At 39.8% G+C, this 1104125-nt stretch overlaps 24 protein-coding genes and 1 non-coding gene across 76 annotated transcripts; 10 read left to right on the top strand and 15 right to left on the bottom strand.

Moving 5' to 3' along the window:
* Positions 1-7411: 7411 nt before the first annotated feature.
* Positions 7412-12004, top strand: LOC130911822 (mimecan-like). The gene is made up of 6 exons (XM_057829395.1): positions 7412-7525; positions 7623-7686; positions 7891-8055; positions 8140-8342; positions 8464-8556; positions 11538-12004. The coding sequence occupies exons 1-6, from the start codon at positions 7442-7444 to the stop codon at positions 11706-11708; spliced, it is 780 nt and encodes a 259-aa protein (XP_057685378.1). The 5' UTR covers positions 7412-7441; the 3' UTR covers positions 11709-12004.
* Positions 11913-14021, bottom strand: LOC130911823 (ubiquinol-cytochrome-c reductase complex assembly factor 5). Its single transcript, XM_057829396.1, has 2 exons — positions 13770-14021; positions 11913-12194 (listed from the first exon to the last, which is right to left on the bottom strand). Exons 1-2 carry the CDS (start codon positions 13921-13923, stop codon positions 12103-12105), a joined length of 246 nt encoding a protein of 81 aa, XP_057685379.1. The 5' UTR covers positions 13924-14021; the 3' UTR covers positions 11913-12102.
* Positions 14022-16138: 2117 nt separating this feature from the next.
* On the bottom strand, positions 16139-20831 carry kctd6b (potassium channel tetramerization domain containing 6b). Its single transcript, XM_057830725.1, has 3 exons — positions 20525-20831; positions 19619-19714; positions 16139-18345 (listed from the first exon to the last, which is right to left on the bottom strand). The coding sequence occupies exons 2-3, from the start codon at positions 19643-19645 to the stop codon at positions 17659-17661; spliced, it is 714 nt and encodes a 237-aa protein (XP_057686708.1). The 5' UTR covers positions 19646-19714; positions 20525-20831; the 3' UTR covers positions 16139-17658.
* Positions 20832-26331: 5500 nt separating this feature from the next.
* On the bottom strand, positions 26332-30838 carry abhd6b (abhydrolase domain containing 6, acylglycerol lipase b). Of its 2 annotated transcripts, none has more exons than XM_057830724.1 (9): positions 30680-30838; positions 30331-30462; positions 30051-30207; positions 29506-29601; positions 29280-29412; positions 28789-28946; positions 28656-28710; positions 28474-28574; positions 26332-26780 (listed from the first exon to the last, which is right to left on the bottom strand). In XM_057830724.1, exons 2-9 carry the CDS (start codon positions 30453-30455, stop codon positions 26601-26603), a joined length of 1005 nt encoding a protein of 334 aa, XP_057686707.1. In that variant the 5' UTR covers positions 30456-30462; positions 30680-30838; the 3' UTR covers positions 26332-26600. The 2 variants fall into 2 exon arrangements, with proteins under 2 accessions (XP_057686707.1, XP_057686706.1); XM_057830723.1 differs by having other exon boundaries at positions 29488-29601.
* A 4355-nt stretch (positions 30839-35193) lies between these two features.
* slmapb (sarcolemma associated protein b) lies at positions 35194-54222 on the bottom strand. 4 transcript variants are annotated; one of them, XM_057825938.1, is made up of 11 exons: positions 53592-53818; positions 46012-46086; positions 45772-45831; positions 43853-43981; positions 43671-43745; positions 43246-43548; positions 42812-43082; positions 42412-42583; positions 39185-39319; positions 38675-38762; positions 35194-38321 (listed from the first exon to the last, which is right to left on the bottom strand). In XM_057825938.1, exons 3-10 carry the CDS (start codon positions 45821-45823, stop codon positions 38679-38681), a joined length of 1221 nt encoding a protein of 406 aa, XP_057681921.1. In that variant the 5' UTR covers positions 45824-45831; positions 46012-46086; positions 53592-53818; the 3' UTR covers positions 35194-38321; positions 38675-38678. The 4 variants fall into 4 exon arrangements, with proteins under 4 accessions (XP_057681921.1, XP_057681943.1, XP_057681931.1 ...); XM_057825960.1 differs by lacking the exons at positions 46012-46086; positions 53592-53818 and adding an exon at positions 53961-54222; XM_057825948.1 differs by lacking the exon at positions 46012-46086 and having other exon boundaries at positions 53592-53819.
* On the top strand, positions 53580-77039 carry LOC130909462 (ceramide synthase 5-like). Its single transcript, XM_057825983.1, has 10 exons — positions 53580-54165; positions 55105-55207; positions 55395-55525; positions 55642-55699; positions 55782-55832; positions 55941-56033; positions 57779-57907; positions 75320-75426; positions 75551-75707; positions 76261-77039. The coding sequence occupies exons 1-10, from the start codon at positions 53990-53992 to the stop codon at positions 76393-76395; spliced, it is 1140 nt and encodes a 379-aa protein (XP_057681966.1). The 5' UTR covers positions 53580-53989; the 3' UTR covers positions 76396-77039.
* Positions 77040-83786: 6747 nt separating this feature from the next.
* Positions 83787-116433, top strand: zgc:65895 (uncharacterized protein LOC393546 homolog). 3 transcript variants are annotated; one of them, XM_057829726.1, is made up of 3 exons: positions 83787-86467; positions 108749-108800; positions 114983-116433. In XM_057829726.1, exons 1-3 carry the CDS (start codon positions 84474-84476, stop codon positions 115253-115255), a joined length of 2319 nt encoding a protein of 772 aa, XP_057685709.1. In that variant the 5' UTR covers positions 83787-84473; the 3' UTR covers positions 115256-116433. The 3 variants fall into 3 exon arrangements, with proteins under 3 accessions (XP_057685709.1, XP_057685711.1, XP_057685710.1); XM_057829728.1 differs by lacking the exon at positions 83787-86467 and adding an exon at positions 100514-100876; XM_057829727.1 differs by lacking the exon at positions 83787-86467 and adding an exon at positions 108333-108575.
* Positions 116434-145770: 29337 nt separating this feature from the next.
* On the bottom strand, positions 145771-153302 carry LOC130912410 (uncharacterized). 2 transcript variants are annotated; one of them, XM_057830480.1, is made up of 6 exons: positions 153091-153298; positions 152783-152877; positions 152250-152636; positions 152036-152152; positions 151890-151963; positions 145771-146491 (listed from the first exon to the last, which is right to left on the bottom strand). In XM_057830480.1, exons 1-6 carry the CDS (start codon positions 153113-153115, stop codon positions 146401-146403), a joined length of 789 nt encoding a protein of 262 aa, XP_057686463.1. In that variant the 5' UTR covers positions 153116-153298; the 3' UTR covers positions 145771-146400. The 2 variants fall into 2 exon arrangements, with proteins under 2 accessions (XP_057686463.1, XP_057686465.1); XM_057830482.1 differs by lacking the exon at positions 152783-152877 and having other exon boundaries at positions 153091-153302.
* mtrf1 (mitochondrial translational release factor 1) lies at positions 153243-162871 on the top strand. 3 transcript variants are annotated; one of them, XM_057830478.1, is made up of 9 exons: positions 153243-153760; positions 155109-155206; positions 155281-155362; positions 155970-156077; positions 156149-156321; positions 156396-156513; positions 161472-161597; positions 161962-162060; positions 162134-162871. In XM_057830478.1, the coding sequence occupies exons 1-8, from the start codon at positions 153367-153369 to the stop codon at positions 162057-162059; spliced, it is 1197 nt and encodes a 398-aa protein (XP_057686461.1). In that variant the 5' UTR covers positions 153243-153366; the 3' UTR covers position 162060; positions 162134-162871. The 3 variants fall into 3 exon arrangements, with proteins under 3 accessions (XP_057686461.1, XP_057686459.1, XP_057686460.1); XM_057830476.1 differs by having other exon boundaries at positions 153244-153760; positions 161472-161608; positions 162134-162870; XM_057830477.1 differs by having other exon boundaries at positions 153244-153760; positions 156149-156246; positions 161472-161608; positions 162134-162870.
* wbp4 (WW domain binding protein 4) lies at positions 159707-166333 on the bottom strand. Its single transcript, XM_057830479.1, has 9 exons — positions 166188-166333; positions 165968-166040; positions 165819-165881; positions 165429-165744; positions 164027-164094; positions 163708-163783; positions 163440-163618; positions 163161-163372; positions 159707-163084 (listed from the first exon to the last, which is right to left on the bottom strand). Coding segments are annotated over exons 1-9 (1188 nt in total). The 5' UTR covers positions 166190-166333; the 3' UTR covers positions 159707-162885.
* Positions 166334-166521: 188 nt separating this feature from the next.
* Positions 166522-166593, top strand: trnae-uuc (transfer RNA glutamic acid (anticodon UUC)). Its single transcript has one exon. It is a non-coding gene; the product is annotated as a tRNA-Glu (tRNA).
* Positions 166594-166854: 261 nt separating this feature from the next.
* On the top strand, positions 166855-186372 carry gk (glycerol kinase). Of its 2 annotated transcripts, XM_057830560.1 has the most exons (21): positions 166855-167043; positions 167307-167380; positions 167449-167555; positions 167733-167810; positions 167890-167969; positions 169914-170051; positions 170132-170241; positions 172081-172147; positions 172291-172308; positions 173581-173616; positions 173698-173765; positions 173836-173878; positions 173951-174031; positions 174092-174170; positions 174242-174338; positions 174407-174491; positions 174586-174706; positions 181498-181641; positions 181700-181786; positions 183422-183508; positions 185497-186372. In XM_057830560.1, exons 1-21 carry the CDS (start codon positions 166951-166953, stop codon positions 185505-185507), a joined length of 1704 nt encoding a protein of 567 aa, XP_057686543.1. In that variant the 5' UTR covers positions 166855-166950; the 3' UTR covers positions 185508-186372. The 2 variants fall into 2 exon arrangements, with proteins under 2 accessions (XP_057686543.1, XP_057686544.1); XM_057830561.1 differs by lacking the exon at positions 172291-172308.
* Positions 186373-199754: 13382 nt separating this feature from the next.
* nfkbiz (nuclear factor of kappa light polypeptide gene enhancer in B-cells inhibitor, zeta) lies at positions 199755-210802 on the top strand. 4 transcript variants are annotated; one of them, XM_057855789.1, is made up of 9 exons: positions 199755-200028; positions 201627-201845; positions 201929-202034; positions 203457-203603; positions 205942-206005; positions 206083-206264; positions 206373-206483; positions 209960-210127; positions 210295-210802. In XM_057855789.1, the coding sequence occupies exons 2-9, from the start codon at positions 201643-201645 to the stop codon at positions 210331-210333; spliced, it is 1020 nt and encodes a 339-aa protein (XP_057711772.1). In that variant the 5' UTR covers positions 199755-200028; positions 201627-201642; the 3' UTR covers positions 210334-210802. The 4 variants fall into 4 exon arrangements, with proteins under 4 accessions (XP_057711772.1, XP_057711781.1, XP_057711754.1 ...); XM_057855798.1 differs by having other exon boundaries at positions 201766-201845; XM_057855771.1 differs by lacking the exon at positions 199755-200028 and having other exon boundaries at positions 200534-201845.
* Positions 210803-211052: 250 nt separating this feature from the next.
* LOC130907881 (protein unc-80 homolog) lies at positions 211053-301002 on the bottom strand. Of its 17 annotated transcripts, none has more exons than XM_057823426.1 (66): positions 300764-301002; positions 300483-300531; positions 295340-295496; positions 294023-294366; positions 293387-293510; positions 293245-293309; positions 292233-292378; positions 282942-283350; positions 281682-281898; positions 281404-281544; positions 280978-281246; positions 277625-277945; positions 277255-277386; positions 274587-274734; positions 273376-273390; positions 272780-272928; positions 268951-269114; positions 268159-268257; positions 267797-268005; positions 263811-263917; positions 263541-263694; positions 262855-263027; positions 262575-262787; positions 257452-257587; positions 257243-257376; positions 256843-257020; positions 256555-256764; positions 255300-255397; positions 254984-255193; positions 254807-254914; positions 254602-254740; positions 252060-252241; positions 251822-251953; positions 250226-250258; positions 249634-249820; positions 249427-249558; positions 247055-247198; positions 245579-245679; positions 245414-245500; positions 245164-245347; positions 243033-243127; positions 242878-242967; positions 242675-242776; positions 242409-242589; positions 240941-241206; positions 240638-240772; positions 240400-240538; positions 237372-237468; positions 237126-237296; positions 235602-235694; positions 235152-235370; positions 234829-235059; positions 232105-232228; positions 231861-231986; positions 231622-231745; positions 231324-231530; positions 230419-230603; positions 230181-230346; positions 229928-230107; positions 229672-229819; positions 226708-226764; positions 225862-225943; positions 223788-223893; positions 223535-223555; positions 223093-223310; positions 211053-216294 (listed from the first exon to the last, which is right to left on the bottom strand). In XM_057823426.1, the coding sequence occupies exons 1-66, from the start codon at positions 300853-300855 to the stop codon at positions 215818-215820; spliced, it is 10332 nt and encodes a 3443-aa protein (XP_057679409.1). In that variant the 5' UTR covers positions 300856-301002; the 3' UTR covers positions 211053-215817. The 17 variants fall into 17 exon arrangements, with proteins under 17 accessions (XP_057679409.1, XP_057679431.1, XP_057679393.1 ...); XM_057823448.1 differs by having other exon boundaries at positions 263601-263694; positions 273340-273390; XM_057823410.1 differs by having other exon boundaries at positions 234859-235059; positions 273340-273390.
* Positions 301003-308180: 7178 nt separating this feature from the next.
* Positions 308181-357551, bottom strand: LOC130910624 (microtubule-associated protein tau-like). Of its 14 annotated transcripts, none has more exons than XM_057828152.1 (16): positions 357241-357551; positions 337275-337329; positions 330964-331137; positions 330678-330779; positions 327259-327489; positions 323174-323226; positions 323015-323050; positions 322608-322784; positions 322381-322498; positions 320334-320390; positions 319722-320029; positions 314444-314536; positions 314054-314146; positions 313541-313622; positions 313349-313461; positions 308181-309371 (listed from the first exon to the last, which is right to left on the bottom strand). In XM_057828152.1, the coding sequence occupies exons 3-16, from the start codon at positions 331094-331096 to the stop codon at positions 309162-309164; spliced, it is 1806 nt and encodes a 601-aa protein (XP_057684135.1). In that variant the 5' UTR covers positions 331097-331137; positions 337275-337329; positions 357241-357551; the 3' UTR covers positions 308181-309161. The 14 variants fall into 14 exon arrangements, with proteins under 14 accessions (XP_057684135.1, XP_057684142.1, XP_057684156.1 ...); XM_057828159.1 differs by having other exon boundaries at positions 330678-330752; positions 357241-357550; XM_057828173.1 differs by lacking the exon at positions 327259-327489 and having other exon boundaries at positions 357241-357548.
* Positions 357552-362569: 5018 nt separating this feature from the next.
* On the bottom strand, positions 362570-369635 carry acadl (acyl-CoA dehydrogenase long chain). The gene is made up of 10 exons (XM_057829433.1): positions 369315-369635; positions 366426-366743; positions 366176-366340; positions 364891-364957; positions 364223-364387; positions 364040-364141; positions 363854-363967; positions 363663-363790; positions 363509-363595; positions 362570-363035 (listed from the first exon to the last, which is right to left on the bottom strand). The coding sequence occupies exons 1-10, from the start codon at positions 369398-369400 to the stop codon at positions 362942-362944; spliced, it is 1326 nt and encodes a 441-aa protein (XP_057685416.1). The 5' UTR covers positions 369401-369635; the 3' UTR covers positions 362570-362941.
* A 1585-nt stretch (positions 369636-371220) lies between these two features.
* mylz3 (myosin, light polypeptide 3, skeletal muscle) lies at positions 371221-373764 on the bottom strand. The gene is made up of 6 exons (XM_057829475.1): positions 373619-373764; positions 373322-373349; positions 372489-372632; positions 372233-372403; positions 372080-372157; positions 371221-372001 (listed from the first exon to the last, which is right to left on the bottom strand). Exons 1-6 carry the CDS (start codon positions 373619-373621, stop codon positions 371973-371975), a joined length of 453 nt encoding a protein of 150 aa, XP_057685458.1. The 5' UTR covers positions 373622-373764; the 3' UTR covers positions 371221-371972.
* Positions 373765-374991: 1227 nt separating this feature from the next.
* lancl1 (LanC antibiotic synthetase component C-like 1 (bacterial)) lies at positions 374992-388176 on the bottom strand. 3 transcript variants are annotated; one of them, XM_057829473.1, is made up of 11 exons: positions 387975-388176; positions 387762-387863; positions 387568-387685; positions 381882-382092; positions 381286-381433; positions 381053-381199; positions 380796-380978; positions 379292-379468; positions 379118-379190; positions 378922-379037; positions 374992-375448 (listed from the first exon to the last, which is right to left on the bottom strand). In XM_057829473.1, the coding sequence occupies exons 2-10, from the start codon at positions 387849-387851 to the stop codon at positions 378961-378963; spliced, it is 1224 nt and encodes a 407-aa protein (XP_057685456.1). In that variant the 5' UTR covers positions 387852-387863; positions 387975-388176; the 3' UTR covers positions 374992-375448; positions 378922-378960. The 3 variants fall into 3 exon arrangements, with proteins under 3 accessions (XP_057685456.1, XP_057685455.1, XP_057685454.1); XM_057829472.1 differs by having other exon boundaries at positions 374993-375448; positions 387762-387866; XM_057829471.1 differs by having other exon boundaries at positions 374993-375448; positions 387762-388176.
* Positions 388177-396969: 8793 nt separating this feature from the next.
* Positions 396970-825570, bottom strand: LOC130930964 (receptor tyrosine-protein kinase erbB-4-like). 7 transcript variants are annotated; one of them, XM_057859366.1, is made up of 28 exons: positions 825163-825570; positions 657370-657521; positions 625848-626034; positions 586645-586779; positions 585545-585610; positions 579912-580030; positions 579142-579283; positions 577904-578017; positions 574848-574974; positions 574394-574467; positions 573733-573823; positions 569605-569810; positions 565980-566112; positions 557129-557222; positions 552068-552222; positions 551394-551438; positions 548463-548595; positions 533522-533644; positions 533316-533414; positions 531537-531722; positions 498086-498247; positions 497144-497219; positions 496827-496973; positions 494559-494656; positions 494309-494479; positions 490383-490665; positions 399886-399943; positions 396970-397509 (listed from the first exon to the last, which is right to left on the bottom strand). In XM_057859366.1, exons 1-28 carry the CDS (start codon positions 825224-825226, stop codon positions 397287-397289), a joined length of 3663 nt encoding a protein of 1220 aa, XP_057715349.1. In that variant the 5' UTR covers positions 825227-825570; the 3' UTR covers positions 396970-397286. The 7 variants fall into 7 exon arrangements, with proteins under 7 accessions (XP_057715349.1, XP_057715374.1, XP_057715357.1 ...); XM_057859391.1 differs by lacking the exon at positions 399886-399943 and having other exon boundaries at positions 397339-397509; positions 825163-825567; XM_057859374.1 differs by lacking the exons at positions 396970-397509; positions 399886-399943 and adding an exon at positions 454903-455575 and having other exon boundaries at positions 825163-825569.
* Positions 825571-829420: 3850 nt separating this feature from the next.
* Positions 829421-832482, top strand: LOC130911986 (receptor activity-modifying protein 1-like). Its single transcript, XM_057829691.1, has 3 exons — positions 829421-829665; positions 830425-830551; positions 830900-832482. Exons 1-3 carry the CDS (start codon positions 829614-829616, stop codon positions 831153-831155), a joined length of 435 nt encoding a protein of 144 aa, XP_057685674.1. The 5' UTR covers positions 829421-829613; the 3' UTR covers positions 831156-832482.
* Positions 832483-832819: 337 nt separating this feature from the next.
* Positions 832820-841222, bottom strand: LOC130912174 (putative methyltransferase DDB_G0268948). Its single transcript, XM_057830054.1, has 6 exons — positions 841091-841222; positions 840780-840940; positions 836752-836965; positions 834110-834213; positions 833626-833763; positions 832820-832958 (listed from the first exon to the last, which is right to left on the bottom strand). Exons 1-6 carry the CDS (start codon positions 841196-841198, stop codon positions 832871-832873), a joined length of 813 nt encoding a protein of 270 aa, XP_057686037.1. The 5' UTR covers positions 841199-841222; the 3' UTR covers positions 832820-832870.
* An 18040-nt stretch (positions 841223-859262) lies between these two features.
* On the bottom strand, positions 859263-899782 carry LOC130911349 (Krueppel-like factor 7). The gene is made up of 4 exons (XM_057829231.1): positions 899302-899782; positions 875300-875900; positions 865975-866098; positions 859263-862373 (listed from the first exon to the last, which is right to left on the bottom strand). Exons 1-4 carry the CDS (start codon positions 899401-899403, stop codon positions 862322-862324), a joined length of 879 nt encoding a protein of 292 aa, XP_057685214.1. The 5' UTR covers positions 899404-899782; the 3' UTR covers positions 859263-862321.
* Positions 899783-1030183: 130401 nt separating this feature from the next.
* LOC130910587 (cyclic AMP-responsive element-binding protein 1-like) lies at positions 1030184-1037136 on the top strand. Of its 2 annotated transcripts, XR_009061878.1 has the most exons (9): positions 1030184-1030384; positions 1031211-1031298; positions 1031380-1031526; positions 1031874-1031974; positions 1033514-1033653; positions 1033733-1033915; positions 1033989-1034127; positions 1034208-1035471; positions 1036168-1037136. XR_009061878.1 is itself a non-coding variant. In XM_057828026.1 (8 exons), the coding sequence occupies exons 2-8, from the start codon at positions 1031218-1031220 to the stop codon at positions 1034350-1034352; spliced, it is 936 nt and encodes a 311-aa protein (XP_057684009.1). In that variant the 5' UTR covers positions 1030184-1030384; positions 1031211-1031217; the 3' UTR covers positions 1034353-1035892. The 2 variants fall into 2 exon arrangements, 1 of the variants encoding a protein (XP_057684009.1); XM_057828026.1 differs by lacking the exon at positions 1036168-1037136 and having other exon boundaries at positions 1034208-1035892.
* On the bottom strand, positions 1030646-1036815 carry mettl21a (methyltransferase 21A, HSPA lysine). Its single transcript, XM_057828044.1, has 3 exons — positions 1036596-1036815; positions 1036403-1036514; positions 1030646-1036322 (listed from the first exon to the last, which is right to left on the bottom strand). The coding sequence occupies exons 1-3, from the start codon at positions 1036740-1036742 to the stop codon at positions 1035925-1035927; spliced, it is 657 nt and encodes a 218-aa protein (XP_057684027.1). The 5' UTR covers positions 1036743-1036815; the 3' UTR covers positions 1030646-1035924.
* A 581-nt stretch (positions 1037137-1037717) lies between the features above and the next one.
* On the top strand, positions 1037718-1048949 carry LOC130910582 (cyclin-Y-like protein 1). Its single transcript, XM_057828014.1, has 10 exons — positions 1037718-1039294; positions 1041035-1041109; positions 1041195-1041229; positions 1041940-1042040; positions 1043785-1043820; positions 1045515-1045566; positions 1045634-1045753; positions 1046159-1046325; positions 1046394-1046556; positions 1046636-1048949. Exons 1-10 carry the CDS (start codon positions 1039138-1039140, stop codon positions 1046747-1046749), a joined length of 1020 nt encoding a protein of 339 aa, XP_057683997.1. The 5' UTR covers positions 1037718-1039137; the 3' UTR covers positions 1046750-1048949.
* Positions 1048950-1104125: the final 55176 nt, after the last annotated feature.

Here is a 1104125-nt window from a genome sequence, read left to right on the forward strand (position 1 = left end):
GTAGACAAATATTTTCGCAAGCAGCAGTCTGGCTGCAACGGCCACGTCGGGTAACAACAGCCCAGCTCCCGGCGATGGTGAGAGGGAGCGGCAGCCGCTCTGACGTGCAGCCGGTGCAGGGAGAGAGAAAAGAGGGAGGGGGTAACGATGAGCTGGTGGAAGTTCCCCAGACAAGCGCAGGGCAAGTAAATTTGGATGAAGAGGGTTACTTGCTCGGTATACTGGCAATTGTTATCCACCAGGTAGCTACATTTTGAATGAAATAAATGACAATTAAAGGGTTAGTGCCAGCTAGTCGATGTACCCGTTTGCAATCGTGTCAAGTTACAGTATGCTAGTCCTACTATCATTCTCCTAAGAAAAATTATTTTAGCCGTAAAACAATGTATGCACATGCAGCATAGCAATATTAATTCAGAAGAAATATAACAAATATTAATAAAATGAATGGTTTTACTCTAAAGTTTAGGTATTTAAACTGATATGATATATATTTTTAATCATTTATATATCGTTTTATTTTCTGGTTAATACTTTCCAATGAAGGTTATGTATACAGGATTTGTCTTGAAATGTTTATTGTATTTTCATTGAAATTTATTATTTGTATGGCAAGATTAATTATGGCAGGGGTCTCCAAACCGGTCCTCAAGGGCTGCTGTGGGGCCTGGTTTTTGTTTCAACCGATCGAGTACCGACAGTTTAACCAATGAAGTTTCTGCTAAAAACAAGCAGCACCTGACTGCAATCAACTGATTACACTTGTAAGGTACCAGATTGGTGCAGAGGTGTTGTCTTGTTTTGTTGGAATGAAATCCTGCGCCCGCCGCGGCCCTATGTGGAATAGTTTGGAGACCACTATGGCATAAACAATGAAGTCATTTTATAGACAGAGATATATAGAAATATATTATAATCAATTGGATACGTAAAACTTGCTTTGAAAAAGAAATTCTTTCATTTGTTTATTCAGGTTGATCATAGAGCTAGTACAGAAAATGATTCCAACTCCAGTTCAGCCTTGCAGTACTTTGAGCGCCCCAAGCCAGACAGTCATTTTCTCTCAAAGTGCACGAAATTGATGCATTTTACAATAAAATGTAAAAAAAAAAATAATAATAATTCTCCCCGGGGGGGGGCATGCTCCCGGACCCTCCTAGGGGGTCTGTGTTTCCCTTCGTATAGCGATTCTTGTGGGCTGGGCTGAGTCAAAGTCCAGGGCTGCTTTTTAGTCCCAGTCCGCCCCTGCCACAGACCAACATACAGTTGTGTTACCAGGGTGCCAGGTGTGGGTGGGCATTAGTCTAACCTGGGGGTAAACAAAATAAAAAAAGAAAAGCTACAATGCTCAAGTAGGTCAAAGTCCAGCGTAGAGCTACTGCACCTTAAAACATGTTTTGTTTTCTCCTCTAGATAACTGTTGTTGTGATTTGGTCTAAACAAATAAAAGTTTATTTGATTTTATTTAACTTAAAACATATCCAGAACTGAACAGTATGGACATACATGTTTTTTTGGGTAAACTATTGTGGTTCCTCGGTTTTATTATTATCATTAGGGCCCGAGCACTAAGCGTGCGAAGGCCCTATTGTTTTGCAAAGGATTTTTTTTTTTTTTTTTTTTTTTCAGGGCAAATGAAAACGGCCAATTTGGAGGCCTGAACATGCACGAAAAGTCACCAAAATTTGCACATACGTGCAGAAAATTGTAAATTTCGATAATTTTGCAACGTTGCAAAAAAATGTAACAAAATGGCTCAGTGGCGCCCCCTTGAAATTTGAAAATTGGCCTATAACATTAGGGTCTGTCAGCGTAGAGCAATGAAATTTGGGGAGTCTATACCTTGTCCAAAACCGCTCCAAAAAAGCATTGGCACCCATATTCCAAACCCAACAGGAAATCGGTTATTTTGGATCGAATATGAAATTTTTATCGATTTACAGGGTGCACATTTGAGACCTTATCGCCGAGGGAGTTAGTTGGATCAACTTCAAAATTGGTGAGACTGTTCATGAGACATATGAGATCTTAAGTTTTGAAAATGGTGCGTTTTCATTCACGGGTCTGACCTGGGCGTGGTGCCAAAGTCGGCCATTTTTTCGGCAAAATGACAAATTCAGTAAATGACTAATAGTTCCTTGACACAACGTTCAATCTTTTTCATATCTGGCATGTATGTGCGGTATCCCACCCTTAACACGAGTGCATTGAAACATTACTCATTAGGCCTAGCGCCCCCTAGTGAGAACAGGAAATGCCTTTTGTTACGAGACAGGCTCCTCCTCCAAGGGAAAAAAATCTGTTGACCTCAAACCTGTTTCAGGGGAGCCTCAAGACATTTGTTCAGGTGCCTGATGAAAAATATTGAGGTTTTGTTGAAGCGGAGAGGTCCAAACCGGAAGTGAAAATGACCGTCAACAATTTGTCTCGCCAAAAACTTTGAACAGTCATAACTCAGCAGATATCCAACATATCTGTGCCAAACTTCCCGTGTTTGTTGAGAGTCATACCATGCAGAGTCTTCTAAGGCTCATTTGCATCAACTCTACAGTGCCAACTAGTGGCGACAGAAAGAAGTTTTAAAAATTAGGTTTTTTCAACGTACAGCGATGAAATTTGGGGAGTAGATACCTTATGCCTAACTGCTCCAAAAAGCCTCTTGCACCTATACTCCAAATCCAACAGGAAAATGGGTATTTTGAATCGAATGTGAAATTTTTATGGGTTCACAGCAGGAGTTTACATTTGGAGGCTTGAATATGCACAAAAACTCACCAAAATTTGCACATACATGCGGCTTTGCGTAACGTTCGATAATCTTGCAACGTTACGAAAACATGTAACAAAATGGCTCAGTGGCGCCCCCTTGAATTTTTCAAAAAGGCCTCTCCATTTAGATTTTTTCAACGTAGAGTGATGAAATTCGGAGAGTCAATACCTTGTGCAAAACTGCTCCAAAAAGTCTCTTGCACGCACATTCCAAATACTACAGGAAATCGGGTATTTTGGATTGAATGTGAAATTTTTATCGATTTACAGTGTGCACATTTGAGACCTTGGCACCAAGGGAATTAGTTTGATCATCCTCAAAATTGGCGAGACTGTTCATGAGGCATGTGAAATCTTAAGTTATAAAAATGGTGTGTTTTCATTCACGGGCCTGACCTGGGCGGGGTGCCAAAGTCTGCCATTTTTTTTCGGCAAAACACCGAATTCGGAAAATGACTGATAACTCCCTCATACAAGGTTCAATCTATTTCAAATCTGGCATGTGTGTGAGGTATCCCAGCCTGAACAGGACTGGTTTGAAAATTTACCAATTGTGCCTGGCGCCTCCTAGTGGGAACAGGAAATGCCCTTTTTTACGGGACACACTCCTCCTCTAAAGGGAAAAAATCAATCGACCTCAAACCTGCATAAGGGGAGCCTTAAGACATGTGTTCAGATGCCTGATGAAAATGATTGAGGTTTGGTTGAAGCAGAAGGGTCCAACAGGAAAGTGATAATGACTGTCACCATTCTCTCTCTCCACACATTTTGAACAGTCATAACTTGGCAGATATACATGATATCTGCTCCAAACTTCCCATGCTTGGTGAAAGTCTTACCCTGAAGAGTCCATTAGTGGTCATTGGCATCGACTCTGTCGCGCCAACTAGTGGCAGCAGAATTTGTGGCCATTGCATGCTCGAAACGCAAAACAATTTCTCATCCCCAAAAAAGAAGCGAGTTTAAAGAATGTTAGGTTCTCGTCTGCCACCACCCCGACCTGCGTGACATCCGAGTTGCACCAAAGTGCGAGGGCCCGTTCAGTCCTGCTTGCAGGCCTAGTTATAGTTATTCTTTGTTCCGCAGCCCCTTTGAGCTCAATTTGACCCACTTAGAATGCTTCAAAATACACCAAAATCGGCAGGCAGGTCAAGACAGGTGCAATCTTTGAAACCGTGTAAAGACAAATTACAAATACACTATGTAGCGCCCCTAGTAGTCATTCTTTGTCCCGACGACGCTTTGAGCCCTACTTTGACCCCCTCAGAATGCTTCAAAACTCACTAAACTCAACAGCCAGGTGAACACTGGTGAAAACTTTGAGAAAATGTAAAAAATAAAATTAAAAAAATATGCATAAATGTGTGTAGCGCCCCCTAGGAACAAAACCAACATTTCATTTCTATTTTATTTTATTTTATTTTATTTTATTTTTAAGGTGAAAGAGGAGGCAACACCGCAAAGGTTAAAACTTAGAACACATCAGTACTATGTGAACGGGATACCATTCGTGGTGCCCAGACTGCCGTTAGTACTATATCCTGTTTTCTTTGGGTGGGCAGAGTGGGCACTGCCCCCCCCCTCCCCCCCCCCGGTAACGCCCCTACCAACATATATCCCTAATCTCCCATCACCTTCTCTCTCCTCGGCTCAACAAGAGCAACATGTCTTGCTATACCGCAGCACAATAGGCTACAAGCTGCCGGTGACGGACTCGAATTGGTCTTTGGTTATGGTGATCACGAATGTAAACGTTCAGTGTTGGCAGCTGTTGTTCACTTACCGACATCACCATCCATAGCCAACTCTAGCCCTAATTCTCTGACTTCTTGTCCCCCTTTTTAAAACTTCATCATTTTTTCTCATTCACCTCTATGGTCTTCATCTATTTTTCTTTTCTGCGCACCCGATTTATGACGATTCGCCATGTTTAAAGTTAATAACAATGACAGATTTCCCGCTTCAGGGCACGTATATAGTGTAGCCTTGAGTGCCCCAGAGCGGGGTCAAACCATTCTCTACTAAGACGGGGGGACAAAAAAGGAAAAAATATGTATTTGAAATATTTAATATGAGAAAGTTTTTAAGTATATATCGAGTAGAACATAATATTTGATCAGACAATGATTTAAAAAAAAAAAAAAAATGTGAATGTAAAGTAAAATAAATTAAGGGTCATTTAGGGGCCCCTATGGTCCTGAGGCCCGGGACAACATACCCAGTTGCCCCCTCCCTGTCGATGGGCTTGCAAGTACAAGTAAAAAAGTGTTCGTTGAAAAGAATACTCAAGTAACGAGTAACATTGTGAGTAACTGCATACAATGTTTGTTTTTTAAATCATTGTATATTTTTTCTATGCACAATTTCATCGATATGAACTGTTATTATTATACTGTGTTATAACCTTATTACATGACCATATTAGGTCAAAATGATGACAAAGAAATCATCGAATTCAGACCAGAACAACAATATGAAACATTACCTTCCAAAGAGCATGAGTACCCTCTAGTGGAGAAAAAACATTATTAACTCTGACTGGTAATAATGGAGTTATGTTGTTGTTGTTTCGACGTCTCATTGGTGAAACTGGGATGGCCACTGTTGGCATCTCTGGCAATAATTAAGTCAATATGTAGAATAAAGACCAAAAATGTAACGACTAGTGTATCCCAAAGTTGTGGAGTAAGGGTAGTGTATCTTCACAAATCTACTCAAGTAAAAAGTATTGCGTGGTGAAACTACTCTAAGAAGTACTTTTTTTTTTTCAAAAAGTTACTTAAGTAAATGTAACTGGGTAAAAATAACGCATTACTACCCACCTCTGCTTATTTCCTCTCTACTTTTGATATAACCTGTGATTCTTCCACTTCATTATGTGATGACACTGGCCAAACTTTTATTTTTCATTTTCTGTTTCTTGAGTTATTTTAAACTGAGTTTATAGAATATTTGGTCGCTTATTTCAAATGAACTCTGTATGTTTTAGTTCTCATGCAATTGGTGTTTTCGATATTCGCATATTAGCCATAATTTGGGCAGATTCTTTATATATTTTCACCTAATAGCATTTTATCTTTTCAGTCCTTTGCCTAATTATATAATTTTTACTTGTTGTCAACATTTCCTTGCCATACTTGACAGATTTTTGTAGTACAGCACCTGCCACATTGTTCCTATTGTTGGTATGGGACAGACAATATCAGGTATTATTTTGATCCATATTGTTACTTTGTTACTTTATTGTGACAGCTAAATAGTCACTTTTTATGATTTTTTTTTCTATCTATTTTTTATATTGCATTGCACAAAAATATTCAAACTTGAATTGCAAAAAAAAAAAAAAAAAACTACTACTAATACTACTACTTACGTCTAATGGGTGGGGAAAAAAAGTAAGACAAGATTTGGATCAAACAGCCCAAAATTTTGCATTAATGCAAAATAAATATTTTGTTGACAAGTGTTATCGCACCTCCCACACCTCCCAAAAAGGAAGAGGGTATCTCATTGGCTGCCTTTGACGGTAACAGACGTCCAATCTATTTAACTGGGTGCGTTAATTGCACGCAACGCGTTATGATTACCCTCTGTGCAGGTTTAGATCACAAAATGCTGCGGTCGCGTGTTGATTCTTAGATGTAACCAATTATTTTCTTCAAATCTTCATTTATAACTCCAAATATAGATTCTTCATTTCACTCAAGAATGGGCCATTTTGAAACTAAACAAAAACTCCCATGCTGCCCAAATGCTGCTCTGTTTTCTTTTTTAAAAAAAAAAATTGAGTTATTCCTAATACCGTTTACAAGACTTGCCGAAACTAATCATCAGTACTACTTTGTCCTGTGCACTGAGCAGGAGCAATTTAAAACAGGTATTTAAGATGCACTCATCATCATATTTGCATATTTTGTTACAGGTACTATATTCATCCATTCATATATTGGTTTTACTTGCGCTATGCTCATAAACAGTTCTGCTTGGTGATAGATTATTCGTTGCAGTTCTGTATCTGCAAATGTATTAGTATGTACTGTATTAAAAATATGTGATTGCTTTTGTGTCATAGATCTGGAAAGTCAACATTCTATCTGGGATGGGTCCATAAACAAGCATTAAAATAGAGCATTGTAAATTAAATGCATGGGGTTTTCACATGACAGTATAGTAGTTTCGCCACCATTTTATTTAATTATTTTTCTAAATCTCATCAGTGGTCGTTATCGTTACCAGCGAATCTTTGCAATTTAAGTACGATGTTCATTTCAGTTCTGAGATCTCTTTCTTTGACAAGTCAACACCTTTTTTAAAAAGTCAAATGTTGCCTTTGAGCACAAAGTTTTACCTACCACTCAGTCTTCACTCTACACTAACCAAAATGCAATTTTTGGAATGCGGAAGCCAATCTTTACATGTGTATATTTTCAAACGTTTCCAATAAAACATTAGATTTTATTGATGATTTTCAAGGGCATGATTAGCACTAAAGAGCTGGGAGGGGGTGGACAGTTATTTCAACAAAATATATACAAAAAGAAAACGGCATCTATTGAGTTAAAGTTAATGTTTTACTCATGCTCTACACGCAGGCAGATTAATAAAATCTGGGTGGAACATTTTTTTGCTCTGTTCCAGTTTAGTTTGCAGAAGAGCAGACATCACAGCCACAATGAAGCTTCTAATAGCTTTATTCTTCCTATCTGTGGTGCTTTCATGGACAATGGGTGGTGAATCGAAGGGAGAAAACATGCAGGTAAAATGACATTTTTGCTTTTTTTGGGTGGGCGTGACTCTGACTAAATGTATAACCTGTGAGTATCGAGATCATGATGATTGACTTCTTTCCACAGAGTGACATGCATGATTATAACATCCTTCAAGACACTGACCAAGCTGTAGCTCCAAAAGCAATTGGTGAAGTTGGTCGAAACTAATTTACAACAGCTATTTCAAAGCTGATTATGCAATACTTGTAAAGGAATTTACCCACATTCGTGAATACAATTTAAGTCCTTATTATGTAATGAGGGTGCCGATCAAGTGTCCGTGTCCTAAATGCACTTTTAACAGCACAAAAACACAAATGAACATTCACTGATGTGTTATTTCCATTGACAGACATGCCAACATGTTTACTGTGTGTTTGCCTGACTGGATCCGTCTATTGCGAGGAGGTGTCCCCTGAAATGTCAGCAGTTCCTGCATTGCCAAAAGAAACAGTTTATCTCTTTGCACGCTTCAACAAAATCTCCAAAATAACTAATAACGATTTTGCAGACATCAGTAAGTAAACAATGTTATTTAAATCAATCCTTGCAGGAAACTATAATTTTTTTCTCTCCAAAACTTCCGTTTTTTTTTTCCAAGGCACACTCAAAATAATTGATTTAAGTTGGAATCTTATCACGGAGATTGAGGATGGAGCTTTTTCCAGACTTGCAAATCTTGAGGAGCTCAATCTTGCTAAAAACAGGCTGACTAAATTGCCCACACTTCCCATCAGGCTGATGTCTTTCAACGCCAACTTCAATAAGCTTACAACACAAGGTGTAAAGTCCACTGCTTTCAAGGTAGTAATCACCAAAACCCACACAATTTTGCATTCAAATGTTGCATGAATCAAACAGCTCAAGATGTGTTGTTGGTTTTGAATAAAAGTTAAAATTGATAAGCATGACATCATTGTTACAGAAACTCTCAAGACTGGCATATCTTTACCTTGGAAACAATGAGCTGACCGCTATTCCTCAACTTCCAGAATCTCTACATACTGTGCACCTACATGTAAGTTCATTTGTAATGGAACCGTGAAGTGAAAGGTCCCAAAATTATTCTAGTTCCATTGTCGTATTTATTGCTTTTTGGCGCCCAAGATAAATCCAGTCAGGGTACCCACTACACTGCCTAGATTTGAGTGCCTTGACTTAGGAATTTTTCCAACATATGAACCCTTCCTTATGGTTTGTTCTCAAGTGTTGCCGAGCTTACGTAGCTGAAGAAAACAGAGTCAGAAGAGAAAAATAAAAGGAACCAGTGCTTTGACAAGAGCTCCAGTGCTAGTGATACCTCCTAAAATGTCTTTTTCGGTTAATACACCTCAACGTATGACAGCATTCCCACATGCCATTAATTGCAATTTAATGTTTCTTTGCATATATAGCAGGCCATTTTGGGGCCCTAAGCAAAATAATGCAAAGGGGCCCATATTTTTGGCCCACCATTTCGTCACAGTGTACTGTGAAACCCATACATGCAATCCAACCCATACGTCGATATTTGGTATATTAATCAGATTTTGTTGCACTTCATACTCAAACTTCTCACCCCAAATGATTGTCAGTACTTACAGTAGAAAGCGCCAAACCTTTTTCTAAAAGCAGAAAGAAAGAAGTTAAGGAAGAACTTTTTTTTTTTTAAGCTTGTAATCAAGTATCAAAACTCACAAAAGTCACATAAAGCAAATTGTAGTAAACAAAATAGAATATAAATTAAACAATTGCCAGATTGGGGGCCCCCTAGTGGTCAGGGGCCCTAAGCAGCTGCATAGTCTGCGTATAGGCTGGGCCGGCCCTGATATATAGTTCTATAATGTTGTTTTGCTCATGGTAGAAGTACCACAAAGAATATGTATCCTGGTCTTAGCTTACAGAGGCGTTCCTTTTTCTCATCATGCCAGTCTTTTTGCCCTTTTCATCTACAGTATTTTATATTTTTTCATGTTGTCTCTTGATAGTTTGCTCACTACACTTCATGTTCCTCTCTCTGCTGTGTGCACATGCAGTGCATTAAAATCATTCTGCCACAGCGGTCACTGCACACTCTGACAATGAGAGCGCCACTGTCATCTACTGAAGTGGATGTGCATTTACAATTTGTTTCTAGTATGGTTTTAAAAAAAAAAGAAAAAAAAAAAAAAAAAGCTTGTCCTGTCCTATTTGAGAAGATTTGATGTAACATGGATCTCATTTAAAAAAAAAAGTACTATATTATAATATACTAATATATGTATATGTATAATATACATGTATCTATATGGTACAATAGCATATTTACAGTGGGGCAAATAAATATTTAGTCAACCACCAATTGTGCAAGCTCTCCTACTTGAAAAGATTAGAGAGGCTTGTAATTGTCAACATGGGTAAACCTCAACCATGAGAGACAGAATGTGGAAAAAAAAACAGAAAATCACATTGTTTGATTTCTAAAGAATCTATTTCCAAATTAGAGTGGAAAATAAGTATTTGGTCACCTACAAACAAACAAGATTTCTGGCTGTCAAAGAGGTCTAACATCTTCTAACGAGGTCTAACGAGGCTCCACTCGTTACCTGTATTAATGGCACCTGTTTTAACTCATTATCGGTATAAAACACCTGTCCACAATCTCAGTCAGTCACACTCCAAACTCCACTATGGCCAAGACCAAAGAGCTGTCGAAGGACACCAGAGACAAAATTGTAGACCTGCACCAGGCTGGGAAGACTAATTCTGCAATAGGTAAAACGCTTGGTGTAAAGAAATCAACTGTGGGAGCAATTATTAGAAAATGGAAGACATACAAGACCACTGATAATCTCCCTCGACCTGGGGCTCCATGCAAGATCTCACCCCGTGGCGTCAAAATGATAACAAGAACGGTGAGCAAAAATCCCAAAACCACACGGGGGGGACTTAGTGAATGACCTACAGAGAGCTGGGACCACAGTAACAAAGGCTACTTTCAGTAACACAATGTGGCGCCAGGGACTCAAATCCTGCACTGCCAGACGTGTCCCCCTGCTGAAGAAAGTACACGTCCAGGCCCGTCTGCGGGTCGCTAGAGTGCATTTGGATGATCCAGAAGAGGACTGGGAGAATGTGTTATGGTCAGATGAAACCAAAATAGAACTTTTTGGTAGAAACACAGGTTCTCGTGTTTGGAGGAGAAACAATACTGAATTGCATCCGAAGAACACCATACCCACTGTGAAGCATGGGGGTGGAAACATCATGCTTTGCGGCTGTTTTTCTGCAAAGGGATCAGGACGACTGATCTGTGTAAAGGAAAGAATGAATGGGCCATGTAGTGAGAGATTTTGAGGCAAAATCTCCTTCCATCAGCAAGGGCATTGAAGATGAGACGTGGCTGGGTCTTTCAGCATGACAATGATCCCAAACACACAGCCAGGGCAACAAAGGAGTGGCTTCGTAAGAAGCATTTCAAGGACCTGGAGTGGCCTAGCCAGTCTGCAGATCTCAACCCCATAGAAAATCTGTGGAGGGAGTTGAAAGTCAGTGTTGCCCAACGACAGCCCCAAAACATCACTGCTCTAGAGGAGATCTGCATGGAGGAATGGGCCAAAATACCTGCAACAGTATGTGAAAAGCTTGTGAAGAGTTACAGAAAACGTTTGGACGTTTTTGCTAACAAAGGGTACATAACAAAGTATTGAGATTAACTTTTGGTATTGACCAAATACTTATTTTACACCATGATTTGCAAATAAATTCTTTAAAAATCAAACAATGTGATTTTCTGTTTTTTTTTCTCCACATTCTGTCTCTCATGGTTGAGGTTTACCCATGTTGACAATTACAGGCCTAATATTTTCAAGTGGGAGAACTTGCACAATTAGTGGTTGACTAAATACTTATTTGCCCCACTGTATATTCAAACTGGTGACGTTACCTTCTAAATGAACAACATTAGTTCAAAACCTTCAGCTCACACATTTAACCTTGAAAGTTAGCTGTGCCTTTATGATTCATTTATCTCTCCGTCAGAACAACAAGATCAAAACAATGACAGACGAGACATTCTGCCAAGGAAACACCAGTTACTACATCCGAGCAAACATGCACGAGGTGAGACTGGATGGAAACCCCATCCAGCTGTGGAAGTACCCTTTCAGCTTCATCTGCCTGCACAATCTGCCAATCGGGTTGTACAACTGAATAAGACATGTTTGCCTTAGACTGAAGAACCAACATATAGTGAATAAGGATTTTTTTTCCTATAGCTGTTGCTACAATACAGTATTCAAATTAATATAGACATCTCCATAATCCAGCTAAAGCACCAGAAGTAACAGGAAATTAGCTTTTTTTTGTCATGTACTGAAAAGGACATTTTGTTTTCAGTCTTGGCAGGGGCTACTTTGTATTTAAAGCCAAATCAAACACTTCAGTGGTGATTGTGAACATACAGTCATTTATTTTGAATGTAAACCTACGCAAATAAACAATAAAAGGTGCAGGATTTTTCCATTATTTTATGCATTTAAGATAGGATGACAGAATTCCAAGGTTATGTCCATGATGAAATGCGCCAAGTCCAAACAGGTATCATTCACTTGGCTGTAGGCTCATTTAGAACGATGAAACCATCTGCTAATTTCTGTTGGTACTCCCTTTCTGATCGTTTCCTTCGGTAGACATCATCTAATAGGAAAAAGAGAGATGAGAGTGAAATCACCCCAATAGTACATTTAGAGTTCAATTTAGACTATTGTTAATTTACTGGGTATGGGCAACAATTAAAATGAAAATAAGTTCTTTTAGGTCTGACGGCTGTATAAAACTAATTTTTGGGTGAGGAATAAAAACCGGACCTTGGTTTTTCTATCCGCTCAAGTTATTTTCCTCCAGGTTACCTATTTACTATGTTGTTACTTAGTGCGCAACGATTAATCGATGAACTCGAGTAATTTGATTAGAAAAAAAGCTTTGAATTGAACTTTGCTGCTTAGAGTATTCGTTTAATTAAGAGTGACGATGAAATGGTTTGTTTTGAAAGTGTTGCATTTAGTTTTACTGATTTGGGTGGATACATTGCCCTGTGGCAACAGCTGATATGCCATAACTCGTTTAACATTGCTGAATCCAGCTGCTCCCTGTTAAGACCAACATAAGGCTGTACGTTTTTGTTTGCGCTAATGTTTAAGCATTCGTTTAGTTTAGATGTATATTTAGCAGTTTTTTTGTGGCAATATGTTTGAACGATTTGTTAAGAGGATTTTTTTTTTTTTTAATGAGCATTTTATAGCATTTAAGCTAGCAGACTTTTGCTACGTAAGTTAGCCAGTTGTTCCTTTGTTGTACTTCGATCCTCATTCACCTTTTTCCTTTATATTGTTTAGGCTAAACTCAGGTATTTTAATTTATTTTTAAATGCATTTATATCTCGTGAAAAGAACGTGCAACTCTGCAGGGTTTGAAGAAACACAAAGGAATTTTATTTTGTATTCACACTTCATGCTCTTTTGAAAGGGTAAGTGATACTTAGCAAGCCAAAATAAATATAACTGCAAGCATAAACACTTGTTTATTTGATTTACATATCCTAAAGTTTATTCTGCAATGCAAGAAATGTTTGTAATCCGATTCCTTGATTATTTGAACGAACTAATTGATAGATTAATCGATTACTTAAATAATCGATAGCTGCAGCCCTATTGTTATTTTATGCACACAACTAACCATATCCTTTGTAAGACATTATAGTGTTGGTTAAAATTGCAGTAGCGGTTTCTTTCATATTTCTTTGATATTGATTCATATTTAATAAATGTTTTTTTGTTTTTTTTTTTATGTTCATATTCCCTGATATTACTGGTATGATCAAACAACTAACAAGGTCAGCGCTCTAGAGCAAATACTCGAACATGACATTGATTTGCGTTAACTCATTTGTTTCCATTGACGGCGATAGACGTCCAATCCAGTTGAACTGTGTTAGAATAGATTTGACTTCTACTAGTGACAAACTAATATAAATTCTTGAATGATGAAAAGAGCCACGTAATTGGAAGTCAATCATCGTCAGTGGCAGTGAAAGAATTAAGTAAGAAGACTAATGTAAATGTAACTCCATTTAATTTTTAGGTTTGCTCAGCAACATGTTTCCAAAACTGAATTTATTAAGGTATCTGAGTATCAGAAACAACGTTGCCTTAAACAGATAAGGTTATAAAAACTGCAACAAGTGAATGTGTCACTATACTAAGTTACACTTACAAAACGTTTCTTTTCCTATTCTCACGTTGATCATGATCCACTCCATGACGCCCCCGATGCAAAAAAATAAAGGAAGAAATCTATACATGCCAAAACGACGTTTCCCAGGCACGAGGTTTAGAATTCGGCTTAGGGTTGTACTCCTTTGAAACATCGCGGGTTACACGTTAAACTACCACACAAGTTTAGCTGTTAAATTAATGTGGTTGTCAAGTCATGGATGTTTCCTAAATGTCCTTCCCGAGGAGAGCTTGGTGGTGCGCTTCTTTTACTACATGTTTTAAAAACCCCGGGCGGGTTATTGAAAGTAGGTCAGGTGTGTTTGCGTCAATATGACAATGCGTCAGAATCAAACGCACTAACAACAGACGTAATATCCGCCAGTAAATGCGTGTGCTCCGCTTTCACTTTTCGATGATATGAGAATGTAAAGAGGCAAAATTGTGACTTTATACAATTGAATGATTTTTATTATGATAGTACCCATGCCTATGAAATATCCCGCTTTAATTCATCTGCTGTTTAAACATGAGTTCTGCTATTCCATCATCTCGTAGCTCATATAAGAGGGCGTACAAGACATTAACAGCAGGGGTGAAAGTGGGCCAGAATGGTCAGGAATGCAGTTCCGGTATAAGATTTAGGGCCAGAACGCAGTTCCGGTATAAGATTCAGGGCCGGAATTCTATTCTGGTACACGGTGCTTTGATGCGGAAAATATGACATAAAATAAACATTGCTCCACTCATTAAACCAAATATATCAACAAAAATGCATATTCTAACTGAGGAAAAAGTTAGGACATCCTACTCCCTTTAGCTGATATAACTTCAGTGAGACGCTTTTTGTAGCCATCTATCAGTCTTTGACATCGGTCTGAAGAAAGTTTGCCCCACTTCTCAACGCAAAATACTTTCAACGGTGAGATGTTCGAGGGGTTTCTTGCATTTACAGCCCGTTTCAACTTACCCCACAGCATCTCAATGGGCTTAAGATCTGGGTTTTGACTCGGCCATTCCAGGGCTCACCATTTCTTTTCGGCCAGTCCTTGGTGGATTTGCTGGTATGTTTTGGGTCATTGTCATGTTGCAGGGTCCAGTTTCGCCTCAGCTTTATTTTTTTCACAGATGATCCCTCATGTTCCTTAAGCACCCTCTGATACGCAATAGAATTCATAGTGGATTCTATGATGGTGAGCTGGCCAGGTCCTGCTGCATCAAAGCATCCTCAAACCATGACATTTCCACCTCCATGCTTCACAGTTTCTATGAAGTTCTTTTCCTGGAATGCTGTATTGGGTTTACGCCAAACATGTCCGCTATTCTGGTGTCCAAATAATTCAATTTTAGATTCATCTGTCCAAAGAACATCAACGTCCTGGTCTTTGTCTACATTCACTCTGGCAAACTTTAGTCTTGGCTTTATCTTCTTCTTGGAGACCAAAGATTTCCTCCTTGCACACCTCCCATGAATGTTAAATTGTGTAGTCTCTTTCTGATTGTAGAGACATGCACTTTCACATCAACAGTAGCAAGTGCCTGCTGTAGGTCCCGCGATGACATTTTAGGGTTTTTGGAGACTTCTTTTAGCCTCTTGCAGTCTGCTCTCGGGGTTCTTGCTTGGACAGCCAGACTTGGGCATGTTGGCAGCTGTTTTGAATGCCTTCCACTTGTGGACTATTTTTCAGACAGTGGAATGGCGGATTTTATATTCTTTTAAGATTATTTGAAATCCCTTACCAGACTCATAAGCGTCGACAATCTTCTTTCTGAAGGCCTCAGACAGCTCCTTTGATCTAATCATGCTGTTTACTCTCACCTCAACAATCAGTCACTGTTGAAACTATTCTGCGTTGAGGAGTGCGACAAACTTTCTTCAGACCAATATCAAAAACTGGTAGATGGCTACAAAATGCGTCTCACTGAAGTTATTTTAGCCAAAGGAGGTAACACAAGCTCTCAGGTGGAAGGGTGTCCTCTTTCCTCAGGATATGCATTTTTGTTGATATATTTGGTTTAATGAGTAAAACAATGTTAATTTTTGTTGTTTACCTGCAATTAAATCACTTTCTTTTCCAGAGATAAAGAAAAACAACATCAGACATTAATATGTAAACATTTCTTAATAAATAACTGAATATTTCATGGGGTGTCCTAATTTTTTCACATGACTGTATGTCTATCCTCAAAAAAACTTTTTTGGTGTTATAGTCAAAATATTCACAGGAATGTGGCTGAATAGATGACATGTGTTAGATCAGTATATGGATAGAACAAATGATATACAGGCGATGCAAAAGTGATTATTCAATAACATGAGATATTAATTTGGTTAGTTCATACTTGGGACTAAGATCAAGCTACAAAACAAATTGACAAATACAAATGTTGATTTATTGATGACAAGTATAATAACATGAAACACATCTACTAAACATACATTAAACACATGCAACAACTACAAGGGACGGAGGAAAGAAAGTACCATTCGAATTCCAAAGCACTAGACTCTTTCAAACTCAACTTTCAACAGAAATGGACTCAAAGTTTATACAGTATTGTATATATTTTTTTCTTGCTAGACAGAACAACTTGTGAGGCAAAATGTCAATTTTAAATCAAGTCCTACAGCAACCGAAGAAGGTTGCTGAAGCCCAAAGAAGGCATTTTACATGCTACTTTTCATGGTGCGCAACTGTTTATTTGGCCTCTCTTTGAAAGTGTTGAACACCAAGACAAAGAATAATTTAAATGTATACCACACGCGCACACACACACACACACACACGGCACAGGGAACAGTTGCCATTCAATGCTACCCATTCACGACATTGTTGCAGAATAAAAGCTGCAGGATGTATTGCTCTTCCAAAATGTACAACATACATTTGTATCACTTACAGCAATGATATGGAAGTTTTTACCATGGCTTTTTTTTTTTTTTTTTTTTTTTTAAAGGTGCGCTTCATGTATAGTCACTGTGATGTCTTCTCAGTCATATGACTAGTTTAATACATGGAATGTGAGGTGGGGTATTATTATTGCCACAGGGAAATTATTCATTTAAATTTTTTTTGAAGCCAACAATTTCTCTTTGTTCATCTATCTATGCATGCAACATACAGTGACAGGCAGAACAATTAAATGCACTTGCGCAGGTCGTCGACGTTTTTGAGGCTCCATTTTTGTTCATCTGTGTTCAACGAAACAGGTCCACATTTTACACTCAGGAAATTTGACATTATAATTTTTACACTTTTGTGAAATTTTTGTATGGTGATGAGTAGGCATGTGCATGTATGAGATTCTGACGGTACGATAACCTTAAGCCAAAATATCACAGTTTCACGGTATTGCAATAACAGCTCTAAAATGTGTCACTTTGAGATGTCTAGCCGAAGTATTCCCATACCAACGATTTCGTTTTCTTTGATGGGATGAAAAAAGTTCAGGAGTTTCACCTCCTCTGGCCATCGTGTAGCACAGCTGACTCATTGACACTGAGCAACAACTGGTGGGGGAGGGTTGAGCCTTGCAGCTGCAAGCGAGGGATTTCTCCATGCATTTTTTGGAGAGTATGACAGAAAATTTTGGCGATTTTGAACCCTTGATGTTTTCATACCACAGTATACCTTGAAAACAGTAATCGGCACATGTCTCGAGGTGAGTCAGTAGATTTTGTAATGGAAAAGCAAGGGCCCAAATTAGGTTAATAGACACTGCTTCAAAGTGTGAACGGTGCTTGATAAATAAAGTATTGATTGATCGATGAAGATAATTTTTTGAAGTACAAGCAAAAAAAAAAAAAAAAAAAAAAAAAAACCTCCCTTTATGCAATGTGCATGGGCATTTGACCTTGAAATCACACTAAATAATGTAACAGCAATGAGTCAGTCTTCCACTATTTGTGCCGGTCTACAGAAAGTCCAGTGGTGCTCTACAGTGTTTTCATTGGCCCGCTCGCTCATGTGGTGGACACGCGTGTTCCGTATGGTGAAGCCTTGTTTCATGATGTAGTCCATGAGGTGAACTCGCAGGGACACCTCCTGATGATAGTCACACGGCCCGAAGGTGAAGGACACCTGGCAGTCTCTGGTGTCCATCATGTGTTTGTTCCACTTGGTGAAGTTGTTGGAAATGCCCTCCAGCAGGGCATGGACCTTCGTCGTTATGGTTAACTGTGTGATGATAACAGCTACTGGGTTGGAATATTTGGACAGTTTGCGGGTGCTGGAAAGTTCCACAACCTGCTCAAAGATGTCCGGAGGATACAGCGGCTTGGGATCACTTAAGCAATGTATCAAGGGTTCGATCTGGTAGAAGTCTGCCTCTTTCCTAAGTAGGTCAGTCTCTGTAAAGTCGGCTGGGAGGGTGAGTTCCGAAGTCCGCAAAAAGTTCAGGATGTACCTGAAAAGCGTTCCGTCGCGGTCAATGAAGTAATTTCCTTGGGAATCGCGGGCTGTCGGGAAGTCTCCCCGGAACATGGCCCCCAGCATGGAATCCGGATAACGCTGCAGTGTGGACAAGCTGGTCGTGTAAAGGTGACCTCCTACGTTTAAGGTAACAGGAGTAGTCATCTAAAGCAAAGGATAGTGAGAGAGGGATGACATTTTTGATGCATTCTTACACAAAGAGAATTAAATCAATTACCGATGGGGATGCACCAATACCAATATCACATCAATTCGTGCCATCCGTTATTCCTACTTGTTACATTCCAGCCTCTATGATTGCCTCTTGTCTATGTGCTTCTTTTACAAAGCACCCATATTGTTGACTGAGACCTTGTGCTCCAGGCTACATTTAAGTGAAATAGGGAGCAAAACTGTAAGAAAATCATGAAATGGTATCTTAAAATGTCTATCACGTGTTGTCACTCTAAATAGCCTTAAATTTGAGTGAAACATACGCTATTTTCTAGTGAAGCTTCTGGTTTGAAATTATAATATTTGGCATTGCACAGTTGTTTTCAAATACAGTATTCAATGCAAATAGAATATTTTCATTGAATTTTAAACCCAATGGTACTTGGTATCCGCAAGTACTTTTCTGGCACAAATGCATCCTCTTTATAAAAGAAATAATTTTGTTGTCATCTAAAAACTATACCATAGTACCGTATTGGCCCGAATATAAGACGGTGTTCTTTGCATTGAAATAAGACTGAAAAAGTGGGGGTCGTCTTATATTCGCGGTCTAGACATTATACCCATTCACAACGCTAGATGGCGCCAGATATAGTTGAAGCGATGTTCTGTCATGACAGATCTCAGCTACTCTCACGTTTAACCAAATTGCATTACTTTATTGCAATGTTTTTCCTTATTCAGATTTGTTTCAAGACTAGTTAGTTAGACTTCACTTTGATGGTTAATGAAGTTGTTGAAATTTTGTTGTTTTATCACAATAGATTGTTTTATTTACATTTAAAAAACCAGAAGCCATTCATTTACGAATGTGATTGCACTTTAGTTTACATATTTAAATGTTCAGCTATTAAGATTTGAATAAGGCAAAATAACATGTTTTTTCTCTCAAATATATTGTTATAATCATTTGTTTCAGATGTCCTGTAATTATTTTCTATATAAAAATTAATTTGGTGTTCAAAAAGTCTTCTTTACAAACTTGAGTCTTGAAAAAGGGAGGTCGTCTTAAAATCAGGACTGCCTTATATTCGGGCCAATACGGTAAATCTTAAATGTATTTTGTATTGTATTTTTCAGACTCTGAGCACACTGGGACACTGTACAATGGAACAATAAAATAAAAGTAATAATTATAAACACATGATTAAAAGGTGTATGAAATTCTTAACAGATTTGATAATGATTCTTAGGCATCACTTACCCTATGGCCCCAGCCTCCATTATCCATTTGTGGAGAAATACCCACTTGGTCAGGACCAAAGCACAGCGAGGAACAAACGTGGTTTGGCTTAATTCACTTTCCCCATGTAATACAAAAACAGAACCCTCATCAAAATCATCAGTACAATTTGTGCGTGCTTATTATAATCAACAGTTCAAATTATTAAGAACTGGCAGTGCCTAATTCGTTTTTGGATTAATTATGCCTAGTTCATTTCCAAGTAGTAATCCTCACCATCCACTGCAAAAATGAAAATGTCACTCTACTGAAATTATAATGCATTTGATTATAATTTATGTTGAATAGGACCAGCACAAAATCTCCCAATTTATCAATTTTCTATGCACTCTGGGTCAACGTTGAAGTAGAACCCATCCTGGATGTCATTGTTGTGAGACTGAGTACAACCTGGACTGGTTGCCTGCCGATCACAAGGTATAATAAACATTCAACAGTAAAAACACATCCGTGGACAACACATGCAACGTAGATTTTTGGGTAAGGAAATAAACTAGTATAATTCCTCACAACCAAAGAGAAAACATGGAACAAATATCGAGTACTGTCGAGATTCGAACCCACAACCTGTGAAAACTTAAGGGCTATTTGCTAACCACTCGTTCACTGTTATCTCCAATGCAAGAGAACGTTGTTTAATCGCAGGCATAGATACAAAGCAGCATGCCAAGCACAAAAGCGAAGTATTCGCAATGTGGTGTCAATTTGAAAACATATCTGTCAAATATCAATTGCAACAAAGCAAAGAACGCTACCTAACTACTAGCTAGCCCGCTAGCTAGTACGGCTAGGCAGATGTTACGACGAAAGGATTTGTTTGCCAGTTGTTCATTTTAGACCTCACAAAACGATTACGTGCAAGCTCACCGACTATCGCTCCTTTGGATTCTCAAATGTTTTCGTCCCAAACGACTGCTTGAGGATGCTGTTTTGCAGTGCAGATGTTAGGTAGTAAAAAAATGTCCACCGCAGCCGGAGAATCTGCAGTTCTACAGTCCTGCCCGTTTACTCGCGTCGTTACGGTAAAACGCCATCGCAGCCCCTAAACCAAATCGACACATAGCCCCGACGGGACCGACAGAAATAAAATAAATTTGAGCAATCTGGTGCGTAGTATTTTGATCAATCATTAGGTTTGGGTTTCACGGCAAAACTAGTTAGATCAACCCCATGTCACTAATCTCGCTCTGCACAGTTTGAATCGAGGTAATTGAACTTGTTGAGGAGGTTTTATGCACAAGGTTTCCTTTCCTCCGGTCATATTTTTGGGTATAGAGTCTGCCTCTAAACTCTTTCAAAGCCTGCCATTGACGACAATACACGTCAAAGGGTTGGTCTGGTAGTAATCATTCACTCCTCTCCTCTTCAGTCAATAATAGAGGTGTAACGCATGATGGAATGGTTTTCATTGAAATATCCAACATGTGCGATAAACAAAATTGTCAAAATAAAAAATTACTTTTATTTCTTTAGTTGAAATGTTACTGATCATGTAACGGAATTAATCGTGTCACTTTGTAATATCAGCAAATAGTTTCAATCAATTTATCAAATATCACAAAAATCACACACCAAAGTATCAGTTTTGTATTATATCATCATGCAATTGGTGATTTACCCCAATGTTCAATAGCAGGAAATTAGTTAACACAAATGGGTTCTCTTAAATTATTTAACTAGCAGTTATGTCATGTGTTCACTGTCTTTTCTACCACAAATGTTATTATACATATATATATATATATATATATATATATATATATATATATATATACCGGTATATATATATATATATATATATATATATTAGGCCTGTCAAAAATAACGCGTTAACGACCATGATTAATCTGGAAATATTAACGCATTAAAAAAAAAATAACGCAATTTACCGCTCACACTAAGTTTGGCCACAACTGCCCCCCGTAGTCCCACACGCTGATGTTTACATTCTCCGCACGGCAATGCAGGACAAAATGCAGCCAGCCACTATGAATGAGGATGATGACCCAGGATTGCTTCATGGCAAATTCCGTTTTAAAAAGCTGCCTAATGGAAATCTGGATAAAACCAGAGTTGTGTGCACATACTGCTGTGATGAACTGTCCTTCCATCGAAGCACAGAAATTCATCAATTTTTGAAAATGAGAAGGCAACGAAGGTGGAGCAACTAGCCAGAGCTACGTTTGTTGCAATGACAGGAGACCACTGGACATCGATAAGCAACCATAATTATCTCGGAGTAACAGCACACTTGATCGATGATAGCTGGCGGCTGCATTAGCTGGCGTTATGTGTTGTGAAAACAGAAGAAAGACATTTCGCTGAAGCATGTGTTTGTCAGTTTCTGGATGTTGCTAAAGGGGGGGGGGGTAACAGACAAAGTTACTACTATTGGAACAGATAGCGCTCGAAATATGATGGCAGCAGGCAGGAGTCTGACATTCGAGCATTTGCCTTGTGCTGCGCACATGATACAGCTGAATTTATTTGTGTGAAATGTTCAATTTAACAGACAAGTTGTTTACACATTTTTTGAAACACTAGCTATTGTTACTGTATTGTGCTTGTCTGCTCTTTAAGTTGGCAGTTCATTTTGGGTAATATGCCAAACGGTAATTGAGTTACTGTGGCGGATGCGATGCTTGAGTGAGTCTTGTTGGCCCGTTGAGCAGACGAGTTGTTGTGTCCGGTGTTGTGCCGAAAAATAGACGCCCCGCGTGAAATGTCCCCCCTGACGGGAACGCTTATTTATAACGCTTTATTGAGCGATTATTTTATTTATTTATTTTTATTTATTTGTTTATTTTATTATTGAGCACCCACACGTCACTCGTACAAACAGCTTTTTCTTACCAATCGATGGAAATGGAAACGATTCTCTTGTACCGTGAATATGTATTATTTTACTCTGCTTGAACTAATAAATGTCATACCTGTGTGATTATCATTGGGTCATTGGTATTTTGTGTAATTTATTTATTCAAAACTGATTTTACAGTCGTAGATCCATTACTGTAATGCGTCCATGAAAACATTTGATGTTTTCACCTCAATAAAGCGTTATAAATCGGCGTTCCCGTCAGGGGGGACATTTCACGCGGGGCGGCTATTTTTCAGCACAACACCTGTTGGCCACTTGGGACTCTCTGTGAACTCTGAATTCAGCGGTAACATGCACGGCTCTTAAGTGTCTGTCACGTGACTGTGACGTAGCCGGTAAAGCGCTCGGCCAACTGTACACACAAGTTCCGTGGGTGAATTATGTCATATAATGAAGGGTCACCACACTACATTGTTAGTCTGAGGCATTTCAATCTGTTAAAGCTCTTTGCTGTATAATACAGACAATTTATTTTTATACGTGCTGAGTTGTTAAATAAAATTTTAAAACTCTATTTGGTTAAGTATTAATTCATTCACACATCATACATTTAATCTTAAAACAAATTTTAAGTCAATTATAGTATATTCCTAGATTTTTTTTTTTCCTGAAGAGCAACTTTATTCATCCCGAGGGAAATGTGATTAATCATGATTAATCACACAGATGACATATGATTAACTCGATTAAATTTTTTAATCATTTGACAGCACTAATATATATATATATATATATATATATATATATAAATAAAATTCTTTTTATTGTTTTCCAGTCACAAGTTAAATTTAACATGCATTTCTCTGCAATGGAGTCCAACTTGTACACTATGTCTATACATACTGTACATGCAACCCCGCAAAAAACAGAACAAAAAACACACACATGCACACACAAACAGCACCTCGTCAGTCATAAAGAATACCGTATAATAGGTCAGTGTCCCCACAGTTCAGCAGAGCCAAATAGCTCTACACAGCGCTCCCCAAAAATCAGCATGCAACAATGTACAGTGGGGCAAATAAGTATTTAGTCAACCACTAAATATGCAAGTTCTCCCACTTGAAAATATTAGAGAGGCCTGTAATTGTCACCATGGGTAAACCTCAACCATGAGAGACAGAATGTGGGCAAAAAATCTAGAAAATCACATTGTTTGATTTTTAAAGAATTTATTTGCAAATCATGGTGGAAAACAAGTATCTGGTCAATACCAAAAGTTCATCTCAATACTTTGTTATGTACACTTTGTTGGCAATAACTGAGGCCAAACATTTTCTGTAACTCTTCACAAGCTTTTCACACACTGTTGCTGGTATTTTGGCCCATTCCTCTATGCAGATCTCCTCTTGAGCAGTGATGTTTTGGGGGTGTCGTTGGGCAACACAGACTTTCAATTTCCTCCACAGATTTTCTATTGGGATGAGATCTGGAGACTGGCTAGGCCACTCCAGGACCTCGAAATGCTTCTTACGAAGCCACTCCTTTGTTGCCCTGGCTCTGTGTTTGGGATCATTGTCATGCTGAAAGACCCAGCCACGTCTCATCTTCAATGCCCTTGCTGATGGAAGGAGATTTTCACTCAAGATCAGTCGTCCTGGTCCCTTTGCAGAAAAACAGCCCCAAAGCATGACGTTTCAACCCCCATGCTTCACAGTGGGTATGGTGCAATTCAGTATTCTTTTTCCTCCAAACACGAGAACCTGCGTTTCTACCAAAAATTCTATTTTGGTTTCATCTGACCATAACACATTCTCCCAGTCCTCTTCTGGATCATCCAAATGCTCTCTAGCAAACCGCAGACGGGCCTGGACGTGTACTTTCTTCAGCAGGAGGACATGTCTGGCAGTGCAGGATTTGAGTGCCTGGCGGCGCATTGTGTTACTGATAGTAGCCTTTGTTACTGTGGTCCCAGCTCTCTGTAGGTCATTCACTAAATTCCCTCATGTGGTTCTGGGATTTTCGGTCACCGTTCTTGTTATCATTTTGACGCCACGTGGTGAGGAGGGAGTTGAAAGTCCGTGTTGCCCAACGTCAGCCCCAAAACATCACTGCTCTAGAGGAGATCTGCATGGAGGAATGGGCCAAAATACCAGCAACAGTGTATGAAAAGCTTGTGAAGAGTTACAGAAAACGTTTGGCCTCCGTTATTGCCAACAAAGGGTACATAACAAATTATCGAGATTAACTTTTGGTATTGACCAAATACTTATTTTACACCATGACTTGCAAATAAATTCCTTAAAAATCAATGTGATTTTCTGTTTTTTTTTTCCACATTCTGTCTCTCATGGTTGAGGTTTACCCATGTTGACAATTACAGGCTTCTATAATATTTTCAAGTGGGAGAACTTGCACAATTAGTGGTTGACTAAATACTTATTTGCCCCACTGTATATTTGAGCTTTGGGTCCGGTGGGAGGTGCGGCCACATACCGTATATCACTAACGGGAAAGAGAAAAAAACAACAACAAACACACCAACAAGAAAGCAATAACTGGTTATTCCAGAATCTGAGGAAAGTTCAAGGCCCTAGCATACGTCAAGAAAGGGGTCCATTTTGCATAAAATTTGTTTCTGCAGTCCCCAAGCGTACACCGGTGTTTGGCCATTCCTTACTACGCGGCAAAACGTCCTTCACAATGCTAAGCGTGCTTGCGCATGCATCCACACGCATGCGCACATTGGTTAGAAGCGGCGAGTACTCACTATTTGTGTTTTTATTTAGTTATCTAGAACCTTTTCACTGCCTCAAAGATACTTTTTGCATGTATTACCCTCTCATACTTTTAACCATTGTGTTTTTTTTGTGTTAGCTTTGAAGCAGTTGACCACATTAGTCACGTAGCGTATTTAAACCGTCTTTATTTGATATAACTACATTTAAATATTTCCTGCAGGCATTTTTTTATAACGTTATTCCTGAATGCATCTAAACAAAACAAGTTTAGAGCGCACAGTAGTACTTTGGGTGTTAAATTCGACTAATGTAGGACCTTTCGCCGATGTAGCAGATTTTGGCAGAACACCGGATCTTCTCTAGGTGAACACAGTTTAAAATTGACTGAATCCAAAGTGTGTGAGAGGGTGAGATTGGGGATTTCCATGCAAGTAGTATCAGTCGCCTTGCCAAAAGGGTAACAAAAGGCGATTCTATCCCGATCCATCTTGGATAATTCCAACACAGATGAGGATGTTCCAAATAGCGCTATGGTGGGGTCTGGACTTACAGTATTTGTCTGCGGCATATTTCTGAAACTGTCTTTAATACCTCCACCCAGAAGTTATATAAAGATGGGCAAGACCAGAACATGTGGGTATGATTGGCTGGTGATTGGTTACATCGTGCACAGGTTGAAGTAACATCTTTATAAATCTTGGACCATCTGTCCTTAGTCCAGTATGCTCTATGGATAATTTTGCACTGAATAAGACCATGCCGTGCGCAAATTGATGAGGAATGAACTCTTTTCAGTGCAGCCTTCCCTACTTCCTCCGAAATAATCCCACCCAGTTCCTGTTCCCACAGTGCCTTAGTAGGTGCTAATGAGACATTTTGTAAACTACAAATTTGGCCATAAATAATCGATAGACTGCCCTTAAGTGAAGGTAGAGGTGTTAGAAATGTATCCAAAGCAGTCTCCTCTGGTAAATCTACCACAAATATTATTAGACTGTTTTTTTTTTTGCCTTTGTAGCAATACATTTTTGGCACGAAGGTTTTCAGGTATTTGTATTTATTTGCATCTTTCATAATGTGGAAAATTGAGTACCTGGAGTAAAGCCATTAGAACCAGTACAGTCAGATACACTCGAACACTGTGCTGCCCCTTTATTGTTCACCCATTGACTAAACTATAACATTCTAATCAAACAACAATCTGAATGTGTTGCATACAGAATTGAAAAATCACTGTGAAGTTGACTTGTACTGATGCACAAAGTTCAGTCGGCTCTCATATCATATAGCCCCGCCCGCAGTAACTAACTTTGCTCCCTACAGTTTCATTAAAATCAGTATGGGACCAGTAAGCACGCATGCGCACGCGCACAATTTGATTTCAGGTTGATTTTTTTGTGCCGCCTCTTGCTTCTTGTTGCAGGATAATGAACTGTAGCATGAGTTTGGCTGTGCGACAAGGCCTCTCCATCACCACAGAGTGGCCACAGTTCTCCAGTATGTCCACTCTGCATCCTGGCAAGATTTCTGCAATGACTTCAGCTCCAGACACATCAACCACCTGGGTAATAACACATATGTTAATACCTATGTTGACATTTTATATGGATTAAAAATCTTTTAGATTCTTCACCGCAAAAAATATGCCAAATCTTTTTTTCAGTAGCTTTTCCATGATATTGATATCGCAACAGTGTACAAATTGTGATCTCCTCTACTTAACATTAAAGAGCAGATGACACAAGAAAAAAAGTCTTAAATGGCATTATTATGTGAATTAGAATCATATTTTGAGACGATTCGACTATATACAACAATTTAGAAAGGCACAGATGACGAGAAATTAGTCTTTTAATCTGCCTGTTAGCCACGCCTACCATTATAGGGCTTTAGCGTCCCCAACAGGTGGATGACGTCAGCGGTAGACTGGGCTCATCGGTTTTACTATTCAACCCATTGAGGGGGAATTATTCAGAACGAGGAAAACGCGACGAAGAGAGCCGCAAAATGTCATTGTTTCAGTCTCTCTACTCCAATATTTTTACAGGATATTCTTTTTATCCAAGTATTTTTCCCCAATAGCTATATAAATGGCTTGAGAAGGACCAGTCAGCCCGTCGAGGGGGAACTATTCACAACGAGGAAAACGCGACGAAGAGAGCGGCAAAATGTCATTGTTTCTGTCTCTTTACTTCAATATTTTTACAGGATATTCTTTTTATCCAAGTATTTTCCCCAATTGCTAAATAAATGGCATGTTCATGACAAATAACAGTATTGTGCTGAATGGAATATGAAATAATAAAAATGCATTTATTCAGGACGACATGGCAAAATTACTCCATAATGGTCAAAAATGTCGACTTCACCTTTACTGTCGCTCCTCCCGAACGATATTTTATGACACCTAAATCGGACATATGTCATTTCCCTTCCCCGGCTTCGGAGAATGTAAACAAACCAGAAGCCGTGACAGCTAGCCGACATGCTAACCCAAACCGAGTGATGTTTCAAAGTCTTCCAAGTGGAAAATCACACATAACTATCCTGGATTATTTGACATGACGACCCGGTTGTCAATTGTCTTAGTGGATCGGCAAACCGCCCGGCGGAGAGCAATTTACAGTTCGTTCCCCGGAGGAGGGTGGCTGGATTTGTTGTGCAGCTAACGTGGTGCTGCTAATGACCATTAGGAGAGCTTTTTACATGCCTATCAATGATCAAACGTAAGTAGTCCTTCATTTAAAGGAAGTTTGTAGTGTTTACTTTGTAATCGCTGTATTCGTTTTTGACATAATACAAAACAAGATGTTTACTCACTTCCTCATAAGTCCAATGGTCCCACAGTAAATATCCACGGTGAATGGGAACCTTTTGAAACTCCAAAAAGGCGCATACGCCTCTCCCTCATACAGAATGATTTTTCTGCAGCCGTTTGGCTGGCGTGATGCGAAAAATAAACGTATTAATCCGCAAAATCAGCTGAATCCTTCGTCCTCATACACAACAGTACACTGTAGCGTGAAGAGGACGTCTTCTACCGTACACGTCACAGCGCCCTCCTCCTCAATGCAAGACCGAAGCCGGAAGTCACTCATTTTCATGGCGCGGGATTCAAAGAACTAAATAAAAATAGCGATCGCTTCCACACACATCCAAGCGGCCCATATCATTCAGGGGCATAAAATACCGCGTGTATTATGAAATAAACATGCTTTTTCGTGTCACAGGCACTTTAAATGGATAGACTTTACCTGGTCCTTTTTGCCCCATATCACTTGTACAGGTGCAGTGATGAGATGCAAGTGTTCCTGTAAGGCATATCTGGATTTCTCACTAACAATCTCGAGAAACACTGTTGAACAAAAGGAAATACAATTACAGTGGTTGTTTCACGCATGATAAACCCAGAACCAGGATTTTTAAATGAACCAACCTTCTTCATAAAATGAGTTATGAGGCTCTCGGACATCCACTAATCCTTGGAGAATCTAAATGTGATCCAAAAAGCATGACGTGATGCAACTGTTGAAGACGGAATTAGTTCCACATAGGTTACTGAACCTGACCTGCTGAGGAATCTTGAAGCGAACATGTGAACACAGTCTGAACATGTCCTCCATCTCCTCCGGTGTGGTTGGGATCAGTGGAATATTCAGTGTGTAATTACTACGTTCCAAGTCTTGCAGATGATTATCAAATTTGGTCTCACATGGATGTTTGATACCTTTAGGATGAGGAAATGATACACACCAGGAACTGTTAACCACAGGTTGGTAGTGGGAAGCTAAGCAGATTTATTCTGGTAACTTTTTGGATGTGTTCTATAGTACGGTACTACTGAAGGTAGTTTTAACATATTTTGTACTTGAGTTTTTTTTGTTTGTTTGTCTTTATTAACCTCTACTTTCAATGTTACACGAGGCATCATTACTTTCTCCAGTTTTCATAAATAGTTAAGTACCAGTACTCTTTATTGCGTCCATATTTTGGCCTCTCTAGCCACATCTGTGAAAAGCATACTGTAGAAAGGAGAGAAAACAGAAATGCAAAGACTGACCATCTGGACAAATAAGAGTCAGACTGCAAATTTCAGAAGGGTAGGTGGCGGCATACACCCCAGCTACATTTCCCCCCATGGAGGTCCCAACCATATGAAAAGGTTTCCTGTTTAAGCGAATGGTTTCTACAAACTGAGAAAAATGAAGACCAAAAATGACTGTTAAATGGAAATGGTGAGTCATTTCATGGCACTTTCTTCAGTGTACCTGATGAATCCTTCTGACCTGACCCACAATGGAATAATCCTCTGTGTTGGTGCGTGTCGTACCCTCATGGCCTGGCATGTCCACACACAGGATGTGCAGATGTTTTGGGAGGTACTGGAAGAGAGAGCACAGCTCAATGTATATCGATGCATGGTCGACAGACAAAAAATTACAGCTACTTTAAGGGGCTCAAGAAGACGCAGTTACATTATTTTTGTATTTTTATATCACTTGTGAACACAGTCATGGTGCCCACCATGCTAACAACCATCTAGCCTTTAGGCTAATTTTGGGGTAAAGGCTTGGTTTTTTTCCCCCGATTTGTCTTAGCACAGTTGGCAGTAAAAGACGTTGCATTCAAAGATTTGCTAAACGATCAACCGTGAATCTTGAATTTTAGAAGATTGGGGGAGGGGGATAAATAAACAAAACTGTCTATTAGTCTTTCTGTTTCAAGCATAGCGTGTCCTTCTGATCTGGACTTCTGGATCATGGTCATGGTGAACAAACAAATGCCAGTGATCTGGTTAAAATGAACGGTTTTCTCCATGCTTTGGGCTGACCTTGACAAGTGTGAGCCAGGTGTCTTTATGAGCAGAGAAGCTGTGCAGCATCAAAATGGAAGGTCTCATTCCTGGCTTTCCTCGGCAAGAATAACAGAAGCGGTAGCCTCCACAGTCTGCATAGTGGACCTGGAGACCCAGAGTTCTCCTCCAGTACCTGCACAATCAGCAATGCTCAAGTCAGTATTTACAGAATAAGACTGAAGTAGCTTTAAATAACCAAATACTTTGTTGGGGCAACTTTCTCAAATATAGCAGAAATTGCTGTTTTCAGCCTTACCAATAGTACACTTTAATGAGTGCGGAGGGCCACAAAAGGAAGGAAGCAACGAATGCCAAAATGGGAATAGCCAGTGTTCCCCCAGCAATTATAATCAGATTCACAATGTCTAATTCAGCTGCCATGTTGTTCCTGGTTGAAACACAATGTGTATCCATGTAAAGTATTGCACATATTACAGGATGTATGGTGGTTGGTTTAATCATGCATCAAATATTTTCTCAGAGCGCTTCAAATGACTGATAATCTTACATTTTATCAACAAAAATTTACATTTGGTTATAGTCAGTTTGTGTTCCTAAAATATGACATTTCTTTTTCTGAGATCTATTTAAACAAGTGGACTTACTACTCAGTTGATTCAGGCAGTCACAACGCTGGTCCAACTCTGGGTTACTTTGAAGGTTTTAAATTTAAAAGACAGCAGGGTCGATTTAAATTCCAGAAATTTGCAAAAGCTTCATCCCAGTGGTGTGCAAATAGTTCTGCCAGATTATGCTGGCTCTAGATAAACTCATTGATTAATAGTCATCACGGGGAGGCAACTGGGCCACTGGATTATTCGGTCATTCTTTTAAAGCAAACGCACAAGTTGAATTTTACAAATTACATTTAGTAAAATGCAGTGATGCAAAAGCAAAATGGAAAATTGTGCTGTGTAACTTTTAATTGTGACCATCCACATCTAGAGCAAGTTTAGTGTTTGACCAATGAGCTCAGGTTTCATGCACTAAATGCACCACTGGGTGTCATGAGAGAGGCTCACTTGTGAAATATATTAATGATAAACAGTGGCACCCAGGAAGCATAGTGGGCATAGCACCAAAAATGTACAAATTATGTGGCAGTCCATTTTCATGTTGAGTTTAAAAGTGTTTTTAGGAAGGTGTTAAAAAAATTGATCCAATCATATGCAGTTTTTAAGGGTGCTTGCGTCACCCTGACAACATATTGTGCATTTGAGAGAGGCACGGACTGGGATCAAATGTATTGATAAGTAACGAAAGGCTGCTTTAATAATGTGTACAAAAACATTAGCATGTATCGAAATACTAAATACATTGTGTGGATAACAAAGTACCAAAAACATCAACACTTTCCTAGTCTAGGGCCCTCGTTGCATTGTTAAGCAGTGAACTTAAACGTTGAATTAATACAGGTGTACTTCAGCAAATATTTGCATTCAAGCAGCAAACCTGGAAGTTAGTCTGCATCCATCTGATGGAGTGCAGGGCTGGCATTGCTGCAACACCGGACCTCTACTGATGACCTACATACAGAACAAACTGGAGCAGAACAAATGGCGAGAGATGCACACAGCCTCAGAATTGTTCTTATTTGGTATATACTTTTTTGCATTTGACAAAGAGTATCTGTAGCATTATCTCTTCACAGCCCTCAACAGGGATAATTCCAAAGCAGCCAAGTTCTTAAAAGCATTGTGCCAACAAACTAAACTGCAGTGGCACGTGGTCAATGACGGAATCACTGAGGATTGTGTCATCTGAAAATTAGCAACATGTTTGTCATTCTATTGAGGAATGTTCAACTTTTTCCTCTGCAAGCTCTTCGGGTGAGATACCGGCTACAATGTGGGAAGCGACTGTTGCAAAAACTCAACCCAGAGGTCACCAGTGGGGTCTCAGTTATCAAAGGGGTGGCCAGATGCAGACACAAGATGTTGGTGTGGCCAAAACTAACACCAAAACTAAAATATATACCTAAATACGTGGAGCAACAGTCATTTACATGAAGTTCACTTATATTAGATGTTTTCTGTCCGATGTCAAACTTATCTGTCGCAGCCTGCATCATAATTATGGTTTCTTTCGGAGGGCCATTATGTCGGCTGATCCATGGCAGGAGATATTTTCATCGCTGCTAACCACCCCCAATGGTAATGAAACTGTGGCTGTCACAATTACTTGACTAGTTGACAACTAAATGATTAGCAAATTAAACGTTTAGAGCAGTGGTTCTTAACCTTAAAAGGTACCGAACCCCACAAGTTTTACATGTGGATTCACCGAACCTTTCGGAATTAGATAATCAAGCCATTTTTTTAAAAATTCAAAACCAATATATCCAAGTTTCAGTTCAAAATTCTTTTCATTTTGACAGCATGTTTTATAAACAGGTCAAAATTTGAGACCACGCTGCCCAGGGTTAGGGTCTCTTGGCCTGTTGTATTCCCCCATACCAAGTGCGAGTCAACCTTCCACTGAGCAAACCAGTTCCTCCACCCATCAGATAGAGGACTAGCAGTGAAAAGAAATGGACTAAGCCTGTAAATTGCAAGCAAACCAGTCCAAAACCTGGTCTAAAAAGCCACTTTGCCTAGATTTAATCAGTGTACGAAAATAGGGCTTTGCATTTCTTTACCTTCGCCGAACCCCTTAGACATTTTTGCATTTTAAAAAATGAAAAGAAAATGCAATAAAACCTGAGGTAACCACGCAAATATCTTTTGATTGCTTGACGGCACTAGTATTAATATTTGATAAAATAATGGGACAGAAATCAAGGATTTTTTTTTTAAACAAAAAAAATTATGAAAAAAAAAAAGATTAAAAAATTTATTCGCTTGACAGCACTAATATATATATATATATATATATACATATATATATATATATATATACATATAGATTATATAAAAATGGGGGTAAATGTCATGGCCTCAGTTCCTGCTGCAGCATTGCCTGATTGTCTTCAATTATCCCCACCTGTTCTCAATTCACCTACTCACAGCCCAGCCAATAGCACTGTTTCATTCAGCAATCAACCTGTGTATTTAAAGCCCAGATTTTCACTTTCACTCTGTCAGACCGTCTGCGAAGCCTGCCTAGCTCTCTGAACCAGACTCTCGTTGCAGAATCTGAACCTGCCTGACTGCTGCCTTCTCAACTACCCTGGTAACTCGACCTGCCTTTTGCTTTCGGAAACCTGAATTCTGCCTAGACCTGGCCTGTACTGCTGCCATCTCTTCAACTGCCCTGCTGGTCCTGTCAATAAATTGTTGAAAACTTGACACATTTGTGGTCCTCCTCTGTCGGGTCCGTGACAGTAAAATTAACCCAGCCAAATTAATGTATTTCTTGAATGATAGGTACAGTGCTGGCCAAATGAATTGGCACCCCTGCAATTATGTCAGATAATGCTCAATTTCTCCCAGAAAATGAATGCAATTACTAATGCTTTAGTAGTAATATCTTCATTTATTTTGCGTGCAATGAAAACCTCATCATTTTACACAAAACTCCAAAAATGGGCAGGACAAAAGTATTGGCACCTTTAGCCCAATACTTGGTAGCACAACCTTTAGACAAAATAACTGCGAACAACCGCTTCCGGTATCCACCAATGAGTTTCTTACAATGCTCTGTCGGAATTTTTGGACCATTATTCTTTGGCCAACTGCACCAGGTCTCAGATTTGAAGGTTGCCTTCTCCAAACTGCCATTTTCAGATCTCTCCACAGGTGTTCTATGGGATTCAGGTCTGGACTCATTGCTGGCCACTTTTGAAGTCTCCAGTGCTTTCTCTCAAACCATTTTCTAGTGCTTTTTGAAGTGTGTTTTGGGTCATTATCCTGCTGGAAGACCCATAACCTCTGAGGGAGACCCAGCTTTCTCACACGGGGCACATTATGCTGCAAAATGTGTTCGTAGTCTTCAGACTTTAATGCCATGCACACGGTCAAGCAGTCCACTGCCGGAGGCAGAAAAGCAACCCCAAAACATCAGGGAACCTCTGTCATGTTTGACTTTGGGGACAGTGTTTTTTTCTTTTAAGGCCTTGTCCCTCCCCCCCTGTAAACTCTGTATGTTGATCCTTTTTTCCAAAAAGCTCTACTTTTGTCTCATCTGACCAAACAACATTCTTCCAAAACGTTTTTGGCTTTGTCAGGTAAGTTTTGGCAAACTCCAGCCTGGCTTTTTTTTTGTCTCTGGGTCAGAAGTGAGGTCTTCCTGGGTATCCTACCATAGAGTCCCTTTACATTCAGACAGATAGTACGGGTTGACACTGTCGTACCCTCGGACTGCAGGACAGCTTGAACTTGTTTGGATGTTTGTGCGGATGGTGGAACTTCGACTATCTTTCGTTGAAATCGCCCGTCAATTTTTCTTTTCCGTCCACATCTAGGGAGGTTAGCCACAGTGCCATGGGCTTTACACTTATTGATGACACTGCGCACGGTCACAGGAACATTCAGGTCTTTGGAGATGGACTTGTAGCCTTGAGATTGCCAATGCTTCCACACAATTTTGCTTCTCAAGTCCTCAGTTCTTTGGTCTTCTTTCCTTTCTTCATGCACAATGTGGTACACACAAGGACACAGGACAGAGGCTGAGAACACTTTAATCCATTTGAACTGGATGCAAGTGTGATTTAGTTATTTCCACCACCTGTTATGTGCCACAGGTAAGTAACGTGCTGTTATTTACACAGAGAAGCATCACATGATTTTTCAAAGGGTGCCAATACTTTTGTCTGGCCCCATTTTTGAAGTTTTGTGTCAAATGATAATGATTTTTTTTTCTCCATTCCATGTTTTTTTAATTGCAAGCAAAATAAAGATATTACTACCAAAGCATTTGTAATTGCAATCATTTTCTGGGAGAAATTGAGCATTATCTGACTGAATTGCACGGGTGCCAATACTTTTGGGCAGCACTGTATATACAGTATATATACAGTAAAACACGTGTGTACACACGCACACACAGCTTTAATACAGCACTAATGATCGAAAGTTGTCATTCAAAACTTGTAAGAGGTTCCAGAGTAAGAAAAAAATTGCCAAACATGAACGTTTACAAATTAGTTGAAAGAACCAGAGACTATAACTTTCATCTTTTAAAATTGTTTAATTCCAGGCCTTTACACAGAGTATTGTACAAACAGGAGAAGACAAGAATATCATGTCTGGAGACAGGGATTTTTTAGCTACGTATTCCATTAGATCAAACTGCAATAAAGGGTCGTGGTCACAGTGCTCTATTGAGAGTGACTGATTAACCTTAATGTGTTTAGTAGTAGGAGTTCTGAAGTGTGAGTTACGTAACCCATGTTAAAATACGAGATATCTAAATATAAACCATTGGTCAAGAAATAGGCTTGCTCACTGGATGGTCACAAATGCCCAAAATGTGCAGAAGGTGGCTTATGACCACATTAGTTGCCAGCTCACGCCAACTTCACGATTCTGAGTTGTAAATTCAAAAGTGGTGCATACATTCCACTAATAAACTTAACAGACTACATAATGTAAATTTTGACGTCAAATTATTTCACATTTTGATCTAGTATGCCCGACATTGACAACCTAAAAGTATTCATGTCAATATATTGACAGAGATGTTTACATATTTTTTGTGTTAACCGTCAAAACATTTGTGTGTGTGGTAACTAATCAAAATTTTGAGCAAACTTCACTTTTTGATTTGACGTGGAATAGAATACATCATCATGGCACCATTTAAAAAAAATCTTGAGCAGATTTATTTTGGAGTTTACCTGCGTTTTGGAAAGTTACAAGCAGGGACAGAATATAGTGCTAGAATTATAAAAATATATTGCATGAGTCTTCTACACTAACACCGTTAGTGGTATAAGGGATGAAAGATGATCTGAAGCAGCTCACCACAACTCACTACAGTCGCAAGAGGCCTGGCTGGCAACTAGCAGATAGATACAAACATCAGCAGCAGCTGTCTGGCATGGACGGTTATCTTGAATTCAGTGTTGCCACTGTTGCTTTTAAATAGTAATCTAATTATGGATTAGTTACTTTTAAATAGCAATCTAGTAATTAGGGATTTCAGTTAACTCAAAAGTAATTTCGATAAATCACTTATTAGATTTTAAGTAACTAAATCGGATAACAAATTACTTTCTAAGTTACATTCTGAACTTGCACTTCCCACTACCTGGCGGGACTTGTTCTGTTTGACTTTTCCATGCTGCGTTTAAGAAAAAAAAAAAAATCATGTTTGAAGTTGTGTTTCTGAAGCATGATTTAATTTTGGGCAGCGCACTATACTTTGAACCTTTACATTAACAAATCTGCCTGAATTTGTTGAGCACTGTATTTTCTTTGTTTTTTCTATACGCATTGTGCGGTGCACCTTAGCTCGTCGGATGTTTTGGCGTAACTAACCTACAACCATTAGTAGTTGTGTTCTATGCTGTGAAGGGGGGGAAAAAAAGTCTTCTATGCTATGCGAGTACTCAAACTCATGAAAAACCACAGCGGAAGATTGGCGCCGATATTCTCGAGGCTACAATATCATCTTCGGCTAACAAAGTCAAAATAGTGGCTTTATTCACTTGTCGCTGGTCTAAACCACTGAGCACATTTTAAGAGGGGGCGACCAGAGTGTCCAATATGTTGGGGAAGTGTGATTTCAACATCATTGTCACAAATTATTGTCACAACGCCGCCCCCCACCCCCGCCCATGGCTTTAAAATTCAGTACAGAAGTCCCCTACCTTAACTTGAATGCACTAGAACTTTTTAGACAACTGTTAAAGTTAGGAAAAATTAACTTTCTCAAAATATTATAGGGATAATTTACAAAACACTGTACACCTTTGACTTAGCAGCCAATTAGGGAGAATACATAGTCATGCTATCATGTCAAAAGCCAAACAGCAAACAGCACTTAATTGTTAACACAGCTTGGCACTAGCTAACAGTGTTAGCTTCTGCTGTAATTACTGGCATGTACTTGAAGTGTGATTTGGCTTCTTAGTGAAAAAGGAAGTGGGTGCTTGTTTTGTTTCTCCCTCACCCTCTGGGCTAATTTTCATCCTTTGTGTATCTTGATAGAGGAATGCCAGCAAACCTATCCATTGACTACATGCACAATTATGGCAAACACTGACAAGTGTTGGCACCAGTGCCCAACTAAAAGAAAGAGGATTTTGTCACATTTATATACCCCCCGCTAGGGGTATGCTCTACTGTTGCTTTTCACTTAATGAATAAAGAGACTATGTTTGAAAACAACACTATTGCAGTTTGGCAGCCAGCACACATATTCATATAACCCAAATTCCTGGACTTCCAACCTATATCCCCTTCTCTTTTTCAGCCAAAAAGCCCAATTTGGAGCCCTGTGAGATTCACTTGTAGTCAGGTTGTACCGCAGCATCAACAATGAATGCATGGAAACTCACTCACCTCTTTGTTATAACGTGACGAAACGGCATGCAGCAATGAATACTTATGTCCTCACGGCCTGAACAGAATGTCTTCTTTTTCAGGGTTAAAAGACTCATTCTTAAAAATTTTCTCCTGCAGTCAAAATACAGCTGGAAGTAATGGTGCCAAAAACTTGTCAGCAGTCACCATATTTGTCTCCCTAATCAATACACCTGGAGAATGTTTTATAACATGGGGGATAAATATGAATTGGGTTATTTTTTATTAGTTATTATCTACACATTCAAGTTAAATTTCTTTGCATACTGTACGTTTTGTGCACGCGTACCTAATGCTGGTGACAGCACTTTATATGTATTTAAAAACATTAATCATGACTCAATTAGGTCACTTTATTGATAATACTTATTGTGCTGACAAACATACACGTAAATTATGGGAGGCTTGAGCTGCAAATAAAGCCATCCAAACTATTGCTATACACCATTACATTTAGTGTTTAGACATGTACATTCATTATGACCTTACAGCTCAATATTTTCAACAATAGAATGACTTTCGTCTTTTATAAACTCAACTAGCATCTGAAATAAATTTCCAAGATATTTTAACATTGGTAAGTATGGCTCCTCAGAATTAACAGTGCAGATAATAGTGTGTCACACAAGTAAGTTTCAGTGCAGAGAAAATACTAATTGGCTGTGTGCATGTGTTGCGCATGTGTGAGCCATATATGTAGCTCTCAGGTCTTAAAGAGTGCAGCAGCAGTCACAGCTGTTAGAGCCACAGCAACCACAGGCCCCCAGATCATCCACGGCTTCTGAAACAAGTGGCGGCACAAAAATGGAAACATGAGCGTCACCGTGTGAAAGCGTCTCTCTGGCAGAAGCTTCAATGGAACGAGGCCAAGATGGTGCAACAGAGAACATCAGTTTAAAAAGATAAAATGAGCTCATCCAAAGCTACTGGGAGAAAGGCTTGTTAGTGTCCACACACAAAGAAATGTCAGATGTTGAAGCTTTATGGTTTGAATGGTTAAATTGCAACGGCCTGATTTCCTTGTTTTTGTTACCCCAAAGGAAGGCATTTTAGGGGGGAAAAACCTGATTTAGCCATGCAGTGATCTGAAGGACACTGATGAGAATGACAGGTGTGTGCAGGAATAACATATACCTTACTACCACAATGCGCCGAAGCACCATAACAGCAAAGCCAGGACAAGGCCGATGACTATGGCTTGAACAGGCAGCATTAGGGACGTCTACAGAAGGGAAGTGATATTATGATAATCAACTATGAAAGGGACATACTTAAGCAAGGCTGAGCTATATTAAGGCACCCTTCAGTAAGTAGACTGTGTTTTTAATATGTTGGGTTTAAATGGGAGTCACACCGTTGTCAGTGTTTTAAAGCAACAGTTTACAGTACATCAGATGAGAACAGAGAGGCTCTGAGATTGACATTAAGCACATGATACACACATTTAGTCAGAAATTCACCAAAAACTGGTGGTTTTTTGTTGTTGTTTGGCTCTTGTAAAATCATTAAGAGAGTCCTGCTCAGGGAAAAAAGTAATTTGCTTTGCTAATAAATATGATCGTTTTGCTTTTAGATTGATCGTTTAATCTGTTAAACTATGAAGAATTTAAACAAAGGGAATCCATCTGAGCGACCAACACCCACCTTTGTTCCGCTCTCCTGTAACTCCTTCATGATGGCTTTGCACTCCTGCAGTTCATTCACAAGTGACTGCTTCTCCTGCTCAGCCTTCTCATATTCTTCCTTTAGGTCACTCAGTTCTGTTTTGGTCTCCTCATTCTGCAAATAATAACAGCAACAAAAATATTTCTACACAAAAATGTACCAATAAATCATAGTGTGGTATGAATACAATCTGTGGTTCACGATGCCCATCTAGTATTGCACAAAGGAATCACTGAATTAAATGTTCACTTATTTGTAATACACTACAACACATTTATGAAGTACTTCTCGGATGTATTATACATTACAGCACAATAGAGTGTTTTTTTAATTAGTTTGGCTAGAAATAATTAGCCTGGTACACCAGACTCACCGCTGTTCCAGCTATTGAGTCTGGCCACCATTCAGTGGATAAAATTTCCAGGGCGGAGCAAGCCACAGCAAACAGACAGCGGAGTGGACCAATCAGCGGCGAGCGGACATGACGTTAGTAAAGCGACGAGGGACTTGCGCGGGGAAGTAAACATACGAGGAGAGCGGAGTTTATTCAACATGGCTAGTGCGAGACAGACTGTTGTCAATGACTTGTGTCGATGTGTTTTTGGTAATTTAAAACTGATTTTACTGTGGATTGGAACACATTCTCGGCTCTCCTGTACGCCATCTGTGTTGTTGAGGAGACGACTTCCGATGCGGAAGAGTGACGTTGCTCGTTAAGAACACGTCACGCAAATAAACGAATCTGATTGGACGGTTGATTTTGTTCTGGCTCGAGAGGCCGTTAATAGGCTGGGTCCCTGACTATTCTGACAGTGTTTGAAAAATACAGGGAGAACAGTCTGGCCGTGCCAGGCAAAGAAATAATTGTATTCTATAGAATATTAGTGAAAATAGTGCTAAAACAATCAGTTCACATTATTTGCCAAAGTTTATATAACCACAAAACAAAGTTGTAACAGTCTGATGCAATCATGTGCCAGCAAAAATGCTTGAGAAATATTCCCATGGTCCAGATTCTAGTGAGAGCATATGACAATTTAGAAATGTTGCTTTTGACAGTCTACAGGGCCATGTTTTTTTCAGTAGGTCACTGGGCTGGTGAGTTTCACTCGTGCTCTGCTAAAACAACTGGTTTCTCCCGCTCAACGGGGTAGAATTTGCCAAATGCACAGCTCTTTTTGTAACCACACAAAAACAACAATTGTTGATCCCAGCTTTTTGTTAAACAGTGCTTCACCAGTGAGAGGGAGGGAAAGCTTCATATACAGATATACAGCTTGCTAAAGCTGCCATGAAACATGCCTGGCCGCTTTCAAGGCTCATGTCACAAAATGAAAGAACAGGTAAGGCTTGTTTGTTTGGAACATCAGACCGAGTGACGTACTTTAAACATTTTACCGCTGTTGCCTTGTTATCACCATGAGAGGTATTGCACAAAACCAGGATAAGGGATTAAGTCCGTAAATATTGGTCATTCCGAAATGACCTAAACCTCAAATTGATTGCACAAAAGCAGCGTGTTTCCATACGCATCTGGTTCTGGACTAGTAACCCTAGTATCCCTCCATCCTTTTTATCATCTGCCTCTATGCCCACTGCTATCAAAAACCTCACTCAACTTTCTCCTATATTACCTGTTCAAATTGCAACCAATATGTCTGGAATGACAACTGCAACCTGCACCCTAGATCTCAATCCCTCTGTTCTAATAAATGACTGTCTCCCAGTCATCTCCTCACTTATTACCGACATCATAAACACCTCCCAGCTCTCTGGTTCTGTCCCCCAAATTCTAACCCATCATAAAGAAAACTGGTTGAGAGTTGAGACCCCAATATCCCGAGCAATTACCGCCCTATCTCCAATCTTCAACGTAACAGTAACAAATCGGACATAATCAACATCAACCCTGAAACTCACATCAAAGACAGTCAATTTTCTCTCACCATCAACAACTGCAGTGGCTTCCCATTACACACAGGATACAGTTTAAAATCCTCCTTCTCACATACAAAGCACTCAATAACTTGGCCCCTCCTTAGACAGACCTTCTCTGTCTTCACAACCCCTCCGGTCACCTCCGCTCTTCTAATGGAAACATTCTTGCACTGCCCCCTCCCTTTGGAACTTGCTCCCTAAACCCATCCGCACTTGTTCAGACTTTCCTTCATTCAAAAAATTGCTAAAACCTCACCTTTTTAAACTGGCATTTAATTTATAATTCTTTTTCTCTATTTTTTTGTTCTCACATTGTTTGCTGCTATTTCTTTGTTTTAACTGTAAAGCATCTAAAGCGCTCTATCTAAGAGGAGAACATTTCAAATCCACCAAGGGCGCTTTCGGGATAAATTTAAAGAAGAAACTAGATGAACTAGAGGTCTCTGATTTGATTACATTGGAATCAGATTTGGGAGGGGTTGGCAGTGAATGACCACTATTAGGTTTGAACCTGCTACATCTATAGTTTCATCACATTACATTAAGTCTGACGATCACAAAGTTGGATGTGCAATATGTGAGCATCCTAATATGACATACATCAATGTGTAATGATATTTATACAGTAAATGTGCATCTTTATAAATAAACCTACTCTCTGCAACAAACGATGCTATCATCTCAAATGAAGCATTTGCTGAGCCAATCATAAGATTCCTGAATATATTTTTGACCGTAACTGCAGTAGGTGCTTCACAAATGAAACTGCCTTCCAGTCAGGATCACTAGCTCAAGTGCAACACTGCTACACTGACACAATTCTAGGACAAATACACTATTATGAGGATAAAAATAGCCTCAGGTGAATTCCAGGTGCTTGTATGTGTAACGTGCACGTTGTGACTGGTGAGACAGCTGAAAAGCGACATGACTTGTGATTTAAAAGACATTTGAAATAGGAGTTGCGTAGTTCTAGCTTTGATCAGTTTTGGCACACTCGTATGATCATTAAGGGTGCCGTGGGAACAAGTGTTCTGAAATTTAAAAATAGGAAAGTTTATTATCTATAACAAATTGACTTAACTAATCAAATGATGTACTAAATAGTGGCAGGTGGAGAACTAAATGTTCTCCCACTAGACAGCAATTAACAAGCACAATCACTTTTGGTGACATATTTGTCAAGTGGTAGGATGTGAGATTTTTTTATTTCAAGTATAGTATGTGCACAGTTAGGAATCACTGCACTTAGAAGACTGAAAACACACCTCTCTCTGCAGTGTCTTCTCGCGGCTATATGCTTCATCCAGTTGGGTTTGCAGCTTACTACTTTCCTGCTGGTGCTGGCGCTCCACTGCAACCAACTTCTTTTCCAGCTCCTGCTGTGCGCTCTCAAGGCTTTTCAGGCTATTGCTCAGCTCTGCATTCTGGGCACGAGAGCTGGCAAGACAAAAAGAAAACAGTGATTCAACAGGTAGTGAGTTAAAAGTATGAGCTACATGATACAGAATAATGTAACACAAATGAGAAAGCATGACCATGCACAAAAAGGTGTTTAGGTGGAAGGTCCATATTTAATAGAGGTCAATTCAGAAAGATAGTGCAGAATTAAAAATTGTCCCGCTAATGAACTAACAAGCACAGTCCAATGTTCTCAAATCTACTGACCTGACAAGTTCTTTCTCCAGCTGCTGCTGTTTCTGCTGCGTTGCCTCACTTTTAGCACAAATTGCAGCACTTTCTTGCAGCAAGTTGCCCTTCTCTTTCTGGTAGGCCTTATTGAGTTCCTCTTTTTCTGCCCGAAGGGAAGTGCACTCACTTTGCAGACTGCTCTTTTCTTTCTGATGCTTATTCACTAATTCCTGTTTCTCAGATCTCAGAATAGAACACTCCTTCTGAAGGCCATTACACTCCACCTGCATGGACTGCAGCTCGTTGGCTGTAAAAATAACAACCAACCAACTTTTGCAAAAATTCTATTGCAAGTGGAAATCAGACTCACTCAGCAGAAACCACAGAAATCACATCTCAACCACAAAGAATATTTAGACAAAAGAACAGATTAAATGAATATCACAACGTGTATTTGCAGCATAAGTTACCTTGTATTTCTGCAGTTTTCTGCCACTGCTTGCCCTGCTGTTGGAGATCCCGCTGCAGGTCATCAATCTCACGTTCGTATTTACTGGCAGTCTGACGCCATTTTTCTAAATCCTTGGAGACTGTTGCCAGGTTAAACTCGATTGCGCTGACGTCACGGTCCCGCTCAGCGGATGCTTCCTCCAGGGTACGTTTAAGTGACTTCACCTCATCACGTGAACTTTGTAGCTCGTCAGATAAATCAGAGGAGACATCTGTCTTCTCTCTGAGGACATCCACTTCATCTTGGAGCTGCCGCAGCTGACCTATTCAGATTATGTATGTTAAGTATATATCAAAGTGGAGGTAATAATATAATGTGATTAACATTGATAGAATGTAAAATTATAATTTGACACCCACACCAGCTAAAGTATATCTGGTATACCTTGAAGTTGTTTGATCTGTTTCGCCGATTCTTCAGCTTGTTGTTTCTTGTCTTTTCTCTCTTTATTGAGGATTTCTACAAAATGTGACATACAACATTTTATCAAGCCCTGTCTACCTACATACATTGAACAATCACACTGGAAACAAAAGATAATCCAATTTATTCAGCACAATTTTTACCCTCTAACTCCATGCATTTGTGCCTCTCGGTGTTGGCCTGATCCTGTGCTTTTCCAAGCTCCTCATTCAAGCGCTGGATTGTTTTTTCATAGTCGCTGGTAGACTCCATGTTTGCCATACTGAGATCATCTGGGAATGAGATAAAGAACAATGGTTGCCCAAAATCAAAAGGGTTTTTCTAACAAGAGCGTGGTCAACCGTAAATATAAACATTCCTATCTTCCCACAAAGGCTGTGGAATGTTGAGGCTGAACATTTGCTGCAGTCTTAACGAGGAAGCAATGATGGCATCCAGTGTCATCATAAAAATAGAAGTCCTCCCATTTTATTCCTGCTTCAGTCCCAAATATTTAACTAGGGCTATCACAAGCTGATTTCCCAAGATGTTAAAACAGGCCTGTTACATAAGCTAATTACGAACGTGGAAAAGAACGGAACTCAATTTTCTGCATTTCCTAAACTCCAATATCTGCATTTTCCTTTCTACGATCCCTATCGTTGGTAAATCTGCACCAACTTCTAGCACAAACTAATCAACACAGAAACAGAGTCAACTCGCTGAGGCTGTCAATGACCTTGTGTTTTTTGCTGGGTGAAAATAAGCTCTGCAAATACTTGTTGGTTGACACTTCCCTGTGAATATCTTGGTCCACTAGTTTGTGGTGGTTAGCAAAAGATATGACCTCATCCTTGGCCGAGCGTCTGGCAGAGGGAAAAAACATGTCCCAACATTTGAAAGCATGTGCACCATAAAAGGCCACATCCGATGAGTGCAATGCGGCATTTGTCATGGTGCATGCTTCCCTCGCATTGCTGTCTGAATGCACTGTCCAAATCCACCCTCAAACACATTGGTAGCTGCGCCATCGGAACATGGCACCAATAAGTCTAAGGCATCAATGTGACTACGGGAGGTTGGTGGCACCGTCCAAGACAAGCACATGACCACTCTGCTGTGTGTCAGACAAAGCCCGGGCTAGCTGTGTTGTGTACTGTCCAGTATCTTGTGTGTGTTCTACATGCATGCATATTTATGAGTGAGAAAGCAAGTGGGCTCCCTGTTAATAGGCTCGTCTTTGTCAAATTGAGATAAAATGGGAAAAAAAGAGAAACACACAAGGCTCTCTTCCACAATATCTTTGGATGCCGTGACCCATTATAGCTCGAGTGTCACACAGTCCAAGTATTATCAGCATTAGAATGTGTAAAAATACGTCTTGACGAGATGGGATACTGCGCATCATGCTGTGTGGTGATGAAAAAAAAAAAAAAAGTAGGGGAATTTCTTTTTTTAGCTCAAGTGCTGAAGGCTAGAGTCATGATGGCCCTCATGCCGCTTTCCACCTCATTGCATGAAATGGCTTGTTTTAGACATGCCCTGTCGGCTAAACTTATACAGAATTAAAGAAATCTGTTAAAGATTCAGAGAACCTAATAATCAGTGTCTACGCAGATGGGCTGTGATGGATTATTATGATGTAAATGAGAATGGATAAACACTGCAGCAAGAACGCTTTCTCCATATTGTGCATTGAAGCATTGCAAATACAGTACAATGCTTATACAAAATGAATTCACTCGTGAATCTGCTTGAAAATGCGGTCATAATATGCCATGATCACATAATCTTCTGCATTCTAGTTTGATTATCCATTGAAAATGTCAGTGGCTACTCAGCTGACACTTGTCAAAGAGAAGACTTTTCTAAATGACTGTTGACACAAGGGGTACTCTAACAAGGACATTAGCATGCAACTACCGTCAATTAAAAATTTAGAATCTTCAGTATGACTAATGTTCATTTCATTACTTCAAGGTAATGATTGGTCAGAACCTTGGTAAGAACATAATGGTGATCAAACCGAATTCATCTATTTACAAAGATGAATTTGATAAAATAAAATAAATAGATGAGTTACCTTTAATCAGTGATATCTTGTTTAGCGGGTCACTCAGCTGCTTTCCTTCCATTGTAGTACCTGAAAAAGAATAATGAACATATGAGTAAAAAAAAATAATTAAAAAAAAAAAATTATCCAAGCTTTGAAATACAGTAAAACAATTATGCATACTGATTCACAAAGCTGAAACCAGTCATTATATAAATCATATTAAAAATGCAAAGGAAAGTTTCAATCAAACTTATCTAAAACAGTCACCTCAGATAATCCAGACCCAAGTTTTGTATTGCACCGTGGCTGCAGCAGTCCTTGACATGAAGAACTCTTCTCCAACTATCAGATTTTTTTCAGATGCAAAATGGAGCAGTCCAAATAAGGAAGGGGGAAAGTGGCCTGCACATGACACTAAGTGCCAGAGCTTACCAACAGTTTTACAATGAAACTGCAAGCAATAAAGATGTAATATAAAAAAATAACATTACATAAAAAGGAGTTTGATTAAAATTCAATTGAACGTGTATTATAAAAAATATATCCTTATGACCTAGCACCCCTCTACTGTGTTGTCGCATTGGCCTGCCCCTCCACACTAGGTCATGCATCTGAGTCCCGGCATCACGGAAGCTGCAGCTGCATACTGACACTGAGAGGTTTTGTTTTGGGTGCTGGTCTGTGGCCTGTTGGTACTAATGTAAAAACCACAGAATATAGACTTCTGTTCATACAAGACCGTTACGTCAAAACTATTAAAGGGACAGAATGCCATCATGTGCGTCCCAGCGGAAACAAACTTATTTAAATAAACTTTTATTGTTCTAATGTGGAGGATGGGGAATACAATTGTTATTTCAGCCCTCACATGCACATATTTCTCTCATTTCTGTAGTCTGAAACAGATTATCATTCTACTTGTATATTTCACTGGAATCTGTTTGGAGTCATTTTGAGTCAATAATTGTCAACCTTGGTGGAAAGATGCATGTTGGGCAGAGTTTATACTTTCTAGGTGATTGGAATGGAAGAAATGGCCTAAAAATCACTAAAAAATATGATAAACATCAGAAACCATCAATTGTTTCCGCCACCAGGCGTCACCATCACTGCAGGAACCAACAGGTCCCCATTGATTGAAAGAACGACATAATATTTTGCTAAAGCGATTGGTACAGACCAATCGCTGGTCTGGTCATGTACAGAATGACCTCAAATTAATCAAATTATGTAGCATGCATTTTGTAGGTGACAAGAGATCATCACCCTGCAGAATGTCACAGTGCTTTTTTAGACACAGGTGTCAGGCATATTACCGAACTCACAGGTGTCCGGGTTGTAAGGATTGTACGTGTAGCCATAATGCTACCATTAAGGAGGCGGGATTGAGCACACAGCCAAGGGTAGGTGCGCTACTCTTTTTAATGGATCAAAACAAGACATTTGTAAACATCAGCTTATGCCTATTTTCTGACATGCTACATACCAAAACAGTAACTGAATCATAGCCACTTACTGGGAAAATAATAATACATTTAATTTGCAGCAAAAAAGAATCATCATTTTCAGTTGTACTATGAATAACCTGTACTCTGGTTAACCAAAAGTGGCCTCAGAACTCATAGCCCTTCAAGTGAATATTTAAATGATGGAAGGAGCGCTTAGTTTCAAAAAGGAAGTACGTCACTCCTTCTCATGTGATGTTGCTTCATTCATTGCATTTAATAATAACAAATAAACAACATTTGGTAAATGAACGATAATTGGGGAAATTATAATTCTTTAATAGCTTTTTAACGTAAACCATTTCTTATCCAATTATTTAATGGAATGATCGATAGACCAATGAACTCCAAAAATTATGTACAGCGACAGCCCTAACAGACGGCTTGCAAACTAGCTGGCAGACAAACTTATTCTGCGAGCTGATATCGGTACTATAACAGAGTCATCCTTGTTGAAAGGAAGAAGAATCAATTCTTGGCGACTGCAGTGACCATTTGAGATAATACCGGCCCATTTAAAAGTGGACTCAGCGTGTCAAAGATCTCATGACCTAAACAACGATAGCTCTCGAATAGTGACTTGTCATCAAATTTCACAGTGAGACCTTGCCCTTAGTTGGACAAGATCCTCATGAAATAGAAATTAGGATGAAACGTTACTAATCATTGACATAGTTCAGTCAATGATCAACCATTTCAGCCTTCTATTTTCAGGCGATTTGCACATTTTGCTTGAGTTCTCAATGCAGCAAAAACCTACCTGCTGTTATAATGAGTAAGATTCTTGACGAGCACATAAAATGAGCTGATATTTACAATGATAGTGTCAATAAAACCCATCAGTACAATGAAAAGTAGTACAGTAGGTTCACATTCTTTTTATCCTTTAGCAAAAAACACTGTCGTTTACATGATCCTGCGTGGATTCTATGAAATATACAGTACATTAGACAAAATATTGGAACAATAAAAAACGCTATCTATAGAATTATACAGTACTGCATGAAATGTGCTTTTGTGTTTTTTTGATCAAGATGAAAGGTATAAATTGAAGCAGTTCCATTTACAACAGCTTAGAAAATGTTCTATTAAAAAGGTTAACTCCTTCAAAAGGCTCAATAGAGCACAAACCAAGAGGACTGTTTTTACTCATCTCAACTTTGTGTGATATTATAAAAACTGTATTGCAAGTTGGCCAAAATCCATTGCTAAGGACACAATATGTTAGAATAACAAGTTGCTTACAAATTTAAATTTGTATGTCACAAGATTTTCCAAAGGAAAATATTGAGAGGTATGGTCAATTGATTTTGATATAGAGAGTTTGAACTCCAGATTAAGGATTATAAAGAATAATCTTGAACCCGCAGCTTGACTAAGCTTGATCAGCAGCACCTTCTTGAATGAATTGGTTGCACGTTTGCCGTGCCAAGATGAAGAGACGCTGTTAACTCAAGCCAAGTGTGGATGTTTAGGATTGAAGCGCAGTCACACCATTCTCAACAAATCCACAAAATTTGAACACAGAATCACCACTTGAACAATGGACAGCGCATGCAAGTATTCATTTACTCCTACGGAGCAAGAGATGCCTTTTCAACAATATTAAGAACTAAAAATCAGTATTTACCAAAAAGCAAGCATAAGATAAAACGATCAGGATAAAAAAGGACAAAAAGAAATCCTGACATACAATAGCAGACCATTTCAATGCGGAGGAAGCCCAAACATATTCGGTAGATTAAAAGAATGTACTCTGTCGGAAATGTCACCAAAGTTAAAGGAGGCGGGGCTCCTTTAGCAATCTTCATTAGCATTCAACATAACTCTTGGCTGAAACCAAATGAATGAATTAGGGATGTTCCAGATCCAATGATGTGATCAGAAATCGGGCCGATCGGACCATGTATAAGAAGATCGGAATTGGGTGAAAAGGATCGGGTTTTGATTTTAAATATATGCATATATTTGTTTATTTTTTAAGTGCTAAAATGTGACAAAATAATCCTGAAATACAAAGGCATTGCCAAAAGAAACTAAAATATATGTTTTATACTCTGCAACACTCTCAGAAAAAGCGGAAGAGTAAGTGCTGTACAGTACTTAATATGTTTGGAACTTTTGTTTAAATTTAAAAAAAAAAAAAAAAAAAAAAAAAAAAAAAACGACAGATTCTCAAAACCATGTGACTCGGGTGCAAAATTACAGTCAGTAAAGAGTGGGGCAAACCTTCTTCTTCCCAATGTCACAGACTGGTAGATGGCTACAAAAAGCGTCTCACTGAAGTTATTTCAGCCACAGGAGGTAACACTAACTAATCGGTGGTAGGGTGTCCTAACCTTTTCCTGAGTTAGAATATGCATTTTTGTTGATAAATTTGGGTTTCATGAGTAAAACAATGTTAATTTTTGTTGTTTACTGCAATTAAATCACTTTGTTTTCCAGAGATAAAGAAAAACAAGATCAGACATTTATTTGAGAACATTTCTTAATAAAGAACTGAATATTTAATGGGGTGTCCCAATCTTTTCACATGACCTTATGTGTTCAGGGCATCCCTAGAATCTATTGAAAGATTGTTGAAGTAAAAGAAAATTCATAATATGAAACCCGGATTTTAAATCTAGGACATTTTAAGACTTTTTAAGGAACGTGGGAACCCTGTGTGACAGTCAGTTAAATGTGCTTTCTGTAATTTTGCCAGTAAATTAACCGGTAAACTTTTTTTTTTTTTTTTTTAAACGTGATTAAGTCACCATTATTAGCTAGTGTAGCCTTTTTACCAAAAGTCATGGCTTCCATTTTTTCATGTAATCATTTTTCAGCAGTAATACAATGTGTTGCTTAAACTGAAAATACGGTGTTCTGCAATTCCTTCCTAAGCGGCGAGATGTCCTACACAATGCTCAGTGCGCTTGCGCAAGCATCCGCACGCATGTGCACATTGGTTAAAAGCTGCGAGTACTCACTATTTTTGTATTTAATGAGTTTTTTATTACCTTGTCATAGCCTCAAAAATACTTTTTGCATGTATTTCCCTCCATACCTTAAAAAATTGTTTTTTCTTGTTGTGTTGCATTTCTTTTCTTTCTTTCTTCGGGCTAATCATATCACATTTTGCAACAGTCAATGATACCGATGATGATGATGACAATAAACATTTTTTCATTCATTTTTTAGTATGTTCACACAGTAGTACTTTGGATGTCAAATTCGCCTGTTGTAAAACGTTTCGCCGACGTAAGACATGTTGGCAGAACAGCGGTACCTCAAAATTTGCCTGGTACACCAGACTCACCGCTGTTCCAGCTATAGAGTCTGGTGACCATTCGGCGGATCAAATTCCCAGGGCTGAGCAAGCCACAGCAAACAGACAGCGGAGTGGACCAATCAACGACGGGCGGACGTGCCGTTGATAAAGCGACAAGACACTCTAGCGCAGGGGTGCCCAAGTCCGGCCCTCGAGAGCACCTATCCAGCTTGTTTTCCACATCTCCCTCCTCCAACACACCTGAATCAAATAATCAGGATCGTTATCATGCTCCTGCAGAGCTTGCAGATGAGCTGATCATTTGATTCAGGTGTGTTGGAGGAGGGAGACATGGAAAACAAGCTGGATAGGGGTTCTCGAGGACCGGACTTGGGCACTCTTGCTCTAGCGCAAGGGAAAACATACGAGGAGAGCGGAGAAGTTTATTCAACATGGCTAGCGCGAGACACAACAAATATGATTGCTCGGATGATTTTGTTCTGGCTCGAGAGGCCAATAAGGAGATGGGTCCCACGCTCTTCTCACAGTGTTTGAAAAATACAGGGAGAATAGTCTGGCGGTGCCAGGCAACCTCAAAATAGGAGTGGGAACCTCTTGGTACCTCACGATACGATAAGATTTGCAATACAAAGCTCATGATAATGATGATCTGACGATATGGCGATACAACGATTATCGATACATTGGTCAAGAAATCCTTCTAGGATATTCTACAAACAACTAATAAACAGAAAAACAAGCTTCTACTGTGAATTGGAATGAGTTTATCATTAGTAGACGTCCAATCCATCTGAAGTGGGAGGGATGGCAGCGGATGAACATTTGTTCATTCGCTGCCATCCCTCCCACTTCAAACGGACTGAACGTCTATTGCCAGTAGTGGCAGCCAATGCCAGGCAACTAGGTAATTTTGGGCCATTTAAGGGCATTTACCTGTTGGTTTTCAGTTACTTCCTGTCGATTTGGGGGTATTTTATGGGTCTCTTCCTGTATTTTGAGTTAAAGAACAGGAAATGACCTGGGAATCACCCAAATGAATAGGCAGTGACTCAAACTCAGCTGAAAATGACCTGTAAATGTTGTAAAATGAACAGCAAGTGACCTGCAAATGCCCTGAAAATCGGAGAGAATAACTGTGAATGCTCCGATTTCAAATGAACGAACGTTCCCAGTCTAAATGGATTAGACGTCGAGCACCGTCAATGCAGCCTTAGAGTTAACTGAGACACTATTATGGTGGAAGATTTTGGTTGCAACTTGTTAATTTTTTTTTTTTTTTTTTAAAAGACATTGACACCTTTTCAAAACGATATCTCGATTCTTGGCAGAAGCATATCGATAACCTTTTGGGATACAAAGTATCACGATATATCACCATTTCAATATTTTGTCACACCCCCTAGTTTATATAGCGAAAAAGCTAAAATTCAATTTAACTCATTGTTGAATAATCACTGCCAGCCCTCCCGGTCTATATGGGTTGGATGTCCTGCACCGTCAATGCTACTGAAACGCCTGGATTCACAGCCATTCTTCCCAGTAATAATTTGGACGTCTATCAATGTCAGGCAAGGATTTTTTTTTTTTTTTAATTCAATTTAGAGACATTCAGGCCATGAGAAAATAAAGTAAAATAAATTGGTTTTTGTAAGAGACTTATGCAGCTACACAAGGGTTTAGGTTTGGTCTTAATATTGGTCGGGATGATATAACAGCATAATCTGCATGTACATTTTTTGCTGGGGACGGCACACAAATAAGACCCAGCATATTTGGTGAATGGGGGTCAGGGCTACATTTCTCACCAATACGAACCTAATTAATTGATAGGCTAAATGATTAATCCAAAATAAATCTGTATTGATCTATACTAACTTTCACACTGCAAATTTATAACGTCCTAATCTTATAATTTTTGTAAAATCTAGTCAAATAATTTTTCTCCATCTTTTTTTTGAGTATTAAAGGCTAGTTGACAGATTAATGCATCAGATTCTTCCACTTACTTTAAGTAAATATTACTATTTGTTCGTATTGAGCCCATACATCTAAAGGTTGGCAATTTTTCACCTAAATCAAGAAAGAAAAAAAAATCTTTCAAATGATGTTTTGAACAATATCCTTGAATTAAGAACATTTCTGACAAACAAGTTTTTCTTTTAAGATTAAATATACAAACATTTTGCGTAAAATAAGTCTGTTAAGCTTATTTACAGCTACCTGTTTTTAGTTCAAGAAATCTCAGTGAGTAAAATTGACTTGAAGCAATGTAGCAGTAGCAAAATTAGTGAAGTGTTCCCAACCTCCACAACATTGACCTCTTTTTACATTACCTACAGAGGCTGCTGCTGCTGGCAGAAAAAAACTTCTAATATCCCTCGTCTTTGAAGGGGGCAGGGGAGGCGGCATGCTGTATTTCTGTCGGGCTGTGAATGGGTGTGTGTGTGTGGGGGGGGTCAAGTCATCAGCCAATCAAAAGTGTGTTTGAGGGGAAAAAAATGGACTGGCACATTCAGCGAGTGAAAAGGGATCAGTGTAAGTGTGAACATAATGAAAGTACTGTAATTCACTTAATAATTGTAGGATCAATTCTTTTCTTACAACATATAAAAAGACAATCTAAATGACCTATATAACTGAAGTCATCATAATAAGGTTGCTTAAAAGTTGGTAGGGATAATTTGAGCATCCTGAAAAGTTGGTAGTGTTATGTCCCGACTCCCTACGCAAACCTACGCCCTTGCAGCTACACCATTTATACTTTTTCAAATGTTAGGTTTGCCATGTGCTTGCATGGCCTACCTTTAATGGGTTGCATCAAAAACAACATATAAAAACACTCGTGCTGTGTACTTTCTATGATTGAGATGGGCAAAGAAAATGATTTCATCATTGAATACTTATTAACTGTAAAATGAAAAGCGTGTTTTGAAAATATTAGTGTCGAAAGTGTCCCGGAATGACCCATGGTATGTGGAATTATATTTAGAACTTCAATGTGGAAGCGTCATAGAATGTGACGCAAAACGTTTACTGGCGACTTCCTCGCGTTTTAAAGCATTTTGACTTACCGTCACACTACAGTACTGGGTAGCACTCGTCAAATTTTACGAAAGAGAACAATTAGCTCTCAGGCCAGGTAAGGATCAGATAGTTAGCCGCTAGCTTGCACGGTGGCTTGACAGAGCGGTAGGCGGCGTGCTGTGGGCGGAAGGCGGCTAATCTGCGAGCTCAGTCCCTGTGGGCGGGCGGCCGCTCGTTCAGGAGCGTCATTGAAAAATTACTGCGGTGGGTGTTGCCTTGTAAGTGTCAAGCTAGCCGCCTTGCACAGTTTACTCTTAGGAGCTAAGTGGCGGTAATGCCTACTTAGCGCCAGCGCTATTCTTTAGGAAGGGGTGGGAGCATAGTAACTTTGTGGACTTTGGAAAACGCTGCCTTACTCGGTTAGGCTACAACTGTTGCTCCCCCGATGACTTCCTCGTTCTCAGCCTGGTTTTGGAGCGAAAGATTTTGGCTTCCCGAAAATGTTTCCTGGGCGGACCTGGAGCATCCACCACCTGGCGTGGAGTACCCTCGAGTGGGAGATATACTTTACGCCCTTCCGTTGGCTGTTGGTGTTTTTGTGTTAAGGATCCTGTTCGAAAGGTAAAACTCTGCTCGTGTTTGTCTGCTTCCCTCATTCTCTCATTTTTCTCTCGGGGGGTTTCATATGTTGGTCATTAAACAACACTCGACCACAAAAAAGTCTCGGATCTCGTGATCCCACGGTGCGCAACAGAGTAAGAGCTGGCAGAGCTACGTTCTATATTTGGATTCAAGAGAGAAATGATCCAGTACGGATCAACTTTATCAACAGAAAATGGAATCTAGCAATGTGTCAATGCATGACGTGTTTCACTTTTGAGTCTCATATGAGACGGTTGAGTCTGTTAGACCAGCAATTAACTAGAACTAGTACTTGTTGAACGTTAATTCCAAAACAAGGGTCCTTTCGGTCCTTCCATTGCATCATTCTTGGGAAACGTTTTGTTGAATTTACATGTGTATTTCAGAAGGGAGCAGCCAGAAAATGGGCAGGCCCAAACCATGACTGGGTTTCTCCTGAATCTCATTTTTTCCCCATGTTGGGGGAAACCATTTCAGATAAACAGGGTGGGTTTGTAAAAGGATGATGAACACTGGTCAGTTGAAACAGATCATCTTGTGACACCCATCAGCATTCTGGTCCGAGACCCTCCCGTCTCTGTCTAATATGCTCACATGACAGGTCATCAGGCACTGTTTGGACTAGGTGCCACATTCCCTGGGATTTCTGTTTTCCTGTGTCTCCCTGAAAGCCTCTTGTTTTCTTCTCCCGCTAACTAACACACATACATGGGTTTAACACAACTTTGTAGTCTAATGTGTGAAGTTTAACAGTTTGTCAATGAGTTGGTTAAAACTTAAGCTATTCCTATGTCTGGTTGTTAACTGCTCATTGACTCTTGCCCTGTCTAAATGCCTTGCTTAACTACATCAAATGTGTCCCTTCCCCCACTGTCATTTTTTTTTTTTTTTTTTGCCTTCGTATGTGTGTGTATACAGGCTAGTGGCCAAGCCCTGTGCCCACATACTTCAGATTCAGGCAGGAGTGCATCGACAAGCCCAGTCCAATGCTGTCCTGGAGCGGGTGTATCTGTCCAAAACGGTACATAATTTGACCCGTTTGCCTCGTCCGTCAAGACTTGTCTCTGTTACACTAGATGCACCAACGTAATCTCTGCACACACTGAGACTGCCTGCCTGGGAATTTGGGAGATTTATAATCTGTGGAGATAGTCAAAAGCAGGTAATTCAAGTCTTCGTTGTCCTCACGTCTTCGTTGTCCTCACTAGTGTCCAGATGCAAAGCAACTGGAGGGACTTTCCAAACAAGTGGACTGGGATGTACGAAAAATACAGAGATGGTTTCGTATCCGTCGCAATCAAGACAAGCCCAGCATGCAGAAAAAGTTCTGTGAGAGCATGTAAGTTTTGGGAAAAATTCTGCAAGTTTTTATATTTTATATATACTGTGGATGTAATATATAAATGTAGCTGAACTATTGATTAAAAATTAGCATCTCTATTTTATTCACTTCAGGTGGCGGTTCACATTTTATTTGGGGATTTTTATTTATGGCGTTCGTCATTTATGGGCAGTAAGTTGAGTTGAATTCTTAACAAGCACCATTGTATGTTTTGTTTGGTGGTTATAAACACTATTTCGTATTCTTCTCTCAGTCGCCCTGGACGTGGAATACCAGACTATGTTGGGACAACTATCCCTTTCAGGTTCATATATTTCACATTCTTAAGCCCATATTATTAAGTTATTCGGTGTTGTTTCCACACAGTAATGCCAGTGTTACAGCTCTTTTTATTTTACCCTTCCTCCCGTAGCATCAGAGTCCTCAACAATTCAATCACTATGTGGCTGAGCTGGCTTTCTATTGGTCTCTGATGTTTTCCCAGTTTATAGACATAAAACGTAAGGTGAGTCACCACTGGTCCTTAAAACTAAAAAAAATATATATCAGCAAAATTTCCAACAAGTACTGTCACCTTTGTCTATATATTCGTTATTGTCGTCGTGTATTCGAATTAGCTGATGACTAATTTTCTGGTAAAACAGGTTGGGCAATGAACGCAACAGTATCACAAAGCAGCTTCACATTTGCTTTTCATTGGCCCTTAAGCAGAGGTGGTTTGTAACGAGGTATTTACTGGAGTAACCTGTAGATTGAATAATAATTGTCAGAATAGTTTTGAGGCAATATCTTTTTTTTTTTTTTTTTTTCAAACGTAAAACTAGAGCTGGGAATCTTTGGGCACCTAACGATTCGATTACGATTCAGAGGCTCCAATTCGATTATAAAACGATTATTGATGCACCCCCCGCCGTTTTAAAAAAAAAAATATTTTTTTTAGTAATGTTTTGTACATTAGTTCTAAAATTGTTAAAAAATCCTCTCAGGCTAAACCAAACTACTATTTCAGTATCAAGTTAACATATAACAGTAAACAAATATACGAAAATAACAGTAAATAAAAAACTCCAGTCCCCATTCTGTATCAGCAGCTTTAAACTACATTCAGTTACTTTAATATCGTGAATCAACTGTTACAGTTGTTAAAATTGCTCCCGTTATTCCATAATTTCCCTTCTGTCTACTTTTGTCAAAGTTTTAAAACTATTTCATCATTTAAAGATAGATTCAAGACAAGATTCTGCCGATTTAGAAGTATTTTAGATAAAAAGTTAATTACGTTCTTTACAACAGAGCCTTCTAGAGAGGTCTACTGCTTTAAGATGGCGGCCGTTTACTTACGCCGGAAAGTCTGTCATTTCGCATCTCTGTTCAATAATACAAGTTCTAACACCGACGTCGTCTGTAATTTTGCATCTAGTTCTACATATATATGATATCTACTGTAGCCGTATGTTTGTAGCAACTAGTAACTGGGCGTTGTTTGTAGCGGCTGTCAGCCACAGTCAGGTATGATTGTTTTTTTTATCTAGCGGCATGAGTTGAACATGATATTTACTCTCGGCCTGTTCCTCATTGCGTCCCAAAGACCGCGCTGACTGTGTCTTACTTCCGCTTTACCTGGGATAATTCAACAATTGGAATTTGGATATTTGTGAATCGTTCTCGAATCTTCCATGGCCGAATCGCGAATAATCTAAGAATCGGAATTTCGCACGCCTCTAGTGTTTACATATTTTTATTAAGAATAGTTGGATTATTGCTCTCGTACGCAGTATTGGTTCAACTTGTATTATCTGACTCTGTTTTACCAGCCAAAAATACTTGTACAACTGTTGTGACTTTCTTATTAATTTAAGCGCATTTTCTCTAAATTTGCAAAGAAAGCTTAATACATCCGGATGGAAACCCAACCTTGGTTGGAGCACTAAATGCATGGGCCATCCCAAAACTGTTCCTACAACGTTGCAGAAGCATGGAATTGTGCAAAATACTGGACAATCCCGTGCTTCCAAGTCCCAACAACTCAACTGCCAACAAGTAATTAAAGTCATGAGGATTATAGTAATTTTTGTTTTCTTTTAGTCATCCTATCTAACAGTGTAATTTTGCTTGAATAAAGTTTTTCGTAACTATCCACCTCTGCCCGAATACATGGATCTTGTGATATATTACAAAACTACAAGTGTGCATATTAATTTCGATTTTTTTTTTCATTCTATCATTTTCTCTTCATTTCATCAATATCAGGATTTCATCATCATGCTTGTCCACCACCTGGCCACCATTTTCCTCATCACGTTCTCCTACGCCAACAATATGTTAAGAGCTGGCACTCTGGTCATGTGTGTGCATGATGCATCAGACATCTTCCTTGAGGTAAAGGAAGGATTTTTTTTTTTGTTTCTCTTTTGTACGTGTTCAGCACATCTGTTAGTCTCAAGTAGATTCATAGTAACCTCAGGTTGAACAGTCTGGGGCTGCAGCTATCGAATATTTTAGTAATCGAGTAATCAACTGAAAATTCTATCGATAAATCGAGTAATCGGATAAAACATTTTTTTTTAATTTTTTTTTTTAGGTAAAGAGCAAATATAAATATACATGAGAAAAAAAGACATTCAATCCAATACTGAACCATTTTCAGTCAATCAATGTTTTTATTTTCTCTGTACATTGTTGAAAACGGCCAACAATTGCATCTCAGATGTGACAATAAAAAAACACTGCTTTCACTCAAAAAACTTCTAGATCTTATTAAAAAAAAAAAAAAAATCTTACCTAAAAATGTAATTACGCTTGATAACACACATCACTTGGAAGCTGTGTTTTTCCCATGTGTTTCAATTGAATTTCCATTTGTGTCAAGCTGTTTTCAAGTTCTAGTTAAGTTTTAAGTTAGTCTAAACTGTAAGTACTGATTGGATTTTGAGTTTTTGCAGTGTTCAAAATAAATGTATGATACCTGCTGTATTGGAGCACATTAGGGACCAGTGCTACTTGGTGTTTTATTCAGCAATGACTACTGAGCTAAAACTGACAGTTAGCTTTATTATGTTTTAATTTTACACCCTCATTACTCTCTGCTGTGTTTTTACAGATTAAATAAAGCCTGTATGTAAGACACGTTAGCCACGCATCAACAGTGGTCATAATCAATAGAAACCTAGCCATCCGAAGGGCTAACGTTACGTGAGCTAGTGACAGTAACGTTATATTTATTAGCGCTGAGAAGTCTACTGCTTTAAGATGGTGGCTGTTTACTAACGCTGCCCAGTGGCGGCCGAGTCTGTCATTTCGCATCTCGTTCTAAATGCATGCGATTTCTATGAGACGCATCGGACATTACCTGCTACCAAACTAGCATCATGCGGACGTAGTTTTTAGCAACGTCGGCGTAGTTTGAAGCAGCTGTCGGCTGCAGTAAGGTTTTCCTTTTTTAAATTTGTATTCCTTCTTCCTCTACGTACGTGACGTCAGCGCGTTGTCCCGCATTAAAAGTAGTCCGGGCAAAACGTGATGCTTAGAGCTGGCAAAATTAAACGATTCCTCAAGGTGAATAAATTTACTTGGATCAGTTTTTAAACTCGAGTTACTCAAGTTGCTCGAGTATTCGTTTCAGCTCTAGAACAGTCTGTTAGAGATGATGCTTAATCATATTTTAATATTCTAAAATATGTGTAAAAGAAACTGCGAAAGATAAAAATGCATCTACTCAGCCCTTGATAACATGTCAGATGTATAACCATTTTTTTCAAGTGTAAAGGTCACTATGCAAAGATCCGAATGAACCTCAGGCATTAAGCTTCTTTAAAAGTATTTTAAAGTTCCTGTGACACAAAGAAGCATATTTATTTCATGTTACACGTAGGGATGTGCCGTTATGATATTCTGACGGTATGATAACCTTAAGCCAAAATATCACGGTTTCACAGTATCACGGTATTGCAGTTAGAGCTCTAAAATGTGTTACATTGAGATATCTTGAGGGGAAAAAAATAATTGAAAAGGATTTTTATTTTTCAAAACATATTAGCAAATTGGAACATAAGTATACTGTTGTTAAAATAAATTTTTAAAAAAATACAAAATATTCTGAACAAAATTAAAATAGATGCAGTCCTTTAGATGAGCCTAAACCCACAGCCACAGCTCGACATTATTGCCATCAGAAAAAAAATAATTATTTTCCATAAAAACCACATTTGCATGGCTCGTATCATGTTTACATTATACATACATTCTCTTTCTCAACACAGACATTTGCCAGAGAGAAAAAAAACACATGTTTTACCACTGCTAGATACACTAAACACACTGGAGTTAACTCGCTTAGCTGGTGGGAAACGTTCAGGACAGTGTTTACTAACCTTTAGTTTTGTATTAATGCGAAATAATATTGGAGGTATTGCCTCCTCGGCAGCCACCCTCCGCAAAAATGTTTTACATACCGCTTGGCCCTCCTCTAAGCCGCGCCCGTCTGTAACGTTTCTGCAGCAGAAGTAATCCCATACCAGCGATTTCGTTTTCTTCGATGGGGGAAAAAGTTCAGGAGTATCACCTCCTCCATCCATCGTGTACAGCTGACTCACTGACAATGAGCAACATCCGGTGGGGGAGGGTAGAGCCTTGCAGCTGCAAGCAAGGGATTTCTCCATGCATTGTTAGAAAAAAAATAGCTTAATACCTTAGGGATGGTATGACGGAAAATTTTCGCGGTTTTGAAACCGTAATGTTTTCATACCACGGTTTACCTTGAAACCAGTAATTGGCACATGTCTAATTACACGCGGTATTTTATGGACAATTTGGATGTGTGCCGAAGCGCTTGATATGTTTATTCAATTTTTTTAATCCCGGGCTACAAAAATGTGAGACTTGCGGCCACGGTCTTGGATTGAGGAAGTGAGCGAATGTGATGTTAACGGGAGACATCATCTTCACTATACAGCCATACTACTGTATGCAAAAGGACTGCGGATCCCGCTGGTTTTGCGGATTTAGTTTTCGCGTCATGCCAGCCCAATGTGCTGCAGGCTTTTGTTGCAACACCTGGGAGAGTGGTGTGAACCTTGCTAGGTTTCAAAAAGATCCTGTTCACTGCAAAGAATGAGCAAAACAAGTATGACAATGGAGCGACTATTGAATGGACGAGGAAGTGAATAAGCTATGTGTTTTATATTATGTCAAATACTGGGATCATAGCACACGTTTTAATAAGGAGGCGGTTTGCATTTTGTGGGTGACGATGCTCCCTGTGAACTGAGAAGGTGGGGGTGGCCGCCTCCCTCCGCGGACGACCGGCAGCTTGTTGCACACCATGGTCGCCGGCCGATGAGCGCCCATGCTCGGACAGCCACGCCCACTCGTCTGAGATTCTCTGTTGTGCAGAGACATCCACCCCTCTCGGCCCTCTTTGTGTGCCAGCCGAGATGGTGCTATTCTCGGCTTGGGCCAGGGGACCCCCCCCCTCTCGTCTGCGGTTCTCGATTGTGTCAAAAGTTCCATCCCTCTTGGCCCTCTTTGTGTGCCAACCAACAAAAGAGCGCTATACTAGGCTTGGGCTTGGGCAGCCATGTGCTCCGACTTCGGCCGGTTTGTTCACCAAGAATGCACCATTTTTGGCATTTATTTCCCTGCTGCGTCCCTGGCGACAAGCACTGCCTTCCTGCCGGAGCCGCAGCAGAGGAACGACGAGCTGAAACTTGCTCACCGCCGGTGACTGGCCGATCGGTAAAGACAATTGTCACCGCCGCTGTGTGTGACATAAGTCGGGGTAGTTTTGTGTGATTTTTTTTTTTTTTTTTTTTTTTTTTTTTTAAGTTGAAAGAGCCGCTCTGTTCAGATTAGCATGTAGCCTAGCTGTCATACTCCTCTTTTGTTTACACTCTTTCCTCCGTCTTCGAGTCCCTGCCGAGAAATGACAGGAGCCGGACTAACTCCGGTGGCATAAAATATCATTTGGGAGGTTTAAGAAGTCGGCAGTTTTGACTATTATGCAGTAATTTAGCCCTGTCGTACTGACTCAATGCATTTTTAATATTTCATATTCCATTTGGCACAAGACTGTTATTTCTCATGACCATACAATTTATTTATCCATCAGGGAAAAATACTTGGATACAAAGAATATCCTGTAAAAATAATTGAGTAGAAAGAAAAAACAATGTTGACATTTTACAGTGTGCTCTCGTCACCAGCGTCAAGGTTGTTGTCATTTTGAATCTTCCTCCTCCTCCAAATACGACTCAAACATATATGGCTGTATGCCACAGGCTGCCTCTGGATCGACAATGTCACTTGAAAGATCCTCACTTGAATGAGAATCGCGGAAAAACGCTTCCTCCTCCATTGGGCTGAATTCTAAATCTGCTGAAATTGCTATTCCGCCGACGGCATCATCGAGATGGAGACGCCAGAGCGCTATAATGACAGTAGGAGCTAATCGGCAGATTTAAAAACTCATTTCTGGTCATCTGCGCTTTGCCAAATTTTTGTATATAGTCGAATCGTCTCAAAATATGGTTTTAATTCCAATAATAATGCCACTTTTTTTTTTTTTTATCGTGTCACAGTTAAAGAGTAATGCATTGCATTGAATCGTATTTAATAGTGTGTGTTCACTAAATGTACTAGTGTGTCTTGTTGCAGCTTGTTATTTTGTTGCTAAGTGCTTACAAGTTAGTTTGTTCACATTTTGGTTTCCTGACTATCGCTCGTGACCTTTGACAATGATGCACAGCAAGCTGTTTGGCTTAACTTTTCCTACTGCAGTCTGTGTAGGTTTGCAGACTTAATCCTGATTAACTTTGGGCTTGCCCTGATTGTCAGCCGTGTAACGAGCTTGTCCACATTTCACTCCGTGCCCATTTTTCCATAATGAACTTTTGACTAGTGCGAGATGTTGTAGGATTTTTTTCTACAAAAAAAAAAAAAAAACATGGGGGGGGGGGGACAAAACTGCCATTACAAAGAGAAGGGATTTTTTTGTCACATCCTATAAAAGGCCAGGTATTCTAAAGACATAACTACGTATAGACCCTACTCACCAACGTCACAGAATGCAGTGCCGCTGTATCCGGCCGCCATATTGTCCGTCTTTGTTTATCCGTATTCTCAATGGTTTCAATTTGTCGTGCAATTTATAGTGCAATTCATGGAGGCCCCGGTGCTTTCAGACGCTGTAAACTCATTGGATGCGCTGCATAAAAGGCGTTATGTGGAAAAGCTTCAGTCTATCCATTCGCCAGATCCATATTTGATGCCTAAATCGATATTTTTCGACCCGCTGTATTCGCCCTCTCTGCCTGACATCTGCTACCCTGATATCTACAACTATCTTGTCCACACAAAATCAGCCTATTCTCACGAAAGTTTGAAAAACTTTAAGAGCAGCACTCTAAGCAACATTACCCCGTGTGACCCTTTACTTCCAATTTTCTAAAATGGCGACAATCTATTAAAAAAAAGTTGACTGCAATGGCCGACGCTTCAAGGATAGGTGGATATTGGACTATTTCTTCAATAAAACACGCAACAACTGTGCCTGCCTCATTTGCAAAGAGACAGTCGCTGTTTTCAAAGAGTTCGAAGTGATGCGATAATGATATTACTGAACAAGACACGCTGACATGTACGACAACATTACAGGGAAGATACGCAGCGAGAAATTATAGCAACTTGAAGCTAGTTTAATTTCACAGCAGCAGTATTTCACAAGAGCCCGAGTGTCGAAAGAGAACGCCACAAAGACGACTGTTGAAATTATGAATTTAAAAAAATAATAAAGCAAATGTGACACACAGAAGGGCTTGCTAAAATTTGTTTAAATATATTGTTCTATGTAAATCAGCCAACGTAGCCCAACGCATTTTTACCACACCAAATCTGGCCCCCTTTGCAAAAGGTTTGGACACACCTGTTTAACTGATGATCTGTAGACGAGGCCAGCTTCTTTCACTTGGTACCAGCTAAATATTATTCAAAATGTAATGATGGTGGAAGAAATAAGAATCTTGAATTTGAAACTGTATGTTGTCGGCGATTAGCCTCGCAATGATCTTAATTGTGGTTGTCAGCCCAAAACCCTCTAAATATATATTAAATGTATCTTACCGGATATAAAATGACTACTACATAATCTGTGGTAATCGTTTGGAGCCCAGTTTTCTCGTCTAATTGCAGCAGTCCATCTCGCTCTCCTCTCCGGGTCTCTCGGAATACGGTAGAAATTCAAGTCTCTCCGTCTATCTTGTCTGTTATTGCAACCAACCGCCACACACGCCTTCACCATTTTGATTATTAATGTTAATGAGCAGAAAAACACGCCATAATAGGGGGAATTTACGTAGCGGTAATGCGTCAACACGACGAGTTGACGGACAATATGGCGCGGAGGCGTGGTTGTGACGTCATGTGAGTAGGGTCTATATGTATACAAGCAACTAAATTGCCAATTTTTTTATGTCGCTATGCAGCTATTAGCCACAATAGCTTAACAGTATTAGAGTAAGCAAGCAGGACAGTTTCCCTTGGTGGTTAGGATTGGTGATGGCATGAAAATAACCTTTAAAAAAATGAAGACAAATTCACAATGATATCATCATCCACTCAGCAAAATTGGATGAATGAAAATTTTGACATTGTAAACTGAGGCTCCTTAGCCCTTTAAAAAAAATCCATAAATAAACCACTTTGTTATTAATGCCCCAGGGGCTTAAATTTCTCTGCTACTTTTTTAAAAATAATGATTAACTCTGATGAAGACACCAGAGGCACTAAGATATTGATACATATAATTGCTTTTATTTAACTGTAATGTCCCTCTATTTATTAGACCGCCTGGAGGAAGTTCTCAAAAACTCGCTTTGTTGTTGTTCTTGTTCTTTTGGAGGACATTAAGTAACTCCTTCACTAACAAAAACATATGAAAAATGTTGTTTATGTTGTTCGACTGCTAACAACTAAAGAGTGAAAAAGAGTAGAAACATTTTTTAATGATGAAAGATGGGAATCTAAGCTTTCTGTGTTTCCTGTGTTCATGTAGCAATACAATATTGTGTGGAGCCTGAAAGAAGGGGATGTCTTGTTAGATGATGTTTGGTAATGAATTAGTTAATACAGTATTACTACTCCTCCATTATTTGTGACAGAATGATTTTATAAGCACGTATGTGCAATAATACTCTAGTTTTTTTTTTTTTTTTTTTTTTTACTCTGCTGTTTTAGATTAATTGTGGAATTCAAATTGCTACTCCTCTGTTATTTTTAGACGGATCCCAATAAAATTTACATGCTAGGGATGTATACGCGTCGGTGCTGGAGTTTGATTTTTTTTTTTTTTTTTGTCTCAGAGCTGATTAATTAGATTATATGCGGAACTTAAATTGCTGCTCTTCTGTCATTTATGGATAAAAATGAAATTTGGGATTTATATTCATAGTATGTATACAAACCAATCCTCGGAGCCCTGTTTAAGTTTTTTTTTTTTTTTTTTTTTTTTACTCAGGGCTGATTGATTAAATTCCTTAAAATTTGCAGACTTATTGTCGCCTGTAGGTTCTGAGTTAGCCTGTTTGTAGTTCATTTTGAACTTTCATTCATCTTCCATTCCGCTCATCCTCACGAGTGTTGCTGGGATGCCAGAGCCTATCCCAGATAACTATGGGCAGTAGGTGGGGTACATTTGTTGCCAGTCATTCAAAGGGCACAAAGAGACAAATATTCATGCACCCACTCATACCAAAGACAATTTGGAGTGTTCAGCCAACCATGCATGTTTTTGGAATATGGGAGATAAACCGGATTACCGGGGGAAAAACCCACGCCGACACAGGGAGAACATACAAACTTACAGGAAGGCCAGAGCCCGGGCTTGAACATTTGATCTCAGAGCTGTGAGGCGGTTTACATATTACTCATCCACTATGATGCCTCATTTTGACAGCAAAAAAAAAAAAAAAAAACATTATTTTACCATACCATATTTTCCACACTATAAGACATACTTAAAAGCCTTCAATTTTCTCAAACACAGACAGTGCTCCTTATAATCCGATGCGCCTTATACAGTGCCTTGCAAAAGTATTCGGCCCCCTTGAACCTTGCAACCTTTCGCCACATTTCAGGCTTCAAACATAAAGATGTGAAATTAAATTTTTTTGTCAAGAATCAACAACAAATGGGACACAATCGTGAAGTGGAACAACATTTATTGGATAATTTAAACTTTTTTAACAAATAAAAAACTGAAAAGTGGGGCGTGCAATATTATTCGGCCCCTTTACTTTCAGTGCAGCAAACTCACTCCAGAAGTTCAGTGAGGATCTCTGAATGATCCAATGTTGTCCTAAATGACCGATGATGATAAATAGAATCCACCTGTGTGTAATCAAGTCTCCGTATAAATGCACCTGCTCTGTGATAGTCTCAGGGTTCTGTTTAAAGTGCAGAGAGCATTATGAAAACCAAGGAACACACCAGGCAGGTCCGAGATACTGTTGTGGAGAAGTTTAAAGCCGGATTTGGATACAAAAAGCTTTAAACATCTCAAGGAGCACTGTGCAAGCCATCATATTGAAATGGAAGGAGCATCAGACCACTGCAAATCTACCAAGACCCGGCCGTCCTTCCAAACTTTCTTCTCAAACAAGGAGAAAACTGATCAGAGATGCAGCCAACAGGCCCATGATCACTCTGGATGAACTGCAGGGATCTACAGCTGAGGTGGGAGAGTCTGTCCATAGGACAACAATCAGTCATACACTGCACAAATCTGGCCTTTATGGAAGAGTGGCAAGAAGAAAGCCATTTCTCAAAGATATCCATAAAAAGCCTCGTTTAAAGTTTGCCACAAGCCACCTGGGAGACACACCAAACATGTGGAAAAAGGTGCTCTGGTCAGATGAAACCAAAATTGAACTTTTTGGCCACAATGCAAAACGATATGTTTGGCGTAAAAGCAACACAGCTTATCACCCTGAACACACCATCCCCACTGTCAAACATGGTGGTGGCAGCATCATGGTTTGGGCCTGCTTTTCTTCAGCAGGGACAGGGAAGATGGTTAAAATTGACGGGAAGATGGATGCAGCCAAATACAGGAACATTCAGGAAGAAAACCTGTTGGTATCTGCACAAGACCTGAGACTGGGACGGAGATTTATCTTCCAACAGGACAATGATCCAAAACATAAAGCCAAATCTACAATGGAATGGTTCAAAAATAAATGTATCCAGGTGTTAGAATGGCCAAGTCAAAGTCCAGACCTGAATCCAATCGAGAATGTATGGAAAGAGCTGAAGACTGCTGTTCACGAACACTCTTCATCCAACCTCACTGAGCTCGAGCTGTTTTGCAAGGAAGAATGGGCAACAATGTCAGTCTCTCGATGTGCAAAACTGATAGAAACATACCCCAAGCGACTTGCAGCTGTAATTGGAGCAAAAGGTGGCGCTACAAAGTATTAACACAAGGGGGCCGAATAATATCGCACGCCCCATTTTTCAGTTTTTTATTTGTTAAAAAAGTTTAAATTAACCAATAAATGTTGTTCCACTTCACGATTGTGTCCCACTTGTTGTTGATTCTTGACAAAAAATTAAAATTTTATATCTTTATGTTTGAAGCCTGAAATGTGGCGAAAGGTTGCAAGGTTCAAGGGGGCCGAATACTTTTGCAAGGCACTGTATATGGATCAATATTGGTTAATCATTCGGGGTGAGCCATCTAAGGCACCCCAAGATTCGATTCGATTACGATTCAGGGTAGTACGATTCGATATTTGAACGATTATCCATAGACTTCATAATATATTGACAAGTCACGGGGTGCAGGGCCAATCCATATGGGGCCTATTTTGAAAACCTTCAAATTCAAATATTTTAAAAACCAAAGCTGCTACCAACCTCAAACCAAGACAGGCACCTACCTTAGTCATATATGAGTCTCCATGAGCAGCGGCATGAAAAAATTTAAAGTCGTTCCCTTATAAAAGGCCAATTGATTTTAATTTTTATATAAGTAAAACAAAAGATAAAATGGCTATAAAATTATCAGATTTTACATGAGATGCACAAAAATCACCAAATGCAGAGATAATCAATTGTATTTTCAGGATCAATAGCAATATTTAACATATAAGTTTTTGCCCAAAATAGCAACTTAAGTTTTTTTTTAATTTACTGCAAGTTTTTTTTTTTACAGCTAATAAATCACTCAATTTACCATCAGAAACTTAATACTTGAGGAAAACATGCAGAAATAAATAATATATAGATTTTAAATACATTTTATATACAATCACAACTTATTATAGCATAGAATAGCCCTTTATTATTATACAGTTGTACGATGAAATTGTGGAGCATCTCCCTTTACAGTGCAGGATAAGACTCCAAGGCTCACTCCAAGGCCTTGTTCTTCTTTGCTTCTGAAATCACATCCTTGGAGAAGTTCACACCAAAACAGTTGAAGAGGGACCGCCAGGAACTCCAGCACATGCTCTTGTGCTTCCTGCACATCAAGGAGTCCCACAGCGACATTCTGAAGGACGCCGTGTGGGCCATGGGGAGAGCTGGCCGCTTGAGGACCGCCCGGCCCGTCTCCACGTCGCTGTGTTCCTCCTTGCCCGTGGTCATGGCGAGGAGCCTCAGCCCGGCGACCGTGTCGGGGTTGATGACCGTCGTGATGAGCCTGACACTCTGCTTCTCGATCGAAGAGCGCGCCAGCACATTCTGGGTCAACTTGTAGCCGGTCTTGACAGACTTGTAGTTCTCCCACTTGACCAGCACCTTCAGGCTCGAGAATCGGGCCGACCTTATCCTCTCAGGCTCCTAAAAAAACATGTTTGTTTTAGAAAGATAGGTGTTTTTATTCATCTTTTTTATAAAGTGAATAATGCTGGCCAGTTACTTCAGCACCAGGAAACCTGGGCAGCACCATACAGCCGTTGTTGTGGAAGCTGCTGTAGATGTTCTTCTAAAGGTGCATGGGGTCAAAGTAGACGAAGATCTGCTTGCTGCTGTTGGCGTAGGGGTTGGTGTAGGACCAGGTGCACATGGGGAGCTCAAGGCAATCGTAGTTGCCAGCATTGTTGGCGCGGCCCTTAAAGCTGACCGAGTGGAAACACAGACAAAGAGCTTTATTCGTTGAAAATTCATCTGAATAAATGCTTAAATCCCTGTATTCTTTATAGATATGGAAGTAAAACAGTCTCAATTCTGGGTTAAAAGCAAAAAAAAAAAAACGTGCAGTTACCATTTATTTTCCGTAAATATTGCGAACTATGACGCTAGTCAGTAAGCAAATTAGCGGCCACCATATGTAAACAAAGAGCTTTTTCTGTTGAAAATTCTTGTGAGCAAATGCTTAAATCCCTGATTTCCTTATAGATATGGACGTAAAACAGTCTCAATTCTTGGTTAAAAGCAAAAATCAAATAAAAAACGGGCAGTTAGCATCTATTTTGCATAAATATGTCGAATGTGCTGCTAGTTAAGTCACTGTGGCGCCCCCCCCAGTACAACAAAGAGCTTTTTCTGATAAAAATTCTTGTGAATAAATGCTTAAATCCCTGAATTATTTATAGATATGGACGTAAAACCGTCTCGATTCTTGGTTAAAAGAAAAAACAAAAAAAGGGGCAGTTAGCATTTATTTTATGTAAATATGTCAAATGTGCTGCCAGTTAAGTCACTGTGGCGGCCCACTTAGTACAACAAAAAGCTTTTTGCGTGAAAATTCTTGTGAATAAATGCTTAAATTCCTGAATTCTTTAAAGATATGGACGTAAAACAGTCTCAATTCTTCGTTAAAAGCTAAAAACCAGGCAGTTATTTTACGTAAATATTGCAAAGTATAATGCCAATGCTGTAGTGGCTAATTAAGATTTTTTTCACGTTTCAAAATGCATGCACGGTATGAAAAATATGATAATTACCTTGAATCCTCGAACAAATAACTCCTGAGCCAATCCTTCCTGTTTGTATGCAGTAAAGCTTTCGTACTTTTTCAACCTAAGTCCGGCGTTAAATATCTGCACGTGACCGACTGCTAATAAACGAAGCAGAGTGTGAGACGCCCCCCGTGATGCAGTGAATGGCTACTGTGTCATGTCAATACATTATGAAGTCTATGGATTATTACAGTATTAACGATGATCATGATTGTCATGCATCTTTCCCCACTACCTATCAGGATTTTTTTTCTTCTTACTTTGTGGCTACTTCATACTTTTAAGCAAGGTATATTTGTCGGTATTCATTAATTAAAGTAACCAAACAAATTCATGTCCGTTACGTTTTTTTTTTTTTTTTTTCCCCAATCAGCTAATGATCCAACAGGAACAATGGAAACATGCCCATAAAACACAAAGCTGCCCCTTAAGCTGCTCTTTTTCACAAGGTCAAAAAAACATTAAATGTTTCAAAGGCAGTACGTACTTATTTCTCTATTAACAATACAATACAAATTACTCTGGTGGAATGAATGCCACATTTTCTGAAAAACAAAGTAACTTGAGAAATAAATAAGACTTATTAGACTTCTTTTTACCAAAATATATTGATTTCACAGCTTTCTGTACTTTCACCAAATAAAAAAAAACACTTATTGCGAGCAGCAGCAGGAGTGTTCCTGTCATTAAGTTAATATGGAAGATGATCATTATTGCTCATTATGCATCATAATCGAATCGTCACATGTCGAATCGTGATGGATAAAAAAAATCAATGTTTTGGCACGCCGTTATTAGTCATGGCTTGACATCCCCTTTAGCGCAGCTCTATCTAATGGATGCATAGCAAAACCCCAACCTCTATTACTAACTACTACTGCGCCTTATAATGCAGTGCTCCATATGTATATATATATATATAAAGGGTGTAACGGTACATGTATTTGTATTGAACCGTTTCGGTACGGGGTGCTCGGTTCGGAACGGAAGCGTACCAAACGAGTTCTGACGTAATGTAACCCTTACTTTTCGAGGCTGTGAGTCGATCGGGTTACAGTTTCTTTGTGTAGATTATATTTACTCCGCCTTCTCTACTATAATGAGGACCAACATGGTAGGACAGTATATAACCCAGAAACGTTCAACGGCGCGACAACGTGGCCGCCACGAGAACACAGTGAAACACGGGCGTTAAAGTCAATCAGCAAATGCACACCAGTCGCAGTGCGGCCGCGTGTTAGATGCCCCAGAAGCGGCTCAATGCAACGCACGCGAAAAGAACGGCAGAGTTTATTATTTGAGGCGGGACGCGGCCCTCCTGCGTCAATACTACTAGCTAGGATCAGGCAGACTGGAAGTCACTCGTGTAAAAATATGGTGGATCCGGTCGATTTTCAAACCAATATGCAATTGTAACCCACTTTTTGAGTCCATCAGATCTCTTGAGTGGTAGATCGGGGCACAGTTGACTTGTCTTTGTTGATTTACTGCTGTCTTCTCTGCTATAATAATAACCAACACGGTGTTCAATACAAAACCCTCCTACCACAACAAAACAAGTCGGAACTGATATTCACATAGGAACTAAAGTTATACTACATAAAATATACATTATAAATGAATACTACATCACATTTGTAAAATATAAACACATAATAAAATAAATAATAGCCCATTTAAATAAAATAAATCGAAATGTGCTAAAACACCTGTAATTAAATAAGAATAATACACAGATCCTGCTTATACAATTAAATTTATTAATTTCTGTGTGGCGCTTTAACTTGAGAAAATCCACCAATAAAGCTTTTGAAAACCGTTCATAAGGGGGAAAAAATGATTCATTGAGGCATTTCATTTGTTAACATGTTAAAATCTTTGTCATTGGGATTACTTTTCTCTTTAGCACAGGACTTCTTGTTTCTTCTTTCTTTCAGAAAGAAAGCTGACCAATACGCGGGGTCTGAAAGGCAAATTGTTGTTGGATTATTATCTTTAAATGCCCGCTACTTTTTGAGCAGAATTCTAGCTTTGTATAGACCCCAATCACCAACGTCACACTATCACGTGATCGCTGTATTGTGCCGCCATATTGTCCGTCATGTGTGTCCGTATTGTCATTGATCGTAGTTTCTAATGGTGGGTTCACTTGCAAATTATGGAAGCTCCGGTGCGTTCAGACGCTGTAAACTCATTGGATGAGTTGCATAAAAGCCGTTATTTGGAAAAGCTTCGGTCGATCCAGTCGCCAGATCCATATTTGATGCCCAAACCGATGTTTCCTCCCGTCTGGTCCCGTGCCATTCGTCAGAGCTCGTCCTGAGACCATAAAATTTCCAATCATACTCCAGTTTATGTCACGAAGAGGAGTCTGGTACCCAAAATCGGCACCGGCCCGAGTATAAACCGACATTTGGTCAGCTGAGCGTCACCGTTGTCACGATTGTAAAATGAAACTTGATCGACAGCGGCCGATGTGCCGAAAAATAGCTGCCCCGCGTGAAATGTCCCCCCTGACGGGAGCGTTTATTTATAACGCTTTATTGACGTGAAAACATCAAATGTTTTCATGGACGCATTACAGTAATGGATTTACGACTGTAAGATCAGTTTTAAATAATTAAATTACACAAAATATTAGTACTGTATTTTAGTAACAAATCGTGGACTGGGCCACATAACCATCTTTGAACAGAAATGTATTAGTCTACAGGTTTTCACGACCATATCCTCATGACAATCACACAGGTATGACATTTATTAGTTCAAGCAGGGTAAAATATCACATATTCACAGTACAAGAAAGTAGTTTCCGTGTGGGCGCTCCCGTCATGGGGGACATTTCACGCAGGGCGGCTATTTTTCGGCACAACACCTGTTGTTGCGCTCACCTTCTTGCTGCGCGACCGTGGCGACGAGCTTCGTAGTCTCCGTCTGATGATGTCTGCGATCATGTTGGCATCATATTGATGTTTTCGCCGCTGTCTGACGGTTGTCGACACAAACGCATCATGGACCGAGATAAACAAACCGTGCTGCTTTAGAGATTTGCCCTTTTAACAATGGGCACACAGCAACTACTAAAATGACCGTTTATCTTCTCTGTTACTGCAACCAACCGCCACACATGCCTTCACCGTTTTGATTAATCAATGTTAACGATTGTCAGTAAGGTTTGTGGGTTCGTTTACTAGGCGGTGATTCCTTAGACAAGCAGAAAAACACGCAGTATGTAAGTAGGAGGAATGTACGTAGCGGTAATATGTATGTAAACACGATGAGCTGACGGACAATATGGCGGCACCAGTCAGGGAGACGGAGTTGTGACGTCACGTGATTGGGGTCTATAGGCTAATGTTCCTATTGTTGAAAGCACTAAAGTGTGTAATAAACAACTAGCACATTTTTATTTTGCATTTTGTTTTCTTACTGTACCGAAAATGAACCGAACCGTGACCTCAAAACTGAGGTACGTACTGAACCGAGATTTTTGTGTACTGTTACACCCCATATATCTATATATATATACATTAGAGCTGTCAAAATTATCGCGTTAACGCGCGGTAATTAATTTTTTTAATTAATCACGTTAAAATATTTGACGCAATTAACGCACATGTCCCGCTCGGAAAGTATTCTGCCTTTTGGTAAGTTTTACAGCTAGGCTTTTTGCGCTGTCCAACAGCGAACTCTTGTGGTCGCTTTGCGACATGGTTTATTATTTTCTTCTTTTCTTCATTATGGCTGCACGACGTCTCGGGCTGATAATGTTGTGCTTATATGATCCTTGGACAAGATTTGTCCGTAAGTATGGTTGTTGTAAAGAATGTACATATTAGGTTAGTAAGCGAAATGTTATATTTTTTGTATGAGACGCTTTTTGTTTATGTTTAGTGTACCTGTATAGCGTGCTAAGCTAACGTTGTTGCTAATGCAATGCTTGTGTACTTTTATTTTGTAGTTTTACGACGGTCTAAAGAGGACAATGGTTTGAGGCCATTTTATTAATAAATCAGATGAAAAAGGAAGAATTCTAATTATTAAGGCGTCGTTCACTAGCTGTCTAGCTTTGGAAAAAGTAGACGCTTCGGAGTGAGGACAGCATAGACAGATTTAAATGCCAGGAGAGTGAAATGCCCACTACAGTCCTTATGTATGTATGTCCTTATGTCCCGTATGTTGAATGTATATATCCATCTTGTGTCTTATCGTTCCATTCCAACAATTTATTTTACAGAATATATATATAATTTACAGAAAAATATGGCATATTTTATAGATGGTTTGAATTGCGATTAATTACGATTAATTAATTTTTAAGCTGTAATTAACTCGATTAAAAATTTTAATCGTTTGACAGCCCTAATATATATATGTATGTATAAGTATGTGTATATATATACATATATATATATATATATATATATATATATATTGTGTATATGCGGTGGGGAGAACAAGTGTTTGATACACTGTGTGTGTGTATATCAGACATGTCCAAAGTCAGGCCCGGGGGCCAAATGCGGCCCTTGGTCAAATTTCATCCGGCCCCCAGCCTCTGTCATAAAATCAATAACATCTGGCCCACATACAGACTTTATAAATTGGTCAGCAGTACTGCAACCAGCATATGAAGTAGCTTACACACGAAATGCTGCTCCTCATTTACCCACTAAAAGGCAGCAGCATTTTAACCCTTTATTGCCAAATGTATTGCATTTGATACACCTAAAATTTCAGGATTTTCAGACTAATTTATAATTTCTTTTTGAAAAAAAAAAAAAAGATGGATGCAAGTCGACACATGCATCTGCAGGTTCCATGAGAAAAAAACATGATTTAGCATGGGTTATAGATATTAGAACGCTTATTACACATATTCATTTTGACTTTTCTTTTCACAAATTTGAAAAAAAGGTTTCATTAGGACCTTAATATTCAAATTTTGGGATTCTCTGATAATTGCTTCATGTTGCAGGTATTTAAGGGCTAAGCAACATTACTCCGTGTGACTCTCTACTTCCAATTTTCTAAAATGGCGACAAAGCACTAAAAAAAGTTGACTGTGATGGCCGACGCTTCAAGGATAGGTGGAAATTGGACTATTTCTTCACTAAAATATGCAACAACTGTGTCTTGCCTTATTTGCAAAGAGACAATCGCTGTTTTTAAAGATTTCAATGTGAGGCGATGTTACCAAACAAGACACACTGACATGTACGACAAGGTTACAGGGAAGATACGCAGCGAGAAATTGAAGCAACTTGAAGCTAGTTTAATTTCACAGCAGTAGTATTTCGCAAGAGCCCGAGAGTCGAAAGAGAACGCCGCAAAGGCTAGTTGCGAGATTGTTGAAATTATTCATTAAAAAAAATAATAAAGCAAATGTGACACACTGAATGGCTTGCTAAATTTTGCTTAAATATATTGTTCTATATATATTGTTGTTGTTTCCGATAAGCATTTGCTTTTCCCGTCTTCCTTGTCTGTCTTCGTCTTTCCTTCGGGTAAACAAATTCCACACTCTGAAACTGTTAATGATTTTGATGATGATGATGACAATAAATTCATTCATTCATTCTACGTAAAGGATGTCAGCCAAGGTCGGCCCCCTACATTTTTACCACGCCAAATCTGGCCCCCTTTGCAAAAAGTTTGGACACCCCTGGTGTATATGAAAACAGTTTTTAAAATATGCTATTCATTGAGGGTGTGGCTTTTAGTGTGGAAAATACGATAATTCTTGCTCTTTTTTTTTTTTCCTTTTAAAAGTCATGGTATCTTCTTTATTGTTGGTTGTTTACTTTTATATTAAATGGCTCATTTACCTTCACAGGCAGCCAAGCTTGCCAACTATGCCAAATACCAGCGGCTGTGTGATGGTCTGTTTGTTGTGTTTAGCATCAGCTTTTTCATCGCTCGACTTGTCATCTTTCCTTTTTGGTAAGACAGAAACTGTATTTTACTGAGTTTGTCCAATTGTAATCATAAATGCCCTTGCCGCATCCAATATATTTGGTATACCGGTACTCTAATGTCCTGTATATATTTGTGCATTTTTTTACAGGATTATTCACAGCGTTTTGATAGAGAGCTGGGAGATTTGTGGCCCGTACCATGCCTGGTGGCTTTTGAATGGCCTACTGTTCGTCCTGCAGACTCTTCATATTATCTGGTTCTACCTCATTGCGCGCATTGCAATTAAAGCCATATTCAAGGGAAAGGTAAGTTACTCGTGATGGCCAATGCATACTGTTTTGGATACTGTATTGATGTGACTCACAGTTTGATGACTTCAAGACCAGTATACTGTACTTTACAGTGCATGTATTTAGTATATACTGTAGAAGGGCATTCCGTTATTTTGTACATGTCTTGAGTTAATTATAGATGCCCTTTATTGTATAATGAAAGTAGCCTGCTATGTGTCTCCTGTCAATCAGTAACGTATTATGGGAGTATAAAACATCTTTGAAACAACCAATGTAGTGTTATACACATAAATTAGACCTGCTCTTGATTCCCGTGTTGTCTTTCTGTAGCCGATGACCGTATTTTTACACATTCATCATTCAGTTTGAATTTAAAGTGGCAATTTAGAGGTATTTATCAATAGAAACTAAACTTGTCTAAATTAACATCATTTTACTGAGGTCAAATGTAATGTGTAGTATAGGTTTTATAAAACGTCTAATACTTCTCTTGCATACTCATATACATATGCACTATTGACCTCAGCTACCCTTTGTCTTTGTTTTTGTCTTTATCGTGTGCTAGGTGGCAAAGGATGACCGTAGTGACATCGAAAGCAGCTCAGACGAAGAGATTCATTCCAGCAGCAGTAAACACCAAAATCAAACAAGTGGCCCCAACAGTAACAGTAACCTCAATGGAGAGAAACATAACCACTAAGGAAAAGTGTGGAAAATGTAGTTGTATGGATTTGTTCACTTCCATTGTGCCTTTGCAACTCACCTTGTCACCTTTGACCATCATAGAAGATAACCAAAGAAAAGACTGTGAAATGCAGTTGATCCTTTTTACACTATGTGATGTTTACACGTGCTTCGTGCTTGCAAGAATGACCAGAAAAATTGTTTGAGCAAACAAGACAGGTTTGCCTTCTTGCTGCATATGTATGCCTGTGTGCCGACAGTAAGTGTGTACGTTATTATGGCAGAAATTGCGTTGTAAAACATATCAACACAACTGTCAATATCATTTCATGCAATGAATTACATTTTATTACTGATGGTTGCTTTTTTTTACTGCTGGAAATCCCTGAATCTGCCAAACTGAGAACAATTCAGAGATCGTTTCCAAATACATTTTCTTAATAAAACATTCTTGTACCAAAGCAAAGAAATAGTAGGATTTGTGTTATATTGTGAATTTTCAGATGAACTTGATTTTCCAATTTCTCTGAAACATTAAATGCATTTTGTGATTCGCAAGCTGTTTTCCTTTATCACACACATTGCACTTTGAATATTAGTAGAATTACATAAGACTGTCAAACGTATTGTTAGGCTAGAAGGGTCACAAATACATACACGTTGCTCCAAGGGCGTAGGTTTGGTCTTAATATTAGTAGGGACGATATAACAGCATAACCTGCATGTACACTTTTTGCTGGGGACGGGACATTAATAAGACCAAACATATTTGGAGAATGGGGGTCAGGGCTACATTTCTCTCCAATATGAACCTCATTAATTGATAGGCTAAATGATTAATGCAAAATAAATCTGTATTGACCTATACTAACTTTCACACTGCAAATATATAACGTCTTAATTTAATCATTTTTAAAAAAAAATCTAGTCAAATAATTTTCTCCATCTTTGAATGTTAAAGGCTAGTTAATTGATTAATGCATCAGATTCTTCCACTTACTTTAAGTATTACTATTAGTTCGTATTGAGCCCATACAACTAAAAGTTGGTCCTCTTTCACCAAAATCAGTCAAAAAAAAAAAAAAAAAAAATCAAATAATGTTTTGAACAATATTCTTGAATTAAGAACATTTCTGACGAACAAGTTTTTCATTTAAGATTAAATAGACGAACTTTTTGCTGAAAATAAGTCTAAACCCTAAGCTTATTTCAGCTAGCTGTTAATTATTTCAAGAAATCTCAGTGAGTAAATTCGACTTGAAGCACTGTAGCAGTAGAAAGTAAAATTAATGGAGTGTTCCCCACCTCCACAACATTGACGGCTTTTTACATTACTTACACTGGCTGCTGCTGGCGGGAAAAACAATTCTAATATCCCTCGTCTTTGAAGGGGGGAGGGGAGGCGGCATGTTGTATTTCTGTCCGGATGTGAATGGGTGGGGGGGTTCAAGTCATCAGCCAATCAAACGTGCTTTTCAGGGGGGAAATGGACTGGCACATTCAACAAGTGAAAAGGAGTCAGTGTAAGTGAACATAATGAAAGTACTGAAACTGATTTAATAAAGGTAGGATCAATTCTAACCTTACAACATACAAGAAGACAATCTAAATGACCTATGTAACTGAAGTCATTATATAATGTAAATAAGGTTGCTTAAAATTTGGTGGGGATAATTTGAGCATCATGAAAAGTTGGTAGTGTTATGTCTCTACCGTCCCATGCAAACCTACGCCCTTGCGTTGCTCAGCACTGAGGTAGTTATTCACTACCTAATTGGTAGCACATGTTAGAACTACCTACATGCCAAGTCTGGACTTTTAAACAAATGTTTATGATGTTCAACTGCTGATAACTAAATGAAAAAGAGTGGAAACAAACTTACTGTGTATGATGAAAGATGGTAATCTAATCTTTTTGTAAAGTTATGTGTTCATACAGCCATAGAACAGTTTTGTGGCACTAGAAACGAGGACGTCTTATGACATGATATTTGGAAGTGAATGAGTGAAATCATCATTCTCTGAAGTACAACACTTGAATCACTTCTAGTTTTGACAGTCTTTTCCCCCCCACACATGTATCTGTACAACTTTAGGACGAGTGGAAGTACTTCCGTGAACACGATTGCCTGCTCAAAATAAAAATATAACTTCCTTGATTTGAAGCTGCAGGAAGCATATGAGTTGAAGCTTGCAGGGCAGCAGAGACCTCTGCTGGTTTGAATGATTAATTGACATCTTCAACTGTTGTCCGTTAGGTTTACGTAATTTTCCTTCTCACGTTTCTTTTCTTTTCCTCAATAAATAAATAAATAATCGAAATTATTCCATGGCAGTGGTGCCCCCAGAAACATTTCATAAGGCGAAGCAGATGGAGACACTTAAAATCTCGGGGTAGCACACGAAAGTTAAAAGCCATACTTTTAGGATATCATTATACTGCTGTAATAAAATGGTCGTTAGAAAATGATCCAAGAGCAGGCCAGACAACACCTTTATCATGTGCATCCTAGCAAAAAAATGTTGTTGATTAGTTGGAAAAAAACACAGAATTTTGTTTTTCTGATATCTAATAGTAGAGAAAAACAGTCAAAAGTCAGTATTTCCAGGAAGTGGCAGCCCTTAGTGCAGTCAGACATTGGTACTATTTTATCCAATTAAATGAGAGTATCGCAGATTGTTCGTTTTTCCTCGTGATGTAGGTAATTAATACCAATCATCGCATGTACCTTTGCGTGTGGTTATTACTGACGTCACAAAATGGCTGTCCTTGGGTGCGGTGTCTTCTTCTTCCCTCTCTTTTTTTAAATCCTACAATTATGTTTATTTCTCAGGAACACCAATGATGTTTCTGCATGGGTCACCTTGACACGGTGCATGTTCAATTATCCAAAAGATTTCCAAACCCCAAAAATCCTAACAAGCTTTGTTAAGAATTTTATGCTAACCATTAATTACTTAACTAGGGATTTTATAAATATTTAGGGCAATTGTTCCTTACTTCTCACAGGTAATAGTTCAATTTACTAATTTGCTCCCAAAAACATATAAATACTTTCTATTTTTAATTGTTTCAGTGTCCCAAAGACGTATTTATACTTTATATTTAGTCTTCTACATTTTTTTTTTCATAAGCGACATCTCTGGGTTTTGATTCAACTGAGCTCCAAAGCACAAAGCTGAAAATAATATTAAAGCAATAAAACTGGCCATTGGAGGGCAGTAGCGCATTTGGTAAAACCCGCAACCCGATTCAATGGGTACGAACGGCCGGGGCGCCGGCGGAAGGATGCCAGGCGGCGGACGACCGAGCAAAACAACTAGGCTTGCCACCCGTCCCTTGAAATATGGAATCGTTCCGTAATTGGGAATTAAAAGTTGCGTTCCGTATCGAACCAATACGGAACACAGTTTATTCCGTATTTCACAATTGTCCTTTGGGGCGACCCGGCGCGACCCGCAGCTGCGGCGTCGGGGAGGGGTTGGGCAGCGGTGCACCCAGCCTATGCACATCTGTCACACACAAACACATACCTGCGCTCATGAGTGACCACTGAGCCAACAATAATGAACAAAAAGGGCAGGATATAAAGACAGCAAGATAGTTATCTGCCTGCCTGCTGCTGTCTGCCCAGCACTGATCGCCACTTCCGGGTTCGTTGCCTAGTTACCTCGCTCGCGCTGCTCAATGCACCGCCCCGCGCTTTTTCAAAACAAAGATGTCTCCAAAAGCAGATGCTCTGGAGTCAGGACACCCCACCTCATCCTCAAAAGAGGAAATGTCTCCCAAAAATGGAGTGGCTCGATAGAGTCACTGATGATGATTATAAAGCGAACTGCAAGGCAGGCAGGAAAGTTTTTGCAGTGTCTCACGGAGGTGTAAAACAGCATGCTACAGGGGACCTGCACAAACGGAATATATGATCCCAGAAGAGCCTTCGTCCCAATTCTTTGTACCTGAAACATCCCCTGAGTTTGATTTGGTATGTTATTATGCTCTTGTATATGGATAACATACAGGCTATATTTATATTAACCTTCATACATCTTGCATTGATAGGAGCATAGCTAGGCTATTTCAGTTGCTACTATGGTTGATTATTTTCAGGAATGTTGATTTTTTTTAAAACATGCATTTATTATCAATCAATATGGAATGGATTTATATACCCATAAAGAACATCTTATTTTGTTATGCTAACTAATGCTTGTCATTTGGAATTATTCCTAATAGATTAACAGCAAATAAACACTGAATAAATAGTCCTACTGCAAATATATACTATCTATCGATTGATTAATTGTGATACCAAAATTAAAGCAATAATTTGACATCATCGCACACCTACCTTCTAAATTACTGCAGCTGAGGTGACACAGGTATACCACACAGTAAAATGTGGCCAGAACTACAATAGTGTTGACTGTGGACACAGGCTCAATCAGAAGATTTTTATGTGATTCCAAAATGGTGGAGAAAATGACTTTGGGGAGAACAAAGCAAGAGGCATTGTTGAAACAAGTCCTGGGTTCAAAGGCAGTGGGTGATTTGCTCAAGATCTTAACGTCACCCATCCCATTCTCCATACAGACCGGTGCCTCGAATAAATTGAGCAGGAAGATGTTTCCCCTTGCTGTCTAGTACTTCAGTCCAGAGTCTGGGGTCACCAACAAAATGCTGGACTTCATAGAGAATGCAGATGAGTCAGCTGCTGGAATTGTAGCTCTCCTGCAACATTCCCTTAAGAAATTTGGCTTGTCACTGGATCACGAGACCGGATTCAGTGCCGACAACACAAATGTTAATTACGATATCCATAACTTCGTTTTCATTAACCTGCAGAAAAAAAAACAAAAAACAGTCTGCTGCAAGGAAACTGCCATGCCCACATAGTGCCCAATACAGTTTTCGCATCTAAAATACATACATTTCTATGCATTTTAGGAGTTTTGGGGATGCCCCTATTTTTCGCCCGTAAGGCTTTGGGCGCGACGGGGGCGTCCCTTATTTCTATTTCTGAAAGGTGGCAACCCTAAGAACAATCGAGAGGTCGCCCGGGATGCCAAGCGTTGGACAATCGAGCAAAACGACCACCACCACCAGTGCAGCGGACGATTTCGTTGAGTCCGTGCTGCTCGCCAAGCAGACCCCGCAGAAACTCAAAGAAATCCATCTTTATGAGACAGGCAGCGATGAGGGAAAAGTTAACCCGGCTGTCGCGGCCACAACAGCGTCATATCAGTTAGTTATGTGTAAATAAATTGTTACTTGCTATCAAAAGCTCTATTTGTCTTGTTGTTTATGTTATTTTGTAAAAGGAAAACATTATTCAGATGTTTGGGATGTAACTAAAGCAAAAATAACTGTGTTAAAGTCAAAGATATGTTTGAAATGTATGCTTTCATAAAAGCTCAATTTCTGTTTTTTCATCAGAAATTGGAAAATTGCTTAAACTAAGCTATTTTCTAATGCTGATTTTTAATGAATAGAAAAAGATATGAACTTACTTTTTTTTCCTGCTGAAAGAAGACAGTCTAATCTTTTAAGTTAAGTTTGTCATTCGCCTCTCGCACGAAGTCAACTGACAAGGAAAGGCGGGGTTGAAAATGGGTGGATAGATGGACAGACGATACGATACATGTTACAAAATACCATATGATATCTAATATGTTATGTGAAACGATATACAATATGATAAACAGTAAAATATAAGGTACTATATATGATACTCTTTACACCATATGATAAACAATACGCTACATAATGAAATTTACAATATACCAGTGACCCGAGAGAGATCGTCAGGTGTTTGTTTTTTTTAATTTATTATCATTATTTTAAATATAATTTATAACATTAGGGTGGCATCTGTTGGTATTTTGAAGGGCACTCAGCTTCTCAGCATTAAAAAATTATATCATAATTAATTACACTATACTGTAATTGTACACTGTACATTTTGGAGCATTTTTGGTTTGTCGTTTCCCGCAAGATTTTTTCCAATCTAAAAACGTGCTGTGACTCAGAAAAGCTTGAAATATACTGTAATAATGATACAATACATGATAAACAATAAGACACACAATGCGATCAGCAATACGATATACAGTACGATACAATTAAAACAAGAGGTATGATTACATCATATGTTGTCTTTATTTTACAATTTCAAAACACACAGCTCAAGGCTGTTACATCGATCAAACCTCAGATAGGTAAGCACAATGATGGGGTGTTTGAATGTTGTGCAAGACAGAATGGGAGACACCAATTAATGGTGTGTATTGAAATGGCCAGCTCGCGGTCCAGATCTTTCACAGAGAACATTTAGTGCATATAAGAACAAAGATGTGACAAAGAAGGCCCCATACATTTGAGCAGTTTGAGGACTATATTACACAAGAATGGGACAGTATTCCTATTTCAAATTCTTAAAAATGTATCTTGTCGGTCCGCAGATGTTTGCAGACCGACAAGATACATTTCTAATGTGTAGAGGGGATTCCTCACAGTGTTAAAAATGGCCGTGTCCCAACTTTTTTAGAGCTTTGTTGACAACATGGAATTGAAAATTAACATAATTTCCCCTTAAAATGAAACATTTTCTCAGTTTAAACTTTTGAGCTGTCATCTACAGTGTGTTTTAATCTCAAATTTGGCATTCATACATAATTGCATTCAGCTTTCATTCACAATTTTAATGCAGTAGTGTTTCTGGGAATCCCTTTTGTACAATGAGCCACCGGCGTTCACCTGAAGGTCGCCTAGTTGTTGTTGGTCCTTTAAGGAAATGCTGATATATTAAATAAAATTCTGTCATATTTAATGATCCAGTGTGCATAGACGAATAACAGTACACTTATTAAAATCTACGTTATACTTGCTACTGCGGCGTGCAGTGAATTTAGGAGGGTGTGCGTGTGTTTGGGTAGGGGTTCCAGAGGAGCCCGTGGGTGAGGAGAAGTACAAAGTAAAAATCAGGCTGTGTCGTAATGAGTAGTTTTGTTTTTAGTTTTTAATTCAAAACCAGATCGAGACCTTCTCTCACCTAATTGACTGTATTCTGCAATTTCTGTGCTGGTGTAATATCTTTGACTCAAAAGGATTAAAAGAGCGCTCATTCCAAGTGACTATGGACTTCATTGGAATGCAGTGCCAATAATAATAATAATAATAATAATAATAATAATATAATATATTATTATTATTACGTTATATGATGTAATAATAATAATAATATATTACAGGATGGCAATTATATTATGGTAATAACAATGTTATTATTATTATTATTATTATTATTATTATCATTGTTATTATTATTATTATGACAGCGTAGTGAAAATTTGGCGTTGTGAAGTGGCTAGACTCGCGCATGCGCATCTGCTCTGTTTGGATTCCCCGTCCCCTCTGAACCTGACAGCCCGTTAGCTTAGCTACCGCTGCTCACCGGCGATGAGACAGCAAACAAGGACTCGATAGGGCATACGGAGTTGGACATAAACCCTCCTTTTGGCACGAACAATACAGAGGTCTGACTGAAACCATATTTAATTTCTCGCTGGAGGAGTGTAAATATTTGTCAAGTTTGTTTCGAGGGAGGTAGAAGAGGACGTCGGCGGGGAATGGACTCAGCGACCGATTTCATGCGACATTAGGTTGGACAGCTCGGAAGCTTCGTTGACCACCTGACTTTAGTCAAACTATTTACGGCTAAATCTTTGCGCTTGCTTTTGGCTCAACCATTTGGGATGTGAGAAATTTGCAATCAGGTACAATAACACCGGAAGGAATAAAGCTAATCGTTTCTGCTACCCTACCAGAGCTTTAGGCTAAACATTGGATCGCAGAATTTCGAAATTAATCAGAGCTGTTTTGTGGTTCTGTCGTTTGTTACTTTGATTATTTGATGTGATAGCTTCTAAAGTAGCACATCCTAACTATTGGAATAAGTCATTTTACTTTTATCGATGGGGCTTGAGCGTCGCGAACCAACTAGCATTGGTAGCTGTGCGTTAGCCAGCAGCCAGAATTAAAAGCCCACCGGCCGACTGCGAAAACCCCCCATAAGTTGATTCTTCCTGGAGGCAGGGATGCACCACCAGGACTTTTGCGGAGACCCACCCGGTAGTGGCAGCAGGAAAACGGTGTTTCATTACCGCAGGGGCAGTGGTGGAGGGCCACCTGCTTCTTCCACTGCCTCTGGAGTGACAGGGTTTGAAGACAATCCTTCCCCAGCTGGAGCCTCTTCTCCGGGACCCCACCAACAGCCCGCATCCCAAATGACTGGCGCTCAGGTGAAGAAGAAGAGTGGCTTTCAGATAACAAGTGTCACCTCGGCTCAGATCAACGTAAGTGGAAGTAACAGTTTGGCTGATGACACGGAGAGCTATGACGACTTGGATGAGTCGCACACCGAGGACCTCTCTTCCTCTGATATGCTGGACGCTTCGGTCTCTCGAGCTACTGATGTAGGAGTGCCGGAGAGAAGTTCATCGGACGAGACATTAAACAGTCTCCATGGAGTTGACACGCCTGGCCTTGTGTCGCCCAATGAGCCCCCATACCCACATTCCAGCCAGGGAACCCAGAAGCATAGCGCAATGGTAAATGGGACAGTACACCCTCATTATTATCCGCAGCAGCACAGTCTGCCGCAACAGCATCATTCTGATAATTTGGGAGCAGGTGAATCATCTTTGCCATGCCCTCCTAATGCCCCAACGGCCAGCTCCAGCCAGCAGCTTTCCAAAACAGGTGTGAATCAGTCCCAGAGGCCACCGGTGTTGGATAGCACCCAACCAGTTGGGGGGACAACACAACCGTCAGCCCCTATTGTTGGTAGGACGGCTGGTGACGCACATCTACAGGGCAGTGGGAATTTTCAGAATGTCTCTTCTGTCACTCCAGCAAACCCCTCTGGGCAGCAAGGTTTTGACAACACTAGCGTGAGTGTATCTGCAGCTACGACTGCTGTAGGAACTGGCCAGTCAGCCACTGCCCCTGCCACTCAAACGCAGACGACTACAAGCTCCCGTTTCCGAGTGGTAAAATTGGACACAAACTCTGAGCCATTTCGCAAAGGAAGGTGGACGTGTACGGAATTTTATGAGAAGGAGATTTCACCTGCACCTCCGGTTCCAGAGGCACCTAAAACTGCCGAGTCTTCCACAGAGACTGAGCCTAACAACGCTGGAGTAAGTCCAATTCTTCCAGCTGTCCAGCCACCTCACACCTTGCAGCCATATCAGCTGCCGAGCCAAGAGTACGCTAGCCCTCATGCGATGCAGAGCCCCCCACAAGCTCTGGGCCAAACCAGCCCCCTTGTCTATGTGTCACCGCAGGAAGTCGTTGGCACTGCGAATAATAAGATGCTAGGGGCTCCTGGTAGTCTCCCAACAACTGCATCACAAATTGGTACAAGCCAGCCTGCCTCCCTCATACCCCAGCAGTTACCCTACACCGTGGACCAGCAGCAAGCTCAAGCACCAGGAGGTTATGGAGCACCTCAGCTAAGTGGTCTGCAACCAGACTTTATCCAACCCACTGCTCCGTTTCAAACCCAGGTCCAGCCTCCACTGGCGCACGTGAGTGCATCCGTATCGCCTGGGTCAGCGGTCACAGCAAAGCCACTTGGCAGCCTGGCTCAGCCGTCACTCCACCAAGGTCATGTGGCTCCATCTGCTATAGAAACCTCTGCCACGGTCCAACAGCCATCACATCCCCTACAAATAGCCTCCACTGCTTCTGCACCACCAGCGCAGGGGGCTGCCTACATGCCTTTGACTGCACTTCAAGCTGACTTACAGCCCCTTCTCAGCCCGGGCACAGCTCTCTACCCATCCCCTGTAGCAGGAGGGGTTTCATTGAAAGCATCCCAACTGGAAGATGCACAGAAACTTCTGTTTCAACACCAAGGCCTCCTAGGACTGCCTAGGCTGGGCGCTGCTGCCGGTGGAGTGATGTCTGCAGATGCTGGCATCACAGCCAGAAGCCTGGCCCACATGGGAATGTCAGTGGAGGCCAGTGCCCTTGTCGCCGCTGCTGCTGGTTTGAGGACTCAACATGTTGAAGGAGAGGATGACAGGTGAGACTATACTGGTTTGCTCATATTGTGTCTGGCATTAATTGAAGGAGGTATTCAGTCAATATTGTCGATAACATTTTGATTGAGCCACATTCCATCAGACAATGTTTACTGAGCTAAGGCATATATGTCATATTTGTAAGGTCAAACCCAAAATGTTACAAAAAGTAAATGCAGTGATACCACTTAATTTAGTCATACATCGCCTTGCAAAAGTATTCACCCCCTCAGGAGTTTTTCATGTTTTATTACGTCACAACCTGGAATTGAAATGTATCGTTTGAGTATTTGCATCATTTCTTGTACAGAACATGCTGACAACTTGATGTGTGAAGATGAGATATTTTTTATTGTGAAGCAAACAACAGAAGCTCAAAAACAAAAACACTTTTGTGTGCATAATTATTCACCACCTTCAAAGTCAGTAATTTGTAGAGCCAAATTTTGCTCTTCTGATAAGTCAATGAGCTTGTTACATCTTGCAACTGTGATTTTTACAAATTCCTCATGGCAAAACATCTCCAATTCCTCCAAGTCGGATGGTTTCCGCTTATGAACGGCAGTCTTCAAGTCAACTCAAAGATTTTCAGTTGGATTGTGGTTTGGGCTTTGACTAGGCCATTCTAACACAGTTAACTTCTTGTCTTTAAACCATTCAACCTTGGCTTTAGCATTATGCTTTGGATCATTGTGCTGCTGGAAGGTGAACCTTCATCCCACACAGTCACTAATGGCAGGCACATTGAAATACGTTTTGCTCCAGAATGTCCCTGTATTTAGCATTATCCATCTTTCCCTCTATGCAGACCGGTTTTCCAATCCCTGCTGTTGCAAAACATTCACACAGCACAATGTTGACACCACCAAGTTTTAGTGTGGGGACTGTGTTCTTGGGGGGATGAGATGTGTTGAGTTTCCTCCAGTAACAGCATTTCCCTAAGAGGCCAACCCCCAAAAAAATCACATTTTTTTTTTTTTACATGATCTTCCACCGTACATGCCCATATACGTGCCCATCATGTCGATTGAGATCGACCAGTCGATCACAACACTAGTGTGGGTAGCTCGCGGCATCAAATAAGCGCACCACTGCCCTATATGTACGGTGGAAGATCATGTGATTTTTTAAAATGTACATACATAGTTAATTAAATTTATTAAATTAATGGTTTGGAATCTAATAAAATGGCTAAAAAGCAAAGGGGGTGAATACTTTTGCTAGGCGCTGTATATCAATCAGCCATATTAAAATGTCATTTAAAAAATTCCAGTACCACTTCACCAAAAACATGTTTTTAGTTACAAAAAATGCACTTGTCTATATATAGAATTTGTATTTGTCAGTCGCAACACAGGAATAAGATTAACTGATGCCAGTTTAGGGCCTTTGTATGTCAAGGTACTGCTGTATAGTGTATTTCAGTCATGAATTTATTTATAACCCAATTGCAGTGGCAACTCATGATTTGGGACAAGCCAAAAAGTTGCAACAATTGAAGGAGTTTTTAGTTGTTCTGTCTGTCAGTATACATCATTGGTATGTAAAATTGGGCATAGCTGGCGTGGTTGAAAATCACTTGGAGTAACAATAAAAAAATGTTCAGTTTGCCAGCCAGAAATGGTACAATCTAATCAGAAAGGTGCAGTGGCATGGGAAGTGGTGTGCTGAGGGCGTTGCAGAACCTCATGGTGTTGGGGAGAAAAAGTGTTTTGGTAGATTTGTTTTTCGTTTATTCTTTTTTTTTTTTTTTTTTTAAATAAGTAAAACATTAAAACTATAGAGTATTCAACTTTGGGGAACAATATATATGTTGAAAAAGTTTTTTTTTCTTGTTAACAACATGGTAACCACTTGACACCTTGCTTGCTACCGGGTCACGCTGAATAAGCCGCTATTGCAAAAGATGACCGAAGAGGCGGTAACATGGCGCAAAAATGAATTATCGATTTTTTTTTCTTGACAAAAACAGCAGAATTTTCTAAAATTCAATTTGAGGTGGAAAATGAAGATTAGTTCTAAATTTGTTGTCTTCAAATAGATAAGATATGCTTGCATTGTAGTTATATTATTGTTTGTTGGTGTTGTTGAGCTGCCGTAGTGTAGAGTGCTGTTGGATATTCGTGTGCCATTAATTTTGGTAATGTGAAATGGGGGTGTTAAACTGAGGCTTATTTGGTCTTTCTTTTAATTTTCAAATGTGTTTGTGTGTCATTTCGCCTTCTAGCAGTACTAAATTGCGTTACAATACACGGGTGCTTTTATTTCCAATACAAAAAATTCCAACACACACTTGAAATGAAATAGAACGCAGTCTTTGTAGTAGCCTAGTGTTAGTACGTAAACTATCCAGCATGCGTGTGTACTGCTGTTGTGCATGCCTTTAATGGAGATAACATGCGAGCATGGCAAATTTGGACCGAAACGGCTGTTATTGGATGAGAAACACTAAAAAAGATCCTCAGCACCCCCTGTTGTGAGTGACTTCCAGCGCCCCTGGAAAAGTGGGTTTGCAAGTCTGTCCTGTTTTAAATACCAAACTACAGTTGAAATACTAATGAATTGTTCCAACAACAAAATCTGAAATGCAGCAGCTTTACAAATGCTTTGAGAATTTGTATAGAAATAAAACATTCTCTTCTCAGGTTCAAAGATCTACTGTCACCTACTCTGCATCTATTGTTACATCTAGAGTTACATAGTACTGGTTTTTCTCAAAAAATTATCATACTGTGATAAAGTTCATTATTTTCTGTAATGTACTGATAAACATTAGACTTTCATATATTTTACATTCATTACACATAACGGAAGTAGTTCAAGCCTTGTATTGTTTTAATATTGATGATTTTGGCAAAAAAGCCAAGAAAAAACGAAAATCCCTTTCTCAAAAAATTGGCATATTTCATCCGACCAATACAAAAAAGTGTTTTTTAATGCAAAAAAAGTCAACCTTCAACTAATTATATGAGCTATGCACTCAATACTTGGTCGTGAATCCTTTTGCAGAAATGACTGCTTCAATGCGGCATGGCATGGAGGCAATCAGCCTGTGGCACTGCTGGGGTGTCATGGAGGCCCAGGATGCTTCGATAGCGGCCTTAAGCTCATCCACAGTGTTGGTTCTGGTGTTTCTCAACTTCCTCTTCACAATATCCCACAGATTCTCTATGGGGTTCAGGTCAGAAGAGTTGGCAAGCCAATTGAGCACAGTAACGCCATGGTCAGTAAACCATTTACCAGTGGTTTTGGAACTGTGAGCAGGTACCAGGTGGTGCTGAAAAATGAAATCTTCATTTCCATAAAGCTTTTCAGCAGATGGAAGCATGAAGTGCTCCAAAATCTCTTGATAGCTAGCTGCATTGACCCTGCCCTTGATAAAACACAGTAGACCAACACCAGCAGCTGACATGGCACCCCAGACCATCACTGACTGTGGGTACTTGACACTGGACTTCAGGCATTTTGGCATTTCCTTCTTCCCAGTCTTCCTCCAAACTCTGGCACCTTGATTTCTGAATGACATTCAAAATTTGCTCTCATCTGAAAAAAGTACTTTGGACCACTGAGCAACAGTCCAGTGCTGCTTCTCTGTAGCCCAGGTCAGGTGCTTCTGCCGCTGTTTCAGGTTCAAAAGTGGCTTAACCTGGGGAATGCGGCACCTGTAGCCCATTTCCAGCACACGCCTGTGCACGGTGGCTCTGGATGGTTCTACTCCAGATTCAGTCCACTGTTTCTGCAGGTCCCCCAAGGTCTAGAATCGGCCCTTCTCCACAATCTTTCTCAGGGTGCGGTCACCTCTTTTGGTTGTGCAGCGTTTCTTGCCACACTTTTTCCTTACCACAGACTTCCCATTGAGGTGCCTTGATAAAGCGCTCTGGGAACGGCCTATTCGCTCAGAAATTTCTTTCTGTGTCTTAGCCTCTTGCTTGAGGGTGTCAATGATGGCCTTCTGGACAGCAGTCAGGTCGGCAGTCTTGCCCATGATTGCAGTTTTGAGTAATGAACCAGGCTGGGAGTTTTTAAAAGCCTCAGGAATCTTTCGCAGGGGTTTTGAGTTCATTTGTTGATTCAGATGATTAGGTTAGTAGCTTCTTTAGAGTGCCTTTTCATGATATGCTAATTTTTTGAGAAAGGGATTTTTGGTTTTTCTTGACTTTTTTGCCAAAATCATCAAAATTAAAACACTAAAAGGCTTAAACTACTTCAGTTGTGTGTAATAAATCTAAAATATGTAAAGGTCTAATGTTTATCAGTGCATTATAGAAAATAATGAACTTTATCACAATATGCAAATTTTTTTAGAAGGACCAATATACCGGTATTATAAAAGTACCACAATACCTCAATATTATGGTTTCCTTCTTAATTCTTTCTCATCAGCTGGACTTCCCCTGAGGTTAACGCCTTTATTAGCAACACAAGTTACCGCTTTCTTCCTGCGTTTTCATACCGTATATAGGCTACCTGGTGCATTTCAATTAGCACCTATCAACGATCAAAGTTCAGTTTTCCATAAAACGTAAACATTTGCCTTGCTCCACTCTCATTGAGTTGCTTTCTGTCACAAGTTCTTTACAACCTTCCTGATGGCTGCCCTCAGTCCATTCATTTGGGTGGGACAGGGTTGAGTCATTCCACAGGCTGTTGTTTTGGCCTCAGTTTGTGTTGAAACTCTAACCAAAACTGAATGTTTACACTGACTGAACAAATACTCTAAAAAGACTTCTTTGTAATACTACAAACAAAGCACATTCAAGAGGTTGCTGCTGAATCTGTCTTTTTTAGTTATTTTGTTTTTCGTTTTACTGTTTTGCTGAGACTTTAGTCATGCTTTTGGGCAGGAATTGCCTTGATAGGTGGTAAAAACACACGTCTAGAGTAACATAATCACCCTTATGTTTTGCTTTCTCATAGGCCTTGTCTGGAAATCTTTTTACTCGTTCCATACTTTCTCAGTTGTTTACTGAGATGCATTTAGGAATACATTTAGGGCATTATATAAGTGATATATTGGGTCAATGTTCACTACACATTCTGACAGCACAACAAAATGGTGAACTCAAGTTAAAGGACACGATAATGGATAAGGGGTGATTCCTATCACAATACTACTGTTATTCCATCATTTGCCACACGAGGGCAGTCTCTGCCTTCAATTCTCATATTGTGGAAGGCAAGTCTTTTATATAATGCTCTAAACACGTTTTCAGAGTCGCTGACCTAAATGTGTTTTCTCACCAGTGGGGGAGGCTGGGGTTTGCAGCACGCAAGGAGTGAACGAATGAAGCCAGAACCGGGCAGTTTTGATAGTGTTCCCAGTTAACTGCCAGCAGATTTGTGCTGATTGATTTTAAAATCCTGCTTGTGTTTAGAGATAAATGCCTTCTTAAATTTGGCATCATTTAGTTAAATCAACTAAGAATTTCCCGCATCCCTTCTTTTTCTTTGAATTCTGGTGGAACTGGATTTGGTTATATGCCATCTTGTGGAAATCCTCAACAGATTTAAGCAGAAGGCTTCCGGGCCAACAGGAAAACATTCACATTTGCCTGCCTTGCATTCTTTGTGTCTGGCTAGTCCATGATGCAAGTGTCATATTCTCCTGGCGTTTTCACATGTGGCAGAACTTTTGCAAGGTCAAGATGATCAGTTTCACTGTTTAGTGTTCTGCTAATTATTTAGGTCCATCTAATCAATACCCTCTCCATAGAATGTGTGTGTTCTATCAGCTCATGAGAATCTTATTTATAACTGTAAGATGAACAGTCATTTTGTGGATAAATGCCCATCTCTGTGGAAAAATTGGCCACTCCGAATGTTTAACAACGTTCTGTGTGCTGCATAATGTCGGTGTGAGACGACCCTTCCTGTGCTGTCTCTACCTTGCACACATTAATCAAACATCTTATTAAGCCTGTCGCAATATTGCCTGGCACGGCCAGACTGTTCTCCCAGTATTTTTCAGACACTGTGAGAATAGTCTGGGACCCAGCCCATTAATGGCCTCTCGAGCAAGCACAAAATCAACCGTCCAATCAGATTCGTGTATTTGCGTGACGTGTTCTTAACGAGCAACGTCACTCTTCCGTGTCGGAAGTCGTCTCCACACCAACACAGATGGCCAACAGGAGAGCCGAGAATATGTTCCAATCCACGGTAAAATCAATTTTAAATTACCAAAAACACATCGACACAAGTCATTGACAACAGTCTGTCTTGTGCTAGCCATGTTGAATAAACTCCGCTCTACTCGTATGTTTACTTCCGCGCGCAAGTCCCTCGTCGCTTTAATAACATCACGTTTGCCCGTTGCTGATTGGTCCACTCCGCTGTCTGTTTGCTGTGGCTTGCTCCGCCCTGGAAATTTTATCCGCAGAATGGTGGCCAGACTCAATAGCTGGAACAGCGGTGAGTCTGCTGTACTAGGAAATACGCAATATGCAATAATTCCATTTATCGCACGATAAATAAAAATGAAGGCGGTAATTTTTCCGCTGCGAATTATTGCCTCGCGTGCGCGCGCATGCAGCAGGCGTGCTGTTAAAAGTTCGGATTCCTTGTTACCAACTACGCAAAATGCATCTTTGTTCCAGGTCCGGCAAAAAATAGCGTCGAAGCCAATCCGTTCCCATTATATCCTATTTTTCAACCTATACCGGCCGCGTCAGTGCTCCAGATTGACTGTGGATCATTTCCAGCGTGCCGGAGCCCGCAAAATGGTTTAGGCAATTTTCGATTTTTGCTGGAGACGCATCCCTCAAAATGGGCGGATCCAGGCCTGGAGTCAACAGCCCAGTGTCTAATTAACGGTTTAAACACCAGCGAACATGGATGAAGAACGTTTCATCATGGAGGTGGAAAGTGACAAAGTGATTTATGATTCAGCTGATCATTATTATAAGGGCAGCATTAAAAAGGAAGCTGCAAGGTGTCTTATTAAGTGTGTTTTTCTGGTAATGATATCAAACACACGACGTGCTGACAACTTTTGTTTTTATTAACACACGGCACTAACAACACTTCCTCAACCTGTGGCTCTCGGTAAACCGTCACTTTCTCACTCCTGGATCACATGAAGAAAACAACATCACTGTTGCGTGCGCTTCCGGATATTTACAACGAAGTCCGCCAAAACATTGTTACCAACTTGGCTGCTACGAACAACCTCGCTTTGACAACGGACAGCTGAATGGACATGATAAACATTGAGTGGCAAATTAAGAACACTGTGCTTCAAACTCGTCCTGTTTATGAAAGTCGATTGTCATATGCTGGTGTTGTGCACTAATGAGCAGACGTGACTTCTGTGGCGTTTGCTAACTTTTTTAATGTGCGCACACACTTGATGTCATGAAATAGCAAACTAGATGTGCCTCGTCCCATGCCATTGGCTACGTGAGGCCGGAGTGATTATGGGACACGTAGTCCATATACTACATCGATGAATTATAAACCGCCATGACTGAATGGAAGTTAAGCAGGCCAAATCAATCCATACCAGTGACTATAGATAATGCTGCAAATATTGTTAATCCAGTAGGTGACACAGATGGATTCGGACCACAAATAGGATGTTTTGCTCTTGTGGTAAACCTAGCTGCTAAGACAGCTGTAGCAATCAACAGTGTGCCCCGCCTCACTTTACAAACAGTAAAGATTGTTCTCAGCACTTTTATACAAAATTTCTTCAGATGAGTAAGAAGTAAGCACATAAATATTATGCACTAAAATGCATGTTTATATGATGGCAATTTAATTTTTGCTTGTTAGCAAAAAAAGAAAAAAAGAAAAAAAAGAAACAAAAAATGCAATTGTTATTTTTTTTTCCCAGTGCATTAAATGTATTGAATGGAATCGAAAATCGTGTCCCCCGTATCGAAAATCATACTGAACCGTGACTTACAGTGCCTTGCAAAAGTATTCGGCCCCCTTGAATCTTGCAACCTTTCGCCACATTTCAGGCTTCAAACATAAAGATAAGAAATTTAATTTTTTTGTCAAGAATCAACAACAAGTGGGACACAATCGTGAAGTGGAACAACATTTATTGGATAATTTAAACTTTTTTAACAAATAAAAAACTGAAAAGTGGGGCGTGCAATATTATTCGGCCCCTTTACTTTCAGTGCAGCAAACTCACTCCAGAAGTTCAGTGAGGATCTCTGAATGATCCAATGTTGTCCTAAATGACCGATGATGATAAATAGAATCCACCTGTGTGTAATCAAGTCTCCGTATAAATGCACCTGCTCTGTGATAGTCTCAGGGTTCTGTTTAAAGTGCAGAGAGCATTAGGAAAACCAAGGAACACACCAGGCAGGTCCGAGATACTGTTGTGGAGAAGTTTAAAGCCGGATTTGGATACAAAAAGATTTCCCAAGCTTTAAACATCTCAAGGAGCACTGTGCAAGCCATCATATTGAAATGGAAGGAGCATCAGACCACTGCAAATCTACCAAGACCTGGCCGTTCTTCCAAACTTTCTTCTCAAACAAGGAGAAAACTGATCAGAGATGCAGCCAAGAGGCCCATGACCACTCTGGATGAACTGCAGAGATCTACAGCTGAGGTTGGAGAGTCTGTCCATAGGACAACAATCAGTCGTACACTGCACAAATCTGGCCTTTATGGAAGAGTGGCAAGAAGAAAGCCATTTCTCAAAGATATCCATAAAAAGTCTCGTTTAAAGTTTGCCACAAGCCACCTGGGAGACACACCAAACATGTGGAAGAAGGTGCTCTGGTCAGATGAAACCAAAATTGAACTTTTTGGCCACAATGCAAAACGATATGTTTGGCGTAAAAGCAACACAGCTCATCACCCTGAACACACCATCCCCACTGTCAAACATGGTGGTGGTAGCATCATGGTTTGGGCCTGCTTTTCTTCAGCAGGGATAGGGAAGATGGTTAAAATTGATGGGAAGATGGATGCAGCCAAATACAGGAACATTCTGGAAGAAAACCTGTTGGTATCTGCACAAGACCTGAGACTGGGACGGAGATTTATCTTCCAACAGGACAATGATCCAAAACATAAAGCCAAATCTACAATGGAATGGTTAAAAAATAAACGTATCCAGGTGTTGGAATGGCCAAGTCAAAGTCCTGACCTGAATCCAATCGAGAATCTGTGGAAAGAGCTGAAGACTGCTGTTCACAAACACTCTCCATCCAACCTCACTGAGCTCGAGCTGCTTTGCAAGGAAGAATGGGCAAGAATGTCAGTCTCTCGATGTGCAAAACTGATAGAAACATACCCCAAGTTTAAATTATTAAATAAATTTTGTTCCACTTCACGATTGTGTCCCACTTGTTGTTGATTCTTGACAAAAAATAAAAATTTTATATCTTTATGTTTGAAGCCTGAAATGTGGCGCAAGGTTCAAGGGGGCCGAATACTTTTGCAAGGCACTGTAACTATCGTTGCAGCCCTATGTAACACCATAACAGAAGCTATGAGGGGAAAAGTTTTCATTTGCCTAAATGCTTAAGTTATTAAGTGCAATTCAAATTTTTTTTTTTCTTGAAAAACACATTTTATTTATTCTGTGTTGCTGTGCGGTATTAATATTGTTGTCTTTAATCTTATTTTGCTCGTTAGTGGCATTTTTAGACAGTCACTGTAACAAGAAAGCAGATTTTGTAGAATGCTGTTATTTGTCATTCGTAAAAATCCGAAACGTTCCTAATGTTACTTCCCAGTGGAGTTTTGCTCTCAAAATGAATGATTAATTAATCACCAATTCTTGGTATGACATGCAGCAACACTCATTTGTTGGTATTTACACAAACCAAACGTGTTCCGTCTGTAAAAGCCCAAATCCTCGCACTGTTGCTAAACAACCAGAAATGTTGTATTTATTGCTCAGTCTCCTCTTGTGGACCATATGGTAACAAGTTGGTTATGTAAGGCATTGCGTGCAGGCCTGAGGATGATTGGCTTACACCCCAGAAACTCCAATGAGAGATGTTTGAGTTGGGGGTTATTGCTTATCTCTGTTTAGTCTGTGTCTTGGCAAGGACGGCGGTCTTGATCCTCGATTACAAACAGAAGTTTCCTCTTTCTTGCCACATTTGGGCTCTATCTCTTGATCTAAATGTGGTTGAAACAACAATTTGAGTGAATGTAATTTTGTTATTGCCTTTGAAAGTGTCTTCAAATGAGAGACCTTGTGAGTAAGGGTGCTCTTTGCTACCGTTTTTCGCTCATAATCAGAAAAAAGATAATTTACAATGTCATACAGCATAAATGCCTTGAGATACGAGTCATCCAAGTTACGGGTGTTTTGAGATGCAATCTCATTCATCCGGTTAAAAATCTTTTTTTTCTTTAAGTTGCTAAGGAAGTAAAGACGTTTCAGATGTTTATTATGGCAGTGTTGTCAGCTTGACAACAATCAACAGTTTTGCAGGTAATTAACTTTTTTTTTTTTTTTTTCAAAGAGACTTCCCAGCTGTTAAATGTCATTCTTAGTTGAAATGTAATTTCACTTGGAATTCAAAACAAAACAATTACACGGCTATTTCTTTCTCATAGTACAATTTTGATTAAACAAAGATCAGTCTGCTCTCATCGAGGACAACTAAAATCTGAGAATGTAGACCATGAAATTCCAAGGATTCAGATAAAATAAACTTGGTCTCTGGACAACTAATTGATTATTAAAATAGTTGTCAATTGATTTGAGAATTTATTAGTTGTCAGTTTATTTATTAACTGTTTCAACTTTACTCTTTCCAGTGGATAGTTTCACATAAGCTGTAGCAAGATTTAATAGACAGACAATATACAAATACGGGCATATACACCTGCAGTGTATTTTTTGTCCTTACTTAAAGGTGTATACTCTTTGTCCTAATATTACTGCAGCTTGCTGAGCGAATTAATTTAAACACGTAGTGGGGCAAATAAGTATTTAGTCAACCACCAATTGTGCAAGTTCTCCTACTTGAAAAGATTAGAGAGGCCTGTAATTGTCAACATGGGTAAAACTCAACCATGAGAGACTGAATGTGGAAAAAAAAAACCGAAAATCACATTGTTTGATTTTTAAAGAATTTATTTCCAAATTAGAGTGGAAAATAAGTAATTGGTCACCTACAAACAAGCAAGATTTCTGGCTGTCAAAGAGGTCTAACTTGGCTCCACTCGTTACCTGTATTAATGGCACCTGTTTTAACTCATTATCGGTATAAAAGACATCTGTCCACAAACTCAGTCAGTCACACTCCAAACTCCACTATGGCCAAGACCAAAGAGCTGTCGAAGGACACCAGAGACAAAATTGTAGACCTGCAACAGGCTGGGAAGACTGAATCTGCAATAGGTAAAACGCTTGGTGTAGAAAGAAATCAACCGTGGGAGCAATTATTAGAAAATGGAAGACATACAAGACCATTGATAATCTCCCTCGATCCGGGGCTCCATGCAAGATCTCACCCCGTGGCGTCAAAATGATAACAAGAACGGTGAGCAAAAATACCAGAACCACACGGGGGGACCTAGTGAATGACCTACAGAGAGTTGGGACAACAGTAACAAAGGCTACTATCAGTAACACAATGTGCCACCAGGGACTCAAATCCTGCACTGCCAGACGTCTCCCCCTGCTGAAGCCAGTCCACGTCCAGGCTCGTCTGTGGTTCGCTAGAGAGCATTTGGATGATTCAGAAGAGGACTGGGAGAATGTGTTATGGTCAGATGAAACCAAAATAGAACTTTTTGGTAGAAACTTAGGTTCTCGTGTTTGGAGGGGAAAGAATACTGAATTGCATCCGAAGAACACCTTACCCAACTTAGGTTCTCATGTTTGGAGGAGAAAGAATACTGAATTGCATCCGAAGAACACCTTACCCACTGTGAAGCATGGGGGTGGAAAAATCATGCTATGGGGCTGTTTTTCTGCAAAGGGACCAGGACGACTGATCTGCGTAAAGGAAAGAATGAATGGGGCCATGTATCGAGAGATTTTGAGTAAAAATCTCCTTCCATCAGCATGGGCATTGAAGATGAGACATGGCTGGGTCTTTCAGCATGACAATGATCCCAAACACACAGCCAGGGCAACAAAGGAGTGGCTTCGTAAGAAGCATTTCAAGGTCCTGGAGTGGCCTAGCCAGTCTCCAGATCTCAACCCCATAGAAAATCTGTGGAGGGAGTTGAAATTCCGTGTTGCCCAACGACAGCCCCAAAACATCACTGCTCTAGAGGAGATCTGCGTGTAGGTATGGGCCAAAATACCAGCAACAGTGTGTGAAAAGCTTGTGAAGAGTTACTGAAAACGTTTGGCCTCCGTTATCGCCACAAAGGGTACATAACAAAATATTGAGATGAACTTTTGGTATTGACCAAATACTTATTTTCCACCATGATTTGCAAATAAATTCTTTAACATTCAAACAGTGATTTTCTGTTTTTTTCCACATTCTGTCTCTCATGGTTGAGGTTTAATTACAGGCCTCTCTAATATTTTCAAGTGGGAAACTTGTACAATTAGTAGTTGACTAAATACTTATTTGCCCCACTGTACGTATATCCATGTCATTATTATTTTTTGTGATCAAGACAACCACACTCGAAAAAGATGCACAGTCAATTATTTAATAATAATGCAGAAACTGTTAAATTATTTGCATTCTAAGTAGCCATGTAAATACTGCATGTTTATTACGGGTACAATATTATAGTGTACTAATTGCCTCTTTAGCAAATTCTTAACATTGTTATTTTGGCCTATTCAGAGTTGTTGAGAATTGTTATTATATTATCAAACCAAACCATTAATACCTTTTCATAGGTGACATTTTTCAGTGTTTTGGCAGTCTTTGGACTGTATCTTACCATTCCCCACAATTGCTTCAGGGCAAGTGGCGTATGAGAAAACAAGGAAACAAGCCATTCAACGAAAACACTCTCACAGGAAGTGTGTTCAAAGATGGAAAATGGGAGTGCTGTATATTTGAAAGAGGGCAAGTTAAAGTGACAGGTGGCACATGACTGCCAGCATGTTCTCCATTCTTGTTGTCCAGTGTTTACCCATATCTTGAGCCATATATGGGTCAGTTCTTTATAAAGCTTTGTTGGATGGACCTGGAATGAAAGCATCCCATCTGGGCTTCCTGTGAAGTTACACCGTCATGGTCTCGCACTATTGGCTGAGCCAAAGCCTAAGCACCATCAGCGATTGGCTGATAGTAGACCTATCTCCACATCGGCGAGATCTCCCTGAAACCGGTTTCCATCCTTTTGTTCTGAGGGACTACACTGTGTACACCCTTGGAAAAGAATGTGATACACTAGATATCAACATTTGTAGGGCAGTGACCAAGCACTGCCGTAAATAGCAAAAATCTTGATGTCAGTTTCCACTAAAAAAGAAACATCATCTGTAAGCTGCATTTTGCTCTTTTTGCTTCCAAATTACATGACAAACAGGGTCAACTTTGTTCAGTTGCTCTGTTATGTTTGTTGCTTTATAAATATTTTCAAATGCCTTCTTTCACGCACAGCACCGACTGTAACTTGGACTGTGTGTTAGCCTCGACTCGCATGGAGATACACGTGAGGCCAGTGGAGCCCCATGCCGTGTGTGTATATGCCCAGTGTGCGTGCACTGATGCTTAGTGACAGCAAATCCAGTGGTGCGCCTGTTATAACTTAAATATTCCCGGAAGTGTGTACACAATCACATTTTGGAAGACTCACTGACAGCTGTGTTGTTGTTTCGGGTTGAGGATCTGGAAAACCTATCGTCAATGTGCTTTTCACATTCAAAAAAAGAGCGTTTGTACGGGAGTTGGATTGTCCGTTTGTATCCCAAGGCTTCTTGGGATGATGTTTTCGGAAACAAGCAAGCATCTGGGCGTGGCTTGTAGGCCATGATGCGCGTGCTAGCTGGGTATGTGGTCAAAAACGGCTTATCCCATTGGATGGATTGCTCTAATCTCTACTGACAGTTTACATAACAACAGAAGGGGAGGTGACATGAGTCCTACTGGTGTGACGTCACAGCCCAGCCTCTTAGAGCTTCTCGCCACGCTACCTATCTTGGATTCAGGCACACGAGCGCTGCAGGGGGCACCACGGCACTGTCGTCCACACACACTCCCGTTCCCTTCCCCGTCCTCCTCGGCGCCATCCTCGGACTACGTTGTTGGTCAAACCCCCCCAATGTGAAGCCCTGAGGAGGACAGGGGGTCGGGTGTGGAGGACGGTGGAGGCGCAAGAGTGGCGGTGCTTGTTTTGGGTTAGCGTGGTGGGTCAGGGCCCACCGAATGGACAGAGTGTTTGTTTTTATCCTGAGCATCAATGAGAGAAAAGGGGCTGGCCGGGGTCGGAGGAGAGCAGGGTCGGGACACCATGGCGGTCAAGCTTCTTTTCTGGGAGCTGGAGAAGCATCTGAAGAGGTAACGATGGAAGTCTTTTGTTGTATAGTGGTGGTGGTTGGTTTTAGACCAGAATTCTGTTGGGTGATCTTTCAGACTGAACATCCGGCCACAATACGGCAAAAAAAAACCTCCTTACCAAACGCAGATCTGTCTGATGTTTTCTCTTGTGTGTGTAAGCTTTGCATCAACTGGACCAATAGGGCGCCATCTTGGCTCACTGACTGACACACTTGAACATAATGTTCCAGCTCACATGTTAACGTCCTTATTGAGCTGCCCACTATAGGGTTTCAGTGGTCCAACAAGGCATGTAAGTCATTGACATAGCGTTTACAATTAACCCCACTGATTTCAGAAATGTTTTAAATTCTTATCTGTCATGTTCTTATCTTATCAGTCTGTCTGTCATACACTCTTGGAATCAGTGCGTTTTTTTTTTTTTTTTTTTTTTTTTTTAAATGCTCTTTCGGTATTGCCATAAAACTTCATAGGATGGTGCCAAAGCCTTAGCCAGTAAAAAAAAAGTAGTAATTGTGATGAATAAGAATGTTGAAACATTGCATCTTGACTACGGTAATTCAACATGAGTTGATAGTGAAAGTTTTATCTCAGAATTTTTTAAAACGTAAGATGGGTTTGAAATTATTTTGGAAGTGTTTTGGGATGCAAGTTTGTGGTATATTTACACTTAAAACCTAATATTGGAAATTTTAACTTGTCAAATGCCATTTGTTCAACTTTCTGTTGGGCTACAAATGTTAAATTGTTCTCTCGAACCCGGGGAAACAATTTAAGTGACATTTCAATAAAGGAGCATCAGCTGAAGGGATTGATTAAGATGTGGTGCATTTTGAAAGCTTAAGGCCAAAAGCTTCTTTGTCTTTTGTTCTGTCAGCCAATCCAAGGTGCGGTTGAGCAGCAGTAGCGACAGGTTTTTCTTGACCTGATTAAAATGTGTTGTTTGCTCAAATGCACAGATTAAATCCCTGCCTTTTGGGCTGACATTAGTCCTTGATTCATTTGCACCATCCCAATTTCCTTAGTATACTTTTTTGTGTGCTTTTTCAATAAATGTAGCCATAGTGATGGCATAAGCCTTAAAAGGAAATGATTGTCTGAAACTTGTGATGTCGTCAGCGTTTCACACGTTTTTTTGTGATTTAATCAACTTCTTGTGAATGTTGATTGTGCAAATCAATCATGGCTTTTTGGTGGGGGATCAATGCCCTACTTTTGAGTTGTTTTATTGTTCTGTTAGGATTTTTTGCTGTTCATATGTTCACATGTTGGTTTGGTGTAAAGTGTTGTTAAGTGCTTAGTCGTGACAGAGAATAAGGGCAAATATTGGTCCTCTTGGCATTTCTTTATCTTTACTTAAATAAAACTGTACTGTTGTACAGTTAGAACAATAACTTTCTGTTTAAATATTGGAAAAGGAAGAAAAAACCTTGGCTAATGTAATGAAAATAAAATCATTTGCACATAAAGCTTAAATGTATTTTTGTAAAATTAAATCATTCAGAAAGATTAAATGCAATGTACCGTATTGTGCTTTAATAAAGTTAGATTTAAAGCAAAAAAAAAAAAATGCTAGGCATTAGGAGTGTAATGACATATCAGTCTAGATTGATGTATTGATTTGGTTAGCAACCATCCAATAAAATCAAGTGAAACATAAAATATCACTAAAATTCGTCATCTTGTAAATATGCGATTTTGGGCCAAATGATTATTTTAATGTCTGTTTCAGCAAAACATTGGTTTTTTTTAAAATAAAAAAAGGGTCAAATTTAATTGGCTGTTTTAAATGTATACGTAACATTGTTCTTTATCTGTCTTAAATTGAATCGTAGCAGGCTTTGTAAAATCAGCAAATATTGTATTGCTCTCCACTGAATGTATCGTCGTTAAATTGGTGAATTTTCACTCTTAGTTGTATACAGGACCTGCCACCTTGGTAAGTATTAAAACCAAATTGTTAGTTTATATTTTGGGTGGGGGTTGTGGGAGGGTTGGTATTGTAACATTCCTGAACTGAGCGCGTGATCGGAAATAGGGCCTGTTTGTGTCATTTTCAGAGAATCGAGTAGCAAAAGATCAGGTTGATGTATTCATTTTTTGTTGTGTTTTTAATTTTTAAGAGTTACGAAGCAACGAAAACAATCCAGATGTACAAAGATAATGACAAAAGACACAAAAGATACATCTGCTTTATACTACGCAATATCGCATCATAGCCAGAAATAACAGAAGTGGACATAATCAGGTGAACATTCTAGTATCTGTCAGAAGAAGCTAACATAAGATCATGCAAGACTGATACTGTCGGCAGTATAGAAATATTTAACATTTGGACCCCCGCACCCCCCAACTACATTGCCGAAGTATTGGATCAGGACTCTCCATCGGCATACCCTGAAAATTGGATGACTTGGAAAAAATATGTGATCGGGACATCCCTAATTCCTATATGACTTTGTTTTGGGGGGGTTTTGTGCCACTTCCAGAAAGTTTTAACTAAGCAAATAACTGAAAGTGTATTTATAGAGGTACCCAGACACACAGGTGCTACACTTGACATTTTTTGGGGTTCTGAAACATCTTTTAGGCAATTTTATTTTATTTTCCACTGTGTCATGACCCAACACTTGATGCATAAATTGCTCTGCCTGGTGAAAGTGATCTTGATAGGAAAAAAAACAGAGCGGAAAACATTCAGGTGACTTGAGGTTCCGCTCTGAAATCCCCAATTGGGCCAAAGTTCAAAATTGTCCAAAATGCATGTGTGATAACATCATAGGAAAGCTTAAAATCTCAATTTTCTGGAGGAAGAAAAACTTTGAACAGCAGGTCATTTTAAAAAATGTTTGTTTTTTTAAATTAAACGGCAAAACCCTAGCTGGAGGTGAGAGCATGAGAGAGCATAATTAAAGACGCCACAATTTTAACGAGATATTATCGCATACCTAACTCTTTTTGATCCAAAAATTCCACGTAGCATGTATCACCGAGTGTGAAGACACAGCTGTGAATGGCCACAGCCGGATTTGGGGGGGGGATTTTATGAGTGAAACATGGTAATATATGAAGGGTCACGATGCAGAAATTGCAAACATCAAGGAGTGGTCGAGATTTTCTTTTTTATATATTTACCCTTTTAAACGTTTTTTTTTTCCTTTTTTTTTTCTTTCAATTTTTCATTGTGTGGATCGATTATTTAATATTTTGGGGGAAATGCGACAGTAACAAAAAAAAAATTACAGTTAAGTGATCGTTTTGAGGTAGATAGCGGTGACTTATTTACAGACAACATTTTTTTTCATTGTGACGTAATTTGTTTAAAACTTTAAAATATGCGAGTGAATAATTTTTTAAAGTCGTTTTTTTTTTTACTAAATATTGGACATCAATTAATGATTCTAAGCTAATGATGACAGTCATTTCGAATAATAAATATAATTACTTACCTTCTTTTTATGGCTGGGTTGAAACAAAAGCGTTTGCACGACGTCTGTAAACGGGGGTTTCCAGGGTAAACCGGACAAATTAAAAATAGTTCGGGGGCTTAATGCGCCATGAATCTATATAGACATATTGTTGTATCAAACACAACAGTTCTTTTGGCTTAAAATACAGCAGTTCATTTTAAAGAGGGGCGCAAGAGCAGAAATTGCTTTTTCATACTTGTCTGTGTTTTCCGCCATAGACATACAGCTGCCGATGTACTTTAATCCATTTTTTTTAAACATAAGTCTACACACAATACACCACACACAAGAAACATGAACTGAACCTCAAACAATCACTTTAAGCAGTAAATGTCCAACTAATAAGTAATTTCTGGTTTTTCATTTTACACAGTCAGATGTGTCAAGTAGAGCTGAAATGAATACTCGAGTAACTCGAGTTTAAAAACTGATCCGAGTAATTTTATTCACCTCGAGTAATCGTTTCATTTTGACAGCTCTAAGCATCACGTTTTGCCCGGACTACTTTTAATGCGGGACAACGCGCTGATGTCACGTCCGTAGAGGAAAAGGCAAAAAAAAACGTACTTACTGCAGCCGACAGCCGCTACAAACGACGCAGACGTTGTTAAAAACTAGCCCGCATGATGCTACTGTGTTAGCAGGTAGCGTCTGATGCGTCTCATAGAGATCACATGTATGTTGAACTAGATCAGACATGTCCAAAGTCAGGCCCGGGGGCCAAATGCGGCCCTTGGTCAAATTTCATCCGGCCCCCAGCCTCTGTCATAAAATCAATAACATCTGGCCCGCATACAGACTTTATAAATTGGTCAGCAGTACTGCAACCAGCATATGAAGTAGCTTACACACGAAATGCTGCTCCTCATTTACCCACTAAAAGGCAGCAGCATTTTAACCCTTTATTGCCAAATGTATTGCATTTGATACACCTAAAATTTCATGATTTTCAGACTAATTTATAATTTCTTTTTGAAAAAAAAAAAAATGATGGATGCAAGTCGACACATGCATCTGCAGGTTCCATGAGAAAAAAACATGATTTAGCATGGGTTATAGATATTAGAACGCTTATTACACATATTCATTTTGACTTTTCTTTTCACAAATTTGAAAAAAATGTTTCATTAGGACCTTAATTTTCAAATTTTGGGATTCTCTGATAATTGCTTCATGTTGCAGGTATTTAAGGGCTAAGCAACATTACTCCGTGTGACTCTCTACTTCCAATTTTCTAAAATGGCGACAATCAACTAAAAAAAGTTGACTGTGATGGCCGACGCTTCAAGGATAGGTGGAAATTGGACTATTTCTTCACTAAAATATGCAACAACTGTGTCTTGCCTTATTTGCAAAGAGACAATCGCTGTTTTTAAAGATTTCAATGTGAGGCGATGTTACCAAACAAGACACACTGACATGTACGACAAGATTACAGGGAAGATACGCAGCGAGAAATTGAAGCAACTTGAAGCTAGTTTAATTTCACAGCAGTAGTATTTCGCAAGAGCCCGAGAGTCGAAAGAGAACGCCGCAAAGGCTAGTTGCGAGATTGTTGAAATTATTCATAAAAAAAATAATAAAGCAAATGTGACACACTGAATGGCTTGCTAAATTTTGCTTAAATATATTGTTCTATATATATTGTTGTTGTTTCCGATAAGCATTTGCTTTTCCCGTCTTCCTTGTTTGTCTTCGTCTTTCCTTCGGGTAAACAAATTCCACACTCTGAAACTGTTAATGATTTTGATGATGATGATGACAATAAATTCATTCATTCATTCTACGTAAAGGATGTCAGGCAAGGTCGGCCCCCTACATTTTTACCACGCCAAATCTGGCCCCCTTTGCAAAAAGTTTGGACACCCCTGAACTAGATGCAAAATGACAGAGTCAGCGGCGTTAGTAAACAGCCGCCATCTTAAAGCAGTAGACTTCTAAGCGCTAATAAATAAGTTTAACGTTACTGTCACTCGCTCACGTAACGTTAGCCCTGGGGAGAGATAGGTTTCTATTAATTATGACCACTGTCGATGCATGGCTAACCTGCCTTACATACAGGCTTTATTTAATCTGTAAAAACATAGCGCTGTAGAGTGATGAGGGTGTAAAATAAAAACTTAATAATGCTAACTGTCAATTTTAGCTTAGTAGTCATTGCTGGATAAAACACCAAGTAGCACCGGTCCCTAATGTGCTCCAATACAGCAGGTATCATACATTTATTTTGAACACTGCAAAAACTCAAAATCCTATCAGGACTTAACAGTTTAGACTAACTTAAAACTTCACTAGAACTTAAAAATAGCTTGACACAAATAGAAATTCAACTGAAACGTGGGAAAAACACCTAACTTTTAAGTGATGTGTGTTATCAAGCGTAATGGCATTATTAGGTAAGAAATATATATTAGGGCTGTCAAAATGATCGCATTAACGGGCGGTAATTAATTTTTTAAATTAATCACGTTAAAATATTTGACGCAATTAACGTACATGCCCCGCTCAAACAGATTAAAATGTACAATACAGTGTAATGTCCTCTTGTTACTTGTTTTTGGGTGTTTGGCGCCCTCTGCTGGCGCTTGGGTCCAACTGATTTTATGGGTTAGTACCATGAGTGAGCATGGTGCAATTATTGACGTCAACAATGGCGAGCTACTAGTTTATTTTTTGACTGAAAATGTTACAAATTTTAATAAAACGAAAACATTAAGAGGGGTTTTAATATAAAATTTCTATAACTTGTACTAACATTTATCTTTTAAGATCTACAAGTCTATCCATGGATTGCTTTTTAAGAGAATGTTAATGCCATCTTGTTGATTTAATGTTATAATAAACAAATACTGTACTTATGTACCGTATGTTGAATGTATATATCCATCTTATCTTTCCATTCCAACAATAATTTACAGAAAAATATGGCATATTTTATAGTCTGAATTGCGATTATTACGATTAATTAATTTTTAAGCTGTAATTAACTCGATTAAAAATTGTAATCATTTGACAGCCCTAAGATACATATATACATTTTATAAGATCTAAAAGTTTTTTGAGTGAAAGCAGTGAATTAGTCTTTTTTTTTTAAATTCTAGTTACATCTGAAATGCAATTGTTGGCTGTTTTCAACAATGTACATCGAAAATAAAGACATTGATTGACTGAAAATGGTTCTATATTAGATGAAATGTCTTGCTTTCTCATGTATATTTATAACTGCTCTTCACCTAAAAATGTTTTATCCGATTACTCGATTAATCGATAGAATTTTCATTCAATTACTCGATTACTAAAATATTCGATAGCTGCAGCTCTAGTATCAAGGCACGCCATTCTTCGATCTTGCAGTGCTACTGACGATGATATGTCTCTTTTCATCTTTCTACTTTGAATTTAAATGAGTTTATCACTGGTAGATATTCAATCCATTTGAAGAGGCAGGGTGGCGGCGAATAAACGTTCATTCAAAGAGTTAAAAGGCCCTTTGGTTTCTCATCAAAAATACTCCTTTGATATTTGATCTTTGATTACAAGAAACCGACCCACTATTAATGGTCCCAGAGAGAGGGAGTGGGTATCTGTGTAATTTACAATTTAGTGGTGTCTGTGCAAAATATGTATGCGACCTCAAAATTATCTTGTCTTTTGGGGACAGGGCAGAGGCATTTCACTTATGAATTAAAATGACCAGCAGGTGGCGACATTGCCCTTGAAAATTATTGTTGTTGTTTTTTGTTTATCACTTGTATATTTATTTAGAATGTTGTAGGGATTTTATTATTAGCATTGTTGGTTATTATACATTAATTAGATGTTTTTGATAAGATTCTCCTATTCGGAGTGCTCTCCGGTATTATTATGCAAATAAACCTGGTCGCTTCTTCCAATCCGCGGTCGCCGTCTTTTATGTGATTATTCAAATGAGCCCTGCTCCCAGCCAATCAGACGGTCGCTGTCGCCGCAGCCCTCCCTTTCTCCCACCAACTCACCTCAGTCTTTGTGTTGAACCTCGGCGGCCGTGGGATCACAGAATGCGCTCGTGCTCCACGTTCGCACCGCCGGAGGGCCGAGCTGAGGCGGCGCGTTGATGGACGGGATAGCATGAATTCGCAGTGTTACACGGTGGCGATGGACCTTGGCGTTTGCCAACTGCGGAATTTCTCCATTTCGTTTCTATCCTCCGTCCTCGGCAAGGAGAGCGCGTCGGTCAGGCTCGACAGGAGGTAATAATATTGGTCAGGCTTAGAATAGGAACGGGACTACTTTTTTAAAATGCGCTGGTTTTGCCCCCTGTTCGCGTTTTGTCGATTGTGTGCGGAAACGTACATCGCGAATTGCGTCATACTGGTGCCTTTCAGGCCAGCAAATTAACGACGTGTTTTTGTTTTTCTTTCAGCTCTTCAGGTGCAAGTGTCGTGGCCATTGACAACAAGATTGAGCAGGCGATGGTGAGTTTTTTTTGTCCGAGTCCGCACCATTAACTGCGTTACGTAATGCCAAGGCAACTCCGGCCATTTCGGTTTTAGTGTGTTGGCCCTGAGTGGATTTCAGGACAACTGCTATAAGTGAATGAATGAATTTAGCCTAATTAATGGGGAGATTTGGATTCATGATGAGCATCTGTGGGTCCAACGGTTTGCCATTGACTATGATAGACGTCCAATCTAGTTAGAAATTAATTTGAATTCACAGCAGAAGACAAATTGATTGATCGTCAATTTAACTGAGGGATTGGAAGAACATGAAAATGTAAGAATTGACGAAGTTTTATCCAAAATCGGGAAATGATGAAGACCCCACAACCCCCTCCCCATGCCTTGCAATGTCACGATTTGGACAGATGATGTGGGCCAAACCGAGGTTCACACGCTATCCCCTCGCCTCCTCCTTCCCATCCCATCCTCTCTTCAGCAGCATGTTGCTAGGCAGGCAGCAGCCTCCCCTCCTTTTGGTATAAATAACTCGGCTGGCGATTGGCTCCTCCTACTCAGCGCGGGGACATTTTGTTCCGTAGCTGTGAGGCGAGGAGGGGATGCTTGGATTATAATTTGTTAATCTCCTTTCTGCCATCATCGACGTAATGCCGTGTGGCCGTTCAGTGCTTCTGCATTCTTGGGGTGTGGTGGGATGTTGGGAAATTTGGGGATTTTTAAAAGTTGGGAAGTTTCTATAGGAATTAAAAGGATTAAATCAGGCATTCACAGAATTGGAATTGATTTCAGCATAATCCTGACTAAAACAATCATATTTTTCTGTTGTTTATGCATGTTGAATGAGGCTTTTTGGTGGGGAGGCAAGAAGGGCTCATTAATTGTTTTCAATAATGGGATTTAGATTTATGTGTCATTTTTTTCTTCAGTCATAGGATTGCTTGTTCTTAACGGGGCAGTCCCAAACGATTAGTTTTCTTCCCGATTTAGAATGCAGACTTTTTTTAACGATTAGTCGACTAATCCAATAATGTTTTTCCTTTTTATTTTATTTATTTATTTATTTATTTTTTTTTTTTACAAATCTTACAATTAATTTTTTGGGATGATTATTAATTCACTAAAACATTTTGGAACACTTAAATTCTTTATTAAAGTACAAATAAACACATAAATAATAATAAATCACAAAGAATGAGGTTACATGCTAATGGCATTAACTAGTGCAAAAGATTGGAACGCAAACAGATTCAGAATATTGTGACTTCACTTTTCCAACAGGATTCAAAACAATTCTGGCTTTGTTTTTGTGGTGTGTCTACATTTTTCTTAGCATAAGAGTGAGCACCAGCAGAGTAGATAAATCAAATGTCACATATCGCTGGTGTGAAGTACGTGAAAAAAACTTCATGATGCACGTTGATACGACGGAGTATTAGGGCCAAAAAAAATAAAAATTAGGAGATTAAAGTCGTACAATTGCTATGAAAAAAAAAATCACATTATTACGTAGTGGTAATGTATCTGTGAGACGCAATGCACTTTAGGTACATGTATCTTGGCTGGGAGCTACAACGAAGCATTAGTATAAATCCTACTATTGATTATAATTTGATGGATTAACCAATTCTAAAACACAAGATTCCTTCAATATTGCTAATTTTAACGGAGGCGGCAACACACTACGTAAAGTAAGCAACAGTTTATTCAGTTACAATAGCCCGACTTGATAATACGACTTTTATTCCCTTACTAATAATTCGACATTTACTCTCGTAATATATATATATATTTTTTGGTCGTACTATTGTCGTACTATTACTATGAGAATAAAAGTCGTAGTTTTAAATAGGGCTAATGTAGCTGAATAAGCAGCTACATACTTTACATAGCGCATTGCCGCCTCTGTTAAAATCAATATTGACGGGGCGGTTCCAGTTCTTAAAATTCTATGTCTAAATCTATAAAATATCATTTAAAAGTATTTTTTGCTTATGTGTAAACAAAAGGCATTCTTGAATATATGTGTATAACTAAAATGGCCGCCAGTAGTCAAAACTTGCAAGTAATCCACACCCACACACAACGAATTTAATACTGCCCTCAGATGCCTTGATATGGTGCCAAAGCCGTATTCTATTTTAATTTTGAAATGGGATTGTGTCAACAGTAATCTTGGGTGTCAACAATTATTATAATCATTTGGTGATTTTTTTTTTGTTTGAAGAATTGATTAATCAAGGTAAAAAGAGATTTATTTTCCTTGGCCTTTATTTAAAAACAGCATTTGCAATTGACAGTGTAGTGATTGCTCTAAGTAAATAGATTCTGATTAATGATACTGCTTTGTACATGAACCCCTTCAGACCTAAGCATGCTTCTGAAGGAAATTATGCGTTCCCGTCTCTAAACCAATAAATACACAGAATTTAATTGCTATTGTCACTTCTGGGAGATTGTTGGATGAAACTTTACCCATCGAAATCAAATCATGATGTTTGGCACGCCGTCTTTGCTATTTTTGGCTCTTGGAAAATGGCTGACCAAACGCAACTTCAAAAAGGATAACGTACACTCACTGGCCACTTTATTAGGTACACCTGTCCAACTGCTCGTTAACACTTAATTTCTAATCAGCCAATCACATGGCGGCAACTCAGTCCATTTAGGCATGTAGACATGGTTTAAGACAATCTCCTGCAGTTCAAACCGAGCATCAGTATGGGGAAGAAAGGTGATTTGAGTGACTTTGAACGTGGCATGGATGTTGGTGCCAAAAGGGCTGGTCTGAGTATTTCAGAAACTGCTGATCTACTGGGATTTTCACGCACAACCATCTCTGGGGTTTACAGAGAACGGTCCCAAAAAGAAAAAATATCCAGTGAGCGGCAGTTCTGTGGGCGGAAATGCCTTGTTGATGCCAGAGGTCAGAGGAGAATGGCCAGACTGGTCCGAGCTGATAGAAAGGCAACAGTGACTCAAATAACCACCCGTTACAACCAAGGTAGGCAGAAGAGCATCTCTGAACGCACAGTACGTCGAACTTTGAGGCAGATGGGCTACAGCAGCAGAAGACCACGCCGGGTGCCACTCCTTTCAGCTAAGAACAAGAAACAGAGGCTACAATTTGCACAAGCTCATCGAAATTGGACAATAGAAGATTGGAAAAACGTTGCCTGGTCTGATGAGTCTCTATTTCTGCTGCGACATTCAGATGGTAGGGTCAAGAATTTGGCGTCACAACATGGAAGCATGGATCCATCCTGCCTTGTATCAACGGTTCAGGCTGGTGGTGGTGTAATGGTGTGGGGAATATTTTCTTGGCACTCTTTGGGCCCCTTGGTACAAATTCAGCATCGTTGGAACGCCACAGCCTACCTGAGTATTGTTACTGACCATGTCCATCCCTTTATGACCACAATGTAACTTCTGATGGCTACTTTCAGCAGGATAATGCGCTATGTCATAAAGCTGGAATCATCTCAGACCGGTTTCTTTAACATGACAATGAGTTCACTGTACTCAAATGGCCTCCACAGTCACCAGATCTCAATCCAATAGAGCATCTTTGGGATGTGGTGGAACGGGAGATTGGCATCATGGATGTGCAGCCGACAAATCTGCACCAACTGTGTGATGCCATCATGTCAATATGAACCAAACTCTCTGAGGAATGCTTCCAGCACCTTGTTGAATCTATGCCACGAAGAATTGAGGCAGTTCTGAAGGCAAAAAGGGGTCCAACCTGTTACTAGCATGGTGTACCTAATAAAGTGGCCGGTGAGTGTATAGTGCTCATTTCTCCTTAAAAACACATTAACATTAAAAAAAAAAAGAAAAGCATGAACTAGCCCCGATAAAAAAAAAAAAATGCACTTTGTTCTGGTGTTTGAGTAGAGTAAAAATCAGCACAGATTTTTTATTTTTATTTTTGCACAGTTGAAAAAAATGCAGGGCTGAAGCGGTTAATCTGTCAGAAAATGGGGATCATTGCTTCATCCTAGTTAATTAAACAAAGATAATCAGCTTGTTTTCACAGAGGACATCAGTAATCTGAGAATATCGAGGTTTTAGACAATATGAAGCTCAACCAGCTCTCTAAACAATGAATCATTAATCAAAATAGTTATTGAGCAATTTGAGAATCGATTATTTGCCGATTGTTTCGTCTCTGTAGTCATCTCCTCCATTGTGGGTGTTACATTTCAGACCCACGTGATCAATGATCAATTAACAAGCAAAACTCAATTTAAATAGGCATTTTTTTATAGCAAGTAAAATGGTTTTAAGTTTTTTAAATAAGTTTAAATGAAAGCAAACATTTTGAAAGAACGCTAGGATAATTACGCAAAAGCTTGCACCAAAAATATTATTTTAAACTAGAGCTGTCCCGACTAGTCGACATAGTCTACGTCATCGATGACGTAAATCCGTCGACGAGCAAAACATCCCGTCGACGGTTAATGAAGGCTTAAAAAAATATATGCCTGGTAAGTTCAGAATGTCGGACGCTCTGTAAGCAAGCGGGGAAAGCGGCACAAAGCCAAAAAAGCACACTAGAGTGTCCAAAACATTGACCTTTTTCAAAGAAACAAAGGAGGGTACACTCTTTTGTCCTGTCTCTTCAATGCCAAGCTTGGCTGCACGTCGGCCGTGAATAAACACCTAAAGCGCCGTTACCCAGTTTGTAAGTCCATCTAACTAACGACATGTTTTATTTGAAGTTGCCAAGCCTGTCACGATATGCAATGAGTCCATTTATCGCACGGCAAATAAAAATGAGGCCGGTAATTTTCACGGCTGCCTTTTATCGCTGCACTCGTGCGTGCGTGCGTGCGTGCATACATTGGTGCGTGCGTACTGATGGCATATGAGACTCCAGTTCCTTTCTCCTATCAACACGCTGTAGAATTAAAGTTCAGACATACAAAATAAAAAAACACATCTATATTTAACACTGTAACGTTAGCACTGCTACACTGAGGTGAATGGGGGGGAAAAGGCAACTTACTTTAGCCTGCCATAAAACATTGGCAGTCGTCTCGTGAAAGCAAACTTGCGGTTAACAGGTGACACTTCAAAAATGAAAAATCGCTGGTTAACAGCATTTGCAAACGAAAAAAAATGACCAAAAAATCTATTACTGACACTACATGCAATTACAAAAAGTGCTTTTTTTTTGCGGATTGTAAAGCTGAAGTTAGCGGGTTAGCGAACGTATTTCCAGTGAACATTTCAAAATAAAAGCATGTCATGTTCTTCATATAAAAAGCGATTTCTGGAGTTAATCCCAAATACTTCAAAATTCAGATTCTACACTAAGAATACCTTTAAAATGACACCCATTATGAAAAATCTGATTGGCAATGAATAATTATAATACTATTATATATAGTACTATACTATAATATTAATGCTAGGTGTTTTTTTTAATTGTTTTGAATCATGTTGGAAAGGCGAAGTCAGTGTTCTGAATCTGTTTACATTCCATTGTTTTGCACTAGTTAATTCTATCAGCATTTGAACTTATTTTTTTATGTATTATTGTTATTTACGTGTTTATTTGTTCTTAAATAAATAATTTACGTGTTCCAATGTTTTTGTGAATTGATAAGCGTTAACAAAAATTTAATTGCTAAATTAGTAAAAAAATATTTTAAAATGTAATTATTAGATTAGTCGACTAATCGTAAAAATAGTCGGCTGACTAATCGGGAGAAAATTAGTCGTTTGGGACAGCCCTGTTTTAAACTACCGTAATATAGCATTGTTTACAGTATTCTTATTTTCAATATGTAGTCATTTAGAAATTAGACTTTATTTGTCATTATACATCGTACAATGAGATCGAAAGTAGTGACTCCCTTTTCAGTGCATCGCACTGTGAATTAATGTCATAAGTAAATAAATAACATGCAATAAAATTATCTAAAAATAAAATAAAACCACGAGACTGTGTACAATTATGAAGGAGGTAGAGTGTTGATGGAAAGGGTTCCAATTTTTCGTTAATGATTCGGTTGTCTTTTAAATGTCCTCGTAGTTTCCTTTGCATACCGTTTTTAATGTATGTTACTTTGGTTTCATTCTTGGTTCCATTCATTGTCATTTATCTGCTTAAATTTTAAATAATGTCCCAAAAAAATCCTCCATTTTTTTACTTGGTGTGTTTGTTCATAAACTCTTTCTTCCTTCCACAGGATCTGGTGAAAAGTCACCTGATGTACGCCGTGCGCGAGGAGGTGGAGGTGCTGAAGGAGCAAATCAAGGAGCTGATGGAGCGCAACAACCAACTGGAGCAGGAGAACAACCTGCTCAAGACCCTGGCCAGCCCCGAGCAGATGGCTCAGTTCCAGGCCCAGGTCCAGACTGGCGGCTCCCCCACCGGCGCCGCCCTACAGCCTCAGGTCCCAGGTTCTGGCGGAACCGCGCAAGCCCTCCCCTCTGCGCAGAATTCAGGTCCGTCCGTGTGAAGAGAAAGGAGCCATACTGTGAGCCACCCCGACTATGCCACCTTCTTGAGGACCCTCCTGCAAGTTTTTGTTGCACATTTAATTTATTTTGCCTCGTCTCGCAACTTTTACCTGCTCGGACAATCACTGTTGTCACGGTGACTGGAGGAACGCACCAAGCGGATGTGAACTGAAGCCCGTAGTCAGTCTTTGGCGTCAAATCCCTCCTTGTCAAAGCTGTGGAACATGTGCCAATGTCGACCACCCCCGCCCTCCGCCTCAACCCAACACACATTCCATTTTTTCCTCCACATGCACATGTCGCTGCTAACAAATGAACTTTAATGGAGGACTTGTGCCCCACCCTCTCCTCCCTATCTGGAACGGGAAGTAGTAATTTCCAGTTCTGACGCTCTGGGTTGAGAGTGCTTCAAAGTGAAATGATGAACTGCATCAAGCGTGTTAGTGGCGTCTCACTTCTCCCACGTCACGTTGCCGTCCCCACACTCGCCCATTGGAAGAGGAGTTCATTATTTATGCAGGGATTCAATGTTATTTCTACAGGGTTAACTGGGGAAGTGTTAGGATGTATTTCCTATGTTTGCTCTCATGGATGAAAATTAATGTTCCAGTGATGTGTAAGAGAAATACAAGAAATAGGATACGACTGTTTTTAGGTTTGTACAAAAGAAAACATTTCCAATTCTGCAAAGTGCCTGGTTTTCAACCATAGATACATATATAATTTCTTTTCAGTTATTTTATTCCTGTAAATATATTTGTATATAAATATATATCTATCTATGGTTTGCCAGGCTGCGAAGTTCCTTTGATGTCAGCACTCAGGACGAGAACAGATGAGGATCATTTACATCCACGCTGAACACTTTTTCTCATGCGGTGACTTTAGCGTCACCGTTCACGCAAAACGTGTGTTCGGACGTGTCGTCGATCGCGTTTTTTGGGTTGACATGAACAATGTTTTACTTTTTATTTTCTTTTTAAGTATTTTTGTGCAACCAGGCGTCTGTGTTGCTGTCACAACACTCAGAGGGGACACACACACACTTGGCAAATGGAGCCTCGCAGAACGTACGTCAATGTTTAGTGCATGTTCCTCAGCCCATCACAAATGTGACGTTACAATTTGCACTAGACAGTTGCACCTCAAATAAAAGTGAAAACAAAGAAAAATTGAAGTGGACTTTTTCTTTACTGTTTCACTGTATTAACACTTATGAGAAGGATATTTATTCTCTTGGTTGGGGGAGAAGCAGCAGTAAAGCAGGCTAAAATTGAGATGATAGTGGTAAAGCAAGGTAACAGGCGAGGTTCTGGATTTAGTTTAAAGGAAAAACAAGTGTAAATGACCTATGTAAAAGATGGTTGGTCAAAGTATTTAAAAAGGACACCACTTATGGGCGAGTCATTTTGTGATGTCAGCTACAGTTGTGGTCAAAAGTTTACATACACTTGTGAAGAACATAATGTCATGGCTCTCTTGAGTTTCCAGTTATTTCTACAACTCTGATTTTTCTCCAATAGAGTGATTGGAACAGATACTTCTTTGTCACAAAAAACATTCATGAAGTTTGGTTCCTTTATTACTTTATTATGAGTTAACAGAAAAAGTGATCAAATCTGCTGGGTCAAAAATATACATACAGCAACACGAATTAGCAATTTCTTGTGAGTGATTATTGACTTGAACAATCATTGACTTGAACAAGTCAGGAAAGTCACTTGGAGCCATTTCAAAGCAGCTGCAGGTCCCAAGAGCAACAGTGCAAACAATTGTAAATATAAAGTACATGGCACTGTTTTGTCACTGCCACGATCAGGAAGAAAATGTAAGCTATCAACTGCTGCTGAGAGAAAATTGGTCAGGAGGGTGAAGATTCAACCGAGAATCACCAAAAAGCAGATCTGCCAAGAATTAGAAGCTGCTGGAACACAGGTGTCAGTGTCCACAGTCAAGCGTGTTTTGCATCTCCATGGACTGAGAGGCTGCTGTGCAAGAAGGAAGCCCTTGCTCCAAAAGCGGCACCTTAAGGCTCGACTGAAGTTTGCTGCTGATCACATGGACAAAGATAAGACCTTCTGGAGGAAAGTTCTGTGGTCAGACGAAACAAAAATCGAGCTGTTTGGCCACAATGCCCAGCAATATGTTTGGAGGAGAAAAGGTGAGGCCTTTAACCCCAAGTACACCATGCCTACCGTCGAGCACAGTGGTGGTAGTATTATGCTGTGGGGCTGTTTTGCTACCAATGGAACTGGTGCTTTACAGAGAGTAAATGGGATAATGAAGAAGGAGGATTACCTTCAAATTCTTCAAGATAACCTCACGTCATCAGCCCGAAGATTGGGTCTTGGGCGCAGTTGGGTGTTCCAACAGGACAATGACCCCAAACACACATCAAAAGTGGTAATGGAATGGCTAAATCAGGCTAGAATTAAGGTTTTCGAATGGCCTTCCCAAAGTCCTGACTTGAACTTGTGGACAATGCTGAAGAAACAAGTCCATGTCAGAAAGCCATCAAATTTAACTGAACTGCACCAATTCTGTCAAGAGGAGTGGTCAAAGATTCAACCAGAAGCTTGCCAGAAGCTTGTGGATGGCTACCAAAAGCGCCTAATTGAAGTGAAAATGGCCAAGGGACATGTTACCAAATATTAGCGCTGCTGTATGTATATTTTTGACCCAGCAGATTTGATCACTTTTTTCTGTTCACCCATAATAAAGTCATAAAAGAACCAAACTTCATGAATGTTTTTTGTGACAAAGAAGTATCTGTTCCAATCACTATCAGAGAAAAATCAGAGTTGTAGAAATAACTGGAAACTCTTCACAAGTGTATGTAAACTTTTGACCACAACTGTATACCCAGATAGATATGCACAAAGACTGATAAGACTCTAGCAAGTGATCATTAGTAGGAATGGGAACCTCTTAGTACCTCATGGTACGATACGATTTGCGATAAAAAGCTCACGATAACGATCTGACGATATGGTGATACAACGATTATCGATACATTGGTCAGGAAATCGTTCTAGGATATCCTACAAACAACTAATAAACAGAAAAACAAGCTTCTGCTGTGAATTGGAATGAGTTTATCACTAGTAGACGTCCAATCCATTTGAACTGGGAGGGTGGCAGCGAATGAACTCGTTCATCCCTCCCACTTCAAATGGATTGAACGCCTATGGCCGTCAGTGGCAGCCAATGCCAGGCAATTAATAATTTTGGACCATTTCAGGTCATTTACCTGTTGTTTTTCAGTTACTTCCTGTTGATTTTGGGGTATTTTATGGGTCACTTCCTGTTTATTTTGAGTTATAAAACAGGAAGTGACCTGGGAATCACCCAAATAAACAGGCAGTGACTCAAACTCAACAGGAAATGGCCTGTAATTGGAATGGAATGGAATTTTATTGCCATCATCATCGGTATCATTGACAATCATTGACAATTACAAAATGTGATATGATTTGCCCGAAGGAACCGAAGAAGAAGACAAAGGCGGACGAGATGAAGCATATGCTTAAAATGTCCTGAATATCGGATAGAATGACTGTGAATGCTCTGGTTTGGGAACGTTGGTTCATTCGAGTCTAAACGGATTGGGAGTCGAGCACCGTCAATGCAGCCTTAAGGCCGAGTTATACTTCCGCGTCAGACCTGCGCCGTCAAGGAAGCAAGTCTCGTGAAGACATCATGAAGTTTGCCAAATGGCAAGAAGAACCACCGAGACGTGTGTGTTCGGAATCGAGTGGCCACACGAAGCGGTGACCCAGTCGGCCAAAAACTGCCAGCTTTTTATCACTTTGTCGTATTTTTGGTTGGTGCACCTCAATATTTATTGTGTACATATGTTTGCTGTGGGTATGGGACTTATTTACGTGTCACACTTCTAGTGGATGACGAATTAAGCACAGGTTTGGTGTTAATAGAGTTGTTTTGATCTTTAATTTTCAATAACAGACAATTCACACACAATACATCATCACTGATTGAGAGTGCCTTGGTGCTTTTTATGATAACGTTAACATCAAGGCTTCCAACGAAGTTTGGGAAGTTCCATAGACGCCAGAAATCTGCTATGGCTCCCCACTGGCTGGTTGTAGGACACGGCAAACAAATCGGGCTGGAGGGCTTTGCAGACCTCGGACAAAACGCTGGACGCAGTGCTCGACGCCAGTCTGAAGCTAGCAGCCACAGCTAGCTGGTTTCCACCCGATCTAGAAGTCTATGCGGCATCAAAAGTTGGACGACCGCCTCGAAACCGTCTTCTGCGTCGCCTGCGCCTCAACATTTGTAGGATCAATATTTATTCAATGTTGATGAGCTGAAGATCCACATTCAAGCGTTCCATCTTGCATTGTTTATTTTTTTCTCCGTTAAACTAGACAAGGGGAAGTCAACAAGCATGCCCCAAATCCGTACAAACATAACGCCACACACCCTTAAATTACAGAGCAACACATCTCCTGGCCGGAAAACTATTGAATGTCGAATGCGCCATCACCGCAACGCGGGAGCATAACTCAGGCTTTAGAGTTAACTGAGACACTTTTATGGTGGAAGATTTTGGTAACAACTTGTCGGTTCCTTTTTATTTTATTTTTTTTAGACATTGACACCTTTTAAAAAAAATAACTCGATTCTTGGCAGGCGCATAATGATAACCTTTTGGGATACAATGTATCACGATATATCGCCATTTTGATATTTTGTCACACCCCTAATCATTAGTATTACGAGAAAGGAAGAACAAGGTGGGATACCTGCATTTGTTTCACTAAAATTGTAACAAGATTGATTAAATGTCTGCCCCCATGTCAGCTGGCTTCTTACTGAAAATAATGGCATTTACATCTTTCCTCCATTATTACACATTACAAAAGTGAAATTCAGTTTTTTCAATTTATTAAGCAAGATTATTTGTGCTGGGATGCATGTTTGTTTCCCTTTAACATACACTCCAAAATGAATCTCGTTGTCTAGGTAGCAAAAACAAAGTTGTGATGAAGTGAAGTCTTACTAAGCATTTATAAGATGTTTATTATACATTTTAGTGGATGTATATTTAAACAAATATCTACATATATTTCATGTCTTTAGTAAAAGGCCTTCGCTGCAAATGTGCCTAGTACAGCATCCTGACCTCTAATACGTATGTGCACACGTCTGATTTCCTAGCCCGGAGCCCGTGATTGGGTATGGAGGAACAAGCCCCTTTTGAGCACGCCTCCTTATTCCATGTCACGTGGATATGCACAATCTGAGTAGGAGCGCATCACAGCGACAGCAAAAGATGATGTCACATCTTGACTACTTGCTAATGTCCTCGATAAAAGTGTTACATCTTTTATTCATGTGATTTATGTTTAAGTAACATTACCTATTGTGTAAATAAGATTATATATTAATGGTGCCCATTTTGTGAATTTGATTAAATGCCAATTACTACGGTGAAGAACTACATACTGTCTCTCAGATCCTTTGAATGGTGTGATCTCAGAACAGCACTTCAAGTGCCTCACTGCCTGTGATGTTGCCTATCACAAATGGGATTAAACCACATATGAGTAAAAGTCATTTGTGAGTTGTGACCATCACATCGTTGATTTTTCTATGAATAGAAGCACTTGTAATGTAGAGGGGGATTAAAACAAAGTACAAATTCCAAATTTATTTAGGACAAGGGCTGACTTGGCTGTCCTGGCATAGACTGTGAATCCTTTCGTGGCAGGTTGGTCTAATCTCCACGGATCAGACGCTGAGGGGTCTCCTGCTCTCCTGTCCAGATGGCACTTTCGCAAATCTCACGTTACTGACAAAGGGTATTTTACTTAAGTCGCAAGTGTCTAAGACAGGGGTCGGTAACTCACTGCTCTAGAGTCGCATGTGGCTCTTTAGCACTGTCCTAGTGGCTCCCTGGGGTTTTTTCAAAAATGTTTGAAAATGGATAAAGATGGGAGAGGGAAATATATTTTTTGTTTTAATATTATTCTGTAGGAGGACAAACATGATTCTAATTCATTAACATTGTAATGAAGTTAAATTTGAGGTGCCATCTGACAACAGAGTGTTAGAGCCTCCGCCCTTCCTTCCTGAGCCCTGCCTCAGGTGAGGGGAGTTGCTTGATTACAGGTCGAACGTCAGACGGTGGAGCGGCCAGTTGTGAGTCATCATCATCAGCCAGCTTAAAAGCCCTTCGGACGCACCACCACGTCGCCCGATCCACTTGTCTGGTTTCCTCGTCAGTTGTTCTTGCACTCCTAATACACTAGTCCTTTTCAAAAAAATTGCATATTGTGATAAAGTTCATTATTTTCTCTAATGTACTGATAAACATTAGACTTTCATATATTTTAGATTCATTACACATAACTGAAGTAGTTCAAGCCTTTTATTGTTTTAATATTGATGATTTTGGCAAAAAAAATCAAGAAAAAACAAACATCCCCATCTAAAAAAAATTAGCATATTTCATCCGACCAATACAAAAATGTGTTTTTCCATACAAAAAAAAGTCAACTTACAATTAAATATATCAGATATGCACTCAATACTTGGTAGGGAATCCTTTTGCAGAATTGACTGCTTCAGTGCGGCGTGGCATGGAGGCAATCAGCCTGTGGCACTGCTGAGGTGTTATGGAGGCTCAGGATGCTTCTATAGCGGCCTTAAACTCATCCACAGTGTTGGGTCTGGTGTCTCTCAACTTCCTCTTCACAACATCCCACATATTCTCGATGGGGTTTAGGTCAGGAGAGTTGGCAGACCAATTGAGCACAGTAATGCCATGGTCAGTAAACCATTTACCAGTGGTTTTGGAACTGTGAGCAGGTGCCAGGTCATGCTGAAAAATGAAATCTTCATCTCCATAAAGCTTTTCAGCAGATGGAATCAAGAAGTGCTCCAAAATCTCCTGATAGCTAGCTGCATTGACCCCGTCCTTGATGAAACACAGTAGACCAACACCAGCAGCTGACATGGCTCCCCAGACCATCACTGACTGTGGGTACTTGACCCTGGACTTCAGGCATTTTGGCATTTCCTTCTCCCCAGTCTTCCTCCAAACTCTGGCACCTTGATTTCCCAATGACATGCAAAATTGGCTTTCATCTGAAAAAAGTACTTTGGACCACTGAGCAACAGTCCAGTGCAGCTTCTCTGTAGCCCAGGTCAGGCGCTTCTGCTGCTGTTTCAGGTTCAAAAGTGGCTTGACCTGGGGAATGCGGCACCTGTAGCCCATTTCCAGGTTTCTGCAGGTCCCCCAAGGTCTGGAATCGGCCCTTTTCCAAAATCTTTCTTAGGGTGCGGTCCCCTCTTCTGGTTGTGCAGCGTTTCCTGCCACACTTTTTCCTTCCCACTGAGGTGCCTTGATACAGCACTCTGGGAACAGCCTATTTGTTTGAGGGTGTCAATGATGGCCTTCTGGACAGCAGTCAGGTCGGCAGTCCTACCCATGATTGCGGTTTTGAGTAATAAACCAAGCTGGGAGTTTTTAAAGCCTCAGGAATCTTTCGCAGGCGTTTTGAGTGATTTCGTTGATTCAGATGATTAGGTTAGTAGCTTCTTTAGAGTACCTTTTCATGCTAATTTTTTGAGATAGGGATTTTTGTTTTTTCTTGACCTTTTTTGTCAAAATCATCAATATTAAAAAAATAAAAGCCTTGAACTACTTCAGTTGTGTGTAAGGAATCTAGAATATATGAAAGTCTAATGTTTATCAGTACATTTCAGAAAATAATGAACTTTATCACAATATGCAAATTTTTTTAGAAGGACTAGTATACCTTGATTTTGACACTCGGCTTATGACTTTTTTCTCACCTCCGGGACTTGATCAGTGCGCCCCTCCTCCGATACCTCCGCTTACCGGTGGACCTCCAACCTACCACCTGCTATCCACGTTGGCGTCTACGGTGCATCCCCCCACAATCAATCCGCCTCTGCTCAATAAACTTGGGAACTCTCATCTGTTTCCCTATTGTCTGCGCTGGGATCCCCCCACCGGTTCCGCGATCCTAACACAGAGTAGTCACGTGATGTGTCATTTGACTATACTATCTATAGGATTTATGCAAGGAAAATACACATTTAATCATGAAGGCTCATTATAACTCTGTAGCCAACTTAGTCATTTTGATAATAGGCTAATATTGATACATACAGCATGTGTTGCCTTCATCATAAGGCTTATATAGAGAAATTTCCTGAGCAAAATATGGGTGGCGCCGTCTTGGAAAATGTCTGCTCCGGACTTACAGTTTAGAAAGAACAACATGAATTGCGTTTGAAGTACGCAGTGTGTTGATGAAGTTAAAACTGCGAAATCAAGCCAGAGTAACCCACGGAATCTCCAAAAATGGATACAACCTCTTCTGAAGATGGTACACAAGAAAGCCCGCGAACAGTTTTCTGGAGACATGTCAACAAAGCACATGGATTACTGGAACCATGTCCTATGGTCCGGTGAGACGGGCGGGCTTTCTTGTGTACCGTCTTCAGAAGAGGCTTCCTCCTGGGGTGACAGCCATGCACACCAATTTGATGTAGAGTGCGGCTTATGGTCTGACCACTAACAGGCTGACCACCCCACCTCTTCAATCTCTGCAGGAATGCTTACAGCACTCCTGTAACGAGTCACATGACATTTTGGAGGGAAAATGACAAGCAGTACTCAATTTGGACATTTAGGGATGTACATTTTTTCATAGGGGTGTACTCACTTTTGTTGCCAGGGGTTTAGATATTAATGGCTATATTTTGAGTTATTTTGAGGGGAAAATAAATTAATTCCATTATATAAGCTGCACACAGACTACTTTTCATTGTGTCAAAGTGTCATTTTGTCAGTGTTGTCCCATGAAAAGATATACTTAAATATCTGCAGAAATGCGAGGGGTGTACTCACTTTTGTGATACACTGTATGTATAGATAACAAACACACACATGCCCTATATGTCTGCTGTGCTGTTGATGTTGCTGAGTAAGCAGGTGGCTGCTGGTTGGAGACTCCAAACATGTTTCTTATTTGCACTTGACCCAAATCTCCATGGGGCACAGTGGAAATTTTACTTAGCAGAGCCAGAGGAGACCCGTCCCTTTTCACTCTGCTCAGAAAAAAAGTAGGATTACAGTGGATTAGCACGATCCGTTGTCCATCACTTCTCTTGTCAGCATCGTATTTCACTCCAGATGAGCTCTAAGATCAAAACAAGTATCCCCTTTACATGTCATTGCTTGTAATTTTAGAACTGCTCATGATGTTAATAAACTATTAATTCCATGATACTTCCAAGCTTTCACACGGCGACAATGGGCAAACGATAAAATTATATACGATTTGCGCAGTTCGTTCTGCCCAACATCCTGCAAGCGGTGTTGTGCATGGACATGTTCATATTTTGGTCGAATGTGAACTGAACGCATCAAATTTTTGTCTCATGAACAATACTGTGAATGCGCTCATTCTAGAGATTATGAGTGTATACCACATTCATGAGTTGAAAATTAGAGCCTCTCTGTCAAAATTCCAGATAAACCTGAAAACATTATTAAAAACAACAACAGCTTAATTGCGGAAAACTATCAAACCTGGCAGCTCAAGCTGTCGGAGGCTGTCACGGCTGTGTTGTTTTGCAAATACGGCAGCTTTTGCTCCCGAAGCTTCTATGGCGGCGAATAACCATTCTTTTACATTCAGTTGGACTTTATTTCGCATCTTTAGATAATATTTAAACAAGTTGCATCGTAAACATACTTCTGCAACATTAATACGACGTAAATAAATGCTTAACGGCACGGGCAAGACGCGGTAAGAAAGAACTTTCCTTCGTGTGTGTCCATGACCAAACGTATGTATACATAATTCCTTTATTTATATAAAGTTTTTGGTGTTTACCGCAAAGTTATTGATTGACTCAGTCAATATTATCTTGCGGCAATTATTGGGGAGAAGAAAGAATTACTAAAGTTGAATTATGAACTGAACATTTCATTTTAAAATCTGTGAACTGCATTTTGAACTAGTTCATGTAGAAAATGAACTTTCCATTGCTGCCTGCAAGTGTGTCCTTGTTGCCTGCTTTTTGCAAAACAAGGACACATTCACTTAAAGGGCATTTCTAAAAATCAAACTGTTGACTAAGGCTCTATATTATGTGTGAAGAACATTTGAAGGACTGAAGTATGCAAAATCTGGAGGAACTGCCAATGAATGCTAAAGACTTGAAAGGCAACAGAAATGTTGTAGAAGTAATTGGATTTATTAAATGTAGTGTGTGACTCTTCAAGTGGGAATGGTTTAAATCAGTCAATAAAGTGGAAGGAGGTTGTAGCACATTTTCTGGACTATATATCGCAATTTTTGATTGTTTGTGGCTGTGATTTATACTATACTGCAAAAACACGCCTCCTTAAAACTAGTTAAATTCCCTTGTTTTCAGTGTGAAACAACTAGAAATAAGTGCAATTATTTGCAAGTGCTTCCAGTAAATTTTACTCTGTTTTCTTGAAATAAGAAAAATAGCTAGCTGAAAATGAACTTAACAGACTTATCTAAAGCAATGAATTAGAATTCAATCTTAAAAAAACCTTTGAAATGTCAGAAGTGTTCTTAATTCAAGAATAGATAATGTTTAAAACATTATTTGAAAGCAATTTTTTCCTGATTTAGGTGAAAAAAATCATTTTTTTGTATGTATGAGCTTAATAAGAACAAATAGTAGTATTTATTCAAAGTACGTGGATCAATCTGGTGCATTAATCTGTTAACTCGTCCTTAAAGTGCGTACAACAGGAGAAAAAAAGTCTTAAATAGGATTTTTATGTGAATTAGAATCATTTTTGAGACGATTCGACTATATGCAACAATTTAGCAAAGTGCAGATGACGAGAAATTAGTTTTTTAATCTGCCGGTTTGCCACGCCTACCATTATAGGGCTCTAGCGTCCCCAACAGGTGGATGACATCAGCGGAGTCACGATTTCATCTGATTTAGTATGCAGCCCATTGAGGGGGAATTATTCACAATGAGGAAAACGCGACGAAGAGAGCCGCAAAATATCATTGTTTCAGACTCTCTACTCCAATAGTTTTACAGGATATTCTTTTTATCCAAGTATTTTTCCTAAATAAATAGCATGGTCATGACAAATAACAGTCTTGTGCTAAATGGAATATGAAATAATAAAAATGCATTTATTCAGGATGACATGGCAAAATTACTCCATAATGGTCAAAACTGTCGACTTCACCTTTACTGTCGCACCTCCCGAACGATATTTTATGCCACCTAAATTGGGCTTATGTCATTTCCCGTCCCCGGGTTCGGAGAATGTAAACAAACCAAGAGTAGTGACAGCTAGCCGACATGCTAACCCGAACAGAGTGATGTTTCAAACTCTTCGAAGCGGAAAATCATAGATAACTAGCCCGGACCATTTCACATGACGACTGGGTTGTCGATTGTCTTCGCCGATCGCCAACCCGCCTGGCAGAGACCAATTTACAGCTCGTTCCCCTGCCACTACGGACAGGAGAGCCCGCCGGGGAAGCAGCTGGGCAATGACACCCGAACAAACCGGCTAACGTCGAAGGAGCGTGTAGCTGCCAAATACTCAACACGAATATGGCAAAATAATGCTTTACTACACGGCGAAGACGTAAACAGAGAGTCATACGAGCTGCTAATGTGAGCTAATGTGTATGAGGAAAGCTTTTTACATGCCCATCCATGATCAAACGAAAGTAGTCCTTTATTTAAAGAAAGTTTGTAGTGTTTACTTTGTAATCGCTTTATTCGCGGCTATTTTTAACACAAAGTTCCAAGCCAAATTGCGGCCCGGGGGCCAAATGCGGCCCGTGGTCAAATTTCATCCGCCCCCCCAGCCTGTGTCATAAAATCAATAATGTCTGGCCCGCACACAGACCTAATAAATTGGTCAGCAGTACTGCTACCAGCATATGAAGTAGCTTACACACTAAATGTTGCTCCTCATTTACCGACTAAAAGGTAGCAGCACTCTAAGCAACATTACCCCGCGTGACCCTTTACTCCCAATTTTCTAAAATGGCGACAATCAACAACAACAACAACAACAAAAAAAAGAAAGTTGACTGTGACGGCCGACACTTCAAGGATAGGTTGAATGGGACTATTTCTTCACTAAAATACGCAAAAACTGTGTCTGCCTCATTTGCAAAGAGACAGTCGCTGTTTTTAAAGAGTTCGATGTGAGGCGATATTACTAAACAAGACAAGCTGACATGTACGACAAGATTACAGGGAAGATACGTAGCGAGAAATTGAAGCAACTTAAAGCTAGTTTAATTTTACAGCAGCAGTATTTCGCAAGAGCCCAAGAGATGAAAGAGAACGCTACAAAGGCTAGTTGCAAGATTTTGTGGAAATTATTAATTAAAAAAAAAAATTAAAAAATAAAGTAAATGTGACACACAGAATGGCTTGTTAAAATTTGCATAAATATATTGTTCTACATAAAGAATATCAGCCCTCACATTTTTACCACACCGATTCTGGCCCCCTTTGCAAAAAGTTTGGACACCCCTGTGTTAGATGATAAATAATCGATCCAAACAACAACAACAACAACAACAAAAACGCTTAAAAGGGTAAATATATGAAAAAGAAAATCTCGACCACTCCTTGATGTCTGCGATTTCTGCATCGCGACCTTTATTATATGACCATGTTTCACCCATAAAATCCTAAAAAATCCAGCTGTGGCCATTCACAGCTGTGTCTTGACACTCAGTGATACATGCTACATGGAGTTTTTGGATCGAAACAAGGCAAGTACGCGATAATATCTCGTTAAAGTCATGGCGTCTCTAATTCTGCTCTCGCGTGGTCTCACCTCCAGATAGGGTTTTGCTGTTTAAAAAACATTTTTAAAAAAAGAAAAAGAAAAGCCCCCTGTTCAAAATTTTTCGTCCCCAAGAAAACTGAGATTTTAAACTTTCTAACGATGTATCACACATGAATATTGGACAATTTTGAAGGTTCGCCAAACTGGGGGGTCTCAGAGCGGAACTTCAAGTCACCTGAGTGTTTTCCGCCATATGCTTTTTCGTGTCACAGGCACTTTAACACTCAAAACAAGATAGAAGAAAATTATTTGACTAGATTTAAGAAAAAAATCTGATTAAGACCTAATAAATTTACAGTGTAAAGTGCAACTTATACAGATATAGGCTCCTGTCGATCCCCTTCAAAAAGGCCCCCCAGGCGATGTCCATGTCACCCATATCAAAAACTGCCACTAATTACAGCCTCTGAAAATGTTACAGTATTAAACGGCACAGAATTCAGCCAAACTGGCATAACAAGGGCATGAAGGTCAGCTCAGAAGTTTACGACAAACCCATTAGTTGCATCCAGTTCATCACGTTTGATATTACAGGCCCGGTGTTCGGCCATTCCTTACTACGCGGTGAAAACGTCCTATACAATGCTAAGCGCGCTTGCGCATGCGTCCACACGCATGCGCACATCGGTTAGAGTACTCACTATTTTTGTTTTTATTTAGTTATCTAGAACCTTTTCACTGCCTCAAAGATACTTTTTGCATGTATTACCCTCTCATACTTTTAACCATTGTGTTTTTTTGTGTTAGCTTTGAAGCAGTTGACCACATTAGTCACGTAGTGTATTTAAACCGTCCTTATTTGATATAACTTCATTTAAATATTTTCTGCAGGCATTTTTTTATCACGTTATTCCTGTATGCATCTAAACAAAACAAGTTTAGAGCGCACAGTAGTACTTTGGGTGTTAAATTCGACTAATGTAGACGTTTCGCCGATGTAGGAGATTTTGGCAGAACACCGGCGCTAAAAAATAGCTGAGGGGTCGGTTGTTTTAGATGTACAATCATTGATACTGTGCAAAAGCGTGCAAACTGCATGAAAAGCACGCTTGTGACAGTAAATATACTAAGCAGCCCCCCCAAAATGTCCTTCCTCGGTGTTCGCACGCACAGGAAGAAGTGTCGACCTTGCCGCCTCAAAAATAGCCTGACCTTCACCCAAGGCGTCAGTGAGACATCTCGCTGGGGGACAAAATCTTGTTATAGCCACCTGATGATGAGCGAGTGAAGTTACTGAGGCCAATTTTAAGCCTTACATACCGTTCATTTTCCATGTGTACATAGTATGTTCCACATCAATTTTAACGCAGGCCAAGAATATCTTCATGATGACTATCAAATTATGAAATACAGATTTTTGCAAACTGTATTAATTGAAATCTGTCCTGAGAAAAGTATTGTTTTGCAATAAAACCCTATCATCTGGGTGACATCTGCCTGCCTGCGCCTTGTGACACATCTACAAGAACTTGCAAAGCCTTTCAGAAGATCTCCCTAGCAACCTGCTACTTGTTTGCCAGGAGGGAGAGTGAGCGTGCTCTGTGGACAGATAATTTGACACACACAAGCAAAACAAACTCAGGTTTTCCCTAAAGGCATATTTGCTCTGTAATCATCTATGAAGTCACCGAGAGGATGCACAGACAACGGCTTCCTCTCAGTACTATTAAGCATTACTCTTTTGTATTTTGCCTCAGTCTCAGCTACAGGTTGAGAACTTGTCAAAACAATGTCTGGAAATCCTTCTTGTCCTTGAACAACCGGCCAGCCTCTGAGTTCCACTGCAAAAATATTCATTCATTTGTCTTATGAACCACGTATCCTCACGAGGTTCGCAGGGGTGCAGGAGCCTATCCTAACTAACAACAGGCAGGAGGCGGAGTACTGCAAAAACAATATAATTAGGGGTGGACAAGATCCATTTTTTGAAACCGATACCGATAACTTCCTCCTCCTCAAGGCCGATACCGATATGATAACCAATAATATATACCGTATTGGCCCGAATATAAGTGAGAAATGAGACTGAAAAAGCGGGGGTCGTCTTATATTCGCGGTCTAAAATTGCAGTTTGTTGTGATAAAAATGTTCAGACACTGCAGGTAATTTTGGTTACCAATAAAATAAATATTAAACAAAACATTTTATAGTGTATATGATGCAATGATACATTTATATGGGTTCGGACTATGTCCGGCTTTGTGCCTTCTTCCTTCAGATGAATACAGGTAATCCATTCCGAACGAGTTCCATTCCTACGCTGGCGACGTAACCTGAATTTCCGTGTAAATCGGAATGAACCCTTTAAATCTCAAAATAACTATCTAAAAGGTCCAAAAATATTGTATTTTCTTTAATGATGGAGGATACGCTGCCCTCTGGTGACAGTGTTCAGTCTGGCTGGACTGGAGCTTACACACTGGTCTGACATGGATAAAGGAAAGCTGCGCTCTGGTTTGGCCCACATAAGGCTGTAAGTACTTTCAGCTAATATATGTTTATGTCAAATTGTATGCATTTGTAATCAAGTTTCCTGACACAAACACGGAGCGAAATATCCCACTTTTTTTCTGGTGTAGTAGAGATTCAATATAGCTTGAATAAGTAGTCAGAATAGTACAAATTCAAATGATATACAGGTCCTTCTAAAAAAATTAGCATATTGTGATAAAGTTCATTATTTTCTGTAATGTACTGATAAACATTAGACTTCTATATATTTTAGATTCATTACACACAACTGAAGTAGTTCAGGCCTTATATTGTTTGAATATTGATGATTTTGACGAAAAAGTCAAGAAAAAAACAAAAATCCCTATCTCAAAAACATTAGCATACCATGAAAAGGTACTCTAAAGAAGCTACTAACCTAATCATCTGAATCAACGAATTCACTCAAAACGCCTGCGAAAGATTCCTGAGGCTTTTAAAAACTCCCAGCTTGGTTCATTACTCAAAACTGCAATCATGGGCAAGACTGCCGACCTGACTGCTGTCCAGAAGGCCATCATTGCCCCCCTCAAGCAAGAGGTTAAGACACAGAAAGAAATTTCTGAGCGAATAGGCTGTTCCCAGAGTGCTGTATCAAGGCACCTCAGTGGTAAGTCTGTGGGAAGGAAAAAGTGTGGCAGGAAACGCTGCACAACCAGAAGAGGTGACCGCACCCTGAGAAAGATGGTGGAGAACGGCCAATTCCAGACCTTGGGGGACCTGAAGAAACAGTGGACTGAGTCTGGAGTAGAAACATCCAGAGCCACGGTGCACAGGCGTGTGCTGGAAATGGGCTACAGGTGCCGCATTCCCCAGGTCAAGCCACTTTTGAACCAGCAGAAGCGCCTGACCTGGGCTACAGAGAATCAGCACTGGACTGTTGCTGGTCCAAAGTACTTTTTTCAGATGAAAGCAAATTTTGCATGTCATTTAGGAATCAAGGAGCCAGAGTTTGGAGGAAGACTGGGGAGAAGGAAATAACAAAATGCCTGAAGTCCAGTGTCAAGTACCCACAGTCAGTGATGGTCTGGGGTGCCATGTCAGCTGCTGGTGCTGGTCTACTGTGTTTTATCAAGGGCAGGGTCAATGCAGCTAGCAATCAGATTTTGGAGCACTTCATAATTCCATCTGCTGAAAAGCTTTATGGAGATAAAGATTTCATTTTTCAGCACGACCTGGCACCTGCTCACAGTGCCAAAACCACTGGTAAATTACTGGTTTACTGACCATGGCATTACTGTGCTCAATTGGCTTGCCAACTCTCTTGACCTGAACCCCAAAGAGAATCTGTGGGATATTGTGAAGAGGACGTTGAGAGAAACCAGACCCAACACTGTGGATGAGCTTAAGGCTGCTCTCGAAGTATCCTGGGCCTCCATAACACCTCAGCAGTGCCACAGGCTAATTGCCTCCATGCCACGCCGCAGTGAAGCAGTTATTTCTGCAAAAGGATTCCCGACCAAGTATTGAGTGCATAGCTGATACAGTGGGGAGAATAAGTATTTAGTCAACCACTAATTGTGCAAGTTCTCCCACTTGAAAATATTAGAGAGGCCTGTAATTGTCAACATGGTTAAACCTCAACCACGAGAGACAGAATGTGGAAAAAAACCCAACAGAAAATCACATTGTATGATTTTTAAAGAATTTATTTGCAGATCATGGTGGAAAATAAGTATTTGGTCTATACCAAAAGTTCATCTCTATACTTTGTTATGTACCCTTTGTTGGCAATAACGGAGGCCAAACGTTTTCTGTAACTCTTCACAAGATTTTCACACACTGTTGCTGGTATTTTGGCCCATTCCTCCATGCAGATCTCCTCTAGAGCAGTGATGTTTTGGGATGTCGTTGGGCAACACGGACTTTCAACTCCCTTTTCACCCCGTGACGTCAAAATGACAACAAGAACAGGGAGCAAAAATCCCAGAACCACACGGGGGGACCTAGTGAATGACCTACAGAGAGCTGGGACCACAGTAACAAAGGCTACTATCAGTAACACAATGCGCCGCCAGGGACTCAAATCCTGCACTGCCAGACGTGTCCCCCTGCTGAAGAAAGTACACGTCTAGGCCCGTCTGCGGTTCACTAGAGAGCATTTGGATGATCTAGAAGAGGACTGGGAGAATGTGTTATGGCCAGATGAAACCAAAATAGAACTTTTTGGTAGAAACACAGGTTCTCTTGTTTGGAGGAAAAAGAATACTGAATTGCACCAAGCCCACTGTGAACAATGGGTGTGGAAACACCATGGTTTGGGGCTGTTTTTCTGCAAAGGGACCAGGACGATTGATCTGTGTAAAGGAAAGAATGAATGGGGCCATGCATCGAGAGATTTCGCGTGATAATCAGTGGCGCCTCCAGAAATTTTTCATAGGGGTGGCCAGATGGGGCCACTTAAAATCTTGGGGTGGCCAAAACTAAAACCCATAATTTCAGGTTTTCATTATATTATTGCAGTAAAAAGGTCAGGGGAAAACTGTCAGAAAGACTTAAGGACACGGCTACTGATATACTTTGGTGTATTGTGTAATATTTGATGTTACTAATGATTTAATGTGCATAGTCCGTAACTGTCCAGTCAACATTTTGAGTTCCACAACAATTCTGTTTTATTGTGTTATAGGCATAAGGTGTACATTTAACTAGGGCTGTCAAACGATTCAAATTTTTAATCGAGTTAAACACAGCTTAAGAATTAATTAATCGTAATTAATCGCAATTTAAACCATCTCTAAAATGTGCCATATTATTCTGTAAATTATTGTTGGAATGGAAAGATAGGAGGATAAGATGGATATATGCATTCAACATACGGTACATAAGTACTGTATTTGTTTATTATAACAATAAATCCACAAGATGGCATTAACATTATTAAAAAATTTTCTCTGAAAGGGATCCACGGATAGAACGACTTGTAATTTTTAAAGGATAAATGTGAGTTTGTATATTGTGACTAAATATTGCCATCTAGTGTATTTGTTGAGCTTTCAGTAAATGATACTGTAGTGACTTAACTGTTCTGCCCAAATGCATGATGAGAAGTGGTGCAACCATGATTGTGTGTGGTGGCTGCAAATGCTATATCTTCTCTGTGTTGGGTACACTACAGGGTGGTAAGAAAAAGATCAACTCCTGTCATTCTCCCCCACGTCACATCCCACAATATTTATAGTTGCTGTGGGAGAGATGACAAAGCTTTTGCCAATTAAAAGCACGGATGAACTTTTGGTATAGACCAAATACTTATTTTCCACCATGATCTGCAAATAAATTCTTTAAAAATCATACAATGTGATTTTCTGTTTTTTTTCCCACATTCTGTTTCTCATGCTTGAGGTTTACCCATGTTGACAATTACAGTCCTCTCCGATATTTTCAAGTGGGAGAACTTGCACAAATAGTGGTTGACTAAATACTTATTTGCCCCACTTTATAATAATTGAAGGTTGACTTTTTTTGTATTAAAAAAAACCTTTTTGGTACTGGTCGGGGATTTTTGGTTTTTATTGACTTTTTTGCCAAAATCATCAATATTAAAACAATAAAAAGCTTCAACTACTTCAGTTGTGTGTAATGAATCTAAAATATATGAAAGTCTAATGTTTATCAGTACATTACAGAAAATAATGAACTTTATCACAATATGCTAATTTTTTGAGAAGGACTCGTACACTACCGCCCAAAAAGATGAAACAGTAAAATGAGTATGAGTTTACTCTGTGAAACAAACCCTTCGTCCTTACCCTGAAGGACGATGTCACGTTTCCATAATGGCTTCTGGTGAGGAGGCTGCGACACGTGAGGCGCTGATGTTAACGCTGGATGGGAGGGGGGGAGGCCAAACAAAGAAAGCAGCCAGTCTTTCTACTTCTACTTTGCCCACCTTTGTTTTCAACAGAAATAGCATACCAATACTATCTTTGTCTCTCGGACAGGGAGACATTATTGTCATTTATCCAAATGGGACTCGTGGGACACGGTCTTTTTCCCCGCCCGCTGTCTTAGGAATGAAATAAGACGTGAATATTAGACACATAGGACTATTTGTATTCAAGAGCGTGAGGAATGCTTGAATTTTTAATCAAATGGTAAAGGAAAAAAATGAGTAATCCTCTATTAAAATGAACGATTTGCCTCCATTTTTTGGTACTCCTTCTAACAAACAGACAAAAACAGTTATATGAAAAGTTTCATGCTTTTACAGAAGGGTTAGTCTTGAAGGATCAGTCTTTCAATCAGAAGTGTACAATGAATGACAGTAGATAAGCACATGCTGAGTCGATATTTAGGTCAACGCCACTGTGGGCAACACAAAATGACACACCCTCATAACCCACCCACTTCTGTTCAAATCCATGAGAGTACAGGATGTTCTAGCACAATCTGGACATAAAGCGCACGCATGCACACAAACACTCATCCGACTTGTGCTAGCTGTCAGAACAGGTGGAAGTCTGGGATTAAATATGAGCCATGAGCCACACACACAAAGACAATAACACAGGATATTATTATATAGCACACTTTTTGACGGTGCCCTAAATTATGAGAGACTTGACTTGATTGATTTTTTAACTTTGTGTCTGTTGCAAAACGAAATTTGACTTGGTTACGCTTCCACTATGTAAAGGTATAAAAGTGAGAGTGACCTTGCAGTTTCAGCTGTTTATTGCACAGAATAGTTTCTATAAATTTATGAGTTGATACTGTATCTATTTGTTTTCCAGTATAGTACCATATTTTTCTGTTCTCCAAAATTAATCTGATGTTTGGGTAAAATGCATTAAATTACCACTAGAGTCGAGCAATTTGGCCTTAAAAAAAAAAAAAAAGTTTTAAGTAATTAAATAAATATATATATATGGCGGAAAACACAGACAAGACTGAAAAGACAGTTTCTGCTCTTGCACCCCTCTTTAAAATTAACTGCTGTATTTTAAGCCAAAAGAACTGTTGTGTTTGATGGAACAATATGTCTATATGCTGCCATAGCAGATTCATGGCGCAATAAGCCCACGAACTATTTGTAATTTATCAGTTTTACCCCGGAAACCCCCGTTTACAGACGTCGCGCAACCGCTTTTGTTTCAACCCAGCCATAAAAAGAAGGTAAGTAATCGTATTTATTATTTGAAATGCCTGTCATTTTTAGCTTAGAATCATTAATTGATGTCTAATATTTAGTTAAAAAACAAAAACAAAAAAAAAGACTTAAAAAAATTATTCACTCGCCTATTTTAAACTTTTAAACAAATTACGTCACAATGAAAAAAATGGCGTCTGTAAAAGTCACGGATATCACCCTCATAACTATCGCTTAATTGTATTTTTTTTCGTTACTGTCGCATTTTACCCAAAATTTTAGATGATAAATAATCGATCGAAACAAAGAAAAATGAAAAAAAAAAAAACACATTTAAAAGGGTAAATATATGAAAATGAACATCTTTACCACTCCTTTATGTCTGCGATTTCTGCATCGCGACACTTGTTATATGTCCATGTTTCACCCTTAAAATTCCCCCAAAATCCGGCTGTGGCCATTCACAGCTTTGTCTTGACACTCGGTGATACATGCTACATGGAGTTTTTGGATCGAAAAGAGGTAGGTATGCGATAATATCTCGTTAAAATCGTGGCGTCTTTAATTCTGCTCTCGCTTGCTCTAGCCTCCAGTTAGGGTTTTGCTGTTTATTTATTTATTTATTTTTAAATGCCCTCCTGTTCAAAATTGTTCTTCCCCCAGAAAATTCAGATTTTAAGCTTTCCAATGATGTATCACACATGCATATAGGACAATTTTGAAAATTGGCCAAATTGGGGGTGTGATTGGGGAACTTCAAGTCACCTGAGTGTTTTCTGCCACACATACATATATTAGGGCTGTCAAACGATTAAAATTTTTAATCTAGTTAATTACAGCTTAAAAATTAATTAATCGTAATTAATCGCAATTAATCGCAATTCAAACCATCTATAAAATATGCCATATTTTTCTGTAAATTATATATATATTCTGTAAAATAAATTGTTGGAATGGAAAGATAAGACACAAGATGGATATATACATTCAACATACGGTACATAAGGACTGTAGTGGGCATTTAGCTCTACTGTCATTTAAATCTGTCTACGCTGTCCTCACTCCGAAGCGTCTACTTTTTCCAAAGCTAGACAGCTGGTGAATGACGCCTTAATAATCAGACTTCTTCCTTTTTCATCTGATTTATTAATAAAATGGCCTCAAAACATTGTCCTCTTTAGACCGTAGTAAAACTACAAAAAAAAGTACACAAGCATTGCATTAGCAACAACGTTAGCTTAGCATGCTATACAGGTTCCCTCAACATAAACAAAAAGCGTCTCATACAAAAAATATAACATTTCGCTTACTAACTTAATATGTACATTCTTTACAACAACCATACTTACGGACAAATCTTGTCCAAGGATCATATAAGCACAACATTACAACGTAGGCGTCAGCCCGAGACGTCGTGCAGCCATATTGAACTGGCAAGAAAGCAATAAACCATGTCGCAAAGCGACCACAAGAGTTAGCTGTTAGACAGCACAAAAAACCTTGCTGTAAAACATACCAAAAGGCAGAATACTGTCTGAGCGGGACATGTGCGTTAATTGCGTCAAATATTTTAACGTGATTAATTTAAAAAATTAATTACCGCGCGTTAACGCGATAATTTTGACAGCCCTGATATATATATATATATATATATATATATATATATATATATATATATATATATATATATATATATATTTTTTTTTTTTTAAATAAAAAAATAAAATATATGTATACATATATATATATATTTATGTTTAAAAAAAAAATATATATATATACATATTTGTTTTTGTTTTTTTGTTTTTTTAAATAAAAAGGAAAACATGAAAGGTAACACCAGTTACGTTGCCAAGTAACTTATTATTCTTACATTCAGGTAACTGAGTTACTGACTCAATTACATTTTGGGAGAAGTCATTTGTAATTGTAATTAATTACTTTTTTAAAGTAAGATTAACTCAACTGGTCATAAAGATGCCGTCTGCAGAATGAAAAGTGACGAAAGCGGAAATTTTATTCTGCCAATTTGTTGCTGAACACAATTGCACTGCAACTATTGATGATCACTTCTCAGAATTAGCAGGGTTTTTTTATTCCCTGACTCAAAGATTGCATCGATAAGTTAATTTTATCAATTGACCTTTTTAATTCATAATTGGACACACTAACGAACTACCTTCAAGTCAAACTGAATTGCGAGCTGAAGTGCCATGAAGTGCAGCCATCAAAACACATGATAGAAATTGCCAGAAGTGCCACATACAATTATAACAAAAGTCACTGTTAAATTTTAGTAATCATGATGTAGCTGAAGAGATTGTTCTTTGATTGCACCAGGCTATATGTGACAATATTACCAATAAGTTCATATTATTTTAAAAAATGAGTTTTATTTTTGTTTCATATCGCATGCTATATAAATCTTTGTAAGATTAGTCATCAATTTGTAAGGGCATACATCACTACTTGTAAGATTGCCAACGGCCTCGGGTTGACAGGTATGCAAGCTACGTCATCACCCCGAGCTTCCATTGCGTGTATAAAACATAGCGCCCTCCGTAGGTCAAGACATGTACTAAATATTATCCATTTTTAAATCAATGGCAATATTTTATGTTTCTAATAACATATTTTAGTAAAAGAGAACAATTTTGGTTTATTAAAGACTATAAGTCTTTAAGTCCGAGGTTCCCTTTAAGAACGTTGAGATAAAGCAGAGGAAGGGTCAATTGCCTCGGCTGCAGTCAGCATAGCGTGGGATGCATGTGTTAACTACAGAACATCTAAACTGTTCCTGCTATTTGGCCATGAGGCAGGCATTGAGGCTTGTTTGATATGTAATGACGAACATGTACTCACGATGGGAAAAGATGTTCCTGCTCTATTTGCAAATTTGACCCACAGTGACTGGATAATGCGAAACTAGCTTCAGCACACAAGGCAGTAAATGTATTTAGAAAAATAAAATCGTATGATTCAAGCTGCAATGCGGGACTCGGATCTGCAGGTGCATCTGTGTGTCTTTGAGCGAATAGATGCTCTGTAAACACAGATAGCCTCGGTCTCACTCATAATTTACTTTGCCTCTGTTCTTTCTGTAATGAGGTTGTCAGGCAGGAACAAGCTGCTTTTTCGCTTGTTCGTGAGAATCTAGGAGGGTATGCCCCTCCCATTGGCTGCCCTACTTTCTGACACCAAATCATCCTCCTCATATCTTGTGCTTCATGGCATGAAAGGCGTCTAGTGTTGTCAATTCGATAGGATTATTTCCAGCAGAAATTTTGCATCCGTAGCAAAGGTGTATAGTTTGTGGCTGGCTGACTGCAGCCCAAAATCACATGAGAGACGGTTCACTCGCATTGTGGTGATTGGGCTCTATCCTCATGCAGCTATGATGAATAAGATATAATAAAGTGATGTTCCACTTTAATATCCTCAACTTTGTTGAAATCCCGCTGTGTTCCTAAAACTAGGGTCACAAGCCTTCAACTTATCGTCCATGCTTGTTTAGGGAATATGGCAGGAAACTGGAAAATGGATTCAAGACACACTGAAGCCAGATCCACTACGGCAGCCACAGAACATTACAAATCTGTGAATTGAACGTAATAAAATTATGTTTTACATAGGGCTGTCAAAATTATCGCGTTAACGCGCGATAATTAATTTTTTAAATTAATCACGTTAAAATATTTGATGCAATTAACGCACATGTCCCGCTCAGACAGTATTCTGCCTTTTGGTAAGTTTTACAGCAAGGCTTTTTGTGCTGTCTAACAGCGAACTCTTGTGGTCGCTTTGCGACATAGTTTATTGTTTTCTTGCCAGTTCAATATGGCTGCACGACGTCTTGGGCTGACGCCTTTGTTGTAATTTTGTGCTTATATGATCCTTGGACAAGATTTGTCCGGAAGTATGGTTGTTGTAAAGAATGTACATATTATGTTAGTAAGCGAAATGTTATATTTTTTTGTATGAGACGCTTTTTGTGTATGTTTAGTGAACCTGTATAGCGTGCTAAGCTAACGTTGTTGCTAATGCAATGCTTGTGTACTTTTTTTTTTGTGTACTTTTTTTTTGTAGTTTTACGACGGTCTAAAGAGGACAATGGTTTGAGGCTATTTTACTAATAAATCAGATGAAAAAGGAAGAAGTCTGATTATTAAGGCGTCGTTCACTAGCTGTCTAGCTTTGGAAAAAGTAGACGCTTCGGAGTGAGGACAGCATAGACAGATTTAAATGACAGTAGAGTGAAATGCCCACTACAGTCCTTATGTACCGTATGTTTAATGTATATATCCATCTTGTGTCTTATCTTTCCATTCCAACAATTTATTTTACAGAATATATATATAATTTACAGAAAAATATGGCATATTTTATAGATGGTTTGAATTGCGAATAATTGCGATTAATTACGATTAATTAATTTTTAAGCTGTAATTAACTCGATTAAAAATTTTAATCGTTTGACAGCCCTAGTTTTACAGTAGAATCATTGTTATTTTCTTGGTGTGCTTCACCAAACAGCCCAAAAATGTCATTTTGTTCACACCCATAGGATATTTTCCAGTTTTTTGTTGTTTCATTCAGTGTGGAAAATTCCAATCTTTCTTTTCAAGAGTGCTTGTCTCCCATTTAGTTCACATTGATTCAAACAATGACAGATGGTGTGATACGACACTTATGCACCTTGCTCTTGGTTCTCTCATCGCGACTCAGTCAGCGAAGTGACAATTGGCCATGATTCACTCATGCATAAAACTCTGGAGGCTTTACTTTTCTTGATAAATGGGTGCGGGCTTTACAGGCTGATTGCCAGGAACAATCCAGTCCAGCAGTTTCCGCCACTGGAGCTGCACCCTTTCGGAAAATCCACCCAATGCGGTTTACGAGCATAATAGGCACACCAACCTTTGTCGAATAGGAAGGGCTAGTAACAATGATGAGTGTCAGGATTAACGTACCTGACTTCACTTACAAATATTGTGATCCCGCTACGTTGACCGCATCTGTTATAACTTGGAAGTCTCTGAGCTCCAACAAATTGCAATTTGATCCACATTTCGTTTAAAATGAACTGCAGTCATGCATATCAGGAACAATGCCTTCAAGACATAGTTGTACCTTTCAAGTCTGTTCAGCTGTGTTCTCTATTTACGTATCATTCAAATTCAAAATAATCAGACTTTACTGTTTTTTCATTTTTATGTTCACACCGGAGGCTTAAGTGACCTAAAGGCAAGGCGCATATCGCTACTGTCGGTTTAGCATTTTTCCGCTGCTGCTGTGATGTTTTTATCTACATCTGCACACGCAGGTCATTTTACTTGGCGCATTGCTGTGAAGTTTCTTATTGCTCTTCTTTGGATACTTTTCAGGCCACTAAACAAAACGGTAGCTTTGAAGTGCGTATGACAGGACAAAACACATCTTAAATAGCATTATTATGTGAATTAGAATTATATTTTGAGATGATTTTACTATACACAAAAATTTGGCAAAGCGCAGATGACGAAAAATTAGTCTTTTAATCTGCCGTTTAGCCACACCTGCATTATAGCGCCCCCAGATGGAGGATGACGTCGGCAGGGTCATGAGTTCATCTGATTTAGAATTCGGCCTATTGAGAGGGAATTATTCAGAAAGAGGAAAATGTGATGAAGAGAGCAGCAAATTGTCATTGTTTCAATCTATCTACTACAATATTTTTACAGGATATTCTTTTTATCCAAGTATTTTTCCCTAATTGCTAAATAAATGGCATGGTCATGACATGACAAATAACAGTCTTGTGCTAAATGGAATATGAAACATTAAAAATGCATTTATTCAGTAGGACGTGGCAAAATTACTCCATAATGGTCAAAACTGTCGACTTCTTGGCACCGCCCCACGATATTTTATGCCCCCGGAGCTAGTCCAGCTTTTGTTATTTCCCTGCCTTCGGAAAGCGTAAACAGACCAGCTGGCCGACATGCTAAACCCAACCAAGTGACGTCTCAAAGTCCTATTTTCGCTTTTCAAAGCTTAAAAAAATCACACAAAACTACCCCGGATCATCTCACACGGCGGGGGGGGTTGTCGATTGTCTTAGCCGATTGGCAACCCATCCGACGGCGAGCAAGTTCAGCTCGTCGTTAGCTCTCCTGCGGGCAGGAGAGCTCGTTTGCCGGGGAAGCAGCTGGAGAATGACCGCCGGACAAACCGGCCGACGTCAGAGGAGAGCGTAGCTGCCACATGGTCAAAACGAATATGGCGTAAACTATGCTTAAAAACACGGCGAAGACGTAAATAGTGAGAGAGCGGCATGCAGTTGATGTTTGCAGCTAACAAGGCAGGATATGTCTGAGGAAAACTTCCACATGTCCGTCCATGATCAAACGTATGTAAATATTCCTTTATTTAATGAAAGTTTGTAGTTTTACTTTGTTATTGCTGTATTCGCGGCCATTTTTAACACAAAGGAAAATTTGACAAAATACCAGGCACTCGAAGAGGGCAATAAGCAGAGTACAGCGCTCTTCCGGCGGGGGGGAGGGTGTGCTTGCGACAAGCTGCCGGTTGTCGGCCGAGTAGCATTCTCGGTGGACAAGGAGCATTGTCAGCCACAAAATGCAAGCCACATTCGTATTAAAATGTGTGCCATGATCCCAGTATTTGAAATAATACAGAACCCGATGTTTACTCACTTCCTCGCAAGTCCAATGGTCCCACAGTTGTCGCACACTTGTTTTGGCCAATCTCTGGGTGAACGGGAACTTTCTGAAACCCAAAAAGGCTCACGCGCCTCTCCCTGGTGCAGCTACAAAAGCCTGCAGCCGTTTGGTTGGCGTGATGCGAAAAATAAACAAAAGAATCCGCAAAATCAGCTGAATCCGCAGTCCATCTGAATGCTATAAAGCAATGCTGTATTGTGAGATGCTGACCCGGGTGACGTCACATTCCCATACGTCCTAAACCCGAGACTGGACCCGGAAGTCACTCATTTTCATGGCGCGGGATTCAAGAATTTAAAGTATAAAACGATCGCTTCCACACACATCAAAATAGTCCATTTCATTCAGGAGCATAAACAGCTCGTGAAATATGAAATAAACATGCTTTTTGGTGTCATAAGCACTTTAACATTCATACAAAAAGATTGGATATGACAAAAACATGGGATTTGAGCCTTTAGACCTGTAACATAAAATGAGTAAAACTTTTGAAAATTATACAGGATACACTAATACATACTTTTCAATATGTTTTAATCTTTGGATATGCTTTGCCATAAAAGACATGATAACGAAGACGAACTTGCATGTTATAATAAAAGTGGAGGGTGAACCGGCCAAGTTGAGTCAAGAGAGTGAAGACTAAAGCTCCCGCTGTGCATCAGTTGTTACTTTACACCTCCACCACAGTGCCAAGCTTGGCAATAAATATGCCTTCACGCACAGCAGCTAGGGCTTAGGAATTTATTACACACACACAATTTCTTATGTGCTCCAGGTCAGCTGCCTCCACAAAAACCAGAGGGTCAACCGGCAGCTGTAAAAGTGCCTGTAAGACACACTTGGCCCATCAAGAACATTTAATTATGCTCCTTTTCCCCTATTGTACAGCATGGCAACACATTTACTTCACAAAGTGAGTTTTGGCAGATGCTAAAAATATACGAGCAATGCTGCCTTCCCAAATCACAAATATCCACCTCAATCTGATTTCATTTAATTGCGAGAAAGGCTTTGTCTACATTTTGACTAACAGCAAGATGTCAATTCTTGTCAGCCATCAGAAAGCTTTTTCCGAATCAATGGGAAGAACTTAATAGTTAAAACTAGAAACGGCCATTTTTGGCCTAATTGAGTAGGGATGTTTTGCTCTGCTGATTGGTAAACTGTTGAGGATCTATGTTGATTCTAGCACATTTATAGGCCACCTCCTTTTGACTCAAGTCATTTCCTATTAATTTGGGGATACTTATGGGTCACTTGCTGTTGATTCTGGTTGACTTATTGTTAATTTTGGGGGTCACTTCCTGTTGATTTTTTATTTTGGCATTCCTGGATTACTTTCTGTTGTTTTTGGTTCAATTCCAGGTCATTTCCCTATGTTTTGTTATGATTTACGGTTAGTTCCGGATGGAAGAACTTCATACTAAGCTATACATCAAATCCACTCTGCAGGAGCACAACGATGACGTTAGGTGACATGGATTGATTATCCATGCATTAATACATATTCCATATTCCAGCTATCATTCTGTCAAGTTGTACGGTTTCGGCGTAATTTGTACAAGTGAGCACTGATTTTTAAATGTGTACGCTGTACGTTCAAAATCTGTAGGTTTTTTGTGCATTACGTTTTTTTTTCTCTGTTCGGATTTTGTCACCGTTTCGGCAACAAGACAGTGTGCGTTGCTATGCGTTACGTTGGTTGAATGACGCGAAAAAAGTCAGTCACAGAGAGAGATGAGTGTTTGTTGTGATGCTGTTGCAAACGCGATGCTAGGCTAGGTGGCTCCAATATTTCCTGACTGTAGCCGACAGCCTACAATCTACGCCTAGGGTTCCCATGCATATAGAACTACATGCGAAATGACAGACTCGGCGGTGTTGGTAAACAGCTGCCATTTTAAAGCAGTAGACTTCTCAGAAAGGCTCTGTTGTAGTGAACCTTTCTAGCTAACCTAAGTAACTTTTTATCTAAAATACTCCTAAATCGGCAAAATCTTGACTTGAATCTATCTTTAAATGATGAAACAGTTTTAAAACTTTCACATGTCGAAAGTAGACAGAAGGGAACTAATGCAAAAACGGGAGCATTTTAACAACTTTAACGGTTTATTCACAACATTAAATGACTTACAAACACACACACAACTATGTTTTTTGTTGTTTTGAAAAAAAAATAAATAAATAAAAACCATGAACGGTAACACCAGTTACTTTGCAAAGTAACTAATTACTCTTACATTCAGGTAACTGAGTTACTAACTCAATAACTTTTTGGGAGAAGTAATTTGTAACTGTAATTGATTACTTTTTAAAAGATAACACTGATCATAAAAATGAAGTCTACAGAATGAAAAGTGACGAAAGCGGAGATTTTATTCTGCCAATTTCTTGCCGAACACAATTTGCCCGCAACTATTGCTGATCACTTCTCAGAATTAGCAAAAGAAATGCTCCCTGACTCAGTGATTGCATCGTTAAGTTAATTTTATCAATTGACCTTTTTAATTTATTCAGTAATTGGACACACAAACGAACTACCTTCATTCAGGTCAAACTGAATTGCGAGCTGAAGTGCAGCCATCAAAAGACGTGATAGAAATTGCCAAAAGTGCTACATACAATTATAACAAACGTCACTGTTAAATTTTAGTAATCTTGATGTAGCTGAAGATATTGATTGCTCTTTGATTGTACCAGGATATATGTTACAATATTGCCAATAAATTCATATTATTTTAAAAATTGAGTTTTATTTTTGTTTCATATTGTACGCTATAGACGACGTTGTAAGATTAGTCACCAATTTGTAAGGGAATGTGTCACTATTTGTAGGGTTGACAGGTATGAAGTATACTCAATGCATTTTTCAATCCAATGTACAATTACAGCTAAAATGTTAAAATTAGAAAAACATAACAGTGACAGGCAATTTACCCCAATCACTGATTATTTTGCAATTAGTCGAGAAGAAAATAATCGTTTGTTGCAGGGTATTTATTCAGTTGCCACTTTTTTGTGCATATGTGTGAGGAAATAAGACTTCTTGTGCCCAGGCAGTTCCATAGTTCTGTAGTATATTAACAGAATGGACTTAACTGGGCTGTCAAATCGGACTGCTTAAATGAGGCCGAGCCAAGCAGCGATACAGCAGCCGTCCCACACCAGCTGGATGGACTCCACAATGTACCATTCAGGGAATGTCCTCCACCACTACCAAATGAGCTTGTGTGAGATATTAAAAACTACCCCCCCCCCCACACCTTTTCAATATTATAAATACAATGAGTATGTGGAAACTTGCTCTGACACATTATTGCACTTTTATTCAACAAAAACACTAAAGACAAAAACATACTTCAACATGTAGAACTATTATGATCAGTACAAACCTCTGTAATGCGCAGAAAGTCTAACAATGTCTACTGATTAAAGCTAGTTAGTTTTAAGATGTGGTCCAAGAGGCACAGTCTCGCCTTGTTAGCCTGCAGTGGGACTGTCACCTCACCTTGCATCAGGCGAGCTACTGAGGCGGAAGCCGGAACAGTGTGTACCACAACATATCGACAGTTGGAGCTTTTGTTCAGACTGTCGTGCTTGGAATGAGCTGATTCACTGCTAACATTGAGTCTGGGGGGAAAAAAGCCCGCTGATCTGCTCTTCTTTCCACGCGAAAAAAATATATACTCAGTGCATATACTTGAAAACTATACTCTGCAAGCCTGCAATAACTGGTAAATGTATTCATACCCAACCAACCAGAAGCTATTTGAGCAAGGTATTATGTAGTCATGTCTGGGCTGTGGCTTTCAGCGAATTAATCATTTACTTGACAATGCTGCCATCTACTGGTTAACTGTAGAAACAATTCATGAAAGAAAGAGGGATGGATTCTTACACATTACGTGTTTGTGCAATTCAACAATCCACGTTGTCTGTATTGATTTAGAAGACACCAGAGTCGGTTGATGATCCCAGCTGCCTTAGGAGCTGAGCTTTCTTTCTCTCCATTAGATTGATGTCTCTGGACATTTGCCTAGAAAAAACCATTGGACAGATGTCTCTCAATGGGTCAGGCAGGAAAACATTAAGTTATTACCACAATATATAAACCTTTTCACATCGCATGTACTTCCAGGTGGGAAAAGGTATATCTTTCTCAAATGGTTTGACTGTTAAACTAAACCCCAGTGATAAAATTAACTGAATTTAGAATCATTCTGGTAGCAGCAGGTCAAATACAAAGAGTTTGTGTTTGTGGTTTATAGTTCAGGTCAGCTGTGGTCAATCACTTTTCAGCCACCCGGGCATATCCTAATTCCTGATACCTCCTGTTCACAAATATGAATGGTCTGTTCAGGTGGTGTCCAAACTATGGCCCCAGTTTTTACTGGCCGCTCAGAAATTATGAAAATATCAGTTAGTATAGCCCGCAGAAGAAGCTAAAAGCAACACTTTTTCGTTTTGTTCGATTTTAGTGGCACCGATGCACAAAAGCGGTAGTGTTTTGCATTAAGGAAGACTGCGTTTCCCATAAGAACTAGCGCACATCCGCACAGTGTCGTAAAATCATCAATCAATCAATCAATCAATCAATCAATCAATCAATCAATCAATCAATCAATCAATCAATCAATCAATCAATCAATCAATCAATCAATCAATCAATCAAAAATCAATCTCCCGGTCGACTGCAGATGGATTAAATAACATTTCTGTTTCTAGCAGCTGTGTGAAGAATGAATAGAATTAAGGTAATGAATCCAGTTGTGGCTAAACAATAGCATATGACGGTTAGCAACCGTGTGGCTTAGTGTGGCTAAGCCCCCCACCCAACCGAACTCGTCAGCAGGAGGTGGGGGTGCGTCACGCCAGCGAGTGGAAGCCAGGCCAATGTTTATTGTGTCTTTCCTGATAACCTCCCTTTTTTTGCCTCCTCAAACAAAACTTTTTGTCTCTTTTGTTGCTCTGCCATCTGTGCAGAATTCGCGCAAAAGCGTTCGCATCGACTTCCGTATTTATAATGAATGGAGAAAGGGGTAAGTGACGTATGCTGTAAAGCAATAGCACTTTTTTTTTTGTGTGTGTGTGTCGCCGGGTTCCTGACACCCTCCTCAAAGTTAATTAGTGAAAAATGTTTTAAAAATATTTTATAACGGTTGAAAAGTTACCTAGTGTTGCTTTAAATTCAGCCTTCAATCTGTTGCACTTCTCAACTTTAACACTAGACGAAGCAAGTCACTTAAACAGTGCCTCTCCATTAGCTCAGGGGTCAAAACCTGACAATATGTTGAAATCAATGTGAGAAACTGAGTAGAATTTCAGTACTTTCTTAAACATAAATAAACTCTATGAAAAATAATCCCATATGATAAACTGAGCTATCTTGGTTGTGAGTGTCGACTTTTTTTGCTGTTACTAGACATTTGTCTCTTGTTCTTCAAAGTTTGTTTCAGTAGTGCACATATAAATATTGTTCTGGAAATTTGAGTCTACACTGTTTAACCACATTTGCTAATGTTACCATGACAACTTGTGCACTTCTTGTCCTTTAGACGAACTAATGAAAGTTGAAACAAAATGTGCCTGACCTTGTGTATAGGACGCACGTTAAAGATTACATTTTACACATTTGACTAAGCAATACCATATTTGTTCAACCAATAGCAGCAAATACATTATGATACTAGCCATATTAGGTCACATCCTAGGGTTGGACTCCTCTCAGGAACTAGAAGGGTATAAAAGCCGGTACCGTTCCCCATTCGGGGGGACCCTGTGTTACAGATATTATTCTGTGCCACATTGTTTTCTCCAAACTGCAGTTTGTAATAAAGAAATCTCATCATTGGGCATAACCTTTCGTTGTCTTGGTTTCCCTGGACAAGACGATATATATATATATATATATATATATATATGTATACATATATATATATATAAATATTAGGGCTGTCAAACGATTAAAATTTTTAATCGAGTTAATTACAGCTTAAAAATTAATTAATCGTAATTAATCGCAATTAATCGCAATTCAAACCATCTATAAAATGTGCCATATTTTTCTGTAAATTATTGTTGGAATGGAAAGATAAGACAAGATGGATATATACATTCAACATACGGTACATAAGGACTGTATTTGTTTATTATAACAATCAATCAACAAGATGGCATTAACATTATTAACATTCTGTTAAAGTGATCCATGGATAGAAAGACTTGTAGTTCTTAAAAGATGAATATTAGTACAAGTTATAGAAATGTTATAATAAAACGCCTCTTAATGTTTTCGTTTTAATAAAATTTGTAAAATTTTCAATCAAAAAATGAACTAGTAGCCCTATTCTGTCCTCAATGTGTGTGAGTACACAAATTGACAGATAGCGAACATAAGTTCCAAAAAGAAATCAGACGGTGTGGCAAAGTTGCATGGGCTTTACTGAAGTCATCTCTTTTTGACAGGAGCACATTTCTTGTATTTTTGTAAAACTGAAAATAACAAGGCAATGTGTCAATAACTTGCATAAATCACAAAATAACATAAAATGTACACACACGTGTCCATTTGAGCAGTAGCACTAGCCAATTAGCTCACAAGCATCTAACAATGTAACTGCATTTCACCATATATGTGAACAAATTCAAATACACATCATCAATAACTATCTAATGCTCATGAATATAAACAAAGGAGGAATATAACTCACAAGCGATGCATGTATTAGACACAAACAGTGTGATGGGGCTATGAGAACTGCCACTGAATACTGGATGCGGACGTTAGCTGGTCTGAATAGCACTGTCTATTAGTGTGAGTTCGCGTCGACATATAATTACGTCAGAAAAGCGCGCCGAAACCCAAATAATCAGCTGCACTGAATCGGCAGCAGAGGGCGACATTACGTCACATAACATATGCAAGTCACACCCAAGCGCCAGCAGAGGGCGGAAAAACTCCATAAAACACAATTAACAAGTTGGCCTTTCACTGTACTGACATTTAAATCTGTCTGAGCGGGCCTAGTGCGTTAATTGCGTCAAATATTTTAACGTGATTAATTTAAAAAATTAATTAATGCCCGTTAACGCGATAATTTTGACAGCCCTAATAAATATATATGGCGGGAAACACAAACAAGACTGAAAAAGCAGTTTCTGCTCTTGCACCCCTCTTGAAAATAAACTGCTGTATTTTAAGACAAAAGAACTGTTGTGTTTCATAGAACAATATGTCTTTATGCTGCCATAGCAGTTTCACGGCACATTAAGCTCCCAAACTAATTTTAATTTGTCCGTTTTACCTTGAAAACCCGTTTACAGACATTGCGCAACCGCTTTTGTTTCAACCTAGCCATAAAAAGAAGGTAAGTGATCGTATTCATTATTCGAAATGTCTATCATTTTTAGCTGAGAATCATTAATTGATGTCTAATATTTAGTTTATAAAAAAAAAAAGACTTTCAAAAATTATTGACTCGCATATTTTAAACTTTTAAACAAAATTACGTCACAATGAAAAAATTGGCGTCTATAAAAAAAGTCACAGATATCTACCTCATAACTATTGCTTAATTGTATTTTTTCGTTACTGTCACATTTGCCCCCAATATTTTAGATGATAAATAATCAATCCAAACAAAGAAAAATTGGTAAAAAAAAGTTTAAAAGGGTAAATATATGAAAAAGAAAATATCGACCACTCCTTAATGTCTGCGATTTCTGCATCGTGACTCTTGTTATATTACAATGTTTCACCCATAAAGTCCACCAAACATCCGGCTGTGGCCATTCACAGCTGTGTCTTGACACTCGGATCGAAAAGAGGTGAGTACGCAATAATATCTCGTTAAAATCATGGTGTCTTTATTTATGCTCTTGCGTCCTCTCACCTCCGGTTAGGGTTTTGCTGTTCAAATTTATTTATTTAGTTTTTTTAAATGCCCTCCTGTTCAAATTTTTTTTCCCACAGTAATTTGTGTTTTTAAGCTTTCCAATGATGTATCAAAGATGCATATCGGAGAATTTTGAAATTTGGCCAAATTTGGGTTCTCAGAGCGGAACTTCAGGTCACCTGAGTGTTTTCCGCCATATATGTATATTGCAATATCTTTATACACAGGGGTGCACATAAGTGGTCCGAATGCGCACACGCGTACTGGACGTAGACAAACGCGCTGGCCCTCAACGGCTTCCATACGCTTTTGCGTACCGATGGCTGACCACTGTATTTGCGGCGGACACGAGAAAATAACTTCTCAAAATGTCGAAGAGGCAGGCCACACTGAGTAATTACTTCCGTGTTCCCCCACCCCCGTCAAAAGACAGACAGACGACAGAGACGTCACCGGAGCTACCGAAAAAAAGGATTTTTGCTGAAATGTGGCTACAGGAGGTACCATGGCTAGAAGCAAATGTTGCTCCCACGGAAATGCGGTACAAAATGTGCCGTGAGAATCCCAATGTCGCCGATAAGAGCAGCGCATTTTATGTAGGGTCAAAGAATTTCAGCCATCCAAACTTTGAAAAGCACGAAAAAAACAGAGCGCATGTGGCAATTAAGCAAACTATCGATGTCAGACATGACCCCACTAGCCCTATGGACAAGTCGCTGAATAAAGGTAATGAACAGCGACATGCACTGACAAACGTGTTTTTGCTCGCATTTTACAAAGCTAAACATGCACGTTCAATGAGGTCTTATGAGGAGGACATCCCACTTTTAAGAAGGCTTGGAGTTAATGTGGGAGCCGCATAATGCCCTTTATTTTGAATTGGTGTTTTTATGTTTATTTATTTACATTTCACTTCAAAGTAATGCCAATTTTGTTGTGCCAGTTGATGTTAATCAAGCATTAATTGTTAATATAATTAATTAAAGTTAATTGGCTCTAAGTAAAGCTTGTCATAAATTTATCGCATCAGGCGGGTCGGCTCTCAAGCTCAATGAGGACCAAGTCACATCTCCAGGTCCTCCTCTGAGAACCTGGGCGAAAAAATTATATGCACCCCTGTTTATACACTATTTTGTTGCTTGCAGCTGTTTAACTCATTCACTGCCATTGACAGTTATAAACATCAAATCCATTTTAACCGGGAAGGTAGGATTCGAGTGATCATGTTTCACTGCCATTGACGGCGATAGATGTTCACTCCAATTTAACTGTGAGGCTGGCAGCGATCAAACGTTCACCGCTAGGCCTCCCAATCAAAATGGATTGGATGTTTTTTTACTTCAATGGCACCCAATGATTTAATACTTAAAAATAAATAGGTTTTAAAAACCTGATCTTTTTTGTACTCGATACCAGTCCTCTGTTTAACAAATAAAAGTGAAAGGATTGCAAGTTAGCCCTTGCATCCTTTGATTTTTCTGAAAGCGGCCCTCGGAGGAAAAAGTTTGGAGACCCCTGGTCTATTATATTGGTCTTTACCCATCGACGGCTTCGGCCTTGCTGATTTGAGAGTGAAGTTGTCCGCTGATGTCATCAAAGCGCTGGTTTTGGACCTGAGTGCAAAAATATTTAGCCAAGTGATACACTTTCAGTAACCTTGAATGCTTAGCTGTACAGTACTGTACCTCAATGTCTTTCTTTATCTGAGCATGGCTCTCCAACTCTTTCAGGTGAATTTCCCTCATTTCCGCTATATTTTCCATCATCTCTCTAATTTCCCCGGTCAGAGCATCAATTTCTCTCTGTAGACAAAATCCAGACAACTGGGTGGATCGAATGGACACCAGACACAAAAACATACCAATGTCAGATGAGATACGAGTTGTTTTTTTTTTTTACCTTTGTCGTCTGTACTTTCATGCCATGTGGATTCTTTAAATCCTCCTTCAGGTCCTCCTTGGCTTTTCTCATTTTCTGGACAAGTTCCATCTTCTCGCAAACATCTATACCGCTGACAGCATGCAAAACAGCTTGCCTGTGGCCTTCCATTTTTCTTCGATAAATGTCAAACTGAGATCGTAAAATGCAGGCTTTCTCCTCTTCCCCACCTATTTGCTCCGAGAGCTTTGTCTTGTCCGCTGTCAGGGAGGCACAGTGGTCACGTCCAGCCTCAACTTGCTGCTCGATATGTAGTAGGTCATCCTCCATGATGACGAGATGTCCCGCTTTACGTCTCAGCTTGTTTTCAGCTTCATCACTGTTCTTCTGCATATCTGACAAAGTCACCTGGCAAAGGTGTTCACACTTGAAACACACGCATTTTCTTGCATGGCAATTTTTTTTTTTTTTTTTTTAACCAATTACACGAATACAAATACTGAGGAAAACATAATCAACATTAGGTTATTATAATTGTTGAATTCAAGTTGAACCTGTAAGGATTTGAGTAGTTCCTCCTTTTTTTGCAGAGTTTCAGTTTCAGTGATGAAACGTTGGCTAACATTTTGCAGGGTGTTTATTTGCGTTTCTGAAGGTCAGATAACAATAAAAGGTACTTTTTTTAATGCAAGAAAAATATGCATGAGGATAAACATGTAATTTTGTGAAGCAGCATTCTGCCTTCAAAAAACACCAACGCTAGTTAGCTAACGTTGTTAGCATCGGGAAAAATGTCTTTACAAAAATGTTTTCATCTAATTTGCAATATAATTATGTTTAAACTTCATCAATATACACTTACCTTCACATGTGTTGGAATTTTGCATTTTTTCATCAGCCAGGGCGCTTTTTTGCTTTAATTACAAAGACGACGTGTAAATTGGTAAGTGTTTGATTTATGTCCGCAATAAAACTTCAACTCCCAGAATGCTGTGTAGTGGCGTCGTCCAATTCTCAAAGTACTTCCGGTTCCGGGTTTCATCCCATGTTGCGTTTGTTATTGAATATTGTTGGACCTTGTCAATGTATCGTTATTTTGAAATAATATTTGTCGATTTCATGTCCGCAAACACGTCAAATGTTTTTTCGTAGATTATGTCAACTGCGTTCCGCTTTTTCCTTCCTGGTTTACAACAATTTGAAACGTGAACAGTGGAGGTCAGTAGCAGGATTCACTTGTGGAAAATATGCCTCCTTAGCGGGGACACCTCGCCGGAGGATCTGGCCGTTAAGGTGTCACTTTCACAGCGATGTGGGTGACTTGTATGAAAAGGATGCTGTTCAAATGTATATCCGGCAACTCATGGAGGACCACAAAACTTTGGGCCAAAAGTTGGACCGTTCAAACATAAGCGAAGCTGACAGGAAAGCGATGGTCAAGAAACATGCTGAGCTACAGCCTTTGGCAAATGTCTTTTACAATGTGGAACGGGCGATGGAAGATCTTGATGAAGTGCAATCGATTTTACGTTGTAAGTGAAAAAAAATCTTATTTTGCGTTCTTGCTCGATCACCTGAGTGTCCCCTGCAGTTTCATCTGCACGAATAAAACTTAATTTGTTCTCATAAATTATACAACACGTACATATTTTATGTTAAGGGAGCACTCTGAGAAAGCATACTTACGCCTAAACAATCATGCTCAACCTTTTTCTGATCTCTTTGGCCTTTGTCATCATTAATCACTTCTGATTACAAACAAATCCTGCTGGTTTGATAATATTACCTTTATTCGAATTTTAGTTATCTTGAAAACAAACACTCAGACATATGGAACCGAATACCAAGGGTGTAGGTTTGGTCTCAACATTGGTAGGGACGATATAATAGGGACATTAATAATAGGACCAAACAGATTGGGTGAACGGGGGCCAGGGCTACATTTCTCACGAATATGAACCTAATTAATTGATTTGCTAAATCAGGGGTGCTCATTACGTTGATCACGATCGATCAGTCGATCGCAACGCTAGTGTGGGTAGCCCGCGGCACCCCAAAATATGTGTATTTGTTGTGTTGTGTGAGCAACATATGAGGTTATGCAGCACTCATGTCTCTAAGCAGCTTCTTGCTCACAATTTTCTAGTTCAGTGTTTCCAGCAGAGTTCACTACGTTTAAGTTTGAATAATTTTAACTGTAGAAAACACAAACAGAAGGACACTTCTCTCTGAGCAACTTCCTACTCGAGTTTTGCAGGTTAGCATGTTAACATAGTTTAATGTTATGCAAACTCTGATGCAGGTCGAACTGTCAGTAGCAGAATTAGTGGTGTGTTTTTCACTTCCTTAACATTGGCGTCTTTTGAAATTACTTACAGTGGCTGCTGCTGGCCGAAAAAAACTTCTAATATCCCTCCTCTTCGAAAAGGGTGGCATGCTTTCGACATGTGTTTCTTTTGGGTCTGTGTGAGCGTGCATGTGTGTGTCGGAGGTGGGTCAAGTCCTCAGCCAATCAAACGTGCGTTTTGGGGTGGGGGTGGGGGGTGGTCCGACACATTCAGCAAGTGAAAAGGGGTAAATGTAAGTTTGAACATTAACAAAAAAAAAAATCACTTTATAATGGTAGGGTCAATTATATCCTTAAATGGTAGAACAATCTAAATTACCTATATAACTGAACTCATTATATAATGCAAATAAGGTTGCTTAAAAGTTGTTGGGGCAATTTGAGCTTCCTGAAAAGTTGGTAGTGTTATGACCCTACCGTCCTTATGCAAACCTACGCCCTTGCCAAGTACGCAACCTCCACCTCCTGTAGGTTTCACATACTCCTGGCGGTAATTATAATAATTATATGATTCTGGTATCCCATGGTTGTAGCCCCGACTGGTTCCAAAGATGAAACAGAGCAGTTTTCCCAGCTGCTGAAAGAAGAGGAAGCGCTGATCTTGGACAGGATTTCACGCTTAAAAAAAGAGGTAAGCGTGTAATTCCATGGCATGATTAAAGATATTGCGGAACACTAAAATAGTCTATATCTCTTTCCCTCTAGTTACTCAAAGCTCTTATGCCAAGGGATGCCCTGGACTCTAGCAATGTTCTACTGGAAATCGTTTCAGGACGAACGACGGGAGGTTTGTGAATTTTAGTTAATCATATGTTAGCTGTACTAAAAACTTTTAGATCCTTTGCAGAAGTAGAAATTCGGCTATGGATAAAATTTCAGGATCAAACTAAAATTACCTCTATATGACCTTTACTGGGAAATTTTTTGAACCTGCTCTAAATGTTTACCGTAAATTTAAATGTCCATCTTTTCAATGTTTCCGTAATTTTTGCACAAGTTTCAGTTCTCTAAGAACGAGCTAAATGGTAAAGTTCACTTGTCGAGCCATGAACATTTCCAACGATGTGCACTATTTCGGTGACTCTTTCACCCTCTCTGGTGATGACATGCTGAGCTCAATGACCACACCTAAGTGCCGTTAGTCAATTGTTAGGTCTTGTCTTGGTCTCATGGATTCCAAACACGAACCACTTGGTGATTCATAGATCGAAAGCTTGTCGTTAATTTGGCTATTTAGCTTCAGTGGTGAAACGTTGAACAGGACATGTGTATTGAAAAGTTGTTCGATTTTAGTTCAACCGGAAAGGTCGTAATGCATTTCAATGTGAATATTTCATTTTTTTTTGATAAGTTATATGAATCTGAGGTGTATTTCAATTATGATTTTTTTTTAGGCGATATATGTCAGCAATTCAGCAGAGAAATGTTTGACATGTACCAGGGTTTTGCCGCTTACAAGAACTGGGATTTTGAGATGTTGAACTACACTCCTGCTGAATATGGTATGTACCGTAGAATATTATGCATGCTGTGATGCACCTGAGCCTTGAACTTTTTCTCATGTCCTTCTCAGGTGGTTTGCATCACGCGGCTGTGCGGATAGCTGGTGAGGACGTGTACAGATATCTCAAGCATGAGGGGGGAACACACAGAGTGCAGAGGATTCCTGAGGTGGGTCTTTCCTCAAGGATGCAGCGCATTCACACTGGAACTATGACTGTCATTATCCTACCTCAGCCTGTTGAGGTAACACCTCACCGCCCCTCATAATCAGTAACAGCATTGATATGTTTTGAGTTCAAAGCTTTTCTTTGCTGTAGGTGGATGTCATCATCAACCCTAAAGAGCTGCGTGTTGACACATTCCGATCTCGAGGTGCTGGGGGTCAAAGTGTCAACACCACTGACAGCGCAGTGCGCATTGTTCACCTTCCCTCAGGTATATCATTTCAACGGCTGACTCATTAACAACTCATGCATAATAGGACTGCACAATATATCGTTTGAACATCACCATCGCAAGTAGGAGTGTGACAAAATATCGAAATGGTGATATATCGTGATAGTTCTGATATTCTTCTGACAAGAATCGAGATATCGTTTTAAACAGGTGTCAGTGTTTCACAAAAAAAACGAACCAATAAGTTGCTACCCAAATCTTCCACCATAATAGTGTCTCAGTTAACTCTAAGGCTGCCATTAACGGTGCTCGACGCCCAATCCATTTTGACTGGGAACGTTCGTTCATTCGAAACCAGAGCATTCGCTGTCATTCTGTCCGATTTTCGGGGCATTCACAGGCAGTGTTGGGAGTAACGCCGTTATAAATAACGCCGTTACGTAACGGCGTTATTTTTTCAGTAACGGGGTAATCTAACTAATTACTTTTTCCGCCGTTACCGTTACTGACGGTCAAAAGCGGTGCGTTACTTACTCTGAATAAATTGAAGAAACTACCAGCCGTGTCGAGTCGACTCTCTGCTCTGTTGATTTGTCATCCAAGACTTGGGGTGCGTTCAGGTTCGAGAATAGCGCACGTACTTCTGACTCCAAGCTGTTTGTCCCTGCTCATTCAATTAGACAATGCTTTCCACAGTTTGGTAACGTTTCTGTGTTTGCTACACCTGATGCTAGCCTCGTTCCCATCTCCCACTGTCAGCCAGCAATAATTCTGCTTCCATCTTGAGGACGGCAGACGCTTTGAAGGTGACGTGAATTGTCGGGAAACTAGCCTACCTGAATGCAGCCCCTCGAGAGATGCGATGGAAATGATTGTTATTGGCGTAGGGTTAGAGTCATGTGTCGTGGTAAGCCGATCAGAGCCGGTGATTTCACAAGCAAACCGGAACAGCGCGTGCGGCAAACACACACACGCAAAACAGATGCACAGTGTCGGGATGGCAGAGCAGTCAGAAGAAAAATTGTCCTTTAAGAGGTGGAGGTATAGACACTATTTCAAGTTTGTCGAAATTAAAGTAAAGAACCTGCATGTAATGTGTAATTTATGTTCCGGGGCAAAGCTTCTGTCGACATCTGTGGTAAGCAATTCAAATCTGCTGAAGCTCTATTCCACTGACTCGAATACTGCTCAGAAAATTTCCAATTCTTTGACATACAACAAGTTCTTTTTAAAGTAACGGAAATAGTTACTTTCCCTGGTAACTAGTTACTTTTACTATAGAGTAATTCAGTTACTAACTCAGTTACTTTTTGGAAGAAGTAGTGAGTAATGTAACTAATTACTTTTTTAAAGTAACGTGCCCAACACTGTTCACAGGTCACTTGCTGTTCATTTACAGGTCATTTCCTGTTGAGTTTGAATCACTGCCTATTCATTTGGGTGATTCCCAGGTCACTTCCTGTTCTGTAATTCAAAATAAACAGGAAGTGACCCATAAAATACCCCAAAATCAACAGGAAGTAACTAAAAATCAACAGGTAAATGACCCTAAATGGCCCAAAATGACCTCATTGGCTGGCATTGGCTGCCACTGACTGCCATGGCAGCGATTGAACAAATGTTCATTCGCTGCCACCCTTCCAGTTCAAATGGATTGGATGTCTACTAGTGATAAACTCATTCCAATTCACAGCAGAAGCTTGTTTTTCCATTTATTAGTTGTTTGTAGAATATCCTAGAATGATTTCCTGACCAATGTATCGATAATCGGTCTATTGCCATACCGTCAGATCATCGTTATCGTGAGCTTTGTATCGCAAATTGTATCGTGAGGTACCAAGAGGTTCCCACTCCTAATCACAAGCTGCGCATGTGGTATAGTCCCATCGCAGGACGTGCGATTTTGTTTTTCTTCATAAAAGAAGCAATTTTGCAGAGACATGGCTTCCTGGATCCCTTTTATTTACGCCAATCTTCATCATTCACAGATAAACCCTCTTTTTTTATGAATACTAGGGATGTTTTGATCATATATTTTTGCACCCGAGTCTGAGTCACTTGATTTTGAGAAAGTCTTTTTATTTTTTTGCTTTTACGCTAACGCTGCCGAGAACAGCCTCTCACATACACAAGGAATGAGTTGCCACAGAATACTTCAGACTATCGCCTAATCTTAACGATGATTAACACATTTGTGCTTTTGACTGTAGAGCTACCAAGGTGTCTCTGGCCAGATCAAAGCGACGAACCTGTCAATCATCGTTAACTTCAAGTACCAAACGCCAGCTGCACTGGTGACCAAGAAAAATAGTTTGGTCACACTGCTAAGAAGGAGAGAGGGTGAAAGGCTGTATTAGCATGAAGCAGAAAAACAAAAGTATTTTTTAAAATTAAAAACCCAATCCTTTTCACCTGATTCCGATCCTCTAAAAAAATGGCGCGATCGGCCCGACTTCCGATCACGTGATCGGATCGGGACGTCTCTAATGAAAATAATGTGGTCATAGTGATCCCAACTCCTCCCAAGCAGAGCTTTAAAGTCATCTGGTGAAACTACTTCTAGTTTTAATATCACAATATTGCGAACACCCCCAAAAGTTTTTTTTTTTTTTTTTTTAAATTAATTTTTTAATACACATAATTAAAATATACATTTTCAATTTGGTTTGAATTGATGTATTTTTCAGTTTTTTATTTTATTGTTTATTATTGTTTTATTTATTTATTGTTAATTTACAATTTTAATTATAAATTAAATGGGAAAACAATAAATATACTATATACATATATATATATATATATTTTTTTTTTTTATGCATTGTAGTACTAGTACACGCATGTACACGTGTATGTCATGTACTTGTAGGAGCTGTACTTGAAGGTTACAGTTACTGGTGGTACAAGTACTCGTGTTTACAAGAAAAAAAAACAATAAATATTCTCTTTGTGTTTGTTTTTTATCTAAAAAATATATTTATACATTTTAAATTAAAAAAAGAAAAATACAGTGAAAGTCTATATTTATCAGTATCATTCGTTCATTCCATTCCATATCTGTTTTAGAACCCAAAATCGGAAAACGGACAAAGACTTATTTCTTTTTCAAATCCAAAACCAGAAAACTGATGACTAATTTCATTTCTTGTTTTCAAATCAAAATGTTTTAGAATCAAAAATCTGAAAACGGATAACGACTTATTTGTTTTCAAATAAAAAAATCTGCCTTTTTTCACTGTTTTGATTGCTTTGAAATTAAAGCTAGACTATGAAAGAATGGAATTATCGTGATATTTTTGTTTTATTCGATTCTGGTTTGTATCATTTTTAATGTGTTGTGATCCGGAAGTTGACTTTTTTTCAGTGAGGCTAGTCTTTAACCGTGCGGATCTTGAAACCTGTTCACAGATAGAGAAGGCGATGTACAGGGAGTGGGTGCCAGGAAGAAGGAGTCGGAGTACTGAGGTCGACAACTGGGAACATTTATTTTCCCTACCCAACTGAACTTTCACTCAAAACGGGCACACGTGGGAACAACAGAAGGAGTGTAACACCTTTAGGTCCAGGCGGAACACACAGCACACGAACAAATTCCTCTCGGTAAAATATGTACAGAACACTAACAAGTGACATGCTCCCCCCCTTTAAAAAGGACGTACTCGTCTGTCATCCTTGAGAAAAACATTAATGATAACATGATTCACCCATCAATGAAATCATCCGGTAGAGACTGATTGATCTTTCTGAGAAAAAAATCAACTTCCGGGTCACGACACATCGAAAATAAGTTGTTATCCGTGTTCAGATTTTGGATTCTAAAACAGATATGGAATAAATGAACGATACACTGATAAATATTTTTATTGCCTTTGCGCTATCATTGAGGAGTACAGACATTTAATAATATATATATGGCGGAAACACAGACAAGGCTGAAAAAGCAGTTTCTGCTCTTGCACCCCTCTTTAAAATAAACTGCTGTATTTTAAGCGAAAAGAACTGTTGTGTTTGATAGAACAACATGTATATGCGGCCATAGCAGATTTATGGTGCATTAAGCCCTCAAACTATTTTTAATTTGTCCGTTTTACCCTGGAAACCCCCCCGTTTGCAGACGTCGCGCAAGAGCTTTTGTTACATTATTCGAAATGTCTTGTCATTTTTTGCTTGGAATAATTAATTGATGTCTAATATTTCGCTTTAAAAAAAAAAAAAAAAACTATAAAAAATTATTCACTCGCATATTTTAAACTTTTAAACACATTACGTCACAATGAAAAAAATGGTCTCTGTAAATTAGTCACGGATATCTACCTCATAACTATCGCTTAATTGTATTTTTGTTACCGTCGCATTTTCCCCAAAATATTAGATGATGACTAATCGATCCAAACAAAGAAAAATTGGGGAAATTTTTTTTTTTAAAAGGGTAAATATATGAAATTGAACATCTCAACCACTCCTTGATGTCTACGATTTCTGCATCGCGACCCTTGTTATATTACCATGTTTCACCCATAAAATCCCCCAAAAATCCGGCTGTGGCCATTCACATCTGTGTCTTGACACTCGATGATACATGCTCCATGGATGTTTTGGACCGAAACAAGGTAAGTACGCGATAATATCTCATTAAAATAGTGGCATCTTTAATTCTGCTCTCGCGTGCTCTCACCTCCAGTTAGGGTTTTGCCGTTTTTTTTAAATTCCTTCCTTTTCAAAATTTTCCCCCAGAAAATTGAGATTTTAAGCTTTCCAATGATGTATCACACATGCATATCAGAAAATTTTTGAAAGTTAGCCAAATAAGGGGTCTCAGAGCGGAACTTCAAGTCACCTCAGTGTTTTCCGTCATATATCTATTTTTGCAGAAAACGGGTGTGGTTTCACATAATTTACTTTCTCGAGGCACACAAAATGATTTAGCATGTAAGATTTCGCCCCCAGGCCGTGAGTTTGACACCTGTGCACTAGACATTAACCTCCTGCTGTTTTAATAGGTATTACAGCAGAATGTCAACAGACTCGCTCTCAACTGCAAAACAGAGAAACTGCTATGCGCATGCTAAAGGCCAGACTCTACCAGCGTATGATGGGTAAAGAGACTGAGCAGAAGCTTTTAGCCCGTAAGCAACAGGTAATTTTGATTGTATTTATGTAAATACGAAAATAATGTATCAAACCACGGGTCAGAACTTGAGAAATTTCTATTAAGGTGGAGAAAATTGAAAATATATTGCATACATATAAGAAAATCAGGTTATTGAATGCATTTACAGTATTTGTAAGTAGAACTCTATTAACCTTTAATATTTAACACTCAGTTCTTTAATCAAAGAAAAACATGGATGTTGAGTTAAATATAACTTAAATGTAACTTATTCCCATGGAAAGTTTTCATTATGACAATGCACACAATTTACCGACCCCATTTCAAAGGTGGAATGCGAATGCCAATGTGTTAATTCACTGGACCATATCTCACATCAGGTGGGAACTCGCTCACAGTCGGACAGGATTCGCACGTACAATTTCAGCCAGGATCGAATCACAGACCACCGGATAGGCTACATTTGCAGAGATATTAAGGTTAGATTCCTGAAATGAGTCTTCACTTGACTTCAGATTAGACATTGGTTTCATGTATGCATATCCACTTCAGGAGTTCATGCGAGGAGGTGAAGCGCTTGATGAGCTCATCACTGCCGTACTTGAACACTTGGAAAGGGAGGCTCTTCTGGACCTGGTGGAGAACAGCAGAAGCACTTTGCACACTTCTGCAGAATGAAACTAAGGATGTTAAATTTCACAAAGTCAAAGCATCCCATGTTATTGCTCCTTTTTTTTTTGTCGTAAAATCGAGCAAAAATTTCCAGGTTTTGTGGGATTACCATTCATTTCAAATAATTATAAACATATTGAAATTGCTCATCTAATTCTTGTTACTGATTAAAACCCACAAGAAATTCTCCATTCACCTTTCACTTTGACCCACAAAAAAAAATTAATGGACCCACAGAAATTATATAAATCATTATATTTGACCCCCCAAAATGAACAGGAAATGACCCAAATCCACGAGAAGAGACCCAGAAATGCCCTGAAATCCACAAATCTAGAGTTTATCAACAGCCACACTCGTTTGCAATTTACTGTACATGATCATGCTTGTTTTCCTCAAGCAAAATATAAAAATACGGTAAGAACTAATGTGAAAACAATTGGTAACTATTATAGATACTTTGTGTAAAAAAGGTTTTATTTGCCTTAATATTTTTAGACACTAATGTGGAAGTTGTCATTTTTTTGCTGCTCTATACAGTCCTACTACCATTTGATCATGAACCTCCTGCATATGTTCATAGGCAAGAGTTAAATAAACTAGATAGAAAATAATTAATTTACAAAATGTTGCTAGTCGTCATTGTCTCTCTGCCTAAAGCTTCTAGATTTGCCATTCTGTGTCTTGCTTTTTTTGAACGATGTGGGCCCGCCTGGCACTCCGAGTGATGTGATGATGCGCTCCTTGAACTTGGGTTTTGGTTCTGGCGGTAATTCTGTTGGCGCAATTTCTTCAACTGCTACTTGGGGCAACTGTAAATCCACGTTGGCGCTGGCGAGAAAGACAACAGAAATTAGTTCATGAAATAAATCTTATTGAGTAGCTTCCAAAGTATTGGCAAACATACTACGGATCCTTCTCCTCCTTGATCTGTTCCCAGGCTCCATATGGGTTCAAGGATTTTGGCCTCTTAGCTTTAGCCACGTCTTCCGTTTTTTCCACTTCAGCTTCACTTGTTACATTAAGGTCCTCTTGTTTTTTCTCTTCAACATCCTCTTGAGGCATATTTGTTTCATCATCATCACTCTTTCCTGAAATATCCCCATCTGCTTTCCTTTTCTGATGAAGAAAAAAGTTTTCACTATAAGGATGAGGTAAAATTATGTTTTAAACTTGATTTTCTCACCCTTGAGGTATTTTCTGGGTCAGTGGACTGCAGGATAGGTTGTTCAGCAACTTCTGAACCTAATTGGGCCTCATTTTCACTCTTGTCTGCCTCCTTAAGCACTTTCTCACTGCCAGATGCTAAATTGGATTCAGGAGTTTCATTAGTAGGTAAGTCAATTGGCTTTTCCCATCTGGACTCTGTGAAGTGAGAAATTACAAGTTAAAAAAACTGCTACAACATATACCATACCACAAAATGGGTTGAAGTATATAAAAAAGGATCATACCTCCGGTTTGTGTATGGTACCAATATGTATATCCTTCAGGGCTGACACCTTCCATCCAAGCACTTCCTGCAGAGCTCTGAAGAAAGAGCAAACATTACTAACCAATGACATTAACTCTTTGGCAGCCGTTGATGGCAGTAGACATCCCTTCCTGGGACGTGGGACCAGTCATAATGGATTGGACGTGTATTGCCATTAATGGCTGTTTTTAATATAAATGTTCTATTTTTACTATCTACCACAAGTTGCATCACAGACTCTGTGGATGTGCAGTGGATGAGTTTGTAAAAGTGTTATCTAGAAGCAAAACATGAATAACCTTGTACTGTTCAGCCTGTACAAAGTACGAGCTACCAAGGAAGCCCTCAGGTCTGTCCCACTGAGACTCTGCAAGAAAAGATACAACCAAGTTGGTGGATTTCAGCGCGGTTATTAAAGAGAAAAATCTAATTCATTTCTATAGCCCTTTACAAAAACCCGAAAGAACGTATCGCGATAAAAGTCAAACTAGCACATAAAACAATACAACAGATAAAATCCGAAAACATTAAAACCCTTAAGAAATAAAAACCAGGCTACCCTAGTCTGGAGAAAAAGCGAGTCTAAAAAAGTGGCTCTTTAACCGTAATTTCAAAAGGCCTAGATTTGTAGTGGTCCGGATTTCAGGGGGCAGGCTATTCCACAACCTGGGGGCAGCAACTGCAAAAGACCAGTCACCCCACTGTAAGTCTCGACCAGTTGAATGAAGAGCCCTGTCAGAGTTCGAGAGGGTTAAAATTTCTGATAATTAAGAAGGAGCCTGGCCATTAATGAATGAAAAACAAACAGTCTGGGTGTTCTGGTTAAAAATCGAGTAGCAGCATTTTGAACAAGTTGCAGACATGAAATAGAAGTCTTAAAGGGCATTGCAGTAATCCAGCCTTGAGCTTATAAAAGCGTGAATTGCTTATTCAAGGTCGTGGCGACTAAGAAAAGGCTTTACTTTGGCCAAGAGATGGGAGCTGGAAAAAATTTCTCTTACAACAGAACTAATCTGTTTTTCAAAGTTGAGCCTACTATCGAATATCACTCCAAGATTTTTAATGTACATCTTAAAAAAGGGAGCCAGAGCGCCAGGGTTGGGCTCAAGGGCATTCATCATGGACGATGTGCCAAAAGTAATATACAGTTTCGCTCTCGTTAACATTTAAAAAGTTTTGTGCTAGCCACTGCACATCGGAAATGCACTCCATCAATTTAGTAAGAGCAGTTTGTTCGTTGGGTCTCAGGAGCAACTACAGAGGACAACTGTATAATATAGTGGAAGAAAGTTGATCAAAGTATATAAATATGAAAATTACTAATTTGTTAAACTGATAATGGAGAAAATAATGTTCAAGCAAAAAAAAAATGATACAGTTTACAAGCAATGAATATTTGCACGTATACAGTGATGGACTTAAGCTCAGGAGCAGGTAATATTGGGGATTAATGACGTTTCTGGGAAGGGTGGACATTCTGGGATACTCACATTAGAGTGGTTAAAATAGTACTCAATCTGATAAAATGTCTGCCCCCCTCGTTGGGTAGCCACATGTTTTTCTCCAGTATTGCACATTCGAAAAATGAATTTGTTTTTTCAATTTATTGATTCTTTCCACTGGGATGCACATGATAAAGGTGTTGACTGTCCTTTTATGCTTCAGTGACAAGACAAAAAAAAAACATCGAATTATTCTCACCTCCACTTGCTGTATTGTAATAGTACATGTGTCCGTCATGTGTCCATCCTTCAACCCAAGTCTGTGTTTGCTCCCCCGCTGGCTTCTTTGTTTTTTGTGATTTCTTTTGATAGTTTTTATGTGGTGGTGGCTCGCACAGTATTATCGGTGGAGGTTTAGGTTTTGGCAATGCTGTGGTTGGGACAGAGGGACTCGATTCCTTTTCCAGCCTCTTTAGGTCTTCCTCATATGCCTTGAGCGCAGCTTCTTCCATTGCTGCAAATTGTTTACACATACGGTTCTCTTGTTTTGCCTTTTGAACACTTTTCTTTTTGATCTGCAAAAAGATACATTTAGTGACACATGGCAGCTCATGAAGAAGAAGATGAGGAAACAAAAAAAGTGAAGTACCTCTGAAATTTTGGCTGCCACATTTTCTTTGTGATTTTTCCCTCTTTCGTGAAACTCTATGCTCTACAATGCAGAATGTACACAAAGACGAATCAGAAACACATGCACACTGCCCTAGGCTGTTCACAAACAAAATATGAACTACTTACGGGTTTATTGTCCGCAATCCAACACTTGCAGTATTGGCAGAATTTTCTCGGTTGTGATTTCCAATAGTCTGCCCTGAAAAGAATAGGAAAATTATTAGTACAGTATATGTTGTAGCATTAATCAAGGCTAACCATACTAATATGTGCTATTCTGACACCAGAACGTAGCGGAATGTGATTTTCAACCACAAATGTCGAGTATTTGGGAGTGAATACTTACATTTAAATGATTAGGATGTGGATGCAAGGCATCAATCTATAAAAGAACGATAACGAAACACACAGCCGTGTTATGCAGTTTTCAGGAACAACACTGGCCATTAATGATGACGTCAACATCCTCTATACGGTACTTGTATACTCATTAAAATGCCAAAAGAAAGCTTGGTAATTTGAAGGGACGTTCCCTAAAGGATTGCGCATTTAGTAATAGTACTCTTTAATTTGTTGTATTGTATTGTATTAACCATATATCATATCACTGTATAGAATAGTTAATATATGAACATAGTTCCATTAATATGTATAGCAGTTGCACGTAAGGTCTGGCAGATTCCCATATGGTCTAGCGGTTAGGATTCCTGGTTTTCACCCAGGCGGCCCGGGTTCGACTCCCGGTATGGGAACGTGATCTTTTAGCTCAGGTTGTGCAGTTTTCGTGAAAAACCGTATCCCACTGTCATTACATTTTATTATTATGATTTAAAAAAATATATATTTTCAGAAAATTTATAAATTTAGGATGTGTTCGTTTGTCCTTAATTTAATCAATGTATTTTAGACGGCAAAATTATAATTATCAATTGCTGTATGTAGCGTGTTTGAAATATAAAGTAAACCCACACGCCCTGCTAGGATTGTGACGCCATCATAGCGCGCCAATGAGAACGTGCGTGCGTCCGTATTAAGTGGGCGACTGACTACACTGCCTGCTTGATCAGCCGGTTTCGCGTCCAAGCGGTCGCGGGGCTGCGGGGCTCCCCATGATCAGCGCCATGGCTGGCTCATCTCACCGCGTCACGCTCGGGCCCCTGGTGGCCGCTATCGATCAGGGCACGAGTTCCACACGGTTCCTGGTAAGACGCAGGGGACACCGGTGGGTCAACCGGGGCTAGCTAGTTTGGTTTTGGTTTGCTGTCTGTCACGCAAACCCAACATTTAGAGAATAATGTACGTCTGTTTAGTTGTTTACAGTCACACTGCACATTGCCGATATGCTACCACTTGCCCACTGTCTTTTAATTCTTATTTATGATACACATATTTACATAAGATCTGTGGCAATAAATATTACCAACATGTTTCACTTAACATTAACTCTATATTTTTTTGTGGGAAGGTGTTCAATTCCAAAACAGCAGAACTTCTCAGCCACCATCAGGTGGAAATCAAACAGAGTTTCCCCAAAGAAGGGTGAGTGCGTTTTCTAATATTTTAGGATGGATCAACCAGAAGATCTGAACTCTATGTCTCTCTCTCAGATGGGTGGAGGAGGACCCAAAAGAAATCTTGCAGTCTGTGTATGAGTGTATGGAACGCACGTGTGAAAAACTCATCCAACTCAACATTGATATCTCTAATATTAAAGGTATGCAGTGTTGAGGCTTCTGCATTCACATTTGGAGTATTTATTAAATCATTGCTTGTCACTGGCAAGAGCAGGTGTCTAATTTATTTGAATTGGCAGGGCTGGCTGTGAATGCTCATTATTCAGTGCCATTGACGGCACTAGAAATCTAATCTGGTCGGATTTGTTCCTTTACAGCTATTGGAGTGACCAACCAAAGAGAAACTACACTTGTTTGGGACAAGGAAACTGGGGAGCCCTTGTACAATGCTATAGGTAATAATCATTTTATTGCTGCCTATTAGACGCACCCATAGTAAAGCAAGAAAACGTATCTGCGAATTATATTTTCCAGTTTGGCTTGACCTACGGACTCAGTCAACAGTTGAGAGTCTGATCAACAAGACACCTGGGAGGAATAAAAACCACTTAAAGGTGAAAAATGAAAACCGCATTGGCCATGTGACATTTTTCTTAACCAGTTTTCATCACAGGAAAAGGTTGTAGAACCATAAACGTATTTCAGCTGTGTTCATACAAATGTTACATACACAACCCTGATTTGGAATTTCCAGCTTCAGCTCTTAAGATATATTATTACTGTTTGCATCAAATACAGTAGTAACCGTACATATTATATGGCGACTATTGGCCAATTGAAATCAATGAAAAGGACATTTCTGTAATTCTTATTTTCTTGATTAAATCATAAAATGTTGGGAAGTGGGTTCTAGTCGATATTCAATACGGATATTGGAGTTGGGTTTCTACAACATTAAAAGATTACATTTGTTTTTTGTTAACTGTTTTTACTAAGTAGGTAGTAATTCCAGGATATATGTGTGAATTTGGAAATTGATATTTAATGGTTTATGTAGTCTAAAGGAGCAAATGAATTGGTGCTGGGCGATATGACCACAAAGATGGAAAAGCGCTATATAAGTATAACACCATTTACCATATATCCCTAAATGGAATTTGTGTATCCAAGTAAATTCCTTCGATAGCTATTGTCCACTTTAATACTAATAACTTATTATAAAATGAAATGCACTGGCCTCCACTCCACAGTGCTAATATCTCTTAAATCAATGATGCAGAACAGCCACTAGTTGTCCCAATAGCAGGAAACCATGAGTGTGGTAAATCACCACACAGTACAGACATATGGTGTATAAAAACAAAATAATGGTGGTAACCAGCAACAAAAAAAATCACTTGATTACAAATTGTTTTTTGTGTAGATCATTATCATATTGGATGGCCCATATTGTGATATATATGGCAGAAAACACAGACAAGACTGAAAAAGCAGTTTCTGGTCTTGCACTCCTCTTTAAAAGAAACTGCTGTATTTTAAGCCAAAACAACTGTTGTGTTTGATAGAACAACCTGTCTATATGCTGCCATAGCAGATTCATGGCGCATTAAGCCCCCGAAATATTTTTTAACCCGTTTTACCCTGGAAACCCCAGTTTACAGTCGGCACGCAACCGTTTTTGTTTCAACCCAGCAATGAAAACTAGGTAAGTAAATATATTTATTATTCAAAATGTCTTTCATTTTTAGCTTAGAATCATTAATTGATGTCTAATACTTCGTTTAAAAAAAAAAAAAAAAAAAAAAAAAAACGACTTTAAAAAATTATTCACTTCCATATTTTAAACTTTTAAACAAATTACGTCACAATCAAAAAAATGGTGTCTGTAAAAAAGTCACGGATATCTACCTCATAACATACTTAATTGTATATATTTTTTTGTTGCTGTCACATTTTCTCAGATATGTTAGATGATAAATAATCAATCCAAACAAAGAAAAATAAAAAATAAAAAGTTTAAAAGAGTAAATATATGAAATTGAACATCTCAACCACTCCTTGATGTCTACGATTTCTGCATCACGACCCTTGTTATATTACCATGTTTCACCCATAAAATCCGCCAAACATCCGGCTGTGGCCATTCACAGCTGTGTCTTGACACTCGGTGATAAATGCTACATGGAGTTTTTAAATCGAAAAGAGGTAAGTACGCGATAATATCTCGTTAAAATCATGGCGTCTTTAATTCTGCTCTCGTATGCTCTCACCTCCAGTTAGGGTTTTGCTATTTAAAAATTATTATTATTATTATTATTATTATTATTTTTTTTTTTTTTTTCCTCCTGTTCAAAATTTGGGCCAAGTTGGGGGTCTCAGAGCAGAACTTCAAGTTACCTGAGTGTTTTCCGCCATATATATTTTCCATATCGCCCAGCTCTAAAATGACTGACCTAATATTGATCAAGAAAAGAAGCTGAGATACCCTCTGTTGATGTTGCACTGCCCTTTTTATTTAATTTTTTTTTTTTTTTTTTTTTTTAACATTTTCAAACTAGCACAAAACAGGTCTTCCAATCAGCACTTACTTCAGTGCGGTGAAACTTCGCTGGTTGATGGACAATGTGGACGAAGTTCACAAAGCTGTCCTCTCTCACCGAGCCATGTTTGGCACCGTGGACTCCTGGCTCATTTGGGTGAGATGTTTGTTGCTGCTCAGCTCTCTTTTCTAGGGAGAAAAAGAAGTTGTTTAAGACTGGGTGAAAATATCTCGCAGTGTTTAACTGGAGGAAAGTCCGGAGGGGTCCACTGTACAGATGTGACCAATGCAAGTCGAACCATGTTGTTCAACATTCACACTATGGACTGGGACCCAGAGCTTTGCAAGTATGACACCTACTGGCCACCCGTGATCTTTTTTATTGACTATATACAGCAGGGGTCGGCAACCTATGACACGCGTGTCAGCACTGGCACGCGAAGGGTTAACCAGTGACACGCGAGGGCATGGCAAAAAAAAAAAAAAAAAAAAAAAATGCGTGTTATGTTCATTGTCGGTTGTAGCTTTATCACTTGCTCAAGCGCCCAATCTTGTGGCCGTTTTATTTATTGGTTCTAAAACAGTAGAAGAAAAATGCAAATAGGAAGTTCTTCAAATGGGATTCAGTGTGTTACATGGCAGCTCCACTCTCACAACTTGAGTGGCATTTGTGTTCTTTAGAGCAACGTCTGTGAGTATTTTGTTGTCAAATTGAGAATTACACTCTTCATATTGTCTTTAGATTGCATGTTTGAGGGGAAATGTGTTTGATATTTCTAATTAAGAACTACTGAATACAGGCTAATTGTGTTTGCATATATCGATGGCATTTTGTTATTTGCAGCATTGTTGCTGATTGCATGTATTTTTTCATTGTTTTAGTTTCATAAAAAAGAAAAGAGACACATAAAGGATTACTGAAAACATCCGGAGTGTGAACCTTTTCATGTTTAGCTGTTTGGATAGCGGAAGCGAGCCCATTTACAATGTGCCTTTTTACCGGAAATTAAGGCATTTTCAGTTGCGCGCCCTGTTATTTAGGGGCTTTACGGGACCGCCCCTCTCACCCACTCTGCCTGTGGCGTTATATGCAAGCAATAATTGATTTTGAGCACACCTCCAGCTCTTCCCCAATTTCTCGACTCCTGCGCTTGTCAGATTTTTTTTCTCTGCGCGTTTAATTCAGCCCACGCTACTAACATGTCACGAAGCCGACCAATCAGAGAGCTGGCGGAAGTACACTGTGTTACCAATTGCACTTTTTGGTAATTGCAACTCTGCACCGTAGGGTGTAGTGGACAGGCGATTAACGTGGCTTGTTGTCGTCGATTCGCCCGGTGCTTATTACTTCAGAGAGGTGGTGATATGTATAAAAACACAGTGACACGTTGGATGGTATTTTGCTGGAGACTTTTATTAACAAAACTAAAACCAGCATGGGACACAGCCACTTTTCATGGCGCTCTTCGCACATCTCTCTCTCAACACCTTGCTCCCTGCCTCTCTTTTTCTTACGCTTAACTAGTAAGCTGGTCATACTGTAGGGGACAGCGGCCCCTTGGGGGTGCCGGTAACAACTGGTTGGCTGGTTACTTCCGCTTGCTCTGTGCATTATGCCTCGGGAGCGTTGTGTGTGTGTCGCATAACAAGTGTCAAACGCAACTACGAGACGAAACATGAAATTCATGGAAAACAGGGCCAGGGATCACATTAAGGTAGTCATCTTTTGTATTTGTTATATAAAATCTAAAATTGTGCATAGAATTCACTGTTAGTGAAAAAGACAAAGTAGTCGCCTGACTTTGAAGGTTAAAACAGTCCGCTCTGTACTGTGAGAGACCTGCACTGAGAATCACGCTTGTTCCCCTTTTCTTGCTGGGTTGTGTGTGTGTGATATGTTTACATAAGATGATGCTCAAGTTTTGATATTTTCTAAAATATACTTTTATTTTTTAGTTATTTGTTAAAGAAGAATGGTAGTTGTAAGAGTTCAACGTATGTTCATGTTGTTTTCTTTGGAGTAAAATTACAGCTCTGTTGGATATAAAAATTCGGATGTGCGTCATTAATCTTGGTGTGGCACACTGATTGACAAGAAAATTTGAAAGTGGCACGCCACACCAAAAAGGTTGCTGACCCCTGATATACAGTATACCATGCTATGTTTTTTTTCTTGATGCAATCAGATATTTTGGTATTCCCATGGAGATTCTGCCCCGAGTGAGAAGTTCTTCAGAAATCTACGGCCTCATGGTGAGCCATCCCATCAAATCTTTATTTTAGTGCCAGTCTACTTGTAAAATTCCCAAAGCTGTTGTGATTGCATGAACATTGATTGAGAAACTCTTTTAGGCATTATTTTGTGTGCCATTGTCTCCTCTCTCTCTCACTGTTAGAAAATATGTTCTAGCTGGGTAAGTCTGATCTGGCCACTTTCCTATCATGCTAAAGTAACCCACCCTGCGTATTCTCTGTGGTTGGCTAAGTTCTCTTCTACAAGCCCACTTCCAATTTATGTCACTCTGTGGTTGGCTAAGTTCTCTTCTACAAGCCCACTTCCAATTTATGTCACAGTGCAGTTCTTCAAAAATGTGCCAAATGCCATCTCAAAATATGTCATTTCAATTCAATGCAAACATATGATTGCACCTCTATCTAGTTGGCGTGTTGTTATTTGGAAATGGGCTGGCTTTTGCTTTTCATGTGACTTGGCTGCTGAGCGTCACTCACCATTGTCTGCTGCAATGACCGCATTAACACGTCGAAATTTCTTTACTCCTTTAGCTACTCTAGCTGAAAACACAAAGGAGTGAAGATATTGATTATTCATTTCTATACATTGGCTTTTTTTCTACTTGTGCTATATTTTTGTTAATTTGGAGGGAGGCAAGAGTTAGGCCTTTAGTTGTTGTTTTGTGAACAGATTTTTTTCATGACCGTTGCAGAAAAAACACATTTTTTTAAGTTAAAACTTGAATTTGGAAAAAAAAGATGACGCCATATTACCTTCACTGTTTCAATATTACCATAAGGTGCCTTTGAGATTTCCCAGTATCTCCAGGAAAATAAGATTTTATTTGAACTTCATATTCAGGTGTTATGTTTTTCTATTTCCCACATAAAAAGAAATTACTGCAAGCAGACAATGAACGTATAAACAGAAAAAATATGACATTTTCCCATATGTTAGCATTTCATGGGCGCATGGTGAACCTTCTTATTGTGAAATCAATTAGCAAGTGGACTTTAAAAAAAAAAAAAAAAAAAAAAGAATTTCAGGAAGGTTTTCATTACACTTGATTTTTGGTATGACAACATCCAATTACATTATGAACCAAGAGTGTAAAATAGGATTTATTTTGCAACTATTTGCATTTTCAGCCTTTATTGAAGAAAGAAAAAAATACTTGTTGCAATACTGCTGCATTTTGATGGTGGCTGAGATACTATTATGAAGTCACCAAAGGCACGTTATGGTGATATTAACTCATTTAGTATTGCAGTTATTTGGCTTCAAATGGTCAAATAATGTGTTCATTAATAGCATCTGGGCAAGACAGTGTCACGTTGAATACTGTAGTTTTAAAAAAGTATTGGCAATTTAGCAACTTTACTTGGGTGTTTTGAATGTAAGTGACTGGAAATAAATTTTGCCTCACTAAATAAACTTTGTGATCATTTGGCAGAAATCAGGAGCACTTTCCGGTATCCCCATTTCAGGAGTGAGTATTGTTGTCAATATTATCAAGTTGCTTGAACCGCTGCTCCATATCTGATACTGATGCATTTTCCTCGAAATTCAGTGTCTTGGGGATCAGTCGGCAGCCTTGGTTGGACAAATGTGCTTCCAGGACGGGCAAGCTAAAAACACGTAAGGCTGAGCGGGGAAAATAGAATTTCAGGATATTATACTCTGAAATCCATTTTTTTTTCTATTTCAGTTATGGAACAGGCTGTTTTTTGCTGCGCAACACCGGACCCAAGGTTCCGCAACTGGCCTGCATTTGTCTGGGTTTTTAGATATCGCCAAAAGTTAATTGCCATTCTCTTTTGCAGCCAGTAATGTCTGACCATGGGCTTCTGACCACTGTGGCCTACAAACTGGGGCGAGACAAACCCGCCTGCTACGCGTTAGAGGTACGGTACCAAGAATATCCTTTCAGTTTGCCTACTACTTCAATTATGTTTCCCTTCCAGGGTTCTGTAGCAATCGCTGGGGCTGTGGTTCGTTGGCTACAGGACAACCTTGGCATTATTGGATCTTCCGAGGAGCTTGGTTAGTCCTTCCCTGAATACGTGGTCCGTTGATTATTTAACCTGCAACCTGCACATTCTTTTTCTGTACAGAAAAGTTGGCCGCATCAGTCGGGACATCATACGGGTGTTATTTTGTTCCTGCCTTTTCGGGCCTTTATGCACCATACTGGGAGCCCAGTGCGAGAGGGTACGAGAAGGTTTGTTATATATGTCAAGAGGAGGATGCGGTTTGACTGACCTTGTTTTGTGTCACAGGGTCATTTGTGGCTTGACGCAGTTCACCAACAAGAGTCACCTCGCGTTCGCTGCTCTGGAAGCAGTCTGCTTCCAGACAAGAGAGGTAGCAACTCACTCGACACTCAAACTAACTCCCCACTTTGGTCTGAGGTTCACTTGAATGGGTGATTTTCAGTTGTTTTTTTTTTCTTCTTCAGATCCTGGACGCTATGAATCAAGACAGCGGCATCCCGCTCACTCAGCTTCAGGTGGACGGAGGAATGACGTCCAACAGGTTGCTGATGCAACTACAGGCGGACATACTTTGCATCCCTGTTGGTAAGCTTATCGTCACTGTTTAACGTCAACCATATACGTATGTCCCATTGATGTTTGCTCTAGGATCAGTAAACAGCCATTTTACATGGAAGCATAAAATAAATCACAACGGCTGGTAGTACTCTTCTACCATTGATGGCGGTTGACATTCAATCCTGTCGTAATGCATTGGGCGTCTGTTGTTGTCAGTGATATGAGCACGGTATGCAGGCATGAAAATCTCTCACCTTTCGGCAAAATTCGCCATTTTGAAGTCAAAAAGGGTGACCTACGTGAATTGTGTAGATCGGAACAAAGCCAAAAAAGCGCACCAGAGTGGCCAAAACATTGACTTATTTCAACGAAACAAAGGAGGGTACACTGTTGTGTCCTGTCTCTTCAATGCCAAGCTTGGCTGCAAGTCGGCCATGAATGAACACCGAAAGCGCTGTCACCCAGTTGTAATTTTGGAAGATGACATGAGACAAGCTGGCAGATTATAAATCCATCTAACTAAGTAACGACATGTTTTATTGAAGTTGCTAAGCCTGTCGCGATATGCAATGAGTCTATCTATTGCACGGTAAATGAAAATGAGGGCAGGAATTTTTACGGCTGCGTTTTATCGTCGCCTGCGTGCGTGTGTGTACACATGCATGTTGATGGCATATGAGACTCCAGTTCTTTTCATGGATGTTTATTAGTCATTAACACGCCGTAGAATTAAAGTTCAGACATACAAAATAAGGAAACATAAAAGAGCTTTTTTTTGCGGGGTGTAAAGCTTCCTGTTAGCGGTTCAGCGAACGTACTTCCGGTGAACATTTAAAAAATAAAAGCACGTCATGTTCGTCATATAAACAACGATTTCTGGAGTTAATCCCACATCCTTCAGAATTCATATTCTATAACAAGAGTAGCTTTAAAAATGACACTCTTTATGAAAAATCTGATTGGCAATATTATAATTATCATACTATTATATATATATTAGTATACTATAATATCAATGCTAGATATTTTTTTAAGAATTGTTTTGAATCGTTGGAATGACTAATCGTAAAAATAGTCTGCTGAGTAATCGGGAGAAAATTAGTCGTGTGGGACAGCCCGAGTTGTAGAGTGTTCCGGAACATATTTCCTCCACACCGTTCTGACCTTTTTTTACCCCTGACCCATTTCCATGCCTGTGTATGGTGGACTCAATTTACAGTGCCCTCCATAATTATTGACACCCCTGGTTAAGTTGTGTTTTTTAGCGTCTAATAATTTTTTAAATTCAAATAATATGGGACCTTAATGGAAAAAAAGAGAAAAATCCAACCTTCAATAGAAGTGCATTTATTCAGTGGGAAAAAAATCCCACATAAAGAAATAATTATTTGACATCAAATAATGTGTGTCACAATTATTAGCACCCCTGGTGTTAATACTTTGTACAACCCCCTTTTGCCAACAAAACAAGGTCTGGGGACTGAGATGGCCATGGGAGGAGCTTGATTTTGTGTCTGGTGAACCATTTCTGTGTAGATTTGGCCATATGTTTAGGGTCATTGTCTTGCTGAAAGACCCAGTGATGACCCATCTTCAGCTGTCGGGCATAGGGCAACAGATTTTGATTTAAAATGTCCTGGTATTGCCTGGTATGCCAAATAGCTCAATCTTGGTCTCATCTGACCAAAGCACACGGTCCCAGGCTTCAACTGGGACCGTGTGCTTTGGTCAGATGAGACCAAGATTGAGCTTTTTGGAACCAAACACTCTAAGTGGGCCTGGCGTGCCACGAAAGATGCGCATGCTGAAAAGCACCTCATACCCACTGAGAAGTATGGGGGTGGGTCAGTGATGCTGTGGGGCTGTTTTGCTTCCAAAGGCCCTGGGAACCTTGTTAGGGTGCATGGCATCATGAATGCTTTGAAATACCAGGACATTTTAAATCAAAATCTGTTGCCCTCTACCCGAAAGCTGAAGATGGGTTGTCGATGGGTTGTTGGCAAAAGGGGGTTGTACAAAGTATTAACACCAGGGGTGCTAATAATTGTGACACACATTATTTGATGTCCAATAATTATTTCTTTATGTGGGATTTTTTCCCCCACTGAATAAATGTACTTGTATTGAAGGTTGGATTTTTCTTTTTTTTTCCATTAAGGTCCCATATTATTTGAATTTGAAAAAAATTATTCGAAGCTAAAAAAACACATCTTAACCAGGGGTTCCAATAATTATGGAGGGCACTGTGCTTCTATTGCACCACTGTCAAAAAAATTGTTACCAAATACTATACCTAGCAATTAATTAAAATACTGGAGCAGTAACTGAAGAAATAATTAGCAAAGAACATGAATTTTGATCGTTATTTACATCTGTAGCAAAGCAATGCATGCTAGCTGGAGGCATGTTGGACAACAACAGTGTTGACTGCAGATGGCAGCAGAGGTTGACTGTCTCCCCCAAGGGAGCAGTGATGGTCAAATGAAGCTTCTTAAAGCAATGGATATTTGCAGCCAGTTGGTTCAAAGCTTCATGTTGTTTCATTTGGTCTTATGACAGTCGTATGATGCCGCTGTCAAATAAAGTGTTACCGGTTAATATCTTTGAATGAATGAGAATGCTATATTTTGGACATGAGAAAATAAAAGTAATAAACAAACACAAAACAAAACAAAAAAAATATAGACAAACCAATTATTATACTTGAGATAACAGCAACAATATTTAAGACAATAATAATAATAAATATTAGAATTTATTCATTGTGTCCAAAAAGGAGTAGGATGAAGCATTTGCTTATTAAAACCCCCCCCCCCCTTTTCTATTCCTCAATAATATCAGTCCGCCTTATTTAATTAGGCTTCATATCAACAAAGAAATAATGCAACCATATACATAAGATGCAAGACAAAATAAAAATAAAATGAAATTAAAAAAGTACCAGCCAATAACAGATATGTGAAAACCCCCTATATTAAAACCCTTCCTCTTACCTATACCCTGTGAAAACCATGTGTTTGTACCACTTCCTATACTGGCTCATACTTGGACATTGCTTGAGCCCCTCATCTAACTTATTCCACAGCCTTACTCCACGAACAGAAACACAAACGCTTTTTAATGTAGTCCGTACTCTCTGATGCTATAAGTGAAGCTCCCCTCTTAAACTGTAATGACCTTCTCTGTTAGAAAACAACTTCTGTATATTGCCAGGAAGTAACATGTAGATAACCTTATACATGAACTGAGCTGTTTGAAAATGAACCAAGTCCGTGAGTTTTAAAGTTCTGGATTTTAAAAATAATATATTAGTATGATCCCTATAACCAGCATTATGTATTATTCTTATGGCTCTTTATTGCAAAATGGATAGTGAATTTATTGTACATTTATAATTATTACCCCAGACCTCTGCACAGTAGTGTAAATATGGCAGGATTAAAGAGCAGTAAAGAATGTGGAGTGATTTATTATCAAGAAGGTGTTCTGCTTTATTCAGAACTGAAATGCTTCTTGCTAATTTACTTTGTATATGTTTTATATGAGCTTTCCAATTAACCGTGTCATCAATTACAACGCCAAGAAACTTATTTTCATGGACCCTTTCAATATCACCCCGTCTATCTGTATCTGTACTTGACTATATTTATTGTGGCTGCTAAATAACATAAATTTAGTTTTACTTAAGTTTAATGATAATTTGTTTTTATCAAACCATGCTTTCAGTTTACAAATCTCATCAGAAACCCTCCCCAGGAGTTCATGTAAGTCCCCCCCCCAGAGCAAAAGATACTAGTGTCATCTGCAAATAAAACTAATTTTAGTTTGCTTGAAACTTTGTATATGTCATTTATGTAAAGAATAAACAGTTTTGGACCTAACACTGAACCCTGAGGGACGCCACAAGCAATGTCCAAGCATGATGATGCATAGTCACCCAACTTCACAAATTGTTATCTGTTACTTAAATAACTCTTCACCCAGTGTTGTACCACCCCCCTGATCCCATAATTTTCAAGTTTATTAATTAAAATGTCATGGTTAATAGTGTCAAATGCTTTCTGTAGATCTATGAATACTCCAACTGAATGTAATTTGTGGTCAAGAGCGTTAGTGATCTCAACTGATTCTATTAAGGCTAGTGATGTTGAACTGTTTGCCCTAAATCCATACTGACAAAAAGTAAGTTATATTTACTGATGAAATTATCTAATCTTTTGCTGAATAATTTTTCCAGAATTTTGGAAAATTGTGGAAGTAGAGAAACAGGCCTGTAATTTGTCCTGTCTTTTCCCAGTCTTGGATAATGGCACTTCTTTAGCTATTTTCATTTTGTTTGGAAATGTACCCGTTTGAAATGATAAGTTACAGATGTATGTTAGTGGTTTTGAAATCCCCTCAATGACCTTTTTCACAACTGTCATGTCAATGACATTTATGTATAATTTATGTATAATGTCATTTAAGTCAGTGGATGTTTTGCATTTACAATTATTTACAGTATCAATTAGTTCTTCTTCTACAACTGCTGTAAGGAACATTGAGCTGGGATATCTTTTGGTGTAAATATCACATGATACAATGATGAAAGCCGCGGTTTATAGTTCAGTGCGGTGTATCAATGAACATATGTCTTTTTGGTGCCAAAATTGGTGGGTGTCAGCTTATAGTCAGGTGTTCCTTATAGTGCGAAAATTACGGTACTTCATTTATCGCCAAAGAACTTGAAATTTTTAAGTAAACTGTGCTTATTTCTGGTAAGCAGAACTAAATTTTAAGTAATCTACACGTGACGGCTATATTCCGTAAAATATTTTAATCCAAAGGTAAATAATTTACCTTTTCAATTTTTGCTTTCACAGAAATATGTTTTGCCCCAAAACTTGATAATTCTAGTTAGCACCAGTCATTTTATCAAGTCAAATCTATAAACTTGATGAGGTCCAAATACTATACTTAATTACTGAAGAAAAATTGAAAATTTGAGTGGTGCTTATTTAAAATCTTTCCATTATTTAATGGAAATTTTATTTTTAAATTGCAGCCCCTGTGAGTTCAAATGAATTGCACATCTACAACCCCTAGCAAAAAGTATGGAATCACAAGTCTCAGACGAGCATTCGCTCAGACATTTTATTATGTAGAACAAACTCTGATAAAAAGCTTGAAAAAAATTATGAATTAGTTCAAAAGTGCAACTCTTTAGCATTCAGAAACACTAAAAGAAATGAATTAAAAAAACATTGTGGTGGTCAGTAAATGTTACTTTTATAGAGCAAGTGCAGAGAAATAAATATAGAATCACTCCATTCTGAGGAAAAATATATGGAATCATGAGAAACAAACAACACATCTCTAGTATTTAGTTGTTCCGCCTCTGGCTTTTATGACAGCTTGCAGTCTCTGAGGCATGGACTTGATGAGTGACAAACGGTATTCTTCTTTAGTTTGGTGCCAACTCTTTGATTGCAGTTGCCAGATCATCCTTGCTGGTCGGAGCCTTTCTGTGGACCATTTTTTTCAATTTCCACCACAGGTTTTCAATTGACTTGAGATCTGGGCTATTTGCAGGCCATGACATCGACTGGATGAGTCTTTCTACAAGGAATGCTTTAACAGTTTTAGCTCTTGGCATGATGCATTGTCATGTCAATGTAAACTTGTGCATTTATTGAAGTTTTAACCATAGCCATCTCCCCAATGCCTTTGCATGACATGCAGCCCCATATCATCAAGGACTGAGGGGATTTTGATGTTCAGGCAGTCATCTTTGTAAATCTCACTGGAACGGCACCAAACAAAAGTTCCAGCATAATCACCGTGTCCAATGCAGATTCTTGACTCATCACTGAAAATAACCTTCATCCAGTCAATCACGGTCCATGATCGCCTCTCCTTAGCCCATTGCAGTCTTGTTCTTTTCTGTAAAAGTGTCAATGATGGCTTCCTTTTAGCTTTCCTGTATGAAAATTCCATTTCCTTTAGGCGATTTTGCACAGTTCTGTTACATACATTGACTCCAGCTTCCTCCCATTTCTTCTTCATTTGTCTTGTTGTACATCTTCTGTTTTCAAGACATATGGCCTTTAGTTGTTTGTCATGACATTTGGATGTCTTCCTCGGTCTACCAGTACGCTTAACTTTAACAACCTTGCCATGTTGTTTGGACTGGTCCAGATTTTTGCTACAGCTGATTGTGAACATCTTTGGCAACCATACGTGTAGCATTACGTTCTTCAATAAGTTTGATAATCCTCTCCTTGGTCTCAAGAGACATCTCTCTTATTGGAGCCAAGATTCTTGTGAATCCCCTTGGTCCAGCAGCCCTCCAAGGTGTGATAACTGCACTGTTTTTAACTGCTGACTAACGAGCAGATCTAATCTGAGGCAGGGGCCCAATTAAGGAAATTGACTGGGTGTATCTGTATTTTCTACTCAAAATGGAGTGATTCCATATTTTTTTTCTTCAGAATAGTGATTCTATATTTATTTCCCTGCACTTGCGCTATAAAATTAACATTTACTGACCACCACAATGTTTATTTATTTATTTAGTGTGTCTGAATGCCAAGGAGTTCCACTTTTGAACTAATTCATTATTTTTTCAAGCTTTTTATCCGAGTTTGTGCGACATAATAAAATGTCTGAGTGCTCATCCGAGACTGGTGATTCCATACTTTTTGCTAGAGGTTGTATTACTGTCAGTTACAATGAATGACTTAAATAATTGAAATGTTTGTTTTTATAGTCATTCAGTAAATCCTTATGTTGCATATTTTCTGAAGGAAGGTGGAAAATAATCCCATTATCTTCCTCAGTGAAGCCATCCATGCCCGAGACCACCGCTCTAGGGGCAGCGATGGCAGCTGGTGCAGCTGAGGGGGTGAGCGTCTGGAGTCTGAACCCGGACGATCTCAGTGAAGTGACGTCGGAGAAGTTCGAGCCCCAGATCAACCCTGAAGGTAGATTTGAATTGATTCGCTGTGCCCTGTGAGCCACCTGACATTTTTCTCACCACAGAGAGCGAGTTCCGATATGCGCGCTGGAAGAAAGCCGTTCAAAAGTCTATGAACTGGGAGACAACGGAACTGCCGTCTAATGGCAATGGTAGTGTTCTCTCATTCGATTTTTTTATTTGATACAGTGGGGAGAACAAGTATTTGATACACTGCCGATTTTGCTGGTTTTCCCACTTGCAAAGCATGTAGAGGTCTGTAATTTGTATCATAAGTTCTCTTCAACTGTGAGGGACGGGATTGCATGAAATAAGTATTTGATACAATCACAAAAATCGAACTTAATATTTGGTACAGAAACCTTTGTTTGCTATTACAGATACCAAACGTTTCCTGTAGTCCTTGACAAGGTTTGCACACACTGCAGCAAGGATTTTGGCCCACTCCTCCATGCAGATCTTCTCCAGAGCCTTCAGGTTTCGGGGCGGCTGCCGGGCAACACAGACTTTCAGCTCCCTCCATAGATTTTCTATCGGGTTCAGATCTGGTGACTGGCTAGGCCACTCCAGGACCTTAGATGCTTCTTACGGAGCCACACTTTAGTTGCCTTGGCTGTGTGCTTTGGGTCGTTGTCATGCTGGAAGACCCAGCCACGACCCATCTTCAGGGCTCTCACTGAAGGAAGGAGGTTGTCAGCCAAGATCTGGCGATACATAGCCCCCTTCCATCCTCCCCTCAATACAGTGCAGTCGTCCTGTACCCTTGGTAGAGAAGCAGCCCCCAAAAAATGATGTTTCCTCCTCCATGTTTCACGGTTGGGATGGTGTTCTTGGGGTTGTACTCATCCTTCTTTTTCCTCCAAACACGACGAGCCGAGTTTAGACCAAAAAGTTCAATTTTGGTCTCATCCGACCACATGACCTTCTCCCATTGCTCCTCTGGATCATCCAGATGGTCAGTGGCAAACTTCAGACGTGCCTGGACATGCACTGGCTTCAGCAGCGGGACCTTGCGTGCACTGTAGGATTTTAATCCATGACGGCGTAATGTGTTTCTTTCCTTCCTGGTGTTGGTTTTCTCCGAGACTGTGGTTCCAGCTCTCTTCAGATCATTGACCAGGTCCTGCCGTGTAGGTCTGGGCTGATCCCTCACCTTCCTCAAGATCAGTGATACCCCACGAGGTGAGATCTTGCATGGAGCTCCAGAACGAGGCAGATTGACCGTCAACTTGAACTTCTTCCATTTTCTAATAATCGCTCCAACAGTTGTTACCTTCTCACCAAGCTGCTTGCTTATTTTCCTGTAGCCCATCCCTGCCTTGTGCAGGTCTATTATTTTGTCCCTGATGTCCTTACACAGCTCTTTGGTCTTGGCCATTGTGGAGGGGTAGGAGTTTGTTTGTTTGAGCATGCGAACAGGTGTCTTTTATTCAGGTAACAAGTTCAAACAGGTGCAGTTACTTCCGGTAATGAGTGGAGAACAGGAGGGGTTCTTAAAAAAGAACTAAGAGCTGAAATATTTACTAGTTGGTAATGTATCAAATACTTATTTCATGCAGTTAAATACAAATTTATTATTTAAAAATTATACAATGTGATTTTCTGGATTTTTGTATTAGATTCCGTCCCTCACAGTTGAAGAGAACTTATGATACAAATTACAGACCTCTACATGGCTTGCAAGTGGGAAAACCAGCAAAATCGGCAGTGTACCAAATACTTGTTCTCCCCACTGTATATTTTCAAACCCCTTTCTGTGACTTGAATGGTTGTTATCTTGTAATCAGGTGAAAGCAGTATCTTCAGCAGTGTCCCACTGGGCTTTTACATCATGGGCAGCATGCTGATGTTGATTGGAGCCAATTACATTGCAGGTTGGTTTCCGCTTGCCTGATCACAAGAACACTAAGGGCGCTTTCACACTAGCACTGTTTGGTCCATTTTCAATAGACCAGTGTTCTTTTTCTCAGATAGTCCGCTTCGTTTTGTAAATGTGAATGCGCATCCGAAGTCTAGTTAGGACCAAACAAACGAACTCTGGTCCGCTCAAAAATCCGCTTGAAGCGCAACTTGCTTCGCTTGTGAATGTAACTGGAGCAGTGTGTGCTTTTGCTACTTTATTTGCAGCGTTACAGCGGACGCACACCATTCAAAATCAACAGCAAGATGAAAGACGAACCATGGCCAAATGTTGTTGTGCTGCGCTATGCAGTTGCATTTGATACACAGAATCTGGTTCTAATGGTGCTGATGGGCTTTGCATGCTGTTGCTGAACGTACCGTGTGAGAGTGACAGAAGAAGAGACGGGCGGAGTTTCTCGGGGCGGCTGTTTCATAAGTCTCGCTCTCATTGAAGTGGCAACAGTTTGACAGTCCAAAAAGTCAGGAAAATGAGAGCGATTGCCCACCAATGTGACTTGGTGTCCCAAGCGGTTCCCTTTCGTGGTTTAATTTTCCCCGATGCATTTGTTATATACAGTGGTACCTCTACATACAATCGCTTTGACACACGATCTTTTCGACATCCGACGTAAAATTTGACCCGCCATTTGTTTGTGCATCTGACGACATACTCAAAACATGACGACATGACAGCACAGCAGACGAACGCACAGGGGATTTTCTTGTGTGAGAAATCAACTCTGGTTTCAAAAAGATTGGTACAGATGATGAAACAAGCAAAAAGGTGAGGCTTACATTCTAAATGAAGATGCAAGTTATAGAGAAATATGAATGTGGGGTGCGCATCCGTGAACTGGCTCAACAATAAATCTCCAGTCCTCCTCCAACCGCCGTTTGCCAGACTTTATAATTTAAGGTGACGATTATTATTGTGGTAAAATCGCCAAAGAAATCGCCAGCTTCGTCAGGTTTTTATCATTTATTTCACAACTTACCCAGCACAAAAGTTGACTGTGTTCTCAAGAAAACATTGAAAGTGAAACACTCAACCTCCACCGCTTCCTCTCTCTGACACGTCAACCCCGTGTTGCGTTCAGGTACAGCAAAAAACGTCCGCCACATTAGAACCCAATTCGTTCCATTACTACAGGAATTATTATTATATTGTTATTCCGATTTTTATATATAATTTATTTGTTTTGCTATGTGTAATTGCCATTTGTAATAGTTCCAGCAGTATTTATTAAGGGGTTTAGTGTAGGTTTTTAGGCTGTGGAACGAATTAATGGAATTATAATATATTCCTATGGAAAAAATCCTGCTCAGCATACGACCATTTCGACTTACAAACAAGGTCCTGGAACGAATTAACTTCTTATGTAGAGGTACCACCGTACTCCAGTTCGCTCGAGTCGCGAGGGAGCGACCCTGCCGCTGGCTGAGCGGCGACTTGCTATGCTATGCTACATTAGTGTCCCCCTTTTTTTTTCTTTTTTTCCCCCTGAACTTAAAATGCATACAAACATCTGTTGCACAAAACAGTCAGTTGACAAAAAATGATACATACAGACGCACAGTTCTATTATCATTGCAAAATAAAAGACTGTAATAATACTAATTAAAAAAAAAAAAAAACTAAAAAAACTGTACACAGTTTTAAATGTAAAAATAATGCAATGCTACATTACGTGCAGCATCACAGGACCACGCTGTGACGCTCCATGCTCCCCTCGCCTCCCAGGACGGAGGTATTTCCTCTTCTATTTGTTCAATCAATGCGTGCGCCATTCGTCCACATGATGCTACTCGTAAAGTTTGGTTGTCGCAGTGTGAATGCTGAACCTTTTCAACAAGTCATTTGCAGGTGTTGTTGCGAGGTAGCTCTCCAACCTCTTGGTCTAATGTGAAAGCGCCCTAAAATCTCTTCAATTCATTGAGACTTTTATTATGTCACATTAAGGTCACAACTAGTCTCCTGATGGTCAGGAAGGACAGAGATCTACTGTTGATTTTTTTTTTTTCTTCTCCTGAAAAGTCACTCCAGAAGAAGAATGTTTGAACTGACATTTAATGGGACCTTTCGCCATATTTACTTTCTCGTTCAACATGAACTACAGCAAGTCTATGCATGCAGGTTTCTTCTTTTTCCTTTTTTCATTTTAATTACTGGCAGTTTGCTGTGATCTTTTGAGTTTTTGTACAAATGCATTATGCTTGTTTGTCACTGTTACTAAGCCCCTTCCCAAAATCCTAGTTTACCTAAGGTACTTTTTAGTGCACTTTATATGGTCTTTTATATTTTTTTGGGTGCTAAAAAACACAATCTAGGAATATATTTTTATGTAGATTTCCCTCATACACATTTGCCATAATGGTTTCAATCAAGGCACTTGTAGACAATGAATTATGTTGCTCCGATTTGTCAAATAAAAGCACTTCAGAATTTATGTGGGTCAATATCTGTTTTTGTATGCGTTTACCTGAAATCAAAGTGGTAAACGCTGCACACTTGGGACCTAAAGGTTGGTCGAATTTCAGACGGAAGCAACATGTAGAAGAAAAAAAAAAAAACAATGGTCTTTTTTTTTTCTCGTCAGTATGATGTTAAACCATGAATAAACTTGGCTTTGACCCATTATACTCCCTTTAAATTTTGTTTGTTTAGCAAGTTGGCTGGTTAAACATCCAACAACAAAAAGTGCCACATCTACAACCCCAATTCCAATGTAATCTGGACGTTGTATTATACATTAAAAAAAGAATGCAATGGTTTGTAAATCGTGTTGAACCCATATGTAATTGAATACACTAGACAAGATATTTAATGTTGAAACTAATAAACTATTATTTTCTGTTTACTACTGTGTTAACCTTGCTTTGTTTTTGTTTAGAGGAACACTGTCCTTAAACTATTCGACTATGGTATTTTCTCATGCACTTGTTCACAAAGAGGTGAACCCAGGGGTGAAAGTGGATAGAATTTCTTGCCGGAACTCCCCGACGTAAAAGTCTCCACGGAGCCAGAAAATTATTATTTTTTTTTTCTTTCTTTCTTTTTTTTTTTTTTTTTTTTTTTTTTTTTTTGAGGGGGGGGGGCGAACCTTTTAAACTACTGAAATGCAAAGAAAACTGTTTTAGCACAGTCATTTCTATAACACAAAAACTGATTTTCATTAAAAATTGTATTTTTTTAATGATTTGCAAAATGTAAAAAAAAACAGCAATAACCCCAACCTCCATCTCCTATTTTTTATTTTCCCTCATTTCCTCACATACTAAATGCCAAATCTCAATTTTAACTAACAAAGAACATAGGATGTATATTAAAATTGAAGTTAATGTAAAAATGTACTTTTTTTTTTTCAATAATAAAGATTATACAATTACATTATAGCAATATACATTCAGAAAAATAAGCATCGCAGAGTGAAATGCAATATATTTTGATTTTTTTTTTTTTTTAATTTTATTGTAAAATGCATCAATTTCGTGCACTTTGAGAGAAAAATGAAGCGGCTATGAAGAACTGCACACTGCATTATTATACATTTTAACTTGAATACTCACTGAGGAATTAACAGCGCAGTCCAGGTCTTAATGTAGAACCAGAAAAGGCAGGAGACTGCCTGAAGCACAAAGAAAACATGGTATGATTTATGCTAAATCACAATGAAAAGAGGCTGTAATTGAACATTTTAACTTGAATACTCACTGAGAAATGAACAGAACACTCTCAGGATCTCTATGTAGAACCAGAAAAAGGCAGGAGAATATATTTCTTTTGAATTAATATTGCTGCTGCATGTGCATATGTTGTTTTACAGCTAAAATATTTTTTCTTAAGAGAGGGATAGTAGGACTAGCATACTGTAACTTGAAACGATTGCAAACGGGGACATGGAGTAGCTGGCACTAACCCTTTAATTGCCATTTATTTCATTTAAAATGTAGCTACCTGGTGGATAACAATTGCCAATATATTTAGCAAGTAACCCTCTTCATCCCTACTTACTTTCCTTGCGCTTGTCTAGGGAACTTCCAGTTAACAGCCAGGCGCATTGCTGCCACCTGTCGGATTGGATGCGAACTCTAGATAATATTAGAGGATGGGGGGATAAAAATAGGGATGTATGTATGGCGGCCGCTGGCCGTCCAGAGCACCGGGCATTCTGTGATCCTTCAGAAGCTACAGATTACCAGTCCGCCCCTGCTTGTGGCACTTGAATGCCCTTGAGCCCAACTCTCTGGCGCTCTGGCTGACATTTTTAAGACACACGTTAAAAATCTCGGTGTGATATTCGATAGCAGACTAAACTTTGAAAACCAGATTAGTTCTGTTGTAAGAGCAAGTTTTTTCCAGCTCCGTCTCTTGGCCAAAATGAAGCCTTTTCTTAGTCGCTACGACCTTGAAAAAGCAATTCACGCTTTTATAAGCTCAAGGCTGGACTACTGCAATCAACTTTATGTTGCCCTCCCCAAGTCCTCAATTTCTCGTCTGCAACTTGTTCAAAATGCTGCCGCTTGATTTTTAACAGGTACACCTAGACTTGAGCATATTACCCCGTGCTATCATCACTCCACTGGCTTCCAGTCCATTTTAGAATTGATTTCAAACTTTTACTGTTTGTTTTTAATTCTATTAATGGCCAGGCTCCATCTTATTTATCGGAAATTTTAACCTTCCGTAACTCCGGCGGGACTCTTCGGTCGACCAGCCAGCTTCTTTTACATGTTCCGAGCTCGAAACTTAAACTGGGGAGACCGATCTTTTGCGGTTGCTGCCCCTAGGCTGTGGAATAGCCTTCCCCCTGAAATCCGTGCCACTACGGATCTAGGTCTTTTTAAGTCTCTGTTAAAAACACACCTTTTTTAGACTCGCCTTTTACACAGGTTAGGATAGCCTGGTTTTAATTGCTTTAGGGTTTTTAATGTTTTTGGATTTTATCGGTTTTATTTTTATTTGCTGAACTTCTATCGTGATGCGCTGTTTTTGTTTCATTTTTTTTCTTAATGTCATTGTATCATACTTTCCTGCCTTTCATTTATCTTGAGCCATGTTTTGTTGTAAAGCACTTTGAAGGCCTTTCAGGTTTTGTAAAGTGCTATATAAATAAATTTGATTGATTGATTGATTGACTGGGAACTACAACATCATAGAAACCTGAAATTATAGCTTTTAGTTTTGGTGTGCCACACCAAGATTTTAAGTGGGCCCCATTTGCCCACCCCTAAGAAAATTTTCTGGAGTCGCTACTGTTCACGTCAAGTAACAGCTTGTGATAAATGGAATATGAAATGGGGAAAATGCCTTTATTCAGTATGACAGGGCTAAATTACTGGGGATTGGTCATTGTCTAGGATAAAAGAAAAATTCGACTAATTGGTCAATATTGCCGACTTCTTGCACCTCCCGAACTGGAGTTATAGCAGACGATGACGGCTCTTGTCAATCCCCTGATGCGGCTTCGGCGAAGGTAGCCAACAGTCCCGGATTGCGCAGGACATCCTGGATGGAGAATTTAGGAACTTATTCACCATCTGGCGGCGAGCGCCTAACTCGGTGGTAACCAGCTCATTATTAAAATGCGTGATATTATCCCAGTAGTTGACATACGATAAAAAACTTATCTTACTTACTTCCACTGCCTGTCTCTCTTCTCGGCCGTCCAATGGTCCCATGTTTGTCGGGCTTGTTTTGCCCATTCTTTGCGGCAAACAGGATCTTTTGAAAACCCCAAAAGGCTCACACCACTTTCCCCAGTGTAACAACAAAAGCCTGTATCACATGGGGCTGGAATGACGAGAAAAATAAAGGGAAAACTGTATAATACACAGAACTTCAACCAAAACAAATATGGCTGCCAGGTCAAGCGTTCATCCTTTGACGTCACGTCCGGCTTCTTCCTCCATTTGAGACTCTGGACAGAAGTCACTTATTTTCGTGGTGTGGAATTCAAAAAGGTAAACATATCGATTACGTCCGCACACAGCCATGTGGTCCATTTCATTCAGGAGCATTAAATACCCTGTGTAATATGAAATAAACATGCTTTAAAGCAACACTAGGTAACTTTTCAACCTTTATAAAATACGTTTGTGATATGTCTATTATGTCTTGAGGGGGTCTATATCACTTTCACCGGCACTAAATAACTTTGAGAAGGGTGGTTGGAACCCTGTCACCCAAAAAAAACTACAAATGTGCTCACTGATTTACGGCATATGTCACTTTCCCCATTCATTATAAAGATGGAGGTCTATGCGAACGCTTTCCCGCAAATTCTGCAAAGATGACAGAGTAACAAAAGAGAAATTTTGTTTGAGGAGGGAAAAAAAAGGGAGGCTACCAAGATTTACAGAATAAACATTGGCCTTGCTTTCACTCGCTGGCGCTGACGAGTTCGGGTGGGTTGGTGGGGTTAGCCACACGGTTGCTAACTGGCATATGCTATTGAATTCATTACCTTATTACTATTTATCCTTCACACAGCTGCTGGAAACAGATTTGTTGTTTATTCCATTTGCAGGCAAACAGGAGATCATGATTTTACGGCACTATGCGGGTGTCCGATGGTCCTCATGGGAAACGCAGTCTTCCTTAAGGCAAAACACTACCGCTTTTGTCCACCGGCATCGCTAAAATTGACCAAAACTGAAAAGTTACCAAGTGTTGCTTTAATGAGAAGGGGGTGCCTAGACTAATGGTACTAATATATGTATATATACAGTGGGGAGAACAAGTATTTGATACGCTGCCGATTTTGCTGGTTTTCCCACTTGCAAGCCATGTACAGGTCTGTAATTTGTATCATAAGTTCTCTTCAACTGTGAGGGACGGAATCTAATACAAAAATCCAGAAAATCACATTGTATAATTTTTAAATAATAAATTTGTATTTAACTGCATGAAATAAGTATTTGATACATTACCAACTAGTAAATCTTTCGGCTCTCAGTTCTTTTTTAAGAACCCCTCCTGTTCTCCACTCATTACCGGAAGTAACTGCACCTGTTTGAACTTGTTACCTGAATAAAAGACACCTGTTCACATGCTCAAACAAACAAACTTCAACCTCTCCACAATGGCCAATACCAAAGAGCTGTGTAAGGACATCAGGGATAAAATAATAGACCTGCACAAGGCTGGGATGGGCTACAGGAAAATAAGCAAGCAGCTTGGTGAGAAGGTAACAACTGTTGGAGCGATTATTAGAAAATGGAAGAAGTTCAAGTTGACGGTCAATCTGACTCGTTCTGGGGCTCCATGAAAGATCTCACCTCGTGGGGCATCACTAATCATGAGGAAGGTGAGGGATCAGCCCAGAACTACACGGCAGGACCTGGTCAATGACCTGAAGAGAGCTGGAACCACAGTCTCGAAGAAAACCATCGTCTGAAGTTTGCCACTGACCATGATCCAGAGGAGCAATGGGAGAAGGTCATGTGGTCGGATGAGACCAAAATGGAACTTTTTGGTCTAAACTCTGCTCGTCGTGTTTGGAGGAAAAAGAATGATGACTACAACCCCAAGAACACCATCCCAACCGTGAAATATGGAGGAGGAAACATCATTTTTTGGGGCTGCTTCTCTGCCAAGGGTACAGGACGACTGCACCATATTGAGGGGAGGATGGATGGGGCTATGTATCGCCAGATCTTGGCTGACAACCTCCTTCCTTCAGTGAGAGCCCTGAAGATGGGTCGTGGCTGGGTCTTCCAGCATGACAACGACCCAAAGCACACAGCCAAGGCAACTAAAGAGTGGCTCCGTAAGAAGCATCTTAAGGTCCTGGAGTGGCCTAGCCAGTCACCAGATCTGAACCCGATAGAAAATCTATGGAGGGAGCTGAAAGTCCGTGTTGCCCGGCAGCAGCCCCGAAACCTGAAGGCTCTGGAGAAGATCTGCATGGAGGAGTGGGCCAAAATCCCTGCTGCAGTGTGTGCAAACCTTGTCAAGGACTACAGGAAACGTTTGGTATCTGTCATAGCAAACAAAGGTTTCTGTACCAAATATTAAGTTCGATTTTTGTGATGTATCAAATACTTACTTCATGCAATTAAATGCAAATTTATTATTTAAAAATCATACAATGTGATTTTGTTTTTTTTTTTGTATTAGATTCCGTCCCTCACAGTTGAATAGAACTTATGATACAAATTACAGACATGCTTTGCAAGTGGGAAAACCAGCAAAATCGGCAGTGTATCAAATACTTGTTCTCCCCACTGTGTGTGTGTATATATATGTATATATATATATATATATATGCCATTGGCAGTGTATCAAATACTTGTTCTCCCCACTGTATATATATATATATATATATATATATATATATATATATATATATATATATATATATATATATATATATATGGCGGAAAACACTCAGGTGACTTGAAGTTCCGCTCTGAGACCCCCAATTTAGCCAAATTTCAAAATTGTCCTTTATGCATGTGTGATACATCATTGGAAAGCTTAAAATCTCAATTTTCTGGGGAAAGAAAAATTTTGAACAGGAGAGAATTTTTAAACAGCAAAACCTTAACCGGAGGTGAGAGCACGCGAGAGCATAAATAAGGACGCCATGATTTTAATGACATATTATTGCGTACTTACCTCTTTTTGATCCAAAAACTCCATGTAGCATGTATCACCGAGTGTCAAGACACAGCTGTGAATGGCCACAGCTGGATTTTTGGCGGACTTTATAGGTGAAAAATGGTAATATAACAAGGGTCGCGATGCAGAAATCGCAAACATCAAGGAGTAATCAAAATTTTCATTTTCATATATTTATGCTTTTAAACGTTTTTTTTTCTCTCAATTTTTCTTTGTTTAGATCGATTATTTATCATCTAAAATATTGGGAAAAATGTGACAGTAACAAAAAAAAAAATACAATTAAGCGATAGTTATGAGGTACATATCCATGACTTTTTTTACAGACGCTAATTTTTTCATTGTGACGTAATTTGTTTAAAAGTTTAAATTATGCGAGTGAATAATTTTTTAAAGTCGTTTTTTTTCTAAACGAAATATTAGACATCAATTAATGATTCTAAGCTAAAAATGACACTTCGAATAATAAATACGTTGACTTACCTTCTTTTTATAGCTCGGTTGAAACAAAAGCGGTGTCTGTAAACGGGTTTCCAGTCTAAAACGGACAAATTAAAAATAGTTCGGTGGCTTATTGCGCCATGAATCTGCAATGGCAACATATAGACATATTGTTGTATGAAAGACAACGGTTCTTATGGCTTAAAGCAGTTTATTTTAAAGAGGGGTGCAAGAGCAGAAACTGCTTTGTCAGCCTTGTCTGTGTTTTCTGCCATATACATACTATATATATATATATATATATATATATATATATATATATATATATATATATTAGGGCTGTCAAAAGATTAAAATTTTTAATCGAATTAATTACAGTTTAAAAATTAATTAATCGTAATTAATCGCAATTCAAACCATCTATAAAATATGCCATATTTTTCCGTAAATTATTGTTGGAATGGAAAGATAAGACACAAGATGGATATATACATTCAACATACAGTACATCAGGACTGTATTTGTTTATTATAACAATAAATCAACAAGATGGCATTAACATTATTAATACTCTGTTAAAGCGATCCATCCATAAATAGAAAGACTTGTAGTTCTTAAAAGAAAAATGTTACTACAAGTTATAGAATTTTTATATTATAACCCCTCTCAATGTTTTCGTTTTAATAAAATTTGTAAAATTTTCAATCAAAAAATAAACTAGTAGCCCGCCATTGTTGATGTCAATAATTACTTACATAATGCTCATGGGTGCTGAAGCCTATAAAATCAGTCGCACCCAAGCGCCAGAAGAGGGCGGCAAAACTCCATTAAACACAATTAACAAGTGAGCGTTTCACTGTACCGTCATTTAAATCTGTCTGAGCGGGGCATCTGCGTTAATTGCGTCAAATATTTTAACGTGATTAATTTAAAAAATTAATCAACGCCCGTTAACGCGATAATTTTGACAGCCCTAGTATATACAGTGCCTTGCAAAAGTATTCGGCCCCCTTGAACCTTGCAACCTTTTGCCACATTTCAGGCTTCAAACATAAAGATATAAAATTTTAATTTTTTTGTCAAAAATCAACAACAAGTGGGACACAATCGTGAAGTGGAACAAAATTTATTGGATAATTTAAACTTTTTTAACAAATAAAAAACTGAAAAGTGGGGCGTGCAATTTTATTCGTCCCCTGCGTTAATACTTTGTAGCGCCACCTTTTGCTCCAATTACAGCTGCAAGTCGCTTGGGGTATGTTTCTATCAGTTTTGCACATCGAGAGACTGACATTGTTGCCCATTCTTCCTTGCAAAACAGCTCGAGCTCAGTGAGGTTGGATGGAGAGTGTTTGTGAACAGCAGTCTTCAGCTCTTTCCACAGATTCTCGATTGGATTCAGGTCTGGACTTTGACTTGGCCATTCTAACACCTGGATATGTTTATTTTTGAACCATTCCATTGTAGATTTGGCTTTATGTTTTGGATCACTGTCCTGTTGGAAGACAAATCTCCGTCCCAGTCTCAGGTCTTGTGCAGATACCAACAGGTTTTCTTCCAGAATGTTATTGTATTTGGCTGCCTGTATTTGGCTGCATCCATCTTCCTGTCAATTTTAACCATCTTCCCTGTCCCTGCTGAAGAAAAGCAGGCCCAAACCATGATGCTGCCACCACCATGTTTGACAGTGGGGATGGTGTGTTCAGGGTGATGAGCTGTGTTGCTTTTACGCCAAACATATCGTTTTGCATTGTGGCCAAAAAGTTCAATTTTGGTTTCATCTGACCAGAGCACCTTCTTCCACATGTTTGGTGTGTCTCCCAGGTGGCTTGTGGCAAACTTTAAACGAGACTTTTTATGGATATCTTTGAGAAATGGCATTCTTCTTGCCACTCTTCCATAAAGGCCAGATTTGTGCAGTGTACGACTGATTGTTGTCCTATGGACAGACTCTCCCACCTCAGCTGTAGATCTCTGCAGTTCATCCAGAGTGATCATGGGCCTCTTGGCTGCATCTCTGATCAGTTTTCTCCTTGTTTGAGAAGAAAGTTTGGAAGGACGGCCGGGTCTTGGTAGATTTGCAGTGGTCTGATGCTCCTTCCATTTCAATATGATGGCTTGCACAGTGCTCCTTGAGATGTTTAAAGCTTGGGAAATCTTTTTGTATCCAAATCCGGCTTTAAACTTCTCCACAACAGTATCTCGGACCTGCCTGGTGTGTTCCTTGGTTTTCATAATGCTCTCTGCACTTTAAACAGAACCCTGAGACTATCACAGAGCAGGTGCATTTATACGGAGACTTGATTACACACAGGTGGATTCTATTTATCATCATCGGTCATTTAGGACAACATTGGATCATTCAGAGATCCTCACTGAACTTCTGGAGTGAGTTTGCTGCACTGAAAGTAAAGGGGCCGAATAATATTGCACGCCCCACTTTTCAGTTTTTTATTTGTTAAAAAAGTTTAAATTATCCAATAAATGTTGTTCCACTTCACGATTGTGTCCCACTTGTTGTTGATTCTTGACAAAAAAATTAAATTTCATATCTTTATGTTTGAAGCCTGAAATGTGGCAAAAGGTTGCAAGATTCAAGGGGGCCGAATACTTTTGCAAGGCACTGTATATATACCGTAATTTCCCGAATATAAGGCGCACCCGTGTATAATGCGCACCCCAAATTTACTTGTAAAATCTAGGGGAAATTATTGTACCCGTTTATAACGCACAACCTAATTTTAGCACTAATAAATAGAAGAATACAAGAAAACAGAGCTTGTGTACAGATACAGAAATGTCATTTTACTGACTAGTGAAACACAGCACAAGCATAGCATATTGGTAGTTCAAAACATTACCATAAACTGACAATATTTACGGTAATAATATGATTTGACTACCCTCCAACTTACCAGAATCTAGGAGAAAACAAAACAGATGTGACTTTTCTTTTAAAGGCTGCTGTATAACTTGCTCATTTCATCATGATGAATAAATGTTTCTTCCATGGATTGATACGGTAAAATGAAAGTGAGAACGTAAGTCGGAAATCCGAGAGAGCTCATCACTGTCAACACGACAGTAACAATAGGAACTATTGTTATTGGGGTTTGAGTTTCCCGAGGGACAGATATAGTTGACGGACACACACAGGAAGTCTATGTTGTTACGTTTTTTATGGTCCGAGTTGCGGAGCTGCAATAAACATTGACTGAAATGAGTTCAAGAAACTAAATTCTGTACTTTATGAAGAGTGAAAAAAGCAGAATTTAACACAGACGAAATCATTCGGCCGATCAGAGTGAAGTATTACCGAAACAAAATGGTGACGTCACTTACCGTAATGGTCGGCAACGGATCGCTGCATACGTTTCTTCAACACAACGTGGCCGTGTCAAAAAAAAAAAAAATCGGTTTATATGTGTGTATACATATATATATATATATATATATATATATATATATATATATATATATATATATATATATATACATATACATAAGTATGTATATATATATACATATATATATATATTCTGTCTCCATCCATGTACCCATTTATAATGCGCACCATGATTTTACAAGTTGATTTTGGGGAAAAAAAGTGCACGTTATATTCGGGAAATTACGGTGTATATTATATATATATATATATATATATATATATATATATATATATATATATATATATATATATATAATATATATATATATATATACACTCACCGGCCACTTTATTAGGTACACCATGCTAGTAACGGGTTGGACCCCCTTTTGCCTTCAGAACTGCCTCAATTCTTGGTGGCATAGATTCAACAAGGTGCTGGAAGCTTTCCTAAGAGAGTTTGGTATATTGACATGATGGCATCACACAGTTGGTGCTGATTTGTCGGCTGCACATCCACGATGCCAATCTCTCGTTCCACCACATCCCAAAGATGCTCTATTGCACAGGTGTCAAACCGATTCCAGAAAGGGCCTAGTGGGTGCAGGTTTGCTTTCCAACCAATGAAGAAGACACCTTTTCACCAATTAGATCTTTTACATGTGTAATCAGTTAAACTTTGTCAGGTGCTGCTTGTTTCAGCAGGAACCTCATTGGTTAAACTCTCTGCGCGTTATCGGTTGGAACAAAATCCAGCACCCACTAGGCCCTTTCTGGAATCTGTTTGACACTTCTGCTCTATTGGATTGAGATTTGGTGACTGTGGAGGACATTTGAGTACAGTGAACTCATTTTCATGTTCAAGAAACCAGTCAGAGATGATTCCAGCTTTACATGGCATGGCACATTATCCTGCTGAAAGTAGCCATCAGAAGTTGGGTACATTGTGGTCATAAAGGGATGGACATGGTCAGCAACAATACTTAGGTAGGCTGTGGCGTTCCAACGATGCTCAATTGGTACCAAGGGGCCCAAAGAGTGCCAAGAAAATATTCCCCACATCATTACAGCACCACCACCAGCCTGAACCGTTGATACAAGGCAGGATGGATCCATGCTTTCATGTTGTTGACGCCAAACTCTGACCCTACCATCCGAATGTCGCAGCAGAAATCGAGACCAGGCAACGTTTTTCCAATCTTCTATTGTCCAACTTCGATTAGCTTGTGCAAATTTTAGCCTCAGTTTCCTGTTCTTAGCTGAAAGGAGTGGCACCCGGCGTGGTCTTCTGCTGCTGTAGCCCATCTGCCTCAAAGTTCGACGCACTGTGCGTTCAGAGATGCTCTTCTGCCTACCTTGGTTGTAACGGGTGGTTATTTGAGTCACTGTTGCCTTTCTATCAGCTCGAACCAGTCTGGCCATTCTCCTCTGGCATCAACAAGGCATTTCCGCCCACAGAACTGCCGCTCACTGGATATTTTTTCTTTTTCGGACCATTCTCTGTAAACCCTAGAGATGGTTGTGCGTGAAAATCCCAATAGATCAGCAGTTTCTGAAATACTCAGACCAGCCCTTCTGGCACCAACAACCATGCCACGTTCAAAGTCACTCAAATAACCTTTCTTCCCCGTACTGATGCTCGGTTTGAACTGCAGGAGATTGTCTTAAACCATGTCTACATGCCTAAATGCACTGAGTTGCCACCATGTGATTGGCTGATTAGAAATTAAGTGTTAACGAGCAGTTGGACAGGTGTACCTAATAAAGTGGCCGGTGAGTGTATATATACATAGTGGGGCAAATAAGTATTTAGTCAACCACCTAATTGTGCAGGTTCTCCCATTTGAAAATATTAGAGAGGCCTGTAATTGTCAACATGGGTAAACCTCAACCATGAGAGATAGAATCTGGAAAACACCCCAGATAATCACATTTTTTGATTTTTAAAGAATTTATTTGCAAATCATGGTGGAAAATAAGTATTTGGTCAATACCAAAAGTTCATATCAATACTTTGTTATGTACCCTTTGTTGGCTATAACGGAAGCCAAACTTATTCTGTAACTCTTCACAAGCTTTTCACACACTGTTGCTGGTATTTTGGCCCATTCCTCCATGCAAATCTCCTCTAGAGCAGTGATGTTTGGGGCTGTCGTTGGGCAACACGGACTTTCAACTCCCTCCACAGATTTTCTATGGGGTTGAGATCTGGAGACTGGCTAGGCCACTCCAGGACCTTGAAATGCTGAAAGACCCAGCTACCTCTCATCTTCAATGCCCTTTCTGATGGAAGGAGATTTTCACTCCAAATCTCTCGATACATGGCCCCATTCATTCTTTCCTTTCCACAGATCAGTCGTCCTGGTCCCTTTGCAGAAAAACAGCCCCAAAGCATGATGTTTCCACCCCCATGCTTCACAGTGGGTATGGTGGTCTTAGGATGCAATTCAGTATTCATTCTCCTCCAAACACAAGAACCTGTGTTTCTACCAAAATTTCTATTTTGGTTTCATCTGAACATAACGCATTCTCCCAGTCCTCTTCTGGATCATCCAAATGTTCTCGAGCGAACCGCAGAAAGGCCTGGACGTGTTCTTTCTTCAGCAGGGGGACACGTCTGGCAGTGCAAGATTTGAGTCCCTGGTGGCGCATTGTCTTACTGATAGTAGCCTTTGTTACTGTTGTCCCAGCTCTCTGTAGGTCATTCACTTGGTCCCCCCGTGTGGTTCTGGTATTTTTGCTCACCGTTCTGTTATCATTTTGACGCCACAGGGTGAGATCTTGCATGGAGCCCTAGATCAAGGGAGATTATCAGTGGTTTTGTATGTCTTCTATTTTCTAATAATTGCTCCCACAGTTAATTTCTTTACACCAAGCATTTTATTGCAGATTCAGTCTTCCAAGCCTGGAGCAGGTCTACAATTTTGTCTCTGGTGTCCTTCAACAGCTCTTTGGTCTTGGCCATAGTGAAGTTTGGAGTGTGACTGACTGATGTTGTGGACAGGTGTCTTTAATACCGATAATGAGTTAAAACAGGTGCCATTAATACAGGTAACGAGTGGAGCCTCGTTAGACCTCGTTAGAAGAAGTTAGACCTCTTTGACAGCCAGAAATCTTGCTTGTTTGTAGGTGACCAAATACTTATTTTCCACTCTAATTTGGAAATAAATTCTTTAAAAATCAAACAATGTGATTTTCTGTTTTTTTCCCCACATTCTGTCTCTCATGGTTGAGGTTTACCCATGTTGACAATTACAGGCCTCTCTAATCTTTTTAAGTTGGAGAACTTGCACTATTGGTGGTTGACTAAATACTTATTTGCCCCACTATATACAGTATATATACATGGTATGACATTTTTGTGTGTTTTTTTCTTCTTTTAACATTTTCATTAAGATCAAGCTGTTGCACCTATTTGACTATTTTTCTTTAAATTGGTGAATAAAATGCATTTAATCACTTTTCTTCATTTGACTCACTGTATTTTGTTGTTAATGTGAAATAAAGTTGAGATTCATTCATTCATTCTTCATTTAATGAAGTGTTGATTACAAATGCTGCCCAAAAATATTAAAAATGTTCTTTCTCTTTCTTTCTTTCTTTCTTTCTTTCTTTCTTTCTCTTTCTTTCTTTCTTTCTTTCTTTCTTTCTTTCTTTCTTTCTTTCTTTCTTTCTTTCTTTCTTTCTTTCTTTCTTTCTTTCTTTCTTTCTTTCTTTCTTTCTTTCTTTCTTTCAAAAAAATCCCTAGAGCACAAAAAAATTGCCCAACCCTGTCTCATATGGCTGGGCTATTGGACTTGAAACTCACCGCAATGTGTCTACCAGGAAGTGTTTTCTTGGTGTGGCACACTTTTAGAATTACTTCCTCATTTCATTGTAATTAGGCATCGACAAAAGGAAGAGTTTGACGTTAAAAGGTAAGCACAGAAAGAAAAACTCTGTTGTTAAGCAAACTCTATTTTTGTTTGGATTGCATTTTTTTGTTTTGTTTCGTTTTGTTTTCTGCCAGAGAGCTGCTGACGAGTCGCTACATCAATCAGGTATTTCAACACAACTGATCTTACAGGTCAATGTTATTTCACGTGATGCCCCAGACTAAGGATTACTTTTATCATTGGTTTGCACACAAAACGTTTCTTAGTCTAGTACTTTGTTGCAGGTATTGTTTGCATAAAGTAATCTTTTGTATATCAGTAATGTGTGATTTCTGCATGAAATCCTGATTGATTTGCTGTCAAACTAATTTTGTGTTCCCCTCGTTTTAATCGACTCATACCAAAATTAGCAACATTTGTTCATATTAATGTTTTGTTTATAAACTGCTTCGAATATTGGTGTCATTTTTTAGCACATTCACAACATTGTTAACTTGTTAAATCCACTAGAACACTACTCCTAAATATATATATTATTATATACATGTTAATTATAATTATTAAATATAAACGTGAAACACAGATGTTTCTTCAAAATGTGGAATATAAATGTTAGAAATATCTTTTTTTTTGTTTTGAACTTTGTTTTTATTTAGTTGTTTTCTTTGTTTTCAACACAGAGCGAAACAACAACACAAAATAATGTCTGACAAAAAAAAAAGAAAAAAAAGAGCCTTCTAGGGTTGTTGTTTTTTAACGCTATATACGTTCATCATCTGATGTTGTTTGTGCAGCAAACTACATGTTCACACGCTGCATTGCTGCAGCTGTGCTTACACCGTAAGCACAAATATCCATTCTAAATGCAAAGTCTGAATATGAACTATTCATGAATATTAATGCAGCTATCAATTATTTTAGCAGGAAATTATCAATTAATTAGTTCGAATAATAGAGTACTCGGATTGGGAACATTTAATGCGTTGCAGAATACATTTCAGGAGATGTAAGACAAAAAAGCCTGCTAAAATTGCACTTTCAAAAGAGCATTAAATGTTAATACAAAATAAAATTCCTGAGTGTTTCTTCAAACTATGCAGAATTGCTCTTTCATTTAAAAATAAAATACCTGAGCTTAGCCTCAAACAGTATATAATAAATAAATGAGGATCTAAGTACAACAAAAGAACAACTGGCTAACTTGCATAGCAAAAGTCCGCTAGCTTAACTGCTATAAAATGTTAACAATTTTTTTTACAATGCTCTTAACAAATTGTTCGAACCCATATTTCCACAAAAAAATGCTAAATATACCTATGAACTAAATTACGAATTTATTAAAAAACATTAGCTCTGTCAAAACCTTAGCTTATGTTGGTCTTAACAGGGATCAGCTGGATTCAGCCATGTTAATTGAGTTTTGTCATATTCACTGTTGCCACTAGAGGGCAGTGTATCAAAACAAACCATTACGTCACTTTTAATTAAATGAATACTCGAAGCAGCAAAATTTGATTCAAAGCTTTTTTTCTAATGGAATTACTCGAGTTAATCGATTAATCGTTGCAGCACTAATGAAATTAATTTGTAGGTTGATAGGGGAAGTTGTAATGTGTCTAAGTTGTCAAATAAAAAACAAAATGCAACTAATTTGCTGTCAAGGACCATTGTCTTTAAGTAAAGCACATATATTATATTACATTACATTACATTATATTATATTATTTAAGAAGTATGCGAGACGTGTGTGTCGTTTTTGATAGGACAATCTTCCGAGGCATGTCTGATGTTGCACACACAGAAGAAAAAATGTTCATTGGACGAATACCAGGGAACATGTTTACGTGCCTGCCTAATCCTGAGCCATTACCAGCTCCCCAGTGTATGCCCACACTATTTCAGTGGCAAATTGAGCAGGAGAGACGTCGATACGAAGGCGTGGCGCCCGAGTTGCTGAGCTTGCAGGACACAGATGGCGACACGTATGAGTCACAGCCATGAACCAGTGCATTTTATTTGATCTTTCACGGCCTTGCTGGTTCCTAACGTTTCTTCCCCTTTGCAGATGGCTTCACATTGCTGTGGCTCAAGGCAAAAGGGCTTTGGCATACATGCTTGCTTCTAAGATGGCAAACTCTGGCGCCTTAGAGATCAAGGAGCACAATGGACAGGTACAGAAGGACTCTTGACTATTACTCAAACATGACCCATTTACTGACAGCCCTCCCAGGTCAAATAGATTGGACATCAATCATCGTCTATGACACTAAGAAAACACTACGATGAGTCTTGTGCAGATGGCAGGATGGATGGATGAATGGTTAGCACACTGCTTCACAGTTCTGAAATCAAGGGTTCAATCGCAGGCTCCCGCCTTCCTGTGTGTAGTTTGCATTTGTCGTTGTGCCTGTGTTGGGTTTCTCCAGGTACTCTGGTCTCCTCCCGCATCCCAAAAACATGCATAGTAGGCTGATTGGACACTCCAAATTCTTCATATGTGTGATTATGTGAAATTATGTCGACAGTGTATCACAAAAGTGAGTACACCCCTCGCATTTATGCGGATATTTAAGTGTATCTTTTCATGGGACAATACTGACAAAATGACACTTTGACACAATGAAAAGTAGTCTGTGTGCAGCCTATATACTAGAGTTAATTTATTTTCCCCTCAAAATAACTCAAAATATAGCCATTAATATCTAAACCCCAGGCAACAAAAGTGAGTACACCGCATGGGAACTACATACATCCTTAAATGTCCAAATTGAGTACTGCTTGTCATTTTCCCTCCAAAATGTCATGTGACTCGTTACAGGAGTGCTGTCAGTATTGCTGCAGATATTGAAGAGGTGTGTGTGTGTGTGTGGGGGGGGTCATTTCCACCACCATGCTTGACTGTAGACATGACACACTTATCTTTGTACTCCTCACCTGGTCGCCGCCTCACATGCTTGAGACCATCGGAACAAAACAAATTAATCTTCGTCTCATCAGACCATAGGACATGGTTCCAGTAATCCATGTGCTTTGTTGACATGTCTACAGCAAACTGTTTGCGGGCTTTCTTGTGTACCGTCTTCAGAAGAGGCTTAATCCTGGGGTGACAGCCATGCACACCAATTTGATGTATTCTGTATGGTCTGAGCAGTGACAGGCTGACCCCCCCACCTCTTCAATCTCTGCAGCAATGCTGACAGTACTCCTGAAACGAGTCACATGACATTTTGGAGGGAAAATGACAAGCAGTACTCAATTTGGACGTTTGTGCATTTTTTTCATGGGGGGGAACTCACTTTTGTTGCAAGGGGTTTAGATATTAATGGCTATATTTTGAGTTATTTTGAGGGGAAAATAAATTAACTCTATTATATAAGCAGCACACAGACTACTTTTCATTGTGTCAAAATGTAATTTTGTCAGTGTTGTCCCATGAAAAGACATACTTAAATTTTATCTGCAGAAATGCGAGGGGTGTACTCACTTTTAAGATACACTGTATATGTACCATGCAAATGGCTAGCAACCTAGTTCGGAGTGTACTGCAGATTTTGAGCTTGTTGTGTATGACACCTGTTCCCTGATGTGAAAAGACGGCATTTCAGATCGCGGCGGCGGCCAATCAGCACCTAATTGTAGGCGACCTGCTCTGGCATGGAGCCAACGTCAACACCAGAGACTCATGGGGCCGCTCCCCTCTACACGTGTGCTCTGAGAAAGGATTCTACCTTTGTCTACAGGTTAGCTTATTTTTCCTTTTTCCTACTTATCCATATCCAGATGTCCACAAAGAAATCAAGAAGACCAAAGCATTGTTAAGTATGACAGATGAGCTAACAAATGGGATGTACAGTATGTGGCAGTGTCATATAATGTTGAACAATTATATAAATATATATACAGTATATTGTATTATATAAATATATGCAGTATTTCAATAAAAACAGTGCAGCAAGATTTCTAAACAGACAATATAAGTATACTCACTGGAATATATTCTTTATCCTCTGTGAAAACGACTTGTATACAGTAAGTGCACTTTGCTGCATGACTGTATTTCCAGCTCCACAGTGGTCACGTTGGAAACATCTGAGGGCGACGCTACAAATTATTTATGACAAACAGGATCATAACATTCTATCAAAATGTCATTACAGTGACAGTAATTTTTTTCAATTAACAAAAACAAAAATACAGATGAGCTGTCCCGATCCGATCGCATAGTCTCACTCTCGCTCCCTCCCTGCCTCTCCCTGCTCTTTGTTTGTCAGGCAGGCAGTGCATGTGCACTGGAGCTTATTAAAGTTTACGATGACTGACAGATGAATGTGTTTGATCTTGCCAGAGTCACTTCAGAAGCGACACATGCGTCAATCATCTATTAACTTGTTAAAAAGTTGCTGTGGCTTATCATTGCGTGGAAGTGAGCAGGTCCGAGCCGATTTGAGTAGACTCACTCAATGGAGCATTTAATAAAGCCAAGCATTTTTCTATTTCTACTTTATTATTGTTTAAAAATAATCCAGTGGGACAGTAACATGTTTAAAATTTATCATAATGATTACATTTGAAGTGCTTAAAAAAAACCATTTATTAAAATATATATATGGCGGATAACACTCAGGTGACCTGAAGTTCCGCTCTGAAACCTCCAGTTTGACCAAATCTCAAAATTTTCCTAGTGTATATGCACGTGTGATACATCATTGGAAAGCTTAAAATCTCTAGTTTCTGGGGGAAGAAAAATTTTGAACAAGAGGGCATTTAAAAAAAAAAAAAATTTAAACAGCAAAACCCTAACTGGAGGCGAGAGCACACGAGTGCAGAATTAAAGACGCCATGATTTTAACGAGATATTATCGCATACATACCTCGTTTCAATTCAAAAACTCCATGTAGCATGTCTCATCGAGTGTCATGACACAGATGTGAATGGCCACAGCCGGATTTTGGGGGGATTTTATGGGTGAAACATGGTAAGATAACAAAGGTCACGATGCAGAAATCGCAGACATCAACGAGTGGCCGAGATGTTCTTTGTCATATATTTTTATTTATCATCTCACATATTGGGAAAATACGACAGTAACAAAAAAATACAATTAATCGATAGTTATGAGGAAGATATCTGTGACTTTTTTACAGACGCCATTTTTTCCATTCCGATGTAATTTGTTTAAAAGTTTAAAATATGCGAGTGAATCATTTTTCAAAGTCTTTTTTTTTTTTTTTAAACGAAATATTAGACATCAATTAATGATTCTAAGATACAAATGACAGACATTTTGATTAATAAATATAACTACTTACCTTCTTTTTATGGCTAGGTTGAAACAAAAGCGGTTACGCAACATCTGTAAACGGGGGGTTTCCAGGGTAAAAGGGACAAATTAAAAATAGTTCCGGGGCTTAATGCACCATGAATCTGCTATGGCAGCATATAGACATATTGTTCTATCAAACACAACAGTTCTTTTGGTTTAAAATACAGCAGTTTATTTTAAAGAGGAGTCTTGTCTGTGTTTTCCGCCATATACATTTTTAAAAAATTGTACTTTGGGGAAAAAAGTGAAAAAACATGTCTTATATTGATCTCTTTTCAAGTCTAAATCTGAATAAATACATTGGACACACATAAACACACATACACACCCACACACACCTGCACACACACACACACACGCAAAAAAAAAAAAAAAGGGGGGGGGGAAGAGGCCGAGGGTGCGCTACTTCACGGTTTTTCATTTATCGCGGCGGGTTCAGGTCCCCATTAACTGCGAAAAACGAGGGATCACTGTACAGTATGTTTTGTATGATTTGTACTGTATGTTTTCGTATATAAGTTGAGGGGAACCAGGAATGGATTAATGGCATTTCCTTTTGTTTCAGTGAGCAAGGACAATTTTCAGTCTGACGTAACAAATTGAACTTGTATCTCAAGGTACCACTGAGCAATGAATAAAATAATAATAAAACAAAGTAATGCTACTACTCAATATAACCACAGTACTTCCAGAGGCAGGAGAGTGAAAGACGTTTTCCACACTGGTTTACATTTGTGATACTTCGTTTCCATAGAGTATCCAGGAAACTTTCTCGGCCTGTTCACACATGATCGATACAGAAGTTTTCAATTACGATGGTAGGTTCTTTTGGTTTTTCTCAATGGCCTGAAAGGTACAACTGTGCACCTCAAATAATACTTCATTCCCTTTGGAGGTCTTACACCGCTTCATGTGGCAGTTTTGTCTCACAATGCTGTTGAAAATGAGTGGAGAAGACGAGCTCACACTTTTACCACGGACCTGTGCCAGTATCAATACCAGTACCAGAAAATGAAACAAATTTATGTTCAATGTGTGGAGACCCTGCTGAACATGGGTGCCTCCTGCACTACAAAGGTAACGCATATGTTGTACGAAAGCACATTTATCTTAAATAAGAACAAACAGTACAGAATTTACACTTTTCCAACAACAACATAATCTGGGTTGCTTGCCTTCCTCCAGGATTTAAAAAGTGGTCGGACATGTTTGCACATGGCTGCCGAAGAGGCCAATTGTCAACTGCTGAATATCTTCCTCAGGCAACCGTCTGCGTTGAACGTTGTGAACGACAAGGTTACATGAGTAGTATCTCCTGGTTATATTATGTCACCAGTAGTGATGCGTACCAAAATTCAGTAACAATTTAGTACTGGTTCTGAATGAACCAGTAGTAACCAGACTAAATATAAATTAATATTTCGGTGCTTGAATTTTGACGGGCTGAAGGTCTGTCAAGGCCCCACTCATTCTTTTTCTTCTGGAATCTTACTTTGAAGTCTTACTCCTCTGTCATTTGAGAACAGATTGAGTTGAAACTCACTTTGTTCTCGTTGGGGAGGACACTCAGTAAAATTGCTATTTCTCTATTATTCGTGGACGGAGCAGAATGAAAGTTGGTAGGTATATCATACCTGTCAACCCGAGGCTGTTGGCAATCTTACAAATAGTGACGTATACCCTTACAAATTGATGACTAATGTTACAAGTTTTATATCGCGTGCAATATGAAACAAAAATAAAGCTCAATTGTTAAAATAATATGAATTGATTGGTAATATTGTCACATATAACCTGGTGCAATCAAAGAACAATCAATATCTTCATTTTTTAAAATTTTTAAACTTTTTTTTATTTTATTTTATTTTATTTATTTTTTTATTTAATCAATATCTTCAGCTCATCATAATTACTAAATTTAACAGTGACTTTTGTTATAATTGTATGTAGCACTTTTGGCAATTTCTATCATGTTCTTTGATGGCTGCACTTCAGCTCGCAATTCAGTTTGACTTGAAGGTAGTTTGTTAGTGTGTCCAATTATAAATTAAAAAGGTCAATTGATAAAATTAACTTACCGATGCAATCTTTGAGTCAGGGAACATTTCTTTTGCTAATTCTGAGAGTGATCAGCAATAGTTGCAGGCAAATTGTGTTCGGCAACAAATTGGCAGAATTAAAACTCCGCTTTCGTCACTTTTCATTCTGCAAACTGCATCTTTATGACCAGTGTTGTTAATCTTACTTTAAAAAAGTAATTAATTACAGTTACAAATTACTTTTCCAAAAAAGTAATTAAGTTAGTAACTCAGTTACCTGAATGTAAGAGTAACTAGTTACTTGGAAAAGTAACTGATGTTACCTTTCATGTTTTTTTTTTTTCATTAAAAAAAAAACAAAAAAAACTTAGTAATCTTTGCTTTGTTTGGAAGTCATTTAATGTTGTGAATCAACCGTTAAAGTTGTTAAAGTTGCTCCCGTTTTTGCATTAGTTCCCTTCTGTCTACTTTCGACATGTGAAAGTTTTAAAATTGTTTCATCATTTATGGATAGATTCAAGTCAAGATTTTGCTGATTTATTAGTATTTTAGATAAAAAGTTACTTAGGTTCGCTGGGAAGGTTCACTACAACAGAGCCTTTCTGAGAAATCTACTGCTTTAAGATGGCGGTTGTTTACTAACACTGCTGAGTCTGTCACTTCGCATCTAGTTCTATATGCATATGATATCTAGTGTTGCAACAAGTGGGCGTAGATTGTAGGCTGTTGGCTACTGTCAGGAAATATTACAGCCACCTAGCCTAGCATCGCGTTTGCAACAGCGTCACAACACTCTTCTCTCCTTCCCACTTCGGCTCTTCTTTCTCCGTGGGTCTGACTTTTCTCGCGTCATTCAACCAACGTAGTAACGCATAGTAACGCACATTGTCTCGTTGCGGAAACGGTGACAAAATCCAAACGGAAAAAATAAAAAAAACGGAATGCATGAAAAACGTAGATTTTGAACGTACGGCGTAAACATTTAAAAATCAGCGCTCACTTGTACAAATTACGCCGAAACCATACAACTTGACAGGAATGGCATAGTAACACACATTCTCTCGTTGCCGAAACGGTGACAAAATCCGAACGGAGAAAAAAAAACGTAATGCACGAAAAACGTAGATTTTGAACGTACGGCGTACACATTTAAAAATCAGTGCTCACTTATACAAATTACGCCGAAACCGTATGGGTTGACAGGTATGGGTGTATTCTGGGTATTTATGCCCATCAATCCTTGGCGTGCTATTTCTTAATTTTTTTTTTTGTCTCTGGGACAGAGGTGGGTAGAGTAGCATAAATTTTTACTCAAGTAAGATTAGCGTAACTTCAAAATAATATTACTCAAGTAAAAGTAGCCATCCAAAATATGTACTCGAGTGCAAGTAAAAAAGTATCCAGTGAAAAGACTACTTATGTAATGAGTAACATTGTGAGTAACTGCTTATTTTTGTTTGATTTTTTTTTTTTTTTTTTTTAAACAATGGTATTTTTTTCTATCAGCACAAACTTATCTAGTGTACAATAAACCCATTACATAACCATATTAAGCCAAAGAAATATGAAAAATGTTTTGAAAAAATCACTGAATTCTGGCAAGAGTGAAAAAAAAGACAAAGATGAAGCATTATTCGTCCAAAGAGCATGAGTGCCCTCTAGTGGAGAAAATAGTTCCTAGTTTGATTAGTGAATAGTTCCTTCATAGTTACTATTATGAAATTAAAAGGATCATTTCTCCGGTTTTCCGCGGTCAATGAGTGCCAAATAAAAACTGGCAGAGAGGTTGAAATCGGTGCTTTCGTGTCATATTGAGATTAGCGCTCTATGTCAAATACTTTTTTCAAAAATATTATTTTTTTCAAAAATATTTGACATAGTATTTGTATTTCACATTTGAAATCAAATACAATTTTTTATAGTGCTTTATAGACGCAACGTGATTGATAATGCTGGCGTGATCATAGAACGGCAAGCATGCATCTGATTGGTGTAATGGAGTCATGTGATTATTGTTGCAACGTCTCATTAGTGAAAGTAGTAGAGCTACTCTTGGCATCGCTGGCAAAAAAAAAAAAAATCTTATATGTAGAATAAAGAGGAAAAATGTAACGACTGTAGCCCAAAGTTGCGGAGAAAGAGTAGCGTTTTTTTCTTCACAAATATAAGTAAAAAGTATAGCTTAGTAAAACTACTCTTAGAAGTACATTTATTCTCAAAAAGTTACTCAAGTAAATGTAATGGAGTACATGTAACACGTTACTACCTACCTCTGCTCGGGGATGATTAATTACATTAATTAATTGCGGGCCTAGTGTTGCCTGCAGTTTACTAGCCAGCCAGCAGAGGGAGCACGGCAGTCAGAGTTGATTTTCAACGTTTAAAAAAAAAATTTTTTTTAATCTGCCCGCTTGTTTTGTAAACAAGTGTGATGTCAGTGCTGCTATTCTCGAGCTACAAAAAAAAAAAAACGAAAAAAAAAAACAACTATGAAATAAATTATGATTTACTCTGTTGTATTCAATTTGGCATTGTAAATTCAAGGGTACATTTTTTTATAGCTTAGGTGCATTTCTTTTAATTAATTTTTTGAAGTATCGATTCAAGAACCTTTTTTAGCACTTTTAAGCAAAACCATATCAACCCAAATGATACCCAATCCTTCATTTTTGTTTTTTTTTGCTTTACATCCAATTATGTCCCTGACGGTGCCTCATATTTTGAATATTTCAGACGTGCGGCGGCAACACAGCCCTGCACATTGCCAGTTCCTTACAAAACAATCCCAGTCAACTGGAAGCAGTGATAATGCTGATGATGGGAGGCGCTGACCCCACAGTCCGAAACTCGGAGAATGAGCTGCCATGGCAGCTGGCGCCTGGAGGACCCATTGGTGAGAGGGTAAGGCGAGATTGAATAACATTTACAGTACCTTTCAAACAACAGGTATTATTCATCATTGTAGAAGTTACACGCCTTTTTATTATATCAACAGCTTGGACTGAAAAGCTGGTCAACACGAAACCTGTTTAATTTTGTTCTTTTTTTTTTTTAATGTCCAATTTTAGGTGCGTCAGATCCTGGGAGGAAAATATGTTGATGTTTAAAAGTACTCCAGAACAGAACACTGTCAGTCAGACGGTCTATCTTGCAAATATTTGCCATCAAAAGGCAGATGTTGGTTGTTTCAGTGAAACAAATCTTAACGTAACACTCAATGAGCAAACACGTAATACTAATGTTTTTTTCTGTACTTATATGTGGTTTGAAGGGGTTTGATGTTGTTTTTTCATTTTAAAACTAGAGTACACTTCACATTTTTGTCTTAAAATTTGTGAGTCAAAACCAAAGGCGTAGGTTTGGTCTCAACATTAGTAGGGATAATATAACAGCATAATCCGTATGTACACTTTTTGCTGGGGACGGGATATTAACAAAACCAGATTATTGAACGGGGGTCAGTGCCGCATTTCTCACAAATATGTACCTAATAATGGATAGGCAAAACTTTTATGTGTATTGGTTTATGTGAAACAACGTTTGATTCAAACCTTTGTTTTCAATAAATATTAAAGAAACATTTTGAAGTGAAAGTCCCTTTATTTATAAAAAAAAAAAAAAAAAAAAAAAAAAAAAAAAAAAAAACGGGGAGCTATCACAGAATGAGTCCACTTCTGGGGGACACTGGAGCACCCCTAGAATCTAACTAAAGTGTTGTAATACAAAAGTGACTTGGGAAAAAAAAAATGAAAAAAAATCTAAGCTATCCAAGGACCGATCTACATCTGAGGCATCCAAAGCACTTTCATGAAATTCATTTGTGTGATTTCATTTCACTTTTTTTTCATGTCAGTTCATGTTCATGTCAGACCTGCATCAAAGTTAGCATAGCATTAATCTGTGTGAACTTATTAAACTGCAAATCTACTGCGGTCAAGCCAGCCTCCACAAGTCAAGCTAGCCAACCCTCATTTGGATCCTTGGTTGCATTATGTGCTTCACCGTAAGTCCCAAGAATGGGTCCACTTCAGAGGGACACTGACACTGGCCTGACCGCAGTAGTTTTGCAGGTTGTCAAGTTCACACAGGTTAATACTATGCTAACTCTGATGCAGGTCGGACTTTTAGTAGCAAAATTAGTGGTGTTTCCCCCAATGTTGCAGCTGTCCGAAAAAAAACAACAACTTCTAATATCCTTCCTCTTCGAAGGGAGTGGAGGAGGCTGCACTTTGTATTTCTGTCGGCGAGGTTGTGTGGGTCTGTGTGGTGGGAGGAGGGGGCGGGGGTGGGGGGTGGGGGTCAAGTCATCATCCAATCAAACGTGCACTTGAGGGGAAAGAAATGGACCAGCACATTCAGCAAGTGAAAAGGGATAAATATAAGTCTGAACATAATGAAAATACTTCACTTAATAATGGTAGGGTCTATTCTAGCCTTACAACATATGGGAAGACAATCAAAAATTACCCATATAACTGAACTGAAGTTATAATGCAAATGGCTAAAAAGTTGGTGGGGACAATTTCAGCATCCTGAAAAGTTGGTAGTGTTATGTCCCTACCGTCCCTAAGCAAACGTACGCCCTTGGTCAAAACACACATTCATTTTGTTTCCTGGTTTGACTATACAGTACTTAGTGATATTTACATTAGATACATGTGCTATGTTACATGGCTTGATTTGAATGAATTTCAACAAACATATTCAATAAAACCGATTCCCAATGTCAAATACGTAGCTGTCACAGTACAAATTTTTCTCCATCATAATTAGCACTTTCAAGTTGATCAAAACCCTGTCATACACAAAAATTAGGAGCGGGAACCTCTTGGTACATCACGATACGATACGCGATACAAAGCTCATGATAATGTTGATCTGACGATATGGCGATACAACGATTATCGATACATTGGTCAGAAAATCATTGTAGGATATTCTACAAACAATTAATAAACAGAAAAACAAGCTTCTGCTGTGAATTGGAATGAATTTATCACTAGTAGACGTCCAATCCGTTTGAAGTGGGAGGGATGGCAGCGAATGAACGATGTTCATTTCACGTCGATGGCCATCAGTGGCAGCCAATGCCAGGCATTGAGGTCATTTTGGGCCATTTAAGGTCATTTACCTGTTGATTTTCAGTTACCGTATTTTTTGGACTATAAGTCGCACTGGAGTATAAGTCGCATTTTGGGGGGAAATTTACCTGATAAAATCCAACACATAGAACAGATATGTACTCTTGAAAGGCAATTTAATATAAAAATACAATAGAGAACAGCATGCTGAATAAGTGTACAGTATGATGTTACATGACGCATGAACAACGAAATGCGAATATACTGTCCTCACCAGGACGCTACGGCTCGGTCCTGGCTGTACAGCAAGCTAAACTCCCAAATGACGATGCTGGACGTCCGTATAATTTGCTGAATCAATTCCATCCTCGATACCAAACAGGTTCGCATCAGCGTAAATAAATGATAATTAGGTGCTATTACAAAAATGACACAAACGGTTAGCAAGCGTTCGCTAGCATTAGCACATCGTTCAAACAACCACACAACTAGCTCTAAGTGTCGTGGGTGGAAAACACACAACAACAACACAAAAAAGATGATACACTCAGGTGTTGCCTCTGTAGAGATATTTTACAAGCATAAACAATGAACGTAGGTTCGCAGCCGTATCTCTCTCTCTCTCTCTCTCTCTCTCTCTCTCTCTCTCTCTCTCTCTCTCACCCACTCGGTCAGAGACGCTGCATAGCTGTCTGTCTTCTTCTGGCGTGTGAGCGCTCTTCTTCGCGTAAACAAGTGCGAGTGCGCCCCCACGTAGGCTTGAAAGCGCCACAAACTAAAAGCATGCATTTCAATATGAAAAAGTCAATAATACAATTGAACACACATTGCCAAAGGCAGAATGCGAACATGGCCATAGCTATTAAGAGTTATTCAGATAACTATAGCATAAAGAACATGCTAACAAGTTTACCAAACCATAAGTGTCACTCCAAAACACCAAAACAACATGTGAAATTATATCATAATGTGTTATATACACATAAGTTGCTCCTGAGTATAAGTCGCACCCTCAGCCAAACTATGAAAAAAACTGCGACTTATAGTCCGAAAAATACGGTACATCCTGTTGATTTTGGGGTATTTTATGGGTTACTTCCTGTTTATTTTGAGTTACAGAACATGACGCGACCTGGGAATCACCCAAATGAATAGGCAGTGACTCAAACTCAACAGGAAATGACCTGTAAATGCCCTAAAATGAACAGCAAATGCCCTGAAAATCGGACAGAATGACTGTGAATGCTCTGGTTTCGAATGAACGAACTTTCCCAGTCTAAATGGATTGGGCGTTAACTGAGACACTATTATTTTGGAATATTTTGGTAGCCACTTGTTGGTTCCTTTTTATTAGGGTTGTTCCGATCATGTTTTTTTGCTCCTGATCAGATCCCGATCATTTTAGTTTGAGTATCTGCCGATCCCAATATTTCCCGATCCGATTGCTTTTTTTTGGCTCCCGATTCAATTCCAATCATTCCCGATAATTTTTCCCGATCATATACATTTTGGCAATGCATTAAGAAAAAAATGAATAAAACTCGGACGAATATGTACATTCAACATACAGTACATAAGTACTGTATTTGTTTATTATGACAATAAATCCTCAAGATGGCATTTACATTATTAACATTCTTTCTGTGAGAGGGATGCACAGATAGAAAGACTTGTAATTCTTAAAGGACAAATGTGATTTTGTATATTGTGACTAAATATTGCCATCTAGTGGATTTTTATGAGCTTTCAGTAAATGATAATTCAGCCATTTAACTTCTGCCCAAATGCATGATGGTAAGTGCAACCATGACTGTGCGCAATAGTACCAATTGATATATCTTCTCAGCGTTGGAAAATACAATAGGGTGTTAAGAAAAAGATCAACTACTACCTTTCTTCCCCACATTGCTTCCCACGATATTTCTGATCATTGAGAGAGGGATTGTAAGGCTTTAGCCAATTAAAAAAAGCTTCAAAGGCTGCCAAAATTCTCTCTACTCATTTTACGTTGCCTTTTAGTTCTATGTATATGTAACACAATGCCATTGTAGATTGAACGCGACAATGCGTGAGTGAGTAGTGCAGCGCATGCGTTAATTGTGTTAAATATTTTAATGTTATTACCGCCGTTGACGCGATAAATTTGAAAGCCCCACTTTAAACCAAAACTAAATACTCTGGATGAGTGTTAGACATTTTGTCTGTAACGTTAAATACAATTAGAAAAAGATTTAATTAAAAAAAAAAAAAAAATATATATATATATATATATATATATATATATTAAAAAACGCATATCCGATATTTTTTTGCCGATTCCGATACTTTGAAAATGACGTGATCGGACATCTCTACTTTTTATTGTGTGTGTTTTTTTTTTTTTTTAGACATTGACACCTTTTTAAAACAATATCTTGATTCTTGGCAGGAGCATATCAATAACCTTTTGGGATACAAAGTATCACGATATATCACCATTTCGATATTTTGTCTATATTATAATTTCATCTGCGTTCATTCTTCGGTGACCAATCGTCAAAAGTCTAATGACCAACTATTAATTTTTTACTTAATGTTAGCACGTCTTTCCACTGCAACGTATTAATTGTCGCAACTGCCTTTTAAAAGATTTTTTTTTTTTTAATCTAAAGTCTAAAATTAAATAAAAAAAGAATAATATGACACATCTGTTGTGCTGATATTTTTGTATTTTCAGTTACATCACACAAAAGTACATTTCAATGGCACAAATGTCTCAGCCTGAACAGACCAGAACAAGAACACATGAACAATTGTTGTGATCAACATTTGAAGTTAAAGGGGTCAGACAATAACAAACGGTGCTGGTTGGACGTACAGTATGGCACATCATAATCTTCCATGTTTCAGAGGTATTTCACAGCACAAAACAAAATAATCTAAACCTAAATATTGATATTGGCTGTTTTTTCATGTTATTGATATTTGCTGTTTTTTTCTTGTTATTAAGGCATGGAATCAGATACATGGCAATGGTTACAACAGCATTGTGACAGCAAGACAAACACTGTAAATATTCAATGTTATTATTTTTTTAAAGAATATTTAAAAATAAATATGTGTGTATATATTTCATCGATCATAAAGAATATGTGATTCTCTTTCATTAAGTACCTTCATAAAATTTACTACAATTTGATAATTTCTATAACGTCATTTAATTATACTATATTTCATGAATATACTGTAGTGTATTGTCATGAACTCTCATAAAACATACATTCACTTCTATTCTGTAAAGGTTTTGTACAGAAAGGAGCACATTGGGGTTCAGTTGGTTTTCCTCATTGAAGGAATGACTTGCTTAACTCTTTAAAATGTTAAAACTCGTCGCATGTCGCACTCACACTGCCCTGTCATACCCTAGTCTTTCCTCTCCTCCCGTTCAGACATCTATTGTCGTCAGTGAGATTAAATTTGGTAATGTGTCAACTTTTGCTGTGAGTTGGCGCAATGGGAATAAAAGTAACTTTACACATGTGACTCACCCAAGTCCAAGTCACCAGGAGAAAGAGGAATTCGGCAAGGTGAGTGCTGAGGTGAGGATGTGGTCAAGAGTGGGGTGAGGAGAGGGTTTTCTGTGCCCTCGTCTTCACTTAGTTGAAGCAGGGTGTTACTTTGTGGCAGGAGTGCGGTGGTATCCGCGTCCCCGGGACTCTCTCGGTTGCAGCTGGCCGTTGGCGGAGCAACAAGTGGGCTTGGTGGGAGAGAGAGAACGGGCGGCTGAGGTGGCCCGGGGGACGGTGCCGTACTCAGCACTGGGAGGGGTGGAGGAAGAGGAGAGCAGGTGCGCGACAAAGGGGAGCTGGTTCTTGACAGGGTAAGGGGTGAGCAGGGATGAGGTGGTGGTGTTGGGGTCGAAGCACGAGAGATGGAGGTGGGTGGGGAAAGGCTGCTGCGGAGGCCCCATTGCTCTCGTTTCTCCTTGATAGTCATACTCTGAGCAACCTTCAGGGAATATTAATAGTACATGTTCATTGCCTTTTATTGTACTTGGATACTTTCTTGTCATGTAGAACATAATGTATAAAACATTCATCTCATATGGGTAACGGGTAATGACACTCACTTTTTTCTGTTTGTTTTTGCAAGAATGGCCTGAAAGTTTAATGCGAGACTCGCACGCTGAACATTTGATTGCTTTACTTTGTCCTTCCAGGGAATTTATGTATAAATTAACTTATTTTTGGGTCCCCAGCAGTCACCACAATGAATTAATTAATTACAGGCTGAACATTTTACAATAGTTTGTCTTTTGTATTTAGCCTTTAAGAGAAAATTTTTTGTTTACCATTTTTTTTTCTTTAAATGTTTGAATATCATCATCTTATGTTATTAATAAAAAAAAAAAAAAAAAATCAGGAAAACTGCAAAACCGTAAAACAGTCATTGACAAATTAACAAAAAAAAAAAACTACTGGAAAAGAACTATATTTTATATAGCTATATACTATATAACTGTTGTTAAACGTAAACAACTGTAAAAAGCACAAATGAGTAACTGGTGTGACAGTGGTGTCAGTTGTGATGACTACTGAGCCAGTAGTACTCTTAGACTGGCTTCCCTTACTTTCCACCCCGACCATCAGCTCTTTGACTAGTAACCCTTGGCCTGGCGTTATAGGCCTCTGTGATCAAGGACAAACAGACTCAAAAACAGTTTCCATCCAAGCGCTGTTGCAGCACTCAACTCACACTCATCCCGATGATTCAAATTCTCATTTTTACTGTGCTCGTTGCACCACTAGGCACTTTATTAACAACATAACATATATATAATATATATATATGTATATATATAATATATATATATATATATATATATATATATGTTAGGGCTGCCAAACGATTAAAATTTTTAATCGAGTTAATCATAGCTTACAAATTAATTAATCGTAATTAATCGCAATTCAAACCATCTCTAAAATATGCCATATTTTTCTGTAAATTGTTGTTGGAATGGAAAGATAAGACACAATATGGATACATACATACAACATACTGTACATAAGAACTGTATTTGTTTATCATAACAATAAATCCACAAATGGCATTATTAACATTCTTTCTGTTAAGGCAGGGGTCGGCAACCTATGACACGCGTGTCAGCACTGGCACGCGAAAGGTTAACCAGTGACACGCGAGGGCATGGCAAAAAAAAAAAAAATGCGTGTTATGTTTATTGTCGGTTGTATCTTTGTCAGTTGCTGAAGCGCCCCATCTTGTGGCCGTTTTATTTATTGGTTCTAAAACAGTAGAAGAAAAATGCAAATAGGAAGTTCTTCAAATGTGATTCAGTGTGTTACATGGCAGCTCCACTCTCAACACTTCAGTGGCATTTGTGTTCTTTAGAACAACGTCTGTGAGTATTTTGTTGTCAAATTGAGAATTACACTCTTTATATTGTCTTTAGGTTGCATGTTTGAGGGAAATGTGTTGGATATTTCTAATTAAGAACATCTGAATACAGGCTAATTGTGTTTGCATATATGGATGGCATTTTTGTTATTTGCAGCACTGTTGCTGATTGCATGTATTTTTTCATTGTTTTAGTTTCACAAAAAAGAAAAGAGACACATAAAGGATTACTGAAAACACCCGGAGTGTGAACCTTTTCATGTTTAGCTGTTTGGATAGCGGAAGCGAGCCCATTTACAATGCGCCTTTTTACCGGAAATTAAGGCATTTTCAGTTGCGCGCCCTGTTATTTAGGGGCTTTACGGGACCGTCTCTCTCACCCACTCTGCCTGTGGCGTTATATGCGAGCAATAATGGATCTTGAGCACACCTCCAGCTCTTCCCCAATTTCTCGACTCCTGCGCTTGTCGGATTTTTTTCTCTGCACGTTTAATTCAGCCCACGCTACTAACATGTCACGAAGCCGACCAATCAGAGAGCTGGCGGAAGTACACTGTGTTACCAATTGTACTTTTTTGGTAATTGCAACTCTGCACCGTAGTGTGTAGTGGACAGGCGATTAACGTGGCTTGTTGTCGTCGATTCGCCCGGTGCTTACTTCAGAGAGGTGGTGATGTGTATAAAAACACAGTGACATGTTGGATGGTATTTTGCTGGAGACTTTTATTAACAAAACTAAAACCAGCATGGGACACAGCCACTTTTCATGGCGCTCTTCGCACAACTCTCTCTCAACACCTTGCTCCCTGCCTCTCTTTTTCTTACGCTTAACTAGTAAGCTGGTCATACTGTAGGGGACAGCGGCCCCATGGGGGTGCCGGTAACAACTGGTTGGCTGGTTACTTCCGCTTGCTCTGTGCATTATGCCTCAAGAGCATTGTGTGTGTGTCGCACAACAAGTGTCAAACGCCACTACGAGACAAAACATGAAATTCATGGAAAACAGGGCCAGGGATCACATTAAGGTAGGCATCTTTTGTATTTGTTATATCAAATCTAAAATTGTGCATAGAATTCACTGTTAGTGAAAAAGACAAAGTAGTCGCCTGTTCTGACTTTGAAGGTTAAAACAGCCCGCTCTGTACTGTGAGAGACCTGTACTGAGAATCACACTTTTTCCCCTTTTCTTGCTGGGTTGTGTGTGTGTGATATGTTTACATAAGATGATGCTCAAGTTTTGATATTTTCTACAATATACTTTTATTTTTTAGTTATTTGATAAAGAAGAATGGTAGTTGTAAGATTTCAACGTATGTTCATGTTGTTTTCTTTGGAGTAAAATTACAGCTCTGTTGGATATAAAAATTCGGATGTGCGTCATTAATCTTGGTGTGGCACACTGATTGACAAGAAAATTTGAAAGTGGCACGCCACACCAAAAAGGTTGCTGACCCCTGTGTTAAGGGATTCACAGATAGAAAGACTTGTAGTTCTTAAAAGATAAATGTTATAGTTACAAGTTATAGTAATTTTATATTAAAACCCATCTTCATGTTTTCGTTTTAATAAAATTAGTAAAATTTTAGATCAAAAGTAGAGTTAATATAATAAGAATAAAACTAACAATAATGAGAATAGAGTTAACAAAGTCTGAGTAAGTTTTATGTGTATTTTGCATAGCTATTTTGATTGGGAATACGAGTTCACTTTCATTGTTGTTTAACTGTGTGAGAATAGGGCCTCATTACTACAGATTGAAGTGCTTTTCTTTTTGTGAACATTTTTTTTTTGAGAGATAGGAATATTATTTTTGTTGTGCTTTCACTAAATCATACTTATGTTTGTCGTGAAGGAGTTGCCGAAGCTTATGCCAATAAACGGTGTGGTCCAATGAACGCCTGTGTCCAATCGCATTTAAAACATATACTGTATATCTTTGTACATATCTTACCCAAAATACAACAAGAGACACATAATTGCCACTAAAAGAAAGAAAACTTACAGAAACGTGTGGAGCACAAATAGCACAATGCAACAGCATAAAAGTCTCACAACTACTAATTTTCCCACTATTAGGAGGAATATCATTAGTATGGAACGGCGCTGCCCCCAAGCGGCCGGTGGCATTCTCTTCACTCTTAATGTGCATAAACGGCGTCATTGTAATCTGTTTGAGGCAATGCGTGAGCGGGTCATTCAGTGCATGCATTAATTGTGTCAAATATTTTAACGTGATTAATTTTAAAAATTAATTACCGCCCGTTAACGCCATAAATTTGACAGCCCTAATATATATACCGTATTTTTCAGACTATAAATCGCAGTTTTTTTCATAGTTTGGCTGGGGGTGCGATTTATACTCAGGAGCGACTTACAGTATTTGTGAAATTATTAATACATTATTATATCATTTCACATGTTATTTTGGTGTTTTGGAGTGACACTGATGGTTTGGTAAACTTGTTAGCATGTTCTTTATGCTATAGTTATCTGAATAACTCTTAATATCTATGTTACGTTAACATACCGGTCACGTTCGCATTTTGTTGTTCATGCATCATGTAACATTATCATACTGTACACTTATTCAGCACGTTGTTCTGTACTGTATTTTCATTTTAAATTGCCTTTCAAGATGACATATCTGTTCTATGTGTTGGATTTTATCAAGTAAATTTCCCCCAAAAATGCGACTTATACTCCGGTGCGACTTATATATGTTTTTTTTCCTCTTCAATGGGCATTTTATGGGTGGTGCGACTTATACTCAGGTGCGACTTATAGTCCGAAAAATACGGTATGTATATATAATAAACTGCTGTATTTTAAGCCAAAAGAACTGTTGTATTTGATAGAACAATATGTCTACATGCTGCCATAGTCGTTTCATTGTGCATTATGCCCCAGGACTATTTTTAATTTGTCGATTTTACCCTGGAGACCCCTGTTTGACACTGTGCAACCGCTTTTGTTTCAACCTAGCCATAAAAAGAAGGTAAGTAATTATATTCATAATTCAAAATGTCTATCATTTTTAGCTTAGAATCGTTAATTCATGCCTAATATTATGCCTGAATAAAAAGACTTTAAAAAATTATTCACTCGCATATTTTAAGCTTTTAAACAAATTACTTCACAATGAAAAAAATAGTGTCTGTAAATAGGTCATGGATATTTACCTAAAAAATATCGCCTAATTGTATTTTTCCCCCCAGATATTTTAGATCAGCGGTCTCAAACCGACTCCACAAAGGGCCGCAGTGGGTCCTGGTTTTTGTTCCAACAGATCCAGCACAAACAGTTCAACCAATAAGGTTTCTACTAACATAAGCAGCACCTGATTGCAATCAACTGATTACACTTGTAAGAAACCAGATTGGTGAAAAGGTATTTGTCTCGTTTGGTTGGAATGAAATCCAGTACCCCCTGCGGCCCTTTGAGGACCGGTTTGAGACCACTGTTTTAGATGATAAATAATCGATTCAATTCATTATTTTTTTTAACGCACCCCTTCCAGGTTCTTTGTTTAACCCATAGCAACGCCCTTGAAAACGAAAATGCTTTTCTTCGACAATCTTCGGAAATTACGTCACACAGAGAACTGCGAGGGAAGTCCGCCATAGAACAGTATTGTTGCATTGCTTCTCGGTAAGATGCCACGGCGGTGTGTGGCGATGTATTGTTTTCAATTTAAAGAAAAGTTGTATGAGTGGCCAAAGGATAGCAGGGCATGTAAATGGACATCTTTCGTTCGCACGAAGCGAATGAATTTCACGCCATCATCGAGTTGTGTTCTCTGCTACAAACACTTCGAAGATGCCTGCTTCCTCAACCGGTCTGCTTATGATCAAGGATTTGCAAAAAAGTAACTGTGATTTTTGGATAGATGACTTTGTCAAAGCAGACTGCCAACTGTTGTGGAATGAACAACAAAGGAAAGAAGGTAGCGACGTTAGCCGAAAGGTAAACTCGAGGCAAAACCCCGATCGTGTTGTGGAATGAACAGTAGAAGCTAACTCGTGGCAATCCCCGATCATACTTGTATTGAGTTCATTTTGCCTACACTTATAAATTCGTCAAAACTTTTCTTTTATCCCAGGCAATAGTAGGTGGTTTATCCACCTGACATGCCTCGGCGAACACCCCCGCCCCCGTCAGAGGGTCCGAAGGCGGAAGTGTTCGCTGAAACAGATCAGGCAAATAAAAGCTAACGTCGCTAGCTTCTACTGTTCATTCTACAACATGATCGGGGATTCATCAAAACTTTTCTTTTATCCCAGGCAATAGTAGGTGGTTTATTTACCTGACATGTTTCGGCGAACACTTCCGCCTTCGTCAGAGGGTCCGAAGGCGGAAGTGATCGCCGAAAGATGTCAGGTAAATAAAAGCTAACGTCGCTAGCTTCTACTGTTCATTCCACAACATGATCGGGGATTCGTCAAAACCTTTCTTTTATCCCAGGCAATAGTAGGTGGTTTATTTACCTGACGTTTCGGCGAACACTTCCTCCTTCGTCGGAGGGTCCGAAGGCAGAGGTGTTCACTGAAACATGTCAGGTAAATAAAAGCTAACGTCGCTAGCTTCTACTGTTCATTCCACAACATGATCGGGGATTCGTCAAAACTTTTCTTTTATCCCAGGAAATAGTAGGTGGTTTAGTTACCTGACATGCTTCAAATCATAAAAATAATAGCAGCCTATATTTTACCAATCTTGTAATCTCGATGGGTCTTGTCTCCATTCCATGGCAGGTAGTCTGGGCACATTGTTTGCATCCTGAATAGTGTCTGGCAAATTTTATGTACGGTCCAACATAAAATTCCAACCTCCTCCTCTTCCTCCAACTCTTCAAAAACTTGGATCTCCTCACTTGCGCTCGATCTATTGCTTATATCGCTGTTTGAATCATTGTTTGAAGGGCTTTGTATAGCGGTCGTATGGCGCGCTGCCATCGCTGTTCTCGGTTTGACGTGTCACTTCTGGGTTTGTCCCCTTTCAGGCTCGAACTTCGGAAACGCGATTATTTTGTCAAATATACAACATATTAATTATTTTTTCATGCTTTATTTGTTGCACAATGTTTAATTACTTTAATTGTGACCCTATTTGGCATTTTATGAAATTACTTCACATTTGGTCTTTAAATATAGTCCTTGGGCATAATGCGCCATGAAACTGCTATGGCATCATATAGACATATTGTTCTATCAAACACAACAGTTCTTTTGGCTTAAAATACAGCAGTTTATTTTAAAGAGGGGTGCAAGAGCAAAAACTGCTTTTTCAGCCTTGTCTGTTTTCCGCCACATATCAGAATATTACACATAAAATGTTTTAGTTGCCCTGTGAAAATGTATGATCAAAGGGTTCCCGTCAAAATCTTGATACCTGTGTTTTGGCAGGGCTGTGCAGGTCGGCGATGACGGTGGCCGATGAGGCAGAGGGCACTTCCAGCATTGGGGGCTTGGATGTGGCAGGGTTGGCCTTCCTGCCCTCAACTAGAACATCTTTGCCGCTCGGACTGGAAGGCTTCCCGGCTCCGGCGCACGCTTGCTGGCTCCGCGTCTCGGTGAAGGTGACCGATCTCTTTTGGTCTCCTTGCGACGCTGAAGGCACACAAGCACACACACGCGCTTCAAAACATAGCGACGACTACACATCTTAAAACTAACTTCCTAGCACATCATCACCACTAAAGTAGGCAGGGGCAGGAGGCGGAGATTTGGAAGCGGTGCAAGACAGACATGCAGAGCGCCCTACTGGGTGAGGTTGCAGATAGAGGGGTGAGCCATTGCAGGGCAGGGAGGAAAGGTTAAGGGGGGAGTCTCACCTTCACAGTCCAATAAAGTTTCTTTAATTTGAAACAAAAGGCATGAGACAGAACAGAGTGAGAAATGTCAGTTTTGGTGTCCGGTGATACAACAAACATTGGAACAGACACGGTGTGAGAAAGGGGAGAGGTGAGCTCACTACGACAATTTTTTTGGTGTGCAACTGCTGAAGTTAGATGCACAATTCAAGGTTGACCACTAATTTAAATTGTTTAGTATTGTCCTTGTGCTTTTGAGGACACATGCTGTTACCCAGTGGTTTGTTTTTGGGTTGGATGCTCCGGCGCGTTGTGGAAAGACGAGCTCCTGAACGACCACGTGGCTCAGTTTTTGGAATGGACAACAGGGGGCGCCGCAGCTGAAGAAAAAAAACAAAACAAATACAAAGACAAAAAAATCTGTCAAGAGGTGCGCACATCTATAACCTACAGTACCATAATGTTAAGTTAACTACGGTTGTTCCCATCATGTTTTTTGCTCCTGATCCGATCCCGATTGTTTTAGTTTGAGTATCTGCCGATCCCGATATTTCCCGATACGATTGGTTTATTTTTGCTCCCGATTCAATTCCAATCATTCCCGATAATTTTTCCCGATCATATATATTTTGGCAATGCATTAAGAAAAAAAATGAATAAAACTCAATTCAATTGCTCCAAGTATCTTATTTTACTGTCCAACATGACATTGTTCCACTGCTTTGGATCAAAACAAAGCTTATCAGCATTGTGCCATAAAATATGTAAACAATAAACATGTAAAATAAAAGCTTGAGTGCAGAATAGTGCAATAACAAAAATCTTCAAAAGATGTAGTTTACCTACTTACTAGGCTTAAAAGTGACATTCAGTCAAAAACTCACATTCACAAACAATGAGAATAAAATTAATTTTGGCTTAGCCTTAGTGCAGCAGTTTAATACAACATGAACAGATATAAATTTCTATATATTTTTTAATAAAAAAATAAATAAATAAAATAAAAAAAGGCATGTCCAATATTTTTTTGCTGATTCCGATACTTTGAAAATGACGTGATCGGACCCCCGATCGATCGGGATATCTTTAGAGTTAACCTCACAAAAATGTACCATTACTGCATTACGAAGGCATGTGCTCCTTGATAGTTTGCGTGAGAACATTGTGAATCTACGAAACCTATTTTTCGAAGAACTGTGTAATACATTTTTTGGAGTGGACCACTGAGTAGTATGGTCATTTGGCTTTGACTTGTGAGTGTAAACCTGTGATACGAGTGATGTGCATTGGCAGTAAATGGAACTAAACTTGAATTCCAATTAGCAGCAATAAAGAGAACGGAAGTTTCAATGAGGTTTTGAGCTGTTTACTGCCACTTCCTGTTGAAGTTTACTGCTAAACTAAACATAAACAATTTATTTAAAACAACCAAATTTGCCTTAAAATGCCCCATGCTACCAGTTTACTACTGACACATGCTGGAAAATGCCATAGACGATCACAGGAATATGTTCTTTATCCTCGACAAAAATAAATACATATTCAGGTATATACAGTACAGATAAAAAAAGTTTGGACACTTCTCATTCAACGCAACCCAAATGAAGGTCCCAGCCCCATTGATAAAGCAATAAATTCCACTGATTAACCCTGAAATAGCATACTTGTGAAGTCAAAAACCATTTCAGGTGACTCCCTCTTGAAGCTCATAAAGTGAGTGTGCTAAAAAGTAATCATTGCAAAGGGTGGCTACTTTGAAGATACCAGAATATTGTTGATGTTTTTAGTTATTTTACCTTTTTTTTTTTTTTTTTTTTTTGCTGAGTTCATAATTCCATACGTGTTCATGCCATTCATGCCAGACATCCCAGGAATCTGACTGAACTACAGCAGTTTTGTAGAGAAGAATGGGCCAAGATTATTCCTGTTCGATGTGCCAGACTGATTTGCAGCTACAGGAAGCGTCTGATTAAAGTTATTGCTGCCAAAGGGGGGGTCACAAAATATTAAATGTGATAGTTCACTTCTTTTCCCCCCTGCTGTCATCGTTTGCATACAATCCACATTAAAATATGAAAATCTATAAATGTTTGGGTGGTTTAAGTTAAAGCAGTCATCTTTTTCATCTGTGTGATTTTGACAAAGATCATATCAAATTTGATGGTGATTTTATGCAGAAATGTGAGAAATTCCACAAGGTTCAGATACTTTATACTGTATAAATTGTTGCAGCTTATTACTCGTCTCAAGACACCGCTGCACTCAGATGGAATTCAGGCATTAGTTTGTACCTGTCAACATTTAGTTTTTTTTCTTTTTGTGTTAAATGACAATATGCCTACTTTTACCTGTCTGAGGCCTCGCTTCCTTCCCAGCGGAGGCTGAATGAGTAGGTTTTGCTGTCCAGGTTCGCTCTGTACGCTGGCAACCCTAGCAAAAATACGTAAATAGATATATAGTCAACACATGTGTCACTAAGACACAAATCAGCAGGAAAAAAAAAACCAAAAAACAAAAGGACAGCTGGGCCATCTTTGAAGCATCTCTCTGATCACAACTGCTAATCTACTCACTACACAACACATAGTTAACTATACAAGTCAGGGGATGGAGGGGGGCTGGAGTAGCAACCTTTTATGCACTTTACCTGCGAAATAAGGATTCTAATTTGTATGGGATTTCTTACAGATGAGAAAAAGGCCAACATGCGTTGGGGTTGCTACCACAGTTCACCCCTTTCCCCCACAGATTGGTATCCACAGTTGGACTCCCAATTTGATCAGCGAGAAGCCTGATAGACATATAAACAATGTGACACACCATGGCACCGATGATGGCTCGAAAACCCACAGCTAACAGAAAAAGGAACAGAGCATTCTGACCCCAGGACCCTCAAAGATTCATGTTCATTTGGTGGGGGAGGGGAAGCCTGGTTAGGATAGCGCAGCTGATGAGCTGAAGATGAAAGTCAGTGTGGAGCTCGGGGAGGGGGGACAGAGACATACGCACACTTTACCGACAGAGAGAGAGAAACAGGTAAGTGAGGAGGGGTGTGACTGGCCGAGGTGACTGGACTGGATGCGGATGAGTGATCAAACAGAGAGGCAGCCAGTACAGGAGGCTGAGCCCCTCCCACTGCTGGACAGATGCACCGGACACACACAGAAAAAGGGTGGGGGTGGGGGGCACTGTACCTAGAGAGGTTGCCCTCCTGCAGAAGGCCCTGGGACTCATCTAGCACATTGGGTTCACTGTAAAAAGGGTGGGAGGCGGAGGGGGAGAACGGGAGTTTACGCAGTTCAGTCCACATCCAACAGCACCCGCATCACCTCCAGCTGGGGACAGTGATTAGCAGGACTGCTGCTTTCGCAACATTCTTATAAACAGCTGCCTAGTCAAAACACGTGGTACACACCGAAACAACTGGTTGGAAGTAACCACATACTGTACAAATAATTTCTGTTCTTAGGTAGATTTCATTTAGGCACCCGTACCTGACTTGATATGAATGAGATACAGTATCTGTACCCAGTGGTGTGCAATAATGAGTTAAGATTCAATCAATTTTAAAGTGGGTCAAATAAGTATTTTGTCAACCACTAATTGTGCAAGTTCTCCCACTTGAAAATATTAGAGAGGCATGTAATGGTCAACATGGGTAAACCTCAACCATGAGAGACAGAAGGTGGAAAAAACAAAACAGAAAATCACATTGTTTGATTTTTAAAGAATTTATTTGCAAATCATAGTGGAAAATAAGTATTTGGTCAATACCAAAAGTTCATCTCAATTAGGCATGTGCCGGTATGAGATTTTGACGGTACGATGACCGTGAGCAAAAATACCGCGGTTCCACGGTATCACGGTATTGCAATTATAGCCCCCCCAAATTTTGAGAAATATGGGTTGAAAAAAAAAACTTTTTTCCATTGAACAGGATTTTTTTTTTCAGACCATAGTTGCAAATTGGAACATGAATATATTGTTAAAATAAATAATCAATAAAAAAAATAAAATTAAAACAAATATAACTTAAAGACTATACTCACAGCCACAGCTCAAGTTGCTCAAGATTAGAGCAAGAATAAAATAATTTCTATAAAAAAGTAAAAACACTTCTGCATTTTTGACACAAGAAAAATAGAGAATACTGTACTTCGGTCTGACGGAAAATTTTAGTGGTTTTGAAACCGCGACGTTTTCACACCACGGTAAACCGTGAAACCGGTAATCGGCACATGCCTAATTTCAATACTTTGTTATGTACCCTTTGTTGGGAATAACGGAGGCCAAACGTTTTTTGTAACTCTTCACAAGCTTTTCACACACTGTTGCTGGTATTATGGCCCATTCCTCCATGCAGATCTCCTCTAGAGCAGTGATATTTTGGGGCTGTCGTTGGGCAACACAGACTTTCAACTCCCTCCACAGATTTTCTATGGAGTTGAGATCTGGAGACTGGCTAGGCCACTCCAGGACCTTGAAATGCTTCTTACGAAGCCACTCCTTTGTTGCCCTGCCTGTGTGTTTGGGATCATTGTCATGCTGAAAGACCCAGCCACGTCTCATCTTCAATGCCCTTGCTGATGGAAGGAGATTTTCACTCAAACTCTCTCGATACATGGCCCCCATTCATTCTTTCATTTACACAGATCAGTTGTCCTGGTCCCTTTGCAGAAAAAAAAGCCCCAAAGCATGATGTTTCCACCCCCATGATTCACAGCGGGTATGGTGTTCTTCGGATGCAATTCAGTATTCTTTCTCCTCAAAACACGATAACCTGTGTTTCTACCAAAAAGTTCTATTTTGGTTTCATCTGACCATAACACATTCTCCCAGTCCTCTTCTGGATCATCCAAATGCTCTCTAGCGAACCGCAGATGGGCCTGGATGTGTACTTTCTTCAGCAGGGGGATACGTCTGGCAGTGCAGGATTTAAGTCCCTGGTGGTGCATTGTGTTACTGATAGTAGCCTTTGTTACTGTGGTCCCAGCTCTCTGTAGGTCATTCAGTAGGCCCCCCCGTGTGGTTCTGGGATTTTTGCTCACTGTTCTTGTTATCATTTTGACGCCACGGGGTGAGATCTTGCACTGAGCCCCAAATCGAGGGAGACTATCAGTGGTCTTGTATGTCTTCCATTTTCTAATACTTGCTCCCACAGTTGATTTCTTTACACCAAGCGTTTTACCTATTGCAGAGTCAATCTTTCCAGCCTGGTGCAGGTCTACTATTTTGTCCCTGGTGTCTTTCGACAGCTCTTTGGTCTTGGCCACAGTGGAGTTTGGAGTGTGACTGACTGAGGTTGTGGACAGGTGTCTTTAATACCGATAATGAGGTAAAACAGGTGCCATTAATACAGGTAACGAGTGGAGCCTCGTTAGACCTTGTTAGAAGAAGTTAGACCTCTTTGACAGCCAGAAATCTTGCTTGTTTGTAGGTGACCAAATACTTATTTTCCACTCTAATTTGGAAATAAATTCTTTAAAAATCAAACAATGTGATTTTCTGTTTTTTGTTTCACCATTCTGTCTCTCATAGTTCAGGTTTACCTATGTTGACAATTACAAGCCTCACTCTTTTCAAGTAGGAGAACTTGCACAATTGGTGGTTGACTAATTACTTATTTACCCCACTGTAGATAAAATGTAAGTGTCAGATTTTATGTAATATACTTGTTACTTCTTTTACATTGTGAGATGGTTTCCAGGAACTTATTGGCTGGTTTACATGAATGAAAGCTGTATTTGACATCTTTTTTCAATGTCTAACTCAGTCAACGGTTTTCGATGACAAACAGGAGATCGATGCACGGACGTAGAAAGTTGCAATTACTCAAATGAGAAGAGACCTCCGTTTTGCTGCACAGTCGCAATGCTTACAAAGGGGGTAATTTACAGTACCTACACAAGGGAAAGTGGAAACTATAGCGTGCCATTCATTATTTGAAGAAATAAAGCCTCTCTGTTTACGTTTAACATTACCAGAAAATAGGTCCAGGCTAAATTGGACAAATAAAGTTTTACTTCTACATACAAGACAAGATATGAGTGAGTGGCTGGTCTTTTTTCTTTTTTTGGGTGCTAATATGCTTTTGCCACCACTGACAAAAACCTGACCTGGCCTGTTCACAACCTAATACATACTGTATAAATTGTTACCTGTGGCTGGGAAGCATTGTGCTTCGGGGTGCTTCGGGTTGCAGAGTGGCTGAGCCGGTGGCATGGCTGGAGAATCGGCGTTCCGATATAAGTCTGGGCAAAAACGCCTCGTGTTCACTCACTACACTGGGGATACTTATGGAGTCATCTGAAGGAAGAACACACCACGTCATTAATACATAAAATGAGATGATATTCACGAAAAGTTAAGAATGTTGGGTATTTGGATGCCATCTGAAGATAAAATGTCTCTAACTCTCTTCATCATCTTCATCAGTGCGACTGAGCGTGTCCTGGGATGGCTGGCGTGATGGCTGGCTGTCCTGTTCCCAAACTGTGCCAGTACCCGTGTTGGAGCGCGACATTGTGGCCAAACTGAGGCGGTAAGCTGATGTGGAAGTGCCCACTGTGCTGATGGACGTCTTTCCCTGGTACGCTACAGGTAAAGTGCATGTTTTGGAACATGAGAAGTGGATACCGGTAAAATAGTCGCAGTTAAACTCTCTGACCAGAGCCGCTGTGGACAGCCTCTTTGAGGATTTTGAGTTCGTTGTTGAATTCTGCAAACAGCGAGCTCTTGCACAGAGGTCGTGGGATGAAGCGTCGCTCTAGCTGGTCGGCGATATGATGACGTGCTGTGATCTCTTCCTGAGAGTCTGCTGGTTGCGTCAAGAGCTAAACACAGATGAAAGACGGTGTTGTCGCAGGAATGATTGAAACGAATGAAATTTGTTATTGTTGTTTCACCTTGCACTGTATGAAGGGCCTCAGTAGAACAAAAATGGGGATGCGGGTTCGCACGATGAAGTCAATGAAGTCCCAGAAAGCCAGGCCGCCCACCTTCCTGAGAGCCATCTCCTTAACTTGCAAACTTAGACGGTACCATTGGTTCCCCAGCGAGCGTTCGAAGCACACTAATACCACTTTCAGAGCTGTGGATAGAGAAAGGCAAGTGAAGATGGTTCAAAAGTAACAAACTAGAGGAGTGGTTCTTTTAATGGTAAATAATCAGTCACATCTTTGAATAAGTAGAACTTGCACTACTACCGTATTGGCCCGAATATATGACGGTGTTTTTTGCATTGAAATAAGACTGAAAAAGCGGGAGTCGTCTTATATTCGGGGTCTAGACATTATACCCATTCACGACGTTAGATGGCGCCAGATATCATTGAAGCGAATGCTGAACTTGAGGAGTAATGTTCTGTCATGACAGATCTCAGCTACTCTCATGTTTAACCAGTTTGCATTATCTATTGCATTGTTTTTCCTGATTCAGATTTGTTTCAAGACTACAGTTACAGTTAGACCTCACTTTGATGGTTAATGCAGTTATTGGATTTTTTATTTATTTTTTTAATCACAATAGACTGGTTTATTTACGTTTGAAAAACCAGAAGCCATTCATTTACAAATGTGATTGCACTTTACATATTTAAATGTTCAGATATTAAGATTTGAATGAGGCAAAATAACATGCTTTTTCTCTCAAATATATTGTTATAATCATTTGTTTCAGATGTACTGTAATTATTTTCTGTATAATAATTATTTGGTGTTCAAAAAGTCTTTTTTCAAACTTGAATCTTGAAAAATCAGGGCCGTCTTATATTTGGGCCAATACGGTAAAACCGCCGTCGGTCAGTTAGTACCCAGATATGCTGCCTGGCTGGTGGACTCAGCCAAACCCTCCCTGCGCAGATCCTTTCCCGTATCACCGGGGGTAGAGCAGTGAGCCGGCGAAGCATCCAGCATGAAGTTCTTGGTGCGGGATGTGGAGATGATGCGTGGAGGCAGCAGAATGTTGATGACTGTCTGCAGCAGCAGGAAGATTTCCGGCTGCTCAAGGTGAGGGCTGTCTATTAGAAAGGTATTCACATCATTTCAAGTCTTTTGTTCTTGATGTTTTATTCAGAAAACCAGAAAATAACTATAGGTGCAAACTTGTACCTTTGCTTCCAGACCCGACAGTGAGAACAAAGGGAATGAGCAGATTTAGCAGCATCCCCTCTCGCCTCTCCTGATTGGTAAAAGGTGAGATCACATGGCTCAGAGGGAAGTCTTCTTTCAAAGCCTATAAGAAATAAATATTCACAAATAGACCAAAACTTGGTTGAAACTGAGTGAGTCAGAACAAAACAAAGAACAAATGCTATTTTAATACCTGCGTGATATGAAAAAAATTCTACCTGAATTTGTAAGGCGACCAACCGGACCACCGCTGTACTGAAAGGGAGTGGCGGTGAGAGGTAAGGGCTGAGGTGAAGCAGAGGTAAACCGTCTGCTACACTGGATGGACCCACCACACCCATAACCTGACAGCAAGAAAAACAGTAAAGAATAAATTTGCTTACTTTCAAATTTAGCGCATTGGCCAAATTAACACCCATTGCCCGTTTTTTAGGCAGAAACACCGCCTACTACTTTTCGTACCAAATTGACACAGACGTTGATGAGGGAGCGAAGGTGTGGGAGGAAGGAGATGATTGATTGTCGCTGCAGAGTCAGACATATGCCCTCAATCAGGTTACTGGCTGCTTCCCACTCCACCTGTCTCCTGGAAAACCATAGCAAAGGCCGCCCAAATCCCACCCACCACCATGCACACACAGTTAGACCACACGAATGCTAAAAGACAACAGTTTCAACAATTCCCGCCGTACTCATCAAACTCACACTGGCGGCCAAGCCGAAAAAGCTCACAAACATAGCATACAGTGCAGCAACAGGCCCTGATCTGATGCACACAACATCTGGGTCTAGTCTCAGTCATGGAACTACTTTTATCCGTCTTAAAGCTACACTACGTAACTTTTCAGTTTTGGTTGATTTTAGTGACGCCGGTGGACAAAAGCTGTAGTTTTGTGCATCAAGGCAGATTGCATTTCCTATGAGGACCAGCGCAAACCCGCAGAGTGTCGTAAAATCATGATGTCCCGGTTGCCTGCAAATGGATTAAACTACATTTCTGTTTCCAGCAGCTTTGTGAAGGATGAATTGTAATAAGGTAATAAATCCAGTTATGGCTGAACAATAGCATATGATGGTTAGCAACTGTATGGCTTAGGGGCCGTTTACATGGTGACTCTCCGAGAACACGAAAAATTTCAAATTTGCATTTGTATGGTTCCGTCTCCATTCGAACAATGTCGCAATTCTGCGTAAAAAACGATGTAGTATTCATGCCAGGCCCTAGGGGGCAGTGCAGATTTACAAGCCGATAGCCAATGATGCACTTTGACCCCAACAACCTCCTCAGCCCTGATGACAACATAACCGCCCACTTTAAGCAACAGCTTTTTTTTTTGGATCCAAAAGGCACAAAAATGGAAACATTCAACATATTTAAATAAAAAATACTATAAAGACAGTAAATTAAAGCCAACGTTCTGCCATATTTGCTGTTTTTAATGGTTAGTAGCACCGCTTTGCAGGCCCAACGTGACGTGTGCGAGTGCTGATGTTATCGGCGCGGGAACTTTCCATTGATATGGATGAGGAGCGAGTCCCCTCAAGCCCCCACAATCGAATTCTTCCACTTTGGAGCCCGGATTCAATGGTTTGCGTCTTCGCCTTCCGTTTTCGCCGACAGCACATAAAGGCGCCATTCCACAACTCAGTCATTGCGTCTTAGTGTCGCAGAGTCGGCATGTAAACTGCCCCTTAGTGTGGCTAATCCCCCCACACGAACAAGTCATCTCCCGCTCAGTGTCGTAAAATCATGATCTTCCGGTCGCCTGTAGATGGATTCAACGACATTTCTGTTTCTAGGGGATGTGTGAAGGTTGAATAGTAATGAGGTAATGAATCCAGTTTCGCTAAACTATAGCATAGGACGGTTAGCAACTGTGTGGTTTAGTGTGGCTAAACCCCCGACCTGAACTCGTCAGTTCTGTTATGGTGGTGGTGGTGGTGGGGGGGTCATGCCAGCAAGTGAAATGCCAGGCCAATGTTTATTCTTGAATATCTTCGTAGCCTCCCTTTTTTTCCTCCTCCTCGGACAAAACTCTCTCTTTTGTTGCCCTGCCATCTTTGCAGAATTTGCACGAAAGCGTTCGCATCGACTTCCGTCTTTATAATTGAATGGGGAAAAGGGAGTGACGTATGCCGTATAGCGGTTAGCACATTTGTAGTTTTTTTGTGTGGCAGGGTTCCTGTATCCCTCCTCAAAGTTAATTAGTGCCGGTGAAAGCAATATAGACCCCCTCAAGATACAAAATAGGTGCCATTCAACTAGTTGTCAGTTGACATATCGTCATAAATGTTTAAAAATATTTTATAAAGGTTGAAAAGTTACCTAGTGTTGCTTTAAAAATTGCAGTTCTGCCATGGATGCGATGTCGGGGAGCAAAAGTGTTGTTTTGTCGTTTGTTTGTTACAGTGTTACATAAAACAGATTTGTCATCCCAGTTATTTAAAAGACAAAAAACCCCCAATGTATTTCATACAAGCATGGCTACTTAAGATTTTGGTTCCGGAGATTCAGGTTGGGTATATTCAGAACTTTCAGACAGTTCAAGCACAAGCAAAGTTTATTGGTTAGCCACTTAGCCATAAGTGACTGCTAGCTAGCCAACTGTGGGAATCACACTTAACTTCCCTGTCATTTCATGCTTTAAACTTGGCATACCATTTTAACTAAGTTTGATATATTGACATGAAATTTTTTATTTGAGCCAAACTTTTTTACCCTCCATTCTACTGACCACAATGTATAAGGGAAATGATGATTTCACTGTTGGGTGTCCATTGTCAAAAAAATGTAAGAAAATACTCATTAATACTACAGAGCTATCATATGACATTGACAATAACCAACCCATAACGACATACATTACTTTCTAACTAGTGAAACTTTTCTGCTACAACTAATGGGTTTATAGTGTACTTTTGCACATCACAAATAGGAATCTGGTCTAAACTTGTGGTTGTTTTGCTAATCTGCAATGAAATAGTTTCATGGCAGAAGACTTGACCCGGCTGGCTACCTACTTGTGGCTGCACAAAAACACATCACAGCATCGCATACAGCACCCACTGAGGCAAGTGCGATAGGACAGTGCCAAGAAGCTGCATATCTACCGTACACAACACGGCACTGGCACAGCACGATACACTCACGTGGAGACAGAGAAAGAAAAGTGGGATTGAACAGACCTGGTGCACAATGCCTGTGGGCGAGCGCACCTGAGCGTGGGCATTTTGTGAATCTTGTTGAACATGCGGTCGAGCCTCTTGAGGATGAGGATGAGAGCGGGACGCACGGCCTCAGAAGACCAGTCAGTGATGGGCAGCATCTCCATGATGTACCGGCGTAGGCCTCGGCTCTCCATGGTCAGGGTGTCATATGGCGCCAGCTTCAAAAGGGCATGGGCAATCTCGGCCAGCCTGGGATGGACAAACACAAACATGCTATATAGGATTTTGTCTTTATATTTAACAATTTGGTGCACGTCAGATGGAGTTGAGCTTTGAGTCACCTCATGTGGGACTTCATATCGAGAAGCTCCAACGCCGTCACTCGTGGCTCACCAGCTACATTCTGCAGGATCTTCAGACGCGGGCCGCAATGCTTATAGAATTCAGTGCAGATGTTCAGCATAGACTCTCGAGGTCGACGGAATTCCTCCCTTGCGATGCGCTCGTCCAGCTCTTCCCTTGGCATGCCCTGGCCCTCTTCCAGTAAGTGGAGGTTGTCCCTGAGGGACGTGCATAAAGAACCCAGGTTGTCATAGAAATTCTTTTATACACTCTTGACTGCTGCTATACCTTTTACTACTTATGTTTTAGCAGAGTATACTGAATATTGTAAAAAAATAAATAAAAATAAAAAAGTATACTGAAAAAGTTTTAAATTTGGGCACTATCAAATTAAGGTATGCTTTTAATTACAAATAAATAAATAAAAATAAAAAGAAACGTATTCTGACCTTGTGTTGATGCCGCCTGACATTGTATGATTGGCAGTGGTTCCTCCTTTATGGCCTTGATCACAGCGGGATATCTGTGGTGCCGTCATGGGCCTGTGAACACACTTACTGTTTTAATTGAGTCAAGTCATTACTTACTCTCTCGGCAATTAGTTAGCCGTATTAACACAGAGACCTTGTTTAACTTCAAATTGTCTAAATCTATGGAATTTCAATTTCTCAACAGGAAATATTCTCAGATTCCTATCGCACTGAATGAAAGTAGTATAATTTTGAAATATAACTAGGGCTGTCAAACGATTAAAATTTTCAATCGAGTTAATCACAGCTTAAGAATTAATTAATCGAAATTAATCGCAATTCAAACCATCTATAAAATATGCCATATTTTTCTGTAAATTATTGTTGGAATGGAAAGATAATACACAAGATGGATATATACATTCAACATACTGTACATAAGTACTGTACTTATCATAACAATAAATTAACAAGATGGCATTAACATTATTAACATTCTGTTAAAGCGATCCATGGATAGAAAGACCTGTAGTTCTTAAAAGATAAATGTTAGTACAAGTTATAGAACTTTCATATTAAAACCCCTCAATGTTTTCGTTTTAATAAAATTTGTAAAATTTTCAATCAAAGAATAAACTAGTAGCTCGCCATTGTTTATGTCAATAATTACACAATGCTCATGGTGCTGAAACCCATAAAATCAATCGCACCCAAGCGCCAGCAGAGGGCGACAAAACACCAAAAAACACAAGTAACAAGTGGACATGACACTGTGCTGTCATTTTAATCTGTTTGAGCGGGCGATGCGCGTTAAATACGTCAAATATTTTAACGTGATTCATTAAAAAAAAATAATTACCGCCCGTTAACGTGATAATTTTGACAGCCCTAAATATAACATAGGAAAACATCCAGTTTTAACTGTGAAAAAATTATTATCAAAATCTTTTGCCCATTTTCTTACATTTTACTGACCAAAATAGTAACTCGATCCCAAAAACTATTTTAGCATTTTTTCAAATTTCAGATGATGTCCTGTTTTTGAATAACAGGATGGAAATTAAATGTTTTTTTCCAAATTGATTCCATTAAAAAAAAAAAAATCCACAGATGAATCCATTATTAAAACTGTCATTAGTTTTAACCCAAATTTCCAATCTCCGAATCTCCCTCCATAATTTGTGTTTCATAGAGTGGCCCGAATGCATACCACATGATTGCATACTTGTCATTTACTTTGTCAAAGTGAAAAAAAAAAAAAAAAAATCCCACCATCTTTTTGAAATTTCCACAAGTAAACAGGCCAACCTCTTCTTGCCATGAAGTTGAAGACAAATTACATCTCCAAAAAATTTCAAGCCAAAATCAAGTCATATTATCGTTTCATAAATTTAAAACAAGCAATCCTATGTCCAGGACTTGCTGAAATGAGCAAAGTCATGGTATTTGACTAGCTTTGATGCTAAAATAATGCAAACCATTAGAACTGGATAAACATATGACCTTGTGAGGGCCTCTGAGCTGTAAAGCAATGCTTGCAATGACGTGGCCAGAGCAGCAATAGCTGCAATCTCATCCCTGGCAGCCGAGGCTGACTCCATAGTCATTGTGTTGCTCTTCAGCTTCTGGAGATAACATGGGACCAGGGCCTCCAGCACCATCAACATTTGGAGACTGATCAAAGAAGACACATTTACAACAACTGATATGCAACACAAATGTAACATTTAACAGAGTGGGATTCTTTACCTCCTGAAGGATTCAGGTGCATACGCTACCACGGTGACACACAGCTTGATGGCCTCACTAATTGAAAAGGCCAAGTCCTCATTACCGTAGCAGAAATCTGCAACAGAACATACAGTGCATCACAATAGTGAGTACACCCCTCGCATTTCTGCAGATATTTAAATATCTTTTCATTAGAGAACACTGACAAAATGACACTTTGACACAATGAAAAGTAGTCTATGTGCAGCTTATATAATTAATTTATTTTTCCCCTCAAAATATAGCCATTAATATCTAAACCCCTGCCAAAAGTGTGATTGCATGAAATTGACTTTCCTATATATATATATAAAAGTTGTAAAGCAATAATACTGCAACAAAAATAAATGAAATGAACAAAAAAAAAAAATTTTTTATAATGGGTCAAATTTATTTTTCAAACAGATCATGTGACTTTAGACGGTCATTTGCTTTGCATATATAAAAAAAAAAATAGGGGAGGGCAATTTTATTTTTTCAAATGATTTTTTTCTTTGATTGAAAATATATTTTTGAAGCAACTTTTTTTTGGGATTGAATGATTTAGACACAAATGTCCGACCCATAATATGGCCCAAACATAAAAAGGATTGCTTCAATCAAAGAAAACTTTTTCAATGAAAAATTAAGTGTTCAAATGCATATTTTTCAATCTCAAATATTCTTTCGTGTTCAAAAACGTTTTCTATGATAGAATTTTTTTTTTGATTGAAGTGATTTTTCTTTTGAAAATATATATTTTTTTGTATGAAGCAACTTATTTTTTGATTGAATAATAAAGACAAAAACGTCCGAGCCAAAATGTGGCCCAAACACAAATTAACATTACTTCATTCAAAAAAGTTGCTTCAATCAAAAAAAAAAACAAAAAAAACCCGACACCAATCAAAACAAAAATCAATCAAAGAAAAATGGCTTCACGTGCATTTTTTTGAGTTTCAAATTTACTTTTGCATTTAAACACCTATTTTTTTATTGAAGTGACTTTTTTTTGATTGAAAATATATATTTTGATTGAAGCAACTTTTCTTTTTATTGAAGCAACTTTTTTTTTTTTTGGATTGTATAACAAGGACACAAATCTACCTCCATATGGCTCCGCCCACGGGATACAACTTTTGACTGGGGTAACTACATTGGAACGACACCGGCGGGCGTACCATATTCAATGGATGACGATATTGGCAAAAAGTATAGCTGTTCTAAGCAGCCTGATTTAGAATTCCCCTCTAGAATGATGAGAAACAAAAACCGCTCATTGTCAACTTATTATTATAAATATTCTTGTGAGTTAATTTTATGGCTGACACTGCGTTTCGAGGTCATCAACATGTTGTGCCCCCCCCCCCCCGCCCCAAAAGTCAAACTCCGCCTATGAGTAAACCCCTTAGTGAAAGTTGTCAATATTAACATACAGCACGTCAACTGTCAATATTTTGTGTTGCCACCACTATTATCCAGAACTTCCTTTACTCTCCTGAGCATGGAGTTGACCAGAGCTTCACAGGTTGCCACTGGAATGCTCTTCCACTCCTCCATGATGATGTTGCGGAGCTGCCGGATATGTGAGACTTTGCGTACCTCCACCTTCCGCTTGAGGATCCCTCAAACATGTTCGATTGGGTTCATGTCTGGATACATGCTTGGCCAGTCACCTTTACCCTCAGCCTCTTCAGTAAAGCAGTGGTCATCTTGGAGGTGTGTTTGGGGTCATTGTCATGCCAGAACACTGCCCTGCGACCCAGTTTCTGGAGATAGGGGATCATGCTCTGCTGCAGTATTTCACAGTACATGTTGAAGTGCATGTTTCCCTCAATGGAATGTAACTCTCCAACATCTGCAGCACTCATGCAGCCCCAGACCATGATATTCCCACCACCATGCTTGACTGTAGGCATGACACATTATCTTTGTACTCCTCACCTGGTTGCTGCCACACATGCTTGAGACCATCGGAACCAAACAAATTAATCTTCGTCTCATCAGACCATAGGACATGGTTCCAGTAATCCATGTGCTTTGTTGACATGTCTTCAGCAAATTGGTTGTGGGCTTTCTTGTGTACCATCTTCAGATGAGGCTTCCTCCTGGGGTGACAGCCATGCACACCAATTTGATGTAGCGTGTGGCGTATGGTCTGAGCACTAACAGGCTGACCCCCCACCTCTTCAATCTCTGCAGGAATGCTGACAGCACTCCTGCGACGATCTTTCAAAGAAAGCATTTGGATGTGACGCACAGCACGTGTGCTCAGCTTCTTTGGACAACCAACCCAAGGCCTGTTGTGAGTAGACCCTGCGCTTTTAAAATGCTGGATGATCTTAGCCACTGTGTTGCAGCTCAGTTTCAGGGTGTTGGAAATCTTCTTGTAGCCTTGGCGATCTTCATGTAGCGCAACAATACGTCTTTTAAGATCCTCAGAGAGTTCTTTGCCATGTGTTTCCATGTTGGAACTTTCAGTGACCAGCATGGGAGAGTGTGAGAGCTGCACTACAAATCTGAACACACCTGCTCCCTATGCACACCTGGACCTAGTAACACTAATGAGTCACATGACATTTTGGAGGGAAAATGACAAGCAGTACTCAATTTGGACATTTAGGGATGTAGTTTCTAAGGGGTGAACTCACTTTTGTTCCCAGGGGTTTAGTTAATAATGTCTATATTTTGAGGTATTTTGAGGGGAAAATAAATTACCTGTATCATATAAGCTGCACACAGACTACTTTTCATTGTGTCAAAGTTTCATTTTGTCAGTGTTGTCCCATGAAAAGATATACTTAAATATCTGCAGAAATGCAAGGGGTGTACTCACTTTTGTGATACACTGTACACTGTTATTATTATTTCCCATATTCAAACCTTTTTTTTTGCTCTAAATGCTTAAATGTGATAAAATGAGCACAAAACAAAACGTTTATTGTTTACAACAACTATGTTACCTTGTATCTTATCTATCGGGATAGCCTATATTTTGCATTAGAGCCGCAAAATAAAGAGTTTTTACCAAGAGAGCGCAGTGGTTTCTCAGCCTTGACAAGTTCCAGTGCATCCAGGGCATCCTGAGTCTCACCTTCCAGAGAGACCAAAAGGTCGAACAAACACTGAGCAGACACTCCCTTGGAAAGTCCACTACTGGTGCTTGTCTGGAGTGAGAAAGGTTTTTTTTTTTTTTCTTTTTAAGAATACAGTATTTTCAGGTGTGTAGTTGTTAGTATTTGAAGTGATGCAGCTGGAGGTCTCACATTGAATTCTAGCAATGGCGCTACGCTGGCAAACAACTGCAGGATAAAGGGCTTGCGGTGGAGGATGTAGAACTGGCGACAGCAAAATTCGATCCCTTGTCTCAATAAAGGGTTGCCCTCGTAGTCTGCATACACCTGCCACGAAAGCAGTTTTTAATTGTATAAAGTAAGAAAGATAAACTCTTTGTGTTTGAGTGTAGGTTTTAAATATAAGCTTTTTTTTTAATCCAGCCAGTTGTTCAGATATTTGTATTCTCTGTGAACATACCGCTCTTGAATTTCACTTTCAAGTGCATTACATACCTGTAGCATAGTTGGCAAGATCCACTGATAGCCACTCAGTGAGAACAGATGATTGAAGTGTACGGCAGTGTTGATCGCAGTGGCTGTATGCTGTCTGAGGAGGGCGCTGTCTTCCGGGTGAAGGAGTAACGCCCCATTAAAAACATTTAGGAACAGCATCATCTCATCTCCCCACGGGTACTCGCTGGGCATGCCCAGGAACATCTCTTCAAGAAGCTTAATCCACAACACCTTGTGAAGGGTGTCTAAGCCGAATAGCTCCTTACCTAAAGGGCAAAGAGGCAGATGTAATCGATGGAAAAATGTTTTTCTGCTTTCTCTTTCTGTTGAATGCTACAAAATTGCGCCAGATTCCTAGGTGACAAGAAAATGACAATTTGTGTCAAAGAAGCATGTTGATGCATGTACACTAAAGTCTTAGCATGTCAGTCTTTGCTCCATGTATATTTTTGTTCGGCAGGGTGTTTTTTAATGAGCAATAGAAAGCAAACAAAACGAATTTAAACAAAAAACGTACTTTGTAAACTATTTTTTTTTGGGGGGTGGGGTGTGGAGTCTAAAGTTATTCTGTTTTGTAGTAACGCTTCTACTATTTACTATGTTATTGTTTTAATATTGGCAATAAAAAGTACAGTAAGTATAAAAGTACAGTAGGAGCTAGAGCCTTTAGCTACTAAGCTCCTGTCTGTTTAAGATTAGACTAAAAACGTTCTTATTTGACAAAGCTTATGGTCAGGCTACTTGAAATCGGACTAGACTCACAGTTCAGTCTAAGCTGCACTAGAAGCTATAAAGCTGGGGGAAGTACAGCCATTGAGTCCTATCCCCTGTTTCTCACTCTACCTACCACTTGTCTTTACTTTATTTCTCTTTTCTAATTCTAATATCTAGTTGACTAGTCTCTTCATCACTACTCACCCGGTGTCCCCTTTCCACCCTCCCCTCTGGAGGAGGGGCTATTTTTCAGCCGCAGCCTCCTGACTATCCTGACCCCTGGCTGGATGGATGTCCTCGTTGCCCCCCGGGTCTCATCTGGCTAGATGGACCCCCTCTTGTTTCATCACTCCATTGCATCTCTACAAACTGGACCTCCTGCTGCTAATACCCACCATCAGTCCTGGTGCATCTATAGGCTGTCCGTCCTGGGAGTGGATCTCTCCTGACTGTGGTTCTCCCCAAGGTTTCTCATTTTTACCATAGGGTTTTTGGAGTTTTTCCTTGCCGCCATGGAAGGTCTAAGGATGGGGGATGCCCAGGACATAAACTTCATCGAATTCATTTACGGTTCCTGACTGTGTATCATATTGACTCTGCAAAGCCCTCTGAGACAACCTTGTTGTGACATAGGGCTATACAAATAAAATTGAATTGAATTTGAATGTGGCACTGTGTAAACATTTTTTCCCAGGCAGTTGTTGGCATAAAAAGTTTGAGATAAGCAATTATAGTATTATGGTGGGAGACAAACCCTGTGTCTCATTAAAAAGGGAGAACTCGGCATCAATAGCAGTTCTCGGGAAAGATGGCAGGCGGAGAAGGTCTTCTTGGAGCAGTGAGACGTGGGACTGTTTATGGACCGCTGGCATATGCTGAGTAAGGGAGATAAGGAAGAGCACTCGGCCTACCTCCTCCAGTTTGCGGGAAAACACCTAAAGACAAAATGAATGGTGACAGGTAAGAATGAGAGAAAGCATCAGGGCACAACTTTAACAATTGATGGAGTGCTGACTGAACCTGTTTCTGGATAAGCTCCTGTCCTTTCTCAGGAAGCATGTGAACAAGGTTGAGCTGTGGTGAGACTGACCTCCGAAAGGGGTAGATGTCTCTTACGTATGTCTGGAGGAGGGGAGAAAAACATAGAATACAGTATTTTGAAACAAAACTGGACGCTTTAAAAACACTATGTGAAAGATAATTCATAATGTTTCCTACACTACCTTGGAATAATGGATGAGGTTCCACCGTTTGTCCATAAGAAAATAATGTGCTGACCTAGCCTCTGGAATGTTAAAGAACTCCAGACATTCCTGGTTGGAAGGAAGATGATCAATGTATTTTATAAGCTTCTGATCAGTTAATATGGATGAGTCACCTTAAGCAAAGCTTCAAACTGTGTGTCTTCATGGACTGGCAGCTGCGTCGGGATGTCACACTCGTTCTGTCCGTGGACCACCAGAGTCTTGGTTCCTGCACCAAAGAGAAGAAAACTAGATCAGTGCTTCTCAAACCTGATACATTAAGTACCTCAAAAACTAGATCTCAAAGTACCACCATTACGATTAGGGAAGTGTATTGTGATATGATCCAATATGACACGAACATATTGCAGTACACATTGCAATATATTGAGCAGTGCTTGTCAGAATTTTTTTAATGATTACAGATGAATGAAAAACAGAAAACAATGTTTGTATATCTAATTCTATGTAGTATTTATTACATGCTGTCCCCCCCGGAATTATAGGTAGCCATATAGCCATATATCTAGGCTTACATATTTGGTGTTATTGGAGAATATGTACAAAATATTGACTGGTTTTATGCTTTACTTACATTGTTCTGATTTGATATTTCCGCATACATTAAAGTGCACATTAAACTGTTCAAATGATCTTTGTATTTGGCATAGTTCTTGTACTTTTGAACTGACTATATGTGACCACTCTGTGATTAGAGAGTGGCTGGCAGTATGAGTTGATGTCATGAATCAATGATTATAATACCGTAGATTTCGCACTATAAGGCGCACCTGACTATAAGCCGCCACCCACAAAAATTGGCATGAAAACGGCATTTGTTCATAGATAAGCCACACCGGACTATAAGCCGCAGCTGTCCTCACTGTATTATGGGATATTAACACCAAAAGATATTAACCGGTAATACTTCATTTGACAGCAAAATCAAACAACTTTCATAAGACCAAATGAACCCCCATGAAGCTTTGAACCACTTGGTTGCAAAGCTTCATTGCTTCAAAAAGCTTCATTTGGTCATCACTGCTCCCTTGGGCGAGACAGTCAACCTCTGCTACCGCCTACGGTCAACACTGTTGTTGTCCAACATGCCCTCTAGCATGCATTGCAGCGCAACAGATGCAAATAACTATCAAAATTCATGTTCTGTGCTAATTATTTCTTCAGTTACTGTTCCAGTTGTTTCATTATTGCTAGTTATGGTATTTGGTAACACTATATTTGACAGTGGTGCCATAAGACTGTCATTAGACAATGATAATTATGATATGACACTGTCATGAGCATTTATGAATGCTTATAACAGATGTCATTTAGTGTTATCTGGCAAATTATCTCACTTTTGGATGTAAAAATTCAAGGTGGACATAAATGGAGTTAGTGACATCATTTGCCAGATGACACTTAATGACATAAGCATTCAGTAATGCCCATGACAGTGTCATGTCATAATTATGATGGTCTTATGACAGTCTTATGACACCGCTGTCAAGTCAAGTGTTCCATTTTAACTGAAATAAATCAACAAATAAGCCGCACTGGACTTTAAGCCGCAGGATTCAAAATGAAGGAAAAAAGTAGCGGCTTATAGTCCGACAATTACGGTAATCAAGGACTAGCACAGTCTTTGGTAAACATGTATGAGGGAGTATTCTGTAGGCCCACAGTCACAAGTGAATGTGTTGTATGTTAATTTGCTCCTGCCCTAATAGAATAAAGTAGTAACGACAATTGGTAGTGTTCAGAGCATTTTTGAGCATTTGGAGCTGAACATCTGCTGCCAGCTTCCCTCCAATAAGACCAAACCTGCCTCCCTGTCTGTGTTTCTTGCCACTGTTGGGTGAGATAAACCTAACAGGTCTTTATAACAATATTGTGAAAATCGGTTCAACAAAAATCATGAAATTATGACGAGTGTAGTTTTTCATTCAGTATCCATAGTCTATGGTTGCGGCTCCCTTCAGACGAGAATCACCCATGCTTGTGACCTTCGCGTTTGATGTCATATGGTAAAATGACGTCAGTGAGAAATATTGTCAAATAAAATAAACGGATATTTATGAAATATTTCTCAAAAAGATATTTATACTATAAGTCGCAAACTGAATGTCTTATTGTGATATGCATATTGTGTCACTTCATATTACAATATTCCAATTCTAATTATGACCAACTTTAAATCACTGGCTGACATCAATGACGACAGATGTCTAATCAGTTTGGACTGAAAAAAATAATCAAACTCACCTGGCATGGACGCAGTGACCAACAGCTTGACTTCACACTGTTCCTTCTTCATGGTCTGCTTCAGGTCCTTGAAGAATAGCCCTTCTACATAGCCCACCACTTCCCACAAGAAGGTGAGCGTAGCTGAGATGGCATCCATCCCCCACTCGCAGGGTGTCCGCACAAAGTACATGATCAAGCCCACCTAAGAGGAAACGACTGAGCATTAGACAAGTCAAAGATGAATGCTAACTTTTTCCCACAAACTCACCAAGTAGTTGAAAAGGATGTGGGAGGTCTGTGCTGGAAGGTCTCCAATATTAAGCAGCAGCTTCCTTAACATGTACATCAACTCATCCTGGTGAAGGTCAAGGCGCAGTCTTACAAGGCATCCGTCAAGAATATGGACAATTTGTGTGTGCTGTTGTTGACCTACCTGCCGGTTGCTCACGGTGAGTTTCTCCAGGAAATGACGCAGAACAAGGGCAGGATCCTCAATGAGGCAGTTCCACAAGATTTGCTGGGCAACTGCACTCACTAAGCAGATAAATAAACATAAGAAAAAAATAAAACCAAACGTAATTGCAGGAACGCTACTAAGCAAGTAATTAACAGCCTCCAAATGTGTTGATAAACGCTTACATTAATAGTTCAAAAACTATTTATACGGAATATATACCACAACCTATCTTACCATGTGTTATGAAAAAAAATATACACGATACGACGGAAAACACAGACAAGGCTGAAAAAGCAGTTTCTGCTCTTGCACCCCTCTTTAAAATAAACTGCTATATTTGAAGCCAAAAGAACTGTTGTGTTTGATAGAACAATATGTCTACATGCTGCCATAACAGTTTCATGGCGCATTAAGCCGTCCGTTTTACCTTGGAGACCCCCGTTTACAGACACCGCGCAACCGCATTTGTTTCAACCCGGCCATAAAAAGAAGGTAAGTAATTAAATTTATTATTTGAAATGTCTCTCATTTTGAGATTAGAATCATTGATGTGTAATATTTAGTTTTTAAACAAACAAACAAACAAAAAAAAAAACATCTTGAAAAAAATTATTCACTCACATATTTTAAACTTTTTTTAAAAATTACGTCACAATGAAAAAAATAGTGTCTGTAAATAGGTCATGGATATTTACCTCATAACTATCGCTTAGTTGTATTTTTTTTGTTACTGTCGCATTTTCCCCGATATTTCAGAAAATAATCGATCCACACAAAGAAAAATGGGGAGGAAAAAAAAAAAAAAACGTTTAAAAGGGTAAATATATGACAAAGAAAATCTCACCCTTGATGTCTGCATCGTGACTCCTTGTTATATTACCATGTTTTACCAATAAAATCCCCCAAAAGTCCGGCTGTGGCCATTCACAGCTGTGTCTTGACACTCAGTGATACATGCTACACTGAGTTTTTGGATCAAAACAAGGTAAGTGCACGATAATATCTCGTTAAAATGATGGTTCTTTTAATTATGCTTTCTCATGCTCTCAACTCAAGTGAGGGTTTACATTTTTTTTAATTCTTAAATGCCCTCCTGTTGAAAATTTTTTTCTTCTCCCAGAAAATTCAGATTTTAAGCTTTCCAATGATGTATCACACAGGACAATTTTGAAATTTGGCCAAATTGGGGGTCTCAGAGCGGAACTTCAAGTCACCTGAGTGTTTTCCGTCATATATATCTAGCTAAGATTTGGTACTGATTCAATATAGGGTAGCTTTACAGTCCCTGTAAAGTGTATTTAAAATGTGGTATACATCACCACCAAGTACATAATTGTTTTTTTATTTTTATTTTTTAGTTTAATACTTAACTACATTTAATGAAAACCTGAAATCACTTTACAAGTTTACAGGATCTGTAATATAGAGTCTAAGTGACAAAAATAGGCTTACCAGCTACACCGTCCTCTCTAACCTCACCGTCCTCCATGAGGTGCACGATTGGGAGCACGGCAGCACAAATGCATGCTGGAAAGACTGCCTGTGGTGGCTGTACCATGTGGTGTGTGGGTGTGTGTTCTGTCGTATTCTCTTCATCTGCAAAAATACAATACACAAAGCGGAGTTCGACTTCAGTGGAACATGGAAGGAGAAACCCCACTTCATTTCGCCTATTGCTTAACTACAATGTGTATAGAATCGGTTGCCATTCATCCAACCAAATGATCCGGTAGCTTTGAGTTTGATGCAACCAGAATATAATGATAAGCTTTGAAAAAAGGGACAGACAACAACTTCATCATGTGCATCACAATTCACAATGGAACTTTCATTTTCTAACGTGAAAAACAACAACAAAAGCATAGACTTCATAATTGTAAACCCTATCATTATGAAGTCTATGACAAAAGGCACATTTTTTGCAGTAAATTTTTGTTTCACACTGTTGTATTGTTTTTTGTGTGTGTAGAGATTCATTTTTTCCCCCCTTTGAAAATGATTTTGTGTACTAACAGAATATAGGGAGTTACAGTAAATTTGGTGTCATTTGAGATGTAAGGATGACAGAAACCACATTGTCAAGGTTAATGTCACTAAGCAGGCTTAATCAGGGGTGAAAGAGGTTAGAATTTCTTGCTGGAACTCCCTGATCTGAAGGTCGCCATGGAGCCAGAAGGCTTATTTATTTATTTATTTATTTTGGGTGGGGTGGGGTGGGGGGGGTGTCAACACTACCGAAATGCAAAGAAAACGGTTTTGGTCAGTTATTTTTGTAACACTTACAAAAACTGATTTTCATTCAAAATTGATTTTTTTTCAATGATTCGCAAAATAAAAGTTAACAAAAACAGCAATAACCCCAACCTCCATCCCCTAATTTTTATTTCCCTCGTTTCCTCACATACTTAATGCCAAATTTTAACTACTTAAGAACATAAGATGTACATTAAAATTGAAGTTATTGTAAACATTTACTTTTTGTTGTGTTTTTTAATAATAAAGATATAAGTAACATAATTTCAGAAAAATAAGTACAAATGACTTATATTATGCGTGAAATGAAATATATTTTGAAGACCGCGCAAACATTGACTTTTTTAAATCATAAGGAAATGAATAAGTAGTCTAACATAAATGAACAAATATAAGTCCAAAGGGCCCATTGACAGCTAAGATGTTCTGAACCTCCCCATCAGAGCAAATAAAACTAAATATGATAAATAAGCCTCCTTAACTCTTCCCTTGCTCTTAAAAATTTGATCTATTTTCTGTTGCATTGCCCTTTTTTGTTGCATCAATTCAACTTAAAACTTTTTTTTTTTTGCTATTTCAGAAAACATGCATATTTGAACCAACCAGGGCTAACTATCTCTGGTGATCACATTTCAGTATGTCAGCTCATTGAACGGATAAATTAGTCCAGGCATTTTGCTATACTGCGTGCATTAGCGCATTGACGTGACTCGTCATCGTCAGACTCAGATATCTGCAGCAGCTGGGGAAACCTCTATGCTTTCCGTGGAATAAAATAAATAATAAATATCGGTGGAATCGTTTTACACTACACAAGCCCTGTATTATGCTTGTTGTGAACACTTGTGTTTGTAAATCGGATGTTGGTAGATTGTTTTCTTTTTGGAGATAAAATGCATATGTTTTTATACATAGCGTTTTGACAGTTGCCGTCATATTTTCGGAATCAAAGCACCGTTTAACGGCACAGCGTTCCTACCCTAAATATTATACTGGAACTGCATTCCGGCCCTGAATCTTATACTGGAACTGCGTTCCTGACCGTTGTGGCCCACTTTCACCCCTGGGCTTAATGTTGAACAACATAAGATTTATTTCTGTATATTTGAATTAAGAAAAAAAAAAAAAAATCAAAGACGAATGCGTATTGGCCCATGTGTGATGACGAAATGGCTGCAGGCCAAATATGTAACAAATGCTTCAGACATCTCTATATCTGCAAAGATAAAAACATTAAATTAAGTTTAAAGTTTGACCTGTGTAAAAACATGCATGCAACATTTGCCTATGAGATATTTTCTTTCTAGCTTTGCTATAACAGTTTTGATTTTGAGAGAAAAAATGCCTGGTGATGGTTCGGTGAATGCACACGTGAAACTCATGTGGTTGAGTACCTTAAGGAAGGTTAAGAACCATTGCAGTAAGTGTTGTCTGACCCTTAAAGTGGTATTGTGGGAGATCTTTCTAATGTGTATGCTGCACCTTGGTCTTTTGCTCATTTAATTTTGTACCAAATGTTAAAAAAGCATGTGAACTTTCAAAACAAGCTGCACATTGAGAGTACATCGTACCTTCAGCACTGGCTAATGAGCGGACTGACCACACAGAGCCTCGTCGGAAAGAATAATTCCTGTGGGAGTTGCTGGAGGCGCAGGATGGACTAACAGACAGACGGCGAGACGCCAGGTTCACCACTTCTTCTGCTGGCAGCATCAAAGTCAAACACGGACAGTTTAGGAGCAAGAAAAAGAATGAAACGCATCGGTTTTGTGCCCTACCTTCCTCCTCTTGCTCTGACGGAGGGCTGCACGTGGGCTCGTAGCATGCTTCCTGCGCTACAGGGATGGCTGTAATGATGCTGGCTTCACGACCCAGGCGTCGCTTCTCCTCCTCCTGCTGCAAGTTCTTTAGGATGTGCTCGGCTCGTTGATGGGAGCGTGACACTGCCCGTGCTGAGAAGGATTTCTGCGGGGGTGATGTCGATTAAGACTGTGCGACTTTGATTTTCATCAAGCATACAGTAACCCTCCACTGGCTCACTAGAGCTCTGCGGTCATCCCGGGCAGAAATAGAAAACTTGCTGCATATCATGGCATTGGCACGCGTGCTCGGACACATACATGAGAACATACAATCTGTCTCATCATGCATACACAGCACAACACACAATGTCTGATGCATGCTATTGTTGTCCCAAAGACAGAGCTCATTTCTGATCAAGATGCAACTGCCCCCTTCCTGGAAACCTTTGAGAAATATAAAATTCACCCCCAATTGTCTAGACAAAATGAAACAAAGAATGTATTGCCTGATATTTATGACTTAAGATAAAAAGATGCATCAGCACAAAGATCTGGACAGAAAACTTACTATGGCATGGACTGACTGAATTAACGTGGGGAACTAAAAACAAAGACAGATAAAATGATAAAGGAAGGTCTTCATCAAAATCTGTACCACTTAGAATAATCATGCATTACCACTAACATGAAGAAGAGAAAAGTGGAATTTTCTTCTTTTTTCCGATGCAAGTGTAGACTTGACATTTATTTTTATCTATCTATCTATCTATCTATCTATCTATCTATCTATCTATCTATCTATCTATCTATCTATCTATCTATCTATCTATCTATCTATCTATCTATCTATCTATCTATCTATCTATCTATCTATCTATCTATCTATCTATCTATCTATCTATCTATCTATCTATCTATCTATCTATCTATCTATTTTTTTTTTTTTTTTTTAAAGCTGCTGATCTTTATTTTGAAGAGCATTAATACACGCATGAAGGAAAATTTCTGTAAATACGAATCTAAAACAAATTTGGCCAAGATTGTTCCCATAAAACATAAGTTTTGGAATTTCATTCAGCCCTTAGTACTTTGACTGTCTGATCTTTTTCTGCTTCAATAATTTTCTCGCTCTCTGCAGCAAATTTCCTAGTTAACTAAAACCATAATTTAGCCACTCCCTCACTGATCAATGGTGAATCTTTTACAAAATGACCACCTTAGCCAATCATAATGAATAAATCAACTAAAATAGTAATAGTAATAGTAATAGTAATAATCTGTTAGGTAGCGATAACTTGTTCTAGTCACAATGCTTGAAATGAATTTCCAAAAGTGTATGTGTAATCAAATCACAGACACAGCAATTGTGAACACTTTTGTTGTAAACTCCTAGAACACCATAAAGCCAACATAAAAAAGAGCTTCAGCTACTGAATGATTTTTCATTCAATTGAAGGTATATCAGCAAATTGTCGATTTGAGCATGTCACATGAACAACCTTGCTTCATGATACAACCAAGAAAAAAAGGAAATTGAATGTTATCTGTCACAATGCTCTCTAACAAAAAATTAAATAAAAAAAAATAAAAGTAAATAAATAAATATTTTCTGGTGATGAACAAAGCACGTGCGCATGGACTTAAACATTAGAATTAAGACCAACAGTACAAAACATTGAGTTATAAGCTCCAGTAATCATATTTCGCAATCATAGAGTAAAAAAAAAATACTATTAACAAAACTATGTATGTACCTATCTACACTGATTATTATTATTTATATTATTGTATTAAAGTCTAGTTAAATATTTCTTTGTGTTACATGATCAGAATTACCATCTAAGGGGATTCGGTATTGATTAACAAAAATTAAACTTTTCATATGACTAGACTTTCACAAAAAAGATCAGAAAATATATTGGGTTGAGGTCAAAATTTAAATGCGCAAATATGCAGATGAAGGTTCAGTAATTAAAAGCAGGTTTTTGTTTGGGAAATATTTTGCTCATTTTTGCTCATCTGTGGACCAAGGATATTTTTAAGATTATCAAACGGGAAAAATATTTACAAAATCTGTAACGAACTTTATTATCCAGCATAAAAACAATGACTATTACTCTACCATTGATAAAAACAAAACCAATTACAATAAGCATACACTTACAGATTGGTCCTCATTGATTGGGTCTTGGACACTTCCGGTGTTCTGGGGAACCCATGGGGGGTCAAAAATGGGGACACAGGGCATGCCAAGTATGGGAGATGGCAGGGTGAAGTTTATGCTGGGTGGCGGAATCTTAAAAAACAACAACAACAAAAAACATACATTACAACATGCCCTCTAAATCATTCAAAAGGGTGCAAATTAAACATTTTTTTCCAACTGTAACAATAATGCATACTTTGAAGATCTGCTGGGCTCCTTCCTCCATGCGAGGCCACACCTGGTAGCGGAATCGCCAAAGCGTGTAGAATTTCAGGATAGAGTTAATCCGCTGGCAGGCCTCGTGGTGTTGGAACTCGGCCATCATCATCTCAGTCACGGCATCGGGGACCTTGACTGCGCACAGGAGAAACATGGCGGCTGGGGAGAAGGAAAGGACAGGAGAAAAATATCACCAGTCATTGTTGTGAGGTGAAAATCTCGCTGTAGTATTTTTTCTTATGTTGTTGAAATTCTAGTCATCCTGATATACTAGTATATACAGTGAAGAAAATAAGTATTTGAACAACCAGTTATTTTGCAAGTTCTCCCACTTAGAAATCATGGAGGAGTCTGAAATGTTCATCGTAGGTGCATGTCCACTGTGAGACTATGAGATCATCTAAAAAGAAAAATCACGAAATCACAATGCATTATTTTTTAACAATTTATTTGTGTGATACAGCTGCAAATAAATATTTGAACACCTGTCTATCAGCTAAATTTCTGACCCAGAAAGACCTGTTAGTCCACCTATTAAAAGTCCACCTGCACTTTATGGTATTATTTTGAATCAGATGCAATTGTTTGAGATCAATGGCAGCAAAAAGACACCTGTCCACCCCATACATACTCAGTAAGACTCAACTTTTAACATGGTTAAGACCAAACAGCTGTCCAAAGACACCAGAGACAAAATTGTTCACCTCCACACAGCAGGAAAGGGCTATGGAGCAATTGCCAAGCAGCTTTGTGAAAAAAAGGGCCCACTGTTGGATCAATAGTTAGAAAATGAAAAAGCTAAAAATGATGGTCAATCTAAAATGGAGTGGAGCCCCATAATCACCTCACGGGGTCTCAATGATTCTAAGAAAAGTGAGGAATCAGCCCAGAACTACATGACAGGAGTTGGTCAATGACCTGAAAAGTGCTGAGACAAACATTTCCAAGGTTACTGTTGGTAATACACTAGAATGGCTTGAAATCATTCATGGCACGGAAGGTTCCTCTGCTTAAACCAGCACATTTCAAGGCCCGTCTTAAGTTTATCTAAGACCATTTTGATGATGCAGAGAAGTCATGGGAGCTTTGTGGTCAGATGAGAGTAAAATAAAACTTTTTAGTCATAATTCCACTAACCGTGTTTGGAGGGAGAAGAATGATGAGTACTATCTTAAGAACTCCATCCCTACTGTGAAGCATGGGAGCGGTAGCGTCATGCTTTGGGGGTGTATTTCTGCGCATCGGACAGGACGTGTGTACTGTATTAAGGAGAGGATGACTGGGGCCCTGTATTGTGAGATTTTGGGGAAAGACCTCCTTCCTTGAGTCAGAGCATTGAAGATAGGTCGTGCCTGGGTCTTCCAACATGACAATGACCTGAAGCACACAGCCAGGAAAACCAAGGTTTGGCTCCGTAAGAAGCATAACAAGGTTCTAGCATGGCCTAGCCGGTCACCAGACCTTAACCCCATAGAAAACCTTTGGAAGGAGCTCAAACTCCGTGTTTCTCAGCGACAGCCCAGAAACCTTACTGATGGGTGGGCCAAGATCCCTCCTGCAGTGTGTGCAAACCTGGTGAAAAACTACAGGAAACGTTTGAACACTGTAATTGTAAACAAATGCTACTGTACCAAATATTAACATTAGTTTTCTCAGGTGTTCAAATACTTATTTGCAGCTGCATCACACAAACAAATAGTTAAAAAAAATCATACATTGTGTTTTCTGGATTTTTCTTTTTAGATTATGTCTTTCAGGGAGGACATGCACCTACGATTAAAATTCAAACCCCTCTGTCAGGGAAGTTCTCTTTTGAACAACCAGACAAGTATTAATATAGGAGAAAAGAATCAGACTCAGCCAAGGATTGCCTGCTTTGAAGACTTTGTAAGCAAGATATATATCAAGGGTACAAATGGTGTGATCCAGCCAGGAGCTGTGACCACGCAGGAGTACAAGGTGATAATACAAATCAAGTCTCTATATACTGAAGAAAGGGAGCGTTGCTTACTATGAAACGATACCTTCTAGGAAAACGAAAGTGAACCTTATTACAGCCCAACTCGCGTGATTTTCCACAGAAAAACATCCTGAGTTATGACCTTGAGCACCGGCTCTAGCTGGTACAAGAGGGAGTCAAATCAGATAAGGCAGTCAACAGATACTCGTTGTAGAATGTTCAAAGGAATATATGTGCAGCGCAAGAACATGGATGGATACAGTCTCACAAATGAATATAGTTTGACAGGAGTCATGTGTTTTATAAGCATGAATAAAATATTCTTTCACAATTCCCTCCATGATTTCTAAAGGAGAACATGCAAATACTTATTTTCTTCACTGTACTTTAGCTATAGAAAATGTGATTTCTACATATCTTGTTGGTTGTGTTGTGAATGCAAGAAAATGTGATTTCTACACGCCTTAAAAAATACCAAACGTAAAATGTTTTTAAATAAAATGTGGGTCCTTCGAAAATGTGGTGCCACAATGACCCAGTGTAAGGACAAAGTTTTCACCTGAAGCTGCTGCCATATGTTCATCCACGCTGAGCAGGAGCTCCCAAGCTGCAGGCTGAATGTCTCCATACATATCATCAGTCAAGATGGGAGCAGCTTTGATGAGCAGTGACAAGGGAGCTGGCGACAAGCTCATCACCTGCAGGACAAAAGTCCAAATTGACTTCCAACGCTAGTGCAAACTGTACAAAGCCAAATGCCTCACTTGGTTCCTGATGTATTTTAACATCCCAGTGTCCTTCTTTCCTTCTGTGTTGCTGTCAGTGGGTCTCCTTTTCATGGATGGCGTTCTCAGACATGATTTGTCAGAACACTGAGGCCAAACAGTTTCTCAGAGAAGCAAACACAAAGTACGACGGCCTCGTTCGGTTCTCAGACTCACCTCTTTGTTTTTCTGAGCACGAGCACTCATGATGCCGGCGGCCGTTGCGCCGCTGTCTTCTCTTAGACTGTCCACCGTCTCACCGTACACTAGCTTGATGGCCCGCACAAGGCGGGCACAGGAGCGGTTGTGGTGCTGGTAGCAACGCGGGTGGCAGAAGTCAATGTGAGTGCAGATGAAGCTCTGCTGGTTGCACAGCAGGATCATGATCTGGAGACATGTTAGTGGGAAAACATGATTTCCAAACTCAAGGAAAACCTGTTCTGTCAGGTAATTCTGGACATTACAGTACATGTACTCATTTGGGGAGACGTACGTGGAGCCATGACATGTTGCGGTGGTAGTTGTCTTCTGTTCCGCTTGAGCTCTGGCCCTCAGGCTCGATGCTGGGTTCACTAGTGCTACAGGGACTACCTACATGAGGGGGCAAAAGGGAATTAAAAACTACAACAAACCCCCCCAGAACTGTCTACAATCATTTGTGATGTTATATAATACTGTTGAGTGTATAAAAAAAAAACAAACAAAAAAAACTGTTTTTTGAAGAGCAGAGATTCAATGAGGATTATGTGTATGGTTTCTTAAAAACGGAAGAATGCTAAAACCTGTGTTCCATGTTGAGATCATAAGAGGTTTAACAGCATGATCCAAATAAAATGGTGATGTGTATTCTGAAATAGTGGTGACATTCAGTGGTGTTACCAGGATGCCAGGTGTGGGTGGGCATTAGTCTTACCTGGAATCTACAATGCTCAAGTAGGTCGAAATCCAGCGTAGGGCTACTGCACTTTAAAACATGTTTTGTTTTCTCCTTGAGATAACTTTTGTTGTGATTTTGTCTAAACAAATAAAAGTTGATTTGATTTTATTTGACTTAGAACACATCCAGAACTGAACAGTATGGACATGCAGGTGACAATGTTTTTATTTGGTAACCTATTGTGGTTCCTCGGTTTTATTTGTATTATTATTATAGTTATTCTTTGTTCCGCAGCACCTTTGAGCTCAATTTGAACCCTTTAGAATGCTTTAAAATGCACCAAAATCGGCAGGCAGGTCAAGACAGGTGCAATCTTTGATACCATGTAAAGACATTCCAAATACACTATGTAGCGCCAAGCGCCCTCTAGCGGTCCTTTTTTGTCCCGCCGACGCTTTGACCCCCTCAGAATGCTTCAAAACTCACCAAACTCAACAGCCAGGTGAACACTGGTGAAAACTGATCAAATGTAAAAAAAAAAAAAAAAAAAAAAAAAAAAAAAATCAAAATAGGTGTAAATGTGTGTAGCGCCCCCATAAACAAAACAAACATTTCATTTAATTTTTTTTTTTAAGGTGAAAGAGGAGGTAACAACGCAAAGGTTAAAACTTAGAGCACATCAGTACTATATGAATGGGATACCATACGCGGTGCCCAGACTGGCGTTACTACATCCAGTTTTCTTTGGGTGGGCAGAGCGTGTCCGTGGAAGGGCACTGACCGTTAACGCCCCTGGTGACATTTATGAATTTAAAGTATACTATGAGAGTCCCACTGATTCAAAATTGACAATAACTCGTCCTGAACTTACCGATGTCTGTCACAGTATCCCTGCTGTTTGTTTGTGAAAGTATCCCCTCCTCATTTTCTGATTCTGAATCCTGTCGGGACATCTTGGTGCTCTTCAGGCTGCCCGCCCGCCGTATGGAAGACAAAGACCCCCCCTTTTTCACACGGAAACTGCGGGCTCCTTTAATCTGGAGGAGCCGCGAGCCGCCGATTCGAATTTTCCTGGTCGGAGCTGGTGAAAATTGTGAATAACTAATTGCGCAAACAAATAAAAACCTGTGCAAATGATCCAATTCAGCAAACAGCTCACCTGTGGCCTCTTGAACCTTTTTCTCATCACACATGGTGTCTGACTTCAGAGTGTGGCTACTACTGTTAAGCGAGTCATGGCCGTCCTCGTCATCAAGGATGCCTGCAAAACTGATCTTCCTCTCATAGCGATGTCGTCCAAGCTCGGGATCCAGACGCAGACGGCAGCTTTCTAAATCCTACAGATGAAAGAAAAAAAGTTTATAACCAGGATTGACATTCATTTCGGTCTGCCAAGAAGCAGATTTCCATGAAGCAGAATTGCTTAGCTGTGACAGCCTAGTAAGAAAAGTTTAAGTTTTTAAAATAGAAATACAGAGGACCCAACCAAACTAAATTTAACTGCTTGATGAAACTGAGGCCCAAAAAAAACAACAAAAAAATCACATCCATAAAAGTACCACAAGTGGTTCCGTGCGTGGTCGCGGCAAGCAAGGGAACGTCTCTCGTAGAAAGGTGGTGATTTCCAATAGCAGCTGGCAAGCAGCCATTTTCAGGGCAAAAGGGCAGCCACACTTTGTCGGATTGACTGTGTCTTGAAAGTAGAAAAATAATGACAAATAATGACCAAACTTGAAAAATCAGCAACAGCAAGACACGTCAGACTTACTATCATCTAAGTAGTCCTCTTCCTCATCCTCCTTCCTCATTCTCCGTTTCGCCTCCTCATCGTAGATGTACCCCAGGATGTTGGCAGGACTTTCGCTGTCGCAGTGGCACAATTCGCTCAGCCGCGTGCCAATTGCCTTTTTTTGAGACACAATGGCACATGGCATTTAGGGGTAGATATGGTTAGTTGGTGTTGAGATTCTAATGGCTTTTAAGGGGGAAAAAATCTCCTTTGACCTTAGAGGGAGTGGTATCTCCCATGTACATTTCTGAGTAAAAAAAATTAAAAATATATTTCTAAAATGAACAAATTTATGATGTTTAATAGTCGAGAAAAATGTTAAATAAACACCCGTATTTACAGAAAGTGGACGCCTAACATGGAGGCAGACATCTTATCAGTATTAAAAGTATTTTACCCAATTACATACAAATATCCCAGACATTTCCTCATGACAGTAATATCCATTATCACACGCACCTGAGTCTAAAGTTACGTGCGTAGATATATAGTGAAGAAAATAAGCAGTGTTGGGCACGTTACTTTAAAAAAGTAATTAGTTATAGTTACTCACTACTTCTTCTACTGAGGTAGTAACTGAATTACTCTATAGCAAAAGTAACTAGTTACCAGGGCAAGTAACTATTTCCGTTACTTTAAAAAGCAGGTCTGGCTCGCGGGACATTAAACTTTAACTTGCCAGTTCGATAAAGAGACAAACTCGTTACTAAGGCGAAGAACAGATATGTGATCATACTTAAGGATGTGAACAATGATGACCCTTACGAGCAAGCCGAAGACAAATGGAGTAAAGATGTCGACGGGCTTCCACAATTACGCGAAATGGACATTCTGCTGTATTTATTGTTTGGTTTATGTTACTAAACTCATCAGCGATTCCGAAATTACAAATCGCTACAAAGCTACGAAGAGTTTTGCTGCGGATGGGTGCAGGACCTGCACATTATGACCGTATCAAACGGCAACTCCATCGTTCTTGCAAAGGTAGGCTATGTGTGTTTACTATTTTCATTGCCATTAACCTGAACGCACCCCAAGTCTTGGATGACAGACAAACAGAGCAGAGTAGACTCGCTACGGCTGGTAGTTTCTTCAATTTACTCAAAGTAGGGTAACGCACCACTTTTGACCGTCAGTAACGGTAACGGTGTAACGGCGGAAAAAATAATTAGTTAGATTACCCTGTTACTGAAAAAATAACACCGTTACATAACATACATACATACATACATACATAACACACTGCTATCTTCCAAGTTCTCCCACTTAGAAATCATGGAGGGGGTCTGAAATTTTCATCCTAGGTGCATGTCCACTGTGAGATAGATAATCTAAAAGGAAAAATCCAGAAATCACAATGTACGATTTTTAAAAACGATTTATTTGTGTGATACAGCTGTAAATAAATATTTGAACACCTGAGAAAACGAATGTTAATATTTTGTACAATAGCTTTTGTTGGTAATTACAGAGGTCAAACGTTTCCTGTAGTTTTTCACCAGGTTTGCACACAGTGCAGGAGGGGGCTTGGCCCACCCATCGGCAACAGCCCAGAAACCCTGAGAAACACTGAGTTTGAGCTCCCTCCGAAGGTTTTCTATGGGGTTTAGGTCTGGAGACTGGCTAGGCCATGCTAGAACCTTGTTATGCTTCTTACGGAGCCACGCCTTGGTTTTCCTGGCTGTGTGCTTCGGGTCATTGTCATGTTGGAAGACCCGGGCACGACCCATCTTCAATGCTCTGACTCAAGGAAGGAGGTTGTTCCCCAAAATCTCACAATATGGGGCCCCAGTCATCCTCTCTTTAATGCACTGCACTCGTCCTATTCCATGCACAGAAAAACACCTCCAAAGCATGATGCTACCACCTCCATGCCTTACAGTAGGGATGGTGTTTTTGACATAGTACTCATGATACTTTTTCCTAACACGGTTAGTGGAATTATGACCAAAAAGTTCTATTTTACTCTCATGGCCCTGGTCATCTTCTCCTTAATACAGTGCAGTCATCTAGTCCCATATGCAGAAAACCACCCCCAAAGCATGATGCTACCACCCTCATGCTTCACAGTAGGGATTGTGTTCTTGGGTTATTCTCATCATTCTTCTTCCTCCAAACACTATGAGTGGAATTAAGACCAAAAAGTTCCATTTTGATCTCATATGACCACAAAACCTGCTCCCATGACTCCTCTGCATCATCCAAATGGTCATAGGCAAACTTAAGACATGTGCTGGTTTAAGCAGGGGAACCTACCTGCCATGCATGATTTAAAACCATGATATCTTAGTGGATTACCATTAGTAACCTTGGAAAAGCTGGTCCCAGCTCTTTTCAGGTCATTGACCAACTCCTGTTGTGTAGTTCTGGGCTGATTCCTCATCTTTTTTGGATCATTGAGACCCCACGAGGTGATATCTTACATGGGGCTCCACTCCAATTGAGAGTGACCGTTATTTTTAGCGTCTTCCACTTTCTAATGATTGATCCAAGAGTTTCACAAAGCTGCTTGGCAATTGCTCCATAGCCCTTTCCAGCCTTGTGGAGGTGAACAATTTTGTCTCTGGTGTCTTCGGACAGCTATTTGATCTTCACCATGTTACAAGTTTGAGTCTTACTGATTGTATGGGGTGGACAGGTGTCTTTATGCCGCTATCGACCTCAAACAAGTGCATCTCATTCAGGATAATACATGGAGTGTGTTAGGGCCTCTGCCCCTCCTTCCTGAGCCCTGATTGCAGGTCAGACGGGTGGAGCGGACGCAGCTGTGAGCAGTTACAATCAGCCAGCTTTAAAAGCCCAGCGGACGCACCACCATGTCGCCAGAACAACTTGTCTTATTTCCAGGGGTGAAAGTGGGCCAGAACGGTCAGGAACGCATTTCCGGTATAAGATTCAGGGCCGGAACGGTGTGCCGTTATACGGTGCTTTGATTCCGAAAATATGACAGCAACTGTCAAAACGCTATGTAAAAAAACATATGCATTTTATCTCCAAAAAGAAAACAATCTACCAACATCCGATTTACAAACACAAGTGTTCACAACAAGCATAATAAAGGGCTTGTGTAGCGTAAAACGTTTCCACCGATATTTATTATTTATCTTATTCCACGGAAAGCATGGAGGTTTCCCCAGCTGCTGCAGTTATCTGAGTCTGATGATGACGAGTCACGTCAATGCGCTAATGCACGCAGTATAGAATAACGCCTGGACTAATTTATCCGTTCAATTGGCTGACATACTGAAATGTGATCACCAGAGATAGTTAGCCCTGATTGGTTCAAATGTGCATGTTTTCTGAAACAGCCAAAAAAAAAAAAAAAAAAAAAAAAAAAAAAAAAAAAAAAAAAAAAAAAAAAAAAAGGGCAATGCAACAGAAAATAGATCAAATTTTTAAGAGCAGGGCAAGAGTTAAGGAGGTTTATTTATCATATTTAGTTTTATTTGCTTTGATGGGGAGGTTCAGAACATCTTAGCTGTCAATGTGCACTTTGGACTAATATTTGTTCATTTATGTTAGACTACTTATTCATTTCCTTATGATTTAAAAAAGTCAATGTTTGCGCGATCCTCAAAATATATTCCATTTCACGCATAATATAAGTAATTTGTACTTATTTTTCTGAATTTATGTTACTTATATCTTTATTATTAAAAAACACAACAAAAAGTTTAATGTACATCTTATGTTCTTAAGTAGTTAAAATTTGGCATTAAGTAAGTGAGGAAATGAGGGAAGTAAAAATTAGGAGATGGAGGTTGGGGTTATAGCTGTTTTTGTTAACTTTTGTTTTGCAAATCATTGACAATAATACAATTTTGAATGATAATCTGTTCTTGTGTTATAGAAATAACTGGCCAACAGTTTTCATTGCATTTCCCCAGCCAGCAGGGGGCCCCCAGAGGGCCATCAGATTTAGCTCACGCAGCTTTACTGCACTGTCGCAGTGACAAGTGTAGGGAGTGATACTATGGAATCATTTGACAGGTTATCTAACAATTCTGTTATCAGTCCCAATCAGCACTAAACATGTCACTTAGTTAATTAAGAAATCCAATCGCCTGTTACTATCACATGATTGTTTAAAAAGTAATTCACCAAGCACTCTCTAGAAAATCCTTGCCAGATTACTTTAAGTTGAATTTCACAGGCCACCTCATTATTCATGTGACGACTTAAAGAAATGGTGATTTTTCCCAAAAAGTCTGTTAATGGGTCTATTGTATTCCTCGTCGAATACTCTATAAGAAAAATATAACATATATGCATCTAAAATAATCCTAAACAATTTTATCAGAAAATGTAATACTCATTTTGGTCGGTAGTCCACCAATCAGTGGTTTTTACGGAATAATTTGAATTTGGTGGGTCGTAGGGCCAATCTGACTACTGATTTCACACAAAGGTATATACCTCCACATCCGATGGTGGTATTTTTGTCTTGCTACTCTTTTTTTTCTATTACTCTATTACCTTACTTGCATACGTTCGAAGGGCCCCATGTTGCTTGTTGCCTGGGGCCCCTGGGGACCCTTGCTACGCCGTCTGAGTAACAAATCGTGTGTTCAATAAACTTGGCATCTCCCCTCTCACGTTCCCTGTTGTCTGCGTTGGGATCCCCCACCAGTTCCGTGTTCCTTAACAGAGTGGAGGTGGACTTTTAATAGGCGGACTATCAGGTCTTTCAGGGTCAGAATTCTAGCTGATAGACAGGTGTTCAAATACTTATTTGCAGCTGTATCACACAAATAAATTGTTTTTAAAAAATCATGCATTGTGATTTCTAGATTTTTCTTTCTAGATGATCTCTCTCACAGTGGACATGCATCTACGATGAACATTTCACTCCTCGATGATTTCTAAGTGGGAGAACGTGCAAAATAGCAGGGTGTTCAAATACTTATTTTCTTCACTGTATCTGACTTTTAAAAATTGCTATGTTCGTACGTGTTATTTTTTCCTGTGTTTAAACATTTCTTTGTAAATTAGCAGAGATCTAAGAATTCACACTTCACATACTTAAATACTTTGAGGAAGTCTTTCACATGAAGTTCATTTACCAAAATTTTTGTATGTCACTTTAACACAAATGAACTCACATCTCCCCACTGACAGAAATGCTTTGCTGCATTCCACTGGAGTTTCTGATTCCTTTTATTTCCCACTATGGGCGATCGCCCCCTGGACAGGCCTCGCTTGGTGATGTTAACATGGTGTCCCTTCATCCACTCTGGCCAATTGCCACGGTTACAGCGATGAACAAATCGAGCACATTCAAGAAAGAGGGATGCCCGAGCTACGATGGGCGCTTCCTGGTAAAAGCAAAGGACAAAGTCAAGATGAATTACAGGAATGCATGAAGGGCCTGATGACGAGTACCAGGTCTAGAGCAGCGGCAAGGATTGAAGCGTCAGGTATGGTCCCGGGCTCACAGCAGTTGAGCAGAAACTGGAAGCGTTTCATGCCCTGTCGAATAGCACCCAGGTTCACAACATTTTTGTTTTTTATGGCCTCCTGACTGGCGGCAAGACGCTCCTGGAAACCATGGGGTCCTGAAGAAATTGGAAATGTATTTTCCATAATTGCATGCACAGAACACACTTGACAGCCACTGACGAATGAGATGTAGAGTAGTTGCCGACTGTGGTCAGTTGTTGCCATTCATTGCATGATCACTGCAAAAGCATTTTATCTTAATTGCATTTACTGAGATGACACGTGTAAAGACTGTCACATAAAAAAGCTGTGCTCTGTCATCCAAATCAATATACAGCATTAAAAGCAGCAAAAGCGACAGTATGAACCATACCACAGCAGAAAGATGGTTAAAAAGATTCAGTCTACTGTAAGAGCACATGAGGGAGGAATGGGACTGATTTTTCATGAGGTAACACATTCATGCAGCTGAAGAAATCTCAGACCAGACCTTTCAAAATAAAAACAAAAAAAGAAAAAGCAAGCGATATGAGATGGAAAATCACATGATATGTTCGCAGAGAGAGAAAGTAGAGGTCACTGGGGCAACAAGTGGGTGAGGGGCAGCCGGGATTTGGGGGGAGGTCTACCATCTTTCTCTTCTGTGTGGTGAAGCTTGGATGGATTCCTCCTGCCAGACCTCCATTTACCGAGCCGCTTGAAGAAATTCTCTTCCTCATCCCTGCCGTACTCTGGCCCGGTGGCAACGCCCTCTGACAGCTTGACTGCGCTGGTGAACTTCACCTTTTCATGCAACACAAGATTAGAAAAGACAAACATGAATAACCCCATACAGAAAAAGGGATATAATATAATATAATACCACAGAATAAAAGGAAAGCAGCATCCATCCTACAAACCTTTGAACTTTGTCGTATAAAAGAGAGTCTATCAACTGAGCTGATATCTAATAGGTCTTCCACACCGTCAGTAAGTCCGGAGAGAGATGAACGCTTCAGCCAATTGCCTGGAAAAAGTGAATAAGGTTTTCTTCAGACATACAGTGGAAGGAAGGCAGGGCAAAGCGACAGATAGCACACCTAATGGGATGCACTGGCTGGATGAATAGGGCGGACAGCATTCACATACATTCACAACAATGCACTAGGAGCTTTTGAAGGGGGAAGATAAATCCAGAGTTTTTGAATTCTAAAGTACCTGATTAAACCTCAGTGAGAATTAAAGATTAAATTGCGACATGTTTTGCCTTTTCATTATGCTTTTGGTGACACCAATTATGAAAGAAGGTGTCAAGGTGTCGTTGTGTACACTGTTAAAAAAAAAAACATGTTAAATTTACAGTAAAATACTGGAAACTGGTTGCTGGAATGTTACTGTATAAAAACAAAGGAAAATGGTAAAACACGTGTGAAAACTACAGTGGTATGAAAAAGTCTCTTAATCTTTTGGAATTTCTCACATTTCTGCATAAAATCACCATCAAATGTGATCTGATCTTTGTCAAAATCACACAGATGAAAAAAAGCGTCTGCTTTAACTAAACCCAGCCAAACATTTGTAGTTTGGAAATTTTGATGATGATAGCATGCAAACAATGACAGAAGGGAGAAAAATAAGTAAGTGAACCCGCTGCCTACGGAGACTTAAAGAGCAATTGAAATCAATTTTTACCAAACAATTTAAGACTGATGTGTGCCCAAACACTGATGAGTGGTTTAAAGCTGTCCTGCCAACTATAAAAAACACACCTGGTAAGAATTGTCTTGATTAGAAGCATTGTCTGATGTGCATGAATTGCTGTCTTTGGGTCATGCCACAGCATCTCAATGGGGTTCTATTAATAGCTGCAGGTTGTCCTAGCCCCGAGGTAGCAAAACAGCCCGAAATCATGATGCTCCCTCCACCATGCTTCCCGGTGGGGATGAGGTTGATGTTGGTGAGCTGTTCCATTTATCCTCCACACATGACGTTGTGTGTTACTCCCAAACAATTCAACTTTGGTTTCATCAGTCCACAAAATATTTTGCCTAAACTTCTGTGGAGTGCCCAATTGCCTTTTTGCGAACATTAAACGAGCAACAATGTTCTTTTAGACCGCTTTGGCTTATTCCGTGGAGTCCTCCCATGAACACTGTTCTTGGCCATAGTTTTACATATAGTTGATGTGTGCACAGTGCACACAGAGATATTTGACTGTGCCAGTGATTTATGTAAGTCTTTAGCAGACACTCTGGGGTTGAATTTTACCTCTCTAAGTATTCTGAGCTGAATTTTTGGCGTCATCTTTGGTGGATGGCCACTTCTTGGGAGAGAAGCAACAGTACAAAACTCTCTCCTTTTTTAGAGAACTTATCTGACTGTTGACTGATGAACATCCAGACTTTTAGAGATATTTTTGTATCTTTTGCCAGCACTATACAAACCAACAATCCTTGATCGCAGGTCTTCAGACTGCTCATTTGACCGAGCCATGATGCACACCAGACAATGCTTCTAATCAAGACAATTCTTACCAGGTGTGTGTGTTTTATAGAGGGCAGCATAGCTTTAAACCACTCATCAGTGTTTGGGTACACAGCAGACTTAAATTGTTTGGTAAAAATTGGTTTCAATTGCTCTTTAAGTCTCCTTAGGCAGAGGGTTCACTTACTTATTTTTCTCCTTTCTGTCATTGTTTGCATGCTATCCTCATTAAAATATGAAAACTATAAATGTTTGGGTGGGTTTAATTAAACCAGACACTGTTTTTACTAGGGCTGTCCCAAACGACTAATTTACTCCCGATTAGTCAGCCGACTATTTTTACGATTAGTCGACTAATCTAATAATTAAATTTTTTTTTTTTTTTTTTACAAATTTAGCAATGAAATTTTTGTTGACGCTTATCAATTCACAAAAAACATATTGGAACACTCAAATCATTTATTAAAGTACAAATAAACACGTAAATAACAATAATAAATCACAAATAAACAATGAGTTCAAATGCTGATAGAATTAACTAGTGTAGCATCCCGAGTGAAAAGATGGTCTCTTAAACTGATGGTTTACAACTTTTATTCCATCCTTGATGTAAACACACCGTAAAGGCTACGGTGCACACAAATAAAGCAACACAATTAGAAATTAACAAAAACTTTTCACCTTTTTACTTTTAAACCTTATTTATATATCAATGAATTGCCTATATGAATTGCCTTTACCTTATCATTGACAATCTCTCCCTTGAGTCCAATCAATGTATATACTGTATATATTTATGACCTTTTAACCTTATATAATTTTCTATACCATAAAATAAACCATAACATGAAATAAACCTTTCAATTAGCATTAAGAACAATACTAATAGCACTTATAGGCCCATTGTCAATGAAACATGATTATTTAGTACGGCGACAGCACCCTCTGGTGTACAAAAAATGAAAAAAAAAAAAAAAAAAAAAAATTACAAACTGCGTGAAGGCGCTTGAGGTGTTTATTCACGGCCGACGTGCAGCCAAGCTTGGCACTGAAGAGACAGGACAGAAGAGCGTACTCTCCTTTGTTTCTTTGAAATAAGTCGATGTTTTGGACACTCTGGTGCGCTTTTTTTGGCTTTGTGCCGCTTTCCCCGCCTGCAAACAGAGCATCCGATATTCTAACTTTCCACGCATATATTTTTTAAACCCTTCATTAACCGTCGACGGGATGTTGTGCTCGTCGACGGATTTACGTCATCGATTACGTCGACTATGTCGACTAGTCGGGACAGCTCTAGTTTTTACATCTGTGTGATTTTGAAAAAAGATCACATTTGATGGTGATTTTATGCAGAAATGTGAGAAACTCCAAAAGGTTCAGATACTTTTTCATACCACTGTATATAGCGATAGGTTTCCGTAGCGTACTAAACATGAAACTCATGTTAGTAAACATTTAATATTGCTATATTTTTGTGCTCTGAAGTCTTGGCAATATGATGCTACACTTTCTCTCAAATTCACATTCGCTCCCCTCTCCAACAAAGATTCGAAGCAACACTGTTATAGTGGCAGTCAAACGTGCAAACTACTGAGCTACTGCAGACCAGTCAGAACGGGTACTGTGCATGGAGATGGTTAGGAATATCTTACTCCCTAAGAACTTAAAGGTGTATTGGCAGCTGAAGCTAGATTGTGTTATTAGCTCAAATGTCATCATGCTTGACTGCCACAGGGAGTGCATGGATTCAAACCCCAGCTGGAAAGTGGAGAATAAGAAAGACAGCAAGGTTAACTCTCTACCACCATCAGCCTGGTTTTTACATGTGTACTAGTTACAACTGTTAAACAATGGTTAAAATGTAGTTCGATAGTAGTTTTTGTTGTTTACTGATTACTTCTGACAGTTTCCATTTGTTTTGTTTTTTTAGACGGTACAATTCTGGCAATCACAGGTACGCGTATTTTATCGTAAAATCTTTTTTTTTTTTTTTTTAAACAGTTCTTCTTACAGTGTGAATTCAAATTGAGATTTTTTTTGTCTGCAGTAACCTTCATCCAGCTTTACCTGCCTTGTACGACTTGCAAAAAACAACTTGACAGTCCATGCAGAGGGCGATGCAACACCAACAAAGACAACATGAAGATGATAGATGATGGATCCACTTCCACATACGTAAGACAGAGAAGGTGAGTGGTAGGCGAGTAGTCCTGCGGCATGCTGATATGTAAAAATGGAACATATAAAAAGGGAGAATGCATTGATGTGTGTGATGTAGAGAGACTTTACTGGATTTGATGAAATGTAATGATTTGGAATTTGTTACAGAAAAACAGGATGAAGCAAGTTTTGGACAGATACAAGTGAAGACGTCATTAAAGTTTTTTTTTTTTCGAGAATATTGCTAGGTCGCTGCACCTACCTATGGGCAGTTTGAGTTTCTTACGAAGTGAAATACGCCGGGATCTCGATCTGGAGCGACGGTCTGTGGTGGTGCCAGAGTGGGCGGTGGTGCATTCCGATGTGTCCTGTTCCGACTGGCTGCTGGTGTCACTGGCAGCACTCTGCGACTTAAACATCTTCCTCCAAAAGTCTTTTCTGCCAAGCAGAGCTCCCGGGATTTGCTCCTCACTGGAGACAAACAGACAGAGCGTAGTGGGGTCCATTAAATATTACAAAAAAAAAAAAAAAAAAAAAAAAAACCTTCAACTATTGTTGTCAGAACAGAGAGATGGCGGATGACATGACACGGATGGGTGAAGATGTGGTGAGGTGAACACTCACTGTTCGGGGGTCTGGGGGGGTCTGCTGGAGATGTAGCTGCGACACTCATCTGCAGCACTGGACACCTGACCCTTCACCCCGGACATACCTGCCTCTGACCTGCACGCACACACCCCAACAAACAAACAGAGCGCTCAGGCCACCCATCCATCTAAGAATGCTAAAAAAATAGCATACATGCAGTGATGTTGCTTCGGTGACCAATAGCCAGGCAAGGTATTTACACCTTGCTGCCTAGGACTCTTGTACCAGATCAGTATTGGGCCTCTTAAAGCTTAATTAAGCATTCACTTGACTCCAAGTACCAATCTGAATGCTAAAGAATCATGTTTGAAGTATACTGCAGCTTTCTGTCCATTTCCACACATATTGCAAATGTGGTCTAAAAAGGTGATAGGATAGGATTATCAATCCTATAAGTAAAGACAACCATCGTCTACTACTATTTCCTTGGAGGGTTTTTTTCCCTCTCACTGGTAAGCCACTGCTAACAGCTTAGACTATACGACAGATTGCCTGCGCATTTCTCAAAGGTGATATTGACAAACTACACAGATACATAAATGCGGAGAGTTAAGACCCACCAAGGGCACACAGAGAAAGCAGCATTTAGCTCCCAAAAATGGAGCTCTCATGAAGGAGAAACAAATGCGAACAAGACAGACAACACAGAAAGCAATAATGAGATGGTCAAGAGTGGATGTGAGGAAGTTTTCTACCTAATGTTTAGTAAAACAGCATACTTTTTCAATGCTAAGGAAAAGCCTCAACAAAGCATGTCTTTTGCTGTACCTTCTTGGTGCTTGCAATTTGCTCTCATCTCTATCCTCTGGTTTTTTGGCAGCTGTGACCTTCTCAGCGCTGTCTAGGAGCGCGCTCAGGGCCACACGACGAAAAACATTTCCATGAGCTTCCTTTATAAACTGCACTAGCTGGCGAATGTCACAGTACAGACCCTGTGAAGGAGTGTGACAACCAAGCGTCAGATGGCAACCAAAGGAGGCTGCTCAGTGGGAAACCTGGGCTGTGAAAATATATAAAGCTACATATATACAGTATATAAAAAATATGTAAAGCTACATACATAAACCAGTCATATATTGATTGAGAAATTACAAACTCTGTGTGTAAATACTAGGAGATGCTTTCCTCTAACTTGAATGTTATCGAATGTTATCGAGATTGTACAGTGTTTACATGACAACAGCATGGGTTCGGTTACTAGGATTGACAGACCTCGAATTCTTAGTAAGCTCAAAGGAAGAGCATAGCATAGCAATTAGGGCTGATTGATATAGGAAAAAACTGACATTTGTTTTGGAGGTTTGCGCTGTATTGCGATATAGTTTGCGATATTAAAACTAGAAGAATTTTTACCGGTTGACTTGAATAGCTCTGTTTGGGAAAACTTTGGTTAACTCAGCATGATCACAATGTATTCATATACCGTATTGGCCTGAAATTAAGATAGTGTTTTTAGCATTGAAATAAGATTGAAAAAGGGGAGGGGTCGTCTTATATTCGCGGTCCAGACATTATATCCACAGATGTTCTGTTGTGAGAGATCTCACCTACTCTCCCCATTCACGACGCTAGATGGCGCTAGATATCATTGAAGCAATGTTCTGTCATGACAGCTCTCAGCTACTAGTTTAACCAGTTTGCATTATTTTATTGCAATGTTTTTCCTTATTCAGATTTGTTTCAAGACTACACTTACAGTTAGACTTCACTTTGATAGTTAATGCAGTTATTGCAATTTTGTTGTTTTATCACAATAGATTGGTTTATTTACATTTCAAAAACCAGAAGCCATTCATTTACGAATGTGATTGCACTTTAGTTTACATATTTAAATGTTCAGATATTAAGATTTGAATGAGGCAAAATAACATGCTTTTTCTCTCAAATATATTGTTATAATGATTTGTTTCAGATGTACTGTAATTATTTTCTGTATAGAAATTAATTTGGTGTTCAAAAAGTCTTTTTTCAAACTTGAGTCTTGAAAAAGAGGGGGTCGTCTTATGATCAGGGCCATCTTATATTCGGGCAAATACGGCAATACCGTTTAATCCAGGGTAAGGGGTTTCATCTGTGAATGATGTTGGTTGCTGTATATAAAAGAAATCCAGGAGGCCGTGAAAAGTATAACATAGTATAACATTTAAAAGCATAGCGTAACAACGACAGAAAGAGCAGCTTGCTGCTTTTATGAAGCAAGGCAAAAGTTTGCGTGTAAAAACAAACAAACAAACAATCGCACGTCATGTGATGGGACCGTTGCGTATGCGCACATCGCGATGGCAATGTTCTAAAGATTCATTGTGCAGGCCTAACAGCAATCATAAAAATGAATGGATGAATAGTTTTTGTTGTTGTTTAATCAAAACTAAAGGTGAGCTGTACTCTTGCACTTTTTAAAGGGAATCTCGGACTTATAGACTTGTAGACTTAAATAAGCCACTATTGTTCTCTTTTACTTAAATATGTTATTGGAAACACATTGATTTACAAATCTATAATATTTAGTACCCTGTGACACTCATGAGGATAAGCAGCTCAGAAAATGAATGGTTGAATGAATGAATGAATAATATTTAGTACATGTTATGACCTACGGAGGGCGCCATGTTTTAAGCGCGCAATGGACGCTTGGGGTGATGACGTAGATTGCCACTGCCTTGTCAAAAGCTGTGAGTACATACTATTTGTGTTTTTATTGAGTGTTTTATTACCTTTTCATTGCCTCAAAATACGTTTTGCAAGTGTTTCTCTTTCCTACTTTTAAGCATTGTGTTTTCTTGTGGTAGCTTTAAAGCACATTGACCACATTAGTCACGTAGCAATTTTAAACCATCCTTATTTGATATTACAATGTTTAAGTATTTTCTTAAAGCATCTTTAGTATGTTCTGTCTGTATGCATCTAAACATAAAAATCTGAAAGCGCACGGTAGAACTTTGGATGTCCAATTCGCCTCTTGTACGACGTTTCGCCTGTATAGCACATTTTGGCAGAACACCATTTTTTTCCTGCCCTCGTCTCGTCTTCCCTGTTGATTTTGCTTTTGCTGCTCGTTTTGTGAAATATCGACAGTGCTGTCATGCTCATTAATGTTCCTCTCAGGTTCAAATTGAAAGGGTTGAACAGATTACATGTTTATGTCGCTACAGTTATACTTTGGAAGCCTGGCAGGGTAACCATTTGACGTCACCGCCCTGCGACGTCAACTACAATGGCAACCTACTAGTTAAACCAATTTTACAAATTGTATAAAAACGAAAACATCAAGAGGGGTTTCAATATCAAATTATTTTAACTCATAACGTTTGAAGAACAAGTCTTTCTAACCGTGGATCCCTTTAAGGGATCAAAAGTAGTGGGACGACTGGCTGCTCTGCCAACAGAAACGATGACCTAGCATGTATTATGTCAAAAATTCTTCACACGCCTACTTCTTGTTGCTTTATGAGTAGAATTTTAAAGAAAATGTATTTATTATGGCATCACATAAAAAGATATGTGCGACCTTCTCAATGCACAATATCGATACCTTCTTAAAATAATTGCCCAGCTCATTTTTTTATTTTTCAGGAAATGTAAATAGGTAACAATTTCATGATTGAATAAAAAAAAAAAAATTTTTACAAACAATTTAAAGTTTTTGTAAAAAACTGACTTAGGGAAAAAATTGTGAGGGTTGACGATATGGAGTACAGTGTATCACAAAAGTGAGTACACCCCTCGCAATTCTGCAGATATTTAAGTATATCTTTTCATGGGACATCATAGACAAAATGACACTTTGACACAATGAAAAGTGGTCTGTGTGCAGCTTATATAATAGAGTTAATTTATTTTCCCCTCAAAATAACTCAAAATATAGCCATTAATATCTAAACCCCTGGCAACAAAAGTAAGTACACCCCTTTGAAAAAACGTACAGTACATCCCTAAATGTCCAAATTGAGTACTGCTTGTCATTTTCCCTCCAAAATGTCATGTGACTCGTTACAGGAGTGCTGTCAGCATTGCTGCAGAGATTGAAGAGGTGGGGGGTCAGCCTGTTAGTGCTCAGAACATACCAATTTGATGCGAGATCTTCAATCTCTGCAGCAATGCTGACAGCACTCCTGTAACGAGTCACATGACATTTTGGAGAGAAAATGACAAGCAGTACTCAATTTGGACATTTAGGGATGCACGTAGTTCCAATGCGGTGTACTCACATTTGTTGCCAGGGGTTTAGATATTAATGGCTATATTTTTAGTTATTTTGAGGGGAAAATAAATTAACTATTATATAGGCTGCACACAGACTACTTTTCATTGTGTCAAAGTGTCATTTTGTCAGTGTTGTCCCATGAAAAGATATACTTAAATATCTGCAGAAATGCGAGGGGTGTACTCACTTTTGTGATACACTGTAGCTCACATTCCAAAAATTAGTCAAGTTTGAATTTTTTTGTGTGTGTACTAGGCTTTAGTAAAAAAATACCATTAAAAACATCAGGAGCACTCAGGAACAAACAGTACAATAGAGTCATCATATGGTAATCATTCAAAATACACAAATTCAGCTTGTGACCAAGTATGACACAGAATTACCAGCACCCACCAGGTTCTCAGGGCTGTGAAGCTCATGTGTCGTGGAGGCGCAGCGGGTGATCAACGACTTGAACATGCAACCCACAACCACCGCCTCCATGTTCTGCGCCAAGGACTTGTTGTCGCCTGTGGTGAAATTGTTCCCAAACCCCGCTTTATCTGCAAACAAAAAGGACGGTGAAGAGACCATGGATCTTACGGGTGTGATTCAGTCATCAGAACATAACACAAAAACAGTTACCCCGCATGACAAGTTGGGGAAAAAGGGGGCAAAGAAAAAGGGTTTGTATAGCATATGGGGGGAGAAGCAAACTGAAAAGGAGTCTGGGTAAGGACCAAGGAATACATGCAAGTGACTAAGGCCTGCTCTTGAACTACATTGTGGCAATTGTATTGGCTTAAAGTACAATGATTCATAAATTTGGAGTGGCAGGCGAGATTTGTCACTTTAGGTCAGAGAGAGAGGGGCAGCAATGGAAGCAGTGGCCTAAGGAAGGTTCTGCTCAGGTGGGTATGTTTATTACATCTGTAATATCAGTGCTCTATTGATTATACATCATGTGTATCTACCGATGTTTCGTTTTTTCGCCCTCCTGGACCTCTCACCTGCACTGCCGTACTCTGCAAGAGAAAAGAGGCGGGGCACAGGTTGATTGTCATCAGGCCAGCACAGACATGTACGTGGTGTCAGGAAAGGACCTCCGCAGGGAGGTGAACCCAAGAGACACATATTGGTAAAAGTGACATACACGCAATCTTAAAAAAAAAAAAAAATCTTGCATTATCAAAACACTCATCAGTTCGCCACTTGCCAATATTGTTTAAATTTGATATGATGTCATAAAGCAGGGACAAAAACAATGTCAATGCAAAACTGAATTGGCATGAAGAGCATATTTCAGTGTGTGGCAGTAATGCCACTGGTTGAACAGAGAAGTAATGGGCAAAGCTTTGAATTGGCAAGTGTACGAAAATGGATGAGCAAGGAAGCGACAAAGGAAGGGAGAATAAGGGACTGAAGGAAGGCTGCAGCACTAGGTGAAGGAGGAGGAAGTGATGCGAAGGAGGACAGAAGCAGGAAGACTGGAACAAGCAGTGGTGGGAGGTAGACAAACAGATAGAAACAGAGACAGCACTCAAAGGGAACAACAATTAAGCGTTGTCACAAAAAAAAAGCATTTAGGATTTTTTTTTTTCTAGAAATATAGCAATTAGTTCTTTATGGATTGCTGTGAACCCATTCTGATGGTTTTACACAGTGGTTGACTTTGTTTTTTGGTATGCCTGATACGAATACCACCTCAGGAAAAACTTGACTTTCCAAGTTCTACCGTCAGGACCAAAATTAAAATACAGTAGCATTAACTACCCTTACATAAAGGAAAATGAAACACAATTTCATTAATAGATGAATTTAAATGTATCACAAATAGGATGTAAAGTAGTAGAACAAGTAGCTTGCAAATTTGTGATTAAGTACAAATCTATTGGCCATTGACAAGTGATTCTTTTTTTCATTACCATAACATTTTTTTTTTTTTTTACAGAAATAACTGAAATCCTGTCCCAGATTCCTCCACTGCCTTTGACATCATGACCATAGAACTCAAATAACCATGTTCACTGGGAAAGCTGGCGGTGAATGAGTTTTTAACTTCAACCTACTACTCACCTTGACATCAAGTAACATTCAATTTGATAATTTGGACCAACTGAAAGAAAATTGAGGCATAAGCTGACTGACTGATTCCTCCAAAAACAGCCTCCGAAAGTCACCACAAACTATCCTGAGTGCGTATGTGGTTGCACATACTCACTGTCGGTGATAGGCTCCATGCAGAAGCCCAGCAGAGCATGAAGAAAGTCCACAATGTTATTCAGAGAGTCTTTGTTGACATAGTCACGCATTGTCTGGCGAAACTGCAGCTTGTCCAGCTTGTAAAGGTTTGTCAAGCAGTTTTGAGCCTGACGGGACAGAAATATAAAATGTTAACTACAAGAGAAAATGCAGAGCTTGACAGGGTGTGATCATAAGCGGATTTTAAGGGGGGGGGGGGGGGGGGATCAGGGGGGCCAGGCCCCCCCGTGGCCAAAGAGTGTCATAGCATGAAATTGACTTTCCTATAGACCCTACTCACCAACGTCACAGAATGACGTGTCGCTGTATCCGGCCGCCATATTGTCCGTCATTGTTTATCCGTATTCTCAATGGTTTCAATTTGTCGTGCAATTTATAGTGCAATTCATGGAAGCCCCGGTGCTGTAAACTCATTGGATGCGTTGCATAAAAGGCGTTATGTGGAAAAGCTTCATCTATCCATTCGCCAGATTCATATTTGATGCCTAAATCGATATTTTTCGACCCGCTGTCTTCGCCCTCTCTGCCTGACATCTGCTACCCTGATATCTACAACTATCTTGTCCACACAAAATCAGCCTATTCTCACGAAAGATTGAAAAACTTTAAAGAGCACTCTAAGCAACATTACCCCGTGTGACCCTTTACTTCCAATTTTCTAAAATGGCGACAATCAATAAAAAAAAAAAAAGTTGACTGCGATGGCCGACGCTTCAAGGATAGGTGGATATTGGACTATTTCTTCAATAAAACACGCAACAACTGTGTCTGCCTCATTTGCAAAGAGACAGTCGCTGTTTTCAAAGAGTTCAATGTGACGCGATAATGATATTACCGAACAAGACACGCTGACATGTACGACAACATTACAGGGAAGATACGCAGTGAGAAATTATAGCAACTTGAAGCTAGTTTAATTTCACAGCAGCAGTATTTCGCAAGAGCCCGAGTGTCGAAAGAGAACGCCACAAAGACGAGACTGTTGAAATTATGAATTAAAAAAAATAATAAAGCAAATGTGACACACAGAAGGGCTTGCTAAAATTTGTTTAAATATATTGTTCTATGTAAATCAGCCAAGGTAGCCCCCCGCATTTTTACCACACCAAATCTGGCCCCCTTTGCAAAAGGTTTGGACACACCTGTTTAACTTCTTCCACTTGGTACCAGCTAAATATTATTCAAAATGTAATGATGGTGGAAGAAATAAGCATCTTGAATTTGAAACTGTATGTTGTCGGTGATTAGCCTCGCAATGATCTTAATTGTGGTTGTCAGCCCAAAACCCTCTAAATATATATTAAATGCATCTTACCAGATATAAAATGACAACTACATAATCTGTGGTAATCGTTTGGAGCCCAGTTTTCTCGTCGAATTGCAGCAGTCCATCTCGCTCTCCTCTCCGGGTCTCTCGGAATACGGTAGAATTTCAAGTCTCTCCGTCTAGCTTCTCTGTTATTGCAACCAACCGCCACACACGCCTTCATCATTTTGATTATTAATGAAAGCACGAAAACACGCCATAATAGGAGGAATTTCCGTAGCGGTAATGCGTCAACATGACGAGTTGACGGACAATATGGCACGGAGGCGTGGTTGTGACGTCATGTGAGTAGGGTCTATATATATATATAAAAGTTGTAAAGCAATATAACTGCAACAAAAATGAATGAAATGAACAAAAAATATACATTTTTATAATAGGTCAAAACTATTTTTCGAACAGATCATGTGACTAGCACCTTAGACGGTCATTTGCTTTGCATATAATTTTCAAATAAAAAAATAAAAAATTAGGGCAGAGCAATTTTATTTTTCAAATTGTTTTTTTCTTTGATTGAAAATATTTTTTTTCTTGATTGAAGCAACTTTTTTTGGGATTGAATGATTTAGACACAAATGTCCTACCCATAATATGGCCCAAACACAAAAAGGATTGCTTCAATCAAATAAAACTTTTTTCAATGAAAAATTAAGTGTTCAAATGCAAATTTTTCAATCTGAAGTATTTTTTCGCATTCAAAAAAAGTTTTCTATGACTGAAATTTCCTTTTTTTTTTTTTTTGGATTGAACTTATTTTTTGATTGAATAATAAAGACAAAAACGGCCAAGCCAATATGAGGCCCAAACACAAATCAACATTACTTCAATCAAAAAAGATGCTTCAATCCCCCCCAAAAATGTTTTGATTGAAACAACATTTAAAAAAAAAAATTGAATATTAAAGACACAAATCTACCTCCATATGGCTCCGCCTAGGGGATACTATTTTTTTTGACTAGGGTAACTACATTGGCACAACACCGGCGGGGGTACCATATTCAATGGTTGACGATCTTGGCAAAAAGTATTGCCTATGCAGCCTGATTTAGAATTCCCCTCAAGAATGATGGGAAACAAAACGCTCATTGTCAACTTATTATTATAAATATTCTTGTGAGTTTATTTTATTGTGACACTGCGTTTCGGGGTCATCAACATGTTGTGCCCCCCCTGCCCAAAAAGTCAAACTCCGCCTATGGATGTGATGAAGGATCATCACAACACAAAGTGGAGAAACGTGGTGAAAGATTTATCAAATTTGTTGGATTTTAGGAAAATGCACAAAGAGGGTAATTCTCACCTGCATCCTCAGGCGATCTCCCGAAAGGCCACGATGTCCCTCGCCACATCCGTAAGCACAACCCAGGGATTTGACTATCTTGATGAGCATGGAGAGGGCCAGCCGGTGGGTGCTCAAGGAAGAACTCTCTTCCTGTGTATTTCAAGGACGCCGACATGAACGTTTATACGCAAATGAGCAAATTCAGAACGCAAATAATCCATTTTAAGGACAACAGATGTCAGATCAATGTATGCTATTCATGCCACACTTTGTCATGGTTAATTTCATTTTTAGTTCATAGTTTATTTGTTTACGAGGGGTGTCAATTACTTGAGAATAACAAGAAGTTCAGTATAATTTGTAATTAAGACTGTGCTGTCAAACAAACCTTTTTGTCACTGTCCTTATTATTCTTCACATCATCCTTGCTTCCTTGGCCACTTCCTCCGCCGCTCCCCCCTCCGCCTCCTCCTCCGCTGCCGCCATCTCCACCACCACCTCCTCCCCCGCCTCCTCCTCCAAGGCTGTGGCCAACTGCGTCCTTGGCTCGCACCTCTTCATTCTCCTTGTTGTCAGGCTTGGACAGCTTTTTACCCACCCCGGGCACAACGCCCAGTTGCAGCAGGCAGTCAATGATGTTGAGCGCAACATCACAGATCCTAGAGCTGATGTCATGGCTGAGGACAGCATAGAGGGCACGCAGCACTGCCTGACAAACAAGAGAAGGTAGAGCATGTCACAAGGGCTGTTTATTTGTTTATATAGAGGGTTATTAAAAAAATTATCAAGACATTTTTGACACGTTGATTCAGTTCTGAAGCATCATCATGAAATGAGTAATCAAAAAAAAAAAAAAAAACAAAAAAAAAAAAAAAAAAACAAGGGAAACTGACACAAGTGGAAGTATTTTACAAGGCGCATATTCTATGTCCACAAATGCAGAACAAAAAAAGTACATTGACTCTGAAACTGTGTTATGTTCTGAGCCCTCTTCTTTGAGCATCAAATATTCTCTGATTTCTGTCGTTATTGATGAAAGCCAGAATTATTTTTTTTTTAACTAATCAAAATAAGACATTTGCTTTTGTTTTGGAAAACAATGATGCAGTTAGTAGTATAGTAGCAGTATAACAGTTAATAACATGACATACAGTATACTGTATATATAAGCTGATTCGTAGACTTAAACGAAAACTTGATTTGGTGATTAGTCAAATATCAAAATAATTGTTTCTGCCATTATACATACAGACATGCAAGGTGACCCCAAAAAAACGACAGGTTCCAAATTTAGATAGGATTTTAATATGATGTGTGACGTTCTGAGAAAAAAAATACAATTTTTATAGCTACAGTCTCTTTTTATTCCGAAACCGAAAAAAAAAAAAAAAAAAAAAAAAATCAAGAAATGATGCCTATCCAAATTTGGGGCCTGTTTGTTTGAGGGTTTTTGTATATTGTGATATACTATGTATATATATATATATATATATATATATATATATATATATATATATATATATATATATATATATATATATATATATATATATATATATACACACATACATATATATATATATATACAGACATATATATACACACATATATGTATATATATATGTATATATATATATATAATATATATTGTGATATTTGTGTTTATTATTTTCTGAAATGTACTGATAAACATTAGACTTTCATATATTTTAGATCAGACATGTCCAAAGTCCGGCCGGGGGGCTAAATGCGGCCCGTGGTCAAATTTCATCCGGCCCCCAGCCTCTGTCATAAAATCAATAATGGCTGGCCCGCACACAGACCTAATAAATCGGTCAGCAGTACTGCTACCAGCATATGAAAGAGCTTACACATTAAATGCTGCTCCTCATTTACCCACTAAAAGGCAGCAGCACTCTAAGCAACAGTACCCTGCGTGACGCTTTACTCCCAATTAGCTAAAACGGCATCAATCAACAACAAAAAAAGTTGACTGTGACGGCCGACGCTTCAAGGATAGGTGGAAATTGGACTATTTCTTCACTAAAGTACGCAAAAACTGCGTCTGCCTCATTTGCAAAGAGACAGTCGGTGTTTTTAACGAGTACAACCTGAGGCGATATTACCAAGCAAGACACGCTGACATGTACGACAAGATTACAGGGAAGATACGCAGCGGAAATTGAAGCAACTTACTGTAAAGCTAGTTTAATTTTACAGTAGCAGTATTTCGCAACAGCCCAAGAGATGAAAGAGAACGCTATAAAGGAGTTGCAAGATTTTGTGGAAGTTATTAATTAAAAAAATAATAAAGCAAATGTGACACACAGAATGGCTTGCTATAATTTGCTTATATATATTGTTCCACGTAAAGGACGTCAGCCAAGGTCAGCCCCCACATTTTTACCACACCAAATCTGGCCCCCTTTGCAAAAAGTTTGGACACCCCTGTTTTAGATTCATTACACACAACTGAAGTAGTTCAAGCCTTTTATTGTTTTAATATTGATGATTTGGGCAAAAAAGTCAAGAAAATACAAAAATCCCTATCTCAAAAAATTTGCATATCATGAAAACGTACTCTAAAGAAGCTACTTACCTAATAACCTGAATCAACGAATTAGCTCAAAACCCTTGCGAAAGATTCCTGAGGCTTTTAAAAATTCCCAGCCTAGTTCATTACTCAAAACCGCAATCATGTGCAAGACTGCCGACCTGAATGCTGTCCAGAAGGCCATCATTGACACCCTCAATCAAGAGGCTAAGACACAGAAAGACATTTCCGAGCGAATAGGCTGTTCCCAGAGTGCTGTATCAAGGCACCTCAGTGGGAAGTCTGTGGGAGGGAAAAATTGTGGCAGGAAACGCTGCACAACCAGAAGAGGTGACCGCACCTTGACAAAGATTTTGGAGAAGGGCCGATTCCAGAGCCACCGTGCACAGGCGTGTGCTGGAAATGGGCTACAGGTGCCGCATTCCCTAGGTCAAGCCACTTTTGAAACTGAAACAGCGGCAGAAGCGCCTGATCTGGGCTACAGAGAAGCAGCACTAGACTGTTGCTCAGTGGTCCAAAGTACTTTTTTCAGATGAAAGCAAATTTTGCATGTCATTTGGAAATCAAGGTGCCAGAGTTTGGAGGAAGACTGGGGAGAAGGGAATGCCAAAATGCCTGAAGTCCAGTGTCAAGTACCCACAGTCAGTGATGGTCTGGGGTGCCATGTCAGCTGCTGGTGTTGATCTAATGTGTTTTATCAAGTGCAGGGTCAATGCAGCTAGCTATCAGGAGATTTTGGAGCACTTCATGCTTCCATCTGCTGAAAAGCTTTATGGAGATGAAGATTTCATTTTTCAGCACGACCTGGCACCTGCTCAGAGTCCCAAAACCACAGGTAAATGGTTTACTGACCATGTCATTACTGTGCTCAATTAGCCTGCCAACTCTCCTGACCCTGAAACCCATAGAGAATCTGTGGGATATTGTGAAGAGGAAGTTGAGAGACACCTACCCAACACTGTGGATGAGCTTAAGGCCGCTATCGAAGCATCCTGGGCCTCCATAACACCTCAGCAGTGCCACAGGCCTGATTGCCTCCATGCCACACCGTTTATCAGGTGTTTATCAGTATATTACAGAAAATAATTAACTTTATCACGATATGGTATTTTTTTTAGATGGACTGGTATATGCAGTCTTAGTCTCAAACTGTATTTAATAATTTTGCAACTGAAGCTGTTACTCACTGTAAGATCCAACATTCCATTCTTTAGCACAAAGTTATTGGTGCCCTCGATGTTGTCACCCTCCTCTTGGCAGGAGTAGTTAATACAGGAGTCAGTCAGGCTGCGAGGAAGGTTGGCACAGGCCAGCGGCTCCACAGGCATCTCTGGGACCACCACAGGGTTACACAGTCTTTTCATGTGCTCAGTGAAGAAGTCCGCATAGCCCACGTTAAAAGACGCCACGGTTGTGTTGAACGCGGCCATAGTAATGGTGGAGATCTGGGATCGAACTGTTGGTACAGGAAAAGAAGCAGATCGTTAGAAACAGCAATTACAGAAGAGTCTTACTTATTAGAATAATAATGAATGCATTCAGTCACTGCCAAGAAATTTATTCATACAAATGAAAATATATTTCAAACGTTCAGAACTTGACAGTCTATTTACCCTCTTTGACGGTGTTCTCACTGTGGCTATTAGAGTGGTCGGGCATTTCTCGGAGAAGTGAATGGTGGGAATGCGAGTGTTTGGTGCTCAGGCTGTCGGCGTCGGCGGCTGTGTCTGTGCTGCCCCGACGCGTGAATTTACCTGTGACAGATAGAGGGGCTAGTCCAATCATTCATTCTTGGAAGGAGAAGTTCTTATTAATAAGGTTAAAAGCTGAGTTTGAGGATTTGGGAGTCTTAGTTTTATTTTGTTGACAACATTAAGAGCTTTGAGCATACCCATGATGGTGGCCTGCCAGCCCCCACGGTCCAGAGTACGTCGATCATCGCCCAGGCCAGAAAAGCTTCCGAATGAGAACGTGCTGCGGGTGGGTGAGACATCCAGGTGGTCCTCGTGGAGCAGAAAGGGGACGCCCATACGGCGTTGGCGCTTCTTCCCTGTGTGATGGAAGGGAATTGACCCCTTCCGCTCTCGGTCCTCACGCCGATTTTTAAACTGAGAAAAAAAGCAATGTTTCATTTTATTGAAATGGATTAAAAATGTTAGGTGTGAATTACAGATCGATCGGGTCCGATCACGTCATTTTCAAAGTATCGGAATCGGCAAAAAAATATCGGCCATGCCTTTTTTTAATATATATATACAGTATATTTTTTAAATAAATCGTTTTCTAATTGTATTTAAAGTTACAGACATAATGTGTTACACTCATCCAGAGTCTTTAGTTTAGGTTTAAGGTAGGGTTATCAAATTAATCCCAATAACGGCAGTAATTAATGTTTTTAAAAATGTATCACGTTAACAATTAATGCATGCGCTGCACGGCCCACTCACGCAATGTCGCGCTCAATCTGTAATGGCGCCGTTTTACCTGTATAGAAAGATAAAAGGCAGCGTAAAATGATTAGAGTGAATTTTGGCAGCCTTTGGAGCTTTTTTTTTAATTGGCTAAAGCCTTACAATCCCTCTCCCTACGATTAGAAATATCATGGGAAGCAATATGGGGAAGCAAGGTAGCAATTGATCTTTTTCTTAACACCTTATGTTATTTCCCAACACAGAGAAGATATATCAATTGGTAGCACTACGCACAGTCATGGTTCCACTTCCCATCATGCATTTGGGCATGGCTACAGTTTCATTTACTGAAAGCTCAACAAATACACTAGATGGCAATATTTAGTCACAATCTGCAAAGTCACAAGTCTTTCTATCCGTGGATCCCTCTCACAGAAAGAATGTTAATAATTTAAATGCCATCTTGAGGATTTATAGTCATAATAAACAAATACAGTACTTATGTACTGTATGTTGAATGTATATATTCGTCCGAGTTTTATTCATTTTTTTCTTAATGTATTGCCAAAATGTATATGATCGGGAAAAATTATCGAGAATGATTGGAATTGAATCGGGAGCAAAAAAAAAGCAATCGGATCGGGAAATATCGGGATCGGAAGATACTCAAACTAAAACGATCGGATCGGGAGCAAAAAAACATGATCGGAACAACCCTAGTGTGAATGTGTGTGTCTGACCTTTTTGAAGATATTCAAGCCAAGGTCAGATGAAAGGTCAGGTACAGCTTGGCGCCGAAGGTTGGTTAAGGATACCTTGGTGAACGTCTCAGTGCTCAGAGATTTACCCTCCTCGTTGCATTTAAGACTCATATCTTGTGTTTTGTGGGTATTGACCAATGAAGGGGTGGCGGCCACCATGGAGCTGCTTCGCGGGCGTGGCAGAGGAGTGACGAGCGGTTCTGGCGCACGTTCAGGTCTCTCCTCCAGAATCTGTCTCAGCCGTTGGAGGTAGTACATCAATGCCCAGTGCACCCCCTCCTCAGTCCAGTGAGACTGCAGAAGGCAGCGCAGGACCGCAACATCAAAGTAGGTGGCGTAGCGAGCACGCTGAGACAGTGATACTGGTATGCCAGCGGGGGCTGATGTCCTGGAAGCAAGGCAATCGGGAATGAATAGTTTATCAGGCCAGTAGGATTCTAATGGAGTGCAAGTGAGGCAGCCAACTCTCTATCTGTGATTGTCTACAATTCGTCAATTTGCAAAATAGCAAATGATGCCTCTATTTAAACTGTAATTACGTTATCAATGTAGTTTTAGACATTCCCTGCTAAAGCTGCAGCCCCTGCAACCCGACCCCGGATTAAGCGGTAGATGAAGGATGGATGGATGGTATTCAATATTGCCCCTCACCCCAGAAAATAATGTTAAAAATAAAAATTGTGAAAATCTGTGATTCCTTTTCTTTGTTTATTAAGAGAAAGAAGCGCGCAGGAAGGGGTTATGGGGTGGCAGAAAGGAAGGAGGCAGACAGAGAGAAAAAAAAAAAAAAAAAAAAACATTAAATGCCTATGCTACCTGTGAACATAGTGATTAGCCAATTTTATTTGCCCGTGGACACAATGTGGGAGGCCTGATATAGGCCAAAAGTTTGGAGACACCCCAAGGGTGGATGCTTTGAAGAATGTAGAATATAAAACCTGTTTTCAGTTATTTCACTTTTTTTTGCCACAAAATTTCACATGTTCGTTCATAGTGTTGATGTCTTCAGTGAGAATTTACAATAGTAGTGAAAATATATAAAACACAAAAATGATGAGGTGTGTCCAAACTTCTGACTTTTTTTTCAGAGTCATCAACATATTTTGCCCACCCTCCCACAAAAGTAAAAGTCCACCTGTGGTTACAAACTGTAACTATAAAATGTACACAAAGGCTGGTTTCAAATTAGAAGTGCTGGCTGTCTCGTTACCTGTAGCCTAGCCTTTGTTTCGAATTATATCGCGTTGTGCAGTAATTGTTCCTTGAATTGAATGTCGAGTTTTAAGCGGTCGACAGTCTTTTTGAGTCAGCGCAAAATTTGCAATGCATGGAGATATTTTTGTCGTAACTGGACAGAATTGTGAAGTAATGGCTGTACTGTATTTCCAGTGAGCAAATGCAGCCGTTTGTGTTATCTCTTTTGCCTTTCACTGTTAGCATTCTGACGAGGTAGCCAGACTATGTTGTTGACCGCCGTGGGAGACAGCCCTCACACAGCATGGTAATATGTCGCTCTCAAACTTAAGAGCAATATTTTCTATTCAAATGCTCTTCGTACATGACCACAGTATTCTTCATTCTACATACATTATGAGGCAACAACAACATAGTAGGGCTGTCAAAATTATCGCGTTAACGGGCGTTAATTAATTTTTTAAATTAATCACGTTAAAATATTTGACGCAATTAACGCACTAGGCCCGCTCAGACAGATTTAAATGTCAGTACAGTGAAAGGCCAACTTGTTAATTGTGTTTTATGGAGTTTTTCCGCCCTCTGCTGGCGCTTGGGTGTGACTTGCATATTTTATGTGGCGTAATGTCGCCCTCTGCTGGCGATTCAGTACAGCTGATTATTTGGGTTTCGGCGCGCTTTTCGGACGTGATTATATGTTGACGCGAACTCACACTAATAGACAGTGCTATTCAGACCAGCTAACGTCCGCATCCAGTATTCAGTGGCAGTTCTCATAGCCCCATCACACTGTTTGTGTCTAATACGTGCATCGCTTGTGAGTTATATTCCTCCTTTGTTTATATTCATGAGCATTAGATAGTTATTGATGATGTGTATTTGAATTTGTTCACATATATGGTGAAATGCAGTTACATTGTTAGATGCTTGTGAGCTAATTGGCTAGTGCTACTGCTCAAATGGACACGTGTGTACATTTTATGTTCTTTTGTGATTTATGCAAGTTATTGACACATTGCCTTGTTATTTTCAGTTTTACAAAAATACAAGAAACGTGCTCCTGTCAAAAAGAGATGACTTCAGTAAAGCCCATGCAACTTTGCCACACCGTCTGATTTCTTTTTGGAACTTATGTTCGCTATCTGTCAATTTGTGTACTCACACACATTGAGGACAGAATAGGGCTACTAGTTTATTTTTTGATTGAAAATTTTACAAATTTTATTAAAACGAAAACATTAAGAGGCGTTTTAATATAACATTTCTATAACTTGTACTAATATTAATCTTTTAAGAACTACAAGTCTTTCTATCCATGGATCACTTTAACAGAATGTTAATAATGTTAATGCCATCTTGTTGATTTATTGTTATAATAAACAAATACAGTCCTTATGTACCGTATGTTGAATGTATATATCCATCTTGTCTTTTTCCATTCCAACAATAATTTACAGAAAAATATGGCATATTTTATAGATGGTTTGAATTGCGATTAATTGCGATTAATTACGATTAATTAATTTTTAAGCTGTAATTAACTCGATTAAAAATTTTAATCGTTTGACAGCCCTACAAAATAGTAACGCATAGGCACTAAGGAAACTAACTTTAATCAGATTAATGGCTTGGAAAAATGAACGCGTTAGATTGCTCGTTACTAAAAGAAAGTCATCAGATTACAGTAACGCGTTACTCTGCTGATAAATGTGGAGAAAGAGAAGGGTTGAAGCGTACACAATTCAGCAGTGTGAGGTGGGGAACTCAGTAAAGTATTATGAAAATCACCTGTTAGTGTGAATATGTTGACATCCTATTTTAAACTACTTGATCGCTAGTCCTGGCACCGACAATCTCGTCATAGCTCCCCCGTGGAGTATAATGCATGTAGTGCATTAAAAGAGGTGTGGGAATTGGCAGGGCCGGCAGCGGCAGGGCAACTGTCACATCACCCCGCCTCACACCCTCAGTGTATGATGCATTAAAATCAACGGGGACTGTACAGCCCCATTCCGACTCTCCCCGCAAACCTGAATGAGTGTGTAGGTGCCCAAAATGAAACATATATATACATTGCCAAGTGAAGAGTGCATGACTTAAGAGGTAGGCCACCCGCCCCCTGGACACCCACCTTGCATCCCCAATCGGGCACCACACCTTCCTAAAGACTTTAACTGGAAACAAAGGATTATAAATGTATGTGTGTGATATTTGCCATCATCTTGTCCAATGGCTTATTGTCCAAAAGCAGTTATGAATCGGTATCATAATGTTTGTGGACATACCTGTACATTATGTACTCATGCTCACTTCAACATCTAAAATATCACAACAAAGCCCCAAATTTTTTCATTTTGGTATAGTATAGTACAGTAATGTACAGTACAGTACAGTACAGTACAGCAAAGTACTGTATGGTGTATTCAAGTATTGTATCGTAGCGTATCGTATAGAATAGTAATAGTGTATTATAATATAGTCTGGTATGGTATAGTATTATTTATTAGTATTGTAGTATTTCATCATAGTATTTTTTTTTTGACAACTGTTATAAAATACCAAATTACTAAGCGGGTGATGATATACTCCATTTTAGAGCAAAGTTACCACCAAATTGGGAAAGTGAATAGTATAAAAGAGTATACAGAGTAAAAACTGCTTTTGAAGGGTGACTTTAGGGGACATACTATACACCAGGGGTGGCCAACCCTGGTCCTCGAGAGCCGCAATCCAGCTTGTTTTCCATGTCTCCCTCCTCCAACACACCTGAATCAAATTATCAGGATTGTTATCAGGCAACTGCGAGGCTTGCTGATTTGCTGATCATTTGATTCAGGTGTGTTAAAGGAGGGAGACATGAAAAACAAGCTGGATTGCGGCTCTCGAGGACCAGGGTTGGCCACCCCTGCTATACACGGTATGGTAAATCAATACCCCCCCAATGATTTTCTTTACCGAAACATGTTGTTTTGTTACCAACAATGCTGCTGTAAGCCGTATAATCCATACACATGTAAACACTGTAACTTGGAATAAAAAATACAATCATCACATCTCATGTTCCCATGCACACATGAAAATAAAAAAACTGGCCTCACTGTGTGAATACTACATGAAGCAAGACAAACTGTGTATTTCATTACAGTTCATGTCATACCACCATACACCATGTTGCGGATGAAACCCTTTCACGCTTATTTCATCCCATTATCAATCCCACTACACTGCTTCATATAAAAACATGCGTCAAAGTAGGGTTGTGAATAACAGCCAGTCCTCTTCCAAGCATGATCAGTTCAGCCTACGTGAGTCCACTATTAACAAGGCAAAATGAAGGTCAGCAGTTGGGGAGCTGCAAGGCGTATCGAGCACCGCTCAGTGAGGAGAAACATATTGATACCATGAGAGCGAGGGCGAGAGATGGAGGACGGCATTTAATCTTGGCGGCTGTAATGAATGGAGAGGACAGAAATGGTCGATATCTACATGAATCACTTTGGGAGCAGACAGCTTAAGCAGGTTGTGTCATGTTTCACCGTCTCTCCTGCTGCTGTGTGCTGGGTTGCCACGGATACAGGTTGACAGCCCCCCCTGAGCCCCTTTGAGACACTCACATCCCCCCCGGTTCAATGTAAGAGCAGTATGGCAGCCAGTGGTTGCCATGGAAACTGCCTCAGCATCAGCAGGTACTGAGTGTGCTAAAGATGTGCAGCGGGCGGGGTGGGATGACTAAGCTGCATTAATCACAGTAGCAGAAATGATTGCACGCCACAGAGAGCTGTGCACTAAAAACCATGACCAAACCAAAAAATGACACCTAAGATGTTTTGTTTCAAGAATCATTTAGAGACGTTTAAATCAGATTGAACGTCCAAAGAAATGTTAATGTTTTCAGAACCATGTTGACCGCTTTCGTGTGCGAGGGGCAAATAGTATGGCGGGTACTGTTTCAAGTAACTAGTCAACTAATAACACTAATAACTAGAAACTGCAATTTCGGGAGAAATTACACCTGGTCTTTCCTGTGTGGCTATACAGATCGTAGCCCCGCCCAAGGCTATCACTAGAATGGACAAACATGCCTATCAATGGCATTAAACAAATTAAATGCCATTAGAAATTAATGGGAAATTTGGACGTCCATGGCCGTCAATGGCAGCACCCTCCATAAGCGTCAATGCAATCGGGGACATTTGGGGTACACGTCCTATTGATATCTGGTCATTTCCTGTTGATTTAGGGGAAAAAAAAATTCCCATTGAAAATGAATGGGAAAATTTTTGGACGTCCATGGACGTCAATGGTATCAACTTACATAAGCGTCAATGGAATCCAAGTACATTGGCATCACTAGAATGAACAAACATGAAGAAATGCCATTGGAAATGAATGGGAAGTTTGGAAGTCCATGGACGTCAATGGCATCACCCTCCATAAGCGGCAATGCAATTGGGGACATTTGGGAGACACGTCCTACTGATATCTAGTCATTTTCTGTTGATTTTGGGGAAAAAAAAAAATTCCCATTGAAAATGAATGGGAAAATTTTTGGACGTCCATGGATGTCAATGGTATCAACTTACATAAGCGTCAATGGAATCCAAGTACATTGGCATCAATAGAATGAACAAACATGAAGAAATGCCATTGGAAATGAATGGGAAGTTTGGACGTCCATGAACGTCAATGGCATCACCCTCCATAAGCGGCAATGCAATCGGGGACATTTGGGGTACACGTCCTTTTGATATCTAGTCATTTTCTGTTGATTTTGGGGGAAAAAAAAAATTTCCCATTGAAAATGAATGGGAAAATTTTTGGACGTCCATGGATGTCAATGGTATCAACTTACATAAGCGTCAATGGAATCCAAGTACATTGGCATCAATAGAATGAACAAACATGAAGAAATGCCATTGGAAATGAATGGGAAGTTTGGACGTCCATGGACGTCAATGGCATCACCCTCCATAAGCGGCAATGCAATCAGGGACATTTGGGGTACACGTCCTTTTGATATCTAGTCATTTTCTGTTGATTTGGGGGGGGGGGGGGGATTCCCATTGAAAATGAATGGGAAAAGTTTTGAAGGTCCATGGACGTCAATGGTATCAACTTACATAAGCGTCAATGGAATCCAAGTACATTGGCATCAATAAAATGAACAAACATGAAGAAATGCCATTGGAAATGAATGGGAAGTTTGGACGTCAATGAACGTCAATGGCATCACCCTCCATAAGCAGCAATGCAGTTGGGGACATTTGGGGGACACGTCCTAATGATATCTAGTCATTTTCTGTTGATTTGGGGGAAAAAAAATTTTCCCATTGAAAATGAATGGGAAAAATTTTGGACGTCCATGGACGTCAATGGCAGCACCCCCTATAAGCGTCAATGGAGTCAGGGATGTTTGGGGGACAGGTCCTATTGATATCTGGTCATTATCTGTTGATTTGGGGAAATTTAGTTTTTTCCCCATTGAAAATGAATGGGAAACATTTTGGACGTCCATGGCCGTCAATGGCATCGACATCCATAAAGTCAATTGAATCCAAGTACATTGGCATCAATAGATTCGACATGCGTGGCCGTCAATGGCATCAATGCAATGTAAAAAAAATTCAATTGGAAATCCCATTGTAAGTGAATGGGAAATGTTCTCATTAGAAAAAATGAATGGGACAGTTTTGGGCAAATTTCCGGCGGACCGTAATTTTTATCAAAATTCTGTATACAACTTTTATGCCCCTCACCGTCACGGAATTTTTGATGCCCAAATTATGTGATTTGGTCAAAAATTGAAGGACTAGATACATTTTGAAACTTTTCTTTGTTTCCCATTAAAAATGAATGGGCGAGTTTTTGGCAAATTGCCGGGAAACCGTACATTTTATCAAAAAATTTACCGTTGTCATTTTTATGCCCCTCGCCATCCCGGAATTTTTGACGCCCATCTTGTGTGTTTTCATCAAAAATTGACGGACTTGTAACAGTTTGAAAGTTGTCTTTTTTTCCCATTAAAAATGAATGGGCAGGTTTTTGGCAAATTTCCGGGGAACCGTATATTTTTTCCAAATTGTATTAATAGCCTTTATTCCCCTCCCTGTCCTGGAATTTTTGATGCCCAAATTGTGTGATTTGGTGAAAAATTGTAGGACTAGATACATTTTGAAACTTTTTTTTTCTCATTAAAAATGAATGGGCAAGTTTTTGTCAAATTTCTGGGGAACCGTAAATTTTTTCCAAATTCTGTATACAACTTTTATGCCCCTCACCGTCCCGGAATTTTTGATACCTAAATTATGTAATTTGGTAAAAAATTGTAGGACTAGATACATTTTGAAAATTGCTTGTTTTTTCCGGAAAATTGCCGTTTACGGACGAACCGAAAAATTTTCGGGGCCGTTTGAAAAATTCCCATCGTCGCGTGAGAATTCCGGTCGTGCCGATACTTGAACGGTGCCGATCGGTGCTACGGTTTGGGCTGCGCGGCGGGACGAAGGATTCCCATTCAAAAAAAAAAAACAGAATAACATATAGGGGGGAGGCCGTAGAATCTCACTACCTGATCTTTCCAAAGGAAAGACCAGGTAACTAATCAGCTTCAAGAAAATATCTAAGAACAAGTCTTCACAATCCTATACGGATGTCAGTCTGGTGGCCACATCATTTTGGCCTGTGAAAGTAAAACAAGTACATCAACTTCATGTTTGTTCCTAAAATAAAAACATTATACAAAAATCTCCACGGGTCCACAGGTAAATATAATTAGATAACGATAGCGCCACTATGTTCACAGGTAGCACAGGCGCTAAATAATTTTATTTTTCATTGTTGCTGGACCTTTGGGAGGAGGGATGGGCTGCGCTTTCTCCCCCCCCCCCTCCCCCCAAATTGGCTGGGGCAGCCCCCGAGCAGCATTTCCACTTGTCTGCACAACGATCACACGTCTGATGGGATTCACGCATGACTGGCTGCAGTTAGACACACCGAAGTAGAGAGAATGTCAGTGCCAGGATTAGCGATCAGGCATCATAAAATAGGATGTTACCATATCTACACGTACATGTGATTCACATATTACTGGGTTCGACACCTCACATTGCTGATTTGTGTACGCTTCACCCTGCCTAATCACATCTCTTTTTGACTCAACCCACCTCCTTTTTCTCTACGACCCCCCACATGGTGTCCATGGGAAATACAATTAGCTAACATAAGCACTACTATATTCATGCGTTGTGTAGGCGTTCAATGTATTTCTTGTTGTTGTTTGTTCTTGTCCTCTTCTTTCTCTGTCTCTGCAATTCTATTTCCTTTATGTCCCCCTATAACCCCTACCTGCTCGCTGCTTTCTCCTAATAAACGAAACACAATGAATAATCACGACGGGAGTATATCATACTCCCATGTGATACATTAAAACTGTTCAGACCATTAGGACAGTCAGATTCCCATTCTCCGTGACAAAGCAGCTCAACAGGACAGGTTAAAAATAAAAAAGGCAGCTGCCATGAACTGCCTAACAAAACCTGGCTATGTGTGCTAAAAACAAAAACCCTGACCCCAAAGTTTGCAAAGGAAGCTGATGCATTGCCAGACTAGCCGCGGGTAGCCCAAACCAAGCCAGCCATGCAGGCAACACTGCCAGCATGTTACTTCAGCATAATTACCCCGGTTACATGGGCATAGCTGAGGACGTTTGACACGAGGAGACAGTGTGGCTCAGAGCGACAACATTACACATCTTTCTGTGTGGTTGGGTGGGCTGAGCTGAGCGCTTCACAGACATACTATCAGTGGGGCTAAATGCTCAGCCATCAGTGAGAAGATGGCACCAGCTCGGGGTCAATGCGGGTCGCTGCTGCTACCGGAGGATCATTAGTCATAAAAGAATCCCCATACGGCAAAAATAAGGAACATACAAGGAGGTCTTTACTGCGTGTATTGACATCGCAATGGAGAATGCATAAAACAGATGAGTAGTGGGTAACATAATGTATAAAATATATCTAAACACAAAAAAAATATCTACAATAACATTGTTGTGTTTTTGTTCAAAGCTGCACTGACTTCTTCTTGGTGGGTCCTTTGATTAGTGGTGGTTGCTGGGAAGGACCGCTTTTCTCCACAGAGTTACCGCGGCGACAGCTGTGCTCTCCTGCAGCTGAGGAAGAAGAAGAATCGGAATGGCCAGCCTCACAGACAACCTGAAAGCCCTGCGGGAGGCACAGGCAGGAGGAGATGGAGACACAATTAGTTGTGGATGATTAAGGGTTGAATGGTTCCGGCTTTAATTCTGGCTAAACACATTAATGTTTATGTGTGCAGGAAGTGTGAATATCAGGATCCATGTCCGGGCGATAGGGCCTAAAGTCATATCCTATATTTAGTATATATAGAACAGGGCGCTCATTATATTGATCGCAATGCTAGTGTGGGTACATGGTGGCATTAACAAAAAAAAAACACACCAAAAAAAACCATTAAAAAAGGTATTTTTGGGGTCGGGGAGTCAAAAACTGTACATAGTTAATTATGTTGTGTGAGCAACATGAGTGATTATGCTATGTGCATATATCAACATAAGTTGTAAGAATCCAGATCATTTTGACTTGTTCATTTCATTTGTAGCTCCCAACATACATTGCTGTAGCTTTCTCGGCGCAAAGTTAGACACCCCATCCCCCGCCTGGGTGGGGTGGGAGGGGTGTCAGCACCTAGGCCCGGGCCTCGTGGGGACGTACGTAGTCGAGCAAGGGGGGTCAAACAGAAAGGTAAGATGATGTGTTATAAAAAACCTAGCCTCCCTGGGGGCTCTAGGGGGGCTGGTTTGTGGGTGTAAAGGAGGTGTGGTTGGGCAAGGGGAGGGTCAAACAGAAAGATAAGATGATGCGAGGAACTGGTATATAGTGTTCACATTTGTTCCGCCACTGCGTACAACCATCCCTAAATCCCACCTCTGGGACGGGAGGAAAACCTTTGCCTTTTGAAGCATCTTCCCTTAATACGTCTAATCGACACGGGACCAATTTACATCATTTTTTTTTTTTTTTTAAACAAGAATTGGGTGAATACCACTCACCATGGGACCAGGGTTTCCAGACCCACGTGGGCTACACTGGTTACTGATCGGGGAGTTCCTTTTTGCTGATGAAGCAAATAAAGCAAATGAACAAACCCAATCCTTCATTAAACTCAGGATCTGAAATGTGTTTTTTTGTCACCTGTTACAATGTTTCGGACCGGTTTAATGAGGGCTGTGAAGGCGGGGATATCAGGCTGGCGGTGCTCCCACATTGGCTGCCAAATTATGAGACCACTGACCAGGCGAAAGGTCAAGTCTGACTCCTGTAGAAAAGATTGTATACAGTGCTGTGAAAAAGTCTTTGCCCTCTTTTCATTTTTTTTGCATAGTTACCAGTTACCCTAATTTTTAGGATCATCAAACAAATGTAAATAGAGTTCAGTATCTGAGAAATATAACCCAAGTAAAAAGTTGATTCAAGATTTAACCCTAGTTGGCTGAGAAAGTTTGTTGCAATACAGTTAATTTAAGAAACCAAAATAAAAAACATACATGTAGTATTGGCCGCATGATGTTTTTTATCAATTATAATGGTCTAAAAATATAGTTATCGGGCCACAATCACGTCGGTATTGTCAAAACATATCACAGAAAAATTGGATCAGAAGTCAAACAATCTGTACTCTTATTTACAAAATATACGTACTGTATATTGATTTCCTTTTATTTTTGCATTCATGAAATAAGACTTGTTTTGGTGGTACATTTAATATTTCTCAAATCACAATGAGCTCAGTTGAGAATGTATGGTATGGTACGATTTGGGAGTCAAGACCTTTATCCGGTGAATCAGAGGCGCAAAGAGAAACACGAAGAGCTCCACGGTTGCCATGCTCTTGTGGAACAACTTGGTGCGAGCATGCTCATCCTCTTCGAGCAGGGAACTGCTGTGATGTTGACCAGACCCTCCTAGGGCAGAGCTAGAGCAGGAGCCTGGTGCGCCTGGCGATGAGCCCTGGTTTCCGACGGGTTGCAGGAAGGCGCCCCCACCGCTGCTACCGGCAGACCAACCGTGGCTCAGGCTGGGCTCATGGTTGCACTCCTGGGCGGCATCCAAGAGCATCCAGTGCAGCGTGTGGAGCAACTTGGTTTCGGCCACACCCAGTTTGTCCTGATGACCTACCAGAGGTCAAAAGACAAAAGTTGATGTCGACATGGTATAATACAAGAAACATGTACAATGTTGGGACAAAATTTATGACTTGAATCTAAGCATTGAATGTCCTCCTGATGCAAAGGGAGGCAGATTAATATATATATATATATATTTTTAGTTGTTGTTGCAAAAATGCATTCTATGAGACTGCGCTAACATGTTCAGTGGGTGTACAGATACGGCTTGCCAACGTTCACAATGGTAGTTATTCAAAATTAAATCATTGGTAAGGCTATTAAGTGTAATCTAAGATAATTATGAAATTATGTTAAGGGTTCAGTGACCCTCACGAGGATGAGCAGAACAGATAATTGAACGGATGAAAGGATGCATGAATTTAAGTGTTTTGGGATAGTTTGTGGTATATTTATTGTTTAACTATGACTACAAGCCAAAATAGGCCATACAATCTCAACATCTGGTACTAGAATCACCAGTGCTACCTGAAAGAATTACAGAATACTGTAAATTGTTTGAACTGTGCATGCTACAGGAACGTCAACCTTTTCTTTAAAGGTATAGTCATTATTACAGCTCACTATCAATTTTTCTAGGTACAATTGAAACTGAACAGTTGTGGCTGATACCACTTGAATGCTCAAAAATTTAAGCACAGGGCTATTATATAGTAAGTTAAACCTATACATAAAGGTAAAGTTCTTGAAACCAAAATAAAAAAGACTTTATGAATAAAATATTGTTTTTGATAAAGATCACCTAATATGATCACCTAAACTATATTTCAATGTTGGCAAGGTATGATGGTACTTGGAGAGCCAATTTGAGAACCATCGAGTCATAGGCATGCTGCTCTCAGCAGTGAGACATTTTTACATTTCATTCAAATTGATTGAAGCAATTTTTGTTGTAGCTGCTTTTGTTGCTGCAACTAATGTAGCTATTCACATCAGGAAATCAATAATGTAGTATCCTCACCAAGTTTGTTCCTATTGGACAGCAAGATAGAGGTGCAGTGCAGAACATGCGGCAGGGCAGCCTGGACCAACTCCCATCGGGAAATGCTTTGAATCGCCTCGGAAAGGGCCGGCGACAAGCCGTGTAGCTTGTTCTCAACCAGGACACGCTCAAAGGACTGGAAGGCATCCACAGAGAAGCAGAGGGCACACATAAGACAGCAACTAAAGCCTCTTTCTTTGACTTTGCCTGCCCTGCACTCCAGTAAGGCGAGGCCCATGAGACAGTGGCTGCTCTGTGTCAATCCCAGGGGATCTGGACAGGCATCATTATGAATATGAGTTCTTGCTCCTGGGAAATAGGAGGAAGCATGCAGGCAAAACTAATTTGCTAAATGCAAAATGAAGAGTGCACTTGATTTTGCAGGTGAATTAAGGCTGAAACAGGATTATCTACTTACAGCGCATATGGCAATATTAACCTTTCATGCACGAATTATGATATATTGTTTTGAACCCTTGCAGGGCACTCATTTGTCTCATTGGCTACCATTGACTGCCCTAAACGTCCAATCCATTTTGACAGGGAGGGAAAAATGAATGTAGTGGGAAAATGGAGTGGACGCCGATCACCGCCTATCACCATCATTGGTACACAATTAGTAAATTACTACGAAAAAACGTTTTATTAATTTATATAAGTATATTTATAATAATTATTTTTAAAAAAGTAAAAATAAATAATATGAACAATTAAAAAATATCTATCCATCTATCTTTTAGGGGCGTGACAAAATATCAAAATGGTGATATATCGTGATACTTTGTATCCCAAAAGGTTATCGATATGCTCCTGCCAAGAATCGAGATATCATTTTAAAAAGGTGTCAATGTTTTAAAAAAACAAAAACAAAAGCAACCAACAACCTCCTACCACATTCTTCCACCATAATAGTGTCTCAGTTAACTTTAAGGCTGCCATTGACGGTAGTCGACGCCCAATCCATTTAGACTGGGAATGTTCGTTCCCAGTCTACCAACCAGTGCATTCACAGTCATCCTGTCCGATTTTCAGGGCATTTACAGGTCACTTGCTGTTCATCTGCAGGTCATTTCCTGTTGAGTTTGAGTCACTGCCTATTGATTTGGGTGATTCCCTGGTCACTTCCTCGACTGTACCCAAAATAAACAGAAAGTGATCCATAAAATAACCCAAAATCAACAGGAAGTAACTGGAAATCAACAGGTAAATGACCTTAAATGGCCCTAAATTACCTCATTGCCTGGCATTGCCTGCCATTGACAGCCATAGACGTTCAATCCGTTTGAAGCGGGACGGATGGCACCCTCCCAGTTCAAATGGATTGGAAGTCTACTAGAGATAAACTCATTCCGATTCACAGCAGAAGTTTGTTTTTTCTGTTTATTAGTTTTTTGTAGTTCCCACTCCTACTATCTATACACATTATATATGATCATTCATTGCCAGCCTTTCCAGTTGAAATTTAATTTAATGTCTATCACTGTCAATGGCAACGAATGAGTTAGGAGAGCAACAAAATAGGATATAAGGTATAAGGATATTGCAATATACAGTGGGGCAAATAAGTATTTAGTCAACCACTAATTATGCAAGTTCTCCCATTTGAAAATATTAGAGAGGCCTGTCATTGTCAACATGGTTAAACCTCAACCATGAGAGAGAGAATGTGAAAACCCCCCCCAGAAAATCACATTGTTTAATTTTAAAATAATTTATTTGCAAATCATGGTGGAAAATAAATATTTGGTCAATACTAAAAGTTCATCTCAATACTTTGTTATGTACCCTTTGTTGGCAATAATGGAGGCCAAACGTTTTCTGTAACTCTTCACAAGCTTTTCACACACTGTTGCTGGTATTTTGGCCCATTCCTCCATGCAGATCTCCTCTAGAGCAGTGATGTTTTGGGGCTGTCGTTGGGCAACACGGACTTTCAATTCCCTCCGCAGATTTTCTATGGGGTTGAGACCTGGAGACTAGCTAGGCCACTCCAGGACCTTGAAATGCTTCTTACGAAGCCACTCCTTTGTTGCCCTGGCTGTGTGTTTGGGATCATTGTCATGCTGAAAGACCCAGCCACGTCTCATCTTCAATGCCCTTGCTGATGGAAGGTGATTTTCACTCAAAATCTCCCGATACATGGCCCCATTCATTCTTTCCTTTACACAGATCAGTCATCCTGGTCCTTTTCCAGAAAAACAGCCCCAAAGCATGATGTTTCCACCGCCATGCTTCACAGTGGGTATGGTGCAATTCAGTATTCTTTTTCCTCCAAACAAGAGAACCTGTTTTTCTACCAAAAAGTTCTATTTTGGTTTCATCTGACCATAACACATTCTCCCAGTCCTCTTCTGGATCATCCAAATGCTCTCTAGCGAACCACAGACTCTACTCTACTCTTTATGTATATACATGTATTATATGTATGTATTATATGTAGTATGTATTATTTAGAATCTTAAAATCAGAAAACGGATAACAACTTAATACTTGTTTTCAAATAAAAAAATCGGAAAACGCATAACAACTTATTTGCTTTCTCATTCTTAAATCAAAAATCAGAAAATAAATCACATTTTTTTGCTGTTTTGATTTGTTCCAAAATTAAAAATAGAATATGAGAGAATTGAATTATCATGATATTTTTGTTCTATTCATTTTTGACTTGTATCATTTTCGATGTGTTGTCTTTTTTCAGTGAGGCCATTCTTCACTAAGTGTGACACACTTCTTAAACAGATATGGAATGAACGAGTGATGCACTGATAAGTTGTTTGATTTGATTTGATTTCATCAAGTCAGGTTTTCAGCCCTGAGTTGATGGAGTGGAACTATTTAAGTGAATAGCTCCATCTAGAGAAGTACAACAGAATGTAGGCTTAATTTAAGCTTCTTGTGCTGCCCAAATTCAATGATATTTTCATTTCTGCGGGCCGCAGTTTAAACACCTCGTTTCACGTGTTAGCTTTTATAAAACTGTCCACTGTAGTCACCACTAGGGATGTGCCATCTAAGGCACCACACGATTCGATTCGATTATAATTCAGAGTGGTATGATTCGATTATTGAACGATTATCACAGTATTAAACATGATCATGATCGTCACGATTTCGATGCATCTTTCCCCACTACCTTTCAGGATTTTTTCTTCTTATTTTGTGGCTATTTCATACTTTTAAGCAAGGTATATTTGTCAGTATTCATTAATTAAAGTAACCAAACAAATTCATGTCCGTTACTTTCTTTTCCAATCAGCTGATGATCCAACAGGAACAATGCAAACATGCCCATGCTCCACAAAGCTGCCCGTAAGCTGCTCTTTTTCACCAGGTGCAAAAACATAAACTGTTTCAAAGGCAGTGCTTACTTATTTCTCTATTAACAATACAATAAAAATTACTCTGGTGGAATGAATGCCACATTTTCTGGAAAACATTAAACATAAAGTGACTTGAGAAATAAATAAGACTTATTAGAATTCTTTTTACAAAAATACTTTGATTTCACAGCTTTTTGCACTTTTTCTGCGAGCAGCAGTAGTGTTCTTGTCATTAAGTTATTATGGAACAAGGGGGAAGGTTTGGTCTCAACATTAGCAGGGACGATATAACAGCATAAACTGCATGTACACATTTTTCTCGGGGTGGAACATTAATAAGACCAAACAAATCGGGTGAACGAGGGTCAGGGCTACATTACTCACGAATATGAACCCAATTAATTGATATGCTAAATCAGGGGTGCCCATTAAGTCGATCACACTCGACCAGTCGATCTCAACGCTAGTATGGGTAGCTCGCCCCCCCCCAAATTTTTTTTTCATGTAATTATTTAATTATAATTATGATGACTTGTGTAAGCAACATATGAGGTTATGCAGCACCCGTCTCTCTCCAGGCAGCTGCTTGCTCATGTTTTTCTGGTGTTATCGTCTCCAGCAGAGTTTACTACATTTCTCACAATTTAATTCATGTTAACAGTAGAAAACACAAAAAGAAAGCAGCTTCTACTCGAGTTTTGCAGGTTAGCAAGTTCACACAGTTTAATGTTATGTTGACTCTGATGCAGGTCAAACTTTCAGTAGCAAAATTAGTGGTGTTATTCCCACCTCCACAACATTGGCGTCTTTTTAAATTACTTACAGTGGCTGCTGCTGGCCAAAAAAATCCTTCTAATATCCTTCGTCTTCGGAGGAGCCGGAATGTTGTCGACATGTATTTCCGTCGGGGCTGTGTGCGTGTGAGCGTGTGTGTGTGTGTCGAGGGCGGTCAAGTCATTAGTTAATCAAACGTGCAATTGGGGGGGGGGGGGGGGGGGACCGTCGTATTCAGCAAGTGAAAAGGGGTAAATATAAGTTTGAACACAATGAAAATAATTCACTTAATAATGGTCGGTTCAATTTTATCCCTACAACATATGGGAAGACAATCTAAATTACCTGTACAACTGAACTCATTATATAATGCATATAAGGTTGCTTAAAGGTTGATGGGGACAATTTGAGTATGCTGAAAAGTTGGCAGTGTTATGTCCCTACCTATGCAAACCTACGCCCTTGTTATGGAAGATAACCCAGATAGCAGACCTACATTGAATAAACGTTTATTTTCCATCAAATCATCAGTATGGTTCACATCGAAATTTTTTACGTTAAGTGACGTTGAAACGTTGTTCTGTGGTATGTCAGGCGATGGTTGGGTTAACATTGCTTTATAGTTGATGAACTAATGTTGGCAAATACTGTAGTTTATTTATGATTGACCAGGAAATATGATTGAAAAGTCATTGAATTATGGACGAGCGGGCGTTTTGGTCGAAAACATAACATTGATTCAGCGTTGTTCCAATATTGTTGATAATCGAAATGACGTTTAAGTTTTGTAAGGATTTCAACGTTGAAACAACATTAACTGAGGGTGCAAAAGTGACGTTGATTCAACGATATCAGATCGACTGCGAAATGTTGATCCAACATCTTTTCAACGTCTGTCTGCTATCCGAGAATCGTTTTTGCATATTTATAAATCATAATCGAATCGTCACGTGTCAAACCGCGATTAATCTAAAAATCGATGTTTTGGCACACCGCTAGTCACCACTGAAAACGTTAAAATGACTTACCACACAAGATGCTTCATATTGTTTCCCCAACTTAGGACGCAAAAACGCACTGAAAATAGAAGAGAAAGGAAAAAGATGCTATTGTAGAAATAAATAGGCAAAACATCTTCATCGAGGCACTTCATTTGCATTCGTCAATGTCGTTGCTCATTTCCAGCTGTGACATCACCGGCATCGTTCGTCATTTAAAAAACAAAACAAAAACAAACATTTTTTTCCGACCCCTCTGCAATTATGGTAACCAGACCGACGACAAACACCTGTTATCAGCAGGGGCTAACCTGGTCTGCCGCCACAGGAAGGTCTGGATGGGAAACGGGATTCCTTTCCCGCACTCCGGCTCGTTGTCATCCAAGCTTTTCCTCTTCACCATGTTGGCCGCCCGTTCCCGCTTCTCCTCTCTGCCCTCCTGCCTGCGTGCGACCACCGGTTGGCGGCGGCTGTTGGCTCAGGTGAGCGGCGAGCTTCTCTCTCACGACATGATTGGATTCGTGCTGCGTAAAATGGCTGCAAGTGTCCGTCACCGTGCGGAGGGAGGGACGGAGGAAAGGATGGAGGGAGAGAGCAAGAGCGAGACAGGGGCAGGGGGAGGAGGAGATTTCAGAACCGCCCATCATTGCAAAAGCGACAGCGAAAAGGTCACAGAACGCGCGGTGGGTGGCAGATGCTGATCAAAGTGTCTGTGTTTTCCAATGTAGCCTCCGTGTTTTAATTCGATTTACGGAATTTTAGTAATTGTAATAGTAATTTAGTAATATCCATGTGCTCTTGCTTTGCCTGAAGACATTTCATAACACTCTTTTCTTTTTCTTTTTTTTTATATAAATCATATCATCACATTAATCATACCTGTCAAGTTGTACGGTTTCGGCGTAATTTGTACAAGTGAACACAGATTTTTACGCCGTACGTTCAAATTCTGTACGTTTTTCGTGCATTGTTTTTTTTTCTCCGTTCGGATTTTGTCACCGTTTCGGCAACGAGACAAAGTGCGTTACTATGCGTTAGTACGTTGGTTGAATGACGCGAGAAAAGTCAGAGACACAGAGAAAGAAAAGCGGGAGTGGGAAGGAGGGAAGAGTGTTGTGACGCTGTTGCAAATGCGATGCTAGGCTAGGTGGCTCCAGTATTTCCTGACTGTAGCTGACAGCCTACAATCTACGCCCACTTGATGCTACACTAGATATCACATGCATATAGAACTACATGCAAAATGACCAAGAGTCAGACTCGGCGGCGTTAGTAAACAGCCCCATTTTTTAGCAGTAGACTTCTCAGAAAGGCTCTGTTGTAGTGAACCTTCCTAGCGAACCTAAGTAACTTTTTATCTAAAATACTCCTAAATTGGCAAAATCTTGACTTGAATCTATCTTTAAATAATGAAACAGTTTTAAAACTTTCACATGCCGAAAGTAGACAGAAGGGAGCTAATGCAAAAACTTGAGCAATTTGAACAACTTTAACGGTTGATTCACAACATTAAATGACTTCCAAACATAGCAAAGGTTGTTATGTTTTTTTTTGTTTTTTAAAAAAAAATATTTTAAATGTAGAAGAATAAAAACACTAAATGTAACACCAGTTACTTAGCCAAATAAGTAATTACTCTTACATTCAGGTAACTGAGCTACTAACTCAATTACTTTTTGGGAGAAGTAATTTGTAACTGTAATTAATTACTTTTTTAAAGTAAGATTAACAACACTGGTCATAAAGATGCAGTCTGCAGAATGAAAAGTGACGAAAGCGGAGTTTTTATTCTGCCAATTTGTTGCCGAACACAATTTGTCTGCAACTATTGCTGATTACTTCTCAGAATTAGCAAAAGATATGTTGCCTGACTCAAAGATTGCATCGGTAAGTTTGCATCGGTAAAGACCATTTTAATTTATAACACACTAACGAACTACCTTCAAGTTAATCTGAATTGCGAGCTGAAGTGCCATGAAGTGCAGCCATCAAAAGACATGATAGAAATTGCAAAAAGTGCTACATAAAATTATAACAAAAGTCACTTTTAGATTTTAATAATCATGAAGTAGCTGAAAATACTGTTCTTTGATTGCACCAGGTTATATGTGACAATATTACCAATAAATTTATATTATTTTAAAAATTTTAGTTTTATTTTTGTTTCATATTGCACGCTATATAGAATGTAAGATTAGTCACCAATTTGTAAGGGCATACGTCACTATTTGTAAGATTGCCAACGGCCTCGGGTTGACAGGTATGCTCATAACTAACTGGAATCTGCTTGCTTAATTCAGACAATGAATCGGATGTTCTCAAACTTGCTGGGAAGGTGCATCATAGGCTTAGGAAAAACTGCCCAAATGTCCTACATCGGCAAAACGTGCTACATCAAGCGAATTTGACACCCAAAGTACTATTGTGCGCTTTTGACTTGTTTTGTTTAGATGCATACGGGAAAAACGTACTAAAAATGCCTTATGAAAATACACTGCTGGCCAAAAGTATTGGCACCCCTGCAATTCTGTCAGATAATGCTCAATTTCTCCCAGAAAATGATCGCAATTACAAATACTTTAGTAGTAATATCTTTAATTATTTTGCTTTCAATGAAAAAACATAAAAGAGAATGGGAAAAAATCATTATCATTTTACACAAAACTCCAAAAATGGACTGGACAAACGTATTTACAGCCATTGAAAAATGATTTGATGCTTCTCTAATTTGTGTAATCAAATTACTTACCTGTGGGACATAACAGGTGGTGGCAATAACTAAATCACACTTGCAGCCAGTTAAAATGGATTAAAGTTGACTCAACCTCTGTCCCGTGTCCTTATGTGTACCACATTGAGCATGGAGAAAAGAACGAAGACCAAAGAACAGCCTGCGGACTTGAAAAAGCAAAATTGTGAGTAAGTATGGGCAATCGCAAGGCTACAAAGTCCATCTCCAAAGACCCGAATATTCCTGTGTCTACCGTGCTCAGTGTCATCAATAGGTGTAAAGCCCATGGCACTGTGGCTACCCAGATAGCAGACCGACGTTGAGAAGATGTTGGATCAACATTCCGTTGAATCACCGTCACTTTTGCACCCTCAATTAATGTTGTTACAACATTGAAATCCTTACAAAACCTAAACATCATTTCGATTATTAATAAGATTGGAACAACGCTGAATTAACGTTATGTTTTCGACCAAAACGCCCGTCCATCCAAAATTCAATGACTTTTCAATCATATTTCCCGGTCAGTCATAAATCAACTATTTGTCAATGTTAGTTCATCAACTATAAAACTATGTTAACCCAACCATCGCCAGACATACCACAGAACAACGTTGTTTCAACATCAATTAACGTCGAAAATTTCAATGTCAACCATACTGATGATTTTGATGGAACATCAACGTTTATTCAATGTCGGTCTGCTATCTGGGTAACCTCCCTAGATGTCTTTTTATGTTTATGTTTTATGTCTCTGACCCAGACGCATAAAAAAGCCAGACTGGAGTTTGCCAAAACTTACCTGAGTAAGCCAAAAACGTTTTGGATGTTGTCTGGTCAGATGAGAAAAAAATTAGAGTTTTTTGGGAAAAGGCATCAACATCGAGTTTACAGGAAAAAAAAAAAACGAGGCCTTCAAAGAAAAGAACACGGTCCCCACAATCAAACGTGGCGGAGGTTCCCTGATGTTTTGGGGTTGCTTTGCTGTCCCTGGCACTGGACTGCTTGACCGGGTGCATGGCATTATGAAGTCTGAAGACTACCAAAAAAATTTGCAGCATAATGTAGGGCCCAGTGTGAGAAAGCTGGGTCTCCCTCAGAGGTCATGGTTCTTCCAGCAGGACAACGACCCAAAACACACTTCAAAAAGCAGTAGTAAATGGTTTGAGAGAAAGAACTGGAGACTTCTAGAGTGGGCAGAAATGAGTCCAGACCTGAATCCCACAGAACACCTGTGGAGAGATCTGAAAATGGCAGTTTGGAGAACGCACCCTTCAAATCTCAGAGACATGGAGCAGTTAGGAAAAGAAGAATGGTCTAAAATTCCAGCAGAGTATTGTAAGAAAATCACTGATGGAAACTGGAAGCGGTTGTTAGCAGTTATTTTGTCTAAAGGTTGCGCTACCAAGTATTAGGCTAAGGGTGCTAATACTTTTGTCCGGCCCATTTTGGGATTTTTGGGGAAAATGATCATTTATTTTTTTTTCCATTCTCTTTTGTGTTTTTTCGTTGCAAGCAAAATAAATGAAGATATTACCACCAAAGCATTTGTAATTGCAATCATTTTCTGGGAAATTCAGTATTATCTGACGGAATTGCAGGGGTGCCAATACTTTTGGCCAGCAATGTACTTCAATGCAGTTATTTAAAATAAATACGCTACGTGACTAATGTGGTCAATAGATCAACACTGTTTTGAAGCTATCACAAGAAAACGCAGAAGTATGAGAGAGAAATACATGCAAAAAGTATTTTTGGGGCAACGAAAAGGTAAAAAAAACCTCAATAAAACCAAAAATAGTGAGTACTTGCCGCTTTTGTCCGATGTGCGCATGCGTGTGGATGCTTGTGCAAGCGCACTGAGCATTGTGTAGACGTCTCGCCGAGTCGGAAGGAATTGCAGAACAAGAATATATTTTTAAATGATTATTTTTAGAAAGATTCCTCAAAGGTAGGGGCTCCACTCTTGCGTCACCCCGCGGCAGCTCGTCCTCGTTCTCCTGCTTCTGCCTTCCCTCTCTTCTCCGCCTGGGGTAACCTCCCTGCGCTCCGGCGCGAGTCACTGGCTGAATGCCGGGGGGTCGGCTGGATGTCACTTGCTCCGGCGGGCCTTCAAGAATGTTTGGTTAATTGTCCTGCTGGAAGACCCATGACCTCTAAAGGAGACCCAGCTTTCTCACACTGGGCCCTACATTATGCTGCAAATTTGTTGGTAGTTTTCAGACTTCATAATGCCATGCACCTGGTCAAGCAGTCCAGTGCCAGAGGAAGCAAAGCAACCCCAAAACATCAGGGAACCTCCGCCACGTTTGACTGTGGGGACCGTGTTCTCTTGTTTTTTCCCTGTAAACTCGATGTTGATGCCTTTTCCCTAAAAAGCTCTACTTATGTCTCATCTGACCAGAGAACATTCTTCCAAAACGTATTTGGCTTTCTCAGGTAAGTTTTGGCAAACTCCAGCCTGACTTTTTTATGTTTCTGGGTCAGAAGTGGGGTCTTCCTGGGTATCCTACCATAGAGTCCCTTTTCATTTAGATGCCGGCAGATAGTATGAGTTGACACTGTTGTACCCTCAGAATGCAGGTCAGCTTGAACTTGTTTGAAAGTTAGTCAAGGTTCTTTACCCACCATGCGCACAATCTTTCATTCAAATCTCTCGTCAATTATTCTTTTCCGTCCACATGTAGGGAGGTTAGCCCAAGTGCCACGGGCTATACACTTATTGATGACACTGCGCACGGTACACACAGAAACATTCAGGTCTTTGGAGATGGACTTGTAGCCTTGAAATTGCCTATGCTTCCTCACAATTTTGCTTCTCAAATCTTCAGACAGTTCTTTGGTCTTCTCTTCTCCATGCTCGATGTGGTACACACAAGGACACAGGACAGAGGTTGTGTAACCTTTAATCCATTTTAAATAGGTGCAAGTGTGATTTAGTTTCTGCCACCACCTGATATGTGCCACAGGTAAGTAACAGGGGCTGTTAATTACACAAATTAAAGGAACATCACATTATTTTTCAAAGGGTCCCAATACTTTTGTCTGGCCCATTTTTGGAGGTTTGTGTAAAATGATAATGATTTAATTTTTTTCCCATTCTCTTTTGTGTTTTTTAATAGCAAGCAAAATAAATGAAGATATTACTACCAAAACATTTGTAATTGCAATCATTTTCTGGGAGAAATTGAGTATTATTCGACAGAATTGCAGGGGTGCAAATACTTTTGGCCAGCACTTTTAGCTAAGGATAGAACCAACATATTCATAGTTAGAGTAGACATTTAATGTATTTGTTGTTGTTGTTTGTGCTTTTTCTGTCTCTCTCTTCCTCTTTTCTTTTGTTTCCCCATAACCCCTTCCTGTTCGCTGCTTTCTGCTAATAAACAAGGTACGTTGAATGATCACAATGGACCTATGTCATACTCCCATGTGATGCATTAAAACTGTTCCGATCAATCGGATACTCAGATCTTCATTCTCCATGTCAAGCAGCTGAACAAATAATTTTCATTTCGACCACCAGGCGTCCCAATCACCAAGGAACAAACTGGTACCCATTGATTTAAACAAGCCGCTACCCAATGATTGAAGGAACCACTACATTTTAGGGGGAAAAATGATACAAAGTAAAAATATGATGTTCAATAACATAATAGGGAAGATAATTAAATGTCTTAGTTTTTTACTGTGCACACACAGCGGTAAGCAAGGCAAGTAAGGAAGCAAGCAATAGTTCGACACTTGCAGATGGTGATAGGTGTCCTTGAATACTAAGCGTTCCCAATGTGCCACAGGTGTGTCGTATGGCCCTGCCCATCCAGCTCAATCAGGTGCTGAATGAGAAAAAAGGAACTGAGAATTCACACAACATGCCAGTGCTTTTCTATATGTATTGCACTAAAAAGATAGCTGAATAAAATATTTATCTCATATAGCTTAAACAACTCCCTATGAGTCAATATATATGGGGCGCCGTTTGTAAAGCAGTGCATGCTGAAAATTACGACAACATTTTCTCACATTTAGCGCTACACAGTGTTTAAAATGTGGTGTAAAATCTTTACAGTCACTTTTTTTTTTTTGCACATTTAAAACATTATTTCGTAACTTAAATATTAAAAAAAAAAAAAAAAGTTTTGGACCTGATTGTTTAACTCCAGAACTACATATTTAATTTAAATCTTAAATTTATGTCCTGCATCCTAAATGTTAAATCTGGAAACGGTTGGAACTAAATATTTAGATTAATATGCAAATTCACATGACTGGAGACCGGAAGTAACAAAATAAAAGCTGGCGCACACAAAATACTCTTTAAATCTTTTCTCCTAAATGTGTATTTTAGCTATATATTGTTATAATCACAATGACTCATGTCCAAAAGCCGACCGACTGCCACGGTTGAGTAGGTTTTATTCATTTTCAATCAACGTAAACAGACAGTCTGAGTTGCTCCAGCTTTTATTTTGTTACTTCCAGTCTCAAGTCATGTTAATTTGCATATTAAGCTAAATATTTAGTTCCAACCGTTTCCAGATTTAACATTTAGGATATAGGATATAAATTTATGATTAAAGTTAAATATTTAGTTCTGGATTTAAAGAGTCAAGTCTAAAACTTATTAAAAACTAAACATTTAAGTTGCCAAATTGCGTTGTAAATGTGCAAAAAAAAAAGTGACTAAAAATTTTAAACCATTTTAAACACAGTGTGGCGCTAAATGTGAGAAAATGATGTCGTAATTTTTAGCATGTACTGCTTTACAAATGGCGCCCCAAAAATATATGAACATTTCTATCATTATAATCTTTATATAATAATAATTCTGATTACTGTAATACCATCCATATACCATGTATGCACTGCATTTTAGAATTAAATGTGGCTAACAATATTTTTGAATGTTCTCATTATACCCTATTGCTCAAGTGCACATGCAGATGTAAAATACACACTGAAACACACTGTAGCCACAAATAAATACAAGCGTGAACTACTTTCAGTGTTCTTTATTTCCCTTGTCGTTGTTTTCCACATGAGCAACACATGACAACATTGCAAACATGATATTTTAAATACACTTACACAGTTGAAGATAAACACTGGAGGGGAACTGACAGACATCCGGGCGGGGCTTTCACAACAATGAGCTGAGAACACGAGAACAGTTCTGAATTTATTGTTATGGTCGCAAGACGAGTTCCATGCACTCCTCATTTCTGTAAAACAGTCTGACTCAATCTCACATACGCTTCCTATATGCAATGTTACTCAAGAGCACTCTTCAATTTTTTTTTCTTTGTCTCTGTAGCGTAGGAAAGGCCACTAGAATACAAGGGGCCTTTACAATCGCACTCCTCCAAAAAGACCTCATGAAAGTACATAATGAGTATGCTCAATTCAAAGCAGAGAAAATGCTTCATTTACAGGAAATAAAATAACTCTATTAGAGGACTGCAGCCATAGTCAACGTACAAAACTACAGTGAAATATAAAAACACTTAAAACACAAATTTTCCAACAGGTCATCACATTTCAAAAAACTACTACAAAGCATCTTTTTACTTGAAATGCCACATTTCTTTTAACAGACATGCTCATCAAACTTTCAGATTGGAAGCTAGTAGTTCTTTTGTCACAGTTTCAAACAGTTTTCTAAATTGCTGAAAATTGTGTTGACTTTAAGAGTAGTCCCCATGCACGAGCAATGTGGCAATGCTAAAAAAAAAAAAAAAAAATCACTGTACAATCTTTTAGCAGACATGCCCTCTTCTGAACAAGTACACAAAAGTCCAATGAATGAAGAAAACAGTAACTTGTAAAGTGAGAGGACGAACAATAATTGGAGAATCTTTAAAGCCCTCTGGAAAGCAGAACTGTAGTTGTGGTGGGTCCGGAGTGAGTTGTGGGTGAATACTGGATATTTTTGACTGAATGAATCTGTTGGGAAGGGGGATATACCCAAAGCGGGAGGCTCATAAACCCTGTTTTGCCAATGCGGCGGTGACATCTTGGGCCAGAGTGGAAAGCTGTGGCGACTCCAGGAGATTTAGGCTGCCGGCAGAGGACAAGTGAGGCGAGGTGCCTCCCATTTCCAGCCCTGGGGAGTGGGTGACAACGATTTCCGCACCGTGGTCCACCCGCGCTTTGGCGGACTCCCGGAATGTCAGCTTGTGGCTCTCAATCTGACAATGACATGCCATGGGTTCAAACGTGGGCACACGTACACTTGGATGCCAAGCCCCCCCCCCCCAAAAAAAATCCTTCTGTCCAACTAAATTTTCTAAAAGATGTTCATCAAAGTAACTAACGAGCGCAACATGGGTGCTGGAGCCTATTCCATCTAACAATGAAAGCCAATAACATACATCAGTGATAACTAAACTGATGAGTTCACTTAGTAGTGTGAGACACAGCAATACTGTACTTATCCTTGTGACTGACATGCTCCCTTCCATAACATAAAGTAACACTAACGAGTTCCAACAAAACTGCACAAATTTATCTAATATATTTTCACTAGGGCTGTCAAACGATTAAAATTTTTAATCGAGTTAATTACAGCTTAAAAATTAATTAATCGAAATTAATCGCAATTCAAACCATCTATAAAATATGCCATATTTTTCTGTAAATTATTGTTGGAATGGAAAGATAATACACAAGATGGATATATACATTCAACATACGCTACATAAGTACTGTATTTGTTTATTTTCACAATAAATCAACAATATGGCATTAACATTATTAACATTCTGTTAAAGCGATCCATGGATAGAAAGATTCGTACTTTTTAAAAGATAAATGTTAGTACAAGTTATAGAAATTTTATATTAAAACCCCTCTTAATGTTTTCGTTTTAATAAAGTTTGTAAAATTTCCAATCAAAAAATAAACTAGTAGCTCGCCATTGTTGATGTCAATAATAATTATGTTGCTGAAACCCAAAAAATCAGTCGCACCCAAGCGCCAGCAGAGGGCGGCAAAACACCAAAAAACACAAGTAACAAGTGGAAATGACACTTTGCTGTCATTTTAACCTGTTTAAGCGGGGCATGTGCATTAAATGCGTCAAATATTTTAACGTGATTACCGTAATTTCTCGAATAAAACACGCACTTTTCTTCCCAAAATCAACATGTAGAATCATGGTGCGCATTATAAACGGGTACATGGATGGAGACAGAAATATATACTACAGTATATATATATATTTATAAACCGATTTTTTTTTTTATTGACACGGCCACGTTGTGTTGGACAAACGTATGCGGCGATCCGTTGCCGACCATTACGGTACCTGTCGTTACCATTTTGTTTCGGTAATACTTCACTCTGATCGGCCGAATTATTTCGTCTGTGTTAAATTCTGCTTTTTTCACTCTTCATAAAGCACAGAATTTAGTTTCTTGAACTCATTTGAGTCAATGTTTATTGCAGCTCCGCAACTCGGACCATAACAAACGTAACAACACAGACTTCCTGTGTGTGTCCGTCAACTAACCCAAATAGCAATAGTTCCTATTGTTACAGTCGTGTCTGTTTTATCTTGTCTTGAAAAAAACTAAATACTTCGAGTGCCGTGTTCAACGTTTTATTTCTCGCTTTCAATGAACTTAAATCCCGACAGTCCGGCTATAATGCGGCGGTCTTTTGTCTAGCCTCAGCGGCCCTCTGGCTCAGAGACAATCACAACATAGATATGACAATACAGCAGCATGGATCCACCAGTGCCACAACATAGAACAACATAACATAGAATACCAATATGTCACAGTGTCGACAGCGATGAGCTCTCTCGGATTTCCGACTTACGTTCTCACTTTCATTTTACACTATCAATCCATGGAAGAAACATTTATTCATCATGATGAAATGAGCAAGTTACACAGCAGCCTTTAAAAGAAAAGTCACATCTGTTTTGTTTTCTCCTAGAGTCTGGTAAGTTGGAGAAGTTGTCAAATCATATTATTACCGTAAATATTGTCAGTTTATGGTAATGTTTTGAACTACCAATATGCTATGATTGTGCTGTGTTTCACTAGTGAGTAAAATGACATTTCTGTATCTGTACACGAGCTCTGTTTTCTTGTATTCTTCTATTTATTGGTGCTAAAATTAGGGTTCGAGTTATATACGGGTACAATAATTTCCCCTAGATTTTACAAGTAAATTTGGGGTGCGCATTATACACGGGGGCGCCTTATATTCAGGAAATTACGGTAATTCAAAAAATTAACGCCCGTTAACGCGATAATTTTGACAGCCCTAATTTTCACATGATATTATCTAAAAAAACCTGCAGACTTTTAATCTTGACCAGAAATAAAGCCGCAAGGCTCCCTCAGAATTAGGAAGTAGCGATGTTATATGACACTTCTCGGTGGACTGTTGAAGTGTCCAACAGAGATGAATTGGTCAAAAATCTATGGTAAATGAAGAGGACATGGTGTCAAATCATTACTAATGGATGATGAAGATTGAAAAGGGAACTTTAAAAAAAAAAAAAAAAATCAAATTTACCATATTTGCGTCCCTCTCCCCTATAAATCATATCATAGAAAAATCTTTCTGGCATATAAAGTCATAGGCTGCGTTCCAATCACGGTTTGAGTTGCCCTCGCTTACTTGCCCTGAGCACTTGCTATGACGTCACACTGAGGCCACTTGGAGGGTGGAGGGAAAGTGGGCGGAGGGGGAGCGAAAGACGTAAATGGAACACACCTGCCCTCGTTCACTCACAGGCAAGAAAATCATGGGACAACCACAAAGTATTGGAGTAGCGCTATACTGCCTATTTCAAATCAGTAGCGCCTCCAGAAATTCTCCATAGGGGTGGCCAAATGGGGCCACTTAAAACCTCTGGGTGGCACACCAAAATATAAAAGCTATACTTTCAGGTTTTTACTATGTTGTAGTATTAAACAGGCCAGTAGAAAATTGTCAGAAAGACTTCAAGACACACCTTCTGATATACTTTTGTTGATGGTGTTATATTGTTTATTGTATACTATTATATTGTGTTAATGTACATAGTCCATAATAGTCCAGTCAAAATTTTGAGTTCCGCAGCTACTACAATCTGACATTATACTGGCGAGTGGGGTGACTAGTGGGGTAGCCAACAAATTCATTGGGGGGAGCCGTGGCCAGGCCTCGCCACCCCCTGGTGGCACCATTATTCCACATCGCACAAAATATACTGCAACTCATGTCAATAAGCCGGAGAAGTATTCCGCGCTTGACGGCAATACGTTGGTACCTGGGAATTATCAGAATTATAAGTTTTGGATCAAATTTTATTTGGGCATTTGATTATTTATTTGTCTATACCTTACAATCTGTAAACAGATTTGTTGTACAAATACATTTAACCTATTTGAAGTTTAAGTTCAGCCCCTCCCAACGCCATTTGATTGACAGACTATTCCTTTCGTTAAAAGCAAAATAGAAATAGAAACATCAATGACAAAAATTGTCATTGTTTTTTCCTTTTCTTACCAACAAAATTGAAAGTAAATAAAAAAGTAACTTTAGTCCTTATTCATTTATTTCTCTTTATGTTTATTTATTTTTTATTTTATTTAGGCACTCCTGTTATTCCATACGTCCTGACATAATTGCCACATACAGTCTAATTTTTTAATTTTTATTTATTAACAACAATGATAAATTTTACAATTCCAAAGGCAGTTTGGTATCAAATTCAAACACCGTGCTGGCTTCTCCATTCATTTTCTTCTTCTTTGGTGGTAAAAAGACAGCAGCCAACGGTATTTGAGCTTCATTATCACCACCGCATGGACATATTTTCCGTGTACCACTGCATTGCATTGTGGGATACAGGGAGCTCCGGAGTGACAATCGTTTTTCACTCAATCACTGAGCCCTCTGAGGGTCCATCTCATCAAGTTCACTTCGCTGTTTTGGGAAATGGAAGGGCCCTTAAGATGGCGGCGGAGATTCCCTCGGGGGGCGGTGGCTAGGGCAAGTGAGCGAGGGCTCATTTAAACCGCGATTGAAACGCAGCCATAGTCTTGGCTTTGCATCACCAAAGCAGTATTACACAGCAAGAAAAACAAAACGAAACAAAACAAAACGTGATGCCTTTTTTTATCCACACAGGAAAATGGATTTCAAATTAAATGCAATATTTTACCATAACATTCCCGCCTCCAGGTGTATGGCTGGCGTTGTCCAGTGAGCCGACCTTAGATTGAGCTTTGTCTTTAAAGTCCAGTTTGACATTCTCAATCTTGATGTTGCCTCCACCTAGGAACGACAGCAAAAGACCACTGAGAAGCCATTCTTTTTATCTTTATGACTTCCTTTCATCATGTACTATCTTTACCTGGCCTGTGGCGGATGTTTGACATAGAACCACATTTGGAGGTGATGTGGCTTAAGTCGATTTTGTTGGTCTGGATTTGAACCTGTAGGAAAAAGCAATACGCCTATGTCATTCTGTGTTTACAGCGAGAAAAAAGAGCTGCAGTATGATACTGGGGTGATCTCTGAATAAGCACGGCACACAGGCGGATAAATTCAGATTAATTTATACTCAACTGAGAGAAGGGATGGCGATGCCAGGGCACGAAAGCACAAACGTCAAACGAAGACTAAAACGAGCTTTGTGGAGCTTTGTTTAAACTTACATCCGACATATGAATTCATGTACTTTTTTTTATTGTATGCTGCCAAGCTCTTGGAAAGCAGCCTTATGCCATGTAGCATTTAATAATACAGTGCATCATCAGGTTCTAAATGTATTGTGTAAAATCAAGGTTCAATATCTAATAAATTCAAGCCAGCATCATGACATTGAGATTCTTTTTTTTTTATTGTTGCTGTTGAGTCAACTCACGTTTCCTCCACCTGGGGAATGCTGGAGTTTATTCAGGGAGCCACATTTCGCCTGGACGTGGCTATAGTCCAGTTTAACACTTGGAATCATGACCTGGGAATGACAAGGTATTTTGTTGTTTTTGTAAAGACAAGCGGCAGAGAGAACGATTGCCCAAGTGCTACAGGTAGGGCTTTCAAAGAAGCTTCAGTGAAAGAGGCCACATTTACAGTAAAATCCTCAACACCATTTTTCTCATCACAGTGTGGGCATCTCAGATTATTTAAACCACACTATTTCAGTAAAGTATTTAAAAAATTAATAAATGCGACCTGCCAAATAGGCAACCTATCCCCCCACCCCTCATAACAAAAAAGGAAGGAGACCAATAAGCGTTAGAGCCGTACATACATTGCCTCCTTTGGGCGTGTGCTTCAGATTATCCTTGGAGCCGCACTTTGACTGAACATGACTGAAGTCCACCTTCTCGCTTAAAATTTGCACCTAGATCAAAAAGAAATAATACAAAAAAACTATGTGTGCCTCAATGTCAGATGTGTATTTAGTTGTGTGCAATTAATGTATTTTTACATTTATTGTTAACATGTTATGCTTTTTTTCTGTCGCACCGTATCAATGATGTAATACATCTTAAATGTATGAAGTTTGTAAGGGAAGATGGAAAAATTGCTTTTTCTTAAACTCATTTTTTTCAGGAGCTGTATGTTAGATTTCCCTCTATAAAAAAATTATGACCATTTAAAATGAATACATAAATGTATGGTGACCTTATGATGATTGCTACATTTATAACATAATTGCCCCTGTAATTGAATGTTGCTTGTATTTGTTTCACTTATAATAACAAATGATTTGTTGGGGGAGGGGGGTGATATTTGTGAAAAGCGAAGACGAATTGTCATTTCGGAATACATTTTTTGACTAATGTACATAAAAGGGATCCACAGACAGAAACACTTGCTGTTCATAAAGGACCAACGTTATTATGAGTTGATATTGAAACCCCTCTTGATGTTTTCATTCTTATACAATTTGTAAAATTAAGTTTAACTAGTTGGTTGCCATTGTTGTTGACGTCGCACGGCAGAGAGCCGGAGACGTCACATAGTTACGCTGCCGGTCTTCCAGAGTATGACTCTAACCACATAAACATGTCATCTGTTCAACCCTTTCAATTTGAACCCGAGAGGAACATTAATGAGCATGACAGCTCTGTCGATATTTCACAAAACGAACAGCAAACGCAAAATGAACAGGAAAGACTGGATGAGATGAGACGAGTCGGAAAAAAAAAACAAAAAATCGGTCTTCTGCCAAAATGTGCTATACCGGCAAAACGTCGTAGAAGAGGCGAATTTGACACCCAAAGTACTACCGTGCACTTTCAGCATTTTTTGTTTGGATGCATACGGACAGAACATACTAAATATGCCATAAGAAAATACTTAAACATAGTAATATCAAATAAGGGTGGTTTAAATACACTATGTCATGTGTTCAACAGATCAACAATCTGCTTTAAAACTACCACAAGAAAACACAATGCTTAAAAGTATGAGAGGGAAACACATGCAAAAAGTATTTTGAGGTGATGAAAAGGTAATAAAATACTCAATAAAAACACAAATAGTAAGTACTCGCCGCTTTTAACCGATGAGCACATGCTGGACGTCTCGCCAAGTAGAAGGAATTGCAGTAACCTGGTAGTATTCGTTGAGTGACAGTGACAATCTATGTCATCACCCCGAGCTTCCGTTGCGCGCTTAAAACATGGCGCCCTCCGTAGGTCAAAACGTGTACTAAATATTATAGATTTTTTAAATCAATGGCAATATTTAATTTGTTTCTAATAACATATTTTAGTAAAAGAGAACAATTGTGGCTTATTAGAGCCTACAAGTCTTTAAGTCCGAGGTTCCATTTAGGTAAGAAATTTAACATACACTTTAGTAGTGCCTTGGGGTACAAATGATGTGACTCATGAGTATCTTCGGAAAGCTTGCTTTAAACACAAAGTTTCCCAAAAAAATTACTAATACCGCTGGAGCATACTGAGGTTTTGCATCTTTGCATATATACGAGTGTATGGCTGACTGTGTTACAGCCCCCTGGTGGCCAAGGAGTGCACAGCAGAGGTACAAACAAAATTATATTAAATTGTTCATGATTCACAGACTTCCAAATTCTTTACATTCATTTATATATATACAGTGCCTTGCAAAAGTATTCGCCCCCCTTGAATCTTGCAACCTTTCGCCAAATTTCAGGCTTCAAACATATAGATATGAAATTTAATTTTTTTGTCAAGAATCAACAAGTGGGACACAATCGTGAAGTGGAACAACATTTATTGGATAATTTAAACTTTTTTAACAAATAAAAAACTGAAAAGTGGGGCGTGCAATATTATTCGACCCCTTTACTTTCAGTGCAGCAAACTCACTCCAGAAGTTCAGTGAGGATCTCTGAATGATCCAATGTTGTCCTAAATGACCGATGATGATAAATAGAATCCAAATGTGTGTAATCAAGTCTCCGTATAAATGCACCTGCTCTGTGATAGTCTCAGGGTTCTGTTTAAAGTGCAGAGAGCATTATGAAAACCAAGGAACACACCAGGCAGGTCCGAGCTACTGTTGTGGAGAAGTTTAAAGCCGGATTAGGATACAAAAAGATTTCCCAAGCTTTAAACATCTCAAGGAGCACTGTGCAAGCCATCATATTGAAATCAGACCACTGCAAATCTACCAAGACCCGGCCGTCCTTCCAAACTTTCTTCTCAAACAAGGAGAAAACTGATCAGAGATGCAGCCAAGAGGCCCATGATCACTCTGGATGAACTGCAGAGATCTACAGCTGAGGTGGGAGAGTCTGTCCATAGGACAACAATCAGTCGTACACTGCACAAATCTGGCCTTTATGGAAGAGTGGCAAGAAGAAAGCCATTCCTCAAAGATATCCATAAAAAGTCTCGTTTAAAGTTTGCCACAAGCCACCTGGGAGACACACCAAACATGTGGAAGAAGGTGCTCTGGTCAGATGAAACCAAAATGGAACTTTTTGGCCACAATGCAAAACGATATGTTTGGTGTAAAAGCAACACAGCTCATCACCCTGAACACACCATCCCCACTGTCAAACATGGTGGTGGCAGCATCATGGTTTGGGCCTGCTTTTCTTCAGCAGGGACAGGGAAGATGGTTAAAATTGACGGGAAGATGGATGCAGCCAAATACAGGAACATTCTGGAAGAAAACCTGTTGGTATCTGCACAAGACCTGAGACTGGGACGGAGATTTATCTTCCAACAGGACAATGATCCAAAACATAAAGCCAAATCTACAATGGAATGGTTAAAAAATAAACGTATCCAGGTGTTAGAATGGCCAAGTCAAAGTCCAGACCTGAATCCAATCGAGAATCTGTGGAAAGAGCTGAAGACTGCTGTTCACAAACACTCTCCATCCAACCTCACTGAGCTCGAGCTGTTTTGCAAGGAAGAATGGGCAAGAATGTCAGTCTCTCGATGTGCAAAACTGATAGAAACATACCCCAAGCGACTTGCAGCTGTAATTGGAGCAAAAGGTGGCGCTACAAAGTATTAACGCAAGGGGGCCGAATAATATTGCACGCCCCACTTTTCAGTTTTTTATTTGTTAAAAAAGTTTAAATTATCCAATAAATTTTGTTCCACTTCACAATTGTGTCCCACTTGTTGTTGATTCTTGACAAAAAATTAAAATTTTATATCTTTATGTTTGAAGCCGCCTGAAATGTGGCGAAAGGTTGCAAGGTTCAAGGGGGCCGAATACTTTTGCAAGGCACTGTATATATATATATATATATATATATATATATATATATATATATATATATATATATATATATATATTATATTTATAATATTAGATATAAAGTAGTACCTCGACATATGATCGCTTCGCCACACGATCTTTTCGACATCGGACGCAAAATTTGACTCGCCATTTCTTCCTACATCCGACGACATGCTCTAAATACGACGATCTATGACAGCACCGCAGTCTCTTTAGTTACCCGCAAGACGGACGCACGGCATATTTTGTGAGAGAAATCAACATGCGTTCCAACTATGTATGCTGGTGGTGAGATAAAAACTGATGCTTACCATTGACATGAAGATGGATATGATAGAAAAATATGAGCGTGGAGTGCGCATCCACGATACGGCTCAAGAACACAGCCGTAGACGGTCTATGATCTCTGCGGTCCTCCTCCGTTCGCCAGTCTTTATGAGTTAAGGTAGTATTTATTATTGTGGTAATATTGCCAAAGAAATCGCCAGCTTCGTCAGGTTTCTAATAATTTTTTCCATCAACTTGTGCAACACAACACGCTTAGTGTCTCCCGCAGCAAATTAACCAAACGAAAGTAAAAAGGCTCACTCCGTCAAGTCAGCCACGCGGTGCGTTCAGGTACAGCAAAAAACATCTGCCACATTAGAACCCGGTTTGTTACATTATTCCAGGTATTAATATTAATATTATTGTTATATTATTATTCCAATTTGTATTAATAATTTATTTGTTTTGCTCTTTGTAATTGATATTTGCAATAGTAACATCAGTATTTATTAAGAATTTAGTGTAGGTTTTCGGGCTGTGGAACGAATTACTTATTTTTCGGACTATAAGTTGCACCTGAGTATAAGTCGCACCAGCCCAAAAATGCGCAATGAAGAGGAAAAAAAAAAAACATATAACTTGCACCGCAGTATAAGTCACATTTTTGGGGGAAATTTACTTGATAAAATCCAACACATAGAACAGATATGTCATCTTGAAAGGCCATTAAAAAAAAAATACAATAGAGAACAACATGCTGAATTAGTGTACAGTACGATAATGTTACATGATGCACGGACAACGAAATAAGAACGTAACATACATAGCTATTAAGGGTTATCCAGATAACTATAACATAAAGAACATGCTAAAAAGTTTACCAAACCATCAGTGTCACTCCAAAACACCAAAATAACATTTGAAATGATATAACAATGTATTAATAATTTCACACATAAATTACTCCAGAGTATAAATCGCACCCCCAACCAAACTATGAAAAAAAAATTACGGTAATGCTATTTTAATGTATTCTTATGGGAAAATCCTCCTCAACATACGACCATTTTGACTTACAAACAAGGTCCTGGAACGAATTAACTTCGTATGTAGAGGTACCACTGTAGTACAAATAGTAGTTGCAAATCACATTGCAATTTTTTGGGGGGTAGGTTTATAACGGCCCCTGGGTTAATTGCATTGTCATCGATTTCAATAGGTGAAGATTATTTAAGATACAACCGTGGTCACAGAATAAAGTAGACTCATATCTCGTGGTAACACTATAATTTCCATAATGGGCCACATGTCGTGATGTGGCGGGCTTCAATAGCTCCTTAAGTTTGACACCTCAGAAATACCGTATGAATTGGCTGCTCCTTTGATTATGGTATTTTGATTTGCTTTGTTTCATTCATACAGCTGAGTTGTATTGGTTGATTTAGGAATGAACAGATGAAAAGAAGTGAAATTAGGAAGGATGCTAAGAGAAGCAGTCAAGCAGTTCAGAGATTCTTAATTACTACAGATAAAAACAGCAATATATATGATAGCAGCACCATTACCTGTCCACCTTTGGGTTGGTGTTTAAGATTGGAGGTAGATCCAATCTTCGACTTGACATTTTTGAGATCAGGCAGAGGCTGGTTGAGAACCTTCAACTGCCGCTGCGCTGAAGATGGTGACTTGGGCGGGGTGCGGATGATCGCAACCTTCTTTTCCTGGAGAACACTGAAGGACTTGGGTGTGTGACTGCCGGGTGTGCGAGAGCCGGGCGTGCGGGAGTAACTGGGAGGCGTGCCGGGTGTGACTGCGGAGGATCCAGGGGTAGAAGTGCCACTACGGGCTGACCGTGAACGTGCAGTGTCCGCGCCTGATAAAAGAAAAGTAACAATTTAGAAAGCAGAAGACAAAAGATACAGTATATGCAATTCTTCATTTGAAAATTGTGATGGTGATGGTTGGAAGGTAAGGAGGTGTCAAGCATATTATATTATTTATCATTTTAATGATATAACATTGCAGGTTATTGTCATAAAAGAAAACTATAAATAATTAGCACATTAACACATACACCTTGAGTTATGGGCGACCTGCCTACCTACCAGTCAACATAAAAACACTGAGCTTCTCACTGGATATTCCTTGGGAGGTTATGATGTTAAAAGGAGTACTACCTGCCATACTAGGGCCCCTCACAGACCTGCAGTCAGCCTTGGCATCGGTGCTGATGGCTAAAGGAAAAGGAATTCAGGGGGAGATGGGATGGTTAAATGAATAAAGTGAGTGATCCCTTGGACCAGTGTTTCCCAACCTTTAAAAAAAAACCATGACACGTATAAAATATCATCAATTACTCAAAAATGGACTAAAACTTGAGATATGGGCTTATTTATTGTAGCGGAACACAACGCTTTTATTTTTATTTTGTGTATTCCATGAATAAACTTTTTAATTTTCATTGTACTGTGTTTAATTTCTCTTAACTGTTTTGACACTGGGACCTGCATTTTCTCGTCATCAAATCACAGCCCACTTTCTCAGAAATGAAGAACAATACGGAACATGTTGTTGGAAAGTAGCCTTTGAAAATGTCTGCATATTACATTTTTAAACATGACTACTCATTTTTTACATGTTGAAAATGCAGATCTTTACGAAACAATGAAAATGATAATCAGGCAAAGAAAAAAAAGGAATTGAAGAATGCAATGACTATATTTTAACTGGGTTATTGTATAATTTGGCGGCACGGTGGCTGAGTGGTTAGCACGTCTGCCTCACAGTTCTAAGATCAAGGGTTCAATCTCGGGCTTCGGCCTTCCTGTGTGGAGTTTGCATGTTCTCCCCTGTGTGGGTTTCCTACAGAACTCCGGTTTCCTCCCACATCCCAAAAACATGCATGGTAGGCTGATTGAACACTCTAAATTGTCCGTAGGTATGACTGTGTGCGTGAATGGTTGTATGTCTCCTTGTGCCCTGTAATTGGCTGGCAACCAGTTCAGGGTGTCCCTTGCCTACTCCCCAAAGTTAGCTGGGATAGGCTCCAGCACCCCCGCGACCCTTGTGAGGAAAAGTGGCATGGAAAACGAATGAATGAATATTGTATAATTTTATGCTTTTTACTTGCTACTGGGAGTTGCGTCGTCCGTCTGTCAACATAACTTTATTTTCCCAAAAACAGAAAAACCCGAGATGTCATATACAGTGTTGTTAATAACGGCAAGAGAATATAACGGCATTATTTTTTCAGTAGTGAGTAATCTAATTAATTACTTTTCTCATCTTGGCAACGCTGTTACCGTTACTGAGGCGGGAAAGGCGTGCATTACTATGCGTTGCTATGTTGGTTGACGTGAGAAAAGTCTGAGAGAGATGGACTCACGGAGACGAGAGAGCAGAGCAGGAGTGGGGACGCCGTTGCAAACGCAATGCTAGGTGGCTCCAGTAATACCTGACTGTAGCCGATAGCCTACAAACTACGCCCACATAATGCTACGGTAGAAATCATATATTACAAAATAGATGCAAATGACAGACACAGTGGGATTAGCAACATATTTAAAGAACTAGATGCATGAGTAAACAGCCGCCATCTTAAAGCAGTAGACCTCTTAAGGAAAGCTCTCTTGTAGAGAAACTTCCTAACGAACCTAAGTAACCTTTTATCTAAAATGCTCCGAAATCGGCAAAATCTTGACTTAAATCTATCTTTAAATGATGAAACAGTTTTAAAACTTACACATGTCGAAAGTAAACAGAAGGGAACTAATGCAATAACGGGAGCAATTTTAACTTTAACGGTTGATTCAGAACATTAAATGACTTCCACACATAGCAAAGGTTACAATCTAGTTATCGCAATATCGGCAAAGCCCCAGTGTCTAGTTAAGTTTAGGGTAAAGAATTGGGCTAGGGTCAATTGTCCCAAAAACCCTTTAAACTTCGCATTGTGTGACCTGTTTTTTTGTTTTGTTTTTTGGGGAGAAAAAAAAAAAAAGAAAATTATCACCAGTTACTTTGCCAAGTAACTAATTACTTTTACATTCAGGTAACTGAGTTACTAACGCAATTAATTTTTGGGAGAAGTAATTTGTAACTGTAATTAATTACTTTTTTTAAGTAAAATTGACAACACTGGTCATATAATATGTCACTGTCGAATGTTGATGTACTGGTATGTGCATTGGTAGAAAAAGGTTGCGAAACACTGTCGTCGCTTACAGGTTGGCCTGCAGGGAGTGCTGTTGTCTTCTTGTTCAGCTGCAGGAAGGTGGCGGGTCAGTGATTTGGACGGCCTGGGGAGGGAGGACCTCTTCTCCGGACTACGGTATGAGCGCTCCTGAATGCAAACATATAAAAAGAGGCCTTTTTTTTTTTTTTTTTTTTTTTTAAATTAAATGTGTTTCTGGTCATTTTCACACTTATTTTTTCTTTTGAACCTTCTCTACCTGTGTATCTTTTAGGAGGGGAGGGCGGGAGCATGCAGTGGTGGGCCGGGCCACACTGAGCACCGCCTCCACCTGAGGGCTCCGTTTAAGACTACATGCAGATTCAGGCTGGACTGGCTCCTGATCAGAGGTCTGGCTCTGCGCTGCCATTTTAGACAGAACAGGCCGTGTGGGGCTCTGGGTGGCGGCCATGACAAGACAGATGAAAGCATGCCGGACAGATGATGTGACAGACAGACAGATGGAGAAATTATGGCATGAAATGGGATTGAGAGGACATGAAATTTTTGTAATTCTTTTTATGCTTTTAATATCGTGAATTGGGCAGAATTTGTATGAACATGAATTATATAAAATGGTTGGCATGGTTTATATGTATACTTCTTTTCTTAGATTTCTATACTTACATATTTTTTCTGTCCTGACAGGTGCAAGGACAAAGGCTGGCATGCAAGACAAAATGAGGGACACGAATGCAGGCATGCAGAAATAATAATTAAAAATAGGTAAGAAAGAAAAAAAAAAAGATGCCACAAATAAAGCAAAAAGGGTAATTGGTTACTTACAGAGGGTCTCTCCCTGGACTGGTGGACACTTAAAGGCTGGGAGCTCTCAGAAACTGTTAAAAAAAAAAAAAGTCACCTTTTAATGTTCAATGTCAAACAGCAGAGAGAATCGCTTGGACATAGAGGGTTTCAAATAATGTATTGCCTTGTTCTTTTCCATCTTACTAAAGATAGATCCATTGCAGAGTTAATATCATCTTCAGTCGTTTTTCCGCACAACAAGAAAATAAGCAAAACAGCCAGAACCATTATATTGCTGTTCAAATAAACAAACCATAGCAAGATATGAGCACAACAAAGCTTAAATATGAAGCAGAACATGAGAACTTTTTTGACAGCTAGAAAAATAATGTGGAAAACACACCAATGGAAGGACTACACTGGATGTTTGGCAACAAGATGAGCCAGCCACATTGCAACTGCTTACTGTCTTAAAAAAAGTATTACAGAATGGAAGCCACCAATAGAGAGAGAGCATTCATCAATGTCCTCAGACCTAAATGCGTTAGTACACATTGTTTAGGCTTCATGGTAGGTCCTCCATATCATCTCCTAATCCCATTTGAACCAAATGCACCGCAATTAGTTGCACTCTCTCTATCCATGGTGCAAAATCCCGACGACAAGTGTTCACCTGCGGCTTTGCGTCTAGCCGAACCGTGAAGCAGAGCTGGCCGAGGATGTCTGGCCGCAGTTTTGGCTACATTTTTTCGAATCTGGAAGGCAGAGACCTTATTCTGGTCCGCCCTCCTCACCACGCCTACTAGCAGAGAGGAGAGACAAGGTTAACCACATGGGGAAACTCACATTGCAATGTGGTTGCAGTGGTGTCATGGATACAAATAAAGAGAATTTAAACCAATGTGGGGGAATCATAACCTTTTTTCTTCTTCAGCTCCTCTTTAGGACGAAAGCTGGGACTTTTGCGTGACACTTTACTGCCTCTTCCAGGGAACCGTTTAGAGGGTGTCTGTACCCCGAGTAGACAATGGGTGGCACTCTGGTTTGACCGAAGGGCTCCAATTTGCTTTGTCGTGATAGTTTTGTCTTCATCTGTAGCTGAGAGGCATCAAGAGAAGAACCAAATATCTATATGGCTGCCTCATTAAAATTTTTTTTTTTTTTAATTTAGTACGGTAAATAAATACAGTGGAACCTCTAAGCCCATTCACACCTGAAATGGCTCAATTCAGAATTCAATCAAGGTCGTATTCATTCCCAAACATCTAGGCATTACATCATAGTCACTCAAGATGATAAGTAATGTGTTCTAGTTAAAATGCCTAGATAGATAACGTTTCTATGATGGGAAAAGTTCAGTATTGAAACTCAAAGTTTAAATCCAAATTTAATCTCGCATTTGTACAAAAAAGGTTGTCTAAGGTCCAAGAGGGGATTGTACAGTATTTTGAACTTAAAGGTTCCACCATATATCCTAAAATATTGACTTTATGTACCTTTTGAATCAATCCAGCTACTGTCTTTATCACAGATGCAGATTTCCACTGTAGAGCAATCATTAGCAGCTTGAGTGGTGGCGTCTATTTCCATACCAGACTGATCATCTTGCATCTCGGTATCCTTTTTGACTTCAATTACCTTATCCTGACTAAAAATCTCCCCTTTGTTACCCATTTGTGACTGCAACAATGGGTTGTCACAATCAGGTTGCCAAACAGTGACATTTTCCTTGATCGCCTGACCCTCTTCAAGCAGTTTTGGTTCAGACTGATCCAGTTGAGGGAGCACACACACTTCAATAGTTTCTATAGCATCCTCTTCTCCTTGTGTTTGAGGTATAATTATGACTGGAGAGGGAAACTGTGGCTTTGGTGAGCCTTCCTGTAAGTAGAGTGTACTTATTCCATCAGAGGGCTTTAGGGCTTTAGGGATCTCTTCCTTATTTCTTGTTTCTGACCTGGCTTCTGTCCTGGGATCTCCGGGCAACTTCTGTTCCCAAGTAAATGCTCTAGGCATGCTTTTCGCTACAGCTTCAGATGAGATACCCCTTGGAATCTCTCCAGAAAGTTGTGTTTCTCGGGAGGTACTATCTAAGCTTTTGGATGACGTAAGAGTGACAGGGACCTTAGCTTCAATTTCTGTAGATGTAAATATGAAGACATTGTCTGGTGGAATAGGAGAGGCCTCTCTTGATGGGTCTTTTTCAATGTCTACTTCAGGAATTGCTTGGATTTTTATGTCAGTGGGTAGCACGCTTCCATAACGAAACTCAGAAAGTCTGTCCTTTGGGCCGGTCAATGGAATTCTGAGCCGATCTGGTTTTATTCCAACTGTCACAGCCTTTTCAATAATCTTTGCCCGTGAGGGTGATTTTTGCCATATTCCATGATTACATACTTTATCTTGAAATTTCTGATCATCATCCACTCCAGCAGTTCCAAGCGTATCCACTTGGAACTCCATAGTAGGGAAACAAGGGTAAGAACAGTCCTCTGGACTCGGTTTGTCAGCAGGAGAAGGCATTGGCCCGGAGCACTCATTAAAGATACAGAAGTTCAACTCCTCTAGCTCTCTTTCTTCACCCAACAGTTTTAAAGCCTCTTCTCCAAGGGTGAGCTTGGCCAGTGATCTCTCCACCAGAGCCCCCATGTTCGGGGGCATAGACTTGTGTCTCGTGTTGTCACAGTCCATCTTCTGCAGGGAGGGACAAGGGAGGACGCCTGCTGGGCGCAATGTTACACAATCAATGCTTGATTGCCCATCCAAAGAAAAATAAGTGTTTTGTCAGGTAGTGTTAGAGCGAGGCAGATGAAGGCGTCAACGAGGAACACTTTTCCCCATAGATTAGGCGAAACTTCCAGTGACTGGACACAAGCTTTCAGAAAAGCTTCCTGACTTCTTCGCTTCCTTTTGTGTAATGTATGAATAGGTAACAACCTTCAAATCAACCAGGTTTTGGATATGATTTGAGACAACTGCCTACTTGTCCCTGCCTCATTGGTTGCATACTCACAGCCTCAGGACTTTATTCTGGTCCTTCTTTTGGGTTTGGCTGTGAGTTTGGAGGACACTGGACAGCTTTGTGCAAAGTCATGTTAAATGAAAGCAGTCTCCACAAAAGCCGGGGAACAACAGCCAAGCCAGCCTTGTCACACAGAGACAGTAGCTCTCCAATCACTTTGCAGCGCACCAAGGAGGTCACAGCAGCTATGCTTACGTGCACAACTGAAATGAAGGCATGAGTTGCATGATGTTAAATGACAAAAGGTACGGGTACACAAATGTTGTTAAATTCCTATTGCAATCATGAAGGTTGATAAACATTTTCAAACATTGACTTGATTGTAATATGTGCCTTTCTTCATTTTATTTAATTTTTCTGGTCACTTGCTTCTTTTTTTAATTTACTGATGGTTCTTAAAAAAAATCAGCTTTTAGGTCGTTGCACCAAATACGAACCAAACTGTTACAAACCTCCTACTTTAGCCATTTAAATAATGCATTGTGTTCGTATAATGTAGGTAACCAAAGTCGAAGAATCACTTCTGTATATCATCGACTGTCATTCTTAAACCACTGCCGTTTACGACCAAAATAATAAACAGCTCTTGTAATGGAAGTCATTGGATTGTGAAGGTACAGCTGCTGAGAGGACTTTAACAATAGGAAGATGCAATTATCCATTGCTTCAGGATGTAATGAAGACAACAATGTACTTTAAAGCAAAACCCCGGAACAAAAAAACTTACACTACTAGGTTAGAAAGCAACCACACAAGTCCCCATTCCTGCGACTGCACGACAATATTCCGCACAAACGCACACCAACTGTGTGGGGAGTGCTAATTGCATTTGCAATGTAGCTAGCAAGACACAAAGTACAGCCATTTCCAACCACCGCAAGGTTGATACTACAGAATAGTCCAACAACAGTCTACATAAATGCAAATGAAATTGTGGGAAAGCACAAAATAATGAGGATGGACAAGCTTTGGGATTTAAGAGCAACAAAGCTGCAGCAAGCAACAAATTATGTACCAGAAAATTTTCTGGTATGCTTATTCAATCGCACACATGCACTCACACATACTTATACACCTCTAAACACATTGTGCCCTAACAAACCTGCTTTTGACGGACTGTGCTCTCTGCGATGACTTCCTCCATTGATCACTTCAGGTGCTTGGGCTAGCTCACAGCCAAAAACCTGTGCTTCAGCTACTAAATCTTTCTGCTCTAAGAGCTGGGTGCCTGGTTGTTCACTTGCCACGTCCTCCTGCCAACTGCCAACTTCCTCCACATCCTCATCATGCTGTTGCTCCTCCGCAGAGAAAGCACGGAAAGGTTCTACTTTATCTTCTCAAACAAGGGAGTTGGGGTATGTGGGTGAGACATTGAGGGAACTAGGGTTACATGGGTTCACAAGACATTTGGACCGACAGTGGAGATGCATGTGTTGCAATCAACAAACCTTCTGTGTAATTAAAAACTTTCATTTGCATACTGCACAAAAGAGAGTGAAGTCACTCGTTACACTTTCTAAAGGTAACATAGTGCTAAATGTGGTTATTGCTTGATGCTATCATAAATACGAGTACCGACTCTAGATTTTAACTTTTGAAGAAACATATCATCAGCAGTCATAGAGAGAATAGGCATTAATTGTTGGATGCACACCATAAATTTAAACTACTGAATGACACCATGTGTCAAACTACGCGTTATTAGGGTAAGTAGCTTACTTTCAGACACATTTAGGGAAATATCTCACAAAAATACTGAAGTTGTTTCACTATAAATCCTGATATTTAGAAAGGATTATTATCATATGAAAGGTAAGAGTTGTTTTTCTGTGATACATCCCCTTTAACTCTGACAGCGATGTTTTTTTTTTTTTTACCGGCTTGATTACCGGATTTTTCGGACTATACTGTAGGTCGCACCTGAGTATAAGTCGGACCAGCCCAAAAATGCACAATGAAGAGGAAAAAAAAAACATATACAGTGGGGCAAATAAGTATTTAGTCAACCACTAATCGTGCAAGTTCTCCCATTTGAAAATATTACAGAGGCCTGTAATTGTCAACATGGGTAAACCTCAACCATGAGAGAGAATGTGGATGAAAAAAACAGAAAATCATATTGTTCGATTTTTAAAGAATTTATTTGCAAATCATGGTGGAAAGTAAGTATTTGGTCAATACCAAAAGTTCATCTCAATACTTTGTTATGTACCCTTTGTTGGCAATAACAGAGGCCAAACGTTTTAATCATGGTGGAAAATAAGTATTTGGTCAATACCAAAAGTTCATCTCAATACTTTGTCATGTACCCTTTGTTGGCAATAACGGCGGTCAAACGTTTTCTGTAACTCTTCACAAGCTTTTCACACACCGTTGCTGGTATTTTGGCCCATTCCTCCATGCAAATCTCCTCTAGAGCAGTGATGTTTTGAGGCTGTCGTTGGGCAACACGGACTTTCAACTCCCCCCACAGATTTTCTATGGGGTTGAGATCTGGAGACTGGCTAGGCCACTCCAGGACCTTGAAATGCTTCTTACGAAGTCAATCCTTTGTTGCCCTGGCTTTGTGTTTGTGATCATTGTCATGCTGAAAGACCCAACCACGTCTCATCTTCAATGCCCTTGCTGACGGAAGGAGATTTTCACTCAAAATCTCTCGATACATGGCCTCATTCATTCTTTCCTTTACACATACAGTATCAGTCGTCCTGGTCCCTTCGCAGAAAAACAGCCCCAAAGCATGATGTTTCCACCTCCATGCTTCACAGTGGGTATGGTGTTCTTCGGATGCAATTCAGTATTCTTTCTCCTCCAAACACGAGAACCTGTGTTTCTACCAAAAAGTTCTATTTTGGGTTTATCTGACCATAACACATTTTCCCAGTTCTCTTCTGGATCATCCAAATGCGCTCTAGCGAACTGCAGACGGGCCTGGACGTGTACTGACTTCAGCAAGGGGACACGTCTGGCAGTGCAGGGTTTGAGTCCTTGGCGGCGCATTGTGTTACTGATAGTAGCCTTTGTTACTGTGGTCCCAGCTCTCTGTAGGTCATTCACTAGGTCCCCCCGTGTGGTTCTGGGATTTTTGCACACCGTTCTTGTGATCATTTTGATTCCACGGGGTGAAATCTTGCATGAAGCCCCAGATTAAGGGAGATTATTAGTGGTTTTGTATGTCTTCCATTTTCTAATAATTGCTCCCACAGTTTATTTCTTTACACCAAGCGTGTTACCTATTGCAGATTCAGTCTTCCCAACCAGGTGCAGGTGTACAATTTTGTCTCTGGTGTCCTTCAACAGCTTTTTGGTCTTGGCCATAATGGTGTTTGGAATGTGACTGACTGAGGGTTGTGGACAGGTGTCTTTTATACTGATAATGAGTTAAAACAGGTGCCATTAATACAGGTAACGAGTGGAGCCTCGTTAGACCTCGTTAGAAGAAGTTAGACCTTTTTGTCAGCCAGAAATCCTGCTTGTTTGTAGGTGACCAAATACTTATTTTCCACTGGAAATAAATTCTTTAAAAATCAAACAATGTGATTTTCTGTTTTTTTCCCCACATTCTGTCTCTCATGGTTGAGGTTTACCCATGTTGACAATTACAGGCCTCTCTAATCTTTTCAAGTAGGAGAACTTGCACAATTGCTGGTTGACTAAATACTTATTTGCCTCACTGTAAGTCGCACCGGAGTATAAGTCGCGTTTCTGGGGAAATTTATGATAAAATTCAACACTTAGAACATATATGTCATCTTGAAAGGCCATTTAAAATAAATATACAATAGAGAACAACATGCTGAATAAGTGTACGGTAAGATAATGTTACATGATGCATGAACAACGAAATGCGATTGTGGTCGGTGTGTTAATGTAACATAGCTATTAAGAGTTATTCAGATAACTATAGCATAAATGCTAACAAGTTTATCACACCATCAGCGTCATTCCAAAACACCAAAATAACATGTGAAATGATATAGTAATGTGTAGTAATTTCACACATAAGTCGCTCTACAGTACAAGTCCCACCCCCAGCCAAACTATGAAAAAAAATGTTACTTATAGTCCGAAAAATACGGTATGATAGTTTCCTAAAAGTATAATGCCTGCGGAATTCATCTTTAGCAGATCCACTGCAAATATAGACTATATCATGCATTTAGACACTATTTCGTTTTGTCTACTTTAGCTAGTTACAGTACAACCACAAGAATATCCATGCGCTGTAACCACATGTTAGCAGATTTTGTTGATTAGCTGACATCATGCAACAAGTAAATGGTCGGGAAAGTACGTTACTTTGTCCCGGAGGGATAGAGAAGTTGCCAAGAAAGGGAAGACAAATGCCATGAACTGTGTAAACCTCATTGGGTTTGACATGGTTTAGACCACAAAGGAAGTGGGTAAAATAAAAAAAAAAGGAAAGAAGAGCAGTGGCTGACATAATTTGTGTTCCTTTGTCTGTTTACTCTCACCACCATTGGGATAATCTGAGTCGCTAAAAGTGTGCATTGGGTATACCTTGTGCCGCTGGCCCCATCTGCTCAGCGGATGGAGAGGGAGGAGGGGAGGGAGGCAAATTGGCTGAGTCATCCACTGTGGAGGGAGAGAGAGACACACACACTGACAGGACACAAGCGGGAGGAAGTCAATGAAAAGGTTGTGCTAAGGTGTGAATCATGATATTTACTCAGATTCCACCAGCGAGTGAAGTGAGACACTTATATCAGCGATGGCACGATACAACACTCACATGTAGCGACAGACGCAGTGCTATAGGACAGTCCCAAACAGACCACCTTCATACCTGTTGCACTAGGATGCGCAGCTGCCCCACCGTGGTATCCATTCTCCCCATAGCTGTAGGCAGAGTAGCCATTTTCGCCGTTCTCTTGACCGTTAGAGGCCCAGTGCTCCTCTGGCTGATGACTATCTGCCATGCCTGCCTGCCTGCTGGGACAACGGGGAGGGGATGGTCCACCTGCAAATGGGAAAACAAATGGATTAACGCCAGTAAGAATTTGCTTACCTCGAATGATTTTGTGCAAGAACACTTGGATTTCTTCTCCTCTCTTGTTTTAACTTCCTTGTTATTGACTTAGAGAACATCAACTAAGGCCAGGAGGTGGTCTCTCAGGGGACAGCAATGTTTGGATTTTGCTGATGACCTCGCTCTGTGCTCCCATGAATACAGCAAACAGGAATAGGAAAATGCAAAATGCTGCTAAAAGCAAATCATTACAACTCAAGGGCAGCACTCGGCTAGAGCACACAGGGCAAATGGAATCAGGGCCAACTAAGAAATAGTAAGAGGCTTGAGGCTGGACTTTACCTGAAGGGAGGCGGATACAGGCAAAGAACCGGTCTCACTTGAGGAATTGTATTGGTGGCCCATATCCAAAAGGGATGACAGGCCTAAGTAAGTCCTTTGATTTAGGCACCAGAGGGAGTAAAGCTGGATTTACACTATCATTAAAAAATGTCAAAAATATTAGAAGACGGGGTTAGTTAACTTTCAAATCAACTGTATAAGAAAGAGACCCATTAATAGTTTTGACACACATGCATCACATAAATAATATGCAATCAGTTTAATAATACAACACATTCTGTGGTGTTAGAATGCCTTGGAGCAGAAAAACAAGCATACCCTCTCACGAGTGATAAGGAGGTTGCTGATATGGCAACCAGAGCAGGTCCCACAGAGGTCCAGCAAACGAGCATGACTGTCTCACCCCTGTTGAATTTCATAAGCCCAAATAATAATCCTGCCATATAAAATGCAGTGATTTTTAGTACAACAAGCAACTATCCATAGAAACATCAACAATTTGCTGAATTCAAATGAAGCAAGGGGAAAAATATTTTTTAACATGACTGGGCCAATGAGTACTAACAAATTCCCATAGGTTCACGTTACAAGCAATTGCTTGCCATGAACATATGCTAATGATCATGCCCACTACCCTGAAAAGAAAAGATCATTGTCCTTTGACAGATACAAGAAAATTAGGGTACAAGTTCAAGTTTGTTGTTATCACAAAGAAATCTCAAATAACAACTGTATAAACCAGTCTAACTTATGTGACATCTCATCTGTTGCCATGAAAATCATCATTATGACCGCTCCGGGAGTATGACCTGATCTTGGGTACTATTAAAGCGTTCTCATGCTCAAATAAGCTTTAAACCTGATTCAGCAGACAGACAGGCAGGTGTCCTCCTTTGCTTTCTGCACACGCATGCCCCCGGCAGTGCTCAACCTTACCTTACTGCCCCGCCATATCCCTAATCCAACATCACCTCCCTCCCCCTCAACTCCGCCCAGATCTGGGTCACCCATCATGCCTCCACAAAGTGCTGCCGACGTTGGAATGTCACCATCTATTTAGCGGGGAATCTCTGGCAGCGTGTCTCAGTAGGCCAACCTTGCTTTAATCCTCTGTGTGTGTGCTCGTGTGTGTGAAGCAGCTTGGTCTGGGACTTAAGAAGTGAGTGCCTTACTTATATGAGACATTTGTTGATCATTTCCAATGGGGTTTTTTACAGGTTTGCGGAATTTCTGTTGCACAGATATTTTGATTTGGGATGTCCCATTCACTTATTTTTGCCTCTGAGTCTGAGTCACTTGATTTTGAGGATCTAGCGATACCATGTCCTGATCCGATATGTCTGCCTTTAATTTAGGGAAAAAAATGGAATAGAAAAAAATCCACACACTAGAGCCGTCCCGACTACTCGACGTTGTAAACGTAGTCGATGACGTGTATATACAGTGGGGCAAATAAGTATTTAGTCAACCACCAATTGTGCAAGTTCTCCCACTTGAAAATATTAGAGAGGCCTGTAATTGTCAACATGGGTAAACCTCAACCATGAGAGACAGAATGTGGAAAAATAAACAGAAAATCACATTATTTGATTTTTAAAGAATTTATTTCCAAATTAGAGTGGAAAATAAGTATTTGGTCACCTACAAACAAGCAAGATTTCTGGCTGTCAAAGAGGTCTAACTTCTTCTAACGAGGTTTAACAAGGCTCCACTTGTTACTTGTATTAATAGCAAAGAGCTGTCGAAGGACACCAGAGACAAAATTGTAGACCTGCAACAGGCTAGGAAGACTGAATCTGCAATAGGTAAAACGTTTGGTGTAAAGAAATCAACTGTGGGATCGATTATTAGAAAATGGAAGACATACAAGACCACTGATAATCTCCCTCGATCTGGGACTCCATGCAAGATCTCACCCTGGGGTGTCAAAATGATAACAAGAACGGTGAGCAAAAATCCCAGAACCACACAGGGGGATCCACTGAATGACATACAGAGAGCTGGGACCACAGTAACAAAGGTTACTATCAGTAAGACAATGTGCCACCAGGGACTCAAATCCTGCACTGCCTGCTGAAGAAAGTACATGTCCAGGCCCGTCAGCAGTTCGCTAGAGAGCATTTGGATGATCCAGAAGAGGACTGGGAGAATGTCTTATGGTCAGATGAAACCAAAATACAACTTTTTGGTAGAAACACAAGTTCTCGTGTTTGCAGGAGAAAGAATACTGAATTGCATCCGAAGAACACCATACCCACTGTGAAGCATGGGGGTGGAAACATCATGCTTTGGGGCTGTTTTTCTGCAACGACTAGGACGACTGATCTGTGTAAAGGAAAAAATGAATGTGGCCATCTATCGAGAGATTTTGAGTGAAAATCACCTTCCATCAGCAAGGGCATTGAAGATGAGACGTGGCTGGGTCTTTCAGTATGACAATGATCCCAAACACACAGTCAGGGCAACAAAGGAGTTGCTTTGTAAGAAGCATTTCAAGGTCCTGGAGTGGCTTAGCCAGTCTCCAGATCTCAACCCCATAGAAAATCTGTAGAGGGAGTTGAAAGTCCTTGTTGCCTAACGACAGCCCCAAAACATCACTGCTCTAGAGGAGATCTGCATGGAGGAATGGGCCAAAATACCAGCAACAGTGTGTGAAAAGCTTGTGAAGAGTTACAGAAAACGTTTGGCCTCTGTTATTGCCAACAAAGGGTACATAACAAAGTATTGAGATTAACTTTTGGTATTGACCAAATACTTATTTTCCACCATGATTTGCAAATAAATTCTTTAAAAATCAAACAATGTGATTTTCTGTTTTTTTTTTCCACATTCTGTCTCTCATGGTTGAGATTTACCCATGTTGACAATTACAGGCCTCTAATATTTTCAAGTGGGAGAACTTGCACAATTAGTGGTTGACTAAATACTTATTTGCCCCACTGTATATGCGTGGAAAGTTCAGAATGGCGGACACTCGCGATGCAAGGGAAAGCGGCAAAAAACATAAAAATCAGACCAGAGTGGCCAAAGCATGGATGTATTTTAACGAAACAAAGGAGGGTGTCACCGTCGAGTCAAGTCCCTGCAATGCCGAGTTTGCATACCACGGCAGCAAGTCGGCCATGAATGAACACCTGAAGCGCCGTCACCCAGGTATAATTTTGGAAGATGACAAGAGACAACAAGCTGGCAGCTCTTAAATCCATATAACAACATTTTGTTATCGAAGTTGCTTTTATGTGCGTCGTATAACGGCGCATTAGCGGCTAATGTCGGGCTACTGTAGCTGAATAAGCAGCTACGTACTTTAAGTAGAGCTGTTAAAATCAACAATATTGAAAGCATCTTTACATTAATGCTTTGTCGTAGCTCCCAGCTAAGATACATGTACGTATGTAAAGTGCGTAACGGCTCACAGCTACATTACCCCTACACAATAATGCAACATTTTTTTTCGTAGCAATAATAAGACTTTAATATCATAGTCCTTTGTAATTTTTTTTTTTTTTGGACCCTAATACTCCGTTGTATCAACATGCATCATTAGGTTTTTTTTTCACGTATTTCACTCCAGTGATATGTGACATTTATGACAGTTTGTGACAATCTAATGCTGAGAACAATGTAGATATACCACAGAAAGAGAACGTAAGAATTGTTTTTAGTCCTGCTGGAAAAGTGTAGTCACAGTGTTCTCAATCTATTTACAGTCCAATATTTTGCACTTGTTAATGCTATCAGCATTTGACCTTATTGTTTGTTATTTGTTATTGTTATTTATGTGTTTATTTGTACTTCAAGAAAGAATTTAAGTGTTCCAAAATGTTTTGTGAATTAATAATCGTCATCCAATGCTTAATTGCAAGATTAGTCCAAAAAAAAAAAAAAAAAGTTAGTAAAAAAATTATCAAACTAGTCCACTATTCGTTAAAAAAGTCAGCAGACTAATCGGGAGAAAAATAATCGTTTGGGACAGTCCTACCCCACACATTCGAAAGAAGAGAACCATTCTGGTTTAGGTTTGAAAACATAAAAAAAAAATAATAATAAAGTAACGCTGCATTAGATTGGTGTAATGGCTGGCGGCTTGTGCCGACAGGTCTTTCCGGGTACATATTAGCCCCACCCACACTGATGTCAGCGTTCCCATGGTGATGCGCCTAAAGGGAGGGAGGGGCTGTTGTGGTCAGCAGAGGATGCTGGCAAGGGAGAGTTCTCTTTCACCATGTTATGGATACTGAAATAGGTCACTGGATGCTCCAGGCCTCTTTGCTGACAAATGGAAGGCAATCCATTTAAATTCATCAATGAATAAACAGAGACCTTGGAGGGTCTTTAAATTGTTGCTGACGCATTTATTAATCACCAGTGGGATTGTTTAAATTTTAAAGGAATTTTTCATGTGATAATGCAAAATTTCTATCATTATTTTCAACCAAAGCAGAGGTAACCAGAGTCTTAGCAACAGGATTTTAAATCTATTTTGAACAGCAATTGCAGCTAGATTATAGATTAAAAAAAAAAAAAAAATCTTAGTCATGACAGCCATGATGATGTTCGCATCACACACTGCAGCTCTATATGCCTGCAACAACAAACGCCATTTATAGTAATTGATGGTCCCAAAATGCATCAGTAAAGCCAAACCCACAGGGACTGTCAGGCTGAGAGCAAACACATTGTTGGTAGCGTGTTAATTATAGATAGAAAGACAAAAAAATTCATAGACATGGCAGGCTGCATTTAGCCACCCGCACGCGTGCAGTTTCCTGTTGCTCAGCTAAAACAAAAGCCTTAAGTTAATAGACTGCAGGAAACGACCACTTTCTGCCGGTCATAAATATATTCTTGTTATGCAAGCATGACCCCCCCAACTTCCCGTCTCCATGAATGGCTTGACTAATCTGGCAGCCACTTATATGAGTCATGGGAAAAGCGAGTGTGAAAAGTAGCGAGTAGTGCAACATATACTGTCTGGCGGTGGGCCAGATGTTTTTTCCCCCCTTGCAGACTTTAGTCTTGACCAAAATAGCTTCAACTACTGGACAAAGTGCCAGGAGAGCTCGCGCTAGACTTGCAGACTCCTGTGAGTACTACTAGGAGGTTGCCATCCTAATGAATAACAGATGCATTTCCTTGACAACAAATGTTACTGATACAAGGAAGAGGGAATCCTCTCATGACGACATGTACCAAAATGTATACAGTGAAACCCAACTATTCGTGCGGGATTAGTACTCTGTAAAAATCGACACAAAAAGGTTTACACAGTACTCTGACTGTCTGTAGATGCCACAAGATGGCAGCAAATGACAACTTCTGTCTAAATAAAGCTCCTCAACTCATGTCAACCATATCCTGATGCCAAGCTGCCATTCATAGCAATAGTGATGTTGCTGGGTGCATGCTGCCCACTTGCCACATCACCAGTGGAAAATTGAAACAGCGTTTGGTGAGGAGAATATTTTTCACTCTCCCCACTTTGGCGAAGAGAAAATTTGGCATATCGAAGTTGCCCTGTATCTAAAGCATCATTTAAAGCCCTCACTTTGAGGGCTGTCTGCATAAACACACTGAATAGCCCGACAATTCTCCATACGGTTGGCATCGCATATAACTGGCTACAGTATAAACAAGACAACACCTACCAATCCAATCATATTGCGTCTATTCGCTAGTGGCAGGAATGCAGTGAGAGTTAGCACTCAGCCTCATTGCTATCAGAAACGGCAATGAAAAAAAAAAATACTTTAAATCAAAATTTTGTGAAAGTAGAGTGAGCTTACCGGACTGGAAGAGCTACTAGCACTGGCGGTGCTGAAGCGTCTGCTTGGATGTGCCCTTGAAAAAGCAGGAGATGCCTTTTAGTAAAACAGAAAGAATTTTTGCAAAATCTCATCAATTATAACACACGTTCGGCATTATGTTTTGTTTTCTGCAGTGTACTAGTCCTTCTCAAAAAATGTGCATATTGTGATAAAGTTAATTATTTTCTGTAATGTACTGATAAACATTAGACTTTCATATATTTTTGATTCATTACACACAACTGAAGTAGTTCAAGCCTTTTATTGTTTTAGTATTGATGATTTTGGCAAAAAAGTCAAGAAAAAACAAAAATCCGTATCTCAAAAAATTAGCATATCATGAAAAGGTACTCTAACCTAATCATCTGAATCAACAAATTAACTCAAAACCCCTGCGAAAGATTCCTTAGGCTTTTAAAAACTCCCAGCCTGGTTCATTACTCAAAACTGCAATCTTGGGCAAGACTGCCGACCTGACTGCTGTCCAGAAGACCATCACTGACACCCTCAAGCAAGAGGCTAAGACACAGAAAGACATTTCTGGGCGAATGGGCTGTTCCTAGTGTGCTGTATCAAGTCACCTCAGTGGGAAGTCCGTGGGAAGGAAAAGTGTGGCAGAAAACGCTGCACAACCAGAAGAGGTGACCGCACCCTGAGAAAAACTGTGGAGAAGGGCCGATTCCAGACCTTGGGGGACCTGCAGAAACAGGGGACTGAGTCTGGAGTAGAAACATCCAGAGCCACTCTGCACAGGCGTGTGGAAACAACGGCAGAAGCGCCTGACCTGGGCTACAGAGAAGCAGCACTGGACTGTTGCTCAGTGGTCCAAAGTACTTTTTTCAGACGAAAGCAAATTTTGCATGTCATTCGGAAATCAAAGTGCCAGAGTTTGGAGGATGGCTGGGGAGAAGGAAATGCCAAAATGCCTGAAGTCCAGTGTCAAGTACCCACAGTCAGTGATGGTCTGGGGTGCCATGTCAGCTGCTGGTGTTGGTCTACTGTGTTTTATTAAGGGCAGGGTCAATGCAGCTAGCTATCAGGAGAGTTTGGAGCACTTCATGCTTCCATCTGCTGAAAAGCTTTAAATTTTATTTTTCAGCACGACCTGGCACCTGCTCACAGTGCTAAAACCACTGGTAAATGATTTACTGACCATGGCATTACTGTGCTCAATGGGCCTGCCAACTCTCCTGACTTGAACCCCGTAGAGAATCTGTGGGATATTGTGAAGAGGAAGTTGAGAGACACCAGACCCAACACTGTGGAGGAGCTTAAGGCCGCAATCGAAGCATCCTGGGCCTCCATAACACCTCAGCAGTGCCACAGGCTGATTGCCTCCATGCCACGCCGCATTGAAGCAGTCATTTCTGAAAAAGGATTCCTGACCAAGTATTGAGTGCATAGCTGATATAATTAATTGAAAGTTAACTTTTTTTGTATTAAAAAACAATTTTTCGTATTGGTCGGATGAAATAAGCAAATTTTTTTAGATACGAATTTTTGGTTTTTCTTGACTTTTTCCCCAAAATCATCAATATTAAAACAATAAAAGGCTTGAACTACTTCAGTTGTGTGTAATGAATCTAAAATATATGAAACTCTAATGTTTATCAGTACTTTACAGAAAAGAATTAACTTTATGACAATATGCTAATTTTTTGAGAAGGACTAGTATACTGTGCACAATCGTCTACCACTAGCCACCACTACAAAGTTTTTTTGGTCCCAAAAACCTATTTTAGAACAAGCTGTGCGCGCATGCCCTCTACTGGCAAATTGCAAACGTAGAGAAGGCTGCCTCTACTGTTTAACTCCTATCTATAATATTGCAATCAATTAATCATCCCTGATACAAAAAAAAAAAGGGTGGTGAGGATGGATAGATGAACTATATGGTCAGTAGATACAGGTAGTCATGTTAAAGTGACCTACAAGGTTTATCGATCACGCGATATGGAAGCAAAAACTTTGATACTTTTGCGTCTTTAATGAAAGGATTTTTGGTCAAGAAAAAGAAGCCCTACTATTCACCCAGTGATTACAAGCGTCATCACTCAGTCTGCCAACTGTAGCATCCACAGTTGTTTTGATGATTTGTGTAGTTCTTGGAACGGCCCATTGTGGCTGTGCTAGGGTGATGATTTAGAGCTCAAGATGCATTTGCGCATTTCCCCTCTTTTGGGACTGTAGAGTGTCGCACACTGCGTGTTCTGTTGAGGTTAACAGAAAGTGCATAGAAAAAATGGCTCCTAAAAGGATACACTGTAGTTTGGCTATTTTTTTTTTTTACTTTAGGTGCCTATGTGGCCAAAGAGAAAAAGGAAGTCAGAAAGGAAAAAACTATTTGATGAAAATCTAGTGCAAATGTGACAGAAATAGAAACATGATGCTCAATAGTAATGGATATTGAATCCAAAACTAAATTTTTCTTGAACATGTAATTTGTAAGCAAAGTTGTCAGCTGCAGGTTTGTTAGGGGATACTGATAATAGCTTATCAGTTCCTCATTAACTCCAAAGCACGACTTTTAAGCTTCTTAGTTTGAAACCACATGACTACAAGGTTAAACAAACACATACTTCCGCTCAAGTCCCTGGGAACAAAAAACAGCAATTTTTGCTCCCCGTCTTCATTCAGTTTTGACCTCCTGGAGCAAAGCACATGAGCATATGAGGGGCAACATGAGGGGGGATGGGGGGGCGGGGGCTGGATTTTCGTGAACTGCCCTAATCCTCAGATTTGACTTGATCATTGCAGACGCAGGAAATGAATCTGAGCAGCTTGATAAACCTTACTTGCCAACAGGCAGAATCTCTGTGTGAAGCTTTTGAGCTGCTCAAAAATTTGATTTAAAACTAAACATACTGTCCATGAGATGATAACAAGAATCATTGTTCTTTTTGTACATTAAAAAAAAAAAAAAACACTACAACAACAGAACACTATTAGAGCACTAAGACAGAAATACAGACAATTGGGAAAAGAAAAAAACCCTAAAGCATCACTCACTCTTCAACACACAATGCAGGCGTTCACTGCCCTGAAACACCTTTGCACAGCAGTATGGAGCGTTTATGCTGAAGATTAATTATGCGCTGCACATGCTAAACAGTTGTTCCACTTTGAAGTGTGGGCTGGTCTGCTGTGTAAATATTAAATATTTAATCTTGGGAAGCCGTGAGAGGACTTGAGTCACATGACAAAATTAAGTCAACAATTTTTGTCTCTGAAGACTCGACTAAGGCTGTCCCAAAGGACTATTTTTCTCCTGATTAGTCAGCAGACTTTTTTAACGATTAGTCGGCTATCCTAATATATTTTAAACTAATCGAACAATTACATTTTTGTTGACGCTTATTCATTCACAAAAACATTTTGGAACACAAATTCTTTATTGAGAAAATAAACACATAAATAACAATAATAGCTCACAAATAAACAATGAGTTCAAATGCTGATAGCATTAACTAGTGCAAAAGAATGGAATGTAAACAGATTCAGAACACTGTGACTTCATCTTCCCAACATGATTCAAAACAATTCTTTAAAAAAAATAACAAATTAGAAATAAGTAGCATTAATGTTATTGTATACTACTGTATGCACAGTATATACATAACACGTTATAATATAAAGTAAGTAAGATTAGTGCAGTCATGGACTATAGTAAGCAGGCCAGTGTTTCCATATTTTTTTTTTTTTTTTTTTAAAAATGTTTTTTCCACAAGCGGGAGCATTCATCATTTGAACAAATACAATCTGCATGCTGAGCACAGACTACAGACATTGTGAGACCTACAGCTTTCGGGAGCAGCAGCAGAGTAGACAAATAAATGTCACGTGTCACTGGAGTGAAGTAGGGCTGCAGATATCGATTATTTTAGTAGTCAATCGATGAACTAGTTAGTTCGAAGAATTGAGTAATCGGATAAGGAACATAAAAAATTTAAATACCTGAGCTGAGCCTCAAACGGATAAAAATTAAAAAATGATTATATGTACAACAAAGGAACAATTGGCTAACTTACATAGCAAAAGTCAGCTAGCTTAAATGCTTTTTAAATGCTTTTTATTTTATTTTTTTCAAAGTTCTTACCAAATGGTTCAGACAGGTATTCCCACAAAAACGGCTAAATATACCTATAAACTACTTTACGAATGCATTAAAAAAAAAACATTAGCTCAAACAAAGAACTTAGCTTATGTTGGTCTTAACAGGGAGCAGCTAGATTCAGCCACATGAAATGAGGCAGACTAGAGGGCAGTGTATCCACCGAAATCAATAAAACTAAATGCCAACACTTTCAAAACAAACCATTACAACGCCATTTTAATTAAACGAATACTCGAAGCAGCAAAATTGAATTCGAATCTTTTTTTCTAATTGAATACTTAAGTTAATCGATTAATCGTTGGAGCACAAGAGTGAAGTATGTGAAAATAACCTAATGTTGCACGTTAATACGACTCACATAAAGGCAACTGCAATAAAAAAATGTCGTTAGTTATATGGACTTGGATTTGCCAGCTTGTTGTCTCCTGTCGTCTTTCAAAATACCAACTGGGTGACGGCGCTTCAGGTGTTCATTCACCTTTCGTTGAAATAGGTCCTTGCTTTGGCCACTCTAGTGCTTGGCTTTATGCCGCTTTCTCCGCTTGCATCCGGCATTCTCAACTTTCCTCGCATATTTTTAACCCTCATTAACCGTCGACGAGATGGTGTGCTCATCCACGCATTTACGTCATTGATGACGTCGACTCGTCGGGATAGCTGTAGACTCGATCTCACTTCACCTTGGTTTTGATGAGACTCAGCATAACTAAGGATTGACTTGCATGACCTGATAGAATTGCCTGTTACAATTTAACAATAGTTCAGTTCGTATCATATAAAAATGTTACGCAACTTTATCTTATTCTGTGGGCAAACCGGGCAAAACAATTACAGCAGGATATCATTAGTCACTATAAAACCCACACAGAAGTTAGCTCTTATTTATGACTTGCACTAATGTGACTTACTCCCACTTTTGCTGAGAGCTAATGTGTCAAAGTTTCATGCTAGCAACACCTAGATCCAACTTTCCAATTCCAGTATTTAATACTGACTGACAGGAAAAAGCAGTAATGTTGACTCCAAAACAACATCCCTCCCTTGAGCGGGATTCACTTTGTGACAGCTATACGCTTGACTCGCCGTCACTACCACCGAGAGCCTAGCAGCTATCTGCTGCAACCCACCAACAGCCCACATGCCATCATCGACATCTCACCACGTCTCTGTCACCATTCTAAATGTTGCATGGAGCCAGGAAAACTGAGTCAGTGACACTGCTGATATGTGTATTATTGTTGGCATAATAGTTCTGTTGGAAACTGGGAATGTAAATGTCAGATTCTAAGGTCACATGAAAAAATGGCACATTAAATCAGTTGGAGCTTATGAGCTTCTTCGAAGACTTTCTAGTGTTATCTGGATATTTATTTTTATAAGGTCAGGGGGGGCTCATAATGCCAGTAGTAGTTCATTCCAAAGGATTTAGATAGGGTTTAGGTCAGGGTTTTCATGTTCTTTTCACACAAAATGTATTAATCATACAATGTCAGTGTCTTACACTATGGACATTTATAAATGATTGGTGCAGTAAATTGTCACCTCTTACCCACTATCTTAGCAGCTGTCATTGCAGGATAGTAATTCCTCATTTTTGTATTGAGGTTGTTGGGGGAGGGAAAGACAATGACAAAAGATAAGATGCAATACAAACACAAATGCTGGTGCAACCAGTATAGGGGGATGGGAGCTATATTATATATCAAAGGTACTAGTTGGTGGCTGAATGAAGATGCTAGCCGAGAATTTCCACAAGCAAAATTTTTTTCTGCGTCAGGAGATTCAATTTTGAGGTTTGACAACAGAACATGAAATATGACTTGGAACATTAGTTTTAAGAGTGCAGCTTGTTGGTGTAACGAAGAACGCTGAATAATTGCTCTGTCCTGAAGCTCATTTGCAGTCACCACCGAAAGTGGCTGCAGCGGTGAGACAAAGACAGGGCGGAAGAAAGGGGCAAGAGGGGGGCATACGGGCACATGCATCGTTCAATGCTCATTACAAGGATGGGAAATGAACAATATTCGTCGTTTTTAGCTTTTTTTGAAGCCTTTCTGGGAAAAATGGACCATTTGGATTGGGGGAAAAAAACACATCAACAGTTCTCTCCGCAGGGTGTACACTGCGATGACAAGAGGTCAAAGGTGAAAATTATGAGCGAAACATTAAATTGGTGCCAACCACTTCATTGCGTCAATGTTTCCTAATTGTTATAGAAATATTGCAAATGCATTAAAGAAATAGCTCGGCACCTTTCTAAACAAATATTTTCACAAAAAGCAGTCTTTTCATATTGAAATAATAAGATCCTTGCAATTTATTTCCAAACAGGCTTACTTGGTGTGAGAGCGAGGCCTGTACCCACAGCTATTATTGATGATGATGCAAGTGGTCAGTAAACCTTTGAGAATCTTTGATGACAAGCTGAAGGAGAGGAGGAAGGAGGGAGGAATGGTGACAATATTCGTGCCATCACCAGTGAGTCACCCCTATGGGCTATATGCTGACAAATCACATGAAGTAATTTCTCCTGTAAGTAACATTCTGTTGTGAGTACTGACATTGGCCTGCATCATATTGTTGAAAAAATAATAAGTCTCACAGAGGGTTCCTACAGTTTTCAGCAAGTCAAATCTAAGATCGTTTTAACACCACTTAAATTTGCATGTATGACAGTTGACTAACAAAAAACAAAACAAAAAAAAACTTAAAATGTGTTAGTACACTCATTTCACACAGTGAATACAGTTTTCAAAATCACATCAGTTTGTAGGTTTACTAGCATCATAAAACAACAACTTTCTTCAACTTTAGAAGTTCTGTATGCCCTTCTGTGCTGCTATCCTGATTATATTTGGACATGTTAATACCTTCAGCCAGACTTTGACCTAGCAATCGGCTGTCTTGGCAGACGTGTGGCAATAACAGAGGGGTGGTTAAGCCTAGAATCATCCTGGGTCATGCAGGCTCTTCATGCATGCCTTGGTGTTTTATTCAAAGAAATGAACAATAAGATTAAAAAAAAAAAAAAAAAAAAAGAATGAACCCTTTCACGCACAAATTACGATAACGTAAATCAGGATTCTTTCCTAAACTGTTTTTATAACTTTATATGCATGATCAGAAATAATAATCTAGCTGTCTATTGTAGTGACCACTATGTCTAAAACGGTTAAAGTTGGTGGTTAAAAGGTTATCAGGCACTCTTTTGACCAAATACATAATTTTATTTCAATTTCATTAAGTACATAATTGGCTTGAATGTCACAGTACAGTTACTGTAGGCGTTTTCCCTTAAGGATTAAGGACTGCGCAAAGGCTAAAATGTTGTAGTTTGTTGTTTAGTCGTGCCAAGGTCACACACATTTATGAATAAACATGCCTCAAGGCTTTTTTTTAAATATTGTTTTGCCTTGTTCAATGTGAAAAAAAGCAACACTTTTACTGTTTGGGCGGGGGGGGGGGGGGGGGGCTCTGCTCTACTCTATAAGATTTTCATCTATTCATCTACCCATACATGCATCATTGAAAGAAAATTAAGACCCTATACGAGGGGTGTCCAAACTTTTTGCAAAGGGGGCCAGATTTGGTACGGTAAAAATGTGGGGGGCCGACCTTAGCTGACGACCTACACGTAGAACAATATATCAAAGCATATTTTAGCAAGCCATTCTGTGTGTCACATTTGCTTCATTATTTTTTTTTGCATTAATAATTTCAACAATCTCGCAACTATCCTTGTAGCTTTCTCTTTCGAGTCTCGGGCCCTTGCGAAATACTGCTGCTGTGATACTAAACTAGCTTCAAGTTGCTTCAATTTCTCGCTGCGTATCTTCCCTGTAATCGTCATGTCGTACATGTCAGCGTGTCTTGTTTGGCAATATCACCTCACATTGAACCCTTTTAAAAACAGCGACTGTCTCTTCGCAAATGAGGCAGATACAGTGGTTGCGTATTTTAGAGAAGAAATAGTCCAATTTCCACCTATCCTTGAAGCGTCAGCCGTCGCAGTCAACTTTTTTGATGATTGTCGCCATTTTAGAAAATTGTAGTAAAGGGTCGCACGTGGTAATGTTGCTTAGTGAGCTGCTGCCTTTTGGTGCGTAAATGAGGAGCAGCATTTAGTGTGTAAGCTGCTTCATATGCTGGTGGCAGTACTGCTGACCAATTTATTAAGTCTGTGTGCGGGCCAGATGTTATTGATTTTATGACAAAGGCTGGGGGCCGAATGAAATTTGACCTCGGGCCGCATTTGGCCCCCGGGCCGGACTTTGGACATGCCTGCTCTATACAAACACTGGCCCTTTTTTTGGTATATTGATCTTTTTCCTTTACAGCAAAAATACATTCCAAATGTAATGGGGCTTGGCTTTGCATTCTAAACCCATCTGGTGCTAAACTAAAAAAACAGACTGTGTGAGTCTCAAGTTCATGACTTCCAGGGAACAGTGACTCTCTATCACCTCTGGTCACACATCCTTGTTCCCTGGCTGGACCTTTGGTGTGATTAAATATTACAGGATTTCAAACACAATCTCGCCCCAAAAATGAAACCCGTGGTGCTTGAACAACAAGGGGATGGTAGTTAATAAGCCTGTGTGTCTTAGTGAAATCTACGCTAAACTACCACCTACACGGGAACAAGGATATCTGAGCACCTTTGTTTCAATACTGGGGTTCACAGAAATGATGTAAAGTGGCCACCAATATAATTCCTGTACAACAAACGTGAGTGTTTTCAGTTCCTGTCAAGCTGAGACTAGACAGCAAACAGTGCTAAAGCTAAACCTTGGTTTTCTGTAAGAGATCAGAATCTTCCATGTACTAATCTGTACAAGGCCTTTATTACACATATTTTACGTGATATACAACCTGCAAACCTTGCCTGCGAAAAGTAGACTACTGAGGCGCAATTATTTAATGCCACCAGCAGCAAACAAGGACTACAAATTATCTACAGTATATGCACAGGAAGCAGCAACAGTGAGTGCAATTAGCCTAAGTGATACTGCAGTAGACAGCTGTAGCCTGCTTGGTAAGCTGGTGGAGGCGGATGAGGCATATCAGGATTGTTTCCTGGGAATCTCTCGCCACTTTCCATTAAGAGGGTGGTGTCGTGGATGAAGTTATTAAGAGTACTTCTCAGAGTGGCTTCTCGCTTTAATGACCTGAGCTTTTTCGTGACGACGATGACCTCTTGCCCTTGGACGAGGCTCCAGTGTGAGATCATTCTTCATTAGCTTGTTGAATGTATGCTCTATTTGTGAAATACACAGTGAATTTAAACTATGAGATTAAATAGAAAATCTTCACTATATCGTTTCTTTGGTAAAGACCACAAAAGACGAGTTCAGCATAAAGAAGTGGTTACTTCGCTCTTCAAGTACTAGCTTAATGACCAAGGCTAAAATATAACGGAAGCCCAAGACCAAGTATATGTTTAAAACAAGAATGATTCTATTCCTAAAATGTATATTTTAGAATTGTAAGCCACTATCCAGCGGCATGCAAATCCCTGCCTTTGCATGCTGCTGTCTACTTGAATAGGAGACCAATGTGAACATACAGCGGCATGCAAAGTTGTGGGCACCCTGGGTATGCCCCAACTTTTTCATTCTACTGTAATATTTACACAGTTCCAACATTGCACATAATGTGACACATGTACAATAGGTGATCAAAATGTACTTGAAAATAGGAAAACCTAAAATAAATGTACTTAAATAAGGATGTGATTGAAATATGTTGCACGCAAGTTAATGCAAATAATTGTAATGAAATTGATTTTTACACCGTCATTAAGGATTACATCCAATGTAGGGCTGCAACTAATGATTATTTTTTTAATAATCGATTACTTGGACAATTAATTAATCGATTAATCAGACAAATTACACTTTTGTCAATTACCTACACCATTTGACTTGAAAATGTTTTAGGCATGTTGTGAGTAACAATGAAGGCAAAATTGATGATTATTTCCTTCAAAAATAAACTGACTTAACTGTAATCTAGAACTGTACCGTTTTAAGTACATAAAACTTGTTAAAGTTTTTAATAAAGGTTCTGAGTATAAAACACAAAAATAATTCCTCAGTATACAAATCAGACAAAAGTCCCCTTCATTCAAATAAAAAAGTGCTGCTGTTTGATTTTTTTTTCCCTTGTGGGCAAAGCGCTGAAATAAATTGTGTCAATGACTGATTTGTTTTCTTTAAACTCAACAAAAAATTGTAATAAGGAGGAGGCAGACTGTAATGAATCAGTTGTTCATAAATACAATCCAAATCCAGTTTCAAATCACACTTTCTTGTATGACAATTTACAGTTTGAATGGAAGTTTGTGTTGAAAGGACACTGTAAGCCAGGGGTCAGCAACCTTTTTGGTGTGGAGTGCAACTTTCAAATTTTCTTATCAATCAGTATGCCACACCAAGATTATTGACGCACATCTGAATTTTTATATCCGACAGAGCTGTAATTTTTCTCAAAAGAAAAAAACCATGAACATACATTGAATTCGTATAACTACCATTCTTTATCAATTAACTAAAAAATAAATACATATTGTAGACAATATCAAAACTTGAAAATAAGTGCAACAGTAATAACAGCTGTACAGCAGCATCATCTTATGTAAACATATCACCCCCCCCCCCCCACACACACACACACACACACCCCAGCAGGAAAAGAACAGGTCACTCACAGTAGAGAGCAGCCTCTTTTAAGTCAGAACAGCCGACTTTTACATTTGGTCTTGTTCACTAGCAACTTAAACAGTGAATTACCATACTGGCCCGAATATAAGACGGTGTTTTTTGCATTGAAATATGACTGAAAAAGAGGGGGTCGTCTTATATTCGCGGTCTAGACATTATACCTATTCATGACGCTAGATGGCGCCCGATATCATTGAAGCTATGTTCTATCATGACAGATCTCAGCTACTCTTTTTAGTTTAACCAGTTTGCATTATTTTATTGCAATGTTTTTCCTTATTCAGATTTGTTTCAAGACTACAGTTAGTTATACTTCACTTTGATGATTAATGCAGGTATTGCAATTTTGCTGTTTTATCACAATAGATTGTTTTATTTTCATTTCAAAAACCAGACGCCATTCATTTACGAATGTGATTGCACTTTAATTTACATATTTAAATGTTGAGATATTAAGATTTGAATGAGGCAAACTAACATGCTTTTTCTCTCAAATATATTGTTATAATCATTTGTTTCGGATGTACTATAATTATTTTCTGTATAAAAATTAATTTGGTGTTCAAAAAGTCTTTTTTCAAACTTGAGCCTTGAAAAAGAGGGGGCCGTCTTATATTCGGGCCAATACGGTAATTTTATATTACAAATATAAAAGATGCCTACCTTAATGTGATCTCTGGCCCTGTTTTCCACAAATGTTCATGGTTTGTCTCGTACTGGCTTTTGACACTTGTTGTGCGACACACAACGCTCTCGGGGCATTACGCACAAACGGAGCTAGCGGAAGTAACCAGCCAACCAGTTGTTACCGGCATCCCCAAGGGGCCGCCGTCCCCTACAATATGACCAGCTTACTAGTTAAGCGTAAAAGAAGAAGTGGACGTCTGGGCGAGAAAAAGACAGGGAGCGAAGCAAGGTGTTGAGAGAGAGTTGTGCGGAGAGCGCCATGAAAAGAGGCTGTGCCCCCCGCTGGTTTTTGTTTTGTGAATAAAAGTCTCCAGCAAAACGCCATCCAACGCGTCACTGTGTTTTTATACACATCACCACCTCTCCGAAGTAAGCACCGGACGAATTCACGACAACGAGCCAATCCATACTACAAAGCGCAGCAATTACCAAAAGTGCAGATGGGTAACACAGTGTACTTCCGCCAGCTCTCTGATTGGTTGGCTTCGTGACACGTTAGTAGCGTGTGCTGAATTGAGCGCGCAGAGGAAAAAAAAAACGACGAGCGCAGGAATCGAGAAATTGAGGAAGAGCTGGAGGTGCGCTAAAAATCCATTATTGCTCGGATATGACGCTTTAGGCAGAAGGTGTGGGAGGGGCGCTCCCGTAAAGCCCCTAAATAACAGGGCACGCAACTGAAAATGTCTTGATTTCAGGTTAAAATCCGCTTTTTTTTTTTTTTTTGCCATGCGCTAGCATGTTACTGGTTAACCCTTCGCGTGGCAGTGCTGACACGCGTGTCATAGGTTGCCGACCCCTGCTCTAAGCTGTTATATGAATGGGTTTATGTATGTGGTTTCTTCATAAAAAAAGAAATGAGAACTTTACTAACTAACAATTCTCTTGTGCTCATGTGCTTTTCCTAAACACAATATAAACGGACATTTAAGACACTGATTACCATAATCACTAACTAGCTTAGCGCTCTGTGCCAAGTAGTCATGTCTCATCAACAAAGGATACAAACAATACAATTGGCTTTATGTACTCACCTCTGATGGAGGCACCCTGGATCTAATCACACAAAAGACAATCTAACTCTCGACACTCTGTAATACATTAATATTGATACAGCAACCCAACTTAAGTGTAGCAGTGAATTCTCTCTCTCTTGTTCTAATCAATGGCGCACACGCGCAGCCACAAGTTACACACAAACAAGGACCCAAAAGGGACTGCTCATAGCTGCTGGATAAAAATCGATCATCAAATTAGTTGGCAACAAATTTATTAATGGATTTAAATTGATTAGTTGTTGTGGCCTTAATCCAATGTAATTTCCTAAAAAGTTTAATACAATAGAACTGCACTACACAGACAGTGGTTCTACTAAAACAAAAACACAGCTGCAGTGCTAACTTGTGTTAAAGTACACCAAACTACAAAGTAGAGGTGGGAATCTTTGGGCACCCAACGTTTCGATTACGATTCAGAGGCAACGATTCGATTATAAATCAATTATTGATGACACCCACAACCCCCCCAAGCTATTAGCTGCTTTCAATGTTTCGTACATTAGTTACAAAAATTGTACAAAAAGTCTCTCAGGCTTAAATAAACGACTATTTCAGTATCAAGTTAACGGTTCAAAACAGTAAATAAAATACTGAAGTCCAAATTCTGTATAAGCAGCTTTAAACTACATTCACTTAATTTAATGTTGTGAATTACCAGTTAAAGTTGTTAAAATTGCTCCCGTTATTTCATAATTTCCCTTCTGTCTACTTTAGACATGTGAAAGTTTTAAAACTGTTTTAAAGATTTTGCTGATTTAGGAGTATTTTAGATAAAAAGTTAATTAGGTTCACTACAACAGAGCCTTCTAGAGAAGTCTCCTGCTTTAATAATAATAATAATAATAATAATAATAATACATTTTATTTATAACGCACTTTACATTTGAAAAACAAATCTCAAAGTGCACATTGCCAGAAAATAAATAAATAAATAAATAAATAAATAAATAAATAAATAAATAAAAAGACTAAGAATAAAAGAATAAAAGCAAAACAGACAGAAACACAGATAAAATCAGATACCAATCAGCTAAAAATAAGATAGTCAAATAAAATTAGCTCGAATAAGCTTTTTTAAAAAGGTGAGTTTTTAGTCCTTTTTTAAATGCATCCACCGTCTGCGGGGCTCTAAGGTGGTCTGGGAGGGCGTTCCACAGACGGGGAGCAGCAGCTGCAAAGGCCCGCTTTAAGATGGCGGCTGGTTACTAATGCCGGCAAGTCTGTCATTTCGCATCTAGTTTTCAATACACGTGCTGCTAACGCCATTGAGTCTGTCATTTTGCATCTAGTTCTATATACATATGATATCTATTACACACCGTAGCATGATGTGGACGTTGTTTGTAGCGGCTGTCAGCAGCAGTCAGGTATTATTGTTTTTTTATCTAGCGGCATGAGTTGAACCAGAGCCTTGAGTTGAGCATTGTCATTACCCGTGTAATGACAAGCATGATGTTTACTCTCGGGACGCAATGCAGTCCGTTCCTCATTGCGTCCTGAAGACCGCGCTGACTGTGTTTTAGTTCCGCTTTACTTGACATATTTCCATAATCGGAATTTGGATGTTTGTGAATCGTTCTCGAATCTTGCACAGCCGAATCGCGAATAATCAAAAACAATCGGAAATTTCACACACCTCTACTACGAAGCATATCTAAACAATGGGTACAATTAAAAAAAGTAATTTCCAGTACCAGTTCACTCAGTGATGTAACAGAGAAACTGCCAATCCTACACACACACAGTAGAAGCAGTGCCACTCATACAAGTGGGGGCAAGTACATTTGGGATGTAGAGTGTAAATCACGCCTGCTTTTATTGATCACCGTTCAGGCAGAAAAGTGGCTCTTTTGTGCCAAGCTCCTTTGCACTGCAATGGAGGATTTACCACTTTAGATGGTTGAAACAAGAAGGAAGAAATCCAAAGGGCTAGGAGAGGCAGTTACGGTAACTCTCATGCTGCCTGGCCCTTGAGGGACACTTAGGCGTCATGCAGCCTTCTCCTGGGGTGGAAAGCAGATGGCAGGTGATTAGCATGCAAAGTTAGTAGGGGGTCCCTCTCCTCCTGCCACTATACAGGACATTCACGTGGGACAGAAATCAATAATTGGCATCCCACAGTATATCAGCAGAAGAAAAGTGTGAAAAGGTGGTAGTTTTGACATGGCAACAGACATAGGTTCGCCCTTGTGTGTCAGACAAAAACAACTCTACATACAGGCGATGGCGATGACGACTATCAAGCTCCCATAGACACAACGGAAAACGATAAGATCAGGTCACTGCTCAAACTTTGAAGTGCACATCTGTTATGCCAGCATTTCCTATCACAATCCAACAGGTCCAACTGTAGTTCTGTTGTATATTGCGACACAGGACATGACTTGCAGAATATCTCTGGTATGAAGACATTTAAACTCCGGGAATCTAGAATTTATTTTTTTTAACTGAGTTGGGAAAAGGGAGAAGAGGTCCATCCATGGAGGTTGTCCACATCTGTCGATGCTGCAAAACAATGCCAATGGTTGCCTTTCCTACCAGGATTTATGAGGAGCTCTAAAGAGGCAAGCAGAGACTGTCAAGTCCCACAAGGCATCCAAAAAACTCCCAGACCCCACGGTCCTGTCACATAGTCTGACAGAGGTTAAAATATTTTATAAAAATGAATTGAAGAGAGTCCAAATATGCAGGCTTGAAAATAGACAATTATCACCATAGTAATGCCAATTACTGTGGTGTGTCAGGTCAAAGGTCCGATCCCAATAGGGAGATTCCCAAGTGTCAAAGAGAAAATGTGTTTTTCGGGTTTTCCGTGTCTCACTAGTGAGCAGGTGAGGAGCCAGCAGGCTTGAGGAACAGTGGTGCTTCACGAGGGTCATTCCTTTGAGCGGCTGGTTTCCATGGCAGAGGTTGCCTTGGTGATAGGGGCCCTCCAAGTATTCAGAGGGCAGTGGTAAACAACAGAGGCAGTTTGGGACTGTGGTGGTGGTGGTGGTGGGGGGGGGGGGTCAAGGCAGATTTACAATGAAAACTTTGAAAATGGCACCAAAGCCTCTTCTTGATTAATATTGATTAGTATATTATTGATTCTTCTGATAATTATTATGGCTATTTACATTTTTTGCACAACCGACACCCAACTGATTTCCTCTTGGAAATGTCACAGACAGTTTCATCGCTGAACACAGTAAAACTGGCTTATTGGGGGTTTTATGTTCTAGACCACTCCAGTGATATATGAAATACACAAAAATAATTTGGTCTATTTGTGTCATCATCCTTACATAAAGTATAGGGTTGTCCCATCACACATTTTTGTACCCGTGTGTCACTTGATTTTGAGGATCTGCAAATACAAGGTAACCGACCCGATACTTCAGCAATGTATTAATAAATAATTTTTAAAAAGCACATGCAAATTTAAAATATTTCCATCCTTTCCATACTACAGAAATGATCGCTCTTGCATGACGCTAGCTTAATGATAACATTCGCCTACCAGCAGTGTTTACGTCTTCTCCCGCTGTTTCGGCTGTGTTAGATTTTGCATAGAACAAACCATTTTATGGTGTCTTTTGTTGATTTGTAGCACTCTCAAAATTGGGTAGATTTCCGGTCACATGATCGGATTGGCATCATCCCTAATACAGTAGATAGATTCCATTCTGTATCACGAGTGTGAGCTAAGGCGTATGACTTTAAAGGCGGTGCCTGTAAGTTGTACTGGAGTCAGGTAATGAGAGTGAAGTATTGGCTGGCTATTAACTAGCTTTAGCATTAGCCAATCAGTGCTGAGAGACTCGATTTGTGGCAAACGGCAGGTAATGTGCAAATATGTGCTTGAGAGACTCGATTTGTGCCAAATGGCAGGTCATGTGCAAATATGTACTTGAGTTTGTTTTGCTACTTTGCTTTAGTAAAAGTGATTTTAAAAATGCACCAGCCCTGTGCCTAACAGGCTACTTTTATCTGACTGTGGTAAACTACTGTACATTGAATTAGTTGAAAATGTTACTTTAACATAGACGTTGTGTACTTTACGACAATTGTGGTTTTCAAATAGGAATTGCCCTATAGCTTCCTTTGAAATTCAGTTTTTTGTGCGCATTTGTTTCTCCTTGCGCATATTGCTCTGGAGTAACAGTCCGTAGGTAACAATTTTTTTCAGCAAAATCTTTAAATCTGCAAGTACAATATGAAAATTCTCATACAATGAAGAAGCAAAATCTGAAGCGTAATATAGCGAAGGATGACAGTACTGCACACAGTCAACTTAGCAGCTGTGTTCACACTGCACCATCATTCATCAATTGTCCTGGTGTGCATCTGGTCCTCCATGGCCAGTTGGTTTGCTAGAGCTACTGTATGAAGGGGTTGTAATACGTGGGGGTTTCCCAATTATCCCCACTAAATTGGATACTCCTACCTAGCATCACTGACATTTTGGTCAGTGGGAGGTTTAAAAGTGTCAGGCCCTGAGAGTGCATTTTCTCTGACTCTTCTGAGACTTGCCTAAATGGTATCGCATTCCAACCCATCTCCCAAATGGACGGAGTGAAAAACACACTTTCATTGAGATGTAAAGACACATAAAGCTTTGATGAACAAGTTATGGAGCTTATGCTTCAACAACAGAGCTCATTCATTCCTGCAAAACAGACCAGCGTGCGCTACATGAGAGGACATGGACCAAACAATCGTGTGGTTTAACCACCACATCTGGAAGTCATAATAGTCCAGTGTTGTGTCGCAGAGACACTAACCGTTGGGCCAGCTGGGGTCTCAAAGCTGTTAACAACAGTCTGATGTCTCGCAACGTTGCTTCTGATATTTATAAGACAGACAAGATCAGCGAAGCAATGGAAATAAGTTGGAGAAAACTGCTTTTTGATTAGTAAAGCAGAAGATGAAAGGGGTGACATTAAGTTTGTGTCTTATAAATCAACAATAACTGATGTTTATGAAGTGACTTTAATATGTTCGGGACAAGTATGGAATTTGTAGACCCACTATGGAATGGACAAAATGTTCTAAAAACATGAGCTGTATGACACAGCCAAGTTAACACAGCTGGGCATATATAGCATCGGGAGGAAGCCATAACATTACCCAGAAGACGTCAACTGCACAGTTGCCAGAATTCTTCTGTAGCATTTGTGGGTGTGAAACCTCTGGGGCCAAAATTTAAGATGAACTACATGTCATCATGCTGCACACACACAAACATTCACACGCACGCCATCCCAGAAAGACTTTGTGAAAACACCCACTTTTCTTTAGATTAATTAAGTACAAAGGTCTACATTTTGAGAGCTTCCCTGGGAAGGTTAATAGATTTTCTGGTCAGTTGGGGGTGGGTCTTTGTCTTTTTGAGATAAAAGACTCTCCTAATTGGTCATCCTGAATCTCCCTAGCACAGATTATTAGATGCCAATATCCGAGGAAGAATGCCCCGGATGAGTGTCCTCTCTGTTGAGGGGCATCGTCCGTGAGGAATGGAATGTGACACCGGCTGTCACGGCTCGTTTGAATGGTTGCCCACGAGCCGACCCATGGTGTGTGGTAACATGGGCATCAGGGTGCTAGAACCATGGGGGGAAGATTCTTGGAGCGACTGGACTACTGATGAAGAGTCGTATCGAGAACAATGACCTTAAACACATCAAACCCCAGCTTGTCTTGTTCGCACAGCTGTTTAAGCACATCTGTACTGCCGATGGGAAGCTGGAATGGAATCTGATGCAATCAATTAATGGGACAATTCAAGGATTTTTGACAGCCAAGTAAGAAAAAAACACCTCTAAACTTCTTTGTTGAGTGTATTGTCAAAATTATTGGTAGCGTTTTATTTGACTAAACAATCAGTTTGGCTTGTGAAATGGTTGGGTGATGATTGAATGAATGTAATCTGGAAGAACGTCAATTTGAGCATTTAAGGAAGCCATATGCAGGTCAGTATGTAGCACTCCTGTGACGTATGAAGTGGATTAGGGCCTCCTACCAACCTTAATCATGGAACGCATCACCCTGCCAGCTTTCTTTCGACACCTTTTGAGCAAAATGCAGGGAAGGGACGACCAGAGGGAACAATCTTGAACCCTGTAACAGCCAAAATGATGGCGCAGAAGCATAATGCACCTGAGAGGATGCACTAAAAAGCAACTGTGACTTGTTGTCTGTGATGGGGAAAAATCCATCAAATCGTGATTGAGGTCATTCTAATTACCTCACTGGTGATTAGACGCAATCTGCTCCAGAAGGGGCGTGTCCTCAAAAAAGAAATACAGTGAGTGAAACCTGGCGACCTGAGCTACAGTCACACAGGACAGCCCTCATGGATATAAGCATTAATGCTTCTGGACCGCTCCATGCCAGATGTACACTACACAATACATATATTCATATGAACCATTTAGTGTCATCTGTTGTCGGTTGTAAAGTTGACCCTGACATGAACCGTGCAAGAATGATCACTAGCCAGCTGGATTACAAGTCCAACATTCTGTGCCTGGGAATGCCTTCTTTCACTGAATATCAAATAATGTGACAATACAGTCCCATAATTTGAATGTGAAAGTGAATTTGAATGACTGTCCTTCTATTTCAATCAACTTTTCCACCATTTTTGTGGGCAAAGACGAAAAAACGAAAACGTAGTTTAACATCTTGCCAGTGAACACACAATTCAGGTCTCCTTCATAATGGTTCTCATGTTGGTTATTAGAAAAATGCAAATGTGACAAATCACGTGCTAGACGAAATATCTTCAAGCAGAGGAATTTTCAGTTGAATAGGTGCAAATGGCTGCAAGGACAATTGGATGTGACAGGCCGGTGAGGTTGTATGAGTTCACCCCATCCACCCACCTTAAAATGTAAACCCAAAATGTAAACCCAGTTCAAATAATGCGCGCAACCTTATTTTGACCTCGAGGCCCAGGTTCTACCGCAATGATGTTCAGGTAACACGCCGGTTTCAGCACCCAGCAGGCGTGGACCAGAACAAAAGGCGCCGGCCGGCTACGTGCTATCGCGACTGCGCAAAATAAGCGCACCGGCACATAGCAACTGAGACACCCATGAAGTAATAACCGCTTAAGCACTTGAATAACTGCTACCTTTCATTATAATCATTTTTAAAAATGATTTTTGCATTGAGGCAACTTCAAAACCTCCCAGCTCCACAACACATTGCTGCGCATGTCGAGCAGGATTAGTGGACAGCGACGCCACCAACGTTCTTATTATTTATTCTCCTCGCTTTAATGACAATTCTCGAAACTTTTACTGTCTTTTATCGCCGCAATAAAGAAGCTGAAGCTATCTTCTGCTAATTGGCTCAATATCTAAAAAGGTTCGGTTCCTTACCTGCGGGTTCGAACAGCAGTGCGGCACAAGAGGCGCGCAGTTTAGGTGAACCAAGGCTTGATCTGCAGCTGACAATGAGCGCTGTTGTTGGGCCAAGTGACCCCTCCCACTGCAAAAAAAATAAAAAGAGCTACCGTAATCGCGACAATACTGGGGCAAGGCGATCGAACTAGAGGCCCTCGGCTAAAGGGCGTGCCGGGTTAGCAAATTAGCGATTCAAATGTCCTATTTAATATGCACAAATGAGCAAGAATTAAGACAGCATGCATTAAAACCGAAATGCACTAGTGGACTAGGCAAGCAGCAGGTGTCAATTGGTGCAAAAGCATCAGGGTGTGGCTGTTGCTGAGGGAAGATTGACAAAAGGAGAGAAGAGGCAGTGACGGAAGAGGAGGGTGCAGGCGCAAGAAAAGAGGCAGGAAAGCAGGGCTGGACCACAGTGTTGGATGTACTCACAAATATCGATCAAGATGAAGACAAGTGGCAAGCACTTTATTCTTTAAGAACATTAAACGGGTTGCAACAGTTTTTGCTTTTCAAATTAAGGGTTGGTCCTTCTGGTTTGAGCACACTTCTGCTGCCACCTAGTGATTGCACGTCTGCCTGAACATGCTTTTTCAGCTGATGCAATAAATCATTTTCTGCCATTAAAAAATGGGTTTGCATTTCTACCCTAGGATGATTTTTTTTCTGGATTCCACACGTTGTTTGCATGTTCTCACTTGCGCTTGAGTGGATTTTCTTCCTTCCACTCTCTTGTGCATGACCGGAGGTGTGTGACTCTACAAATCAGTTAACCCCCTGTGTATGCCAACCAGGGTCGCCAGAAGAGAAATGCAACCTCCAGCCAAATCACTGTGTGAAACCCGCCCAGTTGAATAAAACCTGCCCAAATAACAGCCTCACGTTTAAGATAAAATGTTTCCCTGAAAAAGTTAATCTACTGAATATATTATTGCTCGACAAAAAATTAATCAACAGTTGGGGAACACATTGTAGAGGAATCATTGGGTTTGCCAATAAGCATCATAGGAGATGTACTGTAGTTCCTTTAAAAAGAATTGTTAAAACTATTGTAATATTTCCATTTCAATAATCACAATAATAACTAGGGGTGTGACAAAATATCGAAATGGTGATATAGTGTGATACTTTGTATCCCAAAAGGTTATTGATATGCTCCTGCCAAGAATCGAGATATTGTTTTAAAAAGGTGTCAATGTTTAAAAAAAAAAGGAACCAACAAGTTGCTACCAAAATCTTCACCATAATAGTGTCTCAGTTAACTCTAAGGCTGCCATTGACGGTGCTCGACGCTCAATCCATTTAAACTGGGAACGTTCGTTCATTCAAAACCAGAGCCGTAACAGTCTTTCGGTCCGATTTTCGGGGCATTTACAGGTCACTTGCTGTTCATTTTAGGGCATTTACAGGTCATTTCCTGTTGAGTTTGAGTCACTGGCTATTCATTTAGGTGAATCCCAGGTCACTTCCTGTTCTGTAACTCAAAATAAATGGGAAGTGACCCATAAATAGTTAAATGATCTTAAATGGCCCCGAATTACCTCATTGCCTGGCATTGGCTGCCACTGCCGGCCATAGACGTTCATTCCGTTTGAAGTGGGAGGAACATTTGTTCATTCGCTGCCACCCTCCCAGTTCAAATGGGTTGGACGTCTACTAGTGATAAACTCATTCCAATTCACAGCAGAAGCTTGTTATTCTGTTTATTAGTTGTTTGTAGAATATCCTAAAATTATTTCCTGACCAATGTATCGATAATCGTTGTATCCCCATATCGTCAGGTCATCATTATCGTGAGCTTTGTACGGCAAATCGTATCGTATCGTGAGGTACCAAAAAGTTCCCACTCCTAATAATGTTATATTTTTTCTATTATTGAACATCAAAATACATGTTTGTCAATAAAAATCACAGTCATAGTACAACTTTGACAATATTTTCCCAAAACGAATCAAAGTCCATTCTGGCTAAAATATTCCTACTGAGATGTCAAAAGCAGAAGCAAATCCACCTGTCACGAGGAATTGATTCCAAACTAATCAGTATCCGCGACAGTAAAAAAAAAAAAAAAAAAAAAAAAAATAGATATGGTAAATAAATACTGTCCATCTGATGCTTTTTAACCCTTTCAGGGACAGTGGTCCCTACAGCGGACAGCTTCAAAACTTGACACTTTAAGACCTTTAAGGGCAAGTGATTATTTAAAAAAAAAAAAAAAAAAAAAAAAAAAACTTAAATAATGGCAATAATTATTATATCATTTTATATCATTTTACTGTATTTTATATATTCTCTTTTAAAATTTGAAATAAGCCCGAATGGATTGGACGTTTAGTTCAGTCATTGGCAGCCATTGAGTTCAATGAGTGGTCTGTAGGGTTAAATGGTAAATGGAGAGTACTTTTGCTCACTCATCGAACATAACTCCGTTGTCATGTCTTGTGTTAATGAGTATTAAAGCTCTGTATTCTGAATTAATTAGCGGACTCAACGACATCGTTACCATGCCCAAAGTGCTTTACATTAGCACACCAATGGTGCTGCTCCCATGGAAGGCGCTGCCAACCCATTGGGACCAAATTAGGGTTCAATGCCTTGCCCAAAAGCACTTCGACAGTGGGCAGTCGTAGTCGGGAATCGAACCACTGACCCTTCAGTCCCAGGACAACTCGAGCTAACAGCTGCACCACGGCCGCAAGAGGGCGGTGCTGTACCAACATATCAGAAATCACATGCAGTTCACAGCTCCATGGGTGTGAGGCGCTAAAATTTCCAGATATAAATAAAGTAATTCTTAGCTGAACTTCATGGTGTAGACCAGTGGTTTTCAACCATTTCTGAGTCACGGCACATTTTTACATTGGAAAAATCTCGCGGCATACAATAAACCAAAATTTTTCCAAATTACTTTCTGTACAATACGTTTACTTACAAAATAATTCCTCAATATTTATACCTTCTCAGTGTGAAAGTTGGGCCTGTTTAGATGAACACAAAATTGGCACACCTGACAATTTCTCACGGCACACCGGTTGAAAAACACTGGTGTACACATACAATTTTATCCGTTAAAACTAATCATAACAGTTCCTTCCAAAGTCGCCAAAAGTAGCTCAAATATTATCAACCCGCCCAATGTCTTTTTCTCCCACTCTGTGTCTTTGAAAATAGCCCAATTGGGAAGGAAGCCACAATCTAGCAACACTGATGCCCAACCCTTGTACAACCAAATCATATCCTGACCCAAAACTTAAAATTACCTACGGTATTTAGAAGTTTGTCATAATCTCTGGAGGCTACCCAGGTCCCTGCTTCTTTCACCACTACAAAACAGCATTTGTCAGCTTCAAGTTAGCATACACTGCTGGCCAAAAGTATTGGCACCCCTGCAATTTTGTCATATAATGCTCAATTTCTCCCAGAAAATGATTGCAATTACAAATGCTTTGGTAGTAATATCTTGATTTATTTTGCTTGCAATGAAAAAACACAAAAGAATGGGTAAAAAAAATCATTATCATTTGACAAAAAACTCCCAAAATGGGGCGGACAAAATTATTGGCACCCTTTGAAAAATCATGTGATGCTTCTCTAATTTGTGTAATTAACAGCACCTGTTACTTACCTGTGGCACATAACAGGTGGTGGAAATAACTAAATCACACTTGCAGCCAGTTAAAATGGATTAAGGTTTACTCAACCTCTGTCCTGTGTCCTTGTGTGTACCACATTGAGCATGAAGACAGAAGACCAAAGAACTGTCTGAAGACTTGAGAAGCAAAATTGTGAGGAAGCATGGGCAATCTCAAGGCAACAAGTCCATCTCCAAAAACCTGAATGTTCCCGAGTCCACCGTGCGCAGTGTCATCAATAAATCTAAAGCCCATGGCACTGTGGCTAACTTCCCTAGATGTGGACGGAAAAGAATAATTGAAGGAAGATTTCAACGAAAGACTCTACGGATGGTGGATAAAGTACCTCGACTAACATCCAATCAAGTTCAAGCTGTCCTGCAGCCCGAGGGTACAACAATGTCAACCCGTACTATCCATCAGCATCTGAATGAAAAGGGACTGTATGGTAGGATATCCAGGAAGACCCCACTTCTAACCCAGAGACATAAAAAAGCCAGGCTGGAGTATGCCAAAACTTACCTGAGAAAGCCAAATTCGTTTTGGAAGAATGTTCTCTGGTCAGATGAGACAAAAGTAAAGCTTTTTGGGAAAAGGCATCAACATAGAGTTTACAGGAATAAAAAATGATGCTTTCAAAGAAAAGAACACTGTCCCACAATCAAACATGGCGGAGGTTTCCTGATGTTTTAGGGTTGCTTTGCTGCCTCTGACTCTGGACAGCTTGACCGTGTGCATGGCATCATGAAGTCTGAAGATTACCAACAAATTTTGCAGCATAATGTAGTGCCCAGTGTGAGAAAGCTGGGCCTCCCTCAGAGGTCATGGGACTTTCAGCAGGACAATAACCCAAAACACATTTCAAAAAGCACTAAAAAATGGTTTGAGAGAACACAATGGAGACTTCTAAAGTGGCCAGCAATGAGTCCAAACCTGAATCTCACAGAACACCTGTGGAGAGATCTGAAAATGGCAGTTTGGAGAACGCACCCTTCAAATCTCAGACACCTGGATCAGCTGACCAAAGAAGAATAGTCTAAAATTCCAGGAGACCTGTGTAAGAAAGTCATTGATGTATACCGGAAGCGGATGTTCACAGTTATTTTGTCTAAAGGTTGTGCTACCAATTATTAGGCTGAGGGTACCAATACTTTTGTCCGGCCCATTTTTTGAGTTTTGTGTATAATGATAATGATTTAATTTTTTAAATTCTCTTTTGTGTTTTTTCATTGCAAGCAAAATAAATGAAGATATCACTACCAAAGCATTTATAATTGCAATAATTTTCTGGGAGAAATTGAGCATTATCTGACAGAATTGCAGGGGTGCCAAAAGGAGTGTACGTCAAATGATTAACATTACATGTGATTTGCCACTTTCTGATACCATAAGATGGATACACTTCAACAAGGGACAGTAAACAAAAATTATATCAAGTCGGAAGATTCTCTCAAAATTTTGTTTTCACATTTTACTATCAACAAAGAGAGTGAATATTTCCCCGCCCATGATTCAATTCGAATGCAATTTAGAGGTCTAGAATTTTATTACTATTTTTAATTGATATGCTTTCTCCCAAGAATCTTCTTTTCTTGCTGTGTGACTCAGTACTTTGTGGAGTGCTGTATTTGCTATGAAATGTATTAATACTTTTAAAAGGCAGATAGCTTTACAGTACTTTGATAGTATTTCCCTAAAAAATTAAATGCATTAATTCAGTATGCATCTATAAATGTTTCGTACTAAGACTGCTTTTATAGCAAATTTATTTATATCAATTGTAAACAGAAAACACTTATGTATAGAATGAGTCTGACCAATTAACTGACTTAATGATATTTTATATTGACAATCAAACAAAATGAGGATTAAACCACAAACTTTTTTTTAGAACAATGAAAAGTTTTAGAACAATGAGCACTGTTGTCTTCTGAACATTCTGCATTAGTAGTTCAACTCCCAGTTTTTTGCTTAGTCTATATTATCTTTTTGTTTGCACATTTTTCAACGGTACGCCACCTAAACAGGTTGAGAGGGTTTCTGGCTCATTTCTGGCTGACGATGGTCCGTGCGATGAGCTCTTTCATGATCTCATTCGTTCCTCCATAAATGGACTGAACACGAGAATCTACAAATGCCCTGTAAACACAAAGACAGACTTCAGAAACCGTCTAGGTTTGGCTTTGTCAAAAGTTAAGCCTGTGTTTGTCCAATTTTGTTCAAATATACTTTTTAAGAGGCTATTGATTAGCCCATTTTGTATTATGTTAGCATTACTGTAGTTGGCATTCAAATTAAAGTTCCAAGTACACAACACAAAATTATTTTTCTTAAATGTTTTATTTGTCATTTAATTGTAACTTGTAGTAGCAATAAACAGACTTGTTTTTGGTGAATATCTTACTATGAGCCCAACTGTTGCTTGTTTTAAAGAGAGTAGAGTTTGATGCATCCTTCTAGTTGTTGTATCTTTTTTTCTGAGTGCTTGATGGGTATTCAGTAAATTCAAGTTTTAATAAAATGTCAAAGTGAACTTTGCGTGCATGCATTTGGCCTCAAAATTTGAGTGAATGTTGTGAAAGGAGACGTTGTGAGGTCAACTGAGTGCTTACTTAGCAATGGGGTACTCCCACATGTACCCCCAGCCACCATGAAGCTGCAGGCACTGCGTGGCAACCTTATTCTGCAGGTCAGACGACCTAGAGAGAAACAGAGTTGCACCGCTTTGGCCTTCCACACAAAAAAAGATGAGACATGCACCCTCACCAGTACTTAGCCATGGAAGCAGTGGATGGGTCAAGGCGTTTCTCAGCATGTAGCTGTAGGCAACTGTCAAGGAACGCACGGCCCACGCAGATTTCGGTTTTTAGTTCTGCCAGTTTGTGCTGCACTGTCTGTTTCATAAATTTATTTTAGCTTTAAAAGCATGATAAATTGCAAAAGTCCATGGTACACACCTGCAGGTGAGCAATTGTCTTTCCGAATGCTTTCCTCTGCAGCACGTAGCTCCTGGTTTCCTCAAACATGAATTCGCAGCTCGCGATAGCCATGTTTGCAATCACAAGACGTTCCTAAACAGAGATCCGAACAATAAACAAAGCCAAAACCTCACGAAAACCATGCACACCTGTGTGTACTCTTGCCTGCGGCAACTCGTTCATTAGGTAGTAGAAACCTTTGTTGAGCCCACCTAAGAGTGCGCCCGCTGGGAGCCGAACATCCTCAAAGAAAAGTTCAGCAGTGTCCTTCAGAAAATGGGAAATAATACATGTGGCTCCATATTAGATGACAAAAATAATCCTGATTGAACGTGTGATATTGAATACCTGTGCCTTCAGGCCAATCTTTTCCAGCTTACGCCCTTTTTGAAAACCTTTCATGCCATTTTCTACCAGGAAGAGACTGATGCCATGGGCTGCCGTCTTAGCCTCACGGTCAGTCACGGCAACAACCACCACCAGGTCAGCCATCCAGCCATTAGTGATGAAAACCTACAGAGGTAGATTAGCAGGGTCTGACATACATCAACCGCTATTGTTTCCATTAAGTGGTTCAGTTTCATGTTGTCTACTGCTCTACATCGCTTTAATACTAGTTTGTTTAAAATTGTGGCAATATTGAAAATTAGAAGCTCTCAATGGGAACAATTTCATGAAAATGTTATTAATTCAAGCAAAAATGTAAACATTTTGCCCACATACGACCCCTTGTACCTTTAAAAACTCAGTTTTGAAAACTCAATCAAGCTACTATCACTGCACGTACAGGAAATCTTGTTGTTGTAGTGAGAACAGTGCTTAAAGGCAAACTTTAAATAGGGAATTTGAATGGTGTTGAGTAGAATAAATTACACGTAACCCTTTTATATATCTATTGTGTTGGTTACTTATCATGCTTTTTGCACATTATCCAGTGTAAACACTAGCCTGACCAGCATTTAACAATACAAAATGTACTTTGCCACATTGAACACTCCTGGCAAAAACATTCTGACCTTGTTGCCATTGAGGATCCAGTCACTCCCGTCACGTTTAGCGTATGTCCGCACACCTTGAAGGTCACTGAAAAGGTCATGAAAGCTTTTTCAAAGTGCGAGGAAGGCAAGTCATACTGCAGTGTGACAGTATTCTCATATTTTGGTAAACTAATAGCACAAGACTGACCTATAACGTTGGTACTTAGACACCAGCATAATTGTGAGCTAGTACTAAGCGTGAACGATATGTGGTTTAAACATCGCCATCGCGATGTGCGCGTACGTGATAGTCCCATCGCAAGCACGTGCGATAGTTTTTATTTTTTTTAATCCACATACGCCTTGCTTTCTGCTCTGCGCAAGCCTCACAACCTCCCTCTCCCAGCCCTTGGTTCATCTCAGTCACTGCAGCACTTGCTTCTTCAAGTTAACGATGCTCGTTGTCTTTGATCTTTCCAAAGAACCGGACTTCAAAGCGGAGCAATGTGTCAATCATTGTTTAACTTGTTAAACAGTTTCTGCAAGGAAGCCGCGCTGGAATGAATGAATGTGTGTGTGTGTGTGCGTGTGTGTGTGTGTGGAGACGTTTGAGACATATAAAATAAATGCCAGAAGTGATCATGAAGAGTTTGAAATTTCTACATGTCACTCCAAGAGTCACAGTTAAGGTAGATAAACAGAAGCATTTAATAGAGCCATGCATTTTTCTACTACATTACTTTATTCTTGTTCAAAAAAACAGTTATGTTTAAAACTGATAATAATTATGACATTTGAAGTGCTTAAAAATCATTTATTTATATACATTTTTAAAATCACTTTTGGGGAAAAAGTGAGAAAAAACATGTCTAATGCTAAATCTGAATAAATACACTGAGCACGAAACACACACACACACACACAAAAAAAAAAGTGTGTGTGTGTGTGGGGGGGATCCGCTATTTCGCGGTTTTTCACTTATCGCGGCGGGTTTTGGTCCCCATTAACCGCGAAAAATGAGGGATCACTGTACACTGTTGTGATGGTGAGTCATCCAAAGTCTTTCCAAACAGCTATTCAAGTCATCTAGTGCAAATTTCTTAAAAAAAAAAAAAAAAAAAAAAAAAAAAAAAAAAAAAAAAAAACATATATATATATATATATATATTCTTTTTTTAATATCGCAATATAATATCGCAATATATCGCAAACCCCCCAAAAATCGCAACAATCATTTTTTTCGAATATCGTTCAGGCCTAGCTAGTACTGTACTTCATTTGAAAACATTTGACAATCACTGGTCTACACAATCCTAAGTCTGACCTGCCCGCTCCTGGCTCAGTCATGGCAATGGCACAGATGCATTTTCCAGCAATCATCTGAGGAACAAAGTGTTCAATCTGTTCCTTACTGCCATAGTTGATTATGTAGGGCATGACAATGTCAGAGTGAAGCGCAAAACCTGGTCCTGAACAATTAGAGTACATTCTGGTGAATGAAAACAAAGAGGAGACACATATGAGAAAAATGATATTTTGTTAAATTTCATCAATGTTTAAGTTTTTCCTCTTACTGTTCTTCCCACGTTACAGCTGCTGAGAGCAGGTCTCCGCCAATACCTCCGCAGTCCTCTGGGGTCATAACTCCCAGCAGGCCTTGCTCACCGGCCTTTTCCCATAACTCCCTGCTTACCTGGCCTGCCTTCTCCCACTCTGTGTGATGCGGCACTACCTCTTCTTGAAAGAAACGCCGCACACTCTGCCTAAAGATGTCATGGTCTTCATTGAAAATCCGGCGTGTGCCAATGTCCATCAGGGTTTTTGCCTTGGATGTTTCTGGACGAGAGGAGGGGACGAGATGACTGAGTCCCTGGGCATCACTGTGCTGCAATCTGGATGCAAAAATCCATTATTTTACAAAAAACAAAAGTTGAACGCTAGACAAGGTGTTGAGTTTGAGTCTACATGGACAATATCATTGATGTGACGACAAGCGTGGTCAGTGGTGATTTGGTCCCCTAGGCAAAAGTAAAGCTTGGATCTCCTTTACCCATTCCATCCCATGGCAAATATAATAAATTAATAATTATTAATAAAGTCAGTACTTTCATTTTCAGCATAGGATGATAAAAGTAAATTATATTTTCCCATTTTAACAACAAAAATATCTCACTAAATCAGATTCAGTATTCTTATATTGACGACTTTTCAAACGTCAACCCTCGCACAAGGTAACATTAGCTGGTTAGTACGTGGCTTTTTCACATATTACCCATTTCACTCACTTCTTTCAACAAGCGACCGCAGAATTCACCTTGAATTCGGCTGACAACACCACCCTGCGGCAGTTGGTGTATCTGTCAATTCATTTATTTATTCTGGACATAAAGCAACACTAGGGAACTTCCAGTTTTGGTTGATTTTAGCGGCGCAGGTGGACCAGCGCACAATATCGAATGATCTCCCTATCGCCTACAGTTGGATTGAACGAAAATTTTTTCCAGCGGCTGTGTGGAGGATGAATAGTGATGAGGTAAAGAATCCAGTTGCGGCGAAACAATATCATATGAGTATGTTGAAAATAAGAAATTCTGTACTGTATTCTCCCGCCACCCCCCCGACGAGTTCGGGTAAGGGTCACGCCAGCGAGTAAATGGTGTTACATTTATATAGCGCTTTTCCACCTTTCAAGGCGCTCAAAGCGCTTTACACTATCTCACCATCCACCTACTGGTGACGCAACACCAGGAACAACGTGGGGTTCAGTGTCTTGCTCAAGGACACTTAGACGTGTTCATCAGGGCGGAGGATCGAACCCACAACCTCTGGGTTGGGGGACAATTACTCTACCACTGAGCCACGTCACCCCGTCAGCGAGTGAAAGCCGGGCCAATGTTTATTCTTGATTGTCCTTTTATTCTGGTAGCCTCCCCTTTTTTTCTCCTCGGACAAAACTTTTCACCTCTTTTGTTGCTCTGCCATCTTTGCAGAATTCGCACGAAACCATTCAAATCACTTCAGTCTTTATAACCAACAGGGAAAGGGGGAAGTGACGTATGCCATAAAGCAGTCAGCACATTGGCATTTTTTTGTGTGGCAGGGTTGCTGCTACCCTCCTCAAATAGTGCCGTTGAGAGTGATACAGATTCCCTCAGGCCATAACAGAAGTGTCATTCAACCAGTTGTCAGTCATATCTAGGCCTGTCGCGATTACAAATTTTAGTAGGCGATATATTGTCTCATAAATTGTTTTTTTTTTTAACCTATTCAACCACAACCATAGTGACAATACATCCTAATAAATCACCTACTGAAATGCAATTATTGTTATTCCTAAATAAAACACAAACTATATTAAAATTCATAAATATTAAAAAAAGAAAAAAAAAAAAAAAAAAAGAAAAAAAAAGACACACACACAATGCATAGTGATAGTTTGAAAATATTTTATAAGGTTGAAAATTTCCCTAGTGTTTCTTTAAGTTTCATCCAAATTAGCTCAGAAGCACTGACATTGGTAAAAGACGTCATATTCAATGAGTGTCCGAATACTCCAATGTGATTGCATTGTCCCTAGTGTTGCTCTGGAGCACAGGTGTCAAACTGATTCCAGAAAGGGCCAAGTGGGTGCAGGTTTGCTTTCCAACCAATGAAGAGGACACCTCTTCACCAATTAGATCTTTTACATGTGTAATCAGTTAAACTTTGTCAGGTGCTGCTTGTTTCAGCAGGAAGTTCATTGGTTAAACTCTCTGCGCGTTATCGGTTGGAACAAAATCCAGCACCAACTTGGCCCTTTCTGGAATCGGTTTGACACCTGTGCTCTGGAGTATAACTGGCCTTTTGCATGGGTTACATAGTTTTAACAGCAACTTCCTCCACTAGATGCCGCCCTGGGCAATCGCCTAGTTTGCCTGTGCCACGGGCTGGCCCTGAGTGGTACACAAAACGTTTTTTTGTAACCCTCCTTCTGTTGCCATTCACGCGTTTACGACATAGACATCATCTTCCTGAATAAAACAAGTACTGTATGAACATTCATAGCTAGTGTCCATCTGTATCTGTAGCTAATAGGTATAGGTGTCAAAGTCCTTTGTTTAGTTTGCCTTAATTGAATCGTATCTATACTGTACTGTACACTACAAAAGTTGATGTTGACCCCTTTACTTTCTTCCTGGTTGGTTGGACTACATTGTCAATGTATTTTTGACCCCAAAAAGACCCCCCCCCCAAACTCTAGGTTTCAATTTCAAGTTTGTGTGTCTAAAGTGTTCAAAGGTCGCCGTGACCGACTAGAACTGAAACTCACGAAAGAAGATTGCCATTTAGGAACATTGATTAAAAATCATAATAATTTTAATAATGCATGTCCTACACGTCAACCGATTTGAACTTTCTATGGCGATATTGCACATAAAGTGCAAAGTTTTACAAGTCGGAACTAATAACTACTCAACATTTACCTTACTGCAACTGCTGGCAGAATTTGTCCTGACCGGTAGATTTCTCTGAAGTCACAACGAAGTTTGACAAAACGTCTGACAAACATTGCGAAAAGGCAAGCGATATTGTTCAATGTTGAAAATAACTCAAGAAGTGCGTGATCGCATCTGTATCTGTTATGTATCACTCTGTTGATGTGTATATACTAAAGTAATATCAGATAAAATAAAATGTTGTTCTATTTTATATAAAACACCTTAATAATATTTAAAAAAAAAGGTAATATAGTTTTACTATTTTAATCCATTACGGTGCTTCTCATCGTTATAGCTCCAACAGAGTGGTACCTCTATTGGATTGCTTTTTCTCGGAGTTGGACGCCTTCTTCTTCTCATAAAGTACTTTGGTACGGAACTTGGGATCATCGATAAACCCTGACATCTAGTGGTGAAAAACGGCGTTGCATTAAATCGCAAACTACGGTAAATTGGCATCTCTCGCTGTCTGTTCATCGTGAAAGGAGGATCTCGTCTCCCCCATCTGAAGTCCCTTCTCCCCAAAAGATGGGGTATTTGAAATTTTCCTTGCCCAGATCAGGTGATGTCATCATGTTTTGTTGTTTAACTATTTATACCATTACTTGTATTTATTTATTTATATTGTCAACTGTGTGCCTACAATACCATTTGAACTACGTAACTTGACTTTATTTAAAGACTTGAAGACTCAAAAAACGTACTACAAAAAACAAACAAACAAAAAACACTGTCTGCTGAAGTGGGCATAATGTATAGGTTATTGGAAAATTATACACAATTTGACCATTAGCCTTGCACTTGAATTTAGTGTAGTAAAACAAAAGGGGAAAACAAGAAATTAAAACATTAACTAAATAATTAAATGTCCTGTTCATGAAATTTGAAAACAACATCATTCTCCGTAATTGCATTAATACAACTGAATTTTAGGCTGCCACGGTATGAAGCAGTGCTATGTGTGTCCCAAAGAACTGAGGACTTTTTCATAATGTCTTTTGATGTCTATCTTATTGGATGCATGTTTTTAATTCAGTGGATTCTTTTGTGAACCACTGGAAGGATGTCCGTGTCGTAACACTCCTGTTATCATTCACCCCTTTCTGTACTGAAGTCCCCCCCAAAAAACAAGTGTGAACATTGTTATTTAGTAATAATTACATGTGCCACACTTTGTGAATCACTCTTCTATTACTGTACTGTTAACTGTCAGTCACTCAACATTGAGGCCTTTAATGTCATTTTTATGTATCATTTTTATTTCCTATTCCAATTGTCTGTTTTTAACTTTTGTTTTGATTTAATGTGATTTTTACGAATCATTTTATCTGTTTGTGGATCATCATGTGTTGATATAAAACACTTTGTATTGCCGTGTGTTGAATTGTGCTTTACAAACACATTTGCCCTGGCATGTTCAGGTTGTTTTAGTGAACATTAGACTCATATGACTTGACGACGAGAGACGTCAAATCAATCCATTTTAACTCGGAGGGCTACCCCGATTGTCTATCACTGCCTGGCAGCCAATGAGTACAAATTTTACTAGGGATTCAATCTTGACGTCACGCCACGTCTCCAAAACTCATTAGAAGCATGCAGGCAGTGCAGGGATTTTTTTTCTAATGCAATCCCCCCCCCCTTCACATTGTTACAGAATACATGTCTTTTAATCATTTTAAAAGCCTCAAAGTCTTCCTTCCAATTTGTCAATAAATATTTTGGTCACTTTAAGAGAATGCATACTGGAAAAAGCCATTGTCCAAAATACCAAATTTACTGTTTGTAAATGTTCTTGTTAAATGTTCATGAGGTGCAGAGATTTAGTGTAAACATACTACACAGATTAAAATATTTCATATTAAAAAAAAAAAAAGCTAATGAAAACACAAAATTTACCATTTACCCACTTTGTATAGCATTTTGTTTTCATTATCTTATCCGAGCTGTCTTTGGGTAAGTTGGGGTAGACCAAAATTCACCAGTTTCAAAAATTTGATTTAGATACATAATATAGAAACAATTAATAAATGACTTTCGGCATGATTATTAAATCTGTAAAAAATAATAGTAATAAACAAAATGACATTCTAATTTGTTGAAATGTGCCTGTTGGATATTAAGTATAATTTCTCTGGATACGGCCATTTTCTGCAACTTATTTCTTTTACTGACATTGTGAATGAAAGATCAAAGAACAATCTAAGCTGGGATGTACTTTGTAAAAGTTTATTCTGCAGTGAACAGAGTGAAAATAAATAACGGTTTTCAGGGAGCTGGGAGAGTTTGGCAGTCAGTCCACTGCCATTCTACAGGGCCTTTGGCACTGCTGGGCCAGTGATGGCTCGACTGAATGAGGTGGCGGTGGGAAGGGAGGGATCGGCCCTCACTTGATGAGCGGTCACCCCTGCTCCCCCGTTTCCTCACCCCATGCGGCAAGTGGCGACATGCCCCGGGTGGGAGTTAAATGATGTGGTCTACAATGGAGAGGGGATGTCCCGAGAGAGGAGGGTTGAAACGGAAAAGAGAACAAAATAAACAAGTTGGGTTCGCTTCAACATCCCTTGAACAAAGTCCTTGTCTTTTCTTGTTGGTCTTCCAAACAGTGTCCGATGTCCTAAACACGCTCCTGCTGCGGGCCGCTTACACAGACATGATGTGCTTGACGAAAGCTGAAATTACAAGAGGGACACGAGCTTTAATACTCAAGAAAGAGAAGTACAAGGCTTAAATATGACTGTGAAACGTACCCTCATAGTGAACACTGCCGTTCTCATCCTCCTGGCCTGCCATGAGGGCATCGATCTCGGGCTCGCTCATCTTCTCTCCTGTTGGTGGCACATTTCCACGTCAGAAAGGGCTGCACGACATTTGGGTGCTAGGGAAAGCGGGATGAAACTCACCCAGGGTGGACAACACAATACGCAGCTCAGCACCCATGACGGTGCCATTGCCCTCTTTGTCAAAGACGCGCAGACCCTCAACGTAGTCGTCGTATGTACCCTTGGGCAGAGCGTCCACCTGTTTCAGCATGGGCAGGAAGGTGTCAAAGTTGATCCTCTTGTTGGCCATGTCTGCAGGTGACGTCACAAGTAAAGAGGCATTAAGTACACCTGCCATTTTGTCTAGAAAGGACACAATGAGTGCTTATGTTCCTACCTTCTGCGGTGGGGTTGCCCAGGATAGCGACAACGTCCTTGTTGGTGGGGTTCTGGCCGAGAGCGCGCATAATGTCAGCCACCTGGTTGTAAGCCACCTGGTTGTCACCAATTCTGTCAAAGAGACCGAAGGCCTCCTTGAAGTCTGAGGAGGAGAGAACATGGGATTTTTTTTTTACGCCTACTGAGATTCAAAGGAACAAAACCTTTTTTTATTTGATATCAATGTTTGCCACCATGAGAGCTATGTGGTGCCATGCTGGCTCAGGCAGGAAAGGCTAAGAGAGGCGGAGGTGATCTATTTTCGGCCATCAGACCATCGAGATGGATGACGCTTTTATGTTATTTTGCAACAGCTGTAGCACACACCGCCCCCACCCCTTCTCTATTGCTCCCCATGGGTGGTGCAAACTGATCCCCCCCACCTCCAACAGTTGCCTTATAGAGTTAGAGGCAGGGCGAGTTTAGCGTTAAACTTAAAAATGCTGACTGGGGAGTTCAGGGTGCTGTTTGCTAATCTTAAAACCAACAAACACAGCCATCTTGTTTCCGCTGGATGATTATCACATTAATAAACTAAATTAACAATGGATTTCAATGGTGGTGAAGATCGCAATTCGAATTCCTGAATGTAAAGTGACCTTGCTAATCAAGTCCGGATGCTAAACCATGGCACCTGGTGTTAACAGTGTGGCTCACAGGGAAAGGCCGGGTCGGCTCAGAATAGACATAACTTACATTCCCATGGCAACTGGAGCAGTTTATAGTCAATGGGAAAAACGGCATACCCCAATCTTACTATTAAATGAGATTTGAAAAAACTTCCTCACTTACCCTCAATTTGATCCGCTGTGAACTCAGTCTGTTGGAAATTCATCAACACAAAAAGACGAATAAATAAAATATAATGGAACCATCAAGATTCACACTGAAAATGTGCTTATGCTTTTTACTTTTTCAAATCTAATGTCTACATCACAATCATGCGGTTCTGCTCTAAGTAAACATACCATTTAAAATGTCTATAATTTTCCAAAAGATTGAATCCAAATTGATAGAAAAGCATCCAAAAGTATCTGCATAGGTACCATCGCCCCACCCGAAAAGATCATCACACAAGCGAGTACACACCATGTTGGAGAGTTGGAGACGCAGGAGAGGATAGAAAAAAAGAGGCCAAAGTCCCGAGACAGAGTGGTGCTGAGCCTTGGCTCCGGTGCGGTCTTATGTATTCCAGGCCCGTGATGTCACACATGCTAATGAGGCGACTCAGATGACACACCGGGACATCTTTAACTTTCTTAGGGCAAACAGAGAGGTGAGCGATGCAGCCTGGCCGTGGTAGCAGAAGGCCTTTTAGAAGGGGACATGGCTATTTTTAGGATCAAGACATTGAGCCTTAATATTTGAAAAAATGTTAAACTCTACTTCTGACCTAGAAAAGTATTTCATAGCGTCTGCTTTAGTCTTGTTTCAAAGACTTAAATGGTGAAAATGAATAAAAAGCATGCAGCCTAGTGACCCTCTTCAGAAGGCCTCCAGACCCAGACAGATCATTTACACCTTTTTTTAACACCAGGGAGTTGGACCCTCTTCCTATGATTAATTGACAACAAGATACAACCGTGTTTCATTTTGTCCTCTGAGGAATTGTATGATCATGAACAGAAAATGACGTGACAATAACGGTGTTAAAAATCTCACAGCAGTTTCTATCACAACCAGCGCTCTCCATGGTGCTGAGTCGCAGCCTGTGACTGTTGGTCTCCACTACAATGGGTGATTTTGTCAATCTTTCTTAAACATACATATTAAACTCGGACGTTAAAAAAGGCCTTAGAGTTGGTTTTGAAGGTCGTACGAAGTTGAGTCTGCGAACAAATCACAGAGTGATGTGTAGTAACGGATGATGCCTCGCCATAAACCCTAAAACACGCGTAATCCAAAGATGAGGGTATTTGTATGAAAGGGTGAACCCAAAGAGCACACGCCCCTGCACAGATGAGCTCTATTTTTAACCATTCCTGCCTGAGGTGTTTGGTTTCTTAGATGAAGAGGAGGGGAAAGAGAACTCTTCTCCTGCTTCTCTGGCACGGCCCCTCCCACTCGGCAAGTACACGAACTCTCCAACCAGTGTCATGGAGAAGGCCCAAGGATTAAAAAAAGAGCGTGGCATTGTGTCGCCGTGTGGCGTTTGGGGGAGTCTATAGAGTGTGAGCCTTATTTGGAAAAGAGAACTGTTGAGCCATATGTTGCATTGGAGAAGCGTAACACAAGCCATAGGACCTGCTCACTGCCTGACCTAACTGTTAACACACTATTATATAACATTTTACCATCCCATTTGAATCAAGGCGTGAGTGACAACTTTAACCATCATGAAATTGGTATAACTTGAATGGTGCAAATGAATTCTTTCCATGATGCCACCCTGTGGTGGTTTGTGCCACAGCACAATAACGAGAGCTGCGGTGAAAAATGACTTGATTTATTACTCAGACATTGCAAAGGATCAATTCATGACAGAAAAATGCCAAATAGATAACATCAGAATTGTCAGAAGACAAACTCTCAGCCGTGTAAATAATAAAGGACAAGAATTATGCTGCGTTCGGACTTGCCGCGTTTTTTTTCTCGTTGCGCGATGGGTTCCCAGACAAAGTCAATGTAATCACGCGTGGAAGGGCGACAGACGGGCTCGCATCCGACACGTGTCAGGCGCGACCAATGTCGCCAGTTTGACCAGATAGCCCGTGCCCTCAAGATGTTGAATTTTCACGCTGCAGAGAAGACGCCTGAGTTGATCTTTCGGCGACAGATTTCAGCGATGACGAGGAAGCAGCCAAACAAATATGTTTTCTCATTCACGTCACTTCAGTTGCTAGAGCCGGAAGCCCGGAACCATCCTCAACATCCAAATAGCAAAAGCAAAGAAAGAAAGAAAGAAAAAAAAAAAAAGACCTGCAAGAACAGTCAAAATATTAGGAGATTAAAGTCACAATGTTACGAGAATGAAGCAATGCATAGGATTAAAGTCATAATATTCAGAGAATTAAGTAATATTTTGAACATTACAGTATTAAAATCATAAAATTAAGATCTTTATCAACACAAAACTATTTTTGGCGTAATATTAGGAGATTGAAATAAAAAAAGTCGTAAAATTACGAGATTAATGTCACTATAGTACTTATTTTTACGTTACGTGAACTGGAATTTGTTCGGGGTACACAGACTTCAACTTTTGGCGACGTAATAGGTTGATGTAAATGCAAAACAGCGTTTGGAGACGATCGTAGCACAAGCGACGCGTTGTTGTGCGCCAAAGCGCGGCCTGTTTGAACGCAGCATTATAAATAGTTCAGGCATGCAAACTGGTTAGGGGTGAAAAAGGTGACAAAGTAACATGGACACACGGCGTGCGCGGAAAAGTGCATTTCATAGTGCAACCAGAGACATCTTGAATTAAACACAGCAGGGCTGGGCGATATGGCCTTAAGTACGTATCACGATAAATTGAGCAGATTTACCTCAATAACGATAAATGACGATAAATTCACCCCAGCAGACTGCTATATAATTTGAAAATTTGAATCAATGCATGGAATACAAAGTAACCGTTTCTCGTTAAATTTATTTAACCAGCTTTCAATTTAACAATTGCACATGCAGTCTAAACATTAAGTATTAAAAAAAATCTTGTAAACAATAAGAATTCTAGTGTGAACATTTATAACAGCTTGTATGACTTGAAAAATGTACAACATTATAAAAATCAATATGACGACTGTGCAAACATGTCATTCTAACACAAATGACTTGCAGCTTTAACAGTACACTTCAGACAACTTATTGGTAATGGCTGCTGTGACATAATTATTCAACACAAGTGTTTACGTCAAGGTTTCAGTTTTGTTTTTTGTTTTTTTCCCCGAAACCTTTTTTAATACATGCACCCCCCACACAGACACAACCAGATTAAAGCTGTACTGCTCTGATACCAATGAAGCATTTAAGGTTTTATGATGGCAGAATAAACCAAACACATACAGGAAAAATAGCTGTGGCCATTAAACTGTCATATTATATATAGGCTTCACTGTTGGATTATACTTTACGCTGAGTGCTTTACCATCATGAAAGCTTTCAGAGAAATCACACAGAGATGCCAAATAACGCGACATGATGATTGCTACATGAAGTCCGTGCCCAGTCCACTCATTAATTTCAGCCGTTTCGACAAGGTTAGAGCCGCTGTCCGACTCTTTCACGTTCATTTGTAGCCGTTGTTAGCTGCTAGCGTTAGCCTGTGGCTTGGCTACCAGAAGAAAGCACTGAAAGCATCCTCTCCTAAAATCTTGAGAACCAGGGAGGACAGCGGGTGAAAGCCCGTCTGGAACCCGCCAAGAGTTTACTTAATGTCGGGTGAAAGTTTGGCGAAGCTAACTTAAGCCCGACTCCATCCCGTTTACTTGTAGCGTTAGCCTCTAGCGTTAGCCTACCGGGCTTCTGTTTGATTGCCTTCCTGAAAACCACGTGACTCCATACGTAAGCACACTGTCTGCTTTCTTAAAGGGGAATGAACATAGCCGAACAACACAGCGTCAAAGCGGGATAAAAAGACTATATTTTCTTGTTTTAGTAAATTACCGACTTTACCGACATGGTCAAAATTACGTCGGTCATCGTGAAGAATTTCGGTGACGGTAAATTTTTGGTTTACCGCTCTGCTCTAAAACACAGTACATAATAATTTAACATATACAAGTCTAAATCTGTCATCCTGAAATCAGAACATATAAGACGCATTAAGTAGCAAATTATACCAAATCTAAATTATAAAATAAGCAGAGAACAGCTGTACTCCCGTCTCTCACTATTGTCAGTCATTTGTTGTCACGAGAAGAGAGTGGCGGTGATAGGTCTAGGTCATCGGACTAGAGCAGGGGTCCCCAACCTTTTTTGCCCCATGGACCTGTGTTATTTGGGCCTTCTTTTCACGGACCGGCGTTCTGACAAATTTTGCAACCCATCAAAAATTGCAATGATGTGGTTCTGCGCATGCGCGTAACGTTAAACATAGCCACAAAATGTGCAAATGCAGCGATTCCAAAGTAAACACTACACAAACTTTCTTGAAAGAAAGGAATATTAACTTACGTTTGATCATGGAAGGACTTGTAGAAATGTTCCCCACAGATACATTCTGCCATGTTAGCTGCACACAAAAACTGCACACCGCTCTCACCATTAACGACTTCGCCTTGTCGTTAAGCATTAATTAAGAAGCCCGCTTCACAAAGATACAATGGTGGAACTTGCAGCAAGGTTTTCAATGCTCTCGTAGCGATGTCAGGATATTCCGGAATGACTTTAATCCAGAACCTCGGTATAGTTGTTGTCTCAAATGTACGTTTAATAAGGTCGCCGTCATTTGCGATATCTACAAGTTGATCCTCCTGTTGCACAGACATGCTGGAATCACTTGGTTTATTCACAAATGGGTCACGAATCCACTCCTTCGCCGTTCGTGGGTCTTCGAGGTTGTAGGCCCGTCAGGTACCCTTTTCGCCGTAAAAATATCTCCAAAAACAGCTGTTTTCCAGTCATCTTCCCTCGTGTGGGGGCTAATTATTTCCGGGAACAAATGTGCTGCGCCCGCGGCCTAGTAATACGTTATTATCGAGGACAAGCGCACATAAATATATTATATACACAAACAAGATGTACTGTTAGCAGTCCAATCAATGGATTTCTATGACGACATTCTAATCTATCCCGTAGTATTATATCTAGAGTGAACAGGGATATTAGTGTGTTAAGCAGGGGCACAGGGTTAATTCAGCCAAAATGCGGTCGTTATTAAATTATTATTTCTGTGCTGCCCGGTGGCAAATGCGCACCGGAACCGGTCCGCGGCCCGGCAGATGGGGACCCCTGGACTAGAGTGTAGTTTTGAGCATGGACTACGGTTTTGAAGTTAACGGTTTCACTTGCTCGTTGACAGACCCCCCGCCCCATTTTTTTCTCCTCGGATCTACGTGATTCAGAAGAATGACCCATTTTGATTTCAAAACGGCGAAATTTCGCTGAAAGGTGGCAAGTTTGCATGCCTGAATAGTTGCGACTATTAGGAGGGGATTCCAATGTATTGCAGCAGGGGTGCCCAATCCCGGTCCTCGAGAGCCCCTATCCAGCTTGTTTTCCATGTCTCCCTCCTCAAACACACCTGAATAAACTAATCAGGATCGTTATCAGGGTGCTGCAGAGCTGATCATTTGATTCAGGTGTGTTAAAGGAGGGAGACACGGAAAACAAGGTGGATAGGGGCTCTCGAGGACCGGGATTGGGCACCCCTGTATTAGAGTAAGGAAACTAAGCTGTGAAATTGAGAAGACTCATCCATTCTTGTTGAGCGACAGCAGGACATCTACCTGTGGGTTTGAGGTGAAGGGGATGCACGGTTAGGCAAATCACACCTCGAAGGCTGGGAAACGTGCTTGTGTGGGCTGCAGGAGGTCAGCCAAAAAGTAGATGGTGCCTGCCATGCCTATGGGAAGTGACATAATTGCTTAAAGCTCCTTTCTGTCAGTGACTCATATTCTTAGAACATTATTTTAAAACGCATACCTTCAAAGAGTGAGAAGGGAGTGTCTGGTGTTCTGCAGCCGTGTGAGCCGTAGTTCATGCACCAGTCTGCAAACTGAACAAAGACAAAATCTCAATGCCCAGAAATGTATGCCATGTACTGTCTATTAAGGAAGCAGCTCTGTCTGTGTCGGTAAGACATTTAAATGTACAAACCATGCACGCTCTGTAAAGGTGCTTGAGGTTCTGTGTTTGCCGGTATAGAGCCAGGAAAGCATAAGCGTTTCCTGCTGCGCCATGACACAGCCCGTAACCTTTCTTTAGCAAACCCCAGCGCCACACAACCTCACCACACTGAAGCGCATCCTCTATGTACTGAGAATCACCAAACACCTGGAACATCAAGAATTCAATGATTAAAATAGATCTTGTGGCAAAAGAACTAGAAGGTATACTCGCTTATTTACAGTACATTTCTTCACAAATTCAAACCATTCCTACTTTAAAATATTCAGTCTCATACAGGACATCATTTTGAAAAACCCACACAGGTACGGGGATAACGCGCACAAACTCCACACAGGAAAGCATGAGCTTGACCTCAGAACTCTGAGGCAGACATGCTACAATTCCATATTTTCCATGAAAATATTTCTCATTAGGGGTGTGACAAAATATCAAAATAGTGATATATCGTGATACTTTGTATCCCAAAAGGTTATCGATATGCTCCTGCCAAGAATCGAGATATCGTTTTAAAAAGGTGTCAATGTTAAAAAAAAAAGGACCTAACAAGTTGCTATCAAAATCTTCCACTATAATAGTGTCTTAGTTAACTATATGGCTGCCATTGATGGTGCTCGACGCCCAATCCGTTTAGACTGGGAGGGCCGAACAAACGTTCATTCATTCGAAACCATAGCGTTCACAGTCACTCTTTCTGATTTTTAAGCCATTTACAGGTCAATTTCTGTTCATTTTAGTGCATATACAGGTCGCTTCCTGTTGAGTTTGAGTCACTGCCTATTCATTTGGGAGATTCCCGGGCCACTTCCTATTCTGTACCCCCAAAATCAACAGGAAGTGACTCATAAAATGCCCCAAAATCAACAGGAACTTCAGGAAGTGACTGAAAATCAGTATGGTAATGATCTGAATTGGCCCAAAATTCCCTCGTTGCCCTAGCATTTGCTGCCACTGATGGCCATAGACGTTCAATCTGAAGTGGGACACCATCCCGGTTCAAATGGACTAGTTGTAAACTCATTCCAATTCAGAACAGAAGCTTGTTTTTCTGTCTATTAGTCGTTTTGTAGAATATCTTAGGTTGATTTCCTGACCAATGTATCGATAATCGTTGCATCGCCATATCATGAGATCATCGTTATCGTAAGCTTTGTATCGCAAATCGTATCGTATCGTGAGGTACCAAGAGGTTCCCACTCCTATTTCTCATATTTTAAATTGAACTAATCCTTCCATATTTCCCATTTTGTCCAACTGTGTGAAAACATTCCAATTAGAAAAAGATCAGTTATTTGTCCGGTTCTCCAATTTTCTCCCCCCAAAAAACCAAGATATTTTATATATTGACCTCCATTTTCGTCCAATACAAGACGTTCCAACCTCATGTATCACATGTTACAGCTCAACAATATTGTTGCTATTCAACAGTCACACACAATTTTATGATATACTATGATAACAATGCAACAATTGCCTTGTATGCCTGCAGGAGCGTGTAGATGACGCCCGGAGAGCCATGGCACCAATGCACCAGCAGGTCACGACCATCTCCGACACAGGGAGGGTAGTTCCCTGAGGGGAACTTAATGTGGCGAACGTAGTCAATGCTGGGTTTGACTAACTTGCGAACCTTGTCCTCTGACGCAACAAACCCAGACTGTCGGTGTCAGAGAAGGGTAAAGTCAAACAGGAGGTTTCTTGCTATATTTTGCAAAATGGTGCTTTCTGTACCTGCATGAGAAAGTAGTAAATGCCAGCCAATCCGTGGGCCGCACCAACATATTGCTCATTGTACCACTCATACATCAGGGGGCTCTGATTCTGGATGTGCAACTTCCTACTGTGGTGTTCGCCTGATGCTAAAATGGCCTCACTGACCTGAAAGACAACCAAACATGGTTGCTAATAGGGATTACAACAAAGAGCCAATAAAGGTAAACTGCAAAAAAAAAAAAAATTGACACCTGCTGGATGTGCTGTAATGGAATTCTGTCTGTGCCGAGATGCTGGTTGATGAAGATGAGAGAATAGAGGTAACCCACCCGACCATAGAGCAACTCGTCTGGCATCCCACCAGAACCTTTCACAACTGTCTCGTGATAAGTCAGCAGTCTGCAAGAGTTAACAATTGAAAATGGGTTTAGGGTGTAAATATTCTTGATTTATATGACAGTTGTGGAGATGGTTAAAGAACATTTAAACAATAAATTGAGCAAGGGTTCTCATTTGCAACATAAGAAATAAACTGAGCGCAAAGCAGGGAGCGAATAAATATATTACTGCTAATAATAATGCTTGCTATTTTTCGCTCAGCTATAGATGGGCAGTTGCTAAAACCACCTGCCACTGTGGGAATTCCAAGTCGCACCCACCAGCATGGCACCAAAATTCTAGATTACTGTCTGCTCTAGAGTCAGCCTTACATCTAATGGACTTGTTAATAAATTATGTTAATCATATTAAAAAGTGTCAATTAAAGAAAACAAAAGACATTTTTGAGTCTACATAATTATGGTATGAAAATTGTGGATTGTTTCGATCTCTTCAATCAGAGACTGACCTTCTGATGCACTCGTCGGCCTCCCCGGGCAATTGCAACTGATGGTACACCACAGCAGCCACAGCCAGTGGTCCGGTGTCACCACACAGAAATGTGACATCATGGCGCCGTGTCAGGCATTTCAGACTAAGGCCGACGTATTCTAGAGCCTTCTGGAGAAATGCCGGTTGCTTGAATATGCGGTGGATGTGCAAGTAGAGTAATGCAATGCCTGGATGAAAACACATTTATAACATATAGTGTTTTTTAACATTGGCTTTTCAACTGCAAGCTTTCATTTGAACCACATATCAACCATGAAACCGAAAACAAGCAGGCTTGGATTCTCACTTAATCTTTTCTTCAAAGCATTCATCACATTCTGACTAAATAATTACACCATCATACAACTGTATACAGTTCATCCTCCAAAGTCCTCCAAAATTGAGCCAACTGTCTCCTCCTCACTCAGACCTCTTCCTTTGACTACAAAGGGCATGAAAATGGGTCAGGGGTTAAAAAGGTGAGAAGGGTGTGGAGGAAATATGTTCCGGTACACTGTACAACTTGTCTCAAACGACCAATTTTCTCCCGATTAGTCAGCTATTTTTACTATTAATCTGATAATTTTTTCCCTTTTTTTTTTTTTTTTTTTTAAAAACTAATTTAGCAATGAAATTTTTGATGGAGCTTACTAATTTACAAAAACATTTTGGAACACTTAAATTGTTTATTAGAGTACGAATAAGCATGTAAATAACAACAATAAATCACAAATAAACAATGAGGTCAAATACTGATAGCATTAATTAGTGCAAAAAAATTGAATGTAAACAGATTCAGAACACTGACTTCGCCTTTCCAACATTATTCAAAACAATAAAAAAAAAAATCTAGCATTAGTATTATAGTATACTACAATGTATAATAGTATAGTAATCATTGCCAATCAGATTTTTTATAAAGGGTGTCATTTCAAAGCAATTCTTAGTGTAGAATCTGAATTCTGAAGTATGTGGGATTAACTCCAGAAATCGTTATTTATATGACGAACATGATGTGCTTTTCGTCGGAATACCGATGCAGGCAAATCATCTGTTCTGCTACTATTGGATCTCAGCGCCGCATTTGACACGGTTGATCACAACATACTACTCAGCAGATTGGAACAGTGGGTAGGGCTTACTGACACTATTCTTCAGTGGTTCACATCCTATCTAGATGATAGGGATTTCTTTGTGTCAATCGGAAACCATCAGTCAGAACGAACCAAATTCCCGTGTGGAGTCCCTCAAGGGTCAATTCTTGGACCACTCTTATTTAACATCTATATGCTTCCGTTAGCTCAGATAATGGAACAGTATGACATCTCCTATCACGCCTATGCAGATGACACACAACTGTACATTTCTGTGTCCCCACATGATTATAGTCCCTTAGTCACCCTGAGCAAATGCATTCATCAAATCAATGAATGGATGTGCCAGAATTTTCTCCAGTTAAATGTGCAGAAGACAGAGGTGATCATTTTTGGGCCAAAAAAGGAAAGGTCAAAGATAAGCAGCCAACTTAGCACAATGTCACTTACAGCTACAAATCAAGTCAGAAACCTTGGCGTAATTATTGACTCAGACCTAAAATTTGATAGCCATTTAAAGTCCGTCACTAAATCCGCTTATTACCACCTAAAAAATATAACCAGAATTAAGGGGCTTCTGACTCAACAAGACATGGAAAAACTTATGCATGCATTCATTTTCAGCAGATTGGACTATTGCAACGGTATATTTACAGGTCTTGATAAAAAATCAGTCAGGAAGTTGCAGCTGGTACAGAATGCTGAAGCCAGAGTCCTCACAAATACAAGGAAGCTGGACCACATTACAGCAGTTTTGAAATCGCTACACTGGCTTCCAGTAAGTCAAAGGATAGACTATAAAATACTACTGCTCGTCTACAAAACACTTAATGGCCTTGGACCAAAATACATGCTTGACTTGTTAGAGTCCTATGAGACGTCTAGATCCCTAAGGTCGTCTGGAACCGGTCTTCTGCATGTTCCAAGAACAAGAACCAAGCAGGGTGAGGCAGCATTTAGTTATTATGCTCCTCACCTCTGGAACAAGTTACCCGAACGTCTGAAGTATGCTCAAACTGTTAGCTCTTTTAAATCAGGGCTAAAAACGCTTTTGTTTAGCACTGCATATCTATAACTGTCTATATATTTCAATCTACCTGCTTTCTATTCCTCTTGTTTTTATCTCCATTGCCGATTTCAATTATTATTATTTGTAGTAGTTGTTTTATTTTTATTTTATTTATTTATTTTTATTCTGTGATTAAATGCGATCTTTTGTCTTCGTTTCTACGTTGTGTTGATTTAAATGTGATTTTTATGATCTTCATGTGATGTAAAGCACTTTGAATTGCCTTGTGTTGAATTGTGCTATATAAATAAATTTGCCTTGCCTTGCCTTTTATTTTGAAATGTTTACCGGAAGTACGTTCGCCAAACCGCTCACAGTTAGCTTTACACTCCGCAAAAAAAGCTCTTTTCGTCATTGCATGTGGTGTCAATAATCATTTTTTTCATTTGCAAATGCTGTTAAACAGCGATTTTTCATGTTTGAAGTGTCACCTTTTAACCGCAAGTTTGCGTTTTGGAGAAGACTGCCAATGTTTTATAGCAGGCTAAATTAGAGTGTCTTTTTTTCCCCCCATTAGCCTCAATGAAGCAATGCTAACGTTTACAATGTTTAATATACATGTTTCCTTGTTTTGTATGCTTGAACTTTAATTCTACGGCGTGTTGATGACCAATAAACTTCTGTGAAAGGAACTTGAGTCTCATAAGCCATCAAAACGCACGTGTAAACGCACGCAAAGACGATAAAACGCAGCCATGAAAATTACCGCCTTCATTTTTATTTACCGTACGATAAATGGACTCATTGCATATCGCGACAGTCTTAGCAACTTCAATAAAACATGTAGTTAGTTAGTTAGATGGACATACAAACTGGGTGACGGCGCTTTAGATGTTCATTCACCGCCAACGTGCAGCCAAGCTTGGCATTGAAGAGACAGGACAACAGTGAACCCTCCGTTGTTTGTTGAAATAAGTCAATGTTTTGGCCACTCTGGTGCGCTTTTTTGGCTTTGTGCCATTTTCCCTGCTTGCAGACCCAGCGTCTGACATTAAAAAAAATCTCCCGAGCCCCCCACCCCCTTAAAAATATTCTCCTCGGATCTACACAATCCACGTAGGTCATCCTTTTTGACTTCAAAACGGCGAATATCGCCGAAAGGTGAGAGATTTTCATGCTTGCTACAACAATACGTCCCTTAAAACCTTTTCTGATTTCAAATTTGGGCATCCAATTTAAAGGTTTCTTTTCACCTTCAAACCCCCCCCCCCCCCCCCCCCCACACACACACCCCAATTCTCCTCGGACCTTTTCATCGGACCTGCTGCACTTTTAGCTCTATCAGTCCACTCTGAGCTTCAATGTGCCGTGCTGCGAACCCAAATATTCTTCACGTTTTGATTTTGGATTATTAAAGGCAGACAGCAGTTTGTCTCCAGGACAGAGCATACAACGAACAGTAATATTCCTGTGTTTGAAGGACACACACTTGAAGTGGTGACTATTTCCACCAAGCAAAAGCTGGGCCCCTGCCTGCCGCCATTGTCGAACCCGTGCGGTCCATAAGGCGAGTTAGGCAAATGCTAGGGGTGTCGCAGTGTTCAAAAGGGCGTGAAGAAAAATGTTCAAATAATATTTGATGATAGCAGTAATTACAAAAATATACAAGACAATAAATCAAAAGATTGACAATACATATAGTAATAACTTTAATAAGCCTTTAAATAATAAAATGATTTTTCTAATGCGCTTTCTGCCCGTTTCACCGTTTCCTGTGATGGGGTAATTTCACCATAGTGTCTAATCTCACTTACCCCACCACAGACCAGTGAGTTACCTGAAGATGTTATTTTTAGCCTCTGCAATTGAGCGATGTTACGGTGATGACGTCATGAAAAGACAAAAGCTCTCCGGGTCGCATTCTTGAAAGAAAAAGAAATAAGAGGAGCAGAAACTTGAAAAAGACATAGGTTTGTTGTGATGAAAAAAACTTTTCTTAATTGCATAAACATGTATACATAGCGCAATTGCAAGCAAGCGGCTATTTACTAAGAGTTTAGATGACATACTGCTAAAGCTAAATTATACTGTATCATTAGCTAGGCCTGTTATTGTCTACTGTCTGAAGTTCTACCGTATTCCGAGAGACCCGGAGAGGAGAGCGAGATGGACTGCTGCAATTCGACGAGAAAACTGGGCACCAAACGATCACCACAGATTATGTAGTAGTCATTTTATATCTGGTAAGATGCATTTAATATATATTTAGAAGGTTTTGGGCTGACAACCACAATTAAGATCATTGCGAGGCTAATCGCCGACAACATACAGTTTCAAATTCAAGATGCTTATTTCTTCCACCATCATTATTTTTTGAATAATATTTTGCTGGTACCAAGTGAAAGAAGCTGGCCTCGTCTACGGATCATCAGTTAAACAGGTGTGTCCAAACCTTTTGCAAAGGGGGCCAGATTTGGTGTGGTAAAAATGCGGGGGGCTACATTGGCTGATTTACATAGAACAATATATTTAAACAAATTTTAGCAAGCCCTTCTGTGTATCACATATTCTTCATTATTATTTTTTTAAATTCATAATTTCAACAATTTCGTCTTTGTGGCGTTCTCTTTCGACACTCGGGCTCTTGCGAAATACTGCTGCTGTGAAATTAAACTAGCTTCAAGTTGCTATAATTTCTCGCTGCGTATCTTCCCTGTAATGTTGTCGTACATGTCAGCGTGTCTTGTTTGGTAATATTGCGTCACATCGAACTCCTTGAAAACAGCGACTGTCTCTTTGCAAATGAGGCAGACACAGTTGTTGCGTGTTTTATTGAAGAAATGGTCCAATATCCACCTATCCTTGAAGCGTCAGCCATCGCAGTCCAATATCCACCTATCCTTGAAGCGTCAGCCATCGCAGTCAACTTTTTTTTAATTGATTGTCGCCATTTTAGAAAATTGAAAGTAAAGGGTCATACAGGGTAATGTTGCTTAGAGTGCTGCTCTTAAAGTTTCTCAAACTTTCGTGAGAATAGGCTGATTTTGTGTGGACAAGATAGTTGTAGATATCTGGGTAGCAGATGTCAGGCAGAGATGGCGAAGACAGTGGGTCGAAGAATATCGATTTAGGCATCAATTATGGATCTGGCGAATGGATAGACTGAAGCTTTTCCACATAACGCCTTTTATGCAACGGATCCAATGAGTTTACAGCGTCTGAAAGCACCGGGGCTTCCATGAATTGCACTATAAATTGCACGACAAATTGAAACCATTGAGAATACGGATAAACAATGACAATATGGTGGCCGGATACAGCGACACGTCATTGTGTGACGTTGGTGAGTGGGGTCTATAGAAAATTGTATTGTTGTGGGGAGTATGCTTAAATTCGGTGTTCAAAATTTTCTTTTCATGCCAAAGTCCAGTGCGTTGTAGAAATTGACACCCTAATCCAAGGACAGCTGAACACTGGCTGTAATTCACATTTCAACTGCTTTATGGTTTGCACTTTGAAACATGACGTCACCTGGAACAGCAGATCAAAGATGCATTTACCTGCCCAGCCAGTGTAAGTGGTACAATCTTTTGGGTTGGCAGACTTGAGCCCTTTCTCCATGACAGCCAACAGCTCTTCGATCTTGTTGCTCAGTCGCTGAGCAAACGCAGGTGTCAGCTAGAAACGTACATCATGTTTGATTCACTTCATTAAACCTACAAACACACTAATATTTCCACAATGAGCGGATTACCTTGCCATGAGAGTCAAAAAACGACTGTGTAATCTCAGGGCTGCCGGCGTCATAGTCCGGGTAGGGATTCTTGAAGGTTCTTGTGTCCATCTGTCTTTCGGCCTGCTTCAAATTTAAATACACAAACGCAAAGCTTCAAATGTGAAGGGACTGTTGTAAAAACAGCAAAGCGGTGAATCTGCTAGGCTAACTATAGCGTTTAGAAACACCCACCCACGTAATAGCTAAAGAGGTCAAAGCACTTCCTAAGGCTAATAAAATGGCATGCACAATAATTTAGTTTGAAGTAATAATTTTAAGTAACAGTAGTAGTAAGTAATTATTTCAATGTTTCCAATAAAACGACTGCAGGACCGCTAATGTTTACGTCCAATCTTCCTCCATCTAGGAACCAGAGTAGATTGGTGCATTGTGGAACTCTACTGCCCCATCGTGGTCGAGAACAAGCACCACATGTAAGCGGTCGTGCTCTTAGAACATTCAGCAGGTAATACTAGAAAGCAATACAAACGCAGTAAAATACAAAAATAAAACCGAGAAGTGGGGGATGGGCCATACGTTGAACAAATACACATTAATGCTATTCCAGTGCATAATTCCCATAAAGCCCAGGCCTACCTTCATGGCACCCAAAGTATTGATTGCATATTGATACCTGAAACATTATGACAAAAAAATAAAATAAATAAATAAACGACAAAAATACAGTGAAATACAATAATTTAGTTTTCATTTATTTCAAAATGTGCATAGGTTTTAATAACAAAAAAATAATGTTAAATACAAGAGAGCTGTACTTTTAAACTGATTCTTTCACGAACCACCAGGGAAAGTATTAATTCATTTCTCATGGTTGACTCCTGCACTAGCCTTGCCACGCAAGCGTTTGTTTTGCCTGCAGCTTTGCCCGTGAAGAGCACATTACAAAACAAAACAATACATGTCATTACCAGGCAGTATTTTCGGGGTTCAGTCGGAGGATACACTAATTAATTTTTGAGACGTGTGCAGAAAAAGCTGCTGATGACTTGTGCAACCTTGTCTTTCAAAAATGCAAACAAAGCCGGCAATTTGACCAGCACAGGATTTGCAAGAGTCATCATGGTCAGTCTTTTGTTATTCTGTTTACCTCTGTTTTTCCTGTTCCCCTCTGTCATTTCCATTTCAATCGTGTGGGCTTCAAGTGGGCGAAAGCAATATTCATAAGGACTAGGGTATTGCTCCTCTGTTTGAATACCCTGGGACAGTTTTACCTTGCCTTGAGAAACAGAGGATGGAAATGAGGCTGAGACTGTGACACTATTCAGAGAGGGACCTTCAGGGTTGATTAGCACTTTTTTCTCAATACTCCACTGAGTAACCTACTGGACCAGAGGGAAAACCATAATGAAGGTAAAATATCAATCATAGGCAGTATTGATCATCAGTGATGAAATGTTCCATGTAGATTTAAAATCTTTGATATTCTTTGTTTTGATCATGGATTTATATGTAATTTTATGTGTTTATTTATATGTATTATATTATTTATTATTAGTTATTTATATTATTTGATAATCTATAGGTCATAACATTCTGCAAACAATACAGCGGTGATCCCCAACAACCTACCAGGCTGCACAGAAATAATACATCATTTGTCAGCGACCACAATCTGGCCTATGCCTCTTGACACATTATTTTGACTGTCTACTCTATTGACTAATCCGAGTAGAGATTTGTGTATTAGTCCTGTAATGGTTGGCCACCATTACTGGGGTGTTTGCACAGCTATAGCATAGCCGCTGTTGGCTGTGTGCTGCGACGTCTTTCGACAGCTTTTTTATAGGGAAAAAGCCACCTGCTGACCAAGATAGGAGCCTACAACCAAGCCCATTCTGTGTAACATGTGGCTAAATGCTAGCAAACATGACAACAAAAGCAAATGCACTGAGAGCATCATACCTTGTGGCGAACCGTATTGCTAAAGCCAAGAGACCTTTCACTATTGGAGAAGAACTCATTATGCCTGCGACCAAGTGGGACGGTCTTGGCCGTTTAATTGTTTTGTTTTAAGACTCTTTCAGTCAGCTGATATTCGCCTCAGCCAGGTGGCTGCCTCCCCTCCCGGCGTGACGTAGGGTGACGGTACCGGATGGGCAGATGACGTGGCCAACACTGATTGGTCACAAATGCAGGGCGCCAAGCTTCAAAAACCTGCCGCTGTCAACACTCTGGGAGGTCGTATTGACAGCATTTGTGCCGCGGTCCTCCTCGCCAGCTGTTTGCTCGCCATTCACACTCGTGTGCATTTGATCGCTAGATTGATACACTCCCGCTTTTTCGGTGAGGTCTTTTGCGTTTATTCGTTATTGGATCGTTTTTTGTTCACCACTGTAAATAAGAGCACTGAAGCAGTAGGGGTAAGCTGCCATTTCTGTTCAACCCATTTTCTCCTGTTTTGTTTAGTGTAAGAAGCTAGGGTAGTGGCTGTCTTTTCTTTATTTCCTTTTCACGAACGGGGTTTAGTTAGCGGGTGGGGTTTAAGTGCAGATTCCTTTTGTTTGTTATTTTGGCCTGGGCTTACCCTGAAGCCAACTTCGTTAGTATTTTGTATATTCTGTTCATTGCGAGTTTGATTTATTGTAAATAAATTGTGTCCACATGTATACGTGTGGCTTGTTTTACGTTACGCCCTTAGCGAGCCGTCTGTGGGACGGAACACCAAGGATCTTTGCCTTGAAGTTTTAGGAGATGCCGCTGTTACAAAAGGTTTATTCAGCGTATGGTGAGTTACATTTTGCCTACACATCCACAACAAGCACTATCTGTAAGAAACAGTATTATTTATTTTTTTCAAAAGTACTTCAGGATGTTTCATGCAAATTGTATTTGACATGAGCAGAGAGTGAAAAGCGGAACTAACAATGTTTTGCCTCTGAAACATAATTCTTTGTATTCACTGTCACAAGGGGAAAAGTTAAGATGTTGTTTCTTTGCACACCTTTGTTCCATAGTGTGGAATTTAGGAGCGAATAGTTCAGATAAATCTCAAGCACAGAAAACATACTGTCATGTGACAACGACAAAAGGTTTTGCTCCTTTATCTGGCCTCTGCTTGATTACCGCAAAGGAATTAACTCAGCAACTGGTCGGTGGGTATTGTCTTCACCCCCCTTCATCTGCTTTGCCATCATGAGAAAAGACAGATTTAAAAGCTCATTTGCAGAGAGGTGGTACCACAGATCATCTACCCCCACCCACACTACCCTTACCGAGTGGATGATATCCATCTAGGTCTCGGGGAATGGGCCTGACAGCTGAGATAAAGAACATTCTGGCCCCTGACATGCTGCCATGGCCCCATCTGCGGCTGTGCTAAAAATAAATACAGTCCCCCAAACTGGTCAACTGTAATCTTGTGGTTGGAGAGGGAGTCAAGTGTGAGGAAGGAAAATATAGAAAGCTAATCATGTTATGTTACATGGACTACTCATGATTGAAATAACATGCGGGAGTACAGTGGACCTGCAGTGGTGGCCCATCTGCTTCAATGTGAGCATGAATGGTTGTCTACTTTGGCCTTGTGATTGCCTGGAGACCAGTCCTGAATAATATAAGGGATAGGATACAATGTTAATTGGGTGCCCTTATGTTTTAAAAACTGTAAAGTTATCATTTTCCAATTTCTGATTCAAAAATCACATCTTCAACTCGTGCTGAGGAGCTTCCAAACCACAACAACATTGCCACTAGATGGCAACATTGGCCTTGGAGACAATATTGCAGTATTTGAGTCATAAATTATGAGACATAAACTAGTTTTACCTCTCCCTCCCTAAACTATGCTGATTTTTATTTAGATACTAGAATCTGGTTACTTTCCAACAGTTTCCTTCTTACTGCAGTTTGACCAAATACTCCCAACAGTCGGCAGGCGGTTTCATCCCCAGAATGGATGATTCTGAGCAACAGGGACTGTTTAGCTTTTCTAATTGGAGAGCAAAATCTTAAGCGCTCACACAGCCTCCCTGAGTGGACTTGATAAACAGGTAGCTCATTAAAAGCTAGGAAAATTTTGATGAGACCTCACGCAGATTTGCAGGAAGGTCTCTGAAAACAACGTGGGGGCAGTGTTTGGGGGAAATTAGGATTCTGTTCTGGTGCATAAACACTCTCAAACATTCCTTTAAGGTGGTGAGAAGAGAGAGAATTCATCCATCTTTTTTATTTCTATGGTGTATCCTCATTAATGTAGTAGGTAAGATGGCTCCAACCCGGACTGGTCACCACACAGTCAGTTACTGGACACCTATCTGACCATACTCATCTATATAGAATCTTTAGCTAGGGTGTTCAAACTACGGTACGTTAGCAATTTGCAAGCTGATATCTTTTCGCCACATTTATTAAACATGATCAAATGAAATGGCCATGTGGTTTGCCTGAAATGTAATACTTTAACTACAATGTGCAAAGCAGATAGAACTCACTAACATCTCTAACTCTCCCAATTATACATACTGGTGTCATAATGAATAGATTCATCAATATTACGCAATTATCAAATTTAATGGACAACTATTTTGAAAAGCTATTAATTGTTAGAGCCATTATTTAACTTCAAATGTCCACATACTCTGATTTCAGTGTCTCAAAAGTAAATATCAGATTTGTTGTTTATGAGAGCAGACTGATTACCAGTAAGTGAAACCTACAGAAGGCGGAGGTTGTGTATTCTTTTTCGATAGACTTCATAATGATATTGGCGGGACACATTCCCCAGACACTGTGCCACGCCTTCAACTAGGTGGGCGTCCCGCACTCCGCTTCAGTTGGTCGAAGTTGGTCGCAGTTATTCTAAAACACATGCAGCAATCCAACGCCGGATCGAGGTTGAAAAAGTACGAAAGCTATACTGCATACAAACAGGAAGGATTGTCTCAGGAGTGATTTGTTCGAGGATTCGAGGTCATTATTATGTTTTTCGTACCATGCATGCATTTTGAAACGTTGTGAAAAAAATCAATGGGAGAAATTAACCGCTACGGCAGTGGTCTCCAAACTATTCTACATAGGGCCGTAGTGGGTGCAGGATTTCACTTCAACAAAACAAGACCACACCTTTTCACCAATCTGGTGTTCAGTAGACTTCATAATGATATTGGCGGGACACACTCCCAGACACTGTGCCACGCCTTCAACTAGGTGGGCGTCCCGCACTCCGCTTCAGTTGGTCGAAGTTGGTCGCAGTTATTCTAAAACACATGCAGCAATCCAACGCAGGATTGAGGTTGAAAAAGTACAAAAGCTGTACCGCATACAAACAGGAAGGATTGTCTCAGGAGTGATTTGTTCGAGGATTCGAGGTCATTATTATATTTTTCGTACCATGCATGCATTTTGAAACGTTGTGAAAAAAATCAATGGGAGAAATTAACCGCTACGGCAGTGGTCTCTGAACTATTCTACATAGGGCCGTAGTGTGTGCAGGATTTCACTCCAACAAAGCAAGACCACACCTTTTCACCAATCGGGTGTATAATAAGTGTAATCAGTTGATTGCAGTCAGGTGCTGCTTGTTTTGGTAGAAACCACATTCGTTAAAAGGTCTGTGCTTGATCGGTATGAACAAAAACCAGGACCCACAGCGGCCCTAGAAGACCTGTTTGGAGACCCCAGCGCTACGGCATTAGCGTCATAATTCACAATAGTTCGTAAAATAACTGCTAACTGCCCGTTTTTATGGTTTTAACCAAGAATCGAGACTGTTTTACATTCATATCTTTAAAAAATTCAGGGATTTAAGCATTTATTCACAAGAATTTCTAACGTAAAAAGCTCTTTGTGGTGATAAGGCGGCGCCACAGTGGCTCAAAGACTAGCAGCATATTCGACATATTTACATAAATAAATGCTACTGCCCGTTTTTGTTGTTGTTGCTTTTAACCAAGAATCAAGACTGTTTTACGTCCACCTATAAAGAATTCAGGGATTAAAGCATTTATTCACAAGAATTTTCAACGTAAAAAACTCTTTGTGTTTCCACTCAGTCAGCTTTGACGGAGATAGGCCCCCTATCAATGGGCCCCGTGCCCCCTCAATATATTGTGAGGTCGATGCATTTCCAAGGTCAAAGCTCATGGGTCAGAAAAGGCATTTCGTGATAACGGATTAGCCAATTTAACTCAAATTTACAGGATAGAGGATATATTGAGAACAGAAGGGATCAAAAGACACAGGTCAAAAATATAGCAATGCTTGGAATTTGGCTGCTTAGGCTGAAATCTGCTCCCCCAGAGCGATCATCTAGTTATCTTTGTGCTTAATCAAAATAAGACATTTGTAAACATACTTTTGAAACCAATAATCAATACTTTACGGATTTCATACTCAAACTAGTAATTAAATCACATTCAATTTTTGGAAAAATAATTAAGGCCTCATCTTAAATCTTTGACAAAAACAAAATAATTATTTGCAGCAATAGTATGAATAACTTAATTGGTCTAGTTGAAGTTGTCTAGCCTCAGAAGTGAATTTTAAACTAATAGCACTTTAAATTTATCGGTACTCAAAATGAAGCTTTCATTTTAAAGAACATCACTCTTTCCCGGGTGATATAGCTCAATCATTGATTAATTGCTGTGATTTCATCATTTTCTTATAACAAGTAAACAATTATAATTGCTTAGTAGAGAATTATTGGAAAAAATACTTCACAATAAACTTAAATGTAAAATATTTTTTTATCCAATTATTCAATTCATTGCTGGAATAATGAATTGAATAATCCATTCTAGAAATATTTAAATTGCGGGTCTAATGGCACATCCTATTTGCCGCAGGAACTCGATTGTTCCACTTTCTGATTGTTGTCAAGATAATTTTAGTAAAGATTATTTTTGTTTTATTTCTGAATGCGAAAATGTACCGTTGTGAATTTTCTGCATATGTGTTGTTATTCTAAGTAGATAATGGTCTCCTTTGTTAATTTGATAGTAGTCTTAAAGTGGTAGAAAAAAGTTTAAAGAGTGATGTTATTTTTGAAGACTTGTTCTGTCAAACGTGATGACTGAGTTCACTGCCACCATACATGGAAAGTATCTTTCACATCGATTCAAAAATTATTATTATCTTGACGCATTCACTGCCAGTACAGGTCACAGATTATGTGTTGTAGTAGTTAATAAAAGAGGGAAATTTATATCGCAAACACCTATTGATGGCAATAGACATCCAATTGATATACAGTGGGGTAAATAAGTATTTAGTCAACCACAAATTGTGCAAGTTCTCCCACTTGAAAATATTAGAGAGGCCTGTAATTGTCAACATGGGTAAACCTTAACCATTAGAGACAGAATGTGGAAAACCCCCCAGAAAAATCACATTGTTTGATTTTTAAAGAATTTATTTGCAAATCATGAAGGAAAATAAGAATTTGGTCAATACCAAAAGTTCATCTCAGTACTTTGTTATGTACCCTTTGTTGGCAATAAGGGAGGCCAAATGTTTTCTGTAACTCTTCACAAGCTTTTCACACACTGTTGCTGGTATTTTGGCCCATTCCTCCATGCATATTTCCTCTAGAGCAATGATGTTTTGGGGTTGTCATTGGGCAACACGGACTTTCAACTCCCTCTACAGATTCTCTATGGGTTTGAGATCTGGAGACTGGCTAGGCCACTCCAGGACTTTGAAATGCTTCTTACGAAACCACTCCTTTGTTGCCCTGTGTTTGGGATCATTGTCATGCTGAAAGACCCAGCCACGTCTCATCTTCAATGCCCTTGCTGATGGAAGGAGATTTTCACTCAAAATCTCTCGATACATGGCCCCATTCATTCTTTCCTTTACACAGATCAGTCGTCCTGGTCCCTTTGCAGAAAAACAGCCCCAAAGCATGATGTTTCCACCCCCATGCTTCACAGTGGGTATGGTGTTCTTCAGATGCAATTCAGTATTCTTTCTCCTCCAAACACGAGAACCTGTGTTTCTACCAAAAAGTTCTATTTTGGTTTCATCTGACCATAACACATTCTCCCAGTCCTCTTCTGGATCATCCAAATGCTCTCTAGCGAACCGCAGACGGGCCTGGACGTGTACTTTCTTCAGCAGGGGGACACGTCTGGCAGTGCAGGATTTGAGTCCCTGGCGGCGCATTGTGTTACTGATAGTAGACTTTGTTACTGTGGTCCCAGCTCTCTGTAGGTCATTCACTAGGTCCCCCCGTGTGGTTCTGGGATTGTTGCTCACCAATCTTGTTATCATTTTGACGCCACGGGGTGAGATCTTGCATGGAGCCCCAGATTGAGAGAGATTATCAGTGGTCTTGTATGTCTTCCATTTTCTGATAATTGCTCCCACAGTTGATTTCTTTACACCAAGCGTTTTACCTATTGCAGATTCAGTCTTCCCAGCCTGGTGCAGGTGTACAATTTTGTCTCTGGTGTCCTTCGACAGCTCTTTGGTCTTGGCCATAGTGGAGTTTGGCATGTGACTGACTGAGATTGTGGACAGGCGCCTTTTATAATGATAATGAGTTAAAACAGGTGCCAATAATACAGGTAACGAGTGGAGCCTCGTTAGACCTCATTAGAAGAAGTTAGACCTCTTTGACAGCCAAAAATCTTGCTTGTTTGTAAGTGACCAAATACCTTTTTTCCACTCTTATTTGGAAATAAATTCTTTAACAATCAAACAATGTGATTTTCTGTTTTTTTCCCCACATTCTGTTTCTCATGTTAGAGCTTTACCCATGTTGACAATTACAGGCCTCTCTAATCTTTAAAGTAGGAGAACTTGCATAACTGGTGGTTGACTAAATACTTAATTGCCCCACTGTATATTGAGAAGGGCCGGAAGCGACCATTTGACTGCCTCCAGCCCCTCCCTGGTGAAATTGATTGGACGTCTATTGCCGTTAATGGCAGCTAAAAAGCGAAGTGATGTGAGGTCACAAAAAATTTATAAAACAAAACAAAAATAAATACATACAATTCTCAGGGCTCCGCGACCCTTGTGAGGAGAAAGCGGCATGGAAAATGAATGAATGAATGAATTCTCAGGTCAAATTACACATGTGACAGACTTATTTGAATATTTGAATAATATGTCTTTCTTCTTCTTTTTTCAATTTAGTTGAATTTGTTTTACGTAATTTATTTAGTAAAATTATATCCATTCATTCATCCATGAATGAATGAATGAATCATCTGAACCGCTCATCCTCATGAGGGTCGCGGGGGTGCTAGAGCCTATCCCAGCAACCAACCGGCAGAAGGCAGGATACACCCTGAATTAGTTGCCAGCTGGTCGCGGGGCACATAGAGACAGACACACTCACACCTACGGACAATTTGTAGTGTTCAATCAGCCTATCATGCATGTTTTTTGGGATGTAGGAGGAAGCCGGGGTACCCGGAGAGAACCCAGGCAGGCACGGTGAGAAGATGCGAACTCCACACAGGGAGGATGGGATTGAACCAACAATCTAAGAAGTGTGAGGCAGATTTATTTATTACTGTACAAACATACAATCTTTTAGGTGGATCCTTTAGGTTTAAAGCACATCCTTAACTTATTTTCTGTTGCTGGTTTTGATTTAAGGTGTATGGTGCGGTAGATCCACGCTGGTGCTTTGTGGCTACTAGCTGGATGCTGATCAAAACATTCTACTTCCAACCATATATACAGGCGCTTCCAGGAGTTCACGCACAGCAGAATAGCCCAGGAAATTCCATCCAGCTTCAGTGATGATGTGTGTCTGCCAGACAACAATAGAGACATTGGTGCTCATGTGTAGGAGTCACAACTAGAAATGTCATCTTTTTTTTTTTTTATTCAGGCCAATGCATTGTGCCTATGGTGTTGAAAGTGTTGAAATGTCCTAAAATGGTTGAAGTGTTTATTGAAAAAAAGCATAAAATGGATCAGGGGTTTCTATAGTCACAATAGAACACGTTAAATCATTTTTGAAAGTAAATTAACATTGATTTATGTTGAGTGTGCAGGTGCATGAAGCCCACTAGATTAAACATGTCTGTAACTTCATGAAAAATGTGTATTTTTGAAAAATAAGTAATTGAACATTATTTTCATGTCCTAAAAAGAATATAAACACAGAAAAAAAATCTTGACCAAGGATTTCATAATCCATGCATCAGAGGGTTAATCCATTCATTTTATTATAAATTATACATATAATTTATATATACTGTATATTTATTGTATTCTTATCCTTGAAGACTGGGACCTAGGCTTTGTGATTTAAGCATCTAATATATCTAATTCATCGATATCATCCCATAATAAGCAATCCAAAAGGCATTAAGAGTCAAAAAGATAATGGACAGTGTGCTAGTCAGTTAGCCTGCTGTGTCCATAATTTTCGTGCTAGCGTTCGACTGCAACATGTGTCTTTTTGTGGCTTTCCGGTAACTCGAGGTGAGAGCATGAGAGAGCTTAAAGACACCATGATTTTAACGAGATATTATCACGTACTTACCTTGTTTCGATCCCAAAACTCCATGTAGCATGTATCACCGAGTGTCAAGACAGAGCTGTGAATGGACACAGCCGGACTTTGTGGGGATTTTATGGGTAAAACACGGTAATATAACAAGGGTCGCGATGCAGAATTCACAGACAACAAGGAGTGGTCAAGACTGTTTTTCATATAGTTGCCCTTTTTAAATGTCCCCCCACCCCCCTCACCCCCAATTTTTCTTTGTTTGGATCGATTATTTATCATCTAAAGCAGGGGTGGGCAAACTATTCCACAAAGGGCCGCAGTGGGTGCGGGTTTTTGTTGCAACCCATTAAGAGGACACATTTTCACCAATCTGCTGTTTTACAAGTGCAATCAGTCGATTGCAGTCAGGTGCTTCTCATTTCTGCTGAAACCTCATTGGTTATACTATCTGTGCTGGGTCAGTTGGAACAAAGACCAGGACCCACTGCGACCCTCGAGGACCGGTTTGCCCACCCCTGATCTAAAGTATGGGTAAAATGCAACAGTACCAAAAAAAAAAAAAAACAAACAAAAAAATACGAATAAGCGATAGTTAGGAGCAGAGGTTGCGCTAGACTTTTTCGTTGTCTGTCATTTTGACTGACAGGGTCTTAAAAATCCGGTCATAATCTATTTTTACCTGTCACTTAAATTTTTAAAATGATGATAATGACATTGTGGTGACCCTTTGTTTGGCATAATTCACCTTATGTACTTGTGTGTCCATTTGGCTGAGCGCGTTAGCGGCTACGACACAGTCACGTGACAGAGACACTTAAGAGCCGCGCGCGTTCCGGCTTGAATAGAGAGTTCACAGAGAGCAGCAGAGCGACAGCGGCTGGACACAGCAATTCAAGCTAACAAGACTCTTAACATTGCATACTGCTTCAACATATTCAATAGTATTTAGTTTTCATTCATTTTAAATTAATATTCTGTCCGAACAAGCTTAACAGAGAATCCACACCGTGCCATCACACATCAAGCAGATGAATATGTAACTTTTTCTCCGCAGTGACAAAAACAGCTGACGGTGGCCCCAGTAAGTAGGCTACATTATGGGACAATGAAATTAACAGTTCACCTGCTGTGGCCTGAATGGAGTCTTACACCTTCCTCCTGGTGCGCATGGACTTGAATTGCGTGCCCGCTTGTGCAGTCCCTGTTTTTTCACCTCTTTTATCAACACCATCGTCGTTTTGGGGCTTTTTGAAAAAACTTCGGACACTCAGTTGCCTTGACATTTTTCAGAGTAAGGTCAACGACGTCATGCATCAAGAAAGACAATAGCTAATTAATATGCTCACTCGCCACCCTGTGGTCTGGGGTGTGAATTGCAACCTGTCAAAATGACAGGTGGACTTCAGTTTTTTCCGTCACCATTTTAAAAAATCGGTCAACGACGGAAAATATTCGGTTAACGCGACCCCTGGTTAGGAGGTACATATAAGTGACCGATCTACAGACACAATTTTTTTGATTTTGACGTAATTTATTTAAAAGCTTAAAATATGCGAGTGAATATATTTATTATATTTAAGTTTTTTTTTATAACTAAATATTAGACATCCATTAATAATTCTAAGCTAAAAATGATAGACATTTCGAGTAATAAATATAATTACATACCTTCTTTTTATGGCTGGGTTGAAACAAAAGCGGCTGTGCTGTGGCTGTAAACGGGGGTCTACAGGGTAAAACGGAGAAATTAAAAATAGTTCGAGGGCATAATGTGCCATGAATCTGCTATGGCAGCATATACTGGTCCTTCTAAAAAAATTAGCATATTGTGATAAAGTTCATTATTTTCTGTAATATAAACATATAAACATTAGACTTTCATATATTTTAGATTTATTACGCACAACTGAAGTAGTTCAAGCCTTTTATTGTTTTAATATTGATGATTTTGGCAAAAAAGTCAAGAAAAAAAAATCCCTATCTCAAAAAATTGGCATATCATGAATGGGTACTCTTAAGAAGCTACTAACCTAATCGTCTGAATCAACGAATTAACTCAAAACACCTGCGAAAGATTCCTGAGGCTTTTAAAAACTCCCAGCCTGATTAATTACCCAAAACCGCAATCATGGACAAGACTGCCGACCTGATTGCTAGCCAGAAGGCCATCATTGACACCATCAAGCAAGAGGCTAAGACACAGAAGAAAATTTATGAGCGAATAGGCTGTTCCCAGAGTACTGTATCACCTCACCTGGAAGTTTGTGGGATGGAAAAAGTGTGGCAGGAAACACTACACAACCAGAAGAGGTGACCGCACCCTGAGAAAGATTGTGGAGAAGGGCCGATTCCAGAGCCACCATGCACAGGCGTGTGCTGGAAATGGTTTTTCCCCATTCCCCAGGTCAAGCCACTTTTGAACATGAAACAGCGGCAGAAGCGCCTGACCTGGGCTACAGAGAAGCAGCACTGGACTGTTGCTCAGTGGTCCAAAGTACTTTTTTCAGACGAAAGCAAATGCATGTCATTCAGAAATCAAGGTTCCAGAGTTTGGAGGAAGACTGGGGAGAAGGAAGTGCCAAAATGCCTGAAGTCCAGTGTCAAGTACCCACAGTCAGTGATGGTCTGGGGTGCCATGTCAGCTGCTGGTGTTGGTCTACTGTGTTTTATCAAGGGCAGGGTCAATGCAGCTAGCTATCAGGAGATTTTGGAGCACTTCATGCTTCCATCTGCTGAAAAGCTTTATGGAGATGAAGATTTCTTTTTTCAGCACGATCTGGCACCTGCTCACAGTGTCATAACCACTGGTAAATGGTTTACTGACCATTACTGGCATTACTGTGCTCAATTGGCCTGCCAACTCTCCTGACCTGAACCCCATAGAGAATCTGTGGGATATTTTGAAGAGGAAGTTGAGAGACACCAGACCCAACACTGTGGTAAATGGTGTTATATAGCGCTTTTCCACCTTTCAAGGCGCTCAAAGCGCTTTACACTATCTCGCCATTCACCTACTGGTGACGCAGCACCAGGAGCAACGTGGGGTTTAGTATCTTGCGCAAGGATACTTAGGTGAGTTCATCAGGGTGAAGAATCGAACCCACAAGCTCTGGGTTGGGGGACAACTACTCTACCACTGAGCCACGCCTTTATATGAGCTTAAGGCCGCTATCGAAGCATCTTGGGCCTCCATAACACCTCAGCAGTGCCACAGGCTGATTGCCTCCATGCCACGCCGCATTGAAGCAGTTTTTTCTGCAAAAGGATTCCCGACCAAGTATTGAGTGCATAGCTGATAAAATTAATTGAAGGTTGACTTTTTTTGTATTAAAAAACACTTTTTTGTATTGGTCAGATGAAATATGCAAATTTTTTTAGATTGAGATTTTTGGTTTTTCTGGACGTTTTTGCCAAAATCATCAATATTAAAACAATAAAAGGCTTGAACTACTTCAGTTGTGTGTAATGAATCTAAAATATATGAAATTCTAATGTTTATTATTACAGAAAATAATGAACTTTATCACAATATGATATATTTTTTAAAAGAACTAGTAGACATATTGCTCTATCAAACACAACAGTTCTTTTGGCTTAAAATACAGCAGTTTATTTTAAATAGGGGTGCAAGAGCAGAAACTGCTTTTTCAGCCTTGTTTGTGCTTTCCGCCATTTGAGTTTTTAAAAAATTGCTCATGGCAAAATACGTGTGGGCTATTCTAATGGTTAAATTGGATGTCAAATGGGGACCGCAAAATATTGTCCCATGGGCCACAATTGGCATTATGTTTGAGACCCCTGTTCTATGTGAATGTGATAAAAAATACTTAAGAAAAAATACTATTATAGCATTAAAGGGTTATTGATGATTAAGGTAAGAAAAAAAAAGTATCATTCGTATTTAAAGTTACCACAGTATAATTGCTCTGCATGCATTCATCCATGTTGATGGATTGTTCTTCACATGTTAATAGAGGTGCACACGACCTTTATGCATTCCCTTTTTTAGAGTCTTCAGGTGATCTAAAAAGCATAAAGTATTTTTGGAATCTGGGACAAAGCTGGAGTACTTAAAGAAAACATATGCAATCGAAAACAGAACAATTCATTTTCAAATCGAAACTTTCTAGCAGTCGTTATGAGAGACACTCTAACCACTATTTTGGTGCATGTGCAAACTGTATTGGTTTTATTTTATCTGTTTCAGTATCTGGAGACAACTGGTTTTATTTTATTTGTTTCAGTATCTGGAGACAACTCATTTTAAGCTCTGGCAGAACATTAAAACTCCCCTCAAACTGTGAAGCTGACATGCTAATTACCAGTCAAATGTGCTTGCCAAGAGAAAAGACAAATAAAAAAAAAAGTATCTTGCCTTTTAAAATGTGTGAAGGGTGTAAAGTATCTTGTGTAAATACCTTGAAGTCACTAGGGAGATAAAACATTCATCCCATTGTTGAAAAGCCGCTTGCGTGCACACTGAAACACGCCATTGGTACGCTGAGTCACACGCTAACAAACTTCCCATCTGGAGAGTCTGATGACATGATTGGAAGGCGGCGCACGATTCTAATTCGGGCCGTGCTGCCTTGAGCCCTCCCCCTGTGGTGTCAGAGATGTTGCCTCACCACAGGGGCGCCCGTCCCGACAGTTAGGCGAGACATCACAGAAGAAGAACAACATCGCAGTAAAAAAGACAAAAAGACTGGTAAAACTTTTACTTTTACCGATTTGGTAACCATGAGGATTAAGCAGTGATTATTCCTGAATCAGGATGCAGTGCTGTGTGCTGAAAGCTACAAGGAGATAAACAGGTGGAATTACATATTTATTTTGTGGATATATACGTATATAGAGGTGATTTTTACTGGGATACTTTCAGATGTTACAAAATGCGCTCACTCCTTGGTTGTCTCTCGCTCATATTGAAAAAAATAAAATTCCAGGTGCAAATTAAGAAGTACCAAATGCACAATCAATTTACAAGTTTTTTTTTAATGTCGTAAAATACTCCTTAAAGTAAAGAAAATGTCACACAAGTAATACAAACAGTTGCTTCCACCAGAGGATTCAGAATAAAGGCAATTATAATTTTGGTGTGGTGTAAATGAGAAATGTTTTACCATACCTCAAGAAGTCATTTGTAAAGTTACACATTGATATTGTTGGATGAGAAGGCCTCAGTTTCTGCTCTAAAAACCAAGACTTTCTGTGATGTTCCTTTATACCCAATTACGACTGCAAGCTTTTTTTTTTTTTACATGCCAGCAGGGTGATTCCACACAGCAAAAGGTCCTTGCATTCCGCTTAAAAAACAACTGTCTGATAATATTGCAGTGTTTTTTACAGTGTGGTGACAGCACACCCCACACTGTAAATGATAATATACAACTTGATTGAATATGATAAGTGAATCAAACTCAATTTTCATCAACCCGTTGTGAATATAAATTTCTAATAAGCAAGTAGTAATTTGGGGCTGGAAAACATGCCTAACTTGATGTACAGTATCTCGGATAAGTCAAATTAGAAAAAAAAATTTGTACCCAGTAAAGCTAGGTAAAAATATCATCTGGCGATATATTATGATCATTTATGTCCCATTATCAAGTATCAATACTTTTTTTCTGTGTATTGATACTAGAGCTGAAACGAATACTCGAGCAACTCGAGTTTAAAAACTGATCCGACTCCGAGTAATTTTATTCACCTCGAGGAATCGTTTAATTTTGCCAGCTCTAAGCATCACCTTTTGCCCGGACTACTTTTAATGCAGGACAACGCGCTGACGTCACGTGCGTAGAGGAAGAAGCAAAAAGAAAAAGAAAAAAAAAAAAAAAAAAAAAACCAAAAAACAAAACAAAACTTACTGCAGCCGACAGCCGCTACAAACTACGCCGACTTTGCTAAAAACTCCGTCCGCATGATGCTAGTGTGGTAGCAGGTAATGTCCGATGCGTCTCATAGATATCTCATGCATTTAGGACTAGATGCGAAATGACAGACTCTGCCGCGTTTGGGCAGCGTTAGTAAACAGCCGCCATCTTTGAGCAGTAGACTTCTCATTGCTGATAAATATAACGTTACTGTCACTCGCTCACGTAACGTTAGCTCTTCGGAGGGCTAGGTTTCTATTGATTATGACCACTGTCGATTCGTGGCTAACGTGTCTTACATACAGGCTTTATTTAATCTGTTAAAACACAGTGCTGTAGAGTGATGAGGGTGTAAAATTAAAACATAATAAAGCTAACTGTCAGTTTTAGCTCAGAAGTCATTGCTGAATAAAACACCAAGTAGCACTGGTCCCTAAAGTGCTCCAATACAGCAGGTATCATTAATTTATTTTGAACACTGCGAAAACTCAAAATCCTATCAGTACTTATAGTTTAGACTAATTTAAAACTTAACTAGAACTTAAAAATAGCTTGACACAAATGGAAATTAAATTGAAACACGTGGGAAAAACACGTAGCTTTCAAGTGATGTGTGTTATCAAGTGTAATTACATTTTTAGGTAAGAAATATGTTTTTTTTTTTTTTTTTATAAGATCTAGAAGTTTTTTGAGTGAAAGCAGTGAATTTTTTTTTCTAGTCACATCTTAGATGCAATTGTTGGCTGTTTTCAACAATGTACATCGAAAATAAAGACATTGATTGACTGAAAATGGTTCAATATTGGATTAAATGTCTTTTTTTCTCATGTATATTTATAATTGCTCTTTATACAAAAAAATGTTTTATCCGATTACTCGATTAATTGATTGAATTTTCAGTTGATTACTCGATTACTAAAATATTCGATGGCTGCAGCCCTAATTGATACTGTAAATACTACTAATGTGCTGTGCCAACAGAGCGCCGGCAACAAGCCAACAAACTAGAGATGTCCTGATCCGACCACTCATGTTCCTCCTGCTTTTCTTGGTCCACAGTGCGCTGGAGTTTGCTTGTTAAAGTTAACAATGATTGACAAGCATTGAAGCTTTGATCTTGCCAGAGAAGCCTGGGTTCGCTACCTTGAAAGAAGCCACATGTGTCAATCATCGTTAGGCTTGTGGAACACTAGCGGTAGTGTGCTGTGGCAACTTATTGTGTGTGTGTAAGTGTTCTTAGCAGCATGAGCGAGTGGACTGATTCAATGAAGCATTTAAAACAAGTATTAAATGACAAGTATTTTTCTACGTTATTCTTGTTTAAAGGTAATTCAGTGAGACTAACATGGATAAAACTTTTTTTTTTTTTTTTTTTTAAACATTTTTCTTCCTAATTTTGGATCGGGACTCTGTATCGGCAGATTCTCAAAATTAGGTGACTTGGACTCGGGTGCAACAATATGCGAATGGGACATCCTTACAACAAACCGTTCAAATCTGCCAAACCGCTAGTGGGCAACATTGGGCTACTGCAACTAATAACAGCCCAATAAAGAGACAATGCTGCATGGAAGAAATGGCTGTTATATTGCACATTTGAGTTTTGTTTACATGTTTTTTTAAAATGTGAAGTGTTTTAAATAGTTTTTTCTATTTTGCACAGGAACAGTTGCTGCAACAATGCACTTTTTCAATGTAAAAAAAAAAAAAAAAAAAAAGAATAAATGTCAAATGGCATCTAGTTTAAGTGGAGATACATGCCTCAGTGTTTTTATAAATTTTAATCGGTAATATGTTGCCATAGTTGAAGTATCGCAATACGTATCAGATCGCCAAACAGATATTGGGATACGGATCGGATCGTGACAAAAGCGGATGGTCCCATCCCAAATACCTGATGTTCTTTGGACGTTCTTTCAGATATGCGCAGATCTGCTGCGTCTATTTGGTGCTTTTCTGACACCAAAACATTCCTGCATATATCCATGGTGAACAGCGCCGTCAACCACAGCTCTCTTCAGCACCTTCATTTACTTTACTTACCGTGGTGCGAAAAAGTATCTGAACCTTTTTAAATTTCTCACATTTCTGCATAAAATCAACATCAAATGTGATCTGATATTTGTCAAAATCACAAAGATGTAAAATCAGTGTCTGCTTGGACTAAAACCACCCAAACATTTATAGATTTTCATATTTTAATGAGGATAGCATGCAAACAATGACAGAAGGGAGAAAAATAAGTGAACCTCTGCCTAAGGAGACTTAAAGAGCAATTAAAACCAACTTTTATCAAACAGCTTAAGTCAGGTGTTTGCCCAATCACTGATGAGTGGTTTAAAGCTATCCTACCCACTATAAAACACACACCTGCTATGAATTGTCTTGATGAGAAGCATTGTCAGATGTGCATCATGGCTTGGTCTAAAGAGCTGTCTGAAGGCCTGCTATCAAAGATTGTTGATTTGTATAAAGCTGGGAAAAAAATACAAAACCATCTGTAAAAGTCTGGGTGTTCATCAATCTACAGTCAGAGAAGTTGTCTCCAAATGGAGAGAGTTTGGCACTGTTGCTTCTCTCCCAAGGAGTGGCCATCTACCAAAGATGACGCCAAGAGCTCAGCGCAGAATACTTAGGGAGTTAAAAAAAGAACCCCAGAGTGTCTGCTTGAGACTTACAGAAATTACTGGCACTGTCCAATAGCTCTGTGCACACATCAACTATATGTAAAACTATGGCCAAGAATGGAGTTCATGGGAGGACTCCACGGAAGAAGCCACTGCTGTCTGCAAAAAAAAAAAAACGTTGCTCGTTTAATGTTCGCAAAAAGGCAATTGGACACTCCATAGAGGTTTTGGCAGAATATTTTGTGGAGTGATGAAACCAAAGTTGAATTGTTTGGGAGTAACACACAACGTCATGTGTGGAGGAAAAAGGGAACAGCAACATGATTTGGGGCTGTTTTGCTACCTCGGAGCTGGACAACTTGCAATCATTAATGGAAGGATGAATTCAAAATTTTATCAGGATATTTTGCAGGAAAACCTGAAGCCGTCTGTAAGTCAGTTGAAGCTAAAAAGTGGATGGATGATGCTACAAGACAATGATCCAAAATACAGAAGTAAATCAACTTTAGAATGGTTTCAGAAGAACAAAATATACGTTCTGTAGTGGCCAAGTCAAAGTCCAGGCTTTAACCCCATTGAGATGCTGTGGCATGACCTAAAGACAGCGATTCATGCCAGACATCCCAGGAATCTTACTGAACTACAGCAGTTTTGTAGAGAAGAATGGGCTAAGATTAGTCCTGATCGATGTGCCAGACTGATCTGAAGCTACAGGAAGCATCTGGTTGAAGTTATTGTTGCCAAAGGGGGGTCTCAAAATATTAATTGTGATGGTTCATTTCCCCCCCTTTTGTCATTGTTTGCATACTATCCTCATTAAAATATGAAAACCTATAAATGTTTGTGTGGTTTTAGTTAAACCAGACACTGTTTTTTCATCTGTGTGATTTTGACAAAGATGAGATCACATTTGATGGTGATTTAATGCAGAAATTTGAGAAATTCCAAAAGGTTCAGATACTTTTTCATACCATTGTACTTCACATCGATTTGGTAAGTAAAATATTGTAGCGACTGTTATTTATCTGTTCTGCTGCAATGGATGATGGGAAGTTGTGGCAACTACGACTGAGGTGATTGCTGTTGTTATATCATGAGTGTTTTGTTCAAAAAAGTATATTGTGTCTTGGGGTCGTGCGCTTTATGGGGCACAAGTAGCAAGGAGCAAATGTTAAAAACAAAAGCCAGTCTCTGTCATTCTTCTCCACATTGTTCGCCACAATATTTACTTACCAAATCAGTGTGAAGTAAGTATAGGGCCTGAAGAGAGCTCTGGTTATACTATACAGTATAAGGTTATACTACTGACTGTTCATTTCACACCAAGCATGAACAAAACATTCAGCAGCGTGTCAAGAGCCAAAGTATCTTGTGTCTTAAATGCATTGTTGAGCATTTTAAAATAGTTTAATTCCCCTGAATTAATACATTGAGTGTCCTCGCTTCATTTATTTGGGGGGATTGGGTCACAACCGTTTGAAAATATATTATTAATTGAATTAGTATGTGCTGTTTATATTGTAGAAATATTTCAGGTACAAATAAGTTAACTTACATATGAGAAATGAGTAGCACGAAAGCTAACTAAGGTATTACTTCAGTACTAGAAGCTCCTAATAATTAAGTTACTGTAATTTAATATATTCTGGTCATTTTGAGAACAGCAAACTCAAAAATAAATAAATTATTGTAATTGAATTATGAAGGTTAATTTGAGTCCTTAAAACTTGAATAATTAAGTAAATTGCATCAAATTAATGTACGTAACATACATTACATTATCTAAGGCAGCAAATTTGCACTCTTTTTTAAATTTTTTTTTTTTTAAGGTAGTCAACTTATATTTTACAGTGTCCCTATTGCTGAGGAGTCATTTGATGGTGTATTTGATTAGTTTAAAACTCAGGAGTGGCTGCACCATTCACTTCTATGAACTGACAAACACAAATGAGCGAAGTTCCCCATAGTTTGACTGGGATTACAGCAATACGGCAATTTCCATAAATGTTTAATTTATACTGAGCATGTGTCATTCTGCTCCTCTGTTATAATTATGTATTATTACAATGTTTGGGCCTGACTCAGTCGAGATAGAATCTTGTAGTGTGTGGCCCCGCAGATTTTGTAAATCCTGTAGTGGAAGCATGTTTTGATGATCGGAATCGGAATCTGGGATGATCCTCATGTAGTCTTGCATGCTATCAGATTTTAATGCCCAAAAAATCTTATAGTGTAAGGCCACAATAACTGTGATTTATTACACTGTCATACAAACTAAAGATAAATTAAAAAACAGTATACAATGCAATATAATAACTGAATACACACTAACAGTTATTTTAGAAATACACCCCTGTGAAAGCATTTGAGCAAAAGCAGACACAATTCTCTGTAACAAGATCTCAACTACATTTTAATCTAATTAATTATTACGCAGGTGTCAGACAGACAGACATAAAAAGAGTGTTGACTAATGAGAAAAGGCACTTTGTTTGGCTTGTTTGCCGTGAAAAGCCAGCCTCCTTGCCTGTTTCTCGATCGACTCCTTTTTCTATTGCCTTTGTGTTGCCTCTGAACGTCTGCAATATACAATGATGACCTCCTGCCTTCACACACTGTGTGAGTGTGTTAGCATCAATTGAATTAATGTTTTACTTAAGTGGAAATAAGGAATATTTAACCATTTTGAAAACAGGAAGTCGGGAGTGGCAAGTGAGTGAATATTTTAATTTTGTATAATTGTGAAATAGCAAAATTTGTGTTATTGAAGAATGATTGTAGTCCGAGCCTCCATGATGTGTCAACACACGAATTGCCAACACCTACTAGCTTGGCACCGACACCACCGACGGCCAATTAAAACAAAGAGTTGAAATCCAAAAATTGAATATTCCAATTGGATCCAGTCCGCTGCATATTAATGAGAATCCACACTTCTGCTTGAAAGGTGACTTTCTTGGCATTTTCAATGCAAATTGTTGTGCAAATCTGGTAAATGGCATTTAAGGTTATAAAAAACAATGTCAAAAAAATTGTGCCAAAGAACTTCCCAACTTCATTGAATTTGGGGTTTGTGAATCAGACGGGCTGTTTTGTTGGTGTATGCATATTAATCAAACTGCAACATCATGTGACATGACCTTCCATCTTCTGGTCCCTCTTTGGACCCTGAATCCTTGTTAGAGTATTTTTAAGTGAAGATGAGGGCTGACAGTGGTTGTTTGTCATCGCAACACAGCAGCTTTTTATCAGCATCGGGCATGCATTAACATGCATTCCAAAAGGTTCGAGGGGCAAGACATGCTCAGGCCAAAACCAGCTACCGACTGTCATGTGTTATATTTGTTCTTTGCACTGCAGGAATTGCTCACAGGGTTAAAGATATTGCACTTTATACTGGTAAGTCAATGCCTAGACCCCTTGGTTCTCAGTGACATGAAGCCAAGGAAGCCCACAGGAATAAACATATGCTAGTTCTCAAAATACACCATAAAAATACTCTTATATGCAACTGTTGTTGTCATCATATTTGTCCGAACAAATGTAGTTTTAGTTATACCTGGCATTTAAAGTGGACAACAAACTGCATGAACAATTTTGATCTAATATTTTTTGATACACTATATTTGAATGCTTCTTGTGACAGTGTCATAAGACTGTTATAATCATGATATGGCACCAGTCATGAAAATGAATGAATGCCTATGAGGGCTGTCATTGAGTGTCATGTAATATCTATGGGTTGGAGTTAGGGTTTAGGAACTGTTTTAGGGTTACGATCCAATTTACGAAGAAAGAAAAGATATCTGTGACTCATCGTCAGTTGATTCTAAGCTGAAGCTCTTTGGCCCTAACCACAGGTACACTGAAATACATTAAAATCCCAACAGGGGAGTCTTGGTTTGTATTTTCACCCCCGCCATGATCAACTAAAAGGTGAAACAGAATAGGAAACACCTGTCATGGTTTAGCCACTCCAATGATGGCCATGGATTGGCCAAGACAAAACTGGGCCTCTGCTTTGCTGTAACACCTCTATTGATCTGCGAGTGGCTGCAAATCACAGAAACGCGGAAGGAGGCAAAACTAGTGAAGGATTCCTGCTGACATTCCAGACTCACATTTAGTTTGGAATATATTACACAAATATTAGCTAACACACACACACACGCACACACCCATTTGAGCGACATAATCACAAAGGGCATTCAACGTACACAGCCCACACTACTGTATGTATAAAAGAAAATCATCTGCCGACGAATTCAATTACTTCCATTCAGGGATGAGCCACAATCCTGACAATGACCGCAATCTGCGCAATTAAAGCAATTTAAAGTGATCCCAAGAATGGAAACTCCTCTTTTGAATTCCTCGGAAAGTGCACTAAATATGTCATTGTGTTGCTGATGGTCTTACTGAATTATTCCCTCTTTGTGCATTGCATTTCTTTAAAAAGAATGATAATTGCATTAGTAATTGCATGTTGCGCAGATATAATAACAAATCAGATTTTCACTTTCACAGTGAAGCTGCATCGTTTTTCCTTGTTGTACCGCTCTCGTCCTGATTACACAGTGATGTCGGCAAGTGGGAGTTTTGGGCTCCCACAGTTGCTCGGTGATTATCTGACCTCATGCTGGGTCCAGTGATGGCAAGAGGACTCCCCCCTCTCTGACCTTGCTCACCTTCCGTTGATCGCTCTGTGTTATGTGGCCACAGTGCTTTACTGATGATCTCATACTGAGTCTTGGCGCTGTCAGCGTTGGCGCAAGGTGGGAAGGACACCGTCAGGAATCTCTCAACCCTCTTTTTGTGCTTTCCTCTAAATGCTTAGAGTTGCTCTTGCAACTCACTTCCTGATTTACAGGCACGGCAACACACCCATTTTGGGGACTTGCTTAGGTTGGAGTGCAGACCTGCTGTGTGGGCTCAACAGCTGCAGGATGGCTAAAGCAGTTTTAAGACGCTTTAATTTGAATTTTAAGATTTTGTTTTCTAAATAAATTACATTGTGCATGTTTGAAGATAATTGTTGAAAATATATGCAAAGAATGACATTTATCTATTGCCCTTATTTTAGGAGATACAGCGGGGCAAATAAGTATTTAGTCAACCACCAATTGTGCAAGTACTGCTACTTGAAAAGATTAGAGAGGCCTGTAATTGTCAACATGGGTAAACCTCAACCACGAGAGACAGAATGTGGGAAAAGAAAAAAGAAAATCACATTGTTTGATTTTAAAGAATTTTTTTCCAAATTAGAGTGGAAAATAAGTATTTGGTCACCTACAAACAAGCAAGATTTCTGGCTGTCAAAGAGGTCTAACTTCTTCTAATGAGGTCTAACGAGGCTCCACTAGTTACCTGTATTAATGGCACCTGTTTTAACTCAATATCGGTATAAAAGACACCTGTCCACAAGCTCAGTCAGTCAGGCACACTCCAAACTCCACTATGGCCAAGACCAAAGAGCTGTCGAAGGACACCAGTGACAATATTGTAGACCTGCACCAGGCTGGGAAGACTGAAACTGCAATAGGTAAAACGCTTGGTGTAAAGAAATCAACCGTGGGAGCAATTATTAGAAAATGGAAGACATACAAGACCGCTGATAATCTCCCTTGATCTGGGGCTCCATGCAAGATCTCACACCGTGGCGTCAAAATGATAACAAGAACAGTGAGCAAAAATCCCAGAACCACACGGGGGGACCTAGTGAATGACCTACAGAGAGCTGGGACCACAGTAACAAAGGCTACTATCAGTAACACAGTGCGCCGCCAGGGAATCAAATCCTGCACTGCCAGATGTGTCCACCTGCTGAAGAAAGTACACTTCCAGGCCCGTCTGCGGTTCGCTAGAGAGCATTTGAATGATCCAGAAGAGGACTGGGAGAATCTGTTATGGTCAGATGAAACCAAAATACAACTTTTTGGTAGAAACATAGGTTCTCGTGTTTGGAGGAGAAAGAATACTGAATTGCATCTGAAGAACACCATTCCCACTGTGAAGCAAGGGGGTGGAAACATGCTTTGGGGCTGTTTTTCTGCAAAGGGACCAGGACGACTGATCTGTGTAAAGGAAAGAATGAATGAATGGGGCCATGTATCGAGAGATTTTGAGTGAAAATCTCCCTCTATCAGCAAGGGCAATGAAGTGGAGACGTGGCTGAGTCTTTCAGCATGACAGTGATTCCAAACACACAGAAATCTTGCTTGTCTGTAGGTTACCAAATACTTATTTTCCACTCTAATTTGAAAATAAATTCTTTAAAAATCAAACAAAATTGATTTTTTTTTTCCCACATTCTGTCTCTCATGGTTGAGCTTTACCCATGTTGACAATTACAGGCCTCTCTAATATTTATATATATATATATATATATATATATATATATATATATATATATATATATATATATATATATATATATATATATATATATATATATATAATATTTTCAAAACCAAAGGTGCTACCAACCTAAAGCCAAAACAGGCACCTACCTTATCCATATATGAGTCTGCATGAGCAGTGGCATAAAAAAAGTTCCAGGATCATCACCTTGTCCAATGCAGATTCTTAACTCTTGACACCTCGTCCAATGCAGATTCCTGACTCTTGACAAGGTGATGATGCTGTAACTTTTGTTTGGTGCTGTTCCAGTGAGATTTACAAAGATGACCTGAAGAAGACATCAAAATTCCCTCAGTCCTTGATGATATAGGGCTGCATGTCAGGCAAAGGCACTGGGGAGATGGGTGATGTTAAATCTTCAATGTATGCACAAGTTTACATTGAAATTTTAGAAAGCTTTCTTATCCCTTCGATTGAAAAAATGTTTGTCATTTTCCAAGATGACAATGCCTCATGCCAGAGAGCTTAAACTGTTAAAGCATTCTTTGGAGAAAGACAAAGACAAGACTGTCAATGTCATGGCCTGCAAATAGCCCAAATATCAACCCTATTGATAACCTGTGGTGGAAATTGTAAAAAATGTTCCACAGCAAGGCTCCGACCTGCAAGGATGATCTGGCAACTGCAATCAAAGAGAGTTGGCACCAAATTGATGAAGAATACTCATCAAGTCCATGCCTCAGAAACTGCAAGCTGTCATAAAAGGCAGAGGTGGTGCTACTAAATAATAGAAATGTGTTTTGATTGTTATTTCTTTGTTTGTTTCTCATGATTCCATATTTTTTTCCCCTCAGAATGGAGTGATTCCATATATATTTCCCTGCACTTGCTCTATAAAATTAACATTTACTGACCACCACAATGTTTTTTTATTCATTTCTTTTAGTGTTTTCTGAATGCTAAAGAGTTGCACTTTAGAACTAATTCATTACTTTTTTGAAGCTTTTTATATGAGTTTGTTCTACATGATAAAATGTCTGAGTGAGTGCTCATCCAAGACTGGTGATTCCATACTTTTTGTTATGGGCTGTAAAAGCTTAGTTGGTACTGTGTGGGTGCCACTGTGGGTCGAGTTAGATTGGGATACCAAAGAGCGATAGTTTTGGGTAAGCCAGCAAAAGTTTAAAAGCTATATTTTTTGTGATTTAACTTGTCCAGAATGTATGACAAGTTCTTTTTTTCCTTTTAAGGCAACATTTAAGCTACTTTGTAGTTTGTGCCCATTTGGAAACACTGAATTTCAGAATTTGTGACAGGACCCCAAAAAATAAATATAAATAAATATAAATAAATAAATAAATAAATAAATAAATAAATAAATAAATAAATAAAAATAAAGAAAGGCCAGCACTAATTCTCACAGACCCATGAAAATACAGTTCAGAGTTTACACAGCATTTCGTCATAAGTGATATCAATCACAATACTCCTTTTGTAACTGCCGCAACGTTCTGCCCGGATGCTCCAAATTTCTGAATAGAATATGTTCTACGATCATTTTTGTAAAATGTAAAATGTATCGCCTGTTTTACTCTGACACTGTTGTGTGTGCTGTTTCGGCGCCTGTCAGTCACACGTGGTAATTAATGATACAAATAAAGTAATCACAATGTATCTGTATAAATGACATTGAATTTGGTAAATCAGGACTGCAATATTTCTGCTTCACGATTTCAGAATAGTATGGCCTAATGCAGTGTAAAAATTAAGCTTGAGAACGATAAACCGATACGACCGGAAATCCGGTTTTACAGGTGAGAGATACAGCTGTATCGATAGTAAAGCTACCATTCGACAGTAATTAGCCATTAAATTGTCAGGGAGTGCGCGGGCAGGCAGGTGGTGTGGACCCAAATGCAGGGAAACGAAAAAGGCAGCGAGGCAGGTGGAGGAGAACTCAAAACACGTTTTAATAACAACTAACCAAAAGCACAAAGTACAAACAAAAGGACTAGGGATCAAAAAGGCAATGTTCAAACCAAAACTTACTTTAGCAGAGGGACTGGTACACGAGGGCGTGGAAAGGACTTGAATTTGGCAAGGACGGACATAGACATTGACAATGACGCAGCAAGGAGTGAACAGAAAATGGGAGCTTATATACACACAAGCAGACAAGGGATAACGAGACAACAAGGAACAGGTGAGCACAGGAGGATAGTCTAGGAGAAGGCACATCAGGTGAAATCAATGGGCAATCACAGGGACAAGTCACACTAGGAGAAAACAAACACAAAACCTAACAGTACCCCCCCTCAAGGGACGGATCCCAGACGTCCTGAAGAAACAAAAAGTCAGAAGGTTGCTCGGGGGAGGGAGCAACACCAGCCCGTCAGGGCCAGTCAGGCGGGCGTCCAGGACGCCAGGCATGGGTTGACCGCAAGGGTCGATCTGGAGGGCGTCCAGGGCGCCAGACGTTGGGCGACCGCACGGGCCGATCAGGTGGGCGTCCCAGACGAGGCAGTGCTCGGTCCTTCATGCCGCCAAGCCGTGGCAAGAAGCGGGGAGCAGCATCGTCGGGGCGAGGGCCAGGAACTTCGGCGTCTGCTGGCGGGACAGCAGCGGTGTCGTCTGCTGGCGGGACAGCAGCGGTGTCGTCTGCTGGCGGGACAGCAGCGGTGTCGTCTGCTGGCGGGACAGCAGCGGTGTCGTCTGCTGGCGGGACAGCAGCGGAGTCGTCTGCTGGCGGGACAGCAGCGGAGTCGTCTGCTGGCGGGACAGCAGCGGAGTCGTCTGCTGGCGGGACAGCAGCGTAGTCGTCTGCTGGCGGGACAGCAGCGTAGTCGTCTGCTGGCGGGACAGCAGCGTAGTCGTCTGCTGGCGGGACAGCAGCGTAGTCGTCTGCTGGCGGGACAGCAGCGTGGTCGCAGGAGACTGCTGGCGGGACAGCAGCGTGGTCGCAGGAGACTGCTGGCGGAACAGCAGCGGGGTCGCAGGAGACTGCTGGCGGAACAGCAGCGGGGTCGCAGGAGACTGCTGGCGGAACAGCAGCGGGGTCGCAGGAGACTGCTGGCGGAACAGCAGCGGGGTCGCAGGAGACTGCTGGCGGAACAGCAGCGGGGTCGCAGGAGACTGCTGGCGGAACAGCAGCGGGGTCGCAGGAGACTGCTGGCGGAACAGCAGCGGGGTCGCAGGAGACTGCTGGCGGAACAGCAGCGGGGTCGCAGGAGACTGCTGGCGGAACAGCAGCGGGGTCGCAGGAGACTGCTGGCGGAACAGCAGCGGAGTCGCAGGAGTCTGCTGGCGGAACAGCAGCGGAGTCGCAGGAGTCTGCTGGCGGAACAGCAGCGGAGTCGCAGGAGTCTGCTGGCGGAACAGCAGCGGAGTCGCAGGAGTCTGCTGGCGGAACAGCAGCGGAGTCGCAGGAGTCTGCTGGCGGAACAGCAGCGGAGTCGCAGGAGTCTGCTGGCGGAACAGCAGCGGAGTCGCAGGAGTCTGCTGGCGGAACAGCAGCGGAGTCGCAGGAGTCTGCTGGCGGAACAGCAGCGGAGTCGCAGGAGTCTGCTGGCGGAACAGCAGCGGAGTCGCAGGAGTCTGCTGGCGGCGCTTGACTGCGGGGAGCCGGCGCGGGAGCCGCTTGACTGCGGGGAGCCGGCGCGGGAGCCGCTTGGCTGCGGGGAGCCGGCGCGGGAGCCGCTTGGCTGCGGGGAGCCGGCGCGGGAGCCGCTTGGCTGCGGGGAGCCGGCGCGGGAGCCGCTTGGCTGCGGGGAGCCGGCGCGGGAGCCGCTTGGCTGCGGGGAGCCGGCGCGGGAGCCGCTTGGCTGCGGGGAGCCGGCGCGGGAGCCGCTTGGCTGCGGGGAGCCGGCGCGGGAGCCGCTTGGCTGCGGGGAGCCGGCGCGGGAGCCGCTTGGCTGCGGGGAGCCGGCGCGGGAGCCGCTTGGCTGCGGGGAGCCGGCGCGGGAGGAGCTTGGCTGCGGGGAGCCGGCGCGGGAGGAGCTTGGCTGCGGGGAGCCGGAGCGGGAGGAGCTTGACTGCGGGGAGCCGGAGCGGGAGGAGCTTGACTGCGGGGAGCCGGAGCGGGAGGAGCTTGACTGCGGGGAGCCGGCGCGGGAGGAACTTGACTGCGGGGAGCCGGCGCGGGAGGAACTTGACTGCGGGGAGCCGGCGCGGGAGGAACTTGACTGCGGGGAGCCGGCGCGGGAGGAACTTGACTGCGGGGAGCCGGCGCGGGAGGAACTTGACTGCGGGGAGCCGGCGCGGGAGGAACTTGACTGCGGGGAGCCGGCGCGGGAGGAACTTGACTGCGGGGAGCCGGCGCTGGAGGCACTTGACTGCGGGGAGCCGGCGCTGGAGGAACTTGACTGCGGGGAGCCGGCGCTGGAGGAACTTGACTGCGGGGAGCCGGCGCTGGAGGAACTTGACTGCGGGGAGCCGGCGCGGGAAGAACTGCCGCACGCCGTCGGCGTTGATGACCACGCCGAGGCCTTTGGTGAGCGCCTTCAGGTGGCAGGGGCGGCAGAACAGCCTCATTAGGCCGCCTTGAGCCTGGGCGACCACGTAGACCACCCCGGGGGGGTCCCCGATAGATGGCCCAACGGGATCCCAGGTAGGAGTCCTTGGCTATGAGCTCCGAACGGGACACCAAGTGCGGAGGGTGGAAAGAAAAATATTCAGGGGAGACAGAGGGCATGAAATCAAAATCAGAATCGGAATCGGAGAGAAGATCATATAAATTATGATCTTCCTCAAAATCAGAAAAATCTGAATCCAAAAAAATGTGTCGAGGAAAAACATAATCAGGGGAACGGGCAGATGGTCGTCTGCGTGCACGCCGGTGGCGAATTTTTCCTGCTGGGTCCACAATTGGCTGCGTCATTCTGTCAGGGAGTGCGCGGGCAGGCAGGTGGTGTGGACCCAAATGCAGGGAAACGAAAAAGGCAGCGAGGCAGGTGGAGGAGAACTCAAAACACGTTTTAATAACAACTAACCAAAAGCACAAAGTACAAACAAAAGGACTAGGGATCAAAAAGGCAATGTTCAAACCAAAACTTACTTTAGCAGAGGGACTGGTACACGAGGGCGTGGAAAGGACTTGAATTTGGCAAGGACGGACATAGACATTGACAATGACGCAGCAAGGAGTGAACAGAAAATGGGAGCTTATATACACACAAGCAGACAAGGGATAACGAGACAACAAGGAACAGGTGAGCACAGGAGGATAGTCTAGGAGAAGGCACATCAGGTGAAATCAATGGGCAATCACAGGGACAAGTCACACTAGGAGAAAACAAACACAAAACCTAACATAAATATTCAATGAACCGATAGTAGAGATAGAATTCGGCTATCGCAAGCACAAGAATCGGCTTCTAATGCCTAGTTCAATGCATTGCATAATATGATAATAATTTAGCTTTTACCTCACATGCTGCGCTCGTGTCATTCACCATACAGCGCACTTAGATTGTGACTGTCGTCGTGGTTGCCTCAACTTCCCATTCGTTTCGGCAGAACCGCTAGTAGTCGCCGTCATTACCCGACTGTCATGGGCGCGTCATAACAACGCGAGAGCTAACAAAACCACTGTAACGCACGCTACGTAGCGTTTTCTTCACAGCCCAAAACGAAACTAAAAGTGGCAACGAAGCAACATGCTAAAACAATGGACAGTTTGCGCACCACGCCAGCGACGTGCAGCGATTGATTTTCAACGCACCCAGGAAAACAAAAGTCGGATTTTGAAGTGACGAAGGCAGCCAGATCTGTTTTCGCATGGGACAGTGCTAGTGTGAAGTGGTACAGAGATTGTGAGTTTTTAACCCTGAAAAATAACCCACTACAATAGTGGAAAGGGCGGAAGCGCAGTCTACTTTAACATGAACATGTGGATCAGTTGATGTTCCTCAAGAAAAATCTGCCCTTCAAAAAAAGATATAGACAGTGATGAGGAATAAAAAAATGTGGAAGCACAGGCATAAGTGAATAACTTTGCGGTGTATAAGGTTAAAGTAATGATTATAGACCTGTCTGTCTAAAATGCCATGTTTTTATTCCCCCAATTATACCAGTGGTAAAGCATAATTTATTATTTATTTATGATAACACTAGCAGGTTTAATTCTTTTATTCTAGAGCTGCTGATTAATATTTTTTGCTTGTAAGATGTCTACGTTGAAAGTTTGCACTTAAATTACTTACCTACTGTGTTCAAAACACCATGAAATACAGTAATTAAATTACACCATTTTATTGTTGTCTGTCACTGGAGTTTTATTTTATTATCAATCCCATCCAACAAAATGACGGTCATATAGTAAGCTTTATTTTTTTTTCATAAAAAAATAAAACATAACATTGGCATGAAATTTTGTTGTTTAATCATTTATCTTTTTTTGTATGTTTAAAATACTGTATGAACACACACAACAAATGTTTACTATCATATCGTTTTCACTTTGTATCAAACCGTATCGTTCTTAAACTGTATCGAATCGTATCGAATCGCTCGGCCTTAAAAATGTATCGTTTTTTAATTGAATCGTAACCTGTGTATCTAGATACGTATCGAATCGGCTTCATGCCGGAGATTCCCTGCCCTAGTAAAAATATGTCCTTGTGGTTAATTGTTTGTACAGTATACTGTACCTGCACTGAATAACATAGTCATTCTCTTAGAGTGCATTCTCTGTATTCTTTGCTCTGGTAGTTCAAGATACGATTTGCACTCCCTTCTTTGTATGCAAGACCAAACATATGGAAGCACGCACCCAACTCACTCTCACATCTTCTGGTTCTACTATAGTTCAAATGCAGCTCCAGTTGCTGGAGCAGCTTTTGGCGGAGTGTGCGCTTACTTCAAAACCTGCGGAAGCGTCACTTTCCAGACTCGCACTGAAAGGTCCGAAGGGCGTTTTGGAGTACATATATTAAAAAGATACACGTATTTTTAATGAGTTTGTCACTGTGTCAGTTCCTAGCTGAGGGGCAGTCACCTCCTTGCTGAGTTTGCATTTCCTGTAATTTCCCAACATCACACACATCTCAACAGCACCGTACATTGACAGTCAACTTCTAGCTTTAATAATTCAAAATAAATGTATCAAATCCATACATTGCAACGTGTGAATATTGTTAAATATGTGGGGAGGTCAGGTAGAGGCTGCATAATAAGATACATCTCCTACTTTATCTTCTTTTTTGCCTGAAGGTATCACTCCTTTCTTTTCCTCAGGGGGCTTAAGAGACATTCTGGTTCATTCTGCACATCAGAACAGAGAAGGCAAAGACCTAAGGGTGCCGCTTAATCCTGTGTAATCAATTCTAGATACCCCGTCGCTTATTTCAGCTTCCCATTGATGGAAAATGCCTTGTTAACGTGACTCCACATCCACACGTCTTGAGCTTTTACAGGATTCACAAAATCGGGATTCAAAACTTAAATTTAGACAGTTATGAAGACAATTTAAGCCATATTACGAAATGAAAATGTTATGAATGGCAAGCTGTTGATGTGGATCCCAATTAAGCCAGATATGCAATAATTCCATTTATTGCGCGGTAAATGAAAATGAAGGCGGTAATTTTCCCGCTGCGATGTATCGCCTTTCGTGCGTATGTGCTGTGGATGTGCTGTTAAAAGTTTGGCTTCCTTGTTACCAACAGCGCAATAGCAGCTGTGACGAGGATTCACTCTGTTTTATTGACTTCTGGGTTTGTTCGTTTTATACATTTGAGTTTGCGTGACCATCATTCAATGAAGGGAAGCGGGGCCGAGTGCACTGTCGGCGTACAGCAATGAGCGAGCAGAAAATGGACGGAAAATCCTGATTTCCAAGCCAAACACCACAGCCCCGGTGTGGGAATATTTTGATTTTAAGCCAAATGAAAATGGGGAGGCAACGAAAAAGGACGAACCGGTCTGCAAAATGTGTTTGGAGGATGTTTCAACAAAGAGGGCCAACACAACAAATCTACATGCTCATTTGAAAGACTATCACCCTCTTTAGTTTTCACTGCTTGGCAAGAAAACTCCATCGCAACAAGCGGAGCCTACCTCGTCATGCCAATCGACAATTACAGAGGTAAACACTTGATTTGAGAAATACAAACGAGACCCAGCAAAATGCCATTCCCTCACGGAAAGTGTAGTCCGTGACATTGCTGAAGAAATGAGACCGTTTTAGCTCTGTTTAATGTTGTTTGACACTTAAGGCTAGGTTCATACTGCAGGTCTTAATGCACGAATCTGATTTTTTCGTGTTTTTCCGACTCAAGTGAAGCATGAACTTGACGGTCTGAACGTGATAAGTCGCATAGAAGTGGACAATTTCAAATCTGATCCAGGTCACTTTCGTATGTGGTCTAAATCCGATCTAGGCCACATTTTTACAGAATGTGGCTGGCGGTCTGAACTTTCAAGTCTCCCGAATCGGAATCCATGCAGCAATGACGTCAGCAAAGCGAAAGCGGCAGGCAGGACGGGAGCGATGTAGCTGTGCATTAGCTTCTAGCTTGAACTCTGCTTTTATGCACGAAGTGGGCTTGACCACAGTCATAAAAAAATAATGAAGAAAAGGATAAGCCTGACAATTTTCGATTTTCATTCTATACGCCGAATGAGCAGTATTTCAGTATTGCTTACATTGCCGAGACGGGGCAAATTGACACACCCACGTCATGTCACGCACACAAGTCAAGGCTTATGTGCATGTGTGTATGCGTTCTATTAGTCCATATAAACTTTGAATAAAAGAGTAAACGGGAATTATTTATTAATGTGTGTTATTTGTGCCATCTTTTTGGAAATCAAAATATGATCACCCTGGAATGTCATACAGCTAGCATGTGTCATTTGTTTCGATGCGTCTGCGCACACGGGTCACTTTGCTGAGCGCATGTCGGACTGCGAATTAGTGCGCATGCATGATACTTGAACGGGCTCCCTGGACAAAAGCAGTCTAAATGGGCACGCCAAAAACCCACATATGACAAAATTTCGGATTTATGCATTAAGACCTGCAGTATAAACCTAGCCTTAGTGAAGCCAAATTTTTGTTACTGCTACTTAATTAATCTATTTTTCTCTGTTGTTGTTGAAGTAAAATTATTTGTGTTACTACAACATTATACCTCTGTGCCCAAATGCTTAAGTTATTGAAGTGCAATTTTATTTTTTCTTGAAAAAGACATTTTATTTATTCTGTATTTCTGTGCGGTATTGATATTGTTGTCTATTACTTAAAAGAGGCATGGTGTATTGTTTTTAGTTGCGATTTCTTAAAAAGTATTCTTGAATTTAAGAGTAAACGTTTATTGTGTTTAAATGGGTGTACTTAATATATACTGTATTCTTACTGTGTTATTGTAAATTGGTTAAAAAATTTTTTTGGGGGGGACTGGGGGGCACAATAATATCTCATATCGCAATAATTTATGAGAGAATTTATCGCCCACTAAAATTTGTTATCGCGACAAGCCTAATCCCAATAACAGACCAGCAGACCAGGAATAGTGAACGCTTATATTTAATAAGTACAACAAAGGGAGCACGCCAAAAATGCCACTATAACAAGATGCAAAAATCTGATTATAAAGTCCAAAATTGCACAAAAATAAAAAACGATCGAAGTAGGACACAACCTAAGAAACAACGAGAAGCACGAAGATGATAAGGCACACACAGCTGTAAGCAAGGCAAGTAGGCAAGCAATTGTCCGACACTCGCAGATGGTGATAGGCATCCTTAAATATTAAGCGTTCCTAATGCGCCACAGTTGTGTCGCATGGCTCCGCCCATCCGGCTCAATCAGGTGCCGAATGAGAAAAAAGGAACTGAGAATGCACACAACATGACAGAAAAAAAAAAAGAATACAGTGAGAAAATGTATTCAGATCCAACGCATTGAGGTCATACTACAACTTTTTATGCTAAGTATCGCTTAAAAAATTAATTGATTCTTTCAATTTCGATACAATGAGCAATATGCAAGGATAAAATACAGTACAATATTTTGAGATTTATAATTGCACAGTTTTAATTTGAACACTTTGTTAAAAAAAAAAAAAAAAAAAAAAAAAAGGTACTTAATGATTCAGCTAAAATGTATCGCACATAAAAGTTGAATACAACACACCTAAATACATCTTTGGAAACAGTTTTAAATGAATAAATGCAAATGTGTTTGACTTGAATGGTTGAATTTTAGTTAAAAAATAACTACTGAAAAGAACAGATTAAAAAAAAAAGTTTGGATAATCACTACCACTACTCTATCATGGACTGCTAACCTGCAATCGCAGGTAGCATACCATACAGAACAACTCAAAGTCACACCATCACTGAACGGAAACAAAATCCACTTGGCCCCAATGCAAGCTGACTAAACAGGAAAATCCCTGGAAGTGTGCCTTTCTCTGGATCGCCACCAAAAAGTAACAAGTACTTGGCATCTAAGCCACTCCTCTTTGAATTTAAGAATGAAAGAAAGCTCATCAAAAAGGTCTGTTCTTTATATCTTTAAATGTCAGCGATAGCTGGATTTTGTTTTGCTTCACATGCATAAGACAGTTCATTTTTCTACCAAATGCATTATCTTTGATTCCCCCTACTCTGGTCAGGACTCCACTCCTTCATATTGTATATTCAATACAAATCAAGAGTTCCGGGCACAAACCAGGCCGCATTACTATGCTCTGAAATGCCGTGTACCCTCATATACTCAACACACAAATGGATTGTGTTGGTTGTATCCAGAACAAATAGCCTGTGTTTTGATGACTTCCTCTAGCACCCACCATGTCTGAGACCAATTGAAAAGATTACATTGGCTGCTGTTTCTGCACTCACTGAGTACATTGGCTAACATGACCGTGTCTGCAGATGATAACTGTGTGTAAGTGCTGTATGTGTGAGGATGAAGAGGAATGAGGACAAACAAGCGCATGGACGCCAGAAGTGATTCTCTCTAGATTGCCTCAAAGTAGGCCTGATGAAATAAAGATGAGCTTTTTTGAGGTTTGTTTTGCAGCCAGATAATTAACTGTCACCACAGAGTGGCAACAATTTGAGCTGTTAACAAACTAGATTAAATTAAGATTCCTTAACAGTATAGTAATATATAAGGGGATTGTTGTTTGGATCCATATCAATTAATTTTCTGCACCTATTTTGACCAAGCTGTTAAACTATTGAATAGACAAGTTTTTCCTCTGCAAACGTATTCACTGTATAATAGGGTTGTTCCGATCATGTTTTTTTGCTCCCGATCCGATCCCGATCGTTTTAGTTTGAGTATCTGCCGATCCCGATATTTCCCGATCCGATTGCTTTTTTTTTGTTCCCGATTCAATTCCAATCATTCCCGATAATTTTTCCGATCATATACATTTTGGCAATGCATTAAGAAAAAAATGAATACAACTCGGACGAATATATAAATTCAACATACAGTACATAAGTACTGTATTTGTTTATTATGACAATAAATCCTCAAGATGGCATTTACATTATTAACATTCTTTCTGTGAGAGGGATCCACAGATAGAAAGACTTGTAATTCTTAAAGGACAAATGTGACTTTTTATATTGTGACTAAATATTGCCATCTAGTTTATTTGTTGAGCTTTCAGTAAATGATGCTGTAGCCATGCCCAAATGCATGATGGGAAGTGCAACCAGGACTGTGCGTAGTGCTACCAATTGATATATCTTCTCTGCTTTGGGAAATAACATAGGGTGTTAAGAAAAAGATCAATTGCTACCTTGCTTCCCCACATTGCTTCGCACGATATCTCTTAATCGTAGGGAGAGGGATTGTAAGGCTTTAGCCAATTAAAAAAATGTCTCTAAAGGCTTCCAAAATTCACTCCACTAATTTTACGCTGCCTTTTAGCTCTCTATATACTGTAGGTAAGACGGCGCCATTACAGATTGAGCGCGATAATGGGTGAATGGGTTGTGGAACCACGCATTAATTGCGTCAAATATTTTAACGTGATACATTAAAAAAAAAAAAATTAATTACCGCCATTATCGGGATAAATTTGATAACCCTACCTTAAGCCAAAACTAAAGACTCTGGATGAGTGTAACATGTTATGTCTGTAACGTTAAATACAATTAGAAAACGATTTAATAATAAAAAAAAATATATTAAAAAAAGGCATGTCCGATATTTTTTTGCCGATTCCGATACTTTGAAAATGACACGATCGGGACATCTCTACTGTATAACAATATTTCTCAATGTTATAAGAGCTGACATTTCCCCTCTAGAATGGAGCGCTCTCCCTGAAGGCAGCAGAGTTAAAAAAAAAAAAAATCAGGCATGCAGATTCAGAGAGAGGCAGAAAGTTATTGTGACAGCCGACCGACTAATTGTTCATTTGAGGTAATCACACGACAAGTCAAAGCAATTTCCAGCACAATGCTGTAGATTAACGGAGATGGATGTGCTCACTTGATAGAATCTGGTTCACACGTATGCTAAGTGCCATGGGCACCTTCTTTGATACTCAGTAAACCTTCAGCACCTTTATAGCACAAATTTCAATGTTAATAATACAAATTATGGCTTAAAACCGGTCTTTTCATCTTTTCTTAGACAAGGGGAAAAAATGAAGTGACAGAGAAGATGCTAATATTCTTCCATCCTGAAGTAGATGGGAGAAACGAAACCTGCTGCCCTTGCAATCGTGAAAATGTATTTTCAAGATGGGCTGCTGTGGATCTGCCAGCGGCTTTGCGTGCCATCTATCTGTTTATTATGTGTGCTACATGTGATGGATGACCGTGCAGTGTTGGGGCGCATTCAGTCTAATTGTAATGTCAGTGCATGTCTTCAGTTCGTACTTTCAAAGTACAGACAACGACCATTGAGTGTGTGTACGTGTGCGCGCGTGTGTGACATGACACACTGGGTTTTCAAGCAAGTGCCTGGACTCGCGCGGACTCTCGGGGGACGGGTTTGAAGAGTTTGTTGGAGCTGTCAGAGAGTGACAAGTGTCAGATTTCCTTAGCAACTGAGAGCAAGTGTCATGGAAAAAGCCACTAAGATGCATGTGCAGCTTCTAGAAACAAGATGTCCTCAAATATTTGCATATCAACAGTGTTGGTAAGAAAGTGTATTTTGACATTGGGTCATGCAAACACACGTACATTTCCACTAAAAACACCCTCACGCATCTGAGATAAAGTATCTCATTTTCACACACGTGGCTTTGAGTAATTTAAGGACTTGTAGTTCCAGTCAAAGATCTTTGAGGGGAGCTGTTGGACCTGAGCTATCAATTTTCTGCACTGTTCAGGTTCAAATTGACAGTGCATATTACATTACAAGAAGACGTGTTTAACTGAGAGGAGGAATGTGAAAATCATTATTCACTTTCAAGCCCTACTAGGAATTAAATGATTTAAGAAAATATTGTAGTCTGGAACAGTTTATTTGACTCAATTAATCTGAGGCAATTATGCTGCTGCAGTTTCATTTATTCGAGGTGCATTTGTTCAGTGGGCTGAGCATTCTATAAGGTATGCATTATATGCTGGATGTGTTATTTACACACAATTACAACAGCTGAAAATCACTCAAACGGCAAATGTGTTTCAATAAGGTCCCGCATATTATCTACTATCTTGGCATTCCGCTCAGCTTTGCAAATCCAGGAGTCATGCTGTTTGTGAGAGAGCGAGCGCCAGTTGCGTCTCCAGAGACAGAGTTTGAGTGAACACAGCAAGGAGTTCTTCAGGGGGAATATGTAATAAGGAACATACTGGTGCTGCAGCATCTTCTGCTTTCCTTGAGCTAAGTTGTTTTAGACACACCAATAAGACAGACGACAAGGCAGGAAAAGAAGTGATTGGCAGGCTGTCATTTGAGGTAGGAGGTTTGTGATGGACTGTTAAAACAATCCAACTCAAGTGCCAGTGTTCAGTCAATTGATGTAATAAGCTGTGGTGTACGAAGGACATATTGTCTTACAAACACTATGAAAGACAGTTTTGTGACGCGAAAATCAATCCATTACAAAAAGCGACAAAGCCGACTGGCCTTCAATCTTATTCGTTCAGTCAAATGCTAACAAGTCATGTTTGGTACAGAATCAATTGCCACGTTTACATGGAGCCAAATATTACAATTACAATCGGAATATTTGTTCAAACCGAATAAATGTGTTCCATATAAACACCTCATTCGGAATGAACAGGCCCAAACCGAATGGAATTTCATTCCGATTCACAGGAGTGGAATATTCCTTTACCCAAACCGATTAGAAGTAAAATTATATCATGTAAACAGGGAAGCGGAATGGTGTCTGTTTGCGTTCTTTCTGCACATGCTCCGTACTGATGTGGTGACGTCACTTGGTGACGTAAGTAACGTCACTTGCAACATGGCTTCCAAGCACACGCACAGCGCACCCACACAACTTTTTAAATGAACGGCGTATCATTCTGAAGTTTTGTTTCCACTCGAAAAGTAAAAACAGCAGCTGATCTGACGATCGATCTCCATGTTTTGCAACGTGACGCTTTGTTTTGATTAATCTGCGCATGTCAGACGGCAGTTGTCAAACGTCCTTTCGGAATAAAGGCAGACACATGTAAATGCTGGATCGGAATAGATGTAGTGACATGTAAACAGCTGATGTGAAATTTCCATTCGGAATGATTTGAATCGGTATGAATAAAAGTCAGCATGTAAACGTGGCTAATGACTGTGCAAGAGACCAACACATCTGATCAGATACCACATAGGTGTTTTGTGAACACAAGGGCGTAAGTTTGCATAGGGACGGTAGGGACATAACACTACCAACTGTTTAAGCAACCGTATTTGCATTATAAAATGGCTTCAGTTATATAGGTCATTTAGATTGTCTTCCCTTATGTTGTAAGAAGAATTGACCCGACCATTATTAAGTGAATTACAGTACTTCATTATCTTCAGACTTACATTGACCCCTTTTCACTTGCTGAATGTGCCAGTCCATTTTTTTCCACTCAAACGCATGTTTGATTGGCTGATGACTTGACCCCCCCCCACACGCATTCACAGCCCAATAGAAATACAACATGCCGCTTCCTCCGCCCCCTTTAAAGACGAGGGGTATTAGAAGTTTTTTTCCCGCCAGCAGAAGCCACTGTAAGTAATGTAAAAAGATGTCAATGTTGTGGAGGTCGGGGAAGACACCACTAACATTAATCTGTGTGAATTTCTCGAACTCAAGGAGGAAGCTGTGTTGAGAGAAATATCCTCCTGTATGTTTTCCACTGTTAACGTTAATCAAACTGGAAGAAATGTAGTGAACAACAGATTACCCCTTTATAGATGGATTATAGAATTGATGATTAACAAGTTTGTATTTCGTATGTATGTTAATATAATTTGTTTTCAAATATTACAATTTAAATTTGCAAATAAAATCCAGACATTTATTCTGGAAGTTTTCAAAATGTTTCTTGATTAGTTTTTGAAGACCAAGGTGTTAGGTTTTGTGTTTGGTTTCTCCTTGTGTGACTTGTCCCTGTGATTACCCATTGCTCTCACCTGTGTGTGTTTTCCCAGTGTATCCTGCAATCTGCATCCACCTGTGTTACCCAGCTGTTCCTCGTCTCGTTACCCCTTGTCTGCGTATATAATGACCCAGTTTCTTGTCACTCCTTGTTGCGTCATTGTCTATGTCTGTCTTTACCAAAGTCAAGACCCGTCCAAGCCCTCGCGTACCTGTCCATCCGTTTAAGTAAGTTTTGTTGATCCATAGTCCTTTTGTTTGTACTTTGTGATTTTTGTTAGTTATTATTAAAACGTTTTTTGAGTTCACTGCCTTGCTGCCTTTTTTTGTTTCCCTGCATTTGGGTCCACACCACCTGCCTGCCCGCTCATTCCTGACAAAAGGTTTGAATCGAACAGTGTATCACCTCAACCAATACACAGGAAAGTTAGTATAAGTCAATACAGATTTACTTTGCCTTGATCATTTAGCCTATTAATTAATTAGGTTCATATTGGTGAGAAATGTAAGCCTGACCCTCGTTCACCCAGTCTATTTGGTCTTATAAATGTCCCGTCCCCAGCAAAAAAAAAGTGTATGTGCAGGTTATGCTGTTATATCGTCCCTACCAATGTTGAGACCAAACCTACGCCCTTGTGTGAACACATACTTGTCAAGTTGTACGGTTTCGGCGTAATTTGTACAAGAGAGCACTGATTTTAAATGTGTACGCCGTACGTTCAAAATCTGTACGTTTTTTGTGCATTACGTTTTTTTTTGCTCCGTTCGGATTTTTTCACCGTTTCGGCAACGAGACAATGTACGTTACTATGCGTTACTACGTTGGTTGAATGACGCGAGAAAAATCAGAGACACGGAGAGAGAAGAGTGTTTGTTGTGACGCTGTAGCAAACGTGATGCTAGGCTAGATGGCTCTAATATTTCCTGACTGTAGCTGACAGCCTACAATCTACGCCTAGATATCACATGCATATAGAACTACATGCGAAATGACAGACTCGGCAGCGTTAGTAAACAGCCGCAGCAGACTTCTCACAAAGGCTCTGTTGTAGTGAACCTTCCTAGCGAACCTAAGTAACTTTTTATCTAAAATACTCCTAAATTGGCAAAATCTTGACTTGAATCTATCTTTAAATGATGAAACAGTTTTAAAACTTTCACATGTCAAAAGTAGACAGAAGGGAACTAATGCAAAAATGGGAGCAATTTTAACAACTTTAATAGTTGATTCACAACATTAAATGTCTTCCAAATATAGCAGTTTACTATGTTTTCTTTTTTTTTTTTTTTTGGAAAAAATGAAAAAACAAAACAAAACAAAAACATGAAAGGTAACACCAGTTACTTTGCCAAGTAACTAATTACTCTTACATTCTGGTAACTGAGTTACTAACTCAATAACTTTTTGGGAGAAGTAATCCGTAACTGCAATTAATTATTTTTTTTAAAGTAAGATTAACAACACTGGTCATAAACATGAAGAATGAAAAGTGATGAAAGCGGAGATTTTATTCTGCCAATTTGTTGCCGAACATAATTTGCCTGCAACTTTTGTTGATCACTTCTCAGAATTAGCAAAAGAAATGTTCCCTGAATCAAAAGACTGCATCGGTAAGTTAACTTTATCAAGTGACCTTTTTAATTTATAATTGGACACACTAATGAACTACCTTCAAGTCAAACTGAATTGCGAGCTGAAGTGCCATGAAGTGCAGCCATCAAGACATGACAGAAATTGCCAAAAGTGCTACATACAATGAAAACAAATTTTCATTATATTCATAATATTAATAATATTAATATATAATATTATATATATTTATGATATTGATTGTTCTTTGATTGCACTAGGTTATATGTTAAGATATTACCAATAAATTCGTATTATTTTAAAAACTGAGTTTTATTTTTCTTTCATATTGCACGCTATATACAACGTTGTAAGATTAGTCACCACTTTGTAAGGGCATTTGTAAGATTGCCAACGGCCTCGGGTTGACAGGTATGTGAACAGGCTTGGAATTAAAGCAACACAAGGTAACTTTTCAACCTTTATAAAATATTTTCCTAATATTTGTTATAATATGTCGACTGGCAACTAGTTGAAAGACACCTCTTTTATATCTTGAGGGGGTCTGTATCGCTTTCACCGGCACTAATTAACATTGAGGAGGGTGGCAAGAACCCTGCCACGAATAAAACAAACAAAAAAAAAAACAAATGTGCTGACTGGTTTACAGCATACGTCACTTCCCCCTTTCCCCATTCATTATAAAGATGGAGGTCGATGCAAACGTTTCGCGCGAATTCTGCAAAGATGGCAGAGCAACAAGGGATGAAAAGTTTTGTCTGAGGAGGAAAATAAAGAGAGGCTACCAGGATATACAAAATAAACATTGGCCTGGCATTCATACGCTAGCATGACGCCATGACGCCACCACTCCCTCAACCGAACTCATCTGAGTTCGGTGTGGTGCGGAATTTAGCCACACGGTTGCTTACTGTCATATGCGATTGTTTAGCCACAACTGGATTCATTACCTTATGACTATTCATCCTTCACGCAGCCGCTGGAAACAGAAATGTTGTTTAATCCATCTGCAGGTGACCAGGAGTTTGATTTTTGATTGATTGATAATTTTACAACACGGGTGTGCGTTGGTCCTCATGAGAAACACAGACAAACTTCCTTAAGGCAAAATACAACAGTGTATCACAAAAGTGAGTACACCCGTCGCATTTCTGCAGATATTTAAGTATATCTTTTCATGGGACAACACTGACAAAATGACACTTTGACACAATGAAAAGTAGTCTGTGTGCATTTTATATAACAGAGTTAATTTATTTTCCCCTCAAAATAACTCAAAATATAGCCATTAATATCTAAACCCCTGGCAACAAAAGTGAGTACACTGCATGTGAACTACGTACAACCCTGTCATGTGACTCGTTACAGGAGTGCTGTCAGCAATGCTGCAGAGATTGAAGAGGTGTGTGTGTGGGGGGGTCATTCCCACCACCATGCTTGAGTGTAGGCATGACACACTTATCTTTGTACTCCGTCCTTGGTCGCCGCCACATATGCTTGAGGCCATTGGAACCAAACTAATCTTCAGCTCATCAGACAATAGGACATGGTTCCAGTAATCCATGTGCTTTGCTGACATGTCTTCAGCAAAATGTTTGCGGGCTTTCTTGTGTACCGTCTTCAGAAGAGGCTTCATCCTGGGGTGACAGCCATGCACACCAATTTGATGTAGAGTACGGCGCATGGTCTGAGCACTAACAGGCTGACTACCCAACTCTTCAATCTCTGCAGCAATGCTGACAGCCCTCCTATAACGAGTCACATGACATTTTGGAGGGAAAATGACAAGCAGTACTCAATTTGGACATTTAGGGATGTATGTAGTTCTCATGCGGTGTACTCACTTTTGTTGCTGGGGGTTTAGATATCAATGGCTACATTTTGAGGGGAAAATATTAGAGATGTCCCGATCGATCGGGATGTCATTTTCAAAGTATCGGAATCGGCAAAAAAATATCGGCCATGCCTTTTTTTAATATATATATATTTTTTAATTAAATCGTTTTCTAATTGTATTTAACATTACAAGCATAATACGTTACACTCAACCAAAGTCTTTAGTTTAGGCTTAAGGTAGGGTTATCAAATTTATCCCAGTAATGGCGGTAATTAATTTTTCTAAAAAATGTATCACATTAAAATATTTAACGCAATTAATGCATGCGCTGCATGACCCACACACGCATTGTCGCGCTCAATCTGTAATGGCGCCGTTTTACCTATCAAGAGAGATAAAAGTCAACGTAAAATGAGTAGAGTGAATTTTGGCAGCCTTTGGAGCCTTTTTTAATTGGCTAAAGCCTTACAATCCCTCTCCCAACGATTTGAAATATCATGGGAAGCAATGTGGGGAAGAAAGGTAGCAATTGATCTTTTTCTTAACACCTTATGATACATCCCAACGCAGAGAAGATATATCAATTGGTAGCACTACGCACAGTCATGGTTCCACTTCCCATCATGCATTTGGGCATGGCTACAGTATCATTTACTGAAAGCTCAACAAATACACTAGATGACAATATTTAGTCACATTATACAAAGTCACAAGTCTTTCTATCCGTCGATCCCTCTCACAGAAAGAATGTTAATAATGTAAATGCCATCTTGAGGATTTATTGTCATAATAAACAAATACAGTACTTATGTATTGTATGTTGAATGTATATATTCGAATTTTATTCATTCTTTTCTTAATGCATTGCCAAAATGTATATGATCGAGAAAAATTATCGGGAATGATTGGAATTGAATTGGGAGAAAAAAAAAAAAAAAAAGCAATCGGATCGGGAAATATGGGGATCGGCAGATACTCAAACTAAAACGAACAGGATCGGATCGGGAGCAAAAAAACATGATCGGAAAAACCCTAGAAAATATATTAACTCTATTATATAAGTTGCACACAGACTATTTTTCATTGTGCCAAAGTGTCATTTTGTCAGTGTTCTCCCATTAAAAGATATACTTAAATATCTGCACAAATGAGAAGGGTATACTCACTTATGTGATACACTGTACCGCATTTGTCCACCGGTGTTGCTAAAATCGACCAAAACTGAAAAGCTACCAAGTGTTTCTTTAAGAGACTTGATAAAAATGTCAACTTCCAGAAAACCCTCTTAGAAAAAGAAAACCTCCACTGCACTTAGAGACTATTTGTTGAAAAACGGTGGAGGAGCATCTTGAATAAAGTGTCAGCAAATGTCATTCTACTGTGTAATGGGTGTTGAATAGTGTTGGAAAATCTAGCATGAAGGATCATGTCATGTATCCTTTTAGTGGATTTGTTTTGGAGGAACAAATTCAGGTTCAATTTCCCGAGCCAATGACTTCTTTGGGAGCTTTCAGCAGGGCTCAAACTGAACTCTGTGAGAAAAGAAATGGTGCAGCAAATGTTGAAACTTTGCGTTTTGTAGATTCTTGTTGGCAAACAGAATCCGCAAATCAGTTCTGCCTCACCGTTTTTTGGGCCAGAAGAAGCTGCCTGACACTGGTCACTGAGTGGGCACAGGGGACGTCAATGGTGTCACACACCATCTGTTGCACCCCTCACTTCCCTTTACAACACGCCCTCAGTACATTTCCATGCTGTTCGTGAAAATGCATTCATTGGTCACGCTGACGGAAGACCAATTTGTTCGCACAAATATGACCATAAAGCTTCTAATGTGTAATTCTGAAGTCAATTTTAACATTCATGTAAAAGATCATGATTTGGTTGCCAAATTCAAATATTTTCCTTCTTAGCTTGACCTGCATGCTTTGTATTCACGATTTATGGTCTTAATTGTGCCTTATTACATTGTTCATTAAATTGTAAATCTCAGAAATGAGTAAAAACAAAAACAAATTATTTGCAGAGAGAAGTGTTTAAGAATTTGTTGGCGGTCCTGGGCTTCAGACTTCAAGTAGTAATGGACTCTAAATGAAGATTAAGCAAACATTAACAATTAAAGTTATATATTTACCGTAATTTTCAGACTATAACTCGCTACCTTATTCCCTCATTTTGAATCCTGCGGCTAAAAGTCCAGTGTGGCTTATTTGTTGATTTATTTGGGTTAATCGGTAACACTTTATTTGCCATGGGCGACATAATACTGCCATAAGACCGTCATAATTATGACATTATCATGGGCATTAATGAATGCTTATGACAGATGTCATCAAGTGTCACCTGGCAAATTACAGTATGTCACTTAGTCCATTTATGTCGAGCTTGGATCTTTTAAATCCATTCAAAAGTGAGATAATTTGCCGGATGACACAAAATGACATCTGTCATAAACATTCATTAATGCTCATAGCAGTGTCATTTCATTATTATGATGGTCTTATAAGTCTTATAGCACTACTGTCAAATAAAGTGTCACCAAACACCATAACTAGCAATTTATGAAACAACTGGAACAGTAACTGAAGAAATAATTAGCACAGAACATGAATTTTGATTGTTATTTACGTCTGCTGCGCTGCAGTGCATGCTAGGAGGCATGTTGGAAGACAACAGTGTTGACAGCAGGTGGCAGCAGAGGTTGTCTGTCTCCCTCAAGGGAACAGTGATGGCCAAATGAGACAGCAAGTGGCAGCAGAGGTTGACTGTCTCCCTCAAGGGAGCAGTGATGGCCAAATGAAGCTTCTTGAAGCCATAAAGCTCCGATTGGTTCAAAGCTTCATGGTGGTTAATTTGGTCTTATGACAGTCTTATGATGCCGCTATCAAATAAAGTGTTACCGGTTATTATCTTTTGGTGTAAATAACACATAAAACAGTGAGGTTTATTGTCCAGTGCAGCTTATCTATAAACAAAGGCCGTTTCGGTGTCAAATTTGGTGGGTGGCACCTTATAGTCCGAAAATTACGGTACTATTACCAGTATGTCACTTTGCCAGAATCCCGTTGAGTCTCTAAAAACTGAGGTAGTTTGTCTCTGATCTATTGATGGTAAATGGCAAATCTATTTTAAACATCCAATAAACATTGTTATATCGTACGCAAAAATCATAAAAAATCTTTCAACAGTTGCGAGTTTTTTATTGTCTGCAGTGTGCACATAAAAAGTACTGAATAATGCATCAAGGTACTAAATTTGAGGTGTGTGAGTAAGAGAACTTTTTCTTCAATGACATCTCATTTCAGTTTATCTGCATCTGGAATAAGACCGGAGAAGGCAAGTCATCATTGTGATTTTTGACAGGTTCATAACCCTCAGAGGTGACTGACAAGCATACCTAAAACTCATTTATTTTAAAACTTAATAAAAAAAATCTAGTTTTGTCTAGAAAGAGGACCTGAGGAAAGAGAAAGTAAGTGAGAGATTATTTGATCTTTCATCACTTAATGATCATGTCACTGAAATGTATGAAACAAAAAGGGTGACACGAAAGAAATATATTTTTAGCTGAATTATCACATGCTGTCAGAGTTTAACAAAAGCTTTTCTATTCCATCCACACTGTCCATTTTGTCTATGTAGAGTCACAACCCCTGGGAAAAATTACAACATCATTGCTCCTGGTAGACAATGATTTAAATTTGTAATTTTTTTGGTAGGGGGGAAAAAAAGGAAAATCACTGATATGCTCCTCTGCCTCTGCCACTCCACACTTCTCATGCAGTACAACAACACTCTTAGGGTAGCTTGTTAGTGGCATTCTCTACATCTAAAAAGACACCATACAGGTCCTTTTGACCTGCTCTGTTCTCCTCCATCAACACCCTCAAGGCAAATAATGCATCTGTTACAACTTTTCCTCCAGTGGAAATAAAAATATTGCTCATTTCTGTGAGCAGCAAGCTACGGATTTCCATATCCACCCTTAATCACTCTGACCTGTTGCACTTGTTATACAGCACCACTCTACTCGAGCACTCCCTTACCGTGACCTCCTTCAGATTATATTGTCTTCACTAAATTTAATCCACTACATGCTTGTTTCACTGTTGCAGGTCACCTAACGTTCCTGTCTTTTCTGGAGGAAAGTTTCCTCCAGCCATTTCAATCATTTTTGCAGTGTCACCACCATCTGTTCAAGTTCATTTCCTGGATGTAAAATATACCCATCTGCGCCAATCATCATTCTCTCTGCTTGTGATGCTCTTAAGTACTTCATTCAGATTCATAACAGACTTAATTTTTAAATTTTAGAATGAAGAGAGCATAAAAATCATCCCACCTTCATGCGTGACTGTGGGTATGGGTTTTCTTACTGTAATCAAATTTTTATATTCTCCATACACCATATTGCTCACTCAGTGGCACTTACAGTGGGGCAAATAAGTATTTAGTCAACCACCAATTGTGCAAGTTCTGCTACTTGAAAAGATTAGAGAGGCCTGTAATTGTCAACAAGGGTAAACCTCAACCATGAGAGACAGAATGTGAAAAAAAACAAAAACAGAAAATCACATTGTTTATTTTTAAGGAATTTATTTCCAAATTAGAGCGGAAAATAAGTATTTGGTCACCTACAAAAAAGCAAGATTTCTGGCTGTCAAAGAGGTCTAACTTCTTCTAACGAGGTCTAACAAGGTCTAACAGGCGCCACTCGTTACCTGTATTAATGTCACCTGTTTTAACTCATTATCGGTATAAAAGACACCTGTCCACCACCTCAGTCAGTCACTCTCCAAACTCCACTATGGCCAAGACCAAAGAGCTGTCGAAGGACACCAGAGACAAAACTGTAGACCTGCACCAGGCTGGGAAGACTGAATCTGCAAAAGGTAAAATGCTTGTTGTTAAGAAAACAACTGTGGGAGCAATTATTAGAAACTGGAAGACATACAAAACCACTGATAATGTCCCTCGATCTGGGGCTCCATGCAAGATCTCACTCCGTGGCGTCAAAATGATAACCAGAACGTTGAGCAAAAATCCCAGAACCACACGGGGGGGACCTAGTGAATGACCTACAGAGAGCTGGGACCACAGTAACACAAGGCTACTATCAGTAACACAATGCGCTGCCAGGGACTCAAATCCTCCACTGCCAGACGTGTCATCTTGATGAAGCTAGTTCACGTCCAGGCCCATCTGCGGTTCGCTAGAGAGCATTTGGATGATCCGGAAGAGGAGTGGGAGAATGTGGTCGGATGAAACCAAAATAGAGCTTTTTGGTAGAAACACAGGTTCTTGTGTTTGATGGAGAAAGAACACTGAATTGCATCCAAAAAACACCATACCCACTGTGAAGCATGGGGGTGGAAACACCATGCTTTGGGGCTGTTTTTATGCAAAGGGACCAGAAGGACTGATCTGTGTAAAGGAAAGAATGAATGGGGCCATGTATCGAGAGATTTTGAGTGAAAATCTCCTTCCATCAGCAAGGGCATTTAAGATGAGACGTTGCTGGGTCTTTCAGCATGACAATGATCCCAAACACACAGCCAGGGCGACAAAGGAGTGGCTTCGTAAGAAGCATTTCAGGGTCCTGGAGTGGCCTAGCCAGTTTCCAGATCTCAACCCCATAGAAAATCTGTGGAGGGAGTTGAAAGTCTGTGTTGCCCAATGACAGCCGCAAAACCTCACTGCTCTAAAGGAGATCTGCATGGAGGAATGGGCCAAAATACCAGCAACAGTGTGTGAAAAGCTTGTGAAGAGTTACAGAAAACGTTTGGCCTCCGTTATTGCCAACAAAGCGTACATAACAAAGTATTGAGATGAACTTTTGGTATTGACCGAATACTTATTTTCCACCATGATTTGCAAAAAAATTGTTTAAAAATCAACCAATGTCATTTTCTGTTTTTTTCCCCCAACATTTTGTCTCTCACGGCTGAGGTTTACCCATGTTGACAATTACAGGCCTCTCTAATGTTTTCAAGTGGGAGAACTTGCACAATTAGTGGTTGACTAAATACTTATTTGCCCCACTGTACTTCTTAGCCAGGCTTGAGGAAGGATCAGACTACATTTAACCTTTGTAAGAAGGGAGACTACAGAATACAACAGCATAACATATTTTCGTTCTTATAAATTTTGCAAGATTAAAACTCTCATGCGCGGAGAAGTGAAGGATTTTTTTATTCTCGCCCTGAGTCACTTTCAAACCAGTTAGCAACAACAAACGTGGCTAAATTGTCACCATTGAACAAAATATACACACATTACATCTTAATGGCCCTCTGTGCCTGGACTTCTGGCGGAGATATTTGGAGCAAAGGGGGTGAACATTGCTGCCATTTTCAGCCTCGCCATTTGTCCCCAGAAGTCGGCATTATGTCATTACATTGACAGCTACAAAGTTACTGCTACTACTATTGTTTCAACATAATCATAGAGAACTAATTACAGTGGGCCGAGAGGATGCCAAATAGCTGTCTACTGTATTTTTCATTGCGGCACAAACCACCAACAACCCTTAATTCTGCCAGTCATGAATAAACCTAATAAATTATTTTTTTCCCAATCAAAAGTTCCCCTTCACAGTCTGTACACAATTACGGCATGTGTTTTTTCTCAGCCAAAGTGACAGTTTTTTATGTAAAAACAAAATCTCTAGTATAATATCCCCAAGTGCTACAAAAATAAAAAAGAATATGAGAAGAATAATGCTCAAGAGGACGCTTGAGACTATGTATTTACTAAGAAAACTATGAATAGATAGCAAAAAAAAAAAAAACACCAACCAAAAAAACTCCAAATGCATTTACATAATACTTCCCATGCACCAGTACAAATCCTATTTCCAATTTTGTTTACAATACATTATCAGCCCCACTACTTCTGCTAATTAGCAGAAGTAAACAATTGAGTTAGCTGAGCATGAAGTAGTCTTTGAACCTATGTACAAACATTTGCATGAAGTGGGTCACGGCCGCCTCGCTCAACTTGGCTGTGATTCAGTTAAGCGTGGAGGAGGATGAAGGCTTGAACCCGAACCTTTCTCAGAAGGGTCGAGTAAAGGACCTACAAGGCACTCAGCACTGGATGTTCAGAGCGTTGAAATGAGCCACCCACATGGCGGCACGAGAAGATAGAGGAGGGAGGAGATCCAGACACATTTAACTGTTTGGTGGGGAGTGTTCCATTTATAGATGATAATTTGAGACGGACACAATTGAGTCATACTAGTAATGTGTCATCCATTCATCCATTTTCTGAACCACTTATCCTCACAAGGGTCATGTGTGCCAAAGCTTTGAACTGATCGCCAGCCAATCACATACCACGTATAGACAATCTGCCACAAGCGTTGACATTTCACTATGAAACACTATGCAAATGTTGGTCATATACAGTATAATAGCTTTTTTTTTATCCAGAGGTTTTCAAAGTATGGTTTGAGGGCAATCAGTGGTGCCTGAGCTCTCGGTAAAGCTTGACTGAATTGTGTTGAAGCCTGACTTTTTTAATATATTCAAACTTTTTTAATCCACTACAGTGAATTTATCCAAGGACAGGTATGAACAATATAATTCAACCTAAACTACAAACATTTCAAACATGAATTTGAGAAATTCAACAGCCAAAGAACAAAAACATAAACAACAAGCCATTAAACAAATCGGCCTAAAAATATGCTGCTCTGTTCTTTCAACTGAGACATTATCTCCCACTCTCTGCACTTCTCATTCTGTATAAATCTTTATTCGAACCACATTTACAATACTGTAATATCACATGGTGCAACAAATTTCCAATTTATCTTAAAAAAAAAAAAAGTTTGAAATGCTACAGAAAAAGTTATACGTGCCCTAACATGGCCTGAGTTCAATGCTCCAACTAAAATAATTTTTCACCACCACCTTCTGAGGCTTAAAAAACACAATTATTTTTCAAAATGCTTACGTAATCTATCAGAACATCCATAAATTTAACTACAAATTAGGTCATCTCATCCCAATCTGTACTCCTCAGCACACATACTGTATAATACCAGAAGGAAAAAAACAAAAAACAAATTACTGGGGGGAAAAAAGGCTAAAGCGTACAAGCTTTGGCATTATGTGCAGAGGACCACAGATTTGGAATGAACTTGACAAAACACTTAAAAAGTCACACTCCATCTCCATTTTTAAGAAAAAACTCATCTCCTAGCAATCTATGTTTAATATGCTGATTCTTTGAATAACATTACTAAGGTATCTCATATGAAATCCAATGTAACCAGAATGTTGAAATTGTCCATACTGTAGTTAATTCAACCACCAATTGTGCAAGTTCTCTTACTTGAAAAGATTAGAGAGGCCTGTAATTGTCAACATGGGTAAACCTCAACCATGAAAGACAGAATGTGGAGAAAAAAAACAGAACATCATATTGTTTGATTTTTAAAGAATTTATCTACAAATTAGAGTGGAGAATAAGTATTTGGTCACCTACAAACAAGCAAGATTTCTGGCTGTCAAAGAGGTCTAACTTACCTGTATTAATGGCACGTGTTTAACTCATTATCGGTATAAAAGACACCTGTCCACAGCCCTCAGCCAGTCACACTCCAAACTCCACTATGGCCAAGACCAAAGAGCTGTCGAAGGACACCAGTGACAATATTGTAGACCTGCACCAGGCTGGGAAGACTGAAACTGCAATAGGTAAAACGCTTGGTGTAAAGAAATCAACTGTAGGAGCAATTATTAGAAAATGGAAAACATACAAGACTACTGATAATCTCCCTCAATCTGGGGCTCCATGCAAGATCTCACCCCGTGGCGTCAAAATGATAACAAGAACGGTGAGCAAAAATCCCCGAACCACACGGGGGGACCTAGTGGATGACCTACAGACAGCTGGTACCACAGTAACAAAGGCTACTATCAGTAACACAATGCGCCGCCAGGGACTCAAATCCTGCACTGCCAGACGTGTCCCCCTGCTGAAGAAAGTACATGTCCAGGCCCGTCTGCGGTTCGCATTTGGATGATCCAGAAGAGGACTGGGAGAATGTGTTATGGTCAGATGAAACCAAAATGGAATTTTTTGGTAGAAACACAGGTTCTCGTGTTTGGAGGAGAAAGAATACTGAATTGCATCCGAAGAACACCATACCCACTGTGAAGCATGGGGGTGGAAACATCATGCTTTGGGGCTGTTTTTCTGCAAAGGGACCAGGACGACTGATCTGTGTAAAGGAAAGAATAAATGGGGCCATGTATCGAGAGATTTTGAGTGAAAATCTCCTTCCATCAGCAAGGGCATTGAAGATGAGACGTGGCTGGGTCTTTCAGCATGACAATGATCCCAAACACACAGCCAGGGCAACAAAGGAGTGACTTTGTAAGAAGCATTTCCAGATCCTGGAGTGGCCTAGCCAGTCTCCAGGTCTCAACCCCATAGAAAATCTGTGGACGGAGTTGAAAGTCCGTGTTGCCCAACGACAGCCCCAAAACATCACTGCTCTAGAGGAGATCTGCATTGAGTCATGGCCAAAATACCAGCAACAGTGTGTGAAAAGCTTGTAAAGAGTTACAGAAAACGTTTGGCCCCCGTTATTGCCAACAAAGGGTACATAACAAAGTATTGAGATGAACTTTTAGTATTGATCAAATACTTATTTTCCATCATGATTTGCAAATAAATTCTTTAAAAATCAAACAATGTGAACAATGTTTTCTGTTTTTTTTTTCCACATTCTGTCTCTCATGGTTGAGGTTTACCCATGTTGACAATTACAGGCCTCTCTAATATTTTCAAGTGGGAGAACTTGCATGATTAGTGGTTGACTAAATGCTTATTTTCCCCACTGTATGTGTACGGTTGTGTGTATGTGGGCAATAGCTTCTTTGGAGTGTCCTTTTTGCGCATTTTATCATATGAACTGCCTGTATGACCATGAACTTACCGTGAATACCGTGAATGATGCGTGAATAAACTGAACTGAAATGTTTTATATATATATATATATATATATATATATATATATATATAATCTAAGTGCCGTGTTAATACGCAAACTGTGGCTTAAAAAATAACTAAAACCTCTGCCTTTTATTCTCTGAACATTTTGCCCTTTTGACATATTTAATTCCTGTCCTTGATTGTGAAAGAACTGGGAGGACTGTTAGGGAATGCTCATGTTTCAGTGCCACTGTTGGCGGTAGATGCCCATTTTGACGAGAAAGGCTATCAGCTTCCAACTGCCAGCCTATCCCAGTCAAAATGAATTGGACGTCTACCGTCGTTAACGGCAGCCTGAATCTTGGCCCTGATAGTGGAGATTCAAGTATTCTTTGAGCTGGTAATTGCTGTAAAATGTTTGAGGAGCACTGTTAAAGGCCTTTAGGAAATGCTGTTTCTGTGTGCTGTTGAGAAAATTAACGGCTGAAGGCTTTCATTTTATTTACTTAGCACAGTGGTTAATATATTCCTGCCAGACACTCCTCCTCCTCCTCCTGAAAGTCAGCCAATACCAAAATCAATGCCAAACAACTCATAATTGATACTAAATCAACAACCCTGTCCAAGACTCTGAAATATGATGCTCCATCTGTTTAAAAAAAGCAGATGGACAGAGTCAGGAAGAGCTATAAAATGAAAACACCTAGTTGCATGTAATGACAAATCTGATGCTTGGCAGCCAGAGTGCTGTGAGAGATCATCAGGGGTGCTGCGGGAAACAATCTCAATTCACTGAATTTGTTGAAGAATTTTTTAACAATGACAAAAATACTTTTCTTCATCTAGGGTAGCAAGACATTGCGAAACACTGAAGAATGACATCATCTTGCCTTTGATAAAAGATACTAACTTTTGCCAAGTACACAACAGAATAAGTCATGCATTAAATGAAAAAGGTACAGATTTAATAGCAAATTGAGCATTTCAGTATATCTACTCGACATTTTCCTTAATGGTGCTCTTTTGAGATTTTTTTTATTATTTGAAAGAGTTACCTTGGCTCAATAAAGGTCGAGAAAGACTGCTTTAGAGCACTCAATGACACATTGTACCTCAATTCTTGCCTATTTGTAGAAGATGAACACTTGCGCTGTCTATTTTACCTTATGGGCATAAAGTGGTGGTTGACACAACTTATCTCTTCTGGTGAATGAAATCACAAGCTATTTGACCGGACTGATGAAACCCTTCTATCTTTGAGATGTGACAGTCAAATGAAATACATTTCATGCAGACTGCGTTTGGCCCAGAATTTGAAAAGCACAGTCTGAACATTTGCTGCTGACAAAATTTTTTACTTAATCATAGGTCAAAAGCAAATAGCTGTTTTTAAAGCTTTCAAATGTTCTTTTCCACTGCTAGAAAAGATACCCGACCATAAACCCCCAAAACACATTTGCTTGACAAAAATGAATCCTGCGGTTGTTTCTTACTCCCTCTTGCCACTGACCCTCTAGGGTCTTTCAATCTTCAAACCAGTTTCTCCCGAGGTCCCCCCCCCAACCCACTCCAGTGTAATTGCTTGTCAAGGCTGTCTATGTGCCAGTTCCTCTTTTTGCTGACACACACCTGACAAGAAACACATATTTATGCACAAAATTGAAATTACAATGTCAGTGCTAAAGGCCTGGGTTACGACAACTGCAATGGAGCTATCCAAGCTGATGAAGCCCGCTCGCTGTAGGCTTTTTATCAAGTTGGAGAAATAATGATTATTCAGTAGCAATTCATGGATTGGGTAGAATTCTTTGCTTGCAGACTACAATTGTGCAAATAACCTGTGGTTTTAAGTACCCAGTAAATAACTAGCTGAATTTATTAAAACACAACTAGGGCTGTCAAACGATTAAAATTTTTAATCGAGTTAATCAGAGCTTAAAAATTAATTAATCGTAATTAATCACAATTCAAACCATCTGTAAAATATGCCATGTTTTTCTGTAAATTATAGTAGGAATGGAAAGATAAGACACAAGACGGATATATACATTCAACATACTGTACATAAGTACTAGGGTTGTTCCGATCATGTTTTTTTGCTCCCGATCCGATCCCGATCGTTTTAGTTTGAGTATCTGCCGATCCCGATATTTCCTGATCCGATTGCTTTTTTTTGCTCCCGATTCAATTCCAATCATTCCCGATAATTTTCCCCGATCATATACATTTTGGCAATGCATTAAGAAAAAAATGAATAAAACTCAGATGAATATATACATTCAACATACAGTCCATAATACAGGTGTGCATCGGTACTGCCCTCACGATTCGATTCAATTACGATTCGGAGGGCAACGATTCGATTCAATTCGATTCGATTCAGAGGGTCACGATTCGATTCGGTTCGATTCGGCAATGCATCGCGATGCCTTAAAGCCTGGGATGCATTAAAATTCTAAAGCAAAGCATATTTTTTGTGAATCATAAAGCAACACAAGCGGTCAGACTTTAAACAACTTTTTATTGGCTCTTGTGTCACGCCTGGTTGAAGTCAAATGAAAATACTTTTAGATATATATTTAAAAAAACAAAACAAAACAAAAAAAACAGTCTTTTGTTCAAAAAGTCTTTTTTCAAACTTGAGTCTTGAAAAAGAGGGGGTCGTCTTATAATCAGGGCCTTCTTATATTCGGGCCAATACGGTATATAGTACAGTGGTACCTCGACATACGATCTTGACACACGATCTTTTTGACATTCGACATAAAAATTGACTCGCCATTTGTTTCTACATCCGACGACATGCTAGAAATACAACAATTTATGACAGGGCTGCAGTTTCTTTGTTTTGCCGCAAGACGGACGAATTGGGGATTTTCTTGTGAGAGAAATCAACACGGGTTTCAAGAAGGTTAGTACAGGTGGTGAAAAAAAGGGAAAAGCTGACACTTATCATTGAAATTAAGATGGGAATGATAGAAAAATATGAGCGCCTATTATCTCGGCGGTCCTCCTCCAGTTGCCAGTCTTAATAAGTTAAGGTGACAGTTATTATTGTGGTAACATTGCCAAAGAAATCACCAGCTTGGTCAGGTTTTTAATGCTTTATTTCAGAGCTTGTGCAACAACACGCTTACAGTCCGCCGCAGTTGACGCCAACAACAAACATTAAAAGACAAAGTAAAATCTCTTCTGCACCTTTCTCTCTCTGTCACGTCAGCCACGCGGTGCGTTCAGGTACAGCAAGTAAAACACGTCTGCCACATCAGAAGCTTATTCGTTACATTATTACAGGAATTATTATTATTACTATATAATTATTCCAATTTGTATTTATAATTTATTTGTTTTGCTATGTGTAATTGTCATTTGTAATTGTACAAGCAGTATTTATTAAGGATTTATTGTAGGTTTTCGGGCTGTGGAACGAATTAATGGAATTATAATCTATTCTTATGGGAAAATCCTGCTCGACATATGACCATTTCGACTTACAAACAAGGTCCTGGAGCGAATTAACATCATATGTATAGGTACCACTGTATTTATTTTAAGCAGTATTATCTAACTGTAAACCATGTTGAGAGAAGATATAAATACAGTACATGATGACGAATCTGTGTGTTGGTTGCAACATTTGTAAGGAAGGTTGTCGAGAGGAAGCCTATGATTGATATTCCCATTAGTCATCTGACAAAGAGGAGACAAGGTTCTGATAATGAATTGTGACACATTAATGAGCTTGTCCGGCACCAACAACACTCAATCAGCTTGCTCACTGCTTCACCTTTGGAAGCAATGAAGGAAATTACAGTTACATAAGGGTTTGGTGTCCCTTGCAAAGACCAAGCATAAAGTGTTGCATGGAGTTTTGAGGCTAAACAGCAGTGTTGGGCACGTTACTTTAAAAAAGTAATTAGTTACATTACTCACTACTTCTTCCAAAAAGTAACTGAGTTAGTAACTGAATTACTCTATAGTAAAAGTAACTAGTTACCAGGGAAAGTAACTATTTCTGTTACTTTAAAAAGAACTTGTTGTATGTCAAAGAATTTGAAATTTTCTGAGCAGTATTCGAGTCAGTGGAATAGAGAAGAACAGACAGGTAGTTAACTTGTTAGTTGCTTCAGCAGATTTGAATTGCTTACCACAGATGTGGACAAAAGCTTTGCCCCGGGACATAAATTACACATTACATACAGGTTCTTTCCTTGAATTTCGACTAACTTGAAATAGTGTCTATATCTCCACCTCTTAAAGGACAATTTTTCTTCTGAATGCTCTGCCTTCCCGACCCTGTGCATCTGTTTTGCGTGTGTGTGTTTGCCGCACGCGCCATTCCGGTTTGCTTGTGCTTGTGCTCTGATTGGCTTACCACGACACATGACTCTAACCCTCAGCCAATCACAATCACTTCCATCGCATCTCTCGAGGGGCTGCATTCAGGTAGGCTCGTTTCCAGACAATTCACGTCACCTTCAAAGCGTCTGCCGTCCTCAAGATGGAAGCAGAATTATTGCTGGCTGACAGTGGGAGATGGGAACGAAGCTAGCATCAGGTGCAGCAAACACAGAAACGTTACCAAACTTTGGAAAGCATTGTCTAATTGAATGAGCAGGGACAAACAGCTTGGAGTCAGAAGTACGTGCGCTATTCTCGAACCTGAACTCACCCCAAGTCTTGGATGACAAATCAACAGAGCAGAGAGTCGACTCGACACGGCTGGTAGTGTCTTCAATTTATTCAGAGTAAGTAACGCACCGCTTTTGACCATCAGTAACGGTAACGGCGTTGTAACGGCGGAAAAAGTAATTAGTTAGATTACCCCGTTACTGAAAAAATAACGCCGTTATGTAATGGCGTTATTTATAACGGCATTACTCCCAAAACTGCTAAACAGCATGCAAAACAAGCACAATGGGAAGCAAGTACATGAGGAATTTGGTAGGTATTGATTCAAGAAATAATTTTTCGGTATAAGGACTTTTAATACAAATGGAAGCTTACTTTTTTTGGATTATTTTTATGTTTTACTTCTTTTTCACATGGATTTATTTTCTTTTGCAAAAAAGATGTCGACCAAGAAGCATGCTACAGGATTGAACTGCGGTCAGTTATCAAGTTTTTGATTGCTGAAGGGTCCAAATCGGTTGAAATTCATAGGACAATGTCAGCTGTGTATGGTGCCTCATGTTTCAGCCTTAAAATTGTCTAGAAAAAAAGTTGTGAAGTTTGAAAGTGACGATGAAGTCAAAAGTGTTGTGAGCGACTGGCTGAGACATCAGTCCAAAGGTTTGTCACGCTCAGGGAATGCGTAAGCTTGTGTACAGATGGGAAAAGTGTGTGTGACAGTGCTGGGTGACTACTGAAAAAAAAAGGAAGCTTCTTCCTGTATTAGAAGTCCTTATACAGAAAAATTCAGCTGATTTATTGAATGACCCAAGCACATGTGAATTGTTTAATACTTACCAAATTCCTCCTGTTTTTGCTTCCCATTGTGCTTGATTTGCATGCTGTTTAGCTTCAAAACTCCATGCAACACTTTGGTGACACCAAATCCTTATGTAAGTGAAATTTCCGTCACATTGAATGACCCTCACATTATGAAGTTTAAAGTTTTTTTTGCACAATGCTAACTCATTAGAAAAGGCCTATAAGCAATATTAAGCTGCTTTCAGGCATTTTATACATGAACATTACCAGGTAACGTGGCCCGGAATCCAGCCTGCTCATGGTTTTCAGGCGTTTGTTTATACTGCAGGGAAATGTAGCAGTACTTACAGTTGTGGTCAAAAGTTTACATACACTTGTGAAGAACATAATGTCATGGCTCTCTTGAGTTTCCAGTTATTTCTGCAAGTCTGATTTTTCTCTGATAGAGTGACTGGAACAGATACTTCTTTGTCACAAAAAACATTCATGAAGTTTGGTTCTTTTATGACTTTATTATGGGTGAACAGGAAAAAGTGATCAAATCTGCTGGGTCAAAAATATACATACAGCAGCGCTAATATTTGGTAACATGTCCCTTGGCCATTTTCACTTCAATTAGGCGCTTTTGGTAGCCATCCACAAGATTCTGGCAAGCTTCTGGTTGAATCTTTGACCACTCCTCTTGACAGAATTGGTGCAGTTCAGTTAAATTTGATAGCTTTCTGACATGGACTTGTTTCTTCAGCATTGTCCACAAGTTCTCAATGGGGTTTAAGTCAGGACTTTGGGAAGGCCATTCGAAAACCTTAATTCTAGCCTGATTTAGCCATTCCATTACCACTTTTGATGTGTGTTTGGGGTCATTGTCCTGTTGGAACACCCAACTGCGCCCAAGATCCAATCTTCGGGCTGATGACGTGAGGTTATCTTGAAGAATTTGCAGGTAATCCTCCTTCTTCATTATCTCATTTACTCTCTGTAAAGCACCAGTTCCATTGGCAGCAAAACAGCCCCACAGCATAATACTACCACCACCGTGCTTGACGGTAGGCATAGTGTACTTGGGGTTAAAGGCCTCACCTTTTCTCCTCCAAACATATTGCTGGGCATTGTGGCCAAACAGCTCGATTTTTGTTTCGTCTGACCACAGAACTTTCCTCCAGAAGGTCTTATCTTTGTCCATGTGATCAGCAGCAAACTTCAGTCGAGCCTTAAGGTGCCGCTTTTGGAGCAAGGGCTTCCTTCTTGCACGGCAGCCTCTCAGTCCATGGAGAAGCAAAACACGCTTGACTGTGGACACTGACACCTGTGTTCCAGCAGCTTCTAATTCTTGGCAGATCTGCTTTTTTGGTGATTCTCGGTTGAATCTTCACCCTCCTGACCAATTTTCTCTCAGCAGCAGGTGATAGCTTGCGTTTTCTTCCTGATCGTGGCAGTGACAAAACAGTGCCATGCACTTCATACTTACAAACAATTGTTTGCACTGTTGCTCTCGGGACCTGCAGCTGCTTTGAAATGGCTCCAAGTGACTTTCCTGACTTGTTCAAGTCAATGATTGTTCAAGTCAATAATCACTCACAAAAAATTGCTAATTCGTGTTGCTGTATGTATATTTTTGACCCAGCAGATTTAATCACTTTTTCTGTTAACCCATAATAAAGTCATGAAAGAACCAAACTTCATGAAAGTTTTTTTGTGACAAGGAAGTATCTGTTCCAATCACTCTATCGGAGAAAAATCAGAGTTGTAGAAATAACTGGAAACTCAAGAGAGCCATGACATTATGTTCTTCACAAGTGTATGTAAACTTTTGACCACAACTGTACCTGGCTCGGTAACATTTACATGCAACGTGCCACTCGGACATGATGTCATGCCTGTTTATTATTTTAGATTAAGGTAATTAATTAATTAATTAATTTTACAGTGAATATAATCTTAATATAATCATGCATTTATATAATACATTGTAGTGACCACTTATAACAGAATTCACCTAGGGAATTTATGTGGAGCATGTTGTGTTCCTGGGGGGAACTCTTTAGCCGTGCGCGTTCCGGCTGAGTTAACAGAGTCACGAGAGACATGAGCGGCCGTACACGTACATCGCGGCTGCGACATTGCTATGGGATCGGTCTAATTCCTGGATCTTCGAGTGAGTAAAAAAACGTGGATTTGGATTACTATTGCTATCTTTTTGTTGACTATTCTTCGTGGGAGTTTTCCCCAAATCATAAAGCACTATGGCAAGCTACACTGACGACAGTGACTCTGACGTGGACCTTACAACAATGTTGGAGTTATTCAGGGAACGTGTGTTTGCGTACTGCTGAGCTCCCGAGTGAAGAGTGGTCAAGGTGGAAATATTATTTTTTGTGAATAAATGTGCATAAGTGGAAGCTTCTCCCCTTTTTGGTACTTTTATACACGTATCCTAGCTACCACACGTTACAATGTACAAGACATGGATTACACAAGGTGTGCTCTTTGGCCTGTACTGTATGTAAAGCACACGACAGTTCTGGATGCTAATAATCTACATAATTATATTGGGATAAGTTTGAAAACGCAATATGCTTAACTTGAATATCTGCTAATAAAACCGGACAGCATACACTCTCGCTCCCAACCGGAGTTCCCAACAGCACTCTCTCGCATCACCAGTTTTGCCCAACTTTTGTCTTATCAGGTATTTGCTGCTTGCATTTTTCCCTGAAGCTCGTCTTGTGAACGACCGACAGTGCTGTCCTGCTCTTCACTTTTCAGATCTGGTTCAAATAGGAAGGGTAGAACTGACGACATGTTGGGAAAGCTAACGAGTGACACGCTGGAATTTCAGCAACAGGACCGGTGACGTCACGCACTGCGACGTAACAAGAATGGCGACCTATCACTTAAAATAATTTTACAAACTTTATTAAAACAAAAACATTATGAGGGGATTTAATATCAAATTACTATAACTCATACTAACGTTTATCTTTTAAGAATTACTTGTCTTAAAAATAGAGGATCCCTTTAAAGCATTATGAAAATAATCCAGCAAATGCACATTGAGAACAAACGTTTATGTTAATACTTTCGAAACATCCCCACAGACGCTGTGTGCTATTGCTTTTGTGTTCATTTTACCTGCTTATATAGGACTATTTTGTTGTATTAAATCAATTTTCTGCCTGTACTGAAGCATCACATTGACAATGAGGCGCTAATGACGTTTTTTTTCTTGGAGATATTTCATGCCATTAACATTATTTTCCAACACCTTCCTGGCCAAGTAAGTTGTGTACTGATGTTTATGCAAATGTGTGTGGGTGTATTGATTTGAAAACCTTCCCTCCCTCGCCCCCTCCTGGTTCATTGGGACACAAGCCACCCGAGTGTGCTCCATGGGAGCTCATTAGAATCAGCGGAGGAGAGGCCCCCAGACAGGGTCAGGACAAACCGTGCCACATGTGCTGCATAGTGATGCTTTCCGCTCCGTCTTCATGTCGCTTTGCTTTTGGCTACATGTCAGTTCATGTGGGCCGACGGCAGATGAGCGATTGGACTGCACGGGCATTTGACAACCAGCACACAAACACACTTATAGTACTAAATGCACACACCCATCCAGTGGTTCTCTCAAATAGTTCTCCAATAGAGAAGTGTGATCAGAGACTTGTCACCTTCCTGTCAGACATTTCTTGTGTGATGTGTGATAATAAGGAGGGGGGTCACACGCACAGAGTTACCCACATGACTCTAATTAAAAGTTCATTAGTCTATCGTGGATTCTCCGTTGGTGTTTTGTTTGCCTCATACACACACTTGGCATTTGCGTTGCGTGCATGCGCAACAGTTGTCTGTGGAAGATGAACTCATCCCGAATATTTGGTAATTGAATTGGACTCTTTTTTTGTCACCTCCTTTCTCCAAGGTGTATATGGTAATAGACAAACTTTTTTGTCTTACTCTTGAGTTCAGAGATCATTGCTTCATAAAGAGTTCATAATTCGGCTTGACTCAGCACTGTTCCTGACTGACCCTATAACACAAAAGAAAACACTCCCTTTTTTTCTGGTGAAACTGATATCACTTAGTATCCAAGTGGGTAGTAACGCATTACATTTATTCCATTACATTTACTTTAGTAACTTAAAAAAAAGTACTTATTAGAGTAGTTTTATCACGCAATACTTTTTATTTTTACTTGAGTGGATTTATGAAGAAGAAACACTACTGTTACTCCACTACTTTGGGCTACACTAGAGTTGTTATATTTTTCCCCTTTATTCTACGTATTGACTTTATTTTTGCCAGAGATGCCGACAGTAGCTCTACCAGTTTCACCAATGAGATTTCGTAACAATAAACACGTGACTCCATTATACCGTTCAAAGATAACAATGTTTTTTTTCTCCACTAGAGAGCACTCATGCTCTTTGGACGGGTCATGTTATGGTGTTATGGTGGTGTCATAGTGTTCTACTCTGAAATTGATTATTTTTGTTTCATCTTTTTGGCATATTACGGTCATGTAATAGGCCCGCTGTAGAACATTATTATAATAACAATTCATATCGATGAAGTTGTGCGGGGAAAAAAAAAACACACTTTTTTTCTTTTTAGAAAAATCCAACATTGTAAGCAGGTACTTAAAATGTTACACATTACTTGAATATTGTTTTCAACGAACACTTTTTTACTTATAGTTGAGTAAATTTTTAGATGACTACTATACCTTTTACATGAGTAATATTATTTCGAAGTCATGCTACTCTTAATTGAGTAAAAATTCTGGCTAATCTACCCACTTCTGCTGAGTATGGATATGGCGACTACATCACAACTATACAGTAGTGAATTAATCTGGTCATGATTAACAGTGTTATCGCAAAATGCTAAAGTAAACAAAAGTACCACTAGTACTTGCATCAAATTAGTGGTAAGCGTCTGCTTACAGTCCAGCCTCAAAATGTCTTGACTGAGGATAGATGTTTTCCCTTTTTTTTGCAAGCAATTTTCTAAAGGTACTCTGGATACCTTTTTATCCCTAAAGCATACTTAGGTTTAAGGGAAAAACATGCATATAACATAGATGTGCAAATCTACAGTATATACCTGTAGACCCTACTCACATGACGTCACAACCACGCCTCTGCGCCATATTGTCCGTCTACTCGACGTGTTGACGCATTACCGCTACGTAAATTCCTCCTATTATGGCGTGTTTTTCTGCTTGTTAACATTAATAATCAAAATGGTGAAGGCGTGTGTGGCGGTTGGTTGCAATAACAGAGAAGATAGACGGAGAGACTTGAAGTTCTACCGTATTCCGAGAGACCCGGAGAGGAGAGCGAGATGGACTGCTGCTGTTCGACGAGAAAACTGGGCTCCAAACGATTACCACAGATTATGTAGTAGTCATTTTATATCTAGTAAGATGCATTTAATATATATTTAGAGGGTTTTGGGCTGACAACCACAATTAAGATCATTGTGAGGCTAATCGCCGACAACATACAGTTTCAAATTCAAGATGCTTATTTCTTCCACCATCATTACATTTTGAATAATATCTAGCTGGTACCAAGTGAAAGAAGCTGGCCTCGTCTACGGATCATCAGTTAAACAGGTGTGTCCAAACCTTTGTCAAAGGGGGCCAGATTTGGTGTGGTAAAAATGCGGGGGGCTACCTTGGCTGATTTACATAGAACAATATATTTAAACAAATTTTAGTAAGCCCTTCTGTGTGTCACATTTGCTTTATTATTTTTTTAAATTCATAATTTCAACAGTCTCGTCTTTGCGGCGTTCTCTTTCGACACTCGGGCTCTAGCGAAATACTGCTGCTGTGAAATCAAACTAGCTTCAAGTTGCTATAATTTCTCGCTGCGTATCTTCCCTGTAATGTTGTCGTACATGTCAGCGTGTCTTGTTCGGTAATATCATTATCGCGTCACATCGAACTCTTTGAAAACAGCGACTGTCTCTTTGCAAATGAGGCAGACACAGTTGTTGCGTGTTTTATTGAAGAAATAGTCCAATATTCACCTATCTTTGAAGCGTCGGCCATCGCAGTCAACTTTTTTTTTTTTTATTGATTGTTGCCATTTTAGAAAATTGGAAGTAAAGGGTCACACGGGGTAATGTTGCTTAGAGTGCTGCTCTTAAAGTTTTTCAAACTTTCGTGAGAATAGGCTGATTATGTGTGGACAAGATAGTTGTAGATATCAGGATAGCAGATGTCAGGCAGCGAGGGCGAAGACAGCGGGTCGAAAAATATCGATTTAGGCATCAAATATGGATCTGGCGAATGGATAGACTGAAGCTTTTCCACATAACGCCTTTTATGCAACGCATCCAATGAGTTTACAGCGTCTGAAAGCACCGGGGCTTCCATGAATTGCACTATAAATTGCACGACAAATTGAAACCACTGAGAATACGGATAAACAAAGACGGACAATATGGCGGCCGGATACAGCGACACGTCATTCTGTGACGTTGGTGAGTAGGGTCTATAGCCAGTGCTTTCTTGATGTTCTGTTTTGGTTTTCTTTTCTGTCCTTTCAAGTCACTTTATTACTATGTCTCCGTATGAACGGTATTCTTTCCTTTTTTTGTTAGTGTGTGTGCTATGGATCCATTGTGAGATTTCGGAATAAAGATCATATATATATATATATGTATATATATATTCGGGCTGTCAAATGATTGCAATGTTTAATCGAGTTAATCACATCTTAAAAATTAATTAATCGTAATTAATCGCAAGTCAAACCATCTCTAAAATATGCCATATTTTTCTGTAAATTATTGTTGGAATGGAAAGATAAGTAAAGTAGTGATTGAAAATACACCACAAGGTGTCAGTGTTTTAAAGTTTTAAATTAATTAGAGATCAAGCCAAGGCAAAGTCTGAGTAAGTTTTATGTGTATTTTGCATAGCTATCTTGATTCGGAATGCCAGTTCTCTTTGCAATGAGCGATTTTCATTTTGTGAACATTATTTTTTTTGGTGCTTTCGCTAAATGATACTGTAGCGACTTAACTGTTCCGCCCAAATGCATGATGGGAATTGGGCAACCATGACTGTCAGTGGTGGCTGCAAATGATACAGAGTATGTTCTGCGTTGTGTTTAATTAAGCGTGTTAAGAAAAAGGTCGTCTCCTGCTTCACCCAAATGCATGCTGGGAAGTTAGGCAACCATGACTGTCAGAAGTGGCTGCAAATGGTATACAATATGCTCTGCGTTGTGTTCAATTAGGCGGGTCAAGAAAAAGCTCACCAATGAACACCTGTGTCCACACGCATTTCTCTACCTTTTTGCTCCCAATGTACTAAAACGGCGTAATTGTAAACTGTTTAATGCAACGCATGAACGGGTCATTCCATGCATGCGTTAATTGCATCAAATATTAACTTGATTAATTTTAAATATTACTGCCCGTTAACGCGATAAATTTGAAAGCCCTAATGTATATATATATATATATATATATATATGTACAGTATGACACAGGTACATCTTCCGCCGAGAAAATAATCTTGTTTAATCAATTGAAAAACAATTCTGATTTGTAACAGTGAAGGGAAAAAAAAAAATCAACAAGATAAAGCCTTTCCAGGAAGAAGCCATCATAGATGGTGGCAGTTAAATGCCAGTCTTGTTTTAGGGTTTCAGTCAAATGTGAGTATCCCAGATTGTCTGCTGTCACTCTTGACGCCAGTAATGCACATTATTCAATGTGCAGATTAGGGATGGGAATTGATAGGATTTTTACGATTCTGATTCCATTATCGATATTGCTTAACGATTCGATTCTTTATCGATTCTCTTATCGATTCTAATTTGGGGAAAAAGAAGAAAATACGTTTTGTTTGGCATTGAGTTTGTTTAATCAGAAGTCACAACCTTCCAAACTCACAACAAGGTCAAAAGAGGCCCAAAGCCTCAATATTAACTGTGGCAATAAGTGGCAAATGCACGAAAATGTGTAACATTTTACTGAAACATTTTTCTAACAGAAATAAAAAATATTGGTATATATTGGCATATAGGTCGTTGGTCTGCCATTGGCAATATGTGTTAAACTTGCAGGGGTCCCCAAACTTTTTCCAGTGAGGTCCACATAACTTTTCCATTCTCTGATGAGGGGCTGGAGTGTGACGATTGCAGGAGTGCCTAAATGTAAAAAATCATTGTTTTTCAAAAAGCCACAATCAAATAACCCTTTCTGGATATTTCACGGAACAAAAGTAAATAAAATAAAATAATAATATAAAATAACAATAATTAATAATAATAACACTATTAATCAAATAGATAATAACCAAATAACCCTCTCTGAGTTCTTCACAGAAAAAGGCCAGAAAATAAATAACACTATTGAAAAAAAATGAATAAATAAAAAAAATCAAAATGCTCTCTGGTATTGTTCAGGGGGCTGGACCAAATGTCGGGGCGGGCCGTATCCAGCCCGCGGTCCGTAGTTTGGGGACCCCTGTTAAAGTGTATTATTTACCAGTATATTGAAATGCATGCCTTTTAGTTTTTATGGTGCTCTCACGCTCAAGTGGGGGCGACCTTGCGCTTCCTCATGCGAAGAAGAACGCGCTCACGTGCAGAAGAGCGCGCTTACACGTGAAGAAGAAGAAATGCCGCATCCAAGCAAGTGAGCGAGTTAGTGAGAGAGGGAAGCACTCCGACCCTACATTCTTAATGTTTGTAAAATATCTACAGAGGCAACGCCTGTATGTATCATCTTTTGTGTTGTTGTTGTGCGTTTCCACTCGCGATCGGACACTTAAATCCAGTTGTGTAGTGGTTTGAACGATTTGCTAATGCTAGCGAACGCATGCTAACCGTATTGTTATTACTGAAATAGCAGCTAATCATCGCTGATTTACGTTGATGCAAACCTGTTTGTTTTTGGGGACGAAATTGATTTGTTTCATTTCTATTTTTAGTTTCACTCTTCAAGTGATGGTTGAATAAAGTCAGCAAATTATACCAACATCTTCTGTATCGTCATTTCGGAGTTTAGCTAGCTGTATAGCTGTCTCGGTGAGGACAGTGCAGTCTATTCCCTCCCGATGCAGTTATCGCCACCTTGCAATGATTGCAAGTCGTTTTGACTTTTGACACACTTTCGAGCGTTTGAACCTACGTGCTGTCATTGTTATGTTTACGGCTGCAATGCTCGTGCTAAACCATCGTAACCTTTCTTTTTCACCCTCTTTCCTGGTGAAGTGTAGCCAAACTTTGGAGCGGGTGGTTCTTGGCGCCATGCTAGTTTGATGCATCTGGACAACAAGACAGTCACGACGCAAAATGCGTCTTCAGGACTCGTTAAAGGGATCGTTAAGCCTTTTTCATTGTGATGTCGAGGCCGCGAAACACTAGGAACCGATTCGGAATTGGAATCGGATTTCGATTCCCATCCCTAGTGCAGATATACAGTACACAATCAACATGGTTTACACGCAAGTTGTCACTTTAATAGTCATTTTATACACATATTTTTCTAAAAAAAAAAAAAAAAAACCTAAAAACAAAGGCAAACCCAATCAGTATACCACAGTGTTTGGTTACAGCTGTACGAATGGGACGTGGAGTGACAAGGACCAATTGAATAACTGGCTACAGAATGTAAGGAAACCAAAGAGGTCAAACAGGCTTCATCTTTGTATCAGATGGAGCAAAGACAAAGGCAGCTACAGAATGAACAGGTACACCAACTGTTAAGTGTGGCCATTTTTTTTTAATTGCGTCTGTATATTTGTGTTTGAGTCTCCCAGCTTATTTTTGCTGTCAACGCATCACATTTGACACGTTTGCACTAATTTCCCACCCCCATTATCAGAATTGTAAGAAATTTGCAATTTACATATTTAAACATTTTAAGCAACTGTCTTTTACATTAAGGTCATTAATTCTATATCTTTTAAAGAGCATATGACACCAGAAAAAAAGTCTTAAATGGCATTATTATGTGAATTAGAATCATATTTTGAGACGATTCGACTATATACAACAATTTAGCAAAGCGCAGATGACGAGAAATTAGTCTTTTAATCTGCCGGTTAGCCACGCCTACCATTATAGGGCTTTAGCGTCCCCAACAGGTGGATGACGTCAGCGGTAGACTAGGCTCATCGGTTTTACTATTCAGCCCATTGAGGGGGAATTGTTCAGAACGAGGAAAACGCGACGAAGAGAGCTGCAAAATGTCATTGTTTCAGTCTCTCTACTCCCAATATTTTTACAGGATATTCTTTTTATCCAAGTATTTTTCCCCAATAGCTATATAAATGGCTTGAGAAGGACCAGTCAGCCCGTCGAGGGGGAACTATTCACAATGAGGAAAACGCGACGAAGAGAGCGGCAAAATGTCATTGTTTCTGTCTCTTTACTTCAATATTTTTACAGGATATTCTTTTTACCCAAGTACTTTCCCCAAATGCTAAATAAATGGCATGGTCATGACAAATAACAATCTTGTGCTAAATGGAATATAAATTAATAAAAATCCATTTATTCAAGACGAAATGGCAAAATTACTCCATAATGGTAAAAACAGTCGACTTCACCTTTACTGTCACACCTCCCGAACGATATTTTATGACACCTAAATCGGACATATGTAATTTCCCTTCCCCGGCTTCGGAGAATGTAAACAGACCAGAAGGAGTGACAGCTAGCCGACATGCTAACCCGAACCGAGGGATGTTTCAAAGTCTTCGAAGTGGAAAATCACACATAACTAGCCTGGATTATTTGACATGACGACCCGGTTGTCGAGTTTCTTTGCGGATCGGCAAACCGCCCGGCGGAGAGCAATTTACAGTTCGTTCCCTGGAGGAGGGTGGCTGGAGTTATTGTGTAGCTAACGCGCTAACAGCTAACTGCTAATGAGCATGAGGATAGCTTTTTACATGCCTATCAATGATCAAACGTAAGTAGTCCTTTATTTAAAGGAATTTTATAGTGTTTACTTTGTAATCACTGTATTCGTATTTGACATAATACAAAACAAGATGTTTACTCACTTCCTTGTAAGTCCAATGGTCCCACAGTAAATATCCACGGTGAATGGGAACCTTTTGAAACTCCAAAAAGGCGCATACGCCTCTCCCGCATACAGAATGATTTTTCTGCAGCCGTTTGGCTGGCGTGATTCAAAAAATAAAAGTATTAATCCGCAAAATCAGCTGAATCCTTCGTCCTCATACACAACAGTACACTGTATAGTGAAGAGAACGTCTTCTACCGTACACGTCACAGCGCCCTCCTCCTCAATGCAAGACCGAAGCCGGAAGTCACTCATTTTCATGGCGCGGGATTCAAAAAACTAAATAAATATAGCGATCGCTTCCACACACATCCAAGCGGTCCATATCATTCAGGGGCATAAAATACCGCGTGTATTATGAAATAAACATGCTTTTTCGTGTCACAGGCACTTTAATGTCAGTGTCGTTCGCTTGAGCAGATTCAAACTTCTATTTCAGCCTGAATGAGAAACCAAACAGTAACTAACAGTTTTTCATCAATTTTGAGCACAGTTTATATACAAACCATAAACTCTTCATTCTTGTGTACAGTAGGTGCAATTAGAAACCATGCTGACTGCTGAAAGACAGTGCAATGTTGGATGAAAGGCCCAAACAGCGGGACATTATTCCGGATTTGAAGCAACCTGAGAAACCATTTTATTGTTTTGAAACCGCCACGCACTCTATTGCTGAGTAATTAGGTGGCTCAAAGACTGATTGGCTGTCACCGGCAGTGGTGGCACTCCACTGCCTGAATGTCAACATTGGCTGAGACCTCCTGTCTGAGAGAGGAGCACACTCAGTTAAGCACATTGCACTGTGGGAGCTGCTGTGACAAACGCTGACACATTTACAAAGATATAAGAGGGAATGGGCATGCTTGTGTAAAAAGCAGACATGCTGATCCACACGCTCGTCTTGATTCATCACAGACGTAACCTCATCATTGCCCCGGGTGCTTTTGATAATTAAAACAGTTTTAAAAGACATAAAAGCAACTACTGCTTACTGAGCTTTTTTCCCCACTTCGTCTGCAGGCAAACCTTACTACTGGATGAAAGTGGGTGCAGGTAAGCAGTGGGGAGATGCTCCCGTTGCTCCAGTCAAACAAATCAAAGAGCTCTGAGTCAGGGGGCAAGACACCAAAGACAAGTTTTCTTTCTCTTAGTTACCATGCTAGCAACATCACAGGCACTTTTTGTACTTCCATAAAATTATTTTTCCACCTGTTTAAAGTTGTATGGTACACATGGCTAAGAAGAAAACTTGCAAAGAAGATGAATCACATGGTACAAATTTCAAACATCATAATGTTTACCCTCATTAAGAAATCCGCAAAACCTCAGAATCGGTAAAGGAGATGGAAATATCGTATTTATTGTCTTATTGTCATTATAAACGCTTTCTGATATTCCAAATAAACGTTCCTGAAGTATTTTATAAGGGCTGTTTGGTCCCTGTATAACAGATGCCAGAGTTTGGTTCGCTTTGCTGGCAGTAAGTTGGATTCCTTCCCAGTGAGTGTTGGACTCCGCCAAGCAAGGGCGTACTGTAGGTTTGCATAGGGACGGTAGGGACAAAACACTGCCAACTTTTCATGATGCTCAAATTGTCCCCACCAACTTTTAAGCAACCTTATTTACATTATATAATGTGTTCAGTTTTATAGGTCATTTGGATTGTCTTCACATATGGTGTAACGATAGAATTGACCCGACTATTATTAAGTGAATTATTTTCATTATTTTCAGACTTACATTTACGGGTTGGCGCCCGCGAGGCATTTCCGCTCATCTGTGTGGCTGTCACGCGCCTGGTGGGGCTCGCGTGCGGCTGGATGTGATAGGGCGTACTCCGGTGGGGGGGTCCCGGTGCCGGGATTGGCGATGGGGTGGCGTAGGATCGGTCGTCAACGGGCTTACACTCACAAGGGATTCACACGATTACTGGGTTCTAGATCACAGAGCTGATTTGTGTACACTCTACCCCTTTCAATCACTTAGCTTATAGATTCCCCCACCCCCGTCCCCCTCTTTCCCTGGTCAACAGGCCCCCCACATGGTGTCAACCGGAAATACATCTAGCTGACGATAGCACCATCATATTATTAGTAGTTAGTGTAGACGTTCAATGTAATTCTTGTTGTAGTTTGTGTTTCTTTTTTCTCTTGTGTTTCTTTTCTTCTGTTACCCCATAACTCCTTCCTGTTCGCTGCTTTGTCATAATAAACGAGGTATGTTGAATGATCACAATGGGAGTGTGACGGAGTAGCCCCGTCAGATCCCGGGGGAAACACTGGGTCCTCCATATAATAAGTCAGATCACGCGGGAAACTTGGCGTCCGCAATATAACGCATGAGACTCGGCGTTTTCAATATTACTCATTTTGACACACACACGTGCGCGCGTACACTCACACCGTACCTGTTAACTTGTTAGGCATTGCGGGGATCTGGGGTGCACACTAGACTGCGGCCACAACATCGCTATGCCGTACTCACTCTTAACAAACATTTCCACATGTAGTCATCCTCCATTCACATGCTGAACTGTCAAAACTGAGCGCGCAATTACTTCCTGGTTTTATGACGTCGTGAGCGGGAGGTCAGCTTGTGACGTCACCATACGGGGTGAGTTTTTGGCCCACGTAAATGTATTTTTCTTTCCAAATGTTATTTCGGTATAGTAGTACCAGTATTTTGTTTATTGTATTTTTCTTTCATTTATAGTGAAGCTAATATTGAACAAACTAGAGTTGTTGAGCAGAAAACTAAACTTTTTGAGTTAATTGGCTGGAGGGGAGGGGCCAGGAGAAATATAAGGACAGACCTACCTTTCCTACTTCAGTCATTTGGAGTCACGCAGTGGTGCAGATCAGGTAACATACCTTTTTATGTTATTTGTTATGCAATGAATGTTTTTGTAAATATGGTGAATTTTGGTTTAACTTTTGTAAATAATCACTTTTGCACTTTGTCACAGAACACGGCTTGTTTAGTTGTTGGGAACGTCGCTAATAAAAACACTTAAAAACCATAATACTGCTTCGGTTGCCATTTTTGTGAGCAAGAGCCCCGCCACTGGGAGTATGTCAGCCTCTCAATTAGGGATGTCCCGATCCAGGTTTTTGCACTTCCGATCCGATACCGCTATTGTTTCTCACTTCCGATACCGATACTGGCCGATACCGATACCGACCTATCTGAGCATGTGTTAAAGTTTAAAGTTATTTAGCCTCCTTACTTAGTTTTCAGACTCATGATGAAAAAGGTTTTAGTACTCTTGATAACAACTAGCCAGCTGAATTAGGTGAATCTGAATAACACACATTGGTTGGTAACAAGAAACTGACCTGTTTATTCAGTGACAAACACAAAACATATAAATAACAAACAAAAATGGCATAGTCGGTAAAACGTGCAAATAATATTGTAAACTGTCTTAAAAAAGCAAAACACACCAACAACCTCAGTGGAAAATCCCACAAATCCCCCAAGCTATTAGATGCTTTTAATGTTTCGTGCATTAGTTACAAAACTGGTATAAAAAGCCTCTCAGGTTTAAATAAACGACTATTTTAGTATCAAATTAACATTTTAAAACAGTAAATAAAATACTCAAGTCCCCATTCTGTATCAGCAGCTTTAAACTACATTCAATTCATTTAATTTTGCGAATCAACTGTTAAAGTTGTTAAAATTGCTCCCGTTATTCCATAATTTCCCTTCTGTCTACCTTCGACATGTGAAAGTTTTAAAACTGTTTTGAAGATAGATTCAAGTCAAGATTTTGCCGATTTAGGAGTATTTTAGATAAAAAGTTAATTAGGTTCGCTTGGAAGGTTCACAACAGCCTACTAGGGAAGTCTTCTGCTTTAAGATGGCGGCTGTTTACTAACGCATCCGGTTTTCAATACTTCAATGTTGGTAACGCAGTCGAGTCTGTCGTGTAGCAGCTGGTTCTATATACATATGATATCTATTATCTCCAGTAAAACGACGTTGACGTAGTTTCTAGCGGCTGTCAGCAGCAGTCAAGTATTCTTGTGTTTTTTATCCAGCGGCATAAGTTGAGCAGTGGCATTACCCGGGTCTAAGACAAGTTATGTTTACTTTCGGGACGCAATGCGGTCAGTTTCTCATTGCGTCCCGAAGACCGCGCTGTGTATTAGCTCCGCTTTACTTGACATATTTTAATAATCTGAATTTGGATGTTTGTGAATCGTTCTCGAATCTTCCACGGCCGAATCGCGTGTTGGATGGTGCGTCTTTACTCACGTGAGATAATGGCTTGTCATCCAGAATGAATTCTTCGGCAGTGACTATTGTTATTCCCTGGGCTTTGGGACTGTCGAGTGCCAGTTTGTCACGCATAGCAAAAGTTTCTGCCAGTGTTAGTTGCGTAGGACCTTTATTTTTGTCTTCGGTTTTCTTAACATACTCCTTATATTGTTTGTGGTGGTATTTCGCTAAATGCTTGATTAGGTTGGTTGTATTAAAACTTCTTACAGCTTTACCACCACGCTTGACTTTATTGTGACATATGTTGCTCTCTGCCTCTTCGTCTTTGTCGTCCTTTAAGGTGAAATGATCCCACATAGCTGACATTTTTACAGATAAAGTCTCTCGGTAAATTGGGAGACGGTAATGTAAATGTAGTGTGTTGAAGGTGTGCCGTAAAATGCGGACCGGATTTTAGGGAAACCGAAGCAAAAACTGGAATGGATTATGTAAATCGGTGCGCTGGAAAACCCGGACTGGACTTAAAAAAAAAAAAAAACTGGATTGTAAGTCTGGATCGGAATTTTTCCCGTGTTCCGATCCGATACCGATGCGCATTTTTTTGCCCATATCAGCGTCCGATCCGATCCAAATATTGGATCGGGACATCTCTACTCTCAATGTGAAACATTGAAACTGTTCAGACCATCCGGGCACTTAGACTTTCATTCTCTGTGTCAAACAGCTGAACAGGACAGGTTTAAAAAAATTTACATTTACCCCTTTTTTACTTGCTGAATGAGCCAGTCCATGTTTTTTTCCTCAAATGTACATTTGATTGGCTGATGACTTGAACCCCCCACGACACTCTCTCACAGTACAGAATTACGTTACATGTCCACACATGCCGCTTTCTCCGCCCGCTTCGAAGAGGAGGGATATAAAAACATTTTTTTTCCGCCAGCAGCCGCTGTAAGGCCCACTGTAAGTAATGTGAAATGTCATTCTTGTTATCGTTGTGAAGGTGGAAAAAGCCCGACTAATTTTGCTACGGAAAATCCGACCTGCGTCACAGTTTAGCATTACCATTACATTCAACTGTGAGAACTTGTCAATCTGAGTAGGAACCTGCTTCAGGAGAAGTGTCCTTCTGTATACAGTATGTATTCCACTATGTTAACGTTAATTAAACTTAAATAAAGTAAACTCTACTCCAGTTTATAATTTTTATTTTTGTCATACAGTCTTAAAGTAGCCCAAAAGCGATCATTTTTTGTTGAGTTTGGCTGTGCTTGTGGACAAAAGCAGTAGTGTTTTTCCTGAAGGAAGGCTCCATTTTTATTTTTTTTATTCCCTGATTAAGACATTTTTTTGGTTATATTTAATTTATTTAGACAGACAAATTTTGAGTGGTTTTAAGACAAAAGTTTATTTTTTTTGCATTCCTGAATAGTTAAGAGATGATATACAATTTTGTATTTCTTGGTATGTTAATATACAAATTTGTATTCAAATACTGCAATTTAAATTTGCTAATAAAATCCAGACATTTATTCTGGAAGTATTCAAAATGTTTCTTTAGTAGTTTTTGAAAACAAAGGTTTGAATCAGTGCAGATCTACTAGAAATAAGTGTAATTATTTGCCAGTGCTTCAAGTAAATTTTACTCAGATTTCTTGAAATAGGAAGAATAGCTATCTGAAAATAAGCTTAACAGACTTATTTTAAGCAAAACGCTTCTAAATTTAATCTTAGAAAATCTTGTTTGTCAGAAATGTATTTAATTCAAGAATAGATATTGTCCCAAAAATTATTTGAAAGCATTTTTTTCTTGATTAACGTGATTTTCTTTTTTCTTTTAGATTTTTGGACTTAATGAGAACAAATGGTAATGTTTACCAAAAGTAAGTGGAAGAATGTGACCCATTAATCTGTTGTCTTTTAAAACTCAAAACAAGATGAAGAAAATTATTTGACTAGATTCAAGAAAAATCAGATTACCGCGGTATACTGTAAACTTGCAGTGTGAACGTTAGTATAATACAGATTTATTTTGCATTAATCATTTAGCCTATTAACCCTTTAAGGTCTGGGCCTATTTTGTCTGATTTTGCATGCCTTTGAAGTTGCCTTTATATTTCAAAGAAAGAATTGTTTACGATGGCCTGGTTTGGTCCCTTTTTTTGTGACACCTTGAACTTCATGTCCAAACTGTTGTTTCCGTCACTGACCAATTATAAATCATCATTTTGGGCCCAAAAAGACCAAAAATTCCACAATCGTTTTGTCAACATTTTTAATTTTGATGTCCAATTGACAACCAAACATGCGTAACGAACCGTTTTGAAACTTTGTAATATTTATTCAACATGTTAGGATGAACATTCAACCAAAAAAATTTAGAATAAATAGTCTTATATTTGACAATTCAACATAAACAACAGGTATAGCATAGGCGTTTTTTGCCTTTATACATGCTCTAGTCAAAACAGGTTATATACAGCAGACCGAACAGTGAAAAAATATATACCATCTAACACAAAAAGTGTTTAGAGGCCATCTCTTTATGAGTTTAGGTATTGCGGCCCATCACCTGATGAAAACTATGTACACACAATCAAGCTTCTTGAACACACATTTATATACACAAATTGAGAAGACTGATTGTGGGAAAAAATGTATATATATATATAACATTGGGGGGAAAAAAGTATTTTCAAAAATATTTACAATAAACAAGTTAAATTTTTTTCAGGCATGCCTCTCCGAAAAGCAGTTTCGTCCTGGAATTCGAAACAGGGCGACATCACACAGCCCACACTTCCATGGGGTGTTGGTCCTCTTTCCACCCTTCCATTTTCATTTCACTTTACTTTCATTGTCACTATAAATGTACATGAAAAAAAGTCAGTATTTATGAAAATAATAAAGTATAAAATAAAAATATATACAGCAATAAATAATAATGGAAATCTATATGTATGACAATAGAAAGAATACCATAGCTGAATATGTGCTACATCCCTAATCTTCATATAGAAAGAAGATCACCACAATTATAAATTCCTGCCTTGGATACACACAGTTCACGTACGACTTTGATCTGATATGCACATTTTATTATTATAAACACAAACACACACTTATATTGCATCAAAATTAACTTTGTCATGCAATATCAAAAGAAACTTTTTCCAGCCTAAAAAAAAAAAAAGTGAGTTTGCTTACCTCTGCTCGTCGATGGCGTCACCCACGTGTTCAAATACGTCACTATCTTCACTCGAGGACTCTTCCGAAGAAGACGATGATGACGAATTTGGACCATCCTCTTCCTCAAGTTGATCAAATAGCACAATTGCTTGCGCTAAATTTAGTTTTCCGTTCATTCTCAAAGTCACACAAAGTCGCTGCTCGATCCAAACGGCCGTCGGCTCGCCACCTCGCTGCTTCAGAACACTCCTCCCTCTCGTTCGGTGGAACCTCGCATGGCAGTTATATTTATTTAAAAAACGCATTTTGTGCTTCCACTGTGACTTCGAAAGGGTTCGTTTGATTTGTGGTTTTTTCATGGAGCTTCCGTTTTGAAAAAGGACAAGAAATGATGGAAATATAGACACAAACAAATGATCCATGCAGCGTTTTAATGTTTTTTGAGAGGACAATAAAACTATAAAACTTAAATGACAATATCTCACGTTTTAATTGGTCGATTTACTTCAAATAATAACGAGAGTAAACCGCAACTTCCGCACTTTAAAACGAGACCAACCAACGGCATGTGGGTGACGTATTTAAAACGTGAGGGTGCTTCAAAGACGACGTGCGCTGAGGACGCGCCGGCGCGTCCTTCGACTCTCAAGGGTTAATTAATCAGGTTCTTATTGGTGAGACTATGTAGCCCTGACCGCCGTTCACCCAGCCTGTTCGGTCCTACTAATGTCCTGTCCGTAGCAAAAAAGTGTCATGCAGGTTGTGCTGGTATTTCGTCCCTACCAATATTGAGACCAAACCTACGCCCTTGCCCTTTGTCACCGAATCCGTACACAACTTTTGTGAACAGAATTTCTAGGCACAGGCGAAGCGTGAGGAGGTATGGTTTAGTGGCCTCAGCATTGCATCCTTGCTTTTTGCAGATGATGTGGTGCTGTTGGCTTACTCAAGCCATGATCTCCAACTCTCCCAGGAGCATTTCGTAGCCGAGTGTGAAGCAGTTGGGATGAAGAGCAGCACTTCTAAATCCAAGACCATGGTCCTCAGTCATAAAAGGGTAGCGTTAAGGATGAGAACCTGCCCCAAGTGCAAGAAAGGGGTCTTGTGTGAGAGTGGGAGGGAGCGGGAGATCGACAGGCGGATCAGTGCAGCATCTGCAGCGATGCGGACTCTGTACCGGTTCGCTGTGGTAAAGAAGGAGCTGAGCCAAGTGGCGAAGCTCTCGATTTACTAGTCGATCTTCGTCCCTACCCTCACCTATGGTCACGAGCTGTGGGTCGTGACTGAAAGAACAAGTTCCTTGGTACAAGCGGCCGAAATGAGTTTCCTCCGCAGGGTGTGCGGGCATTCCCTCAAAGATAGGGTGAGAAGCTCGGTCATCCGGGAGAGACTCGGGTCGAGCCGCTACTCCTCCCCGTTGATAGGAGCCAGCTGAGGTGGCTCGGGCATCTGGTTCGGATGCCTCCTGGAGAGGTGTTCCGGGCATGTCCTACCGGCGAGAGGCCCTGGTGACGACCTAGGACACGCTGGAAAGACTGTCTCTCGGCTGGCTTGTTAACATCTTGGGATCCCGCCGAAGGAGCTGGTTGAAGTGGCTGGGGACAGGGAACTCTGGGCTTCCATGCGACCTGCCCCGAATTAAGCGGTTGATAATGGATGGATGGATGGAAAAATTTTATTTTTAGAAATCAGATTTCTAAAAATAAAAATACATTTAATCTATTTTTTTTGGCAAATTCATGAAAATGTTTGCCTGTTTATGATGAGAGCAGTTTGGCTTCTTATCTCCTGAAGGAATGATGAAGAAGTGGACAGGGCAGTTAATCATAAATCATTGTGAGGCACACCTGAAACTCTCCATTATTGTCTGTCACCATGATCAGCAACATTTTCTTTGACAAATTATATGATTTCTTTGGAGCATCTGCTCGTCTCCAGGCATCTTGACATGATGGGGATTTAGTGGGTTCCGTTCGCCAGGATGATTTATGATATGTTGTTATGAAGCAAGTGATTCCAAACAGCAGGGAAGGTAATGCTTAATAAACTTGCATTATCTTAGCACAAGACAATGGCCTGGCTTCTTACATTAGGGTCAGTGAACCAGGAAAATATGACAACAACAATGATAACATCATATCATAGTAGAAGGATGATGTTTGTTGAATATTTTCAGCGCATGTGCAGTCGGCATGGCAAGAAGTCACAAACATGGTAGGCATTACAGACGCGTCGGAATTTAGTAGCTGATATCTCCAATATAAAACATCTTTAAGGTCCAAACGGGTTGCCGGGTGCACGCAGGTCCATTGTGTGTGTTGCAGAGGAAATCTTGCTCACGATGCCTTCAAGAGAGCGCGCTGGCAGCTACAGCCACTTCCCTAGGCTTTTGGGCTCGCAGCTAAGCATATTCTCCAGCTAAGCTGGACGTGCCATGGGTACAGGTCCTGACCTGGTTGAAGGGGACGGATCGCGTCGAGAGAGAGAGACTTGACCCTGGATTAAGCGGTAGATAATGGATGGATTTAATTAGATTTTTACGAATCATTTATCTCTGTGGATCTTCATGAGATGTAAAGTACTTTGAATTGCCTTGTGTTGAATTGTGTTATACAAATAAATTTGCTTTGTCTTGCCTTGCTTTACTGCAGCGGTCTCAAACCGACTCCACAAAGGGCCGCAGTGGGTCCTGGTTTTTGTTCCAACAGATCCAGCACAAACAGTTCAACCAATGAGGTTTCTACTAACATAAGCAGCACCTGATTGCAATCAACTGATTACACTTGTAAGAAACCAGATTGGTGAAAAGGTATTTGTCTCGTTTGGTTGGAATGAAATCCAGTACCCCCTGCGGCCCTTTGAGGACCGGTTTGAGACCACTGCTTTACTATATAATAAGTACATATGTAATACTTATAATAAATGTTGCCAGATTTTGTGTGTGTGTGGGTGGTGGGTGTTCCTGCCCAATAGCGTACTGCACGAATGCTATTTTTAGACCGTGATGTTGCATTGTAAAGCGGAAGTGGGACATTATAGACACGCCTTCGCATATAAACCATTATATTTCTGCTAGTTTTCTCCTGTAATCTTTTAAAAGCGAACATGCCGATTAAACTAGAAACTACTCTAGACATTACGACCGTCCACATATGAAAGATGTTTTCTTCATACGTTTCCCGAAACCAAAGACTCAAAGGAAAAAATGTGAACAATGGATCAGCTGGTGCGGACGTCCGAAAGACCAGTTTAACACCAGTCATTCACCGACAAATGACAATCCCGACCCACTGCCTGCCACAGCGTCCCCGAAGAGGGAAGCCATTTTGATATTTTTATGTTTTTTTCTAGCATAGCGTTTTGCCATGCTGGTTCTGTCTGACAATGAATGACCTGAAAAAAATTAAAGTGGTATCTGACTGCCACCGTTGTTACCTTTTCTGTTGTAAAGAAAAAAACTTTAGTAAGGGGGAAGTATAAATAAATGAATAGAATTAAGATTTGTCATTGATGAAAAAATTCAAAGTGTTCGTTGGCTGTCATTGAGTAGAATTTGCGATCGCTACACAAAACTAACAATATAAATTACTCCCAAGAATGGTCAGAGACGTAAGACAACCAGAGGATATAATATATAAGAAAGACAGGGCATATGGGGGTAAAGAATAGCTTGTTGAAACAGTAGAACGTCATTGTCAGTGGCGTAAGAAAAAAGTTATGTCTCAGCTCAGCTCTTTTTCAGCCCTCCACACTCAAGCCATCTCTTTAACTGAACATTTGTATGTTCTTCAACATCTTTACCAGTTAATTTGGCGCCAGGGACATCATTTTCGGACAGAATTGGTGGGTTTAGCTCTGTGAACATCTCCATCGTACACTATTTCCATTCATTTACTATTGGTTACTATTGGGGACAAACGGTAGCGTGTCCCCCCTTAGCAAGAGTTGCTAACGTCATGAATATTAATGAGCGGAAGTGACGTGTAGAGTGCAGTACCCCATTGGGCTATTTTCAAATACTCAAGGCTGGAGAAAAATGCATTAAGCAGATTGATAGAATTTGGGCCATGTTTGACAAAACTTGGCAGTTTTTGGCTGGGAACCTCTTTCATTAGTTGTTTTAACAGTAAAGCTTGAAGGTCTTCACCTTGAAGTTCAGCTATTTTGCTTTCTAATAGGAGCATCTTCTTGGTTCTAACTATAATGTATCTGGCATTTTAGCGACACACAGTGCATGCCACTGTGAACTGATTTGGAGATACACAAATTTAACACGATAATTCTAAAAATGACATATTAAAATGCATTAAATGCATTAAAAATAGTAAAAATAATTCTAAAAATATCATTTTTAAAAAATGATTGTTATTTGTTGCCATTTTGTTTTGCTATTGTTGCGCATTCCGGTTTGTTTCGAATCACTTCGGCATTACAGGTGGTTTTGCATCTGTTTTTGACACCAATCTCAATTGAAATATTTTACCCAGAATTCACTTCAAATCGGCTTCAAGTTGTACTTCGACAGAGATTTCTATTGAAAAATATGTCTTTTGACATCGAACAAGAGTTAGTTAGCTTCTGCAGCTGGGGGTTGGACCGCCAAGGCCCCCGCCTTTGGCTGCCGCCCAACTCTCTACGCACCCGACCCCTTTGGCCCCTCCCACAGGTGGTGAGCCCATAGGAAGGGGAACCCATGTTGCCTTTTCGGGCTGTGCCCCACCAGACGCTTGCCTTCGAGCCCCACCTCCAGGCCTGGCTAGGGAAAGGAAAACTGGAGTTCATTTCTTTTTCTCATCATAAGGGGTCAGTTTGAGCCATGCTTAGTCTGGCCCCTCACCTAGGACCTGTTTTCCATGGGTGACCCTGCCAGGGGCTTAAAGCCCCAGACAACATAGCTCCTAGGATCATTGGGACACGCAAACCCCTCCCCCACGATAAGGTGATGACTCGCGGAGGAGCCTCTATAAAATAAACTGCTGTATTTTAAGCCAAAAGAACTGTTGTGTTTGATAGAACAATATGTCTATATGCTGCCATAGCAGGGAAGCCCAGACTTCCCTCTCCCCAGCCACTTCAGCCAGCTCCACCGGCAGGAGGCCCCGGGGTCGACCCAGGACACGCTGGAGTGGACATGCTCGGCTGGCCTGGGAACGCCTTGGAATCCTGCCGGAGGAGCTGGCTGAAGTGGCTGGGGAGAGGGAAGTCTGGGCTTCCCTGCTAAAGCTGCTGCCCCCGCGACCCGACCCCGGACTAAGCGGAAGATAATGGATGGATGGATGGATGGACATCGAACAATAAATATACAATTAATTGTTAATTGTTTTAACCTTTTTTAACAAGAATTTTATCTCCCATAATGCTTATCGGCGAAACAGCATAATAGATATCACTTTGAAATCGTCTCTGTCGTCACAGCTTGCTGCCTTTGGATGCGTTGTCATTATTTTGCTGTAGTAGTGCTCACGAATGAACTGGTTGGTTGATGGCGCACTGCGCGCCATTACATTTCGTGTGAAAAGGCCTTTAATATCATCTTGGCATCAGTCTTTCTTCAAGAACTTTGTTTGAGCCTCAGGCATGTGGCAAGTATTGCACAAGTTTTGACTCTAGCCAGTAGAAAAAAAACAGATCAAACCACAAAACAGCTTGCATGTTATGAAAACTGAAGATTTCACTTCTAAGATGATTTTTGAGTCGATAATGTGGGCCTTTTACAAATTTTTTATCCACTTGGTCAAATATTTATAACATTCTGTATGGAATCCACATGAATTAAATGGTTCGGCAATCTCCTTGCTTTAAAAACAATGGACAGTGTGCATTTTGATAATTATCATTTCATTATGGTAATTTGCTGAGGCTGGATTTATCATCTGGACAAAATAATGACTTCAGAGTGCACTTTTTTGGATTGGACACTGACCCATTGGTACGAGATAAAAAATTATTTGCAATTGAAAGGCAGAAGTAGGCAAAATACCAATGCATTTTTAAAGGAGACATGTGTAAGGTAGACGACCAAAAATGGTACTGCAATCAGGTTAAAAATATTGAAGAGCTCACCATCCTTTTCGCCTTTGGGCTGCAAGATACAGTTGTGGTCAAAAGTTTACATACACTTGTGAAGAACATAATGTCATGGCTCTCTTGAGTTTCCAGTTATTTCTACAACTCTGATTTTTCTCCGATAGTGATTGGAACAGATACTTCTTTGTCACAAAAAACATTCATGAAGTTTGGTTCTTTTATGACTTTATTATGGGTTAACAGAAAAAGTGATCAAATCTGCTGGGTCAAAAATATACATACAGCAACACGAATTAGCAATTTCTTGTGAGTGATTATTGACTTGAACAATCATTGACTTGAACAAGTCAGGAAAGTCACTTGGAGCCATTTCAAAGCAGCTGCAGGTCCCAAGAGCAACAGTGCAAACAATTGTTTGTAAGTATAAAGTGCATGGCACTGTTTTGTCACTGCCACGATCAGGAAGCAAACGCAAGCTATCACCTGCTGCTGAGAGAAAATTGGTCAGGATGGTGAAGATTCAACCGAGAATCATCAAAAAAGCAGATCTGCCAAGAATTAGAAGCTGCTGGAACACAGGTGTCAGTGTCCACAGTCAAGCGTGTTTTGCATCTCCATGGACTGAGAGGCTGCCGTGCAAGAAGGAAGCCCTTGCTCCAAAAGCGGCACCATAAGGCTCGACTGAAGTTTGCTGCTGATCACATGGACAAAGATAAGACATTCTGGAGGAAAGTTCTGTGGTCAGACGAAACAAAAATCGAGCTGTTTGGCTACAATGCCCAGCAATATGTTTGGAGGAGAAAAGGTGAGGCCTTTAACCCCAAGTACACCATGCCTACCGTCAAGCACGGTGGTGGTAGTATTATGCTGTGGGGCTGTTTTGCTGCCAATGGAACTGGTGCTTTACAGAGAGCAAATGGGATAATGGAAAAGGAGGATTACCTTCAAATTCTTCTAGATAACCTAACGTCATCAGTCCGAAGATTGGGTCTTGGGCGCAGTTGGGTGTTCCAACAGGACAATGACCCCAAACACACATCAAAAGTGGTAATGGAATGGCTAAATCAGGCTAGAATTAAGGTTTTCAAATGGCCTTCCCAAAGTCCTGACTTAAACCCCATTGAGAACTTGTGGACAATGCTGAAGAAACAAGTCCATGTCAGAAAGCCATCAAATTTAACTGAACTGCACCAATTCTGTCAAGAGGAGCGGTCAAAGATTCAACCAGAAGCTTGTGGATGGCTACCAAAAGCGCCTAATTGAAGTGAAAATGGCCAAGGGACATGTTACCAAATATTAGCGCTGCTGTATGTATATTTTTGACCCAGCAGATTTGATCACTTTTTTCTGTTCACCCATAATAAAGTCATAAAAGAACTAAACTTCATGAATGTTTTTTGTGACAAAGAAGTATCTGTTCCAATCTCTCTATCAGAGAAAAATCAGAGTTGTAGAAATAACTGGAAACTCAAGAGAGCCATGACATTATGTTCTTCACAAGTGTATGTAAACTTTTGACCACAACTGCAAGTGCTTCGCAAGAGAGAATCTTTGTTGTCATATCATTGTTGCATTTTAATCAGATAAGACAGTGGCTAACAATCTATACATTAACATTAGCAATGATCAAGTGAACATAAAGCATGTCTATTACACAACAAATAATAAATGATTATCCAGAGCAGGGCATCTAAACTGCCGGGCCGGGGACCGGTACTGGTCCGTTGCGCATTTGCTACTGGGCCGCACAGAAATTTATTAATGGAGTTGTCCGATATTATCTGGCAGCCGATAATATTGGTGTCACATTCTGCTGCTAGTCAGATTTTTATGTTGCAGAGCCAGATGTGGGAGTGTTCCGACATCGCACCTTCAGCTAATCCCAGCTCATCAACAGCAGTATACAAACGCAGGCCATGCAAGAGAAGGGCGCAGAGATATTGTCTTGCTGATCGCCATTTGACATCTTGCACCAATGGTTGACTGTTTCGAGAAAGGGTTCATTTCTCGGAGCTTCATGTGTCCACGGAACCAGCTACTGGCTAAGTGTATGATCACCGTCATTTGTCTCACAACCACATGAGTGATTCATTTATTTTTGTTTGTGTCTGTTGGGAAAGTATTATTTAGCAAAATATTTTCTGACCAAATCCTCGGTGTACATAGATTATCACATACAGTGCCCTCCATAATTATTGGCACCCCTGGTTAAGATGTGTTTTTTAGCTTCTAATATATATTTTTTTATAATTCAAATAATATGGGACCTTAATAGAAAAAAAGAGAAAAATCCAACCTTCTATAAAAGTGCATTTATTCAGTGGGGAAAAAACCACACATAAAGAAATAATTATTTGACATCAAATAATGTGTGTCACAATTATTAGCACCCCTGGTGTTAATACTTTGCTCATCCCCGTTTTGCCAACAAAACAAGGTGTGGGGACTGAGATGGCCATGGTAGGAGCTTGATTTTGTGTCTGGTGAACCATTTCTGTGTAGATTTGGCCATATGTTTAGGGTCATTGTCTTTTGTGTCTATTGTGTTTTTTTTAAAATGCCCTCCTGTTCAAAAATTTTCTTCCCACAGAAAATTGAGATTTTAAGCTTTACAATGATGTATCACACATGCATGTCGGACAATTTTGAAAGTTGGCCAAATTGGGGGTCTCAGAGCGGAACTTCAAGTCACCTGAGTGTTTTCCGCCATATATTTTTTCTTCAACTTTCTTTTGTTTTCTAGTCACAGACGTTAAATTTGGCATACATCTTCAGCAATGGGATCAAACTCATAACCTGAGTGACCATAATGTACCGGGGGACAGTAGCCCCTGAATCAAAAAGAAAAAAAAAAAAAAAAAAAGGACCTATACATATAAAACAAAAACGTACACACAGACATAAACAGTACCTCACAGTCATAAAAATATATGATATGGCGATGTCTCCTGTAGGTCAGCACTGCCAGGCAGATCCCCCAAATTCAACGTACAACAAATTATACGTAGAAATGTATGAACTTTTGGGTCGAGTAAGAGGACTGGCCACATACAGTCGCAGTCATACGTCACTCATGAAGTAAAACCTACAATATTTTTCTTTTTTATTGTAGTGTGTGTATGTGTGTGTGTAAATTATTCCATAAATGGCGTTATCATAATGTGGCAGGTTGTGCAATGTTTTTTTCCTGAAAATGACATGTGCGTATGTAGCCTGTGTTGCATGGATCCGAGCCGCGCGACGCAATCCGCCTTGCCCAGGACAGGACTCGAACCCACCGCCCACGACACGTCCAGCACGGCATGCGGATGCTTTGGCCACAATGCCAGAACCCAACGGGCTTGCATGTACCCATTGCACGTAATCAGAGAGAGAACAGCAAACGTGTTTGTGTAACATGAAAAAGGGTAGTAATTACAGTATGCTTGTGTAATTTGATGTAGCTACAGGATGGTGGGGATTTTCATTCTGTTTTAATAAAAATATTTTTTTTCCACAGCGAGGAAGTCCTCTTTCTTGCTGGCTCCATCCGAGTATTAACTATTGTACCCTTCTCTCAACTCAAACTTTTCACTCTGCAAACCACCTCCAAACTATCCAAACTCTCACCTGATCACAACTCTCCTTCAATCACCCACATTTTGAATGCAGCCAGAGGTGGTTTTTTTTCTTTTAAACCTGTTCAGCTGCTTGACACGGAGAACGGAGATCTGAGTGTCTGAATGATCTGAACTGGGAGTGGGAACCTCTTCGTACCTCACGTTATGATACGGTTTGCGATACAAAGCTCACGATAACGATGATCTGAGAATACGGCGATACAACGATTATCGATACATTGGTCAGGAAATCCTTCTAGGATATTTTAAAAACAACTAATAAACATAAAAACAAGCTTCTGCTTTGAATTGGAATGAGTTTATTACTAGTAGACGTCCAATCCATTTGAACTGGGAGGCTGGCAGCGAATGAAAATTCGTTCATTCGCTGTAATCCTTCCCACTTCAAACGGATTGAACGTCTATGGCTGTCAGTAGCAGCCAATGCCAGGCAATGAGGTAATTTTGGGCCATTTTAGGTCATTTGCCTGTTGATTTTAAGTTACTTCCTGTTGATTTTGGGGTATTTTATGGGTCACTTCCTGTTCATTTTGTGTTACAGAACAGGAAGTGACCTGGGAATCACCCAAATGAGTAGGCAGTGACTCAAACTCAACAGCAAATGACCTGGAAATGCCCTAAAATGAACAGCAAGTGACCTATAAATGCCCTGAAAATATGACAGAATGACTGTGAACGCTCTGGTTTCTAAATGGATTGGGTGTCGAGCAGCCTTAAGGCCGAGTTATACTTCTGCGTCAGACCTGCGCCGTCAAGGAAGATCCGATTTACGACCCTGCGCTGTAGCCTGACGCGGTCCTATTGATTTTTCAAACCCTAGCGTCACATTAACGCATATGACGAGGCGGAAATAGATTGTGATTGGTTTGCTCAGACTGTTTCCGGTTCAGCGTGAAATCACCACCATTGTAGAACATTATTTTTCTACACGCAAAAATGGACCAAGCCGACGCGAGTATCATCGAAGAGCAAGTCTTGTGAAGACATCATAAAGTTTGCCAAATGGCAAGGTCAGCGGTTGAATAAAAAAAAAATGGAAGAACCACTGAGACGTGTGTGTTTGGAATTGAGTGGCCACACGAAGCGGTGACCCAGTGGGCCAAAAACTGCCAGCTTTTTATCACTTTATGTCATATTTTTGGTTGGTGCACTTCAATATTTATTGTGTACATATGTTTGCTGTGAGTCTGTGACTTATTTGCGAGTCACACCTCAAGTATATGAAGAATAAAGCACTAGTTTGGTGTCAAAAGAGTTGTTTTTATCTTTAATTTTCAATAAAATTTCACACACGATACATAATCACTGATTGAGAGTGCCTCGGTGCTTTTTAAGATAACGTTAACATTAGAGATGTCCCGATCGATCGGGATGCCAATCGATTGGGTCCAATCACGTCATTTTCAAAGTATCGGAATCGGCAAAAAAATATCGGACATGCCTTTTTTTAATATATACGTACCGTATTTTTCGGACTACAAGTTGCTCCTGAGTATAAGTCGATCCAGCCATAAAATGCCCAACGAAGAGAAAAAAAACATATACAAGTCGCACCGGAGTATAAGTCGAATTTTGGGGGGAAATTTACTTGATAAAATCCAACACATAGAACAGACATGTCATCTTGAAAGGCAATTTAATATAAAAATACAATAGAGAACAACATGCTAAATAAATATACAGTGTACAGTGCATGAACAACGAAATGTGAATATACTGTCCTCCGCTACAGCTCGGTCCTGGCTGTACAGCGAACTCCCAAAAGACAATGCTGGACGTCCGTATAATTTGCTGAATCAATTTGGTCCTCGATAGAAAACAGGTTCGCATCAACGTAAATAAATGATAATTAGGTACTATTAGTAATAAGTAACAGGTTAGCATGCGTTCGCTATCATTAGCACATCGTTCAAACAGCCACACAACTGGCTCTAAGTGTCCGATCGCGGGTGGAAAACACACAACAACAACAGAAATGATACACGCAGGCGTTGCCTCTGTAGAGATGATTTAAAAGCATAAACAATGAAAGTAGGTTCGCATCCGTCTATTCTCTCTAGCTAACTCACTCACTCAGAGCTACGTAGCTGTCAGTCTTCTTCTGGCGTGTCACGTAAACAAGTGCGAGTGCGCCCTCACGTGGGCGTGAAAGCGCCACAAACTAAATGCATCCATTTCAAGATAAAAAAAGTCAATAATACAATTGAACATACACTGCCATAGGCAGAACGCGAACGTGGCCATAGCTATAAAGAGTTATTCAGATAACTATAGCATAAGAACATGCTAACAACTTTACAAAACCATCAGTGTCACTGCAAAACACCAAAATAAGATGTGAAATTATATCATAATGTGTTAATAATTCCACACATAAGTCGCTCCTGAGTATAAGTCGCACCCCCAGCCAAAATATGAAAAAAAACGCGACTTATAGTCCGAAAATTACGGTATATATATTTTTTTAATTAAATCGTTTTCTAATTGTATTTAACGTTACAGACATAATATGTTACACTCATCCAGAGTCTTTAGCTTAGGCTTAAGGTAGGGTTATCAAATCTATCCCGATAACGGCGGTAATTAATTTTTTAAAAAATGTATCACGTTAAAATATTTAACGCAATTAATGCATGCACTGCACAACCCACTCACGCATTATCGCGCTCATTCGCTCATCGGGGTGGCGTGGCTCAGTGGTAGAGTAGTTGTCCCCCAACACAGAGGTTGTGGGTTCAATTCTCCGCCCTGATGAACTCGTCTAAGTGTCCTTGAGCAAGATACTGAATCCCACGTTGCTCCTGGTGCTGCGTCACCAGTAGGTGGATGGTGAGATAGTGTAAAGCGCCTTGAAAGGTGGAAAAGTGCTATATAAGTTTAACACCATTTTATAATGGCGCCATTTTACCTATATAGAGAGCTAAAAGGCAGTGTGAAATGAGTAGAGTGAATTTTGGCAGCCTTTGGAGCCTTTTTTTAATTGGCTAAAGCCTTACAATCCCTCTCCCTACGATTAGAAATATCGTGGGAAGCAATGTGGGGAAGCAAGGTAGTAATTGATCTTTTTCTTAATACCCTATGTTATTTCCCAACGCAGAGAAGATATATCAATTGGTAGCACTACGCACAGTCATGGTTCCACTTCCCATCATGAATTTGGGCATGGCCACAGTATCATTTACTGAAAGCTCAACAAATACACTAGATGGCAATATTTAGTCACAATATACAAAATCACATTTGTCCTTTAAGAATTACAAGTCTTTCTATCCATGGATCCCTCTCACAGAAAGAATGTTAATAATGTAAATGCCATCTTGAGGATTTATTGTCATAATAAACAAATACAGTACTTATGTACTGTATGTTGAATGTATATATTCGTCCGAGTTTTATTCATTTTTTTCTTAATGCATTGCCAAAATGTATATGATCGGGAAAAATTATCGAGAATGATTGGAATTGAATCGGGAGCAAAAAAAAAAAGCAATCGGATCGGGAAATATCGGGATCGGCAGATACTCAAACTAAAACAGGACAGGTTTAAAAAAAAAAAAAAAAAAAAGATACTCAAACTAAAACGATCGGGATCGGATCGGGAGCAAAAAAACATGATCGGAACAACCCTATTTGTAACTGTAATTAATTACTTTTTTTAAAGTAAGATTAACAACATTGGTTATCAGTAACATTTAATATTGCTTCCAAAGTCAAAATTTCAACCGCAATCATAATCTGTTTATTCTGAGTTACAAATAACCTGGTGACATTTGTGATATTGTAATTAAACTGTCCCATTCTTTAGGCAATCAGACCTCATCGCATCTATGTCATGGGGTAATCTGAACAAGCATTACCTACGTAGATTGCAGTCTTTGCTTTCTTGTGTAGGTGATGATGTCCTGTTGGGAAAAAAATCTTTTTTTGACACCATGAAGCCATCATGAAGTAATGGCTCTTTCAAATAGGAAACTTTGCGATCGTGATTAAAACTGGCAGCCTAATATGGATTTGGAATAAGTAGTTATATGCGAGCAAAATTGCGGAGAGCTTCTCTCTAAACTTGTATGGAGGAATTCAATGTGCCTGCTAATTGAATCTCAGAGCTCTAGCGAGGGAAACTAATAGAGAGAAGGAAGAGCAGAGAGATTTCTGTTCATAAACAGTGTTTACTTAAAGCACTCCGCTGCCTTATTAGTATTAATAGCAGTGACTTCAGAAGGCTCATATTCAGCCATTGGACAGTACTGGATAATTTATGAGTGGAATGAAAGCCTGCGAGTGCAGTGCAATGTAGTACCGCATTGCAAAACAATGTTGCCCATGCCCGTTTACATAAGCAGCAGTCGGAGTAAACAGTGGATTCAGCGCAGCACGGGGCGAGAGGAAAAACGTGAGCAACGTGTTGTATCCTCGCATTAGCCTTTCGAAAGCGCGAGAGTGCTGCAGACCTTTTGATGCAGTTGGTCTTCATCTGCAAGTCCTTTTGAGTACGCCAGCGCAACATCTCGCCTTGAGCAAAACTTCTGCATCCCCAGAAGTTGGGTCAGGATATATCCGACGCCATATGAGATGCTCTTAATTAAAGACACCATCTGTTAAATTTGATTATTAAAACGGTTAGCTTGATTGCATACTTTCATTTTCTGCTCTATTTGCTGTCAGCGGGGTGGCGTGTGAAGCGAGGAAACGCCGCATTGGGCTTGAGGATTCAAGAGCATCCCCGACCGAGATGAATCTCTGCTGAAGCTGCAGCATCCCTGATGTGTGGTGCCGTCCTCGTGTACTTCTTCTTTTGCCAAATGCTAACACTAACAAAAGCCTCTACGATGTTTACAGAATCCATCTTTATTTATATTAAATTAAAAATATACTTTTGACAGATTCATGTAGCAAACATGAGGAACAGTATTTTATGATACAAAGCTTTGGGTATGGTCTGCAAAGAACACAAGGATAAAGGGACAAAGATAAGTTATTGGCAAAGGCAACTCTTAACTCTGTCCCGCTTTGAAGCATGCAGAAGAGGAAAAACAGGTTGTGTTGGGCCATTCAAAATAGGAAGATATGGGACTTGTTTATGGTAGCTTGATGGCAGCCCACCTCTTTAATAGGACGGTGCCAAGGGGTGAAACCCCGCTCACGAGGAAGGGTTAACAAGCACGTTAATACAACCCCCCCGAAAGGTAAATTCACAAAGCAAATATGTATGACAGTTGGCTTTTTTGGGTTTACAGTAGATATAAGCAGGTGAAAACTTTAGAAGGAGAAAACAGAGTAGAATTCCAAAGCAACAACCCCATTTATAATTGTCCATTGTCCATCATTATTTCAGCGCGTTTATAAAAATACTATTCACATTTGAAGTGCCTTAGATACCCCAAAGATTCTGTACAGTTCTATGTTTTAACCAGGGAAATTACCTCAACAGCAGTGATTTGTGCAATTACTGTTCAAACAAACAAACATCAAGTAATGAAAAGAACCCAATTGGGATAAGACACGTTGAAAAAAACCCCCACCTCAAATGACATATGCATCAAAATTATACAAATACAGTGTAGGTGGCAAGGAATCAGGATTTTCAGTTTGTGCTAGTGATTTCATTGAACATATTTGGGAGGACCGTAATATCATTGAAAATATAAAGGTAAGGTTGTAGTTTATGTTGGCACAGGGCTACATGGATCTATACCTTGGCATATAAGTAAAGAGAACCAATGGTGTGAAGGAAATGAGAAGAAAACAAAGGAAACAGTGAGGCAGATCAAATATTAAAATATGATAGGGAAGGAGATCACATGATTTTTAAGGACATGGGGAAGAAGACCATGTTTGGCCAAGGAGACATGAAATATGATCACATGATGTAATGGAAGCAAGAGATGGAAACTGAAACAAACTCGTCTCGCTTGGGTTTCAGAAAACATGGCTGGTGATCACACAACGTAAAAGCAAAACAAAGGAAACATGGAAGGAAATCACAGAATACAAACAGTGGGGCAAATAAGTATTTAGTTCTCCCACTTGAAAATATTAGAGAGGCCTGTAATTGTCAACATGGGTAAACCTCAACCATGAGAGACAGAACGTGGAAAAAACAAAACAGAAAATCACATTGTTTGATTTTTTAAAGAATTTATTTGCAAATCATGGTGGAAAATAAGTATTTGGTCAATACCAAAAGTTCATCTCAATGCTTTGTTATGTACTCTTTGTTGGCAATAACGGAGGCCGAACGTTTTCTGTAACTCTTCACAATCTTTTCACACACTGTTGCTGGTATTTTGGCCCATTCCTCCATGCAGATCTTCTCTAAAGCGATGATGTTTTGGGGTTGTCGTTGGGCAACACGGACTTTCAACTCCCTCCACAGATTTTCTATGGGGTTGACATCTGGAGACTGGCTAGGCCACTCCAGGACCTTGAAATGCTTCTTACGAAGCCACTCCTTTGTTTCCCTGGCTGTGTGTTTGGGATCATTGTCATGCTGAAAGACCCAGCCACGTCTTATCTTCAATGCCCTTGCTGATGGAAGGAGATTTTCACACAAAATCTCTGGATACATGGCCCCATTCATTCTTTCCTTTACACTGATCAGTCGTCCTGGTCCCTTTGCAGAAAAACAGCCCCAAAGCATGATGTTTCCACCCCCATACTTCACAGTGGGTATGGTGTTCTTCGGATGCAATTCAGTATTCTTTCTCCTCCAAACACAATAACCTGTGTTTCTACCAAAAAGGTCTTTTTTGGTTTCATCTGACCATAACACATTCTCCCAGTCCTCTTCTGGATCATCCAAATGCCTTTTGACAAACCGCAGACGAGCCTGGACGTGTACTGGCTTCAGCAGGGGGGGACGTCTAGCAGTGCAGGATTTGAGTCCTTGGCAGCGCACTGTGCTACTGATAGTAACCTTTGTTACTGTGGTCCCAGCTCTCTGTAGGTCATTCACTAGGTCCTCCCGTGTGGTTTTGAGATTTTTGCTCACCGTTCTTGTTATCATTTTGACGCCACGGGATGAGATCTTGCATGGAGCCCCAGATCGAGGGAGATTATCAGTGGTCTTGTATGTCTTCCATTTTCTAATAATTGCTCCCACAGTTGATTTCTTTACACCAAGCCTTTTACCTATTGCAGATTCAGTCTTCCCAGCTTAGTGCAGGTCTACAATTCTGTCTCTGGTGTCCTTCAACAGCTCTTTGGTCTTGGCCATAGTGTAGTTTGAAGTGTGACTGACTGAGATATGTGGACAGGTGTCTTTCATACCAATAATGAGTTAAAACAGGTGCCAATAATACAGGTAACGAGTGGAGTCTCGTTAGACCTCGTTAGAAGAAGTTAGACCTCTTTGACAACCAGAGATCTTGCTTGTTTGTAGGTGACCAAATACTTATTTTCCAATCTAATTTGGAAATAAATTCTTTAAAAATCAAACAATGTGATTATCTGTTTTTTTCCCACATTCTGTCTCTCATGGTTGAGGTTTACCCATGTTGACCTTTACTGGCCTCTCTAATCTTTTCAAGTAGGAGAACTTGCACAATTGGTGGTTGAATAAATACTTATTTGCCCCACTGTATATAGGAATCACCAATGTAGATTGCATGGTGTAAAACAAGGTACGACAAGGTCGGTCCAGCAATGAGGTGAAACATGTCCACAACAGAGAAACGTACAGGAGGAATTTATTGCTTCCATGAAGAGCTGTGGTTAGTTTAAGAAGATGAAGAAGTTTTCCAGACTTCAGAGAGAGCAAACACGTGAGGCCAGCTGTGTCCCCAGTCTCACTCTTGATTCAAAACATCCACAATGTGCAATAATATGGGGCAAACATACATAGATGTGCCTTTTCATCACCATCGTCCCTTTTTCTCTTTCCTTGAAACCCATATTTGACAGTTACTTCCATTGCACCACATAAACAAGCTCAAATGCACTATAAATATTTCACACTCGACATTAAACACTGTCTCCAATTCAATGAGTTGCAGCTCCAAAAGGGATTACAAAATACTCCTTCATTAAATAATCATGACACCATCAAAGAAAGATTACGACTATACTGTTTGGAACAAATACATACACACGTACGTACATACACATACGCACACACACTTTAAAGAGAAGATATTCTTGAAGCTGATCAACCCCCTAAAGTGATTCCTTCATGAACTCTTGGCCGATGTAGTGCCACTGATCTTTGCTAACGCTCCTAGTTCTGAAGTGGTGAACGAGCTGATAAACAAGTTAGATATTTCTGGAAGATATTTCCACCCGGCACCCGCACATTTGATTAAAGTGCTTCATGAGGATGTTCAGATTTAAACACACATAAACATTTTAAATAAACACCAAATAAACATCCTTTGAAAAATAAAAACAGTCGGATGGCATGGATGATTCATGGATTCAGTGACAAAGGTAATCGTTAAAAGGGGAAGTAATAAAACAACATAATTTGGCAAGTGAGACACAATTTCTTTGAAACGTGTTCCACATGTCTTGGCAGAAGAACGAATAATTATTGGTTATTAGATGGAACACGATTGAGTGTCGGCTTGCCCACAGACACAACACGAGTCGGATTTAGGAGGGCGTCAAACACGACACTGTTTAAATTAAAATGGATAGAAACTGTGAAATGTTCCGTTATTTAGGTACTGTATGTACATTTAAGAAATTTCAAGATTAAAACCAGGCCTCAAGCGACTATTATTATGAGCATAGGAAAGTTGAATATTTGTGAAAAAAATATTCACAACAAAAAGTGGAAGGAGAAGCAGAGTGTTACTTTGCAAAGTGACAGAACCATCTTTTGGGAATTTCCAACAATTCCAGGTGTTTTTCCTGGTCGGCATGGACCTATTTTGACGTCTCTACAGGAAACTTTTAAGACTTCATGGCTTTTACTTAGTTGATGTAATGTCAGCATACAGTGATCCCTCGCAACTTTGCGCTTCAAACCTTTCGCCCTCAGTTCATTGTTTTTTTTCATAAATCAATACAGATGAGCTGTCCCGAGCCGATCATGTACCTCAGTCTCCCTCTTGCTCCTTTTCTTGGTCAGGCAGTGCACTGGAGTTGCTTATTAAAGTTAACGATGATTGGCAGATGTTAAGATTTGATCTGGCCAGAGATAACTGGAAGCCGAAACTTCAAAGCGCCGCATGCGTTAGTAAACGTTTAACTTGTTAAACAGTTGCTGTGGCAACTCAATGTGTGTAAGTGAGCAGCTTGAGGGGCTTTGAGTGGATTCACTCAATGAAGCATTTAATAAAGACAACCATTTTTCTACTTTATTGTTGGTTAAAAATAATGCGGTGGGACAGTAACCTGTTTAAAACTTATCATGAATATTACATTTGAATTTGAATTTATTAAAATACTATATTATATATTAGGGGTGTAAGGGTACACAAAAATCTTGGTTCGGTACGTACCTCGGTTTTGAGGTCACGGTTCGGTTCATTTTCGGTACAGTAAGAAAACAAAATGCAAAATATAAATGTGCTAGTTGTTTATTACACACTTTTGTGCTTTCAACAATAGGAACGTTAGCCTACACAAAGCTAGAATTCTGCTCAAAAATAGAAAATACAATATTCTGAAATGTAGATATTTTGAAAAACAAAATAAAAATAACTTTGGCTAAGACTTTTTCTTTAAAATAAATATCTGATGTGCAAAATTGAACAGTTGCAACACTGAAGTGAAGAGTTGTTCCATCTATATTCTTTTTTAATTTAGCCAACCATCTTCCATGTTAACATTTAACCGTTACCCACGCTGCTCACTGCAATTCTGAGTGGTGCGACGGCCCTGGCCGTTTAATTGTTATCTTTTTTTAGACTGTCAGTCATCTGATCGCCGCGTCCGCCGCCTCCCCTCCCAACGTGGCGTACTCTGATTGACGCTGGACGGGCAGACGACGTCACCGCCGCTGACGGGCCACCCGAACTAGCCGCTGTCTGACATGCATCCATTATGCAGCGCTTTGTTTACATTTGCGGCAATAACGACACTTGCTTTACGGCAGCTAATCCGATACACGGTAATACGGCTCTGGGTAATACTATTAGGCCATTGTTTGAGCTTGCATACCCGCGTGTGTGTTGTATTGTGCCTGAGTCTTGTTAACCAAATAAAGGCAGCGTTAACAAAAGTCATCTGACCGATCGTCATTTTACAGTCAACACTCAGAGTTCGCAACTTTGGGTTTGACAGCATACGTGCCACGTACCTCCTCGCCAGCTGTTTGCTCGCCATTCATTCACCTGTGCCTTTGATCGCTATTTTGTTACACTCCCGCTTTTTCGGTGAGATATTTTGTGTTCATTTGTTATTGGATAGATTTTGTTCACCACTGTAAATAAGAGCACCACAGCAGTAGAGGGAAAATGCCGTTTTGTTTAGGGTTGAAGCCAGGGTAGTGGCTGTATTGTTTTTTTCTTTTTTACGATCAGGGTTTACTTAACGGGTGGGGTTCAAGTGTAGTTTCATTTTGTTTGTTGTTTTGGCCTGGGCTTACGCTGAAGCCAGCTTCTTCTGCATTTTCTTTATTTTGTTCATTGCGAGTTCGACTTGTGTGAAGAAATTTGTGTCGACTTGCAACTTGTGTGCGTGGCTCGTTCTATGTTACGCCCTTAGCAGCCGTCCGCGGGGAGTAACAGTGGGATTATGAGAAGCATGAGCGGGCATTCCGCGCTTGCGTTAAATGCGTCAAATATTTTAACGTGATTAATTCAAAAAATTAATTATAGCCCGTTAATGCGCTAAATTTGACAGCACTTTACATTACATCAGAAATCCGAGGACCACGTACCGAAACGGTTCAATACAAATACATGTACCGTTACACCCTTATTATATATACATGGCGGAAAACACGGACAAGACTGAAAACGCAGTTTCTGTTCTTGCACCCCTCTTTAAAATAAACTGCTGTATTTTAAGCCAGAAGAACTGTTGTGTTTGATAATACAATATGTCTATATGCTGCCACAGCAGATTCATGGCGCAATAAGCCTCCGAAGTATTTTGAATTTGTCCGTTTTACCCTGAAAACCCGTTTACAGGCGTCGCGCAACGGCTTTTGTTTCAACCTAGCCATAAAAAGAGTTACATTTATAATTCAAAATGTCAGTCATTTTTAACTTAGAATCATTAATTGATGTCTAATATTTAGTTCGGGAAAAAAAAAAAAAAAAAAAAAAAAAAACGACTTTAAAAAATTATTCACTCGCACTTTTAAACAAATTACACCACAATGAAAAATTTGGCGTCTGTAAAAAAGTCACGGATATCTATCTCATAACTATCGCTTAACTGTATTTTTATCGTGACTGTCGCATTCCCTCCAAAATGTTAGATAATAAATAATCGATCCAAACAAAGAAAAAATGAAAAATAACATTTAAAAGGGTAACTATATGAAAAAGAAAATCTCGACCACTCGTTGACGTCTGCGATTTCTGCATCGCGTTATATTACCATCTTTTACCCATAAAATCCCTAAAAAATCCAGCTGTGGCCATTCACAGCTGTGTCTTGACACTCAGTGATATGTGCTACATGGAGTTTTTGGGTGGAAACAAGTTAAGTACGCGAAAATATCTCGTTAAAATCGTGGCGTCTTTAATTCTGCTCTCGCGTGCTCTCGCCTCCAGATAGGGTTTTGCTGTTTAAATTTTTTTTTTTTTTTTTTTTTAAATGGCCTCCTGTTCAAAATTTTTCTTCCTCCAGAAAATAGAGATTTGAAGCTTTCTTATGATGTATCACACGTGCATATGGGACAATTTTGAAATTTGGCCAAATTGGGTGTCTCAGAGCGGAACTTCAAGTCACCCTAGTGTTTTCCGGCATATATATACATAAAAGGTATTATTATTATTATTTTTTTTTTAATGTATTATTATTATTATTTTTTAATGAAACGTTTCATATGCACAGTATGTCTTTCCAATGCTAAATTTGAATAAGATAAGTACATTGAACACACACACATGCCAAAAAAATATATTTTTCGCAGTTTTTCACTTATCGCGACGGGTTCTGGTCCCCATTAACAGCGAAAAACGAGGGATCACTGTATTATCATTCCTAACCAATGTGATAATGCAATGTATTAGGAAATTTTATGAGCGATATACTTTAAATATTACAATGAAATATATATCTATAGAGTTACTTAATTTGGTTTCTTTTGGATATCGCAAACTTGAAAAAAAAAAATAAAACTTTTATACTTATCTTTTTTTTTTTTTGTATTATTGTGACCAGTGTTGGATTTTGACATACAGTGGGGAGAACAAGTATTTGACACACTGCCAATGGGTTTTCCCATTGACTGTGTATCAAATACTTGTTCTCCCCACTGTATAGTAATCTACAGGTTTTACTTAAAAGAGCAACATTTTAAATGAGTACTTACCCTTCTGACTGAATTTGTAAAGAAACACGATTTAATTATCTTAAATTTATCATTATTACATATACTGTATATACTGTAAGTGTTTAAGTGAATGGTTGTTTGTCTCACTGTGCCCTGCGATTGGCTAGCAACCACGTCAGGGTGTACCGGATTTTGGGAGAAATATGAGTAAACATAAATTTTCCACCTCTCTGTTGAAACAATCTTCATGACATTATAAATACTACACATACGAGTGTTGATTGATCCGCTTTCAGACTTGTTTCCTCCTTTTGCTTGTCCTTTCTCCTTCCTCTTGCCAGGTAAAAAAATGTTTAAAATCCTTCATAGGTTTGTCAAACACATACTATAGGTATGCATAAATAAAGGGGAAAAAGAATCAAATAAGTTGTTGTTACACTTTTCCGATAAAACACAGAATCGATGGCAGTGGGTTCAGACACTAGTTGTTTTGGAGGAATTGACCATAACAGTGTGATACTTCCTCCAGCATCCCTGTGTCTAAGAGCCAAGTCTATCTACAGGAGAGAATTATATTTTATATTGGTCTGCTTGGTTTGGGTCTGTTGTTGCTACAGTCTTAAATGGGGAGGGGAGAAGTCTGTGGCGGCTCTGGTCAGGGAACTGGAGAGGTTTCTAGAGGCTAAATTTAGACCACAGTATTTCTTTGCCGGTAGGGAGGTGGTGGCAGAACTGGGCCAGATTTCAGGGAAAACTCAGACATGTACTCGGGGTTTTCAGCTACTGCTGGCCTTATGTGTCCGTTCTGCTTGTAGAAGAGCTTAGCATTGGCGGACCCGCTCTGGGTACCGTCAGATGGTTTGGGTGGCAAGCTGTGCTGCCAGTATTCCGGATTGTCAAAGGTTACCTTCAGCTTCTTCCCAGCGGCTTTACCTGCTGTCTGTCCACCGTGCTTCAGCAAGCTGGCAGGCTGCAAGGCTGTGTGGCTCTGGTAGGCCGGCAAGCTGCCGTGCCCAATGGGGGCCGAAGTAGACGGTACACCTGACTGGCAAACCGAAGCCAGAGCAGTAGTTCCTGTTTGGCTCTGACCGGTGGAAACACCACTGGGAATGCCAGCTTGTCCTGCAGGTTTAACGGTATGGTGGGCGTGAAGGATGTGGGCCAGCGTACCGTGGTGACAGGACATACCAGATGGAGAGGGCTGTGCTGTGGGGAGTGGGTAGTGGGGCAGGGTGGTCTGGATGCTAAGCGGGAGGTGAGACCCTGAGGTGGTGACTGAGATGGAAGAGGGAGCCTGGGAGTGAAGAGGCAGACCGTTTCTTCGCAAGGTCTCTGCGGCGCTATGGAAGGTATTGAAGTACAGGGGCTCGTTGATGTACTCGTCCTCTCCTTTGGGCTGACTGTTGGGTGTGCTGTGGTAGCCTGGGTTGTCCAACGCATGGATCTCTCCATTTTTATGTCGTGACACAAAGGGGTTTTCCTCAATCGGATTCAGGTATTCTGTAGCACATATCAGAAAAGAAGGAAGAAAAGAAATAATGGAGGAGTTTATGAAAGTATAAGGCAGTTAAACTAGTAAAATTGTCAGAAAAAGGATCAAGTGATACAAGGAAACAGAAGCTTAAGAATGCGTACTCGCTATAAAGACAGAGAGAGAGAACATGATTGAAACACGGAGAGAAAGAGAGAGATAGGTCACTTGCTAATGAGCAAAGAAGATGGAAGGGGACATGATAATGGTGATAATGGGAGCCACTAAGGACCAGACAGGCAACTTGCCAAAACTTCTTTGGCACTGGCAACTCCATCTGCTGGGGGCTGAAATGCCAACAAACGACCTCTCTTCACAGCTTCCAAGCGCTATTATAGCGGGGTGTGAAACCTATTGATTTTGCCCACTCTTCCGCTCCTTGACATAGCATCAGATGCATTTTGCTTCAGGCCTTGTTATATTTTCAGAAGCTCAGAAATCAAAGGTGTCAGCGTGAGAGCAGGGTTGATGGGATGAATTACGATCAGAGAGTGATATGCACCAGCGTCAAATAGTGTTAATCGCTGTACAGAAATTAAAATGATGAATTTACTTATCCAAAAGACCACTTTTACAGTACAGCCTGCTTGGTGTAGATGTATAGTATTTTGACAGATTGTCTTCAGCTCTCAAAAGTTCCTGAATTCACCCTGAATGTTTCTCAAAACAATTTTTCCCCACAACTTAAGCCCTCAGAGTGTGATCAGTCATCCTTTGATTCATAAACTGGAAAGCGGCTGCCACTGATGTCTGTTTCTGTTTTGATGTTTAATGTCTTGACTGTAAATCCTTTAATAAAGTTGCGTATTTGAAAGACTTGGATCACACTTTTTTTTTTTAACCACACTTGATTATCTTTTTAGATTCGGAGTCGAACTTCTTATTGCTAAGATTAAACTGTCATCCTCTCTGTGTGCTTTTTGTCTCAGTACCTGAAGAGCTCTTGTCTTTCATGGGGGTCATGTATCCATCCTCATCTTCATCCCTGGAGGCTCTCTCCCCAAGGAAGATGGTGGGGTCAGCGCTGTATCTCTGTCCCCCACTGTCTTCGCCGCCCGCCTGGCTCAGACTCTTCTTAGGCAAGTTCCCATTACAGCGCTGGTCCTCCATGATGGATCCCTGGCTCCCGGTGGCTTCCTGTTTTACACTGGCCTGGGTTGCTGAAAGAGGACACTCTGGAAGTTTTGGCACTCCTTCCCTATAGCCATACTTGTTCTGTGAAAGATAAAGTGGAAAATAGGTGTAGGAGAGTTTTATTTATTACATGACTTACTCCATGTTCTTGTTCATATTCTGAATAGCTGCCAACAAATGAACTATTCCAAAACGAGGCTGTTGTAAGTCAACTATTAATTATGTATCTACAATACATCAAAGCGTAGAAACAAAAAGACAACAGTCAGAACTGTGTGTGACTTTTAACCCGCGCAGCCGGCAGTTGTAAGCGAAATTCTGTGAAAAGTTCTGTGAGTATAGTCATCGGCCTTAGGGAACAATAAGGGGCAGCCAGTAAGTGCAAAAACTCACACACCTGAGCCTCGGAAAAGAACCGGAAAAAGCCCACAAGAAAACAAAACATGACATGCGGGGCACAGGGTTTCTTTTAGAGCTCTGTTAGCTTGCTGCAGGCTATTTAACCCATGCCCACTCCTCTGCACTCCAGCCAACTGCACGTGCTACAGCAGTAATTACAGGAAGTGCTGCTACAAACAAAACAACAAGGGAGGAAACATTCCAGGGTTATATCACCCTAGCACATTCTACTCTTCCTCAAACTTTTTCAGTCTTGTTCTTTAGATGAGCTCGCAATTGATGTTGGACTATACTGTCTATGTGCTCAAAGATGAGAAATGTAAAGCAGGCCTCATACATTTAAAGAGTGTGCTGACTCTTAGGCTAGGTTCATACTGCAGGTCTTAAAGTGCACAAAAAAGTATGTTAATTTCATAATACACGCGGTATTTTATGCTCCTGAATGAAATTGACCACTCGGATGTGTGAAGAAGCGATCGATATATTTATTCAGTGTTTTGTAATCCCGCGCTACGAAAATGACACACTTGCATTGAGGAAGAGGGCGCTGTGACGTGTACGGGAGAAGGAGTCCTCTTCACTATACAGCCGTAATGTTGTATGACAAGAACTAAGGATTCAGCTGATTTTGCAAGGCAAAGCAAATTTATTTATATAGCACAATTCAACACAAGGCAATTCAAAGTGCTTTACATCACATGAAGATCATAAAAATCACATTCAAATCAACACAACGTAAAAACCAAGACAATCAAAATCGGAAATAAAATTATACATAAAGATCGCATTTAATCACAAATAGAATAAAAATAAATAAAAATAAAACAAAAACTACTACTACTAATAATAATTGAAATCAGCAATGGAGATAAGCACAAGAGGAATAGAAAGCAAGTAGATTGAAATATATAGACAGTTATGGATATGCAGTGCTAAACAAAAGCGTTTTTAGCCCTGATTTAAAAGAGCTAACAGTTTGAGCATACTTCAGACGTTCAGGTAACTTGTTCCAGAGGTGAGGAGCATAATAACTGAATGCTGCCTCACCCTGCTTGGTTCTTGTTCTTGGAACATGCAGATGAATTCGTTTATTTTTCGCATCACGCCAGCCAAACAGCTGCAGAAAAATCTTGTTGTACGAAGAAGAGGCGCGTGAGCCTTTTTGAGGTTTCAAAAGGTTCCCATTCACCGGTGGATATTGGCCAAAACAAGCCCTACTACTGTGGGACCATGGGACTTACGAGGAAGTGAGTAAACAATGTGTTTTGTATTATGTCAAATACTGGGATCATTTTTAATATGTATGTGACTTGCATTTTGTGGCTGACATGCTCCTTGTTCCCTCGGCCGACGACCGGCGGCTTGTCTCACATTGCCCTGCCGGGAGAGCACTATACTCGGCTTATTGCCCTCTTCATGTGCCCGGTGTTCTGTCAAAGTTTCCAACCGATCAGAAATTGCAACTTTGTGTTAAAAATAGCCGCGAATACAGCGATTGCAAAGTAAACACTACAAACTTTCTTTAAATAAAGGACTATTTACGTTTGATCATGGATGGGCATGTAAAAAGCTCTCCTCATACACATATTGTCATGTTAGCTGCATTACAACTCCAGCCCACCTCCTATGAGTCTCTCACTGTTCACGACTTCGCCGTGTAGTCAAGCATTATTTTGCCATATTTGTTTTAACCATTTGGCAGCTACACGCTCCTCCGACGTTGTCCGGTTTGTCCGGCGGTCATTTTCCAGCTGCTTCCCCGCAAACAAGCCCTCTGCCCTCAGCAGGGGAACGACGAGCTCTAACTTGCTCGCCGTCGGGCGGGTTGCTGATCGGCGAAGACAATCGACAACCCAGTCGTCATGTAAAATGATCAAGGCTAGTTATGTGTGATTTTCCGTTTCGAAAACTTTGAAACATCACTCAGTTCGGGTTAGCATGTCGGCTAGCTGTCAAGCCTCTTGGTTTGTTTACATTCTCCGATGCCGGGGAAGGGAAATGACATAAGCCCGACTTAGGTGGCATAAAATATCGTTTGGGAGGTGCGACAGTAAAAGTGAAGTCGACAGTTTTGACCATTATGGAGTAATTTTGCCATGTCGTCCTGAATAAATGCATTTTTTATTATTTCATATTCCATTTAGCACAAGACTGTTATTTGTCAAGACCATGCCATTTATTTAGCTATTGGGGAAAAATACTTGGATAAAAAGAATATCCTGTAAAAATAATGGAGTAGAGAGACTGAAACAACGATATTTTGCGGCTCTCTTCGTCGCGTTTTCCTCGTTCTGAATAATTCCCCCTTAATGGGCTGAATAGTAAAACCGATGAGCCCATTCTTCCGCTGACGTCATCCACCTATTGGGGACGCTAGAGCCCTATAATGGTAGGCGTGGCTAACTGGCAGATTAAAATACTAATTTCTCGTCATCTGCGCTTTGCTAAATCGTTGTATATAGTCGATTCGTCTCAAAATATGATTCTAATTCACATTATAATGCTATTTAAGACTTTTTTTCTCCTGTCGTACGCACTTTAATGCACAATTAAAATTTTTTGTCATATCTGTTTTTTTGGCGTGCCCGTTCAGACTTTGTCCATAAAGCCCGTTTAAGTATTACGCATGCGCACTAACTCGCAGTCCGACACGCGCTGAGCAAACTGACCCGCATTCCTGAAGCATCAAAACAAATGGCTACACATGCTGGTTGTACGTCATTCCAGGGTGATCATATTTTCATTTCCAAAAAGAGGACACAAATAACACAGATTAATAATCCCTGTTTAGTTTTATATTCAAAGTTTATATGGATCGATAGAGCGCATGCACACACTTTGCCTGTGAGACGCATACACATAAGCACAAAGAAAACAGAGCATAATCAGACTAATCCTTTTCTTCATTTTAAATTTTTTTTATGACTTTGGTCAAGCCCGCCTCCTGCGTAAAAGCCGAGTTCAAGCTAGGCGCTAACGCTAATGCAGATATTGCCTGCCGCTCTTTGCTGAAGTAATTGATACATGAATTCTGATTTGAGAGACTTGACAGTTCAGACCGCCGCCACATTCTGGGAAAACGTGACCCAGATCAGATTTGAATCACATACGAAAGTGACCCAGATCGGATTTGAAATGGTCAACGTCTATGTGACTTGTCGCGTTCAGACCGTCAACTTAATGCCTTACTTGAGCTGGAAAAACACGAAAAAATCGGATTCGTGCATTAAGATCTGCAGTCTGAAAATAGCTTTAGTCAGTGGATTGCTATTAAAGATTAGAAATATTTTAAAGCAGGCTTCTGACATTTACAGGGGTGGCTTACCCTGTTTGAGTCGACACAAGGTCTTGTTGGGTAAGATGGATGAGCTGCGTCAAAACCACGAGGCACCAGGTACTCCTCAGCATCCATCAGATCATCCAGGTCCTCCTCATCCAAAAGGCTCTGGAAAAACTTGCTATCGTTGGGACTGGGCAGCTTCATCCGATCATCTCCCTGTAATTTAAAAATTTACAAAAAGAGAGGGTGTTTCAAGATTCAGAAATCTGTGTGGGATCTGTTTATGTAACCTTACTTGGATAACAAGGTATCGTTGCGGGTCCCGCGCCATCCTGCAGAACTCAGCAGCCAGCTCCTTAAATTTAGGCCTACTGTCGGCATCAATCATCCAGCCTGGAAAGGAGAAATATGGAACCAAAATGAAGACGTGTGGGCTGATATTGTCTGTTACTCTGATCATCTTCCAACACCAAATGGGCAGCACATTTGGGGCGGTGGCTGCCCATCTGGTCTTTTCCGAGTTTGCCAGCCTGCCAGGCCATGCTCAAGGGCGACTCAAAGTAGCTATTAGGTAAGAGAGAAGCAGATTTTGTCGGGTGGGTGTTCGGCCCACTTTCTATTCCATGAGGCCACAGCTGGTTTACACAAAGCAAAAGCCTGAAGGTGAAGTGAAAGGCCAGGTGGTGTGTCCGCTCTCATTAGAGAGAAAGCACACACAGCTACTGACTTCATTGGTTGCATCCTAGTTACGTCTATGGCAGTGTTGAAGTGGGGAGTGAGGTCCAGGGTGCTGCTGGCAGATTAACCCAATTGTTTAATTTCAAATATATGAATCCGAATGTGGTTAGGTTTACCAGATATCCAAAGGATATCTATCAGATCATGAACAAATGTGGACCAGATCTTTTGAAGCTTAGTAAATTGCTTTGACCTTATGATAAAATGGGCTCAGACGTGTTTTACATAAGATTATTGCTTTTTATTCTCCACAGTCAGGAAGGGAGGAAGTAGGAGTCCATTGGCACAGCTGTAAGGCTAAACGGCTGCAGGGCAATGTTGCTTCTGAGCTGTCAAAAGCCATTGGTACTGCTTGCATTTGGTGAATAAATATTAGATATCATGACATTTCAATTGTATTAACATTTTCATCCTGGGAATGTTTTGATGTCAAGCTCAGAGTCGCATCATTTTTCTACTGGTATTTCATGTATGAGAACAGTCATTGGAGAGAAAGTTCACATCAGGTAACTCCAGCCAAGAGAAAAGTCACTCCGCTATTATTGAGTTATTCGACCAGCAAGTGAGGGCCAAGTGAGGGATGGCCAAGCTGCTGATGGCTGGCAGTGGCCTAAGCTTGGACTGGTTTTTGTATATGTCTCTCTTCTGGAAATCTGGGCTGGCAGATTATTTTGAAGCCATGTACACCATGTTCCATGTTCTGAATTAAGCCATGGGAGAATTTGGTCCAAAAGAAGCAATGAATGGTTCTGATAAAATAAGTATTGAAGTTTGTACTGCAAACTGAAAATAATATAGAATAGCATGGAATGGAAAACCTTGAATCTGACCAACATTATTGAATCTTCTGACTTTTCTCATCCCGTTCCCATTTCACATCAACCTGACCTCCATCCAACATTGACATAAGTCCAACATACACAAAAATTGAAGTTGAACAAGCAGTCCAAATCACCGGAGTGAGGTCTGAGGCGTTAACACATGATAAAGTGAGTAAATGTTTCAGTTCGTAGAGTGTAAAATCATTCATTTATTATTTTATAAATGTTATCCAGATGATAATCTACTACTCCTACTACTCCTGACTACTAAAAAAGTAGCCAGGAGTAGATTCTCACTAAATAAATTAGAACCCTTCACTAAATTGGCACTTTGTTCACCGGTTCCTTTGACAGTTGTCAAGAAACAGACTAGAGTGGGGCAATTAAGAATTTGGTCAACAACTAATTGTGCAAGTTCTCCCACTTGAAAATATTAGAGAGGCCTGTAATTGTCAACATGGGTAAACCTCAACCATGAGAGACAGAATGTGAACCCAGCCTGGTGCAGGTCTTCGACAGCTCTTTGGTCTTGGCCATAGTGGAGTTTGGAGTGTGACTGACTGAGTTTGTGGACAGGGGTCTTTTATACCGATAATGAGTTAAAACAAGTGCCATTAATACAGGTAACACGTGGAGCCTCGTTAGACCTCGTTAGAAGAAATTAGACCTCTTTGACAGCCAGAAATCTTGCTTGTTTGTAGGTGACCAAATACTTATTTTCCACTCTAATTTGGAAATAAATTCTTTAAAAATCAAACAATGTGATTTTCTGTTTTTTTCCCACATTCTGTCTCTCATGGTTGAGCTTTACCCATGTTGACAATTACAGGCCTCGCTAATCTTTTCAAGTAGGAGAACTTGCACAATAAGTGGTTGACCAAATACTTATTTGCCTCACTGTAAATATACTCGATTTAGTCTAAACTGTGACTGTCTTGTCTTTTCATTTTAGAATGTTCCATAAGATTGTAAATGCTTTTTATTTTCGTTTTTTTGCTTCTTACATTTGACCATGACCATGTAGACATCGATAGTGCAAATGGGCGGCTGGGGAAGACGTTCTCCTTTTTCCAATATGTCTGGGATCTCCCGCGTTGAGATGCCGTCATACGGTTTTCCTCCAAACGTCATTAGCTCCCAGATGGTCACTCCTAATGGATGCAAGGGCAAGAAAATGCTCACCAACATTGGCAGTGAAAATGCAAAAACAAACAATAAAAAGCCAACACAGGATTTCAGGGTTATTTCACCCACGGGTGTAAGCGTATGGAAAACCATCGTGCATACAGGTGAATAATCCCTTTAGCTTCCTTACACTCACCATAACTCCACACATCGCTCTGATGAGTGAACTTCCTGTAGTGGATGCACTCAAGAGCCATCCATTTAACAGGCATCTGAGGAGGGAAAGAGAGATTTGATGGGGGAAAAAGGGAAATAGTATATTTTGTGAATTACACCTGAATTGAAGTTGATCGCTTCTGATCCAGAAACATCAGCCCCATCTTTTGAGCGGTCGTTTGTGAGCTATTGACATATTGACTATGTTTTCAGGCAGCGCCGTTTTTCTCAATATCACTCAAGTGCAGTGAGCGATTTTTCTCCAGCCTGTTCCAGAAATTGTCAATCGTGCGTGCGCTTTTTAAGGAGCTAAGTGCGTGCGCTTTTTAAGGTGCTAAATGAAAATGGTATTGGTTATTTGTTGTACATAATTTGAACAGACGGTGATTTTACAATAAGCTGTGTGAGCCAAAAAATAAGACCTAACCAATACAACATGCAATTACACTTGAATACACAATTGCCAGTTGCCACATTTCATTTTGTATCAAATGCCTAATGCAAAATGTCATGCCAAATGTTTAACACATTTGTTATCTGTGAAATCAATGCGCCAATGATCTGGCATCTTAATAGTTCAACGGAGGTAATTTTTAAAGCATCTCCTGAATATTTTCTGATCAGGTGCATCAATTCAAAACCTCAAGACTTCAAAACCAAAAGATTCAAGCTTTTCTACATTCTGTAACTCGTAAATAGAATAAATCATGACATACATGATTATTTCAGGAATTGATTTTTTTTGTATCTAGTTATTATACTTTAAATGCCCTCCAATGTTTCTTTCTGCAAGGCTTTAGTTTCCTCAGTCATGAACAATGACCTAAGTTTTTACTACTTCCAGTGAAATATGTTTGTTAAACATTTTGTATGTGACCTATGTGTAGAAATGTGCAGATAAGGGCAAGTGCAACAGACTTACACTGACCTTGCCCCCGTCTGCGTTGTACTCCTTCTCGTCAGCGTCCAGCAGCCGTGCTAGGCCGAAGTCTGTGATCTTGATGTGATTGGGTGATTTAACCAGGACGTTGCGGGCAGCCAAGTCCCTGTGGACCAGTCGCCTTTCTTCCAGATACATCATTCCCTGACGGGAGCGAAAAATAAAAAATGTATCATGTAACAACATGCGTAAAGGGAAACTCTTGCTGTTATATCTCATTGACTTTACAGTTGCTATTTCTAAACATACTTGTAGTTGGATGTTGAGATTCACTCCATTCAAGGAGTTTTTCTGTTATTAGTTTTCAGTGTTGGGAATAACGGTGTTATAAATAACGCCGTTACATAACATACATATTTATATTGGCGCCATGTGCACTTTAGGGTGCCTCGGATAATTCTGTATCAGAATATTACAGCACGTACTTCTTATGACTCCAGGCTGTTTGACCCTGCTCATTCAATTAGACAATGCTTTCCAAAGCTCGCTAACGTTTCTGTGTTTGCTACACCTGAATGCTAGCATCGTACCCATCCCCCACTGTCAGCTAGCAAGAATGCTGCTTCCATCTTGAGGACAGCAGACGCTTTGAGGGTGACGGGAGGAGTAGGGGGACGAGGCTACCTGAATGCACCACCTGGATAGATGCGATGGAAGTGATTGTGATTGGCTGAGGGTTAGTCATGTGTCATGGTAAGCCAATCAGAGCCGGTGTTTTCACACACAAACCGGAACAGCGCATGCGGCAAACACACACACGCAAAACAGATGCAGAGGGATATGATGGCAGAGCATTCAGAGGAAACACTATTTCAAGTCAAAATACTTGAAGTACAGTAGGCTATGTCTACTTGACCAGTTGTCTCAGGTTGTGAGAGTTAGATTTAATTGATTAAACTCACTTTTTGATTGTTATTTTATTATATTGTTTACTGTTTATTTTTGTTGCACTTCAAGTGTAGGATAAATCTGTTGCTGGTGAGGTGCAATAAATATTACAAGGTTCTATAACACAACTACCTGTCTGTTCTCTCTTCAACTGACTCGAATACTGCTCAGAAAATTTCAAAGTCTTTGACATACAACAACTTCTTTTTAAAGTAACGGAAATAATTACTTTCCCTGGTAACTAGTTACTTTTACTATAGAGTAATTCAGTTACTAACTCAGTTACTTTTTGGAAGAAAAAGTGAGTAACTAATTACTTTTTTAAAGTAACGTGCCCGACACTGGTTTTCAAAATACCTCAGCAAAAACAACCAGTGCCCTTACAATGGAAGATGTCACAAAACAAATATTGTTTAAACCAGAAACAAGAAAGATTGGATGGACAGAAGCGTCTCAGATTTGCAGCCTCCATTTGTTGCTCAATGGGCTGGAGGGGAACACAAAGAGCCCTTTTCAGAAAGAACAACCCCACGCATTATTGCAGATGGGTAGATGCGCGCATGCCTGATACATACTTATCCATGTGTTCATGGTTGAACGCAGCCAAGCGATATCGGCTTGGCCAATTGAAATGTTTCAGCTAAGATGTTAAACAAGTTGACGCCACTTTACAGGAGGATCAATAAAAACACCTTGGCGAAGAGGGAGGACTGAGACACTCATTGTGCTCTTCAGACAATAGTCAACTATGCCTCTGTTGGCACAGGAGACTCATCACTGATGGGGAAGAGATGGGATTGGTGTGCGCACATGTCAAGCCTTATTGTGTTGAGATGCCCGACGTGGGAAGCAAGCTCGTGCTGACTCCTCCCCAGACAAATGCGAGGATAAAATCGATCGACGGCTGGCCTGCCGCTAGATGAACCCTCATCCATCATTTGACAGGCTTTGCCAAGACAGATACACTGACAGGGACCACCTATACGATGTATTTCACCATTTGCGGCTGGCTTGTCCAACAATTTCTATTCGGAGCCTCACAGTTCTGTATTCTTTTTCTTTGCCAAAATGTGCCCCTATTACTGAGAGTAGATTTAAAATACATTACGCAAAGGAAGCTCAGGCAGACGATCAATAGCCCTGTTGATTACAATAAGCCGTAAGACGACATTGCCGGCAATATTTATTCCCAATGCAGACATTGTGAGGAATTAGGAATCAATGGGCCACACAGTGCATTAATACACTTCGACTGAACGCGACGGGGCAATGAGGGGAGGCCATCGTACTGACAGCACAATATACAGCAGCTCAAAGAGCCAATTAACTTTCAGCCACTCTCTGTGTTAAACAGCAACGTCCCAATGGAGGTTGAGGAGGGGCGGCACAACCGAACATCCCGCAGACATTGTCACAACCTCTAAATGGCAGAGTCGCTCATTCTTGATCATGTAACAAAATCAATGCACATTAATCAGGAATGTTTTTTCCTCTTTAAGTTTCCTTACAAATAAACTTATTGTCAATTTAAAAAAATGTTGTCATTATTTGGACTCAATTAGTCATTGGTCGGGAAGGGTCCAAACCTGGAAAAAAACTGCCTGAATGTCTGTATGTGTGTACGGAAAGGAATCTCAAATTGGATTTTTGTTTTTCTTAATGTTATTGTTTTAATAAAATTTGTAAAATTAGTTGAACTAGTAGGCCGCCATTGTTATTGATGACGCAATGCACTCTGGGCAGTGACATCACTGGGTGGCACTGCCGTGCTCCCACAGTGTCGCTCTTTAGCGACATAAACATGCCATCGGTTCTGCCCTTCCAATTTGAACCCGGCGGAAAAATGATGAGCAGAATAACACTGTCGATATTTCACAAAACGAGCAGGAAAAACAATTAAACGAAGGCCTCCAGTGGGATTGGAACCTGCTTTTCGAGTGTTACAGACGAGCACGTAGATCACAGGACTGTACTTTCGCATGATGTCAGAATCATGATTTTCATTATAAAGCAATAGCAACGCACATAAATTGTCTGTCTCTGTGCTGTAAAACCTGAAGGTGTTACGGTCCGCGAATGCGGAAGCAAGCAGACTACAGAATAACATAGGGATTGTACTGTTAAAAAAAAATAAAAGAGGGAAAACCACAGTGACAGACAGACGAACGGAAAAAACCAAGGCAAAGCTGCAACTCGCAACGAAGGGGTCGAGAATACAAACTATCAAATGGCAGCAAGTCAATATCTCGGCAAGCCGCCTAGGATCGATTTAAAGACACTGCTTATGAGCTAGAATTGGATTCAGGTATGACTTTGGGACCGCATTCCACAGCTCTGTAACATAACAACCTGACCAACTAGTTTCGCTTGCCAGCTAGCGCAGCTATTCTTCCAGTCCAGCCCAACCGCGTCATCACCCTCAACGTGCATTGCGTGCGTAAAACATGGCGCCCTCCGTAGGTCAAAACATGGACTAAATATTATAGATTTTTTAATCAGTGGAAATATGTGTTTCAAATAACATATTTTAGTAAAAGAGAACAATTGTGGCTTCATAGAGCCTAAGTCTGAGGTTGCCTTTCATAACATATTTCACATATTAATTATTTTCCCTGCAATGTGTGTCCCACAACATCCATGAGACCGTTACTGTAAACCTTTTTATCATACTTGAGGAAGAAAACAGTGAATCTAATGTTTGTACAATGTAATGTAAAATGTATGTACTGCCTGATATTTTTCATTTTTATAAAATAGCCTTGATTGAATATGTCATGTTACCTCATGCAACACTGTTATGCATACAATCAGAACAAGATTTATTTCCCCCCTTTTACATAATTACATAAGTGGGTTTTTCCTCTCGGTCAGCATCAACCGCTAACTTCTACTCCTAGAAAGTTATTACGGATTTTCAACCGTTACTGTGATTATGCCAAATATTCTATGTAGTCATCCGATAAAAATTTGACCATTCAGCTGTCAACTCAGCTAATCCAGCCTTTGATAAAATAATATCCGATTATCGATGAATACTGAGGAGAAAATCAGAAAAGTGAAAGATTATTTTTCAATAATTTTGAAGCCGAAATGTCATTCATTTTGGCTTCACTACTTTAGTAATTTAATGAGTGATATTAAGCTGAGGTGTACTTTCAAACTTGTCACGCTGTCAGCAACACACTGCTGAGCTATTTTTTAAATGCGTGCTGAATAAAGTGTGCAGTTTGTTCCTATGACCCACGGTGATCAACGTGCAGGAAGAAAATCAGGTTATTCTTTCCATCTTTGTCAGTTTCACTTTCTAAAGCAGATACCACCAGGTCATGGTTGGTGTGCAACTTACAGGCGCCCTCCCTTCGATGAGAAGAAAAGATTGAAAAGTTGAATCTTGGGTTATTGGTAGGGGTCGGGAGCAACAGGATGAAAGCATCACTGAAAACAAAGTGCAGCAGCAGGTCCAGAGATGCTGTGAAATAAAGCTGTCAAGTGAGAAGCTTAAAGATGAGACTTTTCAATTTTGAGCATTAATGGGTAGATGAATGCTTTTGGACTGTGGTAGGAAGCCACATTGCTGCAAAGTGAGAGAGCTGCTGAGAAATTAACTTGCAAAACTTATTTTTATTATATTATTTATCAGTCTTGCCAGGCAACATGAAGCTGATACTGAAAACACCCTTTGATGCATGACTATACCTACACAGTATCCATGAATGGCAGGATGCTTAGTTTCAAATCAGGAGAAGAGGCTCTCATTTCCCCATCCATCTCCCTTTGAACCTCCTCCCCCTTCTGCAAACTCAAACAATGTGAGCAATATGAGCCTGTCTGCACGCTGGCGACTGGAACCAGTGCGATAAGCAACGTGCACAATGGGACCGCCCAGGTGGCCCAGGTGGTCGTTCGTCATGTCCCGAGTGCTTCGTGTGCAGTAGAAAGGAAGGCAAACAAGTAATCCTAATTATATTGCAAATGCTGTTATGAAAAATGTATAATGTAATGTAAAATGTATGTAAGAGATTTGGAATACACACGAAAGCCATTTTCAGATGAAAATAAAGAGGGAAAATAAGTTGAGAAAATTGCCGTGGTGTCTCCTATCATATCCCTGAGGGCCAAAATGCTGTATCGTTTATGAACTGTTGGTGAATGTGATCAGTGGCTGTGCAGTGAATGTTTACACCCATAAACACTGCAGTCAGGTGACCATGAGACACAGAGCTGGCAATACCCCCCCAACCGCACCCCCCCAAAAACTCAAAGTGCTAAAAAAAAAAACACCGATCCATTCACTAACAAGTTGTTGTTTGGTAATTTCACATTCAATAAAAGCATCGGGTGCGAGAGCTGAGTTTAGAATGTCTGTTCCTATTACAACTCCTGGGGTGAAAGCCATGCACACCAGTTTGGTGTAGAGTGCGGCGTATGGTCTGAGCACGAACAGGCAGACCCCCCAACCTCTTCAATCTCTGCAGCAATGCTGACAGCACTCCTGTAACAAGTCACGTGACATTTTGGAGGGAAAAATGACAAGCAGTACTCAATTTGGAAATTTAGGGATGTACGTAGTTTCTAAGGGGTGTACTCACTTTTCTTGCCAGGGGTTTAGATATTGATGTCTATATCTTGAGTTATTTTGAGGGGAAAATACATTAACTCTATTACATAAGCTGCACACAGACTACTTTTCATTGTGTCAAAGTGTCATTTTGTCAGTGTTGTCCCATGAAAAGATATTTATTTATCTGCAGAAATGCGAGAGGTGTACTCACTTTTGTGATACACTGTAAAATACTCAAAGCTCTGATCCTTGTGTGAGGTAAAAAGATACTTTTCGAAGGTCACAGCTATATTTATATGACCCAGCAGCCAATAACTTAGTGCCATTAGAGAAGCATTTTCCCCCCAAAAAAGCTACAAAATAGTTGAACATAAAAATCGCAGTGATTTGGTATGTAGAAAATTAAATAAAAAAATATCCTCAGCTGATTCATACAAATGTACCATTACATTTCATTGACCATTTAGGAATTGCAAAACAGTGGAACCACATATTTTGTGTGATTCATAATTTGACCATTTCTTTCAATGAATTTGTGTCCGTTTTCATACAGTTAAAAAAAGAACATACGATGTGCAACAGTATTTTCTTGAGTCAATGTCACCCTACGCATTCATCAAAAGCTTTTAAAGGAAGCTTTTCACAGATTTATTGAGCATGACTGTTCAATAAGCCACTATGAGGCCAAAAAATGTTTTGAGGGCTGGTCCTTACACAAAAAGAAGAAAGACCATAAAATTCAAGAAACAACGAATTACAAAAAAAAAAAAAAAAAGAACCTCTTTTCCTCCTCCTCCTCACCATTTAAGAGTTTTCTATGAAGGTAAAAGGGATGTTTTTAAGGTTCATTTATCAATTTCATGAGATTTTTTTTTTTAACATTACATCAACATCAAATCACTGAAAATAATGATTATACATAATATAACTACAACAGCAGTAAGCTCTAAAATTTTTTGTTTTTGTTTTTAAAATGAATAAAACCACTATGAAGACAATATCTTAACAGCAAAACAACTGCATATTTCACTTTTATTGCCATTGCTGGTTGATCAGAGTCAATATATCAAAACATTAATTACCGTATTTTTCAGACTACAGGTCGCACCAGCCATAAAATGCCCAACGAAGAGGAAAAAAAACATATAAGTCGCACCGGAGTATAAGTCACATTTCTGGGGGAAATTTACTTGATTAAATCCAAAACATAGAACAGATATGTCATCTTGAAAGGCAATTTAATATAAAAATATATTAGAGAACAACATGCTGAATAAGTGTACAGTATGATGATGCATGAACAACGAAATGCGAATATACTGTCCTCACCAGGACGCTACGACTCGGTCCTGGCTATACAGCGAGCTAAACTCCCAAATGACGAGGCTGGACGTCCGTATAATTTGTTCAATCAATTTCGATACCAAACAAGTTCGCATCAACGTAAATAAATGATAATTAGGTGCTATTACAGCAATAACACAAACGGTTAGCATGCGTTTGCTAGCATTAGCACTTCAAACAACCACACAACTGGCTCTAAGTGTCCGATCGCAGGTGGAAAACACACAACAACAACAGAAAAGATGATACACACAGGCGTTGCCTCTGTAGAGATATTTTATAAGCATAAACAATGAATGTAGGTTCGCAGCCGTGTCTCTCACTCGCTCAGAGAAGCTGCGTAGCTGTCGGTCTTCTTCTGGCGTGTGAGCGCTCCTTTTTGTGTAAACAAATGCGAGTGCGCCCCCACGTGGGCAAGAAAGCGCCACAAACTAAAAGCATGCATTTCAATATAAAAAAGTCAATAATACAATTGAACACACATTGCCAAGGGCAGAACGCGAACGTGACCGTAGCTATTAAGAGTTATTCAGATAACTATAGCATAAAGAACATGCTAACAAGTTTACCAAACCATCAGTGTCACTCCAAAACACCAAAATAAGCTGGGGAAATGATATTATCATGTGTTAATAATTTCAAACATAAGTCGCTCCTGAGTATAAGTCGCACCAGCCATAAAATGCCCAAAGAAGAGGAAGAAAACATACATAAGTCGCACCGGAGTATAAGTCGCATTTTTGGGGGAAATTTACTTGATAATATCCAACACATAGAACAGATATGTCATCTTGAAAGGCAATTTAATATAAAAATACAATAGCGAACAATATGCTGAATAAGTGTACAGCATGATGTTACATGATGCATGAACAACGAAATGTGAATATACTGTCCAGGACGCTACGGCTCAGTCCTGGCTATTCAGCGAGCTAAACTCTCAAATGACGATGCTGGACGTCTGTATGATTTGCTGAATCAATTTCGTCCTCGATACCAAACAGGTTCGCATCAACGTAAATAAATAATAATTAGGTGCTATTACAGCAATGACACAAACGGTTAGCATGCGTTCGCTAGCATTAGCACATGGTTCAAACAACCACACAACTGGTTCGAAGTGTCCGTCTGTCCGATTGCGGGTGGAAAACACACACAACAACAGAAAAGAGGATACACATAGGCGTTGCCTCTGTAGATATATTTTACAAGCATGAACAATCAACGTAGGTTCACACCCGTGTTTCTCTCTCGCTAACTCTCCCACTCGCTCAGAGCTGCGTAGCTGTCCCTCTTCTTCTGGCATGTGAGCGCTCTTCTTCGGGTAAACAAGTGTGAGTGCGCCCCCACTTGGGCGTGAAAGCGCCACAAACTAAAAGCATGCATTTCAATATAAAAAAGTCAATAATATAATTGAACACACATTACCAAAGGCAGAACGCAAACGTGGCCATAGCTATTAAGTAGGGTTGTTCCGATCATGTTTTTTTGCTCCCGATCCGATCCCGATCGTTTTAGTTTGAGTATCTGCCGATCCTGATATTTCCCGATCCGATTGCTTTTTTTTTTTTTGCTCCCGATTCAATTCCAATCATTCCCGATCATATACATTTTGGCAATGCATTAAGAAAAAAATGAATAAAACTCGGACGAATATATAGACTCAACATACAGTACATAAGTACTGTATTTGTTTATTATGACAATAAATCCTCAAGATGGCATTAACATTATTAACATTATTTCTGTGAGAGGGATCCACGGATAGAAAGACTTGTAATTCTTAAAGGATAAATGTGATTTGGTATATTGTGACTAAATATTGCCATCTAGTGTATTCGTTGAGCTTTCAGTAAATGATACTGCAGCCATTCAACCCAAATGCATGATGGGAAGTGCAACCATGACTGTGCGTAGGGGCACCAATTGATATATTTTCTCTGCGTTGGGAAAGAACATAGGGTGTTAAGAAAATGATTAACTACTACCTTTCTTCCCCACATTGCCTCCCACGTTAATTTTAATTGATGAGAGAGGGAATGTAAGGCTTTAGCCAAATGAAAAAAGGTTCCAAAGGCTGTCAAAATTCTTTCTACTCATTACACGTTGCGTTTAGTTCTATATATTGGTAAAACGGCGCCCTAATAAATTGAATGCGACAACGCGTGAGTGTGTCGTGCAGTGTATGCGTTAATTATCTAACGTGATTAATTAAAAAAAAAAAAAAAAAAAAGATTACCGCCGTTAATGCCATAAATTTGATAGCCCTACTTTAAGCCAAAACTACTCTGGACGAGTGTAAGACATTTTGGCTGTAACATTATATACAATTAGAAAACGATTAAAAAAAAAAAAAAAAAAAAAAATATATATATATATATATATATACAGGTATATATATATATATATAAAAGGCATGTCCGATATTTTTTTTTGTCGATTCCGATACTTTGAAAATGACGTGATCGGACCCGATCGATCGGGATATCGATCGGGACATCTTTACTATTAAGAGTTATTCAGATAACTATAGCATAAAGAACATGCTAACAAGTTTACCAAACCATCAGTGTCACTCCAAAACACCAAAATAACATGTGAAATGATATCATAATGTGTTAATAATTTCACACATAAGTCGCTCCTGAGTATAAGTCGCACCCCCAGCCAAACTATGAAAAAACTGTGACTTATAGTCCGAAAAATACGCTAATATAACTTCAGTCAAATCCCTTGAGGATGAAGTTAGCCACCAAGGGTGATGACACAAATGACGGGTTTCACCGACATCGAGGCAGCCGTTCTGGTCTGAGGAGAAGGACGCTCTTCATTGGTGTCGCCTCAGCACCATCAGGTTGCCCGTTCACCCTTCTCAATAATGCCTGTAATTTGTCTGCTGCTTGCTGCGACACTGAGAGGTGATAATTCTTAATCACAGTGGCTAATTTTCACTGTGAGACAAGATGAGCTATGTTTCCGTTTTGTAGATTACATCCACCATGTGCGTCTGGCACAAGGGGCGAGTGATGACGATTCTACATTCCATTGACTGACAGGGCCCAAGAGTGTATTAAAGCAATTTAATCAAAAGCAAAGATGTAGAGGTTCCACAGTGACATTCTTTTTTCATGGGGTCCCCAAATCCCTCATGACACCCTCGGGACAGATAATGGAACAAAGTTAACTAATTATAGATAAGATTAAATTAGAATGTGTCTAGATCTAAATGACGAACACATCTCATTTATATTTTTGATGGCAAAGTCATTAGGACACTCCTTGTATAAAATAGCTGATGCATTTTGTTTGCTGTTAGATTTTTTTGCTTCCAGTAAATGAAGTTAAAAGATGCTTGGACAGACATGGGTGATCAACCTTCCCGTGCATTTTATCAACATTTTGACAATAACTTTTTTAACTCACCGTTGGTGTAGACATCTTTAGTAGTGTCACACAGGACTTTGACGATTTGAAAGTGATGTTTCAGAGTAGGAGTGGGAACCTCTTGGTACCTCACGATACGATACGATTTGCGATCCAAAGCTTACGATAACGATGATCTCATGATATGGCGATACAACGATTATCGATACATTGGTCAGGAAATCAATGTAAGATAGTCTACAAAACGATGAATAAACAGAAAAACAAGCTTCTGTTGTGAATTAGAATGAGTTTACCACTAGCAGACATCCAATCCATTTGAACCGGGAGGGTGGCAGCGAATGAACGAATGTTCATTCGCTGCCATCCCTCCCACTTCAAACGGATTGAACGTCTATGGCCATCAGTGGCAGCCAATGCTAGGCAACGAGGTAATTTTGGGGCATTTCAGATCATTACCTTATTGATTTTCAGTCACTTCCTGATGATTTTGGGTTACAGAACAGGAAGTGATCCCAAATAAATAGGCAGTGACTCAAACTCAACAGGAAAATGCACTAAAATAAACAGAAATTGACCCGTAAATGGCCTGAAGATCAGAAAGAGTGACTGTGAATGGTCTGGTTTCGAATGAATGAACGTTCGTTCGACACTCCCAGTCTAAATGGACAGGGCGTCAAGCGCCATCAATGGCAGCCATAGAGTAAACTAAGGCTAGGTTCATACTACAGGTCTTAATGCACAAATCCGATTTTTTGCCATATCTGTTTTTTTGGGGTGCCCGTTCAGACTGCCTTTGTCCATTGAGACCGTTCAAGTATTACGCACGCGCACTAATTTGCAGTCCGAGATGCGCTCAGCAAAGAGACCCGCGTGCGCAGAAGCATCAAAACAAATTACACACGCTAGCTGTATGTCATTCCAGAGCAGTGTTGGGAATAATGCCGTTACAAATAATGCCGTTACATAACGGTGTTATTTTTTCAGTAACGGGGTAATCTAACTAATTATTTTTTCCACCGTTACAACGCCGTTACCGTCACTGACGGTCAAAAGCGGTGCGTTATTTACGTTGAATAAATTGAAGAAACTACCAGCCGTGGCGAGTCTACTCTGCTCTGTTTATTTGTCATCCATGACTTTGGGGTGTGTTCAGGTTCATGGCAATGAAAATAGTAAACACACATAGCCTACCTTTGCAAGAACGATGGAGTTGCCGTTTCATACGGTCATAATGTACAGGTCCTGCACCCATCCGCAGCAAAACCGTTCATAGCTTTGTAGTGATTTGTAATTTCGGAATCGCTGATGAGTTTAGTAACATACACCAAACAATAAATACAGCAGAATGTCCATTTCGCGTAACTGTGGAAGCCCGTCGACGTCTTTATTCCATTTGTCTTTGGCTTGCTCGTAAGGGTCAACATTGTTCACATCCTTAAGTTTGATCACATATCTGTTCTTCGCCTTAGTAACGAGTTTGTCTCTTTATCGAACTGGCAAGTTTAAGTTTAATGTCCCGCGAGCCAGACCTGCTACCAATATGGCTGCGTTGTTGTCAAATCTCACGTCATCCCCCATTCTGTGACGTAAAAGCTCGAGCCTAATAGCGCACGTGCTCCAGTTTTCATACACAAACCGGAACAGCGCGTGCGGCAAACACACACATGCTAAACAGATGCAGAGGGATATGATGTACAGTACAGTACTGTAGGCTATGTCTACTTGACCAGTTGTCTCAGGTTGTGAGAGTTCGATTTAATTGATTAAACTCACTTTATATTGTTTACTGCTGATTGTTATTTTATTATATTGTTTACTGTTAATTTTTGTTGCACTTCAAGTGTAGGATAAATCTGTTGCTGGGGAGGTGCAACAAATATTACAAGGTTCTATAACACAACTACCTGTCTGTTCTTCTCTATTCAACTGACTCGAATACTGCTCAGAAAATTTCAAATTCTTTGACATTCAACAAATTCTTTTTAAAATAACGGAAATAGTTATTTTCCCTGGTAACTATTTACTTTTACTATAGAGTAATTCAGTTCCTAACTCAGTTAGTTTTTGGAAGAAGTAGTGAGTAACTATAACTTAATTACTTTTTTAAAGTAACGTGCCCAACACTGTTCCAGAGTGATCATATTTTGATTTCCAAAAAGAGGACACAAATAACAGACATTAATAATCCCCGTTCAGTCTTGTATTCAAAGTTTATATGGACTGATAGAACGCATACATGCACACACGAGCCTTGACGTGTGTACATGAAATGACGTGGGTGCGTCAGTTTGCCCTGACTCGGCCATGCGTGCAATAATGAAATATTGCTCATTTGGCAATTGTAAGGCTTATTCTTTTCTTCATTTTATTTTTTTATGACTGTGGTCAAGCCCGCTTCGTGCTGAAAAGCAGAGTTCAAGCTAGGCGCTAATGCCTACATGGCTGCCGTCTGCCGTGTCTCTTTTTCTTTGCTGACGTAATTGCTGCATGAATTCCGATTTGGCAGTTCAGACCGCCAGTCACGTTCTGAAAAAGTGTGGCCCAGATCGGATTTGAACCACATACGAAAGTGACTCAGATTGGATTTGAAATGGTCCACTTCTATGCGAGTTGTCCCGTTCAGACCGTCAAGTTAATGCCTGACTTGAGTTGGAAAAACACGAAAAAAAAAAAAATCGGATTCGTGCATTAAGACCTGTAGTATGAACCTAGCCTAAGACAATATTATAGTGAAAGATTTTGATAGCAACTTGTTGGGTCCTTTTTTTTTTTTTTTTTTTTTTTAACATTGACACCTTTTTAAAACAATATCTCCATTCTTGGCAGGACCATAATGATAAACTTTTGAAATCCAAAGTATCACGATATATCACCATTTCAATATTTTGTCACACCCCTATTTCAGAGTCAGTCAGGGATTTACAGAGTGCTCCAGGAAAGAGTGATATGATTGGAAAAACATTATCCGAAGTGAAAATTCCATCATGTGAGCTATTAGTGAATTATTAGGCCTTATAAGGAATGTTCTGGACTGTTATGGACTTCAATGCTTGTCCTATTCTGGTTCTAGCTGCAACTCAATGTTTTGATGTCTAACCTTTTGAGGCAATCCATTTAATGAAGGATTGTTATAACTGCCTTTTTAATAGAACTTGCACATCTGTTATTTGTATTTTGGCCGACTCCTCGCGGGTAAACTGCTCCAGCTGCCTCAGGGTTGGGGTTCTCCCATAGGATTTGTGGCTTGTCAATATGCATTTTGGCAGAGTCCAGTCTCATCAGCCTCAAGTTTCTTCAGTTACCATTAAGCCACGATGGGGCGCATCCTGGTGAGTGAAATATGTTTACGAGAAGGGAATTAACAATTTTCCATAATGCAGAACGTAAAAAAAAAATAACAAAAACGATAGTAGCAGGGGAATGTCTAAAAATTCAGCCTCCGCCATTCATCTGCATGCGCGCATAGGCCTGTGTCTAATGAGCCTCGGCTGCAGGCACCATCGGTAATGGCTGTGCAGGGAGAGAGGTGACCGATCCAATCAGGCATTCTTACCCAGTGGATCTGGCAGTCAAATCCCTCCCCTTACGCATCCTTGAGCACTGCTGATCCTTACAGATAATTAGAAAGACCCAGGAGGCTTATCCCTCCTCTGCCCGCTCTCCCCATCACCTCTTCCTGAGCCCACTTCCCTCATTTTGTTGCATCAGCAGGGACACGCATACTCTTGGGGACTGCTATATTCTTGTGTATGCATACCCCAATTCCTACTACATGGGTCGTACTATTTGCTAAGTAGGATGCGCTTTCTGACAAACTTGGAAATGCAAAGAATTATGGGGGTACATTGTAAAGAAGTCCAATGAAAACTAATCACTGAACATAGATCACCACTGTTTGGCCCCTTGTCAGCTTTCTCTATAAATAGTGTGAAGTATAAAAGGGTATAAAAAAAAAATCCATTCAGGTAGGCGCATCGAATGTTTCAACCAATCGATGGGGATAGTTACTCTAATATATAAATTGTCAAAGTGTACACATTTCATTTAGCTCACAAGACTTAATTTAATGCACAGTCGAGTTTTTTCCCCCTTACACCTCAGACCCATTGAGCAATTACTCATACCGCCGCCAAATAAATGGACTTTGCAGATACAAGTCATGCTGCTTGCCACTTAACTAATCATAATTGCCTTTCAGTACACAAACAACAAGTGTCCTCATCACTCAGAGTCAATAGCTTACAGAACAGGATAATTTATTTAGTTTCCAGAATGCAAAAAGGCTACTATCATGAACTAACTCATTTGAATATTTATGTACATGTACTGTATTTATATGCTGTGTAAAGAACATTTAAAATCAATACTTTGCTGCAGTCTTGACAACAACAATTGCAAACCATTTTACACATACAATTGTATGGGTACTTCTCTTCATAATGACAGGTGAATGGATATAATAGTTAAGGGGGCCGTAATGTGAAGGGTGATCTTACTTCACGCAAAGTCTGTTCTATATTTAGAATTCTCAAATAAAATTCCCAAATTGATAGAATTGACTAGTTTTGCTTCCCAATCTGGAGATGAGTTGCGGCTTCAAACTACAAATGTTCCCCTTTAAATTTTGGGCCGTTTACATGGTGACACTGCAACATCCAAGACGCAACAATTGTTGTTGCGAAATGGCCTCGCCTTTACATGGTGATTGCGGAAACAGAAGGCGCCTCAAACCTTTGATTCCGGCCTCGATTGCGGAAGGATTCGATTGAGTATGACCTGAAGGCCGAAAAAGGAGCAAGACAGTCTTAGTCCAAAGGCCCCTCAAACCTTTGATTCCGGCCTCGATTGCGGAAGGATTCGATTGAGTATGAACTGAAGGCCGAAAAAAAAGCAAGACAGTCTTAGTCCAAAGTTTAAGTCAGTTTATTCAACTTCTCCAATGTTAGGGGCATCATCTACAGCTAGATCCTATTTTTCGGCTTTGTCAAGAGTGCGAGAAGAAACGAGAGTTGAGCCAGGTCAGCTCACTATGACAACACGCCTGCTCACAGTGACCTGAACATCCAGCACTTTCAGGCCAAAAAGAATATCGATTTGTTGCCTTCTGTGTGTCTGACCCCCCCATACACGCACACACATGCAACCATTCCCAATGACAAGTGAGGGAAGGGCTCTTGTTTTTCAAAATGTGGACACCATCAAGAGGGCCATGATGATGAATGTCCAAGATCTAAAAAATAGTGAACACATAAACTACAACACTGTAAATAGGTATGGCGGAAAACACAGACAAGACTGAAAAAGCAGTTTCTGCTCTTGCACCGCTCTTTAAAATAAACTGCTCTATTTTAAGCCAAAAGAACTGTTGTGTTTGATAGAACAATATGTCTATATGCTGCCATAGCAGTTTCATGGCTCACTAAGCCTCCAAACTATTTTTAATTTGTTCCTTTTACCCAGGAAACCCCCATTTACAGACGTCGCGCAACCGCTTTTGTTTCAACCTAGCCATAAAAAGAAGTAATTATATTTATTATACAAAATGTCTGTCATTTTTATCTTAGAATCATTAATTGATGTCTAATATTTAGTTTAAAAAAATAAAAAACACCTATAAAAAATTATTCACTCGCATAGTTTAAACTTTTACACAAATTACGTCACAATGAAAACTTTGGTGTCTGTAAATAAGTCATGGATATCTACCTCATAACTATCGCTTAATTGTATTTTTTTGTTACTGTCGCATTTTCCCCGATATTTTAGATGATAAATAATCGATCCAAACAAAGAAAAACTGAATTTTTTTTTAAAAGGGTAAATATATGAAAATGAAGATCTCGACCACTCCTTGATGTCTGCAATTTCTGCATCGTGACCCTTGTTATATTACCATATTTCACCCTTAAAATTCCACAAAAATCCGGCAGTGGCCATTCACAGCTGTGTCCTGACACTTGGTGATGCATGTTACATGGAGTTTTTGGATCGAAAAGAGGTAGGTACGCAATAATATCTCGTTAAAATCGTGGCGTCTTTAATTCTGCTCTCGCGTGCTCTCGTCCCCAAGTAGGGTTTTGCTGTTTAATTTTCAATTTTTTTGTTTTTGTTTTTTAAATGCCCTCCTGTTGAGATTTTAAGCTTTCCAATGATGTATCACACATGCATATAGGACAATTGAGAAAATTGGCCAAATTGAGTGTCTGAGAGCGGAACTTCAAGTCTGCTGAGTATTTTCCGCCGTATCCTGTATATGGTGTGTTTTACAATGTTGGAATCCAATTTATTTATTAAAAATAAACTCTCAAAATTGTCCCCAAATTCCTACATTAGTCAAGGTCTAGTACTCTCATTGTATGGTATTGTCATTCCTAGAGAGATGTATTTGATTAGCTCATTGCAGCATGGAAGTAGCGGCAAAGTAACAGTATATGACACATATGGAACTAGACTATAGCATAACCGGATTGGCTCTCCTGCCATGGGTTCTACAGAGTACAGGAAAAATTGCCTTACACACATGAACATATGTAGATCCCGATTATACTTTACCCTCTAACAGAAGGTGACTGTTGATTTGATGGAAAAAAAATCTCCTTGTGTGTTATTTTCCTCAATCAGGCAGAGCGGAACTCATGTTGAGGAAATCTAAATTGTCACATCATTGCTTATGCGGATTCCCATTAATATTTTACTACAATGCAGTACTGTACTGCATCAGGCTTGCCTCAGAGAAGGTCAATATTTGGCACCATCATTAGCCCTGTCAATCAGCAAAATACCACTCAGAACGTGACAGCTCTGCTTGACAAGAGGGGGTTATGGTGGGGGTTTCCTGCAGGGCATGTTGTGTATGTCAGGTAGCCATTGGGAATGTTCGCAATAATTTTGATACACTTGCATGACCTTCATGGCAACAGTCAAGGCTCTCAAACCTATCATATCATCACCATACCTTTGATTTTAGGCTGAATCGTCAAAATGTGTGGCCAACATGTGGCCCGAGGTCCGCTGAGGCCCAATGGACACTATTATGCGGCCCCCAACCCAAGGGAGTAGGTTTGGTCTCAATATTGGTAGGGACGATATAACAACATAACCTCCATGTACACTTTTTGCTTGAGACGGGACATTAATAAGACCAAGCAGATTAGGTGAACGGCGGTCACGGCTACACTTCTCACCAATGTGAACCAAATGAATTGATAGGCTAAAAATATTAATGCAAAATAAATCAATACAAATTTATTTAACTTCCGTACTGCAAATTTATAACCTCTCAATCTGATATTTTTTCTTAAATCTAGTGGAATAATTTTCTCCATCTTGTTCTGAGTGTTAAAGGCTGGTGAACAGATTAATGCGTCAGATTCTTCCACTTACTTTAATATTACTACAGTATTTGTTCTTATTAAGGCCATACAACTACAAGTTGTTCATTTTTCACCTAAATCAAGAAAAAAATGCTTTCAAATAATGTTTTGAACAATATCTATTCTTGAATTAAGAACATTTCTGACAAACAAGTTTTTTTAATTTTAAATATTAAACATACAAATGTTTTGCTTAAAATAAGTCTGTTAGGCTTATTTTCAGCTAGGTATTTTTCTTATTTCAAGAAATCTAAGTGAGTAAAATGTACTTGAAGCACTAGCAGATTATTTCACTTATTTCTAGTAGATTTACACTGAAAACAAAGGAAGTTAAGTTTTTTTTCTCCGTTTTAAGAAGGTGAAGTTTTGCAGTGCATATGAATTGGTTTGTTTAGGTGGTACACCGTTCGATTCAAACCTTTTTTTTTCCAAAAACTACTGAAGAAACATTTTGAAAACTTCCAGAATAAGTGTCTGGATTTTATAAGCAAATTTAAATTGCAATACTTAAATGCAGAGGTGGGTAGAGTTTAGTGGTGTAAACAATAATCGATGCGGGGCATGGACAATTCGTTTTGATGCGGGCAACAAGCCGAATCGATTCGGCGCATTTTAAAATATATAAGTACGTTCAAAAATCTTCCTTGCGCCATTCCGGTGATGCAACGGATTTGGTTTCCCCATTTGTATTATTATTCTCATGTTTCATTTTTTACACACTGCATAACTCTGGTCAAGTTTCCCACCAACCTCGTAGAAGCCAAAATGTCTCCAGATGTCTGCTTTCAATATCTTAGGTGCATCAATAATCTTTTTCGCTCCCTCTTTCTCCGCTCCAGCCATTGTTATGTTATGTCCTATCTCTTAGAGGTTAGATCTTGCGCCCGAATCCGATTAACATTTTGGGCCCGACCCGACCCAACCCGAACGTGCCCAAAATGTTAAGCATTCACTTTCAGGTCGGGTCGGGCCGCCACGCCGGACTAATAAATTATAAAAAAAAATTTTAAAAAGAAAAAAAAAAAGGGATAAAACCGAGAGCAGGCTCTCTGTATTGTAGATTTGCTTGTGCACGCACCTGAACGCCGTGGCCCGCATGTTTTATTATTTTTTTATATTAAACTTTCCCAGCGTTATTTCGTTGTGTAAATGCTTTTATCATGATCATAAAAATATCTGGACTATTTAAACATTAAGAAAACTTGCATTTTTTCTGCCGAGAATTCGTTACGAAGGACACTTTTATTTATGCACACAAAGGCAACAGAAATGTGATCCTTTTGAATCTTCTCCTCTGTGTGTCTGCAAAACCCGTTTTTTTTTATTTTATTTTTTTTATTAAACTTTCCCAGCTTTATTTCGTTGTGTAAATGCTTTTATAATAATCATGAAAATATGTAGACTATTTAAACATTAAGAAAACTTGCGTTTTTTTCTGCCAACTCGAAGAAATCAAAATAAATCGCTGCTGCTGCGTTTTTTTCCGCGTCACTCAAGAAAAAAAAAAAAAAATTCGGGCTGGGCCTGCGAATATAGTTAATTGATCGGTCTCGGGCCGGGTCGGGCTGGATCTAACCTCTTATTGCACATATATAGTGGCTAGGCCTACATTTTACTTTTGTTCTACATTGCAATTTAGTTGATGTTTTCTTTGCAACTGAACTGATCCCTGGATTGATATTGCGATAAAGATGCTGCTGCACTACAATATTTTCTTTGTCGCTTTCTTTAATATTTACTTGAATATTTTTATTGATGGGTCGTTGTGACTGAAATACAGTGACTGTTATTACTGATTTTGCACAGGAGTTCAGATGTTGCACTGTGTGAAAGGCTGCTACTGTGTGTAAAAAAAAGAGAAAGCCCTGGTCTCATTCAAAGCCCTAATTAAATGCTGTGATCTGTTTTTTTTTTTTTTAATATACAGGTATATATCTGAAAGTATTTTCATTTGACTTCAACCAGGAGTGACACAAGAGCCAATAAAAAGTTGTTTAATGTCTGCCCGCTTGTGTTGCCTCATGAGTCACGAAAAATATGCTTTGCTTTAGAATTTTAATGTATCCCAGGCTTTAATGCATTGCGATGCATTGCCGAATCGAACCGAATCGAATCGTGACCCTCTGAATCGAATCGAAGCCCTCCGAATCGTAATCGAATCGTGAGGGCAGTGCGGATGCACACCTCTAGTAGAGTACCCCAAAATTTTTACTCGAGTAAGAGTAGCGTTACTTCAAAATAATATTACTCAAGTAAGTAAAATTAGTCATCCAAAAAATGTACTCAAGTACAAGTAAAAAATATACAGTGAAAAGAATACTCAAGTAAGAGTAACATTTTGAGTAACTGTTTATTTTTGTTTGATTTTTTTTAAACAATGGTATATGAACCGTTGTTATAATGATACTGGACAATAACACATTACATAACCACATTCAGCCAAAGAAATACAAAAAAAATAAGTACATTGAATTCAAATGAGAAAAAAAACATACATGAGGCATTATTCGTCCAAAGAGCATAGACGCCCTCTGGTGGATAAAATAATTCCTAGTTTGAATAGTGAAGAGGTCCTTCATAATTACGGTTTAGAAATTAAAATGAGCATATATCCGGTTTTCCTTGGTCAATCAGTGCCAAATAAAAAGTGGGTGAGAGGTTGGAATCCGCACTTTCGAATCATGTTGAGAGCAGCGCTCCATATCGAATACTTCATTTTTTACGGTGCTAAAGACACCACATGATTCAGCAGGCTGGCATGAAATTAGAACGGCAAGCTTGCGTCTGATTGGTATAATGGAGTCATGTGATTATTTTTGCGACGTCTCATTGGTGAAATTGGTAGACCGATTTGCTTGCAAAAAAACCCCAAAAAAATCTAATTTATCTAATAATCTCTTGTTTATTTAGCACCTTTGGATAACTTTGAGAGTCCAACTGAATGTAAAGGAGTGCTTATTCACCACCACAAAAGCTTCGGGAGCAATATTGTATCAGGGTGAAAAATTTGAAAGAAAACCGGCTGTGAACGTGTGCAAATGTCAAGTCATCAGCCAATCAAACTTGAGTTTGATTAGGAAAAGTAGGTAGTAAAATGGACGACCAATTTCAGCAAGTGAAGAGGGGTCAATGTAAATCTGAACATATTGAAAATACTGTAATTCACTTAAAACAGTACTTCTCAAATGGTGGGGCGCGCCCCCCCAGGGGGGCGCAGAGCGATGCCAGGGGTGGCGCGAGTGACCTCAGGGAACATGCTTATTTTTTTTTTTTTTTTTTTTTGCCGTACTAGAATAAAGTGTACTTGCACATCCACTCCGTGGGTAGCAGTGGCGCTCTCATTTTCAAAGTACGTGCAGTATTTTTGAAATAAGCAAGTGCACACGGAAGAGACTCAATGCCAAGCTGGACTCACGCAGCGACCCACTGTCTTCTCCGTTTCTCACGTGTCCGGCCGAGAAGTGCCGTTTTCGGCTTGGGATCGTCACGATCACCGCCCTCACCTACGGTTCTCCCTCGGCCGCCGAGAATGCGCTTTTTTTGCGGGCCGTTTGCCTTTTGGCTTTGACTTTTAATATGGTGGGAAATGAGGAAAGACCAGTGTTTACTGAGTCTAAAAATGATTATAGCGGAGAGTCTGAAGCCAAATCAGATAAGACGCCACTTAAAGACATTGGACCTCAATCTCATTGATAAGCCGCTTGATTGTTTTTCAGCGAAAACGTGCCGAATATTGCCAATTGTCACAATCGTCCCGCTTTGTCAGTGTTATATCTGTAAACCAGTGAGCACTGTGGTGAATCAGCGAAAATAAAAACTTTCCTTCTGTCCAAAGACACTTTTCCCCCCTCTTCTATTCAGTTTTGTTTTTTTCGGTCAAATTTTTTGGCATGTTGTCCTGAAGAGTACATGTTTCTAATCAATTTGAATTTGCTATTATTTACTGATTTTATTACATTTTATTTTTCAGTATCAAATGGTCAAAAATGTACCTTGAGTGTATTTTTACAGATTGGATGTGTTTTTTTTTTTATTTTTTTTTTACTTCAGGCAAATTGATGCGCGTTAAGTCTTTTCTGTTATAAGCAAAACAATGTTAATAAAGTTATACTTTATTATAAGTTGATCTATGTTACTTTTTTTCTTTAATAGAAAAATAGGACACAATGTTAGGCTGAGGCGTACTTATATAGACAAATGATACTATTTACAGTGGCGGCAGAGAGTTGGGGGGGGCGCGAAACATTTACGTCTTCCTTGGGGGGGCGTAACAGAAAATAATTGAGAAGCACTGACTTAATAATAGTAGGGTTAATCCTATCTTTACAACATGGGAAGACAATTTAAATTATCTATATAATTGAAGTCATTATATAATGCAAATAAGGTTGCATAAACATTGGTGGGTACAATTTAAGCATCCTGAAAAGTTGGTAGTGTTATGTCCCTACCGTCCCTATGCAATCCTATGCCCTTGCCCCAACCTAACATAAAAGTTTCGTGCTATTGCATTCCTTGAGCTTTTCACTATTATTATCAAATTTAAATTTAAATTTAAGTTAATTCCTTGGGAGAGGTCATGTTTTTTAAAATTCACTTTTTTAATTTTCTAAAATTATTTACAGTTTGGCCGGTTAGTCAGTCAGTTACCATACGCGTCTACCCAATTGGCTCTAAAGTAACTCTGAAGTGATATCAGGTGGGAGGAAAATACAGTGCGGCAAATAAGTATTTAGTCAACCACTAATTGTGCAAGTTCTCCCACTTGAAAATATTAGAGAGGCCTGTAATTGTCAACATGTGTAAACCTCAACCATGAGAGACAGAATGTGGAAACCCCCCCAGAAAATGACATTGTTTGATTTTTAAATAATTTATTGTCAAATCATGGTGGAAAATAAGTATTTGGTCAATACCAAAAGTTCATCTCAATACTTTGTTATGTACCCTTTGTTGGCAATAACGGAGGCCAAACGTATTCTGTAACTCTTCACAAGCTTTTCAAACACTGTTGCTGGTATTTTGACCCATTCCTCCATGTAGATCTCCTCTAGAGCAGTGATTTTTTTGGGGCTGTCGTTGGGCAACACAGACTGTCAACTCCCTCCACGGATTTTCGATGGGGTTGAGATCTGGAGACTGGCTAGGCCACTCCAGGACCTTGAAATGCTTCTTACAAAGCCACTCATTTGTTGCCCTGGCTGTATGTTTGGGATCATTGTCATGCTGAAAGAACCAGTCACGTCTCATCTTCAATGCCCTTGCTGATGGAAGGAGATTTCAACTCAAAATCTCTCGATACATGGCCCCATTCATTCTTTCCTTTACACAGATAAGTCGTCCTGGTCCCTTTGCAGAAAAACAGCCCCAAGCATGATGTTTCCACCCCCATGCTTCACAGTGGGTATGGTGCAATGCAGTATTCTTTTTCGTCCAAACACGAGAACCTGTGTTTCTACCAAAAAGTTCTATTTTAGTTTCATCTGACCATAACACATTCTCCAAGTCCTCTTCTGGATCATCCAAATGCTCTCTAGCGAACCGCAGACGGGCCTGGACGTGTACTTTCGGGGACGGCGTGGCTCAGTGGTAGAGTAGTTGTTCCCAACCCAGAGGTTGTGGGTTCGATTCTCTGCCCTGATGAACTCGCCTAAGTATCCTTGAGCAAGATACTGAACCTCACATTGCTCCTGGTGCTGTGTCACCAGTAGGTAGATGGCGATGTAGTGTAAAGCGCTTTGAGCGCCTTGAAAGGTGGAAAAGCGTTATTAAGCGCAATAACACCATTTCTTCAGCAGGGGGACACATCCGGCAGTGCAGGATTTGAGTCCCTGGCAGCGCATTGTGTTACTGATAGTAGCCTTTGTTACTGTGGTCCCAGCTCTCTGTAGGTCATTCACTAGGTCACCTCATGTGGTTCTGGGATTTTTGCTCACCGTTCTTGTTACCATTTTGACGCCACAGGGTGAGGAGGGAGTTGAAAGTCCGTATTGCCCAACGACAGCCCCAAAGCATCACTGCTCTAGAGGAGATCTGCATGGAGCAATGGGCCAAAATACCAGCAACAGTGTCTGAAAAGCTTGTGAAGAGTTACAGAAAACGTTTGGCCTCCATTATTGCCAACAAAGGTTACATAACAAAGTATTGAGATGAACTTTTGGTATTGACCAAATACTTAATTTCCACCATGATTTGACAGTAAATTCTTTAAAAATCAAACAATGTGATTTTCTGTTTTTTTTTTTCCCCACATTCTGTCTCTCATGGTTGAGGTTTACCCATGTTGACAATTACAGGCCTCTCTAATATTTTCAAGTGGAAGAACTTGCACAATTAGTGGTTGACTAAATACTTATTTGCCCCACTGTATATCTTGTCACTCAGTCCCTGCTGTGAAGAGAATGGTTAGCAACTAGTGAAGTCATTTTCAGGAAACGTGGAAGACATAATGATGTTACTTATATACACAGAGACAATTGCAGTGCTCAAGAACTACCACATAAGAAGTCATAATTCAAGTAGACATGCTGAGGAGCATGCAAAATAGAGATGACAGTGGAGAATGGGTAACCAACCTTTATCATGTTCTGAAGAATAATCATTGTTTTGAAATATTATTTAAGATTGATAAGATCTGGTTAGTTGTACTCATGAATACATTTTTGTGAAATACTGATCTGGCCCAGATCTACTGCCGGCGGACCCCAGATAAATTGTGTTCCAGAGCCCTGATCTAATGCATGAGGGCAGGCTGTGAGAACAACACAAAGCACCGCAGCAGTTGGACAGCCAAATTAAATGACTCCCTGAGTCCTTTAGCCTATTCAGCCCAAATCTCATATTTAATTCAAGGATTGAGTTGTTCATTAAAATACATGGTGTACCTAATTATTCCATTAATAGTCCAAAACAGACAAGAGAATAAGAAAATGACAGATGGTTCGTTCAATTTTAGGAATTAAGAAACGCTCCCCCCCCCACACACACACACATCCACAGACACCCCTACTTGATACTGTAAAGTGTATCTCACTTGATGTTTAAAGGGCAGCCTCTGACTTCTTTTAAAAAGAGCAGTGGGACTCAGCGGGAGAACAGAAGGGAGGTGTGTTTACAGGTGAGAAAAAAAAACGAATTAGTGAATTAAAGGACTGAAAAGCAACTGAGTAATGCCACATTATATGTGTGTGAGTGTTAATGCTAGTGTCAGTCAGAGCGTGAGTGTGTGCAAGTGTGGCAGCTAGGCAGTCCTGAGTGTGGCTGTAGATTAATGACAGCCATTATCTCAATGCCCAAAACACTCAGTGATAGAGAGTCGGTGCCTGGCGACGGGCCGCGGCCAATCTATTTGCGGCACAGCGGTTACCTGCCCGGGTCAAAGCCCACATACGGCTGGTGTTTGTGCAGTTGTCGTGGTGCTGGCTCTGGGGCTAGGGTTGGCCATTGCAAAGAAATGATCTTTCTCCAAGGAAAACAATTGCTATGTCGTTGAAGATTTGAGCTCAACTTGTCTCCTTTGAAAATCTTGTGGGTATTGCAAAAAAAAAAAAAAAAAAAAAAATTACAGTTATGCTATCACAGTGTTTGGGTTTTGATATGATAAATGTACCCACTGTAAATATATATTTTCACTAGGGCTGCAGCTATCGAATTTTTTAGTAGTCGATTAATCGATGGACTAGTTAGTTCGAATAATCGAGTAATCGGATAAGGAACATGAAAAATTTAAATACCTGAGCTGAGGCTCAAACAGTATATAAACATTTTTTTTTTAGAATGAGGATCCATGTACAAAAAAAGAACAATTGGCTAACTTGCATAGAAAAAGTCCGCTAGCTTAAATGCTATAAAATGCTAAAGTTTTTTTCACAATGCTCTTAACAAATGGTTCAGACACATTATCCCACAAAAAACGGCTAAATATACCAATAAACTAAATTATGAATGCATTTAAAAACATTAGCTCAAAGAAAAACTTAGCTTACGTTGGTCTTAACAGGGAGCAGTTGGATTCAGCCATGTGAAAAGAGGCAGAACAGAGGGCAGTTTATCCACCCTAATCAATTAAACTAAATGCAAACACTTTCAAAATAAACCATTAAAACGCCATTTTAATTAAACGAATACTCGAAGCAACAAAATTTAAGTCGAATATTTTTTTCTAATCGAATACTCGAGTTAATCGATTAATCGTTGCAGCACTAATTTTCACATATTCATATTTAATAATACATAGTTGTTCATTAGTGTTCTATTAGTGTCTCTAAGCTTATGCGCAGAAGTGGCTGTCTCCCTTGGGTAAACCCAATGTACTTTGCTCAAGCAAGCTCACTAATGATAAAAAAGAAATTTATTGTTTACTCTTTGCAGGGCTAGTAATTTTTCCAAACGTTTGCAGCACAGGCTCGTCCTTTGGGGCGGGTGTTAACTTGCTCATTTGCATAAGAACAATATAAGCTCTGGCCCAGTTGGCTCTCGGGGCTGTCCCTCTTAAAAAGAAGAATTTTTCCTCCTACCTCCAAGGCCCGGGCAGGAGTGTTCAACTGACCCGTTACTGACGTTTTAAAAATAATTCTTTTGTCCTTTTTTTCACGTTTTGACTATTATTCTTATTTTTTTTTAGTATGTTTTGTTGTGTCGTCTTGTTATAAAACGTGCACCTTCCTTTGTCCTGTAGAATAAAACATACCTGCTGAAGAGGATTTCGGCTCTGGCTGTTGTTGCAGGAAATGATTTTTTTTTGTGTGTGTGTGAATTTCAATGTGGAAGATCATTAATGACTGATGGCCAATCCAGGTTGCAATCAAGCTTTCAAGTGAACAGGATAAGAAGCATTAGAAATTAATGGTTGGGGACAGTGTTGTCAGAAATGCGTTACTGTAATCTGAATACTTTCGTTCAGTAATGAGCAATCTAACACGTTCATTTTTCCAAACCAGTAATCTGATTAAAGTTAGTTTCCTTAGTGCCTGTGCGTTATTATTTTGTTGTTGCCTCATAATGTATGGTAAATGGTGTTATACTTATATAGCGCTTTTCCACCTTTCAAGGCGCTCAAAGCGCTTTACACTATCTCGCCATCTACCTACTGGTGACGCAGCACCAGGAGCAACGTGGGGTTCAGTATCTTGCTCAAGGACACTTAACGAGTTCATCAGAGCGGAGAATCGAACCCACAGCCTCTGGTTTGGGGGACAACTACTCTACCACTGAGCCACGCCACCCCATGTAAGTAGAATGAAGAATACTGTAGTCATGTGCAAAGAGAATTTCTAATATAAAATGTTGCTCCTGACATCACGTCACGTTTTCTCATTGATATTAAACCAAAAAAAAAAAAGGGGCATGTGTATTAAAATGCTGTGTGAGCGCTGTCTGGTGTCTGTGGCGGCGGCCAACAACATAGTGTAGCTACCTCGTCAGGACGCAAACAAGAGGCAGGGGAGATACCACAAATGGCTGCATTTGCTTATTGGAAATACAGCCATTACTTAACATTTCTGTCCAGTAAAGATGACAAAAATATCTCTGTGCATTGCAAACTTTGCACAAGAAGACTGCCGACCACTAAAAACGCCACATCCAATTCAAGCAATCACTTGGAACTACAGCACAACGTGACATAACTCGAAACAAAGCCTACAGGTAACGAAACAACCAGAACTTATACAGTTTATAACCAGCTTTTACGTACATTTTATAGTTGCAGTTTGTAACCATAGGCGGAGTTTGACTTTTGTGTGTGTGTGTGTGTGTGGGGGGGGGGGGGGGGGGGGGGGGGGTCAAAATATGTTGATGACCGTGAAACATAAGTCAAACGTTTGGACACACCTCATCATTTGTGCGTTTTATATACTTTCACTATTATTTAAATTGTAAATTCTCACTGAAGATATCAAAACTACAAATGAACATGTGGAATTATGTACTTGGCAAATAAAGTGTAATAACTGACAACAGGTTTTATATTCTACATTCTCCAAAAAATCCACCTTTGAGGTGTGTCCAAACTTTTGGTCGGTAATGTGTTTATATATGTATATTTATTAATATATACATATGGAAAAAAACACAGAGAAGGCTGAAAAAGCAGTTTCTGCTCTTGAACCCCTCTTCAAAATAAACTGCTGTATTTTAAGCCAAAAGAACTGTTGTGTTTGATAGAACAACATGTCTATATGCTGCCATAGCAGATTCATGGCGCAATAAGCCCCCGAACCTTTTAAAATTTAAAATTCAGTTTTACCCTGGAAACCCCTGTTTACAGACGTCGCGCAGCCGCTTTTGTTTCAACCTAGCCATAAAAAGAAGGTAAGTAATCGTATTTATTATTCGAAATGTCCGTCATTTTTAGCTTAGAATCATTAATTGATATCAAATATTTAGTTAGGAAAAAAAAAAAACAACTTAAAAAAATTATTCACTCCCATATTTTAAACTTTTAAACAAATGGCGTCACAATGAAAAAATTGGCGTCTGTAAAAAAGGCACGGATATCTACTTCATAACTATCGCTTAATTGTATTTTTTCGTTATTGTCGCATTTTCCCCAATATTTTAGATGATAAATAATCGATCAAAACAAAGAAAAAAAAAAAAAAAACGTTTAAAAGGGTAAATATATGAAAAGCCATAAAATCAGCCATAAAATCCCCAAAAATCCAGCTGTGGCCATTCACAGCTCTGTCTTGACACTCAGTGATACATGCTAAATGAAGTTTTTGGATCGAAACAAGGTAAGTACGCGGTAATATCTCGTTAAAGTCCTGGCGTCTGTAATTCTGCTCTCACGTGCTCTCACCTCCAGTTGGGGTTTTGCGGTTTAAAAAACTTTTTTTTTTTTTTTTTTAATTGCCCTCCTGTTCAACCCCCCCCCCCCCCCCCCCGAAAAATGAGATTCTAAGCTTTCCAATGATGTATCACACATGCATAGAGGACAATTTTGAAATCTGGCCAAATTGGGGGTCTCAGAGCGGAACTTCAAGTCACCTGAGTGTTTTCCGCCATATACATGTTGACACTGTTCGTGTTCAATCCAGGTTCAAGCTCAGTTGTTATTGGTAGATTTTGAAAGCTTAGGTTTAAAGAAATTCTAAATGTCCATCTTGCCTCCTTAGGTGTAGTTTTGGCTAAGCAAAGCAAAGTAGTCTCTAAGGTGCTAGTCAGATGATCTGCTCAAAAAATAATTCTTATCCATTATGAAATACTTTTTAAGATTCTTGTTTGTTTCATTCATTTTTGTTGCTTGCTTTACAACTTTTATAGACAACATTTTAACGGCTAGGTCTTTATTTTAAAGGGGAAGTTCAGAATTTTTTACTTAAGGCTTAATTTTTGAGTTAGCAGGTGTTTAATTAGTCGTTGGAGTTGATTTCAACAAATTCCGTGAAGTTTGTCAGGTATTTGTTAGTTTCAGGGCTCCGGAGTGGCTAAGATAGCGCGCATCAATGGTGGTTGAAATCAACTCTATCGAGTAATTAAACCCTCGCTCACTCAAAGATTAAGCTTATGTGAAAAATTCAATTACATGCGATGACATTTTTCTGTTGTCATTCTTATGTTGAGGCAGCAAAGAGCGAAAATTTGGTAAAAAGTAACTGATAGACTAATTTCGAAGTAACTTAGTTACCTTGATAAAGTAATCAGTAAAGTAACTAGGTTACTTTTTTGAGGCATAATCAGTAATCAGTAATAAAAATAAATTTTCAAGTAATCTGTGACAACACTGGTTGGGGAGATGTTCAATGATACATATTGCAATAGTCGAGAAAAACAAATCACAGCACATACAAAGTATTTTTGTCAGTTAGCCAAGTTGTTAACATGGCATTGACGTTCTAAAGGGAAAAAGACAAGTAGCTATACTTGTTCTGCTGTACCGTTTACCTAATTTGTTAGAAAAAAAAGTAATTTATATCCATTCAGTCAAGCAGTACAGGATAGCTTCAAGCATAACAAGTCACAAAGATGAGTTGCAATCAAGCGCTCTAGTGTTTCACTATCTTACTATTCCCCCATCACAGCAGCTGCAATCGAATCCAATTACAGCAGTAAGTACCTGCTTAAGTAACCTGCTCTTCAGGCACTTAGTTCATTTGTCGTGGGGCGAGTGAAGGGTTAAGCCCTCCCACACAGACCTCATCAAACCCATCCTCTCATCTTTGAATCGGGAGAACTGACATGTCCGATCCAACAAAGACGGCAAAATCAATCGGCAGTCTTGGTTGATAAAGTACCTGCAGTGGGGGAATTTTGCCAGATATGCTTTTTTGTGCTAGGTGTGCAGGCTGAACAGGGATTAGCTGTCTGTTACACCATTGCAGTCAATGATACTGTGGTGGTTCCCACAGCTGACTTCAATGTAAACAGTGTTGGACTGACGACCACTCAGAGAAATTAATAAAGTGAACGATTGTCTGGATACGGTTTTTTAACCTGTGAGTTTAGTTTGCTTTTCACTAGATGTCATCTGAGATGGTCTGTAACTCTCTTCGACTTCAACAGAACATATTGTAAAAAAAAAAAAAAAAAAAAAACATACAAAATAAAACAAAAACAACAACAACTATAAAATGCAACCCTATAACCTATGCAAAGGAGAAAAAAAAACCAGGAGCAAACACCCAAAATGGAAGCTCAATCAGTCTCTCGCTTTTTTGTATATATAGTTCGTATGATAAGAAGACAAGCTACTCCCCCATTTAAAAACAGTTGAAACAGCAAGGCTAATTCTGAATTTGAAACCATCTATAACCTTTCATATCAAACATTTATCAGCTGATTGTCGTTCAATGTATGTTTGTTGTTTCAATGTAAGCTGTCACCAAGACACTTAATGAATTGCTTCAGAACCATGTTTTCAGTGTTAATCAGTTGTAATTAACTAATTATACAAAGAAGATTACTATTAGAGGCAAGGGGCAGTTGTTGGTAACGTCTTGCCTGTAGTCGCTACTTGATAACATGCTTGCTCTCGAAAACAGACATTTTGAAACAAGTTAACAATAATATTACAGCAATAGGATTTAGTTGGTGGCCAAGGCTTCAGGGACTATGGTGGTCAAGGAAGCAAACTGAGATAGTAATGGCACTGTCTGAATGTCTACACTTAGATTTATGTTTTGCTGTTCAAACCAGATAGTGTTGTAAACAAAACGAAAAACGTTGAGCTGTCCATATTTTCACCCATTCACAAGCAATGGACCAATCACAAATCCACGCACCCAAATCAGAAAAGTCGCACACCAGTCGGAGACTTGCATAGGAATGTGTTGTGTGGTCATGACTTTAAATATCTTTTTGCAAACTTTAAAAAACCAGATTTAACGCTATAATTCCAAAACCAGTTGGCCTGAAAGATTGGGGTAAGGCCGTTTTTTAGGGCATTTTTCAAAGCCTTAAAGAAAGCTCGCCAAATGCAAGCTATGGAAAAGGGTCTGTCGTCCATCCCATACACAACTCAATGTCAAGAGTCACTAAGGACACTAATGCTTGCTCAAAGGTAAGTTAATGGTCGATTTGTAAAAGAAATACTATTTTATAGAATGCAGCAGAATTGTAGACTGAACTATTAATATTAGTTTGCTAACATTTGACTGCCTACTTTTTTACTAGCCTGTCACTACACAAATAGAATTAAAATATAACTAATCTAAGCTGTCAAGACACCAGCCCTCAAAGTCTAAAGTAAACACCACAAACTTTATATAAAGAAAGGAACACGTACTTACGTTTGGTCATGCCATGACCGTCATGGACGCACACAAAGGAAAGGTCTCCTCACACACATCCTAGCACGTGGCTACGGTCAACTTAACTTGACTGCACGCCACTCTCTCAACGTTTGTCTTAAGTGTTTATTTACGCCGTATTAATAGATATTCAGCCAGTGGGGTTTCTAGTTATTAAGTTGCAAGTGGTAGCAGTTCACCTCGATTATAATAATTTCTAATCTCTGTAAAGTTCAATACCATTGACATACCACTGCACTGCATACTGCAACCCTCTCTGCCTGCTTCAAGTTGAAATTCATTTAAAAGAAAAAAAAAACCAAAAACATTTCATCCTTAAAAAACAGGTCTAATTCATAAATTAGAATTCCCACCATCATCCATAAATCGTTCGTTCATTCAGTCTCTGTCACTGGGAGAATTTGACAGGTTGGGTTGTCAAGAGTTTTCTAAAGGGGCGGGGCTTTATGATAAGTCCTTTTTAAAGCTGCTAGAAGATATAAAACCGGTAAAGAAGAAATGCAAATATATGACTGTTGTCAGTACACTACCTTGAACAACCGAATGCTTAAGTCAAGAAAAATGTCAGGTTAGAGCAGGGGTGTCCAAACATTTTGCAAAGGGGGCCACATTTGGTGTGGTAAAAATGTGGAGGGCCAACCTATGCTGACGTCCTTTACGTAGAACAATATATTTAAGGAAATGTTAGCAAGCCATTCTGTGTGTCACATTTGCTTTCTTTTTTTTTTTTTTTTAGTGCTGAAACGATGAATCGATTAACGCCAGTATTCGATTAAAGAAAAAAGATTCAAATTAAATTTTGCTGCTTTGAGTATTCGTTTAATTAAAGTGCCCTCTAGTCTGCCTCATTTCACATGGTTGAATCCAGCTGCTCCATGTTAAAACCAACATAAGCCAAGTTTTTGTTTGAGCTAATTAAAAAAAAAAATGCATTCGTAATTTAGTTTACCGGTATATTTAGCAGTTTTTTTTTTTTAGGTGGGAATATGTGTCTGAACCATTTGTCAAGAGCATTGTAAAAAAAAAAAAAAAAAAAAAAAAAAAAAAAAAAGCATTAGTGTTTTATAGCATTTAAGCTAGCAGACATTTGCTAGGTAAGTTAGCCATTGTTCTATACCGTTTGAGGCTCAGCTCTGGTACTTTAATTTTTCATGTTCCTTATCCGATTACTCGATTATTCGAACTAACTAGTTCATCAATTAATCGACTACTAAAATGATCAATAGCTGCAGCCCTAATTTTTTAAATGAATAATTTCAACAATCTCGCAACTAGCCTTTGTGGTGTTCTCTTTCGACTCTCGGGCTCTTGCGAAATACTGCTGTTATATTTAATGTAATAATGCTGCTGTAAAATTAAACTAGCTTCAAGTTGCTTCAATTTCTCGCTTCTTCCCTGTAATCTTTTCATTCATGTCAGCGTGTCTTGTTTGGTAATATCGCCTCTGGAAATATCGCCTAACATTGAACTATTTAAAAACAACGCACTGTCTCTTTGCAACTGAGGCAGACACAGCTGTTGCATATCTTAGTGAAGAAATAGTCCAATTTCCACCTATCCCTGAAGCGTCGGCCGTTGCAGTCAACAGTTTTTGTTGAGTGTCGCCATTTTAGAAAATTGGGAGTAAAGGGTCACACGGGGTCATGTTGCTTAGAGTGCTGCTGCCTTTTAGTGGGTAAATGAGGAGCAGCATTTAGTGTGTAAGCTACTTCATATGCTGGTAGCAGTACTGCTGACCAATATATTAAGTCTATGCGGGCCAGATGTTAATGATTATTATGACAGAGGCTGGGGGCCGGATGAAATTTGACCGTGGGCCGCATTTGGCCCCCAGGCCGGACTTTGGACATGTATGGGTTAGAGGCTTAAAAAAATGTTCAAAGCCAACTATGCATGACATCGCCATCAACCTCTGCGTTCCAATACCAAGAAAGAACCTGTTGTACTTGTTTCACTTAATTTTTTGTTGATTTGCAATGATGACCTGGTATAAAAGAACACTACATTAATTCACCCATAACAGCAAGATGTTACAGACTTGATTAGTCAGTTGGTTCCCTTTACAACGTTGACCAAACACAAAGCAAAAACTTTCAGATGTGGATTTGCTCTCGATTGTATGTACACACCTTGGCAATCTGGACGCACCAGTTGAGTAGTAGCTGCGACCCAATGTTGTCCTTGTGCTCGTGAACATAATCGAGGAGGCAGCCATGCGGCATGAGTTGGGTGACCAGCTGGATGGTGGGGCTCAAGCAGACACCCAGTAGGCGCACCAGGTGGGGGTGTTCCATGCTGGCCATGATCAGCGCCTCCTGGGCGAAAGACAAAAAGGGACTAAGAGGACTGATGCACCTGATTTCCCCATAGGTTGTGGTTTCAAAGTCCTGACATGTTGAGTCATAACGTCTATTTGTCAACAAATATCAGCTTCTGTTTTCATAGAGGAACTCTGTGCATGTCCATGTATCTATAATGCATGAATACTTGCGCGCTATAATCCAAGTGGAGGTGGAGATGGATGCATAAATGAAGACGGGTTGCTGACTATATTTGCATGCAGCATCTGTCCTAGGAGTATTCTCACATTTCAAGAAAACACTGCAAAAAACCTCTTCAAAGCAGCACAGATATTGCCTTTTTCTTCTCAATTTCACAGAGCGTCACATCAATGTTGCACCAGCGCAATTAAATGTAGGCCGTGACAGATGTGAATGAGCCTTGTGCACCTTTCACCTCACTGTAGAGCTCACGCAGATGAGGTGCCACCTTAAATATTGAAGCTCAGAGGGAGCTTGGCGGTAACGTGGGAGGCAGTAGATTAATTCTTAACAGCAGGGGTGCCACAGGCCAGAGAAACACCTTAATTTAAAAGTAGTGCCACTACAAGACCACCTTATAAAACCGCCTCCTCCCTCCCAACCCGTACGCGCTTCTGTATAAGGAAACCCTCTTGGAAGGGAGAAACGAGATGGGAAAGAAGAGAATAAAATGGAGGAAAGGCTCCCAAAGGTTTGTGAAGTTGTACATTATGCATCTGTAAAATCTTACTTGCTGCTCTGGTGTGTGTGTTCCTGCATGTGCGAGTATAAAAGAGTGCCCAAGAGTACAACTGTGTGTTTTGCTTTCTCTCCCATCTTCCTGAACATTGACCTCTATTACTGCTAGGTGACCCTGGTTTTCCGTCTAACTCATTTTGCTACAGACACACATACACTCTGATCTTATCCAAAGATATTGAATAAAGTATGTATACTTTTAAAGTACCTTACATTTTACCATTTGCATAAACTCAAATAAGCAATTTGGCCATTCAAATATCTACTAGCGCTCGCAAATCACACAACCACACTCACTATTTCCAGGGGAATGTTTTGTTGTTGTTGTTGTTGTTGTGGGGTGTTTGTGGAGGTGTGTGCATGTGTGTGAATGCATGCATGAGTGTGTGTGCTTGGAGCTGGGCACTCCAGTGACTGGGTTCTTAGTGGCGAGGCGTGAGCCTGCCTTTAGATTGCTGTTTAACAAGCCGACAGAGCGAGCATATTGGCTCTGGATGGACGCAGAATCCCACTGGGAGAAACAGGAAAAGTGGAGAGACAGAGGGTAAAAGAGAGGAGAGGCGGGAGGTGAGGAGAACACCAGACTCCGAAATGGGAGCAATGAAATCAAGAGAGTGTAAAGAGAAAAATTGGTAAAAAAGAGGAAAAGCGAGGTGGGAAAAGGTGATAAAAACAAAAACTTTGCTCGCCAGGCGGGACTCAAGAGAAGCCACATATCATAAACAAGTGGTGTTTTTAATAGTCTCATCCAGTCTTGGCAGTTCATTTTTATCCCTGAGATGTTACTTTCATAAAAATTTACTGCCAAGTGTGCAATTCAACAAAGTGGCAGGCGGCAGGAATACGTACGTCCATGAACTCCACATTGGCTTTGGGACCCGTGGTCTCATTTAAGATTTTAATAGCTACTGGGATCTTCACCGTCTCACCTTCCGGGACCCAGATGCCCTAGAAAGTTAAGCCAATTATTATTATTAAATCTAAGACACTAGATCTCAATAAAAAGAGTGCACAAATCAACCAAAATTTCAAATTCCTGCTTCTTGAACACTTACCTTGTAGACTGTTCCAAAAGCCCCAGAGCCTAAAATCTTGACCCTCTTCAACTCTGTCTCCTTCAGGATGCGCAGTTGAGCCTGGTTGGGGGCTGTTCCACTGGGGGTCAGGGGCTCTACAAGCTAACAAAACACACACAGTGTGCATTTCAAGTATAAATCTTGCAGCAACATGATAACCCTTATGCAGAAAAGCTGAAGACTGCTGTTTTTAGCTTCCAGTTTAATATTTTCCACTTGTGCCTTGAATGCAAAACACCATATCTAGGGCTGCTGGAATGCAGTATGTTGAGCTTGGAACATATGACACTTTCTAGGGGCAATATGTATTTTATTTACATATGTGGGAAATAGTTTGCAAATGATTTATAAATAAACCCCCATTTCAGAAACTTTAACTTCGTTTGCATCCTTAAGTTTTGTTTGAGCGTGATTTTCTCAGCAGATTCACCATAAGCATTGCGATAACAGCTAAAAAAAAAAAAGTGACCTTTTTGACAGCTTTCACGCGCTAGCTGCAAAATTGAGGTGAGGCTAGTTCAGCTTCAGTGACGGTCAGATGTCCATTTATTTGAAAAAAAAAACAAAAAAACATGGTTGCTAAGAACTTGGTAAACATATCTTTATGGGCGCTTTCACTGTTTGGTCGGGAGGTGTTTTTCTGGAAGCTTAAGTACAGCACGGACGCAATTCAAAATCAACAATGGCAAGATGATAGATGATTAGCCATGGCCAAATGTTGCTGTGCTGCACTAAGTAGTTGCATTTAAAACACAGAATCTGTTTTTAATGTGGCAATTGTGTTTTGCACGCTTTTGCTGAACGTACCATGTGGTGGCCGTATTGTGCGTCTCGCTCTCCTGGAAGCTGCGACAATTTGACAGTCCGAAAAGTCACGAAAGTGAGAGCCATTGCGCGCCTGTGCCTATGTGACTTGGGGTACCACCGTCCACGCTTCCCCCCAGGAGGGAGGTATTTCCTCTTCTATTTGTCCAATCAATAAGTACGCCTTTCGTCCACGCTATGTTACTCAGAAAGCTCGGTTGGCGCAGTATGAATGCTAAACTTTGTTGTTGCGAAGTAGCTCTTCAACCGGACCCTAGTCCTCTTGGTCTAGTGTGAAAGCGCCTTATATCCTTAAATACATATCTTTGCAGTTTTTAGTAATTTAAAAAGCGGAACATGCAGACGAAAATGTAATTTTTCAGTTTTAGGCCCAAGTTTCTGGTTTCAGGGGAAAGGTTTACATTATGTCTTGCAAATTAGTAGCAAAAGTCACGAAAGTGAGAGCGATTGACTGCCTGTGTGACTTGGGATACCACGGTCCACACTTCCTCCCAGGAGGCAGGTATTTCCTCTTCTATTTGTCCAATCAATAGGTACGCCTTTCGTCCACGCTATGCTACTCAGAAAGTTTGGTTGGCGCAGTGTGACTGCTAAACTTTGTTGTTGCGAGGTAGCTCTCCAGCCGGACCCTAGTCCTCTTGGTCTAGTGTGAAAGCAACCTATATCTTTAAATTAGGGCTGTCAAAATTATCGCGTTAATGCGCGGTAATTAATTTTTTTAATTAATCACGTTAAAATATATGACGCGATTAACGCACATGTCCCGCTCAGAAAGTATTCTGCCTTTTGGTACGTTTTACAGCAAGGCTTTTTGTGCTGTCCAACAGCGAACTCTTGTGGTCGCTTTGCGATATGGTTTATTATTTTCTTCTTTTCTTTCTTCATTATGGCTGCACGACGTCTCGGGCTGATAATGTTGTGTTTATATGATCCTTGGACAAGATTTGTCTGTAAGTATGGTTGTTGTAAAGAATGTACATATTATGTTAGTAAGCGAAATGTTATATTTTTTGTATGAGACGCTTTTTGTTTTTGTTTAGTGAACCTGTATAGCGTGCTAAGCTAACGTTGTTGCTAATGCAATGCTTGTGTACCTTTTTTTTTGTAGTTTTACGTCGGTCTAAAGAGGACAATGGTTTGAGGCCATTTTATTAATAAATCAGATGAAAAAGGAAGAAGTCCAATTATTAAGGCGTCGTTCACTAGCTGTCTAGCTTTGGAAAAAGTAGACGCTTCGGAGTGAGGACAGCATAGACAGATTTAAATGACATTAGAGTGAAATGCCCACTACAGTCCTTATGTACTGTATGTTGAATGTATATATATCCATCTTGTGTCTTATCTTTCCATTCCAACAATTTATTTTACAGAATATATATATAATTTACAGAAAAATATGGCCTATTTTATAGGTGGTTTGAATTGCGATGAATTGCAATAAATTACGATTAATTAATTTTTAAGCTGTAATTAACTCGATTAAAAATTTTAATCGTTTGACAGCCCTACTTTAAATATCTTTTTTGGCCATTTTATGAACTTGAATTTCCTCAAATGTAAAGGAGGGGATTTTTAAATATCTTTTTTTTTGGAATTTAAAAAGCAGAATATGCAGTCGAAAATGTATTTTTTCACTTTTCGGCCCAAGTGGCTGGTTTCAGGGGAAAGGCTCAAATTATGTCTGACAAGTTAGTAGCAACAAGCTTTGACAAAAACAAATAAAACACATTCAAAATCAATTAATGCCCCTTCCCAATACCACTGATTTTGGAACTCATGTATACGTTTCCCAAAGTCTGGAGTACAAATATTTTGTGCATGTTAAAATATCCACTGTTGGCGGTAGCATGCGTGCGCTGAACAAATCAGTCCACGGTCAGCTGCTAGCGCAGCAGACTAAGTCTTGTAGCTCACCAGCTGTGCACATAGCAAAACGTTTTGTGCCATTGTTTATGACAAGCTTGCTTAGCTCTGCCTGGCATCCAGTGACAGCTGACACCGAACTGCTTTCCAACAGCTGGCCATCCACGCGCCTCGCAAAATCCTAAAAATCTCTGCCTCTTAAACTGAAGAAGCCCAGCTTCACCTGTAACTGAGCTACCTGATGTAAGGACAAGCCAAACTAAAATCCAACCAGACAGCAAACAGAACATCTGTCCTCACAAATATTGGCAAAGCCATATCAACATCTAGCGGCCACCCAAATGAAAGCTCTTATTGAAGCACAAAACACAAATCCATGCACACAAGAAGTCAATGCGTCTGATCGATGCGCGTCCTAATGAGCCTATCGGATCCTGGGCGTGCAACGGTTTATCAGCGGCATAATCACGCCGCTCAACCACGGCCATCAAACAATATAATGAGACCCTACATCAGGTGGTCAGCCACTCAAACACTCACTCGACGTGACATAAAACCATCACCGCAATAAGAGCTGTGACCATGCCGCCTGCCTGTTTGCTGCACAGAATGGATGACTATGCCGGCGGCCAGCCAGTGATTTGTTGCTTCATGTAGTGAGGCCCTAAAGCAAAAACCCACTGCGATGTCACCGCAAGAAGTAGGTTAGCGGGCCAGGTTGGCGAAAAACTACGTAATCAGTGAATTCATCAATTTGGAGTTGGAATACACCCCCCACCTTGAATCATTTTTTTTCTCATTCTAGTAAAATGTGAAGTGTTAAACTTTGTAGGAGCAATATTTAGACAGCTCTATTTTTTCAGCATGACTATTTTTGCACTATTTGAGGCAAAAGCATGCTTGGGTGGATTTAATGTGGAAAAATTTCATGACCCTGACCTCAACCGACCAAACAACTTTGGGATGAGAACTGAGGGAACTCACTTCCAAAGCAGAAAACACCTTTTCACTTTCAGCATTTAACAACATAGTGGAGTACATAAATAACAGTAGTTTATTTCCTTTGTCTGACTTATAATTGCATTGAGACTGTCTGAGGTAGTTTAGAAACAACGCTTTCACTTGCCTATATACCTTCAGTTCCAGAAATATTGAAATATCAGCACAATTCTGATCTTTTTTGGCTCTTAAAAGGGGCATGTTACATAGTAATTTCAGGCATATGGTATCATTCTAAAGCACATAACAATTTTACCTTGAGTCTATTTGGAAAAGCTATATACAGTATTTCATACACAACTTAGAAACTTGCCTTAATATCATGGCTGTCTCAAGCCATCTATACATCTATTATCTACCGCTTAATCTGGGGTCAGGTCGCAGTGTCAGCAGCTTTAGCAGGGAAACCCAGACTTCGCTCTCCCAGCCACTTGAACCAACTCCTCTGGCGGGATCCCAAGGTGTTCCCGGGCCAACCGAGAGACATAGTCTCTCCAGTGTGTCTTGGGTGGGACATGCCCGGAACACCTCACCAGGGAGGCATCAAGGAGGCATCCAAACCAGATGCCCGAGCCACCTCAGCTGGCTCCTCTCAACACGGAGGAGTGGCTCAACTCTAAGTCCCTCTCAGATGACCGAGCTTCTCATCCTATCTCTAAGTATGAGCCTGGACCCCCTGCAGAGAAAACTCATTTCGGCCGCTTATATCTGGGATCTTCTTTTGGTCATGACCCACAACTCATGACCATAGGTGAGGGCAGGGACGTAGATCGACTGGTAAATTGAGAGCTTCGCCTTTTGGCTCAGCTCCTTCACTACAACGAACTGGTGCGGAGTCTGCATCACTGCAGACGCTGCACCAATCTGCCTGTCGATCACCCGCTCCTTCCTGCCCTCACTCGTGAACAAGACACCAAGATACTTGATCTCCTCCACTTGGGGCAGGATTGCATCCCTGACTCAGAGAGGGCATGCCACCCTATTCCAACTGAGGACCATGGTCTCGGATTTGGTAGCGCTGATTTTCATCCCAACCGCTTCACACTCGGCTGCGAACTGCTCCAGTGACGGTTGGAGATCGTGACTTGATGAAGCCAACAGCACCACATTATCTGCAAAGAGCAGGGATGTAATGCAGATGCCACCAAACTGGACCCCCTCACCACTTCGGCTGCGCCTAGAAATTCTGTTCATAAAAGATATTGTGAGAGAATTTTATTCATGCTTAAAACACAACCATTATATATCATATTTTGTATGCTTTTTGTTATGCTTGCATGAGAACATTATAGCATTAATCTGTTGCGTGTGCCTTCTCGTGGCCTTGACTGTATCACCATATGCCCAAATATGGACTGTTATGTTCCGTTGTTTTTCAATATGCCCTGAATGAACACAAGGGACGACTGTGTTTTCTTATCATTGTTCCAGCCGGGACCGGTGCTCAAGGTCTCAGCTCAAAGATGTTTTTGTATGGAAAAATACCCAGGCTTGTGAGATGATGAGTTTTGTTTCTTGGTAAAGTTTCGTTTCACGGTGGGCTTCGGCACCGCCCTTTTCAACAGTATAAATGTCCAGCCTCTATTATACTGCTTCATACTTTCCGGGTCATTTTGTACCCAAGAGCTCTTGTTTATGAAGCCTTCGAAGAAAAGCAATCCATGGTCGGGGTCGTATTCATTTCTGTAATCGAGCTATCGAGGTAACACTTGTCTTGGAGTTCAAACTTGAGCTTCCCTGACATTTTTACTTGGTCCATTCGTGGAGCCGGATGCCAATTCCCTTCTCTGGTGGATGATCGACGACATCTGACAGGTGCGCACCGCCCGGAGCCTTACAACCTCCGGGGAACAGGACGCAGACATCTTACATCTGTGGATTGCAAACGGCATGTGAACCTGAGCTATTGAGGTAACACTTGTCATGGAGTTCAAACTTGAACTTCCCTGACAGATATGAATAGAATCAGTGACAACCCTCTTTGGGAACGAATTCGACAGGGACCGAACAGCCCTTATCAAAACGCTCGGTACCCCGTAAAATGGTAAATGGACAGTACTTATATAGCACATTTAACTACATGGTTACCATGCCCAAAGCGCTTTACATTAGCACAAATTTACCTTTTCACGCGCACATTCACACACACCAATGGTGCTGCTATGCAAGGTGCTGCCAACCTAGCCTGGTACTCCAGACTCACCGCTGTTCCAGCTATTGAGTCTGGCCACCATTAAAGCGGATAAAATTTCCAGGGCAGAGCAAGCCACAGCAAACAGACAGCGGAGCGGACCAATCAGCGACGGGTGGGACGAGGGACATGCGCGCGAAAGTAAACATAAAAGGAGTGCGGAGTTTATTCAACATGGCTAGCGCGAGACAAGACTGTTGTCAATGACTTGTGTCGATGTGTTTTTGGTAATTTAAAACTGATTTTACCGTGGATTGGAACATATTCTTGGCTCTCCTGTTCGCCATCTGTGTTGTTGTGGAGACGACTTCCGACGCGGAAGAGTGATGTTGCTCGTTAAGAACACGTCACGCAAATAAACGAATCTGATTTGTCGATTGATTTTGTACTTGCTCGAGAGGCCGTTAATGGGCTGGGTCCCAGACTATTCTCTCAGTGTTTGAAAAACACAGGGAGAACAGTCTGGCCGTGCCAGGCAACTGCCAACCGATTGGGGGCAAATTAGGGTTCAGTGCCTTGCCCAAGGGCACTTCGACAGTGGGCAGTCATAGCTGGGAACCGAACCGCTGACCCTTCGGTCCAAGGACAACTCCAGCTACCAATTGCGCCACAGCCGCCCCGGTACTCCCGGGGACACGGTTGAACGCCTTCTCCAAATCTACAAAACACTTGTAAACCGGTTGGTCGAACTCCCATGCACCCTCAAGGACACCCAGAACCCCTGAATAGACTTTATAGGGGAGGCTGAGGAGTGTGATCCCTCTATAGTTGGAACACACCCTCCAATCCTCCTTCTTAAAAAGGGGCACCACCGCCCTGGTCTACCAATCCAGAGGTACTGTCCCGATGTTCACGCGATTTTGTAGAGGCATGTCAGCCACGACAGCCCCACAACATCCAGAGCCTTTAGGAACTCCGAGTGGATCTCTGTCTGTTATATGTGTCCTCTTTTTGGAAATCAAAATATGATGACCCTAGAATAACATACAACCAGCATGTGCATTCATTTGTGTTGATGCTTCTGCACATGCAGATCAGTTTGCTCTGCGCGTGTCGGACTGTGAATTATTACACATGTGTGATACTTGAACGGGCTCAATGGAAAAAGCCAGTTTGAACAGGCATGCCAAAAAAATAGATATGAAGAAAAATCGGAATTGGGCATCAGGCTAGCCGAGAATAATAATGTTGATGCAACTGAAAAAAAACTTTCACTTTCCAAACTTTTTATGGGAAAACTATTTCTATTATATTCAACCTTTGGAGTTTTCACTACATATGGCTTTGTCAGAAGATAATTTAGTATTTAATAGCCGAGTGCCTTGAAATGGGAAATATGTATGGGAAGAGTTTTGTCAGGGCCGGTTATCATCCATCATATCAGCATGGTATTTGGGCAAAGAGCATGATTAGCATCCACGTGTTTGATCACACAAGGCACGTGTAACATGATAGCAAGAGGGATGCTAGAAGGAGGCAGCGCAGTCGACACTGTGATGAAGCTGTAATCAGAACAAATGGCGACAGGCTGTAGCTGTTATTGTTTCATTAGGAAGTGCCTGGACGGAAGCCACGAGGAGCGCAGACAAGAGAGCCACGGGATTGAGTTGGTAAATAGAATGCACACGCATGGACCAAGATGAGATTCCCTCCACTCTTCTTAGCTTGCACAGTTGTCGCGCCACTTTATTTACTGGCTAATAACACACCGTGCCTCGGCCAAATGAGCTTCACTGGCGCTGCAACGGAGAGTTGACGTGAGCTTCGATGGACAAATAAACTACGTGCTCAGCTGGTAAACAAGGTGATGCTTGAAAAATTAAGCACCTTTATGGATTAATGAACACACAGGGGTAAATCTTCACTGCTCATTGAATGAGTTGTTGGGAGACAGAAATAAGTGAGTGCTATACATAGGAAAAACACTCAATGTTTTTTTTTTCTAAAGTAACAAAACTATTTTACTATCACATTATCAGTTGCTCTCCTTTGAATTAATTAAAATAAAAATGTATCCAGCTAAGAGAGCATTTCATTACGAAACTTAATTTCCACATAACAATGACAAAGAATTTACCAATCCAGTTAAGTCTGCCTTAACTCATTCACTGCCATTGACAGCTGTAGATGATGATGCCTATCATTGTCAATGGCAGCCAGGGAGTTAAAAAACATAATTCGTCCTGCCCTATGATACCCTTGACTTTCGTGCCCTCTCACCTCACGGATGTCTATCACTGCCAATGGCACCAGAAGAGTTAAATGGTCATGACAGTTGAAGGAGTGAGTCACACACTCTTTTCATATAATTGCTGTCATGCAGAAATCTCTTATGTCCAATAATAACTTTTTTTTCATCATTTTAAAACTGCTGTAAGCACAGCTTTGCTTTTTGAAGTACCATATTGGCCCGAATATAAGACGGCCCTGATTATAAGACGACCCCATTTTCAAGACTCAAGTGGAAAAAAAGATACAGAAAATAATTACAGTACATCCGAAACAAATGATAACAATATATTTGAGTGAAAAAGCATGTTATTCTGCCTCATTCAAATCTTAATATCTGAACATTTTAATATGTAAACTAAAGTGCAAACACATTTGTAAATGAATGGCTTCTGGTTTTTGAAATGTAAATAAACTAATCTATTGTGATAAAACTAGTGTTGCACCGATACCATTTTTTGGGCCCGATACCGATACAGATACCTGGCTGTGCAGTATCGGCCGATACCGATACCATTCTGATACCACTCTGTTAGCAAAAAAAAAACAAAAAACAACCCATATATATATATATATGGAAAATGAATGAATGAATGAATATATACATACAGTATATGTATATATGTACGTAGAAGGGATGCAACGATACAGTTAAGTCATTGTTTGGTACGATTTTCGATACAATTCAATACATTTAATGCTCTGAAATAGAAAATACAACTGTTATTATTGTTATTATTATTATTATTATTATTTATTTATTTTTTGCTCACAAGCAAAAATAACATCATATAAACAAGCATTTTAGTGCATAATATTTATGTGCTTACTTTTTACTGATCTGAAGAAATTTTGATGTGCTGAGAACAATCTTTACTGTTTGTAAAGTGGGGCACACTGTTGATTGCTGCAGCTCTCTTAGCAGCTATATTTACCATATAAGCAAAACATCCTATTTGTGGTCCGAGTCCATCTGTAACATGTACTGAATTAACAGTATTTGCAGCATTATCTATAGTCACTGGTATGGATTGATTTGGCCTGCTTAACTTCCATTCAGTCATGGCGGTTTCTAATTCATCAATGTAGTACATGGACTACGCGTCGCTCTGGGCTCACGCAGCTAATGGCATGGGATCTAATGTAGTACATCTAGGTTGCTATTTGATTATATCTAGTGTGTGCGCGCGAGAGTTAGCATGGGATCTAACATAGGACATCTAGGTTGCTATTTGATGATATCTAGTGTGCGCGCTGCGGCTGCGCCGCTTGAGTGTTTTTTGGCCAGAGAAGTCACTTCTGCTTATTACTGCACAACACATATGACAATCGACTTTCATAAACAGGACGTGTTTGAAGTACGGTGCTCTTAATTTGCCACTCATTGTTCATCATGAAACCATGAGTTTGCTTAGTCTCCCACTTTTTTAAGCTTTCTGATCCCATCAGCGCTATAATAGCAGTCGTTAGGTTACGCATGCTAATCGTTTGTGAATGCCATGTTAGATGAACAGCGTAACATTGCGGATATGCGTTGTAGTACATCCTTAAAATTGAAGACGAAGGAGTTAATTTCGTTTGGTAATTTCGAGACAAAGACATACAGATGTCATGCATCGGGATTTGGGAGGTTAGCTCATGTGGGGAGGACAGGAAATTTGCATTCAAGTGATGCCAGTAGATGGTATCGGCGCCCTAAATGTTGGTACTCGTCGATATCGATACCACCAATTCGGGCCGGATTGGCGCCCCCTGCCGATACTGGTATCGGTACCGGTGCAACTTTAGATAAAACAACAAAATTGCAGTAACTGCATTAACCATCAAAGTGAATTCTAACTGTAACTGTAGTCTTGAAACAAATCAGAATAAGGAAAAACATTGCAATAAAATAATGCAAACTGGTTAAACTTGAGAGTAGCTGGGATCTGTCATGACAGAACATCGCTTCAATGATATCTGGCGCCATCAAGTGTCGTGAAAGGGTATAACGTCTAGACGGCGAATATAAGATGACCCCCTCTTTTTCAGTCTAATTTCAATGCGAAAAACACCGTCTTAAATTCGGGCCAATACGGTATTACATTTCAAACGGAGCCTAAGCTTATCGCTACATTGCCAGAGGTGGGTAGTAACGCATTACATGTACTCAGTTACATTTAATTTAGTACATTTGACAAAACTAAGCTATACTTTTGCTTGAGTAGATTTGTGAAGAAAAAATGCTACTCTTACTGCGCTACTTTGGCCTAACAAGCGTCAATCACATTTTTCCTCATTATTCTATGGATTAGATGTATTATATTTTTGCCAATGATGCCAAAAGTTGCGCTACTACTAACTTCAACAAAGAGACGTTGCAACAATAATCACGACTCCATTACACCAATCAGACGTAAGCCTGCCGTTCTATGATCATGCCAGCCCGTTTTAATCGCGCGGGGTCTTTAAAGCACAATAAAAAATGTATTTGACAGAGTGCTGCCCTCAAAATGACTCGAAAGCACAGAATATAACCAGTCTCCCAGTTTTTATTTGGCACCGACTGACCACGGAAAAACGGAGATATGGTCCTTTTAATTTCATAATAGTAACTATAAAGGAACTACTGTATTCATTATTCAAACTAGGAATTACTTTCTCCACTAGAAGACACTCATGCTTTTTTGGACAAATAATGCTTCATTTCGGTCTTTATTTTTTTTTCTCGCCAGAATTCAATGATTTAATTTGTTTTTGTATTTCTTTGGCTTAATGTGGTTATGTAATGGGTTATTGTGCAGTATCATTATAACACCAGTTCATATAGATCCGTTTGTGCTGAGAGAAAAAAAAAATACCAGTGTTTTAAAAAACAAAAGAACACAAATAAGCAGTTACTCACAATGTTACTCGTAACTTGAGTAGTCTTTTTTTCTTCTTTTTTTTTTTTTTACTCCTACTTGAGTACATTTTTTGGATGACTACTTTTACTTGAGTAATATTATTTTGAAGTAATGCTACTCTTACTTGAGTAAAATTTTTGGCTACTCTACCCACCTCTGTACATTACTTTCTGTTTTATGATCAGATAAATTTATCAGATAAATAGAACCTGTGCACTTGGTCAGGCATGCTGGAACAAATTCCACTCAACCACAGTTGTATACATACTGTCTACTGTATTTACCCAAAATGTCTCAATTCCAGGGGAACAAATGGGTCTAGCAATAAGTAAATGCCTGGACGCTCTTATCCCTCAAACTCTGCTCTTCTCACTGAAGCGTTTGCCTCCCTAACATTCGAGAGGCGTCTGTAGTCCTCATTGTCAGTTTGACACTTTTCCAAGGCTTGTCTGACGAAACTGCACATTGGGCTTCGATCCTCAATTCAAACAAATAACAGACTCTGATGACTGAGATCAAGAGTGTCTGGATGAAGGCTAAGGGCTCAGTGTCTGCCCCTTGTCTTTTTCTTTCTTTTTTTTTTTCCGCAGTTGAGGGTGAAACAGAGAGCTCACCTCGTGTCAGTTGAGAAAAAGATGCCTCCAGTACACGCTGTCAAACTGGGATCTGAGGACGCAGCCACCATTTCAATATCAAGCACACGTGTGAAGAATGTTGACTTGCAAAGCACACTTATTCCATTCCTTTGTTTTGCCATTCGATGTCTTTTTTTTTGCTGTATCTCCTCTCATTTTTTGTTCAGTTTTGATCTGTGAACCCTTTTTTCCCCCACATCTCCCCTGTGACTCAATCTTCTTTTAACTCAGCCTTTCCCCTATCCTCACCTTGAAGGGAGCATCCATTGATGATGTATATTCTAAACATGTCTTTCGTGGTTTTTGAAGAAGCCCCTGGAACCAAATAGCTTTTTGCACAAGACTTTGACACAAGAGTTTGGGAAGGTCGTTTTCCCACTCACAAATCAAGCACCATTATGCTTGGAAGCGTACACTGTGGAGGAACTACAACCTGACATCAAACTCATCAAATATGTAAAAGGCTGACGACCAAGTAAGTGAGTACCCCACCTGTTGACTGAAGTCATCAGTGATAGACTCCAGCTCATCCACGACCGCATTAAGTATATGTGGTATAGAATATATGGATGGACTTTCTGTGGTTTTGTTACAATCTTCTTCAGCCATCTGTAAGTCTGCCTATGTGTATTGATGTCAGATGGCTGTTGCAAGCTGATTAAGATACATGTATGGGACTGGGAGGAGGCCGAAAGTTCCTCCGATTGCCTGCCTCTGCTTCCTGCCTCGAGCCTGACAGCTGCCTGCAAGCTGCTACCTCCACCTGAAAATGATCCAAACCTGGAATGACAAGCGGGACTCCTGTGGGCCAGTCATGGGGCCTGCGGCTATGACACAACTGAACCTGACCCTAAGGTGTGCGCATGTGCAACAATACAGAGGTGCTCCATAGAATTGATACAGGTGGGACACTTGGCAAGTACAAAAATACCCATACTGTAGAATATAAGGCTCCCTTCTTTTCTAGTTTGGTCTAATTAACATTCTAAATTGATTCTAAAGGATGCCTTGCCTAACTTGCTCTATGGCATCTACAGTAAGCCTGAACGATATATCGTTTAAACATGGCCACCGCGATGTCCTCGTGCGCGATAGTCCCATCGCAAGCACGTGCGATGGTTTTAATTTTTTTAAATCCACATACACCTTGCTTTCTGCTCTGCGCACAGCCTCACACCCTCCCTCTCCCAGCCCTTTGTTCCTCTCAGTCACTGCGGCACTTGCTTATTAAAGTTAATGATGGCTTTGATCTGGCCAAAGACTTCACACGGGCATCTGTCAATCATCGTTTAACTTGTTAAACAGTTTCTGCAAGGAAGCCGCGCTGGAATGAATGTGTGTGTGTGTGTGGAGACGTTGGAGACATATAAATGCCAGAAGTGATCATGAGGAGTTTGAAATTTCTACATGTCACTCCAACGGTCACAGCTAAGGGAGATAAACAGAAGCATTTAATAAAGCCAAGCATTTATCTACTACAGTACTTTATTCTTGTTCAAAAATGATTTGATTGGACAGTTATGTTTAAAACTGATCATAATTATGACATTTGAAGGTCTTAAAAACCATTTATTTATATTCAATTTTAAAAATCACTTTGAGGGAAAAAGTGAGAAAAAAACATGTCTTATATGTATCTCTTTCCAATGCTAAATCTGAATGAATACATTGAGCACAAAAAACACACACACACACAAAAAAAAGTTGGGGGGGGTCCACTTGTCGCGGCGGGTTCTGGTCCGCATTAACCGCAAAAAACGAGGGATCACTGTCAGTGTTGTTAATCTTACTGAAAAAAAGTAATTAATTATAGTTACAAATTACTTCTCCCAAAAAGTAATTGTGTTAGTAACTCAATTACCTGAATGTAAGAGTAATTAGTTACTTGGCAAAGTAATTGGTGATAATTACTTTTTTTTTTTTTTTCCCTCAATTTAAAAAAAAAAAAAAAAAAAAAAAAAAAAAAAAAAACATTGACTACACTATGTGAAGTTTTTTTTTGTGAAGGTTTTTGGTACAATTGGCCCGAGCCCAATTCTTTACCCTAATTTACTCTTTACCCTGAATCAACTGTTAAAAGTTGTTAGAATTGCTCCCATTATTGCATTAGTTCCCATGTTCTCTCTACTTTCGACATATGAAAGTTTTAAAACTGTTTCATCATTTAAAGATAGATTCAAGTCAAGATTTTGCCGATTTAGAAGTATTTTATATAAAAAGTTACTTAGGTTCGCTAGGAAGGTTCTCTACAACAGAGCCGTCCTAAAAAGTCTACTGCTTCAAGATGGCGGCTGTCTACTAACGCATTTAGTGCCATGTCTGTCATATTGCATCTAGTTACATCTATATACAGTACATGTGATATCTACCATGTCTACCATATCTACCATAACATGCGGGCGTAGCTTGCGAGAGTAGCTTGCAGGCTATCGGCTACAACATGTATTATTGGAGCTACCTAGCATCGCGTTTGCTCGGCGTCACAACTTTCTTGCCTCCTCCACACTCCTGCTCTGCTCTGTCGTCTCGGTGAGTCCGTCTCCCTCAGACTTTTCGACCAATATAGTAACGCATAGTAACGCATGCCTTTCCGTCCTCAGTAACGGTAACGGCGTTGCCAAGATGAGAAAAGTAATTAATTAGATTACCCACTACTGAAAAAAAATAACGCCGTTAGTAACGCCGTTATATTGTAACGCCGTTATTAACAACACTGATCACTGTACACTGTGGTGATGGTGAGTGATCCAAAGTCTTTCCAAACAGCTATTCAAGTCATCTAGTGAAAATTTCTTTAAATTTTTTTTTTTTTAAATACCGCAATATAATATCGCAATATCTCACAAACCCCCCAAAAATCGCAACAATATTTTTTTCCAATATCGTTCAGGCTTAATCTACAGTGTTCATATCTGCTGTATGCATGATGATGCATATTTGTCTAAAAAGTCCTTGAGACATAAGCTAATGTTTTGATACTTCAATGTTAGCTACAGAACAAGAAACAAGGATGAGATCTTGAATTCACAATGAACAGGGTTATTTTCATAATACTTTAAAAATATGTGTCACCGTTTAGTCCTCATCTTGTCCCCGTTCATTAGTTTTCATGATGGATAAGAGCTGAACCCCTGAAAACACCCATCTGAAAACATTTGCCAGTTCATTTACAGGCACAGCAACAGTGTTTGTGTGCTGATTGGCTGACAAATGGAACACATTCCCAGAAATGAGCAACGAGTACAAAAAGAGACGTGACAGCACACAAAACCAAATACACACACGGTCCTCACCTCTGTCTCCAGAAAGCGGCGCAAGGCCCTCTTCTTTTTTATGCTTTTTCGCCGAACGTAGACAGCAACACTGAGTGCTACAATGACGATGATGAACAGGCCACCGATAATTCCCGCGGCAATGATAGGCGTCCTGCAAAAACAGGAGAAATGAGTGGGCCTTCGTAATGCTGAAAACATAAAAAGACTACAAAGGTAAGGACACCATCATGGCCACAAAAAAACAGTGCACACATGATGAAAATGTAATAGTTTTTAAGTAAGAGATGCTTCAAATTTCAAGGTCAGAAGAAGTAGCTTTGGAGGAGATGAAACAACATTTCTCTATGATTTATTGTATTTCAGTTCAGCTCAATCAATGTGTTTCATACAGTATATAAATACACGCTACTTTTTACTCCAGCGCTTAAAGTGCATGTGACAAGAAAAAGCATGTTTATTTCATAATACACGCGGTATTTTATGCTCCTGAATGATATTGACCGCTTGGATGTGTGTGGAAGCGATCGCTATATTTATTTAGTTTTTTGAATCCCGCGCCATGAAAATGAGTGACTTCCGGCTTCGGTCTTGCATTGAGGAGGAGGGCGCTGTGACGTGTACGGGAGAAGGCGTCCTCTTCACTAAACAGCCGTACTGTTGTGTATGAGGACTAAGGATTCAGCTGATTTTGCAGATTAATATGTTTATTTTTCGCATCACGCCAGCCAAACGGCTGCAGAAAAATCTCGCTTTATGAGGGAGAGGCGTGTGAACCTTTTTGGAGTTTCAAAAGGTTCCCATTCACCGTGTATATTGGCCAAGCCTTACTACTGTGGGACCATTGGACTTACGAGGAAGTGAGTAAACATCTTGTTTTGTATAATGTCAAATATTAATACAGCGATTAAAAAGTAAACACTACAAACTTTCTTTAAATAAAGGACTACTTATGTTTGATCATGATAGGCATGTAAAAAGCTCTCCTCGTGCACATTAGCTGCACAACAACTGCAGCCGCCCTCCTCCGGGGAACGAACTGTAAATTGCTCTCCGCCGGGCGGTTTGCCGATCCGCGAAGACAACCCAGTCGTCGTGTCAAATAATCCGGGCTAGTTATGTGTGATTTTCCGCTTCGAAGACTTTGAAACATCACTCGGTTTGGGTTAGCATGTCGGCTAGCTGTCACGCCTCTTGGTTTGTTTACATTCTCCGAAGCCGGGGAAGGGAAATGACCTATGTCCGATTTAGGTGTCATAAAATATCGTTCGGGAGGTGCGAAAAAGGTGAAGGTGAAGTCGACAGTTTTGACCATTATGGTGTAATTTTGCCATGTCGTCCTGAATAAGTGCATTTTTATTATTTCATATTCCATTTAGCACAACACTGTTATTTGTCATGACCATGCCATTTATTTAGCGATTGGGGAAAATACTAATAATATACTAATAAAAGAATATCCTGTAAAAATATTGAAGTAAAGAGACAGAAACAATGACATTTTGCAGCTCTCTTCGTTGCGTTTTCCTTATTGTGAATAGTTCCCCCTCGACGGGCTGGCTGGTCCTTCTCAAGCCATTTATTTAGCTATTGGGGAAAAATACTTGGATAAAAAGAATATCCTTTAAAAATATTGGAGTAGAGAGACTGAAACAATGACATTTTGCGGCTCTCTTCGTCGCGTTTTCCTCGTTCTGAATAATTCCCCCTAAATGGGCTGAATAGTAAAACCGATGAGCCCATTCTTCCGCTGACGTCATCCACCTGTTGGGGACGCCAGAGCCCTATAATGGTAGGCGTGGCTAACCGGCAGATTAAAAGACTAATTTCTCGTCACCTGCGCTTTGCTAAATTGTTGTATCCAGTCGAATCATCTCAAAATATGATTCTAATTCACATAATAATGCTATTTAAGACTTTTTTTTCTCATGTCGTATGCTCTTTAAGCCTTATAAAAAAATAGCTTAGGCAGAGCACCAACTTGGTATTAAAACAACACCTGATGCTACTTCATAGTTGACATTTAAAACTATTTGTTGCAGAGCCCATTAGCGACTAATGGAAAATTCGTGTCGCATGGCACTACGGTGGCGGCGCGAGGTGCTATATCGATTGTGGTGGTCCTAAATAGGGGCGCATTGGGGTGGGAGGGGGGCTGGGTGTGATTGAAATTTACAAAGAGGCTTTGGGTTTCAACATAATGAGATATACAGCCATGTTGTGAATAGTAATGCAGCAGTTTGAAGTGATTAGGTCGACGAGGGTAGAGAAGCAAGGAGACACAAAAAAGAATTGAGACGGGGTGAAAAGTACATGGGAGAAACAAAAAACGTCAAGGGGAGCAGGAACACACGGAAAAGGATTTGGGACAAGAAAATATCAGAAAAGGCAGGGTCATGGAAGCAGAAAGAAGACGGCAGAAGGGTGAGAAGCAGACAGTCAGACAGTACAAGGTGAGACAATGGGAAGGACTTCTCTAATTAGGAGGAGAGGATTTACAGGCGAACAGGCGACTTGGGGTCGCTACCAGATAAAACGCGGGAAAAGCACCATTGTGTTAGCAGAGAAGCCCCCAGAGGCAAGTAAAATTGCTCGTTTGTACTTTAATGGATACCCTCTTACAACTGTGCTGTTTTGGCTCAATTCTAATGAGTTGCATTTGCTCTAATTGTTAAAATAACTTCATTTTATGTGCGGGCTAATAGCGTTGTTGTGACACATTGTCCACTGTACTCTTGATTGTTTTTACTCGGGGCAATCCTGGAGACTTTGTGGAAACACATTATTGAGAATCAAAGGATTTTTTTTTTTTTTGCATTTGTAAGTTCATGAAAACCTTTGATTCATTACTGAAATAAAGTATTTCTAAATTATTTTGTCAATATCTTCATCAGTAGCAGAAAGCCTGGTTTCACCCAGTCAACATGATAAATGTTTTCAGAGATCCCTTACCTGTCCATCACCCCAACACAATCTTGCGGTCTGGGGCCGACGCACCTGCAAGGCAGAGACATCGTCCATTCATTAAAGTATGGACAGGTTATGAGCAAACCTCTGCTTGTCTTTCTTCTGCGTCACTCAGCTGTCACCAAGCACGAAATTAAATCCTGAGCATGGCTGATCACTCATCACTATATGACAGGAGGAGAATTCTTATTGTTTTACAGCAAACGTACATTGTTGGAGGGTGTAAACTCCTTTTGATCTACAAGCCAGCAAATAAAGTGGCTCTCTTGACAACAGACAGTGACCAGTTACAGTTCATCCTCATTTAACTGTTATTTGTTGCCCTTCAGAGCCTGATTCCTCCTCTAATTGTGGGCGCTGTGAAAGTGTCCTGAAGCTGATGTCGGATGCTTATTCGCTCTAAAGAGGCCAATTAACATGCCGGCCTTTGACCTCTTCTGTGTATTACTCAGTGTTTTGATGTAAATCCAGAAGACCTCACAACTAAGGGTAGAAGAAGGAGGGCATGATACAGCTGTTGTCATGCCAACGAGAGTTGTGCCAGAGTCTAGAGTGTTTTGCAGTTGTGATTTTAGGATAAAACTGGATAATTGTGGTGCTGATGCAAGGACTGAGCTTTGGTAAAGCTGCCACCCAAGCTACATGAAGACCTCGCTTACCCCTGGGTGCAGTTGGCGTGGCAGGGATGACACTCGTTGTTGGCCTTGGCGTACTTAAAGATGAAACTGCTGGCTCCCTGTAGGCCGTCGGGGCATTTCTCCACACAGTTGGGTCCATCTTTGAAGTGGAGGCACTTCACACACTGGTCTGGACCCTGGATCAGCAGCATAGTGGTAAGCAAGAGATGAATTGCGATGGGAATATCAAGATTAAAGGCAGCTAAAACAAAGCTATGGCCACAGAGGTGAGAGAAACAGGATATTAAAGTGTCAATGCAGAATATCACGAATAAAAGTAGAATATGACAGAATCAAATTGAAAGCTGGCAAATCCTGTTAACGTTCTCACTGCCTGCCATGGCTATCGTGGCTGGCGGGTCATGTGATTTATAACATGTCGAGCGCAAATTGCCTGGAGTGTATTCCGGCACACCTCTATGTTGAAGGCGGCAATCAACAAAATCAGGTCATGTCAAGGTAGCGCACGGGGATGGTGATGGTGGAGATGACAGGTGGTAAAAGCGCACAAGCTCAGCTGAAGCAGACTCATGAATAAATAAGGCCCGTGTGTCTGAACAGACAAAATAACAGCAGTAGTGTGGATGTTGCAGCATCCTGATGGACAGTATCATCTTTGGGTGGCACATTCATCCATGCACCATTAATTGAAAATTTACAGATTTGTTGTTTCTATGTATGGACCAGTTTGCAAACTTCAAAATGTCTGAATGCATTCGAATATGTGTCTATAGACAAGTATTTGCACAAGTATACAGTATACCACATTATATGCACGAGTATTTGTGCTGGTTTCCAGCAGATGATTGATTTTTAGTCAACAAAGGACACCATCTCACATTTAGCTTGTTGTTCTCATCTTACTTAGCTTGTTGTTCTCGTCTTACGTAGTGAATGTTTGTGTTATACAAACATCCACTTTCATTGAATTGGTCATGTAGCACGCAGTTTTCTTTGTGAGGGTTTTTTTTTTTCATTGAGAAAGATGTACGTAAGTATGTAAATAAGTATGCTTCTAAAAACAGGTGATATAAGGAATAGTAATATAAGGAATATTACTTTGGCATCCGTGCAGAAATGTTGACTCTGATTTCAACTTTCGAGGGAAATCGAACAGTTAATTAACTAATTTGCTCCCAAAAACGTATAAATATGTTCTATTTTTAATTGTGTCAGTGTCCCAAAGATGTATTTATACGTTTTTTACGTTTTTTTTTTTTTATTTTTTTTTTATTTTTTTTACAAGCGACATCTCTGGGTTCTGATTCAGTTTAGCTCCAAAGCACAAAGCTGAAAATCCATTTTAAAGAAATAAAACTGGCCACTGCAGGGCAGTAGCGCATTTGGTAAGACCCGCAACCCAATTCAATGGCAACAAACGGCCAGGCCGCATGGCCGGGGCGCTGGCGGAAGACGACCGAATGGCGTCCAGGATGCCAGGCTGTGGATGACCGAGCAGAACAACCTAGAGGACGCCCGGGATGCCAGGCGCTGGACGACTGAGCAGAACGACCGGGACCACCAGTGCAGTGGACGATGCCGTTAAGTCTGTGCTGCTCGCCGAGCAGACCCCGCAGAGATTCTTTATGAGACAGGCAGCGAAGAGGGAAAAGTTTACAAGGCTGTCGTGGCCACATCAGCGTCATCTCTCAGTTAGTTATGTGTAAATAAATTGTTACTTTGCTATCAAAAGCTCTATTTGTCTTGTTGATTATGTTATTTCGTAAGAGGAAAACATTATTCAGATGTTTGGGATGTAACTAAAGCAAAAAACAGCTGTGTTAACCTCAAAGTTATGTTTGAAATGTATGCTTTCACAAAAAGCTCAATTTCTCAGTTTTTTCATCAGAAATTGGAAAATTGCTCAAACTAAGCTATTTTCTATTGCTGATTTCTAAAGAATGGAAAAAGAACTTTTACTTTTTCCTGCTGAAAAAAGACAGTCTAATCTTTCTTTTGCTGTGTTCCATGTTTATATAGCAAGAGAACAGAATTTTCTGTGGGCCTTGCAAAATCAGTCAAAATCCAGTAAACCGCCCGGGAGGGACGGGGGTTGCACCAGTGAAAATGGCTGGGAGTGAATGAGTTAAAGGCCGTTTCACACTAGTGGCAGCTATTGCAAACGGGTGCCCGGAATTCATTCTGTGTGAGCGAAAGAGAGCATTAGCGGCAGTCCTGGAAGAAACGGTAAGTCGTGAGTGAATTTTCGCAAAGGGGTGGGGCCCACAATAGAAACATGTTCTATTTTCATACCGTTGACGCGCTTATGTCAGCAAAGCATCCAATAGCATAGGGACAGTAATAGTGATATCCAGCGTTTTGCGGATGAATACACACAAGTCATGGCCAAAGAAATCTTGACAAATTCACTTAGTTTTTTTCAAGTTTCATGAGCTTGAAAAATGGTTCAAAAGCTATATGATATCTTGATGCACGAGTGTGTGTGTGGAACTGTAGTTCATGAATAACAACAAAAAAATACTTAGTTTTTTTTTTCGAAATTTCGTTTCCAACTGCCATAAGAAGAGTACACATAGAAATAAAACGTAGAAGTTGAAGAAGTATAAGTGCAAGTACACATTTTGTACAAGTGCACAACAACTTACAAGTAGCTACAGGTAGAAATAGAAGTATACAAGTACTGGCAGAAGTACAAATACACAGAGACAAATACAAGGACATGTACAGACACATAAATAATTACATATACACGTAGAAGTACTCATAAAAGTACACACACGTAGAAGTACACATAAAAAGTTCCCGTACACATACACACAGACTAGGGTTGCCAACTCCCTGAAAGATAAATAAATAAACAAATAAAAAATAAGTGACACCTCATTGGCAGAGCCGGCAGGCCTAATAACAATCACGCTTTACTTTTTTTTTTTTTAATTGTGTGTGAAAAATGTTTAATTGATTCAAACCTGAATTAATTGCACATTTAAGGGATACAAGCACAAGACAAACAAACAAACAAAAAAAAAACAATCATAAGCAATGTATTTTTAATATGAAAAAAAAAAATACACGTCCTTCTCATTTTAAAACTGTATAATTTACTCTTAAGGTCCTGAGCCTACTATTTTGTGTGTGTGCGCGTTTTGGCCGTATTTATTTTTAAATAATATTCTTCTTCTTCTTTTTTATAGTTCTTTTCATTTTTGTCTCATAGCATATAAAAATACCCTTTTTGTTAGGTATTACTCAGCACAACGTCATCCAGGAGGAAGCCTCTTCTGAAGACGGTACACAAGAAAGCCCGCAAACAGTTTGCTGATGACATGTAAACAAAGCACATGGATTACTGGAACCATGTCCTATAGTCTGATGAGACGGGCAGGCTTTCTTGTGTACGGTCTTCAGAAGAGGCTTCCTCTTGGGTTGACAGCCATGCACACCAGTTTGATGTAGAGTGCGGCGTATGATCTGAGCACTAACAGGCTGACCCCACACCACTTCAGTCTCTGCAGCAATGCTGACACCACTCCTGTAACGAGTCACATGACATTTTGGAGGGAAAATAACAAGCAGTACTCAATTTGGACATTTAGGGATGTACGTTTTATTATAGGGGTGTACTCTTTTTTTTTTTTTTTTTGCCAGGGGTTTAGATGTTAATGGCTATATTTTGAGTTATTTTGGGGGAGAAAATAACTATTATATAAGCTGCACTCAGACTACTTTTCATTGTGTCAAAGTGTCATTTTGTCAGTGTTGTCCCATGAAAAGATACACTTAAATATTTACAGAAATGCGAGGGGTGTACTCACTTTTGTGATACACTGTTTTATTGTATATATAGTACGGCTGTCAAAAGTATCACGTTAACGGACATTAATTAATTTTTTAAAATAATCACATTAAAATATTTGACGCAATTAACACATGCACTAAATGACCCGCTCGCACATTGCCTCAAACAGATTACAATGAGACCGTTTATGGACATTAAGAGTGAAGAGAATGCCACCTGCCGCTTGGGGGCAGCGCCGTTCCATACTCATGTTATTTCTTCTAAACGTGGGAGAATTAGTAGTTGTGAGATGTTTATGCTGTATTCACAATGCAATGCAAATTTCTATTTGTGCTCCACACATATTTCGGTATGTTTTCTTTCTTTTAGTGGCAATTATGTGTCTCTTGTTGTATTTTGGGTAAGATATGTACAGATATATGTTATACAGTAAAGGCGAGTGGACACAGGCGTTCTTTGGACCGCGCCGTTTATTGGCATAAGCTTCTCCTTCACAACAAACATAAGTATCGTTTAGTGAAAGCACAACAAAAATAATATTCCTATCTCTCCCCCAAAAAATAATGTTCACAAAAAGAAAAGCACTTCAGTCTATAGTAATGAGGCCCTATTCTGACACACAGTTAAACAACAGTGCAAAATGAACTGGCATTCCATATCAAAATAGCTATGCAAAATACACGTAAAAATTAGACTTTGGTCACTCTATTTTTATTATTGTTATTTTTATTCTTATTCTTATTCTTCTTATTATTATTATATTAACTCTACTTTTGATTGAAAATTTTACAAATTTTATTAAAACAAAAACATGAAGAGGGGTTTCAATATAAAATTACTATAACTTGTAACTATAACAATTTTTTTAAAGAACTACAAGTCTTTCTATCCGTGGATCACTTTAACAGAAAGAATGTTAATAATGGCATTTGTGGATTTATTGTTACAATAAACAAATACAGTACTTATGTACAGTATGTTGTATGTATATATCCGTCGTGTGTCTTATCTTTCCATTCCAACAATAATTTACAGAAAAATATGGCATATATTTTAGAGATGGTTTGAATTGCGATTAATTGCGATTAATTAATTTTTAAGCTGTAATTAACTCGACTAAAAATTTTAATCGTTTCACAGCCCTAGTAAATACACATTATTGTATTTTTGTGGCCATGTTGTTGATACTCAGAGCGCAAGTAATTCTTGAGGTGTACTTTCTGTAAAATATTTGAAAACCACTGGACTATACTATTTGAACTGTGAACATTTAAATGGCTTACCTGACCAAGACATGTCATGGCGTTACCATCCATCCTCTCGCATTGGCTATCACACTCCAAACACACGGATCCATTGGCAAATTCACGCACCTCCCTGATTGAGAGAAAAGATTTGGATGCATTTATAAAAGACTTGAAAGTGTGCTGAAATATTGATCGAGAGCATATGGAGTTGGGATTTTCAAATACACAACGTGCACATAAGCGCAAGTAGTACATATAAGCCTTTTGATTTAAACCAGTACTTCTCAAATAGTGGGGCGCGCCCCCACAGGGGGGCGCAGAGCGATGCCAGGGGTGGCGCATGTGACCTCGGGGAACATGCTTTTTTTGCCATACTTGAATAAAGTGTACTTGCACATCCACTCAGTGGGTGGCAGTGGCGCTCTCATTTTCAAAGTGCGTGCAGTATTTTTGAAGTAAGCAAGAGCACACAGACGAGAGATATGAAGAGCTGTGCGCCGTTTTCGAAAGCCGTTTTCCGGCCGGACTCACGCAGCGACCCACTGTCTTCTCCGGTTCTCACGTGTCCGCCCGAGACGTGCCATTTTCGGCTTGGGATCGTCACGACGACCGCCGTCACCTATGGTTCTCCATCGGCCGCCGAGAATGCGCTTTTTTCGGGCCATTTGCCTTTTGGCTTTGACATTTAATACAGTTGTAGGTGAGGAAAGACCACTGTTTACTGTGTCTAAAAATGATTATAGCGGACAGCCGGAAGCCAAATCAATTAAGACGCCACTTTAAGACATTAGACCCCAATCTCATTGATAAGCCGCTTGGTTGTTTTTCAGCGAAAACGTGCCGAATATTGCCAATAATCGTCCCGCTTTGTCAGTGTTATATGAGTAAACCAGTGAGCACTGTTTGCATGCTCAGTGGAAAATACTATTGCAAACTGGGGGTGATACTGTGAGCAGCGAGCAGCAAAAATAAAAACTGTCCTTTTGTCCAAAGACACCCCCCCATCTATTCAGTTTTGTTTTTTCGGTCAAATTTTTTGGCATATTGTCCTCATGAGTTAATGTTTCTAATAAATTTAAATTTGTTATTATTTACTGATTTTATTTTTCAGTATCAAATGTTAAAAATGTACCTTGAGTGTATTTTTACAGTTTGGATGTGACTTTTTTTTTTTTTTTTTAATTCAGGCAAATTGATGCGCGTTGTCTTTTCTGTTACAATCAAAACAATGTTGATAAAGTTATACTTTATAAGTTGATCTCTGTTATTTTCTGTAATAGAAAAAAATGACAATTTGAGGCAGAGGCGTACTTATAATAGTAATATTATAGACAAATGATACTATTTACAGTGGCGGCAGAGTTTGGGGGGGGGGGGGTGCGAAACATTTACGTCTTCCTTGGGGGGGGCGTAACAGAAAATAATTGAGAAGCACTGATTTAAACCAACATGCCATGACGCATCCAGATACCACAGATCAACCTCTTTTACTCATGCTCCTCTCTCAGACTTTTAATTGCGATGGCTGCCAGAGTACCCTGCAGTTGAGGGCATGGAGGGCAGCAATCCGCCACTGACTATTTGATCAAGTTAAAGGCTCAAGATGGTCAATAGGCAGACAGAGAAAGGCCTATGAATAATGAACAGCTTTTTAAATCGTGGCAAACACAAAGGGATGCGCTGAGGGAGGCGGAAGAGCTGGTGGGAGGATATGAGAGTACAGGGAGGACACCAGGGAGCGGGCGGTGTTTGATTAGGGCAGGGTGAAGGGGAAGGAAATGGTGTGCAAAAGTACAGATGATTTTCTTTTATTTGCAGCTTCAGAAGCGGTAGGAGTTGAGGCACTTTACAGAGAGATGCAGTTCATAATGGTTTTGTTTTTCCATTCCTCAAAGCAAATATTGGGTTTATACACTATAATTACAACAGCAGGGGCTGCACCGCTGTTTGGGCCATGCTGCTGAATCCTGCCATGCGTGCATATCTACTCAATCCATGAATGTCTCCTTTGTTTGTGTCCAAACCACCGAATTATCCTCCTTTTTTGAAGCCTGGCTTCGCTGGCGACCTGCGGCTGTCAATAACAGCCGCCGCTGATCAAAAACACTTCTCCCATCACATCGATCGATAAGCTGATGGACGTCCTGTGAGGAAGGCTCACGCTGCTGCAAACAAGCCGTCTCCCAAAGGAGAGGGCTGATTAAAGCACCATTTTCAGATAGAAGAGGGACTCAACAAAATACTTTTATGTGATCTTGACAAATTTGGTGTCTTGATGGATCTGAAAGTAAAGAACTAGACATTCATGACTTCAACTGTATCCCATTAAAGAGTAATAAAAGTGAAAATGAAATCTGTGCTTTCCCTTTGGCTAAGTCAAAGTATCTTTTATGAGATAACTCTTAACGGTTTGTTACGATTGCAGCAGCTTGTCTCAGCCATTTTTGTTTAATGTTTTCCATGAAGTCAGAAAAACCTCCCATTGCTCGCTTTACATATTTTCCCCTGGTCTTTCTCTCCCTTGTTCCGGAGTAATCATATTTCTTTTTTGGAAGCTGCTCTTGGGAAATTCTTTAGAAAATGTCCAGGCAGTGGAGAGATAGGTCTTTTGTTAAATAAAGGGGGAAATGACACAGAGGAGAACGACAAAGACCTCTGCAGCAGTTTTCTCTTCAGTCATTTTTATTCAGTTCCACTCATCCTACTGATTGGCCCCATCATGGCTGCACCACAGCCCCACTAGGGGGTTCGCCTGATGAGGGATTAGCCCTGCATTAGACTGTGGCCGACAACTCCACCCCCCAAAAATGAAAAAAAAAAAAAAAAAAAAAACGCCAGAGCAACTTTTTTAATTAAACACATTCAACGGCTCCCTAATCCACCCTCCAAACCTCAATGGGCGCCATCAGACATTTCACTCCTTGTGCTCTTTCTCTTTCTTTTGTTCTGCCTTTGTTTTATTCAACAGAGGTACAAACTAATGGGAATTACTGGCTTTGCTCATTAACAATGGAAACGCGCAGCGAGAGCATGCACAGAAACCTAGCTTTAAAATAAAAAAAATAATAAAATAAAAAAAACACATCCAAATATTTGATAGAGGTATGAGAGTTTGTTAAGTAGGCCTACTCTGTTTTGCTCCTGGTAACATGAGTAAACATGCCACTTCTTTAAAAGTAAAATAGTCTTTCTCTTAATACATGTCATTTTCAAATATTTAAAATATATTTATTTTCTGGACTATAAATCACACTTTTTTTCATGGTTTTGCTGGGCATGCGACTCATACACAGATGTGACTTACACAGGGTTTTTACACGTATCAGAAAACCTCATTTAATGCTTTTTATTGCCACTTTAAACTAATTTAATGCCCATGCTCAACTGCAGATATTTTTACACATACAAATTGTAAGTAGAGTTGTCCGATAATTATTTTATAACTGATAACCTAACTCCAAAAATCCGATACCAAGTCGTGGACTTAACATTTTATGGCTTATTGAGATGCCCCACTGGATACTTTAATAATGATAAATGTAACAACTTTAAGGTTTTCCAATAAGCATTCTGTGAAAAATAAAAGAACAACTTTAACTAAAGTTATGGAAAAGTGCCAATATTGCACCACTATATTCGTTGTTGAAATCAAAATAGTGCAAACATTTTTTTGGATCAAGTGCACGTGCAAGTGCCAGAAAGGCACTGCCAAATCACTGATGGCTCACACATTGCTTCTGGCTCAAAATAACAACAAAGGCAGAAAACTTCAGTAAAGTGGATAAGGTACATTTACAATTCATTATTTTCCAATCATTTATTGTTCATTTAATTTTTGCACCATGAATGCAAATGGTCTGCTCACATAACGAATCCCAAGCATCTTAGTTTTTAGACATCTAACGGTCAATGAGCATAACTGCTGTGCTAAGCTATGACCAGCCCTTGTACAAAGGCATGCATATTGGCCCGAAACCGATAAGGAAAAACCAATGTCGTTATTATCCATTGTCATTATCCGATGTCATTTTAAAATGTGTTTATCGGTCGATATTATCGGGTAGCCGATAGTATCTGCTCTCTTATCTCATAATGATCTTACGTTCTCTCATCTCGACTACCCGATAATATCAGACATTTCAAATAATGTAAAAAAAAACAAAAACAAACCCATAATTTTTAATCCATCAAAAACATTTGTTTTTAATGCTTGTTAAGGCCTGAATTTTGACAAAATCCATCTAACTGACATTTGACTGTTAATGCATTTTAATGACCAGCTACAACTGCCTATGACACCAAAATGCACGTTTATTGGACCTACGAGAAAGTGAGTAAACATCGTATTTTATATTATGTCAAATAGTAGGATCATGGCACACATCTTAATGCGGAGGTGGCTTGTATATTGTCGCTGACAATGCTCCTTGTCCACCGAGAATGCCACTAGGCCGACGAGCTGCGGCTTGTCGCACACCCCCATCGGTCCTTCGCATGCCCGCCGGGAGAGCGCTATACTCTGCTTATTGCCCTCTTCTTGTGCCCGGTGTTCTGTCAAATTTTCCACCCCATCAGAAATGGCAACTTTTTGTTAAAAATAGCTGCGAATACAGCGATTACAAAGTAAACACTACGAACTTTCTTTAAATAAAGGACTATTTACTTATTTTTGATCATGGACGGACATGTAGAAAAGTTCTCCTCAGACACATCCTGCCATGTTAGCTGCACAACAACTGCACGCCGCTCTCTCACTGCTTACGTCTTCGCCGTGTAGTTAAGCAATAATTTACGCCATATTCGTGTTGACCATGTGTCAGCTACGCACTCCTCCGACGTCGGCCAGTTTGTCCGGCGGTCATTTCCTAGCTGCTTCCCTGGCAAACAAGCTCTCCTGCCTGCAGCAGGGGAACAACGAGCTGAAACTTGCTTGCCGCCGGGCGGGTTTCCGATTGGCAAAGACAATCGACAACCCTGCCACCGTGACATGATCCGGGGTAGTTTTGTGTGATTTTTCGCTTCAAAAGTCGAGGATAAGACTGAAACATCACTCGGTTCGGGTTAGCATGTAGGCTCGCTGTCACGCCTCCTGGTTTGTTTACGTTCTCTGAAGCCGGGGTAGGAAAATGACAAAAGCTGGACTAACTCCGGTGTGCAGGAAGTCGACAGTTTTGACCATTATCGAGTAATTTTTCCATGTCGTACTGAATAAATGCATTTTTAATGTTTCATATGCCATTTAGCACAAGACTGTTATTTGTCATGACCATGCCATTTATTTAGCAATTGGGGAAAAATACTTCAATAAAAAGAATATCCTGTAAAAATATTGGAGTAGAGCGGTTAAAACAATGACATTTTGCGGCTCTCTTTGTCGCATTTCCTTGTTCTGGATAATTCCCCCTCAATGGGCTGAATTCTACATCAGATGAAACCATGACCCTGCCGACAGCATCCTCCTGTTGGGGACGCTAGAGTGCTATAATGACAGGCAGAAGCTAAACAGGCAGATTTAAAAGACTTCATTTCTCGTCATCTGCGCTTTGCCAAATTGTTGTATATAGTCGAATCATCTCAAAATATGATTCTAATCCACATAATAATTCAATTTAAGACTTTTTTTTAATCCTGTCATAGGTACTTTAAACACTTATTTATGTGTTTGTTAATTAATATTTATTTATTTATTTTTTTTTTTTACACAGTCACCAGTCAGTCGCAGGGCACATACAGAGGGGCAAATAAGAATTTAGTCAACCACAAATTGTGCAAGTTCTCCCACTTGAAAATATTAGAGAGGCCTGTAATTGTCAACATGGGTAAACCTCAACCATGAGAGACAGAATGTGGAAGAAAAAAACAGAAAATCACATTGTTCAATTTTTAAAGAATTTATTTGCAAATCATGGTGGAAAATAAGTATTTGGTCAATACCAAAAGTTCATCTAAATACTTTGTTATGTATCCATTGTTGGCAATAACGGAGGCCAAACGTTTTCTGTAACTCTTCACAAGCTTTTCAGACACTGTTGCTGGTATTTTGGCCCATTCCTCCATGCAGATCTCCTCTAGAGCAGTGATGATTTGGGGCTGTCATTGGGCAACACAGACTTTCAACTCCCTCCACAGATTTTCTATGGGGTTGAGATCTGGAGACTGGCTAGGCCACCCCAGGACCTTGAAATGCTTATTACGAAGTCACTCCTTTGTTGCCCTGGCTGTGTGTTTGGGATCATTGTCATGCTGAAAGACCCAGCCACGTCTCATCTTCAACGCCCTTGCTGATGGAAGGAGATTTTCACTCAAAAACTCTAGATACACGGCCCCATTCATTCTTTCCTTTACACAGATAAGTCGTCCTGGTCCCTTTGCAGAAAAACAGCCCCAAAGCATGATGTTTCCACCCCCATGCTTCACAGTGGGTATGGTGTTCTTCGGATGCAATTCGGTATTCTTTCTCTTCCAAACATGAGAACCTTTGTTTTGATCAAAAAGTTCTATTTTGGTTTCATCTGACCATAACACATTCTCCCAGTCCTCTTCTGGATCATCCATATGCTCTCTAGCGAACCGCAGATGGGCCTGGACGTGTACTTTCTTCAGCAGGGGGACACGTCTGGCAGTGCAGGATTTGAGTCCCTGGCGGTGCATTGTGTTACTGATAGTAGCCTTTGTTACTGTGGTCCCAGCTCTCTGTAGGTCATTCACTAGGTCCACCTGTGTGGTTCTGGGATTTTTGCTCACCGTTCTTGTTATAATTATGATGCCACGGGGGGAGATCTTGCATGGATCCCTAGATCGAGGGAGATTATCAGTGGTCTTGTGTGTCTCCCATTTTCTAATAATTGCTCCCACAGTTGATTTCTTCACACCAAGCATTTTACCTATTGCAGATTCAGTCTTCACACCCTGGTGCAGGTCTACAATTTTGTCTCTGGTGTCCTTCGACAGCTCTTTGGTCTTGGCCATAGTGGAGTTTGGAGTGTGACTGACGGACATTGTGGACAGGTGTCTTTTATACCGATAATGAGTTAAAACAGGGGCCATTAATACAGACAACGAGTGGAGCCTTGTTATACCTCGTTAGAAGAAGTAAGACCTCTTTGACAGCCAGAAATCTTGCTTGTTTGAAGGTGACCAAATACTTATTTTTCATCATGATTTGCAAATAAATTCTTTAAAAATCAAAAAATGTAATTTTCTGGTTTTTTTTTCACCATTCTGTCTCTCATGGTTGAGGTTTACCCATGTTGACAATTACAGGCCTAACTAATCTTTTCAAGTAGGAGAACTTGCACAATTGGTGGTTGACTAAATACTTATTTGCCTCACTGTATCAGTCTGTAGTATATCTAATGTGTATTTCAGTTGACAAAGGAAGCTGGAATCCGGAAGAAAATAAGCAGGTGGAGGACATAACTCTGAAAGAGAAAGATTTGAACTCAGGACCTCTTCACTATTAGCCAGATGTGTTAACCACAAGTTCCTGAGCTGTTGTGTTAATGTGACTGCATTTGTCTCTTCATGCGATGTGATTGACAGGCAAAGGGTTTGACATTTGTCCTCCCCCAAAAATGCATGGATTGATTAGCACATGAATAGGATCAAATGTGATTTTATCATATACCATTAAAGGAAAAAAATAGCAATTTTAATAAATATTTATTAAGACACACTATATTTCATTATTGGCAATGTGAAATTCTCCTTTTGATATTAGATGTGTATAATATGCACTATTCACCTCATTCACACATAAAGGAGAGAAGGATAAACCGGTTTATTGGCCAGTTTAAGAGCTTCCCTGCATTTTGAATAGCAGATGTTGGTGATGAAAACCTTTTTTATTTCGGGAACTTTGTGCTGGTAAATCACTTGTGCCTCTTCAGGGGGGCTGTTAGAGTGTGGAAAAGCATTCTTTAAGGAAATGTTGATTTCATACTTGAGAGTGAAGAATGGAACAGTGAGTTGTGATGCATGGCAGTGGCTGTATTTACAGTACAAGGAGCTCCTGCCGCTCCCTGCCACACGTCTCTCCCTCGCCAGTCTCCTTCAAAGCCTTGGCACTGGGCTGTTTTCCTGATAACTTCAAAGCTTCCCTCCCACAAACAGCGCTGGAGAAGGACTAGCAACAAGTCAACATGACCGAGGGTTTGCCCGCTCTCAAGCGTGGAACATAGTGGGCAAATGTGAGGAGCCTCCTCCTGATCCCATGGGTGAGACAGTTGACATGACCGTTAAAAAAAAATAAAAATAAAAAATGAAAAAAAAGCTATGCCGCGATTTTCTTATTTTAGTCAGATCCTTTCAAGTGTTGTGATTCACAACAACTCCTAGCTCATTCACAAGGAAGAATCTGGAAAGCACATCTAACAAAGATCTTATTCTCAGGTGAGTTTCTACTCATTCGTTTGATGTGCCTGCTAGCAGCATCAAGCAATGACCTGAGTGGAATTATTCATGCTGCAATATAACATCAAATGTGGCCTTTGTCAGTCATTTTCCAGCTCATTTTGAAAATTGTTGATGAAATATCATAATTCAGCAATACATTCAAGTTAATTTGCCACAATGGCCAGTCCACTGAGCACATGACCTACTCAGAGCATGAAATTTCTTATTGGTTCATCTCATTACATTCACAGCAAATGGCAATTAGACTCTCCTTCTGAGCCCTTGAGGACAGTTTGAGTTCATTCTCATACATCAAAGATGCTTAAATTGATTTTATTTCTTCTGCTTGTCATGTGTGCCTGTTTGCAAGGGAATTAATGTGTCTTCGGGAACCATAAAGATCTAGTATTGTGGAAAACTATTTTGCAGCTCATACATAGCAATTGTGAACAATAAACCAGGATCATAAAGTATATTTGCATACATTACGCACCCATAAAAAAGATTGCAGGACTCAACGCAGGTGCGGCCTCTTCTGAAGTAGCGACAAGAGAGACACTGGTCCGGTCCTGGTCCCCAACAGCCTTCATCAGAGCACATCTGATCACACACCATGCGCTGCTGGGCTGTGGAGAAAAGAAAAAAACACATTCAAACTACAACATTAACTTTTCATTCATCTTCTGCTCCGCTTTTTCTCACGAGGGTCGCGAGGCTGCTGAAGCCTGCCAATTACGGGTAGGAGGTGGGGTACACCCTCATCTGATTGCCAGCCAATCGCAGGGCACAAATATACAAGCACACTCACAATAACACTTATGGAGAATTTCGAATGTTCAATCAGCCTACCATGCATATTTTGGGGATGTGGGAGGAACTCAGTGTACCCAGAGAAAACCCACACAGACACAGGGAGAACACGTAAACTCCACACAGGAAAGCCAAAGCCTGGGATTGAACCCATGAGCTCACAACTGTGAGGCAAACGTGCTAATCACTCTTAAACTGTGCCACCCACATTAACTTTGTGTGATAAAATGTCAACACATGGGAGACACCGTACTTGACTGCATCGTCATGAGAGAAAATGAGTCTCATTATGCAATTTTCACCATAGGAGCACCAGGAAAAGCCTCTTTTGTGTGTGAGTGCTTCAACATCCTGCTAGATGGTATGCAAGCTTCCTCTTGATTTGTTACCCCAAGTGTCTTCGACGTCCCGTTGGGGGGCATATGAGCATCTCACATCGACAGAATCCCCCATTTGCCCACCTTTTGCTCATCCTCATTGTCAAATTTGGAATCAAAGTGCATCCAAATCATTTGTGCTTACAAGTAAACATTAACCATGTCCCTCAGGAAAATGGTGACCAAAGACAATGGCAACAAAAACAAAATTGTAGAAAAGCAAAAAGTAAAAAGAACATATGAAAAGAGTGTGTGTGTTGGTGATCTGTGTAAAGAGCATCAACATTCAAGTTTTACAATCTGGTACTGTAAGTGCTTATACGTATACTTGTATATACAGCATCAAATTGTTTTTATACGTTGAATTTCTTTCTGAGATTACTTAGCCTAAAAATGGTGCCTTTAATTATCATTTAGGGGTTACATGGGAGGCCATGGGAAGTGTTGCACGCATTAAGTGGAATTCAATATTTCTTATTAACGAAAAAATACACCCATTATACAAGCACATTAAGGTTACGAGCTTGGTTGTAGAATGAATTATGCTTGTAAATATATATATTGTATATACGGATATAAAAAGTCTCTTATTCATATCATATGCATAACAGGGTTCAATGAAGTGGAATGAAATATTCAATCAAGACTAGTTTAATATAATATGAAAAATGGAAGAGGAAAGGAATTTGCCCTTTTCATTTTGGAATATTGTTGGATGATGTCATGTCCCACAGATCGTGATTAATTGCTTCCTTCTTTTACTACCTTGAAAAAAAAAGGTTATGGTAACAGGTTTGCATGTATGTTGTGGGATGGTTTCACCAATAATAATCTATATTTGAAATATTATATTCATTAAAACTAATGTTCCAGTTAAAATATAAAATGAATAAATAATACCACAAAAAATTCATTTGAATTTTTTAGGTTTTTGAGATTCAATTCGGCCAGTTGTGGTTGACAACAACAAAAAATGGCATTTTATGAGGTACCACTATAGACCGACAGTATTTTTTGGACTATAAATCGCAGTTTTTTTTTTCCATAGTTTGGCTGGGGGTGCGACTCCTTACTTAGGAGCGACTTACAGTATATGTGAAATTATTAACACATTATGATATCATTTCACATGTTATTTTGGTGTTTTGGAGTGACACTGATGGTTTGGTAAACTTGTTAGCATGTTCTTTATGCTATAGTTATCTGAATAACTTGATAGCTATGGCCACGTTCACATTCTGCCTTTGGCAATGTGTGTTCAATTGTATTATTGACTTTTTATATTGAAATGCATGCTTTTAGTTTGTGGCGCTTTCACGCCCACGTGGGGGCGCACTCGCACCTGTTTACGCGAAGAAGAGCGCTCACACGCCAGAAGAAGACTGACAGCTACGCAGCGTCTCTGAGCGAGTGGGCGAGAGAAAGAGAGAGACACGGCTTCGAACCTACGTTCATTGTTTATGCTTGTAAAATATCTCTACAGAGGCAACGCCTGTGTGTATCATCTTTCCCGTTGTTGTTGTTGTGTGTTTTCCACCCGGATTGGAACACTTAGAGCCAGTGGTGTGGTTGTTTAAACGATGTGTTAATGCTAGCGAACACATGCTAACCGTTTGTGTCATTGCTGAAATGGCACCTAATTATCATTTATTTACATTGATGCGAACCTGTTTGGTGTCGAGGACGAAATTGATTCAGCAAGTTATACGGACGTCCAGCATTGTCATTTGGGAGTTTAGTTCGCTGTATTGCCAGGACAGAGCCGTAGCGTCCTGGTGAGGACAGTATATTCGCATTTCGTTGTTCATGCATCATGTAAAATCATACTGCACACTTATTCAGCTTGTTGTTCTCTATTGTATTTTTATATTAAATTGCCTTTCATATATACATATATATATACATACTTTCATATATACATATCTGTTCTATATGTTGGATTTTATGAAGTAAATTTCCCCCAAATATGCGACTTATACTCCGGTGCGACTCATATAGTTTTTTTTTTCCTCTTCGTTGGGCATTTTATGGCTGGTGCGACTTATACTCAGGTGCGACTTATAGTCCAAAAAATACAGTAAATTTGTTTCGTAAGGATTCTTGTCTCTTTCTTTATTAATTTTAAAAATAAGGTCTCATATGGTTATACACTGTCCTCCATTTCTAAAATGACTCGTGTCGTATAGCAAATGCAGCATGAGAAGCTTGTGTCATTTGATTGTAAAATGTGAGATGTTTCTTCTGTCTGAAAATGCTATACGGATGCTTGTTTTATTTCATTGCACCCTCACTGTGGATTGTTTGGCATTCTGATCATTGCCTTCTTCATGTTGAAAGTTGCCTGCCCACTCACTATTTATTAAGTTTATTAAGTTGTATTGTCCTTGAAGTGAAAAGAGCCATCGTTGACTTTGAATGAGTCATGCCGCAAGATTTTTGGACAGGCACCATTCATGCAATTAATGCCCTTTTTTCAACTTAATTGTGTATAAAGGTCTCAGAATATTCAACACTTAACCATCCCACGTTTCGACAAATTTTTGTCACAGTAATATCTTCATAGTTGAAATTCTGATCCTTTTTCATCAGTTAACATTGACTTAATGTATGATGATAATAGAAAAGCGCCATTAAAAATTATAATACAATTTAATGCCATTGTGTCATTGATGTAAGATGTCAGCAACAGCACCGCCCACTTGCTACTTTACCATACTGCTCATTAATCCTCATTCATTGATGAGATACATGCTTGAATAATGTCATGTTGTTTACTTAGCTGTGAACAAGTCTTGTTACCGATTGAAAAACAACCATGCCAAACAGAAATGTATCACTGGGTGGGAACAAGACATTCAAATGATTTTTGGGATCCCCAGACCTCATGTTTTAGTGAAACTAAGTACACAAAATAAACCGGTCACTACTCACTGCATTCTTTCGGATCCCGATTGTTGCGGATAAGCACTTTCTGGGTCGGCGTACGGAACAGCGATGTCCAGTTGACGGTATTGTAGAAGCAGAGGCGGCTGTTATTGAATATGTAGACATTTCCGGCACTGATCTCATCCAGAGATTGGAACTGAAGCGAAGAGATCCAGCGTTGTTTCAAGATCAGCAGGGAGATGTCGCTTCCACTGTTGGAGGTGTCATACGGGTGCGAGGTGACATGAGGATGTGGAAATGAGGGAAAGAAAAAAAAAAGTAACATCTAGCATAAAGGAGTAACATTGTTCCTGCTCTAACTGGCATTTATTAAGAAAAGAGTTGAGGATGAACCCATGTGTATAGAAATATGGGTTAAAAGCTCAATACCACTCTGGACAAAGGTCTCAATTAAATCCAAGTGTGTCTTAATATGTGACATAGAATACTAAAATAAAAAGGCAACTTTTCTTCCCTGATAGCTTTTTAAGCAGTGTCACATTCGCAAAGTCACTTTCACTGATCATATACAGCAGGGGTCGGCAACCTATGACACTAAATATAAAAATAAATTGAAAAAAGAAACAAAACGCCTTTTTACCTGAAATTAAAGCATTTTCAGTTGCGCGCCCTGTTATTTAGGCGCTTTACTGGAGCGCCTCTCCCACCACCTCTGCCTATGGCGTTATATGCGAGCAATAATGGATTTTGAGCATACCTCCAGCTCTTCCTCAATTTCTCGACGCATGTGCTCAATGTTTTTTTTTTTTGCACGCTCTATTCAGCACAGGCTACTAACGTGTCACAAAGCCAACCAATCAGAGAGCTGGCGGAAATACACTGTGTTACCAATCTGTGCTTTTGGTAATTGCGGTGCTTTAACCCTTTAACACCTAAGCGTATTTTGGACGAATTTGCATGCCTTTGATTTTGCCTTTATATTTCAGAGAAAATATTGTTCACAATGGCCAGGTTGGGTCCCTTTTTTCAGGACACCATAACCTCCATGTCCAATCTGTTGTTTTCTTCACTGACCAATTATAGTTAACATTTTGGACCCAAAAACACAAAAAAATCCCATTTTTTTTTTTCAAATTTGTCTTGTTGATGTCCCATTGACAACCAAACATCCTCGACCAACCGTTTTGAAGCTTGATAATATTTATTCAACTTGTTAGCATAAACATTCAATAGAAAAAGATAAGACTGAATAGTTTTATGTTTAACAATTCAACACAAACAGCAGGTATGGTCATAGGTGTTTTTGGCCTTTACACATACTATGGTCAAAATAGGTTATATACAGTGCAAAATAGTGAGAACTGGAGAAATGGTTTAGAGGGTATCTCTGTGAGGTTAGGTATTATATCCATCACCTTATCAAAAGCATATACATGCAATCAAGCTTCTCGAACACACACATCTATATACAAATTAAAAATATTGATAATGAAGAAAAAAAATCAAATATAACCTTGAAACAAAGTATTTTAAAAAATAATGACAAGTATTTCAGTTAATTTTTTTCAGGCAAGCGACTAAATAGTTTTTTTTTTTTTTGTTTTTTTTTGCGGCTCAATAAAGTTTCCTCTTGAACAGGACACGGAGCTACGTCGCACACGTCGCACACGTCGCACACGTCGCACAGCCCACTCTTCCGCCGTTTGCGCGCTGTCACTTCTTTTTATTTATTTATTTATTTATTTATTTATTTATTTATTTTAAAAACCTGTCCTGTTCAGCTGTTTGACACAGAGAATGGAAGTCTAAGTGCCCGGATTCTGAACAGTTTTAATGTTTCACATTGAGAGTCTGACATACTCCCATTGTGATAATTCAAAATACCTTTTTATTATGACAAAGCAGCGAACAGGAAGGGATTATGGGGGGACAGAAGAAAAGAAATACAAGAGAAGAAGGAAAAGAAACACATACACAAACAACAACTAGAAATACATTGAACATCTAAACTAGTTACTAATATGCTGGTGCTATCGTCAGCGAGATGTATTTCCGGTTTACACCATGTGGGGGCCTATTGGCCAGTGAAAGAGGAGAATGGGGGTGGGGGTGTCTATAAGCTAAGTGATTGAAAGGGGTAGAGTGTACACAAATCAGTTCTGTGATCTAGAACCCAGTAATCGTGTGAATCTCTTATGAGTGTAAGCCCGTTGGCGACCAACCCTACGCCGCCGCATCGCCAATCCCGGCACCGGGACCCCCAACCAGAGCATGCCCTACCACATCCAGCAGCACGCAGGCCCCACCGGGCGCGCGACAGCCACGCAGACGGGCGGAGAAGCTGTCACTTCTACTCACCGAGACGCCGACTCATCCAAGGAAAACAACGACAAAAACATCTCATCATCTTCCTTGAGTTAAAGAAATAAAGCATTAGCTTGCGCTAAATTTAGCTTTCGATACATTCCGCACGTTTCGAAGTCGCTCGCTCAATCCAACCGGCCGGTGATTGCTTCGCATGTCTCCCTTTCCTTAGGTGGCGTCTCGTTCGGCAATTTATTTAAATGTTCATATTAGGTTAGTCCTTCTTGACCTCACAAACCCCCATACACAACGGCTCTTGGGATATGTAGTCTTTCGTGCTGCTTTCGGTTTTGAAAAAGGACAAGAAATGATGGAAATACGGAGATAAACACATGGTCCTTGCAGCGTTTTAATGCTTATTTATGACTGCAATAAAACTATAAAACTCAAATGACATTATCTCCCGTTTTACTCGGTTGATTGACTTCAAATAAAAACTGGTGTGGACATCAACTTCCGCACTTTCAAATGAGAGCAACCAGCGGCACATGGGTGACGTAATTACAGCGTGACGAAGCTTCGAAGATGATATACGTAAACACGTCGCTGCCGACACGTTCGGTGTTAAAGGGTTAATACCGGTGATTAAAGTGGCTCGTTGTTGTCAATTCATCCGGTGCTTACTTCGGAGAGGTGGCAATGTGTATAAAAACACAGTGACGCGATGGATGGCTTTTTGCTGGAGACTTTTATTAACAAAAACCAGCAGCGGACACAGCCACTTTTCACGCCGCTCTCCGCGCAACTCTCTCTCAACACTGTAGTGACCACTACATTATAACAGAATTCACCTAGGGAACTTGTGTGGGGCATGTTGTGTGGGGGAACTATTTAGCCGTCGCGTTTCCGGCAAAGAGACACTCGAGAGTTACGAGAGACACAAGCGGCCGAACACAGCAACGCAGACTCAACAACATCATCCGCTACACTGGTGACTCCGACTTGCCTCGTTGAAGTCTCAGAGGCATTTTACGAACACTTTATGCAATGGCGGACGCTGACTTTTTCCAGGTACCAATGTTTAATGAGTCTTTTGCGGCTGCGTGGTTCGCGTACACGGAGGTGCGGTTCGTCCTCCGTGGTATTTCGACCGATACCATGCGCTTCTACCACGTGGTGGCCGCGCTCGGGTACTCGACGGCGGTCAGAGTTCAGCGATTCGTTGCTTTTCCGCCAATAGAGGACAAATATGGGGCTCTTAAGGGGGACCTTCTCTGGTGTTTTGAACCGTCGCATGCTTTATCGACCCTTGGGGATGTCGGTAACAACTGGTTGGTTCGTTACTTCCGCTAGCTCTGTTTGTGCGTTGTGTGTCGCACAAGTGTCAAATACCACTATGAGAAAAAACATGAAAATTCATGGAAAACAGGGCCAGGGATCACATTAAGGTAGGCAAGTGTAGGTAGGTGTAAGAGACCTGCACTGAGAATCACACCTGTTCCACTTTTCTTGCTGGGATGTGTGTGTGGGGGGAAGGGGGTGTAATATGTTTACATAAGATGATGCTGCTGTACAGCTGTTATTACTGTTGCACTTATTTTCAAGTTTTGATATTTTCTACAATATGCATTAATTTTTTTTTAGTTAATTGATAAAGAAGAAGGGTATTTATACGATTTCAATGTATGTCCATGTTGCTTTGTTTGGAGTAAAATTACAGCTCTGTTGGATAAAAAATTTTGGATGTGCGTCATTAATATTGGTGTGGCACACTGACAAAAAAAATTTGAAAGTGGCACTCCACACCAAAAAGGTTGCTGACCCCTGTTACACAGTAAATAAGCTGAAGCATTGACAATGTGTTCATACCTGTAAAGAGATCTCCCACCAATAGTTGCCAGGTTGGAAAAAACACTCAGATCGGTCATTTTCTCAGGCCATGATTGGATGTTGAGGAAACCTGAAGAAATCATTTAAAAAAAATAGACCTTCAACCTGTCATCATCTGAAAATGTAGGGCAACAAAGGGTGCACTTGATGAAACGGGAATTTCTTTTTTCCCTATGAAATAACTTAAAATGAAATGAGTTTTAACTGGAATGTGAAATTCAATCAAGTGCTCCTTCTATGAAGGAGATGGACAATATACACTAATTAAAAGACTAGATGTAATATTCTGAACAATTTGTTGAATAGCAATGGACTTTAATGACAGATAATAACACATCAGCATGTGTGGAAATGATATTAAAGCGAGGAAGCTGAGGACGACTGAGGCAGAGAGGCCATTGCTCTTTCTTATTGCTTGGCTTTTCATTATGAAAATGCAGTTTCGCTCCATTAGCTGTTTGGCTCAACCGCAAGCCACACTTTAATATGACAAAGGGTTTGTATATGAGGCATCGCTCATCTCTTTAGGGCCTCTGCTTGCTAATGGACACGCACGTACCCACACACCCGTGCGCGCACACACCAACACACCGTTCTGTTGTGATGCGCAGCCATTATTTCCAGTCACTCACTGACTAACCTGTGATCTCTTTCACAGTGTGGAACACATTCAGTCGCTCAGGATCCAGTGGTCCAATACCATGATACATGTCCCTAAAGTGGAAACATATGGAGAATCCCACATTAATGTTCAACAAATTTTGAACGGTAATCTCATTTGTTAGCACAGCTCTGGGGACAAAAAATAAGTTCTTCCACTAAAGTCGGTGTGCTCCTCCGACGTAACATCCAGTGTGACTTCCATTAGTACCTATAAGTTTATTCGAGAACTCCGGGTCACTTTGACAGCATTGATAGATAGCAGTGGGAATATTTCTCAGCGACCTCCAGCACAACTGGATTTTCACAAAAGAAATATTCCTGTGCTGTGTGCAAAACTATTTCGTCTTCCTATTTGGCTGTTTTTGTGCAAGTACAAATGTTTCAAGGCAACATCGTACCTATTGTAGAAAAGTGTGTGGTTTGAAACTCACCCTTTAATACCAGTGATGAGGAAGATGAGGTTTCCATTGATTTTAGTGCAGTTGACAAACTTATCGATATTGCTGGCATCCACCGTTTGAGCAGTCTGCAGGGTGCCTGTCCCGATACCGTCACACACTGGTGAGAGAAACACAATCAATGTATTCCTTGTGTTCTGGGGCATCTAAAGTGATGTGGTGGATATCTCTTGATTTAAAATGAAACATTGCCAAAACTTTAAGGACATCCATTGAAATTCCTCTGATGAAAGCCAATAACTCCACATAATAAATTCATTAGATTTGCATTAATTACAATTGCCGTCATGTGTGTCTAACCAAGGCAAGGAATAGCAATGATGAATAAGGCTGGCATTAAGAGCTGTAACCCCTTTTTGATAGTGATTTATACCAGCCAATTTCGTATCTGAAATGTTAATTTGTTATCATTTCCCACAGTTCCTTTGGCTATCCCTCATTAACCTCTCACTGCTGCATGACGAAGGAACCATGAGATTAACCCTTAAGTGGTAACACAGCCTATATTTGGAGCAGGGAGGAAAATGCCATCAAATTGCTTTCCTAGAGAACAGAGTAAGATTTTTATTTTTTTATATCCACAAAAACTCAGTGTTATACTACTGAATTGATTTTTTATAGCACTCCTCAGTACGTGTATATTCAATAATTAAAGAATAAATAATAATAATAAATACGTTGGGAAAGCCACTGAGAACTCTGATTTCCAGGTTCTTCCGCATCGAGTTACTGTTACATTTATTTATGAACACATCACTTTGAAAAGGTGCCACTGTATTACTGTATTTAGTATTAGCTGCTGTCAGCCGTTGACAGCTGATGTGTATGAGGCATATTTGCGGTGAATAAGTCATATTTGGGGCCAACGATCTGCTTGGTAAGTCAGTGTTCTGTCAATGCAAAGAAGAAACCCATCACTAAATCATGTTTTATTTAAAGCTTTCAAGGTAATTCCCACAAGCTAGTGCTTATCCGATATCATAAAGCTATTAGATTAAAACGGCACAGCTGCTTAAGCTGTTTACAAGCAGACAAATGCGTGAGAGTGAGAGTGGCTGCTGAGGAATGTGTGTAAAGCAGATTTGTCCCAAGACAGGATTGATGCAGACACTGCTTGGGCCATCTTGTCTACTTTCATTAAACTGGAAGAGTTAGGGCCATCGGAAGTGTCAAATGCTTACGTTTATTTACTATGTAAGGCAAGACCTTAACATTTAGAGCTGAGCTCTCACGTGAAGGTGGAGGCTTGCAGGTTTGTAAATTGCTTCTATTCTTACTATCAGAGCTTAAATGCAGTCAGTGGATGTCATCTTTTCCCCAGATATGTTTTTTTTTTCGTTTTTAATCCACACAAGGTGTCAAATCATTATTTAAAAAATCATTGGTGTTTCATTGCGGCAGTCTGCGTTTATTCATTCTCTAGTGCAGTGCATAACGGCTACACATTTCTTTTTATGTTTGTTTCACTGCACAGTCTGACTGTACTGTCATTGATCACATGATCATCTTGACTTAAAATACTGTATGTGAACACAATCGGAGGCACAACACATGGGGAAAAATTTTACAATGATATTCATGGGTACCGTATTTTTTGGACTACAAGTCGCAGTTTTTTTTTTAAAGTTTGGCTGGGGGTGCGGCTTATACTCAGGAGCGACTTATGTGTGAAATTATTAACACATTATGATATCATTTCACATGTTATATTGGTGTTTTGGCGTGACACTGATGGTTTGGTAAACTTGTTAGCATGTTCTTTATGCTATAGTTATCTGAATAATGAAAAGCTATGGCCACGTTCGCGTTCTGCCTTGGGCAATGTGTTCAATTGTATTATTGACTTTTTTTATATTGAAATGCATGCTTTTAGTTTGTGGCGCTTTCACGCCCATGTGGGGGCGCACTAGCACTTGTTTACGTGAAGAAGAGCGCTCACACGCCAGAAGAGGACGGACAGCTACGCCTCTCTGAGTGAGTGGGCGAGTTAGCGAGAGAGAAACACGGCTGGGAACCTACGTTCATTTTTTATGCTTGTGAAATATCTCTACAGAGGCAACGCCTGTGTGTATCATCTTTTCTGTTGTTGTTGTGTGTTTTCCACCCGCGATCGGACACTTAGAGCCAGTTGTGTGTTTGTTTGAATGAAGTGCTAATGCTAGCGAAAGCATGCTAACCGTTTGTGTCAGTGCTGTAATAGCACTTACTAATGATCATTTATTTACGGTGATGCGAACCTATTTCACATCGAGGACGAAATGATTCAGCAAAATATACGGACGTTCAGCATCGTCATTTGGGAGTTTAGCTTGCTGTATAGCCATGACCAAGCCACAGCGTCCTGGTGAGGACAGTATATTCACATTTCGTTGTTCATGCACTGTACACTTATTCAGCATGTTGTTCTCTATTGTATTTTTATATTAAATTGCCTTTGAAGATGACGTATCTGTTCTATGTGTTGGATTTTGTCAAGTAAATTTCCCCCAAAAATGCGACTTATACTCCGGTGCGACTTATATGTTTTTTTTCTCTTCCATGGGCATTTTATGGCTGGTGCGACTTATACTCAGGTGCGACTTGTAGTCCAAAAAATACAGTATACATTCAGGAGAGATACTTTTATGTCTGCATGACTCTACTACAATGCCTTAGGGTAGCTAAGGTGGCACACCTGAAGGAGCAGCACAATTCATTGGATTGCAGCATTAAATCATGAATCACAAACTGTTTTATTCTTTACATTCTATTTAGTGATGTTATGTATGTATAGTAAAAATAATGACATGTATTTGTTTCCTATTAAGAATGCAAAATATGTTGTTTTAAAATAATGGCATTTTCATCGACTTCATTTGGGCAATATGATTGAGGGATGAGGATTTTGAGTTACAAGCATGACTATGGAACAAATTAAAGTTGTGACTCAAAGCACCATGGGTATAATGGCACGATAGCGGCTTTGCTCACCTAATACAGCAGGAAATCAATATGTAATCCAAATAAGACATGATCCTCTTTTGGATTACCTTTAGGGCATATGTCCGTGCAGGGAATGCACATCTTGATGCGGTTCTCCTCCACTTCCATCTTGTTGCTAGGACACGCTCGGACACAGGAACTGCGGTCCACCACAAAGTTATCTGACATAAGCACACAGAAGATGTTTGCATTCATTATCATACAATAAGACGACTTTGTGGTGGGAAACTGATGTTCATATTTGCAAGGTCAGCAAGGCTAGGCACGGCAACTTGTAGCTAATTTGACTCTCCACTTTGCATACAGTGTGCAGAAGGGATTAAATGAATTTCATGTGAGTGAGATATAAACTTTATGATTGAGACATAATATAGTAGGAATATGAATTGCAGAGTGGTATTAATAATATTTTATATACAGGACATATATTGCATCAGATGATCTGAAAGTCTCCACTGGGTGTGGGAAGCTGCTGTAATGGCAATAAACTCTGTTTCAAACGCAGAGATTGACGGGTTTATAGTCAATTTAGGTATTTCTGGGTACAGTTTGCCAGCAGAGATGATTAGTGACATTGGTATTGGAAAAGAGTTGAGGTTGAAGAAAAAGTTCTCAATTTGCCAGACAAACGTTGTTTCTACTCACAGGCTGCGCATGGAAGAAAAGGACAAGGTTGAAGACAAATGATATAAATGAGAAATGCAAGTGTGGTGTGGGTCCACAAAAGAAATGTTTGAGCAGATTTGTGAGCCAAAACAGTGCCCCTCCATATTGAGTGAAGAAAGTTTTGATGGTTTAATGTGTGGCTGGCATCTTCTCTGGGAGTTGTTCTGGACATGCTCTCACAAGAGACCAAAGACGGCATGATCTTGAACATGACAGAACCTGGAAAGATGTAATTTTATTTGATGCATGCAGTTTACCAAGATAGGCCAATACACAACTCTTACAAATATAAGAAGTATGGAGTTTGTTGGTATTCATCGTGTCGAGTCCCTATCAATTTTTTTGTGTGTATGTTTACTCATTGATGATATTTAAAAAAAAAAAACAAAAAAATTTTTTTTTGGGGGCACACTCAGCTACATTTCAATTGATGAACAACTTAAATGCAGCTGTGATATCTAACACCTTAACCATCCAGATTTGATGTCTGGCATGCAGTGAATTCAATTTAACATGATTAATTATATACTGGAAACAATCAAACTCAGTTTACATTTACATTTACATTCAGTGGCTTCTATTTCTTAATGAAGCTTGTAAGGATAGAAAGTGAACATACGTGGGCATTTCTTGACACAAAAGGCTCCGTAGGTATACTTCGCTTTTGGATTGTGCTCTAGTTGAAAGGATGTGGGACTATACACAAACGTTTGCGGGCACTGGGTCACACATGCACCGCTGTCGTTGAAATTGGTGCAAGCCTGCAAACAAAAGGAAGGAAAAAAAAGCATAAGCTCAGGTGTACAGGATACAAGTGAGACCTTCCATGTGGGAATGGGAGTTATGGAGGCCATTAGAAGGTCATAATTCTTTCACAGAAGCTGTTGTGAATGAAAAACTATTACAGCTGCATTTCATTTTTACGCAATGTGAATCATGCTTCCAGCCCCAAATGGGAGACAAATTGGAGCCATCCATCGACTGCCACCATGTAAATGCTGAAATGTTTTGCCATAAAACTTTTGAGTGTTTTGTCATCGGTGGCCACCGGCTGAAACGGCAGTACAGTAATTGAATTGGATGAGCCTTTCTGTGAATTACAGCTACAATATCACACCTCCGAGCGCACACTGAGCAACGGTGGTCCTAACAGGACCGACTCTTGGTGATAAGAGGGATATTAATTGGAACAATGAATCACCAATTTGCTCTTTGTAGAGCGCAGGCACAGCAGACTCTTAGCGCCTTGTGAAATGACAAACAATGCATCACCAGGTAAACAAAGTAAATCATTTCCGAAAATGACAAAGAGACGTCGCGCGTGAGAGGACGCGCGGAAGGACGGGCTGGAGACGCATGCAGGAGTGTAAGCAGGTTGCGTGCACGTACAAAGCAGTCTGTGTCCTTGGGTCCCGAGCAGCCGCCGGCGCACTCGCGGTGGCAGCAGTCGCTGACGTACGGCCCGAAGCATCGACCGTCACACTGCTCTGCGCACACAGTCTTTGTCACTGCCGGCAAAGAGAAGCGCTTTAAAGGTCTGCCGCACACACACTCAAACAGAAAGAGACAATATCACCACCCTCGACACTCTTATGCTACAATAATATGATATTCAGGCAGATACAAATTAGGGGCTTCACAGGCAAAAGGTCAGTCCAGTCCATCTATGACCAAAAGTCTAGAATTAAACTTTAAAAACAGATCTGTCTTTTCTTGCCCTTGGACAGGCCGCTTATCTTATGGAAATTACAGTTGTGCTCGGAAGCTCGCTGCTTGAAACATGTAGCACGTGGGGCTTGACTGATTCTGCCAAGAAATTAAAAGTTCTATTGTGACGGATACCTGCTGATCTACCAAATAGGTATGTGTAAAACATGTGTTTCCATCAGAATGTTTATATCCAACTGTGCTGTTCATTCGCATAAGATGGTGATGTTACATGCTAATTGTTGTGCTGTCTCTCATTTACTCTATGGCTACAGTGGGGCAAATAAGTATTTAGTCAATCACTAATCGTGCAAGTTCTCCCACTTGAAAATATTAGAGAGGCCTGTAATTGTCAACATGGCTAAACCTCAACCATGAGAGACAGAATGTGGAAAAAAAAAACAGAAAATCACATTGTTTGATTTTTAATGAATTTATTTCCAAATAATGGTGGAAAATAAGTATTTGGTCTATACCAAAAGTTCATCTCAATACTTTGTTATGTACCCTTTGTTGGCAATAACGGAGGCCAAAAGTTTTCTGTAACTCTTCACAAGCTTTTTACACACTGTTGCTGGTATTTTGGCCCATTCCTCCTTGCAGATCTCCTCTAGAGCAGTGATGTTTTGGGGTTGTCGTTGGGCAACACGGACTTTCAACTCCCCCATCACCCCGTGGTGTCAAAATGATAACAAGAATGGGGAGCACAAATCCCAGGACCACATGGGGGGACCGAGTGAATGACCTACAGAGAGCTGGGACCAAAGTAACAAAGGCTACTATCAGTAACACAACGCGCCGCCAGGGACTCAAATCCTGCACGGCCAGACGTGTCCCCCTGCTGAAGAAAGTACACGTCCAGGCCCGTCTGCGGTTCGCTAGAGAGCATTTGGATGATCCAGAAGAGGACTGGGAGAATGTGTTATGGTCGGATGAAACCAAAATAGAACTTTTTTTTGTAGAAACACAGGTTCTCTTGTTTGGAGGAAAAAGAATACTGAATTGCACCATACCCACTGTGAAGCATGGGGGTGGAAACAAAGCTTTGGGGCTGTTTTTCTGCAAAGGGACCAGGACGACTGATCTGTGTAAAGGAAAGAATGAATGGGGCCATGTATCAAGAGATTTTGAGTGAAAATCTCCTTCCATCAGCAAGGGTCTTTCAGCATGACAATGATCCCAAACACACAGCCAGGGCAACAAAGGAGTGGCTTCATAAGAAGCATTTCAAGGTCCTGGAGTGGCCTAGCCAGTCTCCAGGTCTCAACCCCATAGAAAATCTGCGGAGGGAGTTGAAAGTCCGTGTTGCCCAATGACAGCCCCAAAACATCACTGCTCTAGCGGGAGATCTGCATAGAGGAATGGGCCAAAATACCAGCAACAGTGTGTGAAAAGCTTGTGAAGAGTTACAGAAAACGTTTGGCCTCCGTTATTGCCAACAAAGGGTACATAACAAAGTATTGAAATGAACTTTTCTTATTGACCAAATACTTATTTTCCACCATGATTTGCAAATAACTTCTTTAAAAATCAAACAATGTGTTTTTCTGTCTCCCCCCCCCCCCCCCATTCTGTCTCTCATGGTTGAGGTTTAACCATGTTGACAATTACAGGCCTCTCTAATATTTTCAAGTGGGAGAACTTGCAGAATTAGTGGTTGACTAAATACTTATTTACCCCACTGTATATGAGTTGAAATAACAGAAATAATATACAAACTTGAAACTAGCTACAGTCATTGGAAAACAATAGATTTATTTCTTAACACATAATATATTTGTGACGATAAGTGTTGAAAACGTAAAAAGAGTACTATGTAGCTCTTGAGTTCAACTTTTTTTAACCCCATGGCGTTGAGGCGAGGGGGTGACAGACAGGTGCATGGAGGAGGAGTCTTAGGGTTGTAACATGAATGAAGTCGGGGGCAGGTATGATGGGGCGAGGTTGTGGATGGCCTTAAATGTGAGGAAGAGGACTTTGAACTGGATGTGAAAGGTGACCGTGAGGCAATGGAGATGTTGGAGGACTGGAGTTATGTGGTGGATAGAGGGGTATGGTTTATGATGCAGGCAGCTGAATTCTGGACCAGTTGGAGTTTATGGAGAGTTTTTTAAGGGAGGCCGGAGAGGAGAGAGTTGGAATAATCAAGGTGGGAAGTGACAAGGCTGTGAACCAGAATGGCACCAGAATGTTTGTGAGGGAGGGATGGAGGTGATTAATAATGCGTGGGTGGAAATGGTCAATCCGGGTGATGTTACTGATGTGTGATTGAAACGAAAGTATATTGTCCAGGATTACTCCCAGGCTCTTGACTTTGGGGGAGGGTGAAACAATGGAGATGTCAATGATGAGGAATAGGCTATGTTTTTTTTGTAATTATGGCTTTGGAGCCAATGAGGAGCACCTCGGTTTTATTACTGTTGAATTTCAGGAAATTGTGGGGAAACCATTTTTTTTTTTTTTTCTGTGATACAGTCAGTCAGGGATGTGTGCTGGTTCGGAGATGAGGTAGAGTTGGGTGTCGTCGGTGTATCAGTGAGAGTGGATGTTGAATTCATGGAAAATGTCGCTAAGGGGAAGATGATGAAGAGTAGGGGCCGAAGACAGAGCCCTGGGGCACACCAGAGGTGATAGGCGAAGGGAGTAGATTTAAGTGACTTGAGCTGGATATGTTGAGTGCGTCCAGAAAGGTAGGATGAGAACCAGTTCAACAGGGTGTGGGTGATGCCAATAGTTGATAGCTGGTGGAGGAGTGTGGTGTGACTAATGGTATAAAAAGCTGCAGATAGGCCTAGGAGGATGAGGATGGTGAGGAGTCCAGGATCAGCTGCCATGACGAGGTCATTGGTTATTTTGACAACTGCTGTTTCAGTGCTGTGTAGTGGGTGAAATCCGGACTGGAACTGTTCATAGAGGTTATTGTGGGATGGGTGAGAGTGAAGTTGGGAGGCAACTGTTCTTTCAAGGATTTTGGAGATGAAAGGGAGGTTAGATATGGGGCAGAAGTTGTTGAAGTTTGGGGCAGAAGTTGTTGAAGTTGGAGAAGTCGGCACCAGGTTTCTTGAGAATTGGAGCGATGGCAGCAGTTTTGAAAGAAGCAAGGACAATTCCAGAGGTGAGAGATGAATGGATGATAGAGGAGACAAGCGGCAGGAAGGATAAATTGTAGGGCGTTGCGAAAAAAAGATGCCTGGTTATGCAGTTGAGTTTAATACTCTCCTCGATGCTGTATAATAATTTTAGAAAACTATTTAACAACTATCCATTAACTGGTTAGCATGACTACTTTAAAGTTCAACGATCATTGGTTTGTTCACGGCGCTGACGTTTCTGTGTTGAGGTTCTTTCTTTGCTTGTGTCTGTGTTCTCTGGGTTATTAAGAGTGTCTGGAAATTCAGGTGTTTCCATCACCTGGTTTTATATTCGAAATTTCGGTTCTGCAAATTACTGGGTGTAACGGAAATGTAGCAAATAATGTGTCTGGGTCTTCTGGTTAAGAACTAAAGTGCGTCTCTTGTGGTTTTATCGCAGGTATACAGACATCCAATGTTCCAAAAACTCATTTCAGGGAGATTTTTGTCTACCACCCCTTCCGAGGTCACCTGTCCCAACAACCGACCTCCACTATGCCCCCATACACACTTTAGCTACTTAATTTCAATTGAGTTTTGTATTTTCGTTTCTTTCTGAAGGATTCGCCACATGCCATCTAGAGGGCCGCCCTGACTGAGTGATAACGTCGGTGACGAGAGAGCCCGCCCACACTGAAAGCTTGTTGGCTAATTTTGCTGATTAAACCAAGAGCTCTCTGTCAAGCCGTGTTATTATTTTGCCTGCACCTTTCTAACTCACGTTGTCAAAAAATATTAAAAAAAAAAATATATATATATATATATAAATATATATATACACCGTAATTTCCCGAATATAACGCGCACTTTTTTTCCCCAAAATCTACTTGTAAAATCATGGTGCGCATTATAAACGGGTACATGTGTGGAGACAGAAAAAAAAAAAAATATATATATATATATAAACCGATTTTTTTTTTTTTTTATTGACACGGCCACATTGTGTTGAAGAAACGTATGCGGCGATCCGTTGCCGCCCATTACGGTACGTGACGTCACCATTTTGTTTCGGTAATACTTCACTCTGATTGGCCGAATAATTTCGTCTATGTTAAATTCTGCTTTTTTCACTCTCCATAAAGCACATAATTTAGTTTTTTGAACTCATTTGAGTCAACGTTTATTGCAGCTTAGCAACTCGGACCATAACAAACGTAACAACACAGACTTCCTGTGTGTGTCCGTCAACTATATCTGTCTCTCGGGAAACTCGAACCCAAATAACAATAGTTCCTATTGTTACTGTCGTGTCGACAGCGACCAGCTCTCTCGGAATTCCGACTTACGTTCTCACTTTCATTTTACCGTACCAATCCATGGAAGAAACATTTATTCATCATGATGAAACGAGCAAGTTATACAGCAGCCTTTAAAAGAAAAGTCAAATCTGTTTTGTTTTCTCCTAGATTCTGGTAAGTTGGGGGAGTTGTCAAATCATATTATTACCTTAAATATTGTCAGTTTGTGGTAATGTTTTGAACTACCAATATGCTATGCTTGTGCTGTGTTTCACCAGTCAGTAAAATTACATTTCTGTGTCTGTACACGAGCTTTGTTTTCTTCTATTTATTGGTGCTAAAATTAGGGTGCGCGTTATAAACGGGTACAATAATTTTCCCTAGATTTTACAAGTAAATTTGGGGTGGGTTATACACGCATGCGTCTTATATTCGGGAAATTACGGTATATATAAATACGCTCTCGCGTAGTCACAAAATCTGGGATGTTTTATCCGACTCGCGGACATCAGGGAGCCACTATCAATATCAGGGAGACTCCCAGAACATCCAGGGAACTTGGGGTATCTGGTATAGGAAAGCATAAATTAGAAGCTATACAGAGGCAAATCCATTTTTTGGGTCATATACATGTTATTTGATTGACAGTTGATGATTGAGTGGGCGTGGTTTCAGCCTGTTCAAAGTAGACAGGTTTTGAGAGTGGGGACAATAGTCATTTTTCGGGATTTTCCTCTTTTTATATACCTTTTACATCATTCAAATTCTACATGGTTGTTAGAAAGACTCGTCTTACTAATGCCAGATAAAGTATCAGCATAAATATCAAATTTCAGATTTAATTTAATCTAAAATGGCTTCTCAATCACTGTAAGAGGTGACTTAGCTGAGAAAGTAAATTCCAAAGTACCTCATTTTAACATTTAAAATGAAAGTAAGTACTCACAGGTTTGACACTGGTCATCCTGGGGACCCCAACACCTTCCATTACATGAGCGATGACAGCGTCTACCTGCATAACATAACACACACAAAAGTTGAACACTTACACCAGCAGTCACTCCTGTAAAACGCACACAATAACAACACTCAAAATCCTTGTGGGGATGACTAACCAGACTCTGCTCTTACATGGTTTTGCTGGCAAGTTGGACTCTGCATCTGCCATCATCTAGGCTTAATTGACTGACGTTAATAACAGAGTAAAGCGAATAGAGAGAGCGCACTGTCACCAGGCCCACTCCTGTTCTAAACACTGCCTGCCAAGGGGCCACCAATTTGGCAACCTCGACTCCCACATGTTCCATTGTCATTTTTTTCAGCCACCCCCTCTAGGCTTTGTTTCTTTTCCTCATCGTTCTCCTTCATTACTGACTATCTCATCAGCCTAACTTTTTTTGACACAGTATAGAAGTGCCTCCTTAAACCAGCATTAAGTTGGCAGGGTTGCACGATACGCAGCTCCCTGCAGATTTTAAAAGTATGTTTAAATTCAAAGGTCATCAGGCTTTTTTGTCAAGTGAACCCAAGTTCAAGTAAACGCCGCAGCCCTTGTTGCATGCTTAATATTTGACACTGCAGCTGTCCTTCCTGCTCACAATGATGGGTATGATCTAACAGTATACACTTCTTCCCTTGAAATGAGAGCAGAGAGGCTCATCCAAAAATGTGCCATGAGGAGCCACTTCTCGTGACATTCAATGTCCTCCAGACAAAAATGCCTGTTGTGTGTAAAGAAGAGGGACCAGAAAACCCGCAGACAAGGGGCAGAAGCACCAGCAGAAACTTCACGAGCAGCTGTCAGATTGGCTGAGACTTAAAAAGAGCACAGCGAGAGAGCAATACCATGGGCCTTGCTGCAGAGCGGCCACAGAGTACCGACACAAACGTTCACACGCTGATTTAACGCCATGTGATTTTGCCTCTAGTTGACCGGTAGGCAAACACTATGACTAAACAGTTTTGGGCCTACGGTGGCTTGCTTGTGGATCACCTCCAAAAAGTGTCATTGTCATCCACATGCTTCCATGTTTGTACGATACTCACATCCCAGGTTGCTGTTGTTAGATGGGACCACCAGTAGCTCCGCCTGGGGGTTCTTGATGATGTCACGCCAATGGATTGTGTCCGCGTGGCACAGGAATTTGTTCTGGTCAACGTAAACACCACCATTCAAGACCTCTGCAAGGAGAAAAGAGCAAGAGAGAGAACTGAGCACAAACCGATGAATGTATAAGAGTTGTACAAGATGAAAGGAAATCAATAGATCAAGGTTAACCACAATAATCTCAGAGTGCCAGCATATAGCGCTCACCAAAGCGCGTTTTAGCGTGAAGATAAATGCTATTGACAGAGCAATTCAATACCACAGTGATTTCATAAGTCCTCCCCAAAAATAATTGTACTGTGGAAATGCACACAAACTCACCCAGGGTAATATTACTTTTAGGATTTTCTTTTTAAAATTATTATCCATTTCATTTATCTTTCTTTATCTGAGAGATAATGTTATGTACTGAAATTATAAATCTCACTTTCAAGAATGTCAAGGCTGATAGCTATATTTGTAAAGGTATAGATAGAACCAGCATTTCACAGTGAAATGACACAGAGATACGTAATATCTGAACGTGTCAGTTAAAGAATGAGCAGCAAATCTAATAGAGGCTATCAAAGTAATGCATCTGCAATACAACCAATAATGTTTAGTGTCAGGCGATTGTAACTATTTTCTAAAATGATGTAGCAGTATATTAAATCACTTTCCTTTTCTCTCTCTTTTGTTTTTTTTTTTTAAACCAATATTTACTTCAGATCCTGAGACAAGAAATAAGCCACTGAAAAACAATAATAAAAAAAGGTAATTAAATTGAGTGTTTGCACACATGCCCCCACACACACACACAAAAAAAACACACAATTATTTTTACATGTTAAAACTGTTTGGGTTAATGATCTTTAGAAAAATCGGTAACCTTTTTTTGAATAGTTTGTATGAAAATAATATAATAATAATAATATGAAAATAATGACAATGTCATTAAATTGTCATAATCATGACACAACACCTGCCATAGTGTCATAATCATGACACGACACCTGCACTAGCGTCATGATCATGACATGACACCTGCCTTAGGCTAGGTTCATACTATAGGTCTTAATGCACAAATCCGATTTTTTGTCATATCTGTTTTTTTTTGGTGTGCCCGTTCAGACTACCTTTGTCCATTGAGACCATTCAAGTATTACGCATGTGCACTAATTCGCAGTCCGACACGCGCTGAGCAAGAAGACTGGCATGCGCAGAAGCAATCAAAATGACCACACATGCTGGCTGTCATCCGTCAATCCAGGGAGACCATATTTTGCTTTTCAAAAAGAGGACACAAATAACAGACATAAATAATCTCCGTTTAGGTTCATATTCAAAGTTTATATGGATCGATAGCATGCATGCACTGTCCGTGGACGTCACACACACATACGGGCAGTTTGCCCCGACTCTCGACCGTGTAAGCAATGTTGAAATATTGCTCATATAGGGCAGAGAGAAAACCGATCATTCTCAGGCTTATCCTCAACCCATTTTTATTCTTTTATGACTGTTGTCCCCAAAAGCAGTGTTCAATGCAAGGTAGGCGCTAATAACGCACAGCTGCACCGCTACCGTAGCGTCTCTCTCGCTCTTTGATGACGTAATTGCTGCATGAATTCCGATTTGGGAGACTTGACAGTACAGACCGCCGCGACATTCTGGAAAAATGTGGCCCAGATCGGATTTGAACCACATACGAAAGTGACCCAGATCGGATTTGAAATGGTCCAGTTCTATGCGACATGTCCCGTTCAGATCATCAAGTTAATGCCTCACTCGAGTCGAAAAAGTCGGATGTGTGCATTAAGACCTGCAGTTTGAGAGTGATGGTTATAAGAGCATTCAAATATATTAATATTTTTATTCGGGAAATGCATATGAAGTACCGTATCTGCCCGAGTTAATGCCTCACTCGAGTCGGAAAAACACAAAAAAATCGGATTCATGCATTAAGAACTGTAGTATGAATGTAGCTTAAATGTCATAATCATGACATCATTTACATGAAACCTGCAATGAACATGAATGAATGTTTATGACAGATGTCATTAAGTATCATAACCAGGGGTGAAAGTGGCTTGAATTTCTTGCCGGAACTCCCCGACATGAAGGTCGCCACGGAGCCAGAATTATTTATTTATTTATTTATTTATTCTTTCTTTCTTTTTTTATGTGTGTGTGTGTGTGTGGGGGGGGGGGGGGTGTCAAACCTCGTAAACTACTGAAATGCAAAGAAAACTGTTTTAACACAGTTATTTCTATAACACATACAAAAACTGATTTTCATTCAAGATTTTATTTTTTCAATGATTTGCAAAATAAGAGTTAACAAAAACAGCTATAACTTCCAGCTTATTTTCCCTCATTTCCTCACATTCTAAATGCCAAATCTCATAGTTTAACTACTTAATAACATAGGATGTATATTAAAATTGAAGTTAATGTAAACATTTACTTTTCTTTTCCCTTTTTTCCCCTTTTTTTTAAAAAAAAAATAAAGATATAAGTAACATACATTCAGAAAAATAAGTACAAATGACTTATATTATGCAGAGTGAAATGGAATATATTTTGAAGATCGCGCATTGACTTTTTTAAATCATAAGGAAATGAATAAGTAGCCGAACATAAATAAACAAATTTAAGTCCAAAGTGCACATTGACAGCTAAGATGTTCTGAACCTCTCCATCAGAGCAAATAAAACTAAATTTGATAAATAAGACTCCTCAAGTCTTTCGTTGCTCTTAAGTTTTGTTCCAATTTATGTTGCATTGCCCTTTTTTTTGTCGTATCAATTCAACAACCTCTTTTTTTCTTTGCTGTTCCAGAAAACATGCACATTTGAACCAATCAGAGCTAATTATGAATCCGATAACCGCAGCAGCTGGGAAAACCTCCATGCCATTCGTGGAACAAAATAAGTAATAAATATTGGTGGAAACAGATTACGCTCCACAAGCACTTTATTATGCTTGTTGTTAACACTTGTGTATGTAAATCTGATGTTGGTAGATTGTTTTCTTTTTGGAGATGAAATGCATGTGTGGCAGCTTAGCATTTTTTTTTTTTAACATAGCGTTTTGACAGTTGCCGTCATATTTTCGGAATCAAAGCACCGTTTACCGGAACAGCAGTCCGGCCCTGAATCTTATACCGGAACTGCATTCTCGCCCTGAATCTTATACCGGAACTGTGTTCCTGAACGTTCTGGCCCACTTTCACCCCTGATCATGACCCTTACAATTATTTGAGACAATGTTAACTTTAGGGTGACATAATTTACTGAATGACACTTAATGACACCTGTCATAAACATACGATCATATTTATCACAGGTGTCATGACACTGTCATAAAAAGCCTTCAATTAAACTACCTCAAAAATGACTCCTCTCTTGCATCATCATGTGCTACTAATTTCATTTCAATTATAATGTTGAGTTTGTAAATCAAACTCAAGGGAACTAGCCGATTAGACAATGTAGAGAAAAGTTTTTGAAGCAAGATAACACTTGGTTGATCGCACACAGTGTACAACTGTAATACTAATATTACCGTCTTAAGCTGATACACTGTCAAAAACGGTAACTGTATATCAAGCTCAGCAAGTTCTACCTAGTACCTACCGCTGGTGAAAAGACCATGAGTTTAGGCCCCCCCCAAAAAAGCACCCACCAAAGTCAAGATGAGCAATTAGAATCACATCTCTACCTCCATGACAGATGTAAATAAGGGCAAATTTTATTTATTTTAATTTCAAAAGATGTCTGTGGGTATCAGTAAAATGCCAGCTGGCACTGTAAAAAAAAGAGCAATTTTTGTGTTAAATATGACTGACTCTTTTATCTCTTTTAATTGGAGCACACACTCAACATTTATAATTCTGATTTAATTAGAGCTGTCAAACTTATGGCATTAACGAGCGGTAATTATTTTTTAAAATTAATCACGTTAAAATATTTGACGCAATTAACGCATGGACGGAAAGACCCGATCAAGCATTGCCTCAAACAGTTTACAATGACACCTTTTTAGCACATTGAGACCGAAAAGGCAGAGAAATGCGAGTGGACACTGGCGTTCATTAGACCGCATCTTTTATTGGCTTAAGCAGCCACTACTAACAGTCATGGTTGCCCAACTTCCCATCATGCATTTGGACAGAGCAGAAGACATTCTTTTTCTTAATTCGCCTAGTTGAACACAACGCAGAACATACTGTATACCATTTTCAGCCACCACTGACAGTCATGGTTGCCCAAATTCCCATCATGCATTTGGGCCGAACAGTTAAGTTGCTACAGTATCATTTAGTGAAAGCACAACAAAAATAAAGATTCATGTCTCTCAAAAAAATAATGTTCACAAAAAGAAAAGCGCTCAATGCAATGAGAACTTGCATTCCCAATCAAATAGCTATGCAAAATACACATAAACGTTAATAATGTTAATGCTATCTTGTGGATTTATTGTTATAATAAACAAATACAGTACTTATGTATAGTATGTTGAATGTTTATGTCCGTCTTGTGTCTTCTCTTTCCATTCCAACAATAATTTACAGAAAAATATGGCATATTTTAGAGATGGTTTGAATTGCGATTAATGACAATTAATTTTTAAGCTATGATTAACACAATTAAAAATTTTAATTTTTTTGACAGCCCTAGATTTAATATATAGCCACATTAAGGGAATCCAAAAGGAGAGGTTTAAAGGCTACACTGCTACTGGAATTTCTTTCAATCCTTTCTAAGATTTATACAGGAACGTTTGTTGCTCAACAGCAGAAAAAATGCAAAAAGTACTAGTACAAACATTTATTAAGAGCGCTCACGCTCTTGACCTGCTCCACCAGAATACAATGAAAGCTGAAATGTACTGGGACTGAAATAGTTGCAAGGCATGCCTCTTGCTTGATAACAAAACTGATTCTGTTGGATAGCCACCTTCCTTAATAGATGCATGTGCATGGAGTATGGTAATGAATCCTAATCCCTCTCCTTGTTACTATTACAGATTTTTGAGCGCGATGAAATGATGCTTTAGTAATCCCTTCCCCTCGTCGCAAGCGGTGACCCGTATGAGAAGGAGAAACAACATCAGTGTCCTTCTCAGACTGTTGTTTAACCTAGTTTAGGGATTTAGATTCAATCACTTCTCATCCTCCTCTTCTAGAATATGAAATACTGTCAGATTCTACACCTCCACACACACACGCACAGACATATACGTACGTGTGCTGTGCAACAACGTCCAGCTAAATGAAATTTCATATAAAATGTAACAATGTGCTTTAGATTAGAGCTAGATTATCTGCCTGGTATTATCTCCCTCGGCTGATTATTAACACCATTGAGTTGGGAGAGTGACACACACACAGGAAGCTAATCATCACCATCTGACATCATGATTAAGGAAGTGGGCCTTAGTGAAGGCACGGACATTTATTCAAAGCCTTCTTAGAGGTGACATGTCGCTCCGTCTGCCCGCTGAACGGCCCACAGCCTCGGCCTCGTGTAATCATGTTCCCGTCACAATGGACAATTTATCAGGGGGGTGTTTTACATTCATGGACGAGGGGAGGGAGGGGAAAAAAACCCACACACTTGCTGAGCGTTATTTTAATCAGGGGCACATTGTTGGCATGCTGTAATGATGGTCATATTTATCATAAAAAAGTAGCTACAGTAGAGATGTAGACAGGATGGAGTTGTTAGGCTACGCATTGGCCAGAGGAAGAGTACATTGTGTGGATTTTTTCACTTTCATTGGGGGCAGGGAGTCATCGTACAATGTCCTGGGATTGCATAAGATATGTATTCACATATTCTAAAAAAACAGTAAATGGTAAGGCAGTCAAACTTTGAAGAAAAAGAAAATTAATAAACTTTGGACTAATTTGACCATTAGACAACATTCCCAGAAAAATGGCAATCCAATTGTAACATTTCATCTCATTATTACTTAGAACAGTGTATTGATCATCAATGACATTACAAATATCTTTCAGCTCATCACCCAAAAAATGTCCCATAAAGTGACTAAAATGGTTAATTATAACAAACTGTTAAGTGGAAAAGCATTCAATTGTTCTAGCCAGCAACTTTATGTCACTGGCAAAGATGAATAAGGGAGCATTAATTAGTAAATCAATAATCGTTTTCCAATTTCCCACCGCACATCTGATGATCCCTCACCCACAGTGCATGGGGATTACTGGCTTAGATTCTGGCAGACCAGCAGCCCCCCACTGCACTTTCCATGCCTGCCTGCAGGGCTTCGATCTTCCCATCAGGCTGGGAGATCTAAACCCAGCCACCCGCTTGCTGTGTCGAGATTCGTCACCCCCCACATTACTACACCTTCCAATCGTCAACTCATCGTCGTTTTGTGATTCACAAGGCGACCATAAAACACACGGACTGGCGTGGAAGATGGGTGTGCACAGACAGGGAACACTGATATGAAACGCGGTGGAGGTAAAAAATGGCCAGGGAAGACATTATTGCTCAAACACTGAAAATCAATTCTGATAAGAAATTGTGTGTAAAGTAATAAACCTTCACCGCAAAGAATTTTTTTACGAGTGCTTTTGTGAGGGTGAGGTCAGTGCAAGGAAGGTCTGTGGAGTTGTAAATGTATCCTCTACTTTTATATTTTGCAGATACTGTAAATGGTAGGGGAAAAAAGCTGCACATATGAATCAATTGTTGCTATGTCAACGTTGGACTTTTTGAAAGGCACAGTAAAACAAGGTCTATTTTTTCAGCTGCTAGTTTGTTTTGAATGTTTTGGAAAAACTTGACGTGTTTATAAACAATGCTCATGCTCTCCCTGTTTCCGCACATGTCCACTCAAAGCCACGCAAAATGCACCGCATCAAAACGTGATGTTGCTCTCTCTTATTATTGGTCACAAAGGGATGTGCCATTAGGGATTTGTGGTCCCGTAATAAAAAACAAATCATTTCGGGCCCAATAAAATCAATGCCACGAATTGAAAATGCTATTTTCTAGGGCTCATAATAGTGATGGGAATCAAGATTTCACAGCAATGTAGTAGCCTCTGGTAACAAGATTGTTAACAGTAAGGTTTTGCAGTACTGCCTAGTGAGTGCTAAGCCATTTACTGTTTTTGCTGTTAAACACAGTGACATGCGGTCAGGGGAGGCAGGTGAGGCAGAGCCTCACCTGTCATCATGACAAAAAAAATAATTATAGCATCAAATTTATATTAATATTTGTCCATTGTTCTTTATGCATGACTCATTTCAAACATTTTTTGTAGTCAAAATTGCTGAATTTGCCTATTTCCTGTTCAAATAACGAAATGAAACGAGAGGTGCGGCAGCAACGAGTAAAGCCTCACCTCTGATTGCGCAATCCATAACAAACTGGGTTGATATATGGAATTGGAGCGCGTTGGTTGCCGTACATCTGCATATCGCCATTATAATGTTTCCAGATACGTTTATTTGACCTGATTTTCCACAGTCTGGCTAATGTCTTTAACCCTTAAATTTTAATGTTTGTTAGCGACATATTTAGTTTTGCTGATGGGAAATAAAACCGCAGTGAAAAGGCACAGGTTGCGGCAGATAGTACTCTGCCGCACTGAAAGGGGGCATACGTGAAACTGGACTTTCCGTCAAAAGTGGACGCGATTAACAACACCGGAGCTAAAAGGTTTGCTTCAAACTACGGGACAGAAGATAACTTGCGCTTTTCAAACGGACTGGTACACCCGAAAAGACTGGCTATGTGGCTGTCCTTCGAAAAATCGCCTTTGCTGCTTTCCCTGCCTTTTCTTCTCAACTTGTGCCAATGTCTGGACTAACATGAGATATTGTGACATTAAAAAACTACCACGAAGCCTCAGCAAACATGAGAGCTCGACCACTCACATTTAAAGCCTGATTGCTTTAAAAACTTTTGGAAGCTCAAGGATCGATTTGGCTTTGACGAACAGCTGAAGCTCAACGGTAGCATCCACAATTCCAAGGTAAAGGAAAACCGAAAGAGTTTGAAAGACCTCATGATTGCAACCTGCATCCTAGCTAAACAGGAGTTAACATTTCGTGGTAACGATGAGCGTGTAAGCTCTTCTAAACGTGGCATATATGTAGAACGATTACATGGTTTTGCTAAGAAAGATGAAAGGTTAGCTAGACATTTGGACACATCCACTGTGTTTTCTGGCTTGTCAAATAGAACACAGAACGATCTAATTGAAGCGATCCTCTCCATTGAGGCGGAGAGATTTTTTAAAGTAAAGGAAAATAAGGAGGACTTTTACAAAAAGGGCGTAGGTTTGCATAGGGACGGTAAGGACATAACACTACCAACTTTTCAGGATGCTAAAATTGTCCCCACCAACTTTTAAGCAACCTTACCTTTTTTGCATGATATAATGTTCAGTTATATAGAGAATTTAGATCTTTCAATAGTTCCATATGTTGTAAGGATAGAATTGACCCTACAATTATTAAGTGAATTATTTTCATTATGTTTATGTTTGCTAATAAAAACCAGACTTTTATTCAGGAAGTTTTCAAAATGTTTCTTTATTATTTTTTGAAAACAAAGGTTTGAATCGAACAGTGTATCATCTGAACCAATGCATGTTAAAGTTATTATCAGTAGATAAGGATTTATTTTGCATTGATCATTTTTGCCTATTAATTAATTAGGTTCATATACAGTACATGAGAAATGTGGCCCTTTGCCCCCTTCATCCAATCTGTTTGGTCTTATTAATGTCCCGTCCCCAGGAAAAAGTGTACCTACATGCAGGTTATGCTGTTATATTGTCCATACGAATGTTGACACCAAACCTATGCCCTTCCAAAGTAACGGCGGTTTTTGTGGTGAAGGACAGGCGCAAGACCACAAACAGTTTTCATTTCAATCTTATAAAAAAAAAAAAAAAAAAAAAAAAAAAAAGAGCTTAGACTAAGAAAAATACAATAGAATATTTAAAAACTAAATTTTGGACTTAAATAAAATATTCTTTGTTTTTCTTTTCACACTTTTTGTTTAGCAATCTGTAATAAATTGATTAAAGTATCAGAATTAAAAGTTTTAAAAACAACTGACTATTTCACTAAAGGTCAGAATTGAATTCTGTGGTTTTGTACACCACTCTTTACTCTCATCTATGTTGCATGAATTATAGAATTGTGACGGCCAACACATTGAGGGTGTAGAGCAAATGCATGTTATTTTCTTACTTTTACGTATCGATAATATGTACCGTGTGTGCGTGTTTTGTGAAGAATGCTGATGAGATATATGAAATAACCAGTAGCCAATTGAATAAGCTACCCTTTTTGGTTTATATATTTGGAAATCTGACACTAAAGGAGTCAGTGCCTCACCAACCATGAACCTCACCGCACGTCACTGATCAGTACAAAGTGATGTTGCAAGATTTAGCATGTACCATATAATGGTGCAAATGCAAAACGTGTTAAACCTATATAAATCTTTTAAAAATGACAACACAACAAAGTTTATTCAATTTCATAGCATCAGCAAAGAAGTCGTTAAATTTATGTTTCAAAGACTTGAGAGAAGTGGCACTTTACCTTCATGTGAATGCCTTCATTTTTGACAACCTTTTAGCCAATTACATACTTGTTGTAAATCACTAGCAGCAACCTGAAAAGGTTCACAAATTCCCATAGTTTAAACCATGACTATGCACAAATTATCATCCTGAAGCAGTTTATCATATTAAAGATATTTTACAGTGCATCACAAAAGTGAGTACACCCCTCACATTTCTGCAGACGCAGTGGGGCAAATAAGTATTTAGTCATCCACCAATTGTGCAGGTTTTCCTACTTGAAAAGATTAGAGAGGCCTGTAATTGTCAACATGGGTAAGCCTCAACCATGAGAGACAGAGTGTGAAAAAAAAGAAAATCCCATTGTTTGATTTTTAAAGAATTTTTTTCCAAATTAGAGTGGAAAATAAGTATTTGGTCACCTACAAACAAGCAAGATTTCTGGCTGTCAAAGAGGTCTAACTTCTAATGAGGCTCCACTCGTTAACTTTATTAATGGCACCTGTTTTAACTCATTATCGGTATAAAAGACACCTGTCCACAATCTCAATCAGTCACACTCCAAACTCCACTATGGCCAAGACCAAAGAGCTGTCGAAGAACACCAGAGACAAATTTGTAGACCTGCACCAGGCTGGGAAGACTGAATCTGCAATAGGTAAAACGCTTGGTGTAAAGAAATCAACTGTGGGAGCAATTATTAGAAAATGGAATACACACAAGACCACTGATAATCTCCCTCGATCTGGGGCACATAGGGGACCTCGTGAATGACCTACAGAGAGCTGGGACCACAGTAACAAAGGCTACTATCAGTAATACAATGCGCCGCCAGGGACTCAAATCCTGCACTGCCAGACGTGTCCCCCTGCTGAAGAAAGTACATGTCCAGGCCCGTCTGTGGTGCGCTAGAGAGCATTTGGATGATCCAGAAGAGGACTGGGAGAATGTGTTATGGTCAGATGAAACCAAAATAGAACTTTTTGGTAGAAACACAGGTTCTCGTGTTTGGAAGAGAAAGAATACTGAATTGCATCCGAAGAACACCATACCCACTGTGAAGCATGGGGGTGGAAACATCATGCTTTGGGGCTGTTTTTCTGCAAAGGGACCAGGACGACTGATCTGTGTAAAGGAAAGAATTAATGGGGCCATGTATCGAGAGATTTTGAGTGAAAATCTCCTTTCATCAGCAAGGGCATTGAAGATGAGACTTGGCTGGGTCTTTCAGCATGACAATGATCCCAAACACACAGCCAGGGCAACAAAGGAGTGGCTTTGTAAGAAGCATTTCAAGGTCCTGGAGTGGCCTAGCCAGTCTCCAGATCTCAACCCCATCGAAAATCCGTGGAGGGAGTTGACAGTCCGTGTTGCCCAACGACAGCCCCAAAACATCACTGCTCTAGAGGAGATCTGGATGGAGGAATGGGCCAAAATACCAGCAACAGTGTGTGAAAAGCTTGTGAAGAGTTACAGAAAACGTTTGGCCTCCGTTATTGCCAACAAAGGGTACATAACAAAGTATTGAGATGAACTTTTGGTATTGACCAAATACTTATTTTCCACTATGATTTGCAAATAAATTCTTTAAAAATCAAACAATGTGGTTTTCAGTTTTTTTTTTTTCCCCACATTCTGTCTCTCATGGATGAGGTTTACCCATGTTGACGATTACAGGCCTCTCTAATATTTTCAAGTGGGAGAAGTTGCACAATTACTGGTTGACTAAATACTTATTTGCCCCACTGTATAAGCTGCACACAGACTACTTTTCATTGTGTCAAAGTGTCATTTTGTCAGTGTTGTCCCATAAAAAGATATACTTAAATATCTGCAGAAATGCGAGGGGTGTATTCACTTTTGTGATACACTGTAACATTACTCTAAAAAATATTAGCATGTTTTAGGCAAATAGCTAAATTCCATGGAAACAAGCCTGATGGTTGAATTCGCAAAAACAGAATTGCTTCGAAGTGGATCTTCATGAAATAAAAATGACAAAATACATTACCCTAGTATCATGGCTAAAATAGGTATGTCACAACACTATTTCGGGGTACAGTTATAGAATATGATATCAAGAATGTAGTTACAACCTTCTCTACCAAACTCTACTCACTTGACAATTATGCTCATTTTACTCTCATTCAGTGGAGCAAAGAGCCACTATTCTGAATGTTTTGTGGGCGATGATGGAGCCGGCAGCAGACAGTAACCATGATGCTCTGCAGGGAGCTTGCTGATGAGCTTTCATCAGTGCTGCTAGCCACTTGTCCCACATCTCTGCCTCGGCCTAATTATGCTGATGAATAAAGCCGTGATAGTGATCTGTCCTCGACTGATGAGTCTACATTTTTACATTTGCCGCCACTGTCTTAAAGTATGTGACATGCAGTTGAGTGGCCGAGGAAGAATTTTGGTGAATTTTGTGCAGAAAAGGAAAGTTAACCATCTTTTCTTTTTCTTTCTCTTTTGAGAAATTACGCAAGCAAAAAGAAGTGCAACTTCTGCAAAATCTGCAAAAAAATAATGTTACTTATAATTACGGTGACCCTGAATTGCGAAACACAACAGCAAATAGAAACACCAAGCGGCAAATTCAAAAACACAACGGCAAATGAAAAAACACAACGGGAAATCAATATATCATATGCATGTCCCGAATAAAAAAATTCATTTATATGAATAAATTTCATATTGTAGCATCACTACTAATTATTAATGTAATTATTGATGGTATCCAAATTGAAAACGTAGATGTCATTTTGGGTGTCACAATTGACAGTAAACGGACATGGAAACCCCACATCAGACATATAAAAACAAACATTTCCAAGAGTCTCTCAATTATAAATAAAGCTAAACAACTTCTTGACAACAACGCACTCCACACTTTATACTGCTCTTTGGTTCTCCCATATTTCTCATATTGTGTTGAAGTCTGGGGAAACACCTGTCAGAGAACGATAAATACTTTAGTCACCTTACAGAAACGGGCCGTGTGGATCATTCAGAAGGTCGGGTTTCTGGAGCGCACACATAATTTGTTTATTTACTCAAAGCTGCTAAAATTTAACAATCTTGTAAAGTATAATACCTCAATAATCCTCTATAAAGCACACAACAAATTATTACCAATTAAATTGCAAAACTTTTTTAAAATGAAAGACAACTCATAACTTAAGAGGATATGGAGACTTCAGAATACCGAAAATTCGAACAACTCGTAAAAGTTTTTGTGTGTCTGTTTGTGGAGTGAAACTTTGGAATAATCTGGGAATGCAACACATGCCAAACTATCCACAGATTTAAACTGTTATACAAACTTATGGTCTTGTCACAGTATACTCATATAAGGTCTTAATTCCATCAATAAGTTGTCTTGGTATGAGTGCTGGTTGTTTCTTCCCATTGCTGGTATAGTTATTTTTGCCATTTATAATTTGTTTGTCCTGTGTGTGTGGCCTTTACCATTGCTGGTATTAGGGTTGTTCCGATCATGTTTTTTTTGCTCCCGATACGATCCCGATCGTTTTAGTTTGAGTATCTGCCGATCCCGATATTTCCCGATCCTATTGCTTTTTTTTTGCTCCCGATTCAATTCCAATCATTCCCGATAATTTTTCCCGATCATATACATTTTGGCAATGCATTAAGAAAAAAAAATGAATAAAACTCGGACGAATATATACATTCAACATACAGTACACAAGTACTGTATTTGTTTATTATGACAATAAATCCTCAAGATGGCATTTACATTTTTAACATTCTTTCTGTGAGAGGGATCCACGGATAGAAAGACTTGTGACTTTGTATATTGTGACTAAATATTGCCATCTAGTGTATTTGTTGAGCTTTCGGTAAATGATACTGTAGCCATGCCCCAATGCATGATGGGAAGTGGAACCATGACTGTGCGTAGTGCTACCAATTGATATATCCTCTCTGCGTTGGGAAATAAAATAAGGTGTTAAGAAAAAGATCAATTGCTACCTTGCTTCCCCACATTGCGTCCCATGATATTTCTAATCGTAGGGAGGGGGATTGTAAGGCTTTAGCCAATTAAAATAAGCCTCCAAAGGCTGACAAAATTCACTCTACTCATTGTACGCTGCCTTTTATCTCTCTAAATAGGTAAAATGGCGCCATTATAGATTGAGCTCGCCAATGCGTGAGTGGGTCATGCATTAATCGCATTACATGTTGTAACGTGATACATTTAAAAAAAAAACTTATTACTGCCGTTATCGGGATAAATTTGATAACCCTACCTTAAGCCTAAACTAAAGACTCTGGATGAGTGTAACATATTATGTCTGTAACGTTAAATACAATTAGAAAACGATTTAATTAAAAAATATACTGTATATATATTAAAAAAAAGGCATGGCCGATATTTTTTTGCCGATTCTGATACTTTGAAAATGATGCGATTGATCGGCCGATCGATCGGGACATCTCTAGTTGGTATGGTTTTACTTTCTTTAACCATGTTGGTATGAAATTGCTTTTGGTGTGGGTGTTACCTGTGGTAACTTCATCACAACGGACAAAATTTGTTACAATGTATACGTACAAAACTGAACTAATTTTTGGTTGCCTACATTTTTGGAAGGAAGTAGCAAGAGTTTTTTTTTTTTTTAATTAGATGAGAATAGGGGCGGGATTAAATACATTTTCTTCTTCCCACTCCTTTTCAGGCATGTAGTTGATGTTACAATGTTACTTAGTTTTGCTGCTCTTGTTTCTTATATGATTATATGAGCTGTATATATTTGCTGTCTTGACAAGGAAAATCATGCCCTGAAATTAACGAATGAAATGAAAATGAAATGAAATCACTAGGTGTACTGCCGGTAACACGATGGTGTGTCAGCGCGACTTTCCTTTTTGAGCGTTCGATGTGGCAACGCAACGCTCCCATCGGTTGGATTTGCAGGCACAAAGACTTTTGGGTTAATTGACACCACGATTGTAAATAGCAATGAATAACAGCGGGAATATGCTTCCCTAAATTAAACAAAAGAGTCAAGCTCACTTTTCACACCTACTTTTTTTACACTGCGCTCACCCATGTCATGCAATCAACAGTTATTTACAACCAATGGGAGCGTCTTGTTGCCACATCGAACGCACCAATAGGAAAGTCGCGCTGACACATCATCAAAGCACCAGCAGTCTTCTTAGGCTAGGTTCATACCGCAGACCTTAATGCACAATTCTGTTTTTTTTACATATCTAATTTTTTGGCATGCCTGTTCAGACTGCTTTTGTCCATTGAGCCTGTTCAAGTATTACGCATGCGCACTAATTTGCAGTCCGAAACACACTAAACAAACTGGCCCGCTTGCGCAGAGGCATCAAACCAAACGACTATAGGCTACATGCTGGCTCTACATCATTCTAGGTTGATCATATTTTGATTTCCAAAAAGCTGACACATAAAACAGACATAAATAATCCCTGTTTAGTCTGATATTCAAAGTTTATATGGATTGACAGAACGCATGCACTGACCGTAGATGTGTGCCTGCATGACGTACACACATACGATCAGTTTTCCCCGACTCTCTGTCAGTTAAGCAATATTGGAATATTGCTTAATTGGAGCACAGAAAGAAAACCGAGGATTTTCAGGCATATCCTTTTTATTTTAATTTTTAGTTTTTGATGACTCTGGTCATGCCTGCCTACTGCCCAAAAGCTGAATTCATGCTAGGCGCTAACACTAATGCACAGATCCATTACTGCCGTAGCTCCCATCCGCTCTCGTTCTTCGTTGATGTAATTGCTGCATGAATTTTGATTTAAGAGACTTGACAGTTCAGACCACAGCCACACTCTGGAAAAATGTGGCCCAGATCAGATTTTAACCACATACGAAAGTGACCAAGATCAGATTTGAAATGGTCCACTTCTATGCGACATGTCCCTTTCAGATCATCAAGTTAATGCCTCACTCGAGTCGAAAAAGTCGGATTTGTGCATTAAGACCTGCAGTATGATAGTGATGATTATGATAGAGCATTCAAATAAATGAATATTTTTATTCGGGACGTGCAGATGAAGTACTTCATATGTATTTATTTGGGACATGCGGATGAAGTATTATAATTTTTGGACTATAAGGCGCACCTGACTATAAGCCGCACCCACCAAATTTGACACAAAAACGGCATTTGTTCACAGATAAGCCGCACTGACTATAAGCCGCAACACTCATCACTGTATTATGGAATATTTACACCAAAAGATAGTAACCGGTAACACTTTATTTGACAGCAGAACCGTAAGACATAAGTCATAAGACCAAATGAACCACCATGAAGCTGTGACCCAATGGGCTGAAAAGCTTCATTGCTTCAAAAAGCTTAATTTGCCCATCACTGCTCCACCTGCTGTCAACACTGTTGTCGTCCAACATGCCTCCTAGCATGCATTGCAGCACTACAGATTTAAATAACAATGAAAATTCATGTTCTATGCAAATTATTTCTTCAGTTACTGTTTCAGTTGTTTCATTTATTGCTAGATATGGTATTTGGTAACTCTTTATTTGAAAGTGGCGCCATAAAACTGTCATTAGAAAATCATAATTATGACATGACACTGTTCTGACAAATAATGAACGCTTATACCAGATGCCATTTAGTGTTATCCGGCAAATTATCTCACTTTTGAATACTTTAAAAGATCCGAGCTGGACATAAATGGAGATAGTGACATAGTTTGACACTTAATGACATCTGTCATAAGCATTCAGTAATGCTTGATAGTGTCATGTCATAATTATGACGGTCATAAGATTTATATGACATATTTGGTAACATTTTATTTGACAGTCGTGCCATAAGACTATCATAATTATGACATGACACTGCCATGAGCATTAATGAATCCTTATGACAGATGTCATTTTGTGTCATCGGCTAATTATCTCACTTTTGAATAGTTTAAAAGATCCGAGCTGGACATAAATGGAGTTAGTGCAATAGTTTGCCGGATGACAATGACATCTGTCATAAGCATACATTAATGCCCTTGATAGTGTTATAATAATGACGGTCTTATGACGACGCTCTCAAATAAAGTGTTACCTATTAACGCAAATAAATCAACAAATAAGCCGTGCTGGACGATAAGCCGCAGGATACTGAGGGAGGGAAAAAAGTAGCGGCTTATAGTCCGGAATTTACAGTACTTCATACGTATGTGCCAAATAAAAATATTCATTTATAGCTGCAGTCATGTTCTCGTCTTTGGTTATGCTCATTTTCAAATACCACACTAGAAGTGGAATAACTTCCTAGTTCATCAGGTAGATTCGTCCAGTCAGCGATGAGTGTTCTTTTTCACTGATACCTACCTTTTCCGGTTCCTTAATGTAATTTAGTTTTTTTGATTTGCATTTGTGTTTTCTGATTTGTCGCTCTTTAATTTGCTGTTGTGTTTCTTGCTATGTTGTTGTGTTTTTTAATTTGCCGTTGTGTTGTTTGATTAGCCGTTGTAATTTTTAATATGCCGTTTTAATTTTTAAAATTTGCCGTTGTGTTTTGCACTTCAGGGCCACCGTCGATAATCATTTTTCCTTTGAAGAACAAGAAGTGCATGAGCATACAGTATTTTGGTTGAATTGGGAAGGCGAAGAAAATTAAATTACCTCTTAAATGCCAATTAATCAAACTTCAAGTGATTTCTGAGATGGTCCCAGGAAAAAAGCTTGTGTTTTTCCCTGCGAAGAAGAGTGCTGCTTTTTTGATGAGTAACAGTGATTTAAAAAACAAAAATAACATGTTTTGACTTTCAGGTAAGCCCCTTTGTGCATATCAAAACAACTATCCATCTGTGAGTCAGTGAAGTAAAGAAAAAAATCAAGCAAAATTTCAAAAACTTTTCTTTGCTAACTTGCCACGCATTGGCTTCATGCTTCTTTAAGGCGCCACGACTGCATGCTGAACTATGAGGAACTTGAGTGGGTTATCACCTTTTTTTTTTTTAAAAGCACATTCAAGTAACAATTTCACCTTGAGTTGATTTGTGAAACCAGTAGACAACTTGCCTAAGTGAAATATGGATGCTGCCATTTTTGAAATTTTCTGCTACGCACTTCCGGTTTAGATGGAACGACATCAAGTGAGGCTGAAGTAAGCAGTGTGTAGACAAAGTTAAACAGCAACATGAAACCATGGGAATCTACGGAATCTCCAAAAATTGGATTCAGCACGACACAGATGAAGTTCTGGGACTTTTTGTGGTGTTGTGGCAGTGTGAACTCCTGGAACCCCCTATATAGTATATGGTTGGTGTGGATTGTTTTGATCACCAAACAGCTACAAAGCGCCAGTGTGGAGGTACTCCGCCATACACCTTAAATCGAAACCAGCAGCATACAATAAGTTAAGGATGTGGCTCGCTGCTTTAAACTTAAAGGATCCCACTAAAAGATTGTATGTTTCTCTTATCACTTTGTTGATCGTTCGTGGACAATATTCTAACAGTCTGTGCAGCCTGTGTTAATATGAGGTGTAGACTTACAGTATAGGCCGGCCACCTGAGGCAAAATTACAAATGACAGTTGCTGAATGCATCAGTACTGCAACGGATTTTGTCGTTACAAGGAAATACGACGAAGTATTTTTCATCTGGTTAGATTATAGTTATGGTATAATGACCTCATCACCCATGTGAATCCCATATAAACACAAGTAGTATGTGTTTCTTTTTTTTGCAGATATTGATCACAATAAAACTTTCGGACAAAATGGTTCAATTTCTTATTTATAACAATTGGTGCTGTTGCAAAACAGGTCAATAAATCACAATTTCTAAAATTATTAGAAAAATATTAACGTAGGTGAAGCATAACTCGAGCCATTCAACCACAACTTTAGGCAGCATGTAATCTCGATATATTTACATCAAAATACAGTAAGTTGTTGTTGAGGCACATCAAGTTGTCGTCCCTTGCCTAACAGCGTTTTCCACCTGTAAAGAAACAAAAAATTTGAACTCAAAACACAGTAATTGAACCATCCTTTACAGACATTACACATACTGATTAGCAGCAGTTGTACAAGCTGGGAGGTTAGCAGGTGTTGCAGCCACAGCTGTAGTTGTAGTAAATAATATTAAACATCACCATAATAACAATCATCATCGTAATAAAAATATCAAAGACAACAAATCGTTTCATGCGCATGATTTTAGCTTTCGTACATTACGAGCACTGAACACATGAAAATGCAGGGATAGGAAGAGCATACCTTCCATAACACAATGGCAGTATGGCTATATGAACACCCAGGACCTGCGACACGAGGGCAGCCTGCAGTCTCGACGTCTTGCACCTCTGTTAACAGCACTCATATTATTGCTTTGTGTTGACATTGTCTTGTCTGCCTGCCATGAACACAAAATTCTTGTGTTCATTTATTAGCACATATATAAATGTGTTGCTGTGCAGGAACTGGATGCCTCAGAATGTTTCAGGGTGCTGGTTGTGTTTCCTTCAGATGCCATTAAATCAATAAAATACAAAAATATTTTGGTTGTGGTGACCATTTCATGTTGTCCTCCAATGTCATGATGATGGCAGATGGATGCGGCATTTCCAAATTGTCTTTTTTGAGGGACTTTGATTAGTGATGCCACTCCAGCTCCATTGTTTTTTGGTTAGAGAACGTGGAAAATGGAAGTCGCGAGCAGAAATGCAGAAGTAAAGCGGAAATACCTAAGAAACTTGTCCATATAGAATATTAAGCTATATATTTCATACACGACTTAATATAAACTTGTATTTGCATCATGGCTGTCTCTAATCCCTGGAAATTTGAATAGGTCTTCTAAGAAACTCCGCCCCTCTTTCTACACTACATCACGCTCTCCGGTTACCTTTCGAATCAGAATGCAGCCTTTTCTAATGAAGCGTGTCGTCTTTTGGAAGGGAAAAGAGGAAACTCTCCTTTGCATCCAAAAATACTATTCTTCAAAATTTCCTGTTTGACGTTTTGGATAATTAGAATTTAAAATTAAAAAATGCTGCTATGTGTTTTTCCTCCGATTAGTAGTTTGCCCAATTGGTAAGTGTTAGCTCAGCTGTAGCATTACATGCAAACTTGTCTTGTGCGAGGCATGGCACACATCAGAGCAGAAGAAGAGCGTGGGGAAAGAGGCGGAGGTACTATGTAGCCTGACATCAAGCGTTTTAGCAGCCCCAACCGGCAGACTGGCGATATTCGACGAATTCTCAAACATTGGTAGGGTGACCAAACATCCTCTTTTGCCCGGACATGTCCACCTTTCACGTTGTGTCCTCGTCATCCGGCCGGGTTTTATAAACTCATGAAAATGTCCGGTTTTTATGATTTTTCACGGGACCCATTTGAAGAGAATCCCTCCGGCCGCTGGGGGGCAGTGCTTACCTGCGTTGACGAGACTACTACTAGTAGATGCGGGAGAATAGTACAGTTAACCCCTTGTATTATGGAGCATTTCCGCCATCTACTGGGTTGACGGTTTGGCAAGAGAACAGGCAGTTACAGACTACAATAGGGAGTAGTTCTAAGAGACATTTATAGTGCTCCGTACACCTTTCTGTAAGTTTATCTCCTGTTAAAGAGCATACGACACAAGAAAAAAAGTCTTAAATGGCATTATTATGTGAATTAGAATCATATTTTGAGACGATTCGACTATATACAACAATTTAGCAAAGCACAGATGACGAGAAATTAGTCTTTTAATCTGCCGGTTAGCCACGCCTACCATTATAGGGCTTTAGCGTACCCAACAGGTGGATGACGTCAGCGGTAGACTGGGCTCATCGATTTTACTATTCAGCCCATTGAGGGGGAATTATTCAGAACGAGGAAAACGAGACGAAGAAAGCCGCAAAATGTCATTGTTTCAGTCTCTCTACTCCAATATTTTTACAGGATATTCTTTTTATCCAAGTATTTTTCCCCAATAGCTATATAAATGGCTTGAGAAGGACCAGTCAGCCCGTTGAGGGGGAACTATTCACAACGAGGAAAACGCGACGAAGAGAGCAGCAAAATGTCATTGTTTCTGTCTCTTTACTTCAATATTTTTACAGGATATTGTTTTTATCCAAGTATTTCTCCAATTGCTAAATAAATGGCATGGTCATGACAAATAACAGTCTTGTGCTGAATGGAATATGAAATAATAAAAATGCATTTATTCAGGACGACATGGCAAAATTACTCCATAATGGTCAAAACTGTCGACTTCACCTTTACTGTCGCACCTCCCGAACGATATTTTATGACACCTAAATCGGACATATGTCATTTCCCTTCCCCGGCTTCAGAGAATGTAAACAAACCAGAAGGCGTGACAGCTAGCCGACATGCTAACCTGAACCGAGTGATGTTTCAAAGTCTTCAAAGCGGAAAATCACACATAACTATCCTGGATTATTTGACATGACGACCCGGTTGTCGATTGTTTTCGCGGATCGGCAAACCGCCCAGCGGAGAGCAATTTACAGTTCGTTCCCCGGAGGAGGGTGGCTGGAGTTGTTGTGCAGCTAACGTGCTGCTGCTAATGAGCATTAGGAGAGCTTTTTACATGCCTATCAATGATCAAACGTGAGTAGTCCTTCATTTAAAGGAAGTTTGTAGTGTTTACTTTGTAATCGCTGTATTCGTATTTGACATAATACAAAACAAGATGTTTACTCCCTTCCTCGTAAGTCCAATGGTCCCACAGTAAATATCCACGGTGAATGGGAACCTTTTGAAACTCCAAAAAGGTGCATACGCCTCTCCCTCATACAGAAGGATTTTTCTGCAGCCGTTTGGCTGGCGTGATGCGAAAAATAAACATATTAATCCGCAAAATCAGCTGAATCCTTCGTCCTCATACACAACAGTACACTGTAGCGTGAAGAGGACGTCTTCTACCGTACACGTCACAGCGCCCTCCTCCTCAATGCAAGACCGAAGCCGGAAGTCACTCATTTTAATGGCGCGGGATTCAAAAAACTAAATAAAAATAGCGATCGCTTCCACACACATCCAAGCGGCCCATATCATTCAGGGGCATAAAATACCGCGTGTATTATGAAATAAACATGCTTTTTCGTGTCACATGCACTTCAATGTCGCTCATGTGTCTTCTGTTTTATATGGGTTATACGTGTACAAAGAGATGCAGTCAGTATATTAGTCTTGTATGAATTGTTCTGCGCTCGTGTATTTGGTTGAATGTTAGTATAATCTCAGTAGGAGCGCCTGCCCAGTTGTTAAGAGTTTTTTACGATAAAAACGTATATAATGGCAAGTATTGACTTCTGTCGGAGCTTTGTACTGGCGTGATCGGTAAAATCCCGTTTCGTGTTGCATCGTTGCGCTGCCGATGATTGTAAACTTTTATGGCAAAGTTTCATTTTGCCTCGTCTCCCGGTACTCGCTAATAGGGTAGCTATCAGTGAGCTAAGCCGTGCTAGGCATTATGGGAAACGCTGTTTTGAACTGCTGCGTTTGGAAACATGCTGGTTGAATTAGGCTCGAGCGTTTACGTCACAGCAGCACGGGATCGTGCGAGATTTGCGACAACGCAGCCATTTCGGAAGCACGTCTGCATCACGGGACATTTAAACTTAACGGCAAATACAATTCAACTACGAGTGCCAAAGATGGAAAAATGTAGGGAAAACTTGCCAGTTCGATACAGAGACAAACTTGTTACCACGGCGAAGGACAGATATGTGAGCAATTTTAAGGATGTGAACAATGTTGACCCTCACGAGCAAGCCGAACACAAATGGAATAAAGATGTCGACAAGCTTCCACCACTACGCTAAATGGACATCATGCTGTATTTAGTGTTTGGTGTATGTTACTACACTCATCAGCAATTCCCAAACTACATATCGCTACAAAGCTACGAACAGTTTTGCTGCGGATGGGTGCAGGATCTGCACATTATGACCATAGCAAACGACAACACCATCTTTCTAGCAAAGGTAGGCAATGTGTGTTTACATTAGTCTGTGACCACGGATGTACACATTTTTTTGTTGCAGAAAATGTAGCCTGTGTACAAATTCTTTGCCACTCTCTCACATCAAAATATTACAGCTTTTTCATTTAGCAACGACAGGAATTATGTGTTATGAAGACAATGCACATGTATGCATGCTAGTTGTTTAGCTGTAGCTATAGCTAACAACAGGCCGACTTAGGGCATAAAGTTACTGAAATTTGCGTAAACAAACGAAATGAACTTACCGGAGTGGAAGTGCATAGAGCAAACTCAGTGTGTAACTGGAGAATCAAACGTTATGCCCTTCCTTCTGATCGAGGCCACCCATGCCATTCTTCGACGTTTGGTAAGTTCAGATATGACTTTTCCCTCGCCTTTTCTCCATGTAGGGATCCGGAAGAAATTCAATGGTGTTCCGTCGAGCTTTACATTCTCCTTTCTATTCGATCGGTTGTTGCAATTCTTTACCGCACAATAATTTCCAACCATTTTTAAAGAGCGACCTGTGTTGAAAAGCCTCACTGTTTATGTTTCTCACTTCCAAAATGGTGATAGCAGCGGAAACCTCGCGAGTGCCACGTCATACGCTCGAGCCTAATAGTTTGTCAGTTTATTTTGGTTATTGTTTGCGTGCAATCTAGAACGTTTAATGAGAACAAAAATTGAGTGGGTATAATTTCTCAACGGCAATTGTCGTGATAGTAATTTAAATGTTTATGTGTTTTTTTTTTTTTTGCGTTTTTATTGTTTGATTATGTTTTAGTAAGAATAAAGCCTGTTAAACAAAAACTTATTTCCATATAGTATATAATATATACTATATGGCAATATATATATATTTTTTAATAAAACTATTTTTTTCTGTCCATACGGAGGAGGCACACTTTAAACATATTAAAGTGATATAGGCATCTTTGAGTGAACATCATGTAAAATTCAAGTATCTCGATGCCGGGCCAAGTGTCCTCTTTTTTGGAAATCAAAATATGGTCACCCTAAACATAGGTAAATGGTTCAGATAACCACTCCGTGTTTTTAACCAGGGAATGACCATATAGCATAATTATAAGTTCAAAAAGTAAAATTTTCATGCTATCTCCCCCTTTAAAAATGCATTCAATTAGGGAAAGAGCTACTTTTTCAGGTAAGATCAGAACCCATCTGAATTGGCAAAAGATCCCTTTCAAATAATGACTTGGCAAATAAGGAGAGCATAAGAATAAGGCACTCAACTTGGAGGAGCATCACTTCATTAATGCCGAATAGAATAAATCCAATAACACAGTCATTCAGTGCAAACAGAACACCACGAACCAATGGGCATCCATCCAACCGTAACTAAGAGCTAGAGGCAGGCAGGGGTACACCCTGGATTGATCACCAGTCAACAGCCGGCATCCATCTTTCTGTTTTTACTTTGAACCTTGCACATGTCTGGCAACACGAGAACAAGATGAATAATACAGCATTTGGTTGTTTTTGCTGTTATAAAAGTCTTTTTCATCCTACGGTTGTAATGATAACTGTGTTGTTATTACGGCAGATGGAAGAAAACTACAGAATATAATACTGATACTAATACTAATAAGAACATGCCATATAATTATAATTTATATTAAATTCAGTCATTTTATTCTATAACATAAAGAAGGCAGATATTCTTTCAACTCTCATTTTATCATTAGACTGTTGACACGTTACGGTGGTCAGTTAGATAATGTATGCCTGTTTAGCTTTTAGAAATAAAAACTCATTTCTGTCATCTGCATTTAACATACACTATTCGAGCAAAAGTTGTGAGTGCAAAACAAGTGGTTCGTCTCTGAGGGAGTGATGTGTGGAACGGCATGAAGCGCTCCACTGTGCGATGCCTCCGAGCATGTTTGCTCAGATGAACACAGAGTGGGGGAAAAAAAGACCTGTTGAGAAGGAAAGCAGATGATGTGAAAATGACTTCTCTGATCTTATGAATCACAGTTTTGACAGCGAACCACACACAAGACGCTAGTAGACGATTCAAAAACTCCAATAAAGGTGACGAATCAGCAAAACAGGACAAGAGCAGACCAGGACCAGATGAACTGTCACTCTTCAGCAACAGCACATTTTCAACTATGAGTAGTGCGTTTTTATAAATGTCGAGAAAACCTTATCTGATCTTCTCTGAGAGAAGGTGGGTCTCTGGAGTCCCATTTCCCCACTTCTCCATTATTAGCTCTGCCAGCCAAAGAGATATTGTGCTCAGTGACAAATGAGAGCGAGTGGCAAGGCACAGACAGAGCGGGGGCGGTCCCTTTCAACATACCCCTTCCGTCCCTCCTCATCCACCAATCCACAGCGCCACCACTACCTTCCGGATAATTGTGTTTTAAACCCCTGATTAAATTTTGCAGTCTCCAATGATATTGTTTTTGCCAGGAATCCTTATGAAAAATGCTTTGTGCTCTGAGGAGTCTGTGTAGGAGGCAGTAGATGATAATTTTTGTACTCGCCAAGCCTTCAACGGACGCTAAATTTCTCCCATCACTCTCACCTCTCTCCACCACCCACTTTTTCTGCCTACCACTCTTAAAAACACACAGGGACATAAACACTCCCATTTTTTTTTCGCCCTTCAGATTTTCTTCAACCTAAACAGACCGGAAGGCAAAGTATTATATTTGGAGAAGCTGACAAAATCATTTATTGATTCATTCTTAGACTACGGTCACAGGTGAGGTCCTTGGTGACTTGAGTCTGGGCTGCATCAAGGATTTCCCAAAAAGCGGACAAGTGTTGCCAATACACTTTGGCTAACTAGTGGGTAAAACAAAACATGAACCAAAGGCGATCATTTGTTCCAGCTAACAAACTATATATATAAATATATATATATATATATATATATATATATATATATTAGGGCTGTCAAAATTATTGCGTTAACAGGCGGTAATTATTTTTTTTAAATTAATCACGTTAAAATATTTGACGCATTTAACGCACATGCCCCGTTCAAACAGATTAAAATGACAGCACAGTGTAATGTCCACTTGTTACTTGTGTTTTTTTGTGTTTTGTTGCCCTCTGCTGGCGCTTGAGTGCGACTGATTTTATGGGTTTCAGCACGATGAGCATTGTGTAATTATTGACATCAACAATGGTGAGCTACTAGTTTATTTTTTGATTGAAAATTTTAAAAATTTTTATTAAAACGAAAACAATAAGAGGGGTTTTAATATAAAATTTCTATCACTTGTTCTAACATTTATCTTTTAAGAACTACAAGTCTTTCTATCCAAGGATCGCTTTAACAGAATGTTAATAATGTTAATGCCATCTTGTTGATTTGTTATAATAAACAAATACAGTACTTATGTACCATATGTTGAATGTATGTATGTATCCGTCTTGTGTCTTATCTTTCCATTCCAACAATAATTTACAGAAAAATATGGCAGATATATGGCAGAAAACACAGACAAGGCTGAAAAAGCAGTTTCTGCTCTTGCACCCCTCTTTTAAATAAACTGCTGTATTTTAAGCCAAAAGAACTGTTGTGTTTGATACAACAATGTGTCTATATGCAGCCATAGCAGATTCATTAACTATTTTTAATTTGATCGTTTTACCCTCAAAATCCCCGTTTACAGACATCGCGCAACCGCTTTTGTTACAACTCAGCCATAAAACGATGATAATTAAATATATTTATTATTCAACATGTCCATCATTTTTAGCTAAGAATCATTATTTGATGTCTAGTATTTCGTTAAAAAAAAAAAAAAAAAAACGACTTAAAAAAATTATTCACTCGCATATTTTAAACTTTTAAACAAATGACGTCACAATGAAAAAATTGGCGTCTGTAATTTATCTTCCTCATACCTATCGCTTAATTGTATTTTTATGGTTACTGTCGCATTTTTCCTAATATTTTAGATAATGAATAATCAATCCAAACACAAAAATGTAAAAGAAAAAAAAAAGTTTAAAAGGGTAAATATATGAAAATGAAGATCTTGAACACTCCTTGATGTCTGCAATTTCTGCATTGCGGCCCTTGTTATATTACCATGTTTCATCCTTAAAATTTCCCAAACATCTGGCTGTGGCCATTCACAGCTGTGTCTTGACACTCGGTAATACATGCTACATGGTGTTTTTGCATCAAAAAGAGGTAGGTACACTATAATATCTCATTAAAATCATGGTGTCTTCAATTCTGCTCTCGCCTCCAGTTTGCTGTTTAAAAAAAAAAAAAATTAAATGCCTTAGAATTCAAAATTTTTCTTCCCCCCGAAAATTGAGGTTTTAAGCTTTCCAACGATGTATCGCACATGCATATCGGACCATTTTGAAAGTTGACCAAACTCGGGGTCTCAGAGCGGAAATTCAAGTTGCCTGAGTGTTTTCCGCCATATATATATTGCCCATGGCAAAATACTCATGGGCCACTTTTGTACTACACTTTGATATTAAATAGGAGGCCCCAAAATCTTGTCTTGAGGGCCTCAATTCACCCCCAGGCCTCAGGTTCTAGACTCCTGATTCAAAGTCTACAATCAATCTTAAGATATTTTTTGATGTTGTGGGAGCAAGGCCACACAACACCAGAGTGAACAGCAAACACCACACAGAAAGGCCTGAGCCCAGATTTGAACCACCAGCTTCAGAAATGTGAGGTAGATGTTCTAATCATGAGACTACTGTGACTCCAGACAAATTCCATTTTTTAAGCCGTCCTGTTCAGCTGCTTGACACGGAGAATGAGAATCTGAGTGTCGAATTGGTCTGAACAGTTTTAATCTATCACATGGGAGTATGACATACTCACATTGTGATCATTCAACGTGCCTCGTTTTCCCCGACAAATTCCAAATGAAAGCAGAGATGCTGCAGAAGTTGGTGGGATGGGCTTGTTGCCGGATAAGCACTCTTTTGTCTCTCTATCCCTGCTTCTAAATCAAATAGCGATCCTCCAATCAGCATGGGCCAAATAAAGAGCGAGCCAAAGAACGTGCAAGGAGCTGAATGCTAATCATGCTAATAGGCAAAAATGGTTGACCAATGTGTTGTGTAAGAAGATGATATAACCACACCAGAATGATTTTGCAAGTCAAGTAGTAAGTAAACGAAGAAGCTCAAAGGAGGTCAAAAACCAGTCAGTATTGAAAATTACACATCAAAAATTAGAATTAGCATTTCAGTTGTCAGTGTGGAATTTAGGTACGATGGACATGGCAAGATGAATACCAATTTACATCATAATATGAAAGCCTACTTAGATACAATCCTTGAACAACTGCTTCACTTATTTTGAGTGAATAAACTGCGTGCTCACAACCCGGGATAATGAATGTTCAATGAACAAAAAGGTCTTGTTTGTGTGCGTGTGTGTGTGTGTGTGGGGGGGGGGGGTAAAAACTACCCAGGCAAAGTACCCAGTCATGATGAGTACAAGTAAAAAATGGCGTGCTAACTAGGCAATAGCGTATGAAATAGTTTGATTTCCATTTTTACATGGAGGACATTGTGAACATGAGTCATAATAAATAATGTATGAGAGTGGGTTGTCAACATGCGAATGCATCGACATACGATTCTATCGACATACGAAGTAAAATTTGACTCGTCAGCTGTCTCGACATATGAAGACATGCTTGAAATACGACTATTTATGGCAGCGTCGCAATTTCATTGTTTTCCTGCAAGACGGCAGCACGCCGGATTTTCTTGAAATAAATCATCATGGGTTCCAAGAAGGTTAGTGCAGGTTGGTACTAGTGGTGAAAAAACGAAGAAGGTGACACTTATCATTGAAATGAAGAAAGAAATCAGAAACATCTGAGTGTGGTGTGCGTGTGAGTGAACTAGAACTGAATGAATGAACTTCATTCATTTTCCATGCCGCTTTTCCTCACGAGGGTCACACTACTCACCATATCCTCCCCTAGCTTCACACCCATCATCTCCTCTGATCTCCGTTCATCAATAAGTTAAGGTAACAATAAAAACACTTTTTAAAATTTATATTATTCATAATTTATTTGTTTAACATGCATCTAGTTTAATGCATTTGTTAAATTAAACAGAACACGGCTCACCATATACTCCTCTACCTTATACAGTATATACGCCATCTCCCCCGGCCTCTCTATAAGTTAAGGTGACAACATAAATGCTTCTTTATTTCCAGATATATTTATAATTTATTTGTTTTGCTGTGTGTAATTTGTATGTGTAGTTGTAGATGAGGTATTTATTAAGGCTTTATTGGAGGTTTTTGGGCTGTGAAGCGAAATAATCAAATTGTAATGTATTCTTTTGGGGAAATCCGTCTCCACATAACACAATTTCGACATACAAACCAGGTTCTGGATCAAATTAAAATCATATGACGAGGTACCACTATTTACTATTACTGTACATCTGCAATCGGGTTATGTAACATAATTCTAATCAATGAATTTAAGAAGTGGATTTAAGAAGTTTGTTTTGTTTTCTACAACTGGTTTTTCCGTTATATAGCTGTTCTGGACAAAATATAAACGTAATGTTAGGGCCTCTGCCCCTCCCTCCTGAGACCTGACCCACCTTGGGCAGGTGCACTTGTTTTTATTTGATTACAGGTAGGGACGTCTGATGGGTGGAGCGACCACAGATGCGGGAAATCACAATCAGGTATCTTTAAAAGCCAGTGGACGCCACCACCTCGTTGCCCGATCAACTCGTCTGGTTACCTCCGACCTGTGTTATGCACGCCGATTGTCGGATTCCACGCCTGTCTCTGTCCGAGCCTCCTCTTCGCCTCCCGGCTAAACTACTCAAAGCCTAACATCACCCGCCTTCAGCCTTGGCTCTCACGTCATCAACCTCTATCTCGTATTCACCAATAAAATATTATTCATCACAACCGGCTGACTGCTTTGGGATACCCCCTTGCTCCTGGACCTCTAACACATAGGGGTTAAGATAACATCCATGTACCCATCAAGAACCCACCCATGTGCTCCTACAAAGGTAAAGTTAAAACTCCAAATGCATTACTTCGATCAAAGATATTGATAATTACTGTTACTATTTCAGGAGGAAGTGGTACATGACGGCCACAAATGTGGATATGCCCATCACTGCGCTAGGGCTCATTAATCTTCATGTATGTTCCCCATGATGACAGTAGCGATTAGAAAATGCTTAACGGTGATCCAATAATGACCCAAACACACAGCCAATCAAACACTTTTCATCAGGAGAAAGAAGTAGATTTACCAAACCAATCTCTAAACGAAATATCGATCTAAAAGGAGACTGACAAACACAACCCAGCAAAACAAACAGCAATGGAAACATATCATGAAAGAAGTACACCAGAGTATGTGTGTCTAGTTTTGAACTGCCTCATGCTCTTCTATAATTTTTGTCTGTTCCAATGCTGCCTAATATTAATATTTCCCTCCCAACAATACAAGTTCAAAATCAGATATACAGTGGGGCAAATAAGTATTTAGTCAACCACTAATTGTGCAAGTTCTCCCACATGAAAATGTTAGAGAGACCTGTAATTGTCAACATGGGTAAACCTCAACCATGAGAGACAGAATGTGGAAAAAACCCCAGAAAATCACATTGTTTGATTTTTAAAGAATTTATTTGCAAATCATGGTGGAAAATAAGTATTTGGTCAATACCAAAAGTTCATCTCAATACTTTGGTATGTACCCTTTGTTGGCAATAACGGAGGCCAAACATTTTCTGTAACTCTCCACTAGCTTTTCACACACTATTGCTGGTATTTTGGCCCATTCCTCCATACAGATCTCCTCTAGAGCAGTGATGTTTTGGGGCTGTCGTTGGGCAACACGGACATTCAACTTTCTCCACGGATTTTCTATGGGGTTGAGATCTGGAGACTGGCTAGGCCGCTCCAGAACCTTGAAATGCTTCTTACGAAGCCACTCCTTTGTTGTCCTGGCTGTGTGTTTGGGATCATTGTCATGCTGAAAGACCCAGCCACATCTCATCTTCAATGCCCTTGCTGATGGAAGGAGATTTTCACTCAAAATCTCTCGATACATGGCCCCATTCATTCTGTCTTGTCCTGGCTGTGTGTTTGGGATCATTGTCATGCTGAAAGACCCAGCCACGTCTCATCTTCAATGCCCTTGCTGATGGAAGGAGATTTTCACTCAAAATCTCTCGATACATGGCCCCATTCAATCTGTCCTTTACACAGATCAGTCGTCCTGGTCCCTTTGCAGAAAAATAGCCCCAAAGCATGAGGTTTCCACCCCTATGCTTCACAGTGGGTATGGTGTTCTTTGGATGGAATTCAGTATTCTTTCTCCTCCAAATACGGGAACCTGTGTTTCCACCAAAACGTTCTATTTTGGTTTCATCTGAACATAACACATTCTCCCAGTCCTCTTCTAGATCATCCAAATGCTCTCTAGCGAACCGCAGAGGGGCATGGATGTGTACTGGCTTCAGCAGGGGGACACTTCTGGCAGTGCAGGATTTGAATCCCTGGCGGCGCATTGTGTTACTGATAGTAGCCTTTGTTACTGTGGTCCCAGCTCTCTGTAGGTCATTCACTAGGTCCCCCCGTGTGGTTCAGGGATTTTTGCTCACTGTTCTTGTTATCATTTTGACGCCACGGGGTGAGCTCTTGCATGGAGCCCCAGATCAAGGGAGATTATCAGTGGTCTTGTATGTCTTCCATTTTCTAATACTTGCTCCCACAGTTGATTTCGTTACACCAAGTGTTTTACCTATTGCAGATTCAGACTTCCCAGCCTGGTGCAGGTCAACAATTTTGTCTCTGGTGTCCTTCGACAGCTCTTTGGTCTTGGCCATAGTGGAGTTTGGAGTGTGACTGACTGAGATTGTGGACAGGTGTCTTTTATACCGAGAATGAGTTAAAACAGGTAACGAGTGGAGCCTCGTTAGACCTCGTTAGAAGACGTTAGACCTTCTTGACAGCCAGAAATCTTGCTTGTTTGTAGGTGACCAAATACTTATTTTCTACTCTAATTTGGAAATAAATTCTTTTAAAAAAAATCAAACAATGTGATTTTCTGTTTTTTTTTCTTCTTTTTTTTTTCGACACTTTCTGTCTCTCATGGTTGAGGTTTACCCATGTTGATAATTACAGGCCTCTCTAATCGTTTCAAGTAGGAGAACTTGCACAATTGGTGGTTGACTAAATACTTATTTGCCCCACTGTAAATAGCTATAGATAAAAACATATTTCTCTCGTCTCAGATTCATTGCAAATGCTTTCAATCGCCAGTAAAAATAGCACGTTGCTGCAATACTTTAGGAGGAGAGTATGTAAAGTTACACAACCTGTGTTAATATTTTTTCACAATCTATGAGTCAGACAACCTTTCATTACTTGCCGTAATATTTTAAAGTTAATTTGTAACTTTGACACATGATGTACAGTCAGTTAAATGACATACAGTACGTAAGTGATTTACAACTAATGTGTCATGATCCAAAAGTGGGTCATGGAATCATTCTAGGTTGTTTGCAGACATACTTTTAAATATAAAATAAAATATGCACTGTGCATCTAAGGTTGGACAACATGCAAGTTTCACAAATGTGCAGATATATGGGCCCCCACACCAAAGAAACCTTGCTGACGCACTACCTCGGCACCTCTTGGCTTCAGAGTTGCTCAAATGCAAGTGGAAATTGGAACAGAATCATATGGGAAAAAGACCAAAAAGGAGGAATGACATGGTTTGCATGTCAATGAACGCCAGCATGTGGCAGAGAAATGGTAGGCAACAAAAGGTTGGGGATCATTTTGGTTAATTTGGCTAGATTTCCTGCAGATGACATCCGAGGAGGAGTAAGGCGTACTCGCATTACATAAGTCTAAAGTGCTTGTTATTCTTGAGTTAAAAGTAACAATTTGGTTGTTCAACTCTGTAAAACGAAAAAAATAACAAGCACACTGAGGCTTTTCCTTGCCTTGCAAAAAGCAGCATTTTCTGTGGAGGCAAACCAACGTTTGAAGAAACGAGATATGTTTTAATGATCAGCGCCTTAATGATGACACAAGATCCATTATTTATGTGTACCAGCCCTCTATTCTCTCACTCATTAAAGGCACAAGTGGCTATTGGTATTAACTTCTTTTTGTACCCGATCTACTTTGTAAATATGTAATGCAACATTATTTTTGAGGAATTCTGCAATAAGATGAAGGATTTCTTCTTCATTATTTATGAGAGTGAAACTAGGTAATATATTTTTTGATGATATAAAGTACACACACACATATACACCGTCTACAGTAAAATTTACTAACTAGGAAAATAAAGTTGCTGCATATGCCTTTAGGTGAACAAGTACCCTAGATATGCTTGCATACATAAAATTCAAAAGTAAAACATCCCTCGGATGTACATAATGTAGAACATATAACATATCACAGACAGTAAACTAATTCCTTTCAAATGACAGTTACTCGTCATTTATTACTTTTTGAAATAATTTGCCAGCAGTCGGAAGATTTCAAGCCTGCAAACTGTTTCCAAACTTTTATCCATGCTTTTTGCAGCCTCCCCCTGGGATTGAATTCATGGTGGGATAATGCTGCAGTCAAGCTGTTGTGTGTTGTAACTACTGAATACATACCCGCTGGGAGGCACCAAAGCAAGTGACAAATAGATTCCATCCAGCCAAATGTGCACGGTGGCTTTTATTGGATGAGTGAATAGAAAGCAAGCATAATTTGGTGGCCTAATAGTGAGCCAAAAGACTAAAAATGAAGAGGAGAAGCTCTGATGGCAAACAGATCAGGCTGACTTAATATATTGTTGTGTAAATTAATCTGGTCCGGACAAAAGATATTTTTCACCTTAGCCTGAAATGAAAATCCCCATTCTACAAATGGGACTTTGTCCTAGAAGAAATAAAATTCGGACAGTTTATTGATTCCAAATATTCCTGCCTCGTGGGACAAATAAATCCGCTGATGAAGCTTAGGAACAAATTTGGACGGGTCTTCTTTCTCTTGATCAGCGTCTCTTAAAAATGATGTTCTTTCACAAAAGAGGTCCAACTGGGAGAAACGTCCATTTGTAATTAACTTTGCCGAGATCGTTCTTTGTTTGTTGGTGTGTTGTGGGTAAGTTGGGATACGTGTGTGTGCAACGTGTTGTCAACAGGGAGTCATTAAAAAGACGGACTTAAAAAGAATTGTGTAAAGAGTAATGCCACAAACTTAAAACGCAGTTATGTGCATCTAGGGGCTGAAGTTGAGACGTCAAACAAAGTTTAATGTGGATCTGATCCAAACTGTGCATTTGGCAGCAGCTGAGAGTTAACATTTTAAAAAATCTATTTAATATGATAAATTGCCTGTGGGTAGCCGAACCACATAAGACCATCACACTGCCATTAAGTTTGGAGCTGAAAACATTCAATAAAATTAAAAAACAAAAACAACAACAACAACAAAAATGTAACATAATCGGCAAAAAACATACTACAAACGTTTAAAGGGAACCACGGATGGAAAAACATGTAGTTTTTTAAAAAGATATTAAAACCCCTATTGATGTTTTCGTTTTTATGTATGTATTTCGTATTTATGTAAAATTTATTTAGTGTAGGTCACCATTGTTGTTGACGTCGCAGGGCGGTGACATCACTGGGTTACGATGCCAGGCTTCCTGAGTATGACTCTAGCGACATAAACATGTCATCTGTTCAGAGAGACATAAAGCCATCTTAGTTGGCCAGTATGAAAGATGCTTTTATATAATGGTGACAGGCAGCCCAGTCCATTATATATATATATATATATATATATATATATATATATATAGTTCATTATTTTCTGTAATGTACTGATAAACATTAGACTTTCATATATTTTAGATTAGTTAAACACACACAACTGAAGAAGTTAGAGCCTTTTATTGTTTTAATATTGATGATTTTGGCAAAAAAGTCAAGAAAAAACAAAAATCCCCATCTCAAAAAATTAGCATATTTCATCTGACCAATACAAAAAAGTGTTTTTTAATACAAAAAAAGTCAACCTTCAATTAATTATATCAGCTATGTACTCAATACTTGGTCGGGAATCCTTTTGCAGAAATGACTGCTTAAATGCTGCGTGGCATGGAAGAAATCAGCCTGTGGCACTGCTGAGGTGATATGGAGGCCCAGGATGCTTCGATAGCGGCCTTAAGCTCACCCACAGTGTTGGGTCTGGTGTCTCTCAACTTCCTCTTCACAATATCCGACAGATTATCTATGGGGTTCAGGTCATGAGAGTTGGCAGGCCAATTGAGCACAGTAATGCCATGGTCAGTAAACCATTTACCAGTGGTTTTGGTACTGTGAGCAGGTGCCAGGTCGTGCTGAAAAATGAAATCTTCATCTCCAAAAAGCTTTTCAGCAGATGGAAGCATGAAGTGCTCCAAATCTCCTAATAGCTATCTGCATTGACCCTGTCCTTGATAAAACACAGTAGACCAACACTAGCAGCACCCCAGACCATCACTGACTGTGGATACTTGACACTGGACTTCAGGCATTTTGGCATTTCCTTTTCCCAGTCTTGCTCCAAACTGTGGTACCTTGATTTCCGAATGACATGCAAAATTTGCTTTCATCTGAAAAAAGTACTTTGGACCACTGAGCAACAGTCCAGTGCTGCTTCTCTGTAGCCCAGGTCAGGTGCTTCTGCCACTGATTCAGGTTCAAAAGTGGCTTGACCTGGGGAATGCGGCACCTGCAGTCCATTTCCAGCACACGCCTGTGCACGGTGGCTCTGGATGTTTCTACTCCAGACTCAGTCCACTGTTTCTGCAGGTCCCCCAAGGTCTGGAATCGACCCTTCTCCACAGTCTTTCTCAGGGTGTGGTCACCTCTTCCGGTTGTGCAGCGTTTCCTGCCACACTTTTTCCTTCCCACTGAGGTGCTTTGATACAGCACTCTGGGAACAGCCTATTTGCTCAGAAATTTCTTTCTTTGTCTTAGCCTCTTGCTTGAGGGTGTCATTGATGCTCTTTTGGACAGCAGTCAGGTCGGCAGTCTTGCCCATGATTGGGGTTTTGAGTAATGAACCAGGCTGGGAGTTTTTAAAAGCCTCAGGAATCTTTTGCAGGCGTTTTCAGTTAATTCATTGATTCAGATGATTAGGTTAGTAGCTTCTTTAGAGTACCTTTTCATGATAATTTTTTTTAGACAGGGATTTTTGGTTTTTCTTGACTTTTTTGCCAAAATCATCAATATTAAAACAATAAAAGGCTTGAACCACTTCAGTTGTGTGTAATGAATCTAAAACATATGAAAGTCTAATGTTTATCAGTACATTAAAGAAAATCATGAACTTTATCACAATATGCTAATTTTTTTAGAAGGACCTTTAAATCAGTCACAATGCCCAAAATATTTCAAGCCCAAAAGCTATATATGCTTAATAGTTTTTTGTTTTATTTTTTATTTTAACTAATCCTAAATTTGGGCAGATTTACCTCATTGAAAAGATTAAAAAAGAAAAACAACCAATTAACAATGTTGACAATGTGCGAGTTCTGACTAAAATTTATTCGAAATCAAATATCCCATTAGGGAATAGCTCATATAGCAAGTATTTATTGGGGGAAAAAAATATCCAAGTCGACAAATCCTTGTAAAATTACGGTCAGGTGATTGCACACTAACAACCTTAACCTTAGCTGTAATTAAAAAAAAAAGTCTCCCTTGGGCTTTGTGCTTGACAGAGGCAACAAATGAGGTGATTTTTTATTTTATTTTATATATACAGTATACAGTATATAAAAAGGTATAAGTGCATTAGCACGATGGCTGGCGTGAGAGAAATATTTAGCTTAGATTTTGTTCCAGAGGATCGAGAAAAAAAGCATCAAGGTTAAACTGTTTTAGCTATGCTTATTCCCAATTGCAGCCTTTCTCTCAGCTTAGCCTCAATGGGGGGGTCTATCCTTGTGAGTGTGTTGTGTGTGTTGTCTTTGTAAAGGTCATAGAGCCGTTTTCCCAGCAGCAACCCTAGTTTCTAAAGATCATTGTCGAATGGGACATTTTTTGCTCTTTTTTTTTGGGGGGGGGTGGGGGGGGGTATCAAATTAGCAACATGCTCCCCCATGTTAAAAACACTACCCATTTGGAACGAAGAGCAAGTCAACCTTGTGTAATGACCTGGATTCACAGCCCATCTCTCCTCCCGCAGCCCAGCAAAGGAAAAAAAAAAATCATTTCTCAATAAAAAACCCTGTTTGAGCTTGACAACACATTTATTGTTGTTAATATGTAATGCCATTCAACAAACAATTGGTCAAAAGTGCAAATGGAGCTATTCAGGTTTCAAGTGTTTCAGGCACCCTGATTATTATTCATGTTCTTTGAAAAAAAAATTTCTTTAGAAATGTAAACAGTTAAAAAACAGTTAACTAATTACTTTCCAGTGCGCAGTATACAACATAAAACTATGGGCATAAAATATTGCCAAACATTTTCTATCAAATAGTAAAATGTAAACACTGATAATAAAACTGCAAGACAATAAATAACAATAAAAGTGCAACACTTCAACACTAAGTTTTTTAACATTCAACATTTAGTGGAACCAAGATGAAAAAACCTGTGGAGTTACTTCTAATTTCGCCAGTTACTGAGACAAATAAGCCTATTTACATTTTCAGCACTCAATGAAGCTCTTTTCTTCTGAATGATATTCCCAGCTGGTGAGAAAATCCTCTCAAATGGAACGAACGTGGCGGGACTTGCTAGATACTTTTTGGCCAGATTGGACACCTGAGGATGAGCTCCTGCATGTAGCTATTTGTAGCACGGACTGAAGCCCCTGTCCTCCACCACAGAAAGTGGTCAACAATCCGCTGCAATCCATTCTGCCCGGGAGTTGCATTATTTATCTGATGCAGATTTACTTATTTAGGCTCGGAAGCCCGTCATTTCATCCAGAGTAGGATGGCTGGACCGTTTGTTGCCGCGAGTGTGAACGCTAGTATTAGCCAAGTCTGTGCTCGCCCGTACGTGTTTAGCATTAGATGGTACTTGAGGCTGGAACTGCTTCGGTGATAGGCAAATTCCTTTTTGCACAGCTAGCACAAAACGATGCTCTTGTTTATTGTCCCAGCAGGATGCTTTTTATCGGAAAAACTACCTAAAACGTCGTCTCCCATTACTGATACTGTTAGCGTTTGTTTGTGTGAGTCAGATTTACTAGTGTACCAGAAACGCGTGAGTAGAAACAACAACTCTGGATACTGGATATTCGCTTTCCTCACAAAATGTTTAGATTTCTAGCGGCTTGGTTGTACGTGTGTATGTTCTTTGGCTGTGCTGTGGAGGACACTCATGCTGGAAGTGCGTTCCATTGGCCACAACTCGGTGGCTTGAGGATATTGTTCTGTTCTCACTGGAAGAACAACCCCACAACAGATTTTAGTCAAATTCTGGCAAGATTGATGCCAAATTCCAACTTTTGATTCCTTCGCACAGTCAAAAAAGTCTGAAACTTCTTGATTTACCTGCAAATTTTGCCCTCATGTTCTGCTGCATGTAATTTGTAAAATTCAAGCATGATGTCACCGCTTCTTCACAGATTACATGCTGTTGTCAGTTGGGGTTTTGCCAGCACTTCTCCATCAACAACTTGCAGTCTTCTCCGGGAGTGGTGGCAATAATTGCAGCGGGATGCCAGATGCACAACTTTTGACTCACGCAATGCCGGATACCATATTGACCCTCAACTGCTCGTTCAGAGTGTTATAGTGATAATGAGGAAATGAGTCACTAGAGAAAATAGCATTGCACCCTCTAACTGAGAAGATCAGTTTCAAATCGTAATAAACGATAATGTCTGCTTTTACTACATTTGCAGAAAGCCAAAGATGAACTGATTGTAAGGCCCTGAGTGTAAAACAAAGAGATGGTATAAATACTGTACACTGAAAAGACTATTCTGCGTGTCTCCGTGTGCATGAAAATGACGCTCACCACAAAAAGAAAAAAAAAAAATGAATACACTCAGCAAGAGGAAGAAACATTTTGAATGCATAAACAGAAATGTAATTAAAAGGGGAAATAACACATTTTGCTGAAATTTGATCTTTCCATGCACTACGCGAAATTAATTTGGTAGCAGTGACAACAAACTCTTAGTCCAGATTTTGTGCCTATTGAATATGCATTTGTCATACACAAGTGGTAATTGTGACATTTTCCAAATGAGCAATACCAAAATACAGTATATTTGTAGTCTGAAGGGAAATGGCAGACAGGAATACAACATCTGATGTGAACCACCAGTGACTCATTAAAATGAGATAAATTGTATTCACTACTTTGACCATAGCAACTTTGTTTTAATTGGAAAAAGTTTGTTTTTGTTACCTTCAAACTCAAAGTTTCTGTCAGATCGAATAAACTCAGGTTGGATTCTTTTGTATTTGAGTTTATCAAATCACTCCCATGGTTCCATAAAGATTATTTGATGAGTTTGTACGGGCCTTCAAATCGCCCTGGTTTTCTTTTTATAATGTTTCACAAGCAATAGCAAACTATCACTTACCTGTGAGGTTACGAAGACCCAGCTGCCTCAATCCGTAGTACCCGTCCCGCCTGTAGTTGAGGAAGATGGCAAGTGCATAGCGACCTTCGTACAGCTTCGTACCCCTTATGATTCGCAGGTTCTCCAAAGGCAGGTAGTCAAACTGGTTCAAGGCCACCAGCACATAGCCTGTCACCTCTCTTATGGACTGCAAGGAAGACATGAAGATGGGAGTTGGTTTTTCAACAATAACAGTATGGAAATTACGATATGTGGTCTTCTGACATAGTTACTAAAGATGCATTTGAATAAGGAGAATCTGATATTTGTTTATTTGATGTTAAAGGGATCCTCTGTTTTTAAGACAAGTAATTCTTCAAAGATAAATGTTAGTATGAGTTATAATAATTTGATATTAAAACCCCTCTTAATTTTTATGTTTCAATAAAGTTTGTAAAATTATTTGAAGTGATAGGTCGCCATTCTTGTTACATCGCAGTGCGTGACGTCACTGGTCCCGTTGCCGAAATTCCAGCGTGTCACTTGTTAGCTTTCCCAACATGTCGTCAGTTCTACCCTTCCTATTTGAACCAGATCTGAAAAGTGAAGAGCAGGACAGCACTGTCGGTCGTTCACAAGACGAGCTTCAGGGAAAAATGCGTGCAGCAAATACCTGATAAGACAAAAGTTGGGCAAAACTGGTGATGCGAGAGAGTCCTGTTGGGAAGTCCGGTTGGGAGCGAGAGTGTATGCTGTCCGGTTTTAAAAGCAATTATTCAAGGTAAGCATGTTGCGTTTTCAAAGTTATCCCAATATAATTATGTAGATTCTTAGCATCCAGAGCTGTCGTGTGCTTACAGTACAGGCCAAAGAGCACACCTTGTGTAATCCATGTCTTTTACATTGTAACGCGTGGTAGCTAGGATACGTGTATAAAAGTACCAAAAAGGGGAGAAGCTTCCACTTATGCACATTTATTCACAAAAAATAATATTTCCACCTTGACCACTCTTCACTCGGGAGCTCAGCAGTACGCAAACACGCATTCCTTGACGAACTCCCAACATTGTTGTAAGGTCAACGTCAGAGTCACTGTCGCCACTGTAGCGTGCCATAGTGCTTTAATTATTTAGTATGATATGGGGAAAACTCCCACGAAGAATAGTCAACAAAAAAGACAGCAATAGTAATCCAAATCCGCGTTTTTTACTCACTCGAAGATCCAGGAATTAGACCAATACCATGGCAATGTCGCAGCCGCGATTAGGCCGTCGATTCCACAAAATAGACTGAGCCGAAAAGCCGCTGTGGGACCGACGAATAAAAAAAATGGACAGATCCGAAACCAATATTGCAGACGCGGTGGGACCGTCGGATCCAGAATATAGACGGATCCTTTACTTGACTGAGGATCCAGGAAAAATGTTCGGGCGCTAGTTGTAACACGTGGTGGGTAGGATACGTGCATACAGGGACCAAAAAGGGGAAGAAGCTTCCACTTATGCACACTTATTCACTAAAAATAATAATTCCACCTTGACCACTCACTTCACTCCCCTTGTTTCCATTTGAATGGCAATTGCATCCAAAAGCAGCACATCGGGGCATTTTACTTCGGGAGTTTAGGCAGCAATAAGCAATTGTTTAACACGCTACACATTTGGAAAGATACCAATTACGTCATCATTGCGAGCCCGCAAACCATGGCGCCAACTAACGTTCAAAATATGGACTAAATATTATAAAATATTGCCATTGATTTAACATTTTATGTGTTTCTAACAACATATTTTAGTACAAGAGAACAATTGTGGTTTATTAGAGCCTACATGTATTTAAGTCAGAGGATCACTTTAAGTGAATATCACATGCCTCTCCATCTCAGATTCAATTCCCTGGCAAATTGGATACATGACCTAAAAAAACGAAAATGTCAGCCTAAATGTGCTTTGATCAAACATGTGTCCTTAATTGCAACCTCCCACATATCAAAATTTCACACATTTCTGAATTACACCAGATAACACATTTTCAACATATTGGCATATGTGTATTTTGTGTGGTCATTTTTTTAAACTGACAAGTACTGAGGATTGACCTTGATGAGTCAATGTAACATGAATTAGAAAAGCAATAAGATGATTATCATAAATTTATTTAAAAGAAATCAATCTTTTAACAGTTGGTTTAACCATGTGTTATGATTTAGAAAATCACATAGAAAATGGAGGATAATAGCAGGTATCTGACATAAGCGTCCATATTCACACACAGTTGGGCCATGCTATTGTAGCGTTTATAGAATGAAACCTCAAACGAAAGTGGAGGTACTTATTAGCTAGATTACAGTGTGTCAATCACAGAGAATGAGAGAACAACATAATAAAAGAGCAGCATTCATTTCAGTGGACACTTTGATTAGCATACTTATTATCCTATTGTGAGGACTGTCAGAATGTCCTGGTAAAAAATGTTTATTGGCGAGCAAACTGTTATTTTACTTGGTGTCTTAGCTTCTTTAAAAAAAAAAAAAAAAAAAAAAGGTCTTCATTTTCCCAGGGGATTCTTGATTCCGCCCCCTGGTTGGAAGTCATTCCCTGCCATTACTTTGACCCCCACTGTGGCCTTGTGTTCACTGCTGGGGGTTTGCTGAGCTCAACTGGCTATCATTAACTCCATGCTAAGCCCCAGGTGCCCACTGAGGGTGCATCGCCACCCGCCCCATGCTCGCTGTTGCTCCCACTGTGCCCCCTTCACCCAGCTAGCCCCCGGCCCAGAAAACACTAGAAAAGATAAACACAACAGTTTCTTGTTGCCTAGCAACCTCAAGAAAAGTATTCAAGTGAGAGCAAGGAAGTGCAGTAAACTGGTGGGAAAAATACTGTACTTAACATTTTATGGTAAATCACCTAATTAAATTAAAGGATTATAGTGCCCTTTCTCAGACATTTCCATAGCACTGAATTAATTCAAATCCCATCTGTGATTAAATACACACATAAAGATAAAATTAAAACTTTCTAGATCAAGTCTTCAGAGGAGCTGGAAGCATCAGGAGGGATTCTGCAGAAACCAAGGATCACTTGCTACTGAAGGACCCTACATGCCTGTTAGCTAAAAACACGAAAGACTGTGTTGATATAGAAATAATGTTTTCTCCTCTCGTATTACTTTCTAGCAGTGTTGTTCATAACGGCGTTAGAGTATGACGGCGTTACTAATGCTTTAATTACTTTTCTCATCTTGGCAACGCCGTTACCGTTACTGACGCGGGAAAGGCGTGCGATACTATGCGTTAAGATGTTGGTTGACTGACACGAGAAAAATCTGAAAAAGACGGACTCATGGAGACGAGAGAGCAGAGCAGGGAGAAGGCAAGGGAGTGTGATGCCGTTGCAAAAGCAATGCTACTATGCAAGGTGGCTCCCATAATACCTGACTGTAGCCGATAGCCTACAAACTACGCCCACATGATGCTTCGGTAGAAATCTCCTATATACAGAACTAGATGCAAATGACAGACACGGCGGCATTAGCAATATGTATAATAAAGAACTAGATGTGTTAGTAAACAGCCGCTATCTTAAAGCAGTAGACTTCTCTGGAAGGCTCTGTTGTAGAGAACCTTCCTAGCGAACCTAAGTAACTTTTTATCTAAGATGCTCCTAAATTGGCAAAACTTAACTTAAATCTATCTTTTAATGATGAAACAGTTTTAAAACTTACACATGTCGAAAATAGACAGAAGGGTACTAATGCAATAATTGGAGCAATTTTAACAACTTTAACGGTTGATTCATAACATCAAATAACTTCCACACATAGCAGAGGTTACTATCTAGTTATCGCAATATCCGCAATACCCCTGTGTTTAGTTAAGTTTGGGGTAAAGAATTGGGCTAGGGCCAATTGTCCCAAAAACCCTTTAAACTTCACATTGTGTGACCTGTTTATTTATTTATTTATTTATATATTTTTTAGAAAAAAACATGAAAATTATCACCAGTTACTTTGCCAAGTAACTAATTACATTTACATTCAGGTAAGTGAGTTACTAACGCAATTACTTTTTGGGAAAAGTAATTTGTAACTGTAATTAATTACTTTTTTAAAGTAAGATTAACAACACTGCTTTCTAGATGCTTATAGTTGCTTAGCATGCTACCTTACCTACCATGCTAGGTCCTCAAAGTCCTTTACAACCAAGACAAACATGGTTCATGATAAATAAAAAGCAGGAAAGTACAATAATATGTCATTTAGAAAAAAACAAAAAACAAAACAAAACAAAAAAAACAACGCATCACGATAAAAGTCAAAACAGCAAATAAAACAATAAAACAGGTAAAATCCAAAAACATTAAAACCCTCAAGAAATACAACCAGGCTACCCTAGACTGGGGAAAAAGCAAGTCTAAAAAAGTTTATCTTTATTTAAAAAGGCCTAGATTCGTAATGGTGCGGATTTCAGGAGGTAGGCTATTCCACAACCTGGAGGCAGAAACTGTAAAAGATCGGTCTTCCCACTGTTTAAGTTTAAACCTCGGAACTTGCAAAAGGAGCTGGCCGTTAGACCGAAGAGCCCTGCCAGGGTAACTGAGGGTTAAAATCTCAAATAAATAAGGAGGAGCCTGGCCATTATTAGAATTAAACAGTAAAAGTTTGAATTCAATTCTAAAATGGACTGGAAATGCACTTTGGCCAAATACTGAGAGCTAAACAATTAGAATTTAATCATGAGACTACAGAAGGTGCTGAATGTAAGGATGCAGGAATATCTCTGTATTCTCTATATATTGACTCACACTCTTCAGCCTCCCAGGGAAAGCCTACACCAGGGTACTGGAAAGAATGGGCCAGTCGATAGTTGAACCTCAGATTGAGGAGGAACAATGTGGTTTTTGTCCTGGCTGTGGAACCACGGACCAGCTCTTTACTCTCACGAGGGTGCGTGACGGGGCATGGGAGTTGCCACTTCAGTCCAAATGAGTTTTGCGGATTTGGAGAAGGCTTATGCTCGTGTTCTCAGAGGCACCCTGTAGAGGGTATTCTGAGAATATTTGGTGGTTGGCCCCTTCAAGTTCCTGTACGATAGTACCACATAAGAATGAGTCTAGTCTGTGTGGTCGGCAACAAGTCAGATCTGTTCCCGGTGAGGGTTGGACTCCACCAGGGCTGCCCTTTCACCAGTTTTGTTCGTGACTTTCATGGACAGACAGGCTACAGGTGCAGCTATGTAGTGGAGGGGGTCGAGTTCGGTGGTGCGAGGATCTCATCTCTGCTTTTTGCAGAAGATGTGGTCCTCTCGGCTCCATCGCACAGCACCCTTAAGCTTTCGCTGGGGTGGTTCGCAGCTGGCAGTGAAGCAGCTCGGATGAGGATCAGGACTTCAAATTCAGAGGCCATGATTCTCAGATGGAAAATGGTGGATTGCTTGCTCCATGTCAGGGGTGAGTGCCTGCCCCAGGTGGATTATATTTCTCAGGTGGCCTGGGAACGCCTTGGGATTCTCGCAGATGACCTGATGGAAGTGGCTAAGGAGAGGGCTGTCTGGGCCCTTTGCTGAGGCTGCTGCCCCCGTGACGCAGATTCAGAGAAGCAGGAGACAACAACAGTAGCCACGTTTACATGGAGCCAAATATTCCAATTGCAATCGGTTTAGATGTTCAAACCGAATAAATGTGTTCCATATAAACACCTCATTCAGAATGAACAGGCCCAAACCGAATGGAATTTCATTCTGTTTCACAGGGGTGGAATATTCCTTTTCCCAAACCGATTAGAAGTAAAATTATATCATGTAAACAGGGAAGCAGAATGGTGTCTGGTTGCGTTCTTTCTGCACATGCTCCGTACTGATGTGGTAACGTCACTTGGTGACGTAAGTAACGTCACTTGCAACATGGCTTCCAAGCACACGCACAGTGCACCTAATTGGAGTCCGGCGGAAAGTTTATATCCATGAATCCCTCCACCAGCCCACACAACTTTTTAAATGAACGGCGTGTGATTCTGAAGTTTTGTTTCCACTCGGAAAGTTAAAACAGCAGCTGATCTGACGATCGATCTCCATGTTTTGCAACGTGACGCTTTGTTTTGATTAATCTCCGCATGTCAGACGGCAGTTGTTAAACGTCCTTTCGGAATATAGGCAGACACAAGTAAACGCTGGATCGGAATAGATGAAGTGACATGTAAACAGCTGATCTGAAATTTCCATTCGGAATTATTTGAATCGGTATGAATAAAAGTCAGCATGTAAACGTGGCTAATGATGATCTCGATATATAGTAGAAAAACAATCAGTTCTTGTGCTCACGGGTAGGGCCCCGCCCTGGATGCCTGACTCACGCACTCTTCACTTTGCACTGTAAATATCTTTGGGATCTCTCACTTTTGGGCACCTACAAACTCATTGGGGTCTTCGGGGAGAGTCATTTAATGCATCATACACTGAGTATACGGGGCGGCTGGGGTTGGTTGGGTGGAGGAGTGAGGTGACAGTTGCCACCCCGCCGGTGGCCCTGCCGTTCCCGCACATCTTTAACACATCACATACATTATACTCCACGGAGGAGCTACGACGTGGGGTGATTGGATGTGCGGCTGAGAAGAACTTCCACGCGGCGGTCCCACTGCCCTCTCAGCCTGGCTCTCCTATTTCTGCCATGTGGGCTCCCCACGCAGCATTCGTCTTAGTAAGTTCACGCATAACTGGGTGCAATTAGACACTCAAGTAGAGAGATTGCCAGTGCCAGGATTAGTGATCAGGCAGCATTAAATCGGATGTCAACATATCCACACTTACATGTGATTCACATAATACTGGTTTCCACACCTCACATTGCTGATTTGTGTACGCTCCACCCCACCTAAGCACATCTCCTTTTGACTCACCTCCCGCCTCTTTCTCCTCGGTTATCAGGCCCGCCACATGGTGTCCAGGGGTAAATATAATTAGCTAACGATAGTAACACAATGTTCATAGGTAGCAGAGGCGTGTATTGTATTACTTGTTGTTTGTTCCTCTCCTCTTCTATTCGCTTCCTTCCTTTCTGTTCCCCTACAACCACTTAATAAATAAAACACAATGAACAACCACAATAAGAGTATATGAAACTCCCATGTGATACATTAAAGCTGTTCAGACCATAAGGACACTCAGATTAATATTCTTCGTTTCTAAGCAGCTGAACAGGACAGTTAAAAAAATAAACTTCCATTTTGCATGAAACAGTTCAAACTATTGGAAACTGTGTAAAGTGCCTCTTTAAAACAGATACCACCCATGCCTTGGATTGTTTTTTTTTTTTTTTGGTGGGGGGGGGGGGGGGGGGGGTAGACCAAGACTATTTACCAGACAAGAGACAGAAAATAGTGCAAAACAATGTCTGGAAAAACTGATGATGCCATGTCTCCTGATTGTTGCTGACCAGGCACGAGACAAAAATACGACCATCCGAGGGTAAATTGCCAACTGAGATAGCAAGGCAAGAACGTGACCTGACATTGTTGCAAAGGTATGGCATTCATTGTTTTTCATCCCAGGCTAAATACATATGGTACTTAACCACGCAAACGAAGTTCGATTAGGATCGGTACCATGCTAATACATCAAAGTCGAATAATTTCAAAACTGGGAAAAAAAATAATAAACAATTGTACATACATTGCATTAACGTAGTGATGAATTTAATTTTCATCCATATTGAGGCATTAATCCTTTATGGGAGCGGACTTGGATGAATATGCTTAAATGAAATGAGTCACATCATTCAGACAAATTTCTGGAATGTGTTTTTACGGATGCAGTCGTTTTACTTGGAGGCAGACGGCCAGACGAAATTGAGCTAGCTAAGGACGCACAACGCAAGAGTGTGTCATAATGACAGTTAAATTTGCTCACCTAACGAGAATTCAAAAACCCCTACGATCACTTAAAATGACCCCTATTCGTGTTTTTGGCTAATTAAGGAGTCTACCATTTCCTCAAGATTTGGAGGCATCTCGCAGTAAATATGCAGAGAATCATCCGCTTTGTCTTCCAAAGAACAGCCTCAGGGTTGCACCCTGGATTTTGAGAAAACGCCAGCATATGATCATTTCAAAAGGCCTTTGAAAAACTGTGCTCACAGATGATTAGACTTCATGGACTGGCACATTTGTGGAAGTCAGTGCTGACTTATCAAATGAGAAAGGATCAGGTCAGGAAAATGGATGTTGGCGTGAAAAGATTATCAAGATTACCTTCTTTTACTCTTATGTCACAACTGCATTAAAAAAATAATAATGAGATACGTTTTGTGCAAGACTATCACAATAAACACACAGTGCTGTCCTATTTATAAATGATAATAAGATGATAGTTTAGAATGTTTAGACAAAGTCACAAAAATTTTGAAAGTTTATGACAGGAGGTGTAGTGACACTAAAGAGGAAAAAAATAACAGACACAGGAGCCATTTTAAGTATAATTAATTGCACACCTGCTTCTGTCATCTGGATGAGTGGTAAGGTAAACAAGGAGGACAGCACAAAAGGGAAGAGAAGGAAAAAAGGCTTATGAAATTCAGAGAAGGGAGTGAAACTTGATGGATAAAGGGCAAAAAGGCATCGAACTGGGGAAAATATAATAACACGGTTACAATACAAGAGATGGGACACATATTATGGTGATTACGACTCATTTCCATACATATAGAGCACACTGCCAGTGAGTCAAGGAGAGTGCAGTGACGCATGTCAGCTGAGACTCTCAACAGTTTGAGCCGAAGGAATTGGCGGCGGCGGGCGGTGCAATCTGAATCCTCCACGTGGTGGCAAAGTCAATGGGCGGGCTGGGACCTGTTTACCAATTCGCTTCAATGGGCTACGTAAGAGCTGCGTGCACCTCTTCACCTCATGGGGCTATTTGGCTGCTAAATATGCTGAGCGCACTCGGGCATGACATTCAAGATTTGGAGAAATCCTGTGGAGTATAAAAATAGAAATCAAGGCCTTTGAGAGGGCCATTGACTTTGAAATAAATAAGATCAATCCAGGAAAATGTCACTGTGAAGATGTCTTTAGAAACCACCAAATTACTCACTTTGTGTGGCATTAGTTAACTGAGGTAAGCTCTTAATTGTAGAGCAAATTCTAGAACACTATACCGTATTTTACGGACTATACAGTAAGTTGCAAGTGAGTATACAGTAAGTCACACCAGCCAAAAATGATTGAATAAAGACTAGGGCTGTCAAATGATTAAAATTTTTAATCGAGTTAATCACAGCTCAAAAATTAATTAATCGTAATTAATCGCAATTCAAACCACCTATAAAATATGCCATATTTTTTTCTGTAAATTATAGTTGGAATGGAAAGATGAGACAAGACGGATATATACATTCAACATACTGTACATAAGTACTGTATTTGTTTATTATAACAATAAATCAACAAGATGGCATTAACATTATTAACATTCTGTGAAAGCGATCCATGGATAGAAAGATATGTAGTTCTTAAAAGATAAATGTTAGTACAAGTTATAGAAATTTTATATTTAAACCACTCTTAATGTTTTTGTTTTAATAAAATTTGTAAAATTTATAACAAAAAATAAACTAGTAGCTCGCCATTGTTGATGTCAATAATTACACAATGCTCATTGATGGTGCTTAAACCCATAAAATCCGTCGCACCCAAGTGCCAGCAGAGGGCGACAAAACATACAAAAAAAACAAGTAATAATTGGACATGACACCGTCATTTTAATCTGTATGAGCGGGCATGTGCATTAATTGCATCAAATATTTTAACGTGATTAATTTAAAAAATAAATTACCGCCCATTAACGCGATAATTTTGACAGCCGTAATAAAGACGAAAAAGCATATACTGTATTAGCTGCATTTTTAAGGAAACTGATTTGATCAAATCCAACACCAAGAACAGACATGTCATCTTGGAAGGAAATTTAAAATAAAAATAGTGAACAACAGGCTGAATATGTGAGGTAAGCTAACGTTAGATGACGCATTAACAACGAACTGAGAATGTGCCCGGTATGTTCATTTAACACAGTTATTCAGATTTCATTAAATTTTTTTTTTTTTTTATAAGTTACCACCAATGTTATAACAACCGGCCTTCAGCACCCTCTTGCGGTTTCATGTGAAAATAACATGTTACATGATACAATAATGTGTTGATAATTTCACACGTAAGTCGCTCCGGAGTATTAGTCGCACCCCCAGCCAAACTGTGGGGCGGGGGGGGGGGGGGACGCGACTTATAGTCCGAAAAATACAGTACTCTCTTTTTCCTTACATAAGCATATCACACAAAACCTCATTTCAACAACCATCAACGAACTCTGTTCACATTTTCCCTCTTTATTTCTGCCTTTTTTTTTAAGTTAATGAATTCTTTTATACAGTAAAGAAGCAACCACTCTTACCTTTGAAAAACTCAACTTCGAGCAATCTAAAGAAGAGATAACTATGTTTTTACATTATAGTGACAATTTAAAAAAAAAAAAAAAAATCCAAGCAAATCCAAAGTTGTCAAGGGTCCAAAGATGCATTGAATTTGATTGCATTGATCCACAGGAAAGACAGTAACATGTGTTTCTATATTCTTTTCAGAATATTACACCTGAAATGATGGTTAAGCAGCATATGGTGCGAGTTGGACCCTGTGGTAACACCCTACCATTGATTTTGTGTTTACAACAGGGTGTGTCTCTAGCATGAGTTGAGTTTCTTACTTGCAGTGCTGATATTTATTGTCTGAGGCAGGCTGGCCATCTCACAGAAGATTGTTAAATAAGAGGGTTCTGCAAGGCATCTCCGTTGTCAGGACACATTTAGGGTTTAAAAAAAAGAAAAAATCTGATTCACCAAAAGACTTTGTGAAGGCCATCATCACACTCAAAATGTGACAGTGTGGCAAAACCTTGTGGACATAAATAACACATGAGGTGACACTAGGGTAGCAGTTTTTGTCACACAAGAAGGAAAAAAGGCGGGACAATGTGGAGAGTCGAATTGTACAAACCCAGCAGAGGTTACAAATAAATATTGTAGCCTAATGACCTACAGAGTGAACTACCATGCCAGAGCAACCTTTCTGATGCACAGAAAAGTCATCTCAACCGGCAGCCAAACGACCATGTTTGTATTTTCCCTTGAATGGCACTATTGGGGGCTGAGTAAACTGCAAATGCATTCAGGCTAGATAACCAAGCAGCTGTGATGTGAATTAAAACAGTGTCAGTTAAAAAAAACATACACACACAAAAAAAACTGGAATCTATGTCGAGTGTGTGACTGTGTGTATTTGTGATAAGGGTGGCCATTTTTGTCATGTGTGGTTGTGACACGAAGCACGTTGCACTGCTGAGCTGCTTCATTACCCCTGAATCAAATCCTAATCGCTGATGGATGTCCTGATTTGTAGCGACACAAGGTATTTGTCTTTGTGTGCATACTTGTGTGTGTGACTGCACATCTGTTTGTAGATGTTATAGCTTTTAGCCAGGCTAGTATTCCCATTAGGCCAATGGAATCCATGATAGAGGGAACATTTCACAGTCAAAGGAGAGCTCACAGCAATCCCACACACAGTCTGATGATTATTAAGGCCGGCATATGGTCAGGGGTGGCACATAAATTAGCGTGGTTATCCAGTTATCGAAGGGTGAGCGATGGAAGTCATTTACTAGACAGGTTATTGAAATTGTATTTGAAAATGTCAAATTTTTAAAGACACATTTATTGATCACGGAATTATGTGTAAAATCTTCCCAAACACAAACGTGTATTTGAAAGGTAGTCTAGAATAAGTTGCTTTAAATTGTTTTTTTTCTCGCCTCAGTCTGCTCTTTGACAGGTAAAATGCAAGCAATGTAAATGCAAATGTAAATGACATTGAACTCTTCAAGATGTTCTACTTCTTTGCCTTGACAAACACCTTTTTTAGTTCTGGTAATGGTTAGTCTTCTCACAGTAAAGGATTTCTCAAAGACATTGTTGACATTTTTTTAGCTTTTTTTGCTGATCACATTGTGTTGTATGTCATTTTGAACAAATATATTTTTTTAATCGTTCGGCTTTCCATTTCTTAGGTGACAGGTTTAAAATCATCATTCTATGATACTTACAGTGGTGAAAATAAGTATTTAGTCAACCACGAATTGTGCAAGTTCTCCCATTTGAAAATATTAGAGAGGGCTGTAATTGTCAACATGGGTAAACCTCAACCATGAGAGACAGAATGAGGAAAATAAAACAGAAAATCACATTGTTTGATTTTTAAAGAATTTATTTGCAAATCATGGTGGAAAATAAGTATTTGGTCAATACCAAAAGTTCATCTCAATACTTTGTTATGTAGCCTTTGTTGGCAATAACGGAGGCCAAATGTTTTCTGTAACTCTTCACAAGCTTTTCACTCACTGTTGCTGGTATTTTGGCCCATTTCTCCATGCAGATCTCCTCTAGAGCAGTGATGTTTTGGGGCTCTCATTGGGCAACATGGACTTTCAACTCCCTCCACAGATTTTCTTTGGGGTTGAGATCTGGAGACTGGCTAGGCCACTCCAGGACCTTGAAAGGCTTCTTACAAAGCCACTCCTTTGTTGCCCTGGCTGTGTGTTAGGGATAATTGTCATGCTGAAAGACCCACCCGCGTCTCATCTTCAAGCCCCTTGCTGATGGAAGGAGATTTTCACTCAAAATCTCTCGATACATGGCCCCATTAATTCTTTCCTTTACACAGATCAGTCGTCCTGGTCCCTTTGCAGAAAAACAGTCCCAAAGCATGATGTTTCCACCCCCATGCTTCACAGTGGGTATGGTGTTCTTCGGATGCAATTCAGTATTCTTTCTCTTCCAAACACGAGAACCTGTGTTTCTACCAAAAACGTTCTATTTTGGTTTCATCTGACCATAACACATTCTCCCAGTCCTCTTCTGGATCATCCAAATGCTCTCTAGCGAACCGCAGACAGGCCTGGAAGTGTACTTTCTTCAGCAGGGGGATACGTCTTGCAGTGCAGGATTTGAGTCCCTGGCAGCGCATTTTGTTACTGATAGTAGCCTTTGTTACTTTGGTCCCAGCTCTCTGTAGGTCATTCACTAGGTCCCCCCTCGTGGTTCTGAGATTTTTGCTCACCGTTCTTGTTATCATTTTGACGCCATGGGGTGAGATCTTGCATGGAGCCCCAGATCGAGAGAGATTGTCAGTGGTCTTGTATGTCTTCCATTTTCTAATAATTGCTCCCACAATTGATTTCTTTACCCCAAGCATTTTACCTATTGCAGATTCAGTCTTCCCAGTCTAGTGCAGGTCTACAGTTTTGTCCCTGGTGTCCTTCGACAGCTCTTTGGTCTTGTGTAGTCTTTGTGTGACTGACTGAGTTTGTGGACAGGTCTCTTTTATACCGATAATGAGTTAAAACAGGTGCCATTAATACAGGTAACGAGTGGAGCCTTGTTAGACCTCGTTAGAAGAAGGTAGACCTCTTTGACAGCCAGAAATCTTGCTTGTTTGTAGGTGAACAAATACTTATTTTCCACTCTAATTTGGAAATATTTTTTTTTTAAATCAAACAATGTGATTTTCTGGGTTTTTTTTCTCCACATTCTTTCTCTCATGGTTGGGGTTTACCCGTGTTGACAATTACAGGCCTCTCTAATATTTTCAAGTAGGAGAACTTGACTAAATACTTATTTGCTCCACTGTATCTCTGAATTTTAATGCTCATCTTTGTACTATTTTATTAAAATGGAGAATGTTTCTTATGTCACCAGCCTATGTTTTACAGGATTTCTTTCCAGCGCCTGCAAATTTTATCCTGTCTGCTGCTTTTTTTCTTTGATTGGGATATATGTTCCTCAGGTAGTTCCAAAAGGTTTTACTGACGTTTCAATGACTTTGGCCAAGTTTTCTTCACTTAGCTTCAGCTTCACATTTGGTTATGTTTTACCCCTTTAGTTTAGAGGTTTTGTAGGTAGCTCGCTGTGTGCTGGTTGCACACCTAATTTTGAATATTCAGTGTAATAAGAAAACCCTTGGCAATAGTTTTGTGTTAAGATGGGTGAGCTTCAAACAGTACCAGTACAAGAAAGAAACAAAAACAGAAACGTTCATCTTACTGTGTCTTGAGTCTCTATTAATGTTTTGTAAAGTCAACATCTTTAAAAATATTATCCCTTTTGAGTAATTCACTTTAAAAAAAATGCGTAACACATTAGGTACCCTGCAGCTAAGATTTGCACCATCCGAGTTCCACTCAGGAAATGCTAAACGCGATTGGGTGAGAGGTTTAAACATCCCTGTTGGCGGCACACATCTGCTGCCATCATTTGCCGTAATGTTGCCATCCCAGCAGGCCACTCTCCACTGTGCTGAGCGATTCCGAATTGATTTAGTGCATTAATTAGGGTCCTGTTACGAGGTGTCATGGACAATATTTTACAATTTGATAAGCAAAAGATGGCCATGGGATTATCTTAATGACTTGCGAGGGCTTGATTGTGGCACGATTTCATGGCCATACCTTTTAATTTAATGGAAATCACTTTCGCCCCTCAATGGCAAGGAAGCTGCAAGACTTTCATTTCACCTCTGAGACCAACTGTGCGCCACGACTGCTTTCATCAGTCTGACAAAGAAGCAAAAATGACCTAGCACAGATGTAAGGCTGAAAAGAATGAGATAACACGTGTATACATATTGGATTTGTTTATAAATGTCCTATCTGACAGAGGAAAAAAAACAACCTGACATCCAACCGCCGAATCATTTGGCCACTGTAGGAAGGCGTTCTTTATTTCTCATTCTGTGCTGTTTATTTACAGACTGTGTCTTCGTGCTGAATTGGATCATCAACTTTTTTATATTTTGTAAACCTTGCTGCAGAATACTAGCACTACTCAGGATCAGTAGAAAGAACATAGTCATTGCCTTTACAAAAACCCTAAATTACCAACAATTGCATGCATCAGGGCACGAGGGCAGGGTGCAATTATTTTCGGAGGACAGGAACTATAATAATGCCAGCACTGGTTTGGTTAAATGTCAATAGTCCCAACCTTTTCCAAGCCTCCTGAAACAAAGTATTATTTGCATGGGGAGCACACCCCTCTTCAGACATACAGCGCACAATTATGTTAAGTGACCCTGAGTCTGCCATTGTACTACATGGCACACAAAGAAATGAATCATCCAGAGGGCCAAACCAGGGGGTTGGGTTACAAAGAATAAAGCTCTTGACCTGCTCAAGGGCCTTGTCTCCAACATGTGTCAGTATCTAATTTGAAATACTACGGCCAGAAAGACAAGTGCACTTCTTTTGAGGGCCAGAAGAAATGATCAAACAAATATTTTCAGATGTAGGCTTTTTTATGAACTGAATGGATGCACTGAGACTGGATCAGGATCAGATGAATAATGACACATCTAGCAGATGCAGGAATCTTGACAAGCACAATCCCTTTACGAATCGTAGACACTTTATAAATTGTGGACAGCGCAGTTTAGGGCTGACAGACTATTAATCCAGTGGGAGATACAGAGGAGTGTGACTGGTTGTGCAGGGCTTTATGTTAACTTTTTCAGACTGTGCCAAAACTGAGTTTTGCCTATGAACGTATGCTCGTCCCTCCAAAAAAATAAAGAAACAATATATACTAGTATACACTACCGTTCAAAAGTTTGGGGTCTAAGCGACCCCAAACAAGAGGGCATTTTTTGACACGTTAAAAGAAGGTCAAATAACAAACACTTCAAGATGATCCCCTTTGTCTGCTCAAGTCTTTGAAAATCAGTTTGCATGCACTAAGGCATGCGGGTGGATGTACAATAATAAATGAAATTGGTGTGTGAGTAAATGTAGATTTAATTTAGCCCTGTTTTTTATTTTGTAAATAAATTTGGCTAAACGGGGGGTTAGTTGTAATTATAACTTTACTGCACTCAGTGGTATGAAAAAGTATCAGAATCTTATGGAACGTCTCACATTTCTGCATAAAATCACCATTAAATGTGATCTGATCTTTTCTTTCTTTTCCAAAATTAGAAATATGTTGTCTAAAAACAATGCAGAAAATTCACACGTTCATTACATCTAGATTGGAGTACTTGTAACTCCTTACTTGCAGCTTGTCCTAAAAGTTCCCTAAAAGGTCTTCAGCTAGTTGAGAACGCAGCAGCAAGACTTTTAACAGGAACTAATAGAAGAGAGCACATCACCCACGTGCTCCAAGCCCTTCACTGGCTTCCAGTCGAGTTTAGAATTAAATGTAAAATCCTCCTTCTTACATTTAACACCAATAATAGTTTGGGGCCACTTATCTCACCGATGCTCTGGTTCCATACTGCTCCAACAGAACACTCCGTTCTCAGAATGCAGGTCTACTGGTAGTTCTCAGGGTCTCTAAAACTACAGTAGGAGCTAGAGCCTTTAGCTACCAAGCTCCTGTCTTATGGAATCAGTTTCCAGCTAGTATTAAAGAAGCCGACAATCTTTACATTCAAGGTTAGACTAAAAACGTTCCTATTTGACAAAGCTTATGGTCAGGCTAGTTGAAATTGGACTAGACTCACAGTTCAGTCTAAGCTGCACTAGAAGCTATAATGCTGGGGGAAGCACAGCCACTGAGTCCTGACCCCTGTTTCTCACTCTACCGCCCACTTGTCTTTACTTTATTTCTCTTTTCTAATTCTAATATCTAGTTGACTAGTCTCTTAATCACAAGTCACCTGGTGTCCCCTTTCCCCCCTCCCCTCTGGGGGAGGGGCTATTTTTCAGCCGCAGCCTCCTGACTATCCTGACCCCTGGCTGGATGGACATCCTCCTTGCCCCCCCACCCCCTCTTGTTTCTTCGCTCCATTGCATCTCTATAAACTGGATCTCCTGCTGCTAATACCCACCATCAGTCCTGGTGCAGCGATAGCCTGTCCGTCCTGGGAGTGGATCTCTCCTGACTGCAGTTCTCCCCAAGGTTTCTCATTTTTCCCAAAGGGTTTTTGAAGTTTTTCCTTGCCGACATGGAGGGTCTCAGAATGGGGGATGCCCAGGTCATGAACTTCATCTAATTCATCTGCTGTTTCTGACTGTGTATCATATTGACTCTGCAAAGCCCTCTGAGACAACCTTGTTGTGATATAGGGCAATACAAATAAAATTGAATTGAATTGAATTGACTCTTTGTCAAAACCACACAGATGTAAAAACAGTGTCTGCTTTAACTAAACCCCAACCAAACATTTATAGGTTTTTATATTTTAATGAGGATAGCATGCAAACAATGGCAGAAGGGGGAAAATAAGTAAGTGAACCCTCTGCCTAAGGAGACAAAGAGCAATTGAAACCAATTTTTACCAAACAATTTAAGTCAGGTGTGTGCCCAATCACTGATGAGTGGGTTAAAGCTGCCAAGAATTGTCTTGATGAACATCATAGCTCGGTCAAAAGAGCAGTCTGAAGACCTGCGATCAAGGATTGTTGATTTGTATAATATTAGGAAAGGATACAAAACCATCTGTAGTCTTGATGTTCGTCAATCGACAGTCAGAGAAGTTGTCTACAAATGGGGAGTCTGGCACTGTTGCTTCTCTCCCAAGGAGTGGCCGTCCGCCAAAGATGACGCCAAGTGTTCAGCGCAGAATACTCAGAGAGGTAAAAAAGAACCCTAGAGTGTCTGCTAAAGACTTACAGAAATCACTGGCACAGTCCAATATCTCTGTGCACACGTCGACTATATGTAAAACTATGGCCAAGAATGGTGTTAATGGGAGGACTCCATTGAGGAAGCCACTGCTGTCGAAAAAAAAAAAAAAAAAACCAAAAAAAAAACATTATTGTTCGTTTAATATTTGCAGAAATGCACTTGGACACTCCACAGAAGTTTTGGCAAAATATTTTGTGGACTGATGATATCAAAGCTGAATTGTTTTGGAGTAAGACACAACGTCATGTGTGTTGGAAAACACACTCACACTTCATCCCCACTGTGAAGCATGATGGAGGGAGCATCATGATTTGGGGCTGTTTTTCTGCCTCACGGCCTGAAGTTTTTTTTCCCACAAATATTGTGATTGTAACTGAAATAAAAATGGGAAAAAAAAAAAAAAAACTTTAGAGGAGTATCTTAAGAATTATTTGCCCAACTCATGAAATAAATCATGCAATGGTATGACCAACACGATGTTGGACACAGCCAACATATGGTTTAGGTAAGGTCTAAATGTTCTAATGAATTACAATAAAAGTAACACATTTTCATTTTACTACATAATTATTACAAAAAAAAAAAAAAAAATCCATCCGCCACAGTAGAATATTCACCGATTGAACTTCAAGGCTTGTAAACATGTGGCATAATGATACTTTTGCCAGTAGCAGAGTTCTGTGGTTATGGAGAGCCCCATAAATGTGTTCCCTTAGGGCCTCTAAATGACAATCTACGGCCTAGGGCTGAGCGATTGTCACCGCTGACTAGCAGACCTGAACTGTGATTGCTAGCTCGTGTATTGGTGAACAAGAAGAACTGTGAATTGCAGTACACATTGATCATCGACATTTAAAATGTATGGTGTGCTAATATGCTCCGATTTGATGCCTGTTATGGACTACCGCATTGGCGGGCATACCATGATCGTTCATTGCCAGGCCTCCAGAATTAAAATTGATTAGACCTCAAATCAAACCTCAAACGGCCAGGCCTCCAGAATTAAAATTGATTAGACCTCAAATCAAACCTCAAACGGCAACGGATGAGTTAATAATACCAATTAGTTAATTTTCAGGGCCGCAAGTGGAATGTATCCAAACTGAGGTTTAAGAAATTAAAAATTAAATTCTCTGATTTCTTCAACATATTCCTTGTCAAAGTAATTTTTTTTTTTTTTTTTAAGGATCCTCTATTTTTAAGACAAGTAATTCTTAAAAGACAAATATTAGTATGAGTTATAATAATTTGATATTAAAACCCCTCTTAATGTTTTTGTTTTAATTAAGTTTGTAAAATTATTTTTTAAGTGATAGGTCGCCATTCTTGTTACGTCGCAGTGCGTGATGTCACCGGTCCCGTCGCCGAAATTCCAGCGTGTCACTCGTTAGCTTTCCCAACATGTCGTCAGTTCTACCCTTCCTATTTGAACCAGATCTGAAAAGTGAAGAGCAGGACAGCACTGTCGGTCGTTCATAAGACGAGCTTCAGGGAAAAATGCGTGCAGCAAATACCTGATAAGACGAAAGTTGGGCGAAACTGGTGATGCGAGAGAGTGCTGTTGGGAACTCAGTTGGGAGCGAGAGTGTATGCGGTCTGGTTTTATTAACAGGTATTCAAGGTAAGCACATTGTGTTTTCAAACTTATCCCAATATAATTATGTACTGTAGATTGTTAGCATCCAGAACTGTTGTGTGCTTTACATACAGTACAGCCCAAAGAGCACACCTTGTGTAATCCATGTCATGTACATTGTAACGTGCGGTAGCTAGGATACGTGTATTAAAGTACCAAAAAGGGGAGAAGCTTCCACTTATGCACATTTATTCACAAACAAATAATATTTCCACCTTGACCACTCTTCACTCGGGAACTCAGCAGTACGGAAACACGCGTTTCCTGACGAACTCCCAACATTGTTGTAAGGTCAACGTCAGAGTCACTGTCGTCACTGTAGCGTGCCATAGTGCTTTAATTATTTAGTATGATTTGGGGAAAACTCCCACGAAGAATAGTCAACAAAAAAGATAGCAATAGTAATCCAAATCTGCGTTTTTTACTCACTCGAAGATCCAGGAATTAGACCAATACCATGGCAATGTCGCAGCCGCGATTAGGCCGTCGATTCCACAAAATAGACTGATCCGAAAAGTCGCTGTGGGACCGACGAATAAAAAAAATGGACAGATCTGAAACCAATGTTGCAGATGCAGTGGGACCGTCGGATCCATAAAATAGACGGATCCCTTACTTGACTGAGGATCCAGGAAAAATGTTCGGGCGCCAGTTGCAACGCGTGGTGGGTAGGATACGTGCATACAGGAACCAAAAAGGGGGAGAAGCTTCCACTTGTGCACATTTATTCACTAAAAATAATAATTCCCCCTTGACCACTCACTTCACTCCCCTTGTTTCCATTTAACTGGAAATTGCATCCAAAAGCAGCACATCGTGCCATTATACTTTGCGAGTTTAGGCAGCAATAAGCAATTGTTGAACACGCTACACATTTGGAAAGATCCCAATTACGTCATCACTGCGAGCCCGCAAACCGTGGCGCCAACTAAAGGTCAAAATATGGACTAAATATTATGAAATATTGCCATTGATTTAACATTTTATGTGTTTCTAACAACATATTTTAGTACAAGGGAACAATGGTTGTTTATTAGAGCCTACATGTATTTAAGTCAGAGGATCACTTTAAAAATCACCGAAAAAAAAGTCTCTGTAAGTAGCAACATTGATAATTGATTTCTTTGGAAAAGCAAGAGTTAATAAGTAAGCCGGAAATTTTGTGCTGGTTGGGTTTATGTACTTAGCGGTCGAAGCTAGTAAATATTTTATTTCACATTCTATAGGGTTGTCTTCTCTGTCGAATTTTAAAACATTTATTTTAACCTTACAAGGACCGCAATAATGGATGAATCAATTGTAAACTATATAAAATAAAAGTTTCTTTGTTTGCAACCCAAGATAAACAGGAAGCATTCCGTATTAAGACATCTCCGTTACTGGTTTGCTCCTTACGAGACGCACACAGACATGAGAATGTCATCCGTCTCACTGTGTCACTCTCGGGTGGTGCTTGCAGCAGATAAGGCGATTGAAAAGTGTTGCTGTCTTCCTGTGACACCCCGCGAACCTCAGTGTCCTTCATCTCTCTTTTCTACTTGAGCTTGTGTGCTTTTCTATGCCAACATGAAAGGGGTGGGAATAAGATGGTCATGTGTATATGAGTGTTACTTGTATTCAATAGACATGCCCTGTCCCAAGACTGCTTTGGCATCCTGCCTTGTGATTGGTAGCTCTGTCCATATTGATCCAACTTTAATGAAGAGTCTGTCAGCATAGGTGACACCATTAACTGCTTGTGGGGCACAGGGGCGACTTGGTACAGCTCTCTGATTCACGACTAGGAAATGGGTAATTCTGAGTGACAGGCAGCCAGTGGCCAACGGACATTGAGGGCGATACCAGGCAAAGGCATTGGGAACCTTTTTGAATTTTGTTAACCGTAGTCACATAATATTTCACATGGTGTTTCTTAACCTTTTTTGAAATTCTAGATATGAGCACTGTAGGGTGGCACTTAAATCAACTCAACTCATGTCACAACAAGTTATAGGTTGACTGACAGTGAACAACTACCGAAAACCCCCCGACATTTTCAGTCAGTTTTATGGAACTCTCCTATTTCAAGTTTACTGTCAAAATAAACATAAAACTAAGAAAATTACAAACTGTAAAATGTTAAAATAACTACTTAAGTTCCTACCTCAGTAATCTGACTTCAAGTTAAGTTAAAACAAATTGGAAACACTATAGCGTCGCGCTCCCATGTGTTTTTTGGAAAATGTGCTGTAGTTTCACTCCAAGTTGGATGTGTTACTACGGCTTCTATTGGTTAACACACCACAGGTTGCGGTTTCCTCATTTTGCAATTGCTAATTCCAGTTCCTGTTTTCACTTTAAATTGGTTAATGTAAATCATGTAACACTGGGATTTTTTACTATTAGACTTTAGGGTCGCTTCTGCCTATTCAGTTTTTCATATGAACAAAGGTGTCCCTCATCATAAGATTCCACCTTGGTGGCAACTCGTGTACTCTCAAAACCCACAGCTGTGGAAATATTACACCACAAATTCACATGTCACATTTTAGTTGTGTTTAGTCCTGGCATTGCAAAATTGCAGTTATGCTGTATTTGCATACATGTTTGCTCTTAAATATGGCAGGCTCGTGGACTCTTGTCCCTAGTGGCGAGGTCACACACCCAAAGTTTGAGTTAATTAATCACAATGCACAACATGTGTATTTACGTTGACTGTAATTATGTTACTAATTTGAGAATACCATTATTATCAATTAAAAATCAAATAAAAGCATGGTCATAAAACACAATCTTTAAATACCACTGTGAAAAATGTGGTTGAAATTTGGTTTCTTCTTTCTTCATTTATTTGTAAATTGTGATAGTCATTAACATGAAATGTTTACTTTTTTTTTTTTTTTTTTTTTTTTAATGTATGCTATACTGTACCCTAAAGATGTATTTTGCACATAGAGTGAAGCTTGAGGATGACCTACTGGGGAAGATTTATGTATTATCTGATGGAATGACGGGACAATAAAATGAATCTGTAGATGGGGACCATGGGAAAGTCAGAGATCCGCTTTGAACCCATAGTGGTCGCTGAGCCACCCCATCTATCTAACTGTCAGTTTGTCCCGTCCATCTCTCTCACCCGCTACATCACTGCATCACTGTGACAGAACAAACCACTGCCAAACGCACACATGCACAATCTCCAAACTGTAATTTTAGCACAGCAACAGCTTTTGTCTGCAGTAAAACTGACACCTCAGTAACTCCTATACCGACCTACCTCTCATTTTAGTGCCCACTCTCATTTTCATCTAAGTTTATGAACTGTATGTGTCTATATAAAGAATATACTCAAATGTGCAGAAACTAGAAAATATTTAAAATGACAATTTACTTTTAAACAGTAAAAGTCTAGCTCAGTTTTTACTACCCCCACCCCAAACCTCCCCAAAATTTTTTGGGGTGGATTCATAGGCGGAGTTTGACTTTTGGTGCAGGGGGGGGGCACAAAATGTTGATGACCCCAAAACGCAGTGTCGGCAGTAAAATTAACAACAAGAATAACGAATATTTAAAATAATAAATTGACAATGACCGTTTTTTGTTTCCCATCATTCTTGAGGGGAATTCTAAATCAGGCTGCTTATCGTCATCCATTGAACTTGGTACGCCCGCCGTTGTCGTGCCAATGTAGTTACCCCAGTCAAAAACTATCCCCTGGGCGGAGCCATATGGAGGTAGATTTGTGTCTTTATTATTCAATCAAAAAAAGTTGCTTAATAAAAAAAAAAAAAAGAAGAAAGTTGGTTCAATCAAAATATATATTTTCAACCCAAAAAGAAAGTCACTTCAACCAAAAAAAAAAAAGTGTTTGAATTAGGGCTGTCAAAATTATCGCGTTAACGGGCGGTACTTAATTTTTTAAATTAATCACGTTAAAATATTTGACGCAATTAACGCACATGTCCCGCTCAGACAGTATTCTGCCTTTTGGTAAGTTTGACAGCAAGGTTTTTTGTGCTGTCTAACAGCGAACTCTTGTGGTCGCTTTGCGACATGGTTTATTCAGTAGTGACAGGATCTGTCGTTCACTTGAGTAAACGAATCCATTCTGGTTCGTTCAGTAAAAAGATTCGTTCAAACAAATCGTTCAACGAATCGTTCGCCCCCCTCATCTCCCTCCCCGCTCAAATGAATCGTTCGGTTAGTGAACGGGAAGTGACGTTGCCGAACGAATCACCAAAGACCGTTTCGCAGTATAACTGAACGGGAAGTGACATTACTTGGTCCCTCCCTCTCTTGCACACAGGCTCCTCATTGACCGCTCATCGTAGTTTCAGAAATGAGTGACAGGCGATATCATTCTGCTTTCACAGACAGCCTCGTCTCCCTCCCGCTGCTGCAAAAGCGAGGGAGAACTTCCGCGTCGTCTGTCGTATTTGTATGGGCTCAAAGTCATGGCTCGTGCTTGCATTTCGATTTAGGACACGGTTAAACATTTTCCTTTTGTGGGGGGAGTGGGGGTTTGGGGTCGGGGGCGCACGGACTTTCTTTAGCATGATCTTGATCACATATACAATGCTGCTGCTACCAGCCAACGCAGCATGCTTGCTGTCACGAAAATAAAAATAAATTGAAAGTTTAATTTCTAAATATGGAACGACCAACACATCATATTTACCTCTCGCTCTGTTGTATTTTTGTTTTTATGCTCATCACTATTATTTTTGGTCACTATTGTTAAAACTAAAGTGTAAATAGCTTGTTGTCAAATGTGCTGCTCTGAAATAAAAACGATACTACATTTGATATTTGACAGTTTAATTGCAAATCAGTATTAAGATGATCGTATTGATTTTTTGCACTGGTATTAATAAATAAAATAATCCAGTCAGCTCCCCTGTCATCCCCTCATCTCAGATCGTCAAATGCTGACGAGAAATAATTGTTTGCTCTTTACGATGTCGCCTTTCTACTCTCATTAGTCTGTTAAGAAAAATGTAGACATATTGCGACATCTCCCGTGTCCGCGTGCGTTGTTTTTGGGCGCTTGAGTAGCACAAAATGGACGGACTGACATAATTTGTCAAACCAACCAACACCCGACACGCTCTGACAAGAAAAAAAAAATAAAACAGTCGGAAAAATTTGACATGTATATAATTTCATTGCAAATCAGTATTATGGTGATCATACTACATATTCTTTTTTTCTGTGCACATATTAGGTTAATATCGCTGCCATGAAGCCTCCATATAGTAACAGTTCTCTGCCCCCTTCACTGCCGTCACGCGACCGCAGCTCAGCTTTTGCTTGCCTCGTAGCTACCCGTGTTTTAAATTACTGTAAATTTGATAGTATGTCGTCATAGGCAGTCCCGAGTCTGTTGAGAAAAGTAGTAGACTAAACCATGCTCGTTAGATTTGTGTGGTGTCTTTGTCTGTTTGAGCAGCATTTGATAGGCTCCACGTTAACAAGTATGTGACAAAGTCATTTCCTTTCATTTTTAGACTCGTTCACCGCATAGTCATTACTGGAAAGTCAAGTTCTTTTTACTGAACGAACCAGAATGGATTCGTTTACTCAAGTGAACGACAGATCCCATCACTACAAGCTAGGTCAGGAACCGGAGGACCGAGTCACTGAACAGGAAGTGACAAAACTCAGTCTTGCCCGCCTGCCTGCACGCTGGCTGCTTATTGGCCACACGTGAGTGAGTGACAGACGCCCTGATTCTGTTTCCGCTCCCTCCCCTGCCCGCGATGAGGCTGGCGTCTGATTGGTCATGTGCGATGTCAGAAGACGCTGCCGCTTGCTCACCGCCCTCCCACACAGCGAACAAGCCCCAACTCCATAGAACGAATCAGTGCAGATGTGATTAGTTCGGTCTCGTTCACCCAAACAATTCGTTCAAAAAGAACGAATCGTTCGCGACCGATACAACACTAGTTTATTGCTTTCTTGCCAGTTCAAATGGCTGCACGACGTCTCGGGCTGACGCCTACGTTGTAATGTTGTGCTTATATGATCCTTGGACAAGATTTGTCCGTAAGTATGGTTGTTGTAAAGAATGTACATATTATGTTAGTAAGCGAAATGTTACATTTTTTGTATGAGACGCTTTTTGTTTATGTTTAGATAACCTGTATAGCGTGCTAAGCTAACGTTGTTGCTAATGCAATGCTTGTGTACTTTTTTTGTAGTTTCACTACGGTCTAAAGAGGACAGTGGTTTGAGGCCATTTTATTAATAAATCAGATGAAAAAGGAAGAAGTCTGATTATTAAGGCGTCGTTCACTAGCTGTCTAGCTTTGGAAAAAGTAGACGCTTTGGAGTGAGGACAGCATAGACAGATTTAAATGACAGTAGAGTGAAATGCCCACTACAGTCCTTATGTACCGTATGTTTAATGTATATATCCATCTTGTGTCTTATCTTTCCATTCCAACAAATTATTTTACAGAATATATATATAATTTACAGAAAAATATGGCATATTTTATAGATGGTTTGAATTGCGATTAATTGTGATTAATTACGATTAATTAATTTTTAAGCTGTAATTAACTCGATTAAATTTTTTTATCGTTTGACAGCCCTAGTTTGAATGCAAAGATAAATTTGAAACTCAAAAAACTAAAAAAAAAAAAAAAAAAAAAAAATGCATGCAAAAGCTAGTTTTGTTTGATTTTTTTTTTTTTTTTTGGATTGAAGTCAAGCAACTTTTTGATTGAAGTAATGTTGATTTGTGTTTGGGCCATGTTCTGGCTAGGATATTTTTCTTTTTATAATTCAATGAAAAAATAAGTTGCTTCAAAAAATATAGATTTTAAAAAGAAAAATCACTTTGATCAGAAAAAGAATAATTTTCTTCATAGATAAAAGTTTTTGAATGCGAAAAAATATGAGACTGAAAAATTTGCATACAAACACTTAATTTTTCCTTGAAAATGTTTTCTTTGATTGAAGCAATCCTTTTTGTGTTTGGGCCATATTATGATTGGGACATTTGTATCTAAATCATTCAATAGCCCAAAAAGTTGCTTAAATCAACAACAACAACAACAAAAAAATTTCAATAGTTCAAGTTCAAGTTTATTGTCCCCTAAGGAGGGGAAACTTATCTTACAGCAGGTGAGCACTCAGATACACAACAACAGATAACACATACACATAAAATAACAAAGATCCCAATTTAAAAAAAAATGCTATGAACAGCTTTGCCTCTCGGTCCGAGAATTGTACAAATTTAGCAGCCTAATCGCACTTGATAAAAAGGAGTTCTTTGTCCTGTTGGACTTAAAACAAGGGACTCTGTATCTCCTGCCTGAAGGGAGAACCTCAAATGAACAATGAAGGGGGTGATCGGCACAGTCAAGAATGTCATTTGCCTTCCTCATAACCCGCCTCTCATAAATATCAGTTAAGGAGACCTGTGGACAACCTATTATCTTACTAGCCACCTTAACAATGTGGTTGATGTCATTTTTCTCTTTCAGGCTAATACCTCCATACCTCCATTTACATTCACTTGTGAAGAACATAATGTCATGGCTCTCTTGAGTTTCCAGTTATTTCTACAACTCTGATTTTTCTCCGATATAGTGATTGGAACAGATACTTCTTTGCCACAAAAAACATTCATGAAGTTTGGTTCTTTTATTACTTTATTATGGGTTAACAGAAAAAGTGATCAAATCTGCTGGGTCAAAAATATACATACATGGATCTGAAAAAGTGAATCATTGACTTGAACAAGTCAGGAAAGTCACTTGAAGCCATTTCAAAGCAGCTGCAGGTCCCAAGAGCAACAGTGCAAACAATTGTTTGTAAGTATAAAGTGCATGGCACTGTTTTGTCACTGCCACGATCAGGAAGAAAACGCGAGCTATCACCTGCTGCTGAGAGAAAACTGGTCAGGAGGGTGAAGATTCAACCGAGAATCACCAAAAAGCAGATCTGCCAAGAATTAGAAGCTGCTGGAACACAGGTGTCAGTGTCCACACTCTCATGGACTGAGAGGCTGCCGTGCACGAAGGAAGCCCTTGCTCCAAAAGCTGCACCTTAAGGCTCGACTGAAGTTTGCTGCTGATCACATGGACAAAGACAAGACCTTCTGGAGGAAGGTTCTGTGGTCAGACGAAACAAAAATCGAGCTGTTTGGCCACAATGCCCAGCAATATGTTTAGAGGAGAAAAGGTGAGGCCTTTAACCCCAAGTACACCATGCCTAACGTCAAGCACGGTGGTGGTAGTATTATGCTGTGGGGCTGTTTTGCTGCCAATGGAACTGGTGCTTTACAGAGAGTAAATGAGATAATGAAGTAGGAGGATTACCTTCAAATTCTTCAAGATAACCTAACGTCATCAGCCCGAAGATTGGGTGTTGGGCGCAGCATGACCCCAAACACACATCAAAAGTGGTAATGGAATGGCTAAATCAGGCTAGAATTAAGGTTTTTGAATAGCCTTCCCAAAGTCCTGACTTAAACCCCATTGAGAACTTGTGGACAATGCTGAAGAAACAAGTCCATGTCAGAAAGCCATCAAATTTAACTGAACTGCACCAATTCTGTCAAGAGAAGTGGTCAAAGATTTAACCAGAAGCTTGCCAGAAGCCTGTGGATGGTTACCAAAAGAGCCTAATTGAAGTGAAAATGGCCAAGGGACGTTACCAAATATTAGCGCTGCTGTACTGTATGTATATTTTTGACCCAGCAGATTTGATCACTTTTTTCTGTTCACCCATAATAAAGTCATAAAAGAACCAAACTTCATGAATGTTTTTTGTGACAAAGAAGTATCTGTTCCAATCACTCTATCAGAGAAAAATCAGAGTTGTAGAAATAACTGGAAACTCAAGAGAGCCATGACATTATGTTCTTCACAAGTGTATGAAAACTTTTGACCACAACTGTGACAAGGATTCACTAAGGACCCAAATGCACGAATGTTCCGTTTAAACAAAAATATTTATTTTCAGTTCATAGGAGTTCAAAAAGAGAACGAAAAATCACAGCGCTTGCTGGACACCAAAATTCTGAGCAAAGTCAACAAAAATTCACAGCACTTGCTGGATACTACAATTCTGAGCAAAGTCAACAAAAAGTCACAGCACTTGCTGGATACCAAAATTCTGGGCAAAATCAACAAAGTAACAAAAGTGGGTATTTGAACTCAACATAAATCTTAGTCAAGAAAAGGCTTACATGAGCTGGTGACATGGAACATGGCAGGATACAAGACAAACCGACACTGGGCATGGTTAGCTGCAGGCTATATATACACAAGGTCACAGGTGGACATGATCAGCCTGATTGGCAAGAGCAGGAAGTAATGTTTGCTCAAGGAGGCAAACCACTACCAAAATAAAAGGATCTGACTTGAACAAAACACAAAGCATTAACAAGACTTCCGAGACATGACAAACTGTATATATATATATATATATATATATATATATATATATATATACATATATATATATATATATATATATATATACATTATATTTATTATTATTTTTTTTTAAATTATGTGCAAAGCAAATGACTCTGAGGTGCTTGAAAAATAATTTCGACCCATTATAAAAAAAAAAGTTTTTCTGTTCATTTCATTCATTTTTGTTGCAGTTTTATTGCTTTACAACTTATATATATATATATAGGAAAGTCAATTACATGCATTGACACTTTTCGGCTACCAGTGGGGGCCTGGCCCACTGCCCCCCTTAAAATTCGCTTAACATAAATGATTTTGTCAATCCATCCATCTCGCTATAATTAATGTACATACTCCTGAATACTCACTAATTATGACTAGAAAAATAGTCTAAACGCCAAAATTTAATCGTTTCACTTGGAGTGGAACTACTTATTAATAAGAAAAACAGGTGATCATTAAACTGTATAAGATAATGGTGGGGGTCTCTCTGCGACAAATAGTTCCCTTAGTAACCACCTAAACTCCAGAGACTTGACCTCCCTCACATCCAGTTAACAATCCCCAGATGTCTAATTGTTTCCCTAATGATGCTGAGCCTAATGGGACTGTTTATGGTGTTCATTTTATAGCACTAGCCCAGTAATTAGACTGCACGCACTTCATTAAACAGCACGAAGTGGATGGCGCACACATTTATCTGTCCATGGTGCTGAGGCTTGTAAATTACACACACGCGCGCGCACACACACACACGATACCTCTGTCCATGGTGTTGAAACAACAGGGGCTTCGTTTTGAACTTTCCACACCATTGTTGTGATTTATAGGAACAAACTTGTCAGGAGAATGTGCATAGGAGTACTTAACCTGCACAATTAAATACCAGTTCATTTATCATTAACATTTAAACCAGTAGTTTCATGACTGTGGACTCACAGGAGTGCCAAAATTAAAAGAATAAATGTAAAAAATAAATGAGAATATAAAAGTATATTTTGTCATTAACTTTTACTTTGTGTCATTTAAAATTACAAACATAAACAATGGCAATTTTTTCCCCTTTGCCTTACTTCCGCAACTGCTTTTTGCCCTTGCTTTTACAAAAAAAAAAAAAAGAATGGTCTGTCAATCAAATGATGGTGGGATGGGCTTTACACAGGAATACATAGTAATCGCTAGCTGATTACTCTTAGTTTACTTGAAAAAAAGTTGACGTCACTGAGCAACGGAGAAAAAAAATCTGTAACGTGCGATTTTTTTAAATCCATCTTTTATTTGGAGAGATATGGAAAAATCAATTTCACAACTGCTTAGTGAAGCAGCTGACAGGCTGGATGGGTCACCTCAGCCAACTACCCCGTCACTAAGACAATTGAATTTAATGCCCTCGATAACCAACCCTTTCCTGTTTGGAAAGCCCCTCCCAACGCCATTTGATTGACAGACCATTCCCTTCGGTAAAAGCGAAAGCAAAAGGCAATTGCCAAAGAGAAAGCCAAAGACAACGAAAAGCTAAATAGAAAAGGCAAAGAAAAAAATTTGCCACTTTATTTTTTTAGCCCTGTTATACTGAATATTTTTTAATATTTCATATTCCATTTAGCACAAGACTGTTGTTATTTGTCATGAAAATACAATTTATATTGTAGTCAGGAAATCAATATTTATACAAAGGATAACCTGTAATACAGAGATGAAAACAATGATGACATTTTGTGTTGCCCATGCAGTCTGCTCGTCAGCATCATGTTTGTTGCCCGTTGCCTTTTTGTCGTTCTGAATCTTCCTTCTACTCCAAATACGACTCAAATATATGGCTGTATGTCACACACTTCTTCTGGATCGACAACATCGTTCCAATACTAAATATTTCACCTAGTGACATTATCGCCAAGATGGAGGTGCCGGCGCGCTATGATGACAGGAGGAACGAAAGAATTAAAAGACTCATTTTTCATCATCTGCGCTTTGCCCAATTGTTGTACCAGTTGAATTATCTCATTATATAATTTTAATTCCAATAACAATGCTATTTAAGATTTTAGTTTACGTGTCATATACACTTTAAGCGACATGCTATGTATGGATGAAGACATTGCTAAGTGACATGATTATTTTGGCGAGGTATGATCTAAGCATAATCTTTGTAAAACTTCTAAATACTGCATTGAAATCCCTGTGGAATCCCAGGCATGGATGCCTTGCCAGGTAGCGCACTCACAGGAGCCGGATGTATTGTCAGGGAACAAAAACATTTTTTCTGGCCCGTGATCATGGTTCTGTTTAAAAAAAAAAAAAAAAAAAAAAAAAAAAAAATGGAATTGGCTGTCAGCTTTACATTTGATGATTAATGTGTCGTGTATTTAACATTAGCTCAAACCGCTTCTGGGAATATTATTATCCTTTTTTAAAAAAACCCTTTCATCCTTAAGGTCTTGGATTTTGTAAATTTCCCTTTGTGTCGCTAATGAAAAATAATGCCTGCCGTTTAAAATCACTCTATTCATCAAGTGTCCCTTAACTGCGGTATGCAATTACAGGATTAGAACGCAATTTGTAGCAATAAACGATCATTTCCCAAATGTAGTTGGTAATTAGAAAAAAAAAACACCTCAACTTCATCAATAAGCTAATAAATGTAGTACTCTTGCTGCAAGGAATCATGGTAAGGTTCCACTGATGAACAGGCACATTGGAATGGCCATTCAGTCATATGTAATATGGAGCTATCATTTAGTCATCATAATCAACACATGGTATCTCACCTTGAGGAAGGAGAGGTTGCGGTTCCGATCAATGCTGGTTATCTCCAGGTTGCCCATGACAACTTCACAGTTCTCATAAAGCTTCCTCAAGGTGCGGTACTGCTGGTCCAGGTCGGAAAGGGTACTCAACTTATTCTCTGTTCCTGGACAAACTGGAGACAAGATGAACAAATTAACACTTATATAATTGCATTAATCAGGGTGATTTAAGTACAATTTCATTTAACACGCAAATGAGGTTTGGTGTAATGTTTTTGACGTGAACAGTTAAATATTAAAAAAAAAAAAAAGTCTGACAGTCTGTTGCAATGTTGAACTCGCTTTGATTCCAAACAACACCCATAGCTCATAAGCTCCTATATTGCTTTATAGATCGTTTGCTCCGTAAAGATTAGTGTGCTGCCCTTTCTTCACTTGGTGAGCCTCCATATTGCTGTGGGTACTCAGGGTGCACCAAGCATGGCGGCAAAGGGACCTGAGCTACAGTGATAAATGAGATTTGCTGACCACGCGCGCTGATGAGTTATTAGAGGGAATGATTTGAGAGCTGCTACAAAGAAAGTCTGAGCAAGGATATAAAATGGATCCGATCAATAAAAGTGTGTTTGTGTGTATGTGTGTGTGTGCAAAAGGTGAGCAAGCACGCGTAATAATCTGTTACTGGGACCCACTTGCTTGTGTGTGCACCTTCGCTTGGGGATCAACAATGTTGTAGAGGTGAAGTGAGTAGAAAAAAACCCTCAAAAGCTATATCATTCATACACTCACTCACATTTCAGCTCATTAAACATTTTAACAATTAATGTGACTAGTTACTTTTCTTTTGTGTTACTACATCTAAGATTGCAGTTAAAATGAATGCTGGTTAACTCCACGCTCTGGATGATGACTTCAAAATTCTAGGTTGATCTGGGTGATCAACCCACTCATCCTTCAAAATACCCTTATTCTTACAGACACATTAAACTGTATGCTTTTCTTAGCTACTCACTTCGATTTTCACATCCCACTGTGGTGCTCTTGCACCCGAACTTTCCACATGCTTGTTTCTCACCGTGTCGAAAAGTCTGACACAGCGAGTTGGATGGGAAATGAAGGAGAAGCAGAAAAGGTGACGACCCGACTGGTTTTGAGCTATAGAAGCTAATTGAGTGGGCGACAGGCAGCTTGCTGAGGTCAGTTGAGCAGCATGTACATGACCCACACGAAAAGCAGAGATGGTCCAAAGCTGTGGATCAAGGTCAGAGGGTCTATTCACTGAAAAACCGATGATTTTTAGACACCAAACACTTTTTGGTTGATGTCACTGAACTCATGTACACTGCATACAGACTGAATAAAATGTTCAATATAGACACAAAGAGATTGGTGTACGTCCTGGCGCCCTTTTTCCCAAAACCGTTACTGAGTTTCTGTTCATCATTAAAAAGTGGAAAAGTGTTGACGAAAAGGCAATTTTATAGTCTACTACACAAATTTTCTCACAGTAAAACGCTAAGTCTCATCATAAATTTATGTTTGAAAGAATACCTGTTGATACATATTATACCCCTCTGCATTAATTTATAGATAGCAAACTTCAGCTGATGGAACAGTAAATTTTTTTTATCAGGAATGTCAAATTTATGATGTTTTGGAGCCTGTTGTGATCCTGCCTTATGTTCTGCATTGATGCCTTTCTCCCTGTCTGCAGGCTGCATGGGTGCAAGAGGGACCAGTCTCCTCAGGAGTGAGGCTAATCAGCAACACCTGTGGACCTCCCTGTGTTGCGTCGCTTCCCGGCTCCCCTCCTGCTGGACCTCCCACCTATCCTGGGTGGAGTACGCACATAACACCCATGTAAGCACAGCTACAGGCCTGTCAACATTAATGGTGAACCATGGCTTCCAGCCTCCTTTGTTCCCCACACAGGAGTCTGATACGGCCGTGCCCTCTGTTCAGCTCCAATTCAGGAGGGTCCGATATGTTTGGTGGGAGACAAGAGCTGCCTTGGGCCGGACAGCAGAGCGGAACCGGCGGATTGACACCGCATCCCAGCCGTAATTAAGAGGTTGGGCAACAGGTATGGCTCTCTTCAAGGGACCTCCCTCTGCAAACTGGTTCTCGAAAGCTGATCCCCAAATATATTGGTCCGTATCCCATTGAGAAGATCCTGAACTCCAGTGCCATTCAATTTACTCTCTTTGCCTCTCTTAATATCCACCCGTTCTTCCATGTTTCCCTCTTAAAGCCAGTCACTGAGAGCTCCCTTCAATCTCCAGCGCCTCCACCACGTCAACCTGATCTTGGATGTCCGCAGGCGAGGCTGAGGTTTTCAGTACGTCGTCGACTGGGAGACGTATGGTACCGAGGAGCGCACAAGGATTGGGCGCACCCTGATCCTTGATCCACAGCTGCTATGTTATTTTTGTGCAAGGTACTCGAACAAGCCAGGGAGTTCGCCTGGTGGTGTCCTTTAAGGGGGCAGTACTGTTGTTATCCTGCATTAAATTCTGCATTGATGGCTTTCTCACTGTCTGAAGGGTGCTTTGGTCCAAGAGGGACCGGTCTCCTCAGGAGTGAGGCTAATCAACAACACCTGTGGCACATCAGTAAAGCCCATTTGTAGAAGAAAAAAACTTCCACAACCAACTGCATTCATTCATTTTGAAGAACATTAATAACAATGAGCGAATATAATTACTACTAATAATACATAATACATACTAATACATACTACCCCCCTTCCTTCGCATGTGTTCTTCAATATGAAGCACTGCAAGAAGCAAAAACAGCCTACTCCAAAATGTAAACATTGGTGTCATGTGTGACGTAGGGACAAAGTTCGCTGCAGTCAGTGACGGTTCCACAAACTTTGGTTATCAGTGCCCACATGATGGCGCCACAAATGCAGAATGCGCACATCTTCACTCTCCGTGCAGTTTTCAAGAACCCTGGTTTAAATGTGCGTGTGGATGATAGGCAAACTGTAGAAAAAGTTACTTTTGCCAAATACCTGCTACGTGTAGACATGGCCGTAGTAGCCTCGCTCCTGAGAAGGCCACACTCCCCTGAGTACTCCATTTTAGGGCTTCAGCTATCAATTATTTTAGTAGTCAATTAATCGATGAAGTAGTTAGTTCGAATAATCGAGTAATCGGATAAGGAACATGAAAAATTAAAATACTTGAGCTGAGCCTCAAATGGTATAAAAAAAGAGGATCTATGTACAACAAAAGAACAATTGGCGAACTTACTACATAGCAAAAGTCCACTAGCTTAAATGTTATAAAATTATATATATATATATATATATATATTAGGGCTGTCGAAATTGTCGCATTAGCGGGTGGTAATTTTTTTTTTAAATAATCACGTTAAAATATTTGATGCAATTAACGCACATGCCCCGCTCAAACAGACTAAAATGACAGTACATTGGAATGTCCGCTTGTTACTTGTTTTTTGGTGTTTGGCGCCCTATGCTGGCGTTTGGGTCCAACTGATTTTATGGGTTAGTACCATGAGTGAGCATGGTGTAATTATTGACATCAACAATGGCGAGCTACTAGTTTATTTTTTGATTGAAAATTTTACAAATTTTAATAAAGCGAAAACATTAAGAGGGGTTTTGATATAAAATTTCTATAACTTGCACTAACATTTATCTTTTAAGAACTACAAGTCTCTCTATCCATGGATCGCTTTAACAGAATGTTAATAATGATAATGCCATCTTGTTGATTTATTGTTATAATAAACAAATAAGTACTTATGTACTGTATGTTGAAAGTATATATCCGTCTTGTGTCTTATCTTTCCATTCCAACAATAATTTACAGAAAAATATGGCATATTTTATAGATGGTTTGAATTGCGATTAATTACGATTAATTAATTTTTAAGCTGTAATTAACTCGATTAAAAATTTTAATCGTTTGACAGCCGTAATATTATGTATGTATATATATATATATATATATATATATATATATATTTTTTTTTTTACAATGCTCTTAACAAAAGGTTCAAACACATTTCCCACAAAAAATGGCTAAATAAACCTATAAACGAAATTACGAATGAATTAAAAAAACATTAGGTCAAACAAAAACTTATGTTGGTCTTAACAGGGAGCAGTTGGATTCAGCCATGTGAAATGAGGCAGACCAGAGGGCAGTGCATCTATCCTAATCAATTCAACTAAATGCAAACACTTTCAAAATAAAGTATAACAACGCCACTGTAATTAAACGAATACTCGAAGCAATAAAATTTAATTTGAATATTTTTTCGTAATCGAATACTCGAGTTAATCGATTAATCGTTGCAGCACTACTCCATTTGTAGCTGATCCAGTGAGTTTTTGTCCTGGTCACAACTTTTGTTGTTCCAGAAAGTGCATTTTTCCCATTTTGGTGAATTTTTGTTTGAAACTTTGTTTTGTAAATAACTTCTAAACCACCTCTGCAACTGAGTCCCTGGCTTTTCCTTTTTTTTTTTTTAAAAGCAAAGTTCGATACGTTGAGGAATTAATTGTGCTAAAGCTGCACACTAAATATAGTCAGCAAATGTGACCCTTTTACAATTGCTTTTAATGTGGTGAAGTTTAATGATTCCATACACATTTAGAGAATATTAATCCTCTCAATGCAGTCCATCTGAAACTCAATGAATAACGACCATGCAAGCAAACTGAAAAACAAAATCACATGCAGTTTGTGTTACGCGGTAGCTCCGATTCTTGCATGCTGCCAAGTTTTTCTCCACCATATTAAGGTACAATCCCACAATGAAAGGTTGAAGGAAGAGTATGCCATGTTCATCACTTTATTCTAATTGGCATGTCACAGATTCTTCTCAAATATGGAGTTAACTCATCCCTGGCATCCCTAGGTAGCTGACATATAGCCAGGAAGGGTTCATAAAGGGATCAACTCTCAGCCGCATTTGTTCTTCTCCATCATCCCTGTCTGTGACCCCTTGCTCCCAACTTTGAGTGCCTTTTCCTCCCATGATTGTTCCAACCTTTTTTTCCTGACTTGCATCTTTTAACTTTTCACCTCCTAACCTAAAAACATAAATTTTCCCCCCACATTGTATTATTTGCACATCCTGCAAGTATGAGTGTTTCAGTCTTTTGCTGCAAAACATTGTCTGAAAGTAGTGTGGACTCTGGAATGAAGAAGTTAATATTATTGCTGGAACAGGGAGTACGGTTGACGGTATGCATGGTGAACAGAAAGCATAGATTTGGTGGTATTTTGTCAATAAATATACAGTAACTCAGATAATTTTGTCTGCATGAATGAAGAAAGGACCCATTAACCAAGGAGACGAGAGTACAGCTCAAGGTGATGGTGCTATGATGCCCTGTTTGTGGAGGACAGTTTTAGAAGCTGATCTATTTAGAACGTGGGGTTTGTGGTGCGTCCCGTATTTCCATCCCTGAAGGCTGGTTGATGGGGGCGCCGGTTGCCCAGGGACCACCCTGGATCCCGGGGTGGGGTGTGGGGGGGGGTGTGGGGGGGCAATTGGTTCCTTCGCTGGGCTGCGGGAGGACGGTTGGGCTGTGCTGCCCCCCCTCGCTCGCCCTCCCTCCCCGGCCTGGCTGGGTGGGGACCGTGGCCCTGGGGTGGCGCCCACGCGCTGTCTCCGCCCGTCTGCGTGGCTGTCGCGTGTTTGGTGGAGCTCGCGTGTGGCTGGATGTGATTGGGCGCGCTCAGGTGGGGGGGCCTCCGGTGCCGGGATTGGCGATGGGGCGGTTGCCAACAGGCTTACACTCACAAGGGATTCACACATTCACTAGTTTTACACACGTGTGATATCTACTGATATTGTTGGCTATAGTCTGGTATTATTGGAGCCACCTAGCATCGCGTTTGCAACGGCGTCACAACTCCCTTCCCTCCTCCCCACTCCCGTTCTGCTCTCTCCGTGAGTCTGTGTCCCTCAAACTTTTCTCATGTCATTCAACCAACGTAGTATAGGATAGTAATGCATACCTTTACATCCTCAGTAACGGTAACAGGGTTGCAAAGATTAGAAAAATAATGAAATTTCTCACTACTGAAAAAAAAAAAAACTCCGTTAGTAACGCCGTTATTAACAACACTGATAGGCAGGGACAAGTACTTTAAACCCAAATTAGTTAGTATGCCATATATTGTTAATGTAAATTATGAAAATTCTAAGACCAAGTACAGACCTTTGCGGGGCACCTTTGAGAAGTGGAAACAAGTTTCAGAGAAACTCATGCTCAACCACATGCACATTTAAGTCTTATTCTTGAATGCGCTGCCGTGAGTGGACCTGCGATAATAGCATAGATGTTTATTTGAACAAATGAGGCTCTTCCTGAGACAAGGTGGCCAAGCAACACAAAAAATATTCACACAAACACATAAAACAGGGTCACTGCCATCAACAGGGAATTCATTTCTCCGCTGGTTGATGCATATCGGCTTCTACAATGATGCAGGTTGGTGAAGTGGAGTTGCATGCGTGCCTGTGTATGGGTGGGTGTACACGTTTGTGCATGTGTGAAAGGTTTAATGAGTCGTCCCAGCGTATTTTACCCAGTGGCTTCTCTTTGTGTGGAAATGAGGTTTGCAGTTAATGTAGCACAGAAGGGCTGCTTGAAATTGTGCAAGCCTGTTTGTGTGTATTTTCATGTGTGAGTGTGTTTGTGTCTGTTGGTTTAAGTGCCTTTGCTCCAAGCGGAATATTAGTTGGGAGCATATGGGAGAAATCACAATGAAGGAAGGTTGTTGAACATTAATGGTTGTGTGTATCAATAAGCAAGCATGGTAAGGAGATGCATAGATTGAATGTGTGTGTTTATGTAAGTGAGCTACGCATCACCCACCAATTCTAAATCACATCAGCATCACAAACTTTCCAAATACAATCTGTCTGTGCAAAGTCGAGTGGCATGTTTGTAATGAAACGCTCGTATGCTGCATTAACAGTATCACGCACACAAACATGGCAATGGAGGAGGGGTGGGGGAGTCATCTCCCAGAAGAGGAAATAAGTTTGAGTTAGATGTAATGAGCAAGCAAAAGGCAAATGAGCCCTTCAATGTGACAACTCCTATCTAGACAGAGACAGGATGTGTCAAGGGAAAAACGTTATTGCAGAGAGAATCCAAAACGTCGTTCACTACAACATTCTGCCAGCTCTCACCTACATTTTATCTTTTTTTTTTTTCCTTACTTCCCTCCCAGCAATGTTTGCCTCATTCAAACACCACACACATTACTTGATAAAATCTCATCTCCATTCCTGATTTCAATTATCCTTAACTCATTGGCTTTCATTGACAGCTGTAGTCGTCTTTTCATTGACAGCTGTAGACGTCTAAATGCTTTGGACGTATGTCTCTCTGGTGGCAAAATAATTTTAAATCCAGAAAGGAAGGAACGACCCACATAAGGCTCTAAAGCCGCAAGTCTCAGACCCTGATCGGATGTCCATTCTTGTCATTTGTGCTGAAAGCTTTAAAGACCAAATGTGAAGTAATTTCATAACATGCCAAATAGGGTCACAATTAAAGTAATTAAACATTGTCAAAAAAAATAAAGCATGAAAAAATACTTTATATGTTGTACATTTGACAAAATAATCGCGTTTCCGAAGTTTGAGCCTGAAAGGGGACGAACCCGGAAGTGATACGTCACACAGAGAACAGCGATGGCAGCGCTCCATATGGCCGCCATACAAAGCCCTTCAAACAATGATTCAAACAGCGATATAAGCGATAGATCGAGCGCAAGGGAGGAGATCCAAGTTTTTGAAGAGTTGGAGGAAGAAGAGGAGGTTGGAATTTTATGTTGGACCTAACATGTATTAGCCAGACGCTAATCAGGATGGAAACAATGTGCCTAGACTACCTGACATGGAATGGGGACAAGACCCATCGAGATTACAAGATTGGTAAGATATAGGCTGTTACTGTATTATTACACTCCTGACATTTAAAAAAGAGAAGAAAAAACTTTAAATATGCGGCATCTTGGGAGCAAGCAGCCAGGATCAAACGGTATTTCAACATGCCAAAAAGACTGTTGCATTTACTGTCTTTTTTCAAAAAGAAGGAAGATGGTTCAAAATGAGTCAGAAAAGCACATAGAAAAGAAAGAAAAAAAGGAAAGTCCCACAGCATGGCAAGTGGGCATTTGCGTTTTGTTTTTAGCACCATTTTCTGCATAATGTAATGTCCGTAACTTTGTGAGGGCCCGTGAAGGGGCCATCGGACAGCAGAGTGTTGACATAGCAGGAAGTGAGGAGAAGAGCGCGGCGTGAGAGCGAAGTTGGCTGTCGCATGTTGCAGCAGTCCACTGTTATTTTTGTCTCTGTGTAACGTCATTTCCGAAGATTTCCGAAGATTGTCGAAGAAAAGCATTTTCGTTGTCAAGGGCATTGCTATGGGTTAAACAAAGAATCTGGAAGGGTTCCGTTAGAAAAAAATAACGAAAATATGCTTAGAATTGTTTAGCCATTGATATTATTCAAAAACATGGTTGGCCAACTTCACATTTGGTCTTTAATGACTTAATAGTCTCGGCCAGGTTATTCTATATAAACTTAAACAGAGATCCACAGGTAACCAACTCCAATTCGACTCAAATTTATTCTGGAGAAACCACTATATGAATAATCGACCCATGCAAAATTTGAGAAATACACACCAAGATGCAGTCAGAAAATTAGCTACCATTCACCATTTTCGGCTTTGCAAATGGTGAACTTAAATTTTTCAGGATTTTGGACGCCAGTATCTTGAAATGAGGACTTACATTATGAAATTCAGCACCAAGGATAATTCTGGGCCAGGTTTTCAGAAACATTTCGTCAAAAATGCTCAAGGTTGCTCCTGTATGAAGGCATGTCTGTGTGTTCATGAGAGATTGTCTCATCAAAGCTTTAATATAGAACATTTTTACCCACATTTAGTGACAGGTTTACAATGTGCTCATCTGCCTATACGAGTGCGACTAAAATAGTGGGCCACGACCCACTGGGGGCTTACTGAGTAATGCCAGGAAGGTCACAGACTAGAATTAAGTGTAATTGCACTTCCACTACAGTAGGTCGATGTCGTGCTCTTGTTGTCGCTATGAAGTACAGCCATTTTGCACCAGGTAAACTACAGTACAAAGTAAAACCCTACAAGGACAAATTTTTGCAGAAAGATGAAAAGAAATATGGTATTGCAAACACTGCCTCGTGTGCAGGGGACCTTTTATGTGCGTAAGAGTGCAATGTGCGCATGCCCGGTAGTGTTGAGTGAGAGACCATGCATTTTAGTAGGGTTGAGTAAGTGGATGACAGGGCGACCGCTCGTAGTTGTCTTGTCCTGCATCTCATGACAGGGAACAGGCGATGGCCACGTGGAGATACATTTACCCAAATGCTAAGAAGAGGAAATATGACAACATCTGTAGTACTCATACTACACCTTAAAAAAGGGCTTTTTTTTTTTTTTTTTTAGTTTCAGGCAATTTGATGCACTTCAAATCTTTTCTGTTCCTGATTAAAACTGCGTAAATATAATTTTTTTTTTTTTTTGTAAGCTGAAGTAGGTTCCCTTTTTAGATAGTTTTGTTTAATGGTAATAAGGATATACAATATTATGCAGAGGTGTACTCATGCAAAGTTTTTTAGGCAAGTGATACTATTTATATACGCACAGGTGGTTGTTTGTTGCATGTTTTCTTTTTCTTGAGGGGGGTCGTATTGATTGTGAACCACAAACCTATGATAATTAAAGCTTTTCTACTTAATTGTACATATATTGTTTCTTTTTGCTCAAAATTTCACCATGTGTTTAAACTAGGGCTGTCAAACGATTAAAATTTTTAATCGAGTTAATTACAGCTTAAAAATTAAATAATCGTAATTAATCGCAATTAATCGCAATTCAAACCATCTATAAAATATGCCATATTCTTCTGTAAATTATATATATATTCTGTAAAATAAATTGTTGGAATGGAAAGATAAGACACAAGATGGATTTATATACATTCAACATACGGTACATAAGGACTGTAGTGGGCATTTCACTCTACTGTCATTTAAATCTGTCTATGCTGTTCTCACTCCGAAGCGTCTACTTTTTCCAAAGCTAGACAGCTAGTGAACGACGCCTTAATAATTAGACTTCTTCCTTTTTCATCTGATTTATTAATAAAATGGCCTCAAACCATTGTCCTCTTTAGACCGTCATAAAACTACAAAAAAAAAAGTACACAAGCATTGCATTAGCAACAACGTTAGCTTAGCATGCTATGCAGGTTCACTAAACATAAACAAAAAGCGTCTCATACAAAAAATATAACATTTCGCTTACTAACATAATATGTACATTCTTTACAACAACCATACTTACGGACAAATCTTGTCCAAGGATCATATAAGCACAACATTATCAGCCCGAGACGTCGTGCAGCCATAATAAACTGGCAAGAAAACAATAAACCATGTCGCAAAGCGACCACAAGAGTTCGCTGTTGGACAGCACAAAAAGCCTTGCTGTAAAACTTACCAAAAGGCAGAACACTTTCTGAGCGGGACGTGTGCGTTAATTGCGTCAAATATTTTAACGTGATTAATTAAAAAAATCGATTACCGCGCGTTAACGCGATAATTTTGACAGCCCTAGTTTAAACATTTTTCAACTTTGGTTGAGTTTAGTTTGAATGCCCTGGTTGTAAAGTACCTGGGTGTTTCCTGAGCAAATTCATTACAAATACATCAGTACCATTGCAAAGATATTATAATCTCAAAGTTAAATCAAGTATATTTTCAGATGAGCAACAGATGTGAGAAACTTTGAGTCAGGGAGCGCTAATCTGTAATTGTTTCAAAAACATAATACAGCAACCTCAAAATTCAAATATGGTACAGTACACAACAAAAAAGTAAAGCCTTATTATATACGTACACACACACACACACACACACACACATATATATACATATTATATATACATATATATATATTAGGGCTGTCAAAATTATCGCGCTAACGGGCGGAAATTAATTTTTTAAATTAATCACGTTAAAATATTTGACGCAATTAACGCACATGTCCCGCTCAGACAGTATTCTGCCTTTTGGTAAGTTTTACAGCAAGGCTTTTTGTGCTAACAGCGAACTCTTGTGGTCGCTTTGCGACATGGTTTATTGTTTTCTTGCCAGTTCAATATGGCTGCACGACGTCTCGGGCTGACGCCTACGTTGTAATGTTGTGCTTATATGATCCTTGGACAAGATTTGTCCGCAAGTATGGTTGTTGTAAAGAATGTACATATTATGTTAGTAAGTGAAATGTTATATTTTTTGTATGAGACGCTTTTTGGTTATGTTTAGTGAACCTGAATAGCGTGCTAAGCTAACGTTGTTGCTAATGCAATGCTTGTGTACTTTTTTTTGTAGTTTTACGACGGTCTAAAGAGGACAATGGTTTGAAGCCATTTTATTAATAAATCAGATGAAAAAGTAAGAAGTCTGATTATTAAGGCATCGTTCACTAGCTGTCTAGCTTTGGAAAAAGTAGACGCTTCGGAGTGAGGACAGCATAGACAGATTTAAATGACAGCAGAGTGAAATGCCCACTACAGTCCTTTTGTACCGTATGTTGAATGTATATATCCATCTTGTGTCTTATTTTTCCATTCCAACAATTTATTTTACAGAATATATATATAATTTACAGAAAAATATGGCTTATTTTATAGATGGTTTGAATCGCGATTAATTGCGATTAATTACGATTAATTAATTTTTAAGCTGTAATTAACTCGATTAAAAATTTTAATCGTTTGACAGCCCTAACCGTACACTTACATATTTTATTTATAAAACTGAACATAACTGAGGTTGACCAACATCCCAGAAGTGATAGTGTTCGGGCTCAAAGGTTCCAAATAATCCTCAATTAACACTCTGTTCCCTTTCACGGTCATTGCCATCCATCTCAGATTGAATCAATAACCCTTCACAGGCGTCCGGGTGTTGAGGGATGTAAATAGCAGAAATCTGACATTTGTCGCAAATAAAACAAAAGGTCTTCGATATAATCAACAGCAAGATGGGTGCCATTTCTCAAAAAATCTATAGCCTTATTAAAAAGGGGCCAGTAATTTAGTGGATGAAGTGCAAATAGCGTGTACATGTGAGATGAATTAGAGGTGCAAGAGGAATGTACCACCTCGTTTGTTGGAAAAAAAACATGACTGTTACTTGTCTACATAATTTAAATGTTTGGGATATAAGAGCATCCTTTCAACTGGGTTTACTAACCTGGTTAATTGCACTGGACAGTGACACAATTTCCTACAGCTATGCTATACGTAAAAATAAGGAATAAAATAAATACACTATGACCTTTTTGTGTTCATCTGGCAATATCGATAAATCCAAATAAGATTAGGTCAATTAAAAACAATTTAAACATTTTTGATGACCATATGCAGACTAGGGCTTAACATTATTGGAAAAAAACTTACATTGCAACATTTTGGGGGTTTGTGATATATTGCGATGTTATATATATACTGAAATATTAAAACTAGAAGAATTCTCACCAGATGACATGAATAGCTATGTTTGGAAAGACTTTGGATGACTCAATGTTATTAGATTGTTTTTCCTGAGTTTCCCCCTTGTTTTTTCTCATTTATCCTAGCATTCTTATTAGGGCTGTCAAAATTATCGCGTTAACGGGCGGTAATTAATTTTTTAAAATTAATCACGTTAAAATATTTGACGCAAATAACTCACTTGCCCAGCTCAGACAGATTTAAATGACAGAAGAGTGAAAGGCCCACTTGTTAATTGTGTTTTGCGGAGTTTTGCTGCCCTCTGCTGGCCTTTGGGTGCGACTGATTTTATAGGCTTCAGCACCCAGGAGCATTGTGTAAGTAATTATTGACATCAACAATGGCGGGCTACTAGTTTATTTTTTGATTGAAAGTTTTACAAATTTTATTAAAACGAAAACATTAAGAGGGGTTTTAATATAAAATTTCTATAACTTGTACTAACATTTTTGTTTTAAGAACTACAAGTCTTTCTATCAATGGATCGCTTTAACAGAATGTTCATAATGTTAATGCCATCTTGTTGATGTATTGTTATAATAAACAAATACAGTCCTTATGTACCGCATGTTGAATATATATATATATATATCCATCTTGTGTCTTATCTTTCCATTCCAACAATAATTTACAGAAAAATATGGCATATTATATAGATGGTTTGAATTGCGATTAATTACGATTAATTAATTTTTAAGCTGTAATTAACTCGATTAAAAATGTAAATCGTTTGACAGCCCTAATTCTTATTTTTTTTCTTATTTTTAATTCCTTAAAAAAATTATCATATTTTTATATCTTTTATCTCTATTATCTTATTTTCTGTATATTTTTTTTAAAATTGTCGCATTATAGATTTAAGGTGCTTCAATTTAGTTTAATTGAATTTATTATTCATTTATTGAAGTGAAAGTGCAAAAAATTGCAAATTTGTATTCATATACAGTGGTACCTCTACATACGAAGTTAAAGGGGCCGTTAAAAATTTTTGACATGAGGCTTAATCTTTGATTTAGCGGGGGTTTAATTAACTGGTGGAGTTGGAGTCAACAGATTCTGTGCAGTTTGTCAGTTATTTGTTAGTTTCAAGGCTCCAGAGGGGCTAACCTAGCGCGAGTCAATGGTTCCTGCTTAGCATACCAATAAAACACAACCTATGCACGCATGAGAATCACTGATGATCCATGAAATCAATAGTGTTGGCTATGTTTTTAGGATAATGTCATTAGAATTTACCATTACATGTCAAATATTGTAGTATGAACAGCAATATTTGAGTGATATCACATCGGTTTATTTCACCACAGACTGAGCACTCTCTCTTTTGGTCCCATTAGGCATTTAAAAAAAATAGTCCTGCTTTAGAATGAAATGCATTATGGCTGTTTGATGTGACATTGTTTTGACCGAACGGGTATTTCGAACAATGATTTGCATTTTGAATTTATTTGACTATGTGAGATCTGGCAACATCGTTTTTTTTTTTTAGCTTAGCAACTCCGGAGCCCCGGAACTAACATAACTGACAAACTGCACAGAATTTGTTGAAATCAACTCCGCTGACTAATTAAACACCCACTACCGCGAAGATTAAGCCTAATGTCAAAAGTTCTGAACTTTCCCTTTAATTCGTTCCAGGAACGTCTGAATGGTCATATGCCGAGCAGGATTTTTCCATAAGAATACATTATAATCCCATTAATTCGTTCCACAGCCTGAAAACCTACACTAACTCCTTAATAAATGCTGCTGATACTAGAGGTGGTAATCTTTGGGCACCTAACGATTCAATTACGATTCAGAGACTCCGATTTGATTATAAATCGACTATTGATGCCCCCCTCTCCCCCGAATTTAATGTTTTGTACACTGGTTCCAAAGTTGTTAAAAAATCCTCTCAGGCTAAACCAAACTACTATTCCAGTATCAAGTTAACAGTCAAAAACAGTAAATAAAATACTCAAGTCCCCATTCTGTATCAGCATCTTTAAACTACATTCAATTAGTTTAAATGTAGTTGTAGTTGTAAATCAACCGTTAAAGTTGTTAAAATTGCTCACATTATTCCATAATTTCTCTTCTGTCTACTTTTGAAATGTCAAAGTAATAAAACTGTTTCATCATTTAAAGATAGATTCAGGTCAAGATTCCTCATTGTGTCCCTAAAACTTCGCTGACTGTGTTCCACTTAATCTGGTATAATTCAGGAATTGGAATTTGGATGTTTGTGTATCATTCTCGAATCTTCCACGGCCGAATCGCGAACAATCTAAGAATCAGAAATTTCGCATGCCTCTAGCTGATACTATTGCAAATAGCAATTACACACAGCAAGACAAATACATTATGCATAAAAATCAGATTAATAATATAATAATGGTAATAATAATAACAATATCTGTTATAATGTAATGAATGGAGTTCTAATGTGGCAGATATATTTTTTGCATGGTGTACCTCAGGGGTGTCCAAACCTTTTGCATAGGGGGCCAGATTTGGTGTGGTAAAAATGTGGGGGGGCGACCTTGGCTGACATCCTTTACGAAGAACAATATGTTTCAGAAAATTTTAGCAAGCCATTCTGTGTGTCACAATCGTGATTTTTTTAAATTAATAATTTCAACAATCTCCCAACTAGCCTCTGTGGCGTTCTCTTTTGACTGTTGGGCTCTTGCGAAATCCTGCTGCTGTTAAATTAAACTAGCTTCAACTTGCTTCAGTTTTTCGCTACGTATCTTCCCTGTAATCTAGTCGTAAATGTCAGCATGTCTTGTTTGGTAATATCGCCTCACATTGAACTCTTTAAAAACAGCGACTGTCTCTTTGCAAATGAGGCAGACACAGTTGTTGCATATTTTAGTGAAGAAAAAGTCCAATTTCCACCTATCCATGAAGCGTCGGCCGTCGCAGTCAATTAAAAAAAAAAAAAAAAAATATTGATTGTCACCATGGTCACTCAAGGTAATGTTGCTTAGAGTGCTGCTGCCTTTTAGTGGGTAAATGAGGAGCAGAATTTAGTGTGTAAACTGCTTCATATGCTGGTAGCAGTACTGCTGACCAATATATTAAGTCTGTGTGTGGGCCAGACGTTATTGATTTTATGACAGAGGCTGAGGACCGGATTAAATTTGTCCACAGGCCGCATTTGGCCCCCGGGCCGGACTTTGGACATGTCGGGTGTACCTGAACGCACCACGTGGCTGACATGACAGAGGGAGTGAGGGAGGACTTTTGTACTTTCACTTTGTTCAGCTGGGGCAGGCAGTAGGCATGTTGTGTTGCACAAGTTTTAAAATAAATGATGACAAACCTAATGAAGTTGGTAAATTTTTGGCGATTTTACCACAATGATTATTGCCACCTTAACTTATAAAGACTGGCAAACGGAGGTCGGAAGAGGATCGTCGAGATTCTAGACATTCTACGGCCATATTGTCAAGTCAGTTCACGAACATGCTCATATATTTGTGTCATTTCCAGCTTTATTTCAATGGTAAGTCTCACATTTTTCCTTTTTTTTGCCACCTGCACTAACATTCTTGTAACCCATGTTGATTTCTCTCACAAGAAAATCTGCTGTGCATCAGTCTTGGGGAAAAACAAAGTAACTGCGGCGCTGTTATAAATCATTTTTTGAGCCCGTCATCGGATGTAGAAACAAATGAGTCAAATTTTACTTCTGATGTCGAAAAGATCGTATTTCAAGCCATCGTATGTCGATGTACGACTGTAATTCAGTTTAATCCAGGCTTCATCAGTGAATGATGAAGATTGCTGTATATAAAAGGGATACAGGAAGCCATATCTCGGCACTCTTGCTGTTTTTATGAAGCAAACCAAAGATTTACATGTTAAAAAAATATATATAATATTATTCACACATCCTGCACTAGGATGATTGGGCATGAGCACATCACGATGGCGATATTCAAACGATATATTGTACAGGCCGAATGCAGACCATATGAACAACATTCATCAGTACTGAGAAAAATTTCTCATTATAGGTACGTCACAACAACTTTGTTGACGCAGGATTTGAAGATTTCCAGATGCAGGAAAGGCTTCAGGACAGGAGTAATGCTGCTAGTTTAATTGAAAAATATAGGAAGAGGATTAAACTCTTAACAATAATAATCATTTACGTAAAAATCTAATTTTGCTATTTTCAACATTCTTACTGAAACTCATTGAACGTTAGCCCTACCCTGCATCAAGCAAAATGTGATAAAAGCGAGTCAATTTCCTCATTTGACAGTGACCTGCAGCTGCATTCATTAATGCGAGAATGGGGATTCTCAGAATCCCATAGTCCCAAGAAGTCAACCATAGTCACACCACTGGAGCTTAATTAAATTTGTGATCATTAAAACTTTCTCTGAACGTGTTCATGCCTGAATAGAGCAATGGACAATGCATGAATATTTGATGCCTTCAGCATCCCTGCCAAAGTTGGCTCTCACGGACATTTTTGATGGAATATTTGCCATTTACTCATGGCTTCTGATATACTTCACCATCACCTGTTAATTTGTTATTCCATAATGGAAATAACTAGAGGCCACCTACCGTAATTTCCCGAATATAACGTGCACTTTTTTTCCCCAAAATCAACTTGTAAACTCATGGTGCGCATTATACACGGGTACAGGGATGGAGACAGCAATGTATACTGTATATATATAAAGACCGATTTTTTTTTGTATTGACACGGCCATGTTGTGTTGAAGAAACATGTGCGGTGATCCGTTGCCGACCATTACGGTACGTGACGTCACCTTTTGTTTCGGAAATACTTCACTCTGATCGGTCGAATGATTTCGTCTGTGTTAAATTCTGCTTTTTTCACTCTTCATAAAGCACAGAATTTAGTTTCTTGAACTCATTTGAGTCAACGTTTATTGTAGCTCCGCAACTTGGACCATAACAAACGTAACACAACACAGACTTCCTGTGTCCGTCAACTATATCTGTCCCTCGGGAAACTCAAACCCAAATAACAATAGTTCCTTTTGTTACATTCTAGTCTACAGCGATGCACTCGTTCCGATTTCCGACTTCAATTCTCACTTTTATTTTACCGTATCAATCCATGGAAGAAACATTTATTCATCATGATGAAACGAGCAAGTTATACAGCAGCCTTTAAAAGAAAAGTCACATCTGTTTTGTTGTCTCCTGGATTCTGGTAAGTTGAAGAAGTTATCAGATCATATTATTACCGTACATATTGTCAGTTTATGGTAATGTTCTGAACTAAATTACATTTCTGTATCGGTACATGAGCTCTGTTTTCTTGTATTCTTCTATTTATTGGTGCTAAAATTAGGGTGCACGTTATACACGGGAACAATAATTTTTGCTGAGATTTTACAAGTAAATTTGGGGTGCGCGTTATACACGGGTGCGCCTTATATTCGGGAAATTACGTTAACAATTCGATTACAATTACCGATTCAGAGGCTCCGATTTGATTATAAATCGATTATTGATACCCCCCCCCCCACTTTTAATGTTTTGTAATTTAGTTCCAAAATTGTTCAAAAATCCTCTCAGGCTAAACCATACTAATATTTCAGTATCAAATTAACAGTTAAAAACAGTAAATAAAATACTCCAGTCCCCATTCTGTATAAGCAGCTTTAAACTACATTCAATTAATTTATTGATGTGAATCAACCGTTAAAGTTGTTAAAATTGCTCCCGTTATTCCATAATTTCCCTTCTGTCAACTTTTGACATGTCAGCGTTTTAAAACTGCTTCATCATTTAAAGTTAGATTCAGTTCAGGATTTTGCCGATTTAGGAGTATTTCAGATAAAAAGTTAATCAAGTTCGACACAACAGAGCCTTATAGAGAAGTCTACTGCTTTATGATGGCGGCTGTTTACTAACGCTACAACTACTAAACGGCAAGTCAGTCAGTTCGCATCTAGACTCTCTTTACATGTTCGAACGCCGCCGTCGTCTGTCATTTAGCATCTAGTTCTACATATATGTGATATCTACCGTGGCCGTATGTGACCGTATCTTTGTAGCAACTAGCAACTGGGTGTTGTTTGTAGCGGCTGTCGGCCGCAGTCAGGTATTATTATTGTTTTTTTGTTTTTGTTTTTTTTTAATCTAGGGGCATGAATTGAACATGATATTTACTCTCGGTCCGTTCCTCATTGTGTTCTGAAAAACGCGCTGTGTTTTACTTCTGATTTACCTGGTATAATTCAAGAATCGGAATTTTGATGTTTGTGAATCGTTCTCGAATCTTCCACGCCCGAATATGGATTGCCAGTATTTTGTACTGGATTTTCAATCTTTTTAACTGATATGGCGTACAGTAAACAGATTATAGAGGAAAATTTGAAAGTGGAAAAAGAACATACATACATATATTGCAGTGTAGAACACGACTATTGTAAGCTGTAGCCAACGCGTAGCCAACGCCAACAAAACGTTCACCCCTACCTCTCTCTCTCGCTCCAGTAAGTCACGTGTTGCATTTAGAGACAGCATGTAAAAGACAACCCTCCATACACCAATCTTGCAACCGGATGAATGCATGCAACTCAATTCGTTACAATATACTGTATATAAAAACATGTTTATGTTTGACAGACGACTGCTACTTAAATTTTTGTACGATTTTTTGTTATCCAAATATTTTTTGTTTGTAGTAGATAGAGAATATTTTATTTTGTGGATAACTATATAATCCAATTACACCTTATTACAAATTATTACTAACACTTTGTGCTGCAATCACATGTATCATTGTGTTAAAATTTAATTTGAAAAAATATGAACTGTAAAACAAAGTCACCTTAATGTGTATTACACACACACACACACACACACACACACTTCCATTTTAGATGCGTAAGGGTTTTGTATAAGTATTAAGGTAATTAACGATGTTTCATAAGGGAAACCTTGGGCTGAGGTTGACAGGTATGAATAACCGCAAATACACACAGGCACACGCCCCCCCGTGCACATACTCATCAAAAAAATACAGAATGTTACACAAACTTACACACACACACTGATTGAGTTGTAATAGGCCCATGTTGCAGCTCTGCAGCTTAGCCAGACACTTTTTTCCCTTTTAAATCTGTACTTTAAGTGACAAAGCCCCAAGTTGCCTTCTCAATTATGTTGTACAGGTGCAGTCAGCTATAGCGAGTAATTGCATTGGGTGTTTGGCACTCCCCAAGAAGGATCGGAAGCTTGTGGCAGAGTTGTCAGGTGCTCCTCACGGACCCCCCATCACGCTACGTGTATGTGTGCACTTCCATCTCAAAAATGTAGGAATAAAATTTCCCTCTGTATGTGCTGTTTTTGCCCCCCCCCATTTGCATTTATACTGTTGTCATCATATACTGTATACCGTATTTTTCGGACTATAAGTCGCACCTGAGTATAAGTCGCACCAGCCATAAAATGCCCAACGAAGAGAAAAAAAAAACATATACAAGTCGCACCAAAGTATAAGTCGCATTTTGGGGACATTTACTTGATAAAATCCAACACGTAGAACAGATTTGTCATCTTGAAAGGCAATTTAATATAAAAATACAATAAAGAACAACATGCTAAATAAGTGAACAGTGCATGAACAACGACAGCGAATATACGGTCCTCACCAGGACGCTACGGCTCGGTCCTGGCTATACAGCGAACTCCCAAATGACTATGCTCGACGTCCGTATAACTTGCAGAATCAATTTGGTCCTCGATACCAAACCGGTTCGCATCAACGTAAACAAATGATAATTAGGTGCTCTTACAGCAATGACATAAACGGTTAGCATGTGTTCGCTAGCATTAGCACATCGTTCAAACAACCACACAACTGGCTCTAAGTGTCCGATCGCGGGTGGAAAACACACAACAACAACAGAAAAGACGATACACACAGGCGTTGCTTCTGTAGAGATATTCTAAAAGCTTAAACAATGAACGTAGGTTCGCAGCAGTTTCTCTCTCTCTCGCTAACTCGCCCACTCACTCACAGCTACGTAGCTGTCCGTCTTCTTCTGGAGTGTGAGCGGTCTTCTTCACGTAAACAAGTGCGAGTGCGCCCTCACGTGGGCGTGAAAGCGCCACAAACTAAAAGCATGCATTTCAATATAAAAAAGAAAATAATACAATTGAACACACATTGCCAAAGGCAGAACGCGAAAGTGGCCATAGCTATTAGTTATTCAGATAACTATAGCATAAAGAACATGCTAACAAGTTTACCAAACCACCAGTGTCACTCCAAAACACCGAAATAACATGTAAAATGATATCATAATGTGTTAATAATTTCACACATAAGTCGCTCCTGAGTATAAGTCACACGACCAGCCAAACTATGACAAAACTGCGACTTATAGTCCGAAAAATACGGTATGTCAAAAATACAAAAAATGAAAGTATACTTTTTGCCCATTGGGTCTGAAACTTGCAGTTGCAAGGACCCATCAGGATTATAAAATACACCCAGTAAGAACATGCTAAATGCTTTGTAAAAGAACATTGTGTTATGAGCATGAGACACAGAGACCCGTCCTTCTATCGTGCTGTGAAATATTTCGGCGCCAACTCTCATGAAGAACAGTTTAAAATTTAAGTGAAGCATAAACAGGACAGGAGGTCGACAATCCGCGCAGGGGCGGCCTTGGTGTTGTCAATGTTTAACGGAGCACACACACGTTGGCGGAAAGGCAAGGTTCCGCAGGCACTGCCACCACCTGGTCCAGATGCAAAATAAAGCACAGATGTGGCAGTTTAATTAGCCTTGCTAGAGGTGCTTCGGCGTTATTACCCTGCTCCGCCTGGAGAGAGTGCCTGCTGTGGCAGCGGTGTGTGAGGGCACTTTGACAGCAGTTTAGATGGAGTGCTGATCAAGATGCCATTTTTCTATGTTTGAATGAGCCCGTAAGTGGTTTGCATTGATTAATTTTAAGGCGTGAGATAAAAAAAAAAAAACGGGTTGGTCTTTACGTATTTGATAATACATTTCTGGAGAAACCGCAGGCTCCTCCGTATGCCAAGTAAACCTGAATGACCTATTTCGTAGTGAAACGTGCCATAAAGTAAAACTGATGGACATGGGAGAACATGGCGCTAATGACACGGTTACAGTCACTTTTTCATGCTCGCATCTAATGAAGCTCATGCGCCACAAACACACACCTTTGATGAGGTTCCGCATTGAGAAGGAACACGCCGTTCGAGCACATCTTCACATTTCTCTCTAAAGACAGCCTGTCAAGATCAAACATGTGAATCAGGGCGCAAGAAGTTCAAGAGGACGTCAGCTTTTGGTGAAGTGATGGAATGTCAAGTGGGCCGTGGAGCTCTGGTCCATCTACAAGCTTGTGGGGTTGGCTTGTCATCATCAAGTCTCTTTGTGGGGGAGCCTGGCTCACTAAAATAACGTCTGGTAGATTACATGAGTCCGACACATAAACTGTTTCAAACCTCAGCAATGCTTCCGCACTTGCATCTCCCTGTCTGCTGCACTGCAGGAATGTGAAAAAGACCAGACAGGCGATAGTTAAGCATCCCAGGAGACTGCAAACAGTCACTGAGGAAAAGATGACAAAACTATGTATTATTTATAGCTTTGTGGTATTCATTTACACTGTACAGGAAACTGTGAACATACAAATGTCACATTTTCTGGAATAATGAGAGCCTGCATCACCTATTACAAAATGTGAAAAGATTACCTACTTTGTCCTCTACATGTCAGCATGAAAATACTGTATATGTCTGCATTTATATCATGGTGGAATCAGGGAGTATGTGGCTTCACATTTAGCGGATCTGGAATTAGGTCTCACTTATGCGCAGTGTTGTCACAGATTATGCCTCAAAAAAGTAATCTAGTTGCTTTACTGATTACTTCATTATCAAAGTAACGAAGGCTACGTTCATACTACATGTATTAATGCACGAATCCGATTTTTTGCCACATCTGTTTTTTTGGCGTGCCCGTTCAGACTGCCTTTGTCCATTGGGACCGTTCAATTATCACGCATGCGCACTAAGTCGCAGTCCGACACGCGCTGAGCAAGACGACCCGCATGCGCAGAAGCATCAAAACAAATGACCACACATGCTGGCTGTCATCCGTCATTCCAGGGATATCATATTTTGCTTTTTAAAAAGAGGACACAAATAACAGACATAAATAATTCACGTCTAGGGTTATATTCAAAGTACATGGATCGATAGCATGCATGCGCTGTCCGTGCATGTCACACACACATACGGGCAGTTTGCCCCGACTCTTGGCCGTGTAAGCAATGTTGAAATATTGCTCAAATAAAGCAGAGAGAAAACCGATCATTCTCAGGCTTATCCTCAACCCATTTTTATTTTTTTTATGACTGTTGTCAAGTCCGACCCTTCCTAAAAAGCCGTGTTCAAGGCAAGCTAGGCGCTAATAACGCACAGCTGCACCGCTACCGTGGCACCTCTCTCGCTTTTTGATGACATAATTGCAGCATGAATTCCGATTTGAGAGACTGGACAGTACAGACAGCCGCGACAGTCTGGAAAAATGTGGGCCAGATCGGATTTGAACCACATACGAAAGTGACCCAGATCGAATTTGAAATGGTCCAGTTCTATGTGACTTGTCACGTTCAGACCGTCAAGTTAATGCCTCGAGTCAGAAAAACACGAAAAAATCGGATTCGTGCATTAAGACCTGTAGTATGAACGCAGCCTTAGTTACTTTAAAAGTAATCTATCAGTTACTTTTTACCCATTTTTCTCCCTTTGCCGCCTCAACATAAGAATGACAACAGAAAAATGTCATCACATGTAATTGACTTTCCGATAATTGAATTTAAAGGGGAAAATCAGAATTATGCTCTAGCTTAGCCACTCCGGAGCCCTGAAACTAACAAATATCTGACAAACTGCTTGGAATTTGTTGAAATCAACTCCACAGACCAACTAAACCCCGCTAACTCTAAGATCAAGCCTCATGTCAAAACTTCTGAATTTCGGGTTATGGTTAACAGCATATCAGTGCCAATGTAAAACAATGCAAACTGACGGCACCATAATCAACAACACACAAGTGGATTGTACAGTGCAATAAACACAAAGGTGGTGGCGGGCGCGGATGCGCGTTCAGCCGTGCACATTAACAACCCGGAAGTACTCCTCTCAACACACACGCGGTCAACTTGGCCACAAAACTTGGCGGCAACTAAGCACTTTACACTCAATCGGACTTACAACACATCCCACAGATGCTAAACGAACACATCACCTCACGGCATAAATGTTGAACACGCATATGATGTAAACAAAGCTTGCCAACTTGGAGCGATGACTGCCCGTCGTTGCTACAGCAAAGCTTCAAAACGGCCGCGCATGTAGGGGGTCCAACCTTTTGCTGATACTCTCCAGAATGAAGGAAAAATACTCACCTTCATTCATGGATATCCACAGATCAACATTCCCTCGCAACGTCTCAACACTTGGCGCAAATGTCCACCCGCCTCAGTCGCACAACACGTGACGTGAGACCAAAACAGGAAATAGCTAAGAGGTTGTCATGGAAACACGTACCGGCAACCTTTTTTTTTAGCAATTTTTATTCCAAATGTTCTTCGAACACGACTACAATAATCTTCATTCACCATACGTTATGAGACAATTAAAAAATAGTAACGCAGAGACACTAAGGAAACTAACTTTAATCAGATTACTGGTGTAGAAAAATGAACGCGTTAGATTACTCGTTACTGAAAAAAGTAATCAGATCACAGTAACGCGTTACTAACTAATGCGTTACTGGCAACACTGCTTGTGTGTGTGTGAAGTATTCTTCTTTGCATTCTGGCCATTAGCCGGATTAGTCCAGGTCACGCCACTCGGTGAACATGTAGTCAGAGAACAAAGTAAACTCATTTTGGTGTTGATTCTCCCAGTTAAAAGCTACCATATTCGTTTAAGGGAGCAACTTTTAGACCAGGGGTGTCCAAACTTTTTGCAAAGGGGGCCAGATTTGGTGTGGTAAAAATGTGGAGGGCCGACCTTGGCTGACATCCTTTACATAGAACAATATATTTAAGGAAATGTTAGCAAGCCATTCTGTGTGTCACATTTGCGTTATTTTTGTTGTTGTGCTGAAACGATGAATCGATTAACTCCAGTATTCAATTAAAGAAAAAAAGATTCGAATTTAATTTTTTCTGCTTTGAGTATTTGTTTAATTAAAGTAATACACTGCTCTCTAGTCTGCCTCATTTCACATGGCTGAATCCAGCTGCTCATGTTGAAACCAACATAAGCCAAGTTTTTGTTTGAGCTAATTTTTTTTTTTTTTTTTTAAATGTATTCGTAATTTAGTTTACCGGTATATTTAGCAGTTGTTGCTTTTTTGTGGGAGTATTTGAACCATTTGTCAAGAGCATTGTTAAAAAAAAAAAAGAAAAAAAAAAGCATTAGTGTTTTATAGCATTTAAGCTAGCAGACATTTGCTATGTAAGTTACCCATTGTTCTTTTGTCGATCCTTATTTATTTTTTATACCGTTTGAGGCTCAGCTCAGGTATTTTAATTTTTCATGTTCCTTATCTCATTACTCGATTTTTCGAACAAACTAGTTCATCAATTAATCGACTACTAAAATAATCAATAGCTGCAGCCCTAAATTTTTAAATAAATAATTTCAACAATCTCGCAACTAGCCTTTGTGGCGTTCTCTTTCGACTCTCAGGCTCTTGCGAAATACTGCTGTTATATGTAATGTAATAATGCAATAATGCTGCTGTAAAATTAAACTAGCTTCAAGTTGCTTCAATTTCTCACTTCTTCCCTGTAATCTTTTTGTACATGTCAGCGTGTCTTGTTTGGTAATATCGCCTAACATTGAACTATTTAAAAACAGCGCACTGTCTCTTTACACTGTTGCGTATTTTAGTGAGGAAATAGTCCAATTTCCACCTATCCCTGAAGCGTCGGCCGTCACAGTCAACAGTTTTTGTTGAGTGTCGCCATTTTAGAAAATTGGGAGTAAAGGGTCACACGGGGTAATGTTGCTTAGAGTGCTGCTGCCTTTTAGTGGGTAAATGAGGAGCAGCATTTAGTGTGTAAGCTACTTCATATGCCGGTAGCAGTACTGCTGACCAATATATTAAGTCTATGCGGGCCAGATGTTACTGATTACTATGACAGAGGCTGGGGGCCGGATGAAATTTGACCGAGGGCCACATTTGGCCCCCGGGCCAGACTTTGGACATGCTTGTTTTAGACACTTTTAGAATGCCTGACAAGTTTTGTGAGATGAAGAAGACCCTGAAAACTAGCCTAGTCGATGATAATAAAAACAGCGACAGTGTCATAATCCCAAAATGAATGGGGGTGTTTGTCTATTTTCAAGTAGGGGTTTTGATGAAATGGCCCCATAAAGCATGAGGAACAGGGTCTCCAAGGCGTCTGCGTGAGCACAATCGCACTGTGTGGCTAAATTAATTTCCTCAAGTCTGGGCTGGCGGCTCGCGTGGATGCCAAAACAAAAGAAGGCACTGGTGCGAGGCGGCACCGCTCTGACTTACAGCCCTTAATACTGAAGACAGAAATCAATAGCAGATCTGTCATCCAACACATGTATGAGAATTTAAACTTTATTGATCTGACAGGACGTTGCTGAAATACAGATAGCGATAGAAGCTGAGGAAGCCTCTCAGGACCGTAAATCAATAGCGTAAATGTCCTTCGGGTGCCACAAGGACTGAATGAAATTACAGTTTATCTCATAGTAGCCGCATTTTATTTGCATGCAGACTTTTTCATGGCAGTCAATGGCATCTTTTGTTTTATCTGCACTTAATCTGAACATTACACACTTGATTCTGGTGGCTCAATGCATCGAAGTATTCATTTTTTTTTTTTTTTTTAACCTCCATTAAGTCGGTAACACTATAAATCGTACATTTGGAAAAAAACAACAACAACCAATTATTTATTAATGAGAATGTGCCTTTCTCACTTTTGTATAGGGAGAACAGTCCATTTGTGCCAATGTTTTTTAGCACATTTTTGAAGGGTTTAAGGTCAGCTTCAAAATATTTGCATCATCTTCTTGGAATATACCCATGATAACTAAGGAGAAGTGGAAAATGAAAATTAAAAATATGAGTCACTTGAGTTTGAGTATCTATGGCAACAGAGTCCTTATCGTCCCTTGGTATTGCATTAAATGAAGAGAAGAGAACGCATCCTAATTGTCTCAATTTTTCCATTTGAATAAAATATCCAAATATAATACATATTTAATATGGCTAGAGGTCTAGTGCTGAAGTCGTTCAAAACGAGTAAACAAATTTAATCTTTTTTTTTTTTCTTTTAACAGAACAGCAGTGGTTAACTACAAAATAATGATGCGAAAAAATATTTGTTTAAATAAGTGAAAGATACTCAGAGGAATAATTCAAATAAAAATCTTACAAAATCCAGAATCCATTTCTCATTGACATGAAACATATTAGAGGTAAAATTTGAATGCTTTATTTCATTTTTAAGAGTTCAGTCACAAAAAAATGAGGGCTGTCAAACGATTATCATTTTTAATCAAGTTAATTACAGCTTAAAAATTAATTAATCATAATTAATCGTAATTAATCGCAATTCAAACCATCTACGAAATATGCAATATTTTTCTGTAAATTATTGTTGGAATGGAAAGATAAGACACAAGATGGATATATACATTCAACATACGGTACATAAGTACTGTATTTGTTTATTATAACAATAAATCAACAAGATGGCATTAACATTATTAACATTCTGTTAAAGCGATCCATGGATAGAAAGACTTGTAGTTCTTAAAAGATAAATGTTAGTACAAGTTATAGAAATTTTATATTAAAACCCCTCTTACTGTTTTCGTTTTAATAAAATTTGTAAAATTTTCTATCAAAAAATAAACTAGTAGCCCGCCATTGTTGATGTCAATAATTACACAATGCTCATGGGTGCTTAAACCCATAAAATCAGTCGCACCCAAGCGCCAGCAGAGGGTGACAAAACTCCAAAAAACACAAGTAACAAGTTGGCATTGCACTGTGCTGTCATTTTATCCTGTTTGAGTATCCTGTTTGAAAATATTAAAGCAGGTGATGAAAAAAGAAACAAGGTGGGGCTTACCATTGAAATGAAGATGGAATGATGGAAAAATATGAGCGTGGGGTGCATGTCCATGAACTGCTTGACAATACTCTGACTACCTCTGTTCGCCAGTCTTTATATGTTAAGGTGACAATTATTATTCCTTTACCATCCCCAAAGAGATCACCAGTTTTGTCAGGTTTTTAATTATTTAATTCAGAACTTGTGCAACAAAACACACGTCACCACCTGATAGCAACAACAAGACGTGAAAATAGAAAGTCAACTGCATGCTCTCACTCTGCCGTCAGCCCCACGGTGCGTTCAGGTACACTACGCAAAATACATAATGTGCTGCTCTTGTAATTGCTTTGTGCAATAGTAACAGCAGTATTTATTAATGATTTTGTCGAAAAGCACTGAGCTGGCGTGACTAGAAGAATGGATACCACTGCAGATAGTCCGGTTAGAACAATAATGATGCCCATCCCGAATTAATCAGACCAAAACTTTCTCTTCATCAACGCGTTGCCTTTTTATTTTCTTTCTAAGAAAACGTAGGTCTTAGCTTTATTTAGGTGGCCAAAATATGCCTGATCATAAAAACAACAAATTGCAACTCGCCACCAGGAGGATCTAAAACACGTAACATGCAAACAACCCGTCAGTTTTAACAGATTTAGTGTAGGTTTTTAGGCTGTGGAACGAATAAATGGAACTATAATGTATTTTTATGGGAAAATCTATGGAGGTAGAATTATGGGAGTACGGTGCCCTGTTGCTTAATGTGATTTAACACGGCGAACTTCACCCGCTGCCCTGACGTGACGGTTGGCAATTGGTTCCAACTGGAGTGTCCGCGACGCGCCGGTACGGGAGTGGTCGGCGAGTGGCCCGACACTAGCCTGCCCAGTAAGCGAGTGGACTACCAGCGAGTCGCCGGCGTCCACGCCGGCAGCCCCATCGCTTCAGCTTTGAATGAGTGCCGTGTCATTCGCGGGCCGTCCACTCGACAGCCGGCCTCCGCGCCTGGGGGGTGAAATCGGGGTCCGACCAGTGTGCCACGACAGGGCACCGTACCGTTGCGGGTACTCCGGTGAAATGCCGATGTCACACGCCCGTACCGATGCCCTATATTCAGCTTAAGACTCCAACAGACTCCGATGGCTGGATGGAGCCCTGGTGGCCATTATGCTTGCTTCATACTTTTATGTCATTGGCGTAGCCACCTGCCAATCAAACACACCGGAACTAGCGTGGAAGTTGAATCTTTGTGTCAAAATGATTCAATCGAAAAAAAGTGCCTTCAAAACTTTTTCCGCTTCAAAAAAAAAAAAGTGTGTTCAAAACTTTTTGCTTTTCAAAAAAAGTGACACTTCAATAAAAAAATATATATATTTCAAATAAAAAATATATATAAAAAAAAAAGTTTTAGCAAATGATGTTTTTCTTTGTTTAAAAATAGTTTTTTGATTAAAGCAACTTTTATTGCGATTGAATGATTTTGACACAAATGTCCTACCCGTAATATGGCTGAAACACAAAAAGGAAACAGTTTGAATGAAAAATAAAGTGTTCAAATGCGAATTTCTGAGTCTCAAATATTTTTTCACATTCAAACCTTTTTTTCTACGATTGATTTTTTTTTTTTTAAATTTGATTGAAGTGATTTTTCTTTTGAAAATATATATTTTTTTGTTTGAAGCAATTTGTTTTTTGATTGAATAATAAAGACACAAATGTCCTAGCCAAAATGTGGTCCAAACGCAAAATTACATGACTTCAATCAAAAATGGTGTTCCAATCAAAAAAAACTTGACTTTAATCAAAAAAATAAAATTCAATCAAAGAAAAATAGTTTTCAAATATATTTTTTTGAGTTTCAAATTTATTTTTGCATTCAAACACATTTTGTTTTGATTGAAGTGACGTTTTCTTCGATTGAAAATATATATTTTGATTGAAGCAACTTATTATTTGATCGAAGCAACTTTTTTTTTGATTGAATAATAAAGACACAAATCTACCTCCATAAAAATCCTGCTCGACATACGACCATTTCGACTTACAAATAAGGTCTTGGAACGAATTAACTTCGCATGTAGAGATACTACTGTACCTCCAAACAACAAACATCACATCTTTCATGAGATTGATCAGCTTCACATCTGATGTCATTGTTTTCATTGGTTTCCTTTTTTGGTACATTTACAGTATGAATACACATAGGTGCGTTAAAACGGGGTTGTAGCTTGAATTAATTGAGTAAATTTTTGTGGCATTAAGTGATTGTGTTAGTATGTTGTTTCTCTTTTTTACTTTTGATCTGCTGTAACTCAACACAGTTACTGTTGGGTCTTTATTTTTTACTATGAGCTTTAAATATCTAAGCAGATCCCTCAAAATTATTCAAGAAGCATAATTTTATTACAGTAGTTCGGAGATTCACCTTAAATTGTTGAGACACGATACTTGAAAAGTTTCTTCCCCTAAAAAGTTCACTTTTTGTCTTTCACCCTCCTTGAGTGTATCACTGGCACACGATTAACGAGCCCCCCGTCGCCATTCATTTAGAGACCTGATCTTGTCATAAAGCATGTGGCAGGCTGGTATTGGGCCACGGTAGCGGGCAGACGCCAATTTATGAGTGCGGTCTGTGTAGACAGAATCACAGCTCTGTGATTTAAGCCCGTTCAGTGCTTCTTTGTTCCCTTTTTGAGGATGTGGAGGGAGGGAGAGATGTAGCAAGGCCACTTGACCTTCACCTAAGAAACTAGCAAAACACCTTCCTTTTTGTGTTCATGTCTGGACCTCACAGGCCTTATGTAATTTCACCAAACTTCTCAGGCTGACGTGTGCCGTTCAAACTGTTTAGAGGAACACTTGAAACAAAATGATAGGTAATTTGAATTCAGCAGAGGGCAAATTAACTTTCAAAGCTTAAAGTGGAGATGTCAAAAGGCCAAGAGTCTTTAATTTTATGTTTGGCTGATCTGACCTGTCAAAGGAGGTGTGAAAACTATAAGCTGATATACCTTGAATGAAAACAAGCTCAACTAAGCTTGAAGGGGCATTGGTGACCTTGAGATAATATTTTCAATGAAATCTCATGGCTTTCATTAGCACTGTAAATTTGCTCTCAAGTCATGAAGTTAAATTGGCAGTGACCAACTGGGTTTTATGAAAAGAAGAAGAAACAGTTACATAATTTGATAATATAACTAATAATATTAATACTGTAGCACTAGTAGATTTGGTAACTGTATATATTATAGTAAAATTATATTTCATCTTTTCAACTGGAGAATTTGTAGTGCAATCAAATGCAAATGAATCCAATAAAAATATATGTCCCTTGAGTTGGTAAACAGTTTATATTGTTTATCGTCTCCCATATTCTTAGCAGCGTATATGCTGCTTAAAAGTCTAATGTCAGACTTATGAAGTATTTTTTCCGACTATAAGCCGCTACTTTTGTTGCTCGGTTTGATTCTGCGACTTTAACACAAAGCGCTTTATTTATTGTCCTAAGAATAAATAAATACAGTGGTACCTTGACATAGGATCGCTTCGACACGTGACCTTTTTCCGACGTAAAATTTGACTCGCCATTTGTTTCTACATCTGACGTCAGGCTCCAAATACGACGATTTATGGCAGCGCTGCCGCAGTTTCATTGTTTTCCCCACAAGACGGACGCACGGTGGATTTTCTTGTGAGAGAAATCAACATGGGTCCCAAGAATATTAAAGCAGGTGATGAAAAAAGAAAAAAGGTGAGGCTTACCATTTAAATTAAGATGGAAAAGATAGAAAATATGCGCGTGGTGTGCCGTCCGTGAACTGGCTCGACAATACGGTCCTCCTCCAACCTCTGTTAGCCAGTTTTTATAAGTTAAGGTGACAATTATTATTGTGGTAAAATTGCCAAAAAATCACCAGGTTCGTCAGGTTTTTCATCATTTATTTCAGAACTTGTGCAACACAGCATGCCTATTGTCTGATGCAGCTGAAAAAAGTGAAAGTAAAATTTCCTTTCTCACTCTTTCAAATCAGCCATGTGGTGCATTCAGGTACACCACGCAAAGCACATCCACCAGATTAGAACCCAATTCGTTACATTATTCTAGGTATTATTATTACTAATGTTATATTATTATTCTGATTTTTATACATCATTTATTTGGTTTTCTCTGTTTAATTGCTGTATGCAATCGTACCAGCAGCATTTATTAAGGATTTAGTGTAGGTTTTCGGGCCATGGAATGAATTAATGGAATTATAATGTATTCTGCTGGGAGAATCTTGCTCGACATACAGCGGGGAGAACAAGTATTTGATAACCCATTGGCAGTGTATCAAATACTTGTTCTCCCCACTGTACGACCATTTCGACTTGCAAACGAGGTCCTGGAACGAATTAACTTTGTATGTAGAAGTACCACTGCAATGAAGTTTTCATTTCATTTCGATTCGCAGCCCAGGTGCATTATGATTTCGTTGCCTCATGGGGTGCGCTCAAAGTCTAACGACTCTAACGCCAAGTGTTTCATTACGACAACACTCTAGAGCAGGGGTCAGCCACCTTTTTGGTGTGGAGTGCCACTTTCCAGTGTTCTTGTCAATCAGTGTTCCACACCAAGATTAATGACGAACATCCGAATTTTTATATCCAACAGAGCTGTAATTTTACTCCAAAGAAAACAACATGGACATACCGTAATTTCCGGACTACCGGACGGCCGCAAGGGGCGCTCGAGCGTTGAATGTGGGAGTGAGATACGTGGAATATACTATTATGTGTCGAGGAAGATGTTAGTTTGCACTATTACCGGTGGTTTAACTTTGTGCGTTGTGCATGAATAGAGGTGGCGGACCCTCGTCTTTGTGCATGAGTAGAATTGGCAGACTGCATCGTGGTAAATGCTAGAAGAAATTAAATTGGCCATCCGAGTTGTATGAGAAGCTTGGATGACTAGCGGCGAGAGATCGTTTGCCAAGACACGCCACATGCGAAGAGCAGCTTTTGCACAGGTATGCCGGGAGAGCCTGGCAGCATGAAGCGGTGTGAATGAAGTCAGCCATTACCAACGAGTTTCGAGGGGCCAGTCTGCTGCGTGACGAGGAGGACGGCACGGGCTCAGGAGTGAATTTGCCTCATTATGGGAATCATTGAAGGCAACAGAGTAGGTGCGTGGCGAAGTGTATCTGAGCGTCTTCGTATCCGACACTGAGGGTGAAGACTTCCATGGTTTGAGCGCACAGGAGGAAGATGAAGATTGCTATCCATGGTTTGAGCGCACAGGAGGAAGATGAAGATTGCTAACAAAGACTTATGTTTTTAATAACCAGCCCAGTTAGTGCTGTACCACAGTGTTGATGCTATGTAACTTGCAACTATATGCAACTATATAACTGCTGTGTTTGCTGGCGCTGTTTGGAACGAAAAGTTAAGGTGTGTTATTAAAATTTTGAAAACTCTGTATTTCTTTGTCAATATCTCATGTTACTAAGTGGGCACACGCGGCTTATAGACAGGAGAGGCTTATGTATATACAAAATGGTTTTTCATTTTAAAATGTATTGAGTGAGGCTTGTAATCAGGGGCGCCCAACAGTCCAGAAATGACGGTACATTTAAATTCTATAACTACCATTCTTCTTTATCGATTAACTAAAAAATAACTGCATATTGTAGAAAATATCAAAACGGATATACAAAAACAGTGACTTTTTTGTACAATTTTAGATTTTATATTACAAATATAAAAGATGCCTACCTTAATGTGATCCCTGGCCCTGTTTTCCATGAATTTTCATGTTTTGTCTCGTAGTGGCGTTTGACACTTGTTGTGCGACACAAAACGCTCTCAAGGCATAATGCACAAACAGAGCTAGCGGAAGTAACCAGCCAACCAGTTCTTACCGGCATCCCCAAGGGGCCGCTGTCCCCTACAATATGACCGGCTTACTAGTTAAGCGTAGAAGAAGTGGGCGTCCGGGCATGAAAAACAGAGGTAGCGAAGCAAGGTGTTGAGAGAGACTTGCGCGGAGAGTGCCGTTAAAAGTGGCTGTGTCCCATGCTGGTTTTTGTTTTGTTAATAAAAGTCTCAAGCAAAATGCCATCCAACGCGTCACTGTGTTTTTGTACACAGCCACCTCTCCGAAGTAAGCACCGGATGAATCGACGACAACGAGCCACGTTAATTGCCGGTCCACTATGAAAGCACCGCAATTACCAAAAATGCAGATTGGTAATACAGTGTACTTCCACCAGCTCTCTGATTGGTTGGCTTCGTGACACGTTAGTAGCGTGGGCTGAATTGAGTGCGCAGAGAAAAAAATCCGACGAGCGCAGGAGTCGAGAAATGGAGGAAGAGCTGGAGGTATGTTTAAAATCCATTATTGCTCGCATATAACGCCATAGGCAGAGGGGATGTGGGGGCGCTCCCCTAAAGCCCCTAAATAAAAGGGCGTGCAACTGAACATGCTTTAATTTCAGGTAAAAAGGTGTTTTTTTTTTATTGTTGTTTTTTTGCCTTGCGCTCGCGTGTCACTGGTTAACCCTTCGCGTGCCAGTGCCGACACGCATACCATAAGTTGCTCTAGAGTTCCTATGTTTATCCACACACGTGCGTTGTGTATTCTATTCTTCAAATGAACACTTAGTTAACCCTTTAAGTGCCAAAGTCGTAAAATTGCGACAAGCAACATTGCTGTCTTTAACAGGCCAGAGCTGCAAATATGGTGCCTCATGTAGTTACTACTTTGCACCAAAAGATGGCAGATGTCTGTCATTTTCACTGCCTAAAGCAGATAAAGGAACATTAATAATTGAATATGAAAATCAGCTGAGCTCTCAATGGGAGTACTGTATGTATATTGGCTTCTTGGTAAATGGAGCTTATGTAACTTATCAGTATGAGACCCAGGGGGGTTATTTACAGATGCATAAGTTAAGACGAGCATAACTGGCTTGTTGCAGCAAGAAATACCTATTCATAGTGACATCACTTGCTATACCTTGTCAGATTTTTCTAAGACTTTTTGTAGTATGTATGTATTTATGTATGTATGTATGTAATAATCTTTCAATTCCATACTGCGCAATTGTACTGATTCTAATAGCTTTGTTGTTTTAATAATGCATTTAAATGTGCCTATGAAGGCTTTTATGTGGTCAAATTCTTGACATTCCCTATCAACAAATGGATAGTAGGATTTTTAGAATAACCGCGTTTTGGCATTTTGACATTATGACAGATTCTCTACCAGCACATTCATCAATGCATTACCTATACCCAGTGTTGTTAATAACGGCGTTAGAATATAACGGCGGTACTAATGGCCAGTGTTGTTAATCTTACTTTAAAAAAGTAATTAATTACAGTTACAAATTACTTCTCCCAAAAAGTAATTGCGTTAGTAACTCAGTTACCTGAATGTAAGAGTAATTAGTTACTTGGCAAAGTAACTAGTGATAATTTTCACATAATCATAATCTTTAGTTTTTTCTTAAAAAAAAAAAAAAAAAAAAAAAAAAAAAAAAGGTCACACAATGTGTAGTTTAAAGGGTTTTTGGGACAATTGGTCCTAGCCCAATTCTTTACCCTCCACTTAAATAGACACAGGGGTATTGCGATAACTAGATAGTAACCTTTGCTATGTGTGGAAGTCATTTAATGTTGTGAATCAACCGTTAAAGTAGTTAAAATTGCTCCCGTTATTGCATTAGTTCCCCTCTGTCTACTTTCAACATGTGTAAGTTTAAAAACTGTTTCATCATTTAAAGATAGATTTAAGTCAAGATTTTGCTGATTTAGGAGCATTTTAGATAAAAGGTTACTTAGGTTCGCTAGGAAGTTTCTCTACAACAGAGCCTTTCTGAGAGGTCTACTGATTTCAGATGGTGGCTGTTTACTAACGCATGTAGTCCTTAAAACATGTTGCCAATGCAGCTGTGTCTGTTATTTGCATCTAGTCCTATAATATGTGATATCTACTGTATCATGTGGGCTTAGTTTGTAGGCTATCGGCTAGAGTCAGGTATTATTGGAGCCACCTAGCATCGCGTTTGCAACGGCGTCTTCCCCACTCCTGCTCTGCTCTCTCGTCTCCGTGAGTCCGTCTCTCTAAGGCTTTTTTTATTCAACCAACTTAGTAATGCATAGTAACGCATGCCTTTCCCGCCTCAGTAACGGTAACGGCGTTGCCAAGATGAGAAAAGTAATTAGATTACTGAAAAAAATAACGCCGTTAGTAACGCCGTTATATTCTAAGGCCGTTATTAACAACACTGCCAAAGGCGTTATTTTCTTCAGTAGTGAGTAATCTAATTAATTACTTTTCTCATCTTGGCAACGCCGCTACCGTTACTGAGGTGGGAAAGGAGTGCGTTACTATGCGTTGCGATGTTGGTTGACTGACGCGATAAAAGTCTGAAAAAGACAGACTCACAGAGACGAGAGAGCTGAGCAGGAGTGGGGAGAAGGCAAGCAAGTGTGACGCTGTTGCAAACGCGATGCAACTATGCTAGGTGGCTCCAATAATACCTGACTGTAGCCGATAGCCTACAAACTACGCCCACATGATGCTTCGGTAGATATCACATATATACAGAACTAGATGCAAATGACAGACACGGCGGCATTAGCAACAAGTCTGATAAAGAACTAGATGCATTAGTAAACAGCCGCCATCTTAAGGCAGTAGACTTCTCAAGAAAGCTCTGTTGTAGAGAACCTTCCTAGCGAACCTAAGTAACTTTTTATCTAAAATACTCTTAAATTGGCAAAACTTAACTTAAATCTATCTTTAAATGATGAAACAGTTTTAAAACTTACACATGTCAAATAGACAGAAGGGAACTAATGCAATAACGGGAGCACTTTTAACAACTTTAACGGTTGAGTCACAACATTAAATGACTTCCACCAAAAGCAAAGGTTACTATCTAGTTATCGCAATATCTGCAATATATGTGTCTAGTTAAGTTTAGGGCAAAGAATTGGGGTAGGGCCAATTGTCCTAAAAACCCTTTAAACTTCACGTTGTGTGACCAGTTTTTTTTTTTTTTGTTTGTTTTTTTTTAGAAAAAAAAAACATGAAAATTACCACCAGTTACTTTGCCAAGTAACTAATTACTTTCACATTCAGGTAACTGAGTTACTAACGCAATTACTTTTTGGGAGAAGTCATTTGTAACTGTAATTAATTACTTTTTTTTTAAAGTAAAATTAACAACACTGCCTATACCACATAATTTAGGTATTTCTAGCCCAACTGACTTGGGGTGAAAGGCAGGATACACCCTGGACTGATCTCTTGTCTGTTACAATCAATGTGAATCAAGCATTGACACAGAATTGAGCCCAGGTAAGCTGTGTAAAAGGCAATGATATGAAGAACAATGCTTCTGCCTCCACAAACAGCCTATGTAACTCTACCTCCTGTTAAAACACTTTTGTATTACACTTGCAGCAATTGAGAGAGAGGTCACAGGAGTGGAAATCAATCTACTTCCTCGAAAACACAAAAAGTGGCTTCCACTTCCAGCCCCAGCAGGGAAACAACACAAATCCATTGCTGCTCTTTTTCTTGTGATCTCCTATCCCTGTATTTTTTCTTGGGCTTTGAACCTTGCCATTACTTTCTGTTTTCTCACACCCTCGTGTGTCCCTTCTCTCAGGATAACAGCAACCTTTATCCTCACTGCTGAGTCAAATTTGCCCCTGGGAGCATTTTAATGGCTCATATAAAGTTCAATTGAAAAAATACGTAACATCACTAAGACTTTTCACCGCCTCTCCTTTCCATTGCTGCATTCTTTGCAATGTTTGGAGGGGCAGTACCACAGGTATAGTCGTCCTTTGGACTGTTAATCACTGTTCTATGCATGCATATGTATGCAGTTATTTGGCCAATACATTGAAAGGTAAAGCTGAAATAAATATGTGTCCACTTAAAAAGAACTTTTCACCCCCAAACTTATTAAAAAGCTTTTTCAACTGATTAAGTGAAATTTATCAGCGTTGAATCTGACACATCAGTTTCTCTTGTTACGGTCAGTTTTTTAAGCCAAGTTGATTTCTTCAATCATATTTTCTTATATTCTTATAATCAAACTTTTTATATATTTCCTTTGTCACCACAGCTAGTAATTCAAGTTTAAAAATATTATATTTGTATTCAGCACATCAAATTGGTCCAATTCCAGACCTTGGGGGACCTGCAGAAACAGTGAACTAAGTCTATAGTAGAAACATCCAGAGCCACCGTGCACAGGCAAGTGCTGGAAATGGGCTACAGGTGCCGCATTCCCCAGGTCAAGCCACTTTTGAACCTTAAACAGCAGCAGAAGCACCTGACCTGGGCTACAGAGAAGCAGCACTGGACTGTTGCTCAGTGGTCCAAAGTAATTTTTTCAGATGAAAGCAAATTCTGCATGTCATTCTGAAATCAAGGTGCCAGAGTTTGGAGGAAGACTGGGGAGAAGGAAATGCCAAAATGCCTGAAGTCCAGTGTCAAGTAGCCATGGTCAGTGATCGTCTGGGGTGCCATGTCAGCTGCTGGTGTTGGTCTACTGTGTTTTATCAAGGGCAGGGTCATTGCAGCTAGCTATCAGGAGATTTTGGAGCACTTCGTGCTTCCATCTGCTGAAAAGCTTTATGGAGAGGAAGATTTCATTTTTCAGTATGACCTGGCACCTACTCACAGTGCCAAAACCACTGGTAAATGGTTTACTGACCATGGCATAACTGTGCTCGATTGGCCTGCCCACTCTCCTGACCTGAACCCCATAGAGAATGTGTGGGATATTGTGAAGAGGAAGTTGAGAGACACCAGACCCAACACTGTGGATGAGCTTAAGGCCACTATTGAAGCATCCTGGGCCTCCATAACACTTCAGCAGTGCCACAGGCTGATTGCCTCCATGCCACGCCGCATTGAAGCAGTCATTTCTGCAAGTATTGAGTGCATAGCTGATTGATTGAAGGTTGACTTTTTTTTTGTATTAAAAAACACTTTTTTGTATTGGTCGGATGAAATATGCTAATTTTTAGAGATAGGGATTTTTGTTTTTTCTTGACTTTTTTGCCAAAATCATCAATATTAAAGCAATAAAAGGCTTGAACTACTTCAGTTGTGTGTAATGAATCTAAAATATATGAAAATAATTTAACTATCACTTTATCACAATATGCAAATTTTTTTGAGAAAGACTAGTATACTGTGCAGTGTATAGCTCATTATTTACACACTATTTGCCATAAGTCGTCTGAAACAGCACGTCAAACACAAATTGCTCCCTTACACGCTTTATTTTGAAAATCACATCGTTTCTCCTGTTGAAAATTTGCATGTGACTACGTCAGCGCAGAGTTGGAAATCGGGAGAAAAATCTACAGAAAAGTATCAACGTCATGAATGTAATTCTGATTTCATATGGACATTTACGTAACGTTCTTTATGTCGTGTCTTTCACCCAAATCGTCGTATACCAGAATAGGATTTGTTTGTTTGCTGACATCACTGGTTGTAATTTCAGATGACTATTTTGGAAAGGGAAAAGTTCCTGAGGAGGAGGGTCAGGTAACAAAAAGACATTGTTGTGGTGATGTAGACCGTCACAAATATTTATTTAGCTGCTGCTGATTAAATATTTCTGAAGGTGAGCCTCACGTTCTGAAGGTATGCAGCCCTAACGTTCCGTAACCAAATGGTTATGGCAAACGTTGGACTTTAATGTTGAGATAGCATTTTCAAAAACTTAATGAGACAAGATCACAGCTGGAGACCCAGATCAGGAAGACTCATTGAGTCCAGGGAAGGATAACTAAGAAAAAAAGCAAACCCTGAATCTGACTGAGACCAAACATGGACAGAATATGGACCATGCATGATATCAAAGATGGAATCACGGACTAATGAATGGGAAGGGCTGTACCCTTGCTTGAGCCAAATGTCGACCATTATGTTGACAGTGCCCAACTGTGAGAGAGGTTTCTCTGCAATGAACAGAGTAAGACATTTGGCCAACTGTACAAAGTACAAAACTTTGTTAGACTAATTTAGAGATGCTTGACTTTTTGTTGTTGTTGTTGTTGTTGTTTTTTTAAACCTTGTGTTAGTCTTTGCTTAGGTGAAGACAGATCTGAGGAACCGGCAGCAAGGAGGACCATCTTGAAGCATGCTTCACACAAACTATAAATGTGACCACATTTCCCTTATGAAAGAGCGCTCAAATTGGTTTACAAAAAAATCCAGGAAAATCAAGTGCAGGCTTGATGCAAACTTTGCAAATAGTATATATTTGTTATGGTTCTTCTTGGAAAAAAAATGTTGTTTAAAAAAAAAAAACATTCGTCTTGATATGAAACAATTTTGCTGCGGCACGCTGTCCCACACCGATGCAGCCTACCACCACCACAGCTTCAAAATATCCTAGGGGAAACCCTGAAACAGTAACATTAACAATGATATACAGAGGCATGCAGACAGAATGATGTGGCAGGTGAGGATGTAATCCACTCAGATACAGCTAACTAAACAATAGAAAAGCCCATCAAGCTTGAAGCAGAAACACACAAAAACCAGACGTGGCAATAATAAAGTGAGCCAAATTGTTCAGTGAATGCGAAAGGGCTACAAGATTGGATTTGCGCTGGTAAAATAGTGATTTCACAGCCCAATAACCAGACTGAATTACCATTTTCTTTGCCTTAATTAATGCAGCCTGACAAATTATTGTTCATACAAACAATTTCATTTTATGAGGGTGGTGTTATTTTTCTTTTTCATTCACTATCTTTGATTCTCTCTGTCACTTCACAGAAAAACAACAAATCTGACAAAATGAAAATTAAACTACCTTGGTCTTGAAGAGAAAGAGAATTGCTGGGTAAAAGAGGGCTAAAAAGATCAGATCGAATACGACTTCCTAATATTTTTTCCTTTTTACTCACACACAACACAGAGAAAGTCATCCAAGCCCTGAGATCATTCAAGCTTGTTTTGAAGGCAGCTTCAAACACCATTACTGGAGCCTTTGAAAAGTTACATGAGGACCGAAGTTCTTTTGAGACTGTCGGAGTGCGAGGACGCTACCGCCTTCTTTTCCTCGTTTTGGACGCACAGATGTAAACAGTGAGCAATGTAGGGCCTTTTTGCTCAGGGACTGGCATGGTCTGCACCCCCACAGGCTGTATCGTTAAGGAAATTGTTCGATCAAAAGCTGAGGTGAAGGCTGAACTCCCCTTTTGCAAAATCCAAGCTGCTGACACCATGTGAGAACAGCAGAGAGATCCGTTTGTATTTGCGCTGTGTACCCCTCATTTGCCTACCTTTACATCCCAACCATCTGTTCTGTATTGCCTTCCACCTCACTGCTCAGTCCAGCTTCACCCAGCCGGCTATTGCCTTAACTGAACCTGTATTGTGGGACCTGCAATGTCAAGTGAAAACAAGCTTGATTTCTTATTGTTTGGTATTGCAAGGCTAAACAGCCCAATTATTCAGATAACTACAGCCTAAAAACGACATGTTCTCCAAACTCTGGATTTTACTCCAAATCACTACGAAATTCATCTTTAGTATGACTTCTGAATGACCCTGTAAGTAGTTGGGGGGGGGGGGTATGATAGGGTTGTAACAATGCATAACGTCATTATTTGATTTGTATCATGATTCTTCACCCACAATTTGACGCATAATTTTTTTTTTTCAAATAAAAAGTATTTTATTCACTGTTATTAATGCTTACATCTAATTTAATCTACTAAATCACCTATACATTGAAAAATAATAAGAACCTAAATGAATTCTCACTTCAACAGCCTTTAAGCATACTTTGATATCAAATTGCTTGTTCCTAATTGGCTCACTTTGAAGCTCAGAAACAATTAAAAATAACCGAAAAATGCTGTACTCCCCTCAGCAAAATTGGTTCAAGGCAAAGGTGGCATTTATTACTTGTCAGCAACAACTTTTAAAGAACAGAGAATTTTAGTGGTCATGCACTTTCAAGTAGATGAGAAATACAGAGAACTACACACTGGAAGCATTAGTTCAATTTTTTTGTGGCAAAATCATGCACTCGGTGTTTGAAGCAGTCTCTCTTTGCCACTATTTCACATCTACCTCTATCGCTTTCCTTCCTCGCGAGCCGTTTTCTCCCTGTGTTAGGGTATCACAAAACTTTTTACAAACTCTTAGGTCATGGTCGACATCTCAGCCAATTTTGTTGAGAGTTACCATCAGCAGAGGCGTTGCATCCCATTAGGCAAACCAGGCAATTGCCTAGGGCCCCCAGCCAGCAGGGGCCCCCAGAGGGCCAACAGATGCAGCACACGCAGCTTTACTGCACTGACGCAGCATCAAGTGTAGGGAGTGTTTCAATACCATGGAATCATTTGGCAGATTATCAATCGATTCTATTATCAACCCCAATCAGCACTAGCCATGTCACGTAGATTATACATGTTTAAGAAAGTCCATTTGGCTATTAATACCATTTGATTGTTTAAAGAGTGACTCACCAAGTACTCTCCGGAAAGTCCTTGCCGAGTTGTAATACGTTGATTTTCACAGGCCACCTGATTATTCATGTGACTACTTAAAGACTACTTCGCTTAAAGGTGTCTCACGACATTATCCTCTCACAAAGTGAGACAGGGTCGTTACTCAGGGTTTCATGATTTTGATGTTGATATGCTTATCATTACAGGCTGTATAGATACATCACTGGCCGGGCCTTATAGTGCTGAAGTTTTCTAACGTATTTTAGTTGTACAAAGTAGAGATGTCCCGATCGTACGCCGACATGGGCAAAAAAATGCACATCGGTATCGGATCGGCCAACACGGAAAAATTCAATCCAGACTTCCGATCCAGTTTTTTTTTTTTATTTAAGTCCGGTCCGGGTTTTACGGCACACCTTCAACACGCTACATTTACATTACCGTCTCCCAATTTACCGAGAGACTTTATCGGTAAAAATGTCAGCTGTGTGGGATCATTTCACCTTAAAGGACGACAAAGACAAAGACGCAGAGTACAACATATGCCACAATAAAGTCAAGCGTGGTGGTAAAGCTGTAAGAAGTTTTAATACAACCACAAACAATATAAGAAGTATGTTAAGAAAACGGAAGACAAAAAGAAAGGTCCTACGCAACTAACACTGGCAGAAACTTTTGCTATGCGTGACAAACTGGCACTCGACAGTCCCAAAGCCCAGGGAATAACAAGAGTCATTGCCGAAGAATTCATTCCAGATGACGAGCCATTATCTCTCGTGAGTAAAGACACACCATCCAACACTTAGAGCCACGGTACAACATGCCCAGCCGTCATTATATCCTTGAGTGATTCGGCCGTGCAAGATTCGAGAACAATTCACAAACATCCAAATTACGATTATTGAAATATGTCAAATAAAGCGGAACTAATACACAGCGCGGTCTTCGGGACGCAATGAGAAACGGACCGCATTGCGTCCCGAGAGTAAACATCATGCTTGTCATAGACCCGGGTAATGCCAATGCTCAACTCACGCTTTAGCTCAGCTCATGCCGCTGGATAAAAAAACACAAGAATACCTGACTGCTGCTGACAAACTACGTCAACATCGTTTTACTGTAGATAATAGATATCATATGTATATAGACCTAGATGCAAAATGACAGACTCGACGGCGTTAGCAACATTGAAGTATTGAAAACTAGTGAACCTTCCAAGCGGACCTAATTAACTTTTTATCTAAAATACTTCTAAATCGGCAAAATCATGACTTGAATCTATCTTCAAAACAGTTTTAAAACTTTCACATGTCGAAAGTAGACAGAAGGGAAATTATGGAATAACGGGAGCAATTTTAACAACTTTAACAGTTGATTCGCAAAATTAAATGAATTGAATTTAGTTTAAAGCTGCTGATACAGAATGGGGACTTGAGTATTTTATTTACTGTTTTAAAATGTTAACTTGATACTGAAATAGTCGTTTATTTAAACCTAAGAGGTTTTTTATACAATTTTTGTAACTAATGCACGAAACATTAAAAGCATCTAATAGCTTGGGGGTTTTTGGGATTTTCCATTGAGGTTGTTTTTGTGTTTTGCTTTTTTAAGACAGTTTACAATATTTTTTGTACGTTTTACTGATTGACTATGCCATTTCTGTTTCATTCAGGTCAGTTTCATTCAGGTCAGTTTCTTGTTACCAACCGTTGTGTGTTATTCAAACTCACCTAATTTTCAGCTGGCTAGTTGTTATCAAGAGTACTAAAACTTTTTTCAACATGAGTCTGACAACTAAGTAAGGAGGCTAAATAACTTTAAACTTTAACACATGCTCAGATAGGCCGGTATCGGTATCGACCAGTATCAGTATCGGATCGGAAGTGCAAAAACCTGGATCGCGACATCCCTAGTACAAAGATTTTGAATTTTTGTTTAATTCAGCAAAGAGGTAAAAACCGTACAATATTTCTGTGGTTGTATTTTGACAATCAATAGAACTGTACTGGATTATATTGGAATTTGATTATACAGCATTTGGTTATCTTGTTTAGAATAGCTTCATAGGTTAGACAATTAAAAATGTAAATGTGATAATAATGTGCCCGGTTTCCATTAAAAGGACAATACTGTAGTGCACGGCCATATTCTACGACACCAAAGGGATGTTTTACAATAAAATCACTTAGCAAGAGAACAGAAGAAAGTGATAAAAACAAAAGATTGCTGGCAAAGAGGAGGGGAAACGAGACAGGGAAAGCAGGAGACGATGAAAGCACAAAGGGGAGGCAGGTTGCCCTACCAAGTGTGTAAAGACCACCCATATCTGGCTCTGCGACCTTGAGAGGACAAGGGTGTGGGAGGAAGATCATGATGGGTAACAGTCTCGTTCTAAGTACTCGTACACGCAGGGAACTTGCACTCAAACATGTTTTGATTCTCTAACTGCGTATGTGTTGTGTGAAAAAAACTATGGAAGTTGTTACAATAGGAGGCAATAGGTAACTTCAGCTCTGTGCACAAAATCAACACACGCATATGCTCACACATGCCGAGAAATTGTCACACGGCTTTATCTCTCTGGACACTTCACCCACTTTCGGCACATTGTTTACACAAACTCAAAGGCAGTGGTTCTGTGTGAGATTGTGTTCTATGCTTGTATTAGCTTGTACAGAGCAGCAGCCCATACTGTTAACTAGTGAAGTGATATCTGCTCTGTGGAATGGCTTTAAGTTATTTATTTTCAAATGTTCCCAAAATATAACAACAGCATACAATTCAAAATCTCCTGAATAAGGACTCTTTCTATGGTCATTCACACTCCAAATGTTTCTTTAACATTCCTCTCCACCACGTTATTTTCAAACATGAGCTACTCGCGGCACCACACTTGCCGACGCGCTCCAGGCTGAAGGTGCTCACATTAGCTTTTCATTATAATAAGTAATGTGAGTGGTTCCCCACCCTTAAAATGCCATTAGCTCCAGCTTCCTCCCCTTTACCACCCCCATCTTCTCTCCCCTCTATGCCCTTCCCGATTTTGATGCTGAGCGTAGTGATTAGCTTTATGGGGCGAAGGCTGCAAGTGGACAGGAAAACGTTACAAATGATATTACCTGGAGCCTGAATAAGCACACGACACCTGACATTATCCTCACAGCAGCAGGGTCGACACAGATTCCACCTCTGACAGCAAAATGGATGACCCCCTTTTCATGCAGTTTTCTGCATGCCACACATTTGCCTAACACTCGTGCATCTCTCGCAAGGTGTTATCAGCACCGTGTAAACACCGGGACACTCATCTGCTCCGCTTCCCTGGTAATTACGGCAACTAACGAGCGAAGCATGTCTTGTGAGATGGGAGAGTGGACGGCAGAGGGGGAGACTTGGGACAGATGGTGGGCGAAAAGTTTTCATCGCCGTATCAGTGTCTCTGTTGAGTCCGAATGAGTAAAAGTGTACATGTGTATGTGAATGTACGTGTATGTCAAGGCCAGATGCCTACATCTAACCACCCATCTGTGAGAGGAGGCCTGCCAGGCCACTAATCAGGCAATCCATCACCTTCTTACCTGACATTGGCTATTACTTGTGAGCTGCTCTTGTGCACACACATGTCCACGTGGTTGTTTACACGCACAGTCCCGAACATATGTGCACACAGGGACTTATTAGTGGCAGAAAAATGGGAAAGCGCAAAATTTAAAGCGCAAGACAAAGTTTTCATCAAGTGTATCCCAAGTTTTATTTTGATGGAGTTGCTGTTTCTGAACTAGGTGCTTGGAATGGATTGGGACGGTTGACTGTTATATATGGCAGAAAACACAGGCAAGACTGATAAAGCAGTTTCTGCTCTTGCACTCCTCTTTAAAAGAAACTGCTGTATTTTAAGCCAAAACAACCGTTGTGTTTGATAGAACAATATGTCTATATGCTGCCTTAGCAGATTCATGGCACATTAAGCCCCTGAACTATTTTTAATTTGTCAGTTTTACCCTCAAAGCCCCCGTCTACAGAGGTCGCGCAACCGCTTTTGTTTCAAACCAGCCATGAAACGAAGGTAATTAATTATATTATTCAAAATGTTTGTCATTTTTAGCTTAGAATTATTAATTGATGACAAATATTTCGTTTAAAAAAAAAACGACTTTAAAAAAAATATTCACTCCCATGTTTTAAACTTTTAAACAAATGACTTCACAATGAAAAAAATGGCGTCTGTAAAAAAGTCAGTTATCTACCTCATAATTATTGCTTAATTGTATTTTATGTGTTACTGTCGCATTTTCTCAGATATGTTAGATGATAAATAATTGATCCAAAAAATAAAAATAAAAAAAAAATAATAATAATAATGTTTAAAAGGGTAAATATATGATAAAGAAAATCTAGACCACTCCTTGATGCCTGTGATTTCTGCATCGCGACCCTTGTTATATTACCATGTTTCACCCATAAAATCCCCAAAAATCCAGCTGCGGGCATTCACAACTGTGTCTTGACACTCAGTGATACATGCTACATGGAGTTTTTGGATCCAAACAAGGTAAGTACACGATAATATCTCGTCAAAAGGCGTCATGGCATCTGTAATTCTGCTCTTACGTGCTCTTGCCTCCAGATAGGGTTTTGCTGTTTAAAAAACTATTTTTTTTTTTCAAATGCCCTCCTGTTCAAAATTTTGCTTTCCACAGAAAATTGAGATTTTAAGCTTTCCAGTGACGTATCACACATGCATATCGGACAATTTTGTAATTTGGCCAAATTGAGGGTCTCAGAGCGGAACTTCAAGTCACCTGAGTGTTTTCAGCCATATATTTCTGGCCAAAAAAAAAAAAAATGATAAAAGAGCCTCCATAATTTGGAGGCAGAAGTGCCATCACGACGTTGTCAGTGTCATTCTTTGTGTAAATGCCTGTATCCTTATCTATACGTTCGGTTTTTCGCCCACCCACTTGATATTGTAAGATGAAGGCTTTCATCAATGTGGCAGGAACTAGGGGAGGGGAAGCTTTAATGAGATCTTCAGTCACATTACTGAAAACACACACGCACACACGGGTACACACAAACATACACACAGGTGCATTAGCCTGCGGCAAGAACTTCATGAGTAGCTGTCAAACTGCTGACACAGAAAGGAAGGGATTTTATTTGGCTTCAAATGAAACAATTTGGAAAGTAAAGGCAATAGTGGGATCACAACACACACCCACTGCATTTCACCCACAAAGACGGTGACATGGACAAGTCCAAAACTGTGTTTTCTTGTGTGGTTCATTTTTAAAAAATTCATATCTTATGCCATACCATAGTAACATCTTTAATCCAAATGCATCTTTAGCCCAAGACTAAATGTTGACTAACTAGTGGCAAAAGAGTGAAATATTGTATCGACGACTCCCTGGGTGTGCATTTGTGTGTCATTGGCATAAGTGGGAACCGCAAGGTGATATTATAATTATCGCCATCTGTTTTACAGTGTGACAATTAGAACACAGTCTGAGTAATACAGGCCAAATTAGGTAATATTTTGTCTGACACACACGCACAGACACACCCCCACACATGCATGCAAACTACTCCCGCCCGTGCTGTGACACTCAATCGATGGCATGCCTTGTCTTCCCCTCTCTTGCTCACAGTGCTGGTCTGTGAATCACAAAGATAAACCAAGTCCTATAAAGTACAGGAGTTGTAGGTCCCTTGGGCACTCACGCACACTCAAATGTACAGGATGGATTAGTTCCCAAAAGAAGTTGGGGACTGCCAGAGAGCGCAGGAAACAAAAGTACCATGGTCATTCATCATGAAGCCTCCAGCCAACACAGAGGCACATCCAAACAATAATTACATCATTGCATCCTACAACACCAGCAACAGGTCTCTAATATGATTACACTATTATCCTTGTTTTACAACTTCTGTACAGTCCACATACAGTAGAATTTACAGTACTTCTTCCTACAAGGTCGATTCCTAAACGATGGCAGTACAGGAAGTCAAGTTTAACAAAAGTGAAGAGAAAATGAGATTAAAGAAGAGCGGGTGCCACGGCGAATGAATGACGCCTGGCTTTGGAACGGCTGGTCTGCTCTTGCCCAGTGGCGCAGCAGCGGGAGCAGCTTGCGAGGCAGCAGGACGACTGTCGCCACTGCCTGCCAACAATGTACACCTGTCACTCAAAGCCTTGTTTGTCTTACTTCCAGGCTGAGTAGACGTGCTCGCGTGATGCTCATATATGAGATCTAATCTTTGTGTGTCATTTTTAAATTTCCGCATGAACAGTGAGTAGTTCTTAGGGGAGCTGAGTTATTTTTGTTGGCTCAGATGTTTCAAAAATGTATTTCCTAATTAGCTGACAAGCCCAAACTGGATGCTGTATCTACCTGAAAAAAAGCATGATGCATTATTAGGAAGATGGTGACGTACAGCAAAAAAAATCTTACAATAATTAGCCCATCAGAAAGATTCGACCCTGCCAGGAGGTTAACACACAAAGCAATAGTGGAGTGTGTGCGTTTGCGTGCGCGGCAAGGGGTGCCATTCTCGCAGCCTGTTCTGACCGCCTTACCATCTGCAGGCATGCAGGGCGCCCAACTGTTGGGCCTCCTGTGCCAGGCACTTTGACGTGGTTGCGTGGTAACCGGTCTAAGAAGACAGCCTAAAGCTGCGCTTGCCAAATTGTTTCGCAAAAACACTGAGTGGGCCTGTAGGTAGCAACTAGACATATGATTTACACTTAGTAAGTTTCATGATGGGTGCACCGTGGTGCATGTGGTTGTGTGTGTGTGGGGGTAGCAGGTGGTTGGTGGGTGATTCCGATCATATGACCTATAGGCCTGTAATTTTCAACATGGGTAAACCTCAACCATGAGAGACAGAATGTGGAAAAAAAAAACTGAAAATCACATAGTTTGATTTTTAAATGATTTATTACCAAATTAGAGTGGAAAATAAGTATTTGGTCACCTACAAACAAACAAGATTTCTGGCTGCCGAAGAGGTCTAACTTCTTCTAACGAGGCTCCACTCGTTACCTGCATTACTGTCACCTGTTTTAACTCATTATCGGTATAAAAGACACCTGTCCACAATCTCAGTCAGTCACACTCCAAACTCCACTATGGCCAAGACCAAAGAGCTGTCGATCGACACCAGAGACAAAATTGTAGACCTGCACCAGGCTGGGAAGACAATCTGCAATAGGTAAGACGCTTGGTGTAAATAAATCAACTGTAGGAGCAGTTATCAGAAAATGGAAGACATACAAGATAATCTCCCTCGATCTGGGGCTCCATGTAAGATCCCACCCCGTGGCGTCAAAATGATAACAAGAACGGTGAGCAAAAATCCCAGAACCACACGGGGGGACCTAGTGAATGACGCACAGAGAGCTGGGACCACAGTAACAAAGGCTACTATCAGTAACACAATGCGCCACCAGGAACTCAAATCCTGCACTGCTAGACGTGTCCCCCTACTGAAGAAAGTACACGTCCAGGCCAATCTGCGGTTCGCTAGAGACCATTTGGATGATCCAGAAGAGGACTGGGAGAATATGTTATGGTCAAATTAAACCAAAATTGAACTTTTTGGTAGAAAAACAGGTTCTCGTGTTTGGAGGAGAAAGAATACTGAATTGCATTCGAAGAACACCATACCCACTGTGAAGCATGGGGGTGGAAACATCATGCTTTGGGGCTGTTTTTCTGCAAAGGGACCAGGATGACTGATCTGTGTAAAGGAAAGAATGAATGGGGCCATGTATTGAGAGATTTTGAGTGAAAATCTCCTTCCATCAGCAAGGGCATTGAAGATGAGACGTGGCTGGGTCTTTCAGCATGACAATGATCCCAAACACACAGCCAGGGCAACAAAAAAGAGTGGTTTCGTAAGAAGCATTTCAAGGTCCTGGAGTGGCCTAGCCAGTCTCCAGATCTTAACCCCATAGAAAATCTCTGGAGGGAGTTGAAAGTCCGTGTTGCCCAAACACATCCCAAAACATTACTGCTCTAGTGGAGATCTGCATGGAGGAATGGGCCAAAATACCAGCAACAGTGTGTGAAAAGCTTGTGAAGAGTTAGAGAAAACGTTTGGCCTCCGTTATTGCCAACAAAGGGTACATAACAAAGTATTGAGATTAACTTTTGGTATTGACCAAATGCTTATTTTCTATCATGATTTGCAAATAAATTCTTTAAAAATCAAATAATGTGATTTTCTGTTTTTTTTCCACATTCTGTCTCTCATGGTTGAGGTTTACCCATGTTGACAATTACAGGCCTCTCTAATATTTTCAAGTGGGAGAACTTGCACAATTAGTGGTTGACTAAATACTTATCTGCCCCACTGTATGTATTTCAATGACTTCTAATTTATATAATTTTCACTTTTATTTCATTATCATAGCAATAAACAGTATACCATATTTAGAAAATAACAGCTGATTGGCAACAAAAATATCACATGCATTCAATAAACAAAATTATTAATATCAATGAGGTTAGCATGTTGGTGTAGCTCTCTCCAAGCAACTGCTCCAGTTTCTCACTGGCGCCCCTTTGGTAACTGAATTGCCCACTGCTGTACAAAAGAAAGCAAGCCATTGATGGTGATTGTGTTCCTTTTTAACAGGAAAGACAATTCTGATTCTGCATTGCGATTGGTCCATGAGCCATGGACCATGATATTCTCTACCTTTCATAGGAAAAGTTTTAGAAATGAATGGGTGGATGAATCGATTCTTGGACTTTCTAAAATGCATTGAGAATCGAAACATGCTTTGTACTTTAGCTAGCAAAAGAGCAATACTTGATCCAGGGTGGGGGGAGGTAAGTTGGGGAGGTATTCCCAACGGAAACCTTTAACTGTAGCCTTGATCTGCAAGTAAAAACAATTCCACTTGCTTCCAATATAATATGAAAAGTACATGAATACATTTCCTTCACCTCAGACAGAATCTACACCTAAATTAGCTTTTCATTGGCCCTGGCATCACATCTGTATAAACTAGGTATCGACCTAAAAATCCTGACTTTTCATAATGAACATTTACAGGAAAACTTGTATTCCATTTCATCTACAACTTGGTCTGTCACTAAAAAATGTAATTGAATCAATGAAAAATGTTTGTTCTTAAAAATATGCTTGGGCCTGATTCTTTGCTGTTTATTCTTTTTCGCACACTATGATTTGGACCCCCTGTACAAGTCACGCATCAACATTTTGAAAAAGATGAACACTCATCCAACATCTCTTCTTACCAGCAGCTGTACAAAAGCAAAGCAAGTCAGCCTGGAAAGTGACAGGTATTTTGCTCACTAGTGTCGCACATGGGCGAGTTGACTAACGGACTCAGCTACTACATGATAATATTTCTGTAAAATGAGAAAAATTTGTGCAGAGTTTGCACCAGCCGACCTCTGTCCTCCTGTCAGCCGCCCGCTTTGGTGGAGGCGTGCAGTTTACCTCCCAGATCAGCGCAATTTAGCTGTATTACAGTCCGAAAACCGAACACAAAAAATACTTTGTGATTTACACACTTGCAAACACCAGTGGGGAAAGCCCTTTTTAATGTTTTTTTTCTTGACTCTCATTATTCGCTGTTTGATTTGTAATTCAGTTGCCTGCTGCTGTCATCCACACGTGCCTACTTGCACACTCAAGGATAAACACAGCTGAAGCCGTGTGAAAAACATTGCAATGAAATCCCGGGTGAAAAAGCAGACAGCACATTAATGCATTTATGCACTGCATTATTATGCAGCAATGGAGCATGTGGAAAAATGTCATGAGTGCATTTGGCGGCGAACGTCTCATGGTTCGCTCCCACCAGCAGCCTCGCCGACCCTCCATGCTCGTCAGCTGCCACACACAGAGTCACCTCGGGGATGCTCTCACAAAGCGAGGCCCTAATGAATGTGCAAAATGAGAACAGCAGTTTGATGAACACTGTGACTCAATTAGCGCAATTAATTTTCTCGCGGCGCCTCCGAGTGAAATGGAGTCACGGATGATTGAGCTAGTGCTTCGCTATCTCATTTTATTTTTAGGAAGCTGCCTGCGCGCACAGCATAAGTGTGTGTGTGTGTTACAGGTTCATCAGTTTGATTAGTTTGCACATGAATTTCTGAATGACTTTCTGCACGTTTACTACACAAAGCCAAAAGCAGAAACAGTATTTACATTTCCGAATGTAATTCCCTGCACATTTATAAGAGTAATGAATTTGGGTTGAGTTAATGCTTAAAATATTCCATAATAAAGATGGTGTTTGACCTGACTTTCAAAACCTAACACGAGGAAACCAAAGGTAATGCAATGTTTGTTTGACAGGTATGAAAAATCATGTTTTAAAATTGTTTGGAAGTAGCATCACTTAGTTTCAGACATCTGTAATTCAAAATGTAGATAACAGACAAGTAAATCTGCTTGATATTTTCTTTCATTTGTAATAAATATGACCTTTTTTTTTTCCATTTCTGTACTCAATGAGGAAAGAGCTTGATGCTATTTAACAGCAACCTCACATAAAATGCCAAGAAATTGTTTTTATTTGCATGTCCTGCTAACAACATCAAAATTCCAAAGGGTTTCACCTTTGCATCACTCTGATGGATCCCATTTTTCCCTCATCAGGTTTTAAGAGTTTCACGCATTAGGTATTATTGCCAATTTTTGATAAAAGATCCATAAACTGGTGGAGGCCTAACAATATACACATTGGTCAGGGGTCCTCAAATACAAATCGTGAAGGACCACAATTATTTTTTTTCATACAAGCATGGGTCCATTTGTTAATGTCGGTCAAGTACAAGGCAGGTCGAAGGTGGTAAAGGTGGTTTTCTTTGGACCAAACAAAAATAAAATGGAAATTCTGATTAAATAAAATAACTTTTTTTTTTTTTTACTTAAAATAAAAATAAAAAAAATATGCAAAAACAATGTTAACACATGTACACTAAATAATTGACTAGATCTGTCATTAAGGTGCAAACAATAACTATTGACACTAGGTTTTGTAAATGTAAAACACTGTTGGACAAAAAAGAAAACGTGCAAGTAGTACAGTACATGTTCACTTGTTCAGAGCATAAATGACAAGCTCTATCATCAAGGTGCAAACATAACAATTATTGACAGTACCGTATTGGGCCGAATATAAGACGGCCCTGATTATAAGACGACCCCCTCTTTTTCAAGACTCAAGTTTGAAAAAAAGACTTTTTGAACACCAAATTATTTTTTATACAGAAAATAATTACAGTGCATCCGAAACAAATGGTTATAACAATATATTTGAGAGAAAAACCATGTTATTTTGCCTCATTCAAATCTTAATATCTGAACATTTAGATATGTAAACTAAAGTGCAATCACATTCGTAAATGATTGGCTTCTTGTTTTTGAAATGTAAATAAACCAATCTCTTGTGATAAAACAACAAAATTGCAATAACTGCATTAACCATCAAAGTGAAGTCTAACTGTAACTGTCGTCTTGATACAAATCTGAATACGGAAAAACATTGCAATAAAATAATGCAAAATGGTTAAACTGTAGAGTAGCTGAGATCTGACATGACAGAACATCGCTTCAATGATATCTGGCGCCATCTAGCGTCATGAATGGGGAGAGTAGCTGAGATCTGTCTTGACAGAACATTGCTTCAATGATGTCTGGCGCCATCTAGCGTCATGAATGGGTATAATGTCTAGACTGCAAATATAAGACGACCTCCTCTTTTTCAGTGTTATTTCAATGCAAAAAACACTGTCTTATATTCGGGCCAATACGGTAATTTTAACTGTAAAACACTGCTCAATGAGAGAAATGGCATTTGAGGGTCACAAAGCTGTTTACCCACATCATCAGCCAGTTTTTCAGTGCGTCTTGTGGTTGATAAATCTGAGAGTGATATTTGATTTTTGTTGTAATTTCCTCATTTTCTTTCCCTTTGAACATTGCTGTCATCACTTCATACACTCTTATACTGTATATATTTCCCCATCAGAAAACTGCTTATGTTTGTCATTCCATTCTTCATTGGAACGTCAATTTTCGTCGTCCACTTTTCTTCTCTTGGTCAACTTTGAGCATGCCATTTTGTTAGATTCGGTCTTCTACTGGTGGCATGTGTGGTGTTAGTGAACGTTGCTTAACGTTGTGATCTTGAATAAATCACATTTGCTCACAGTATGGCTCACGTTCTTGAATGAAAAATAAAGCACACTACAGCATGTAAAAACTAAAGATGCACCGATACCGATACTAGTACCGGCAGGGGGCGCCAATCCGGCCCGAAATGGTGGTATCGGTAACGGCGAGTACCAACAAAGATGGCGCCGCAGCCTTTTTTTTTCTCCTGGCGCTCACTACACTCTGTCTATGTGTTGTGTGATGACACGTGAACACCAAGCAGCTATCGCTATTGGCCTGCTCCAGACCAATGAGAACGGGCCAATTGCCACTCCTGACCAATGACAAGGCCGCTTGGCGGCGGTCGGGAAATATTTCAAAATAGAAAGCCCGTCAATTATAATCAATGGCTGCATGCAAGATTTGCGGCCTGAAAGTTTCGAGATGTGGAGTTAAATCGGCCAGTTTCAATACCTCGAACCTGATAAAACATTTGAAGACGAAACGTGAACGAACACAACGAGTTTGAGTTTGAGCCTGCAAGAGCAGGACTGCTATCCAGAGGAAGGGCGCTGGACCGGTGCAACAATCTCTGGTCAGTTCACTACGTCAACTTTACTTTGCAGAAATGCTGCAGTAATTTGGGAACTGTTTCCAAAGTAGGGTTGCCACCTTTCAGAAATAGAAATAAGGAACTCCCCGCTTCCGAAAAAAGGAGGCTAATAGAGAGACGGGAAGCTGTGGTCAATTATTATTACTTATAATTGTTAGCGTCCGCATATGCGGAAACAAGTTTGGGCCTCGAAGCGGACAACAAGCGGGGGATACGTACAAGGGTTTAATGATTGCAAACAAAAAATAACACACGATCGCAGGATAGTAGAAATAACAAAAGGAGTCCATGACAGCAGGTCGACGAAGCTCAATACTACAAACTCGAAGGTTACCTAAGACGATAGGCAGCGAGCCAAAAAGCCAAAATAAAAACACTCAAATACCTGCACAGGGTAGAGGTTACAAACCGGTGCAGCACACTAACAGAAAAAACCCAATGCAGGGGCGTAACAAGCAAATGTAGCGAGACTATAGTGCGAGATGTCAAATGGCGATCAGCAAAGCAAATATCTCTGCAGCCTTCTCTGAGCTCACCCGTGCATAAATGCTGCGTTGATGAGCCTGCATTGGATTCAGTCAGGTGCGACGTCAGGAACGCCCCCACTAACAGCCCAACAACAAAACACAGTCTAACCAGCAGCAGAATGTGACAATAATTTCATGAAAGTTGCACTGTTTGGCCTTTGAGAGGTTTAAAAAAGTTTACTCAGTTCATTCAGAGTTTATTATTATGAACTTATTTTTACTTTCTTACTGTTGGGCTAGTATTATACTTTGTACTAGTCTTTTTCCTATTTTGCAAAGGTAAGCAACAGCCTGACAAAGCCTTGATAGCAATGATTTCACATCCAATTATGTAGCTCTTTGGGGAAAAAAAAAAAAATATATATATATATATATATATTTATATATAAACGGGGTGGTATCGGCATGGTATCGGTATCGGCCAATATTGCACAGCCAGGTATCCGTATCGGGGCCAAAAAATGGTATCGGTGCAACACTAGTAAAAACAGATTGCAAAGTGCCGGTGCGACTCGTGTTTGAGGTTGCTGACACTGCTACAGTCCGTCCACACTAGCTAGTAGCATGAAGGCTCTCTCAGCCAATCAGCGAATCCATGCACACTCTCTCAGCCAATCATCGCATCCACGCAGGCTCTCTCAGCCAATCAGCGCATCGTTGTCATAGCGATGACAACAGAAGTGAAAACGTAAGATATTTGACTAAAAATCAAACAGATATAGCGGTAGAATAGTAGCGCATAGTGATAGATCGGCGATTCATACAAATGATGTACTGTATGTTGAAAAAAAGTTTTTTTTTTGTTTCGTTTTTTCGTACGTCCGGTCCATGGTCCGGTCGTGGACCGTGGTCCGCTAATTGAGGACCATGCTAGCTGAAACACTTTTCCCTCTTTTTTTTTTTTTTTTTTTTTTTGCAGACAGAATTTTCGCTTTTTATGTTTGTTTGACCCCTTACTATCCCCTTGTTTGCTTTTATTAATATTCAATATACACATAGCTGAAACACTTTTCCCTCTTTTTTTTTTGCAGAGATTTTTCGCTTTTTATGTTTGTTTGACCTCTTACTTTCTCCTTGTTTGCTTTTATTAATATTGTCAAATCCTCAAGGGAAAAGTGAAGGCCCTTTAGAAATGCAGTGCACTGTCCATTAAATGTTCGCTGAGGGGTTTCAAAAAGTTTCTCTATTCAGTATTTTTTCGTTTGGAAAACTGTTGCTGCACTTTTTGACCAAGGTTCATGTTTGGTTGTGGTGCAATATCCAAGTCACCCTTTTCACTAACATCTAATTCATCAGATTCGCTTGAATAATCTCTTTGAATGTCCTCTTTGCTGAAAATGTAATTATGGTCTTCAGGGTATTCATCTGAGCTATCTTCACATCCCTCAAACTCATGGTCGACCTCTGTGATGATCTCTAGCATATCCTGAACACTATTTAATTTTGTTGCTCAGATTGAAAAAAAAAACTGTGGCGCAGTTTCAGCACCGACACACAATGCATGGATCATTTGTTGAATTATTTATTCACACTGACAGTTTTTATGTAAAGATTTTTCATTGTTTTACGTCAGGTTGAAGAGAGTACATTACTTCAAAAATCGGTGTGTTTTTTTAAGCAGGTGCATAGACTTCATAATATATTGACGGGGCGCGGGGCCGATTCATAGGGGGCCTATTTTTAAATAAACTTCAAATATTTTCAAAACCAAAGCTGCTACCGACCTAAAACCAAAACAGGCCCCTGCCTTAGGCAATATAAGTCTCCATGAGCAGCGGCATCAAAAAATTCAAAGTTTTCCCTAATAAAATCCCTATCAATTATTTTTTATATAAGTATCACAAAACTTAAAATGGCTATAAAATTATCAGATTTTACACTAGATGCACAAAAATCACCAAATGCAGCGCTAATCACCTTTATTTTCAGGATCAATAGCAATATTTAACATTAAGTTTTTGCCCAAAATAGCAACTTTTTAAAAATTATTATTATTATTTTTTTTTTATCCAAATTTAAGTTTTCAAAAGCTAATAAATTACTCGATTTCCACATCAGAAATATAATACTTTAGGAAAGCATGCAGAATCAATTATAAATAATATTCAAATAAATTATAAATTCTACATACAATCACATCATATTATTTATTGAATTATCACTATGGGTCATGGGGCAAGATGGCCGCTTGAGGACAGCCCAGCTCTCCCCTGTCCACCAGCTCAACCAGGATGCCGAACATCACGGACGGCGGGTCACCCCTCTCAAGCTCCACTGAAACAAAACGGGCAGTTATCATTCATTACACGTAAATATTTCGAAGTAGCAAAACAAAGTGATTTTTAAGTTGAAAAATCTTGTGAACAAATGCGTAAATCCCTGATTTTTTTTTTTTTTTTTTTTTTTATAGATATGAAGATAAAACCGTCTAGATCAGGGGTGGGCAAACCGGTCCTCGAGGGCCGCAGTGTGTCCTGGTCTTTGTTCAAACTTATTCAGCACAGACAGTTTAGCCAATGAGGTATCAGTGGAAACAAGAAGCACCTGACTGAAATCTACTGATTGCACTTATAAGAAACCGGATAGGTGAAAGGCTGTCCTCATGATGGGTATGAACAAAAACCCGCACCCACTGTGGCCCTTTGTGGAATAGTTTGCCCACCCCTGGTCTAGATTGAAAAAAAAAAGAGCTAATTCGGATTGGGATCTCTTTATGGGTGTGTGGAATAAAGCCGGTGACGCTATGATGTTGTGAATCCAATCAGAGATTCAAAGAGGCTGTTCAGGATTAATTTTTGGACTTAAGAGAATGATGAGGATGGGTGTGTGTGGTTTTCTACAATACAGTATAACCATATGCAACATGTCAGTTATATAATACACACGCGCATATACTGTATAAAATAACTACCTAATTTAACACAATCAACATTAAATATTAAATGAAATATACCGCTCACATAATGCATACAATGGCCATCATGGACAATAACAAACTTTTAGCCTCAACAATGTAGTCATAGGGACCAACGATTAGCATTAGCAATTAGCACAGGGCAGCTAGCGGTTAGCTTGCAGCGGCTACCATATGCAACGGATTATTAGCCAAGGAACTGTCGTCAACCAAACGTATTTATGCATTGTTAAGGCACACTTAAAAACTACACTTGCGTCTCTCATTTACACATAACTTTCGGATGGTAAGTAAACATTACGGCAGCTTGGGGAGCGACCTACACTGCTGTGAAGAGAGTTACTCTAGCGATCTTCGCTCTTCTTAAAGGGCCAGCATGGCAAAAATTAAACTAAAGTGCGCACACACACACGCGCAATTAATGGGCTTTCCAACAAGATTCTTGGTAAAACAAAAAAATCCAGGCAGTTATCACTCGTTTTATGTAAATATTTCGAAGTATAACACTAGTGAGAAATCCAATATGGCGGCCGTAGCAGCTAATTTTTCCCTTTGTATTCACGTTTCAAAATGCATGCATGGTGCAAAAAACATAATAATTACCTTGAATCCTCGACCAAATCACTCTTGAGACACTCGTGCCTGCTTGTAGGCTTAAGTTTCGTCCTGTTTCAACCTAAATCCGGTGTTAGAACGCAGAGTGTGTTTGAGAATTGCTCTCCGTGCCAGGGGCCCGGCCTAGTGTGGGGTGGGCAGGACCCCTTCCTGATGGCGTGGCGCAGGGTCTGCTGCAAGTGTCATGTCAATACAGTATATTATGAAGTCTATGGCAGGTGATTACCATTTCTCATTGTGACATGACCACATGCCATTTCAATACTAATACAAGGCTAAAAGCCCGATGTCATATACACACAATGGATGGAATTCTGTTTTACATTTTACATCAAGTGAGAATGTGTGTGTCTGTTACTAAATATTTACAAAAACCCTGGAACTGATCTGAATGAGCCTTTTGATAGTGAAACACAATGGTGGAGGAATGACCTTGCAAGGGATCGGGTCCTAACAAGAAAGGAGGCGATTATGTGGCATGTGAATGCCTCGGCTGTTGCAGTGCGGAGGAGGCTGTCGGAGGGAGGAAGGGGAGGATGATGATGAAGACAAAAACAGGGAGATCATTACTCTATAGCTTGCCTGTGAAGGAACGGAGGGTAGGATGGCAAGGAGGAGAAGAAGAGGGGAGGATGGTGATAAAAGGATGGAGGAGAGAACAGCAAGTGAATGGCAACAAGAAGAGGTAGCATGTGAAAGGATATAAAGTGGGGCATGGCAAGGAATGATAGAGAGAAATTGGTATGAAAGATGGAGTAGGCACCAAAGGTTAGGATGGCAATATATGGATGGACAGCAGCAAAGAAGGACGTCAGATGGCAAGGAAGTGAAGACATCTTAGTAAAATGGAAGGAAAGTTAAAGACAGGATATCTATGAGCAAAAGGGACTCCTCTACCATGACTGGATGTCGAGCTTCTGCACAAGCAATTGGGAGGCTCTGCAGTCGCATGCCATTATTGAGCTGCATCCAAGCGTTTTAAATATAGCGGATCATTTATCCTCAGCAAGCAGATTCAGAAGTCTTAGTGCATCAGACCTCTGCAAGCACTGTTGTGAAGTATGTTGTTTTTTAGTAGAGGAGTTGTGTTTAGCAAGGCCCAGTATCAAGGGATACAGCTTGTGTGGCTCTTTCTTCAACTGGTCACCACATGTAATGTAACGGAATGTTGAAAACATAATTGAAAATAAATGTATACAGACAGTTGAAAGAGATTACTGTAGTTTATTCAAACCCTTGTGAATAGCGCTGAAACTATTACTCGAATAACTCGAGTTTAAAAGTTGATCGAGACATTTTATCATTTAAATTTGCCAGCTCTAAGCATCTTTTTGCTTTTGCTTGGACTACTTTTAACGTACATATGTACCAGAAGAAAACAGCGGCAGCGGATATACTTAATTTTAGATGCATGGATACAGAGATAACGACGAAGAAGCCTACGAAGGCCAAGAGAAATGCACCAAGAAAAGGCAGTGTGTAAGCATTTCAAGCTGGAGACCAAGGCGAACACTGTTTAATCGTTTCACTGTAAGACAGAGCATAACACTACCCCCGCCTGGCCCTAACTACCCGCAGCCCCACTGACGCGTCCGGACCCCCGGCTGGACCCCGTGACCGATGACTGCCCCGAAACCCGGGCTGGGTGCCGCCATGTGACCTGCACGGCCTAGACCTTGCGTCACTGGAGGCGTTTAATCCAAGAGCGGAGGATCGATACTTGGGACAAGGTAAAATTAAGTTAACGTAGCATTGATAAATAAGATTAACGTTACTGTACCTTGATGACGTAACGTTAGCCCTGTGGAGGGCTAGGTTTCTATTAATTATGACTACTGTTGCTGCTTGGCTAACGTGTCTTTCATGCAGGCTTTATTTCATCTGTAAAAACAGCACTGTAGAGTAACGGTGTAAAGTAAAACATAACTGTCAATTTTAGCTTGATAGTCATTGATGGATAAAACTCCAAATAGCAATGGTGCCTAATTTGCTCCAAAACAGAAGGTATCATACATATATTTGGAACGCTGCAAAAACTCAAAATCCTATCACAACAGAAATTCAATTGAAACACGTGGGAAAAACACCTAACTTTTAAGTGATATGTGTTATCAAGCGTAATGAAATTTTTAGGTAAGGAATGAGAATTTTTTTTTTTCTTTAATTAGATCTGAAGTTTTTTGAGTGAAAGCAGTGAATTTGTTGTTTAATTTTTGTAGTCCCATCTGGGATGGAATTGTTGGCTGTTTTCAACAATGTACATCTGAAATAAAGACATTGTCTAAAAATTGTTCAATACTTGGTTAAATGTCTTGTTTTCTCATGGGTATTTATAATTGGTATTTACCCCCCCCCCCCCCAAATGTTTTTTTTTATTTTTTTATTTTTTTTATTACTCGATTAATTGATGAACCTTTCAGTAGAATACTAGATTACTAAAATATTCAATAGCTGCGGTCCTATTTCTGAATCAAAGGTTCTGGAGTCAGGGCAAATGTTGCCAGCCCCCCCGTGAAAAGCAATGTCCAATCTTGGATGAGTTTGTTGAGGAAGAGCCTGAGAACCTGGATCAACACGCCGTTAAAATCTTGGGAATGAACAAGAGCAGATATTGTAATCCAACATCACTGACACCATGAAATTCCGATAGACATGCGCCAAAACCTTGTTTAAACTCTTCCCAGAAGAATGGAATCTATTAAAGCTGAAAAAGGAGAAAGCTCCATTTTTTCTTCATTTTAACCTCCTCTGTGAGAATTTCTACGCAGTGTAAAAATGGAAGTTAAAAAGAAAAGTATAATCCTTTCATATCAAATTGAATGACAGCATTAGATTCTTTCTAAGTCCTAGATGTCATTGATGGATTTGAGTCATCCTTCTGGTGGCCCTTATTCTTCATATTGTGTCCTTTTTTTTATCTGTATGGGTTACTAATGGGTTTTTGGTTCACAACAACAATGACCTCAGAATGTCAGATAAAAGACATACTGTGAGCAAGTAGCTGCCAAGAAACCTTCACTGACTAGAGATTGCTGGATATCTAAGACTCTAAATTGATTTAGAATGAATGCATGCAAAACCTCCACACCACCCACTGCTTGCCTGGCCTATCAATACGGTCTTCAATGCATGAAAACAAGCACTTTGGCCAATGCAGGTAAATGAAAAGATCTTTCAAACGAATTAAAACACCACTGAGAGTTTATAAAATATGTGATAAACTTGAAGGAAAACGTGACAAATGATGATCACTGCTTGAAAGACTTAGAGCCAAGAAGCTGTCAGACAGCAACTTAGGGCCTCATTAACTCCACAAATGCTGTGGCGAGCGTGCACCTTTAACAGGAAATATGGGCGCCGCTGCTGTCACTGCCCGCAGGCGTGATCTTTACTGCTAAAGAGAATAGGAAGCGCACAGCTAAATGGATTTAATGGAGTATTGATGGCGGCTGCAGAGGCCCTGCTTGGCAGGAGCTGTGTGCCAAGCCGCCGCTTAATGCCACATTGCTAATCACTTCCAAGTGGCATCATTATGAACCTTTGTTCATGAAAGCCCAGAGTAAAGCTATTATTAAGTGTGATTCACAAACTGTATGAAACTAATGCAGAAAAAGAATGTTCTGCAAAGAGCTACAGTACTTTAATGATGTTTAGTGGATTTGCATACAGAAAAGAGAGCTAAAGGAAAAGGTAGGTAGGTAGGTAGGTAGGTAAGTTGGTTATGTGAGTAGCTATTTGGGTAACTTTGTGCATTGCCATTTTGGAAGGGCTTGACTTTTATTACCTATGGAAAAGGCATAATTTAACTTTCAGTGGTAAAGATATTTAATTTTTTTTTTCTTTTAGAAAACTTTCATTCTGTAAATTCCCCTTTGAAAATTTGACAAAAAACAAATCACATGCATCATTAATGCATTTACTGTAATTTCCCGAATATAAGGCGCACCCGTGTATAATGCGCACCCCAAATTTACTTGTAAAATCTAGGGAAAATTATTGTACCCGTTTGTAACGCGCATTCTAATTTTAGCACCAATAAATAGAAGAGTACAAGAAAACAGAGCTCGTAGACAGATACAGAAATGTCCTTTTACTGACTAGTGAAACACAGCACAAGCATAGCACATTGGTAGTTCAAAACATTACCATAAACTGACAATATTTACGGTAATAATATGATTTGACAACTTCTCTGACTTGCCAGAATCTAGGAGAAAACAAAACAGATGTGACTTTTCTTTTAAAGGCTGCTGTATAACTTGCTCGTTTCATCATGATGAATAAATATTTCTTCCATGGATTGATACGGTAAAATGAAAGTGAGAACGTAAGTCGGAAATTAGTGAGAGCTCATCGCTGTCGACACGACAGTAACAATAGGAACTATTGTTATTTGGGTTTGAGTTTCCCGAGGGACAGATATACTGTAGTTGACGGACACAGGAAGTCTGTGTGCTTACGTTTGTTATGGTCCGAGTTGAGGAGCTGTAATAAACGTGGACTAAAATGAGTTCAAGAAACTAAATTCTGTGCTTTATGGAGAGTGAAAAAAGCCGAATTTAACACAGACGAAATCATTCGGCCGATTAGAGTGAAGTATTACCGAAACAAAATGGTGACGTCACGTACCGTAATGGTCGGCAACAGATCGCTGCATACATTTCTTCAACACAACGTGGCCGTGTCAATTAAAAAAATAAAAAAAAATCGGTTTATATATTTCTGTCTCCATCCATGTACCCGTTTATAATGTGCACCATGATTTCACAAGTTGATTATGGGGAAAAAAAGTGTGCGTTATATTCGGGAAATTACGGTAACCCTATTTGGTCGACCTTTCATGGAAACACTAAATGAGGAAATGTTAGAATGACTGCATTGTAACTACAAACAACAGACACATCAGCAATTGCCGCAGATTATCCATCACAATTGCAATCTCAAATCTGGTCAGAGGAGGGGTTGGGGTTGATAGCATGGGCGGGATGTATTGGGGGGCCCACCCAGACATGAGTCGTGCCCACCCGACCAAAATGTCCAGAATATCTATTGTAGCATCGCACTGGATATAGAGAACGCACGGAGAGTTGGTCTCACCTACTTTTTTATTGCAGGATTAACGGTTACTGTTGGCCGCAACCACACCGAACAAGCAATCACAAGCCGTTTTTTCCAACATCGTTTGTTATCCGCGCGCTTGCTCCCTCTCCTCCAGACACATTCTCGCAGTCGGACATCCTGGCAATAATGACGTCACCAGCCACAACAAAGCGTCGCCATATTGAAATGCGGGCAAAACACGAGTCACAAGCAGTTGCTCTGTCGTGCATTGTAGTACAAACGCTTTGAACTTTTGTCTTATTTGCAGTCTTTTTTTTCCATCGGAATGACTAAAAGTTGCCGTGTTGCAGGTTGTAACACAAGGAAGAGCTCGGAGCCGCATTTGAAGTTCTTCATTCTTCCTCGTGAGAAGAAAAGGACAAGCAAATGGCTGAAAGCAATCAAACGAGGAACAGTAAAAGAAGACTGTTCCGTGGATCATTCTCGCCAGTGGGAACCTAAATCCAGGCACATATACGTTTGCAGCCGACATTTTATTACTGGTGAGTAAACTTTAATCGATTATTATTTTTTGCCCCAATTAGCTGCTAGGATTCAATAGACTAGGCAGTGACTATTATTACCGTAACCGATAACTCGCAAAGCGTTATTTTTCTTTTGCCGTGAACTGTTCTGATGAGTCAATCGGTATATTGTTGGCCTGGTGGGAATTGGTCATTTTGCCGTGAAGTGTTCACGCTTGGAGGCGAATTACCGCTAACGTCAGAAATAATCACTTCGTAAATACTACCAGTTTTCTTAGTTCCACACAGTATATATTCCATGTAACTTATAAAGTTTAACTTACTGAGTGACTTTATGAGGTAGTTGTAGATGTTTCCGAACTCCAGTGCAGGCAATTCCTTTGGATTGTTTATCCAGCTATCAGCTGCGACTTTGTATGGGCAAATTTGAAGGACAATACACGCTAATTTTAAGTTGTATCGCCTCCTCGCGTCTGTCGGCAGTGACTTGTGATAATAATAAGTCATGTTTCAGACGTTTTTGTGAAAAAAGATGCAAAACACAGCTAAAATATATGAATTTCAGACGATGTTTGTCTACGGATGTTAGCGTGTGCGTGCCCCCATCTCAAAATGGCGACACGTTGCTATGCGAGATGACGTCATCGTGACATCACGCCGACTGCGAGAATAAGTAGATAGATGAATGAAAAAAAAAAAAAAAAAAAAAAAAAAAAACAAATAAACCCCCGAAAATTAATGCAGCCTCAACGGGACACATGCCAGTGTCCTACTTGCGCCGGTCCCAAGCCCGGAGAAATGCAGAGGGTAAAAAACAAGCCTGCATTTGGGGTGCCCCCTCAAGATTTTTTAGTGCCCACTCTGGTGGGTAAACCTAGATCCGGGCCAGATAGCAATACTCTTTTATAAGTAAGTCATTCTATGGTATATTCATAAGGAGTTGGTGAGGGCACTTGCAACATGAGGAGAGAATGTATAGTTTTGTGACAGAATTCATAAGAAATTCAGGAATAATGAAACAAAACACACACCCCTGTGTGCACCCTGTAAGGTCTGCCGTTAAAATAGGGCAGTGACATAAATAAACCGCTCTGAACATCTTTGCAAAAAGAAAAACAACAGCAGGGATGCAACCCTCACCCGCTTCCCATGGACTATGCCAATCCTCACTCAAACCTTTGTTTCCTAAGAGCCACAAACAAAGATAGCTGGGGATCCTGTGGTCTTAGTTCCCACTAGTCGGGTCAAATTGCAGCACTCCTTTAGATGGTCATTAGAAATGGAAGTAGAGCTTGAATCCCTGTTCTGGGGTGCGGGTCTCAGACCAATTAGCCGTTTTACTGGAGTGTCGCTTTCTGGAGGGATTTGAGCTTCATTAACTATTTCTAGTGAGTTGAAAAAAATGGAGGAGAAAGAGCCTCTGCTAGCTCAAAGGACTTACAAAGACAATTGGTATTCTATGGGCTAGATTGAGTTTAACGAAAAATACAAGAAATTTTTGTTTGAGTCCAGTCAGGTATCATGATGCACAATCCCCAGGTAAGGCAATAGATGGTTAGGTATACCTACAAATTGGACTGCACCCTCATTAGATGGCACCTTGGAACCACTGAGGGGAAATTGCTGACGGACCTATACCACATTATGAGATGAAAGATTTATCTGAAAAAGGAGAGACAGCTGCCCAATCTTTGGCCATCTTGAGACAATATTGCTCCTGGATTTAGTCGGTATCAGCTAGAGAACATCAGGGTTTTCATATGTGCGGCATCAACTAGCTGCATGGCCATCAATAATGATAAACTACACTGTAGCCTTTTCCCCAGACTGATATCGGAGATCACGAAGGTGCTCAGTATGGATATTAGAAGATGAGGGAAAAGTCAAGAAAGGGAAGATGGGCTGTGCCCAGCAATATCAGAAGAAAAAAAACATGCTTGGTTAATACTCGTGTAGTTTTGAATGCATAACATTTCTTGGGACTGTGTTATATTTTTCCCTTCTACCCATCAAAACCCATGAAACATGTTCTGATTGTCAAACTGTTCACCTAGTGAATAAATCCTGGGCTCAGCATTCATCAGGAAAGACCAGTAAGTTTACCTCCACTGGGAAGTGCTGGAAGGCATTATGAAATAAATATGATGTTGTCTTCAGAAGCAGCAGTGTTTATTTTTCCAAAACTAGAAAGCTGTTTCTGTACAGTTTGAACTTCGAGCTTATTTTAAATCAACCAGCAGTTAGCAAGGGAGTGTGACATGTAACCCTCAAAGATGTGAAGGTTTAGTTAATAGGTGTACAAAGTATAGTTGGTCTGAAATGCCTTCAAAGCAGCATTGCTGCAGATCTCTCCGCTGCATAAATGTGGTTCGACAAAGTTAGTCTAATTAGGAAAGCTGTGATCAGCTAAAGACGTCTTTTATCTCTACTCTGTCATTTCATCTTGTTCATTTTGCTTCATCACATGGGCAATTTGCAGTGGCATCCTTGCCATACGCAGGCAATCCACCTGAAAGGCAGAAGGTGCCCTTGAGAGAAGTGCGTGTGTATTGCAAAACTCAATGGGTGAGGAAACTACTGTGATGAGAGTTACAGAAAACTATGATTAACACAGCTAAGCTATAAAAATCCCAGCAGTGCTAAGAAATACAGGAAAACTGTTCTTTTGCACACAAGGCAAACACACACACACGTGGTAAAGTTCCAAGACGAGAAAAAAGGAAAATGGGCTGCAGGAATGAATGGCAGTGCAGCCCATTCCTTCTTAACAATTAAGAGTGCAATGATACAAATCTAAAACGAGAGCACGCTGCTCGTTCTAAAGCCTGCAAATGATGCACCTAATAACCTAATAAATACAGATCCTGGTAGGGGCGGGGTTCCCGGGCTGGAGGCAGAGCTAAGTTTCAACTCAAGTCAAATGAGCCGCGCTATCATGCCACCTGCTCCCCTCCTCTCCCCCAACCGCACTCATGTGATTGAACCGTGGAATAATCTGGTGGCCGTGAGATTTCATTACAAAGGGAACTAATGTGAGAAAAGCAATTATTCCACTACCATAATGCACTCCTCCAGCACAACGGTGACCTTTTCAGTTTGCGATTGTTCATTTTCAAAGTGTGCTCAATGCCGTGAATATACATGAGTATCAACAAGGAGGGAACATATTCAATCTCACCTTCTTTCTCATCTATTTGGCCAGAATGAAACAAATTTAAGTTAAATAAACTGCAGACTAATCTGTATTTGACAAAAATACTCCAATGCAAGGGCTTAATCTTGTTTATGCGTTACGCATCTGCAGAAAGAAATTTGGAGGAGTTTATTATGACAGAAAAAAAGCCAGGCATAACAGTGAGAGTAATTTGAGCTTTGTAAAGCTATTTTTCTGCTTGACGCCCATATTAATTGGGGTTGATTTTCAAAAAAAGGAGATGCTCGGCCCGGCTAGATACTAACCATCAGTGTCATCCTCAAGATTGGGTCGTCTACCGGACCCCTGAAGGAGTTTAAGGGTGCTGCGCAGTATCTTAGCTGCTCATAGGACTGCACTCTTCTGGATTGAGGATTCAGATGTGGATCCTGAGAACTGCTGGAGCTATTCGCCAGGTTCGGGAATTACTGCCCCTAGTTCTTCCACATCCATGGGAACCATGCTAGCCATCATCTTTCACAACTGCTGCATCTTCTCTTTCAGACCTTGGTACTTCTCAACCTTCTCATGTTCCTTCTTCCTGATGTTGGCCTCAGCTGGTATTGCCACTTCCACCAACGTCTTCTGCTCTTTTTCAACCACCATGATGTCTGGTTGGGAGCCCGGAGCTGTTTGTCAGTATGGAAGCTGAAGTCCTACAGAACCTCGACCTTGTTGCTCTCAGCCACCCTCAGTGGCATGGCCCATTAGGATCTGGGCAGATTTTCCCATACTGGTTATTGATGGTCTTATGAACTATTATATATATTCACATACACTACTGTCCAAAAGTATTGACACCCCTGCAATGCTGTCCATTTCCCCCAGAAAATGATTGCAATTACCAATGCTTTGTTAGTAATATCTTCCTTTAATTTGCTTGCAATGGAAAAAAAAACAAATTCTTCCACAAACTTCAAAAATGGGCCAGACAAAAGTATTGGCACCCTTTGAAAAATCATGCGATGCTTCTTCTTCTGCTTGTGTAATTAACAGCACCTGTTACTTAACTGTGACACATAACAGGTGGTGACAATAACTAAATCACACTTGCAGCCAATTAAAATGGATTAAAGTTGACTCAACATCTGTCCTGTGTCCTTGTGTGTACCCCATTGAGCATGAAGAAAGAAGACCTAAAAACTGTCTGAGGACTTGAGATGCAAAATTGTGAGGAAGCACGGGCAATCTCAAGGCCACAAGTCCATCTCCAAAGACCTGAATGTTCCTGTGTCTACCATGCACAGTGTCATCGATAAGTGTAAAGCCTTTGCCATTGTGGCTAACCTAAAGAAAAAGTGAAAAGAGATTTCAACAAAAGATTGTACGGTTGGTGGATAAAGAACCTCGACTAACATCCAAACAAGTTCAAGCTGTCCTGCAGTCCGAGAGTACAACAGTGTCAACCCGTACTATCCGTCGGCGTCTGAATGAAAAGGGACTCTGTGGTAGGTTACCCAGGAAGACGCCACTTTTGACCCAGAGACATGAAAAGCCAGCTTGGAGTTTGCCAAACTTATCTGAAAAAGCCAAAAACGTTTTGGAAGAATGTTCTCTAGTCGGATGAGACAAAAGTAGAGTTTTTTGGGAAAAGGCATCAACATAGAGTTTACAGGAAAAAAAAAAAAAAAAAGAGGCCTTTAAAGAAAAGAACATGGTCCCCACAGTCAAATATGGCGGAGGTTCCCTGATGTTTTGGGGTTGCTTTGCTACCTCTGGCACTGGACTGCTTGACCGTGTGCATGGCATTATGAACTCTGAAGACTACCAACAAATTTTCAGCATAATGTAGGGCCCAGTGCGAGAAAGCTGGGTCTCCCTCAGAGGTCATGAGTCTTCCAGCAGGACAACGACCCAAAACATTTCAAAAAGCAGTAGTATATGGTTTGAGAGAAAGCACTGGAGAGTTCTAAAGTGGCCAGCAATGAGTCCAGACCTCAATCCCATAGAACACCTGTGGAGAGATCTGAAAATGGCAGTTTGGAAAAGGCACCTGGAGCAGTTGGCCAAAGAAGAATGGTCTAAAATGCCAGCAGAGCATTATAAGAAACTCATTGATGGATACCGGAAACTTTTTCGCAGTTATTTTGTCTAAAGGTTGTCCTACCAAGTATTAGGCCGAGGGTGCCAATACTTTTGTCTGTTTTGTTTGTTTTGTGTAAAATGATAATGATTAAAAAAATTTTTCATTCTCTTTTGGATTGTTTTCATTGCAAGCAAAATAAATGAAGATATTACTACCAAAGCATTTGTAATTGGAATCATTTTCTGGGAGAAATTGAGCATTATCTGACAGAATTGCAGGGGTGCCAATACTTTTGGCCAGCAGTGCATACACGTATAACTTGATTGTACCATTGTGGTGAAATATGTGAAATTTCTGATTTGTAATCTTAAATATCTATAAATCACAACACTTTTGTTTTCATTTCTAACACGGCAAATCTCTGTTTTATTTAACACAAAAAACATCTCTCTAAAACCACCGAAGCATAGTAGGATGAAATCTAGATGCCCCTCTGCGTTTGGGCTACCCCCTCGCTGTGCAACCTCCTTTTCTTGAACCTTCTCCCTGTGTTTGTGCTCTGAGCTTGTCATCACTGGCCCAACTTGTCCAAGAGACTCAGAGTCATTAAATATTCAACCGTTCTTATCAATTGATCCCCCAGTCTTTTTGCAAAAAAGAGAAGGGGTGGCTGGGGTAGTGAGAAAGTTATGTGAATGACGTTGAATTATTCAGCGGCCCAATAAGTTTTTGTCTGTTTTGATGTGGTGAGTCAGTTAACTCCCTGTTCATCCTCCACTGTCATAATTACAGAGATTACATCATTAAAGAGAGGTCAGCAGATGGCTTCTGTACACCCATTGCAATTACACATAAAGCTGCACAACTATAAGATAAATAGCTCCGGGTTCTTCCGCCATAGATCAAAATGGACGGCACTAAAAAAATGATGTCTTATATGATGCACATGTTATCTAAATGTGAGCATCAGCCGTGCAAAGATGGTCTGAGCCTGCTGAGAGCGACTGTTGAGATGATTTCAAACCGCACTTTTGTGTTAGAGAATATCTTTGTTTGAGAAGGACTACAAATCGGATCTCATCAGAAATGGACGGCTGTTTTTGTTTTTACGGCCACGGAGGCACGTTCTTTGCATGAAACACCTTTGTTAAAGTTGGGAGGACTTTTCATACATGGAGATGAGATGGTCTATATTCGCTGTCTAAAGACGCATCTGAGAATCTGCCCAACTTAAGTATCCCTCGCAGATAAGAATGCTGAGCTGTGCGCTCATTATTCTGTGAAGATAAAAGTAGTCGGCAATGCGTGAAGTTTAAAGTGCTGTACAAGAGAAGGGTGGGTGGCCCCCTGCCCTGAATCTCTGGATTCTGCATCAAAACGCAGACTTTTATGATGAAAATCTGTTCTATTTCAATTAAATTGCAATGTTATGTTGAAGTTGTATATTCTGAAGAAAAAAAAAACTATTAATAATAAACCATCCTCATGTCCTTAACAGTCAAAACATTTTCACAGAAAATGTTTGCCAAGTGCTTGTTGAGTTGAACTAAATGTATTTGGTTTTAACTGAATAAAGAAAGAGACTGATTAGATTTGACTTGGCAACTTTCTGATGAAGCACATCAATGCCTCAATTGTAATTTGTGGCCACAACATCAGCTGGATATTGATTTCATGTTCATTATTTGCCCCGTTTCAGTAAAACACATTTACAGCAAGTCATCCCACAGAATGTCTCAAGGACTCAACAGAGGTGACTGACAAGAGCTCCAAAAACCCTAAAACCAGCCTCCGAAAAACTGCTCTCTGTCCCCCACAATGCTCCCGAGTAATGAAAACAATTAACATGCCTAATTAGCACTCTAAATCAGCACTCAACATGTCTGCCATTGATTTGATGGAGCACCTGAGTAATGAGCTACTCAAAAGCGAACAGCGCACCACATAAAATTTACTGTGGGCCGATTGAGCCTGACAACCTCTCACCAGTAATAACCCCAAATAAATCTCAGGAATGCAGGTCCAAGCGGGACGCCCTATCATCAAGTGGAAAAGGTTTTTAGGGGTCAAGGATTGCACACATCTGGTGACATGACCACATCTTAGTGCTAAAGCTACTTCGTAATTACCTTCACTTAATGGCCTAATTACTCAGTTTGGACTCATCAGAGACAACTACCAGCGCTACAATATGTGCATACAGTATCTTCCCATTCATGATGAAAACAAGAGCTTTGAATTGTCTTATCATGCTGAGTTATAAGTAACTCTGCTTTACAAGCAAATCAGCTCTGTTATTTTAAAGCCTTTATATTAAGCATCAACCAGAAGATAAAACAGCCATTTTTCTTTGTGTGCGATGCTTTGGGGCAATAAAAAGGAATGAGGAGTCTGCATAAGTCAAGGGGAGACAAAGGAGGACATGCCGAGCGGGCAGCATCTTGGAGCACTGACAGGGGAATGCTAACCGGCCTGCACTTTGGAATAACAATAGCCGGCGCTGGCAGGCAGATAGCCGGTGACAAAGCCTCCCCTGACGGAGGCAAGCCGGCCAGGGATAAAAAAAAAAAAAAAAAAAAAAAAAAAAAGAGCAGCCGGAAAACAAATAACACAGATAGCAACTCGCTTTAGGGACTTTCCTCTTACGTTTGTTGAACTTCCCGCAGGTGGCTACTTTGGAAGAGGGTACGAAATGCAAGAGAATGCACAAGTGAAAGGCTGCTGCGTGATTTACGCTTCCCTATAGAACAAGTTTTTTTGTAACCTGCACTTGCAACAATACTAATAAACTTATTTAAAGTAATCTGTCCACAAAGTAATAAAGTTTAATTTTGCTTGCAACACTTGCAACACAGTGGTTTGTAAGAGTGGGAATCTCCTGGTACCTCACGATACGAAACGATTTGTGATACAAAGCACACGATAACGATGATCTAACAATATGGCGATAAAACGATTATCGATACATTGGTCAAGAAATAATTCTAGAATATTCTACAAACAACTAATAAACAGAAAAACAAGCTTCGGCTGCGAATTAGAATGAGTTTATCACTAGTAGACGTCCAATCTATTTGAACTGGGAGGGTGGCAGCGAATGAACATTCGTTCATTCGCTGCCATCCCTCCCACTTCAAACGCATTGAACGTCTGTGGCCGTCAGTGGCAGCCAATGCCAGGCAATGAGGTAATTTTGGGCTAGTTAAGGTCATTTACCTGTTGATTTTCAGTTACTTGCTGTTGATTTTGGGGTATTTTACGGGTCACTTCCAGTTTATTTTGCGTTACAGAACAGGAAGTGACTTGGGAATCACCCAAATGAATAGGCAGTGACTCAAACTCAACAGGAAACGACCTGTAAATGCCCTGAAAATCGGACAGAATGACTGTGAATGCTCTGGTTTCGAATGAACGAACGTTCCCAGTAGAGGAGTTCCAAAAAAATCGATTATTACATGCATCGCGATTTGACACGTGACGATTCGATTACGGTTCATAAAGGTTCAAAGACAATGTTTTTCCCTCATAACTTTATGGCAGCCGCTCATAGCAGAACGAAATTCAAGACACGTCTGTTGCCGGGCACCGTTAACAGGCGCGCGCACGTTATGATGGCTGCTGCTGGTTACTGAGAGAGAGACTTACTCCTTTTTAAAAGACTGGAAAATAAATTTGTGTATGAGAGAGGCAGAAGCGCAACGCGGTGGTCGCGCTTTTGTGCGCAAGTAATTTTTTTTTTTGAGCAAGAGGGGAAGAGAGAGAGTTCGTTGCTCCTTGTCATTTAGATGTCCAGCAGTAGTTTTAAGGCATTTCATTTGAAAAATGTCCTGTGTGTGTCGCTAAGACCCGTGTGCATCTAAAAGAGGTGAGTACACGAACCCTCTTGTACTGTTTAGCCTTTATTGTTGTTTTTGAGATGTTAATAGTTAGCGCCGAGCGCTAAGCTAATTGCTAATTCGCTAACGTATATTTCATATGCAGAACGTGTAAAACCACGATTAAGTACAGCAGTAAAACTACAAACATGCGAAATAGTTCAGAATTCTTTGAAAACAAAGTATATTAGTTAAAAAAAAATCATATTTCTAAAGATTATTTCTCCAGAAAATGTGGAATTCATTCCACCTGTGTAAATGTTATTGCATTGTTGAGAGAAATAAGTACTCCCTTTAAAATGGTTAATGTTTTTGCACTTTCTTGTAAAAAAAATAAATAAATAAAAAAGCAGCTTAAGGCCAGCTTTTTGTTGTATGGGCATGTTTCCATTGTTCCTGTTGAATCATTAGGATATTTTAAATAAATTATGGACATAAAGTTGTTTGGCTACTGTATTAAATAGTAATGTCCGATGCATCGATAATCGTGATAATAGCTATAATCGTGATAACCGCGATCATCGTCCATACCGCGATCATCGTTTCATAATCGGATCGTAGCACCCTGAATCGTAATCAAATCGAATTGTGGGGTGCCTAAGTAGGCACACCCCTAGTTTCCAGTCTAAATGGATTCCGCGATGTGCACCGTCAATGCAGCCTTACAGTTAACCTAGACACTATTATGGTGGAAGATTTTGGTAGCAACTTGTTGGTTCCTTTTTATTTATTTATTTTTTTTAGACATTGACACCTTTTTAAAACGATATCTCGATTCTTGGCAGGAGCATACCTTTTGTGATACAAAGTATCACGATATATAACCATTTCGATATTTTGTCACATCCCTAGTGGTTTGGAATATATCAGCAGGATCATGTCAACTTTTTAGATCGTGTGACACTATAGCAGCACTCATTAATTTTTAATTAATAAAAAAAAAAAAACATATATATATATATATATATATATATAAAAGATGTCCCGATCGATCGGGTCCGATCACGTCATTTTCAAAGTATCGGAATCGGCAAAAAAATATCGGACATGCCTTTTTTAAATATATATATATATATATATATATATATATATATATATTTTTTTTTTTTAATTAAATCGTTTTCTAATTGTATTTAACGTTACAGACAAAATGTCTTACACTCATCCAGAGTCTTTAGTTTTGGCTTAAAGTAGGGCTATCAAATTTATCGTGTTAACGGCGGTAATTAATTTTTTTTTAAATTAATCACGTTAAAATATTTAACGCAATTAACGTATGCGCTGCACGACCCACTCACGCATTGTCGATCAGTCTATATTAGTGCCATTTTGTCTATATATAGAGCTAAAAGGCAGCGTAAAATGAGTAGAGTGAATTTTGGCAGTCTTTGGAGCCTGTTTTTGAATGGATAAAGCCTTACAATTCCTCTCTCAACAATTAGAAATATCGTGGGAAGCAATGTGGGGAAGAAAGGTAGTAGTTGATCTTTTTCTTAACACCCTATGTTATTTCCTAACGCATAGAAGATATATCAATTGGTGCCACTACGCACAGTCATGGTTGCACTTCCCATCATGCATTTGGGCAGAACAGTTAAATGGCTACAGTATCATTCACTGAAAGCTCAACAAATACACTAGATGGCAATATTTAGTCACAATATACAAAGTCACATTTATCCTTTAAGAATTACAAGTCTTTCTATCGGTGGATCCCTCTCACAGTTATAGTCATGTTAATAATGTAAATGCCATCTTGAGGATTTATTGTCATAATAAACAGGTACAGTACTTATGTACTGTATGTTGAATGTATATATTCATCCGAGTTTTATTCATTTTTTTCTTAATGCATTGCCAAAATGTATATGATCGGGAAAAATTATCGGTAATGATTGGCATTGAATCGGGAGAAAAAAAAAAAAGCAATCGGATCGGGAAATATATATATAATTTATAATTAATTATTTTATAATTAAATTATTAAAAAGGCAACAATAGAGGAAATTTCTTCGTTTCATGCTACATATGTTTATTAAAAGCGCAAAACAAATTCGTTTGATATGTAATTGTTTTTGCTTCTTTTCATTCCATTACTTCACTGACAACTAACTATCCTAGTTGTATAGTTGCATTTTGCACACCCTTGGGAAGCATTTCTGAAAGTGGTAGGAATCCACTGGTTCCTCTAGTCATCCAGTATTTTAAATATAAAATGCCCACAATACTGTATATCCTTTGCAAAAAATATACTCTTAACTAATGAGTTAAGTCTTAACCGTTTTAGCACCTTCCCTTTACAACAACAACTTGCTTTGTTTGTGACAGGTTTTGAGTGTCAGCAACACAATCTACACACCGCCAACCTCCATATCTGTGAGACGCTGAAACATAGGCCGATAAGGGACAACTAAAGATTGTGCTTGTCCTTGTCACATGGTATCAGTGAGTTGGGGAGTCTGCAGTGCTAACAACATGAATGTGCTCTCTATCAAAGTTGGCCGACACACACACTTTGACTCATAGTGACATTTTCTAACTCTCAGCTTGTTACCACTTTTAGACAATTTAACATACCGAGACGCCACATGCATAAAAGCAGCTGGTTAATGCTCAGGTCACAGCGTGATGGCTGATGACGTGAATATAATGGTGGGGCAATCATCATTTCCCCCTTCTTCACGAAAGACGAAAAGCAGTACACACACATCGCAATTATCAACATGTCAAACTGAAAAGATTAAGCTAGAAACATAACAAAATCAATTTGCTACTGAATCTTAGAACCGAGGAAGAGACAGCTCATCGACCATCTTTGGAAATAAGAGGTTGACAAGTCGCCAACACAGGACACATCTGAAAGTGTCTAGCCCGGTTAATACGCGGTACATCTCCCCATGTCTGAAAGCCATGACACAGGTAAATCCTGCGGCACATTACATGGGAATTTAGCGGGATATAAGAGGCTGTTTACATGGTGACTCTCCAAGAAGACGAAAAATTTCATGTTTGCATCTATGTGGTTCCGTCTCCATTCGACCAATGTCGCAATTACGCATCAAAATGATGCAGTACTCATGCCAGGCCCTAGGGGGCAGAGCAGATTTACAAGGTGACAGCGTATGATGCACTTTGACCCCAACAACCTCCCCAGCACGGAAAACAACATGCCCGCCCACTCCAAGCAATGGCATTTTTCTTTTGCTCCAAAAGGCACAAAAATGGAAACATTCAACAAATTAAAAATATTATAGAAACAGTAAATTAAAGCAGACGTTCCGCCAATTGCCGTTTTTAATGTTTAGTAGCACCGCTGCGCATTCCCAATGTGACGTTTGCGAGTGCTGACATTATCGGCACGGGAGCTTTCCTTTGATATGGATGCAGAGCAAGCCCCATCAAGCCCCCACAATCAAATTCTTCCACTTTGGAGGCAGGATTCCAAGGTTTGCGTCTTTGCCTTAAGTCTTCGCCGACACCATATGAACGCGAGGCCACTCCGCAACACAGTCATTGCACCCCCCCCACCCACACACACCTATGTAAGAGGGGGCAGAGGCACAATTTTTTGGCAAATGTATCAATGTTTGAATCGAATGTATTTCTCTTTCAATTGTTTACCTTTATTCAGTCAGTTTTTGTTAAATCAATAGAATTTAAATAAAAAAACTTGTCCTGAATGTTTGGGCTAAAATAGCTCGTAAATATGCAAAACCTTTGCATTTCAAACTTTTTATTTAATAAGTGTTATTAAATTGCGAGTTTTCTTGCATATAAACTAGTCGCAAATAAAATCTGAGACGAGTCAGCAGGGAAAATAGTCGAAATTCCCATCCATAGTATGTTCATTATCAATCGAAATAGGAATCAAATATTGTTTAAAAGGGGGTAACTTTGGCTTATTATGAAGCCGTTTCTCAATGCTTCTAATAGGTGTGCTTACAAAAGCAAACTCAAACAACTTCAGGATGCAAACTTTGAAGTGAAACTTTCTAAGCGGAAAGTTTATTTTGAATAATTTTGAAAATAAGAAAAAAACGAACATTGCATCTAGAGCCGTGCTTCTCAATTATTTTCTGTTACGCCCCCCCTCCCAAGGAAGACGTAAATGTTTCGCGCCCCCCAAACTCTGCCGCCACTGTAAATAGTATCATTTGTCTATAATATTACAATTATAAGTACGCCTCTGCCTCACATTGTATTCTTTTTTGAAATAACAATTGAGAAAATAACTGAGATCAACTTACAAAATATAACTATTAAAATTGCTTCGTTTGTAACAGAAAAGACTTGACGTGCATCAATTTGCCTGAATAAAAAAAAATAAAAATAAAAAAAAAGTCACATCCAAATTGTAAAAATACACTCAAGGTACATTTTTGAACATTTGATACTGCAAAATAAAATCAGTAAATAATAACAAATTCAAATTGATTAGAAACATTAACTCATGAGGACAATATGCCAAAAAAATTGACCGAAAAAACAAAACTGAGTAGAAGAAGAAGAAAAAAAAAAAAAGTGTTTTTGGACAGAAGGACAGTTTTTATTTTCGCTGCTCGCTGCTCCCAGTATCACCTCCAGTTTGCAATGATGTGGGGTTATATTGCACTGAGCATGCTAACAATGCTCACTGGTTTACTCTGATATAACACTGACAAAGCGGGACGATTGCTGGCAATATTCGGCACGTTTTCGCTGAAAAACAACCAAGCGGTTTATCAATGAGATTGGGGTCTAATGTCTTTAAGTGGCGTCTTAATTGATTTGGCTTCCAGCTGTCCGCCATAATCATTTTTAGAGACAGTAAACAGTGGTCTTTCCTTGTCTACCACTGTATTAAATGTCAAAGCCAAAAGGCAAACGGCCCGAAAAAAGCGCATTCTCGGCGGCCGAGGGAGAACCGTAGGTGAGGGCGGTCGTCGTGACAATCCCAAGCCGAAAATGGCACTTCTCAGGCGGACACGTGAGAACCGGAGAAGACAGTGGGTCGCTGCGTGAGTCCGGCTGGAAAACGGCTTTCGAAAACGGCTTTCGAAAACGGTGCACAACTCTCCAGCTCTTCATGAGTCTCTTCCATGTGCTCTTGCTTACTTCAAAAATACTGCGTGCACTTTGAAAATGAGAGCGCCACTGCCACCCACTGAGTGGATGTGCAAGTACACTTTATTCTAGTACAGAAAAAAAAAAAAAAAAAAAAAAAAAAATTTTAAAAGCAATGTTCCCCGAGGTCACACGCGCCACCCCTGGCATCACTCTGCGTCCCCCCAGGGGGGCGCGTCCCACTATTTGAGAAGTACTGATCTAGAGTGTCATATCTTATTTTGACACTGCAAGAGGCATCTTTTTTTTAATTAAAAAGGCTCACATTTTTAAATAGATGTATAATATATTGCAGTCGTTAAGAGTTTGTACACACCAGAAGTAAAACAAAAACAGTGTTACATTACTGCAGCTTTGCTATCTAATTTTATGAAGCTGTTTGTTCTCATTTTGCATAAGTAAAAGAAATTAAATCTGTCTGGTTTAACGCGACAAATGTGACCATGCAAATACAGTTTGAAGACACACACACATGCGCATACCCACAACACAAAAGAGGCCCCTTAGGCACCTGCAACCTTGGAGTGGAAGAATAACGCTAGAAAAATGCATGTTTCATTCTTACAAGGTTTGTTTTTCCTCTATCTTTCATCCTCTAAGTTTCACAAAGACAAGCACAAAGTAAGGCTGGGAGTGAGGCCTTATCACCAAGATGGTATACAGTAACCCTATGTTATAATGGCAATATGTTTTAAGTTATTAAAAACACACCAAAAAAGGAAAATGTGGTATTTTTTGTTCAGACATTAAGATGACATCTATTCCGTGTAATAATGTGAACATTTGATGCTACTGAATGTTATACAGAAGGACAAATCAAATGAAAGTCCTGGGGGCAGAGGGTGATGGAGGACCCAGCTGCTGCAATATAAACCTGCGTTTTGATCTGCAAACAGCTGCGTCCAGGAGTAGGAGGAGGAAAATAGGAAGAAAATGTTACGAAGGAATGCTTAAAGACAACGTGAGCAAAAGACCAAACTGATTACCAAACTCTGATGAAAACATTTTTAAAAAAAACTTTCTGTACGACACTTTTATTCTTTCTGTGTGTGAAGTATTCCATCCCTTCCTGACATAATCATCATTATCTAGGCTTCTCCAAGCCACAAGTCCCCTCTCTCTTTGCTCATTCCCTCAGCTATGCCCCACCTGACAGAGTGCAGCAGGTGGTACATGGCATTTGCAAGATCCCGCGCATGTGTGGTTAAAAATATCATGACCCCAACTCCAGTCTGCGTGCTCCTTGCACATCATATAGACACCCCAACTGCAAACTACCCTCCTTCGAGCCCTTCCTCCCACCCAAAGTGCCATTCAGACCTTCGTTTAGGAATGGCACTCAGGAGCTGGTCTTATGTTTCAACATTGACAAACTGATGACAAATGTAATTGCCCAAGTTTGACTATGTACTTGTAGATTTTTGCTTCACATTTAATGCATGTTCATTTCTAGTTAAGACGGTCCTTCCCCAGTCATTTTTTCCCATTACAGACTAATTTCATATTAAAAAAAAAGTTTAGATTGATTAAAACTCAAAATGGTGGTGTATTAGAATCAAGGGTGGCCCTGAGTTTGTTCCTTTTACATGAATCCATCTCATTGGGTGAAAAGAACACTTCACAAAGGATATATTATGGAAATAGAGCGGTATCAGTCCGTGAGTATCAATGGAGCTAAACCTACGTTTGAAGGGGGTCGACAAATATAGTCTCTAAAACGAGCGTTAACCCACCTGGCTGCTTGCTGTGACCCATCATGGTCGTTTTTGAGCATGTTTGGATGAAAATACAGCTCTTTGTGGTCTTCTCGTGGTTGAGCGAGGCACGCTCATTTTGGGCAAAATTGCGCGGAGTATAGTGTGAAATCCTCGTTCTCAGCCGAAATGTAACTTTGGCTTTTTAGTAGAGCTGTTCCGATACTATTTTTTTTATCCCTATCTTGATTCTGATAGTTGTAGCTGTAGTTCTGATACTTGTTCTGAGAGTATCGGCTGAGACCAAGTACCGATCCGATACCAGAATGCTAAAAAATGACATCCTTTGCTTTCATGATCCGTCTCAGTGCACGTTTTTATCATATTAATAAAGATTTTCAGCGGCCTTTGGGATTTATTTAAATGCAACACCAAACAGCCTAGCCATAAAAAAGAATTTAAATGCAACTGAAAATGTGTGAACACTAAAAATATATACATGCAAACAGGAAAACAGGAAACAACAAAACAACAGAAAACAACACTCAAATTATCTCTTTACATTAAAAAAGTCCAAAACAACTTAAAAAGTATCAAAATAGAATCCACACAGAAAATGATAAATAAATGTACCTATTTAGCCATTTTACATAGAACAGAATTCTACATCTTTGCACAGGTTAAGTATAGATCATATTACAGTCCAACTGCAACTAAAGATATCTTTTTTGAAAAAAAGTCCAAAACCAGCCATTTTAAAGTAGATGAATTAAGTAAAAATAAAGTGTTAAAATTTCTAACATTATCAAAACAGAATCTGCATAGTAATCAATACATTAATCTACCTAATTCGCACTACTTTAGACCCTAAAGCAGGGGTTAATTTGAGCCGGCTGTTTGGAACAAGATCCGGCACCTCTTGATTTTGGCCTCCCTGTGCTCCGGGACTTATTTGGGCAGATCCGGCACCTCTCGTGCATATAAAATAATAATAATAATATAAAAATGTTAAGGGCAAAGAAGGAGAGGAGTCGTTGATGGCTTTCTCCACTTTATTGTGGCAACAATAAGAAAACAATAAACAAAATAATAGTGGACTGCCGCCACATTCGACCGCGAACTTTTGCTTCTCGCTCGTCTCCCCCTCGCCTCCTACTATTTACAGCTTTCCAGTCCCAGTGTCTCTTACACGGATCCTGCACAGTGTCTTGTTTTGAGCTTTTTGTTGACAAAAGCATCGAACACACGACGTGCTGACAACTTTGTTTCAACACATGGAGCTAAAAGTACGAACACAGCTTGGGGCTCTCGGCAGGCTGTGCTTCTCTATCGCACTCCCGCATCACGTGACCAAAACATCAGTAACGTTGCGTGCACTTCAGGGTGCCTCAGAAAACATTATATCAGAATATTACACTTAGTTACGGACATTACAGTATAAAATAAAATAATAATATCCATAAATTCATTTACACAACAAATCCCAACAATTGCAAGTTGTTTATAGAAATTTAACATCATTTGAAAGAGTCAGAGATTTGTTGATGCACTGAAAAGATGGACCAACAAAACACACCCCAGACATAAAAAGCAAAACAAAAACAAAAAAACTTGAAATTTGCGGCATCTGGGGAGCAAGCAGCCAGGATCAAACGGTATTTCAACATGCCAAAAAGAGTTGCATTTACTGTCTTTTTTCAAAAAGAAGGAAGATGGTTCAAAATGAGTCAGAAACGTACGTAGAAAAGAAAGAAAAAAAAAAGGAAAATCCCACAGCATGGTAAGTGGGCATTGCATTTTGTTTTCAGCACCATTTTCTGCATATGTTCCGGGACATGTCCCCGTGCCGTCATCCTTGCACTGTCATATGTACAGTGCCTTGCAAAAGTATTCGGCCCCCTTGAATCTTGCAACCTTTCGCCACATTTCAGGCTTCAAACATAAAGATATGAAATCTAATTTTTTTGTCAAGAATCAACAACAAGTGGGACACAATCGTGAAGTGGAACAACATTTATTGGATAATTTAAACTTTTTTAACAAATAAAAAACTGAAAAGTGGGGGGTGCAATATTATTCGGCCCCTTTACTTTCAGTGCAGCAAACTCACTCCAGAAGTTCAGTGAGGATCTCTGAATGATCCAATGTTGTCCTAAATGACCGATGATGATAAATAGAATCCACCTGTGTGTAATCAAGTCTGCGTATAAATGCACCTGCTCTGTGATAGTCTCAGGGTTCTGTTTAAAGTGCAGAGAGCATTATGAAAACCAAGGAACACAACAGGCAGGTCCGAGATACTGTTGTGGAGAAGTTTAAAGCCGGATTTGGATGCAAAAACATTTCCCAAGCTTTAAACATCTCAAGGAGCACTGTGCAAGCCATCATATTGAAATGGAAGGAGCATCAGACCACTGCAAATCTACCAAGACCTGGCCGTCCTTCCAAAATTTCTTCTCAAACAAGGAGAAAACTGATCAGAGATGCAGCCAAGAGGCCCATGATCACTCTGGATGAACTGCAGAGATCTACAGCTGAGGTGGGAGAGTCTGTCCATAGGACAACAATCAGTCGTACACTGCACAAATCTGGCCTTTATGGAAGAGTGGCAAGAAGAAAGCCATTTCTCAAAGATATCCATAAAAAGTCTTGTTTAAAGTTTGCCGCAAGCCACCTGGGAGACACACCAAACATGTGGAAGAAGGTGCTCTGGTCAGATGAAACCAAAATTGAACTTTTTGGCCACAATGCAAAACGATATGTTTGGCGTAAAAGCAACACAGCTCATCACCCTGAACACACCATCCCCTCTGTCAAACATGGTGGTGGCAGCATCATGGTTTGGGCCTGCTTTTCTTCAGCAGGGACAGGGAAGATGGTTAAAATTGACGGGAAGATGGATGCAGCCAAATACAGGAACATTCTGGAAGAAAACCTGTTGGTATCTGAACAAGACCTGAGACTGGGAAGGAGATTTATCTTCCAACAGGACAATGATCCAAAACATAAAGCCAAATCTACAATGGAATGGTTAAAAAATAAACGTATCCAGGTGTTAGAATGGCCAAGTCAAAGTCCAGACCTGAATCCAATCGAGAATCTGTGGAAAGAGCTGAAGACTGCTGTTCACAAACACTCTCCATCCAACCTCACTGAGCTCGAGCTGTTTTGCAAGGAAGAATGGGCAAGAATGTCAGTCTCTCGATGTGCAAAACTGATAGAAACATACCCCAAGCGACTTGCAGCTGTAATTGGAGCAAAAGGTGGCGCTACAAAGTATTAACGCAAGGGGGCCGAATAATATTGCACGCCCCACTTTTCAGTTTTTTATTTGTTAAAAAAGTTTAAATTATCCAATAAATTTTGTTCCACTTTACGATTGTGTCCCACTTGTTGTTGATTCTTGACAAAAAATTAAAATTTTATATCTTTATGTTTGAAGCCTGAAATGTGGCGAGAGGTTGCAAGGTTCAAGGGGGCCGAATACTTTTGCAAGGCACTGTACTTTGCCTTCCGTCACCAAATGATTTACAAATTAAGCACTGCCCTGAAGTATTATTGATTTGCAGGGAAGTTTAAAACTATACAGTATTCACGACCTGGCAAGCAATACCTTGGCTCCAGGTGTTCCATTAAGCGGCAAAATCCTACACTCTCGACAACAGACAAAGGTTGGTCATCAAGGACAATAAATTCCTATATTTTGTCCGTTATTCTTGTCGCTTTTTGGGCTGTTTCCGGGTAGTTTTTCCCTTCGCTACAACGCGGCTTTAAGAGATTGCTGTTGCGGTTACCGTTTCTTCTCCTTGGTAAACTCCTCGCATCTTTTTCCATGTTGACTCCTCTAATGCTATACGGTATTAAGTTGGTGGTATTAAATTTGGCACCATTTGTGCTACCTCTTGAAATTTCTTTCTGACAAATCTTGCCTTTCAACGTTTTACTGGTGGGAGCTTTCATTGTAAAATAACGCCAAACAGCTGAGTTGCTGCTGCTGTGCCGCTATAGCGTGCTACTGGCACTGTGCATGCGTCGGAAGCGTTAGCGTCTGCTGTGGCCCAGCAGAAATACAGGCATCGGAGCCTGCCCCTCTTTCTCAAGTGCCTGGTACAGTGAATGTGCCCGTATTGGCGTTACTCCCGATGCTAGTACCGGAATCGGAACATTTTATCTCAAAATGTGGTCCCCTGAGGCGGATTGACTGGCACAACCACACTGGGACATTTTCAATTGTGACATTTATTCTTTATTTATTTAGCTGAAACACAGATAAACTGTACAAACAGTCATCGAAGTCTTGGAAGCATGAATTTTCTTGTTAGTGCTTTGGGAGAAAGGCGTTTTGGTGAGTCCAATCATTTTATCCAGTTTTTCACATTTTATTTAATGAATAATATCAATCCACTGAGAGGATATTCTTCATCTGTGTTGCTTATCCTCTAAAAGGTCGTGGGGGTGGAGGGAGCCTATCCTAGCTAACTATGATTTCAGAACTGTCAGGCGGAAATGCTAACTATACTACCACCATGCTGCCTTTTTATTTGTTATTTGGGAAAAAATGATGGGCATTTTTACACTTATAAAAATGAATTAACCAACTCGTTTTTTTTTTTTTTTTTTTTTTTTTTTTTTTTTTTTTATGAAACCTGAATTATGTAAGGTCCGCTCCTGTGTTGATGGGTGATTTTAAAACTTTAAAAATGTAATATTTTTTGCATTTGAAAAAGCAATTCATCACAAGTTACCATCGACTGCATGTGATTAATTAATTAAAAAAAAAAAAAACTCTACTGTATTTTTCGGACTATAAGTCCCAGTTTTTTTTTCTTTTTTTCATAGTTTAGCTGGGGGTGAGACTTAATTAACACATTATTATATCACTTTACATGTTATTTAGGTGTTTTGGAGTGACACCATGGTTTGGTAAACTTGCTAGCATGTTCTTTATGCTATAAATATCTGAATAACTCTTAATAGCTATGTTACGATAACATACCGGCCACGTTTGCATTTCGTTGTTCATGCATCATGTAACATTATCATACTGTACACTTATTCAGCATGTTGTTTTCTATTGTATTTTTATTTTAAATTGCCTTTCAAGATGACATATCTGTTCTATGTGTTGGATTTTATGAAGTCAATTTTCCCCAAAAATGCGACTTATACTCTGGTGCGAGTTATTGTCCGAAAAATACGAGATCTATTATACTTGCCACAAGTGGTTTTGACTTTTAAAGGAACGGGGGACATCCAAAATGGACTTATTTGAACTTCTAATCTTGTTATGTGGTCATTCCTTTGTTAAAGACAGTGGTTTTCTGAAACATTCACAATAGCTTGAGAATTTGTCGACTAGCTCGTATTTGGCAAAACACTATAGTAAAACACCCCTTCAAAAACTAAACCAAATGAAGACTTGGCGAAGAGGGCACTTCACGGGGAGGATAGAGCTCCTCCATTTCCAGCCACTTGAGGCAGCCATGATGCTAAGGCAATTTTATATTCGTGAGTAAGTCATGTATGAAAGATATAATTTACATAAATCAACTATGTATAATTGCTGCTTGAATTTTTATACTTTACACCTGTAAAATATGCTACCCCTTTAATATTCTATAATTAAGTTAATATAAAATCAGTAATAAATTCATATTGATGGTGGACTGAATTGAATTGTCTGTGCTTTGTGTGGATGTTATGTGTTGCTACTTTCAATTGTCTTGAATGCATTCCTCACGTACAGTTGGCAGAAAGACAATTTGCCAACTATTGAGTGGCTATAGGCACAATTTGAGGCCGATTGGTGGTACTGCTATGGCATTTGGAATCCCATCAGTATCAAGTGAGCACAAACTGGACGCTCCTTGCCAGCCAAAATGTGCATTGCAGCAACTGGTCTTGATATGGTGATAATGACGACAGACATACAATATATCCTAGAAAGTTTTATATCTTTTGAAAATCTTTAACGTATCTTTTAGACACTAGCTACAAGTACAGGCTTTTTATTGGCCTTTTCCTTTCTGTCTTTGCATATTAATAGCGTGTCGTCATTCTTTTGTATGATTTTGTCTCTTGATCTAGAGGAGCTGCTTGAGGTGGACGGAGATGAATGCGCCTGATTTTCAAAACCTTCATTCAAGACCCTAAAGCTTAATCAGAACATTTTGTGTTCAGTCTCTTTGTAAGGCCTTGTACAAAATGTTCCATGGCCAAGTGTTTGGCAAAAACATCGTGAAAACAAAAAATTTAAAATAGACTGCCACATAAGGAAGCACTTTCTGTATCTTCATAGCTTAATTGGGAATGTGAATCTTTAATGATATATACTAGTATATAAATATATGCAGTATATATTCAAAAAGCTGAGCTCTTAATAACTTTTCTTAAATCTGTCCATATGGAAAATGCCCGTGGCTGCAGTCTATTTAACACAACTATCAAACTAACACCTGTTGGTGACTCCAGCACACAATCCAGTTTTGTTTTGTAGGAAGCGACAACAAGAAGGGCAGCCAATGTCTTCTTTAATGCCTTGTGATAGACAGGACGACACTGTAGCTCGATCTCATTCTGATGGCTCGACAACATTCGAACACACGGGAAGGCAACCGAGCCCTGCTGGGCGCCTCAGTACGGAGGGTATTTGTCGTTGGCACATGCTCCATGATATAAACTGTCTGGAACATGATATAACAAATCATCCTCTGTCTTTTCACCCTGCCTTTTGTTTTCCCCAGTGAGATAAAGGAAACGCAAACAAAGTGAGGACGTCAAGATTTGTCACTATGTACAGAATTGTGACAACAACAACAACAACAAAAAAACAGTAATATTTGGAATTCAATATAACCAGACAAAGTAATAATGTCTAGGAAAAGCTGGGCATCATGGGACCTCAAGTCTCCAATATCAGCATAAACATACAATTCACTTTCTAGATATTAAAGTCGATGCATGACGCAGCCAAACACATACAGTGGAACAGCGGACAAATTTGGGCGTAGGTGCCTGAACTGTTACCAGACAGCAGGTACCGGGCCCCAGCGTGGATGGCCGACTAGACGCTGACGTCACAGCGAGGTGTCACCCCTTCCGGCGGGAATCCTTTGATCCTGGGCCTACATGGCCATGGGTGTCCCACGATGTGACGCGTCAGTTGGAGGTTTGTGGTGGTGACTGGGGGTGTGGGTAGGCAGGTGTGGGGTGCGGTGGCGCACCCCCCCGTCCTTTTTCTGACGGGAAGTTAATGAAGGCATGGATGGTCCGGGGGACCATCCTATGTCCTGAAGGGATGACAGTGGTTCCTTTGCCAGAGCTGCAGGGGAGGGGTGTGCCATGCTTGCTCCCCCCCGATTGGCGGGGATGGTGCCGGGCCCCCAAGGCGGCCCTCGCGCAGTATTTCCACTTTTGTGCAGGACTATAACAAGTTCGAGTTGGTTCACACATCACTGGGTGCAATTAGACACAGGTAGAGAGAGAAATTGTTGGTACCAGGATTAGCGATCAGGTAGCATAAAATAAGATGTCAACATATCCACGCTTACAGGTGATTTACATAATACTGGGTTCCCCATGTCACATTGCTTAATTATGTATACACTACACCCCACCTAATCACGTCTCCTTTTGACTTTCCTTCTCTCTTTTTTCTCTCCACGGTTATCAGGCCTACCACATGATGTCCACTGTAAAATATAATTAGCTAACGATATCATCACTATGTTCATAAGTAGCATAGGCGTGTAATAATGTACTTCCTGTGGTTGTTTTTTCTTCTCTTCTGTCTGGTTTCTTCCTTTCTGCCCCCCCCCCCCCCCCCCCAAAAAAAAACCTTCCTGTTCGCTGTTTTCTCCTATTAAATAAAACCTAATGAACAACCACAATGTGAGTATATCATCTAAGACTCCTATTCTCTGTCTAAGCAGCTGAACAAGACAGGCAAGAAAAAAAAAAAGAACATCCACATTATACCTTTTTTTAAACCCACGTGAAAATGTTGTCTTTTTCATAATTTAAAGTTGCAATGTAGAACTGAGTATGTTCTCAAAACCTCAAAGATTTAAAATAGACACACTTTCTTGAAATGATTCACATGCATATTGGGTCAATCAGGTAGTCCAATTCACGAGGCAAATGATTGGCTTACCTGGCTCACTGATTATGGGATAGCTTGGCATTGCCACAGAGCATGTCAGCTTATACCCACAGAAACAGACTTTTATCAAAACAAGGTAAACATTTTACTTATGTTTTCAGCCATTTTTTGTCAAATGGTAGGTGTATCTCCAGCCAGTAGTATAACTTTGTTGGCAAAGAATCCCATCCCCGTCGTAAATGAAATTAATCGGTTTCTTACGCAGGCTCTGCCGCGGGAGTGACACTTTCATGAGACACACTACTGAAGCCGACGGCCAACAATTTTAGCCAGCCGCAAGGCTGTGGGCTTAGCGACAACGCCTGCTCGGCATACTGTGTTGATGGACACAGCGGCGCTCGTTCAGTGATTGCTAATAATTAAGCTTGAGAATGAAAACCCGATACAACCGCATATCCGGTTTTACAGTCGAGCGATACGGCTGTATCGATAGCAAACTAAACAATCGACAGTGAATAGCCATTAAACCTTAAATGAATCGATAGTAGATCAAGGACTCGGCTATCGCGAGAGTGAGATTCGGTTACCAGCACCCCAAAACACTGCATTGCTAAATTTATGTATCAAGCGCTGTGTGGAAGAATGTCACATAATTAGCTTTTACTTCACAGATGCTGCGCTTTGCCTTACACACCACTCGACCTCAAGGGCCGCCGCACAAGTGAGGCGGCACACATCATATAACATGGACAGCCACCACTCACAGTCGTAGTGTCCTCAACTTCCCATCATGCATTTGTAGTCGCTGTCATTACCCGATCGTGACGGGCGTGTCATAACTACGCGAGAGCTCACAAAACCACAGTCGCGCATGCTAAAACAATGGACAAACAGCACTAGCACAGACGCCAGCTTGCCAGGCAGAAGTGGTGATTGACAGCGATTGATTTCCAACGCACCAGGAAAACAAACAAAGTCGGACTTTGAAGTGAGGACGGCAGCCAGATTTGCATGGGACGGAGATCGGGAGTTTTTAACCCTGAAAAAAAAAACAAAAAAAAAACACTACAATGATGGAAAGGGCAGCACGACCTTCTGGAGATATTGTTTCCACGAAACACAGTCTACTTAAAAATGAACATGTGGATCAGTCGATCTTCCTCAAGAAAAATCTGCCCTTCAAAAAAGATATGGACAGTGATGAGGAATAAAAATGTGGAAGCACAGGCATAAGTGAATGACTTTGCTGTGTATAAGGTTAAAATAATGATTGTTGACCTATCTGGCTAAAATGCCATGTTTTTAATCCCCAAATTATAACAGTGGTAAAGAATAATTGCATTAAGCATTATTTATTTTTTATTTATTATGATAACACTACAGTAGCTGTTTTTTTTTTTTTTTTTTTTTCCAGAGCTCCTGCATATAATTTTAGTTTGTGAGATGTTTACGTTGAAAGGTTGCACTTAAATTACCTACCTCTTGTGTTTAAAACACCAGGAAATACAGAGATCGAATCACTGCAGTTTATTGTTGTCTGTCACTGAAGTTTTATTTTATTATCAATCCCATCCAACAAAATGATCAAAAATCATTTTTTAATCAAATCGTAACCCGTGTATCTAGATACATATCGAATCGGCTTCATGTCAGAGATTCCTAACCCTACTAATTAGACAAGTTGGATGAGACAGAAAGGGGGCTTTCACATTATCACTGCTTGGTACTTTTTAAGAGGACCGCAGTTTTTCTCAAATAGTCCGCTTCGTTTTGTAAATGTTAACGCGCACCTGAACGCGGATAGTTTAGACCAAACAAACGAACACCGGTCCACTCAAATATCGTGAGTCTCGGTCTCCTTTAAGTGCACCCAGTGCGGCATCAACGCACCACGCTGTGTCGTTCCACTCTCCCTCCACTCCCAGGAAGAGAGGTATTTCCTCTTCTAAATTTGTCCAATCAACGAGTGCACCTTTAGTCCATATCATAATAACCGAAAAGTTTGGTTGGCGCAGTGTGAATACAGAACCTTTTCAGCAAGTCATTTGCAAGTGTTGTTGCAAGGTAGCTCTCCAACCGTACTCTGGTCCTCTTGGTCTAATGCAGTGGTTCTTAACCTTGCAAAAGGTACCGAACCCCACAAGTTTCAAATTTGGATTCACGGAACCCTTCGGAATTAGATAGTAAAGCAGTTTTTTTCAAATTTAAAACTGATATATCTAAGCTAGCAAGCTAATAATTTAGCAAATTCCTGTTCAAAATTCTTCTAATTTTGACAGCATGTTTCATAAACAGGTCAAAATTTGAGACCACCCTGCCCATTGGTCTGTTGTATTCCCTTATACAAAGAGTAAGTCAACCTTCCACTGTGCAAACCAGTTCTTCCTCCCATCAGATCGAGGACTAGCAGTTATAAGAAATAGATTAAGCCTGTCAGTTAGGAGCAAATCAGTCCAAAACCTGGTCTAAAAAATGTAGCGTAATGTGAAGGAGGGAAGGCGGGACCTTATAGTTGGAGGTGAAAGCTCGGGCTTTGTGACATAGAGAAGTTATGGAAGTCCGAAACAACAAAATTACCGGACCATCTTTACAGTGTGGCTGCGCAAGACACCTTCCTAACCTTCCTGAGCCTGGAATGGAGGGGTGGTAGCACTGACAGTGACTCATCCAAAAGCAGAATAACTTCTTTGCAAAGTATTTTCAAAGAATCTTGCCATAGGGCTTTTCAATTTTATCGCTCTGTTGTGGCTAGGGGATATTCCAGCAATTCAGGAGTTGAGTGGAAATGTTTACAATGAAAATTGTTTCTGTGCCATTAAATTTGTATTTTTTCCAACAAGATGGCTAAACTCGGAAGTGAAACAAATGTGCAACGATGCATAACAACGAGCCTTATATGCATTTAATGAGATTGAGAATGAGAAGGTATAATGGCCGCACAAAATCCAGATCTTGCTGAACAAAGATGCAAGTATTAGGGCAGAGGAGTTCATGTGACGAAAGTTAATTCAGAGTGTGTGTCAACTGTTCAGACCCCCTGGTAATAAAAGCACCCAGTAAAACTTAATAAGTCATCACTAGAGTACAGTACAAACATTACGAATGTTTGGAACTGTGAGGCTAATTCCTTTCTATATTGAGTAAAATCATTTAGCCCTCATCTCAATAGATAAATGTGCTTTTTAGCTTGAATACCAGGTATTCACATCTGGATAAGACTAGTAACACTATACAAAATAATTAAAACATGCAATTGACTGGTGCTTTTTGTGGCACAAACACTTCAGTGCTGGATATTTACAATCAGACTCCGATTTACTGTTCAGACTACATTTTCAGAAGTTTGATCTGAGAACAATCAATCATAGCCATTGCATAAACATTTAAAGCACAACAGATATATTTTAACTGCAGAGGCTACATTTGAAAATGGCGAGAAAATGAGACCACTATCAAAGTGATGTAAAGCCCAAAAATGTAACGAAGGAGCATGGTCTGTTTGTACTCTTGTCTCAAGATGATGAACCCATCCCAGGTTAAGTTATTTCACAGCACGCATCAAGACAGAGTAATGACTAATGAGCTGTAGAAACAGTAGGAGTAGAGTTTATCACAAAATTAAATCCCTATAATCTAAGATTAAAAAAATAGCAAACATTTTTAGGTATTTCAAATTTTGCATGAGCCTTTTTCAAGGCTTTAGTTTTCTAAATTACAAATGAATTTCAAGTATTATTTTGAGAAAAGATAGATGCAAACATATCTGTAATGTGTTTTAATCATGAATCGGTAATTTCAAATTCTGCTGTTGCGATAACAACTAGTCAATCAGACCGTGGAGACAGAAGGCGTGCTTCAAACATTTGCAGTGCTAGATGCCTTCGGGAATGTGGAAACTTCTATAATTCAGTTTGTTTGTTTCTGTGAAAAACACAAACAAAACCAGAGATTTTCTAAATCCCTATTGAGGACGATACAATTTTAATCTTACAAACTTTAGATCTGTGAGGAAAATTCATATGTATTTTTTTTTTTTTTTTTGCATTAGTGGTGCCCACATATTTGTGTTCCAGTCCACGCATGGAAAAAAATCCGTCTGAGGGCAGCAGCATCTCTGTGCAATAAGACACAAGTGAATAATTTGGCACGTTTGTCTGTCACTTAAAGGTTTGGATCAAGTGCAGCCCAGTGGAAAGAATCTTGGTAAAAGATTAAAAGAAATAAATCCCATGTGTAATAGAGGAAAAGCCAATAGTTTCCAGAAGTAGGCGAAACAGCCATTTTTTTAAATGCCAGTACTACTTTAGCTAAAAAAAAAAAAAAAGTGCACATTTAAAATGTTCCTGCTTACTCATCATGCATTGCCTACTCTCTGAAGCATGCGAGTCTACTGGAAACTATAAGAGTGTGCCTATTTTCTTGGCTACTTTTTACATTTTTGGATTGCATCAGAGTGTACTATGCCACGAATGGCATGGCGGATGTCATGTTTGCTACACAATGGTAGTGCTCACAAGTGGTGTCATTTTTCATGTTCATACATTCTTTTCACCCGTTACCATCGTTCTAAGAAATTTGTCATTTGCATATTTAGATTGTTTGAGCGGTGGCATGGATGTTAAGTGGGTAACACGTCTGCCTCAGAGTTCTTAGATCAAGGGTTTAATACTGAGCTCTGGCCTTCGTTGGCGGGGCTCTTGCTCACAAAGAATGGCAGCCAAAGCAGTAAGATAGTTCTTCCCAACAAGAGTACAGGCAGTGTTCTGTGACAAAGTGCAAAAGTGAGTATATACAGAAGTTAAACAATAATTCCCCAAATTTATAAAAACATTCATAACATAACAAATAACAGAAAGGTCTGTTACGATATCTACACCCCTGCGCGACTGAAAATGACTAAGGGGCAGTTTACATGGTGACTCTCCGAGAATATGAAAAATTTTAAATTTGCTTTTACAGTGTATATGGTTCCGTCTCCATTCAAAAAATGTCGCAGTGTCGCATGAAAGCGATGTAGTATTCATGCCAGGCCCTAGGGGGCAGTGCAGATTTACAAGGCGACAGTGAATGATGCACTTTGACCCCATCAAGCTCCTCAGTCTGGAAAAAAACCATGCCAGCCCACTCCAAACAATATTTTTCTTTTGCTCCAAAAGGCACATAAAAATGGAAACATCCATTTTTTTTCTGCTGCTCTTGTTCCTTGGGGAAACCATGCTGCACAAGCAACCATCCCAGGCCACTGATCTATACAATGTTAGGTGTAAACAATGAACCATGACACCAACGGCGCACCGCACGCATGCTGTTTTTAGACCATGACGTCACATCATAAAGCGGAAGTAAAGCAGAAGTGGGACATTATAGACCTGCCCTTGCATAGAAACCATGTTAATTCTGCTACTTTTCCCCAGTAAACTTTCAAAAACAAACATGCCGGTAACACATTGCTTTTTTGGAACTTGTAGAAACGACTCTAGACATTACGACATATGAAGGATGTTTTCGTCATATGTTTCCCAAAACCAAAAACTCGGAGGGAAAAAAATTAACTTGCGCGGACTTTTGACGACAGCTCGGTGAATCCATTCACATTTAATATGCAGTAAACATTTTGTTGGGTTGGCGTGGTCTTTCAGAGGACAAAGAGGTAAGCCATATTGATATTTTTAACATATTTCTTAGTGTGACGTTGTGCCGTGCTGCTTCTGTCTGACAATGAATGACCTGAAAAGAATTAAAATGGTATCTGACTGCCACTGTTACTTTCTCTGCTGTAAACAAAAAAAAAAAAAAAAAAAAAAAAAAAACAATAACTTTAGTAAGGGGGAAGTGTAAATAAATGATCAAATTAAGATTTGTTATCAATGAAAATATTAAAAGTGTTCGTTGGCTGCCACTGAGTAGCATTTGTGATCGCTACACAAAACAATATAAATTACGCCCAACAACGGTCAGAGACGTAGGACAACCAGAGGATATAAGAAAGACAGGGCTGGTGGTAAAGTATCGCTTGTTGAAATAGGAGATTGTCATTTGCCACGTTTACATGGAGCCAAATATTCCAATTACAATCGGAATATTTGTTCAAACCAAATAAATGTGTTCCATATAAACACCTCATTCGGAATGAACAGGCCCAAACCGAATGGAATTTCATTCCGTTTCACAGGGGTGGAATATTCCTTTTCCCATACCGATTAGAAGTAAAATTATATAATGTAAACAGGGAAGCGGAATGGTGTCTGGTTGCGTTCTTTCTGGACATGCTCCGTACTGACGTGGTGACGTCACTTGGTGACATAAGTAACGTCACTTGCAACATGGCTTCCAAGCACACGCACAGCGCACCTAATTGGAGTCCGGTTGAAAGTTTATATCCATGAATCCCTCCACCAGCCCACACAACTTTTTAAATGAACGACGTGTCATTCTGAAGTTTTGTTTCCACTCGAAAAGTTAAAACAGCAGCTGATCTGACGATCGATCTCCATGTTTTGCAACGTGACGCTTTGTTTTGATTAATCTGCGCAGCTCAGACGGCAGTTGTCAAACGTCCTTTCGGAATAAAGGCAGACACATGTAAACGCTGGATCGGAATAGATGAAGTGACATGTAAACAGCTGATCTGAAATTTCCATTCGGAATTATTTGAATCGGTATGAATAAAAGTCAGCATGTAAACGTGGCTATTGTCAGTCACGTAAGAAAAAGGTCTAGATAAAAAAGCTAAGGCTATGCTAAGGTCGGCTCGTTTTTTTGTTTTTTTCAGCCCTCGACACTCAAGCCATCTCTTTAACCGAACATACTGTATTTATGTTCTTCCACATCTTTGCAAGTGAATTTGGCACCGGGGACATCATTTTCGGAGAGAATTGGTAGGTTTAGCGCTGTAAACATCTCCTTTGTACACGATTTCTATTCATTTCCTATTGAGGACAAACGGGCCGTGTCCTCTCTTAGCAACAGTAGCTAACGTCATGAATATTAATGAGCGGAAATGATGTGTTGCTTGCGGTACGCCATTTCACCAACTGTTCAATAAAAAATATGATTATCAAAGGGTAACAACTTGTTATTGTTATACATTACACAATGTTGAGGAAAATAATAAAATTGTGTTCCTGTCTTGTAATCATTTTGTGTTGCTTGGTTCCAAAATGAAAAATACCTAAAGAGGTGCAAGTTTGGTTTTGCTAAAATTCGAGGGTATATTCAAAATTTAGTTAAGTTATGCAGGAAATATTGGTTAAATTTCATTTCTTTGTGTTTAAGGTCAAACTAAGTCTATAAAATAAAAAGGAAAATGTACACACACGCACACATATATACAAGCATTAGAAAGTGCAACAGTAAAGTAAAGTGGAAAATAGAATTAATAGTCGTGACCACAAACCCAAACCTTTTGGGTAACAAAAGTGTCAATGCGACAAAACAAACTAGGAACTACCAGTTAGAACTTGGAAACAAAATATGTTATACATGGTGTTATCTTTAATATATTACCACAGGTAGGTGAATCAAGGAAATCTAGACATAAAAGTAAAAGTCGATTTCCCGTGCTAATGCTAACACAAACAGGATACTTTCACTCTACAACATGGGAAAGTTCCCTTCTGCGTTAAGAGTTTACATAGTTTTCAGTTGTTGCCTTACCACTTAAATGTAAAACTAGCAATTACATATATCTCATAATGCAATGACATAAACAAGTACTTAAGATACGTGATTTTATCCATTTTTCCATAAATGTCGCAATTACCGCTGTCAGTTCCATTGCAGACAACTAGGGCTGTCTCAAACGACGAATTTCCTCCCGATTAGTCAGCCGACTATTTTTACGATTAGTCGACTAATCAATTTTTTTTTTTTTTTTTTACTACTTTAATAATGAAATTTTTGTTCAAGCTTATTAATTCACAAAAAACAATTTGGAACACCTAAATTCTTTAATAACGTATAAATAAATAACAGAAATACCCAAAATAAATCACAAACAATGAGGTCAAATGCTGCTGGCATTAACTAGTGCAAAAAAATGTAAACGGAAACACTGTGACTTCACCTCTCTAACAGGAGTCAAAATTCTTACTCTTTTTGTGGTATGTCATTGTCTATATATTTCTAAATGTTAAAATGAATTGCAATGTCCCGGACAACAATTTTCAGAATACTTTGTGAGAGTTCAGATGCTTTTTCTGGTGTGCATGCCGCATTTTTGGGGGATGGGAAAAACTGTTCAACTTCTGTTTTAACCTGAAAATAGATAAAGTAGAGGGCACACTGAAATATTACCACAATAATTTTGAATGAAAAGCACACATACCCACAGTAACAAAAATTAAATATATAGTATTAATTTTATAGTATACTACTATATGGGTAAAACTTTATAATATTAATAACATTAGTGCAGTCATGGATTACAGTAAGCAGGCCAGTGCTGTTTCCATATATATTTTTATTATATTATGTATATACAGGATATATGTATATATTTTCCCCAAGTGGGAGCTTCCATGATCCTAATAAATTTAATAATAATAAAAAATATATATATAATTATATTAATTAATTATTTTATTAAATAAAAATGCACGTTGATACGACGCACGTAAAGGCAACTTACTTCAAGTGTTCGTTCATAGCCGACGTGCTACCGTGGTATGAGTGCTCAGCTTAGCAAAGAGTACACAAAGTGGCACCCTCCATATTTTCCTTGAAATAATTCCGGGCTCTGGCTATTCTGGTCTGCTTTTTTGGCTTTATGCAGCTTTCACGTGTTACCAACTCTGCCCTTTTTGGAAATTGGCGGTGTTTTCAACTCCTCACCGGCGATTGACTTGGCTCGTTGTCGTCAGTTCGTCTGGGTTCGTCCGATTTCCTCCTCAGGAAGGAGGCGGTGTGCATAAAAACACCGAGAGGCGTCGGATGGCTCTTTATGGATACTTTTATTGACCAAAACAAAAACGTGGGGAATGAAGCTACTCAACTCGGCGCTGCCTGCGCACTTTTCCAACTCACCGATCTTTCTCTCTCGCTCGCTCGCTCGCCCACTTTCTTCCTCTTTGCTCAATCTGACAACGCAGGTCACATTGAAATAACAGCGGCCCCCTTGGTAGTGCCAGTAACAACCGCTCGTATCGCGAGCGCCCGCCATTCTAAACTTTATCCGCATGTAATTTTTTTTAACCCGTCATTACCCGTCGACTGTATGTTTTGCCCGTCGACGCATTTACGTCATCGATGACGTCGACAACGTCGACTAGTCGGGACAGCTCTACAAACCACTACAGCGTAGCTTGTGCTTGAAACTACTCACGCCCTACATGAACCACGTGACCACACGCGGCGACATCAAAGAGTGTCGTAACCCTCTTTACATGGCCCTGGTACACCCCAAACCCCTGCGATGCCTAAAAAGCAGAACCGGCAAATAATCAACTACGGTGTGAGCTAGGTCTGCACAATATATCATTTGAACATCGCCATCGCAATGTGCGCATGCGCAATAGTCATATCGCAGGACGTACAATTGTTTGTTTTTTTAACATGTAAACTATTGTTTTACATCAGAAAAGCATTACGTGTGCAGATCCTGGATCCCTTTTATATAGAGCATGCCTGGATTCAACGCCATTGTATAAACGAGGGAAGTCCCCGATCCGATCACGTGATCGGAAAGCGGGCTGATCGCACCATTTTTCAGAGGATCGGAATCGGGTGAAAAGCATCGGTTTTAATTACAAAAATATACTCATGTTTTTCTGCTTCATGGTCATATAGCGCCATAACCTCTCACCCTCCCTCATGCTAGGCAGTGCAACCAAATGTTTTTCTTGGTCACCTGTGCAGCTGGTAATTGACGGGTTTGTAGCTTTGATCTGGCCTGAGAAGCCTCGGTAACTCTACGATCAAAGGCACAAATGTGTGACTTATCGTGAAACTTGCAGCCCAGTCTGAAGTGTGCTGTGCCAGTTATTCATTCTGTAAGTAAGAGGCTGTTCTCTGCAGCATGAGTGTCAAAGTTTTGTATTGGTGCACCTTGACAAAAAAGTTTGGCGCAACCAAAGCAAAAAGTGAGTGTGGAGCCTTGGCAATATACTATATATCGCAATGTTAATTTTTTCTAATGTGGTTTAGGCCTATCCTAAACAGAGCTATTCAAGTTATCTGGTAAAAATGTTTCTAGTTTTAATATCGCAATATAATATCGCAGTATATCGCAAACCCCCCAAAAATGGCAATGATACTAGGGGTTTTCAAAAAGTAATGCACCCAACTTTATTATGTACAAACAAATTATAATAGCAACATGTATTATACATCAAAAGAAAGGTACAAGTGCGAGGATTGCATTTTTACTTCTCCACATAGTCTCCACCTCTCTCAAGAGCTACAGTCCACCTATGAACGAGGGCATGTATACCAGTGTTGTAGAACTCAGCCGGTTGATCTCTAAACCAATTCTCGACAGCAGTTTTCACTTCATCGTCATTGCCATATCGGTTGCCCCGGGGTCCTTCTTTCATTGGACCAAAGAGGAGGTAGTATGACGGTGCCAAATCAGGAGAATATGGCGGGTGTGGTATCACAGTTCATCCAAATGAAGTGATGACCTCCATGGTCCTGATGCTTGTGTGAGGACGTGCATTGTCATGCTGGAGGTGCACATTTGCCATGTCCAAGTTGGGCCGAACACGTTGAATTCTTGCTTTGAGCTTCATAAGAGTCTCAATGTATACCTCAGAGTTAATGGTTTCCCCCTTCGGCAAAAAATCCACAAAGATTACACCTTGAGAATCCCAAAAAACGGTGGCCATAATTTTGCCAGCTGACTTTTGGGCCTTAAACTTTTTAGTCCTTGGTGAATTTGGGTGACGCTATTCCACAGATCTCATTTTAGATTCAGGTTCAAAATGGTATACCGATGTTTCATCTCCAGTAATGAGGGATCAGGGTTCAGAGGGCTATCTCCCCGTGCAACAAGGAATTCGATTACAGCTCTTTGTTTCTGACGAGCTTCAAGAGAGGCAGCCATTTTGGAAGCTAGATTAAGCTTTAAAAATTTGAAAATAAGAAAAACACATATAACAATCGCAAAAAGGTGTGTCCTACCATGTTTGTGTCAAATATAAACAAGATTGGTAAAATCCTGTACGAGCAATGCACTTGAGTGCATTAATTTTTGAAAGCCCCCCGTAGTTTTTTCCAATATCTTTCAGGTATGTAGGTATGTGTCCTACGAGTTATATTTCCCGAGTTTCCCGAGAGTTATGAGGGGGCTACTCCGTCACACCTTCTTGTATGGACTTTGCATGTTCTCCCAGTGTCTTTGTGGTTTTTCTTCGGGTACTCCGGCTTCCTCCCACATCCCAAAAACATGCATGGATGGCTAATCGAACACTAAATTCCTTCATAGGTGTGATTGTGAGCGGTTGTTTGTATATGCGTGTCCTGTCATTGCCTGGTGATATGGCTGAGGGTGTACCCCGCCTTCTGCCCATAACTAATTGGGATGGGCTCCAGCAGCCCTGCGCCCCCTGGAGAATAAGCACTACGGGAGAAGAAGATTCTTTGAGCAACCATCTTTCACATGAAGGTCATTATTACTACTAGCTCTTGTCCTTGAAGGATGTGTATACGTTTTTTGTTTTTATTAGTGATGGGAGCTTTGCAAGGCAAAGCCTGTCTAATGAAATGTACACTATAAAATTGTAACTTGCTACAGTTTGACCACCGAACGAAGAATGAAATTTTCATTGAAACGGCCTTATTTGAGGTCAAATTGGTCATATCGATCATAGATTAAAATGTGAGATTAAAATAATAACATGAAAATGTTGCAACATAAATTAAAAACAAACATCTGCAAGACTTATTTGCCTGTCTGTTAGTCTGTGAAAAAGACCAAAACATCTAGTGGGGGAGATGTCCTCTGGGAGTTTTGTGTCTGTTCCTGTGAGTGCATGTGGTGCGCGTGTGTGTGCCAGAACTGAGACATGGCACGAAGCAGGCAGTGCCACCAAGAGGGGCCCGATGCCGTGGGGGCCCATCCATCTGGCTGTGTCGGGCAGGACAGGTGCTACCTGTCACATCAGTGAGTGGAAGAGTGGGGTCCACCTGAAAGCAGCTGCTCTCCTACTCTGACACACACACACACACACAAACACGCATCATTACAGCGTCACTGTCAATCATTGGATTTTGCTGGTACAGTAAGCTGCAGCAATGTGGGAAGCAAGCAGATGGCAAAAGCTTACTAAGCTTATCTCAAAAGGAAAACTGGACACGAAATTGCCAATCAGCAGCTACATCATGCTCTGTACACCTGCTCTCTCACCTGTGCTAATGTGAGCAGCGCCTCTCCATTAGCAATAGAAAAATGTTGACACTTATCAAGTTGGACCACTCTTCACCCAGAGAGAGCAGTTATTTTCTCACTTTGTTATAATACTAATATAAAAACAATCTGCTCTTCACATTGAACCTCAGGTACATGGCAGAAATAATGTATTATTGTGATAACTTGTCTTTCTAGGCTATTTCCAGGCGCACACCCTCATCGGTGAGGTGTTGTGAATATACAGTATTTGTTTGGCGGAGAACTTGCCGGATATGTTGCGAAAAAAAAAACATTGACCCAGAGTCGTACGGCAGCACTTCCACTCAATCTATCTTGCGAGAAACTGAAAGAGACACCCGCTATCAGCGTGTATCATTTCTGCTTCACATCCATCAGCGAGCGGCTGTTTGCAGACCGCCAGCTTGTGCCCTGAGAGAACAACTCCACTTGCGCGGGGCCGCATGGCAATTTGCCTCTGATTGTTTCCCCGTGTTTCCACGACAGTGAGCGTGGATGCAGGCCATCAGCTGTGATTGGGGTAGGGGGTGCATTTGTAGGGGAGAGAATGGCTAAATGGAACGTTCGCTCATCGACAGCAGAGGCCAAGGCCATGTGTCATGAGGCCACGTTATGGTTAATATGACCACCGAAGAGCTTAACTCTGACACAACTGACCTCGGCAGTAGGCCTCTGCTACCAAGGGTGTGTGTGTGTGTTTGTACTTTTGATTTTTTTTATTTTTGTTGGTTGACCGCTACCACCAATATCAAAATGTGCAGACCTCACCCAAGCTTTTACTGTCAGCAAAAGGAAAGCTTGAGATTTTTAATTTTTTTTTTAGCCCAGAAAGAAATTAAAAAGCGGAGAGTTGTGGCACGCATGAGACACTTCAGTGGTCCATTCAGATAAAACTGCGTTGAAATACAAGTGCTTTGATAGAGAGAAAAGCAAACATTTGAGATACGAGTATGCCACCATCTAATCAGATTATGAGGGGCCGTACAAGACATTTTTCATTCTGGCCTCTCACACAAATACATACTCCTCTCACATACATATATATTCACTCTCACGCACATATATTCTCCTCTCACATACATATATACAGTGGGGAGAACAAGTATTTCATACACTGCCAATGGGTTCTCCCATTGTGAGTGTATCAAATACTTGTTCTCCCCACTGTATTCACTCTCACACTCATACATTTTCACTCTCACATCCATACATTCTCCTCTCACGTACATATATATTCACTCTCTCACATCCATACATTCTCCTCTCACATACATATATATTCACTCTCTCACATACACACATATACTCCTCTCACATCCATACATTCTCCTCTCATACATATAAATTTCACTCATACACATACATACATTCTCCTCTCACATTCATACATATTTTCACTAACACATATTCTCTCCTCTCACGACATATATTTTCATTCTCACACACACACACACACACACACATATGACACATTGACTAGCTTCAAACGTCAGTAGCTGTGAAGTCTTTTGACCCCAAACCAGTGCAGGGTTGAACTACTTTACTTGGAGATCAAGGCACACCTCTTAGTTTTCCCATTTTATCTATTCATGATGTTTTTATGATTTTTAAAATTTATTTAGTAACTTCAAACTTCAATAGCTCCTAGACCATTTGACTTTTTGACCCAAAACCAGTGCAGGGTAGAAGTACTCTTCTATTAGGTTGGAGCACACCTCTTAGTTTTCCAATTTAGCTCTATTCATTCATTTGTTTTTTGACTACATTTTCACTTGAATAGCTAATTGGTCTTGTGACCTTTTTAATCATTATCAGTGCACACTCTCCTTGCTGTTTGTGGAACATATTTTTATGAGTAGGACAGCTACACATTTTCCATTTGTTGCTGTCGTGTAAATCATAGCACATCTGATCTGTCCGAATTTTTTTTTTTACAATTATAGAAAGTGCATGCTTGATTTTACAACAGTGTCTTAATTAGTCAGGCAGCCATCAATAATTTTTTTAATCGAGAAAAATACAAGTAAATGTAGGTCTCTAGCGCGATTCAAACCTACATTGTCTGAGCCACAGACGACCGATATTACCACTGGACCATTCTTCCGTGTGAGATCATGGCCATGATTTTCTTTATCTAACTGAAAAGAAAGTGCGGCTTGCCTGACTACGAAATCACAAAACGAGTTCCAGTTGCCAAAATGTTGGTGCGTCTGATATCGCAATAACTGCCGTGACAATCCTCCAGTTTGGGCACGTGTCACGTTAGCTCCCGCTTGGACTGCTAAAGGGATTTGGGAGTTGCGAGGTCGGAAAATTTCTTTCATCTCACTTTCAACCACGTTATTATGAGTGACGTTGGGTGCAGCTGATCCTAAACTCTGCCGCTCGAGACAGGATGACAAAGATGTGACTGTTTCAGAGGTCGACAAAATATTTCGTAATAGCCCAACTGCTTGCCGAAGTGCTCACTTCTCGTCTTCCATGTTGACCCGCCTCAACAGGAATTGCTTCAGCTTCTCAGCCAATCAGAGCTAGTCAATCAGAGCTGCCTTCCGTTTCCACTATACTCCTTCCGTTTCCACTATACTTTCACTCACACATACATATATTCTCCCCTCACACAGATATATATTCACCCTTATACCGATATATGCTTCTCATTTACATACATTTTCTTTCTACATGCATATACACACAGAGTGAAAATGTATGAATGTGAGAGTAAAAATGTATGAATATGAGAGTGAAAATGAATGAACGTGAAAGTAAAAATGTATGAATGTGAGAGTTGAAAATATATGAATGTGAGAGTGAATATACTGTATATGAATATGAGAGTGAAAATGAATGAATGGGAAAGTAAAAATGTATGAATATGAGAGTGAAAATGTATGTATGTGAAAGTAAAAATGTATGAATGCGAAAATAAAAATGTATGAAAGAGACTGAAAATGTATGAATATGAGAGTGAAAATATATGAACGTGAGAGTGAAAATATATGAATGTGAGAGAATATATATGAATTTAAGGGGAGAAAATATGTGTGTGAGAGTGAATATATATGTATGTGAAAGGAGAATGTATGTGTGTGAGAGGGCCAGAATGAAAAATGTCTTGTACGGCCCCTCATTTCGGATTGCAAACAGTGGAGGAGCAATCGCAGTTTGTAGCAATATTGCTTGATTAGGATGGTTTGCCAACTGCCAATACAAACTAAGAACAGTGACGGACAATACTTAAGTAACATGGTGAGATATTAGAGTATGCTTTCATACAGTAAAATACCATCAAAACAAACAAAATGGTAAATGGGAAATCACTGGGTCACTTTTCTATCTTCAATGTACTTAAAACACTGTGACACAGTCTTCTCATTCAACCAATGATAATGCAGCATTAGCGGACCCTTAAAAAATGTATTTTAAAACAAAATTCTAACTCAAAAAGTACCAATCATTTGTATGACATAATTTCAGTTCAGGATCTTGCACACCTAAGACCTCATGTTCACATGCCAGCAGCTTTACAAGACAATGTCACTAATTAATTCATAACAGACTCTATAAGAGCTTATCAGAGGATTAACCTGAAGCAGCTCCCGCTACGCAGACATCAAATAGGAGCTGCAGTCGGTCCACTATCAAGGCAGTGGATAAAGGACAAGTGATAACAATATGGGCTAAATATAAGACGGTGTCCAGTCCAACGGTGACCTCCAGTGACCCCCTATGGCTGCAACAATTGCCCTAGAGTTAATTGTTAGCATGACAACTAACACAAACGGGATTTGTCTTCCTTCATTGTGAGCCAGAAGCAAGCTTTGTTGTCCTGATAAACACAAATGTTGCCAGGAGTTTTAAATGATGCCATATGGGAGGGTAGGTGTGTGTGCTTTTAAATGTGTGTATCTGTGCGTATGCATGCCTCTGTCTATGTATGTGTGTCAGCAGGCACCCCAGCAGGACACTTTCAAAGTTAGCAGCCAAATAAAGTTAAAGGCAGTTAGATAGTGAAAGGGGCCAGCCGCTGGGGGTCACGTTACTTTGGATGATAATATCTCAGCTAAATAGGCCTGAAACAACCCCCAACTCCTCCCTCTTGCGCCACAGCCACCAGTTTGAAACTAAACCACCTTACATGGAGATAAAACCTACACAAGTTATTTTCATCCGGGCTCTGAGCAGATTCTACCTGATTAGTGAGGTGAAATTCGCTTGCTAAAAGGTCAGTGTGTGGCAAAAGACAAGAGGAGGGATCCCTCCTCTTGGATAAAATGTATGGCTATAGTCATGGGACAAAAGGACTGAATATTACGGATGCATTGAAATGAAATAAACATGAAAGAAATGAAACTCATCATATGAATTTCTCAATGCTTAGAATTACAAAAGTACAGTTAGTCCCCGGGTTACGAACAAGATCCGTTCCTACGCTGGCGATGTAACCCACATTTCCCCGTAAATCGGAATTAACCCTTTAATTACCCCTAAATACCCTGTATCTCAATGACAAAACAGAGAGAAACTACGGCCTTGTGCCTTAACAGTAAGTATTCAAAAACATTTATTATACGTCAAATTAATAAAACAAAGTAAAAAATAAGCAGAAAATGGCAGATGAGACACTATTAGGCGACTTGAAAAAAAAAAACGAATGGAGACAAAATGGCGGAGGGACCGGCGTCGTACAGTCGAAATCACGTAAGGTGGATACGTCGTAACCCTGTGACCCATGTACCCTCTTATTTTTCATGTGTCTGAGCAGACACACAAGCTACCTGAGAACACTGCGGACCATGGTGAGCAACATCAGATGTGTACACGGTGGCCACACACCAGTATCACGCCTGTTCAAAACTTCGGATCATAGCAATGTATAGCAATATATGGCTTATTGAAAGAATGAAATTACGGTAGCAATTTTCATTATTTTACTTGAAATATAATCGATTTGGCCCACTTAAAATGAAAAAGACCAAAATCGTGTTGTCCATGAGATGTGTACTATGTTATTCGTGAGAGTCCTACTTTAACCATGGCAAGAGTCCTGCTTTGGCGTGGTTAAGGTGCAGTTGCTCCATGGGTGAGTTAATAATAATAAAAATAAATAAATAAAAATAAATAAATAAATAAATAAAAAACACAAAATGAACAACCACAATGGGAGTACAGTATATCAAACTCACACGTTAAAACTGCTCAGACAATAAAGACACTCAAGATTCCCATTCTCAGTGTCCGACCAAGTACACTGCAAAAACACACCTCCTTAAAACGGGTTAAACTCCCTTGTTTTCAGTGTAAATCTAATAAGAAAAAAGTTAAATTATCCGCCAGTGCTTCAAGTAAATTTTACTCAGATTTCTTGAAGAAAAATAGCTAGCTCAGCCCTAGTGAAGATGAACAGCTCGGAAAATGAATGAATGAAAATAAGCTTAAAATACTTATTTTAAGCAATAAATTAGTATATTTATTCTTTAAAAAGCTTTGGAAGGTCAGAAATATTCTTAATTCAAGTATACTAGTAGACATTGTGCAAAACATTATTTGTAAGCAATGTTTTCTTGATTTAGGTGAAAAATGACCAACTTCAAAATGTATGGGCTTAATAAGAACAAATAATAACATTTATTTAAAGTTAGTGAAATGATCTGATGTGATAATATGCTATTTAGTCTAAATCTGACTCAGTTTCACCGCTTGTGCTTCTGTTTGCACATACTCCGACAGCCATTCCATTTTAAAAGAACCGCATTTCTTTTTTACATTGGCTTGATGAGTGTAGTATCGCTGCCTGTTCCTTTCGTCATGATAAGGGGTTAGCATTTGAGTCTATTAACTCCGCTGCACTGTTGTTAGCGAGCTAACTTGCATGGTGCGTACAGGCATTGCACCAATCCACAACACTGTCAATGCTACGATTGGCTGCGGAGAACAAGTGAAGTGCACTGTATCGTATTATTGGCTAGAAATGTGTCGCTCATTGAGTTACGTCGCAAAACGACACAGAAGATTAAATTATATCAGTTCTAAAATGAGATACCGTATTGGCCCGATTATAAGACGGCCCTGATTATACGACGACCCCCTCTTTTTCAAGACTCAAATTTGAAAAAAGACTGAACACCAAATTAATTTTAATACAGAAAATAATTACAGTACACCTGAAACAAATGACTATAACAATATATTTGAGAAAAAAAGCATGTTATTTTGCCTCATTCAGATCTTAATATCTGAACATTTAAATATGCAAACTAAACTGAATGGCTTCTGGTTTTTGAAATCTAAGTAAACCAATCTATTGTGATAAAACAACAAAATTGCAATAACTGCATTAACCATCAAAGTGAAGTCTAACTGTAACTGTAGTCTTGAAACAAATCTGAATAAGGAAAAACATTGCAATAAAATAATGCAAACTGGTTAAACTTGAGAGTAGCTGAGATCTGTCATGACAGAACATCGCTTCAATGATATCTGGCGCCATCTAGCGTCGTGAATGGGTGTAACGTCTAGACCGCCAATATAAGACGACCCCCACTTTTTCAGTCTTATCTCAATGCAAAAAAACACCGTCTTATATTCGGGCCAATACGGTACTAATTAATGATGTAGCGCTCGCAAAGATTGGCAGCGGCATGCTGCTTTAGTAAATCAGCACAAGAGTCAGGCTCACTTTTCTTCACCAATGGGAGTGTCGCGTTGCCTTATCGAACGCACCGATCGGAGTGTCGTGCTAACACATCACTGTGGCTAGGGGTTTGACAAAATATCGAAATGGTAATATATCGTGATACTTTGCATCCCAAAAGGTTATCGATATGCTCCTGTCAAGAATTGAGATATCGTTTTAAAAAGGTGTCAATTAAAGAAAAAAAAAGGCTGCCACTGACGGTGCTCGACGCCCAATCTATTTAGACTGGGAACGTTCGTTCATTCAAAACCAGAGCATTCACAGCCATTCGGTCCGATTTTTGGGGCATTTAAAGGTCATTTGCTGTTCATTTTAGGGCATTTACAGGTCATTTCTTGTTGAGTTTGCGTCACTGCATATTCATTTGTGTGATTCCAAGGTCACTTCCTGTTCTGTAATGCAAAATAAACTGGAGAAGTGACCCATAAAATACCCCAAAATCAACAGGATGTAACTGAAAATCAACAGGTAAATGACCTTAAATGGCCAAAAATAACCTCTTTGCCTGGCATTGGCTGCCACTGACGGCCATAGACGTTCAATCCGTTTGAAGTGGGAGGGATGGCAGCGAATGTTCATTCGCTGCCACCCTCCCAGTTCAAATGGATTGGATGTCTATTAGTGATAAACTCATTCCAATTCACAGCAGAAGCTTGTTTTTCTGGTTATTCGTTTTTTGTAGAATATCCTAGAATGATTTCCGGACCAATGTATCGATAATCGTTGTATTGCCGTATCGTCAGATCATCGTTATCGTGAGCATTGAATCGAAAATCGTATCGTATCGTGAGGTACCAAGAGGTTCCCACTCCTAGCAGGGGCGCCGACAATTGTCCTAGTCGCGTTGCCGAATCGACCGCACCAATAGGAGTGTCGCGCTGACATATCACAGCAGGGCCAAAAATTGGCCTAGTAGCGTTGCCGTATCGAATGCATCAATCGGAGTGTCGCGCTGACACATCACTGGCGCGCTGACAAACAGTAGTCCTATTGACGCTACAGTATGTCTGTTTAATTTTATTTTGTGCACTGCATATATTTTCTTGTGCGGTGAGTATGTGCAAGCAGTGCGCGATTGCACACGCGCGCAGCTTTGGGGGAACATTGCCTGGGACTACCTGTATTGGCATGATAATATTTATTTGGTACTAACATTTCTACAATGCACAATATAAAATAAGATTAAACTGAAAACTTAATGGTTAATTGACCCTATAGATTAAAAGCATTTTCAAAATTAATTTGTTATTGGTTCATACGTAAACACACTCTGTGCTTTATTTCCACTATTTGCATTAGACAGTATTTTGGTATTCTGTTGCTTTCATTTTTGTTGCCTGGATGCTAAGTGATGGGATCATTTTAAAACTCGGAGTGGCCCATGAATACAACTCACCCCATGCAGTTGAGTCACTGTGAGAAAAGAGAGGTTGTCCTCAGGTGGGAATGAAAGTTGAAAGACAACTTGTTAATCCAGTTTTTGTTGCACATAAGGGCCAAGAAGAGAGAATATCTAAAGATGGGAGGTGAACGTTTCTCTGTTAGTGCAAATGGCTCCAATGAGCCAACACATCCTAATTCATTGCTCGAGCGCACTCGAGTTCACGCCGCAAGACGTGATGCCGAATTCAGAATTTCCACATATGCCACTCAGAGAGTGAAGGGAACACGTCTGTGACATCACATGCATGCACACTGGGACATGAGTGACATTTCGGGCACTCTCAGCCGTCACGGTTTTGTTGCAATTTTTGAGAATTTTATGCTATCTGAGCCAACTTTTATTTAAAAGCTGATAGCTTTATTTGTGGAATCAAGGACCAAAATATATTTTTGTGCCTTTGTCCACCATTACTCGTTTGCGTCTCATTTAGAGACAATTAGAGAGAGCTATAGGATGGAAACTAAAAGATTCAATGGGACCTGTAGGGTGACAAGGTGTCCCACTATGAGGGGGACAGTCCCACAAAAGCATTTTTTTTACACAAATTAAGATGCTGTCCCGCATTTCTATTGATACGCCTGCTCCCATTTTGTATGATGGCATTTAAAAAAACTGCTTGTTGCCAATTCGGAAAATCTACAACTAGTAGATCTGAAAGATAGTGTCAGTTCATCGCATCTTTGTTTGAGAAAAAACAGAAGTGACCAATGTTCATTAATTTATATTCATGTCAGAAAGTCAGATCTCGTTTTTTGCACGAACATAGTGCATACATCACATTCAAACTTGACCTTCACTAACACACTGGCACTTTCATATTTCTGCCTCAATGAAGGTAAAGAGGAGAGCGGGTGCCGAAATAAGTTAAGTTCAAGCAAACATACTACTTCCAGAATGACGTTTCCCTGTGGGCAGGTTGGACTTTTCATGACAATACTGTGGCAGAGAAAGCTAAAATAACAATTCAATGCAAGTGAAAATAACTGTTGTCTTCCAAAAAGGTTCATTGTGCTAAAATACAGTACACTGTGTAGGACTATAGTATGGCTACAGCCATACTTCAGCAATGTTTCTACAACAAATACCCATTTGTTATAAAGTATGGGTCACTTCATTAATTACTTAGTTCGAAGGATTGAAATACCACATTGTAGAATACAGATGTAGTCTTTGTCCCTATTAGTCGAGTCACCCAACCTAGGAGGTGTGATTTGACCTATTGATTTATTTAAGTAACCTGTCCGTATGTGAAAAACACATTGGAGTTGAGTATCGGATGGTCTTAGCTTGCTTTCTAGATTCTTCAACTCTCAGTAAGTTGCAAGCGGGCAAATAGAAATCTCAGAGAAGCTTTTAATAATTCATTTGCCAGATATTGATCGATTCTGTTGTATTTTTTCTGCACACTGCACAGAAGCTGGCCGGCCAGCGCTGCGCGGCACGGTAATTGGTCAACGGGGGTGATAGATGACTGCCACGCATGAGCACCTGAAATCTTTTGCACAAGTGGGGTGAGAATGGTTCGCTCTGTAACTTCTCCTCGACGTAATACTGCATGTGTGCAAGATGTGTCCAGACGCAATTTTCTCTAGGAGCTCGGAACCTCTGCTTAGGAAGGCAAAGACTGGATATACAGGAATTACAATGCCCGGCTGGAAGTCTCAGTTCAGTTCAAGAAAGACTTCCTTTGTATAATTCAAACATCAATGATATTGTACAAAATAATAAGACTTCTGCAAAAGAAATCGATGGCAAAACCTTGGAATGTTTCCGCAGATCCACCGTAACTGATGATGAATAACAAGTGGTTGCAAACAGAGTGAAGGAAGGTGGGAAGGAGCATGTGTCACATTTCATAAGATGGAGCAGAGACAAAAGCAGTCTCACGACTGAATAATAAGTTCATGTAGAACCAAACATATCCATGGCGACCAGACATCTCCCGAAATAACGGTGAGATAAACGTATGAACAGGAGTAACCGCAAACACGCTTACAGGTGCTGAGTGTTCTCTTAAATTTTTCCTTTCTTTATTACGTGTCGAGAGCTGCTTCTTCCTTGCATGCCATCCATTATGTCTCCACATCCCTTTGTCCTTCACCTCTTGTCGTCCAGTACGGATCCTATAGATTTAAACAGTACAGAAAAATGCATTTGTTTGCCCCAACGCAAGCACAAACCATTTTTTGTTTTGTCGTTTTTATGTACAAATATGCTCGCCACAAAAAAAAAAAAATGCCCTGGGGTTGAAGCCCTGCAGGGGGCTGCCAGGGGGCAAGCTTTTGTCAAAAAGCAGAGCCCCAGGGTGGACAAAGAACAAGCCAAACCCAAAGAAAGCCCAAACCATTCATCTTGTTAATGGTCCTGTCACATTCTATAATAGATTTTAATTCAGCTATGTGCAGCAAGATTGGGAAAGGAATCCAAAAAAAGTTGACATTTCCCTGGAAGCCACATTTAAAGCCCTCAGAGATCGGTTCATAGTTGCAGTGGAGCAATAATTATCCCACTTTACAGAAGCTGAACGGACAAAATATGAACACAAAGTTGGTTTTGTAGGTTTTGTAAAAGCAGCAAAAACATAAATAAAAATTTGGAACTCTCACAGTCAAGAATCCTGTATTCAATGCAATGAACCCAAGCAGAACTACACCCGTGGTCTAAATCATCTTATTCTGAGCTGATGGATGCAGGCGAAACAGGAGTGCAAAGAATGTTTCCCCCCCTTCAGCTGGTTGTGGCATCTAGCTGCAACCTCTGGACCAATTCACAGACTACTCTAGTATCGTAACTGATAAGGTAGGGTTATTATCTTAATGAATAATAAAGTGCATTAAATCAGACTAATAGGCATAAGACTTATAATGCATTGTTCAGCAAGGAGATTTTTCCATTGGTGACCGTGTGTACTCTGACAACTGAAGTGCCGTAACGGGTGTAAGATGACAACGACGTGTCAGCTGGCCAGTGGAACGCAGTGCTTCTATTCAGGGTGTCTTTGTGGTATCAACATTGCAAGGGGGGTTAAGGGCAGGAGGAGGAGGGGTTCAACTATTTAAAAAAGGGAGTCCTGATTCCTGGCATTGACATGATGATGCGTAGATGTTTTCCATGTGTGTTGGCTGAAGTTTGAAGGCCACAAAAGCAAATGAAAACACACAACATGGTGGTTGAACAATTGGCATGGTATTCTGACCAATAAAAAACATTTCTACTCTTTAATAGAGGACTAATGATACATATATAAAGTATTTTTTAAACTTTAGACACAACTGCTTCAATTCAATTTATGTAAGGAAGATAATTAAAAATTAGGAGTGGGAACCTCTTGGTAACTCACGATACGATACGATTTGCGATACAAAGCTCACGATAACGATGATCTGACGATATGGCGATACAACGATTATCAATACATTGGTCAGGATATTCTACAAACAGCTAATAAACAGAAAAACAAGCTTCTGCTGTGAACTGGAATGTGTTTATCGCTAGTAGACGTCCAATCCATTTGAACTGAGAGGGTGGCAGCGAATGAACATTCGTTCATTCGCTGCCACCCTCCCAGTTCAAACGAATTGAACGTCTATGGGCGCCAGTGGCAGCCAATGCCAGGCAAAGAGGTAATTTTGGGCCATTAAAGGTCATTTACCTGTCGATTTTCAGATACCGTCTGTTGATTTTGGGGTATTTTATGGATCGCTTCCTGTTTATTTTGAGTTACAGAACAAGAAGTGACCTGGGAATCACTCAAATGAATAACCAGTGACTCGAACTCAACAGGAAAGGACCTGTAAATGCCCTAAAATGAACAGCAAGTGACCTGTAAATGCCCTGAAAATTGGACAGAATGACTGTGAATGCACATGTTTCAAATGAACAAACGTTCCCAGTAGGGGTGGGAACCTCTTGGTAACTCACCATAAGATATGATGTACAATACAAAGCCCAGGATAACGATGATCTCACGATATGACGATACAACAATTATCGATACATTGGACAGGAAATAATTCTACAAAACAACTAATAAACAGAAAAACAAGCTACCGTAATTTCCTGACTATAAGGCGCACCCGTGTATACCGCGCACCCCAAATTTTCTTGTAAAATCTAGGGAAAACTATTGTACCCTTGTATAATGCGCACCCTAATTTTAGCACCAATAAATAGAAGAATACAAGAAAACAGAGCTCGTGTACAGATACAGAAATGTCATTTTACTGACTGGTGAAACACAGCACAAGCATAGCACTTTGGTAGTTCAAAACATTGCCGTAAACTGATAATATGTACGGTAATAATATGATCTGATAACGTCTTCAACTTACCAGAATCCAGGAGAAAACAAAACAGAAGTGACTTTTCTTTTAAAGGCTGCTGTATAACTTGCTCGTTTCATCATGATGAATAAATGTTTCTTCCATTGGTTGATACGGTAAAATAAAAGTGAGAATTTAAGTCGGAACTCGGAACGAGCGCATCGCTGTAGAGTAGAATGTAACAAGAGGAACTATTGTTATTTAAGTATCCCGAGGGACAGATATGGTTGACGGACACAGGAAGTCTGTGTTGTGTTACGTTTGTTATGGTCCCAGTCGCAGAGGTGCAATAAACATTGACTCAAATGAGATTAGGAAACTAAATTCTGTGCTTTATGAAGAGTGAAAAAGCAGAATTTAACACAGACGAAATCAGTCGACTGATCAGAGTGAAGTATTACCAAAACAAAATGGTGATGTCACGTACTGTAATGTTCCGGCAACGGATCGCCGCATACGTTTCTTCAACACAAAATGGCCGTGTCAAAAAAAAAAAAAAAAAAAAAAATCAGTCTTATGTATATATAGTTCTGTCTCCATCCCTGTACCCGAGTATAATGCGCACCATGATTTTACAAGTTGATTTTCGGGAAAAAAGTGCGTGTTATATTCGGGAAATTACGGTATTTTCATCCTCCTGCTGTGAACGGAAATGAATTTATCACAACTAGACGTACAATCCGTTTGAGCTGAGATCCCTCCCACTTCAAACGAATTGGGCGCCAATGGTGGTCAAGCTGTAAGCGCCCCAACGATATATCGATTCTTGGCAGGAGTATATCAATAACCTTTTGGGATACAAAGTATCACGATATATCACCATTTCGATAAATTGTCACACCCCTATTAAAAATACACTTTGCACCTAGTATTTGCTTCTTCTGAACTGTTTGGGAGTAGAGGGTCATGGTTCACATCTGGCCACAGATGAATAAAATAAGAAAACAAATGTCAAGTACGGTAATTTAGAGTATAAGGTAATAGCAAATTTTCTACGGAGAGTATTGCAAGCATCTAAAATTTTCACCAGGGAGCACTGAAGCTCTTCTGGCAGCAGACGTCAAAATAAAAAAAGACTGTCACAATTCAGTGTGGCATCTTTGTTCTCTGCTGCCTCTTGCTTCAAGAACTTTTATGAAATCAAGATATGTCAACCGTGGAACTAACAAACGGAAGTCTGTATTTTCAAAACATGGGAGCGTGACAGGCATCGATCGACAAACACGCGTTGCACATTAGACCTTGGCCAGGGTCCGTGTCCACGACAGGCAATTCCATTACTTACAGTGAGGGGGAAAGGTCAGAGAGCGATCGATGCATGGAGGATGGAGACACAGGAATAATGGTTTGGACAAAAAGAGCTCCCACTGTGACTTTGACCTGCCTGCAAAGGCTTTGAATGAGGCAAGTGAACAGACTTTGACCCGAGTGAGTCCAGGCAGAATAAAATAAATCAGGGTAACGGTAGGTAGGAGAAAGTAGGAGAAAGTTTATTTGAAGCAACAAAAAAAGAGCTCAAGCAGCATGCTTTTGAGATCAATTCCTTTGATTGCAAAACATTTCATCAAAATGAAATAGGTGTTCCTTATTCATTCACTCATTCATCTCCCAAGCCGCTTATCCTCAAGAGGGTACACCCTGAACTGGTTGCCAGACTTTGCACATAGAGGCAAACAACCATTCCCGTGCACACTCACCCCTAGGGACAATCTGTAGTGTTCAGTCAGCCTACCATGCATGTTTTTGGGAAGTGGGAGGACTTAGGAGAAACCAGAGAAAACCCACGTAGGCATGGGGTGAACATACAAAGTCCACGCAGGGAGGCCAGAGCTGGGATTGAATCAACAATCTCAGAACTGTGAGGCAGACGTGCTAATCCCTCTTCCACCATGCCACCTGTTCCTTTTGCATTAAATAAAATTGTAAAATTTAATTACAACTGCTCTTCGTTGTCATTGATGTCTTTTGCTTGGATCTTGTCTGAGTAGCCAAAGACCCCAGCCTCCTCAGGGAATATTGTCATGCCGAGGTGGAGCGTTTTAATGCACAGAAAACAAAACAAAACAAAACAAAACAAACAAAAAAATCAAAAGTATAGTAGCAACAGTAAGGGCTACCAATTCAAACATGTCACACTGAGAAAAGGAGCCGTCAGATGTTCACAGCGCCCATCTCACTCTCCATCTCCCCTTCACTCAAGCCGCTTCTGTGGGTCGTTGCCTTCTCATCTGGTTTCCTGCTGTCTTCTGCATTACTGACAGCACATCTATAGCGGTCAAACACAAACCCTGCCACACTTACTGTCAGCAGACGCAGCCTCCCGACCCCTTAATCTCCTGCAAAAAACATCAGAATCGCTTTGGAGATACATGCTCTGCTGAGGATTAGCATATGTTTCGGTTCCTTGCACTTTGGATATAATGGCGGTTGAACACGAGGGCAACTTCTCACTTTTCAAGGATCATAATACATCAGAGAAGAAGAAAAAAGGATAGAAACCTTTAAGTCTAAACCTCCTTGCTCAAACACTGTGACAATTCTAACAACGAACTCAACTTGATTGATGCCTATCCATTTGCAATGCATTGCTGTAGTGTAGGGCTGCAGCTATCGAATATTTTAGTAATCGAGTAATCGACTGAAAATTCTATCGATTAATCGAGTAATCGGATAAAACAAATATATTTTTAGGTGAAGAGCAATTATAAATATAGATGAGAAAACAAGACATTTCATCTAATCTTGAACCATTTTCAGTCAATCAATGTCTTTATTTTCGATGTATATTGTTGAAAACAGCCAACAATTGCATCTGAGATGTAACTAGAATTTAAAAAAAGACAAATTCACTGCTTTCACTCAAAAAACCTTTAGATCTTATTAAAAATATATATATATTTATACCTAAAAATGCCATTACGCTTGATAACACACATCACTTAAAAGTTAGGATTTTTTCCCACCTGTTTCAATTAATTTCTATTTGTGTCAAGCCATTTTTAAGTTCTAGTTAAGTTTTACGCTACTCTAAACTGTAAGTCCTGATAGGATTTTGTGTTTTTGCAGTGTTCAAAATAAATGTATGATACAGGCTGTATTGGAGCACATTAGGGACCAGTGCGACTTGGTGTTTTATCCAGCAATGACTACTAAGCTAAAATTGATAGTTAGCATTATTGAGTTTTTATTTTACACCCTTATCACTCCACAAAGCTATGTTATGTTAAAGCCTGTATGTAAGACACGTTAGCCACGCATCGAAAGTGGTCATAATTAATAGAAACCTAGCCCTCCGTAGGGCTAACATTACGTGAGCTAGTGACTCAGACAGTAACGTTAATCTTATTTTTTAGCGCTTAGCGCGCTACTGCTTTAAGATGGCCGCTGTTTATTAACGCTGCCCAGACGCGGCCGAGTCTATCATAATGCATCTAGTTCAACATACATGTGATCTCTATGAGACTCCTCAGATGCTACCTGCTACCAACTTAACATCATGCGGGCTAGTTTTTAGCAACGTCGGCGTAGTTTGGAGCGGCTGTCGGCTGCGGAAATGTTTTAAAATATTTTTTTATTGCTTCTTCCTCTACGCACGTGACGTCAGCGCGTTGTCCCACATTAAAAGTAGTCCGAGCGGAACGTGATGCTTAGAGCTGTCAAAATTAACGATTACTCGAGGTGAATAAAATTACTCGGATCAGTTTTTAAACTCGAGTTACTCGAGTTGCTCGAGTATTCGTTTCAGCTCTACTGTAGTGTTTGTTTTAATTCCGAAATGAAAGCTCGCATTTTACTATAACAAGTTACTGACCTTTAATATCTCTGAAAACGTCAGTCCACTCATTATGCAAATGAGGTTTGGCCAGGATGGCCCTGTGACAAGTGCTGAAGACGCTCTTTTGCTGGCCAAAAACCAAGCTCAGCCATTTCACAAAATACTCTGGTTATTACGTCAAGGTGCGAACGACTTGATAATTGACACATATTTGAAATGGGCTAACCAATGTTTTACTTACCTTTGATGAGAGGGAAGTCACTCCAATGACAACAATTTATTCATCAGAATCTGCTCCCTAATTATGTCTGACAGGTGTATGTTTTGAAAAGCGTCTAGAGCAATTATCATAACCAGAAAGGAGTGATTTGATTCATTGGATTTGTAAAAGCCACTTTCATTCGGCTTTCCTGGTAAATTTACACATCTGAGGCATAAGGATAAAGCCAGCATATTCGCCAGTCTCTCTCAGACAAAATTCCCCAAAATGGGACTTTGCCAAGGCCAAAATGCACATTCAAACAGTCCAGCATTTGGGCCTCCAACAATACAATAATTAGGTGTGTGGAAATGACAACCCAAAAATGATATGTGCTTTCAACACAAAGGGATGTGGGCAGCAAGTACGTAGGAGGTACTAAACAGCAAAGACAAAAATTTGAAAAATTAATAAAAGCCTATCCTAACAATCATGGTGCATCCATGTAAATGCATTGATTGCCATATAATTGATTGTGGTTTTGCCAGATTTTGGGAATGACCTTAGCTAAAATACTGAAGCCCACCCCCCCAATCACTGACAGTGATTTAGCAGCAAGAGCATGAGAGACCAGCATTTAGGCAGCACAGAGTATGATAGACAACAGAAAACATCTAACTTTCGGAACGAGACCAAATATGTCAAATCAAACCATCTTTTCACAGGATTAGAAAAAAATAAATCACATTGTGACCGATTTGGACATACCGCAGTGGCCCGAATATGACGGTGTTTTTTGCATTGAAATAAGACTGAAAAAGCGGGGGTCGTCTTATATTCGCGGTCTAGACATTATACCCATTCACGACGCTAGATGGCGCCAGATATCATTGAAGCGATATTCTGTCATGATAGATCTCAGCTACTCTCAAGTTTCACCAGTTTGCATTATTTTATTGCAGGTCTTCTACTCACATTCACCAACCTTGGCCATAATATATTCAAAATTGTGGATTTACAGTACCACAAAAACACTGTAACCTGAATAATGTTCACATGTAGGACTTTTAATTCATTTTCCCAAATGTTGGTACAGTAAAAAATGCAAAGTTTTGAGTATGGCAGTAGTTAGAGAGGTCCACTACTAAGATTCACCAACCTTGGCAAGTACTTATGCAGATTTGTGGATTTACGGTGCCACAAAAATGTAAACTGTCACCTACCAGCTACTAAAAGGACATGTTACTCAGAGAAATCACATAATATTTTACTGATGTGTCAGCGCATGTCGCGCACATCGAGATGGAGTGGTTTTAAGATCAAGCGACTTTATTTCCTTTTCAAATTATGACATTGGTAGCGTTTTATATTTTAGTGTTGCGAGTATTTTAAGAGTTGGGAACAACACGAGCACATGGAAGTCAACTGCCTTGCCACTCGGTCAGAATGCATTAACCAGAATGCTTGGATTAAGCATGTAGGCCAATTTTAAGGTCCGCTCATTTGACCGGGGTAACACGAAAGTCCACTGGCATGACCGTAGTTTGCTTCTGCCCTTTTCAATATTTATTGAACATAAGGTTGTCTTCAAGCATTAGCCAAGGGAAGGGTTTGACTCAATCTGATCGGAATTTGTAAATCTTGCTAGTAGTGTCACTGCTAATCTTACTCTCAGACCTAGAAAGCATCTCCTCCCTCATTTTTCTTGCTAATTTCCTCTCAAATCTCTTTTAAAATTTTTTAGGGAGCAAAATGCGAATTGAAGGGGTAAAATCTGTGCTCGCACTCGTGCTCCCATTCTTTTTTCTCTACTCGCAACAAATTATTTTTTTGGCACAAATGCGAGCAAAACGCTCACACAGTAGGCTATAGCAGGTAGTTATTGTATGTGTGAACTATAGGTGAGAATCTTGGCGCACCTAACGATTCAATTGCGATTCAGAGGCACCGATTCGATTATAAATCGATTATTGATGCATCCCCCTCCGCCAGCTATTAGCTGCTTTTAATGTTTTGTACATTACTTACAAAAATTGTACAAAGGTACTCTCAGGCTTAAATAAACTACTATTTCAGTAACAAATTAACAGTTGAAAACAGTAAATTAAATACTCAAGTCCCCATTCTGTATCAGCAGCTTTAAACTATATTCAATAAATTTAATGTTGTGAATCAACCGTTAAAGTTGTTAAAATTGCTCCCGTTATTCCATAATTTCCTTTCTACTTTCGACATGTGAAAGTTTAAAAACCGTTTCATCACTTAAAAGATGGATTCAAGTCAAGATTTTGCCAATTTAGGAATATTTTAGATAAAAGGCTAATTAGGTTCACTCAGAATGTTCACTACAACAGCCTTCCAGAGAGGTCTACTGCTTTAAGATGGCGGCTGTTTACCAACGCCGGCAAGTCTGTCATTTCGGATTTAGTTTTCTATACATGTGCTAACGCCGCCGAGTCTGTCATTTCGCATCTAGTTCTATATACATGTGATATCTACCGTAGCATTGGGCGTATTTTGTAGCGGCTGTTGGTCGCAGTCAGGTATTATTGTTTTTTTTCTAGCGGCATGAGTTGAGCATGATGTTTACTCTTGGTCCATTCCTCATTGCGTACCAAAGGCCGCACTGACTGTGTTTTAATTTAATTCCGCTTTACTTGGCATATTTCACTAACTGGAATTTGGATGAATAATGAATTATCTAAGAATCAGAAATTTCGCACACCTCTAGTGTGAACTGTACAAAACTAAAGAAGAAACAGCAGTATCTGAACCCAGCATTGCACAAACTGATCCAGCAACATTGTGTGAACCTGAGCAACAGTAACTCTGAGGGGAAAAAATTATTTCAATTTGTAGTCAAATAAGTAGGTGATATTTGAAGAGCTTGTACAACCGTTGTGGTCACCTAAATGTCTTTGAATTTATCTTAAAGAACAGAATCAAAAACTGCTGCTCATCTTTCGCAAGGCTCAAAGGACTGCAATATCACATGCAGTACACCAACACAAAACATAAGTCCTAGAAAACTTAAACCGTGAAAAGGAAAGAATAGTTGCAGGAGATGGGATCATCAGAACATGATATTTTTAGGGCAAAACAAGACTGATTTTGTGGAACTAAGATTGACCCAAGGTTCTGAAAAATTGAAATTAACCGCAGCTGAAGATTGCAAAAGTGTCCAAAACACAACTGGAGGCCTTGCTGTGTAAAGAGGCCAAGGTGACTAATCAGATGCAAGCCTCTGACACTGCAATAACATTGGAGAGCAATGAATGCTAAGCAAAAAAAAATTATGCTTCTTGTCCGACTCTTTTGTGGTCTGAACACAGACACCCAAGAGAACCAAAGGAAATGTAAGGATGTAGAAATGATGTTAGCATACACTATGTTGCAAAGCCAGCAATTGTCAAAATGAAAGGCACTCTGAGATGGTGGGAGTAAGTGCAAATTGTTTGTCCACTTTGGCAAAGACAGCTAGTTCTTCTCTGTCCATTCTGGTGACATTCACTCCATCAGAGCAAATCTCTTTCTGCAGTTGAGATTTACTTTTGAAAGAGGGCTCCTATCATCCAAGACCAAGAGGGCATTCCTCAGCCTTATGAAATGTGGGTTGCAACTAAACTCTTTTGGCCACATACTGTTCAAAATATCATGTAGAGAAAAGCAATTTTTCCATCTTACCTGTATTCTGGTGCTGATTATATATATATATATATATATATATATATATATATATATATATATATATATACATATATATATATATATATATATATATATGAAATGGTGGAAAACACAGACAAGGCTGAAAAAGTGGTTTCTGCTCTTGCATCTCTCTTTTAAAAAAAATGCTTTATCTTAACCCTAAAGAACTGTTGTGTTTGATAGAAAAATATGTCTATAGACCCTACTCACGTGACGTCACAGCCACGCCCCCGCGCCATGTTGTCCGGATACTAGTCATGTTAATGTATTAGCGCTTCGTAAATTCCTCCTATTATGGCGTGTTTTTCTGCTCGTTAACATTAATAATCAAAATGGTGAAGTCGTGTGTGGCGGTCGGTTGCAAAAACAAAGAAGATAGACGGAGAGACTTGAATTTTTACCGTATTCCGAGAGACCCGAAGAGGAGACCGAGATTGACTGCTGCAATTCGACGAGAAAACTGGGCTCCAAACGACTACCACAGATTATGTAGTAGTCATTTTATATCTGGTAAGATGCATTTAATATATATTTAGAGGGTTTTGGGCTGACAACCACAATTAAGATCATTGCTAGGCTAATCGCCGACAACATACACTCAGACGTTGTGAATGAACTACCTGAAAATATATAATTATAAGGGGATAATCAGACAGTTGTCATACAATTAATTTACAATTTCACTATTGAGGTCAAAAGCCAAAAAATAAATTCAACTAGGGACAATCTGGAGTAGTGCTATCGCACTTCATATTTATTACGTATTATATATGTATGTAGTGAGAGTGCTATCGCTAAACCATATAAACATTAAAAGCCCTAGCTCCATTGACAAATGATATGAAATACATTAGACTTGACAGTGGATGTTAGCAAGAACAAAAGATTTTGAATTGAAAATTTCGTAACTCACCTTCCGAGCACAAGATTCCTGCCGAATTTTCGTGTACGAGGGCATGTTTCACCCAACCAGCAACGTAGCATTTATAAGCCTCCAAGCTCTTAAAGTTTTTCAAACTTTCGTGAGAATAGGCTGATTTTGTGTGGACAAGATAGTTGTAAATATCAGGATATCAGATGTCAGGCGAAGCCAGCGGGTCGAAAAACATCGATTTAGGCATCAAATACGGATCTGGCGAATGGATAAACTGAAGCTTTTCCACGTAACGCCTTTTATGCAACGGATCCAATGAGTTTACAGCGTCAGATAACACCGGGGCTTCCATGAATTGCTCTATAACTTGCTCGACTAATTGAAAACAATGAGAATAGGTCTGAAAAAGAGGTACAATATGGCGGCCGGAAACAGCGACACGCCCATTTTGTGACGTAGGTGAGTAGGGTCTATATGCTGCCATGGCAGTTTCATGGCACATTATACCCCAGGACTATTTTAAATTTGTCCATTTTACCCTGGAGACCCCCGTTTACAGACACTACGTAACCGCTTTTGTTTCAACACAGCCATAAAAAGAAGTAATTATATTTAATATTTGAAATTATTTTTAGCTTAGAATCATTAATGGATGTCTAATATTTACTTTAAAAAAAAAAAAAAAAAACTTTAAAAAGATTATTCTATCGCATATGTTAAACTTTTAAACAAATTACGTCACAATGAAAAAAATAGTGTCTGTAATCACGGATATCTATCTCATTACGATCGCTTAATTGTGTTTTTTTTTTTTGTTACTGTTGCATTTTCTCCGATATCTTAGATGATAAATAATCGATCCAAACAAAGAAAAAAATGAAGAAAAAAAAAGGTTAAAAGGGTAAATATTTGAAAAAGAAAATCTCGACCACTTCTTTTTGTCTGTGACTTCTGCATTGCGCCCGTTGTTATATTACCGTGCTTCACCCAGAAAATCCCCACAAAGTCCGGCTGTGGCCATTCACAGCTGTGTCTTGACACTCGGAACACATGCTTCATTGAGTTTTTGGATAGAAACAACGTAAGTACGCGATAATATCTTGTTAAAATTATGGTGTCTCTTTAATTATGCTCTCTTATGCTCTCACCTCGAGTTACCGGAAAGCCACGAAAAGACATACAGTGGTACCTCTACATACGAAAATATTTCGTTCCAGGACCCTGTTTGTGAGTCGAAATGGTCGTATGTCGAGCAGGATTTTCCCATAAGAATACATTATAATTCCATTCATTCATTCCACAGCACTAAAACCTACACTAAATCCTTATTAAATACTGCTGTTACTGTTGCAAATAGCAATTACAAAAAGCAAAATAAATTAATAAAATAAAAATAAAGAGAATAATGATAATAGTTATAATAATAATAGTAATACCTGTAATAATGTAACGAATTGGGTTCTAATGTGGCTTTTTTTGCTGTACCTGAACACACCGCCCGGCTGATGTGACGGTGAGCAAGAGAGCACTGTTCTATTTTACTTTCTGTTTTGATGCTGGCGTCAGTGTTGCATAAACTGATGGATTAAGTGATTAGAAACCTGACGAAGCTGGCGATTTCACCACAATATGAATTGTCACCACAACTTATAAAGACTGGCGAACGGAGGAAGACCCCCGGTCGAGATCGACATTCTACGGCCCTATTGTCGACCCAGTTCATGGATGCACAAACCATGCTTATATTTTGCCATCATTTACTTCTTCATTTCAATGGTACGCATCATCTTTTCTTTTTTTTCTCCACCTGCACTAACGTTTTTCAATCCAGTGTGTAATTCTCTCACAAGAAAATCAGCCGCGCATCGGTCTTCCGGCAAAACAAAGAAACTGCGGTGCCGTCAAAAATCGTCATATTTCGAGCTTGTCGTCAGATGTAGAAACAAATGGCGAGTCAAATTTTACGTCGGATGTCGAAAAGATCGCGTGTCGAAGCGATCGTATGTCGAGGTACCACTACATTGCAGTCGAAGGCTCGCGCGAGAATTATGGACACAGCAGGCTAACTGACTAGCATGCTGTCCATCATCTTTTTTGACTCCATGTTGCCGTTTGGATTGTTTCTTCAAAGCCTAGGTCCTAGGCTTCAAGGCTAAATACAATAAATAGATAGTGTTATGTACTCACATTTATACGTGCCCTTTACACACACACATACACGCTATATAATCCTGCTATCCATTTTACCATTTTTAGTTCATGTTTGCCTATTGCCATAGGCGGATCTACTATTCAGGCGAAGTAGGCGATCCAGTAGGGGGCCCACAACCAGTTGCCCTTGCCCCAACGAGCAAGGTCTTGGCCGCTTGGGCCACCGGAGCCAGCAGCACCCCCAGCTATTCGTCATGTATAATTATGTCAGCATACCAAACAAACAAATAACAAAACAAAAAAAAGAAAGCCATTTGAATGCTGCATTTATATTATCTCTCCCCCACACACACTACAATGGACTGTTCCACGACGACGAACTGAGTATCAGTCGCTTAGCTTCATTTAGCGCCGTTTAGCTTCGCTTAGCTCCGTTTAGCATCGCTTAGCTGTTCGTTAGCTTCACTTAGCTTTCCCGCGTTTTTCACGCCACTAAGCTTGCTATTTTTACAGCTCACTTGCTACTTTGCACGACTGCTATCGTGTATTTCGAACACATGAGCGAACGTGCTCTCCATGAGAGCCAACGTGCAGTGAGGGAGACATTGAGAACAGGCCGCAATCAGTCATACAATAACACTCAACAGCTGGTAAACAGCATTTGCTAACGAAAAAAAAACTATTAGTGACACCACAAGCAATGACGAAGAATGTTTTTTTACGGAGTGTAAAGCTTTCGGTTAGCGGTTTAGCGAACGTACCTCCGGTGAAAATTTCAAAATAAAAGCACATGTTTGTCATATAAATAACGATTTCTGGAGTTAATCCCACATACTTAAGAATTAATATCATATTATGTAGAATAAATACTACAGAATACAGATTCTACACTAAGAATAGCTTTCAAATGACTCTCTATGACTCTTTATGACAAATATGATTGGTAATGAATAACTATTATAATTATTATACTACTATTATATATAGTAGTATACTATAATGATAATTCTAGAATTTTTTTTTAAGAATTGTTTTGAATGATGTTGGAAAGGCAAAGTCAGTGTTCCCAATCTGTTTACTTTCCATTCTTTTGCACAAGTAAATGCTACCAGCATTTAACCTAATTGTTCATTTGTGATTAATTATTGTTATTTACATGATTATTTGCATTTTAATGAAGAATTTAAGTGTTCCAAAATAGTTTTGTGAATTAATAAGCGTCAACAAAAATTTCATTGCTAAATTAGTAAAAAAAAAATAAAATAAAAAGAAATTTATTAGATTAGTCGACTAATCGTAAAACTAGTCGGCTGACTAATCAGGAGAAAATTTGTCGTTTAGGACAGCCCTAGTGTACCGGAACATATTTCCTCCACACCCTTCTCACCTTTTTAACCCCTGACCCATGAAGAGTGCCCCTGGATATGATAGCGTTAGGCCCCAAAATTGCCAAGTCTGCCACTGCCTATTGCCAGCCTTGTTTGAGACAAACTTTTTGCAGCTTCGCACACATGCAAACACACACACTTGATGTGCTTGCAAATCAATATAAAGCACCAGACTATAAATGTCATGTGTCCATGCAATAAACTATGAAGTCAAACACACAAGCTGAGTAAAATGGATTCAATGACAGCAAAATCATTTAGTATATGTGTATGGACAACAAAACACCATTCTCTCACAGACACCTCTTGCTCCATCCATCTTATTACATGAGGATGAGCGAAAAGGCTTCAGCGTCCATGTCGCCGTCCCTGATATTTCATTATTGCATCAATAAATCCTACAGATAGCCACTACTACTCTTTTCTACCTTCGGACTCATGACCTCCTTCCACATGTGTAGGTGGAAAGACGGAACCCACTCATTTTAATCATTCATCACAACAACTGCGCCGACACGTGCGTTCCCTAAAGGCAGCTCTTACTGTAGCCGATAAGTAGTGAGAAAAGAATGAGTTGAGTTCTCCCCCTGAAGAGTAGATCTATATTTTCCCGCCTCTAACATGTGTTAAAAAGTTGGAAATGAATTTAATGGTTCCCCAAGATTAGCTGAAGCGACGATAACGAACATATTTGATCAAAAAACGCTTTTTTTCAATGACAATGACGAGACGACAAACTAAAAACGTGTGCTGGGAGACTAAAACATAACGAGGCGCATGCCAGTTTTTGTCCGACAACACGAAAACCAGACAAAAATGTGCAGTAGTTCCCATGATATGTTCACAATGTGTGACATTTTATTTGTGGTTAGCCTGCACCGTCGCAGTGTCTGGTTGTGTCACTCATGTGACCTGCTGCACCCCCCCCCCTTCTCCTAACTCGCCAGTGTCCTCTCCTTTCAAGAACTGACACACAATAAGATTTACATTCTTATCTTGGCCATAGAGAATATGCAATGTTGCTTTAGCCTTTAAAGGTCTGTGCTGAGTGATCATCACACACTAAATGTAACTCGTAGCATTAACATAAAATTTGTGGCAGCATTAGCATAATGCTAATGGCTCGCATCCTCTAAAACTCTCGGACAACTTTACTGTACATACAGTTTGTGGCGTTCAGGTGGGTATAATTCAGAGCTAAATATACTCGAGCAACTCGAGTTTAAAAACTAATCCGAGTAATTTTATTCACCCAGAGTAATCGTTTAATTTTGACAGCTCTAAGCATCACGTTTTGCCCGGACAACTTTTAACGCGCTGATGTCACGTGCGTAGAGGAAGAAGCAATAAAAAAAATAAATAAATAAAAAAAACCTTACTGCAGCCGACAGCTGCTACAAACAACGCCGACGTTGCTAAAAACTAGCCCGCATGATGCTACGGTGGTAGCAGGTAGCGTCTGATGAGTCTCATAGAGATCACACTAATGTTGATATAGGTGCGAAATGACAGAGTCAGCGGCGTTAGTAAACAGCCGCCATCTTAAAGCAGTAGACTTCAAAGCGTTAAAAAACAAGGTAACGTTACTGTCACTCGCCCACGTAACGTTAGCCCATGGCTAACGTGTCTTACACACAGGCTTTATTTATTCTGTAAAAAAAATAGCGCGGTAGAGTGATGAGGGTGTAAAATAATAACTTAATAATGCTAACTGTCAATTTTAGCTCAGTAGTCATTGCTGGAAAAACACCAAGTAGCACTGGTGCCTAATGTGCTCCAATACAGCAGGTATCATACATTTATTTTGAACACTGCAAAAACTCAAAATCCTATCAGGACTTACAGTTTAGACTAACTTTAAAACTTAACTACAACTTAAAAATAGCTTGACACAAATAAAAATTAAAGTGAAACACGTGGGTAAAACACCTAACTTTTAAGTTATGTGTGTTATAAAGCCTAATGGCTTTTTTAGGTAAGAAATACAGTATTTACATATATACATACATATATATATACATACATATATACATATACAGTTGTGGTCAAAAGTTTACATACACTTGTGAAGAACATAATGTCATGGCTCTCTTGAGTTTCCAGTTATTTCTACAACTCTGATTTTTCTCTGATAGAGTGATTGGAACAGATACTTCTTTGTCACAAAAAACATTCATGAAGTTAGTTTCTTTTATGACTTTATTATGGGTGAACAGAAAAAAGTGATCAAATCTGCTGGGTCAAAAATATACATACAGCAGCGCTAATATTTGGTAACATGTCCCTTGGCCATTTTCACTTCAATTAGGCGCTTTTGGTAGCCATCCACAAGCTTCTGGTTGAATCTTTGACCACTCCTCTTGACAGAATTGGTGCAGTTCAGTTAAATTTGATGGCTTTCTGACATGGACTTGTTTCTTCAGCATTGTCCACAAGTTCTCAATGGAGTTTAAGTCAGGACTTTGGGAAGGCCATTCGAAAACCTTAATTCTAGCCTATTTTTGCCATTCCATTACCAATTTTGATGTGTGTTTGGGGTCATTGTCATGTTGGAACACGTAACTGCGCCTAAGACCCAATCTTCAGGCTGATGACGTTAGGTTATCTTGAAGAATTTGAAGGTAATCCTCCTTCTTCATTATCCCATTTACTCTCTGTAAAGCACCAGTTCCATTGGCAGCAAAACAGCCCCACAGCATAATACTACAACCACCGTGCTTGACGGTAGGCATGGTGTACTTGGGGTTAAAGGCCTCACCATTTCTCCTCCAAACATATTGCTGGGCATTGTGGCCAAACAGCTCGATTTTTGTTTCGTCTGACCACAGAACTTTCCTCCAGAAGGTCTTATCTTTGTCCATGTGATCAGCAGCAAACTTCAGTCGAGCCTTAAGGTGCCGCTTTTGGAGCAAGGGCTTCCTTCTAGCACGGCAGCCTCTCAATCCATGGAGATGCAAAACACGCTTGACTGTGGACACTGACACCTGTGTTCCAGCAGCTTCTAATTCTTGGCAGATCTGCTTTTTGGTGATTCTTGGTTGAATCTTCACCCTCCTGACCAATTTTCTCTCAGCAGCAGGTGATAGCTTGCATTTTCTTCCTGATTGTGGCAGTGACAAAACAGTGCCATGCACTTTATACTTACAAACAATTGTTTGCACTGTTGCTCTTGGGACCTGCAGCTGCTTTGAAATGGCTCCAAGTGACTTTCCTGACTTGTTCAAGTCAATGATTCGCTTTTTCAGATCCATGCTGAGCTCCTTTGACTTTCCCATTGTAGCGTTTGTGGATGTCATGAATTTTTTTTTGTGACAAAGAAGTATCTGTTCCAATCACTCTATTGGAGAAAAATCAGAGTTGTAGAAATAACTGTAAACTCAAGAGAACCATGACATTATGTTCTTCACAAGTGTATGTAAACTTTTGACCACAACTGTATATACATATACAGTATATATATAAATTCCTTTTTTATAAGATCTAAAAAATTTTTAATGAAAGCAGTGAATTAGTCTTTTTTATTCTAGTTACATCTGAGATGCAATTGTTGGCTGTTGTCAACAATGTACATCGAAAATAAAGACTGATTGACTGAAAATGGTTCAATATTAGATGAATTGTCTTGTTTTCTCATGTATATCTATAATTGCTCTTCACCTAAAAATATGTTTTATCCGGTTACTCGATTAATCAATAGAATTTTCAATCGATTACTCGATTACTAAAATATTCGATAGCTGCAGCCCTAGTATAATTAATTGAAAATAATGTAGGTACTGTTTCCCCGCTGAGTGTATATAATCACAAAGTTGCCGTTGTCCTTGTAGACGCTACAATATGTGCTCGTCCGTCAATGTCAATACGAAATAGTTGGAAACCTTTATTTTTTTGAGTATTTTACAGATAAAAACATTTTTTGTGAACGTCGACTAAAACTAGACGAAATTAGTCTTGAGTTTTTGTCAACAAAAAGTAGACGAAGACGAACACATTTTAAGAGGAATAAATTACGACTAACACTAATGAGTGTTATCATCAAAAGACTAAGACGAAATTTAAAAGGGCTGCCAAAAACAACACTTATACCAATGTAAATTTTTTTAAAAATGCTTTCTGTGATGCCAGTTAAACAATAAATCCCATCAAATGAAACGTTGAAAAAGAATTTCAAACTGTCACACCCAAATCTATCATGGAATGAGAGCTTAGCGGGAAGGTAAATCAAGCTCACCAACGCCGACTGTGCAGCATTAAATTTGATGGCGTGATGAATTAGTTGAATAGTGCAATGTGTCTGCAGCCTGCAGACAGACAGGAAGGCACATCACAGTCAGAGTGCTTGCTGTGACTGTCACTTCCTCCTGTGGAGGTGGCACACAACCAGCTGGACACCTGCTTGGCACTTGTGCGCATCCCTCATTTTGTCTGCCATAGGCATGTACAGTATAGCTGGAAAATATTATCTGTCATAATATGCATCTGTAAAGTTTTTTTGAGACAGGTAGGTCCATATTGAGGAAAACCATTTGTGAAAAGCATGCTCAACTGACCCCTCAACAAGAGCAAAGTTGATTTGTCAGGTCAAACTGAAACAGCACAGTAATTCTGTAGAGGCCCTTTGGGTGAAGAAAAAAAGGAAAGTCTTTTTGTCACATTTATGCCTTTACAGGAAACTTGAAAAGATACAAGCTTTGGGAGTCTCTAGACTGTGTAAAGTGACAACAATTTACTAAAATGAGCGTCAGTCCTCGGGATGTTCCCTAATATTTAAAATAAAAGCAAACTTTTGTTGACCCCACCCTCTTTGCCTACAGCTTCCCTGCCTCCCTCCCGTCTACTGCAGCAATTGGCTTCAGCGGAGGATGATTTCTAATTAATCCACCGTCACTGGGGAGCAGTTTACTTGTTTACTCTTATTGAAATTAGCACGTCCTGTCTCCTGAGAGACGCTGCGTCACAAGCGCGATTAGCTAGCGCAGAGCTAATTAGGACACGGTGCTAATGATGACACTGAGGCCGCAAGGAGTGACTGAAAGAGAGGTGAGCAGATGCTAGGATGAGGAAAAAATAGGCAGGGAGAACGTCCAACCTCTCACACGTTTCCTGCATTCGTGCTCAACACCTTAGCGAACAGCTGCTATTTGTGCCATTAGCCAGATTATCGCCCCTGTCAATCACAGACTGCCCCCCTGAGGGAATTCATGGACGGCCAATTAGCAAAGGGAAACAAGGTTCCACAGAGGCAAGGAAAGTGGACATCGTCCATAGAGAAAACTAATAAAAGAAGCTAACCAAACAGGGAAATATTATTCCCTCACTAATTCACACTGCGTGGGGTGAAAATTAAGCGATGGTGAAATGCAAGCTTTACACAGTCAAAACGTGCAATATGTGCTGGGGGTTAAAATTTTCATGCACAGTGGGACTTATCATCCACAACCACAAAAGCATTGGTTCGTCTTTTTAATGTACTCAGTACTGAGAATGTCAGAGCAAAAGTTTCACCGTAATATGAAACAATTTTATTAAAAAAATATATAAATATACGGCGGAAAACACAGACAAGACTGAAAAGCAGTTTCTGCTCTTGCACTTCTCTTTAAAAGAAACAGCTGTATTTTAAGCCAAAACAACTGTTGTGTTTGATAGAACAATACAATATGTCTATATGCTGCAATAGCAGATTCATGCCGCATTAAGCCCCCAAACTATTTTTAATTTGTCCGTTTTACCCTGGAAACCCCCATTTACAGACATTGCGCAACCTCTTTTGTTTCAAGCCAGCCATAAAACGAAGGTAATTAATTATAGCTATTGTTCAAAATATCTGTCGTTTTCAGCTTAGTATCATTAATTGATGTCTAATATTTAGCTTAATAATAAATGAATTTAAAAAATTATTCACTCGCATATTTTAAACTTTTAAACAAATTACGTCACAATGAAAAATTTGGCGTCTGTAAATAAGTCACGGATATCTACTTCATAACTATCGCTTAATTGTATTTTTTTCGTTACTGTCGCATTTTCCCCGATATGTTGGATGATAAATAATCGATCCATAAAAAGAAAAATGAAAAAATAACGTTTAAAAAGATAAATATATAAAAAAGAGAATCTCGACCACTCCTTGTTGTCTGTAATTTCTAGATCGTCACCCTTGTTATATCACCATGTTTAACCCATGAAATCTCCCCAGAATCTGGCTGTGGCCATTCACAGCTGTGTCTTGACACTCGGTGATACACGCTACATGGAGTTTTTAGATCGAAAAAAGGTAAGTATGCGATAATATCTCGTTAACGTCATGGCGTCTGTAATTCTGCTCTCGCGTGCTCTCATCTCCAAATAGGGTTTTGCTGTTTAAAAAAAACTTTTTCTTAAAATGCCCTCTTGTTCAATTTTTTTCTTTCTCCAGAAAATTGAGATTTTAAGCTTTCCAGTGATGTATCACACATGCATATTGAACAATTTTGAAAGTTGGCCAAATTGGGGGTCTCAGAGCGGAACTTAAAGTCACCTTAGTGTTTTCCACCATATACAAGGTCAAAAGAAAAAACTCAAAATATTCTCTGCAACTCTTTAACAAGGCTTAATAAGAGAAAGAAGAAGAAAAAAGTTGATTTTGTCTATCTTTAGTTTCTTTTATTCTCTAAAGACTATTTCAGTGGAGCAAATAACTAAATAAGTTTTTTGTGACTTTTATTTTTGTGTTGAATATACTTCATTTTCTCAAAGTGAGGAAAACATTCAATTCTATTGCGAATACAAAATACACCACAAAAATAATGTTCATAACTGAAGCAGATAACAAGAATGATAACATCAAACAAGTACCTCTCATAACAATGTGTGTAAAATAGAAACATATTTTCCAATATTACAATAATACAATATTTCAAACAAGGGCACGGAGGATCGTGGTGAAATCCACGTTCTCAGGCAAAATGCAACTTTGGTGTTTTAACCCAAAATGTGGCTTTCTCAGGTGGCGCAAATCCCCCTAAAATGCACAGATGAAGTAGATAGACGCTTTGGAAGACAAACAATTTAGTGAATTTATTTCTTTTATATCATTTTTCAACTTTTGGGGAATTTAATTTCATAAATAATATTAAACCAATGACAACAATTGTTGTATTGCAGTAGGTTATACGCGTATGTAGAAATGTAAAGTATATAAAATAAAGCGTGTTATATATTGTACCAAAAAATATAATGAAAATTCCACGCAGGATCTGTGCTTTGAAACTTTGATTTCAGAACTGTGAGCGGACATGCTTTTATTTGAAGTTATTTGCTGGGAAATTGATCTTTAATTCATCTTCACAAATGTAAAGTTTAGCGAATCTTATTTCCAATGAGGTTAAAATTTAAATTATGTAAAGTAAGCACATCGGTCAACTCCTGTGCTAATAGGTGTACATTTAAAACTTAAACTAAATAAATAAATAATCATTTTTGCATTTAAAAATATGAAAACAAAATGCGATTAATCGCAAGTTAACTATGGACTGCATGCAATTAATCTTTTAATCGCTTGAATTTAATAATGGGATAGAAATCAAGGAATAACTACGTGATTAACTATGAGTTAACTATCTAACATCAACACACATCTAAAATTGTTACATAACCCTTAATTTTTTTTTTTGTGACTCGCATTTTCCCCCGATGATAATTAGATGATAAATAATTGATCCATACAAAAAAAATAAAATATAAATTAAATACAATCAACTTTTAAAAGGGTAAATATTTGAACGAGAAAATCTCTACCACTCCGTTTTGTCTGTGACTTCATCATCGCCACCCTTGTTATATTAACGTGTGTCACCCATATAATCCCCACAGTCGTACGCTAGCGCGAGAATTATGGACACAGCAGGCTAACTGACTAGCGTGATATCCATTATCTTTTCAATTCTTGTTGCTGTTTGGATTGCTTATTATTGGATTATATCGATGTATGAGATACATTAGATGCTTGAATCATAAAGCCTAGGTCCGAGGCTGTTATGTACTCACATTTATATGTTCCCTTTATGCATATGGAGCATTTTATTCTCAGTATCTTGCATTCAGATTCCTTAATCATAAATCAAAAAATATTTCAAAAGTCCATTTGCAAAAATCAAAATATTATGGCATTGGAATTTAACCCCTAAAATTCCCCTGGAAATGTGTGGTTTTTTTTGCACAGATTACTATTAAGCCAAATCAAAAATGTATGCAGTAAAGTTGTCACTTACTAACTCCCTGTTAAAATATATTTACAAAATAAAACACAGGGCTAAATTAAATCCACCACTACTCACGCACCAATTTCCTTTATTATTGTACATCCACCCACATCTATTGCATGCATATTGATTGTCAAAGACTTGTGTAGACAATGGGGTATGGGTGTCCAAAACCTTTTTTTAAATGAGAAACTTCAAGAAAATTTCAAAGGTCTCAAAAATGTCTATTTTTCACTCACCTGATTTGACCTACTTTTAAGGTGTCAAAAAATGCCCTCCCGTTCAAAAAATTTCTTTCCCCAGAAAATAGAAAATTTAAGCTTTCCAATGATGTATTACACAGGGTCCCCCCAGGATTGATAAATCTAAATTCAAGACTTTTAAGACCTTTTTTCATGCCATTTCAACTGAAAATTAATACTTTTCTCGCACCCATTATTTAGATAATATTTGATCATTTTAAAGAAATAAAGCACTGAACATCAAATTTAACCTCAATTGCTAAGTGTGTTTGGCAAAAGAATGCACATTTATTGAAGATACAATTAAAACAAAAAGTTTTGTGCCAGAGACCGGCCCTCTTTATGTCATGACCTACCTTATTAAAATATTGTAATAATAATCGTGCTGTCAAGCGATTAATTTTTTAAAATCGCGACTAATCGCATGCTGTCAATAGTAAACTTGCGATTTTTAAAAATGCATAAATTATATATTTCAATTTCTAAATACACCTATTAGCACAGGAGTTCATCAAATTTAAGCCTCATTAGAAACAAGAAAAGAGTTTTCCTTTACACTTGTAAAGATGAATCAAATATGAATTTTCCCCACATAACTTATAAAAAGGGAGGCACAGAGGAAGAGCATGTCTACTGGCAGTTCTGAGATCAAGGGCTCAAGCGCAGGTTCTGAGTGAAGTTACTATTTTATTTTTGGGGTACTAGCTATAATTTTATTTTATATTAGACTGACTTTTTAAAGAACGAGGAACCTTTTGCAGGTGTTTTGAATCACACATGTGGCAATGTGTACAAAACTAAAGCTTTTCATCATATTCATTTTTTTTTTTTTTTTTTTTTTTTTTTTTTTTGGTTTGTGGTACATGCAAATTGACATACTCAATTTTGTTGGTTTAATCTACCAAAATAAAACAACTTTTACTTGATATTCAAAATTTTGGGGGCGTACTGTATATACTTTAAATAAATAAAAAAATAATGTAATATATCGTTACTTATGAATGTTTTCATATTATTCATGACATAAAATTACCGTAATTAAATGTGAAAGATTGAATGATTGATTGAAAGAATATTTGAACTCACCAAAACGGCTGTCTCCCAATGCACTTATACAGTTCAGACACCTGTGTATTTCAGGGTAGTTCACGCTCATCAGTCCACCTCAGAGTGCAATGTTTTGGGTTAAAATGCCCAACTTATGTTTTGCCTGAGAACGTGGATTTCAACCCAATCCTCCATCTTTGTGCCCAAAAATAGTGCCTGGAGCCTCCATGGTGGAAGTTTTAGTGGTGCTCTCATGAAAAATATTTCATTCTGCATGTTCATTTACGGTTTATCGCTTTACTTTTATCCAAACATGCTCAAAAACAACAATAATGGGTCGCGCCAACAGCCAGACGGGTTCACGCTCGTCATGCTGCCTCAACGTGCCCCATTTCGGCCATTAAAACCCAAAATTAAGTTTTTCCAGAATCAAGTCAACAGGATGATATCATGATACTCTTTCCCAGAGGCAGAGCTGGCGGGATTGGAGAATGGGAGGGAGCCTGTTGCGGGGTATTGAATTTCAAACTACGGAAAGCTAGAAGGGCCACAATTTATCGCGCAAAGCGGGGTTGCGTGATGCCGTTAGTAAATAGTTTAACTGAAAGCTTCATTAAAAATGTGTATTACGACTGGCCCAAATGTCAGGCCGGCCCACCGGGAACTGTCCCGGTTCTCCCGATTAGCCACTCCGGGCCTGGTACTGTGCGATTGCCTGCTGTTGTGATGTTGATGCTAACGGCGCACGCACGAGGTGCAGTGCATCGTAAAAATTCTACGCGTCATCTTCGTTATGGATTAAAAAAAAAAAAAAAAAAAACTTTGACACGGATATAATTTAGGTTGCACTGAGATGTTCTTGAAAATTAAAACCACGGTGAAAAAATTCCAGACTTACGACAGCTAATTTAATACTTTTAATACCTTTAATAATGGAAAACTAAATTCAATTCCTTTTTAATACTTTTAATAACCCGCGAGTACCCTGTTACACATGCATATAGGACAATTTTGAAATTTGGCCAAATTGGGGGTCTCAGAACGGAACTTCAAGTCACCTGAGAGTTTTCCGCCATATATATTATACACAAACACGGCTACAAATGCATATGGTTACACACACACACAGTCTGAACAGTTTTCATAAATTGAGAACCCTGTGTATAACCTGTAGGCGTACTATAGAAATGCATTTACTGCCCACTTAAAAGTGAGCAAAATACCTCTTGGGTAATGCCAACACCTGGTTAAGAGAAAATGTCTTTTCTTCCACTTTGGAGAAAAGGAAACCTGTCAGATGCACTGGAAGACATTTGTTGGATGCGAATCAAGGCTAAAACTAACTCGAGGACAATTGCAAGCTGCAGCTTGTGTGACAATGAAAACCAAGCAGCAGGGTATATTCAGACATGGACAAAAAGACACTTAAGAACCATAGAAATGTAAAGAGTGGTCGATGTCAAAAGACAGTCAAAACAATTACGTAAATGCATCCACAAAAGGCACTATATACTGTAAAAGCCTATTTTGTATATCTTCAAAAAGTGTGCATGCACTTGTGTGCAGGTCCCAGGCGGATTTCACATCAGCTGTGTCCGTTCTGTGCGAGGCTGATGAATGAGGCCCCACAGCAAAGTGGACGCGCCCATTTAACACAGCACACCACAACAAAACTCCACTGACACAGACAGCAGCAAGGGAATAAACCAAAAGTAACAAACACTTAAGCATGTTTGCATCCATCTCCCGAGTGTGCAGTGTAAGGCACCAGAAGTGTTCAGTCACCGATACGAGGATATTGCCATTTCATTTTCTAGATTTTGAACAACTAGTCACATAGTCTCCCGCACATGACAGCTAATACGAGAACAGCCAAACTGAGAAAAAGAAAATAAATGAATGAGATTCCTGCACAAGCAAAGTGAGGTTATTGTGCTGTTTGCTTGGTTTATTCCTCCCATGAGCGCAAAACGAAATAAAATCCCCAAACACAGGTAAAACTCTGACATGTTCAGATTACATTTTTTCCCAAAGGATAACAAAGAAGTAATACAGGAAACATAACAATTGTATGGGCCTTTTAAAATACCATTTGAATGTTCAAGGGTAATAAAGGAAAAGAGTATCTATTCATGCATTTACTATATGACTGTTTGTATTACTCTAAACCACCCAATAAAATAAAGAGCATTTCAATCAGAGTTTAAGAAAACAAGTAGAATATATTTGAAGTATGAGCGCCTGGGTGAATGGTTAAGGCGGATGAAAGAGCCTGTGTGTGAGTGATTAAAATCTGCAGAGCCAAGACAAAAGGCCGAGAAGATGCCCAAGAAGAGAACAACTACAGGATGTCGTGCTGACTGCGGAAGCTGACCACTTGGGAACCGTGCTGACTGGGAGAACTATTGCTCCGTCATGCAGCTGACTGAGTGAGAAAAGCAGGGAATGGCTGAGACATCTCGTCTACTAGCCCACATCTGGTAGGTGACACAAAATCCCACCATCAGCTCTTCTGGTGACCAACAATGGACAGTCCAAAACAATGACATCCTCTCCTACCACAAGGAACATCTGATATCTGATGGACTCCAAGCCTGAGGGGGAAAACACACGGGAGGCGACGTCGCTGGCGTTAAATACATTTCCTATGGAACGAGCGCGACAACGCGAAAATCACCAACCCTTTTGCGGCGAAGCGACACACGACGTTTGTGCACGTGAAATTTTGCGCTCGTACACATGCACAGGTGCAGGGCCGGCCCAGGCCATTTGGGGGCCCTAAGCAAAATAATGCAAAGGGGCCCATATTTTTGGCCCACCATTTGGTCACAGTGTACTGTGAAACCCATACATGCAATCCAACCCATACGTCCATATTTTGTATATTAATCAGATTTTGTTGCACTGCATATTTCGAATTTCTCACCCTAAATGATTGTCATTACTTAGCGTGGATAGCGCGAAACCTTTTTCTAAAAGAGGAAAGAAAGAAGTTAAGGAAGAACTTTTATTTTTTTAAGCTTGTAATCAAGTATCAAAACTCACAAAAGTCAAATAAAGCAAACTGTAGTAACCAAAATAGAATATAAATTAAACAATTGCCAGATTAGGGGCCCCCTAGTGGCCAGGGGCCCTAAGCAGCTGCATAGTCTGCGTATAGGCTGGGCCGGCCCTGCAAAGGTGGACCAGCGACGCAATATAAAATAGGAAATTGTTCTATTTCTCTTGCTGTCGCCTGGCACAACAACCAATCAGCAACGGATTTATTGATCGACATACCCACTGGCCAACCTCAATATTTACATCCACACGCCACTCTTTGTCAACATGGGAAAAAAAACAAAAAATTGTCAATATGGATAATGAATTTATTTCTTGTATCTCTTGTACGGTTGCTGTTCCAACAACTGCATAACATTGCTTGTCATAATTTTTTTCTAAAAACACTAGAGGAGCGTGTCATTTTAGCAGTGTACGTGGAAACAGCACATACTTTATGACACCTCTTGGCATGATTTCCAGGACATGAATAAAAAATCTGCAGTATGGAAAGTTGTTGGTGCTCACAAAAAGAACATTTTGAAACACCCTCCCAATTCATAGCCAATCAGAGGTGACTGTTGACACACAGGCATAGGGCGATGCGTGTCGCAGTCACTTGTCGCGACAGCCGCATCGCACCCAGTGTGTTGGCTTTCAGCTTGACGGCGATTTCGTCGTCACCTCCCTTGTGTTTTGTCTCTTAGATTCGAACACTCAGCTGAGGCTGGCAAAACCCCCAAAACTCGTCGCCCTGACAATGACGATGCACGAAAACTCTGGTCCAATCAGCGACAGGCGGTAACGCTAAACAACGCCTGAACACACCGTTTTCCGCCCTACAGTCCGTCTCACAAACTCCTTTAAAACACTGAACGTTTTAGTTAGCCGTTGTCACATCTCGGGAATCATTTTTAATTGTTGATTGTTGACCCTGGATCCAGTCTTCCTCTCCGTCTGGGTCTGTTTGATTGCTGTCGACTTGGAATAAATTATCAACTTGTGTTCGGAAGTCTTGGGTGAGCCCTTTTTACAGCTTTTAAAATGAAGTCAGTACAAGGGGTTAAAACTAAGGTGAATGCACGAATTTGGCTAGGAGGCCAAATTCCAACAATAAACTCAATTCACTGCCAGTGAATATATACAGTATTCACAGTAATATGTGTGTATGCCATAGATGCTACCAATCGTAGCCAAATATTACATTTATATCAGCAAAAGAAAAACAATAAAACACTTTTTGTGTCACATTTGCATAAACAGAACCGTCAGTATAAAAAGCCAAAGAAAAAGCTATTCATACCTTTAATGCTCTCATCATACAAGACAATTTTTCAAAATCCCATCTTTTGTGTGGCTGCATATTCATTCTCCACTGTGTTGTTTTTGCTTTGTTTCAATTAGGGATGTCCTGATCTTATCTGAGCATGTATTACAGTTTAAAGTTATTTAACCTCCTTACTTAGTTATCAGACTCATGTTGAAAAGGGTTTTAGTACTCTTGATAACAACTAGCCAGCTGAATTTGGCGAGTTTGATTAACACACAATGATTTGTAACAAGAAACTGAACTGTTCATTTAGTGATAAACACAAAACATAAATAACAAACAGAAATGGCATAGTCAGTCAGTAAAACATGCAAATAATATTGTAAACTGTCTTAAAAAAGCAAAACACACAAACAACCTCAGTGGAAAATCCCACTAACCCCCCAAGCTATTAGCTGCTTTTAATGTTTTAATACTGTATGTGTTTTAATGTAAAAATTGTACAAAAAGCCTCTCAGGCTTAAATAAACAACTATTTCAGTATCAAGTTAACAGTTTATAACAGTAAATAAAATACTCAAGTCCCCATTCTGTATCAGCAGCATTAAACTACAATTAATTTGATGTTGCGAATCAACTGTTAAAGTTGTTAAAATTGCTCCTGTTATTCCATAATTTCACTTCTGTCTACTTTCGACATGTGAAAGTTTTAAAACTGTTTTGAAGATAGATTCAAGTCAAGATTTTGCCGATTTAGGATTATTTTTATGCCGTAAAATGCAGACCGGATTTTAGGGAAACCAAAGCAAAAACTGGAATGGATTATGTAAATCGGTGCGCTGGAAAACCCGGACCGGAAAAAACAAAAACTGTATCGGGAGACTAGATCGGAATTTTTCCGTGTCGGCCCATCCGATACCGATGCGTATTTTTTTGCGCATATCGGCAGTTGATCCGATCCAAATATAATAACCTTAGTTTCAATTAATGTTCCTATATTTTGTGGCATTTTTTTGGTTATCTTTTGATACAAGGTTGATGATTGTCCTAGCTTAGCCTTAGACTCCTTTAGGCCTACAACGCAAATGTGTGCTCGTATGAGCATGTGTGTTGCTACTAATTAGAAGTCAAACATGTGGTGTTAAAATGGTAAATTAACAGTGCTGTGAATTGGCCGTGCTGGTCCAAGCTGTGACATAGTACACAGTGATGAGCACTCCAACACACACACAAACACAGTTAATAATGTTCTTAATTAGGTTTACGCCCCGAGAACACACACAGTATGAAAAAGAAAATCAAGTGTGTGATATAATGACATCGCGCCAGTAGTATTTATTTGTATGTTGATGTCTAATTAACACCCATGTTTCATTTGCCGATTCATTTGGGAGTCTTTGAACAAATGAATGGCATTCCTGATGCAGCTTTACTTGCATATTCCAGAGATGGCCAACAAAACAGGCGCTTTAATGATTGGTAAATATTCCATGAGAAAAATAATCCAAACTTATCTCACGCAAACTTGTCAGCAGCCGAGGAGTTACTCGCGTGTATTCTCTGCATGACGTCCATTCCAGTTTGAGATTTTGAGGTGCACGCCATGTTGCAGCATCTCTCACCGCTTCTGTGCAACCACACAGCTTTCTAATTGAATCTTTTGATCTGTAGCTAATTCCACTAATTAGTAGCACTATTTTCCCAGCAGAATGTTTCCTTCAAACACACACACGTGCATTTGTGGTTTATTCGCTATTTAGCTGGCAAACCAGTGGCAAGACGGAAGTTCAAAACGGGGGTTCCAAAAAACAGACAGGTGCACTGCTAAAAATAATAATGCGATATTTTTAAAGTAAAAAAAAAGAGAAAGAAAGCACAGATGCTCATTATACAGACACACACAGCCAAATGAGCAGTAAGTGTTTAATGCAGCAATTTAATTTTATATTCATGTTTTGCTCATCGCCTCTGAGAAAGGAAGCCGTAAATTTGACATGGATGCAGCTGCAGTCTGTTACTGAAGGCACCTGTAACACTTACTTCTAATGTGACAATTACTTTTAATTTGTACCCACATTGAGTGGGTTAGATGGCTGTAACAAATGAGCAAAGAAGCCACTACAGCGCCACATGGATTCTTAAGATTACACAGCAACATTTCACATATCAACAATACAGTACAATAAGCATGAACTTTTCCACCCTAATTAGCCCTCAATAGCATATTCCATTTTAATGTTTCTAACTGGATTTATTTGAGTGGCTCTTAATGGCAACAGTAAATTTGGAATTTATTCATTTATTCATCTTCTGTGAAGTTTATCCATACAAGGCTCGTGGGGGTGCTGGAACCTGTCCCAGCTATTTATGGGCAGTGGGTGGGGTATACCCTGAATTGGTTGCCAGTCAATTGCAGGGCATCAATTAGGCATTTGTGTTTTGGACACGTGTAAAAATTTGACAACTTAATAGTGTTGACATCTCCCAGAACTCGGATTTGGACCTCTTAACTTTGAGGCTTGCAAGTAATACAATCATTCTAATAAAAAAAAAGGGTTGCAACTAGAGTTGTCCTATAATGACTTTTTAAAGGTGCCCAATGTAGGATTGGAGGCCAAAAATAGTACTGCAACTAGATCTAAATATTGACTATCACAAAATGATCCCCCCCTTCGGGTTGCCAGAATACAACTTCACAATAGAGCAGTCTTTTTCAACCTTTGTGTGCCGCTAGAAATTCTCCAGTATCGCTTTTTTTTTTTTTCTCGGTCGTGTGCAGATGAGCGTGGTATTGCGTTAAAAAACTGCTCCGATTTCTAGCCATCAGCCACCTTGATGTCTGCGACAATGTAGAGCCCAGCACGTGTACTGTACATCATTTGATTAGACTCGTCAAGTGTCGATATACACGAAAGTGTCCTTTCCATTTTCTCCATATGTGATGACAGTCAATCCTCCCCAAACTGTGTTGTATTCCAACACATTGTGGAGGACAACAAGATGGCTGATGGCTAAATATCCGAGCAGTTCTTGAATGCGACACGAGCCACCAGCTCCATGGTGCCCAGCAAGCTTAAACATCATCTCCAAACGAAACAACCGTCGCTTGAAACTATGGACTATTTTGTTCGTCTTTGTGAAAACACAGAAACGGGCAACTTTTTTGAGAAAACTACAAAAGTAAATGAGAAAGCCCTTCAAAGCCTCAGCTTGTTGCTGAACTTGTTGCTAAATCCAAAAAGTCCCACACCGTTGCAGGGACATTAATACTACCTGTCTGCAAAGTCATTGTCAGTGAGATACTCGGCCCTAATGCGGTTAAAGACATTGCTAAAGTCTGAAGTCCCCTGTCTGATAATTCTGAGCTTTTCAAACCTAACTGCTATAAAAAATAAAAACAGAGACTGAGAGCTGTTGAAGAAGATTCCTGCCAGGATATCGGCTTTGTATTAATTTAAACAGACTTAAGTTATAAATACTGAGAAATTATTTTATAATTAAATATACTGTACAGAAAGTAATTTCGGAAAATTTTTGGTTTGGGGTGTGCCGCGAGATTTTTTCCAATGTAAAAACGTGCCGTGAGTCAGAAAAGGTTGAAAAACACTGCAATCGAGACCCTGCAGGTAAAGAACTTTAAGTGGTGAGCGACGAGTCCTCTTATTTTTAATTTTCATGCAAGATGTTTTCAATGTAATAATGTCAGCATTTGTTAATGACGATTAAAAGGGATACGAGGTCCAAGTTCGTTTATGTCACCATGACCAAAGTGAGGGAGGGCTACATTTCTCAATGCATTAGCACACTGGCAAAGAAATATATAATTTTAATTTTTATAATAAAATATTTTCACAACATTTGTGATATGTTGACTGACAGCTAGTTGAATGACACCTCTGTTATGGCTTGAGGATGTCTGGATCATTTTCACCGGCACTAATTAACTCTGAGGAGGGTGGCAGGAACCCTGCCACACAAAATAAAATACAAATGTGCTGACTGCTTTACAGCATATGTCACTGCCCCTTTTCTCCATTCGTTATAAAGACGGAAGTCAATGCGAATGCTTTGGCGGGAATACTGCAAAAATGGCAGAGCAACAAAGGAGACGAAAAGTTTTGTCTGAGGAGACAAAAAAAAAATAGGGGGTGGGGTCTACCAGGATAACCAGGATTTGACTGGCTTTCAATCGCTGGCGTGACACTACTTACACCCGAACTCGTCAGTGTCGAATATCATCCAATCCAACTGCGGACGACCAGGAGATACTGTGCGCTGGTTCTTATTGGAAACGCAGTCTTCCTTAAAGCAAAACACCACCACTTTTGTCCACCTGCGCCGCTAAAATCGACCAACAATGAAAATTCCCTAGTGTTGCTTGAATGTCTTTTGAAATATTTTAGCCATTTCATGACTAATTGAAGTGCAAGTCTAACATTGTGCACCTTTAACCGAAAGTACGTAACTGCTTATTCAGCTACATTAGCTCCTAAGACTTTCGTATGACCCACATAAAGGCCTTTTGATCCGCCAGCTTGTTGTCTCCTGTCGTCTTCCAAAATTTGCCTGGGTGACTGCGCTTCAGGTGTTCATTCACGGTCGACGTTCTGCCATGGTATGCAAGCTTGGTGTACAGTGTACCCTCCTTTGTTTGTCCATGCTTAGGTCACTTGAGTGCGGTTTTCGGGCTTTGTGTTGCTTTCCCCGCTTGAGTCCTGAGCATCTGTCATTCTCAACTTTCCACAAATATATTTTTTTAACCCTTTACTAAATGTCGACGGGATGGTGTACTCGTCAACTCATTTACATCATTGATGACGTCGACTATGTCGACTTGTCGGGACACCTCTAATCAGGAGCATTTTTTTCCTTTGAAATGACTTAATTACTATGGCCCATTGTTACAAAATGAGTAAAGATAAAATCTGTAATTAGGGTGTTCTCTAACTCATTTAGCATATCACAAAATTTGAAACTCCTCTAAAATTGTTTTGATTATACTATGTTATTAGTTTGATACAGAAAGTTTAAAATGACACTCTTAAAGAACAAATCTATACTTTTCAGTGTCATTGAAGTTTAATTCACGGCATGATTCACTATTATCAGCTTTACACTATCAGTAACATGCATACAATAATAACTACTAACAGTGTAGCTTCAATATGACTAATTTTATTTCACTTGAAATTACATAAATAACGTGAAAGTGCTGTGGTGCTGAGATTGGAATACTCAAGCTATAGGAAATCTCTTGCAACAATTGCTGTCTTTAAATTATGAGGTCTTATGAAATGATAAAATTGAGAGTCATTTTCCCGAACATACTTTGCTCATTGAACGTCCCACAGGTAATCTCCTGAATTCCTCACTCGGATTCCAGGGAGGAGCAGCTAGCAGTAACAGAAAAATGAAGCTCAACAAGGGTACAATAATTAAATGAGATGTATCCTGAAAGAGAAACCATCAATGGAGATGGTTTACAAGTGGCAACATAGGGCAAAACACTTGCAAAATTGGCTTGCACCACATTATGGTGGTCTCAAGAATTCACCATTACTTTCTATATTTTCCATCAAAGACTGAAATTATATTAATGTACGGCAGAAATACTTGTGTGACGGCCCAAATGCATACACACGGCCATTCATATTTGTTGTGCACACAAACTCATTGAAAAGTAGAGGGAAAAAATTAATAGGAAAGAATCATCATAATATTGGATTTATTCAGCAGCTTTTGAAGTGACCCAAGGACAAACAAGTTATAAACCTTTTAATATTTGATCCCACAGAACTCAATTTATGATAACTGTTCCTCTTGAACCACATCAGTATTGAGATCATGGACATTCCTTTATACACTTCATCTTAGTGCCTCTTCTGGCCTTACCAATTATGATTGATTTTAATATTTTCTGACAGGATGCTGTGCACTGTGAAGTTTGGATTTTGGACACACCCCTGATTGAAAAGTTAGTAAAAAGCTGCCTTAGATGTGCAGTTTTTGTTGTTGTTTTTTTACTGAGTTTCAATAAACGGCAACTCAGAAGAGTTCAAAATGATGCTATATTGACAAGCAACAGAGAATCCAGCTCATGACAAACCACTACAGCGGAACGTTGTTCAAAATATAACTTGCATTAGTTGCAGTCTTGACAAGAATTGTTTGAAGCTGCACTGGCTTGTGATTAAATCAACAGACGGGTCTCCGGAGGCTGTTTAGTGGAATACGTGCACGGATGCAGCGGCTAGCGCCACCTGCTCACGCCGCACAGAACATGACCTCTCGAAACACAAATTTGCAAACGGGCTTCAGGCAGCATTCAAACAGACTGTACACACCTCAGGAGTGTCCACATTCGCATGATAGCAAGCACATCATGCCAGCAAAACTAATGCCTTGGGAAGCCTCCAGACGTAATTAAGATGTGGAGGACAGGCGAATGGTATGCAGGACTTTCGTTCATCTCTGCATGCTGGCAACTGATTCTTAGTTTAAAGTATTTTATGTCAGTGATTTCCTACAGTGTAATGTGATTCCACACATTCTGCATTTACTCCCCTTTCAATTAAAAATGTAATGTAATATACAATAATAATAACAATAATTAGTTGTGTGACAAAATATCGAAATGGTGATATATCGTGATACTTTGGGGCCATATACATGGTGACTCTCCGAGAATACGAAAAATTTCAAAATTTGCATTTGCGTCTCCATTCGAACAATGTCGCAATTCCGCATGAAAACGATGTAGTATTCATGCCAGGCCGTAGGGGGCAGTGCAGATTTAAAGGGCGACAGAGAATTATGCACTTTGACCCCACCAAGCTCCCTCAGCCCCGGAAAAAAAATATGCCCTCCCACTCGAAGCAATGGCATTTTTCTTTTGTTCAAAAAGGTACAAAAATTGAAACAATCAACATATTTAATTTAAAAATATTATTAAAACAGTAAATTAAGGCCGACATTCCGCCATATTTGCCGTTTTTAATGTTTAGTAGCACCGCTGCGCACGCCCAATGTGACGTGTACGAGTGCTGACATTAACGGTGCGGTCTCGCGCCGCGGGAGCCTTTGATATGCATGCCGAGGGAGCCCCCTTTCAATCCCACACAATCTGATTATTCCACTTTGGAGGCAGGATTCACTCAAAAGGATATCGATATGCTCCTGCCAAGAATCGAGATATCGTTTATAAAAGGTGTTGATGTCTAAAAAAATAAAATAAAAATGTACCAACAAGTTGCTACCAAAATCTTCCACCATAGTAGTGTCTGAGTTAACTCTCAGGCTGCATTGACGTTGCTCGACGCCCAGTTCATTAGACTGGGAACGTTCGTTCATTCGAAACCAGAGCATTCACATTCTGTCCGATTTTCAGGACATTTACAGGTCACTTGCTGTTCGTTTTAGGGCATTTACAGGTCATTTCCTGTTGAGTTTAAGTCACTGCCTATTCATTTGGGTGATTCCCAGATCATTTCCTGTTCTGTAACTGAAAATAAACAGGAAGAGACCCCTAAAATACCACAAAATCAACAGGAAGTAACTGAAAATCAACAGGTAAATGACCTCAAATGACCTAAAATTACCTCATTGCCAGGCATTGGCTGCCACCGACCACCATAGACGTTCAATCCTTTTGAAGTGGGAGGGATGGCAGCGAATGAACATTCGTTCATTCGCTGCCAACCTCCCAGTTCAAATGGATTGGGCGTCTACTAGTGATAAACTCATCCCAATTCACAGCAGAAGCTTGTTTTTTTGTTTATTAGTTGTTTGTAGAACATCCTAGAATGATTTCCTGACCAATGTATCGATAATCGTTGTATCACCATATTGTCAGATCATTATCGTGAGCTTTTAATCGCAAATCGTATCGTATCCTGAGGTACCAACAGGTTCCCACTCCTAATAATAATAATAGTAATGACGAAAGGAAGAGGGGGAAAAAATGAGGCTTGTGCAATTGCTAACACATTACTGGGTTTTAATAACTTTTCCAGAAAAAATCCAGTCAGGCTCAACAATGACAAACCTATTCCCCAGCCCTACTGCTCTATAACAGTATATAAAGTCCCTTGAGGATATCATTTTGGAGCCTGAAGAGAACGCAGAAACCCAGGACATGAGAGTAAAAACACGACAGCTGGACAATGGAAATGTTTTTGTGCTCTATCTACCTCGTATTACCTCGTATTATATCTGAATGTCTAGGCTTCTCCCTGTTGGACTGACTGTCCTCTTCGTGTACGATCCTCTCACATCGCTTTGCTATTGGAAAGTGCTTTCAAAAATTTGCCTGACTTGAAATGAAGCGGTGAATCTGTAATGCATAAATACTTCAAGTATTTCAGAATCAGTTAGTTGTGTGAACCTAATTGTTGCAACTCAATTGCATTGTAAAATGCTACTTGCATGTTGTGTTGTTGTAACAAACATTTTGATGCAAAATCTTTCTGCTGCCATTGATACACGACACTAACTTACTAATAACAGTAATATCATGATACAGCATTTATCATGAAACCTAAAGGCAATCTCCATGTACAAAATACACCAAAAGTAGACGACAGCGACACAATCAATAATCTGTACAAGTAAGAACAGCATCCATAGGTACCGGTGTTCCGGTTAACTAAGAGTCACCTCATAGCAAAAAATTGCTACTCATCTGTTGCTTAATCTCGTCTCGTGAGATGAATTTGATCATCTCAAAGTTATCTCATTCTCTGCTTATTTGTTTCTGAGTTTGTGTGTCAAAATGAGCAAAGACATAATTGAGACAAAGGAGATTGATTTGAGAAAACCAGATTTGAGAAATATTTGAGAAGAGAAATTCTCTTAATTAAAAATGGAGTTAAACTTGTACAGCACCTTTCAGGCACTCAAAGCACTTTGATACTATATCCTCATCTACCTGCTGGTGAAAGAACAACATGGGGTTCAGTGTCTTGCTCAAGGATACTTAGATGAACTCATCAGGACAGAGAGTTGAACTCCCAACCTCTGTGTTGGGGAACGACTTCTCTACCACTGAGCCACACACAGGCTCAGATACACTTTGCCCAATGTGACGCGGCACTTCAATGAATAGCAACTTCAGAAAGCGTTTAGCAGCGAGGAAGAAAATTTATTATATTTTGGTTCATTTGATAATTTATATATTTCTTTGATATTTCAAAAAAAAAAAAACTTCCAAATCACAGACATGTTGCGTGTGAGCCAGTAGTTTTAGAGAGACATCGTATGCCAGCGTGTTACCTTTTTTTGATTACGTCATCAAACAAGAGGTTCTTCACACTCTTTTGTGGTAAAATTTTGGTCTTCGAAACCAAAAACCGATAATGCATTTGTAACGGCCAATAGTTTTCGTCGTCAAATTTTCGGTCACATGTCTAATTTTTACCTGAAACAAGATATTCAATTATTTGACCATTTATTATATTTTTTCGGATTCTGGCATGAGATGAATTAAGATGTGTTTGTACATGTCAGAGCAGACACTACTCTTTCTTACAATGAAAGAATCTTGAAAAAACAAAATGAGCAATTGCAGACTAGAAGGAGATCAAATTGAGAAATATTTGTGACTGGCACAATATAAGGTTGCTCTGCGAGATCAGCAAAATAGGCGGCTTTGAGGCAAGTTGAAGAAATAAAATACTTTGCTCATCCATATCTTTTAATGAGACATTACTGAGATCGTGACTCCAAGTAAGAAGATAAAATTGAGATGCATTTCAGATTGACACAAGTACTCATAGTTGTCTCTTGGGGAGATCTTAAAAGGAGACAACTGTCAGACTTGATTGAAAAATCGTACCAGTAAAACTATTATCAAGACCTGTAATGCTCACTTTGAGACTTACTTCTTAAGACACAAATTTGAGAAACCTGAAAAAAAACACTCTGGTCTTGATTATTGCTGATTCATTTTTCAGAGATGTAAATGAGACATGAACAACATCTCATCTTCAATTTTGGTTTGCTATGGGACTCTTTAGAAGTACGGTACATGAACTACATAATGACAAAGTAAAATTAATTTAAACTGGTTTTAGTGTAAATGTGTTTGTCATTTGAATACATTATTCCGATTTAAGATCTCAAGATTTTAGGTTTCAGTCTGGTGTATATTGTACATGTTCGACAGCAATTGATAGGAACAGCCAATCTACAGATCATTGACACGCACAGGTTGGTATAAATATTATTTGATTACCAAGATGGAAGTCAGTTGTTGAGTTTTTTTTTTTATACTTAAATTAAAGTATTATCTTGAAAAAAAAAAAAAAAAGTTAAAAGTTTTAAAATGTTGCCTGAACTCTGCTTGCGTAACTAACATCATCACATATTTGTCATAGAGAACATACGGAGACAGAATGCAACCTAGCTATTCCAAATGAAAACACTGTACTGTACATTATATGTAAAAATGTTCATGAGGAAAAGAGCTGTTAAGATATAATGACTTAAATTTAGTACGGAGCCTATTCTTTTGAATGTTCTGTTTAAATGTTTATGCACTACCAAACAATAACATATCCTTATTTGACATTTTGACGCTACCTACAATTTTCAAGTGGATTGCACAGAGGGCTTCTTTAATCAATAGGACATTAAGAAAAATGATTGAAAAAAACATTTAGCTTGTTTCTTTCGCTTTCAACTCAATCAACAACCCACTGGACATTGATCTCTTTGGAGAAATTAATAAACAAGGCAAGGTATGAGTGGTGATCATGCAAGTAAATACAACTTTTTGCGACGGGATGTAACACATCTCGTCCCAGATGTTCAGTAAAACATGGCAAATAAAAGAAAAATCGAATCTGCAGAAGAAAATGAGCTGTGAAGCGACTCACCTTGCCACACATTTGTCAAGCTGTCAAGCACCATCAACGTTAAGGGTGAGTACACCATTCGGGTTATGTTTTATTGGAATGGCAATAAATGAATCCCTCTTTTAAGATAGTTAGTTACAATGTTAAAAAGTGAAATACATGATCTGTACATGTACACAGTACAAGCAATAATTTTGCTCTTTGTCACTCTTGTGAGAACACAGTTTTTCCCACATTCTATTGAGCAAGTTTGTGATTTTTTTTTAGCTTTATATTTAGTTAAATATTAAGCTAATCCTTACACAATGTTTTAATGCTTTTAAAGATTTAATGATGGCAAGAATTTCACCTCAGAGGATGTTTACTGTAGAGTTTCTTCCTTTGTATTTGTTTATTCTGCTTCATAAAACTGTTTGAACAGGGGTTTAATATTTCATTTTGAGAGCACCATTTGAAGAATTTAATCATTGCCTTCAATTGTACATTCTCTGTATTTACTTTCCTTGGAATTGTGCTTGAATACCCATAAAATGACACATTTGATGTCTATATTCAATTTTTGCATAAATCGCATAAACAAATGTAACTGCAAACCTCAGAATGCACTTCCACATTGATGCGGCCACAAACACACACAGTGCGAGTGTGGCCTGGGTTGATTAATTGGAACGTTTACCAACGATGATAGCTGCACTCCTCAGAGGCAGCACACTGTCTCACTCACTCCACCTTAACCTCAAACAGACACACACGCGCACATATACACATACACAGATGAAATTACACCACCTCTCTTGTTTTCGCCAGCATCTTACAAACGACCCCACCATCAGCCTGCTTTCACCTTGCCAAGAGCGATATCCGGTTGCTTTCCAGGCCAAAACGCAGGGGAGCACTGAGGCGTTTGACTGGCCACTGCACACAAATTAATGAAGTAGGTTCCAAAAACCATGCTTACGCACAAACAGATTCTCACAGGTTTTGCAGTGTCCTCGTCTTTCTTGGCGCTAAAGGTGACTTGTGTCTCCTAGCACAGAGCCACAGCAGAGTCAGGCCCAAGGTCCCTCCACACATACTCACACACACAAGTTTTATGTACCTTTAAACCCTCTGAAGGTGTGGCCATATTTCTGCTGGACTGCAAGGTCACTTCAGTGAGACAAAGAGAGGCCAAGAGTGGGGCGGGGTGCAAGTGATGAGGATTAGAAACACGGGGACTTCTCTGTCTGATACACAATCGTCCTAGACTCGCATCCCATAACTCTCTCATGCTCATCGGCTATCTCTTTCACCCATTTAATGCATCCTCCCACCTGTCGCCGTCCTATCCCTTCGTCAGCGGTCAGCTGCCACTTTCTGGTGCTTCCTCATTTATTACTCCATGACATCAAGAGAGAGTCAGCGTAGAAAGGACACAACGATAGAGACTTGCCCGCTATTACAAATATCGCAGTCGTTTGGAATTAGATTTTCGCTACCACACTTGCAACTCAGAACACTTGAATCGCAAAGCATCGATGAAATTAATGCTTTGACAGCTTTCACAAAACATTTTAATGTTTTTTTAACGGGTAAAAATATCTATACTAAACTTGATACAACTCTAAGGAATTAAATTACACTGAATTCAAAAGAAAGATTCTGTCCTTATATTGTCAATGTTTTTTTTTTGTTTTTTTCCCAACTAATGCACACCTTTGCCACTTACAGGACTACATTCAGAGATTTTTCATATACAGTGGGGCAAATAAGTATTTAGTCAACCACCAATTGTGCAAGTTCTCCTACTTGAAAAGATTAGAGAGGCCTGTAATTGTCAACTTGGTAAACCTCAACCATGAGAGACAGAATGTGGAAAAATAACAGAAAATCACATTGTTTGATTTTTAAAGAATTTATTTCCAAATTAGAGTGGAAAATAAGTATTTGGTCACCTACAAACAAGCAAGATTTCCGGCTCTCAAAGAGGTCTAACTTCTTCTAACTTCATCTAACGAGGTCTAACGAGGCTCCACTCGTTACCTGTATTAATTGCACCTGTTTTAACCCATTATCGGTATAAAAGACACATGTCCACAACTTCAGTGAGTCACACGCCAAACTCCACTATGGCCAAGACCAAAGAGCTGTCAAAGGACACCAGAGACAAAATTGTAGACCTGCACCAGGCTGGGAAGACTGAATATGCAATAAGTTGGTGTAAATAAATCAACTGTGGGAGCAATTATTGGAAAATGGAAGACATACAAGACCACTGATAATCTACCTCAGTCTGGGGCTCCATGCAAGATCTCACCCCGTGCCGTTAAAATGATAACAAGAACGGTGAGCAAAAATCCCAGAACCACACAGGGGGACCTAGTGAATGACCTACAGAGAGCTGGGACCACAGTAACAAAGGCTACTATCAGTAACACAATGCGCCGCCAGGAACTCAAATCCTACACTGCCCGACGTGTACCCCTACTGAAGAAAGTACACGTCCAGGCCCGTCTGCAGTTCGCTAGAGAGTATTTGGATGATCCAGAAGAGGATTGGGACAATGTGTTATGGTCAGATGAAACCAAAATAGAACGTTTTGGTAGAAACACAGGTTCTCATGTTTGGAGGAGAAAGAATACTGAATTGCATCCGAAGAACACCATACCCACTGTGAAGCATTGGGGTGGAAACATCATTCTTTGGGGCTGTTTTTCTCCAAAGGGACAAGGACGACTGATCTGTGTAAAGGAAAGAATGAATGGGGCAATGTATCGAGAGATTTTGAGTGAAAATCTCCTTGCATCAGCAAGGGCATTGAAGATGAGACGTGGCTGGGTCTTTCAGCATGACAATGAACCCAAACACACAGCCAGGGCAACAAAAGAGTGGCTTTGTAAGAAGCATTTCAATGTCCTGGAGTGGCCTAGCCAGTCCCCAGATCTCAACCCCATAGAAAATCTGTGGAGGGAGTTGAAAGTCCATGTTGCCCAACGACAGCCCCAAAACATCACTGCTCTAGAGGATATCTGCATGAAGGAATGGGCCAAAATACCAGCAACAGTGTGTGAAAAGCTTGTGAAGAGTTATAGAAAACGAATGGCTCCGTTATTGCCAACAAAGGGTACATAACAAAGTATTGAGATTAACTTTTGGTATTGAACCAGTACTTATTTTCCACCATGATTTGCAAATAAATTATTTAAAAATCAAACACTGTGATTTTCTTTTTTTTTTTTTCCCACATTCTGTCTCTCATGGTTGAGGTTTATCCATGTTAACAATAACAGGCCTCTCTAATATTTTCAAGTGGGAGAACTTGCACAATTAGTGGTTGACTAAATACTTATTTGCCCCACTGTATCAGATCATATGTATACATTATTATTATTATTACAGGTACGTTATATATTTATAGGTCACTCTATGTGAAGTTCAAAGGGTTTTTGGCACAACTGGCCTTAGTCAAAATCTTTACCTTAAACTTAAATAGACACAGGGGTATTGCGGATATTGCGGTAACTTGATAGTAACCTTTGCTATGTTTGGAAGTCAGTTAATGTTGTGAATCAACCGTAGAGAGTTGTTAAAATTTCTCCCGTTATTGCATTAGTTCCCTTCTGTCTACTTTCAACATGTGAAAGTTTTAAAAATGTTTCATCATTTAAAGATAGATTCAAGTCAAGATTTTGCAGATTTAGGAGTATTTGAAATAAAAAGTTACTTAGGTTCGCTAGGAAGGTTCTCTACAACAGAGCCTTCCTGAGAAGTCTACTGCTTTAAGATGGCGGCTGTTTACTAACTCCAGTGAGTCTATCATTTCGCATCTATTTCTCCATACATGTGATATCTATTGCAGCATCATGTGGGCTAGTTTGTAGGCTTACGGCTGCAGTCAGTTATTATTGGAGCCACCTGGCATTGCGTTTGGAACGGCGTCACAACTCCCTTTTTCTTCCCCACTCCCGCTCTGCTTTCTCTGTGAGTCCGTGTCACTTTTCTCGCGTCATTCAACCAACGTAGTAATGAATTGTAACAAACGCCTACATCCTCAGTAACGGTAACTGCTTTGCAAATATGAAAAAAGTTTTTAGATTACTCACTACAGAAAAAAATAACGCAATTAGTAACCCCATTATATTCTAACACCGTTATTAAAAACACTGGTGACTATAAATCAGAATTCATGCAATGATGTAAGTATCAGTGTGAAATGCAGGAGGATGCAAACAGATGTGCAGTGTGCAGTTCAGAGTAAGCCAAATGTGACAACAAATATACGCAATTGGGAGAATGAAATAATTCTGAGGCGACTCACAGATTCATAGTGTTGCGACTGGCTCGATGTCATCTTTGCAACTTAAGGCTGGCCTGATCGTAAATGTAAAAAAGAAAAACTAAGCACCTTAAAGTCAGATTTAAAGGGAAACTCAGACTTAAAGACTTATGGGCTCTAATAAGCCACAATTGTTCTCTTTTAATAAAATATATAATCGGAACACATATATATATTATATATAATATTGCCATTGTTTTAATATATCTGTAATATTTAGTACATGTTTTGACCTACGAAGGGCACCATTATTTATGCACGCAATGGACGCTCGAGGTGATGACGTAGTTTGTCACTGTCACTAGACAGTAATGGTGTACTGCAATTCTTCAACGCGGCGAGATGTCCAACACATGCGCACATCAGTTAAAAGCGGCGAGTACTTACCATTTGTGTTTTTATTGAGTCTTCTATTACCTTTTTATTGCCTCAAAATACATTTTGCATGTATGGCCCTCTCATACTTTTAAGCATTGTGTTTTCTTGTGGTAGCTTTGAAGCAGATTGTTGATCTGTTGACCACATTAGTCACGTAGCGTATTTAAACCTCCCTTATTTGATATTACTCCGTTTACTTTTCTTAAGGCATCTTTAGTATGTTCTGGCTGTATGCATCCAAAGAAAACGAGCTGAAAGCGCACGGTAGTACTTTGGGTGTCAAATTCTCCTCTTGTAGGACATTTCACCATTGTAGCACATTTTTTGCCTGGCACCACCTGAGTATTCTCACTCTATTTTTCAAACACTGCGAGAAGAGTCTGGGACCCATCTGCTTATTGTCCTCTGGAACCAGAACGAAATAATTCGTGCAATCAGATTCCTTTATTTGCGTGACGTGTTCTTAACGAGCAACATCACTCTTGCGCGTTGGAAGTCGTCTCCACAACAACACAGATAGCGAACGGGAGAGCCGAGAATATGCTCCAATCCGCTGTAAATTCAGTTTTAAATGACCAAAAACACATCGAGTCACTAAAACTAACAGTCTGTCTCGCGCTAGCCATGTTGGTTAGAGTTTCTTGTCGCTTTATCAACAGCACGTCCACCTGTAGCTGATTGGTCCACTCCGCTGTCTGTTTGTTGTGGCTTACTCCGCCCTGGGAATTTGATCTGCCAAACAGTCGCCAGACTCTACAGCTGAAACAGCGGCGAGTCTGTTGTACCAGAAAAGCACATTTTGCAGAAAACCAGTTTTGTCATACTCTCATCTTGTCTCATCCCGTCTTTCCTGTTCATTTTGGTTTTGCCACTCCTTTTGTGAAATATCGACAGTGCTGTAATGCCCATTAATGTTCCTCTCGGGTTCGAATTGAAAGGGTTGGACAGATGATATGTTTATGCAGCTAGCATACACTGGAAGCTCTGCAATGTAACCATGTGCTGTCACCGCCCTGCGACGTCAACAACAATGGTGACCTACTAGTTAAACTAATTTTACAAATTTTATAAAAACGAAAACATCAAGAGGGGTTTTCATATCAAATCATTTTAACTAGTGCTGTCAAACATATCGCGTTAACGGGCAGTAATTAATTTTTTTAATTAATCACGTTAAAATATTTGACACATTTAACACATGCGCGGATGACCTGCTCATGCATTGCCTCAATGAAATTACAATGACGCCGTTTTTTTGCACATTGAGAGCTAAGAGGCAGAGAAAGGCGAGTGGACACAGGCATTCATTCGACCGCACCGTTCATTAGAATAAAGCTTCGGCAACTCCTTCACAACAAACATAAGTATCATTTAGTGAAAGCACAACAAAAATAATATTCCCATCTCTCAAAAAAAATAATGATAATAATTTTCATTCCCAATTAAAATAGCTATGCAAAATACACATAAAAGTTACTCATACTTTGGTCAAACTCTATTCAGACATTTCGTTTAGCTCAACAAATACATTGGATGGAAATATTTAGTCACAATATAGAAACTATCAGAAGTCACGTACGTTGTGAAGTCAGCACTCAAATGGCCGTGTACAATGTATGGACCAGTAAACAGGGAACTACGGCGTCAGTCGAGGGACAAAACACACTCATTGGCTTGATTTCTAAGTAATTTAAAACTCTCCATTGACACCTTGTGGTTTATTTCATTAACTACCTTACGTAGTTAGAGACACTGGGGAAGAACGGCAGGGAGCCCATGTGACGTCAACGCTCGGCGACGTCAACAAAGGCGAGCTACTAGTTTATTTTTTGATTGAAAATTTTACAAATTTTATTAAAACGAAAACATTAAGAGGGGTTTTAATATAAAATTACTACAACTTGTACTAACATTTATCTTTTAAGAACTACAAGTCTTTCTATCCGTGGCTCCCTTTAACAGAAAGAATGTTAATAATGTTAATGCCATCTTGTGGATTTATTGTTATAATAAACAAATACAGTACTTATGTACAGTATGTTAAATGTTTACGTCCGTTTTGTGTCTTATCATTCTATTCCAACAATAATTTACAGAAAAACATGGTATATTTTAGAGATGGTTTGAGTTGCAATTAATCACGATTAATTAATTTTTAAGCTGTGATTAACTCCATTAAAAATTTTAATCGTTTGACAGCCCTAATTTTAACTCATATTAAAGTTAATTTTTTAAGAACCACAAGTGGATCCCTTTAAGGCAGACATGTCCAAAGTGCGGCCTGGGGGCCAAATGCGGCCCGTGGTCAAATTTCATCCTGCCCCCAGCCTCTGTCATAAGATCAATATTGTCTGGCCCGCACACAGACTTAATAAATTGGTCAGCAGTACTGCTACCAGCATATGAAGTAGCCTACACACTAAATGCTGCTCCTCTTTTACCCATTAAAAGGCAGCAGCACTCTAAGCAACATTACACCGTGTGATCCTTGACTTCTAATTTTCTAAAATGGCGACAATCAACAACAACAAAAAAAGTTGACTGCGACGGCTGACGCTTCAAGGATAGATAGGTTGAAATTGGACTATTTCTTCAATAAAATATGCAACAACTGTGTCTGCTTCATTTGCAAAGACACAGTTGCTGTTTTTAAATAATTCAATGTGAGGCGATATTACCAAACAAGACATGCTAACATGTATGACAAAATTACAGGGAAGATATGCAGCGAGAAATTTAAGCAACTTTTGAAGCTAGTTTCATTTCACAGCAGCAGTATTTCGCAAGAGCCCAAGAGTCGAAAGAGAACGCTAGTTGCAAGATTGTTGCAATTATTAATTTAAAAAATATAATAAAATAAATGTGACACACAGAATGGCTTGCTAAAATTTGCTTAAATATATTGTTCTGCGTAAAGGACATCAGCCAAGGTCGGCCCCCCACATTTTTACCACACCAAATCTGGCCCCCTTGGCAAAAAGTTTGGACAACCCTGCTTTAAGGAGACCAAATCCAAAGACAAAATCAGCGACTTGGTCATGCCCATTTTACTATGGGCAGAATAACATGCCTGGAGAAGCCCAGCTTTTTAGGCTGCTCTGAACAGTCACACAAAGATAACAGATAATGAAAAAAATCAGATTTGTACAGTCTGAAAATAGCCTAAGACAGTTGTATAGATATTATACTGCAGAATCACAGCTCCTCTCTTGGCTTTCCAGTACATCAACAGTAGTAGTCAGTCTTCGCAGACGATGAAAATTATATGCCTGTGAGTGTTCTACATGTTGCTCCACTGTTAATCTTCAGAAGTGAGTTGCCTAAAGGGTAATAACACTAAACACATGATTTAAGGTCTCGTTGTTAGCCTATGTGATTACACTGTTGTATGTTAACATCACGATAGGGATGACCACATAGTTGTTATAGAAATCCAATTATATTTAGCTTTGTTATGTTTCCTAGAAGTAAAAAAAAAAAAAAAATTGCCTGATCGACAGCTCACATCTCGTAAACACAGAAGGAGTGATCACCTGTCACGTACCTCAAGCAATTAGTGTACAAAAATAAAAAGAAGCATGTGCATATACACACATCCACACTGAGAAAAACCCTTGAATCTCACACATAATTTGTGTGCATAATTGTTCATGCCAAATTCACCCATCACTCTCATTTCACACAAACAAACTCTAATCAAGAACGGCTGACACTAGCCAAATGAAAAGAAAAAAACTTGCAAGTGAGGAGGACGAAGCATCCCCAGAGCTTGTCCTCTGAGGGACTTCCAACCTCACTCTGAAATTAACTTCCTGACTAGATGAGGAGCTCAGTCCAAGCTGCCATTTAAAAAGCTGCAGAGGGTTCCAATATTACTTTTGCACGCAAGAGTCTTTATTCAAATTTGAAAAAGCATTTCACTGTGGCTAATAGAATTCAGGTTGAAATGGATTTGGAAAACAATTGCATTCAGTTTATATAATTTTATTTTGTCACAGCATCACAACTTGGTTATTAGGTTTGTCATCCTCTCGGCAGCTTTGCAGGGACGAGTGACTACAGCGTTTGTAGAAAAGGCCAAATGCAACTGTCTTGTTAAGCAGATCGATGCGTCTTTGTGCCCTCTCAATGATCCATGATATTATGAATGCTCTGTGATATTACATTTCGGCGCTTTTGGAGACTGGTCTTTCTCTGTCATGGTGACGGCTGAGCAAAACAATCATCTCTTCCACTGTAGCAAATATTCAATAAGGAGCTGAGGAAGGCAGACACTGACAGGCTTTGTCAGAAATTGTCTGATAGAAATAAATGTGCACATGCGCCTGCATACAGAATATCAATCAAACCCACACCCCCCATGAACACAAAATAACACACACTTCTGCTGTGCCATTGCGAGCTAGCGCCTGATTAAGGCGGCTGTTGCATGAAAGCCTCACAACAGTAAATTTACTTAATTTGTAGTGTAATGAAACAGATTAGGTGTCTTGAATATTTTAGCATGGATTACCACACACACACGCCAAGCCTCCAACACATGCCAGCACTGGAAGATAATAAAATACTTAGGTGTATAAATTGCGCTGAAAAAAGCGCATCAACGCAAGAACACATACTATGGATGACAGACGACTGATCACGTTTCCTTGCATTTAACTTTTAAAAAAAATAGAGGCTACTGGAAGGCTACTGTGAAGGGAACGCCACCGGAGGAAGGCAACTCAAAGAAAAAAGACCAGACTTGTTTTGAAAGAGTGGAGGCTGCCTCGCCAAAGCGACGCTGTCAGTCAAAAGAAGCTGAACAACATCCCACTTCCTGCATTGGCCATGTGCCGGAGTACATGCGCGTGAGTAGGAACTCAAAGCCAACGTTTGTATACAGAAGGTTTCATTTGCGCGTAATGCTGGGGTTCGGATTATTTACTGTGGGGGTTCTGCATAAGATAAACTTTACATGTCTACTAAGAGGTTTTAATTAAATTCCTAATGCGCAACCAACATTTTAGTTGTGTTTGCAATATCCTGTTGACGCGGGATCAAATTATTAATTAGGAAATTAAGAAAAGCCACAAAGAACGGATACTTGTTGCAGATATTAACGGGGGTGAAGGAAGGACAAGAAGGGAGATGTGTGCATGTAGGAGTGGGAACCTCTTAGTACCTCACGATACGATACGATTTACGTTACAAAGCTCACGATAACGATGATCTGATGATATGGCAATACAACGATTATCGAAACATTGCTCAGGAAATCATTCTAGGATATTCTACAAACAACTAATAAACAGAAAAACAAGCTTCTGCTGTGAATTGGAATGAGTTTATCACTTGTAGACGTCCAATCCATTTGAAGTGGGAGGGTGGCAGGGAATGAATATTCGTTCATTCGCTGCCATCCCTTCTACTTCAAACAGATTGAAGGTCTATGACCGGTAGTGGCAGCCAATGCCAGGCAATGAGGTAATTTTGGGCCATTTAAGGTCATTTTCTTGTTGATTTTCAGTTAGTTCCTGTTGATTTTGGGGTATTCTATGGGTCTCTTCCTGTTTATATTGAGTTGCAGAAGAGGAAGTGACCTGGGAATCACCCAAATGAATAGGCAGTGACTCAAGCTCAACGGATAATGACCTGTAAATGCCCTGAAAATCGGACAGAATGACTGTGAATGCTGTGGTTTCGAATGAACGAACTGTGAATGCTCTGGTTTCGAATGAACGAACGTTCCCAGGCTAAATGGATTGAGCACCGTCAATGCAGCCTTGGAGTTAACTTAGACACTAATATGGTGGAAGATTTTGGTAGCAACTTGTTTGTTCATTTTAATTTTATTTTAGACACTGACACCTTTTTAAACTGATATCTCAATTCTTGGCAGGAGCACATCAATAACGTTTTGGGATACAAAGTATCACGATATATCACCATTTTGATATTTTGTCACACGCCTATGTGCATGTGTGTTTGTCTCGGGCAGAGTATGAAGGCATTTGGATAGAGTACAATTGCAAGTGGTGGCCAGGACTCAGTAAACCCTCCACTGGTCTCAGAAAATAAAAGAACGGAGAAAGACTTTGTGATAGACGTGTGAAAGTGGATTTGTGACCTCTAATTAAGTTCCCGCTGGCCTTTTCACCTTTTGAAAACCTGCCAGGCCACTGGCCTCAAGGAGGGTCGGGGCACACTGCCCATCACTGGGCACCATCAACCAGAGCTGTCGCAACCACATGTCCAGTATTTAAACAGTGTGTCCACTGTCCGGTCCAAAAGTCAAGTGTTTCGCAAGGTAACCTCGATTGAATCATGGCATTTGTTTTACATAAGACAAAATTTCACAAAAAGTATAAATACAGATACTGTATAATACTCCTATAGTGTACCTTCTATGGAGTATTGAAATACTGTCCTATTTATTTACCATAATTTTCAGACTAAAATCTACTTTTTCTCTCACTTTGTACCCTGTGGCTTTTACATAAAGCAGCTTTTTTATTGTTTTTTTTTTTTTTTTTTTTTTTTTTTTTTATAGGGGAGTGGGCAAATGAGCTTCATTTTTTCACATTGAAGAAAATGACATTTTCATTTAATTTCCACGTAAGACTTTCCGATGCTTGATCCAAATACAGAAGAACAGTTTAAAGATAGCCTCGGATTTTTCGAATTAGTTTTATTTTAAAGAGGTCGAATTGCTAAATTGTGCGACTGCTAAAAAAACTGCTAGGGTATGGCTAGCATTGATTGCCATTAGCCCTGAGTATATCAAATGCTATGGCAAGCATTTTTAGAGGAAAAGTTTGGGAAAAAAAAAAAAAAAAAAAGCTTAAAGTGCGCTTCAAGCTTACAAGGCAAGGTGAAGTGGATTTTTGAATGACTGTTTTTCAAGTTAGGTAGGTTGTTTTTAGGTTGTAATTAATTGCAATTCAAACCATCTCTAAAATATGCCATGTTTTTCTGTAAATTATTGTTGGAATGGAAAGATGAGACACAAGACGGATATATACATTCAACATACTGTACATAAGTACTGAATTTGTTTATTATAACAATACATCCACAAGATGGCATTAACATTATTGACATTCTTTCTGTTAAAGGGATCCACGGATAGAAAGACGTAGTTCTTAAAAGATCAATGTGAGTACAAGTTATAGTAATTTTATATTAAAACCCCTCTTAATGTTTTTGTTTTAATAAAAGTTGTAAAATTTTCAATAAAAAAATTAACTAGTAGCTCGCCTTTGTTGACGTCGCCGAGCGGGACGTCACATGGGCTCCAAGCCATTCTTCCACAGTGTCTTTAACTACGTAAAGTAGTGATTGAAATACACCACAAGGTGTCAATGGCGAGTTTTGAATTAATTAGAGAACTAGCCAAGGCAAAGTTTGAGTAAGTTTTTGTGTATTTTGCATAGCTATTTTGATTGGGAATGCCAGTTCTCTTTGCATTGAGCACTTTTCTTTTTGTGAACATTATTTTTGTTGTGCTTTCACTAAATGATACTGTAGCGATTTACCTGTTCCGCCCAAATGCATGATGGGAAGTTGGGCAACCATGACTGTCAGTGGTGGCTGCAAATGGTATATGTTCTGCGTTGTGTTAAATAAAGCGTGTTATGAAAAAAATTCATCTCATGTCATTCTTCCCCACATCGCTCGCCACTAGTTATGTTTGTTGGGAAAGAGTTGCCTAAGCTTATGCCAATAACGGTGCGGTCCAATGAACGCCTGTGTCCACTCGCATTTCCCTGCCTCTAAATGAGCAAAAAACGGGTTAACTGTAATCAGTTTGAGGCAATGCATGAGTGGGTTATTCCGCGCATGCGTTAAATGCGTCAAATATTTTTAACGTGATTAATTTAAAAAAACTAATTATCGCCCGTTAACGCCAAAAATTTGACAGCACTATTTTGTTTTTTTTGTTTTTTTGTTTGTTTGTTTGTTTTTAAAAATATTTTTAGGACTGCCTCAGAGTATGCATATGAATGAAGAGGATGTAACTGTGTGTGTAGATGTTTTTATCTGGTTAATAAAGATATTCTTAATCAATCAAATATTTTTCTGTATCATCTCTCTCTGTAAATATCCCATATTAACATATGGACATCTAGCACTTGAGCAAAGCAGCTGTCGTAGTAAACATCTAATATTGACAAAAAACAGAAAAAATAACAAATTGATCAAAGAAGGTAAGATGTGATGACGTGGCAGACAAGGGAGAAGTGCTTCCAACTTATTTGGCTGATAAGGTACTGTATATTGTACACTTTACTGCAAATAGCTAAAAGCTATTTATAGTATGTTTATAGGGGTGTTTATAGAAGCCAAGATGCATGTGCTGCCACAAACCCCAAAAATATTTAATATACTAATTTGCTACCTATTTTGTCTGAGTTCAGTTGATTTCCCGAAATCTACCCGTTTTCAAATGGTCATTACTAAAGAACAGAATAAGGTAGAGCATAACTTTTTCTTCTCCTAAAAGATTGGAATCAAATCTTTAGTCATAACACAAAATATTCTATCGGCCTTGAGAGATGAGTCAAAATGTTTGAAATCAGGTTGTCTTTTCAGAAAACACTTGGCACTGAAAGAGTGAATATGAAAGTCTCATCGAAAAAATAAGTGAAATTAATTAATTTACTGCAGCACCACTGAAGATTACTCAAGGCACATTGGTGTGCAATGAAACAGGTAAAGAATTACCAGTCCTATGCATCTCAAAACCATTAATCAAAGGCACATATTTGTAAAATCTCATGACATAAAAGGGGAAAGTAAAACACCCTGTGTCGCACGGGCTATGTTAGAGATATTTGAAAATCAAGACAATAGAAATTATGGTTTTAAAAACACTAAAGGAATGCGTTCATAACATACAGTATATGGATGTTTTCGAGGTCTTGAAACACAAATTTAAAACAATACAAACACAATAAGAGCGCAAGAGCAATGGCTCAAACTAAAAGTCTCAGTTTTTTTTTCCTTTTTTTGAAAAATTATTATTATTATTTTTTTTTTAAACCAATCATAGCTGCTTAATTGAATACCAAAATAATGATTAGGCCTGAAATTACTCACCATTTACTTCTGGAGTTGTTTAGTTCAACACAAATTGTTATTCTGACATTTAATTTGCAACAGGTGGATAAACAAGTTAAATGGACCACCTGCTACCTAGTGGAAGACCGTTGAATTATATTGCTTGTCAGTGTACTGTACATTGCTGGCATAAATAGGTCTACAACGGTACATTATTTTTAGTAAATGAATCATATTTGAGGGGAGAATTTCAACAGTCATAGTCCAAAAACAAATGTCTCTGTCACAGTGAATCAGAAACTCTCAAACAGGTCGATTTCTAATACATCAGACAACAGACACAGTAGGAGTGTGAAAAATATCAAAATGGTGATATATTGTGATACTTTGCATCCCAAAAGGTTGTCAATACGCTCATGCCAAGAATCGAGATATCCTTTTGAAAAGGTGTCAATGTTTAATGAAAAAAAAAAAAAAAATCAACATCATCATTTAGCAAGTTGCTACCTAAAGCTTCCACCATAATAGTGTCTCAGTTAACTCTAAGGCTGTCATTAACGGCGCTCGACGCCAATCTGTTAAGACTGGGAAGTGCGAATGAACGTTCTTTCATTCAAAACCAGAGCATTCACAGTCACTCTTTCCAAATTTCGGGCCATTTACAGGTCACTTTCTGTTTATTTTGGAGCATTTACAGGGCATTTTTTGTTGAGTTTGAGTCACTGCCTATTCATTCCCCGTTCACTTCCTGTTCTGTAACCCAAAATCAATAGGAAGTGACCCATAAAATGCCCCAAAATCAACAAGAAGTGATGGAAATCAACAGGTAATGACCTGAAATGGCCCAAAATTACCTCGTTGCCATGCATTGTCTGCTACTGACGGCCATAGAAGTGGGAGGGGGCTTATTCGCTACTACACTCCCAGTTACAATGGATTAGATGTCCACTAGTCATAAAATTACAGCAGAGAGATGAAGATAACAACTTATGAACAGAACAACAAGTTTTGTAGAATAATCTAGAATGATTTCCTGATCAATGTATCAATAATCGCTGTATCGCCATATCGTGAGATCATCGTTATTGTGAGCTTTGTATCGCAAATCGTATCACGAGGTACCAAGAGGTTCCCACCCCTACATTACAGTATGCTGAGTTCCTCAAGGTGCACCAAGTGAAGGAATCCATCCTTCTCATTGCCTAACTCCTAATTTTCATGCCCTTCAGCTTGGACCGAAGCAGCAAATTACACCCCTCTCTTCAAAGTTAACTCCACTCAACTGGGAATAGTATCATATCGAGCCTTTTGTCTTTCAGTCTCGGTAAATCCTCAGCAATCACTGCAGCATATTAGGTGAGGGAAAAATACCATGTGGGTCATACAGTGGAGATATTAAATTTTGATAGCAATGTTGACTAATTTGGAGCAAGATGGAATTGCACCTCACCTCCCCCTCATCCGTCATGCTGTCACATAAAGGTCTAGACACTCTAGACTGATGCTATCATGAAAAAAAAAGCTTGATTAGCTTGTAATAAATTCTCATTTCTGCCAGTTGTCGACAAAGTCTCGGCCAGCACCATGCGGGCCAGCTGACAACCCGTCGGTAATTTGATACTGGCATTCAGCAAGTGCACCCCCAACACCGCACCATCCCCCTTGCCAGACCACTGCACAGGCGTCTTCAAATGTCACCCAAACACGCACATGCCAATGCTGCATTTGTCCTACATGCACACACACACACATAACCCCATGAGAAAACACACACACAAACCAATTACAGGGTCCAAATAAATGCGACTTGGACACCACAATGACTGAATATTAGAAGCCTTTTATTTCTTAATGAAACGTCACCTCAGACAGGGTGAACAGTTGCATTTCAAAGATTGCCTATATATGGACATGATTAGAATACATCTTAACCAAAAATTGCACCACATTGTCGCAAGTCTCCACCAGTCATTCACCACACATAATTGCCTTTAATAATCAATAATATAGGCCCGTGTACAGCATTTTAAATTGCCTTTTGCAGACAAAACATTATGACCTTTGACCCTGTAGGTATTTAAAATGACATATTTAAAATGAATAATTATTTGATTGGATCTAATAAAATAATAAATAAATAAAAAGAATAAATCTCAAAGCGGATATTTGAGAATGTATATTTTTTTACACAAGCAAGCACTTGTGTACACACAGAGTATTCATTGTACAATCTTCTCATTTACTTCATCATGCTAATAAGGGTACAATATTTAGCAGTGATCATCCACATCATCGACTCATTATCACCCACAAAGTTCCCATGAGAAACTTCTCGGGTTCTTCTTGCATGGAATTTGCATTCCAAATATCCGGAATGGGCGTACATGCATGCAAAGAACAATCAAGTGATGGTGCCTATTTTCCCCATGTCCATCCAAGCAGTGTGTGTGTATGCGTGTAAAGAGCAACTCAGTGACATCAAACAAATCTTCCGCTTATCTTATGAGTTGAAAAATTCTTCAACGTGCATTGCCAAAGCTTGACTGAACCACTTTAGATGGTAAATCGTGTGGCTCATTAGACCCAAATATCTCTGAAAAAACCCAAAACAGAACACAAAGTGATTGAAGTCTCTGAGCAAGCATAAGAAGGATCAACGAGGCTCATAAAGAGCTGGGTCCAAATCCGGCATCATTAGCGAACCTCATTTGGTGGCATGTAAACGATCAGCAAACATCCTGCAGCGCCCGAAGGAAAATGTCCTTAATGAACTAAGTGTGGATGGACTATTTAGCAGAGGAATGCTGCAGGAACATCAAGGAGATGCTGGACACACCACAGCGGACGCAGCAGAAGTTATTGCATGTTAACCTTTGAGTTAATCATTTAACTCATTAGCGAGCAGTGATGATGCTAAACGTCCCAGTTATTATGACAAGGAGAAGCTGGCAGCAAATGATTACTGCAAACCCTCCCAGTTAAAAAAAATTTTTTTAAAAATTGGACGTGTAGCGCCGTCAATGGCGCTAAAATATGAGTATTCACCACCAATCCTGCAGTTCAAATAAATTGGACTATCTATCAATATCAATGAGTTAAATATTATGATTTTTTTTTTTTTTTTTAATCAACTTTGGTGTGTTATCAGGGGCTATAACTAACAAATGATTTTTTTTATCATTAAAATGTTAATATTTGTTAATTTTATTTATTCATTGATATATATGTAATGATTAATAATTAAAAAAATATTATTCATTGTTATATAAAATATATAATGTCAACATTTGTGGTAATATTTTGGTCTGCATGATTCAAAATGTGATGTCCGCAGTCAGCGTACGTGTACGCCAGGTCTTTATGGGGTTAAATTACGTTTATTTGTGTTATTTATTATACAGTATATACACATACGCACACACACATATATATATTTTTAATAACCCAAAAAGAGTCAATTGACCTGTAAAGGGTTAATGAGATTTTCAAACTAATCAAGTATTCCACCAACACGTCATCATAAAGTACTTCAAAGTGGTGGAATATACAGTTTATGAAGTGCTGAAACATTCAAATGAGATCCTCTAATGTCATTTAACAAAACCGAATCTAAATTTTAAATCTTACAAGTGCACTTCTATTTTACACAGAGGAATAAGGACGAGCTTCGAGGACGAAGTAGCGTCTGTTGTTGCGAAGTTGAGCAAGTAATTTCCCCTCCTCGCTAATGAATCGACAATGAGCCAATCAGTACACAGATTGTGCGATTAAACTCAGCGAAGGTGTTCGGGCGCCCGTCCAAGCATTAAACGCTTACCTGATTGCGCAGCACCGGATCGGACGAGCAGCAAAGTAGCGAGGGCGCAGACGAGCAACTTCATCTTGGACAAAAGGCTGATGTTAATCTTGTTAAACTCCCGCAACTCACATGTCCAATTAAGATATCCTGGTCGTGTCTCAAGCGCGCAATAATCAGGAGGGAAATGGTGCGATGCTCCTCTTGTAATCGCTTGCTCGCGCACCCCCGGCGCGGCGCACAGCCTTTACGCGCCGCTTGGCTGTGTTTGTTTACTAGTTCCCAGGCTGCCGCTCGGATCGCTTTCCACGGTGGACGCTGTGAGACCGATCGCCCGTATACTGACACGGTGTTGGTTGCTGGGCGCGCGCGTGGTCTTGCGTGCGTGCGCGCGAGTTGGTGAGCTCTGGGTGTGAACACGCCTCCAAAATGTGACAGGCACTTGACGCAGCCAATTATAAAGGCTAATAGACGTTCAAGGAACGTTCGGTCGCGCCTGGAGGTCCGCCCACGTCACCCTTCAGTCTCCGTGGTTCGTCTAGGCCAGCCGGCGTGTCCTCCATCGTACGTGCGCATGCACCTGTGACCTCGTGAGCTACGGGCGAGGGCCAACTGAGCATTTCACATGTTGCCGCTGGAAAGTTCACAGGAGAGCAAACATCTGCGTTCAAAAGCCACATTTAAAAAAAAAAAAAATCTGTAAAATGGACAGTTGGGTCAGCTGAAAAGAAACAATTAGATGATAGAATAAATAGAGTTTTGGGGGAGCGCAAGAGAGACCTTTTTTTGTAATTAGTTATTGCAAATTAACTTAAGTTTTCCAAAATAAAGTTCATGGGGGGCAAGAGAGAACTTTGTTTTTTAAAGTTAGTTAGTTTATTGCAAATTAACTATAAGTCTTCTAAATTAAAATGCGTATTTGTGTTGCTAATTAGTTTCTATGTTATCTGCTCCAAAGAACGAATTAAATATTTAATTGATTGGATAAATAAAACTAAATCACACCAAAATTAACAAATATACAAATCAATTTTACGGAGAAGTGGCAAAAACAATGGAATAAAAGCGTACAATTCTTTTCCTTAGTTTTACCACCTGAATATTTTTGAAGTTTAGTATGCTGCAATGATTACCAAACAGGGTGTCATGGCATACAACTGCTGAATATCATCAGCTGCAGGAAGTAATTCAATTTCACTTAATTTATTTGAGGATTATAATTATCAATTATAAATACACGGTCTATCTTTGTTCATCTACCAATGCCAATGCCATAAACTGATAGGCAGATAACTAAATGAACTGCTATTAGATGACAGAAGGACGTGTGGATGCACCTGTTGCTCAGAGTAAATCACTGCTTTGCTTGACAGTATTGCTTGTGATCAATTCAACTGGCCAGTATTTTAGACTGCCAAAGTAAATGGAGAAGAGAGCATCCTTTTCAGTAATCTTACTTTTACTGATATTTTGTGAACCGTGATTGTCTTTTTGTTTTTTGGAAAATTGTGTGCTTTGGGGAACATTGCGCTTTATGTAGTCTGTAAACTGCTAATTAAATGTTACAATAACCTATTGATAGATGAACGTTATATTCTAGGGGTGTGACAAAATATCGAAATGGTGATATGTCGTGATACTTTGTATCCCAAAACGTTATCGATATGCTCCTGTCAATAATCGAGATATGGTTTTAAAAAGGTGTCAATGTTTTTTTTTTTTTTTTTTTTTTTTTTTTTTTTTTAAAGGAACCATCAAGTTGCTACCAAAATCTTCCACCATAATAGTGTCTCAGCTAACTCTAAGGCTGCCATTGACGGTGCTCGACGCCCAATCCATTTAGACTGGGAACGTTCATTCATTCAAAACCAGAGCATTCACAGTCATTCGGCCCGATTTTCGAGGCATTTACAGGTCATTTGCCTTTCATTTTAGGGCATTTACAGGTCATTTCCTGTTGAGTTTGAGTCACTGTCAACTGTCATTTGGGTGATTCCCTGGTCACGTCCTGTTCTGTAACTCAAAATAAACAGGAAGTGACCCATAAATCAACAGGAAGTAACTGAAAATCAACAGGTAAATGACCTTAAATGGCCCAAAATTACCTCATTGCCTGGCATTGGCTGCCACTGACGGCCAGAGACGTTCAATCCGTTTGAAGTGGGAGGGACCACCCTCCCAGTTCAAATGGATTGGACGTCTACTAGCGATAAACTCATTCCAACTCTTGAAACTTGTTTTTCTGTTTATTAATTGTTTGTGGGAAATCTTAGAATGATTTCCTGACCAATGTATCGATGATCATTGTATCGCCATATTGTCAGATCATCGTTATCTTGAGCTTTGTATCGCAAATCGAATCGTATCGTAAGGTACCAAGAGGTTCCCGCTCCTACTTTATTCCATTAGAAAAAGAAGATTACCAAAAAACAGCTTTTAATCCTATTTTTTTCTTTGTGTGTGTGTTTTTTTAAGTATAAGGTAGGTTTTTAAAGAGCTTTCAATTTTGTCGTTAAATATAGTGGGAAGTTGCATAGTATTTCAGCATTAGGCATTACAGTTTTTATTTTATTTTTTTAATTATGTATATTATTATTATTATTTCTTTTCATATGTGGCACTAGGTATCAGACCTGTTGTGGATACGGTAAGACTTATTGAAGGTACATTGAGAACATTGACACATGAAGCCCCTGTGAGCGAAAAGGTGTCAATCGTTTCCTTTCTTCTGCTGCCATCTAGCGGAATTTAGAATAAAATGCACAAATTCAGCGTTGTTTTATACCATGAACAGAAGAGGGTGCTACAAACATCAATAATGTTTTGATGTCTTCCAAAAAGAATTGTTTCCGCTTTCCGTGCGTTTATTGAGGTAAAGCGCCCATTTTACTTTCAAAAAGTGGATAAACCACTAAACAAAAATGCCACTGAAGCAATAGCGATCAGTCTATGTTTAGTCATAAAATTACTTGCAAGAACCACGTTGCCCTTCATCAATTTTGTCATCAATCTATCCGGCCCATATTTCGCACTACGTACATTTTGAAAGTAATAAAGCAGAAATCATTTTATCAGTATTCAAACATTTTGTACCCATTTTTGGGTGGTTTGCTGTGACGTTTGTTTATTCATAATGGGTACCTTTGCTTGATGTAGATAGGAAAAAATTACATTGTGTACCATTACAATAAATTGCATTACTTAGTCCCCCCCCCCCCCCCCCCCCAAAAAAAAATTAAGAATAATAATAGGGGGAAAAAATAGTTGAATATGTCTTGCGATGTATTTTACATTGAAATGTTTAAAATTTCAAATTCAAGTAGTGGTGGAGTAGAGTATATTTGGTGTAATATCCTCAGTCCTTACTATTCACCGATCATAACAGATGGATGAGCTCAGTTAGTGCATAAAGTTAACCATCTGTAAACACTACACTTAGCTTATAGGTCCTGTTCAATGTAAGTCGACATCAATTAATTATTTGACTGGGCCAAAGAAAAGAATGTTGCTAACCACCCTGCCAAATTTTTATTAAAAACATTGCTAAGAATATGCAACAAGGCATAAAAAAATGAGAGGAAATAAGGCTGGACACAATGGAACAGTATATTAATTTATAAACCAAATGACAACAAACTTTTCTTAGTGATAAGAATCAGGTCAGTCACTTGAAAGTTCACATATTAAGTTAAAGCCTGACTGACTAAATAAAATATTGTACTTTGCTTGTCGAAATAAAAAAAAATCCGCTATTAAAAATTTTGTTGTTTTGTGGTACTTTTCAAGGTTAAAACAAGAACCCTGTAGTAGATGCAAGACAAAGAAGCACTTTAAACATAACTAGAGACAAAATTAAACCCAAACTTTCATTCAATGCGACAATTCAAAGGCAGCCTAGTGGCTGCTTTCGAAGAAATGTCTGCCTGTTTCTTTTTAGGTAACGTAATATGCATACACAGGCACTTTTCATCTGCCATGTGGTTAATTCCAGTACAGTCAATGAATGTAGTGTACCATAAATTTGATGACAGGCCAGGCATGAAAAAAAAGGTGAATAGGAGTTCCTGTGTTTTTTTTTAATTACATCAAATCGTAAAGTGACTCCATGACTTCTCACCTAATTTTGCCATGACTGTCATGACAAGTCGATTAATTTTGGTTTCTTACTTTGTTGTTGTCTCCCCTGTGAGCAGCTTCAGGGGGAAGACAGCCGGGCAAGGCATCAGATGACAGTAGGGGCTGTTATGATTGGGGGTGGGTCCCACTGTGGAAGGTCAAGGCAAGTTGGCGTCCCTTGTTCAGTACAGGATCATGAGACACAATTAGTGTAACTGTGCGATCATCTCGATCTTGGGTTGACCAGTTTAGCATCGACCGATATGTAAGAAGATAAGGAAGAGAAGGCAAAGAAAATACGCGCGGGCTGATTTCACGCCAGTAAACGGAAGCACACTTTGGAGAGGCTTTATTAAATGGAGAGCACGTTATTCCTGAGGGTAGTTTGTGTTGTGTTTTTCATCACTGGTGAGTTGAATTGATCACACTTTATTCTCCTTTTAGTCTCTTTGTGTGTGAATGTTTGGAATTTTTGTGCGGCTAATGGCGCGAATGGTAAACAATACCCTCCCTTCCCAAGAAAAAAAATGCAGCGCTGATGTCATTTCTAATGATGCCTCAGACAACATCTCATTTTTGGTTTCAACATAAGAGAGGCACCTACTGTAAAAGTGGTGCATCAAGTCAGTCAGGTTAAAAAAAAAGAGAGGGATGCACAATGCTTAACTTAAATTACAAACATGTTCACGTCAATGCTCAAGGGCATAATTATTAGGGCATAAACCAGGTCTGTCAGCATGAGCACAAACTTTCTACTGTGGGGTCACATGAGAAAAACATATACACAAGGAAGCAGTTTTTGTCCCGGGGTATAATACACGTTAATATGTGAAAAAGAACATTTTGAATTTCTTCAAATTAATTTTTTTCTCAAACCTCTCATTTCAGATCTATTTGATCCTTGCTGCAGGGTTAGCAAACAACAAACAATCCGGTTCAGTATCAGGTTCTGTGTGCATACAGATTGCTCTAGAAACATATTTACTCACATTTAAAACATGCTGGTAAACCATCATAGATGTACTGGTGTAAAAGTTTTCTTAGTGATGCCGATTTTCTGGCAATGGAGAAACAGACGAGGACCAAGTTGAATGTGAATTGTTCTTGTCTTACTGTGACAAATTAGGAAAAGTTGGACTCATCATCTTTTTTCCTTCTATCCTGCAGCATGTGTGTCTGGCTGCAACAGGGGACTCTATGAGAGTGTGATCGACAACTTCTGTCTTGCTAGGTTCAAAATAGACATAGAGGCAGTGGACAAAAATCTATGGTGCAGCTGGCCCGACACAACAGAGTAGGTTTATCTTGCCAGAACCACTCTTTTTTGTTCATGACCTTCTGAGAATATCTGCTGCTTTGGTTCACTGAAGTTAACTGGTATGCATCTACTTTTCTCCTGCCCCCAAACATCTATAATTAGATGGTGTAAAGCCCAGATGCTCTACTGGTGTCACTCTCAAAGTTTCCATAACATGAAATTGCAAAATGGAAACAAAACTCCAACAAACTAAAAGCATGGTCAACCAAAAATATATTTTATCAATGAAATGACAAAAGCTAAAGCTTGGTTAGAAAATACATTAGCAAAATAACTTGTCTCTTCTGACCCTGTGACTCCATTTAACTATTATGTTTCATACAGGCTCTATGAGGGGGTGACTAACTGCACTTATCAGGTGGCATTGATGATGGACTGCTTTTGGCCCAACCAGATCGTCGACCGCTTCTTTGTTAAGATACACCGAAACTACTTCTATGACTGCCCGCTGACCGGCCGGCTCATCAACGATCCGCCAGCTAGCGTCCTTGCTCCATTCATCGGTGTGCCAATATTTTTCACCCTGCTTGTGACAGCCTTGGTGGTGTGGAGGAGTAAACATACAGAGGGAGCTCTGTAGAGGCAAAATTAGATGTGGCAGAAAACACAGGCAAGATTGATAAAGCAGTTTCTGCTCTTGCAACCCTCTTTAAAATAAACTGCTGTATTCTAAGCCAAAAGAACTGTTGTGTTTGATAGAACAAGATGTCTATATGCTGCCATAGCAGATTCATGGAGCATTAAGCCCCCGAACTAGTTTTAATTTGTCCGTTTTACCCTGAAAACCCCCATTTACAGATGTCGCGCAACCGCTTTCGTTTCAACCCAGCCATGAAACGAAGGTAATTAATTATATTTATTATTCAAAATGTCTGTCGTTTTTAGCTCAGGATCATTATTTGATGTCTCATATTTCGTTTAAAAAAAAAAAAAAACGACTTTAAAAAATTAGTCATTCACATATTTTAATCTTTTAAAAAAATTATGTCACAATGAAAAAAATGTCGTCTGTAAAAAAGTCACGGATATCTACCTCATAACTATCGCTTAATTGTATTTCTTTTGTTACTGTCGCATTTTCCCTGATATGTTAGATGATAAATAATCGATCTAACCAAATAAAAATAGGAAAAAAACACGTTTAAAAGGGTAAATATATGAAAAACAAAATCTCGACCACTCCTTGATGACTGCGATTTCTGCATTGCGACAGTTGTTATATTACCATGTTTCACCCATAAAACTCCCCGAAAAAATCCAGCTGTGGTCTTTCACAGCTGTGTCTTGACACTCAGTCATACATGCTACGTGGAGTTTTTGGATCGAAACAAGGTAAGTACGCAATAATATCTCGTTAAAGTCATGGTGTCTGTAATTCTGCTTTTGTGTGCTCTCACCTCCAGATAGGGTTTTGCTGCTTAAAAAACTTTTTTTTTTTTTTTTTTTAATTAAATCCCCTCCTGTTCAAAAATTTTCTTCCCCCAGAAAATTGACATTTTAAGCTTTCACACATGCTTATTGGACATTTTTGAAAGTTGGCTAAATTGGGGGTCTCAGAGTGGAACTTCAAGTCATCTGAGTGTTTTCCGCCTTGTACAGTATATGGATCCTATGCACTTCAACCAAGTGGTAGACTTCAGCTCGCCAAAGTATGGTTTGGGACTAAATCTTGATGGGTCTCATCCTGTTGTACTCATATCTCTATCAGCTTTATAATGAAAATGGTGTGGCATTATAGCAGCTCAATAAATCTGTGGTAATACTTAAGTCTTTCCCCATTGTATTCTCACTGTTGCCTGTCTAGCTCTGTGTCACTCATTCAGCAATGATCAATTGTGCACTTTTTCTTAACGCTCTGCTCTTTTGGTACTGTAATTCTCGGACTATAAACCGTTACTCCCAGTGCTTTGAACCCTGTGGTTGATAGTCCAGTGTGGCCTATATGTGGTCAAATATCATTTCCTTGTAAAATTTGATTGGTGTCTGGTGCACATTGTAGTAAAACTTACTGTGAATAAACACTTCTAATGTGTATTGTACAAATTGTCCTTCTTGGTGGAACCAGACCTTTGAATATGGGCTATTTTTCAAGTTATAAACTGTGGCATTCTTACTTAACAAACATTGAATTGCAACTCTGGGTATGATGTTTAAGAATTATACAAGAAGAAATGAAAACAGAAACAAAAACACTGAAAAGGCGAAATTAAAAAGGAAGCGTTTTGCATATTGTATTTCATTTTAGTTCACAATATAGATCCTACGTTCTACTGATCTTAAAGTCAGTCAGCAGTATCAAGGTTTGCGGGCTAGCATGTAGAAATACTTGACCACCATGGTGAGCTCTGTGTCTGGTGAGGACACCTGCATGGCGCCAAGCAGCCTGAAATGGAAGACAGCTTGAGGTCACTATCGTTGTAGAAAACCAGAGATTATTTTACCTCAACAAAAATCAGGAAGCAAACCAGCATCTTGCTAAATTGTCGCTAGCAATTAGTAATCGTGGCTTACTAATGGAAAGGAATGGAGAGTGCTTATATAGCGCTTTATCTATACATTGTTACAATGCCCAAAGTGCTTTACATTAGCACACATTTACCCTTTGACACACAAATTCACACACCAATGGTGCTGCTGCCATGCAAGGCGCAGCCAACCCATTGGGGGCAAGTCAGGGTTCAGTGCCTTGCCCAAGGGCACTTCGACAGTGGGCAGTCATAGCCGGGTTTCGAACCATTGACCCTTCGGTCGCAGGACAACTCAAGCTACTAACTGCACCACGGCCGTCCGTCTAATCATTTGTTACACTGCCTTTCAAGAGACTCAAGGAAGTTCATTTATTATCCTTAGACATAATTGTATTGTATGGAAATGAATTGTAAATTTTTTGTCAAATTCTTCAACAGCTGTTAAGTTTTTGAGAGTAATAAAGCAGCGGTTGACAATAAACAAACACTGGCGCGTTAATGAAAGGTTAGGCATGGAGTTCAACGTTCAGTTTGATTGAGTTGAGGTAGACACTGCGTGGGCAGAAAATGTCAATGTCTCACTTTTTCCTGACGTCATCAGAAAGACGCTTGGCTTCAGCAGCATCCTGATGCTTCAGTTTCTGGTAGCTGGTGAATGTCTCTACTAATCCAATGAAATGGTTTACTGTCACGTTCCTGTGAATTTTTTGACAGCCATTCCTGGAGGGAAAAAATGTTGAGGAAGAAATGTTTAAGAGGCATTTTTTTTTTTTTTTTTTTTTTTGCTTGTTTGTTTGTGTAATTGCTTTTACCCAATTGTTGGGACTCTGGACTGGTGTTCCTGACCAGCCATCAACTGTGAAATTAAAAAAAGAACAGCGCCACCTTCTTAAGGCCGACAAATTTTAAGGGCACTTAATAATTTGACTGTTGCTCCTTGAGGAACTTTGACAAAACATATTATTAGGATGCATGGCGATTGTTTTATTTTTAGATTTATCAATGTTTTCCGTTACATTACTGTATACAACAGTACTGTATGGAATCAGAAATATGGGACACTCACCAGTATTTTTCTGGATAGGAGCAGGAGTCAAACATCTCTAAGTAGATTTTTGAAGAACTGGTGCCAAGATATGGATTTTTGAAGGGGACCAGAGCTGCGTAAAACTAATAATAAAAACATAATTAAAGACCAAAATACACTGCTTAGCATGTGGTTTGTAATATGAGTATGTACCAAAATAATTCAATAATTTCAGCAGTGAAGAAATAGTTAATGGGTTAAGCATATTTTGAATCTAAGTGCGAAAACATACTTAGTATGTATTGGCCTCACTATTTGCATGGTAAATGGTTATATTTTTAGAGAGCATTCAAAAATAGAACATTTAATCCAAATAGAACGCAAAACAACATAGGCCAACAACAACAACCAATGTAAAAATTATAATTCCAATGAAGTTAGGACATGTAAAACGTAAATAAAACCCAAATAAAACAATTTGCAAATCATTTTTATATAAAGTCTTTTGAAAATACAACAAATACAAGATGTTAAATGTTCAACCTGCTAAATTTAATTCCTTTCTTTCTTTTATTTATTTATTTATTTTGTGAATTAACAACACACGTGGTGTATGCTGGTCTTTCAAGGAAGGGGAGCTCAAAGTGTGTCAAGAGTGTCAATCTGTGAGTGCTTTGTGACGGTAGAGGGGCTCAACAGCACCCACTGCTCGGTAGCGACAGAAACTGCAGAGTGACAAAAGTCTGCCTCCATTTTATTTATTAATTAAAATGTTTGTATTTATTTTTTAAATTATTTATGCAAAAATATTTTTTGATTTGCAGCCTATGCAAACATTTCGTCAGATAATCATTCATTGATCATAATCAAAGTAAAAAGTTTAATTCATCCAGATTCAGATTTTTTCCATAATTGCTCAACCCACTGATGCACTTTAGAGATATTTGTGGACAAAAGCAGTAATGTTTTACCTGAAGGAAGGCTCCATTTTTATTTTATTTTTGCTAATCCCTGACCAAGAGTTTTTTTCAGTTATATTTAATATATTTATTTAGACAAACAATATTGAATGGTCTTATGACAAATGTTTATTATTAGCATTCCTGGATATTTAAGAGATTACTAACAAGTTTGTATTCATTGTGTATGCTATATAATTTATGTTCAAATATTGCAATTTAAATTTGCTAATAAGATCCAAACATTTATTCTGAAGTTTTCAAATTTTTCTTGAGTAGTTTTTGAAAACAAAGGTTGGAAACGAACAGTTTATCACTTAACCCAGTACACATGAAAGTTAGTATAAGTCAATACAGATTTAATTTGCATAAATCATTTAGCCCATCAATTAATTAGGTTTAAATATGTGAGAAATGTAGCCCTGACCCCCGTTCACCCAATCTGTTTGGTTTTATTAATGCCCCATCCCCAGCAAAAAGTGTACATGCAAGGTTTGCTTTTATATCATCCCTCCCAATGTTGAGACCAAACCTATGCCCTTGAAGCTGAGCTTCCCTTGCAGTCTTAGAACAATTGCCTCTCCAACACACTCACAAAAAGTTCAGACGGGCATGTTTGACACTTTCTATATCTCCTTTCCTTTAAGCAATTAGAAACTGATGACACAAATAGCTAAAGCTCACACTCACAAAAAGTTCAGACGGGCATGTTTGACACTTTCTATATCTCTTTTCCTTTAAGCAATTAGAAACTGATGACACAAATAGCTAAAGCTTTGTAGGTGGAATTCTTCTAAATGCTTGCTTGATGTTTAACTTCAGTTTACCAAAGTCGGGTCTTTGTTGTCATATATTGCACCTAATAATGTGCCACAGAAGCTCTGAATTGTTGGCCGAACAGTCTACTACTCATACTCTTTATTACTAAGTGTTGTAACACGTGCAGACTGTGGCTTGGCACTCTCTTGCCCAACTAAGCAGATTTGTCTGTGACAATGGTTTTTCTTGGACGGCAGCATCTTTTGCTCCAAAGACCTTCAGCATTACACAATCCTGCTCTCACAAAAATGGAAGCTATCCGCATCAAACCAACTGACATTTCCCTATATCATCAATCTATCAACAGATTATTTTATCTACTTTTCACTGATCAAAACCTGGATGGTCCCTTTCCTCTTTGATCACATCCGTGATTAAAACATAATTTGAAATATAGCCTACAGCACAATTTTCTACTTTGCGTCAGTCTATTTCAGATGAGCTCTAGCCCAGAGAAGCAAACAGTATTTTGGGCTGTGGTTGATATATGGCTTTAGGGGTTTTATGCCAGAATTTTACCTGGCATTTGTTAAAATGTAGCGACATGACAAACTGTTAACTGACAATAGTTTTTTGAACTGCTCCTGAGTCCATGTGACAATTTACTATCCACAATGATATCCTTTTTTTAAATGAAGTTCAGACTGAGAGATTGAATGTCGTGGCATTCAATGGTGTTTCAGCCTTTAGGTGAAGTGACTTCTTTCCCCCAGATTCTCAGAATGAAAAATTATATTATATAGCGTAGGTGAGCCCTAATCCCTAAATTATTTTGAAATGGAGATGGAGAAACATGGTTCCTAGACTGTTGGCAGTAAGTGGTGAGCTTCTACCCTCTCATCCACCAATAATTTCTTTTTTTTTTTTTTTTTTTTATATTTTCTAAAAACAGTTAAAACTGACCTCCTCACAGATGTTGTTTAGTGCGGTAGTGGTATCGCCATACTCCAGTTCCATGTCCATTGTGTTGCTCAACAGGGCCAGGCAGCCATTAGGCTTCAATATCCGGTCAGCTTCCTTCAGGAAGCGCGGGTGGTCAAACCAGTGGGCAGCTGTCATGGCTGTTATAAGGTCCACCTGTCCTGACTCAAATGGTAAGTCTTCTGCAGGACACTGCCTGGATGTCAGAGGCAGTGGTAAATAGTGGTGTGGAAAAGGACAGGGTGGAGAGAGATTAGAACAACTGTGGGCAAAAATATTACCTGCGACTACATACAATGGTGGTTCCTGGCATGAGCGGGTTAGGTGGTTGCGCAGGGCACGGAGAAACGGACCGCAACTGATTGTCTACCTGCAATTTTTTCATTGATTATCGTTATTATTATCATTAATCTAATTATTTATCGTAGGGTAATTTTAAGGGGTAAATAGAGTAACACTTTGAAGGGAAGAGTATCTTTTCTTGTATTTTCTGTTTGACCGTTTGTATTACTCTATAGGCCGAGTTATACTTCCGCGTCAGACCTGCGCCGTCAAGGAAGACCCGAGTTACGACCCTGCGCCGTAGCCTGACGCGCGCCTCTCAAATTTTCTAACCTTCGTGTCGCGTAGACGCGTATGACGTGGCAGAAACGGACTGTGATTGGTCCGCTCAGATTTTTTTGTTCCGGTTTAGCGCAAAATCACCGCCATTGTAGAATAGAATCAAACATTATTTTCTACACGCAAAAATGGACCAAGCCGACGGGAGTATCATCGAAGAGCAAGTCTCGTCAAGACATTATTGTGATTGCCAAATGGCAAAGTTGGCGATTGAAAAAAAAAAAATGGAAGAACCACCGAGACGTGTGTGTTCGGAATCGAGTGGCCACACGAAGCGGTGACCCAGTCGGCTAAAAACTGCCAACTCTTTATCACTTTATGTCGTATTTTTAGTTGGTGCACTTCATCATTTATTGTGTACATATGCTTGCTGTGAGTCCATGACTTATTTACGTGTCACACTTCAAGTATATGAAGGATAAACCACAGATTTGGTGTCAAAAGAGTTATTTTGATCTTTAATTTTCAATAACAGACAGTTCACACACGATACATCATCACTGATTGAGAGTGCCTCGGTGCTTTTTATGATAATGTTAAAATCAAGGCTCCCAACGCAGTTTGGGAAGTTCCATAGACGCCAGAAATCTGCTATGGCTTCCCACTGGCTGGTTGTAGGACACGGCAAACAAATCGGGCTGGAGGGCTTTGCAGACCTTCAACGCAGTGCTCGACGCCAGTTTGAAGCTAGCCGCCACAGCTAGCTCTCTCCACCCGAGTCTAAAACTCTCTGTGCTGCATCAAAAGTCGGCCAGGCCGCCTCGAAACCATCTTCTGCGTTGCCTGCCCCTCAAAATTTGTATGTTCAATATTTATTCAGTGTTGATGAGCAGAATATTTACTTTCAAGAGTTCCATCTTGCATTGTTTATTTTTTCTCCGACTAGCGGAAGTCAACAAGCATGCCCCAAAACATTACAAACATAACGCCACACCCCTCTAGTTGCTTGGCGGTGAATTACAGAGCAACGCGTTCCCTCACTGCAGAACTATCGAATGTCAAATGACGCCATAGTCGCTGCGCCATCACCGCAACGCCGGAGTATAACTCAGGCTTAACAAACTTAAGATGATCAATCAGGGAATAGTATCTTTTTTCATATTTTTGCTTCACTGTTTGTATTTTTCTGAGACACTTAATATAATAAAAAAAGCATTTAATCAAAATTTAGGAAAACAAATAGCCTCTATTCAGAGTATAAATGCTGTGAGAGGGTGGACAAAACAGCCCGAATGTGAATGACTTACAGTGCAGCGTCAGCACAGCCTTATAATTGCATGGCAAGGCCAGACTGTTCTCCCTGTATTTTTCAAACACTGTGAGAAGAGTCTGGAACCCAGCTCCTTAATGGCCTCTCGAGCCTGAATGTAATCATCCGTGCAATCAGATTCATTTGTTTGCGTGACGTGTTCTTAATGAGCAACGTCACTCTGGGCGTCGGAAGTCGTCTCCACAACAACACAGATAGCGAACGATAGAGCCGAGAATTTGTTCCAAATCTGCAGTAAATTCAGTTTTAAAATGACCAAAAACACATTGAGTCGCTAAAACCAACAGTCTGTCTCACACCAGCCATGTTAAATAAACTTCTCTGCTCTCCCCGTGTGTTTATTTTTACGTGGCTTGCTCCGACCTGGAAATTTGCAGAATGGTCGCCAGACTCTATCGCTGGAACAGCGATGAGCCTTCTAATATACTGAGTAGACAAATATCAAGAACGTAACACCGACAAAGGGGATCAACGCGAGCTTCACCCAGACAAGCCACGGAATGGAGGGAGAACTCCATCCTGCCGGTTAAAGTTTGACTTTGTGAAGTAGATTGGCTTGAAAGCCCTTGCCTAACAAGCGAAGCAGACAAAAAGTGGCCAGCAGCTCTTCCATGCTTCCTTGCTGGTGCGCGACACCTTAAAAGAGCTAAGAACATTATTAAAGACTCTTCCCACCCTGGTCATCACCTCTTTGAACTATTGCCCTTGGGCAGGAGATATAGGGCGATGAGAACATGTACAACCAGACTCAGAGATTTCCCAGTGCCATCCGCGTTCTCAACACTGAACTGCACTAATTGTTCATGATGCAGCAATGTAGCGACTTTTGCACAATAATTTAGCATTGTCTTTTATTTAGTAGTATGTTTTAAGTTGTGTGTTATTCTAATGTCTTGTGTTTTATGGTACCACAGAGTAGCTTTCCAGTTTCGTTGTTTGCTCGGCTTGCAATGACAATAAAGGAATTGAATTGAATTCCATGGGGCCAACTATGGACTGTCCAGAACAAGGGCGAGACATGCTGCCTTACCACAAAAAATGCCTGATATCCAGCTGATAACATAAGAAGACCTAGGCTCAGAAATGGAACACTCAGTGCCTCTTTGGCACTGAGGTAGACAAAACCTCCTACTCCGGTTGCCTCAGTAACGGTGAATCAGCAACTGTGACGCACAAACTATACAGCCCAAACTTCAATAGAAGATCACGCTAAACAACACCCAAACACACCATATTTCCGGCCCACAGCCCGCCCCGCGAGAGCCTTCAAAAAGACTGAATGTTTAACTAATCGTTGTCATTTTTCTCGGGAATCTTTCGTTGACTTGTGACATGGTGACCCCAGATCCAGTTTGGGTCTCTTTGCTGCTTTGCCTTGCTGTTTGATCGCTGTCGACCTGAATGAATTGTTAACTTGTGTTTCGAAGCCTTTTTCGAGCTTTTAAATGGAGTCAGTTCCAGGGTTTAATACTAAGGCGCAGAGTTTGGCTTTTTGGCCGGGTTGTCAGGATTCGCCGGCCCAGGTTGTTGTAATTGCACCAGCACGGTTCCGGCGGTTCGGCTGGCGTGATTCTGGCAATCTGTCTAAAAGGTCAGATTCCTTTAGCTTGTATAGCGCCTTTCCACCTTTCAAGGTACTCAAAGTGCTTCGACAGTATATCCTCATTTACCTATGATGACGCAACATCAAGAGCGACGTGGGGTTCTGTATCTCGCCTACTGCCTACAGTAAGCTGAGATAGGCTCTTGGAACCCCGCAAAAATGATTCAAATTAAGTGGTACGGAAAGGACTGAATGAAAAATATAATCATTGTATACATCATGATTCAAGTAATTCTGTCTGTCTCGCTTGCTGCTTGAGCACAATTAGCCACTGTCAACCTAACCCAATTCGTAAAAGACCAGCCCTCCCAAGCTAACCTAATAATAAAACACCCAGAATGTTTTTAGTTGGAGCTTGTGTCTCTTTTAAGTGAGAAGAAGTAAAGAAAATTCCGCTCACAATTAAATTTTGGTCACATAAAATAAAATTTTAAAAAGCAGACAGCATTTAGTATTATTTGCATTAAAATTTGAATTAACCGCATTTCACTTGACCACACTGTCATTTAATTTTACCTGTACGAGACATTCTGGCAAAGGTTATTGGACTGAGCCACCTTAAGCTGGGCGGGGCTAATGTCAGTCCCAACAACCTGGTTGAAGAAGGGTGCCAGGAGTATGGTTCCCTTTCCATTGCCACAGCCAACATCCACTGCAAGGTTAAACTTGCTTCTCACCTAAAATAAAATTCACAGCATGTAAATTAATCATCATCAATGGCACCTTTTTAATATTTTTTTACGGTTAAAAGCATACGACATACTATTCGAATTAGTTTCATAAAATACTCTGAATTACTTCAGTTAACTCGTAGTATTAAAACATACCATTGGTGCCATAAATTCCATAATCGTTTGGATCAATTCACAAGGGGTAACTCTATACTGAAGGTAGGCAGCAACATGGTCGTTTTCCTCATACAACCTAAAGGCCATGACTCCGTTTCATGTAAGCGTAAGACTGGTTTCGACAATAGCGTTCCTCTGCATAGATAGGCCAACTAATTGCATAAACTAACAGGAACACAGAAAGGGTTGGCCTTTTTGGGTGTGTGTGTGTGTGTGGGGGGGGGGTGAGAGTGTGTGTGTGAGGATAGGTGTGTGTGTTATGGGGGGGGGGGGGGGGGTTAATATGCACTTGCACAAACCTAGCACTAGATAGCAGTATCAGAACATTTATCATTCCCTAGGCAAATGACAAGAATGTTGGTCCGCCTGTGGGAAAGGTTGTATAGTCCGTATTTACCAGCTATTGTATATGTATCCTATCTTAATAAAATATTACCTATTTACTTGTTGATTACTTAAATTCCATACACTTTAGAAATAATATGCATTTGTGTAAGCAGGGGGTTAGAACCTTAGAGGGATAGGGGTTAGAATTTTTTGCACTGTACACTCCCAATCTCAGTGGGTTTTTATTTATTATGTATAAGCATAAAATGGCCTGTCACTGTCGGCAGACTAAACCATTTTGGAGGGTCCCTCCAACAATATGTTGGAAAGCTTTGATTTGACATCCATTCTCTCTTTTTATGCTATCAGTATGTTTGGACAAAAAAGTATAGGACACAATTAACTGGAGGTCCCAGTTTATTTGAAATTAATAACATGTTTTTATGTTTATATGTCATCTCACAACCTTATTCCTATGCCCAAGGGCGTAGGTTTGGTCTCAACATTGGTAGGGACGATATAAGAGCATGACCTGCATGTACACTTTTTGCTGGGGAAGGGACATTTATAAGACCAAACAGACTGGGTGAACGAGGGTCAGGGCTACATTTCTCACCAATATGAACCTTATCAATTGATAGGCTAAATGATCAATGCAAAATAAATCTGTATTGACTTGTACTAACTTTCATGTGTATTGGTTCAGGTGTGTTACGTGCCAAAGATGGCTCGCGAAAGGCGTAACATAAAACAATCCACACAAATGTACAAGTGGACACAAATTTATTTACACAATAATCAAACTCGCAATGAATATGTACAAAATGCCGAGGAAGCGTGACTTCAGGGTAAGCCCAGGCCAAAACAACAAACAAAAGGAATTACACTCAAACCCCACCCGCTAACTAAGCCCTGATCATGTAAAACGAACAAAGAAAAGACAGCTTCTAACCTAACTTCCTACTCTATACAAAACAGGAGAAAACGGGTTGAACAGAAATGGCGACTTACCCTTACTTGCTTCAGTGCTCTTATTTACAGTGGTGAACAAAAACGATCCAATAACGAATAAACACAAAAGACCTCACCGAAAAAGCGGGAGTGTATCAAACTAGCGATCAAAATGCAAACGAGCGTGAATGGCGAGCAAACAGCTAGCGAGGAGGAACGCGACAGAATGCTGCCAAATTGCGACCTCCCAGAACGTTGACAGCGGCAGGTTTAAGAAGCTTGGCGCCTTTTTCCGTGGCCAATCAGTCGTCGTCGTCGGTCCGTCCTGCGTCGATCAGCTGTCATCACAGTGGGAGGGGAAACAGCCAGCTGGTGGAGGCGGCGATCAGCTGACTGGAAGAGTCTCAGAAGTTAACTGTTAAACGGCCAGGGGCCGTCACAAGGTGATACGCCGTTCGATTCAAACAGTTGTTTTCAAAAACTATTAAAACATTTTGAAAACTTCCAGAATAACTGTCTGGATTGTATTAGCAAATTTAAATTGCAAAATTTGAACACACATTATATTAACATACACAAGAAATACAAACTTGTTAATCAGCAATTAACTAGCCATAAGAGGGTGATCCTTCGTTCACTACATTTCTTACAGTTTAATTAACGTTAACAGTCTAAAAATTACAGGAGGATATTTCTCTCAATGCAGCTTCCTCCTCGAGTTCGAGAAATTCACACAGATTAATGTAATGCCAACTCTTATGTAGGTCGGACTTTCAGTAGCAAAATTAGTGGTGTGTTCCCGACCTCCACAACATTGACATATTTTCGAAGGGGGCAGAGGAGGCAGCATGTTGTCGACATGTATTTCTGTCGGGGCTGTGTGAGTGTGTCGGGGTGGGTCAAGTCATCAGCCAATCAAACGTTCGTTTGAGGGGGGGAAAATGGACTGGCACATTCAGCAATTAAAGGTGTCACTGTAAGCAATGATAGGACTGTAATTCACTTAATAATGGTCGGGTCGATTCTATCCTTACAACATATGGGAAGACAATCTAAATTACCTATATAACTGAAGCCATTATATAATGCAAATAAGGTTGCTTAAAAGTTGGTGGGGACAATTTCAGCATCCTGAAAAGTTGGTAGTGTAATGTCCCTACCATCCTTATGCAAACCTACGCCCTTGCCTATGCCTGTGTGTATGTACGATATCATATTGTGTACCACAAAAAGGCTTTCAAGCATCCAAGCAGCCCGTGTCTTCTCCCTAATCAAGAGCAGTGATTAACTAAGGGTGCTTCTTGATCTATATCTATCTTCAGATATGCTTTTACCGTTAGGAATTCGTTAGTAGAGGGGATGGGGGTTTCCAAATCCAGGTCCTGCATGGACAACCATGCCATGTGTCAAGAGATCAGTCGGGTTTGATTAAACCTGACAGCAGAACTCAAGACTCAACGTTGTGTGCTCGAATGTGCATGTTTTTGTAGATACATACATTCTATTAAAAGAAATGCGATAAGCCTATGAAAAGCCTTATATACAGTGATTGATTGCTATTTTTACTTTTAAACATTTTTTTTTTTTATGTAACCAACAGGAGAGTGCATAGGAGAATTTTCCTGAAAAGCAATGAAATGAGTGATCCAGCTTTGAACTACCCAATATTAAAGGTAAAGTAAAGTGCTTTTTGAATTTACATGAAGGTAGTTGTAGTGTGATCGTGCATTAAACTAGGGACATGTTATTTTCCACATTAAAGCTGCTTTTACGCCTTTGAAATGCATCCAAAAATAGGTGGCTACTTTTGAAAATGTCTGCACTGTGATTTTCCTCAACAGCTCAATAATCAGAGGATGGGAATATGCAGGGTGCTTGTTTACGGGATCGAGGGTAATGAGTATCAAATTTCACTTTGGAAATTACAGCAGATAAACATTGGCTGAAACTGCGAGCAGACATCTGTAAATTTCAGTTGTGAGCTAGACCTTTTTTTTTTTCCTGGGAGTTCATTGTTTGGGGCTCTCTGTCACAAAACCCTCATTCTCAATCTCTTGACCTCTTGACTTTATTTGAGGTGCAAATTTGAGGAAGAGACCAGTAATCCTGCTCAGAGAGAGGCAGGTATTTGGTTTTGATGATAGAAATAGATTTAACAGATTACATTAAAGGCCAGTTTAATTGAACCAATCAATCCTGATTCTGCCGCCATAAGATAACGGATGAACGGGACAGATAGAGTATATAGGTCAGATATGGGGGTGGGTGATCATCGTGCTTGGTGGACATTTACACGAAAAGCCCTCTTGTATCAAAAGCAAATACATATGGCTTTGATTTTTGCTGTTTGCTACAGCTTGATAACAGCAGCACCAAATACAAAATTTAGAGCCTAATACTAGATTTTGAAGAAGTGCATCCTAGCAGAAAGAATCTTCTTTTACAATTCGTGGAAAAAAATGGAAATTTATTTTTTCTGCTGCGTAATAGTGATGACAAACACCAATAAAAGCCAATATTCAAAGAAAATCGATGAAATTGCTGTGAGCTACATTTTTAAATGCCACAACTGTATTCACTAACCAAATGTGAGCATTTCGTATACTGTAGTCTGCCATTGCTTGGGATGTCACTTTTGCCTACAATTTCCTATGCTATTGTTGTGGCGATGTTGTTTCAATGTGAGTCTTTACCAGGGGTGAAAGTGGCTAGAATTTCTTGCCGGAACGTGACGTGAAGGTCGCCACGGAGCCAATTTTTTAAAATTCATTTATTTATTTTCATTTTTTGTGGGGGTGGGGTGGGGGCGTCAAACCTCCTAAAATTACTGAAATGCAAAGAAAACTGTTTTGGCACAGTTATTTCTATAACACATACAAAAACTTATTTTCATTCAAAATTGTATTTTTTCAATGATTTGCAAAATAAAAGCAACAAAAACAAAACAGCAATAACCCCAACCTCCATCTCCTAATTTTTATTTTCCCTCATTTCCTCACATACTAAATGCCAAATCTCAATTTTAACTACTTAAGAACATAGGATGTATATTAAAATTGAAGTTAATGTAAACATTTACTTTTACTTTCTTTATTTTTTTAATAATAAAGATATAAGTAACATACATTCAGGAAAAATAAGTACAAGTGACTTATATTATGCAGAGTGAAATGGAATCTATTTTGAAGATTGCGCAAACATTGACTTTTTTAAATCATAAGGAAATCAATAAGTAGCCTAATATAAATAAACAAATATAAGTCCAAAAACAAATATCTCTGCTCTTAAAGACTTGATCCATTTTCTGTTGCATTGCCCTTTTTTGTCGCATCAATTCAAGGAAACTTTTTCTTTTTTTTTTTTTGCTGTTCCAGAAAACATGCACATTTGAACCAATCAGAGCTAAGTATCTCTGCTGATCACATGTCAGTATGTCAGCCAATTGAACGGATAAATGACTTTGCTGGGTGCATTCGCATATTGATGTGACTCATCATCTTCAAACTTAGACAGCTGCAGCAGCTGGGGAAAACTCCATGCCGTCCGTGGAATAAAATCAATAATAAATATCAGTGGAAAAGGATTATGGTACACAAGCACTTTATTATGCTGGTTGTTAACACTTGTAAATCTGATGTTGTTAGATTGTTTTCTTTTTGGAGATGAAATGCATGTGTGGCAGCTTAGCATTTTTCTTTCTTTTTTTTTACATAGCGTTTTGACAGTTGTCGTCATATTTTCGGAATCAAAGCACCGTATACCAGAACAGCTTTCTGGCCCTGAATCTTATACCGGAACTGTGTTCTGGCCTGGAATCTTATACCGGAACTGCGTTCCTGACCGTTCTGGCCCACTTTCACCCCTGGTCTTTACTAAAATAGATATACACACGGATTTTGCATGAAGAAAGGATTAAAAAGAAATGGGCAATGTTGCATATTTTATCCTCCTCATGTTGCTATGGAATAGTCTATGTTGCCGTTGTACTTCATCCTACTCCTTTTTAAACACAATGAATAAATTCTGATCTTATTTTTATCATGACTTTTATTGTCTTAATTATTGTTCCTGTTATCTCGAGAATATCATTGGTTCTGTCTGATTTTATTTTTGTCTATTATTTTTATTTTCTCAGGTCCAAAATAAAGCATTCATTCATTCATTCATTCATTCAAAGTGAGCACCAGCAGAGTAGATAAATAAATGTCATATTTCACTGAAGTACATGAAAAAACTTAATGATGCACGTTAATACGACGCTACGACGGAGTATTAGGGCCTAATAAATAAATGTTTAAAAAAGGACAACAAATTTAAAGTTGTACCTCTTTATTGCTACAAGAAAAAGGGCTCATTATTACGTAGGCACCCCGCAATTCTGTCAGATAATGCCCAGTAACTCCCAGAAAATGATCGAAATTACAAATGCTTTGGTAGTAATATCGTCATTTTGCTTGCAATGAAAAAACACAAAAGAGAATGAAAAAAAAATCATTATCATTTTACACAAAACTCAAAAAATGTGGCGGACAAAAGAATGCCCTCATCCTATTACTTGGTAGCACAACCTTCTGACAAAATAACTGCATACAACCGCTTCCGGTGTCTAATGAGAATCTCAATGCTCTGCTGGAATTTTAGACCATTCTTCTTTGGCCAGCTACTCCAGGCCTCTGACATTTGAAGGGTGCCTTCTCCAAACTGCAATTTTGAGAACTCTCCACAGATGTTTTATGGAATTCAGTTCTGGACTCGTTGCCGGCCACTTTAGAAGTCCCCAGTGTTTTCTCTCAAACCATTTTGTAGTGCTTTTTGAGGTGTGTTTTGGGTCATTGTCCTGCTGGAAGACCCATGACCTCGGAGGGAGACCCAGCTTTCTCACACTGGGCCCTACATTATGCTGCAAAATTTGTTGGTAGTCTTCAGACTTGATAAAGCCATGCACACGGTCAAGCAGTCCAGTGCCAGAGGCAGCAAAGCAACCCCAAAACATCAGGGAACCGCCGCCATGTTTGACTGTGGGGACCGTGTTCTTTTCTTTGAAGGCCTCATTTTTTTCCTGTGAACTCTATGTTAATAATACATTTTATTTATAACACACGTTACATTCGAAAAACAAATCTCAAAGTGCACATTACCATGTAAAAAACATAAAAAAACACTAAGAATAAGAGAGCAAAAGCAAAAATAGACAGAAACAATGATAAAATCAGATAGAAATCAGATAAAATAAGAGTCCTGGGCGGGAGTTGACGGTGCAGTTGGCCTGACCGGGTTCTGTTTGAAGTATTTGGTGTGAGGAGTTCGGTGAGGTAGGTGGGGGCTACACCGTGTAGACAGTGATGGGTGTGAAGGAGGATTTTGAATTCAATACGGAGGTGAACAGGGAGCCAGTGCAGAGTGTGAAGGATGGGGGTGTTGTGCTCGTGTTTACGCACCCTCATAAGGACCCTGGCAGCGCTGTTTTGGACATACTGGAGCCTTTTGTAGGCTCTTTCCTGGGATCCCCATGAAGAATGCGTTACAATAGTCCAACGTAGTCCAATGTTGATGCTTTTTCCCCCAAAAGCTCTACTTCTGTCTCATCTGACCAGACAACATTCTTCCAAAACTTTTTTGGCTTTCTCAGATACGTTTTGGCAAACTCCAGTCTGGCTTTTATATGTCTCTTGGTCAAAAGTGGGATCTTCCTGGGTATCCAACCATTGAGTTCCTTTTCATTCAGACACCGACGGATAGTACGGGTTGACACTGATGTATCCTCGGACTGCAGGACAGCTTGAACTTGTTTAGATGTTAGTCGAGGTTCTTTATCCACCATCTGCACAATCATTCGTTGAAATCTTTTGTCAATTTTTCTTATCCGTCCACATCTAGGGAGGTTAGCCACAGTGCCATGGGCTTTACACTTATTGATGACATTGCGCACGGTAGACACAGGAACATTCAGGTCTTTGGAGATGGACTTGTATCTTGAGATTGCCCATGCTTCCTCATAATCCTCCTTCTCAAGTCCTCAGACAGTTCTTTGGTCTTCTTTCTTTTCTCCATGCTCAGTGTGGTACACACAAGGACACAGGACAGAGGTTGAGTCAACTTTAATCCATTTTAACTGGCTGCAAGTGGGATTTAGTAATTGCCACCACCTTTTATGTGCCATGGGTAAGTAATAGGTGCTGTTAATTACACAAATTAGAGAAACATCACGTGATTTTTCAAAGTGGTGCCAATACTTTTGTCCGGCCCATTTTTGGAGTTTTGTGGAAAATGTTAATGATTTTTTTTATCCATTCTCTTTTGTGGTTTTTATTTGGAAGCAAAATAAATAAAGATACCGCCAAAAAGATACTACCAAAGCATCTGTAATTGCAATTATTTTCTGGGAGAAATTGAGCATTATCTGACTGAATTGCAGGAGTGCCAATACTTTTGGCCAGCACTGTATCTTCGCTGGGAGCTACAATGAAGCATTAGTGTAAATTCTTCTATTGATTATAAATTGATGTCGCTGAAGCAAAAATAATAAGGGTTTCCTTATTTGTAAAACCGATTCTGAAACACAAGATGCTTTCAATATTGTTGATTTTGACGGAGGCGGCAACGCGCTATGTAAATTACAGAGCTACTTATTCAGCTACATTAGCCCCTAATACTCCGTTGTTCGACGGACATAACTTCAATAAAATGTTGTTATAGCTAGTATGTCCGGTATGGTGTATCAATCACTGCTGTGTTTCCTTATATGTTTTGTACAGTCGTTTTATACTCTATGATGTGTGTGCTAGCGGCACACTGTCAGGAGACAGGCGTTCACATATACAACACCTTGAAATTCTGCCCAGTTGTTTCAGGGATGTGTACGAGGAAAAACTGTGGTCGAACTGTTTTCCTCGTGGCACGCTACAGTACCTCTTCAACCAATGTGATGAGTAGGATTGTCATTGTTCTGTCAGCTCATTGGTCAGAAAGCAGGAGAGGCGGGGAAATACGTTCCCTAACATTTTTTTTTTTTTTTTGCTGTGACATGGAGAATGGGAATCTGACAATCTGAACAGTTTTAATGTGTGGGAGTATGATATACTCCCCCTATATTGAAAAGCACCATTTCAGTATTCGTTTGTTCTACAAATACAACACATAGACTTCACCATTAGTTGACTGGAAATGGGGTGCGTGGCCGCTCGATAGGGGGCCTATTTTCAAAAACTTAAAATACAAATATTTTCAAAACCAAAGCCGCTAGCGACCTAAAACCAATTTTTAACATATCATATAAGTTTCTGCCCGAAATAGTGATTTATTTAATGCAATTCTAAGTTTAATATTAAGTTTTCAACCGCTAATACATCACTCAATTTTCACATCAGAAACTTAATACTTGAGGAAAGCATGCAGATTCATCTGAATTTTAATCAACAGAAGCAAATTTTGCATTGTTCGATATATATTCAAAACTTATTTAGGTTTAATTCTGATGTCACTATTGCCTCAGCACATCTGGCCGGCTATCTGGCCCTCGTCGTTTTTAAAATGAAATGTTACATTAAATAAAACATCTAAAAGCCATATTTTTTGTGTATGTACACAGAAATGTCTAAAGTAGTAGTTTTTGCGAAAGAATGGGCAGTTGGCCGAAAATGACCTCATTATTTGAATGTGAAGTTATGCTATTGTGTATGGATACAAAATTCAACATAGCGGCTATCACAAAACAAAGAGCTTTTTAAGTTCAAAATTCTTGTAAATAAATGCATAAATCCCGGAATTTCAATCGATATGAACGTAGAACTTTGTTTAAAAAATGGGCAGTTATCATTCATTTTACGGAAATATTTTAAGCAAAATTTTCGCAAATTTTTTCCATTCATTTAATTGTTTTCACAACATTTCAAAGTGCATGCATGGTGCTATTTTATTGCCTGGCACCGCCAGACTATTCTCCCTGTATTTCTCAAACACTGTGAGAAAAGTCTGGGACCTATCACCTTATTGGCCTCTCGAGCCAGAACGAAATAATCTGTGCAATCAGATTCGTTTGTTCACGTGACGTGTCCTTAACGAGCTACGTCACTCTTGCGCGTTGGAAGTCGTCTCCATAACAACAAAGATGGCGAATGGGAGAGCCGAGAATATGTTTCAATCTGCGGTAAATTCAGTTTTAAATGACCAAAAACACATCAAACCGCTAAAACCAACAGTCTGTCTCGCACTACAGTAGCCATGTTGAATAAACTTCTCTGCTCTCCTCGTGTGTTTATTCCCTTGCGCTAGAGTTTCTTGTCGCTTTATCAACGGCACGCCCGCCCATCGCTGATTGGTCCACTCCGCTGTCTGTTTGCTGTGGCTTGCTCCGCCCTGGGAATTTGATCCGTCGAACAGTCGCCAGACTCTGTAGCTGGAACAGCGATGAGTTTGGTGTAACAGGCAACCTATTTTCTTTCTTTCTTTCTTTCTTTCTTTCTTTCTTTCTTTCTTTCTTTCTTTCTTTCTTTCTTTCTTTCTTTCTTTCTTTCTTTCTTTCTTTTCAGTTCAGCTCAGTTCATAATTCAGAGGTTAGTTCATTCTGTTGATTTGATCCAGAAGATAGGGAATAGCTGAGGACCGATGGCAGGCCGTGTCCGCCACCCCCTTTCATCGATTTAATCCTCGTCGTGGTTTTCATTCCTTGCTGCATTCCGACGAACATTCATCTCCAAGTTGCGCTGCTCCGTAGTAATTTTCATTACCATTCTGGTTGTGGCAGTGTTTGATGCCGCTAGGTCCTTCTTCACCTGTAATATGTCATCACAGGGCTTGTTGAGGCTGGCTTGCACTCCAGCGATAGCCCTGGCTGCAGTAGTGGCAAATTCCACTGATCTCTTTTGGCTTTCCATCACTTCCATGATAAGCCGACGAATCAAGTGGGCTCCAAGCGCCTGCAGAACAATCGCAGCCAGCAGCGCAACAAAAAGATACACATCCTCGATGTCTTCAACTTCGAGTGTGGTCGGACATTTTATATAATACATTTTATATAATGATTACCTTGAATCCTCGACTAAATCACTCTTGAGACACTCATACCTGCTTGTATGCACTAAAACTTTCGTCCTGTTTCCACCTAAATCTGGCGTGAGAACGCAGCGTGTTTTCCGTGAAACCTTCCTCGACGCTCTGCCTGGCCCACCCCCCTACAGGAAGCCATGGAGCAATGTCTGTAGGAGCTGTCTTGCTTCCATTTTTTGAGGGATGGTTGGCAACCCGATGGTCAATCCAATGGATGGCTTGGCTCAAGCTTTTAGCCTGCAAGCATGCTCTGGCTTTCCAACACATAACTTGAGAAAGACTTCTTGCTCAAACATCTGAGTTATGAACGTCATCTGTTATTTTATTTTGCTTCTCAGCTCAAAAAAAGATACGCTCAAAGCCTTCTGTGGCGTTCGGACAGATCCTGGCTGGCAGTCCATAATTGACCTCAAATTCAAAGGAAAGTGGTTTTAATTGACGTTCACATTGCCCTTTAAGACAAGCTCAGATTGCCCCAGTCTCTTGAAAGTTTTAAAAATGGACTAAAACCCTTCCTAATTAAGGGGGGGGGGGGGGATCATTGAGTTATCTTTTATTTTATCATGCTATTTTTGAGGTGGCTTGTTTATTTGAACTATTTTTGTGCCATTCTGTTATAAAAGTAACATTTATTATTATTATTATCATCATTATTATTGTTATTCATCACTAAATGGTAACGCCTATGTACAAATGCAGTACATTGATACATTATTATGCCTTATAATCAGATGCACCTCATGTCTAAGAACAAAGTCGTTTATTGATGGTGCGTATTACAGACTGAAAACTTTTTGTCTAATTGTCTGATGCGTTGTTGCACCTTTGAAACAGCTTGAGGTCTCTTTTTGGAAGAATGTTTCAATATTTGCCAAGATTGACGTGAACTGAGTTGAGTTGTGTTCACAATATACCATTGAGCTCTCATATCAAGTTTGCCTCTCTCAAGTCAGAGAACGCAATCAGCCGAACAATTACTTTCATCCTGAAATCTCTTGACTCTGGTCACTCAGACCTCAAGATTCATTGGATTCTGTTCTCATGAACCCTGCTCTGCCGTGCTCCAGAACAAAATTTTTTTTCGTGTTGCTCCACTTTATCCTGCTACCATCAGTCTTTTGTCGACATCCACGTACACCTGTCTTCCTTTGCCACGCTCATTATTGACCATGTTCAGTTGAAAGCAAGTGTGACCTTTCCGTCCAACCAGTTAGTGACACAAACTCATTAAGCTCGGCTGTTTAATTAGCAGGGGGGTGACAATCAAGGAGGACCTCTGTGGGCATAGACATGGATCAATGGCCACCGGGGAGCCTATATGTGCTGCAGTGCACTCAGCATCAAGCTTCAAATGTAAAATGTTCAAAAGTAGAGAGTCAAATTTATTTGATCGTTATAATGGAAAACTACGGTATCATACAACTTTAGAAATACACACATTTTAATTTGCCCAGCCAGCAGACATGCAGACAAACAAAGGAGAGCCAGAACCAACACCCACTGTGCTCCAAGGGGAAGCAAGAAGTATAATAAAGAATCCTAATACTCAAGCAATAGTCCGTTCTTACTAGGAAGGAAACGAACCACATAACGCATCTCTGATAGTTCTGAAGACTTTGTCACCCTTTTTTAAACCCAGGTTTACTTTTGGAGTCTGAGACGCTATTAGAGTGCTTCAACCCAATCCAGTTCTCGCCCAATGTTATTTGCTCAAAATTAGGAGGTTTTTCCTAGCAAGACAAGTCATTAGTCTTGTTTGGATCACAATTAGTAAAGCAGACCTATTATACGGCACTAGAATCCAGTGCATCAACAGAATCTGAATTGACTAACGGTTACTAATGGCATAAAAGAATCTCTAGCGCTGCAAATTGAATAGATCTGGGATGGAAACATCCCTCACAGTGGGTGAGATGTTGCTCAAGGCTGCATATAGAGAGATTCCTGATGTGAATGCTTCTCTGCAACCTCTAGCGTGATTAGGCTTTAATTACAGAGAGCCACAGTGACACATTCCCTATAATTGTAACTATCGAAGCACAAAATCAAAAGACCCACCCCCCTGTCTCCATAAAACCTCATGATTGCTTGTTGATGTAAATGACCTCTTGTGGGTGTCTTAGACATTTCTCTAAAAATACTGCATGCATCTTAATGAGATAACTCATGAACATGCAGTAAGTGGTGATGATACAAAGTACTGCAGTAAATTTTGCTCAGGTTTGCTTTTTGGATGTATATTTCAGGTAAATGATGTAGGTTTTCCCCACTATTATAATTAGGCCATAATGTGAAATGTAAAGTGCTGTCCTACGTTTTTGTTCTATGGTATACGTGACAATTGTTCGTAAATGTATAAAAATAATAAGGCAGATAATTAAGTTGACCTTGAAGTTAATAGCTTTAGTGGTGCTTAAGTTATATTACTAATTCAGTGATCAAAAGTAATTTAGTACATATTCTCATTGATTTAAAAAAATGAATGAACTAAGGTAAATATAGCATTCTAAGTTTACATGAGTTGTCCTGAGTATCCAGTGGTTAATAAACATAAGAAATACAAAGTAGTACCATATAGGACAACGTCAAGGGGTGAAAGTGGGCTGGAACGGCGTTCCGGTAAGAATTTCAGTGCAGGAACAGAGCGGAACAGTGCTTTGATCTCGAAAATATGATAGCAACTGTCAAAAACACATGCTAAAAACAACCTGCCTTGAAGTGCTTGTGTAGCGTCATCCGTTTCCATTGATATTTATTATTTATTTATTTCACGGACAGCACTGAGCTCCACAGCTGCAGCAGATATCTGAGTCTGACGGGTCGCGTCGATGTGCGTATGCGCTCAGCTAACCACCCTACCTGGCCTGGACTCAAGTTATCCATTCAATTGGCTGACACGTGATCAGCATTGATAGTTAGCTGGTTGAAAATAGGTTCAAATGCACGTGTTTTCGGGGACATAAAAAGAACAAGCTTGTTGAATTAATGCGACAAAAAGGGCAATGCGACTTCAAGAGAAAGATAATAGAGTTGAAAGGACTTATTTTATTTTCTCTGATGGGGAGGTTCAGGGCATCATGTTAACCCTATAATGCCTGACCCTAGAACTAATAAACAGAAAATTCAGATTTTTATTCAATTTGAAAGCTTTATGTGGTCCTTAAACGTAAAAAAAAATAAAAATATTTAAAAAGTAATTTTTAAGTATACATAGATGTGTGTTCTCTAAATGATACATGAAGCATTATGTGCAGTTCTCATGGTAAAACAAATATAACTAAAATACGGTAGTAAAGTTGTAAACATTTTTTTTTACTGCAATGAGGTCCGGAAACGCTTATCTGAAATGTGATGCATTTGGCAGTATAGTTTATGTGCACTTCTGTGACGTTTTTTTTTTTTTCATTTACTTATGTAAAACTGCTTATTTCCGTATTATATAAAAAGTCAATGTTTGTGTAGTCTTAAAAATATGTTCCATTTCACTGTGCATAATGTAAGTCATTTGTACTTATTTTGTTCATCTATGTTACTTTAAAGTGCCTGTGACACAAAAAAAAACATGTTTATTTCATAATACACGCGGTATTTTATGCTCCTTAATGAAATGGACCGCTTGGCTGTGTGTGGAAACGATTGCTGTATTTATTTATTTTTTTTAATCCCGCGCCATGAAAATGAGTGACTTCCGGCAACAGTCTCGAGTTGAGAAAGAGGACGCTGTGACGTGTATGGAGGAAGGAGTCCTCTTCACTATAGACCCGTACTGTTGTATGAGAAGGGCTAAGGATTCAGCTGATTTTGCGGATTAATACATTTATTTTTCGCATCACGCCAGCCAAACGGCTGCAGAAAAATCTTGCTGTATGAGGGAGAAGTGTGTGCGCCCTTTTGGGGTTTTAAAAGGTTCCCATTCACCGGTGGATATAGACCAAAACAAGCCCTACTACTGTGGGACCATGGGACTTACGAGGAAGTGAGTAAACATCATGTTTTGTATTATGTCAAATACTGAGATCATTTTAACATGTAGGTGGCTTGCATTTTGTGTCTGACATGCTCCTTGTCCCCTCGGCCGACGACCGGCGGCTTGTCGCACATCTCCCAGCCGGAACATCACTATAATCGGCTTATTCCCTTCTTTATGTGCCCGGTGTTCTGTCAAATTTTCCGACCGATCAGAAATTGCAACTTTGAGTTAAAAATAGCCACGAATACACCGATTTCAAAGTAAACACTACAAACTTAATTTAAATAAAGGATGTCAAGTTCAAAAATATCAAAAATAGACCCTTAGGTAGACATTTGTAAAATTACCCAAAAATAAGGAGAGAAGACACTCAGTTTTCTTGGCCAAGAAGAGCAAAAGAGTGACCAGACAGAGAAATGCTAGATTACGCTGTATGCTCACCAAAATTGATCTGAGGAAAAACCCTCCTTGCTATTTTTATTTAGGGGTTTGTCCTAACACAGAAAGGGTGCCTCCCTGAGGGAGGGGTAGCACGCTGGAGACACCCATGTGATTTTGGTTGGATATGTGTGAGCATGTAGGTGGAACTAAGTAAGTACACGTATGTAAGCAAAGGCTCATGTAAACAATGGTCAAAATAACCCAGACACTTCAGTTATGCAATGCTGCGGCCATGGAAGATGTCCTCGGATGGAAAATTGTCCTCGAAGGTCTAGACGAAAGTCCAGACGCCAGGTGCTGAAGATGTCTCGGAAGGTCTAGTTACGCAATGATGCGGCCATGAAGCAAGGCAGTTGTCATCCCGACCCTCTTTACTCTTTGTAACACTTAAGCATTATACTACAACCTAGTATAGCACGCAATAATCATTTACTGGTTATATCAATAAGAGAAAAATATGGCAATATGTATTATTTATGGTATATATGAGCACAAGCAAATATTCAATCAATCAAGCAAATATTTAATCAATCAACCCTCGATAATTACCTCGACAAAGGACTACTTACGTTTGATCATGGATGGGGATGTAAAAAGCTCTCCTCATACACATTTGCTGCACATATTAGCTGCACAACAACTGCAGCCGCCCTCCTCCACTGAGTCTCTCTGTTTACGACTTCACCGTGTAGGAAAGCATTATTTTGCCATATTTGTGTTGTCAATTTGGCAGCTACACGCTCCTCCGACGTCGGCCGGTTTGTTCAGCGGTCATTGTCCAGCTGCTTCCCCGACGAGCTCTCCTATCTGTAGCAGCTATGTGTGATTTTCCGCTTCGAAGACATTGAAACATCACTCGGTTTGGGTTAGCATGTCGGCTAACTGTCACGCCTCTTGGTTTGTTTACATTCTCGGAAGCCGGGGAAAGGAAATGACATAAGCCCGATTTAGGTGGCATAAAATATCGTTCTGGAGGTGCGACAGTCGAGGTGAAGTCGACAGTTTTGACCAGTATGAGTAATTTTGCCATGTCGTCTTGAATAAATGCATTTTTATTATTTCACATTCCATTAGCACAAGACTGTTATTTGTCATGAACATGCCATTTTTTTAGCTATTAGGGAAACGCACTTGGATGAAAAGAATATGCTGTAAAAATATTGGAGTAGAGATACTGAAACAATGACATTTTGCGGCTCTCTTCGTCGCGTTTTCCTCGTTGTGAATAATCCCCCCTCAATGGGCTGCATACTAAATCAGATGAAGTCATGACTCCGCTGACGTCATCCACCTGTTGGGGACGCTAGAGCCCTATAATGGTAGATGTGGCTAACTGGCAGATCAAAAAAAAAATTTCTCGTCATCTGTGCTTTGCTAAATTGTTGTATATAGTAGAATCGTCTCAAAATATGATTCTAATTCACATAATAATCCTATTTAATACTTTTTTTCTCCTGTCATACGCACTTTAAAATACAATCTTGAATGCAAATCAGTTTCTCACGTATGCCTTTTTACAGTAAGTGTAATGTAGTAGCCTAATGCATGCTTTTTTTGTTTGTTTTTTTTTTTGCATTTCTTTGGTTTTATGAGGTTTGCCCCCCACCCAAAAAAAAAAAAAAAAAAAAAAAAAATCTGACTCTGTGGCGACCTTTTTGTCAGGAAGTTCCGGCAAGAAATTCTAGCCACTTTCACTCCTTACAACGTCCGTTTCCTTTGTGTACAATTTTCTAAAAATTAAATAATGCGTTTCAGGGTGCAACTCTATGCAAGTTTATGAAGATGTCTTAGTAGTTTTGTTGTCATCGTATCAAGCTAGCTGCACAGCGAGTGTTCCAGATTACACTTAATTGCAAAACTGAGCAATTTAAAGTTTAAACAGTTATCATGACCACTCAAAGAAATGCACATGCACTATTTTAACTTTTAAATAGGTATTTTTCATTGTATATATACATTTGTTTTGTGTTTTTACACATTACTGAATCCATTGTTGTATTTATCACATTAGAGAATCAATTAAAGGACTTCTGAATAAGCATTGCTTAATATATCTAACGTGATTTCAACTTTTAAATCTGTGTTTTTCACTGTATATAAACATTAGCTTTGTGTTTTTACATATTACTGAATCCATTGTTGTATTAATTATGTAAGAGAGTCAATTAAAACACTTATGAAAAAGCTTTGCTTAATATATATGTAACGTGATTAAAAGAAATACAATTAAATTTTAAATAGGCGGTTTTCATTGTATGTACATATAAGGTTTGTGTCTTTACAAATAACTGAATCCATTGTTGTGTTTATCAATTACAGTCAATTAAAACACAAATGAAAAAGCATTGCTTAATATATACGTGACGTGATATCACAAATTGTATGACTTTTGTCCCTCTGAAGCTGCCGTACACAGCAAAATCTGTGGAGTTAATTTTTTTGGTTTAAATTATTTTTGAATTAATCTGTGTTAATTTAGGTGTTGTTTTAACACTAGCAGTGTTAATAAATTAGCCACACCTAGTTTAAGTGCACGTGTCAGAAAACAAAGCAGGCGCAAAGACTTGTGGGTGACGTGACACCATGACTGTAACTACTGTTGTCTGTAAATAGCTGGAGTGTGTTCGGTTGAAAAAACACATAATAGTGAGCCTGACTTCTATTTACGTAAGGAAAGCAAAGTCCCTCTATTACCTCTTGCGAGCGCAACAGTAGGGTACAATTGCCAGTTAGGCCCATGGTCTGCACAGGTGTTCTCCACTCAACCGGAATATCAACAACATCACAATGAATATTTAAAATTAACACTCCTATTGTAAGAAAACAAATGGTGTTTCCCCATTTTGCATTTAAAAGATTTGAATAGGAATTGCTTAACTTGTACAAGTAGTTTATTTTAAGTATTAGTTAAATCATGTAGGCATTTTTCATTTAACTACATAAGTTAACAGTTACTTAGAGCAGTTGTGTGTAACCACTTGAAGTGAGGTTCTTACATAAATATTAATTTCCATTTTTTTCCTTGAGTTACTGTAACCCCTAACACTGTCAGTTGTACGGAAAATGATGACCAGAGCAGTGGGGAGTGTCTATTTCTTGAAGCGCATGCTCATTAGGACAGATTTTGCAAAAATATTCCCCTTGAGATCTCACATGTAACAGCAGGATTTTTTTTTTTATTAAATGCGGAGTTGTCCCACTGTAAAACTACCTTACAGGAGGAATGTGTGCATTACTGGTTGTGGCTTCACTTGGAGCTCAAGTCTAAGTACTCTTACGATGAATAAAAACACAGCAGGTATTGAACAATAATTCAATCAATTTTCATGTAGTTGTAGCAAGAGTTCGGTAGATAGCCTGGTTGTAATTACTGATAAGAGAACACTGAGTTAAACAGATACATGTAAGCTCCTTGCTGAGGGTGTGAGTTTCAATTAAAATGTATTAGATTTAAAAAAAAAAAAAAAAAAATCCTGATGGGAGCTCCTCTTTGCCAGACCCGAGGAGAATTAATACACTGCATGGGACCATTTAGCAGGGAGTAATTACTCCCTAATTAGCCATTACTTATTCGATTAGCCTTTTATCAGCTGGTCATGGTCAAAAGGCAAGAATAGCGCAGTAGCCTTCACACCTTGTTTGCTAACAGATGTAATTACTCAGTGTGAGCAGGTATTTTCAGCCTTGCTGTGAACCATGGATTCACAATTCACAAAAAGGACAAACTGATAATAATTCTGGTCTCACTTTTGAGGCAACTGCAAAGAAAAACACCCTGGTTGCTCATTGGTGAGAAAGTACTGACTAATCAATTTAGTCTTCTTGATAAGAGGGCGTAGAAGTGCGAACATGTGATGGACAATGTGTGCATTTTGTTAGTGAACAGACCAGCCAGGAAACATTACTACTCCATGCCAAACTGCGTCTACGATTTATTACACATAATTACATTCTTAAATAAAAAAACAAACAGTTCATTGCATAGAGATATTACAATACCAATTTAAAAAAATGAATTATGAAACAAACCGGTAACAAAAATAAATCTTTCTCATTTTTCCATAATAAAGAACATTATCATACCCATACATCATAATATACAAATGATAAATTTGAAACACTTTATACAGTCAAAGGAAAGGGAGAAAGACAACATAGGAAAACAGGAAGGTGGGTGCGTTTTTTTGGGGAAAGAGGAGTGGAAAATGTTGCTATCTTGTGGAGAGGATATGTTGGGAGGGTGCGGCAACAAGGGGGGGGCGCTGGTAGAAAAAAAAAAAGTCTGATTTAAAATTCAGAAAGAGATCAGTGATGCTGAGATCTGCAGCCTACACCACGGACTGAGCCAGCGTGTAGGGGTGAGTGCGGTGTGTGTGTGTGCGCGCGTTCTCATGTGAGGGTGTGCTTGAATGTATGTGCCCAGGTTTGTGTATAAAACAGTTACTGTACAGAGATGCGGTGGTAGTGTTGTGATGTGCACAAATGGACAAATAAACATCAGATATGTTACTTTTTCTTGTTTTCCAAAACCGAGTGCAAATACAGACCAAAGAAAAATACACACAGGCACAGCATAATTGACAATCATTCATTTAAAGGACACAGAAGTGAACCACAAAAAAATTAAATTAGTATAAAAAAGTAAACATTCACATTTGAACTCCAATATTTCCAGCGTACACTTTTAGAGAATTAATTGAGTGGATTCCGAACAATGCTGTATTTGAGAAATTTCTGTGCTCCAGTCCAGGGTTGTCCATGAGAACGTGGAAAATAACCTAAACCACGTGTCCACACATTCATTCAACATTTGAGCCGGAATATTGAAACGCACGTAGAGCTGCCGTTGATGGTGCTAACCACTTTTATTCATTTTGTCTGCATCCATACCCGGACCGAACACTAGTACTTCTAGCTAAGAGCTGATCTGGTGCTTTACAAACTATTCTAAAAGAGAATTATGGGTGGTTGTATGTTTTTCATTTGACTTAAACAAAAAATCAATTTGTTTAATACAGAGCAGAGATTGTAGATCAGTCGTGCCAGAGCCTCTGTTTGTCCAAGCAGCCTGGATAAAAAGGCATTTAACGGAAGTGGTGACTGGGATTCAGGAGTCAGAGCACCATGAGGAAATGTAACTATGCTTCATTGTATGTTGATGTCTACTGTTAAAGTTTTAAAAGCTGAAAAGGCAATTGACTTTGCTGAGTGTGAAGATGATATCCTTCCCCTTACCCACCATCCGTCACCGTGGAAAACTGCTCTCCAGACTCCGTGAATAATGCTTGACATAAGTCACAAGGCATGACTTCCTAGATAACAATGATGTGAAAAAGTGTTAAGGTGTGAGTTTAACAAGGACTGATCAGTACGCCATTCACATTTTCAGCTGCACGTGCACAGAAACATTGCAGATACATTCACATTGATCTGTCAGCCAATTGATTGGATTTGTCCTCCTACTCTTACAAGTCCATTCCATGTCCTACAGGAGATAAATCTGTGGAATGTCCCAGGAGATGCATAGGGCCTGATTTACTGGAGAAAATTGGAAGAATTGAAGTTGGCTAAATTGGAGCAGTTCTGCATTATGAGCAACATGGTGGCTGGTCGGATGCCAATCACTCTCAAATGCTCGAGAGATCACTTCAGTCATCGACAGTTTTTATTTGGCTGCATCCATTTCTAAAGAGTTCTTCAGAATGGTTTATTCCGAACAAATATGAGATCTTTGATTAAAAACAATATAGCCTCTACATACATAGTGATCTTGTCTTTTGACTTGTGCAATGGGCCCAATTGCTTCCCAGTCTGACAAACGGGGGCCTTTCTTTTGACTTAGGGTTTGCAAAGAGTCAATTGTGCAATAGGTTCAGCTCCAAATTTCAAGTTGGAGATGGCCTCTCTTCTCCCAGGAATAAATTAGGTGATCATATCCAGAGGAAATTCTTCATGGATTATAGCTGTACCCACAAAGCTGTCTGGATGACCTCAATCAGTTTAGGCAAATAAAAACATCCTCCAATCTTCAAGTCTGCAATCACCAGTCAAACAAGTTCCATTGAACCAGCAGGATTTATCAATTGATCTAGGTGGGAAGTGAAAGAAGTCAAACAGAAAAGTTGTGATATTATACAACCTTTGAACAGAAAGGCTAGAGCAACTCAGCAAGAACTAAATTGGCTGCATGTCAGACAATGCTGCATGGAAATGATGCAAAAGTGGACTGAAACCAGGAGCTGCCAATTAAAGGTCCCACTCGAGGAGGCAGATGACGCTTCATGGAATCATATGGGACCCGTGTTTTGCCTGCCTGTGTTTAAGCCAATGGCATGGTGCATCTGCCTCTGCTTCAGAAATGCCAATTATGGGGTTTGACACCAGTCTGAGATCTGTGGTGACAATGTTTCTGCAAGTGATGTTGCCCTCTCTGCTTCCTCTCCGCCTCCACTCCCTTCTGACTTCTCTTGTGCTCCTCAGATGTGTCTTTTCATGTGCAGCGCCAAATGATCCGACCGTGAGAAACACCTGCAAACAACAGAGGGGGAAACGCTCTGTTAGTTTACAAACACTGGGCGGCGGAAAGAAGATCGTTTAGTCAATGGTACTTTTTGCAAGCAAGCACTGAGCCGTGGGTGTGGATGCAATTAGTACTCATGTAACTAATTCATAAACAGCATTTCCAGTTGTAGCGCCTAATGATTTGAGCTGTCATGCTATGAGCAACAGAAAGCTGGAAAAAAAAAAATACAGTTACTTGCATAAATGATTATCTGTAATCAGGAAACAGGTTTGATCACCTCTAATTAATTACAGAAAAAAGTGTGTGTTTTAAATGTTTTTATTTAAACACCATACAGCTACTGTTTTAGTAACACATGTTCACATGAACACCATTTTATGAGACCCTGAGAGGGCTGCAACAGGGGTGCAGAGCAGGCTGCAGTATGTCCAGATTGACACTGTTCTAACTCTATTTGTATGTTCTGGTGACTACAGTAATCCCTCGCTACTTCGCGCTTCAGTCCATCACGGAATTTTTTCAATTAAAATAAAATTAATACCGCATTGGCCCGAATATAAGACGGTGTTTTTTGCATTGATATAAGACTGAAAAAGTGGGGGTCGACTTATATTCGCGGTCTAGACATTATACCCATTCACGACGCTAGATGGCGCCAGATATCATTGAAGCGAATGCTGAACTTGAGGAGTAATGTTCTGTCATGACAAATCTCAGCTACTCTCAAGTTTAACCAGTTTGCATTATTTTATTGCAGTGTTTTTCCTTATTCAGATTCGTTTCAAGACTACAGTTACAGTTAGACCTCACTTTGAAGGTTAATGCAGTTATTGCAATTTTGTTGTTTTATCACAATAGATTGGTTTATTTACATTTCAAAAACCAGAAGCTATTCATTTATGAATGTGATTGCACTTTAGTTTACATATTTAAATGTGAAGATATTAAGATTTAAATGAGGCAAAATAACATGCTTTTTCGCTCAAATATTTTGTTATAATCATTTGTTTCAGATTTACTGTAATTATTTTCTGTATAAAAATTAGGGCTGTCTAAATTATCGCGTTAACGGGCGGTAATTAATTTTTTAAAAAATTAATCACGTTAAATCATTTGACGCAATTAACGCACATGCCCCGCTCAAACAGATTAAAATGACAGCAAAGTGCATGTCCACTTGTTACTTGTGTTTTTTGGAGTTTTGTTGCCCTCTGTTGGGTGTGATTGATTTTATGGGCTTAAGCACCCATGAGCATTGTGTAATTATTGACTTCAACAATGGCGGGCTACTAGTTTTTATTTTTTAATTGAAAATTTTATTAAAACGAAAACATTAAGAGGGGTTTTAATATAAATTTCTATAACTTGTACCAACATTTATCTTTTAAGAACTACTTAAGTCTTTCTATCCATGGATCACCTTAACAGAATGTTAGTAATGTTAAAGCCATTTTGTTGATTTATTGTTATAATAAACAAATATTATACTTATGTACCGTATGTTGAATGTATATATCCATCTTGTGTCTTTTCTTTCCATTCCAATAATAATTTACAGAAAAATATGGCATATTTTATAGATGGTTTGAATTGCATTTAATTAAAATTAATTAATTTTAAACTGTAATTAACTCGATTAAAATTTTTAATCGTTTGACAGCCCTAATAAAAATGAATTTGGTGTTCAAAAAGTCTTTTTTTCAAATTTGAGTCTTGAAAAAGAGGGGGTCGTCTTATAATCAGGGCTGTCTTATATTCGGGCCAGTACGGTAAATGCAGGATTTTATAGAGAAGTCCCGTCCGATTACGTGCAGCCTGTCATTCTCCCTCCTGAAGTTTTTCTTTCTCACCAGGCACCTCAAACTTGTTCAAGTTAACGATGAGTGAGAAGGGAGCTGCTTTGAACTTGCCACAGAAGCTTGAGCGTACTACCTTTCAAAAAAAAAAATAATGGAATTCCATGCAAGGTTAAACATTAAACATTTTTTTAACATTGCAAATCCAAATTATATAAGCCCTTCATTCCAAAAGTATTGAAATTATATTTATTTTTTTGACCCTTCACATTGTATCTTTTCAGCAAGATGGAGGTAACTATCAGTGTTTTGCTATGGGGCGGAGTCACACTGTTAAGCCACAAGTCACCTGTCTTACTGTCATGACTGCAAGCATTTCCACTGCATGTGAGTGCATGCATGTGTGTTACTGTCTTACACCATAAAACAGCTCAGCAAAACACAGGTTGAACGATAGGCCCACAAGACACTCCAGTGTGTGTGTGTGTGTGTTTTTTTTAATTTTTTTTTATGTAAGTTCAGTGAAACAGATGGTAACGAATGAGTCACAACTCGGGGGCACCACACCAGCTGGCACACCGCGGGTCTTTCACCCCCTATTCACCACTCACCTCCCAAAGCCCCCTCCCCATCCTCCATCTTCAGCCTGTCTTCTTTTTCCCCTCTTCCTTCATCTCAGCAGGATCTGCTTTGAGCCCGTGGGGTTGGGTGCCATGCGACACATGACAGAGATGAGCCCGAATTAGGGAATGCGCCTGCAGGCTAGGGGGTGGTGCTCAGATGCAAAGGGTAGATAGGGAATTGGGGGGAGGCTTTACTGTATTTACAGTGTGTCCAGCTGAGGCCTGCTGATGACAGGTGCTTTGATGGCCATGAGGCGCTCAGCTGCACAAGCAAGCTATCAGGTGACGCGCACTTGGTGGCAAAAGACACTTACTGACTTGCTATATGCTGATACTCATTATGCAGTACGGTCTATTTAACGGTCAAATTTACAGCATATGCACATGATTCTGTTGACTAGTCACACCTAACAACGCATTTACTTTTCAATATAGCCTCTGACACTGATATATGGGTCAATATGGCGCCATAAAACTATCTTTATGATGCTGCAGATGCTTTACAACTCTCTCAGATTTATACCATCGGATACGCGTTCAACAAGATCACAAAAATGACCTTTTCATCCCAGCATCTATTCCCCAGAAGACAAAATTGCTGTGAGATCCCCGAGGTGTCAGCAAGGGTCGGATCACAGACAGAAGCTTGTAATTAAAACAGGGCTAAAGATTTTTGTGTCGCAGTCAAGCCTGTTCTTTTTATAGCAAATAATGGTCTCAGAATGCTTGATGGTTTCACCAGCCAGGCTGCAAATTAACATTTTGCTTGTGTTTCATTATTAAACAGAGGCTGTGTTGACTAATTAAGGTAGGGAAGTAGACAACAAATTACGTCACATTACCAAAGCGCCACTGTTTGAATAATATCTTCGTTTCTTTTGTTAAAAAATATGCAGAGCTGGATAAAGCTTCACTCCAGGGCCCCCAATCCATCTGCCAAAGAATTAAATATTTAGACACTGAAATATCGTGCGAGGCAAACTGCTTAGCTGGTCAGTTTACTCTGCTCAAGGACGCTCGGGATCAGAGCAGCAGTCACAAAATGTTCTGGAAAGTAAAGTAGGCCAGCTTGAGGCTTTATTTACAGAAACATACTGACCTGTATTTAGCATCAACCCTAGTTTGAGTGTGATTACTAAAAATACAGAGACAAAAGAGTGGAGTGTTGGGAGAGCACGTTGACAGACCTGTCGCAGTGGTTGCACTTGAAGGGTTTGGCGCCGGTGTGTTTGCGGTAATGCCTCGTCAGCTCGTCGCTCCGCGCAAAACGCCATTCGCAGCCCTCCCATGAGCACTTGTAGGGCTTCTCACCTGGATGGGGAAGGGAAATGAAAACACCTGTTTCATGAACAACGATACATTAAGCAAAGACACATGATTATGTCCCAGTGGTGTGTGAACATGCTGAACACACAGATGAAGGCATTGGAGGAGGCATGGAAAGTCATCAGAAGTGTACAAATTTTTTTAAACGTAATCTAGGCCGGTCGCAATAAAAAATTTTATCGATATGCGATATTATGGCACTCCCCCAATTTAAAAAAAACATTACAATAACACTGTGAGAATACAGTATATATTAATAGATCATGTACACCCATTTAAACGCAATAAATGTTTACTGTTAAATTCAAAAATACTTTTTAGGAAATCACAACTAAAAACAATAGACCATGACAACAATATTAATACTGCACAGAAACACAGAAGAAATAAAATGTGTTTTTTAAGAAAAATAAAATTCCACTTAGTAATTTAAGCATCTAGACAAATAAAAACGTTTCCCCTCATAGCTTCTGCTATGGCGTTCCATGTGTAATACAGTGGTGCCTCTACATACGAAGTTAATTCGTTCCAGCAGCTTGTTTGTAAGTTGAAATGGTCGTATGTCGAGCAGGATTTTCCCATAATACATTATAATTCCAACAATTCGTTCCACAGCCCAAAAACCCACACTACATCCATAATAAATACTACTGTTACTATTGCAAATAGCAATTAGAAAGAGCAAAACAAATAAAATATGAATAAAAATCAGAATAACAATAATATAATAATAGCAATAATAAGAATAATACAGTACAGTACCTGTAATAATGTAACGAATCAGCTTCTAATGTGGCAAACTTTTTTTTGCTGTACCTGAACGCACCGCGGGGCTGACGGTGAGCAGGAGAGCGCTATTTTACTTTCTGTTTCGATCCTGGCGTCAACAGCAGTAGACACTTGGCGAGTTGATGGAATAAATTATTTGAAACCTGACGAAGCTGGCGATTTCTTAGGCGATGTTGGCACAATAAGAACTGTCACCTTAACTTATAAAGACTGGCGAACGGAGGGGGACCGCCGGCCGAGATCGGCATTCTACGACCCAGTTCATGGATGCACACACCATGCTTATATTTTGCCATCATTCACATCTTCATTTCAATGGTAAGCATCATCTTTTCTTTTTTTTCTCCACCTGCACTAAACGAAAAACAGAACTAAAATGCATTTTGCGTAGTTGGTAACAAGGAAGCCGAACTTTTAACAGCACGTCAGCCGCACGCGCGCATGCAGGTGCACGCGAGGCAATAAATTGCAGCGGAAAAATTATCGCCTTCATTTTTATTTACCGTGCGATAAATGGAATTATTGCATATTGCGACAGGCATAACGTAATCAGTTACATATTGTGAATTAACATACTGGTGATAGCAACAGCATGTTTTTTAACATTCAATTTATTTCATGATCAGATTTTTTTGTATAACAAAATAATTAGCATATAATCAACCATCCATCCACCCATTTTCTATACTGCTACAGCAGTAAAGCTATTATTTAGGCTCAATTGGAAACTGGAATACAAACTGATTTATTGCATGTTGAGAGGTAGCGTTCACCCTGGGCTGATCACCTGTCAATAACAACAATGACACATTTGTCTTATCCAAACTGGCGGTCCCAATTCGAGCTCATATTTTAGTGATTTAATCTTGATTTGATTTGATCCCAAACCACAACGGGAGAAGATTTGAAAGCTGATACAGTTCAGCTACTAAACATATCTTGCAATGACGGTGTGCACAGGAGAAAGATTATTAGACTTTTATTGTATTTATTTATTTATTTATTTTTACCTGTCCTGTTCAGCTGTTTGACACAGAGAATGGAAGTCTAAGTGCCCGAATAGTCTGAACAGTTTTAATGTTTCACATTGAAAGTCTGACATACTCCCATTGTGATCATTCAAAATACCTTTTTATTATGACAAAGCAGCGAACAGGAAGGAATTATGGGGGGACAGAAGAAAAGAAACACAAGAGAAGAAAGACAAGAAACACATACACAAACAACAACAAGAAATACATTGAACATCTAGACTAATTACTAATATGCTGGTGCCATCGTCAGCGACGTGTATTTCCGGTTTACACCATGTGGGGGCCTATTGGCCAGTGATAGAGGGGGACGGGGGTGTGGGTGTCTATAAGCTAAGTGATTGAAAGGGGTAGAGTGTAGTGTACACAAATCCGTTCTGTGATCTAGAACCCAGTAATCGTGTGAATCTCTTATGAATATAAGCCCGTTGGCGACCAACCCTATGCCGCACCATCGCCAATCCCGGCACCAGGACCCCAAACCCGAAGATTATTAGACTTTTAGATTTTAATCCATTAATTGTTTCTTATTTTTGAATGAGAAAATTTGGTAAATGACAGAGACCAATAGAAGGCATTAGAAACCCAGATAGCAGACCAACATTGAATAAACGTTGATTTTCCATCAAAATCATCAGTATGGTTAATATTGAAATTTTCAACAATAAACAATGTTGAATCAATGTTGCAAATACCGATGACACATGACGTTGAAACAACGTTGTTCTATGGTATGTCAGGCGATGGTTGGGTTAACATTGTTTTATAGTTGATGAACTAATTTTGAAAAATAGTTCATTTATGACTCACCTCGAACGAACTCCACTAGAAACGCCTCATTTAAGGATAGCCATATTTAAAGGTAAGCATGTAGCGCTTTGTCACAGCCTTTTACAGCAATTCTGTTTTACGGTAGAAAGAAACACGTTTGTCATTATTACTTGTATATAAAACCCTTTGCCTGACACAATGTGACAATTTTCCCAGAATTGTAAGAAACGGTGCGTTCGCTGTGATTGGCATTCAAGTGAAGACCTACTTAGCTTGGATGTTAGCTAAGTAGAAGTTCAGGCTAGCTAAATTTCTTTTCCAATTCAAGTGCTGAAATTCTTAGAAATTACACAATCGAGCCTAGTCAAAATGAATTTATTGAACTCCACAGTGCTGGCATTTTTCCATCGTAGCTAGCTCCGTTCCCACATGTAGCCCTATTTTGGTTTGAGATTGGTTGAGAAACTCACTTCACCACAAAAGACTGAAGTATGTTAAACTAACACATGATACTGTATGTACCTACTTGAATTCCTTGATATGAATGAACTCTGAAATTTTGTTTGTATTTTCAGATACACTGAAGAGGCAGATAGAGATGGACGTGTTACAATATGCATTTGCTGCTGTTGTGCAGAAGTGGCTACGTTATGCTACGGACCGCATTTGAGGTCATTTTTGCAGCGAAGCTCACCAGACTGAAGAGGAGGCTTAAGTTTGAAATGTGTTTACTGAGCGTAACTAAGAATAATTTGAAATCTAGACAAGTTTTTTTTTTTTTTTTTTTTTAATTCATTTATGATATTACTGTACCTAATAATATTTTATCAGTCAGCCTAGCTGTTTCTTCTGTCTGTATATAAAGGAGGACCTCTAAATACTGGTATATTTGAAAGCAAAAATGGCGTCACGGTTGAAAATGAAGGAAAACATGATATTGATTCAGGCTTTTTCCAATATTATTAATAATCAAAATGACGTTTATGTTTTCTACGGATTTAAACGTTGGAAAATCAGGGTGCAAAAGTGACACCGTTGTTTCAACAATATAAGATCGAGAGCAGAATGTTGATTCAAAATTTTTTCAACGTCAGTCTGTTATCTGGGAGGATTTTGAACACTTTTACAGTTCCCACTATCAAAAAGGCGGGCAAGTGGAGAATTAATCCACCGCACAGGAAGTGGTCCCTGACAAATTGCAAAATGTCCACTTTGCAGAACAAAGACAGGCGAACGTCCAAGCTTCTGTGTTCTGTACTGAAAAAATGATCAACGATGTCACTAGTGACTGGTTACTGTCAACTTCACTTTCATCACATTACAGTGTCGACTTAAGAACAAATTGAAGTCGAGCAAACCCTACTCTTTACCTAGAAACACTTAGAACAGCTGGTTTGGGCCAACCGGCTGTGGTCAATCAAGCCCTGGGAGACAGTGATGCCAGACTGTGTTGCCTAGCAACGAGGCCAAGAAAGGAGGAGTGAATGTTGATACTCGTTGCATGCAACATGAGGAGGCAGTAGTCAGTGCAGCTGGCTGGATCTGGCAACGGCACGCTGCCATGCCACCGGCCAATTACCGGGCATGCCGGCAGAGCATGGAGGCAGTTGCCTAGCAACGGTAACTGTAGAGATGTACAAAGCAAAGGGGGAGGGATAGTTAGAGGTGGTAGCGGTAGTGGTGCGGAAGGAAGGAGGAAGGGGGGCATTAAGAGACCAGTGCTTGCAGCAATAATAACCACTCAGCTACCGAGTCCTCCGACGATATGCTGCCCCCGTTGCCTGGCAACAGAATCTACCTCCCCCACTCTTTCTTTTCCTCAAGATACCCTCACAAAACAGAGAACGACGCTTGTCTCCTCACACACACGTGAACACATATGCACACACGGCTTCCATTCAGAGGGACTGAGTATCAGTGAAAAATGGAGATCAGTGATCTAAATCCAGCAGATTAGCCCAAACTCGTGAGCATAATCAGATTACGCTCTTGTTACTTTTAGAAAACATGTAATCGTTTATGTTATGGATCATTTCATTCAATTAAATTATCATAAATCCTCTGTCACCATTTAAAAGTGCCCAGAAGGCACTGTCCTAACATTTAATGCTGTCCAAATGCCATCCCTCGAAAATCCATAATCAAATAAAATGAAAAGTTATATATTTACATCTGTAATCTGATAACTGAGTGTTTCCTGAGTCTCGATAATCAGATCATGTGTCATCTGTTACTTCTGAACTTTCCCTCACACACATACACGCACACAAAGGGAATGCTCTCCAGCCTCTCAGGTGCCAGTGTTGATCTTAATTGCATTCCGTCCATTAACTGGAGCCAATACTGGGCATCTGGGTCTCAGAGGTCATTAGAGAGGCTCTCTGAGAGCGCTTTACAGGCTCCAACCTACAACTAGCATTCTAGCCTTTGATATGAGAGAGGGATGTGGGGTTGGCTGCATGAAAGGAGGAAGATTAGAGATGCAAGGCATGCTAAAGAGAGCCATGAGGTCAGATCAAATATTCATGTACAAATCAAAAGACAACTTGTAAATTATTTTAAAATCACTAAAAGGAGCTGTTCATTGATCATTTACAGTAGTTGGTAGTCATTATCCCATAGTGACTATGGAAATAATGACAGACGTGTAACCCTGACAACCCTGACAGTTGGTCTCCAACGTTTAACACTGTAAGCAACATTGGTATGGTAATAAGTGACAATACATCATGCTATCATCAATGTTGACTTGAATTAATACTGCATGTGGGAATCTCATGTCTCCAATAGTGGTAAATTACAGTGAAGCGGCTACACTAAAATCAAGTAAAAGATGGAGTTCAAGTACTTCTGCAAGGAGAGAGGAGGATGTCGAATGAGCGACAGAGGAAGAATATCTCAAGCAGCCTTGTGTTTTAGCGGTTCCCTCAACCTGCTCCCTATCTAATTGTACCACTCCTTATCTGCAATAAGCCTATTCACAAAAAGCTCTACAGGGCACTGCTATTCCACGCCGACCCGTCTAATTCCAGATTAAATCGTCGCCTTTTCTCTGGCGGTAATTTATGGAAATAACAAGTAAGAAAAAGAGGATTTGAGTAATGACATCTTAAAATGTGTCAGGATAATAGCGCAGTGACTGGGAGAGCTTGTGGTACAGCTGTTGCTTCACAAAGAGGGTCGATGCCTTATATCCCTCGTGCTGTGCGACTTTTGTCTTAACTCATTATCACATTACCTTTTTGCATTTATGTCGATGTCGAAAACATTTATGGGCTGTGTTTGACAAAAGGCAACAGTAGGTGCTTGAAATTGCTGACTTGGCTGATACTTCACTGGTAAAATCAATCGTTGTGTCATTGTTCTCGTCTGGCTGCCATCTACATTTGCGTGCCCAAGAGGTGCAAAAGTCAGAAAGGGAGTTTTCTTAGTCTTTGGCAAACAAAGTACAGACAAGCCAACTTGAGCATGAGAACACAAACATGTACATGTAAGTTGTGAACTTTGGCGGACAAACAGAGGGTTCAAAATGCCTGAGGCCTGTACTTGCAACACGCTAACAGTAAAACCTACACTCACAACATGGGTCCAGCAAGAGACTCCTGCTTGACCTTGTTGACCCTTTTGGGCAAGTGCGCTCACCTGTTGTCACACTGGACTGGAATTCAGCTATTCGCGCAAAGTCACTCTCCACTTTTTATAGAAATATTAAAAATAGCCTTTGAAAACATGAACAGTACTTCATATTTGTATTGAATCGCCAGAGGTTGCTCTTGTTTCTTTACAGAATAGCGGTGTGCTCAGGCCTCCTGTCCTTTAAAAATACATTCTGTATGGGGACCGTATGGGAATATATGCAACTTTTCCACCCAAAGTAACCATGTTTTTTTTACAAATGCCTGTCAAAAGTATGGTTTCAAACTACCGTAATTTCCCGAATATTACGCGCACTTTTTTTCCCCAAAATCAACTTGTAAAATCATGGTGCGCATTATACATGGGTACAGGGATGGAGACAGAAATTTATATATACATATATATATATATATATATATATATATATTAGGGGTGTCAAACGATTAAAATTTTTAATCGAGTTAATTACAGCTTAAAAATTAATTAATCGTAATGAATCGCAATTAATTGCAATTCAAACCATCTATAAAATATGCCATATCTTTCTGTAAATTATTGTTGGAATGGAAAGATAAGACACAAGATGGATATATATACACTGACTGTATTTGTTTATTATAACAATAAATCAACAAGATGGCATTAACATATTAACATTATTAACATTCTGTTAAAGCGATCCGTGGATAGAAAGACTTGTAGTTCTTAAAAGATAAATGTTAGTACAAGTTATAGAAATTTTATATTAAAACCCCTGTAAATGTTTTCGTTTTAATAAAAGTTGTAAAATTAAAACTAAAACTAAAATTAAAACTAGTAGCCTGCCATTGTTGATGTAAATAATTACTTACACAATGGTCATGGGTGCTGAAGCCTATAAGATCAGTCGCACCCAAGCGCCAGCAGAGGGCGGCAAAACTCCATAAAACACAACATGTGGGCATTTCACTGTACTGTCATTTAAATCTGTCTGAGCGGGGCATGTGCGTTAATTGCGTCAAATATTTTAACGTGATTAATTTAAAAAATTAAAAAATTAATTTAAAAAATTAATCACCGCCCGTTAACGCGATATTTTTGACAGCCTAATAGATATATATATATATATATATATATGTGTGTATGTATATATATATATATATGAGTGCTCTCGGATTTCCAACTTACGTTCTCACTTTCATTTTACCGTATCAATCCTTGGAGGAAACATTTATCATGATGAAACAAGCAAGTTATACAGCAGCCTTTAAAAGAAAAATCACATCTGTTTTGTTTTCTGCTGGATTGTGGTAAATTGAAGAAGTTATCAGATCATATTATTACCGTACATATTGTCAGTTTACGGTAATGTTTTGAACTACCAATGTGCTATGCTTGTGCTGTGTTTCACCAGTCAGTAAAATGACATTTCTGTATCTGTACACGAGCTCTGTTTTCTTGTTTTCTTCTATTTATTGGTGCTAAAATTAGGGTGCGCGTTCTACACGGGTACAGTAATTTTCCCTAGATTTTACAAGTAAATTTGGGGTGCGTGTTATACACGGGTGCGCCTTATATTCAGGAAATGACGGTACTTAATTGTAAGTGTGCACAGAATAAATGCTGTACGTGCCAAACTTTGTAGATTTAGCCACTGAGGGGTAAATTGAGGACCACTTGCTATTTTTTAATAGCCGTCTGTGATACACTAAAGGTGGCTCAGTGATTCACTGTTTGGGAATCACTGCCATACGGCCAATCTTTGTTAACCAAGTTAACAGAGCCAAGTGAAGCATCTGCATGTTACAGTAACGTCTTTCCTTCTACACTTCTGCTACATTTGTATTTTGAGTTCTGTAGGTTATAGTAGCATTTACTTTCTTCACTTAGTACCTTCAGGGTGATTTCTTCATCGGCCTAGACAAGCCATATCGGGTTTGAAAGATGGTTTTAGATGATGGCAAGGCCTGCCCTAACACACAGCAGTATAAGCCAATATGGCATGACCTGCTGCCATAACTGTTATGTCTGAAACATATTCGTAGTGTCTGGATGATTACAGCCCCAGCAAAAGGTGGCCAGTCACTGACCTAGACCTGTAGGAGACTTCAGTGTGAGAATAAGGATTGTGTTGGAAATAAAGCTGGGAATGGCAGGTGGCCTATCCAGGTCAATCCATCCATCACCGTGCAGTTACTCAGATAGAGGACAGCTCTCCGACAGGGGTCTGAGTGGTCTGGGATGGAGATGGAGGAGTGAGAGAGTTATGGCTTCAGGAACACCCCCTACGCTCCCGTCAAAAACCTTGTCACTGGAGACTTCGGGTGGAAGGAGTGAGACAAGAGGTGGTTTTATTTTTGTACTATAACTGGATGTTTTTGTTTCATATTCCAGCTTACTCGCTAAAAAACACTATGGAGCCTTCATTAACAAAAGAAGTCTAACCGTCAGGTTTGCGGGAAGACTGGTGGTGTGTGGACCCAAATGCAGGGAACGGGAGCGAGGCAGATAGACGGTGCAGAAATTATTTAATTAAGGCAAGTAAAAAACAAAGTACCAACAAATAATGTGGAGATCCCAAAAACACCGCAGCAAACAAAACACAGGTTACTAACAAAAGACTGGGTATCAAAACTTACTGAGGGGAACACGAGGGCTTAGAGAAAACTGACGAGAACAGGTTTGGACGTGCACATGGAGATTGACAATGACACAACAAGGAGTGAAAAGAAACTGGGAGCTTATATACACACGCAGACAAGGGGTAATGAGACAACGAGGAACAGATGGGTAACACAGGAGGACGCAGGTTGGAGGATACACTAGGAGGTGAAATCGATGGGCAATCACAGGGACGGACTAAGAGGGAACCAACACAAAACCTAACACTAACAAACACAAGCCCGAATAAGCACAACATAACATGAGGAAGGGGTATGAAAAGCCTTAAAAATGTGTTCAGGTTAACACTAGTTCTTACCCGTGTGTGTCCTCTGATGGGCTTTTAAGTGGGAGCTCTTGGTGTAAACCTTCCTACAGCCGTTGAACTGACAGCGATGGATCCTCTTCTTGTTCTCTGGCAGCTCGCCTAGCACACAGGATACTCCCTCATCCTCGTCCTTTACCTGCACAGGGAGAGGGTGCGACGCCACCAGTCGAGCAGCACTAAGGCCGACCTTCCTGGCCACCAGTTTGAGGGTGAGCGTCCCATCAGCAGACGACGTTAGGGATGGGTTTGGTTTTACCAGATGCCGACCCAGTTCTGGTGAGGAGGGGGGTGTTAGGGAGGTGACGGCACTGAGCTGAGCCTGGTGAACACCTTCCATCCCTTCTGTGGATTCTGGTACCTTTGGTTCAGATTTTATTGAAGTAGTAGAGGGTAAGTTTTTCCGTGTGGGGCAGTATATCATCGTCTGAGGACTCGGGGGCTCATGTATGCTAGGGAGTAGTACGTCAGCTAGCTCTTCTTCGCCATCCTCCTTCAAGTAAGCTGGAGTCAAGAGTCCATCCAAGTCATGGTCAAAGAGTTCCGACAGACGTTTGGGCTCTGTCTGTAGATAACGCTCCAACTCCAGGCAGGTCTGGAAGAGACAAAAATAGAAAAACTCTTACTCTGCAGTCCAACTTAATAAGGATCCATCATTGGATATGCCATCATGCCCTTTTGGGGCAGGCTACATATTTGGCTGTCACAAGAGTGCTCACACACTTCACTAGAAATCTGTGGCAGTGATTACACACTGATTGATAGTGAACTCAGTAGGAGACATCTTAAACTGCACATAATTCTAATCAAACATTTCATTGTGCTGTGACGAGCATGCATGTGTCAGATTCCAGTGAGCTAAGATTGGAAGATTAATTCGACCGTTTATGGTTGGCTTCTTCGCAATTACTCTCCGCACCTAATCATAGAGGCCAAACAAAAGACCCCTGATTTGACGCTGGTGCCCTGAGGAGTCCATTATTTTACACTACGTCAAAAAGCTTCTATGAGGCAAGCTGGCCAGGGAGTGAGGCGTCAAATGTCCAAGGATAAAGCTATTATGTGCGGGCAGACGGCGCCAGTTTGATCCCAGGGATCGTTGTGTTTCACTTGTAGTTGCTAACCCATTTTGACAGCTGAGATGGAGGCGAGCTGCTCTAGCGGGTGCGTACTACTCCCCACTTCATTTGTGTGTAAATAGGCACTGACACAAAGAGTAGCTGGTCCCATTATCAGAAATAAGGTTGTACAGACTGAGCACATCAGAGACATTTACACCCCCATCCCCTTCTCCCCCATTTCTCTTCCATCCTTGTTTGCGCTTTCTAAAAATATAATCACACATTTCTCTTCATTTTGGGGTGGGGGGGGGGTCTGTTGCTAAGGGAATGAGTCTTCCAGGAACAAAAGCTTTCTTTTTTTTATTATTCTTTTTTTCAATGTTTACATGATTTGCATACTGACATCAAATTAAAAGCTACCTCCTCCCTGCGACACACGCCTACAGTACATGATTTCTACCTCACTGTCAGGGACCTCACTATAAATCTGTACCAAATGCTGTCAATAGAAAACAAACATAAAGAAATATTTCATATTTGTGCTCCTGTCCTACACATCCTCTCTACAGCATATTTGTTTGGTTTTGCCTCACTTTTCAGTCCTCTCATTGTGCTGGCTTCCCTCCCAAGGTGAGCACTAATTATCCTCCTAAATTTCTTGAGCAAAGCGCTGAGGACTGCAAAGCAAGGTGAGACTGTGTGTGGGAGATAGTCCAAGCAGACAGAAAAGAGGATAAGCGGGAGGGAGAGGGAAGTGGCAAGTGAGTAAAGCAACAGCGGCGACTCAGTGAAAGAAGCCAAGAGCCGAAGAAGGTCTTGACTTCATTTTCTCCACAGGGGAAATAGGGGAGTGAATCCTTTTTGGAAGTGTGACATTTGGTGTAAGAGGGTCCCTTTCAACAGAACTTCACACATACACACAGAAGCATGCAGTTGCACAAAAACACACGCTATATACAAGGTACAATCCGCGATGATGCGATGGCATGCTGGCTGTAACACTGCATGAGGTGGAGCGAGTTCAAGAAATGCGTGGGTCAAGTCTGCCTCACTCGCTTCCTCCTGTCGCTCCATCAGGCACCACCACCCCATCACGTCATGTCCCCCAGGTGGTGACATTAACATTGTTTTGAGAGAAGGTCATGTAGTTGATCAGCAGCTTGTGTGTGCACCTATGGCTGCACAATGTGGGTGGCGCTATGTCGTGTGTGGAGGAGAAGTATAATTATGCTACTCTGGGTAAAATTATTCAGCGCTTGTGTTTTTGTGCGAACACCTACTGCACGCTCATGCATAAACAAAATATCTTTGCTGATCTGCTACCCTGAAGTAAAGAGAGCGCAAAAGAGAGAGAGAAAGGAGACTACTTGGCGGAGTGCCTGTCTGGAGTGCCGGCATTTATTGGTCCTACACAAAGCCAAGTTCCATTTTCCTAATGGGCTTTTTGGTTTGCTTCCTTTAAGGGGGCCGGAATGAGGCGGGACGTTCTGTTGGCTCTTCCATCTGCCAACCACTGAGTGAAAGGTGGCAGCACTGATGCTGCATTTGTGGCATTTCTGTAACCATTTGTCCAGGTCTTGAATCTTTTGGCCCACGCAATATCATTGAAGGAAAAATCTGTACTGTAGCTGTGTGGGTAAATAGTTGATGCACTCAAAAAACTGATCCAAGCCCTTCTTTGATGTAACACCAGGGGTCGCGTTAACCGAATATTTTCCGTCATTGACCGTTTTTTTAAAACGGTGACGGAAAAAACTGAAGTCCGTCCGTCATTTTGACAGGTTGCAATTCACACCCCAGACCACAGGGTGGCGAGTGAGCATATTAATTAGCTATTGTCTCTATTCTGTCAGAATATTGTAGCGTCACCGGGGTCTGGCGGCGGCACCGTGATTGACACATCAACGCGAGGTTCTTATTGGTGCACCCGGCGTGCCAGTGCGTCATCCAATTGGTGGACTAGATTGCCGCCTGTGTATAGACCCCAATCACATGACGTCACAACTCCGCCCCCCTGACTGGAGCCGCCATATTGTGTGTCAGCTCGTCGTGTTTACACATTACCGCTACGTACATGCCGCCTATTACGGCGTGTTTTTCTGCTTGTTAACATTAATAATCAAAATGGTGAAGGCGTGTGTGGCGGTTGGTTGCAGTAACAGAGAAGATAGACGGAGAGACTTGAAGTTCTACCGTATTCTGAGAGACCCGAAGAGGAGAGCGAGATGGACTGCTGTAATTCGACAAGAAATCTGGGCACCAAATGATCTCCACAGACTATGTAGTAGTCATTTTATATCTGGTAAGATGCATTTAATATATATTTAGAAGATTTTGGGCTGACAACCACAATTAAGATCATTGTGTGACGTTGGTGATTGGGGTCTATATAGTTGCCTCTTTTTCTTTGGGGGCGGAGTTGTTGTTTTGTTGGTGTTGTTGGCGGTAAGCAGAGTAAAAAGACGGAGAAAAATACCACGACTTCGGTGTCTAATTTTTCGCCCCCAAGCAAGCGTTACAATATTAATTAAAAATGAATGAAAACCAAATACTATTGAATACGTCATCATTATCATTTTTAAAATTTAAGTGACGGGTAAAAATAGATTATGACCGGATTTTTATGACCCTGTCAGTCAAAATGACAGACAACGAAAAATGTCTAGCGCAACCTCTGTGTAACACATTAAATTTTTGTTTGATTTGCTAAAACAAATCTATTAAATAGGAAATATATGTACATTTGATAGTGTCAACGTAATAATGTAATCTTCACATTCAGAACTCAAAATGAATGCGTTTCACTTGAATTGTGACCGCCCATTGCGCATGTGCAAACAAAGCAACGCGCGCTCAGCCTCTGTTCATCCCCGTCTGGACTTGCTTTTTCACCGACAAGTTCGACAACTACTTTCGGCACTGCTGCGGAATGCGGGGTTATACTTTACAGAGACGCTCAAAGGTGCTGTAATCCCACTCATTGGTGAGTACGTGATTATGTAATATTTTTTAAAGCTTGCTGTGAAAAGACCGTGAGACAAATTTCACCGTTAGTGAAGTCAGACATTGCGGGCTTGCTAGCTAGCTAGCTAAACTACACGAGGGAGCGTTTATATAACTTGTGGAATGCGACAAATGGCATCGGCACTCTTGCACCTCGCATAATCTATTATATCGTGGGGCTAAATGTAACTGTGCATTTATATTTTGTATATGATTTTCTGTTTGTGTTTAGCGTTTTACTTAAATTTGTTTTCTGTTTTCAGTCATCTGCTGCTGAGGATGCAGAAAGGGACATCACCACCACAGTCAATCAGAAGAGATGGACATGAGGAGCCAGAGGACGTGGGAATTGTGATTGAGGGCATATGGATAGGCTGACTGGACTCAAATTAATTTAAATGTTTTTCAGGTTCTGTTTTGTACTTCTACCTGTGTTGTACATATATATTTAATACTGTATGTGTTTGCGGGCGTACATATTGCACTTTATGGTAAGGTTTCATGTTGGATTGGAGCTGGTTATACCATGCCTTAGCCTTTGCAAATATTGTATTTATTGTTGTAGTAGTACTTGTGATACTTTGTTTGAACCACTTTTGAAGTCAGCAGATGACTTTTCTAAATGTGATGGGTCATGCACTGTCTTCATCATAGAGGAAAAAACGTAAGAGAATGTTTTTCATCATTATTTTGATGAGTTCCATGTTGATGATAGGTATACTGTAAATTGAATCCGTTTTTGTTTTAAATAAAAACACTAACCAGATTTTGTCTTCTGTCTGATATGAGGGTCAAGTGAAGTACAAAAAAAATATTTTAGACAAATTAATTTGAATTAAACAAATGTAAATAAGTTGAAGCCAGTTAGTTAAAGTACTAATTTTGTTTTGGCTGTATTTGATAAAAATGAGTTCGACGAACTCACTTTTATCATATTACAAGGAGGTACTTAATTTGAGTTGGGGCTACATTACATGAATGGATGGAAATCCTGCCCAAAAATGTATTTGTATTCATCCAATGAGTTTTTTTTTTTTCAGTGTGTAAAAGAATTTATGGTAGACTGAGTGATGTTTACAACAAGGTAGAAAATGTGAATATTATTTTTCCAGGTTTTAGCTGAGATAGGCTCCAATTTCCCAGTCTTCTATGAACAATCGGTGCAGATATGGATACCGTATTTTTCAGACTATAAGTCGCACCTGAGTACAAGTCGCACCAGCCATAAAATGCCCAACGAAGAGGAAAAAACATATACGTATAAGTCGCACTGGAGTATAAGTCGCATTTTTGGGGGAAATTTACTTGATAGAATCCAGCACATAGAACAGATATGTCATCTTGAAAGGCAATTTAAAATAAAAAATACAGTGGAGGACAACATGCTGAATATGTGTAAAGTATGATAATGTTACATGATGCATGAACATTAATGCGAACGTGGCCGGTATGTAAACGTAACGTTGCTATGAAGAGTCATTCAGATAACTATAGCATAAAGAACATGCTAACAAGTTTACCGAACCATCTGTTTCACTGCTAAACACCAAAATAACATGTGAATTGACATAAAAATGTGTTAACAATTTCACACATAAGTCGCTCCAGAGTATAAGTCGCACCCCTCGCCAAACTATGAAAAAAAACTGCGACTCATAGTCGCAGAAAAATACGGTAAATGAATATTGTACTCCGCTCATCTTTATACTTGCATGTGAATTACAATTAATATTGCAACATTGCGGCAGTACAAATGCTAAATAATGTGTTTTACCAGTATTATTGTAGCTATGGTGTATGTATAAATGTCATGAGAATAGTTTCTTTCCAACCTTGCTTTGTTGTCCTATCCATACCAACAATGTAAGCTGCTTTGTGTTGCATCTGCAGCTAAATATTCTCAGCTGTGCATCACTTAGCAGCACTTACTTGCGTTTTTGCCCGAGTTGGTGTCTTGATTATACAACATAACGTGATGAAACAAGGATTTGCAGGACATAGGGGAAATTAAAAAGGCATTTCTCTACCTTTATGTTCATTCATCTATTTTAATGGGTGTAGAGTGCTGGGTAATGGCACGTATTTGTGCTAGGTTTTCTTTACATAGATTAGCGTAGTTTATAGCATTTAATCTTCTTTACGAGCCCCTTTAGCTTCTTTTGAGCAGCGCTTCTTTAAAAATAAATTCCCCAAAAAGCTTCCGAAATTACTGAAACAACCCATAGGTATTGTTTGTTGCACATGCACACCTTTGGTTTTAAAATACAGCAGGTGTGACAACAGAAGACAGACAGACTGCCTGCCTGCAAAACAGGCTCAGCCTCACCTCCCTTCGCTCGTGGGGCCCTCGGCCTGGCAGCTGATGCCCTCTCCCCCGTTGCCTCCCTCCACCCGCCTGCCATCGCCATCAAAGCGCAGGCTGCCTCCCAACTGTTAGATCCCCGCTACGCTGCTAATAAAAAGCCTGGGTTATAAATATGAACAGAGGAGCGTGCATAATGCCCTAAAGGAGCACCCAAAACACCACTAAACAGATAAATGTAATGGGATGGATATGGCTCATTAATTTTAGGATGCTTAGTTTTTACAGATGCTGTGATAGAGACAAGGTGTTATGAATAATATAAAAAGTGTTGGACTGCATTTAAATGCAAAGAGGTTTACATGGAATGGGAGGGGGAACCAATTCATCTGCTCTGTCCCTTTAGAGGCTGCACTATTGCTGAGTAATATGGATTTTTTTTTTCCTGATGTAAATTCTTAGACACATCGATTCTGCATTATTTAGCATAACAAGCGACATCCTGTTAATGGCAAGTCACAGATCAATAAAATATTTAAAAAACAAACTGTCCTCTGGAGTCATTTCAGATGTAACAGAATTTGTTTTGCGGTTGACTTTGCCTATTTTGTGCTCTCAAACTCATGAAGGTTTTCACAAATGGTGGGGAAAAAAAGCCCGCTAAAGCGTAGCATTTGCTTTTACTTACGTAAGAACTCAGGGTCAACTTTACTCTCTTATTCTTTTGATGCAGAGTCCTGCTGTGTGGGTTTCATCGGGGCGAGGTGCTACCGGCCTCCCATTGATCTTGGGTTGAGCCATCACTTTGAGGTGACAGCTAAATGACCATCAGCCCTGGGCGCTGACCATCTCACCATCATCCTTTGTGAGTGTGTATGTGTGCACATGTGTGTGTTTGCATTGCAGGGACTAATCGATAGGGAATGATGCCTGCATAGAGCTCATCAACGGTGGCAGTCGCAGCAGACAGACTGTAATCTATAGCTTCGCTGAGCAATACTTACACAGCGCACCCCCACCTGCTTGCACACAAAATCCAAAAAGATCTGCCCCTCCTCCCTTTTCCTGTTAAGCTCCCCTTTAGGCTTCTGCCCGTGCACCCCCTGCGAACTGCAGCCTCCCCAGAGAGCATCGCGGTGTCATCGCAGCGAAGCAGCCTCCGGGGCCCAAAGGGAGGCAATGCTTAATTTTCCTCAACACCAATATGTGCGCCCTTTGAGTTACCCGCCGTTCTCAACAGATTCACTGGCAGGGGTGCACATTTTGGCCAGGAGGTATCTTCGAGGCCCTGATGGGGCTCAGGAGCAGTAAAATGGAGGGAGAGACACAAAGAGAAGAGAGCTACAGGGGAGAGAGGAAGCTCATTTATCTGCCTTCTGAGAGGTGAGACATGTAGAGGAAAAGGGGAGGAAGTGCGAGGGGTGAAAAATCTCCCAACATTACGCTGCAGATTAAAGTCGTAGATAGCGAGTAGGAGATACTCCTGATCGACCAACAGCTACGTCTCTGCCAGGAATCGAGCCTTACCTAGCTACAGATAATATGTCGCGGAAACAGCTTAATTACACACACGGCCTTATCAGTAGACATTAGCCCAGCAGTGATAATCAGTGCCAGCGTCAGGCCCTTCCGTCAAAGTCTTGTGGCACTTTCAGATAGAGTGGGCACCAGGCTGATAACACACATCACTACTTGTTAAATCACAATTTGCTGATGGGGTTTGAGGGGATAAAGCACAAGCACTTGTAAAAACCTAACTTGTAATTTATTGGATATTTTTGGTTTATATAATCTGTAGTACAGCGTATTTTGTAGGGTTGTAACGGTACACAAAAATCTCGGTTCGGTACGTACCTCGGTTTTGAGGTCAGGGTTCGGTTCATTTTCTGTACAGTAAGAAAACAAAATGCAAAATATAAATGTGCTGGTTGTTTATCACACACCTTTGTGCTTTTAACAATAGGAACATTAGTCTATACAAAGATAGAATTCTGCTCAAAAAGTAGCGGGTATTTAAAGATAATCCAACAACAGTTTGCCTTTCAGACCCTGGGTATTGGTCAGCTTTCTTTCTGAAAGAAAGAAGAAAACAGAAGTCCTGTCCTAAAGAGAAAAGGAATCCCAATGACAAAGATTTTTAACAGGTATTTTACAAATGATATGCTTCAATGAATCTTTTTTTTTTTCTCATGAACGGTTTTCAAAAGCTTTATTGGTGGATTTTCTCAAGTTAAAGCGCCACACAGAAATTAATAAATTTAGGGGCCGTTTACATGGTGACTCTGAGAATACGAACAATTTCAAATTTGCATTTGCATTTGCGTCTCCATTTGAACAATGTCGCAATTCCGCAAGAAAACGATGTAGTATTCATGCCAGGCCCTAGAGGGCAGTGCAGATTTACTGGGCGACAGAGAATTATGCACTTTGACCCCACCAAGCTCCCTCAGCCCGGAAAAAAATATGCCCGCCCACTCGAAGCAATGTCATTTTTCTTTTGTTCAAAAAGGCACAAAAATTGAAACGTTCAACATATTTAATTTAAAAATATTATTAAAACAGTAAATTAAAGCTGACATTCCGCCATATTTGCTGTTTTTAATGTTTAGTAGCACCGATGCGCACGCCCAATGTGACGTGTACGAGTGCTGACATTAACAGCGCGGTCTTGCACGGCAGGAGCCTTTGATATGCATGCCGAGAAAGCCCCCCTCAACCCCCCGCAATCGGATTCTTTCACTTTGGAGGCAGGATTCAGAATTTTTCGTTTTCGCCTTCCGTCTTTGCCGGCACCATATGCACGCGAGGCGAGTCCGCAACTCAGTCATTGCGTCTTTGTGTCGCAGAGTCGCCACGTAAACTGCCCCCTAGTTGTGTAAGCAGGATCTGTCTATTATTCGTATTATTTAATTACAGGTGTTTTAGCTCAATTCAATTATTTCAATCTATTTTATTTAAATGGGCTATTATTTATTTTATTATGTGTTTATATTTTACAAATGTGATGTAGTATTCATTTATATTGTATATTTTATATTGTATAGCTTTAGTTCCTATCTGAATATTAGTTCCTACTTGTTTTGTTGTGGTAGGAGGGTTTTGTATTGAACACAGGGCCGTGTTGGTTATTATTATTGCAGACAATACAGCAGTAAATCAACAAAGACAAGTCAATTGTGCCCCGATCTACCACTCCAGAGATCTGATGGACTCAAAAAGTGTGTTACGATTGCGTATTAGTTTGAAAATCGACCGGATCCCCGTATTTTTACAAGAGTGACTTCCGGTCTGCCAGATCCTAGCTACCGGTAGTAGTATTGACGCAGGAGGGTCGCGTCTCGCATCAAATAATAAACTCTGCCGTTCTTTTCGCGTGCGTCGCATTGACCCGCTTCTGGGATGCGCCTAACACGCGGCCGCACTGCGACTGGTGTGCATTGCCTGATTGACTTTAACAACCGCGTTTCACTGAGTCCTCGCGGCGGCCACCTTGTCACGCTGTTGACGTTTCTGGGTTATATAGTGTCTTACCGTGTTGGTCCTCATTATAGTAGAGCAGACGAAGTAAATATAATCTACACAAAGAAACTGTAACCCGATCGACTCACAGGAAAAGTAAGGGTTACATTACGTCAGAAACTCGTTCGGTACGCCTCCGTTCCGAACCGAGCAACACGTACCGAAACGGTTCAATAAAAATACATGTACCGTTATACACTTAGTATTTTGTATTCAATTGTTGTGCCATTTTAGGCAACCTAGCCCAAGTTTTGTATCCCCTAATAACTATTATCCAAATGTTTTCCCGACTATTCAATCGCAAGGTAAAATCACTTCAGGCAAATCCTGCTTGTCCTAATAGATATAAGTTCAAATAAACTAAGGCCGCCAGAAGAAATGCATTAGAGCTAACTTTTCATAATTCGTACCTACCAAATTTTATTCTGATCCTTCTATGAATAACAAAAAAAAATCAAGAAGGCCATGAACACTTTTAAGAATATGCTTTTCTCATTTTTAACAGTATAACGTAAACACGTACAGTACTTATAAACAAATGTATGCATTGACTGCATTTGCAACAGGCTGTAATTACGTCCTGTGGCGCTGTTGTGGCTTATCATAGTCCTGAAAACAGTTGCAGATATTAAACCTAGGAGTGGGAACCTCTTGGCACCTCATGATACGATACGGTTTGCGATGCAAAGCTCACAATAACGATGATCTGACGATACGGCGATACAACGATTATCGATACATTGGTCAGGAAATCATTCTAGGATTTTCTACAAACAACTAATAAACAGAAAAACAAGTTTCTGCTGTGAATCGGAATGAGTTTCTCACGAGTAGATGTCCAATCCATTTGAAGTGGGAGGGTGGCAGCGAATGAACATTCGTTCATTCGATACCATCCCTCCCACTTTAAACGGATTGAACGTCTATGGCCGTCAGTGGCAGCCAATGCCAGGCAATGAGGTAATTTTGAGCCATTTAAGATCATTTACCTTTTGATATTGGGTATTTTATGGGTCACTTCCTGTTTATTTTGAGTAACAGAATAAGAAGTGACCTGGGAATCGCCCAAATGAATAGGCAGTGACTCAAACTCAACAGGAAATGACCTGTAAATGCCCTAAAATGAACAACAAGTGACCTGTAAATGCCCCGAAAATCGGACCGAATGACTCTGAATGCTCTGGTTTTGAATGAACAAACTTTCCCAGTCTAAATGGATTGGGCGTCGAGCACCGCCAATGGCTGCCTTAGAGTTAAATGAGACACTATTATGGTGGAAGATTTTGGTAGCAACTTGATGGTTCCTGCGATTCTTGACAGGAGCATATCGATAACCTTTTGGGATACAAAGTATCACGATATATCACCATTTCGATATTTTGTCACACCCCTAATCAAACCACTGTTTCACTGTCTTAAAGTTTCAAATATTTTGGATGAAAAGTCACAGATAATTTTTACACTTAACGGAAAGCAATCAAGGTTTTGACGTCTTGCCTTCTGGAGGACTCAGGGTACAACAAGTGGGCCGTCCATAAAGACCGAAGCCAATCTGTCTGAAAGGTGTGCGACAAAGAGTGGAAAATGTCTTTTTGTTCTGCTCGTAAGGACAATCATTTGAGAAGTGAGTATGTAAGAGGATCGAGAGCTCAAGACAGACAAGAAACGATTGGAGAGGAAGGATGAAGAAGGAGTAAAGAGGAGAGTGGCAAAGAGGATGGAGGCAAAGACGGGGAGGGGGAGAGGTATAATCCGAGCGACCAAAGCGGCAGGGAGGGAAGTCTCTTTAACTGGATTTGGGTGAGCTGTTGTTTATCAGTGTACGATTGGCCAAGTGGCCCCTCTTAGCTGTCAAAACCATCCTAATCTAATCACAAGCCATTTCAGCCATTTTCCACCAACATGCACGTGTGTATGAGGCAGGGACGGGCGTGCATGCAGGGGGGTCGGCGACAACAGCGGTTTTACAGCTTGCGCTGGGATTTGGGGAATCTGTGCTCCGGATGTAGGGGACCCCATTGTGTGGGGCAGACTGGCTAATCTTCATTACCGCACACAATGGCGGGTCCAAAGAGCAAGTCCTTGGCTGCAAAAGGCACGGGGAAACAAAAGAGTGGCGGGCGGTGAACGAGAGCGGGCAGGAAAGCGGGTCGACAATAACAGGGCGAGAGATAAAGGGAACAGTGAAGCGGAAAACTCTACTCTACTCTACAGCGAGCATCAGAAAAGGCAGCTCAGCACCACAATCACGTCCCGACTGCAACTGTGGCGCTGTGCCACCACTGATAAGGTTCATTCATACATGCCAAATTAGGGAAGCGTTTGGAATGCTTTCACCACGGGTACATCATGCAGCAAGCCACCAGCGTCTTCACTCTCCTAAAACACTCAAAAATATGACATTGAAAGCAGGTGAACACTAGTAGAAATACGAGTTTAGGGACTTGGTGATGTGCTTGTGGTGAAGTTCCTCAAGTTCAGATTTTTTAGTCGACATTACTTTTCCATGAAAAAGCTCATCACATTACTGATATTTTCTGAAACCGCTTCAGTATAGAGTTGCCTTAAGAAAAGATACATATTTTTCAAGATGAGGGATATCATTTGGATGATTTCAGAGTTTCAGACATAACTGTATGGTGGCAGGAACTCAACTCACTACAAAATAAGCAGCACATTAGCCAATAAATAAACAATTGTTTGAAAAGTGCAGCAAACTGTTTATTGCAACTCCTAATGAAAATTTTATGTCAATGATATGAAGCACATAGTATGTTTTTTTTGTTTTTTTTCTCAATATATTTTTCTGTGCTCAAAATCTATCATTGCTCGCTCATAATTGTGGCACAAATATAACACCATACAGAGAGTGAGTAACGTTAGTGCTGTACTAATGAACTGAGAGGTTTTGACATGTCTCACAGAACAGTATACAGTGGTACCTCAGCATACGAATTTAATTCATTCCAGGACCTGGTTTGTATGTCAAAATAGTTGTAGGTGGAGAGGGATTTACCCATAAAAATACATTATAAATCGATAATTTTGTTGCACAGCCCAAAAACCTACGCTAAATCCTAAATGAATACTGCAGGTATTCATTTACAAATAGCAAAAAACAAAAGGGCCTTCTCGCCTGTTGGTGCTCGGGCCCTAATTTCAGTTAGCAAAACAAAAAATATATAAATTAAAAAGCATTTTTTTGTCACCTTAACTTAGAGAGACTGGTGAACGGAGGTCGGAGGAGACGGTGGGTGTGGAGGTATTGGAGGATATGGTGAGAAGTGATCTGTCTAATTTAACAAATGCATCAAGTTAAACGCATGTAAAACAAATGAACTATGAATAAATAAGAGATTAAAAAAAGCGTTTTTACAGTCACCCTAACTTATTGCGAACGGAGGTCGGAGGGAACAGCAGGTGGGTATTTAGAGAAGGATCCGGTGAGCCGTGTTGTGAGCCGTATTGTCTAGCCCAGAGGTGTCCAAACTTTTTGCAAAGGGTGCCAGATTTGGTGTGGAAAAAATGTGAGGGGCCGACCTTGGCTGACATCCTTTACGTAGAACAATATATTTAAGCAAATTTTAGCAAGCCATTTTTTGTGTCATATTTGCTGTATTATTTTTTTAAATTAATAATTTCAACAATCTCGCAACCAGCCTTTGTGGCGTTCTCTTTTACTCTCGGGCTCATGCGAAATACTGCTGCTGTGAAATTAAACTAGCTTCAAGTTGCTTCAACTTGTCGCTGCGTATCATTCATGTAATCTTGTCGTACATGTCAGCGTTTCTTGTATGGTAATATCGCCTCACATTGAACTCTTTACAAACAGCGACTGTCTCTTTGCAAATGAGGCAGACACAGATGTTACCTATTTAAGTGAAGAAATAGTCCAATTTCCACCTATCCTTGAAGCGTCGGTCGTCGCAGTCAAACTTACTTTTTTTTGCTGATAGTCACCATTTTAGAAAATTGGAAGTAAGGGGTCACATGGGGTAATGTTGCTTAGAGTGCTGTTGCCTTTTAGTTGGTAAATGAGGAGCAGCATTTAGTGTGTAAGCTACTTCATATGCTGGTAGCAGTACAGCTGACCAATTTATTAAGTCTGTTTGCGGGCCAGGCGTTACTGATTTTATGAGAGAGGCTGGGGGCCGGGTGAAATTTGACCATGGGCCGCATTTGGCCCCCAGGCCGGACTTTGGACATGTCTGGTCTAGCCAATTTACTCACTCGCACACTATGCTCATATTTTCAGATTTTTGTTTTTTATTCATTTCAATGGTAAGCGTCACCTTCTTCCTTTTTCACCACTTCTACCACCTGCACTAACCTTTTCAGGCCCCTTATAATTACTTTCACCATAAAAACAATGAAATTGCAACGCTGTCGTAAATTGTCGTATTTCGAGCATGTTGTCATATGTCGAGACTTGTCAAATTTTAAGCTGTATGTCAAAAGAATCATATGCCGGTGCGTTCGCATGTCGAGGCACCACTGTATGTGTCTTTCTGTCCATCTGTATGCTTTAACATCCCCAAGTGGCAAAGGTTCAAAGGTGTCCACCTATAAAGAGCAGCACAAAGGTCATGAAAGTGTGAAAAAATGTAGTATATTTTTCAAATTAATATTTAAGATGTTCTGTCTGTATTGTTTTGTAAAGTACGATATAAGGAGTGCTATTTTGTAATATGCACAACAATTTTTCTTTTTGGGGCAGGGTGGGGCGCTGCAAAAGATTAATGGTATTTTCATTCCTTTCAATGGGAAAATATTATAAGGAATGAGTTTTTAGTTATAACCGTGGTGAAGGAGTGAGTTACAACCATTTAGAAACAGATGAATTGATGTTACATGCAAAATGTCATTGTGGAGACGAAAAGTCGACTAGTCTGTGCATCAATGTACACACAGATATACAACAGAGTGGTGTTCACGCCGGCATGACTTTCCGTGCGCCTGTATGAGCAGGTGGGACACTGTCGTCCTGTCTTTATTTCCAAGGCAACGCTTTTAAGACAAAACCAGAGTGGGAAAGATTAGCCCAAGCTGCTTAAAATATTGAAAGATACCTCCTCGCCACCGGGCTCTCCGCCAAGCGGTGAGTGAGTTGATGTTGCTCACGGATGGGCGGATGTGGGCTGAACCCAGTCACCCCTTCGCTGCAGCAGCATAAACCGTCTGCACCCTAATTTCACCTCCAAACCTCCACAACAAAGGCTGGCTGGATGAGCTGCAAAGGTAGCGTCACTTTTGACCTTTACCGTTGCATTTAACTGTTGTTGTGCATGTTTCTGTGTGCCATAATAAAACACGAAAGAATACACACAGGCGAACACACAGCACCTGCAAGACAAAATATTCAAAAGCAAACTCTACTCTTACTGCTGTACACACAAACCCAATAAACTCTTGCTGTGACGCTTGCTCTGTCGCTGTGCCTCGCTCATACACACGTACACACACACAAGTGAAAATTATTGATGTGCTCTCTTATAAAACAGTGGCTGGTCCCTGAAGTATTCCTGGCAACATCACGGGCTGAAAATAGCTACCGACCCAAATAACTTTCCCCGACGGAATGGAGACAGAGCCAGACCACTGCCACAGGCAACTGGCTTTACTAATTGGCATCATTTTACAATGAAATAATATCTGGGACGCAATAGTGGTAAACTAAAGAGCAAGAGGATGTGCTGTCTAGCCATTCACACGTCTGGGAGGAGCCTCCGTCTTGTTAGTATAACTTATTAGTAAATACACAAAGTGTGTGTTTGAGTGTGTGTATTAGTGTGGAAATGGTGCCATAAAGGTATGCTTACTTTGGTCTAAAACAATTTGAGATTACAATAATTGTGAGGTAGCTAATCAAAGTCTTGCCACCTTATCATCAAAACCCACTGTATAACCCTCCATACAGCTGAATTCAAATGAACTGGACAACTGTGCAAAACTGTCGTGACGGACAACGCACACCGGCCAACTGTACCGTCCTCTCACTGTAACAGAGAAACTGCAACCCCTGGTGTTCTTATTAGGAAACATTTAAACTAGCATCTTTAATGCTATGGTACGGTGGCCGAGAGGTGTCAGGCGAAATGCAAAGTCCAAACACTTTGCAAATAGAAAAAGCACGAACCCCAACTGCAAACGCTTTGCAAAAGAAAAAAAGCACGAATGCAAACGGCCACAACATGATCACCAATTCCTAAAGCGCGATCGCAAATTGGCAAAAGCACGAACCCCAATTGCCACAACACGACAGCAAATGACTCGCAGCACGAATGCAAATTGCCACAACACAATCCCCAATTCCTAAAGCGCGATTGCAAATTGACAAAAGCACAAACGCCAATTGCCACAACACGATAGCAAATGGTTCGCAGCACGACAGCAAAAGGCTCGCAAGAAGGAATATCCAAAGTAGAAGCAGAATTTTTTTCATATTCTGCTTTGACTTAACAGAAAAATACAGTGGTACCTCAACCTATGATCGCTTCGACACATGATCTTTTCGACATCTGACATAAAATTTGACTAACCAATTGTTTCTACATCCAACGACATGCTTGAAATATGACGATTTATGACAGCGCTCCAGTTTCTTTGTTTTCCCGCACGACGGACGCTTGGGGGATTTTCTTGTGGGAGAAATCAACACGGTCTCAAAGAAGGTTAGTCCAGGTGGTGAAAAAAGGGAAAAGGTGAAGCTTACCATTGAAGATGGAAATGATAGAAAAATATGAGGGTGGTGTGAACTGGCTCAACGATACCGCCGTAGAATGTCTACGATCCCAACGGTCCTCCTCCGACCTCCGTTCGCCAGTCTTTAAAATTTAAGGTGACAATTATCATTGTTGTAATTGCCATTTGTAATAGTACCAGCAGTATTTATTAAGGATTTAGTGTAGGTTTTCGGGCTGTGGAACAAATTAATTGAATTACAATGTATTCATATGGGAAAATCCTGCTCAACATACGACCATTTCAACTTACAAACAAGGTTTTGGAACAAATTAACTCCGTATGTAGAGGTACCAATTCAATTCAATTCAATTTTATTTGCATAGCCCTAAATCACAACAAGGTTGTCTCAAAGGGCTTTGTAGAGGCAATATGATACACAGTCAGAAACAGCAAATGAAGTAAACAAAGATGAATAAATAAAGTTCAAGTACCACTGTATAATGAAGAAATACAATAAGGTTTATAACTAAGACATTATATAAATTATAATTTCAAGAATTTAAGCAAGTTTAAGGTGAAAAATGTCCTAAACGATTAATTGTTTATTAAAATAGTTGTCGATTAATTTGCTAATCGATTAATTGATTAATTGTTGTACTTCTAGTATGTTTTATTAAACCATAAACACTGTAGTGCCTTGGGAAGTCACAATATCACCATATTGCGATAATTCTCAGTCTCGTCAATGGGTCAGCCACTGAGGCAGGAAAGCAATGGAAAGTGAAGAAGATAGGGCTGGATCATTGTGCTCGAACGTTTTGTTGAAAGAGCATTTTTGTTTGCTCATTGGTTGTTGGCAACATTGGGAGGAGCTTTCACTTACTGTACAGTGGTCTTTACTAAATCCTAGCAAAATTAGACTGATATGATACCGTATTAAACTATATTATGCTATTTAAATGAATACTGTTGGCCATACAAGAAGATTTGTAGAATCCCACACACTGCAGTTTAATAGTGCGGTTGAATCGTTGTGTGGCAGGCCTACAGTTTAGACACACACTGGACTGCTCAACATTATGCAAGAAGAACAATGAGGAAACATGTTCAATGTCATGTTGACGAATGACTCTTCCCACAGGTCTCATTAAATCATTGGAGGCCACTTCCCTTCCCAGGCCCGCTGCAAACCCGCCGTCATTCTACGCTGACACTTATACAACCATTTTTTCCAGCACACCAAGGCTAAATGTCAGAATAAAATAACATCACATCTCAGCTCCAACAATCCCAATTTCAGGTTGGATCCATCCATTTTTGGGTTGGCTGTATCTTAGTCAAACTCTACTACAACGGAACCACACAATTTTATTTGAAACCTATTTAAAAAAAAAAATCTATGTATGATTTTTCTGTAACCTTCAGATGTGTATGAATAGTGATGAATAGAAACATTAACAATGGGAGGAAAAAGCACCAGTTAGAATGGAGCGATGCTATTGAAGCAGGTGAAAAATACTTTTGATTTGCATGCAGTACAACCATGCAAAGGGCACACAAAGGGGCTTACATAACATTGAAAGCTCCTGCTCCACTTCCATGGCGCAACCTTGGGCCAGGATGAGATCTCATCTTAAAAGAATTTAAAAGCATATGCATCCCCCAAGAGTCAAGCTTCGCCCTGCTATATAAACAAGTGGCTTTACGGCATGTCCTTGGTGGCGTCAGCTGCGCAGGGTAAAGGCCGTGATTGATGACAGGCTTCAGATGACAACAAGCAATGGTGTTTACGCAGTCAAATTGCCCTTGTCTCTCTCTGCCCTGCATCTCTTTCCTCTTCGTGGCTCCTACGGGAGAAGGTCTTCGTGGCTGGATGTCTGTTCACTGGGCCTCTTGTGCTCCCCTCCCTCGGGGTGGGATTAGTTTCCCGTAAAGGAACAAGCAAACAGGCAGGAGTCCTTCCTACTGGCACTGCTTATCAAGGGCTGCCTACCAACAGGTAGGCAGTGAGATGGGATGAAGCGCTGTGCCAGGGATGGCCATAAAATGCCTGAACATCCTGTTCGCATGTGTCTGCAGTTAAGGAGAAAGTGAGACGAGGTGGAAGGGAAGAGGATCGTTTCATTTTCAAACATTTTTAGTATGGTTCAGGGTTGTTTGATTTTAAAACATTTTTTTTAAAGGAATTAAACCATCTCTGCTGGAGCACAACTGCTGCGACATGTCACCATATTGAGCACATGTTCTCATTAATCATACACACCTACAAATGTGCGAAGCCTCTGAAGTTTCTGAATGCAATTGATTCTTGTATCCTCTAGCTGTTGATTTTATTACAAATTTAGATCATGTTGTATAAGAGAGCATTCCTAATTTTGTTCGCTTGAACTTTAATAGTTACTGTATGTAGTCCACGCAATCATTATGATTGGCATGAATGAACTGAGTGAACTGTTTGTCTTTTTTTTTCATCATGGACTGTTTATAATATACACCTTAGTCATTTTGTAAAACATGGATTGAGTTCTCAAGTTTGAAATTAGTTTGGACTTTCTCTATTCATTGCTCAGATACATACTCTTCGCATGTAGATGTAGCTTTCATCTGTCTTTAATCTTTGCTAGATTAAAATACTCTTTAACAGTTTCGGAAACTAGTAGCGATTTAAATTTAATAATCCATGCCGATGTCTGGGCTCTCTGAGTGCAGGTACTCTCTTCACTTTTGCGTCTTCAATTTTCAAACTGTTTTCAAATGTTCGTGTTTTATCCGTTCTATATCAAAGGGTTATATTCCTTAATGACTCCATTTTCAGTCCACATGCATAGTTCTTTTAGATTTTTACAACCTGAACCTTTTTTTTTCCTGCATCTGTGATAAACCGGGCAGTCAAGCCTGTCTAATCATTGGAAGGTGCCACAACGGGAGATATTGAGATCAAATGATGTTAAAGTTATTGCCAAGTTGTACGCGCGAGTGTGAGGCGACAAAAAGACAACAGAGTCTTTTGCTGGTTGTTAATCAAACCTGGGGCAGCAGAGCGTTTCAGAACGCTATACATAAAGATGCGCTTGTCCACAGCAGTCTCCAGCCCCTCCCACACCCTCTGACAGGCCAGGCAGCAGCATGTCAAGCAAATGAATACATCCGCCGCCACACTCTCTTTCATCAACGCTTCCCAGCTTTTCATCAGCGGCCATAAAGCAGTAGAAGTCACCTATCACCGGCGATAGCCTCTCAGCTGCCTGAATGATGAGACAGACATGGCAGGGTTCACGAAGTGCTCTCATAGTAGAATGGATGTTACTGGGTCAGGGGGTCACTTGCACATCTCATTACACAAACTTGCATGTGCACAGGATCCTCAGCAACAGATAAACCTGCCCAAGCCTCAATATTAACAAACACCAAGCGCCATATCCTGTTAACTGCAGCTCTGAATAGAATCTTAACAGTTACGCCTCATTTATCAGCTCATTTTAATTTGATGAGCTCTAAGCTCGTTTTTCTAATGGCCAAGTTTTACCCACTTAAATAGGCATGCTTCCTGGCTCTTAACAGATGAAGAATAACCTTGTGGCGGGATTACACAAAGCATGGCATTCACTGGCAAAGCTGTGTCCAATAGATTGTACGTGACCAAGATCTTCTGACTCTGTATTTTTCGCTAGAGGCAGATATCAGTCATTTTAGCATTCTGTGTATCACGGGATATATAGCTGCATTACTTTTAGAACGTTGGAAAATGAGGACCATATTTATTTGATAAAATTGATCACACTTGAAATTAGGAATTTCACATTGTAATAATGTTTGAATACAAAGTCAAAAGATGACTAAGCCTTAAATCAAATCTAAGGTTAGTTCTGCTCTAACTTCTGCTGTTCATAGAACAATTAAAATTAGAGATGTCCCGATCGATCGGGATGCCGATCAATTGGGTCCGATCACGTCATTTTCAAAGTATCGGAATCGGCAAAAAAATATCGGCCATGCCTTTTTTTAATATATATATATTTTTTTTTTAATTAAATCGTTTTCTAATTGTATTTAACGTTACAGACATAATATGTTACACTCATCCAGAGTCTTTAGTTTAGGCTTAAGGTAGGGTTATCAAATTTATCCCGACAATGGCGGTAATTAATTTTTTAAAAAATGTATCACGTTAAAATATTTAACGCAATTAAGGCATGCACTGCACGACCCATTCACGCATTGTCGCGCTCAATCTGTAATGGAGCCGTTTTACCTATATAGAGAGATAAAAGGCAGCGTAAAATGAGTAGAGTGAATTTTGGCAGCCTTTGGAGCCTTTTTTTAATTGCCTAAATCCTTACATTCCCTCTCCCTATGATTAGAAATATCATGGGAAGCAAAGTGGTGAAGCAAGGTAGCAATTGATCTTTTTCTTAACATCTTATGTTATTTCCCAACGCAGAGAAGATATATCAATTGGTAGCACTACGCACAGTCATGGTTCCACTTCCCATCATGCATTTGGGCATGGCTACAGTATCATTTACTGAAAGCTCAACAAATACACTAGATGGCAATATTTAGTCACAATATACAAAGTCACAAGTCTTTCTATCCGTGGATCCCTCTCACAGAAAGAATGTTAATAATGTAAATGCCATCTTGAGGATTTATTGTCATAATAATCAAATACAGTACTTATGTACTGTATGTTGAATGTATATATTCGTCCGAGTTTTATTCATTTTTTTCTTAATGCATTGCCAATATGTATATGATCAGGAAAAATTATCGGGAATGATTGGAATTGAATCGGGAGCAAAAGAAAAGCAATTGGATCGGGAAATATCGGGATCGGCAGATACTCAAACTAAAACGATCGGGATCGGATCGGGAGCAAAAAAACATGATCGGAACAACCCTAATTAAAATGTGTACATTTGATTGACCTTGTCTTCATTTGTATGAGCTCAAACCAAATTGAGATAGAACAAGAAGAACAATCGATACTGAATTACTTCTACAGGACTGAAGGAAGCAAAAAGCAAGAAAAAGGGGTGACTGCTATCAAGTCTGACTTGTGTGACAAAAACAGCTGTGGCCCAGTGAGGATTACATAACATTGTGAGATGCACGGCTGGATGTGCGCTCACACGTATGGATTCAGACGTTCTCTGATAGTTGGCAGATGCTGCTCTTTATCATTTTGCAACTTTAGTTCAGTTCCTGTGAGCGGGTAGAGGTCTGTGGAGCTCTTTCCACATTTTGTAGACTTTATATGCATCCCTGTATCTTCATCTTCTTCTGTCTGTCTGCGGTGACTTGCCATCCTTTGGGGTTTAAGCCCACCCGACTGTGAAATGTGAAACCCTGCAGCGGTAGAGAATGTGCGTGCTCGGCAACTTCCTCCACTGCCATGCTTGCACCGGCTCCCCCACCTTGCCCAGACTGAGATGCAGAAAGGTGCGTGCAAGAAAGCCAATGTATGTGAGCACTTGTTTGTGTGTGTCTGTGTGTTGAAGCCATGAGGGAAAATATACTGTATGCGTTAAATTGTATGGCGTGTATCCTGGGGGTCAGTGACACACAGTTGTTTGTGGTGTCCTGTTACCCATCAGGGTCAAGAGCTAGAAAACTACTGTATATTATTAAGGCTTAGGAAAAAATGACAGTAAATGCCAGTTTACAAAATTCACAACAAACACTGGTAGAACTGCAGCTGGAATAACACAACTTCTTCTTGGTGTGGAGTCGTGCTTTGTGGGGAAATCAAGACTAAAGCCAGCTTATTACCAGTTATTTGTTCCAACTCTGAATGAGCGACCATGCAGGGATTTGGATGCAAGACATATCGGTTTGGCTTCATTAGCAACAAATAGCCGCCGCCTCCAATGTACCATCTGCAAACCCCCAAAACACTTTTGTCCATGTCCACTCCCCATCTACCCATTACAGCCTGAATCACGCCTCACAGACACAAATAGGGGATACAGTCATCACTCTCACCATCGCTTCTCTGGGAGCCATTTAGGTTCGACAACAATGGCCTCCTATCTTGCCACTGGAGCCCATAAGACATTGACGCGTCCATTATAAATTGTGACTGAAATAAGCAAACTGCTCAAACTGCGACTCATGAATTCCTGCATTTTAGTGAACTCGTTGACGTCTTCATGTTGCAGCAGGAGCATGCTGTGAAAACATGCCAATGGAGTACTTGTCAAAGTGCTAAGCAAAGATATATTTGGTTATCGTGGTTGACGAGACATAATTAAATACAAAGTAACAAATAACCTAACACAATATAAATCCATTGCATTAAAATACACACAACACTCTGCTACAAGTAGAATCCTCAATTCTTTTTGAGAACATTGTTTTTCATTCCAAAATGAATGATGTCTTTCAAGCTGTAGGCAGTCATCCCAGTCAAAGCAAACTGACATTTGCAGCCTCTCCAGATAAGAGCTCTCACACTCTCTTGCATTTGCATTAGGTATTGATTCTGAGATGCTGGCTATGGGTGAGTGCCATTTAAAAATCCACTGACAGAGGAGGCAGCATGTTATGAAAAGATGCGTTGGTGGGTAACAGCAGGATGCCAATTAGGCTGCTTGGCCACAACAAATGGGTCCATCGTCACGCACCGTTCATACGCTTTTTCCCTTACCCTTTAGGCATGGAGGAAAGGGGAAAAGGGAAAGTGGCAATGTTATGTATACATGAATAATATAAATATTTTTCAAATTGAGCACGGTCAGACTTATCACCAGAAGAAGCAATGTGGATGGTGCTGAGAAGGAAAAAAAAACACAACGCAAAAATATGGGCATTTTAAACCCAAACTGTTAATTGTACGAAAAAAATGTCTGCGTTTTGATAATTACTAAAGCTGTGGATGTGGATTTGTCGCGAAGATGTCACATCATCTCAAATGCCAAATGGCCACGTGCTCAGCTCTATAATTCACTTAACTTGGAAACGATAAGTAAAATCAAAGAAAGTGTAATCAAAGAAAGTGAGCACGTATGGACTATTTATTTCAGCACTAAATTTTAAAGATGCAAAGACAGACATGTCAGTCTATCTATTATGGATAAGAGAAGAAGGCGGGTGAGGGTTGTTGAAGGAAATGGGGTGTGCGCGCATCTCTTCGTGTGGGGGCTTCACAACTCGGTAATGCGGATGTATAATTCACGACCAATTCTGTCTCGGTGATGGCCTGCGCATCTTCATCTTCCCAAATCGCACTTGACAGCTTTATTACGCGCAGGCGTGCGTCCGCATAGCATCCAGCTCTTGGAAAAGTGTCACATTTACGGTATGAGTGATGGAAGCGAAAAATGAAGCAGCTTTTCGAATTTATTTCATACTGCTCGACAAAAAAAAGTTCCCTGAGCGCACAAGTGCTCCTTTCAGAGCAGTCGCTTGGTTGTTTGGATTCCTACCTGCTGCCAGTTCTCCTCCAGCGAAGGCATGGCGGAGAAATAGCCGGTGTCGTGCACCAGCTGAAGTTCCTGAAATATACTGTGGTTCGCCAGGACGTCCATTCTGACACTCGCGCTCGGATAGGATAGACTAATCCACGGGAAATGTGCCTCCTCTCTTTGCCGTGTCACGCCACTATACGTGCACGCTTGTCATATTAGTCCACGAGAGGATCGATTACTCAGAAGGAGACGATCAAGACCTGCGCGCATTACTGGACTCGGTGCGTAAAAGAGAGTGGAGGTGATGGAGGCTCCATGTGTATCCGTGTTGCCAAAATAGACACTGATAGGAAGCCAAAGGAGGGGAGGGGCAAGGGTAAACGAAGAGGCGTGTCTTTGGATGTCGATCAACTCCCCTGTTTGTCCATGAAAGGTAAATGGGCGGTTGAGGGGCCATTAAAGCGGCAGTTGAGCGTGGAAAGGAGGAGCCCAGTGCTTTGGCCAAACTGGATTGGCTCCAGTGCATTGCCACTCACGGCCACTATGGGCTGGATAGGCGCGCTATTTATGGATGGGTATATTAGATTTGGATGAAGGTCTGCGATGCTAGTCTGCAAGCAGAAGCCATGCTGTAAACATGCGAGCTGGACTGGCTGGTATTGTTTTACAAAGTAAATATTTCATTAGTGTGAGATACAGGATGTAAGGTTTTGTATTGCACCTGCTTATGAGCAACGCTCCGTGTTGGGTCTTATAGGAGACTGGGAACTTCAGCACACAAAGATGTACAGTGATTCCTTGTTTTAATGGGGACCTGAACCCGCCGCGATAAGTGAAAAAGCAGGTGTTTAATGTTTTTATTCAGATTTATCATATGAAAGAGATACATATAAGACTTTTCTTTTTTTCCCCCAAAGTACAGTATAATTTAAAAAAATGTATACATATAGTTTAATAAATGCCTTTTAAGCACTTCAAATGTAATAATTATGATAAGTTTTAAACTTGTTATTGTCCCATCGAATAATTTTTAAACAACAATAAGGTAGTAGAAAAATGCTTGGCTTTATTAAATGCTTTATCAAGTGAGTCCACTCAAATCTGCTCAAGCTGCTCACTTACACACAATGAGTTGCCAGAGTAACTGTTTAACAAGTTAAACGATAATTGACGCATGCGGCGATTTAAAGTCCGTGTCTGGCAACATCAAACTCAAACAACTGTCAATCATCATTAACTTTAATAAGCAACTCCAGTGCACTGCCACCAACTAAGGCAGTACTTCTCAAATAGTGGGGCGCGCCCCCCTGGGGGGGCGCAGAGCGAAGCCAGGGGGGGCGCATGTGTCCTCGGGGAACATGCTTTTTCTTTTTTTTTTTTTTTTTTGCCGGACTGGAATAAAGTGTACTTGCACATCCACTCAGTGGGTGGCAGTGGCGCTCTCATTTTCAGAGTGCGTGCAGTATTTTTGAACTAAGGAAGAGTACTCAGCACACAGAAAACAGATATGAAGAGCAGTGCGCCGCCGCCGTTTTGAAAGCCGTTTTCCGACCAGACTCACTCACGCAGCGACCCACTGTCTTGTCCGGTTCTCACGTCGCCGCCCGAGAAGTGCCATTTTCGGCTTGGGATCGTCACGACGACCGCCCTCACCTACGGTTCTACCTCGGCCGCCGAGAATGCGCTTTTTTCGTGCCGTTTGCCTTTTAGCTTTGACTTTTAATACAGTGGGGTGATGAGGAAAGACTACTGTTTACTGTGTCTGAAAATAATTATAGCGGACTGCCAGAAGCCAAATCAATTAAGACGCCACTTAAAGACATTCGACCCCAATCTCATTGATAAGCCGCTTGATTGTTTTTCAGCGAAAACGTGCCGAATATTGCCAACAACAGTCCTGCTTTGTCAGTGTTATATCAGTAAACCGGTGAGCATTATTAGCATGCTCATTGCAAAATGACTCCACACCATTGCAAAGGAGGTAATACTGAGTGTGAGCAGCAAAAATAAAAACTGTCCTTCTGTCCAAGGACACTCTTTTTTTCCTTTATTCATTTTTGTTTTTTCGGTCAAATTTTTTGGCATATTGTCCTCATGAGTAAATGTTTCTAATCAATTTGAATTTGTTATTATTTACGGATTTTATTACATTTTATTTTTCTGTATCAAATGGTCAAAAATACCTTGAGTGTATTTTTACAGTTTGTGACTTTTTTTTTTTTTAATTCAGGCAAATTGATGCACGTCAAGTCTTCTCTGTTACAAACAAAACAATGTTAATAAAGTTATACTTTATTATAAGTCTATCTGTTACTTTTTTCTTTATTAGAAAAAAGGACACAATGTTGGGCAGGTGCGTATTAATAATAGTAATTTTATAGATGAATAATACTATTTACAGTGGCGGCAGAGAGTTTGGGGGGGCGCGAAACATTTACGTCTTGCTTGGGGTGGCGTAACAGAAAATAATTGAGAAGCACTGAACTAAGGGCAGGGAGGATCGGCTCAGGACACCTGATCTGTATATATATATATATATATATATATATATATATATATATATATATATATATTTTTTTTCAACTTACTTGAAAAAAAAAAATCCGCGATGGACGGAGAAACAAAGTTTGAAGCACGAAGTAGGAAGGGATCACTGTACACACTTTGTTGTCAACAAGCTATATTAGCATGTGGCTAAAGCCCACAGACCTTTTAGAAAAATACGCATTTTATGTCTTTTGTTAAAATTGTAAATGTAACTCTATTTTTCTAGTTTGATTGAATGAAGCATCCCATTTTTATATCAATGTCTTTTCATACAATTCCTTTGTAGCCACATAATTGCACAATGTGGGTCATTATTGCCTTATTTGAAGCAATTTAATTTTAATCTTTTTATTTTGTTGTTTTTTGTTCACGTATAAGTTTAATTTTGTTACTGCAAACTGCTCAAAACAACGTAACAGCTTTCTTTGGACTAGGCTAAAAGTGTCATTCATGTGTGATTTATAGCACAATCTCTGCCTTTGATACTGAAAACTGCATAAGCATTATCAAACAGAAAATGAATAAGACGGTGTGGATGGCGATTCCTTCTGACTGGTGGTGAGAAACAGACGTGAATGTACGTATAGTCGAGGCCACATATCCAGTAGTATTATTTGGATTTCACCCATGTGCTGTAAGTTCTGGACTGGATGTGCTCAGAATGACAAAGATTCATCTCAGTTGTAAGCGATTCCGATTATTCGCTCTTTCAGTGGATGAGCGCATCAGAATTCTTGAGGTCTGTAATCTCATTACTGTGTGAAAGGGGTGGGGGACATGTGATTTGTGCATGGCATTTTGGGAGGGAGCGTTTGGTTCAGATGGACGACAAAGCTTCCTCTGACATTTATCCATCTGACACAACTCACTCTGTCTCTCTTTCCTCTTCTTCTCACTGCTCTCTCTGATATGCTGCTTTTATTCCTCCCTGTTGCTCTTTAAATCTGTTTTTATTTCTCATCCGTCTCTGACTGCCATGGCCATCCCAAACCTAATCTAGCAACTACCTTCACCGACAATCCTGTATCACACTTTGTATTTCGCTGTGTCTATTCAATAGGATGAAAAGAATGACATAAAAGTGGACAATTTGTACCTGCCTCCTGGATCATCCCTTTTTTCGTCTTTGTTCACCTGAATGATGAAAGAAAAATAAATAACATGTATTTTTATTCTAGAGAAGCAGTACAAATAATGGATGGATGGATATTTACACTTAGACATGACAACAATATCTCTATTTGTTTACCATTCACATCTACACTTGCAATTGAGGGGGAAAATGAATGCATACAATGATGTTTGTTGGTGCACACTGTAAACATCTTGCATCAATCTCAACAATACATAGAAACACATCCACTGCTACTATATAACAGCCAAACTGCAGAAGAAACAGATAATGTAACCTTGGATACCATTGTGGGTAACTCAAAAGTGGTTAAAAAAAAAGTAAAACATATACTATATATATATTGTGGTAAACTCAAAAGTGTTTAAAAAAAGTAAAACATATACTCTATATATATATATATATATATATATATATATATATATATATATATATATATATATATATATATATATATATATATATATATATACTGTATATTTAGATTTAATTGTCTTAAAACCTGAATCGGAACAAGCTTTAATGAAGCCCAAAATAATATATATAGTTTTATATATATATATATATATATATATATACTGTACAGTATATAAAAAATATAACAGCCAAACTGCAGAAGAAACAGTTAATGTAACCTTGGATACCATTGTGGGTAACTCAAAAGTGGTTAAAAAAAAGTAAAACATATACTGTATATATATATATATATATATATATATATATATATATATATATATATATATATATATATATATGTATATATATATATATATATATAAAGATAAGACCAATAAATAACAATAAATCAACAAGATGGCATTACCATTATTAACATTCTGTTAAAGCGATCCATGGATAGAAAGACTTGTAGTTCTTAAAAGATAAATAAAAATAATAAATAAATAAAAAATATATATATATAAATAAATAAAATATATAAATATTTATTAAAAAATATAGAAAATAAAATATAACTAGTACAAGTTATAGAAATTTATATTAAAACCCCTCTTCATGTTTTCGTTTTAATAAAATTTGTAAAATTTTGAATCAAAAAATAAACTAGTAGCCCGCCATTGTTGATGTCAATAATTACTTACACAATACTATGGGTGCTGAAGCCTATAAAATCAGTCGCACCCAAGCGCCAGCAGAGGGCGGCAAATCTCCGAAAAACACAACAAGTGCACCTTTCACTTTGCAGTCCTTTTTGCTGTCCTTTCTGTTTGAGCGGGGCATTTGTGTGTTAATTGCGTCAAATATTTTAAAGGGATTAATTTAAAAAATTAATTACCGCTCGTTAATGCGATAATTTTGACACCCCTAATATATATATATATATATATATATATATATATATATATATATATATATATATATATATATATATATATATATTATAAATATAGGCCTACAGTCAATGTTCCCTCTAATTTTTCATGTGTCTGAGCAAACACACAATCTCCCTGAGCACACTGCGGCCCACGGTGAGCAACATCAGATGTGTACCGTATTTTTTGGACTATAAGTCGCACCAGCCAAAAAATGCGCAATGAAAAGTTAAAAACATATATGTCGCACCGGCGTATAAATAGCATTTTGGGGGGGAATTTATTTGGTATAACCCACCACCAAAAACAGACATGTCATTTTGAAAGGCAAATTTAGAATAAAAATACAATAGAGAACAACAGGCTGAATAAGTGTACGGTATGATAACATTACATGACTCATAAACAACGAACTGAGAACATGCCTGGTATGTCAATGTAACATAGCTATTTAGAGTTATTCAGATAACTATAGCATAAAGAACATGCTAACTAGCAACAATGATATAATAACGTGTGAATAAGTTCACATATAAGTCGCTCCAGAAAATAAGACGCACCCTCTGCCAAACTAAGAAAAAAACTGCGATTTTCGTCCGAAAAATACGGTACATAGCGGCCACACACCAGTATCATGCCTTTTCACGCCTATTAGCATTTCTACTGCCCGTAAATTATACAGTAGTAAGAGCATTTAATGATTAATATCCATGATTAAAATATCTTAATAAATGTCACTGGAATACACACCAATCTGACTTAAATTGTACCTTATTTTTCACGTCTTAATATATAGGACTTGCATTTGGTGTACTGATATGTCAGTGCTCTCATCTACTATCAGTGTATGCCAGGGTGCATTTTTAACACTGCACATGGTCTCGTTCTCCACTATATCATTGATTGAGTTTACAAATTCAAAGGCATAGTTTTTACTTCGCCAGCTTTCTGGTATACTCACATACTTTGACATGTGATTGTGGATTTGTTGAACTGACACCAATGACGCATTCATTTCGATGGTGAGTAAAATATTGTCAATGAGAACTTCAACATGCTCTGGGTCAGATTTTGTTTTGTGGGACAGCTTGTTTCTCTTCTGTCGGTCTTTTGCTTTCTCCCACAATAATGTACCAATCCCCTATCGCATCTTGAGTCTTTGTAATTTTCAACAGCTTTCAAATGACTTTTCTGCTGAATATGACGCTTGAGGTAGTCCAACTTCCATTCAGTCCACATTTTTCCCTCTGAAAACTCACTTGGTACTTTGGCTTCAGTTTCACCGCTTGTTCGTCTATTTGCACATGCTCCGACAGCCATTCCTTCTTATATGGACCGCATTTCATTTTTACTTTGGCTTGGTGAGTGGATGTGTCGCTGCCCGTTCGTTTCGCCATGATAAGGGGTTGGCCTTTACGTCTCTCAGCTCCGCCGCACTCACGCACTGTTGTCAGCTTGCTAACCTACACCGCGCGTGTAGGCTGGGCAATACACAAGCAATGTCAATGCTATGATTGGCTGCGTAGCGGAAGTGAATCTTATCGTATCATTTGCTGGACACCTGTCACTCACCGAGTTACAACATACGTTTCTGTTGATTTTTTTTTGTGTGCGCAGCATTGAATTTCTTGTGCGCAGAGTAGGTGCCAGCAGTGCGCGATTGCGCACGCGCGCAGCTTAGAGGGAACATTGCCTACAGTATATATATATATATATATATATATATATATATATATATATATATATATATATATATATATATATATATATATATATATATATTTGTATATATATATATATATATATATATATTGTAGGCCTATATTTATAATTAATTTTCTTGAAACCTGAATTGGAGGAACAAGCTTTAATGAAGCCAAAAATAAGATTGAGTAATATCAATAAATAATAATAAATTAAAATTAGTTAGCACCATTAACTCATGAGGACAATATGCCAAGCAATTGGACAAAGGGACAGTTTTTATTTTTGCTGCAGGAAGTATCAACTCTTTTGCTGTGGTGTGGGGTTATATCAACTTGGTATGCCACCTTATATGATGCTAAGTGCTTGCTGGTTTACTGTTGTTAGCACGTCACCCTAACAGTTCTTAGATCAAGGGTTCAACCCCGGGCTCCAGCTTTCCTTTGTGGAGTTTGCATGTTCTTCATGTTCTTGCGTGGCCACTCCGGTTTCGTCCCACATCTCAAAAACCTGCATGGTAGGCTGGTGGAACACCATAAACTATCCTTAGGTATGGATGTGTGCGTGAATGCTTGTCTGTCTCTTTGTGCCCAGCACTTGGCTGATAACCAATTCAGGGTGTACCCCACCTACTGCCCATAGCAGTTACCTGGGATAGGCTCTCTCCAGCCCTGCAATCCTCATGTGGATAAGCGGCACAGAAGGTGAATGACTGAATTTGTAAAAATGCATCTCCAACCTTCTAAGCAAGGCAGTGATTGCACACCACACCTCAGCCTTGCCAAGTCACTTTTTCTCTATGGCGTGGCTCCCGGGGTGTTGCCCCTTGTTTGCCTTGCTGCTGGTTGCGGGGGTTGGAGGGGTTTGGGGCTCCGGTCCCGCAGCGGCTTCTCGGCGCGCTCCTGCTTCCGCCTTCCCCTCTCTTTTCTGCCCGGGTATCCTCCATGGGCTCTGGCGCAGGTCGCTGGGCGGGTGCCGGTGGGGCGGCGGGGTGTCGCTTACTTCGGGTGGGGACTCTGTCCTGCCCTGGGCTTAGTGGGCCGTGGGGGCCTACGGTGCGCCGTGTTGGTTGGGGAGTTGCACAGGTGACTGGTGGGCCAGGTGGTGGCTGACTCTCCCCGCCTCCTTTTTCACCTCTGTCATCAGGTCCCCAACATGGTGTCAACCGGAAATACAATTAGCTAACGATAGAGCTACTATATTGACAGTTAGTGTAGGTGTTGAATGTATGTGTTGTTGTTGTTTGTTCTTGTCTTCTTTCTCTCTCTCAGTTTCTGTTTTCCGTTCTGTCACCCCATAACCTCTCCCATTCGCTGCTTTCTCCTAATAAACGAAACACACAAAAAAAGATGAAATAAAATTACGAAAAAAACGAATTGTGAAAAATTAGATGAGATGATTGAACTCACCAAAATACCTGTCTTCCAAAGTACATTCTTTCATACCATAAGAAAACTTCAATGACAGTGTGCAGTTTATCTGTGCATTGCAGCCCAATCAATACCACAATCCACCTCAGAGTACCACATTTTGGGCTAAAAATCCAAAAGTGACGTTTCGCCTGAGAATAAGTATTTAAACCCGATCCTCCATGTGATTGTGCCTGCATATAGTGCGTCTCAAGCGGGAACAACAGCAACATGAACTGCCTAGAGCAGTGGTTCTTCACCTGGGTTTGATCAAACCCCAGGGGTTTGGTGAGTAAATTAAAAGGTTCAGCGAAGGTTAAGACACGCAAGGCCCTACTTTCGTACGCTGACTAAATCTAGAAAAACTGGTGTTTTAGACCAGGTTTCGGAGTGGTTTGTTCCCAATTTACAGGCTTTCTTTCATTTCTTTCAACTGACAATCCTCTAACTGATAGGAGGAGAAACTGGTTTGGACAGTGGAAGGTTGACTGGCACTGAGTATAAACGAGGGATTAGGGATTAGACCTACGGCCAGAGCGGATTCAGATTTTGACCAGTTTAAAATCATGCTTTCAAAATATAAAGAAATTTGAAAAGGAATTTGCTTAGATATTAGCTTTCTAGCTTAGATATGTCAGTTTTGAATTGAGGAAAAAAATAGCTTTATAATTTAATTCCGAAGTGTTTGGTGAATATATGTGTAAAACATATGGGGTTCTTAAGAGTTTCAGCGCTGTATTTTCATCCAAACATGCTCGAAAATTAACACAATGGATCGTGCCAAGAGGCTATTCGTGCTAAATTCACGCCGCATCAGCGTGCCCCATTTTGGCCATTAAAACCCAAAATTAAGTTTCCCATAAAGCAGGATTTCATTCTGACTCTCTGGGCATCTCTGGCGGCCACGAAAGCAGTGCACGTTAACTTGAGGTCCAGACTGCGGGAGGCGGGGGACCATAATTAATTGCATGTTAAAGAAAATATATAAGGGAATCAAAGGGGGTATGCGTTAACAATGTTATTAAAGTGTTTCACTGACAGCTCTAATTGTTTTCGTGTTGAGGTGCAACTGAATTATATAATGGAACTTGGTGTTAAGGCAGTGCTTCTCAATTATTTTCTGTTACGCCCCCCCCAGGAAGACGTAAATGTTTCGCGCCCCCCCCAAACTCTCTGCCGCCACTGTAAATAGTATCATTTGTCTATAAAATTACTATAATAGATACGCATCTGCCTAACATTGTGTCCTTTTTTTCTAATAAAGAAAAAAAGGAACATAGATCAACTTATAATAAAGTTTAACATTATTAACATTGTTTTGTTTATAACAGAAGACTTGACGTGCATCAATTTGCCTGAATTAAAAAAAAAGTCACATCCAAACTGTAAAAAATACACTCATGGTACATTTTTTTACCATTTGATACAGAAAAATAAAATGTAATAAAATCAGTAAATAATAACAAATTAAAATTGATTAGAAACATTCACTCATGAGGACAATATGCCAAAACATTTGACCGAAAAAACAAAACTGAATAAAAGAAAAAAGAGTGTCCTTGGACAGAAGGACAGTTTTTATTTTTGCTGCTCAAAGTATTACCTCCTTTGCAATGGTGTGGAGTTATTTTGCAATGAGCATGCTAACAATCCTCACTGGTTTACTGATATAACACTGACAAAGAAGGACTGTTGTTGGCAATATTCGGCACGTTTTCACTGAAAAACAATCAAGCGGCTTATCAATGAAATTGGGGTCTAATGTCTTTAAGTGGCGTATTAATTGATTTGGCTTCTGGCTGTCCGCTATAATTTTTAGACACAGTAAACAGTGGTCTTTCCTCAACACCCACTGTATTAAAAGTCAAAGCTAAACGGCAAACGGCACGAAAAAAGCGCATTCTCGGCGGCCGAGGTAGAACCGTAGGTTAGGGCGGTCCTCGTGACGATCCCAAGCCGAAAATGGCACTTCTCGGGCGGCGACGTGAGAACCGGACAAGACAGCTGCGTGAGTGAGTCCGGTCGGAAAACGGCTTTCGAAAACGGCGGCGGCACACTGCTCTTCATATTTGTTTTCTGTGTGTGCTGAGTGTTCTTCCTTAGTTCAAAAATACTGCGTGCACTCTGAAAATGAGAGCGCCACTGCCACCTTCTGAGTGGATGTGCAAGTACACTTTATTCCAGTACGGCAAAAAAAAAAAAAAAAGCATGTTCCCCGAGGTCACATGCGCCCCCCCCGGCATCGCTCTGCGCCCCCCCAGGGGGGCGCGCCCCACTATTTGAGAAGTACTGCGTTAAGGCAATGAAATTTAGATTCATGGGACTTTTGTACGTGTCGATACAGTAAACCACTCCAGCTGTCTGAAGTGACGTTTTCCTTTTCTAGACAATGTATGACTCTCCTCCGCGCCATGTTGTAGGTGCTAGTCAAACTAGTTTGATGTTTTGTTCTCACCATTGTGGGGTATTTTTGTGTTTTGGAGGTCGTTATTGTTTTGGTGGACCGATAATCTGTGACTCAGACTCGGAAAGTTTCTTTCTCGATGGTCTTCATATTCCGAATACTTCCTACTTTAAGATACCCAAAGCAGTCAACACCAGATACAGAAGATTGAAAAAAAAGTGAGGGCTATTATCCACAGGGCATGCAGCATTATATTGTGGATGCTGACATTGCTCTTACCTGGCAGCCTCTGCTTTTACTATATTAATAATGGAGCAGGCGCCATCCGTCATGGGGCTATGATGCTGCTAATCATGTCAGCTTCGTGAATATTCACCTGTCTCTCCTGAAGTTGCTGGAAGGTGGATGGGGAGGATGGAAGGAAAAGTGAGCCATAAACAGTGGTGGTTGAAATGGAGGAAATAGAGAGGCAGAGAACGGGGGAGATGCAGGGGGACAATATCAATGTGCTGAAACACATGACAGATGCCCTTGGCCTTTTGCTGAATGGCTTCCCTGTTGGCAGGAGTTAACCAGTGTATTTAAACAGGACAAGACGAATGGGACCTCTACTCCCCTTGCTCACTGAACCAGCCCATTTCTATTCCGACTCACAGCCGTCCCTCGTGTGGGAATGCTAATGTGGCTAGCTGACATTGCCTGGCTTTTGGAGACACCCGTGACTTGAACATTTTCATCTTTTCAGCATGATTTGTGAAAATATAAAAGTCCTAAAATTGCCAAGCTCATTAAACTGTCTTGCACCTGACCTCTCTTCTGGAAAGGCCTTTAAATCAGTGCCTGATTGCATGCAGAATCACTATTTTGTTGTAGTACCCAAAAGATATTGAATGTTTTTTTTTTTTTTATTTCCCCTCATTTAAAGCACTATTTGGCATCCGTGCACTCAATTACACATTTGTACAATGTTTTCCTGTTTAAAACTCTCTCCGTGATGACCTTTACGTTTTGTGAAAATGGTCTGTCCATAAGCACACCTTTTGCCGTCGGCACAGAGAAGGAAATTTGCTCAAGACGGGCAGGGCTGGTGAAATAAAGATAAAGTGAAGTGAGCCATATGTCAGAACCGCTTCTGGCTTGAAGCTTGGCTATAGAGTAACTCCTGACATCTTCTTCAGGAAGAGCTGTGGGAGAACGTAAAGATGGGGGCGAGCAACTCAGGGATAGGACGAAGAGTGAATTCCAGAGTGACAGGCTGACTCTGGAAAGTGATAATGAGCGCTCTGGGCTGTATAGAGTGTAAACTCTTTCCCAAGCGAGAAGCACAAAAGTGGGGGAGGACATGATGGGAGCAGAGGGCGTAAGCGAAGGTGCACCCTCAGCTGGTTTGATATGGAGCGTTGCTGTTTCCTACAACAGGGCGAACAAGAAGAGGCACAACCATCAAGGCGGCCATTAGAGGCGGCCGTTAAGTGCCAATTAGGCTAAGAGTGGGAGACGGAAAAGACCCATTTGCACTTTTGCAAGCAGGCAGGAAGCAAACCAAAAAGGGGCTTAAACCCTCTCAGGTTTCACAATCACTCTCTTGCTAACATGCTCTCAGTTTCCATTGAGCCTAATCTCATCATTAAATGTTGTCACTTCATATAAAAGACAATAGCTGGCAAAGGCATCCAATTAATGGACAGATTAATATACACTATAGAGAATAATTAAGCAAAATTGATCTTGTTGCAAGTGTCTGAATATCTGAATTGGTTTTAATAGCCATACATCTTTGTATTATCCGGAAATTTTTTATGAACGTATCAAGGATAAAATGCATTGTGTGTTGTTGCAGGTGGCGGGACAAAAGCACAAGCCACAAGGTCGAGAATATCACAAGTCTTCTGTGAAGAAGCTATGGTAACCGTCGCCTAACAAAGCATCTGACCTTTCTTGTAAAAGGCATTTACCTCATTTAATACAAGCACCTCCACGCAGTGAGGCCGACACATTCCGGCTATTGTCGCTCCAAATCACACAACAATCCAAATTGCTTTGATAAACTGACAATTACTTCAAATAAGAATGTGTCACCAGTTGTCAAGGCAGCTACCAGTGAACAGCTGATGTCTACGCTCTTCCTCTGTTTTGTTTCCGAGCATGGTGCACACCCCTGGCCTCGCTAATTTCCCAAAGCTGCCTCTTCTATAGCGCTGCGTTGTATATTCATGTGTGTACCTTCCTATCTTAATCCTAGCTATTACACGCATGGCTGGCCATGTCAAGGGGAGATTTGCTCACTCACGGTGAATGGGCCAATATTGACAGCACGCCCACCGCATCAGCGATCAGTGTAAAGGGCTTAGCGCGCGGTGAATTCACAGCAGCAACATTGAATGCAATCAGGAAGGGAAGCCATCCTCTCAGGGAAGGCATGTAAATGTCAGTAATGATGATTCAAAGGTGGTGCTGTGTCTCATCGACGTAAACATGTTAGCATCCAGTCAAAGGTTTGTTGCGTTTAATATGTCATGTCTCAGTCTACATCAACAATGGCAAAAAGTAGGCCCGAGTAATTGCATTGGGAAAGTACAATATTGTGGACATAAAGCAATTCATTTCTCCAGAGACTCTATGAGTGGTCCAAAAAAACTTCTGCAAAGGTTTGGACCATTTTTGTGAACATGCAAACAGGTCCCCAATCAGCTCGTTGTTTACATCATTTCAGCGACGACAGCTTTGAAAACCTATTACAATGCAACCTTGGTTTTATAAAGACGTAAGTAGACCCTTACTGGCTTTTTTGATTCTGTACTGGACGTAGACAAACGCGCTGGCTCTCAACGGCTTCCATACGCTTTTGCGTACCGATGGCTGCCCACTGTATTTGCGGCGGACACGAGAAAATCTATTCTCAAAATGTACAAGAGGCAGGTCCCACTGAGTAATTATTTCCGTGTTCCCCCACCCCCGTCAAAAGACAGACAGACGACAGAGACGTCACCGGAGCTACCGAAAAAAAGGACTTTTGCTGAAAAGTGGCTGCAGAAGGTACCGTGGCTAGAAGCAAATGATGCTCGCACGGAAATGTGGTGCAAAATTTGCAGCGAGAATCCCAATGTCGCTGATAAGAACAGCGCATTTTATGTAGGGTCAAAGAATTTCAGCCATCCAAACTTTGAAAATCACGAGAAAAAAAACAGAGCATGTGGCAATTAAGCAAACTATCGACGTCAGACAGGACCCTACTCGCCCTATGGACAAGTGGCGGAATAAAGTTAATGAAGAACAGCGCCATGCACTGACAAACGTGTTTTTGCTCGCATTTCACAAAGCTAAACATGCAAGTTCAATGAGCTCTTAAAGCAGTAATGTGAACTAATTTCTTCACATGCCAAATAGGGTCACAAGTAAAGTAATTAGACATTGTCCAACAAATAAAGCATGAAAAAATAATTTATATGTTGTATATTTGACAAAATAATCGCGTTTCCGAAGTTCGAGCCTGAAAGGGGACGAACCCGGAAGTGATACGTCACACCGGGAACAGCGTTGGCAGCTCCATACATACGGCCGCCATACAAAGCCCTTCAAACAATGATTCAAACAGCGATATAAGCGATAGATCGAGCGCAAGGGAGGAGATCCAAGTTTTTGAAGAGTTGGAGGAAGAGGAGCTTGGAATTTTATGTTGGACCTAACATGTATTAGCCAGACGCTAATCAGGATGCAAACAATGTGCCTAGACTATCTGACATGGAATGGATACAATACCCATCGAGACTACAAGATTGGTAAGATATAGGCTGTTATTATTTTCATGATTTGAAGATGCAGGCATTTGCACATAATTTTATGTTTTTGTCTATCTGATGACATTGTTAAAATAAATAATAATCAGACTTCATGTTCATTTTGGCAGATCCGGCAGCTCTCGTGCATATAAAATAATAATATAAAAACGTTGGGGGGAAAGAAGGAAATGAGTCGTCGATGGCTTTCTCCACTTTATTGTGGCAACAATAAGAAAACAAATTAATAGCGGACTGCCGCCACATTCGACCGCGAAGTTTTGCTTCTCGCCGATCTCCTCCTCGCCTCCTACTCCAGCGTCTCTTAAACGGATCGTGCATAGTGTCTTGTTATGAGCTTTTTGTTTACAAATGTATCGAACACACGACGTGCTGACAACCTTGTCTCTTTATTAACACATGGAGCAGTTCTTATGGAAAAGTTAGAACACAGCTCGGCACAGCTCTCGGCAGGAAGTGGCATCTAATGGCGTGAGGAAATGTAGTTTTTTTCACACAAGCGAACAGATTACAAAGCACCATTTCAGTGTTGTCCCGAGACTACATTTCCCATGATTCACTGCGTGACCTGCGCGCTCGCTGATTCGTTGCGAGATTGACTCAATGCCTACACGCTAAATTGTCACCTGTCAGCGGCTCTCGAACCAGAAACAACAAACTAGAAGGCTATCAAGCGATCACCGTGAAAGAAACGCCGAACCGTACAAATGCAATGCAATGCTTGAAGCATGAAGGTGGAAATACATAATACAAATACAAATAAATGTGCACAAACTCACCGGCGGTGTAAACCTTGCGTTGTCAACGCTCTGGGAGGTCGCATTTCACAGCATTCTGCCGCGGTCCTCCTCGCCAGCTGTTTGCTCGCCATTCACGCTCGTTTGCATTTGATCACTAGTCTGATACACTCCCGCTTTTTTGGTGAGGTCTTTTGTGTTTATTCGTTATTGGATCGTTTTTGTTCACCACTGTAAATAAGAGCACTGAAGCATTAGGTGTAAGTCGCCATTTCTGTTCAACCCGTTTTCTCCTGTTTTGTTTAGCGTAAGAAGCTAGGTTAGTGGCTGTCTTTTCTTTGTTCTTTTTCATGATCAGGGTTAAGTTAGCGGGTGGGGTTCAAGTGTAGATTCCTTTTGTTTGTTGTTTTGGCCTGAGCTTACCCTGAAGCCGCGCTTCATCCACATTTTGTACATATTCATTGCGAGTTTGATTGTTGTGTAAATAAATTTGTGCCACTTGTGAAATTGTGTGGCTCGTTTTATGTTACGCCCTTCGCGAGCCGTCCTTGGAACGTAACACTAGCGAACACAACAACAACTATGCCACGATTATTGCCACGAGTTGACTTTCGGCTAACGTCGCTAGCTTCTAATGTACATTCCACAACAGTTGGCAGCTCTGCTTTGACAAAGTCATCAGTCATCTATCCAGAAATCACACTTACTTTTTGGCAAATACTTGATCATAAGCAGACCGGTTAAGGAAGCAGGCATCTTCGAAGTTTTTGCAGCAGAGAAGACTACTCGATGATGGCGTGAAATTCATTCGCTTTGTGCGAACGAAAGATGTCCATTTACGTGCCCTGCTATCCTTTGGCCACTCATACAACTTTTCGTTTGAGTGAGAACACAACATCGCCACACACCGCCGTGGCATCTTACCAAGAAGCAATGCAACAAACAATATTGTTCTATGGCGGACTTCCCTCGCACTTCCCGGTGTGACGTAATTTCCGAAGATTTCCGAAGATTGCCGAAGAAAAGCATTTTCGTTGTCAAGGGCGTTGCTATGGGTTAAACAAAGAATCTGGAAGGGTTGCGTTAAAAAAAATAATGAAAATATGCTTATAATTGTTTAGCCATTGATATTATTCAAAAACATGGTTGGCCAACCTTAGTTCACATTTCCTCTTTAAGAGGTGGACATCCCACTTTTACAAAGGTTTGGAGTTAATGTGGGAGGCAAAAAAAATATGCGCACCCCTGTTTATTTCTTTACATTTCACTTCAAAGTAATAGCAATTTTGTTGTGCCAGTTGATGTTAATCAAGTGTTGATTGTCAATATAATTAATTTAAGGTAAATGGCTCTAAGTAAAGCTTGTCATAATTTTATCGCATCAGGCGGATCGGCTCTCAAGCTCAATTAGGACCAAGTCACATCTCCAGGTCCTCCTCTGAGAACCTGGGCAAAAAAAATATGTGCACCCCTGATTTTATATATATATATATATATATATATATATATATATATATATATATATATATATATATATATATGTACACACACACACACACATATATTATCGGAAGTTCCTCTCTGAGAAACCCAATTTGGCAAAAAATTTTTAAAAATCCGGTTTGCACATTTGATACGTCATTGGAAAGCTTAAAATGTCAGTTTTCTGAGGAAAGAAAAATTTTAACCAGGAGGGCATTTTAAAAAAAATATTATATTTTTAAACAGCAAAACCCTAACTGGAGGTGAGAGCACACGAGAGCAGAATTAGAGACGCCATGATTTTAACAAGGTATTATCACGGCTTGTTTCGATCCAAAAACTCCATATAGCATGTATCATCGAGTGCCAAGAGACAGATGTGAATGGCCACAGATTTTTTCGGGATTTTATGGGTGAAACATGGTATTATAACAAGGGTCACGATGCAGAAATCGCAGACGTCAAAGAGTAATCAAGATTTTAATTTTCATATATTTACCCTTTTAGAATTTTTTTTTTTTTTTTTTTTTAATATTTCTTTGTTTGGATCAGTTATTTATCATCTAAAATATTGGGGAAAATGCGACAGTAACGAAAAAAATACAATTAAGCGATAGTTATGAGGTAGATATTCGTGATTTTTTTACAGATGCCAATTTTTCCATTGTGACGTCATTTGTTTAAAACTTTAAAACACGTCAGTAAATAATATATTAAGTCGTTTTTTGTTTGTTTTTTTTTTTTTTAAACAAACTATTAAACATCAATTAATGATTCTAAGCTAAAAATGACAGACATTTTGAACAATAAATATCATTACTTACCTTCTTTTAATGGCTGGGTTGAAACAAAAGCCGTTGCGCAACGTCTGTTACCGGGGGTTTTGTGGGTAAAACGGACAACATAATAATAGTTTTTTTTAAAACATGTTTTAACCAGAAAAGTCGGTTTCAGTTGAAAATGAATTAATCCAACAGCCTTAGCTCTGTTGTCGACGTCAGTAGTATCTCCAATAAGTTGCGCGTAGCATTTCCACCTAAAGGTTGTAGTATTTTTCATATGTATTAAGCGCTTCCCCACTGATGATGTGTAGTTCATGTTATAAAATACAAAACAATGTGACCAAACGTTGCAGGATTCACAAAATGATGGGGCTGAAATGAGAAGGCCAAAGGCTGATTCCATTACAGCACAACTTTCAGAAGCATGACCACACATTAAAGAATAAGATCAACCATCTTCATCATTTCAATTGAGACTAAGACTGACATCATTACCAGTGACAGGCAACTAAAAATGACTAAAATGCTCAAACAGGGGTTACACTGTTCTTTTCAAATTTCTAGACATCATGCATAATTGAATCTGATTGTGATGCACCATCTTGGAACTTTCTATCGATATGTGATAAAAATACCACATTAGGTTTCATGTCTCCATGTAGTCAGATGCTGTGAGTGCCCTGAAGACTATTGATTTTGGCAAACTAACCTCAGGCCACTGAAGTCAACGTGGCTGAGTTGGACCATGAAGTCCTCTCAATAGTCACATTCAAGATGTCTCTGTATCTGGGTAATTGGATTTGATGTGGAACAACAACATGAGACACATGAGAGCGGGTGAGGCCATGTGCTGGTCATATGACGGTGACCTAACATTCTGCCATGGCAAATGCAAGATACTGAATCTTTTGTTCAGGGCGTTTGAAGGAGGGTGTTTACTGCAAAAGCTAACTCTCTGGTTGCCCCCAAAATGTTCTGACATCTCACCAAGTGATGAGGGGAGCGTGACATCCGCTGTCACCACACACAAACATAAACAAACTCCTTGTTCTAAGAGCCATGTTTCTGTTTGTTTTGCTGAAAAGCACTCACATTACCAAGCAAATTGCCGTTGGACATCCAGTCCGCAACATTAACAAGCTTGTCCTGCGTGAATTGTCATTACCAGCCATCTACATTGCCTCCATGCCAAATCCCCCCTTTTTCAATTGGTCCCCTCCCTTACTCTTCTCATAGTACAGGCAGGCTCACACTTCAAACTGCTCCAAAATGAGCTTGCTCTGCCAGGCCGGCATAGCGCCAGGCCAATCATCCATCTGCAATAATAGAAATCGTCTGGCTGATGACAGACTGAGGCAATCACAGGACAGGCTGAGTAGGCTCTTCAGCCCGGCCTCTGCACCCCTGCTGCTGGTTGATAGCGGGGGATGGCCGGAGGAGGCTGGCACTGTTTTCTAGTAGGTAGCCCTACGAGTTTTAGCAGACTGTGAATACACATGGAGAGGAGGAGGAGAGGTAGGAATGAACACATCATATTTGCTCTGACTTTCTCTGGGGCACAAAAAAACTTGTGTAACCATCATTATTTTTCGCTCTGCCCATTATATCTCGCCTCCCCTTCCAGAAGGTCCTTTTGCCTAATGCTGGATTTCCACACCTCCACTTTAGGCTCACGACGTTCCTCCATCCATCCATTCCGCTCTACATTGCGTTCATCTGCCTGAAGAGCGGCTTGCTCCGCCCGGGCTAATTGGCTCTAATTGGAGTCATTCAGTTGGGGTTAATCAAAGATGACGAAGATTACAGCTGCTTTGCTGGTTGAATGGGGGTGTAGCAGCAATGAAGTGCCAAAATGTCACAACACAGGCGCATATTCCTCCTCTTCCTGTGGTAGCAGAGTAAATATTTTTTAACCCTTTACAGGACACTCCTTGAACTCATCGACTGCCATTCACGCTGCTAGACGTCCAATCTATTTGGAGTGGGAAAGGCTGGCGGTGAATGAAGTCTGCTAGCCCTCGCAGTCCAAATGGATTGGACTTCTACAGCCTTCAGTGGCACAGAAAGATGAGCATTCACAGCCAGTCCCCCCAGTTAAAATGAATCGGATGTCTGTCAGTGGCAGGCAATCTGTTAAATACAATGAAATATATGTGTTTTTTAGGGCTGTCAAAATTATCGCGTTAACGGGCGGTAATTAATTTTTTAAATTAATCACGTTAAAATGTTTGACGCAATTAATGCACATGCCCCGCTCAAACAGATTAAAATGACAGCACAGTGTCATGTCCACTTGTTACTTGCGTTTTTTGGTGTTTTGGGGGCCTTCTGCTGGTGCTTGGGTGCGACTGATTTTATGGGTTTCAGCACCATGAGCATTGTGTAATTATTGACATCAACAATGGCGAGCTACTAGTTTATTTTTTGATTGAAAATTTTACAAATTTTATTGAAACGAAAACATTAAGAGGGGTTTTAATATAAAATTTCTATAACTTGTACTAAAATTTTTCTTTTAAGAATTACAAGTCTTTCTATCCATGGATCGCTTTAACAGAATGTTAATAATGTTCATGCCATCTTGTTGATTTATTGTTATAATAAACAAATACAGTACTTATGTACAGTATGTTGAATGTACAGTGCCTTGCAAAAGTATTCGGCCCCCTTGAATCTTGCAACCTTTCGCCACATTTCAGGCTTCAAACATAAAGATATGAAATTTAATTTTTTTGTCAAGAATCAACAACAAGTGCGACACAATCGTGAAGTGGAACATTTCTTGGATAATTTAAACTTTTTTTAACAAATAAAAAACTGAAAAGTGGGGCGTGCAATATTATTCGGCCCCTTTACTTTCAGTGCAGCAAACTCACTCCAGAAGTTCAGTGAGGATCTCTGAATGATCCAATGTTGTCCTGAATGACCGATGATGATAAATAGAATCCACCTGTGTGTAATCAAGTCTCCGTATAAATGCACCTGCTCTGTGATAGTCTCAGGGTTCTGTTTAAAGTGCAGAGAGCATTATGAAAACCAAGGAACACACCAGGCAGGTCCGAGATACTGTTGTGGAGAAGTTTAAAGCCGGATTTGGATACAAAAAGATTTCCCAAGCTTTAAACATCTCAAGGAGCACTGTGCAAGCCATCATATTGAAATGGAAGGAGCATCAGACCACTGCAAATCTACCAAGAACCGGCCGTCCTTCCAAACTTTCTTCTCAAACAAGGAGAAAACTGATCAGAGATGCAGCCAAGAGGCCCATGATCACTCTGGATGAACTGCAGAGATCTACAGCTGAGGTGGGAGAGTCTGTCCATAGGACAATAATCAGTCGTACACTGCACAAATCTGGCCTTTATGGAAGAGTGGCAAGAAGAAAGCCATTTCTCAAAGATATCCATAAAAAGTCTCGTTTAAAGTTTGCCACAAGCCACCTGGGAGACACACCAAACATGTGGAAGAAGGTGCTCTGGTCAGATGAAACCAAAATTGAACTTTGAACTTTTTGGCAACACAGCTCATCACCCTGAACACACCATGCCCACTGTCAAACATGGTGGTGGCAGCATCATGGTTTGGGCCTGCTTTTCTTCAGCAGGGACAGGGAAGATGGTTAAAATTGACGGGAAGATGGATGCAGCCAAATACAGGAACATTCTGCAAGAAAACCTGTTGGTATCTGCACAAGACCTGAGACTGGGACGGAGATTTATCTAACAGGACAATGATCCAAAACATAAAGCCAAATCTACAATGGAATGGTTCAAAAATAAACGTATCCAGGTGTTAGAATGGCCAAGTCAAAGTCCAGACCTGAATCCAATCGAGAATCTGTGGAAAGAGCTGAAGACTGCTGTTCACAAACACTCTCCATCCAACCTCACTGAGCTCGAGCTGTTTTGCAAGGAAGAATGGGCAAGAATGTCAGTCTCTCGATGTGCAAAACTGATAGAAACATACCCCAAGCGACTTGCAGCTGTAATTGGAGGAAAAGGTGGCGCTACAAAGTATTAACGCAAGGGGGCCGAATAATATTGCACGCCCCACTTTTCAGTTTTTTATTTGTTAAAAACGTTTAAATTATCCAATAAATTTTGTTCCACTTCACGATTGTGTCCCACTTGTTGTTGATTCTTGACAAAAAATTAAAATTTTATATCTTTATGTTTGAAGCCTGAAATGTGGCGAAAGGTTGCAAGGTTCAAGGGGGCCGAATACTTTTGCAAGGCACTGTATATGTCCGTCTTGTGTCTTATCTTTCCATTCTAACAATAATTTACAGAAAAATAGGGCATATTTTATAGATGGTTTAAATTGTGATTAATTACGATTAATTAATTTTTAAGCTGTGATTAACTCGATTAAAAACTTTAATCATTTGACAGCCCTAATATTTTTAAATCAACTTTAGAGTATATGGAGGCCATAACCAGAGTGTATTTCTGTTTTTATTCATTATAATTATATTCATTTTGTTTGTCTTAACATTATATTTATTCATAAGAAATGTAAAAATAATATAAAATACAATATTAATGAGCAAGCGCGTAGGTTTGGTCTCAATATCGGTAGGGACGATATAAGAACATAAGATACATGTACACTTTTCGCTGAGGACGGGACATTAATGAAACCAAACAGATTGGGTGAATGGGGGTCAGGGCTACATTATTTACCAATATGAACCCAATTAAATGATAGGCTGAATACCGTAGTTAATGCAAAATAAATCTGTAATGACTCATACTAACTTTCACATTGCAAATTTATAACATCTTAATCTGATAACTTTTCTCAAATTTTGTCGAATAATTTTCTCCATCTTGTTTTGAGTGTTAAAGGCTTGTTAACAGATTATTGCATCAGATTCTTCCACTTACTTTTAGTCAATATACATTATAGATAAAAATGCTTTCAAATAATGTTTTGAACAATATCCAGTCTTGAATTAAGAACATTCCTGACAAACAAGCTTTTTTAAGATTAAATATACATATTTTTTGCTTAAAATAAGTCTGTAAATCTTATTTTCAACGAGCTATTAAGACTAAAATTTACTTGTGCCACTGGCAGATAATTTAACTTATTTCTAGTAGATTTACACTGAAAACAAGGCAATTTTAGTTTGCTTTTTTTTTTCCAGTTTTAAGGAGATGGGTTTTTGCAGTGCATAAGTATTGGTTCTGGTGATACACCCCGTGATTCAAACCGTTGTTTTCAAAAACTAAAGAAGAAACATTTTGAAAACTTCCATAATAAATTTTTGGATTTTTTTTAGCAAATATATATAGCAATATTTGAACACAAATTATACTAATATACACAAGAAATACAAACTTGTTAATCACCTCTTAACAATCCAGGAATGCAAAAAAAAAAAAAAAAAAAAAAAAAAAAAAAAACTGAAATGGAGAAAAATGGAGCCTTCCTTCAGGTAAAACACAACTGTTTATGTCCACAAGCACAGCCAAACTCAACAAAAAAAAAAAAGTTTTAAGACCACATAAATAAGATAGAAATGAAAACTGGGGATAGAGGGGTAAACCTTGGTTCACTTCATTTCTTACAGTTAAATTAACGTAAAAGTAGAAAAAATACAGGAGGATATTTCTCTCAAAGCAGCTTCCTCCTCGAATTCGAGAAATTCACACAGATTAATGTTATGTTAACTCTGATGTAGGTCGGACTTTCAGTAGCAAAATTAGTGGTATGTTGTCCACCTCCGCAACATTGACGTCTCTTTTTACATTACTTACAGTGGCTGCTGTTGGTGGAAAAAAAAACTTCTAATATCTCTCGTCTTTGAAAGGGGCAAAGGAGGCAGCATGATGTATTTCTGTAGGGCTGTGAATGCGTTTGTTTGTGTGGGTCAAGCCATCAGCCAATCAAACGTACCTTTGAGGGGAAAAAAATGGACTGGCACATTCAGCAAGTGAAAAGGGGTAAGTGTAAGTCTGAACATAATGAAAGTATTGTAATTCACTTAATAATGGTAGGGTCAATTCTATCCTTAAAACATATGGGAAGAACATCTAAATTACCTATATAACTTAAGTCATTATATATTATATTATGCAAATAAGATTGCATAAATGTTGGTGGGAAAAAAATTGAGCATCCTGAAAAGTTGGTAGTGTTATGTCCCTACGATCCCTATGCAAACCTATGGCCTTGTTAATGAATGATAAAATATATGTATACATAATTATAATTGAGACCTGCCCGTACATATGTGGACATCACATTTTGGGTGCACTTTATGACGTTAAGTTAAAATTCTTTTAAATTACCCAAAATGGCCACTTAGTAGTAAAGGGTTCAAGTAAATTTAGAAAAGAAAAAAAAATAAGTACTTACCATCACTTTCTGACAATTAAGAAAACATTCACAGAAAAATACGTTTTTAATACAGAATGTTAGAAAATTCTTTGCAATTAGACTAAATTTGGTTCACCACAGATTTCAAGAGCTACAACTGCTGTGAAGAAGTTAAAAGACTTGCACACAGTTTGTGCAAACCTAAAGTTACTGTTGGAATGAACAAAAAATATGCAAATGATGAAGTACTGCACAATTAGACAGCAGAAGGGTTTCCTAGATGAACTGATTCAGTCAATGTGTATGAATTGATGACAGCATGTAAGTTTCATTTACAAACTGGAGATCCTTGACATCGTTAACCTAATGGCCACCACCTTGCACACCTGCTGTTAATTAGCTATTCCGTCCCGAGTGTCTATCTAAAGCAGCTGCGTTCAAAGCATTACCCTCATATCTCGTGCCTGATTACTTCGTTTTGAACCTCCAAAACTGGTCACGAATAGCGCTTGTGCTCTGCATGGTTTATTTAGCTTATTTGTCCAGGACATTCCATGCACCAGGCAGTGTGCTTTACAGAGGCAAATAAAAAACTGAAAACAAGATGAAAATCAAAGATCAAACTAAAGATAAAATGGCAACATAACTGTGTGCTAAATAAAACGATAAAACAACACAGTAAAATGACAAAAACTAATAAATTGTGATATTAAAAGTTACAAAATACAAGTTAAACAGGACAAGACATACAATTTGGATTTATGAACCCGCAGCAGTGCACATTAAAGTTTTCAGGTCTGAGTTAAATGTGCTGGAGGTTAGCAAGTGTCAGCTATGCGGCAACTTTTTTGTATGGTTGAGGAACAGAAACAAAATACTGCTTACTTTGGTTAAGGATCTTTAAACACTTGATGAGCCTGCATCTGATGACCTGAGTTGTCTCATTGCAAACTAAACAGGGTGGTCCACAGGATCCTCTCAGCTCTGATCCGGATACGAGTCCGGCATCTCAGTCCGTCATACTAAAATACGGATGAGGTCTACAACCCCTAGAAAAAAGTATGGAATCACCGGTCTCAGACGAGCACTCACTCAGACATTTTATTATGTAGAACAAACTCAGATAAAAAGCTTGAAAAAAATAATGAATTAGTTCAAAAGTGCAACTCTTTAGCATTCAGAAACATTAAAAGAAATGAATAAAAACATTGTGGTGGTCAGTAAATGTTACTTTTATAGAACAAGTGCAGGGAAATAAATATAGAATCACTCCATTCTGAGGAAAAATATATGGAATCATTAGAAACAAACAAAGAAATAACAATCAAAACACATCTCTGGTAGTTAGTTGCACCACCTCTGGCTTTTATGACAGCGTGCAGCCTCGGAGGCATTGACTTGATGAGTGACAAACACTGTTCTTCATCAATTTGGTGATAACACTCTTTGATTGCAGTTGCCGGATCATCCTTGCAGGTCAGAGCCTTGCTGTGGACCCATTTTTTTTCAATTTCCGCCACAGGTTTTTAATTGGGTTGAGATCTGGGCTATTTGCAGGCCATGATATTGACTGGACGAGTCTTTCTCCAAGGAATGTTTTAACAGTTTTAGCTCTGTGGCATGATGCATTGTCATCTTGGAAATGATTTCATTATCCGCAAACGTATTTTCAATTGAAGGGATAAGAAAGCTGTCTAAAATTTCAATGTAAACTTGTGCATTTATTAAAGATTTAACCACAGCCATCTCCCAAGTGCCTTTGCCTGACATGCAGCCCCCATATCATGAAAGAATCATGAAGGAATTTTGATGTATTCTTCAGGCAGTCATCTTTGTAAATCTCACTGGAACGGCACCAAACAAAAGCTCCAGCATCCTCACCTTGTTCTATGCAGATTCTTGACTCACCACTGAAAATAACCTTCATCCCGTCATTCACAGTCCATGATTGCCTCTTCCTAGCCCATTGCAGTCTTGTTCTTATCTGTTTAGTGTCATTGATGGTTTCCTTTTAGCTTTCCTGTATGAAAATCCCATTTCCTTTAGGCGATTTTGCACAGTTCTGTCATATACCTTGACTCCAGCTTCCTCCCATTTCTTCTTCATCAATCTTGTTGTACATCTTCTGTTTTCAATACATATGGCCTTTGGTTCTTTGTCATGATGTTTGGATGTCTTCCTTGGTCTACCAGTACGCTTAACTTTAACAACCTCGCCATACTGTTTGCACATGGTCCAGATTTTTGATACAGCTGACTGTGAACAGCCCACATCTTTGGCAACCGTACATGTAGCGTTACCTTCTTCAAGAAGTTTGATAATCTTTTCCTTGGTCTCAAGAGACATCTCTCTTGGTGGAGCCATGATTCCTGTGAATCCACTTGGTCCAGCAGCCCTCCAAGGTGTTATAACTGCACTATTTTTAACTGCTGACTAACGAGCAGATCTAATCTGAAGCAGGGGCCCAATTAAGGAAAGGAAATTGACTAGGTGTGTCTGTATTTTCTACTTAAAATGGAGTGATTCCATATTTTTTTCTTCAAAATGGAGTGACTCTATATTTATTTTCTCGCACTTGCTCTATAAAAGTAACATTTACTGACCACCACAATGTTTTTTATTCTTTTTTTTTTTTGTGTGTGTTTCTGAATGCCAAGGAGTTGCACTTTTGAACTAATTAATTATTTTTTACAAGCTTTTTATCTGAGTTTGTTCTACATAATAAAATGTCTAAATGACGTCATTTTCAAAGTATCGGAATCGGCAGAAAATGATCGGACATGCCTTTTATATATATACTGGACTGTCTCAGAAAATTAGAATACACAATATTCTAATTTTCTGAGACAGTCCTGTATATTGTTCTATGTAAAGGACGTCAGCCAAGGTCGGCCCCCCACATTTTTACCACGCCAAATCTGGTCCCCTTTGCAAAAAGTTTGGACACCCCTGCTTTAAATGGTGGATTAATGTACAGGACTGTCTCAGAAAATTAGAATATTGTGTATTCTAATTTTCTGAGACAGTCCAGTATATATATATACAGTGGGGACAACAAGTATTTGATACACTGCCGATTTTGCTGGCTTTCTCACTTGCAAGCCATGTAGAGGTCTGTAATTTGTATCATAAGTTCTCTTCAACTGTGAGGGACGGAATCTAATACAAAAATCCAGAAAATCACATTGTATAATTTTTAAATAATAAATTTGTAGTTAACTGCATGAAATAAGTATATGATACATTACCAACTTGTAAATATTTCGGCTTTTAGTTCTTTTTTAAGAACCCCTCCTGTTCTCCATTCATTACCGGAAGTAACTGCACCTGTTTTGAACTTGTTACATGTATAAAAGACACCTGTTCACATGCTCAAAGAATCTCCAACCTCTCCACAATGGCCAAGACCAAAGAGCTGTGTAAGGACATCAGGGATAAAATAAAAGACCTGCACAAGGCAGGGATGGGCTACAGGAAAATAAGCAAGCAGCTTGGTGAGAAGGTAACAACTGTTGGAGCGATTATTAGAAAATGGAAGAAGTCCAAGTTGATGGTCAATCTGCCTCGTTCTGGGGCTCCAAGCAAGATCTCACCTCGTGGGGCATCACTGATCATGAGGAAGGTGAGGGATCAGCCCAGAACTACACGGCAGGACCTGGTCAATGACCTGAAGAGAGCTGGAACCACAGTCTCGAAGAAAACCATCGGAAACACATTACGCCGTCATGGATTAAAATCCTACAGCGCACGCAAGGTCCCGCTGCTGAAGCCCATGCATGTCCAGACACGTCTGAAGTTTGCCACTGACCATCTGGATGATCCAGAGGAGCAATGGGAGAAGGTCATGTGGTCAGATGAGAACTTTTTGGTCTAAACTCGGCTCGTCGTGTTTGGAGGAAAAAGAAGGATGAGAACAACCCCAAGAACACCATCCCAACCGTGAAACATGGAGGAGGAAACATCATTTTTTGGGGGCTACTTCTCTGCCAAGGGTACAGGACGACTGCACCGTATTGTGGGGAGGATGGATGGGGCTATGTATCGCCAGATTTTTGCTGACAACCTCCTTCCTTCAGTGAGAGCCCTGAAGATGGGTCGTGGCTGGGTCTTCCAGCATGACAACGACCCAAAGCACACAGCCAAGGCAACTAAAGAGTGGCTCCGTGAGAAGCATCTTAAGGTCCTGGAGTGGCCTAGCCAGTCACCAGATCTGAACACGATAGAAAATCTATGGAGGGAGCTGAAAGTCCGTGTTGCCCGGCAGCAGCCCCGAAACCTGAAGGCTCTGGAGAAGATCTGCATGGAGGAGTGGGCCAAAATCCCTGCTGCGGTGTGTGTCAAGGACTACAGGAAACGTTTGGTATCTGTAATAGCAAAGAAAGGTTTCTGTACCAAATATTAAGTTCGATTTTTGTGATGTATCAAATACTTATTTCATGCAATTAAATGCAAATTTATTATTTAAAAATCATACAACGTGATTTTCTGTTTTTTTTGTATTAGATTCCGTCCCTCACAGTTGAAGAGAACTTATGATACAAATTACTGACCTCTACATACTTTGCAAGTGGGAAAACCAGCAAAATCGTCAGTGTATCAAATACTTGTTCTCCCCACTGTATATATATATATATATATATATATATATATATATATATATATATATATATATATATATACTGGACTGTCTCAGAAAATTAGAATACACAATATTCTAATTTTCTGAGACAGTCCTGTACATTAATCCACCATTTAAAGCAGGGGTGTCCAAACTTTTTGCAAAGGGGACCAGATTTGGCGTGGTAAAAATGTGGGGGGCCGACCTTGGCTGACGTCCTTTACATAGAACAATATACAGGACTGTCTCAGAAAATTAGAATATTGTGTATTCTAATTTTCTGAGACAGTCCAGTATACATATATACAGTGCCTTGCAAAAGTATTCGGGCCCCTTGAACCTTGCAACCTTTCGCCACATTTCAGGCTTCAAACATAAAGATATAAAATTTTAATTTTTTGTCAAGAATCAACAACAAGTGGGACACACTCGTGAAGTGGAACAAAATTCATTGGATAATTTAAACTTTTTTAACAAATAAAAAACTGAAAAGTGGGGCGTGCAATATTATTCGGCCCCCTTGCGTTAATACTTTGTAGCGCCACCTTTTGCTCCAATTACAGCTGCAAGTCGCTTGGGGTATGTTTCTATCAGTTTTGCACATCGAGAGACTGACATTCTTGCCCATTCTTCCTTGCAAAACAGCCCGAGCTCAGTGAGGTTGGATGGAGAGTGTTTGTGAACAGCAGTCTTCAGCTCTTTCCACAGATTCTCGATTGGATTCAGGTCTGGACTTTGACTTGGCCATTCTAACACCTGGATACGTTTATTTTTGAACCATTCCATTGTAGATTTGGCTTTATGTTTTGGATCATTGTCCTGTTGACAGATAAATCTCCGTCCCAGTCTCAGGTCTTGTGCAGATACCAACAGGTTTTCTTGCAGAATGTTCCTGTATTTGGCTGCATCCATCTTCCCGTCAATTTTAACCATCTTCCCTGTCCCTGCTGAAGAAAAGCAGGCCCAAACCATGATGCTGCCACCACCATGTTTGACAGTGGGCATGGTGTGTTCAGGGTGATGAGCTGTGTTGCTTTTACGCCAAACATATCGTTTTGCATTGTGGCCAAAAAGTTCAGTTTTGGTTTCATCTGACCAGAGCACCTTCTTCCACATGTTTGGTGTGTCTCCCAGGTGGCTTGTGGCAAACTTTAAACGAAACTTTTTATGGATATCTTTGAGAAATGGCTTTCTTCTCTGCCACTCTTCCATAAAGGCCAGATTTGTGCAGTGTACGACTGATTGTTGTCCTATGGACAGACTCTCCCACCTCAGCTGTAGATCTCTGCAGTTCATCCAGAGTGATCATGGGCCTCTTGGCTGCATCTCTGATCAGTTTTCTCCTTGTTTGAGAAGAAAGTTTGGAAGGACGGCCGGTTCTTGGTAGATTTGCAGTGGTCTGATGCTCCTTCCATTTCAATATGATGGCTTGCACAGTGCTCCTTGAGATGTTTAAAGCTTGGGAAATCTTTTTGTATCCAAATCCAGCTTTAAACTTCTCCACAACAGTATCTCGGACCTGCCTGGTGTGTTCCTTGGTTTTCATAATGCTCTCTGCACTTTAAACAGAACCCTGAGACTATCACAGAGCAGGTGCATTTATACAGAGACTTGATTACACACAGGCAGATTCTATTTATCATCATCGGTCATTTAGGACAACATTGGATCATTCAGAGATCCTCACTGAACTTCTGGAGTGAGTTTGCTGCACTGAAAGTAAAGGGGCCGAATAATATTGCACGCCCCACTTTTCAGTTTTTTATTTGTTAAAAAAGTTTAAATTATCCAATAAATGTTGTTCCACTTCATGATTGTGTCCAACTTGTTGTTGATTCTTGACAAAAAAATTAAATTTCATATCTTTATGTTTGAAGCCTGAAATGTGGCGAAAGGTTGGAAGATTCAAGGGGGCCGAATACTTTTGCAAGGCACTGTATATATATATATATATTTTTTTTAAATAAATCGTTTTCTAATTGTATTTAACGTTACAGACAAAAAGTCTTACACTCATATAGAGTCTTTAGTTTTGGCTTAATGTAGGGCTATCAAATTAATCACATTAACGGCGGTAATTAATTTTTTTTAACTAATCACGTTAAAATATTTAACGCAATTAACGCATGCGCTGCACGACCCACTCACGCATTGTCGCGTTCAGTCTATAATGGCGCCGATTTACCTATACATAGAGCTAAAAGGCAGCGTAACATGAGTAGAGTGAATTTTGGCAGTCTTTGGAGCCTTTTTTAATTGGCTAAAGCCTTAAAATCCCTCTCTCAACAATTAGAAATATCGTGGGAAAGCAATGTGGGGAAGAAAGGTATTAGTTGATCTTTTTCTTTGCACCCTATGTTATTTCCCAACGCAGAGAAGCTATATCAACTGATGCCACTACGCACAGTCATGGTTGCACTGCCCATCATGCATTTGGGCAGAACAGTTAAATGGCTACAGTATCATTTATGGAAAGCTCAACAAATACACTAGATGGCAATATTTAGTCACAATATACAAAGTCACATTTATCCTTTAAGAATTACAAGTCTTTCTATCCGTGGAGCCCTCTCACAGAAAGAATGTTAAAAATGTAAATGCCAATTTGAGGATTTATTGTCATAATAAACAAATACAGTACTTATGTACTGTATGTTGAATGTATATATTCGTCCGAGTTTTATTCATTTTTTTCTTAATGCATTGCCATAATGTATATGATCGGGAAAAATTATCGGGAATGATTGGAATTGAATCGGGAGCAAAAAAAAAAACAAAAAACAATCGGATCGGGAAATATCGGGATCGGCAGATACTCAAACTAATCGGATCGGGAGCAAAAAAACATGATCGGAACAACCCTAATTACAATAATAAACTTTGTGTTGATCTGATCATGTGGCCTTCTACGTTTTGCGCATGCGCGTCTATAGTCTGCAGGTGTACGGACCTCATGAGAGACGTACTGTATGCAGTGGGCATTGAGCATCTTGTAAACCCCTTGCACCTATAATCCAATCTACTAAAAATGAACGCGGCAACCAGCTTTCCCTTGTCTTGTTTGGGCATATTCTAAAGATTAATTAGTTTTGATTTTTTTTTTTTTTTTTTTTTTTTAAATCTTCTTACTGATACTGACATGGTTTCTCATGCAGTTTTTGGCGGCATGTGCGCAACGCAATATTGCAGGTCTCTTTATGGCCTTCCTTCCAAGACCTGCTTCACCTCCACGTGTGCGTGTGCAGACACACACACAGACATCCACACTCACTGGACAGAGAGTAATGGTCCAACCCTTACAGGTAATAGCTTCTGCGCTTGTGTGTGTGTGCGCGCATGAAGTCATCTGAGCAAGCTCCTACCAACACTATTTGATGTGACTAGTCCATTAGACTTTCAATGGGCTCCTACGATATAATCCTGAATACTCAGTTTTTTTTTCTCCCCCTCCGATGCCCCCATCTCTCCGCTAGGCTCCTCACTAGAACAGCGCTACAGATTGCTCCTGTCACCATTGAAGCAGACAAATTTGCCCCTCGTATACGCTGCATATGGGACAGTATTGTCTCGTTATGGCCCTGTTACGTCCCCCTTGGCAACATTAGCCTGCAGCTGTAAAAAGACCATTAGGATCCAAATCATTGCAAAGGTGGAGAGGAAGAGAGGTGATGGTGAGGACTGATGGGAAATTGAAGACGCAGACAGCGTTACCGAAGGATTAGATGGAGTGATCATGCACGCAGAGTAGGTACTGTTTCTATATGTAGACATAAAAATGTTTATTTACCTTCCCTGCGGGGGTTATGTTTTATTGCTTGGTTAGAAGGAGTATGCATAAACTATAACCATTTTTTTTTTCATTGCGGTGGGGGCATGGACCAACATTAAAGTTTCTTGCAGAGCTAAATGCAGATGCTGAACTATAATTTCAGGGAACCTTTGGTAGTGTGGCAGTTCACATTGTGGGTTGTAATGGCCTGTACACTTAATACATATATTTTCCCTCCTTAGCTAACATTTAACAACAACCAAAGCATTCCTGTAAAATTCATAAATTGCTCATCGGCATTTTTTTCAGTTTTTATGTTGTGATTTCTGTTCATGATTATAATTATAAGTGGGAAGACACCTTAATGATAGAGCTCTCTTTTTTTAAAAGTTTGCATAAGAAAAAAAAAAAATGAAAAGACTCATTTAGTTCATTTAGAATATCGCTCCTTTTTCATCTTTGAGTGTTTCAGAAGCTGGAAATTGGAAATACCCCACAAAAGTGTCAGGGGAAGCATCCAAAACTAAATTGAGGTGCCATTACCCTGACGAGCAAATCACAGCGCTGGGCTGAAAAATCTCTGTCGTCCTCCCTAGCGCTCAATGATTGTCTCATCAGCGGGAGTAATTTGGCTTCCTGGTTATCGCGTCATTTCTGATGCAGACGAGGGGAGGAAAATGGGGAGAGAAGTAATTACTTCTGTTGGCAGGCGGAGAACAGATGAGGTATCGTCGAGTAATTAATAACTGGCCACTGAAGTAGATGGTACCGCCTCAGAGAGAGTCCCATGTTGGATCACCAACAGGCAACTCACAGGGAGACGGCAAGAGAAAAGAAATTAGAAAGCATGGTGAATGCGAAGGAGGCGGGGGTGGAAGATGGAGGAGTGATAGAGGAGAGGGTGAAGATAGGGAATGAAGAGGATGGATGGCAAGGGGACAGATCGGCCTCAGCTTTAATACACGTGAGAGGCAGCAGAGGAGAGATTGGAGCGGATGGAGAGGAAAAAGATGCCACGCCAGTCGAGAAAGGCATTAACCAAAAAAAAAGACATGATAAGAGGCTATCAGACGTGGCACTTTTCTGTATGCAGTGAAAAAAATATTGCAACACCTCATCTTTTACTTTTCATTTCCTCAGCTGTGTTTAGATAATACGTCTCTGATCGCCTATTGGTCATATCTGCTCAATGCACAAAACTGCAGCCTTGACAACATAATATCTACACATAATAACATTACCTACATATTACAAAACATAGGTTTGGCGTTGCTATTTTTACTACTTGAGGTGTATATGAAATATATCATTTGCACTCTTAACTAACACATGCAGACTTTTTTGTCACACTGGACAAAAATGTCATGGTTTACATCGATTCAGTATGTGTCATGGTTGGAGATAGGTTATGGTAAGGGTGAGCGCTGCTTCTTGATTTGCATGGCCCTTGTTAGGCCACATTTATGCTATATTCGTAGCAGCCACGCAGGCCACGTTTTCCCAAAATGATGTTGACTCTGTGATTTTGGCCGTTTTTTTTTTTTCCAATTTAGTTTTCAAGACCTGCTACATTTTCTCACAGGCAATCCATGGTTAATTTTGTTTAAAAAGCACTTTGTGATTCTATTTTACTAAATGAAGGTATGGTTGCATGTAAAAATAAGAGCAAGTAAATAAAAAAGTGATGAGTACGTGTTCACATTTAGAAAAATCGAAGGAAAATTTCCTACTCTTTTTGTTTCAATTGTTTAATGTTTCAAATAAGTTCACAAAATTTAATTTAGCAAACTAATTGAGTGTTTGAGATTGACTTTCTTTCTTTTGTTCTGCGATAGAATTAACCTCCCTCTTGTCCGGCCAGGATTTTCAGTGATGCGACTTTCGATTTTGAGTGGATGTTTTTTTTCCAAAAATGTTCTTTGCCTTATAATAGGTCTTCATATTTCCCTAAATGTTTCCAAGGGGAATTGAAAATAAAAATGAAGGTAAGTGTGGATCTGACTATACTGCTTCTGGGGTCCAAACTGCTGCAGTTGCAGGGGTGTTGTTGTGTTCACCTCCTTTTACAATGGCTGACTAGTTTTCTCATCCACACCATGACTGGCCATTTATGTAGACCCGGGGTCTCCGAACCAGTCCTCAAGGGCCACTGTGGGTCCTGGTTTTTCTTCATACCGATCGAGATCAGACAGATCACTTTAACACCGGACGTCTCATCAGCCACACGTTTACGCATATCATCTTTGAAGCCTCGTCACGCTGTAATTACGTCACCCACGTGCCGCTGGTTGGTCTCATTTGTAAATGCGGAAGTTGACGTCCACGCCTGTTTTTACTTGAAGTCAATCGACCAAGTAAAACGGGAGATAATGTCATTTGTGTTTTATAGTTTATTGCCCTCATAAATTAACATTAAAACACTGCATGGACCATGTGTTAATGTCCATAATTCCATCATGTCTTTTCTTTTTTCAAAACCGAAAGCACGACAGAGAATTACATATCCCAGGAGCCATTGAGAGGTCACGAAGGACGGATGTAAGGTGAACAGTACAAACAAACAGTACAAATTATGTTCAAGGCAAAAAAAAAATAAATTGCCTAGTAATATTCAATAATTGTTTAATTTAGAAGAAGTGCATTATAATCTAAGAAGGACAATTAATTTCAAAAGGATTAAGAACAGAACAACAGTGAGAGGTTTCAGTATATTAGTTTGTGAATAAGGATGTGGAATGCTCTGAATGTAGAGTTAAAAGAATGTCAAAGTATTTATCAATTTAAGAGAATGTTTAAACAGTCAATATTTCAGTGTTACATGTGCGAACCTGGGCACTGATGGTTTTTGGAGTTTGTATTTATCTTTTGGTTTATTTACTCATTGATTTATTTTGTGATATTGATATGCATGTACAGCATGTATAATTTTGAATTATATGGAGGTGCGTCTTATGCATAAAATTCATTATATTTTGAATGTGTTTGGGTGGGGATCTTACAAGCTATGCTTCTTCTCACTCCTTTTCATATGTTTGTGTTATTATTTCAATTAATAATTTTTGTGTGGATTATGAGGCTATTCATTTTGTCTTAACATCTGAAATAAAAATCAAATCAAATATTTTTTAAAAAATTGCCAGGCGAGGCACCACCTAAGGAGAGGGAGGCAAGGTAGCGAGCGACAGCCGGTTGGATTGAGCAAGCGACTTTGAAACGTGCGGAATGAATCGAAAACTAAATTTAGTGCAAGCTCATGCATTATTTCAACAACTCGAGGAAGAGAATAGGCCAGATTTGTTGTTGTTTTCTTCGGAGGAGTCGGCAAGTAAGAAGTGACAGCAGTGTGCAAACGGCGGAAGTGGGCTGTGTGACGAACAGTGTCCTGTTCAAGGGGAAGTGGCATGCCTGAAAAATTGAACTGAACTAGTTTATTGTCAATATTTTTGAAAAGGCTTTTTTTCAATGTAATATTTGATTTTTTTTTTTCACTATCAATCTTTTCCAATTTGTATGTAGATGTTTGTGTTCAAGAAGCTTCATTGCATGTATATATTTTTGAGAAGGTGATGGGTGCAATACTTAACCTCACAAAGAGCTATCCCTCAAACACTTTTTGTGTTAGATGACATATATCTATATGGCGGAAAACACTCAGGTGACTTGAAGTTTCGCTCTGAGACCCCCAATTTGGCCAGTTTTCAAAAGTGTCCGATATGCACATGTGATGCATCATTGAAGAGCTTAAAATCTCAATTTTCTGGGGGAAGAAAAATTTTGAAGAGGAGGGCATTTAAAAAAAAAAAACTTTTTTAAACAGCAAAACCATATCTGGGGGTGAGAGCACGCGAGAGCAGAATTACAGACGCCATGACTTTAACAAGATATTATCGCGTACTTACCTTGTTTCGATCCAAAAACTCAATGTAGCATGTATCACCGAGTGTCAAGACACAGCTGTGAATGGCCACAGCTGGATTTTGGGGGGATTTTATAGGTGAAACATGGTAATATAACAAGGGTCGTGATACAGAAATCGCAGACATCAAGGAGTGGTGAAGATTTATTTTTCATATATTTACCCTTTAAACGTTGTTTTTTTTTTTTTCCTCTATTTTTCTGTGTTTGGATCGATTATTTATCATCTAACATATTGGAGAAAACGCGACAGTAACAAAAAACTACATTTAAGCGATCGTTATGAGGTACATATCCGTGACTTTTTTTACAGACACCATTTTTTTCATTGTGACATAATTTGTTTGAAAGTTTAAAATATGCGAGTGAATAATTTTTTAAAGTTTTTTTTTTTTTTTTTTAATGAAATATGATACATCAATTGATGATTCTAAGCTAAAAACGACAGACATTTTGAATAATAAATATAATTAGTTACCTTCTTTTTATGGCTAGGCTGAAACAAAAGCGGTTGCGAGACGTCTGTAAACGGGGGTTTTCAGGGTAGAACGGACAAATTAGAAATAGTTTGGGGGCTTAATGTGCCATGAATCTGCTATGGCAGCATACAGACATATTGTTCTATAAAACACAACAGTTGTTTTGGCTTAAAATACAGCAATTTTCACAATTTTACCCTGTTGGGCTACTGTATTTAACCTGTTTTGACCATTGTATGTAGAAAGAACAAAAACACCAATGACCATACCTGTTGATTCTGTTGAATTATCAAATATTAAACTATTCAATCTCATTTTTGTCTATTTAATGTTTATCCTAGCCTAAGATGAATAAATATTATCAAGCTTCAAAAAGTTTTGTTGAGCATGTCTGGTTGCCAATGGGACATCGATATTACAAATTTTGACCAAAAAAAAAAAAAAGGTCCAAAATGTTGATTATATTTGGTCAGTGAAGAAAACAACAGTTCGGACATGAAGGTTATGGTGTCCTGGAAAAAGAAGGGACCCAACCAGGCCATTGTAAAGGTAACAGCAAAGGTATGCAAATTCGGACAAAATAAGCCCGGGTGTGAAAGGGTTAACCTATGAGATTTCTGCTAAAACAAGCAGCACCTGACTGCAATCGAACTGATTGCACTTGTGGGACACAGATTGGTGAAAAGGTGTGGTCTTGTTTTGTTGTATTGAAATCCTGTACCCACTGCAGCCCTATGTGGTAGTTTGAAGACCGCTGATGTAGACCGTTAAACATTTCTCCATTTTGGCCCTAAACATATCTGTTGTGGCCGCCAGGAATGGGAGTGTAACCAACATGTTCAACTATCCATCTGTTTCTCCATCTCATTTCCTTTTTGTACTTGTAGCGACCTTGCATATTACAACATAGCCTTTATAGTTCTCGTACTAAAACTTACTGTATTCAGGTCTGCGCATCCTGTCATTTCTATTCTGCACCACCTCTTCCCCAATGCTTAATCATTTCGGAGGCGATGAGCCGCTGCTGAGTGCTGTCTGTGAGAGGGATGATTGGCGCTGGTCAAAATACAATCTTGAGTCTCAGGTGAAGTCAACAAGATGGTATCTTGACAGCGAAGATGAAGGAAGTGATGTCTACCTGTCTGTTTAGAGTGCGATGCACACAAACACCCTCATTGCATGATCGCTATCAGCCGCAACCGCTTGTTGCGCACCCAAATCACATGCAAGAACATTGGCACGTGCATATACATTTATCACTTGACACAAGAACAGTGATGCTATCTTTCACACTATTGCACAAACACAAGAAGATAGCAAAGCCAGGTGGAGAGCCCGCACACCCATCTTTGTGAGTTATGGTCCAGAATGTTAGGCGAGGGCTGCACTCTAATATGCAAGGACAATAAAGGTAGATAAAGGCGCAGACGAAGAGGAACCGAAAGGTAAATGAGTGCGCTGAGGAGCTGCACATTGTTACAGGCCAGTGCAAATCAATCACGCTCATCTCTCAGAGTTTATTAACAATTCAGGAAGATGCCTGCACCAGTTTGAGATTAATTGATTCCTGCTCAATTGCACCAAGACTAAGCACTTTTGTAAAAGTCCTACACCTCTTTTTTTTGCTTCATTTGTGTTCAGTTGTTGGAACATATGTGCAAAATATTCAGTGCTTCACTGATCAAAAGTTCTTTTTTCAATTTAATGTTTGCTTATAACCATGAATTTAGTTATTATTTCACTTAAGGAAGCAATCTCTCTCCTCACTTCCCTTTTGTAGAACTGCAAAATATCCCATGGGTCACAAAGATGATGCCAGCTGGTTGCTCGGCAACTTGTGCCTGCCTGAGCAGGCAAAATTGAAGCTGGGCAGCCTGTTAACACGAGGCACAAGAGATACATTGATAGAGAATGATTGATACACCGGCCATTTGAGTGACCAAAATGAGGGAAAACTACAAATAATATTACAGTTGCCGAATGCAGAAGGGCTGACACAGATTTTGTTGTTACAAAGAAATACTACAAGGTATTGGTCATCTGTTTAGATTATAGTTATGGTATAATGAGCGCATCACACATGTACATACAGTCTAAACACAAATTGTTTGGCATTCTTTTTATTGCAGATATTGATCGCAATAAAACTTTTGGACAACATGATTCCGTGTTTGATTTCTTGTTTTATATAAAACGATTGGTGCATGTGCAAAACAGGTCAATAAATCACAATTTGTAAAATTATTAGAAAAATATTAAGGTGGAGCATAAGTCGAGCCTTCCATCATCAAAGAAGAATGCACGTAGTCTCGATTTATGTCCATCAATGTACAATAAGTGTTGTTATGAGTGTTACGTGCCAACGGCACCATAACGGAGAAAAAAACTTGGCCGGGCGTGGTACAAATGATGGCGCTGAGCGGGGGTTGTAGCAAACAGAAAAAAACAATTTTATTTCCAACCAAAAATCAAAATATGCAAAAGCAAGCAGTTACAGAAAAATAATAACTGAACCCAAATTGTTCAGCTGGCAGCAGGCAGTATCCCGCTCCCGTCAGGCTGGCCGGCCAGTCTTATATACAGAGCTGATGACAATTAGCAGCAGCTGGGTGACCTGGGGAGAGAAAATGAGGGAGAGTGACAGAACTACGGCCTAGTGCCGTAACACTCCCACCCATAAAATAAACGGTCACAACACGACCCCATAAGCCCAGAACCCAGGAGCACCCCCTAAAAGCAGCCAAGCAGCCACCAGAGGCCGCAACAGGCACACCTAGGGAAAAAAATAAAAAATAAATGAAATAAACCCACGTATCCCCCAAGCGCCACTAGTCACCAGACCTGGACAAGGCATCGGCCACAACATTGTTCACACCCTTCTTGTGTTTAATCACAAGGTTATAGCCCTGTACTAACAATGCCCAGAGCATCAGCCGTTGGTTATGGTTGGACATCCTCGCCAAAAACACCAGGGGGTTGTGATCTGTATAAACATAAACAGGACAATGAGTAGAACACACATAAACATAGAAGTGCTGGAGGGCCAACAGCATAGCAAGGGTCTCCTTCTCAATGGTGGAATAATTTAGCTGATGCTTATTAAATTTAGCAGAGAAGTAGGCCACAGGATGGAGAACTCCAGCACCGTCATCTTGAAGCAAAACCGCTCCAGCCCCGACAGAGCTAGCGTCGACCTCGAGGCTAAAAGGTTTCGAAAAATCAGGAGCAGCCAGTACAGGAGCACTGCACAGAAGTGACTTTGCTGCTTGGAAAGAATATTCACACCCTTCAGACCACACGAAGGGCACCGACGGGCTACACAGAGCAGTAAGGGGAGCGACCACCACCGAGAAGTTCTTACAGAAACATCGGTAATAGCCCGCAAGCCCAAGGAAACGGCGCAACTCCCGCCGAGTGGTCGGAGTCGGATACGCCAAAATTGCCTCCACCTTGGCATTTATCGGCCGAACCGTACCATGACCAACCACTTTCCCCAAGTACGTCACAGAGGCCTTTCCGAATTCACACTTTGCCAGATTTAGCGTGAGGTTCGCCAAAGCTAAACGTTGGAAAACCTCGGCCAGTGTAATCAAGTGGTCAGTCCAGGTATCAGAGTAGACCACAACATCATCCAAATAAACACTGCATTTGGCAACATCACCAAGAACCAGCTGCATAAGACGTTGAAAGGTGGCAGGCGCATTCCTCATGCCAAATGCCATAACAGTATACTGCAAAAAATGATCAGGAGTGACAAAGGCAGAGATATCAGATGCTCGGGGTGTTAAAGGCACCTGCCAGTAGCCCTTTAAGAGATCAAGTTTAGTAATATACACAGCAGGTCCAATGCCATCAATGCAGTCTTCCATACGCGGCAAGGGGAATGAATCCGGCACAGTAACAGCATTCACTTTTCTAAAATCAGTACAAAACCGGGACGTACCATCAGGCTTAGGAACTAAAAGGCACGGAGAGCTCCAGGGACTGCGGCTGGGCTTGGCCAACTCATTATTTAACAAGTAGGTAGCCTCTTTCTTCATGGCTTCACGCTTCTCGAAAGGGCACCGATACGCATGTTGTTTAATAGGAGCAGCAGAGCCCACATCAATGTCATGCTCAAGGACATTGGTCCGAGAAGGAGTGTCTTTAAATAGTGACGGGTATGACCGCAGCAGGGCCACAATGCCCTCACGCTGCTCAGCAGGCAGATAAGACAAATGAGACTCAATACTTAGCATATACTCTGAATTAGTTAGCCTGCCACACAGATGAGCAGCACATGGCACCTCCAAGCCCTCCTCCCCCGATGGGCATTCAAGGGTAACCGCTGGTCCAGATGACGCTGTTAAAGTCGCAGCCATCGAACACCCTCGCTCACGGAACGGTTTAAGCATGTTAATATGACACATCCTAGTTTTTCTCCTACGCTCAGGAGTCAGGATAAGGTAATTTGTGTCAGAAACCCTTTTATCCACTACATATGGGCCAGAAAAACGGGCAGACAAGGCAGAGCCCACTGCAGGAAGCAACAGCAAGACCTTATCCCCAGGTTGAAAGTGCCGCACCACAGCTTTCTGATCAAACCGCGCCTTCATCTTCGCTTGCGTAGAAGCAAGGGCATCCTTAGCGAGTGACGTAGCCTGCTGTAGCCTTTCTTTGCACTTTTCCACAAAATTTGACACCCTAACCTTAGAAGAGGGCGGCGAGAGAAAACGTTCCTTAAGAACTTTTAAAGGACCACGGACGTTATGTCCAAATACCAATTCAGAGGGACTATACCCTAGGGACTCCTGAGTGGCATCCCTGATCGCAAACAGCACAAATGGTACTCCCTCATCCCAGTCTTTTCCGGTAGCAAAGCAAAACTTGCTTAACATAGACTTTAACGTCTGATGCCAGCGCTCTAGGGCCCCTTGAGACTCCGGATGGTAGGCACTAGAAACAGAATGGGTCACCCCAAGGGACTGCAGTGTCTGCTTAAAAACCCTTGACAAAAAATTGGTGCCTTGATCAGTCTGCACCACTCTGGGAAGCCCAAAGAGAGTAAAGAATTTCAAAAGTGCCTTAGTAATCGCAGGGGCGGTGATTTGGCGCAAGGGCACAGCCTCAGGGAACCTAGTTGAAACACACATAACAGTTAGCAAAAATTGATTTCTGGACTTGGTCTTAGGCAGTGGGCCAACACAATCAACAATAACATGGTCAAAAGGCTCACCGACCGCAGGCACCGGGTGCAGGGGTACTGGTGGTACAACCTGGTTTGGTTTCCCCACAGCCTGGCAGGTTGAACAGGTGTTACAAAAACAGACCACATCCTTCTTCAAACCTGGCCAAAAGAAGTGTTGTAAAACCCGATCATATGTTTTAGCAATGCCAAGGTGCCCAGACCAGAGGTGCTCATGAGCCAGCGATAACACATGTGGTCGATAGTCTACAGGGACCACAATCTGAAAAACTGTCCGCCAGTCCTCTGACCCAGTCCGGTTACCGGCCCTAGGAACCCACTTGCGCATCAAGATGCCATCCTCAAGAAAGAACTGTCCTTTCCCCTCCTTTCCCAAAACGGAAAAACATTGAGACAAGGTTTTATCAGATTCCTGAGCTTTAATAAGGGCATCACTTGTCAGTGGGGGGGACAGAAAGGAGACAGACATGGGCACCACACAAGGCTTCCCCACATTAGCATCCCCAATATGGCTACGAAAGGGGACCCCATCCTCCCTAAACATAGGAGCCAATATAGAATCACCCAAATCCACTTCGCCCCCCTCCGCCAGCTTTTTCGACTGCGCTCTTGTCAAAACACTGACCGTAAACACATCTGGGTGTCGTTCAGCTAACCAGTCGTGGTCAACGTCAATAGGGAAGTTGACCACTTCAGGAGAAACGTACACTTTTCCCCCAGCAACGTCATTTCCCATAATGACGTCTACCCCCCCAACAGGAAACTCCTCACGAACAGCTAAGGGAAACACTCCACTCACCAACGGAGACTGAATACAGACCCTGTGTAAAGGAGCTGGCACATATCGCATCCCAATACCCCTCACCACAGCACTGGAATGACAGTCAGTGGCGGGGCCCAGAGGCAACACCCCGGAGAGAATGAAAGACTGAGACCCACCGGTATCCCGCAAGACCCTAACACTGCGCCTGGCACCTCCAGGGACTGACACAACAGCCTCAAAAATAAAAGGCTGAAAACACTTGTCAGGCGCGGAACCAGACTGCACCACAGGAGGACTAAGACCAGAAACTGGACCAGCCTGCATAAGTCCAACGCCCTTCGGACTCAATGATGGCTGCTTTCGTTTCAGCACCTCACAGTCAGCCACCAAATGACCAGGCTTATGACAATAAAAACAATGATAAGGCCTTTCCGACCTAGAGGCAGAAGGTGAGTATGGCTGCGACGGGGTTTCAACAGGGACAACCTTAGCCCCAGAATCATATTTAAAAACAGTCTTATGTGTAAGAGTGAATTCGTCCGCCAAAACAGCAGCTTGTTGTAACGTGGGCACTTTCTGCTCATTCAAATAAACGTTAACACGTTCAGGAAGACAGTTCTTAAAATCCTCTAACAAGATGAGATCACGCAAAGAAGCCAAGGTAGCTACCTTACTGGCCGAGCACCACCGGTCGAACAACAAGCCTTTTTCCCGGGCGAAATCCACATAAGTTTGTTCAGCTGCTTTCTTCAGCCCCCTAAAACGTTGTCTGTAAGCCTCCGGAACTAGCTCATAGGCCCGCAATATTGCACTTTTCAACGCATCATAACTTAAACTATCAGCCACCGGAAGCGAAGCGCAAGCGTCCAAAGCTTTGCCACTAAGCTTGCACTGTAACAAAATGGCCCAAAAATCCTTTGGCCAATGCAGGGCGGACGCAATGCGCTCAAACGCACCGAAATACGCTTCCACTTCCGCCTCGCGAAAAACAGGCACGAGCTGAACGTGCTTAGTCACATCAAAAGAGTCCGATGACCCCACTGAAGCGGGTCTCCCCGGGCTCAAACTGCCGCGCGCCTGTAGTTCTAATCTACGCATCTGCAACGCCGTATCAGCCTCCAGCTTTTTTAACTCTAACTCGGCCTCCAAATGCACCCGCTTCAGCTCGACCTCACGTCGGAGCTGAAACTCCCTCTCCTTCTCCTCCTTTCGAACCCGTAATTCGAGCTCCGCGTCCAACTGGATCCGTCTCAGCTCAAGGTCACGTCTGAGCTGAAACTCTCTTTCCTTCCCCTCCTCCGGGGAGGAATCCACCGGCCCGGCAAACCTATGAGGCTTATCCTCCATGCTATCCGCAGTCCGATCACCCACAGGAGGTAGCTGCACCTCCGCGCTCGCCCCGCGATGCACCGGAGAAGTCACGGGATCGCCGGACACAACCGAACCCAAAATCCCCTCCCTCAACAACACAGCGCGCAGCGCTTCCCGATACTCGCTAACGCGCAACGCCGCCGAAACAGGAACACCAAAATGCTCAGCGATCGCAACCAAATCGCCCTTCCTACAGCCGTCAAACACCGCCACCGCAGGATCGGCAACAAACGCTTCCAAATCAAAAGAAGCCATCACCCACCACAAAAAAAAACGCCGAACCAAGACAGCTGACGCACACCGGAATCAGCCGGCCCACAACTAACCACACAAAAAATACGACACAAAACCCGAACCAATCACACGCGCGAAGCCACGCAACTCGCCCACCCACAAGAAAAACAGCCAACCAACAACCGGCAGACGCACCACGCGGACCCCCCAGCAACCTATCACACCCCCCACTCGCCTATACTATCTTCTGAGGCTTGCCGGGCTCGAGGCGTGCAGCCCCCGCCAGAGAATCCACTCCGCCCAGGATTCGCCCCGAAAAAAACAAACTAAAACAATAAACGGATGCCCGAAGGAATGGCCGAGCAACTCGGCCAAGCAGAGCACCCCCCTACCTACGCTGGGAGACCCAAGCGAGCGTCATCCACACCAGAACAATCACAGCCGCAGCCCGCGCACACACAACCCCACTAAAACACCACACCTCACCATACCACGACTCCAAAAAGGACGAGCCCCCAATTGTTACGTGCCAACGGCACCATAACGGAGAAAAAAACTTGGCCGGGCGTGGTACAAATGATGGCGCTGAGCGGGGGTTGTAGCAAACAGAAAAAAACAATTTTATTTCCAACCAAAAATCAAAATATGCAAAAGCAAGCAGTTACAGAAAAATAATAACTGAACCCAAATTGTTCAGCTGGCAGCAGGCAGTATCCCGCTCCCGTCAGGCTGGCCGGCCAGTCTTATATACAGAGCTGATGACAATTAGCAGCAGCTGGGTGACCTGGGGAGAGAAAATGAGGGAGAGTGACAGAACTACGGCCTAGTGCCGTAACAATGAGGCAAAGGTTGTCTGCCCTTGCCTAACAGAGTTTTCCACCTGTAAACAAACGAACAAAAACTTGTAACATTTGCATTTATGTATTTAGGGCAGTACTTCTCAAATAGTGTGGCGGGCCCCCACAGGGCACAGAGCGATGCTGGGGGTGGTGCATGTGACGGGGAATGCACTTTTTTGCCATACTAGAATAAAGTGTGCTTGCACATCCACTTTGGGTTGCAGTGGTGCGCTCGTTTTCAGTGTGTGCACAGTATTTTTAACCAAACAAGAGCACACAGCAAAGAGCACTGGAGATATGAAAAGTTAAGATGAGGAAATATGACGATGCATATGTAGCGTTTGGCTTTTGGCTTGGACTTTTAATACAGTGGGTGACGAGGAAAGCCCAGTCTTTGTCTAAAAATCATTAAAACGGACAGTAGGAAGCCAAACAAATTAAGACGTCACTTAAAAACATTAAACCCCAATTACATTGTGATGGGTGAAGTATTAGGTGATGCCTTAACATTGGCACATTATGCCTTTGTGATGTATGATTGCCTCTCTGACTTAGATTGTAACAACTTGTTATTGTTTTTCACCTTGGGTTCCATTGTTAAGAGGGAATCTCACGAGATAACTTGTTTTGCACCATAGTACGCGCTTGGGTTCAATAGTTAGTAGGGAATCTCATGAGCACCCATAATATTTACCGCGGGGACAGATCTGCCAGGACAGTAAAGCTTGCTACCATGTGAGAAGCCCTTTTTCAAGGGGCAGAACCAAAAGTAGCTTTAATATTTGTCATTGGGTGGGGTGCGCGCCTTCTTCGGGGACGGCCAACCACGGGGCGCATTCCTACAAGAACAGGACATTTACGGGCGACCCGCAAAGTCCGCTGGAGGATCACGTAAGGATCGCTCGGCTTTGTTCCTTCGCCGTTTTACTGGAGCGTTGGCTCCCCGCTCATTTGTCACGGTAAGCAATTTTCATTGCTAAGGAACATCTCGTTGTGCTGTAACGGTAGCGTGGGGATTCTGGGATTGACAAGCTAGATCTAGTGTCATCGTTACCACTTGTTCTTGTTTTCATGTGTGTTTGCTTGCTCTTGTGGGATTGTAATCAATAAATCTCATTTATCCTGCATTTTCTAATCAATACACATTGTATATTTCGTAAAAGAGTGCCTGTTGCTGACTCACTGCGAACCCGGATATTTCGGAAAACACATTGACAAACCTTTTTTTTTTTTTTTTTTTTTCAAGCAAAGACGCGCCGAATATTGCCAACAATCGTCTGACTTTGTCGGTGTTACATTAGTAAACCAGCGAGCACTGTTAGCATCATATGTCTCTCTCCTCACTTCCCTTTTGTAGAACTGCAAAATATCCCATTGGTCACAAAGATGATGCCAGCTGGTTGCTCGGCAACTTGTGACTGCCTAGGCAGGCAAAATTGAAGCTGAGTTGCTGATGAGTACAATGCAAGGAGTGCTGCTGAATCCATCGGGTTAAACATGTTTGTCTACATTCTGCCAACACCTGAGGAGGACAGCTGGCTAGGTTGCAGTATACTTTACATTCTACATGTGAAGGTGGTGGGGGGGCTAGTGAAACCCAATGGGTGTTACAGCGATGTTTCACACTGTGACAGCATAGAGACAACCTACTGATGCAACTGCTCACAGGGGCCACAGAAGAGGAGCTAAATGGAAAGGTCAGATATTTTTCAAAACACAAGAAAAAGAAGCTACAGGACAGAATTCATTTTTTATATTTTACAGGGTGATTCTAAGTGACCCTGAAGTATGAATACAATGTTTCCCAAACTATGCAAGTGTGAAAATGTAATGCAGTCCTGTCTGTTTTTCATGTGTCTATTTTATCTGCGCCAGATAAAACTGAAATGTGTGTGTGTCGGTTGGGGTGTTAGAGTACAAAACAGATAAAAAAAGAATATCAGCCACTTCATCATGCTTTTGTCTTTGATAGTCTGATAAAAATTGTAAAGGATAAATCACACACAGATGTTTGTTAAGATCCAATTTTGATTTCATCCAATTTTCCCCCTATGTTGTCTCCAGTGACTCATATCTGGAAGTAATCTATTTTAAAATTTACTGGTCAAAAGCAACAACTAAAATTACACTTTGGCCACAGAGCAGTCAATGCTGCACTCAAAGATGGCTGGGATTGGCTCCTATTACGCATCACCCTTAATAAGGACAAGCATTATAGAATAGAAAATGGATGTTTGACAAAGAATTAATTAAATTTTGTTTTGTCAATTTTAGTGTCTTTTATTTTAATTGTACATCCTCTAGCAAAAAGTATGGAATCGCCAGTCTCGGACGAGCACTCACTCAGACATTTTATCATGTAGAACAGGGTTCACTAAATCCGGACCTCAGGGCCACTTTTCCTGTCGTGTTTCCCATGTCTCCCTCCTCCAACACACCTGAATCGAATAATCAGGATTATTATCAGGCTTCTGGAGAGGTTGCTGATGACATAATCATTTAATTCAGGTGTGTTAGGGGAGAGAGAAGTAGAAAACACGACAGGATTGATGGCCTCGAGGTCCAGATTTAGTGAACCCTGATGTAGAACAAACTCAGATAAAAAGCTTAAAAAATAATGAATTAGTTCAAAAGTGCAACTCACTAGAGATGTGTTTTGATTGTTATTTCTTTGTTTGTTTCTCATGATTCCATTTTTTTCCCCTCAAAATGGAGTGATTCCATATATATTTCCCTGCACTTGCGCTATAAAAGTAACATTTACTGACCACCACAATGTTTTTTATTCATTTCTTTTAGTGTTTCTGAATGCTAAAGAGTTGCACTTTTTAACTAATTCATTATTTTTTCAAGCTTTTTATCTGAGTTTGTTCTACATGATAAAATGTATTAGAGTGCTCGTCCGAGACTGGTGATTCCATACTTTTTGCTCGGGGTTGTAGATGCATTTTGAGTGTCTTCCACATGCTGGATTTTTCATGCTTGTTTCATCAGCGTAAACCCAATCATATGTCGATGTAAACCCAATGATATGTGTCACTTGAAATGTACGCGGGAATACAGTCGGATACATCATAAAATACATGAGTACATATTGTTTCTTGGACCTGCAGTGTTCAGTTTATTCGACAATAAAGCAATATGAACTATTTCTATGGAAGACACGGCAGCTTAATTGAAGGTCAAATGGGATTACCTAATGTTTATTGAGGTCATTGTTCATGGTTTTTATATTTACAGTTATATATGAATTTAATAAACCAAAAATATTTTTCTTGTTAGAAAAACCACACTGCTGGTCAACAAAGCCTTTTAGAGAAAAGGAGACAGTTTTAAAGCTGAAAAAGTCTCACAAATGTTGAAAATTATTGATACAATGACTGTGATTTTGAATGTGAACGTGTGTTTGTCTTTTCTGACCAGAGATTGTGAGCCAACGATTCCAAAAAGTACCTCATTTCGCGTTTAAAGTCAGCTGCTCTTGGCTGTAACTAACGTACATCCCTAATGAGGATAAGCACAATGGAAAATGCATAAATATAGAAATTTTTATGGGTGCTGACCCCCCTTCCTCCAACACCACCATTCAAATACCACTGAGTAACGCGCACCCCCGTCGTCATGGTAACAAACACCTGACTAGCGATTGGACCAGTGGTCCACCCACTTGCAAGAGCATAGCTGGCCCCCCAAATATGGAGCAGACAAGACACGAAATTGAGTGGTAAGAGCATGTTACAAACATATAAAGACATTTGACAACAGTTTTAAATTGTTTTCTTTGAAATAACTTATTTTAAGTATAGAATCAATAATACTTCATTAAAGTATTTTATGTATTAAAGCCCGGCTCACTAGCGTTATGAAGCTGCCATTGATTTCACAATGGCTAGCTCTTAGCAACAAAGTGAGGGTTGAGCAGGTCTCAAAGGTAGGTAAATCAAAGGTTGTAGCTTGTTATCAGGTTTCATATGCAGCTAGAGGATCATGGCTATGTAATGCAATAAAAATGGAGCTCAGAGAGCCAGCAAGGATGGTATTACTGCTGGTGCGTTGGGTAAGGTGTAAGCCGGGCAGACTCACAAACATAACTTATTCACATGAATGCATGTAATAATAGAGTACACAGACGGCCAATAGACTCACATAAACACTCTATTATATTCAGGTAAATGCCCATAGGTGCAGTAACCATTAAACATGGCATGTATTTTTTAAGCTTTTTGATCTGATGATGTATAAAACCCTGGAAACTTTTACCACGCCATCCTGCCGACAGGAGTGTTCAATCCCCACCACCGCTGCCTGACATGACGAATCCCCACAACCACAGACAGAATCTAATCCCTTATTTTTGCGAGCCGAGCAGCGCAGTGACGGATGTTTGGTAAGCATCTCACCATGTTTCATCAAGCCCTCTCCTCTTTTCATGTCTGGAGAACAAAGACTTTCACATTGCATCTCACCTTTGGGACAGTGGCGTCTTCAATAATTCAGCGGCTCCAGTACTGCAGAGAGTACTCGTCAGTGACCGATGAGCAGCGAGAGCAGGCTAAGAAAGGAACATACCACCCTACCAGATTCAGTGGTCTAAAATGGGTAATATAAGCAACTAGAACATAGAAAGAATACATAGAAACTAGAAAATGCAGTTTCTGGAGAAATTTTGTGGGGATGCTTTGCTCTCCTATTCGTCACTTCCTGTAGATTTTCAACCACTGACAAAGCACTTCCTCAATGATGTTCTGAAGTAAAATTTTAAAATCCCATTTCACAGTTCTATCAGTCTATAGATGACATTTATCCATTCATAAGGACTTACTTACTACAAAATCATACCAGAGGAACGGACGGAATCTCTTAAAATGGATTCAGCACGACGTAGATGAAGCTCCAGGACTTTCTGTGTTGTGCCTTTGTTCTTATCACTTCATTGATCGTTCGTGGACAAAAGTCTAACAATCCGTGCAGCCTGTTAAAATGAGGCACAAGAGACACATTGATAAAGATAGATTGATACACCGGCCACTTGAGTGACCAAAATGAGGGAAAACTACAAATAATATTACAGTTGCGGAATGCAGAAGGGCTGACACAGATTTTGTTGTTACAAGGCAATACTACAAGGTATTGTTCATCTGTTTAGATTATAGTTATGGTATTATGTGCCCATCACACATGTACATACAGTATAAACACAAATAGTATGTCATTCTTTTTATTGCAGATATTGATCACAATAAAACTTTTGGACAACATGATTCCTTGTTTGATTTCTTGTTTTATTTAAAATGATTGGTGCATGTGCAAAACAGGTCAATAAATCACAAATTCTAAAATTATTAGAAAAATATTAACGAAGGTGGAGCATAAGTCAAGCCTACCATCATCAAAGTAGAATGCACGTAGTCTCGATATATGTCCATCAGCGTACAGTAAGTGTTGTTATGAGGCACGAGTTGTCTCCCCTTGCCTAACAGAGTTTTCCACCTGTAAACAAACGAACAAAAACTTGTAACACTTGCATTTATGCATTTTGGGCAGTACTTCTCAAATAGTGGGGCGGGCCCCAACATGGGGGCACAGAGCGATGCTGGGGGTGGTGCATGTGACCTCAGGGAACGCACTTTTTGCCATACTAGAATAAAGTGTAATTGCACATCCACTCTGGGTTACAGTGGTGCGCTCATTTTCAGAGTGTGCACAGTATTTTTTAACCAAACAAGAGCACACAGCAAAGAGCACTGGAGATATGAACAGCTAAGACGAGGAAATAATGCGAAACATATGTAGCGTTTGGCTTTTGGCTTGGACTTTTAATACAGTGGGGGACGAGGAAAGCCCAGTCTTTGTCTAAAAATCATTAAAACGGACAGCAGGAAGCCAAATAAATTAAGACTTAAAACATTAAACCCCAATCACATTGACAAACCATTTTTTTTTTTTTTTTAAGCAAAGACGTGCCGAATATTGCCAACAATCGTCCCGCTTTGTCGGTGTTACATCAGTAAACCAGCAAGCACTGTTAGCATCATATAAGGTGGCATACAAAGTTGCTCAGTGCAAAAAAAGCAAGAATAAAAACTGTCCCTCTGTTCAATGACAGTTTTGTTTTTGTGCTATTAATTTTTGTTTTGTTTTTTTCGGTCAAATGGTTTGGCATATTGTTCTTATCATGAGTCAATGTTGCTAATCAATTTGAATTTATGATTATTAATTGATATGATTAAATTTTAATTTTCAGTATTAAATGGTCAAAAAATGTACCTTAAGTGTATTTCTATTTTTTTATTCAGTTAAAGTGATGCACTTTGCCTTTTCTGTTACAAACAAAACAATGTTAACAAAGTTATACTGTATTGTAAGTTGATCTACATTGTTTTTCTTTGATATTAAAAAGAATATAATGATATGCAGAGGTGTATAATAATAATAATTTTATAGACAAATGCTACTATTTGCAGGGTGGGAGAGAGTTGAGAGGGTGCGAAATGTTTACGTCTTCCTGGGGGGGCATAACGTAAAAAAATTGTGAAGCACTGATTTAGGGTACGAAGCCCATGTATGACTTGTAGCAGATGAGTGTTTGTTTTCCATGTATTTATCATTGTATAACTTGATTTAGTAAAGCTAATGATGTCTCAGCTGTGACGCACATCACAGAATTGTAGTCAAATTGAACATAATTGTACATGTACTGATTAGCAACAGGCTAGCAGCAGATAGCATCTGTTGCAGCCACAGCAGTACAGTAGTTGTAGTAAATAATATTAAACATCATCATAATTACAATCATCAAGTCGTTTTATGCGCAAGATTTTAGCCTTAGTATTTTTGGAGGACTGGACACATGAAAATGCCGGGATAGGAAGAACATACCTTCCATAATATAGCACCAACATAGCTACAGTACATAAACACCCGGTCTTTGTGGTGGCACGGGCTTGGTTCCACATCTATCTTTATGAACATGTTGTCCTCCCATGATGTCGTGATGATGGCAGATGGATGCGGTATTTCCAAATTGTCTTTTTTGAGGGATTTTGATGAGTGATGCTCCTCCAGGGGTTAGGGTTAGGGTTAGCTCCACTGTTGTTTTGGTCAGAGAAAGTGTCAAACGGAAGTCGCGCGCAGAAATGCGGAAGTATCTCGGAAATGTGTCTATATATTTTTTGTTTTGGCAATAAATTGGAAAACAAACCAAAAAAATCCTTTGGTCATTTTTTTGCACTGCAAAAAATACTGAGTTTGTTGTCTTAGATCATTGGGAAAAGTTGTGATGAGAAGAATGGTTGTTCAAACTGTGTGTGAACTTTACTTTGAAAAGTAAGTAGTAGCACACCTCGAGCAGGAAAGTTTAGCAATTTTTTTCCGGTTCAATGACGAGTTGAAACCCGGGTCATCTTAGAAAAAATCAACAGTGGAAGGTGAATTCCCCTCAGGTGGTATGGTCTCCGAGGTTTGCGGTGAACGAAAGTTCAGACCATGGCTGCTGTATCCCCTGCATTTGGCTTGTGCACTTTAGGAGCGATGGTGGCCAGGATGACGGACAGACGCAGCGGGAATGGCTAAACCGAGGCGAAAGGCATATGGAGGTTGGTCAATTAATGGCCACCAGTGAGGATGGAGCCCTCCAGGGTCTGTAAAATGTGTGAATTGGAGGTTGATGTGCTTCACAGGCCACACAAAACGGCCGCTGGGTGCATCTTACAAATCTCTGCTAGATTCATTCTAAGGGGAAAAAACTGTTATCCTTTGAGCTGTTGTATAAGACTTTCCAATTAAGTTTGAAATGGAATTATCTGTTGATTATATTTATTCATTCGGAGTGATCACCCCTGTCCTTTCTGCACACTTTGTATCCTCTCAAGTTTGCTGCAGGTGAATTCACCCGCCATAAGTTTTGTCTCTGCCACATTTATGTGCCCACCCTTTAACAAAGCTAGTGGCTGAGAAGCTGGGAAACTGGCGGGAGTCCTGCGCGTCACGTCAACCGAGTCGCTTCAGGCATCGTTAGCCAATTCCAGGAGGAGGAAGGGAAATGGGGAAACAACAAAGAAGAGAGAACACATAAAGGAGACAAGAGAGAAAAAAGGCAAGAAGAGGCTGACCGTAATTTTCGGGGTAGTAAAAAAGCAGTGAGGGCACTTACAGCTAACAGTTGATTAAAAATTACATTATCACTGCTTCGCAAAATAGGACAATCTACATTAACATATGAGAAAAGCAAAACTCAATTTGCACTCAAGCATACTTAAAAAAAAATAATAATAATAATGCCAGACATGCAAAATGGACCCTTTTAATATTTTAAGATAATTTCTTGTATTTGCATGTGTTGGTGATACCGCTGAGAGGATTCGTGTGAATCTTAGTGGCCAGAAATGGGAGATTATGACTCACGTTCAGCACTTTCATGGGACCGTACCACACAACTGTAGACATGTGATAACCCTTTTCGTTCGCCTCTCAGAGCTCCATCTCCGTACAAATCTGCGCAAGACATAAAACAAGCACAGAAGCTATTTTCTCCTATGCTGTTGTCTCAGCAGAGAGCAAAGGAAACAGCGTGTTCTAAATAGCTCATTAACTTTTGATGACCGAGTCCTTTGGCTGTAGATCTTGAAAGCAAACAGGAGCCAGAATCCTTATGGCTATTGATTCAGCAACCACCCCCACTTCCACCTTCCACCCCCACATCCCGACGAGGCCTACTGACAACTTCAAATTATTCATGCCAAGCAAACTAGGCGTTGGTGAAAGAATTGATGGGGCAATGTGTCCAGACTGGTTTGATAAGTGTTGGAGTTGAATTTAGGTTGTAATTTTCAAGTGAACTTGAAAGTGATTTAACAAGTCATATCTTTTTCAGAACCCTTCTCTTGTAGCAACAATATTCAGATGTCACACAGAAATGTATGTGCAATAAATAGAATGGTTGGCGCCATTTCTTTTTCAATGAACATTGTTGCTTTTGTGGTTTCTGTAACAGGAATGATCAAACCATAATAGCCCCATCCAGAAGATTCATTTTCACCAACCTTCAAAACAGAATCAAAACATTCTAAACTCACAGGGAGGAGCTGAGTGAGGCAAAGCTTAACAAAGTTATCAAAGCAGCTCTGTTGTTGAGAAGCAGAATTAGACCAAAGTCACGTTCGGCAATTTAAACACCAAACATTTTTTTTTTTTTTAGAGGTGTGACTGAAAGTTTGGCGCCAAAAATTAGCGGCTGAAAATAGCGAAAAATGAGTTCTCGGTTTTCGGTTTTGAAGACCGAAATCTTACCACCGAATAGTCTCAGCCTGTTCGATTAAGCGATTTTGAACTGAAACCGACTTTTGTGGTTAAAACGATGTTAAAAACATTCAAGTTGGTACGTTCCATTTTCAAAACCCCACCATTTTGGTTTATCTAAGCCGACGCACAGTAATTTCCTCAGCACTTCCTCCCACGAGGGCGCGCCGTCTTAAACAACAAGAACGACAATAACTATGGCTACCGGCAATTCTGCTACTTTTGCCCAGCCAACTTTGGACACAAATTGCATAACGCCATGAGTAAGTGTATTATCTCATGATCAGGGGTCGCGTTAACCGAATATTTTCCGTCGTTGACCGGTTTTTTTAAAACGGTGATGGAAAAAACTGAAGTCCATCTGTCATTTTGACAGGTTGCAATTCACACCCCAGACCACAGGGTGGAGAGTGAGCATATTAATTAGCTATTGTCTCTTGATGCATGACGTCGTTGGCCTTACTCGGAAAAATGTCAAAACAACTGAGTGTCCGAAGTTTATTCAAAAAGCCCCAAAACGACGATGGACTGCACAAGCGGGCACGCAATTCAAGTCCATGCGCACCAGGAGGAAGGTGTGAGACTGCGTTCAGACCACAGCAGGTGAACTGTTAATTTCATTGTTCCATATATAGCCTTCCTACTGGGGCCACAGTTAGCTGTTTTTGTCACTGCGGAGAAAAAGTTACATATTCATCTGCTTGATGTGTGATGGCACGGTGTGGATTCTCTGTTAAGCTTGTTTAGCTTGTTTTTGCATTAAAAATGAATGAAAACTAAATACTATTGAATATGTCATTATTAGCATTTAAAAATTTAAGTGACGGGTAAAAATAGATTATGACCGGATTTTTATGACCCTGTCAGTCAAAATGACAGACAACGAAAAAGTTTAGCGCAACCTCTGCTCATGATGTACTTAAAATATTTACATGTACTTTGTTTGCACACTTTCATGTCCTATACAACGACAGACAGTAACATAGTGCCATCTCTGGCTATACATTGCACTATACCACAAGTATGAAAGTATATGTCTGTGCGCGTCTGTCTCGGTCTCATTTTTCTGTCAAGATTGCTGCTACGAGATTACAGTAACTAAAAGCATACCATGTTGTTTTTTGTCTTAATACAATATCAGATTCTGGAAAATTGCAGAGGTCTACATTTGAAAATTGAATCTATATACATATTGTTCATTGGCCCATTAATGTCTTGACCTGACGTATTTTGTAAAGATGAGGTGCACACAACCCTAAAGAATCATTCTGTTTGTTACCTTCACTGGGGTGCATATTTGTTTCGACAAGGTGATTGTCGCCTTGCATATTCCTATTATTGAGTGACAGTTTTGTACTAATCATCAATTTATGCAAGTAAGACCATAGAGAAATGAGACAGCAAATCACTCTGAGCCTGGCTGCCTACCTACTTTACCTGACTGACTTGATGGATTGGCTGACTAGCTGGTTGGCAGACTGACTTGCTGACAGACTATTTGGTTTACGGACTGACTGACTACCTTTTCTCATGTTTGGTTTTGTTTCAAATGGTATTTGCACTGTTTTTAATTAAGAACAGAGCTGGAGTCTGTTGTATAAATAAAATGCACTTAATCCCAAGGAATTGTTCTGTGTGTATTAACAGAGTTAAAGTCACTGGCACTTTCAATTCTCAAACAACTCAAGTAACCTCAAATATAACTCGGAACTACAAATAAAGATAGATGGGGTCCCAATCGGTAATATAAATGAATTCAAATTTGTAGGAGTTATTTTAGAAAGTAAATTATCATGGAAAACCCACATCAGACACATCAAAATCAAAATCTCCAAAAGCCTCTCAGTAATAAACAGTGGCGCCTCCAGAAATATTTCTTAGGGGTGGCCAGATGGGGCCACTTAAAATCTTGGGGTGGCCAAAACTAAAAGCCATAATTTTAGGTTTTCATTATATTATTGCAGTGAAAAGGTCAGGGGGAAACTATCACAAAGACTTAAGGACTCGGCTACTGATATACTTTCGTGTATTGTGTAATATTTGATGTTACGAACCATTTAATGTGCATAGTCCATAACTGTCCAGTCAACATTTTGAGTTCCACAACAATTTTGTTTATTGTGTTATGTATATATTAGGCATAAGGTGTACATTTAACTAGGGCTGTCAAACGATTAAAATTTTAGATCGAGTTAATCACAGCTTAAAAATCAATTAATCGTAATTAATTGTAATTCAAACCATCGCTAAAATATGCCATATTTTTCTGTAAATTATTGTTGGAATGGAAAGATAAGACAAGACGGATATATATATATATTCAACATACTGTACATAAGTACTGTATTTGTTTATTATAACAATAATTCCACAAGATGGCATTAACATTATTTACATTCTTTCTGTGAAAGTGATCCATGGATAGAAAGACTTGTAATTTTTAAAGGATAAATGTGAGTTTGTATATTGTGACTAAATATTGCCATTTAGTGTATTTGTTGAGCTTTCAGTATATGATACTGTAGCGACTTAACTGTTCTGCCCAAATGCATGATGGGAAGTGGTGCAACCATGACTGTGTGTGGTGACTGAAAATGCTATATCTTCTCTGCGTTGGGTACACTACAAGGTGTTTAGAAAAAGATCAACTCCTGTCATTCTTCCCTACGTCGCTTCCCACAATATTTATATTTGCTGTGGGAGAGATGACAAAGCTTTTGCCAATTAAAAGTACGGCCGCAATGAATACTTGTATCTACTCCACTCACTTGACGCTGCCTCTTATCTCTGTATATAAGTAAAACGGCACCATTGTAGGCTGTTTGCGGCAATGCGCGAGTGAGTCGTACCGCGACTGATTAATGACTGATTAATTTTAAAAAATTAAAAAAAAAAAAAAAATTTAATTAAATTTAAAAAATTTAATTACCGCCCGTTAACGCAATAAATTTGACAGCCCTACATTTAACAAAACAAAATAAATGCATTCATTTGGGATGGAATGCATAACTGATACTACAACAATCTAACGATATACTGGCAAGTGGGGTGGCCAGTGGGGTGGCCCACCAATTTATAGGGGTGGCCGCGGCCACCCCTGGCCACCCCCTGGTGGCGCCACTGGTAGTAAACAAAGTGAAATCATATCTTGATGACTGTGCACTCCACACTTTGTACTATTCCCTAATGCTCCCATATTTCACGTATTGTATAGAAGTTTGGGGAAACAGTTATAAATCTACCATCAGTCACATTCCAGAAACGAGCGGTACGGATTATACATAAGGGTCGGATTTCTCGATCACACCCATCATTTATTCGCTCACTCAAAACTATTAAAAATCAAAGATCTTGTCAACTATCATACAGCTATAATGTTATTTAAAGCAAATGATAAATTACTGCCACATAGTATACAAAACCTTTTTAAGGTTCGTGAGAGTGTCCGTAGTCTGCGTGGCTCAGGAGATTTCATGTTACTAAGATTTCGAACTACTTGCAAATGTTTTCGTGTGTCTGTATGTGGAGTGAAACTCTGGAACAATTTAGACAAGCATTTCAAGCATTGTCAAAATATCCAAAAATTTAAACTGTTTTATAAAAATATGGTCTGGTCACAGTAGATAGCGCTTTTCCACCTTTCAAGGCGCTCAAATTACATTTGCTGACAATGTGTGTTGCTGTTCTTGTCAATTGGTGAATATATTCAAATTATTGTTAATGAGCCAACTTTAGTTGGTTTTCTATTAGTTTAGTTGTTTTTGTCTTTTCTTTTTTCTTCACTTTCATTGGCTGGACAGGAGTATCCCACAAAGTAAGCATGCTGGACAATGAGATCAGGGGTGGGATAAAATAAGTTTTTTCTTCTTCCCACTCCCTTTCGAGTGCAATTATTTTTGTTGAGTTATACTGTATTTGTTGTTTTTTTTTTGCGCGTGTGTGTGTGTGTGTGTGTGTGCACGCTCGAAATAAAAAAAAGCATCATCATCATCAAAAAGAAAAAAATAAATCTATATAGGAGAGATTCTGAAGGGCTTATTAATACAACGGCTTATTAATCACAACGAAAAAACAAACGCGATTGCAGAAAGGTAGAAAAAACAAAAAGGGTTCTTGACAGTAGGTCGACGGGGCTCAATAATACAAACTCGAGGGTAAACTAAGACAATAAGCAGAGAGCCGAAAAGGCAAAATACAAATACTCAAATACCTGCACAAGGTAGAGATACAAAGGAGGGCAGCACACGGACAAAAATTCTAGGCAGGGGATACGCAAATGTAGCAAGGCTATAGTGCGAGAATCAAATGGCGATCAGCAAGCAATATCTCGGCAGTTTTCTTCGGGATCACCCATGCTTAAATTCTGTGTTGATGAGCCTGCATTGATTGCAGGTGCCATGTCAGGAACGCCCCCACAATGAGCTCTGCAACAAAACATAATCTAACCAGCAGCAGAACGTGACAGGTTGCCAACTGGTGAAAAAAAATATAGATCCTTGTACCAACATCCTCATCCACATTAAGCTTTTTACCTCAATAATACCTGACCGCAGCCTTCAACCGCTACAAATCACACCCACATTGTAACAAAACTATGCCCACATGATGCTACTGTAGAAATTGACATGTACATAGAAGTAGATGTGAAATGAAAGACTCGGCGGCGTTAGCACACCATGCCATTTATCTTTTAATTTTTGTTGTTTATTAATAATTTAAAAAAAAAAAAATCACAAAAACGTATAGAGGTCTCGATGCAAAATAACACACTTGCCGACGTTTGTAAACAGCCGCCATCTTAAAGCAGTAGAATTCTCTGGAAAGCTCTGTTGTAGCGAACCTAAATAACTTTTCATCTAAAATACTCCTCAATCAGCAAAATCTTGACTTGAATCTATCATTAATGATGAAACTGTTTTAAAACATCAAAACAGTAGACAGAAGGAAAATAATGCATAACGAGATTAATTTTAACAATTTTAACAGTTGATTCACAACATTAAATGAGTTCCAAACATAGCAAAGGTTACAATATAGTAATCGCGATATCCGCAATACCCCTATGTCTACTTAAGTTTAGGGTAAAGAATTGGGCTAGGGCCTATTGTCCCAAAAACTCTTTGAACTTCCCATAGTACAGTAAACAAATTCTTTGCGACACCGTACCAACAGCAGGTGTGGTTTGGAGGGGCGTAGTTTGGATGAAGAGTGGTTTGTAGCGTTGATCCTGCTGCAGTCAGACCCTTCTCTTTTTTCCTGTACCATCACTGCCATATTTTTTGCCCCAGCCAATGTTTTTGCATTGACCCCACCTCCACCTCAGTGTACTTACCAGCCACTCCCTGCTCATCACTGATCTCAGGCAACCTGGCTCACGGCTGTTCTCCATTACCAGTATAATGGACCCCGTATAAAGCCCAGCTCTCCAGTCAGACTTTGTGAGATTATTCCTCTGCTTCATACGCGGTCTCTGGCACGTTTCTCCTGCTTAACAACCAGTTATCGAAGCTGCCTGCCCCTGGATTTACCCTGTTTTGCCTTGTCCCTTGAAATGTTTTCTGCCCTGAATTTGAATCTTCACCTCAGGAAAAAAAAAAGACAGCTAGAACCAAAAGTGGTAACCTAACCTAACCTAACCCTATTTAATTTTTTGACATGTGGCATTTTATTTTTGCCATGTGGCAAAAAATTTTTTGCCATGCAGTATTTTTTTTTGCCACATGGCAAAAAAAAAATGCCACATGGCAATTTTTTTTTTTTATCCACATGGCAAAAAAAAATGCCACATGGCAAAAACCACTTTTGGTTGAAAGAAAGAAAAAAAAAAGGAAACTGAAAAAAGTAAACTTTCTGCCAGCAAGTACTTTGGTATCATCACTCTCGCAACAATTTTACCCATATTATATAACTTAATGACACACATTCACATTTTTTATTGGCTATACATTTAAAAACATATAAACTATACATTCAAATTAGATGAAGAAAATGCCTTCAAACACTTTGGAGGCCACTGAATCAATCTGTCAGTCTCAACAAGGTTGCTTTCAATTATATTATGAGCAACTGCTGCCCCCGCGACCCGACCTCGGAGCAAGCGGAAGATGGTGTGGTGTGGTCAAATTCAATAAAGTTCCACTTCAAACTGTTTCTCGCGGTTGTGCTGCATTTGAGTCCAAAACGACACTCGTCTCAGCCGTGCACAATAGAGGAAATTGTATGTGTTGTGTAATCATGTGTAATCATAACTACAAGTGTAATGTGAGAATTTTTCACCAAGTTGATTTCTTCACAAAGCTATTCAAATGCTTATCGGTCAAAATCGAGCCCCTACCACAGGCAACAAGTTGAGAAGTTTCACTGAATAAAATGGAATGGCAATTCGCACTATTTTTTTAATTTGCACCATTTTGTAGACTGTTTTATTTTTAATCTTCCTTTTCTATGTGAACGTTTATGTCTGTTAATAAGGCAGAGTGCTATCTCAGTCATGTATGTGTGCCTGAGGAAAAAGCACAAATCTTCAGTTTTCATGTTGCACTTTGAACAGCTCAAAGGCCAGCAGGCGCCATGTCCGAGCCTGATAGTGCCGCTGACTGACTCAACCTATATCTGACTTGATGTTTCCAGCACGACGTTCCGCGCGATGCCAGGAGAGAAAAGCGACTACAGCAAGGAAAGTGCTGATAAGGTGGGGCTAGTCATGTCCAGGGTCCGTGCAGCTCAGATAGGGCTACAGCAAGTGAAGTGTGACCACCACTTTTTTTTTCCTGTTTTCCTCCTCCTTTGCGTCACAGGCCTACAGCCCTTTCTCATACAGTACCTAGTGTCAGGAAATGGGCAGGCAGCTGGTGTGTGGAGCCAAACGCAGGAAAAGGGAAGACAGGCAAAAAAGGCGGTGCAATAATGTTTTAATTAATGCCTGGGGAATCCAAAAAGTCTTAGCAACCAAAAGTCAGGCTAACAAATCAACTTACTTTAGAAGCAGGACAAGGAACACGAGGATCTGGGGAAAATGCTGTCATGAACGTGGCCATGCACATTGAAAATGACGCAACAAAGAGTGAAAAGAAACTGGGAGCTGATATACACACGCAAACAAGGGGTAACGACACAACGAGGAACAGTTGAGCACAGGAGGATGCAGATTGTAGGATACACTAGGAGCAGGTACAACAGGTGAAATCAATGGGCAATCACAAGGACAAGTCACACTAGGAGAAAACCAACACAAAACCTAACACTGAGGCCATGTCCACACGTAGCAGGGTTTTTTTTTTTTTTTTTAAACGAGGATCCTGACCTAATACGTCGGGGAAAAATAATTGCGTCCACACCTGCACGTTTGTGTTGAAAAATAAAACTTCCACAGCCAACCGCTTTCATTCATTTTTAAGTACATTCAAAACAATAAAATAATTGTCCAAAATACCCATTATTCAATAAGAAGCACAGCAAGAGTTTAAAAAAAAAAAAAATTTAAAAATGGAAGCAAAAAAGCGCCTATTTAATATACTCCAAATGTAAAAATTGGTCTCATGTGTGACGTGAGGACAAAATTTGTCGCAGCCAGTGACGTAAATCTTCGGTTATCAGTGTCCACATGATGGAGCCACAAACGCAGAATTTGCAAATCTTCACCTTCCCCGTCGTTTTTAAGAACCCTGGTTTAAATCTGCGTGCGCATGTGGATAATAGGTCAAACCGTAGAAAAAATATCTTCTTTTTTGCCAAATACCCTGCTACTTGTGGACATGGCCTTAGTTTGGTTGCGTTATCTTGCACAGTATCAATGTATGCTGCTTGTGTCTTTGCCATAACTCGTGTTCAGATTTGAATGGCACCTTTGCCATTGGGGTTTAGTGAGACTATTTTTCACTGGTCACTGCACCTGAGCACACAATCAAGCATGATTGAAAAAAAAAGCTTAAAAAACAAGAAGGAATTAAATATTGTTAAATCTCTACATCGATTTCACTCCCAATAGTCTTTTGCAGCTCCTTGAACATAAATGCCATTTTCACTCCACTTACCCCAAAGTTCTGTCTGGCTATCACACTGAGAAACTCCCTTCCATTTCATCCATCCTTCATTCCCGTGGGATAGACCTCAACATTTGTCTCAATGCTGGAAATCATTTTTGATGCTCGAGAGGGAGGCCAACTAGTAGAAAAAGTGATCTCTGAGTTCTCTCATCTTTCTCTAGCCAATCCGCTGGGGCGGAGGACACTTACTGTACAACTCACTCATCTCCAGTGGCAGCTTTGATTCTCCAGCCCTCTCTGCTGATTTTGCATAATCACACAGTAATGAAGTTGGCGGCGGCCCCAGCGCGCTGCATGCTAGCACACGCTAATATGCTCCAAATGGCTGAAGAGGTTCCACTAGAGAGGTGGTCGGAGGAGTGGAAGTAGAAAAGGTGTGAAGTCCCCGACATGGCAGCCACATTTATTAGAAACACAATTACACAGGTGCACAGGGGCATACCAGACCCCACAATGATTTCTCCATTCTCCAGTCGGTGGAGCGGCTAATTTCCTCTGCAGCTTAGTACTTATAGACTGTTCTGACGGCGGCCCCACTCATGTGAGAGCAATGCATGGTTGTTTCTAGATCATTCAGAAAGCATTCTCAACTCTTTCAGTTTTCTTATTGTGCCGTCTTTTGTAATAAAATTCAAGTCACATTTAATAGCATGTGGGACAAAGCAAAAATAAAATGCAGTGGATGTCACGGCAATGGTGTACAAAATTCCTACTAAAAACCTCCGTCATTTCTGACATCTCATTTGCGACCAAAAGTACTACATCAATATGGAGGACCAAAAGCTGCCAAAATTAAAAATAAAAATAATTAAAAATAAATCAACAAAAGGCAAAATATGAACGGCAATAAATACAAAATAAGAAGATATAAAAATTCTAAATAAATACAAAAATAAATATGGAAATAAATAGTGTATTAAATAAAAGTAGAAATAAAAACGAATATATATACAAAAATAAGAAATTACATAAAAAATTTAAGAATTAATACAAAAACAAATATTGAAGTAAATACAAAAATAAATATATTGATTGAAATAAATGTCAATCAATAAGTATAAGTATTTTGTTCTTTATTTACTTACTGTATATCATTGTCAGAATGAGCATGCAAGTGGAAATTATTCAAATGAGGAGGCGTTCCTATGGGTGCCATGGTTTGAACTATTCGCTTATTGGCTGATCGACATTCGAGTGCTGAAATCTACTAGCCATGCCTGCCACCAAAGACGTGGAGACTTGCCAGTTGGTGGGTCTGACAGTTAGCAAAATAGCCAACCTACTTGCTGTGAGTGAGAGAATATCCACCGTCGAATGTCAGAGCAAGTATTAGTGGTGAGTATTAGTTTTTCATTGATTTAAATGAAGTGTTAAGAGGAAATATTTGCTAAAAATAAATAAATAAATAATAAGCCAAATCATGAATTTGCCATGAGTTTTAATCCATTTTGTTACTTCGAGTCCTGTTTAATCACTAGAAGTTACTTCATCTTTTATGTAATACAACTTTTTAAATTGCAACTTGTTTTCCTGTTTTTTTCATGGAGCACTTTGTTTGCAAGAATCCATGCGACTTGTGGATCCACAGGGAATTGCAGTCCGCACACTACAGCTACAAACTGTTCGGCGTAAAAGATATTCTGTGCCAGCCCCCAACAGGCATAACAATGGCAATCATAAACTCAAAAGTTAGGCTCTATGTTGGGGAACTATAGGAAGGAAGTACAAAAATAAATTAAGACCGTATTTTTTCACCCATTTTGGAAAGATAAAACCCATATATAATATAGATTATTTTAAATTTTTAATATTTCATGCTTTTATTTTTTATAGCGCGCTACGAATCTAATTTATTTTGATTAGGAGTGCTTTGACTGCCAGCCTCTCCCAGTCAAAATTAATTGGGTGTCAAGCACTGTCAATGGCAGCCAATGAGTTAAATGTTGATGTTTATAGCTTGCAAAAATAAGAAAACCTCAAATTTAATGTCTCAGAAAAAAAAAAAAAAAAATCCGGGCCCTGCAAGACATCGTCTGTTAATGCAGAAATTTGGTTTTAGTTTTAGTTTGGATGATTGGATGAAACTTTACCCATTCAAATCAAATCATGAGGTTTGACAAACTCTCTTTACTTGTTGGCACTTAGAAAATTGCTGACCCAGTGCCACTTCAAAAAGGATAAAGTAAGTGTAAGGTAAAGTGCACACTTCTCAGCATGAAATATCACTGACCAAAAAAATTGCACTTTTTTTCTGGTATTTGAGTAAAAATGAGCTTAGATTTTTTTTTTTTTTTTTTTTCCCAGCAGAAAAAAATGCATGTCTGAACAGGTTAAGCGTAATGTCAAAAATTCAGAACTTTCACTTTATGATTATGCGTAAAATGACCTAAAAGTAACAATTGAGTGTCACCCTTTCCATTTTGCAGTCTTGTCCATTATCCTCAACCATTTTTTTCCCTTCTTAATTACGGTACATACACTTTCACAGGCTAGGCTAATCAATCACTAATTTTGCCATATAGAATGTGTGCATGTTTAGCTATATTTTAGGACTTGTTGGTTCAACTTTTAATTACATATTTGGTGTTTTATGTGATGGGCCACATGGTCATCACCCTCATGTAGGTGTCAGTCCCTGAAGTGCAGCTGCGACAGGCCTTGACTCACGAAGAAATTCAGCAGCTGCCAGAATTTTCTAATGTCGTGAAAGTCTACAGCGAGACAGTATCCATCCTGCATCAAATAGTTGGACTTGTTTGAAATGGCAGCATGGCATGTTGGTTGTGGTTGATGTGACAGTCACTCAGCAATGTGAAGAAACAATAAAGGCAATGATTGCTTTTCTGCAAAGTAACATTTTATTGATGACCAATGTAATACAATACAAATAATAAACAGGCAATTGATGTACAAAATAGGACTTCCAGCACAACTAACTCGTTCAATAATGCAAAAAAACTGTCCGCTGGACACTAACATGAGCTACTTAAGGCAAGTAACTTTTTCCCCTAATACTAGCCAACTGCTCACCATCAGCATTCCCTGAAATGTAAATTAATTGCGTCCTCGGGGAGCTTTAGGGTAAAGAAAAGCACGTAGATGAGTGAGGAAGACCGATGTCTTTTATTGTTGAACGACACCCAAACCTGTCCAAAATTTGAGCGGTTTAAGCTCCTCGGATGTACCTAGAAGAAAATAGATGACAAAACAAAGGCAAAACGGTATAAAATAATAGCTACTGAAGGTTTTCAGGTTCCTTGAAAGCATTTAACGCGACACCAGTCGGTGCAAACAGTCTACCTGAGTCCTTATGAGCGTAAACCACACGAACTTGAATATGTATTTTTCGCTTCACTCATTTGCGCGAACGCTAGACTATTCCTTGTGAGTTTAATGTTATTAGCATTGTTAACCGTGTCCCGCCTTCACTCCCCCTCCTGAGACCCATGCGAGGTATTAGCTTATGGAAAATGATATAGATTCAACATTAGGGATGGGTATCGCTTAAAGAGAGCCGGTTCCGAGTGGTCCAATTCCATGGAATTGTTTGGCAATTTATCTAATGATTCTCTTATCGGTTCCAACTAGCACAATTTACGTTTTAAAGTTTACGCATGTTAGGTTCTTAAGTATTTTTACCCCTGAGAAAATCAATACTAATATTTAGTGCAGTAGCCTTTGTTTGCAATTACAGAGATTAGACGCTTTCTGTAGTTCTTCACCAGGTTTTCACATATGGAAACGGATTTTGGCCCATTCGGCCACACAAATCTTCTCTAGATCTGTCAGGTTTGGGGGCCGTCATTGAGAAACATGAAGTTTCAGCTCCATCCAAAGATTTTCGATTGGATTGAGGTCTGTAGACTGGCTAGGCCACTCCAGAACTTTGATTTGCTTTTTAAGCAGCCATTCCTTGGTCAGCTCTGCTGTGTGCTTCGGATCATTGTCATGTTGGAAGACCCAGCCACAACTCATCTTCAAGTCTCTGACGGAGGGAAGGAGGTTGTGGCTCAAAATCTGACAATACATTTCACCCTTCACTCTCTGCTTTATACAGTACAGTCGTCCTGTACCGTTTGCCGAAAAGCAGCCCCAAGGTATTAGGTTTCCACTCCCGTACTTCACAGTTGGGATGGTGTTTTTGGGATTGTACTCCTCCTTCTTTTCCCTTCACACGCGTCAAGTAAAGTTTGCACCAAAAAATTTCTACTTTGCTCTCAGCTGACCCCATTTCTCCCATGACCCCTCTGCATCATTCAGATGGTCCCATGCAAACTTCAGTACTGGCTTCAACAGGGGAGCCTTCTGAGCAAGGTTCGATTTTAAAACATTGCACTGTAGTTTTGTATTGACAGCGGCCTTTGAAACTGCATCCAGCTTTCTTCAGGTCATTGACTAGCTCCTGCCGTGAAGTTCTAGGCTGAGCCCTCACTTTTCTCTACATGAGTGATGCCTAACGAGGAGAGCTTTTACATGGAACCCCAGTCCAAGGTAGATTATCAGTCATGTTTAGGCTTTTACATCTTGTAGCAATTGCTGCAACCGTTGATTTATTCTCACCATGCTGCTATCCCATTGTCCCATAGCCTTTTCCAGCTTTGTGAAGCTCAACCATTTTTCTCTGGTGTCTTTCGAAAGCTCTCTGGTCTTGCCCATGGTAGCAGTTGGATTATGACTGACTGTGGGGTGCACAGGTAATAATAATGAGCTCAAACGGGTGGTAGGTGGGTTGTTACTCATGGGGTAAAGGTGGACTTTTTTTAAGGTAGATTTACAACTCTTTGGGTGTCATAATTATTGCTCATTATCATGGCTACAAATATTTATGAACCCCAGTAAATTACAATTTTTGAAAAAGCATACAATGTGATTTCTGGATTTTTTTAATTTTTAATTTTTATTTTGATTTGATATCTTCTTTTTAAATAAATTAGAACCATGAAAGAAATATGTTAACATTTATAATGTTTTATATCGTCTTCTCTTGTAAAGTAAGTGTTATTTTGCCCTGTCTTGGACAATAGAGCATGTGCAGAAACGTCTAATAGTCAATCCATGGTACTGTATTTTGGATAGAGGATTTTGGTTTGCGTTTGAATAGGTAATCTGATCGCGTTAATAGGGACCCTACTGATTCATAGAAAGTTAAATCAAAGAATACTTTTATTTTTAAATGTTTTTAAAGAGTGAGTCTGAAAGAAAAATGTGTACAGTTCTACTTTTTCCAACGGCCCAGTCACATTGTTTCTTCAATTTGATTGACTTAGATGATTTTAACAAAGGTTTATTCAGTGTAGCCCTATAAAATCCAGTCCCAGGGTTATAGTCACCAAAAAGACCAATTTTACACTCTAAGATGTGAAGAGCAAAACGATCTTACAGTATGTCTTCTCATCACAGGCACTTGACAAAAGCAGTGCTGTTGGCAAAGCGGAGCGACATGATCCATACAGATTTGAGCCAACTCGCACACACATGCACTCAAAGGACTCATCATCTCTCTGCTCTCTGTCCTCTGCCCTTCCAGCAGCTCCCCTCCATGACTGGTGACATACAATATGTCGAACACATGCTGACCAAAGCTTCATTTATATTCATGTAGTGACTGCGCACCTATACATCAGAGCTTGCTGTTATGCAGTGCGCACTTACATGTAACACTTTTGAACAGATATTTGTATTGGTTGTGTGTGTGTGTATTCACATAACCACATGATAGCACCCTTTAAACTGATGCAGATATCCATCTCCCTCTAGTTTAGCAGCCAGCATGCGACTCTGTAGATCATCTCGTCATCATAGACCATCTCACAACATCTCTCACACTTGAACACATTACATAGAGGGAAAATCCTTCCCAAAGAGTGGATTTTTTTTTTCAATATATACATCGCTTGGTGATGCACCGTCTATCTACATCCTCTGTGAGCCTGCAGTAAACCAACTATATGTTTGGTGTCCAGCAGTTAGCGGCTTACCATTTTTTTTCTTTTTTTTTTTATCAAGCTTTGAGGTCTGTGTGGATCTTTAATGAAAGCATCTTGCCTGGAGGTTTGTCTCAGTGCTATAATGTATGGTTGAGTGTTGAGGCCTATTTGCCATTATAACACTCAAGTCTAATCAGAGGATGGGCCACTTTTAGAGTGTTTGGAGAAACCACTTGTGCCCACAGGCAATCAACACCTCATCACTCTTATGTGCAGAGAAGAGGGTACGAGGCGCAGAGCAGTGAAGAGAGCAATTTCACCTCCTTGTCTTCCCCTTTGTTCTTGCACTGGACCCCCTGCATGTTTCCTCTGCTCTCTTTCACACATTTTTCTTCCACATAATTTAGTTAAGATAAATAAAGCCATGTTGCCACCAGAGGGTGGAGGTCCTGTTTAGCGCATTAACTTACAGTTTAGAACTGTCAAAACAAATTATACAACACCAACTCAAATGAAGCTGGGACATTGTGTTAAACACAAAAAAATATATAATATGTACATAATGTAAATATATATATATATATATATATATATATATATATATATATATATATATATATATATATATATATATATATATATATATATTAGGGGTGTCAAACGATTACAATTTTTAATCGAGTTAATTACAGCTCAAAAATTAATTAATCGTAATTAATCGCAATTCAAACCATGTATAAAATATGCCATATTTTTCTGTAAATTATTGTTGGAATTGAAAGATAAGACCGAGATGGATATATACATTCAACATACGGTACATAAGTACTGTATTTCTTTATTATAACAATAAATCAACAAGATGGCATTACCATTATAAACATTCTGTTAAAGCGATCCATGGATAGAAAGACTTGTAGTTCTTAAAAGATAAATAAAAATAATAAATAAAATAAATAAATATATGAATAAATAAAATATTTAAATATTTATAAAAATTTATAGAAAATAAATAAAAGATAATAACTAGTTATGGAAATTTTATATTAAAACCCCTTTTCATGTTTTCGTTTTAATAAAATTTGTAAAATTTTCAATCAAAAAATAAACTAGTAGCCCGCCATTGTTGATGTCAATAATTACTTACACAATGCTCATGGGTCCTGAAGCCTATAAAATCAGTCGCACCCAAGCGCCAGCAGAGGGCGAAAAAACTCTGAAAAACACAACAAGTACACCTTTCACTTTGCTGTCCTTTTAATATGTTTGAGCGGGGCATTTGTGCGTTAATTGCGTCAAATATTTTAACGGGATTAATTAAAAAAATCAATTACCGCTCGTTAATGCGATAATTTTGACATCCCTAAAATATATATGTATATACATATATAGATATATACATATATATAATGATTTCCAAATCATTTTCAACCTCTATTTATTTATATAAATAAATATATATATGTAAAAGTCCGTGTTGCCCAACGACAGCCCCAAAACATGAGGAGATCTGCATGGAGCAATGGGCCAAAATACTAGCAACAGTGTGTGAAAAGCTTGTGAAGAGTTACAGAAAAAGTTTGGCCTCCGTTATTGCCAACAAAGGGTACATAACAAAGTATTGAGATGAACTTTTGGTATTGACCAAATACTTATTTTCCACCATGAATTGCAAATAAATTCTTTAAAAATCAAACAATGTGATTTTCTGTTTTTTTTTCCACATTCTGTCTCTCATGGTTGATGTTTACCCATGTTGACAATTACAGGCATCTGTAATATTTTCAAGTGGGAGAATTTGCACAATTAGTGATGGACGAAATACTTATTTGCCACACTGTACAAAGACCCTGCCATGATGCAAAACATTCTCTCTCACGACTCGGTATGAAACATGTATTTTTTTCTTTTTTTTTTCATTTTTTGATGAATACTTTATAAAACCTCACGATGGACTGAATCCGTGAAACTTGAACCGTTAAGTAGTGAGGGATCACTGTATTGAGACACTTGGCAAACTCTACACTATCGCAAAGAGTAAGTCTGTTTCTAATATTGTTGAATAGCTACAGTATGTATCCATGTGTCAGATAGTGTTCTCCTTGCTATGCACAAAGGTGGGCAGATGGAGGCCGAGCATGGCAAAGCATACTCAGTGCATGTGGCCCCGGCTGGTATGCAGCAGTTGAATGGAATGAAAATGAAGCCTACCTCCCTTCGAGAGCTCTACTTGTGTGACTTGCAGGCCACAAATTGCCCACGCATAGTCTGGATGCTTGGATGAGTAAAAACATACAGTATAGTCTCTTAGAAGCTCAGCTAAGGAGGATTGATGGAAATGTTTTTTTTTTTTTTCCAGAGAATGGTGTACTTTAGATAGATTTGGCAAAAAGTAGATAATGAGTAGGCTGATGCCCCTGTATATCATAGACCAAGTCTCCCATTTGCTTCAGTTCCGCTACATTTTCGGCACACAAATGTGCCACTGAGAAGGGAAACGCTTGACTCCTCCACCTGTTTCCCAGTAACTGCTGTAAGACAGGCAGAGCGCATAAAGGCGTGGGAGTTAGTTGAAAAGAGGTGCACTAATGAGCCTCGGGAGGTAGATATGTTTGCGAGCTTCTGCGCTTCACAGTGTGCATGTGCAGACTAACACATCACGCTATCAGACCTCCACTTCGTCACTGTCAAGTGGCAGATTTGGAGGGAGCGGCAGCTTCCTAGAGTTGCCACGAATCTACAAAAGGCCTTTTGTGTCAGGCAGTCAGGGGGTCTTTCATTTTGATGGCAGGGAGAAGCAGCGTCAGATTTGATGGCACTTGTTTCATCGGATTAGGATGAAACAAGACAAACAGACCAGTTTCTGTTCTCTGTCTCATCATCGCTGTATGCAGGTGCTACGAGAAGATACAATTACTCTATGTCAGATCTGCTAAGGTGGCAGTGAAAGCAATATGACCATCAGGATTTTGTACCTCATTTCAACTAAACACATAATGGATGAAGACGTTTTTCAGTGCTCGCTCCACTGAGCAGAACTTTACACCTTCGGAGCCTCAGTTTCGTGATTCACAACCCCCCTGACTGGCACATTAATCAAATGCGCACTCCACTGTTATGGTCAAGTGCCTCTTTGTGTCAAAAGCATCGATTTTATAGTTTAGTAGTTGTTGAGCAAACAAGAAGTCGGCCAGTGTGACAGCACACGTGTAGGACTGCAGCGTAATTGAAGGAAAAATCAGAAACCCGGGAGAAAATAAAATAGAATGATGTTTTCTGTTTGTCTCCGTCTTCCCATAGCTGTAACTTCATGGTTGCCATGGTGTTTTACTCAAATGTGTTGCATTATTTAAACTGCCCTGCACGAATGCTTATTATTCTTTACTGTTTGATGCTGTGCACATAAGTTAAAAGCCCCGCCTCTCGTAGAATTTGAACGCTAGTTCCATTCTTCCCTCACGAGCTCCACATGCCATAGCTTTGAAAAGGTTCTCTTTCTTTCCTTTCCTTTCTTTCGTTCTTTCCTTCTAGTACTAATCAGAGGAAACCTTCCCTCAAACCAGCACATATTTAAAGTCTTTGTTGATTCTGTGTTGTTTGACATCCTTTCTGCGTCTTTCTTGAGAGTGCATCTGCTGTTTTTATGCCTGGCAAATAAGAGAAGGTGTGGGATGGTGGGGGTTGCTTCACTTTTCATCCCGCGGATAATTTGCATGAAAGGATGCACCTCTGTGCGCTCTAAGGTTGTCAAACCAAGAAAATATTAAAGTGCAAGATGATCAACAGGTGTTCATTTTAAGGTGGATTTCTCAGAAATCTTCAACTGATTGTTATGAGTTTGTTAACACTAATAAAGTAAAGATCCAAAATCATAGAATCTGGCTCATCACATTTTATCATTGGTAAATTGCCGAATAGAAAAAGGCGATGATCATCAAATAAAGAAATTTAAAAAAAAAAAAAAAAAAGGGATTTTAAATCCTGAAGGATTGAAGGTTGTAAATTGTGTGCAAAGGTGAGTGAAAATGATTTTAAGAATTAAGTACTGGAGGGATGCCAGAGTTCTTCCAATATTCCCTTATGCAAGGCATGCAACACTAGCCACATTTACATGCTGACTTTTATTCATACCGATTCAAATCATTCCGAATGGAAATTTCAGATCAGCTATTTACATGTCACTTCATTTATTCCGATCCAGCGTTTACATGTGACTGCCTTCATTCCGAAAGGACGTTTGACAACTGCCGTCTGACATGCGCAGATTAATCAAAACAAAGCGTCACGTTGCAAAACATGGAGATCGATCGTCGGAGTGCTGCTGTTTTAACTTTAACCCACTTGTTGTGTTTGTGGGGTCGTATCCGCTTCTGCTGTTTTGCTCTTTTGCCTTGTAGTAGCCGGTTTTCCACCGGTTTCTAATCTGGTCAACGCTCCGGTCTATTCCGGCTTCGTGTAACCTCTCATGAACTTTTTTAAATAGTTCACTGTTCCTCGTTTTACGCCCGTCTAAGCGAGCAATTATATTCAATTCTTTTAAAGTTTGAATTAAATACAATCTTTCCGCCGGACTCCAATTAGGTGCGCTGTGCTTGGAAGCCATGTTGCAAGTGACGTTACTTACGTCACAAAGTGACGTCACCACGTCAGTACGGAGCATGTGCAGAAAGAACGCAACCAGACAACATTCCGCTTCCCTGTTTACATGATATAATTTTACTTCTAATCAGTTTGGGAAAAGGAATATTCCACCCCTGTGAATCGGAATGAAATTCCATTCGGTTTGGGCCTGTTCATTCCGAATGAGTTGTTTATATGGAACACATTTATTCGGTTTGAACAAATATTCCGATTGTAATTGGAATATTTGGCTCCATGTAAACGTGCCAATTGACAACTCATAGGCGCATTATTGCTGCACAACAACGTCACTAGCCACGTTTACATGCTGACTTTTATTCATACCGATTCAAATCATTCCGAATGGAAATTTCACATCAGCTGTTTACATGTCACTTCATCTATTCCGGCCCAGCGTTTACATGTGTCTGCCTTTATTCCGAAAGGACGTTTGACAACTGCCGTCTGACATGCGCAGATTAATCAAAACAAAGCGTCACGTTGCAAAACATGGAGATCGATCGTCAGATCAGCTGCTGTTTTAACTTTTCGAGTGGAAACAAAACTTCAGAATGATACGCCGTTCATTTAAAAAGTTGTGTGGGTGCGCTGTGCGTGTGCTTGGAAGCCATGTTGCAAGTGACGTTACTTACGTCACCAGGTGACGTCACCACGTCAGTACGGAGCATGCGCAGAAAGAACGCAACCAGGCATCATTCCGCTTCCCTGTTTACATGATATAATTTTACTTCTAATCGGTTTGGGAAAAGGAATATCCCCCCCTCCCCCGTGAATCGGAATGAAATTCCATTCGGTTTGGGCCTGTTCATTCCGAATGATGTGTTTATATGTTTATATGTGTTTATTCGGGTTGAACAACTATTCCGATTGTAATTAGAATATTTGGCTCCATGTAAACGTGGCAACTGATCTCCAGTGTTGGGCACGTTACTTTAAAAAAGTAATTAGTTACATTACTCACTACTTCTTCCAAAAAGTAACTGAGTTAGTAACTGAATTACTCTATAGTAAAAGTAACTAGTTACCAGGGAAAGTAACTATTTCCGTTAATTTAAAAAGAACTTGTTGTATGTCAAAGAATTTGAAATTTTCTGTGTAGTATTCGAGTCAGTGGAATAGAGAAGAACAGACAGGTAGTTAACTTGTTAGGTGCTTCAGCAAATTAGAATTGCTCACCACAGATGTAGACAAAAAGCTTTGCCCCGGGACATAAATTACACATTACATGCAAGTTCTTTCCTTTAATTTCGACAAACTTGAAATAGCGTCTATATCTCCACCTCTTAAAGGACAGTTTTTCTTCTGAATGCTCTGCCATCCCGACCCTGTGCATCTGTTTTGCGTGTGTGTGTTTGCCGCACACGCTATTCCTGTTTGCTTGTGAAATCACCGGCTCTGATTGGCTTATAACGACACATGACTCTAACCCTCAGCCAATCACAATCACTTCCATCGCATCTCTAGAGGGGCTGCATTCAGGTAGGCTGGTTTCCCGACAATTCACGTCACCTTCAAAGCATCTGCCGTCCTCAAGATGGAAGCAGAATTATAGCTGGCTGACAGTGGGAAATGGGAACAAGGCTAGCATGAGGTGTAGCAAACACAGAAACGTTACCAAACTTTGGAAAGCATTGTCTAATTGAATGAGCAGGGACAGCCTGGAGTCATAAGAAGTACGTGCTGTAATATTCTGATACAGAATTATCCGAAGCACCCTAAAGTGCACACGGCGCCAATATTGTTTTGCTCACATGATGCGGGAGTGAGTTAGAGACACTGCCTGCCGAGAGCCGTACGTTTGTGTTAATGTTGAAGTTATACAGTATGTGCTATTAAAGAAACAGAGTGCCAGCACGCCCTTTGTGGTATATCTTTGCTAAGAAAAAGCACAAAACAAAACACGTGCGCCATTCTCAAACCTGAACGCACCCCAAGTCTTGGATGACAAATCAACAGAGCAGAGAGTCGACTCGACACGGCTGGTAGTTTCTTCAGTTTATTCAGAGTAAGTAACGCACCGCTTTTGACCGTCAGTAACGGTAACGGCGTTGTAACGGCGGAAAAAGTAATTAGTTAGATTACCCCGTTACTGAAAAAATAACGCCGTTACGTAACGGCGTTATTTATAACAGCGTTACTCCCAACACTGCTGATCTCTAACATCAAGGGTATCCAACTCAGGTCCTTGAGAGCTCCTATCCAGCTTGTTTTCCATGTCTCCCTCCCTTAACACACCTGAATCAAATGATTAGCACATCAGCAAACTCTGCAGACGCCTAATAACGGTCCTGATTATTTGAATCAGGTGTGTTGGAGGAGGGAGACATGGAAAACTAGCTAGATATGGGCTCTCGAGGACCAGAGTTGGATACCCCTGTCTTACATGAATCGAAAGGCGTAACAACATTTAATTTTAACCGATTTTCTTTCTCCACAGAATAATAACATCCAATTTAAAATCCGGCGATGTTATGACAGCATCCATGCTCAGAAAAATTTGTTTTGTGTCTCATATCTAATCTAGATTTTTACAACCTAAATCGTGATACAAACAGCTACTGAATCCGTATTGACATCTTCTTGGTTGCTTATGCTTCATAAAACAGCACTATAGCCCCAGATATTTCCTGATCTGTGGCTTATTTGTAAGTATTATGCTTCCTTTTTCAAACAGTTAATGATTAATTTGAAACAAACGATTCCTTAATGAAATGGGACTGTTTGAAAACCATAAACAGTGGTATGAAAAAGTATCTGAACCTTTTAGAATTTCTAACTTTTCTGCATAAAATCACCATCAAATGTGATCTGTGTCAAAATAACACAAATGTAAAAGTCTGCTTTAACAAAAACCACCAAAACATTTATAGGTTTTCATATTTTAATGAGGATAGCATGCAATAAGTAAGTAAGGGAACTTAAAGAGCAATTGAAACCAATTTTTACCAAACAATTTAAGTCCGATGTGTGCCCAATCACTGATGAGTGGTTTAAAGCTGCCCTGCCCACTATAAAACACTCACCTGGTAACAACTGTCTTGATGAGAACCATCGTCTGATGTGCATCATGGCTCGGTCAAAAGAGCTGTCTGAAGACCTGTGATCAAGGATTGTTGATTTGTATAAAGCTTTGAAAGGATACAAGCCTGGATGTTCATCGAACAGAAACAGTAAGAGAAATTGTCTAAAAATGGAGAGAGTTTGGCATTGTTGCTTCTCTCCCAAGGAGTGGCCGTCCACCAAAGATGACGCCAAGAGTTCAGCGCAGAATACTCAGAGAGGTAGAAAAGAACCCTAGAGTGTCTGCTAAAGACTTAAGAAATCACTGGCACAGTCCAAGATCCCTGTGCACCCAATAACTATATGTAAAACTATGGCCAAGGATGGTGTTCATGGGAGAACTCCATGGAGGAAGCCACTGCTGTCTAAAATAAAACATTGTTGCTTGTTTAATGTTCGCAAAAAGGTACTTCCACACTCCACAAAAGTTTAGGCAAAATATTTTGTGGACTGATGAAACTAAAGTTGAATTGTTTGGGAGTAACACACAACATCGTGTGTGGAGGAAAAATGGAACAGTTCACCAACATCAACACCTCATCCCCACCGTGAAGCATGGTGGAGGGAGCATCATGATTTGGGACTGCTTTGCTGCCTCAGGGCCTGAACAACTTGCAATCATTAATGAAACAATGAATTCAAAAGTTTATCAGAATGTTTTGCAGGAAAACCTGAGGTCGTCTGTTAGACAATTGAAGCTAAAAAGAGGATGGATGTTGCAACAAGCTAATGATCTAAAACACAGAAGCAAATACACTTTGGAATGGTTTCAAAAGATCAAAATACACGTTCTGGAGTGGCCAAGTCAAATTCCAGACTTCAACCCCATTGAGATGCTGTCGCATGACCTAAAGACAGCGATTCATGCCAGACATCCCAGGAATCTGACTGAACTACAGCAGTTTTGTAAAAAATGGGCCAAGATTAGTCCTGATCGATGTGCTAGACTGATCTGCAGCTAGTGTCTGGTTGATTTTATTGCTGCCAAAGGGGTGCCCACAAAATATTAAATGTGATGGTTTACTAACTTATTTTTCCCCCTTCTCTCATTGTTTGCATAATATCCTAATGAAAATATGAAAACCTATAAATGTTTGGGTGATTTTAGTTAAAGCAGACACTGTCTTTTCATTTGTGTGATTTTGACAAAGATCAGTTCACATTTGTGATTTTATGCAGAAATGTGAGCAATTCCAAAAGGTTCAGATACTTTTTCATACCACTGTACCAGTTAGTTTTAATGACAAACATTTGAAAGATTGATTCTGATAAATGGCTATACTGTACATAATTTGCAATTGTAATGTATAATTATGCCTTTTTGCAAACAAGTCAAATATGCAAAACTGCTCTTTGAAGGATTCTGACCTTTTCACTTAGTATGTTGCATTTATGTACACACATACACAAAAGGTGGTTCAGTAACGAAGCTGTGTGTCGCATCAGGCTAGCGCAACGGGGGTGGGCACAAAGTAGTAATATTCAAAGTGTCCTTGCATGTAGATATGAGTCACTGTTACGTGGCATACAGCAGTGATCACCCAGACATGTGCATATGAAAGTTAAGCCCCGTAAGACTCCCTTATTGGCCGACAAGATTCAAGGTTGTCACACTCTGAATAATCACTTCATTTTTGTCTCCCTCTGCGGTGAAAAGAACTCCCTCTCAGTGGTGCTCTAAGCTTGTCATTAGGCCCATATCATGGCTGGCAGTAAGGAAGTTAGGTATTTGCTACTGCAGTGCAAACTTGCTTAGCAGCATCACCTTACTGGAAGGCAGCAGAAGCTCACATTTTTATGTGGTTTCTTAAAGGAGGACCCCATTCCCCCAGAAACAGTTCCCTGGTGTCCCCATAATGTGTGATATGATTCGATCAAAATACCCCAAGGATAAAGAAAAGTTACGGCAAACTGACTGCTGTAAGCTTGTTTCTGCTGCTATTTTTTCTTTTTACTTTCAACAAAGATATACCTCAGTAGAACCCATTTCAAAGCCAGAATAGAATAATGAACATTGCTTGCCTCTTCCGAGAGAGAGAGTTCTGCTTTTTTTCTTCCTTTTTCACCACACTTGTTTTCTGATAGGATGATCATGAAGAGGTGGTTTTAAAGTGCCTGTGACACAAAAAAGCATGTTTATCTCATAATACACGCAGTGTTTTAGGCTCCTGAATGAAATGGACCGCTTGGATGTGTGTGGAAGCGATCGCTATATTTATTTAGTTTTTTTTTAATCCCGCGCCATGAAAATGAGTAACTTCCGGCAATAGTCTCGAGTTAAGAAAGAGGGCGCTGTGACGTGTACGGAGGAAGGAGTCCTCTTCATTATACAGTCGTACTGTTGTATGAGAATGACTAAGGATTCGGCTGATTTTGCGGATTAATACGTTTATTTTTCGCATCACGCCAGCCAAACGGCTGCAGAAAAATCTTGCTGTACAAGGGACAGGCGTGTGCGCATTTTTGGGGTTTCAACAGGTTCCCATTCATCGGGGATATTGGCCAAAACAAGCCCTACTACTGTGGGACCATTGGACTTACCAGGAAGTGAGTAAAGATCGTGTTTTGTATTATGTCAAATACTGCGATCATTTTAACATGAGGGTGGCTTGTATTTTGTGGCTGACATGCTCCTTGACTCCCGCCGGGAGAGCACTATACTCGACTTTTTCCCCTCTTCATGTGCCCGGCGTTCTGTCAACTTTTCCGACCAATCAGAAGTTGCAACTTTGAGTTGAAAATAGCCGCGATTACAGCGATTATAAAGTAAACACTACAAACTTTCTTTAAATAAAGGATTACTTATGTTTGATCATGGATGGGCACGTTCCCCAGCGAGCTCTCCTGTCCTTTGTAGCAGGGAAACAAGCTGTAAATTGCTCTCCACCGGGCGGTTTGCCGATCGGTGAAGACAATCTTCAACCGTCGTCATGTGAAATGCTCCGGCCTAGTTATGTGTGATTTTCCGCTTCGAAGACTTTGAAACATCACTCAGTTCGGGTTAGCATGTCGGCTAGTTGTCACGCCTCTTGGTTTGTTTACATTCTCTGAAGCCGGGGAAGGGAAATGACATAAGCCCGATTTAGGTGGCATAAAATATCGTTCGGGAGGTGCGACAGTAAAGGTGAAATCGACAGTTTTGACCATTATGGAGTAATTTTGCCATGTCGTCTTGAGTAAATGCATTTTTATTATTTCATATTCCATTTAACACAAGACTATTATTTGTCATGACCATGCCATTTATTTAGCTATTAGGGAAAAAAATACTTGGATAAAAAGAATATCCGGAAAAATATTGGAGCAGAGAGACTGAATCAATGACATATTGCGGCTCTCTTCGACGCGTTTTCCTCGTTGTGAACAATTCCCCCTCAATGGGCTGCATACTAAATCAGATGAAATCGTGACTCCACTGACATCATCCACCTGTTGGGGACGCTAGAGCCCTATAATGGTATGCGTGTGTAACGGGTACACAGAAAGTGTATCCGTTGTAGCACGTGGAAACCTCCCCGCCGATTCCTTCATGTAAGGACGCTAACGGCTGCGCCGTTGGCTCGAGCTTTATTGGCGCAGTGGTTACCGAACTTGCCTGCCGACTAGAATTCGTCGCGGCGCGCGGGTTCGCGTCCCAGCCTAGTCAGAGGTGGGAGCGGAACGCGGGGCGGCACAGAACAGACTCGGGTTACAAATGGGGGCTCGTCCGGGATCGGCAGCGAAGGTTTCGGGGGGAGAGTGTAACGGGTACACAGTACGTGTATCCGTTGTAGCACGTGGAAACCTCCCCGCCGATTCCTTCATGTAAGGACGCTAACGGCTGCGCCGTTGGCTCGAGCTTTATTGGCGCAGTGGTTACCGAACTTGCCTGCCGACTAGAATTCGTCGCGGCGCGCGGGTTCGCGTCCCAGCCTAGTCAGAGGTGGGAGCGGAACGCGGGGCGGCACAGAACAGACTCGGGTTACACGTGGCTAACCGGTAAATTAAAAGACTAATTTCTTGTCATCTGCACTTTGCTAAATTGTTGTATACAGACAGACGGACAGACAGACAGATTTTATTAACAGACTCAAGGTCCAACAACACAACAGAGTAATCGATTAAAAAAAAAAAAAAAAAATTAAAATAAGAATGAAGAAATAGTAAAACAATAACACAGCACTGGGTCTTCTAGCGACCCACATTCAGAAGGCACGTATACCAGTGCCTCCAAAACCGTGACAAGTAGCGTGTACAGCAGTACAAAATGTTGGTCAGGCCCAACACAATCACATTTATGAACCATTCAGATGACATGTATACCCTTAAAACAGACTGGAGGGTATTCACCCGAGCTGCTACAAACATTTCTGAAGCTCTGGTCCATCTGGGCCTTTTCAACAAGATTCTCAGGGAATCATTATATGCCACTTGTAACCTCTGGAAATTTGCTTTGTTATAATTAGACCACAGATGCGCAGTGTAGAGTGGTGTACAACAGGCCTTAAAAAGGTATATAGTCAAATCGTCTCAAAATATGATTCTAATTCACAAAATAATCCTATTTAAGACTTTTTTTCTCCTGTCGTACGCACTTTAACCCCAAGTTACCATGAAGATTGCAGATTCTTCATCAAGATTCAAGATGTCTTCACAATCATTCCAGATGCAACCAGACCAAACAGAGCAGTTACATCGGACACATTATGTACAGTAATTTTCGGACTATAAGGTACACCTGACTACATGCCAACACCCACCAAATTTGAGAAGAAAATGGCATCTGTTCATTGATACTAAGTTGCACCAGATATAAACCACAGCTGTCCTCACTGTATTATGGGATATTTACACCAAAAGTTATTACCGGTAACAGTTTATTTGACAGGAGCGTCATAAGACCGTCATAATTATGACATGACACTGCCATGAGCACTAATGAATGCTATAAACTGCAGGAAACAACATTAAAAGCCGCTACTTTTTTCCCTCATTTTAATTCCTGTGGATTATAGTCCAAAAATTTCGGTAAATGGGTAAACAGGACAAGGTGCCTGCTGGATCACCATTATACCGAAGGTGCTCCTGTTCATTAGATGAGGGGTTGGGAGGGGGGAGAAACAAAATAACAAACTTCTCACTAAAAGGGAGAAAACAAAGTAGAAACCACTCAACGCAGCCCAAATTCCACAAATTATTTCAGTCTTTCATATGGATCCTATGTAACTAGTACCGTATTGGAATCCATAAGAAGAAATTCTGGAGGTGCATGTACAGCTGGAACTAGAATTGACTAGAGGAGTTGTAGCTAGGGCTGCTGAACAAGATAAAATACTTGTGTAAGATGATTAACAGGTGTTCATTTTAAGGAGGATTTCCCTGAAATCTTCAACTGATTGTTATGAGTTTGTGAACACTAATAAAGTAAAGATCCAAAATCATATAATCTGGCTCATCACATTTTATTATTGGTAAATTGCCGAATAGAAAAAGGCGATGATCATCAAAAAAAAGAAATAAGAGAAAGGATTTTAAATCCTGAAGGATTGAAGGTTGTACGTTGTGTGTGAAGGTGAGTGAAAATGAATTTAAGAGTTAAGTACTGGAGATGTGCCAGAGTTCTTCCAATATTCCCTCATGCAAGGCATGCAACACTGACAACTCATAGGCGCATTTTTGTTGCACAACAACCTCACTGGTCCCTCACATCAGGGGTATCCAACTCCGGTCCTCGAGAGCCCCTATCAAACTTGTTTTCCATGTCTCCTTCCTTTAACACACCTGAATCAAATGATCAGCTCGTCAGCAAGCTCTGCAGAAGCTTAATAACGATCCTGATTATTTGAATCAGGTGTGTTTGAGGAGGGAGACATGGAAAACAAACTAGATATGGGCTCTCAAGGACTAGAGTTGGATACCCCTGTCTTATATGAATCCAAAGCCGCAACGACATTTAATTTTAACCGATTTTCTTTCTCCACAGAATAATAACATCCTATTTAAAATCCGGCGACGTTATAACAGCATCCGTGCTCAGAAAAAGTTTTTTGTATCTCATATCTAATCTAGAATTTAACAACCTGAATCGAGATACAGATGGCTACTGAACCCGTATTGACATCTTCTTGGTTGCTTATGCTTCTCAAAACAGCACTATAGTGCTAGATATAGATTATAGTCCAAAAATTACGGAAAATGGGTAAACAGGACAAGGTGCCTGCTGGATCACCATTATACCGAAGGTGCTCCTGTTCATTAGATGAGGGGTTGGGAGGGGGGAGAAACAAACAAACTTCTCACTAAAAGGGAGAAAACAAAGTAGAAACCACTCAATGCAGCCCAAATTCCACAAATTATTTCAGTCTTTCATATGGGTCCATATTGGAATCCATAAGAAGAAATTCTGGAGGTGCATGTACAGTTGGAACTAGAATTGACTAGAGGAGTTGTAGCTAGAGCTGCTGAACAAGATAAAATACTTGGGACTATGACTTCTCAAGCCTTATGGCACTCAATCAAATTGACTTTTGAGGTGAGAATAGGCTTGCATATAACCTGACAGGTAAAAATGAAAAAGACACTGCTTTGAATAACAATTGCCTGTACTACAGGTACTATTCAAAAACACTTTCATTTATTGACAAGTTTCTGAGGTACTTCTGCTTTACTTCCGCATTTCTGCTCGTGACTTCCGTTTTACACTTTCTCTATCCAAAACAACAGTGGAGCTGGAGTAACATTACTCATCAAAATCCCTCAAATATGAAAATTTGGAAATGCCGCATCCATCTGCCATCATCACGACATGGGAGGACAACATGTTCATAAAGGCAGATGTGGAACCAAGCCCGTGCCACCACAAAGACCAGGTGATTATGTAGCCATGTTTCCACTGGTGTTATTGAAGGTGTGTTCTTCCTATCCCTGCATTTTCATGTGTCCGCAGCTCAAAAAATACTAAAGCTAAAATCTTGCGCATGAAACGACTTGTTTTCTTTGATATTGTTATTACGATGATGGTTATAATTATGATGATGTTTAATATTATTTACTACAAATACTGTACTACTGTGATTACAACACATACTATCTGCTGCTAGCCTGTCGTTATTTAGTATGTATAGGATGGCACAATTATGTAAACGCATAAATGCAAGTGTTGCAAGTTTTTTGTTTGTTTACAGGTGGAAAACGCTGTTAGGGAAGCGAAGACAAATTGATGTGCCTTACAACAACACTAACTGACTGTCATTGGACATATATTGAGACTACGTGCCTTCTACTTTGATGATGAAAGGCTCGACCTATGCTCCACCTTCGCTGATATTTTTCTAATTTTTTTATGGATTGTAATTTATTGACCTGTTTTGCACATTCACCAGTCGTTTTAAATACAAGAAATGGAATCATGTTGTTCAAATGTTTTATTGCGATTAATATCTTCAAAAAAGAATGACATACCATTTTTGTTTATATGTACATACCTTGCAGTATTTCCTTGTAACAACAAAATCCGTGTCAGCCCTTCTGTATTCGGCAACTGTAATATTATTTGTAATTTCAACTCATTTTGGTCACTCAAGTGGCCGGCGTATCCAACTACACTTCACGTCAACACAGGCTGACAGGTTGTTACAACTTTGTCCACGAATGTTCAACGAGTGAAAAGAACTAACATACAATTTTTTATGTAGATCCTGAGGTTTAAAGCACATCCTTAACTTATTGTCTACAGCTGGATTCGATTTAAGGCGTATGGCGAGGTAGATCAACACTGGCGCTTTGAAGCTGGACGCTGTTCAAAACATTCCACTTCCAACCATGTATATAGGCGCTTCCAGGAGTTCACGCACAACACAGAAAGTCTCAGAGTCTCATCTAAGTCGTACTGAATCCTTTTTTTGGAGATACAGTGGGTTTCTCTGGTTTGATTTTGCAGTTTTAAGTTTGTCAAAACACTGCTTGCTTCAACAGCACCTCATGTTGTTTTGTCTAAACCAGAAGTTCAGAGCAGAAATTATCAAAGATGGTACCGCCCATGTTTCGTTTAGGAAACATGTCTATAAAATAAAGTATATGTAGTTTTGAACGGAGAAAAAAATGATTACAACAACCCAAGTCCACCAAGCTCCACCACTACTGTTACACCACTCTTAACTTTGCTATGCTCTGAATTTCATATGCCCACTTTAAGATTGAAGTCTGACCCAAAGTCAGCAGGGACAAGGTTCATGTCGCGAATCCATAGAATATGAATGCATGAATGTCTCCTTTAAGATCTTTATTTGTGAAGTAACATTTATCCACAATTTGGCCTGAAGTCACAAGTGTTGCACCCTTAAAATTGCAACTTTATTTAAAGAAAAAAAATACCATTGTAGTTCTGAAATATTTGTGATTGTCTAATTGTGAAATCTGGAAATCTGCATTTTGCCTGCAAAGTTCCAGTTGTGCCAAATACAATTTGAAGGAATTGTATAAAGCTGTTTTCCAAAACGGGTGTCTTGTCAAAATACCCAAAGAACCAAGAAATATATCAGTTTATGAGACAATTTCTTCTCGTATTACTCTCATCTTGATCCTTCCTTATCTAGAGCTGGGCCAGCAGCAAGTCCAGCTTTGGTTACAATTTGATGACGAATAAATCTCACTGTTCCATTCAAGCCTCTCCCTCCTCAGCGTCGTTTGGCGCCGTGTACGGTGACTCGCTACTTGTTTCGACATCCACAAGTAGAGCTTAAGGTGTGGGGGTGGAAAAAAGCATTTTACCTCGATGCAGCCCTTGCCTTCTTTGGCTGGTTAATTTCACACATGGTGGGTGGGCAGGCACATCAGGGACTCAGCTATCTATATACAAACAATAAAACGTCAATTTTTCATCGTAAGTCCCATTTAAAGCACAGATTTGTCTTGTGACATATTTGTTGATAGATTATACCTCCGATATGCAGTATTGCTCTGCATATAAGGATCCTGCGAGAAATGTGAAAGTCAGATAAAATTACCCATATCATAAATTCAAGCACGGTGGCCTTGGCGCACTCAAAAGCAGCCGTCTCTCATCATTGCTTACAAAGTTGTCACACACTTCACCACTTTCTCCCATCCTGCCTGCCGACAATGGTGGAGATACAGCTGCATGCAGACTGGATATTAGTTGGTGATAAAACACTCAAATGTCACAAAACGTCCTTGCCGCAACATCCTACAAGACAAGCCTTTATATTAAATATTGGACCATTGGGAATTTCTTAATTACAGAAAACATTGGGAAACACGATGGAGTGGTGCCAGTATGTTCAGGTGTGCCCAAATTGTCCCTTTATGGCTTTTTCTGCATACAATAGTGCCAATAATCATGGAAAGCTATGTGGTCTGACATGAAATTTATGGCACTCTATTAAGTGGAATGCAGGAAGGGAAACTATAAAAATTAAAGTTATAACAGCAATATCATCCTCCTTTTTTAATCTCCCTACACGACATCCCAGTGCGACTGTTCACGTCGTGGCTCGTATAGCTTGCTTGTGCATGCAGTCTTTCGTGTGCTTTTATGTTTACAAGGACATATACAGGAATTGTGACTTATTGCCTACAATTGCCTTTTGACTTGTAACATGGTATTTGTGCTGTTGTTAGCCGAAAGGGTTTCACCCCATTGGGTGTGAGATAAATATTGATTTAAAGTGCATGTGACACGAAAAAGCATGTTTATTTCATAATACACGCGGTATTTTATGCTCCAAAATGATATGGACCACTTGGATGTGTGTGGAAGTGATTGCTATATTTATTAAGTTTTTTTAATCCCGCGCCATGAAAATGAGTGACTTCCGGCTCCGGTCTTGCATTGAGGAGGAGGGCGCTGTGACGTGTACGGGTGAAGGCGTCCTCTTCACTATACAGCGTACTGTTGTGTATGAGGACTAAGGATTCAGCTGATTTTGCGGATTAATACGTTTATTGTTCGCATCACGCCAGCCAAACGGCTGCAGAAAAATCTTGCTGTATGAGGGAGAGGCGTGTGCGCCTTTTTGGAGTTTCATAAGGTTCCCATTCACCGTGTATATTGGCCAAAACAAGCCCTACTACTATGGGACCATTGGAGTTACGAGGAAGTGAGTAAACATCTTGTTTTGTATTATGTTAAATACGAATACAGCGATTACAAAGTAAACACTACAAACTTTCTTTAAATAAAGGACTACTTACGTTTGATCATTGATTGGCATGTAAAAAGCTCTCCTCATGCACATTAGCTGCATATTAGCTGCACAACAACTGCAGCCGCCCTCCTCCGGGGAACGAGCTGGAAATTGCTCTCCGCCGGGCGGTTTGCCAATCCGCAAAGACAATCGACAACCCAGTCGTCATGTCAAATAATCCGGGCTATTTATGTGTGATTTTCCGCTTCGAAGACTTTGAAACATCACTCGGTTCGGGTTAGCATGTCGGCTAGCTCTCACGCCTCTTGGTTTGTTTACCTTCTCCAAAGCCGGGGAAAGGAAATGACATATGTCCGATTTAGGTGTCATAAAATATCGTTCGGGAGGTGCAACAGTAAAGGTGAAGTCGACAGTTTTGACCATTATGGAGTAATTTTGCCTTGTCGTCCTGAATAAAGGCATTTTTATTATTTCATATTCCATTTAGCACAAGACTGTTATTTTTCTTCACCATGCCATTTATTTAGCAGTTGGGGAAAACACTTGGATAAAAAGAATATCCTGTAAAAATATTGAAGTAAAGAGACGGAAACAATGTCATTTTGCGGCTCTCTTCGTCGCGTTTTCCTTGTTCTGAATAATTCCCCCTCAATGGGCTGTATAGTAAAACTGATGAGTCTAGTCACCCGCTGACGTCATCCACCTGTTGGGGACGCTTGAGCCCTATAATGGTAGGCGTGGCTAACCGGCAGATTAAAAAACTAATTTCTCGTCATTTGCGCTTTGCTAAATTGTTGTATATAGTCGAATCATCTCAAAATATCTCACATACAGTAATAATGCTATTTAAGACTTTTTTTCCCCTGTCGTATGCTCTTTAAGGTTACATTGAATCAGGAAGTCTTCAATATTCTGTTGAATTCACAATCTTTCGGCGACCAAACGGTGCTTTCCACACCTGGTCTGAGAGCATCAAGAAAAGGGCTCAGAGGTCTATAAGTGTTGTACATGACATTGTCTTCTTTTCAAGACTCCTGTGCGCCTCTGTCAACATGATGGATCATGTTTTAAGGTTTACTCTCCTGGGAGTGATCTGCTGTCTGGACTGTCAACTGCAGAGAGACAAGAATGAGGAAGTGACAAGCGGACGGACATGGAGCAGACGCATTTCTTATTACAGTCGAATCCTGCAGGGGGTCGTCCGGAGTGAGAACAATTTGAAGTTGGTGGTTGAAAGACTCGCACCGCATTGCCGTTCAATTCCCACTCATGCAGTCACATTTGGTCAAAGCATCTCTGGCCTCTGGAAACCCATTATCTCCCTAGACACACTCGCTCTCCTGACACTTTTGAGTCACTTTTGTGACATTGAGCGCAGAAATATGTGTCATGGAAATGCTTTGGTCCTAGCGCAAGCCAGGAGATGTTGTGTAAGACGGATCATTTTTGCGCTTCAAGTAAAGGGACCACTGCAGTCCTAACAGCAATCAGTGCACATTTTTAATTCACAAAGTCAAACTGTACTACGGTCGAGTTTCACCGAATATGAAAGTCGTGAAAAAATGTCCGCGTTCCTAAACCTGTGAGCCTCAGTAGAATTCATAGGGTCATCTTTTTGTCACTACAACACAATCTAGGGACCAGGAAAAAGGTCGATGACATAAACTAAATCCAATAGGAATATTGCTTTTCATTGATTTTTTTTTTCTTCCTGCCTCGCAGTAATACACACATTTCAGGCAATAATAGCAAGCTTTTTGTTTCCGTGTGTAGATGCATATACACATGATAAACAATGATTATTCGTTGCAGTGAATGTTGACCAATGCCTTCATCATGGCTGCAAATGGGAGCATAACTCTTTGAGGGTGAGTAGGAGACATGGAACAGGACAAGACTATAACTTAGAGGGGGGGGTGTTGGTGTTTGTGTGTCCAAGCACACAAACACACAAGCACACACACACTCTACTGACTCACCAGTCACCATAGAGAGGCCAAGGCTAGTTATTTGTTAAATGCCATCACTACTGCACTGGTGAGCCTAATTGGATTTCCGTTCTCTCTAAAAACCCATCCAATGTTAAAGTGATTGACCTCTTAGTTGGTCACATGTGCAGCACAATACACATGCACACTTCTTAATTTCTTATTCAGGTACACGTGCACTTGTCTGTCCATCCGTCCTTCCATTCATCTGTCCGCCTGTCTGCCTTTCTGCCAGCCCGCCTGCGGACACATGTACGACAATCCATTTTGTGTGTGTTCCGGTTCTGTGTGGTGTGCGACACAAAATAATCCTGGGACTTTTATTATCCCTTGGGGTACAAAATGGTATAATATGGTATTGTTAAATGAATACGCCCAAGAAAATACAGGAATTCAACAACATTAACATTGTCCTCAAGCACAGTTTCATTTTCACTCCATCAAGTAACACGTAAGCAATTGTCACACTCCACATAATCTTTTACAATAAGAAGTTACTTGATCTGATGAATGTGAGTGGCAACAACGGATGAGTTTTTTTTTTTTTAACTTGTCATTTATGTGTTATGTGTATTACAGTTGTCAGAAAATCCTAATGAACGTAATATACATTACTATGTTTTGAAAGGATGTGGCCAATTCCTCATTTTTTGCAACATACATCTGTTTTCGACATCAAAAGATGAACTTGAGACAGGAAATTAACAGTTGCCAACTTACTTCCAGATAGCTAAATTGGATCTTGAATTGGATCAGATATACAATACAACTCATAAGGAACACCACATTTTCAGCCAAACAAGACAATAACATAGATAAACACTAAGTAGTAGGACTTTGCATTAACTGCACTTAACCTGTAACACAAGTCATGTCATTTTAGCTCACATATCATTTGAGGTCAACGATGAAGAATTAAAGTGCGTACGACAGGAAAAAAAAAAAAAAAAAAGGCTTAGATAGCATTATTATGTGAATTAGAATCATATTTTGAGACGATTCGACGATATAAAACAATTTAGCAAAGCGCAGATGACGAGAAATTAGTCTTTTAATTTGCCGATTAGCCACGCCTACCATTCTAGGGCTCTAGCGTCCCCAACAGGTGGATGACTTCAGCAGGACAATGGGCTCATCGGTTTTACTACTCAGCCAATTGAGGGGGAATCATTCAGAACGAGGATAACGCGGCGAAGAGAGCCGCAAAATTTCATTGTTTCAGTCCCTCTACTCCAATATTTTTCCAGGATCTTCTTTTTATCCAATTATTTTTTTTCCCCAATAGCTAAATAAATGGCATGGTCATGACAAATAACAATCTTGTGTTAAATGGAATATGAAATAATTCCATTTAACACAAGATTGTTATTGTTATTGTTATGAAATAATAAAAAAAGCATTTACTCAAGACGAAATGGCAAAATTACTCCATAATGGTCAAAACTGTCGCCTTCACCTTTACTGTCACACCTCCAGAACGATATTTTATGCCACCTAAATCAGGCTTATGTCATTCCCTTCTCCGGCTTCAGAGAATGTAAGCAAACCAAGAGGCGTGACAGCTAGCCGACATGCTAACCCAAACCGAGTGATGTTTCAAAGTCTTCGAAGCGGAAAATCACACATAACTAGACCGGATCATTTCACATGACGACTAGGTTGTCGATTGTCTTCGCCGATTGGCAACCCGCCCGGCAGCGAACAAGTTAGAGCTCATCGTTCCCCTGCTGAGGGCAGAGAGCTCGTTTGCCAGGAGGCAGCTGGACAATGACCGCTGGACAAACTGGCCGACGTCAGAGGAGCGTGTAGCTGCCAAATGGTTAACACGAATATGGCAAAATAATCCTTTACTACTCGGCGAAGTCATAAACAGCGAGAGACTCATAGGAGGACGGCTTCAGTTGTTGTGCAGCTAACATGACAATATGTGATCAAACGTAAGTAGTCCTTTATATAAAGAAAGTTTGAAGTGTTTACTTTGTAATCGCTGTATTCGTGGCTATTTTTAACACAAAGTTGCAATTTCTGATCGGTTATAAAATATGACAGAACACCGGGCACATGAAGAGGGCAATAAACCGAGTATAGTCCTCCCCCGGTGGGGGGATGTACGACAAGCCCCCGGTCGTCGGCCGAGGGGACAAGTAGCATGTCAGCCACAAAATGCAAGCCACCTGCATATTAAAATGATCGCAGTATTTGACATAATACAAAACACGATGTTTACTCACTTCCTCGTAAGTCCCATGGTCCCACAGTAGTAAGGCTTGTTTTGGCCAATGTCCACAGGTGAATGGAAACCTTTTTAAGCCCCAAAAAGGCGCACACGCCTCTCCCTCGTACAGCAAGATTTTTCTGCAGTCGTTTGGCTGGCGTGATGCGAAAAATAAACGAACTAATCCGCAAAATCAGCTGGATCCTTAGTCCTTCTCATACAACAGTACAGCTGTACAGTGAAGAGGACTCTCTCTCCCGTACACATCACAGCGCCTTCTTCCTCAATGCAAGACCGCAGCCGGAAGTCTGTCATTTTCGTACCGCGGGATTCAAAAAATTGAATAAATATATCAATCGCTTCTTCACACATCCAAGTGGTCCATTTCATTCAGCAGCACAAAATACCAGGTGTATTATGATCGCACAGTTCTATCCAAAGTCTTGCGGGTTTAGAGGCACTTAAAGGCAGAGAAAAAACTCACAATGCATCTGTCGTGTGCCGCTTTTTGACACTAAACTACTCAGGTCATTTCCAAATTGTGGGGCGCCAACTGAACACGGTCAGATCATAGCAATTATGTGCATTTTTGAATGTTTGGTTTCATTTTAATGTGATCATTTATATTCCTTCAGTGCATGTAAACTTACTGAATGTCAGATTTAATATTCACAGACGGCTTCCTGCCAATCCCCTAGAGTTCTCTGGCACCAGATGACGAGCAGGCTGTCAGGGATCACCAGGCAACCCGGCCACGTACCAAATGACTGCCGGTCCTCTGTTGAATCTCCCTAGTCATCGTTGCACCTTGATCTCACAGCTATTGAGAATGTCGCCCCTTGTCCTCCCCTATCCGCCCCCTCTTAAGGTAGGCTACCCTCCCTGATCCACTCAACAGTTTTATGAGTTGTGGTTTTATGAGCTTCAACCACTTAGATTTTCCACTTTTTTCTGGAGACAGCTTCTTCAGCTCATTTCCATCAGACACCCTGCAGGGAATCTAAAGTTTTGTCTTTCTCGCACTGCTGCTCAAGTTGTGTGGCCATAAAGCAAAGGAAAAAGGTGCTTTAGCAATTTGTCAGCCAGATTCCTCAGGGAGATACGAAGTCATCCTTGAAATGTATTCTAAATCTATTTGAGAGGCGACATGTTCATGGTTTCTTTGTTTGTCTCCGTTGTTATAGTCGTGTTCAAGCTTATACTTCCCCCCTCCTCACTATTTTGTGTCATTTGTTATTCAAACATGACCCCGCCTTTATTGTTCTCCCCCTCCTTAACTCACCATCAACATGCGAGCGCTTGAAAGGTAGCCTCTTGTGACCTGTTCTTATCTTCCACCGCTTCCTGCTTTTCTGCCTTGCCCACCCCTCAGTACACACCCATTACCGACAGACAGCCCACATGCTGTTCCCCCGTCCCTCTTTGCTCGGCTCTGCTCTGCTTCGACAGCCGCCGACAATAGGGACCCGAGAGCCATAATGGCAACCCAAATCTGGCTTGGCCCCAGGGGCCCATGGCATATCGTCCCAGCCTATCTTAATGCACGTTTTCCGCAACAAATTGGCCAGTTTACTTAAGAGGCGGCTGTGAGCCATGAATATTTGATGGCGTGAAGGCGGCCAAGTGAGGCGATACAATGACAGGGTCTTATCTTAATAAGACAGACGGAGGGGGTCGGTACCTGTCCCAGTCCGGAACACTCCACCCTGTCCTAAGATGTGGGATGCAGGCATCTTTGAAATGCTTTTTATACACATCTGCATGTCCACACCTTAAATATGGAAAAAGCTCTCCAGAGGGCCTAGGAAAAAAGTCCAGACAAGGGCAAAATTTGTCCTCTCACTGAATAAACACAAGCATCTTTGTGTGCCCAGTCATACTTGAAAAGGCAGAATAGAAATCACAATAGTGAGTTGCAATGCCGAGAGCGATCTCCTGCTCAAGTTTCTGTGAAGTGTCACACAAATGTTCTGTTATTTCGCTTTGTGACGAAATCGAGCACATGATACAATGATGGCAGAAGGGGAAACAACACAGATAGTTTTTCCAACTATCCCTCCCTTATCCTCTCTCTCTGCCTCCTTTCTGTCCCTCTGGGCTTGTGTGATTTACAAAAAAAAGGCTTCTCATATTGCCTTGGCGGTGATGGCGAGTAATACAGCAGCCTCCAAATCAATGGTGCCTGTCCTAGATTTCGCCGTGGTCTCAACTCTCTCTATAAAGGGATCTGGAGGGCACTCTATATTTTTATTAGCTGCAGAGAAATGGAGAGGCAGGGACCTGGATCTCATTACATACACACACATGCGTGCACACACACATGCAAACACAAACAGGCACATACACAATAAACGGTTATACTGTATTAACATAAAGGTTGCATGCTAAAAACATATGTACAAACACACAGAATCCACCCACTTCACCTGCTGGAAGAAGGGGACTGTTGCTCTTCATCAGGAACCGGACACACACACATGCACAAAAACATAGTCATGATGCAAATGTCACAGTGGGTTACACTGCATTGCTGACACCGCACTTGGGAGACTAGCGGGAAAAATGCATGCAGCGTGCAAACGGACAGAAAGCAGAAGCACGGCATTTCCCACTTGTGTAAAGACATTTTCACTCCTTCAGCAAGGATACAATCTCAACTTTGGGGACAATAAAACAATTTATCCATCTTTTTATTTTTGACATTCACCTTATTTGTTTTCAGGGTCAAAAGGCTCATTGGAGGCACCGGTCACAAGTCAGTCAAAAGGACTGACAGAGAACAAAGCGTTTACATTAAGGGTGTACCGGTACATGTATTTGTATTGAACCGTTTCGGTACGTGGTGCTCGGTTCGGAACGGAGGCGTACCGAACGAGTTTCTGACGTAATGTAACCCTTACTTTTCGAGGCTGTGAGTCGATCGGGTTACAGTTTCTTTGTGTAGATTATATTTACTCTATCTTCTCTACTATAATGAGGACCAACACGGCAGGACAGTATATAACCCAGAAACGTCAATGGCGCGACAACGTGGCCGCCGCGAGAACGCAGTGAAAAGCGGGCGTTAAAGTCGATCAGCCAATACACACCAGTCGCAGTGCGGCCGCGTGTTAGACACGTCTCAGAAGCGGCTTAACGCGACGCACGCGAAAAGAACGGCAAAGTTTATTATTTGACGCGAGACACGACCCTCCTGCGTCAATACTACTACTGGTAGCTAGGATCTGGCAGTCCGGAAGTCACTCATGTAAAAATACGGTGGATCCGGTCGATTTTCAAACTAATATGCAATCGTAACCTACTTTTTGAGTCCATCAGATCTCTTGAGTGGTAGATCGGGGCACAGTTGACTTGTCTTTGTTGATTTACTGCTGTCTTCTCTGCTATTGTTATGAACGGCAAGCCAATGATGTGGATCCCAAACACAGACCAGAAGATCAGGTAGAGTGAATGTTTGTATTTAATAAGTACAACAAAGGGAGCACGCGAGAAAACGTGAGTATAACAAAGTACAAATAAGAGAGCACGCTAGAAAACGCGAGTATAACAAAGTACAACTAAGAGAGCACGCAAGAAAACGCGAGTATGACAAAGTTTAACTAAGAGAGCACGCTAGAAGGCGCGAATATAACAGCGTACAAAATTCTAACTACAAAGTCCAAAAGAGCACAAACGTAAAAATTATCAAACCAGAACACAACCATAGAATGTCGGGAAGCACGAAGGATGACAATGAGAACACAGCGGTAAGCATGGCAGGTAACAAGCAATAGGCCGACACTTGCAGATGGTGACAGGCTTCCTTAAATATTGAGCTTTCCTAATCAAGCACAGGTGTGTTGCGTTACACCACCAGTCTGGCTCAATCAGGTGCTGAATAAAGAAAAAAAATAGCTGAGAACACACACAAACCTGACAGCTATAATAATAACCAACACGGCCCCGTGTTCAATACAAAACCCTCCTACCAAAACAAAACAAGTAGGAACTAATATTCACATAGGAACTAAAGTTATACAACATAAAATATACAATATAAATGAATACTACATCACATTTGTAAAATATAAACACATTAAAAAAATCAATAATAGCACATTTAAATAAAATAAATTGAAATGAGCTAAAACACCTGTAATTAAATAATAAGAATAATAGACAGATCCTGCTTACACAATTAAATTTATTAATTTCTGTGTGGCGCTTTAACTTGAGAAAATCCACCAATTAAGCTTTTGAAAACCGTTCATAAGAAAAAAAAAATGATTCATTGAAGCATTTCATTTGTAAAATACATGTCAAAATCTTTGTCATTGGGATTGCTTTTCTCTTTAGCACAGGACTTCTTTTTTCTTCTTTCTTTCAGAAATAAAGTTAACCAATACACGGGGTCTGAAAGGCAAATTGTTGTTAGATTATCTTTAAATACCTGCTACTTTTTGAGCAGAATTCTAGCTTTGTATAGGCTAATGTTCCTATTGTCAAAAGCTCAAAGGTGTGTAATAAACAACTAGCACTACTTTGCATTTTGTTTTCTTACTGTACTGAAAATGAACCGAACCGTGACCTCAAAACCGAGGTACGTACCGAACCGATTTTTGTGTACCGTTACACCCCTAGTTTACATCCAAAAAATGTACACTTTCCAGGAGCAATCTATGCAAATATTAATGGCCCGAGATTAGCAGCATTAAGGCCTTGAATAAAGGGCTTAAATTTAATTTAAAAAATGATAATCAAGGATGAACTGTATTTTGTATTACGCGGGTTAGTTACTTGAATTGTTCCAAAAATGGCAGGGTTTGTTTGTAAAATGAACCATAATAAAATGTCTTGCATTAACTTACAGTGTGCCGAGAATCGTGTGATGCTATTGAGTGCAGCAGCTGGCATGCAATGTATCCTCAAGTCGATGCAAAAATTTGGTGTGATATGCTATATTTGCTGCAGGTGTAACATCAGTTTTTTTTTTTTTGTGCAATTATTTATTTTTTAATAAATACTTCCAAGGGGTGGGGACAGACAGGAGTCGAGGGCAGCGTTAACAGTTTAATGAATAATCAGTTCAGGTTGCTTAAAATAATACTTATTGTGTGGAACAAAATAAATAAATACAGTTATTGTGGAACTAAACAAATTTTATGATGCTGTCACTCACACACAATAAACACATTAGGCAAACCTGTCTGAGTGGCAAACAACTACCACCACAAATTTCCAGCCACACATTAAGATTTTCAATGATGAAAGAAAAATTTTGCAAACTCACAAATAACCCTCTTTTGTTCCTGTCAGATGGACTGATGTCAGACTTAATTTGATACACAGAAGAGGCACTTGCAAAGTGCATTCTCAGTCGTACGTTGACCTGTTGACCCTGGTGGGTCAGAGGCGGCACAGGCCTGCGAGCATCCTGCACCAGTCCGTTCGCTTCGGCTGCCAGCCAGCCAGGCTTCGTCAGCAGCTAATTAAATCTGCCGCTATTCATTTGCCCTTAATGTGCTTTTAATTGGATTACAGGCCTAGTGCCAGAGTGAGGGGGTTTCCGGGAAGGGACGATGGGTAAGCCAGAGGTGAGGCGACAGGGGAGGATATCAGTCTGAGTGGTGACCTTCCATTCTGACAAAATAGAGGGACAAAGATCAAGAAACAAGCTTTCACATTGATGCATTTCTCTTTTTTTCTTAAAGTCAGCAGGTTTGGGGGATTTGAAGAGGAATTTCCAGAACTATATTTGCTGCAGCGCCATAAGGGGGAGGAAAGTGACTATGCTATGGGCCCTGTATTTTCAATAGCGTGCTGCACGTAGCACGTCACCTTTGCGCATTAATATTCATCACGTTAGCAACTGTTGCTAGGGGGTCAAACTCGCCTTTGTCCCTCATGATAGATGCATGGAAATAGTGTATGAACGAGATGGTTATTGAGCTAAACCTACCAATTCTGTCTGAAAATTATGTCCCCAGTGCCAAATTCATTGGTACAGATGTGGAAGAACATACAAATGTTCAGTTAAAGAGATGGCTTGAGCGTCGAGGGCTGAAAAAGACAGGAAAAAGAGCCGACCTGATCCAGAGATAGCTTTTTATCGACACCTTTTTCTGGTGTGAATTGCCTTACGCCACTGACAATGACATTGTCCTGTTTCAACAAGCTATCCTTTACCACAATATGCCCTGTCTTTCTTATATTTTATATCCTCTGGTTGTCTTACGTCTCTGACCGTTCATAGGGGCAGTTTATATTTATATTTTTGTGTAACGATCGCAAATGCTACTCAGTGACAGTCAATAAACACTTTTAATTTTTTTTATTAATCACAAATCTGAATTCTATTAAATCATTTCCACTTCTCCCTTACTTAGGTTGTTTCTTTACAACAGAAAAGGTAAAGCTGTTCAATCTAGAGCCTACCTGTAGGCATAAACAGGCTTACTACGAAACGACCAAGGCCAAACATGGCTAATTTATTTATTATTGATTGATTTGTGGGTCAATTTGACTGTTAACAACACAGGTGAGAACAACAGTGGCAGTCAGATACCATTTTAATTTTTTTCAGGTCATTCATTTTCAGACAGAAGCAGCACAGCAAAACGCCACGCTAAAAAATAAGTTAAATTATCAAAATGGCTTTCCCCTTCAGGGCGGGCTGCGGCAGGCAATGGATCAGGATTGTCATCTGTCGGACCATGGCCCCCAACAAAATGTTTACTGCATATGAAGGTGGACGGCTTCACCTTGCTGGCGTTAAACTGGTCTTTTGGACGTCCGCACAAGTTGATCCATTGTTTACATTTTTCAATTTTTTTCAATTTCACAGTTTTTGGCTACGGGAAACATATGAAGAAAACATCCTTCATATGTGGACGGTCTAATGTCTAGAGTTGTTTCTACAAGTTCCATAGCAGCAGTGTTTACTCTTTTCTGAAAGATTACCGGCAGAAAACAAGCAGTACTAGCATGGATTGTATGCGAGCGCGCTTCTATGTTGACCCCCTTCCTGTTTACAATGGTGATTTCAAGCAGCCTTGCGTTCTAAAAATAGCATTCGTGCGGTACGCTATTGAAGCAATGGGAATTTAATTGATTTCTTTTCAACAGACCACCAAATTACTGGCGGCACAGAAGAAACACACTGTTAAAATAGTTAAAATATGTAAATGTTTCTGTCATTTATAAGCAGTGTTGTTAATAATGGCGTTAGAATATAACGGCATTATTTTTTTCAGTTGTGAGTAATCTAATTACTTTTCTCATCTTGGCAACGCTGTTACGGTTACTGAGGCGGGAAAGGCGTGCGTTACTATGTGTTACTATGGTGGTTGAATGACTCGTGAAAAGTCTGAGAGAGACGGACTCACGGAGACGAGAGAGCAGAGCAGGCGCGGGGGAGGAGTCAAGGGAGTTGTGACGGCGTTGCAAACGTGATGCTAGGTGGCTCCAGTAATACCTGACTGGAGCCGATAGCCTACAAACTACGCCCACATGATGCTACGGTAGATATCACATAATATAGAACTAGATGCAAATGACTGGCACGGCGGCATTAACCACATGTATAAAGAACTAAATGCGTTATAAACAGCCGCCAGAAAGACCTCTCACAAAGGCTCTGTTGTAGAGAAACTTCCTAGCGAACCTAAGTGTTTTTATATAAAATGCTCCTAAATCGGAAAAATCTTAACTTTTTTTTTTTTTTTTTTTTCTTTTAATGGAATTTTATTGTCATCATCATCAGTATCATTGACAATCATTGACATTTACAAAATGTGATATGATTTGCCCGAAGAAACCGAAGAAGACGACAAAGGCAGGCGAGATAAAGCATATGCTTATCAGTTTCCCGTCCTCCATACAAATAAAGACGCACATTCATGCATGTAACATACATCAGAACTGTAGAATAACACAGTCAACAATCTAGGTTTAGTGACTAAGCGTCCAGTCAAGCAGCTCGATTAATTTTAGGGCGTACAAGGTTATGAATTTGTCATGTCCCTGACATTTTTGCATCTGTTTGTTGTCTTTAAATGATGAAATGAATAAAACATGAAAATTATCACCAGTTACTTTGCCAAGTAACTAATTACTATTACATTCAGGTAACAGGTAACTGAGTTACTAACGCAATTACTTTTTGGGAGAAATAATTTGTAACTGTAATTAATTACTTTTTCAAAGTAAGATTAACAACACTATTTATAAGTGGAAAAAAATAAGAGCTAAGATAGAGAAGCGAGAGACCATGCAGCGATGAATATGATAGCTGTTTATTGCTGGAAGTACTGTTAAAAGATCCCCTTTCACTGATTTCATTATTTACTCTCATTCGCGTATTTGGTATTCAAGTCATTTCGCGCTGCAAGACAAAACAAATGGTTGAGGGTGGAGGTCAATGTTTAATTTTTAGTGGAATTGATAAATAAATTAGTCAGATCAATGGACTTTTAATGTGTCAGTCTTGAAAGGCGGCCAAACCCAGCTCCTCTCATGCTGCCTGAGTATGATTGAAACTTGTTTTCCTGCATGCCCAACGTGGCCACATAAAGGACCTTAATTATTCAGAAATGGCCAAAATTTAAAAATGTATCATTTCTTTTTAATCTTACCAAGTTGTCACACTTTTCTATTTTAAATGACTTTTTTTTTTCTTTTTTTTTAATAAGAGGAGGTAATTCATTTATAGTGGGCCGGTGACCCTTTTGCTTAGGATGCATATGCAATGAAGCCAACGCAATGTAAATCAATGCTGCAATGATGTATGGATATTTAATAGACCGTACAAGTGTAATATATTTTTTTAAATTAGTATTCAAGGCTCTTAGCCCACAGTGCCCCACACCGCTTGTGTGTTCTGTACAATTTGTAGGCTTGATGGCAACTGATTCATTTCACCTCCGTGCAATCATACATACCACTTGAAATGAGTCATAAATACAAAAACTTGAGGATGTGCTTTGATTTCTTCAATTCTAGTTCTGGCTGAGTGGAGTTACTTCAAATACAAATGAAATGATTGTGACATTAATGAGAAGCGCAACCCTGTTTGGCCAAATTAAAAGGATCGTCATCCATCAAGTGATGAATTGTCGTACACCAGCAAGACGCGAGCCTTGGCAGCAGCCATCTTTTTCTTTCTCCTTCCCTTTTGCAACTCTTTCACATCGTTTAATGTGAATGTCATCAGTTTACATCAGAATTGTCTTCTGTCACTCAGGGGGAGCTTTATTGAGGTCTGTTTTCACAGGGAGCTGCACAGGGGGGAGTGTCATGCACTGCTGTGGACTGTTAAAAAGCGATGACAGCATGTTCTGCGGATTACCCTCAGTAACAGGGAAGCTCTTGTTGGAATTAGATAACACAGCAGAAGGTTCCAGCTCAAAGCTCTGAGCAGCTAAAAATGAATTCAGTTCAAGTCCAGTGTGTCAGCGAGGTAATGTCAGTAAATTGGAGTAGGAAAATGAAACAACGTCCACAAGTCACAAAAGGCCTCGAGCAGCAAGACCTGAGGAGACGTTTCCAACAACTGATTCATTTCGTTTGTCTCGCTCGGGAAGTCATAAAAGAAATTCATGAATCTGAGTTAAACAAACACATGATATTACAGGTATTCATGCTGTAAAAATTGAGATTATCATGCAAATTACACATTTCTGGATGATGCAGGGTTATACCCTAGGATTTTTTTGAAGCTGTGGTGGTGGGCTGCATCGAAGTCGGACAGCCTCATCATGTTGTGCCACGGCAAAAAAAAAAAAAAAAAAAAAAACATGGTTTTTTTCCCAAGAAGAACCATAACAAAGATAAAGTTGAAATATTTCATTAGCCAGGCTAATGTCGTAAAGCTCAGCTACGGTACGTGTACGTAAAATGCGTAGCTGATTACAGCTACGTTACCCTGTGTAATAATACGACTTTTTTCTCATAGCAATAGTACGACTTACATCTCATAGTCCAGGGGTCGGCAACCCAAAATGTCGAAAGAGCCATATTTGACAAAAAAAAATAATTGACACAGTATGTCTGGAGCTGCAAAAAATTAAAAGCCTGGTTAAAGCAACACCGGCTGTATGTATTGATCTTAGCTATACTATCAAAGTGGCTAAGTTGGCTACGAATACAAAATCAGCCTTCATGATTAAATGCTTATTTTCCCTGCAGTGGATCCTATACAGAATGACGTACTGCGTGACAACTCTGTTGTACGATGCTACTTCAGGTTTAACTTCATTACAATATTAATGCATTGAAAGAATGTTTGCGTCATGTTTGTCCTCCTACAGAAACCATATTAAAACAAAAAATATATTTCCTTCCCCCATCTTTTTCCATTTTCAAAATTTTCCAAAAAGCTCCAGAGAGCCACAAGGGCAACGCGAAAGAGCTATAGACCCGCGGGTTGCAGACCCCCGTTGTAGTCCTTCTTTTTCCTTTTATTCGGTCCTAATACGTACTACATTAACACAACAATAATAGTCCTTCTGTTAACGGTCCCATTTCAAGGAGTAGGGGGAAAATTCTAATAGGCTTGTAAAGAGTTTTACTAGTTTCGGTGAGAAGGTGAAGTTTTTTTTTGTTGTTGTTCGTGAACTACATTTCTACAGAAACGCACATCGAGGTACCGTTAACTTACCAAGGAGAGGTATGAGAGTGATTTTTCGAATGTCCCAGAGCTCGTGAAACTTGGGAAAAAAAGAGCATTTATCAAAGTTTCGTCAGCCGTGATTACATATATCCGTCTGCAGAAACAACCTGATAGCACAGATATAAGTACGCCTGCACCTCGTTGTTGACATTAGCGCGGGGGCGCTCTGAAAATAGAGCGCGGTGGGCTGCGCCTCTTGGCGCAAATTCATTCAAACTTGGTCATCCGTCCAAGACGGCCGTCCACCACTCACTTTCGCCCAAACATCAGATCCAAACTAATGAAATGCTCCGGATATGGGGAAGAAGGAAAGGAGTCTGTATTGGGTTACCCACTTTATTGTGGTAACAATTATAAAGAAAAACAATATCAAAATAACAGCGGGCTGCCGCGACATGCAACCGCTATGTCCCTCGTTCTCCCATTCTTCCTACTCGCTTCGCCCAGCGTCGCAGCTCCCCAGTTTGATCGTCTTCTCTTAAGGGGGCCGTGCTTAGTTAAGGACATTTCAATACACAATGAATAGGTTGCCGCTGAACCCTTCACACTCGGCTGCCGCTAGTTTGAAACGGCCTTAAAAAAATAAGAAGAAGAAATAAAAAAATCTCTTTTGCTAGGCGTGGCAGCTTTATTTTGGTGTGGTGGTGCGCCACAATCTTTTATTTGTAGGGGAAACCCTAGTAATATACTGTCATCATCCTATCGTAGCAATGAGGTGGGTGTAAGTATGTGTGTATGAGCGTGTCGTATATCATGCAAAGTTTGTTTTCATAAACACTTTTTTTTTTTAAAACCATTTATAATTTTAAAAAAAATCCAAGAAGCATGAGTATTACACATTTCATAGATGAAAACAAAACTAGAAAAAAACATCTACAGGTATATTTCAATAACATTTTTAATTTCTTTTGTCTTTTTTAGTATTTATGGCAATGAGGTAAACTAAAGTCACCAAGTTTCTTTAACATCTTGTTACTTGGATTGGGTACAGACTACATTTCAACAGGTAATTAGTAAAAGTATTTTAATGCATTGTCAAAGAAACTCTCGACCCTGACCTAGATATGGTTTAGAATCATAACGCCAAATCTGTACTTGTATTAGTTATGTAAACACGATGGTCTCCTCGCGGTATGACACATGATGTTCTTTCTTTTTTGACGTTGCTGAGTGTTACAAATAAAGGACTAGCTTTGTCCTTCTGTTCACAGAAAGAAATTATGGCAATTGGCAATAAATCAGTGCTGTGTTTTCTTGCAGCTGTGTACCAAACAGTAATTCCCTTGACTTCAAAAAAGCTTTAATTTTAACCACATTTTTGAAATGATCTTTTAGTCGGTCTTTTAGATGGATTTAGATGGAAAACCCCCAACATGGAATTACTTCCTTGACCTCAGTGGCCCCTCAGGTCTGCTTCCACAAACAAAGTGACACTTTGGTGGCTCTGGTTTAAGAGCCTATCGCTAAAGCACATCCCAACCGAATGATGTCAAAATCAATATGGCAATGTCACCAGGCCTGCTGCTGGAGTAATGACGGCCTGAGCGTGCTCCCAAGTCACGCACAGGCACGCACTTAAACACACCCACTTCATCATATCATCAAGCCCATCAGCAGACTTAATGGGGGAGCGTTTGATACATCACAGGGGTCGAGGTGAGCAAGGCCCGTGACACTTGTGCTAATGGCCGCAGTGAGCCGCCGCCGCTTCACCTGTCGCCGTCTATTGGCCGTACACAGTAGGACCATTGTGCTTATCAAAGCACGGGGGGATGATAACAGGCCAGAGGTCAATCCTTCCCAACGTTATGAAGTCATTAAGCGAGGCGCTTCTGAAATCCAGATGAGATCTTTGAGTTGGATCATGGTCCGCCGTCGCCCTCCCCCTCATTGCAGTCTGTTTATCATGCCAGGAAGAGAGTGGCAAAAACAAATTAGTCCACAGGAGAGGAAAATAGCCAGGGATATTGATTTCGCCTTTTCATGCCAGAGTGGAGCACAGAAAATATTGGGCTATAAAAGGGAAACAAGGATATAAAGCCATTACAGTGCACACTTAATTGATCCCTCTTCCCATAACAAATTAATTGAGCGGAAAATGGCAGATGGCTTTGATGAATGTCATAAAAAGGCTTGTCAGCAAGGCTGGTGTGTACGACCCTTTTGCCCATATGCATAAGAATAGGGGCATCTCGCCATGCAAGTGCTTATTTGCTCATGTGTTTACATTCTAGCTATGCTGATGTTAATCACGTTGACTTTTTGACATAATTGCTAATTGTCTGCTGTTTCATTTTCTTGCTCTTTCCTCACCGCTTCACTGGCTGCTCAACGTGGAAACGCTTGGCCACTGTGTGTATATGTGTGTTTCAGGGTATGCTTACTGACAGGTTGCTGCCCTCATAGCAGAACAAATGCTAATTTAATCAATTGGCTATAAATCCTACTGGCCGCTGACTCATGCGTCTTCTGCCCAGGGGACTCTGACAAAAAAAAAAGCCCTGCCAGTGCAGTTTGTTCAGCACACTCATGCCCACGTACATACACACAAATACACAAGCACACAGAACCTTCATCTTACTCCTCTTCCATCATGCAACATCAATATCACCACAATTATATTGGAGGAACCAGAGTGAGCACATATGTTGACATAATGGGATATTTTTTCCACATCCGCTAAATTTCTGCATCTGTGCAGACAGCTTGGAAGCTGTGGTTGGTAAACACACTCGGGTAGGCAGCCATCTCTGGTAATGCTCCTGGAAACCTCTTCATCATAGAATTATTTATTTAGAGCATTTTCCCGCACACGGTCGCAAAATACACATGCACGTACACCCCCCCCCACACACAAGATCCAAATATCCAAATCGGGTAATGCCGCTGACAGTGACTTCGGGGGGCTTAGAGGCTGTTTAGGGTGCACAGGGAGGTGATGGAGTGACAGAAAGGCTGCAAACTGGGATGCAGAAAGTGTCATGCGACAGAGGAAGAGAAGTGCCAGCATGAGCAACAGCGTGATAAAAAAAAAAAGGCGGAAAAAAGGTGACACTGGAGGAGCGGCTGTCTGCTGGCTACAATCGGGCTCTGCTCAGAATTCTGTGGGGCCTCTGCGGCCCCAGTGTTCCCCATCAATCTCAAGCTCCTATGGCAGCCGCCAGCAGCTGCATCCTAATCTGCTGGGGCCGGACGTGAGGACGGACAGGTCGCCAGGGCCGAGCAGTAAATAACCCATCTCCTGAGTGTCGCAAATGCAAACGTGCAAACATGTTTCCTGTAACTGTCCACAGAGTTAAGAAAAAAATGCTTTTACATTAAAACTTGCATTTAATTACACTCGTGTTCACCGTTTTCTTTTCTATATAAATTTTCATTCTTGGCACTTACCAGTGATTGCCCTTATTGGATTATGTTCTTTCTACTCCTTGGCGAGGGCACTAACTAATATTGCTACTCCTTCATTATTCATGGAGGATCCAAAAAAAATTTGGTAGGCATATTCTAGGGATTTACTATACACATCATGCATCGGAGCCTGAAAATAGATTTTTTATTTTGTCTCAGAGCTGATTGATTAGATGAATTAATTGCAAACGTATTGTTGCTTGTAGGTTTTGAGTTAGCCGGTAGAAGGCATTCACACTCTTCAATTGTACTTTTCATGTGTCTGGGCTGATTTAAGTATAGTTGTATAGTTGTGCGATAGTATCGGCCGATAAAAGCATCAAAAATAATATTAAAGCACATCTTTACTGGTTTTGCGCTAGTATGTATGCTGGGTTATAAATTGATGTACAAGCCCACAACATGGGCCAGTCACTCCTCAGCATTGCAGCTGTGCTAAAAGTGACTTTTAGATATTTCTAAACCAAGATGCTTGGGATTTGTTAACTGAAGGAAAGACCCTAATCACTCATGGTGCTCAAATAAAATGAAAACTAATGGTAAATGAAAACAATAAATGAAAGCTAATGACTTATAAAATAACATATAACTACTGCGTCGCCAGAAAGAAATAGTCACCAACAAAAGTAATACAACACATAATTATAATTAAAAATCTGTGCAATATCTCAGCGACCCGCATCTTCGGAATTGTCACTGCATTGGCATGCTCTCTGCCGTCGTGACGGAAATCCATCGGCAGGAGTGTTGGTGGGTGGTAATGAATGAGGAAATAGAGGATAATGATTAATTTTACAAGCATTAGTGATTGTCACAGTTGTTTTTTTAACCCTTTTTTGTCATGTTTTTTTTTTTATATATTAAGTTTGTTTTGGTGTTACAGCACTCTTCTGGGATTTAGCTTCTAATTGCTCTTAATTAAATAGGCTCTATAATTACAAACCAACAAGGTTGAGCTATTCAATTGGAAAGAATCCAGTATGTACATGCAGTTTACCCAATTCTGAGTTCTTATTTTTGTCATTGGCCCTTGAGATAGACAGGGCTAGATTGTGGCTTAATTTATAAATTCTTATTGGGCTCCCCATTTTCACTGATTCACAAAAAATGATGCAGGTTGTAATAGCCTTTTTTAAAGCAAACCTGGGTTGGGCGTCATGAAGGAAACTTCTGGTCCACCCCGAGAAGTTGGGGAATAGAGCAACAAGGATGATAACTTTGATAAGTTTGAGGCTGAAGGCGAGCATTCGAGAGATACATTGTGGTGAAACAGCATATTTTCTTGTTTATTACTGTTATTGTTGTCTTGTATTGTTAAATAAATCAATTTACGCGCAAACGTTCTTTATATATGGTCAATTAATGAAAATAGGTTTATTTTAGGGCTGTCAAACGATTAAAATTTTTAATCGAGTTAATTACAGCTTAAAAATTAATTAATCGTAATTAATCGCAATTAATCGCAATTCAAAAATCTGTAAAATATGCCATATTTTTATGTAAATTATTGTTGGAACGGAAAGATAAGACACACGACGGACATATACATACAACATACTGTACATAAGTACTGTATTTGTTTATTGTAACAATAAATCCACAAATGGCATTAACATTCTTTCTGTTAAAGTGATCCACGGATCGAAAGACTTGTAGTTCTTAAACGATAAATGTTATAGTTACAAGTTATAGTAATTTTATATTAAAACCCCTCTTCATGTTTTCGTTTTAATAAAATTTGTAAAATTTTCAATCAAAAGTAGAGTTAATATAATAATAAGAATAAAAATAACAATAATAAAAATAGAGTGACCAAAGTTTTACGTGTATTTTGCATAGCTATTTTGATATGGAATGTCAGTTCATTTTGCATTGTTGTTTAAGAATAGGGCCTCATTACTATAGACTGAAGTGCTTGTCTTTTTGTGAATTTTTTTTTTTTTTTGGAGAGATAGGAATATTATTTTTGTTGTGCTTTCACTAAACGATACTTACATTGGGGAGGGCAAGTATTTGATACACTGCCAATGGGTTTTCCCATTGGCAGTGTATCAAATACTTGTTCTCCCCACTGTATGTTTGTTGTGAAGGAGTTGCCAATAAACGGCGCGGTCCAAAGAACGCCTGTGTCCACTCGCCTTTACTGTATTAAATATATCTGTACATATCTTACCCAAAATACAACAAGAGACACATAATTGCCACTAAAAGAAAGAAAACTTACCGAAATATGTGTGGAGCACAAATAGCAATTTGCGTTGCATTGTGAATACAGCATAAACGTCTCACAACTACTAATTCTCCCACGTTTTGAAGAAATAACATGAGTATGGAACGGCGCTGCCCCCAAGCGGCCGGTGGCATTCTCTTCACTCTTAATGCCCATAAACGGCCTCATTGTATAATCTGTTTGAGGCAATATGCGAGATGGTCATTCACCCAAGCGCCAGCAGAGGGCGGCAAAACTCCATAACAACAAGTGAGCTTTTCACTGAACAGTCATTTAAATCTGTCTGAGCGGGACATCTGCGTCAATTGCGTCAAATATTTTAACGTGATTAATTAATTAACGCCCGTTAACGCGATAATTTTGACAGCTCTAGTTTATTTACCTCAACTAAATTAAGTATCCGAGCACCACCGCGACAATTTCGGAAACTTTTTTTTTTTTTTTTAAGTTGCAGTTAATGGATGTTTTTTCTCTCTTTAATCCAATCTATGATGGCCTAGCCTGGAACTCCAGCAGCGAATGTGTAGGTAGAGGAGGATACTATCAGCTGTATTGTGATAGCCTGGAACTCCAGACTCACCGCTCTTCCAGCTATAGAGTCTGGCGACTGTTCAGTGGACAAATTCCCAGGGCGGAGCAAGCCACTGCAAACAGACAGCGGAGTGGACCAATCAGCGACGGGCGGACGTGATTTTGGTAAAGCAACAAGAAACTCTAGCGCGAGGACGTAGACAGGAGAGCGGAGAAGTTTATTCAACATGGCTCGTGTGAGACGGGCTGCTGGTTTTGGCCACTCATTGCGTTTTTGTCCATTTAAAACTGAATTTACCGCGGATAGGAACATATTCACATCTGTGTTGTTGTGGAGACGACTTCCGACGCTCAAGGGTGACGTTGCTCGTTAAGAACACGTCACGCAAATGAACGAATCTGGTTGCACGGACGATTTTGTTCAGGCTCGAGAGGCCAATAAGGAGCTGGGTCCTAGACTCTATAGCTGGAACAGTGGTGAGTCTGGAGTTCCAGGCTAATGATTGCCTGCCTGTATTTGTAATTCTTTGTTGCCCCATCATTATTAGAGCATCCAGTGGAGCGTCACAATACAATTAGCAATAATATATTAAGTCCAAGACCGCATGTATTGGTATCGGTTTGATATCAATATTAGATTTTTGGGTTGGGCAACATAAGGATATCGGTTATTGGTTAAAAAGTAATTATAGGACAACTCTACTTCTATGGAGTGAACCGGGCGGTCGTAGTTCATTCTGAATTTGTTTTTATCAGTATTATTAAAATCATTGAGGGTGTAACTTGGTGATGCATGTTACATCCAGCAGCAAAATTTACCACCACACTCGCGATACAACACATCAACTGGCACACGACAACCCAACCAACACAAAGTTCTCAAACTCACACCATTAAAAGATCAAAAATACTGCAGTGGAAGGAGGGAGCAAAAAAGGTGAGATAAGTGGGGTTGGGAAGAAGAGTGACTTTGTTTTTATTTACTTACTATCATCTAAAACTAAGATATGGTAAAGTTTATCAGAGGACTCAACAAAAACTATTCTTTTAGCATATTAATTTTATTTTAACCTATGCCTCCAAAATGCTATTGTTTGAATTTGTGAAGAAAACTATGACCTGAATTTGTGCCACCAGAAACTGAGTTTGAATGGCTAAAGTTAAATACCGTATTTTTCGGACTATAAGTCACAGTTTTTTTCATAGTTTGGCTGGGGGTGCAACTTATACTCAGGAGCGACTTATGTGTGAAATTATTAACACATTATGATATCATTTCACATGTTATTTGGTGTTTTGGAGGGACACTGATGGTTTGTTAAACTTGTTAGCATGTTCTTTATGCTATAGTTATCTGAATAACTCTTAATAGCTATGGCCACATTCGCGTTCTGCCTTTGGCAATGTGTGTTCAATTGTATTATTGACTTTTTTATATTGAAATGCATGCTTTTAGTTTGTGGCGCTTTCACGCCCACGTGAGGGCGCACTCGCACTTGTTTACGTGAAGAAGAGCCCTCACACGCCAGAAGAAGATGGACAGCTGCGCAGCTCTGAGTGAGTGGGTGAGTTAGCGAGAGGGAAACTGGTTGTTTGAACGATGTTCTAATGCTAGCGAACGCATGCTAACCGTTTGTGTCATTGCCGTATTAGCACCTAATTATCATTTATATACGTTGATGCGAACCGGTTTGTTATCGAGGACGAAATAGAATCAGCAAATTATATGGATGTCCAGCATCGTCATTTGGGAGTTTAACTCGCTGTATAGCCAAGATCGAGCCGTAGCGTCCTGGTGAGGACAGTATATTCGCATTTCGTTGTTCATGCACTGTACACTGTACACTTATTCAGTATGTTGTTCTCTATTGTAATTTTATATTAAATTGCCTTTCAAGATGACATATCTGTTCTATGTGTTGGATTTTATCAAGTGAATTTCCCCCAAAAATGCGACTTATACTCAGGTGTGACTTATTTATGTTTTTTTTTTCTCTTCGTTGGGCACTTTATGGCTGGTGCGATTTATACTCAGGTGCGACTTGTAGTCCGAATAATACGGTGGTTGGATTGAAAATTAAATTATATAATTTGAAATTTCAATCAAGGCAAGGAAAATGTATTTTTACAGCACAATTCAACATAGAGTAATTCTAAGTGCTTTGCATCACATAAAAATCCAATACACAAATAATTTGATACATAGTATCACATTAAATCCCCAAGACAGTTAAAAATGAATGAAAAGCATAAGTCCTATAACTTGAAATTTGAAGTATATGCGCAGTTATGAATACGCTTTGGTAAACAGTAGTATTTTTAGCCCTGATTTAAAGGAACTAATGGTCTGGGCACACTTCAGCGCTTCAGTTAACTTGCATTTACTGTCTAATTTGAATAACTGCATTTAAAAAATGAATCTGAACGGTGTAATTTATAATTAGATGTATTGGTTTATTTTTCCCATTTGAGTCAAACCATTTAAATTCAGATCACGAAATTACAGTTTACAGTACAGTGACACACAGTCAATCAGAGGTAACAAAGATCTCTTCTTGGCTACTAATCCCATTTGTTTTTGAGCATGTGAAACTTGCCCTTTGTGAGATCTTAATATTGAAATATTTAAAGTGATCTTCTGATTTAAATACATATAGGCTCTAATAAACCACAATTGTTCTCTTGTACTAAAATATGTTGTTAGAAACACATAAAATGTTAAATCAATGGCAATATTTTATAATATTTAGTCCATATTTTGACCGTTAGTTGGCGCCATGGTTTGCGGGCTCGCAGTGATGTCGTAATTGGTATCTTTCCAAATGTGTAGCGTGTTCAACAATTGCTTATTGCTGCCTAAACATGCGAAGTAAAATGCCACGATGTGCTGCTTTTGGATCCAATTTCCAGTCAAATGGAAAAAAGGGGAGTGAAGTGAGTGGTCAAGGTGGAATTATTATTTTTAGTGAATAAATGTGCATAAGTGGAAGCTTCTCCCCCTTTTTGGTCCCTGTATGCATGTATCCTACCCACCAAGCGTTACAACTGGCGCCCGAACATTTTTCCTAGATCCTCAGTCAAGTAAGGGTCCCATCGCGTCTGCAATAATGGTTTTGGATCTGTCCATTTATTTTTATTCATCGGTCCCACAGCGGCTTTTCGGATCAGTCTATTTTGTGGTTCGACGGCCTAATCGCGGCTGCGATATTGCCATGGGATCAGTCTAATTCCTGGATCTTCGTGTGAGGATTTGGATTAGTATTGCTATCTTTTTTGTTGACTATTCTTCGTGGGAGTTTTCCCCAAATCATACTAAATAATTAAAGCACTATGGCACGCTACAGTGACGACAGGGACGACAGTGACTCTGACTTGGAGTCACTGTCACTGATGTTGGAGTTCGTCAGGGAACGCGTGTTTGCGTACTGCTGAGCTCCCGAGTGAAGAGTGGTCAAGATGGAAATATTATTTTTTGTGAATAAATGTGCATAAGTGGAAGCTTCTCCCCTTTCTGGTACTTTTATACACGTATCCTAGCTACCACGCGTTACAATGTACAAGACCTGGATTACACAAGGTGTGCTCTTTGGCCTGTACTGTATGTAAAGCACACGGCAGCTCTGGATGCTAACAAGCTACATAATTATATTGGGAAAACATTTGAAAATGCAGTATGCTTACCTTGAATATATGCTAATAAAACCGGAGTTCCCGAATCCCAACAGCATGCACTCTCGCTCCCAACCGGAGTTCCTAACAGCACTCTCTCGCATCACCAGTTTTGCCCAACTTTTGTCTTATCAGGTATTTGCTGCACGCATTTTCCCCTGAAGCTCGTCTTGTGAACGACCGACAGTGCTGTCCTGCTCTTCACTTTTCAGATCTGTTTCAAATAGGAAGGGTAGAACTGACGACATGTTTGGAAAGCTAACGAGTGACAAGCTGGAATTTCGGCATTCGGGGCCAGTGACGTCACGCACTGCGACGTAACAAGAATGGCGACCTATCACTTAAGATAATTTTACAAACTTTATTAAAACAAAAACATTAGGAGGGGTTTTAATATCAAATTATTATAACTCATACTAACATTTAGGTTTTAAGAATTACTTGTCTTAAAAATAGAGGATCCCTTTAACAAATAAAGTTTTCGCACAATTATGTGGGGTTTTGTTTTGGAATGCCATATATTAAAGAAAGGATTGCAACAAAGTTAAGAGGATGTGTAAACGCCTTACATCTAGGTGCAGTTACTGTGTTTGGAGCAATGTCAGTCCAAAACTTGTTCTCTCTTTCCGTGGATTTGACTCTGATGTAATAGCATTGCACATTGAAACTTTTGAACTGTCTAAAAAATGTTAACTGTTTTCAATAAACAGGTGAAACCCAACGGTTTGTTTACTAGTCTGTTTTATTTGATTTTTTTTTTTTTCTTAAAAAAAAAATAAAAATAAAAAACTCCTGATATGCCTTTCTGGTAATGCAGCAACACTTCAAATGAGAGGAAGTAAAAATAAATAATGAAAAAAAGATAGGCTGTACACAATGTACATATTTACATTAAATATGCATTTTCTTGTCCCATTGGGTTCTTCTTGGGTCTTTATTTTTTTTTTTTTAACCGGTTACTAATTTGTTAGTGATGGTGAGGCATGCCATATTTTATGTGGCTGGTCTACAAATAAAATGTGGTGGTCATATGGCAGAACATCTTACACTATATAAGCTTTATCTGGGGAAAAAAATGTTTTAGAATGTGGCAATCTCTCAGTGGGCACCAGCTGGGATGGTGCAAGGCCACATGGCTATATTTATAACCTAAGACAGTTCTGTTGCTTTAACCTCATTGCGCTGCATGCACAAGACCTTGACAAGTCAAAGGTCAACATATTCTCCCCACCTGCCAAGCCTGCTTGCTTCTGTAGCCTCAGGGTGGAGAGGTTTCTGTTCCACTGGGATGCAGGTAACCATGGCAACCTTTGAACCACAAGAAGAAGCAAGAGTGAGGATGGTAGGGCAAGCAACATTACTATGATGGTCGTCACACTACGAGAAAAAGTATGTGGAAACATGACCCTCATGTAACTGAGATGTGTGGACCGTACACACGTACCCATACACATGTACACCCCTATATGGCCAAACATGACTGAACTGTTGCACAGTGTGCATAGTTTTTATAAGCACGGACTGTTAGCCAGCAGTTTTGCTGTCATTTGCAATATGAACTGTTTGTGAACAATATTGTGATTTCACAGTTGTAACAGCCAATCAAAAATGCCGTACTGTTTCACATGAGGAATTACAGCAAAAGATAAATTACAAAAACATGCTATTTCTCTTTTGCCAAAATAAAAAAGTGGAGTCATTCAGTAGAGCTTAGGGTTGCCAACTCCTTGAAAAAACAAAGGGACACCTCATTGGTAGAGTCGGCTGGAATGATAATTGTCACCCTTTAATTATTTTTTTGAACGTGAAAAGTGATTTTTTTTTTTTTAATAAATAAATAAAATTTTATTTATATAATAATTTTACCAAAAACTGAATTATTAAGGTACATATTTGGAAAAACACTAATGATCAGCAATGTATTTTTAATACAAAATATACAAGAATTAAATCTGTCCTGCTAAATTAAAAATTGTATAATTTAACAATTAAGGTCCTGAGCCTTTATATGTATGTGTATGTTTGGGGGGGTGTGTGTGGGGGGGGTGTATGTATTTGGCAGTTTGTTTTTTTTTTTTTTCAAATTGCAAGTCATGGTGGAAAATAAGTATTTGGTCAATACCAAAAGTTCATCTCAATACTTTGTTATGTACCCTTTGTTGGCAATAATGGAGGCCAAACATTTTCTGTAACTCTTCACAAGCTTTTCACATACTGTTGCTGGTATTTTGGCCCATTCCTCTATGCAGATCTCCTCTAGAGCAGTGATGTTTTGGGGCTGTCGTTGGGCAACACGGACCTTCAACTCCCTCCACAGATTTTCTATGGGGTTGAGATCTGGAGACTGGCTAGGCCACTCCAGGACCTTGAAATGCTTCTTACGAAGCCACTCCTTTGTTACCCTGGCTGTGTGTTTGGGATCATTATCATGCTGAAAGACCCAGCCACGTCTCATCTTCAATGCCCTTGCTGATGAAAGGAGATTTTCACTCAAAATCTCTCGATACATGGCCCCATTCATTATTTCCTTTACACAGATCAGTCGTCCAGATCCCTTTGCAGAAAAATAGCCCCAAAGCATGATGTTTCCACCCCCATGCTTCACAGTGGGTATGGTGTTCTTTGGACGCAATTCAGTATTCTTTCTCCTCCAAACTACAGAACCTGTGTTTCTACCAAAAAGTTCTGTTTTGGTTTCATCTGACCATAACACATTCTCCCAGTCCTCTTCTGGATCATCCAAATGCTCTATAGCGGACCGCAGACGGGCCTGGACGTGTACTGGCTTCACCAGGGGGACACGTCTGGCAGTGCAGGATTTGAATCCCTGGGGGCGGATTGTGTTACTGATATTAGCCTTTGTTACTGTGGTCCCAGCTCTCTGTAGGTCATTCACTTGGTCCCCCCCGTGTGGTTCTGGGATTCTTGCTCACCGCTCTTGTTATCATTTTGACGCCACGGGGTGAGATCTTGCATGGAGCCCCAGATCGAGGGAGATTATCAGTCGTCTTGTATGTCTTCCATTTTCTAATAATTGCTCCCACAGTTGATTTCTTTACACCAAGCGTTTTACGTATTGCAGATTCAGTCTTCCCAGCCTGGTGCAGGTCTACAATTTAGTCTCTGGTGTCCTTCGACACCTCTTTGGTCTTGGTTATAGTGGAGTTTGGCGTGTGACTGACTGATGTTGTGGACAGGTGTCTTTTAGACTGATAATGAGTTAAAACAGGTGCCACTAATACAGGAAATGAGTGGAGCCTCGTTAGACCTCGTTAGAAGAAGTTAGACCTCTTTGACAGCCAGAACTCTTGCTTGTTTGTAGGTGACAAAATACTTATTTTCCACTCTATTTTGGAAATAATTTCTTTAAAAATCATCCATCCATCCATCCATCCATTATCTTCCGCTTGTTCCGGGGTCGGGTCGCGGGGGCAGCAGCTTTAACAGGGAAGCCCAGACTTCCCTCTCCCCAGCCACTTCAACCAGCTCCTCCGGCGGGATCCCAAGGCGTTCCCAGGCCAGCCGAGAGACATAGTCTCTCCAGCGTGTCCTGGGTCGTCCCCGGGGCCTCCCGCCGGTGGGACATGCCCGGAACACCTCTCCAGGGAGGCGTCCGGGAGGCATCCGAACCAGATGCCCGAGCCACCTCAGCTGGCTCCTCTCTACGCGGAGGAGTAGCGGCTCGACGCCGAGTCCCTCCCGGATGACCGAGCTTCTCACCCTATCTCTAAGGGAGAGCCCGGACACCCTGCGGAGGAAACTCATTTCGGCCGCTTGTATCCGGGATCTTGTTCTTTCGGTCACGACCCAAAGCTCGTGACCATAGGTGAGGGTAGGAACGTAGATCGACTGGTAAATCGAGAGCTTTGCCTTTCGGCTCAGCTCCTTCTTCACCACTACGGACCGGTGCAGCGTCCGCATTACTGCAGACGCCGCACCGATTCGCCTGTCGATCTCCCGCTCCCTCCTACCGTCACTCGTGAACAAGACCCCAAGATACTTGAACTCCTCCACTTGGGGCAGGATCTCATCCCCGACCCGGAGAGGGCACTCCACCCTTTTCCGACTGAGGACCATGGTCTCGGATTTGGAGGTGCTGATCTTCATCCCAACCGCTTCACACTCAGCTGCGAACCGCTCCAGTGAGAGTTGGAGGTCACGGCTTGATGAAGCCAACAGCACTAAATCATCTGCAAAAAGCAGAGATTCAATGCTTCTTTAAAAATCAAACAATGTGATTTTGTTTTTTTTCATATTCTGTCTCACATGGTTGAGGTTTACCCATGTTGACAATTACAGGCCTCTCTAATCTTTTCATGTAGGAGAACTTGCACAATTGGTGGTTGACTAAATACTTATTTGCCCCACTGTAAGTGCGATTTCGTATTTTCATTGTTCCATCAGCTCACTGGTCAAAAAGCAAGATAGGTGGGGGAATGCCTTTCCCTGCATATTCTTGTAAAGCACCATACCAGTATTAATTCATTCTACAAATAAGACACTTTTCGAGCTTGATGATAATTAGGGACAAAGCGCATCCCTTAAAAACTCAATAAGGGATGTATACTTTTGTTTTGAATAGTGGATGATTCTGTTTTTCAAGGAACAGTTTGCAACCCTAGTAGGGCTATTTGCTGCTTCAAAACAAAGTTCCCTGATAGTAATGCTAGGGTTAGCAATTTTCCCTAATTGTGAGTTTGTCACTTGTGCTAGGATCAATCACTTTCTGCTTAGAAGAGTTGCCGACATGTTTTCTTCCCGATTCCCAGGACAGTCAGCTGTTTGAATTTGTCATCATGTTCTAACGCCAACTCGACCTGTAGGTAGCTCTAATCAATTCTGCTGTAGGCACGAACATGCTTCAAAGAGGCCTGGCATCAACATTTCATCTATAAAAAAGCCTGGACACAACGCGAAAAAATGTGGCAAACTTTGACCACAATGTGTGAGATATTAAAAACCCCATCAGACTATGGTAGACCGTGAGTACAAATATAGTGTGCTATTGAGCCTCTGGGACTCAGCGGCGTCACCCCCAACTTGAATAGGTATATAAACACGGCCAAAATCCCAAAGCCCACTCATTTTGTCAAACCTGGTTGCCATAGCTGCCAGCAACATAGTGTAAATGCTCAACAGGAAAATCTGCTGTTATCTCTCGCCTCTGAGTTCACCTGAAGCGTTGACAAATTTGGCAGGAAGCTCTCACCCAACCAGATGGATATCAACAGAAAGCCTATAAACTTACACCAATCAAATATATAGGAGCAACATGCTGCAGTGGCAGGTGAAGAGGAACTGAGAGGCACAGACAGAATTATATAGAGTAATTCCCAAGCTTTTAAGAAGGATGTTTAACAGGAATATATCTGTTGAACAGCCAAATTTACCTAATGCTATTTTTTTAGCCATAGCCATAATGTTACATCACCAAAGAGACAAAGGACACTTTCACACTAGCCATAGACCACTAGCACTGTGTGACCATAGCAAAGCAAAATTGAAGATGAGATTTTGTTCATGTCTCATTTACATCTCTGAGAAATGAATCAGCAATAATCAAGACCAGAGTGGTTTTCTGTTTTCTCAAATTTGTCTCATGAGAAGTAAGTCTCATAGTGAGCATTACATGAGAAGGTCTTAAGAATAATTCTACTGGCAAGATTTTTCAATAAAGTCTCACAGTTGTCTCCTTTCAAGATCTCACCAAGAGACAACAATGAGTACTTGTGTCGATCTCAAATCCGTCTGAATTTTGTCTCCTTACTTGGAGTCACAATCTCAGTAATGTCTCAGGAAAAGATATGGATGAGCACAGTATTTTATTTCTTCAACTTGCCTCAAAGCTGCCTTTTTTACTGATCTTGCGGAGCAACCTTATATTGTGCCAGTCACAAATATTTTTCAATTTGATCTCCTTCCAGTCTGCAAATGCTCATTTTGGGTTTTCAAGATGCTTTCATTGTAAGAAAGAGTACTGTCTGCTCTGCCATGTCCAATCACACCTTAATTAATCTCATGGCAAAATCAAAGAAAATATTATATTTGGTCATATAATAAATAACATCTGGTTCATTTGGTTCATCTTGTTCAATGTAAAAATTGGAGATGTGACCGAAAATTCGGCGCCGAAAACTATCGGCCGCTACAAATGCATTATCGGTTTTTGGTTTCGAAGACCGAACGATTACCACAAAATAGCGTGAAGAACCTTAGTCTTCTTGTTTGATGACGTAATCAAAACAGGCAACACGCTGGCTGACAATGTCTTGCTAAAACTATTGGCTCACAGGCAACATGTCTGCGATTAGGAAGTTGTTTTTGAAATATCAAAGAAATGTGTAATAAATGTTCTTCATCGCTGCTACACACTTTCTGAAGTTGCTTTCCATTGATGTGCCGTGTCACATCGAGCACACAGGATCTGAGCCCGTGCGTGGCTCAGTGGTAGAGAAGTCATTCCCCAACCCAGAGGTTGTGAGTTCAACTCTCTGTCCGGATGAATTCATCTAAGCATCCTTGAGCAAGACAGTGAACCCCATGTTGTTGCGTCCCCAGCAGGTAGATGAGGCTATAGTGTCAAAGTGCTTTGAGTGCCTGAAAGGTGCTGTGCAAGTATAACTCCATTTTTAAGATAATCTGGTTTTCTCAAATCAATCTCCTTTGTCTCAATGATGTCTTTGCTCATTTTGACTCATCACTTGCTCCTAAGGGTATCCTGAGGAGCACAAACTCAGAAACAAATAAGCAGAGAATGAGATGAATTTGAGGTCATCAAATTCGTCTCAACAACAGCAACAGATGAGTAGCAAATTTTTGCTATGGGTGGTCTGTTTTAAATGGACCAGAGTTCTCTTTCTCAGATAGTCTGCTTCATTTTGTAAATGTGAACGCGAATTCAAACTCTAGTTCAGACTAAACTAACGACCACTGGTCCGCTCAAAAATCGTGGGTCTCGTCCCGCTCTAAGCACACCCTGCTTCGCTTGTAAATGCAAGAGGACCAGGGTGCGCTTATGCTACATTACGTGCAGCTGCTGTGACGCTCCACGCTCCCTCCCATCCCAGGAGAGAGGTAATTTTTCTAAATTTGTCCAAACAATGAGTGCTCCTTTCATCCATGTGATGGTACTCGGAAAGTTTGGTTGGCGCAGTGTGAATACTGAACCTTTTCAACAAGTCATTTTCAAGTGATGTTATGAGGTAATTTTCCAACCGGACCCTGGTCCTCTTGATCTAATGTGAAAGTGCCCTGAGTCGTTTGAAACATAATAAATTACGTACCTTTATGGGAAATAAACAACCAATCAAATTTGGACATTGTATTTAGGTTGCTGTGGAAACTGCGTATCAATTATCTTAAAGAGTAATTTAGGTGTTTTATTGAATACATGTATAGTTTATGTCCTTATACAAGAAATAATGAACACCAATAGTCTAGCACATAGTGTATATTATTATTGCGCCCGTTTACATGACAAGAAAATGGGTCTCAAAACGGAAGTCATGAAAAATATCCATATTTCTTCTATTTGAAAAGGTTGCATTATGTTGGGTAGGATTATGGTTGTGATAAATATCTTATCGCCAACATTACAATATCAACTACCAGCATCAAAGTCACATTACTTCTATGAGACCAGTTTTAAAGTTGGACAAAAATTACACCTCAAGGAATGTTTGGAGAACAAAGCCAAATTTACATTTACCTCACAAACACAAACACTCAAAATAATACATCACTCACAAACATATGGCAATATGGGTGGGAGTAAGAAGAGTAAAAGGCAAAAAATTTGACAAGTAGACAAATTGATTGCAATTGCCTTATAAACCATGGTGCCTCCAGCACGGATTACCGAGAGGTCCAGGTCAGCGCAATCTTGCCTGGTTAGGATAACTCGAAGTCTCCTGGCGGTGGCATCTCGGATCTGGCCAGAACTTTACACATCCACAAACTGGTTCCTTCAAATTGGAGAACCTCTTTATTTATACAATTTGTGTGAACGCTTAAATTCCCGCAGGGCCTTGTAGCCATGGCAACACCTGCCAGGTAGTCATATGCAAGTCTGATAATTCAACTTGTGATGAAAAGCATGCAGTTAAGGTCGAGTCAAACCTCCCTCTTAGCTACACTCAGACTTTCCCACGAATTTGAATGACATGATTGAGGAAACTAAGACATAGTGGTACCTCGACATACGATCTTTTCGACATACGATGTAAAATTTGACTCATCATTTGTCTCGACATGTGACAGCATGCTCAAAATGTGAGCACAGTACAAAAAGAAAAAAGGTGACACCTACCATGGAAATTAAGACGGAAATGATTGAAAAATGAGTGTGGTGTGCGTGTGCACCCTTTTTGGAGTCCTTGGAGGGTGTGCTGGAGAACTCCCTTCTGGGGACTCCTTCGTTCTCCTGGGGGACTTCAATGCTCACGTGGGCAATGACAGCGAGGCCTGGAGGGGCGTGATTGGAAGGAACGGCACCCACCCCCGATCAGAACCCAAGTGGTGTTCTGGTATTGGACTTCTGTGCTCGTCATGGTTTGTCCATAACGAACACCATGTTCAAATATAGGGGTGTCCATATATGCACTTGGCACCAAGACACCCTAGGACGCAGTTCGATGATCGACTTCGTGTCATCAGACTTGTTTTGAACACTGGGTTGAAGAGAGGAGCGGAGCTGTCAACTGATCACCACCTGGTGGTGAGTTGGCTTCGATGGCAGGGCTTCTCCCTTGTTCCAGGGTAGAAGGGGGACATTGAGTCCAAGTGGGCCATGTTCCGCACCTCCATTGTTGAGGCAGCTGATCGTAGCTGTGGCCGTAAGGTGGTTGGTGCCTGTTGTGGCTGCAGTCCCCGATCCCGCTGGTGAACAGATTGTGGGTACTCCGAGGTGGGCTCTCCGATCTCTGGAGTCGAAGTCACCGAGGTGGTTGGAAAGCTCCTCGGTGGCAAGGCCCCGGGGGTCGATGAGATCCGCCCGGAGTTCCTAAAGGCTCTGGATGTTGTGGGGCTGTCGTGGCTGACACGCCTCTACAACGTCGCAGGGACATCGGGAACAGTGCCTCAGGATTGCCAGACCAGGGTGGTGGTCCCCCTTTTTAAGAAGTGGGACCGGAGGGTGTGTTCCAATTATGGAGGGATCACCCTCCTCAGCCTCCCCGGTAAAGTCTATTCAGGGGTACTGGAGAGGAGGGTCCATCGGGAGTCGAATCTCGGATTCTGGAGGAGCAGTGTGATTTTCGTCCCAGCCGTGGAACAGTGGACCAGTTCTCCAACCTCGGCAGGGTCCTCGAGGGTGCAGGGGAGTTCGCCCAACCAGTCTACATGTGTTTTGTAGATCTGGAGTAGGCTTTCGACCGTGTGCCTCGGGGAGTTCTGTGGGGGGGGTTCTCCGGGAATGAGTTTCCTCTGCAGGGTGTCCAGGCTCTCCCTTAGAGATAGGGTGAGAAGCTCGGTCATCCGGGAGGGGCTCTGCATCGAGCCGCTACTCCTCTGCGTTGAGAGGAGTCAGCTGAGGTGGCTCGGGCATCTTGTTCGGATGCCTCCTGGACGCCTTCCTGGAGAGGTGTTCTGGGCATGTACCACCAGCAGGAGGCCCCGGGGACAACCTAGGACACGCTGGAGAGACTACGTCTCTCAGCTGGCCTGGGAACGCCTTGGGATCCCGCCGGAGGAGCTGGTTGAAGTGGCTGGGGAGAGGAAAATCTGGGCTTCCCTGTTAAAGCAGCTGCCCCCGTGACCCGACCCCAGAGCAAGTGGTAGATGATGGATGGATGGATGGATGGATGGATGGATGGATGGATGGATGGATGGATGGATGGATGGATGGATGGATGGATGGATGGATGGATGGATGGATGGATGGATGGATGGATGGATGGATGGATGGACGGTGTGCGTGTGGGTGAAATGGCTCAATGGCCAGTCTCCTCCAACCTCCGTTTACCAGTCTCTATAAGTTAAGGTGAAAATAAATACGCTTTTTTATTTCCAATTTATTATTATCATAGTAACATCGGCAAGGCAGTCACCAGTTTCGTCAGATTTTTAATCAATTATTTCAGAACTTGTGCAATACAAGATGGCTACTGTCCGCTGTAGCGACACAAACAAAAAACAAGAAAAAAAGTATACACTTCCCACTCTACCGCATCTCTCTCTTGTCAGTCACACAACACCATGAAAACAAAACTTGCACAATAGAACCCGATTTGTCATATTGTTATTATTATGATATTACTATTATTCCGATTTGAATTTATGTATATATATATATATATATATATATATATATATATATATATATATATATATATATATATATATATATATATATATATATATATATATATATATATATATATATATATATATTATGTGTAATTGCTATTTGTAATTGTACATGAAGTATTTATTCAGGGTTTAATGTAGGTTTTTGGGCTGTGGAATGAATTGAATTATAATGCATTCTTTTGGGAAAATTCCGCTCGACATACGACCATTTCGACTTCCAAACCAGGTTCTGGAACGAATTAAATTCGTACGTGTACTGTATTTTTCATGGAACAACATATAAGAACATTTAAAATGTTGATGTGACTTTGCAGGCATGTTATCAATACACTCAATAGTGTGTCAAGAAGAGAGAACGGGGGTTACTATATTCAAATATGAACATATGAAGAAAAACATTAGTGAGCAGAAAGAGAGGAAGGGTGAAAGCGCAAGTAGGTTGAAGGGATACAAAGTGTCACAGGGCATGCTGTCGATGGGGTTTCAGGAGCTTGTGTTAAGCCAAGAGGTTTGACAGCTGGATTTAAGGAGAGGGGAAAGGGCTATAGATTGGAGTCAGGTCGCAACATGCTTAAGATTAAACTCCCATCCTCCTCCTACGCCATTTTTGGGGGTGTCTTTGACATCATTGGCTCTGCTGTTTGGACTGTGATTTACAGCCTGCTGCTGTACTCTCTGGTAGCCTTGAAAATCAGATTTTCTCTTGCAGCATCAGCAAGAGGAATCTAATTTCACCGTGAGGCACACTGACCATGCTAATACAGAAAATGTGATGAAAACGTTAATAATTACTTGGGTGTTTTGGTTTTTTCCATAATTTTGAGTTTCAGAGGCACAAAGGAATTATAATAATTAAAAAAAAAATGTTTGTGTCTTGTGCTGTATGTCAAAAAATGTGAGTAATTTTGTGGTCTGCAGGTTTCATGTGATTGCTGCTTTCCTTTCCAGGGTTGGGGGGGGGGGGGGGGGGGGGTTTACAAACAACAGGCGCACTTTTATTGACCAAATTGTGCAGGCATCTTGCAAATATATTTGCTCTAGTAATTCAGGGAATGGAGGCAGGCTAACATTGGAATGGGATGCCAAAGTTACTATCGCTGGTGGTCTTGATTAAGGGAAATCAATGTCTAATCAAGCCAGCCACATACAGGAACAGATGTAAAGGCAGCTTTGTGACAAATATTTATCACACATGCTATTTGTGAGTCACTTTGATAGGAAAAGTACCGAACTTGAAATGCCGTATCCTATAGCTGTGCACATTTTATAGCAAAGGACGGCGTTTAGGTCAGAAGTGTTTTCACCACTGGGATATTCAATCACTCACTAGGTATGTTTCACATCTGTACGTGCGTGTTGAAGAGCTGCTGTGGTGACCTCGCACATAGAGATGATGGTCATAAATTGGTCTGAAGTCTCATTTTCCCCGCATGAATTTGACCAGCTGCCACAGCTTAGAACCCACATTGCTGCGGCAGCCCCCACTCACCGAGTGACAGAGATAATGAGAACATTTTATGGCCTGGGTTGATGACCAAGGAGAGGCAAGTGTATTGCGAATGCAAAAGCTGTAAATAGTACATAATAAGCACCACATGGCAAAATTCCACTGGTCTTCCATTCAGATGGAAAGAAGATGGCAATCTCACCTACAGTATTTCACCCACAGTCCGACCAAACCTGGGGAAAATGAGGCGCAACAACTAAGCAAGGCAGTCTCGGTCGTTGCTGTTCGGGGTGGAGAAAGAAACTGGAAGGGTTGTAATGCCACCATGTGGATGACAAAACATATTGCAAAACGTACTACACGATGAAAATGTTTCACGACTATAACAACAGGTTTGTTTATTCATCTCAACTTCCGTTAAGAGTGCATTTTTAACCTCTCTGTAAATACTGCTAACTAGTAATATTTACAAAACACAAAAAATTAAATATCCCAAGGAGAAAAGTTAGTCATCAACCCTACAGTAAATCAATGGGAATTTCAAGTACCAAGACAACTGCTGAAACATACTAGTATATGCTGGCACCCAAAAGAAAATATTTACATTTACTTCAAGTTACTGGCATTTCTAGATTTCCTAATCACTTTCAGTGTTCTTTGGTCATTGACAATGTTTTGCAATGACGGCGTGTGAAAATGTGAATAGATAACTGAGTGACAAACATTAAAACCCAGTATCATTTTTCTTATATCCTCTGAAAAATAAATAAAATATTAAATAGTAATTTATGGAACAAAACAACAAGGATCTAACAGGTAAAACTTTAACACTGCTGTTATTGCTACTTGTACACATCTGTTATGCCAGAGTGGTACATAAAGTGGAAAACACAGACAAGACTGAAAAAGCAGTTTCTGCTCTTGCACTCCTCTTTAAAAGAAACTGCTGTATTTTAAGCCAAAACAACTGTTGTGTTTGATAGAACAATATGTCTATATGCTGCCATAGCACATTCATGGGGTATTAAACCTCCGAACTATTTTTAATTTAACCGTTTTACCCTGAAAACACCCGTTTACAGACGTCGCGCAACCGCTTTTGTTTCGACCCAGCCGTAAAGCGAAGGTAATTAATTATATTTATTATTCAAAATGTCTGTCGTTTTTAGCTTTGAATCATTAATTGATGTCTCATATTTAGTTTAATAATGAAAAAAAAAAAAAAACTACTTGGAAAATTATTCACTCACATATTTTAAACGTTTAAATAAATTATGTCACAATGAAAAAAATGGTGTCTGTAAAAACGCCAGGGATATCTACCTCATAGCTATCGCTTAATTGTATTTTTTTTTTTGTTTGTTACTATCGCATTTTCTCCGATATGTTAGATGATAAATAATCGATCCAAACAAAAAAAATCGAGAAAAAAAAAACCAAAAAACGTTTAAAAGGGTAAATACATGAAAAAGAAAATCTCGACCACTCCTTGATGTCTGCGATTTCTGCATCGTGACCCTTGTTATATTACCGTTTCACCCATAAAATCCTCAAAAAATCCAGCTGTGGCCATTCACAGCTGTGTCTTGACACTCAGTGATACATGCTGCATGGAGTTTTTGGATTGAAACAAGGTAAGTACGCGATAATATCTCCTTAAAGTCATGGTGTCTGTAATTCTGCTCTCGCGAGCGCTCACCTCCAGATAGGTTTTTGCTGTTTAAAAAACTTTTTTTTTTTTTAAATGCCCTCCTGTTCAAATTTTTTCTTCCCCCAGAAAATTGAGATTTTAAGTTTTCCAATGATGTATCACACATGCATATCAGGCAATTTTTAAAGTTGGCTAAATTGGGGGTCTCAGAGCGAACTTCAAGTCACCTGAGTGTTTTCCGCCATATACTGTAACAGTAAATAACTGTGTATATATTTATAGGACCTTTACACCCTTGGGAGTTTGAGGGTTCAGTTCCCAAGACTGCACTTTTCTGGACCGAGACTTAAGATGTTGTTCCTCGGATCTGCTGGAGCTGCTCTTCCTGGGATGCGCTGAAGCCATTCTCCCCCTTTGGGGGTCACTGCCTCAAATCCTACTAAAATGGGAACTATTCTAGCCTTCATCTTCCACATTTGCTCCATCTGTTCTTTCAGTCCTCCGCCTTCTTGATGTTTGATATACAGTACAGGCCAAAGGTTTGGACACACCTCATTCAATGCAACACAAAGGAAGGTCCCAACCCCATTGATAAAGCAATAAATTCTACTAATTAACCCTGAAAAAGCATACCTGTGAAGTCAAAAACCATTTCAGGGGACTCTTTCTTGAAGGTCATCAAGACAATGGCATGAGTGTACAAAAAATAAACCCATGCAAAGGGTGGCTACTTTGAAGATACACTGTAAAAAATTGCTGTAAATTTACGGCCAATTTTGAACACTAAAATACCGTTTTTGTGTTAAACAGTTTATTACTGTAGTTAGCAATGCATTGTGGGTTACCAGCATTAAAGTAACAAGACAAATGCTGTGAACGGTATGTTAATGTTTCAATTACATAACACTACTGTATTTTTTGGAAACTGAGTTTTGACTGGAAATTTGTAGCATGGTCAGAAATCTCACATCTTTTACATTGTGACAATATAGACTACGTTTTTTGCCAATTCAAATTGAAATAACTAGACACCGCAAATAATTCGCCATCAAATCCTGGAGGACATAATTAGCCATAATTTGGATGTTGGAGACTCTTCAAAGGATGACTTTAGATGACATTTGCTGCTCCACAATGCTTGTTCTTTAACTTATATTAGGATTTATGTGTACCAATTTATAAACGGTGAGTTAATTAAATCTTACTCATATTACCTAAATTATAGTACTGTATATCAAACTGAAGTTCTGAGGATTGCTGGATAGCGATATATAATATTGATGTTAATTCATCTGGAGTGCCAGTAGAGGGCAGTTTTCTATTGTTTTGCAAAAGATGCAGCTGAGTGAATTTTTGGGGGAAATAAATAAAAGGCGTTTGCCAGTGAGCGGTTAAAAAGGCAAAATCCGAGAGTAGACGGAAATATATGCACTCATAGACTGTAAAGTCATTTTCCCAAATACCGTTAAAACACAGTATATCGTTAAAAACACAGCATACTGCAGCTCCTCAATTGCCTGCTCTTTACTTTGAATTCTGGTAATACATGGTTTTTCCTGGATTAGACTACTAATGTTAAATATTTTTACATTACCAAGACTGTAAAATAAGTCTGGTAATGGCAATCCTGCTGACGGACTTTTACCGTATTTTTTTTTTTATAAATACAGGAATCAACTGTTTTTCTGGATTACGGACTATTACTGTGAAACATTTTTACAATACCAAGACTGTAAAATAACAGTCTGGTAATGGTAATCCTGCTGACAGACTTTTACTGTATTTTCTATAAATACAGCAATCAACAGTTTTTCTGGAAAACAGACTATTACTGTGAAGCATTTTTGCATTACCAAGACTGTAAAATAACAGTATATATATGGCAACCCTGTTGCCAGCTCTTTACCGTTATTTTACACTGAAATTTTTTAGTGTACTAGAAAATTACTGTTTTTAGTTATTTCACCTTTTTTGTAAGTACATAATTCCACACGTGTTCATTCATAGTTTTATTACCTTCAGTGAGAATTTACAATGTAAAAAGTTATGAAAATAAAGAAAATGCATGAATGAAAAGGTGTGACCAAACTTTAGGCCTGTGCTGTAGATATAGTCATGTGAAAAAATTCGGATACCCCATGAAATATTCAGTTCTTTATTAAGAAATGTTCAGATATGAATGTCTGATCTTGTTTTTATTTATCTCTGGAAAATAAAGTGATTTAATTGCAGGTAAACAACAAAAATTATATTTGGTTTAATGAGTAAAACAATGTTATCAAGAAAAAAAGCATATTCTAACTGAGGAAAAAGTTAGGACACCCTTCCACCTAAAAGCTGGTGTTACCCCCTTTGGCCGAAATAACTTCAGTGGGATGCTTTTTGCAGCCATCTACCAGTCTTTGACATCGGTCTGAAGAAAGTTTGCCCCTTTCCTCAACGAAGAATACTTTCAGCTGTGAAATGTTTGAGAGGTTTCTTGCATGTACAGCCCGTTTCAAGTCATCCCACAGCATCTCAATGGGATTAAGATCTGGGCTTTAACTCGGCCATTTCAGGACTCTGTATTTCTTCCTTTTCAGCCAGTCCTTCGCGGATTTACTGGTATCTTTTGGGTCATTGTCATGTTGCTGGGTCCAGTTTCGCTTCAGCTTTGATTTTTTTCACAGATGATCTCACATGTTCCTCAAGCACCCTCTGATACACGATAGAATTCATGGTGGATTCTATGATAATGAGCTGGCCAGGTCCTGCTGCAGCAAAGTATCCCCAAACCATGACACTTCTACCTTCATGCTTCACAGCTGGTATGAAGTTATTTTCCTGGAATGCTGTATTGGGTTTACGCCAAACACGTCCTCTGTTTTTGTGTCCAAATAATTCAATTTTAGATTCATCTGTCCAAAGAACATTATTCCAGAAGTCCTGGTCTTTGTCTGCATTCACTCTGGCAAACTTCAGTTTGGCCTTCATGTTTTTTTAGAGAGCAAAGGTTTTTCCTCCTTGCACATCCCCCATGAAGGTTAAACTTGTGAAGTCTCTGATTGTAGAGGCATGCACTTTTACATCAACAGTAGCAAGAGCTTGCTGTAGGTCCCGTGATGACATTTTAGGGTTTAGGAGATTTCTATCAGCATCCTGCGGTCTGCTCTTGGGTGAACTTGCTTGGATGACCAGACCTGGGCATGTTGGCAGTTGTTTTGAATGTCCTCCACTTGTAGACTATTTTCCGGACAGTGGAATGGCTGATTTTATATTCTTTTGAGATATTTTGAAATCCCTTACCAGACACATAAGAATATACAATGTTCTTTCTGAAGGCCTCAGACAGCTCCTTTGATGTCACTATGGTGTTTTCTCTCACTTCATCATTCAGGGGCACACCAAACTAGATGTGAGGTTTAAATAAGGCAAGCCTTCTTCAAAACACTGGGTAATGATGTTCTAATCATGTGCACCTGATGTGATATCCCTGTGTGATTTTAGCCATTTTAAGTAGGATTGAATGTAGGGGTGTCCTAATTTATTCCTCAACAGAAATTGAATTTGTTTAGAATTACATTTTACAGAAATTTATATATATAGAATTTATATATATAGAATTTTTTTTTCAGTTTTTAAATGTTTAGTTCTATTACTTGAATTGTAAAAATTGTTAAAATTGATATTAAATATCCATATGACCAAATATGTTAGAAAACACACAGGCTTCCATAGGGTGTCCTAATTTTTTCACATGACTATATACTGTATATATTGGTCTGAATAAAACCTGTCTCTCTCTCTTTTTATTTATTTATTTTTTGTTTTTCTTGGGTTAGAAGACTAGCAGCAGAAAGTAGAAAAACGCTTCTCCGTTTGGGAATAAAGCAGGTTTTGTTCACCTCAATTATTTAACCCTTTAGAGGGCTGGGGACGTTTTGTTAACTGGAAAAATCTTTAGTGTTTTAAAAATTTTCGTAAATAATTGTGATTGTATTTTCATATTCTTTTTATAAATACATTTATTAGATGTTAATGAAAACAATATTTAAATCAAAATGAATAAAAACAGAAATACACTCAGGTTATGGCCCCTATTTTTCAATTTCAAGATTTGAACAAAAGCATAAATAAATAAAAAGTAAAACACACTGAAGTTGATTAACGCCCCCCCCCCCAACCTATAATTTGTTTTACAACTCTTTGGCCGCCATTGACATTCAGTTTATTTAAATATTTAAATAAATAAAAATAGCCAGAAGAACAATCAACAATGCAAACCAAAAAATAATAAACAAAATAATAAACACAAATATGCCAGGGGGTATAAATATTCCAAACATTGCACATCAGAGAAAAAAAACAATAATACAGCAAGCAATTATTCATAAAAAAGTTTTAGCTTTTCACAAGCATTAATTATTTCCACCGCTTTCAGATTCTTTGACTTTTTTTAACAGATTCATGTAGCAAACAGTTTCATTATAAAAGTGAGAGAAAGACGGTAACAGCTTGCTAAATTTACATTTGTGGAGGTAGAATTTTGATAACAAAATGAGTAGATTAGTAATGAAAAAAAATTCACACCTGAGTGTATTATAGAAACAAAAAATGACATTTTCCCACTTGATTTTGAGGTCCACATGTAGATTCCTGTCAATGAACTTGCAAAAATCTTTCCAAAATTTAATGCAAAAAGAACAGGTCCAAAAAGGTGCTGAACTGTCTCTGGATGATTTCCACAGAAGGAACAGTTTGTATCAATGTCACCTCTTAATTCTTTTCATGTAGTGGTTGGCAGGATAGCATCTACGAATAATTTTGAAAGAGACTTCTTTGACCTTATTAGTCAACATGAACATGTTGGGGATAGTCTATATCTTTGACCAAATGATATCACCAACAAATTGATTCCAAAAAGATTTAAGATACGGAGTGGATCTAAGTCGATTCTGATAAAGTGATCGAACATACAGTGCCCTCCAGTATTTTTTAGCTTCTAATTTTTTTTCTTCTTCTAAATAATATGGGACCTTAATGGGGGGAAAAAAAGAGAAAAATCCAACCTTCAATACAAGTGCATTTATTCAGTGGGGGGAAAAAATCCCACATAAAGAAATAATTATTTGACATCAAATAATGTGTGTCACAATTATTAGCACCCCTGGTGTTAATACTTTGTACAACCCCCTTTTGCCAACAAAACAGCACCTTATCTTCTCCTATAATGTTTCACAAAATGGGAAAAGACAGAAAGAGGGATCTTCAGCCATTCCTCTTTGCAGAATCTCTCTAAATCATCCAGAGACCTGGGTCCTCTCCTCTGTAGTCTCCTCTTCAGCTCACCCCACAGGTTTTCAATGGGGTTGAGGTCTGGGGACTGAGATGGCCATGGGAGGAGCTTGATTTTGTGTCTGGTGAACCATTTCTGTGTAGATTTGGCCATATGTTTGGGTCATTGTCTTGCTGACAGACCCAGTGATGACCCATCTTCAGCTTTCGGGCAGAGGGCAACAGATTTTGATTTAGAATGTCCTGGTATTTCAAAGCATCCATGATGCTATGCACCCTAACAAGGTTCCCAGGGCCTTTGGAAGTGAAACAGCCCCACAGCATCACTGACCCACCCCCATACTTCACAGTGTGTATGAGGTGCTGTCTACATGCCAACAAGTTGTTTTGGAGGCATGCACGGAGAAAACCTTTCCTCACTCACAATCTAAAACGCAAACGTCTGGAGTTCGCCAAGTGGTATTGGGGCTTCAACTGCGACCGTGTGCTTTGGTCAGATGAGACCAAGATTGAGATTTTTGGAAACAAACACTCTAAGTGAGTCTGGCGTGCCACGAAAGATGCGCATGGTGAAAAGCACCTCATACCCAATGTGAAGTATGGGGGTGGGTCAGTGATGCTGTGGGGCTGTTTCGCTTCCAAAGGCCCTGGGAACCTTGTTAGGGTGCATGGCATCATGAATGCTTTGAAATACCAGGATATTTTAAATCAAAATCTGTTGCCCTCTGCCCGAAAGCTGAAGATGGGTCGTCACTGGGTCTTTCAGCAAGACAATGACCCTAAACATATGGCCGAATCTACACAGAAATGGTTCACCAGACACAAAATCAAGCTCCTCCCAAGACCATCTCAGTCCCCAGACCTCAACCCCATTGAAAACCTGTGGGGTGAGCTGAAGAGGAGAGTACAGAGGAGACGACCCAGGTCTGAATGGCTGAAGATCCCTCTTTCTGTCTTTTCCCATTTTGTGAAACATTATAGGAGAAGATTAGGTGCTGTTTTGTTGGCAAAAGGGGGTTGTACAAAGTATTAACACCAGGGGTGCTAATAATTGTGACACATTTTTTTATGTCAAATAATGTTTTCTTTATGTGGGATTTTTTTCCCACTGAATAAATGCACTTGTATTGAAGGTTGGATTTTTCTCTTTTTTCCATTAAGGTCCCATATTATTTAGGGGGGGGGGGGGGGGGGTTGTAAGAAGCTAAAAAACACATAATTATTATAAATCCAATAATTATGGAGGGCACTGTATCTATTCGAATTTTTGTTATGTAGCAAACACAATTTCCCCACACTTCAGTTCATTTAGATGGCTGTGGACGCTCTTCTTTCAGTGACGTTCAATCCAGGCGCTGGAAGCGATCATTCGCTGCGAACCGCTCATCGTCTAAATGCATTTTACGCCTAACGCTGTCAATAGAATTAGTTACATGATTAATAACGCGTAAACTTTTAGTCCATCGTTTCAGGAATTTCATCACAGCGATTCAGACTTTCTGTTTAAACAGAAGGTGACGCTATTGCACATGAGTAATTTATTTCAGCATTGATAGAAGAAGAGGAAGAATATGTCTCCCTTTCGGAAGTTCTCGGCTCCTCGGAAATCTTCGGCACTTTCCGGACATCCGCTCGTTCTTGCCGATCCTCCCTGTCGTCGTACGCCTCGTCCTCCTCTCGGTGTTGTTGTTCTCGGTGACGCGACGGAGGTGTAGCCTGACGCGGTCTCTTACGTGTCGGTCTGAATAAAAGTGGAGCTCCGTAGACCCGGGAGTGACGAAGCGAGTCTGTGTTGGTAAGAGGATACGCATCCGATCTTTGCTAGACAGTTAGATGGCTACCCGCAACGTTTATTTGCGGCTTGTATCCGCACAACGCCAACAAAGAAATCATGGCGGCGGCGTTGCAGAGGCTCACTAAAATGAGTCAGTCGTTGCAATGCTTGCAAAAAAAAAGAGAGAGAAAATCTCAGACTTAGACGGAGACTCGGCTACATTTAAATAAAAATAAAATTCATTACAGTGTTGGACTAAGTCACAGAAGCAGATTTTATTTTACATTTGAGACAATACATTGTTTGGAATAAACATGCAGCATATAAACTTGTACACAGCCATCCTGTAGATTTTTCCCTCGCAAATACCCAATGACAGCAACTTTACAATAGAAGACAAATTAAAGCTTTTGGATTGATTTATAGCGGCGCACCTTAATGTGGACCACAAACGAATCGCAGTGGGGATGCAAAAGCAGAAAACGTCCGTTTGAAGCGGAATGAACAGTTAATACATTCCTTTTAGCTTGTTAGCACGCTAACGATGCAACGGTGGCTAGCGACATGCTGCATACACCGGCTAACAAAACAACACAGTACATAAATTTGGGCTTGGACCACTTTACCAACCCAGCTCATCACGCTCATTTATCATCATTATTATTTCACTTTGTGAAAAATGAAACACTTACTCGCATGTTAAGAAAGCCACACCCTCCTTTGAGATGCCTATGAAGTTGCTGAGATAAAGCGCCTTCCTTCAGTTTTCAACTCTGCACATTAACATTGATGAAAATAAATTGGGGATCATGCGTTTGCATTCAATATATTTTCTTTCATTGTGCAGATTTTAAATGACAATGGAAGCTTGTGCAGATACACAGCAAAGTGGTGAACCGGTTACGAAGCAGGAGCCTGAGATTGCCCTGGCCCAGGTAACATCACATCACCACTGATGGCTGAAAATGTCTTACTAAGCAGAAAGTTTATGACTGAGTTGGTTGTCCTGGTCGCAGGCCTCCATAGCAACAGGCCAGGTGACATCCAGCAGTCCCACAGTGGCCTTGGTGCAGTTGCCGAACGGCCAAACCGTCCAAGTTCACGGGGTGATTCAAGCGGCCCAGCCTTCAGTCATCCAGCCCCCTCAGGTCCAAGCAGTTCAGGTGCGCGCCAAATAACTTATGTGAATGTCATCAAAACACAATAAAATGTAAAATTGCAAATGGAGAGTGCTTATATTGTGCATGTACACATTTTTACTGTGCCTAAAGCGCTTAACACTAGCTCACATTCACCTATTCATTCACACATCAATGGGGCTGCTGCCATGCAAGGAGCTGCCAACCCACTAGGAGCAAATTAGGGTTCCGTGACTTGCGCAACGGTACTTTCACAGTTGGCAGTCGTAGTCAGGATTCGAACCGTTGACCCTTTACCCCCAAAACAACTCGAGCTACCAACTGCACTACGGCCGCTACTGGAATTTAAGACATTTGTTTTGTCTATGCAGATTTCAACGGTTGGTGAGAGTGAAGATTCTCAGGAGTCTGTTGACAGCGTCACAGATTCTCAGAAGAGGAGAGAGATTCTGTCCAGACGACCTTCATATAGGTTTGTTGTTGTTGTTTTTTCTTCAAATACTTTTCACACTACCTTTTTGAAACTGGTTGTTGGGGGTTTTTTGGAAGGGGAGTGGGGTGGTATACATTTGTATTAAGTTCACTTGTACATAGGCTTGTCGCGATAACAAATTTTAGTGTGCGATAATTTATTCAATAAATTATTACGATATGCGATATTATTGCGCCCTCCCCCCCAATTTTTTAAAAAAACCAATTTAAAATAACACAGTGAGAATACTGTATATTGGTAGGTCAAATACACCCATTTAAATGTGATAAATGTTTATTCTTGAATTCAAAAATACTTTTTCAGAAATCACAACTAAAAATAGACCATGCTTCTTTTAAGTAAAAGACAACAACATTAATACCGCACAAAAACACAGAATAAATAAAATGTCTTTTTCAAAAAAAAAAAAAAAAGAAATTGCACTTAATAACTTAAGCATTTAGGCAAATGAAAACTTTTCCCCTCATAGCTTCTGCTATGGCGTTCCATGTGTAATATTCTGATTGTACGTTTTCCAAGGCACCCTGAAGCGCACGCAATGGTGCTGTTGTTTTTTTCATGAGACGCAGCAGTGAGAGAGAGATAGAGAGACACAGCCTGCTGAGTGTCGAGAGCCACAGGTTATGGAAGTGTTGGCGCCGTGTGTTAATAAAAAACAAAGTTGTCAGCACGTAGTGAGTTCGATATCATTGCCGGAAAAACATAATAGGACACCGGCAAAAATAGAAAATAGCCTAAAACATCCAGCGGGCTCCAGAACACTGGAGATGGTCCGCAGCCAATCCAGAGCACTGACGCGGCCGGTAAATGTTCAACAATAGATAGAAGATGCATTTTGCGTAGTTGATAACAAGGAAGCCGAACTTCTAACAGCACAACTGCCGCACGTGCACGCAAGGCGATAAATCGCAGCGGAAAAATGATCGCCTTCATTTTTATTTACTGTGCGATAAATGGAATTATTGCATATTGTGATAGGCTTACTTGTACATTTGTATATCTGACACTAAAAAGTCGGTTCCTCACCACTCATGAACCTCACCACACATCATAACTTAAGCATGTTTTTGATACAGCTTCGCAAATTTGAATTATATTCAATAAACATCTTTGTTTTAAAAATTTAACCAAACGTGCAGGGAGGTCTAAGGCTCAGCAGCATGATTTTTAAACACCTGAACCAAAATTAACTTCAAGATTACAACTGCTAAAAACTTTTCCAATATTTCCATATTATTCAAATGTTAATTCTTCACTCATTTTAAAGTTAGAAGAGTAAAAAAATGCAGTTCCTATGGTCAGCAGCATTTCTTAACGTTCATTTTAGGGACGTAGCTTCATCAAAATACCCTAGTTTAATTTAGAATGACATTTTTTTCAGCTGAAGGATAATGAACTTAAAAACGTTTTTAAACGCTTGATGTGTGGCAAAATTCTGAATACTGATAATTGGCTCTGCCATTAATCAGTTTGTCTTTATTCTATTTAATCTCTGTAGTTGTTTGCTTTACTCTTTAGGAAAATCCTAAACGATCTATCATCAGACGCTCCAGCTGTTGCATGCATTGAGGAAGAAAAGTCTGAAGACGACTCAGCCCCGGCCATCACCACAGTCACCATGCCTACGCCCATCTATCAAACCAGCAGTGGCCAGTACAGTATGTTTACTACACAATGGCATATTGTAATGCAAATTTTGAGAAGGCTGACATGTAAAAAATAATTTCCCATGTGCAGTTGCCATCACCCAGGGAGGAGCCATTCAATTGGCCAATAATGGGACAGATGGTGTTCAGGGCCTGCAAACGCTGACAATGGCCAATGCTGCCACTGCTCAACCTGGCGCCACGATCCTGCAATATGCCCAGACCAGTGATGGGCAGCAGATCCTCTTGCCCAGCAACCAGGTGGTTGTACAAGGTAAGAAAAAAAAAAGTTGTTTCTTTAGATGTTATGTTAGTTACCATTTGCACCCCTTCCCCTCCCCATTCAGCCGCCTCTGGAGATGTTCAGGCATATCAGATCCGCACAGCACCAACCAGCACTATCATGGCGACCTCACCTGCATTGGGTACAGGAACGGGAACGGAAGAAGTCACACGTAAAAGGGAGGTGCGACTTATGAAAAACAGGTACGCTGCTAATGATCCTGAAACCTAGCATCTCAAAATTAAAGAATTCTCAGACATTTTTTCCCCCACTTCTCATCCAGGGAGGCTGCTCGTGAGTGTCGCAGGAAGAAGAAGGAGTACGTCAAATGTTTGGAGAACCGTGTAGCGGTGCTTGAGAACCAGAACAAAACCCTTATTGAGGAACTTAAAGCCCTCAAAGACTTGTACTGCCACAAATCTGAGTAGGCGCACCATTAAATCGCCCTCCACGGGCCCGCCCATGTACAGAGACTCCGCTAAGAGCCATGCATATGGATGCCACCCTACCTTTTCTACTTATTCTGCTTTCTAAAAAAAAAAAAAAAACAGGAAATTTATTATGTGGCCCAGTTGGCAAAATATATTGTCAGTTAAAAATTAGAATTCTGTTCTGATGACATACTAAGCGGAATGGTCCTCAGAGGACGCTTATTAATGGAATGACCAAAGGGATTCTGGCACAGATTTTTGAACTGGAGGTGTCATGCAAGAAGTCATTGGCACTAATGATTGAGCGATTCGCCCTCCGTGGTGGTGCCCAGATCACTTGGGGCGCCAGCGTCATTCAAAGTGCGCAAAATCTGAGTTGCTTTACAAAAGTTTGACGGTGTACACGACTTTTCCTTCATCAGTTTTTATCTTTGAGCGGAGTTTCTGCTCAAATTGCCATTACCCTGTTTGTTAGCTTACTTTACCTTGCTACATGAACAAAAATGCCTACCATTTGGGTTTTCATGTTTAACGCAGCAGAAAAGACAAGCAATCGTTGGCTTTTTTTTTTTTAAAGTGACATTTCATGTCCAACCTGAATACAGCAGGGTCATTATTTTTTGTTTTGTATTTTTACTCAACTGCATCATTTTTTAAGAGTTCCACGCATCTGTGTTTGCAATAAACAAGGTCTGTTAGACCATAAATAGTAAAAGATGGGGAAAATGCGGAGAAAAAATTGACAGTGTGTGTGATACAAGTAGTGTGAAATGTTTTTTTGTAATGTGGCTTTGATTCTAATCATTGCTTGATGTCATTATTTTTTTAAAATAAAAAACAAAAATAATGAGCCCTGCCTACAGCTTATGCAATAGATACACCATCACAGATAGTCTGTGATGATGTATTGTTACAGTTATTGAGATGAAGTTGTATACAGTATGCACTTTTCCTTGCTAAAACAATCCAGATATATGAAGTTTGACAGAAAAGTTCCACACAAAGCCTAGTCTGGTGCATTGAGAGGTTCTGCCGGCACTTTTCTGAAGAGGATAAAGGAAATGCTTCAAGATCTCTTTTGAGATGTATTTGTTGAACCTGTGTTAAAAAGGGAAAGTAAGTCATTTGAATTTGAAATACCATTTTGTGACACCGGTCCTTGAACTTTTCTGACAAACCTTGTACGTCACATTTTAAAGCGAAGCACTGGGGAAACTAGATGCTGCAATTGATCACAAAAATGTTATGGGAGTGCTTTTCTGTTTTGTTTTCATTGATTATGGCATATCTGAAATTGACAAGGTGTGCTGGACATCAAATTTGACTGTTGGTCAAACATGCTGCAAAAAGGATTGTAAAGGGCAACCAACCCAGGATGAAAATTTTGGTCAGAGATATTGTGTATCGTCAGTCCATTACATTTCAATTGGCTTTTCATGAATTTTGTCCATGCCAACTTGTATGATACATTATGTTAGAGCTGTTACATTTTGGCAGCTGTTAATAAATGTGTTTCTGGTAAGCTTGAATTAAAACATTTATTCAGATGTTATGCGTTTCAAAAATAGATCATAAATCGCACCTGGGTAGTTGTTTACTAGCTTTGTATATATGAATGTCCCTTTGTTTGTCGTAGTAAACCTCTGCTACATTGAACCACTTACTGAGCATGTTCAAAAAGTTGGTGTCACGTTCATAGCGGATTCTGCATGCCAGGAGTACCACAGTGGCATGCGAACACAAGTGCTTAAGTGTCTGTATGAGTGGCACGAACGTGTCCTCAAGGTAAACAATGTCTGCTCCTAACACCAGGTCGAATCCTTCTGATGGGTAGCGGTCAAGGTTCTCACCCCAAGACAGCTCAGACACCACAACTGACTTCTGGAGGTTGTCAGGTAGGTTGGCTTTAACATTGGCAGAAAGGAAATCCATAGCAGAATTCCTGTCAGTGATGGTCATTTTGGCACCTGGGAAGCCAACAAAGTCATGTTCACCGGTGGTTCAGTGTATTAAATGCAAACGTCCAGTAACAGATCAGTGCTTTTACCCAGCAGGGCTGCAACGATGCCCACTAGTCCTGTGCCAGCTCCCAGCTCAATGGACACCTTATCCTTCAGCTCGACCTGACCCAACTCCAAATAAATGCACATAACAACAGCCTAAAAAAAATATCATTATCATTAACCCAAGCACATTGTTGAGGAGCAATGACGTGTTGCGCAATCGTTGAGGTTACTAACCGCGTCCCACACGACCGCTGCTACTCCAAGCTTCCTCCAATCCTGAGTTATTCGGATGTCATGGCTGGCAAAATGAAAACTTGCTGAAGAATTTTGAAGTTTAGAAAGCGCAGGTACCACAGCCTCCACATATGGTACGAGAGCCATTATGCATGTATTAACATGCTCTAATCAATTCAATTTTTGTTTTTTCCGGCTACATTTCACACTTCCGCTAAAGTAAAAGCTCTGCACTTGATGTGTTGCTGCCCTCTTTTGTTGAATATTAGCACTACAGTTTCCGCCCCTAATCAAGTTTTCTCATTTTATCGACGTCCCTTATAATGAAAACAATTCACTTAATAATGGTAGGGTCAATTCTACCCTTGCAGCATTTGGGAAGACAAATTTACACCAAATTACATGTATAACTGAACTAATTATTATATGCAAATAGGTTTGCTTAAAAGTTGGTGGGGACAATTTGAGCATCCTGAAAAATTGTTATGGTGGGGACAATTTGAGTATCCTGAACAATTGGTAGTGTTATGTCCCTACCGTCCCTATGCAAACCTACGCCCTTGTGTTAAAGTTGTCTTGTAATTTTTCCTTCTTCAGCGATCTCCTCTACATTTACCTCATTTCACTTGCTGAATGTGCTGGTCCATTTTCCCCCTCAAATGCACGTTTGATTGGCTGATGACTTGCATTTATTTAAAATGCATTTATTTATTTATTTAAATATATATATATATGTATATATATATATATATATATATATATATATATATATATATATAGCTAATCTGTACCCACAGTTTACTAAACTGTACCCAGAGTTTAGTAATCTGTACCCACAGATTATTAAAGTAATCAGTTTAGCAATCTGTACCCATAGATTACTAATATGTACCCACAGATTACTGAACTGTGGGTACAGATTAGTAAACTGTACCCACAGATTACTAAACTGTGGGTACAGATTAGCAATGATTTTTTTTTTTCTACCCTGGCACCCGGGGGGCTCTGTAAAAATCAATACGATCCAGCGTTAAATATTGATGGTTCGACGACAGATGATGCAAAAAGATTTCTAAATGTTGCTGTGACTTTGACAAAAAGTTATACCTTTCAAACTATAATGCAGAAAAGGGTATGCACTTTTGCAATTCAAGACGCAATACAAAAACACAATAGTTTTATCTTCAGACAATTTTGTGAAAGTCCAATAACTGTAGAGAGATCCATTGCCTCATTCAAAGAAAGCACTTCTTCGGGTCATGATGACTTCGGACTTATATAAACTTTTTTTTTTTTTTTTTTTCCCAGTTCAATTAGCTCCGATGCGCTCTCCCAAGTCTTCAAGGATTTATTACACAATATCCGATGTCCATCAAAGGTACAGTTCATATCAACGATGCAATTTCGTTTGTCATTCCCCGGATATTACGTTTCTGTCAAGGGCCAGCTAGATAGGCTAGATGTTAAAACGGAATCGGCGGCGTAATTAATTAGCAGCCACCTTGCATCGGAGAACTTCTTGGGTGTGCTCTACTCGATTAGATGTAAAGTGAAGGATTTTTCGTCACTGAAATCATCCTAACTTGCTAAATGCATGATCAGTTTACAAACTGTTAGCGTTATTACAAACTACATTAAAGTGGCTATGCTACTGAGTAAATGTTAAAGTTTATGAAATGTTATAGTTTTCAAGTATGAAATAAATTAACAGCATCCCTCATGTTTATGACAGATGAAGTCATTTGAAAATTTAACAATCTATAGCTATTTGAAGGCGCACACTCCATTGGCTACAATGTTTTGTTTATTGAATGGTCCTGACGAAAAATGGCCGACAAGTGACGACGCCACTATTGGCTCATAGTGCACAACAGACATCTAGCCATATATGTATGATGTTTATGGTGAACACTCCCAGGATGCTTAAAAAGCGCTAACGTTGGATGTCATGTTTCAAAATCCCAATACTAAACCTTTGTCTTTACCCTCATCTAATGCCATTGGTTGTTTCATATCTTTTTCTTTATCTTATCTATTCCTTCACTCTACGATGGCTTTTAATTGGGATTGGGTTTTCAACTCTATTGAAACAAAAAGTGAACGCAAGGATTGCAATGGAATGCGGAAACAAGCCGGACAGCAACGGTCAAGAGGCAGTCGTGACTTTGACTTTTTAATCTCTGCGGAGTAAGACTGGACATGTATTACCCTCTAAAATCTTTTAGACTTGTGCTTGAAAATATCCAAATGCAGAGGTGCTCAAATGGCTAGGCACACGATACAAGCATGTCAGCTAGCCATGGCATGTCTGGTTTGTTTGCATGTTTGTCAAACACTTTACATCGCCCTTCTCTTAAAATAAGCCGCTTTTTGTTGATGAGAATTGCACGTCCGCTGTACTTGCGTTCGACATTCTTAAACTTCCTGTAGCTCACAGGATAGGAAATTGAGACAACACATGCAATAGTGTACAGTCCTACCCACTGAAAGGTTGCAAAGTTGGAGACACAAAGTCCTTGTCAGCTGCGTGGGAAAGTAAGCTATGGGTGGTTCGGTGTCCTGCTGCATCTCTCGGAGTGAGAGGCCCAAGAACGACGAGAAAGGAGTGGAGTTAGAGGAATGTCCTTTTACTACAGAGGATGTGAGTGAGGACACTGGGACCTACATACAACACATCAGTGACAGAGAACTCCCTGATGGTGAGAGTTGAGCACTCACTGTCCTCTTACCTGTACTTCAACATTGTAAAGTGGGCCCAGGTGGGCGAGTGAAGGGGCTAAAATGAATGTATGATGATATGCAGAGCTATGTTTAAGCGGGCGTACATATAATACTAGTCCTTCTAAAAAAATCAGCATGTTGTGATAAAGTTCATTATTTTCTATAAAGTACTGATAAACATTAGACTTTCATATATTTTAGATTCATTACAAACAACTGAAGTAGTTCAAGCCTTTTATTGTTTTAATATTGATGATTTTGGCAAAAAAGTCAAGAAACACCAGAAATCCCTATCTAAAAAAATTAGCATATTTCTTCTGACCAATACAAAAATGTTTTTTTAAATAAAAAAAAAGTCAACCTTCAAATAATCATGCTATGCACTCAATACTTTGTTGGGAATCCTTTTGCAGAAATGACTGCTTAAATGCTGCGTGGCATGGAGGAAATCCGCCTGTGGCACTGCTGAGGTGATATGGAGGCCAAGGATGCTTTGATAGCGGCCTTAAGCTCATCCACAGTGTTGGGTCTGGTGTCTCTCAACTTCCTCTTCGCAATATCCCACAGATTCTCTATGGGGTTCAGGTCAGGATAGTTGGCAGGCCAATCGAGCACAGTAATGCCATGGTCAGTAAACCATTTTCCAGTGGTTTTGGCACTGTGAGCAGGTGCCAGGTCATGCTGAAAAATAAAATCTTCATCTCCATAAAGCTTTTCAGCAGATGGAAGCATGAAGTGCTCCAAAATCTGATAGCTAGCTGCATTGACCCTGCTCTTGAGAAAACACAGTAGACCAACACCAGCTGCTGACATGCACCCAGACCATCACTGACTGTGGGTACTTGACATTGGACATGAGGCATTTTGGCATTTCCTTCTCCCCAGTCTTCCTCCAAACTCTGGCACCTTGATTTCCGAATGACATGCAAAATTTGCTTTCATCTGAAAAACTTACTTTGGACCACTGAGCAACAGTCCAGTTCTGCTTCTCTGTAGCCCAGGTCAGGCGCTTCTGCCACTGTTTCAGGTTCAAAAGTGGCTTGACCTGGCGAATGCGGCACATGTAGACCATTTCCAGCACACGCCTGTGCACGGTGGCCCTGGATGTTTCTACTCCAGACTCCGTCCACTGTTTCTGCAGGTGCCCGATGGTCTGGAATCTGCCCTTCTCCACAATCTCTCTCAGGGTGCGGTCACCTCTTCCAGTTATGCAGCGTTTCCTGCCACACTTTTTCCTTCCCACAGACTTCCCACTGAGGTGCCTTGATACAGCACTCTGGGAACAGCCCATTCGCTCAGAAATTTCTTACTGCCTCTTGGTTGAGGGTGTCAATGATGGCCTTCAGGTCGGCAGTCTTGCCCATGATTGCGGTTTTGAGTAATGAACCAGGCTGGGAGGTTTTAAACGCCTGAGGAATCTTTAGCAGGGTTTTTGAGTTAGTTTGTTGATCCAGATGATTAGTAGCTTCTTTAGAGTACCTTTTCATGATATGCTAATTTTATTGTGATAGGGATTTTTCGTTTTTCTTGACTTTTTTGCCAAAATCATCAATATTAAAACCATAAAAGGCTTGAACTACTTCAATTGTGTGTAATGAATCTAAAATATATCAAAGTCTAATGTTGATCAGTACATTACAGAAAATAATGAACTTTATCACAATATGCTAATTTTTTTAGAAAGACCAGTATATGACTCATCCCCTTTTAACTTTTAGAGCTGGCCCAAGAGACCAACCCATCAGACCACCCAAGAGCCAGCACCCTCTTCCTCAACAAATCTCAGACTGATGGTCAGTCCTTATCTTTCAGTATTAATCCTCAGTATTCACTCCAAAGATGTAACTGTTGGTTTCTGCTCTTCACCTTTCATTTTAGTGCGCGAGAAAAGGAAAAGCATCTACATAAACCATGTAAGTCTGCCTTGAAATTTTAATTTTTTTGTTAATTCTTTTAAATACTTTTGATGACCAATGTAAATATTTGTTTTCTCACAGTTGTTTCAAATATCAAACATTCATTGCTTTACAATAGCAATAAGTACAAAGTGTGATTATCTTGTGCACCTGCAATAACTATACATCATATGAAAAAGTGATGTCATTGTAGTCTCTCCGGCAACATAGTTGAGGAAATACAAAGATAACGTATTATGTAACTTAGCTAGCCTTATTAAACTTTAAATAGCCGCTAAAGCCCCTCCAACCAGTCTGTGGGTAATAATGCAATTGAAGTTAAGAAAATTCTGAAATTTTCTTAACTCAAATAATTTACTCATCGGTTTTTATGCCAAAACCTACTCGGCAGAAAGATTGATATGTGACTAGTCATTACGTTTATGCCAAGAAGCCTCCCAGTTCTATTTGTTTTTTTGTTTAATTTTTGCATGTTAACTTGGGCTACATGTTCTTCCCCCCCTTTAAACAAAACATGTCAGATGAATTAGAAAATTTAATTTGTAGACATCAGCGTGAAGTTAAGATCAATTAGGATAGGCCATAGCCCTCTTGTGATCACTAGGTTGTGTATAAAATGTGCACATGATCAATGACTTGCTGTGAAAGATCCACTCAACAAAGTGACCACATCAGGTACTGACACTTACTCCAATCATTTCCGCAAGACGTCCCCTGGTCTTCTGACAAGGAAGTACAGCTCCTGCTCGACGATCTTTCTCGATGACAGCACTGTCAGCCAGCCCAACCTTAAGACCACCATTAAATGGTACATCGCATTGCATGCCAAAGGTGACATCATAATTGCTCAGATCTCCTGAACTTCATTGTCATGGTTACAAAAAACAAGACAAAATTAAATTATTCAATTGCGTTGCAATTCTATAACAAATAAAACTTGTTTAAATGTAATCGTATTAATGTCACGTTCTGTAAAAAGCCCTTAAAGTGCCTGTGACACGAAAAAGCATGTTTATTTCATAATACACGCGGTATTTTATGCTCCTGAATGATATGGACCGCTTGGATGTGTGTGGAAGCGATCGCTATACTTATTTAGTTTTATGAATCCCGTGCCAGGAAAATGAGTGACTTCCGGCTTCGGTCTTGCATTGAGGAGGAGGGCGCTGTGACGTGTACGGTAGAAGACGTCCTCTTCACGCTACAGTGTACTGTTGTGTATGAGGACGAAGGATTCAGCTGATTTTGCGGATTAATACGTTTATTTTTCGCATCACGCCAGCCAAACGGCTGCAGAAAAATCATTCTGTATGAGGGAGAGGCGTATGCGCCTTTTTGGAGTTTCAAAAGGTTCCCATTCACCGTGGATATTTACTGTGGGACCATTGAACTTACGAGGAAGTGAGTAAACATCTTGTTTTGTATTATGTCAAATGCGAATGCAGCGATTACAAAGTAAACACTACAAACTTCCTTTAAATGAAGGACTACTTACGTTTGATCATTGATAGGCATGTAAAAAGCTCTCCTAATGCATTAGCAGCAGCACGTTAGCTGCGTTAGCTCCAGCCACCCTCCTCCGGGGAACGAACTGTAAATTGCTCTCCGCCGGGCGGTTTGCCGATCCGCTAAGACATTCGACAACCGGGTTGTCATGTCAAATAATCCAGGATAGCTTTGTTTGATTTTCCGCTTTGAAGACTTTGAAACGTCACTCGGTTCGGGTTAGCATGTCGGCTAGCTGTCACTCCTTCTGGTTTGTTTACATTCTCCGAAGCCGGGGAAGGGAAATGACATATGTCCGATTTAGGTGTCATAAAATATCGTTCGGGAGGTGCGACAGTAAAGGTGAAGTCGACAGTTTTGACCATTATGTAGTAATTTTGCCATGTTGTCTTGAATAAATGGATTTTTATTATTTCATATTCCATTTAGCACAAGATTGTTATTTGTCTTGACCATGCCATTTATTTAGCAATTGGGGAAAATACTTGGATAAAAAGAATATCCTGTAAAAATATGGAAGTAAAGAGACAGAAACAATGACATTTTGCCGCTCTCTTCGTCGCGTTTTCCTCATTGTGAATAGTTCCCCCTCGACGGGCTGACTGGTCCTTCTCAAGCCATTTATATAGCTATTGGGGAAAAATACTTGCATAAAAAGAATATCCTGTAAAAATATTGGAGTAGAGAGACTGAAACAATGACATTTTGCGGCTCTCTTCGTCGTGTTTTCCTCGTTCTGAACAATTCCCCCTCAATGGGCTGAATAGTAAAACCGATGAGCCCAGTCTACCGCTGACGTCATCCACCTGTTGGGGACGCTAAAGCCCTATAATGGTAGGCGTGGCTAACCGGCAGATTAAAAGACTAATTTCTCGTCATCTGCGCTTTGCTAAATTGTTGTATATAGTCGAATCGTCTCAAAATATCATTCTAATTCACATAATAATGCCATTTAAGACTTTTTTTCTGGTGGCATATGCTCTTTAAGACATTTTCTATCTGTGCCAAATATATACCTACCATTTAAAGTACTTTTTCTCTTCCAGTGTGGCCTTGGCCATATACTACCACATAAAAAACAGGTAAGAGTGCTTTGCTTGCTCGTTTACTAAAAGGTAGTCACAGAGGTGGGTAGTAACACGTTACATGTAGTCCATTACATTTACTTGACTAACTTTTTGAGAAAAATGTACTTCAAATAGTAGTTTTACTAAGCCATACTTTTTACTTGAGGAAATTTGTGAAGAAAAAAACTCTACTCTTACTTCGCTACTTTGGGCTACACAAGAGGCGTTACATTTTTCCTCTTTATTCTACCTATTAATTTTTTTTTTGTTTTGCTAGCGATGCCAAGAGTAGCTCTACCAACTTCACCAATGAGACATCACAACAATAATCACATGACTCCATTATACCAATCAGACACAAGCTTGCCGTTCTATGGTCACGCCAGCCTTTTCAATCACGTGGGGGAAAAAAATGAAGTACCGTATTTTTCGGACTATACGTCAAAGTTTTTTTTCATAGTTTGGCTGGGGGTCGAGCGGCTTATGTGTGAAATTATTAACACATTATTATATAATTTCACATGTTATTTTGGTGTTTTGGAGTGACACTGATGGTTTGGTAAACTTTTTAGCATGTTCTTTATGCTATAGTTATCTGAATAACTCTTCATCGCTGTGTTACATTAACATGCCGGCCACGTTCGCATTTCGTTGTTCATGCATCATGTAACATCGTACCGTACACTTATTCAGCATGTTGTTCTCTATTTTATTTTTATTTTAAATAGCCTTTCATGATGGCATATCTGTTCTATGTGTTGGATTTTATCAAGTAAATTTCCCCCCCAAAATGCGACTTATATTCCGGTGCGACTTATATGTTCTTTTTTCCTCTTCATTGCGCAGTTTTTGGGCTGGTGTGACTTATACTCAGGTGCGACTTTTAGTCCGAAAAATACGGTATTTGAAATAGAGCACTTCCCTCAATATGACTCAAAAGCACGGATTTAAACCTCTCTCCCAGTTTTTATTTGGCACCAATTGACCAGGGAAAAATGAAGATATAATCCTTTTCATTTCATAGTAGTAACTGAAGGAACTATTCAAACCAGGAACTATTTTCTCCACTTGACGGCACTCATGCTCTTTGAAATGGAATATTATTCATCCAATGATTTTTTTCCCCCTTTTTTGTATTTCTTTGGCTTAATGTGGTTATGTAATGAGTTATTGTACAGTATTCTTATAATAACAGCTCATTTAGATAACTTGGTTTTGAGATTAAAAAAAAAAAAAATCCCAAAAAATTTAAGCAGTTACTCACAATGTTACTCATTACTTGAGTATTCTTTTCACCAAATACTTGTTTACTTGTACTTGAGTACATTTTTTGGATCACTAATTTTACTTTTACTTGAATAATATTATTTTGAAGTAACGCTACTCTTACTTGAGTAAAATTTTTGGCTATTTTACCCACCTCTGGGTATTCACGGCATCATCTTTCAGATAGCAATTTCAAAAAATAGCACCTAGTGGTACTGGATTTAGCTTTCAGGTCAAAATTAAGAGTAAACCTCTACAGGTAAACTTTAGGCCCTCTGCAAAACTTGCTGAGGGTCAAATTGTGCGCATGTCTGTTTTTACTGTTAAATGTCTGAGTCTAAATACTAAAGGATCTCTTGTAAATATTATTGTTGAATGTTATGGATACAACAAATAAATTATGCACAGCTCACCTTCAATTTTACAATTTTTGGCCATTATAGAGATTCCAGTCGCTCACTGGACATATTTGATGAGAAGAAACACCCACTCTCGGTGAGTTGAAATCATTTCAATTTTCTTGGCTCTTCTGGCTCATGGCTGACTCCTGTTGTCTCCGTAGCATGAGAAGGTTGCAGATGATTACTATGCTGTGAACCCCGAGCACAGGCTCATTTACCGCTTCATACGCACTCTGTTCAGCTCTGCACAGCTTACTGCTGAGTGTGCCATCGTGACACTGGTGAGTTCATGTTAGCACCATGATTGAAATGAAGATCAGTTTTGTCTACAGCATGTAGCACCAATTTACAACAGTTATATCAATGCACTTTACATATAAAGCAAAACAGTTCATTTTAACCTGAATTATCTTCTTAATTTAAAAGAGGTTCAAAATTAAGCTTTTAATCCAATTGTACTGCCTAGTATTTGTACGGAAATAAACGTTTTATTTTGTGTTTGCTGATTGAAGTCCACACCTTTAAACACTGGCTTTACAATAGCAGTGTTCCAAGATGAAGGAAATATATCTTGATCTTGTGTGTTAATGATTTCACTATATAGGAGCTGACTTCGTTTAGCATAGATCTGTCCCTCCTAAGAATATCTTTAGCTCTTGAGGAGGTAAATAATATTTATCTCACAGGTGTACCTGGAGAGACTGCTAACTTATGCAGAGATGGACATCTGTCCTTCTAACTGGAAGCGCATCGTCCTAGGTGCCATACTGCTGGCCTCTAAAGTCTGGGATGACCAAGCAGTATGGAACGTTGACTACTGCCAGATCCTTAAAGACATCACTGTAGAAGACGTGTGAGTGTTGCTTGTAAATCTTACAGCTGATCTGACACAATCTCTGATGATTCCCTTTGGTTTTTCAGGAATGAGATGGAGCGAAACTTCCTTGAGTTGCTCCAGTTCAACATCAATGTCCCGGCTAGTGTCTACGCCAAATACTACTTTGACTTGCGCTCGTTGGCTGATGACAACAACTTTGGTTTCCCACTGGAACCGCTCAGCAACAAACAGGCCAAAAAGCTGGAGGTAAGTACTCGGAAGGACCTCATCACATTCTTCTCTTGTAGTTACTCGGACACTTACAAACTTGCAATCTTGTCTTCAGGCCATCTCCAGGCTTTGTGAGGACCAGAACAAGGATCTGAACAAATCTTCTTTGCGCAGGTCTGCGAGTGCAGACAACTTGACTGCTATCAACACAAAGGCAGTGCTGTCATAATTTGAAACGGCTAAGAAATGAAGGAAAATGGGGCCTGGCATCATAAACTGGCACGATCAATTTTAAATTCCGGCTGTTCCTTGACGAACTTTTCAAATAGACATGTCAGTTTCTTCACAAACTGTTGGACAGTACCCTGTGGTGGTTCTCGCATGGATGCGAAAGTAGACTTTGCTTTGCTTACTATGTAGGCTATTTTGGCTGAAATTTAACAAATATATTCATCTGAAATAAAATCCAGTTGTTGATTTTTGTTGTGGTGTGCCGGGGAAAAAATAATTTTAAATATAATTTATACATCAAGATCGACCTCAAACGGGGGAAAAAAAACATGAAGTACAAACACCTTTATTTGATATGTTTGAAAACGTGATTAAATGATAAGAACATCTTGGAACTTGGAAATGCAGATGTTCAAGTTCTCATCTTTAAGGCAAGGCTGGCTTTCTACAGAATGAGATGAGAGATTTCTCTTGACCTCCAGAGTTCACCTTACCAAAATCAAATGTCACAGTGAAGCCTCATTAAATATGGATTAGAACAACCGTCACCACCCTGGGAAAATTCCAGACATTCATCAGAATCTGTCTGAGATTAATCCTATTTTATATAATGGTATATTATAAGTGTATATATATATAATAAGTATATAATATACTGGCCCAGCACAATCAGCAACAGCATCGACATTATCGTGGATCTGTGGTAGAGAACGGAGCAACAGCCAACAGCGGAAATCTACTAAGGTGCGAGAGATGACTCAATCAAACTCTTCGACGACCAAGACACAAGGTGCCATGGCATGGAAGCGGAGCTGAAAAGTTATGTCCTGATGTGGGAAGAAAAGGAGTAAAGAGTCCTGAATCACGAATTCCAAAGATAGCCTTTTATGTGTGGCCAATGTTTAATACTGGGTTATAGGGGTGGGTATTTCTTCCGATGAGAATCGCAATTTGGTAGCAATACAAGTTAACCAAAACATTGGAAACAGCTCTCCTCTCACAATTTTTCTGTTAGTTTTGAATTAGAAATGTTACTGGTTAGATTGATAGAGGTCAGTACTGTCCATACAAAAGTGGTATCAAACAATCATATTTAAATAACACGATGCAGCTCATGCTTTACATGACAAAGCAACTTTATTTGTATTGCACAATTTAACAGTAATCTAAAGCTTTATATCACATTAAAATCAGGATACAATTGAGAAAATGAGGCATAAGTCAGATTTACTTGGGCAGTTAAAAAAAATTGCAATACAAATAAAACCAATAAATGGATGAAAAGCAAAAGTCATATAGCTTAGAATTTGGACAAAAGGGAAAGCGCTGTAGTAAACTAGCATTTTTGGCCCCAATTTAAATGAACTAACTGAGCACACGTCAGACCTTCAGGTAATTTGTTCAAGGGATAAGAAGCATACAGTGTTATGACAAAAGTATCTGAACCGTTTGGAATTTCTCACATTTCTGCATAAAATCACCATCAAATGTGATCCGATCTTTGTCAAAATCACACAGATGAAAAACAGTGTCTACTTTAACTAAAACCACCCAAACAGTTATAGGTTTACATATTTTAATGAGGGTAGTATGCAAACAATGACAGAAGGGGGAAAAAATAAGTGAACCATCACATTTAATATTTTTTGGCCCCCCTTTGGCAGCAATAACTTCAACCAGACGCTTCCTGTAGCTGCAGATCAGTCTAGCACAGTGTTTTTCAACCGGTGTGCTGCGGCACACTAGTGTGCCGTGAGAAATTATCCAATAGCCTATCGCATTTTTATTGTATTTTTTTTTTTTTTTTTTACGTCATCGGGCGTAGTTGGAGTAGGAAGGAGGAGGTAGAAAGTTGCGGTCGTGTGCAGATGAGCGAGGTATTGCTCTTGTCGCCTTCAATAACTGCTCGGCTTCCTAGCCATCAGTTACCTTGCAGTCCGCGACAATGTGGACCCTAGCACGTTCACTGTACATCATTTGATTAGACTCGTCAAGAGTTCACGAAAGTGTCCTTTCCATTTTACCCATATGTGACGACAGTCAATCATACCCCTGTGTTTTATTCCAACACATTGTCAAGGGCAGCAAGGTGGCTGACGGCTAGAAATCTGAGCAGTTCTTGAACGCGACACGAGCAGTTATCCTAAATGTCATCCCCAAACGAAACACCCGTCGCTTCAAAACACGTGACACGAGCAGCTATCCTAAATGTCATCCCCAAACGAAACACCCGTCGCTTCAAAACACGTGACACGAGCAGCTATCCTAAATGTCATCCCCAAACGAAACACCCGTCGCTTCAAAACAAGTCGATGGACTATTTTGTTCGCCTTTGTGAAAACACAGAGAAACAGGCAATTTTTTTGTGAAAAGCTACAAAGGTAAATGAGAGGGCCCCCAAAGCCAGTTACCTTGCTGCTGAACCTGTTGCTAAATCCAAAGTCCCACACTGTGGCAGAGACCTTTTTACTACCTGCCTGCAAAGCTATTGTCAGCAAGCTGCTCGGCCCTGATGCGGTTAATGCAGTACTTCTCAAATAGTGGGGCGCGCCCCCCTGGGGGGGCGCAGAGCGATACCAGGGGGGGCGCATGTGACCTCGGGGAAGATGCTTTTGTTTTTTTTTTTTTTTTTTTTTTTGCGCCGTACTGGAATAAAGTGCACTTGCACATCCACTCAGTGGGTGGCAGTGGCGCTCTCATTTTCAGAGTGCGCGCAGTATTTTTGAACTAAGGAAGAGCACTCAGCACAAACAGAAAACAGATATGAAGATCAGTGTGCCGCCGCCGTTTTCGAAAGCCGTTTTCCGACCGGACTCACTCACGCAGCGACCCACTGTCTTGTCCGGTTCTCACGTCGCCGCCCGAGAAGTGCCATTTCCGGCTTGGGATAGTCACGACGACCGCCCTCACCTGCGCTTCTACCTCGGCCGCCGAGAATGTGCTTTTTTCGTGCAGTTTGCCTTTTAGCTTTGACTTTTAATACAGTGGGTGATGAGGAAAGACCACTGTTTACTGTGTCTAAAAATAATTATAGCGGACAGCCAGAAGCCAAATCAATTAAGACGCCACTTAAAGACATTAGACCCCAATCTCATTGATAAACCGCTTGATTGTTTTTCAGTGAAAACGTGCCGAATATAGCGAACAATCGTCCTGCTTTGTCAGTGTTATATCAGTAAACCAGTGAGCAATGTTAGCATGCTCATTGCAAAATAACTCCACACCATTGCAAAGGAGGTAAATACTGTGAGCAGCAAAAATAAAAACTCTTTTTTTCTTTCATTGAGTTTTGTTTTTTCGGTCAAATTTTTTGGCATATCATCCTCATGAGTGAATGTTTCTAATCAGTTTTAATTAGTTATTACTTATTTTATTACGTTATTTTTCTGTATCAAATGGTCAAAAATGTACCTTGAGTGTATTTTTACAGTTTGGATGTGACTTTTTTTTAAATTCAGGCAAATTGATGCACGTCAAGTCTTCTCTGTTACAAACAAAACAATGTTAATAAAGTTATACTTTATTATAAGTTGATCTATGTTACTTTTTTTCTTAGTTAGAAAAAAAGGACACAATGTTAGGCAGATGCATATTTATAATAGTAATTTTATAGACAAATGATACTATTTACAGTGGCGGCAGAGAGTTTGGGGGGGCGCGAAACATTTACGTCTTCCTTGGGGGGGCGTACCAGAAAATAATTGAGAAGCACTGGGTTAATGACATTGCAAAAGTCCCCCTGTCTGATAATTCTGAGCTTTTCAAGCCGAACTGCTATAAAAACTAAAAACAGACTGAGAGCTTGTGATGAAGATTCCTGCCAGGATATCAGCTTTGGGTTCATCTTAACAGGCTCAAGTTTCACACTGAGTTAGTATAAATATTGAGAAACTATTTTATAAATAAATATACAGAAAGTAATTTTGGAACAATTTTGGTTTGTGGTGTGCCGCGAAATTTTCTCCAATGTAAAAACGTGCCGTGACTCAGAAAAGGTTCAAAAACACTGGTCTAGCATATTGATCATGACTAATCTTGGCCCATTCTTCTCTACAAAACTGCTGTAGTTCAGTCAGATTCCTGGGATGTCTTGCATGAATCGCTGTCTTTAGGTCATGCCACAGCATCTCAATGGGGTTCAAGTCTGGACTTTGACTTAGCCGCTCCAGAACGTGTATTTTGTTCTTTTGAAACCATTCTGAAGTTGATTTACTTCTGTGTTTTGGATCATTGTCTTGTTGCAGCGTCCATCCTCTTTTTAGCTTCAACTGTCAGACAGACGGCCTCAGGTTTTCCTGCTAAACATCCTGATAAACTTTTGAATTGATTTCGAGTTGTCCAGCCCCAAATCATGATGCTCCCTCCACCATGCTTCACGGTGGGGATGTTGTGTTGATGTTGGTGAGCTGTTCCAGTTTTCCTCCACACATGACATGGGGTGTTACTCCCAAACAATTCAACTTGGGTTTCATCAAGTCCACAAAATATTTTGCCAAAACTTCTGTGGAATGTCCAAGTGCCTTTTTGCGAACATTAAATGAGCAACAGTGTTTTATTTTAGACAGCAGTGGCTTCGTCCGTGGAGTCCTCCCATGAACGCCATTCTTGGCCATAGTTTTACTTATAGTTGATATGTGCAGAGATATTTGATTGTGCCAGTGATTTCTGTAAGTCTTTAGCAGACACTCTGGGGTTCTTTTTTACCTCTCTGAGTATTCTGCGCTGAACTCTTGGCATCATATTTGCTGGACAGCCACTCCTTGGGAGAGAAGCAACATTGCCGAAATCTCTCCATTTGTAGACAACTTCTCTGACTGTCGATTGATGAACATCCACACTATTAGAGATGGTTTTGTATGCTTTCCCAGCTTTATACTAATCAATAATCCTTGAACGAAGGTCTTCAGACAGCTCTTTTGACCGACCCATGATGCACATCAGACAATGCATCTCATCAAGACAACTCTTACCATGTGTGGGTTTTATAGTGGGCAGGGTAGCTTTAAACCACTCTTGAGTGATTGGGTACACACCTGACTTCAATTGTTTGGTAAAAATTGGTTTCAATTGCTCTTTAAGTCTCCTAAGGCAGAGGGTTCACTTACTTATTTTTCCCCCTTCTGTCATTGTTTGCATGCCACCCTCATTAAAATATGAAAACCTATAAATGTTTGGGTGGTTTTAATTAAGCAGGCACCGTTTTTACATCTGTGTGATTTTGACAAAGATCAGATTACATTTGATAGTGATTTTATGCAGAAATGTGAGAAATTCCAAAGGGTCAGATACTTGTCCATACCACTGTAACTAAATGCCGCTTCACCCTGCTTGGTTCTCATTCTTGGACAACTGAACAGACCAGTTCCAGATGACCTTAGTCTTAAATGCTTTGTTGGGAACCCCAACAAAGCATATGGACCACAAAATACATGTTTGATTTGTTTGACCCAAACAAATCAAGCATGTATTTTGGTTCAAGGCCTTTAAGTGGTTTGTATACGAGCAGTAACATTTTACAGTCTGTCGTTTTACTCACAGGTAGCTAGTGTAACAGTTTCTTGACGGGTGTAATATCGTCCTGTTTCGTTGAAATTGTAAGTACACTGGCAGCAGCAGTATAGATTAGTTTCCTGATTTTTTAATGTTGTGATCTGTAAATACGCTATTGCAATAATCCAATCTACTAAAAATGAATACATGGATGAATTGCCCTTTAATTCTAGCTATGTTTTAGATGGTAACAGGCAGATTTAGTGGCTGCCGGAGTTCAGGTTTTAGTCAAATATTATGCCAAGATTTCTAGCTTGATTTGTTGCTGTCAGTGACATTGAGCCCAAGTGAGTGCTGATCTTTGACCTTTCCTATTTCGGCCCCAATATGATAACCTCTGTTTTTCCTGTATTTAGCTGGAGAAAATTCTGGCTCAGGACCTTAAGGGTTAATTTATAGTTTTAAATGGAGAATGACATGTATTTCCTTCTAGTCTATATTTGTTAAATGTTGTATTAAAAATACATTGCTAATAATAATCGTTTTTTATGTGCTTAGCTTCTATCACTCAAATATGCACTTAATTATTTCTGGATTAAACTACAGTAGATGGCAGTCTAAACTGTCATTGTCAGATATACTGTACATACGAACACACACGTGGTCAAGGGGGGCTCCCAGGAAATGCCAGGGCCATTTTTTTTTTTTGGTTCCAATCGACACCTGGTGGGGACACTGAAATGTAAAGGTGTGCAATGCAGGGGTCCCCAACCTTTTTTGCACCATGGACAGGTGTGATTCTGGTCTTTTATTCACGGACCGGTGTTCTGTCAAATTTTGCATCCTTACAAAATTTTTCTCTCAAAGCTTTTGTGGCGGTGAAAAAAAGCCCTCTTTTATATTCTGTTAGACTCCCAATGTTATCCAAAGGTGCTAAAAAACTATTTACATAAACATACATGTGCAACACGAAAATGGTGTAAATTAATGCTTAACGACACTGCGAAGTCGTTAAGTGAGAGAGCTGTGTGCAGTTGTTGTGTGCAGCCAACATGGCAAACATAATTTGATATTCCTTTCTTTAAAGAAAGGAGTGTGTACTTTGGAATTGCTGCATTCACGGTCATTTTTAACGTTACGCGCATGCCAAATTTGTCAGAACACCGCAATGTGCGGCAGAAAAATACGGCAAATATTAGATAACATTTGTTTTTAGCCTCGTCGTGTTAAGTGTATGGAATTTACAACTCACCCGCTGAATCAGCGGGAGGCCTGAGCTTGTTTCGTTGGACGAGATGGTCCCCAGATGGGAGGGTGAGAGAAGCCCGCTTCACAAAGATGTGATGTTGGAAATTGTAGCAGTTTTCAGTGCTCTCCTAGCGACGTCAGGATATTTCGAAATGACTTTAATCCAGAACCTCAGTAGAGTTGTTGTCTCAAATGTACGTTTAAGTTCGCTGTGATTTGCGATCTCTACAAGCTGATAGCTCAAATCACTCGGTTTATTCACATACGGGTCAGGAATCCACTCCTTTGCAATTTGTGTGTCCTTAGTGATTGGAAAGTAGCATAGATTTTGTTTTCTTCGAGGTAATAGGCTCATCTTCTGGCTCCTCAGGTGCCCTTTTCCCTGTTAAAAAAAAAAAAAAACTGTCCAAAGACGTCTGTTTTTCTGTCATTCTAGTCTGGGGCTAATTATTTCCGGGTACAAATGTGATGCTCCCGCCCTACATCATACATAATTATTGAGGACAAGCGCACATAGATATACAAAACAAAATGTACTGCTAGCAGTCCAGTCAATGGATTTCTATGACAACATGAGACACTGTAGGTATTACGTATATCTAGAGTAGACAGGGATATTGGTGTGTTAAGGGGCACACGCCAAAGTTAATTCGGCCAGAATGCAGTCGTTAATAAATTATTATTTCTGTGCAGACCGGTACCGGTCTGCGGCCCGGCGGTTGGGGACCCCTGGTGTAATGGATCAAAATCAACCTCCCCTGCCACTTTCCCACAAGGACAGACATGCTGTACACAAAATGTCATCATAATTTTGTGGATATAATGTAAAATGAATAAATAATGGGAGATCACCTTTAAATGTTGGCAAGGTTATTAATGAATGTGGATCATGAGTTTCTTTACAGCTAGTGCTATTATTTAATGAATGCACCTAAAAATCCTCTTCACATTTTTAATACAACAACAATAATGATCTAAAAATAATTGTTTTAACTGCTTGTTCTTGGCTGAAGTGCTACTTATACTCTATGTACCAAATTGTTAAAGCATGAGCGTCAAGGATGGACTAATGCTTCTGCAGATGTTTCCTTCTGGACTGTTGTACGACGTTCTTGCATCCACAGGGAGGCAGCGTTGCAGCACCTACCTGAAGTGAATACGACGTCCTCTGTTTGGCAAAAGTGCAGATCAGTTGTATGAACGCGCAGGCACAAGGTATTGTTTCATCCTTGTATGTTGCAAGTGTAGAATTTGATGGATATAAAGGATAGTCCACGCATTTTAATATGAAATTGGCTTTGGGTGACGGGGGCGTAGCCATTATTTCGAAAGGGGGGCGTGTGATGCACTTACGTTGAAGTAAACTAACTTTAAATAGCAGATTATCATCTCACATACTGATTCAACTGCAAAAAGCAAACGAACTAAGTAAATAACAGGGCTGTCAAAGACTGGCTGTCTTTAAAACAACACAACGGCATAGCATAAGTAGTTAAAGTAGGCTATCTAAACGCAAACGAAAGCAATGCTAAATTATTTTTCCAAGATGGAATGGAAGGTAAAATAAAGGTTTTATTATGAGTTTAAACAATTTCAGTCCTCTGATTTCATCCTCCAAAATGTGACAACATTTATCTTTTTTCATTTTTACATTCGTGCCTCTTAAGTGTGTGACCATGTTTCCTGTTGTCAATGTATTTTATTGATTTTCTTTTACATCATGGTGAATATGGAATCACAGGAGTGCCATTTTTTAATGAATGAATAAATGAACAAACAAATTAAAAAATACATATAAAAGAAGTAAATAAATGAAAATATAAAAGTATGTTTTGTCATTGAAAATCCCAAACAGAAAAAAACAATGACAATTTTTGTCATTGACTTTTACATTTTTTAATTGAAAAACACAAACAAAAAACAATGGCAGTTTTTGTCATTGAAAAACAAATGGAAAAAACAATCAAATTATTTTTCTTTGCCTTTGCCTCTTCTATTTCGCTTGTCATTGTCTTAGCTTTTGCCGTTGCTTTTACAGAACGGAATGGTCTGTCAATCAAATGGCGTTGAGAGGGGCTTTCCAAACACTAAAGAGTTAGTTATCGACGGCATTAGATTTGATTGTCTTGGTGATAGGGTAGTTGGCTGAGGCGACCCATCCAGCCTGCCAGCTGCTTCTCTAAGCAGTTGTGAAAAGTATCTCCGTATCTCTCCAAATAAATGATGACTCAAAAATTATTCGTGACAAACATACAAGACACAAACAACAAACACAAATAACAGACATAAGTAATACTCATGTACTCTATATTTGAAATTTACATATACAGGGTACCCGCGGGTTATTAAAAGTATTTAAAAAGCATTGCATTGAATTTTCCATTATTGAAGGTATTAAAAGTATTAAATTAGCTGTCTGGAAGTCTGGAATTTTTTCACCGTGGTTTTAATTTTGAAGAACATCTCAGTGCAACCTAAACTATTTTTTAATTTTTTAATCCATAACGACGATGACGCGTAGAATTTTTACGATGCACTGCACTACAAATCATAATGCACCTCGTGCGTGCGCGCTGTTAGCATCATTAGCATCAACATCACAAAAGCAGGCAATCACATAGTACTGTGTGCTAACGTAAGGAACTGCTCAGATGCCTTAGTTTTTATGTCCGACGAAAGCCTCAACAAGACAACCAAGTCCAAACAGTTGGACCAGCATGTGAGGTATTGGATCGGCGACCAAGTCAGATCCAGATGCTTTGGGTCGCAGTTTATGGGTCATGCGAAGGCAGTGGACCTGCTTAACATTTCAAAGTAAGTTGCCAATTTCTCCAATTAAAATGTGTTACATGCAATAATGTATTTCTGCACGGTTTGCCTTTCGAATGAATGTGAATTTCGTAGTTTTAACTCAAGAGTTAACCATGTTTAATGGGGTATTGGCAGGTGCACTAGCCTTAGCATAGATAAACCGGAGCTGTAGATCCACCATCACCCTCAGATACACAACACGGTTGACATTATTTTTGGAACGAGTGCGGGGTAACGTTGATCTGAATAACATGGCATGGTGATAGGCAAATTATAATGTAGGTGATAGTAAAACACCTCCTGGTATATTTAAATGTTTTTCTTGATTGAATAGGAGTATGGATTTTTACTATCTGATTAAAAGAAATGTCTTCAATAGCTAACAAAGGATTAACATGTGTTTTGTATACTTTTTGTAATGTGATTAGAAAAAAACTATTACCAAGGGAAATGGTCATGTGTAGCTTTTTTATTTTGTGGTAATTAATGGTAAACTACTGCCATTTAGTGGCTGTTTTTTAAACTTTCACTGCCAATTGCAAGATTTTCCCAAGCACTTTACAGTTAAGGTGACCAACTTGACAATCACCAACCTACCACCTTGACTAGGTCCTCTTAAAAGGGAAACCTGTTGTATTGCAAATGTAATTTCTGAAGTTGCTTTACAAAAATAGTGTAAAATCCATTTTATCCTGGGAAAAAAAATCTGAAAGACCTTATATTTAAATGTGTTTTAATTGTATCTTCAGTAAATGTGCATTCTTTTGTCAAACACACTTAGTAATTGAGGTTAAATTTGATGTTCAGTGCTTTATTTTTTTAATATGATTCAATATTATCTAAATAATGGGTGCGAGAAAAATATTAATTTTCAGTTGAAATGGCATTAAAAAAGGTCTTAAAAGTCTTGAATTTAGATTTATCAATCCTGGGGGGACCCGGATATACTGTAGATAGATTTATACTGGGGATCCACTTAAATTCAGACACTGGAAGTCATTCTTTAAGACACTAATTAAGAGGAAGAGTCGTCCTTCGCAAATATGTTGGAGGCGGAGCTAAGGAAGCCACAGAAGGCTACTTTATGACTGACTCTGAGGATTCATTTCAAGCAGCAAAAGACCTGCTACACAAGCAATACGGCAAAATTTTTGTCATTGCCTAGGCCTTCTGAGATAGGCTACATTCTTGGCCCAAGATCACGTCAAGGGACAGTGTTGAGTTGGGGAAATTTGTGGGCTTCTTGGGTAGTTGTGACTCGACTATTACAAGAATTGAGAATCAGAAACTCACTGCCAAACTTCCAGATTGGTTGTGCACCAGATGGAAGAGTAAAGCCACTGAACATCAATTGGAGTTGGACAAGTTCCTAAACTTCAACTACTTTGTCACATATTTATCAATGGAAGCAAGCATAGCATGTAATCCTATTCCACCTTATCAAGCAATACGTCAAGGTGAACCTAAGAAAGAAAAGCTAAAATATCAGAACAAAAAAAGGCACAAGAAATGGTTGGTAGTTTTTAAAGCAGGGTTTTCCAAACTATTCCACATAGGGCCGCAGTGGGTGCTGGATTTCATTGCAACAAAACACAAAAACACCTTTTTATACCAATCTGGTGTTTTACAGGTGTTATCAGTATATAACTGTCAGGTGCTGCTTTTTTAGGCAGAAACCTCATTTGATAAACTGTCTGTGCTCGATTGATAGGAACAAAAACCAGGACCCACGGCTGCTCTTGAGACTGGTTTGGACACCCCTGTTCTAACGTCTTTATGACCAACTTGAGTGAAAATAAGACATTCTCATGGATGTTTTGTAGGAAATTTGGGCATACCATAAATAAATGTCGCAAATTCTTAGAAGAGTCAGTCGAATACAAAGTTAAATACAGCAAGAGTGAGAGGCTGTGCTCTGGCTGGTTAAAACTGGGCCATCTATCCGAGACCTGTACCTGTGACACCTGATCAAAAAGACACCCCACATTCTTACACAGAGGTCGCTTAAGAAAAGATCATGAACCTCAAGAAGAATCAAAGAAAAAGCGGAGTTCAGAGTTGCTGTCAAGGAGCACCTATTGACTAGAAAAGAAGTTGTATGCACTGCTGCTTCTGTCGAACCCTTGGGGTTTGTGGCCCCTTTCGTCTTGTTAGGGAGACAGATCCTACAGCAAATATGCTGAGAGAACATTAGTTGGGATGAGTTTCTCTCTGAAGACCTACAAACTCGGTGGAAAAAGTGGGTACAAGATCTACAAAACTTATGGCGAGTCAAGATCAAAAAGTGATTCATCCCAGAGCATTTCTTGGAGGTAAGTATGAGCTGCACCTTTTCTAAAATGCAAGGGTCATAGGATATAGAGCAGTGGTCTCAAACCGGTCCTCAAAGGGCCGCAGGGGGTACTGGATTTCATTCCAACCAAACGAGACAAATACCTTTTCACCAATCTGGTTTCTTACAAGTGTAATCAGTTGATTGCAATCAGGTGCTGCTTATGTTAGTAGAAACCTCATTGGTTGAACTGTTTGTGCTGGATCTGTTGGAACAAAAACCAGGACCCACTGCGGCCCTTTGTGGAGTCGGTTTGAGACCGCTGATATAGAGAGTGTAGTTATCTCAAAGTGATATGCACTAATGGTGAGGTTTATTACTCCCTGGTCATGGGCAAGGCATGTGTTGTGACTACCAAAGTAGCCACTATACCTCGGCTGGAGTTATCCGCAGCAATGGTCGTGGCAAGAATGAGTCTCATGCTCAGGAACAAACTCAACATTGAGAATCTCCAAGGATAGTTTTGGAAAGACTCAATGGTCTTCTTAGTACAGGCATGAAAATCACTCACCTTTCGGCGAAATTCGCCGTTTTGAAGTCAAAAAGGGTGACATGTGAATTTTGTAGATCCGAGGAGAAAAGTTTTGGGGGGGTTCGTAAGGACATCTAAGTAATTAAGGACGTTTAATTGAAGTTGCTAAGCCTGTCGCGATATGCAATGAGTCAATTTATCGCAAGATAAATAAAAATGAGGGCGGTAATTTTCAAGGCCGCGTTTTATCACCGCATGCGAGCGTGCGTGCTTGCATACGTTTGTGCGTGCGTGTAGATGACATGTGAGACTGCAGTTGTTGTATCCAGATGTTTATTGATCATCAACACGCCGTCAAATTACAGTTCACACATACAAAATAAGGAAACAAATCTATATTAAACACTGTAAACGTTAGCATTGCTACATCGACACTAATGGCGAACAAAAGACGACCTACTTTAGCCTGTTATAAAACTTTGTCAGTGTTATCCATAACGCAAATTTGCGGTTAAAAGGTGACAGTTCAAACATGAAAAATCGCTGGTTGACAGCATTTGCAAACGAAAAAATGAAAAAAAAAAAAAAAAAATCTATTGGTGACACCACAAGCAAAGACGAAAAGTGCTTTTTGCAGAGTGACAAGTTGTTAGCGGTTTAGCGAACGTATTTCCGGGGAACATTTCAAAATAAAAGCATGTCACGTTCGTCATATAAATGAAAGATTAAAGATTTCTGGAATTAATTCTGAAGTATGTGGGATTAATACTATAAAATGTAAATACTATAATACTAAAGAATTCCGATTCTACTCTAAAAATTGCTTTAAAATGACACCCTTTTTAAAAAAGATGAATGGCAATGAATATTATAATTATTATAATATTATTATATATATTATTATATATATAATATTATTATATATAGTGGTATACTACAATAATAATAATGCTGGATTTTTTTTTTCAAGAATTGTTTTGAATAATGTTGGAAAGGCGAAGTCAGTGTTCTGAATCTGTTTACATTCCCCTTTTTCGCACTAGTAAATGCTATCAGCTAAGCTTGAACATCGCCATCGCAATGTGCGCATGCGCAATAGTCACATCGCAGGACATGCAATTGTTTTTTTGTTTTTTTTTAATTTCAACATTTCAACTTTTGTTTTACTTCATAAACGCAGCAAGTGTGCAGATCCTGTATTAAACTGCGTTATATAAATTAGGGCCGATGGCGCCATTTATCATTGCATCGGAATCGGGTGAAAAAGATCGGGTTTTTATTTAAAAACAACATTATTCATGTTTTCTGCTTCATGCTTGTACAGCGCCACAGCGTCTCACTCTCCCTCCTGCTAGGCAGAGCGACTAAACTGTTTTTCTCCCTCCCTTTTTTTCTCCTCAAAAATCGCAATGATAGTTTTTTCCAATATCGTTGAAAAAAAAAAAAAAAAAATATATATATATATATATATATATATATATATATATATATATACAGTACTGTGCAAAAGTTTTAGGCAGGACACCTTCCTAAAAGTTTTGCACAGTACTGTATATTTTTATTATATTATGTATATACAGGATATACTGTATGTATATATTTTCACCAAGTGGAAGCTTCCATGATCCTAATAAATTTAATAATTAAAAAAAAAAAATACAGTACTGTGCAAAGGTTTTAGGCAGGTGTCCTGCCTAAAACGTTTGCACAGTACTGTATATATATATTAGGGGTGTCAAAAGAATAAAATTTTTAATCGAGTTAATTATAGCTTAAAAATTAATTAATCATAATTAATCGAAATTAATCGCAATTCAAACCTTCTATAAAATATGCCATGTTTTTCTGTAAATTATTGTTGGAATGGAAAGATAAGACACAAGATGGATATATACATTCAACGTACAGTACATAAGTACTGTATTTCTTTATTATAACAATGAATCAACAAGATGGCATTACCATTATTAACATTCTGTTAAAGCGATCCATGGATAGAAAGACTTGTAGTTCTTAAAAGATAAATGTTAGTACAAGTTATAGAAATTTTATATTAAAACCCCTCTTCATGTTTTCGTTTTAATAAAATTAGTAAAATTTTCTATCAAAAAATAAACTAGTAGCACGCCATTGTTGATGTCAAAAATTACTTACACAATGCTCATGGGTGCAGAAGCCTATAAAATCAGTCGCACCCAAGCGCCAGCAGAGGGCGGCAAAACTCCGAAAATCACAACAAGTACACCTTTCACTCTGCTGTCATTCTAATCTGTTTGAGCGGGGCATTTGTGCGTTAATTGCGTCAAATATTTTAACGGGATTAATTTAAAAAATTAATTACCGCTCGTTAACGCGATAATTTTGACAGCATATATATATATATATATATATATATATATATATATATATATATATATATATATATATATATATATATATATATATATATATATATATATATATATTAGTCAGTCGACTAACCGTAAAAATAGTCGGCTGACTAATCGGGAGAAAATTAGTCGTTTGGGACAGCTCCACCGAAACATATTTCCTCCACACCTTTCTCACCTTTTTAACCCCTGATCCATTTTCATGCCTGTTAGTATGTTAAGTCCAACGATAACCCGGTAGACCATGCGTCAAGGGGACTTAGGGCAAAGCAGCTTGTTGCATCCAACTGGTTTACTGGACCAACTTTTTTGTGGGACAAGGACCTACCCGCTACTGACATCAAAGTGGTAGAGATTATTGACAACAACCCAGAGCAGTTAAAATATCCAAGTGCTTAACACTAAAATTAAAGAAGAGAGAGCATTCATTGATCATTTGTTCGAGTTTTCATATTGGAACAGAGTAATCAAAGCTACATCTTATCTCAAATGCCAAGTTAGGCAGATTAAAGGCCTCACTCTTAAAACAAGTGAAAAAACAAGTGTTGAAGAAAGAAAAGAGGCAGTATTTCACTATCAAAATTGCCAAAGAAAAAGTTATCTGTCATGGAATCAAGAGTTCAAGGAAATAAAACCCAGTGACAAAACAAGCAAGCTTTACAAGCTAAATCCCTTTCCAGATCAAAATTGTGTATTTAAGGGCGTTTTCACACCTGCCCTGTTTGGCTGGTCTACACCAAAAAAGTTCGTGGTGCGCACCTTTTTGGCTGTTGTGAATACAAACCAGCAAACTCTGGTGTGGACCAAACAGGCGATCTGAGACCTTGCTGGAGAGGTTGTCTCATTTCGCATCCAAGTGGACAGTGTTGTGGTTAGCTACAGGTGTTAAAGCAACCGCACCTTGGTCCGGACTATAGCTGAAATAACATACATTTTTCCATGTAACACGCTTCTGTAGCGTGGAAATGTTGTTTGGTCAGAATCACAGTCTGTGGTTAGCAGTACGTGGGTTCGACGTGGAGCAATGAGGAGCGGAATTTCTACTGTCATTGTAAAATGAAAGTAGAATCAAGGCCTCTGGTGCTCCAAATTTCCCACAAACACTTGCAATTGGATAAAACAAATGATTATGAGCATGTTTGCAGTACTCTGGAACTCCCCGATTGTTAACTTCCTTATTTTACCGTGTTACACCTCCCCGACCGTTTTGTCCATTGGTTAAATGCACATTAATATGTTTGTTGTAAAATCCTGGGTCGCTCTGCTTGCTTGCTGAAATTGCAATCTCAAACGGGACTGCATTAAAAAAAAAAACACGGACCCAACGTTTTTTGGTGTGGACCAAAGAAAGAGAAATCTGGCCTTTCTTGGTGTGAATAGGCTCTAAGATTGTAGGACGCTTAACAAGATCCAGTCCCCACCCACACATCTAGCAACCCGTCAGCATATCCAAGAAAAGCCACATGTCCTCTATACTTATTAAACATTTCCTCGAGAAGGTGCAACATCAAGGAAGGGGAATAACTCAGTGGTGAATGCTGGTCTTTCATTGAGGGTAAGCTCAAAGTGTGTCTGCCTGTGAGTAATTTGTGACAGTGGAGGGGCTCAGCGGCACCTGCTGCTAGACAGGGAAAGAAACTAGAGTGCCAGAAGTCAAGTCTCCAAACACAAGCAGCTACAATAAAAAAAAAAAAAATAAAAAAAAAACACCAGAAATAGAGGCTCAATTTTTCGCGAGTCGTTTTTGCTAGGATGATTATGAAAGTCTCCAGTTCAACTCAGAACAACGGAATGAAAATTGAAAAATGCCTCTCGTGGAATGTTATTACAGCAAAATCTCTGATTTGCTCATTTAACTGTCAATCAAAAAGGGATTCAGTCTCAGACAGATCATCCAATCATCCTGCAAAGAAGCAGGACGTCCGGGTCAGCTGAGCCCCGCTCACTGCCCATAGACCCTCAGAGACGCACAACGTCCGATGGGCGGGATAAACCCAGCCTTTAGCCAATGACTCGTTTGGTTTAACTTTAGCATAACAATGCACTCTCAACTCTCGAGACAGCACATCATCCACACTGTTTAAAGGACTGTGAAGCTGCGCGAATGAATGAAAAGCAAGCCACATTGTAACCAGTGATAAAATAATTCTGAACAAAGGTTCAGCGTGTTGTAGCACATATTTAATCAATGACATGTACACACAACAGTACACATTTGATCACTTATTTTTTGACACTTTGGGGGAAGCTGATCTTCCCTCACATTCTTAGAGCAGTCGCCACTCAAATGACTGTTAGTGAGTTACAGTCCACCAGAATCTAGATTAACGGTGGTAGCAGCGCAGTTGCCTCTGATATCTATGTCTACTAGTGAGTGCATCACCTCCAGAGAGTGCAGACGAAAAACTCAAGATCCCTAAGTGCCCGATTCACCTGAAGATAGGATGGAAATGACACCTCCATTTACCTACTGCGACACAGACTGTTTTGGCCCTTTCTATGTGAAAGAAGCCAGAAGGGAACTTAAAGAGAATGATAATACTAAGGGGCTGTGAGATATCAATAGAACCGTTATTTGGCAAGATAACAAATATTAATAAAGTTAACAAAAAAAATAAATCACATTCATGACCAATTATCGAAAATAGATAGAAAATTATGAACATTTCCGAAAGTGTTCCGGAAACAGCCGAATGGGGCTTTGACGTCAGAGCCAGGAAACAAAAGGTCGAGGCAGGTGCCATCTAGGCCTGTCGCGATAACAAATTTTAGTGTGCGATAATTATTCTCATAAATTATTGCGATATGCGATATTATTGCGCCCCCCCCCCCCCCAATTTTTTAAACCAATTTACAATAACACAGTGCGAATACAGTATATATTAATAGATGAAGTACACCCATTTAAACACGATATTTACTCTTAAATTCAAATATACTTTTTAAGAAATCACAACTAAAAACAATTGACCATACCACTTAAGTAAAAAACAACAATATTGATACCGCACAGAAACACAGAATAAATAAAATGTGTTTAAAAAAAAAAATTGCCCTTAACAACTTCAGGATTTAGAAAAATGAAAACTTTTCCCGTCATAGCTTCTGCAATGGTGTTCCATAGGGATGCAATGATACAGTTAAGTCATGGTTCGGTACGAATTTTGATACGAGGGACACAATTTTTGATCCAATTCAATACATTTAATGCTCTGTAAAAAAAAATATAACAATTGTATTTTTTGTTTTTTTGTTTTTTGTTTGCTAAAGAGCAAAACTTAAATTGCCATCATATAAACATGCATTTTAGTGCATAATATTTATGTGCTTACTTCTTACTGATATGAAAAAAAATTGTATAAAAGTGCTGAAAACAATCTTTACTGTTTGTAAAGTGAGGCAGGGCACACCGTTGATTGCTACAGCTCTCTTAGTAGCTAGGTTTAGCAAGACATCCTATTTATGGTCCGAATCCATTTGTGTCACGTACTGAATTAACAATATTTGCAACATTATCTATAGTCACTGGTATGGATTGATTTGGCCTTCTTAACCTCATGTGACAAATGACAGTTTAGAATTCATCGATGTAGTATATGGACTACATGTCCCATAATCACTCTGGGCTCACGTAGCGAATGGCATGGGAAATAGCACATCTAGTTTGCCATTTCATGATATCTAGTGTGTGCGCGCAACCGCGCATTAAAAAAGTTAGCAAGCGCCGCTGAAGTCACGTCTGCTCATTACTACACAACACCAGCATATGAGGGCTTTCATATACAGGACGAGTTTGAAGCACAGCGCTCTTAATTTCATTCAGCTGTTCGTTGTCAAAGTGAGGTTATTCGTAGCAGCCAAGTCGGTAACAATGTTTTGGCGGACTTCGTTGTAAATATCCAGCGTTGTGCCGAAAAATAGCCGCCCCGCGTGAAATGTCACTCCTGACGGGAGCGCCCACACGTCAACAACACCGGCGCGCCATAGATTGTCCACAGCCACTCCGGAGCACTGACGCGGCCGGTATACGTTGAACAATAGGATATAATGGGAACAATTGGCTCCGGCGCTAGTTTTTGGCGGACCTGGAACGAAGATGCATTTTGCGCAGTTGGTAACGAACTTTTAACAGCCCGTCTCCCGCACGCGCACACACACGTGCACGCGAGGCGATAAATCGCAGCGGAAAAGTTACCGCCTTCATTTTTATATATCGCGCGATAAATGGAATTATTGCATATTGCGACAGGCTTAGTGCCATCGTTGCTTGTCAACGAGATAATTGCGGCCAAAGTGAGTAAACTTTTATAATAAAAAACATATCACGCATTGGATATAGGACTGGACACATGTATAAATTATCGCTCGTAAAATATAGACAACAAATCCTCTAATCCCATTCATATTTGTGTCTGTTGGCAGTGCGAAAACCTATGATTGCACAATAAATGATAATTATTCTATACATTATTTTATTTTGCGGTCACGGTGTATAAGCTTCACAAAAGAGAAATGCAAAACAAACCATTCGGTGTTTCCCACACGATCTGTTGCCGGTGTTTCATCAGTGTGATTGCTCCCCTCAATGATCATTTCATTAGGCTGCACTGGCTTTCGTTTGGGCTCAAATTGATAACCCAAAACACCAAAGGTTCATAACTCTCCTCGTCACCATTAGAAGAACGTTCGTTACGTCGGATTCGTCGCTGCAACTAGAAACAAAATTGTCCGCCATCATCGCCGCCATTCAGTACGAAGCACTGAGCCGAGTGTTTCCTTGTTGTGACGTCACGCACACAATATGCTAGATTTCCGGGATTTTGGGCTCTGGTCGTTTTAGCTTGACAATCAATCCAAATTTCTATCATTTTCTTGGTGTTGCGATGTGTGTAATTACACGAAGTGGCATGATATGAATCCAAAGGCATGCGTTTATGGATAAATGATGGGATATTAGCATTTCCCCAGGTGTTTTCATACACTTTAAGAAATACTGTATGGGCTGATCTTCACTTGTATGCATTCCAGAGCAATACACAAAGAAATGCTCGACGATCTCACTACAGATGCCTTCATCAATGCTTTATGCACATTCATGGCAGTCGGTGACAATGTACGACAATTGAGATGTGATCAAGGAACTTTGTAGCAGTGGCGCCTCCAGAAATTTTTAAAATCGTGGGGTGGCCAAAACTAAAAGCCATAATTTCAGGATTTCATTATATTATTGCAGTAAAAAGGTCAGGGGAAAACTGTCAGAAAGACTTAAGGACACGTCTACTGATATACTTTGGTGTATTGTGTAATATTTGATGTTACTAATGATTTAATGTGCATAGTCCGTAACTGTCCAGTCAACATTTTGAGTTCCACAACAATTCTGTTTTATTGTGTTATGTATATATTAGGCATAAGGTGTACATTTAACTAGGGCTGTCAAACGATTAAAAATTTTAATCGAGTTAATCACAGCTTAAAAATTAATTAATCGTAATTCATTGCAATTCAAACCATCTCTCAAATATGCCATATTTTTCTGTAAATTATTGTTGGAATGGAAAGATAAGACAAGACAGATATATACATTCAACATACTGTACATATGTAGTGTATTTGTTTATTATAACAATAAATCCACAAGATTTCGGAAAAGGGTGGAGTGCCCTCTCCGGGTCGGGGATGAGATCCTGCCCCAAGTGGAGGAGTTCAAGTATCTTGGGGTCTTGTTCACGAGTGACGGTAGGAGGGAGCGGGAGATCGACAGGCGAATCGGTGCGGCGTCTGCAGTAATGCGGACGCTGCACCGGTCCGTAGTGGTGAAGAAGGAGCTGAGCCGAAAGGCAAAGCTCTCGATTTACCAGTCGATCTACGTTCCTACCCTCACCTATGGTCACGAGCTTTGGGTCGTGACCGAAAGAACAAGATCCCGGATACAAGCGGCCGAAATGAGTTTCCTCCGCAGGGTGTCCGGGCTCTCCCTTAGAGATAGGGTGAGAAGCTCGGTCATCCGGGAGGGACTCGGCGTCGAGCCGCTACTCCTCCGCGTAGAGAGGAGCCACCTGAGGTGGCTCGGGCATCTGGTTCGGATGCCTCCCGGACGCCTCCCTGGAGAGGTGTTCCGGGCATGTCCCACCGGCGGGAGGCCCCGGGGACGACCCAGGACACGCTGGAGAGACTGTGTCTCTCGGCTGGCCTGGGAACGCCTTGGGATCCCGCCGGAGGAGCTGGTTGAAGTGGCTGGGGAGAGGGAAGTCTGGGCTTCCCTGTTAAAGCTGCTGCCCCCGCGACCCGACCCCGGAACAAGCGGAAGATAATGGATGGATGGATGGATAAATCCACAAGATGACATTAACATTATTAACATTCTTTCTGTGAAAGGGGCCCACAGATAGAAAGACTTGTAATTCTTAAAGGATAAATGTGAGTTTGTATATTGTGACTAAATATTACCATCTAGTGTATTTGTTGAGCTTTCAGTAAATGCTACTGAAGCGACTTAACTGTTCTGCCCAAATGCATGATGGGAAGTGGTGCAACCATGATTGTGTGTGGTGGCTGCAAATGCTATATCTTCTCTGCGTTGGATACCCTACTGGGTGTTAAGAAAAAGATCAACTCTTGTCATTCTTCCCCACGTCGCTTCCCACAATATTTATAGTATCTGTGGGAGAGGTGACAAAGCTTTTGCCAAAAAAAGCACGTCCCCAATGAATGCTTTTATCTACTCCACTCACTTGACACTGCCTCTTATCTCTGTATAGAAGTAAAACACCGCCATTCTAGGCTGTTTGCGGCAATGTGTGAATGAGTCGTACTGCGAATGCGTTAATTGCGATAAATATTTTCACATGATTAATTAAAAAAAATTAATTACCGCCCGTTAACGCGATAAATTTGAGAGCCCTACATTTAACAAAACAAAATAAATGCATTCATTTGGGATGAAATGCATAACTGATGCTACAACAATCTAACGATATACTGGCAAACGGGGTGGCCAGTGGGGTGGCCAACCAATTTATAGGGGTGGCCGTGGCCACCCCCTGGTGGCGCCACTGCTTTGTATGTGCTAAAAGAGCGTCCCGATTGCAATGGATCACCTAGATCAGGAACAGATGAAGAAATCTGAATGTTAGTTCCCAATGAATACACCCAGCTTATTAAGCAGCATTCGTTTCACCACTGGACCGGTGTCATCAATAGCTGCCTTTTTTTTTCTGGTTGAATTGCCCATGATTGGACCTTATTTCCTTCGGTATTATTGTGCAGCCATTGAAGTATGTTTTTTGTAAGCAAATACATTTGTACCGATTTATTTTGTGACAATTTTGTACTCTTTTTGATTATGTTTGTCATTATTGTAAGTATTTTAATTTTTGTGTGTTTATAGTTTGACTGTAACAAATTAATAAATATCAGTTGTAAGAATTATGTTGTGGTCGATGTTACCGGAGGGAAGTAAAACATGCTATATATGGTATTTGTCAATTGGGATATGTCCCTGTGTCAACATATTGTGAAAAAGTATTGTGAAGTATCCTGTGCAATATGAAAACTGTGTGTTGTGTGTTCCATGTAGGACTCACAGTGCCAGTGTAGCTCCATTAATCTCTCAGCATCATGGGACTTGACTAAACTCATCCAGCCGCCTGTAGAAGCACCTAGGGGAGGCTCACCATTTACCCTCTGCTCAGGTCATTCCTCACAGAGAAGGTTAGACTTGTACTGTATATTGTCAGGCTTCACAGCAGGAGACAGGTTTGGCTGGATGAGTTACACTGAACAGACTGAACTGTTGGTGTCATTGCTACAGAGGTATAAAATCAAACATCAGACCATGCAGATTACTTAAAAAAGAAAAACAAAACTCGCAAGAAAAGATTCAGCATATACAGTGCCCTCCATAATTATTGGCAGTCCTGAAAAAGATGTGTTTTTTTAGCTTCTAATATATATATTTTTTAAATTCAAATAGTATGGGACCTTAATGGAAAAAAAGAGAAAAATCCAACCTTCAATACAAGTGCATTCATTCAGTGGGGAAAAAATCCCACATAAAGAAAAAAATTATTTGACATCAAATAATGTGTGTCACAATTATTAGCACCCCTGGTGTTAATACTTTGTACAACCCCCTTTTGCCAACAAAACAAGGTCTGGGGACTGAGATGGCCATCACACAAAAATACACACGGTCCCAGGCTTCAACTGAGACCGTGTGCTTTGGTCAGATTAGACCAAGATTGAGCTTTTTGGCAACAAACACTCTAAATGGGTCTGGCGTGCCACGGAAGATGTTCATGCTGAAAAGCACCTCAAACCCACTGTGAAGTATGGGGGTGGGTCAGTGATGCTGTGGGGCTGTTTCGCTTCCAAAGGCCCTGGGAACCTTGTTAGGGTGTATGGCATCATGAATGCTTTGAAATACCAGGATATTTTAAATCAAAATCTGTTGCCCTCTGCCCGAAAGCTGAAGATGGGTCGTCACTGGGTCTTTCAGCAAGACAATGACCCTAAACATATGGCCAAATCTACACAGAAATGGTTCACCAAACACAAAATCAAGCTCCTCCCATGGCCATCTCAGTCCCCAGACCTTGTTTTGTTGGCAAAAGGGGGTTGTACAAAGTATTAACACCAAGGGTGCTAATAATTGTGCCACACATTATTTGATGTCAAATAATTTTTTCTTTATGTGGGATTTTTTCCCCACTGAATGAATGCACTTGTATTGATGGTTTGATTTTTCTCTTTTTTTCCATTAAGGTCCCATATTATTTGAATTTAAAAAAAAATTATTAGAAGCTAAAAAATTCATCTTTTTCAGGGGTGCCAATAAGTTATGGAGGGCACTGTAGGTGCCTCTGGGTTTAAGATGTTTTGCCCAAACCCCAAATTTGATCAGGTTGCAGTAACATGCCACATCATTGCAAAATATGCCACACTGTTTAGCCTTTTCTGTGAGTCATAGTTAAATTTAATTGTTACTCGCCCCTTTTTCAAATTTTGCTCCTGACATTTAGGGCACTTTCACATTAGACCAGTGGTTTTTAACCGGGGTTCGATCGAACCCTAGGGGTTCTGTGAGTCGGTCTCAGGGGTTCGGTAGAGCCTCTGCAGCTGAGGTCAAGACACACCGTCTCATCATGTCTATATGCGATTGCATGCCCCGCTTGGCCATCACTGGATGCAGATGATCACGTGACATTGCTTGCCCAATCAGTGCTGTGAATAATTTAGTGCACTCAGGAGTGAAACAACGTCTGAAAGTCATCGTAGTACGTCGTATAATTACTTTCTTCATATTTTAATCCATACTAACTATGTCAAGCAAAAAGAAAGTGGTCGGACGAATATATACAATATGGATTCTCATGTACCACGGAACGGGATGGGGTCAGCATCCTAGCTGCATGATTTGCAATGCCAAGTTGAGCAACTCTAGCCTCGCACCGGCAAAACTAAGGGAACACTTCGAGAAGCTGCATGGAGATGGGGAATATAAGAACACAACGTTTGCTGAATTCAAGGTGAACAGAGCTAAATTCGAAGATAAGGCCACTCTGCCTGCTCTTTGATTTGTACCCATTAACAAACCGAACCAAAAAAAACAACAACATTTTATTTAAAGCAGAAATGTGAAGTAAGGTTGGCCAACCATGTTTTTGAATAATATCAATGGCTAAACAATTATAACCATATTTTCATTTTTTTTTTTAACGCAACCCTTCCAGATTCTTTGTTTAACCCATAGCAACGCCCTTGACAACGAAAATGCTTTTCTTTGGCAATCTTCGGAAATTACGTCACACTGAGAAGTGCGAGGGAAGTCCGCCATAGAACAGTATTGTTTGTTGCATTGCTTCTCGGTAAGATGCCACGGCTGTGTGTGACGATGTTTTGTTCTCACTCAAACGAAAAGTTGTATGAGTGGTCAAAGGATAGCAAGGCACGTAAATGGACATCTTTCGTTCGCACGAAGCGAATTAATTTCACGCCATCATCGAGTAGTGTTCTCTGCTACAAACACTTTGAAGATGCCTGCTTCCTTAACCGGTCTGCTTATGATCAAGGATTTGCCAAAAAGTAAGTGTGATTTTTGGATAGATGACTGATGAATTTGTCAAAGTAGAGCTGCCAACTGTTGTGGAATGAACAGTAAAAGCTAGCGACGTTAGCCAAAAGCTAACTCGTGGCAATCCCCGATCATAGTTGTTGCGTTCGCTAGGTTAAGCGTGTTTAAATTGTGCTTCATTTACGATCTTGTCCGAAAGGGTTAATCCACTGTCAATCGGGAAAGGGGTGTTGATGTGCATATAAGTGGGTCGGCGTCGCGGTAATTTACGGTCACGACGTCACGTTGCCATAAGAGACACACACCGCCGGTGAGTTTGTGCACATTTATTTGTATTTGTATTATGTATTTCCACCTTCATGCTTCAAGCATTGCATTGCATTTGTACGGTTCGGCGTTTCTTTCACGGTGATCGCTTGATAGCCTTCTAGTTTGTGTTTTACGAGAGCCACTGACAGGTGACAACAAGTGTGTTGGTTTTAATGTCTCGCAGAGAATCAGCGAGCGCGCAGGTCACACAGTGAATCATGGGAAATGTAGTCTCGGGACAACACTGAAGTGGTGCTTTGTAATCTGTTCGCTTGTGTGAAAAAAATACATTTCCTCACACTATTAGAAGCCACTTCATGCCGAGAGCCCCAAGCTGTGTTCGTACTGTTAGCTCCATGTGTTAATAAAGAAACAAAGTTGTCAGCACGTCGTGTGTTCGATACCTTTGTCAACAAAAAGCTCATAACAAGACACTATGCACGATCCGTTTAAGAGACGCTGTGACTGGAGAGCTGTGAGTAGTAGGAGGCGAGAGGAAGATGAGCGAGAAGCAAAACTTTGCGGTCGAATGTGGCGGCAGTCCGCTATTATTTTGTTTTCTTATTGTTGCCACAATAAAGTGGAGAAAGCCATCAACAACTCATCTCCTTCTTTCCCCCCAAAGTTTTAATGTTATTATTTTATAAGCACGAGAGCTGCCCGATCTGCCAAAATGAACATGAAGTCTGATTATTATTTTTTCAAACAATGTCATCAGATAGACAAAAACATAAAATTATGTGCAAATGCCTGCATCTTCAAATCATGAAAATAATAACAGCCTATATCTTACCAATCTTGTAATCTCGATGGGTCTTGTCTCCATTCCATGTCAGGTAGTCTAGGCACATTGTTTGCATCCTGATTAGCGTCTGGCTAATACATGTTAGGTCCAACATGAAATTCCAACCTCCTCTTCTTCCTCCAACTCTTCAAAAACTTGGATCTCCTCCTTTGCGCTCGATCTGTTGCTTATATCGCTGTTTGAATCATTGTTTGAAGGGCTTTGAATGGTGGCCGTATGTATGGAGCACTGCCACCGCTGTTCTCGGTGTGACGTATCACTTCCGGGTTCATCACCTTTCAGGCTCGAACTTCGGAAACGCGATTATTTTGTCAAATATACAACATATAAATTATTTTTTTATGCTTTATTTGTTGGACAATGTTTAATTACTTTAATTGTGACACTATTTGGCATGTTATGAAATTACTTCACATTTCTGCTTTAACAATAAGGTAGGCTTCGGTGAATGCGCCTATGAAACTTGTGGGGTCCGGTAGTGCCAACAAGGTTAAGAACCACTGCATTAGACCAAGAGGACCATTGTCCGGTTGTAGAGCTACATCGCTACAACACATGTAAATGACTTGTCAAAAAGGTTCAGTATTCACACCACGCCAACCGAACTTTCCGAGTAGCAACACGCGGACGAAAGTTGCACTTGTTAATCGGACAAATTCAGAAGAGGAAATACCAACCCCCCTGGGAGGGGAGGGATCGTGGATCACAGCACCACGCTTTGATGCTGCATGTAATGTAGCATAAGTGCACTTCAAGCGGACCAAGACCCACAATTTTTTTTAAGCAGACCAGGATCTGTTTGTTTGGTCCGAACTAGAGTTCGGATGCACGTTCAGATTTACAAAACCAAGTGGACTATCTGAGACAAAGAACTCTGGTCTGTTTAAAAAGGACCAAATAGTGCTAGTGTGAAAGCGCCCTTACGGAAATACCTGAATGGTTTCCTTTGTGGAAGATGAATGAGAACATAAAATGTCACTTTTAATTAAATCAGCTACAGAAGCTTGAAACACACTCCTGCGGCAGCAATCCTCTGATTCATCACCAGGCACCAGCTCAGTTCTCACACTGGTGTATCACATTGTGCAGGATCCCAGCAGTCTAGTACTGAGTGACAGTTATCCACACCACAGCTGCACCAGGAGGCACTATGAGCTGTATTTGGTCAATCCAGTTACACTTGATGTCTTTAAAATTCTTTAATCACTTATAAAGATGAGCTTTGTACCTAATGAAAGTTCTCATTAGTTTATATCTGAATTTAAGCAGAATGCATTTTCTGCCTCTATACTTCCATGATGAAAGAATAGCCCTTTTCATGATGTGTGGCACAATCAACTACTTATCCCTGACCGTTTTAAGCTTACTGTATTTTCAGGTTGCCTAGCCAAATATTTAATCAGTTTTTAATTTTCCTTAAAGGGATAAAAGATAAATGTTAGTATGAGTTATAATAATTTGATTTTAAATCCCCTCTTAATGTTTTTGTTTTAATAAAGTTTGTGAAATTATTTTCAGTGATAGGTCGCCATTCTTGTTTCGTCGAATTGCGTGACGTCACAGGGCCCGTTGCCGAAATTCCAGCGTGTCACTCGTTAGCTTTCCCAACATGTCGTCAGTTCTACCCTTCCTATTTGAACCGGATCTGAAAAGTGAAGAGCAGGACAGCACTGTTGGTCGTTCACAAGACGAGCTTCAGGGAAAAATGCGTGCAGCAAATACCTGATAAGACAAAAGTTGGGCAAAACTGGTGATGCACTCGCTGCAAGCAGTCTCAATGGCAACAGAGCGAAAGAGTGCTGTTGGGAACTCCGGTTGGGAGCGAGAGTGTATGCCAGGGGCGGACTGGTAATCTGTGGGTTCTGGAGGATCACAGAACGGCCGGTGCCCTGGACGGCCGGCGGCCGCCATTCATTATGCATCACTGTTTTTATCCCCCCTATCCTCTGATTATCTACAGTTCGCATCCAATCCGACAGGTGGCAGCAATGCGCCTGGCTTTTCACCGCCAATCTGATAGACTAGGAACGACGAAAGCACAGAGTAGCCTTCATTGGTTCCTTCCTTGTGGAAGCAAAATAGCGACGAGTGTTAATGCACAATATGGATGGTGGTGGCAAAAAAACTGAAAAGAGCAGGGTGGCGCGGAGAAGGTTAGAGAGAAAAAATTAAAGAAACTGGAGAGTGAAGCATTAAAATGTCATAAATCGACAAATATTTTCGCAAGCAGCAGTCTGGCTGCAACGGCCACGTCGGGTAACAACAGCTCAGCTCCCGGCGATGGTGAGAGGGAGCTGCAGCCGCTCTGACGTGCAGACGGTGCTGGGAGAGAGAAAAGAAGAGGGAGGGGGCAACGATAAACTGTTGGAAGTTCCCCAGACAAGCGCAGGGCAAGTAAATTGGGATGAAGAGGGTTACTTGCTCTGTAAACTGGCAATTGTTATCCATCAGGTAGCTACATTTTAAATCAAATAAATGACAATTAAAGGGTTAGTGCCAGCTAGTCGATGTACCCGTTTGCAATCGTGTCAAGTTACAGTATGCTAGTCCTACTATCCCTCTCCTAAGAAAAAATATTTTAGCCGTAAAACAATGTATGCACACGCAGCATAGCAATATTAATTCAGAAGAAATATAACAAAATATTAATAAAATGAATGGTTTTACTTTAAAGTTTAGGTAGTTAAATTGATGTTATATACATTATTAATCATTTATATATCGTTTTGTTTTCTGGTTAATACTTTCCAATGAAGTTTATGTATACAGGATTTGTCTTGAAATGTGTATTGTATTTTCATTGAAATTTATTATTTGTATGGCAAGATTAATTATGGCAGGGGTCTCCAAACCGGTCCTCAAGGGCCGCTGTGGGGCCTGGTTTTTGTTTTAACCGATCGAGTACCGACAGTTTAACCAATGAAGTTTCTGCTAAAACAAGCAGCACCTGACTGCAATCAACTGATTACACTTGTAAGACACCAGATTGGTGCAGAGGTTTTGTCTTGTTTTGTTGGAATGAAATCCTGCGCCCGCCGCAGCCCTATGTGGAATAGTTTGGAGACCACTGAATTATGGCATAAACAATTAAGTCATTTTATAGACAGAGATCTATAGAGATATATTATAATCAATTGGATACGTAAAACTTGCTTTGAAAAATAAATTCTTTCATTTGTTTATTCAGGTTGATCATAGAGCTAGTACAGAAAATGAATCCAACTCCAGTTCAGCCTTGCAGTACTTTGAGCGCCCGTAGTCAGACAGTCACAGTCTAGACACATTTTCTTCATTTTTCTCTCAAAGTGCACGAAATTGGTGCATTTTACAATAAAATGTAAAAAAAAAAAAAAATAAATTCTCCCGGGAGGGGCATGTTCCCGGACCCCCCTATGGGGTCTGTGTTTCCCTTCGTATAGCGATTCTTATGGGCTGGGCTGAGTCAAAGTCCAGGGCTGCTTTTTAGTCCCAGTCCGCCCCTGGTGTATGCTGTTGGGAACTCCGGTTTTATTAGCAGATATTCAAGGTAAGCATATTGCGTTTTCAAACTTATCCCAATATAATTATATGTAGATTGTTAGCATCCAGAGCTGTCGTGTGCTTTACATACAGTACAGGCCAAAGAGCACACCTTGTGTAATCCATGTCTTGTACATTGTAATGCGTTAAAGGTAGGATATGTGTATAAAAGTACCAAAAAGGGGAGAAGCTTCCACTTATGCACATTTATTCACAAAAAATAATATTTCCACCTTGACCACTCTTCACACGGGAGCTCAGCAGTACGCAAACAGGCGTTCCCTGATGAACTCCAACATTGTTGTAAGGTCCACGTCAGAGTCACTGTCGTCACTGTAGCGTGCCATAGTGCTTTAATTATTTAGTATGATTTGGGAAAAACTCCCACAAAGAATAGTCAACAAAAAAGATAGCAATAGTAATCCAAATCCGCGTTTCTCACTTGAAGATCCAGGAATTAAACCGATCCCATGGCAATGTTACAGTGTTACGATTCCCCAGATAGACTGATCCGAAAAGCCGCTGTGGGACCGACGAATCAATAAAATGGACAGATCCGAAACCAACTGTTAGGGCAAGGCAGGCAAAGTTGACTTGGACCAAAGTGCGAGCCGGAAACAGATGAAGCGTGAAGTGGTATTTATTGTACAAGGACAAAGTGTTGAGCGTCTGGTGGGTTGAATGATCAATGGCTGTGGTTCAGGCTGTGGCTGTGGTTCAGGCTGTGGCTGCGAGGGCTTGATGGGTGGTTGTCCTGATGGCAAAGAACAAGTTTTAGTCAAGAGATCTATGAACAATTGTCAAACACTACAGGCGTAGTTGGCCGATGTACCACTGGTGATTGGCAGAATCATCTGGCACCTGCTTGCTGCCCAGGCCGCTCCTTATAAGCAGTGTAGATCACTGATGAGCTGCAGGTGCACTCCCAGGTGAGCCAAGTTAGAAGTGATATCTTACATCAAAACAGGAAGTGTTTTAACAATAAAAGCCAGCAGAGGGGAGTGTGGGCAAGGACCACCACAGTACCCCCCCCCTCAACGGACGCCACCGGGCGGCCTGCCCGGCTTCCCAGGGTTGGCAGCGTAGAAATCCCGCAAGAAGGACGGGTCCAGAATTAAACTTCGGGAGATCCATGACCTCTCCTCAGGTCCATAGCCCACCCAATCTACCAGAAACTGGAAACCACGGCCGCGAGGCCGGACATCCAGAATCTTTGAGACAGCAAATGCCGGGTGGCCATCAATGAGAAGGGGTGGGGGAGGTGCAACAGCCGGAGGGCAGAGGTCACTGGAGGAAACCGGCTTGATCAAGGAAACATGAAAGGTGGGGTGGACATTCATAGATGCTGGGAGGTCCAAACGAACAGCAGATGGGTTAATGATCTTTGTTATTTTGTAAGGGCCCACGAACCGGGGGGCCAATTTGCGTGACTCCACCTGCAGGGGAAGGTCCCAGGCAGACAACCAGACCTCCTGACCCACCTTGTACTCTGGCACAGGTGAACGATGGATATCGGCCAGTCTCTTGTTTTTTTCAGCGGTGCGAGTGAGGGCTGCCCTTACAGTACCCCAGATGCCCCTAATCCTGCTAATGTGGTCCTTCACAGCAGGGACTGCTATTTCCTTTTCCTGCTCCGGGAACAAAGGGGGCTGAAATCCATTGCAAGCCATGAAAGGAGACATACCAGTGGCCGAGCAGACGAACGAATTATGTGCATACTCTACCCATGGAAGGAAAGTGCTCCAGGAGACCGGGTGATGGGCGGCAACACACCGCAGAGCAGCCTCGAGGTCCTGGTTGGCCCTTTCTGCCTGGCCATTGGTCTGGGGATGGTATCCTGAAGAAAGACTCACTGCCGCACCCACAGCCTTGCAGAACTCTTTCCATACCAATGAGGAGAACTGAGGACCACGATCTGAAACAATGTCTAGAGGGAGGCCATGAAGCCTGAAGACATGCTTAACCAAAAGATTGGCGGTCTCAAGAGCGGAAGGTAGTTTGGGAAGGGGAACATAGTGAACAGACTTGGAAAAACGATCGATGACAGTAAGGATAACTATATTACCTTCAGAGGGGGGCAGTCCGGTGACAAAATCCACTGCAATATGGGACCAAGGCCGACCGGGAACAGGGAGGGGACATAGCAGACCAGCGGGTGGCTGATGAGAGGCCTTTCCCCGAGCACAGACTGTGCAGGCCTTGACAAATTCGCGGGCATCTTTGGCCATTCCAGGCCACCAGAACGATTGTCGGAGGAAACAGAGGGTCCTATGAATACCTGGGTGACAGGTTAGTTTGGAAGAATGGCTCCATTCCAGGACTTGAGATCTCACACCAGATGGGACAAATAAGCGGTTTGGGGGACCGTTTCCTGGATCAGGATTAGCCTTCTGAGCTTCCCTGACCACCGACGTAATCTCCCATCTAGCTGCACCAACCACGCAGGCCGAGGGAAGAATGGGTCCAGGATCTACTGTGCTCGGACATGATGAATGCAGCCGTGACAGTGCATCGGGTTTGCCGTTACGCGAGCCTGGGCGGTATGACAGTGAAAAATCGAAGCGGGCAAGGAACAGTGACCAGCGGGCTTGTCGGGGGTTGAGACGCTGTGCAGATTGTATGTAGGAGAGGTTTTTGTGATCTGTCCAGATGAGGAATGGAATCTTGGCGCCTTCCAGCCAGTGACGCCATTCCTGCAGGGCCAAAACAACCGCCAGCAATTCCCGGTTTCCAACATCATAGTTCCTTTCAGCAGGGCTGAGCCGTCGGGAGAAAAAGGCACATGGGTGGAGCTTGTGGGTAGTGGGGTCTCGCTGGGACAAGATGGCCCCAACTCCGGTGTCGGACGCATCCACTTCCACAACAAATTGTTGCGAGGTGTCGGGGTGTTTGAGAATGGGAGCAGAGGTGAAGAGTGATTTTAACTGTGAAAACGCCTTACCAGCAGCTTCGGACCAGGCAAAGGGGTGTTTGGTGGAAGTGAGTTGAGTCAAGGGGAGGGCCACCTTGCTGTAGTCCCGGATGAAGCGACGGTAGAAATTGGCAAAGCCTAGGAATCTCTGAAGCTCCTTCCGGGTACTGGGAGTTGGCCAATCAACAACTGCTTTGATCTTTACTGGGTCAGGTTTGAGGTGCCCCTGGGCGATTATGTAACCCAAAAAGCTCACTGAGGACACATGGAACTCGCACTTCTCTGGTTTAACAAAAAGCCTGTTCTCCAGAAGTCGCTGCAAGACCATCCTGACATGGAGGCGGTGCTCCTCTGGGGAACGGGAAAACACAAGTATATCGTCAAGGAAGATGAACACAAAACGATTCAGAATGTCTCTGAACAGGTCGTTCATGAGTCTTTGAAAGACAGCGGGGGCATTTGTTAGACCAAATGGCATTACTAAGTATTCAAAATGACCAAGGGGAGTGTTGAACGCAGTCTTCCACTCGTCCCCCTCACGGATTCGGACGAGATGATATGCAGTTCGGAGATCCAGCTTTGTGAACAACCTGGCATGACTGAAGGGCTCAAAAGAAGGGTCAATTAGGGGCAATGGGTACTTATCCTTTATTGTTATTTGGTTTAGGCTGTGGTAATCAATGCAGGGGCGAAGAGTGGAATCTTTTTTCTCCACAAAGAAGAACCCAGCACCGACTGGAGAGGAAGAGGGGCGTATGATACCAGAAGCCAAGGAGTCCCTGATGTAGTCTTCCATGGCTGCTCTTTCAGGACCGGATATGTTGTAGAGTCTGCTCGTGGGAAGGGGAGCCCCTGGCAGGAGATTAATTGCACAGTCATAGGGACGATGGGGAGGCAGAGTGTGGGCGAGGTCCTTGCTGAACACCGTAGCCAAGTCATGGTATTCAGGGGGCACATTGGTGAGGTCAGGAGGCACTGGTGGACCTGTTGGCTTACTTACTGGTCTACCAAGTGGGTGCGCCGAGCCAAGACATTCCAAGTGGCAGCGACTGCTCCATCCAACGATCTTTCCCTCCGTCCAATTGATGTTTGGGTTGTGGTGTTTAAGCCAGGGGAGACCAAGGATGACATGCGCTACTGGTGAGGAGATGATAAACAATTGTATTAATTCATGATGATTTCCAGAGACTTTAAGCATGAGCGGGACCGTGCGATGAGTTACTGAGAAGAGTTTTCTTCCATCCACTGCTTCCACCACTTTGGGGGCCTTGAGGGGTTCGAGAGGGATTCTGGCTTGATTCGCAAAACCTTCGTCCATGAAACTGTCATCCGCACCAGAATCTATAAATACCTGAAGTTGCATAGCGTCCAAGCCATTGGAGATGCTAGCAGGGAGTACGAGTCGCGAGCATGAGCCGGAATCGGAGGAGGTTTGGCTCACCAGGGTGCTCCCTTTTATCTGGTTAGCCCGGACTCTTGGCTGAGCAGGGCAGGTGATTGCCAAGTGTCCGGTTTGGCCAAGTTCCATGGCTTCTTCCAACGGAAGAGGGGATGTCGGTCGCGGAATGTTGCTGGGGGATGGTTTGATGGTATCGGCAGAGGGTGACATGAATGGCGGAAACAGACGTGACTTAATAGCTTTCTCCCTCTTACGTTCTCTCATGCGATTATCAATCTTAATTGCTAGGGAAATTAGCTCCTCCAGGGTGGAAGGCTCATCCCGTGTCGCTAGTTCGTCCTTTATGTCTTCCGCCAAATTACGCGAAAAGACTGAAATTAAAGCCAGCTCACCCCAGCCACTTTCGGCAGCCAAAATACGAAAAGAGATTGAAAACTCTGCCACTGATTTAGAACCTTGCTGAAGGGAAAAAAGGCGATTTTTGGCCTCTCGCCCACAAACAGGGTGATCAAACACTCTGCGTAGTTCTCCAGAAAAAGCCTCGAAAGAATTTAGCACTGGTGAATTGTTCCTCCAAAGTGCTGTCACCCACTGACCAGCTTTTCCCCTCAAGAGGTTAATACAAAAAGCAACTCTAGCGGCATCAGAGGAATAACTAGAAGGTTGCAAATTAAACACTAGATTGCAGTTAAGCAAAAAACGACGGCAAGAGCCCAACTCCCCGGAGTAACATTCAGGAGTTGGAATGAACACGTCCGGCGGTAGGGGGGGCGGTAGGCCACCAGTAGTACTACTCACAGAAATAGTAGGGCCGGCCCTGGAAGTGGTGGATTGCAGTGTCTTGACCCGTTGCAAGTCCACAGATATTCTCCGGAGAGTCTTTCCAAGGCTACATAGCGTGTGCTCATGCTTACCTAGCATGACTCTCTGGTGTCCGAGGGCCTCTTGGAGGGTGTCGGCGGTCGCTTGGTCCATTTCCAATGGCCAGATGATTATGTTAGGGCAAGGCAGGCAAAGTTGACTTGGACCAAAGTGCGAGCCGGAAACAGATGAAGCGTGAAGTAGTATTTATTGTACAAGGACAAAGTGTTGAGCATCTGGTGGGTTGAATGATCAATGGCTGTGGTTCAGGCTGTGGCTGTGGTTCAGGCTGTGGCTGCGAGGGCTTGATGGGTGGTTGTCCTGATGGCAAAGAACAAGTTTTAGTCAAGAGATCTATGAACAATTGTCAAACACTACAGGCGTAGTTGGCCGATGTACCACTGGTGATTGGCAGAATCATCTGGCACCTGCTTGCTGCCCAGGCCGCTCCTTATAAGCAGTGTAGATCACTGATGAGCTGCAGGTGCACTCCCAGGTGAGCCAAGTTAGAAGTGATATCTTACATCAAAACAGGAAGTGTTATAACAATAAAAGCCAGCAGAGGGGAGTGTGGGCAAGGACCACCACACCAACATTGCAGACGCGTGGGACCGTCGGATCCAGAAAATAGACGGATCCCTTACTTGACTGAGGATCCAGTAAAAATGTTCGGGCGCCAGTTGTAACGCGTGGTGGGTAGGATACGTGCATACAGGGACCAAAAAGGGGGATAAGCTTCACTTATGCACATTTATTCACTAAAAATAATAATTCCACCTTGACCACTCACTTCACTCCCCTTGTTTCCATTTGACTGGAAATTGCATCCAAAAGCAGCACATCGTGGCATTTTACTTCGCTAGTTTAGGCAGCAATAAGCAATTGTTGAACACGCTACACATTTGGAAAGATCCCAATTACGTCATCACTGCGAGCCCGCAAACCATGGCGCCAACTAACGGTCAAAATATGTACTAAATATTATAAAATATTGCCATTGATTTAACATTTCATGTGTTTCTAACAACATATTTTAGTACAAGAGAACAATTGTGGTTTATTAGAGCCTACATGTATTTAAGTTAGAGGAGCACTTTAAAAAAAAAGAAAAAAAGAGTTTCAACATTAATCTGGTAGATTAATGTAGACCTGTGGTAGGTCGTCTTGTTGATGAGATATGAAGTCTGCCTGGTGGTCTCTCATCACCTTTACAGACAACAACTACTACCTCTATTGTACTTATGTTTTATGTGGTGCACGTTATGGCTTTAAATCTCTTTATACTCTGAACAAAGACAATAAGGACTATTCTATTCTTACTATCTCTTTACATGTTGTGCATCAAAAAAAGAGTGTTTCTTTTTTTCCCCGTATTTTCGAAAGTGATAAGGGTGATACACCCTCATTAGCGTCATCTGCTGGGGTGAAGTGATGATTTCAACTGTGTGTGTCGGAGGCACGCGTTTGCATTATAGCTCCCTTCTTGGCTTTGCCGCCCTGCTGCTTTTCCTGCTGAGCTGGCACAAAAATGGCTGTCTGCCGCTGGTTCTGTCTGTCTTCTAATGAGCTTCAATCCAAATTTTGCCATGCAGCCCTGGCAGAGAAGCACAGTACTTCAGGGAACCAGATGTTAGGCATACACAGACATTCAGTTTAGCTAAAGAGCGCCTGCACGCCCTTTGACCTTAACTGGAAAGCAGGGAGGCAGATATGGCATTAAAACAGCATGTGAGTTGGCTGGTAATGGCACTCATCAGCACTTTGCATATCCACAGATACAATTTACAGTGGAAACAAAATCCACTGGACAGGAACTTGACAGAATGGCTCAGGTGGTGGAGTGGTCGTGTCCTGACCCGAGGGTTATGGGTTAGGTCCTCTGACCATATTGCTGTGTCTTTTAGTATGATCCTTTTGCTCCCTGTGCTAATTTAGTAGTAAGTGAATAACAAGACTGAGTTCAGTTGTATTCAATTTTGCTTTTCACCATACGATTCAATTTATTTATTTATTTTTATTTGGGGGGGGGGGGGCATTTAAAACAACCTTTTTTTTCTAACAAATTATGTTCTCTCATTAACAACGTATTTTCTTATGTTGCTGATTGTACAGACTATGATTTCATTAGAGAGCTTCTGCTTTTTAAAAAGGGAAATGTCTGGTTTCCCGTTTGTACTTCAAAATTTATAATACAAATGGGTAACCAGATATTTTTCGTATAAATATCTCCTGCTGCGCATTCTGTCATGCCACGTTGCTTCCTGTTTTATTTTGAAGGCTTAACCCTCTTCATAATCGCGTACTTGCCCTTCCTCTTGTCACCTAATCAGCTATTGTTTCCACCTGTTCCCCATTACCTTGTGTGTATATAATGCCCTAGTTTCCCTTGTCTTATGCAGAAGGGTCTTTCTACTCAGGTTAGTCACATCAGCCTCTCGTCATAGCTTTCATAGTAATCCTGTATATTAGCCTCCATTTGGAGCGCTGTGTTTGTACATTTTAGTGATGGGATTTTCGGCTCTTTTTGGTGATCCGGTTCAATTGGATTGGCTCAGTCAAAAGAGCCGGCTCTTTTTGGCTCTCAAAGGGCTCTTTCAACTTTAGCTTTTCTTTTAAATATTTATGACAAATTTAGCATGTTTTGATAAATGACTTGGTGAACTAAATATTGCACTCTACTGACTGCAAATAGCAACAATTATCAAGCAAAGAAAAGGGTTTTTACTTATTTTATTGAACATTAAAAAGGCTCCAAACAATAAACAAGCAACCAAATTAAACTTCAACCAACAACAAACAAACATGCTGCATCATAACAAACAGTGAGTAGTAACTGCAACAGCAGCGAACAAAACATAAGCTACTCCTTGCTTTATTTTAACAAACATAAGCTACTCCTTCCTTTATTTTAAATTTGCATTCAAGAAAACTAAATACTTCAACTTTGACAGGCTGATCCGGCTCCTTCTCTCAGTAATTGTTTGTCCAGTCTTTTAGCTAAATCCAGATTTTTTTTTTCTCATGAAACCTGCAGATGCGTGTGTTGACTTGCATCCATCATTTAAAAAAAAAAGAAAAAAAATCAAATTTCTAAATTTGTCAAAATAATGAAATTCTAAGTATCAAATGTGTTACATTAGGCTATAAGGGGTTAAGTTTGCAGACACAGCATTCTGCCCTATAGACCCTACCCATGTGACGTCACAACTCCTTCCTCCTGACTGGTGCCGCCCAATTGTCCGTCAACACATCATGTTTCCCTGTTACGGCTACGTACATTCCTCCTATTTACGACGTGTTTTTCTGCTCGTTAACATTAATAATCAAAATGGTGAAGGCGTGTGTGGCGGTCGGTTGCAATAACAGAGAAGATAGACGGAGAAGACGGAGAGACTTGAAGTTCTACCGGATTCCGAGAGACCCGGAGAGAAGAGAGCGAGATGGGCTGCTGCAATTCGACGAGAAAACTGGGCTCCAAACGATTACCACAGATTATGTAGTAGTCATTTTATATCTGGTAAGATGCATTTAATATATATTTAGAGGGTTTTGGGCTGACGACCACAATTAAGATCATTGCTAGGCTAATCGCCGACAACATACACGTATGTATGTAGTGAGAGTGCTATCGCTAAACCATATAAACATTAAAAGCCCTAACTCCATTGACAAACGACATGAAATACATTAGACTTGACAGTGGATGTTAGCAATAACAAAAGATTTTGAATTGAAAATTTCGTAACTCACCTTTCCAAGCACAAGATAGATTCCTGCCGAATTTTCGTGGACGAGGACCTGTTTCACCCAACCAGCAACGAAGTATTTATAAGCCTCCAAGCTCTTAAAGTTTTTCAAACTTTCGTGAGAATAGGCTGATTTTGTGTGGACAAGATAGTTGTACAGTTCAGGGTGGCTAGCAGATGTCCGGCAAATACCGCGGAGACAGCGAGTCGAAAAACATCGATTTAGGCATCAAATATGGATCTGGCGAATGGATAAACTGAAGCTTTTCCACATAACGCCTTTTATGCAACGCATCAAGTGAGTTTACGGCATCCGAAAGCACCGGGTCTTCCATGAAATGCATTATAAATTGCTCGATCAATTGAGACCATTGATAATACAGACACAAAATGACGGACAAGTGGGCGGAACCATACAGCGAGCACGTGATTTTGTGACGTCGGTGGGTAGGGTCTATTGTCATCTGACTTTAACCAGTTAAAATGTATCCTAATGTTACCGCGTTTGTCGTTTTCTCCTCCTCCTCCTGTGTGTCTGTGGCTGTGCACTCGCAGCTGCGCGACGGACGGTGCTCAGCGTGGCGTGCACTCCGTGCCATGGCGTGCAGTACTACCAAGCCCCTGGCCCCTCCCCTTTCTCTTCCTTTCTCCATTTCTGCGCACGGCACTCCCTCACCTGAGCCACTGCCACACCTCGCTTCAGACACGTGAGAAAGCGAGCGCGAGAGAGAGAGGGAGGGAGGGTGAGAGGGAGGGAAAATAAAGAGCCGGCTCTCGAGGGAGGGTGCCGGTGTTGTGCCGGCTCTCTTCGTTCACTTCAAAGAACCGGCTCATTCACGACAGACACGACACTAGTACATTTTGATCCTAGTAATCCTGACTTCCTCCTTTTGGAGCGTTTTACGTTTTTACCTTTCCTCCCTTTTGGAGTGCTTTGTGTTTGTACTTTTTATTCTAGTCTTCCTGACTCATTCCTCCATTGGAGCGCTTTTTGTTTGTACTTTTTCACATCCCCACATGTCAGCGGAAGAACCTCTGTTTTCTAAATAAAAGTTTTGCCTGAACCTCCGCAACTGAGTCCGCCTCGTCGTTTCGGCTTGACACATTCATGGAATACGTCATCGGACTCATACTGATTTTTGCAAGCCCGCTATATCACCGCGTTAGTTTAATCTGAATGTGACCATAAAATGACGGAATTCTGGTGACAAAACATTGTAGCAGTGGTTTATCTTGAAGCGATTCCAGAAATTCACATCGGCACGACATCAAAGGAGTACCGTAATTTCCCGAATATAACGCGCACTTTTTTTCCCCAAAATCAACTTGTAAACTCATGGTGCGCATTATAAATGGGTACATGGATGGAGACAGAAATATATATGTATTACATATATATATATAAACCGATTTTTTTTCATTGACACGGCCACGTTGTGTTGAAGAAACGTATGCGGCGACCATTACGGTACGTGACGTCACCGTTTTGTTTCGGTAATACTTCACTCTAATCGGCCAAATGATTTCGTCTGTGTTAAATTCTGCTTTTTTTCACTCTTCATAAAGCACAGAATTTAGTTTCTTGAACTCATTTGAGTCGACGTTTATTGCAGCTCCGCAATTCGGACCATAACAAATGTAAGGACACACACTTCCTGTGTCCGTCAACTATATCGGTCCCTCGGGAAACTCAAACCCAAATAACAATAGTTCCTTTTGTTACTGTCGTGTTGACAGCTATGAGCTCTCACGGATTTCCGACTTACGTTCTCACTTTCATTTTACCGTATCAATCCATGGAAGAAACATTTATTCATCATGAGGAAACGAGCAAGTTATACAGCAGCCTTTAAAAGAAAAGTCACATCTGTTTTGTTTTCTGGTAAGTTGGAGAAGTTGTCAAATCATATTATTACCGTAAATATTGTCAGTTTATGTTTTGAACTACCAATGTGCTATGCTTGTGCTGTGTTTCACCAGTCAGTAAAATGACATCTCTGTATCTGTACACAAGCTCTGTTTTCTTCTAAAATTAGGGTGTGCGTTATAAACGGGTACAATAATTTTCCCGAGATTTTACAAGTAAATTTGGGGTGCGCATTATACACAGGTGCGCCTTATATTCGGGAAATTATGATAAGCTTTATCCGTTTCGTGAAACCGAAGCAACACTTGGAGAAATGTCATTGGCGGGCCTGTGCATGTCATTCAAATTGGCATGAAAATGCCAACAACGACATACACTTATGGACCAAACACTTCATTGGTGAAGCCGGACCAAGTGAAAGACATCCAGACACTATTCCATCCATATTTACGCCTATTCAAATAAGTGTAGCAGATCTGTCGCTTCCAATCTGCTCACTTGCACTGCAGTCAGCCTTGGCAAGGTAGCATTTGTGGGTGCAAAGTTTTCAGTGCATTGATCACTTTGCTCATTGTAGTGACGACCAGCGAAAGTTAATATCTTCCTGCTGCTGCCGCCAGCGTTGACACATTTGTGTCACAGCTGTCGTTTTACACCAGACTGAGGTGAACAATATGCATTTACCGCCTCTCTTCGGGCCAAATTATACCAGATGCATGTGCGGTACGGATCCGCCAAGCTCCGTGTTGACTGCGTGCTCCGCAGTACGTCAAAAATAGGACAAAACATACCGGCTGCGCAGAACTGCAGTCCGGCAGCTCCGTCTCGTCATGAGCGCTCGCGTGATTGCGTGCGATAGTGTGGCATTAAAAACAATGACAAACACACGGAGCCTGTACTCAACAGAGAAGCAGAGAAAGAGGTGGACTTGATTTGACTGAACATTTGACAAGGATGCACCTAGGACCCAAATGCTCGATAGCTGTGCTCAAACAAAAGGGTTTATTCTCCAGTTAGTAAAGTTAAAAAAAGGAAGATAACAAAAAAATCACAGCACCAGCTGGACACCAATCAACTGAGTCAATTCCAAAAACAAAAGGCATAGGTTGAAAAAAACATCAATCATGGTCAAAAAAATTAAAAAGGGCCTACACAAGGCATTGTCGTAGGACGTGGCAGGATAGCAGACAAACTGACACTGGGCAAGGTTAGAAGCGGGCTATTTATACAGAGGGTCACAGGTGGACACAATCAGACTGATTGGCAAGAGCAGGAAGTAAAGTTACCTCGTTGAGGCACGCCACTACCAAATTAAAAGAATCTGACATGAACCAACACAAAACATTAACAAGACTTCCAAGATGTGACGTTTTTTCCCGATTTTTTTTTTTTTTTTTAAACTTTTATCATGGGTTTGTGTATTCCCAGACCATGTCAACAACCCGTTCTCTACTGTTTAATTACTGTTTTAAATTACATAATTGCATAACTCACCGTTTATCATCATAGCTTCTGCTATAGCATTCCAAGCAGATTCCTTTTTAAAATTCTCCTAATAAAAAGGATCTGCTGTGTTGTAAATCACTTTGGCTACGTTCATACTACAGGTCTTAATGCATGAATCCGATTTTTTTGTGTTTTTCCGACTCGAGTGATGCATTAACTTGACGGTCTGAATGTGACAAGTCGCATAGAACTGGACCATTTCAAATCCGATCTGGGTCAATTTCGTATGTGGTGTAAACCGGAAATACATCTCGCTGACGATAGCACCAGCATATTAGTAACTAGTTTAGATGTTCAATGTATTTCTTGTTGTTGTTTGTGTATGTGTTTCTTTTCTTTCTTCTCTTGTATTTCTTTTCTTCTGTCCCCCCATAATCCCTTGCTGTTCGCTGCTTTGTCATAATAAAAAGGTATTTTGAATGATCACAATGGGAGTATGTCAGACTCTCCATGTGAAACATTAAAACTGCTCAGAATCCGGGCACTTAGACTTCCATTCTCTGTGTCAAACAGCTGAACAGGACAGGTTTTTAAAAAAAAAAAAAAAAAAAAAAAAAAAAAAATGTAATCTGTGGGTACAATTTAGTAAACTGTGGGTACAGATTAGTAATCTGTGGGTACAGATTAGCTATGATTTTTAAATTTTTTTCTACCCTGGCACCCGGGGGGCTCCGTAGAATTGGAATACTAAACAACAACAAATAACAAAATAAACCCAGATTTTTAGTGCAGGAAAGTATTAAATTGAGTGTCATCTTGTTGGAAACTGGCAGGTGTAAATACATGCAGTAACATAGAATCACTCTACTAGAGATCGTTAAAGGTCTTTGCCATAAAACCAATGTCATTCCATGTTTGTAACATTTTGAAAAAGTACTTTTTATTGAGCCTTGAGAATTTTAAAACGGCTTGTCTAATGTACAAGGTGTTACATGGACTCGCCCCACCTCCCATGTGGGACTTTTTTTTTTTTTTTTTTTAAAGGGCTCACAGCGGTCTCTAGAGGGAACGGTGAGGTCCAAATCAGGAAAAACAGCCTTCGGTCACAATTCTGTCTGTGTAAAGGCCAGTAAAATCTGGAAAAGTTTACCACTCGCCATCAGGGAGTGTCCCACAATACAAACCTTCAAAACTCAGCTCAAGCAGTGGTTTAAAGTAAACCAGTCCTGCAAACACTGACTTTTAACTTCTTAGTAACCCATTGTACTGTACTTTTGTGTCTTTGTGTTACCTGCCTTGGGACGGCAGATGTAAATTAGCATTTTTCATGCAATCTCGCATATTTACATCTTTTAAATGTTCATCAATGCGCACTGTCCCTATTAAATAAATACATAAATAAATAAAAAATCTACTCGAAGCACCAGCACAGGTTTCCCCGAGTGTCATTAAATTCCGTCAGTTTGGTTGAATTGTCTCAGTTTGATTCAATATGGGGAAGAGAACTGGCCAGAATAACATCATCGATGCCCTCCAATGAATTGGTAAGCCATAAAGGTTTATGGCAAAGGAGGCTGGTTGGTCAAAGAGTGCTGTGTCCAAGCATATCACTGGAAAGTGGAAAAGCAAGATGTGACAGGAAAAGGTGAACTCCCAAAAGAGTTGACTGTCAACTTCAGAGTCTAATCAAACGGAGAAGATTCAAGAACCTGGCCCCAGAGAGATAGCCTAAAGAGGTGGTAGTCACAGCTTCAAAAATCATATTTTAGGTCCTCTTTTACAATGAGAGTAAAGTGTGCCTTTTATTAAGGAATCAAGGTTCAAGGGCTTGGGGAAGAGGTGTGAGGAACAGAACATAAGCTGCTTGAGATCCAGCGTGAAATATCCAGACATTCCGGATTTGGGCTGCAATGTCCAATGCAGGTGTTGGTAAACTCTGGTGGCAGAAACTGTCTAGAATGTTTTAGAGGACTTCATGATACCCTTTGCTGAGGATTTGTATAGAGATGCAGGACCCGTACCCAAGAATGTCCAGAAAAATATGACATACTAGTAGAATTTCAAAATGTTGGTTTCAGTTGGCCAAAATTAACCACAATAGTGCCATGGAGTGCAATTAATCAAAATCAGTACAATGTTGTAATGCCCTCGAATGTGGTCAAGCATGACAAAATTGCTTTATTCCCATAAGCGAGAAAGGAATTCGTATGGGAATTATTACTGGCTACAACTCGTATCCCATCACTCCGCACACACAGAGAAACCCTTTAGCCAACATTTAAGCCAAATTGACACACAACTGAGGTGTTACATTTCATTTACATTTTTTTATCACAGCTAAAAATGGTTCAAAAAAGAGAAAATTTGAAACAAATTCTCAACATTGACCCCAAAGGCTTAGGTTGTGTTTCGATGTAGTGTATTATACTTCTATTGCTATTACAAGATGGCAAACACTGCTCTTATGTTATTAAGGAGCATTAAATGCTTACCTTTCCTCTGGTAGCAATTTACAGTGAAGCAATGCGGCACTAGAGGTGAAACTGATGATGATGCTCCCTTTGTGACCATTACGTTAATGTTCCTGTTTATGCTGCAATTAGCAAGTGTATCACTGTAATGATGAGTTAAAGAAAAATGTTCTGTAAAAAAAAGCTATGTTTTTTTTTGTTGTTGTTCATGTTAGAAGAGACTAAAATGTCTGTGTGGGATCTCATGTCGACCTTCACATCAAACCCTGCACAATAACTGTCGTCAGCCAACAGAGTGTAATAAAGCTAATGGAGCACAAGGCAATGGAGAGAATGTAGGGAGGACACTGCATGGCTGTTCATGCATGTCTCTGCGTTTATTGTACCAAAAACTGGTTCGACTCTCTCTTACTAGCATTATAGCTTTGAAGTCGCATGCATCACTTTTATTTTGTCTGCAGGCAAAATTCAGGTTTGGCGCTTTGATATATGATTGTTCGAAGGCTAACTTAGCATGCTGCAAATTAAATCGACATGACGAACGTGTCTGTAATCCATAGTCGGCAGTTCCAGAGCCAACCAATACGGTGCCACTTGGCCTCGCTTGTTTTGGTTTCTCCCAATCAAAGCTGAAAATCATCCCATCGCACTTCTCAAGACAATTACTCCCTCTGTTAAATCACCAAGAACGGACATTTTTTTAAGCACGGCAATGCACCCCTGCTCGCTCTTCAGCACCCGCAGTGACAGTTAACAGGATTAGGCATGGCTTACATAAGTGTCTCCCATGGCAACAGAGCAATGGCAGCTTAGAAAAGACAGGGATGCGATTTGCACTTGCAAAAAAATTGAAAAATCACTGCCAGTTTACAGCATGGCAACACTCATACAGGTAATGGCTGACTGTCACCCCCTTTTTAAGCATTCAGTAAACTAGTTTGGCAAAAGGTTGGGTGCACAGTCATGTCTATATTATTCTTTTGACAGTGTTTCTAGCTCCCTTTGACAGTTAAAGGGAATGTCGTGCCCTGGGAAAATGTTAATATTCCATCATTTATCCATAAACGCATGCCTTTTGTATTCATATCATGCCACTTCGTGTAATTACACACAAGAAAATGAGAGAAATTTGGCTCGATTGTCAAGCTAAAACGACCGGCGCCCGAGATCTGGCAGATTGTGTGCGTGACGTCACGACAAGTGAAGAGAGTGCCACCGGCCACTAGGGGGGCAGCGCCTGTCTGCATCAATATAATTCCTTCTAGTGAGGGGAGAACTAGGGGTGTTTTGAGCTGTTTATGCTGATGCATTGTGTTCGTCCTGCACATATTCCAGGTTCCCTCATGAAGAAACACCCCTCGTTGTCAATAAAAGAGAATTCAGAATTGACAGTGAGGGGTGTTTCTTCAACAAGAAAAAGGCTCAGTGCTTTAATACTGAATGGCGGCGATGATGGCAGACAATTTCGTTTCTAGTTTCAGCGACGAATCCGACGTAGAAGGACGTAACGAATGTTCATCTAATGGTGACGAGGAGAGTTACGAAGCTTTAATCGGTGTTTTACGTTACCAATTTGAGCCCAAACGAACGCCAATGCAGCGTAATGAAACGGTCATTGAGGGGGGCAATGATACTGATGAAACATCGGCAGCAGATCGTGTGGGAAACACCAATGATTTGTTTTGCATTTCTTTTTGTGAAGCTGATACACCGTGACTGCAAAATAAAGGAATGCATAGAATAATTATAATTTATTGCGCTATCATAGCTTTTCGCTCTGCCAACAGACACAAATATGAATGGGATCAGAGGATTTGTTCTATATATTTTACGAACGATAATTTATACATGTGTCCAGTCCTGTATCCAATGCGTGACATTTTTTTTTTATTATAAAAGAGTACTCACTCTGGCCATTTCGAGCTTGGCTGCTCCCCTCCTTTGCTAAGCCTTAGCCTCCTTTGCTAGTCATCGTCCTCTTTCTTGATATCTCGGGACATTTAGGTGGCTGCGTGGGTATGGTCGGCACCGCATCTCCTTTGAGCAGCAATCTTTTAGCAAAATCCGATTTCACTTGTCCATAATTCGAGAAGCTTTCAGGTGGAAAATGCGCACCACAGAAAAGCGTGCCGGAGGCTTTGTCTAGAAAATTAGTCCTCTTTGCACGGACGAACTGTACCCATTGTCTGCGTAGTCCAGCTTTTTTTTTCGCGTTCGGGAACTCATGGATACTATATTCCGATAAATAACTATTTGTACACCACATAGCACAGCAGTTTTGAACCATTTTTGTGATGTTTTTGTCAAACAAACCCCAACGCTACTCTCTTGTCGTTAAAAAACAATGGCACCTGGCTCCGCCTCGACTGTCAATCACTTGTCGTGACGTCCCCGCCCCATTCGGCTGTTTCCGGAACACTTTCGGGAATGTTCGTCATTTTCGATCTATTTTCGATAATTGCTCATTAATGTGATTGATTTTTTTGTTAACTTTATCAATATTTGTTATCTTGGCACATAACGGTTCTATTGATGTCTCACACCCCCTTTGCCGCTACATACCCTTTAAGCCAAGATGCCTCAAGTTGTGTCCCATTAGATACATAAGGCTTTTAGAATGGTTTCCATAAATCCCTCAGGAGAGGCACGTTCACACTTTCTGCCAGTCACAGCCCCAGTCATTTTCCACTATAGATTCGCAGTACGTTATAACAGCGATATTGCTACCAATTGTTCAAAATCGCATTTCTCAAAGGCTTAAACGACTGAAGCATTACATCTGTGATGTTGGCTAATTGTGCTGTCTAAAATAAGCACAAAAATAAAAGTTCATTGGCAGGCTTAATAACAGCTTAATAAAACATTCTGATTCTATGATGATTTCAGAGCAAAGCAAGGAATAAAGGAAATTACCTACCATCACTTTGTTTTGCAAAAACACTCGTTACTAACCGTTTTTGAGCTGTTGGAGGCTAATTTCAAAATATCCCCCAACAATGGAAAATGCTAAAATATTTCTTTGTGTTCCACGATTTAGGTATCCTTTTCTCCTCTCCCATCTTCATCCAGAGGGAAGCATTTTGGCCTAGAACCAGATATCAGTACTGACAGAGCTTTTTAGATCAACTGGATGGAGTCTTCCTGTCACTTTTGCCTTGAAGTGCAGTATCACTTTGCATCCAAGTCCAAGCCCGTGATTGGTGATGAATGCATATAATTAGAAGGGGTAGGTCGTTCGATTGATTGCTTGGCCCATTTAGGGAATGAGGGCTCTCCAGATTTCTGAGCACAGCAGACAGAATGAGGTGATTAATTCACTAACAGATATACAACTCTTTCACCACCATTTTGGTTGTGTTGTTTCTCTCTCAATTGTCAGCACCAGCTTTTTCTGCTTTATGATCTGCTTTAACCTTGAGACGTCTCCCTTGGTGCTGGTGTGTTTGTTGACCACAAGGGGGTCTTTAACCTACATAGGTAGCAACATTAGTGGAGCTAAACGCATGCCAAAAACTCTACTGGAGAACAGCCAAGTCAGCAGCGGGAAGCGGGCTACCAGTCAATGTTAGGACGCACAGGGAGAAAGAGTGCCTTTCAGCTCCGTTTTTTTCTAGATTCACACACATTCTCCTGCTGCTGTGACCAGTTGGACAATGACTTAGCGTGAAAGGCCTTTAAGGGCTTATTTTCATTTCACACAAACCAACCTGTCAAGTGACATTGACAATGACACTGACAGATATTTAAGTCATACCATGTTTAGTTCACATCACATCTATTCACAGTCAGGTAGCCAGCTCTGTGCCACAGCCTTCTGTTGGCCAGCAAAAGCTGCGGCATGTGGAAGATTTAAAGGTGTGGAGTTAAGTTGGGGGTCGATTTTAATTTGGCCCGGCGCTGCAGCTGATCGTGGCGATTACTGTTGAGGCGCAGCACGTTACTGTTGTCTGGCCAATGCCAATTGGAGCTTATCAGAGGGTATGTGCATTGCTGATTACCTGCAGTTTTCTGCAACTGCACCACCATCAGCTATCCTTGTCCATCTCATTGAAGCAAGACAGTAAAGGTGACAAAAGGACATACTATATGGGGAATTATGATCATGGGGCCCTTGGGAGCATGAAAATTGGGTCACAATACAGATTCATCATTTGGGTGAAAATGTGGTCACCGATAGTGATGTGATTCATGCTTCATTTGACTGACTTCTGTGCAGCCAGCATGTATTAGGGTCCCACTTATCGATGGTGTGAATGGTTTTGTGACCATGCCATTGAAGTCAGGCTCAAGGACCTTGTCAACACAAACAGGTCTTTGCTATCAAAAATACTGTGATGGATGACAATAGGAAAGATATGCTTTCACCCTTAGACATCAACTGAATCTATATGCACTGAAGCACCTGCACCTATTTACAGTATAACATGTATGAAATATCTAGAGCTGAAACGATTACTAATTCTAATTCTACTAATAATTCAAGTAACTCGATTTTAAAAATTGATCGAGTTATTTTCTCCACCTCGAGGAATCGTTTCATTTTTCCAGCTCTAAGCAAGATGTTTTGCCCGGACTACTTTTAATGCGGCACAACACGCTGACGTCACATGTGTACAGGAAGAGAAGAGAGGCGGCGGATACATTTGATTCCTACCACGCATTAATATAGAGGTAACGACGAAGAAGCCGATGAAAGCGAAGAGAAAGGCACCAAGAAAAAGCAGAAAATCTCACACGTGTGTGAGCATTTTAAGCTGGAGAACAAGGCGAACACCGTTTCATGTATTCACTGTAAGACAGCGCTTGCATGACACTACCCCCGCCTGGCCCCGGCTACCAGCGGGCCCGATGACGCTTCCGCACCCCCGGCTGGACCCTGGGACCGATGACCGCCCCCCAAACCCGGGCCGAGGGCCACCGTGCTAACCGCCCGCCTAGCCCCTGCTCCACCGAAGGCACTCCGTTTACTTCGAGAGCAGAGGATCGATACTCGGGACAAGATAAAATTAAGATTAAATTATTGTACCTTGCTAACGTAATGTTAGCCCTGCGGAGGGCTAGGTTTCGATTAATTATGACTACTGTTGATGCATGGCTAACGTGTCTTTTATACAGGCTTTATTTAATCTGTAAAAACACAGCGCTGTAGAGTGATGAGTGTGTATTGTGAAATAAAAACATAATACATCTAACTGTCAGTTTTAGCTCGGTAGTCATTGATAGATAAAACACCAAGTAGCTCTGGTGCCGACTGTGCTCCAATACAACAGGTATCATACATTTATTTTGAACACTGTAAAAACCCAAAATCCTATCAGGACTTACAATTTAGACTTAAAGTTAAAACTTTACTAGAACTCCAAAATAGCTTGTTACAAATGGAAATTCAATAGACACACGTGGGAAAATACCTTTTAAGTGATGTGAATCAAGCGTAACAACACTTTTAGGTAGTAATTTCTTTTATAAGACCATAAATGTTTTGGAGTGAAAGCAGTGAATTTGTTGGGTTTTTTTTTTCTAGTCATACACATTATATGAATATATATATATATATATATATATATATATATATATATATATATATATATATATATATATATATATAATAAACATATTGTTTAAAAATGGTTCAAAATTAGGTGAAATGTTTTGTTTTCATGTATATTATCATGTATATTTATGATTGCTCTTCTACCTAAAAAAAAAAAAAAGGTTAATCCGATTAATCGATGGAATTTTCAGTACAATACTCGATTACTAAAATATTTGAAAGCTGCAGCCCTCGAAACATCAGATTATGATAGTAAAGCATTCAAAAGGACTCCATGCATTTGCATGATCTTGCCCCTAAAATTTGTGCTAATGCCAGTTGTCATTCACTCACTCGTGTGGTAACGGGAAATTTGCCAGTTCTTTATATCTTGCTGATAAATGATCAATGTACACTGCTGGCCAAAAGTATTTGCACCCCTGCAATTCTGTCAGATAATGCTCAATTTCTTCCAGAAAATAATTGCAATTACAAATGTTTTGTAGTAATACCTTCATTTATTTTGCTTGCAATGAAAAAACACAAAAGAGAATTAAAAAAAAAAAAAAAAAAAAAATCATTATAATTTTACACAAAACTTCAAAAATGGGCCGGACAAAAGTATTGGCACCCTCAGCCTAATACTTGGTAGAACAACCTTTGGACAAAATAACTTTAACAACCGCTTCCAGTATCCATCAATGAGTTTCTTACAATGCTCTGCTGGAATTTCAGACCATTCTTCTTTGGCCAACTGCTCCAGGTCTCTGAGATTTGAAGGGTGCCTTCTCCAAACTGCCATTTTCAGATCTCTCTGCAGGTGTTCTATGGGATTTAGGTCTGGACTCATTTCTGACCACTTTAGAAGTCTCCAGTGCTTTCTCTCAAACCATATTCTAGTGCTTTTTGAAGTCTGTTTTGGGTCATTGTCCTGCTGGAAGACCCATGACCTCTGAGGGAGACCCAGCTTTCTCACACTGGGCCCTACATTATGCTGCAAAATTTGTTGGTAGTCTTCAGACTTTATAATGCCATGCACACAGTTAAGCAATCCAGTGCCAGAGGTAGAAAAGCAACCCCAAAACATCAGGGAACCTCCGCCATGTTTGACTGTGGGGACCGTGTTCTTTTCCTTGAAGGCTTAGGTTTTTTTTCCTGTCAGGGAACCTCCGCCATGTTTGACTGTGGTGACCTTGCTCTTTTCTTTGAAGGCCTCGTTTTTTTCCCCTGTAAACTCTATGTTGATGCCTTTTCCCAAAAAGCTCTACTTTTGTCTCATCTGACCAGAGAACATTCTTCCAAACTGTTTTTTTTGGCTTTCTCATGTAAGTTTTGGCAAACTCCAGCCTGACATTTTTATGTCTCTGAGTCAGAAGTGGGGTCCTCCTGGGTATCCTGCCATAGAGTCCCTTTTCATTCAGACTCTGACGTATAGTACGGGTTGACATTGTTGTACCCTCGGACTGCAGGACAGCTTGAACATGTTTGGATGTAAGTCGATGTTCTTTATCCACCATCCGCATAATCTTTCGTTGAAATCTCTCGTCAATTTTTCTTTTCCGTCCACATCGAGGCAGGCCACAGTGCCATGGGCTTTACACTTATTGATGACACTGCGCACAGTAGACACAGGAACATTCAGGTCTTTGGAGATGGACTTGTGGCCTTGAGATTGCCCATGCTTCCTCACAATTTTGCTTCACAAATCATCAGACAGTTATTTGGTCTCCTTTCCTTTCTCCCTACTCAATGTGGTACACACAAGGGCACAGGACAGAGGTTGAGTCACTTTTAATCCATTTTAACTGGCTGCAAGTGCTATTTAGTTATTGCCAACACCTGTTATGTGCCACAGGTCATAACATGATTTTTCAAAGGGTGCCAATACTTTTGTCCGGCCCATTTTTAAAAATTTTTGTATAAAATGATAATGATTTTTTTTTTTTTTCTATTCTCTTTTTGTTTTTTTCATTGCAAGCAAAATAAATGAAGATATTACTACCAAAGCATTTCTAATTGCAATCATATTCTGGGAGAAATTGAGCAATATCTGACAGAATAGCTGGGGTGCCAATACTTTTGGCCAGCAGTATACATATGGACTTGAGCCGCCCAACTTCCGATTTCACAATGAGAGCGTCCCAAAGTCACAACATCAACCTGGCCCCATTGAAAGTGTTTTCTGTGTATTTGCGAACAGCTCCTGTTGTAGCGGTATATTATTCTTATCATATTTATATTACACTATTTTATATTGCTTAGACAAAAAGCTTTCATAAACACATGGATTTTGGATACATTTCCAGGGACAAAGGGCTATTTTGTTTGAAACTTTAGAAAGCAGGAACTTTTGTTCATTAATGTTATTACAAAATGGGGGGAAAATGTTTCATATCAGCTAGGTTTGATGTAGAAACCTTTGAAATAGTTTTTTTTTTTTTTTAATTGATTTTATTTCACCCCAAACTAGTTGCCAGCCAACCACAGGGAAGGACATAAAACAAACAACCATTCCTGCTCACATTCATACCATGGTACAATTTTGGAGCGTTCAATCAGCCTACCATTTAAATGAGTGTCTCAATTGGGAGAACAAATACTTCCTACACCTGAATCTACTCTAAGAAGAGGTTGTGGGATGTACAGCTGTGCTATTTAGTTTTCATATTCTGCGAAGATTTGAAATGCGTACCATTTCTCAGAGAAAATGTAATGGATCGGGCAAAACACCCCAGGATAGTGTAAACATTTGAGCAGAGATCCTAAAAGCATGAGACAAAATGTTGGAATAGAGGGGGAAAAATATGATCAGTCATCATTATTGTTGTTTTTCTTACAATGTGCTACAAAGATTGAATTAGATCTAAATTTTCTTAAACAGATATGAAAGAGCAGGGAATTGCTTGTGTTGTTCCTCACAATGGTCCATGCTCTCTTTCTCCCTTGGTTCTCCAAGAAACGATAAGATGTCTCTGGAGAGGGGTAGGCAGAGAGGCCCGGCTGGATAAGTGAGTTTACCTTGGCAGCGGGCCCTGGATGTGTCACCACTCATGGTCCTCCGCTTTAAGAGCATCTCCGTCCCCCTCACATAATTTAGCCTCGCTAAAGACAAAGCTGTCACCTGGAGGTTTATCCCAGCAAAGACGAGCCACAGACCGCTCTGGGCAGGTCCTTTATACTGACCCGCACATCACTTACAACATCGTCAGCTCCCACCTGAAATGCATGTGGATAACTCAGATCCAATGATCCAGTTTCATTGAGTTTGTGATCAAGTACAGTTGGCGAATAGATAACACCATTGATTGCAGGCCTCTTGGGTCACATCTGTCTCTTTGGTGCTTTACACGGATCAGACATGCAGATGTGTTGAATAAAGACATGTATGACAAAAAAAATCCCAACATTGTAGGTAGTTATTTTAGATGGAGGGCTGCAAGCAAAGTCAGAGCTGAGGAGGGAAGATGCAGAGAAAGGACGCCATGAGAAAAGGTTGAGATGAAATCTAAAAAGGAAAGAATAAGAGGATGTGCGGGAAAGAAGTGGAAGACAGATGAGTCAGCATATTAGTGAATGATGAGGTGTGTGATGGGACCTAATCTGGTGTCTGCTCCATACAGTACACACTGTGTGCCCTGAATGTGAATGGGATGCTGGCGCAGGAATGGAGTTGTGTGTGGGCAGTTAGCAAAAGGTCTGGCTTTCACTCACAGTGCCCGCCAATCCTATGTGAAAGGACAGGAGATCACTCGGGGGAAAAACACATATAGATATACTGTTTTAACTTGGTTTGTTCATTGTTTTGTAAAAAAAAAAAAAAAAAAAAAAATCAAATAATAATAATATTTTTTTACTTTAGTATTTTCCCAATTTATGTATTTACGGATCTGGTGATGACGTCACTGCACTACCTTTATTTTCCTCCTACCCGTTATCGCTACGTACTTGTGTAGGCAGGGCCGTTCCTGACCAATTTGGTGCCCTAGGCAACACATTTGTTGGCGCCCCCCCCCCCCCCCCCCCATGTTCACCACATATATTTAAACACTCACACTGAAAAAGCACATTATCTCTTTGTAATTTATTATATAAAAAACAGACAACAAACAAATGCATAAATTAAAAGAAAAATGCTGTAATAGCTATTTAAAAGCACCAATAAAAAACACTTTAAAAAAACAAATGCATTAAATAAGTTAGAATTGTTATTACAATATGATTAACACCCACCAACACAAACCTATATAAAGACACACAGAACACTTTAAAATGAAACTTTTTTTTTTTTGTACCTTGACCTATAGCCTGACCTTACTCACCTTGGCTTCACTGATCTATTACACTTTCATATGACAGTTGTTTTGGAAGGTGCACTCCTTACTGGACTTGGTGCTGATGTGGATAAGTTCGCTGTAAAAGATGGCCCAGGATGTAAAGAGGTAGAAGGAAAATATTTCAGAAGATCATCTACAAAGAGAAGAAAGTGGAATGTTACATTAGATTAGTCAAATAGCTGTTGATTGTGAAACCAGCATGACATAACCATAATACCGCCTAAATTCTTGCAGACTACTGTACCTGTCTATTGGATCCGGCCACTATCTTTGATGGGCGTAGTTAAAAGAAAATAAATTCTTGAAGCATGGCAACTACACAGGACTATCCAGTAATAATGAATTAAGTAATATATGATAGCAAAAAAAATATTAATAAATTGAATATGTTTTTACATGAACGTGATTGCCATTTTAATGAATTAATGACACATTTAATAATAAATGTTTGCATTTAAATCCGTGGCACTTTTAGTCCCTCATACCACAGAACTTTGAAATGATTAATTCCATGTTTAATGGTGCATTTATTTATTTAACCTTGGCACTTTTAGGCAAGGCAAATTTATTTGAAAAGCACAATTTAACACAAGGTAAAAGTGGTTCACATCACATGAAAATCAGCAAGACAATTTTAGTCTCCCATACACTTTGTCCAAATTTCTCTAAAATTGGATGGGGAGTAAATTTAACTGAAACTAATCCACAGCTGGCTGAATACTGAAAATATTTCTAAAACAAAAGTCTGGCTAATGATACAGTATAATTTTGCTTTAGCACTAAGTCATATAAGCTAGGGTGACCAAACGTCCTCTTTTGCCTGGACATGTCCACCTTTCACGTCGTGTCCTCGTCATCCGGCTGGGTTTTATAAATTCATGAAAATGTCCGGTTTTTATGATTTTTCACGGGACCAATTTGAAGAGAATATCTCCGGCCGATGGGGGGCAGCCCTTGCCTGCATTGTCGTGGCTCCTACTAGTAGGAGCGGAAGAAGGAGTACAGTTTACCCCTTGTATTATGGGCCATTACCGCCATCTACTGGGTTGACGGTTTGGCAAGAGAAGAGGCAGTTACAGACTACAATAAGGAGTAGTTTTAAGAGACGTTTATCGTGCTCCGTACACCTTTCTGTAAGTTTATCTTCTGTTAATGTGGCTCATGTGTCTTCTGTTATATATTATACAATATATGGGTACAAAAAGATGCAGTATGTTGTATTAGTCTTGTATTAATTGTTCTCCGTTCGTGTATTTGGTTTAATGTTAGTATTATATTTTAAGTAGGAGCGCCTGCCCAGTTGTTAAGAGTTTTTTTTTATGATAAATACGTATGTAATGGCAACTGTTGACTTCTGTCGGAGCTTTGTACTGGCGTGATCTGTAAAATCCCCTTTGATGTCAAATCGTTGCGCTACCGATGATTGTAAACTCAGATAGCAAAGTTTGATTTTGCCTCGCCAATAGGGTAACTATCAGTGAGCTAAGCCGCGCTAGGCATTATGGGAAACGTAGTTTTGAACTGCTGTGTTTGGAAACATGCTGGTTGAATAGTTTGTCGGTTTATTTTGGTTATTGTTTGCGTGTAATCTAGAACATTGAATGGGAATAATAATTGAGTGGGAATAACAATTTCTCAACTACAATTGTCGTGATAGTAATTTATAAATGTATGTGGCACAAGCCTACTGTGTGTCTGTATTGACTGTACTATATTTCTACAGGTCTGCATGATATATACTTTTTTCTTTTTTTTGCGTTTTTTATTTTTTTTAATTTTTTATAAGAATAAAGCCTGTTAAGTAAAAAACTTATTTCCATATTGTATATAACATATACTATATGACTTTTTTTTTTTTTAATAAAACGGAATTTTTCTGTTCAGACTGAGGAGGCACACATTAAATATATTAAAGTGATATAGGCATCTTTGAGTGAACTGCGAGTAAAATTCAAGTATCTCGAGGCCGGGCCGAGTGTCCTCTTTTTTGGAAATCAAAATATGGTCACCCTATATAAGCTGTATGTAAATAACCGCTAGCTTGCAGTTGCGCTATACGTGCTTATGCTGTTGAAAAAAATCATCACAACAAACCTCAGTTTTTCTTCACGTCTTTGCTGTCTTCTTTCTTTTTCTTCTGACCCGGAGGGCTTTTGTTACGGCTCACTCACCTTCACCTCCTCCCACTCCTCACTGACTCTGCTGTGCACACCTGTCATCAATCTCCACACCTGCCTCCACTTCACAATCAACAGCCGGCAACTACAAAAGACTTGTCTGCACGTCATTCAATGCCAGAGCTTCACCTAACCTCACATGGTAAAGTACAGGCCACTCAATCGACCAGACTTTGACTCATTGATATCCTTTTTCTTCACAGCAACTCCAAACCATCCCAGCCTCTCCAGCACTGCCAGAAAATCTAGGGAGCCACAACTTCTCACCGGTTTTTCCTCTTTTTTGTGTTCAATAAACACGCCCTCAGGCTGCTTCTGTTAACTGACTTCTCACTGCTGAGCTTTTGGGTCACATCCTCCAGCCAACATAACAGTAAGCTCTGGCCAAAAAGACCCAGCCAGCAAGTCGCAGTCAGGAAGACCCACGACCCCCGACCCGCATCGGACCCAGGACAGGCTGCTGGCGCAACATTCTCACCAGCTATCTGAGGCAGCTGCTCTTTTCTCTGGATTGAGGGAGGAGGTCCGGGCGTTGTCAGGTCTTCAGCAGGCGCAAGCGTCCGAACAACAGGCCCAGCTTAGTCAACTCACTCTTTTGGTTCAGACCCTCACCGACCAGGTTGCTGCTCTCAGCGCTCCGATTTCTCCCCCTTCGGGGCCACCAGCCGCGATTCCTCGGCCCGACGCACCCTCTGCCTGTGAGCCCCACCTCGTTGCCCCGGCCCTATATGATGGCTCTTTCACACGCTGCCGTGAGTTCCTGATGCAGTGTGAGTACGTTTTTGAGCTACAACCAACCATGTATTCCACTGCCGCATAGACTACATTGCTAATCTGACCACAGGGCAAGCCCGTCGGTGGGTTATGGCTAGTCGAGAGGGCTCCGCACCCTATATGCAGGATTACACTGCATTTATCAAGGAATTCAGGATGGTTTTTGATCATGAGGCCCCTGGGCAGGAAGCCGATTCTGCCCTTTCTATTCTCTCTCAGTAGCAGAGTACGCCACATAATTCCGTATCATTGCTGCTCGCTGTCAATGGAATGAGCCAGCTTTGTTCAGTGCGTTCCGAAGAGGCCTGGCGGAGTCCATAAAGGATGCCTTGGTGGGTAGAGAAAAGCCTACCTCGTTGAACCACCTCATCACCCTCTCCATATCCCTTGACGAGCGTAAACGA

The sequence above is a fragment of the Corythoichthys intestinalis genome, chromosome 2, assembly GCF_030265065.1.
Source record: "Corythoichthys intestinalis isolate RoL2023-P3 chromosome 2, ASM3026506v1, whole genome shotgun sequence".
Lineage (NCBI taxonomy): Eukaryota > Metazoa > Chordata > Actinopteri > Syngnathiformes > Syngnathidae > Corythoichthys > Corythoichthys intestinalis.

Bases quoted from the DNA above. Each gene is read 5' to 3' on its own strand.
- LOC130911822 (XM_057829395.1), top strand. From the start codon at position 7,442: ATGAAGCTTCTAATAGCTTTATTCTTCCTATCTGTGGTGCTTTCATGG. The intron at 8,056-8,139 runs GTAAGTAAACAA...TTTTTTTCCAAG, and splicing joins TAACGATTTTGCAGACATCA to GCACACTCAAAATAATTGAT. The intron at 8,343-8,463 runs GTAGTAATCACC...TCATTGTTACAG, and splicing joins TAAAGTCCACTGCTTTCAAG to AAACTCTCAAGACTGGCATA.
- LOC130911823 (XM_057829396.1), bottom strand. From the start codon at position 13,923: ATGTTTCAAAGGAGTACAACCCTAAGCCGAATTCTAAACCTCGTGCCT. The intron at 12,195-13,769 runs GTAAGTGTAACT...TTTTCCTATTAG, and splicing joins AATAGGAAAAGAAACGTTTT to ATGATGTCTACCGAAGGAAA.
- kctd6b (XM_057830725.1), bottom strand. From the start codon at position 19,645: ATGGATAATGGAGGCTGGGGCCATAGG. The intron at 18,346-19,618 runs GTAAGTGATGCC...CCTTTGCTTTAG, and splicing joins ATGGAGGCTGGGGCCATAGG to ATGACTACTCCTGTTACCTT.
- abhd6b (XM_057830723.1), bottom strand. From the start codon at position 30,455: ATGGCAGCTGAATTAGACATTGTGAATCTGATTATAATTGCTGGGGGA. The intron at 29,413-29,487 runs GTACACTGAAGA...CATTTTTCTCAG, and splicing joins AGGTCAGAAGGATTCATCAG to TTTGTAGAAACCATTCGCTT. The intron at 28,711-28,788 runs GTCAGGTTCAGT...GATCACATTTAG, and splicing joins GCTTCAAGATTCCTCAGCAG to ATTCTCCAAGGATTAGTGGA.
- slmapb (XM_057825960.1), bottom strand. From the start codon at position 45,823: ATGGAAGGAAAGCAGCTGAGTGACCCGCTAAACAAGATATCACTGATT. The intron at 43,549-43,670 runs GTATACCAGATA...TAATCTGAATAG, and splicing joins ACAGATCAAACAACTTCAAG to GTCAGCTGCGGCAGCTCCAA. The intron at 43,083-43,245 runs GTAACTTATGCT...TTATTTTTACAG, and splicing joins GAAAACTGCAGAAATACAAG to CCAACGAGCTGCAGTCCATG.
- LOC130909462 (XM_057825983.1), top strand. From the start codon at position 53,990: ATGACTTCCTCGTTCTCAGCCTGGTTTTGGAGCGAAAGATTTTGGCTT. The intron at 55,208-55,394 runs GTACATAATTTG...TGTCCTCACTAG, and splicing joins GGGTGTATCTGTCCAAAACG to TGTCCAGATGCAAAGCAACT. The intron at 57,908-75,319 runs GTAAAGGAAGGA...TTACCTTCACAG, and splicing joins CATCAGACATCTTCCTTGAG to GCAGCCAAGCTTGCCAACTA.
- zgc:65895 (XM_057829726.1), top strand. From the start codon at position 84,474: ATGCACCACCAGGACTTTTGCGGAGACCCACCCGGTAGTGGCAGCAGG. The intron at 86,468-108,748 runs GTGAGACTATAC...TTTTTCTTTCAG, and splicing joins GTTGAAGGAGAGGATGACAG to CTCTTCAGGTGCAAGTGTCG. The intron at 108,801-114,982 runs GTGAGTTTTTTT...TTCCTTCCACAG, and splicing joins ACAAGATTGAGCAGGCGATG to GATCTGGTGAAAAGTCACCT.
- LOC130912410 (XM_057830480.1), bottom strand. From the start codon at position 153,115: ATGCAAAATTCCAACACATGTGAAG. The intron at 152,637-152,782 runs GTTCAACTTGAA...CACCTTTGCCAG, and splicing joins AACTACTCAAATCCTTACAG to GTGACTTTGTCAGATATGCA. The intron at 152,153-152,249 runs GTAAAAAAAAAA...TTTTGTCTACAG, and splicing joins TGAAAGTACAGACGACAAAG to AGAGAAATTGATGCTCTGAC.
- mtrf1 (XM_057830476.1), top strand. From the start codon at position 153,367: ATGTTTTTTCGTAGATTATGTCAACTGCGTTCCGCTTTTTCCTTCCTG. The intron at 153,761-155,108 runs GTAAGTGAAAAA...CCATGGTTGTAG, and splicing joins AGTGCAATCGATTTTACGTT to CCCCGACTGGTTCCAAAGAT. The intron at 156,078-156,148 runs GTATGTACCGTA...TGTCCTTCTCAG, and splicing joins CTACACTCCTGCTGAATATG to GTGGTTTGCATCACGCGGCT.
- wbp4 (XM_057830479.1), bottom strand. The intron at 165,882-165,967 runs GTAAGTAGTTCA...TCTGCATTGTAG, and splicing joins GGATTGCGGACAATAAACCC to AGCATAGAGTTTCACGAAAG. The intron at 163,784-164,026 runs GTTATTCATGTT...CTCTTTCTTCAG, and splicing joins TACAGGCTGAACAGTACAAG to AGCTCTGCAGGAAGTGCTTG.
- gk (XM_057830560.1), top strand. From the start codon at position 166,951: ATGATCAGCGCCATGGCTGGCTCATCTCACCGCGTCACGCTCGGGCCC. The intron at 174,032-174,091 runs GTACGGTACCAA...TTTCCCTTCCAG, and splicing joins CCGCCTGCTACGCGTTAGAG to GGTTCTGTAGCAATCGCTGG. The intron at 174,339-174,406 runs GTACGAGAAGGT...TTTGTGTCACAG, and splicing joins TGGGAGCCCAGTGCGAGAGG to GGTCATTTGTGGCTTGACGC.
- nfkbiz (XM_057855771.1), top strand. From the start codon at position 201,598: ATGCGAGACGTGTGTGTCGTTTTTGATAGGACAATCTTCCGAGGCATG. The intron at 201,846-201,928 runs GTATGAGTCACA...TCCCCTTTGCAG, and splicing joins CAGGACACAGATGGCGACAC to ATGGCTTCACATTGCTGTGG. The intron at 202,035-203,456 runs GTACAGAAGGAC...TGATGTGAAAAG, and splicing joins TCAAGGAGCACAATGGACAG to ACGGCATTTCAGATCGCGGC.
- LOC130907881 (XM_057823382.1), bottom strand. From the start codon at position 300,855: ATGGTGAAGAGGAAAAGCTTGGATGACAACGAGCCGGAGTGCGGGAAA. The intron at 263,695-263,810 runs GTTTGTAGGATG...TTGCATGAAAAG, and splicing joins TTATACGACAAAGTTCAAAG to GTGAAGTTCACCAGCGCAGT. The intron at 251,954-252,059 runs GTATGCATTATT...TTGTTTTTTAAG, and splicing joins GAGCCCAGCAGATCTTCAAA to ATTCCGCCACCCAGCATAAA.
- LOC130910624 (XM_057828082.1), bottom strand. From the start codon at position 325,825: ATGGACTGTGACAACACGAGACACAAGTCTATGCCCCCGAACATGGGG. The intron at 323,227-323,807 runs GTGAACACTTGT...TTTTTTTAACAG, and splicing joins GGCTAGACGCAAAGCCGCAG to TTTCTGAGAGCTCCCAGCCT. The intron at 320,391-322,380 runs GTAAGCGACGAC...CTTTTCCTTTAG, and splicing joins CACTCCCTGCAGGCCAACCT to CCATCAGCACCGATGCCAAG.
- acadl (XM_057829433.1), bottom strand. From the start codon at position 369,400: ATGTTTGTCAGACGTTTTGTCAAACTTCGTTGTGACTTCAGAGAAATC. The intron at 366,341-366,425 runs GTAAGAGGAAAA...TTCATTCACCAG, and splicing joins GCTGTAACGTGGGAAGAACA to AATGTACTCTAATTGTTCAG. The intron at 363,968-364,039 runs GCAAGAGTACAC...ATCTCTGTTTAG, and splicing joins TAATGAACGAGTTGCCGCAG to GAACGTCTTGTGATTGCAAA.
- mylz3 (XM_057829475.1), bottom strand. The intron at 372,158-372,232 runs GTGAGTTTCATC...TGCCACCAACAG, and splicing joins TATTGTGTTGTCCACCCTGG to GAGAGAAGATGAGCGAGCCC. The intron at 372,002-372,079 runs GTACGTTTCACA...TTGTAATTTCAG, and splicing joins CGGCAGTGTTCACTATGAGG to CTTTCGTCAAGCACATCATG.
- lancl1 (XM_057829473.1), bottom strand. From the start codon at position 387,851: ATGGACACAAGAACCTTCAAGAATCCCTACCCGGACTATGACGCCGGC. The intron at 382,093-387,567 runs GTAAATGCATCT...GTTTTCATCCAG, and splicing joins CACTTACACTGGCTGGGCAG to GCATTGCATTACTCTACTTG. The intron at 379,469-380,795 runs GCAATTGTTGCA...TTGATGTTCCAG, and splicing joins CGCTCCTGCAGGCATACAAG to GTGTTTGGTGATTCTCAGTA.
- LOC130930964 (XM_057859341.1), bottom strand. From the start codon at position 825,226: ATGAAGTTGCTCGTCTGCGCCCTCGCTACTTTGCTGCTCGTCCGATCC. The intron at 585,611-586,644 runs GTGAGTATCGTA...TATGTTATGCAG, and splicing joins TAACAACAGCAACCTGGGAT to GTAGACGCTGTCATCGCTCA. The intron at 573,824-574,393 runs GTTAGTCAGTGA...TGATTTCTTCAG, and splicing joins CACTGTGAAAGAGATCACAG to GTTTCCTCAACATCCAATCA.
- LOC130911986 (XM_057829691.1), top strand. From the start codon at position 829,614: ATGGAGAGCACGTTATTCCTGAGGGTAGTTTGTGTTGTGTTTTTCATC. The intron at 829,666-830,424 runs GTGAGTTGAATT...TCTATCCTGCAG, and splicing joins TGTTGTGTTTTTCATCACTG to CATGTGTGTCTGGCTGCAAC. The intron at 830,552-830,899 runs GTAGGTTTATCT...TGTTTCATACAG, and splicing joins AGCTGGCCCGACACAACAGA to GCTCTATGAGGGGGTGACTA.
- LOC130912174 (XM_057830054.1), bottom strand. From the start codon at position 841,198: ATGGCCTTTAGGTTGTATGAGGAAAACGACCATGTTGCTGCCTACCTT. The intron at 833,764-834,109 runs GTGAGTGTCCCA...TTTTCCCTCCAG, and splicing joins TCCTATCCAGAAAAATACTG to GAATGGCTGTCAAAAAATTC. The intron at 832,959-833,625 runs GTGAGACATTGA...CTTCCATTTCAG, and splicing joins TCTGATGACGTCAGGAAAAA to GCTGCTTGGCGCCATGCAGG.
- LOC130911349 (XM_057829231.1), bottom strand. From the start codon at position 899,403: ATGGACGTCCTGGCGAACCACAGTATATTTCAGGAACTTCAGCTGGTG. The intron at 866,099-875,299 runs GTAAGAACTAGT...TTCCCCATCCAG, and splicing joins CCATCAGAGGACACACACGG to GTGAGAAGCCCTACAAGTGC. The intron at 862,374-865,974 runs GTCTGTCAACGT...TGTTGTTTGCAG, and splicing joins AAGTGCAACCACTGCGACAG to GTGTTTCTCACGGTCGGATC.
- LOC130910587 (XM_057828026.1), top strand. From the start codon at position 1,031,218: ATGACAATGGAAGCTTGTGCAGATACACAGCAAAGTGGTGAACCGGTT. The intron at 1,031,975-1,033,513 runs GTTTGTTGTTGT...TTTACTCTTTAG, and splicing joins TCCAGACGACCTTCATATAG to GAAAATCCTAAACGATCTAT. The intron at 1,033,916-1,033,988 runs GTAAGAAAAAAA...CTCCCCATTCAG, and splicing joins CAACCAGGTGGTTGTACAAG to CCGCCTCTGGAGATGTTCAG.
- mettl21a (XM_057828044.1), bottom strand. From the start codon at position 1,036,742: ATGGCTCTCGTACCATATGTGGAGGCTGTGGTACCTGCGCTTTCTAAA. The intron at 1,036,515-1,036,595 runs GTTAGTAACCTC...TATTTTTTTTAG, and splicing joins CAGCGGTCGTGTGGGACGCG to GCTGTTGTTATGTGCATTTA. The intron at 1,036,323-1,036,402 runs GTAAAAGCACTG...TTGGCTTCCCAG, and splicing joins CATCGTTGCAGCCCTGCTGG to GTGCCAAAATGACCATCACT.
- LOC130910582 (XM_057828014.1), top strand. From the start codon at position 1,039,138: ATGGGTGGTTCGGTGTCCTGCTGCATCTCTCGGAGTGAGAGGCCCAAG. The intron at 1,039,295-1,041,034 runs GTGAGAGTTGAG...TTTAACTTTTAG, and splicing joins TGACAGAGAACTCCCTGATG to AGCTGGCCCAAGAGACCAAC. The intron at 1,041,110-1,041,194 runs GTCAGTCCTTAT...CTTTCATTTTAG, and splicing joins CAACAAATCTCAGACTGATG to TGCGCGAGAAAAGGAAAAGC.